Source organism: Agelaius phoeniceus, chromosome 5 (genome assembly GCF_051311805.1).
Source record: "Agelaius phoeniceus isolate bAgePho1 chromosome 5, bAgePho1.hap1, whole genome shotgun sequence".
NCBI lineage: Eukaryota > Metazoa > Chordata > Aves > Passeriformes > Icteridae > Agelaius > Agelaius phoeniceus.
Genome location: NC_135269.1, coordinates 519,306 through 1,500,961, shown reverse-complemented (window position 1 = coordinate 1,500,961; position 981,656 = coordinate 519,306). Strand labels below are relative to the sequence as shown.

Below are 981,656 nucleotides of genomic sequence, written 5' to 3'. Positions count from 1 at the left end.
TGATTATAATCTATTCCCTGATCATCTGTTTTGTGCCCAAAATGGTTGCTGTACTTTTAAGGCTCTGGTGGGGGGTGGAAAGGTGAGCCCCTCTTCCTTGGGTTTTTCCAAAGCATCACTCCCCAGGCATCCGTGGTGCTGAGCAGACTGCATTCTTTTTTTCTTTTTTGCTTGGCTAGCTTGGTTTCTGTTAGCTCAGCCAAGAAGTTTTTTCCCTTTCCCTGACCTTGGAGAGGCTGTGATCACTTGGTAGCTTTCCTCAAAGTGAATTGTACAGTTTGGTTTTGGTCTAAGATCAGAGAGAACGACCAGTGGGAGAAGAACTGGCCAGAGAAGGCTGCTCCATCTCAGCCCCTGACCTCAGAACAGCTGAGCCAGCAAGATAAAGGACACCAAATCCACCTGCTTCATCTGCTGTGAAGAGGAGACCAACACCAGGGACTCACCAGCTCACCAGGTTCCCATCTGCTTTCGGTCAAGCTTCTCCATGAACCCCTTGTTTTTTAGGCTTTTTTTCCTTGAGACGGGAAAAAACCCCTAAAAACCTTTTCCTACCATGTTACCAGCTGTTGTGGGTTTTTTCCATTCTATAGAATTTTGAGTGTTTTGTTCTGTTGGTGGGGGGGGGACGACAACAGTAAAATATCTAGCATTTATTCACCCTTTTTTTCTGTGCCACATGGGCACACCCTCCATTTGTCAATACAGGGGTTTGAGTCCCCAGGAATGAATAAATGTGCAGAGTGTAGATGGTTTGGGCACTGGTAACAGGAATGTTCCCAGAGGCAAATGGGGGCAGAGGGAACTGACCTATCCCTGCTCCAGGGATGAAGGGGACCAGGGACAGAATCCACAGCTGAATCCCTGGTTACAATAGAGCTGGGAAGTGTAAAATTGACTTTTTAATAGACACTGTCCACTTACTTGGTGTTAAATACAAACCAGGGAAAAATAAGCCAAGAGACTGTAAATGTTGTTGGTGCAACAGGAAAAGTGGAAAATTGAACATTCTTTAACCCCATTAAATTCAGAAAACAGTGGATAATACACTGATTTTTATATATGCCTGAATGTCTGGTTCCTCTTTTAGGAAGAAACCTGTTAAGTAAATTAGAGGCTCAGATTGTATTTAAAGATGGGAAAATACAATTATTGGTACCTGTGACTAAAGCCATCAAGGGAAGGACTTTTATGTTGCAGGGAACACCAGAACCAGACAGTTCTGGAGGAATACCCAGAAGCAGGAGAAAGTGCAGTAACATCCCTGGTTTGAGCCAGTGGAGCTCCAGGCTATTACCAACAAGCTCAGCCTGTAAGTGTTACCCTAAAAACTGGATCAAGACAAGTAAGGCAGAAATTACATCCCTTAAAATTAGGAAAATCAAGAGCCTAATAGAAAATTTCAGGGAAAATCACTGGTGGTTTAAAGTGATAGATTTGAAGGATGCCTTCTTTTGCATACCTCTTGATAAGCAAAGCCAGGGCATTTTTGCCTTTAAATGGGAAAACCCCCAAACTGGTCAGAAGACTCAGTTTACCTGGACTGTGTTACTGCAAGGATTTAAAACAGTCCAATGATTTTTGGGAACCAACTGGCAAAAGAATTAGAGGTCTGGAAAAAAGAGAACCCAGAAGGGTTGGTCCTGCAGTATGCTGATGATATCTTACTAGCAACTGAAACTAATGAAACATGTATGGAATTGACTGTGAGTGCTCTAAATTTCCTAGTCCAAGGAGGTTACCAAGTGTCTCAGGAAAAAAACTTAAATCATGAAGCAGCAACTTACCTGCCTAGGATTTGAATCAGTACCAGAACAGTGGAGGTTTGGAATGGACAGAGAAGAAGCCATCTGCCATGTACTCCAACCTGTGACTGCCCAAGATTTATCAGCATCCTCAGGTGTAGCTGCATGATGCAGATTGTGGGTCTCAAATTGCAGAATTTTGGTCAAACCATCATATGAGCTTTTAAAGGAGGCCTTGGAAGGACTTTTGATTTGGATTCCTGGGGGTGAACTTGCATTCTGTAACCCAAAGCTGGCCCTGATATCTGCACCTGTCTTAGGATTTCCAGACTTAACAAACCCTTTGAACTTTCTGTGCATGAAGAACAGCCCCTCACCCTTGGAGCTCAGGCTCAGAAGGTAGGAGACTCCAAGAGGCCTGTGGGGCACTTTTGGAAACAACTAGAACAAGTCAGCCATGGGTGGCCCTGATGCCTGTTAGCCATAGCTGAGTCTATTCTCATGCAAGAGGCCAGGAATTTGGGACAAAAAAGACAGTAGTGTACAGTTTGCACGCTGCATCAGGACGAAAGGGGAGGCATTGGCTTTCCCTAAGCCAAATGCTGAAGCATCAAACTGTTCTAATGGAGCAGAAAATGTGGAAATGAAAGTAACCACAGCAGTAAGCCCAGTCCAATTCCTGAACAGCCCAATGCAAGGAGAAGAGCCACTGACCCATGACTGCTTACAGAAAATTGAGAAGGTTTGTGCTGGTTGGCCAGACCTACAAAATGCACCCACTGGAGATCCAGCAGAATCCTTCACAGACAGAAGCAGCCTTGTGCAAGAAGGTGAAAAGCCAGCTATGCAGAAAATTCATCAACCAAATAAGAGAAGCTGCACCTGCTGCCCATGGACAGCTCAGCACAAAGGGCAGAACCCACAGCAATACAGAGAGCCTTGGAAGTGGCAGCAGGAAAAAGACCAAACATATGGACCAATTCAAAATATGCTTTTAGCACTGGCCATGCCCATGAGGGTATATGGAGGGAAAGAGGTGTATTAACAGCACAAGGCTCTCCAATTAAATAAAAACAAGAAATACTGTTTCTCCTTGATGCTATCCAACTGCCCAAAGTGGCCATGCTACACTGCAGGGCACACCAGTGTGGGGATTCCCAAATTTGTGTGGGAAATACACTTGCAGGTAAAGCTGCTTGAGAGGTTGCACAACAAGGCATCCAAGCATTAATAGCTGAGAAATTAATACCTGAGAAAGCCATTTCACCTCCAGAAGGTAGCTGGGTATAGTCAGGCAGATTTAAAATTAGCTGCTTACCTAAAAGCCCAGAATAAAGAGGGTGGGTGGCTGGTAATTCCCTATAAGAAGGTCATAGTTCCATCACAACTGATGTTACAAGTTGTAAAGGACAAACACCAGCAGACCCACAAAGGAATCCATGCTATGGTGGACAGTCTGCAGACTCAGATACTGAGTGCTCATATGACAAAAATTGTCAGATCTATTACAGAAAAATGCCCACTTTGTCTTAAAAATAATTGTTTGAATTCCAAAGGACCTCCTCCAGGGATCACTAAAAGAGGAAACAATCCAGAGGATTACTGGAAAATTGATTTTTCTGAGCTACCACACCAACAAGGAGACAGATATCTCCTAGTGTTGGTAGATAGCCTCTGGACACCCAATAGAAGTTTCTCCTGCTGCACCAACAAGGCCAGGGAAGTCACCAAGGTGCTCCACAAAGAGGTCATACCCAGTTTGGAGTGCCTACAGGGATGTCACCTGATAGGGAACCTCATTTTGTATCTGAAGTGTTTCAGCAGCTTAGTAAGAGTTGGGTATAAACTGAGATTTACACACTCCATGGAGATTGCAGTCCAGTGGAAGGGCTGAGCACATGAATCAAACCCTAAAAAGACAAATTAGCAAAATATGTCAGGAAACTTTCTTGAAATGGCCACGGGTGTTATCACTAGCCTTGTAACAAGTTAGAGTACAGCCCCAAACTAACCTGAAGGTGAGCCCATATGAGTTGATATTTGGGGGTCTGTATTCTGTTGCAACCTTCCCTGGGTCCAAGAAACAGACTGGAAGTCAGAAAATGGAACAATAATTAATTTCATTAGGGAAATCCTTGAATGGGCTAAAAAAGTTTATCATTCCCTCAGAACCTGTTGCCCTGGACACCCCAGTTCATTCATTCCAGCCTGGGGATCACATACAGTTCAAGACCTGGAAATTGGAGCCACTTCAGGAGCATGGAAAGGACCTTATCTGGTTCTGTGGACTACAAGAACAGCTGTGAAAGTGAAAGGAATTAACTCCTTGGATATATTATACCTGAATTAAGAGGGCTCCTGACTCAGAGCGGCCAGTGGAAAACACCAGACCCCTGCAGCTGAAAATCCTGAAGACATCTGTAAATGAGCAGTGAAATGTACAGTGAAATCTAAAACTTATGGGAATCACATTATCTTTAGGTGGGGGTGTTGAAGAAAATTGAATTTACCCAGGGGTTTGGTAAGATGTGCAACCTGTCCAGCATTAGAGCCTGCCTCCCTCTGCCCCATTCAGCAGGGGAACACATTCCTTGGGGAATTGTCCTTAGAGATCTGTCAATGGTGATTCAATATAATAATCAGACTAAGCTGATAGCAAAGGCAAATGTCACCCACTAGCTGGATGAGAAGCAGAGATGCAGGTGACAAAGAATTGGTATTCTTAAAGATCTGGTAGCTTGGAGGGAAATAGGACAAAGGGGTAAGGAGTGTCCAACAGGGTCCTACAGTCTCACCCAACATTTTTTAGGATTTGCTGCAGCAGCCTCTGGAGACCAAGCAGCCAGGCTGATAGATTTATGCTAGATTACAAAACATCCCAAAATGTCTCAGACTTGCCAGAGTGTCAAGCTCTCTGAAGCAATCCTCACACCTGGACAAAGCCCTTAAAAGGACAATGGGAGCACTTAGGGGAGGCAGGATGGTGCCTAAATTGGGAAATCACACCTATGAATCACCCCAGTAAGGGTCAATAGAGGTATGGAGAAAAACAAGACAATGAAGGTCAGTCCAGCAGCACAGGCTGGATGGCCAAATTAGTTCTAAACTGCAATAATCAACCCTTAAATTGTCAAGTCCCTGGCATTTCCTTCCCCAGGGTACACTGTTTGGGTACCCCAGAGGATATTGATCCACCTGACCACTGTTTGGCCCCACACCTGACAAGTTACTTTAGGATTACTGACCTTATGCCCAGCTTGGAAAAGAAGCCCCATAAAAGCCCAGTATTGGGGTAGGGTAAAGAAGGACTCATGAATGGACAGGACCTTCAGCTTCCACAATGTTTGAATGGGCCCTACTGAGTTTTCTCTTACCAGGAGCCATTTTTCTATCTGAAAAATAGAACTTAGTTTCTTTACTTGCCAAGCTAGATTATCTAACAATCTGAAGCTCCTAAAAGGGGATTTCAAATTATAAATAAGCAAACATTGAAAAAACATTGGTCTTAGATGTATTGCTGGCTAAAGAACAAAGGGCTTTGTGGATATTTAAAACTGGACAGAGAACACTGATGTGTACACATCCCAAACATAAAAGATCTCCAAAAACAACTTAACAAAATGTGGCAAGTTGCTAAGACAGCAATGCTATCCACAAGGACTCTGAAACTAATTGGTTCAATAAAACTTCCCAAGGAATAGGGGGAAGGCTGGATAAAATACTGGAAACCCTTGTAATTCTAGTTGTAATTGTAGTAATTATTGGTCTTGTTATTGATCATGTTTACAAAACAATCAATTGTGGTCTAGTGAGAACGTGTAGGAGTGCAGAAATTCAATCGAAACTTACCAAATCATCTTACCAAAGTAGAGAAGGTTCAAAGGGAGGAAGTTGTGCCATGAGGCTTCCCTCAATTTCTCCTGTGCCTGTGAACTTTCAGCTGAGAAATAAAGCATGAAAAATCTGCTCTGCCAGCAAGGACAGTTGGAAGAGAAGGAGAAGACATCTGGCTCAGGAATGCAGCAATAGCCAAAGCAAGGACTGAGTTTGGGAACCTGGGGAGGTTTTATGGTAATGGCTAAATTGCAGCATGCATGTAACACATCCAAATTGTAATATGCAAGCAACACAGCTGTAAAATTGTGTGCGCACACAAAGTGAGCAGTTATCACCCCTGTAACCTGAATAAATGATGTCCTTCTTAGCTCTAAATTGGTCTTAAGGAGTCTTACTCAACTAGTTTGGAGTGGATCTGGTGACAGTTCAAGCTGAGGTTTCCCTCAGCAGAGTCTCAGCTGTCTCTCATTCCATGAAGCCATTTCTTCACAGCACAGTAAAGCAGAAACAGCTGAAGCTTTTTGAAGCAAGCCTCACACCCAGCCAGAGCTGTTAAAGGACAAAGGAGGTGTCAGCGTGCCTGGATTAGGGGATCACACCTGCCTCTGAGGAGGGACGCCAAACAAAGGTCTGTGGGCTTTTATACTCTCACAAGCACTATGCAGGTCTTCCTCTTGACTCCTCTGCTCCTGCTCTTATTCTGGTACCACACCTTTTCTTGCCTCTCTGGTTTCTGTGATTGAAATGGCTCCTGAGGTATTAAAAATCTTTTTTCTCCCAGCGCAGTGACAGAAGAAGAAGTAGAGAGTCCTTGGTTCTGCTTTTCAAGGTTGTTTATTTTCTCCTATCCATTCTGTTCTTTCTCTGACCTGCTGAGATCTGTCCAGCAGGTCGGGTTGAGGCACAGTCCCTGACCTTGGGGTGGTGTTGGCTTTTTATACTAAGAACTACGTGTACTTTATTTACAATAATTTTCCAATACCTATCACCTATGTTAGACAGTCTGTCTCTACTCTAAACTAATCCAGAAGTGTCACCATCACAGCAGAAGATAGAGGACAACAAGAAGAAGGACAGGACGTGCCCAGATTCCTCCATCTTGCCTCTTGAACCCCCATTCTAAATCCCCAAAACTCTACTTTTTCACCCAGGGATAAATTCACTATCATTCTATTCAAACCCTTGTGGCTTGTAAATCTTCACACGAAGTTGGTAATTGTTTCCATGGGTTAAAATCAAAGGCACAGGTGCTTGTGACTCTGTGCCAAGGTGTCTGAGCCCCCTGCCAGGATCTGGAGTCCTCCAGGGCAGTCAGAGGAATATCCTGGGTTCTGGTGATAAGAATGGGGAGTTTGCCCTCAACTCAAGCCCATAAAATGGCATTATAAAGGTTTTCCTCTTTCCTTTAAACTAGAAAATAACAATTCCCCATCAGCTGATACCCCTAAATCAGGGAAAAGACAGATTTTCCTTCAACTGATACTCTTAAAATCATGGTGAAGGGGATATAAACACAGACAATAATGGGAAAGGAGGTTTTTCCCTCAACACCTGTTTTCTCTGGGGTTACTGGGGTGCTCTAGGGAGGGACTGGAAAGGGACTGAAGGCACTTGGATAGGATTGGAAAAATGAAACTGAAAAGAGAAAGGAGAGCTTCCCTGCACCCCCACATGCTGCCCCACCTGCTCAGGTGTGCTGCTCCTTGTGCTGTGCTCTCCTGGGGCACAGGCATTGTACTGACCCTTCTCATCCTCACTAACCACCCTGGACACTGATTTTCACAGGAATTTGACTCAATCCCACTCTAATTCTTAATAAACTGAGCACACCTTGCTGCTGTTCATATTACATGTGAAGCTAATAAGGAAAAATGTGGGGATGAGGAAAAGTGGAATTGATAGGGATTTGTTTATATGGAATTGATAGGGGTTTATATAGAATTTGTAGGGATTCCCGGTACAGAGAGTGCCGGGATCGGACCTGGGGTATGGCGTGGGGGAAAATCCGGACTGGATTGTTTGGAACAGGGAATGGGGAGAAACCTGGACTGGATTTCACCAGAACAGGGAATGTGATAAAACCCGGACCGGTTTTCACCGGAGCACGGAATGGGTGAGGGGGGAAACCTGGACTGGATTACGGTTCGATCCCGGAATGCGTGCCTAAGACGGGCTCTGATCCCCGTACACAGACAGCATCCACACGGTACAGAGATACCGAACGGGCGGGGAAAGCCGCTTCGGGGCGGCTGCACACAGGACCGCTCCAGCCCGCGGAGCAGAGGAAGTTGTGGCGCTCCCGCGCTCCGTAGGCCGGGCGCGGTGCAGCGGGGCCGGGCCGTGCCGGGCGGGGCGATGGCGGGGCCGGGCGGCGCGGTGCGGGGCCGCTTCGCTGTGGTGGGCGGCGGCATCGCGGGGGTCACCTGCGCCGAGAAGGTAACGGGGGTCGGGCTCTCCCTCCCCTTCCCGCTCCCCGTCAGCCGGGAATTGTCCGCAGGGGTGCGGGAAGCTGCCCCAGCCCTGGGAGCCCCGGTGTGCCCGGCCCTCGGCGGCCCGGAGCTGCCGCCTGCCCGGTGAGAGCGGCTGGCGCTGACTTAGAGAGATAAACCCCCGAAGGGCACGGCCATGGAAACAGATCTGCGCTGTAACTGCACAAATGTTCGCATGTGTTCGGTAGTTCCGTGCTCTGTCCTACACCCCCCTAATCCCCGTTTCTTAAAAATTGTAATAATTTTTTTGTGTGTCTCTGGAGAAAACACGAGCCAAGCGCAGCCCCAGGGCAGCAGTGCTGTAATATAAGGATGTTTATCTGTGTACAAGTACCGCTCCAGAGGTTCAGAGCTGATAAGGTTATCTTGAAGCAATTTATGAAACGCTTTGTAAAGAGAGTGAGTTACTCGTAACTGCAGAGAGCTGGCTCTCTGTGCCCTGGCCCAGAGCTCAGGGATTCGGGATCCCTGCAGGAAATATTCTAAGGGACTGTGCTGTAACCCAGCTGGAGGCTGCTGTGATGTGCTCCGTTTAATTAACACTGCTCAGTTTTTATAGGCTTCGTGTTTTAGAGCTGTGTACCTCATCCAGCTCTCTGTGAGCCCAAGCTCTAAAAAGAAATTAATCTGTCACTTGGTCTCAAGGATTACTGGTTTTAAAATAACAGTAACTGGAGATAATTTTGCACCTGTGGAATGAAATTATGTGGGTATTAGCTGGATGAGGAATATTTTATCTCTTAGGGCTGCAGAGCAGCATACAGACTGTGTTTTGGAGGCAGTGTTCTCTGGTAATGTCAGGGTCCCTCTGCTTGGCATCCCTTCCCCCACACAGCACCGCTTGTCTTGGTCTGTGTCACCTTGCTGAGCAAGGCACATTTAAAATGGGAGTTCTTCCCTTTGGCTTGGGGCTTTATAAGTCTTGCATTGCTTAATAGCACCCTGAAAATGATCAGTTTACTAAATAGGGTATAAAATATCCAGGAGAAATCAGCATTTCCTCAGTGCAAATGAAACCTGTAAGCAATTAGTCACTGCTGAGCAGTAAAAAAATGTGTATCCACCAAGTGGGTGTGTCCAGAGATCCCATGATCACAGTCTGATCCATCAGATGGCCTTTGGAATATTGTGACAATAGTCCTTTACCCTGTGGCTGCAGTTCTTGAAGGTATATTTATATGGGATTGAAAGAAATGTTGTGTCTCCAAATTCTCTTCAGCCCTTATCCTTCTGTTATCCTCAAGTAGTGTTTCTACAAAACCAAAGTCATGTATTAACACATACTGCTTGTCACCAGTAGTTTTATTGTGTTCAAGTCTGATGACAACTCTCATCATGGTTTCTGTTTCTCTACAAGCTGGCTGCAGAATTCCCATCAGAAGACATTTTCTTAGTGACAGCTTCCCCAGTTATCAAAGCTGTAACTAATTTCAAGCAGGTAAGAGAGACTTAATTTTTCTTATAGTGAGACGTGTTCAAAGTTTATTTGTGCAGGTAATTTAGAACCCAGTGGTGAAGATGCTCATGACTTTGAGCTTGTTTTCATATTAGTGTGATTGCAGTGGTGTTAGTAAGACTGACTATTTTAAAATGATCAGTAATTGTGAATATATTCACACCACTCAGGCAAAAGTTAAACCAAGTACTTACAGGACTGAAGTGTGTTTAGAGTTACTGAAGCTTTATTTCACCGCTTTATTAGTGAGTGACCTCTTTGAAGCACTGGAATGGTACCATAGTCTTGATCATGTTAGCATTTGGGGCAGAAACAGAAAAAAAAGGGATAACCTTCTGGGGAATTGCTTTGAGCTTTGTCTACTCCAGCAGCTGCTGATTCAGTAACATCTTTCCTGCTGGTTTGAAAAAGAAAATCAAATGCATGCATGAATTCAGATTTGTGGCTAGTGGGGTGATGAAGCCAAGTCTGAGAACTCTCTGTGAGATTGTTGGAGTAACACCCAACTACAGAAGGCTTTCTGAAAGTGCTGAGTGTCCAGCAAAGACATCTGCACAGTGCAGAGATGTAAAGTCTGTAATTCACATCATTGGAAATTTACATAGCTGAAGAATAAGGGAATAGCTAAGCACTATTGGAAGGCAGCAGAATCTGAGTTTTGGACATGAGCATCTTAATTTCTCTCTTTGAATTGAAAACAAGGTGTGGCTTCTGGTTCCTAGCTGTGTTCCAAACTCTGAATATTCAATAAAGTAGCAGGCCCGGAGGTTTCCATGCAGCCACTCTCTTTTGGAAAAAACCACCAAATTGTCATCATCATTTGAATGTTTTTCAAACTCTGGCTTGCCTCTTTGGGATTTTTATTTTGTTTGTGTATGTCTTCTATTTGATGTTGTCCATTTCCCCCGAGGTCTCTGAAATATCAGGTAGTGGCTCTGGATGAGTTATTTTAGCAAAGTTACAAAAAGAAAAACCAGGATTTTAACACTACATCACATAAATGAAAAAGCAGTTTTAACAACTCTGATAATAGATTTCTTTATGGCATAAAACATTGTAGCAGTTAGAGCAACTACCAGAGTTTTCCATTTTTGCTTAATCTCTGTCTTTAGGATTAACATGTAGTACTTTGACTCTTCAACCAGGAACAGGCATGAAAAGATTCTGTATGGAAAAAGAAACTTCTGGCAGTTACGTGGTAACCCATTTTCAGATAATATGGGCTTTATGTTGTGACTTTTTTACTATAAATGAACACAGCACCTTCTGTCAAAAGCTTTAGAAGAAGAGATGGATAAATGATCTGTATTTTTAAAAACCTCTCTTTCTCCTACAGGTCTCCAAAACACTTGAGGAATTTGATGTTGAAGAGCAACCAAGTTCCCTATTAGAAAAACGATATCCCAATATTAGAGTTATACAGTCTGGAGTGAAACAGTTGAAAAGTGATGAACATGTAAGCTAAGGTTTTCTTTTTTATTTGTTTTGGGGTTTTTTTGGTTTTTTTTTCCAAATTATGTATATAAAAACTAATTTAAGAAGTAGCTGAATGTTTTGGATGAGAAATTTTGTTCAAGAACATTTTGGTTATTGAATTCATAAGTTACCAAAATTACAAGAAAATATTTCCTAATTCTGTTTTCACTTGCTGCTTAACACTTTTTCTAGTAGAAATATATACAGAGGACAAAATAAATCTTGAAAGAACCAACATTTCCACCTTTTCTTTCTCCTGTTTAACAGGAAATACGTTGCAAATACAAGCAATGGACAGCATGTACACAGCCTTGTTAGCTCTGTGTCAACATGTTATTTTCACTTCAGCATGTATGAGAACTCACAGTCACATCCCAGACTGGTTTTGCTCACTTTTAAGGTTTGGAGATGTAATTCCAGGTGGATTCTGTTAACATTCTGAATCCAGTGGTTTTCTTACATCATTACTAGAATAGTGTTTTAATATAGGTCTTGGTGGAAACAGATAATTAACCTATGTGGATTTGGAGGCTCTTTTGCCCAAAATCGCTTTAAACTATGCAGCTTCTAGTTTGTAGAACAACAAATAATGTCATAAAATGATAAAATTTAAGGTCTTCTTTCTCAAAATGATGTAGTTTATTGAGTGCCTCCACTTTTTCTCCAGCAAAGAACAGATTTGCAGTATTTCTAAACTGTGTCCTATCCTGTGCCTGGTTAACTTAGAGCTACTGCTGTTGAAATGTTTGAATGAGATTCTTGATCGCTGATGTCCAGCAGTGCATAGTTCTGTTCCTGGGGCCTGAGGGACATTTGTCAGATAGAAAACACAGAACTCTTTTGGCACAGCCAGTGAGTACCAAGTGCCACCAAGTGGTTGATTTTGCTTTGAGTGCCCTGTCTGCACTTCCCATTTTATTGGTCACTTATTTGTGGTGGGTGTGGTGGCAATAAATGACACACAGTCAGGAACAGTATGAAGCCTTGTTCCTTCAGAAGCCCCTTACAGCTTTTCATATCTGCTAATTACTGTGACATTAAGGAAAGATGTCTCTTAGATGTCTTCATTTACATGAATTCTCTAAGATGAATTGATTTTTCTTTTATCTTCATTGTTAACAGAAAATTTACACTGAAGATGGGAAAGAATACATATATGAAAAGCTTTGTCTGTGTGCTGGAGCCAAACCAAAATTAATTGTTGAGGGGAACCCGTATGTGTTAGGAATCCGGGACACTGACAGTGCACAGGTAAATGTGTTTGGGACTTCAAAATGTGCAATATATTCCTGCATCTGGTGAAAAATACCAGAACTCTTGTGGAGTGAAATGGAGAAACAGAAAATAATGTTTGCTATTATATATTCTTAATTAAGAACATTTTCACTAGCAGAAAAACAGCCTTATAAGGCCACTGAATTAATTAGCCATTATATTTGTTAAGTTTATAGATAGCTCATACACATGATTTCTAACATGATAATGTGGAATAAACGATACTTTTTTCACCCTCTAGGCAGAATCCAATTGGAAAAGATAAAGAAATTTCCTTGGGAAGGTGTGTGTGGTTCCTGGTACAAGGCCTGCTTCATGCAGTGGAAAGCTACTGAAGGAATGACTTTTTTATTCTCTTGCAGTTCTACTGTAGCTTCTCCTCTTTGAACAGAAAAGAGTTAGAAATAGTCAAAGTTTTCATCTGAGAAATGACAATAGAGTAAAAATTAAGCTTGGAAGGCAAAGGTGAAGTTTCATTGCTACAGGTCTTCAGAATTACAGGAGGCAGGGTGAGCACTGCTAACATGGAGCTGCCATTCATCAAATGAAGCTGGACCTCGAGGATAAAAAAAGGAGTTACATTTTCAAAGAATCTGAAGTGAAACTGAAATTGTTGTTTGTTACAACAGCTTCTCTCACAGGTCTCAGCCTAGCTAGATGTGTATCAATAGTCTGAGAAAATCAAGACTAAGAGCAAGAAAATACTGAAAAGGGTATAGTTGATCAGTGGCAGGGAACATGCTCTAATTGACATTTTTCCTTTCTTAATGCAGGCTTTTCAGAAGAATTTGGCTCAAGCTGAGAGAATAGTGGTGGTAGGAAATGGTGGGATTGCCCTTGAATTAGTGTAAGTGAACCAAAAAAACACAATCAAAGAAAATCTTTAACAATGCAATGCTAAATCCAGTACACATGAGTTTGGGATAAGGTTGACTTATAAAATTTTATCTCTTAAAGAGATATGCTCTTAAAGAGCATTTAGTAGCAAAACTGATTACAGGGGTTTTTTTTTGCAACATAGTGGTTTTTACTGACACATAAAATTAGGAAAGTTCCAGAAGAAGCTTTAACACATAGATATCAGGAATATTCAGTTCATGTTCCACATAGTGCAAGCAAGATCCAAATGCTTGTTTTTAACAGTGGGAATCTGGCAGAAATGCACTTCTTTTTCATTATGGGGAGCAGGAAATACTAATTATTAGTATTATAAATTAGATCTGCCCCCTACCCCAATTCAGTCAGGGTTGTGTTGGTGAAAAATTATGACTTGTCAGGTTGAAGAGATCTTTTTTAATGGGTTCCTTATGTAAATATCTAGAAGTGGATTTGATAGGTTGGAAAGTCTTGGATCCCCTGGTTCTGGCTTCTGGAAGGAAACTTGACACACTTCTGCTCGTGCTGCTTACAGATCCTTTTCAGGCAGTCTGTCGCTTTATCCCTTGTTGAAATGCCCACAGGTATGAAATTCAAGGCTGTGAAGTAATCTGGGCTATCAAAGACAAAGCCATTGGGAACACTTTCTTTGATGCAGGAGCAGCTGAATTCCTCCTTCCCAAGCTCACTGTTGAAAGCCAAGAGACTCCCATCGAGTGTAAAAGAACCAAGTACACAGTGGAAGGTATGGGGTTCAGCTTGCTGACACTGCAGCAGCAGCATTTCATATTAAAGGTAGTCTTAAAATCAGTCAATTTAGCAGCTTGGAATAAGGCTTACTGCTGTCATTAATGAGATTTCCTCCTTCAAAAACTGAGAGTAAAAATGCAACATAAAAACCCATCCCACATTTATGTAGACAGAATGTGAGCTGTAAAAAAGTGCTGACCTTTGTGCCAAATCTATGCTCATTCCCTGCTTTCTTTCTGCTGAAGAACTTGTTCTATTTTTTGTAATGTTTTGATGTGAACTCACCATTCCATAGGGAGGAGCTGTCACATAATGAGATATTGGAGGGGCAGGTGAAACCACAGAGAACATTATTACAGGTGGAGTGAAAGTGCAGTCTCAGAAACAGCAATTAACTAGCACTGCATGAACAAACATCACACAAACATATGGAGGACCAAAGTCAGGACAAAAAGAAGAGCATGGTTCTAGACATCAGGCAGGAAGAATAAGGATATTACCCCAGATGGCATTTTTTTGTTAAGTGAGAATCCTTGTTCTGAATTCTGAGGACGAGGAAGGATGCACACTAAATCTGATATACTCCATGTCTTTGCTTCAGGAAGTGAGGAGAAAGTAAGACCTCCAGGAGCATCTGACAAGCTGGGCAGCGCCTTGGGCCCTGACTGGCATGAGGGCTTACACCTTAAAGGAACTAAGGAGGTATGGGCAAAACCTTGCTGCAAGGTTTATTTGGGTGTTGTGGGCATGAGCACTGGGAAGAATTCCATGTTTGCAATAAAGCAAAAATCCTCACATTTATTTTTTTTTTTCATTTATGAATTCCTGAGCTGTTAGGTGTTTGCATCTGTTTTGCATTTATAAAATGACCTGTCAAGAGTGATCAGTCAAAGACCAGCTAAAGGATGTTTAGGATATTCAGCAGCTTAATCAGTGGGCGTTTGGCTGTTGAAGGTTGTGGAACTGTATTTGTGTAGTGGAGAATAAAAAAAGGCCCAAATTCACAAAACAATTTAGAGAAACAGGTAACTTTCCTGTTCTGGCTTGAGCTCAGAATATGGTTGAAATGTGGGTTGGTGGTACAGAGTATTTTTTCTTTTTACAGTGTTTAGAACATGAACTTATTATTGTTACCAAAATTTAATTAATGATAGAAAAACAAAGGATTTGCAATCCTGAAAGACAAAAAAATGAGTTTATTCTGTTTTGATAAGGTTTGAACTCTCTTTCTGTAAGCTTAGGGGAACCTGAATATGTTTTCTGGCATGCCAGAAGAATCTAATTGTTATGAACTTTCAAGAAACTTGAGTTACCTGCTGAAAAAGCAGCTAAATTGCCATTGGCTATGGTTAGAGCTGTGCCAAAAAGAGGAAAGTGGGAATCCAGGTAATGGGCTGGGATATATGGTGGAGGGTTTTCCACTTCAGTAATATCAATGTAGGTGAAGATATCCTTGCTATTATCATTCTTGTGATCACTAATCATTATGTTTATAATTCTGTCTATTTTTTTTAGTTTTCTCACAAAGTACATATTGAAATCCTGTGTGAAGTAAAGAAAATACACTTACAGCAAGAATTTATCCAACTGCAGCAGACTTCCTTGACTTTTCCTAAAGGAGAGAAAAATGTAGAAGTGGATGAGGGTGAGTGCCAGTGCTGGTAAGACCTTGAAGATAAATCTGTGCTGGAGCATGTTTGCTATTTGAAAAATAAATCTTTTTTCTCTATAATTTGAGGTCTGGCAGTTTACAGTAATCAAATTTAAGGGCTGCAATTAAATTATCAAATCTTATGGGTCAGACACTTTTTTCCACAAAGTAACCAAAATCATGTGTGCAGAATATTCCATCCTAACACAATCCATTAAATATTTTAATAGTTAAGTTGAAACAGGAGGAAAAAAACACCAACATTTTGTATCAAAACTGAAGTAAACCTTCCAAGTAGAGGAAAATATCCCTTTTTAAAAAATGAATAATTATGCCTATAATTTCCACCTAATTAAAATGAATATTTTTAATACTATTTTAGTAATCAGTTACTTTCAGCACAAGTCAAATTTGTCCTGTTCTTTTTGCTTTTGAGGCACTTCTGTGCATCTGTAAATTTCTACATAAAAGAATATTTGGCAGTTGCATAGTTGAGAGAACTTCCCACGGGACACAGAGGGCTTTAATTTAGGAAAATTCTGAAGGAAGTTATTAGTAGGAGTTGGAGCTGAGATCCAAAATAGTTTTTTTCTCTAGTTCTGAGCAATGGTAAGAAAAGTTACAGGTAATCTCTGATAGTTTCTTCCTTTTTATTTTTATTTTTAACCTTTCTTTACCTATTCACTTACCTCAAAGGTTTTATGGTTTTTTTTTTCTTTCATATCTTATCATAAGACATAATTAATAAAATAACTTCTGTTGGTTACATTCTCAGGGCAAAATTTTCTCCTTTTTCAGTGCTGTGGCCTGTATATGTGGAATTAACTAATGGAAAAATTTATGGATGCAATTTCATTGTCAGTGCAACTGGAGTTGTGCCAAATGTTGAACCATTTCTTGATGGCAACAATGTAAGTATACCAATTTGTTCTGGAGCTTTTCAAGTAAGGTTAAAGAAACCTTTTGAGCTGGTTTATGCTTCTGTTCTGACATGGATTGCTAAAGATTTAAATACTGTGCACCATCTCAAAATAAGGCAGGATATGTTGATACTGAGATATCCAACATGATACAAGTGTATTTGATTTGTGGTCTTGGTTTATTATGTTGTTCCCCAGGTGTTTATATACAGTACATATGCAGTATTAAGCCTAACCAAAGAGAAAAAATCATCTGTATAATTGGCTAATGTGGCAAAAATATAGAATAATTTCCATGTTAGTTCTGTACCATAATCTTACCTTATTAATCTTGACATTTGCTCCTGGAAAGGAAGCAACTATTTCCAGTACTTTCTCTCTGAGACACTGGGCTGTCACAGTGCTCGTGTTCATTGAGGGAAGTCAGCACCCAAATGTGGATGGTGATTCTGGAGTTCATAACTGCCATGGGCATTTCCAACCTCAGGATCATTTTGTTTCTGTGTTCAGTGCCTGCTCAGCAACAACTAAAACATCCCTGGGTTGTTAACCCTGATCACAAATCCAACAAATAGTCCCATACAAGCTGCTACCAAAAAATGATCCCAGACAAAACCAGGATGTTGTGGTATTTGGGTTAAGTGGTGCCATCTGATTGTGAGGTAAAAGGCTGTGCTCTGGTTAAAGAAGGAAATGCTGAAAACATAGATGTGATGTTGAGCCATGAGATATTTCCAGGCCTATGCTATAAGCTTAGATCAGGAATTAAGTTTTTGCAATGATATTTTCTTGCCTTGGCAAAAATACAAAGTGATCTCTTAAGACTGGGTGTCCCTGTAACACACAGTGTGATTTGGAATTTGGCAAGCCCTGTGACTTCTCTGCCTGGGTATCAGTAATAGTCCTTTAAAAACCTGTGCTGTGCTCCAGAAATAATAATAACAACAGTAATGCTTTGTACCTTCCATGGAGCTCTTGCCACTCAGCACAGTCTCATTGGTAAATAATGAAGGAACAGCTGATTGTTAAGGGGGAGGGAGTTGGATGCCTGGTTTCATTGCTGATGTGTAAACCCCTTCAGTTTGCTGTGGGAGAGGATGGAGGACTGGAGGTGGACAAGCACATGCACACATCACTGCCAGATGTGTTTGCAGCTGGAGATATCTGCACAGCAGCCTGGGAGCCGAGCCCTGTGTGGCACCAGGTATGTCCTGGCACAGGAGTTACACACCAGTGCTCACACCAAGGAGGGACAGCTTAACAGAGGATTGTCACTGACAGATTTTCTGAAGAACCCCTTTGCTAGGATTTTTCTCCTGAGAAGCGTCAGAAAAGAAATATAAGCAATAACTATCTGATGGCTGTGGAATTTGGTCTGGAGATGGTTTACCAACAGGTGCATCTTTGATTGGTTGCATGTGAATTGTTTTTAATTAATGGCCAATGGCAGCCATCTGTGTCAGACACTGAGTCTGTCATGAGATTTTATTATTCATTCCTTTCTAACTTTCTGATGTCTCCTTTCTTCTATTCTTTAGTATAGTTTTAGTATATCGTTTTCTTTTAATATAATAGATATCATAAAATAATAAATCAGCTTTCTGAAACATGGAGTCAGGATTCTCATCTCTTCCCTCATCCTGGGGACCCTCAAACACCCCCACATTTGGTGACCCTGAGTGAGTGACACCCGACAGTGGATAATCCTGGGGGTTTGGTGGCTGAGTTCTGTGGAGGTGGCTGGAAATGAGCTGGCCGGCCCCTCTGAGTATTAACAGCACAAAGTGTGCTCTGAGTACTCACTGCAGAGAGTGTGCTCATGGCACAGGGATGGCCTCCTGACTTCAATCTTCCCAATTTTCTCTTGCAGATGAGGCTGTGGACCCAGGCTCGGCAGATGGGATGGTATGCAGCAAAGTGCATGGCAGCAGAAGCTTTAGGGGAGTCTATTGATATGGATTTCAGCTTTGAACTCTTTGCTCACATTACAAAATTTTTCAATTACAAGGTCAGTACAGTCTGATAGTTGTAAACCACTGAGTAACACATACTGCTTGCTTGTATTCACTTGCTGACAGTGAGCAGGTGCATTAATATTGAGAAAACTGGTTTCTTTATATAGTAATTAATCCTAGCTTAGATTTTCTCAGTTTGTGCTAATGTGTGTGATATTTCAAGGGGAAGATTTTTCAGTCCATTGTGTGTTTGCAAGCCAGTGATGGGGGGAGGGACCCTAGGGATGAATACTTCCCTGTTGGCATCACTTTTGAGGCCGAGAACTGTTAGCAGCAGAAATGCTAAAAGCCACTGCAGTGTTGTTATGAGAGCTTTTCCCTTCTCCTTCTGCTAGGTGGTGGTTTTGGGGAAGTACAACGCTCAGGGCCTGGGCTCAGAGCACGAGCTGATGCTGAGGTGTACCAAGGGCCACGAGTACATCAAAGTGGTGATGCAGAATGGCCGAATGATGGGAGCTGTGCTCATCGGTGAAACGGACTTGGAAGAAACCTTTGAAAACTTAATTTTAAATCAAATGGATCTTTCAGCCTATGGTGAAGATCTCCTAAATCCAGATATTGACATAGAAGATTATTTTGATTGAACAATACCCCATTCCCATTTTCTATGAAGCTTTGAGAGCAAGTCATACATCTTAGAAAACCGTTTTCTCAGGACTGGGGATAAATGCAATCCTCTATTGAGATTTTGGGTTGATCTTGCCAAAATACTGACTGGTTACTGCCACAGGTACCAGCTAATGGTGCAATCTCTGTCGAGCTGGCTCAGATGAACAGAGAACAGTTTCAGGGCACAGGGTGCTCAGAGCTCTTGTTACCTGGAATGTAGGTTGCAAATACATGGCCTTACTCCATTTTTTCCCCCCCCATAAGTTTACTTCTGAAATAAAAGTATTTTCTACTCAGTTAAGTACAGAATACAAGCTTTGCACAATGAAAGCCAGGATGAGATGTCAGTTGAGAGCAGCTTTTGAACTCCTTGTCCCTTCAGCTGTCCAGGTGTTGGGGTGGAGCTGCACTGTACTGGATAGTGCCAGCCCTGGACAGCAGTTGTTTCATCCTGGCTTTTGATTTTGTTCTACAGTAGCTGCCTGAGAGTTCCTATTTATTTTGGATCAAATTCGGAACAATGTGTTGTGCTCAATACAAAGCTGGCAGTACTTATTGAGACTTGTCCCAGACAAGTCACTTAATGTTTTTCAGGAGAATTACTGTTTTTAACTAAATTTTCAATTTTTGGCAAAGGTCTCAGCTAAAGGAGGGGTGAAAGACTATAGGCTTTATTCACTGTCACAATTTTACCAGAAAAATAAAGATGAAGAGCATGTTCTTCATGATATTATTTTTATATTTGTTTTAAGTGTAAGGGAAAAGAACTAAAATGCAACCATCCAGAACTTGCATTTATTAATGAAACTGAACATGTCTTTCTGATCTTTGGCTGCTAAGATGTTAAAAGTAAGAAAACAGAATTGAATCTAGCAGTCAGCATATGTGCTTGAGAATGCTTGCAGTAGCTGTTGAGTGTTTCCTAGGCTGGCAGGTTGTCTTGTTTGTAAACTTCAATTGAGGTACTTCTGCCAAGCACAGAAGTCATAAATTTCTATTTGAATAACAACCTAGAGTAGTCAGATTTGAAGAACAACAGACATATTTCAAAGGGATAAGTACACATAATCACTCATAAATACATACAGTATTTCACTCCCACATGCCACAGTGGGAGTGGGGACACATGTCCCTACTCAGAACTGCAGAGGTGGCAGTGCCCATGTGGGCTGCAACAAGCAGCCCTGGCACAGCAGCAGCTCTGAGCCAGCCAGGGCTCCAGAGGAAGGATGCTGGAGCATCCCAGTCTCCAGCTGTCTGATGTCACTCCTGGGGCTGGTGACAGCAGCTGCCCTGTCTGCAGTGGAGTCACTGCGGAAGAGGAGAGTCACCTACACAGCAGGCAGAAGAACAGGAGCTGACAGGGTCTTCATGCTGAGCTAATGACCACCAAGTCCTGTGCTGCAAAGGAGAGAAACCTCAAGAGGATTCTCAGGGGAGCAGTGGGTGGAGAGTCCCACAGGAAGGAAGCCTGGAAACCTCTGCACCTCTGGCAGTCCTTTCCAGACTCCATGAACCTGCCACAGTGTCTACACTTCCAAAAGAGTTAAAAAGGCAACATGGTCATCATAGAGGTTTTGTAATCATTGCTGTATCCTAAGATATGCACCAATTATTTTGATAAGAAATACGTTTTCCTCTTCTATCAGCCTTCTAGATTTGACAGTTTTTAAAGATACTTGTTCCCTGTTCAGTGTTTATTAAATAAAAATAAAAATACCATTACTAAAGCACAAACTGAACTTACACACTGCACTGTCCATGGAGCAGCAACCATGATTAGATCCTAAATGTAGTCTGTGACACTCAGTCAATGACTACTGGTTGGTCATGTGCACCTGCCTGAAGCTTAGGCTTCTTTGCTTTTAAGTTAGGACCACAGCTGGGCCCTTTATGTTCCTGTGATTTCTTCACCCCTGAATCTTGAACAGTCTTTGATCCAGCCTGGGCATTTTCTCTGCTTCCTTTTGAAACTGAAGATTGAGATGGTTTAGACCTGAATGATTAAAGAGCTCAATTAAAAGTCTAACATTGTTTTTCTCTTTTTTCCATGTTCCCACACAAGAGAGAAAATATTTACGAGGTTATGATATTTATGATGTACATGCATACACATATACACACATACACACATATATATATGCAAATATACATGTGCTCTATCACATTCCAAACACTTCAGGATGTTGAATCTTGAAATTCTGTGGTAGGAGACTGGCAAGTGCCTACAATTAGAATATTGTTGATATTCTCACGTTTCACTGACCATAAAAGCTAAGATCAATATTTTCAACGTCTTTAAAAATGAAATATTATTTCATGTCAAAATATTGCCAGAAACTTCTCAAAATGAAAAGGGTATGTTAGGTTAAGCATAGAGACTAGACTAGGTTTTTTTTCTGCATTTTTGCTTCTGACATTGTTTGGAAAGTGTGTTGTTTGCACTACTAGTAACTGAAATGCAGTTTGAGGAGGATAGAATTACTACAAAACGTTTTGAGCAGATACCAAATGATTAAATTAAGCTCTAATGCAGAAGAGACCTATATGGCAAATCAGAACAGATGTAAATACTTTGGGAACACTTTTGCTGTTTGTTATCCCCTCCATGGTGATGACGTGTCCCTTGTTTTTCAGCAGCCGGGCTTTGGGTCCCACTTTCAGGTGTGATATTGTAGCAAAGGCTGTGAACCTGAAATCCTCCCTGCATGAATGAAATCACTGTTACAGGGGAAGGTTGGAGATGGAGGCCAGAATATGCAGGGAGAAAAAAAAAATCATAGCATCATTAGGTTAGAAAAGACTCCCAAGATCATCAAGTCCAACCAACAACCCAGCACTGTCACCAAACCATGTCCTCAGGTGCCACATCTGCATGTTGTGTGAACAGACCCAGGAATGGTGACTCCACCACTTCCCTTCTCAACAGCTCTTTCCATAAGGACAGAGACACATTAACCCTTCTGATGGATGTTCCAGAGAGCAGCTTCATTCTGCTTAATCTATTCAAGTAGACAGGTTGACTTAGAGCTATTCCATACAAATTAACAGTTACTTAACATAATTCAGTTTGTGGACCTTGACACACGCAAAAACACTCAGATGCACACTTGGAGGAAAATGAGGAAAAAAAGATTTAATAAGTCATCTGCTCACCCTCTTAATAATATTTAAAAAGCTGTACAGAGAGATGCAAAGAAAAATTAAGTCAAAAAAAGGAATTAGAATATTTGTAGATATTCTTAAATTTAGAAATTATTTGAGAAGACAAATAGCACATGGATAGCTCACAGAGGCAGCACTGGTGTTAGTTCCACTATGCTTTCTTAAAATTTCTGAGTACCACCTTCCACATTAGCCAGTCTTTCCTGACTTAGACATCGTGTGCACAACCCTGTTTGCTCTCCTTATCCATGGAATGTGAATGAGAGCTGTATGAGCTGCAGACTTCTCCAAAATTAATCCTGCTGCAGATTCAAACATTATACCTGAATACAGAAGACCCCAGGTTTTTTAAATTGCACGAGATGCAGCATTTCAACTGTTCCTCACACTTTTGAAAAGGAAATATAGCAATACTTGAAGGGTTTTAAAGAATACATTAAATGCATCTGAAATGAAAACAAGACTACAGAATGTATCCATTAATGTTATACCAAAGTAACAAGAGAGCAAGGTAAGATGACTACTAAATATTAAAAAACCAAAACAAAGAAAACAAAATAGTTATCTTACATACTTCAGATACTGCTGCAGCAGTAAACGAGATTAGTAAGAACAAAAAAACCAAAACACTGCAAAACGTTTTTGGGGGTGGAGTTTGGACATAACAGGTATTTAATGCTGCTAAGCATTGATCAATCCTTAAAATTTCCTGTTCCAGACAATCCTACTTGTATTTCTGAAATTCATACAATGATTAAACATCATCTAGAGACAATCTGAGCAAATCACACATCCCAGGTGCTGTACAAAATAAAAAAATTAAAATTGTATATCAAATCTGCATCATGTTATTCTGGTAAGCCACAGATTTGATAGAAAATCAAGTATTTAAAAAAATGCTGAGTGGAGGTCTAGATAGGCAGTTATTCTTTGTCACATGCACTAGAGGCCTGGTCATGAATGCCCAGGTGGCTACTAATCTGTTGCGCTATTTTGGAAATGAAGTGTGATCCTCTCATCGAGGATATAGTGGCTGGAACTCTGAAGCATGGTATTATTTCTTGTAATTATACTCTGGGCACTTCTTGAGCTTTGACAGTTCTGGTGGGGAATGCCTCTGGCCACCTTGAAAATGTATTTGTCAATACCAATAAATACTGATAACCCCCTTTCCTTGGGAGTTCTGAAAAGTCAATTTGCTGCTGCTGTCCAGGCCCATGGTCTCTCCCGGGAGTTTCGGCCTGGGGGTATTTTTGGGGTTAGTCTGGAGGCGAGGATCACGCTGTCGGTTTACCTGAATAACAGTGGCATATAAATTCCTGGCAGCGATTCTTTCAATCAGATACGTGTCCTAGAAAGCCTGTGGAAACTACTACTTAAAAGTCAACACTTCATTTCAATGCACTCTGTATCACTGGCAGCCTTGGTCATTCTGGGAAAGGAGCCACACTTTATAAAAGCTTTTAACTAGTTAGGCCCTAGTGTGTTTTCTAGTGCTCCTCCTTCACTAGTGACCACAAAAATGGGAAGGGATTACCAGCTCCCTTTCAATGGTAGCCCACACCTTGTGGTTGCATGTCTCTTTTGATTAGTATTATTATATTCTGGCTCACTTTCAAGGGAAATCTGTCCATAATTACCTCACCTTTTGCTGCTTTCTTTGCCTCTCCATCTGCCAGCTCATTTAATGCAAAAATTTTCTGGCTGGCTTTGTGGATAGGGAGGCAAAAGAAGGCATCTTTCAGGTTTAAAACAGTAAACCAGGTTAGCTCAGGTGTTAAATAAGTTAGTAAAGTATATGGATTTGCGACCACAGGGTATAAATTCTTTGTTATCTTATTAACAGCCCTCAATCTGGTACTATCAATTATTGGGCTGATTTCTTCTTTATTTTCTTTTTGGGGGGTACTGCATAATTCTCATTGGTTCTGTTCCCTTTTTAAGCTTGATTACTGGGGGGAGGGGGGGGGGCATTCTTCACCTGCTTTGGTATAGCAGAGGCCTATACCCCTAAAAATACTTATTTACTTATTCTAATATCTCTTTACTAATTTCCTTCTTCATTTCAATGGCTGTTAATGTTAATCCTAACATTTTTATAGCATTTGCCTCCAGAGTTTTATATAATTTGCCTCCAGTAGTTTTGAAAAATGTTTAGCCTGGAAGATACAATAGAGACGTGATTTCCTATCTCAGGGAGTGTCACCCTTAAGACTTACATATCCCAGGATCATAAAGATGTCAATGTATATAAGAATATTTCTGTTCAGACATCAAAACTGAGGAGATGGGCGCCATCCCTATGTACTTCATATCTAAATTATCTCCTCTTTATCTAAATCAAAGTCTTACTTTTTTTCATTTTCTCCTGAGCAGTTACAAAGAAATCATATATTAGATTGATCTAAAGGAGTAATAGTGATGTTTTTATAGACAGGTTCCTACTGACTATTACTTGTTTCCTGAAACCACTGACCTGTACAGGTGAAAATACAAAGTGTACAAATGATGCAAGTTGATGGGGGGATAGAGGACACTGACGATTGCCACCTGTGATTCCATAGCTCTCAGAACCTCTGGAGAGTCTGAATTAGTGCCTAAGTGACAGACCCAGATCCTCCTGGTAGAGAGGCCCAGAATTGCTCTGTTCTTCTTCCCCATATATAATTCTCCTGTAATTCTTTATGGGAAATCTTCTTCTCATAGAATTCTGTGTTGTATCCTTGAGCAAAGAATGCTCTGTAACTTCCTGTAGGGGGATACACTATGGGTAAATGAAGGTGTTATGGAATGTAATCTTATCCCCTAAAGAGTTACAGCTGAACCAATTACTAAAGATTAGGAGCAGGCTTGATCTTAACAGGCCACACCTGTAGCCAATAAGAACAAGTGGTATAAAAGAGTGGATTGGTAGAATCTGGAGTCAGATGGCTACTGCAAGGACCAAGAAGAGTCAGTGCTTAGAGGAGCTGCCTGTAGGAGACATTAGGCTCTGGCAATATGGAATCCTTGCACTACAATGATAAGAGAACTCTGGATATGTAAGACAACAATATTCTTCTTTACAATTGGAGCACCTTCTGTCTATCTTGCTCTGAGTTGCAGCATTTTGCAGTATTTAAAATGATACTGATCTGTTTTTGTGATCCTTGGCACGGCCAGCTGCTTTTCATCACACAGGGAGGAGTAGCAATTCAAATGGTTATTCTATCACTGATCCATAGCTTAGTTTTAGAGGTGCCTCATTCACCTCATCAGTTTACTTGCTCCTAATTAATTTGCTCAAGCCATCAACAAATTACATCCCTTTATTAATAATCTCATAAGTGAGATTTATGGTCAGTATTGCTATCACAGCCATGGAGATAAAAGTGAGATCTGTCTTCTATGGATATTTATCTTGCCTCATCCATTTTACCAGTGGCTTTTTTTTTTTCCCAGTATGTTTTTCCTCACATTTTATGGAATTAATTCAGCACTGACAATGGAAATCATATTGCAGTAACCAGTAGAGTCTCCACAATTAAAAATTAAATACTGCATTAAAATGAATTGAATCAGGAAAGGAAAAGAAGTTTGAAACAGAGGCTGGATTTGAAATAATGTATTCTTATATCAGCCTCAGGAGATCTGCCCAACATGGAAGGCCCTGCACTTTAAATGCCAGATTTGTTTTATGCGTTGTAATCAAGTATTTTGAAAACTTAAGTGAAATAACAGCTTCAATCACAGATCAGAATTCATAAAGTCCCACTCTTGTGCTTGGTCTCTTTCCCACTGGCATCTCTTGGCCTGTGTGGATTTAAATGAGGTGGTGCAAAATTGCAGTATGCCTGGGAAACCAGACCTTGCTAAGCCATGATATAATAATGTTAATATTTTATAAAGTGGTATTTTGTCAACGTTGAACTGTGCTTTAGAGAAGATCTTTGGGAATAATTTTTTTTGAACATTGTGTTAAGAATCATTGCAAGGGAGAAAGGCAGTTTGGTTAATGGATGATGGTGGAATTGTAGTTTCATCTGCAATGGCAAATATGAGGTGAGTGGTAACTATTGAAAACAAAGAATTTGCTAATGGGAATAAAAAAACCAAAAACACAGGAAAAAGTGAAGTCATAAATTTCCTGCAATTTCCATTAGACAGCTGATCTACTTGTGTGTGCAGTGATCATTGGTTTTTCATCACTCACGTTTGAGAGAGTAAAGGAAAACATTGGGTATATATTGTAATTTATAGTAGCTGATGTGCATACACAACAACAAGGTAACAATCTACTACTGGGTTTTACTGGATGAAAGGATTGGCAAAGAGTTCAGTGTTTGCAGAAACATCTTTATCAGCTGAGGGGCCATGAGTGTTCCTGAGGGGATGTAGATGAAAAGCCCAAAGCTGGGTAAGAAAACAAAGCTCTATATTCAGAGGACTACAGAGCAGGTGTTTGTATATTCAGAGCTGGGAGTGAGGTGAATCTCTCTAACAAACCTCACTCAATGCTGTTTTGCCTTCAATTTCATTCTAAACTGTCAATTCCCAGTTACAAGGTATCAATAGCATACTCATATTTGTGTAAAGCTGTGTCATATATCTTTGGGAGTTTGTTGTTTTCAGTCCCGCGTCAGTTTCTTATGTGTGATCCTCATTCTACTGGTGGTCTTTGATGAAGACTACTGTAGTCTTCCTTATGTTTAAAGATTTTATCTCTGTCTTCAGGACAAGTCTGGTGCGTCTTGGGTTTTTTCAGTCTATTATGTTTTTAGCTACTTTTGCAGCTTGCAAGATTTATTGCAATTTGCTGGTTTGGTCTTGGTGCTTGCTATGTCACTGGCTTTGCTGTCTTGCTTGTTTCACCTGCACGTCTTGGTACAATATTACTTGTTATCATTACTTAATTCAATATAACGTGTAGGTGCTTGTGTTCCTCTGAGGGGACATGAGGGTCACTGAAGGATGGCAAATGCCCTGCGTGTTGTTGAGGGGACACAAAGGTGATTTGAGGGGGAGGCAGGTGCCTCGGGTGTGGCTGAGCACCGTGAGGGAGGCATGCGGTGTGGCCAGCACGTAACTGAGGTGGTGGCAGATGCCGAGCGTGCCCCTGAGGGGCTGTGAGGGTCTCTGAGGGGCATGAGGGCTGTGTTGATGAGGGGCACCGCAGGGCGCGGTTCCCGCCCAGGGCGGAGCGCGCGCGCGCCTCAGCTGCCCTCAGAGCTGGGGGGGGGGGGGATCTTGAAACCGCCGTGGGCGCCAGGGGGCGCCTTTGCCCCTCAGCGCCCCTCAGAGCTGAGGGGGGGGGAACTCGAAACCGCCGTGGTCGCCCCTCAGCGCCCTCACCCCTCAGCGCCCCTCAGAGCTGAGGGCGGTATTTCAAAGCCGTCATGGCCGCCAGGGGGCTCTCTTCCCCCCTCAGCACCCCTCGTGCTGGGCGTGGGAACTCGAAACCACCGTGGCCGCTCTCGCCCATCAGCTCCCTTCAGAATTGAGGGTGGTTTTTCGAAGCCGCCCTGGCCGCCCCTCAGCTCCCCTCACGCTGAGGGTTGGAGCTCGGGGCCCTCAGGCTGCCCCTGGTGTGGGGCACCGGAGGAATGGACGTCCCTCACACGTCTGCATGGTGATTCGGTTTGCGGAGGAAGAAATAAGGTAAGTCAGAGGGGAGAAAAAGAACTTCATGGGGAGGAGTGCTGGAATTCCCTGGCATCACCTGGAGAGCCCAGAATGAATACTTTGGGGTAAAATTGACGAGTGTGGGAACAAAAGCTGCAGTAATCTGCGGCAATACCATAGCGGACCTTTTTTGGAAGCAAAACCTTTCTCTAGGGGAGAAAATTGGTTTTGGGGAGAAGTCTGAGGTAATTTGGGGAGGTTGGGCAGAGAAAATTCTGTGGTAATGTCTGAGGTAATTTTTAATGGCCAGAAGGGCCATTTGTGGGGGTAAAATGTAAGGTAATCTGCAAGGGACAGAAGGAATACTTTGGAAAGAAGTCTTGAGGTAAACTATGATGACCCACAGTGAGCACTGAGGGAGAGATGGCTCTCCAGGTGATGTGAGGGTCACTGAGGGAATATGAGTGTTCCTGAGGGGAGGTAGTGGTAAAGTCCAAAGCTGGGTAAGAAAACAAAGCTCTATATTCAGAGGGCTACAGAGCAAGTGTTTGTATATTCAGAGCTGGGAGTGAGGTGGATCTCCCTAACAAACCTCACTCAATGTTGTTTTGCCTTCAATTTCATTCTAAATTGTCAATTCCCAGTTACAAGGTATCAATAGCATACTCATATTTGTGTAAAGCTGTGTCATATATCTTTGGGAGTTTGTTGTTTTCAGTCCCGCGTCAGTTTCTTATGTGTGATCCTCGTTCTACTGGTGGTCTTTGATGAAGATTTCTGTAGTCTTCCTTATGTTTAATGTTTTTACCTCTGTCTTCAGGACAAGTCTGGTGCGTCTTGGGTTTTTTCAGTCTATTATGTCTATAAAATATCTATAAAAATATCTATAAAAAGTCTATTAAAAAAATCTAAAAACGTCTATAAAAATATCACTATATTTTTAGCTACTTTTGCAGTTTGCAAGATTTATTGCAATTTGCTGGTTTGGTCTTGATGGTGCTTGCTATGTCACTGGCTTTGCTGTCTTGCTTGTTTCACCTGCACATCTTAGTACACTATTACTTGTTACCATTACTTGATTCAATATAACGTGTAGGTGCTTGTGTTCTTCTGAGGGGACATGAGGGTCACTGAAGGATGGCAAATGCCCTGCGTGTTGCTGAGAGGGTGTGCGGGTTACTGAAGGAGTGGTGTCTGCCCTGCATGTTGCTGAGGGGACACAAAGGTGATTTGAGGGGGAGGCAGGTGCCTCGGGTGTGGCTGAGTACCGTGAGGGAGGCATGCGGTGTGGCCAGCACGTAACTGAGGTGGTGGCAGATGCCGAGCGTGCCCCTGAGGGGCTGTGAAGGTCTCTGAGGGGCATGAGGGCTGTGTTGCTGAGGGGCACCGCAGGGCGCGGTTCCCGCCCAGGGCGGTGCGCGCACGCGCCTCAGCTGCCCTCAGAGCTGAGGGCGGGGGGGGGGAACTCGAAACCGCCGTGGGCGCCCCTCAGCGCCCCTCAGAGCTGAGGGCGGTTTTTCAAAGCCGTCATGGCCGCTAGGGGGCTCTCTTCCCCCCTCAGCACCCCTCATGCTGGGCGTGGGAACTCGAAACTACCGTGGCCGCTCTCGCCCATCAGCTCCCTTCAGAGCTGAGGACGGTTTTTCGAAGCCTCCGTGGCCGCCCCTCAGCGCCCTCGCCCCTCAGCTCCCCTCACGCTGAGGGTTGGAGCTCGGTGCCCTCAGGCTGCCCCTGGCGTGGGGCACCGGAGGAATGGGCGTCCCTCACACGTCTGCTCGGTGATTCGGTTTGCGGGAGGAAGAAATGAGGTACGTCGGAGGGTAGAAAAAGAACTTCATGGGGAGGAATGCTGGAATTCCCTGGCATCACCTGGAGAGCCCAGAATGAATACTTTGGGGTAAAATTGACGAGTGTGGGAACAAAAGCTGCAGTAATCTGCGGTGATACCCTAGCGGACCTTCTTTGGAAGCAAAACCTTTCTCTAGGGGAGAAAATTGGTTTTGGGGAAAAGTCTGAGGTAATTTAGGGAGGTCGGGCAGAGAAAATTCTGTGGTAACCTCTGAGGTAATTTTTAATGGCCAGAAGGGCCATTTGTGGGGGTAAAATGTAAGGTAATCTGCAAGGGACAGAAGGAATACTTTGGAAAGAAGTCTTGAGGCAAACTATGATGACCACAGTGAGCACTGAGGGAGAGATGGCTCTCCAGGTGATGCTGAGGGGATGTGAGGGTCACTGAGGGAATATGAGTGTTCCTGATGGGAGGTAGTGGTAAAGTCCAAAGCTGGGTAAGAAAACAAAGCTCTTTATTCAGAGGACTACAGAGCAGGTGTTTGTATATTCAGAGCTGGGAGTGAGGTGAATCTCTCTAACAAACCTCACTCAATGTTGTTTTGCCTTCAATTTCATTCTAAATTGTCAATTCCCAGTTATAAGGTATCAATAGCATACTCATATTTGTGTAAAGCTCTGTCATATTTCTATGAGAGTTTGTTGTTTTCAGTCCCGCGTTAGTTTCTTATGTGTGATCCTCATTCTACTGGTGGTCTTTGATGAAGACTACTGTAGTCTTCCTTATGTTTAAAGTTTTTATCTCTGTCTTCAGGACAAGTCTGGTGCGTCTTGGGTTTTTTCAGTCTATTATGTTTTTAGCTAATTTTGCAGTTTGCAAGATTTATTGCAATTTGCTGGTTTGGTCTTGGTGCTTGCTATGTCACTGGCTTTGCTGTCTTGCTTGTTTCACCTGCACGTCTTGGTACAATATTACTTGTTATCATTACTTAATTCAATATAACGTGTAGGTGCTTGTGTTCCTCTGAGGGGACATGAGGGTCACTGAAGGATGGCAAATGCCCTGCGTGTTGTTGAGGGGACACAAAGGTGATTTGAGGGGGAGGCAGGTGCCTCGGGTGTGGCTGAGCACCGTGAGGGAGGCACGCGGTGTGGCCAGCACGTAACTGAGGTGGTGGCAGATGCCGAGCGTGCCCCTGAGGGGCTGTGAGGGTCTCTGAGGGGCATGAGGGCTGTGTTGATGAGGGGCACCGCAGGGCGCGGTTCCCGCCCAGGGCGGTGCGCGCGCGCGCCTCAGCTGCCCTCAGAGCTGAGGGCGGGGGGGGAACGTGAAACCGCCGTGGGCGCCAGGGGGCGCCTTTGCCCCTCAGCGCCCCTCAGAGCTGAGGGGGGGGGAACTCGAAACCGCCGTGGTCGCCCCTCAGCGCCCTCACCCCTCAGCGCCCCTCATGCTGAGGGCGGTATTTCAAAGCCGTCATGGCCGCCAGGGGGCTCTCTTCCCCCCTCAGCACCCCTCGTGCTGGGCGTGGGAACTCGAAGCCACCGTGGCCGCTCTCCCCCCTCAGCTCCCTTCAGAACTGAGGGTGGTTTTTCGAAGCCGCCCTGGCCGCCCCTCAGCTCCCCTCAAGCTGAGGGTTGGAGCTCGGGGCCCTCAGGCTGCCCCTGGTGTGGGGCACCGGAGGAATGGACGTCCCTCGCACGTCTGCACGGTGATTCGGTTTGCGGAGGAAGAAATAAGGTAAGTCAGAGGGGAGAAAAAGAATTTCATGGGGAGGAGTGCTGGAATTCCCTGGCATCACCTGGAGAGCCCAGAATGAATACTTTGGGGTAAAATTGACGAGTGTGGGAACAAAAGCTGCAGTAATCTGCGGCAATACCATAGCGGACCTTTTTTGGAAGCAAAACCTTTCTCTAGGGGAGAAAATTGGTTTTGGGGAAAAATTTGAGGTAATTTGGGGAGGTTGGGCAGAGAAAATTCTGTGGTAATGTCTGAGGTAATTTTTAATGGCCAGAAGGGCCATTTGTGGGGGTAAAATGTAAGGTAATCTGCAAGGGACAGAAGGAATACTTTGGAAAGAAGTCTTGAGGTAAACTATGATGACCCACAGTGAGCACTGAGGGAGAGATGGCTCTCCAGGTGATGTGAGGGTCACTGAGGGAATATGAGTGTTCCTGAGGGGAGGTAGTGGTAAAGTCCAAAGCTGGGTAAGAAAACAAAGCTCTATATTCAGAGGGCTACAGAGCAGGTGTTTGTATATTCAGAGCTGGGAGTGAGGTGGATCTCCCTAACAAACCTCACTCAATGTTGTTTTGCCTTCAATTTCATTCTAAATTGTCAATTCCCAGTTACAAGGTATCAATAGCATACTCATATTTGTGTAAAGCTCTGTCATATTTCTATGAGAGTTTGTTGTGTTCAGTCCCGCGTTAGTTTCTTATGTGTGATCCTCATTCTACTGGTGGTCTTTGATGAAGACTTCTGTAGTCTTCCTTATGTTTAATGTTTTTAGCTCTGTCTTCAGGACAAGTCTGGTGCGTCTTGGGTTTTTTCAGTCTATTATGTTTTTAGCTACTTTTGCAGTTTGCAAGATTTATTGCAATTTGCTGGTTTGGTCTTGATGGTGCTTGCTATGTCACTGGCTTTGCTGTCTTGCTTGTTTCACCTGCACATCTTAGTACACTATTACTTGTTACCATTACTTGATTCAATATAACGTGTAGGTGCTTGTGTTCTTCTGAGGGGACATGAGGGTCACTGAAGGATGGCAAATGCCCTGCGTGTTGCTGAGAGGGTGTGCGGGTTACTGAAGGAGTGGTGTCTGCCCTGCATGTTGCTGAGGGGACACAAAGGTGATTTGAGGGGGAGGCAGGTGCCTCGGGTGTGGCTGAGTACCGTGAGAGAGGCATGCGGTGTAGCCAGCACGTAACTGAGGTGGTGGCAGATGCCGAGCGTGCCCCTGAGGGGCTGTGAAGGTCTCTGAGGGGCATGAGGGCTGTGTTGCTGAGGGGCACCGCAGGGCGCGGTTCCCGCCCAGGGCGGTGCGCGCGCGCGCCTCAGCTGCCCTCAGAGCTGAGGGCGGGGGGGGGGAACTCGAAACCGCCGTGGGCGCCCCTCAGCGCCCCTCAGAGCTGAGGGCGGTTTTTCAAAGCCGTCATGGCCGCTAGGGGGCTCTCTTCCCCCCTCAGCACCCCTCATGCTGGGCGTGGGAACTCGAAACTACCGTGGCCGCTCTCGCCCATCAGCTCCCTTCAGAGCTGAGGACGGTTTTTCGAAGCCTCCGTGGCCGCCCCTCAGCGCCCTCGCCCCTCAGCTCCCCTCACGCTGAGGGTTGGAGCTCGGTGCCCTCAGGCTGCCCCTGGCGTGGGGCACCGGAGGAATGGGCGTCCCTCACACATCTGCTCGGTGATTCGGTTTGCGGGAGGAAGAAATGAGGTACGTCGGAGGGTAGAAAAAGAACTTCATGGGGAGGAATGCTGGAATTCCCTGGCATCACCTGGAGAGCCCAGAATGAATAAATTTGGGGTAAAATTGACGAGTGTGGGAACAAAAGCTGCAGTAATCTGCGGCAATACCATAGCGGACCTTTTTTGGAACCCAAACCTTTCTCTAGGGGAGAAAATTGGTTTTGGGGAGAAGTCTGAGGTAATTTGGGGAGGTTGGGCAGAGAAAATTCTGTGGTAACGTCTGAGGTCATTTTTAATGGCCAGAAGGGCCATTTGTGGGGGTAAAATGTAAGGTAATCTGCAAGGGACAGAAGGAATACTTTGGAAAGAAGTCTTGAGGTAAACTATGATGACCCACAGTGAGCACTGAGGGAGAGATGGCTCTCCAGGTGATGCTGAGGGGATGTGAGGGTCACTGAGGGAATATGAGTGTTCCTGAGGGGATGTAGAGGTAAAGTCCAAAGCTGGGTAAGAAAACAAAGCTCTTTATTCAGAGGACTACAGAGCAAGTGTTTGTATATTCAGAGCTGGGAGTGAGGTGAATCTCCCTAACAAACCTCACTCAATGTTGTTTTGCCTTCAATTTCATTCTAAACTGTCAATTCCCAGTTACAAGGTATCAATAGCATACTCATATTTGTGTAAAGCTCTGTCATATATCTTTGGGAGTTTGTTGTTTTCAGTCCCGCGTTAGTTTCTTATGTGTGATCCTCATTCTACTGGTGGTCTTTGATGAAGACTTCTGTAGTCTTCCTTATGTTTAAAGATTTTATCTCTGTCTTCAGGACAAGTCTGGTGCGTCTTGGGTTTTTTCAGTCTATTATGTTTTTAGCTACTTTTGCAGTTTGCAAGATTTATTGCAATTTGCTGGTTTGGTCTTGATGGTGCTTGCTATGTCACTGGCTTTGCTGTCTTGCTTGTTTCACCTGCACATCTTGGTACAATATTACTTGTTACCATTTCTTGACTCAATATAACATGTAGTCTTTTGTTATATAGGGTTTAGGATTCAGATGGTGCTTGTGTTCCTCTGAGGGGGAATATGCGAGTCGTTTGAGGGCAGGCAGGTGCCCGGTGTTCCTCTGAGAGGACATGAGGGTCACTGAAGGATGGCAAATGCCCTGTGTGTTGCTGAGAGGACGTGTGGGTTACCGAAGGAATGGTGTGTGCCCTGCATGTTGCTGAGGGGACACAAAGGTGATTTGGGGGGGAGGCAGGTGCCTCGGGTGTGGCTGAGCACCGTGAGGGAGGCATGCGGTGTGGCCAGCACGTAACTGAGGTGGTGGCAGATGCCGAGCGTGCCCCTGAGGGGCTGTGAGGGTCTCTGAGCGGGGGATGCGGGTTTTCCGGGCGCTGCTGCGGGCACGGAGAGTCCCTGATGGGGATCCGGTTGCGCCGTAAGGAAGATCCCTCCCCGAGGGTCGGGAGGGTGAGCGTGTTTCCGTCGTGCGGCCGCCGCCTCCTGAAAGGCACCGCGGGGCGCGATTCCCGCACATGCGGGGTGGCCCTGTCCCGCCGGTTCTGTCTGCCTCAGAGGCGGGAACTCGAACCCGGTGTGTCCGCCGGCAGCGGCCGCCTCGCAGGCCGGGCCCCTCATCCCCGAGGGCGGGAACTCGAAGCCGCTGGGTCCGCCGCTCTCGGCGTTTGGCCGGGCCTGGTTCCATGCGCGGGCCGGGAGGCGCCCTCGAGCCGCCCTCGGGCGGGGCAGAAGAGCGATGCAGGGCCGGTCTGCGCAGTGTTTCAGTTTGCCCGGCGTAGAGAGGAGGGGCAGCAAGAACTGCAGAGGGGACCAATGCTGGAATTTCCTGGCTTCACCTGTGTGTGGGGCAAGGAGTGAACGTTCTTGTGTAAAACTGAGTAGTGTGGGAACAAAAGCTGCGGTAATCTATGGAGGTCATAGAGCAGACATTTTTTTTGGCAAGAAAATTACAGGGGCTCTCTGGGGAAGAAAATGGTTTTTGGGGAAAAGTCTGAAGTATTTTGGAGAGGTGGGGCAGAGAAAATTTTGTGATAAAACCTGAGGTAATTTAAAGGGCCAGAAGGAACTTTTTTGTTTTGAAATCTCAGGTTAATTCTGCATTGGAATGAATCAAAGTAAAAAAGGAATTTCTATGGTACAGCATTTTTGAGGAGCAAAATCTGTGTTAATCTGTAGGAGATATTTTGGAGGGGAAATCTGGAGAAGTGTATGGGGGAGAGAACAAACATTTTTGGGATAAAATCTTAGGTGACGTATAGGACACAGCTAGGGGATGATTTGGAGGGAAAATCAAAGGCCCTCTTTTGGGGGGGTGCTAAAGTGACTTTCTTGTCAGAAAACCTGAGGTAACCTAGATAAAACAGCTAGCTAAAAAATTAGCGCTTTCCGGACGGGTGAATTTGGAGTAATTTAGAGAGAACAAATGAGCACACTTGAGGGAGAGTCTGTTGTAACACAGCAGTAGGAGGCAGCATCTCTGATAGACAATCTGGGATAATTTAAAGGGAAAAGAGGTGATATTTTTAGCTGACAGCCTCGGAGTCTTTAGAAAGGGAAGGTATTGTCCTGGGCATAGTGGGACCTGCAGACAAAGTCTCCTAGAAGAGCCTTCCTGATGAGTCCAGAGGTACAAAATACTGCCCTATTAATTTCTAAACTCCTCAGAGAGGACCTAGGTGATGGTAATACAATCCTACCATCTGACTTCATCACAGGTTTATGCCTAAAAGATTGAATACATGTAAGTGAAGCTTTCTGAATATTCTTCCTCAGAATAAAGTATTGCAAACAACATCTATTCACGAAAACTCAATTTATTAAGATAAAACCTAGTCAAAAGTATCTTAATCAGAAATATTTACTACACCATAAAGACACAATAAAAACTAGTGTAGTATATTATCCTATCTGCAAAGAAGGCTGATTATATTAAAGCTACAAAAAAACCCTAATCAATGAAACTAAATCTAACATAACCAAACCGAAAAGGGAGGAAAAATATCAACTACTAATACATGAAAGGGAATTGAGGAGTGTCTAAAATCACTGATGGATGATTATACAAAGCCCTGCAAAAATTGCTATCTTGAAATAAAAACTGCTAGTGATTCAGGCTGACTGGCTTGAAGTTGGGTGGCGGGGGTTGGGTGGCAGTTGCCTGCAGGCACAGGGTCTGGAGCTTCTCAGGCCTGAGTGTGTCGTCGTGCATTGGCAGAAGCCGCGGGACGACGAGGCAAGAGCGGCAGCGTCTTCCAGCTGAAGAGTGGAACGGCGAGGCAAGAGCCAGCGTGGAGCCGAAGAGGGACACGAGGGGCCCTCTGGGCAAAGGGCTATTCCAGGCCAGGGCGCCTTCAGGCTGCCGCGGCCGGCTTTGCGCTGGGCGACCTCCCTGCGTGCAGGGCTGGTCTTTGCTGTGCTCGGCCTTTTGCCGTTGTGCTCCTTTGGCTGCCCGGAGAGAGGGGCGACCCTGTAAAGGAGGGTGAGAGCCCCTGTCTCCGCACCGCAGGGGGGAAACGGAGCTCTCCCGGCCCCCAGCCCAGCTACCCTGTAAGCAGGGCAGGGCTTTTTCCCCAGCCCCGGCAGCTTTCTGCCTGCTGCTGGCCCCTGGCCAGCGTGACCCCCTGTACTCGGGGCGTGTCACAGCCCGCGTCCCCGGTGCCAGTCCTGAAGCGCTTCAGCACGTCGAGGCCCCTGTGGCCTCCTCTCAGTGCACGGGCAGGTCTGACGCTTTCCCCTCCCGCTCGGCGTTAGCAATGGCTCCCTGGAGTAGGTTGGCTGCACAGAACTTGCTCCCCCTTCTGGGACTGTCTCCCCCCTCCCCTGTCTCCCCCTCCCCTGTCTTAGTCGGTGTGCGTGAGGAAGTGTGTTTGTGCTCTCAACACAGAGCAGCGTAGCTTAGACTTCCCAGGAGGGAAAGAGGAGCTCTGTGCAGCCACAGGCGGGTGCCCAAAATGCGCGGGGGGAGAAAGCCTCCGGCCTCGCCCCTGCTTACTGAGGACGGCGCGAAGCCGCTTAGCGGCAGCGTGGGCAGCGTGACCCGCCTGTAGCCAGGGCCAGGGCGTGCGCCCACGCTGCCGGTGGCGCTGGTGAGCTGCCAGCGTGCGGGCCCTGTACTCGGGGCACGCGTCAGGACCTTGGCGGCACCCTTTGTCCCCAGGAGCAGCCCCACCCAGGTCCCTGTAAGCAGGGCTGGGGAGGCTCCTTTAGCCAGGCAACAGGAACGAGCGCTCCCGGGCCCTTGCCAGGGGGCAGCTTGCAGAAGTGCTGTGCCGCAGGGCACGCTCCCGCCTTTGGGCCTGCTTCCCACAGGAGGCACCCGGGGCTCTGCAGGCGGCCGTGTTGCCGCGCTGCGGCCGGGCTCCGGCCTGTCCCTAAGTGGGGCGCAGGCCGGAGCCTGTGCTCCGCAGTGCTAGTTGGGGGGTGCCGGGCAGCAGGGGGCGGCCCCGTAAGTGGGGTTCTGTGCGTCCCCTGGCCTCGGCGGGCGGTTGGAGGGACCCCCTGTAATCAGGCGGGTGTCCCTGGCCCCGGTCTTTCAGAGGCGTGGGGCCAGGAGTCATGGGGCCGGGCGCGTGCCCTCCCTGTCCTCGGGGCTGGGCTTGCGGCCCGTCAGGCCCCTCGGCTTTAGGCCGTGAGCTGGACTGCCTGACTCTAGAGTCAGGTTCCTGTTGCCTTGGGGGAAGGCCGAGCTCTGTGGCTCCCTGGGTGTGGACCGGCCTGTAAGCAGGCTGCGGGTCTGGGAGCCTTTGTGCTCCCTTCAGCTGGCAGCCTGCGTGGGGCGCCCGCCCCGTTAGTGGGGAGCGCCCCGCAACTGGAGAGAAGGAGCCTCCATAGGCCTTGGGGACCAGAGCAGCCCTGTAAGTGGGGGCCGGTGCTCTGGAGTCCCGGGCACTTTTTAGTCCAGGCAGCGGCTTAAGCCCCCTGTAAGCAGGGCTGCAGCCTCTTGGCCGCTGCCTTGCGTGCCCAGCTTCATTTGCCCAGAGAGGGCCCGGCTCCCAGCACGGCGTGGGACTGCGCCGGACGTCGCGACGGTGAGTCAAGCTGAAGTTGGAGGCTTTTGGGCAGCTGGGGGGCTGCGTGGCTGGTGCCATGAGGATCTGGCTGTGGGGCTGTTGGGTGGCGGTTCCCTTTGGCAGCCGGAGCTCCTCAGGCCTGACTGCGTCCTCGTTGACGTTTGCAGAAGCCGTGGGACAGCGAAGCGAGAGCGAGCCGCAGGAGCGGCCTCTTCGAGCTCAAGAGTGGAACGGCGAGGCAAGAGCGAGCCGCAGGAGCGGCCTCTTCGGGCTCAAGAGTGGAACGGCGAGGCAAGAGCGAGCCGCAGGAGCGGCCTCTTCGGGCTCAAGAGTGCAGCAGCAAGGTAAGAGCCGCAGCTCGGAGCTGAAGCGCGAGGCTTTTGGGCAGCCTTTGAAAGGATCTGTGGGTGGCTGGTTGGGGACGTCCCTGTGGGGGCCCTTGGGTGGCGGTTGCCTGCAGGCACAGGGTCTGGAGCTTCTCAGGCCTGAGTGTGTCGTCGTGCATTGGCAGAAGCCGCGGGACGACGAGGCAAGAGCGGCAGCGTCTTCCAGCTGAAGAGTGGAACGGCGAGGCAAGAGCCAGCGTGGAGCCGAAGAGGGACACGAGGGGCCCTCTGGGCAAAGGGCTATTCCAGGCCAGGGCGCCTTCAGGCTGCCGCGGCCGGCTTTGCGCTGGGCGACCTCCCTGCGTGCAGGGCTGGTCTTTGCTGTGCTCGGCCTTTTGCCGTTGTGCTCCTTTGGCTGCCCGGAGAGAGGGGCGACCCTGTAAAGGAGGGTGAGAGCCCCTGTCTCCGCACCGCAGGGGGGAAACGGAGCTCTCCCGGCCCCCAGCCCAGCTACCCTGTAAGCAGGGCAGGGCTTTTTCCCCAGCCCCGGCAGCTTTCTGCCTGCTGCTGGCCCCTGGCCAGCGTGACCCCCTGTACTCGGGGCGTGTCACAGCCCGCGTCCCCGGTGCCAGTCCTGAAGCGCTTCAGCACGTCGAGGCCCCTGTGGCCTCCTCTCAGTGCACGGGCAGGTCTGACGCTTTCCCCTCCCGCTCGGCGTTAGCAATGGCTCCCTGGAGTAGGTTGGCTGCACAGAACTTGCTCCCCCTTCTGGGACTGTCTCCCCCCTCCCCTGTCTCCCCCTCCCCTGTCTTAGTCGGTGTGCGTGAGGAAGTGTGTTTGTGCTCTCAACACAGAGCAGCGTAGCTTAGACTTCCCAGGAGGGAAAGAGGAGCTCTGTGCAGCCACAGGCGGGTGCCCAAAATGCGCGGGGGGAGAAAGCCTCCGGCCTCGCCCCTGCTTACTGAGGACGGCGCGAAGCCGCTTAGCGGCAGCGTGGGCAGCGTGACCCGCCTGTAGCCAGGGCCAGGGCGTGCGCCCACGCTGCCGGTGGCGCTGGTGAGCTGCCAGCGTGCGGGCCCTGTACTCGGGGCACGCGTCAGGACCTTGGCGGCACCCTTTGTCCCCAGGAGCAGCCCCACCCAGGTCCCTGTAAGCAGGGCTGGGGAGGCTCCTTTAGCCAGGCAACAGGAACGAGCGCTCCCGGGCCCTTGCCAGGGGGCAGCTTGCAGAAGTGCTGTGCCGCAGGGCACGCTCCCGCCTTTGGGCCTGCTTCCCACAGGAGGCACCCGGGGCTCTGCAGGCGGCCGTGTTGCCGCGCTGCGGCCGGGCTCCGGCCTGTCCCTAAGTGGGGCGCAGGCCGGAGCCTGTGCTCCGCAGTGCTAGTTGGGGGGTGCCGGGCAGCAGGGGGCGGCCCCGTAAGTGGGGTTCTGTGCGTCCCCTGGCCTCGGCGGGCGGTTGGAGGGACCCCCTGTAATCAGGCGGGTGTCCCTGGCCCCGGTCTTTCAGAGGCGTGGGGCCAGGAGTCATGGGGCCGGGCGCGTGCCCTCCCTGTCCTCGGGGCTGGGCTGGCGGCCCGTCAGGCCCCTCGGCTTTAGGCCGTGAGCTGGACTGCCTGACTCTAGAGTCAGGTTCCTGTTGCCTTGGAGGAAGGCCGAGCTCTGTGGCTCCCTGGGTGTGGACCGGCCTGTAAGCAGGCTGCGGGTCTGGGAGCCTTTGTGCTCCCTTCAGCTGGCAGCCTGTGTGGGGCGCCCGCCCCGTTAGTGGGGAGCGCCCCGCAACTGGAGAGAAGGAGCCTCCATAGGCCTTGGGGACCAGAGCAGCCCTGTAAGTGGGGGCCGGTGCTCTGGAGTCCCGGGCACTTTTTAGTCCAGGCAGCGGCTTGAGCCCCCTGTAAGCAGGGCTGCAGCCTCTTGGCCGCTGCCTTGCGTGCCCAGCTTCATTTGCCCAGAGGGCCCGGCTCCCAGCACGGCGTGGGACTGCGCCAGACGTCGCGACGGTGAGTCAAGCTGAAGTTGGAGGCTTTTGGGCAGCTGGGGGGCTGCGTGGCTGGTGCCATGAGGATCTGGCTGTGGGGCTGTTGGGTGGCGGTTCCCTTTGGCAGCCGGAGCTCCTCAGGCCTGACTGCGTCCTCGTTGACGTTTGCAGAAGCCGTGGGACAGCGAAGCGAGAGCGAGCCGCAGGAGCGGCCTCTTCGAGCTCAAGAGTGGAACGGCGAGGCAAGAGCGAGCCGCAGGAGCGGCCTCTTCGGGCTCAAGAGTGGAACGGCGAGGCAAGAGCGAGCCGCGGGAGCGGCCTCTTCGGGCTCAAGAGTGCAGCAGCAAGGTAAGAGCCGCAGCTCGGAGCTGAAGCGCGAGGCTTTTGGGCAGCCTTTGAAAGGATCTGTGGGTGGCTGGTTGGGGACGTCCCTGTGGGGGCCCTTGGGTGGCGGTTGCCTGCAGGCACAGGGTCTGGAGCTTCTCAGGCCTGAGTGTGTCGTCGTGCATTGGCAGAAGCCGCGGGACGACGAGGCAAGAGCGGCAGCGTCTTCCAGCTGAAGAGTGGAACGGCGAGGCAAGAGCCAGCGTGGAGCCGAAGAGGGACACGAGGGGCCCTCTGGGCAAAGGGCTATTCCAGGCCAGGGCGCCTTCAGGCTGCCGCGGCCGGCTTTGCGCTGGGCGACCTCCCTGCGTGCAGGGCTGGTCTTTGCTGTGCTCGGCCTTTTGCCGTTGTGCTCCTTTGGCTGCCCGGAGAGAGGGGCGACCCTGTAAAGGAGGGTGAGAGCCCCTGTCTCCGCACCGCAGGGGGGAAACGGAGCTCTCCCGGCCCCCAGCCCAGCTACCCTGTAAGCAGGGCAGGGCTTTTTCCCCAGCCCCGGCAGCTTTCTGCCTGCTGCTGGCCCCTGGCCAGCGTGACCCCCTGTACTCGGGGCGTGTCACAGCCCGCGTCCCCGGTGCCAGTCCTGAAGCGCTTCAGCACGTCGAGGCCCCTGTGGCCTCCTCTCAGTGCACGGGCAGGTCTGACGCTTTCCCCTCCCGCTCGGCGTTAGCAATGGCTCCCTGGAGTAGGTTGGCTGCACAGAACTTGCTCCCCCTTCTGGGACTGTCTCCCCCCTCCCCTGTCTCCCCCTCCCCTGTCTTAGTCGGTGTGCGTGAGGAAGTGTGTTTGTGCTCTCAACACAGAGCAGCGTAGCTTAGACTTCCCAGGAGGGAAAGAGGAGCTCTGTGCAGCCACAGGCGGGTGCCCAAAATGCGCGGGGGGAGAAAGCCTCCGGCCTCGCCCCTGCTTACTGAGGACGGCGCGAAGCCGCTTAGCGGCAGCGTGGGCAGCGTGACCCGCCTGTAGCCAGGGCCAGGGCGTGCGCCCACGCTGCCGGTGGCGCTGGTGAGCTGCCAGCGTGCGGGCCCTGTACTCGGGGCACGCGTCAGGACCTTGGCGGCACCCTTTGTCCCCAGGAGCAGCCCCACCCAGGTCCCTGTAAGCAGGGCTGGGGAGGCTCCTTTAGCCAGGCAACAGGAACGAGCGCTCCCGGGCCCTTGCCAGGGGGCAGCTTGCAGAAGTGCTGTGCCGCAGGGCACGCTCCCGCCTTTGGGCCTGCTTCCCACAGGAGGCACCCGGGGCTCTGCAGGCGGCCGTGTTGCCGCGCTGCGGCCGGGCTCCGGCCTGTCCCTAAGTGGGGCGCAGGCCGGAGCCTGTGCTCCGCAGTGCTAGTTGGGGGGTGCCGGGCAGCAGGGGGCGGCCCCGTAAGTGGGGTTCTGTGCGTCCCCTGGCCTCGGCGGGCGGTTGGAGGGACCCCCTGTAATCAGGCGGGTGTCCCTGGCCCCGGTCTTTCAGAGGCGTGGGGCCAGGAGTCATGGGGCCGGGCGCGTGCCCTCCCTGTCCTCGGGGCTGGGCTTGCGGCCCGTCAGGCCCCTCGGCTTTAGGCCGTGAGCTGGACTGCCTGACTCTAGAGTCAGGTTCCTGTTGCCTTGGGGGAAGGCCGAGCTCTGTGGCTCCCTGGGTGTGGACCGGCCTGTAAGCAGGCTGCGGGTCTGGGAGCCTTTGTGCTCCCTTCAGCTGGCAGCCTGCGTGGGGCGCCCGCCCCGTTAGTGGGGAGCGCCCCGCAACTGGAGAGAAGGAGCCTCCATAGGCCTTGGGGACCAGAGCAGCCCTGTAAGTGGGGGCCGGTGCTCTGGAGTCCCGGGCACTTTTTAGTCCAGGCAGCGGCTTAAGCCCCCTGTAAGCAGGGCTGCAGCCTCTTGGCCGCTGCCTTGCGTGCCCAGCTTCATTTGCCCAGAGAGGGCCCGGCTCCCAGCACGGCGTGGGACTGCGCCGGACGTCGCGACGGTGAGTCAAGCTGAAGTTGGAGGCTTTTGGGCAGCTGGGGGGCTGCGTGGCTGGTGCCATGAGGATCTGGCTGTGGGGCTGTTGGGTGGCGGTTCCCTTTGGCAGCCGGAGCTCCTCAGGCCTGACTGCGTCCTCGTTGACGTTTGCAGAAGCCGTGGGACAGCGAAGCGAGAGCGAGCCGCAGGAGCGGCCTCTTCGAGCTCAAGAGTGGAACGGCGAGGCAAGAGCGAGCCGCAGGAGCGGCCTCTTCGGGCTCAAGAGTGGAACGGCGAGGCAAGAGCGAGCCGCAGGAGCGGCCTCTTCGGGCTCAAGAGTGCAGCAGCAAGGTAAGAGCCGCAGCTCGGAGCTGAAGCGCGAGGCTTTTGGGCAGCCTTTGAAAGGATCTGTGGGTGGCTGGTTGGGGACGTCCCTGTGGGGGCCCTTGGGTGGCGGTTGCCTGCAGGCACAGGGTCTGGAGCTTCTCAGGCCTGAGTGTGTCGTCGTGCATTGGCAGAAGCCGCGGGACGACGAGGCAAGAGCGGCAGCGTCTTCCAGCTGAAGAGTGGAACGGCGAGGCAAGAGCCAGCGTGGAGCCGAAGAGGGACACGAGGGGCCCTCTGGGCAAAGGGCTATTCCAGGCCAGGGCGCCTTCAGGCTGCCGCGGCCGGCTTTGCGCTGGGCGACCTCCCTGCGTGCAGGGCTGGTCTTTGCTGTGCTCGGCCTTTTGCCGTTGTGCTCCTTTGGCTGCCCGGAGAGAGGGGCGACCCTGTAAAGGAGGGTGAGAGCCCCTGTCTCCGCACCGCAGGGGGGAAACGGAGCTCTCCCGGCCCCCAGCCCAGCTACCCTGTAAGCAGGGCAGGGCTTTTTCCCCAGCCCCGGCAGCTTTCTGCCTGCTGCTGGCCCCTGGCCAGCGTGACCCCCTGTACTCGGGGCGTGTCACAGCCCGCGTCCCCGGTGCCAGTCCTGAAGCGCTTCAGCACGTCGAGGCCCCTGTGGCCTCCTCTCAGTGCACGGGCAGGTCTGACGCTTTCCCCTCCCGCTCGGCGTTAGCAATGGCTCCCTGGAGTAGGTTGGCTGCACAGAACTTGCTCCCCCTTCTGGGACTGTCTCCCCCCTCCCCTGTCTCCCCCTCCCCTGTCTTAGTCGGTGTGCGTGAGGAAGTGTGTTTGTGCTCTCAACACAGAGCAGCGTAGCTTAGACTTCCCAGGAGGGAAAGAGGAGCTCTGTGCAGCCACAGGCGGGTGCCCAAAATGCGCGGGGGGAGAAAGCCTCCGGCCTCGCCCCTGCTTACTGAGGACGGCGCGAAGCCGCTTAGCGGCAGCGTGGGCAGCGTGACCCGCCTGTAGCCAGGGCCAGGGCGTGCGCCCACGCTGCCGGTGGCGCTGGTGAGCTGCCAGCGTGCGGGCCCTGTACTCGGGGCACGCGTCAGGACCTTGGCGGCACCCTTTGTCCCCAGGAGCAGCCCCACCCAGGTCCCTGTAAGCAGGGCTGGGGAGGCTCCTTTAGCCAGGCAACAGGAACGAGCGCTCCCGGGCCCTTGCCAGGGGGCAGCTTGCAGAAGTGCTGTGCCGCAGGGCACGCTCCCGCCTTTGGGCCTGCTTCCCACAGGAGGCACCCGGGGCTCTGCAGGCGGCCGTGTTGCCGCGCTGCGGCCGGGCTCCGGCCTGTCCCTAAGTGGGGCGCAGGCCGGAGCCTGTGCTCCGCAGTGCTAGTTGGGGGGTGCCGGGCAGCAGGGGGCGGCCCCGTAAGTGGGGTTCTGTGCGTCCCCTGGCCTCGGCGGGCGGTTGGAGGGACCCCCTGTAATCAGGCGGGTGTCCCTGGCCCCGGTCTTTCAGAGGCGTGGGGCCAGGAGTCATGGGGCCGGGCGCGTGCCCTCCCTGTCCTCGGGGCTGGGCTGGCGGCCCGTCAGGCCCCTCGGCTTTAGGCCGTGAGCTGGACTGCCTGACTCTAGAGTCAGGTTCCTGTTGCCTTGGAGGAAGGCCGAGCTCTGTGGCTCCCTGGGTGTGGACCGGCCTGTAAGCAGGCTGCGGGTCTGGGAGCCTTTGTGCTCCCTTCAGCTGGCAGCCTGTGTGGGGCGCCCGCCCCGTTAGTGGGGAGCGCCCCGCAACTGGAGAGAAGGAGCCTCCATAGGCCTTGGGGACCAGAGCAGCCCTGTAAGTGGGGGCCGGTGCTCTGGAGTCCCGGGCACTTTTTAGTCCAGGCAGCGGCTTGAGCCCCCTGTAAGCAGGGCTGCAGCCTCTTGGCCGCTGCCTTGCGTGCCCAGCTTCATTTGCCCAGAGGGCCCGGCTCCCAGCACGGCGTGGGACTGCGCCAGACGTCGCGACGGTGAGTCAAGCTGAAGTTGGAGGCTTTTGGGCAGCTGGGGGGCTGCGTGGCTGGTGCCATGAGGATCTGGCTGTGGGGCTGTTGGGTGGCGGTTCCCTTTGGCAGCCGGAGCTCCTCAGGCCTGACTGCGTCCTCGTTGACGTTTGCAGAAGCCGTGGGACAGCGAAGCGAGAGCGAGCCGCAGGAGCGGCCTCTTCGAGCTCAAGAGTGGAACGGCGAGGCAAGAGCGAGCCGCAGGAGCGGCCTCTTCGGGCTCAAGAGTGGAACGGCGAGGCAAGAGCGAGCCGCGGGAGCGGCCTCTTCGGGCTCAAGAGTGGAACGGCGAGGCAAGAGCGAGCCGCAGGAGCGGCCTCTTCGGGCTCAAGAGTGCAGCAGCAAGGTAAGAGCCGCAGCTCGGAGCTGAAGCGCGAGGCTTTTGGGCAGCCTTTGAAAGGATCTGTGGGTGGCTGGTTGGGGACGTCCCTGTGGGGGCCCTTGGGTGGCGGTTGCCTGCAGGCACAGGGTCTGGAGCTTCTCAGGCCTGAGTGTGTCGTCGTGCATTGGCAGAAGCCGCGGGACGACGAGGCAAGAGCGGCAGCGTCTTCCAGCTGAAGAGTGGAACGGCGAGGCAAGAGCCAGCGTGGAGCCGAAGAGGGACACGAGGGGCCCTCTGGGCAAAGGGCTATTCCAGGCCAGGGCGCCTTCAGGCTGCCGCGGCCGGCTTTGCGCTGGGCGACCTCCCTGCGTGCAGGGCTGGTCTTTGCTGTGCTCGGCCTTTTGCCGTTGTGCTCCTTTGGCTGCCCGGAGAGAGGGGCGACCCTGTAAAGGAGGGTGAGAGCCCCTGTCTCCGCACCGCAGGGGGGAAACGGAGCTCTCCCGGCCCCCAGCCCAGCTACCCTGTAAGCAGGGCAGGGCTTTTTCCCCAGCCCCGGCAGCTTTCTGCCTGCTGCTGGCCCCTGGCCAGCGTGACCCCCTGTACTCGGGGCGTGTCACAGCCCGCGTCCCCGGTGCCAGTCCTGAAGCGCTTCAGCACGTCGAGGCCCCTGTGGCCTCCTCTCAGTGCACGGGCAGGTCTGACGCTTTCCCCTCCCGCTCGGCGTTAGCAATGGCTCCCTGGAGTAGGTTGGCTGCACAGAACTTGCTCCCCCTTCTGGGACTGTCTCCCCCCTCCCCTGTCTCCCCCTCCCCTGTCTTAGTCGGTGTGCGTGAGGAAGTGTGTTTGTGCTCTCAACACAGAGCAGCGTAGCTTAGACTTCCCAGGAGGGAAAGAGGAGCTCTGTGCAGCCACAGGCGGGTGCCCAAAATGCGCGGGGGGAGAAAGCCTCCGGCCTCGCCCCTGCTTACTGAGGACGGCGCGAAGCCGCTTAGCGGCAGCGTGGGCAGCGTGACCCGCCTGTAGCCAGGGCCAGGGCGTGCGCCCACGCTGCCGGTGGCGCTGGTGAGCTGCCAGCGTGCGGGACCTGTACTCGGGGCACGCGTCAGGACCTTGGCGGCACCCTTTGTCCCCAGGAGCAGCCCCACCCAGGTCCCTGTAAGCAGGGCTGGGGAGGCTCCTTTAGCCAGGCAACAGGAACGAGCGCTCCCGGGCCCTTGCCAGGGGGCAGCTTGCAGAAGTGCTGTGCCGCAGGGCACGCTCCCGCCTTTGGGCCTGCTTCCCACAGGAGGCACCCGGGGCTCTGCAGGCGGCCGTGTTGCCGCGCTGCGGCCGGGCTCCGGCCTGTCCCTAAGTGGGGCGCAGGCCAGAGCCTGTGCTCCGCAGTGCTAGTTGGGGGGTGCCGGGCAGCAGGGGGCGGCCCCGTAAGTGGGGTTCTGTGCGTCCCCTGGCCTCGGCGGGCGGTTGGAGGGACCCCCTGTAATCAGGCGGGTGTCCCTGGCCCCGGTCTTTCAGAGGCGTGGGGCCAGGAGTCATGGGGCCGGGCGCGTGCCCTCCCTGTCCTCGGGGCTGGGCTGGCGGCCCGTCAGGCCCCTCGGCTTTAGGCCGTGAGCTGGACTGCCTGACTCTAGAGTCAGGTTCCTGTTGCCTTGGGGGAAGGCCGAGCTCTGTGGCTCCCTGGGTGTGGACCGGCCTGTAAGCAGGCTGCGGGTCTGGGAGCCTTTGTGCTCCCTTCAGCTGGCAGCCTGCGTGGGGCGCCCGCCCCGTTAGTGGGGAGCGCCCCGCAACTGGAGAGAAGGAGCCTCCATAGGCCTTGGGGACCAGAGCAGCCCTGTAAGTGGGGGCCGGTGCTCTGGAGTCCCGGGCACTTTTTAGTCCAGGCAGCGGCTTGAGCCCCCTGTAAGCAGGGCTGCAGCCTCTTGGCCGCTGCCTTGCGTGCCCAGCTTCATTTGCCCAGAGGGCCCGGCTCCCAGCACGGCGTGGGACTGCGCCGGACGTCGCGACGGTGAGTCAAGCTGAAGTTGGAGGCTTTTGGGCAGCTGGGGGGCTGCGTGGCTGGTGCCATGAGGATCTGGCTGTGGGGCTGTTGGGTGGCGGTTCCCTTTGGCAGCCGGAGCTCCTCAGGCCTGACTGCGTCCTCGTTGACGTTTGCAGAAGCCGTGGGACAGCGAAGCGAGAGCGAGCCGCAGGAGCGGCCTCTTCGAGCTCAAGAGTGGAACGGCGAGGCAAGAGCGAGCCGCAGGAGCGGCCTCTTCGGGCTCAAGAGTGGAACGGCGAGGCAAGAGCGAGCCGCAGGAGCGGCCTCTTCGGGCTCAAGAGTGCAGCAGCAAGGTAAGAGCCGCAGCTCGGAGCTGAAGCGCGAGGCTTTTGGGCAGCCTTTGAAAGGATCTGTGGGTGGCTGGTTGGGGACGTCCCTGTGGGGGCCCTTGGGTGGCGGTTGCCTGCAGGCACAGGGTCTGGAGCTTCTCAGGCCTGAGTGTGTCGTCGTGCATTGGCAGAAGCCGCGGGACGACGAGGCAAGAGCGGCAGCGTCTTCCAGCTGAAGAGTGGAACGGCGAGGCAAGAGCCAGCGTGGAGCCGAAGAGGGACACGAGGGGCCCTCTGGGCAAAGGGCTATTCCAGGCCAGGGCGCCTTCAGGCTGCCGCGGCCGGCTTTGCGCTGGGCGACCTCCCTGCGTGCAGGGCTGGTCTTTGCTGTGCTCGGCCTTTTGCCGTTGTGCTCCTTTGGCTGCCCGGAGAGAGGGGCGACCCTGTAAAGGAGGGTGAGAGCCCCTGTCTCCGCACCGCAGGGGGGAAACGGAGCTCTCCCGGCCCCCAGCCCAGCTACCCTGTAAGCAGGGCAGGGCTTTTTCCCCAGCCCCGGCAGCTTTCTGCCTGCTGCTGGCCCCTGGCCAGCGTGACCCCCTGTACTCGGGGCGTGTCACAGCCCGCGTCCCCGGTGCCAGTCCTGAAGCGCTTCAGCACGTCGAGGCCCCTGTGGCCTCCTCTCAGTGCACGGGCAGGTCTGACGCTTTCCCCTCCCGCTCGGCGTTAGCAATGGCTCCCTGGAGTAGGTTGGCTGCACAGAACTTGCTCCCCCTTCTGGGACTGTCTCCCCCCTCCCCTGTCTCCCCCTCCCCTGTCTTAGTCGGTGTGCGTGAGGAAGTGTGTTTGTGCTCTCAACACAGAGCAGCGTAGCTTAGACTTCCCAGGAGGGAAAGAGGAGCTCTGTGCAGCCACAGGCGGGTGCCCAAAATGCGCGGGGGGAGAAAGCCTCCGGCCTCGCCCCTGCTTACTGAGGACGGCGCGAAGCCGCTTAGCGGCAGCGTGGGCAGCGTGACCCGCCTGTAGCCAGGGCCAGGGCGTGCGCCCACGCTGCCGGTGGCGCTGGTGAGCTGCCAGCGTGCGGGCCCTGTACTCGGGGCACGCGTCAGGACCTTGGCGGCACCCTTTGTCCCCAGGAGCAGCCCCACCCAGGTCCCTGTAAGCAGGGCTGGGGAGGCTCCTTTAGCCAGGCAACAGGAACGAGCGCTCCCGGGCCCTTGCCAGGGGGCAGCTTGCAGAAGTGCTGTGCCGCAGGGCACGCTCCCGCCTTTGGGCCTGCTTCCCACAGGAGGCACCCGGGGCTCTGCAGGCGGCCGTGTTGCCGCGCTGCGGCCGGGCTCCGGCCTGTCCCTAAGTGGGGCGCAGGCCGGAGCCTGTGCTCCGCAGTGCTAGTTGGGGGGTGCCGGGCAGCAGGGGGCGGCCCCGTAAGTGGGGTTCTGTGCGTCCCCTGGCCTCGGCGGGCGGTTGGAGGGACCCCCTGTAATCAGGCGGGTGTCCCTGGCCCCGGTCTTTCAGAGGCGTGGGGCCAGGAGTCATGGGGCCGGGCGCGTGCCCTCCCTGTCCTCGGGGCTGGGCTGGCGGCCCGTCAGGCCCCTCGGCTTTAGGCCGTGAGCTGGACTGCCTGACTCTAGAGTCAGGTTCCTGTTGCCTTGGAGGAAGGCCGAGCTCTGTGGCTCCCTGGGTGTGGACCGGCCTGTAAGCAGGCTGCGGGTCTGGGAGCCTTTGTGCTCCCTTCAGCTGGCAGCCTGTGTGGGGCGCCCGCCCCGTTAGTGGGGAGCGCCCCGCAACTGGAGAGAAGGAGCCTCCATAGGCCTTGGGGACCAGAGCAGCCCTGTAAGTGGGGGCCGGTGCTCTGGAGTCCCGGGCACTTTTTAGTCCAGGCAGCGGCTTGAGCCCCCTGTAAGCAGGGCTGCAGCCTCTTGGCCGCTGCCTTGCGTGCCCAGCTTCATTTGCCCAGAGGGCCCGGCTCCCAGCACGGCGTGGGACTGCGCCAGACGTCGCGACGGTGAGTCAAGCTGAAGTTGGAGGCTTTTGGGCAGCTGGGGGGCTGCGTGGCTGGTGCCATGAGGATCTGGCTGTGGGGCTGTTGGGTGGCGGTTCCCTTTGGCAGCCGGAGCTCCTCAGGCCTGACTGCGTCCTCGTTGACGTTTGCAGAAGCCGTGGGACAGCGAAGCGAGAGCGAGCCGCAGGAGCGGCCTCTTCGAGCTCAAGAGTGGAACGGCGAGGCAAGAGCGAGCCGCAGGAGCGGCCTCTTCGGGCTCAAGAGTGGAACGGCGAGGCAAGAGCGAGCCGCGGGAGCGGCCTCTTCGGGCTCAAGAGTGGAACGGCGAGGCAAGAGCGAGCCGCAGGAGCGGCCTCTTCGGGCTCAAGAGTGCAGCAGCAAGGTAAGAGCCGCAGCTCGGAGCTGAAGCGCGAGGCTTTTGGGCAGCCTTTGAAAGGATCTGTGGGTGGCTGGTTGGGGACGTCCCTGTGGGGGCCCTTGGGTGGCGGTTGCCTGCAGGCACAGGGTCTGGAGCTTCTCAGGCCTGAGTGTGTCGTCGTGCATTGGCAGAAGCCGCGGGACGACGAGGCAAGAGCGGCAGCGTCTTCCAGCTGAAGAGTGGAACGGCGAGGCAAGAGCCAGCGTGGAGCCGAAGAGGGACACGAGGGGCCCTCTGGGCAAAGGGCTATTCCAGGCCAGGGCGCCTTCAGGCTGCCGCGGCCGGCTTTGCGCTGGGCGACCTCCCTGCGTGCAGGGCTGGTCTTTGCTGTGCTCGGCCTTTTGCCGTTGTGCTCCTTTGGCTGCCCGGAGAGAGGGGCGACCCTGTAAAGGAGGGTGAGAGCCCCTGTCTCCGCACCGCAGGGGGGAAACGGAGCTCTCCCGGCCCCCAGCCCAGCTACCCTGTAAGCAGGGCAGGGCTTTTTCCCCAGCCCCGGCAGCTTTCTGCCTGCTGCTGGCCCCTGGCCAGCGTGACCCCCTGTACTCGGGGCGTGTCACAGCCCGCGTCCCCGGTGCCAGTCCTGAAGCGCTTCAGCACGTCGAGGCCCCTGTGGCCTCCTCTCAGTGCACGGGCAGGTCTGACGCTTTCCCCTCCCGCTCGGCGTTAGCAATGGCTCCCTGGAGTAGGTTGGCTGCACAGAACTTGCTCCCCCTTCTGGGACTGTCTCCCCCCTCCCCTGTCTCCCCCTCCCCTGTCTTAGTCGGTGTGCGTGAGGAAGTGTGTTTGTGCTCTCAACACAGAGCAGCGTAGCTTAGACTTCCCAGGAGGGAAAGAGGAGCTCTGTGCAGCCACAGGCGGGTGCCCAAAATGCGCGGGGGGAGAAAGCCTCCGGCCTCGCCCCTGCTTACTGAGGACGGCGCGAAGCCGCTTAGCGGCAGCGTGGGCAGCGTGACCCGCCTGTAGCCAGGGCCAGGGCGTGCGCCCACGCTGCCGGTGGCGCTGGTGAGCTGCCAGCGTGCGGGACCTGTACTCGGGGCACGCGTCAGGACCTTGGCGGCACCCTTTGTCCCCAGGAGCAGCCCCACCCAGGTCCCTGTAAGCAGGGCTGGGGAGGCTCCTTTAGCCAGGCAACAGGAACGAGCGCTCCCGGGCCCTTGCCAGGGGGCAGCTTGCAGAAGTGCTGTGCCGCAGGGCACGCTCCCGCCTTTGGGCCTGCTTCCCACAGGAGGCACCCGGGGCTCTGCAGGCGGCCGTGTTGCCGCGCTGCGGCCGGGCTCCGGCCTGTCCCTAAGTGGGGCGCAGGCCAGAGCCTGTGCTCCGCAGTGCTAGTTGGGGGGTGCCGGGCAGCAGGGGGCGGCCCCGTAAGTGGGGTTCTGTGCGTCCCCTGGCCTCGGCGGGCGGTTGGAGGGACCCCCTGTAATCAGGCGGGTGTCCCTGGCCCCGGTCTTTCAGAGGCGTGGGGCCAGGAGTCATGGGGCCGGGCGCGTGCCCTCCCTGTCCTCGGGGCTGGGCTGGCGGCCCGTCAGGCCCCTCGGCTTTAGGCCGTGAGCTGGACTGCCTGACTCTAGAGTCAGGTTCCTGTTGCCTTGGGGGAAGGCCGAGCTCTGTGGCTCCCTGGGTGTGGACCGGCCTGTAAGCAGGCTGCGGGTCTGGGAGCCTTTGTGCTCCCTTCAGCTGGCAGCCTGCGTGGGGCGCCCGCCCCGTTAGTGGGGAGCGCCCCGCAACTGGAGAGAAGGAGCCTCCATAGGCCTTGGGGACCAGAGCAGCCCTGTAAGTGGGGGCCGGTGCTCTGGAGTCCCGGGCACTTTTTAGTCCAGGCAGCGGCTTGAGCCCCCTGTAAGCAGGGCTGCAGCCTCTTGGCCGCTGCCTTGCGTGCCCAGCTTCATTTGCCCAGAGGGCCCGGCTCCCAGCACGGCGTGGGACTGCGCCGGACGTCGCGACGGTGAGTCAAGCTGAAGTTGGAGGCTTTTGGGCAGCTGGGGGGCTGCGTGGCTGGTGCCATGAGGATCTGGCTGTGGGGCTGTTGGGTGGCGGTTCCCTTTGGCAGCCGGAGCTCCTCAGGCCTGACTGCGTCCTCGTTGACGTTTGCAGAAGCCGTGGGACAGCGAAGCGAGAGCGAGCCGCAGGAGCGGCCTCTTCGAGCTCAAGAGTGGAACGGCGAGGCAAGAGCGAGCCGCAGGAGCGGCCTCTTCGGGCTCAAGAGTGGAACGGCGAGGCAAGAGCGAGCCGCGGGAGCGGCCTCTTCGGGCTCAAGAGTGGAACGGCGAGGCAAGAGCGAGCCGCAGGAGCGGCCTCTTCGGGCTCAAGAGTGCAGCAGCAAGGTAAGAGCCGCAGCTCGGAGCTGAAGCGCGAGGCTTTTGGGCAGCCTTTGAAAGGATCTGTGGGTGGCTGGTTGGGGACGTCCCTGTGGGGGCCCTTGGGTGGCGGTTGCCTGCAGGCACAGGGTCTGGAGCTTCTCAGGCCTGAGTGTGTCGTCGTGCATTGGCAGAAGCCGCGGGACGACGAGGCAAGAGCGGCAGCGTCTTCCAGCTGAAGAGTGGAACGGCGAGGCAAGAGCCAGCGTGGAGCCGAAGAGGGACACGAGGGGCCCTCTGGGCAAAGGGCTATTCCAGGCCAGGGCGCCTTCAGGCTGCCGCGGCCGGCTTTGCGCTGGGCGACCTCCCTGCGTGCAGGGCTGGTCTTTGCTGTGCTCGGCCTTTTGCCGTTGTGCTCCTTTGGCTGCCCGGAGAGAGGGGCGACCCTGTAAAGGAGGGTGAGAGCCCCTGTCTCCGCACCGCAGGGGGGAAACGGAGCTCTCCCGGCCCCCAGCCCAGCTACCCTGTAAGCAGGGCAGGGCTTTTTCCCCAGCCCCGGCAGCTTTCTGCCTGCTGCTGGCCCCTGGCCAGCGTGACCCCCTGTACTCGGGGCGTGTCACAGCCCGCGTCCCCGGTGCCAGTCCTGAAGCGCTTCAGCACGTCGAGGCCCCTGTGGCCTCCTCTCAGTGCACGGGCAGGTCTGACGCTTTCCCCTCCCGCTCGGCGTTAGCAATGGCTCCCTGGAGTAGGTTGGCTGCACAGAACTTGCTCCCCCTTCTGGGACTGTCTCCCCCCTCCCCTGTCTCCCCCTCCCCTGTCTTAGTCGGTGTGCGTGAGGAAGTGTGTTTGTGCTCTCAACACAGAGCAGCGTAGCTTAGACTTCCCAGGAGGGAAAGAGGAGCTCTGTGCAGCCACAGGCGGGTGCCCAAAATGCGCGGGGGGAGAAAGCCTCCGGCCTCGCCCCTGCTTACTGAGGACGGCGCGAAGCCGCTTAGCGGCAGCGTGGGCAGCGTGACCCGCCTGTAGCCAGGGCCAGGGCGTGCGCCCACGCTGCCGGTGGCGCTGGTGAGCTGCCAGCGTGCGGGACCTGTACTCGGGGCACGCGTCAGGACCTTGGCGGCACCCTTTGTCCCCAGGAGCAGCCCCACCCAGGTCCCTGTAAGCAGGGCTGGGGAGGCTCCTTTAGCCAGGCAACAGGAACGAGCGCTCCCGGGCCCTTGCCAGGGGGCAGCTTGCAGAAGTGCTGTGCCGCAGGGCACGCTCCCGCCTTTGGGCCTGCTTCCCACAGGAGGCACCCGGGGCTCTGCAGGCGGCCGTGTTGCCGCGCTGCGGCCGGGCTCCGGCCTGTCCCTAAGTGGGGCGCAGGCCAGAGCCTGTGCTCCGCAGTGCTAGTTGGGGGGTGCCGGGCAGCAGGGGGCGGCCCCGTAAGTGGGGTTCTGTGCGTCCCCTGGCCTCGGCGGGCGGTTGGAGGGACCCCCTGTAATCAGGCGGGTGTCCCTGGCCCCGGTCTTTCAGAGGCGTGGGGCCAGGAGTCATGGGGCCGGGCGCGTGCCCTCCCTGTCCTCGGGGCTGGGCTGGCGGCCCGTCAGGCCCCTCGGCTTTAGGCCGTGAGCTGGACTGCCTGACTCTAGAGTCAGGTTCCTGTTGCCTTGGGGGAAGGCCGAGCTCTGTGGCTCCCTGGGTGTGGACCGGCCTGTAAGCAGGCTGCGGGTCTGGGAGCCTTTGTGCTCCCTTCAGCTGGCAGCCTGCGTGGGGCGCCCGCCCCGTTAGTGGGGAGCGCCCCGCAACTGGAGAGAAGGAGCCTCCATAGGCCTTGGGGACCAGAGCAGCCCTGTAAGTGGGGGCCGGTGCTCTGGAGTCCCGGGCACTTTTTAGTCCAGGCAGCGGCTTGAGCCCCCTGTAAGCAGGGCTGCAGCCTCTTGGCCGCTGCCTTGCGTGCCCAGCTTCATTTGCCCAGAGGGCCCGGCTCCCAGCACGGCGTGGGACTGCGCCGGACGTCGCGACGGTGAGTCAAGCTGAAGTTGGAGGCTTTTGGGCAGCTGGGGGGCTGCGTGGCTGGTGCCATGAGGATCTGGCTGTGGGGCTGTTGGGTGGCGGTTCCCTTTGGCAGCCGGAGCTCCTCAGGCCTGACTGCGTCCTCGTTGACGTTTGCAGAAGCCGTGGGACAGCGAAGCGAGAGCGAGCCGCAGGAGCGGCCTCTTCGAGCTCAAGAGTGGAACGGCGAGGCAAGAGCGAGCCGCAGGAGCGGCCTCTTCGGGCTCAAGAGTGGAACGGCGAGGCAAGAGCGAGCCGCGGGAGCGGCCTCTTCGGGCTCAAGAGTGCAGCAGCAAGGTAAGAGCCGCAGCTCGGAGCTGAAGCGCGAGGCTTTTGGGCAGCCTTTGAAAGGATCTGTGGGTGGCTGGTTGGGGACGTCCCTGTGGGGGCCCTTGGGTGGCGGTTGCCTGCAGGCACAGGGTCTGGAGCTTCTCAGGCCTGAGTGTGTCGTCGTGCATTGGCAGAAGCCGCGGGACGACGAGGCAAGAGCGGCAGCGTCTTCCAGCTGAAGAGTGGAACGGCGAGGCAAGAGCCAGCGTGGAGCCGAAGAGGGACACGAGGGGCCCTCTGGGCAAAGGGCTATTCCAGGCCAGGGCGCCTTCAGGCTGCCGCGGCCGGCTTTGCGCTGGGCGACCTCCCTGCGTGCAGGGCTGGTCTTTGCTGTGCTCGGCCTTTTGCCGTTGTGCTCCTTTGGCTGCCCGGAGAGAGGGGCGACCCTGTAAAGGAGGGTGAGAGCCCCTGTCTCCGCACCGCAGGGGGGAAACGGAGCTCTCCCGGCCCCCAGCCCAGCTACCCTGTAAGCAGGGCAGGGCTTTTTCCCCAGCCCCGGCAGCTTTCTGCCTGCTGCTGGCCCCTGGCCAGCGTGACCCCCTGTACTCGGGGCGTGTCACAGCCCGCGTCCCCGGTGCCAGTCCTGAAGCGCTTCAGCACGTCGAGGCCCCTGTGGCCTCCTCTCAGTGCACGGGCAGGTCTGACGCTTTCCCCTCCCGCTCGGCGTTAGCAATGGCTCCCTGGAGTAGGTTGGCTGCACAGAACTTGCTCCCCCTTCTGGGACTGTCTCCCCCCTCCCCTGTCTCCCCCTCCCCTGTCTTAGTCGGTGTGCGTGAGGAAGTGTGTTTGTGCTCTCAACACAGAGCAGCGTAGCTTAGACTTCCCAGGAGGGAAAGAGGAGCTCTGTGCAGCCACAGGCGGGTGCCCAAAATGCGCGGGGGGAGAAAGCCTCCGGCCTCGCCCCTGCTTACTGAGGACGGCGCGAAGCCGCTTAGCGGCAGCGTGGGCAGCGTGACCCGCCTGTAGCCAGGGCCAGGGCGTGCGCCCACGCTGCCGGTGGCGCTGGTGAGCTGCCAGCGTGCGGGCCCTGTACTCGGGGCACGCGTCAGGACCTTGGCGGCACCCTTTGTCCCCAGGAGCAGCCCCACCCAGGTCCCTGTAAGCAGGGCTGGGGAGGCTCCTTTAGCCAGGCAACAGGAACGAGCGCTCCCGGGCCCTTGCCAGGGGGCAGCTTGCAGAAGTGCTGTGCCGCAGGGCACGCTCCCGCCTTTGGGCCTGCTTCCCACAGGAGGCACCCGGGGCTCTGCAGGCGGCCGTGTTGCCGCGCTGCGGCCGGGCTCCGGCCTGTCCCTAAGTGGGGCGCAGGCCGGAGCCTGTGCTCCGCAGTGCTAGTTGGGGGGTGCCGGGCAGCAGGGGGCGGCCCCGTAAGTGGGGTTCTGTGCGTCCCCTGGCCTCGGCGGGCGGTTGGAGGGACCCCCTGTAATCAGGCGGGTGTCCCTGGCCCCGGTCTTTCAGAGGCGTGGGGCCAGGAGTCATGGGGCCGGGCGCGTGCCCTCCCTGTCCTCGGGGCTGGGCTGGCGGCCCGTCAGGCCCCTCGGCTTTAGGCCGTGAGCTGGACTGCCTGACTCTAGAGTCAGGTTCCTGTTGCCTTGGAGGAAGGCCGAGCTCTGTGGCTCCCTGGGTGTGGACCGGCCTGTAAGCAGGCTGCGGGTCTGGGAGCCTTTGTGCTCCCTTCAGCTGGCAGCCTGTGTGGGGCGCCCGCCCCGTTAGTGGGGAGCGCCCCGCAACTGGAGAGAAGGAGCCTCCATAGGCCTTGGGGACCAGAGCAGCCCTGTAAGTGGGGGCCGGTGCTCTGGAGTCCCGGGCACTTTTTAGTCCAGGCAGCGGCTTGAGCCCCCTGTAAGCAGGGCTGCAGCCTCTTGGCCGCTGCCTTGCGTGCCCAGCTTCATTTGCCCAGAGGGCCCGGCTCCCAGCACGGCGTGGGACTGCGCCAGACGTCGCGACGGTGAGTCAAGCTGAAGTTGGAGGCTTTTGGGCAGCTGGGGGGCTGCGTGGCTGGTGCCATGAGGATCTGGCTGTGGGGCTGTTGGGTGGCGGTTCCCTTTGGCAGCCAGAGCTCCTCAGGCCTGACTGCGTCCTCGTTGACGTTTGCAGAAGCCGTGGGACAGCGAAGCGAGAGCGAGCCGCAGGAGCGGCCTCTTCGAGCTCAAGAGTGGAACGGCGAGGCAAGAGCGAGCCGCAGGAGCGGCCTCTTCGGGCTCAAGAGTGGAACGGCGAGGCAAGAGCGAGCCGCGGGAGCGGCCTCTTCGGGCTCAAGAGTGCAGCAGCAAGGTAAGAGCCGCAGCTCGGAGCTGAAGCGCGAGGCTTTTGGGCAGCCTTTGAAAGGATCTGTGGGTGGCTGGTTGGGGACGTCCCTGTGGGGGCCCTTGGGTGGCGGTTGCCTGCAGGCACAGGGTCTGGAGCTTCTCAGGCCTGAGTGTGTCGTCGTGCATTGGCAGAAGCCGCGGGACGACGAGGCAAGAGCGGCAGCGTCTTCCAGCTGAAGAGTGGAACGGCGAGGCAAGAGCCAGCGTGGAGCCGAAGAGGGACACGAGGGGCCCTCTGGGCAAAGGGCTATTCCAGGCCAGGGCGCCTTCAGGCTGCCGCGGCCGGCTTTGCGCTGGGCGACCTCCCTGCGTGCAGGGCTGGTCTTTGCTGTGCTCGGCCTTTTGCCGTTGTGCTCCTTTGGCTGCCCGGAGAGAGGGGCGACCCTGTAAAGGAGGGTGAGAGCCCCTGTCTCCGCACCGCAGGGGGGAAACGGAGCTCTCCCGGCCCCCAGCCCAGCTACCCTGTAAGCAGGGCAGGGCTTTTTCCCCAGCCCCGGCAGCTTTCTGCCTGCTGCTGGCCCCTGGCCAGCGTGACCCCCTGTACTCGGGGCGTGTCACAGCCCGCGTCCCCGGTGCCAGTCCTGAAGCGCTTCAGCACGTCGAGGCCCCTGTGGCCTCCTCTCAGTGCACGGGCAGGTCTGACGCTTTCCCCTCCCGCTCGGCGTTAGCAATGGCTCCCTGGAGTAGGTTGGCTGCACAGAACTTGCTCCCCCTTCTGGGACTGTCTCCCCCCTCCCCTGTCTCCCCCTCCCCTGTCTTAGTCGGTGTGCGTGAGGAAGTGTGTTTGTGCTCTCAACACAGAGCAGCGTAGCTTAGACTTCCCAGGAGGGAAAGAGGAGCTCTGTGCAGCCACAGGCGGGTGCCCAAAATGCGCGGGGGGAGAAAGCCTCCGGCCTCGCCCCTGCTTACTGAGGACGGCGCGAAGCCGCTTAGCGGCAGCGTGGGCAGCGTGACCCGCCTGTAGCCAGGGCCAGGGCGTGCGCCCACGCTGCCGGTGGCGCTGGTGAGCTGCCAGCGTGCGGGACCTGTACTCGGGGCACGCGTCAGGACCTTGGCGGCACCCTTTGTCCCCAGGAGCAGCCCCACCCAGGTCCCTGTAAGCAGGGCTGGGGAGGCTCCTTTAGCCAGGCAACAGGAACGAGCGCTCCCGGGCCCTTGCCAGGGGGCAGCTTGCAGAAGTGCTGTGCCGCAGGGCACGCTCCCGCCTTTGGGCCTGCTTCCCACAGGAGGCACCCGGGGCTCTGCAGGCGGCCGTGTTGCCGCGCTGCGGCCGGGCTCCGGCCTGTCCCTAAGTGGGGCGCAGGCCAGAGCCTGTGCTCCGCAGTGCTAGTTGGGGGGTGCCGGGCAGCAGGGGGCGGCCCCGTAAGTGGGGTTCTGTGCGTCCCCTGGCCTCGGCGGGCGGTTGGAGGGACCCCCTGTAATCAGGCGGGTGTCCCTGGCCCCGGTCTTTCAGAGGCGTGGGGCCAGGAGTCATGGGGCCGGGCGCGTGCCCTCCCTGTCCTCGGGGCTGGGCTGGCGGCCCGTCAGGCCCCTCGGCTTTAGGCCGTGAGCTGGACTGCCTGACTCTAGAGTCAGGTTCCTGTTGCCTTGGGGGAAGGCCGAGCTCTGTGGCTCCCTGGGTGTGGACCGGCCTGTAAGCAGGCTGCGGGTCTGGGAGCCTTTGTGCTCCCTTCAGCTGGCAGCCTGCGTGGGGCGCCCGCCCCGTTAGTGGGGAGCGCCCCGCAACTGGAGAGAAGGAGCCTCCATAGGCCTTGGGGACCAGAGCAGCCCTGTAAGTGGGGGCCGGTGCTCTGGAGTCCCGGGCACTTTTTAGTCCAGGCAGCGGCTTGAGCCCCCTGTAAGCAGGGCTGCAGCCTCTTGGCCGCTGCCTTGCGTGCCCAGCTTCATTTGCCCAGAGGGCCCGGCTCCCAGCACGGCGTGGGACTGCGCCGGACGTCGCGACGGTGAGTCAAGCTGAAGTTGGAGGCTTTTGGGCAGCTGGGGGGCTGCGTGGCTGGTGCCATGAGGATCTGGCTGTGGGGCTGTTGGGTGGCGGTTCCCTTTGGCAGCCGGAGCTCCTCAGGCCTGACTGCGTCCTCGTTGACGTTTGCAGAAGCCGTGGGACAGCGAAGCGAGAGCGAGCCGCAGGAGCGGCCTCTTCGAGCTCAAGAGTGGAACGGCGAGGCAAGAGCGAGCCGCAGGAGCGGCCTCTTCGGGCTCAAGAGTGGAACGGCGAGGCAAGAGCGAGCCGCAGGAGCGGCCTCTTCGGGCTCAAGAGTGCAGCAGCAAGGTAAGAGCCGCAGCTCGGAGCTGAAGCGCGAGGCTTTTGGGCAGCCTTTGAAAGGATCTGTGGGTGGCTGGTTGGGGACGTCCCTGTGGGGGCCCTTGGGTGGCGGTTGCCTGCAGGCACAGGGTCTGGAGCTTCTCAGTCCTGAGTGTGTCGTCGTGCATTGGCAGAAGCCGCGGGACGACGAGGCAAGAGCGGCAGCGTCTTCCAGCTGAAGAGTGGAACGGCGAGGCAAGAGCCAGCGTGGAGCCGAAGAGGGACACGAGGGGCCCTCTGGGCAAAGGGCTATTCCAGGCCAGGGCGCCTTCAGGCTGCCGCGGCCGGCTTTGCGCTGGGCGACCTCCCTGCGTGCAGGGCTGGTCTTTGCTGTGCTCGGCCTTTTGCCGTTGTGCTCCTTTGGCTGCCCGGAGAGAGGGGCGACCCTGTAAAGGAGGGTGAGAGCCCCTGTCTCCGCACCGCAGGGGGGAAACGGAGCTCTCCCGGCCCCCAGCCCAGCTACCCTGTAAGCAGGGCAGGGCTTTTTCCCCAGCCCCGGCAGCTTTCTGCCTGCTGCTGGCCCCTGGCCAGCGTGACCGCCTGTACTCGGGGCGTGTCACAGCCCGCGTCCCCGGTGCCAGTCCTGAAGCGCTTCAGCACGTCGAGGCCCCTGTGGCCTCCTCTCAGTGCACGGGCAGGTCTGACGCTTTCCCCTCCCGCTCGGCGTTAGCAATGGCTCCCTGGAGTAGGTTGGCTGCACAGAACTTGCTCCCCCTTCTGGGACTGTCTCCCCCCTCCCCTGTCTCCCCCTCCCCTGTCTTAGTCGGTGTGCGTGAGGAAGTGTGTTTGTGCTCTCAACACAGAGCAGCGTAGCTTAGACTTCCCAGGAGGGAAAGAGGAGCTCTGTGCAGCCACAGGCGGGTGCCCAAAATGCGCGGGGGGAGAAAGCCTCCGGCCTCGCCCCTGCTTACTGAGGACAGCGCAAAGCCGCTTAGCGGCAGCGTGGGCAGCGTGACCCGCCTGTAGCCAGGGCCAGGGCGTGCGCCCACGCTGCCGGTGGCGCTGGTGAGCTGCCAGCGTGCGGGCCCTGTACTCGGGGCACGCGTCAGGACCTTGGCGGCACCCTTTGTCCCCAGGAGCAGCCCCACCCAGGTCCCTGTAAGCAGGGCTGGGGAGGCTCCTTTAGCCAGGCAACAGGAACGAGCGCTCCCGGGCCCTTGCCAGGGGGCAGCTTGCAGAAGTGCTGTGCCGCAGGGCACGCTCCCGCCTTTGGGCCTGCTTCCCACAGGAGGCACCCGAGGCTCTGCAGGCGGCCGTGTTGCCGCGCTGCGGCCGGGCTCCGGCCTGTCCCTAAGTGGGGCGCAGGCCGGAGCCTGTGCTCCGCAGTGCTAGTTGGGGGGTGCCGGGCAGCAGGGGGCGGCCCCGTAAGTGGGGTTCTGTGCGTCCCCTGGCCTCGGCGGGCGGTTGGAGGGACCCCCTGTAATCAGGCGGGTGTCCCTGGCCCCGGTCTTTCAGAGGCGTGGGGCCAGGAGTCATGGGGCCGGGCGCGTGCCCTCCCTGTCCTCGGGGCTGGGCTGGCGGCCCGTCAGGCCCCTCGGCTTTAGGCCGTGAGCTGGACTGCCTGACTCTAGAGTCAGGTTCCTGTTGCCTTGGGGGAAGGCCGAGCTCTGTGGCTCCCTGGGTGTGGACCGGCCTGTAAGCAGGCTGCGGGTCTGGGAGCCTTTGTGCTCCCTTCAGCTGGCAGCCTGCGTGGGGCGCCCGCCCCGTTAGTGGGGAGCGCCCCGCAACTGGAGAGAAGGAGCCTCCATAGGCCTTGGGGACCAGAGCAGCCCTGTAAGTGGGGGCCGGTGCTCTGGAGTCCCGGGCACTTTTTAGTCCAGGCAGCGGCTTGAGCCCCCTGTAAGCAGGGCTGCAGCCTCTTGGCCGCTGCCTTGCGTGCCCAGCTTCATTTGCCCAGAGGGCCCGGCTCCCAGCACGGCGTGGGACTGCGCCGGACGTCGCGACGGTGAGTCAAGCTGAAGTTGGAGGCTTTTGGGCAGCTGGGGGGCTGCGTGGCTGGTGCCATGAGGATCTGGCTGTGGGGCTGTTGGGTGGCGGTTCCCTTTGGCAGCCGGAGCTCCTCAGGCCTGACTGCGTCCTCGTTGACGTTTGCAGAAGCCGTGGGACAGCGAAGCGAGAGCGAGCCGCAGGAGCGGCCTCTTCGAGCTCAAGAGTGGAACGGCGAGGCAAGAGCGAGCCGCGGGAGCGGCCTCTTCGGGCTCAAGAGTGGAACGGCGAGGCAAGAGCGAGCCGCAGGAGCGGCCTCTTCGGGCTCAAGAGTGGAACGGCGAGGCAAGAGCGAGCCGCGGGAGCGGCCTCTTCGGGCTCAAGAGTGGAACGGCGAGGCAAGAGCGAGCCGCAGGAGCGGCCTCTTCGGGCTCAAGAGTGCAGCAGCAAGGTAAGAGCCGCAGCTCGGAGCTGAAGCGCGAGGCTTTTGGGCAGCCTTTGAAAGGATCTGTGGGTGGCTGGTTGGGGACGTCCCTGTGGGGGCCCTTGGGTGGCGGTTGCCTGCAGGCACAGGGTCTGGAGCTTCTCAGGCCTGAGTGTGTCGTCGTGCATTGGCAGAAGCCGCGGGACGACGAGGCAAGAGCGGCAGCGTCTTCCAGCTGAAGAGTGGAACGGCGAGGCAAGAGCCAGCGTGGAGCCGAAGAGGGACACGAGGGGCCCTCTGGGCAAAGGGCTATTCCAGGCCAGGGCGCCTTCAGGCTGCCGCGGCCGGCTTTGCGCTGGGCGACCTCCCTGCGTGCAGGGCTGGTCTTTGCTGTGCTCGGCCTTTTGCCGTTGTGCTCCTTTGGCTGCCCGGAGAGAGGGGCGACCCTGTAAAGGAGGGTGAGAGCCCCTGTCTCCGCACCGCAGGGGGGAAACGGAGCTCTCCCGGCCCCCAGCCCAGCTACCCTGTAAGCAGGGCAGGGCTTTTTCCCCAGCCCCGGCAGCTTTCTGCCTGCTGCTGGCCCCTGGCCAGCGTGACCCCCTGTACTCGGGGCGTGTCACAGCCCGCGTCCCCGGTGCCAGTCCTGAAGCGCTTCAGCACGTCGAGGCCCCTGTGGCCTCCTCTCAGTGCACGGGCAGGTCTGACGCTTTCCCCTCCCGCTCGGCGTTAGCAATGGCTCCCTGGAGTAGGTTGGCTGCACAGAACTTGCTCCCCCTTCTGGGACTGTCTCCCCCCTCCCCTGTCTCCCCCTCCCCTGTCTTAGTCGGTGTGCGTGAGGAAGTGTGTTTGTGCTCTCAACACAGAGCAGCGTAGCTTAGACTTCCCAGGAGGGAAAGAGGAGCTCTGTGCAGCCACAGGCGGGTGCCCAAAATGCGCGGGGGGAGAAAGCCTCCGGCCTCGCCCCTGCTTACTGAGGACGGCGCGAAGCCGCTTAGCGGCAGCGTGGGCAGCGTGACCCGCCTGTAGCCAGGGCCAGGGCGTGCGCCCACGCTGCCGGTGGCGCTGGTGAGCTGCCAGCGTGCGGGACCTGTACTCGGGGCACGCGTCAGGACCTTGGCGGCACCCTTTGTCCCCAGGAGCAGCCCCACCCAGGTCCCTGTAAGCAGGGCTGGGGAGGCTCCTTTAGCCAGGCAACAGGAACGAGCGCTCCCGGGCCCTTGCCAGGGGGCAGCTTGCAGAAGTGCTGTGCCGCAGGGCACGCTCCCGCCTTTGGGCCTGCTTCCCACAGGAGGCACCCGGGGCTCTGCAGGCGGCCGTGTTGCCGCGCTGCGGCCGGGCTCCGGCCTGTCCCTAAGTGGGGCGCAGGCCAGAGCCTGTGCTCCGCAGTGCTAGTTGGGGGGTGCCGGGCAGCAGGGGGCGGCCCCGTAAGTGGGGTTCTGTGCGTCCCCTGGCCTCGGCGGGCGGTTGGAGGGACCCCCTGTAATCAGGCGGGTGTCCCTGGCCCCGGTCTTTCAGAGGCGTGGGGCCAGGAGTCATGGGGCCGGGCGCGTGCCCTCCCTGTCCTCGGGGCTGGGCTGGCGGCCCGTCAGGCCCCTCGGCTTTAGGCCGTGAGCTGGACTGCCTGACTCTAGAGTCAGGTTCCTGTTGCCTTGGGGGAAGGCCGAGCTCTGTGGCTCCCTGGGTGTGGACCGGCCTGTAAGCAGGCTGCGGGTCTGGGAGCCTTTGTGCTCCCTTCAGCTGGCAGCCTGCGTGGGGCGCCCGCCCCGTTAGTGGGGAGCGCCCCGCAACTGGAGAGAAGGAGCCTCCATAGGCCTTGGGGACCAGAGCAGCCCTGTAAGTGGGGGCCGGTGCTCTGGAGTCCCGGGCACTTTTTAGTCCAGGCAGCGGCTTGAGCCCCCTGTAAGCAGGGCTGCAGCCTCTTGGCCGCTGCCTTGCGTGCCCAGCTTCATTTGCCCAGAGGGCCCGGCTCCCAGCACGGCGTGGGACTGCGCCGGACGTCGCGACGGTGAGTCAAGCTGAAGTTGGAGGCTTTTGGGCAGCTGGGGGGCTGCGTGGCTGGTGCCATGAGGATCTGGCTGTGGGGCTGTTGGGTGGCGGTTCCCTTTGGCAGCCGGAGCTCCTCAGGCCTGACTGCGTCCTCGTTGACGTTTGCAGAAGCCGTGGGACAGCGAAGCGAGAGCGAGCCGCAGGAGCGGCCTCTTCGAGCTCAAGAGTGGAACGGCGAGGCAAGAGCGAGCCGCAGGAGCGGCCTCTTCGGGCTCAAGAGTGGAACGGCGAGGCAAGAGCGAGCCGCGGGAGCGGCCTCTTCGGGCTCAAGAGTGCAGCAGCAAGGTAAGAGCCGCAGCTCGGAGCTGAAGCGCGAGGCTTTTGGGCAGCCTTTGAAAGGATCTGTGGGTGGCTGGTTGGGGACGTCCCTGTGGGGGCCCTTGGGTGGCGGTTGCCTGCAGGCACAGGGTCTGGAGCTTCTCAGGCCTGAGTGTGTCGTCGTGCATTGGCAGAAGCCGCGGGACGACGAGGCAAGAGCGGCAGCGTCTTCCAGCTGAAGAGTGGAACGGCGAGGCAAGAGCCAGCGTGGAGCCGAAGAGGGACACGAGGGGCCCTCTGGGCAAAGGGCTATTCCAGGCCAGGGCGCCTTCAGGCTGCCGCGGCCGGCTTTGCGCTGGGCGACCTCCCTGCGTGCAGGGCTGGTCTTTGCTGTGCTCGGCCTTTTGCCGTTGTGCTCCTTTGGCTGCCCGGAGAGAGGGGCGACCCTGTAAAGGAGGGTGAGAGCCCCTGTCTCCGCACCGCAGGGGGGAAACGGAGCTCTCCCGGCCCCCAGCCCAGCTACCCTGTAAGCAGGGCAGGGCTTTTTCCCCAGCCCCGGCAGCTTTCTGCCTGCTGCTGGCCCCTGGCCAGCGTGACCCCCTGTACTCGGGGCGTGTCACAGCCCGCGTCCCCGGTGCCAGTCCTGAAGCGCTTCAGCACGTCGAGGCCCCTGTGGCCTCCTCTCAGTGCACGGGCAGGTCTGACGCTTTCCCCTCCCGCTCGGCGTTAGCAATGGCTCCCTGGAGTAGGTTGGCTGCACAGAACTTGCTCCCCCTTCTGGGACTGTCTCCCCCCTCCCCTGTCTCCCCCTCCCCTGTCTTAGTCGGTGTGCGTGAGGAAGTGTGTTTGTGCTCTCAACACAGAGCAGCGTAGCTTAGACTTCCCAGGAGGGAAAGAGGAGCTCTGTGCAGCCACAGGCGGGTGCCCAAAATGCGCGGGGGGAGAAAGCCTCCGGCCTCGCCCCTGCTTACTGAGGACGGCGCGAAGCCGCTTAGCGGCAGCGTGGGCAGCGTGACCCGCCTGTAGCCAGGGCCAGGGCGTGCGCCCACGCTGCCGGTGGCGCTGGTGAGCTGCCAGCGTGCGGGCCCTGTACTCGGGGCACGCGTCAGGACCTTGGCGGCACCCTTTGTCCCCAGGAGCAGCCCCACCCAGGTCCCTGTAAGCAGGGCTGGGGAGGCTCCTTTAGCCAGGCAACAGGAACGAGCGCTCCCGGGCCCTTGCCAGGGGGCAGCTTGCAGAAGTGCTGTGCCGCAGGGCACGCTCCCGCCTTTGGGCCTGCTTCCCACAGGAGGCACCCGGGGCTCTGCAGGCGGCCGTGTTGCCGCGCTGCGGCCGGGCTCCGGCCTGTCCCTAAGTGGGGCGCAGGCCGGAGCCTGTGCTCCGCAGTGCTAGTTGGGGGGTGCCGGGCAGCAGGGGGCGGCCCCGTAAGTGGGGTTCTGTGCGTCCCCTGGCCTCGGCGGGCGGTTGGAGGGACCCCCTGTAATCAGGCGGGTGTCCCTGGCCCCGGTCTTTCAGAGGCGTGGGGCCAGGAGTCATGGGGCCGGGCGCGTGCCCTCCCTGTCCTCGGGGCTGGGCTGGCGGCCCGTCAGGCCCCTCGGCTTTAGGCCGTGAGCTGGACTGCCTGACTCTAGAGTCAGGTTCCTGTTGCCTTGGAGGAAGGCCGAGCTCTGTGGCTCCCTGGGTGTGGACCGGCCTGTAAGCAGGCTGCGGGTCTGGGAGCCTTTGTGCTCCCTTCAGCTGGCAGCCTGTGTGGGGCGCCCGCCCCGTTAGTGGGGAGCGCCCCGCAACTGGAGAGAAGGAGCCTCCATAGGCCTTGGGGACCAGAGCAGCCCTGTAAGTGGGGGCCGGTGCTCTGGAGTCCCGGGCACTTTTTAGTCCAGGCAGCGGCTTGAGCCCCCTGTAAGCAGGGCTGCAGCCTCTTGGCCGCTGCCTTGCGTGCCCAGCTTCATTTGCCCAGAGGGCCCGGCTCCCAGCACGGCGTGGGACTGCGCCAGACGTCGCGACGGTGAGTCAAGCTGAAGTTGGAGGCTTTTGGGCAGCTGGGGGGCTGCGTGGCTGGTGCCATGAGGATCTGGCTGTGGGGCTGTTGGGTGGCGGTTCCCTTTGGCAGCCAGAGCTCCTCAGGCCTGACTGCGTCCTCGTTGACGTTTGCAGAAGCCGTGGGACAGCGAAGCGAGAGCGAGCCGCAGGAGCGGCCTCTTCGAGCTCAAGAGTGGAACGGCGAGGCAAGAGCGAGCCGCAGGAGCGGCCTCTTCGGGCTCAAGAGTGGAACGGCGAGGCAAGAGCGAGCCGCGGGAGCGGCCTCTTCGGGCTCAAGAGTGGAACGGCGAGGCAAGAGCGAGCCGCAGGAGCGGCCTCTTCGGGCTCAAGAGTGCAGCAGCAAGGTAAGAGCCGCAGCTCGGAGCTGAAGCGCGAGGCTTTTGGGCAGCCTTTGAAAGGATCTGTGGGTGGCTGGTTGGGGACGTCCCTGTGGGGGCCCTTGGGTGGCGGTTGCCTGCAGGCACAGGGTCTGGAGCTTCTCAGGCCTGAGTGTGTCGTCGTGCATTGGCAGAAGCCGCGGGACGACGAGGCAAGAGCGGCAGCGTCTTCCAGCTGAAGAGTGGAACGGCGAGGCAAGAGCCAGCGTGGAGCCGAAGAGGGACACGAGGGGCCCTCTGGGCAAAGGGCTATTCCAGGCCAGGGCGCCTTCAGGCTGCCGCGGCCGGCTTTGCGCTGGGCGACCTCCCTGCGTGCAGGGCTGGTCTTTGCTGTGCTCGGCCTTTTGCCGTTGTGCTCCTTTGGCTGCCCGGAGAGAGGGGCGACCCTGTAAAGGAGGGTGAGAGCCCCTGTCTCCGCACCGCAGGGGGGAAACGGAGCTCTCCCGGCCCCCAGCCCAGCTACCCTGTAAGCAGGGCAGGGCTTTTTCCCCAGCCCCGGCAGCTTTCTGCCTGCTGCTGGCCCCTGGCCAGCGTGACCCCCTGTACTCGGGGCGTGTCACAGCCCGCGTCCCCGGTGCCAGTCCTGAAGCGCTTCAGCACGTCGAGGCCCCTGTGGCCTCCTCTCAGTGCACGGGCAGGTCTGACGCTTTCCCCTCCCGCTCGGCGTTAGCAATGGCTCCCTGGAGTAGGTTGGCTGCACAGAACTTGCTCCCCCTTCTGGGACTGTCTCCCCCCTCCCCTGTCTCCCCCTCCCCTGTCTTAGTCGGTGTGCGTGAGGAAGTGTGTTTGTGCTCTCAACACAGAGCAGCGTAGCTTAGACTTCCCAGGAGGGAAAGAGGAGCTCTGTGCAGCCACAGGCGGGTGCCCAAAATGCGCGGGGGGAGAAAGCCTCCGGCCTCGCCCCTGCTTACTGAGGACGGCGCGAAGCCGCTTAGCGGCAGCGTGGGCAGCGTGACCCGCCTGTAGCCAGGGCCAGGGCGTGCGCCCACGCTGCCGGTGGCGCTGGTGAGCTGCCAGCGTGCGGGACCTGTACTCGGGGCACGCGTCAGGACCTTGGCGGCACCCTTTGTCCCCAGGAGCAGCCCCACCCAGGTCCCTGTAAGCAGGGCTGGGGAGGCTCCTTTAGCCAGGCAACAGGAACGAGCGCTCCCGGGCCCTTGCCAGGGGGCAGCTTGCAGAAGTGCTGTGCCGCAGGGCACGCTCCCGCCTTTGGGCCTGCTTCCCACAGGAGGCACCCGGGGCTCTGCAGGCGGCCGTGTTGCCGCGCTGCGGCCGGGCTCCGGCCTGTCCCTAAGTGGGGCGCAGGCCAGAGCCTGTGCTCCGCAGTGCTAGTTGGGGGGTGCCGGGCAGCAGGGGGCGGCCCCGTAAGTGGGGTTCTGTGCGTCCCCTGGCCTCGGCGGGCGGTTGGAGGGACCCCCTGTAATCAGGCGGGTGTCCCTGGCCCCGGTCTTTCAGAGGCGTGGGGCCAGGAGTCATGGGGCCGGGCGCGTGCCCTCCCTGTCCTCGGGGCTGGGCTGGCGGCCCGTCAGGCCCCTTGGCTTTAGGCCGTGAGCTGGACTGCCTGACTCTAGAGTCAGGTTCCTGTTGCCTTGGGGGAAGGCCGAGCTCTGTGGCTCCCTGGGTGTGGACCGGCCTGTAAGCAGGCTGCGGGTCTGGGAGCCTTTGTGCTCCCTTCAGCTGGCAGCCTGCGTGGGGCGCCCGCCCCGTTAGTGGGGAGCGCCCCGCAACTGGAGAGAAGGAGCCTCCATAGGCCTTGGGGACCAGAGCAGCCCTGTAAGTGGGGGCCGGTGCTCTGGAGTCCCGGGCACTTTTTAGTCCAGGCAGCGGCTTGAGCCCCCTGTAAGCAGGGCTGCAGCCTCTTGGCCGCTGCCTTGCGTGCCCAGCTTCATTTGCCCAGAGGGCCCGGCTCCCAGCACGGCGTGGGACTGCGCCGGACGTCGCGACGGTGAGTCAAGCTGAAGTTGGAGGCTTTTGGGCAGCTGGGGGGCTGCGTGGCTGGTGCCATGAGGATCTGGCTGTGGGGCTGTTGGGTGGCGGTTCCCTTTGGCAGCCGGAGCTCCTCAGGCCTGACTGCGTCCTCGTTGACGTTTGCAGAAGCCGTGGGACAGCGAAGCGAGAGCGAGCCGCAGGAGCGGCCTCTTCGAGCTCAAGAGTGGAACGGCGAGGCAAGAGCGAGCCGCAGGAGCGGCCTCTTCGGGCTCAAGAGTGGAACGGCGAGGCAAGAGCGAGCCGCAGGAGCGGCCTCTTCGGGCTCAAGAGTGCAGCAGCAAGGTAAGAGCCGCAGCTCGGAGCTGAAGCGCGAGGCTTTTGGGCAGCCTTTGAAAGGATCTGTGGGTGGCTGGTTGGGGACGTCCCTGTGGGGGCCCTTGGGTGGCGGTTGCCTGCAGGCACAGGGTCTGGAGCTTCTCAGTCCTGAGTGTGTCGTCGTGCATTGGCAGAAGCCGCGGGACGACGAGGCAAGAGCGGCAGCGTCTTCCAGCTGAAGAGTGGAACGGCGAGGCAAGAGCCAGCGTGGAGCCGAAGAGGGACACGAGGGGCCCTCTGGGCAAAGGGCTATTCCAGGCCAGGGCGCCTTCAGGCTGCCGCGGCCGGCTTTGCGCTGGGCGACCTCCCTGCGTGCAGGGCTGGTCTTTGCTGTGCTCGGCCTTTTGCCGTTGTGCTCCTTTGGCTGCCCGGAGAGAGGGGCGACCCTGTAAAGGAGGGTGAGAGCCCCTGTCTCCGCACCGCAGGGGGGAAACGGAGCTCTCCCGGCCCCCAGCCCAGCTACCCTGTAAGCAGGGCAGGGCTTTTTCCCCAGCCCCGGCAGCTTTCTGCCTGCTGCTGGCCCCTGGCCAGCGTGACCGCCTGTACTCGGGGCGTGTCACAGCCCGCGTCCCCGGTGCCAGTCCTGAAGCGCTTCAGCACGTCGAGGCCCCTGTGGCCTCCTCTCAGTGCACGGGCAGGTCTGACGCTTTCCCCTCCCGCTCGGCGTTAGCAATGGCTCCCTGGAGTAGGTTGGCTGCACAGAACTTGCTCCCCCTTCTGGGACTGTCTCCCCCCTCCCCTGTCTCCCCCTCCCCTGTCTTAGTCGGTGTGCGTGAGGAAGTGTGTTTGTGCTCTCAACACAGAGCAGCGTAGCTTAGACTTCCCAGGAGGGAAAGAGGAGCTCTGTGCAGCCACAGGCGGGTGCCCAAAATGCGCGGGGGGAGAAAGCCTCCGGCCTCGCCCCTGCTTACTGAGGACAGCGCGAAGCCGCTTAGCGGCAGCGTGGGCAGCGTGACCCGCCTGTAGCCAGGGCCAGGGCGTGCGCCCACGCTGCCGGTGGCGCTGGTGAGCTGCCAGCGTGCGGGCCCTGTACTCGGGGCACGCGTCAGGACCTTGGCGGCACCCTTTGTCCCCAGGAGCAGCCCCACCCAGGTCCCTGTAAGCAGGGCTGGGGAGGCTCCTTTAGCCAGGCAACAGGAACGAGCGCTCCCGGGCCCTTGCCAGGGGGCAGCTTGCAGAAGTGCTGTGCCGCAGGGCACGCTCCCGCCTTTGGGCCTGCTTCCCACAGGAGGCACCCGAGGCTCTGCAGGCGGCCGTGTTGCCGCGCTGCGGCCGGGCTCCGGCCTGTCCCTAAGTGGGGCGCAGGCCGGAGCCTGTGCTCCGCAGTGCTAGTTGGGGGGTGCCGGGCAGCAGGGGGCGGCCCCGTAAGTGGGGTTCTGTGCGTCCCCTGGCCTCGGCGGGCGGTTGGAGGGACCCCCTGTAATCAGGCGGGTGTCCCTGGCCCCGGTCTTTCAGAGGCGTGGGGCCAGGAGTCATGGGGCCGGGCGCGTGCCCTCCCTGTCCTCGGGGCTGGGCTGGCGGCCCGTCAGGCCCCTCGGCTTTAGGCCGTGAGCTGGACTGCCTGACTCTAGAGTCAGGTTCCTGTTGCCTTGGGGGAAGGCCGAGCTCTGTGGCTCCCTGGGTGTGGACCGGCCTGTAAGCAGGCTGCGGGTCTGGGAGCCTTTGTGCTCCCTTCAGCTGGCAGCCTGCGTGGGGCGCCCGCCCCGTTAGTGGGGAGCGCCCCGCAACTGGAGAGAAGGAGCCTCCATAGGCCTTGGGGACCAGAGCAGCCCTGTAAGTGGGGGCCGGTGCTCTGGAGTCCCGGGCACTTTTTAGTCCAGGCAGCGGCTTGAGCCCCCTGTAAGCAGGGCTGCAGCCTCTTGGCCGCTGCCTTGCGTGCCCAGCTTCATTTGCCCAGAGGGCCCGGCTCCCAGCACGGCGTGGGACTGCGCCGGACGTCGCGACGGTGAGTCAAGCTGAAGTTGGAGGCTTTTGGGCAGCTGGGGGGCTGCGTGGCTGGTGCCATGAGGATCTGGCTGTGGGGCTGTTGGGTGGCGGTTCCCTTTGGCAGCCGGAGCTCCTCAGGCCTGACTGCGTCCTCGTTGACGTTTGCAGAAGCCGTGGGACAGCGAAGCGAGAGCGAGCCGCAGGAGCGGCCTCTTCGAGCTCAAGAGTGGAACGGCGAGGCAAGAGCGAGCCGCGGGAGCGGCCTCTTCGGGCTCAAGAGTGGAACGGCGAGGCAAGAGCGAGCCGCAGGAGCGGCCTCTTCGGGCTCAAGAGTGGAACGGCGAGGCAAGAGCGAGCCGCGGGAGCGGCCTCTTCGGGCTCAAGAGTGGAACGGCGAGGCAAGAGCGAGCCGCAGGAGCGGCCTCTTCGGGCTCAAGAGTGCAGCAGCAAGGTAAGAGCCGCAGCTCGGAGCTGAAGCGCGAGGCTTTTGGGCAGCCTTTGAAAGGATCTGTGGGTGGCTGGTTGGGGACGTCCCTGTGGGGGCCCTTGGGTGGCGGTTGCCTGCAGGCACAGGGTCTGGAGCTTCTCAGGCCTGAGTGTGTCGTCGTGCATTGGCAGAAGCCGCGGGACGACGAGGCAAGAGCGGCAGCGTCTTCCAGCTGAAGAGTGGAACGGCGAGGCAAGAGCCAGCGTGGAGCCGAAGAGGGACACGAGGGGCCCTCTGGGCAAAGGGCTATTCCAGGCCAGGGCGCCTTCAGGCTGCCGCGGCCGGCTTTGCGCTGGGCGACCTCCCTGCGTGCAGGGCTGGTCTTTGCTGTGCTCGGCCTTTTGCCGTTGTGCTCCTTTGGCTGCCCGGAGAGAGGGGCGACCCTGTAAAGGAGGGTGAGAGCCCCTGTCTCCGCACCGCAGGGGGGAAACGGAGCTCTCCCGGCCCCCAGCCCAGCTACCCTGTAAGCAGGGCAGGGCTTTTTCCCCAGCCCCGGCAGCTTTCTGCCTGCTGCTGGCCCCTGGCCAGCGTGACCCCCTGTACTCGGGGCGTGTCACAGCCCGCGTCCCCGGTGCCAGTCCTGAAGCGCTTCAGCACGTCGAGGCCCCTGTGGCCTCCTCTCAGTGCACGGGCAGGTCTGACGCTTTCCCCTCCCGCTCGGCGTTAGCAATGGCTCCCTGGAGTAGGTTGGCTGCACAGAACTTGCTCCCCCTTCTGGGACTGTCTCCCCCCTCCCCTGTCTCCCCCTCCCCTGTCTTAGTCGGTGTGCGTGAGGAAGTGTGTTTGTGCTCTCAACACAGAGCAGCGTAGCTTAGACTTCCCAGGAGGGAAAGAGGAGCTCTGTGCAGCCACAGGCGGGTGCCCAAAATGCGCGGGGGGAGAAAGCCTCCGGCCTCGCCCCTGCTTACTGAGGACGGCGCGAAGCCGCTTAGCGGCAGCGTGGGCAGCGTGACCCGCCTGTAGCCAGGGCCAGGGCGTGCGCCCACGCTGCCGGTGGCGCTGGTGAGCTGCCAGCGTGCGGGACCTGTACTCGGGGCACGCGTCAGGACCTTGGCGGCACCCTTTGTCCCCAGGAGCAGCCCCACCCAGGTCCCTGTAAGCAGGGCTGGGGAGGCTCCTTTAGCCAGGCAACAGGAACGAGCGCTCCCGGGCCCTTGCCAGGGGGCAGCTTGCAGAAGTGCTGTGCCGCAGGGCACGCTCCCGCCTTTGGGCCTGCTTCCCACAGGAGGCACCCGGGGCTCTGCAGGCGGCCGTGTTGCCGCGCTGCGGCCGGGCTCCGGCCTGTCCCTAAGTGGGGCGCAGGCCGGAGCCTGTGCTCCGCAGTGCTAGTTGGGGGGTGCCGGGCAGCAGGGGGCGGCCCCGTAAGTGGGGTTCTGTGCGTCCCCTGGCCTCGGCGGGCGGTTGGAGGGACCCCCTGTAATCAGGCGGGTGTCCCTGGCCCCGGTCTTTCAGAGGCGTGGGGCCAGGAGTCATGGGGCCGGGCGCGTGCCCTCCCTGTCCTCGGGGCTGGGCTGGCGGCCCGTCAGGCCCCTCGGCTTTAGGCCGTGAGCTGGACTGCCTGACTCTAGAGTCAGGTTCCTGTTGCCTTGGGGGAAGGCCGAGCTCTGTGGCTCCCTGGGTGTGGACCGGCCTGTAAGCAGGCTGCGGGTCTGGGAGCCTTTGTGCTCCCTTCAGCTGGCAGCCTGCGTGGGGCGCCCGCCCCGTTAGTGGGGAGCGCCCCGCAACTGGAGAGAAGGAGCCTCCATAGGCCTTGGGGACCAGAGCAGCCCTGTAAGTGGGGGCCGGTGCTCTGGAGTCCCGGGCACTTTTTAGTCCAGGCAGCGGCTTGAGCCCCCTGTAAGCAGGGCTGCAGCCTCTTGGCCGCTGCCTTGCGTGCCCAGCTTCATTTGCCCAGAGGGCCCGGCTCCCAGCACGGCGTGGGACTGCGCCGGACGTCGCGACGGTGAGTCAAGCTGAAGTTGGAGGCTTTTGGGCAGCTGGGGGGCTGCGTGGCTGGTGCCATGAGGATCTGGCTGTGGGGCTGTTGGGTGGCGGTTCCCTTTGGCAGCCGGAGCTCCTCAGGCCTGACTGCGTCCTCGTTGACGTTTGCAGAAGCCGTGGGACAGCGAAGCGAGAGCGAGCCGCAGGAGCGGCCTCTTCGAGCTCAAGAGTGGAACGGCGAGGCAAGAGCGAGCCGCAGGAGCGGCCTCTTCGGGCTCAAGAGTGGAACGGCGAGGCAAGAGCGAGCCGCAGGAGCGGCCTCTTCGGGCTCAAGAGTGCAGCAGCAAGGTAAGAGCCGCAGCTCGGAGCTGAAGCGCGAGGCTTTTGGGCAGCCTTTGAAAGGATCTGTGGGTGGCTGGTTGGGGACGTCCCTGTGGGGGCCCTTGGGTGGCGGTTGCCTGCAGGCACAGGGTCTGGAGCTTCTCAGTCCTGAGTGTGTCGTCGTGCATTGGCAGAAGCCGCGGGACGACGAGGCAAGAGCGGCAGCGTCTTCCAGCTGAAGAGTGGAACGGCGAGGCAAGAGCCAGCGTGGAGCCGAAGAGGGACACGAGGGGCCCTCTGGGCAAAGGGCTATTCCAGGCCAGGGCGCCTTCAGGCTGCCGCGGCCGGCTTTGCGCTGGGCGACCTCCCTGCGTGCAGGGCTGGTCTTTGCTGTGCTCGGCCTTTTGCCGTTGTGCTCCTTTGGCTGCCCGGAGAGAGGGGCGACCCTGTAAAGGAGGGTGAGAGCCCCTGTCTCCGCACCGCAGGGGGGAAACGGAGCTCTCCCGGCCCCCAGCCCAGCTACCCTGTAAGCAGGGCAGGGCTTTTTCCCCAGCCCCGGCAGCTTTCTGCCTGCTGCTGGCCCCTGGCCAGCGTGACCGCCTGTACTCGGGGCGTGTCACAGCCCGCGTCCCCGGTGCCAGTCCTGAAGCGCTTCAGCACGTCGAGGCCCCTGTGGCCTCCTCTCAGTGCACGGGCAGGTCTGACGCTTTCCCCTCCCGCTCGGCGTTAGCAATGGCTCCCTGGAGTAGGTTGGCTGCACAGAACTTGCTCCCCCTTCTGGGACTGTCTCCCCCCTCCCCTGTCTCCCCCTCCCCTGTCTTAGTCGGTGTGCGTGAGGAAGTGTGTTTGTGCTCTCAACACAGAGCAGCGTAGCTTAGACTTCCCAGGAGGGAAAGAGGAGCTCTGTGCAGCCACAGGCGGGTGCCCAAAATGCGCGGGGGGAGAAAGCCTCCGGCCTCGCCCCTGCTTACTGAGGACAGCGCGAAGCCGCTTAGCGGCAGCGTGGGCAGCGTGACCCGCCTGTAGCCAGGGCCAGGGCGTGCGCCCACGCTGCCGGTGGCGCTGGTGAGCTGCCAGCGTGCGGGCCCTGTACTCGGGGCACGCGTCAGGACCTTGGCGGCACCCTTTGTCCCCAGGAGCAGCCCCACCCAGGTCCCTGTAAGCAGGGCTGGGGAGGCTCCTTTAGCCAGGCAACAGGAACGAGCGCTCCCGGGCCCTTGCCAGGGGGCAGCTTGCAGAAGTGCTGTGCCGCAGGGCACGCTCCCGCCTTTGGGCCTGCTTCCCACAGGAGGCACCCGAGGCTCTGCAGGCGGCCGTGTTGCCGCGCTGCGGCCGGGCTCCGGCCTGTCCCTAAGTGGGGCGCAGGCCGGAGCCTGTGCTCCGCAGTGCTAGTTGGGGGGTGCCGGGCAGCAGGGGGCGGCCCCGTAAGTGGGGTTCTGTGCGTCCCCTGGCCTCGGCGGGCGGTTGGAGGGACCCCCTGTAATCAGGCGGGTGTCCCTGGCCCCGGTCTTTCAGAGGCGTGGGGCCAGGAGTCATGGGGCCGGGCGCGTGCCCTCCCTGTCCTCGGGGCTGGGCTGGCGGCCCGTCAGGCCCCTCGGCTTTAGGCCGTGAGCTGGACTGCCTGACTCTAGAGTCAGGTTCCTGTTGCCTTGGGGGAAGGCCGAGCTCTGTGGCTCCCTGGGTGTGGACCGGCCTGTAAGCAGGCTGCGGGTCTGGGAGCCTTTGTGCTCCCTTCAGCTGGCAGCCTGTGTGGGGCGCCCGCCCCGTTAGCGGGGAGCGCCCCGCAACTGGAGAGAAGGAGCCTCCATAGGCCTTGGGGACCAGAGCAGCCCTGTAAGTGGGGGCCGGTGCTCTGGAGTCCCGGGCACTTTTTAGTCCAGGCAGCGGCTTGAGCCCCCTGTAAGCAGGGCTGCAGCCTCTTGGCCGCTGCCTTGCGTGCCCAGCTTCATTTGCCCAGAGGGCCCGGCTCCCAGCACGGCGTGGGACTGCGCCGGACGTCGCGACGGTGAGTCAAGCTGAAGTTGGAGGCTTTTGGGCAGCTGGGGGGCTGCGTGGCTGGTGCCATGAGGATCTGGCTGTGGGGCTGTTGGGTGGCGGTTCCCTTTGGCAGCCGGAGCTCCTCAGGCCTGACTGCGTCCTCGTTGACGTTTGCAGAAGCCGTGGGACAGCGAAGCGAGAGCGAGCCGCAGGAGCGGCCTCTTCGAGCTCAAGAGTGGAACGGCGAGGCAAGAGCGAGCCGCAGGAGCGGCCTCTTCGGGCTCAAGAGTGGAACGGCGAGGCAAGAGCGAGCCGCAGGAGCGGCCTCTTCGGGCTCAAGAGTGCAGCAGCAAGGTAAGAGCCGCAGCTCGGAGCTGAAGCGCGAGGCTTTTGGGCAGCCTTTGAAAGGATCTGTGGGTGGCTGGTTGGGGACGTCCCTGTGGGGGCCCTTGGGTGGCGGTTGCCTGCAGGCACAGGGTCTGGAGCTTCTCAGGCCTGAGTGTGTCGTCGTGCATTGGCAGAAGCCGCGGGACGACGAGGCAAGAGCGGCAGCGTCTTCCAGCTGAAGAGTGGAACGGCGAGGCAAGAGCCAGCGTGGAGCCGAAGAGGGACACGAGGGGCCCTCTGGGCAAAGGGCTATTCCAGGCCAGGGCGCCTTCAGGCTGCCGCGGCCGGCTTTGCGCTGGGCGACCTCCCTGCGTGCAGGGCTGGTCTTTGCTGTGCTCGGCCTTTTGCCGTTGTGCTCCTTTGGCTGCCCGGAGAGAGGGGCGACCCTGTAAAGGAGGGTGAGAGCCCCTGTCTCCGCACCGCAGGGGGGAAACGGAGCTCTCCCGGCCCCCAGCCCAGCTACCCTGTAAGCAGGGCAGGGCTTTTTCCCCAGCCCCGGCAGCTTTCTGCCTGCTGCTGGCCCCTGGCCAGCGTGACCCCCTGTACTCGGGGCGTGTCACAGCCCGCGTCCCCGGTGCCAGTCCTGAAGCGCTTCAGCACGTCGAGGCCCCTGTGGCCTCCTCTCAGTGCACGGGCAGGTCTGACGCTTTCCCCTCCCGCTCGGCGTTAGCAATGGCTCCCTGGAGTAGGTTGGCTGCACAGAACTTGCTCCCCCTTCTGGGACTGTCTCCCCCCTCCCCTGTCTCCCCCTCCCCTGTCTTAGTCGGTGTGCGTGAGGAAGTGTGTTTGTGCTCTCAACACAGAGCAGCGTAGCTTAGACTTCCCAGGAGGGAAAGAGGAGCTCTGTGCAGCCACAGGCGGGTGCCCAAAATGCGCGGGGGGAGAAAGCCTCCGGCCTCGCCCCTGCTTACTGAGGACGGCGCGAAGCCGCTTAGCGGCAGCGTGGGCAGCGTGACCCGCCTGTAGCCAGGGCCAGGGCGTGCGCCCACGCTGCCGGTGGCGCTGGTGAGCTGCCAGCGTGCGGGCCCTGTACTCGGGGCACGCGTCAGGACCTTGGCGGCACCCTTTGTCCCCAGGAGCAGCCCCACCCAGGTCCCTGTAAGCAGGGCTGGGGAGGCTCCTTTAGCCAGGCAACAGGAACGAGCGCTCCCGGGCCCTTGCCAGGGGGCAGCTTGCAGAAGTGCTGTGCCGCAGGGCACGCTCCCGCCTTTGGGCCTGCTTCCCACAGGAGGCACCCGGGGCTCTGCAGGCGGCCGTGTTGCCGCGCTGCGGCCGGGCTCCGGCCTGTCCCTAAGTGGGGCGCAGGCCGGAGCCTGTGCTCCGCAGTGCTAGTTGGGGGGTGCCGGGCAGCAGGGGGCGGCCCCGTAAGTGGGGTTCTGTGCGTCCCCTGGCCTCGGCGGGCGGTTGGAGGGACCCCCTGTAATCAGGCGGGTGTCCCTGGCCCCGGTCTTTCAGAGGCGTGGGGCCAGGAGTCATGGGGCCGGGCGCGTGCCCTCCCTGTCCTCGGGGCTGGGCTGGCGGCCCGTCAGGCCCCTCGGCTTTAGGCCGTGAGCTGGACTGCCTGACTCTAGAGTCAGGTTCCTGTTGCCTTGGGGGAAGGCCGAGCTCTGTGGCTCCCTGGGTGTGGACCGGCCTGTAAGCAGGCTGCGGGTCTGGGAGCCTTTGTGCTCCCTTCAGCTGGCAGCCTGCGTGGGGCGCCCGCCCCGTTAGTGGGGAGCGCCCCGCAACTGGAGAGAAGGAGCCTCCATAGGCCTTGGGGACCAGAGCAGCCCTGTAAGTGGGGGCCGGTGCTCTGGAGTCCCGGGCACTTTTTAGTCCAGGCAGCGGCTTGAGCCCCCTGTAAGCAGGGCTGCAGCCTCTTGGCCGCTGCCTTGCGTGCCCAGCTTCATTTGCCCAGAGGGCCCGGCTCCCAGCACGGCGTGGGACTGCGCCGGACGTCGCGACGGTGAGTCAAGCTGAAGTTGGAGGCTTTTGGGCAGCTGGGGGGCTGCGTGGCTGGTGCCATGAGGATCTGGCTGTGGGGCTGTTGGGTGGCGGTTCCCTTTGGCAGCCGGAGCTCCTCAGGCCTGACTGCGTCCTCGTTGACGTTTGCAGAAGCCGTGGGACAGCGAAGCGAGAGCGAGCCGCAGGAGCGGCCTCTTCGAGCTCAAGAGTGGAACGGCGAGGCAAGAGCGAGCCGCAGGAGCGGCCTCTTCGGGCTCAAGAGTGGAACGGCGAGGCAAGAGCGAGCCGCGGGAGCGGCCTCTTCGGGCTCAAGAGTGGAACGGCGAGGCAAGAGCGAGCCGCAGGAGCGGCCTCTTCGGGCTCAAGAGTGCAGCAGCAAGGTAAGAGCCGCAGCTCGGAGCTGAAGCGCGAGGCTTTTGGGCAGCCTTTGAAAGGATCTGTGGGTGGCTGGTTGGGGACGTCCCTGTGGGGGCCCTTGGGTGGCGGTTGCCTGCAGGCACAGGGTCTGGAGCTTCTCAGGCCTGAGTGTGTCGTCGTGCATTGGCAGAAGCCGCGGGACGACGAGGCAAGAGCGGCAGCGTCTTCCAGCTGAAGAGTGGAACGGCGAGGCAAGAGCCAGCGTGGAGCCGAAGAGGGACACGAGGGGCCCTCTGGGCAAAGGGCTATTCCAGGCCAGGGCGCCTTCAGGCTGCCGCGGCCGGCTTTGCGCTGGGCGACCTCCCTGCGTGCAGGGCTGGTCTTTGCTGTGCTCGGCCTTTTGCCGTTGTGCTCCTTTGGCTGCCCGGAGAGAGGGGCGACCCTGTAAAGGAGGGTGAGAGCCCCTGTCTCCGCACCGCAGGGGGGAAACGGAGCTCTCCCGGCCCCCAGCCCAGCTACCCTGTAAGCAGGGCAGGGCTTTTTCCCCAGCCCCGGCAGCTTTCTGCCTGCTGCTGGCCCCTGGCCAGCGTGACCCCCTGTACTCGGGGCGTGTCACAGCCCGCGTCCCCGGTGCCAGTCCTGAAGCGCTTCAGCACGTCGAGGCCCCTGTGGCCTCCTCTCAGTGCACGGGCAGGTCTGACGCTTTCCCCTCCCGCTCGGCGTTAGCAATGGCTCCCTGGAGTAGGTTGGCTGCACAGAACTTGCTCCCCCTTCTGGGACTGTCTCCCCCCTCCCCTGTCTCCCCCTCCCCTGTCTTAGTCGGTGTGCGTGAGGAAGTGTGTTTGTGCTCTCAACACAGAGCAGCGTAGCTTAGACTTCCCAGGAGGGAAAGAGGAGCTCTGTGCAGCCACAGGCGGGTGCCCAAAATGCGCGGGGGGAGAAAGCCTCCGGCCTCGCCCCTGCTTACTGAGGACGGCGCGAAGCCGCTTAGCGGCAGCGTGGGCAGCGTGACCCGCCTGTAGCCAGGGCCAGGGCGTGCGCCCACGCTGCCGGTGGCGCTGGTGAGCTGCCAGCGTGCGGGCCCTGTACTCGGGGCACGCGTCAGGACCTTGGCGGCACCCTTTGTCCCCAGGAGCAGCCCCACCCAGGTCCCTGTAAGCAGGGCTGGGGAGGCTCCTTTAGCCAGGCAACAGGAACGAGCGCTCCCGGGCCCTTGCCAGGGGGCAGCTTGCAGAAGTGCTGTGCCGCAGGGCACGCTCCCGCCTTTGGGCCTGCTTCCCACAGGAGGCACCCGAGGCTCTGCAGGCGGCCGTGTTGCCGCGCTGCGGCCGGGCTCTGGCCTGTCCCTAAGTGGGGCGCAGGCCGGAGCCTGTGCTCCGCAGTGCTAGTTGGGGGGTGCCGGGCAGCAGGGGGCGGCCCCGTAAGTGGGGTTCTGTGCGTCCCCTGGCCTCGGCGGGCGGTTGGAGGGACCCCCTGTAATCAGGCGGGTGTCCCTGGCCCCGGTCTTTCAGAGGCGTGGGGCCAGGAGTCATGGGGCCGGGCGCGTGCCCTCCCTGTCCTCGGGGCTGGGCTGGCGGCCCGTCAGGCCCCTCGGCTTTAGGCCGTGAGCTGGACTGCCTGACTCTAGAGTCAGGTTCCTGTTGCCTTGGGGGAAGGCCGAGCTCTGTGGCTCCCTGGGTGTGGACCGGCCTGTAAGCAGGCTGCGGGTCTGGGAGCCTTTGTGCTCCCTTCAGCTGGCAGCCTGTGTGGGGCGCCCGCCCCGTTAGCGGGGAGCGCCCCGCAACTGGAGAGAAGGAGCCTCCATAGGCCTTGGGGACCAGAGCAGCCCTGTAAGTGGGGGCCGGTGCTCTGGAGTCCCGGGCACTTTTTAGTCCAGGCAGCGGCTTGAGCCCCCTGTAAGCAGGGCTGCAGCCTCTTGGCCGCTGCCTTGCGTGCCCAGCTTCATTTGCCCAGAGGGCCCGGCTCCCAGCACGGCGTGGGACTGCGCCGGACGTCGCGACGGTGAGTCAAGCTGAAGTTGGAGGCTTTTGGGCAGCTGGGGGGCTGCGTGGCTGGTGCCATGAGGATCTGGCTGTGGGGCTGTTGGGTGGCGGTTCCCTTTGGCAGCCGGAGCTCCTCAGGCCTGACTGCGTCCTCGTTGACGTTTGCAGAAGCCGTGGGACAGCGAAGCGAGAGCGAGCCGCAGGAGCGGCCTCTTCGAGCTCAAGAGTGGAACGGCGAGGCAAGAGCGAGCCGCAGGAGCGGCCTCTTCGAGCTCAAGAGTGGAACGGCGAGGCAAGAGCGAGCCGCAGGAGCGGCCTCTTCGGGCTCAAGAGTGCAGCAGCAAGGTAAGAGCCGCAGCTCGGAGCTGAAGCGCGAGGCTTTTGGGCAGCCTTTGAAAGGATCTGTGGGTGGCTGGTTGGGGACGTCCCTGTGGGGGCCCTTGGGTGGCGGTTGCCTGCAGGCACAGGGTCTGGAGCTTCTCAGGCCTGAGTGTGTCGTCGTGCATTGGCAGAAGCCACGGGACGACGAGGCAAGAGCGGCAGCGTCTTCCAGCTGAAGAGTGGAACGGCGAGGCAAGAGCCAGCGTGGAGCCGAAGAGGGACACGAGGGGCCCTCTGGGCAAAGGGCTATTCCAGGCCAGGGCGCCTTCAGGCTGCCGCGGCCGGCTTTGCGCTGGGCGACCTCCCTGCGTGCAGGGCTGGTCTTTGCTGTGCTCGGCCTTTTGCCGTTGTGCTCCTTTGGCTGCCCGGAGAGAGGGGCGACCCTGTAAAGGAGGGTGAGAGCCCCTGTCTCCGCACCGCAGGGGGGAAACGGAGCTCTCCCGGCCCCCAGCCCAGCTACCCTGTAAGCAGGGCAGGGCTTTTTCCCCAGCCCCGGCAGCTTTCTGCCTGCTGCTGGCCCCTGGCCAGCGTGACCCCCTGTACTCGGGGCGTGTCACAGCCCGCGTCCCCGGTGCCAGTCCTGAAGCGCTTCAGCACGTCGAGGCCCCTGTGGCCTCCTCTCAGTGCACGGGCAGGTCTGACGCTTTCCCCTCCCGCTCGGCGTTAGCAATGGCTCCCTGGAGTAGGTTGGCTGCACAGAACTTGCTCCCCCTTCTGGGACTGTCTCCCCCCTCCCCTGTCTCCCCCTCCCCTGTCTTAGTCGGTGTGCGTGAGGAAGTGTGTTTGTGCTCTCAACACAGAGCAGCGTAGCTTAGACTTCCCAGGAGGGAAAGAGGAGCTCTGTGCAGCCACAGGCGGGTGCCCAAAATGCGCGGGGGGAGAAAGCCTCCGGCCTCGCCCCTGCTTACTGAGGACGGCGCGAAGCCGCTTAGCGGCAGCGTGGGCAGCGTGACCCGCCTGTAGCCAGGGCCAGGGCGTGCGCCCACGCTGCCGGTGGCGCTGGTGAGCTGCCAGCGTGCGGGCCCTGTACTCGGGGCACGCGTCAGGACCTTGGCGGCACCCTTTGTCCCCAGGAGCAGCCCCACCCAGGTCCCTGTAAGCAGGGCTGGGGAGGCTCCTTTAGCCAGGCAACAGGAACGAGCGCTCCCGGGCCCTTGCCAGGGGGCAGCTTGCAGAAGTGCTGTGCCGCAGGGCACGCTCCCGCCTTTGGGCCTGCTTCCCACAGGAGGCACCCGGGGCTCTGCAGGCGGCCGTGTTGCCGCGCTGCGGCCGGGCTCCGGCCTGTCCCTAAGTGGGGCGCAGGCCGGAGCCTGTGCTCCGCAGTGCTAGTTGGGGGGTGCCGGGCAGCAGGGGGCGGCCCCGTAAGTGGGGTTCTGTGCGTCCCCTGGCCTCGGCGGGCGGTTGGAGGGACCCCCTGTAATCAGGCGGGTGTCCCTGGCCCCGGTCTTTCAGAGGCGTGGGGCCAGGAGTCATGGGGCCGGGCGCGTGCCCTCCCTGTCCTCGGGGCTGGGCTGGCGGCCCGTCAGGCCCCTCGGCTTTAGGCCGTGAGCTGGACTGCCTGACTCTAGAGTCAGGTTCCTGTTGCCTTGGGGGAAGGCCGAGCTCTGTGGCTCCCTGGGTGTGGACCGGCCTGTAAGCAGGCTGCGGGTCTGGGAGCCTTTGTGCTCCCTTCAGCTGGCAGCCTGCGTGGGGCGCCCGCCCCGTTAGTGGGGAGCGCCCCGCAACTGGAGAGAAGGAGCCTCCATAGGCCTTGGGGACCAGAGCAGCCCTGTAAGTGGGGGCCGGTGCTCTGGAGTCCCGGGCACTTTTTAGTCCAGGCAGCGGCTTGAGCCCCCTGTAAGCAGGGCTGCAGCCTCTTGGCCGCTGCCTTGCGTGCCCAGCTTCATTTGCCCAGAGGGCCCGGCTCCCAGCACGGCGTGGGACTGCGCCGGACGTCGCGACGGTGAGTCAAGCTGAAGTTGGAGGCTTTTGGGCAGCTGGGGGGCTGCGTGGCTGGTGCCATGAGGATCTGGCTGTGGGGCTGTTGGGTGGCGGTTCCCTTTGGCAGCCGGAGCTCCTCAGGCCTGACTGCGTCCTCGTTGACGTTTGCAGAAGCCGTGGGACAGCGAAGCGAGAGCGAGCCGCAGGAGCGGCCTCTTCGAGCTCAAGAGTGGAACGGCGAGGCAAGAGCGAGCCGCAGGAGCGGCCTCTTCGGGCTCAAGAGTGGAACGGCGAGGCAAGAGCGAGCCGCGGGAGCGGCCTCTTCGGGCTCAAGAGTGGAACGGCGAGGCAAGAGCGAGCCGCAGGAGCGGCCTCTTCGGGCTCAAGAGTGCAGCAGCAAGGTAAGAGCCGCAGCTCGGAGCTGAAGCGCGAGGCTTTTGGGCAGCCTTTGAAAGGATCTGTGGGTGGCTGGTTGGGGACGTCCCTGTGGGGGCCCTTGGGTGGCGGTTGCCTGCAGGCACAGGGTCTGGAGCTTCTCAGGCCTGAGTGTGTCGTCGTGCATTGGCAGAAGCCGCGGGACGACGAGGCAAGAGCGGCAGCGTCTTCCAGCTGAAGAGTGGAACGGCGAGGCAAGAGCCAGCGTGGAGCCGAAGAGGGACACGAGGGGCCCTCTGGGCAAAGGGCTATTCCAGGCCAGGGCGCCTTCAGGCTGCCGCGGCCGGCTTTGCGCTGGGCGACCTCCCTGCGTGCAGGGCTGGTCTTTGCTGTGCTCGGCCTTTTGCCGTTGTGCTCCTTTGGCTGCCCGGAGAGAGGGGCGACCCTGTAAAGGAGGGTGAGAGCCCCTGTCTCCGCACCGCAGGGGGGAAACGGAGCTCTCCCGGCCCCCAGCCCAGCTACCCTGTAAGCAGGGCAGGGCTTTTTCCCCAGCCCCGGCAGCTTTCTGCCTGCTGCTGGCCCCTGGCCAGCGTGACCCCCTGTACTCGGGGCGTGTCACAGCCCGCGTCCCCGGTGCCAGTCCTGAAGCGCTTCAGCACGTCGAGGCCCCTGTGGCCTCCTCTCAGTGCACGGGCAGGTCTGACGCTTTCCCCTCCCGCTCGGCGTTAGCAATGGCTCCCTGGAGTAGGTTGGCTGCACAGAACTTGCTCCCCCTTCTGGGACTGTCTCCCCCCTCCCCTGTCTCCCCCTCCCCTGTCTTAGTCGGTGTGCGTGAGGAAGTGTGTTTGTGCTCTCAACACAGAGCAGCGTAGCTTAGACTTCCCAGGAGGGAAAGAGGAGCTCTGTGCAGCCACAGGCGGGTGCCCAAAATGCGCGGGGGGAGAAAGCCTCCGGCCTCGCCCCTGCTTACTGAGGACGGCGCGAAGCCGCTTAGCGGCAGCGTGGGCAGCGTGACCCGCCTGTAGCCAGGGCCAGGGCGTGCGCCCACGCTGCCGGTGGCGCTGGTGAGCTGCCAGCGTGCGGGCCCTGTACTCGGGGCACGCGTCAGGACCTTGGCGGCACCCTTTGTCCCCAGGAGCAGCCCCACCCAGGTCCCTGTAAGCAGGGCTGGGGAGGCTCCTTTAGCCAGGCAACAGGAACGAGCGCTCCCGGGCCCTTGCCAGGGGGCAGCTTGCAGAAGTGCTGTGCCGCAGGGCACGCTCCCGCCTTTGGGCCTGCTTCCCACAGGAGGCACCCGGGGCTCTGCAGGCGGCCGTGTTGCCGCGCTGCGGCCGGGCTCCGGCCTGTCCCTAAGTGGGGCGCAGGCCGGAGCCTGTGCTCCGCAGTGCTAGTTGGGGGGTGCCGGGCAGCAGGGGGCGGCCCCGTAAGTGGGGTTCTGTGCGTCCCCTGGCCTCGGCGGGCGGTTGGAGGGACCCCCTGTAATCAGGCGGGTGTCCCTGGCCCCGGTCTTTCAGAGGCGTGGGGCCAGGAGTCATGGGGCCGGGCGCGTGCCCTCCCTGTCCTCGGGGCTGGGCTGGCGGCCCGTCAGGCCCCTCGGCTTTAGGCCGTGAGCTGGACTGCCTGACTCTAGAGTCAGGTTCCTGTTGCCTTGGGGGAAGGCCGAGCTCTGTGGCTCCCTGGGTGTGGACCGGCCTGTAAGCAGGCTGCGGGTCTGGGAGCCTTTGTGCTCCCTTCAGCTGGCAGCCTGCGTGGGGCGCCCGCCCCGTTAGTGGGGAGCGCCCCGCAACTGGAGAGAAGGAGCCTCCATAGGCCTTGGGGACCAGAGCAGCCCTGTAAGTGGGGGCCGGTGCTCTGGAGTCCCGGGCACTTTTTAGTCCAGGCAGCGGCTTGAGCCCCCTGTAAGCAGGGCTGCAGCCTCTTGGCCGCTGCCTTGCGTGCCCAGCTTCATTTGCCCAGAGGGCCCGGCTCCCAGCACGGCGTGGGACTGCGCCGGACGTCGCGACGGTGAGTCAAGCTGAAGTTGGAGGCTTTTGGGCAGCTGGGGGGCTGCGTGGCTGGTGCCATGAGGATCTGGCTGTGGGGCTGTTGGGTGGCGGTTCCCTTTGGCAGCCGGAGCTCCTCAGGCCTGACTGCGTCCTCGTTGACGTTTGCAGAAGCCGTGGGACAGCGAAGCGAGAGCGAGCCGCAGGAGCGGCCTCTTCGAGCTCAAGAGTGGAACGGCGAGGCAAGAGCGAGCCGCAGGAGCGGCCTCTTCGGGCTCAAGAGTGGAACGGCGAGGCAAGAGCGAGCCGCAGGAGCGGCCTCTTCGGGCTCAAGAGTGGAACGGCGAGGCAAGAGCGAGCCGCAGGAGCGGCCTCTTCGGGCTCAAGAGTGCAGCAGCAAGGTAAGAGCCGCAGCTCGGAGCTGAAGCGCAAGGCTTTTGGGCAGCCTTTGAAAGGATCTGTGGGTGGCTGGTTGGGGACGTCCCTGTGGGGGCCCTTGGGTGGCGGTTGCCTGCAGGCACAGGGTCTGGAGCTTCTCAGGCCTGAGTGTGTCGTCGTGCATTGGCAGAAGCCGCGGGACGACGAGGCAAGAGCGGCAGCGTCTTCCAGCTGAAGAGTGGAACGGCGAGGCAAGAGCCAGCGTGGAGCCGAAGAGGGACACGAGGGGCCCTCTGGGCAAAGGGCTATTCCAGGCCAGGGCGCCTTCAGGCTGCCGCGGCCGGCTTTGCGCTGGGCGACCTCCCTGCGTGCAGGGCTGGTCTTTGCTGTGCTCGGCCTTTTGCCGTTGTGCTCCTTTGGCTGCCCGGAGAGAGGGGCGACCCTGTAAAGGAGGGTGAGAGCCCCTGTCTCCGCACCGCAGGGGGGAAACGGAGCTCTCCCGGCCCCCAGCCCAGCTACCCTGTAAGCAGGGCAGGGCTTTTTCCCCAGCCCCGGCAGCTTTCTGCCTGCTGCTGGCCCCTGGCCAGCGTGACCCCCTGTACTCGGGGCGTGTCACAGCCCGCGTCCCCGGTGCCAGTCCTGAAGCGCTTCAGCACGTCGAGGCCCCTGTGGCCTCCTCTCAGTGCACGGGCAGGTCTGACGCTTTCCCCTCCCGCTCGGCGTTAGCAATGGCTCCCTGGAGTAGGTTGGCTGCACAGAACTTGCTCCCCCTTCTGGGACTGTCTCCCCCCTCCCCTGTCTCCCCCTCCCCTGTCTTAGTCGGTGTGCGTGAGGAAGTGTGTTTGTGCTCTCAACACAGAGCAGCGTAGCTTAGACTTCCCAGGAGGGAAAGAGGAGCTCTGTGCAGCCACAGGCGGGTGCCCAAAATGCGCGGGGGGAGAAAGCCTCCGGCCTCGCCCCTGCTTACTGAGGACGGCGCGAAGCCGCTTAGCGGCAGCGTGGGCAGCGTGACCCGCCTGTAGCCAGGGCCAGGGCGTGCGCCCACGCTGCCGGTGGCGCTGGTGAGCTGCCAGCGTGCGGGCCCTGTACTCGGGGCACGCGTCAGGACCTTGGCGGCACCCTTTGTCCCCAGGAGCAGCCCCACCCAGGTCCCTGTAAGCAGGGCTGGGGAGGCTCCTTTAGCCAGGCAACAGGAACGAGCGCTCCCGGGCCCTTGCCAGGGGGCAGCTTGCAGAAGTGCTGTGCCGCAGGGCACGCTCCCGCCTTTGGGCCTGCTTCCCACAGGAGGCACCCGGGGCTCTGCAGGCGGCCGTGTTGCCGCGCTGCGGCCGGGCTCCGGCCTGTCCCTAAGTGGGGCGCAGGCCGGAGCCTGTGCTCCGCAGTGCTAGTTGGGGGGTGCCGGGCAGCAGGGGGCGGCCCCGTAAGTGGGGTTCTGTGCGTCCCCTGGCCTCGGCGGGCGGTTGGAGGGACCCCCTGTAATCAGGCGGGTGTCCCTGGCCCCGGTCTTTCAGAGGCGTGGGGCCAGGAGTCATGGGGCCGGGCGCGTGCCCTCCCTGTCCTCGGGGCTGGGCTGGCGGCCCGTCAGGCCCCTCGGCTTTAGGCCGTGAGCTGGACTGCCTGACTCTAGAGTCAGGTTCCTGTTGCCTTGGGGGAAGGCCGAGCTCTGTGGCTCCCTGGGTGTGGACCGGCCTGTAAGCAGGCTGCGGGTCTGGGAGCCTTTGTGCTCCCTTCAGCTGGCAGCCTGCGTGGGGCGCCCGCCCCGTTAGTGGGGAGCGCCCCGCAACTGGAGAGAAGGAGCCTCCATAGGCCTTGGGGACCAGAGCAGCCCTGTAAGTGGGGGCCGGTGCTCTGGAGTCCCGGGCACTTTTTAGTCCAGGCAGCGGCTTGAGCCCCCTGTAAGCAGGGCTGCAGCCTCTTGGCCGCTGCCTTGCGTGCCCAGCTTCATTTGCCCAGAGGGCCCGGCTCCCAGCACGGCGTGGGACTGCGCCGGACGTCGCGACGGTGAGTCAAGCTGAAGTTGGAGGCTTTTGGGCAGCTGGGGGGCTGCGTGGCTGGTGCCATGAGGATCTGGCTGTGGGGCTGTTGGGTGGCGGTTCCCTTTGGCAGCCGGAGCTCCTCAGGCCTGACTGCGTCCTCGTTGACGTTTGCAGAAGCCGTGGGACAGCGAAGCGAGAGCGAGCCGCAGGAGCGGCCTCTTCGAGCTCAAGAGTGGAACGGCGAGGCAAGAGCGAGCCGCAGGAGCGGCCTCTTCGGGCTCAAGAGTGGAACGGCGAGGCAAGAGCGAGCCGCAGGAGCGGCCTCTTCGGGCTCAAGAGTGGAACGGCGAGGCAAGAGCGAGCCGCAGGAGCGGCCTCTTCGGGCTCAAGAGTGCAGCAGCAAGGTAAGAGCCGCAGCTCGGAGCTGAAGCGCAAGGCTTTTGGGCAGCCTTTGAAAGGATCTGTGGGTGGCTGGTTGGGGACGTCCCTGTGGGGGCCCTTGGGTGGCGGTTGCCTGCAGGCACAGGGTCTGGAGCTTCTCAGGCCTGAGTGTGTCGTCGTGCATTGGCAGAAGCCGCGGGACGACGAGGCAAGAGCGGCAGCGTCTTCCAGCTGAAGAGTGGAACGGCGAGGCAAGAGCCAGCGTGGAGCCGAAGAGGGACACGAGGGGCCCTCTGGGCAAAGGGCTATTCCAGGCCAGGGCGCCTTCAGGCTGCCGCGGCCGGCTTTGCGCTGGGCGACCTCCCTGCGTGCAGGGCTGGTCTTTGCTGTGCTCGGCCTTTTGCCGTTGTGCTCCTTTGGCTGCCCGGAGAGAGGGGCGACCCTGTAAAGGAGGGTGAGAGCCCCTGTCTCCGCACCGCAGGGGGGAAACGGAGCTCTCCCGGCCCCCAGCCCAGCTACCCTGTAAGCAGGGCAGGGCTTTTTCCCCAGCCCCGGCAGCTTTCTGCCTGCTGCTGGCCCCTGGCCAGCGTGACCCCCTGTACTCGGGGCGTGTCACAGCCCGCGTCCCCGGTGCCAGTCCTGAAGCGCTTCAGCACGTCGAGGCCCCTGTGGCCTCCTCTCAGTGCACGGGCAGGTCTGACGCTTTCCCCTCCCGCTCGGCGTTAGCAATGGCTCCCTGGAGTAGGTTGGCTGCACAGAACTTGCTCCCCCTTCTGGGACTGTCTCCCCCCTCCCCTGTCTCCCCCTCCCCTGTCTTAGTCGGTGTGCGTGAGGAAGTGTGTTTGTGCTCTCAACACAGAGCAGCGTAGCTTAGACTTCCCAGGAGGGAAAGAGGAGCTCTGTGCAGCCACAGGCGGGTGCCCAAAATGCGCGGGGGGAGAAAGCCTCCGGCCTCGCCCCTGCTTACTGAGGACGGCGCGAAGCCGCTTAGCGGCAGCGTGGGCAGCGTGACCCGCCTGTAGCCAGGGCCAGGGCGTGCGCCCACGCTGCCGGTGGCGCTGGTGAGCTGCCAGCGTGCGGGCCCTGTACTCGGGGCACGCGTCAGGACCTTGGCGGCACCCTTTGTCCCCAGGAGCAGCCCCACCCAGGTCCCTGTAAGCAGGGCTGGGGAGGCTCCTTTAGCCAGGCAACAGGAACGAGCGCTCCCGGGCCCTTGCCAGGGGGCAGCTTGCAGAAGTGCTGTGCCGCAGGGCACGCTCCCGCCTTTGGGCCTGCTTCCCACAGGAGGCACCCGGGGCTCTGCAGGCGGCCGTGTTGCCGCGCTGCGGCCGGGCTCCGGCCTGTCCCTAAGTGGGGCGCAGGCCGGAGCCTGTGCTCCGCAGTGCTAGTTGGGGGGTGCCGGGCAGCAGGGGGCGGCCCCGTAAGTGGGGTTCTGTGCGTCCCCTGGCCTCGGCGGGCGGTTGGAGGGACCCCCTGTAATCAGGCGGGTGTCCCTGGCCCCGGTCTTTCAGAGGCGTGGGGCCAGGAGTCATGGGGCCGGGCGCGTGCCCTCCCTGTCCTCGGGGCTGGGCTGGCGGCCCGTCAGGCCCCTCGGCTTTAGGCCGTGAGCTGGACTGCCTGACTCTAGAGTCAGGTTCCTGTTGCCTTGGGGGAAGGCCGAGCTCTGTGGCTCCCTGGGCGTGGACCGGCCTGTAAGCAGGCTGCGGGTCTGGGAGCCTTTGTGCTCCCTTCAGCTGGCAGCCTGCGTGGGGCGCCCGCCCCGTTAGCGGGGAGCGCCCCGCAACTGGAGAGAAGGAGCCTCCATAGGCCTTGGGGACCAGAGCAGCCCTGTAAGTGGGGGCCGGTGCTCTGGAGTCCCGGGCACTTTTTAGTCCAGGCAGCGGCTTGAGCCCCCTGTAAGCAGGGCTGCAGCCTCTTGGCCGCTGCCTTGCGTGCCCAGCTTCATTTGCCCAGAGGGCCCGGCTCCCAGCACGGCGTGGGACTGCGCCGGACGTCGCGACGGTGAGTCAAGCTGAAGTTGGAGGCTTTTGGGCAGCTGGGGGGCTGCGTGGCTGGTGCCATGAGGATCTGGCTGTGGGGCTGTTGGGTGGCGGTTCCCTTTGGCAGCCGGAGCTCCTCAGGCCTGACTGCGTCCTCGTTGACGTTTGCAGAAGCCGTGGGACAGCGAAGCGAGAGCGAGCCGCAGGAGCGGCCTCTTCGAGCTCAAGAGTGGAACGGCGAGGCAAGAGCGAGCCGCAGGAGCGGCCTCTTCGGGCTCAAGAGTGGAACGGCGAGGCAAGAGCGAGCCGCGGGAGCGGCCTCTTCGGGCTCAAGAGTGGAACGGCGAGGCAAGAGCGAGCCGCAGGAGCGGCCTCTTCGGGCTCAAGAGTGCAGCAGCAAGGTAAGAGCCGCAGCTCGGAGCTGAAGCGCGAGGCTTTTGGGCAGCCTTTGAAAGGATCTGTGGGTGGCTGGTTGGGGACGTCCCTGTGGGGGCCCTTGGGTGGCGGTTGCCTGCAGGCACAGGGTCTGGAGCTTCTCAGGCCTGAGTGTGTCGTCGTGCATTGGCAGAAGCCGCGGGACGACGAGGCAAGAGCGGCAGCGTCTTCCAGCTGAAGAGTGGAACGGCGAGGCAAGAGCCAGCGTGGAGCCGAAGAGGGACACGAGGGGCCCTCTGGGCAAAGGGCTATTCCAGGCCAGGGCGCCTTCAGGCTGCCGCGGCCGGCTTTGCGCTGGGCGACCTCCCTGCGTGCAGGGCTGGTCTTTGCTGTGCTCGGCCTTTTGCCGTTGTGCTCCTTTGGCTGCCCGGAGAGAGGGGCGACCCTGTAAAGGAGGGTGAGAGCCCCTGTCTCCGCACCGCAGGGGGGAAACGGAGCTCTCCCGGCCCCCAGCCCAGCTACCCTGTAAGCAGGGCAGGGCTTTTTCCCCAGCCCCGGCAGCTTTCTGCCTGCTGCTGGCCCCTGGCCAGCGTGACCCCCTGTACTCGGGGCGTGTCACAGCCCGCGTCCCCGGTGCCAGTCCTGAAGCGCTTCAGCACGTCGAGGCCCCTGTGGCCTCCTCTCAGTGCACGGGCAGGTCTGACGCTTTCCCCTCCCGCTCGGCGTTAGCAATGGCTCCCTGGAGTAGGTTGGCTGCACAGAACTTGCTCCCCCTTCTGGGACTGTCTCCCCCCTCCCCTGTCTCCCCCTCCCCTGTCTTAGTCGGTGTGCGTGAGGAAGTGTGTTTGTGCTCTCAACACAGAGCAGCGTAGCTTAGACTTCCCAGGAGGGAAAGAGGAGCTCTGTGCAGCCACAGGCGGGTGCCCAAAATGCGCGGGGGGAGAAAGCCTCCGGCCTCGCCCCTGCTTACTGAGGACGGCGCGAAGCCGCTTAGCGGCAGCGTGGGCAGCGTGACCCGCCTGTAGCCAGGGCCAGGGCGTGCGCCCACGCTGCCGGTGGCGCTGGTGAGCTGCCAGCGTGCGGGCCCTGTACTCGGGGCACGCGTCAGGACCTTGGCGGCACCCTTTGTCCCCAGGAGCAGCCCCACCCAGGTCCCTGTAAGCAGGGCTGGGGAGGCTCCTTTAGCCAGGCAACAGGAACGAGCGCTCCCGGGCCCTTGCCAGGGGGCAGCTTGCAGAAGTGCTGTGCCGCAGGGCACGCTCCCGCCTTTGGGCCTGCTTCCCACAGGAGGCACCCGAGGCTCTGCAGGCGGCCGTGTTGCCGCGCTGCGGCCGGGCTCTGGCCTGTCCCTAAGTGGGGCGCAGGCCGGAGCCTGTGCTCCGCAGTGCTAGTTGGGGGGTGCCGGGCAGCAGGGGGCGGCCCCGTAAGTGGGGTTCTGTGCGTCCCCTGGCCTCGGCGGGCGGTTGGAGGGACCCCCTGTAATCAGGCGGGTGTCCCTGGCCCCGGTCTTTCAGAGGCGTGGGGCCAGGAGTCATGGGGCCGGGCGCGTGCCCTCCCTGTCCTCGGGGCTGGGCTGGCGGCCCGTCAGGCCCCTCGGCTTTAGGCCGTGAGCTGGACTGCCTGACTCTAGAGTCAGGTTCCTGTTGCCTTGGGGGAAGGCCGAGCTCTGTGGCTCCCTGGGTGTGGACCGGCCTGTAAGCAGGCTGCGGGTCTGGGAGCCTTTGTGCTCCCTTCAGCTGGCAGCCTGTGTGGGGCGCCCGCCCCGTTAGCGGGGAGCGCCCCGCAACTGGAGAGAAGGAGCCTCCATAGGCCTTGGGGACCAGAGCAGCCCTGTAAGTGGGGGCCGGTGCTCTGGAGTCCCGGGCACTTTTTAGTCCAGGCAGCGGCTTGAGCCCCCTGTAAGCAGGGCTGCAGCCTCTTGGCCGCTGCCTTGCGTGCCCAGCTTCATTTGCCCAGAGGGCCCGGCTCCCAGCACGGCGTGGGACTGCGCCGGACGTCGCGACGGTGAGTCAAGCTGAAGTTGGAGGCTTTTGGGCAGCTGGGGGGCTGCGTGGCTGGTGCCATGAGGATCTGGCTGTGGGGCTGTTGGGTGGCGGTTCCCTTTGGCAGCCGGAGCTCCTCAGGCCTGACTGCGTCCTCGTTGACGTTTGCAGAAGCCGTGGGACAGCGAAGCGAGAGCGAGCCGCAGGAGCGGCCTCTTCGAGCTCAAGAGTGGAACGGCGAGGCAAGAGCGAGCCGCAGGAGCGGCCTCTTCGAGCTCAAGAGTGGAACGGCGAGGCAAGAGCGAGCCGCAGGAGCGGCCTCTTCGGGCTCAAGAGTGCAGCAGCAAGGTAAGAGCCGCAGCTCGGAGCTGAAGCGCGAGGCTTTTGGGCAGCCTTTGAAAGGATCTGTGGGTGGCTGGTTGGGGACGTCCCTGTGGGGGCCCTTGGGTGGCGGTTGCCTGCAGGCACAGGGTCTGGAGCTTCTCAGGCCTGAGTGTGTCGTCGTGCATTGGCAGAAGCCACGGGACGACGAGGCAAGAGCGGCAGCGTCTTCCAGCTGAAGAGTGGAACGGCGAGGCAAGAGCCAGCGTGGAGCCGAAGAGGGACACGAGGGGCCCTCTGGGCAAAGGGCTATTCCAGGCCAGGGCGCCTTCAGGCTGCCGCGGCCGGCTTTGCGCTGGGCGACCTCCCTGCGTGCAGGGCTGGTCTTTGCTGTGCTCGGCCTTTTGCCGTTGTGCTCCTTTGGCTGCCCGGAGAGAGGGGCGACCCTGTAAAGGAGGGTGAGAGCCCCTGTCTCCGCACCGCAGGGGGGAAACGGAGCTCTCCCGGCCCCCAGCCCAGCTACCCTGTAAGCAGGGCAGGGCTTTTTCCCCAGCCCCGGCAGCTTTCTGCCTGCTGCTGGCCCCTGGCCAGCGTGACCCCCTGTACTCGGGGCGTGTCACAGCCCGCGTCCCCGGTGCCAGTCCTGAAGCGCTTCAGCACGTCGAGGCCCCTGTGGCCTCCTCTCAGTGCACGGGCAGGTCTGACGCTTTCCCCTCCCGCTCGGCGTTAGCAATGGCTCCCTGGAGTAGGTTGGCTGCACAGAACTTGCTCCCCCTTCTGGGACTGTCTCCCCCCTCCCCTGTCTCCCCCTCCCCTGTCTTAGTCGGTGTGCGTGAGGAAGTGTGTTTGTGCTCTCAACACAGAGCAGCGTAGCTTAGACTTCCCAGGAGGGAAAGAGGAGCTCTGTGCAGCCACAGGCGGGTGCCCAAAATGCGCGGGGGGAGAAAGCCTCCGGCCTCGCCCCTGCTTACTGAGGACGGCGCGAAGCCGCTTAGCGGCAGCGTGGGCAGCGTGACCCGCCTGTAGCCAGGGCCAGGGCGTGCGCCCACGCTGCCGGTGGCGCTGGTGAGCTGCCAGCGTGCGGGCCCTGTACTCGGGGCACGCGTCAGGACCTTGGCGGCACCCTTTGTCCCCAGGAGCAGCCCCACCCAGGTCCCTGTAAGCAGGGCTGGGGAGGCTCCTTTAGCCAGGCAACAGGAACGAGCGCTCCCGGGCCCTTGCCAGGGGGCAGCTTGCAGAAGTGCTGTGCCGCAGGGCACGCTCCCGCCTTTGGGCCTGCTTCCCACAGGAGGCACCCGGGGCTCTGCAGGCGGCCGTGTTGCCGCGCTGCGGCCGGGCTCCGGCCTGTCCCTAAGTGGGGCGCAGGCCGGAGCCTGTGCTCCGCAGTGCTAGTTGGGGGGTGCCGGGCAGCAGGGGGCGGCCCCGTAAGTGGGGTTCTGTGCGTCCCCTGGCCTCGGCGGGCGGTTGGAGGGACCCCCTGTAATCAGGCGGGTGTCCCTGGCCCCGGTCTTTCAGAGGCGTGGGGCCAGGAGTCATGGGGCCGGGCGCGTGCCCTCCCTGTCCTCGGGGCTGGGCTGGCGGCCCGTCAGGCCCCTCGGCTTTAGGCCGTGAGCTGGACTGCCTGACTCTAGAGTCAGGTTCCTGTTGCCTTGGGGGAAGGCCGAGCTCTGTGGCTCCCTGGGTGTGGACCGGCCTGTAAGCAGGCTGCGGGTCTGGGAGCCTTTGTGCTCCCTTCAGCTGGCAGCCTGCGTGGGGCGCCCGCCCCGTTAGTGGGGAGCGCCCCGCAACTGGAGAGAAGGAGCCTCCATAGGCCTTGGGGACCAGAGCAGCCCTGTAAGTGGGGGCCGGTGCTCTGGAGTCCCGGGCACTTTTTAGTCCAGGCAGCGGCTTGAGCCCCCTGTAAGCAGGGCTGCAGCCTCTTGGCCGCTGCCTTGCGTGCCCAGCTTCATTTGCCCAGAGGGCCCGGCTCCCAGCACGGCGTGGGACTGCGCCGGACGTCGCGACGGTGAGTCAAGCTGAAGTTGGAGGCTTTTGGGCAGCTGGGGGGCTGCGTGGCTGGTGCCATGAGGATCTGGCTGTGGGGCTGTTGGGTGGCGGTTCCCTTTGGCAGCCGGAGCTCCTCAGGCCTGACTGCGTCCTCGTTGACGTTTGCAGAAGCCGTGGGACAGCGAAGCGAGAGCGAGCCGCAGGAGCGGCCTCTTCGAGCTCAAGAGTGGAACGGCGAGGCAAGAGCGAGCCGCAGGAGCGGCCTCTTCGGGCTCAAGAGTGGAACGGCGAGGCAAGAGCGAGCCGCGGGAGCGGCCTCTTCGGGCTCAAGAGTGGAACGGCGAGGCAAGAGCGAGCCGCAGGAGCGGCCTCTTCGGGCTCAAGAGTGCAGCAGCAAGGTAAGAGCCGCAGCTCGGAGCTGAAGCGCGAGGCTTTTGGGCAGCCTTTGAAAGGATCTGTGGGTGGCTGGTTGGGGACGTCCCTGTGGGGGCCCTTGGGTGGCGGTTGCCTGCAGGCACAGGGTCTGGAGCTTCTCAGGCCTGAGTGTGTCGTCGTGCATTGGCAGAAGCCGCGGGACGACGAGGCAAGAGCGGCAGCGTCTTCCAGCTGAAGAGTGGAACGGCGAGGCAAGAGCCAGCGTGGAGCCGAAGAGGGACACGAGGGGCCCTCTGGGCAAAGGGCTATTCCAGGCCAGGGCGCCTTCAGGCTGCCGCGGCCGGCTTTGCGCTGGGCGACCTCCCTGCGTGCAGGGCTGGTCTTTGCTGTGCTCGGCCTTTTGCCGTTGTGCTCCTTTGGCTGCCCGGAGAGAGGGGCGACCCTGTAAAGGAGGGTGAGAGCCCCTGTCTCCGCACCGCAGGGGGGAAACGGAGCTCTCCCGGCCCCCAGCCCAGCTACCCTGTAAGCAGGGCAGGGCTTTTTCCCCAGCCCCGGCAGCTTTCTGCCTGCTGCTGGCCCCTGGCCAGCGTGACCCCCTGTACTCGGGGCGTGTCACAGCCCGCGTCCCCGGTGCCAGTCCTGAAGCGCTTCAGCACGTCGAGGCCCCTGTGGCCTCCTCTCAGTGCACGGGCAGGTCTGACGCTTTCCCCTCCCGCTCGGCGTTAGCAATGGCTCCCTGGAGTAGGTTGGCTGCACAGAACTTGCTCCCCCTTCTGGGACTGTCTCCCCCCTCCCCTGTCTCCCCCTCCCCTGTCTTAGTCGGTGTGCGTGAGGAAGTGTGTTTGTGCTCTCAGCACAGAGCAGCGTAGCTTAGACTTCCCAGGAGGGAAAGAGGAGCTCTGTGCAGCCACAGGCGGGTGCCCAAAATGCGCGGGGGGAGAAAGCCTCCGGCCTCGCCCCTGCTTACTGAGGACGGCGCGAAGCCGCTTAGCGGCAGCGTGGGCAGCGTGACCCGCCTGTAGCCAGGGCCAGGGCGTGCGCCCACGCTGCCGGTGGCGCTGGTGAGCTGCCAGCGTGCGGGCCCTGTACTCGGGGCACGCGTCAGGACCTTGGCGGCACCCTTTGTCCCCAGGAGCAGCCCCACCCAGGTCCCTGTAAGCAGGGCTGGGGAGGCTCCTTTAGCCAGGCAACAGGAACGAGCGCTCCCGGGCCCTTGCCAGGGGGCAGCTTGCAGAAGTGCTGTGCCGCAGGGCACGCTCCCGCCTTTGGGCCTGCTTCCCACAGGAGGCACCCGGGGCTCTGCAGGCGGCCGTGTTGCCGCGCTGCGGCCGGGCTCCGGCCTGTCCCTAAGTGGGGCGCAGGCCGGAGCCTGTGCTCCGCAGTGCTAGTTGGGGGGTGCCGGGCAGCAGGGGGCGGCCCCGTAAGTGGGGTTCTGTGCGTCCCCTGGCCTCGGCGGGCGGTTGGAGGGACCCCCTGTAATCAGGCGGGTGTCCCTGGCCCCGGTCTTTCAGAGGCGTGGGGCCAGGAGTCATGGGGCCGGGCGCGTGCCCTCCCTGTCCTCGGGGCTGGGCTGGCGGCCCGTCAGGCCCCTCGGCTTTAGGCCGTGAGCTGGACTGCCTGACTCTAGAGTCAGGTTCCTGTTGCCTTGGGGGAAGGCCGAGCTCTGTGGCTCCCTGGGTGTGGACCGGCCTGTAAGCAGGCTGCGGGTCTGGGAGCCTTTGTGCTCCCTTCAGCTGGCAGCCTGCGTGGGGCGCCCGCCCCGTTAGTGGGGAGCGCCCCGCAACTGGAGAGAAGGAGCCTCCATAGGCCTTGGGGACCAGAGCAGCCCTGTAAGTGGGGGCCGGTGCTCTGGAGTCCCGGGCACTTTTTAGTCCAGGCAGCGGCTTGAGCCCCCTGTAAGCAGGGCTGCAGCCTCTTGGCCGCTGCCTTGCGTGCCCAGCTTCATTTGCCCAGAGGGCCCGGCTCCCAGCACGGCGTGGGACTGCGCCGGACGTCGCGACGGTGAGTCAAGCTGAAGTTGGAGGCTTTTGGGCAGCTGGGGGGCTGCGTGGCTGGTGCCATGAGGATCTGGCTGTGGGGCTGTTGGGTGGCGGTTCCCTTTGGCAGCCGGAGCTCCTCAGGCCTGACTGCGTCCTCGTTGACGTTTGCAGAAGCCGTGGGACAGCGAAGCGAGAGCGAGCCGCAGGAGCGGCCTCTTCGAGCTCAAGAGTGGAACGGCGAGGCAAGAGCGAGCCGCAGGAGCGGCCTCTTCGGGCTCAAGAGTGGAACGGCGAGGCAAGAGCGAGCCGCAGGAGCGGCCTCTTCGGGCTCAAGAGTGGAACGGCGAGGCAAGAGCGAGCCGCAGGAGCGGCCTCTTCGGGCTCAAGAGTGCAGCAGCAAGGTAAGAGCCGCAGCTCGGAGCTGAAGCGCAAGGCTTTTGGGCAGCCTTTGAAAGGATCTGTGGGTGGCTGGTTGGGGACGTCCCTGTGGGGGCCCTTGGGTGGCGGTTGCCTGCAGGCACAGGGTCTGGAGCTTCTCAGGCCTGAGTGTGTCGTCGTGCATTGGCAGAAGCCGCGGGACGACGAGGCAAGAGCGGCAGCGTCTTCCAGCTGAAGAGTGGAACGGCGAGGCAAGAGCCAGCGTGGAGCCGAAGAGGGACACGAGGGGCCCTCTGGGCAAAGGGCTATTCCAGGCCAGGGCGCCTTCAGGCTGCCGCGGCCGGCTTTGCGCTGGGCGACCTCCCTGCGTGCAGGGCTGGTCTTTGCTGTGCTCGGCCTTTTGCCGTTGTGCTCCTTTGGCTGCCCGGAGAGAGGGGCGACCCTGTAAAGGAGGGTGAGAGCCCCTGTCTCCGCACCGCAGGGGGGAAACGGAGCTCTCCCGGCCCCCAGCCCAGCTACCCTGTAAGCAGGGCAGGGCTTTTTCCCCAGCCCCGGCAGCTTTCTGCCTGCTGCTGGCCCCTGGCCAGCGTGACCCCCTGTACTCGGGGCGTGTCACAGCCCGCGTCCCCGGTGCCAGTCCTGAAGCGCTTCAGCACGTCGAGGCCCCTGTGGCCTCCTCTCAGTGCACGGGCAGGTCTGACGCTTTCCCCTCCCGCTCGGCGTTAGCAATGGCTCCCTGGAGTAGGTTGGCTGCACAGAACTTGCTCCCCCTTCTGGGACTGTCTCCCCCCTCCCCTGTCTCCCCCTCCCCTGTCTTAGTCGGTGTGCGTGAGGAAGTGTGTTTGTGCTCTCAACACAGAGCAGCGTAGCTTAGACTTCCCAGGAGGGAAAGAGGAGCTCTGTGCAGCCACAGGCGGGTGCCCAAAATGCGCGGGGGGAGAAAGCCTCCGGCCTCGCCCCTGCTTACTGAGGACGGCGCGAAGCCGCTTAGCGGCAGCGTGGGCAGCGTGACCCGCCTGTAGCCAGGGCCAGGGCGTGCGCCCACGCTGCCGGTGGCGCTGGTGAGCTGCCAGCGTGCGGGCCCTGTACTCGGGGCACGCGTCAGGACCTTGGCGGCACCCTTTGTCCCCAGGAGCAGCCCCACCCAGGTCCCTGTAAGCAGGGCTGGGGAGGCTCCTTTAGCCAGGCAACAGGAACGAGCGCTCCCGGGCCCTTGCCAGGGGGCAGCTTGCAGAAGTGCTGTGCCGCAGGGCACGCTCCCGCCTTTGGGCCTGCTTCCCACAGGAGGCACCCGGGGCTCTGCAGGCGGCCGTGTTGCCGCGCTGCGGCCGGGCTCCGGCCTGTCCCTAAGTGGGGCGCAGGCCGGAGCCTGTGCTCCGCAGTGCTAGTTGGGGGGTGCCGGGCAGCAGGGGGCGGCCCCGTAAGTGGGGTTCTGTGCGTCCCCTGGCCTCGGCGGGCGGTTGGAGGGACCCCCTGTAATCAGGCGGGTGTCCCTGGCCCCGGTCTTTCAGAGGCGTGGGGCCAGGAGTCATGGGGCCGGGCGCGTGCCCTCCCTGTCCTCGGGGCTGGGCTGGCGGCCCGTCAGGCCCCTCGGCTTTAGGCCGTGAGCTGGACTGCCTGACTCTAGAGTCAGGTTCCTGTTGCCTTGGGGGAAGGCCGAGCTCTGTGGCTCCCTGGGTGTGGACCGGCCTGTAAGCAGGCTGCGGGTCTGGGAGCCTTTGTGCTCCCTTCAGCTGGCAGCCTGCGTGGGGCGCCCGCCCCGTTAGTGGGGAGCGCCCCGCAACTGGAGAGAAGGAGCCTCCATAGGCCTTGGGGACCAGAGCAGCCCTGTAAGTGGGGGCCGGTGCTCTGGAGTCCCGGGCACTTTTTAGTCCAGGCAGCGGCTTGAGCCCCCTGTAAGCAGGGCTGCAGCCTCTTGGCCGCTGCCTTGCGTGCCCAGCTTCATTTGCCCAGAGGGCCCGGCTCCCAGCACGGCGTGGGACTGCGCCGGACGTCGCGACGGTGAGTCAAGCTGAAGTTGGAGGCTTTTGGGCAGCTGGGGGGCTGCGTGGCTGGTGCCATGAGGATCTGGCTGTGGGGCTGTTGGGTGGCGGTTCCCTTTGGCAGCCGGAGCTCCTCAGGCCTGACTGCGTCCTCGTTGACGTTTGCAGAAGCCGTGGGACAGCGAAGCGAGAGCGAGCCGCAGGAGCGGCCTCTTCGAGCTCAAGAGTGGAACGGCGAGGCAAGAGCGAGCCGCAGGAGCGGCCTCTTCGGGCTCAAGAGTGGAACGGCGAGGCAAGAGCGAGCCGCGGGAGCGGCCTCTTCGGGCTCAAGAGTGGAACGGCGAGGCAAGAGCGAGCCGCAGGAGCGGCCTCTTCGGGCTCAAGAGTGCAGCAGCAAGGTAAGAGCCGCAGCTCGGAGCTGAAGCGCGAGGCTTTTGGGCAGCCTTTGAAAGGATCTGTGGGTGGCTGGTTGGGGACGTCCCTGTGGGGGCCCTTGGGTGGCGGTTGCCTGCAGGCACAGGGTCTGGAGCTTCTCAGGCCTGAGTGTGTCGTCGTGCATTGGCAGAAGCCGCGGGACGACGAGGCAAGAGCGGCAGCGTCTTCCAGCTGAAGAGTGGAACGGCGAGGCAAGAGCCAGCGTGGAGCCGAAGAGGGACACGAGGGGCCCTCTGGGCAAAGGGCTATTCCAGGCCAGGGCGCCTTCAGGCTGCCGCGGCCGGCTTTGCGCTGGGCGACCTCCCTGCGTGCAGGGCTGGTCTTTGCTGTGCTCGGCCTTTTGCCGTTGTGCTCCTTTGGCTGCCCGGAGAGAGGGGCGACCCTGTAAAGGAGGGTGAGAGCCCCTGTCTCCGCACCGCAGGGGGGAAACGGAGCTCTCCCGGCCCCCAGCCCAGCTACCCTGTAAGCAGGGCAGGGCTTTTTCCCCAGCCCCGGCAGCTTTCTGCCTGCTGCTGGCCCCTGGCCAGCGTGACCCCCTGTACTCGGGGCGTGTCACAGCCCGCGTCCCCGGTGCCAGTCCTGAAGCGCTTCAGCACGTCGAGGCCCCTGTGGCCTCCTCTCAGTGCACGGGCAGGTCTGACGCTTTCCCCTCCCGCTCGGCGTTAGCAATGGCTCCCTGGAGTAGGTTGGCTGCACAGAACTTGCTCCCCCTTCTGGGACTGTCTCCCCCCTCCCCTGTCTCCCCCTCCCCTGTCTTAGTCGGTGTGCGTGAGGAAGTGTGTTTGTGCTCTCAACACAGAGCAGCGTAGCTTAGACTTCCCAGGAGGGAAAGAGGAGCTCTGTGCAGCCACAGGCGGGTGCCCAAAATGCGCGGGGGGAGAAAGCCTCCGGCCTCGCCCCTGCTTACTGAGGACGGCGCGAAGCCGCTTAGCGGCAGCGTGGGCAGCGTGACCCGCCTGTAGCCAGGGCCAGGGCGTGCGCCCACGCTGCCGGTGGCGCTGGTGAGCTGCCAGCGTGCGGGCCCTGTACTCGGGGCACGCGTCAGGACCTTGGCGGCACCCTTTGTCCCCAGGAGCAGCCCCACCCAGGTCCCTGTAAGCAGGGCTGGGGAGGCTCCTTTAGCCAGGCAACAGGAACGAGCGCTCCCGGGCCCTTGCCAGGGGGCAGCTTGCAGAAGTGCTGTGCCGCAGGGCACGCTCCCGCCTTTGGGCCTGCTTCCCACAGGAGGCACCCGGGGCTCTGCAGGCGGCCGTGTTGCCGCGCTGCGGCCGGGCTCCGGCCTGTCCCTAAGTGGGGCGCAGGCCGGAGCCTGTGCTCCGCAGTGCTAGTTGGGGGGTGCCGGGCAGCAGGGGGCGGCCCCGTAAGTGGGGTTCTGTGCGTCCCCTGGCCTCGGCGGGCGGTTGGAGGGACCCCCTGTAATCAGGCGGGTGTCCCTGGCCCCGGTCTTTCAGAGGCGTGGGGCCAGGAGTCATGGGGCCGGGCGCGTGCCCTCCCTGTCCTCGGGGCTGGGCTGGCGGCCCGTCAGGCCCCTCGGCTTTAGGCCGTGAGCTGGACTGCCTGACTCTAGAGTCAGGTTCCTGTTGCCTTGGGGGAAGGCCGAGCTCTGTGGCTCCCTGGGTGTGGACCGGCCTGTAAGCAGGCTGCGGGTCTGGGAGCCTTTGTGCTCCCTTCAGCTGGCAGCCTGCGTGGGGCGCCCGCCCCGTTAGTGGGGAGCGCCCCGCAACTGGAGAGAAGGAGCCTCCATAGGCCTTGGGGACCAGAGCAGCCCTGTAAGTGGGGGCCGGTGCTCTGGAGTCCCGGGCACTTTTTAGTCCAGGCAGCGGCTTGAGCCCCCTGTAAGCAGGGCTGCAGCCTCTTGGCCGCTGCCTTGCGTGCCCAGCTTCATTTGCCCAGAGGGCCCGGCTCCCAGCACGGCGTGGGACTGCGCCGGACGTCGCGACGGTGAGTCAAGCTGAAGTTGGAGGCTTTTGGGCAGCTGGGGGGCTGCGTGGCTGGTGCCATGAGGATCTGGCTGTGGGGCTGTTGGGTGGCGGTTCCCTTTGGCAGCCGGAGCTCCTCAGGCCTGACTGCGTCCTCGTTGACGTTTGCAGAAGCCGTGGGACAGGTTTTAAGGAAAAAATGGAACGAACTCAAGAAATACTTTTCATTAGCAAATAAAATATAAGAAGAAGGAGTTATTTACATATTTGATAACTGAATCTTGCATTGACATAATTTTAGATCTGGGAAAGTTTACATATTCATAATGGCAGAGAGAAAGCTCCTTGCAAGCTGAGTCTGGATACTCCATATTCTGGTGCGGACCTTTGAAAACTCAAATTCTACGCACAGTTCATCTCCAGGCCAAAGCTGTCATTGCGTATCGATTTGGACTAATTTGAAAAAGCGATAACAGATGAACTTCAGAGTTCTAATGAGCATGGTAACTCATTGGTCCCAAATAACTAGGAATGAGAATCCCACCATGAAAATAAATAAAACCAGACACTGAGCCCTATATTATTTACTCAAATGCTTCCTTCATACAAATGCAGCAATTAAAAATTGCATAAAGAAGGAGAGATAGAATTTTTTCATATATTCCATGAATAGTAAGAATTTACTAAAAAATTAAAGAGGGGAAAAATTGTTTCATCTGCCCCAAAATCTCCATCCCAACATGCTTACAATAGGTTTTTCTTTTCTTTTATAAGGACCAAATATCGCATTTTTTAAAGATCTAATACTGTAAAAACTTAAATTATGCCTCCTGATGCATCTGTTTTGGTACTATAAAATTAATTGCAGGAAAACTCTGGGAGCTCCAGGTTACACCATGTGCAAGGCAAGAATTAATTCTGGGACTTTAGTTTAAATTGCAGAGAAATTTACAAAGAGCACAGTTAAAATCCAAGCCTCTCTGAAGCCAAGAAAAGTCTCCCACTGGCCTCCATGATCTTTAAACTTGGAACAAATTTAACTGCTGCTCTTGTTTAATACACACATAGCATCTGATTGCCAAGACATTCATTTTCAAAGCACAGGAGGTGAGAATCAGGCATGAAACTACACAAAGCAAATGATGTGTTCAGTAGCATAATTTGCAGTTATAAAGTATCAGCATTCTTACATATGCATAATACTCCTCAAATACAGATAAATATGGATTCAACTATAACATTAATTTCATTTTAAAATAAGTTTATATATATGATACATATAGGCACTTACAAATTGAAAATTAAATTAAAACGGAGAAAAAAAAATCCGAATCAAATGTGGTAAGGCATAACATGGCCAAGAAGCAATAACCATTCAGGACTTTAGTTAATGTTTAACATAAAAGACAGCCCTCCCACCAGGATGAGGCACTTGCCACTTGCACTAATTCTAGAATAAAAATGCATTTTAGGTTATTTTTGGCAGTCAGCAGCTATCTAATCTGCATTAATTAGGTAAAACAGTGAGGCTACATAACTCATCACAAACACTAGCAATGTCCTACCCACTCAAGCAAGAGGAAACACAAAACCAGCAAAAACCAACTCTAAGTTCAAAGTTGTCATTATCAAATCCTGAGAAATTCCAAAGCAATTTGTTTTATAACACAAACAAGGAGAAGTATTGCAATGTAAGCATTTAGTATAGAATAAAAATTTGTATATAATGCAATAAAAATTTACTCTGGGATTCTAAGAGCTAAACAGATCAAATTGTGACTTTGCAGCAAGCAAAGAATTAAAGCATTTATAATAGGCCATTCTGACAGAACAGATAATTCTGCCCAGAACAAGTCAAGATTAGTGTTTAGGAATGTCCAGTGAGACAAATACAAACATTACCCCATTACCCTGACATGTCAGCCAGCTGATTAAAATTAAATTGGACAATATCATTATCCAAACAAAGCTCTGTATAAATGCATTTTCCCCTACTGAATTAGTTCACCTTTCTGTTAAAATATTAGACTTTGACTCTGCAAGCCTTTTTTGTTCAAATCCTCAGCTGAGGTTTCAGTGTCTTTACTTCCACTTTCCTCCAAGTCTCCTGGGGACTGTTTTATCAGATTCTTTACTCTCATCTGCTTTTGAAGGAGCTCCTGCTGCTTATCTACAAGCTCCTGGTTCTGCATCTCCACTGCTTGCAGCTCATTCTCAATGGACACCAGCACCTCCTCTAGCACCGAAGGGAGAGGCAAGGAGAAGGCACAATAGAGACCACAGCCATGTGCTGATGCCACTTCTAATTGTGTTAATTGTACTCCAGCCAGTGATCAAGCTGTCAATAGAAAGCATTTATTTACATGTGAGAAGCAACATTAACCCCAGCAAGTTAAACTCCTCTGGAGTTATAAACAGGGCCATTAGCAACAAGCTGTGTTCATGCAACAAGATCTCCCTCCTCCATAGAAGAAGAGGATGTGCTGAGCAACAGGGTTTGGATGTAGAGGGAAAATGTTTTATCCATCCTTCACACGTGAAAGAAGTGAAGCAAATGCTCCCCAAAAGCTTGGGTCACACAAGTGACTCTTTGGAAGGAATTGCCTCTGTCCATCCCAGTATGATGTGTGTGAATTGCAGATTGTGTTCTAGAATCCAGTCCCTGGAGTCTAAAAGAATAATTAACACATACACCTGCATGCCAAGCATGTACTCCAGAGGCAGGTCAGAAAAGCATCAGAAGGAATTACTACCTCCCCCACACCCACAAAACCCAAGAGACTTTGGCCCGTCCAGAGCAGATATGGTAATATGGTTATGGAAACAAAAATGTGTGATATGGAAAAAATATCTTCATCTCAAATAGCACAAAATAGTGACAGATGTCTTCCTAAATGCCCACTGCTACTCAGCAGAAAAGAGTTAAGAGTATCTTAAAATTTGAAGCACATTTTAAAAATGTTGAAAACCAAGTAATTTCCTTGACAAACTTGATTTTCATCCTGCAATAGCTTGGGTTGAAAGGGACCTTTAAAGCTCATCTCATTCCAACTCCCCTGCCACTGGAGCAGGTTGCTCAGAACCTCATCCAACCGTGCCTTGAACACTTCCAAGGATGGGGCATTTTGGTTTAGTTTAACCTAAGAAATAAAAAACTATCCAGTAAAAGATTTTTTTTCTTCAAATCTTAAGTATAATAGCAGAGATCCCACAAAATCTTTTATGTATACATTAAATTAATGTAAATGAGAATCAGTAACATGATGTGTTTGTGTCTTGTTAGCTAAAAGAATATATGGAATATAAATTATGGATTGCCTGCAACAGCTCTCATCTTTGGAGATTAAAGAATGTTATCTTTAGGAGATCTTATTTAATCAAGCAACTGTCACTAAAAAGAAAATGAAATAAATACATTTTAAAATATATTTTGTAAGTAAACCTTCTCAACTTTAGAACAAATTTACTGCAGGACATTGTTCATTACCAGAGCTGTGGATGTAACAGTTTAAGCACTGGTTAATTTAATTTGCTCACATAAAGAAGCTCCACTAGGTGACAACTGCTTTTTCCCTTCTGCAAAATGGATAAACACAAACTCACAACCAATTCCCAAGGCCACAGCTCACCAGGCTTCTAAATGAACCCAAGAGACGTTTAACCAAGTCATACATTTCCTGCAAGAGGAATGCTCTAAGGCAGACCAGTCACTCACCAAGTGCCCATGGCCAATTTTGATCTCTTCAAACTTATTTTACAGAAAAGCCTGGACACATTATATTGTGCTCCTTAGAAAGGCAGCCACCATAACACCTAGAGGATCTGTTAGGAGGAAGTGAAAATGCTGTCTAGTTTAGAGAAGGGGATCAATTTTGAATAATCATCAGTGAAATGAACATGGAATTGAATTTATTGGGTCGTTATTTGAACAACAGTTTTTGTCACATTGTACCTTAACACTAAACTCAAGAGATTGATATTTTCTGTTATTGCATCCTGAACTATTTATTTCATGGATGGAAACAAAGTCCAATGGAAGGTGAAAGGGAATAAATTCAGCATTACAATAAATACTAGGGGAAAAATTCCTCACTACCAGCTGATTCCACCATAACAAGCATTTTCCCCGCTTCTATAAATACAGGAGGAAATACATATTAATAATGATGTGTGAATAAAACACTTCTGCATCACCCACGGCCAGACCCAGACGCCTCTTAATCACCTCCAGGGGCGGCGACTCCCCCACCTCCCTGGGCAACCTGCTCTAGTGGGAATATTCACAGGCGAACAGTGTGAATGGCATCCAAATATACACAGTGAGCGCGTACAGTGCAACATTCCCTGCATCCCTCAGCCACACGCCAGCCTGCTCGCTAAAGCTGCGGGACAGGGCGGGATGGATGGATCCATGGATGGATGGATGGGTGGACGGAGGAAGGGACCGAGGCCGCAAGGGCGAGGAGGAGCAGGGCCTCGCAGCCGTGTCCTCCCGTGCGTTGGGCTCAGACGTGGCTCGGACCGACAGCTCCCACAGCTGCCCTAAGAGATGGTGCCGGCCGCGCTCCCGCATCCTTTAGCTTTTATCCCTTATCTTTTATCCCTTATCCCTGATCCCTCACGGCTCCCGCCCCGCGGCTCCGCTCCCACCCGGCGCCGCCCTTTCCGGCGCGCGCCCTCAGCCACTGGCGCGCGGGGCCCGGCGCGTGCTCCGCCCCGCCGCCAATCAGCGCCGGCCGCGGGCCGTGGGTGGGGCGGCGCGCTCGCGCGGCCGTACAAGGCGGCTGCTGATTGGCGGCCGGTGTGACCAATGGGCGGGCGGCTCTCCTGCGGCGGGGTGCGTGTTTCCGGAAGACGTGGCCGCCGCCGCCGGTGCCGCTCCCGCCCGTGCCGCTCCCGAAGCCGCCGTCACCATGATCTCCCTGTCCGACACGCAGAGTAAGCGCTGCCGCTGCTCCCACCGGGGAAGCGCAGAGGGGCCGCCCGCTGCGGGGCTGGGGGCGGCGGGGGGTCGCAGGGCGGCCGGGCCCGCAGCCTTTGTCCACGGCGGGGCCTCCCGGGAGCGGCTGGGCACGGTCCGGCGGGGCCGCTGGACACCGGCGGGAGCGGGCAGGGGCGGGGGAGCTCTCACGGCCCCATCCCCGCAGAGGAAGGCGCGGCGGCGGCCCCGGTGCGGCGGGAGTGGCGGCTGGCGGGGAGTACGGACGGGAAGGGGATGGAGAGCGGCAGGGCAGCGCTCGGCGGGACCCCGGCCTTGGGAGAGCTCTGCCACCACGGCCGGCGTGTGTCCGGGGCTGCGAGTGCTCGGTGTGCCGTGCTGCGGGGCGGAGGGGCTGGAAGGGACCCTAAAGATATCTCAGCCATGGCAGGGACACTTTGCACTGCCCCCGGCTGCTCAGGGCCCGTCCAGCCTGGCCTGGAGCGCTCCCAGGGATCCAGGGGCAGCCACAGCTGCTCTGGGCACCCTGTGCCAGTGCCTGGCTGCCTGGCTAGCCTTACAGGAGGACATTTCTTCCTGTTACCTAGCCTGGGTTTGTTAGGGTTTGTGGGTTTGTACCCATGGCACTTTGGCTAAGCACTGTGAATGAATGAATGAATGAAAGCTGAACGATAAACAAAGTAACCTTCAGCTACGCTCTTCTCGTGTGCCTCCCTCTGGTCGTCAGTGGTCTGGAACCACTTAATTACCTAAATAGTAACAAGCTTTGCTGTGCTGCTCTTGCTGGTACTACACCAAACGCCCGCAGGTGATGCTGAGGGGGCTTCAAATTGAGGCCGAGACACTGAAGTGGAGAAAAGCAAAAATATTTGTATGTGGCCATAGTTTGTTTCTACCAAAGTGCTTGGAAATAGAGATCAAAGAAATGAAAATAAAGAAGTTCCTAAGTGTGTCCTTAGCCAGGAGCACCAGTGGTGTCCGGGGTGCTCTGGAGTGTGTCCAGCCGCCCAGGGGCAATCCTGCCCCCCTGCTCTGCCCCAGGGCTGGGTGCACTGCTGGGCTGCCAGTACAGCAGGGACACGGAGCTGCTGGGAGGGGTCCCAGGAATGATGAGGGCTCTGGAGCATCACTAAGGAGAAAGGACTGGGAGCTGGGCCTGTTTATTCCAGAGAAGACTGAGAGGGGATCCCATCAATACATGTAAATATCTCAAATGGGTGCCAGGAGGATGGTGCCAGACTTGTCAGGGGTACCAGTGGCAGAACAAGGAGCAATGGCCATGAAGTGAAGCACCAGAGTTCAGCAATGGCCATGAAGTGAAGCACAAGGAGTTTAATCTCAATGTGAGGCATCACTTCATTGCACTGAAGCTGGCAGAGCCCTGGAACAGCTGCCCAGGGAGGGGCTGGATCTCCTTCTCTGCAGCCATCCCAGACCCACCTGGACACATTCCTTTGTCACCTGTTGCAGGTGCCTTGCCTTGGCAGGGGGGTTGGGCTAGGTGATGTCCAGAGGATCCCTCCACCCTAACCACTGCGATTCCCTGATAACAGCTAAGCTGCAGGGTTAAGGACAATGACAGGCCTTTGCTTTAAATGACTATCTCATGTATGGTGCATTTCTGGTATGATTGGCACAGAAGGAAATGAGTCTGCCTGATAAGCACCACAGCATCAGTTATGAAGGAGGGTGTGAAAAATCTAGAAAAAAAGAAGTTAAAATAACTCTGATAGCAGGATACTGGAAATGGAGGTATTGGAGAGCCAGTTAAGGCCAAGGATGAAGACAGGCAGCAGAGTTTAGCAGCATTCAGGGTCAATGATTTCTTGAGATACTCAGATGTTGTGCTGTTACTGGGAGGAGTACCAACCCTTGGGGTTAGCTTTTAGCTTTCTGATTGATTAAACCCTTGTGGCCTTTGCTTTTCTCTTAACTTCCTGTCTGGAGTATTCATTGGGAAAAAAAAATCTCTTCAGAAGGAGATTCACTGTTTTTATTTTGCTTGGTTCCTCATGTGGGACCTTCAGCTATTTCCAGTGCTAAGATTGTTGGTTGTAACTGTCAGAGACAGGAGTACTAAATAAAACACTCTGACATTTAGTGGTTTTAAGGGTTTTTTTTTTCAGTTTTTCTGAAATTCTGAAGATAGTTCATCAGATATTTTAAAATTCACTGCTGTCTGGAAAAATACAGAGTTAGCCATAGAGTCACTGGTGGAATAGTGTGATAAATACCTGGAGAGAACCACTGCTGATGTTTGGAAAGTTAATTCTGCATCTGCAGTCTAGAACATAATTTTAAGTGGTGCACTGAATGGTGTTATAAACCACCAGTAATTGCAAAAGAATTCACTTAGCTTTTCCCAAATTAAATTTTTAATACTAAAAAATACTACTAACAAATAATAGTTGTGCATTGAATATAAGCTGTATTTGGTTTTGTCTTCTAAAAGCCTATAGCACACAATTCCATTTTATTTTGCACTATATTATGCTGTATAAAAGATTTGGGATGTGCATTGTCTGCCCTAATCTTTTACAAGCAGTGTATCTTAATTTTGAATCTTAAAATCTACTAAGCTGTTTTCACATAGAGCTGCAGTAGTCATGCACAGCTTATGGAATTTCTGGAGAAACTGATGAAGATTTGCTCCCTTGTCTCAGGAAATAATAACAATCCAGAATAAATACAACCTGGCCAGTGTGTGTTTCTGCATTTCTAGGCATTGATGTGTTGTATTTGACTAATGTGGGAAAGCTCTTCTGGCACAGGAGAAACTATTTTAAAATAGTTTGCTCCCTCTATAAATATTCATCGTTAGTTGTTGAAAGGATTTTCTACAAAATGCCAGTACTTTTCCTTCCTCTGAGAAGTGTGGTTAAATATATTTACAAATTCTGATCCAAATCAAGGCAGTAACTGAGATACCAACACTGGAGGATAATAGTCCTGGACCATTCATCTTCTTCCAGCAGTTATTTTGGGATAATGAGAATAATGTTCCTTTCTCTTTTTCCCTTTTGCGTCCACTAACCAGAGCACACGGGTGACTTGTGCAGTGAATCAGAGCCCATTGTGGCAGAAGTGCTTCCAAACCGGTTTGGGGTGGTTACAGAGGTGTCAGAGAGGGAATTGCAGCAGCTGCTGGGAGGTGGCTCTGCCTCCTCCCCACATCCACACCTTGAGCTGTGCCTGGGGAGGAGCAAATACTCACTTCCAGGACTGCTTATTTATCTTGCTGGCAGCTGGTAATTCCTCTGGAGTCCTGCCTCCAAGTGATTTCCTTCCAGAATGCAGATTGTTTCTGCTCTTCTGAAGTAAAGAGTACTGGAGAAAAGGGCACTTGCAATTCTTACATTGCCTTCAGTCAGCAGATCCATTGAAAATACAATTTGCAATTCTGTTTTTCATTGTAAACGAGTACGGAGAGTGCCTGTAGTAAATCGATTGGATCGAGTTACTTAGTGCTTTTAATTGTGGGGTGTTAAAATGCTCACAGTGAAAGTTTAAAGTGGCAGGCTACACCACAGAACTACAGCTCTAACAGCCTTGCTGAAAGCCAAGCCCTCAGAGAAGTCTGGGGAGTGGAATGTTGCCGTAACAAATCTCTGAGCTGTGTTGAAATTTATTTCCAATAACTACTTACAAGTCCTGAAACAGGCATAATTATCCTCCTTTACTCCCAAGCTCATCAAGCAACAGCAAATGACCAACTACATCAACAAAGTGCAATTAAAATCCATGGAGGCAGATCTGGCCAACAAGTAGCAGTGAGGGCTGTGATTGTGGATTTTGTGGTTTTTGTTTGTTTCAGGACAGGCTATGCAAAACTACTTGGAACTTCAAAATACACATATATACAGGCATAGTATTAGGGAGGGTTTTGCTAAGCTGTTTTTGTTTTGCATTTACAAATCTGTAGGTTTCTATGTCTGGTCACAGTGAAAACAGCAATAAATGTATGTGTTTGCAGCCCTGTTGCTGCTGCTCCTGGTTTATCTCTCCCATTCATCTGTGTGAGAGTCAAAGGAAGGCTTTAGAGATTTAAAATTAAAAGCAGGATGTATTTCTAAGATAGCAGTCTTCAAGATACTGTTGTGAAATAGTAGTTTTAATCCTAGCTTGACATTTGTTTCTCATAAAAACCTTCCATCCTATTTTGGCTTCCCAGTATTTCTTGAGCATCCTTTGCAGAACTCAAAGTTTATAGAACTGTTTAGACTGGGAAAAAACCTTTAAGAGCAATGAGTCCAGCTGTTAACCCAGCACTGGCCAGTCCATAATTTAAGCAAATAAATTAAGTACAAAAGGTATTTTAAAAAAATCTGCAAGTTAAGATAATAAAATGAAAAATTTCATAAAATGAAGCTGCTATATAGCACTAGTAGTCTAGAGATATTGTACCTATGTGTAATGTAAATCTACCATTTAATTAATAAAAATTAAATATGAAGCATGAAAATTATAATTGAACATTAATCCCTCAATATTTAGTATCTGCCAGTTTTGTGAAAACTGGCAATTGTCTGGAGACCCAGGCTAGTGTTTGATAGCTGTCAGCACATGTGCAACTTGGAAAAATCCTGCAGGATTCATCCAAGTTCTGTTCCATCTAGAAAATCCTGTGCAAGTCATGGGAGATGGAACATGAGGTTTCAGGAGCACGGAGAGGACCAGGGTACTTACATTACTATGGGAAAGATAATGGGATAAGATCTGCAGATCCCAGAGTATTCTGAATTAAAAGAGAAGGATCACAAGGATCCAACCCTTCAGTGAATGACCCATATGAGAATCAAACCCTGACCCTGTAGTTATTTATACCATGTTCTGACCAAGTGATCTAATCTGGAAAACAAAGTTTCATTATCAAACAATCCTTTAATTTACAAACAATCCTGTTCTCCATACTAGCAATTAATCAAAAGGGATGTATGTCTTTGCCGTATGTGTGTGTGTATATATATATATATATATATATATATATATATATATATATATATATATATATATATATATGGTTGCATTCAATTTCAGTGTCTAGTTCCAAACATGGCCTTTGTTGATAAACAGCTTCCAAAGATATGTCTGTTGAAGTAATTGGGGTCTACAAGATTTATAATATTTGTACACTCAAGTAAGTTTTTAAATTTAAAATGTCTTTAGATTGGATGTTCTAATTTTTTCCCCAGTTTTTATCCATGACATTTTCTTGGTACCATGTTTTGTTACATGCCTAAATTTGTTTCTTTTTCAGAGATTGGAATGGGACTAACAGGCTTTGGAGTGTTTTTTCTCTTCTTTGGAATGATACTCTTCTTCGACAAAGCTCTTTTGGCTATTGGAAATGTAAGTGACTTTTCTGCAGTGCTTAGAATCAAGTATGTGATCTATTAAAGATAAACTCAAAATAGAACAGCATGTTTGAAGCTGCATGACAAAGATTACTGTGGTGATCTGGTATAAAAGAGGAGTGCTCAGTGATAGGAGTGAATCATTTTTCCTGCTTGAGGTTAGAACAGCTCACACTGATGTGAATGTCACCGTGGGTCAGGCCTGTGGGATGTTGGTAGACAAGAAGCAGCTTGTTCCACAGTTGTGCTGCTGCAAATGTGATTTTTTGTGGTCCTCTGAGATCACTGTCAATTTAAGTATCTATTTGGATAAGAATCTTTAAGTACCTGCTAGCAAATGTAGTTTTGCAGTGCTGTAGGAGGAAAGAAAGAAATATGAATTGCTTACACTTCTGGCTTTAGAAGAGCCAGACCTCTTTCATAAAAGAGAGATTCAGTATCTGCAGTTTTTACCAAATCAAAGTTGTCACTCTCAAAGCAGCACAGAAAATAAATCCTACTTCTGGAACAGGAAATTTCCAGTCCAAATATCAAATGACAGGGTGTTTCCTGCATGTGCTAGTTTCTGTGCCTCTGGTGTTCTCAGCTTTGCCAGCCAAAGCACAGCCTGGCTGGGAGAGGTTCAGCCCCTCTTTTGCTGATGCTTAAAAGTCTGCAGCCAAACAGATCAGTTTCAGTCTCAAACACTGAGATTCCCTGAAGGGAAATATAAAATTGTGTACCTGAATTTGGGTACATTAGTTAAAGCATTGTTATGAGCCATCAGCTCAAGTGTGCAGTGGGAGAGTGAAAAATGAAATAATGCTTATTTTTTCTTTTTCTAATGTAAGGTGGAAATACGAGATCCTGTTTAGGGAAAATGAAAATGTAGGTAGGAAGAGACAATGACAGGCTATGTGGTAACCAAAGATAATGCAAGAAAAGCTACTGTATCCTTGCAGAGAATTGTTTTTATCAAAAAAAAAAGAGGTTATATCAGAAAGGGCAGGAAGTTCTAAGAAATTGATTTATTAAATACCATCCAAAACTTAAACTTGAGTAAAACCTGAGATACTATTGCTTTCTGAGCAAAAATGTTGCTGAAATAATTCTGAGTCCTGTAGCTGCAGGACACCAGAAATAGTTGTAACTAGTTGGGACTGATGTGATAGTGTTCAGTCTATACTGGAACAAATAAATAAACAATAAAAAAGACTCTGCACAGTAAAAAACAACTGTTCAGCTTTTTCCTTCTCTGGCTTTGCACTGTGAGTAGATCAGCAGAAGCTGTTGAAGATGTCAGTGGCACAGAGCAGAGGTGCTGTTATGTGTGGTGTCAGTTTTTAGGAACCTTTGCTGTCAGTAGGACTGAGCTTCAGCACCACCTGTGGTAAAGATGTGACAGGGCAGATCCTCTGTCTTGGGTGTGTTAAAAGGATAGACCCTTTACATTCAAGCAGCTGAGAGCTACAAGTGCTTTAAGATGGACCTTACAACAGAAAATCAATAGTAAATTCATTCTCACCAACTGTCTTATGGTATTAAAAGAAGTTGTGCAAGAAAGGCAGTGTAATTTTATAAAATATATATATGTGTGTGTTTACATCCTGTACCTGGGAACATAATTAGTTGTTTTCTTTCTTTGGTTGTTTTTGTCTTTTCTAGGTTTTATTTGTGGCTGGCTTGTCTTTTGTTATCGGTTTAGAAAGAACATTCAGATTTTTCTTTCAAAAACACAAAATGAAAGCAACGGGCTTCTTCCTGGGTGGTGTACTCATAGTTCTCATTGGCTGGCCTTTAATAGGAATGATCCTGGAAATTTATGGGTTCTTCCTATTGTTCAGGTAAGTCTTGTTTGTAAAAACTTTGTGTTAGTTTATCTAGGAATAAATGTATTGTGTAGTGTTTGTGTTAGAGTTGACAAAGCAGCATCCTTTATATGTTCCTTTTGGACAGATTTTATATGAAATTGTTTATTTACAAGTTGGTAAGTATTTTTCCAAGACTCAAAGCTGCTAATGTTGGTGAGGCATTTACCAAAATTACTTTGATAATGCTGATGTCTAACCAAAGAATTGTAAAGCTTGAAAATGTGTGGGAGCCCAAATGTTAGCAGTATGAAGTTTAAATATCTCCTCATGGAAAAGGGATACTTGGTCCTTTTTTCAGTGGGGAGTTTGTTATTTTCTTTAACAAATGGGGCAAAATATTCAGTTACTACCATTCTAGGTTTGTAACCTTGCCATTTCATCACTCTGGCAGCCCAGGGAAAAGCTGTTTTCTGCCATATTTCATTACAATTGTGCCTTGGAGTCAGAACTGCTTGTTTGGGTTAGCAGTATCTCAACTGAGTTAAAGAAAAATGGAAATTCTATTTTTTTAACAGCAATCTTGAAACATGTTACAACTTACACAATGTGTCGTTTAAGTTCTTCATAAATGCAACGGTAATAGTGAAAGAATTTGACTTGTTACAACCTGCATAGATATCTATATTTTTATCTTTATTTCTATGGTTGAAGTTCTATGCTTCCCTACAGAACAAAGCAAAAAATATGCAAAAATGTAGAAAGGGAGTCTTCTGGTTGTTCTTGGACCTCTCTCCAGATGCAGATTGTTTCACTAATGGTTATTGATCAAGTTTCAGACCCTGAAGCGTTCTGTGAATGGCTGAATAACACTGTTCCTGTTAATCAAAGTGAAACCATTGTTCTCATGGAGCTCTTTTTGTACCCAGTAAAATTGTATGTTAATCCGATATTTAGTTCAGATAAAATGTTTATTTTAAAAGTCAATCTGAACTTGGCTCTTACTGGAGACAGTGAAATTTCAGAAAATTAATTTAGTGGGGTTAATGTATTTCTTATTGTTCTGCTCTGTGGTACTCTGAATCCTTTCACTGTAAGTGCTGTGATAATCTCAGTATTTCACTGAATACACTGTCACTTCTTGCATGTACTGCTTGGTTTAATCAGTACAAAGCAGGTAGAATGTGTTTCCAACAGAACACCCCCCTTTTAAAAGATCTCAGAAGAGTTATAAGTTAGTCTGTCTAGGCAGGTATGGCTATGGATTATCTAGTGGTGCTTGCAAGGGAAAACAGTGTTGAGAGGTTTATAAAAGATCGATAATTATCCCCAGGACGTCCCTTAGCCTGAAGGGAATTACAAGGGATGGATAATTCCAGGTATGAATGTTTAGCTGTCTGTTTTAATTTAAAGAATCTGGAGACCAGTGGTTTGGACTGAAGGATCTTAAATGTCTTTTCCAACCTTGATTCCATGATTCTGTGACCATCTTTTCCAGGGCTCATTAGATGATAGAATCTAAATCCCTTGCTACAAGGCTGACTAGTGATTACTTCAAGCAAAGCTTTTGTTTTGCTTCAATCTTGTTCAGTTCAACCATCCTCCTCTTGTCAGCAACTTGCTCCCTTCTGAAGAAGTTACAAATGAAGTCTTTCCTCAAGCACCATTTTATACTGTTCCTCAGGGTCCTGCTGCTTGGTTGCATAGCAGAAAACTGCCCTATTATGGGACAGCTGTTATAATCTAAGGTGCTTTTGGGGCCTTGTTCAGATGACAGCCCTGCAGAGTTATGGCTGACAATATTATCCCTGCTGTACTGACTGTTCCTTATTCTTGGACACAGCAGTTGTTTTAATCTGTCACAAGTGGTTTGTGTGCCCTGCCTCACAATTTACTGGGCTGCTGAAATGACCTGGTCTTTAAAAAAAAAAAAAACAAACTCAAAACCCCCCTTATTGGTGTGGATATTACCCAGCAAACAGTTCTTAGCAGGGTGGTGAAGAGGATGATGACTTGTGAAATTTCACAGTTTCACTGTGGCTGAGGCCTCATTGCACGTTAATCCTTATTCCATGCAGGGAATGCTCAACACAGGATTGCTGGGAATGCTAGCAGCTGCCTGCAGACAGCTGAGATACTGCCACAGAAAATTTGGTTTTCTGCTGCAGAGGTTAGGTGGAGAGTGCAGGGGCTGCACCAGAGCATCTGTGCCAGGGAACATCCCCAGGGTCACTGTTCAAACCACTGACTTCAGTTTGGGAAATAAATGAATGCACAATTCTGTCATGCTTCATTTTATTTAGTTAATGTAAAGAGTATCATATATGGTTTTAATTACTCAGAACTAACTTCACTTCTTTCTACATTGGGTCTTGAATGTATTTTCTATAACATAAAGAGGAATTATCTCAAAATATGTATGCTAATTTTGAGAAATCTGTTTTGCTGACTAAATTAGGTATTCTCACTTGAGTTATTTTTTGATGAGTTGACTGAGAGTTGCCAGAATTTTTTTGTTAATGTTACAGCAATATGAGCAAAGCTTAATTACAAAAACTAATACAATCTTCTGATGTCTTACCTAAAGGGGGTTCTTTCCTGTGGTGGTTGGCTTTATTAGAAGAGTTCCAGTTCTTGGATATCTCTTGAATTTACCTGGTATAAGCTCGGTAAGTTTGGTACTTCATGCAACAACTGCAGCATGTTCTGATTTTCATTCCACTGATATAGCACCTGTAGATATGCATCAAAAATAAAGCAAATAGAACTTTGGAGCAATGACTTCAAATGCTGCACAGTTCTTGCACCATGCACCTCCCACTCATTCCCAGGGAGACGCTCCTAGGGATAAAAGGAACAGAAGGAGGCGATGGCAGGAGCTGCCCCTGCTCATGGGCAGTGGAGTGGGAAGAGTCCTGCATTGTGACAGGGAATGCTGGGGTTCTTCTGCTTCACTCTTGGCCCTGGCTGACAACACAGGTGAATCTTCCTCATCTCCTGTTGTACAATGAGGAGGGCACTGTTCTTGGTGCAGTATTTGAGTGTACTTAGGAAAAGTGGCCTCTAAAAGCAAAGAGTGGAGTTCAGTGTTATGTTGCAGCTCGTATGATGAACCCAGAAACTCTCAGCATGAATAGTCATTCATCAAATGTGTTTATTAAGGTCCACTGCACCAGGCTACATCTTTTTATTACTAAGATTTGTGTTTTTTCAAATGGAGCTTTCAATTTTTGAAACCAAATGTCTGAGGATTTGAAGACAACAGAAAGACACTAAACTAGGGTGTTTCAGTCAACTACTTTTACTGTGCTAATTTATTTATGTATTTTAACACAAGCATTTGTAATACTAGTTTTGAAAGCAACAGTTTTTATAGCTACTACTGAAAATTAATAGTGGGAATAACTTAGATGCATACAGGCTGTTTTTTAAAAATGAGTGTTCCAGTTCATCTGTTCCAGTCTCACAATTAGGCCAAGTTGTGGCTCATAATTCATGATCAATTGAATGTTTCATTTGTCAATTGATCCTAATCATATTTAATTTGATCATAACGGGGTTAAATCTTGTTTTTAAAAGATAATTGTTAATGTTTTATTCAAAGCCTACGTAGGCTCAGAAGAGAATCCACAGTAATGGTCAGTTGAAATATCTTCCTTGGTCTACTAATGCATGTGTGGCTGAGACTTGTTTTGTTTTAACCATTAAGCTGGCAGTGTTATCTGCATTCTTCTATTTCCTTTCTCATTCTGTTGCATCTTCATGCTGCACTGTTAATGTCTATATGAGAAAAACGTGTTATGCAGAAACACAATTGCAATTTTAAGAATTTTGGTTTTCACAAACCTAAACCATGAGAGCTCGGTGAGTCCTACTTGACTCTCATTTCCAGTCACATACTAACCATGCAAGTAGCAAGCAGTATTTGAGAGCAGCTTCACTCTACATAAATGTCATCAGCCTAAAACCTTTTTGTCTCCTTTTCCACAGCTTGTAGATAAAGTTGGAGAAAGCAACAACATGGTATAATGACGAGAGGGTGGAAGACTGATCTAAACTTTTACTGTATTATTTATAAAATCCCTTTGAAGAATACTCAGCACAAAGATTAAGTTGTGTACAAAGGAAAAAGCTTGTTACATTCTTTACATAACAGTTTAATTTAAAATGTATAGTCAACAATATACATTAGAAAAGAAGCTCAGCAAGTGTGCTTCTAGGAAAGTAACTCCAGAGTTCGGGAAGTCAACTGAAGAGGGGAAAGTCATGGAATAACCCCTGTTACAACTGTTCAAGACTATTTCTGTTGGTTTTGGAAAACATGCTAGAGGCAATGAACCCTTGTTGAATTAACGGTGCCTGTTCTTTACCTCCTTATTTTGAAGGTGCAGTAGAGCAAACAGGCCTACATTTTTAAGGGTGACCCAAACTTACCCAACCCTCTGCTTGCTATCCTCAGAGTGCAAAAAATCAAACAGGAAACTTCTTGTGTAACAAGAGATGCATCTTTGCATGAAGGTTAAGATGACTATTCATCTATAATGTATTATGACAATAAAAAAGAAACCCTACACAGTTCTGTTGTAAACATTTTTGTAAATATGTGGCTGAAATACAGCATTGTTATCTTAATGTTTCAAAGCCAAATGTTAGTTGATTGTATTTGCCTTCCGTTTCGGAATATGCAAAAGGTCAATCTTTAATAACTTTGGTCTTAAATGTTGGTTCTGAACATGCAGAGCTCAGTGGAGAACTCTGGAAGCTGACTTGCAGGCCTTCCAGTTTGTTCTCCTTGAGCCATGTTCCCTGTGCATCCTGATGAGAATGTAGCCCCTTGTCACTAACGTGCAAACTCTGTGAAACATGCTTAGTTCACAAAAAACTGCATTAGGCTGAGGTGCTGATGTGAACCCTGTGAAATGTTACTTACCAGAATTTGGAGCTTTGTTTTTAACCAGTTTGAAACTAAGCTTTCTTTGTTTACTCTGGAACTACGAATTGACTTTTATTTTTTACGGTAATAAAATGGAAACTTAAAGCTCTGTGTACGTGAGTCTGTGGGGAGAAAACTGCTGAGTGACTGGGGCTGACTACAGATCAAGTGCCAATCTCCATGTGTTTGTAATGTGTTACTGGTTAGCTGGTTATCTTCAGACAGCTCCTGGTTACAGCAGCAGCTTTGTTGTTACTGAGGATTCTTGGCTAACCTGGAATAAATGTCCCCTCCTAATAGACTGGTCCCATTTCTGCTCCTTTTGGGATGTTAAATGTTGTGCACTTGCAATAGTCTCAGTTACAGTGTCCTCACCTACCAATCCTTGTTCAGTGAATTGTGTTTGTGCAGGCAGGGGGATTCTGTTCTGTTTAATTTTCTTTTCCCTTTCATGTAATCCTGAAACAATTACCCAATGTAGTATTAAAGGTAGCTATGTAGACTAAAGGTCTAATGACTGGGGGTGACTTTTTTTTTTGGTTTTTTTTTTTTTTTTTTGTTGTTGTTGTTGTTGTTGTTGTTGTTTTTGGGGGGTTTTTTGTTGTTTTTTGGGGTTTTTTGGTTTTTTTTTGTTTGTTTGTTTTTGGGGGTTTTTTATTGTGCAGTTAAAATTGGAGTTTTCTACTGTTACTTTTAACTTAAAAAAAATCCTCGTATACCAACCCTTTTGAAAGTTGCTGTGAAGTTTATTTGTATAAAACAAGGGGTTTTTCCACTACAACTGTATAAATAGCCACAATCTACTATTATCAATATTTAATTTGCTTCCTTCTAAAACAGGCACAAAATTATTCAGAAAGAAAACCCAACCTGTTATTTTGCAATTATTAACATCTGAAAAATCAGCAGGTTTGTTTTATAAATTGCTATATTTTCTTGATGGCATGTGCATTACAGTTAAGAAACAGGAGTAAATACGATTGTTGGCTCTACCTCAAGGATAAAGCATTTTAGATAACCCAATTTTAACTGCTCCTATAGCTCTGTGCCGTGTTACAATGACTAGAGAATAACACTCCAGCAGCTTAGCCAGCTCCTGTTTGCTGTGGTAGGGCACTAGGCTGTGCTGTGGGAAGCAAGTGCTGCCTCAAGCAGACAGTGCTCACCTTAGAAATCAGCTACCTGAACGTTTTTGTGCTTCTGTCTTGAAAAATAATGTGATGAAAAAGGTGGGTTGCACCACAGGACTGTGGATCTCTGGCTGCAGCAACTTGCTTGGTAAGCTGAAGTACCTTCAACAACAAGAAATGATGATGATGTCTTTTAGAGGTGGTTCATGTGTGGCTGTGGATGATCTTTTGCCTCTCTGAGAAGCTGGGGTGTAGGCAGGTCATCTCATTTATATTTAATTCATTGTTTTAAATCAAAAGTCAATTTTTTGTCACATGTGAACTGTTGTGGAAAGCATGTGAGGGAACAGAATTGTTGAATTTAGCATAGTCTATCCCTCAAGGTAACGTTGTTTTTGAGACGGTTTTGCCAAGATAAATGTGGGTGGCAGCAAAGGTCAAAACAACTTAGCCTTAAAGTGTTTCTGTCCTTGTAAAAAATATCTCTAACAGAAACATGCTTGGAATGTTTCCCCTTTTAAATGTAATTTATAATTGCTGCTTTAAAACTCATAAGGATGGATCTTATTCTGAGCAAATGAATACTGTAAATATCCTTGTCATACCTTGAATAAATGGGAACCTTTTTCTATAATTTGTCTTTGTGTCTTGGTGTGCACATTCTAAGAAAGTCTGTTGACAAGTTTTCCTTTCCAGAGAGTCAGGAGTACAGGCTGTTACTGCCTTGTTGTCTTACACTGTTGTGACTTTTACAGTAAAAAGGAAAGGTTTCCTCTCTTTTTTACAACAAACCTTTTACATAAGAATCCCTTTCAGACACAGCGCAACAAAATATGAACTTTCAGTTAGATGGGAAATTACCTCCTTTTTTTCTGAGGAAATAACTATGAAACTTCAGGAGAATGTGTCTAGATCCTGGAGCAGGTTTTTAGTCTAGCTCAAGGATATGACCATGAGTTCTGTGTATCCTGCAAAGTGGCCTGATAAGCAGGTTTACCATTCTGTGGTGCTCTGCAAGCCTGGGGCTCATTGTTGAGGATTTTCACAGGAGAGCAGAAAAGCAAAGCTTTTAACTGGTTGTTGAGGTGTTGTGTTGGTGCTGTGCACCAGTTAGTACCCTAAAAACTTAATTTGACCAAATTTGCTTGTATAGAAAGAACTGGCACTTCCTAATTTGAAAGGAAAAACCCCACAGCAATGTCTGGTTACATCTGTTCAACTAGGAGAGGTAATTTTAATCTGTATGTGGCTCATGGCCAGTTACTTTCAGTGACTAGTTGCCATTCATTAACCAGGAATACTTTGGCTTTGTTACTGCTCACAATGTGGTACCATATACAGTTTAGAGACTGTCAAAAGCAGTGCAAAGAAAGGAATCTTGGCCCTGTGGCAGATGTCAAAATGAAGGTTTTATGGGATTACTTTGAATTGTTTAAAGATTTCAAGGCACACACTCATCTACTTGTTCCCTTTCTGGATGACTGATTATCAGTCAGGCTGGAGAGTAGAGTCCATATCCCTAAACCAAACGTCTGTCTCCCAGCTGGCTCTTCAGAGGTCACTGCTAGCCCTTGGACTCCCATCTCTGCTCCTCTGGCTGCCACACCTCTGGCTGTTCTACCCTTCAGACTGCCAGTGCCAGCTGTGACATCACTGGCATGTCATTACCAGACTGATTTACCAGCAGAACTTGGCCCTTGTGGCCCATCTGTTTTAAGTTCTGCCCCTCTAGTATTGATCTTGGCACATTAAAGCATCTCTTAGAAGAGCTGGATCTCATGCTCAGCCCAACAAAGAGATTCTGCAGCTGCTCTAATCCCTCACCAAGCCTAATTCACCACAATTATATGCTCAAGCAGCCTCCTCAAACACAGAATAATTTACAGAAAAATCACATGGCTACTGTGGGTAATTTAGTGTGGAATTCATTATCTCAGACTAAGTATTATGACTGATAACCTGGGATATGGAGCAATATCTATTTCTAGGAATGCATTTATGTGTTGGTTACCAGTCATTAAGGGTAGTTTAATTAACAGTTCACCTGCTGAGAAAGTGCATGCCCAGAAATGTGCTTGCCAAATAACATCTGTGCTGCTGCATGCTTTCTAGCAGGCACCATTTCCCACTGAGTACTGCTCTTCTGGGAAATGTGGTGGATCTCCTATAGAAATATATAAGTTTGTGAGTATCTTACTTCTGTGAGTAAGATAATGCTCACAGAAGCTCTGGATTCATAGTTGAGCATCACAGACCATGCTGGTCCTGCAGTCAGGGTTCCCCTGTGGCCACCAGGAGGAAGCAGGAATGTGGGGATCCCAGTTGCTGGGGTACTGGTTGTTGGTTTCTCTGGGTCTGGATTGAAGGAGTTTGAGACAGTAGTTCATGTTCACACTCAGGTGTTTATTATTTCTTATCAATAAAACAGCCTCACTACTGTGACTTCAGCAGCTTTTCATTAGAAGGCACAAAATGACCAACAATCTCTTGGTACAAGGTCTTTTAAGACTAAGCTGTCCAATTAAGAATTGACACCTGGATTATTTTCCCTTTTAACCCAATAACTGATCCCACAGAGCCCCCAGTGGGGACTTTTCTGCCCAATTACAAAATGCCACCCAAACCCATAGAGAAGAAGGAAGAAGAAGAAGGAAGAAGAAACCCAGGACAACAGCCTGTGCTCTCCATCTTGCTTCCATCCACAACACACTAAAAATCCCAAACCCTCAATTTCTCACCCAGTGATGCACCTGCACTACTCTCTATAATCTATTTCACACTTTTGTGGATTCTAGTCTGTCTTGAAGTGTAGGAAACTTTCTGCATGAATGAGGGTCAAAGTCAGTGCTCCCCTGGGGGTCAGGGCACCCCAGAGCAGACAGAGAAATATTCCCTGTGGTGCCCTGGGTTTCCACACAAGAAGTGGTGAAATTCTTGGGGTCAGGGATGGCAGGAGGGGGTCACCAGCTCCTTGGGAGCACCAGCACGGAGCCCATGTCCCTGCAAAACCAGGAGGGCAGGTGGGGATGTCTCGTGTTCAAGCACAAACACACCTTTCATTGTTTTCTTTTCGGCACACACTAACGGCTCCGAGTCCTATTCCTGGTGAGTGGGACCTGGAAAACAGCTTGACATTTCCTGCCTGTTGTTTTTTTTTGTGCACTTCTTTCTGAAGCCTTTTTAGGCTCAGTTTAATTTAGACTGGGGAACTACAGTGTAGTTTTACAGCACAAAGATGATGTTGAGCTTTTTATAGAGCGCTGTTGGAGCCAAAAGGCTGAGAAGCCTTTCTCTGCCCCTCTCTGGGCTGGCAGGGATTGAGGCAGCCAGGCTGTACTTGGGAAGTTAGGAAAGCAGGATTTCCACCTGGGCACAGCCCAGCTGCTTCACTGCCTCCTTTTCTCCAGCACCCCAAAGCTATTCCAGAAACATCAGAGAAACCAAGATTTCACATCGATTCCTACCATTTAATTCTACTACTTGGAAATAAAAGGCTTTTTTGGACCCAAATGTTTTACACCACCAAACCCACACACCCATTAGGTCAGTCTTTAAATACCAATTTTTATAATGAAACTAAGCAGTTCTGCATTGAATCTTCCAGACACTCCAGCTGAGTGGCTTTTATCATTACGTGTCAAACTCTGTGATCCAAAGAAGGGTGACAGAGCTGGGGAAGGGTCTGGAGCACAAGTCCTGTGAGGAGCAGCTGAGGGACATGGGGGTGTTTAGCCTGGAGAAAAGGAGGCTCAGGGGAGACCGTATCACTCTCTGCAAGTCCCCAACAGGGGATCGGGCTCTGCTCCCAGGCAACCAGCAATAGGACAAGAGGAGATGGCCTCAAGCCACACCAGAGCAGGGTTAGGTTCAACACTAGGCAGAATTTCTCCACAGAAAGATTGATTAGACATTGGAATGGGCTGCCAAGGAAGGTGGTGGAGGCACCATCCCTGGAGCTATTTAAAACCAGTGTGGACGTGGCACTCAGGGACATGGTTTAGTGGTGGGCTTGGAAGTGCTGGGTAATGGTTGGACTCAATGACCTAAAAGGTCTTTTTCCACCTATATAGTTCTGTCATTTTATGAACCTGAGTGGAGATTTATCCTCCACTTGCTTCTTCCCCCCTCAACTGCACAAAACACTGAGTGTTTCCTCACTTTCTCACCAGTTTTTAAGGAGGACTGAGTAGGGGATAAAGAAGTAAGTTTGGAAGCAACACTGGACAGGAAAAATGAGCCAGCAAGGACTTCCGGTGCTCCCTTTAAATGGGGAATGAGGGCGTTGATTTTGGTGAGACGTGAGGATTCAAATGAGGTGCTAAAGGCTCAAACAGAGCCAGCTGGGGTGGCTTAGGTCGTGCTGCCCACCCTGTGCTTCCTCCACGCTCTGGAGCACCTAAAGCCCTTTAAAAGCCTTTGGAAGGCTATGCTCTGACGGGGATGTCTCTTGAGGGAAGCCTGCCCCGTTCTAACAGGGCTGGGCTCGCAGCCCTAAGGAGGCGTAGCCGCCTAGAACCTTCTGGAATGGCCTCGGAGGAGGCAGAGGTGAGGTGAGTGGCTGGAAAACAAAAGGCTGGAAGAAATGTTGGAAACAAACTCTGTTCTTGGTTAATTCCCGGAGCACGGTGTTTTTCTTGCCTCTCCGGGCAGAAATAAGTGACACATTCACAAAGTGCTTGTTTAGGAGGAATGCGTAAAATGCTGTTTTTAGGAGGTGGGAACCAAACGGGGGGAAATGTGTTTGTTTGGTTCCAATTTACTCTCATGCGTGCAGACCTTTCCCTTTCAGCCTTTTTCCCAGCACTTCCCCGCTTGTCAGATGCTGTGTGGCCGCTTTCCCTTTTATCTCTTCTCCCTCTCCCGGTTTGTGATGTTCTTTCTGCGAAGTTTAATTGTGCAGCCCGTGCTCTTTGTGCTGAGGCTTTCAGCCCTTCAGCATTCCCGACAAATTCTTCCTACCTCCTCCCGGCCTTTTTAGCTGGGATTTTACACCCAGATTCTGCTAATGGGTTTTACAGCAGAGCCCGCACACAGCGGGGCCGGCACGGCCGGGGAGGTGGAAAACAGAGAGAAGTGAGGAAAGGAGCCCCGGCTGAAGGTGCTGCCGCAAAAAGATCCTGCTGCTCAGAAAAGCACATCCCCTGTGTGAAAAATGCGTATTTTATGATTTGCTTTTCGCAAATATTAAAATCAATTTTATATGTGTTGTGTTAGAAAGTTATGCTGTATTAAGTGGTGTGCTAAATACAGTTTTAGGTTATAACAAAATGTTAAAATAGTAACTATGCTATGTAGGATACTCTTTTTGAAAAGAGGACTCGCAGTGAGATAGCAGCCACAGGACACCTAATTCTTCCAGAAAAAAAGAATTTATTACTCTCTTATCAGGAGAAACTAACTTCTCGCCTCGCTCAGCACTGGAGGCACTGTCAGGATTCAGAGGAAGAAGCTGATACTGACCAGACAGAATCCTGTGTTTGAATTGAATGTATGCATCATGTGTGAGATGTATGAATATGTAACAGGTTATTGCTTTTAAGGGTTAATCGTCTGTTAACGTGGGTCCTTTTTCGGTCTTATGGTGCCCAGAAAGAGGTACCCGGACTTACCGTGACTCTTTGTTTCTATTGTCTCATATTGTCCTAATTCAAATTGTCCAAATTATTATTACTCTAATTATATTGCTATTTTTATAACTGTTTTATTACTAGCAAACTTTTACAATCTTAAAAACAAGTGATTGGTGTTTTTCCCGCCTGAGACCCTGCATCCCACTCCAGCTCTTCCATGAGGAGCCAGACCATGCTGCTTTCATCTTTCTGCAAACAATCCTTCCTCCTCCTTTTCCAAAGGAAGAGAGGAAACCCAGGTCACTGGAAATATTTCTCTGTCTGCTCTGGGGTGCCCTGACCCCCAGGGGAGCACTGACTTTGACCCTCATTCATGCAGAAAGTTTCCTACATTTCAAGACAGACTGGAATCCACAAAAATGTGAAATAGATTATAGAGAGTAGTGTAGGTGCATCACTGGGTGAGAAATTGAGGGTTTGGGATTTTTAGTGTGTTGTGGATGGAAGCAAGATGGAGCGCACTGTTGTCCTGGGTTTCTTCTTCCTTCTCTATGGGTTTGGGTGGCATTTTGTAATTGGGCACACAAGTCCACATTTGTGCTAATGCATGTACGTGCAGTCATAGAAATTATGCAAGATTGAGTTTTAGTAAAAAAGCTGATGTAGAAGCATTTCACAAATATTAAAACATAGCATTCTGGTATTTCTGGAAGAGCTATATATATTTTTTTTTAATAAGCTTTGGAACACATTTCAAAAGGGCTTATATTACAAAGAGCTTCGAAAGTTTTAAAAGATCAGGAGCAAAGTGAAGCACAGACTTTGTCTAAATTATACCATTTGATTGGATCAAATTTGGTTACTCCACATTTTTCTACAGGAAGTTTTTATGCCATTTCAGAAGAAAAAAGAAATCCACAGAATCCTAGCTTTCTTTTACATGGAAAACCTGGTTTCTACCCACCTTCTCCCTATCCTCTTCAGAGGATACCACCAGGGTTGTAGAGGAAACTTTGCAGTGTATCAAGAGGGGTTTTTGCTCTTTATTCTTACAGAATTATAGATCTACAGGCTTCCTCTTTCAACACTTCCCATGTGGCTTTGTATCATACTGCCTTTTCATTTCCTCAACAGTAGTTCCTTACATTTCAGTGGCTTAAAGGTGAGTTTATTCAGGTCTGGTTCGGAAAATGTGTGTGGCTTAGATTCTTCCCCTCGTGGATCCCTACAACTTGTGCAAACACTTTGGACTTGGAGCATATAAATTACCTTATTCTCTCATATGTGTGAAAAATTTACTCATTAAAGTTTAACAGTGCTGTCAAGCGTTCACAGAATTCTTGGCGTTAATGGAAAAACTAGTGTTGAAATGAATAATGTTTTATCAAAATTAAATACTCAGAGTGTAGAAAATGTAATTTCTTACTGATGGAGCAACACAACTGAGTGAATCACCAGAGGTAAAGATCTAATGTCCTTTGCCTTGTAACTTCTGGAGTGTTACATAAAGGACTGTAACTAGAGTGAGGCAATGCAAACTATCCCTGCAAAAATACATCTTTTTGGCCCATTTGCCAATGGCAACTTCAGGTTTGGGGATGTTGCAGCAAGATGCAGCTTTTCAAGTTAAGTTCTGCAGCTTCTCTGAGTTTTCCTGGAAAAGAAGAGTTTTTTTCTTCTTTTCCTGACTTTTACTTGCAAGCTCAGGGCCAGCTTGGCCCTGAATAAAAGCAAAAGATCAATACAAAAATCTTTTTTTTCATATCCTGGATAATGTAGTAAGTGATGGTTTGGCTTTGCACGAATCCTCTGTAGTTGAGATATTTCTTCCTTCCCATTTCCTTCTCCTATTTCTTAGTTTTGCCCAGGCTATGGATTCTGCTCTGTACTTCAGTAGCTGGCAGCAGTTTAAGGATAATTTGAAATGCATGTCTATGGTGAGTGTGTTGCACAGAACTTTGGTAAAAGGCCGATTGTTCAGACTGGTAAACTGAGCTCTGGAAACAGTCAAATTGCACTCAAACAGCTTCTGGTTTTGTTTTTTTGTTTTTTGTTGTTGTTTTGTTTGGGTTTTTGTTTGGGGTTTTTTTTGGGGGGGGGTTGGAGTTTTTTGTTTTGCCTTTTTTTTTTGTAAAGGTATTCAGGCTACTGAAGTGAGAAAATGCACAACCTGTAACAAGAAATGCACAAAGATATATGGATAAATATACCATTGAGAGGCAGTCTCAGTATGAATTTTCTGAAAGGAAATCCTGAGCTTCAGAGGAAGGAAAGGTCCAAGGGATAAAATCCAATTGGCTTTCCAAAGCATTTGACAAAGTGCCTTAGCAAAGGCTCCTAGAAAAGAAAGGTGCTTTTATGGTGGCTGTCTTTAATTGGGTAAGAGATAAGAAACAGAGGCGAGAGTCTGTAATTGAGAGAAGGGGAAATTGAGGCGAACAGAGAAAAGACAAAGTTTGCTGATAAGAGTTAAAGCCTTCAGGGTAAGGGTGTTAAAACAATTCAGCCAAACTAGGGCTATTTGCAGTAGGACCTTATGAAACTGAATATACAGTTGTAAAAATAACACATAATAATGTCTGTGAGTATAAAGTTATGCACATAACAAGAAATAAAAGCTAAATTTATATAAATGGGTGGGTTATGAATGAAGTGTTGCCTTTCAGTGGAGAAATCTTGGAATTAAGTAGTTCAGAAATAGATTGGTTCACTTTAGTGCTCACAAACAGCCCAAACAGGAAGCAAAACTATAATGAAAAGAAATAGAGAAAAAAGGCAAATTAAAATTAAATAGGATGATCTGCTTTTTGAGAGTGTTGTGTGGCTCATGTCCCTATCCTAAATCATAATGATCAAGGTTATTGAACTGTTTTATAGTAAATAAAAAAAGATTAGAACTCCTCAGCTGGAGAAAGGAGATGGCTGACAAAGGATTTGACAGTTGCCTGTAAAATCGCAAGTTACATGCAGGGGGTAAGGTGCTCTTCATTTGTGTTTACAGTCTCTCAGTATCAGAAAAATGGAGAATGATGTGAAGTTTTCAAGTGGCAAATTCAAAATAAAGCAAAATTATGATGTTTTCTACAGAACAGAGCTAAACTGTGGAACTGATGAGTACAAGATCTGAAAGATACCAAATTTTATGTAGGTTCGGGGAACAAATTAATAGAACAAAAAGCCATGAGGAGCTGTTAAGCCTAGAGAATTCATCTTTCAGGAAGTTGATGTGGCACAAATCCTTTGAGGATAAGTGTATAGTGGAAAGAGTATATGAAGCAAAGTGCTTCTATGTGCTTATTCTCTTCTTGAAACTCTTCTGCATTATGATAGTGAAGGATATTGAATTAAATGGCCTGACCCTGGCTGTTCCTATGTGTGGTTGTAACCTGAAGATAACTCCTTGTGAATGGGTTGAATTGCTTTTATCAGCACTGGGTAGCACTGCCCTGATGATGAGCTGAATCTATCTAAAGCTTCTTTGCTGCTTTTTCTGCCTCCTGGTTTTTTGCTCCATCTTTCTCCTCTCCTAAATAGTTGCTGAAATATCACTGTTCATGTGAACTTGTGTTTTGGGTAGTGCTGCTCACCTGTGTTCTTTTGGAATCCAAAATGCTTGTAAATCCACTAAACAGCATTTTTACCTGGTTGAAGAGCAGCAGGAACAAAAACCTGCTTATGTAACCAATCTCTGGCACTGTACAACAGAGAATAATTCATGTACATCGTGCAAAGCAGAACCTGGCACTTGTGACAGTCACACTGAGATGAAACGGCTTCCTACAACAACTCTGAAAGAGATCAGAGGGGGAAAACATTTACAAAAATATTAGTAGAGGAAGAAAATGTAAAATTAGTTATGATGAAAGTAAGCACTTTGTGAACATTAGAGCAGCATTTTCTCTGAAAAATTCGTGTGGTTTTTTTTCCTTTTTTTTTTTTTTTTTTATTAGTTTCACAGAATCTAGAAGCAACACAGTGGACAGGCTGCTGTATTTATTGTCTTCGGGTGCTGGCCAGCTGCCTGCCAGGTGACCAGGACTCCGAGGTGGCTCAGAGCTCTGCAGGTACATCCCAGACCTTCAGCGTGGCCTGGGGCACGGGTGGGCAGGGAAACACCTCTGGTAATCCCAGATCCAATGGGTGCTGTACCCTGTGTTGAGTGAGCAGGGAAACACTTCTGTCAGCCTCACCAATCCCAGATACAATGGGTGATGGGCACAGAAACACGTCTTTCAACCCCAGCAATCCCAGGTACAATGGGTGCTGTGCCCCTGTGCTTGGGTGGCAGTGCTGGGGCACTCAGTAGCAGAGAGGGATGATGACTGCCAGGTGTTGGTGTGTCAGCCCAGCTGGACACAGCGAGACAGAGGAAATGACTCAGAACACCATGAGGGGCTGAGGAAAACGTGTCTCACTGAATTACAGCCCTGAATGTCTCCGCCGCGCACCATGCGGGGCCATTTTAGGGCGGGGGTGCCCCGGCTGCAGCGGGGGCTCGGCCTGGCCGGTGCTGCTCGGGGGGCGCTGTGGGTGGGTGCCGAGGGGCGGTGTGGGTGCCGGGGAGCGGCTGGGCGGGGCGGCCCCGGCTGTTCGCCGAGCTCCCCGAGCGCCCGCCGAGCGCGCCGCCCTCACCCGCTGATGCAATCCGAGCCCGGCAGCGGCGGCGGCAGCAGCCCCAGCCCCGAGCAGCGGCACCGGCGGCAGCAGCAGCCGCAGCGATCCGAGCAGCAGCAGCAGCCCCGGCCGGCCCGGTCCCGCGCAGCGCCGCTCTCTCCGCCCCCGGGGCTCGGCGATCCCGCTCCATCCCGGCCGGAGCCCGGCAGGACCATCTCCCTCTCCTGCCAGCATGAGCAAGGTAAGCGGAGTTTGCTGCCCAGATCCGTCCGTCCGTCCTTCCGGCGGCGCGGAGCGGCTCAGGGGCTGCTCCTCGGCAGCTCGCCGGTTTGTGTTAGCAGATTTTAGTGCCCCGATTTGTTCGTGCTTTGCAGGGGATTTCTGTCCTTGGCAGATTTGTCGTTTGAGATTCAGAGGCAGATTGTGTGTGGTTTTACTTCTTTCCTTGCTCTTTCATTGCAGTCACCACGTGTGGAAAGGAAATAATGAGAGGGGATGGAGAAGGGGAAGGCAAGGTGTATGATTTCCTTTGGGGTGAATTTCTTGTTTATGGGACTCTCGATGATTAAAAAAACCCAGACAAAACTGACAAAAAGACATCAAAAACCCGCGAAGGTGTCCTGGCAGACATCAAGCCTTTTTTTGCCTGTCAGTTTGTTAAAGCTCTTATGTCTGCCCTTGTACTAAAATAGACTATGGGTAAAACCCAGTAACATGTGCTGAGAGGTTCTGAGTAATTTCAGAAGAAACTTTGAATCATGGAAGAGGAGTTTTTGGTAGCTAACACTAACGTGGCCGATGAGCATCTGTGGGCACTGTCCTTTTATAAATGTCATGTTTATGTTCTTCGGCTTAGTGACCTGATCTGGGGATTAAAACCATGTCTTGCCGGTCAAGGCAAAGGGCACGGAGTTAGCACGGGCGCCTTTCAGCTGGACCAAGGGAGCATCCCAGCCGCGTTCCACCCTGTGCAGCAGCTCAGTAAAGCTCGGGTTAGAGGCTGGGAGCTGCACAGCTGCAGTCTGTGCCAGAGCTAACAGCTGAGGAAACCACGGCTGAGGTGTTAGCTTTCCTTAGTCACGGTAGCAGATGGGGTATGGGCACAACAGGTGACTGGTAGGTGTCTCCCCAGCCCCTCTGTGCTGCTGGTGGCAAGTGTTCCTCACATCCAGCAGTGCTGCAGTTGCTACTGCTGGTGCCAGGGCTGGCATGGAACAGCCTTGGGATGCTGTCCCAGCCCCGTTTACCGTCCCTGCAGCTGGAGAGGGGCAGACCGGCCATGGCAGGAAACTGGTCTGAAACTACTCAGGGAGAATACCCAGGAGCTCCCCCAGCCACAGTGCTCAGAGACAGAATGGAGCATCTCAAGGAAGGGGCAGACTCTGTTTTGTATCACTTGTGATGTACCTCTTGTTTGTCAAGGAAAGAGGGCAGGGCTCTGCTTTCCAGGGTGCCAGAATTTGAAATTGTGATACTGTGAAAAATATCAAGGTAGAATATTAATATATAGTATTCTACCTTTATATATTTATAATATCCAGCACCTGTCAGGAATGCTCTGGCCTTACATAAAAACTGAGTAACAGGGAAACCATAGACCTACCAACCTGTCTGCTCAAAGCAGCACTGATATCTCATTGGGCTCTCACCTGCACAAACCCGACCTTCACTTTGTCTTTTTCTTGTCTTTGCTGTAGCTACAGCAGTAAAAGGACACTCTTGCCCCTTGGAAATGATGTAGCCTTGGGCAAGTCAGAGTTGTCTGAGCCCTTTACCCTTTCCTTGCCTCATCTGTTCAGACTGTCAGCTCTCCCGGGTTCTGGCTGTCACTGTGTGTTGGTGGAGCATGTATCAAAGGAGCAGAAAATTACAATTTGATTATCACCATACTTACATAAAATCTGATACATTAATAAATAACCCAATCAACAGCATTATTCCACCTCCTTGTCCCTTCATCTGGCCCTTCTCTCCTGTGTTTAGTCGCAGCGTTCCATTTTTCCTTGAACTATTTCCAGCTCAACCACAGCCCTCCCTTTCTGTGCTGTTGAAAGTAATGTATAAGAAATGAATTATGCCTCCAGTTTCTGCAGTCTCTGCCTTGTCCACTTCATGCACTTATTGTTCCTGACAGGCCTGGCACTTCTCTGTGATCCAGTGGATATGCTGGTTTTTCCCCATGGAAATTGAGCACTGAAATATGCTGCAAAGCCATAGGTAAAAGAGAAGATTGCAAAGTCAGGAGATAGCTTCAACACAACTGGTATCTTGTTAAAATAGTCCACAGGCTGTATCCTTTGTTTAATTAGACAGATGAAAATAATTCAGGTGGATTTCATTAGTCATTAATTTATCCCTGGGAGGATAGTGTTAGGAAGGCAGGTAAATCAGTTAGTTAATTGTGTAAACACTCAGGTGCTCTGCATTTATTCAGGCATTTTAGAACAAATTAGGAGATGTGGGCATGGTAAAGAATTGGAACAGACATTTTCATTGCTTCCCTGTGTTATGCCATTTTCTTAAATGAATAATCACAGCTGAATGTATAATGCTGAAAATTACCAGTGGGTTTGAGGGCAGGACCTTCAGTGTCAGAATGAAGGAGCCAGGCTGTAAATTCTCTCTGTAAAATTTGCACAATCAGCCTTGTTAGGCCACAGATGTGGGGACTGGCACGTTCACATCCCCACAGTGACACACCACGTTCTCTGTGCTGCTGGGGAAGCTTGTCTCACAGAGGCAGCTCTGGGAGCTCAAGGCTCTCAGCACTGATTGTGGCTTTTGATAATCAGTTGTGGCTGCCCACATGCAACCATGGCTGCAGTGGAGCCCAAATGTCATCTTAAAAGCCTGGCTGTAGGTGGTGGTTGAGCATAAATCCAATAGTATGTGACCCTAATATGCCATCTTTGTAGTCATTTCCATGTTTGCACCTTGATGCCTCCCATTCTAACACAGGATGAAGTCAATGGGTGGCCCCATTTACCTTGGAAACAACCTCATTATTTTATGGCTTTACCCATTAAAGGTCCAGGTAAAATTACATCATAAAACAGAGCACCTGTTGCAGAAGGGTAATGTAGGAAGCATTACCATATGCTGTTGCAGAGGAAGATCCAGTGTTGCACTTAGGGAAAGCACCCTTTGGTGTGTACATCAGAGGACCCAAAACTTAACATGAGAATAGTTGGAACTATCTTTAAAAATGATCAATGAGTTTTATCCGTCTGGGGCTTTTTGTGCATCTTGGCCCATAGTTTATTACTAGTTTTGCAAGCTAATGTCATAATACCATTCCAACAGAGTTACTCATTTACTTCTTCCCTTGAGGTCTGCAGTGTGTTTTGAGTTTTATTTTAGAATATACCTGAAACATTAATGAAGGGCAGCATGTAACTTCTCAGCAGGGACACAGCTACTGCTAATTTGGTGTGCCTGTTAGAGCATATCACACACCATATTGATAAAAACATTTCTAGTAAGCGCAGAAAAGTGTTTTCCTGGTTTACAAACAGGGTTTAATTCCACAAGGTTCTGATTGGAATAATTCCCACTAGGATTCAGAGACATCATGTCCACTTGTTTAATTTCATTTAGACTGTTAAGAGTCATCATCTCTGTAATAAATGTTTGAATATGCATTACTCTTACTGAGAATGGAAGTGTTTAAACCTTTAGCACTCAGTTTGAAAGAACAGAGTGTGTTCAGTCTAGAGCAGGCTCTGGGGTGCTGTAGCAGCAGCTTTCCACAATCCAGAGGAAGATGATGGAGATGGGGTCAGGCTCAGCAGGGGGCTGTGTGGCAGGAGGGCAGGAGATGATGGCATTAACTGAAGCATAAAAAGTTCAGATGGGATATAAGGAAAAAGCTGTCTCCACAAGCACGGTTGGGAAGTAAGTTACCAAGGGAGACTCTGCAGTTTCCATCCTTGGCAGCTCTCAAGACCCTGCTGGGTCAAGCTTAAGAACCTGGTCTGAGCTCAGAGCCTACCCTGCTTTGAGCAGTAGGTTGAATTAAAGACATCCTGGGGTTCCTTGCAGCCTGGGTTTTCCTGTGGTCTTGAGAAAAAGCTTAGAAACTAAATTTTTTAAAATTCAGTCGTAGTTTTTTGACACACCCAGTGGTGTGGACCAGCAGATATTTGTCCAGAGCCCTGAATGCTTGGCTTTTAACAGCACAGAGAAGTCTGTGTAAAGGTGGTGTTAAAAGGCACCACTGTTGGCAGATTGCTTTGCAGAATATATATTCTTAACATGTCGGTATAGCAGTATCATTTTCTTAATTATCTTGAGGAAGTCCGTGTGCTTAGTAGAGGAGATTAAGCTGGAAAACTATGAAGCACTGAATAAAAGGAGATATTTTTGATTTTTAGGCATGTGACCTTGAAATTGCTGCATCTGAAATACAGCCTATAAGGTTACTACACAAAATTGCATATTCTACTCTTATGCGATACAATTTCTTATCATCGTGCAATTAATTAAAAATTATAGGTAGTTCACCTAAAATCAACAGTAACAATACAATTTCTTTTGATGTAGAGTTTCTCAACCTCCATTAAAATGAAGGAAATTCTTAATCAAACAAGTATGGAAAAGAAACTTCAAATGTTAGCATTTACTGTCAAGTTATTGTCAACTACCAGGTCAGTTGCTATGTAAATTTCTTACCAGATGCATAATACAGGTTTTACTTCCTTGATTTTAAAGTTTGAAGAAACTGGTGGAGAGGCTAAGTTTTTGATCCTAGATGAAGAGAAGTTTAAGTATTTTTTTATAGGCTGCATAGTTTATAGTTTGTTTGTTATAAACTGTCTTTATACATTTATAGTTCAGAGTACTGTAATTATTTTTTGAGAACAGAACATGAAGATTTATTATCAAATTATCAACATCACAGTCCTGAATTCTCCCCTGTGGCAATGCCTGCTTAAAATTTGACAAACCTCTTCCTAATTGCTAGAAAGTATTGCCTGAAATATCGAGGGTAAAAGCTAGAAAAAAATGAATCAGGATGAAGAAATAATCTTAGCACAGGGTGTTACTACATGTAGTGATTACACAGGCACAGTTTGGCCACAGCTGCATGTGTACATGCATGCAGAAAAACCCCATAATTCTATTGACACGCTCATGTATTTGAGGCATTTATCCATCTTGAGTATGTCATCTGTGGTTTTAATATTATCCTTTATCTTTCAACAGTTTTTCAGAGACCATTTGTGGCATTTACAGTTTGATTCTCTTCTTGACACCTGAAGATAGAAGTTCAGTAACAGAATTTATTTCTGATTGTTCACTAAGCTGAAAATTAGCACTTACAATTGTTTTCTTTTGGATTTTCTATTAAGGTGGTGTGCTGTAGCAAGCAATGTTTTCATCATGTTAATTGGGAAAAATATTTCTTAGAGCATACATGCAAAATGAATATTTTTTCAGATGCAGTTCTAAGCTTTTAAGAGGCTCAAGATTAGCTTCATACCTTCTGAAATGTGAAAAACATTGATGTTCACGTGCACTGAAGCCTCCCAGACCCTTTGCTCATGTTATAAGTGAGTCATTTGTCAGTTTAGATTTGTGGAGCTGAGCAGGGCTGTTTGATCATTGATACAGGTGTTGAATTGTAGGAGGACAAGCCTACACTACTTGTCATAGGCCAGTTTATTATCTTCATTTCCATTTCTTACTATTTCAAAGCTGTCATTTTTCTAACAGAGACTGCATCACTCCTGATTTATGTTTGTTACAGCTTTAACCATGCTATAGTTTGGGCAAAGGTCCTCTCTGCATTTTGTGTGCTTTGTGTGTGCTTAATGCTGACACCTCTACAAATACCTCATCTGTGACCACCCTTTTCTTCCAAGGCCACTTCTCATGTGCTGAGTGATATTTTGCTCTGAAATTCCCTGGGCAGCCTCCAGTTTGCTCTGGGCATTGTCAACAAATGATAGGGGATTTCAGATGAAGGATTTGCTCACATTGTTTAGAAAGGACACACAGGATAAGGCTAATACAGCTCCAGAATTTTGGAACCTTATAATCCATTATTTTTTCCTGTCATGGAGTTGTTACATAGCTGAATATATATTAAATAGGTGGGATATTTGGTTCTGTCAGTAGTTTGAAATATTTTACCTCTTTTAGCAGATAATATGAAGAAAAGCAGCAGTTTCTGGGTGTTATCTTGTTGTTGTACCACATTGAAGAGAGCAATGTGTGACACTGCAGTGATGCTGTAGTTGTGCCCAGCTTTTCCTGGCTTGTTAGTAAGCTTCCATGGGATTATTTACACTTGCTTGGTGGTGGTGGATAATGTTTATTACCTCTGTGGCAGCCTCTGCAACTCATGAAGAGTGTAAAACAATTAAGTTCTTAGAATATTCTGAGCTGAACATCTATCATGCAAATGTGCTCCCTGTCTGTTATTGGAACAAGAACATTACTGTAGATGATGTCCTCAAACAGTTCCCCAGGATTTTCCCTTTGGCTTAGCTCTGTTCCTCGTGCCCCTTACATCAAGAGAAAAACTTCAGTTTCCTTTCTGCTTTGTTGAACTGTGTCCATTTGAAACAGATCAGGGCAATGTTTGAGCACACAGCGAAACACACATCACAGGGGTGTAAGGCAGGCTTTGGAGAGGTCTCCCAGTGCTTCAGACCAACTATGGCAGGCTTGAACCCCACTGGAGCTGGTGTGGGCAGGAGTTCTGCAGCCACCACCTGTGTGCTGTTAGGCAAGAACTGGAATAGGTTACAGCTGTGAGCAGTTAACAACTAAACCTGTTGTAAATCAGTCATTTGCCACCTGTTCTTCTTCCTTGACAAGAGCTGGGATGGATTTGAGCTTGTATTTTCTGGGAATGAAGAATTTGACTCCATGTTCTCAGAAGGCTGATTTATTATTTTAAGATACTATGTTATATTAAAGAATGCTATACTAAACTATACTAAAGAATAGAGGAAGGAGAAGGCAGAAAGCCTTTACAGAAGGCTAAAAAGATAATAATGAAAACTTGTGACTCCTTCCAAAGCCCTGACACAGCTTGACCCTGATTGGCCATTGTGTCAAAACAATTCACATGAAACCAATGAAACAATCTCCAAACACAGTCTAAAGCAGCAAAGGATAGGAGAAGCAAATCAGATAATTATTGTTTTCTTTTTTCTCTGAGGCTTCCCAGGAGAAGAATCCTGGGCAAGGAGATTTTTCCAGAAAATATGCCAGTGACAGATTTGATATTTCAGTTCCTGGGGAGCTGTGCAGACCCTGTTCTGGCACCCCAGTGGGTTCCCTGAAGCAGCTGCTGAGCAGGGTGAAGTGTGTCAGTGGGGCAATCTGTACCTCAGTTTCCTGTTTGTAGAAGTAATGGATATTTCTGCCTTCTTTCACCTGGCTGTTGGGACTGTAGAGCCAGGCCTTGCAGTGAGAAGAGACCTTTAAAGCTTATAAATGATGAAGGTTTTCATTCTTTATCTGGAACAAGCAGTTCCAAGCCCACTGTCAGAATCTAGGAGAACACAGTATTTGCATTATTTCTGGAAAGAAATATTTGCAATATTTCTTGCTGTCCTTCTGGTCTAACAGTGCAGTTAAAATGCATCCTGCTTAATTTTACTGTACATTCTTAAAATTTACAGTAAAATGCTGATTTAGTACCTGGCTTTTAGAATACATGAGGACAGGGAAATGTTAGAGAAAACATAATGAGCACAAGCTTGTAGAAAAGAACAAAGCCCTGCTACAGTGTTAGAGCATAAATGCTATTGCTTTCCTCTTTCTTGTTGCCAGTTTGATGGAGAAGATCTCATATCCAAGAACTGGCCCTAAATGCATTAAAACTGTGTTGTCTGTCAGAATTTAATTTATTTTGTTTGAGCCATCAGTGTATCATATAGCCATGAGACACTGTCTAGTTAGAAAGCAAGCAGGTGCATTTTTAGGTCAGCTAGTTGCTTTAACATGTTTTCCTTCATGTTATTCTGGCAAAAAATGCATTTGTTAAAAACCTGATTTCTCCCAAAATTGCTCTAGACTGGGGCAATGACCTGATTAAAGAGATACAGGATAACTTTACTGCATCTCTGAACAAGACCTACTTAATCACTGTGAGCCCTGAAATTGGAGTCAGGGTCCTGCTGCAGCATGGTCCGGGCAGAGCCCACATCTGGGTGTGCATGGTTCAGCCTGCAAGCAGGGAAAGGGGCTTTGCTCAGACACTGGAGAGGAACAGCAGAGAAACAGATTTATAGGAGCACTCTGAGCAGTGGAGCAGAGTGTCCCTGCAGGTCTGAGCCCATTCAGATCCCCAGTTCAGATAGCTGCTGCCATGCCTTATCAGCTTCATCTGTTGGACACTGCAGGGACACAGCAGCCTCTTGGGAAGCAGGGACAGGAACCACAGCCAGCACACTGCACAGAGTCGTGCTCCTTGTGCTTTTCAGCAGTGGCATTTGATGATGGGCTGTGATTAAATAGGCCAGGCAGAGTCACCAGGGCTAGATGTGGTGTCAGCCCTGTGCACACCAGCAGCCACACATGTGCATTGCATTGAGCCAGTCACAGTTCTGTCATCTCTAGTGGCACTTAGACAGCACTTATGGTGGAAAAAGTAACTCCTTCTTCCTCCAAAAGCTCTTCTGTTCTCTTCCTCCACAGAGCCTTTGTTTTCAGTGTGCCATTCATCTCTCCTTGGTGTCTTATGTAAACCTTTATTACAGTGCAGAATGGGCTTAAATGGGACACGGTCTGAGCACTCTGAGAATAGCTCCAAGTGACCCCTGACACAGGCCAGTGATTCAGGGCTGGCCTCGTGCTCCTCCTGCTGCTGCTGCACTTACGGGCTGTGTCCTTAAAAACAGGTTTTTGTCAGCTAGCTTTTTTCTTTGGTCCTGTCAGTTCTCATTTTGGAATCCATCACTGTCTCTGCTGTGGTTTGGTTGGGCTTTTTCCCCTCCAGGAGTTTTTAGTGATTTATTTGCAAACTGCAGAAGCTTTGGTCTCCCTCACTAAATTGTTTGCTTCCCGTTCTAAGCCCTCAGTAACTCCTCAGACAATGATTTGATTTGTTTCTGCTCTCTATGCCTTCATGTTATTTATATTTTCATTTGGTAATTGCATAAAGCCAATTGCCCTGGTCATCAGCTGCAGAATATGTGTGGAGTTTCAGGCAATTTCACAAATAAATTGCAAGCTACATTTTATGCATCTTTAAATCAGATCTGTCATTTATCTGTGCAGCTGTCTCAGAATAAAAAATACAGTCAGTGTAACTGAATCTTCAAGGAAAATAAACAAATTAGTTTTTATCGTGCTTAGGCTCATCTTTTCTGGAACAACAGTGCAGTTAAAAATGCATCCTGCCTAATTTTACTATAAATTCTTAAAATGCCGATTTAGTACCTGGCTTTTAGAATACATGAGGACAGGGAAATGTTAGAGAAAACATAATGAGCACAAGCTCGTGGTCAAGAGCAAAGCCCTGCTATAGTGTTAGGGGAAAGCATGTAGTAGCATTTATGGCCTTTCTTATTGCCAGTTTGATGGAGAAGATCTCATATCAAAGAACTTGGCCTAAATACATTAAAACTGTGTTGTCTTTCAGAAGTTAATTTATTTTGTTTGAGCAATCAGTGTATCATACAGCCATGAGGGACTGTCTAGCTAGAAAACAGGCAGGTGAATTTTTATGTCAGCTACATCCAGCTGGTTGCTTTAACATGTTTTCCTTCATGCCATTCTAGCAAACAAATGCATTTGTTAAAAACCTAATGAATGCTAGACGGGACAAACAAACCAACAAAAGAGTCACTTAGAGCACTGCTCACAGGAGTTAGAGATGGAAGAGCTCCATGAGGTCATCTGCCTCTTCCCCTCATTGTACCAGGCTGTTTTCCCCAATCAGGAGGGCAGTAAACTGTGAAGAGGAAATGGCACTGGGGAGTGACAGAGCAGCAGAAGGGTCATAGGGAGGAAAACAATCCAAGAGCACTGTGAGCAGTGCCTTCAGAAATCAAGGTTAAAGCACGCAGCTCCTGGGGGTCATTGTGAGGAGGGTTTCTTTAGAGTGTTTGCCTGTTTCTGCTAATAGGAAAGAGAATTGTCTGGATGTGCAGGAAATGTATTAGAGCAAAGTGAGTAAATTGAATAAAGGGGAAGCACACAGAGATTACAGCTGCCTTATGTCCTGTGGTGGATGGGACTGCTGGGAGGCTGTCAGGGTTTTTCACCTGGGAAGGATCACACTTCAGACTCCATGGTGTATGGTTGTAATTCACAGCTCAAATTGTAAATTTTTCTGAAATATGTGACAAAATAAATTCAGCCTGAAGCTGAATAGATCCCTCATCAGGTTCTCCTTAGGGTTAGTTTCAGCAAATTAATTTGTTTTCTGTTTCTGCTGGTCTCTGTTCCTTTGGAGTTCTTGATAGTTCAGCTTGTCAAGCCCACGTTCTCTTTGGAATTCAGGAGTAGATATCCTTCACCTTCCCTAGCCTTGCTGTTGTTCAAGTGAACTGAGGCAAGCTTTCTTCTGCATCAGTTCAGGCTTTACTGAACTTACTCAAATACTGATTTAAGCACTGAGTCAAAAAATTGACATTAGTTCTAGAGGAGGTTTTTCACCAGAGTGCTGCTTGTAATGGCTTTACTTTGCAAATGTTGCTCTGCATTTATTTGTTCTCGTGGAACCAAATTTGTCTGCTTTTACAGATGTGATTCAACTGTAAATGTTATTAAACATGAGTCTGGGGTAGACTAGCTGAATATTTCTGCTTCTTGATAGCCTCTGTTCCGAGGCTTTTCTAACAAGCAAGTTGTGCTCATATAATCTGAATCGTCTTTTATTTAAGCCTAATAAAAACAGTGATGCTTGTTTTAAGAGGAACATATTTCAGTTTTAGTCAGACTAATTAAACTGGTTTAAATTAAAGCCAATGAACTGCTCAAGTCAGGGATAAGTGCCTGCACAGTTTTTCAGACTAATTTAATTACAATCTATTTCAATTCAACCTTATTTTGTACAATGTAGCTGTCTTGTACATAAAACCTTTGTATTTTCTGTGCCCCAATGCCCTCACTGTGAGGCAAAATGATTATTAAATAGTGTGGAAGCCCTGTTTTTCTGCTACACTAGTTGCCTTGTGCTTTTCTTTGTTGTGTGCTGTCATTGCACAGCCTCTGTTTAACTAACATTAGTGCCAGCCCAAGGTTGGACAGGCAGCTACAGTGAGGTGACAATGCCAGGCTGACAAGGCATCAGGGAGGATCTGTGTGAGGAGGAACAGTCCGAAAAATGTATCGGGAGTGCAGAAATTAGCACTGTAAATTGTGTAAATGGCCCTGCCCAACACATGAACTTCGTGGCATATGCAGGGTGGCACAGACCGGTGTTGTGTATGTTCATGTTCACATACCTGCAGTATGGAGACAGGATTGAAGTGCTTTTATAGCTCTTGGCTTCCATAAATGAGCTTCTTAAGCTATGGAAATATTTCACAAGATTTAATAAATAAATAATAAAAAATTATAAATAAAAAAAATTAAATAAATAATAACTAACTAAAATAATAAATAAAATAAATAAATTCTAGTTGATACTAAAAATACTATGATATCACAAAATTAGCAAATTTTCTCTGTCTGACTGTGTGGGGTGTTTTCTTTTGTTTTTTTTGGGTGTGTTGGGTTTTTTGGGGGGTTTTTGGGGGTTTTTTTGTGTTTTTTAGGTTTTTTTTGGTTTGGTTTGGTTTTTTGTTGTTGTTGTTTGTTTGTTTGTTTAGCTGTGAATGTTTTTTTTTCCTGCAAATTCATCTTTTATGTGATGTGGCTGCCAAATTGTATTAATATTTCCTAGGGACAGATAAAAGCTGTTTTGAAGTCGTGGCAGTGTTCTTGCCTGGCTGTAGCAATACAGATTTTGTGGCATTTGTGCACATTGGATTGTGTTTTACCCTGGAGCAGGAGGGCAGCTCTGGTTTGTGTAGCTGTGAGTGACAGGGTACCTGTCACCACACGCCTCCTGTGGCTTTCCTGTGCCAGAGAGTGAGTCCTGGATTTGATTTATTGATCTGCTGTGTTCCTGCAGTCTGGCAAGGGCTCTCATTTCATTATCCTTCCAGTGCAAATTGAGGCATAGGATATTTCTTAGACACTTAGTAGCCCGAAGTAAAATTTAGTAGTTTTACTATCGTATTCTTCAATATAATATAAGAACATAAAATACTAAATTAGCCTTCTAAGAACATGGAGTCAGACTCTTTCCTCCCCATGACTGGGGACACTGAAAATACCACAGTGAAGGCACAGGAGCAGCTGAGCTACACTCATGCAGTCTAGGAACCCTGGGCAGTTTAGGGAGGAGATGGGCCTGGTTTTGTAGCAGGAGGCTGAGTGATCTGACTGCACAGAAGAAGTAGAGGAGGTGTGCCAGAGGCAGCAGGGAGAGCATGAGCTGCAGCCCCATGGTGCCAGGAGATGTTGGATGTGTATTTGTCTAAGGCAGCCTGAGCAGGAAGTGCAGGAATTGAGTGTCCAGGTTTGGGACAGCTCTAGCAGAAGGGCAGGTGACAACTGTTTAGCCCAAGATTTGCCGGAAGTGCCAGTGTTCCATACACAAATACCCCCTGAGGCTTTTCCTCTGTCTTGTGGAAGAGTTAGGTTGGAGCTAAGTGCTGATGTGGGGAGCACTGTTATTCAGCTGAGTGCATTGGGATTACTCTGTCAGTGCTAAAGGATTTGTAGTGGTCATTAGAGCGTTGAGGTCTTCAGTAAAAGTAATAACAGAATTACTGCTCAGCAGGTCTTTATTTCAGTGGTGTATCACAGTGGTTAAATGACATACAAACCCCATTTTTCGACCAAGTTTAATCTGTTGTAAAATTTTACACCTCATTCTCATACAGGCTTTACAGTAATGTTAAAATCAATGTGTGTTTTCAAAGGAAACCTTTGAAATACTCTTCTATTTCCTATAACATACATTACAGAGAAAACACCGATATCTCTACAGCACAACATAGGAAATAATATCATGCTTGTGTGATTGTACAGCTACTTGAGACACTCCTGAGTGACTTTTGAGAAGTTGTTCACCCAGTGGCTGAAGTGTATCTTTAGGATAACATCAGTGTTTTAATGGGGGCAGGTTTAAATCTACTATGCTATTAAACATAAAGGGCAAATTCATGTTTGGAATATCTCCCTTGGCAACATTGGGACTAAACCAGGGAGCAATTTTCCATATTGCACTTAGCAACATGTTTCAGATTTGTAGGCCATGGAGCCATTAAAATATGACTCTGTTAATTAGAAAGTAATTGTGGTATTTCTTTCTAGTGCTGGGGGATTAACTCAGTTTAATCTCAGTGTGGTTAACAAAGGCAGTTAGCTACTTGCTTTAAATATGAGTTCAATCTGTAAAAATTAATAATGACTTCATGGAGAGGAGGATTGGCCCCATGGCATGTGCCCAAAAATTGGGCTGATGACTTCACTGAGTTCCATGGTAATGTTGAACTGAAGGGTAATGTGATGGAGCCCCCAGGGGCTGTTCTGTAGGTGGTCTGCACTTCAAATTCACATGCAGGCTTGGTATCTTTAAGAAAGATCATGAAAGAGAAAATTAAGCTGTATCCAGCTCCAGTCCTCTGTGCTGATGCCAGCTCTTGCTTTAGGGCAAACCATGAAGCAGCAACAGGAAGAAACTGAAGCATAATGGTTGAGTACTTGTCAGTATTTGCTGTCACGAGTAATTATTATTAGCAAATCCAACTTGGCATGCTGGATCTTAGACAAAAGCCAGCAGTGGAGCTGGAGCTCTCTGAGATATTTTTCTTCCAGAGCTGGGATGATGGCATTAGGATATTTTTCTTCCAGAGCTGGCAATTCCCATCCTGTTAGCTGGGAATCAGCACACTCTCCATCCTCATTCATTGCAGTGCAGAGAAAAATCAGCTGCCTCTATTCATCTGTGGAATGCTTCACTACTGTCAGCTGATGGTGTCAGGAAGGATTTCTAGGATTTTACCAATGGGTTTGGAAGTGTTTGAAAAATTACAGGTAAAGCAAGGAGTTGCTATTATACAGTGTCCTTGGCTTTGGGTGACACTTTAGTCCTGCTTGGGTCTGCCACTGTGCCAAAGTCTTGTCATTCTGGAGTAGAAAACCCTCAGCTTTAAGGCAAATAAACCATATTTTTAGTGAAGGATAAAGCATTCTGGGATATTGTAAAGAGATTTATGATCTCTCTTGGCACATTGTCTTTTAGGGCATAGGGAGGGTCCTGTACCATGATTGCCTGCCTTGCTGTAGAGAGTTACAAAAAAAGAGGAACAGAAGGGTTAAAGCTGAGAAGAGGCAGCAGGAGGGGATATGGGGGGCTCCCTGGGGGGAAGGGGAGGGGAAGTGAGATCTGCTGTGGCTGGGAGTTTGCCTTTTATTTTTTGCTGGTAGCAAGGCTGTGATCTGTGGAAGGTCCACTGAAAATACTGCTTCTTTTAAATTTTTTTTAAATGTTTACCATATTCCCAAGATCTGTAAAAAGGGAAAAGAACCATGTTACTTGCCTTCAGTGCAAGCCTGTGATCTGTGTGGTGCCAGCCATGGCCCCACATTTTGGTGGCTGCTGTGTCCCTGACACTGCCATCCACCTGCACTAGCCCTCCCTGTGGGTAAGGGCTGGGATCTCACAGGCCAGCCATGAAAGACTTTCTCTGCTTCTTTCCATCAGGGGATTGTACCTTTGATCTGGGGCTTTCCTATCTGGACTGGGAGCTCCCACCTGAGATGCAGCAAGGCTGAGAGACGGCCACCGAGTCCTTGAGAGACAGCACTCCATCCTTCCAGCTGTGCTCCCTAAAGCCATCATCCCAGCCATCCTCTTTCATGGCCCATCACCCCAGCCTCTTGCTCCTCGTGCCTTCTTCCCTCTCCCAAGCCTCTGCACCCGCTTCAGCTTTTCAGCTCCTTGAAGGCTGCTGGGAAACAAGGAAGCGTGGTGGGGCTTTGTCTCCTTTGTTCCATGCTGTAACTGGCAGGGAAGGTGCAGGTACTGCAGGAGGGTCCACAGAGATGCTGAGGTGATGGTGTGGGAACTGGGAATCTTATTTTTAGGTAGATGGCTTCCCTCTGTCTGTTATCCCTCTGTTGTTGAACAGAAAGATGCCTGGAACTACCGCCCCTTTTTTTGTGTCTTCTTTCCCCTCCCAGTTCCTTTGCAGAAGCCTGAAGTTCAACATTGTAGACAAAGCAAAATAATCTCATTATTTATTCATATAGGTGAGCATTCCTTATTACTCTTTGTTTAATGAAGGATTTAACAAAACCAGTTCTTTCTTTTCTCTTGCATTCTGCCTACTCAACCGTCTCTTAAAAAAGGCAGAAGCAAACCTGTTAGGTAGATACTTTAGTGGAGAAACTTGAGTAAAAACCCAATTTATTTATTCAGCTCTGAATGAAAAACTTGTGATGTTGCCCATAACGTTCTGCACTACAGAGTGATGATCTAATCTAGAACGTTATGTGTGTATATATGTGTTACATATATAAAGCCCTGAAGTGCAGTTGCACAAAATAAAGGAACTGAAGTAAAACTGAGAGCCAAGAAGATGGAAAGTTGTGCTAAGAACTCACCACAAAGTTCTTGCTAATACATTTACTGATGCAAAGGCTGCTGATTCAGTACAGTCTGAAATGAATGAACTGAATGTGTATCACCTTTCCTGCACTGTGCACTGAATTTGATTTGCTCTGGGTTTGTTTTTCCTAGGGTGGAGGACTCTCAGGAGAAGCAGGAAAGCAAATGACCGAATCTTTCAAGGTATGTGTCAATGGCCTTCAGGAAAAGGGGTTTTTCCATTGGATCCCAAAACTGCAGAGCTAAGGATCACAGAAGGGCTCCAAAGCTCTGCAGCTTGGGAACATTATCAGCACTCCACAACAAACAGGGCTGGGACAGTCGGGAATGCTGAGCAGCTGCCAGGAGCTGACATGAAATTGCATCCCTCTCTTTTTATTTTAATCTTATGCCTAGAAATGAGCTCAGTTAAGATACCATTCTTTGCCTCTGCCTCCTTCCTGGATGCAGTGCCAGTAACTAAGAGCTCATTTAAAACTGTATGGGTACAGATGTCAGCTTCCAGTTTTCTGTTGGAAGTGCAGAGCCTATCAGCATGTGCTCCTTTGAATTCTGCATCTGTCCTAATTTCCTTTTTCCTGCCTTTTCTACGTCCTTTGCCTTTATTCTTTATGTCACACATCTGTAATTCCTTTTCTCTCTTATTCCCTGATTTACAGTCTTTAAAAAAGCCTTATCTATGTTTTGCAGAAATGTAAAAGCAGTACTCAGAAAAACTCATGTTTTTTCAGCAGTTCCGTTCCTGTTATTTCTGACTATTGTCAGCAGTACATGAGATGAAATTGTGATGATGTGCTTTGTAAGTGTTGTGTTCTTCCTGACTTTTTTGGGCAGTGCCACAGCTGTGCAGTCTTCAGAGCTATGCTGAAGTAATTATTTCCCCTTCAGTTGTCGGGCTCTAAACAGATATGAAATATTAATGCTGTAATAAATATTTTATAATATATATAATCAAATATAATGTATTTTATATTATTTGATCTGATAATTTTTATATAAGTATATAATTATATATGATATATAATTTTATAGTAATATATAATTATATATAATATATAATTATATAATATATATTATATATAATTTTATAGCATTTATATTATCATATATTAACAGAATATTCTAAAATAAAACTTAAAAAATAAAAATATAAAATATTATACAACATATATGATATAATATATATAAACCATTTTAATTATTTATTTATTTATAAAAAATATCTTTGATAAGGTTTATTCTGATGTTAATCTCATTGAAAACAGCAAGGAATTCTTGCGAGTCCATGACTGCAGAATTTCACTGTGTAGCAACGTGCCATTTAATTTTTATTTCCTCATTCTCAGCCCTTCCCAGTTCTTCTCTTCCTCATTTCTTTGTGTTGTGTCTCTCTGGCAATTCTGCCCAAGGAGGAAAATTCAGGATGACTTTTCAGCCTGAAGGTCTGATTTGAAAAACATGCTGACAAAGGCAGGCATGCAGCCAATTTTGAAACCACAAGAAATCACAAGTCTGGAGTGCAGGGGCTGTTTTGTGGATTCACCTTCAATAAATAGATAGATCTCAGTAGATTCATTCAGCAGAGTGTGCTGGGCTATTTGCAAACAAGAATTGCTGTACGGGAGGAGACCCTTGTGTAACCAAACTGACCCAAGCTTTCACTCATTGAGGCAGTCTGAGGAAGGACAACAAACTGTTGTGTTTGCCTCACAGGTGAACTTGGCATAAACTAAACCAGGCTTAAGGCAGATTTAATTATACCAGCAGTCAAGCAGGTGCCTTACCAAAGCTCCAAGTACCAAGTGGCACAAAGCTGGATTTAGTCCAGGTTCCTTTGCACTGATATTTGTGTGTCAGCCAGAATGGCAAATCATTGTAGTGGAGATGCTGGGTGAGGGGAAAAACACATTAACAGGTGGGACAGGTGGTCATAAAGGGAATAATGCTAGGAGAAAGCAGCTGGCTCAGGCTGAAGTCTAATTTGTGAGACTTCATTCCTGCCTTAGGACTCTGTTTCTGAAGATGAGCTGAGATTTTTTTTAGAAATCTAGAGATTTCTAGAAAATACTGTACTGTGGGAAGTGTGGGTATGAAAGTTAAGGTCAGAATATAGGTCCTGGTTGTAGTATCATGCATTATAATAATTATTTTTTAGCCTCTTTAACTTCACAGTAAAATTAAGAAGGAAAAACTTCATAAATGAAGAAAAAAAACAGCAAAAGAAAATGAAAATAAAATAGCCTGCATTCATTCTAGGGAGCTTCTCAAACATTTTTGTGGCAGACAGTTATGGGGTTACAATTTCAGAAACTATAGCTAATAATATTTCAAAGGAATCAAGCTGACCCATGGGGCTGACTGTGCTGAGCAAAGCTGCAATTTTGTGCCAGTGACCTAAGCAATCCAAGATTGTGGGAGTGCAGAAAGCAGGGTATGGTTTTGGTTAAAGCTTACATAAAACATATTGTTTCCAGCATTTGAATGCCAGATCAGCCCTCTGAAGACATTTCTGTTTAGAATGCAGAGCTGAGCTTTTTAGGTGGGGTGAGCTGCTGTGAGTTTTGCTGCAGTTTCTGCCTGGCTTTGAAAGGTGGAGCCAGAAAGTCCCTGTACATTGGGGTGAAGGCATGAATGTTACCATAATTTCTGGCAGGCAGTGAGCCCCTCTAACAGCTGCCTGTTCTCTGTTCTCATGCTTCTTTAAAAGCAGCAGGTCAGAATTGGCATTTTCTCCATCCTGACTGCCACTGAGTGACCTTAATTTGACTCAATTCTGCAGTTAAAAGTCTCATCCTGGCAGGTCTGTGGTTTACATTTAATGTATGGCTTTTAGAGTTGCCTTGTGAGCAGTCATCTTGGAACAGCTCAGAAACATTGAAGGAAATTGTGATTATGTTGCAGTTTCCTGGATTGTAGAAAGTACCAGGTCTCCAGGATTTACTTACCAAGCTCCTTCCATGTGACTGAAATCTTCTTGCCTCCTTGGACTGTTGTATGCACTTAAAAATACATTATATAAATAATTATTTAAATTATTTTGTTTATTTAAGTGGCAGCTGGTGATTTGTGACCACACCTAATTTGTAGTTTTTGTCTCTAGCCAGCACTGGATCTCTGTGAGGGGGATATCACATCAATAATGGAGAGTACAGTCATCCTTTGTGCCACTGAGTGGTTTTTTGGGAAGTTGGATCAAGAAATGCACATATCTGGTTTTGTTTATACTTGCATCCAGTAATACCACAAAAAAACACACAATTATGTCTAAGGCACTTAATTTTTATGACTAAAAGTCTGGCAGTTCCTTTAATGCATTCATTCTGCTTGTTGTGCTGTCACAAGACAGAATGAATGTTTGGAGAATGTAGCAGTCTGTTTCCATATGTAACTCTGATTTGGTTTCTTTTCATGTGTGAATTCTGACTTGGAATTCCTAGCACGTGATGTTAAGAAACTAAATAATCTCTCAGGATATGAGAGAAATAAAAGGCATCACAGATGCCTTTAATGTAGCCTTTTGTCTTGGAATTTGTCTTTGTTTTCCCTTTGAGACTGATATGTGGAGCACTTCAAAAAGGTATTACCTACTCCTGTAATATTTCCCTGAGTTTGTGATCTGAAGCTCTGGGAAAATTGGCATTGTAATGGTGCAAAGTTCAGTTCTTTTGTTTTACTTCTTAATAGCCTGTTTAGTGAGCCAAAGTGGTGCAGACTTTCTAGGGAATTTCTAGGGAATACTGGCTGGTTTGCCACACTGAAGCAGAATGGAGTGGCTGTAGCTTACAAGTGGACCTGGATTGAGTTGCTCATCTGAAGGCTTGTGGTGGCAGAAGGGGAAATGTTGAAGTGTTTAACTCCTGTGCCTGTGCTATATCAGTGAAATTTTCACCTGATGACCGGGAGGAATGATGAGGACTCCATCTTATCAGAAGGCTAATTAATTACTTTATTCTACTGTAGTATTCTATACTATGTTACATTACATCTCAACTGAATCTGCCAAGCACTCATCTTGTGACTGTCCTGACACACACACCTGGATTCAATTGGTCAGTGAATCAAAACACACCAGAATCCAATTACCAATTCCCTTCAGGTAAACAATCTTCCACCATGCATTCCACTTGTGAACAAACACAGGCAAGCAAATGAAATAAGAATTGTTTTTCCTGTCTCTGAGGTTCAGAGAATGCGAATCCCAGAATATCCTTGGGAACTTGTGCCTTGCTTTTCTCTGTGAAGAGAAATGTGACTGCAGTGCTACTGTGAATATCTGAGAGTGCTCCCATCGAGTGTTCTGCAGGCAGATCAGCCTGCCAGGCTCTGGGCCAGTGGGATGTGAGCCCTGGCAGCTGCCTGGGCAGGGCTGTGCTGCATCTCCTGACCCCTGTGGGCATCTTGGGCTTGCTAGGCCAGGTGCAGTGCTCTGCTGATACACCTATACAGCTTCCAGTCCAGGCTGTCCCACCTCCAGCCAGGTGAGGTGCTGGATATACTGAATTTTCCATAGGGATGTATGGCTTGTTATTTGTTTCTGGCATTGCTGTAACATTTTTAAGCTGTGAATTAGGTGACGCTGTGCTAAGTATTGTACAAATCTGAATATAAAGATTATTTCTACTCTACATATATACCCCCCCCCCCCCCCCCAAAACCCCAACCAAAAAATCTCTGACAATTTTCCCACAGAATCTAAAGCTGTAGTGTATGTTACACGAGAAGAAACTGAAATTCTTTTTGCAGTGCAGGTTCAAATTTCCATTTGTGGTTCAAATTGAGAGACTGCCAGTGGAAGTTTTACATTTCTGTGAGCCATAATCATTTTTATACCAAGTGAGCCTGATTTGTGGTAAATACAGTGGGATATAGGATACCTTATTCTGGGAATTGGGAGAGAGAACAGTCCATTTTGAGAAAATAGATGGTTTTAAGCTTTAATTTAGGAAACTATATGGTATGTGAAAAGTTTGCTGGCAGTGATAAACAGCAAACAGTTCTCTGATCCTAGGGGTTTTGTAATGAAAGATGAAATTTGTTTTTACCAAATTTTCTTGTTTCCCCTCCAGTTGCAAAGATCAAAGTATATAAAATGCTGAATAGTCTAATTTTTGAAATATTGTCTTAAAGTCTAAACTAATTGACTTTATCACATTAGCACATGAGTGTGACAGGGTTAAAGTTCCACTTCTGGAAGAGTTTAGGAAGTACTGAGCAGTTTTCCTCTATTTTCATTTCATAGGAGCAGTAGGTAAAGTTACTGACATGCTTAGAGCAAAGGGATCAGGGGAGCGCTCAAGGGTTTTTGGAATGAGGAAATAGACACAGTCATAGCTACCATATTACCCACAAGGCTAATAAATAAAAAGCAATTTACATGGTTTATATATTTTCAAATATATATTATTTCCTCCTCAGCTTGTCCTCAATTTGTCATTTTCTACTGACATCAGTAAATTATTTACCTGCCAAAGCACATGTGCACCCAGTGAGGCTTTCTGTCATATTGCAGCTGTTGATTCTTCAGGAGTTGTGAATGTTAGGGGGGATATTAGAAGAATGCCCTGCATTGCCATTTAAAATTCTATATTAGACTCCATTTTAAATTTTGCTTGATGAGATAGAGCATTTCCTTTATATTAAATTACATGGGGAAAGATTTATTATAGTAATGACATCTTGATGCTGTGATGAGCAGTAGCTCCCTGGAATGTGTGTATAGAAAATCTGCTGTTATATAAACTGTCTTGAAGCAGTAAAAGAGAAGCAGCCCAGGGGATGTGTGTGTGTGTAACAGGATACAGTAAGCATCTAAAAATGCTTTGGAGGTGGGGCTCTCATCAGCCCTGGAGAGGCCCTCTGCTGAGTGCAGTGCTGGGCTGCTCTCCTAAAGAATTCCTGTTCTCCTGGTGTCCAGCTTGATCCCTTTCAGCTGAAGCCCCTCATTTCCCATTTGGTAGCTCATCTCTGCATCACCTCTGTGGAAGTACAGAGCTGTAGCCACTGTTACATCAGGAATGCCAAGCTAGAGGCCAGCTCTGTTATTGTCATAAAATATTTAGCTTGTTGTGGGCTGGGCACTTCCTTAGAAAAGGTTATTCTGATTTTGATTTCAGCTGAATCTGTTTGCTTTTTTGTGTTATTGTCAGTGGTAACAAAACTATTTGTTTTTTGTGTTGTGCTGAATTAAAAAAGATTGGTGAGTAATAATGCTGTTAAATCACTGTACTTTGATATCACCTGGTTATGTATAGGCTGCAGAATTATTTCAGGTGATTTACTATCAAATCTCATTCCCTCATCTTTACCTGCCAATAGGAAAACTTCATCCAGTTCCAGGACAAAGAGTGCTGAGTGGTTTCTGTGATACTCTGCATCCACGTGGGCACAAACTCTTTGAGTATTACTATTAATAGGTGCACCAGACTGACACATATCTGCTGCTCTCATTCCAGTTATTAGGAAAGAATTTGGGGTCTCTGGCAGCTCCTTTCACTTTCAGCTCGATGGCGAGTGGTTCTGTGTCTCTCTTCAAGTGGGTAATGTTCTTCAAACAGTTGCAGGCTTTTAGCAAATAGATTTTCTAAGCTGTAAGAGAGGAACTGATGGGTTATCTGGAGCTGGAGGATTTGCAAATAAAGCTAATTGTCTTCGGGTGAGTAACAGGAGCTTTTAGCCAAGATAAAAGGAAACTGCTAAAAAAACCAGCCAGGGGCAGTTTGGCTGAGCTGATTTATAGCACAAGAAAGTGATGCTTTATCACTTGTTTCACTAGGAGCTTAAGATGTGTCTGTGAAAGCACAGAAATTGCACTGGAATTGTGGAGATTGCATTAACCTTGTATCATTTTCTGGATTTGTTTTTCCCAAGGTAAAGAGTTGATTTTAAAATGCAAGGCTTAGCACCAGTCAGTGATCAAAGTAAACTTATAAGCTGACTCCAAAACTGGAAAAATCCATAGTGTCCATACCTATTTCCAAGATTTCTTAAATTTTAATGTCATTGTGATGTCATGTCCCCAGTTTTGATAGTAAATGTTTTCTTTGCTGAGCACACTTGAACAGAAGCTGCAATTTTGGAAGAGAATTAAGTTGGATTGGTTTTTTCCATAGGATCCTCTTGGGCTTCCTGCTTGCTTTTTGAAAGGATATCCTAACTTTCCATGAATTAACAGCTTAGAGAGTTGGAAGAGGTTTATGTTAATCCTGTATTTAGTCCCTGTTTCTAAGAAAATACTGAGTGGAATAAAATGGGAAATGATGGCATTTTCATTGGCAAATCAGACACTGAATTTCATGGCAGTATTTAAGTTTACTGCTGTCTGCCAGTGTGAAAGGGAGATGGAATCTGAGAAAGAGTTAGGTGTGGTTAACTGAATGTTTGAAATTATTCCCATAACCTCTGTACAATATAGAGACTGTACCATGAAAGCATTTTATATTTATGTTCCAAAAGGTTTTGAATGCCTGCATTCCATGAATCCACTTCCTTGCATGTCTGCAAGCTTATTAAAATCAGGATAAGAAGATTTAATTGCAACTGCTCAGGACTTGGACATACAAGATTATGGTTCTATTCTTGGCTGCTCCACACAACATGTTTGTGACTGGCCAGGCTACTTAGGCAAAATACATCCAACTTGTCTGTCTGAAATTTAGGTTTTCAGTTCATTTCTTCCTTCAGCATGGCTACTTCTTTCAGAGGAGATTAGATGCAAAAAAAATCTCATTTTTTGTTCCAATTGCTTCATGTAAAGTACAAATGATATTTCCCAAACCAGGAGACAGGAGTGTCTTGAATCTTGGTGGAAAGATGTGTTATTGGTGAAATGTCAGAGACCTCTCTATTCCAGTCTTGTGTCACAGGCCAGTGTGAGCCCTCAGCTTGTGTTAGACTCAAACCTTCTCCCAGGCAAAGTCTTTCTAAAAATGGAACACTGTGTTTACGCTGCTCTGCAGAAATGCAGTGGTTGTGAGGCAAGGAGCAGCACAGCATCAGCAATTGCATTCACCAAACTGTCAGATCTTTGAGAAAAGCAGTTTGTGTTAATACTGAACCACATGAATTAGGTAACTAGCTATGACTGCCATTAGTGAAGAATGGTCCTAGTTCTGTTTTTTTCTGGTTTTTTTTTTCTGGGTTTTTTTCTGTTTGGTTTTTTTTTTTTTTCCTAGGTTTTTTTTTTCCCTGTTTTTTTTCCTTTTTTTTTTCCTGTTATTTTTTTCCTGTTTTTTTGTTCTTTTTCTGGGTTTTTTCTGTTTTAAGGTTTGTTTACAAACAGATGTGAGGACTTTCTGCTGTTATGGAATTGCAGTCTGTGTTTCCCTAAATGGAATTGCTTCTTTCTAATCTGAATCCCAGGTGTGTCTGCACTGCGGATGTGAACTGCAGTTGTATGGCTAAAGAAGGTTTTTAGAGCTGACTTGCCCAAAGGTAACAGAGAGCTCACACCAGTGTGTCTGTCACACCAGTGTGTCTGTCACACCAGTGTGTCTGTCACACCAGTGTGTCTGTCACACCAGTGTGTCTGTCACACCAGTGCAATGGCTGCACTTAAGCCTGCTCACACTCCCTGCTCACCCCACTTAGTTGATTTGAACAGCTGTTTCTGAAAAAATGATTCATGGCACCAAAATACAGCCAGTGGGTCTGGTTTTATTCCAGTGTTTAATAGACTCATCAAAGTCTTTGTGGTCTGAATTACATAGAGAGAAACATATTTGAAATATTTTAGAGACTTTTTTGATAGGAGAGATACTAAGTGACTGTTTTTTGTAGATCTGAAAATACAAATAGCTGGAGTAGAGGAGGTAGACCCCACTAAAATAAAGTAGATTTGTTTCTTAAGATTTCCTTAATATCAGGTGGAAGGTTTCCTTAGGATCTGTAGGAATCCCATCCCAGCATCTTTCTTAACCTTAAAAATACATCTTTTGAAATATGTCAGTGGAGAAGAAACAAATCAGTAAAGGAGAAAAAAAGCTCCAAACCTAATAATAAGTCCATTTAATTTTCCTGAAGCAGAAGAAAGGGATGAGGCTGTAAAGATTCGAGTAGTTTTTCCTGCCTTACAATCCAGATTCCTACAAAGCTGGAAGAAAGGGCCTTGATTAACTGAAATGGTCTCTGGATCAAATCAGTGGGAAGTTATGCAGGCAGCATTTCAGCAGTGTGGAAAAACTCTTAAAATTTAGCTAGTGCCATTGAAATGAATGATATATTTTTAGGATAAAAGAAATTTCTGCTATGCTTTATCATCTAGCCTGACTGTAGCTTTCCAACATCTTCATTTCCCTTCTGTTGTGTTTTGAGGGCTTGAGAATATATTTTCAGCTGTGCTGCTGCCCTGGGTGCTCTTTTCATTCCTTTAGGCAAGAAGTTTATGTCAATTCCCACCACTTCTCTCTTTTCTTGTCAGAACAGGTTTCCTTCCCTACCTAGTGCTGCAGATCAAACATTCCTGCAGCAGAGCTGGAGCCTCTGTCAGACCAGGGGAAAGGTTAAAGGAGCCAGCAGTGGGTTATGCTGCCCTCCTTTTCTTGCAGACTGCAGCAGAATTTCATTCTTTGGTGAGACAAATATCTGAGAAGTATCAGTTATGAATAGTTTGGGGGGAATGCCTTGCAGAGGATGGACTGGACATAGTCCTTCCAGCCATATTTCCTGCTGTTTCCATGTCTGTCTTACAGCTGACTCAGAGCCTTGACTCTCTTTTGCTTTGTCATTTGTTCTGTGGTTTATTACCCTATGTACAGCCAAACTGATGCAATGATTCCAGGACTCAGTCCAATTACATGTGCTAACATATCTCAATCTCAGATGAAGTTTCAAGGAAGCTTTATGTTGAAAGATTTCTGTTATTTTTGGTATTTACCCTGGGATTGCAGAAGACTGGTTTTTGTTTTGTGTTTTGGTTTTTTTTTCCCTTTGGTGATAGTAGTAGTAGAAAAAACAGGGCTTTTTTTCCTCCTCAAATCTTATTATAATAGCTTGGCACACATTCCATTCTCAAGCCTCAGGCTCTGTTGTAAATTTAAAATAGTATTGATGGTAAAGGGTTTATAGGATAGCTTACATAAATATTACTTTATTCATTCTCTCCAATTCTTCTCAGCTATGTTTTGTTGCCTTTCCTTATGCTTTTTGAGTCTCCTTGTCAGGATTTGTTCCACTGCTGTTCTCAAATGCAAGGGCAGAACAAGTTCTTTGATTTTGCCTGTGCTTTTGTGTTTGTTGTTGCATGAGAAGGCCCTGATCTTTTCTGGGATATGCTTACAAATTCAGCATAAGATAAAAAATTATTGCAGTTGCTTGTGATCTTGAATTAATCACCTAGACTGGAGGTCAGGGAGGTTACTGTTTTCATCAGAGGAGATTGCAGTCAGTCTCACTTGGGTGCGTGTTAATGTTTTGGGGATCTCTGCTGAAACTTGCTGCTGTTTTTAGGTGACCTGTGAGTTACTTTACAGCTGGGGCTGCCAGGTCTGGTTTTACTCAATTAAGTGATAGAAATGCCTGGCCTAGCCCAGTGCTTAGAAAAGTTTGGGTGTGTCAAATGAGTTAGACCTGTTACAGTTTATGGTCTGGGATTTTCAGTGCAGCCAAGGATCATTTGGGAAGGCATTGCCAAGACTTGCTAGAAAGTGTAGGACAAAATATGTCCTTGCCATCTGCACCTACCTGAGATGGCTGTCTAGGGTAAGAGAGGTGGGAATGCAACAAGGAGAGTGGCAGCTCTGGCCAGGGGCTGCTCTCAGCTCCAAATCCACTTAAAGCCATGGCAAAGGTTGGGTGGAACAAACCTTGAAGTGACAGCTCAGCCAGGCATCAGGATGTGGTGTCACAGCCTTGGTTAGACATGCACCAGCAAGTCACCTTTAATTGGCCCAGCTCATAATTGAGAAGATGGTTTGATCCAATGGTGAATTTTAGTCTCAAAATGTCACAATATGTCTTCTTTACTTGGGCTGGGTAAAGCTTTGCCCTGGAAGAAGCTGCATTGGAATGAACAGGCACTTTTCAGCTGAGGAGGTTCTCAGAAGGTGTTTCCTGCGGACAGCAGCCCTGTGTAGGTTTAGTGTTGCCATGTAAGCCCTGAAAATCAGCAGTATGCAGCTGTTTCCCTAACACTCCCTTTTGCCTACCATAGGCAGGGTAATCTGGTATTTCCCATTCCTTACCAGAGTGTCCTGGGCTGGGATGTTGGAGGGACATCTTCTGCATCCCTTTCTGCTGTGACATGGAGATTTTGTAGACTTGGGACTGTGTCACTTTACTTTAGAAACAGGTACCAAATAGCTGCACTCTATTAGACCATGTGCCACATCCCCTTCTTTTTTTAATCTCCCTTATCTTCTTTGTTCAGCATTTACCAGTTTTCCTTCCAGGTTAATGGTTTTATTAGGCAACAGTATCAGGAGGTGCTTGAGAGCATGTTGGATAAACAAAGCAAACATAACACAAGCCTAGCTGAAAATTCCCCTTTGTGTTGGCAGTGCAAACAGTGGAGATCTGGATGGGTGCTAATGCCAATCCCTAATGCATCCTTAACATGCTGCTTTTAGGGCTTGGGGAATGTTGGCAAAGGAAGAAAGGAAATTGCTGTTTGTAAAGGTCACAGATGATAGCAGGGTAGCACTGAGATAATCTTTTAAAGAGGGATGTTACAGAATAGGCATTGATACTTGATAATACCCTGGCATTTGTCACCTGGCCTTGCTCTGCTCCCCTTTTGTGGGTTCTTCTGAGTGTTTTGATTTGCCTCCTGGTGCTGCCTGAACAAAGGGTTTGTGAGCCAGGTGAGATGTTGTGTAGGGTGTCCTACACAGCGACCCAGAAGAGGCTGAGCTAATACTTCATGCAGACCACACTGTGGGAGAGTGTTCCAAGGATGATCCTCCCAAACCTCCTTCCAATGTGTTCTCCTCCATGGAAAAAGAAGACCAAATACATTGCAGCACTCGATGCTGTCTTGACAGAAAAAGCATTTAGATTCTGAAAGATTTGGGTGCTGTTGCACATTGTTCATTTGCACTGCTTGGTAAAAAAATGAAGAAAAGGACATAATGGGTGAAGGAATAGAGTCCTAAGAAATGATATTAAGAAAGTAATGGCCAAAAAAGTCAATCTCCAGAGAGCTTAACAGGATTATAAGACTGAGAAAATTGCCTTTTTGCCTGTTGAATGATTGTTGCCCTGGTGGTCAGTGCAGTTCAGCCTGTCTCTAAGGTCTCAGCCAGGCTGCTCCTGCTGTTGTTTGAAGGAATTGTTACGGGTCAGGTGCTGTACCTGACTCTGTTGACACAGGTGTTGGCACAGTGTCTGAAGGAAAGCTGGCTTGCCCAAATTCTGAAAGAGCAAATGGGGTTCCTGGTCAGACTGTGCAGCTCCAGGAAGCTCTGTGGTGTGGGAGTTGTCTGCCTCTTTTTTGGGTAAGGGTCAGAGTTCCTGCCTCTCCGGGCTTTCTGCCTTTGAGGGACTCAAAGTGAAATGCAGTGAGTGTGTTTCTTCACTTGTTCAGCTTGCTGCTCCCTCTCCACTGCTTGTGGATTTATGAGAAGAGCCAGGTTAAAACTCTTTCCCATCCTTAAATAAAAGATTTGTTAACCCCAGCAAATTTAACAAACTCTTTTGAAGTGATGCCTTTCAAGTAGTTGTGCTACCACCACTGAGGAGGCAGCAAAGGGAGTCATAAAGCAGAAATCAGTACACTGATGGGAGCTCTAGGAAAAGAGGTTTCAAATGATAATTATGGTCCCCAGTCCAGTTTATTGTACCATAATTACCCTAATGAAAGTGACCTGAGGAGCCTGGAGTCCAGGGAAAGCAGTTGATACCACGGGAAGAGGGAGTTCTTTATCTGCTGTGATTCTTTGCAGAGATAAACCCAGAGATACATCTGTGTTCTACACACTCACTTAAGCCCCACTGACATCCCTGCTCCCCTGTAATTGTTTTCTTGAGCTGAGTCCTGCACTGTGGATAATTGCAAATACTCCTCTATGGTTTTTATGCTAATCCACGTCCTCTGTGATACCTGTTTTCCTAAAGCTTGATAAGAGTGCTGAGAGGTTGCCAGGTAAAATTAGTTTCAGGACATCATTAGGTGGTGCTTCTCCCATTGGAGCATGCACTGTCAGAAGAATAAAGAGAAGAGTTAAGAAGAGCAATTGTTGTTTCATCAGATTATGTATTAATTCAACCAGACTAATGCACTGTAATATCTAGACAAGCCTTATAATTGGAGATAGTTGAAACAAGCTTTTAGCTATTCATGTGCTCCTGCTCTAAGTTAATTTCACATCTAAACCAATAAGCAAAAAAAACCTGAACCAAAACAACTAATCAATAAGAAACAGGTCTTTGTTCATTAAAGACATCTTGAAAATTGTTTACAGAGATGGGGGTGCACTTCTTCAAAAGCTTGGGACTGATTTTGTCTCATTTTGTTAAATGTGTGCAGGGGGTGAGAAGTCCAAGACACTGAGATCTCTTGCAGAAGCACTTTTTTAGATCAAATAATAATTTTGCAAATCATTGGATCAGTATTCTGACTACTTCTGTCTCAGTCTGTTCCATATGCACAGCACAGAGGAGCAGGATTTCACCTGGGGGCCTGCAATAAGGGCCAGTGCTTTCTGAGTTGAGTTAGGAAGGAAAATGGAGCTTTGGATATGGTTCTTTGAACTCTCCCTGGCCTCTGAGCAGCAGTTTAAATGCCCAGAAGGAAGCACAGGAAGAGAAAGGAGAGGGTGACTCAAGGCTCTGCCTGCTTTGCAGCCCTCTCTGGTTGTTCAGCCCCTACCTGTGAATAAAAAGGGAATGACATGCCAGAGATCTGCATTCCTAATTTCCCTGTTGTTCTTCAGGATGATTCACACCACAGGAGCTATCATGGAGAAAATTAACTTTATTCCAGCCAGAACCAGTGCAAAACCCTGTGGCACATGTCTGCAGCTAGTCATGGCTTATCAGAGAGTCTGCAGTCCCTGGTGCAGGGAAGCATTTAGCCTTTTTTGCTAATGGGATTTTTCTAGGATCATAAGTGTTTGTTAGGATCATAAGAGCAAGTTATTGTGGCATAAGTGACTTTCTGACTGCTGGCTCTGATCTCTCACATTGGTTTTATGTATTTAAGGAAAATCAGTGTGACATCTACTTAATTGTGATGGTGATTAATTTCTGATGATCAGCTTATGTGCTGAGGTACAGCAATTGGTTGTTAACCTAAGTGTCCAGGAGATTACATTTGCTAATTTTCTGGGTTTGTGCCTTGTACTACTTCTTTAACTTAATTCTTAAACAGAATTTCAAAATGTGCTACTTCTTGTACAACAGCACTGTGAATATGTTTGCGTGCACTTTATGAATATTTTGCCAGCTTACTTAGAGGTTGGCTGCCTTTAACCATCATGTCATTAAATATCCCTACAGAGAAAATACTTAGGCTTGTCCTTGTTCACTGATGCAGAACAATTTTAAATCAGTCTGCCTTCATTATTTTGATAAACTTCATTTTTCTTTCTGTTCCTTCAGGCATCCGACTTGATTATCACCCCAGCTACGACGTTCAAGGAGAAACCAGACCCCACTGGTCTGGTGTTTGGAACTGTGTTCACTGACAATATGCTGACAATTGAATGGTCCTTGGCTTCAGGATGGGAGAAACCCTGTATCAGGCCTCTAGAGAACCTCTCAATACATCCAGCTGCCTCAGCCCTGCATTATGCTGTAGAAGTGAGTAGTACATGGATTTGGAAACCAAATGGTTTTTGTTTTATTAGCTCTGGAAGCCACAGCTTTGTAATACAAGGAGCATTACTGCCTTAAGTTCATTAGTATTGAGTTACATCTCGTTCTGTTAACTGGTGTTCTTCCAGAGTAATTGCAGTATTTACAGCAGGGTTATGTGTGACACAGCAGCAGCTTGGCCTGGGGATGCCAGCACACTTAAAGTCCTAGCCTAGGGAAGGTGAGCTCTTTCTTGAGAGGTGATAAATTTATTTGAAAAACCATTCTTGTTCACTGACAGTGGGTTGGTCCAGTTACTGTCTCTGGTGTGTGTCGGAACATGAGTTTCTCAAAGTAGCTTTAATTTGGGGGCTGAACATGCACTCTGTACAAGTCACTTGCAGCTGGTTTAAAGGTTGATAGCTTGCATTGCAGGACAGGCTAGGCAGGTGCTTGTTTGAAACTCTGAACCAGTCCCTGGAGCTCAGAGCTGGATCTGATGCACTCAGCATGTACAAACAGGTACATGTTTGAGGAGAACAGACAGCAGGGAACTTGGGGAAGTGGGATGTTAGGTCGGAAACCAGCGTGGTTAAAATTTCTGTGCTTGGCTGACTGCTGCCCACAGCAGCCTTTGGTGCCTGCAGAGCAGCTTGGGCTTTGCTCACACCTATGGGAGCCCCGGCAGGCACAGAACCTGAAATGGAAGCCCACTTCTCCCACTTCTGGGGAGGTGGGAGTGTCTCCACTGCAGTGAGTGGAGTTGCTTGTGCTGCTTTTATTATTATTTTTCCTTTTTTCTTTTTTTTTTTTTTTTGTATTTTAACCACTGGTACAAGGGAAGCTTTCCCTGCTTGTTGTCCCTGAGCTCCTGCCTTCACCATTTTTATTTTGACTGATTTTTTTCTTCATCTCGTCACCAAGCCTCCAGAGGTCCTGTGTAAATTACAGCAGGGCCCTGGCACTGAGGCTGCAGCTCTTGATCTGCCCAGGACATCAGAACCACGCTGGAGTCCCAAATCTGTATTTCACTCTTAGTAGCACATTGCTTTAATGCTTGGTCTCTGGCCTGGTCTGAAATCATTGCTAATATGAATATGCTCTTATTTTTTTTTCCATTTTTTTTTATTCTTTTACCCTTATTGCATCACGTTTCCTCTAGCCAAGAGGACAGAGAGAGGAGAATCTGGTGTCATTGCTGTGGCTCAATGAATACACAGTGGGTATAATGAAAGTGATGAGTTTGGCATTCCCTCCCCTTTCTCCTTGCCTTTCATGATGCAGTGTGCTAATCTGGATCTGCTGAACTCCAGATCCAGCTCCTGTGATGTACAGATGTCAGATAGTGCTGTTCTCACACCACTGTAGCAACCAACCATCAAGCAACCACAGCAGTTGCTTTCATTAAAGCTGAACATTTCTGGAACACATCACTGTCTCCCTTTTTTAATGAGTAGAAGGTTTTACTGAGCTCTGGAAGATGAAAAGTATTTCTTTTTGGAGAAAAAAATTTAACATCTTGAGAAGGCTTTGTGTTTCAGTAATGATGTGATTCTTACTTCTGTCAAACCATTGATCAACTCTTAGTAGTGACATTCCTCCGTTTTCCCTCTCATTAAAAGTTCTGTGAATGTGTTTGGGAGGGGAGGGTGGGGGGAGAAAAAATGTGTTCTGGGGTAAGAAAGCAATATTCCAACCATGTGCTATCAGTTAGTAACTGGCCCAGTAAAAATCATATCAAATATCAGCTAGATATCTGTAATACATGTAATATCTGATATATGTAACACTATCCTTTATTAAAGACTTTATTTTTCCTGGTGGCAACAATGTCTACCCTAGGAAGAACTTCTTTTTCAAAATTGTGCCAAGCTTTTAATAAGGTTGGCATGGCCATAGGACTAAGGCAGGTTTGGAAAGCAAAAAGTTCTGGGTTCTAATTCTGGTTCTGCTACATAATTGGCACACAGCCTGAGGAAAATTGCTGGGATTCTGCAACCCAGTTACAACCCAATTAAAATTTGTCATGTGGAAGGACCTAGCTCTGCCATGGAACTGCATGCAAGTTTTCCAAAGATTGCATTTCACTGATTCTTATGGAAAAATATAGAATTTGATAATAGTGAAACCTGAAATACTCTGTTAAAATTACTTGGGCACAAATACGGGATTATTTTTTCCAAATAAAAAAAGCTGCATATCTAGACTTCAAACCACATGGGATGCAGTTCCAGCCATTTTTTGTGGAACAGTCAGAGGAGGAGAAGCCTGAGGAGTTTGACAGCAGTGATGCAGTTAAATTCATAGAACTTACACTGAAATTTAATGTACAAAGAAACGCTTTGGAAGATAAAATTCTAAGAATCTGACCTGTTGTCTGTAAGCATAAGTGAGCCTTTAATACTTAATCCAAATAAGAGTTGTGTATACATATATATGGACATGAGCTTATATAATACACGTGTTTTCTGTCTAAAAGTATAACCAGAAATTACGAGTCTGTAGCTGAAAATAACTGGATATTTGGTGGGTGTGGTTTTTGATGTGGTTAGGAGATGCTGGGAGGGCATTGATAGGATAAGGGTTTCTGATTGTCAACACGAGTTGTCTGGGTCCTGTAGTTTGATGGGATAACTATGTTTAGATTTCCTGTAAGGTATATAGAGAAAATATTTCCATGTATTTTATCTTTAGAGTAAGGCTGCATCTCTCTCATGCAGGCTAAATCCCATTCCACAGCATAGTGGCATAAGGGGGAAATAAGTGACCAGCTCCTACTACAACTACAACAAGAACTTTACAAGAATTCTCTCAATTAGTTATTTATACTTCCTAACAGAGATAGAATAAGTGTTTTGGCCAGAGCTCTAAAAATAATTAACATATATATAAAAATTAAAATTCCATAGATCCCTTATATAAGCAAAAATGCTGCTTTGACTCAGGTATCGGTCAGGATGTGAGGGAATCGTTAAGTCAAACACATGCTACAAATTTTAATTGCTGTAACCAAATTATGAAAAAAAAAAATGAGGTTATGATGAGGAATTCTGAAGTTGCAAAGATACTGATATTGCAAAGATTCTGATATTGCAAAGATACTATACTATATGCCTCTAGTGCAGGTAAATCTGTCTCACTGGCGTGTATTGCCAGAACTCACTAGTTAGTATTTTCGTGTTTGGGTGCTGTGAGCAGCAGGGTGAAGCTTTTCTTTCCCCAGTTGGCATGGATCCTCAGGGGTGAGCTGTCTGAGTCACTGTGTGCTTTCTCCCCTCCCTGGCTTGTAGCTGTTTGAAGGGATGAAGGCGTACCGAGGAGTGGATGGCAAAATCCGCCTGTTCCGGCCCACCCTCAACATGGACAGGATGGCACGGTCAGCACTGAGGACAACCCTGCCAGTACGTACCCAGGGCACCTCCTGCTCCTTCTAACAGCCTCCTCAGAGCAGGTTTTCACTGTCACAGTGCACATCTCTACAGCTTTTCAGTGGTAACGTTGATCAAACACTCTTTAAGTCTTTGATAGCGCAATCAAACTTTGTTAACAGATCTTACTTATTGAAGGAAATCCTTTAGTGCTTATTTTAAAATCAGAACAGTGAGTGTTTTGCTTTCATTGTTGCCTCCCTGCTGCCTCAGAGTGTTTCTGAGGGATTATTGTATTTGTGGGGTGCCCTGCAGCAGGAAGGAATGATGGATCTGATTCCATGTTCTCAGAAGGCAGATTCATATAATTTATTAAAATATATATAAATTACAAAATAATTTATGATTTTATGATACTATATATTATATAAAAGCATACTATACTAAAGACTACAGAAAGGATACTTACAGAAGGCTAAAACGATAATAATGAAAACTCATTACTCTTTCCAGAGCCCCAACACAGCCTGACCCTGATTGGACATTGAGTCAAATCAATTCACATAAAACGAATGAAACAACCACCTGTTGGATAAACAATCTCCAAACCACATTCCAAAGGACCAAAACACAGGAGAAGCAAATCAGATAATTACTGTTTTCATTTTTCTCTGAGGCTTCTCAGCTTCCCAGGAGCAAAATCCTGGACGAAGGGATTTTTCCAGAAAATATGACAGTGACAAGGTGTGGGTGCTGTTCTGCAGGTATTTGCATGCAGGCAGCTGTCTGATTTGCTCTGGTGCTATGTTCTCCCTTTTCTTCTCTGCACTTCAGTTAAGTTGTTCAGCCTCTTGAGTGCCTTTAGTTTTGGTCATGCCAGTAACTTAACACTGCTTTTAGCAATTGTATCTTGGGCAGTGAACTTCCTCCCAGGTTTGTTAGCTTAATTGCTATAAGAACTTGGGAACTGTGGGAGACTTGCTGACCCCTTGGAGCTATGAACCAGAGCACTCTCCTGTAGAAGAGGTGGTGCTGTATGCCCAGCTGAGTTGGCTGCACAGTTGGCTCCACATGCTTTGGAGGCAAGAAGGGTCAGTGGCTCCTTTTTACCATCTCAGGAGGACACTTTGGAGCAGAGCAGGTCACTCAGGATACTGCACAAAAAGGCACAGTAGCTAAAACCATGGGATATTAAATTCTGTAAGGAATGAACCCAAAGAAGGTGTGAACCTCTGCAGCGTGTCACTGTTGCATATCCTGAGGAGGTGTTCCCTGGAGCATGTGGAGCTGTGAGGACCACAAAGTGTTCCATTGCCTTTTTTCTCTTTCTGTTCCTTGCCAGACTTTTGACCAGAAGGAGCTGTTGGAGTGCATCCGTAAGCTTGTGGAGCTGGAGCAGGAGTGGGTGCCCTACTCAACCTCTGCCAGCCTCTACATCCGTCCTACCCTCATTGGAACTGAGGTCTGCGATATTTATTTTCCCTCTCTTTTTTTTTTTTTTTTTTTTTTTTTTTTTTTTTTTTTTTTTTTTTTTTTTTTGTTTATTTGGGTACGAGGCAAAGTCCTCCATCCATACAGTGAAATAGTCAGCAGTCAGTAAGTGACAGGATGAAGTCTGGGGGCAGACTGGTTTTGTGGTTTTACTTGGGAGTCCCCAGCACGAATTTAAGGTTGACCACAGTGCCACTCAGTGGGCACACCAGCTCAGAGCACAGAAAATAAACGGAGTTTGCTCCCACTACTCACAGTGGGAATGGAGCAGTGCTTTTTAATTGGGGTTGTGCTGATGTCAGGATAGTTGTACCTGACGTGGTAATATTAAAATCCTAATAATTCAGAGAGAACATGATGGATCACATCTTGCTGTGTACATTTTGTTATTTCAAGTCATATCTGAACTTAGAAGTTTTTGTAAGATTTTACCCTGTAAATTAAGATGTCTCAGAAGAGACACTTTCATCAGAGCTAAGGACTAGTCCCTCTGTCAATTATTCTTGAAACTGACCTTCTAAGGGGCTCTTTAGCAAATAGCTATTAATGTGTCCTCTCTGAGTTTCATGTGTGAGTCAGTTCTGTAGTGTTGATGAAGAAACAGAGTTTATTTTATTAAATCCTTCAGGGTTCTTATTTTTCAGCAGTAGCAGGACAGAAGTGTACAATGGTAGAGCATAGGACAAGGAAGCTAAAGAATGTAGGTTCCAAACTATATAAACTAAACTCCTACAATGTCCCTATCTGTAAGTAGTTACCATAAGTGAGCATTTTACATTTCACATAGGTTCTAGGACTCCATTAATTTGATACTTTTAAACGAGTTACAGATTTTCAGATTGAAGAATCTCCACTCAGTGACTATAAGGTACTGATATTAAAATTGGGTGTTTACCCCTGGTTTTGCTTTTGGAAATTCTTTTGCTCTGAGCTTTGTTTCAGGATAGCCAACCCTTGTGGTCTTTCCACTAGGATGTGTTGTTTCCAGGTTGCATGTCCTGCTAGGCTTTTAGAATCAATTTTAGGCTTCTGGATCAATCAGAAAACCAGGCAGCACAATCTTTTGAATGATCACATCAGCAAAAATATCAAGATCTCAGTTAATCGTGTTGGAAGTCTTTCTGAAGCAGCAGGGTAGACAGAAACCAAAGGAACCCTTTCAGCACCTGGAGAACTTTGGCCAGCACCAGACTCCTTTCCTGCACCTTCAAGTATTGATGGTGATGACTTGGAGTGTGAGAAGCCATCTCTCAGAGAGGAGGGGCAGAAAAAACTCTGACATTTTTGGTTTTTTCCTGGGCTGTTGTGTGAGCTATTTTTAGCAGGCAAATAATTTTAGCTGTCACTCAGGCATTCAGAGAGTCAGCACTCAGCTCTGGCAATGCCAGCTGGCACTGGACAGTTCTTCTCACTAATGCAACTGACTGTGGTTTCTCCACTGCTGTTACTGCTGTTGTTGCCATTCCTTGCCCCAGAAGGCTTTGTGGGCTTCTGGTGTGATTAATTCATACTACTATATTCATGTATTGTATCACATTATATTGTATTGTGTTCTAGTGTATTGCATTCTATTATTTTGTATTGTATCATATTCATATAATTGTATAGCACTTTGTTAAGCTGATCTTTGAATTCTCAAAAACTTGAAACTGTTTGAGAGTACTAGAATAGCATATAGATAAATGGAATGGCTGTAAGTGGATGGTGACAGTATATAAAATTAGGGTTGGTGTGTTGCTTGGATAAGGGTAATGTTATTGAAATATTTTTTATTCATTGCAGCACTTTGCCCTGTCCTGGTAAAAGCACTCTCATGCTGCAGTCCCACTGAGAGCAGTGTTTCAAAAGCTGATGGTGCAGCCCCTGCTGTTTGAAGGATACCCATAACTTCGGATTTGTTTGCATTCCTTTATTTTCAGCCTTCCCTTGGAGTGAAGAAGCCAACTAAAGCCCTGCTGTATGTCATTCTGAGCCCTGTGGGCCCTTACTTTGCAAGTGGAACCTTTAATCCAATATCCTTGTGGGCAGATCCAAAATACGTGAGAGCGTGGAAAGGAGGAACAGGAGACTGCAAAGTGGGAGGGTAAGAAAACATCATCCTGCCTTTTCTACACAGCTACCAAAGCAGATTTGGGTTTTAGTGAAGTATCTAATCCAGCAGAAACAGAGGCATTAAATGCAGTAATTAAATAAACAACATACTACAGCAAAGAGTTCAAAATTGTACTTTGCTAATATTATTTTTGCAACTCGCTTGCATATTTTTGTTTGAATGTTATGGCCAGTGGTTTTTTTTGCAGCATCTCAAGCTGAGGAAGTGCACCTGGAAGGTGTCCATGTAATACTTTGGCTCTTGCCCTTGCAGCAGTTGACACTGGAGTTAGGCTTCGTGCTGCATCAGCAGTGCAGCAGCCTGCTCTGGCTGCTCACCTCCTTCCTTGCATTGTCCTAGCCAGGAGCTTCTTTGCTAGGCAGGAGTCAGTAGCTGTCAAATGCTGCTCAGCTGAGCTGGTAAAAGAATCAGAGGGCAGAAAAATTTCCTTCATTCAAGCTGATGTTCTGAACCTATGCTCTTTTTTTTTCTTTTGTTTGAAGAGATTTTTAAAATGAGATTTTGTTCTTGAAGTTTTAAATGAGGTTTTGTTTTTGAAAGAGACTTTGTTTATGAGATTCTGCTTACTTCTAGAAATATATTGTTTCCTGTGGATCCTTCATACATCAGCTGTGAAAAACAGTAATCTGGAGTCATTACTGACTTGATTTATGCCCAGAGGTGAGAACTTGGCTTCAGTGTGGTCGGCATTTTTGGAGCTGCTGACTTTGTGTCTAGAAGGTTGTTGAGGGTCAGAAGCAAAAAGGGGCTTTTTTTCCCCCTCAAAGCAGCAGGCTTTATTCAGTCAGGTTCACTCTGTAGGCAGCATTTAAGAAAAATTTGCTCCTAAAGGATATGGAATTAATCTAGACACAATTGCATTTCCTGAAGATGCTAGTTCTCTTAATATATTTTATTAGGACAAAAACCAGCTCACCTCTGGTGATATTTGTGCTCCAAGAGTTTAATCTAACATACATCACTGATCTGACATGAGGTAGATTAATTAAAAAAACACCAACCAAAAAAACCCAAGAAAAACACCAAAAAACCCCAAAATCTGGAGAGGAGTTGTTGCTCTCTCTCCAGAATGCCAACTGCTAAAGAAAGATAAATACTTTCTGAGGGTTTTCAGTTGCAATAACGACAATGTCCAGAATATGGAACAAGAAGTATGTTAATACAATTTGGAAGGATATGTTTGAGTTGTTGGTGCTGTTCAGCCTTTCAAAGTTTTTGGGTTGTAGGTACAAACAATCTAGTAAAATACTGGTGGAGTATTTCCAGAGAAAATATCCCAGGGACAGGCAGTGACTGTTGCAGAGCACTTGCTCATGAGGTAGATGTGCCCAAAATCTTGTTGAAATTGTGAAGATGCCCAGCCAGGTACTCATAACTCTTTGGTTTGTTTTTTTTTTCCCTCTGAAGGAATTATGGTTCTGCTATTTATGCCCAGCAAGAAGCTCTGGAGTTTGGCTGCCAGCAGGTTTTGTGGCTTTATGGAGAAGATCACCAAATAACTGAAGTTGGAACAATGAATCTGTTTCTCTACTGGATAAATGAAAATGGAGGTATGATGACATAGTGTGAAAACTTTAACAGAGCAGATGATTGGGACTGTAATCCACAAAATGAGTGTTATAATGCAGATCATAATCTTTTTAATGAAGATGGTTAAACAAAGGAAATGCCCATTCTGAAAATTACTGGGTGGCTGTTATTTGTGAGAGAGGAGATCCTGGAGCAGCTGTGAATGCTGCCTGCTGGTAACAGACTGAACTGCTGGGCTGTCCCCATGCTCAGAAGGGCAGAATTCAGCCCTGCACAAGGTCACACATCAGCCTGGGTGCCAGCAGCATGTTTGGGCTCCAGGAGTGTTGGCTCAGAAGTAGTGCAGACGTGCTAAAAGGCAGCTCAGGGCTGTGCAACTCTTCAGCTCTGTAGCTTTGTGTGTGAGTGGCTCCCATCATCACTTGCTGGGCAGTCAAATATTCCTGAACCATATCCAGAATTCTTGCAGCATCCAGTCTGAAACTGTTTTCTTTGAAGAATTTGAAGTTCTGTCCCAGTGGTGGCAGTGTGAGAAACATGTCAGTGAGAGTCAGGTATCAATAATGCTCAAAAGGTGCTTTCAAGATGGATCATCATTCTTTAAGCTATTTTTACCTCTCTCTACCCACAGTCATCTCTGAGCAAGGTATATGCTGATTAAAACTTTTAAAACTATTAAAACTAACTATTAAAACCAGCCAACTATATGGGCATCTCAAAAGCACCCATTGGGTATGCAACTATTCAATGCTTGTGATAGCTGCACCTGTTAACTGGTTTGGAAGACTACAGGCAAAAATAAAAGACTTTTCTTCCTTTTTTTTTTTTTTCCCAAGAAGAAAGAAAATTTTTTCTTGATTAAAAGTCATTTTCTTCTCTCCAAGGGAATGAAGTGTTACTGAATTTTTGCATGGCAGCAGATGCAGGGGTCAGACTGGTTTCATTGTAGTGCCATGGGTACCTTTGTGAACTGTCAGCTTTCTGCAGAAAACAGGCAGCATTTTGTGGGGAAAGCAGTGTGCCTTGGATAATGAAGTGTGGTTGGGATCCAGCTACCTGACTCCTGTCACTATTGAACACAAAATAAAACATCATGCATGCTGGAACTTCCAAGGTAAAAAGAAGAGAAGTTTATTTTCTGACTCCCAACATTTATAGAGACCTTCAAAAGTGACAGTAAATTGGAGGATGAAAGTGCCACCTCTCCAATGACACTGGACAAACCAAACGTCCCTCAAATTTCTCCTCCAGAGAGGAATGTAAACCAATAATTATTTACATAAAAGTGCATGAGAAACTTCATTACAAGAATGTAAAACATCAGAAGAACTTAGAAGAACAAGGCAACAGACTCCCATCTCCAGTTCTGTTGCTTGTTCTTCTGCAAAATCTTTACCACGTTTGTAAGAACAGGGACAATAGTCCCTCAGTGCTGTATGAGTCTGTGAAGCTTTATGAATGAAGTGATAAATATTAGACATTTTCTTGTTGTTGCAGCAGCAGTTGATTTGTCAGTGTAGATAGATGGCCAAATTTCTGCCTTGTGGAGCTTAGCTGGAAAAACATGAAAATAGATTTTGGCTCGTTTGTGCCCAGGGAAGGACACTGAAGCAGGGACATAATTAGAATTCAATGTTCTCATTGTACTTGAACCAGGAATATGCTGGAATGGTGCAGCTGCAGCACCGTGCTGTTCCAAGGAGCTGCCAGTCACTGTGCTACCAGCGCAGGGCTGAATGCTGCTATTGTCAGGTGGCTGTAGCAAACTGCTTGTCACTCCTGCCACCCAGGAGGGCTGGCTGCTGGCAGGCCTGTCCTTTCACAGGACATGGGCGTTGTCCTCATGGAGCACTTTGCTGTCCCCCAGAGTGCTGAGTAATTTCATTTGTGGGATCTTTGGCTGAGAATCACCCAGTGCCATCACATACCTGCCTGTGCCTTGGCGTGGGAATTTGGAACTGCTTGTCACTGTGTTCTGTCACTTCACAAAGGACACTCACTCAGGCTGTGCTTTGGTTTTGCTGCAGCTGAGAGGGATCAAAAAAAGTGAGGCAGGAGCTGCAGATCATCATCAAAAGAAAATGCCCATCCTTGTGTGCTCTGAGGTGCTGCTGGGAGCTGAGCTGCTCTCCTTGGTTTATAAGCAGAGGCTTATCCCAGTAAAGCCTGACCTAGAGGACTGCCATGCTTCAGTGGGAGTAGGCTTTCCCTGCAGCCTTTGTGCCTAAAGGTGACATCTTGTCCTGCATGGCAGGAGGAGCCTGAAAAAATACTTTGTTTTTAACATAAAGGGGGGAGTAGGGGAAAAAAGCTGCTCAATTTTTGGTAAAGCAGCATGACTTGCTCCATACTGTTCTTGTATTCCCACTGCTGCTCTGAGGCTTATAATATGGCCAAAACTGGTTCCCTGCTATTGCAGAAATACCTCATCCTTCAAATCCTATTTATGGTTTATGTTCACTAAGTGAAAAATTTAGTCACCCTGCAGTCCCTTCCACATGCCTCTTCAGAGCATGTAACTATCCCAGCAGGCTCTTGACATTGAAACTCACTTCCTCTCACAATGTCTGTTCTTCTGCCTAGAACATAGGCTTGGCTTTTAAAATGCCTTAAAAAAACCTTAAAATTTAAACATATGTCCAACCTGAAGATTGCTAGCTATGAAAGCTGTGTGCAGTTTTGAAAAATTCTGTGCCTTCAAAATGATTTGCAAACATTTGGGCTCTGCTTCTATCTTTAATGTTAGGCACTTTGAATAGTATTTGGGCATTATTTAATATTTGTGTGCTGCAATTGAAATGGTGATTAATGGTCCCCACTTCAAAATTGCATAAATTAAAAAGTAAATCTCTTAAAAGATCCTCTGGAACAATCAGGTAAAATTTAAGGCCAGTTTGCTAAGTGTTCTGTAGTTGGAACATTAGTTGTACCACAGAAGTGTCTTGTGTACAGTACTAACAAAATCAGGATTGCAGCTTCTGTTCTAGTAGAGAGCCCCAGCAACAGAGTGGAGGGGAGAACAGCAAATGCATGAGGTGGCAGACAAAGCAAAGGGTGAAAAAGTAATTGAGGAAAGCAAATTAACAGATGCAAGGGTAGTGATTGCATGAGGGAAGAGTTGAAGAAAAGCCTGAGGGAAGCAAGGACAAAGACCAAGGACAAGCTGGTAAAAGAAATTAGGTGTTAATATCAGTGAAAACGGGGTTCCTGGGTTCTCCTGGATCCTGAAGTTCACTTGGAATGTATCACTTTGGTAAAATACATATTTGGGTGAATTTCTCAGCTTTGTTACAGTCTGGCTAGTCCTGAAGGCATCCCAGGAGTGCAGTCTTACCTGCTCTGTGTTCATAGGCAAAGGTGCAGTTCTGTAACATGGAAGAGCTCATTGAAAAAACCCCTTTCAACACTCTGATGGGATTCTGCTGTTAGAGCAAGCCTCCAGCAGGTGTACCAGGGCACCGGGCAGGCAGTACTGCTAGCAGAACAATAACAGGAGGCAGCTGAAGAGAAACCCTGACATTTCCCCTCAAATGCTTTCCTCCTGCTTTCTGCAGCTATACATCAAAATAACTCAGAAGGCAAGTGGAGTGTGTGAGCTCACAGTCTGTTTTTTGGGAGATGGACACACTGATGTCATGTGGAGCCTGCTTTGGCATCAGTTCCCATGGAGGATGAGCTTTGGCATGCCTTGTTGGATGGTGTTACCATCCCTGCCAGATCCCAGGGGAGCAGATGTTCCCTGGCTGGCCCCAGGCTGGGAGGCATCATATGCACACTTAACAAAATTCTACAGAGCAGCCTGCTTGGAACATTTTGAGACTTTCATGTCCTGTCTGCTCAGTGCTGTTTGGCAGCTGGGTTGGCCTGGCACCTTTTCAAACTAGCTCAAATCAATTAATATATGTTACTGAGCTTAAACAGGTCCTGGGCAAGATCTGTGGCAACATCACCAGACAGAGAAGTGTAATCACAATCTTTGGTGGCAAAGTCCACATTATCTGAAGTTTTCTGTTAAAGAAAGGAGTGTATAGATTGTGACTGGGTTACAAATGCAGAATTTCGGGTCTGCAGTGTTTAGAATCAGGTGAGCTCTGTGGTTCTTGGAAAGTTTTAAAGTCTTCTTGTGATAGTTGTGCCAGAATGAGGACCAGACATGCATCACAAAGAGGAGTGATGCTAGACAGACTCCAAAAAAGGAAATGTTGATATTCCTGACTGTATGAGAAAGAGGAGATGGCTGATGGAATTAGAAGTCTGGGATAGGTTGGAGAATGACACTGGGCTGGTGAAACCAGAGCAGAGCATACAGCCTGTTCTAGGGCAGCATTTCTGTACATTTTGGCATGGCAGGTTACTCCTGTTACTGATGGGTGCATAGATCCTCATAAAAGGAACTTGGAAGCACTGGTAGGATAGTCCAAATGAATGAATCCAGGGGTGGCTGCATTAGAAAGTAACACAGTTGTATGTACAATGCCCTGAGGAATAAAACCACCTACAAGGCATTAGACATGTATATATTCATGTATTATATGTTTCTTCCCTGCCCAAAAGGTGGGGAAGAAACATATTTAATGCATTAATATCTAAAGCTTATAATAAAAGATGAAATGAAGATTCCAAACATTCAGCAGCAACTTGCCTGAACCGAGTATCTGTTAGTGTTCATAGAGAACTCTGATAAATGTTGTTGGGGATTGTTTTTTGTGCCAAAGAATCATGGAGTATCCTGAGTTGTAAGGGACTCGTGTTCAGTGTAATAGCAGTAAACTTTTGTTTGTTTGGTTGTTTTTCAACCAGTGCTTTTTTGTTTGGCAGAAAATGAGCTGGCAACGCCACCTTTAGATGGCATCATCCTTCCAGGAGTGACAAGGCAGAGCATTTTGGATCTGGCACGCAGCTGGGTGAGTGTTCTGGAAGTAATGGTTTCAATTGTCATGGTATAACTTCTGCAGAAGTCAACATTTCTGGTGCTCAGTATCCCAAAGTTCAGCTGATTTGGTTAAATCATACAATCATACACCAGTCTGGCTTCATACAAAGGCCTGGGCTGGAGGGGACCTTAAAGGTATCTCATTCCAGCCCCCTGCCATGGCAGGGACACCTTGCACTGTCCCAGGCTGCTCAGAGCCCAGCCAGCCTGGCATTGGGGGGCATTCCAAGGCCATCTATTCCAGCCTCCATGCAGGGAGCAGGGGCATCTTCCACTGGATCAGATTGCTCAGAGCTGTGTCTAGCCTGTCAGAAACCCTGCTTTCAAGGGTGTCATCCCTTGGATGTCCCCTCTTCCCTTCAGCCTGTCAGCCCCACCACACAGCTTGGTGCTGCTGACAAAACTTGCTGAGCATGCACTCAGTCCCTTTAACTTAAGGGAACTCAGGGTGTGCTCATTCAGGGATTCTCAGGAGCATCACCAGAATACCCACACCTGTCACACAGAACAATACCAAGCTTGTTAAAGCAGCTCCATGCAGTATTTAACATGAGAATTCTCATTAAATCCACTGGTACCAGCACTTAGAGCAAGGAAACAAAGAATTACTGTGCATGACCATGGCTGTACTTCAGTCATCAGCTCATTATTTCTGCATTTAGTTCTCATGCTTCCAACCTTGTTTTTGCTAACAAGCATGCAGCCTGCCCAGCCACAGTCTTGCAGTCATCTGACTGGTCCCCATTCCTGTTCTCCAGTGCAGCAATCCAAGAGCTTCTTTGGACACTTGAGACTGGATCATGTCTTGAAATGCAGAAACTCTGCCTTGCTGTGTTCAAAGGTTTTATTGCAGCCTGGGTAAGGATGCTGCACAGCCAGAGGCACATCAAGCCCAGGATCCTGTCTCCTGGATTTGGCTGGGATTATGCTCAGAGTGGGATAACAGGAATACCATGTACATGAAATAAAAGTTGCTAAATCTGACATTTATTTTTTTTCTTGAAACATCCCTTCAGTTGATTCCTATGCACACTTCAACCCTTGTAGAAGGTAAAACACTACCAGAATTAAGACTGCAGTGCAAATGGCTTCACTCATACTTATTTTTTGTATGTGATAGCTGTGTGCAGGCTGCAGCGGAACGTTTTACTAGGGATTAAAAAGGTACCTAAATTGGCCTGGCAGGTGAGATTAATCAACAGAATGTATCTTGCTTAGGAATTGTCTGAGAGTGGGATGCAAATTGAGATAATTGAGTAATTTTTGGACAAACTTTAACATGCTAGAGACCATGAATAGAGAGATCCAGTGTCCCATAACAATTCTTCTTTGTTATTCCCTAATGTGATACTGATACTCTGCACCAAACCAGAGGGAAGTGCCACTTGATGATCAGAATTGCATCTGGCAGGCCACTGGCATCTTTGTAGGGTATTCTTTTGATGAAAATCTGTTTTGTGTGACACTGGCATGTTTGAAAAGATCACAAAATCAGAGTCAAAACTTGACTTATTGTCACTAGGCTAAAAGTCCTATTGGAAATGTTTCGGAAAACAAAAACTGTAAAGGGGTTTTTTTTAACTTTTTCCCATTTTTATGGCTGCTGCTTCTTGTGCAGGGAGAATTCAAAGTGTCTGAGCGATACATCACCATGAGTGACCTGACAGCTGCCTTGGAAAAGAACAGGGTGAAGGAGATGTTTGGTGCTGGAACAGCCTGCATTGTATGTCCCATCTCTAAAATTTTATATAAGGGCAAGGTAAGGAAATATCTCCTTTTTTTACCCCTTTCCTTCTTTCTTCTGAATTTTATCACAGTTAATTGCAACTGAAAGCCAAAACCACGGGAGATAGAAAAGGTGCACTGCCTGGAAGGCTGAACAGTGTCAGTGTGTTGTTTCCCAAGTGAGTTACTGGTTGTCAGAAGGGAGCTTTCCCTCTTGTCTTCTGGGGTTTTTCCTAATAGCTGAAAATATAAAATCTCAAGTTCCAGGAAGGCGAAAGAAAACACTAGTTCCCAGCCTGTTTTCAAATGTAGAAAAAGACATTCTTCCACATTTCTTTTACTCATTATTTTTTGCTAAGGTACCTGGGAAGGGTGAGGAGAGAAAAGACTTTCGCAGGGAACCAAACTTCTGAGCCACTGCTGCCCTTCCTTCTCAGGTTCCTCCCTTGTTCACCCTCCTTGCAGGGATCCCAGCTCTGGTGGAAGAGCTGTTCCAAGGCAGTGCACAGCTGCCTTCACGTACTGTTCACCATGTGGGAGATTGCTCCTGCACAGGTGGAATTCCCCAGGCTAAGCTGGTTTGGGGTTATTTAGTCAGCACAAAGTTAGTTCAGAGCACATGGGGCAGTGCAGCTGCATAAAGGGTTGTGATTTGTCTGCTGAACGTGATAAGTAGAGTAAATGTCTGTTAGGTGATACTTCCTGAATGAATAAAGTAGAATAAATGTACTGATATTACCTGGTGCTAAGATAATATGAGACATGGAGGTGCTGAGTGAGAGGTACTGTAAATATAAGTGTTGTATTTCTACACCATATACCTTGAAATGAAATGCTGTATATAATGTTACCTCTCTTGCCTGCACAATATTACCTCTAATTTGGACAGATCTCTTGGAAGGCTTAGGTTAGCCTTTCTTGAACAGGAGCATAACAGTTTAACTCTAACTTTTCACTGGCTTAGCACCACCCTCCTGTTTAAAAAAAACAACTAAAAACCCAACACAAAACCCCAAACTAACCACCCTTTTCTACTCATAAGGGGGGGCTAGCCAGCATGATAAATATTTATTAAAACTTCTGGCAACCATAAGGTATTCATATATGTAAAGCTATAAAGAATAACATGTAATAACATGTTACTGTCTTTCTCTCCCCTTCTCCCTCTCCTTTGTTCCATGCCAGCACTTGGACATCCCAACCATGGAGAATGGGCCTGAGGTAACAACCCGTTTCCTGAATAAGCTAACTGATATCCAGGTAAGGTGTTTCCTCTTCTATAACCAGGGAAAATAATAAAAGGTGATCGTTTGAATGGAGTGGAAAATAATATTTTTGGTAGTGCTGCTATAGATGGCATTATATAATAATGTAGACCCTTTGTCTAGTGTGATTATTCTGCCAATTTTCTTTCCTTGAAAAAGTATGGTAGAGATGAGAGGGAAAAATGACACTATACTTCATCTTGGAAGCTGGGTAAGAGTTGCAAGATATTACTGTTATCAGTGAAATCTAATAGTGTTGTTAGAGGTTGCTTTTTAGGGAAAGAAGACAGGATTATGAAGCATCTGAACCACAATCACAAATGAGTACAGGTTAATCACTGAGGCAGTTAAACACTCACTGGGAACAGCCAGCTCATCACCATTTCCATTTCTCATTATCTTTCCAATCACACGGTCACTGTTCATTCTTAAAGCACTTCCCTCCTCTATCATGTGCTAAATATCAAAGCCTGTGTGGAGTCTGTGCTTTGTCTCCATGTCTGGGCATTTCAGGAACCATTTCAGGTGAAGTCAGTGAGCAGCAGCCCTTTTAATTAAAGTTTCCTGGGTTTTTTTCCCTTATTTAGTGTAGTTCATGGTGTGGGGTTTTGGGGATAGGAGAAGAGCTTGGCAAGTTACAAAGCCCCTTTATTTAAGATCTTATAGCAGTTGCTTGGCAGTATTGCCAGGATTTCTTCAAATTGACTCTCATGGTTTCCGTTCTACATTTTTGGCTCCAAGTGTTCTTAGATTTGCCACTGAAATTTTTATGTTCCTGCCAGTAGTCTGTGTCTTTCTCCCTTGAGACAGTGAGCAGTGGAAGACAAAGGTATCCAGCCTTTTCCCTGAGGGTCCTTCTGTCCCCTCCCTGCTCACAGAGGGTCAGAATGGTTCAGGCTGGAAGGGCCCACCAGGGTCATCTGGTGCCAGCTCCAGCAGGGTCATCCCAGAGCACATGGCCCAGGATTGTGTCCAGTTTTGGAATATCCCCAGTGAGAGACACTCCACACTCTCGCTGGATAATCTGTCCAGGGCTCAGTCCCTGCACAATAAACAAGTTCTTCCTCATCTTCAGGTGGAACTTCCTGGGCATCACTTCCTGCCCATTGCCTCTTGCCTTATCACCCTGGTGTTCTACCACAAGCCAAGGCTCAGGAGGAGGCTGAAAAAGTGTGGATTGTTGCTAAGCATTATCTTTCTGGGACCTTTTCACTTTGCTTGCCTGTTGATGTGGACCTTTTCACCTTTCAGCTGTGCACCTAGTCTGTGTTCATCAGTTACATGCCAGGAGTAAATTTGTTACTCCTGGTAAATGCTGGACAATTATGTCTATGCTTAATTCTGGGTTCTCTTCCTTCTTTAAAAAAATCAGGAGAGTTAGAAGACATAATCATTGAAAACCATTTTAAAAATCATTGATTTTAAAGAGATTGGTGGTTAATTCCCCATTAAGAGTCAATCAGTGGTTGCTGGTTGTGTTTCTGCACATTTCTATCTGTAGGGAGCTGGGTTTATATAGTCCATCAAGAAGGACTTGATGTTTCACAGAAAACAATGCTGTGACACAAAAAATGGACTACATAATAACCTTAACCTGTTAGAGGAGAATCTTTGACCAAAAACTTCTATATTCTCTACCAGGAGGAAAAAACAACAGATCTCTTTGCGTTATCACTGGATTATTGTCGAGTCATTTGGACAATCTGAGGCTGTAATTCCAAAGAATCTTCCAGTTTTGAAGTATAAAGTGCAATAGAAATAGCAGTCATATACAGCTTTGGTCTCTATGCTCATCTGCTGCCTGAACTGGGGCACTGTATCCATTTCATGTTGAACCATGGGAATTTTTTAAAAAGTGGAAATTCTCAACACCACCACATCCTGCATGTGAACCTGTGACCAAAGGTGCAGGCTCCATAATCCAGTGTGGTCATACCAGTTCCCTTGTGTAGAGTGCATGCTGCTTTTATTATTTCCATATTCTCTTCATTGTTGTGTTTCCAAGTCTGGTTTCATGCTGCTCTCCTGCAAGTCTGCCCTGTCCATTGGGATATCTGTAGATGTGAGCAGCTGCTCAGTGGAACCAGAGCTGGAGTGACAAATTAGAACCTCATGGGCAGAACTGATTCAATTTCTCATGCCACTTGAGAGGGACAGTGGTTGCACTGCAATGCACATTTCCCTTCCTGTCACTGAATGGATATCATGTTACCAAAGCCTGATAAAGACTTCAAATTAAAGAACATACATTATATAAATTAATGGTGTGCTTATGAATGAATTAGTAACAGTACACTCTTCCATAGGTGCTTGAGTTGGTAGATTTAGGGGTGAGGTTCTTTTTTCTGGGAATACACTCACTGAAACACCACTCATGTTTCTGTGGGTTTGCATCCATGCTTTGAGAATAAACAAGCTTTTGCTGTGTCCTTTTGAGACATGGATTAAGCTGCAGCTTGGAAGAGATGGGTAGAAAATAAGATATAGTGCTTATGCTACATGTTACTAAATACATTTAAACACTGCAGGCAAGACAGCAGAGAAGAGACATTTAATCAAAGCCCCTTTCTTTCTCTGGGCAGTGAAAAACAAGGAAAGGACCATGTATGTGGTAATTTTTACAATAAAACAACCTGGAGGTGGTGGACAGTGGAAGAGGGACTGGATTTACTAGCCTGAGATCACAAAGCCCTTGACAGAATTTTAAATGGAAGCTAAATCTGCTTTTATTTGCAGAAAGAAATTATTTTCATTGTGGTATTGCAGCTTCATTCCCCTCTTAATTCTGGGAGCAGGTGCAAATTCTAGTCAAATGGCAACTCAGACTGGTCCCTACCACAATTTCTTTATTGGAGCCTTGGGGATGATACTGTTGCCTAAAGATGACAAAATTTATAGATAACTGCAGCTGCAGAAAAGGAGCAGCAGAATTAATAATGAAAAGACAAAGTAGATGTGATAATTTTGAAGGTCAGTTAAAGCCTTGCCTGCTGGAGTAAGGGGTAAAACACAAACCCACTGAACACCATTCCTTTGTGGATCTGGAAGTGTGTTTCTTCTGGCTCATCCTGATTTGGAGCTATTGTCTTTTCCCTGCTTTAGTGACCTGTTATCACTTTTCCTGCTGATGCAGAACCTGTATTGGAGGAACTTCCTTTTTTCCACTCTGGAGAAATTAACTCATCTTTTTAGCCTACCTAAAGCCTCTAAAATTAGTTTTCATTTTCTTGGCTGAAGGTGTTTTCAAGCTCCCTGAGTACTACACTCTAAGGGAAGGGATTCCCATCTGCTGCTGCCCCTCCACCTCTGAATTATTTACCTGCTTGAGCCCTGTGTGTGTTTTGGGGTCTCTCTGGAGCATTGTTTACAGGACTTCCGACAGAGCTTTAGAACATAGAACCAGTCTAGCTGTCAGAAGTGCTGCCTTGGGGCTGAATGCTCCCCTGGAAGTGGATATGGCTGCATGCCATAGGTTGCCTTCATTTCTGCCTGGTGATCCCATTTGTTTGTGTACAGAAAGACAACTTGTTTCATTTTGGATTACAATTCTCCCTAATTGTACTCTGTGGTATTTGTGATGGTTTTATTTCACGTTCAATCAGAATGCTGTAATAAAAAGCCACCTTGACAATAAAAAGAAATAAAATGAAATGTGTTTGTTTATTGGAGCTTGAGCAGGGGCATACTTCTGAGTGAATTAGTGAGCAGGCCTCAGGGAGTACCTGCATTAAACTGATGGAAGTGAAGCAGGGCTGTTCTGTGTCATCTGTACTGAGTATCAGCTCTGCTCCTTCCTAAACCAGCTACTGTAATATGGGTAAAGCAAGCTGTCTTTAGTCTGTGCCCAAATCAAAGGCAAGTAAAGGCATAAAAAATAATGTAAACTACTATCAGAGCAGTGAAAATGAACATTTCTGAGGATATACCTAAGAAGTTATTATAAACATACACTGATTCTTCTAACTTTTTTTCTTAAACTTCATTTTTTCTTTGTTTCAGTATGGAAGAGAAGAGAGCGACTGGGCAATGCTGGTGTCATGAAGGTGGCAGAGTCCAGAGCCTCCAGACAGACCTGACATCTGAACAGTGACAAATTCTGTAGCTGCCAGTGTGTAGCATAGTCCCAGTATCAATTTGCTCCCCAGGATGATTGTTTCCACAAGCTGGCAAACGTGAACACAATCATTTTGATTTCTACTGTAATCCTCTTGGTAGAAGCCTGTCTTCTTGGTAGAGGTGCTAAATGTTAGCAATAGAACTTTCCCAATGGTTTTCTTAGTGCCTCCTTATATACAGTCTGGAAACTTGTAAAATGCTCTTCAACTGCTCTTCAGTTTGGTTTGTTTACTGCCTCCACCAGCAGAGGATGTTGCCTGTTAGCTGCCCACAGGGTTCTGTTGACATTATTCTGCCTTTTGCTCTATGTTTGGGAAACAAATTTAGCCATACACTCCATCCTTTCATACTCTGCTGCTATGGGAGATTCCTGAGTTTGCATAGCCTGGCAGATGCCCTCCTACTCTGTCCAATAACTCTGACCTTTAGCCCAAAATTCTGCAGGATGGTCCCTGTTGGCCTGTTGCCCTTCCCGCTGTGGGGATTTGCAGTGCCTGCTTGGGCAGTGCATTCCTCTCTGGGAGTTGAGTACATCCTCCTAGACATGATCTAAAAGGCTGTGTCAGGCTTTTAAAAATGAGATAAAAATTCCCCTTTTGCCTACCAGAGCTGGGCTCTGCAGACACAGTGTTGCCTTCCAGGTGAGTGTCTAGAAAAGTGAGATTAGACAGCTTTGGCTGTGAATATTGAACCATTCTTCACAGCAAGCAAACCTTTGGATGGAGGAATGTCTTCCATCACCCACTCACATAATTTAGATCAGAAAAATGTTTTCCTTGTCCCTTTCACCTACTTGCTGTATCCAGCCTTCATTGCCATGTGTACTGTAGAAGGGCCTTCCTGTTAAGGAGCAAGCAGTGTTGTCAGCAGAACATGTCTGGAAGGAAAGAGGCTTCATTCAAACCCTGGTCTCATTCTGGTTAAGCAGATAATTCATAGCATGCTGCTTTCTCACATGCAGCTTTGATTCTTTGGAAGCAATACAGAGCATGTAGCCCACAGTTGGGGAAGTAACTCCTGCAAATGTTCACCAGCGACCATCCTGTAATATTTATTAGCTCTCTCCTTCTGCACACAGCTTTGTTGAACAGCTTTAAGATACCTCTTGCCAAAAAGGATAACCATATTCTGTATCAATGTTCCAAAGTGCTACTTCAGTATAAAACTGGTGGAACTTTATTGACACTTTATTGGAGTCCTGTAAGAAGTAAAAGTGAAACATTTCTTGTTCTAGTTTGCAGTAGAGATACACCAGTATTAAGGGAAACATTTAGCACTTTAATTTTTTTAAGACCAACAGTATCTCTCCATGCTTAATAAGTCTTTTGTAGTTACTGGCATTTGTTAACATAGTTTAAAAAGGTAAAATATAATTTCTAGTGGACCATCCATGCCTTATGCAGCTGTTAAAGAGCAGCCTTATGGCTTCCTGTTCATTTTCGGTCACCTTTTCAAGATCCCTCCTTAGCCATCACTTTCTTCTGCTCCTTCAGATGATTTTTCCTGTCTTTGACTGCAGTCCAGTCTGATCTTTTAATGAAGAACAGTTGAAGGTTCTCTCTGCAATGTAACTATTGTTAAAAATTGATGGATAATTTTTTCTTTAGTCTACAACTGCAAGCACAAAATGTTGTTTCACTCACAGTAGCCATAGTGTTGTGACATTTGAATTTGTATCCTCTGCTGGTCTTAGTTCAGTATCTTGCAGTGTGTTATAAGCTGCTGGTAGTCTTTTATTTAATTAGTAGTCTTTCCTTTTATTTAATTAGATGGCTGTAATATAAACATGGGGAATATGTCAAAGTGCAGCATGGGGTAGAGAGTTTTATGCAATGAGACCAGTATGGAAATTTAAGAGTGCCTTTAACCAAAGTGTGGAGTGGAGCTCTCTGAAGATGATGTAATGAGCAGCCATTTGTGGCTTACTGGTACTGAACAATCTATTCCTTCCCTTAAGTTCATCTTTGACTTATCAGCAAATGGAAAAGTGAAAATATCTTAAGTTCAGATGCATGGCAAAGTGATTGTGCAATACCTGAACATCACAGCATTGACAGAGCTGATTAATGATACCACATATCAGAAATCCCCATGAAGGCCTCAGTATACCAGCAGCAATCTATTCACTAGGCAGAATGAATAAGGACCAGTTAGAAAAATTACTTTACTGAAATGTAAACTTGGAAGTTGTTAAATTGTTCAAGTTGTTAAATCAGTTGCAAGTTATTTAACATGAAACAGGTGGTTTCATTTGTTGCGTTTTGCACTGTTTCCTGCACTGACCAGAGAGACACCTCTGTTATTTCTGCTAATGGAGACTCAAAGTGAGGAGAGTTGATGGTGGAATGACCCACAGAAATAAGTTGTCTTTTCTCCCAGGGAAGAATGAAAACATGGAGTGTGTGTGTGTTAATTGTTGTCTTTAACATCTTGGTTAATTGCCTTGCTCTGTCTGTGTCAGCTCAAGGCCGTGCTTGTTTCCAACCAGGGGAATAGGTTAGATTTTAAACTTTGAAACCTAAAGAAGAGAGCTGATGGGTCAGTATATAGTACAGGAAATTCTTGTGTTGTTGCATGCTGTCCTACTCTGAATTCTGGCAGTGCATTTTATCCCATTAACCAAAGGAAAGAAATAACATGTGTAAATAACAATCAGTATTTGATATTGCATTCTCCTTGTTTTCAGTTGTAAAATTTAGGAGGGAGCTGTGGTATTCCCTGAGCTAGTAACAGATTGTAAAAGAACATCTGCACATCTTTTCTCCATGTGCCCTATTTGTTTAATTGCAACAGATTTACATAGAAAGAGTATGGTACATTATAACTAGGCAATTATCCATTCTTCATCACTTACTTATGGTTCTGGTAATTGATCATTTAAGACATAAGATAGTCTAACATTAGGAAAATTTGAAACTGTTCAAAAAAGATCAACAAATTAATATTGTTGTGTGATATTTGCATAATTGGCTGCAATTATTTAATGTTTAATTGGGTTGATCAAATGAGATTCAGCCTTTCACATGCTTACGTTTTACAAACACTGGTACTTTAAAATGATAATACTGAAATCTAATTTTCATATGTTCTTTCTTCTCTGCATTCTTTTGATTATTATTTTCAGTATTGAGTGTGTCCTTAATTTTCGGTTTGGTTCGCATGATTCATGACTAGGAAAAAAGTCCTTCAAATAACAGAATTTTCATGAAATTGGCATTTCATACAAGCTGTTCTGGTGCCAAGAATTACGGCTTCAGCAACTGGTATTACTTAACTAGATTGTTAACTGCAGTGAAGGCAAATTCATTGAAAATTGGCAGGGACAGAGCCAGGTGAGGATGCTGATAAAGGTTCCTGGGGTAGATAACCTGTTCAGTCCAGAGCAGGGCAAAGCAAACAGGATTTTTCTGGGTATAGAAGGGAAGACTGGTAAGACACAAGGTAGTGAGATCTCTCTGCCCAGCCATTGTTTATACCTGTTCAACTGTCTCAAGCCAAAATCAGTTACCAGCCACTCCTCCTCTTTGTACATAACATCTTGTTGGGTTTTCCTAATTCAACATAGAGATATCATAGATCCCTTCCTGTGTACTTAGTTTTATTATTTATCCTCAGGCATGAAGAATGGTAATTTGGAAAAATGTGATACTTAAAAGTCATTTGGAGTGCAAGTTATTTGAAATGTCTGTCTTCCAAGAGGTAGACAGAAAACCAGCCGGGGCTGATCTCAGAGCTGCTTAATTAGAGGAGGAGCCCTCTTGAATTCAGTGGCCTCTCCAAAACAATCTGCATCATCCCAGCAGGTTCCTGAGTGTCAGCTGTCAGTGCCTTGCTCTGGGTAGAGCACAGAGAGGTGCAGAGCTGGTGGCACAGCCTGGCACTCTGGTACACTGCCTTTCTCTGCATGGCATCCACCCTGCTGAGGGTAAATGTCAATGTTCTGGTGGCAGGCTGATGTCCTGAGAGGTGGCAGCTGGAAATGATAGCTGAGCATGCCCTGAGACAGTTGTTACCCTGGTCCTTGCTGTCTTTCTCTTCCTTTCATACAGACTTGCCCCCCTTTTTCCCCAGCCTGCTATTGTTGTCTCATATCTAGAAGGGACTGTTTGAGCAAATTTGCATTCTTCTTGCTTTTAGCAGTAGTGACAGTTAAAAAAAAGGCAGTTTTTTCATATTCCAGCTGTTGAGGGATCAGATTTGTGCTTTACCACCAGGACATGTAATCCTGAACAGACTTTGTGACCCTGGGCAAGTTACCTGAATTATTTCTGGCTGCAGAGCAGTAGTAGTACCACTTATACCACTTCTAACTCTAATCCAAACTTCTGCTTTAAAACTTGTTTCATTACATATCAAATTAAGCTTTCCAGAAAAAGCTTTTTAAGTAACAAGAAATATGCCACGTAAAGTCCAGTATTTCAAGGATTACATTAGAATACACTAACTTGGTCATGCAGAGAAAAATGTTATTTAAATGAAAAATACATTCAAGGTTTGCTGCGTAGAGCCATAAATATGAAACAAATGTAGTTCAGAATATAAAAATTAGCATGCAGAATGATCTTAACAAGAGAACTTCATCTCAGACTGGGCTATCCTATTGGAAAAATGCTTGAAGGAATCATGACACCTCTCAGTGTAAAGTCATGAGCATGGGACTTAGAGTTGCACTTGGTCATGTAGCACTGAGACCTCTTTATCCATCATATCCAAAAAAATTGCTGAACTGCAATGCTTACCAGTTTGGGAATGTGAAAGACCTGTGTTTTACTGTATTTTGTCTCTAACCTCCAGATGTGGAAAAATAATTCATAGGTCCTAAATCATTTAAGCTCGAAAACTTCTGATAAGTTGTGTTTTTAGCCATTAGAGCAGAAGAGAACACTGGCATTGCATTGGTGAAAAATATTGTTGTAGCAGTCCACCTGTCCATGCCTTGCTGTGAGCATGATTCTTATTAGTAGGAATTCCAGGATATTTTCTCTGTGCAAAATCTGAGTGCCATCTATAGTACAGATACATATATTGGCAATATACTGGCAAATATATCCCCAGCTCCATAAACAAAACTAACTTGGCCATTACCTCGAGCTAGAACAGTCAGGCACATTGGGACCTAGCAGATGAGGAGCAAAACCAAATTACAACAGTAAATAGATTTGAAATAAGATCAGTCAGTAGATTTGGAATTAAGTTTTGGAATTAGTAGCTCAGATACTAACAGAAATCTCATTAATCACACTAGCAAGGCTAACCCAAATATATTAAAACACTATTTTGGGCACACCCGAATATACTAAAAGAATAATGGTAATTATATTCACCAGTAGTAACAGCATGCTTCTCTCTGAACATGAATTTATACTCTTCGCTTATCTTAAAATTTAATTTATCATATCTGAATTTTACCACAATCCTGCATTTTCGTGCCATGCTTTAAAAAAAAAAAAACAAAGTCTCTTAAATTTCATGTTCATCTTAAGGAAGATTTAAGACCTTGATTTAAAATTTTAAAGCCTTTAAAATACCTGCTGGGTAAAGCTAAAGTAGAAACAGGGAAGACAACTTTGTGCAAGCATTTGACTAGTGTTCCAAATGGTTTACCAGCACTGGCCATTTTTGGTTTTTACCAAAGAGGTATGCAGGGAATAGTTGATAAAATAAGTTTATTGCTTGTTTCCTAAGTAAGAGTTGGGGAAGTTTCTAAGAGCTGGTTCTCTTAACACTAACTCTGTATAGTTCCTGATTCTGTCAGGCTTAGAGCAGTCGTTTCAGGTGGAGGTAGAGGAGCTCAGAAGCTTTTCTCAGGCAGTTCTTGCAGAAACAGATTTTCTGTCCTTTTACGATCAAAGTGATCGAGGTGTGAACATGGAATATTTTAAACTTTGCACCTTTTTATAAAACTTTTGTTTTTCATTTTAGAGTTCTGATACAGTGTTGCTGAACTGTTGTCTTACACTATCACATTGCAGTAGCGTAAACATTTTTATTCTTTCTGTAATCACTTTCTTGGTGTATGCCAAACTCCCTGGTCACTGTGATTTGGTCACCACTAGAATTGTGATCATTTTGGGTGAAATAACTGCACCCTGCTTGTGCTAAACTGAGTGCTGGCAGCAAAGGCCAGAGCAGTGAGTGGAGTCTGCTGTGTCAGGGAGAGGCATGGCAGGAGCAAGAGTGGAAATGAAAATAGCCTTCAGGGCTAGTAAGGCAGGAGGGCAGCAGCACATCACAGCCCCTCTTGCTCAGTCCACTGAGGGACCACCACAACTCTAGCAGGATCAGAGACTGATGTTGGGATTTAAGTTGGTATTAATGCTCTTCACTTGCTCAAACACCTCCATTGTGCCTACATTTTCAGCTTGGGCCCCTGTATCTTCACCAAAAGCTGCAACACCTTTATATCTTGTAAAGCAGTGGAATATTTGGTCAAACAGCTGATGCTCCATACCCTCTAACAGGTCACTGGTGGATTCTCTCCCATCATTTGTATTAAGCCCAGTGGTGGACTGGAGCTGCAAGTAGGAGACAAACACATCATTAACACTATTTCCTAGTCCAGAATGTTCACAAAGGGTGGATCTGTTCCCTTTGTCTCCTGGGAAGGTGGCCTGGACTCACCTTGGGCTTTGGGTGACAAAATGCAGAATGTTCTTTGCCACAAAGTTACAGTTTCATCTGAAGCTATTTACAGACAATTTCTGTAGGAAAGCCAGAAGTCCCAATCTACCTGACCTTTGAAGCATTTAGGAGGGTGCAGAAGTGGTTACTGCAATTGGAGTGGGAAATTAGCAGCTTAGGGAGGGAGAAGTAAACACCTCTGAAGGGTCTCTGTCTCAAATGCTGAAAGTTAACTTGGTATTTTACAAGAATCTGAAGCATATAAAAGCAGTAAAGGACAGATGTGTGAAAAAGTACTGGATAAACTAAAGGAAACTCTACCTCATTCTTCTCTAAAGGTTTTTAGAAGCACAATTAAGAGCTCCTAATGGCATTGTTACGTAGTGACCATCTGGCATGAAAGAAGCACTATATTTGTGTGTCTGTACTTCCTGTAAGAACTGTATTTTGCTGGCATTAGAAACAGTCTATACTATTTGCAGTTTTCCTTCATCAAATCTGTATTCAAATGTTCTGTATTCAAATTCAATGTTTCTGTCTCCAATAAAGGAATTTAATTGGCACCTGTTTGTGGCACGTTATGAAATCATTGGTGTTGAGTGCAGCTAACAAAGTGTAATTATCTCAGAGATGGGAGCTGCTATGAAATAAATTCTTGAAGGCTGGACTAAAAGAAAAAATAAAATCTGGATGAAGTGTGTCATGTAAGAACAGCAAAGCAAGGCTGAAGTGGCAGACATGCACCTACCCTGCCAAGCCTGGAGGCTGAGCCAGTTCTCTCACTTACAGTAAAATGCTGGACAAATTAAGCAGCAAAAGTACCTACCTGCTAACCATGCAGGAGTTTTTAATATGCCAGGAGTGTGTAGCAGTGATTGAATGCAGCTCCCATTCTCAGGATTTGGGGCTGATGAAGTCAAGGGAGAGAATGCCAGAAAACAGCTTTGTACTTGGAGCACTTACTTCACAGGGCATTTTTGAACAGTCATTACTCCCAAATATTTTAACCAGTGGGGAGCTTTTTGAAGATGGAAAGTACTGAAAGTGAGTGTCATTAAAATCTTGACATTTGCCATGTGTGGTGGCTCTATTTACAAAAAAACTTTACGTATTCCCTCTTTCCAGGGAAGGGAATACTGTAATTAAAGGTAGTGCTGATCCATGCTGTGGTAAATTAAGCATCAGGGTACATTTTCCACCTGGATTGATTCTCAGTGACTCCAGAGAAAGCTGGCATGGACACAGGACACTTTAAGGAAGCTGTAGATAGGTAAGTACTGAGAGTTATTAATTACTGCTGGGAGAATGACCTTAGCATGTCAGAATCTGACTTTTTTCCTGTGTCTTGCCCTTTCCCCCTTTCATCCTGAGGGAACCTTTCTAAACTGTAACTACAGCTTGAGCTCCAGCTTTCAAACCTCACCTATCCCAAGCAGTAATAAGTTGACTGATCATACAAGGTGCTCAGTGGGCTTCAGGGACCTTTTTTAAAAGACTTTTTGTTTTTCCTCCTATTTGAAACATCTCAGTAGCTAGCAGTAGCTCTGTCCAGTAAAGCACTTGCAGTATCACCACCAGCACTGAGTTGTTGGGGCTGCAGAGTAACAATTCTGAAGGCTTTGATCCAGGATGCAAACTCTTGTAAAGCTGATGTGACTGGAAAAAACCAAACCCACAGTTTTAAAATAATACAGTGAGATGGCAAAGCAGAAAGGAAATGACCTGCACAATACTACATACATAATGTAATATTTTAAGTTGTCTTGTGCAGGGATAGAATGTAAGAAAATAAAGATAGGCAGAAGGTAGTCTCACACCTGAGGAGTTGCAGCTGTACTGATCACCAAAGATCAGGAACAGGCCTGGCCTTAACAGGCCACAGCTGTGTCCAGTGAGAAGATGAGTGCTACAACAGAGTGGCTTAGCTGGGTGAGGGGAGAGATGGGGTTTCTTGGTTATGCTGTGAAGAAGGAGTCAGTGCTAGGAGGAGTTGCCCGTGAGAAATCACTGAGAAGGTATGGGGGCTTTGCAATAAGTTGACAACATTGTCTGAGTTAACTTGTGTGAGTAAGGCATGTTTGGATATTCCCAGCATAGAAGACACAGGCTTTCAAAGACAAAGCTGATTAAATACTGATTTGCTTTGTGGGATCTGTGAAGTGGCACTGTGTGAATGCCCAGAACAGACCTGCCATCCTCAGAACACACCAACTGTTCATTCAGGGAGCTCCAGGCTCTGCCCACAGGCAGATGTAGGCAAAGCCCTGATCTGGATGTGCAGCTGAAGCTATGGCAGGGTCAGGGGTTGTGTGCTCTGCAGAGTTGTTATGTGTGAGGGAGTTGATTTTATATCAACCCTTTATAGATGTGCAAATTAAATACCTGCAGGGAGGCTGCCACTGCCAGAAACCCCATCCCTTGTAAAACAGCCAGGCCAGTTCTGACACTCATTGTGACAGGGCTGAAATTCATCTACTGTGACACACCAGTCCTGTGGGGGTACAAGCTGTGGGTTTCTCTGGGTCTGGATTGAAGGCACCTGAGACAGTAGTTCATGTTCACACTCAGGTGTTTATTATTTCTTATCAGTAAAACAGCCTCACCACTGTGAGTTGGGCAGCTTTTCATTGGAAGGCACAAAATGGCCAACAATCTCTTGGTACAAGGTCTTTTAAGACTTAACTGTCCAATTAAGAACTGACACCTGGATTATTTTCCCCTTTAACCCAATAACTGATCCCACAGAGCCCCCAATGGGGACTTTTCTGCCCAATTACAAAATGCCACCCAAACCCATAGAGAAGAAGGAAGAAGAAGCATGAAGAAGAAACCCAGGACAACAGCCTGTGCTCTCCATCTTGCTTCCATCCACAACACACTAAAAATCCCAAACCCTCAATTTCTCATCCAGTGATGCACCTCCACTGCTCTCTATAATCTATTTCACATTTTTGTGGATTCCAGTCTATCTTGAAGTGTAGGAAACTTTCTGCATGAATGAGGGTCAAAGTCAGTGCTCCCCTGGGGATCAGGGCACCCCAGAACAGACAGAGAAATATTCCCTGTGGTGTCCTGGGTTTCCACACAGTCTTAAAACAGACTGGGGCTCAGCTGCCCTTTAGTGACACTTGCACAGCTCATCACCCAGCAGAGCCAGTGGAACGCCAGTTCCAGCAGAGACTGAACTGGTGTTGGATCAAAAGCTCAGCTGAGGTGATTTCTGTGCTCTGAGGGTGATGAAGGGAACAGCTCCACTCTTTCCCAGCTGCCCTGTCCCTGCTGTCCCCTCTGTGGCATTGCTGGCTCTGTACCAGCTGCAAGGTGCCCAGATCCCTGCCTGGCCACAGGAAGGAGAAAGGACATGCCCAGGTGCCAAACACAGGGAGAGCAGGGCTGCTCTTCTCCCCACAGCAGCATTTGTCTGAAGGACCTGAAGGCAGTCAAAAATCAGCCCCTATGACACATCAGGATTTATATCCCAGGTGCTAGACACTTTTATTATGGCTCTTAAACTTTATAGCATCAGACCTTGCTTAAGTCATTGCTGAATTCTGGGTTAATTATTTTTTTTAACCTTCCTTTAGCTCATACAAACCTTGTGAGTGAAGTCTGTAATATTTGCTTTACTGTGAAGTCCCAGGTTGGATAAGAAGGGACCTTTTGAAGATTCTGTGTCATGAGGGCATGTCTGAAAACTGACTAGAGCAGACAGTGAAAAATATGCCCATCTATTTAGGAAACCTTAGTGCTTTAAATTTTGCAGAAAAATGTCACAGGTCAGCCTGCTGTCCTAGGATTTGTTACCTCTAGGGATGTGGTTCTGACCATCCTCTTGTTCTGGATCCTCCCAGATCTGGATCCTCCTAAGAATCCCATTCCTTTTAAATGCTTAAAACCTTCATACCACCTCCACCCTCCACTGCAGAATCTATCCTTGTATCATACTTGGAACAGAAAATCTGGGAAGTTTGTCAGGTGTTCATATTCCTGTCTTAAAAGTGCACTCCCATAGATACCAGCCTGTAAGCATAACTCAGCACAAGTACCCTTTGCTACTCCCTCCTTTTGCAGGTAGAATACTTTTATGGCTAAGGTTAAGATTAGAAAGGTTTTAAGGTTAGAATCCTCTGTAATCCCTTTTTCATAGAGAGGAAGGAGTGGGTCAGTCCCTCAGCAGTGGGGACCAGATCTCACCTGTGCTTGGTTTGTTGTAATCAGAATTTTACTTTGTTTACTTTGATGTCAGGTGGCTGCAATCACCACATAGGTCCCCTTAAAAAACCATTATTTGGCTGGTGGAGCTATGGGAGAGGTGCTTTGAGGGATACCCTGTCCTGCTGAGAGAAATGACATTTCCCTGGGCTCTCTTTGGTGTCTCCATCATCCATTGGTGTCTCTGTCCTGGCTGGGAGGTGCTGGTGGCTGCTCTCAGGAGTCTCTAATCCAAATCTGACTCTCTAATCCAAAACCCTTCAGATTTTATTCAAGGGCCTCTCAGACTGCTGGGTTTGTAGGCTCTGTGTGTGCTGAGGTGGGAAGCAAAGAGAGCTGGTGTGTGTGTTTTCCTCAGGACCAAAGAAACACAGTTTTGGGGATGTGGGCTTTGCTTGCATTGCACACTGGAAGAATTCTGTCTGAGGACCCTTTTGGTCCCATCACATTGCTGAAATGAGGCTTCTTTTAAAAAAATAAGTTGAAGACAGTATTACCTAGCTTGGCTGCCTGTATTTTTGATGTCATGGAAGGAATCCGGTGAAACCCCAATTGCTGCATTTTTTTCCCTTGTGCGGTCTGACTTTCTAAAGAGGCAAAGCACAATTTATATATTTATTTTTTTGACTTCAGGGAATCCAGATTGCAATCTGCCAGCCTGGGCAGAGGCTTATTTAACAATATGTGCATGAAAGCCTTGTAACTGAGACTGGTGTTGTGCATATGGGCCATCGGCAATCAGCACATTTTTAGGTCATATGGCTGCCTGGTTTGGAGAGGTAAATGCTGTTGAGCTCCTACCTTGCAATTTCTTACATCTCCTAGGGCAAATCTTAGAGCTTGCTGGTTCCTCTTTGGCTCTCAGGGTCCCTTGGGACATTCCCTTATGGTATATGTGAGTGGCACAAAGGAAGACTTCTTATTCCACATTTCCTTCACATTTCAACAGCAACAAAACATCAACATCTGTGCTATTTACCCATTTTTGCATACCTGTAATATTGACAAGCTTTTTAGTACTAACACAACCCAGGAGTTAAGAGAGGTGTCAATAAGGGAAAATTTCAGCCTGAAAAAAGGGAAAATTCCCCCAGTTTTGCAGGATAAGATCATGTTAAAACTCCAACCTTATTTTCTGAATGTGTGCATATCCCTGCCAAGCCTCACAGCCTCTTTATGGCGACTTTTTCCTGGAAAGAGAAAGTAGCATGAACAAGGCTTTATTATCTGTTACTGCAATTTAAGCAGCATGAAGGAGAGCCAATGTTTGACTCAATGAAACTCTCATCAAATTAGATTTGAAGTTCAGGGCAAAATTAATCTGCTGTAGAGTTGTTTAACCTGTTGTTTTTTTTTTTTCTCTGAGAAAACAGATATCATCAGGAAAAATAGTTTTGTGTTTGTGTAGCTGGTAGGCAGAAAGTGTTATGGTTTTTATTTTAAAAAATAAAAGTAATTTTTCCAGGAAAAAATAGCATTATGACCCACAGATAATCAGTAATCAACCAAGAATATTGTAACAGTTACTACTTCATTCAGTCATCAGATGATAAGTTTTAGATATTTCATGGAAAAACTGAAAATCAAACTGCAATTACAGTTAATTGCAAAAACCAGGATGGCTTGTAATGATTTATTTTTAAAAGACACTGCTTCTCTTGGTGTGCATAATACACACTTCTCTGCAGCCTGTAATAGGAGTTTTTCAGAGAAGTGATTTTCTTTAGGGAAAAATGACAAGCAATCTGGAAAGGAAGGGGAGATCAGCAGTTATCCCTGCTCAGTTCCTTCCTGTGCCTTGGAGCAGGACAGGTGACCTGTGGGGGTCCCAGCTGTGGGTTTCTCCGGGTCTGGATTGAAGGCACTTGGGACAGTAGTTCATGTTTAAATAAACACTCAGGTGTTTATTATTTCTTATCAGTGAAACAGTCTCACTACTGTGAGTTCAGCAGCTTTTCATTAGAAGGCACAAAATGGCCAATGATCTCTTGGTACAAGGTCTTCAAAGACTAACTATCCAATTAAGAGGTCAAACCTACATTATTTTCCCTTTTAATCCAATAGCTGATCCCTAAAAGCCCTCAATGTGGATTTTTGGATTTTGCCACCCAATTACAAAATGCCACCCAAACCCATGAAGAAGAAACTCAGGATGATACCCTGTGCCCTCCATCTTGCTCCCATCCACAACAGACTAAAAATCCCAAACCCTCAATTTCTCACCCAGTGATGCACCTGCACTACTCTCTATAATCCATTTCACACTTTTGTGGATTCAAGTCTATTTTGAAGTCTGGGAAACGTTCTCCATGAATGAGGGTCAAAGTCAGTGCTCCCCTGGGGGTCAGGGCACCCCAGAGCAGACAGAGAAATATTCCCAGTTCCCTGGGTTTGCACAGTGACCCTCCTAGCTGCTGTTTCCAGCTGTAAAATGGGGGTAAAGCTCCCTGGAGACAGAGGTGGATTCATGGCAGGGTGATCCATGAGCAGGGGAGGGCCAGATGGACCTGAATTCAGATTCCACCATGGCTCCCTTCTCCACATTAATTTGTAATAGCAGGCTTATTCTTTCAATTAAACCCTGTGATCACATCTCTGCCAAGTTCAGTGTTGCCTCCAGTTTCAGTAAAACTTCACAAGCTGGAGCACTGCCTACAGCTGACAGTGACATTTAAATGCGAGAAAAATCAAGCTGATGCATGGCCAAGCATTCTAGAATTCCAGGCCCTGTCAGCCTACAGTATGGATTCTGGCTTAAACAAATAAACACCCAGCTCATTTTCACCTAACCTTAGGAGATTTTGCATTGCCTAAAATTTCTGCTCCCAGCCCCAGGTGATACCTTCTGGGATTCTGAGTGTTCAGAAGCAAATTAATGATACCAGCAGCAGACATCTGGGCACAGAGCTATGTTTTTGCAGAAGAATGTCCATTTTAATCCCTTCTCCTCTGTGCATGGGAACCAAACACACCTTGAACCTCAGGGGAGGAAAGCAAGCTGCAAGGAGGGCTTTGGAGTCTATTCCAGAAATTCAGGTTTCTGTGCATGTCTAGTGGCCATAATTTTTGCATGTGCACCTTTCCTAATTGAGGACCAGCTGTTTTACAAATACAAAGATCTTTTATGTCACTAAGCAGCATAAAAGAATCCACACAGGTGAGACTTGAAGCATTTACTCAGTTCAGCTTTGTGATCTTGACCCAAGCCCACACAAGAGGGAAGCCCTGCAGACATCTGTGGAAAAAACCCTTTAGTTATTGCTTCAGAGAGAAAGGATGGGCTGAGCTGCAGTTCAGTGACTTACCCAAAACCTTCCAGCTCCAGAACTGCCTGGCTGCATGTGCAGCTGTAACTGCAGGAGCCCTTTGGTGCCTGTCACTGTCACATTTTCTGAAAAATCCTCTTTGCCAGGATTTTGTCTCCTGGGAAGCTGAGAAGCCTCAGAAAAGAAATGAAAACAATAATTATCTGGTTGCTTCTCCCTGTTTTTCTGCTTTGGAATGTGGTCTGGAGATTGTTTACCAACTGGTCATTGTTTGATTAGTTTCATATGAATTGTTTTTACTTAGTGACCAATCACCATCAGCTGTGTTGACACTCTGGGAGTCATGAGTTTTTCATTCTCATTCTTGTTAAGCCTTGTGCATGTATCCTTTCTCTATTCTTTAGTGTAGTTTAGTATAGTATTCTTTAATATAATATAATGTAAGAAAATAATATATTAGCCCTGAGAACATGAAGTCAGATTCATCAATTCCTCCTTCGTCCTGGGGACCCCGAAAATACCACAGGTGCCTGAGTGTGGTGGTGAAGAATTGGGCATTGTGGCCTCTTGCCTGGCTCTGCTCACTGTGCCTGCTCAAGGAGGTTGTTCCACAGCTGCCTTCTTGCTTCTTTATGTGTCACCACCTGTGTCCAACTGACCGGACAATCCCTGGGTATACAAGATGTGGGGAAGTGGCTGAGACACACAAAGCTCTGGTATTTTCGGGGTCCCCAGGACGAAGGAGGTATTGAGAATCTGACTCCATGTTCTTAGAAAGCTAATTTATTATTTTTATGTACTTATATTATATTAAAGAATACTATACTAAAACTATATTAAGGAATAGGGAAAGGATCCTTACAGAAGGCTTAAGAAGATACTAATTAAAAACTTGTTACTGCTTCCAGAGTCCCAACACAGCTTGGCTGTGATTGGTCATGAAGTTAAAACAACTCACATGAAACCAATCAAACAATGACCTGTTGGTAAACAATCTCCAGACCACATTCCAAAGCAGAAAAAAACAGGAGAAGCAATCAGATAATTATTGTTTTCATTTCTTTTCTGAGGCTTCTCAGCTTCCCAGGAGAAGAAATCCTGGTGAAGAGGATTTTTCAGAAAATGTGACAGTGGCACAGAGAAAGACCCATGTTTGGCCTCTTCCTTCCCGCTCACCAGTGAATTATTGTTGCTTAAATGCACAATGTAATGCTGGTTTGAAAGAAAAAAGGGAAAAAAAGGATCAGAAAGGTTCTTCTGTGACCTCCACTGCAGAAGTAGGAGCTGGCATCTGCCCTGGAGCCCCTGCAGTCAGTGTCTATTATATCCATGTCTGTATCTTGTTCCTGCTTTTGCTTTTCCAGGTTAATGCGATTTTTCAAGTGCCTGAACTGCAGGAGCATTTGTTCCCTGATAAAACACTGAACTCCCAACTTTTCTTCCTTCAGCTTGCACCTAAAACCTGCCTTGTCTCCTGCAATCATGTTGTGACCCCTCTGATTTCCACAGGCAGGATGACTCTAGGTTCTTTATCACAATTCTAACTTTCTAAGCAAATTATTCCTTTAACTTGAGATGCCTGCTTGGCTCTTCTACCTGAAGAAAGACATCCATGGAGGGCTGTGTGCAGTTCTCCCTTCCCCTAGAAATTGGAGAAGAAAGGATGAAAGAAGTTGTTTTCTGTGTACAAAAGAAAAACAGAATAACCTTGCATATTTTAAGTTCACAACACAACAACCACAAAGAGAACAGCAAAGCCTCTGTGAGGATTTTTAGATCTGCTGAACAACCCAAGTGTGACATTTTGCCACTGCTTAGGGCCATTCCATCAGTGCACACAGAAGGCTGCAGATCTGCCAGTGGAGCTGCATTTGGTGTTTGTACAGTAAAGCCATACCTGGCCACAGCCCCACACAGGAAAAGTTGCACAAGGAAATGCACTTTTTTGGGTTTTTTTCTTTTCTTTTTTTCTTTGCAAGAACAACCTAGTCATTTGGGGCTTTGGCTGGCACAGCTATGCTGGGGAAATCACAAAAATCACAATTCACCATGCTCCTAGCTGGCATGGCTGTTAGCAGAAGTTTGGAACAGAGTCCCAGTCTCACAGGGCTCTCCCAGCTCAGGAAGAACAGATTGCCTTTAAACTCACTGATCCCAGGCAACTCAGGCCTTTGGTGCTTTCCTGACAGCCCTGGGAGCTTGTGTGAGCTAGAGCAGGCTTTGCAGAGCTTTTCTAATGTTCTGTGATTTGTTTCAAACCAGAATATCCTTCCTTCATCCCTAACTGCTCCTACCAGGTTCCTTTCTGGAGCAGACTGCAGTACCTCTCCAGAAGGTAATTTGTAACCATTTTTGATTTAACCCATAACCACTTATTTATCTGATACCAGAAGTTTGCAATAGGTTGGGAAATTGGATCTTGTTCTGGTTACCTTCCAGGCTTTAAATGTGGTGTAGGAAAAATATAGGTCAACCCTCCAAACAAAAAAATATTCTCCTTCCATGGCCATTCAGCACCCTGTCCTCTTAAAAAAATAATAAATAAAAGAAAAAAAAAGGCAAAACCAAATACAGAGAACAGAGGTAGTGTATTTCAACATGAAACCTTCTATACTAGTCCTGCCAAGAAACACAACAGTATTAATTAATTTTGTACTTATTTAAAAGCTTTAGTACCAAGCTCCTTCCAAACCAAACAAAAACCAATATAAAATTCCTCTTATATTGAAATAATGTACAAAGGGGAGCATTTGGGACAGTCTACCTAAGAGTGGAGCACAACCACCATCATCTTAACCCCCAGAGTGAAACCTTGTAAATTTATTTTCTTACACCACATTCTCTGTTTTTTCATCACTACTCCCCAGATTATTACCAGCAGTATTCAGAGTCATAACAAAGTAATTTTTAATTCTTTGCTGGTTAGATTGCAGCCATGTCCAGCCTTTCTGATGGTGTGTTCAATGACATTTTCCTGGAGGAGGATGCCCTTGGCAGACGTGAGGTGGGGCTGCTGCTCCTGAGCCCTCAGTGCTTGTCTGCCCGGGAGGAGGAGGATTGGCCAAGCACCTTTGTGAGGCTGTACCTGCTGTGTGTCAGAGCTGGGTCAATGTGTCCTGAACACATCCCTGCCCTCCAGAGTCTCCTCATCCCACTGGGGGTCCTGTCTAAGGACCACCACTCTTGCCTTGGCTAGAAGTAGCAGCCACTTAGAGACTGGGATAAAGACTGGGACAAAACAGGGACAAATTTTCCCCTGCAGATCCCCAGCGAAGCTGCCTTTGGTGTTGGTACAAATGCACCAAGTGCAGGTGAATATTCACACCTGCCTTGTCCCTCGTATTGCTCCCAGTTCCAGCTGTGGATGGGTGGGATCTGCCCCTGATGCAGCTGTGCTCACACCTCCTCTGCTCCTGGCACTGCTGACAGCACAATCTGATTGCTGCCCCTCCTGGGAACAGGGAAGGAGCTGGGGATGGAGCAGAGTCAGAGCTCTTGGAAAGGCTCAGCCTCAGGCAAATGTGAACCAGGCCATGTTCTCCTAACACATTTTGGGAGATAAAAGTGGTCTCCTACCTTCTAGGCAGCAGTGAATCATTATCTGGGCTTCAGGATACAAAACTGAGGGAATCCCAGAAGCTCAAGGAGAACACACCTGAATTGGAATGATTTAATTATTTTTTTGATTTCTTCCTCCCCTTTCTGTAATTTATCAGGAAAACCAGTTTTATTCATTTACAAAAAGCAAGGATTCATTACCTGACTTATTATATCTGATTATACAGTTTAAGGTGACTTTTGAATCAGTAATAAAACCTAACCCAAAATCATGAGCTAGGTTTTAGAACCCTTCAGAACAACCTTGAAAATCCTAAGGATATTTTGCTAAATGAGCCCAACATCTCTTCCTTGGCTTCTCTGTTTTTTAACTGCCTGATACAAATATTTCACCTTTTGTCTCCATCATATGTGCTAAAAAATAATGTTTAAAAATAATTTATTCTTTTCTAAGGCATGTAGAGCTTTAGGAAAAAAAAATGTAGCAGGTATTATGGAGCTGGCACAGTATCAGGGATATTTTTTTTATAAGAGTTTGAAGATATCCCAACTTTATGGCTGCAGACACTTTGAAGTGGTGTTGCTCATCTTTTTTGCCATCTTTACCCTCTCCTTTTCTCAGGAATCTCTGCAATCAGTTCTATTGGAAACATCACAGAGTTAGACAACATGCTCCTGGTCTTTGCAGCTTGTGTACAGCAGCACTTTGCTTTAGTGTTTTCAGATCTCCACCCATCAGTTCTCTTAACTTTGTCCTCACTACAAACCTTTGCATTTTTGTGCGAAAGATTGTAACAGCTGCTTAAAGTGAGAGGCAGAAATTAACAGCATCAGCATCAGTGCTAACAATTAGCATCCCTTCAGATATGTTCAAAAGTTGTGTATGGGACTCAGAAAAGATACAGCTTTTGCTTCTGTCGTGGAAATCTACCCACCCTAGGCTCTTGGTAGTATTTTCAGAGTTTTTGTCCTGTTGGGGATGGTTTGTAAATTATTTTATATCATACAGGGAAGTCCCAAGACCTTTGACAAGAAAATGACCTTTGGCTTTACATTGATGCCTTATTACAAACCAAATCCTCCTCCCAGCAGTGGTAGTGCTGCCTACTGCTCTGTTCCTCAGCTTTTTGGAGTGCTCCTGGGCTGGAAAGAGCCAAGGAAAATGGAAGGATCTTCCTTGGGGGAAGAGGCTTGCCTTGGGGATTGCTCCCTTCTTCCACATCAGTTGCTCACACTTGCAAAGGGGGTACAGCCAGTGTTGGGACTGCAAACTGTGTAGAGACCAGCCTGTGTCAGATATAAACACCAGAGAGAGATTCTTCATGCCGTAATATTTCCAGGCAAAATTAATTACATAATTACACAAATATTATGGGAAAGCTGGTTCTCAGAATATTTCCAGGTTGAAAAAATTAGCTAGGGGCACCTCCTGAACGTATGGGTGTATTTTCTGGAAAACAGTAAGGCTTCAAGCATCAGTTGAGAGTGGAATTGTTTCTGGATGCTGCTGCTGGATTGCAGGGCTCCCGGTGCCGAGGCCGTTCTCCATCCCCACCAGAGCAGCCTTTCCTTTCTCAGTCAGCAATAGATGGCGCTCAGTTTCCACCTGTCCTACAACGGCAGGCAGAAAATGTATTTGAAGTAATTAGGGCTGCTAAGAGATAACACTTAAAAGGGTTACTGCTGAAGTTGATGAAAGTGTGTGGGCATGGAGAGGCAGGAGCGCCAAGATGCTTCACCAGCTGGAGAAGTCTTAGGTGAGATAGTCTGGCTGCCAGAACAGGCTGCCAAGATAGTCAGAGGGAAGGAGCCAGGAACTGGAGAAGGATTTGCAAATTCTTGAGAACAGCTCTGCGATCCCCGAGCTGGCTGGGTCAGGTAATGCCTGTCATTATCAGCGATTGAGGATCCCAGGCCAGACACGTTAAAATTCCGCTCGGGATTCTCAGGCTGGCTGTTGGTTTGTCACAAACTCCTCTTGTCCTGGTGATACCTCGGGGTTTTAGCTTTTATTTATTTTTTTTTTATTTATTTATTTCTTCAGATTCTGTGCTGCTTTAGTGTGTGGGTCCGGGTTTTATATTAGGGGATGGTGAGCTCTGTGCACAGAGCAGGGAGACAAAACAATTCCTGCTCCAGCTGGGCACCAAGGACAAATGATCCAAATCTCAGGCCCAGGAGAGCAAACAATGTGGGCTGAAGAGGGAAAAACAAGCAGGATGGGACTGCATGGGCTGGAGCTGTAATTAGACAATTAACTGCAATATGCTAATGGACCAAAACTTATAAAAATGTGAGATCTTGTGACCAAGCCCTTCTTTGCTTCCATCTTGGAGCCATCTCGGCAGAGCTACAAGTGTGGCTCGGGTACTGCCAGGGTGTGGCCTTTGAAGGCTCTTGAGTAAATATCCTTTTATTCCCTTTAACTCTGTCCAGCCTCTGTTCCAGCTGTTTAAGGCACCTCTGGGATTAATCCATTCCCCAGCTTGGGGGGATGTGCTGGGGCTGTGTCAGCTGGGCGAGGCTGGGCTGGCAGAACCGGAGAGAAGGGTTTGTGACAAAAGGGTTTTGTCACCATGAGCAGCTTTGTGACAGTCCTGCTGGCCATCACCCCCTGGCTCTGGGCATTTACAGGCGTGGCAAGCAGAAGGGGCAGGGAAGATGTTTCCCTAGAGAATTTGGTGCTCCTTTTTGGTGGCTCATTTTGGAGCACCATCACAGAGAAGGGCTCAGAGCCTGCAGTTTTCCTTGCACTGTCTTTTTCTTTTGTGCCATAGCTCAGCAGCCCAAGGGTGATAGGTACAGGTGAGGAAAAGGAGAGGAGCAGCTTATTGCAATAGCAGATCACTCTTGTGCATGCTGTGGAAATGATATTCATGAGAGGAGAAGCTGTCCTGCTGGGAGGCAGAGCACAGCTGGTGCCATATGGCCTTCCCTCTGCTGCTCTGATAGCTATTCTCACCTGGCCACTCTGAGCAGCTGCCTGCAGCCCCCTCATGGGTTCCTTGCTGCTCTGCATTCTGCCCTCATGCAGAATCATGGATCCCTGTACCTTAGTACAGGCATGGAGTTACTTAGAAAGGTGTGGGGTGTGTTTGCCATGATTAGCTGGGGGTGTACCACATCTTTAGCCCTCAAATGCTTTGCAAAAATCAGATATCTCATGAAAACCTTTGACAAACTACTTTTCTTAAACAGTTTCCCTCCCCTGACACACCTAAACGTACCTTGCAGGGCTCTTTTTTTTTTTTTTTTTTTTTTTTTTTCCATCATGGAAAAATCTGTTTCTGCATTTCCCAGAAGGCTTCTCCTCAGAGCTGTTTTGCATAATGGAGTGAGCTAAGTCAGAGTGGTTTGTGGATGATGGCTGCACTGTGCAAGCTTTGCAGTACACTGGCTTCTTTATTAGGTGGGCAGGACCTGGCACTGCAGGAAGGGTGTGCAGAAAGAAAAGGAATAGCCCAAAAAACAAAATCCTGACCAAGGGTGTGAATGAGGCATGGGAGATACAGAAACCCAGTGTCAAAGCAAGGAACACGGCAAATTTTGCTCAGACACATCATTTGAAAATTAAAAGCAAAATGGAAATCTTGTGTTAACTTTACAAAATCAGCAAAACTTGTCAGATCTGACCCTGGGTTGCTCATCAGGACCAGGCCAGAGCAGAACCAGACTGTGCCTTGCCTTGTCTGAGGAAAGGCATCCAGGTTTGAGGCTCGTCTGGACTCTCAGTCCTGCATCCTCCAAGCCAACTGAATATGGTAGCAGTTGATAATCCTTCTTCTGAATGATGCCCAGTGTTCTGGAATCAGACTGTTCACTAGTTAGGTACCTTAAAGCAAATTTTGTGCTTGAAATGTTGTCAAACTTTAAATGTGGAAGCTCTTTTGTCCCTCTCCTTACCTCTTGTCCTTTGATACTGCCTTTCAAGGAATCCAGTCCTCCCTCCTTGTTTCTCTAGCAGAACTCATCTTTACAGCAGTGGTGTGAAAATGATTGCACCTCTGTTCAAAGATCTAATTAGAGCTGGTATGGTTATTATTATTACTGCTGTTACTACTGCTGCTGCTGCTCTAATGGCATCTCTCTGCAGTACTTTGCAAAAGAAAATATTGCCATAGATTGGAGTTGAAGGCAGTTAAAGGAGTCCTCCTGCCAGCCACCCTCTGTTTCCTCCTTGTGCTTGCAAAGCTGTCTTCTAGCAACACTCCCAAAGGGCTGCCTGTCTTTTTTGGCAAAAACTGAAGAGCCCCAATGCCAAAGGCAGCTCAAGGCTCTGCAGGGGCAGAGTTTTGTTTATAAAGACCCCAGGAAGGCTGTGGTGCTTATCTAAGGTTGCAAGGTGTTAAATGCAGGCCACTGCACATCCTTTGCCGGGCTGTGGTTTGGGGATTCTCCTTTTGGTGCTGGCAGCTCGTGCTGCACCGAGGGGAGAGGAGGTGGCTGCTGCTTTTTCTGCTTTTTCCCATCACCAGACAAAAGGTGGACAGAGCAGAGGCTCAGACCCATAACTCTGGTGCAATTAAAATGCTGAATATTAATTGTTAAAAGTACTCTGAACGAAAAGTATCTGAAAGAGATATTAAAAAAAAACCTACACAGAGTTTTCAATTACTGCTAAATGAAGCAATAAATGCACATACAGCCAGTGAAGTATTTTAATTATTATTCTGAGCTTCTGCATTATTACTAATGTACACTGGCTGGTGAGTGCAACAAGCTGCAAGGATCAGCAAGGATTCTCCAGTTCTTCCAGAAGGTGTTGCTATTCTACAGCTCTCCTGCAGACCCAGAGAGCCCTGCAGACACACCGTGGAATAAAATGTGGTGAGGCTGGATAGAAAATGTAAACCATACTGAGTATATAGAATTCAGTCACAAGGATTTCTATTATGCAGGGAAAAGAGAGCCTTTAGTGTAGTGTGTGTCCACAGTATAAATAGTTCAGCAAAATGTAAACACCAAATATTTCCACCAGAGTTCTTTGCAACCTCACATACAGTAGCTCTACTTTTCTTTTTCATTAAGGACTTCTTTTAATAAAGGGGCTTTTGTGGACTGAATTGGGAAAAATAGCAGCCACCTGTAACTTTTTTTAAACCTAACAGTACATACAGTACATCTATCAAAAGTGGAGGAATTTGAAACCTGCAGACTTTTTAAAGAAGCAAGTTCCACACATGATATAAAACAAATGCCATGTGTGCACCAAGCCAAGCAAATTAACAAAAGGGCAGGGGCACTTCCAATATTGCTTAAATAACTCGGGCTTAATAATGGGGTCTTTTCACACAAGCTCACAAAGGCTAAAATGTGTTTAAGAAGAAGAAAAACATGCATTTTTATTGTTTTGTGTGGCAAGAAACCTGATTTTTAAAACGATTGTTATTTTTTGTTGAAAGCTATTAGCCTAAGCACATGAATTCTCTGTGGGGTTCCTGGGGGTGAACACAGCACCTTGGTGTAGAGCTGGTCTCTGTGGATGAAGGGGAGAGATTGCTTTTCCTGGACCACTGTGTGCTGCTGGTCTGTCAGAAGTGACTCCAGGCATGACAGGAATTGACTGAGTGCTGCTTTGTTTGCTATCAGCACCCAGGGAGAAGCCAAGTGTACGTGGGTGCACAGAGTGATGCAGTGAGAGCCTGGCTGGTGGAGAAGCAGAGCTTGTTCTGTGACTGTGAGAGCCAGGTTGGTGTCTTTGGATGCTCAGCACTTCTGTGTCAAGCTGTGAAACATTCCCAAAGGCAGCACCTTCAGGTCGGGGCAAGTGTGTGCAGTTAAGTTATTCTTCAGAGTTAGCAAGTGCCTTGTTTTTCACAGCCCCAGATAACTCATGGAAGCCTTGGCAGGACCTTTCAGCTCCAGCTCCTGGTGGCTGCTGCTCCTGGTGGTGCTGCACAGAGATCTGGAGTCACTGGGTTTCCTTACAAAGGAAAAAGAGTATTTTTAACGTGATCGTGCTTTTCAGCTCGGTGGAGAGTGACAAAGACACAGGACAAAAAGATACCCAAAAATGACTAAGACAGGAGATTTAAAACTAGGTGTTGGTTGATATAAACAGTTCTTTGTATGGAGCTGTTGGGCCCCTTCTTCGCTGGCTTTGAATAAGCAACACAACATCTTACATTTTGCTTTTCCTGTTGTCCTCCATTTAAATTCTCCATTTCCTGTGGCCACATCAACGTTCAAAGGTCTTGTGCATAAAATATTTGCGATCCTGCCACGTAAAAAACAAAGGATGTCTACCACAGATCCACTAGAGATGATCTTCCCTCCCTGTGATACAGAACTCTGTGTGAACAGAGCATTTAAAAACCCTTTTGACTCCAGCCCTGTGTGATTGTCTCTCCAGCCAGAGATGAAATGCTGGGATTTGGCTGTGCCAGGGCTGTGCTTGCCAGGTGTCTGGAGCTGCTGGTGCCTTGCTCTGTGTCTCAGGTGTTCCTGAGGCTTCTGCACCAACTGCTCAAATGCAATTGGCATTCAAGAATTCCAGAAATGCTCCAGAAACCCTCCAGGTGGCATTTTGCCAAAGCCAGGGGCCAAAGGTGTGAATGAGAGCCACCTGCACCCAGCAGAGACTGTCACATCGGGGTAACCTTGAGCAAACAGCTGGGCTTTATTGTGGTCCTTTTGTGATAATCAAAATTTCCCCTCTAGTCAAAACTGCTTTGCAATCCTTAACAAATAACTGCAAGATTTTTGTTCCCTTTGGAAAACACAGAGATATGTCAGGGAAACTGAGATGACCAAGAATCACAGAGTCATACCAAGGATGGGAGTAGAAATCATTTCCCAGTTCCCCTTTTTCCAGCCATGGGGCTTTGTTCTAATTTATTCTTAGTGATCTCCTATTTTCTTGCCATGAAATTAGAGCTTTTTGAGGCAGAGGACATCGCTTTTCTTTTTCCCTGTTAGGTCCTACTAATTGCTCTCTGTAGGGACATTATGAGTGCCATGAGCATTACTGTGGGGCTGGACTTTCAGCTGCTTGGCTATGTGATTTCAGTGCACTTCCATCAGAGCCTGAACCTCAATTCAGCTTTGGTGTACAACCAGGTCACCCTGGGCCCACCAGTGAGTGATGCAGGGATGCTGAGAGTGATGCTGCTGCAATTCTTCAGTTTTGCTGGTCTTTTTAGAAAGATGTGTCTCCATGTACAGGCTACTGTGGCCTTTCCAGCTTACCTGAAGTGCAGCTGTTCTGGCTGCTCTCTGCAATCATACCAAAAAGAGACTTCTCTTTATTAAGTATTCTGGTGTTCAAATTGCATCATGATGTATCTGACATATATCTGGCAATCTAATTAATTTAGTGCACTCTCTGTGTTTGCACATCAACCAGTGTAACTAAGCTGGTGGTTCTGTAGCTGTTGGAATTTGGTTGCTTTCTACACATGTACTTATTTTTATTTTTTATCACTTTTTAAAACAAACAAAATTTTGTTTTAACTGAGAAATAGACGGCCCTAAGCCTCTCATCACATTCTTCAATAAGAAAAGGAAAAAGAGGAAATCTAACAGTTAAAAAATTGCTTTAAATTGAAGACTCTTTAAAGAGCCAAAGAGTTATTTGCAAAATGCTCTAATTTTTAAAGAAAAAAAATATTTTAAATAAAAAAACAGTTTTCAGGATGAAACATTGCAGCCAGCTTTCCTGTACTGCTGCCTGCACTTGTGCTGCTTTCCCTGACCTGGCTCTACATCACCTGCCTGCCTGCAGAGGCAAGGAGCAAACAGGGGTTACTGGCAGTTTGTGACAGTCACTTCCAAAAACAGGCTGAGAATTTCAAAGTCCTGTTCTGGGCAGCTGAGTCAATGGATCAGTCAATAAAAATGGGCCCTCTTGACCAGCAGGAATGGAGCAATCCAGTTGGACCAGCACAGGTCACTGCTGTCTGTCTGTCTGTCTGGTGAGGAAGTTTGTCATGCCAGCAGCTGTAGGAGCCAAAGGAAAACAATTGCATCGGGCAGGGATTTATGTTTTTGTCTCCTGTGCAAGGAAGGGCAGGCCATGCAGCAGTCCTCAAGTCTGCAAGGTTTTGTTTTGTTTTGCTCAGTGCTGAGCAGTGTGCTCAGCCACTGAACCTGGTGTGTTGTATTTGCAGGGAATGCAGGAATGATGGATCTGACTCCATGGTCTCAGAAGGCTGATTTATTACTTTATGATGCTGCACTGATACCCTGTTACCTAAGAAATCCTTCTCCTCCAGGGCTCCTGGCTTTCCCTGGCCAGCATGTGGCATGTTGGCAGCTCACCCTCTGCCTACTGGATATTTGTGCATTGCCTCTCAGATATCACCCACAGTATTGGTTTTTGGTTTGTATGGAGATGCAAAATTTGATTTTTGATTTTTCTGGAGAGGCAAAATGCTGAGCATATGCTGACTGGTATGGGTGGCAGAAGGTAGATGGGGAAAATAATATTGGTCTTTATCTAGAACTTCACAGATTTTACAAACTGCCACACATTCTTTAACTTCTAGTTTTGTTCTGTAATGCCATCAGTAATAGATACACATCTTGGAACTTACTACATCAATTTACCCTCCTTGTCCCATCCACTCGGTTTATTATATTTTAGAGTTGTCACAGGCATTTGTTTTGGCCAGCCACTGATCTTGAGGTGATATGTCCCAAACCTGGATCCTTTACCCAGCCAGCGCCCTGGTAGAACATGGATAGCAATAATCCAAGGGACCTCATGCAATTTCCATAAGACAAAATTTTGCTTAATCCAGTCAGGAAAAACACCACAAACAAATAAACTCCATAGAAATAATCAGAAATTCTTTTAAAAGAAGAAAAATACACCAATACCTCTGTCATATCACCTAGTGAACATTATTCTAGTGCAACTCTCTAGTCTTCCCACTTAAATATTCAAAAAGATTGATCTTTTTACTACTAAATATAAACATAGTTTATTCAGCACTAAAGATAAACAGGTTATTCAGTGTCCCTAGGAATACCCTGTAGCAAGTAGCATTAAAAAATCTGAAAAAAAGAAAATTTTATAAAAACATCTAGGTTAAGGGAAGTGGGAAATTTGGATGCACAGGATAAAGAGCTTGAACTAGGAAACAGCAAAGGAGGTTGGGAGTATCAGTCATAAAGTCTTAATTTATTCTAACAGATAAATAACTGGGACTTTTATAATTGTTCACTCATTCCTAACAAAAATAACTCTTGTGCAGAAGCCTGCTGGATTTGTAAAAATGGTTTGTTTAATGTACAAAGCATTTGTGAAGCATATGATCACTGTGGAATTGTGATGCTTACAAACACCACCTGTTGAGGAAAGTAAGTGTTCATATTTCCTAATTTCACAGGGAAAAGTGGAGAATGAGGAGATTAGTCTCAGACTGGATTGTGAAAACTCAGCATTTCTGCTTCCTGTGCCATTGTCTGCAGGCATTAGCCCATGGAATGGAGATGTCCTTCCCTCCACAGGAAATACAGGATGCAAAAAGGCTCCCAGAGAAGTCATTGATGGCAGCTCAAAGAAAAGCTCTGCCGATGCTGTAGGCAGTAAGGAATTACACATCCAGTATCTGCCATATTTTAATTTGCTCATTTATATGAATACAATCTCTTAAATTCGTGTAATTATTCAATACACCATGTTGATTTTGGTTTCTTAATTCATCAGAAAAGTGTGGGATCTTGACAACCCAGGTACTTGACCACCCAGGAACTCATTCTCCTTGTTTTGTGGGTTTTTTTTTTTTTTGGTTTTGTTTTTGGTTTTTTTGTTTTGTTTGTATTTTTGTTATTTCTGTTTGTTTGTTTTTGTTTCCCCTCTCAGGTAGTATATCAAGCCTTACTAAATTGTGGACAACTCTTTTGCAACTCAACAAGTCAAACAGTTAATTAAATGATGCAGCCAAGGTCATCTTCTTCCTTCCCTTGCATCTTAGTTAGCAACTCCAGTGGTTTTGGTTTGCTAATTAGAGATTTGACTAATTTTAACATTTCCTGGTTAATTTATTAAAGAGTGTGGTGGGTTTGGTGCTGGTTAATCACTAGTGTATTCACTTCTTGTTGTGAGATGGGATTAGGAGAAAGTAAAGTAGGTTTAAAACCTTAAAAGTGTATAAAGAAAATTTTATTAACACTAACTAAAAGGAAAAGAGCAGTAGGAATTAAAACAAACCCTTCAGAACAATTTTCTCACCCTATAACCTTTTTTTCCCACTGATAATGTAAATTTTTAATTTTACAACTGCTGTGAGTATGTGAACAGCTCTGATCCTGTAATATTTAGATGCTTACTTTGTTCTAAGGGATTGTTTGGTGTGCAATGTGATGAAAAACCTGATTTCTTGTTTTCTCTTAGCTAGGATAGGTGCTGGATGCTGCTCCCCTGCCCTGGTCATAATTTAGTGTCATATTTAGAGTGACCAGCTTAGCTGAGTACATTTTCATCAAAGCTAGCATGACAATAACTATCTGTTAAGCTAGATGTCCATGATATTTTTTTTTATGGTTAATGTTGGAACAAACAGTATCCCATATTGGTTCTGTAATTAAGATATGCATATGTTGGCTCTAAAGATCCCTAATTGCATCTGCTTGGGGGATGCTGTTAGAGGGAAGAAAATCCTCTGCAGTTGCTGCAAAGGCAGTAGAGGAGTTTAATCTGAAATATAGGGAGTTTAGAATAGTAGCTTTGGAACTCCATTTATCTTGTGAGTTCTCATCCACAGAAATTACTGCAAGTGTGCATTATCCTACATGTTCTATTAAAAAAAAAAAGATATTTATATTTTGGATGTAGCTTTTCTACTCTGGGCTTCCTCTTCTCGATTAAATCAATGACAGAACTCCCACAAATTTAGTGATGTGGTCTCAAGACCCAAATAATGGACACTGTTCTTGCTGAAAATGGCTTTAATTATGTAATTTCTGTCATCCAAAGCACCCCAGACTACATGAGCCAAGTTCAGCACCACAAGGTATTGGTTTCTCTGGGTCTGGATTGAAGGCACCTGAGACAGTAGTTCATGTTCACACTCAGGTGTTTATTATTTCTTATCAATAAAACAGCCTCACTGCTGTGAGTTCAGCAGCTTTTCATTAGAAGGCACAAAATGACCAACAATCTCTTGGTACAAGGTCTTTTAAGACTAAGCTGTCCAATTAAGAATTGACACCTGGATTATTTTCCCTTTTAACCCAATAACTGATCCCACAGAGCCCCCAATGGGGACTTTTCTGCCCAATTACAAATGCCACCCAAACCCACGAAGAAGGAGGAAGAAGAAGCATGAAGAAGAAACCCAGGACAACAGCCTGTGCCCTCCATCTTGCTTCCATCCACAACACACTAAAAATCCCAAACCCTCAATTTCTCATCCAGTGATGCACCTGCACTGCTCTCTATAATCTATTTCACACTTTTGTGGATTCCAGTCTATCTTGAAGTGTAGGAAACTTTCTCCATGAATGAGGGTCAAAGTCAGTGCTCCCCTGGGGGTCAGGGCACCCCAGAGCAGACAGGGAAATATTCCCAGTGCCCTCGGTTTCCACAATGAGGGATTTTTAAGACCAAGAATACAACTTCATCAAAAAAAAAGACGTGTGGGTGTGTCAGTGAAAACCTCCCACAGCAGCTTTTTGTGGGTGGGATGTGAGGACACAGGCACAAGGAGCACAGGGATAAAAGGACAGGATTCCGTGGAGCTCCCAGCCCCAGCGTGCCAGAGGCTGGTGGCAGACTGCAGGAAAAGAGCAGTGGTGAGCTGGGTTAGAAACACAAGACAAAATGGCTACAGCCTGCCAATGACTTAAAGAGTCTTTTTAAAATTATCCCTGGATGGAAGCTGCCTGGAGTTGTGGGCAGCATTTGAAGGGATGCTTCCCGTCTGCGTGCTGGCACTCGTGCAAACAGCAAGAGTTAAAAATTAACAAGCTGAGGACAAGTCAAAATACACTCCCTGTCTGTAAATCAAAAAGTACTGCTTCAAGCTCAGCCAAATCTGGCTGCTCCCTTATCCCCCACAACCACCATCATAATTACAGCAGCTGATTTTCCTCACACCCACCTCGGAGATTTCTGGGGGTTTTGGCCAGGTTTGCATCCCCATATGATTCAGCCTACTTTTACTTATGTTTAGCTCATTGTGTAATAAGTGAAACTTACATAAGCTGGGGACTGTGGCTCCAGCTCCATAAACCTTGATCAAAAATAGGAGTTTGGAAGCAGAATAACAACTCGTGTCATTTTTTCCTTCAGCGCCGATACAGAATCAACCGTCTTTGGACTAAATGCTCAGCTCTTTCAAAGCTGGGCAGAATTATTAATTCCTGCTCAACTAAGCTAATTTACACCTTGCTCAAGGCCTGGTTCTCATCAATAAGTGTCCCAGTGTTGAGATCTCGACAGTAACGAGTCAAAAAGAACAGGGGTGGAATTCTGACACCTTAAATTCACGGGGAATTTTCTCATTACCACCAGATAAACCCTCACCTTAGCCCAGAACAACCAGCTATTCAAAGCAAAAGACAGACCCTGCTGTGTATCTGTGCTCCTGTCCTGAAACTGTTCCCACCAGAACAGCCAGCAGTTCCTGCTCCAGCTCATTTTATCTGGAAAAGGTAAATAGAAACCGCCAGCTCCTCACAAGAAGAGGTCTGAGCTCCTTGCTGAACTGATACAAACTGCAATCACTGAGCTACACATGCATGGAACGTTTCCACAGGGAATAATAAGATTAACTGTGTTTCACTAGCACCTCACCAGCCAAGGATGTGTTTCCTTAGAGAAGGAAAATATAATATATACTCCAAAATATGGAGTAAGGAAGCTGATGAAGAAGTCAATGCTATCTACAGGATACCTGCTGGCCTGAATGGTGTTTTCTAAGGATTAAAATAATTCCACTGGTATCTTTTGGGGAGATATTACTTCTAAAATTATATATATATATATATATATATATATACTTTCAGTTGTTGGGTGGGTCTGTGATCACTGTTAGTTTGATGTAGACCCAGGACAGTGCTGTGAAGTCAATAGTTATTGCAAAGTGATGCTGCACTGGAGACCAGGCTCTGCTCTTGTGTTTTAAACCATATGTGTTTTTCTAAATCCGGGGGTTTTACTTTATGAAAAGAAATTGATAAAAGCACAGCTAGTAATGAAGGAGTTAAAAAGTACAGTTCCAAAAGGGCTGAGCTACAACCCAGGCAGTTTCTGTATTTAAGGATTTTTTTTTCAGTGTCTCTGCACCTTCAAGTTTTTGTTGTTTATTTTGAGTTTTTTTTTTCTTTTGCTTTTACAATTTAATCTTCTCCATAATGGGACAAACACAAAGCCTTGGTTGGAAATCTCCCCCTAGCCTGTTGCAATATTTATAAAGCTGTGCTTTTTAAACATGCTGAGAGATGGGCTTAGTAAAACAAAAGGCATTATAATTTATTGTTCCAAGATTATTGATTCAATAAATTAACAATAATTTCCGTAGAGGGTAGGAGCCCTGGCACTATAAAAATTTATTTATCTGCACTTTAACTAGCATTGATTAGAGTATTCAAATTGTCCCAGTGCTATATAATTGCTCTTTATAGGTGGAATGTCCTCTGCGGTGCAGGAGACAGTAAAATAAACATTCAGCTAGAAGTGACAATGGCTCTTTTAAAAGCCAGGTTCTTTTTTTCTTTTTTCTTTCCTTTTTTTTTTTCTTTTCTTTTTTTTTTGTGAGAGGACAGAAAGAGTTTGTGTCATGTTTTTCAAACACAGCCAGCTTTGGCCAAGCTACCTTGCAACATTGCAAGGACAGACAAGCAAAAGATTGCTAAAGGCTGCCATTGTTCTGGGAGGCACAAGGCATAACCACAGCATTTATATCTTTATATTTGACTATACCCACATGGAGAAGCCTTTTTCTGCTGCTGCTCTAAAGAGCCATTCTGTGTTGCACTGAAGTGCCAGGTGGAGTTTTTTGTTGCACATGTTTTTCCCTTTCTCCCTTTTGTTTCTAACGTGCCCACTGAACCTGTTCAAGGTAACTCTGAAGCTATTGTAGATATGTTAATAATTCAATCCAAACAAGCCACACTTCCTGATTCACATTCACCAGGCAGGCTTGCTCAGGAAGGAACATTTTGCCACCGTGGAGAACAATAGCTGGTTTAGTTCACAAGCAATTGTGTTTTTCTTATGTAAAATACTTAAGACAGTTACATTTTTCAGACATGGAGCTCTGAGATCTATCTTCTGATACTTATGATAACCCTGCTTTTATTTTACAGCTCTGTTGATGGAAAAGATTAACAGCACTTTTTTCCTCTTTTGGCTTTAATAAAACATCCAACTGCTAGAAATGTCACTTAGAACCACGAGCTTGCAATAATGAAAACAAATTATGCATCTTAGTAACCCAAGGTGGATGATTAATGCAGGCTTTAAATGATTGTTTGTGTTAAATTGTTTCTCCAAACGCAATTCAGGAATTTGAAGTTGTCAGATTAACTGCTGTATTTACTGGTCTGTTTGATTAGGTGAGCATAGTTTTATATTCCCTCTTGGAGACCTAAATAGCAACCATTTCCTACCAAAACAGCACACAAAACAAAGGCCCCATTCAGAGGGCTCTTCAGAGTGGGCAATGCTCTGTAGCCCTTTGTATCCTGGAACAACATGGTTACTGAAGTGCCTCTAAAAGGTGCAACAGATTTTAAAAAGAAAAGAAGAATGGACATTACAATAATAATAATAATAATAATAATAATAATAATAATAATAGTTGGAATATTATGGTTTTTCTGCAAGTAAATATATTTGATCATCAATTAATGGATTCATTTAATTAATGAGCCTAAAGACATCTCTCAGGGTCTTTTATGATTAATACTGTAAAATTGGGTTTAATGAATGAGTCTAAAAGGATGGCTGATATTCATTTGAAGCTGTAATCCCCACTGCCAGAGTCTGTCCACTCTGGAGGCTTTTCATGAACATACATGGAGCTGAATTTTAATAAGTATCCATAGGAAATGGATTCTAGGCTTGGACATTCCAATTTTTAACCAAAGTCAATTTTAATTTCTTCTTCTTTAGGACTTTTGCACTAGAGACTCGTTCATCAGAGACAGTCAGGGACAGGAATAATGTCACATGTGTCCTTTCTCTTTTTACATTCAACAAGTGCACAATAAGCACGGCTTGAACTTTGATCATCACAGTTCAAACATCAAAACAAATGAAGTGTTTGCAGTAGATTTTGATTAAAATTGCATAGTGTCTTTCTATGTCCAGATTAGATACTAAGAATTTTTCTCCTAGTTTGATGATAAGTGGTTTATGCACCTTTGAAGAGCAGCTGGCTACCAGTGGAAAAACACTGAGGAATAATAAATATTATTAATAACTTTCTGGGCAAAGCCAACCTGATTGCCACATCATTCCTGAGCAGGGAGGGAATCAGAGGCCACAACATCCTTCACCTTCTCTTGATAAAATTTCTTTTATTCCTTTTGTTTGAGACAGGGTAGGGCCCTAGATATCTGACCCACTGCAGGGTTTTTGCTCACATTTCTTTGGGATTTTCCTTTCTAGACAAGTGGGGTTCCTTCCTCTTTCCTGTGGACATAGCCAGAGCAATGCAACATGAGATTCAGAGAGGCCAGATAATATCTGCATTCACAATTACTGGTCTGAGGGACTCAAACATCACCTAGGCTGAATTGAGGTGAGATTCAGAGGGATCTTTATGCTTTTCCACCTCAGGAAATTATAAAGTCTTTAGCAGCACTGAATCCAAAGTGTTCTTGTTAAGAAGACAACTGCTGCATTTTACTCATTGGGTTTGCCTGGCAAGGCTCAGGTAGCAGGGGACTCCACAAGTGGCTTTATGGGGAGCTGCTGAAGCTTCACCCTTGTCTGGTGCAGAAAATGCCAGCTGGGGAGGCCAAGGCCCTCAGGAATGGTGGAAGCACTTCTGGGATAACCTGTTTGAGAAAGAGGGGAAAAACCGCATGGCAGCACTCACATAGAGCAGGGACAGCGTGAGAGAGCAGCTCTGCATCACTGGGGACTGGGAGGAGGGACAGGCAGGAGATGCTCCAGGCACTGGAACTGGGATTCACCTGCAGCCCAGGGATGTCCCCACACTGGAGCAGGGGATGCCCAAAGGAGGCTGTGACACTGTGGGAAGTCAGCCCTGGAGCAGCTCCTGGCAGGACGTGTGGAGAGAGGAGACCCCCATGCTGGGGCAGATTTGCTGGTGGATTTGTCACCCGGATTTGTGTTCCTGAAGGAGCTTCCTACCATGGAAAGGTCCTGGAGAACTGCATTATTATTTTGCAATATAATTATTGGAAGAACTCAGGTTGGACATGTTCATGATGACTCTCTCCTGTTGAGGGACCCCATGCCAGAGCAGGGGTGAGAAATCCCTCCCTGAGGAAGAAGGAGCAGCAGAGGGAATGTGCAATAAACTACTGCTGCCCATTTCCAGAATCCTGCACCACTGTCAGGAGACAGAGGGATGGGGAGTGGAGTTAAGCCCTAGAGAAAGGGGGAGGTGGACAGAAAATGTTTATAAAATTTTGTTTTATTTCTCATTATCCTACTCTGGTTTGATTTGCAGTAGATTAAGCTGATTTCCTTATATCAAGTGTGTTTTTCCAGTGACAGTAATTGGTGAGTGATCTTGCCCTGTCTTTATCTCGAGCCACGAACCTCTTGTTATATTTTTTCTCCCCTACCCTGCTGAGCAGTGGCTTTGGTGGACACCTGGATCCAGCCAGGGTCAGCCCATCATATCTATCAAAGCATCCAAAGCTGACACAAGGACTAAGGATTTAAAACCCATAAAGACACCTGTTATGTGCTGCAGTTTTTCAGTTCATTTCTTTCTCTCTATCAGGGATCTCTGGCAGGACCAAGTGCCACAAAAGTTGTCAGTCTCTAGGTCACAGGTGAAACATATCTTCAATGTCAGAGCTCCAGCCTGTGCTCAGTGAGACCCACTGAAGTTCAGTGCTCAGCTTCTGCTGAGTGCCATCACATTTTGGAAACTAATTTCCTTTGAAAATCCCGGCACAAAGGAACATCAAAGAGCAATGACTGAGCATCATATTATTGTGAAATGAAAGAAGTAGGGAATGTACAGGTTTTTTTTCTTTTTTTTTTTTTTTTCTGCAAGGCTCTGTTAGCAGTAGAAAACATAGGCAAAAGTGGAGTTTATCTAGTATAGGTAACCTCAAAATATTTGTGGCTAAAGTACTCAAAGCCTTTTTGTTTGAAAAAAGTTCAGATTCTTTTTAAGGAATGAAATAATAATAAAAGGAATAAATAATAATAAAATAAGGAATAAATAATAATAAAAATGTTGGCTAGCAAAAAATCAGTCTTCTAACACAGAAGTAACAGCAAAGGCTTTTTGGCTAGCTAAAGAAATACAATTGCACATGAGGCAGAGCAGGGGACTGAGCTGCTCCTAGCACTAAAATGGAAGGGATGACACCTTTCTCTGGAGGTGTGAATTGCACTGGCAGCTGCAATAGAAGATCCTGCAGCTGGATTTTGTTCCCCTTGCAGATGATCATAAGTTAAGGCAATTTGTGTTGGTGGCAGGGCCTTGAGGCTCCCTGCCCAGAGTCCTTCCCCTCTGCCCATGGTGCCACAGCAGGTTTGGTCTCCAGCTCCCACAGCCCTGCCCTGTCCAGTTGTGGGTCCATCCCACACTGGAAATGCTGTCTGTGGTAGCCACACACAGAAATAATTCAGCTACCAGTCTGCAGGTTCCTTTTTACCATGCTTAGATGTTTTTTTAAAAAAATCCATTGTTGAGAATTTTTAAATGAAAATAAATATTTCCATTGTTTTCATTCTGCTTCCACTGACTGAAGTGAGATTTTTTTCCCCCTTCAGTGGATCAAAGGCAGGTCAGGATTGAGCATTTTGAGCTCTTGTCCAGTATTGTTGTAAGTTGAAAGCACTTGATACAGAAATCACTGAGGTCTGTTTCCACTGAAGTAGGAACAAGTGTATTGCCCCCAATATCAATCCTGCTGACACAAAAAGCTCCTTCCCTATTAATATGAGTTGTCTGGCTTGTTGTGGAAAGGAGGGGGACTTTGCTGTGGTTCACACAGCTCAGCTGCTGCTAACCCTGCAGCAACTCAAGTACTATTTTTCAGCATGGCTTTTCTCACTTAAGCCTCCCTAGCTGTAGAAGTGGGTAGGCAAATGGAGCTAATTCTGTAGCAAATGTATAGCAAGAGATGGTTAATTTTACTGAATTATTTTACACCACAGCATGCTGAATTATAGCTCATGTGGCATGAGACCAGGTTTAAACATTTTTTTCCTTAAAAATTTTAGAGTAAAAAACCCCAACCCTTGGTGCAGAGCTATATTAGAGTTTTCAAGGAGAATTACTCTGAAGAAAGAAATGATATCTGTAACTGGTGACCTTATGCTAAAAGGAGCAGACTTTGCATGGCTACTGGAATTTTTGTAGACAACTCTAAGCAATGACTGGATCAACATCCTGTCTTGTCTTCTGCTCATCTGTTACTCATGACCAAAAATGGTTTGCAGTTGTGGAGTGCTTGCACTGTGCACGGCCCTGGAGCTTGGGAGCTGTGGATTCACTGGTAGCCATTCACTGGGATTCACTGGTAGCCATTGAACCAGTGAAATAATTTTATTTAGTTAATGAGGCTGGCAGATCTGGCATTGGCATCCCTGAGCTCACAGCAGACAGGAATATGTAGACTCTGTGTGTATACATGCTGAAGCTTAATTTGCAATCCTATTTAGAGTGGAAAAAAATGCCACACTTAAAAAAAAAAAGAAGTGCAAACAGAGTTCTTTTCACAGTGGGCAGAGAATACTGTTAAACAGAGGAAGCACAATATCCCTTTTCATAGCAAGAGATCAAATGTCTGCAGAAGAGTTTAATTTATACTTTTTCATGTGCCAGAGCTGTGTCTGAGACATTGCAGCGTTTCAGTTCTTTCAATCAGGTCATAGTTTCCAGCACAGATGACTTCATCCCTTTTAAAATAGAACAAATAGAATAAATGGAATTCCACATAATCATGGTAGGACCTGGGATTATAGGAAATTAAACCACATATTTGAAAGCAGAGGTCTGTGAGGTAAATAACCACTGGAAGGCAGAGCTGAGTCCCTTCTCAGCAGTTAGGGGGTGACAAAGGCCCCTGGCTCTGCAGCTCTCTGTGGGCTGAAGGTGTGGGTGTGTGCTGGAGGAGGATGAGGACGGTGGTGGTGGATAATGCCCAGTGTCACAGGCAGTGGAGCTGCTGCCTTTCCAGCAGAATTATTCAAGTGACACCACCTTCTGGAGTTTGGTGTTGCTGAAATGGCTCCCGAGGTATTAAAAGTCTTTTTTTCCCAGCCCCGCGACCAAAGAAGAAGTCGGGATTCCTCAGCTCTGCTTTTCAAGGCTGTTTATTTTCTCCTATCTATTCCATTCTTTCTCTGACCTGCTGAAGTCTGTCCAGCAGGTTGGTTTGTGGCACAGTGACCAGCCTTGGGGTGGTGTTGGCTTTTTATACTAAGAACTACGTGGACTGTATTTACAATAATTTTCCAACCCCTATCACCTATGTTAGACAGTCTGTCTCTACTCTAAACCAATCCAGAATGTCACCATCACAGCAGAAGATAGAGGACAAGAAGAAACAGGAGGAACGACTGCACACATCCAGATTCCTCCATCTTGCCTCTTGAACCCCCATTCTAAAACCCCCAAAATTCTACTTTTTCACCCTGAGATAAATTCACTATCATTCTACTCAAACCCTTGTGGCTTGTAAATCCTCACACAAAGTTGGGAATTGTTTCCATGGGTTAAAATCAAAGGCACAGGTGTTTGTGACTCCGTGCCAAGGTCTCTGAGCCCCCTGCCAGGATCTGGAGTCCCCCAGGGCAGTCAGAGCAATGTCCTGGGTTCTGACACCCTCTGGCTCCAGCGTGGCCCTGCCCTGGCTGTGGAGCCTGAGCAGCTCCCACTGCCTTCCCCACTCAGGTCCTCTGTTCCCTCACTCTCACAGAACATTTCACATCTCCCAGCCACAGCTCTGCGTTGGCAGTCAGGGAAAAGGTGTTGATGAATTCTGTCTCAAATTTCTGCGTGTCTGAAGAAAAACCCTTATAAAATAGCAGCATGGATTATACTGATATCCCCCGAACAGACAAGTAGCTCACTGCAACCTGGAATGCTTTGAGCTAGTGCTGTGAGACAAGTGTTTGCAGTATTTATTACAACAGGAGAAAATGAAACTAGAAACATGTTGTTCCTTAATTATAGAATTTGCTCAACACTGCCCTCATTGTGATCCATTTTTGGCATTAAAAAAAAAAGAGAACTATCAATAACTTACTTGTGACATGACTAAATTCTAACTCATGTCAGAGGCTATTTCATTAGGCAATAGACAATCATGCAGTGAAGAACAGCCTTTGCCCCCAAAGGACTGTTTTGTGCCCATAAATGCATGGAGATTAAGATGCTACATGAATCACACGTCCAAGACATGGAAGAATTCAGGGGCAAGACTGGGAACTGAATTCTTCTGGAGTCCCAATCCTTGTCATTAAAGATAAGCTCCCTCAGGTTGTGTGTGTTTTATGTTTGTGTCTGTATGCACCAGTACAATCACATCAGCTGGACTGTGGGTCTGTAACTTGCATATTTTGTATCCTTTTTTTACATCATGCCTAACTATGGTCAAGATTACCCTGACAGACTCATTCCATTTGCAGAGGTTTCTGTTTAAAAGCAAGTGAAACTCTGGAAGAGAAGGCAAATTCATCACTGGTGAGTTGGCTGAAGCCAGTCACATGCTGTATAATATAACTTATCCTTAGGAATTCATGCCTCCACTGGGTCTGCCTACCAGATAAGCTACACTGAGATGAAAGTGAGCTGCATCAGATTCTGGTGCCCAGAGCACAGAGTTCAGGCTCTGCTTCTCCTTTGTTCAGCTGGATGCTGTGTAACAAACAGCATTCCCTCTCTCAGAAAAAGAAGTTAATCAAGAGGGAGGAGATCTACAGGTAAAAGTTTTATGCATGGCACTCTTAATAATATCTCGGAAGGTTTCAAAGTGTATGTGAGTTACTTGTGTCGACTCGGCTTCTTTAAAAGTTTAACCTGGATTGTTTCAGTCACAGAAAACAGAATTCTCCTGCTTGATTCTGGTAAATGCAGTCTCTTAGTGACATCAAAGATTATAGCAACTGCAAGGCACTAGTTTGCCTTTGTAGTTCCAAGTTGCTCAAAAAACTTTTAATATATTCTTGTAGGTGTAACCATGTGTCATAAATACACCCGCCAACAAGAGATAAACCCCAACTTGAAAACAACTGTTAATCGATTACTGCAGAAAAACTGACAAACTCCAAGTGAATAATGCTAAAAGGTGTTAATTTGTGGATCTCTGTGGGCTTTGAAAAGCAAAATTAAGTCTCTATGGGATTTTGGATGTGTGACATAAACTGTGGGCCATGTGCCTGTTTTGCATAAATCAGCATCATGGCAGGGCGAGCCAGGAGAGCTCTGCTCTGCTCAGCTGAGAAAGTGGCCCTGACTCTGAACACACTCTGAGCAGCACCAGTTTGGTACAGTTTCATTTATTTGGGGAGGAGGAAAAAGGATCTAATGGGGATTTGCTAAACTACAAGTCAATTCTGTAATCATTTTTTCCTTTTCTGCAGTAACTGCTCCAGCCTGGTGCACGCTGAATATGAGCAATGTTTTATGCTTGACTGAGCCCCAGACCCCCGAGCCTTGGGGACCCTGGCAGTGGTGCTGGGAGGTGATTTGATCCACAGCAAAATGATTCCAGACAGGCAGCAGACAGCAGCCAACACTGGCAGTCAAGAGGGGCAGTGCTGGCAGCTCTGTCATTGTCCTAGCCTGCTAAACAGCTCCTCTCTCTTCTTTCAAAAATGCAGGCACACACAAATCCACTCATCTTCAGAGCTAGAAAGAATTTTTGCAGTGAAACTTCTTACCAGCTCTGCATATTTAGCTCCAGAAGAAACAAATTCACAAATCTGTCAGAAAAATTGAAATTTTTAATTTCAGAAAGAAATGTTTTGACTTCTTTTATTTGAAGTGCTTTGCTTTGTTATCTGAAATTTCATTTACAATTATAATTTAAAAAATAATTATGTCAACAAAATGAAGGGTGCATTCAGGTAGAATGGGACTTGAGGAAAAATAGAATATAAAATTAGGAGAAAAAACTGAGTTGTGTTGTTTAGCAAAGTGAAGGATCACCTTAGTCATGAATGTCACTGCTTGTTTTCCTTTGCTGCATCCTTTTCTGCATGATTTTGCAGCATGTAGAGGAACGTCAAATGAGGAACAAACTCAGATGGAAAGCAATTGGAATATTTGTTAAGATGGACACCAGATGATGGCTACTCCAGTGTCCTAAAAAGTCAGGTGAACTGCACCTTGCCTTCCTGGGAAGATTGATGTGGGGAAAGGCAAAGGAGAGAGCAAACAAGAAAGAAGCTGTATGTGTGTACATGTGTATTTTTTATTACTTCAAGCTAGAATTGGAAAATCTCCTTCAGCCTGCTTTTGGTTTGTACTTCCAAGACCAACCGTGCTGCTTTAGCCTGCTCAGTGTAGATTGGGCATAGCCTGCAGCAGCACAAAACACCTCCATGCCAAAGCACTTGTGCCTTGGGTTTTGGTCACCGCTGGACCGGGAGTCAATTCCTTGTTTTGCAGCTGAAATTCCTCCCCAGTGGGGAGTAATTTCAAATTACAAATGACTGAGGTGGCTATCCCAGCAAGCAGGCAATGCCTGGCCATTGCCTCATCAGCTGCCTTCTCAAAACAACACCAAAGCAGCTCAGCCCCACTCATCCTGCACTGTTCATTTTAATATTACTTGCCTGGTTTACAACCCTGATGGTTCTGGGCATTTTTCTTTCCAGTGGGGAAAATTCTCATAGTGTAACTGTAAGCTGATCTAACACTCAAAATGCACACTGAAAACCAAACCTTCCTACTCAGGCTTTGTTTGCACCCATTGTACTGAACCTCTCATTGTCCTGCCATCAGTGAGATTTTTTTTTCCACCATCCTGCATGACTGGGGCTCAGCAAACAGTAAATTTACTTTTCACAAACTGATACAAAAGATGAGGTATGTGCAAAGGGGCTGAGTGAATGGTGCAGGAGGAACGTGGGGCCAGGAGCAGGGTGATTATCGATTGAACCCAAGCCAGAGGCTCACCCCCTTCATTTTTCCAATCTCTGATTTCCTGATGTTGCCTCTCCCTCTGTGGCACAGCATCAGCTCCCAGTGTGGCTGGAACCTTCCACAGTCACAGAAAAGGATCTGTGTGGGCAGGTGAAGGAGGATGGTGGGGGCAACAGGCAATTCATGGGGAGGAAAAGAAAAGAGCTGGAAAAACCAAGAAATAGAAGGAACATAAGGGGAATTGCATCTTTCCCTAATTTGAGTGGGATACTCTTTGGCATTTCTGCCACTATCAAGTGCTGTGTGAAGTTCTGTATTAGCTCACCTTTTATTCAAATGATTTAAGATGGCATTTCAGAGCAGTCAAGTTTCTCATTACTCTCTCTCTAAATATGTCTTTCTCCTGCAAAAAATGGTGGTGAAGTAAGTCCATTTAACGCCCCTGGAATGTTGTCTGAAATCTTTTGGAATGTGGATGACATAGTTTTTTGTAATTGGTGTCTGCAAATGTGGTCCTTCAGAAACCCCTTGGCCAGTTGGCCTCAGACTTTGTTTAATCAAAAGGGGCTAAAAAACTGAAGGAAAATGCAATTAAGTGTCTAACTTGGCCATTTTTTCAAAAGGCATTTGAAACTTGCAGCAAAAGTTTTTTCCATCCTACTCTTGTAGCATAAAATGTCTAAGCAGACTCTTTCTCAAACTTTCTATTCTACCTACCATTGAGACCACACATGGAAAACTTCAGGGCACAATTTATTAATAACTAGAGATTAGAGTGGAATTTCAGGGTATTTAACTAAAGCTTCTGTTCTTCTCCAAAGTTTTATGTCCCTCTGACACATACGTGTACGCACACACACAGAACTACTGTAAAAATGTAAAAATCACCACTGCCAGCAGACATGGCAAGTAATTGCATTTATTTCCTGTTCAAAGCAATTGAGAGGAGCCAGTGGTGTGTCAGGCTCTGGTGTGTGATCAATAAAGAGCAGCTATCAGTTTCATAAAATGCTAAACTGCTAACAGATAGCTATCAGCTATCAGTTTTGCAAAATGATGAGTGTGTGTGCACATACTGCCAGAGGTGGTGGGCAGCTACATCTGCTGTGTGATTTTGGGAGCTGTTGGTGTGCACAGAGACAGCCAGGAAGGAAGGCCATTCCCAGAGTGTGTGATGGGAGGAAAGGCTTCCAGAGAACCACTGTGACAGCCACTGTGGGACTGAGTGCTAGGTGGCCACCAAGAATGGAAGTGTAGCGAGGACAGAGGATCCCCAGATTTCTCTTTATAAACTTCTGATCACCACACACTAAAAGGTCTGCCTTAGCATGAGTTCTTCCTCTGTAAAATGGTTGGTTATCTTCCCTACGTAGAAACTCTGGGTCTCAAGTGATGCCCGTAAAACGTTGCATGCTGGGACGGGATGTGCTGCAGAAATGCAAAAATTTAATTAACGCTGCTGTCCAGTGGTAGAGCTTGATCCAAAACCCACTGGCTTTCCTCAATATTGGCTCAGGTCAAATGATTTGTGAGTGTAGGCACAGAGTCAGGGGTGATTGGGGTGGGGCTGTGCCCAATCATCCCTCATTGGCTCCAGCTGTGCAGCACAGGTGAGCAGCATTAACAGGAACGAGCCATGGAGGGCACAGGGGCACTGCCTAACGCCAGAGGGTGCAGTGGGCACACAGGGGCACTGCAGCAGCAGCAGGGCACAAAAGGCTGGGCTGAGGGACAAGGATGGCAGATGCTGCAGCTTTCTGCAGTTGGGATGATGTTATTGTGTGGGCAGATGCCTGAAGCCTTCTGAAGAGGTAAGATGTTACTATGCTTGGGTTGAAGCTTTCTGAAGAGGTTGGGGGTGAAGCTTTCAGAAATTGTGTGGGGATATTCTGTGTATTGTGGCTGTCTCAACTGTGGCATGTAAGTCCTACAGTTGTACTGTAACACTTCCCTGACTCTCTGATGGTTTGGTTTCTTCTCCCCTCTGAGTTAGGCAGAGGGGAGAAGAAATGCTTCAGGTTCACAGCTGAGCATCCCAAAGGAAAAATTATCTGTATGAGGCTGCTACTGTCCTGCCACCATCAAACCTGAGCAAGCACTGCTCAGTGGAGCACATCCCCTACAATTCCTTTTAGTGTTTCCCATTGTGTTCTCTGCTTAGCCCAGGCCCTGATGCTCTGTGACAGCACCTGGGAGCAGCCAGGAGCCATCCTGCTGGGCTGCTCCAGGCAGCCCTGGCTCTTGCCAAGCCCAGGCAGCTGTGGCTGGAGCCAGGGGCACCCCCTTTGAAGTGTGGCTACCCTCCCCAGCCCTGCTCCCTCCCCTCTGCTAGGTGTTAACACAAACATCACCCTGGCCAAAAGAATTCCATTATTTATCGGGGGTACTTTTCTGCCAGCTGCCTCCCAGACTTGGGAGCTTTGAAGGAGCCAAACAACTGAGTGTATGTCTCCAAAGATATCATAAAAATCTGGTAGAATGGCCATTGGAGGTGCACACAGGGCACCTTGTGAAAGCAATCCCTTGTGTCAGAGTGCCAAGAGAAACAGAGGGCAGGCTCTCTCTGCAGAGAGGTGCTGATGGTGACAGCCATTAATGTTCACATTACAATGGAAACTTCTGTATATAAATTGCAAACCACTCAGACTTACTCTCCTCCCTGGTTTGCTTTTTTTAAAAAAAAATTTTTAGAGGGAAAAAAGATGGAGGAGGGAGGTTTTCATTACTGCTGATCAGGGAGTATTGCTTGCATCTCTCCCATGGCATATGTTCGTACGCCTGTGGGCTCGCACACGGAGCTCTCATTTCAAAGCTGAACAGCTCCCTCAGCTATTTTCCTTTTCCCTTCTTTGGGACTTCAAGGAGTGAGTAGGATGTAATCTCAGAGTGAGGAGGCTTGGTTCTGTGCCAGGCACTACTGGCTTGCCACGCTGTCCCTGAGTAAGTCAGCTCACCTCTGTTCTCCTTCATCCTGCCACCTGTAAAAAAGAGAGTGTGATATTCTCCTTCCTTTGTTTAATTAACTGGCAGCGCTTTAAAAATTCATAGACTGAAAGCCTTCACATCACTCTTTTTTTTTCTTTCTTTTTAATTAAAACCTAATTTACTTCAGGGCATGGTAGAAACCTCCAGAAACATGTGATTTGAGTTTTATCTTACGTGATTACTGTAACCTCTGCTTTAAATAACTCCCATCACTGTGAATGCCAGTCTGCCTGTTGCAGCTGTAATAAGGCACTCCTGACCCAGCAGGGCTCATCATCACTGCCACAACATTTACCTGGGCCTTTGCTGAGCTCTTCTGGGAAAGTCCAGCTTCACTGAGGGGTGTGAGAAGGAGATTTTACTTTGGGTCACAAGAAATGGACATCTTTCCAAAGCAGGGATGGAATTTGTACCATCTTGTAAGAGAATCCAAGTCATGGGGAATAGATGAGGAGCAAACCACACTGCTGCCTTCTGGTTGTTACCTGTCTTATGCTTTAATTTGTCTGTATTTATATAATAGAAACTTGAAAATTAGAGCTGGAAAAGGACACCTGGGTCTTTAAGCTTGCCTTTTTTTTTTTTTTTTTTCTCTGCAATATTGCCTCTTACATCATATCTCCTGTTTTATGTATTGGCAGAAAGGAGCAGAGAGGTGACCAAAATAAGGGCATTTGCTTGTCCCAGAGATCCCCATTCACACTTTTTCTGTAAGCCCTTCTTTCAGGTAGCAGCTGGGATCTGATTCTGTGATTCCTGCTAATTTGAATATAAGCCATTTTTGTATGCAAAGGATTGCTGACACCAGCAAGTTTCACTGTAATGATTACTATGGAAACGTTTATCTATAAATATAAAATTCTTTAAAGCTTAGCCTTTTATCTTTATAGAAAAAGGCCTGTTTATGTCACTTCTAAGCTCCCAGCTTTAATGTAGACATGAGCTGTTCTCATGCCAAACAAGATAACCTCAGTGTTAGAGCTGTGTGAGCTTTGAAACATGGGAATTTGAGCTAAAACTATTATTTTTTTAATACAATATTAATAGCTGAATGGAAAAATATTTTAAAATGCCTCTCTAAGCCCCAAAGCTCTAGTTCACTTGCAGTCTTCTTTTCTATGTTTTATTGTAAGGTTTCCTGTGTGGAGCAGCTGCTTTCAAGTGCCAGTCAGTCCTTAAACTCTGTGTGAGTGTGCACATACATGAGTGTGTGCCATGGTGAGGATGGAGGGAGAAGAGTAAAAATGGAGAAGCTCCTTACTCGTTAGCCTTTTCCCTTTGTGTTTATAGATTTTGGTCTTCAAAGCCTTCAAATATGGATTATAAGTTTTGGGGTTTTTTGCTAAATGACACTAAAAAAAAAGGAGAGACATGATTTTAAGTTAATAAGATTAAGGGGTTTGTTATTTAAAGCCTAGATTCAAAAGGGTGTATTAGAACGATGAAGACTAGTATTTTTTCTTTGTGTTTCTATCTAAGAATTTTTTAAAACTATTTTTCCTTGACTTTGACAATTATGCTTGGGAAATATCTCTATTAGCATAAGGGTTTTTTCAAACATACACACTAAAACCACAAACACCCACATTTGCAGATACTCTAAAGCTATTCCATTGAAAGTATTCTCAAATAAGATGGAATCGTGGGGTTAAGTAGTACAGATTTAGGGTCAAAACTTAAATGTTCCAAAATGTTTGCAGAATCAGGTCCCCACAGACTTTGGGAACAGAATTGATGACATCCATAGAGTGAAATCAGAGCTGATGATGTTCAGAAGGTTAATTTGTTAACCAAGGAGCAATTGACAGCAACAACCTTGCCTACAAGGGCACAATTCATATATATGTATTAAAACTTCTCTTTGTGTGAGTTTTGATTATTAATACTGATGCTATTTTTTTGTTCTGCTTTTGGGTGGAATGAGAAAATGGCCAGTTACATATTTCATTTAAAATTCAGCACTAGCCTGATGAGCTAGAACTGAGGAGTCAAGTTCAAGGATAGAGGGGGCTTTAAGCTACCTTTTGTTCTTCCAGTTTATGGGAGAATTAGGGAGATCCTTGGCAGCATTTTGACACTGAGTAATCTTTTAAATTAAAATGTCTTTTCTGGGTTGTCCTGGGGACTGCAGTCCCCTCCACAGTTCCTCCTGTGCAGGAATTTGTGAGGGCATTCTGTGCTACAGGGCTGAAGAGGCTTCTGGCAGTGAGACATGGTCTGATCCTCCTCTTTGAGCCTCCCTTTGTTCCTTCCCTCTCCTTGCTTTTCCTCCCCAGTGCACTGTTAATAAAGCCCTCTGGAATTTTAGCTGGAAGCACAGCCCAGACAAGGCATCCCAGAGCTCTGCCTGCCCTCCCTGTGCTCTTCCAAGTGCACTCCCAGTGTCCTGCTCTGGGAAGAGCAGCAGTCAGAGGAGTCACTTGGACACTGGCAGAAACTGCATAGATGGCCTGGAAATAAAAGATCTGAGACTCTTAAATAGGACATGCAGTAGAAGAGCAACAATACACTGTGGCTCCCATAGGGCTGAGGAAAAAATCAAATGGTAAATATCTCATATTGGATTCAGAGAAATACTCCCAAATTTAGAAGCTCATTTGAAGCCTATCCCAATAATTCAAACTTGTTGGATCTATAAAATTAGCCTGTAAATCTCACAGGAAAGGCTGTGGGGTATTTCAGCACTTTCATTTGTGCTCCTGGCAGGAGCATGAGTATTAGTATAAAAACATAAAAATGACCATGAAAGTAACTTTTAAAGCAGTACCAGCTTTTTATTCTCTTTCAAATCCTACAGAAAGGATTAGAGTTGTGGGAAAAGATTTAGCTTACTTTCTATTCAGTCCTAATTGGCTTGCCCAGCCTTGATATATTAAACCATCCATTGTTAATGCCTTTATCACGTCTTTATTTCTGCTTCAAGGTTCAGACCACGGTCATCAATCCTCACCAGGAGAGAGTCTCCTTTCCTAGAGGGTTGCCTTGTAAAGGCAGCAGTGGTTTAAACTGGGAAGGCTGAGGGACTCACCATGGTCACTGGTACCTGCAAGGAGAGGTCTGGATGAAGTTCCCTAAGTCAGGACAGGAATTTCTCTATTCTCCTTCTCACAAGCTCTACTCACTGTGCTGCTCAGGCAGCACCATCAGTTCAGGGCAACATGGTGGAATCTTTGGGAGGTCAAGTGCTCCCTACTGGAAACCTTCTCAGAGCCCAGCAGGCTGTGGGGAAATCAGAAATCATTGGTTGGAAAGGACTTTACAGATAACTTAGTTCCAGCTTCCCTGCCTGAGGGCTGGCTAGCATTTGGGGGGATAAGTGACAGTACCCCCTGATACCACCAGATACACTGATACCACTAGGCTGCCTTGTCCTTCCTTTAGGAGATGTAGACTGTGTGACAGTAAAAAAAAAAATCCAATAAATTTGCCTTATCTGACAGAAATATGTGGTACTGCCAGGCAGAGTCTGCCAAGAAGGGGTAAAAATGCAAGGCAGGTCAGCCCTGGTCATACTGTATGTTCTGGACTCACTGGTCACACTGGAGTATTCTGAAAAGGTTCCTGTGCCTTTGGGCATCCTGGAGCTGCTCACCATTGTCCTGGCACAACTGTGTCATGCAGAACAAGGTGTGCATCTACCACAGGTGTATCTATCCCAGGTGTATCTGCACCCCCATGAATATTTGGCCTGAGGCTTAGGGGGACAAACAGGTCCCAGCTCAGTTATTCCCTATCTGCAGGGATTTGTGGGGAGCCTTGTGGCAGGGAGGAATGATGAATCTGACTCCGCGTTCTCAGAAGGCTGATTTATTATTTTAAGATCATATATTATAATTAAAGAATACTATACTATACTAAAGGATACTTACGGAAGGCTAAAAGATAATAATGAAAACTTGTGACTCTTTCCAGAGTCCTGACACAGTTTGGCCCCCAGTTGGCCAAAGAATCAAACCAATTCACATTAAACCAACCTTCAAGCACATTCCAAAGCAGCAAAACACAGGAGAAGCAAATGAGATAAGAATTTTTTTCCTTTTTCTCTGAGGGTTCTCAGCTTCCCAGGAGAAAAATACCGGGCAAAGGGATTTTTCAGAGAGTGTGAATGACACAATTCCCTTCTTTGCTGCCACATGGTAACAAACACCAACCTTCCTGATGTGCGTGGAGCTTGAGGATTTTACCCTTCTTCATCCATGCAGAAGTGATGAATTATCTGAGGAACTAACCCATAAGGCTGGACAGTTTTACAAGCCAGGAGCTAAAGGTGCTCTTTCTAAATTAAACACGTTGTGTTTCTTTGGATTCTGTTTCCATGCAGTTTGTGATGGAAGTACCTGTTTCCATTTACAAATGGATAAACACAAGAATACATTTGCTCTTCCAGCTCTCTGCAGAAATGTTGGCCAGCATGGTTGGCTGACAAGGAGGGGGCCCAGTGTACCTGGAATAATATGAAACACCTTTCTTGTGTGTATTAGTTTACATACTGTGTTCAGGAAACAGGGCACAGAAACTTCCTTAAAGCTCCAGGAACAATAGCTATTGTTGATTGTTGATGTGGCATGAGCTCATATCCAGGATACAGTGAGAAAGGAACTCCTGACTGCAGTGAATAATATACTTCTTAACTCCCAGTGTGAAAGAATGTATTTATTGTTTTTCCACTGAGAGATGGAGAAACCGGGCCTTAAAAAGAGGGCTTTGCTTGGCAGGACAAAATCTCTGGTTTGTTTTTTTTTTCTTCCTCTTAAAAACTCAATTAAGGAATTTCATGTGGAAGAAAAAAATTTTATAGTCAGGTTCCCAACAGTCTGTGTTGAAATCTATTTTGAATTTGACTATATAATATGAAAATGATAAGATTAGTGGGACAGGTCTATAAAGCTCTTCTTTCTAACTTTTTTTTCTTGCCTTCATCTGCAGTGGGGGTGGAAAACTCTACACCACACAGAGCTTGAAGCTCTTGGTCAAAGTTATCCAGGAATACATTTCCCTGGGGTTTTCACAGAGTTGATTAGAGTGAAGGAACTTCTTTAATGCTACACTCTGTCACTCCTTTAGGAGCACAGCCTCAGCTGTTTGAAAAAGAAATTTCCAGAACCCTGGCTGTTCTATCTCAAACTGACACTTAGACCAGATTTAGTGGATATTCATGGCTAAATTGTGCACTACAAAAGGAAAGGCCTTGAAGGGAGTCTAATCTTTAAATGGAATGTGCCAGTTAAAACACAGCAGTGGGAGTTGGGGGGCTCTGCAGCCTTTCTGATACTGTGGCACCACTCATGTCCCTTTGCAGAGGGAAAGGGGAAAGGCTCCTGTGCATCCTCCACCCCCAGGGAGCATTACCTCCTTTCATCCCTTTAATGCTTCCCCTGAGAGCCATCAGGAGCACTTTGGGCAAGTAAAACTTGGTCACATACATCATTTTATTGAAATGTTATCCTCTGCAAAGCTGTGCTGCCGTGGATGTGGGGGTCACAGGGAGGGCTTGCTGCAGGTCTGGGCTGTGTAACCCTGAAGCCAAATCCCCTCTCCCTGCTTGGCCACTTGGGGTGGGCACTCACCCCTCTGCACCCCCATTCCTGCCAAAAGCACCCACCCAATGCTCTGAGGAGACTCCCCTGGGAAACTGAATCACCTCTCCTTGTTCCCAAGATAAAATGAAGTAGACATTCACAATTATTATAATTTTTTTAAAATGTCTTCTTCCCTGAAGTCTGATTTTTAACTACCCAAATGGCTATTTCAGCTGTTCTGTGCATGAATGTTGCTGGACAGGTGTCTTGTAAGGGCACCTATTAAGACTTGCAGTGACACTTCTTAAATGGAATAGTAAATTTGAAACCCAAATAAATTCCAAGTACCAATGTCTAGGAAAAGGGTTTTTTTTAAGTAGTGATATATATGGTCTGAGGCACCAGTTGCCTGTAGAATTATGCATTACTGGCTACTGCACTGTCTAGTTGTCCCAGAAATAAAAATGCAGTGTCACATGCTTCAAACCAGAGCTGAAAAATGGAGAATGACCTTTGAGAGGTTTTTTTTTTTTCTCTTAGTCACTTGTCTTTGCTAAACTGAACCACTCTTGGAATATCAAAGTCTTTCTGCTAACTTTTTTCATAAATAACTCTTGGTCAGATTTTTCTTTTTAAATACATGCACTTTGCATGTGCTTTGAGGAGAACATGGCATTCTTTTGGTTCCTTGGTTGCAGGGCTTTAAAAATAAACCCAGTGCAATGTTGCAAATGAGATAAGATACGTACTTTGACATTCTTCTTTTTTTTTTCCTCCAAATTTTAATGAGAAATTTAAGTAACTTGCTACCAAAAATGCCTAGGAAGTTTGTGTAGCAGGTGGCCTTGAGGGAAAAGGGGTCTTTTGTATTTGCTTTTCCCCAGACAAAAAAAGGAATGATGAGTCTCACTCCATGTTCTCAGAAGGCTAATTTATTATTTTATGATACTATATTATATTAAAGAATACTACACTAAAGGATACTTACAGAAGGCTAAAAAATTAATAATGAAAACTCCTGACTCTTTCCAGAGTCCTGACACATCCTGGCCCTGATTGGCCATTGAGTCAAGAAAATTCACACAAAACCAATGAACAATCTCCAAACACATTCCAAAGCACCAAAACACAGGAGAAGCAAAAGAGATAAGAATTGTTTTCCTTTTTCTCTGAAGCTTCTCATCTTCCCAGGAGTAAAATCCTGGCAAAGGGATTTTTCAGAGAATGTGAATGCCACAGGGGTCCAGTTCAAGTTGGTCTCTCCAAAGTGGCCAGAATTTGCTCAAATCAGGCTGGAGGTGCTGGCACACTTAGGCCTGGCTCTTTTCCTGGTGAAAAGCAAGAAATTTTGTATGACACTTGTTGTGGTGGTCTTTTTGACTTTCTCATTTTTAAGGGCACACAGGAAAAGGCTGAGAACCAAACCCGAATCCCTGCAGGGGAAGTTGTGAAGCTGCTCTGCAGCTCAGGGTGCCAAGGCTGTGACCTTGCAGGGGCACCTGGGCAGGTGCTGTGCCCTGGTTCAGAGCCCCCAGCACACACAAGACTGCCCTCCACCCTGCCAGCAGCAAGGACAAATCCCTCTTACAAACCACACTCAGACTTGTAATGAGCCCCAGCCAGGGCTGCCCCAGGATAAAGCAACCCACGAAGGGTTAAAAGCACTTGCCAAAGGGATAGTGCCCCTTGCCAAAGCTCCCACAGCAGAGATGTGTCAAAGCCATCTATCAGAAATGGGGCTGTGTTTCTGATGCCTGAAAGACAGGCACTTGTAAAATTAGCTTGGGTTTGAAGTGAATGATAGAACAAGCATCATCTTCTTCTATTGGTTCATCATCAGCCAATTCCCTGTGGGGCTTTCTTGTAGAAAGTTAGGATCAGTTTGTCTATTGGTGGTTAAAAATCACACCATTTAGTGCTGAAATAATGAAGACTTTCCAGTCTTATAGCATTCTTCAACACTATTGCTTATAATACAATGTTTGTAATTCATGTATGATGGTGAGAAAAATTGTCTAGTTTGAAAAAAGAAAACCCATCACACTTGACAGACAGAATTAAATGAAATAATCTTTAAGAATGCAGAAACTTTGCTTATTTCAGAGCCCTTCTTTGAGTGTTCATATTCCATGACAGCCAGCTCATGTAGTATGAATCTGAGCAAGGAGAGGAGCAGGTTTAGAACAAATTTTGCAGGATTAGTTTTGCTTCCTTGGGAAACCACAGAGATGTTGGTTTTGCAAGTTGCAGGAAGGTTATATCTTCTGTACTTCCCACTGTATAATCCAGCTACAAAAGCTGCTGTAAAGGCAGCCTCTCAGATGTCCAAGGACAACCTTGCCAAATTAGAATGACAAAACGTTCCTTCCTCATGGGATAAGCCTCACTCTCAAACCTTCTGATGTGTTTGTATCTCTGGTTATTTTACAACAAAAAATAGGAGTTGCTGCACCAAAAGTACTGGAAATCCTTAATCCTCCCATGCCAGGTTTTTCCTGATGATCTTGTTGCCAGGTCTCTACCAATGTTTATAGAAATTCTTCTTCTCCCCCCTCTCCTGCTTGGATTCCCATGAAAGAAACAGAGTGTAGCTCTACAAGTACCCACACCTGGCTGCTGTGGGATGGTAATGAGGCAAATAAAAAGTTTACTCATTTTTATTTTTTAGTAAATAGATCAAGCACTTCTATTAGTCCAAATAGCACCTGTATCAGTGTGTGGGACTGAAGGAGGACTCCAGTCAGTATAATTCTCTGCAGGGCACACTTGACATCTGGGGCTGTGGCTCTGTCTCTTCAGTATCAGGATCAAGGACTGTGAAGTGCATCATGAGAAGCTTTTTCTTTTCCTGCTGTACCACACAGGAGCTTTTATTACAAGCACAAGCCTGGTGACAAATGGTACTTACCTATTATGTGTTTGCAAGCCTTAAAATACTTGTTATCCTCAAGATCTAGCAACTCACACATCAGAAAGGAAAAGTATTTTCCTTACCTTCACATTTTCCCTTTATTTATTTTTGCAAGTTCCAATGAGGAGGTTGAAAGTGATTTCATGCTGCAATCCAGACTGTGGTTGAGTTCTGTAAAGTTCAGAGGAAAAAGAAAGATAGGAAAGAAATATGTAAAAAGCTAAGTGACATTCCATCATCTGGGTTCTGGTGCAAAGACACAGCTTAAGGAACTCTCCCAAAAGAAATCAAAGCAGGGTTGAGGGGTGCTGGGATATTAAAAAGATCCTTGTACAGGTTGCCCAGAGTTCCCAGTCCCCTTCACCCCAACATCTACAGTAGTTATCTGCAGAAAAATGGCCACATTTGTTCTACCCTCTCTTGTATGATTGTGTACCACAGCTGAGGAAGCCAGAATGAGTGCTTCTGATTATTGTTACAACAGCTGCCTTTTTAGGCATGTTTTTAGATGTGTGTTAGATAAACATATTTGGGGTTTATGAGAAGCATTCTAAGTGTACCAGACTCTTTTAAATTTACTTTCTACCTTGTTGGCTTCATTCTCGTGACTACCAAAATTCATTTAATGCACTCTTGATCTCTACTTGGGCAAGCAATTTTTTTTTTAGTTCAAGAATAATTAAGGTTTCCAGACTACCTGAAGGTGCACGTATCTGTGGTATATTGCACAATTCAGAGCAGACATTGTTTTGCCTTTATTTACATTTTTTTAAAAAATACAATAGTTCCCATCCAAAAGAATCCCTTTGGTCAGCCTGGTGTACTCCAGGATAATCCAGCTGCTGTAGTTATGAGCCTCAGCCTAGATGAAGACAGAGGTGTTGTGAGAAAAGCACCAACATGAGCTATCTCTGTTTGTAGTTTGCAGGAGCATTACCAGGACATGGCACAAGCAGGAGGGAGTTGCAGGACAGTGCAGGGAGTATTTGGATAGCAGATAATAAGACAACACATAACCCAAAACTTCTCTGCCAGTCAATATAGATAAGTGAATGGAAAACTGATAGTAGAGAGGAGGCCTCCTGCAGCTGGTTCTGCTTCTTTTAAGTGTCACACATTCAGAGCCACCACCAGTGGTTTGATGGCTTCAGTTTCATCAAAGCATTGTAATTCCTCTGCAGGGCTGAAGCAGATGATTCAGTGAGGGGAGGTGGATCCACAGAGCCCCTGAGAGGGACTGAAACCAGGTCCGTTTGTGGCAGCTGCCCTTCTCAAGGCCATCCCACAAAACAAGGCATGGTTTTCCTAGGCCTGACCTATCCACTTTCCTCTAGTCCTTTTAGCTTTCAGCCTTAGTGTTGCAAGCAACTTGGAAAAAAATTGTATTTGTGACATAGCTTTATATTGCTATGCCATGTGGTTTTTGGTGGTTTTTCTTTTTTTTTTTTTTTTTTTTTTTTTCTTTTTTTTTTTTGTAAATGCCAAGCATTTGGAAGCTCTCCAGCATTTGCACTCTTTGCATCCATCTCTATTGCTGCTATTTGGAGCTGTTGCACTTCAATCCATTAAATTATAACCCCTTTTTTCAGAGAGCAACTGACTCCATTTCAGCAATCAGGTGCCCTTCAGACATGTGAGACTGAGTCTCCAGTGTTATGAATGATTTTATAATTATGGGGAAAATGCAAGAATTTCAAAAGCAAAAGCAAGTATCCCTTGCCTCAGCTTTTCTCCCACCTTTAGCTCTGCATCATTTCTTTTAGTTCTGTATCCATGCACCACAACAGATAAGATCACAGCCTATTAGGAGGTAGCTTTTTAAACTATCCCTCTAGAAAGGGAGCAATTCATATTAGAATTCCAGAATTTAACCATACAGAGAAAGAATAAGAATCCAGAACACTTCAAATCCCTGCTGACCACTCAAATTCAGAGGATACTGGCTGCTTTGTACAGCCAAGATTATTTCTAGTGTTGAGAAGGAAATTGAGATTTGGAATTAGCTGGAAGCTTTCAAGTTTGTGTTGATAAAGAGCAGGATCCTGCATTCCTTGTGACTTTCCTGTGAGGTTTAGTAAAGAACCTGCTTCAGGCTGCTTTGTGATCTGATAATGGCCAGCATCAATTTCCATTTTATGGGGTAGACACCACTTACAAACAAGGGACTGGACAAGAACAGGATGGGTGAGCAATCAGTGAGTTGAGGGGGAGCTCCCTAATTTCTGGAGGTAGTTTCTGGCATGTCCAGATGGAGGAGGACAACTGCTCTGCATAACTGTGGTCATGGCTTAGCTTTATTTTTGGGTGCTCAGCAGGAAGCTGTGACCAGGGCTTTTTAAAATTAATGTTTGCCAGGGCCATCCTTTTCCCAAATGGAAGCAAAGGAGTTAGCAGAGACATAAAGCTATGAAACTAATCCAAAATATTTCCTTTGCAGTGCTTTGCACTAGCAGTGTGTCAGAGCACTGGTTTCAAGATGGGTGAACACTTCTGTCCTTGTGAATGGCTGTGTGTGGGGAAAAGCCAGATGTTCAGAGACAGAAAAGTGTTTAAAGAGAATGTACAATGAAGAGCGAACTGGAAATAATTTGGTTGTTTTTTTTTTTTTTTGCATCTAGCTGGTAATTTTATCCTTAAGTAAAAAGTGGTTCTGGTGGGGCTGCTCCTTTTGAGGTGAACAGCTGAGTGTGAGAGCAGTTTTGGTCAGGTAAGGTGAGTGTGAGGAGCAGGAATGTGGGACTGGTGCTCAAAAGGCTGAGAGCAGTGTGTAAGCCCCACAGTCAGGTGTCTAGAAATGGGAATGGGTGGCTCCTAAGCACCAGAGAGGACTTTTTAACTGTGCAGTTTGCTGCAAAGCAGAGCCATTAATTTCTTGGAATCATGCTTGGAAGCAATGACCTACTTGCAGGAAAGTAGCTAACAGGGGAAGACTTGGGCATAAACCTGTTTTATTTCTGTTCTGCTTTGCCTACCCTCTTTTGAGTTTTCCCCACTTAGAGCCAGCTAATTAGTTTATAATCTAATTAAATGTGGCTTTTTATTTCAGTTTGGTCATCTTTAGGGAGCTGGCTCTGAGGAGAGGCTCTGGGAAGATGGAATTCAAAGGCAGAACTGATGAGGAATCCCACTGGATTTTGTCCCCTGCCTCGTGCAGGGACACCCAGCCTGCTCAGCTTGCTGCCTCTTAATTTGGGCAGGGCTAGAGCCCCATCCCACCCCAATTCTGGCAGGGCAGAGGAAGGAGCTGTGCAGGCCAGGAGCTCCAAGGCTGCTGAGCCAGGCTACGATTTTATTCAGAGTACAAACAAAAGCCCTTGAATTAAGGTTTGCAACTTGCTCTGGTTGTTTTGGGTGGACCATTTTTGTTACAAAACCCATGAATCCCAGACTTTCTTTTCCTGATGATGTTACTGTTGCATACAATGCTATTATGGAGCTACCTGTGACCTTCAGATAGGGTAGTACCTATGGAAACATAACCAAACCATCTGCAATACAGCTGGGCATAGGAATGCCTGCCCGACACCTCAGAAGATGAAAAGGGGATTTTGGAGAAACTCTTCCTATTAATTCATGCTGCCAGTTGGTCCTAGAATTCCTGTGGATATTGCTGGGAGTCAGTAATCTAATTATGAAGGGCTTTCTGTGACCCATTGGATTCTCTCACACAATAATACTTAGAATTACAAGTTTCAGGAGCTTTGCTTGGCAGTTCTGCCTTCCTATAAATGTACTGCTGTCCATCCACCTCTTAGAAAGGAATATTTGATTTTAAAGAAATTCATGCAGATTTTATTGTTGGGCTTGCTGTTATTTATTTCTAAAGTAAACTCAAGGTTAGAACTGACTGCAGGCACTAGAGTGGTGATTTCTTACCATAACTAGTATCCAAGCAAAAATCTCATTTGCATCTGGTTTTGAAAAATCTTGGCCTTCAGATTTTATTGTAAAGTTCTTAGTAGGTCATCCAATTAATAGATTGACCTATATTTATTTCATTTCTCTTGCTACAGGTTAATTTTGACCTCTGGAACTCAGAGAAATAAAGCACAAAATAATGTGTCAGATAAAAGAAACTATTGCAATGTAGGCTGAGAAGCCAAAGCTGCTCAGGGCAAAGGTGGCAGGGAGGAAGGCACAGTACATAATTTCTGGTGCTGATATTCATGGCTTCTCACAGCAAGTGCATTCAAATACATTTCTAGCAACTCACAGTTGCTTCTTATGGATGAGGGGGATTAGCAGTAACAGGAGGTAGGACTTTAAAGTGAAAATGTATTAAAATAGCCTGCTTACAAAGGAGCATGGCTCCTGCAATCTTTCCAGGGCTTGCATCTTCACTGCTCTGTACTGTGTTTGCATCAATACAGAAATTTGTATTTGCAGCCTGGAGGAGTTTAACTTAGCACCTGCTGCCACCTTATTTAGAGGACTGTGTGTTTTGTCACTGTTTTTTTTTTTTTGGTTTTTGGTTTTTTTTTAAAGAAAAAAAAACAAAACTAGGTGCTGTTCTTCAGCCTATTTCCTGTCTCCAGAAATAAATAAATATGTTATGGGCTAATTCCATGCTGGAAGAATCATGTGCCCTTTGCTCAGACCACAAACAGGGCTATTAGGATGGGCTGGCCCTGCTTTGGGCACCGCAGGATTTAGGGCTGCAGCCATTCAGAGGCCATTAGCATTTTGAAAGGTTTAACCAACAAAAGCACACTTGTGGCTGGGGGAATAGAGATGCTGAGAAAATGTTTAAATTCATGTAATGATTTGGATCTTCAGGACTGCTTGATTCACCCTTGCAACCTTGTCTGCAGACAGTGCCACAGGCTTAACTCACCTGCCAAGAAGTGTGAGTGTTCTTTTGAGTCTGTAAAATGCATCTGTGTGCAGCTCTGATAGCTTTTACAAGGCATAAAATTACTGTTCAGAGCAACTCCCTTCAGCTGCTCTCAAGTCAAGTGAAGTAAAGAGTAAATATTTCTCAGCAGGTTGGAATTCCAAGTGCCACTTCTCTTTCTGTCTTTGGAGTCTCTTTCTATTTTTGTATGCATATATTTTGTGCAGGTTCAAGCTGAGATGTTTAGGGGTCGAGGGAGAAGAAGTCTGGAAAAATCACAAAACATTCTTGATAAATATTCACCAATATGGTAAATTCCATGAAAGTATGGGTTAGTTTTTTAAAAAAGAAATATGTATACATTGAGTGCTAAATCCACACGGAGAACTTTTTGTGTGATGATAAAATAAGAAAAATTTACATTTACCTTGAGATTTTGCTGGTACTTCTAGTATGTAAAATTTCAATTAAATATAGAAAAGCAGTCATGGATATGTTGATGAATATGGGTTTTTCTGAGAGGGAAATTAAATGCTGATAATGAGATGGGCATTGCCCTGTGGTGAAATAAGCTTAGCAGGGAGCTGTATGTGTGGAGCAAGGTTTGGCTCTGGAGGTGAGCCAGTGGCTGGGGAGAGGGAACCCCAAAGGGGTCACAAAGGGAACCCCTCCAGGGTTCTGTGAGGACCAGTTCATGCCCTGACCAGGATCAGATGCAGCCTTGCTCTAACTGGGGCACAGATCTTGCCCCAGGAGTGTGGGACTGTGTGCTGGAGCATCAGCACCTCTGTGATTCTCACTTTGTCTCACCTGGAAAGTGGATTAGGACTGAAATTCTGCCCCAGCTCCTTTAGTCAGACCATGAAACTGGGGCTCTGTTTTCCCATTCTCAGTCTCAGAACTGAATCCTCCTTCCAAGGGACAGGGTCAGAGTGAGCCCAGTGCAGGTAAGAGAACTGCCAGGTAACTGCAGCTGCATTAGGATTTCTGCTTGTCCTCAGCAAACTCCTTCTCCTTTGGAGTCAACATAATGAAGGTCAGGAAATATGAATTTGTTGTTCCTTGTTCAGAAGGTGTACTGGCTTTGCCTCTTCTGCCTTAAAAGGAACCTTCATTATCTCATTATACATGCTCTATTCCTGTTCATATTTCAGATAATGCTTACCTTTTTACAGATCTTTAGGTTTTGTTTTCATTTTTTCTGAAGTCATCTTATCACCTTGTGTTAACTGATTAACACAGAAAAGGGCTGGATGAATAATTCATTGTGTATGATTAAATCAAAGAATTTACGTTTCCTTTTGTTTCATAAAATGTCTGCAAATATATCAAAGCTTTCTTTCAGCTATTTGTTTTTGCAAAGTTATTTTGCCAAATAATTGCAATAAATATTCCTTTGTGCTGAAAATGAAGCGTTATTTGTGTGAGAATTTGACATGGGTGTCTGATAACTTTACAATGCTGGTAGAGACACAGGGGAAGGTTGTTTTGGGTTGAGTTGTTTGGGTGTTTTAAGCTCCACTCCAGTAATTTTTGGGCATACCTCACTTGAAGAACCAGTGGAGGACATGACTGCTCTCAAAGTAGGAAGGGAACCAGATTTAGGCAGATGATCATGCACTACTTACACTTCAATTTCTATTTTGGAGGAAAAAGGACTAGAAATAAGATGCTGTACACTGATATTTAATATTTGCTCTCCTAAATCCAGATGTTTATCTGAGAGTTGTGTTATTAGGCATGCACCTTGTGATGTGAACGGAGCTGCACAGGCTGGCTTCTCCCCAAGAATATCATCCTCCTGTCTGTCCTGTCATGGATCTCTTGCAGTCTGTCTAACAAAGTTGGAAAGGGAAATGGCATTTGTTATTTGCAATGTTTCAATCACTCTCTGCAATACACAGACAAGTACTTCAGCTGGTAGAAGTAGATTGAAAATGGCAGCAGCTTATTTGGTGGAGGAAAGATTTACTAGCTGTACAGAAAAGGCCTGGAATCTGGGGGCAGTGGATGGACTCTGAGCGCTTCATCTGTAAATGGCTAAACTGATAAAGAAATATTGGTATTTGGTGGTTTCTGTCAGTTGGAGATCAAAGCATCTTTGTTGAGAATTTTCCACTACAGATTTCAGGTCTTACAGACACTTAAAAAAAAAAAAAGGAAAAATTATAAATATCTATAAAATTATTAATATTTTAATGTTGCCCACAATGCGTGCCTGCGTGTGTGTTTTATTTTCATAGCCATTCCTACGGAGACAGAGGGAAGATTTGCCCTCTTAAAATAATGGCAAAAATAGCAAATCAGATGGTAGTAGGGGGGAGGAACAGCCTTGAGGAGACTGTTTATGAAGGCTTTCATTCCATCATGTACCTTGGACATAGCTCAAGTGAGGCAGAATCTGCTATGCCAAATCTAAACTTGGCCCTGGAAGAGGCAGATAAGGACCTGTGCCTAGTGCAAGCCATGGGAAGGATCATCCTTGGAGACAGGCACAGCTGATGGAATCAAAGATAGTGATAACCTGTGGATCAGGCTCTGCATCTTTTTGACAAGCATCAGCTGTTCCTTCCCAGCCTCTGGGTGACTCCTTCATACCAGATGCAGTATTTAAAAAAAACCAATTGCTAGTGATGTGGATTAGGAGGGGGGAAAAAATGTGAATTGGAAGTGGCCCAAGTTCCAACTGAGCATGGGTGTCCCCTGGGTCAGATGAGAGAGGCTGTTTCCCAGGAATCACAGGCCAGATGACATTTGCAGAAAATGTGGAGGAAAAGGCTATTAGAAATGGCATTGTCTGAATGGGAGGAGGCCGCATAAGAAGAATTAAAATTTGCTAATGCAGCAGGGTCACCATTAGCATCCCCAGTGTGGGCAGCTATCCCTGAAGTGATGCTGTTTTGTTTCTGGAGATATCAGGAGATAATAGATCACAGTGGACAGAGCATCCAAGTCTGGTGATCCCTGGAAAGTGACCAACCTAGAGGACAAGCACACTTCTTACCATAGTAGTTAAATAGGTGCTCCCATGCAGCAGGAGCAATCCAGCTGTTTATCTGATCAAGGCTGCTGCACAGCTACACACTGTGTAAAGCTGGACCAAAAAGCAAACAGGATTACTGTGCAGTCAGGGGGAAAATAGGGTGTCTGAAAGGAGATTCAAAGTCATTCACAAGGGAAAGAAGACATCCACAGCTCTGGGCAGGACTTGCCAGAAGATTCTGCTGATGACAGCTGACAGCTATACACAAGCAGTTGCTTTTACAATTTTTTCCAGGAACAAGGTCTTTGTAAGATTATGCTGAAATAAGGGACTTCTCAGGCAGACAGATTTCATGTCTTGGTTTTCAGGAACAGGTACTTGAGGTCTACCAGGTGCCTACCCAGGTGAATTTTTAGCCACACGTGTGCTCTGTGCTGCTGCATCTATTCTATCAACATCTGGTCAGTCAGTTCAGGGAAAGCCTGGGTATATTCCTGGGCTCCACAAAAAGTATTTACCAAAGTCCAGAAAGATTTGTTCTTCCTGCCACTCTTTCCCTCCTCCTCAAATTCATCTACCTGTGACTTTCCCTCCAAGGTGACTACTGAGAAGTGTAAAATCTGTGCAGGGGCAGTGGCAAGAGGTTTCTACAGTCAGCAAAAAGAGCTTTGACAGAGCTGAGCAGGGCAGAGGGCAGTTATCCTGGTGGGAGTCTGTTGCAGGCCCCCCAACCAGGATGGAGAGGAAGACGATGGATTTTCTAAGTGCCTGGCTGCTGTTTTAGGATTGCCAGCTCTTGTTCTTGTGTGAGGCTTGACCTTGGTGGCTGTCTGCTGGAAACTCAGCACAGCAGGGAGGAAGCAGCCTGGGAAGCTCCTGGAATGTGTGGGAGGGAATTCCCAACACCAGTGGTCACAGAGCCCTCCAGGGCTGGTGGGAGCTCTGGTGGTTTTATAAATGCATCAACACCCAAAGGAGGGCCAAGGAAAAAATCCATCCCTTATGGAGACCTTGATGTGAATCAAGCCCAGCCTCCAATGACAGCCAAGCACATCTACAGGAATGGCAGAGGCACAAGGCAGTGGGGCTGCCAGACCACTCAAAAGTCACAAACCCCTTCCCTCTGTGTTTGGTCTGGAAGGACAATAAGCAAGTTGAAAGATAGCAAAGATTCAAAGTGATATGGGAAGATTAACAGATGACTCTGCTCTGTAACATTCTCAGCAAATCTACTACAACTTTTAAAGTATGCTAAAAAGGAAAGGCTGGTTTTAACATAATCCAGTCAACTGATGGCAGTCATTGCTGTGGGATAACTATGAGCCCTGAATTTTAATGGATTTGAAAAGGAGAAGTGGGCATATTTAAAGGGATGGGAAGATTAAAAGATTTAAAACAGAACCACAGAGAGTCGCACTCAGCATCGTGAAGATGAAATCTAAGCACAAATTGACAGGAACTGGCAGATGTTTCTTTTTTGGGTGAATCTTTCTACAGTTGTCCACAAGGGTTTCTTTGCCCTTTCCTCTGAAGCTTTAAGGCATGATTCCTGTCAAAGACAGCAGAAGCAGCATTGCTGTACAAAAGGGTTTAATGCTTGAAAATAACACTTTGCAGTGAGCATTGGAAAACAGAAGTTCCCAGCCATGGTGGGTAACTGGTGAAAGAAGTTTAAAGCACAACTTTTACCCTTACCAAAGGATCTAATTAAGCCTTCCATCATCAAGATTGTGCCTTTTCTTCTCCATCAGCGTTTGTTCTCCAGCAGGAGAACACAGGAGCAGAGTTGTCCATTTGAGTAGGCTGAGCCCACTCTGGTGTGGGAGATGAGGGCTGGTGGTGTGGAGGAGGAGATTTCAAACTCTAGAACCTTGATCCAGAATGTTTCAGGATGATAAGTGCACTCTTCTGTAAGAGGAGGGATCAGAAAGAAGCAGGTAAAAATCCTTCTCAGAGTGTCAATTCATGTCAGAATTATGACAAGGCAAATTAATAGTTCTGACTTTCCTCATGTGAGGTTAAGTGTGTATATATACATTTATATGTATATATATGCATAAATATACATGTGACCTGAGCTGTAGTTCTGGAGAGGCCAGGCCAAACAGCTTCATGAATTGTCAGGTGTAAAGCCAAATAACACAGATTCTTTCCTCTCATTTGGTTTCAGCATGGGAATAGCTGGTTTGAAACCCACAGGCAGCTTTATGTCCAGAAGAGTATTAAGTGAGAAGTTTTGATATGAAATCATTATCTTCCCTCTTCTAAATCCAAACACTAATTGCAACCTTGCTGTGAGCCTACAATATTAAGGCTATCATAGCCATGGCAACAGAAAGCAACATTAAATGGAATACATATCCACTACACAAGATGGGGTTTTTTTGTTTTGTTTTTTTCCTCTTTTTGGGCAGTAGGCACACATTTCAGTAGCCATGATGTACAGACCAAAAGACCTTCCAGTTCTTCAAACTGCTGAGTTATTTTGCCACATATACTCTCCTATCAGTTAATATTTTGTGTATTTGTATAATTAATTTCACTGCAGGATGGTTTGTTAATCCACAGACACAAATGAGAACACAAATGAACATTTCAGCATGGATTTTACAATGGCCCATTTACATTTCAGGATTAAACTCATAATAAAAACTTTTGTGTAGTTATAATTGAGCTGATTTTTCTTAAAATGAGGAGATAAACATCTATGTAAATAGCCTCAAAAAGATATTGTCTTGAGGAAAAGAGCACTTCAAATGAGTTGCTTAAAGTCACCTTCTATGCTTTGCATGATAATTGTAATGCAAAATAATAAACAGCACAGGCCACCAAGCACAGCACTTCAAGGATGGAGGATGATATTGTGCGATTTATATCAAGATAATTAGGCATTTAAAAGCAACCAATATCACTTTAAAACCTCCCAATTAAAATAAATAAATTAAAAAGAGAGCGAGCGAGAGTGAAGGGTGCATGCAAGGTAAGATGATTGGAATAAGTTTCCATTTGCTTTTTTTTCCTGAGGGTGTGTGTCCATAATGATCTGCCTGACACCAAAGCATCTGAGTACACTGAAATTAATGGCTGGGGACACTGCAGTGCACCACAGTTCTGCAGGCCATGAGTGATGTTTCAGGCCTGGATGTACTTTACCTTTTTTTTTTTTTTATACATGTAAGGTTAGTTTTAACTGGAAAAGGTGCTGCCATGCCCAGATTGTCATGTGGCATTGAGAAAAACTTATGTTAGCTAAAGACCTTATTGCTTAAATTGCTTATTCTTGTTTTCATAGAGGAAATATGAGAGAGAAAACTGTATCAAAACAAGTGTCTTTATGCAGGTATAATTGTATCCCTCCTAACGAGACCTCTCTACCAGAAAAAGCTCTAAAACATTGCCCCTTAATTCCACACTACCCTGTCAGCAAAAATTTGTATTCCATAATGTAATATTTATGTGTGTTTATAAATGGTTAAGAAAGGGCTAACATAGTCAGACATCATTAGCATGGGCAGAAACTACTGGGAGGTGTTAGAGATTGGCTCCTTATGCCTGTGATTTACAGCAATTGTCCTGCTGGAACCAGTAATTATCCAGCAATTGATTATTAAAACACCCTTTAGCGAATTATTTATGAGGATGCTTTTCATGTAAATTGCACCAGAAGTTGTTGGGAGGAGAGTGTCACATTGATAAATAAATATTTCACTGCAGACAGTTGAGAAAGAGTTTTCAGCAGGTGAAAGTGCTGCTTTTAATGGTAGAAATGTGATTGGGTGGGTTTGTGTGTAACCAGAAAAACGAAGAGTGCTTCACCTGGAGGAATGAACCTCTCCTATCCCAGGGCTGCAGCTGCAGAGGGCAGCAGTGGAGGAGGTGAGATAATCCAAACCAGGGATGCTGCAGTGCTCAGAGTGTCCTTAGCCATTGGCAAAGGGCTGAGATGGAATTGGAAATGCGTCTCTGAGCTTTGCAGGGCTCTTGATTCTGTGGCTCTGTGCATGCGAGGGAATATTCACCTTTCCAGCTCTGCCTGGCCATTTCCTTGTGCAAAAATGTGGAAAAAAAAATTGTGATGAATCCCATCTGTGATGTTCTCCCAGCTGAACAAAAGGCTTGAGAGTGGCACAGGTTGTTCAGAAAAGGCACCTCACTCTGCAAGCTGTATCTTCATGAGTGCTTTTGGGCTACCATGGCTACATCAGTTAATACCATTTAACTAACTCTACAGGGGCAAGTGGAGAGGCCAAGCTAAGTTACTACAGCTATTTTGTTTGCCCTGGGCAGGCTCAGAACCTTAATAGGAGTTTACTGTACCTATCCCTTGCTATTTTGATGCTGGCTCAGTAATTTTTTCCTGTGGTAACATTGTGACCCCTGACTTTGTGTTGCAGTTGTAGGAGGGAGAGTAAAGGTAACCCCATAAATTCAAATATGCTTAAACCGTTTTGACACAACTTGTAAAAATTAAAAGCTGGTTGTACTTTTAATAGCAACCTTGTCAGTAATATTCAAAGCAGTAAATCTCCCATATTCTAAAAGCACAGATTACCTGAAGTGACTGAAAGAGGCTTCAAAGAATCTATAATTAAAATCAGTAATATGTAATGTATGTTTTAAAATCCTGAACTCTATTTGAGAGATTGTTTTCTTTATCTGGCACTTAAGAGCACATTCAGATATATTGATAGCACAATTGTCTTATTTAATGGCCATTCCTGCTTGGCTGGGTCCTGCCTGTGGGACTGCAGAGCATTGTGCTGTCCCAGGAGCAGGGCTGACAAAGAAACGTGTCCTGGACACAATGCTGTCCCATTCTGCAGAAAAAAACCCATAAAAAAGGTGCAGTTTACTTCCCCCTGTCTGTCTATGGCTCCCCTGGCAAGCAGGGCCTGAGCACATTCCTCTCAGTCTCCACTCATGTACAAAGGCACAAAAGGAGAGAACAATATCTGCATTTTCCACTGCAAGCCCATACAATATCTGGTTAGGCAGTGTGGCTAGACAGGGATTTGGGGAATTGTTCCTGTGCTGGGGTCTGAATGACAAGCTGTTCTTGCAGGAGCAGATTCTGCTGGTGCTGTTACACTCACCTGGAGGGCTCTGTTGGTGAAAGGCACAAAAATACCCATTTATACACCAAATCTGTGCCCTTCTGAAGGATTTCTGAAGCATTGGCACAGCAGTGTAAATCTAAGTGCTAATAATAAGCTTTTGGTGATTTCACTGGCAGGTCTGTGTGCAGAAGAACTGAGGTTTAAGCTCTCCTCAAAGGTTTTGAGGTTTAGAAAATGGGAAGAGGGAAGGGGCTGGCCTGTATCAATCACCTGGGATCCTCTCCTTCCTCCCCATCCTCCACTCTCTCTAAGGTAGAAACTGCCACAGTAGGATCTTTAGGTGTGCCACAACAAACTTCACCTGGGGACCTGTCTCAAATATTTGTAATTTACTTATTCTTTTAATTCTTTCCCCCCTAGTCTGACATTTACCCTTATTCTATTATTAATGTTAATTTTGTGGACACGTCTTGTCATGACTAACATTCTGTGTGAAGATGACAGCAATAAGAGGCATTGGACTGTGTCTTCCTTCTGCAATCCATTTTTATTGTGAAATAAACACTATTCTATTGTTTATTTATTAAATAATGGTGTTAGAATATTCTTTGCCTTCCCCTTCTATTGTTGCCAGTAGTAGCAGTAATGAGAAGGATTTGACTTCTTTCTTGGCAGGCTGCCTTATTAAAAGTTGAATGATACTTTTCATTGTGGAGACAGGTTTTTGATTTTAATTTCATTTTTTAAAAAAATTATTTGAATAAAACTAATTTTCAGGCTTCCTCATCATCTGTTCTCAGCAAGCTTTTAGAAGTCCTCCATTTGACTTTGAATGTGAAAGGTCTGAAAGCCAAATGGATTCTCTCTTAAACTGCTACCACTGTGTTGTTTGAAATACAGTTTAGACCAGAGAAAATGTAGTTTTGTTGGCCTGATAGAGAATTAATTCTCCTTTCTCCTTACTATTAAAGTCCAGAGCTAGAACCAGTAGGTCTGTTAGAAATAAGGAGTAAAGGTGAATTCTCTCCTTTTTTTCTCCTTTCATTGTGAGCAATGGGGAGATAATTCCTTATTGCTAGATTTGCTAGCTGGAGGTAGAAGAGAAGGCTGTGTAAAGAGAGTGGTGAGAAAGAAGATTTAGATTTAAATATTCATGTTTTGGGGGCTATTCAATGATATTAGGAATAAATTACCAGCTAAGGACACACTTGATTGATTCTGTCTGAATTTGTTTTATAATAATTTCACATAATTTCATTTATTCTTTCCTTTAACATCTATTAGAGGAAAAAAGAAAAAATAGACAGCATATGAAAAGAACACAGGGAAGTTTTTAATATAATATTAATAATAGTTGATATTTAATTGAGATCGTATCTTTAATCTTTTCTTCTTTTCCCCTGCCAGTGTTTCATCTCTATACTTATTATCTTGTTTTCAGTACAGAATTATCACCCACTGGTTTTCAATTACAGCGATGCCCATATTGATTCTTCCCTTGATTTTAACTCCGAGCTGAAAAATTACTCACTTAAGCCAATAAAAGTAGATGATGTGCTTAGTTTTGGGTTCCTTTTTTAAAATAATAAACGAATAAAAAAGAAGAATGAGAAGCTTATAATGATTCTGAGTTACAGCAAATTCATATGGAAATACATTTTAAATCATTAAACTCGGAACAGTGTCACAAATTTATATTTATCTCTTCACATTGAAGTGGTCCCTAAGGACATAAAACCTCTGTCTGTGACTCTAAGTTGCATTTGTCTGTTAGTTCTTGGGCACTGAGACCCCCTGGCAGATGATGGATTCCTTCTGCACTTCTCTTGGCTCCCAGAAATGAGGTTTGTGTTTGCAAAATGCCCACTGGGAATGGTCCATGTCCATGCTAGCCCACAGAGCCTCGCCAGGAACTGTCTGGGGCAGGGCCAGCTGGCATGGCCCAAAATCACCACTCCTGTGCCTTAACAGAGAGATGAGCACATTCCCAGGCTTAAGGGGTTTCCCAGGCACTGCTGAATTTGCTGACAGCGATGCAACCAGGGAGCATTGTCCCATCAAGAAGCAGCTACATTCCTCCTCCAAACTCTTGTATGCATACCTGTCTGCTCAGCACGCAAGGAATCCCACTGTGGTGGTGTTTGAGGGTCCCCAGGACAAGGCAAGAGATGAGAATCTTGACTCTATGTTTCAGAAAACTGACTTAAAATTTTATGATATTACATGTTATTTTATTTTTATATAGTCTTATATTTTATTTTATTATTATATTTTATTATTATAATATTATATTTATTTTATTATATCATTATATTCTAAAGCTATACTAAAGAAAGAGAAAGGAGACATTCAAAGGCTAGACAATAATGATGATAAAATCGTGTGACAGACTCAGAGAGCCTGACACAGCTGGACTGGGATTGGTCAGTAATTAAAAACAATTCACATCCTGGGTAAACAATTCTCCAAATCACATTCCAAAGTAGCAAAACATGGAGAATCTGAAGCTTCCCAGCTTCTCAGGTGAAAAGATCCTGGCAAAAGGGATTTTTCATGAAATATCACAGTGACATCCCACGGTGCAATGATCCCAAATTATAACTTTAAACAGTGCAGGGTTTGACTCTCCAGAGAGGCAAAGGCCATGGCATGGTGGTGGTGGCCATGTGCAGTTGTGAATCAGTCTTTACTGATGCTGAGGAAGTGTGAGCTCAGGAGCAGCTGAACATCACCTTTCCTACACTGAAGGATTTGGTTCTGCATCAATTGCTGTCCAGGGAAAACTCTTTACTTTCTGAGAGTTGGCTATAGGGAAAAATCACACAGAGCCATCAGTTTTACATACACAACCCAAAATAGGAACAGCCAAGGGTCAAAGTTACCGAACTGCAAAAATTAGGATCTTTCAGAACCTTTATCCTAAATATCACAAGTAAATTTTCTCTAACACTTCTGACAGGAGTGATTTGTAAGGGAATCCACACAGGAGCACACATTAAAGTATTGGCAGGTATCTATGTATGTAGGTGAGCTTTCTCCAGAGGAGGAGGAGGAGGAAGGAAGTCTCTCAACTTCAGGAAGATGCTGAGTATCTATAGAAGAGAATTGCTTTAACTAGCATTAACCCCATTGATCTGGGATGATATTCCCAGCTGCATTCAACTACTTGCATGCACATAGTATAAAAACAGTTCTTTCCAGTCTGTCTGAAACACTGAAAAGACAAATCACACAGGTTAATATGCTGTTGGTTAGTCTGCCACATGTAATCTCTTTTTTTTTGACTGTGTTCAATATTCTTGGCCATGTTTTATTGGAACTCTAACTTTTACATTTAGGACTGCTAATCTATAACGATACTTAGAAATATCTGAGTCAAGATTTTCAGCCACATTCTTGTAGTCCTGAAAACTCCCTCACCCAAAAGGCCTATTTTGAAGATAATTTTAATAATTTTGAGGACCAGAGCCACTATGAAACTTTTGGTTCTGTCCAGGCCTAATCTCTGTTGTCCCCTCCTAGCTCCAGACAGACAGTCAGCCTTTCTCAGGGACCTCATTTCAACACCCATCTCTCTTGCTTAGAATCACATATTTACCTTAGCAAAGTTTTCCCTGTGCTTGTCACTGCACAGACTTCTTTTTACATGTCTGATTTTTCCCACTTTCTCTGCAGTGCAGCAGCATTGGCCCTCTTTGGGAATTTCCCAGGAAGAACCTCTACTTGCTCATTTGTAAAATGCCAGTATGGTAGGCTGTAATTTGCCAGTCCATTTCTTCCCCAAGAGTAAATTAATTGAGTTGATAGTAGCAGAATTTATGGTTTTATACAGGCTATATTTACATGCTAGGGAAATATTTTAGCATTAGGATGGGTTAAATGAGTCATGACTGATTGCAGAGGAATTCCTGTCTAGGCAGCAATAAGAAGCCAAGGCTTCTCTTTCTTTTCTTTCTGCTTAAGCAGTAGCCTATCTTACCTTCTTTTTCTTCTGCATTTGGTATCACACAGGGCTGGGACCTCAGAAGGATTTGAGAAACTGCAGAAGACAAAAAATTTTCTGCAATGGCTCATCATCATTGATGATATTGTTTTTCTTTATTTCTAATTTGTGTTTTCTGTATTTCTTATTTTTATTTCTCATCTGCCAATGATTTACATGAGGGTTTTTTTGGATATTTTGTGTTTTTAATTTTAGTGTTGAACTAGCAGACCTGTGGCTCTTTCCACACCTGCATAGAGGCTCTACTCCTACACCCACTCCCCTCTACCCCTATAATGCTAAAACATTTCTTCAGACTGCAGTACCCTCCATACCATCAAAAAGTTGTTGTTGTTTCCTCTGAAATAGCTCAGGTGCCAAACACAACCCCAGTGCAGCCTGTGGAAATGGAGTCTCCCAGAGGGGATGCTGACTGTGGATAAAAGTGGGTTCTGTTTTCCAGGGCACCTGCCAGAATTTTGCTGACATTTTCAGTATAGGAAAATATTTGGCACTGGACAGCTGTCCAAAAGCTTTCACCCTTGTAGGTAAAAAAATGTTCCCCTTTTAAAAACATATTTATATAATTTTGGGCCTACACACATGTGAAAGGCTTCATTTTTCCCCCACTGTGAACTTCAGGGAATTTACCTCCCTGGTTCTTCCCATTTCCTCTATCATTCCACACTGTGAACACATCCAGCTCTTCTTTTTAGTCTCAGTCTTTCCCAGCAACCTGAATTGCAGGATGGTTCATTGCTTTTACTCTTCCTTCCAGGAATTAGAAGTCTGACTCCAGCATCTATTTATTATTTTTAGGTTCCTCTAAAAAGTGCACCTTGTTGAACGCTTAATATGTTTGGATTTCACACCTCTCCCTTAGCAGCATTGCAAGTTATTCCTCTTCCACCTTCCTCTCCCATAAAAACGATGAGGACAGGATTGTACCTGCGAGCTCTGAGCTGTGCCACTTTCTACCTTTACAGCTGCCTTTTCCATCTCCTGATGTGCACTTGGCTTGTGTTTCAGTGTGACATTACTGAGCAGCCCATTTGCTTGTAAGCTGAAATTTTAGCAAAGAGGAGGTTGGTGTTTAACTACTGCTCACAGGAAGAGTTTGTGAGAGTGACTGGCCCTGTGTGTCACCTTTGTGTCCTGCACAGGGTGCTGGCTTTGGCAAAGGTGGGGTGCATCATTCATTCAGGACAGCAAAGAACAATCCCTTGCAGTGTCAAATGCCAGGCAGGGTCTGAATTTGTGGTAGCAGCTCTGCAGTGTTCACCAGCATGGGCCTTTGTCCTTCCCCAGTCATCACCTTGCTTCCCTTTATATTTAAATCCCACTGATGCCTTCAGTTTCAGCTTTTATATTTTCCACACTGTGCTGCATCAGTACATAACTCTGAACTTTACATACACTGTTAGCAGCACTCCTCACAGCTCAGTCACACACAACAGTCCTTTTCCTCTCCTCAGTCACACAGAACAATCCTTTCCCAGCCCCAGAACCAAGGACACCACTGCAGCTTCAGCCCAAAAAGTGCAAACAGCAGGGAATGGAGGAGAGCAGGGGCCAGGGGCTCACCACCCTCACACTAAAGAATTTTTTCCTATTCTCTAATCTAAACCTTGTCCTGTTGCTACATTTGTAAGTAGAAGTAAAATGCAATATTCAAATTCCTCTAAAGCACTGTTTTTCACAATAGAAGTTATCAGATAGATTTAAAGAAATCTTGGAAGGGTTGGGTGGTGGTTTTGTTTTTGTTTGGGGTTTTTTGTGTTTTTGTTTGTTTGGGGTTTTTTTTAATGTATTTGCTCGGTGATTGCAATAGCTATTGTACAGGAAGAAACTCTGATAAGGACCCTATTGTCCTTTATTTTCCTGGACAGTTTCAACAAAGGAGAGTTTTTCAGCTTGTTATTTAGCAGCTGGTCAGAGCCCTTGACTGATGAATTCCCACTGCCTGTTATTATGGAACCTGAATCTTCATCCAGCACAAAATGCAGCCTTTTAAAACAAATTCATTGAGTTACAAATGGGAAGGAGATACTAGCAAAGTCTTGAACTGTGCTGGCAGGACATGCTCCTTCACTTTATTTTATTAAAAAAACCCCACAGGATTTAACTAGCTGCTTCTGAGGGAAAATATAGGCTGTGTTCCAGAGAGAAATAAATGTGAAGTGTTAGACCATGGGTAAGCCAATATGCAATTACTTCAGTGCATCATAATTGGAGATTAAAGTCAGTCACCTTGAGAACATATTTGGGTATTTCCCAAAGTTTCTCCAAAATAATTTAGGATGCTGTGCTCTTGAATATGTGTGTGGAAACATTGTTGAAAAAATATAAGATAAACAGAAGAACCATACTCTCCCAAAACTCTAAAGATTTTGTTGTCCATTCTCAAGCTCTATGGACTGAATGAACAGCAAAGCAGTAAGGTTCAATAATGTAAAATTGAGCAGCACCATTTCCCTAATATTTATCCAAATAAGACTCAAAATGTTTGCAAGTGGTGAGCAGTGTAAGCCACTCCACCTCACCTGTCTCAACCTGCCACCCCTAGGAAGGAGCAAACACTGAAGTCATGATGGTTATTTTCTGCAGGGTTTGGGCATTTGTCTAGAGCACACAGACTGGGAGCCAAATCTGAAGTGAAACCAATGCAGTCATCAGACAAAATGAGATTTTCTTTCAAAGAGGGAGCTGGAAAATGGACGTGCAAAGGGGCTATTTATAGAAGAAATCCTACTCCTTAGACTTGATTAGAGATAGGCTGTGTTTTAAAGAAGTGAGATGAACTATCTTAAATAGCAATTTTAAAACTATTATTAAGCTGTTTCACAAACTGGCCTTTTCTCTTTTTTTTCTGGTCGAAACCAAAATCAATTCCTTCAAAATGGTGCAGGGAAAAGTGTGGGAGCAAGATTTACAGAATAAAGGTTTCCTTTAATTTATTCACGAAAGATTCCTGGCAGGTAAAACTCATTTAAAGGAAACACTTTTTTTTTCCCTTCCCCATAATCATCTAAATTCCCATCTGTACAAAGACATTTCTATTTACACCGTTACATTCTCCAGGAGCAAAACTTCTCCAGTGTAAAATGCTGAAGGAGTTGTGTATGAACTTAGCTGAAAAATGTCTCAGTGCAGAAAGTTTCCTGAAAATGGCAGTGGTGCTCACCACAACAGCCTCATGTCATCACACTCCCAGGGCACCACCCCAAGGTGCTGACCAAGGAGGCTGCTGCAGCCCTGGCTAAGTGTGGTATTTTCTGGCAGGAAGGAATTAATCTGACTCCATGTTCTTAGAAGGCTAATTTATTATTATATTATATTGTACATTATTTTATTATATTTTATTACTATATTACTTTATATCATCTAATTATCATATCATATCAATATTTTATATATTTTTATTTTTTTCAATTTTATTTTAATTTCTATGCTTTACTAAAACTACACTAAAGAATAGAGAAAGGATACTTACAGAAGGCTACAAAGAATGATAATGAAAACTCTCGGCTCTCTCTTCAGAGTCTGACACAGCCTGATTGTGATTGGTCATTAAGTTAAAACAATTCACATTAAACCAATCAAACAACCACCTGTTGGATAAACAATCTCCAAACCACATTTCAAATCAGCAAAAGGCAGGAGAAGCAAATGAGATAATATTGTTTTCCTTTTTCTCTGGGGTTTCTCAGCTTCCCAGGGGAAGAAATCTTGGGCAAGGGTTTTTTCAGAAAATACAGTGGTGACAGCTGAGGACACAGGGCTCTTTTCATGAAGGTGTAACAGGTCTTGATTTTAATGCAGAAGGTCCTCAGCTTGTTCCCTGATCTCCCAAGCTCATGGTAGCTAACATACTTGTAAAGATATTTTATCTCTGGGATGAATACACCACAAATGAAGCAAGCAAGGAGGAAAGCTCAGGGCAGGAGGTATGCCCAGTAAGTGCAGTCAATAGAAGTTATTTGAAGTTGCTTAAGTGGCTTTAAAATAATCCCTACACCAAACCCTACCTTGTACCCTTCTATTTGCTGGTGTTTTTAATACTTTAAAAGTCTCACAGATGTCTTGTCCAGTTCTTGAGAGTGTTCAAACAATTCTGGGTTTGCCAGGTTTAAACCTGTATTTACTTTTCATTCATCTTGGACCAAACAAAGTTTTTCAGTCCATGATCTCTGCCATGACCTGAATTTGCAGAGTTTTTATGTGATCACTTCAGTGCTGCAGTAGAGTCTCTTTCTTCCAGGTCTGTAATTGCCTTCACAGCCCAGCAAAGCTAAGTGGTGGTTGGTATCCAAAGTCCACAGGATAGAACTGTTGTGCAATGTCCATAAAAGAGTGGCAAATTTTTGTCACAATGCTAACAGCAGAAGAATTACAACAGGGCAATACATTTACAGTTGTTCATTTTGTGATAATTTCTGCAAGACACTAAAATTGTTCTGGAATAGCAAACCCAAATAACTTCCAGGCATTGATTTTGACTGCCTGGATGGTAGCAAATGCACGTTGTCAGGATTTCAAACTCTGTGTATTGTCAGTGTTCTTCTGTTGCAATTTCTGAAATCCCCAAAGGTAAGAAGCTGTTTATAGTTTTAGGACCTGCAGAGTGAATTTGCAGTGAATTTTCCAGCCCTTGCTGGGAATTGTCAGTAGATGCTGAGATGTGTTCTTCCAGGATCCTTAGTAGATTAACAAATGATTAAACAGGTTTTCTTTATGGAAGATTTATACCAGTGTGGGGAATCCCTGGACTTCATACATGTAAAATAGGGTGTCTGTGAATGAACAAAGGGCTGGAATAGGTGCATGAAAATCTGGCAGTGAAGAGTGGGCAGCACAATGGTGCTTTGTAGGAAGTACTTGGAGACATCAATCCTGATGCATTCCAAATGCAGAAATCACACTGGTGATGGGTGTTTGTGCAAAACTCTCTGTGCAGACACACGGAAGCAATGGAGCATTAGGGCTCACAACCACAAGCCTAGGGAATTTCTGCAATAAATTCCAAGCCAGACAACAAAGAGGAACCATGATACATTGGCTGCCTTGTTGTCCTTGAGTCCAGTTGGGCATTTGTTTGTTTACAAGCCCTGAAGAAAGCTCGTGGTGTCTGACTCCTGTTTGGGGGACTGGGAAGCAGATCCATCACATGCTAAAGCAGCAGGTCTTCCTTGAGAGATCACTTTTTGCCTGGCATGGAATTCCAGAGAGGGTAATTCCAGATAATGTAACTTGATTTTCCTGTCAGGGATCTGCTGTTTGTAGCACCAGCAGAACCAGAGTGTGTCACATCCCTGCCACGCTCCAGCCAAAGCAGGAGCAGCTGTCAGGGCTGCCAAGCATCCTGGAGTAAAAGAGAAGGTATTTTTGTACATTATTTGGTGATCAGCAAGCCTGCAGGATTGTTCTGTGTCACACCATGCTTGGATACTGGGGTGCACAAATGCTGCAGCTCAGTTGAGGTCGAAAAGCGCTCCATCTGCTGTGGCCTGATTTGTACAGAGAGCTGTAAACCCAAAGCAGAGATCCCTCCTCCAGTGAAAAGCTCTGCTGTGCTCAATATGCTGTGTCCAATCCAGCAGCAGCAGAGAACTTGTTTGAATGAGAGTGGACATAATTTATAGTCAGGCTCTCAGAATTAAAACCACACACAAACTCAAACCCAAGGCTGTTTGTTACATTTAAGGATGTTGTATTTGTTCTAATTTGTGCATTTAGCAAATTAGGCCTTTGGCTTTTTTCCCTCCATTTGCAGTAAAATATTGCCTTCTTGTGATGAGGGCCCAGGAGAAAAGGCAAAGTATGAAATTCTGGGGAGGTACTGAACTTCCAATGCCCAGGACTAAGTAAAACATCATCATTAAAGCAAGCAGAAATGGCAATAAGATTTCTGTTTTAAAAGCTAGCATTCAGGCCACCTGCTGTTACTGAATAACATGTATCAAAGATTTTTTGACCAAATAAAGGTCATCCTTTCTCTTCAATTGACTCTTTGTATTTGCAAAAGCAAAATGGGCTTGACTCAATCAAGACTGGCTTTTCTTCCCTCTGTGCATTAAGGAATTTAACATATATGTGGAGGTGAATGACATTTACTCAATTTCCAGAAATCCAATGGCCATTTGTGACCCCCTTTTAGTTTGGTTCAGGTTAGAGTCATCAGTTGTTGAATCTATCTTTGAGTACCCCTGGTGTTTATCCATCACAGAGTTATTTAAGGCAGAGACATCTTCACCTGCAGCCGCCTGCAAGGAGAATCTCCAGTTTCTTATTTCCATCATACCCAGCAATTTTATTCTGAGTGAAGATTAAAATCAACTTAGAGGAACCTGGGAATTATGTTTCAATGCATGCAGGTGCAATGGCTCTGAAATAGAACTAATAATGTTGTGACAAGTGCCTTGCAATTTCTGGAGATGTCACAGTTCATTTGACATCATTCATATGCCATGAAACACAGAAAGAAGCAGTGCCCAGATGTGGAAGTTGTTACATGCTGAGGGGAGGGAAAACTGGAACAGATTAATCAGAGAATTTGAGCAATTCAGGTCATAAAGACTTGGAAATGTTGTTTGATCTGACCTCCTGCTCAATGCAAGGCCATCTTGATCAGTATTTCAGGGCCGTATTTAGGTTTTGAAAATCTCCTGCAGCTCCTCTGCACTTTTCCCAGTTCTGCACCAGCCTCAGAAGGAGATGATTTTTTTTTTCTCATTTGGTCCAGTTAGAATTTCCTTGCAAGCAATTTGGTTTTCTTTGCTTCTAGGCCTTTTTCTGTACACCTCTGGGAGGAGTCTGGCTCCTTTTTCTTTTCCTGCAGGACGCCCAAGCCATCTCTTCTGGGGCAGAACCTCAGTGTTTCCTCACAGAGCAGCTGCTGCAGCCCCTGGCTGGCCTAGGGTTCTCTGCTGATACTTTTCCTGCTTTTTGGTGTCCAAAACTACTCTCACAAATACCCAGCAGGGGGAATGACCACCTCCTCTAAGCTGCTCAGGATGTGGCTGCCCTGTGCTGGCAGCTGATCCATTCCTGCGGGGCTGTGAAGTCTGGGAGGGCAATATGGATAAATACCAGGTTTATGGGGACAAGCAGGGGAAAAGAATTGTTCTGGTGGGAGATTAGGAGCAGCACATCTCATCCAGGAAACTGACCATTGTGCAAAACTTGGAGGATAAAAATGGAAGTGGCATACACAGAAAGAAGTGAGTGAGGACCAGCAAGAGCTCTTAGGGCTTAGAGATTTTTTTTTTATTTCCCAAATATCTCCAGGCAGGGATCTGATCTAAATGCTTCTGGACATGTTTAGGAGCTGAGTACTTTGTGTTTGCAAAAATACCTGTGGATTTTGCTTGGATTTGGTTTGGGTTTTTTAAAATTTATTTTATTATTTCCTGCCTCACACCCACACATGACTTGTCCATAATGAGGGGTTTATATTCCTGATCAATGAGTACAAACATGTCATTTTCACAAAACATGCATCAAGTGTACAGTAGGTCAGTCAGGTTTTGACCGCTGCCCATGCATATTGACTGTCTGGGGTAGCTATTGCCCAGCAGTCCCAGCAGCTCAGAGCCTGGAAAACTGGTACACCTCTGCTCAAACCTGCAGTCTCCTCCTTAAATAAGGAGAAAAGGGATTGCAGCTTTTACTAACAAGATAGATTAAAGTTAATCCTTGAGCTAAGAGAAAACTCATATATGTGTGTGTATATATATATATATATGAGTATATATTTTATATATAGATTTATATATATATAAATATAAATGTGTTTCTAGATGATGGTGTTTACCTTCTTCAAAAAGCTTTACATTCTCCAAGAAGATTCCATAAGTAGAGATATATAGAAAGGTTATATAAAAAGGCAAGCTTATTCACAGTGACATCATACTATAAAATCTAATATCACTGTATTATTTTTGTTTTTCCTCTTTAGAAAGATCTGTCTCTGTTTTGCAGTATTTATGCTGTGGAATTAATGACATAAGTAAAAGAATTGAGTAAGACATTACTAGACATACTTCGTGCTTCAGTTTGTGAATATAGAAACCAGTAGGGCTTATTAAGAAAGTGTTCATATTTTTAGGTTTGTGTCCCTTGGAAGAAAGCAAAGAAAGCACTGAGAATATATAGCAGCATTGAGTCAAATGTGAGGAATTTTTAATGGAACAAAGTAGGAAAAATTTTGCAATCCTTAGTCACACCTGTTAATGTTGAAGAATCAAAAGTGTATTGCATTGCATTACAATGTATTTATTTTTAAGGAGAGCCTTCCTGGACTAGCTTACTTAGCAGTGTGATGTTACTTGGATCCTTTGCCAGGGATAAATGCTTACTCCTCAAGATTTGTGCACAACTGGAAGGTGGCACTTTGCTCAGCACACCAGCTCTGAATTCATGGGCACAGATGCACCTGCACAACCTGACACTGGAGAACAGAAAGGGAGGGACCCCAGCTCTGCCTTGGAGATTGGGATTGAGATTGGGTGTATGAAACAAGAAAACTTGTCCTCTAACACAGAAAAAGGCTGTTTAAAATCATGGTGGTGTGCAGTGGAGTGAGGGCTCACCCACAATCCATGGGAAGGGTTCTGCCCCACTCTGCTGAGACCCCACATGGGAGCTGCCCCAGCACAGCACAGCTGGAGCGGCTGGAGCCAGCCCAGAGGAGGGACACAGAGGGATGGAGCAGCTCTGCTGGGAGGAAAGGCTGGGAGAATTGGGATTGTTCAGCCTGGAGAAGAAAAGCTTTGGGGTGACCTCATTGTGGAGTCTACAAGAAGGATGGGGTGGGACCCTTTACAGGAGTGACAAGGGGGAATAGCTTTAGACTTAGAGAGTGGGTTTAAATTAGATATAAGGGAGAAATTCTTTGCTGGAGGAAGGTGATGCCCTGGCACAGGGTGCCCAGAGCAGTGGTGACTGCCCCTGGATTCCTGGCAGTGCCCAAGGCCAGGCTGGATGGGGGTCTGAGCACTCTGGTGTAATGGAAGGAGGTTGGAAGGAGATGGTTTTTAAGGTCTCTCTGAAGCCAGGCCATTGTGTGACACACAGAAGGGGAGGGTGGAGCCACACCAGCCTCCACCCTGCCCTGTGTGTCCTTGGGAATCTGTGCACCACGGTCACTGGGCTGGTGTAGGAGTGCCCAGTGTGTTTCCAAAGACAGCTGCACAACTTTTTAAAGCAGGGGTTTCACTGCATAGAAACACACTGTTTGCATCTAAGATTACAGCCTGAATGAGTAAGGAAAGACATGAAAAGTGGGAAGGATAGCTCTCTGTGTTTTTTCACAGCCTCTATTTACCTGAATGAAATGTTCACGTTCTTTATGTCCTCAGGGCACCTGCCACTGCCTCAGTTCCAGCATTTGCTGTCTCTCCTCAGGGCACTCTTGAAGCCCTGTGCTTCCCCTGCTGTTCCTACATTTCTGTGTCTCTAAGGAGCTGGTAGTAGTAGTGGTCCCTACTCTTTCTGCTACTTCTCTCCATGTCTCATTTGCTCTTTATGCTTTTCCAAATGAAAAAGTGACTGTTGCACTGCCCAGCTTCCTTCTTGCTCAACATTAGCAGGATAAATATGCTTCTACCTGCACCTTTTCCCATATTAGAGCAACCAAGTGGGTCCAGCTTTGCTTTGTAGTGACAGTATTGGACAAATCCAGCTTCCTAATCTTTTTGTATTGATCTTCTCTTGAGCAAGTTGATGGACTGGATTTTGATTCCATTATATCCCTACATATCTCTCCAGACCTTTTTATCTGGGACTCTAACCCCGTGGAGAGAGAAATCTGTTCCCAAAATCAAAGTGGCTGGTTGCTTTAGGAGTGTGCATGTGTGTGTTCAGCATGACAGAGCTGGCAGAAAATTTCTGAAGTGACTATTGCAGGAAAAACCTTTTGATGGTGTATAGTACAAGTGGATCCATAGTATTTTATATATCATTGGTATTTTATATATTTTATGCATCACAGTATTTTATATATTTTATGTATCATAGTATTTCATATCTTTCATATATCATAGTATTTCATATATTTTATATATCACAGTATTTTATATATTTTATATAGCATAGCATTTTATATATTTCATAGATGTAATATGTGCTGAATATGGTGTAAGTGAAAGAGAATACACTCTGAAATATGGAAATACCATGTGAGTGTGTTTACCAGGGAGGGATCCCCACGGGGTTTGCAGGGATGTGTTAACCTCAAGTTAAGATTTAAAGGGTGAATAAGAGCCAGCTGAATTTTAGCCTGCTGTCCAAGGATGCTGGGGCTCCTGTTTAGACACCAGGAATGAAGAAATTCCCCTTCCATGTCTGTGGACTGCTGGTATGCTCATGTTGCAATGCAGGAGATTTGGTACAAAGGTTGCATCACATTTAGACTCCACAGGCATGGTCAGTGCCAAAATAACATGAAATGCAACATCAGCAACAATTTCCCACAGCTCCATGTTAAAGAATTACATAGAAATGGCACAGCACTGAGTACTATGGGATGCCAAGGTCAGGGCTGCCTGCTAGAACTGTGGCTCTGTCCTTCAGGATGCAATGGCTTCCTTTCAGAGCACACCATGTTCAGCAGAACAACAGGAATTCATGGGATGACTGCAGGACAGAATTCTGTCCAAAGTGTTTGTCAATAGCTCTTGAGAAAAAGAGCTTCCAGAGGATTCCTGAGAGTCTCCTTCAGCCTGAACCAGTGAACCAATTCATGCTCCTTCCAAACAATTTGGGCCATGACAAGAGCTTCAAAGAACTGTCTGAACACTAACAATTACACTGAACCTGGAGAATTCAGCGCGGAGAGACATTACAAAGATTAAACTGATTTGTGTATCCAGAGGTTTGGCTGTGTAGCTCTCAAGGGGAAGGTGTTGGTCACAGAACAGTGTCTTTGCTGCCAAGAACAGAATAATAATTCAAACTGTAAAAGAAAAAAAAAAGGAAGAGTTACATTTGTCTTCGATAATGCATTATTTTGGACATTTAAATCTGAAATCAGCTTTTCTGTGAATTTATTTTTCTCCAGGTTCAGACTTTTACTTTAAAATTTTACTGTTCATTAACATTTTAGCATTTAACTTTTTTTCCCACTATTTAATTTTACTGAAGTTTTTTGGGGAAAAAAAAAGCTGCAGAGGTAAACAGAGATTCTGCAGACCCAAAGAAAGTTGTTCATCTGTTCTTGAACCCCTTGCCAAGGAGATGTAATGGATACTAAGGCACCATATCCAGTATTTTAAGGAGCTGGTCACATTATACAGCACATCTGAAAAATGGCTGTGTCATTATTTACATTGCACAGAACAAAGGAGTATTCAGAAAATGTCATGGATGATTAAAGCAGGAAAGAATGAAATCTATTCCCCACACTGACACTTATTTTCCTTGTGTCCTCACACAAGTTCCATCTTGCAGGCTGTTGGAGCACATGTTTTCTGGGTGACTCACCTAACCCAGTGAGGCTCCAGGACATACCAGGAGCACACATCCAATGCACAGAATGCTTCCAGAAACAAAGGCCTTCCATTCTACTGCCTCATTTCCCACATCCTCAACAGCAGGAGGATATTGGATTTAATTTCTGTGGGACGGAGAGGACATGTGATTGAGATGTCACAGACAGCAAAATGTCAGTACACAAGGTACAAGTGCAGCTGAAATGAAAATCTGAATTTTCAGCTCTGAAACAAAAAAAGCACTTTTGATTTTTATAAGCAAATATAAAATTATTTTTATAATTTGTATAAATACATAAAATTATTTGTATAATAATATATCTGTCTGCTAGAAGAAAAAGAACATCAGAAGAAAAAAAATATTTATACAACAGGCTTTTAAGATATTTAGATCAGCATTTACCTAAAATATAGCCTATCCTTAAACACAGCTACAGGTAAAATGAATTATTTAGTGTGACACTTCATTGTGTGTCCCACAGAATTCTTGATTGATTTGATTCTCAAATTGATTTGTTTGTTTGTTAGGTGTAGGACAGTTGCCCTGGTCTTATTTGGTTTGTTGGTTAGGTGGACACACCAGTGTGATGGTTGTAGCTAACTCTGACAGAAATGTTCTTTGTCACATAAAGTAGGTGCAAGCTGAATGAAGCAAAAAAACCAGGTTCACTCCACTTTTTTTGGGAAAAAAATCACTTTATTTATGATTGATTGTTCTGTGCCTTGTCAACCCCAAATGGGTACCTCATGCATGCTCATTGCTCCTAGGCATGCATAAAATCTACCAGAACAAAAGGCAAAATGCAGAATCCCTACCATTTTTATGTATTCTGGCTTGGGCTCTGGCAGTTGCTCGTTTGCAGTCACCTGTCTGAGGCCAGGCAGGTTTTTGGGGGAGATAAAAGGAATAACCTGGCAGCTGTGCTCCTGTGTCACACAGCAGCTCCAAATTCTGCTGGTTGGACCTCCTTTTGAACAGGCTAATCCTGACAGGATAGCTATGGGTTAAAAAGGCTGAGGGGGTCAGTTTTGTGGAGCTGGGATCTGTTTTGGGGAAAAAGAAGGAGAATTAGTCAGGGATACCTCTTCTTTACCACACAGCTCACAGAGATTAAATGTTCTGTGTTATAGGGGAGGATTTGAGGCATGGCACAGCACAGAGCCAGGAGCAGCTGCTGTCATTTTTAGTGGCAATTCCAGAGCAAACTAAATTAATAACCTGTAATGGTAAGGGCTTTGTTATGAAATTCACCCTTTTGAAATGATGGGCTGCATAGGTAAGGCAGTGGGTGAGATGAATGTAGTATAACATAGATATGAAATACATGATAATGTATTTATCCATGTATAATACACAGATAAAGCACATCCTAGAGATGCAACATAGTAAATAATTTAATATAGATGATATAATTTTATATATAAGGGAACATATGAACAAAAATTACACTTGGCTTAAAGCATGTGGGAAACTGGTGGTAGAGCTGGAAATTGGACCACCTGTGTTAGTCAGAAGATCATTCAGCAAAACCTGAAGGAAGGTTTATTTCTGTATTAGCTTTCATTTTTTTCAGGCAGCATTGCCCTTCTAAAGATATCCCTTCAAAAGATGGACCTTTTAAGAATGTCTGCAGATCTGGGCTCCCTCAGATTAACTAAGGGCACACATTTCAAAGGGAAGTGGTGTTCATGGGAATTCTCTGCCAGCCACCCAGATCTCAGCAGCAGAAGTAGAGGATAAGTAGTAAAGGAGTTTAAATTTCCTCGAGCTGCCTTCTGTTGTGCTTCAGCTTTGATCTGCCAGGATTACCTTGAGAGGTGAGAAAAGTAGTTAATTTCCCACATTCACTTGACACTTTCCCTTTCTCTGGGGGCTGCTGAGTTAGTGCCCACTGCCTGCCCAGGTGAGCTGAATGCAGCAGCAGAGGTGGCACTTTCTGGGTGCTGCCTGCCTTCCCAGAGTGGCAGATGAGGGATCCAAGGGCTTTGCTTGGCTGCAGTGGAGCTGCCATACAACTACAGCCAGAGAGGTGGATTTCTGCTCTGCTCAGCCCACAATGCCACCACGTTTACTCTGTCTTTTCTCTGTGGTCCCACAGAAACCCTCCTGAGCTCCCAGGGAACATTCTTTACATGGTTTTACAAGTTATCTTTTTCCAGCTCTAGATTAAAACCATTCTTGGTGGTGATAGCTGCAAAAAGATTTAACTCTGCTTAGGTGACTTCTGCTTTGTTTATAAAGCTAAATATGTTGCCTCCTTGTGTTGTTCTACTCCTTCATCTTTTGTCTTTGGAGTTATATTTAGGCTTTTGTTTTATTATTAATTAGGTGCCATCCTTTTGTTCTCTCCTATCACACCTCAAACAATAGATTCTCAGCCATAGCCAAGGCTTCTGTCCTCTTCAGTAACACAAATATTTGGCAGCAGAGCACAATGTGTGTTTGTTTTTAAACAGCCATCACATGGAAGCTCTCATGTCCTTGCACTGTTGTCAGCTGCTGCAAAGGACAGAGCAGCAGATGGCAAAATGGGCTGGGAAAAATGACTAAGCATGACTTGGGCTGCACTGGGAGGAAGAAGGATCAGGAATAATGATGCCCTCCACTCCAGGATCCAGCTTTTTGCAGACTTTTGGCACTGTTCTGGATGAGGCTGGTCCTTGTGCTGTGGCTCTCCTGGAAGGAGGGAAGCAGTACCGGGGCATGATGGCCATGGTGCATGGGCACCTCACTGGCAGAGCTGCCCTGCTCTGCTCCAGCCCTCAGCTGCAGTGTGCTGGGACAGGGACATGTGCCAGTCCTGTGCACCTCTTATTTACAGCTCAGAGGTGCCCACGTGGTGAAAACAATAAATCTGAGCTGCAGTGGTTGTTTCCCCTGTGGCAGGAAGCAGAAACCTCTGTGACCGGAAGCAGAAACTCTGATCTGAACTGTTCAGGTGGTCACAGCTATCCTTGAACTGATCAGATCCTGGTGGTAACCCCCAGGACTCACAACAGACTTTATCTCATGGCAATCTGTGTTCAGGGCAGGGATTTTGTACATCAGGCATGCAAAAAGCCAAGGGCAGTTCCTTCCCTGGGCCAGGGCAGAGCTGGCACCATGGTCTGTGCATGGGGAAGCTGCTGCTGTCTCCCTTGCTCCCAGGACACCAAGGGCAGATAAAACAGCATCAGACAATTTCTTGGAAATGCAGTGAGTCAGTTCCTGCTAACATGAGACCCCTGTGAGTCAGATCATTAGCTCTGATTTCCATTTCCATTGCTCTTGCTGTTGTTGGGCTTTTTGTTTTTTTGTTTTTTTGTTTTTGTTTTTTTTTTTTAAGAAAGGGGATATTTTCATTTTACAACAGTTTTTGCTCTACAACCACTTTCATAAGGAAATAGGTCTCACCTGGTAATTGATCTCTGTTTGCCTACCGTTCCCCAGAAACTTTTGTGCTTGCCATCAAGAAAGGCAGTGTTTTCAAAGTTGCTAAGTCTCTGCAATGTTCATGAAAACTGCTGGCTGGGGAGAAGAAAAAGCCCCTGTTAGTGCTGTGGTGAGAGACGTGCCACCAAGGCAACTCACTGAGTGAGTCACCAGAGAATCCACACCTCTAGATGGCAGGAAAAGCTTCAGAGTTTGCATGTTCTATTAGACCTCAAACAGAGACACATCTATTAGAAACTAAAAATAATCCTTGCCACTGCTCCCAAGAAAACGGATTTTTAATTGTATAAAATCCATCCTGTAAAAGAAGCATTTGTATCTGGCTCTGTAGATTCATGTGCTCCCCTCTCTTCTCAGGCATTAAGATTTAAGGAACTCATCAGTGGGAAATAGGGATAGCCTCCCACAGGACTGCAGCCTCTCCTTCAGTACCAACATATTAAAACTAGACTTCTTAAGCATTCATATTAATTAGTCTGTAAGGAACCATTATCAAAATATGGTGTGAATACATAATTATGAGGGTGTGTTGTCTGGCAGGAAAATGAGGGTCTGATCCTGCCTCCTCCCAAGGAAATGGCAGCTTCACCACTTGTTTTTGTAGAAGCAGTAGCGAGCCCTGAGGCAGCAGAAACGGGAGACAATTTTCCCCTTCCTGCCTCCCTAGAAGCACTGTCTCACCCTTGCTGAGAAAGCACTTCACCCCTCCTGGGAGGCGAGATGGAAAGCACAGCAGCTATTATCAATATTCATGCACAGCTGCAATTCCCAGCCCTCATTCCCTGCTGAAATGTGCCATTAGCTGCAGCAGGGCTCACCCAGAGTGGCACAGACCCCTGGCAGTGCCAGGCAGGGATTCCTGGTGTCCTCTGGGTGCAGACACTGTCCTGCCACAGCAGAGGACAGCCTGGTCCTTCCTGTGTCAGGGCCGTTTGTCTCCCGGTCCTGGGAGAAGGGCCAGCAACCTGCCCTGCATGTGATAACTCCTCAGGCAATTGCAGAAGTTCAGATTCTGCCATTTCACTGGGTTTACAGGCAAAACCTTTGTTTGCCCCCAATAAATGCAGTAATAAATACCTGCCAGGATACAGCAATCTAGGTGTTAATATTAAAACATCAGTCCCAGAGCTCATCCCTGATGAGGACCTCATTTGTTTGAGGTTTTTTGTTTGGTCTGTTTTGTCCTAAGCAGAAAATGGTATGGTCTAGAAAATGCAGAATGGGACTAGAAAACTGGAAAGAAATCTCAGATCTTGTCTTTCTGCCACAGATTTTTTTGGCAGCCCTGGGAGAATATGAGGATATTATTTTCCCATCCCCAATTAATGTCTTGTTTGTAATCTGGTGGAAGTGCTTTCCCTGCTGTTCCCCATCCCAAAGTTTCCCTTCTTGGCTTAGCCACATGCAAAAGCAGTGGTTTATTTGTTAGCACCAGAACACATCTCCTCCTGATGCAGGATTTATTTCTCTCCTGCAGTTCCCATTTCTCCCATTGGCTGCAGCAAAGTTGCACTGGGTTGGGAATGATGCCCCAGGTTTTAGCTTTTTATTTTTCAGATTCTGTGCTGCTTTAGTGTGTAGTTCTGAGCTTCACATTAGGGGATGGTAATGAGCACTCTGCACAGAGCAGGGAGACAAAACAATTCCTGCTCCAGCTGGGCACCAAGGACAAATGATCCAAATCTCAGCCCCAAGAGCACAAACACCGTGGGCTGGAGAGAGAAAAACAAGCAGGGTGGGACTGCAGGGGCTAAAGCTGGAATGGGACAATGAACTGCAAGATGCAAATGGAGCAGACCTGATCCCAGTGACAGACCCCGTGCCCGCTCGTGCATTTTGGGGCCATTTTGGTTCATCTTGGATGCAGCCCTGGCTGGGCTCTTGTGCTGCCCAAGGTGGATCCATGGAGGAGATCCTTTGAATAAATCCCTGCTTTATTCTGTAACTCTGCCCAGCCTCTGCTCTAGGGCAGCCTTCTCAAGGCATCAGCAAGACATCCACAAAGGATTTCCATTTCCCACTGGTATAACTGGTCAGGTGTGCTAAAAAAACCATCAAGAGGTTTTTCAGTCATGAGATTTAGTGACTCTCATTGAAGACAGGCAGGCTCAGAGGTGGAAATCTTTCAGTAAAGCACATAACCTGGACAGTGGCTGCAGGGACCTCCCCTTGGTGCTTTGCTGTAACGAGTTCCTACCCCAAACAACACCAACAACCCTGGTGCTGGTGGGACACTAAAGGCTGGACGGAAATTCCTAATTTATTTTTACCAAACAGCTCTTGCATATCAGTAAGGGTGAAGGTCAGTTATTGTTTAGAGAAAGTTGGGTCTATATAAGGGCAGGCATTCAATGAGAATTTCTCCATATGCACAATAGAAAATTTCTATTTCAGAAATTCCTTCTAGGTGCATTGTTATTCTCTTTTTTCCATCTAATTACCTCTAAAAATCTGGCCTTTGGTTGCTGACCACTTGAACTTAATTATTGCTTGTGAGCAAGTGGAAGGGAGAACCTTATCAAGTTAGCAGCCTTTTAACACTCAAACATCACCCTTTTTTATTAGGATTTCCCCCACTTAAATGTTCTATTGGCTTTTAGGAGAATAAGAAGTTGAAATACATTAGGAGCTGAGGGAAAAGGTTATTCTCACCTCCCTGTAAATATTGTATATCCTTGGGATTTCAGAAGTGTCCCAAGACAAACAGTGCCAAAAGCTTTCTTTTGGTTGAGATATACTTAGCCAGAAACTAATTCCCAGGCCTTGGATATTTTCCCCAACTTCCACCTCTTTCTAAGCAATATTCTTTCTGTGAAAGTAACCAGCTAACAAGCCCTGCAAAATGAACATTTTCTAATTGGATTTAGTGAAGTCAGGATTACATATTGGTGATGTGCTCAATAAACTGCTTTAACCTGGGACCTTTAGCACAGGATTTGAGTATGGCAGTGATTGTTTAACTAGGAATGCCATCCAAAATGCAAGTAAAGCATGTGGCTATAGTGACTGTACCTAGCCACTAGAGAGAGACATTATCCCATGCAGTAAAGTGAAATGTTTCATGTGCTGTCGTGGTTTAACCCCAGATGCCAACTAAGTTCTTCACAGCCCCTCACTCCCTGTCCTCTGAGGGAGGAGGAAGAAAATGGGAAGGGTCAAAGCGAGAAAACTCCCAGGTTTGGATAGAAAAAGTTTAATAGGTAAAGCAAAAGCTGAATAGGTAAAAAACAAACAAAGCAAAAGAAGGAATTAATTCCGTGCTTTCCATGGACAGGCAGGTGTTCAGCACTCTCCAGGACAGCAGGGCTCGATCACTTGCGGCAGTGAGTTGGGAAGACAAACACCACCACTGCAAACATCCCCCTCTTCTCCTTCTTCCCCAGCTTTACATGCTGAGCACGATCCATATGGTCTGGGACAATTGGTAAATTGGGGTCAGCTGTCCTGGCTGTGTCCCCTCCCAACCCCCTGCGCACCCCCAGCTCCCCACTGGTGGCTGAGGGGCCTTGGCTCTGTGTGAACAAGAACAGAAACATCCCTGTGCTACCAACACTGCTTCCTACACAATTCCAAGCCACAGTCCCACACCAGCCACTATGAAGAAAATTAACACCACTACAGAGTTAAGTTCTCAGTTAACTCAAACTCAGCAAACTTCCAGATGTCTGGGGACCTCAGCTCAGAGCAAAGTGTCCTGTCCCTCTGGAGCAGTGACAGAATGGGCTCCCTGAGCAAACCCTGTGAGCTGTGGCCCATGATGGCATCCCATGCTGCACATCCAAAACACTGCAGCAATGGTGTGGGAAGCTGTTACATTTACTTTTCTGTATTTTCAATCAAATCTCTGTGTGTGCAGCTAGGGAAGTCGTGGGTTAGCTGTTCTGGGATGGAGCAGGGCAATGCTAAAGGTCCCAGGTTAAAGCAGTTTATTGAACACATCATCAATACGCAGTCCTGACTTCACTAAATCCAATTAGAAAATGTTCATTTTGCAGGGATTGTTGGCTGGCTACTTTCACAGGAAGAATATTGCTTAGAAAGAGGTGGAAGTTGGGGAAAATATCCAAGGCCTGGGGATTTTTTTCTGGCTAAGTATATCTCAATCAAACTAAAGCTTTTGGTGGGACTCTTCTGATCAAGCCCCTACAGGTAACTTCTTGCAGCGTGACACTTGGGCAGATTTTTGGGGCTTTACAGAAAGATGGAGAGGCAGATTGTAGAGAATTCCTGCAAACCCTTCAGCTCCAGGAGCCTTGTTCAGCCCAGGTGTGTTTTAGTGGCAGACACGGAGTGCCGGTGCGCTGTGTGCCCGCAGGCTGCCCCAGCACCGGAATGGTTAACGAGGGCTGCTCTGCCCCGACATTTACAGGTGCTCGTGTGCTCGGAAAGGAGAACTGGGCAGGCTGTAAACTGCGGTCAGCGCCCGCCGAAAGGTCCCTAAAGCAGCGCTGGAGCCGGGCTGCTAAAGGACATTCTCGGGTAATGCCCGGCGGGCAGAGCTGCGCTTCTGACTGTAAAACCTGCCAAGATCGAGCTAAAAACAGCGGTGGGAAACGTGGGGACCCCGCTCGTGCTAAAAACGCACCTGGGTACGAAAATATAATAATATTTAATAATAATTTCACTTGTGCTGTGTACAAGCGGGACAGTGCCGGGTGTTTAACCCCGGGGATTTTCTGCAGGCAGGTGCCAGCCCCGAGCCTTGAGGAATTCCTTGAGAGGGACTGAGCACCGCCCTGCTGTTTTGATCCTTCCCAGAGCACCGAGCAAGGATGTGCTGTTAGGATCAAGTGGTCGTTTCCTATGTGATTAGTTCTGTTTTAATGCGGGCGAGGAACAGCGCTGTCCTCTTGTGCGCTCAGTTATTCGGGAATCCTGCAGTTCTCCTTTTTGCTAACACGAAAACACCGGATAACACCTACTTGATTTATGGCTTCTAATTATTGTATATCGGCTCTTAAACTTTGAGTTAGAACTTGCATTAGTATCTTTGTTTGCACCTGCACTTGCTCTCGATTTCTCAAAATAGACTAGAGGGTCGCTTGTGAAAATCCCGTTCAATTTCACAGGGTGATTTGAAAATCTCGGTAGTAGCGCTTTAAAATCCTCTGAAGGTGCGGGTTTCAGCTGTATGCAAACATGCAAGGAGAAGTCTCGGTCTGGGTTTCCACTAGGACTTAACTAGGTGCACGTTGAAAGTGAGCATTCAGTTTTTGTCTTGCAAATTAGCCAGCACTCAACTGAGGGGAGTCCTCAATCATTATGCAAATAATAACCGGGTAAAATCCCCTTTTCTTTTTATATAGCAGCACACCCTTTAGCGCATCCTCGGAATTAATCACTTATAAGGATTGATTACTGTAAGGCACCACAATCTGCTGGCATTAAAATATTAAAATGAAACCCCTTAAAAGCCCCTTTTTAAAAATCTAACCAAGCCTGGATTGCAGACAGGGGTATTTCCTGACCAGCTGTGTCGGTTCCGAGAAGCTTTTCTAGAATCTGGCATGACACTTTCTAGCATCTGACGAGTGCTCAACACTTATGCTTTTACCATATTTTCTGCAGATGGAAAATTACCTGTACACATTAACATTTAAATGAAAAAAAAAGTATGTGATTAATACTCCTGTATCACAGAATGGTGATACATGTGCAAGCAGCACTTGAAAAGTCTTTAAATCAATAGAGAGTTTTGAGTATATGCTGAGTGAAAAAAAAATATAATTATGTATATTCAGCTACCATCTTAATGGTTGATATTAATCCTCTAAAACGAGAAAAAGCTGTCCTCAGTTTTCATGGGAAGAAAGGGGGGAAAAAGAGTCCAAGACAGAGTCACAGAAATAATTGTTTTCTGCTTCTCCTCAATTTTGCAAAAGTGGACAAGGAGAGGTGTCCCTGCTCCTCCTGTCAGCACTGTCCCACTCCAGGGCAGCACAGCAAATTGCTATTTGCATTTGCAATAGGATCCATCATTCCACTCTTAAATTCAGCAAGTCCAGACTGCTAAGCAAAGGGAATAGGAAGAGCCTAAAAGAACTGCATGGAGACTTGAGCTTGGCTGTGAGGGGGCTTCAGTTTCCCCCTGAAGGACAGTTATTTAAGAAGGAAAGTTAATTATCCTGTTGTGACAAATTTGTGGCATTGCCTATCCACCACCTGATTCTAACTTCACTTGAGTTGTGCACAGGCACAACATGATTAACTTTACTTTACAGAGAAGACTTTATTTAAGCTTTTCTTTCACAGTTATCACTCTGCTTAATGAACAAAAAGTATTTTCTGCTCTCACCCCAACACAGACGACCTCAGGTCAGTGACCTTTTGGTAGCATGTCTAAAGAGTTATTGACTCTTTTCATTTTGATATGGAGATGATGTAGCGATGAAAGAGTGGCTGTCTTTGCAATACAAGAATTCCTGATGAGGACAAGGAGCACACAACCATGTGCTTGGTGTGTCTAGGGTGGTTTTTGTCTGTGTGTGAAGATGGGGATTTTGGGAAGCCAGGTGCTGTGTGCTTACACACTCGTGCTGTGTATATAGACTTAATAACTTTCCTTTGCTGCTGAGTGTACATTTCAGCTTTGAGGAGCTCAGGATTAAGTATTTTCACTAGTTTGAAAGTGGGGAAGCTGAGATGGGAGAAAGCCAATGGCTGGAATGAGGCCAGAGGTCCTGGCTAGCTCAGGACTGTGGGGCTCAGAGCTCTGTGCTCAGACCATGCAACCACAGCCCTGTGCACCAATAACAAGTTTCAGTCCATTCCCATTTGTGGAGGAAAATGAGACCATTCAAATAACTCAACAGTCCCTTTCGCTGCAGTGGGAATGCATGCCACCCAAAGGTGCGTCAGAAGAAATGAGGGTACCCTAAGTTTATACCCTAAGTTACACCCTAATCCTTTTTTCTCTGCTGATTGCACTGTTTCAGCACCCATATTCCAAAGGACTTTGAAACTGACGGGGCTGTTTATTGAAAGGAAACTTCTCAGGGTGGCTCAGCTTAATTGTGTTCTCATTGGAGTGAAACAGGATGCTTGGCCCAAACCTTATTTCCTTCATTTCACCCCCTTCTATTGCCAGCACTTTTCCTGCATCCTGCAGTGAAACATCAGTGACGCTGCACTTTTCTGAGCCCAGGGCATCTGAAGGGATGCAGGAGCAAGGGAATTTTCATTTATTGATCTTGGAGGAACTGGGGATGCCCGTGTCTTTCCGTGGGCAATTCTTTGGAGCCACTTTGCCATTTTTCCCAGTTTCCACTAGAGGGGTTACATGTTCTAGTTCAGAGTGCTGCAACAGCCCAGGATAAGATGGAGCTGCTTCTTGTCCACCTATATTTTTAACTGCTACAGTTAATTCACAAATACAATAATGAGCTGACAGTACTGGGGCTGGAGGCCTTAATAATCATTACAAAAATCATTAATTACCAGGAAATTAGAGAGGTGTCTGTTAAGTGGTTAAATTTGCAACCTTCTGTCCACAAACAAGAAATCCAAACGCTTGCCTGAATCATAGCTAACTTCCCACACATTGCTTATAAGCTATATCTTGTTTATTTCTGCATATATTACTCTCAGTAAATGATTAGATTTGTCACCCATGACCCCGTATGCTGTTTGCAATTATTTCTTTTATTAAATTAATCACCACATATTTACTTTGAGAAATTATGTATGATATCCATCGATGCACGCATGTGGAGGAGAGTATGTGAGCACATGAACTTCCCTGATTGCCTTTCCTCTTGTGCAGCAAATTAAAAATAACAGGCATTAAAGCTGGCAGAGTTACACTGACAGGGAAACCAGCTCAGAGGGAGGGGGGGAAATTGCTATATAAAGTTTTTTTTCTTTTGTATTTTAAGTATTTCTACTTATGCATTGAATTTTAATGATCTGGACAGTCTAATCTTCACTAGCAGATGTATAAACACTTGTGGCTCTAAGATTTAAGGGTGCTGGTGTGGACTGCACTCAGCTTTGCTTTTTCCACCTCCCACGTCTTGTGGATGTGCCTGTGCTGGGGGGATCTGCAGACATATGGGCCCTCACCATATCCCTGGCACTTTGTGCAGCACCAATGCTGCCCAATAACTGCTTTTCAGAATTTTTCTGCCATTGTGAATTACTTACTGGGAGAAAGGAATTCACGTGGCTTGCCACTTTTTGCAGTGGAATAGAGAGGCTCTCCTTTCTACAATGACAATTGAAGTAGCTTATTCTCTAGGAAAACTAAACTTTATGGTAGGTATAGAAATAGGGCTTCCATCAGTTTGGGCTGCTGTAAAGTTGAGGTTTTCTTTTTCTTGTGTTGGTGTTGTTATTTCACTTTTCTTTTAATAAAAGCATTTCTATTTCTGTTTAGTTTCCATGTAATCTTTTAGATATTTCATCCTATCAGATTTCTGTTCTGTCTTGTGCTTTATTTTTCATTGTAATGCTTTCTGTCTTCTCTGAACATAATTTCTTCTGAGCAGAGTTCAGCCCCAACAGCTTCTGAGCTGAATTTACAGATCCATTGTATTTGAGCGGGTTCAAAATGAGACAGAAATACTCACTTTTAATCTGTTATATTTCTGAGGTGCTAATTAGTTTGCCACCTCTTGTTTGCCACCCAGTTCAAACTGGCAACCCGAATGCTATGAGAAATTCTTTTAATGATCTTCTAAGAAAATTATATGAAGTAATTTACTTCTGCAACAAGTAACTTGCTTCAGGAAGGGGATCACTGAGACCAAGACAGTTGTGATAATGTGGATTTCAAACCACAAACACTTCAGCTCGTAAAGAAACCAGAATTAAAAGGCAGAGTTTAAACACCCTTGTAGATTTCGTTACTTTTGTCTGTAAATACCTGGTGTTCTTTATGCACACACAAAGGGTGGGTTGGAGCCTCTGCTAGGTACACACACAAATTCCTTTCTTGACTTTTCCACTCTACTCCTTTCTCACCTAACAATGAGCTCAGGGACGCTGGGTTTCCACCAGCTTATAGAGGATCTGCTCTGTTCCACCTTGCTGCAAAACCACAAGGCAGAGCTGGGAGGGAAGGCATCCTTGGGAGGGGGAGAACGTGCTGAGCCTGCCTGACAACCCAGTGAACCTGGGGCCTGGCACCCCAGTGAACCTGGGGCTTGAACTTCTGCTTTGCTTTATCTTCTGGGCTGCCTGGACTGCTCCCAAGCCCAGCTCACTAAGGCTCGGAGAAAGGACTCAAAACACCACCAGGGAGGGAAATATCTTTGCTAAGGACTCAAATACCTTTGCTAAAACTCAAATGGGTTTTTTGGTGCCCTGCCAGGTGTGCAGGGGAGGCTGCCCAGGGCTGGTGCAGCTGCAGGGAGCCCCGAGCAGGTACCCAGCTGTCCCCACACGTGTCATCATCTCCTGAACTCCTGGGCATAGCCTGAGGAGGGGATTGTCAGGGCAGCAGGTTTGGGGAGAGCACAGGGGACACCCCATCTGGAAAAACCCTTCTGTGGGCATAAGCTGAGGCTTTATCTTCAGCTTTTTCTTGGTTGCCTCCCTCCCCTCTGCTCCCAACCCAAAATAGGGTTCAGCACAAATGAAAGGACTGCTGGTGCAAACTCTATGGGTTACAGACAGACAGAGAGATGATCTGAGGAGAGATTATTTTCTCTCTCTATACAAGCAAAAGAACCTCTGGGGGTGAACTGTCTTGTCTTTAGAAATAAAATCAGCAGGAGATCTCTGCAACCCATAGAGCTGTATTCAGGCTTGATATTCAATTCAAATATTCACCTGAAATTCTGTAAGATGTTGCTTCCTCTTTTGGATTTAGTGGAGGCTGCTATGACCGTTTTGGTAATAGGTTTCCTTGTAAAATCCCAAACCAAAAAACTTCATTTTGGCCCCAAGTCTTCAATACAAGGCACAGGGATTCAGCTTATAGTTGGTATCATTTATCCATGTTCTCTGTCAGGGAAGACACTGTCCATCCTCTCTAGAAACCTCCCAGCTGCACAAAGGCTGTGGGGTGAGTTCTTAGACAGAAGCACATGGGAACTGCAGCTGTCACCCTGCCAGGCAGTGCTAACACCAGCTGTGGAGTTGCAACTCTTAAAACACCCATGGCACCTTCCTGCAGAGGGATGTCTGGGAAATCCCTTCCCTTTCAGCATCCAACATGCCAGCAGCCAGGAGCACAGCTGAGCAAGGCCAGTCAGCACCTTCCAGGTGTTGCTTTGTGCAGTGCCACATCCCACCAGGCACAGCTGCTACGGTGATCATCACTACCAGCCAGTGACATTTTCCATGAGTGTCACACTTAGAGCAAGGGCGTATTTTATGATCTGCTGACCTTCCCTCCTCTGTCTGTCAGAAGTTGGTTATCATCAATTGGCACTGGCACAACTCATCATCCAAACAGCCAAGGATCTTTCAAATAGCTCCACCCACTTCAGTTCTTGTGTTTAAGAGAAGGGATTTTAAGGCCAGAGGAGTTGTGATGCCTCACTCCAGTTCATACACAGAGATGCAGCTGGAGCTGAGCAGGAACCCTGTTGGTTCATTTCTTAGGCTGGGTTTTCCTCTTATTTACCTTAAGCGTTTTTCCTTCTCCCTTTTCTGTCTGATATCCTTTACTAGAACTTTGCTAATCTCAGGATTATGCAAGGGAGCATATTTTCAGTCACAGGATGCTCACATGCTGCATGGAGCAGGGTGAGCTCCAGCTCCATTGCACACTTGTTGCCACACACACACAAGCTGGTATCATTTATCCATGTTTTCTGTGAGCTGAGCACTGGTCAGCAGGGAATTTATTACACCAAGAGGGAGATGAGCTTGTGAATCACAGTAACAAGCAACATTGCATTTACCACCTCTGAGGAGTAAATGTATCAAAAAAAAAAAAAAAAAAAAGACAAAATTTCAAAAATGACAAATAAAAAAAAAATCTCTCAAAAATGAGATTCATCTCTGTGCATTGCTCTCTGATTGGCTGTGGCACCACAAATGGGGATCCTGCCACTTGTCAGCAAGCTGCTTTTTAGGAAAACAGTGGGTGAGGAGGGTAAACAGCTGGTAGGGGAAGGTAACATGAGAGTAGGAGGGTGATTGGTTTTTAATTCCATCTCAACTATTCAGCCACTAAATAGATTGTAACTGTGAACAAAGAGAGCTGAAATAAGTAAAGATAGCTTCTCCAGCTCTGGAGTGCTTCAGGAGATGATAGATGCTCCTGAGTAAGAACATCCTTCCCTGCTATAAAACAAAGACTAATATTTCATTATTCTGAAGGCCTTGAAAAGTCCCAAAAGTCTGGGAGCAGCCTATATACAGTAAGCAGTGTTAAAACTCACTGCTTGATGAGTGATGTTTTTCAGGACTCCTTTGTGTCTTCCTTGCTGCCTGTTCCTCTTGTCCCATGCCTGATGCTGACCCTTCTCCCTCCTTCCCCATGGATTTAAGTTATCTCACAGTCACTCTTCTTTTGAAAACCTCCTTAGTCAAAAAGGAAATTTATTAATCAGCTGCACCAAGGCCTTCACTGTGAAAGTATCAGTTTGAATTTATGCAAGAGAAAAGGTAATTCTAGATATAAACAGCTGGAGTCTGGGTGAGAAGGACTTCAAGAATATTATAGTTGGAGAGTCCTTGCTGTGAACTCCTGGATTTGCTCTTTGTCTGCAAGCCTGGCTTCTAATCCCTGCCCTGGATTTACAAATACCAGCCCTGCTCCTGGCTTGGATGATGAATACAATAGGGTTTTAGTGCAGATTTCTTTCTGAACAAAAGCCCATACTAGAGACCTTTGTTTCCTTCCAAACTTTTTGGTTTGTTTTGAAGTCAGTTGAAAGACAAAAATGCAAACACCCCCCACCACATACACCCACTAATTCAGAGACTTCTAATTGGTCTGACAGGTTCTTAGTGAGGTTTTTTTTTCTTTGATTTGTCTAATAGAAAATTTTCTGCAGGTCCCAGAGTGCCAGTTGACTTCTTGTTTCTGTTTTGATTTTATCCTCGTGGCATGTCATCTTCTCTTCTGACCCTCTTTCCTGCTCTGACTCTTTGTGCAGGGCCCTGAACCTGGTGCCAGCAGGAGGCTGAACCTCAGGTCTCCCTGCCAGGAGCTCTCCCTGTATTCCAGCCCATCCTGGGGCTGTCTGCTGCTCAGCCATAGCCCATGGGCTCCTCATCTGCAGCACAAAAGGTGTTGCAGTTACCTGGCCAGAGAGGAAAATCAGCCCACTCAAACCAATCCCACTGAAAAGCTTTTTTTTACAAGTGAAACTTCAACTTTATCAATAACAGCTCTTCACACAAACATTTGCGGAAAGAGATCATTGGTTTACTCATGTCTTACTTTATTTTGTCTGAAGAGAGGCAGTTCTATCAAAATAGAAAAAAGAAAAAGAAAGATTAAAAAATATTTTCCTGAATGACCTTAATTTTTTGGCAGAAGACTTGCAGCCAAGTCTTATGTTTCAGAATGACTAAGAGTGAATGGATGGTGGGACACCTGTTCCTGAGAGCTTTCATGTTCTGCTGTGTGAATTGGGGAAGCTGGATCACCAGTCACATGGCATATGTTTAAAAATATTATTGAAATGAAACTCTTTTAAAAAATAGCATGTAAGCCTGCAGCAGAAGTGTTTGGGTTTTGGCTGGGTAGTTTGTTTGGTTTTGGGTTGTTTTTAATTTCATTTTTTTTTTTTTTGTGAGTGTAGGCGCATGCATTTTCTTAGTGGGTTTTGTTGGGGTTTTTTGGTGGCTGAAACTGAGCTCCAGAGAAGCAATTTAGGGGCACCTATAAGTGCTATTGGCTTTCAGTCAAATAGCAGGTATGTAACTGCTTTTTGGATAGTTTTGAATATGTGACAACTAGGATCAATATATCCAGCATCTGTGCGAAGTTTTGCTCATCTGCTTTGGATTTTTTGGATGCTGAAATCAGCATGTTGGAGTGGTTTAGGAATATTTGTGCCTATCACTTGATATGCTGAGATTTGATTCTCACTGGGTTCAGCATTTGAAACCTCTGAAAGGTTTGCACAGCTTTGTGTGCTGATATATTTGTGCTACTTTGTGTTGCTGATATCTGGAAATTCCTAATACTGTATATGATTATTGTTCACGTAATATTAACTCACATTTCTGGTTCAAATGAATCAATTACATGAAGCTGCAAAGTTCCACAAATTAGCTCTGCAGTGTAAAACACCCTGATGTAAATGATGGAATACTGATTTTGTGCTTTTTATGTTGCAGACTATTTTCTTACACCAGATAAGCACGTGAAAACAGTGAGAAAGTAATGTTTGTTGTGTTGTTTTCCCTCCTGCTATTATTTATAATTTCTAATGCCCTGTCTTACATCCTGTTTCACAACCAGAGTCAGATACTCTTGTTTAACTGCCGAGGAAGTCTGAACAGTTTGATCCCAAATAAGGGCAGCTCTGACTAGATGCCCTGAGAAAATAAAAGGCAAGTCCCACTCTCCTCTCCTGGATGCAGCCTGAGTGCCAGAGCAGCTCCACAGTACTGCACAGACAGCCAGGTTCATTTTGGAGCATCCAGCTGTGAGGTGACACACTTAATGCACCAGTGATCTGATCCAGTACAGAAAATCTTTGGGGCCTGATTCTCCCTGCCTCTCACCTGGTGCAGTCATTTGTAGTGAGCAGCCTGGAAAAGCCCACACACTGGAAAAGCAGAATAGAGAATATTTTGCACTGCTTATCCTTCACTGCAGACCTGCAGCCACGTGAGAGGGTGTGTGAGATAAAATAGGCTTTGAGTTCTTATGAAAATTTTATTTATATGCCATTGGTTTTTGTTTCTTTTTTTTTTTCTTTAAAAGTAAAATATAGATCTATTTGAGCCTTACAGACAGTGATCTTATGAGCATTCCTGTAGGATACATCCAGAGCAACAGAATATGCACACACAGAAATTTGTGCAGGTCTAGCAGTGAGCACAGAGCAGAACAAGTGCCAAACCTGAGTCCTTCCTCAGAAATTCACATGTTGCCAGTTGAAAGGGCTGTTTTCCTAACCCAGCAATCATTTCACAAAAGGAGCTCCAATGCCAATTTTAAATCAGTGATTGCCCTGTTACGAACACAAACGACATCTCATTGCAGTGCAACCTCCTCTCCTTTTTGTTTTTATGATAGTAATTTAAGGACATTAGGAGCTGTGTTACTCCACAAAAGATGGTAGTGCAAGAAAACAGGTTTGCATGAGAAATGCTGTAGCAAAAATTGTATATGCTCTCTGATTTTTCAAACAATGATCACAAATTCAGAGAACAAACTTCCTATAAGAAAGAATATTTTCTGGTCAGAAATTTGGCCATTTTTTACTTAATTCTGTTTGATTTTGTTGTGTTTGTTTGCTTTTTTTGAGGTTACTGTTTATTGCATACATGCTGGAGAACAATCCTACAGTAATGTGCTAAATTTTAAATAAGGTCACACCATTTCCCCCCCACATTTATTTTAATAATAATTACTGCACCTAAATATCTATTAAACAACAACAACAAAAAAGCTCTATCTTGTGGCACAAAGCTTGATTATATTGAAAATTAGAGGCTTTTGGCAATGACGGAAAACTGAGTCATTTTTTCTGTCCTTTTACGGCAATTTTTTTTTTCTTTTGTTTTCATTTAAGGAGCACTGCAGAGATAATGATCTTAATAAAACAGTATATACAAATCCCTGTTCCTGTGCTACTGATAAGACACTAACTGTTCAGTCCTGCTAAAACTTACTCACAGGAACTGGCCTCTATTTTCAGAAGTCGCAGATTATTTTGATTGCCTCCCTTTTTCAGTCAATCACCAGTTTTACAAAACGTGGCTAGATGTAAAAAATTAAAGACACCTTTCCTTTTGGAAAGGTCCGTGCCACAATATTTTGTCACCTTGTAGAGTGCCCAAAATTCTTGGAAACCACTCTGAAAACTTTGCTGCAGCCTTGGTTTGAGTTTGAAGTTCACACTGTGAACAACCTGGATTCCTTCATGGTCTGAAGTTCCACGTCTGCACTGCCCCTGATGTACAGGCTGACCTGGAACAGAGGCTGGATGGAGTTAAAAAATAAAGCAGGGATTTATTCAAAGCATCTCCTCCATGGATCCACCTTGGGCAGCACAAGAGCCCAGCCAGGGCTGCACCCAAGATGAACCAAAATGGCCCCAAAATGCACGAGCGCTCCCGGGGTCTCTCCCTTGGATCAGTTCTGCTCCATTTGCATCTTGCAGTTCATTGTCCAGTCCCAGCTTTAGGTTATGAAGTCCCATCCTTCTTGGTTTTCTCTCTTCATTCTGTTTGTTTGTACTGCTGTTTGTGCTCTTGGGCCTGAGATTTGGATCATTTGTCCTTGGTCCCCAGCTGGAGCAGGAATTGTTTTGTCTCCCTGCTCTGTGAAGAGAGCTCACCATCCACTCATGTGAAGCTCAGAACTGCACACTAAAGCAGCACAGAATGTGAAAAATATAAAAGCTAAAACCTGGGGCATCATCCTAATGGTCTGCCCTCATTAATTAGTCCTGAGTGACCCTCACTGAGCCATGCCAGACACATTCCTGCTGGTGCCCACACCTAGGCAAGCATCACCACATGGTTTCTCATCCTGCAAGGGCTTCCTCCCGTGGAGGCTCCATGGAAAGCACTGTTAATTAACCCAGTGGTGGGGTAAACAGCCAAGAAAGAAAGGGGACAGCCAGAATATATGCATGAGACCTCCCGCTGTCATCCTGGGTGGATTCTCTCACTTCTGGAAGGCATAAAAGTGAAATTAAAGTTTGGGACTTAATGCTCTTCTGTATTGTAATGGATAATCTGTGATTTTGGGATGCTGCCTCTTGGTGGGGAATTCTGGTGTCAATTCTGGTATCACATTCTTCTACTAGGGCAGAGCTGGAGAGGCTTAAATGCTTTGATGGCCTCTGTAGCACCACCAAGTCACGAATGGGATAAGAAGCTGGATTTGGAAATGGAATATATGAGAATATATGTTAGAATGATGGAAAGCTTTATTTTTGCTCATGTTTGGTGTGGACTAAGGCTGAAATTAAAAAATAAATCTGGAACTTTGCCACTGGATTTGTGCCTAGGAAAGAAGCAAACCTAAAAGAAGTGTTGTGAGGTTTAGGTCCTCCTCCTATTTTCTGGGGAAGGGTTGAGGGGTGGGCTTCAGATGTGAGCTCATTGTAAAAGAGAGATTAAGGAAGATCTGCCCTAAATTGTAGCTTTGTAATCCCTGAGCTGGGCACACTTAACTGTTTGACATGTGAAAATATTGTATTAATGAAGTTCCAGCCTGCTTCTTAAATCCATCCTTGTGACTGTCTTTATTCATCTGCATGTCCTGATAGATTATGATTATTTTTATATATATGAGTAATCTCATTGAAATCTATGGGTTACCACTGGTAGCATGATAGATGATTGTGGCTCATGCCTTTAATCCATTATTGAAGCTGAAAGCTGTTTACAGATTCTTGTAATACTTAATTTTTGCTCAGCATGGACGACTCAAAGCAAGTATCTTAACTTTTTCAACTGGCTTCCTTTTCTCTTTATCATTCCATGTGCCTGCAGTAGTTTAAATTATAGAACGCCACACTGACATTTAATTTAATCAACATTTCCTGTTTCTTTTAGATTTTGTATGCACCTTCTACTAAAAATAAATATATTCCTTATTTAGTTAATAGGACCTAAATGTGGGACCCAAACTGCCAGTTGCTCTGCTGAAACATGATTCTATCATTTAATTTCAGGAATCAGCTAACGAGAAACTGGAGAGAGTGCCCTGTTCAGGGACACAACAGCAGCATGTTTTATGTTCCCTAGGAAGTTATTTTAATGTCTTTTTGAAATATTATAGATGGGATTCTCTAGTGCCTCTGGGAGAACAGAGACAAGAGCTGCATAGAACCACATTGCTTTAATTTAAGCAACAGAGGCTTTTCCTACTGGCAGAAATCAGTGCAAGCATCACCCTGATTTTATTACTGAGGAGCAGATAAGGCATGCTGAATGTAGAAGATGAGAGTGTGCTTGGGCTGATTGGGACCACGGAAGGGTGTTCTTGTGCTGATGCTCTCTGATAGGAAAACAGATGTTTGTAAGTTCCTAAGGGGTTTCTTCATTTTGATATGGCTTTAAGGTTATCTCAGAACCTCAATAATTGGATTACTCTGGCACAAAGATAATGTTGTTTTATAGGACTCAGGCTTTGCTGTTCAATGCTGTCATTTATATCTCTGAGAGGTAGCAACAAAGCATTTCCATGTGAGAAAGGTGGCATTTTACTGCAGCTCTTGTGAAAATGAGTGTGCCAAGACTCAATGGAGTAGAAAACTGGAGCTATGAATTTTCTGGGAGGATGAGGCAAGAAGTAGCTTGTGAGTAGTGGCAGTGAATGGAAAAAGCCAGGGAAAACTAAAGACAGATTAGCTCTGTGTGAGCAGAGATTTTTTTTTTCCTTAGAATCATACATAAAACTTTAACTTGCAGGTTCAGGGGTGGATGGGGGGAACCAACGTAGAGCTGTGCATAAAACACTTTCACAAACTGATTTTTAGGTGCACACTGCTCAGAGTCAAGATGTGTGATACCTTTCATTTAACACAGCCATGTTCCATGAGCACTAGAACAGCACCAGGCTCAGGCCATGCTTCCCTGGTGCTGGGAAACAGAGCTAGCCAGAGCTTTGCAAATTGCAAATTTAAAATAGCTAGCAATTTTTACCCAGTAGCCTACCTTTCACTGGGTAAGTTGCACTGAAAATTTTCTTTTGTGCTTTTCTTCAGTTATTCAGGGTGGAAAAGTGGCTTGAAGCTGTGCTCCCAGCTGTGTCCAGCCCGTGTGTGCTAACATTCAACATCCTGTGCACTCAGATATGCAGGGCTAAATAAGGAGATGTCTTTAGGTTCTACTAAAAAGCATTTGGTTGACTGAAAATGTTGAAATGAGTCAATGCAGAAATGGCAACATCCTTCCTCTAAATAAATAAATAGATAAACCACCCAGAATTATTTGCAATAAATAGTAAAAATTAAATTATTAGTGGCGTTCGCAATTGTTTAAAAAAGTATTTGGAAATAGGATGCTAGAGCCTTTGAGGAATGAAATATCCTCATTATTCTAGACAAACTCAAATGCAGCTGCTTGCAGTCCAATGGGGCTTTTTTCCTTCCTTTCTTTCTTTTTTTTTTTTTGTAATTCTCTTTTCCACTGAACACCTTAATCCTATTGTAGAACTAGAAAAATACAGCTCCTGTGGAGAGCATAATACAATCTCACACCATTGTGCTTTTGATCTTAAATAAAATGCACCCGCATTTGGCTTTTTCTCTTTGCACCAGATTAGTTTTGGACCCAGCCACCCTTATTCCTTTCTTGTGCTGAACTGCAAGGAACTTTATCATGATTGTAAGGAGGAGTTGGCACAAAGCAAGTAGTAAAGGGGGGGGCAGTGCTCATGCAAAGAAAAAAAGGTGTGGGCAGGGAATGAATAGAGGAGAGTTCTGGAGGATGTGGGGAGGACACACAAAGCCTGTCAGGCTGACCCCTGGAAGTCTGGCTGCAGTCCCCAGGTCTGAGATGACCTGAGACAGAGCAAAGCCTCGTGCCTGAGCTGTTCCAGTGCCTCTGCAGCACTGGGGGTCAGCAGCCATCAGCAGGAGGGGGCTGAGGAGGTGTAGCTCTGACAGCCAGAGGCAGAACTTGGGCACAGCTGGTGACAGGGATGGTGCAGGGACAAACATCATCATCCCCCATGTGGCACCTTTCTCAAAAGCCTGAATTTGATTCAGAAGAGGCAAGTTTGAGGCTGGCTTAGTGTTTGGGGTTTTTTTGGATACAATCAGGCCGTGGCCCTCTGTCTGTCCACTCCCTGTCTGTGCTGCTTGGCTCACTGCAGGCTCTGAGAGCCATGCTGCCTCCCTGGCACCCCAGCTCTGCAGAAATGCTGCTGCAGAGCTCAGAAGCCCCATTCCTCTGCCAGCCTGGCTTTTCCTCTGCTATGAGGAGTTATGGGGCTGGCTGGAGAGCTGATGCTTGCACCCATACAGAGCTGGCCAAGCTCCCATCTGCCCTGCTCCCATCCCACCCACAGGACTCCCGTGGGAGTTCCTGCTACAGAGGTAGGGAGGAAGCCAAGAAAGAAACATTCCTCCAGCTCTTTTCTTTTTTTCTCCTTTTCCCGTCAGAGTTACCACCCTCTCTCACCACTCCTACGGAGAGGTCTGAAGTCTCACTGAATCAGCAGTTGTGAATATTATCTGTGCTGTTAATGGTTTGCATCTTTTTGCATGAAAGGGTAAAATCACTTAGGGACACACACACAGAGAAAAGATCATATACAGTAACATATCCAAGCAAGGGGAAAAAAAAAAAAAAGGTTGTAATGTTCATGAATTCCAGATGATGACTTTTTAAATCCCCAAGAAGGCAGTGAAATTGTTTGATTGTTCTTGTTAATTATTGGACTTGTCCCAGTATCAAATATTTGTAGAAGATAAGACTTCCCTCGTGGAGATGAATAATAACCGAACTTGCTCTTCTTTGAGCAATTTGGCTCAGGGCGCAGATTTCTGCGTTTCCCATTCTCAGGCTCGAACCCCGTCCAGCCGGCTTCGGCAAAGCACGTGTACAAACTGCTCCGTTAAAAATAAAAGACCCCGTAAGTAAACAAGCGAGAGAGCGAGCGGGAGGCGAGCCCGGTTCTCGGAGAGCGTCACTTTATCAGCGGCGGGCCCGCCACCCTCCAGCCCCGCCGTCCCCCCGCGCCCGGGGCAGCGGGACGAGCTCCGAGCGCCGCGCTGGGCACGGGCAGAGCAGCGGAGGAAGGCGCAGCTCCCCCGCACCACGCACGGAGCCCCGGCAGGGCCGGCCGGCTCCCCGCCAGCCCGGGACTCGGCGGCGCTGCCCCGAGCGGCGGCGGGACGAGGAGGGACCCGCGGGGCCGGGGCAGAGCCGAGCGGGGACGAGCGCTCGCTGCCCGCCCGCCTGCCCGGGGCACCGGGACACGGCGGGGGCTGCCCGACCCTGGGGCTGCAGCAGCGCGGGGAGCCGCGGTGCCGCCGAGGTAACGCTGGGGCTGCGGGGACACCGGTGGGCTTGGAACGCCGCGCCGCCTCATCTTCGGCCCCGCGGGAGAGCGCGGAGGGGAAGGGACCCCAAACTTCTGCCTCTGTCTGGGCTCCTGCGCCCGGCTGGGGGTGCCGGGAGTGAAGCGGGAGCTGAGGCGAGGGGATGCAGCGGGCATCCACGTGCCCGTGCGGCAGCGCGGCGCGGTGACACGGGCTGCCGGTGCGGGAGGTGCCGGCGGACACGCACACGCCCACGGACACGCAACTCGCGGCGTGTTTACTCTCAGCGAAAGGGCGGGAGGGGGCAGCGCTGCTCGGGCAGGGACTCGGGAGCGCTGTGCCCGGGACCCGCGGCAGCCCCGCTCGGTGGAGAAGTTGCCGGGCGGAGCAGGGGGGGCAGGCGGGGAGGGCTCGGTGCCGCCGCCGCTTTGAACCGCGGGCTGTACCGGCGGCCAGCCCCGCCCCCGCTCCCTCCGCGGCCGGCGAGGATGAGGATGGTGCTGGCGGCGATGGCCGAGCGCGGGGGCGGCGGGCGCGGCACTTACCGGTGGCCGCCAGGCAGGGCCGCCCCGGTGCGCGGCGGGGCGGGCGGCGGGAGGAGGTCGGGGATGGTGTGAGGCAGCCCCGCCGTGCCGGGGGGACTCCCCGCGCAGCCCCCTCCCCGCTGTCACCGTATCGCCTTCCTCCTCCGCCTCCTCCTCCTCCTCCTGCTGCCTGCCGGGGTGCCGGCGGCGGCCAGGCGCGGCGCGGCGAGCCTCTCCTCCCCCATTGTTCCCGGTCTCCCTCTCCCTCTCCTTTTCTTTTTTTTTTTTTTTTCTTCCCTTTTGTTATTTGCACTCGCATTGTGTTGTTTGTCTCTGAAGCCGCCTCATGACCAGCCAAGGGATTTCACCTCGTCCTTGAGAGACAGAGAGCGAGAAGGGGAAAGGGGTGGGAAGAAGGGGGGAGAGAAAGGAAGAGCTCACCAAACACCCATCTCCCGGTCCCTCCCCGCACCTCTGGCTCTCCCCACCCCGCCAGTGTCTCACTTAGCACCCCGCGCCCGGAGGAGACATGACAGACAGCGGGTAGGTGCGCGACTGCCGCCGTTTTAACTTTGTTCCTCGCCGCGGCCGCTCCCGGGGGGCTCCGGGGGCGGGCGGGGTGGGCGCCGGGGGAGGCGGCGGGGCCGGCTGTCAGCCCAGCTCGGCCGGCTTCCTCCCGGCCGCTCGCACACCTCCCGAAGTTTGGCACAACTTGTCACGCCCCCCCTTTCCTCCTCCTCCTCCTCCTCCTCCTGCCGCTCCCGTTCCTGCTCCGCCGCTGCGGGGCTGGGGGCGGGCGGGGGCGGTCCGGCCGCGGTGCCCGCGCGTGTGTGGCGGGGCAGCGGCTGCTCCTGCCTGCCCGGGCATGGCTCAGCCCTCGGGATCCCGGCGGAGCCGGCGGACAGGAAGCTTTAAATTATTGTAATTGCCTCTCCGTGCGTGAGTGCCGAGCGGCGGCGGCCGCCGCTGCCGGGGACGAGCGGGGGGTACGGCGGGCACCGCACCGGCTCCGGGGTGGGGGCACCGGCGTGAGCATCGTTCCGTGTTTCTGCGGGGCGCCTTCCTCGCTTCTGCCCGAGCAGGAGGGTGGCTCTTTGGAAGGGCGCCGAAGGCTCTCGGTTCGCTCGTTTCGGCTCTTTTCCCCTCGAAAAGAAAGCGGGTCAGGGGGGAAAAGCGACTTCCCTGCCGGGGTGCGGAGCGCGGCCCCGCTCGGCCCCGCTCGGCCCCGCTCGGCCCCGCGGGTCCCCAGGCGCTGGCGCTGGGAGCGAGCGCTGCCTTCTCTGAAAAGTTCGGGGACTTTATTCCAGCCCGACTGCGATCCTAGAATAACCGGAGCCGCTCGCCGGGAGGAACGTGATCGGCTTTTCCCAGGGGATGGCATGCTGCCTCAGCCCTGTACTTTGGTCAAGGGTACAACCAATAGCGAGCTGTGGGATTTTGGGTAATAAGTGTGGGAATCTGCAAGAGGAGTAGGTCTAAGAGTGATTTGTTTTCTTATTGCTCATGAATAATGGCCTCGAGCTTTTTTTTTTTTTTTCTTTGCTTTTTTTTTTTTTAACAAAACAGGCCAACGAAATAGGCACGTGGGAGATTTGTAGGCGTTCAACATCACAATCATCATCATCAACAACAGCAATACAGTAGGGACGTCCAGGAGGATGGTGTCTGATGAGAACCGTTTTCTCTGAGAGGCTGCTATCACATGCTGGCACAGGTAGCTTTTGCTAGCATTGCTGAAACATTGACCTCTTCTAAAAGGAAAGCCAGCAATATCCTAAAATTAGAGAGGAAATGTTTTTTGGTTCGTTTTTTTATTTTTAGCAGAGCTGCATTTCACTCCATCTCTGTCAAAGAGTGAAATATTACGTTTCGTTCAGATTAGGAAAGGAAGTTTGATTCCAGCTGTAGAACTGTAGGATAGTGTGTCCTGGCTTTCATCCTTCCAGTTTAAATCCAGCTAGCTGTGCACAGCCTTGCTGAAGTGAGCCACTCAGATTAAAAGGTGACTTCTTATGAGGAGCTAGTACAAAGTTTTTCTTACAAAGAGCCAGTACAAAGATTTTCATCAAAGTATTTTATCACCTGAAACTTACCTGGAAACAGCTACTTGTATCTGCTGCTCTTAATCCTTCCCAGACCTGGAAGATACATTATTGCCTCAGAAATTAATTCTTTGTCCTGCAAGCTGTACCATTTACAGCTATCAAATTGGAATTGCAGAGGGAGATATTTTAAATTTAGCTATAATATCTGTCCAGGTTAGAGCCAGCTTTGTTTTACAAGGCTTCTGCAGCTGAAGAGGGAGAGGCTGGCACGATGTGTTGCATCTTGCAAATGGATAACATGTCTATTCTGACATGATTTGAACATGAAAACCCAATAAACACATGGTCATTATGCATGGAAATCTCACAGCAGAGCTTTCTGCTTGCACTTAGACTGTTTTGGTTGAGAGTTACACTATGAGGAGCACAAGACTTGAAAGCTGCAAGTGGCTTGTGTAAACAGATGGACATTTGAGATGTATTGATGGCTTCAAGTTAATTCAGTTAACATGTGGGTGCACATGTATTTAATTTAGCCTAGTGTAAGTTTTTGTAAGCAATGGAAGCTCATATGTGCTTTTTAGAAAGAAAGTGGGAGCCTGTGGGTTTTGTCTGTAGGTCTTGGAGCTATAGCTGTAGAGGCTCTTAGGGACTGTGACCATCCTGTTGTCACAATCCTGTAGGCCCAGGTGAGACTTGACAGTTTTTCAGTGAAGGTAACTTGCAGATGAATTTCGAAATTCATCTGTAAAGCTCCCTGTGCTGAGAGAACATAAAAGTGCTTAAACACATCTCCCTGCACTCTTATCATGCACGCTGCTCGCTAGAACCACTTAGGTTGAGCAACACCATTAAACTGCCAGCCCTGGTGTTTGCAGTGGGACAGTTCCTCAAGGCTCAGGGTGAGGAAACCCAGCAGTTTTCTGTTGCTGAGCCTTCCAGGGAGGTTTGTGAGTGGCAGAGCTCTCCCTGCACAGAGCAGGGAGGAGCTGGGATTTGGCATCCCCGGCGGTGCTGCTGCACAGCAGCCTGTGTGCAGGAGCTCTGCTTTTTCCTCCTTACCCTGAGATAAAACACTCTGATGTTGGCAAATGATACACCAAAAAAACACAGATCGTTTGTTGAAAAATAAGGACTCTGCAGCATTTTGGAGAAAGTAAATGAACAGTCCTTCTAAAAATACAGCAGTATGCTAAAATATTGCCAAAGCACTGCTCTGACGCTGTTGTAAGCTGTCATGTTTTTGACCATTATAAATAGATTAGTATTATTGCAAGAATTTTTTTCCTATTAGCACAGAAGTTTTCTTTTTCCTGTTTTCAACATGAAGATCCTCACATGTTCCCTGAGCAGGCAGAGCTGTTCTCATACAGAAGGCAGTGGGAATGTTGCTGGTGAGGAAGTGGGCACTGGACCCCACTGGAATGGCCCTCATAAAAGCCTTTAAGTCTGCTGTGCTGTAACTTCAGGGTTTTTTTGCAATCTGTTTTGCTTAAGTTCTCCTTATCTTTAAGACATTAGATACAGTCCAGTTAATCACTTAGGATACATTATATAGTCAAGTTCAGACCCAAATTTGGTTTGAATCGAGGCTTGAAACAAGAGTGAGCTCCTTTCCAGCAGCACTGAAGTGCTGGGGGCTTTGGAGAGTTTTCTTTCTATTTCATGATGTGCCCAGACCCAAAGTAAATTTCCTTTCAGGTTTGTGACCAAACAGTATGATTGGGGAAATCAGCAGCCAGATCTGCTTCATTTTGGGAAATTTGCTAACAAATAACAACATTCAGGTCAAGATCTGAGCATTGTGCTGCTGGTTGTGCTGCACTCCACCTGCTTTGGGCCCTGTGTGGAGAGCAAAGGCTGCATGTAAAGTGGATTTCCAGTGATTTATGTACAGTGGAGTCCCCACAGTGCTGGCTGCACTATGGCCATCCTGGATAAGTGTCTGAGGATCACTCTTGCAGTGCCTTGCCCAGGTCTCTGGGCTCTTCAGGCTGGTGCTGAATGCACAGGGACATGCACAGCACACTCTGTGTATGTAAAGTGCATTGTCTGAAGGAGTTCTTCATTGCTTACAGAGCACTCATCCTCTCTGGCTGCACAGGTTTCTGGGTGAGGAGAGCATACACTTCATGGCAGCCTGAGGAGGGTCTCCTGCAATATTTCTGACAGCTTTATTTTCTGTCTCCTCCAGCCTCTTTCTTTTCCTTTGAGCTGCAAGCGTAGATTGAAACGCAGGTAATACATAAGAGGATCCTTTAATATTGGCTATTTTCAGAGGCACAAAGGACAATTACTTTCTCTTCCTACTAACCTCCTGCTGGCTTACTAGCTGCTTGGGAGGCTGGTGATTTTAAGAATACCACTTTACCCAGTGCATCAAATACGGAGCAAATCTTTGCTCACCAAGATCCCAGTTCCTCCATCCCGTGGTAACACCAAAAATTGAACTTGAGTGGCCCAGAGCGCCAGCCCCTACTGTGAAGACTCATACAACCATCAGCACTTTTGAGAGTTAAATTTGATCCATTGGCCCTGAGCTGTGCTGACAATTGCCAGCTAAAAGACCTTTCAGTGAATTGTCCTTTAATAGAACTCTTCCCCTCCCCCCATTCCCATTTCCTGTTGTTCTTTTAAATAAAAAGAAATCCTGGTGACAAAGCTAAAGTGTATTCTGTCATTATTGTTTGAAGAATAAAGTATTTGTCTATATTGCAAGGAAATTAATTGCCTGAGAAGTGCAGGTCAGAGTTATTTTACAAGGATAATATTCTTCGCTCCTGCAAAATCTCAAGGAAAAATCCTCACACTATTTAAATTATAAATTTTTGTACTAGTATTTGATCCTTTGAATGATTTCAGTTAAAATACATGGGAAAGTCAGTACTATATTAATGCTGCACTGGTCTGAGAAAGGACACTGAACACTTAGACCAATCTGTTTTGGTTGGTCTGAGAGAAACTGAGCAGGCTCAGTGGCCACTACGATTTGATGACATTTTGTAGCTTCTGCAAGGAGCAGAGTTTTACTGAAGGGGAGCCAAATGAGACCTCATCTTGTAGAGGAGTGACTTCCATTGTTGTCTCCTGGTGCCTAGAAAGGTAATCCAGGTTTTACCTGAAATGAGTCTGAAAGGTTTTAGGAATGCTCGTGTCTCACTCGGCAGGCTTAGATTTGCCCCATGTACTCAGAACTTGGCTTTACCAGTCCAAGCCTAGTGGGATGTGAAAGGTACAACTGGAGTATTACTAAAATTGTGTTTAAGGTCTTTGTACTGCTCTTAGTGCTTAGTGGCAGTGATCTTAGTTGTTGCATTTAATTTAATTTAATTTAATTGAAACCCAGATTCTCAGCACTGGTTTTTGGGTTAAGCAGGTTAGAAGGATGGCCAGGACAGCAAAGAGCTGATGGCATAGGGTGAAATTGCCAGCTCATAGCTGAGCTCCTCCTCCTTTAAATTGCTTTGCCCACGTTTTGGTGAAGAGGGGACAAAATTCAGTTGAGCTTGCTGTGCTCAGAAGCTTTGAAACAGATTTAAATATGGTTTGCAGTATCTTCAATTTCTACAGGGAGTAAGTGAACAAAACAGCTTTAAATTAAACTGAGTGCCATATTGTGGTTTGTAGCAGTCGGTCTAAAGATACATTTAATTAAACTGGTTCAATTTCTAAACTAGGACCGTGGAGTCTACCTTTTACACTGCTGTAAAATCCTTGTGTATGAGAAGGTTTCAGTGTAATGAAAAAGGCTGGGGGACACACTTGTGATCCTCAGCTAACCAATTAAATATTTACTTAATAAGGATCTAGAAGTTAATTTTGCAATCAATTTTTTTTTTTTTTTTATGAAAGCAAAATACCTATTACATGGCTAAGTCAGTGCCTTTAGTCAGGGAATAGAGGAGTTGCTTTTCTTAGCTGGGAACACCATTTTAATGTCCCAACCGACCTTCTAGCAGGAGATTAGTCCTAATAGACCCGGTTTATACTGAAAAAGATTCAGAAGCCATTAGAGAAGAGAATTAGAAAATGATAGAAAATGAATGGTTTTCGAGTGATTTCAGAGCAGATTGAATTAAAGCCAGATGCTCACTTCTGTATTAAAAAATTTTTTACTGAAACAGAGAAAGTACCTATTCTGTGACAGTGATTATTGCACCAAATCCCACACTGGTGGAGTCTGCTCCAGTGACTCTGGGAAGGAGCCCCGGGGACATTGGGGTACCCAGGGAAAGGCAGCTCTTGTGGCTCTCTGTGCTGTCCCTACGTGGCATCCAGAAGCACACAACTGGCTTTTCACTGGGATCATCTTGCTCCTTATGCTGTGGCATCAAAGATCATGCTACTCATGTTGGTCTATAGGCAAGTGCATAAATAATATCAAGAAATGCAGTGCATGTGTCCATTGCACTTGTGTTTAATAACAAATGGAACACACCTGCCAGGAAGCTATGCAAAATATATAAAAAGTCTATTAAGTCACGGAAAAGGGAACATGTTAATGCAATGTTCTGCTTTACAAATTCAAATCTGGAAGAAGAGCGAGTTCAGTAGGAGATAAGGTGCTCTTTCCTGTGCTGCAGATTGGTTTATGTCTGTAGTTGTGTGCAGGCAGCCTCCAGGAGCAGGACAGGAGGATTGGGAGCAAACACGTGATTTGTGTGATTCTGTGGTGACTTCAGGACCCTGTGGTTGAGATTTACACATACAGGATAATTAATTAATTCAGGTTTGGGAGTCACACACACATTACTCAGGCAGTGTGTGCACAGGTAGGGTGAGCATTGAGTTCTTGGTGGAACTTGTTGCTGAGATCCCTTTTGAGCCTCCTGCAGACAGAACAGACAGGGCTGGGATAGAAACAAAGTGCTTGTCACTTCTGCAAAACAGTTTCCAGTTGAAACCTGAAATTATATGTAATGAGGCATTCCCACAAACAGGGTGGCTGTAGGTAAGTAGCAGTTTGCACAGGATGATGGAGGTTCTGCAATAATATTAATTCTCATGAGAGCCTACAAATGAGTAAATGCTGATGAATATGTACCAGTGTGTGAGTGTGAGTTTAGTGCTTCTGAAAGGCAGCGGACAGTCCTGGAAGCTGAAGGATGGAGGAGAGCAGCCCAGTGAAGGTGTGCAGTCATCCCCTGGGATGTGCTCTGTGGGCAGCCCCTGGAAGCAGGGCCGGGGATGGGGCTCATCTCAGGAAAATGTGTGCAGGGGATCCTCCAACACATTTCAAACCTGTGCTCGGGCCCTCCACGTGCTGCTCTCCTCCCACTCCAGTCCCAGGATGCCATTAGAGCAGTGTCTCACCCTGTGTAAGGCAGAATGAGAATCTCTCTGAATGAGACCTGTGCCTGTGTTTCCACGAGGAGCCCTGGAGGGGAGGGAAGCACCTTCTAGCACCTTCTACAGATGTCCCACTGTTCTTTTAATAACTCATGCGCTGTGCTGGCACAGAAAGGGGCTCCTAGTGAGAGGTAACAAGCTGAAATGGGGTAGAAAATGGGGAAACCAACAGATTCTAATCCTTAAAGTAGATTGGAGGTAAAGGCGTGGGTCCTGTGGTGTGAATAGCAGCAGCAGTTGCATACCCAAGCTCCTCTGCCTTGTAAACACAGCATAAAGCTGTAAGAGGCAAGATGGAAGAAAAATGCTGTTGCACAATAGTAAAAGGTTTTAAGAATGTGAGATTTTTCTTCTTGCTTTGCTTAGTTTTAAATTCTGTGGTTTTACATGTAAGAAAAAGGGAAATATGTACTTGTATAACGGTACAGTTTTCTGCAATTGTATTTATCTCAACACCTGAGTGTGAGTTGTAGAGGTGTGCTTTATGGCCCTGTTGAAGAACAATATTTAAGTATAGCCTTAGCTTTAAAAATTCTTGTAAATTAAGCAAAATATGAGTTTATACAAGCATGGTGTTAGATAAATGAGATTTCAATGTCGCTGTGCATTTTTAAGACCGTGCAGACAGTCACTGACCTTCAGGGTGACTTAGGTGCCCTAAGTCATTCTAACAAAGGGGAAAAGAAAAAAGTTCATTTTCTAAGTTACCCGTGTCGTTAACCATTGTTCAGAAAAGCTGCAGGGACTGTGACAAGTGGGTGTGAGAGGTGTCCTCCAGCACCTCCAGTGACCACAGGATTTACATGGATCCCAGTTTTAAGGAGTAATACTGAGGACATTGTAAATTTTTAATAATACTAGCAACGTTTGGGGTTTCTGGGTCCTTCTACAGTTTTGTTTTCTTTTGTATCCCTGGGGATGTTGGCCACCACAGGTGGCCACCTGCATGGGCAAGGCCAGTGCCAGATGGGGACAGTCATGGTTTTGTACAGCTGAGGCTTGAAAACCTTCAGGATTGAGGTTTTTTTAGGGTTCTTTTAGGGTTTGCTAGGGTTGTTTTGGTTTTTGTTGGAGTTGTTTTTATTTAGGGTTGTTGTAGGGTTTGTTAGGGTTGTTTTGGTAGGTTGTATTTATTTAGGGTTATTTAGGGTTGTTTTAGGGTTTGCTAGGGTTGTTTTGGTAGGTTGTATTTGTTTATTTAGGGTTGTGTTAGGGTTTGTTAGAGTTGTTTTGGTTTTTGTTGGAGTTGTTTTTATTTAGGGTTGTTTTAGGGTTTGCTAGGCTTGTTTTGGTAGGTTGTATTTGTTTAGAGTTATTTAGGGTTGTTTTAGGGTTTGTTAGGATTGTTTTGGTAGGTTGTATTTCCTTGATTATATTTCAGTTTGCGTTACACTCATGTTGAGAACATCTGAGCATTTTGGGCCTGGTTTTGTACCTGCTGCTGTAGAGGCAGAATTTGCTGTTTGTTTTAGTCTATTGATGCTAAAAGCTTGAGGTGGTGAGCCTGTGGTTAGCCACTTGAGTGTGCATCCACATGGGATTTTGAGAAGTGCAGAAAGAAGTTCAGCAGTTGGTATTCAGTGATGTTCTGTTTCCAAATCCAGCTGTTTCCAAATCCAGCTGTTTCAAGTAGAAAAGCAGCAAAAAACTTTTAAAAAATCTGACTGAACCACTGAGTATTTTGCTATTAGTCTCCTTTATTTAGCAGGACAAGGTTTTGCCTTCTTAGGTTGTTCAGAAAGCACTGAGTCTTTTCAGTGCCCTGGTAGGCTTTGGCTCAGCCCCTTGTACAGTTTCCCGTGTCGAGCTTTTGTTTGTTACAGTTCCAGCTCAGGAGAGCAATGAGCGGGGTGTTTCTGTGGAGGAGCTGTGGACCTCTTTGTATTGACTCAAACACACAGTGTAAAGAAAGTGGGGATGTGTGTCGGGAGGCAAATGAAAGCATATTGTTTTTAATAAAGTGTCACCTGCAATGCGCTTCTAAACAAACCTCTGCACGGCCATGGATGGGGTTTTTTCACTTGAAAGACGCTATCTCCTTCTTCTAAACATTTGCACAGCAAAGTAATGCATTATTGCATTTTCATAAATAATTGAAAAGCAACTTAAAAGAAAGTAGGCCAACAGAAAAAAAAAAAAGAGAAAGTGTCGGTTTCAAATTTGAAAGAAGAAAAAGATGTTTCCTTCTTGATAGTAAGTCAGTTAAATGTTATTAAATCCCATTTTCCCACCCTGACATGACCAAAGACAAATCTGAAAATTGACAGTTTCATTTGAAAGAGAGAAAAATGGGCGAAAAGGTTTTGAAATGCTGAGTTTGGTTTGGATTGTTTATCTTTTTTTTTTTCTTTTTCTTTTTTTAAATCCTCCCCATAAGAAAGGAATGGTGACCCCTTATCAGTTTGCAAGGCACTGAGGAGCAAGTCTCTTCTGGGTGCCATTTGCCGTGCTGGGCTGTAATAATGCAAGTTATTTTAGAACTGTGCATACGTTAGTGTTCTGGCGCAGCATGATACAATAATGTGTGAAAAAGCATAAGATCACACCTTGGTGAAACTTGCAGATTTCCTGCATAATCCGACAGTGAGCTCTTGTCAGGTTTTGACTATATGTAAAGTGAGAACAAAGTTTCCAGAAGCAAAGCGCGAGCCTTGGATGCATTTGGAGTGGCTGGGCGGGGACTGTGCCCTGACGTGGCTCCGAGCCTGGCTCTGAGCACTTCAGCCCCACTAAAGTGCCCAGCAGGTTTCCTTTGGGGCTTAAAATTGGGCAAAAGCTTCAGCCCTCTGCTGAATGGGAGCTTTCATTTTACTGACCTTTGATCTTTGAGTAAATAATTTTTTACAAACCATCAGTGACATGATCAGTTTTCTGTACCATACAGTGGGATGGATGTGGTGACTCACCCAGGCTGTGGGAATGGTTTATGGCCATGGCTCTCTTCACTGGCCTGTGGGGACGCTAATGCCAAGCTAATGTGGCTGAGGGAAAATGGGAATATTCAGTTTCTAATGCTCTCCATGCAAGATGAGCACCAGCAGGGTCTGTGCCTGGGCCTTGGTTTTTGCTGTCTTGGTTTTTGCTGTACCAGATGTTAGAAGGAGTTGTTGGGTGAGGTCCTTCCATCAGGCAGAAGGCCTGACCAGGTTGCCCCAGAAGTCCCTTTCTGGCATGGGGATCAACAGATCCCATGTATTAATGTGCTTTTTAATATGCTTTTAGATTAGCGTTGTTCAAAGAGTCTACCCCAATGAAAATAAGCTTCACTCAACTGATCCATCCTCCAGAGCAAAAAATGTGCGTTCTCTCCTGCTTTCCTCCCAGCTTTACTCTGTCTCCTTTCATTTTTTATAACCAGTGAGGCTGTGTTTCAAGTCCCTGCCCACCATTTCCAAAATGTGTGATATATTTGTTAAGGATTTGGAATTTGGGCTGCTTCGATATAACTTTGTGTAGGTTTTGTAGAAACACCTGACATGTGTGTTTAGTTCCTAAACACCTTCTGTGCTTGATTTATCCTCACAGGTTGTCAAGGTATTCAGATGACCTGAAACTGAGGAAGTGAGAGGGAGCTCAGCTGGCAAAAGTCTGACATTGAGTCTGACTGCGGCTCAAATTTGTTTTGCAGAGTTGAGCCCAGGCTGCGTGGGCGGTGAAGAAAGCCTTCTTCACTTCACCATTGTATCCAAAAAGCTCTGAGCAGCAGGGATTTTTTGCAGGTGATGAATAACCTAGTTAGCTCACATTGATTGCATTGGGTGACAGCTCTCCAAGGAGGAGGCATGGTGGGGATTTGTGAGCCTGGGTTCCTCAGTGGGGATTTGTGAGCCTGGGTTCCTTGGTGGGGATTTGCATTCCTGGGTTCCTTGGTGAGGATGCTGGGGTGGGAAATCCTCTCTGGGAGGACCTTTGGGAGGTTCTTTGGGAGGTCCTCTCAGGCAGAGAAACCACGACCTAGCCATCTGACCACCATGCATGAGTTACTTCTTTACATTTGCCACTGCTGTTGGCCATGGCTCAGCAGCTTGGCTTCAGAACTTTTACCTTCACTGGGTATATTTTTAAGGTCCTGTTATCCCCAGCTGTGATCACCAGGCAGATCTTGAGGTTAGATATGTGGAGGATGCTCCCAACCCAGAGTCCCTGTCTGTTGTCACAGAATTTCCCTTCCCTTTGGCTGGCCTGATGGTGTCACCTGGGGTGAAAGGCCAGTCCTGTGTGCCCTGGGAGTGCCTTGCTAGGCTGAGGAGAGTTTCTGGGCAGGAGACAGTGGTGCTGTTGATGCAGCACAGTGTGCATCACTGTTTGTGTTATTACTGTTTTACATTTGTATTTGTAAGAGGAGCATATTGATGACTGTGTGTTAAAACTCTGTCTTTTAGCGCCTCGCTTGCTTCCCGAAAAAGGAAGAAAGCTACATTCTTACTTGGAAAAACACAGAATTGCACTGGAGCTGTGCTCATCCATGATCAAATTCAGGAAGATTAGGGCACGGTGTATAAATTGCCTTCGTGTTCTTTGGGTTAGCAGCTGTCAAATAAGTGATTACAGGCGTTGGCATCGCTTTGCTTCCCATGATGGCTGTGAAACAGGGATGGAAATGGAACAGATGCCATTTAATGTGGACCAGCACCCAGGTTCTGGCTCTGGGGCTGCCTCTTCTTGCCTCATGGCCAAAGTTTCTCAGCATCTTTTTTGCTTTAATTCCTCTGGACTTATAAATGGGGATAATAGTGCTCCCTTGCTTTATAGGAGACTTCTGAGGCTGTTTGGTATTTGGTATTTTTTTTGGTATTTGGTTTTTGTTTTGGCATTTGGGATCCTTTGGTGAAAGATAGTAAGATAATAATGCTAGAGCATTAATGGTGAGATTAAACTGAAAAATTCTGTTGAGATTGAGGAAAATTATTGCTCCTATATGAGCTCTGCTGTGCTGGCTGGTGTTAAACTTCTGCAGGAAGTAATTTTTTCAGGGATTGTTCTGGGGTGTCATTTCCTGGGATTTTTTAATTTGTTAACTGACAAGGCTTTTTGATACCAGGCACTACACTTGAAGTCCTGTTGAAGAGCAAATGAAGTGTCGTGATGCTATTTTTTGCAGCATAGGAGTCTATGGTGACTCATTTGGTGTTTGTAATGCCTGTGACAGATTAAAAAAAAAAATTAAATCAGTTATTCCCAGTGAGATGGATACACTCAGCCAGACCCATTTGAGAATTATTTGCTGCACTGTTAAGACCAAAGTACACATCTTCCCCCTCCCCCCCAAAAGAATCCAGCTTATCATGAAATGTTTATCAGAGCCATGTAAACATTTCTTGACTGCCGAATTTTGCAGAGAAATTCTTTTGGTCTAACATATGTATTGCAAGCAAAACTCTTCACAGATTTTTCTAAAAAATATAATTAGCTTGGTTGCAGCCCTACTTATTACCAAGCATGCCAGCATCTGGGAAGGGTATGGGGATCTGGGAATTCACTGCTTGGAGCCCTGGAACAAAGTGTTCTGATCCGACCCCAGGCAGTGAGTCCAGGACTTGAACTGGAATCTTCAGGAGCAGAGAAGTCTTAAGTGTCTGGAAAATTGGCCTGTTGAGTCACCACACAGGCACTAAAACAAAACTAATTTTAAGCAGGTCAGAGTTCAGTGATTCCCTCTGGAATCTAATTTTTTTTCCCTGAAAAAAAAAGAAGTCTCATGTTTTAAATGAAAAGGGTCAAAGTTGATGCACTGCTACAATTTTTGAATGCTTTCCCTTAAGAACAGCCACCCAGGCTAGGATTAGCATGAAGGGCTGCTAGGCTGGCACTTCAGTGTCTGGGTTAAAAATATTTTAAAGCAGTAAATGCAGTCAGAACAGAGAGAGAGATCCCTGGGAGCCTTCCTATTCAAAAATGTGTAAGCTCAGGGCAGCAACTGCAATGTAATTTAGGGCAGTATATGCTTCATAGCTTTGGAGAATATTGCCTCTTGTTAATGCTGCATTGGAGGACAGTGGGATAGCAGTAATTTCAGAAAGGTGGTGTTCCTGTTTGTTTTACACTGGAAACTTCAGAATAAATGAAGGGAAGCATCAGCTGAGGAAGAAGCATGACTGCCGAGCGCCAGCAGTGAATCCAGCTCTGAGCAGGCTGTGGGAACCACAGGGAAAGGGGGCACAGAAACATTTTCCTGGGAATGCAGCTGCAGAGGGAGCACAGCAGACAAAGGCAGAATCAGGTATGTACTTTAAAGGCGTGTGGGCAAACTTCTGTCTAAGAGCCCCGGAGGAGCCTCCTCCGTGAAATGACAGAATGTTTGGGGGATCGAATGTCAGGACCATTGTATTGCTTTTCCACTGCTGAAGGAGTGGAAAAGGACCCTTGTATTGCTTTTCCACTGCTGAAGGAGTGGGACAGTCTGTGAGCAGGGATGATTCAAATAGCTGCTCAGAAAAGCGTGCCTTGCGAGAGGGAGGGAGATTTTCCCTTCCCATTTCTTTATGAAGATCATTTCCTTTTTTTCCCCTTTGGGTCTTGCCAAGTTTGCTTTACATTTGCAAGTGAAAAGGATGGGTCTGGGCTGCCCAAGGAAGCCTGGGTCTGAGCTCTGTTTGTGTCAGGCATCGTGGGCTTGGTGATCTCTGTTTATCTCTGAGGAAATAGCCCTGCTTGCACAACAGGGCAAATGCAATGTGCAGATGTCAGAGCTGCTAGAGCAGAGAGGGCTGTCTAGGAAAAGCCATGCCAAACCTAATGGTGGAGTGCAAAAGGAGCTGCTAGGACTTCTGGCTTCCTCCCTGTGCCTTTCCATGGCTGTAGGAAAATCTCCAGGCCAAACAGAGAGCTCGTTGTTCCTCGTGGGGAGCTGTAGCTCATGTGAACTGTTCTGTTGATGGGAGGATATTTTTATGAATGTTTACCCACGCAGGGGTGCAGAGATTTGTGTGCTCTGGTCGCCAGTGCAATAGTCAGAAAGGTCTGTGAAATAACACTGCTTGCACAGGACTGCCCCTTCAGTGTGCAGGAATAGCTGAGAATGTGGCTTTTGGAGTGAAGGAGCTATAAAGCTTAAATTTATTAGGAGAGCAGCAGCCTGCCTTGCTACTACATGAAGTTATTGGAATGCTTCTCCCGTGTTATTCCTGCAGGTATACAAGGCACAGGGATTTAAATGGGAGGATGTATGAGGCTCTGAGATCCAATTTGTCTTCCAGGTTGCAGCAAGGCTCCATTTTTCCCAGGCTTAACAAGTAGCACCCATAGTTTACTAAAATATTTATTTATATTTAGTGAAAACGGGTTGACACGCAGTTGGTTGTGCGTTTAAGATCACAGTTTACAGCCCTTTGAAGTCTGAAGGAAAGAGGAATGCTTAGGAGAAGCTGAACTTGAATTAACTGTGGAGGCCGATACAGATTGAATTTCCTGGGTGGCTCATTTTGCTATGGGAGTAAGTCAAGCAATGAGCAGTGCTGGGCCAACTTGTATCACAACAGGAGGTGGTGCAGCTTTAGTGTAGAATAGCTTGGCTCACTGAATCCAAATTATTGACCAGTCCTCCAAACTTCAGGGATGATGCTGGTTCTGAAGGAAAAAAGTTAGTTTATGATTTGTACAGCTTTATGATTTGCAGTTGTGAAGGTGGGATAAATCACACAGGCTTCCAGCCCTGAAACTTTAATCTGCAGTGATTTGAAACTTGAAAACTACAAAATACTTAAAGGCTTGGATTTATATTTTCCTTTTTGAATGATGTGGTTCTTCTTACTAGATTGTGAAATTTTGCCATAAGGAAGAATTTTAGGGAGCCAAGAGGCAAAATGTGTTTTGGGCGGCTCCCAAATAGGGCATTTTTTTCTGTTTGTTTGAACTCTGCATTTGTAATTCCACAGTTTTCCTTGCATCCAGCCCCTTTTAAATCTTCTCTTAGCACAGGAGAGTTACAGCATGTGCATGCTGTGCTGATCCTTTTTGTTTAACTCACAATGCTTTGCTCTCAAACTGGCTATCAGAATATGATGGGTCAACAGGATCATTCTGTTTAGCATGAAGCACACCTGAAATATCTGCTTAGGTAGTGCTTGTGATTTCTCAGCAAATATTCAGCCCAGTGGGGAGCTGCAGGACTCACCTCCATCTCCCAAGGGTTAACAGTAACCTATAATAATAATCTTGTGGCACAAAAATGCTTCTTTTTATGCATTACCTATTTCCAGAGGCCTAATTTAGGTTTTGTATCAAAATGGATATCACAAACGCTTGAGCTTCCTGCTGGGAATGAAAGTGCTACCAGGAGACTCCTTCTCTGTTATTCCCCTGGTGTCCAGGAGGGGTGAGGAGGCGAGGAAACAATTGCTGATATCTGTAGCAGCAAGAATAAATAGTAGCAGGATGGGTTACAAAGGTAAAATGCTTTGAGAGTATTGTTCTTGTGAAAGTCTGGCCCTTGCTTTTGGTTAGAATATATCTGTGTGAGTGTAAATATGTGTTTTCATATCGGGGCCAAATTTACATCTCAACAAGAAGAAAGTTGGGTTCATTTTATAAATGCACAAAAATTCATCTGTCATCAAAAGAAAAGGGTATTGTTATGGTGTAAAATGAGATTGTGTATTCATGCTTAAATACACAGGCAGCTATACTCAGAGGTCAGCACAGGTGTGTCCCTGCTCTCTCCGTGCGTGTTTCGTGCCATGTTCTCCTGCAGATTCTATGGAACTCTTTCCATCACTTACTTTCCTCCAGGATCTTTCTGTTGAATGCTTTCATGTCAAAAAAAAAATCACGTTTGGGTATTTTGTTGTTGTTGTAACAAGTTGGAACAAGGAAAACAAAAGCTGGATTAAACAATTTTTTTTGTTGTTGTCAAAACTGCTTGCTGAACACCCAGATAGTTTCTCTCTCCTTGGTATTGATTTTCCATTGGAAGCACATGTGGGAGGAGAAGGAAGGTTTTAACCAAACCTAAAAAACACTCGTGTTTCTGAATTTCCTAGCAGTTGCTATTTTTCTTTCTCTTGTTTTGCAAAACTTGGTTGTGCCAAATTTGTCCCAAACCTCCTTCTGCTCTCCCTTGGTGCCTGCTTTGGACAGGAGGGCGATTCCTGGGGCAGGAGCCATTCTGCTGTCCCAGCCTCTGCAGGGAAGAGATGGACAGGGCTGGACATGAGCCAGAGTGTGCCCAGGTGGCCACAAAGGCCAAGGGCATCCTGGCCTGGGTCAGGAATGGAGTGGCCAGAGGAGCAGGGAGGTCACGCTGCCCCTGTCCCTGGCAGTGGTGGGGTCACATCTGAGTGTTGTGTCCAGTCCTGGTCCCTCAGTTTGGGAAGGACATTGAGACACCTGAGCACATCCAGAGGGGCTGGGAACACAAACCCTGTGAGGAACCACTGAGGGAGCTGGGGGTACTCAGCCTGGAGAAAAGGAGACTCAGGGGTGACCTTATTATATGGCTTATACCTTTCAACTCCTGAAAGGTGCCTGTGCTCAGGTGGGCTTGGGCTCTTTCTCCAGGAAGGACTGACAGAAGAGAGGACACAGCCTCAAGCTGCACCAAGGGATATATAGGTTGGAAATTAGGAAAAAGTTTTTTAAAAAGGATGAGAAAGTTCTGGAATGATCTCTGGGCAGAGTCAGTGGTTGGGGTGGGGCTGTGCCCAATCATCCCCAATTGGCCCCAGCTGTGCAGCACAGGTGAGCAGCATTAACAGTAACGAGCCATGGAGGGCACAGCAGGCACACAGGGGCACTGCAGCAGCAGCAGGGCACAAAAGGCTGGGTTGGAGGACAAGAAGACTTTCCAAAGTGGAATGGTGTCACTGTGTGTGGGCAGATGCCTGAAGCCTTCTGAAGAGGTAAGGTGTTACCCTTTTTGGGTTGAAGCCTTCTGAAATTGTGTGGAGATGTTCTGTGTATTGTGGTGCTCTCAACTGTGACAATGGCCTGCCCAGGTAGGTGCTGGAGTCACCATCCCTCGATGTCCTTAAAGCAAGACTGAATGTGGCACTGGGTGCCATGGTTCAGTTGAGGTGTTGTGGCTGGCTTGGAGTTGATGATCTTGAAGGTTTCTTCCACCCTGGTGATTCTCTGTGTGATTGTTATTGTTCTAGTTGTAACAAGGGTTATTACTGCTGTAGTCTAGCAGGTTCTGATGCTGAATTTGAATGTGCTGAAAAGTGCTCCCTTGATCTGCTGGCCCCTGTGAGTGTGGACACCTGGGGTCTGACTGGGCATGAGGGAGAGAACAAGACTCCTGCCCAGTCTGGGGTGCATGGGTGTGTGAGCTGCCTTCAGTGCCATGGGAGGGCAGAGCCAGGCCAGGCTGGGTGGGCTCTGTTCCACCAGTTTGAGCCCTGCACAGGTATTTTTGTGTTGGCCATGCCCAGGCTGCCTGGCTGAGCACCCAAGTGGTCCTTGAGGAGAGCAGTGTTGGCTCACCCGAGTACAGGGTGAGTGTGGGCAGGGCAGAGAGCTCGAGCACAGTCCCACTCTGCCCCTGCCAGCCTGGGGAAGGCTCTTGACCTTTTGTTCCTTGGTTTTCTTGTGCTTAAGGATGTACAGACTTAACCATCGCTCATGGGTTTTGCAAGAATTAATTAATTATAATTTCAACCAATTTGAGGACTTGTAACCCCCAATAAATAAGAGTTTAATCAGTTATTTTTCTTTGTATTTATGCTATAGGAAAAATCCACTCATTTATTTCCAAGCACATGACACACAAAAACTATCTTCACACTTCTGAGTGGAACTGGGGCTTGATGCCAAGGGTTTTTTCCCTACAGAATATGGTATACTCATCCACTCAGACTGAATGGCACAGCCTTACAGTTTCACTCGGGAGGTGGAGATTTTTGTCTTACTGTGGTTTTGTACTTAGAAACTGTAAATAGCTTCTCTTTGATCAAGTTCTTTGTCCTCTTGACTGCACCCATTGCCAATGTCTTTCAGCATGTGAACTTGATTTTTTGGAGTAGCTCTAACTAGTAAATGGGATGGTTTTCCCACCCATATTTCCGGCTATCTCCTTCTGCATGGATTATTTGGCTTAAAGAATCTGGAAATTAGGGAAGGAGAATGGAGAAAAAATATAATAGGGGTGCTTTTATCCTCTTTTAGTGTGTGGAGAAGCCCTTGAGTGCACGAATTTGGGAATTAGGAGTAACTTCTGTCGCACACCTGATGCAGCCCTACAGGAAGGCCATACAGTGCCCTGTTTCAATGTGGAACATGGAGGCACAACAGAGTGAAGGAAGCCAGAGTTTGTGACTCTGCATTTGCCATCATATGGGAGTTAAATCACAGCCAAGGGCTTTTTCTTTTGTGTTTTAATTTCCTTTGTTTTAAGCAAGTTTTTTTTAAATGAAGTGGGGGAGGAGAGCACTGTGCCACTGCCATGCTTTGGGAGCTAAGGCTCCTGTGGACCCCATAGGATGTCAATGGACTCATTAAGATTTAGCCAAGTTTTATGCATTATTCATAATATACATTCACAGCATGCACCCTAAAGACTGTCTCCTGTGAATGCTTAGTCAGAATCATTTGCATTCTGTATTATGGATCCATAATATAAAATACATTTAGCTACGTTTTGTGTATTATCCTTTACGCTTATTTCCAGCCTTTACTTTTCTGGCATATGCAGCAAATGTTTAAACAATAGCATGCAGTTATGTTTTGTTGCTCTATAAAAACTAATGCATAATAAGGACCCTGATGAAAATTAATTATTGCATAAGAGCAATGGACAGCTTTTTCCTCTTTGTAGCTTCAGTGACATTTTAAACTTACTTTTCTAACGTGTTTAAGAAGTGTTTTAAATTCTGGGCTGATATTTTGTAAATTTTGTATTTCAAATACACACAAAAATCATTTTTGATGTGCAAGGTTGGCAGGTGATAAAACATCAAATTGAAGCTGAGATGCTTAATAATCATAAGAGTCTTTTGCTGTGAGTTTACTCTAATCCTATGAACATTATTTCTGCTGTACATGACAAGACGAAAGAATCAACAAAACACCACATCAGAAAATTAATTCTCTTCCTGTCATCTCAAGCATTGAAGCTCCTCTATTTTCTTTTTCTCAGCTGCCAGTACATCATGGTGATGGGTCTGATCTCGGCTTTGCACTGATCCACAGAGTGGCCCAGACATGTTCCTTGTACACCTCTGCCTTAGTTTCCCCATGGGAGATGGTGCTCCTTAAATTCCTCTGTGGGAGCTGTCTGTCTAGATTTACTCCTGCAGCACCCTGCCACTGCCAGCAGAGAGTATTCCTGGTGGGAATGCAGCTCTTGCAAGAAAATGGGATTTCTTTTGGGGCCAAGCTGCACTAGGGGGAGGACAGGGAGGTGTGAGGATTATCCTCCTCATGCAGAATTGGTTAGGGGATTGTTTTTGTGCTGTGTCTTCCATTTTGGGGACCATGGTAATGTTTCTAGTGCAATATTTCCGGCTGGAGCTTGCACATGAGAACATCAGGTGGGCAAAATCCAGGCTCCTGTGGCATCCTGTGCAGATCACTGGGGTGCTGCCCCTGTGTGTGTTCAGGAGGATGAGCTGATGTCAGCCTTTCACCCATTGCATTCTCAGGGAGCTGCACAGGTTGCAGAAAAGCTTTTGGGGTGATGTCCCGGTCTCAGGGGCCTGGTTCCCACTGGGCAGCAGAGGTGCCTTGAGACTAAATATACAAAATATACACTGTATGCCCAAGGGATATGAGTGACTTGATACGTCAAGTTCTTTGCTGATGTTGTAATCCTTGATTAAAAGCCAGTGCTTATCAAACACTTCAAAAAGTCTTGATAGCACATACGATTGAAATGGTTTTTTTCCCATCGTAGACTCGAACACAGGAGAATGTTTTGGCCAAGTACAGTCAGGAGGAAAACAGTTGGTATAAAATGAATTTAAAATCTTAAGGATTATTTATATTTACTTTTGTCTTCCCCCCACTATGTCTTCAAAGCTACCTTTAGGCAGCAGGCATGCAGCATGCCCTGAGGGTAGAGCAGAGAGTTAGCAAGGGTTTTGCTGTGGCCCAGGCAAAGTGGGAACATGCTCTCCTTTGGTCCAGAACTGTCTCTTGAGCTCTCAGAGTAACACCTAAAATGCAAACATTTTGCTGCCTTTCTGTTCAAATGAGAGGGCCAGTTTTTCATGAGGATTTTTTTAATAACTGAATTGAGAAATTTGTAAATACATGTATTTTGCAGCATGCCATTGCTGTTACTTGTTACTTTTGCTTGCATATTTAATTTCTTTTGCTTTCATATTAAGAGTAACAGTTCATTATTTTTAAATCTGATGCATAGAAACCAAATATTTATTGTTTCTTTTAGGTAAGATGTGATGGAGTGGAGCACTCTTCTCTGTGTGTATTAAGTGTAATAATGTGAAGTAAGAGTAATCATGGTGGAGGGAAAATAATCTGTGAGAGCAAATGTTCTTGGATGCATTGCCAGGTCATTTTATGTCCTGTGGAGCAGAGCTACCTTCCCATCTTGGCTGCTGCATACAGGGGCAGGAAAGGAAGGCAGAGATCTGAGGCTGAGATCCAGCTCTGTGCTGGAAGATTTTGTTATTATCTTCCTTGAATCTTGAGCTTTCCTTCCTTGCCCCTCCCACATTCCCTCTCCTCCCAGCTCTTGTTGCAGCTCTGGCACTTCTCTGCTGTACTATTTCCTCCTTGCTGCACCCTAAAAGCTCCAAAATAACCCCCAAAATAAATAAATGCATTAGAGATTGTTGGCTTGGGGTCTCTGCCACATGGATATGATGCATTGCTGGTCCATCTCACTGGCTGGACATCAGTATTTGGGAGCAGTGAGAACATATTTTTGCCACTACAAAGCAATAGAATAGGAATATAAACAAAGCTCAAAAAATCAAGACATCTGAACACCCCTTTCAGATCCATGAATATGCTATATTTAAGCCTAACTTCTGAGATTGCCTTTTATTCTCATGAATATCATTTACATTTGAGCAAATGCAAATTCATTTCCACTTCTGATGCTCTGGAAGCTGCTTCTGGAAAGTGAGTAAGATGTGCCCTTTGGTCCATCCCAGTTCAGGCCCCAGTGCTGTGTGCACAACCTTGGGATTTCCAGAGCATTCAGCAGTTCTGCTCCATCTGTTTTTCTCTTCAGCAATCTCAATTCTTAGTGTGAAATTTGCAGTGCAAGAACAGGGGGTTTATTAGGCTTGTGATGTGGAAAATAGAGAACTTGCTTTCTATTGTTTAGCAAAATTTCTAGGAAGTTCCTAGCAGTTTTATTTAATACTTGGAATAGGTATCTTAATATTTCTAAATTATTTTAAACAGTTTTTCTTTAATGAGCAGCTGTAGACATAGGCACTAGGGTACCTAGAAAATGAGTGCTGTACATGAGCTGGACTCACAAGAGATGGAAAGAGAATTAATTTCTGTAACTCCATGGTAGTACCTGCCCTAAAAGAGCACCTCTACACCAGGTTTCAATTCAAGGCTTCCCAGGTACTGGGTTGCCATTATTATCAATTATACTGTAGAGGCAGTGGTTTGAATGGGTAGGGTTTAAAGCATTTCACTGGGTTACCTGCTGTACTGTTATTCCATTTTACACTTGGAAATGTTGTAGGATTTCACTTCTGATTCAGCTCATCACAGGAAATCCAGACTTTGCAGTCAGCTGGGGCTGTTGGGCACTTTGTTCTCTTGGTGTTCTTTCTGTCCTTTGTCCACAATCATCTGCATAGTGTTTCTGTCCATCCCTGGTGTTAGAAAGTCAGAACTGTTATGCATCATGGGGTTTTAAAAGGAACAGATTCTGATTTCCTCTTTATCAGCCCTAGCCCTCAGGCTTTTTAGTTCAGGCTCTTTAACTCTTAACAGTAAAATTCAGCACTTTCAAAAAAGAAACTGAGGTTTTCATATGATCACAAGCATTGAGGAGGCTTTAAGGTATTCCAAGACAACAGGAAAAATTCATGGGTGTTTGTAACCCTGGAACACACGATTAGAAGGGGCTATAAGGACTCTCAGGTTGTGTGTTCTGTAAAGAAATCCTTTCTTCTTGTGGTGCTTCATGGGGTACGTGATATCCAAAAGGAAAAAAGAACGGAGACAGTGTCTGTCACATCCCTGTTCTCCACACAGTGGATTTGGGAGCACAGGGATCCTGAGCATGATGAGCTGCATTTAATGAAGGTAACACTTCTGTTCATGTTACTTAGATAACTTCATGTGAAGAATCATTTTCTCAAAGTTTTATTTTAATTCCCCAGAATTTAATTGAAGAGGTAGAAATCTGCACATATTTCTGTGCTGTGAATTGCTCAGAGACTTTGACAGACTCTGAAGAGCTGTGCCTTTGAAAGGAGTATTCCTCTCTAAATCTGCTCCTTCCTCTGGTCTTTGCCTGCATCATCAGGAGGGCAGGGCAGGCTCCTCTCTGCCTCCCTGTTTCCTTCCCCACCAGAGCTGCAGAAACCAGCCCTGCTCAGCCAGCAGGGCTTGTCACCTCCCACTGGACAAGGCATTGTCAATATTCTGACTTTTATTGCTTCAGATCTCTGGGTCTCTGATGTGAGTGTGTTCTGAAACTGTTTTCTCTGCTGTTTTTCTGTAACACTTTCTGTTTGCATACAAATGTCTCCCAGGAATTGCACCAAAATTCCTCCACCCCTTTTCTGGTGTTTGCTAGCGGAGCTGAAAGTCGTGTTGGGGCTTGCAGTCCTTGCCAGGCTGTTGCTTCCCCTCTCTTGCATCTCATTCTCAGGAATTAGCAAGATGTACTCTACAGTAGCCTGCCTGTTACCTGCTCCTGAGTTTAAAAACCTCAACTTGCTGGTCACCATCTCCTCACTTTTGCCAATTCTGCAGCAGTGGCACTGCTCTGATCTCACTGAGTTGTTTCAGCTCTTGGGCCATTTTGTAGTGATGGATGAAAAAGCAAAGATGAGTTTAAAGCTGCATTCATTCATCTCTTTGTTATTTTAACACTAAATCCCAAGGATAGATATTATTGTTATATTACTGCTGATTACAATGTACAAGAGAAAAGTCCTGTTTTGAAGATCAGGCTCCTTTAGTGAGGAGAGGGGATGACAGCCCTGTTGAAAAGGGTAAAAGCTGAAGAGTCTGGTAGGTATGTCCATTTTAAATGTGTGCCATGTCTGCTGAGGGTGACTTGGTTCACACAGAATATTTGCAGTCAGTCAAAAATAGAACTCATAACTTGCATGCTTGTGCTTCCTCAGCCCAATCTCTGCAGAAACAAATCTCCATGTTACTGAAAAAGAGCAGAACTGAGACATGACTGTTGGGGTTTGCATCAATTGCCTCTTGATGTGGGGTGAAAGGCAAGGACAAAAATAAGGGCAATATGTAGGGAGGCTTAAGCAGATGTGAGTGCTGTACTTGCCCTGCCTTGGAGCACTTTGGTCTTCACAGGTGTCAGTCCAGCATCTCCTTTAAGTACTGATTAATCCAAATAAGATCAATCCAAATATTTCAAACTAGTGCCACTACAGTACAATGTATTACTCTGTTCCACTTAGGGCATTACATGTAGTAAATAAACTGCAGACAATGGCAGTCTTGGTTGCAGCTGGCTTGTTTCCTAAATATTAATACTTATACTACCCGGAAAAAGTAAAACAATTTAAAAGAACTGATTGCAAAGTCTGTACAGGTGTAAAAGTTAAGCATATGGCAGAGAGGAGATTGCCAATGAAAATGACAGATGATTAACGTTCATTAAAACTTTCAATTAACACCTTGAACAACCCCATAAAATAATACTGCATGTAAATAATGTGTGATTTCTCCAAGCATTCTTCTAAATGTTTTGAAGTGAAAGAAAGAGTGAGAAAGAGAAGAAGGGAAGTGTATTCCAGAAGTACTTACTGCTAAGATTTTTTCAGCCCTTGGTTTGTTTTGGAGTTCAGTGCTCTAGTGAGGAGTAAAACAAGCTGGGGCTGTCAGTATGGGGAGAGATTTGGTCTGGGTAAAGTCAGTCCTGGATTTTGTTGCCCATGTTTTCATGGTGGGCATGGGAGAGAAGCCCTGGCAAAGGGCAGGGCAGTGTGAGGGATGTAATTAGCCAAAAACTTGGCTAATTACAGAGATCAGAGCATGGCAGTCCTGCCACTGTCATTTCACACTGCTGTCAGCTCCAGCAGCATCTCTCCATGGTGTGGAGAACTCTGTCTGTGCCTTTCCTGTTGGTGCAGACACATGAACTAAGGAAGAAACCTTTTTATTGTCTGAGTGAGCTTTATGAAAGTCAATTAAAAAGTCATCATTTAGAGCTGACTTGGATGCTAGTTCTTAATGTCTGCTGTTTATTATACTCAAAGAGCTTCCAGAATCAGGCATGCCCTTGGCTGCTTGTGTTCCTGGAGAGAGAGAGAAGCATCTTTGTCTTACAAAAGCAGCTGTGTGATTTAACCAATGCAAGAAAATTCATGTGAATATTGCCCATGGGTTCCCTGACCCCTGGGATTTGACTTCTTTATTTAAGAAAGCATTCACTGGCACATGCAATCCTTCTTCTCTGTCATTACTATGAACTTCTGTGGTCCTGGCTGGATTCAGGTGCTGCAGAGCTCTGGGGTTGTGGAGATCCAGACTTCAGGCTTTATTTCCTCTCCTCCAATTCGTGTTTGTTTCTTCATCACTTATATTCATAATTGGATACAGTCTGGGCACAAGTGTGGCATTTTAAAATACAACTTCCCTCTCCCCCACCAATTCCTTCCTTTCTGAAATGCTATTCCATAGGTTGAGAGTTGTATGTCATTGTTTTCACACTGGTGGTGTCTAAGAGCTGCCATTTGTTTGATGTAGCTGAGGAATTGTGAAGAGGATGTGATGGCTGGTAAAAATACCATGAAACAGCTTCATTTGTGAAGCTTCCTGCCTTGGCCTAGGTCCATTATGCTTTGGGCCATATCCACATTGCAAAGCCTGGGTCTGTGTTTCCCATGGTTCTTGTGGTATCCCTGTGGTGGTTTTGTGACATCTTGAATTTTGGCAATTCAAAATTCAAAAATTGTGATTTTTTTTTTTCTACAAAATGCCATTGAGTTGTATGTTTCCTGTCCTGAGCTGTTGGTTTGTGGGTGTTAGAGGATGAGAGGTCCACCAGAAAGGTTGGATGAGCCCAATTTGGCATTCCATGTAGAAAAATTCTTCATGCAGCAGGAATGCTGGGATAACTCTTCTGTCAGACTGCTCCTGCTTGGAGTGTCCTCACAGTTTGTTCCAAAAAGGAACAGGGAGAAGAAAATGAGACTTTTTAAAGTGTGGACAATCAGGGCACCTCAATACAGGAGTAAAATATGAAATAAACTAAATAAATCATGTGCACACATTGACTCTTCCATGAGAAAGCTGGGTTGGAGAGCCAACATCAATTTTAGTGGACTAGCAAAGGGCCTTGGCCTCTCCCTTTGGGCCTCTCCCAGGGAGGGGTCCTTGCCTGGGGCCCTCTCCCTGAAGCAGAATGTAGATGATGGGGTACAGATGATGGGGTACAGTTAAATAAAGCTATCATTAGAAGCAACAGGAGGGAAAAGAAAAATCCGTCAGTATGCTACCTTTTTGCATTTGACTGCTCTTGGATTGCTGTTTCCAAAAGTGACCTGCAGTGGTATCTCTTGGCTTCCTGGAAGGCAAAGGGAATTTTACAGCTGACATCAATGGGAGCAGAGTGAGGCTGATGTTAAATGCTTTTTTTATAACCCTGTCCCCAGTGAGTGGTCATTTTCATTGTTTTCCCTCATATTTTTGTGAGTGTTAGGTAGATCAAGAAGGAGAAAACAGTAGTTAAGAACAACAAGCTGTGGTTGTGAAACCCCAAAACTGTGAGAGAGGCTCTGGGGGGCAGCTGTGGGCTCAGGAGGGCTGTTCTGTGTTTGAGTAGTTTTTAGTGTCACTCTGTTCCTTTGAGCACCTTTCACTCCCAGAGGACATCACCCACCCTGCCTCAAGCAAGAGAACCCAGAGCAGCTCTACAGGTCAGTTCATGATTTGCTGTGAGTGAGAGGAGTGCAGCCCTTTGGGTTCCAGGTTGTGCTGCAGTCTGACAGCCCCCTGTGCTCATGCCCTGGCTCAGGGTGCAGCAGGAATCCAAATTTTCCTGCAGAGTCTGCCAGGCTGATCCATGGTGAGCCCTTTGGTGTGATTCTGCTCTGCCTTGATCCTGGATACGTCCAGGAACATGGATGGACAATGTGTGTGTGTGTGTGTGTGCACAGGGGCTGCTCTGAGCCCAGAGCTGCTCAGCACAGCTCTGACACTGATCTTGTCACTCTGCTAAGGCCAGGACTCAAAAATGACTCCAAAAAGCACAAAAAGGGGAGGGCAGCTTTGAAAATGGATACAGGCAGAACAGACAAAATACTCTGATTTGTAATCTTTCCCTTCCTCTCTTGCTTCCACAGTCTCAGGTTATTCATTAAGTATTTATTGAAATACATGGTGAAAAGGGTTTGTTTAACAGCTGAATTGCTGATTTTGGATTAGGCAGTTAGGTGGTGGATTTAAACCTGGTGAATTTGTGTTCACCAATGTTTGGGGGTGAGGTCAGAAGTTCCTCCCTTACAGCACATCCTCTCCTTTGCTGCAATACCGTGGTGTTCTCATGGTAGGTGGGGAAAAAAGGTGGGACAAAAAAGTGATTGGGCTGCTCAGCCCTGGCTGCACCTCTAGGGGGATTGCTTTTCAGGGCAATCAGGAGAAATCTGGGTGGAGTGCAATGGCATTTGTTAAGCAACCCAAGTTACCCACAAACTGCTCTTTTGGTATTTAACAAGAATGAAACAAAAAAAGAGTTACCTTGTGTTGCCTTTGCTTTTTTTTGCCTCTCTTTAAGAAATGAATAGATATTTTACTCTGGCAGGAGTGTGCCATGCTGTAGTTATGTTACTGTTTTTAATTGAGTGGTTTAAAAATTGTGTGAGGTGCTGTCTTAGTGTTGCTGAGTTAGAGGATGCAATAAGCCTGTTTTCCAGTAGCCATGTACCATCATATAAACCACAGTATATTTTGAATTTATAAATGCTGTGTAACATATAGGAAGAGGCTGAATCTTAGACTGAAGACGTTGATTTCGTGTGTTTGTGACCATATAGGAAAAAGCCAAGTCTTGCACTGACAGTGTTGATTTCATGTGTTTTGTATATTTGTATTACAGTCTTTTAACACTACTGGCCAAGAAAAGAACCCCTCTTTCTTTGCCTCAGTGCTGTTTTTTAGTATAAAGAAATAAGGTTTGTGTGTAGGTGTATCATCTTTATATCTCCTCTGAAAACCTTACATGAAAAGAGCACTAAAAAGATGATTGAGAGCTGTAGATTTGTAGAAGTGGACTCTCTAAGACATCATTTAAGAGTGTACAAGATGAGATATCTTCCTGCTCCAGAGCTCATTTAGAATTATCCCCATGAACTCCTGACAGGAGAGAAGTGTCTGCAGTGCTGCAAAGGCAGCAGCCATCCCAACCTCAACAGCCCCTCAGGTTTTCTGCCTGTGAGGGGTTTTTCTCCAAGGGAGGTGTGGGTGTTAATGCCCAGTTGTGGAAGTTGTTTTGCCAGAGGAAACCTCCATGGATGCTTCTGTAGCAGTGTGGAAGTCCAGGAGGCTTTGCATGCAGCCCTGTGCCATTCCTGAAGCCTGGCAGGACTTCACCCAACTCCTCTGGCTTGTGATCTGAGAATAAAGACTCTGATTTTTTCCTTATTCATAAGGACGCTGTTGTTTTTTTTTTTTTATATTTTTCTGTTGCATTTATAAAGCCTGAGATTGCCTTTGTTCAAACAGAATTTTGGTGTTTCTTGTGTTCAGAGCATGCCATGTCCTAGCATCTTCCAAGTTTAGCACTGCACTCGCTTTCAGTGTTGGAAAGCTAAAGCTCTTGTAAAGATTTTAAATTATCTGATAATATTTAATCAGTTCCTAGACTGTGTGTGCTTGAATGGTAAGCACTCCTGAAGAGCTTGCACCTTTAAAAAAAAAAGTGAAGTACACTGATAATATTGCAGTGTGTGGAGAGGTTTAAAATTATTGGAACACTTAATTTTTTCCTATAATTGCTTCAATTTGAAGGGAACTAGGCAAAATACCAAGCTGAAAATGAGTTGCATTAATCGAAAAATTCATCAGTCAGAAAGCAGGATTTAAACCAAAACACCCAATTAGAACAGGGGGGAAAAAAAGACACTAAACATCTTGGCATTAAATCCTTAAAGGGATGAGCCTCCCATCCCTCTGTGTTGGATTCAGGGATTGTTAGGAGAGTTTCACACTTGCATTTCACTGAGGCAGCAGAGGAGCTAAGGTGGGTCAGGAACACCTGGATTGGAAAGGAGAGCAGTGCTCGGGGAAAGGGGAGAAAGGAAGGAAAGCAGTGGGCAGCCATTGAATGTGAGCCCAGATCAGACCTAGTTTAATGTCTCTTTATAGTAAGATAACAATAAGATAAAAAAATTCAGCACCACTGCAGGTACCTTATGGCAGGTAACGGGCTTTTTGGTACTATGCAATTAGATTTCATAATGATTTAATGAGCCTTTTGAAAAAAGGGAAAAAGTTGTGTCACTTGAAAGGTACCAGAAAAACCAAAGCACAAATGAGGCATGTTGCTGCAGCTCAGGCTTTTTTGAAATTTTCAAGTCAGTAAGTTTGCCATTCAAAGTCAAGTTTGGCAAATAGTCTGTTTTTCTGGTCTGACATATCTGGCATAAGCAGTGATTGTTACTAAACAAGGGAAACCAAAAAAGAATTTATTTTTGAGAGAGGATGAAATCTAAGACTGCATATTATATTTCCCTGGAATTTAGCAGTTCCAAATGATTCTTGACTGCATATGGTCTGAGTGCAGTGCAGGGAAGGTTTCCATACACCGGATTTCACTGGGTTTTTGGCACTGACACCCAACTTTCAGTGTGTACAGAGTCCTGGGACAGCTCATGGGGTTATGGGCTTGCGTATCTTTCTGAACCTTGCTCACCCTTTGCATCGTGCAGAATATTTCATGATGCAGCTTTGGAAGGATGTGAACAACTAAAATGATGTTTTAGTAAATCGTGAGTGGAGAAAACCAATTCACTTCCTTTTTATTTGAGTCTAAAAATCTAATGGCTCCTTTCCAAGGCCCATACTCCTTTTGTTCACACAGGAAAATGCTGTGATGGGTGCTGGGATTGGGCTGGATCCAAATGGCCAAAAGGTTTGGGGGCTGGAAACCTATAATATCATAACCCATAATATTATATAATAGATATAATATAATATTTTATATATATTATGATGTATATTATATATAATAATATACATAATATGTTATTATAATTTTGTAATATATAATACATAGAATATATTGTAATAATATTATATTTTAAAATAATAAATTGGATAATTTAAATTATCTGTCATCACCTCTCAGTAAATAAGGTAGGATATTTACAAAATGCTCCTGATCTCAGGCTGGTTTTGCAGCTAGAAGGGCTTTCCTTTAATTTGTCTCACAAACTGGGCCCTTGGTCTGAAAGCCCATGTTGAGCTCACCTGATCATAGTGGTAACCCTGTAAAACAAGAGGTGGTTTTGGAAGAGCAGAAGCACAGTCTGGCTAAAGAACTGAGCACAGACAATTGAGATTGTGCAGCATCTCTCCAATGAAAGGAATGGAAGATAAGAATTTTTAAGAAACTTCAGTGTTACTTCAGTCAGGGCTGGAAGAACTTCCCTGGACCACTGCTGACATTGTGTATGCATTTCTACCACACCTATTTTGTTTTATCAACTTCCTCACCTCACCAGTCTGTGCCTCTCTTGTGGTGTCCCCCTTTTCTGCCTCATGCACATTAGGTTTTCCTCATTCTGATCTTTCAGCTGCTGTCTATCCTGCTAGTATGCAACTATTGGCCTGAGCTAATACTGTGAGAAATTATTTTTATTATTTTTATTTACTTCCCCCCTTTCAGAAATATGGGCAATAAATAGTAATAATTTCAAATTCTAGAATACTTGATTTCCAATAGAGATGACCCAATTGCATGTCAGATTTTTACACCTGATACTCTGCTTCCATTTGTTTCTTCCCCCTTCTTTTTTATCCTCCTTCTTGCTGGTGGTGATAACAATCATCCTCAGGAGTACATACACTCTGGAAGTTGCTGTGCTGGAAATTAAGACTTTAAATAGTCAGGCTTTTTTTTTTTCTCATCTGCACTTAATCCTTTCTTTGGTGCTGAAGGAAAGTGAGAGGAACAGCAGAGATGGTTGGTTCTAATTGGGATTGACCTTAGGCTCAGCTTGCTTGGGTTTGTAATCCACTCATCAAGGTGGGTGCAAACTCACAGAAATGAAACCCCAAATGTGTTTTTTAGTGCAAATTTGCTCTTTTTGTACTGGAAATGCATATTTGAATAATGAAAGTAATTGGAATTTATTTTTCAGTGGGTGCCCCTTGCTTTTCAGAGTTACAAAGCTGTCTCAGGTGATCTGTTACTGTCTCTCCTATGTTCTGTTTCTGTAAGGTGTGTGTGAATACCTGTGGACATTTCCTAAGATTATTCCTCTTCTGGAAATCACTATTTTGGTGCAAATACAGTGCTGAATCCCAAACACTTGGCCAATCCTCCATTATCCTGCTTTAACATCCCTGCAAGGGCTCAATTGCCAAGGGCTTCCTGCACCTATTCTCACTCTCAGTGCTCTGAGGCTCCTCTGTGGTGTCCACAGCTGAAATGGGTGGTCTCACTCACTCTCTTCTGAATGCAGATATGGGTTATTTTCATCTACACACTCATTAATCTCTCTGAGCCCTGCCAAGCTCTTTGAGCTACTTTCTCGATTTAATTACATGTTACAGAGTTTCTGGGTATTTTTTATAGTTTTTGCAAAAGTGTTTTAATTTTAAATGCATTGTATGACATTTAGCTGTGTGTCTGGTGTTAAGAGGAGGAGTAAATATGAGCAAATGATCTCTGCAATTTTGCATTAATGCCCTCTGTGAACTGCAGTTTTTTCAGGATGTCATGTAAACTTACCCATACTGCCAAGTATGGGAATGAGAGGAAAGAATTTCTTTCCAATTTGTCCATTTTAAAATAGAAGAATCATAGATAGAATAGAATAATTTGCACCACTGGCAAACATTGTTTTTAAAACAGGGGGCTTAGTCCACACAGGATTGGATGGGAAGTCCTGCCAGTTCTTTTATTTCAGCAAGGGACAATCATGGTACAGGAGTCCTTTTTCCAGCCTTTTAACAAATAGGGAATGAATGTGGGCTCCTTCAAAGTGCCTGTGAATAGTAGCTGGGAAAAGCAAGGGGCTCTGAATAGGCTTGAACTTCCCCAGGGGCTGAGATTTCACTGGGAAGTTTTTGAGATTTCTACAGAGTAATGGAGGCCATAACATATTTTGCTAATTATCAATCTGGTTTAGAATCCATGACCTGAAAGATGCAAATTGCACCTGAGTAAGCACTTTAAAGAGGTACCAGGATGGGATGTCACAGTGCAGAGCAGTCCCACACCCTTCCTAGGGCCTGGCAATGGTGTGAGGAGCCAGAGCAAGGGGCTGGTCTGGCTACAAATTGATGTTTGAGTTTTTTAATGACATGCCCTATCACAGCAGCATCAGCTGAGGTTGCTCAGAACCTGTTTTTCTGTGACCCTGTGGAAGCAATTGCAGAAATGCAGCATCTTATTTAAATACCTATCTCAGTTTGAGTTTTATGTTTGTTTTGGGTTTTTTTGTTGTTGTTTTTGGTGGGTTTGGTTTTGTTTTTGTTTGGTGTTTTGTTTTTGTTTTATTTTGGTTTTTTTCCAACTGCAATGTCTGTAGTAGATGGAGGGGGGAATTTAGCAGTCAGATGAATAAAAACCATGGATTCTGCTTGTAGAATTTGCTCCTCAGAGAAGAAAGCCATCCTGCATGAATAACTGACTCCTAGAGTGCTGCATCTATGCCCTTGTTGCAGCTTGGTGGTGTACAGGGAATAATATCCCAAGTGCACAGGCAGTGCTGGTGCCTGGAGCTGCCCAGCAGGAGCTGTCAATGCCTGCTTTGCATTCATACCCATAAAAGACTTTGGGGGAACGTCACTGTGGGGTTTCACCCTGCCTCAAATGTACACTTATGGCTGGATCCAGTTTGGGGCCAAGAGCAGAATGGTATTTTTTATACACTGTGAGGTCCTGGATGGTCACAAGATGTCCTGGATGGTCTAAAGTCTTGGGTTTCTGTGGTTGAGATGACCCTGAAGTGTTAGAAAGATTTTTCCCAGCCCCATGATCGAAGAGATTGAGATTCCTTGGTTCTGCTTTTCAAGGCTATTTATTTTCTCCTATCTATTCCATTCTTTCTCTGACTTGCTGAGATCTGTCCAGCAGGTTGGGTTGTGGCACAGTCCCTGCCCTTGGGGTGGTGTTGGCTTTTTATACTAAGAACTACGTGTACTTTATTTACAATAATTTTCCAATACCTGTCACCTATGTTAGACAGTCTGTCTCTACTCTAAACCAATCCAGAAGTGTCACCATCACAGCAGAAGATGAAGGACAAGAAGAAGAAGGACAGGACGTGCCCAGATTCCTCCATTTTGCTTCTTGAACCCCCATTCTAAATCCCCAAAATTCTACTTTTTCACCCAGGGATAAATTCACTATCATTCTACTCAAACCCTTGTGGCTTGTAAATCTTCACACAAAGTTGGTAATTGTTTCTATGGGTTAAAATCAAAGGCACAGGTGTTTGTGACTCTGTGCCAAGGTGTCTGAGCCCCCTGCCAGGGTCTTGAATCCTCCAGGGCAGCCAGAGGGATGTCCTTGGTTCTGACATAACTGTTAGAAAGCAGAGGGACACGGGGATGGATGGAAAGTCCATCAGGAACACTGAATACAAAGATGTGGACAAAGCCTTGAGGTTCTGTCTGGGAGTACTCAGGAAATCTGAACTGGAGGTTGCTATGAAGACCCAGAATCACCCTGACTTCATTCCATGGTCTTTCCCTGGGTATTTGTTCCCAATTATTGCCAGAGAAGGGAATGCATGGGGCATTCCAAAAGAAGGGCTTTTTTCTGACTCTGTATGATTTTTTTTTTGTCCAACCCCTTGAAGTTCTTCTGAAATCTGCTTTATATGGTTGTGAGAATGGAGTGGAGCTGAACTGCTGATACTCTTCATGGTGAGAATTTCCTACTTGAAGTTGAAATAGCTTTGAACTACTTGATGACGTGTGCTGCCATTTAAAAAAAAGAACCCAGTATACTGAATGCCATTGTTATCTTTTATTATTAGACTTATGTTTGTAGAACCAGCTGTCATTATAAAGCAAACTGAGAACTTGACTGCTTGAGCCAGAGTCCATTAAAATGGGCTAAAGACTGAATCCATCAGGCTGCTTGCTGTTGTACTCAAGTGTGCTCAGGTATGAGCACTGCTCCTCTGAGACCTTCATAAAAACAAGGTGAGGCTTTTTAAGACTCTCCTGCTGTGTAAAACTGATCCACAGAACTGACACTGCAACAGGGAAATACTGGTAGGGGATTAATGATTGTTGCAGTTAGTTGCCATTTGTAAACAACAGGACAAAAAAAGCTCAACTATTTTTTTTTAATTTACCTTTAGAGTCTCCATTTTAAATGGTCTCTTAGAGTATTTCCTAGGAATGGAGGGTCTAGATTTTGCAGTTTTGTTTCTGGTTTTGCAGGGCTAAAACCAGCAGGGCTGCAGAGCAGCACAGGGTTTGTCCCCTAGGATCCAGCTGCAGCCTGGGAGCAGACTTTGTGTGTCAGTCTCAGTTGCTCTGGGCTGCAGCCAGAGTTTCACTGCTGCTTGAGGACAGAATTGTCCTGCCAGGGCTTCTGGTGGTGCAAAAAGCTGCTGGACTGTGTGCTCTTCAAGGAGGCTTTAAACACATAGTGCAAATTAAATTAGTGTCTCTAACTTAGCATCAACACCTCAACTTTCCCTCCTGGAGCCTGGTCTTGCTCATCTCAGCTCGTGCAGAGGAGTTGGTGACAAAGCCCAGCTCATCTGTGAGCCCGGCCTGGGTTTAAGTGCTTCATTAGGGTCTGTGTGATGCTTTATGGGCTGTGGGGTTTGCACAGACCCCTTTGTTTAACCTTGTACACCAGTTATTGGCTTACATTCTTTTCCAATGTCTGTCTGGTTTGTTTTCTCCAAGTGATGGGCAGGCCTTTCCCAAGCAGCCGTGATACTCTAATTGATCTGGTTTTGGAGCTCACACTGAATTCAGTACATGTTCTGGGCATGGAACAATCACAGCATCAGGACAATGTCTATTTAAGTCCAGTCAAATCATAGAAAAGTGTCTTTTTCCCTCCTTACCAGCAGCAAATTGATTTCGTGATTTTCAGTCTCCCAGTATATTTATTAAGCTATTATTTATTCATTTAGTTATTTTATTATTTAATTTTATAACAAAATTTGGCTTTGGTCTTTAGAAGAAAAATTCAAGTGTTTTCTACTCTTTTTTTTCTCCTCAAAAAGTACATTTATTCTTGCGTTTTTTTAAGGTACAGTGCTGCTGTGCACCTTGGAACAAAAGTGACTAACAGCTCTCAACAATAGGAGTGAAAATAATGGCAGGGGTAGCAAAGACATGAAGAGTTTTGAAAAGCAATATTCTTCAGTGTAGGGAAAGTAATAAAAGGTCAGAACAAAGTGCAATAGAAAAGCCATTATGAAGGGAATGGGCAGAAATCTGGTTTTATGTTGATGTCAAGGCTTTGGATTTGTTTTCTTTCCATTCTGACAAGTTTTATTTAGTTTAATTCAGATTATTATTATTATTTGCCTTAATGCATGCAGCTTTACTAGGTGTGATTTTAATGCTGCACAAGTGTAAATGGCTGGGTTTGAGAGACTTATTTATCTTTCCTTTTTTATTTGGAACCTTCTGTATAATGAATCCTTAACCAAGAATTATTGTTTAGTATTATTTACTCAGAGCTGGGCCGTGCTACAGAAATACAGCCAGAAATACAGACTTTGCTGCTTATGGAGGAGGGTGGGTGCTCTTCAGAGTATTTCAGGTATCATTGCAAACTCCTTGCCAGTCCCTGACTTGCCTGCACTCAGTGTTGAAATCCCCACTGACCTCCAAAGCTAAATTGGCTGTGACTGTTCTTGGTAAATCATCCTAGAATTTGTTCTCTTACCCCTAATTAAGTAAAAGACATTCAGCCCTCATCAATTATGGCAAAAGTATGTTTTGAAAATAGGAAGGATTAAAAAAAAAAAAAATCAAAGTTTCATACTGGGTATCAGTGCTGAAATCCATCTTCGTTTCCTTTTGGTTTTGACCTGGGAATACAATTTTAAATGATGGATTGCTGATGTAAAGCACAGTCCTCCTCTTCCCTTTTCCCTTCCCTTTATGTAAAAGCAGCAAAGTTGGCCAATACCATTTAAAATCAGCATTTTTCAGGTAAATCATTTTGCCAGGATTATCACTGGTTGCTCAGTAGTCTGTATGTCCACATAGCCAGCAATTTGGCCTATTTCAAATCTAAATAATATGTAGTGGCTGCATGTAGGGAGAGCCTGTCCAGCTCAACTTTATTTCCTTTCTATTGCGTTTCATTTTTTTTGTGATTTTCATTTCTCCCAGCTTTGTCTGCTAATGAGAACCCACTGCAGATAGTTCTGGAAGTCTGGAAGGTCTGCAGGAATGTCCTCCCAGAGCTGTAAAAGACAGATTAAGCGTCAATTTCAGCAAACAAAGGGTCAGAACCCTGGGCCAGTCCCCGGGTGGTTTCATCCAGACTTTTTTTTCCTGAAGTTTTTAGGGCAGTTATCAGAGGCCATTTCTGGTCTTGTTTTGTAGCAGGGGCTGGTGATTTAAAATCACTCACATTTTCTCTCTGCTGCTATGGAATGAGCTGCTAAAGCTCTCCTTTACCTCAGAGGCTGATGAACTTTGCTGAGCTCCTGGAAATCCCCAGCCCAGGAGTCCAGGGATGAGCCCCCATGCAATATCCACCTCTGCAAGGGTAGAGGTTAGCCTCAAATATAACCAGAGAGTACAAAAGCTGCTCAGAAGATGCAGATCCCCAAATAAACAACTTACTCCTTTACCATTTCCTGGTCTATTATGCTCAGGGAGGAGTTTTCTGTTTTCTTTTATGTGTCTTCATTTGTTTCTGCCAAGTGCACTTAGCAAATGAGAGAGTACCCTTTCTTGCCTTTGCTGCATATCAGTGTTGTGAAAAATGGACCAAAAAATCCATTTGGACCCTCTTTCAGGTCCGGAGGTTGGAATTTCCAATAGTTGTAACTGAAAGTTTTGCTTACATTTTGAATTAAGTTTACCTTTTCCCTCTTGCGTTTTTTTTAAAAATTACAAATTGTTAGACAAACATGTTTCTTGAAAATTGTTTTGCCACTGGGGAAAGGAACTGTTTCCAATATTTATATATAATTGAAGACTGGCTTATCCTTTTCCTTTCCTTTTTTAACCTCTCCAAACATGTACATGTCAGATTCCTTCTTAGCTGTCTCAATTTCCCCTATGCCCTTTCTGGTTGACTTTGTTAGCGTGGTACATTCCTTTTATGGAGCCGTACATTTTTCAGTTTTTGTCCTTCAGTGGATTATTCAGATGGGATTTTTGGCTGCAGACATCTGTTTGACTCTGGGTACCAGCGTGTGCTGTCATCTCTGTCATGGGAAACTGAGCTGTCCTCCTTCCCTGAGGGGATCAGCACAGGGGATCAAGGTACAGAGGTGTCCCTTGCCATGAGCAGGGCTCTGCTCACTTTTTGTGTGTTGTGGCACATGATAGTGCTGGGCATTGGTTGGAGTTTCTCAGCTGAGGGGGTGTTGAACTGTGTGCCTGGGGTTCTGCACTTGCTGTGCACGTCAAGCTTCCAAAAGTTTTGTATTGCACTGTTGCTTCTGTATGCAGGTCATACATTTAAGGTATCTAAACCCAACACTTTAAACACTGAATGACCTGAACAGGGAGAACATCTCCTTTTAATCTGATAGAGCAATGGATAATGCTCCTGAGTGGGAAAGTGGAAACCAGGCTGCCAGAAAAGGGGGAAAGAGTAAAATAAACTTCTTGATTATTTGTGGCCTTCCAGTGTCTGAAAGGAGCCTATAGGAAAGATGGAAAGAGGTTGTTTACAAGGGCCTGGAGCGACAGGACAGGGGGAGTGGCTTCAAACTGACAGAGAGTGGCTTTAGATTGGATATTGGGAAGCAATTCTCCCCTGTGAGGGTGGTGAGGCACCAGAAACAGGCTGCCCAGAGCAGCAGTGTGTGCCCAACCCTGGAAGTGCCCAAGGCCAGGGAGGATGGAGCTCTGGGCCAGTGAAGATGTCTCTGCCCTTTGAGGAGGGCTTGGAACAAGATGGTCTTTAGGGTGCCTTCCAAGCCAGGGCTTTCTGTGTTTCTGTGATTTTTGTGGTTGTGTTCACAGCCTCCTCTTCTGCTGCCATGTGCCAGGGAGGTTCAGGTTGGACACCAGGAAAAGGCTCTTCATTTGGAGGGTGGTCAGTCTGTGGAACAGGTTCCCCAAAGAAGTGGCCATGGTACTGAGTGTGTCAGAGCCCAGGGACTGTCTGTGTGATGCTTCAGGCCATGGTTTAGTGTAAGGTGGCCCTGCAGGGAGCTGGACTCTGCAATCCTTATGGCTCTGTGATCCTGTGAACAGTTCCCAAGCTGCTGTGAGGAATGACAGACTAACACTCACCTGTACCACAGCCCTGAGAAAACCTCTTGGAACTCATCTTTGCTGTGCCTTCAGGCCAGATGGGATCAGCTCTCAGTGCTCTGTGGAGCAGCTGCTGTTCCATGCAGATACAGAGTGGGATCTCTGCTTTTCCCATCCTGCAGGCTGCTGAGAGTTTATGGTCCCCCTGTGCTCCTTAACTGGCATGCTGATCCCAGCTGGAAGAGTTTACTCACTGTTTACAGCCTGTTCCAGGAGAAGTATTCTTTGCACATACATGTTAGATACTCACAGGGATCATGTCATTTCCTGATAAGACACAAATGAGAGGCTCAGTGCTCACAGTGCCCCTCTGCCTTCCTTCAGTCCTCTTTCCACATGTCTTTTTTCCTTTTTCTTTTCCTTGCTGTCATGTGCCAACTGCATTCTGTAGCCACTGCCACCCATAATTCATTGCTTCAAAGTAATGAACTTGTTATGGAGAGCAGGATGGAGAGGATTAAGCAAATTCCAAGCATTTGGCCACTTGCTTGGGCAGGTTTCAGTGCAGTCCTACCAATATCATGAAACACAAAACAGCACAGCAGCAGAGTCTGCTTTGCTACAGGGAAGCCCTTGCAAGCAAAGCCACCCATTGTGAAATAATCTTGATAACTCTTTCTATCTTTTAAATAAATAGAATAGGGTTGGAAACTCAGTTCTGTGCTGCAAATACTCTTCATGGCAGTGTCAACTAGGAATCTTTTTTTCTTAATCCAGACATGAGCATTTCTCACCTTTTAGTTCACTACAAAGGACATAGCAACCAAAAACATAGTTGAAATCGTAGAGCTATCACTGAAGGCTAGAGTTACTGCTTTAATTTATGGTTTTATTCCCCTCCCCTCCCTGAGATTCTTCTGTTTTCTGTCTTTGTCTCTCTCTTTTACAGATGTACTTTTGCATTTAAGTAAATTGTTATTCTGCACTGCCTACTTCAAGCATTACAGGAAAACTTACCATGGGGTTTTAATACATAGAAATGATTGATTCTTAATCTAATTGCAATTTGTTTAACTTTAAGTCCAGTTTAGAGCTTTGAACTTGTTGTAAAATGCCATATAAAGTACTGGGTGTTCTTGTACTTCCTAATTCTGTCTGGCATTTACAACAATTCTTTCACTATCTCTGAGGGTACAGCTCCTGACTGTGCCAAGACAGACTCTGATCCACTCCACTGCTATGAATAGGAGTCTGTCCATGGCCTTCAGTGAGACTGGGTTCAGACTCTATTGCTTCACCTTTACAAACTGAATTCCAGGCCATTCTCCATGGTAAAAATCCTGGCAGCATTGAAGTGAACGGGATATTTGCTGTGGTATTCAAAGGAGCCAGGATTTCAGCTAGAATATTTAATATCTCCCAATCAAAAATAACCTATTTTCAGTCCTTGCATTTGACTTGGACATTTTGCTTTACTACAGATGTAGGAGATTAAGGTGAATTAAAATTTCCATCTGAAGCTTGATTAAGGTCAGAGTTACTACTGGATAATTGTGTACCCTATAGCTCTGGAGCAGAGAATTTAGTCAAGTTTGTGATTTGCCCATTAAAGGACATCCTGTTTGTCTGAGTCAAGGGGATCCTATCCAAGTGATAACTGAATCCTGATGTGTGTCAGTACTTGCTTGTCACTAATAAAGTGCATGCAAAAAGAACACAAAGAGTGTGGTTAAATCCAACTGTGGGTTTGTTTATTTATTTACATGTATTTTATGGGGCAGTATTTCATACTCCTGTAAGCCAGCCAGTGAACCCTGAGAAGTCTGATGGTGACTGTTCTCAGAGAGCCCTTGTGGAGAGATTTTCCATCTGTGAGCTGAGCATTTCTCCTGTAACATTAATGGCCACAATCAAGTGCAAAATCAAAACAAGAATCTCGGCTGCTTAGGAACCGGATGCAGATATGATATCCTGTTTATATCTCCCACACTTAAAATTGCACCTTATATATATATATTTTTAAAGTGTATGTCTAGTATTAAATATACCTCAAATAGATATAATATTAAATATACTTCAAAGTAAATATACCTCAAAGAGAACCTGTTAGGTAGCTAGGTAAGTGATTTGATTTTGAATCCTTAAATTAATGAAAATAAATATTGCATTTAGTGGAAAAGAATGACAGTCTTGTCTGAATTGTTCCTGTATTTTTCCCTACATTTGTTTCCAACCAACTCAAAAAAAAGAGGAAACTTGTTAATGTAGTTCATACATGTAATATAGAAATTCTCGTAAGATTTCTCTATAAAAATATGTATTTGGGTATATACCTGTGCATATTTTTATTTATTACAGTAGTCTACATGTACAAAAGTCTCCACTTAGACTTTCAGGAAGTCCAACACTGCTCTGTATTTCATAATGTTTGAATTTTTAATTTTTTAAAAAAATCCTTTTCAGAATAACAGAGTAACTAAACTCTTAAACTGTTTCTGTCTGCCCCAAGGGTTTTTTTCTCTTCCTCTATGTGTTGAAGGGAAATCTGAGCCTAAGAACACTAAAGAGGAAAAACATGTCTCATCTACTTGTCACGGCATCTATACTTTGCCATTTTTTTGCCACCCAAATGTGACAGGGCAGCACATAAATGTGTGAAGTCTGTCACAAATGGCAGCCAGAGCTGGGAATTCAGGAAAATGAGCTTTGCCTTTTTGAGGCTGTTGCACTGAAATCCTGCAAAGTGCTGGGTGCCTCCTGAAAGGTTCGGAGCGTTGGTTGGCAGGAGGTGTTCACCTTGTGGGTACAGCCTGGGAAAGAGCAGCTCCTCTGTGGAGCCCTGGGGTGTGGCACTGTCAGATTTTCTGGAAAAATCTCTTTTCCCAGGATTCTTCTCCTGGGAAGCTGAGAAGCCTCAGAAAAAAAAAAAAAAAAAAAGGAAAACAATAATTATCTCATTTGCTTCTCCTGTGTTTTGCGGCTTTGGAATGTGATGGAAGATTTTTTTGTTGGTTTCATGTGAATTGTTTTATGGCCAATGAGGCTCTGAAAAGAGTCACAAGGTTTTCATTATTATCTTTTTACCCTTCTGTAAGTATCCTTCCTATATTCCTTAGTATAGTTTTAGTATAGCATTCTTTAATATAATATAGTATCATAAAATAATAAATTAGCCTTCTGAGAACATGGAATCAGATTCATCATTCCTGCCTTCATATGGGAGCCCTGCAAGTCCAATACTGGGGTACCTGAGTGGGCTGGAGAACGTGCTGTGCTGCCTGTGGATGGGATGGATCACAGTCAGGAGCCCCCAGGTGTGGCAATGAGGGCTGTGGAGACAGCAAAGCTCTCTGCAGCCCAGCCAGGGCACTTCTCCCTGGCAGTGAGAAGGTGTTTGCAGTTCCATGATGTGTTTTGTGATGGTTCCTTCTCCTGAAGTCTCAGGGTCTCTCTGTGCCCCACATCTGCAGGTGCTCACAGTAGGTTTGAAGATGATGTGACCACACTGAGCAGGAGGGTGAGGCACCACATTGATCTTACACTAACATTTGAGAGAGAGCACCTGTGCAATACTAAAGATGAGCTGGTTTTAAATGGATCATATGAGTTTCCAGGTGTTTTGCCAGCCTGCAGCCATTCAGAGTCTTTCTATTCAAATCCCTCTGTATATGTGTCTGCTGCTGTGTATGTCCTACACACATATGTTTTATTATTTCACTGTGATCCCCCCTCTTTTATAGCCAGACTTTTCTGAGACATCCAGCTAGAGGCTCTGTTGGGCAGGAGGGCAGCATTGCCACAGGGTTTTGCAAGTTGTGAACCATATTCTACCCTCCAGAGCACACGGCAGTGTGTTCTCCTTTTGTTCCAGCAGGCAGGGGTAGCTCTGCTCCCTTCCCCTCCCCTGCTTGGAGGGCAGGTTGGGAGCAGGCCCAGCAGCAAGCAGCTTGTCTGGGGTGTCTGGCAGGGTGGGCAGAGCCAGGGATGCGCACCACGAGGTGTGCAGTGGGCAGGGTCCCTCTGCAGCCTGTGCTGGGGCATCTCCTGTGAAGGCAGGGGAGGTTACATGGGGAAGGGAGGGGGGAGACTGAAATGCAAACATCACTGCTATCCTCAGTAAGAGATTTAGATCTCTGTGTTGGCATAAAAAGGTCATTTTGGGCCTGAGGGTTTTGACATTGTTCCTTTAAGTTAGACCCACAACATAAACTATTTTCAACACTTGCTATGAAGAACAAATGACCTTTAGTAACTTGCCCAGAAGACAAATGGTACGTTAACACAATAAATGTACTTTGCTAGTATCCTGCTTCTTGCTTTAATTTTCAATTAGAAATGTTACTTTTCCCTCTCCCTTTTACACAAAGGACCGCACTTTTGTACTTTTGATTTTGTAACAGAGATTTCCTCATGCTCTATGGGATCGGCAATATTCACTGATAATTACTGGCTATACAGTAAATTTCCTTCTGTTCAGGGACAGCATTTTGTGCTCATTGCTCTGAATGGTCAGGATGGAGGGATCTGGGAGGGAAGGAGGGGATAGTTAACAAGCATCACCAGCCACGTCTGCTGCAAGGGCACAGGAAGGGAGTCAAAGGGATAAACAGTTCAGAGATGGTGCTGGTGAGTATATTTCTTGTTTGACAGAGCTTTTTTAGCATGTGAAGATGGAAATGAGACTGAAAATTAAAGGTGGAATTATTTCAGTTAACATCAGGGAAGGCAGGAGGTGTGGATGTTGGCATGTTGACTCTGTTAGGGGAAATGAAAGGCTGTCCCTCCTCTCTGTGCTCATTTTTATTTTATTTCAGTGAACGTTTCCAGGCTTTGTTGTGTAGCTTGCTGCCAAGAGCTCTTTGCAGGACCTGAACGTGCATCCCTGGTTGTGTGAGTGTGGAAAGGCACACACAGTTCTGCTGGGATGCTCTTATGGGGGCTTGGCAGCTACTGCTCCCTGACAGTGGTGGAAAAAAGGGAACCCACACCTGTGTGGGTCACCTGGGGAGGAGAGCAGGAAAACAAGGAGTAGGGAACACCAGCTCTCCTCCATGCAGCGCTGCCTGTGCTAAAAAATAGCAGAGAAAGAAGGTGGACATTGAGATGCTTCCCGAGATCTGTAAACTTTTGTAAAGGGGATGACAGCAAAGATGTCACTGTCACATGAGCAATAAATGCCTGGAAAAAGGGAGAGGGTGTTGGTGGTGGAATTTAGCAGATCAAGGGATGGCACAACAACCAGAAAATATTTAGCAAAAGGACAGTGATTTGTCATCCCTTGGAGTCACAGATACACCTTCCTTAGCATTAATAGTGTTTGGAAGACAGGAAGATCTGGTGCCTAATGCAGAGGCTCATTTGACATCCCATAAATGTTGGTGAATTATTTCTAGGGCTGATACAGTGCTCTTCATCCCAAAGGGATCCAGAACACTTCACACAAAAGTAGATTTTTTCAATTTGCTGGTTGGTTTGAGGATTACAGTTGTTTCACATCAAATAATAACATTTTGGAGAAGGTGGTTTTTATTCTTTGATGTGGGGAAATTCTTTTGTTTCAGCTGAACAGAAGTTATTTTACAGAACCAAAAATGAAAGCTGTCTTGTGAGTTAAGGATCATAGATACTTCAGAACCTCACCAACAGTGTGCTTATAAAGAATATTCAAGCAAAGCCTCTGGAAATGAAAAATTTAAATACTTTAAGTTTAAATAGCCCTTCTACATCTCCAGAAGTGTTTGTTTCTTATTTTTCATCAGACTGAAAACTGAGTCCTACCTTATTTTATACAATTTTTTTTTTCTTTTTTTTTTCCCCAGCTATATGTTTCTGCCCTTTTATGATCATTGTAGGGGGACTTAACTAAAGCTGGAGAAGTGTGCTGCTCCAAGGCAGCTTTAGTAGGGAAAAGCTGAGCTGGAGAGAAAGGAGCTTGGAGTGGAAGGAAACAAGGGAGAATGAACTGAAAATGAGAGGAAAACTGGAAAGGGATGGAAAATGTGAGTGCTGGTGATAGTTACTCCCCAGAGTGAAAAACAGGAGCAAGGATATAAGGATTAGGGATAGGAAAATGAAAAGGGGAGTTGAGAAGGAAAAAAAAAAAAGCTGCCTAAAAAGCCAAAAATAGGACACTCCACCTTTCGTGAATGCTTTATTTCTCCATTTTCATGAGAAATGCCATATCTTTCTAAATTTGGAAAGGAGGATAGGTGGCTATTTTTAGGAATTACTGATGTTCCTGGCTGCTTATGGTTTTGTAGTTACCTAGAGAAAAAAGGAAAATACAACAGTGTAAAAGTTAAAGAAACTTAAGAAAGTACTTTTGAAAAATAGAAACTTAGTGATATCTAAACTTTCAGGTTATGTAGTTCTAAAAGCACAGCATAACACCCATATTCCTGAAATTTCATGTGAATGTTACAGGTATAATCCTGCAGACACTCAGGTGTCATTGGCAGGTGTTTATTTTCTTTTACTGGAAACTGATTTTCCTGTGCAATCAGCTGCCTTCAGAATCCAAGGACTTGAGCAAAAGACTAAGTTTTGCTACACTTGTTATAAGAAATCCCAAAGGTTGGGTGGCCTCTTTCATGCTGGTCTTTAGTCCCAGGAGAGAATTCACCCGTGGAAGGTTTTTTGGAGTGTTTTTTTTTCTTCAGACATTTCAACTGTTTGTGCCTAGTTCCCAACTTAGGGAGCCTGGTTTGCATTTGTGTCACAGAAAAGATGAATGAAAACTGAAAAATTCCTTCTGTCAATTCCTCCATCTCACCTTTAAGAAAAATTGTACAAAAAAACTAATCAGTTAAAATGACATTCTGCTCTTATTGGCCCTCCCAGAGCCTCTGAGGCAAGTTTTGCTGGTCTCTTTTGGTTATTCATCCTTTTCTGGAGCAGCACTGGGAGCTTTGAGGATGTGTTTGACTGGCAGCCTCACTGAGGCACTCATGGTGTGAGAAGGGCGAAGGAGCGGGAAAGAAAAAAGCCCTGGGTCAGCAGTACAAACAGGGAAGTGACACCAGCATGGTGGTGAGACTGAGGATTTCTGCTCCACTGCTGATTTCTAACTTTCTTTTTAAAGGGCTTTTAGATGTGGATTTCCAGATGAGCTCTTTGAAGTAGACACAAGGCTGTGCAATTTTTTTTTTTTTAACCAGAAAAACTACGAGGGAAAATCAAAATGATTCTTGCTCTCAATCCCCTCCTCAGTCATTCTCTCTCCCCTCACCATGGTGTGTGCAGAGAAGGATGTGGATATTGATCAATATTTCCATGGTCCAGCTACACCTGAGCTGGGGGAAGGCACACTGAGGTTCCAACCTGTGCAGGGAACACCATTGCAGTGCTTTTACTGACCCCACATGAGGCTGGTGTGCTGGTTTTAATGACATTGGGTCACAATCCTTACCCCACATTGGTAATATTGGGGGCATTTTGTGACTTAAAGAAATTCCCTCAGATATTTCCTAGGTTGTTCTTTGGTTCTGTTCTTGCTTGGGCACTACATAAATGGTTGTTCATGCTCTCCATGTCATTCTTGTCCTTAGGAATTATGTTTTTTTAATACTGCACATCTTATTTATGCATTTGAATGACTTAATTTCAGTTCAGCTCTCCATCCCTGGTATTTCACTTCAAAGTCCCAAATTCCTGCTTCTCTTATAGGTCATTACTGAGTCATTTTTAGACAGCAATGTTAGATGGTTATTATGATAAGTGAAGTAAAAACAGTATTAATTTTGGTTTATAAAAAGTCTGTGAAAGTTTTAAGTAGAGTTTAAGTTTGCATATTAAGAATAATTTTCCTTCAGGAGTAAGAAATTAAGAAAACTTTGGTGCAAGTATGATAGAATTATTTATAAATTTGATTCATAGACAATAACTCAGAAAAAAAGAGGTGTCTGCTTGGTCATGGGAAGAAGCTGAAAGCTGGTGATGCTTTTTTACTAGAAATACTGGAAATGTGTTAAAATTGTGTGCTTTTGGAAAGGGGTGTCAATGACAGGAAAGAACATCCAGTGCAAATGCTCAGGAGAAGCTGAAGCTTTGTTCTCCAGCATGCAGTGACCTTCTGAGGAAAATGGGACAAAGGAGTCCCCACAGACCCAGTCTGGCTGTGCAAGCAGAGAAGAGTGAAACAGAATGAGGGTAGAAAATGGGGCTGCCACCTTGAAGGTGAGACTGCTCTTCTGAGAGGGAGTCAAACAAAATATTCATCAGCCTAATATGTTTCCCAAATTCTGTATTTTGCATAACTTCAGGAGAAAACTTGTTGGTGTTTTTTTTTTTTCTTCTTGGGTTTTTTGGGGGGGGGTTTTTTGGTTTTTTTGTTTTTTTTTTTTTTTTTTTTTTTTTGTTGTTTTTTTTTTTTTTTTTTTTTTATTTTTTATTTTTTAATAAGTGGCAGAGCTGTAAGTAAGTACCATGACAGTAGTAAATACTTGGTAATGACTCAAGTGTCATTGTCTGAAGTGTGAGCCTGGTGTCACACCAGTCAACACTGACATGGGAGGGCTCCAGCAAGACAGGAGTGTGTGGCAGGAACTGCACAGCCTTCCCAGTGACCTTTCAGTCAGTGTGGGAGAGTGTCATCACAGGGGGTGTGCATCACTTTAACTAGAGACACAGTGGGAAATCCAGACTGTCAAAATTAACTATTGCTCTGCTGGGCAATCTTGGTGCATTTTGGGTTTAAGCAGTCATTGCCCAAACAGGATTAATATACCAGCTCAGGAAACATTTCAGATTCCTCTGAAATGGAAACAACCTCCATTTTTTTTTTCCAGATTTCTTTGCAAATTCATTCTTCTGTTCATCTGATTCTCTTTAGCATGTTAATAATTAAGTCGTGCAGTCTCTTTTCATTGATGGCTTCTTTAAGCTTTTATTCCTTCCATTTGCTTGATTTTCTACACGGAGAAGTTGTCTGGTGTGGCTCTTCAGTGCTGTGAGGCAAAAAGCCATCACTGCCAATCCTGCAGGAAATATTAAATGTTTAAACACACACAGACATGGGGCTGCTCTCACCCAGGTGAAAAGGAGTCTTGAACATGAGCTGGTGCTGTGAGCTAACAGCTGCTTTGCATGCAAAAACATCTTCCCCCCTCAAACTTTATTAACAGTTGTGTGGCTTCATCGGTGGGAGCAATGGTAGGAGGAGGCCAAGTGTAAACAAGGCACAGGTGCTGTGCGTGGGGATTTTGCAAGGGCATCTGGACCTGTTCTGAGCAAAATTTATATCGATAAAATCATCATATCTATATCTATGATGGGATTGCATCCATCCATCTATATATCTCAGAGCAATCCCATCACTTCTACCACTGGGGAACAGAACTCCTTTTAATAATAGTGGGAAATGATATGGAAAATGTATTAGTGCTGTGTGAGGGAGCAGTGACTTCCCAAAGCCTCCATGTGTTTCTGTAGACCATGCTTTACCTCAGTTTATTCTCAGAATAAGGAATAATCTGACATCAGAATATTCCTTACAGAGTAACAGGGCTCACAGGTAGTTAAATTTTTTGAACTTGAAATGTCCAAAAACGATAAAAGTGTAGTCAGGATTGTAACTATTTTCCCTATTTAGCAAAAAGCTGAAATATTGAGAGGCTAAAGCTCACTCAACCAACCAGTCCCTAGCCCCAGCTTGACTGCAGAGGAAATCTATTACTCATTTCCTGCCTTTACTTAAAATAAAGAGCACCCTCTGCCCAGCACCGTGTCTAAGCAGTCACATCAGCACTGCTTTTTTTGGTGTTAATAATAAAAGTGACAGAAGGGGATTCCCCTGAGTGTTTGATACTTTTCTGCTGGGTGGTTCCAGCAGTCCCAGAATAGCTCTGCAGGGTCTGGGCTGCAGTGCTGGGCTCCCAGGTCCCTCTGGTTTCACCCTTCCTGGAAACCTGGGTCCTGGTTTTGAGAAATAACTGGAGGGGCAGAGCAGGAGAGGACTGCTGTCTGAAATGCAGAAATAGATCATCAAGGAGCAGATGTGACACTGCCTCTTCTCAAACAAGGGCTGGAGGGGAAGGCACTGGATGGCCCAGGTACAAATACATGGCTGAGCATTAAAAGCCCTGGTTCCAGTGTAAGCTTCTGCAGTTCCTAAAGCTGCTGGAAGTTCTCAGTGGGGATTACACCCCAGAGAATTGCATTACTGATGCTGGAGATCAGGAACAGGACTTCTAATAGTTCTCCATTTAACATGGAGCCCTTCTATGAAGCTGCAGACAGAAATAAATATTCTGATTACTTGTGTAAGTGGAAAGCCTTTAAAATGCACTCAAAACTTGCAGTATGCTCCAAAAGGAAAGGTCATTTCTATGTTGTCATGTTAATATCCAGACAACAGGCCAGCACTTAGCTCTGAGAGGCAGGGTGTATTAGTTACCATCATGATGACAACTCCAACACCATTTTCTAATGATTGAAATTTTAAAAAAGAGCCATAGCCAGCATAAATCATACTAATTTCATAGATAAAATCACACTAATTCCAGAAATAGGAGTGAAGCTCCAGTGCCACTCAGTAAGTGCACATCCCATGTGCTATGGTGATCTGTGGTTTACGTTTGAAGAGGTGTGATGTGGTGATACTGGACTTGACAGCATCTCCAAGCCCCAGCAGTATTTAGGAGTACCTGCAGGAGAGAGGAGATTCAGAGGGAAGGTGCTGTGCTGTGATGAGTCACACTCAGGAAGGATCATAGGCAGTGACATGCCTTCTATGTGAACACAAATATATTTGCACTGCAGATCTTGTTTGTCCTTGTGTGAGTGATAAGAGCTTACCATCCAAATAAATAAATAAATACAGGAGAAAGAAAGAAATACAGAAGTCAGAAAGCTCTGTAGGTCTTAGTTTTTTGAGTGGGAGAAGGAAATGGCTGCTCTTTTTGCAAAGCTTTAAATGCTGCCTGCAATGGCATCCAAGTGAGCAGGGTCTGAGTGTTGTCAGTAATCCCAGAGTTGAGGCTTGGGCTGCATCTGTTGTACAGCCTCTCCCACTCAGAAAAATACCCGTGCATATAGGGAGATGTGCTCATACAGAAGGCATGGCACTGCATGTGATCCTTCCTGAGTGTGAGCCATCCTAGCTCAGCACCTGCCCTTTGGATTGCCTCTCTCCTGCAGAAGCACCAGGAGAAAGGAAATCTCCTGGTGCTTCTGCAAAAATTACCAATTTCTACCAAATTACAAATACTAATTTGTAATTTTACAATTACTTAATTTGTAATTGTTAAATTACAAATTAGTGCCCTACTTTTTGTTGGGGAGCCTCTTTCTGGGGAGCAGCACTCTCATGGGTGGGTTCAGGGCTTGTTGCCTTTCCATGAGGGCTGGCTCCATCTCTGGCTCTATCCCTGGTGTTGGTGGCATGGTTGAATTCTGCCCTCAGCTGTACAGACACAGCTGCCATTGATTTTAAGGGCACAACATGGACCAGGCTTTTCAGGTTCCTGTAAATGCTCTTGGAGGCTGAGCAGAGGTCACAGAGCTGTTGGCACAGAGCCATGTGTGGTAAAGTAAGCCAAGCTTTATTTTCCTCAGCATCCTTACTTTTAAAGGATTGTGTGTTTTTTAGAGATGAGATTTTTTTAATTACATCTAATGTGTTAATTTCTTGCTGTGAGCTGTGCTGCAGCAGCATTGTGTGCTGTTGATCAGCTCTGGATTCCCCTCTGGAAGTGGCTGCAGTGTTAGGGATGAGATCGTATGAAATTTGTGCTACCTGGAACATGAATATATAATTTTAATCTATGCTTTCATTTGGCTAAATCTTAAATCTTTCAAACTTAAGACCCTTAAGATGAGATCAGCAGAAAGAGGACTATGTAAAATCTCACTGTTTTGAGTGAGAAATGTTTCTGTGTGACTGAACTGCATTAAAGAGACAATGTTTATGCCACAGTGTGTCATTAAAATTTTTCCATTTATCTTTCATTGAAAGTATGGAAACAAAATTAACATTCTCACTAATACTTGACTTTACATGCTGCAAAATGCTGCTCCTGTATTACATGCTCAGGTTGTTTTTTAGAGAGTTTGAGATGTGTAGATGAATCTTTCCTGAGACCTTTGAGGTGCTGCTGAAATGCTTTGAGAAGGCCTTTTCAGTTTGCCTATTTAAGTGCTGTTCTGGTGAGCTCTGGATCACTGTGATTAAGCCCATTTTAATAAATCTTTAAAATGCAAATCGGCTTCTGAAGTTTGTGAACATCTCATGGAAGAATGTGCAAGAAACATGTGTGTGTACAGTATATACATGAGTGCATATAAATATTTGTGTGTATATGTAAACACAGAGTGACAGAGACACGTATTATTTTGCTATTTGCTGTATTCCTGGTGTTACTCAGTGAGAGGCAGAGATTCTGCAACTCTATTGAAGCTAATTTTGTTGCCTGAAGGTGTGGTCTGAGGCTATGAATCTTCTCACATGTTCGTGTTTAAGTTGTTTTAAACCATATGAAAAATATCTGAAGTGCCAAAATGTTTAGGCATTCTAATCCAAATGATATGAATAAGAGGGATAAGCATTTTTCATGTAAGAAAAGATTAAAGAAGAAAAAAAAACAACCCAGAATTAAATCTGTTATACTTCACAATAAATAGTTTTGCTTCCAAAGTATCTGCTGAAGCCACCTGTGATGTATGCCCAGCCACCTAGGAGGGACTCCAAAGATGTATTCCTGACAAAAAACATTTCCTTGACTATTTGTTCAATTACTTGTTTTCTTTTTCTTTTTTCCTGCCTGTTTTCCTTCAGAGAAAATATTGCTTAAAGGAGAAATCCTGTTTTCAGATTGGTTTTGTTTTTTTCACTTGGCTGAATGATGAGAGCAGAAATTCCATGCTGGATTGGATTTATTGGAGAGCTGTATCTCCAGAAAAGCAGGAGACCAATTAGGGTCTATGTTTGAGTAATCCAGACTGCTGGAGAGAGCTGGGAAGGGGAAAGGACACAGCAAAAGTGGCTGCAGTGCTGCATTTACAGCAGCATCAGCAGAGGGGAGCTACTGGAGGGGAATCTGGTTGGTGTTGTATCAGAGATGATGAGCACTAAAGATAAAGGTGAACTGCTCTGGTGATTAAACTTGGTTTAAGCTGTGGAGTTTGGGTTTGATTCAGCTCTGCACTTTGTGAATCCAGATGTCAGGAATGGCCTGTGTTGGCCCTTTTGGAGCTTTTGTGAGGTTTTGATGGGACACTGCTCCCCAGTGTAAGAAAGCATCTTCATCTTCAGACTTACTTTTGAAAATATTCCTTCCAAAAAAAACAACCAACCAAAACCCAAACTGCTCACTAAGCAATAGTTGTGAGCTGAAATACAATGCCAGTAAATGATTTACAGTGCAATTCCTTTTCCCATGACTTGCTTATCTGACTGTCTTGCTTTGCAAATGAAACCTGCTGCTTCTGTTGCTGATCCTGCCACTGCTGTCATGAGAGAGTTTGGTATGTGCACTTGAAGCTCACTGCTGCTTTCCTTTTGTCCTGTGCCAAAAACTCATGTTCTGGGGAAAATACAGCCTGAATGGTGGAACTGAGGGAAACATGTTTATGACAGCAAACATCACCAGCAGGATGGTGTAAACTTCCCCTAAGACAAGTGGCAGTGCAGGATGTGTATTAGGGGGATAATAGGAGCTAGGGGAAGGTCCCCTGGGCTGGGCACATGTGTGACAGACCTTTGTGGGATTATTTGTGGGATTACCCAGTCCAGCAGTCATGACTTGGCCTTTTACAAACCTGTGCAGTGTTAAACTCTCTGTAAAGCCCTAACTAGAGCCAGTGCAGGGCTGGTTTGGTGCCACAGGTGTTTTCTTGTCCTTACTGAGTGCAGGGCACAAGATGTATGAGCTGCAGAGGTGGGACATGTCCTTCCTCCCCTTGTCTCTCCACACCAACAATTTATGGATTATCCATGGTGCTGGCTCAGGAACCATCCAGCCCTAGTGCTGAGATGAAAATAGGGTTTTCTCATGACACAAATTGAGATGAAAATAGGGTTTTCTCATGACAGAAATAACTGTGCTAACTTGGTTTGATTCCACTTTCTGAAGCTGTACCATGATTGGTGTGTCACCCAGATGGATTTATTCAAGCACAGTATGAAAATGGCCATTACAGAAATAGGCACAGTCTCTCCAGTGTTGATGTAAAACCTGACAGAGATGACACTGAGTGGATGTAACTTCATAAAATCGCATTTACTGTTCTGCATTCAATAAAATCCTCTTATTTATTTAGGTTTTGGAATGAAAACATGATTTACTGCTTTTGGGGTTTGAGTGAACGTTAAACCTGAAGGTTTTTCCAATGGAAAACATTAAATATGAAAAATTCAGTGATACTCCATAGAACTTTCAAATTCCAGGGTACAGAATTTCTGCAGAGTTCCCAACATATGTCATGTCTTTTTTTTTTTTAAGTAACCATGGAGTGTTTCTCCTGCTATGGGAAGAATTCTTTGAAAAGCTTTTAGTTACAAAAAAATCCTGCTTTACAGTGTACATTAATGTTTGTTGATTGCCTGTAGTTTGTTTTAAGCTTATCCAGCTTGTGCTATATTATTTTTATAATATAATTATAATACAATAATATATAACTACAATATAATAATATATATAATATTATAATAATGTCATATAATTCTTGCCATACTTCGTGGTAAGGTAAATTATGCAATTGATTTTAACACAAAGCCATAACACAGAATTACAGTAAAGTGTACTACTTAGTTGAGACTTGAATTCTGAATTCTTCAAATAAATTTTTTATTTCAAATTTTTAATGCCCAGTTTTGCCACACTTTTTTTTCCCCCCCAGAACTTAATTTTTAGGAATTTGCTCGTTATGATGGGCTATTTTTATGTTTTACTTCCAAGAAGTATGATAGTTAAGAAGGGCAGTCAGGTCTTTGGAGGCAAATTGTTTGTGTCTTTTGTTGTGCTGCATAAAATTGCAGCTGAAAGCCTTTTTGCAAGTGCAGCTGATAGTAGTGGTTAGTTAGGGTTTAACATCAGACTTTAAAGCATGATTGTCCCTCAGAATAATTCCTAGAAGAGAGAAGAGTGGGCAGAGACACACACATAGAGGAGAGAATGTGAAAGGTTCTGTGCTTGTTCTGTATTTATTTTATGGACTTCTGTTTGCTAAAATTGCCCTTTTAGGTAAGTAATTTTCCTTTGTCATCATGTGACTTAGGCAGGAGGAACTGAAATCAAATGGAAAAGTTGGTAGGTTTTAGATTCAAAAGTCAAATAGATGCTTTGGAAATGAAGAACCATAGAATGCCCTGAGGTAGAAGGGACCCACAAGGATCATCAAAGAGCTGCAGTTGTAATTTTAATAAAATTATTTTTTCCATTGGTACGAAAACTTGTGTCAGGTTTTCCCAATAACGATGCTGTAATAATTCCTGCCTTTACCATTTGTTTTATAACCTGGTACACAGATATGTGTGTGTGTTTGGAAGTGTCGCTTTGGCCACAGTGAGATGATAAACCAGCTGCACGTGTGTGCCACTCCCCAGTATAATTTCTGACCTGGTGCTAGTGCTAGGTTAATGGCAAAACCCACCTTGTTTTCTAACTCACTGCCCTTTTAATATCTTGATTCCCACAGTGTATTTCTTGAAGGGGTATTTTGGCACCCTTGGTTTGTGCTTGGAAAGCTGCTGCATCTTTCTGCTTGCCCTTTCTTGGGCAACACCACCATTGGTCTTTTGTGGCTCTGTGAGGTTTTAATGTTTGAAAAGCAACAACGTTGCCTTGTCTTAATCAAATTAGCCCAGCTGTAGTCAGTCCTGAAAGCTGCAGTCATTCAGTCTGAGATCCCCAGCCAGCAGTGCCATACATTGCACTGTTTCAGTAGTAATGCAATTCCCCTACAGGATATACTGATGCTTGTTTCGATAGGGAATATGTCTGATGCTCAGAGTTATATTAACTAAATATTTGAAGGCCAGGGAGATGGCTCTTGTGATGAAATTCTTCTCTGATGTAGTTATTATTAAAGTTGGCTGGAAGTGTTTGGTCTGAAACTGGGTTTGGAAAGCTGTGTTCTGAGAAATGCATGTAGGATAATTTTTACTTCACAGTTTCAGCGGAAAACAGGAAAAATCTCTGTATGTGAATGGTGTTGTGGTGGCTTGTGGGAGCAGATCTTTGTGTTCAGTGCCTTGGCTGTCCTGTGCACCCCAGAGTCACTGACTCCTGTAGTCCCAGCAAGGAGAGGGACTAACAACGTTTGAGCAGATTTAATCTGTGCTCTCAGATTCTCCCTGTTGTATTTAAATTTCTTACAGCAATGTGTTCATTAATGTGTGGCCGTTTTCTCTCTGTTTAATCTTTGTTATATGCAAATCCTCAAATGGGGCTTCATTTGTTGTTTTAAATGTACAAGTTGTGGTGTGAGGCATTAGGAAAAGCAAGGAGAAGTTCATCCATCAGATGCAATGGGAAATTGAGGTTTTTCACAGACCCTTATTTGAGCAAAGGCTGCTGCCACATCTCTGACCAGGTCCTGCAAAAACTCAGTCTCCTGCTGTACCATTAGCACAATGGCATGGAAGCCTGCTGTGCCTAAGCAGAGCAATTTGCTGTGATTTCAGAACTTTCAGTGGTGCTTTGAATATGCTGAAAACATGCAGTCCATGTGGTATCCTCAAAATAAAGACCTTGCTCTTATCTCTGAAATACTGAGGGAGAGAGGATGTGCTGCTGAGGAAGGATGCTGCAACAGAGGGTTTGTTGTCAATGTGAGTGTGGGGATGTCACACTCCTAAAGTACAGGGAGGCATTTTGGAATGGTGTTATTCTTTGCTTGCATCCTAAAATCTACCAGAGTAGCGTTTGTTTTTTTTTTTGGCAGAGGGAGTGTGGATTTTCTTAGTGGGGAGAAAGGTGAGGGGACTTTTACATAAATAGTTTTTAATGTTTTTACTTCATTGCCTTACTCTGCAATTGGATATGCACTTGATACCATAGTTTAGTTGAGCTGTTAGGGCATGGATTGATGATCTTTGAGGTCTCTTCCAACCTAGTCATTCTGTGAATTCTGTCAATGTTAGAAGACACTTAAAAAGCATCTTTGAATTTAGGTTTGAAAGGCAGTAAATATAATTCATCTAGTAGAAACAACCAACATTGAGGCAGGAAAGGAAAAAATGAAATCTTCACTGCAACTCCAGGCTGCAGTGCAGGCTCACTGAAGTTAGCCAGGACACTGAATTGTGTGCCAGCACTGCCCTGCATGCTCCTTACCAGGACTTCCAGGGACCTGGATGGCATTTCTGTGTGTCCCTGGGGCTGGCACACAGCAGTGCAATGCTGTCTGACAGGGTTAGGTGCAGGCACAGAGCTTGGTGTGCCTTTTCTATGCTGCTTTCCTTCCTTTCCTACAACATTTTCCTGTCAGTCTGTACAGACATCCTAACCAGGATGATCTGGTGGTTTCACCAGGTACCACTGGAGCAGCCCCAGCCCTGGCAGCGAGGGAACTCCTTGCTGGCAGCTGCTCAGGAGACAGGGACACTGGAGAAAATAAGAGAGAAAACATGGGAAAATGAGCATTTCCTCGTGAAAGGCACTGTGGCCATGAATTTCCAGCTTTGGAAGCCATTCCTCCTCTTGCTCTGCTGTCAATCCAGAGAGTCTCAAACTTCATTTGCGCTCATTTCACACAGAGTTTGCTTATCAGCCTGAAAGGCGACTGTCTGATCTTTCCTTTTGCGTGCTTTCACTTTTAAGATCTTCCCTTTCTTATGTAAAAAAGGCAATTAGAGTCGTATCTGTTTATTTTAAACAAAATGGCTGTTAATTAGCGTGATCAAAAACCCTGCCATTGTAGACTATGGGCCTCACTTTGTAGTCTCGCTAAATTGCATACAGTTTGGTGCCAGCTGACATGATAGCAACACAGAGCCTGCCTTTTTTTAACTTAATGAACAAACAGATTTATGAGCCTTTGTTATCTTCTGGTTTAGATCTATAGGTTGGGAATGCATTATTTAGAGTTCTTGTTTCTTAATGACTAATGTCATGTTGTTACTTATTAAGAGTGCTTTAACTTGCTGGAGAAGTTTCCCTTGCTTTTGTATCCCCTTGTTTCCATTTTCCTTTTTTTTTTTTTTTTTTGATGGCTTAATTAAACAGTACATCTGTGGTACACAAAACAGAAAGTTGAGATGCACTTCTCTAGTTGCATTCAGATGTTCCACCACTAACTCCATAGTGCTCTGAGAGCACTGAGTATTTTGTCATCTGTTCAAAGCAGTTCCTCAGTTTTTACCTTGCCTCCGTCACTGCCTGATAATTATCATAATTTCTGGGAAAAAATGCCCACAGCAATCCATTGGTGTAGCCCTGCTTTGTTTTGGACAGAAGAAAGTTAAGAATATTGGTGATAAAGCATGATTCCCATCTGTAGAGTTGTCATTTTAACTGAACGGCAGTGTGTCCTTCTAAATGAAAAAAAGTGTTAAAAAACCAAAAAGCATTTCAATGAATAAGTGAACATTGTGTTCTTTCTTTTCTATTACTGTGACTATTACTTTTGTAGGGAAGGACCTCATTTCAGAAAGTCAGGAAGGTCTGGTTTTTGTGTTTAGTTTGGCAACTTCTGATGGCTATGGAAACAGCTACTGGAACTAGAACGTAGGAAATTTAGAGCTGGAATTAATCAGAAGATCCTCTATTCTTGTCACCATTGGGGAGCTGCAGTGCAGCTCCCAGAATTTATTTCCCAGGGATGCATGCATCCCCATCACTGAAGTTTCTCTGCACCCTCACATAGCCACATTTTTATGTTAAATTCCTCTGTATGCTGACACAAGGCCTAATTGACCCAATATTTCCAGGAGTAGCTGATTATTCAGGTATGTCATTATTTCTCTGCTGTTTTATCTGTTGGTCATTATTGAAGGATTCAAGCAAAATCCTTATTTGCATAGAGAAAATCAAAATTGAAGTCAAGTCATAAGCAAAGTCAGTGAGCTGGCATAAATTTGATTAAAAGAAGGTGTGATCAGGCCATTTTATGGGTTTTACTGTCATTTAAAACTTTGCATTGAGTGTAATTCTTGGCTGTAATTCTTCAACTATATGTTTAATTTAAAGACATAAGACAATTAATACTTTTTCCTGTGGCTATATTTCAGTGTTAAACCATGCACAATTTCATGTTAAAATATTGAAGGAAATGTTACTTGCTATTATGGAAGATTAAGGTAGTAGTAATATATTTCCTCCAAGGGCGGGAGGGAAAAAATCAAAACAGAAAAAGTGAATCTGAAAACAAATTGAAAGTACTGCAAGTTTTAGTGTTACTCTGTTGAATCACACTTTTTAAACTGTTGTACTTGTAATTTCCAAATTAAAGAGAAATTAAATACATTTGGGTTTTCCAGTGGAGAACCATTTTTAGAAAGATTTTTTGGTTTCATCTGTCACAATATTGTACTGAAATAAAATAAAGGCCTTTTCTATTTCAACATCATAAAGTTAAAAAGAAGCATCAGGTGAGAGTAATTTTCAGATGGTAATTTGTCTTTGTATATCAAATAGTGCTTTTTAAGGGTAATGGTTAAAATGCAAAATTTTCAACTTTATCAAGAGACCTTTTCTAGGTTTTTTTCAAATTGAAATGTAATAAAAATTGCTTTATTTGTTTAAAATGGTCCATGTGAAAGACATAGTAATTTACAGTGGAAATAATTATTTGTAAGTTTTTTAAGTCAGGATGGGTTTTTTTATTAGTGAATGAAAGAGTAAGAAAGGGTATACAGTTAAAAAAAAAAACTAATTCTGGAGAGAATGATTGTGGTCCATTTCATCCTTAATTCAAGAACAAGGAATTGTTCAATAAAAAAACAAGGAAGATATTTTGATAAAAGAAGATTATTAGGCACTACCTGCAAATAACTTGTGGATCTTGCTAATAAAACTATTCTGATTTTAAAAAAATAAATTAACAAATCAAGCTCTTAGATTAATTACTGAAGTTTGACGGTAAATGAGATGTGCTTTCAGTCTCTTTATTTTCTCCTTTTTGCCTCAGAACGTGAAGTACTTACTCAGGAGATGGTTTATGAGGAGCAGTCTCTCATGGCAAGTTATTTTGTAGCTGTTCAATTCCAGGAATTTGTCACTGTGATAAAATGGTGGATATTAGCAGTTATTTTTCATCTTGACTAACTGAAATATTCTATGATTACAAATTATATAGGGTTAAAAACATTTATGCAAGTGCTATTTTTCATGTGCTGGTTAATTTACATATATTTTACGTTTAATTAACATATATAATATTTTGTCTGTAGATGTAATAGAAATGGGGCTTTGATCCATCCGAGTCCTTCAGCAGATGCTTAACCTTAAGCACATAAATAATCCCATTGTTTTCAGTGTCTTTAATCTGTGCTTTTAAGTGCTTTGTTGGATTGTGGCCTAGTATAATTATATGTTTGCAATAACAGTTGCTTATTAAAAGCAGTTGTTAGATCTCAAAAATAATATAAAAGAAATAACATGAGAAAATATGTATCAAACAGTACTGAAAAAATACATAAAAAATGGTTTCAAAATCCCTATTTGCTTGTCATTGTCCATCACACTGCAGATTCTGCTTTTTGTGACACTCCTTTCTTTTAAGAGGGGAAGACCAAGGCATATTAGGGAAGCTATCACAGAAATTTATGTAGAAATAGAGGAATTTTTTAAAAATTGTAATTTTAAATTTATAATTTTTAACAAGTTATAATTGTTATTAACACTGAATTCTGTAATAAAGGTGAGGGTTTTTTAATAATTTGCTATTACATAATTGTAAAGCTCTGAGTAGATCATTCCTAGCTGTCAGTCAAGTCCCACAGGGCTTCGCTGCTTTCTTAGTAACAACAAGTGGGTTCAGGGAGAGTTGGTAAGTCAGGAGTAGGGGTCTCTTCCTAGCATTTCATTCAGTATTCACTGAAAAAACCACTGTTTTCAGTGTTTTTCACTTTTCCTTGCTCTTTTCCCCTGGGTCTGTTCTGTCATGTTCCATGCTGTGTCAGACCCCTCCATTTCCTTTAACCCGGAGCAGAGATTAAGGACCTAACACTGAATTTTACAGTGGCCATTGTACTCTGGTCAGGCTTTTCCCCATAAACCATCTCCTGTGTAGGCACTTCATGTTCTGAGGCAAAAATGAGAAAATAAAGAGACAGAAAGCACAGCTCATTGACCTTCAAACTTCAGCAATCCATCTAAGAACTCAATTTGTTAATTTTTGTTTTAAATCAGAATAGTTTTATTAGCAAGATCCACAAGTTATTTGCAGGTAGTGCCTAATAATCCTATTTTATCAAAATGTCTTCCTTGGTTTTTTATTGAACAATTCCTTGTTCTTGAATTAAGCATTGTGGTCCATTTCATCCTTAACTCCCATTCTCTCCAGAATTAATTATTTTGTTTAATTGTATACCCTTTCTTATTCTTTCATTCACTAATAAAAGACCCACCTTGACTAAAAAAACTTACAAATAGTTATTTCCACTGTAAATGACTGTCATTTGTACTGATCATTAACCACTGTATTTTGCTCTGGTAAAATGTTCTGATGGGACCTGGGTGATGCTGCTCACCTGGCTGCCAGCCCAGCTGCATCTCACAGACACTTGCTAGGAGAGTTTCTGGATTATAAACCTTCTAAAATTTAGTGTTAGAATTAACAATTTCTATTGACAAGTTTGAGAAATCACTTGTGTGGGTAAAACATTTCAGCACCAAGTGCTTGTGCCTGCAGCTTTGTATTTGTATCTCCTCTCTCCATACATTCATTACTGCTTTCCTGATCTACCTGCTCCTCTGAATAAACTGAAACTTTTTCAGTTTATTTTTCCACAGAAGCTCAAGAAAAAACACAATAGTGGTAATATCAAGACAATTTTCCTTGGTCGTTTGTGCCTGTGAGTCAGAGCTTACGTAGATTTTACAGCAAATTGTCACTTCTGCTCTTCCAGCAGAACCATCTTGCCTGGTCTGCCAGCCAAATTTTTTGAGTGCATTTACAACTCATGTGAGCAGGAATAAATGACCACAAGCATCCAGCAGCACTCAAAGGGTAAAAGAAATGTGAAATGATCTGTAAATGCCACTGTTATATGTGATAAAAAAAGAGGGCTTGGCTGGTCTAAGTTAGAATATCCAGCAGTACTGAGTGAATAGAATACCAGGATGGATTCGGAGGAAATTTATTTCCTTATAAATTAGATATCTTATATACAATTATATATATATAATTTATACAATTATATATATTATCTATATAATATATAATAGATAATACATAAAATATACTATGTATGTTATCTATATAGTATATGTAATTATATATTTTTCTTATATATTTCCTTATGTGTAAAGTGAGTATGGTTGGACATGTGGGTACTCTGTGTTGTTCCCTAGCAGAGCAGTGTGTGTGATTGCACATACAGGGTGTGGGATGCATCACCCAGAGCTCCTAAGTCCATGGGCTGGGCTGGAGATGGATGATTTATTCCTTATTGCTTCAAGGGAATACAGGATGTGTAGCCCAGGTGAGCAGCACTGCTTGTAAGAGCTGGAAAAGCCGAATGCTTTTCTGGCTGAGGTGTTGAGAAAGTCTCCTCCCCCAGGCACTGAGGAGGTACCAATTTCCCCAGGAATGAGTTCATTAGTGTGCATTGCTGTTCGTGCGGGAAGGTGTGGGGTGTCCCGGGGCTGTCTGTGCTCAGTGGGAAATGTCACCTCGGATCAGAGTGGCAGCGCTGCCAGCCCTGCTGGCCCAGGGCAGGGCATCTCTGAGCTCTCCTGTAATGCACAGTGACTGCCCCAGCACAGCCTCGCTGGCTGCAAGCAGATGACAATGGGTGCCACCTTCTGCAGCTCAGATAAATGACAACTTTGGGGAAGGTCACAGCTCGGTGTGAAAAGTCCTCCACACCTTGAAAGGAAAAGAAAAATCCCATAGCCTGTGTAGTGCCTTTCCTGCTCCTGTCTCTTTGCTTACACAGGTGGAAATGTTGAAATTAAATAGCAGAGCGAGGGTGAGGGCGAGACTGTTGTGTTTTGATGTGGCTCTGAAATTGCCCTTCATTGTCAGAAGCTGTTAGGCTGAGAAGTGAAATGCACTCCTTGAGTGGCAGCAGGAATTGGTAATTACCTTTAATTCTCCACAGGGGCACCCAGAGCTGTGGGCTTTGCCCATGTGTCAGAGCTGATGCACAGAGAGCAGGGCTGATGCTGGAGTGTGGAGGGGCAGAAATGGGTTTGTGTCCCCTTTTCCAGCAGCCTTTGTGCCCAGAGAGTGCCATGGCCAGGGCAGGGGCAGCTGCCCCAGCCCCATTGCTCAGAGCTGGACTGAGAAAGGGCTGCAAGCAACAAGGTGGGAGCACCCCTGATTCTTTTCTTTCCTAGCAGCTGCTTTTCTCTCATCAGCTCTTCAGCAGCCCAAGGCCTCTGAAAAGCAGCAGGGGGAGGGAGGTACATGCTGGAGCTGGCTGGGATGGGTAAGCCGTGGGCACTCTGCAGCAGGAACTGCTCCCAGCCACAACGAAATGACACATGGAAGTCTTCAGTCATCAGCTCTCCAGTGGAAGTAAGACTGAAAAATCTAACACCCCATGCCCTAATCCACTTCATATGGTCTCTGGCCATAGCTCCCACTGGCTGTCCTGCAGTGGAACTGCTGAGTTTCCCCATGTAGAGCGGTGTGGCCGGTAGAAAACACGCCCAGGCTAGAATGACCAGCCCGCCTCCAGCCGAAGGGGCGCTTCCCCAACACGAAGCCGGGTACTGCACCTAAGGCACTAAACTGCCTTCCAGACGGTGGCCGCTGAAACTCCGAGCTGCAGGAAAAAGAGGCGTCTCTCAGTCTCTTAGTATGATCGGGTTTATTAAGTCCCAAAGGACCAAACACTTCCAATGGAACCAGGGGATGAGGACTGGGAGCAGAGAGCTGAGAGCTCCGAGGTGGGGAAAACCTCGGTTTTTAAAGGAGATGGGAGGGGAGAGGGGTAACAAATCAGGAGAGGGAAGGGAAGGATACATTGGGGATTGACATAACGATACAACCAATCATGTACAACCAAGGCAGGGGCCACGGCCCCTGAGCCAATCACCCGACACCCTGGCCAGAAGCTTCTGGAAAAGGAGGCAGGGGTGCCGAGTGACAGGCAGGCAACCGGGGGTGGGGAACAAAAAGGATACATATGATAACCATAGAAACTGGGGAGGGGTTTGGGGATTGACAGTTAGCTGGGATAGGGGCAGGACCTTTTAACATGAACAGTGGGGGTGAACAGGACAAACGAAAAACGAACCACAACACCCATGCCCAAGCACCAGAGCAAGATGAGGTGCACTGCTGTGCCCTGTGCTTGCTGGCAGAACTTCTGTTCTGCTACATGGGCTTGAAGATGTGCTTTGTTTTATTGCCTCCCTTTCCTTTGAGAGGTACAAAGTACAGTGACAGAAACTATCATATTCAATTGGACATGCTTTCTCCAGATTTGTTAAGGATTTACTCTACACATTTGTAGCATTTAGTTGCCATGGCAATGACCTCGGTGCAAGAGGGAACAGCCTTTAGGTTGGGCCTCAGATTTTCCTTTCATTTCCATTTAATTTGATTTGACTGTGAAATGTCACTTCCATTGCATTGATTAAGCTTCATTGTGGCCACCAGCTCTGTTAGAAAGGTTAAAGGGCAGGCTAGTGGCTGTCATTTTTCTCCCCCCACCCTTTTCTGATACCAGTACAGGTTTGTTTTGGTTTGTTTTTTTCCAGAGGAAGACTAAGGTTTGACCCCATGGTGTTCCACAGCAAAAGCAAAACTAATGCAGCAACAGTTTGAGGTGGTGCTAACCTACAGCTTCCTCAGACAATTTCACAGCACTTTAAAAAACAGGAATTTGTTTCTGTTTTTCTTCCTGACATATGCTCGCCCTCCCAGATAAATACATGTGATTTATTCAATTATCCAACACGAGCCATGTTGGAAGGAGGACAGCCACCTCTTTTTCCAAATCTCTGTAGTCCCTAGGGTGTGCCAGCTCCCATTGGGAGGGAGCCACTGGAGCAGTGTGTTGACCACCCTTTTGCCCAGGCTCTTTCCAGTTAGTTTGGGATTTGCAGGTTTTATGCAACAGGTGCAAAATAAAGAAAGGCAATATGTTGGGATGGGAGGCTCCAAAGAAGAACCAGGCAGAAGCAAGGATTGCTTTAAGCAGCTTTATTAATGGCAAACAAATTAAAATCACTACTGTGGTATTCTTCATTCCCAGTCCAAGGCATTCAACCTTTGTAAGGAGTACTGCCCATCTGCAGAATGCAAAGGTGCAAAAAATGGGGCTGCATTTGTAAAGACTTGCCCCTCTTGCTGCCCTCAGACCTCTCATTGTACTGTGTGGGCTGGAAAAATGTGTACTCTGTGGACTTGGATAAATCAGCTCTGTTCATTTAGGTGCTGCAGAACCTCTTTTGTCTGCATCTCTGTATTAGCAGGCTCAGAAGCCTTCCTGGCAAGCTGGTTTTTTGCTGTGAGCCAGCTTTTCTGCCACATGCTTCAACTAAACATCAGCTAAAATATCATCTTGAAATTTGCATTTTGCATGAGAACTGAAGTTAAGATTTCTCCTGCTTAGCTTGGTCAAAACTTAAGGTAAGCCCTATAGTTATGTCTTGTTTTGTTATTTGTTAAATAGATCAGATGCTCATTTTGAAAACTTTGGTTCCTCTTAGTAGTCCTGCAAATAATTGCTTTTAAAGTTTGTTTAGTTGCTTAGAATTTAAAAAGAAATGAGTAAAGCAGAAATATTAAAACAGCTTGGCCTGAAGGGAGGGATGCAAGGAAGGCTCATTAACACAGGCATGTGAGCACAAACTGGTGGGCTGGTGAAGAAGAGGCCTGCAAAAGTCAAGAGAGAAAAAAATGTTTGACCAGGCACAGGGTAAAGGATGCAAGGAGAAACTCAAACCCCAAAGTACTACATATGGCTTGGAAATCTTTGCAGCTGAAGGACTGATTTTCTTTCCTGATGGAGCTGAGCTTCAAATTAAGCCTCTTTCTTTTGGAAAGGAAGGCTGAACGAGTGAAGAAAACTGCAGTTCTGGAGCCTGTGTATTGGCTGCAGGATGGAGAAATAAATCACACATGTCTCAGAGAGGGAATGTATTGAATTTGATTTTCTGATTTCTGCTCCCATCTCTGTGACATGCAGCATCAGGGCCACCCTCATCCCATGGTGAATGGTCAGGGCCAGCTCTGGAAGGTTGCAAATCCCTGGGATAGGCTCAGTGGAGAGGGCTTGAGCTGGGCAAAGGTTTTCAGAGGGAAAATCCTTCCTGCTGTGTCCCTGTGTGTCACAGGAGGGGGGTGACTTCAGCTGCCAGCACTGCAGCTCAGAGCTCCCTGGCAATGCAGGTGAGAGCCTGGCTGGAGCTGTGGCTCTGTTATCTGAGCTTTATGCTGCTCCTGGGATATCTGTCAGAGGGAGGGTAAAATCTCCATGCTAGGTGCCCTTCCTGAAAGCATTGTTTGCTTCCAAAAACTTTTCTGTTTGCTTCCAAAAATTTGCACAAATAACTGGTGGGAGAAAGAAGGAAAGGAGAGAGAAGGATGTAAATTCCTACATAAGCAGCAAGATGAAAAACCCCTCCTGAAGCTGGAGTGGCCCTGAGCTGCTGGCCTGTGGGATGGTGCTGTCTGACAGAGCTTTTCTGCTCCTTGGGACTGGGGGCAAGTGGAAATGCTGGGTGTGAAATCCAGCAGCTGCTGACTACTTGTGCTTATCCATGCAAATTGTCACCATGCCTGTGGAGGGGGAGGTGGAGGTGCCCCAAAAATTGGGATGCTGTTCATGGCTTTGGATGTTCTTTGTTGTCTTATCCTGGATTTCTCGAAGAGAATGTTAGTAATTTGTAAAAGAGAATGTTAGTTCTGAGCTCTGTGTGGGTCTGTTTCTGACTGGGCATCACAGCCGCTTTTGGTGCTTGTCACTGCTTGGAAAGGACCCAATTTCAGAGCAAGGTGGTCAGTTCTCCTTTGGAACTGAATAATGGGAATTTTCTCAGACTGTAAATCCACATGTTGTGGACTTCCACAGAAGAAGAGTTCTTCTGCAGTGATGTTTCAAAACCTCCCAAATTCATAATTACTTACACTCTGAGTTAGGGTTTGGAGGTGAAGAAACTATGGGACCATGGAAAAAACATCAGATTAGGAGAAAATTCTTGACTTCTTGTGCACTCAAGGTTTTTTTATATGGATCATGGTGTTTGTTTTCCTGTGTAAAAGCATTTGAGGCCTTCTGAGTACATATTGCTAATTTTTGTTGTAATTTATGAAGAGGTTCTTTTTAGAAAAAGCAGTGTTTAAGAGTAAATACTGAATGTGGTGGGTGCTTGTTCTTTGTGGCAGTGGCTCCATGTGGTAGAAATCCCATTTTCCAAAGTCCCGGCCACACCCTGTGATGGAGACAGAAGAACAGCAAATAGCTTCATTCAGATGTCTCCTGTGTCATCCTCTCAGCTAAAAATGCTGTATTAAAAACCTAAAGAAGGTGGAGAAAGTTAAAAGCTGAATTCTGAATGTTTCATTTGATACTGTATCACAAATCTTTGCTCAAAAATGAGACGAAATGGATTTTTGTTTGTTTGGTTGGTTTGGTTTTTGGCCGTACCCAGTTGCTCTTTCTGTCATCAGAAGTGTCTGTGGCTCATGGTCTGAGCCCTGGAGATGTTCCAGCAGGGAGGAGCTGCTGCACCCTCTTGTTGGGGCAGGTGTGGAGGGACACAGCACCCAGAGCAGGGCAATCCCCATCCCCTGGGGCTGCTTAGGGTAGCCACAGAGATAAATTAACACCTCCCTTTCCAGCTCAGACACACATCATTTTACTCCACACCCTCAGTGGAAGGTGTTCTCTCCCCCAGGTAACCAAATGTGCCCTATTTAGGCAGGGAAGGGAGATGCTGTTTAATTCCTCTGCACAAAGTGAGCAGGATTCAGCACAGGATTCAGCAGCTCCAGCTCCAACACATTTTTTTTCTTTTTTTTTTCCACTTCTCAGCAGGAGCTGAGTATTGGCATCTCTCCCACAGCATCATGCCTTGTTGTTTTCTCTCAAGCAAAAACAACAGAAAAGGAAGATGAAAAGGAAGGAGCAGACAGATCTGAGAGAGGATTGTTAGCTCCGAGATCTGGTGGGACCTCCTTGCAAGCATTTGCAACTCGGTGTCACCCATGCCAAAGTCACATTGCAGTTTTCTGAACCTTTTATAATCTCCTGCATATGGACACTATCTTTTCCTTCTTCTGCTTGCTGCTCAACAGGAGCAGTTCATAGGAGATTTTGTCTGTTTGCCCCTGGTTTTTGGAATGTGATAATCACATTGTGGCATTCGTAGGTCATGTCATGGTATGCTATTAATACCTTTGTTGTGTATTAACCTTCTCAAAGCAATTGTATGGAGGCATAAAAGGACAGGAGTGTTCCCTAGTTTTAGCTGAATTTCCAATTTGAATGTCAGGCCAGGTTCACAAAAATTTCCAAAATAGGTGAGAGTTATAAATAAAACTGAATGTGTTACTGTTTGGGGGGAAAGCTGTGGAACTCAGTTTTTTCTTCCAGCTCAGCCCCAGAATAGACACAGGCTGTTTTTCACTTTGAGCTTTTAGATTCCAGCAGACCTCAAACTTAACAAAAAGATCAGAAGAATTTTATGAACTGAAGAGTGAGTTTCATGCAGATATGAATCAGCACTGATATCTTGGCTGCTGTCATCATGTGAGTATGCTGTCATTGCAGCAGATATGATAAATTTGGGAATCTTAAACTGAACATACTTGTCCAGTATGCCTATGAGGCAAAGCAGAGAAAAGAGTTTTTTCAAATGCCAGCAATAGTATTTTTAGAGAAAAATATTTTACCTGTGATCTTTAAATTTTGTCTATAAACTCCATTCAGATTTTGAGATGCAGAAGGACTTACTGGGAGTTTTGGGGCACCAAGCCAATATAAATATCAGAAATAAGAGGAAATCATAGAGCTTGTTTCTTATTGTTAATAGCATAATGCATCTTTTGTTGGATTTCTTCTCTGCAGGACCCTCCCTGCTGCAGTAGTGCCATTTACCCCTGTCTTCTTTTATGGTTTGAAAGGGCCTGTTCTGCAGAGCTGCTTACAAACTGTACTGAAGGCTGAAAATTCTTGCAGGGAATCAGACAGTTTTGATTGACCAAGTAAACTTAATTTCCAGTGACAAGAGAAAAATTAATTCAAGCATTTGGAGAGATGAGGTTTGGGGGTTTATAACGTTGGTCTATAATGTGAGTCTTTAATGTCTGAAGGCTTCGAGTCAGTGTTTATAAAGGACCCTCTTCACTTTGCCCCCATTTTGAAGCACTTATTTTCCTCTCTGCTTGCAAAGATCTTAAAAAGATCTCAAGTCTTTGTACTTGAGATTGCTTTTGTTCAGAGTTGTCCAGCGTTTTCTCCCCTTTCATGTTTTTTTGCACTGTTTGCTTTGCTGTGTGCACATAGTGGGGTTTAATGTGAAATTCTGGTGGGTGAAATTGTGCATATCTCCTCCTGTTTTGCCCTTTCCTTTTAGTATGTGCAGGAACCAGCAAAAAGGAAAATGCTGTTGCTAAACATATAAATAAATCATTGATTTGTAGTTTCATTATCAGTTTAGCAGGTTTTATTGTAGTTGATGTATAATATTGCATGTTTGTATGTGAAAATGAAGAGAAAGTAAAAGCAGAATTATATTTACCATCAATTTTGTTAATTACGAGAAACTAGTTCACAAATACACAGGAGTACTATCTTCAGCTAACCCTTTGTCTTCTTGTTTGTTTAATAGATTAGATGGATGCACCAAACAGCATGCTGCTGGGGCAGCATTAATTTTACTATAGAATAAAAGGTAGAACTGTTAGTCTGTGTTCCTGGCATGTTTGTAAGCTATCTTGACCTATTTTCTCCTCCTGCCCTCTTCTCGATGCTGACCAAATTCCCCCTCTCCTGTGCCTGACATAAAACTGGCTTATAACTAAACCGGCCCTGGAGATGTTGCCCAGTAGCCTGGAAATAGAGAAGATATATTGTTTTATATGTTTGAGCAAAAGGGAGAGACAACTTCACTCCTTTAAACAAGGGGGTAATCTGTTTATACCACAGGAATAGGCTCACTTGATTTCCTTCCCTTCAGTTGTGAAAATAATTTCAGGGGCAATATTTACCTCGGGTTTACCAACAAAAATACGTGGATGGCTTGTCTGAAAGTTATTACATTTTAGGGAAAACTAAGCTAGGAGACTACGCTTCCCAGAATCCTCAGGAAATGTATGATGTCTGATAGCGACTTCTAAAATTGAAGCATTGTGGTTTTGCAGCTGCTTATGTTGAAGAGTTGGAAGTATCTGTTTCTAAATGATGTTCCTTGCAAAAAATCCCAAACCAACCTCTCAGTATTGTGTTGTCACTGCAGGTGAAAACCAGGCCTTTAGGTTCCAGAAGTCATCATTAACAATATAGTCATTCCACATCTCCAAAAGTCATGACAGATGTAAAAAAAAATCTGGTTTGAGTCAAAAATTTTAGACATGCCCAATATCAAGAGTCTTCTTTCCCCTGAACAACTCTTTTGTCCTGCTTTTTTTTTCTGGGGAGTTGGTGATGACTTTTGGGTTTTGGTATGCTGAAAGATAATACATTATTTAGGATTTTAGGTATGCAAATAAAAACAACCAATCAATACAGCACTTAATATAACACTACTTGAAATTTCTCTTTTGACCTTGACCAGTTATTTTTCAGTCAGGGCCATGTCTGCAGGGAAGGGCGTTCTCAGACTGGCCTGGAAGTAACAAACTAAATTACTGTGTCCCAGCACTGCAGGTGGACAGAGCTAATCCTGCTAATGTGGCCAGGATGGATTCCAGCCAGACAGGTCAGAGGGCAAATAAATATCTCTGTGCACACCCTGAACTGCACAGGCATTTGGATAGCTGAGTTTGGCACGACTTGGTGTGAGAGAAGGAAGTGTCTCAGTAGCCCAGTTAGAAATGCAGCCCCAGCTGCGATGACACCCAGCTCAGTGCCTGTGCTGTTACCTCGTTTCGGTCCACATCAACCCCTATTTCTCTGTTTGTCCAGAGCTGTGAGCTTTTTGTCACCCATAAGCAAGAACAGTGTGAAATGCTTGGATATGCTTTGTTATTCTAACAGTGCTTTTTCACGTCTCTGTGACTTTTCCCATTGAAAGTACATTGAAAACTTCATTTTATTAATACTCAAATCTGCATACATAGTGGATTTTTAATGGCAGTGGAGGAACTGCCATTTGAGAAACCTCACAATGTGTTGAAACCTAAAAATACAACATTGTCTTCTTCTCCATCATCCCTCTGGTTCATGCGTTCTTTCAGGATGTGCCAAAACAAGTCTTAATCTCTGTCTTCAAGATACTGCATTGTAGTGTGTGTTTCAGCCTAGATAAGCTATCTGGGATGCATTTTTATTGCTCTGCAAGGTATTATTATTGTTCATGTAGAATAATAGTGAAAATAGTGATTTTTCGTTTGTATTTTTGGAGCTTTGTATATGCCCCAGAGGTAGATAAAGAGTTTATGAAGAAAGGTTATATTTAAGAGAAATGGGTATCAGTGCTATGAGATTATACCCATGACAGATGGTTGTAACTAAAGCTTCATCTTGGTGCTGAAAAGCTGAATGAAACAGTATTCAGATTTTGAAGTAATATTGGCTTCATTTCAATGGGACTTTTGCCTGAGTAAGAACAGACTAAAAAACTCACTAATGATTCTAATTTTTTGTGTCAGCTTTGAGTAGATTTAAAAAAAATTGAACTTTATTTTTGCCTATTTTGGATTGATAAAATTCCAACAACAACACGGGGGGGGTTGTTTGTTTGTTTACAGAAATATGTGCAACATTATGCCTTTGTTCACTGGGATGACAAGATATAAAACAACATTGTTTTATTCACGCTGTAAAGCAAAACGTCTTACTGGGAATCATGAAAGTGTTGTAAAAGTGATTCTTTTTTTTTTCTCTCTTAGTTTCCAGAGCTGGTTGTGAACCTCAAAATTTTGTGAGGTTCAGTCAGAATAGTTATGTAAAAGTTCAGATGCTAACCTTAAGCAAATCCAAATATCTTGAGGCTGGAAATCTCTACAAGAACATATTTCCCCTTGACTTGTCTAATACAATGAGTTCAGCCAGGCTACACCCTGGGGAGTTTTGGCCCACCATGCAGTGTGTGTGTGCTTTAAGTGCTTACACTCAGCCATGAGGGTATTTTTAATTTCATCTTGAGAAACTAAACTGAGGGACTTCACAAATGAATCCATCAGGAAGACAAGGTTAATTCTGGCCGCTGTTTGTGGGAGTATGGTGCCTTCAAATACCAACACGTTTTTTTTTCAGTGGTGGCATTTGGAAGAATAAATGAAGTGTGACTCCCAGCATCTCTTTAGTTGCCCTGAAAATGGAATGTCAAACAGCATATAATCATCTTCCTTGTTTAAAGAAAGAGGAGCAAGTGAGAGACCTAGTTTTCTATTTGTGTCAGTTTTTGGATGTCTTAATATTCTATCTTGTCTAATTTTCCAGAGAGTGATAATAGAGTTCCTGTCAAATTAGAGGTTACAGACTCTTTAACCTTTATGTCACAAAAAACCCCTACATTCCTTATTATTACCATGAATATAATCCAAATAAAAATTTCACTTTTAATGCCGTTACGCTGAATGTTGCATTCCAAGCATATAATTTTATTCATTATAAATATTAAAAATATTCAGCCTGACATTAGCCTGCTTGCTCCCTGGTCTCTTTTAAAAAAGGCTGATCTGGATGTGTCACCCCTTGGTCTGGGGAGCAGCAGTTTGGGCTCTGCCCCTGCATTGTCACAGCCCTGCCAAGTGCAGTTCTCAGGTTCAGCTGATGTGGCAGAGATGTTTTCAGATGGACCAGCCTGATGTCACCATCTTTGAGGAGTAGGAATGAGCCAGGGGATAAATTAAAGAAATGATTTGTACTTGCCCCACAGTGGGGATTTGCTACCAGGAGAGCCTGATGTTGCACCACTGGAATTTCAGCTCACATCCTGGTAAGGGGGCTCTTTCCTTTTGCAGAGAGTGCTGCAAAGGCCTAAGTTCCTTTAAAATTAAAAAGCTGCAGCCCTCTTCAGTGTAAGTAGAGCCGTGGCAAGTATGACCTGCTGTTTGGTCAAGTTTTGTTCTCATTTATGTGGAATCCAACAAATTTAGACCTGCTGTAAAAGGGCCGACTTTCAAGCTTACAACAAATAAGTAGTGAATAAACTCATAATCTCATTCTTACATTGTTTTAGCTCAAAATCTAAAATGCCTGGGACTTCTGTAGCCAGTCTTAGTGGCCAGTGTTCTCAGAGATGCAAATCCAAAAAGGCCTTACTTTCAAGCTTTTAACAAATGAGCATGAATAAACTCATAATCTCATTCTTAAATTGTTTCAGTTCAAAATCCAAAATTCTTGGGACTTCTGCACCCAAATCTTAGTGCCCAGTGTTCTCGGAGATGCAAATCCAAGGCTGGGTTTTTTTGTTTTGTTTTAAATCAGGTGAGCGCCACACGCTTCGGTTTTGTAATGAGAGTTTTTGCACTGTCCTAATTAATACAGTGTGCCTGTCCTGGACCTTTGAAGTAAGTGGGAGTTCTGCCACCAATTTAAATAGGAGAAGGATTTGAGCCAATTTGAACAGAAGTTTTCACTTATCTTAGTGCCTAATCTTCTTTTTAAAGGGATGTGGGAGTATCGGCACCTCCTACGTAATGCTCATCAGCGTGCAGAAGTAAACTAGTCTGGTCACTTATGAAGGCCCACTTAAAACCAGGAGGATTACTCAGGTGAGTGACAAGGCTTGGAGAACAGATTTTAGGCAAGTTAATTCAGAGTGCAAAATGACATTTAACCCATCTGTGTGAATATTGCCAGTTGAAGCAGGCCACAAAATCGTTTCGAAATCGTACGATAAAAAAAAAATCCCCAATCCCCTTCTATGTTTTTCTTGCATTGGAGTTGTCAGGGTTCACACTTTCAAGGGTGGGTTTTTTTAAGCATCACAGCTTGTAGCTCCATTTCTTTGTTAAATTGGAGCTGATATTCTCCAATAAGCAGAGCAGAGCTGTAAGAGAAGTGCCTGCTATGAATCTCGTGGCAAAATCACAATATTTGACAACACTGGGTCTGTGTAAATATGTATGTTCTCTGCAGTGCTTTGTCCCTGGAGAAGCAGGGTTTGTCTAGACCTCCTCTGCTGTCTCCCTGAATGGCAGTGTATAGCTCCAGAGTGGCTGACCACGTATGGCTGGTTTATCAGGAAACTGGCAGGCTCTGACTGCTGTCTTAGGAGGGTGTTGCAGGAACTGAGGCAGATTTACTGAGAGGTTTCTGCACTTCACTGGAACACTCAGAGTGAACCTGAGAATGGAAGAGGGTACAAAACTGATGTTGCCTTCATGCTGTGCCTCTTTTTCTTCACTGGGTGCAGAGGAGCCCATAAATACTGGCTTCCTCCAGCCTGCCCTGAGGTTTTTGTAGATGAACCCAGGTTATTGCCAAGCTGAATGAGATGATGCATTGGAGCTGGTGGCACCTGTGTCCCTTCAGTGTCCCCCCAACATTCACCTGGCTGAAGCCTTGCAGACAGCAGCACCAACTCGGTGGGTAGTATTGTATTGGAAAGGCTTTTTGTCCTCTGTTCCAGATAATGATGTATCCCAGAACAGGCAACATTTTATTCATTTTTAGTTTAAAGGGAGCCTCTTCCCCTTAGTTATTTGTTTTTAGAGGTAATAAAGTAGCCATGACTGTGGGTACTGCTGTGTAAGGACAAAACAGGGAAAAATCCCATTTTCTCTGGTGCATCTGTGGCTACCATTTAAAATAGGGCTGCGTTTTCAAACATAACAATACAGTTTTATTTATATGTTTTAAAGTAAAAATTAAAAGATTTACTTTATACATTGTTTGAAGTAAGTCCAGGGGGACTTTAGGGGGAAAAAAGTTTTTGTTGTACTCTGTCTCATGGAGGCCAGCTGGTTTGCTAGCTTGAGTGACCTCACATTCCTTAAATGTACTCATAAATCAAGCCAAGGCCATGCATTAAAAGCTCAGTTCTGACATTAATTCAAAGAAGGGAAAGCTTGATCCACTGTGGGAGAAGTACAGGGATGGACACTTAGGGCCAGATTTTTCACTCCTCAGATTTACCAAACCAGTAAAACTGAGTCTCTCAGAAGACTTGGAAGCCAACTGGACCCTGTATTATCTATGGGAAATAAAGAAAATAATTTTTATTATTATAAAAATTATTTTATTTATTATAAAAGTAATAATAATTTAAAAAATAAAATAAATAAGAAAAACCATGCCATGCAGATCCAATAACTAATAATAATTTTAAGTAGTGCAAACAATCTGATTAGAGAGTGAGATGATTAGTTAATACTTAATTAATTGGAGGCTTTCTTCTTGTGAATGTCTCTACTAAAGGAAGTTTGGCAACCTGTTCAATGAGATTGCCACAATGGACCCTTTTGGTGTGATTTAGTGAAAAGTAGGTAAAGCATCAGGTTTGCATTAATAGGTTAGCATGTCATTGCATTTTTAGAAAGTACTGATGTTTCTGGGTCACACAAGGATTTTTGGTCTGTAGATATTTTGTTCTGAGTTCTCAAAGAACGATGAGAAAAACCGGTTTGATTTTAGAAGCAAGAAAGACAATAATGATTAGAAACATGAAAGTAAAATACTTTTTACATTTCCTCTGCTTTTTAAGGCTTCTTAGGTCCCTAAGGAGATTAAAAGTGGTTAATTTAATACCTGCTTTAAATATGATAATTTATTCTTATTTACAGAAAATAAGTTGATCAAAAAACAAACTAAAAAATAGTATTTCCAAGTCTCAGAGGTGCGGTATTGCTGACTGCTCATCACTGAGTTTGCTGGGTGCTCCTTGTTAACACAGAGCCACTTATCTTTGGCACAGTGCTCCCACCAGAAGCATCTCCAAGGTTTTCCTGCTCCTGTTGTACCTACCTTTGAGGTACAACATATTAGCACAGTATTTTTCTAGGGCTTTAAGCATTTTTAAGGTATTAAGACACTATTTAACCATAAACTTCATAGATGAATCCACAGGGACTGGCTACAAAGTAATAACAGCAAAGTATCTGTGAAATCTGGTTGTAATCAGGTAAATTCTGATTTACCTTAAGCTGAAACAATTTCTATGACAGCCTTAGGTGACTATCAGTGCAGGAGTCCACAAGAATATAGGTGAAGTAAATAATTTTATTCTGCAAGTGGATACAAATTTATACCTCTCAAAGCTGAAATTCTTCTACTTTTCAGAGTTATTGAAGCATTTTTAACTGCAAGGCCAAATGAGGTGTTAAAATTTGAGAATATTTCAGTGGGATTTGACTGACAAAATTGAAGCACTTGCAGTTCAAAATAAAACAATGTGTTTTAAACCCTCTGATTAAAGGGATGAAGTAGATGGAAATGCTGTTCACAAACAGGGGTTATTCCAAAAGACTAACTTAAGGCTGGCTTTCATCTCTTCCTCTCTCAGTGGGGAAGGATGTGGGTGGAAGGTGGTTCAGAGACAGTGTTTAGCTTAGGTGCTCTGAATTATTCTGTGAATAAGCTTTTATCTCTTTAGTAGTTATGAATAACCAAAGAAGATTAGCTTCCTGGTGCTTGAAGTAACCTTTTTGAATATGCTCCTCATTATTGTTGATTCCTGACTGATTTCTCCACAAGAATAGAAGTCGACACCTCTTGCAATTAAAAGCACAGTAACAAAAAAAAAAAAGGAAGTTTTGCTACTTAAAATGTTGGTTGGCTTGTAGCAAAGAGCTGTCCTTTTTCTCTGCTTACTAAATACTATCTACCCTTTCATTGTCAAATGTCTTTTACACAGTCACTCTCCAAGTAATTGCTTTGTATACGAAATAGAACATAGCCAACAATACTCTTATAATTTGTTATCTGTTCCTTCAAGAGATGGGAAAAGCCCTGCAACAGGGTTTGTAACCATAGGGAAAATGTCCTTTCAGAAAGAAAATAAGATGGAAGATAAAACATGACAGCAAAAGAAGACAAATTATTAACACTAATATTTAAATACATTATTGTTTAGAAATCAATTTTATAGTACAGATAATATATTTATTATTGATATTATTATAGATAATATATTATCTATAGTAATATAGATAATAAGCTAAATAATTCTTCAACACTGTATCTGACTGCATCTCAAAAGTTTACTGTCTTAAACCACTTGACAGTGCAGTGGGGAAACTAGTTTATAAACACAGGTTTCTTCCTGCCTTTGCACATCAGTTATTTGCACTTCACCTTGTGCCATTGTAGCTGCTTGTGAGTCCTTGTAAACTGCAGCCAAGAGCAATTTTCATTGAATGGCTTCACCACCAAAATCCTACATGTAAAAGGTGTAAAACCTTAATGTATCTTGAAGGCTAACAAAGGAAACAACCAGGATGTGGATAAGGAGATAGAAGGGATGCATAAAGAAAAATTACAGTAGCCAAATATTGGTTACTAGCATTTTGGTTTCAGCATTTTGGTTGGCACCACTCCTGTGGTTTTTAAGAAAATCTCCCTGGTGTCTTTTACTTAGCACATGTCAGCTTGGATTGAAGGATGGTTTTGGATTGTGCTGAACTAGATTCCTCTGGAGGAAAGCAAAGCAGAGCTTCCTGTGCTGAAACACTCTGAGCACTGAGGGAAATCCAAGGATCTGAACCAGGGGCTGCTCCCTCCAAACCCAAGTGAGCTGCACACAAGACTGGATGTGGCCAGTAGCCAACCTGGGCCCAGGGAATTGTAGGAGTGTGGTTTTTGTCAGCAGAGTGACAAAAATCTTTTGTCTCTTAAGCTTAGAAGTTGCTTTCCTCGGTTAGGTGAAAAAGCCACCTCATAGGCCATGGGGATTCCACCTCAAACTTAAGGATAGCTAATTGGACAGGAGCCAAAAAGTCCCGCCTGGGCAATTTAGCAGAAAAAGAAGTCAAAGAAACTAACTGCTTTTGTAAAGTGTTTTACCAAGAGCAAGAACTTCTGGCACCTGGCTGGGTTTTTCTGTTTGTCATTTTGCCTTTTATGAAACCGTTTTGTTTCCAACACTGCAACAGAAGCCATCCTGCTGATTTTTAGTTGAGCTATCTTGGGTGTATTATAGCCCTCTAAGAGTTCATTAGACCTGGCTAGAGGAGGCTTCTCTGACAGAATAGAGATGGAGGTGCCCTGGTACCAGCTCTGCCTCTGCTGCCCCAAACTGTTCTCTAGTGGAGATACAGATACAATAGGCTGGTCTCTTAGCAGCCAAGGCAGCCTTTGGAGACGTCAAGGCAAGCAAGGAGCCCTGACAGGACATTTGCAGGAGAGCACTGAGAGAGCCTTAGTTAATATAGTTTAGTTAATTCTGAGAGAGCCTTAGTTAATATAGTTTAGTTAATTCATTTTGATGGCGTGCTGGAGAGGAAAATGCTCTCACCCATTCTTCAGGGAAGGAGCTGGTCTAAGGTGGTACAGCTCAGTCTGGAATTCAGAACAGGGAGCCTGGAGTTAGAGCTAGAACTTCTGAGTGCCTGTCTCTCCACTTGTTCCTCCTTTTCTAACTACTTTTACTAAATGCTGGGCATAGACATTCTCTATTTATTTGCAGCTGAGTTCTTAAATGGGATTTAAAGTAACTGTAAATAGATTAGCCATGACCATGTAAGACATCACTTCTCTTACTTCCTTTAGCTGCTTACTTCAGGTTTTGTTTCTGCCTCTGCCCCAATTTTTCACACCTTGTTTAGACTTGTGTTTACTGTGACTGTTTCAAGTTTCCTACCTCCTTAAGACCACAAAGCACTTCAAGAAAGGATTTCCATGTATTATATTTTGTTCTGAAAGCCTTATCTCATACAGACATATTTGCCATTTTCTTTTTTTTTCCCATATATATAAAAAATATATTTCAAACCCATTATATATGCAGCATTCTGCTTCCATAGCCTGGGTTAAGATCTCTTTCAGAAACTGCAGACAATAAAGCATTTTCCATAGGAAAAGTTAACAATGTGATAAATACTGATGCAGAGTTTCCCCACACTTAATTGTTTTTTTCATTGTTTATCCTAATTTTGTCAACTTTCCATATCATTCCCCACAATGCTTTGTGCTAGATTTTCTTTGAAAATTCCTTTCCTCTGAACTTGCTGTGAACTTGTTTCTAAAACTTGGCCATAAATTGCCACCAACAAAACAAAATCTGCTATTCACTAATAAAAAACACCCTCTCATCCCTCACAAAAGAGACTACAAAGTAAAAGACATGACAGAATTTATATAGAAAAATAACTTTAAATTGCAAGTGTGAAGAAGGATGTGAAGGCTGAGTAGAAAACTAGAGAGGAGCATGTGTGAGGCTGTGGTTTAAGCCATGTGCAGAGTTTGTGCTCAGTTCCAATTGCTCTCCCTGCACTGGTGGCTATTCAGCTGGAATGTCAGGAGGGTTGGGATTAGGCTTGGTGTGACTGAGGGGGAGGCAGAGGATTGTGTTCCTTGAGATGCTCTGTGGGAGGGGAAGGATTATGCATGTGCCTTATGTAATGAGGAAGAGTCTGGAGAACTTGCCTGTCTATGAGGAGGAGGTGGGAGGATTAGCTTTTGATGTAAAGTCAAGGGAACAGCCCTGGTCCTGATCCCCTGAGAGGGAAATCAGAAATGCTTTACTTCCCTCTACATCCTGTTTTGTGTATAGAGGTGGGAGGTTTTGTTTGGATTTGTTTTTCTGGGGTGGGAAACAGCTGGATTAGGGGGAGGCAGGAGATGGAGAGGGGCACTGAAGGGATGAGCAGTGGGAATCAGGAGGGATGGCTCATGGGGTGACCCCCTTTCCATGATCCCAGTGCCTTCCCCTTGTTGGAGCAAGGCATGGTGGCACAGCTGGGGCTCAGGCCAAGCAGCCTTTACCCCAAACGGGCCCAGAGGCAGTTCAGGTGTCCCTGCACACTGACAATGGCTCCTTCAGGCAGTCTGTTCCTGTGCCTTCTGTCCATCCCCCTTGGGCTGGTTGGAGAGTCCCGTGAGAAAGCCCCAAATTCCCTGCGTGGTGGCACTGAATGTCCTTCCCTCTGTTGATGGGCACTTACTTTTCTTGCCCTGGGAAATCTGATCTCAAGAAAACATAAAAAGAGTATGGGAGTCATTGTGGGGAAACTGGATGTTTTTTTTTGCTTCTGACTCTGCCCCTGCTTCACCAGCCAACACCAAGTCTGGTGTTTGTCATTCCAAGGAAGGGCTAGAGCACATCCATCCCAGCAGGCAAGTTATGGGTCAAGGCTCCACCATCAGTGAGGGTTCTGGATTTCAAAACTTCATGGAGGAGCTACTTTTTCAGTGAGTGAGTGAGTGATCACAGCTTAAAAGGTTTTCAGAGGCAGTTTGAGCAGGCTGGGAACATCCATGCAGCTCAGCAGACGCGTGGTACCCCATTCCTCTGTGCTGGGTGGCACTGTCACCCATTGCTCTGTGCTGGGTGGCACTGTCACCTCTGCAAGTGCTTCACAGGTGCATTTATCTATTTGAGCCTATCCACATTCGCTCTCTGCAGTGCTGGGTGAAGAAGGCACAAAGGCAGTCCAAAGGAAAACCCCCAGGAGCTAAGTGGCAGTAAATCAGAGCATGGATGCTTTTATATTATCTTTATTTTTTGTCAAATGCCACTAATACTGCAATAGCACTTAGTAATGGAATTCAGCACCTTCATGGTGCTTTTTGCTCACCAAAAAAACTTTATCAAAGAGGTAAGTTGCTGTTATTCCTGTTTTGTGGGTGGAGAAATTACAACGGGAGTGGTTAATGTCACCCACCCAAATGAGGACCAAGCTGGAATAACACACATCTGCGGTTTTCCTCTGGATCCATTATACTTTTCATTGAATCCTGACAGTATTTTCATGGAATTTTGAAGAGTTCTGAGGAAAGGACTAAGTCCAGGATTTCCTGGTTGTGTGGGGGATCAGAGCTGAGTACAGAGATCCCCTGAAGTCAAGGAGACCTTGCAGACTCCTGGAGCACAAGCAAAGTGGGATTGAACGCTCTCTCTCTCCTGTTCTCATGCTTTTGGCATGAGCAGGAGAAAAGGGAGCTCAGGTTTGGCTGGGGTTAGGCTCACTCCCACTGCATCACTTGATCTGGATTATTTAGAGAATCTCCCCAAGACTCTGTGCTGGTGCTTGCAGAAGCCAAGCAAAGGACTCAGAGACAGGCACCTTGTAAAAGGAAAGGCTTTCAGTGCTTTCAGGTTCCTGGTTTTTGTGTTTGAACCCAGGTTTGGAATTATTTCTATTATCTATGTAAACCCAGCAATGCTTATGACTTAGGTTGAGAAGTTGTGGAATACTCCTTTTTAGGGTCTGGGAGAATTTACCCCAACTATTTTGGGAAGCAGGAGTATTTCCTTTAAAGAAGTGAAATTATTTATGGGTAGCTACCAAATATAAATTAGGATTTATTGCATCCTCTTAGTAACTCAGAGAAGGGGTGATAAGTAGCTGGGTGCAGGGTGAGGTCAGTGATGGAACAGAGAGATGACCAAGCCCACCACACACCTTTTAATGCCTGTGGGTTTACAGGAGCTTCTCTTTTCCTGTGATGTAGGTTTGGGTTTTTTTCACCAAGATAATTTCTCTTTTTTCACCCACTACAGAAAAATAATATTTGAAAAAATTACAAAAGGTTTCAATATACAGTAGTTAATTACTATATTACAGCTCTAATTAAATTCTTGGAGACTCTGCACAGTATGATGTCCATGCCAAGAGGGACATAACCCATTCTTAAGTGAATACATGTTCTTGTCAAGTTAACTTATCTGCATTTTACTCACATGAAATATTCCTCATCCCTTGCTTTTTGACACACGTGACTGATAAATGTTTTAAAGGCACATTTAACATTGATATTTTTGTCATATGAAATGACAATGGCTTCAATAATTCCCAGATTTTATTTCATAGGAAGTGACACATTGTGTGATACCAAACTCCCCAGATCATGATGTAAGCCATGCACCAGTAAGAATATATTTATATATATTGTATCAAAACTTGTCCTTTGTGTGAGTCAAACCTAAATGTTTCAGCCACATGTGAGTAGTTAAAGAGTGTTAATATTACAACTCCTTGTACAAATACTGTGGATATTCAGAACAGTCAGAGCTCAGCTTTCTCTTCAGTTTGCTTTGAGACATTTAATACTTTTTGTAATCAAATCATCTGAGAAGGAAGATACAGAAAGATAGATTTTTATCAAATCATTTGCAGATTTAAATGAAGGGTCATGTAGGATTTTATTAATTCTTCTACATTTTTTATCACATATCTGTCAGGGTCATGGGTAAATTTTTTTTTGTTCAGATTTTTAGATAAACATTTAAGTCCTTGTACATGTGGACAAGACTGTCTCAAGCAGTTTTAGTGTTGGGAGAACTTCAGTAGTCACAAAGCAGTAATGTTGTTTTCACATGGAAATAGATGGGAGCAGTCTGCCTGACCTTAGGGTTCCATTAGATCAGATGCCTCCAGAAATTACATGTATATGTGTAGCTTAATGGCAGGGAAATGCAGCTGAACGTGCTTTGTGCTGGTTTCATTATTCCTTTGATATTGAGCTTTTACATCACACCATGTCAACACTTTGGCTTTGGCCCTGCTTCAGCAGAGTGTTTAAACACCTGCCTAACTTTGAGGGCTTCAATAGGCATTGACTCAAATGTTTAAAACCCAAAACTTGCTGAAGAGGGGCCTCTTTGTGTCACAGCTGAATACCAGGGCAATGTTTAACAAAGATGTGATGCTGGCAGTGACCTCGTGTACGGTTACATCTCTATTATCTCTGCATTTTCATGGGAACACGGAGCAGAGCAGCTCAATACTGATGGTGACCCTGATGAGTGGCAATAATCAGTTCCTGCAGTCAGGACAGTGTAATCCAAGCTTGCTTAAATGTGCAGTTCAGTTTGACTTTTTACCTGAGTTTTAAGTAAGCCTTGGACTTAAATAGCTGTTCAAAGCTCCCAGAAATTCCTTTTTCCGTTTGGTACTTACAAAAACACCAATTTAAAAAAATGTGTACAATATTTTGAGGTTTATTCATTCATTTTACTGAGTCTGTCTTTTCCCATGCTCTCAGCTGTGTGCATCTTGCTTTATTTCATATATTCCATTCCATATATTCATATATATAATATATATATTATCTATGTATATATATATATTATATATATATATATATAGTTTATATTTATTATATTTATTTATTTATTCATATAGTCTGAGAGACAGTTTCTGTCTTTGACGTTAACATTGGTGGGATGTCAGTGTATAAAATGTGTTGCTTCCAAGCTGATGACATGTGGCCAAGCAGCCTTTTCTTACAACTACAGGTAAAGAGGTGGCAATTCTGTCTTGGGCAAGTGAAGCAGAGTTTGGCCTTTTCTGTGCATGCAGTGAAATGTCCTTGAAGGTGGAGAAAAGCCATCACAGATATTTCTCAGGAGCCTATGAGGATTCAGCTAGGACATGGGGCTTGGGTCAATAGCTTTGCATGGACAAATGTTTTAAAGAATTGAATGTGGGAGCTTTTGGGGGATTTTGCCTTCTTATCTCAGGAGAATTTTTGAAAAATTAATTGCTGTCTTTTGCTGGTCAGCTTCACTTCTTGGTTTTCCTTGAATACAAGCCTAAATAATTTCTGTTTCTGTTGAGTTAAGCTGAGAAATACTTAAATCAAGGGGGTTATGCTGATTGAAATGCTGCTGTGTTTATTTGTGAAAGTTGAAAGTGTTGGCCTGTTGTACTTTTCAATAACCTCTAAAAATCCCCTCTGTTCTTGTCTTTTTCTGAATCAGAATGAAAAGAAAGCTTTCAGGAATCTTCACTTAAAAAAAAAACCCTAAAAGGTCATCCTCCCAGAAGTCAAATGTAACCTTGAGAGAAAGACACCACTCTGGAGCAGCTCATAGCCCAGGGATTCACATTCTCCCACGAGACATGAGGAGCTGTGGGCTCTCATTTGAGGCAGGGTTTGAGCACACAGCTTGGGTGAGCATCCATCCTGGCCTGTGGCATGTTCTTGGGGTTTTTCTGCAAGGTTCCATTAATTTTTCTTTCTCAACAAAAATGCATGTAATTGAAAAATTCAGAGGAAGTAGTATTGCTACCTAAATTTGAGTTACTGTACCCAGTACACCACTGAGATGGGAGATGGAAGAGCTGCAGCACCAGAAGGAGTAAATTGTTTTAGCCTGTGAGCAGCACACTCTCACCACCCCTTGGGAATCCCTTTGGCTCCAGGAGAAGGGGAAGGGAGCTGCTCTAGCAAAATGCCTTTTGGGGCTGGCATCTGCAAGCTGAATTCTTGCTGTAGGGATGAATCAGCACTAGAAACATATGTAACTGGAGACCTTTGAGTTTAATATTCCTTACTGTACTTCCACTGATCTTTTTGGGACTGATTTGATGCAGAAGAAAGCACTTGCAGTTCAAATGATGTGGAACTTCACTGCAAATGTGGTATTGTTTCCTTGTTGTGAGTAGTTTTCTCCTTCTTTTCCATGGAAGTTGTTTGCCCTGGTGGAATGAAATGCCACTTTCAGAAGTGCAGATCTGCAGTTTGTTGTAGCAGAGCAGCATAAAGGAGATCAATTCTCTTTGTTCAGTGTTCTGCACTGAAGAACTGTCCCACAGAGCAGGGTGAGGTGACTCAGAGGTCCCAGTTTTACTTTCTCTTCTCAGGAGCAATCTGCTGCTTTGCTTCTTCCATGCACCCTGAAAGAGGAGAAAGATTTTCAGTGACTTCTGCACCCCCTGTACCAAATGCTGCATGCTCAGCTGCTGTCCATAGGAGCTCATGGAAATCCTGACTTACAGCTAGCTGTCTGTTGGGAGTTGGCTGGGGGTGGTAAAGGTGTCTCTGTGCTGTTTGTTTGTGCACAATCTCACAGGCTGAGGCCCTGGGTTTGGTTGAGGACTCTTTAAGAAGTAATAAAATACAAATGATGTCCAGGAGTAGCAATTTCCCCTCCTGTTCTAATACCTGTGAAATTGCTGGACCAAAGTGGGAGCTTTGGCAGAGCTGCCTTAAGTTATGACAGACTAAATCAGAAGCTTTTCCTTCCCTCATTCATTTATCCTTTCCTTCTTGCTTTGCTCTTTCCCTTTGAATATTTTTGATGAAATGAATTATTGCCCCACTCCACCATTTTCAGTGTTGGTTTTCTAAGCCATTGTTCCTTGTTTCAAGGGGAGCATTTCACATGAGGTCCCTATTCAAAGTGAATATATATGATAAATGTATATGATAAGACAAATTGTTTCAACACTTGCTTGCAAGGCCAATAAAAAGAAATGCTGTAGTGCAAATTACCCTTGCAAATGCTCTCTAAAAAGCTAATAACATTTTTCCCCCCAAAGGATAGTTCCCAGCCATAAGGAGAGTTTCTCTTTCATGTTCATTTGCCACACAGATTTATAAAATGATCCCAAATCCTTGCATAGGCTGTGAGGGATTGTGGCTTTGAACTGCTGAATTGGAAAAGCTATTAATGGAAGAGGAAAAGTTTTCAATTTCAGTCAGATTGGGTCAGGATGGTATAAACTCAGCCCTCCAAGTTTTGGTGTAAGATGGAAGGCTGTTTCGTCTTTGTTGATAATTTTCCTAGCAAGATTCACAAGGTTTTCTGTTTAAAGGCATGAAATGAGATAAGAATGTAAGAAAAAATCATTAGCATATTCACTGCTTTATTTTATTTTCAAGTAAAGACAGTCATTTTAATTTGCTTTCTGTGGAATATGGTATGATTGGGAACTTTTCATAACCAGAACCATTAGGAAAGTGGTCAAAACCTTCACAGCAAAAGCCCAGCTGTTCTGCCCTGGAGCTCATGCTCTCTGCAGGACTTTGGGCAGTGCCAGGGCTGGTCCTGCTGCCTTGGCACAGGGTGTAGGCAGTCCCAGGGCTGGTCCTGCAGATCCTGCTGCCTTGGCATGGGGTGTTGTCCCCTCTGTGAGAGCCAGGGCAGCAGCAAGGGGCTGCCTGCTGGTTCTCAGCCCTGTGGAGCCCCACAGGGGCTGGGGCAGGAGGAGGGGGGTGCCTCCCTCACCCCCAGGAGCAGCAGGCTGTGCCCCCAGCACTGACCATCCCTGGGCTTCTGGCACCCTCGTGAAATTTCCCTTTCCAGTGGGACCTGCCCTGGATGTAAAAGGACTTTGGGAACCAGAGCTTACCCCAATGACTTCTCCTCTGTGCCATTTTGACAGAAGGCTTTCACAAAAATGAAGCAGTAAATAACTCCTGTGGAATTGCATCTTGTATTTACTGCTTTTAGGGGTGGTGGGGTAAGGGATGGAGCGAGCTGGACTTGTGTGTTTTCACAAAGAATGTGTCCCACCAGCTTCTCCTGGAGAGCTGCTCTGGGTGTGTTGGGAGGGGCACTGTCTGTTAAAGGGTGGCTTGCTTGTTTCTGGTTAGTTTCTGTGATGCTGTGGTGGGCTCATGTGACAGTAACTCCTGAGGCTAGGAGAATGGCAGCGTTTAAGAGTGGCACTTGTATGGGGTTTAGAGGTTTAATTCCCATGGGTGGTCATTGTCCTCCTAGTTCTGGTGTAGGGGCTAGACTTGAGTGGAAGAAAGCTCAGAAGAAGACAAGAAAGAAGAAGGCCTCTGATGTGATGAAGAAGGCTATTCCACATTGTAACCCTTTTTGTACAGTAGGGGTGTGGTGGCCTTGGAATGTGCTTTCTCACATAATGTCACATCATCATTGGAATATAACGAGGACAGTGGAGAGTAGGCCTAGGATGGGGAATTGTGGTGAAATCATAATCATATCATTAGTCCTGAAGTAGTCAGGAGGGCAGTGGCTGCTCCAAGGATGAGTCTGCTATGTGGTAAGAGTGTGCTTGGTGTGCCATTGTGAGAGTTAGATGTTTTCACTAGTAGCATGAAGACACAGGCTTGGATTATTGCTACTGCTACCTCTAGGATGGTTAGTAAGAAGAGGACTAATGGGGTTAGAAGTGAGACTGCTGGTATTGTGGAGAAGAGGGCTGTGCTGGCTGTGGAGATGGGTTGGATGAGGAGGTGGCCTGCAGTGAGGTTGGCTGTTAGGCCCAGGGCAGTGGATGGATGAGCAGGCTTCTTGTGTAGGCTTGTTGTTTTGATTAAGATTAGGGCTGGAATGAGTGGGGTTGGAGTGCCTTCTGGTAGGAGGTGGCCTTCCCAGCCCTCTAAGTGACTGTGGAGGGCCCTGGTCACTGAGCCCTGGGCTTGGAGCAGGGACTGACTTTGTGCAGGCTCTGATTCACACCCAGTGCTACCAACCCTCAGCTGTTTCCAGCCTGCCCAGGGTTTGAAGCAGCAGTGTGAAGATTTGCCTGTGGAAGGCTCCCCAGCCCTACCTTGAGCCAGATGGGATTGTTGAGGTGGTGGCTGCTGCTTCTCCTCTCCTAAGTGCTCCTGACATGTTTTTGAAGCAGAACATGTGTGGGGCTGTGTCCTTGTGATGGAGCCAGCCCTGTCTCCTTCCCCCATTTCCTTTCTGCTGTTAATCTGGTAACTGGCCACTTATGCCATTTGTTATCTGTGTAATTGGAGCTGGGGATGCTGCAGCAGGTGAGCCCCATGCCTGATCCCCCCTCCCACAGCCCCAGAACCCTTCCCCCTCTCCCTGCAGCAGCAGTCCCTGAGCACAAATAGCTCTCAGGAGCTGCTGTATATTTGATTTTGTTTGCAAGCTTGTCTTATGACCAGCTCTCAGCGTGGGAAGAAGCAGGGAGTGGGGAGATGGAGAGAGAGAGTTGTTGCAACATATTTTAACATATGTGCTTTAGGCCTCTTGGTGGACTCCCTCTTGGGAAGAGGGGAGGGAGCGTGCCCCTGAGCAGCTGGTTGGCTTTGCTTGTTTCTATAGCAGCCTGGAGGAGGAAAATCGTGTTTTAACAATAATATATTCCACCAAAAAAAGCCCCAACAATTACAGAAGAGTCTTTTTTATTATTATTAAAGAAATTGCATTAAAGATGAATGAGCATATATTGGAATAATTATGTTTTAAGGTGTGTAACATTAAAAGGTGCTGAATGGAATATCGACTGTTTTGTAGGAACGGTAATAATGAGATTTCTGTCACTTAATCTTACAATAATTGGGTTATTACTATGCAAATTAAGGTATTACTTAAAAAAAAAAGAGGAGGTAAGACAGATCCTTGAGGCAGCCATTTATCTGTCCTTAAAGCTATGCTGTCGATTCTCTTTAGGCTGAAGATCCTTTTTTAAACAATTTGGAGATGCTAATTTCATTATTTTTTCACCTGTGTTTCCTTCTAGGATGTAGCAAATCAGGACTGGTGGTTTTTAAACATTTTCTAGTCTCTTATGGATTCCTTTAGGAATAATTAGATCAAATAACTATGATTATTACCTTTTTGTTCCCTCTTTCTTTTAAATAAAATAATGATTTGTGTATTTTGCCTGAGATTTTTTACAGTGGGATCACAGAGAATACACATAAATTATTTTATGTCTCCTTTCCCTTTAGCAAAGAATTATTGAGCAGCTCATTACAGATTTCCTGATTTCCATTAGTTATTCAAGTTTACTTACTCTGGCCTTGTTACTGGCCTTGAAGAGGAATTGAGGAGAGCTTAGAATTTGGGGGTTTTTTTGGTTTTTGGTTGGCTTTTTTTTTTTGTTGTTTTGGTTTTTTTTGTTGTTTTTTTTTTTTGTTTGTTGTTTGTTTTTGTTTCTTGTTGTTGATGTTGGTTTGTGGTTGTTTTGTTGGGTTTTTTTTGCTGTTGTTGTTGTTGTTGTTGGAGACCTTGGTGGCTTTTGTGGGTTCCACCAGATGTCTGCTGGCATTTTGCTCTGTCCTTGATTTTTTAGAGGGAATATTTAAGACTGGGCTGCCAGTGGGAATTTCCTCATTTCAGGGTGAGTCCTTTGGTCCTTTGTAACACGTATATTTGTAGAAGTTTTGTTTGGGGGACAAAAATTCTTCTCTGGTCTTTTTTTTTAAGTGATTCCAGGGTGACTCTTTCTCCCTTTTTGCTCCACTGCTCTCCCCTTCTGTAGTGAAGGCTGGCTGTGATTACACTTGGTTTTAGCACTTTCCCATCTTTTTTTTGCCCCTTTTATTTTTTTAAAATGCACTACTCTCAAGTGGAGAGCTATAGAGAGCCAGAGTAGGAACAGAATTGTCACTGGAGGTCTTATCCCATCACAGGCAGCAGCTTCCTCTGTGCTGCTTTCTGCAAGCATTTTCTACTCATTTTCTTTAGTGCAAGTGGGATGTAAGTATATCAAATTCACCAACCCTATGTGGAGTTAAAGGAAAGGATATTCTCTCATGTTTACCTGCTTATGTAATGGGGTGAATAACAGCACACTAAGAGGACATTTATTGGTTAAAACCCATAAATTCATCAGGGCTTGTAAGGTGATTTGTTTCATGAATTAATAACAAGTTTATTAACAATGCTGAGTAGTTTTGCAGAACGTAGTTTGACGCTTCCCTGGATTTTTCAACACTGTGAATTATTTTTTATTTTTTGTGGCAGCAGTTGTGAGGTGCATTTATTTATATTATGTACAGGTGATTCCCAATCCATTCCTCATGCCCCCATCACCCCCTGGAAGTGGATGGGGCATCTGTGGAGGAGAAATCTTGGTGAAAACTGTGAACTTCCACCATGACCTTGGACATAAAAACAACCACCTACACATTACCAGTGAGGTCACACTTTGTTTCATGGCACCTACTCCATCCAAGAGCAAGCTGTTAACCTATTAGGGATCCACAGAGAGGTGAAGTCCTTTTATTGACTCTTCACTGGCAATTTCCCCTATGCTTAGTGTATTAATTCCTGCTTGATTAACAGCTCTGGAACAAACTGAGCCGTTGACCTTGTGCACCCCAGGTTGTTTGATTTAATAATCAGGAAGAGTGTCTGTTCAGGTGGGTGTGCCTGAAAAAAATGAGTTGTAATCTTCATTTGGGTCTGAATCACAACAGTGTAGGGTAAAAGAAAAATCACCATAGTAGAAATAAGATGGCCAGAAAAAAAAAAACCAGTGCAATTTCTTCCTGGAAGGGCCATGTAAAACACCACTGTGACCCCTAAGTCTTTGCAGCCCTCTTGTTTCTGGGGTGAACATTCCTGTTTCTGAATGGCTGAGCTGGCTGCAGTGAAATAAAATAATAAGCCATTTTCCAGAACTCACAGTTTAAAAAAAAAATGTTTGAAGCTCAAAAAGATGATTTTGTTTAAGATTTCAGTTTAACACATATGCATCCTGCCCTGGTGATTGCTTGTGGTTGCCAGGAAGTTCTCCAAGAAATCTGCAAAATGTCTAGTCTGTGTAACAGACGGGAGAGCTGGAGAAATTGTGTGCAAGTCCAGAGTCTTAGATTTCTTTCTCTCTTTTTGGACCGCTTAGACAGGATGTGTGAAGCTTGAATTCTCTCTCTACACCCATTTGAACAAAACCTCTGAGCCTTTATTGAGTCTGTTCTTCCCTGACAGTTCCAGGTTGAGAACAGGGCGAGCTCCTTAGCAAGCTGTGCATGGCAGAATTGATGAGGGAACAACACAAGCATTCCTTAGGTAGGAACTGAAATTTGAGCAGCTCCTTACCCTGTTTTGGTGGAAAGCCTATGGGATTAGTAGCAAGAAAAGAACATTTCCAGCCTCTGCCATGGCTTGTGGGATGCCTCCTTGGAGCATCAGCAGCACACCTGACAGGATGATTGGGACCCCACAGTAGCATTAATTAATTGATGAAATATGAACAAAGTTGCATTTCCTCTTTATTGAGTGACAAGGGCCACGATTTTCCATGCTGGGGGCAGATCAGAGCAATAGGAGAAATGAAACCCACCCATTTTGATTTCCAGGTTCCTCAAGCTTCACATGTCCCAGCACCTGGCTGTGCCTTCACCTCCTTTAACCCCTTCTCTTCCAAGGATCCTTTGCCAAACAGCTCCCTTCCCTGCATGGCTGGGGAACCAGAGCAGCAGGGGCTGCAGTTACCAATCTCTGATTTAGATAAGGGCCAGCAACTGAGCTGAAGGGAGCTCCTAAATCTGCCTCTGGCACAGGTGGGCTCTTTCCACGGGTGAGCACTAAGGGCAGGCAGTGTGGATTGCAGCAGGAAATCCTGCATGGGGATTTTAGTATCTATCTGTGCAGATACTTAAATTTATTGCTGTTTCTCTGGGTTTGTTTTGCTGTTGGTCTCTTAAAGCTGTTACAAAGTCTTGGATAGACATTGCTAGGTAGGAGGTGTGAATGTGGTCATGGCCTCTAATGAGCTGAACTTGGTTTTACCAGCCAGATGGAAGGAGTGGTGGTTCATTGTTTTTGTTAAAACCCATAATGATGATTTTAAAAAAAATATTGACTATTTTACATACCAAACCTAGAAGCACTATGATCTTTTCTAATGCTTTTGACTGTTACTGTAGATATCCATTAGATATTTTAGTCTTTTAAAATGCAAATATAAAAAAAGGATAAGTTCTGTCCCATCAGCATGTCTGAAGTCACTGCTGTAGAGTCTTCAGCAGCAGACAGAGAAAAAGATTTTAAGAGTTGTAAGTTGAAGCAAAACTGGCTGAAATGTGTGTTTAGATAGAACAAGGTTGGTTGGGAGTGAGAGGTGGGAGTCATCAGCACAGAGGTGCTGAATTGAAGCCATCATTCCTCAATGATGTGAGAATACAGAACTATAATGCAAATAATTGCTCAGATACTAGAGGGATGTTAAAAACACAGTGTTTTATGTAATGTAGCAATTTATAAAAATGCACTAGCAGTCAGTGTGAGGGTAGTGGGAAACCCTATAATTATTTGGGATATGATGTTAATAGATCCAATAGCAAGCTCAGGTGCTAAGCTCTAAATAATTAATTTTTATTTTACTTTTTGCTGGCTTTCATCTTTCCTCTCCATTTATGTTTCTCCTATGAAACTCTGCCACCTCTTTCCATTCTCCCTTGCTGGTAGGTGATTTCCCCCTCGTGTGTGATGGCAGGTAGATGGCTCTCTCTGCAAATAATACTTGGTGCTGTTCTGTCACTTGGCCACTGAGCAGCATTGGAGCAGTAGGGTAGTTGGATTCTCAGTGTGAGAAGCAGTGACGTGCTCTGCCTTTCCTGGGAGCAGGTTTGTGATTCCAGGCTTGCTCATGAATGTGCTTTTTCCCAGGAGACTGTGCAAAACACTTGCTGAGGCACCAGGTCAGCTGTTAAAAGCTAATTCTCAAATGGGTTCAGCTCTCAGTCCATATGTGGATAACCTATAAGTGGGAGTAATTGAGACATTTAACCAGACAAAAATCCATGTTGCAAAGCAAATGAAGAGGTTATTATAGATTCATGATGCTTTGTTTTCACTTGTAGTCAAGGATGATGATACTGGGTATAGCTCAAAAGAAAGATGGATGTGAGGTATAAATGTTTATAAGTTTAAACTTGAATGAATAAAATGCTGTAATTTTAATCTTAACTCTTGACTGAAAGTGGATTATATGGAGCCACTAAAAATCTGGAAAGCTTCATGAATGCAAGTAATTTCTCTTGACCTTGAATTTCTCAGCTGAGTGTGAAGTATGAGGAATGACTTGTCAGAGAAGACTGGAATTAGCACTGAGTGTACAGTGAATTTGCAGTCCCAGGCCTGTTTGCTGGTTGGGGCTTTTGCCCTTTTCCCCACTTCATGAAATTGTCTTTTCAGTGCTCATGCAAGCCTTATTTCAGTTTCATGTTGCATGGTTTCATGTCCCTCTAGTTTCCCTTAGAGCTCAGGCTTTGAATAAACCCCAAACCCCAGAATGAAACTCAGCTGAAACCACCACCACATTTTGCATAGTTTCCACCAAAACCCATAAATTGATCAGGGTCACTCTGTCCTAGGCCTGGTTACACCAAAAAGTTTCTGAAGCCTTACTAAATGTTCTGTAAATCTGGATCCCTTCACCTTCCATATATCCTGATATACAGCTCTGAGGATGAAGTTTAGTCACAAAATTCTGGAACTGCTCTTTAGTATCTTGACTTTGGGGGAGCTAAGTTTTTTTATTGACCTAGAAGATTGATGAAGCTGGTCTGAACACTCTCTCAGAACTGTCTCTTTCTTTCTGGCATGGTGTGGTAGAAATACAATCAGCAGAAAACAGCCCTCACCATGTTCCTGTGACAGGAAGGGTGATAAGTGCAGGTTTTTCTCAAATGTCCCAATGAATCACCTCAGATTTGAGCATAAATATCAAGAGATATCTTTGGGGGTGAGATCTTTGGGGTTTTTTTCTTCTTTTTCCTTGTGGGGAACCTCTTGAAGGGGTTAATAGCACTAACAGTAACATAATCTCCTGGGGGTTCATTTTTACATTTACAGTACTGTAGTCTTCTAGAAGTTAATGTTTGTAATTTGATGAGCAGTATTTGACTTTTGACATCTTCCTTACCCTATTTTCCATCAAAAAAGTTGGTTGTAACCAGGTGAACAAAGATGCACACTGTGTGTATAACCAGTTACTGCCCCATTTCTCACAATCTGTGTAAAACCCCCTGTACCCACCAAGAGCCAGACCTTTGCCTTGGACCAGCTTCCAGAGCTTTCCCCTGTTGGCAGGCCCAGGAGTCACATTTTACTCTGTGAGCCCAGCTTCTCTGATTTAATTTTGGTTAGGTTTGTGATCCCAGTTGTCAAGGCCTCCAGCTCTGGGTTGGGTGCTCAGGCAGTTTCTGCTTTGGCAAATTGCCATTTGGGTAATTACATGCTCTTTACTTTTGGTATCTTCTTTGACTTCAAATCTGGGAGCAAATCCACTCCATTTCTTTTTTCTGAAGTGGTGCCACTGCTTGATGGTTACAATCTATTTGGGAACAGGGTTTGGGAAAGTGTTGCCTGTCTGTAAATGATCTGTAAATGGTTGCTGTGTGCTTGGGGTTGCAGGGAAGTTGGTGGCTGTGGATATGCTCACATGGTTTTGTTTAATATGGCTGTTAACTTACTAATGAAGCTAATAACTCCAGGGATAGGATCTTTGGAGGATTTGGATGTTGAACTTGCCCTTCTGCACCTCCATCCACTCCAGTGGAATGCTCTGTAGGGACACAAGATCTAGTTGGGTTGCAATGGGAAACTTCGTTTGTGGTGCATGTTTCAGGTTGCTTTTATTTATTTGTTTTCTTTCAGAAAAATCTCAGTTTAATTGATATGATTACAACATCTTCCTGGGCAATGGGGATACCACACCTTTTTCTCTGTGCTTTGGGAAAATTGGCTTTACAAATGTTACTGGGGGATTTGTTTGGTGGGCATCAGTAGGTGACAATATTAGAGTTCAAACTCATATCTTTAATCCTAGACTGTACCAAATATAAGGAATTTTTACCATTTTGGGCAAAACTTTTTCTTTGGAGAGTAAATTCCAAGATTTTCTTGAAACCAGGGAAACAATTTGTAATTTCAAATGGATTTGTAGTTTTGAAGAGGTGACTGCCCTATTTATTCTTTTACGACATCAGTATCCAAACTTGAGCAATATTTGATGCTGGGTAGAAATCAGCACTGAAATCAGCACTGAAATCTTCCTCCTGACCCATTTGCCACTATTATAATAATAACTGTCATTTATGTAACATCTTTCATCATGCTGAATATCCAAGCAATTTACAAACACGTGCCTTGATTCCTCAGAGGAATCTGCAGTCAGTGGGGTTTAAATTTGTCTGGGGTCAGGGAGGTTAATAACTCCATTCCTTCAGAAGGTGCCGTGGTTTTAATGACCATGAGGCTCTCCTGCCAGAGCAGCACCTCTGGCTGTGGCTCCCACAGCTCCTGCTGGAATGCTGGGGCTGGGATCCTGCCTGGCTCGTGCAGGGCACAGCTCTGCCCCTGGAACTTGTGTTTTCTGCAGGACCTCTCATGTTCTGCATTCTGTTTCCTCCCCTCTGCAGAGCCCACCCGTCTCCATTCTTACCACCCTGAGTTAGGGGATTTTTGGAGGGGTAGGTGGGCAGGTGCCAGGGTAGCAGGGGATGTTGTTGTGTGTGGGTTTTGCTTGTGTATAGGTTGTTTTTGTAGTAAAATGTGGTGAAGGGGGGAAAATACGAAACCACAACACTGTCAAAGCTGAGTTTTGGTGGGTTTATCCTTTTGGGCTTTATCCTAACATTTCAAATGAATGATGCTTTTAAATTAGTGGAAAGCTGGGGGTGTTTGAGCCTTGGTGATTCTGAAAATAGATATTTATGCAGATGAGAGTGATGTGTGCATGCTACAATTCACCACTGTCTAACTCCAGATGTCAAGCACTTCACTGTTCCCAGTGCATAGGTCTAAAATATGTTCATGCATAACATAAACTTGGTTTTACAACCACTCATATTTAGACTGATTACAGGAGCTTAGCTACGTCTGTGTACTTCTTGCATGACTTCTTGTTCAGGAAAGTATCAAAAGGGATTACTAAAAGGCATTTTCATTCACTGCTTGTGAGGTTTAAGAGGTTAGTCTTTGAAGAAATAGGTCTCATTATAACATCTAGCACTTCTTTGTTTCACTATGACAGATGTATATTTTATTTGGAGGTATTAGGTACTTATATATTTAAACAGCATTGAAGGATCTTCTCGAGTTGGACCCTAAATTTCAAGCAGATATAGATGGAGTATTGGAATCAGGTAATATACTTTCCAATGTACCAAGTGGAAAAAAAAGTGCTAGTAGTTAAACTGTGTGTAGAATAATTACACCTAAGAGATCATGTTTAATGTTTATATTCTCCTGTTAACTTTTATCTGCATTCACAAGTCATTCATAGGTAAGTGCATATTTATCTAGATAACCAGTAAAGCAAACATGAAATTGATGAGATTTTGACTGTAGAAATCATTACAGCAAAGCTGGAATATTATGCTATATATGCAAGCAGAGAGTATTAGTGTGAGTGCTCTTACAGGATATTCTCATATGAACTACGCTGTAAAATGTCACAGTAAAATGTGGCTGCAAGGCTATTGGAAATTAGTAATTTAGGTAGTATAAGTATTATTTTACGAGGTTTATCCATTTATCAGTGGTACTCAATTCTGTTGTATCCTAGAGAAATGTCTTAGCAGTATAGAGAGACGAGTGCATACAAATAGTTCAGTGTCTTGGGGGGGTGCAGAGTTATGATTTCAGCTGCTCCACAACAGAGGTACTTCTGTGGTTATCTGCTGCCAGTGTGACTGTAGTTGGTATAACTACCACTATTTTTAATAGATACACTTTTTTTTTGGCAATTTAGCTCAAAATACAGATGACATGGAAAAATTGGTACAGTACTTGTCAGTGTGATTATAAGAAAATTTGTCTCCTGTATTTGAGCTGTTGTTTTAAAATCCCAAACCTCCCTTTAAAAATAAAATGCTATTTGCCTTGATATTGCCGTTTATGATGGCCTTACCTTTCAGTGTTTGGGGCTGTTACTAACACTCTTGCCAGGAATGTTCTGTGTCTTGTTTCTAATTCTGTCCTGAGCTGAGAAGCCTGAGCCCTGTGCCCGAGCAGGTTCTACTGAGCTCTCTGAAGCATCAGGCCCTTCAGCACAAGGCAGCAAGTGACAGAGCACAAGCACAACTGCCTTTGAAGGTGCCTGTCATGAAGCAGCATTAGGTCATTCCATAAATAGAATCTCTGCAACAAGTCAAGCCGAAGGGAGACCAGTTAACAATTCTCTTTTAGGTTCTCTGACATTGGGTGTTGTGTATTTAAGCATTCACTGCTTCTCCTGCAGCAGCCACTGCACCCTGGCAAAGTCCTTAAGATCGTTCCCTGGGAGGAAGGGCTGTGCGGTGGTGATGCTGTGGATGAGGCATTTCCCAGGGAGGCTTTGGGGTGGCTGTGGGCAAGCAGCCCCACGGCAGCAGTGCTGGCAGCCTTGGACTGCTGTGCTCCAGACAGACAAACAGACACATGTGGGCCACAGCTGAACACCCACAGCAGTGCTGGCCATGGCTTTCTCTTGCCTAGATCTTAGGTTTGTTTTGGCTTGTTATTTACTGTCAACAATTTCTGTGAAAAGAAAAACCCCAAGTGTGTAATTCTGCATGAGGAAGGGCTCATTAAGTGCTTGGGGTCAGCTCAAGGTGAGCAGGATGTTCACAGGTGTCAGGGTGCCAAGCTGTGGCTAAGGGCAGCAGTGTTCCTGCTTGCCTTGAGCATGGAGAACATCCTTGAGCACTGCTAAGTTGTGTTTTATTTCTCCTCTCTACAAAGTGGTGGAGACTTGAGGGGTTAATATGCCTTTTCCTTAAAGTTCATTAATTGTGAGGAAAAAGCCCTGACAAATATCACCTTGCTGACCTTTGAAACCTGCCTGAGTGTTTGGGTCTGGGGACAGAGTGAGCATTGTTGTGACAGCACCAGCAAGGGTTAATCAGCCCTGCCAGCCTGAACAATGGAGACGGGGGCAGCTTTAAACGAAATGAGCTGAATATTTCATTCGGCCACTCAGCTGCCTGCTCCAATTGCCTCCTCTGCTAAAATGAGAGCTTAATCTAAAGTGACAACAACATCAGTTTCTATGTGCTCCAGTCACACAGAACATGACTTCCTTAACATAAACACTATTTACATGGGCCGTGTGCATGGAGCAGGGAATGGGAGCGTGCCCGGCTGAGACAGAGGCTGCAATGAAGGACGAGTAACAGGCAGCTGAGAATTAGCACTGGCAAATGAAAGCCTGACCCGCAGAGGGCATGTCCCTGCTACGTTTTAAAGCTGGAAAGCCTTGCACCAGTAACCTCACTGCCAGTAAAGACTATATAATTTAAAAGAAAATAGCACCTTTTCAGTTTAGACACTTAACCAAACGCGTTGCTTCTGACCCATTTTCCTGCTCTGTGTGACGTGAGATGACAGGCCCCCAGCTGCAATTACCACTCACTCAAACAGCTGGAACTGAGAAATGTCCCCTGTCCTTGTGCTCTCAGCTCAGAGCAGGTCCTTGGTTTGGGGATGCTGCTGGGCAGAGGCATCCAGCATCCCTCCATTGGGGCCCAGCCCAGCATCCCCATGGCACCAGAGCTCTGCCATGGTTCTGTGAGGGGCTGCCACTGGTGTTCTGCTCCCTGAGGCACAAACAGGAGTGCCACAGCCCCCTGGGCTCTGGGCACTGCCTCTCTGCAGGAATAAATGCCTGTGCTCCATGGGGTAGCTGTGCCCAAAGTAGGGCTCTCTGGAGTAGAGGGTTGGATTCTTCCTTCTTTCACTCTGCTCCTAACTATAAGGTCACTTTGTTTATTCCAGCAATCTCTCTCTCTCTCTCTCTCTCTTTCTCCTTCTTTCCTTCTTTTTCTCTTTTTTTTTTTTTTTTTTTTTTTTTTTTTTTTTTTTTTTTCCCAATGCCATGGAGTTGAAGTATTTATTCTCCCCTCTGTGCTGTCAAACTTTTAAAAGGCATCCTCACTGGGCAAACTCTGGATAAGTTACTGGGAGGGAAGGCAGAGTGAGACAGTTTGAGGTACTGTAAGCCAGGAGGGACTAAATCAGCTCCTTCCCTCCTGGTGTGAGTGCTGTGCAGCCCTGACCTTGTCCCAGGGGTACAAAACTGTGCTCTTCCCCTGTCCCTCATGGTGGTGCTGGGGCTGTCCAGGCAGCAGGTTATTCAGGCAGCCCTGGTATTCCCCCCTTTCCTCATTGTTGGTGTGGAGTCTCTTGTTCAGCTGAGCAGGCTGAGCTGTGCAGCAGCACAGCACCAACAGTTCCAAGTGTCCATTCCCCTTTGGGCAGTGTTGGGAAATTCACTTTTCCTTGGCAGCTGTGTTGAGCAGACAGTTGTTCAAGCAGATATTACTCACTAGTTGCTTTATAGGATTTTTCCCCGTTTCTGCCACTCTCACATTAAAAGTTTATCTTAAAAAACATGAAAGGAAGTGTGGGATTACTGGGGAGTTGAGATGAGCAGGACAAGAGAAGTACCTAGGTCTTAACCAGACCCTGCAGAAATTTTCTCAGGGAAGGCCTGAGAAATGGAGAAGGATTCTCTTCTGAAGAAGAAAAGGTTTCTTTCCCATGACTGGTCTAACAGCAGAATTTACCAAAAAACTACTGATCCTGAAAGGATTCCTGCTAATCTTGTTGGAGCATTTGCTATGCTGAAAATTCAGAACATGCTGTTTACTGTCTTTTATTACTGAATGTTACTCTTAAAACTTAGGACATTTATGAAGTGTACAAAATGAATGTTTGCATCAGAATGAGTGGTCCAGTCACCGTAACCCTGTAGCTGAAATCCAGAGCAGTTCCATTTTCATATTAAAGATTATTACTTTTGCCAAGTTAAGTGGACTTTTGTGACATTTAAAAAAACATACTGAAGTTAACTTTGAGCTGCTGCAGCATCACTTCAAAGAAGGAACATAGATCACTTACAGTGTCAATACAAACCTAAAAATAGTAGCCAAAATCTGTGCTTTTTGATGCTGTCTGACTACTGTCTTCCTTTTTCTCCACTTTTGGTTCCAAAAGGGGGTGTAAGCAGTCACAGATTTACAGAATTACAGATGTATCCCCTGCACCATAGGAAAACAAGGTCTACTATTGCAGAGCTGCAAAGCACTGGCTCTGGTTCAGGAACTGACACCTCTTCAGAGAGAGCACTCACTAAAATCAGCTCATCTCTGACGTGCAAGGGGAAAAAGGCAAGACAAATGTGACTTATGGGGTGGATCAGGGTCATCAGAAACTCCATCCCACAGGCAGCCTTTGTCAGGCAATGATGCTGCCTATCAGCTGGGAGGTTTCCAGAGGTGCAGGATGTGTGTTGATATTTTTACTGTTTCACGAGAGAGCCCCTCACAGCTTCAACTGAGGAGCCACTGATTGCCTTGTCATGGAATGACAGAATGTTTTGGGCTGGGAGGGACCTTACTCTTATTTCCTAAAAGGGTCACTCAGTGCCTTTTATGGAGTGGATCATTCCCATAGCTTCAGTCCCAGAAACAGGCGTTGGGCCTAAGTGGGGTTTGGTACCAGAAGAACAACGGGATATGCCTCACTGTCTTCTTTTTTTCCTTCCTCCTTCCCTCTCTCTCTTCCCTTTCTTCCCTCTCCTCTCATTTTCTTTTTATCTTTTTCTTTTTTACTCTTTCCTTTTTTCCTATTTTTCCCATTTTTCCTTTTTTTCCTGTTTTTCTTTTTTCTTCCTCCCTCCTCTCCATTTTTTTTTGCATTTTTCTCATTTTCTTTTTTCTTTTCATTTTTTCTTTCTCTTTTTATTTTCTCTTTTTTCTTCTTTTGTTTTTTTTTTTTCTTTTTCTCCTTTTTTTTCCTGTTTTTTTTTTCTTTTCTCTTTTTCCCTTTCCCTTTTCCTTTTTTCCAAGATGGCAAAACTAAAAGAAGCATGAGAAATGAAATGGCAAGCAATGCATCTCTTTAGAGCTGGATACCCATTTAGCCTTATTCCCTGGCAGTCCTGGTGAGCTCTCTGTTGTTGGACATATTTCTCCTGTAGGATGCCCCTGCCCATCTCAGAGCAAGCCCCCTGTGTGCCAGCCCAGGCTGCTCTTTGCCCATGGCTGTGGGGATGTTTGGGGTGCTGGGGCTCCTCTCTGCAGAGCTGGGGTCTCAGCTGCTTCAGGGAATACAAAGTGTGTGGGCAGGTGAACTTCACATGCCCAAAAAGTGGGGATTAGGAGCATTAACCCCTTCCTGGCCTGGGTGTAAGCAGGAAAGGTGCAGCACAGTGGCTTTCATGTTGCAGGGTAGCTCTTGGATGCTAATGCAAGGGATTACTAAAAAAATCTGGTTGCAGAAGATTGCTAATCTCTCTATTAGAAATATGCTTATTACACAGTTATAAAACTAATGAATGTATTTTTTAACATGCAATAATTATCTAATTAAATATAAGGCATTAGTTTAAGTAGACTAGCTCTCTTACTAAAATGCTGTCTATTACAAGTAGATTTATTGAGGATTAACTACTACATAATAGAACTGTATCTATTTCATGATTGTTAATCCTCAATGAATGTTTTTAATAATTAATTGGCACTTAACTAAAGGATTATGTTCATTGTGATGGAGTTTATGAAGCAATAGAACATTTTTGCTTATGATGAAGTGCTAAATGGAATATGCCTATGATATGGTTAAATAATTGGGGGGTGGGACATGATAATGACACATGTGACAGAGCAACAAAAAAAGAAAACCAAGCCACAAAACAAACAAAAAAAGGACAGGGAGGGATAATCAGAAAATCACATGTAGTAGTAAAATTTTTATTTCTGTTGTTACTTGACACATTTCTGAAAGTATTGCATTTCTTTTATATTATGTAGGAGAAGCAGTAACTGCCTACTTAGACATCAAGATATTTAATGTTGGAAAATAGGTAAATGGGAGTTTGTGGTCTAAAATGGTGAAATGTTTCAGTCTGGCTGGTGAAGATCTTTCAGTATTTAAGTTTCATTCTTAAAGTATCTACTAGGCACATGAATTAGTGAACTAGAACATAAATCCAGTGTTAATTGTGACTAAAGGAGTTGCAGGAATGTGTGTCTGTATGTTGGTTTTTCATGGCCTGATTTTGGTAGTGGTTGGCTTTATTTTACTTCTCATTGTCCTCCTCTGACTTTGTTAGGAATAAACTCACTCTGTATCTCTAACTTCTGTTTTGCCCTTGGAGTGTTTTCTCCCAGTCCTTAACTCATGAACCCTTAATTAATTTTTTGTTCTTCTCTGCCCAGCTCTGGCAGGGGAGGGTGAGTGAGTGGCTTTTGGGGGTGCCTGGTGTTTGGTCAGTTCCAAACCATGACCCTGTGCCAAACTGATACAGAAGGAGGGATATATTACTCCAGGATGCAGAAGGAAGTTGTATCTTACACTAGAGCACAAAGAAATGCTGTGAATTTTTCATGGAGTCAGCTATGGAAGCAAAGAGGAGAAAACACATATTTTGTTGGTTTAGCTGACCCCAAGAGAAGGCACTGGTCCTGAAAGAAACTTTAAATTTTAGCTGTTAACAACAGGAAAGGCTGAGTCAGTGCAATTAGTCATCAGTCAGTGCTGTGAACACCTTTGGATTTTTTGTGGATGAAAAATTCAAATGCAACCATGAGGCTTTCTAGTGAATATTTGGTAATTCCTGCTACTAAGGCATTAACACAGGTCCCTCAGGTCTCTGCTCTGGGACCTGGGCTGTTTAATGTCACCCTTTGTCAGTGACAGCGTGAGGCTGAGCACACCCTCAGCATGTTTGCAGATGATGTGAGATGAGCAGAGCAGCTGACACAACAGAAGGAAGGGATGCCATCCAAACAGACCTTCACAAACTCAGGAAATGGGCCCATGGGAGCATCATGAAGTTCAACAAGTTCTGCACCTGGGCTGGGGCAATCCCAGGCATGAATTCTGTCCCTGTGTCCTGCTCTGCTGGCACCACCTGCAGTGCTGCCTCCAGCCCAGGGGTCCCAGCACAGGAGGGCCCATCAGGGTGGTCCTGAGGAGGCACCAGGATGCTCAGAGGGATGGAGCAGCTCTCCTGTGAGGAAAGGCTGAGGAATTGGGGCTGTTCAGCCTGGGAACAGCAGCCTTCCCACACCTCTTGAAGGAGAGTGGCTTTTTGTGTGGACTGATAGCGATAGGATGAGGGGGAATGGTTTTAAAGGATAGATTTAGATCCCAGAGAAGTTGTAGATTCCTGGAAGCATTCAAGGAAGGTCAGGCTGGACCTTGAGCTGCCACCTTCCAGAGGGTGGCACCCCTGTCCATGACAGGGTGGCGTTTTGTTGGAGCTGGATGATCTTTAGGCTCCCTTCCAACCCAAGCCACTCTGATGATTCTGTGAGCTGTACACAGATCCAGTGGGTTGCTGCAGAAGGAGGTTGTTCCAAATACTGCATATTTTCAACTGGAAGGTGATAACTTGAAATAAATGGCAAATATTCAATAATGCAAGTTATTGATAAGTTTGTTAGTGTAACTGCTGATAGAAAAATTGTAGCCAGCTTTACTGTTTGAAGACCTTTAACATCACAATATCCTTGTATATTTTATATATATATATATATATATATCTATATCTCCTTGTAGTCCTCCTGAGTTGCTTCCCCTTCTTCCAAAGGCTATAAACTCCCCATTTTTCCCCAAATTCCAGCTGAAGTGAAAGTGAAGTTACAAAATTTGCTGTAGGTGTGTGTGTGTTTGCTTGGATGCTTTGTAATCCAGACTTCTTAAAAAAAATTGTTTTGCCCTGATTTGTGCTGAGTGGTTTTGGAATTTGATTTTCCCAGACTGGAATGTGTTTGAATCCCATTATTGTTCTGGTGAGTTTTGGAAGTGAAGATAATGATGCTATCTTTTTTTGGCAATGTTGCAAGTGCCAGTACTACACAGGGCTCAGAAGAGTTTGGGAATGGGGGGAATCAAGAGGTATTGGATACCCAATTTCATTTCTGAAACCCATTGCTTGTGGTCCTTTTAAGACAAACTTTGGGAGTAAAGAGCAGAAGGGAGTTTAGAGCCAGATCTCAGGCTGAGGAGAAGTCCTGTTGTCCCCTTCAAGCCTAGGGGCTCTGAACTCAGACAATAATTGGCAAGCCCCTGGCAGCTGGGAAGGCCCTGAAGGTTCCAGTTCTGCAGACTCCCAGGAGTTCAGAGTGTGCCATTCTCTTTAAACACAGCTTTGCAGGCCCTTTGAAAAATGTAAAGGTAAAAACAACAAAAAAACCTCGCTATCAGGTGAAATGTGCTTTTCAAAGGGTGACAACCCTAAATGCCCACAGGATTTGGCAGGCTGGGAGACAAAGCCAGTCCTCCCCCTGAAGCTCAGCAGCAGTTGTGCTGCAGCAGCAGCTGCAGGAAGGTGGATGCAGTGAGGATATTGATGAGATTCCTAATTTGTTTAGCAGACAGGGAATGAGGGTTTGTCTGCTGGCTGTCATCATCCATCAGCCGTATGCTGCCCCAGGCAGTGGGTATATGCTGTTAGCCTGTTACTAATTTTACTTTGTTTTTTCTCAGCTTACTTCTTTTCTTTGCTTCATTTCATTCATTTGTTGTGACTGAAAACTAAACAAGAAGGAGGAAAAATAAGAGCCCATTGCTCTGTCTGTTTGTCAGAGCAGGTACCCCCAGCTCCTGCCTGGAGCCTCTTCCACCTGATTTGGCTGAGAGGTCTTGCTGAGAGGTGCTGTGGTCTATAAGGAAAATCTCTTTCATGAACTGAAAAGTTTTCTTTAGAAACTGGGGTAACAGCTGTATTTACCCTTCAGAATCAGTAGGAGAGAGCTGCACCATCAATACACAGTGTTGCACCAGCCTGGGAGTGAGTTGGTGATGCTTCAACATTGCCACACCTGTATTGATAAAGTGTTGTTGCATTTCAAAATGACTTTTGAGGCTTTGGTTTCCTTTTTTTTATTTTTGACTTTTTTGTTCATTTTCTGTTTATGATTTTTTGTGGGGGTGTTTTTTTGTATTGCTTGTGTTGTTGTTTTTTTTTAAATTTGAGGCATTTTAGATTGTGCTAATCAAACCAACAATTCTGTGAAGGGCAGGAAGCTCATGCAAAGGAATTTGAGATCAGAAGTATTAACTGGAAGCTCAAAGAAGGTTTTATCTCATACTCATTGTAGTTTCCCATTAGGCCAGTTTTGAAGGGGGAGGTCTGATTTGGAGCTGCAGATTATTTGATCTGGATTAAGCTTTCAGTGCTGAGTCCCTGTCAGAGATGATGTTTAACGTGGTACCTAAGGGGGCAGTTCCCATTAAATCTGTACCACAGTGTTGTCACACTCACTCAAAACACATTTACTATTGTGGTTGTGAATATCTTCAGCATCCTTTCCAGGCAGAGCTCCAAGAGCCTCAAAGGATTGTAAGGAAATCTGGATTTCCAGGCTCCATTGCAATGTCTCGTTTGTTTTCATTCTAATACTTCTAGCACTGATTTTTAGTGGCACTGACCAGTGCTTCAGGTATTTGAGCTTTGCAGAAGTTTTGAAAAACACCAAGGGACAATCCTCAGGCAAGTGAAGCTGGTGCTGGTATTGTTATGGAAGATGACATACATGAATTTTAAAAAATGTAGTTAAAAACTCAACAGGAGGTAGATGCTGGTACATAGTGAAAAAAAAATTTTGTGGCTGTTGTTTTTTAAACTCTTCTTAAATCTTTTCTCCTGTCTATTTTCTCACTCAGTAAAAGTAATTTATGGCCCTCCTCTTTCAGTCTTCCCTCGTTCAGAGGGAGCAAATTTTGCTGATGGCTGTAGTGCCAGCATGGAGTGTACATCTGTTTATTTGCTGCCTGGATGGAGGTGGTGGGAAGCCTGTAGGAACCTCCTGTTGGTGGCTTTTCTGGGGCCCTGATGAGCTTCTGGGTCTGAGGTTGGTTTCTCCTGCTCCCTTTCCAGCTCAAGAAGTTTTCAGGGAGCAGACAAGGAAATCTGGATAACACCTGTTTTGTTTTGGGGTTTTTTTTGTTGTTTGTTTTTTAAGATATTATAATCTGCTTGCAAAACAAAGGAATTCCACTTATTTTCTCTAAAAAAAAAAAAAAAGATGCATTTTTCTCACCAGAACTTTGTATGAGGCTGGTGGCTTAGTAATCCATGAGTTGAGTCAGGGGATGACTTCAGGCAGGCTTGAGGATCCTGAGATCCCAGCTTTGAAAACTTGTTAGTTTAATCAGCTTCCCACATGTAAACAATTTCAGCAGGCTTTCTGGGTGGCTTTTAATTTCTCTCTTTTTTTAAAAAAGTTTTTAAATACAGTTGTTGATGAATATCTAACATAGTTTTATTTTGCTATTTTTAACAGCTTTCTTTTGCTTGCTTGAGCATTGCTTGATGATTTATCCCAGTCTGTGTGGGATCTCTGGACAGGGGAAAAAAACCTGCAGAAAATGTTTGAGGTAGCAGTGGCTCCCTGGGACCACTGCAATGCCATCATGTGTTGGGTTTGGTCTTTGCTTTTTTTATTTTTATTTTTTTTTTAATGGGTAGAGGAAGGAAGAACAAAAGAAGATCAGGATGCATTTTATGTTAAACATGGCTATGTTAATGATATTGAAATTTGAGATGGAGAAGCACTTTCATAGAACCATCTAGGTTGAAAAAGGACTTTAAAATCTAGTCCAACCATAAAACTTTTCAATGAGCCTCAAGGGTAAACAGAATTCTTGGGGACAGTGTGGGAAATTGCTGGCTATTGGGTTTGCCCTTATGTTTTTATAGTCATGAAAGTGTCCATGAGCATTGTGATTTTCTTGTCTAAGGCTGCAAATGGCAGCATTTTTGTGGAATGTGTGGTGATGATTATGCTGAGAACTTCTCTGGTATCTCATAAATTACTGAGGTCAAAAGAGGCTTTTTTTGTCTAGGAACTCATCATGATAGTTTGTTTTTAAATAGGTAGGAGTAAAGTTTTCCTTCTTTCTTTTTGACTGACTTCTGTGAAGAGCAAAAAAAAACCAACCAGGAGGTGATGAGAAATGGGAGAGTTCTGTCTGTAAAGCACCACTGCTAAGAGACGGCAATATTTTGGCTTGCTAGCTGCAAGTCTTTTATCCAAGTGTTGTTTTTGCAGGTTGCATGTGTGTCTGTGTACTTAAAGAGGGCAAATTACAGCAAGGAGGGAAGAAAGGCATCCCTGAGGAGGCAGCAGCACAGCACTGGCCACGGGGGCACATCCTGGGCAAGGGGACAAACCAGTAGAAGGAGGAAAAGGGAAAAAAAACCCAAGGAAGGGAGGCAGTGAGAGGGGTGGAGGGGGTGTTTTTGCTTCTGTCAGCCATGCCTGGAGCAGCAGTGGTGGTGCCCAGAGGATCCTGTGTGTCTCTTTAAAAGCAGTGGGGGGCTGGAGCTGGGGGAGTGCTCACAGCAGTATGTATAACACAGCTGTGCTCTGTTTATGCTTAGGCTACAATAAAAAAGCTATAAAATGTGAGATGTCATAGCTCCACTTTGCTTTATTTATACTGTTTCCTCTGAGCTCTGTCACACTGCACATTCATCTGCTAAGTTGCAGCAAGAATGGAGATTAAAATATCACAGCTCAAAATAGGAGTCAAGCGGAAGGAGATTCATCATAGCCCTATTAAAAAATATGTAAATATGGGAATGAAGTCATTTTAAAGCTGTATGGCTCTCCTTCTCAGTGGGCTGGGGAAAGCTGTGAGTGATGTGCTATGCGAGTGACAGATTTATGGGACTTGTTCTTCTTTCTATTTTTCACTCCATTCCACCAAAGTACTTTTAAGATTAAAAATATCAATTTGAATTGCAAATTTTCTCTCTATGCCATATATGTATTTTTTAAAAAGGTTTTCTTTTTAACCATTACCTAAAGTAATAATGGAAAGAAGTATTATTCCCAATTAAAAGGGGTCGGAAGCATGCTCAGATGTTGAACTTGCAGTAGAGAGGATTTGCCCTTCTGGAGCACTTTCTGTCCAGGATCCTGGGAGCACTTGCAGGCATTATGTCAAGCCTCTCATGCCCTCTGAGAAAGGGGCCTGCACACCAAAGTACATTGAGTACTTGCAGCTGCAGTTCTTGGAAATGTCCTGTGGCACTCAAACCACAGCATTTTTAGTGGAGGTTGTTCCTTTTCCCTCCTACAGCCGTTCTGAAAATGGAGCTGGGGTAAGAAGTCTGCAATCCCAATTTCTCATAGTTTTCCACAAGTGCTGTGCAAAGAAAGCTGCCTCTGCTAGCAGGAGCAGTGATCTTTTGAACTTTGTGGTCTTTGATGTGGTCAGATTTGGGCACAAGTTTTCCCCTGGAAGAACAAAGCACAGATGTTACAAGATATTTGAGAAATGAGGGATTTTAATTAATGCCCTGAAGATACAAGGAAGCCACCAAAATATCTCACCCATGTTCAGTTCTGAAGCCTGTTTTTGAGCAAAGGAGGTGACATGTGCTGCCACTAAATGGAGATGTGCTTTGTAGGTCAGTGTGGGTAGGGTGCAAGCAGAGGGGAGCCAAGGGAGAGGGCTGCTGTCCTTTCCTGCAGTGCACTGGGAGCTGAGGGGCTGTAAAAGAAGCTGGAAATTCTCTGACGCAAAGTGATGGAGGCAGAGCAGTGATTGTGTCTGCATGGACTTTATGGCTATTCACTTGGCCTGCCCCTGAAGAAGAATTTCGTGTGTCTGTCCATCCAAGTAGGATCCCTGTTCAGCTTTTGATCAGCAACTGAACAGTACAGAAAAATTTCATCCAAAGGAGGGATTAAAATTTACATTATATATTAAATGTTGCTGGAAATAGTTTTTGCTTTTTTCCTTGAATGATGGTGTATAGATGTCAGAAGTTAACCAAAACTTAATTGACTGACGGACTTAGAAGCTGGTGCTTTGTGGATGAAAAAAGAGATTCAGCTGAACAAGACCAGGTCCTCTGTCTGTCCCATAGCTGTATCAAGTGCAACAATGAGAACTGAGGGAGTCAGACCACAAGTTTCCAATCATCTTATTCCTGGGAATGCCAAAATGCCTGGTGGCTTGTGCCAGCTGAAGTGCTCATGTGAGTGGAACATTCCCCACCAGGAATGGGGCTAAATCAACCTAGTTCTTGTGGCACTGCTTTGTTTCCTGCAGTGCTGGCTTTTCTGGTTGGGACTTTTGCTCCATCTCCTACTGAGGTGTGGTGGTAGGAGTAAGGAGGAGTGTCCTTGGGTTCCCATGTCAGGTTTTTTGTTTGCTTTTTTTCCTTGGTTGCTATGAAATAGGAAATGTCAATTATTTTTCCTACTCCAGAATGTGATTCTGTAGTAGTCCTGAGATATATTGATGTGTTCATTAAGCTCTTATTGTCAGCAGAAGACATATTTCCTTGACAAGCTATTCTTGTGCTGTGTGTGTTTGAGAATTGCTGTTTCTGGCTGAGGTTTGGGGTTTTTTGTAGGTTGTTTTGGCCTGTCGGTGTAAGCCTATTGACCCTATAACATTAAAGTGTATACATGTGTTTTCCTAAGGCAGCTCTAGTCTTGTGAGCCAACAAAGCTATAAAAATACACTTGAGCTTGAGCATTCACAACTCTGAATCACCTGTGGATTGTAGTGTTCTCACAAATAGTGATCCTTATTCTCCCAAGTCACTTGTCCATTTTGGGTTTTTTTGCTTCTGTTTGGTTTTGCATCAATCAAATGATGAATTATTTGGTGGAGGAACCTAGGACATTTTTCAAGATGCAGTGTGATTTATAAGCCCAAATCCCATTTCAAAAATGACTTGGGAATAATTTAGGAATGGCAGGCTTGTTGGAAAACAATAGATTTGGGCAAAAAAAAAAAAAGTGCTTTGTAATCTATTTTTCTTGTGAAATTTATTGCTTGAGGTACCAGTGTTCTGGGTGTATGTGTTATTTCATTTAGCTAATGTTTCACTTGATCTATGTTTCTTGCATCAAAGGTTATTGATATATCATGGCACAAAGGCTGTAATTTCAGTGCTGTGATATCTGTTCAGCCATGGTTCTTCTGCTGGGGATTCATGAAATCCTGCTGTATTTCAAGGGACAAAAGGTTTGGAAAACCATTTGTCTATATGTTAAGATGATGGTGGGAAGAAAGCTCATCAACTGAAATTGTGTTTCAGAGGGATATTCAGCATTCTCTGAAAATCAGATTCAACTTATGCTTCTTCAAGTTAAGCTCTTGATTTGTTTCAAGATCTTATCCCTTGCATTTCTAAAGTGCCTGTCTGACTGCATACATAACCTGAAGTATTGTATTTGTCCTTGTACTGGGTGCTGTGAAGTGCAATATTTAAAAACCATAATTTTTTGTGTAATCAATTCCTTTTTTATGCATGGCAAACTCGTAAGAAGAAAATACTGCTGTTATATTAACATAGCCAATAATAAATTTCATTGTGAAATTCTGTGAATGAAAGTCTAAAGATTAACAGGTTGAGATTATAAATATACATGATAAATATCAGAAATCTCAGAGAGTTCTGATTTAGATTTAAGTCAAATACTTGTATATACATATATAGGGCTTCACAGGGCTTATTGATTGATTGGATTTACATATGAAATCACCAAAGTATTATGCAGAGTTTAAGAAGCACAGCTATGATACATTTGGTTAAAATTGGAAATTAACTTTGGAATTAGTTCCTAAATTTGAACATCTTAGCCCAGGCAAGAATGTGATTTAATTATTTGGAAGTCTTTTAAGGAAATCTTAGCGCTGTGAATTCAGTCGATTATGAGAACCTAATTTGAGACTAAGCTATGTTGAATTTTGTGATCTAAGTGAGCTCTTGGTTGCCCACAGTAATATGTCCAGTTGATATGACCTGCAGCTGTTTTCTTCTTTGTGTAAATCCAAGCAAGGAAATACTGGGTAATAATAATAATAAAATAATATACTAGGTAAGAAGTCAGCATTACTGTATGTCTCTTCCTTGCTAGCAAATGTCAATTTTCAACCAAATGCAGAGCAGCTGGGCTGTGCTGAATAATAAAATACAGGTAATCCAGTCAATCCACTGAAGGACTAATATTTACAAAACATAAGGCTCTCCCAGGCATACTGTATCAGCTTGACTAAATATAGCAGACTATTAAAGCTTGACAATATAACAGGGTAAGTCATTTGCTATCAGTTACATTTTAACAAGAGTGTTTCCTAATGCCAATTGGCTGACACTGATGCTTTGCAGCCTTTATAACAGTATATTTAGTTGCAGTCTTAATACTTGCTTGAATGAATATCAAATTTGCTATTACTGCTGGCCTGATTATTTTTTTAAAGCAAACAACAGTACTGCTGTTTTAAATATTTTTACTGTAAACTTAATTTTCCAAAGCAGTACATTCATACAGTAGTGTTGACTGTGAGGGTGTTTCTAAATGGACTCATCTGAGTTGTTTGACTCATTTCAGGGGTTGCAGGTCAGAGGTTTTGGGTTCCTTCCTGAAGTCTCTTGTGGTATTAAAGGTGGCCTCGTCTCCTCAAGTCCTTAGCTCTGTCTTCCACACAAGTTTCTTGCATCCTTTTCTCTTTGGTTCACTTTTGGTTGGATTAATTAGTGGCTTACATCTGTCCCCATGGCTGCACTGGGATCTCTTCCCTCTTCTGTTCTGCCAGTCCATGTGGAAATGAGCAGCCCTTAGTGCTCAGCTTCTTTCCTCCCAGCCTTCTTCCGTGCTGCTTCTTTCTTCTTGGCTGTGGAAAGATCAGGTGAGGGACTGCAAGTCCTTCCCAGGCCACCAGACAGGAAAAAAGCCTGTTTTATCCAAATGCCACACTTCCATACTCTATATTTTAATGTGGGTCTCTGCTGGCTACCCACAACAATTTATTAATTTATTGAGTACTAAGACCAAGCAAAGAACTGGAAGCTTAAGGTGGAGTCAGCATCTTAGCATCTTCTTAGCAATAAAATGGTCAATTTTCTTTTCTTTTTTTTTTTTTTTTTTTAGGTATTTGCAGCTCCTGTAAGCAGAAAAGCACATGTCTCCCTCATTAGGTGCTGAGGTCTGCTTGCTCCCTGTAACTGGGGAGCTGCAGGCAGTGGTGGAGCAGCTGCCAATAAAAGTGCAGGGGATGAATCCAGACAGTGCCTGGAGCTGTCCCACCCCTGCCCAGGAGCACCCTCCCTTGGGTTAGGACATCCTCCAGTGGCCCCACATAATTTTGGGGACCACCCAGGTGTGCAGACCCCCAGCCTTGGGTGCTGCAAGGGATATTTCTGGGCAAACCAGAGGGGTTGCAGAGCATGTCCAAACAATTTTGGAATCTTTTAAAAATACAGTTCTGCAGAATTCAGCAGGAAAATTAAAATGGAGTAAATCTCATTGCACGTTACTCACCAGCAACCCCTGCAGAGGCAATGAGGTTACACTTGAATTTACAGCTTAAAGAATAATGAGGAGCAGAGCTACATGGCTGTGCCCTGGAGAAAGAAAAGAAAGAAAACCAAAGATGATGTATTGCCTACTAGGTAGCCTAAATAATGGCTAGGAGACCATGCACTATTGGTCCCACCATCAGCAACCGTTTATTATTTACTCTCAGTAGAGTCACAGTCACATTTTCTCATTAACTAAAATGGGATGGATAAGAAGGCAGATACTTCCTTTGGATATGGTGGTGTTTGGGTTTTCTTCATTGTCCAGGAAACATCACAGTTGTGAGTCAAGGAGTAAATAAAGTGAAAGTAAATCTCCACTGAATTTCCTTAGCTGGAGAAGTTTTCAATAGCAACGTGGGAGCACAGTGTCAGACTACAAAAATAAGCAAATAAATGAAAATAAAGCTGCTATTCTAGCTCAGCAGTCTTGTTTTTAAAACAAAGAACTCTTTAGACTTTAAATATTTTATTGACTTCTTTGCTATTGCAATTTTTCTGATATAAAAATATGAAAAGGAAAATATTATGTAAATAACTGGGACAACTTTCTAGTGTTGCAAAAAATTACTGACAGAATATTGTGATGGCAGACTAACATGTTACATTATTTCTAAGATTATGCTTGTTACTTGCCTTTAATACCTTTATTCAAAGAATCTTTAATGCACTCTAATTGTATTATTACTAATAGAACTTGTAACAACAATGATAAAATATTTATTTGAATTGCAGTAATTACTTTAAGCCATTGTGTCTAATTAAAGTCCAAAGACTTTTAACATCAATGAGAATCTTTTCACCAACTTCAAAGATCTGGGCCCTGCCCTATGAGAATTTTCAGCTATATTCTTAATGCTATTGGTTATGCTATAGTTCACACTGATAATCATCAAAATTTATAGAATCATCACACTTGCCTGTAATTAAACTTTATTTTCAGGAGTGTGATGATAATTGGATTTCTCAGCTAAGACAACTGATGACATCAGTGCAAGAACAGCTCAGATTGGAGCTCCTTGGAGTCAGCACAGAATTTAGGCAGCAGCTCTAGGGTTTAATGGAAGCAGTGGCATTTTAAGGATGGTATATGACAGAGTCTTTCTTCCCCAAATTACAGGTTAAGGTTCCAAAGGGCAACAGCCAAGCATATTGGAAAACATTTTTCAGTCCCTTGAGAAGGGAGTTCAGGATTTGGATGTTGTGTTGTGCTTTTTCTGGGCCTGATTCTCCCTTGAACCATGCAGATGGCTTGTGTGAGTGACCTGTGGTCAGCACTGTGCCCTTGATAGTTATTGCTGCTGCTTTTCTGAGGAAACACTGCTACCAAACCTTTTTTTCCCCTCTGGAACCATCAGTATTAGCAGACATTAAATTGCATTTGCTCAGAACTGCAGAAAAGGTTTTTCTTATCAGGGAGAGAAAAGCAGGGAATAAGTCAAAATCTGTGAGTCAGAATTTTTCCTCCTTGGGTTTGCTGGGGTGAGACAGCTTTGTGCCACTCAAAGACTGAGAATGAATTGTAAAGGCTTTGCTAAAGGGGAGGTGCTCTTTGCTTATCAGTCAGCTGGAAAAAGAGTAGAGTGAGAGAAGGAACTTATTTTGTATTGATTAAGGGAAGCATGTTGAAATAAATGCTGTAATAACTGCTTAACAAATAATATTTTAAATAGAGATTTTATTACTAAGGCACCTTTTCTGTTCTATACAGATAAAAAAATCAATGTGTCCTGTACAGTTTTATCATTGACACAATGAACACCTTGGGCTCTGTGATATTTGATGTTTCTGCATCAACCAAAGTGCAGTTGAACATTTGACATGTTTCTTCTTTTGTAATAATAAAGACAACTCTTTTCCCTGCCCCCTTTGATACATGTACAGATACAAAGCACTAATAAAATTAGGTTTATGTTGATCAGTACTGTATTTTAGGCGTAGACTGCAATATACCTGATATCTTACACTTCCAAGCTTTTGGGTTCTCTCTGCTGTTGGGGTACTGAAGGCTCTACTTGGTCTAGTGAGCAGAATACATCTTTATTTTTCATTTCCTCAGTAACAATATTGGTTCATGAGCTGACACAGAAATCTTCATTAGCATTGGTTAGCAAAGATTCTCTGCTCTTTGCTGTGAGCTGGATTTACTCATGCTCAGCTCGAGGTCCCTGCTGCAGTCCCCTGTGTGCAGGCCAAGAGAGCAGCTGTCATACAACATGAGGCAATAACAATATGTCTTGCAGTGTTCCTGCCCTGGAAACACAGAGAGAATATTTAAAATCTCATGAGAGAGAGCTTGTCCTGATGAGCTCTCCTCTTTTAAGGAGATGTGATAGCTGAGTGAGCCATGGGAATGGATGGGCAGCTTCTGCAGGAAGTCTTGGAACAGAAAGCATCTGTGGCCAGCAGTGAATTTGAGTTTCACTGGTGCTCACATTAGACCTGAGCTGCTCAGAGGAGTGGAACCGGGCCCGTAGGAAGCACTAAGATGGTGTATGAGGAAAGAGCAGGAACCAGCTGTTGTGGAGATGGAGATTTTTGTGAGTGCAGCCCTCAGCAATGGCAGGTGTGCTGCTGCTGAGTGCTCAGGGCATTTCCTTCTGGCCTCTGTTCCCTCCAGACCTCTGCTCTCTGGGAACAATCCCCCAGGAATACCACCTTTCCCAAGGGGTGCCTGGTCCTGATGGTTGTATCAGCCTGGACTCAGTTCCAGTCACTTGTATATGACATGTTTTACTCTAAAACTGGGATGACTTGATGGCTCCTGGATGTCATTGAGTGGAATGGAAGCAGAGGCAGCCAATGTGTGTGAACGTGGTGGGAGCAGAAGCTGGCTGTGCATAGCAGCACCCAGGTGCTCCAGGCAGCATCAGGACAAACCTGTATGTTTGCACTCACCCGCCTTCCTGAGAGGTTTTTCCTCAAAATTGTTAATTCAGGGTGGCAGATAAGGATGAGTACATATTTATCAGTGACCCACCTTTGCTGTCAGGAGGGCAAAAGGCAGGTGAGGAGTTGTATGCACTGGGATTCTCCCCAGTGTGGGGTAATTGCCCCACTATTAGTTCTTCTGTATTCATAAAGAAGCTCAATGTTAAAAATGGCAAAATTTATGGATAGGTGCCATGCTTCCAGATTAGTTTAATTATCTTTTCATTGTGAGGAAAGATTAAACTTCTTACAGTTTTGCTGGTGCCACCAGTCCCCAGCATGAGTAAACAGCTGAATTCAGAGGACCCTTCCCTTGTGGCTGCCTTTTCTTTAAAAACACTCCAAGTGCAACGTGCAGAACATCGTGGGGAAGTTGGCTTTCCTCTGCTGCCACTGTTTAGTGTCCAGGATTTATGATGGTTTTCTCTGTGTAGGCACAACAGGCATTTTATAAATTGGACTGTTTGCAGAGGACTACAGGACACAAATGATGCTGTTGCTAGCATTATGTAGAATACATAAGCACTGATGAATTTATAGCACTGGGGCCTGTCACCCTATTTCTTTTATGTGCTGTGGGTGAGGTCCATCACTTCTGTAAGTTTATTTATTCCAACAGCTCACTTTTGTAAGCATTATTGCTTACAGTGACTATGAAAAGGCAGCACCTACATTTTCCAGTACTAAAGGCTGTAATGACAATTTCCCAGAAGCTTTGAGATCTGCTTGTGATTTGCATAAAATATAGCATGTTTACATGGTTTTTCATCTCAGATAAATGTATGCTAATAAGGTATGTATTAACTGGATTGATGTATACTAATATTATTTGCTTCATCAATAATCATTCTGTGACTTTTGCTTTCTACCCATTGTGCCAGTATTTGTTACCATCACGTAATGTTTAATTCAGAATTATTTTTGGGAGGGGAGGGAGCTGGTGGTGTTATGCTTGTTTTTGGGTTTTTTTTCCCTCAGGTATTTTTAAAAAAGTAGTAAATACTTATTTGACTGATGAATAAAACATTTGATCTGCAGGATTCCACTGTGCATGAGGAGCACATTAGTAAAAAGATGATGAAGAGGTAGTTGACACCAGTATCTCTGAAGGAATTTCTTTTCCTGCAGTACCAACCAGAAATGGCATTATCTGGCCTTTCTAAAGGGCATTTTAGCACTATCCCTGTGTTTCAAATCCTGTCTGTAGAGTAGATCAGCAAACAGTAATCAGCAGATGTGGATTCCAGGGAATGGGCAAAGTGTCTAATGAGTAACTGCAGTGATTAGTGAAGGTGGGATCAAGACAGAGCCATAATCCCCAGAACAACCAAGATAACTTTTTTCTTCCCAAAGCTAGTTAATACCTTGCCCTTTTAATTATCCTAGCATCAGAGGGAAGTGTCATCTTCTACCTGGCTCTCATTACTCCATCAGTCATGTCAATTTAAATACTTGTAAACATAGAAAACAGCCTTCTGAGCAAGAGGCTTTATTTTGTGCACACGCATTTTTGCATCTCTGGGGTTTTTTCTGTGTTGTAGCCGGATCTGAAGGGCGCAGCTCTCTCCAGCTACACAGTGTGCAGGGCTGGGCTGTGCTCAGGGTGTCCATCACTGCTGCAGGGACCCCAGCCTGCTGTGACCTCCCGGCCCTCAGAGAGCTCAGTGGCCTCACCTGGGGAAAGGTTTGCTTCTTCCCTCCGTCCAAAAGGTCCATTGTGTGAAGAGAGAAGGAAGAAGCTAACTGATTCTACTGTATTTTTCCTAATCCTGACCAGAAAGCCTTGTGATTAAAAAAAAAAGTGGAAGAAAAAGAGGAGGAGAGAAGCAGCAGGGGTAAGCCATGGAAAAAGGAAGTTAAAGCAGGGAGGGAAGTCCTAAGGAATAAGTGAAAGACATTTATATGCCTGTTAAATTCCTGCAGTTTCAGAGACTTTTTTGTCTGAGACTCAAGCACGGATTTTTCATTTTTTTTTCCCCACCCCCTCCAGCTGCATGGATTTTGTCCTTCCAGTTCTTTGGGGATATGATGGTGGTTGTAATTAATACTGCAAATTGTTGATGTTTGCTATGAAAAGTAATGTTGATTTCAACAGGGATTGTAAAGCCCTGTCTGATTTCACTCACCATTCTGACTTTGCAAACCCATTTGGCATTGATAACACAAGCAGAGCATTTTTGCAGGAGGGAGAATACTGATGTTTTTTGGCATTACTGGTTGTGAGGAATGGGTCTTTTCTGAATTTAATGTTTGTCAAAATGAGTTGTTGCTGAAAAGTTTACTCCTAACTCTCCTAATCAAATCTTAAGCAGGTGTTCATTATGGTTTGAGATTTTTGAAGGCTTTATTTTGTTTGTTCTGATTTGAAAGTACAGCTAGAAGGGAAAATGAAATGGATCTCTCCTAAAAACTGTGAGCAATGCAAACTCAAATTTTGATGCATGATGAAGGTGTGGTCTATATCAGATATTTGACCCTTAAAGGAAATAAAAAGCAAAAGGCACACAAGGGCCAGTTCTACTGAGGCACTGTGGAACTGTAATCAACCTGAATTTTGTTTGGCTTTGTGCTACTTGGAGGATAGAATGCACAATGATTTATGTTTCTGAGACTTTTTCTTTGCAAAGAACCCCTTATTTTCCAGCATTGCCCACTCATGACACAGCCCTGAGGCACAGTCTGCCTTCCTGGTGGAAATATCAGGGGATTTTCACTGGTGACATGTGGGTGGGATCCCCAAGGAGCACCCTGCTCTGGTGGAAGGTGTCCCATGGAACAGGGGCTGGAACAAGATCAGCTTTGAGGTTCCTTCCAAGATAATCTGTGGCCATTCTGTGATCCTGGGATACTTTTCTCTGGCAGTGGGAAAAGATTGGTGCCTTCTAACAGTGTGCTGAGAGCTCTTTATAATTGCCATTGGTGAAACCCAAGTGGATTTTAGATATTTGTAGGCAGTTCCTTGCAGATTGCTAGTAAAGAGTTAATGATAGGTTTGGCTGACAGACTCTTCTATGTGCTGGTGTGGAGGAAGTAGTGAGGAACTTGTGTTTCCTCTTGCTTTATTGATGTTTTCTTTCATTTTCATTTGACATTCAAACCCTCTCAGTGAGTAACAGCATCTAGCAGGCTGCTGCTTTCATTAATGGTCTTTGGAGGATGACAAAAGAAATGGGTGTGACAGGCTGAAATTCTGCTCTCTGGGACAGTCAAGATGGAAAAGCAGTAGCCAAGCCTTTACTGCCTCTAGATTAGCAGTTTTTACTTTTTCACTCAGGCTCTGCTTGCTCTTTGGGGTGATTGACTTTTAGTATTGTCTGTGGTTTAATAGCATCTTAGAAAAAATGTTTAGTAAGAGAATGAAATCTCAACAGTGCCACTTACACAGATTTTTCTTTATAGACATTGTTGTGTTGTTTTTTGGGTTTTTTTCATCCTACCCTCCACTTCAATCCATGTGTTGATCACACAGTTACTTCAAATGCTGTGTCTGGTGGGTCATGATTAGAGATCCCTGAAATCATGAGAAACCAGGAGATAAGGAAGGAAGATATTTCTGCTGGGATCCATACCATGGGAGTGTAAAGAGGGGCTTTTTTGATTTTGCTCCATTGCAGCCTTACACCAGCACAGCAGATAACACAAACTGCTTATGTTTATCTAAGTTCAAAATGGTGGTAAATGTCAAGGAAGTACAATTATTTAGTTTTTTCACCAAGCTTTTCTTTCTTGTGTGGAACAGCCAGACTTCCCAGACATGGGACATGTTTATGAGTGTCTGCAATACTTTGATTTTTTGATTTTTTTTCTCCTCCCTGGGTTTTTCCCATAGGCTTGTTCACAGCAACACCCACTGGAGGTAATGAGCAGTGACAGTATCACTGCAACTTTCCCCTGGGGAGCTGCGCAGCATTGGCTCCTGCAAGCTGATGCTGGGAGCGGTGGTTTTTATAAAAAGGGTGGGATGCCTCCAGTCTCCAGCAGCATGTTTCCTGTCAACCAGGAGAAAATGCTTAAATAAAAAAGCCTAATAAACCTGGTCAAAGCAAAGCTGGGTTTTGGTTTGCTCAGCTGCTGCAATGGGTAATGAGAATGACACAAAGTTTAATGCAATATAGTTTATTTTATTCCTGGAGTAGACTCATTGTAATCCAAGCAAGCAGTGGAGCTGTCATGATAATGTGAGCGTTTTCAGCAGAAAAGATTCTCTTCTGAACAGAAATTCAACCCCAGGCATATGAAAATGTGGGACTGAAGGGTATAAACACAAGAAGCTCCTGGTAAAGACATGGCAATGGCCTTTGTGTGGCCTTGTGATGGGAAGGGAGATCAAGCTGAATGTGCTGGACTGGAGAGTGGAGTTGCTGTGAGAGCTGGGCTATAATTCAGTGAGCTGACAGGAGGAGTGAAGCATCTCCTCAATATCTGTGTTTGGCACGGGAGATGAATGCATACATGGGGAAACAATGTTTAAGTGTTTTATTTCCTTATTTCAGCCTGTCAAACTGTCAGCGTAGTTAATGGCCACCAGGAGAGAGGCAGGGGAGGGGAGGGAGGGGAGGAGGAGGATAAATGGGAGGAAACAAAGGTGCTGTGGAGTCTGGAAGAAAGGAAAACTGGGAGAGATTAGCAGGGCACTGAGGCATAATGGTGCCCTGGACACAAACATCCAAACTCAGAGGTCTGTCATGCTCAGACTTCCAAGGAAATGTGTGCAGACAATGAGTGTCCCAACACACTGCACGAGATAACTTTATTTGACTGTAATAATTTTGCTGTGGTGGCACTGAAAGGCACTTCAGCAGTGTCATGTTTCAGCTGGGTGCTTTGCTGAAGCAGCATCCAAACTGAACAAAATGGAATTGGCTTGCCCAGATTTTGAGATCCTGGGGTTCAGGTATTTGTGTTGTTCTACAAAGTGTCTGTACCTGGACTTGTTCCTTTAAACAAACAGGGCTTGGATTGTTTCTGTGTTAAGTTACAGGGACACGTAAGGGTTTGTGACTAAATTCTTCTTTCTGGCACACCCACGCACCTTCCACAAAGTCAGTGCAAATGGAATGTATTTCATAAAAGAAGTATTTTTAAGGCCAAGCCAATATTATGTATTATTTTCATTGCATGGAAACAGAACAAGAGTAAAAATAATTTCTTTTTTGTTTAATGCCTGTTTGGCTCAGTAACCACAGGGGAGGATAATACAAAATACTCCTGTACTTTAGGCAAAAATGACACTTTGTTTTCACTGCCTTGCTGCTCATGGGGGTTGGCAGCAGCAGGATTTAAGTGTTCTGCCATGGGAGGTGGGGTTGGCTTTGCCACAGCCCCAGGGAACTCCTCCTGAGCTGCCTTTGGGAGCTGAGCAGCCAGGCAGGACCTGTCCCAAATGGATCAATGACAAAGCTGGAGCTTTTTGGGCTCTGTGGGGAGTGTGGGGCTCAGCTGTGGCTTAACCTGAGCAACAAAAAATCCTCCCCTTGTGCATCAAGGCTGAGAGCAGAGCCCAGAACAGAGAATGGAGACAGGGATTAAACCTTAGGATGTGTAGTTTTGAGTTGGAGGAAATCTTTGGGCATTGCTTGGTCATGTCAGTGGAGTTGTGAGGCCACAGCTTTGCAGGGGAGCCACTCTGGTATCATGCAGCATGACAAGGTATGGATTTGAATCAGCTTTCCTTTGACAGGTCCTTGTTGTAATAGTTGTGTATGCTCCATCAAAATGCACCTTTCTAATTAATTACTTTGAAAGATTCAAGTAGCTTTTGGTTGATTTTGCCTAATGCTTCTTAAAAAATTTTTCTAGGTCAAAAAAATACTAAAATAAGGAAAGAATAGTGCAATAGAATTCAACATTCTATTCAACATGTAATTCAACATGTTGAATTCAACATAATTCAACATGTTTATTATGTTAACAGTCCAAGTTGTCAGTTTTTCTTTAGTCATTTCAACAGAGGAGAATTTTAAAAGGAGTTTTGAAAGATAATTTAGAAGGCTTTTGAAGCCTTATGGTATGGTTTTGGTTATGAGCAGGGCTCTGAAGAATACTCAGTGTTCATTTCTGAAAATAGTTATTAGGTGTTGGAGGGTGGTGCTGCCATGAGACAAGAGTCAGCCTGGCTGTGCAGAGTTGAGAAGAAAAAAGTAAAATGGCATTAGGCTGGGAGGAAATGAGGAGAGCAGGGGATGGGAAGGATGACTTCTGCTGTGGGAAGAGTAGGGCAAGACTGCTTTTATGAACTCTGAGGTAGCTGTGTGCTTACATCATGTGTTTTATGGCTCTGTGGTGGGACTGGAGCTGAAGTGTCATGGTGTTGGAAGGGGTCTGCTTTAGCACCCTGAGGAAGAGGTGTTACTTATTTGTCCCTGTCATCATATGGCCAGCTGAGAGGATAAAGCCTGAACCCAATCCTCAAAGCTCAGAAACATGATGTCAGCAGGGTACTCTAACACTTTTTTAAGGCACATTTAATCAAACCTGTGGTCCCTACTTGGAGCATGTACAATGATGTGCCTGGGCTCTGTGGTGCAGCAGGGAACAGCGAGAGCTCAAAACCTGAGCTGGGCATCCCCAGCAGGGCACAGTGAGTGCTCAGACCTGAGCTGGGCATCCCCAGTGGCTCAGGGCAGGCAGAGCTGCTGGCTCTGTCTGAGCTGAGTGGGGCAGCCACTGCTGAGCTGCCAGGGAGTTTTCCTCTTTTGTTTGTGGTTCATTGGGAAGGAGCATGCTGCACCTCAGACCTGGAGCAGCATCACTAATATCTGCACACAGAGACAAGATGTGTCTCTGTATTTACATTTTCCATGCACATGTGAGTTACCTTGCTTTGCTGAGCTGTTCTAGGAGCTCAGGATTAAACAATTGTGTTTCAGCCCTGAATTCTGAGGCTCTTTGGGCTCATTTGGCCACTTCAGCAATGTGCAGGCTTGCATGGTTGGACAGACTGAAGAAATGAAGCAGAACTCTAAAAAGAAGTGACTTTGTTACTCAGGCAGTTTTTCCAAAGGAAAGAGAGTTTATGTGAATCCCTGGAAACTGCTTCACATTGTTCTCATTCAGGAATCTACATAGGAGACACTTTTTGCCAATAAAAGCATTAATTCATGGGTAATGTGGAGCCCTGGCCATTCCCATGTGAAAGCTCTGCCAGATTGGGTCAGATGCCTCCACCTTCTGAAACTATGTATGTTTATGACATGCACTGCTCTGAGCCATAAATAAATCTGTGGCATTGTGCCTGTAATAATCTTTCTGCAGAGCTGTACAGCCTATTACCCATTAGCTGATGTATTTATCATGCTTACTGCTCTTTTCCGTTATGGCTGTAGTACGAGTGTGATGGTATCTGGTAAAGTAATTTAAAAAGTATTGTTTAAAGTACAAAAATACAGATCATGTGAAGCACCCTTGAAGGTAATGGAGCTCCATGTGGGCACAGGGCTAATTATTGTGTATCATTTTGTTGCTCATACAACTGAAGTTCCTCCATACACAGTGTGGGTGTGCACAAATACATTTATTTGAGATATATTGAACCCCTCAAGCTTGTGTACACTCGACTGTTATAAAGACAAAGTTAATACAAACACAAAGGATTATAAGATTCCACGTGTGGAGGTGTTCATGGGGAGATACTACTTTGATATGTAGAAGGAGGTGATGGAGTGAAAGATTTTGTTATAATCTGTATATCTACACTGGAGCTAAGGAAATGCCAACTGTGCGAGACTAATGTTCCTTTGTTCTTAATGATTTGCTTTTTTAGGAGTAAAGGAATAATTCTGCAATAAAAACCTTTTGGAATAATTTAGCTTTAATCTTGTGTCATATTGGTTACCAATTTTTATATAGAGATACTTTAAAAAGAGGGTGTTCATAATTAAATGTGACTGTCATCACAAACCCCAAATTTGTCACAAACTCTGGCTGTTTGCATATTTTCTTCTGGCATTTCTGCTGGTTCCTAGAGTGTAAAACTAATTCTTCCTTGAAATTCAGAACTACCTTGAAGGCTTATGATTTTAGAAACCCCATCAACTCTGTATTTAGGTATTATGGAGTGCCCATGAAGAGTGTGGCGTTCTGGCATCTCCCCTCTGGCAGCAGCTGAACCCCATTAATTCCAAAGTAAAGAAATGTTTCAGAGCTGTCCTGGGATTGCCCCGAAAGAGGAGCAGCAGGGGAATTCAGAGGGCTTTGCTGCACTCCACCCTGGCAGCTCTTGCTTGTGATGCTGTGCCCACATCCTAAAGTTGAAGGTCTACAGGTTTTCAAAAAAAATAACTTTGTTTTTTTGGTAGATGTTCTTGTACATCTTGTACAAGATCAAGATGTTCTTTGTTGTTTTTGTAGATGTTCTTGTATGTCTTGTAGATGTTCTTTTTTTTTTTTTTTTTTTGTAGATGATCTTTTATGGATTTAAGAAAAAGGTGGAAACCTTGTAGAATTTCTGATTGATACATCTCTGGATAATTTTGTGCAGTAGGAAGCTATGAAGCTATCAGAAAAAAGCAGTCAGTGGTCCTTTCAGGTCCCTTTTTCCTGAAATACCAAGTAAAGGAACAACATACAGATTAGAGCTCAGTTTTCCTCCCAGAATTTATTTCTTCATTCTCCTTCCAGGAGAGGAAGAAGGCAAGATGAAGATTGAAGGCAATCTTCATATTCCTTATTAATTTTGTCAACTGCTGTAGTTGCTGGGGCATAAATTATCTCCAGGCCCTGTCACTGCCAAATCTATTGCTACTTGGCCTAAAAATTGCCTGTGCCAGGTTCTCTGGAAGTGTCCAGTACAAGAAGTGTGAGCTGACAGGACACAGCACTCAATGGGGATGTGTCCCTCTCTCACTGGCACTTGTGGAACAACAACCAGGAGCTCAGCAGCAGCTTCCAGAAGCAGAAGCTTCTGAAAGTTCAGGAGAAGTCAAGCAGAAGTCCAGGAGACCAGGTCCTGTGCTTCTAGTGACCCTTCTGCTCTGCTGTCACCATGGGATTTATTTCTGCTCAATTTACCGATCTGCAAAATTGATATCGGTGATATTGATCTTGAAATTTGCTGGGAATTTACAGCCTGATCCATACTCCACCCAAGTCAGAGGGAGACCCCCATCTATCAGTTCTGGATTTTAGTTTAAGGCCTTTGGCAATGCAGCAATTAAAGGCTGCAGTGATTTGCAGTAGAGCTTTCCATCTGCAGAAGCAGAGCTTTACTTCACTGGCATTTCAGTCCTGCGAGATCCTTACATGAATCTAGGTGTGAAACATGAAAAATTACTCCTGTTTGGGCAGCATTAGGACAGTAAGATAAATGCAAATGAAATCTCCTTGATCCTGTTTTGAACAGTCCACATGAGAATCATAGCATCATGGAATTGTTTGGGTTGGAAGGGACCTTGAAAACCATCCTTTTCCAAGCTCCTGCCATGGGCAGGGACCCCTTCCACCTGACCAGGTGGCTCAGAGCCCACCTAGACTGGCATTGGACATTTTCAGGGATGGGGTAGCCACATCTCCGGTACTTTACCACCATCTGAGTCAATAATTTCTTCCTACCTTCTCATCTAGACTTGTCTTCTTTAGGCATTAGGTAGATTAGACATAACACAGCAAGAAGTTGTTGGGTTTTTTGGAGGGGTTTTTTGGTTGGTTTTTTTTTTTTATGTGTGAGTGATGAATCATAAAATAAATGCATTTGTGTCTTAAGTCTTCTAGAAGTGCAGCATTTTACAGCATTCTGTTCATTTCTGAGGCAGAAAAAATGCCAAAGATCAAAAGATCTCTCCATTAGCTCTGTCTGGTGCTCAGGTTTGGGTTTGTTGGAATCCCTGAGCACTGGTTGGATCTATGCTCCAGAGGCACTGTGACACAGCCACTGGTGTTGGTCCAGTAAAATCCAGGAGCAGCACAGGAGCTCTCACTCACTAGCTTTGGATTTGGCCTCAAATACAACATTTAAATAAAAAAGGAAAGGAAAAAAGAAAAAAGAGCTGCCGGGAGGATCTTCCTTTTTGATCATTAAGACAGCAACAACAAATTATCCCTGTTTAGTGTAGGTTTTGAGATTGCTTTGGTGCCAGGAGTTTTGCCACCTGTTCCCAGCAGGATGAGGTGGGGATATGAAGAAAACTGGTAATCTTTGAGAAATAAAATATACATGTGCACTTACAAAGTGAACTTTGATAATCTTTGTAGTGAATGAGGTAAACCATCTCAGCATTACAAATCACTCAGAGGATGAGCTGCTTTAGTGTAGCCCAGACAGCTGGGGACTATTTGTTTTCATTTATTTAAAGGAACCTCAGTAGGCAGATTCAAACAAATCTTGCATTTTCTTGTTTTATTAAAAGCAAAACAAACAAACCCCCAAACCCAAAGCAAACAAACAAAACCTCTACCGTGGTAAAAGGTCTGTATATGATCTTATTTCTTCTTTATTTTTCATATTCAGTTTTTCCTACAGCTTGCAAATGAGATAGTGAGATCCATTCTAAACCAGAAGTGATGTTGCTTGGAAGAAGTCACACTAGAAGTGATGAGAAGTCACACAGGTTACGTGCTCATGTGAATGACCACAATTCCAAGCACCTCAGTGTCCTGGAGGACCTGACCTGTCAGGGACAGAAGCAAATTTTTATAACCATTAATAAATTAGAAGGTGCCCTAAGCAAAAATACCTTTCCAGGCTGGAGCTGGGCTGGCTCCTCAGCAGGAAGGTTTACTTTCTCAAAGGCATTTTCCCATCCTTGCTTCCCCCAGCAGGCGCTCAGAGACCCTCTCTCCAGCAAGAGAAGGGACAAGAGCAAGCAGGGAATTAATTAACCCTTTGCTTAGAAGAGACTAGGCTCCTTCTCATACTTGGAAAATAACAGTCAGAAGGTACTATCTAAAAAAAAAAAAAATTAAAAGATAATCTACATTGCTCTAGTTAGAGGGATGAGAGGTATCAGATAAGACCCTGCTGTTGAAAATAAGATGAGCACTGTTAAAATGGTGGCAGTGGGGTCTTGGGTCCTGGTAGCAGTGAAGGGGTTAAATAATTTCTGGCAGCCCATTGATCATGTAAAACCATGAAGCAGTTCCAGTAGAAAGAGATGTGTAGAGGTAGAAAATATCGGACGGAGTGCATGCTCTCTGTGGATAATAAAAATTACCCACTTTCTCACAGATGTCAAATCTGGCAGTTTTCCACTAAAAATTTGGACTGCATATCAACTATCCAAATTATTTTAGTGTCTGTTGAAGAGTGTGTTTGGCAGGGTTTCCAGCAGGAAAATAGGAAGTCGATTTGAAAACATTAATAGTATTTGAATACAACTGCTTAAGCTGATTGTTCCTTAGATGAACTCCAGTGGAAACACATTCTTCCCTGCAAGTCCCCAGAAAGTCTCCAGGTGGGGAAAGTGGGGATGTGAAATAAGTGCTGAAGAGGGCAGGGAGAGGTTTATCTCTAGGGGTTTTGCCTTCCTCTCCCTCCTGTTTTGCTCATTTATACAGATCCTGGTTGAATAAGTGGGGATGTAATAACTGGGCAAGTGTTTGAGAGGAAGGGGAGCTGAGAAGGGGTATGGACACTGAAGAGAAAAATATTCAAATAGCCAGTGTAGCTTTTGGGTTCTGCATGAACCTCAGTGGTGTGGGAGAGGGAGGGGATGTCACTGAGACCATTGTTATGGGGTGTGAGCACTGGGCAGGTGCCATCAGAGCAGCAGCTGAGGGAACTGGGGTCAGATGCCCCAAAAATGGGAAAAAAGGACAGCAGAGGAAGCAGTCAGAGCTATGTTGTTATTTAAAATAGTGCATGTTTCACTAGTCTACCCCTAGAATAACACAGGATTTTTGGGGTTAAACTCGACTTTTTGTCGACTTTGTGGACAAGCACTCATGTTGAACACAGGGTTTCCTGCATCTTTCTCTGAAGCAGAGATGGAATAATAAATCAGAGTGTCAATACTGCTGTTAGGCCAGAACTGAGACAGAGGAGAGTGAATCCAAGAGAGGAAAGCATCAGAAGAATAAACTGAAAATTTCCTGATTGGGAGTTTGGCTAGGAATGGGCTTTTAACTATAGATCATGGATGTCATAAAATACTTGAAAACGAAGTAACAGGAGAGCAATGCACTGCTGAAAGGAAGTGGTGGAAGTCATGTTCTGGCAGGTTCTCCCACTGGCTTTGACAGGCTGTTTTAATGCCAGCAGAAGTAAGTTAGCACCTCTAACTGGGGATGTAATCACAGTAATGTAATCACAGAACAAAAAGTAATAGGAAACAAATACACTCTGGTCTCCTGGTGCTCTAGACACCTTCTGTCAGATCTTGAAAAATGTCTTGTCCTGGTTTGGGCCAGGAGAATGCTGAAACAGAGCTGTTGTACTAATTTGACTTTTTTAAAAGTGGAATCAATTTCAAGCCAGTGCAGTGTTCATGGGGCTGCAGACACAGCAGCACAGTTATTTCTCTTTTCCAATCCTGCAACTCTTTTGTGCCCTTATGAGACTTAAAAGTGCATCAGCAGCAAAGCTCAGCCCTGCCTCCCTATTTAGTGCTGCCCCTGCCCTGCCAGGGAGATTGGCTCTTTGCTGTAGCATGAACTGTGCCTGGGAGAGAGGGAGGGAGGTGCTGCTCCAGAGAGCTGATGCTCTGCAGAGGTCAGAGCCAAGCTTCTGATCTGCCAGTGCACTGACACGCTTCTTAAAAAACAGCTCTTGTGAAACTCTCAGGCTTTGCCACATTTGATCTGTTGTTCTGGTGCTTGGAGAATTATTGCCCATCCTTATCTGAAGGATAGCAATGGAAATGGAATGGTTTCTGATTTGGTGAAATTCTTGGTGTAGTGGAATTGTTAGGTATTTATTACTTGGATTTCGGGGAGGAAGTCAGAATTGTATCTTTCAGAGGACTTTCAGGGCTCTTCCAATAGGTGATCTCTGTGATCTCTGTGGTGTTTCCCTCAGGTTGAGTTGGATTCCCAGAGGTTTTTTTGTCCAGCTGTTGTTTCCTGGGCAGCATGGCACTCTGTGGGAGATCAGAGCTGGCATTTACTCTGGGAGGGAGAACACAGCAGGGTCCTTGCCCTGCAGTGGGGCAGAGGGTTATAGTAGTTAATGTCTTTTATTGGTACTTCACCATTGAGTCAGGAAATGTCTTCCCAGATACTGAAATAGCCTGGAAGTGCTGAACTGATCTGTGGAGTATTTGAGAGCCTATCTTGTATATCTGTGTTAGAGCACTGTCTATCTTCACTTATTGTATTGGCACAGGATGATTGCAGGATCCCTACGTGCCCAGTTCTGGCAAGTGTTTGCTTTTTACTGTGCTGTCCCTGTGGGGAATGCCAGCAGCTGGAATGCTCAGGGCCATCTGAGGAGGTTTTCCTCTTCTTTTCAAGACTTGGCACAGGGAGAATAGGTGAGATAATTAAATATGCTGAAGCACTACCTTATCAGTTTTGAGTATTTAATATTTTCTAATATTTTTAGAAAATTTTTCTAAGAGAATTTTTCTAAGAGAAAATTTCGGTCAAACCCAAAGCAAAGCTATGTCTGATCACCCAACCATCAAACAGGAAAAAGAATTATTTTTATTTTTAAGGGGTGCATCCAACAGAATTGCTTTTGGGTCTCCCAATCTGTGTTTGTGGTATCAGAATTTCAGTAAATCTCAGGTTTTCCTTACGTAATGAAGCTTGTTTCTTGTATAAATTCACTGTTTGCTCTGTATTCTGTGTTTGGCCATCATGAAAGAATGGCCAAGTCTCTCTACTCCTCCTTCAGTGTCAAAATGGGATGCCAATAGACTTTTTGTCTAGATTTAGGTGGGTCTGCCCATGTGACTGGATTCATCACTTAAAGGCCTGTATTACTGTTTTGGAGGTTTTGGTGGTTGATTCTGTTTTGTTTGGGTTTTTGTTTTTCCTTGGGAGAAGGCTTTCAATACCTCCCCTGTCTTTTAGGTTTTCTCCAGCTGGCAACTGGAAAGGAACTCTCTAGGAAGGAGAGTAAAATCCTGACACTTTGGGGGAGTCTAGGTCTAAATCCAATCTTTGTGACTTCACTCTGGTCTGCTCCAAAGATTTTAAGGGAGGAGCCTTTTGTCATGCCTGTCACATGAAAACAGGAAGTTCTAGCAGTTCCATGATTGTCCATTTTTGTAATATTTCAACCCCAGTTACAAGAACTGTAATTTACTAAAAAAATAAAATTTATTAGTTATTTAAAATTAAAATAAGGCTTTGACTATTATTCTCTTTTTTTTTTCTTCAGTTATTTAACAGAACCAATTAAATGTTTTACTCATACCTCCAACTATCCAGTACCCAAACTTAGATGGTCTTTTAACTTTTGTCCCACTTTTATAGGTAAAACAGGTTGATTTGATGACAGAGACTTCCCCAAAGCCGGAGGCACTTTCTCTTCCTGTTCTTTGGACGCACATATTTCTTCTGATACCATGGGCATAAATGTCCTTGATCTTCACAAACATATAGCTGATGGGCATTATAACAAGTCTCAGCTTGCTGGGAGAAGTCTGTAAAACTGAGCATGTTTTCCAGTGTGGATAATAAAATCTTTTCCTGCTCCTTTATATGGCTTTAACACACACTGAGCATTGCAGTTCCTCTGAACCTGCTTTCCAGATTCCTTTGGAAGTAAAACTTGAGAGAACAGGACTGGTTTGGGTCCTGATTCTGCAGGTCCTGAGTGCTCAGAGCTGGCCAGGACCTGCAGCTGTGCAAGAGCTAAAGAATGTAGAAGTCTATTACTTGAGATACTTTTGCCAATAGAGCTTGGATTCATCTCTTTAGGACTAGTAATAGAAATTTCATGAACTCTCCCCTTTTGATCTCAGAATCTTCTGTGAGATTTGAGCTCTGTGAGATTCTGTGGCTCAGCAGGAGATCCAGTGGTCAGGATTTTCAGATTGTTTCACTCTCGTTTGTTTGCTCAAAATGGGTTGGTGTACTTTATTTTTTTAATCAGCTCCCAGTTGAAAATTGGTGGCAGATTAAGTTTACATTGATGAATCCTAGTATAAGAAAATAACCTGACCTTAAGTGAAACACTGACAAGTGTGCAAAGGCAATCCATCATTTTCTGGTAGTCCTCCCTTCTGTGCCCAGCTTTAGGTGAAAGTGATAATAACACATGGACCTCTGTGAAACTAAGAGTTTCTATCCTGTGACATCTTCCTGTGGTTATTTTTTCTGATTTTTGACTTTGGATAGACTGTAGTCTCAGCTGAGTGTTTGTCTTGGTGGCTGTCTGATATTTTAGCAGGAATTTCTGCTTGCTCCTGTCACTTCAGCATTATTCCCTGTTCCTGGAAGTGCTCAAGGCCAGGCTGGATGGGGCTGTAACACAGCAAGGTTTCCCTGCCCATGATAGGGAGGTTCTAATTAGATGATCTTTATAAGGTCCCTCCCAACTCAAACCATTGTAGAATTCAGAATTCATTTGTAAGTCTGTTTCTTCTATGATTTTCCTGCTTTTTGTAGCTTGGATCATTTTAAAACCTCTTTCCATGCAGATGAGGCCTTCCTTGTTCATCAGGAGTGACTTTGGCCACCTCTTCATTTGCAGCTTGCAGTTTTCTCCTGTCTCCAACCATCCTGCGTTTGAAAACTAATCAGCAATTGGACTGTTCCTGAATCAATCAATTTCATAAATCCTTAGCACAGGAAAGGGGCTTTGCAGGAGTAAAAGGAATTTTATTTATGGAAAAATTGTTTGTGGTTGCGGAGTCCAAAGACCAGGAGTCACAGGAGTTCATTGGTTGTTTATCATAAGTGGAGAGTGTAACTAAATATTCCTTTATGATTTTTCCTTTTTTAGAGGGTAACATTTAAACAAACTTCTACAAACCTATTGGAAAAGGAGCTTTATCCTTTTAGCTCTTTCTTAGGCAGAATGGTCCCTGCTAGCTTTGGAACAAGATTGTCCAAGAAAAGTTAGCAAAAGAAAATTAATAAAACAGCACATTTAAAATAAACTGCATTCTAAAAGAAAACATTTTATTACCCAAACCACCCACATATATGTTAACATACAGAATTAGTCCTAACCTGCCAAAAGAAGAAAATGCACAACACCTTTCAAAGATGCAAATTGACAATTAACAAAACAATAGAGTTCTAGCCTTCCATGGCTGAGGTGCAAATTGATAATCAGATTGCAAGGGGCAACTGGTGGCTGCTATTTAAGATTTGAGAGAAGGCTGCCTGTGGAAGGAGGGGAGGGAAAGGACTGAGTAATGCAGCCAATTCTACAGAGGGAAGATCCCCCAGAAGGAGCACAGGGATTCACCAGGCTCTATGGGCTGTGTGCTGTTAATTGTGACACCAGCAATCAGAAGGGAGTGGTAACATTTGCTTATGTTGTGGAATTGCAGATATTTTTCTCATATATATCCAGTGCCCTACAGTGATGTTGATGGGAGAAAATGCAAACCCCTGTGTAATATTTTTTTTTTCCACTTACCTTTGGCAGTCTTGCCTTCACTTTGCAGATTAAATTCCATCTCCTGTATTTTTCCTAATGTTTCATACACCCATGAGCAGCTGCAGGTAACTGCCAGTTTATTTTACCCCAACATGTCTCAGGTATATTTTGTCCTTTCCAAATATGAAATTTTACATAATGATTTCTACTTGAGTTTAAGAGGAAATAAATAATGAGAACTGCCATGGGCTTTTCTAATAGGAAATTTTAGTGCTCAGTGCTTGGGCAAAACAGGTTGTTGTACTGCAGGAAATGTTCATGCTGCAAATTAAAAGGGACATGAGGAAGTGGAGGTTTGTTTGGACAGTTGTAATTTGGATGCAAATTTTGAAGAAATGGTCATAAACTTTGTTTTGTGTTTTCTCACCATCCAAGTTGTGTTTGTTCTGTGCTTTTGGCTAACTCCAATGAAATTGGTGCCTTAGGTTGTGGCCTCTAGGATTTCTGCTGCTGTGTTACCTGTTAAAGTTGATGGGTTTTAACGGGATTTTTGCTTAGTTTGATTTTAATTTACCAATGCTAGTTCCCAATGCTGTTTAATTTTTAACATCTGATCCCTCCTGAAAGATCTGCATCATACCATGTGTAGTCCTTTTTAATTTTGTTCTTCTGAATTCTTTTCTCTTGAAGTTTTGTTACTATGGGATCTGCATTTCAAAAGTAGAAGAGTAATTTAAGGATAAGACCTTTTTAATAATCGGAATAATTTGTGGCATTTGACAAATATCCAGATATATAGTCTGGATCTTTGGAGGCTGGTTGAAATATTGGAGGCTTGGTTGATTTGAAACCGAGCCGCATGATTAAATGTCCTGGGTATCACGGAAAGTTTCAACCATAATTACACAATTTTAATGAATTTGTTGCTCTTGAAAATGTTGAGTTGACAGCTGCTTAGGATGAAGTCCTGGCTGTTGCAGCACATGATAGGTGGGGGACTGCAGAGCCCCGAGCTGCTCGGCTCCCTCTCCAAAGGAAGCTGAAGATCACTCAGCAAACGAGCAGCTGAGCCCTCCCTTTCCATCAACTGAGCTGCAGCATTTTATTTTGTGGACAGCTGGCTGGTAGAGAATACTTGACATCTCCCTGTGATTTGTGGTCAGCATGTGTCAGGCCACCAGGATGGTTGTGACAGCCCCCATCGTGTCAGGACGAGTGCAGGAATTTTGGATGCTGACACCGGCAGTGGCAGCACTCTCCAGCCTGGATTCAGGAAACAGATTAATTCCTCTTCCAGGTGCCAAGATTTAGCACCTTTTATGTATTTTGATTAGCAGTGAATAGGAGATTTTTATGCTTAGTGGTGTAATGGCTTGTTGCATTCAGATACCACTTATTATGAACTAGATTCTGACATTCAATATTATCTGACTTCTCTGAAAGCCAGCCCCTCTTGAGTGGATGTGATGTTTGACAAGTAAATAATAGAGTATGGTGCCCCATGCATGTGTTTTAACCTGTTCCACTGAAGTTTTTTTAGCACTGATGCATGTGTTTAAAGAGTGTAGTATGCAAGGCACAGAAGGATGGAAAAGTTTGTTTATGCATTCAGTAATTTCTTCTTGGGCAAGATTCATGTAGATATCATTTTACACAGCATTTTATTATCCTGCCTCTGGTACAAAGGGGTCTGTAATCTGAAGGTTGGGGGTGGACTTATTCTGTTCAAATAAAAGCCACTAAGGCCAGTGCTTTTGTCCCTTTTCATGTCTTCTGAAGTCTGGGTGATTTCTAACCCTTTATTTCTTTTTTCCAGGCTATTCATGTTTGCTGTCGGGCAGGGCAAATCAATCTTTTCTAAGTACTCTTTAATCATAAATCCAGATGTATTAAGCTTGCTATTACCTAGCCAGTGGTAGTCAGAAGGAGGCAGGGGGGAATGTCTACTCAGTATGGCTGAGCTGTGATTGGAATCACAGGGCTACTTGCTCTGTCACCATCACTCTTGGACTGCAGTGATGCTTTTGGTCTTGTAGGTGAGCTGCCTTTTTTAAAATTTTGGTTTTGTTTTTATTTAATAGAGGCTGTGTTCATATTCTGTCTGATTATTGGTTTTTGTGGTGTCTGTTTTGTGTGCACTGAATGTTCATTCCCCTTAGCTTACATTTCCCCTCTGGTTTTCAATAAATCTTGGTGGACCTTTGTATCCTGCCATCTTTTCTGCCCTTTTTCCCTAGAGTGCTAATTCCCCCCCTCCAAATATCTGTAAAATCAGCATTTTATTTTTTTCCCTCCTGAGCAGCTATTGCCATCAGCTGTTATAAAATAATGGCTTTAGATGTGTCCCTTATAATACATTGACCCCTCTGTCTGATTTATCATTAATTTCCAGAGATTTGTTCCAGGCTTGAACTAATACCTTCCCCCCAGGGTCCTGAGTTAAAAACCACACTGAAACCCACTTCCTTTTGCTTTTGTTCCTGGAATATTAATTGTATTGCCACCAGCATCCCTGGCACACAGAGACATCCCACCACAGTTAACAATATCTGAGTGCTTTCCACTGGCTTCTACAGCAACATTCAAGCTTCTCACACTTATTTCTGAGCTTTTATTCTATCTTGCTACTGTTTGCCACTCCAATACCCACACTCTTACCTATTGGAAAACTCATTTTTTTCTCCCTGAAGTTCTTTCCAGCTGCTTCTTTCTATTTCTGTTTTGCGCCATTAAAAGCAGAAAAGGTACAACCATTTGCAGTGGAACTTGGTCTCTGCCTAACAGTGCAGGAATATTTGTAAATTATGGTTTTACTAGGCTTGGAAGACTTTCTATGCATTGATTAATATTAATTAAAATATAAAAAGAGGATAAGCTTACAAGTGCTGCAGCACAATCAGCAGGAACTGTTGAAACTTGGGGTTTTTTTCATTTTAATGTATTGCTCTTAAAGTGGGGTGTGTTTGGAACTGGCAGGTTGAAGGCATGGTCCCTGGCAAGGCAGTGAAAAATCTCTGCTTGTTTCTGCTGAGCACAGGACACACAGATATTGTGTGTGTTCCCTGCAGGACTGCTGGGACTGGAGGTAAGGACTGCTGAGGCTTGGTACCCACCAGAGCTACATCTCGAAGTCACCTTCTCTGGGCACTGTGAAAGCCATGTTGTTTTTAAACTTAAAATCAGAAATTCCAGCTAGTCCTTTTGGAGATCATTCCCATACTGGGGTGCTTTTATTGATGTCCTGTTTGTTCTCAGAATGACAGTCAGCTCTTCCTAAGCCAAGGACTGAAAAGGTTGCTGTGTAGGAACCTGTTCCTTTGCAGCTAAGGGTCATCATTGAGCCTAGCTTAGGCCTCAGCCTGGCTTGTTATTTTCCTGTTGCTGCAGTACAAACCCTTGCTTAGGACACATTTGCAAACCTGGTGGACCCATAGATCACCCTGCCAAGGCAAAAGGAGCTGTCAGTCATTGCTCCCTGTGAAAATTAACACCCCAGAAAAGCAAATCCACTCTGACCTGTTTTGAACTTTAGCCCTTTTGATATTAAACAAAAGAAAAAATGGTATTTTGACAATCTGGAAATCTTAATAATTATTTGCTTGATTTGGTATTGTTTTGTATAGCTACTAAAATGGTTTAGTAGCCTTTGATCACTTTAATAGAGTGTGTGAACATCTATATAGGTGAAGCAAGAATAATGAGATGCATATTCTATGTTGCTTCTAGTCTGCGAGCCTATTGCCAACCAAATTCAATTTTGACCTATGAGGATCCACTGACACATTTTTTTCTACATAGTTGGTGGAGCCAAGAGGTAAAAACAGCACAGACAAATCCCCAGGCTGAAGAAAGAGACCAACCCCCCTTTTCCCCAGACCTGGAGACAGAGCCCAGCCCCAGCTGAGCACAGGCACCTTTCAGGAGCTGCAGAGAGTGATGAGGGCACCCCTGAGTCTCCTTTTCTCCAGGCTGAGCACCCCCAGCTCCCTCAGGGGTTCCTCACAGGGTTTGTGTTCCCAGCCCCTTTCCAGCCTCATTGCCCCCTCTGGATGTGCTCAAGCATCTCAATGTCTTTCCCAAACTGGGAAACTGCAGCTCCTGCCTGTTTTGGTGGGCTGATTCAGCCTGTGGAGGTCGTTTGGGGTGGATTGGGATGCTCTCCCTCTCCCTATGCACAGCAGAGAGGCTCCTGCAGGCTGCAGTGAACGGGGAGGGAAGGAGCAGATTGTCCTCCCGGAAAGCAAGAGACTCCTTCAGGATTGTGTAGGTTGTGTAATTTGAAGATCAACATTGCTTATGGTGAACAGATGGAGGAGATGATTAGAAGCTACAAGTGCCCTCCTGTGCTATAGGCCCAATGTCAGATAAACTACCTCTACAGAAAATTATCACTTTCTGAAATTCTAGGACAACTGTAGGTTGTATTCTATGAAATTGAGAGAGAAAACTGGTGTGAGGAGGAGGAAAGGATCTAGACTGTTAACTGTGTGAGACTGCAAACTGCCTCTCAGGAAGCTCAGATTCAAGGTGATTTTAGTGTCTGTGAGTGCTCAACATTGTTTTTATGGAGCTGTGCAAGAGGAAATTCCCATTATTTCAGTCCTGGAGCTCACTGTGGCTATCATTAGTGCAAACCAGGGTGATTTTTCCCTCAGTGAGGGCATGCTCACCTGCCTAACGAGGTACAGTAGCAGTGCAGTGTTTGTACACCAGAGAACACGTGCAAAAGCCTGAACAAGCAGTGCATTTTCACATGGGGCTGGAGGAAAAGCTTATCTGAGAAGGCCTGGTTCTCATTGCAGACAGTTTGTGTGTGTGTGTTGCAGCAGTGGGGTGGTGTTTAAAGCTGATCAGGTGAGCTTTTGGGGTTTGTTCTGAAAGATGTGTTTAAGGTATCAGTAAGTAACAAAGATGTGGAACCATGGACAGTGATTGGGGAATAAATGGTGCTTGTGGACTGAGTTGGCACATCTTCTGTCTGGGAGTGAAGCATCTTCCTTGGGGCTTAGCTGGCAAAAGTACCTGTGTGTTACAGGGATCCCAGCTAGAATCAGTGCTCCAGGGGCTGGGAGGGCACACAGTGGCAGGCTGGAAAATCCAGGAGCTGGGTAAGCAAGAATCAGTGCCTGGCCAGAGCTTGGCAGACAAAACAGACAGTGTCACAAGAGAGCACAGCACAGTGCCCTAATGGAGCTCTTTCTGTGAGTTGTGTAAGGCTGGGATGAAAGTTGTGCTCAGGAAGTAGAGAAAATACTGAAATTGTAAGAGGGGAGAAAAAGTGATTTTCCCCAAGGATAAACCAAACTGAGCTAGCACATGTGAAAAAAGGATTTGGTTCTTGTGGTTAAATAAATCAAAGGCAGTGAGAAATGCCATGAGTCAGGAGGGAAGATGGTCAGGGGAATGGCTCTGTATTGTCCTGCCTTTGCAATGTGTGTGTGCTCATAAAAAGATCTCTCCCAAAATCAGAGTGAGCAGCAATGGGAAGGTGTTCCTGACACGTGTATGTAATGTATGGTATTACATACAGAAATGGTGGGTAAATGAACACTAAGATTGTGAAGTCAGGCTCTCAAAGCATAGGAAATGCCAGAATTAGATTTGCCTGCACAACCTTAATTCAGCCCCTTTGTGCATATGCATTATGATACAGTCTTTAATTACATGATCACATATCAGACCACTGAAATGGCAGTGCTGAGAGAATGAGAAGATATTCCATATTTTTCTTAATCCTTTTTGTGTGTCCTTGTGGCAGGCATATTCTGTACACATTCAAACCCCAGCTTAAAAACAGGAATTTCATAATATTATTGGTATAACCAATTGATGTGATAATTAATAACTTCCTATAGCCTCCTCTGTGATGCTTATCACTGTGTTATCTGTATGTTGTAAGGATGTTAATTGATTCTCACAACATCTATCTTGGTGGCATTCTGTTTTACAGATGAGGGAAGTTTTTGAAGGGGAAGGAAACAGTTCAGTCAAATTCTACCTGTATAGCCACAGTCATCCTAAATCCTGGCAGCAATCCAGTTCAGTGAAGCCTGCTTAATTCTGAATATTTATCTGCCTTAGGGAGTTTCTGGATTACGTGAAAGTGTCTGAACTCTCCTACCCAGAGTTATGCCCTTGCCACCTGTTTTAGGGGAACCCTGAGGAAAGAAAAAAGGTATTTTCTGCCCTTCTTCCAAAGTGATGCTGCTGTGCACTGGGAAGGCCAGAGCCCTGTGACAGTCCAAGCTCCACACTGGCCAGGTGGCAGACTTGTGGAAGGATTGGCTTTCAGTGGAGAGGTTGGTCCCAGGTGGATACATGCCCTTAGCAATTGATGCAGGGTGACCCCAAAGTAGGGAGTAATGTGCTCTGACTCCATGATTCAGGAGGCTGAACAAATGCTTTATTAAGCTATTCTGTATTACACTAACACTATACTATATTAAAGAGATACTATACTATACTAAAGAAAAGCCCATGACTGTCTGGAGACAGCCATGACACAGTTTTGACCTAATTGGCCAATCAATTTAAATAATCATCAGCAGAATCTAATTAACAAACTGTTTTTGGTAAACAGTCTCCATAACACGTTCTATATGTGCCGAGCAGCAAGTGGAGATAAGAATTGTTTTCTCTTCTTCTCTGAGCTTCTCACTGCCTTTCCCAGGAAAATCCTGGGACAGAGAATTGTCTCTCTCTGTTCAGAGAATGTGAATGCCACACTTTGCCTTTTCTGTCAGCCTTCCATGATAATAATGAAGAGGAGGAGTCTTGCTTCATCGTCTGTTCAGTCAGCAGAGAGAAGGAAATGCAGAGTTCACTTGGAATTAAATTCCCTGTGCAAGTCCCCAGAGGTACCTCCTGCCCCCATTTGATGTGGGGGGAGGGGAACTCCTGTGATAGGCTTCTAAATGCAGCTGGGGCAGATCTGACTTCTCAAAATGTTGGTTTCACTTTATTGTAGTTGTTCATATCTCTAAAATAAAGCAGTTGAGTGCAAGATATAGCAAAAGTATATGTTCAAGTACAGCAGGTCAGAAAGTGGGACATGGATGACAAAGGGCTTCCTGCAGGATTTTGGATTCCTGCAAAACTGTCCTCCTTTTGGATTGCAAATCCCTTCTGCCTTCAGTTCTTGTGTTCCAGCACCTAAAACAAATGAGTTGATGGTCCAGCAGACAACTTTGTAATATGCAACTCATGTTCCTTCCCAGAGCTGGCTCTTCTGGGGTGATATTCTCCTAGAAAAATAGAAATTTGGTCATATAATTAGAGAGTATTGCAGTATGTATGCACAAAGACTGAATCCTAGCTTGGGCTTCCAACAGCTAAATAAGGAATGATTGTAAAATCTTAAAGCACAGTATTTTGTTGGATGCTCACTTTGGCTCAATATTTTTTCAGCAGAGAATTTTACAGTATTAAACTGCAAATGTTGTAGAGGTCTACCACCCTTTCCCTCTCACTTAGGTCATCAGAGGCTGTTACTTACAGATACTTAGAGAGTCCTGCTGGTTTCTGCCTGCTGTGGGCAGCAGCAGAGGGGTGAGTCAGTCAGAAACCCAGCAGTTACTCCCTGTTGTGAGGGTAGTGGCCTCTGGCAGTCTTGGCATATTTTACATTAATTTTTGTCTTTCTCATCTTCACTTGTTTCTGCTCAGCTGCTGCCAGCCCATCACTGCATTTCTTTAATCTGTGTGCTTTGCTGTGCTTGAGGTCTTTGCATGGAGTTAAGTTGCCTTTGCAATCTGGCAGCAAAGAGAAGGGTGTGACATTTATTTCACTGCCTCTGCAGCACTTCCCAGTGCAAAACCTGGGAGCACTGGTGACTCAGAGGAGCTGCTGGAAGAGGCTCCTGAAGCAGGCTGGCACAATGAGGGTGGCATGCCCAGCCTAGCAGGCCATCCAGCCTGTTGCAGTGATTTTCAGCCACTCTTTTCTGCCTGTGTGTAAAGTGAGAGCTTCCTGTTCCCCAGCCTTAGGCAGCATTCCCCATTCGTGGTTGCAAAGGGCAAGAGATGTTTTCCTCCATGCACATTTCAAGGTCATCCAAGAGTGATTTAAGCTGTGTCAGTGAGAGTGATTTAAAAAAAAAAAAGTGTGGCTCAGGTCATGAATGGCAATGTATGAAGCCAAGCAGTTCATTTGTTCAACTTTTATACTCACTGTTCTTGTGTATTGGATGCTGCATTTATTTTTATATATATATATATATATTATATATAATATATTCTACATTATGTATAATATATTATACATTATACATATTCTATATAAGAATATATCATATATTATATATACAAATATATATAAGATATATTATTTTATTATATATAGCAAAATATATTGTAATTTTAATATACTATATATAATAAAATATTATTATATATTATAAAATAAAATATATTATTTTCACTATATATTTTAGGCCAACCACAACCAAGATGATGGTGTTCCCAATGGTGGTGCTAAAGGTCTGAGCAGTGGTGGTGTGGTTCCTGTGATATGGTGGATATTAAGAGAGAAAAGCAAAGAACATAACAGGGGCCTTACAACACCAATTGTTTGGAATTCAGTCCTTTGAAAACCACTACTCCAGAGGTTTAGGGAATTACCCAAAATTTACCTTTGCCTTTATTGTGCTGATTCGTTGCATGTCCCACAGTTGCTAAAGTAAGAAGGACTGCTTTGCATTCAAGGAAACAGATTTTCATGCTTGCATCAGGAAAAGAAACAAACTCTTAGCTGAAATAAGCAACATTATCAGCAATATAAATTTTCAAAAGTAATCTGCATTCTGTCATTCAGGTTTGGGGTATGTAAGGTGCAGCCATATTTGGAGGTTCTGCTCTGCCTGTTGTAGTGGTGATTATGTACTGCAGGGAGGGATGAGGATTTGCTGCTTTGCCAGTTTAATAGAGGCAAGGTAACTAATTTGATTCGGGATACTCTCATCATGAGTTGCTTGAAGGTGTTCAGATTTGCTTATGAAATAGTCCCTTCTGAGCTAAGGAGATGGAAATGAGACACTAAAAAAGCTTTCTTGAAATGCTTCCATGTTTCTCAGCTCAGAACATCCCATTTGATATTAATATTAGGTACTGAGGCAAAGTCATCAGGTAGAAAAGGGAGGAAATGTGGAAATAGTCATTTTCTCGTGTGTTTCCTCAGGATGCTATTTTGAGGCTTTAAAAAAAAAAAAAAGCAATTGCTGCTTTGCTGCTGAGGCTGCTGTAAAGCAGGGAAGTGGCAGATGTAATTGAAGTCCCAGGGCCCTGCCCCAGAAGAGGTCCCATCCTGGCAGCGTGCATATTGCTTATATGAAAGCGAACAGATGGATGCGCTTGGTCAATTCTGCCGGGTTCATATGGAAACCTTCAGAAATTTTTCCTACTATTTTGAGTGGAATACTTAAATCTGTTCTTTGCTGGGAGGCTGTGGTTGCCTGGGATGGGTGCTCTGGTGGCTCTGGGCAGGGGGTGTTGCCTGGCTGTGGGTGCCTCCCGATCAGATGTGTTTATCTCCCCATGCTCCTTCCCCCCTCCCCTCCCCTCCCTGCAGGACCAATTCAGCTCCTGGAGGAGTGAGCTGGATTTTTTTCAACTTCAGTGGCATGAGAACTGTCAGCTGAGTCTTAATCATGGAGCTATTACTGGTAGGCAATATGAAGGAAAGAGAAGAAATCCAGCTCACTTTTCAGACATGGATTGATTGCAGAAGCACGTTTTGATTATTCTTGGGGTGGAGAGAGAAGAGGAAGGAGGAGATTTGGAGAACAAAAACATCACATTTTCTTTAATTAAAAAACCCACTAATTTTCTGATACTAATTCTCTCTAAATTCTTGCTGACAGTTTCTGATGTTTCCCGATTCAAAACAACTGAAAGCAATGAATTGAAGGGAGAAGAATGGAGCATCAAAGAGGAGGGCTGTAGCTGCATTAGGGGGACACATCTTGAAGTGCTAATACTTAGTCTGGGAGGGGGGAGGAGGTAGGATTTATCTGTAATGCTTGAAATTCGTTGCTTTTGGGTATCCTCAGGTGTGTGTGTGCATGTGTGTAATGATCTAATAACGTGGCATCAAGGGAAGAATTGGTATGTGGCTAAATTCTAAAAGCCTGGCATGCAGATGTGTCAGCATCTGCATTGTCACCTAGTTATCTTTTTTCCAAGTGTGTAACCATATAAAAATATACACAAGAAGTATTTGGACACTATCAATGACAGCTCTGTGCAGTATTAAAGTTCCTAAAGAAACTAGTTCTTACCAGAAATCTTTAACTTTAAAAATTTCTAGGAAATCTGTTAAAAAAAAAATTAATGGCCATCTTTGAAATTAAAAACATGTTTCTATGAAGATTGTAGTTGTGAGTGCTCATTTGTCTTTTTTTTTTAAAAGAAAAACTTCTTTTAACCACGAGTGACAATAACTATTGTTGAAAACGGGGGCTAGACAACAAGAGTAGAAGCTGAAATCGTTGGGAGAGAAAGCTAGAGAGCTTGAATTTGACAAAAATAGTTTCTTCTCTATTCCTCTATCACTCTCTTGAGCTGCATCCTTCTCACAAAAACAACTCCACCCACTGTTGTAGAAAATGGCCATCTCTTGGTATGCTCTTTGGAGGTCTTGTTTTGATAGTGCTACTGCTACTTTTGGGGTTTAACATGGATAACCCTATCAAATTTTGTTAAGACATGGAAGCAATACAGAAGGACCCATGTATACTATTTAAAATACCCTTGTTAGCAGAGATTTAACAGGCATTTCATTCTCCACTGTTCATCACATTCACACATGTGGGATGGGCATTAACAGATTGAGCTACATCTTTTCATTTCAATTCTGCAGCAGTCTCTCTTTGTAGGAATATTTTATGTAGTAATAATTTCCTTCCTATTACAGACTTTCTAACTGTGTTAATGGCAGTAGTCTGGCCACAGAGACATTCGTGAGAACTACCTTTGCAGTGACATTTAAACAATTTATTTGATCTTGCTTTAGCATACCTGCTTATGCCTTTTTTCACTCTCTTGATGACCTCAGGAGAACTTTGTGTATAACCATGGGTCTTTCAATCACATTCAGCTTAACAAAGTGGTATGCAAATTTCTTCAAGATGTTATTTCTGAAGTCTTTGGGATTTGCAGTGAGCCTGCTGGCAGGTGGGTGCCCCTGAACAGCACTGGCATGTCTAAGGAGCAGCTCCAAGGCCAGCTGGAGAGGGCAGAGTGTTTTAACTGAGGATGCTCCCTTTGATGGGGATGCAGTTTTTGGGTGAGCCTTGACTTACCCAAAGCACAGGGTGCTATAATCAATATATTTTTTTTTCCTTGGTGCATGATGAGGGAAAAAGCAGAGCCAAGGAAGTTTGATGGCAAGAGGGCATTTCTATACATCTCACATATGCACTATGTTGAATTGATCATCTTATCACCATTTAGAGAAGCTGCAAGTTGTGGATTTGTGGCTGAAATGTGTTACTGGTGTGGGAGTGCTCTTGGCTAAAAGCCTAAAATGAGGAATTTCTCTTTGGGAGGGCATATCTTGTCCTGTGCCTGGTGCAGCTTCTCCTGTACTGGACCATGTGTAAGAGTGCTCTTAGAAAGAGAATAATTTAAAAAAATTACCGCTGCCACTGTAGCCTTGACCACTTCTATCAGGTTCTATCAGGATCAAAAGTCCTGTTGTAAAGTGGTGTTACAAAATCATCCAAGCCAAAATCAGGAGAAGTGAAAGGCAAGAAATGAACTGAATTAACTGGCAAAAAAAATATATTTATCAGTTCGTTAATTTTTAGTATAATTCATGGAAATGAATTCTGTGAAATTGTCATTCCATGACAGCTGATTGGGTGGGAAAAACGTAGGATTGCTGCTGAGTGCTTACATTGACAGGAACATTCCCATTTGCTAAAAATAAAACCCTTGGACAGCAACATCAGACAAATTTGTGTATGTGGGTTACCTATATGATGTGCCCTATATGGGAAACACTTAAAGCACATTATTAGTCTCTTCAATTTCTTTCTGTTGAACTAAATCATATTTTAGGTTTGATTTGTTGGGGCATTTGGGGTTTGGGGTTTTTTTTGTTGTTGTTGTTTTGGGGGTTTGTTTTTGTTTTGGTGGTTTTTGGTGTTTGGTGGGTTTTTTAGTTTCATTTTTTGGTTGGTTGTTTTTTTGGTGGGTTTTTTTTTTTTGTGGTTTTTTTGTTTTTGTTTTTTTTTTTTTTTTTTTTGGTTGGGTTTGTGGTTTTTTTTTTTTTTTTTTTTGCGGATTTTCTTGGTGCCTTTTTTTTTTTTTTTTAAGACCAGAAGGCAAGCCTACATATCTTAAGTTTGGCTTCTCCATAAAGATTTGTAGATTGAGGTGCAGCTCACACTGCTGGCTACCACTCATGCCTTTCCATTTCCCCATCCCAGTTGTGAAAATAAAGTTTCTGCCTTAGAAGTTGTGTGGAAAGAAAGCAGCTCTGCTGTCTGGGTCATGGAGGTGGCCTCAGCATAAGTTTGTGCACAATGTGTGTTCCTGCATCCTGAGCTGGGTTCCTTGCCTGCCTGCAAACAATAATGATCACTGCATGTGTCACACTCTGTCCTCTGGAGCTCCTCTGCAGAAGGGGAAAATTCAAAGGAATCATCAGTTCTCCTAAAATTGTCAGCTTTGCTTTTCTGTGGTCATACCAATTTAGTGTCTGGCTCTGATGTTTTCCTTCTCTCCTGCCTCTTGCACACAACTCTGACTTGCTGTCGGAATTGAGTACTCCAAGGATCAGACAAGGGAAAATCAAGCTTTCTGTCCCTGGGGTAAGGGAAATTATATGTAGTTCAACTTTCTCAAGTGACAACATTTATTAGGCAGTCACTACAGATGTCTGTATGTAGTTACAGATAGCTTGGTATTTTCTGGGCACTTCCCCAGTAATAAAATCCCAAATCACTATTTGCAGAAGATGTTGAAGCTTTTTTCAGTGATTCCTTCAAATGTAGCATTTCTTTAAAGATCTCTAATGGAAATTTGCAGCCAGGAGAAGCTAAGTCATGGATCCACTGTGAATTTTTGTAGACATCCTTCTTTTGCCTCCTTTGCCTGCCAGTGTGGGTCCAGCCTAAAACATACCCAGCCCATGTGGACATTTTAGGGTTCCACTGTTGCAGTGCAAAGAGTACCTTAGCCATGCCACTATCAAAAAGAAATAAAACGGAGTTGTAGATAAAGAGTGAGGAGAAAAGAGAGAGTCCTTTCCATTTATTTCTGTATTTCTTTGCATGATTTTTGTTTGGCTTTTTTTTTTATATATAATTTAGTTTTATTTGTTTGGGCAAGTTTCCTGCCATTTACCTTTGCATTTGCATTTCCTATTGATTGGCAATTTTTAAACTGTTTATTGTGCTCTTTTGTTTGGCTGTTCAAGAGCTAAAACAAAAGCCACCAGGCCCTGTGAGGGACACATTTGCATGCGGCGAGCGTTGCCCGAGGAAAAAGTAATTGCTAATGCATATTTATGTGGCACAAATTTGCCATTTGTTTATGCATAAAATTATCAATAGTGCAGGGCGGCCCAGCCGTAGAAAATGGTGACCTTTTTAGCTTAATAAAGAGAAATCAGCTGTTATTGTGAAGAGATCAGCCATTTATTCTGTGTTGAGGGACACTGTCGGGAAAATGGAGATTGGTGCTGGCAATATCATTAAATGGAAGGCCAGTGACCCTTTTGGTACAGTCTATTATACTTTATCTAATAGGGGATAGATGACTCTGCTTGGCAAATAGATTAAAAAAAAAAAAAAAAACAAACTAGAGAGAAAAAAAAAGAAAAAAGAGGGGAAAAAACCCCCAAAAGCAATAAAACCTACTGACTTTGCTCTTACAGGAACAGGTAGGTACTGAGGAGGCAGTCTTGCACAAGCCACCTGGTATTTTTCTAGAACAAAAATTATTTGAAACATAAATAAAATAGCAAAACAAGCAACCAAAAATAACAAAACAAAACCAAAAATATAAATAAATAACAGATAACAATGAAAAAAATAACAAACCAACTACCAAAAAACCCAACCATGAAACAACTCTCAAGCCCACTCTGTTTAGAATAGTTTTCACTGATTTGGAGTGGGAAAAGCATCCAGAGCCAGCCTGTGATTCTTCCTAGGGCATGTCAAAACCAGTGTTCTGAAGGGCCAGAATATGGATTGTATTTTTGGCTTGTGAAATGAGAAATCAGTGTTTGAAATTGGGAGATTCCCTGAAGACAGCAGGTTTTCAAAAGCATTTATGCTTTTTTCTTTTATGCATTCTATTTTTTAAGAGTGAAGAAGAATTTGCTAGATACTGAAGAACTCACCTGCAGGAGTTGCAGCAACAGAGTTTTCTCTACTAATTCATCTCAAGCTTTAATAGGCAAATTTAAGAGTTGAAGAGTTAAAAACTAACAGCTGTAAGCCTCGAGGAGTTGTTGTGAAAATGAAAGTGGATGCACAAAACCTCATGTTTCCCTGTTTTTCTCATTCTCTGTAATGCACAGCTGAGTGGAGTTTTAACCACCAGGTGAAATGTGGTGAGCTGTGAGTCACAGTTGCTGGAAAATGTTGCATTTTCTGTGCAAAACGTGTCCTGGGCTGAGGGTTTGATTTTTAAATTTTATTTTTGTCCCTAAGAAATATCCAGCAGAGTAATTGCTAGAGTAATTTTGGGGCTTTGCTCTCTTTGCTTCCTAAAAATATAACCCAAGCTAATGTCTTCATCAGAGAAAAGTCACCACAGTGTTTGTCACTCTGTGTCATCTTCCTGGTGGCCTCAGTAAAAAACAGGCCAGGAACAATGGAACTTGCAGACAGTGGAAGATTTTTCAGGCAGGGCTGTGTGGAGATGGAATTGGGGAGTAGACCAACGTGCTGCCTCTGTGGTCAGAGGCAGCACTTTGGTACTTTGGTCTACTCAAGGGCTGTTGCTGTGATTTTACCCCTATTAAAATTTGGACAACATTTAAATAAAAATACTTTATTTAAATATAAATATAATACAAACATAATACAAATTAGGTATAATTAATTTATATTTACAATATAAATATAACACAAATATAATACAAAACATCAAACTGACTCTAGGAGATATTATATACTATATTGCATATCACTTTGTCTAATGTTGTAAAAGTCTTTGTAAGGGTGTGTGCTGCAGTTCAGGATTTTTATACCTAAGATTTTCTCCTATTAGGATTTTTTGGAAAGGGTTAGTGTGATTCCTGTACATGGAGCTGTTGCCTGCTTCTGGAATGGGGCACTCCCAGTCCTCCCAAATAATGATTCCCAACCATGTTGCTGTAGAAACAAAAATATTGTAGAACTAGTTATGGAAATAGAGAGAGAATCAAAGAAATAGTTTAAAAGCAGAATTTTTCTTAGGCCCATCCTATGGAAACTGCAGTAAATATGAAAGTGAGTTTAATTGCAGAGCAGGATCTAGGTTATTTCACATGGCAGCAGGCCCTTTTTTTACTGGTTCTGTCTCTCCACTCAAGACTGTAGCCAAGAACCATAATTTCAGCAGTCTCTGTTAATGTTTGGTGATTGCTTCATTGCATTGTTAATAAACAGTTGAATCAGGTGGGCTTTTATCTTTAAAAACACATTTTTATTTTTACTTCAACTAATTAACTAAAGTTTGCTTAGTCCAAGTAAATCTGATTTTTTTTCAAAGGGTCTTTTTCCATACAGATATTTCCAGCTCTGCTTCTGAAAAAATATCATCTCATTCCCTTCAAAGCTTGTAGGCAGTTGTTAGCCTACAGTTTTGAGTTTTACTTTGTCTTTTCTTCAGTCATAAAACAACCCTTTTGAAGCTGCTTGACACCAGCTAGAAAGTTGTATGTAGATAAAATTACCAGGAAGAAAATGCTTAAGTCTGTATGGGAATAAACTGGGGGTCACCAACCTGTTCCGTGGCTGGGCTGTAAGAGCAAAGTCAGTAGGTTTTATTGCTTTTTGAGTTTTATTTTCTCTCTTTTTTTTCCTTTTTTTATCTCTATTTTTTTTTTGTTAGTTAGTTGTAAACGAACCCAAATACAACTGAGATTCAAATTCAGGTGGTGGTGATTGTTAATGTTACTGGGTTTGGTTTTTTTTACTTTTGTACCTGTGCCTGCCCAGATTGTGGAAGATAACTTCTAAGTGCAGAGAATTTAGAAGGAAAAGCCCCTTCAAAAACCTAGAAATATTGATGGTCATGGAAAATCATAAGTTTTGTAAAGAGTTTGTTAAGGGAGGAGCCAGGACAAGGACAAGCAAGTATCACTGCTCAGAGTTGGTGGCAGCAAACAAAAGAATGAGCAAAATGAGTATTCCTTTTTCTTGTATTCTGCTGACATGAGGAGGTCAGGGCTAGCACTCGGTTCCAGGTTGCTGGGAAAGGCTAAAAACATAATGGGGAATATTCTGTAACGAAGTGTTACTTGTTGTGATTGTCCTGTGACCTGTTTTGTCCTGGGGTTTCATCCTAATTAGGGGTGAATTGAGTGGGGCTTGTTCTTTTCTCAGCTTGTGGTCCATGTTTGCTGTATTGATAATGTGTGGGTCAGGGAAGGAAGATAAAGAACTGGTTTTATATGATGCTGTTTAGTTAATGAATGGTTATTTTGATAACCAAGTAATAAGAGTGAAGAAATTGGTGTATTTCAGTTCTCTGTGATGCTGGTGAACAGGTAGTCTAATAGATCCCACAAAACTTGACTTATCTTGGTAGGAGGAAATTTTGATAACTTATCTTTATTGAGGAATGGCTTTCCCCCCTCTTTTTTCCACACAGATTTTAGAGGTAGTTATTGTTCTAAGAGCAGAAATTGATGACTGAGGAAATTTCTATACAAAATATAGAGAGGACACATTTCTGTTTGTTCATCTCATTGCTCAAAAATAATATAGGAAATTGAGGTTTGTCTTCACCAAGTTTGCCTGCATGCAGAGCTCAGCAGGGAGCCAGGGATTGTTGGCTTTTCAACCTTCATGCACCAGCCTGATCTTGGTGGGTCTTACATGCTGCTGCTGCTTTTCCTGGAGCTCTCTGAGCTCTAGGCTGGAAAAGCAATTCTGTCAAGTTAAACCAGTAGGAAAAACTTCCTGGATTTCTATATCAAGGATGTTGATTTCAGAGTTTGGTTGTGTGTGTGTTTTGTAGTTGAAAAATAAAAGAAATTCCCGTTGGTATTCATATGTATATTTCATGCTACAAATTGTTTAGGTTAGACTGGCTTGATAATAATACACTGTAATGAAACTTAGGGATTCCAAACCTGGCTAGAAGGACAAGCACTTCCCATCTGAGATGAACTTTGGCCTGTGTGAGCACAGGGTATCACAACACAAACTCAGACTTGCTCATGCTTATTCCTCTTATGCATCCTACCTGTGCACACCTTGTGCCACTTTCTGCTGCATTTCCCCCCTCCCTGCTGGAGATTTGGGGTGACCCAAACCCCAAACTGCAACCACAACTGCAGGAGGTGCCCAGAGAGGTGTGAGTTGCTCAGAGAGGTGCTGAGCTTTGGAGGTGCAGTGGGCTTTGGGCAGTCCCTGAAGCTCTGGGTTGTTTTTGGGGAGATGCCACTCTGTCACCCCTGCAGGAAGGTCAGGTGCAACTCAGGAACCTCAGGGCAGTGTGTAAGTCCTGGAGTAAGTGTGTGAGTGACCCAGCTACTCTCAGAGTGGCAGCTGAGAGCAGGAGCAGATGCAGAGGACCCCTTGCTCCCAGCACTGTGTTGGCACTGCTAGCTGTGCAGGCATGTCAGACATTCTGTACTTGATCTGCTCAAACACTCCAGAGAAACAGGAATATGGAGTCACAGCTGTCTCCTAGTTCAATCTTGGTATTGATTTATCATGATAAGAGGTGCTTCTTTAGTTCTAATAATGTCTACTTTTTTTTTCTTTTTGCCATTCCATATTTCTATGGCAGCTTTCCCACGTGATATATGTTGGGTCACACATTAATTTACACCAGCCTCTGTTCTGCAAAAAAGAGTTCATGAGCTAAATAAAAAGGAGTGGGGAGGGGTATGTCTAGCAGAGCCCAGGCTTTTGTTTCATGTTTTGGATGTATTTTCTTTTTAAAATAAAATTGTTGATATGCATTTGCTTTTATTTTTCTAGCCTTCCTCTTGCTGATGACCGGGTTCCTGTTTGATCCTGTTTACAAGCTTCTCAAGACTGAAAATAACCCCAGCTCCTCTGCCCTGGGTAGGAAAACAAAGCCTTGTAAAGACACAGTGCAATTATTCTGGCAGTAAGGAAGAGTGTGGTGTGAAGGAAGAGCTTAGGGAGGAAAAGGAGAAGGTTACTAGGTTACCACAAAAGACATTAATGTCCTCAGTTTTCTCACCCACTCTTGGACTGGGGAGGAGGGGGAGCAATGCCAGCCAGTAAATAAGCATTCTCCAGAGTGTGTATGCTCAGTGTTAATCTTTTAATTTGTCTGTACTTTCTGTTACTCATTCAACTTTGCAGTTGTGTTTCAATCTATTAAAAACATTCAATAAGATAACTATGGAGGAGTTTGGGGGTTGGATTGTTGGTTTGTTTTGTTGGTTTGTTTGTTTCTATTGGTTTTGTTTGTTTGTTTGGGGTTTTTTGTTATTGTGGATATATGTGCAATATTTTAGTAGTGTTGCTGTGTAAATATCTACATCCCAAGTACTAAATTTATACAAATATGGTGTTTCTTGTCATTAGGGAGACTGGATGGGGAAGAATCTGGTTAAATGCTGTTGGCCTGGCAGGAGACTCAGTTGCAGATGATCCCACCAGTTCTTGTGTCTTGTTGATCCTGATGCCAAAATGATGTTTGCTTTTATATATATTTTTCACATATATTCCTAGCTCTGTAGACTGTTGCTATACAGTTATAGAGTTTCCTAGCTTCAGCACTTTTCCTAATAGACAGTCACATTTTTGAGGGCCTGTTCTAATCTTGCTTCTTGTGGCAATCAAGGACAAGACACCTTCCCAAGACCTTTCTCATGTAATAAGACATAACCAGCAAGCAGGGGGGCTTCAGAGGGGTTGCACCAAGAGGGGGAATTATTTCATTACCTCCTTCTAACTGAAGATTCTTTTCAATTTTGCTTCTTTGCTAAACTTAGAAAATGTGCTTGCCCTGTGTCACGAGGGCATGTTGGACACACATTTCTGGCTTGAATTTGACACATGTATTTTGGGGTGTTGTGTACCTGGAGGGACCCTTCATCCAAAATGTAACTGCATTTTGTCACCTCATCCTGTTTGGCTCTTGAGTTTAGGGGTTGAAGAGGCAACAATCCTGAAGTAGGTTTTGTGCTTAGTCTGGTTTCCATGAGGAGTAAATGCTGGCAGAATGAGGGTTTCAAAGACAAGCTTCAAAGGGTTTTAGGGTTTCAAAGACAAGCACTTCCTTTAGGTTAGCCTTGTTTTTACCCTTGTCATTGTGGAGCTGAGGTTGGCATTGCTGAGTGTGATGGGTTTGCCATGGGTTGGGTGTCACCTGTCTTTGACCAGGTTGCTCTCCTGTTTCTGTATCATGAGTGGCAGTTGCTAAAACATCAGGGTTAGAAATGCAGCCCTGGTGACAGCTGACACATCCACTTTTCCTGGGTGGAAATGAGGAGAAGCTGTGCAAGAGCTGTGCAGCTGAGACTTTGGGCCTGACTGAGCTAAAACCCAGAGACAGCCTGCTTGATTTCAGTAGGATTTTGTCCACATGCAGAGGGCTATGCTACTGTTGTTTTTCAGAAGAAAAAAAAATTCTAATTAAATTTGAATGCAGTATTATGTGAATGATTGATAATATTATGGTGTAAATCGATGTTTTTCTGCTTGGTGGTGAGGCCTTAGACACACATCTGAGATGACAGCCTAAGTCATGGTATTTTAACATGATTGATTCAGATCTGGAGAAGTTGTACCATTCACTTATATCTTTCTAAATGCCAGAAGTCAGTTGTGACATTCTCATCTTTTCCTCTTCTAAATAAGCTTATCAAAGAAGAAATCACTAATTTGCCAGGCAGTGCTTAATAATCAAGGAAGTGAAACTTCTATAGTACAGAAAAAAAAAATCTTTTGCTGAGTTGCTGAATGATTTTTAAATAATAAAAGCTTGCTATGTACTGAGCAAGTAATTTTTTTAAATTATTTTTCTTTTTTTAAGGCCTCATTCTGAGAGAGGTCACTAGCCTTTGAGAATTGAGCCACTTTGTTGACAAATCTGTCCTCTAAATTGAAGAGCATTAATTAGAACTTTATGCTGCAGATTCTTTCTTTTGAATGTGGGCGGTGATATCAACAAAAATGTCGAATGAATTTGAAGCTGATTTTAAAAGGTCTGCCACCTGTAGATAAAAATGTGCATTACTGCACGTGGTAATCATCAAGGTCAGAGGCTGTGATATGATCCACTGACCTTTTGAAATCAAAACACTTCCTATAAAGAAAGAAAGGCCCTGATTTCTCTGTCTGTGTTAATGGAGGACATGTCTGTATATTCAGCTGTATTGATACACTGTAAAACAGCTACTGGAGGAAAGATAGTTCCAATTCTGTTAGCCCCAAATTTCCTATCATTTGCTCTGCAGGCTTACAAAGCTCTTGCTATTTCTGTATGTGTCGAGGAACTTTTTTTTTTTTTTTTAATCTAATGATATAGATTGCTAAAAATATTCAGGTGTCTGAGACAGCAGCAAAACATCTCAGAGCCACCCTACAAAAATAAACTAGTTTTGTGTGTGCAGGATGAAGAAACAAGTGTAAAGGAACAGACTTCAGCTCCAGGCTTTTTTCAGGGGCATTTGCGATAGGGGAGGGGAGAAACAACCCAGCAACTATCATTGTAAAAATTATGAGGAGCACTTTGATGGTCCTTTTTGAAGTCATTTCATTGAACAGGGGCCAAAGCAAAAGCCTGAAAGGCAACTTGGAGTGGGATTTTACAGCCCCAGCCCCTCTCTGCTGTGTGCAGTGGAGAGCAAGTGCCTGTGCACACAGAAATGCTGAGAAAGGCTAAAGGGAAAGGAAGGACACGAAGGGAGGATTTTCTGTTTTCATCTGAGCACTTGGAAGCCCAAGCCCAAGGAGCAGCAATTTTAGCTAAGCTAATGCAATAGAAGGCCATTGCACCCAAACTGTCTCAGCAGAACTTCCTGCATAATTAGATTGTAAATCTTCTCAACTGAGGAAGTTTTGCCCAGGGTCAGATTGTCTAAGTAATAATCCATTCTACATAAATTAGAAGATTTGAACTGCTGGGATACATTATTACATTAGTTTTGGGTTTTATTCTTAATATAACTAAGGAGAACAAATGCAACAATTCTTTTTCTTTTCTTTTATTTTAATTACCTTATGTCTCCTTAGCTTTAGTTTACCTCAGAAGGCCTTTGCTGTAGGTTTAGGGATTTCTCCTGAGCAATGATGATGAAGTTATATAGGCAAATTAATACATTTTTAATACACTTCAGAAAGTGATGCTACATAATCCTTTGGCCAAGTGATATCATTTCTTCAGTGAAGAATTTAGTCAGAGATGCTGCTGCTCTTTTTGTGCTGTTGGAGTTTTACCTTCCATTATGACCCCCTTTTCAGCAAAGAATAGAAATTCATCTTTGGGGTAAAATTAATGGGTGAAAAATTACTATTAACTGGTTTTAACCAGGTAGGGGTTGAAGTTAATAGTTGAATTATTTTCTCTGAGAAAAGGAAGATTATAGGTACTTCACATGCATATACAGCTACATGGAAAAGTGATGGGGTAAATCCTGAAGTTCTTATTCAGGCAAAAATTACCATGGAAATGTCAGTATTTGATCTGCTTGAAGAAAGCCAAGTTTGAAGTACAGCATGAATGAATTGATATGGTTTGGACTTGTTATTGTGTGTTTGGTGGGTGCTGATTATTTGGTGGTTTTTTGGTGCTTTTTGGTGTTGGTACATTTGACTTTAATTATAAAATAGAGAAGTAGGCAACTGCTCAGGAGAGCCTTTTGGAAGTAAAACACCTTTGGGGCTGAATTCTCTTCTTACTGAAAATCCGTATGATACTTTTTTTTTTAAGACAAGAAGGAAACTATCTGGGGTGGGAGGTACTGCACTGGAAGACAGATTTTTTTATTTTTTATTTTTTTATAATATAATTTTTTACTTCTGCCTAAAATTCAAACTTGCTCTCATTGCTGCCATTATAATCCTTATAAAATTATTTCTACATAGTCAAAATTTCCATTATTATTGGAATGTGCAAGGGGCTGTGTTTCCCTTCTTTTTTTTTCTTTTTTTTTTTGTCCTCAGGAGCGTCAGATATAAAGAAAATCAGAAATCAGACCTCAAGACTACTTTTGAGGCAGAAATAATCCAACCATTATTTCTGGTGTAAAAGGTTTGTGAATAGCATCATTTGCCTAGAAGCTGTTTTCCAACCTAATAACTCCTGGAATAATGACTTAAAACTGTTTCCAAGAGGATTAAGGCCCATATAACTATTAGGAAGTATAAGTTTCTGAAAAAGCTTCTTTCTGATTGGTGAAGAGGTGAGTTCTGATTTGGGTTAAAGCTGCTTGCTTAGGAGAATCAGTTTCAATCTCTCTGAAGTCAAAAGTGTTGAAGTAATCCTCTAGAGAGGGATTGTCTGAGGGGTTTTTTTCCCTTTCTTTATAAATGTAATATATATGTGTATATAGATATATATTTATTGCCATAATGACCTGGGAGATGGTCATTTAAAGGAATTTTTAATCCATTTGGGAGGGGCTTTTTAATCCTCTGCCCTAGTGTGCCTTGAGCAAAAGCTGTTCAGAATGGGCTGAGATTGCAGCTGAGCACTTGGCTTGTTGGTTAATCATCACTTGAACACTCTTCATGGGAGAGGCTGTGGAACAGAATTTATTATCTGTGGTGATGTTGTGCTTTTAGGGTTGTGTGCGTGTTGGAAGCTCTGTGCTCTTGGTGATTGCTTTTTCAGCCAGTATGGCCTGGAAAGGGGAGGGAGGAGAAGACATGGGCTGGGATGATTTGGGAATACCCCAGGTATAGGGGTCATTATGCATTAGAGGAGTGCATGGCTTTGCAGCTGAATCTGTTTGATAAAGAGCTGTGTGCTGAGTTGGACTTTCTAATTGGCCCAACTTCCCAGCCGTGCCTCAAAATGCACTGGTGACACAAGTTCACCACAGAGAGCACGTGAATTCACACTGAAATGGCTCTTAGGCACCTATTGTTCCCTTGAGTTAGCCAGAGCTCCTGGCTGCATCACAGAAATGTCTCAGCAGATCCCTCTGAAAACCTGGAATCATCAGTGGGCTCAGCCAGCTCCATCCTGGGTGCCTTCCCTGCCAGCAGCTGGGACTGGTTCATTCACAGCTGCCCCAAGAGCACACTCCTGTGAGAAGGTGAAGCAAACAGCTGCTGTTAGCAAAGGGAAATAGAATCGCTTTATTTGCTTGAGGAATCAGTACCACTGGCCACTCAGAAATCTGTAATAATATGTGCGTGCTGTGTTCATGTTGACCTTTAGAGAAATGCAGCCTTGTGAGCAATTTGAAGGTGATTTAGCAGAGTTTCTCACTAATAAGGTAACAATGAGATCTGGCTGTCGAATCTTGTTGTTATACAAGGCAGAGCCAGTTTTGTGGGACAGTGAAATCCATCTTTGAAAAATGCAGAAGGAATATAATCAGTGATGGTACTTAGCATGCAGCTGAACTGGGCCCTGTTTTGAAAAAATTGCTCTAATTTTTACAGTGGTTGACTGCAGCCACAATAGAGAAAAGTGAATAAGTGTTTTCTGATTAGGTCTGTGGCCAAATTCTTATTTCTGATGCAGGGTGCACAGTGCCAAAAATCTGATGCATATGCTTATGAAATATTTTTCTGGTTCTATATGTGCTATAAATACATTCCACATGGCTTTATACAAAGCTCTCTGTTATTTCAGTAAGTCACAAGCTACTAAGCCAGATCCAAAGAAGCTGAAGCTCTGAATAAGGTTCTTTAACATTTTATGACTTTGAAACACTGGTTTAGAGTATATTTGCTTCATTAATTTGTGGCTTTGATCTCAGTTGGGTAAGCATTGAAAAGATAGGCAAAATTTAATGGGAAAAAAAACCCTTTTCACAAAGGTCTCTTGTTGCCCTTAAGTTAACAGGCTGAAGAAAGTTTCTTTTCATTTTCAGCAGTCTGGGTTCTGATTTTGAACCAGGAATATGCAGTCTTACTTAAAAATATATCATTCGAGGCATGCTGCTGCTGAAGATCTTTTTTTGGTGTGACCAGGTTTGGCAAAATTGCTTGCCTAGGGTGAATAGGAGGCTCTCCTGGAATTTTTGGAAGGGAAGAAAATATCTGAGCTCCCTCTGCTCCCAGCTGTGGGACTGGAGGAGAGGCTGGATAGTTGGTCCTTCCTAGCCCCAGCCAGGTCTGGCCAGTGGCCCAGGAGCTCCTTGGAGTGTTCCCAAGTGAGAATGAAATCAAGGCTGGCTACTGCCTTGCTGGCTTCTCTTTTTTATATTAAAACTTGAATTCCAGCATTACAATTAAAAAGATGAGGAGAGAGAATGGATTAGCTGCAGAGAAAGAGTTTGGTAAGCCTAAGCAGAAAACTCAGAGATGAGCTGCAGGGAGTTGCAGCAACAGGTTGTTCTAGTTCCTCCTTGTGTGTTTGGGGTTTTTCAATGACCATTTATATAGAGTAAATTCAAGTTAAATAAAGGAACACTTTTTTCCCTCCCTTCCCTTTTATTTCCTGCCCAGAAGCAGCTTGGCATGACCAATGGGAAGTGCAGCTTTGTTCCCAAGACTGGTGATACAAATACAGTATCAGCCCATTTGTTTGCTTTGTTCTTTGCTCAGCAGCTTCCTAATTGAGCCTTCCTCCTGTCCCTTCCCCACATCCCTGAGTTTTCATCCCTTGCAGCCTGGGAGAGAGCAGAGCCCCCACCCTGCCAGGTTCCTGTGGCCACCAAATCAAGGGCAGGTGTGAGGAAGGCTGGGGACATCTCTTACACCTGTGCAACAGCACAGGGATCGCTGCCTTGGGGAATTCAGGATGTTGGGAGTGCACTGTGGACATGGAAGGATGATTGGAGGGCAGAGACTGCAAAGCTGGGCTTGGACATCTCAGCAGTGGCAGCCAGAACAAATGCTCTGGGTCCCTTTCCTCAGGTGAGGGGGGAAAGGAGCATCAAAGGGCACTGACATCCCACAGCTGATTTTGGGTCAGCCTCCCTAAACTCTGTTGAAACAGGTAAAGATGACTTTTTGTCACCATGGTATTTTCTGAAAAATCCCTTCACCAGGATTTCTTCTCCTGGGAAGCTGGAAAGCTTCAGCTTCTCCATGCTTTGCTGCTTTGGAATGAGATTTGGAGAATTGCTTGCCCAGCATGTGAATTGTTTTAATTTAATGACCAATCGTGGTCCAGCTGTGTCAGGACTCTGGTCAGTCAGCGTTTTTATTATTCATTCTTGTTTTAGACTTCTGATGTCTCCTTTCTCTTTTAGTATAGTTTTATAATATAATATAATATATAATATATAATATATAATATATAATATATAATATATAATATATAATATATAATATATAATATATAATATAAATGCTGTCTGAGAACTTGGGGTCAAATTCTCATCTCTCAACTCCTCCTGGGAACTCAAGACCACAACTTTTTATAAAGTCTGGTGTTTTGTGTCTTTCTCCAAGAGTCCAGCAGAAGATCATGGTGGAGCTGGGGGTGCTGAGCCCCTCAGAAAATTTGGCCTCCTTGCATCCCCTCCAGTGGGGTGTGACACACCTGGAGCCTCCAGGTGCTCCTGAGCCCTTGGATGGGAACCCTCCTAAGGAAAAGGGGAAGGGGGCATTCAGCAACTGGGGCTCCCAGGATGGGAGAGCCATCAGCTTGTGATTTCCACCCCTTGGAAAGGGTTAATGCTGAGGTGCTCCATTGTATTAATGATGGCTGTGTCTCCACAGCCCCGTTGGGCTCTTTCAGGGGCCTCTCAAAACAATGAGTGCAGTGAGGCTGTTCTGTCTAATTACTCCAAGACAGGGATGCTAAAGAGGAATTAATGACAGTTGACAAGTGCAATTAATAATTATAGCAAAGCTGGGAGTCATGCAGCAGGCAGATGACAATAACAGGGTAACTGTACATGACAGCTTTCATCCGTTCCCCCCTGCCCCTCCTGCTTCTCCTTTCTTTCACCCTTTCATGTGAGCTGCTGCATGAGCTGGGCCAGGACACGTGTGGACAAGGAAGGAGAAGATCAGTTCCACGGATTTGTCCAATTCCTGACCCCACTCTTCCCAACCCCACTCTCTGCCTCCTAAGGAAAAGTGGAATTAAAAAAAAAAAAGAAAAAAAATTACAAAAATTATCAACAGCACCAACTTAGCAGCACAGGCTTCTGTTAGCTTTCACGGTCAGGTGTTGACAAGACTACTTAAAATTCATGTTGTGAGATTGGAAGGAGAAGGGGACAGGGAAAGGCAGCAGCAAGCTGGAGTTGAAGTGGGATTTCCATATCAAAGGCCAGGCCTTTGGCTCTGAATGGTAATTAAAGTACCCAGATTTCATCTCCTTGGTCAGCTCATGAAAAGGAAAAAAAAATTAGAGAGAGGATTTTTTCACTCCCTTTAGACTACAGTACAGCAAGCAGTAAATTAAATGAAAGTTGAGCTAAAAGGTGCCTAACGCTTCAATCTTTTGCATCTAATAAAATCTATGATGTTTTTAAAGCATTTATTCAGTTCACATCTTCATCTCGCTGTGATTATAAAGAATATCATGTCTGCTTACATTTATTGGGCACACATCTTGGCCTTCCCAGGGTTGTAAAAGGATTTCACTTTTCATTATGTTGCTGTTGTGTTACGGCCTTTTGGCTTAAAAAAAAAAAAAATAGAAAAGGGGGGGGAAAGGAAAGGGGAAAAAAAAAGCACATTTTTCTAGTAATTTCTAGTTGGTCATTGTAGGAACCACTAACAGGGTAAACCAAATAAATGCAAATTTAATGAGGCATTGGCAACTAGTAATGAATTCAGCAGCCTCTCACCTTGAGGTTGTTCATTCAGACTGGGGCTGTGACACTGCTGGAAGTGGCCACAAACCAGCAGGCACGTGGCAGTAAATTCACAAGGCATTGTCACTTTGGTCCAGCTCTAGTGGCCCTACAGTGCTGAAATGGGAGCCCTGCTTGCATTTTCAGGAGTCTCTCTTGGGGCTGTACAACCCTGTCCTCCCTGGACTCCCTGTCTGTGGCATGTTCAGGTCAGGCTTAGGCTGTAAAAATGTGGGATGTCTTTCCCTGAGCTTCTCCTGGCCTGACCTGGTTCCAGGTCTTATGGAGATGTGCAGTGGTGTCCAATGTTTGGGGCTGGTGGGCTCTGGCCTCAATAGCAGTGGGGGAATCCCAAAATTGGGGGTTTGACCAGAACTGTTGGTGCCTGTTGTGCCCTGGAGTTTCTCTTTACATCTGTTCTGTACTCATCACCCTGAGCTCCTGCCTTTGGGTTTGTACCTCACTAAATCCACGGCAGCATCCTCTCTTTTTGGCTGAATGCCCTAAGGAGAAAAGAAGTTTCTTTTCTTTTCTCTTTTCAATTCTGCTTCATAACTATGAAAACCTGAAACCTCAACTCTTGGGGCCAAAATGGACATAATTGGGGGTGATCAGGCTGGGTCATAATCTGCTGCAGATCACTGAAAATATCTCTCCTGGATGGTGGATCAGTTCCTTGAGCTGAAATGCCAAAGTGTCTCTGGTTTGGTCCATTTTCCTACAGTTCCACCATACCAAATGTGTGCCTCCTGCCAGGAGCATTTTGGGATTAGTTACTGCAGGTGTGGGCAGCACTGGATGTATGTGGCTGTCCTGTGTGTGTTAGTGCAGCAGTTCTGATGGAAGGGGTAAGAAGAGTTCCTTGGAGCCAAGCATGGAATAATTAAAATTCAATTTTTAAGAGGCAGGAAAAGGGGAGGAAAGGCAAAATATTGTTGCTTTAACAGAGAACAAGAACTTAGAAATAAGTCAAACTAAATACTTGTTGAACACTCATGTACCCCAAACTTGAGGCTTAAAAATATAGACTTGTATTCTAAATTCTGAGGCTGTTTTTCTTCCTCCCATTTTTACTCTCTCTTCCTTTCTTGCTCTTTTCCTTCTCTCTTCCTCTCTAAGGTATGCTTTCCTCCCCCCTTGCCCCCAAGCTCGAGTGCATCATTTTCTGCTATTGTGTTTAAGGAAACTCTGCTGCAGGGGCTCTGAAATGAATAAAAATGTAATCCTCTATGTGCCCATTGTGCACTCTCATTTGTTTTTGCTGTATCGATTTATCAGCAGAGGGAAATTACTGGCTGGAAGAGAGGATGCCAGTCAGAATGACATTTATTTCATAGTACAAGGAGCCTCTCCAGCGTGTTTCCATGTAACCCAGATATTGGAGCTGTAAAAGGGCTTGTAACAAGGTTTAGTGCTATGATTAGATTGTGTGGAGCACCTTGCTTTCATAACAGCAGGCACTTGGCAGGAGCCAGGGCCTCAGGTTATGGTCAACTTTTTATTTCCTTTTACCTTAACACAGAGTATTTGGCTTGCACCTCAAAATGTTCCTGTTAAAAACTCAGGCATGCCAGCTTGTGAAATCTACTTGGTATTTATAAGGGTCTTGAGCATTCATGCCACTGAGTTAAAAAGAGATAGAAAAAAAAAGATAAACTATTTACTTGTTAGCATTTCTAGCTTTGTCCTTCCTTGTGCTTCTAGGGAAGCAATTTTTTTCCTCAGTGGCTGTAAGCCATGGTTGCTCAAGGTAGAAATGGAGCATATTTTTTACACAAAACCTGTAATAGGTGTATATGAGTTGCAAATGGAGATGGGACTCAGGGGGCTGAATGGTGGTGCAGGGTTTGTGTTTGGCTGCTGTTGCAGGATGGTTTGTGCTGAGGGCTTTGCTGTGCTCAGCTCTCTGGGGTCTGTTCAGCCCCTTTCCAGCAGCACTGAAGGGCAGGTGGCTCAAAGCAGGACTCACAAGTCCCAGGTGGGTCTGGCTCCATGGCACTGCTCCTCAGCAGGTGTGTTCTCCACACCATCTATGTTCTCCACAGCATTTATGTACCTCTGGAGCTGACACCACCTCCCCTGACTATCACAGGGACGTGGGGAAGTAGGCAGGAGCAGGTATGGGAAGTTATGTCTGTGCTGAAGATTGCTTGATGCTTTCCATCCTAAAACTCTCAGTTCAGCTGTTCCTATCTTTGCCAAACAATTTCAGCTTTGGCTGATATTTTCCATTTTGGGTGTTTGCCTCAGACATTAAAAAAAAATTAAAATAATTTTCAGCCAAAATGGCTCAGCTGTCCCTAAGCTGAGAGAAAAAAAAAAGGTTGTTTTGCTTTTATTAAAAATATTCTCACTGTCTCAATGGAAAGCTCGGCTCCCAAGTTACAAGCGTCTGAAATGCTAAATTGTGTATCCAGTATCAATATCATTGAGTGATAAAATTAAACAGGTGTACCTAGCCTGTGGAGTTCTTTGCTAGACTGTGAAGCCACTGGCTTTCATGTATCTGCTGTCTTTTTATTTGGGATGGTGGCTGGGAAGTCATGGTTAAGGTGAGCTTAGCTAGAACCACTTAGATCCTCTGCCTACATCTCTCTTTCTCTTTTAAACAGAGGATAATGCTGTTGGTACAACTGTATCCTGCTGAAGTAAAAGCTCAGGCTGCATTTGAGCCACAGAAAGAGGGCTTTGCTGGCTAAGCTTGACCTAAACTGAACTGTTCCTTTCTAGTCCAGATGAGACGTGTCATTTTCCTCAGGTCAGAAATAGAGAGCAAAAGAGAGTAGTACTGACCTGTGAAAGAGAAATGAAATCAAATAAGTGGCTGGCAGAGGCAGAGGACAGCACTATTGCAGTCGGTCAAGCAGGGAGCACGCATTCAGATAGCTCTGATGTGTCACCATGATATTTTCTGAAAAATCCCTTCCCCAGGATTTCTTCTCCTGGGAAGCTGGAGAAGAAATCCAGAGAAAAATTAAAACAATAATTATCTGACTGCTTCTACTGTGTTTTGCTGCTTTGGAATGTGGTTTGGAGATTGTTTATCCAACAGGTGGTTGTTTCATTGTTTTCATGTGAATTGTTTTGACTCAATGGCCAATCAGGGTCAAGCTGTGTTGAGGCTCTGGAAAGAGTCACAAATTTTCATTATTATCTTTTTAGCCTTCTGTCTTTATCCTTTCTCTAGTCTTTACTATAGTTTTAGTATAGCATAATATAATAATAAATTAGCCTTATAAGAACATGGAGTCAGATTCATCTTTCCTCCCAACAATGGGGGACCCTGAAAATGCCACACTGATGGAACTTGGATGGAACTTGTCACAGCAGAGCAGGAGTGTGGCTCTTCTCTGGGGTACCTGTTATTTGTGTGAGACATCCCCCTCATGCCTCGTGTGGCTTAGGAGTTACCTGCTTTGTACATTGGATGATGAGAAGGTTGATTGATTGATTTATTGATTGATCTGTATTTTTTCCCCTGCATACCCAAGCAGCTATATTTGGAATGAAATATGGATTCTGATAATGAGAAGATAAATGGGAAAAAAATGTAGTTTAAATAGTGTTGTTATTCTAAAAGGAATGCTGGAGTACCGTGCAGGCTGAAACAATTTAAGCATATGGAAATGTATGTGAAATCCTTACACCACGATGTCACTTTTGCGTCAGAATCAGCATGTGTCTGTGCTGACAAAATGCCGTGCATTACCTTGCCCCATCTGCTCAAAGCACATTTAGGAGTGCCTTGAAAAGCTTTTGCAAGTCATGACATAAATACACAACTGGATGGTGCAGTGTAGATAGAGCAGCAATCTAGCAAAGCTTCCTTTAAAGGGAAATTATTTTAATCCTTTTCAGGCAAGAAATTAATTTTCAAGAAAAAAAAAAGTGATGCTGGTATAAAAGTATAGTAGCATTTACCAGTCATATCCACAATAAACATTTCTCCTCAACTCTATATCAGAAAATAGCTTTCAACATGGAGAAAATCCAAAATCAATTAGTTCAGTTTAAGTTATTTCAAATTTCATTGTTAGTTTTTAAAGAACATCTTCCAGACTGTCTCTAAACTTTGCATGGAAATTAATTTAGTTAGAAGTTTTCTTCCCACTTCCATATTCCAGCCCAGAGAAATTGAAGATTCATAGAGATCAGCAGTAAAAATAGTACCATTAATTCCCACACAGCAGTACCTGAGTAGTTCTTCAAATGTCACTTTCTCTGTAATTATTGACTTTTTACTGGTGCTTTAGCAGAGCTTCTCATGCTATGGTACGTAATAAACCCCTGCTACTCTCACTTATGGGTGTAGGTAACTACACTCATCCTACAACATGAATGTAATTGTCCATCCTCACGGCTTTATTGGTGATTTTGCATAATTTTCTTGTAAGAAGTGTCTTTTGCTCACAGGTGTGCAGAAGGCTGGGAGGTAGCTCAGTGTCTGTGTGCTTCCCTAAAATACAGAGCTCTGCTCACATGCCATAGGTGATTGCCATTTCTAGGGCAGAGGAGCCTCAATCTTTTAGGCAACTTTTAGGACCACACAAGCTTGAATTTCTTATCTTTGGCTTCCTTCTTATCTGTGTAACCTGATTATAGTTCCATCCATCAGCTCACAGCTTTACTTTAGTAAAACTCCTGGTAAATCTTGATATGCAACAGCTGGTGGTGTGAGCTCTTTGTGTCCATCTGTGTAACCAGAGGGAACTGTAGATAGAAGGGAGTGCCTGGAGTGAGAGCTGCTCAGAGAGTCCAAAATGACCATTCCTTTTGGGTCTGGTTATTTGATAGACTGCAAGGCTGTGGAAGTTCTGTGGAGCAAAAACCTCAGGTTCTAGATATTGCTTTTTCCTGTTTCTGTGGCACCTGGTCAATTACTAGGAGAAGGACATGGAAGTACAAAGGAAGAAATTATTGTTGGAAGGTTTCTCTTCAAAACTGAAATGTAGTTTGAGAACCTTCAAGCTCTTGACAGAGTTGGGACCAACAGGAATCATAGGAGTGCTGTCTAATCTGGTTCCTCCTTAGAACAAACCTTAATTCCAAAATTAATGGCATGAAAATGTTTATAAAAGGGCAAATTGGTAGTAGCTATTTTTGTGACTTTCATCTTCTTATCCTTTGCTTATTATGATGCTATATTTGGAAAGTATTTCAAACAAGAGCCAAAAGCAATGGAAGGCCCTTCCTTTTGAAGCAAAATTAGAAGCATTAGCTGAAAATCTCACACTGTGGTGTTTGTTCATCTCTTCACCACTGGTGAATTTTGTTTTGCCTGCAAGTGCGAACCAGCAGCTTAGACACTTCCAAGGGTTCACTCACTGCGAGGTTTGCAGGTGATTTCAGTTTAATGCAACCAGATAATTGTAGCCCTGGGGCTTGGCTAGGTTATAAAGCTGCTAATCCAGACAATATTATCCAATCATATGTTGTGCTTATATGAGAGACCTCTGCCTTTAATAGTCTCTCCCTGTGCTTGTAAGCCGTGGTTTTGGTTTGGTTTTTTGTAGCTGCTTTTTTGTTGTTTGGGTTGGTTTTTTTCTCAGCAGCCCTATAAAAATGAGACTAAGGAGAAGATTAGGCAAGTCACTGGAGGCATGCAGTGCTCTATAAATACTGCCCATGATGAAGTGCACATACACCATGGGTGAGCTGGCTCACCGTGCTGCAGTGTGTGCTCACCTCCGCATTTAGGAGAGGGTGAGGTGGTGGGCACTGACAACTCTGAAAAATAAACTCTATATTTAGTCCTAGGCCCACATGTAGCTGCAGCAAATGTATGGCAATGTTTTATAAGCAGTGCTGTCAAGTAGTCAAAAACCACATATTTTTGTTTTAAAGAAGATTGTGTGTTTGTCAAAACAAAAATTTTTCATGACAATACCCTCGCTTGAAAAAAGATTTTGGGGGAAGAGAAAAGAAGGTGAAATTGCATGTCAGCCTGGAATCTGGACCTTTCTCATTTGATAATTATGTTTGCTCACCTCTAATGAAATTTACATTATTTAGTTACAAGAGGGACAGTTCCTGCAAGTTTGCCACCCAGCCCTTTGACATATAAGAGGTTGATAGGGGTCATGTCAAGCTGTGGCTGCCCCATTCCTGGGAGTGTCCAAGGCCAGGTTGGATGGGGCTCTGGACAACCTGGGACAACGAAAGGTGCCCCTGCTCATGGCAGGGGGGTAGAATGAGATGATCCTTGAGGTCCCTTTGAACCTGAAGTCCTTCCATGATTCTCTAGAAAACCTTAGCTGAAATCTCAGGCCCATCGTGCCTGTGCCATGGGAAAATAAAGCACAATGTCCTGTTGCTGGTACCTCTACAGCATTGCTTTGGCTCAGGACACAGAGAAGGAGAGGCTACCTTCCAAACCAGCCAGCAAAAGGTTTGGTGAGCTACTATGGCTGGAATAGATAACAGAAATGGAGAGTAGCACTGATAAGACTTGCATTGTAGTGATTTGTCATTTCAGAGATGGAAGAGACCTCTGTACTGCTGATTTTTATAAAGTGGGATTGCTTCCACTTACAGAGAAATGAAGAATATGTTCATTGGATATGCTCATGTGGAGGTGTGCAGAATATGTTGCTTGAGCAAATGTGAGGCCTGGCTGTGCAGGATATATGCTGAAAAATGAGGCAGAGTCCTCAGCTCATTGGAGGATGTCAGCAGGCTGAGGATCATACCCTTTAAAATAGGAGTGCTGGGTTTTTTGTCTGGAAAAGCTGGGTGAACCATTGCTCTCTTCTGTGCTGCAGTACTGTCTATCTGTGCAGCTAATTTAATCTCTTTCTCACCAATTCTTTCTAAGAGACAAACTAGAGGAGTAAAATGAGTCAATCAAGATTAAACCATTCACATTTTTCCTCCTTGATGTAAAAGACAATGAAGTGCCAGCCAGAGCTGTGCCTGTCACTTGAGCCTGCTCTGGTGTCTCTTTGACCATGCCTTGAGCAGAACCAGCTTGCTGAACTCCAGCCCTGAACAAGCATCAAGCATGTTCTCCCTGCTCTTGCTCTCAGAATAAACTGGAGCAGAGAGTGCCTGTTTCAAAGAAAACTGTGTGAAGATGCTGTTCTCTCAAGAAATAGCAGTGGCAGCAGAGAGTTGCTGGAGTGTAAAAGTCAACCCTCTTGGCTTTTCTGGACTACCTTCATCTTTAACTGGCTTCAAGGAAGGAGGAGATAGATAAAACTAGAGAGATTGTGCAGTACTAACATTTGGAGATCTGTTTCAATAATTATTTTAAAGAAGAGACACCCAACTATTTCTCCACAAAAATTCTGTCAGATATGTTTCTTGGAAAAGGGATTTCATTTCAGGCAGTTGTGGCAAAGTCTGTAGTATTTACTGTGATTTTGCAAAGGCTTGGCAAGTTCACATGTTGGTTTATGCACATGAATTGTCTCTCTACCTTCAGCAAGACTACTGACATGCAGAGTCACAGGCTTGAGAAGTCTCTGTAGGATGGAAGCCTCAGATTTTACACTGGGGAAGAATAATGTCAAATTTGTGATAAGAAATCTTCAGGACAGGCAAATTTCTGAGCATGTGCAGTATCCTTTTGGTGAACCTCAGGATCCCAGCTGGTTTTGGTGAAAAACATAGAAAGCAATTAGCTTGCATCTTAGAGGCTAATAATAACTGAACCTTTTGGCAGATTTTGTGATGGGATGATTCTCTCTGTGTTAGAAGCCAAATGAATTAATAAAACAGATTTTTCAAAAATCACTTATTCTAACACAGTCATTTTCCTGTCAGAGGTGCATAAAAGCAAAGAATTTGCAACCTGGACTCTGTTACTTTTTGCTTTAGTCCTTTTGGTAAGGATTAATCTCATGTATTTGTGCCATGTTAGAACAATTTTCCTTTTGGAGTGACAATCTTGAGTGTTCTGCTTGAGATCTGAACAAATTCCATAAAGTCAGTCCCCTTTATTCTCTCTTTTTATATCCAGGTGTTTTTCTGGATCTCTTTGGTAGAGGAAAATGTAATCACACAGAGAAATCATGATGGCAATGTCTTCTAAGTAATGGGAAACAGTTTTTGGGGGAAGAAGCAGGAGCTGCTGGAAGAGAAGAGTGGAGGAACAGTGAGATATTCTCCAAGATATTTGAGTTTGATATTTGAGTAGGTCAGTTTAGTTAGGGCTGAGTGATATGTAAGCAATCATAAATGCTGCTAGTTATGTGAAAACATCACTCTCTGACACAGGAATTAGATGCTCTCTGAAAAAATATACATCACTTCCCCCTTTGAAAACATAGCTGGATATATTTTATCATGCTTCAGACCAGATATGAAATTATCCAACCTTCCCTTCACCTTTTATTTCCCACCTGTGGAGTCAGCTGAGGTAGGACAGTGCTGAGAGACTTGTTATGGTATCAAAGGACTTTTCCTCACTGTCCCCTGCCCTCATTCTCTGGTGAGGGGACCAAATGCCAGGGAAGTTTTCTGTGTTTTTCTCCTTCATGGCCAAACGTGCCTGATGTGCAGTGGGCTCTTTAGCTGCTGTTTTGGTCCTGTTAACTGCAAGCCTAGAAGGTGTTGTCTCTTTTGCTGAGCTGTGAAGCACACACTGATTCTTCTGAACAGGTTGTCTGGAAGCCAAATGGTTATGCCTCTTGTTTTTAAAACGGAGTAGTGCGATTTGCTCTTACCTCTGAAAAAGACTGACACCTCCACCAATATTCTCCTAAGCAACCAGAAAATAGTCTAAATGCTTCATCCTCACCTGGGGCTCCCCTTCCTGATCTCATTCCTTATCAAAGCAGTCATGTGCAGAGCACAGACTGAAACCACTGCTGCCTAGGGCTGCTGTTTAGACCAAGAATAAACCTGATCAGAGGCAAACTTGTATTTTTCAGTGGAGCCTTTGCTTCTCCTGCCCCTTCTTCAAGAGAGACAAAAGCCCAAGAGAAGCATTCACAAAGACCCTGCTAGGAGGATTAGGCTGCTCCCTTCAGCTTCTCATGATGCACCCATTGCCCCACTCTCTGAGGTCTGATGGTTTTGGGGGGGAAGCTGTAGATTCTTAATGCAGGGTCTCCTTGTGCAGTGTGATTTTTTCAGTAGAAATGCAGTGCTGCTTTGCATCCTGGGGTTCAGGCTTCTTGAAAACAGCCATCTGACAAAGGGGGCTTTTTGGTTTGTTTAGGTTTTTTTTTGTTTTGCTTTGGGTTTTGTGTGTATGTTTTGGGGTTTGTTTGTTTGGATTTTTGTTTGTTTTTAGGAATTTGTTTTGTTTCATGGTTAGTTTGGGGTTTTTGGGGGTTTTTGTGGGGGTTTTTTTTGTTTGTTTAGGTTTGTTTTGTTTGGGGGTTTTGTGTGTGTGTTTTGGGTTCGCTTGTTTGGATTTTTGTTTGTTTTTTGAAATTTGCTTTGTTTCATGGTTAGTTTGGGGATTTTTGGGGTTTCTTTGTTTGGTTTGGTTTTTTGGTGGTTTTTTTTGGTTGTCTTTTTTTGGGGTTTTTTTAGATGCAAAGTAAGACGAGGGAAATTATCATTTGGTGCTGAAGTGAGCCAGTCAAACTCAAACGTAGGCTTGCCATGCCAGCTTGGGTGTTTTAGGGTACCCAGTCTTGCCCCCCGGTGCCTCTACGGCAAGGTCTCAGCCTGGTGCCATGTCCCCATTGTCTGAGGGATAGGCACAGCCTAGCCACAGCTGGAGTTTCAGTTCATGGAAGCTGGGGACAGCATTTATCTGTGGCACTGCTGCATGGCTGGCTGCCCCTGCGGTGCCCTGTGGAAGGCCAGGGCAGTGAGGCTGGCTGTGTGTTCAGAGCCCTGCTGGGCTGTGAGCCTCCAGCCCCCATCTCCCTTGATCTGGGGCACTGGAGGAAGCCCATTAAACCTGTCCCTTTGGATCCATGGCACTTGCTGTCACCTCACCTGCACGTCCCTGTCCTAGAGCCCTCCCTTTTCATTCCAGTGCCCAGAGCGAGTCCTGCCCACAGTGATCCGCCCTTCCTGCAGCTCCTTTAGAGAATAACAGCCTGCATGGAAGCAGGTTCAGAGAACTTAGAGAGCAGCACAACCTTTTGCTCATCTCTGCCTGGCTCTTTCAAGCAGCTTTGAAGAGGGAAGAGCTCCTCTCCTCCTTCCCCACTGCCCCTGTGCCCCAGCTCCTTCTCCTTGCAGCCTGGCAGCAAACAGTGGATGCTCCGTGCATTAACACTGAGCTCTAACACAATGCTCCTGGGCGTGCTCTGCGTGCAAGTCCCTGGCAGCCCTAAATTAATTAAAAGTAGACAGAAACCCTAGGAAAAAAGCAAGTTCCCTTCCCCCTTCCCCCCTGCCCCTCTGTTCCTTTCTCTCTCTGTGGGTAAATAGCTAATTCCTTTGTTCCTTGCTGCACTATTTCATTCCTGCCATCATTGTCCTCATTGTTCTCTGGAACAGGAGGGGTCTGGGCCAGGAGCAGCCAAGGTCTTGGCTAATGACGGGAAGTCTTTAAAGTTTGCGCTGCATTTCATCTTCTCTGTGGGAGTTTTAGGACGCATCCAGTGTTTGATCCCCACCGTGCAACTTTGCTTCTAGTTAATTAACAGATCCCCATTACACTCTCTCATCTGCAAGCACATGGGAGGCCTATCAGGAGGTAATTCAAGGCCAATCTGAGTGATGGCAGAAATTAGAGAAAACGGTTGTTTTAGGGTTCTAACATCCAGGAATAAAGCTCTCCCTCTGCAGAGGTGCCCTGTAAATTTGGGCTTGTTTTGTTGTATCATTTTAAGTTTTTAAGTGATGTCCCTTGCAATCAGATCTGTCGGGGAGTTTTGTGGTTTTTTTTTTTTTCAGGAAGAGTAGGTGGGAAAACAGCTTATTTGTGTTGCTGCTGCTTTGCTGTGCTGGCAGCCTGCATGGTGTATGGTTTTGAGGGCCAGTTGAAACGAAACCGCAGCGTTATTAGCAAGATGTTTTCACCTTCCTTTCATTCCCAGCTTCCCCATTTCCACCAAGCCTATTATACAGGTTACAAGTATCTTATGGCAAGTTTTTTAGTGTGGAGTAAAACCACCACAGGCCTCCCAGCTGCAGAGCTTTGTCAGGCTTTCAACTAAATACTGCCTCTCTCAGGAGTGCAACCTTCTGTCGGCTTTGAACGTTTAGAGTTGTCTGATATTCCCCCCTTCCTTCCTCTTCCCCACCCTATGAGCAATGACCCCCTTTAAGTAACGAATCAGGGGCTGCTCCTGCAGTTGCAATTCTCAGTTCAGCACTTGGCAGAGAGAACCAAGCCAGGCTATTTAGTGCAGCGTTAAATGGCTCACCGCATTAGTCCCCCAGCACGCACAGCTATTAGCTTGTTTTACTGTTGGTAAAGTTACATTTGTTAGCTGGAGCTGCTGCTCCAACAGAAACTTGGTAGTGTGGGAAGGTTCAGGCAGTGTCTCGTGGTTGTGCAGGGACAAGAGAGCAGTTTCCCCTCTCCATTTTGCAGAGGAGTTCTCAGCTTGGTTGCGATGGAGCGATCGTGACTGGCCTTGATGCCATGGCAGGGAGTGATCAAATCACAACCAGCTCCTTAGCTCTTCCTTGATCACCTCCCAGCAGGGCTGCAGAGAAGTGGAATCACTCCAAGAGGGAGAGTCCAACACTTGGGGGTCTCCAGGTTGTTCCACCCTGGGCAGGCTGTGTCCCCAGTGTGATGGGTCACTGCTGGTGCCCTCACTCAGTCCCATGGTTTCTCAGTACATCTCAGGGGAACAGCAGCAGGTGGGGTTATTTATGCTCAGGTGAAAGATGCTGGGCTGAGGTGAGGGCTCTGAGCAACTGTGGCTGCACAGCCTTTCCTTAGAGTCTCCTCCAGCCTGTGTGCTGCAGCTCCAGAAATGTGGCTTTGTCAGAAATGCTCCAGACCTCCCTCAAAACAGCCTCTCACAGATGAAGGACTGTGTCTGCTATGAGGGAAAAAGAAGTATTATTTTGGTCTTGTCATCAGGGCTGTGTGGAAGATCCTGAGCACAGTTCTTGTAGCTGCAGAGGTCACTGATCACACTGGGAGGTGGGATTCATGTCTGGCCATGAACTTAGTGTACACGTGTAGAAAATAATGTAGAATGTATGTGAACCTTTGGTTCAATAGAGCATTCTAGCCTGTCCATTTCCCAGTCTTGATCTTTGTCTAAAAACAGTATTAATTGCTTATTTAAAGAATCTACTCTCCTATATTCTAAAGAAACATTAACTAAAATATGTTAATATATGTGTGTGTATATACATATATATATATAATGCCATATATTAAAGAAACATGCTCTAATATAGAGAAAAACCAGAGGGAAAACATTGTAGGCACAGAGTGTGTGGTGATTGGGGTGGCGCTGTGCCCAATCATCCCTCATTGGCTCCAGCTGTGCAGCACAGGTGAGCAGCATTGAAGGGAACGAGCCCTGGAGTGCCCAGGGGCACTGACCAACCCCAGAGGGCACAGAGGACACACAGGTGCAGGGCATCAGCAGCAGGGTATAAAAGGCTGGGCTGGAGGGCAATTAAGAGCTGCAGATGGTTGAGGTCTTCTTCAGTGTTGGTTGTGCCTCCACTGTGGTCCTAACAGGAAAACACAAACAGGCTCATCAAAGTGAATTATTTAATATTTGAGCCTCAAATACTAGTTTGGATCCTGACAGGGTCAGCAAAGCCTTCAGTGTTCCTGATTTTCCTCCAGCCCACTGATGATTCCATGGATGAGAGGTAAAGGAGTGGCGCCTTTTGCTCCACGCAAGGCCCAGTGTTCTGTGGAGGTAGCTGCAGTTGCAGGAGTTTGCTCAGCCTGCCTGAGTGATGTCTTTTTCTCCTTGTTCTTACTCACATTGCAGTGATTTGCATCCTGTGTTTTGTAGCAGCAACCCTTATCTAATGCTGGGCACAGAGATACTGCAGGGCACTGAAAATTTGGGAGGGGAATGGGTGCAATCCCTCTCCACTGCAGGACAGGGAGATAGTGCAGGGCACTGAAAATTTGGGAGGGGAATGGGTGCAATCCCTGTCCATTGCTGGGCACAGAGATACTGCAGAGCCCTGATTCTTTGGGAGGGGAATGGGTGCACTGGGGCGAAGGGAAGCTATTTGATTTGATTTGATTTGGGCTGATGAAATGGGCAGCACGCTCACAGCCAGGGCACCCTGTTGCTGCTGTGAGTGGGACAGACAGGGTGCTCAGCTGCTAGGCAGGGATGCTTGGATGTGCCACAGGGTTTCAGAGAGAATCCCCCTGCACAGGGAAGCCTGTGCCAGCATTGTAGAGCTCTCGTGCCAGCCAGCTTGCAGGGTTGATTTGGCATTTGGCGAATTGGTAGCGGCTGCCAGTGTGTGTGGTGGAAGGGAAGGGAATTGATGAGAAAAACACAGGGGTTTAAAATAAAAATGTAAAATTATTTGCTTTGTGCCATATGGACTTCAATATTTTGACAAAGCTAAGGCCAAAATTAATCATGCCAGGTTAGAGTTTTTGTTCAAAAGCATATGTATAACTGTCCCCCTGAGTGTGTGTTTGAGTTATGATTTTTGTCCAGGAAAACCTTAACCTTTTCAGTTTCTTGTTCTCTGCTCTACTACCAATTGTTCCACCCGCATGAACTTTTCCTATTGTGTCAAAGTTTAAAATAGTTTTGCTTTATTGAAAGTTTCTTAGTAAAATCTCTAAGGCTTTGTTGATTTCCTTTTAAAAATTTTCTTTGGAAGACTTTATTTTCTTTTTCTTTTCACAAAACTAAGTGCATTTTAACAAGAGCTGTCTCATGTCCAGACTGGACTGTTTGGTCAAAAAGAAGGGAGAAAGGGGGTGAAGGAGAAGAGGGAACCAGGGTGCTAGGAATGGTTGGAGAGCTATTGCATGGAAAGTGGATGTCCATTATGCCTTTCCTGACTAAGATGCTGTTTCCACTGCATGTATAGCAAAGGGATTTAAGTTTAAAAATAGGGAATCTGGCTGATTTGGGTATTTAAATTTATAATGTAACCCTTCGTAGCATCTACAGGAATAGAACCTTTTGCACCTGTGAACCACTGAATTTTTCACTGAAATGTTTTCATTGAGCACCCAGAATCTCACTGTAACTGAGGACATTATTCAGGCTTGCCCTGTATTAGGCCGTTAATGGACAAGCCTGGCTATGCAATTGAATATTTTTCTGCACTGGTTCCTGTTGTGGCACTTTGCTTCCCCACTAAAAATGCCACATGGAGTGTACCTTAATCCACTTCAAAAGCAAAGCTCAGCTGTACAGAGGCACTCCTGAAAAGAAATAAGGATGAGTGTGGAGTGGAACTGTTCTGTATTAGCTTTTTGGGGCTGGTTTGTTATGTACACAAGTCCACATGATGATAGGAAATCTTGAAAGATCCAGTTTTTGTAGAGTTCAGGTGTGATTGAATTGAGTGGTTTTGTTCATCCCACTATAGAGATATGAGATGGATATGAAATTCAAATACAGATCTCTATCTTTTTAAAGTTTGGAAGTGTTCAAAGGCAGGATTTAGGCAATCTTTAATTCATGTATGTAAGCAATACTATGACTATGTGAGGACAGTAAATATATCTCTATCTGTGATTGATCTCGAGATCAGCCTATCTATTATCATAAAGCCCCTCCTTTGAGAGTGGGAAGTGGGTGCAAATTTGAAAGAACAAATTTAAGCAACTGGTTTCCTTTCACTTTTAAAACCAAATAGTGAGAGAGGCATAAAAGACCTCCAGTTTGGATGATAGTGAAACATTGCTTTGAAGTTCCAACTAAATTGCATTTCTTGTTCTCCGCTGTCGCCTGTAAGACTCAAAAAAAAAAATTGGACAAGCAGTGATTAGTATATAATAATGTATGTTCAAATAGCTTATGGTATTATGAAAACAAAAATTCAAAAGGCCAATATACTGACAGTTAAAATCTGTCTAAGGGGCAATAGGGGGGAACCTTCACAAAAACAATATGCTGATTGCATGCAGCTACCCTGCCGAGTCAAATCTTAAATAAATTATACATACATAGCTGTAGTGGAGCTGGGAAATGAAGCAGCTGAAAATGTTCCTGGTTCTGTGCTTTAGGCAAAGCCTGCATCCACTCTGTGTCCTTAATGCAGCAGACATTTGGTTTGTTGGTTTGGGTGCTGGGTGCTTTGGAGGCCAGTGGAAAAATACAGTTTGCACTGGGTCAGATCTATGGAGAAGTGTGGGGGATAAATAATCCCTCTTGGTTCTTTGGTAAGGAATCCCTTTCTCTCAGCTGCAGCACGCACCCCCAGTCCCCTCCACCCACTCATAAGAAATCCTGATGAAGTACTGAAATGTTGCATATTTGGTAAAGATTTTTCCCACAGAAACAAATTTATGCGTCCAAAAAATTCAGTTTCTAAGCAGCGGAAGTTTTTCAGGAATTTGGGTCAAATCTGATAAGTAGTTTCAGCCAAAATAAAGATGAAAATAAAATTCTGAGCATCAAAATGATTCATTTCAATGCACATGAAACAAAGTATTCTGATTTCTTGAGATTGCCAAGAAGACTCATTAACTGTACAGTCTAGTGCTCAGGGCTGCTCATAGGTATTCATGTCCTTATCCTCTTCCTTCCTAAACTAAAGGAACGTCTTGGATGGAATTTTTCTTCACCTTGCATGCCATTCTTAGTCCATCTATACATACATAGATGGCCATGGAGGGAGAAACAGAATAATTCTGTAGGAGTGTGAGCAGGCTATTCCCTGTGGAACAGCTCTCTGAGCTCCACTCCCAATGCCAGGGAATGTGTAAGGGCTTATCCAGAACTTGGGCTGAAAATATTGATAAGGGGATCCTGATGTACCTCTGGTTAGGGCAGATATGAGTATAGTGCACACACAGGTCCTTGCTCCAAATCATATTTGATTTAAGTTCAGGTCCTGATCTCAGCGAATACTTTAATCACTAAGGTGCAATGGTAAGGAGGGTTTGACAGTAGCATCTTGTTTACAGAATCTATTTTTAAACTGCTGGCAGCATGTTCTTTTGCCCAGCAAAATTTTCCTTAATCCACAGTTATTCGTACAATTCTCCTTTTTAACAGTGGAAACTCAGGTTTCGACCAAAGGTAGCAAAAATAACTCAGAAACTTTGTTCATATTATCAGACTTTGCTCAGATTTGTGTGAGTTTCTTGGGATTAAATTGCACTTTACTAAACATGAACTAAAACCAATGTTAAATGAAAAAAGAAAAAAGGTTTTACCTCCTACTCAGGAGGTATTCCAGTTTTGGTCTTTGGCTAACAGAATCAATCACATTAGGAATTGTAAGCCTAGCACAGGGGGATGCTAGCCAAGAATGCTACTGCTCTTTGTGTATTGTCATGAAATTCTGGCTGTTCTACCAAAATCCCCTCTCAAAGATTCAATTAAGTTACAGTGAAAAAGAGCAAAATTTGGCCCTTACTTCTGGCACAATATTGATTACTTGCTGCCTTTTTATCAGTTTCATTTGCTAGAATAGATACTCTTTAAACTTACTTTAAGAAGTATATTTCAACTTCACTTGGCCACAAACAGAGGTTAGTGTTTCCAGCCTTCGGTCAGCTTATTGCCATTTGAATACTCTGGAGATAAATTATATTAAAAGAAAAAAAAAAAAGATGTTACAGCTTCTGACTCATTCTAAATGGAGACTTAGCTCTAAGTAATCAAAATTGCTGTGGTTGTGCAGAGCAGCATTAAAAGCCTTGCGCACTAATTGAGTGAAGCGGCTCCAGTGAAGCAGCCTTGCCCCCTCATTATGGGATCCTGCAAGTGCTGCTTGTCACCCCCCTGGCTGCTCCCAGTCTGACTGTGCATTGCCCTTGATCCATGGCAATTCCTTGTGGCAGGCAGAGGAACCAGAGGAACCTCAATTTGGGGCTCGTGCCACCCTGCCCTGCTCCCTTGGCCTGGGGCGTCACCCTGGCCCAGCCAGCAGCTCCCTGCAGGGATGGATGGCACCCCTGCTCTGCTCACACTGCAGGAAACACCAAACTCTGCCACACAAAAGGCTCAGGACAGGGGTGCCATCATCCACCACCCTGTGCAGCCCAGGGACTGCTGCCAGGGTCCTCCAGCTAGCAGGAGGCACCAGTGGGAAACAGCTTAAAATAAAATTTAGCTAAAATTTATTTAAAATAAAATAAAATTTTAAAATCAGATTTTAAAATCAAATTTTCATTACTGTGCTCTTACACTACTGGAGTTTTATTAATTTATAATATAATATAAATATAATTATTTTATAAATATAATATAATTTATAAATAAATATAATATAATTTATATAATTTATAAATAAGTATAATATAATTGATTTATAATATAATAAAACCACACTACTGGGGTTTTATAATTTATTAAATTTCTACTTCCATCCTGACTCCAAAAAAAGGTGAGTTATTAGCTGGGAGCCTAGAACTCAAGACATCCATGCCTTGCTTTTTTTTTTTTGCTTTTCCTCAGGTTTGTCCCTTTGCAACAGATGCTTATACTCCATTTTAATAATCATCTCTTCTTCTCATCTCTTGGTTTTGCTGTCCTTTTGGATTACAGAGCATGCTGTGAGGGCTGTCTGTAGCTTTGTGTGTGGATCGTGCCTGGTTCAGCTGGGGCTCCTGTCCCAGATTCTCAGCTGGTACAAGCTGGCACAATGCCACTGAGGCCATGAAGTGGATGGGAAGGGTCTGTGCCATGTCATTGTTGCTTGCATTGCTGGAGAGGGGGAATCTTCAGCCAGCGTCATCTTAGCCCAGGCCTTAAAGAATTAACACCCAGTTCTCAGGTGTGTGCAGTCCTTCCTCACTTCAGTTATTTTCATTTTAAATTAAAATAAACAATTTTTACATGAAAATTCAACACTTTTTTAAAAAAAGTACCTACTTCAGAGCAAAATATTTATACTCTCGCTGGGAGAAGTGTATGAGGTTGTTTTGAAATTAGTGCTTTTTAGTAAATTTTTCAATTAAAATCAACTCACCAACTTCTCACTTTTAAAAAATATTTTGGGGAGGAAGCAGGAAAAGCAGAGACATTTATGCCAAACCTTAGATTTAATTTTTGGTTTTTTAAATTGTTCAGAAGAATCCAGAACTGACTGAAATGAAGGTTACAGCACCAGGCTCATCCTAACTAATGTTAATCATTTTTCTGAGGTCGCTAGATTTTGAACACTGTCACCTGAGCCTGCCTCTTTAGAGCTGGAGTGTTTCAGCCCCCATTAGGATTTTACAGCCCTTAAGGCAGCCTGTCCATCTCTGCTGGAGGGATCCTGGGCTGTGTTCTTAAGCCAAATGAGCTGGAGTTGGGTTAACCATCACTTCTCAACAGGTTATTGACTTTGGAATTAAATTTTTTTTTTAATGCTGAGTCCCCAAGATGAGCTGTTATCATTGAAATGTAACACAGCCCCATCTGCAGCGCTTTTCATCAATGCCAAGGTTAATGCCACTGTCCCCATTCCACAGAGGAGACACCCAAAATCTGCCAGGAAAGACAAATTTCCACCCACACCCCATGGATGGCCCTGGTCTCGTGGTATTTGTAGTGAGAGAGCAAAAATAACTTTCTTCTCTTAACCTTAAATCCTAGAGTCATGTGGGGCTTTCAGCTTCTTCCCCAGCGGATTGGAAGCCTGAGGATGTGATTTCTAACAGTCCCAAGCCAAGCAAATAATATCCTAAAAGAATTTTTGGCTAAAATGTCACTGTACCTTGTTGCTGATTGCAGGATTTGGGGGTTTTGAGGCATGCCTGGCAACAGCACTTTCAGAGCCTGCAGCATCCCAATAGATCTCCTGTGGCTGCATGGACTGCTTCATGCCCAAGGTGGATTTTTGGGATGCTGGGTCCCTGGGGATGGATCACAGGAGCAGGTCAGAACCTCTGAGCTCAGAGAGGCAAGGTTAGCTGCTTTTTTGTGTGTTCCACACTGTGCCCAGCTGACAGGACAAACGCTGAGTTTGCTGCTTGAGTGTGAGCTCAGAGATCCCTGTGTTGGGTTGAAATAATGTCTCAGATTTACAGTGTATATATAGCTGGTGATACAGCCAAAACAAGTGATATAGACACTTCAGGATCAATATTAGACGTGCAGGTGAATGCTCTCGCAAATGACTGTGGGAAACAAAATAAATCTTAGTTTTGCTGCTTCAGAAAAATAGAATTGTCAAGGTGTTTAACTGTCTGCCAGGAGTCTCCATTGAAAGCAACAACAGAAATCTAATTGATCTCAGTACTCAGGTGTTTCAGGACACTTGCATATCCACTGTGAAAAACTTTAGGTTCTTTGAGCTGGCAAAAAATATCTTTAATTTAGATTATATGTAATCATTTCTTATTAGAGCTTTAACTTGGTTAAGTATAATCAGGTAGCTATTGTATAATTTAAATGGCCACTGATTGTTATTTGATAATAACAATTTACATTTATATAGTGCTGTATATCCCAAAGGGATCCCAGATGATTTTAAAGTCTCGACAATAAAATGCACAACAAAGTGAAACATTAAATACAATTACAGCAGTACTAGAAAAGATGAGGATATTAAAAGTCTGGCCGTCTGTGCCTTGCTTCTGCTCTCCTTTGAATCCGTTAGCCAAGCTCACCCAGAATATTATGGAATATTAGGGCTTCTGCCATATCTGATTCAAGAAATGTTCTGTACAACTACCTCCTCTGTGCTGGGAGGGTAGTAAAGGGTGTAAATGCCCTTCTGTTATTTTAGGAGTCTGCTGAGGGGCTTGAATTCCTCCCTCTCTTGTTTGGGTGGTTGTTGTACACCCTCAGGATGGTTTCTTGTCAGAAGGGAAGAGGCTAAACAAATGCCACATGCCTGCAACATCAGAGTGGGAAGTCAGACAGTGTTTTGTACAAAGAGTTCTTTTTTTCATGTACAAGTCTTGAAACATTTTAAAATTCAAGCCTGTTACAGTCATTTTTGGGTGAGCAGTGCAGTTTGTGCCTCCTGAGCTGCTCTTCCAGGCTTTTGCATGTTTGAATTTTGTCAAGCACTGGAGCAGGGTGCCCAGGGAAATGCTGGAGTCACCATCCCCTGAGGCTCTTACAGCATGTGCAGACATGGCCCTTGAGGGCAGGGTTTATTGGTGGATTGGCAGTGTTAGACCAGAGTCCAGTCCTAAACCTTCAGGGTCCTTCCCAGCCCAAATGATTCTGAGATTCCAAGTGCCCAGCTTTGTTCTTGGCTGCTAAAATCCACATTGTCAGTGCTGGAGGAGGTGCAAACCTGGGGATGCTCTTGTGTCTTGCTGCAGCCGGCACTCCCCAGACAGGAGGCATGGAAACGGTCCCTGCCCTTTGGAGGGTGCTGTGAAGGACTTAAAAACCATAAAAATGAGAATCACAGACTTGTTTGGGAGGGGAATGACTGACCACATTCATTGCTGACCACAAAAACAGAGCCAGGAAGGCAAAAGTATATTTGTGGATGGGTAATATAGGTCAACTTGCTTTGTGTTGTTTCTTTTCTAATATCTAATAAATTGTAGTCTAATTCTGAAATATTTCCAGAACCTCTGAATTACTGTTGAATGATGAAGTGTTTTCAACTGCTGAGGCAAGGTGTTTGCGCCTGAAGATAAAAACTTATTGCTATTAAACATAAATTTGGGACTGTGCAAAATGATGCGTAAACTACTTTTTTTTCACTGGTTTGTCAGAGTCCTTGTCCACTGAGATGGTTTTCAGTTTCTGAAAATATTAATTTGTCCCTGTATCTTCATATGTTTCACAACATATGAAACCAGTTTACTTTGAATAATTTAGTCTTAAAACCAGAGTTCTTTCTCAATATTCTAGCTTTTCTTTAGTTTCTGTTTTAACACTCACAATGATTGTGTGAAAGTTGTTTGCAGATACTGCCTTGTTTTTCAGATTTGTAATGAAGCATGAGGGATTTTTACATTTTGTGGCAAAAGTTTTGCATGGGTCTTACTGTGAAGCTTTCACAATGTCTTTAAGTTGTTTTATTTTTGGGAGATGGAAGAAAGGCAAATAGTGACTTAGAGACAAGTTTTTCTGCTCCATTTCCTCTATGTAGCAGATGATAAATCTCAAGTACAAATGGTGCTACACCCAAGACACTGAGCTCTAATTTTTTATCCTGCATGCCCTGATGGCCTATTTACCAATCTGTAATCACCAATAAATTTGTTGTAATGTAGTTATAAATTTGCTGTAATAGAGTTAAGAGCCTGATTCTGAGTGACATTGAGCAAACGCTCTCAAATAAAGGTGGACCTTCTGAAATTCCTTTCCACAGTGTTGTGGACATTATCTTTCCTGACACCACTAAAACCAAGCACTGGGAATCAGAACTGCCTGTAACTCATGGGGCAGTGCTGTGGAAATGTTGTTTCTTTCTGAAACTGTATTTAAGATTAGGGCTAATAATGATGATAATAATAATAGCACTTGTTGTCATTAGACCTTGTAAGAGGATGCAATTCTTTTCCAAAATGGACAGTGTCTCGTGTGTCCTGCTTTGTTCAACACAAGTTGTAAATGTTCATATCTGAAAGACAAACTGACCTTCCATATGGGAAGTGTAGCTTTTCCCTTACAGCTTCCCAGCTTTGTAGAAAAAGCTCCCTCCTGTTCTGGTTAAAGTTGTACATTTTGAACAGTCTGGATGGATCCTACTGGACTAGAATCCAGCCAAGGACATCGTCTTCTCTGGAAAGAAATCAGTATTCTTCCTTAAAGACACTTGAATTTTCTTTGTATTTTAAGACATTTCTCTAAAGAAAAACTTTAAACATGTCTCTTTTTTTTAATGGTCTCATTATTAGTTGGAGTTTAAGGACTGAACTAGTAATTACTAATTGAAGTTTACCTGTGGGAGCAGAAACTAGATGGAATCTTGTTTCACTTATTTAAACATAAATCTCTACAATTTGAGATTAAATAAATTTCCCCAGGTTACCAGCAGTACCCTTCTCTGTGCCTGTAGGCCATCCACTAAAAAGTGAAAAAATGCATGTACATGTTGGGGACAGAGATGTCACAGAAATGTGACTGGCGTTGTTACACATTGGTGGATTTTGTGGAGTCAGTGTGGAAATGAGGGGCAGGCTGCATGGGATAATTTCTTTATTCATAATAAAATGGATTATGTTCAAGTAATTTGAAATCCCAATGGTGAGGGCTTTGGTACAATATCATCATTGCAATGCTTTTAGAGGGGAAACTAGAAGTAAATAAAAGAAAGATTTACTTGAGTCGGAGCTTTAATTTTTATTAAGGTTTGTGGTTTTAGAACAGGGAGTGACATGACATAAGGAATGGCAGTGCATTAGTGAAAGTAGGTGTCTGAAAGAAACTAGTCTGTGTTTGTGGGAGCATGAAACTGTTGAAAAGAAACTGCTACTTTCACACTGTCACATAAAACTCCCGACGAGCCTGGCAGTGAGGCGTAGAGAAATTCTCCCTTGTTTGTCCAAGAAAAATAGTGCATGCAGGAAAAAATAGTATAAATGGCTCTGGGTTTAGCTTCCAGAGTTTGGAAGTTTTTTAGGTAGTGTCTGATACCAGTCCTTAGGATCTAAATGAGAGCAGGAATGAAAGTCCTAGAATTTTGTTATGAAAACTCCTTTCAAAAGAATTTTACCAAACACCTTTAAAATGTTGGAGAAATCTGTTAGAACTAATCTCAGGAGTGGGAATAACTGTGAGTTATTATTACTGCAAATTCTATAAAGCATCTCCTTTGTGTATGTTTATAGCATGCAGAAAATATAAATAATAGCTGATTAGTAGTCTAGAGTGAGAGCTCTCTGTTTTCTCCCATATTGGATAAATCTCCTACTGATGGATCAAACATTTAATCAATGTGGTAGCATGGCCTTCAGCACTATAGTATCTGAGTGCCTCCCAGTGTTGGAACGCTCAATAAGGCTTGGTTTGTCTCCAGTTACTCTGTGCTCCTTAATTTGATTTTGTTCTTAGTTACACTGATGTAAATCTAAAACTGCTCCACTGATATTGAGAGAGGAAGCCACCATTTATGAGCCTGAAAGCAAAATCTGTCCTTCCTCCCCTTGCAATTCCTCAGCTGTTCTTAAGTTGTACTATTAATAATATTTATTTGACTTATTAATCTGCTCCCTCATTTATTTCCCCTGTTCCTGCTGCACCTTTTTTTCTTCTGCCACTTTGGGTGTGATCCAAAGTCCCCTGAAGTGGCTGTCAGTCTAACTATGGATTTCAGCTGACTGGGGTTCAGTTTCCCACTTGTCCCTCCCTCCTTTTTTCCCCTCTGCAGCTCCTGAAGGGTTCTTTGAGTCTGTGGTCTGATTAATTAAAGTTACATGTATTCCTACAGTTTTGTGAATAAGCACCTTGCTGTACTGGAATCCTAATCCCCAAATTTTCCTTAATACCCACTGCTTCCCTCAGCTTAGTTTTCCTTTCACGAGAGCTCCCTTCCCTCCTTGTGCCACAGGTGTTGGTCTCAGGTTCAGCATCTCATATTTTAGGGGGAGCTTTGCTATGAGCCTGAGTTCTGTAGAAAACTCAGCACAGGAACCCCAGCAAACTTCCCTGAGATTTTTGCTCTGGACAATTGCAGTAAATATGGAAAGGGTTTTGAATGAGATAGTTGTGACTCGTCCTCTGATTGGTTTTTTTTCTTTTCTTTCCCCTTGCTGCCATCAGCACTTGGAAGCAGAAGGAAGTAAAGAGGAGTTGAGAATTGAAGCTGGGAGACTTGGCAGGTAAGAGGTGTGTTTTGTTCCTTGCCAGGGAGGTGTTTCTGGAGGTGCTGATGTGGATTGGCAGCGTGCTGGCTCTGCTCTGGAGGATGAGCCTGGTCCAGGGCTGGTACAGTCCAGCTGAGTTCCTTGGTCCTTCAGTCTTTGTGTGCCAAAGCCTTTGCTTTGCTGGTCCCTCACCTGCAGCAGGGGCAAGAAAAGCTTCCCTGTGGCAGGAGGAGAAATGCATTTTCTTGAGGAGAAATGCAGGAAGGGCTGGGGAGTAAGGAGCTGGTGTAAAGAGCTACTTGGACAAGGGTGCCTGGTTTGAGGGTAGCAGCTGTGCTGTGTGCACAGCTGGGCTGGTGTTTGCATTATTTCAAGAAATGTTTTGCTAAGGGACTCGTGTGCTATCTGTAACTTCACTGTGTTATCTCCTTTGAAGCCTCGTTTGATTACTTTACTCTCATTTCCTGTTCTACATGCCTTTAAATGGGGTGAAGGTGAAATACAGTATAAGCAAGATCCAACACTTGCTTTCACATAACAACCACGCTGAAAGTACAATAACAACATTGGAAAACCAAGCACTACTCACTGGACAACTGCAGTTTGCAAAGGCAGTTCCTCAGGGCTCACTTGAGGCACATCTGGGGACAAAAGGCTTTTCATGGGAACAAAAGCCACAGCCAGACTGAAGCACCAAAGTGTTTTTCAGAGGAGGAGCTTGAAGAGCTTTCAGTGTAATACTCTGTACCCCTGTTCTTGGAGAAGCTGTCCCATTTCCAGAGCACACAGCCTGAGGCACTCATGCACCAGAGATAAATCAAGTGGCACAGTACTGGAGGGCTTTGAGCAGCTGCAGGTAGTTGTTTAATCTCTTGTGTCAAGTAATCTTAATAACAGGTATGGCTGCTGATCCAGTCAATTATAGAAATTGTCCTGCTGCCTTTCCTGGGCTCTCAGGGAGGCAGAGCTACTGATACCTACGATGTGACTCTGTGTAACTGCAGTGCTGTGACTGTCTTCGCTCACCCAAACAGGGAGGGACTGATCTGTTTCTGCTTCTCTGCCTTTTTTCTGTGGCACATCTCTAGTCAGAATCCTGGGTTTTCTTCCCCCTCCTCTAAATCTGTGAGGATGCATTTAAATTTTAATATTCAGAGGCCCCAATGATGTAAATAGCACTAAATGTTGCCCTGTTTGAAATTCCCTGCTGGGTCCACCTGTCATGCTTTGTCTGATGTTGGGATAATAAGCTCTGTGGGACAGTAAATGCCTCCCTTACCCATCCACACAGCCCTTTAGGGCTACTGCTTTTTGGAGGAGCAACATGTCATGGGAAAAACACCAAACTCCCCTGGCTGAGAGTTTGCAGGCACATGGAGCGAGCCTGGCTCAAACTCACAGATCAAAATAAGTTTGTGGCTCTTAAGAGAATAAATCATTTTCTAATCTGAAATAGTCTGGTCCCTGACACTTACGAGAAGACTCATCAGTATTATAAATAGAGATTTACTTGCAAAATTGTTTTGTCAGAGAATAAAGTGTTTGTGTTTTCAGTGTATGTCACTAATTGACCTCTGACAAGCTGGATATGTTTAGCTTCGAAGAATTAATCTTCTGGGTTTGCATATTTGTGTTGGTTTGGTTATCTTATTTGCCAGTGCTTTCTTGGATTTTGCAATTTTCAACCCCATATATTGGCATGTGGTTTTTTGCTGTGAAGTTATGTGATCTCCAAGCAAACCATGGAATGCATCAGGCTGTCTCCCTGTCCCTGCTGCCTCATGTGTTTACCATTAAAGCTCCGTTTCTGGGCTTTTTCACGGCAGTTCAGCTGTCTGCAGGAGCTGGTAGTTAAAGCATGGCAAGCTGCAGATAATTCTTTAGGCTCAGCCTCTGTTTCCACTGCCTTTGATCACCATACATTCGACTTTCAAATATTATTTATAAATTATTTCTTCACATGCTGCTTTTGATTTTTGTAGATGTGCCTTCCCACACAATAGGGACAATGAGTGATTTCTTATTGTAGTTCCTTAGCATGTAAACATTATGTTCCTCTAAACTCTGATCAAATTGGAACTGGAAGTGCAGGTAAGAATAGAAAGACACGGATCCCACTACAAAGACATTGCAGTTAGAGTGTAACAAATGACAGGGAAAAGGTGGAGAAGACAGCTGTCAAATACAGCATGTTCATGTATATACAAATGTACTTAGAGATAGCCTTGTTTATTCCTGCAGTTTAATTTAACATCATAGTGAAAAAAAGAAATTACAATAGGAAGATCAATGTATAAAAGAATTTGAACCATGTGGCAGAACTTGTCTTCCTGATAAAAAGGAAAAGCAGACAGAGATTGAAAGAATGGGAATGTTGGTATTTTTTAATGCATAACTTGTCTTAAAGTCGTTAAAAAGAAATTATTCAGCCTTTTTCCAAATAAAGTAGGAATTTTTTTACTTATCCCTCTATATGATTTTGATGAGAAAGGGTTGAGTATCAGTAGAGTTGCAGAAACCTCCTCCACACAAATGTGGTAAAGCTTCTTAGATCTCTGTGGTCTGCAACTTGTACACCCAGTGTGGGCTGGGGAGAGCAGCTCTATGAAACAAGGAAAGGAAGTTTGCCTGAGGTTGTATTCTTGCCTCAGATCTTACTTCCAGTTGGTAAATAATATAAATTTTCTGGGGCACATGGTGATGATAATCCCATTTTCTGTTGCAGATACAGTTTTTGTCAACCTGAGAATTTGAGTCTGTTTGTGTGGTGACAATGGGAAGTGGGTTGAGAGGAATTGCTGTTGCTGTATTACTTCCCCTCCAAAAAGGTCTCAAAATGAAACCTGTTGCTAAATTGGTGACCTACAAGCTCGCAATATTTGCATGCACTTCTGAGCATGGGTGTGAGAGGGAGGAAGCCCCTATTCCTGCACATCATTTATTTTCTGTGTCATCCTGAACTTTGAGATCTGAATCTCTTACTTGCATTGATGGCTCTGGTTTTGGAGCTTTTTGTGCCAGTTTTTGTAAAAATCCAAGACTGAGGCTTGTTTGCAAGAATGGTTTCTGGGTGGGTACCTCTGAGTGATTGTTAGACCCACCAGGTCTAAAAAGTATAATATTTATGTTGAGGGAGCAGGTCCAAATCATAATGTGGTGTTTTATTGGAGTGTTCATATGTGAGTTTGCTTACTCTTGTGCCAGCTGCAAGGACTGTCACCTTAGAAGGAATTCAGATGATTTAATGGCACTGAAGAGGCTTAGGATAAAGGGGTTTTTTGTGCCTTCATTTTGTACCCAGCAGTTGCTCAGGTAACTGAGAATCAGTGGATGAATATTCCCAGACAACACAGGTTAAAATCATGCACATTGTCCACATATCCATGAAAATGGGATGAAGCAGGAAATGATAACTGAAGAAGCTGAGGGCACCAGAAACATGTGTCAAATGTCCTTTCTGGCTGTTCTGACAAGCAGAAACTACAGGTTTGCTTCTCCCTTTACAAAAAAAATTCAATGCAACCAAGACAAGTTTGGGTATCATCAGGTAGGGTGGGTGACCATCTTCTTGTCTAAAAATCACAAGCAGTGAAAATCAAAGAAACAGCCAACTGATGAAATGTTATCTCTTCCCAAACACAGTGAGAAAAGGTAGCTGAGATTGGGAATGGGAAGTGGCCCCAGAGTCTTGGAGAAATGCTGAAAACCTAGAATTGCCTTAGCTCAACCTGCTTGGGATCTGAAGTTATAGCCCAGTGGTTTATCTGCTTGTTTCTGCCTTCCTCTGTGAACAGATTCTCTGTGTGCATGGCTGGATCCTTTTCACCTTTTTAGTTTAGGTCAGAATGCTCCTGGTCACTTTTCTGGGAATGTTTTGGCTTGCTTTTTAGAAAACCTTTTTCCAAAGAAAAAAACATCAGCAATGAAAAAGCCAAGTTGTCCCTGATAGTACATGATTCCTCTGCCATTCTCCTGTGAGCCACTTTGGGGTTTATACACGTGTGCCCTGCACATGGTACACTTTTTTTAGGCACATCATTTCCTTTCTTTCTTTAGATAGTGGGAGTAAATGAATCAGCATAAAAAACTCAAGTATTTAATTTGTGCTCCCCTATGACAGTCCCATTGCTGTTCCCAGTGCTGATCTGCAGGATCTGACTGTTCCTGGTGTGTCTGGGCCAGCTGAAGGGCAAGACTTCTGGAAATCTTTGTTTTTCTTTGCCTTTGAGGCTGTGTGTGGGTGTTCACTTCTTGTTCACTTTTTCTGAAATGGGAAATGCTCTTTATTTAAGAAAAAAAAAAATAAAAATAGGTGTTTGAGCCTATTTGTCTGCTCTGCTTTCTATGCTTGTTCAGTAATGTCAGTTCCCCTGGGAGGTGTTCCAGGATGCCAGGATATGGTGTGCATTTGGACTGCTTGAGGACATGAGTTAGATCTCCTTCTGAAGGTGTTGTGGACACCTCAGAAACTGGAAATATCAGCTAGTGAACGTTTTTCATGGTTTTCTTTAAACATCTTTTCAAAGTTAGTTAATATTCCAACAAATGTCAGTTCTGTGGAGCTGTTGAGCTTCTCTAAAATTCAGGCTTGGTGCAGTGGACAAATCCTGCTGTCTCCTCTTGGCCAGTATCATAACATAACTTTGAGAAGTTTCTGCCTCCTTTTCTGCTTCTTGTCAGATATTTGTTCAGCTAAGGAAAGAGACCACTTCATTTAGCAATTTCAGTTCTGAAGTGTAAGTAGCATTTTTGGTGTTTGCCCATGGGAAAAAAGTCATAGTTTTTAATTTCTAAAATTTTGATCCTTTTAAACACAAATATTTGAAACAGATGAATGGGGCCATATGAGTAAGTCAACATATATAAAAATAGAGTGAATTAATAAAGAAAATTAACTTGGTTGTTTTAAGGATGTGAGAAGACAGATGAGCCTGTTTTTCATGTGGAAGCCTTGGTGGCAATGGTGACACCAAATCAAGCTGAACCCCCTGTCTATAAGAATTATCTGGGTGATTTGTGCTGTTATCTGCCACATAAACTCGCCACAGAGCAGCTCAGAATAGTTATATTGCTGTAGGTGGTTATATAATATGTATATGTAATATCTATGTGTATATATATGTATTATATAACACATATATGACATATCATATGTAACAGTTATATAGTTCTATAGCTGTTGTATAATATGTAATATATAATACATATATACATGCATATATATGTAATAAAGATGTTATATATGTAATATATAATACATATATAATATATATATGAACATATATAATATGTAATGGTTATATAGCTGTTATATAATACACATTATGTATTATATATTACATGTTTCTTACATATATATGTTTTTATGTAATATAGAATGCATCTATAACAGATCATATGTAATAGTTATATAGTTCTATAGCTGTTATATAATATGTAATATATAATACATATACATGAGTGTGTATATATGTAATAGCTACATAACGTTTGTAATGCATGATATAGTTATATATATATATATAGTTATATTGCTGGTTTGACACAGGGAACACCCAATGCTGAGCACAAAAGAGAACAGAGAAATGATGAGATGAGTAAGAGCAAACAAAATAATTTCACATTGGGGGACTTGAAATTGAGTGAAATATTTTTCTGAAATATAAAAACTGAAGACTGAAGTATATTTCAGGTTTGGTGGTGGTTACTGCTGCTGTCCTAGGCACAGTTAGAGCTTTCAGTTTGTTTGCCCATTGCCCTGAGATGCTGCTGCCAGTTTTTGGGAGGCAGGCTGAGTGTTTGTGCCATATCCAAGTGCACAGCTCTGCCTCTTCAGAGCCTGGACCAGCTCCCAGAGTCAGGAGCAGGACTCAAACGGGCATCCCTGCTCCTCTGCTAACACACCCCACCATTAACAGGCTGAAGGCAATTTGAATAAAATACATAACCCTGCTGAGCTAGTCTCAGAAGATAAATAAGTGTTGTAGAAAAGAAGCTTTTGTTTAAAAGTAATTATTTAAACTATGCATTACAGGTAATTTTCCTTTACCAGTAAACCAAATGCTATCAGAATTTCAATAATAGCTCTGTGTTACTTATCTAGATAACATGATACTGTCATTTCCAGGAGCTTAAAATGCTGTTTTATTTTCATTTGTCAAATATATTTGTCAAATATAAGGGTAAATGAGACCTGAATATATATATATTAAAAAAAAATCCCAAAACATGTATAATTTTCTGAGAGCAGCATTTTGTTTTCCAACCTTTTATAGTAAAATACCAATCTAATGATAGTTTCCTAAAATGTGGACTTAAAACAGTAGGGTGAAGAGCATCTTTAGATTTTCTGTTTTGGGTAAACATGCTGCATTTCAGAGTCGACAGCAAATACAATTCTTTTGAAGAGATTTGTCAATAAAGCCATAACACTGTGGCAACTTTATAATGTGTATGCAGACACAGCCAAACCCTAACTGCTTCAATTCATATATTTCTTAAGACAGAGGGTGGTATAATTTTTTACCCACGAGATTTTTCATTTTCAAAAATTGCATGAAAAGTTCAGCCTCTGCGTTTCCTTTTTCTCAGCATCATTTCTACAGTGTAAACCTCTCTAATGATCCCAAAATAGTTTATTATGAGGAAGATGAAACAAGGAAGGGAGGAGAACAAGATTTTCTTCTTATTCTTGAAGGAGAAACATCTCTGTTTCAGGTCTTTAACTAAAAGGATGGCCATTTTGTTTCAATGGAAAGTTTTATTATTATTCCTTTTATTTATGAGTATTTATGTTTTCTGTTTCAATGTGGAAAAGGGGATGGCTGCTGCCTTGAGCCCCTGTGAGGCTGGGCTGCAGCCTCACTTTCTGGCCAGAAGCCCCCTGGAATGTTTTGGCTGCAAGGAGGAAAAGCAGGAAAGATACCCAAGTGCATTAAGGCAACTTTTCAACCCCTTTTAGGCCTGGATTCCACCTAATCTCTACCCTAGAGGGTTTTTACTGGATGTGTCTGTGCCTTCAGAAATGCCAATGGGAAGTGGAGGCCCCAGGATCATGTGGATTTTTAGATCATCTGCATCTGGCCATGGTCTGCACCATGGTTTGCAATTACCCAAAATGCTGAAAATGGCATTTCCCTACTTCAGAGAAGATTTGTGAGGATCAGTGTGGTTGAGATTGTGGCAGTAGGATATATCTATAACCTACATAGGTGATATATCAACTTAAATACTCTTAACAGAAGCGGGCACAATAATTCCTTGCTCTGTCACAGGAATATTGTGACACTTAGTGTTTGTGATCTATGTGAGAGAGGTTGAGATCTTTGCATTAAAAAGTGATACTTCTTTAACTGTGTGAATTATGAGCACTCCTGTTTGCCTGCTGAATTCACTTCTGGACCTACCCAGGCTGGAATTTTAATTTCTGAGTGGAAATTTTGCCTGTTTCAAGCCGTGCTCAGTTTCTGCTGTTCTGGGGAAGGACGGTGATGGGGCACAGAGCAGAGGCAGCTGGTGGCAGGCAGGGGCTTTGCCACCAAAGAGCCCAGCTGACAGCAAGGCACTGCCACGACTTGGAGCTGGCAGGCAGCAATCAAAATGCCACCCCTTGGCTGCAGAAAGAGCTAAAGATCTGTCTCCAGCAAGTGCCAGGAGCCAAGGTACTGCCACCAGCTTTCTAATTTTAGCAGGAAGGCTGGCAGGGATCTCACCTAGCCAGACAAGCCTTGCTCCTGCCCTGGCTCCTGTGCCAGGCTGCTGGGCTGGGTGCCTCCCTTGCTGCTGGGAGGGAGAGGGGAACCCCCTGCCCTTGTCCCCAAAGGCTGGGGATGGTTCTAAACCTGCTTGGAGACAGCAGAGCTCATCCCCTGTACCAGCTGTGGGCAAGGAGATGTCATTGCTAGTGCAGGTTGGGCTCAGGAGCCTTTGGGAGTGCCTGTGATGGTACAAGGAGTCTCACCCATTAGAAGATTGTGGTATTTTCAGGGGCCCCTGTGGCAGGAGGGAAATGATGAATCTGACTCCATGTTCTCAGAAGGCTGATTTATTATTTTATGATACTATATGATATTAAACAACGCTATACTAAAACTATACTAAAGAATACGGAAAGGCTTCTTACAGAAGGTTTAACAAGATAATAATGAAAACTTGTGACTCTCGCCAGAGCCTCGACACAGCTGGGTGTGATTGGTCATTAAGTTAAAACAATTCACATGAAACCAATCAAACAGTGACCAGTTGGATAAACAATCGCCAAACCACATTCCAAAGGAGCAAAACACAGGAGAAGCAAATGAGATAATTATGGTTTTCCTTTTTCTCTGAGGCTTCTCAGCTTCCCAGGAGAGATATCCTGGCAAAGGATTTTTCCAGGAAGCATGATGGTGACAGGAGCTCCTGTGTGCCCTCCAGCCTGGAGCCTTGGTGTGGTTCTGGTGCAGGAGCAAAAGAGGAAGAGGTGTTTAGGGGACATCACCAAAGGGGACAGAGAGGGGTCTTTCCCCCTGCAAAGTGACTGGGGTGTGTGTGATCATTACACAGGATTTTCTGCCAAATTGCTCTGATTTTGGCTTTTGACTTTGGAAATAAGTGTCTAGGGAAAGGCTGGAAGGAGTCTGAGATAATCTCACGTCACCTAATTCTTTGATTCACAAGTCACCTTCACAGCTTTAGGCTATGCATCCACCTCTCTGCCTGTTGCAGAGGGGTGTGAGATTCACTTTAGGGAGCAGTGAAGCATTTTCTGCTGGTTTAGCTCACTCAGCTGGTTTACTGGCAGCTCACACAAATGCCAACAAGGCACTGGCTTGGAGTCTTAGGCAGCAAATGTGATCTGTCACATTTTGGAAATATCTGTAAGGATGCTGCAGCCAATAGTGCAGCTGTGCTTTTCCAATAGCCCATGTTCAGATGGAATGGGACATTGAAAAGAGCCTATTGGCACATTTTATCACCATATAATTAACAGTGGATTTTATTAATGTGTTTTTCATTTGTGTATTAATGACGTGGGCAGTATTTAGCTATTCTGGGCTTTACACAAATCATTATTGGGAGTGTTCTTTTGTCAAATAGGTTTGGAGGTGGACAATGCAGAATTGATGTTTATCCCATCTTTCAAAGATCATTTTTACCATCTCCACTAAAAGCTATACTTGCTCCAAGCACATCTTGCTTGATGGAGGATAAGTTCTGCCATTTTGAGAGGGGTAGTTTTTATTTCTAATTGTGAATGTGTTTAGCCACATGAGGCTGTCAATCAGTGAGACGAAAGCCCAGTAGGATTATTTCTGTAAGTGGCCAATTTCCCCCACCCTTTCGCTCCAAATCAAGGACAGATGAAAGGTCATGATTAAAACAGTGATTTTTTCCTAAATTGTAAGTAACAGTTTGCAACTGTTTTTTTACCAAGATGTCAAAACTGTATTTTGTCTTGGGAAAAGGGGGGAGGAAGAAAATTATAAGTTCTTGAAAATGTTGGCAATTTTCCAAATGGTTGTGTTGAAATTTATTTTAATTATTGTACTTGTGTCAGTTCCTAGCAAGGGTAAAAGGGGGGGGGAAATAATTCAGTACAGTATTATGCAGCTATGGATTAAACAATTAATGGTGAACCTCTGTATCCTATTAGTATATTTGAGTTCATTATTTCAACAGATTGTTTTATGAGCCAGTGACTAGTGGATTTAACCATTTATTTTATAGTCAAAACAGAAGAATAATTGGCTAGTTGGAGGATCTTTATGTGTTTGAATCCATCCAAGGAATCAACCTGAGACTGTCAAATAATACAGAATGTCATCAGGAGGTTATTTTGTTCCAAGAGTTTGGTTTTTTATGTGCACTCAAGGACCTTGCAGTCTGGGAGGGTTTTGGTTTTGGCAGCTCTCTGGTGACCATTGCAGCAGCCACCGTCACTATAACTGAGGAGAGCTTTGGTGTAATCAGGAATTCCCTGGGAAGTCTCTCAGCTGGAACTGTGTGTGTTCTCCTCCTGGATATGTGCTGACCACTCAGGAGTCAGAAATAAACCTCACTGAGCATAGCATCCAGGTAATCACCCAAGGAGATCCTTCTTTGGGCTCAGTTTGCTGTGCCAGATCTGTTAACAGTGGCCAGATAAAAAGGCATTCTCAGGAAGTACACCAGGGCAAATCATCTGAACCTGTGAGGATGTCACTGCTTTTTCTCTTTGCAGTTCACCTCAGAAGTGTGCCAGGCCTCTCATGATACCCTCATGCAGTTTGGGCCAGTTGTAGCTTCATAAATATTTCTTACTTTAAATATTCTCAAATTAGGCATGGAACCAAGATGCTGTCTTTCTGTGTTGTTAGGTAGCGCATTTATCTTGATAAAGAGGGTTAAATGAGAAATATTCTAAATCTCAATAGCTTCTGGTTTGCCATTTCATGCTTTTTCTGTGATGGTAGGATTCCCTTTTTTGCTTAAAAGAGCCCTGTGCCTTTGTAATCCCTGATAAAATGATTCACCTTCCACCACAGTGAGGGACGTGTAAATGGCTAAATGTGAATTTTATCTCTGATTATGTGAGTGGCACAAGTAGGACTGGGTGATTTCAGCCCTCTTTGCACTGCTACAGAGTTAATCCAAAATTTGGTCATGCATAGGACCCATGCATCAGGTTGAGTTGATTGTTTAAAGGATGGATCTTAATTTCTGGGCTTACTTCTAAAATCCTCTCAAAGAAATATCCTGCACTTGATATACATTCAGGTTTTATGACTGTGTTTTGCCATTTCCTTCCATTTGTCTGTGCTAAGCTATTGTGAGTTACAAATTTAAGTGAAGAGCTTCCCTTTTCTATTTTTTTCATGTGAGCAGATGATGGGGGTGCCACCTTCTTTAAAATATTTTAGGTCAGCTAAGAAAATTGACTATTGGTTTTGCTTGTAGTTTGGCTTTTTTTGGTGGGTTTTTTGGGGTTTTTTGGGGGGTTTTTTGTGTGTTTTTTGTTATTGTTGGGGTTTTTTTCATTTGTTTGTTTGTTTTTTGTTTCTTTGTGGTTTTTTGTTGTTTTAGGGATTCTCTTTTTTGTGGGGTCATTTAGTTTTTTTCAAAGTATGCAAATATTCCTCTGTAGTCAGTTATAATGACAGGCAGGAGGCTGCAGCAGCCTCTGCAGGGTCTGTGGTGGCTGATGAGCTGACCGTAAATTCTGCTTTTCTCTTCCTTTCTGCCTCTGGGTGAGTCACACAAATACCAAGTCCCAAGTGCCTGTGCCATGCTCATAGACCTGGGAGTGCAGCAGGAGATCCCTGCTCCCAGAGATGCTCAGATGTGTTTGTTTGTCACTGCTGGGGGAGAAGGGGCAGGAGCAGAGGTGCTGTCCAGGCTGGTTTTGAAGAAAGGAGCTCTGTCATTTCCTCTCCTAGCCTGGGTTCACTGAAAGCAAAGCATTTCTTGGCTTAGCCCTTCTAAACTTAATTTATTTGTTCTTCTCTTTTCGAATGGCAGAATGAGATTAGAGGGATGTTAAAGAGGTGAAGGTTTGGGTGCCACCTGAGGAGAATATATCTGGGTCCTAATTGTCCTTTGTGCAAAAATTAGTGTTGGATAAAAGTCAGCAAGACAATTGATGTGAAGAAAACCAAGTGAGTGTGGTATTGGGGACACCTGCAGAGTGTTTCTGTATAAAATATATTCAGCAGGACATTGAAAGTGATGAAAACATGTGGAAAAAGTAAATTTTTACACGCAAAACCCTTCCCTTCTGGTAAAGAAAAAAAGTTTGTTTCAGAACCTTTTCTGGGACTGAAAGGATTTATAGACAAGGTGTGCTGTGTACAAGAGTTTTTACTGTCTGCCTTGCCAATGAATTAGGAATTGAGTAGAACCCTGCTAGGAATAGTGCTCCTATTAGGGTGAGGTTGCCAATGGTAAGGCACGCAGTGGTTGTGGACAGTATTTTTTGGAGTCCTCCTGTTTTTCGGGTATCTTGTTTGCCATTTAATCCCACAACAACAACAAAAAAACCCTATTCTACCAAAAAAAAGATAACCTGAGCACTTCCTCTGCAGCCATCTTGGGCTCCATGGTGTGGAAGTCAGGTGTAAATTCTGGCTGAGTTGGACCCTTATGGAGGCAGGGTTCAAATGGCCTGTGAGGAGAAGAGAAACCATTCAGGCTGGGAGCCTCTGCCTGCCTAAGAGTCCTTCCATCATTGCTATAATTCCCTGAAAGCAAACTAATAAAACTTCCCATTGACTTGCACTCGTGTGTGCTTTCAGCAGTTATTTACAGTCTACCAGCAGCAGATTAAAAATCAATTAAAATCCATAGAAACAGTCAAAGTTACATGCTCCTCTTTGCTGGTAAAATTTTCTTTTTCAAAGATTTTACATTAATACTTGCTGCTTGGTATTACTGAAGATAATGAATCCGATTTGGACTGAGTCTGTGCATCTTTAACTCTGCAGAGCTGAGCATCTTTACCTGCTAAGAACCTCTGATCCTCTGTGCCTCTTGGCCTCTGTAGAAACAGGAGAATTTGTGCAATCCATTTCACTGAAATGGAGATGTTGAAAGCTCTCCAATGCTGTCATGATGGATGCTATTGCAAATGTGCAGGGAAAACAATAATCCTAATGATAAAATGATAAGTTTAATACCAGTAGCAGTAGTTTAATGATAAGTTTAATACCAGTACATCAGAGTGGAAAGTGAATGTTGGTACTGCTTATACATTAAAATAAAGGGGAGTTTGATTTGTATTCCAGGTTAGTTTGGTTCTGTCCCACAATTCATGTTTGGGTGGTGCTGATCTGGGACTGCAGACACCCAGTGCTGCCAGTGCCCTGCTCTGGGGGTTTTGGAGTGTGCAGAGGTATTTTTCCTGAGTTTCCTCTCCATATGTTTGCCTCCCATTCTTTGCAAGTCTGATCTGTTTATACCATTAAACACTCAAACATAGGGCTGCTTTTTAATTTCTTTATAAGTGTGTGCTCCAAAGACTATTATACCATTGAATAGTCGTGATACTTGTTCTAATGTAATTCATGTGTAGATTCCAAGGATGTAATCTACATTTCTAATTACTGTTTTTATTCGTCCTTTCTGTTTCTTATCTTAATGCAACTTTCATCTGAAATTTACAGTAGCTAAAGGAGCCATGGCTTCAGTGATGGCAGTGATACTCAGGGATGAGCCACAGGAGTCAGTGCTGATTGCATGGCTGAGACACAAAGCCCAGGCACTGAGAAACTGGGGGGAGGGAGCAGGGGGAAAATCATAATTTAATTAACTTGTCCTACCTTAATTTAGTCCTCTTAATTTAGTGCTTAAGCTTGTTTGTAGACTGCTTCATTTGATACAGGATAAAGATTATGCTGATGGGTGACTTCAGGAAAGCTAAAAAGGAGCTGCTTTATCAATATGGAGTCAGAGCAACACAGAGTAAATAAGGCCAGGCTCTTCCAACTCATGCTGAAAATAAACACAATATGAAGTGACTGTTTGTTAAGCAAGCAGTTCTATCCTGTGGGTGACATTTGATGGAAAAAAGACTGGTGCGATATATTTATATCCCACCATGATACATCTGCACAAGACAACTGAGTTAAGATTGCACAGTGCACCTAAATACCACACCTCTCTCTTTTGACTTTTTACTTTGCAGCCTGGATAGTATTTATGTATGTCTGGTGGGGAAAAGAGGAGAAATGTCACCCTGCCCATCCCCTTGGCTCTCTGGTGCTGTCCTTGTGAGCTGCACTGACTCCTGCCCCTCTCTGCCCAGAGGCTGCTGCCCTCTCACCCTCCTGGAGAGGGGCAGAGCTGTCAGAGTGCTGGGCAGGCAGGGCACTGCTCTTTCTGAGTGTTTTCCTTGTTTGCCCATCTCCACCAGTCAGTTCAGGGCTGGTCTGTACTGCTGAGGGTGGTCAAGGCCCAGCTTTAATGCCTTTTCCCCCACTCTGTTAGTTCTGATCTCCACCTCTCAGTGGATGCTGTCACTCTTTGCTTGTCTTACCCTTGCTCTTCCAAGCCATTGATTCCAGAAATTATATTCTCACTCTGTCCTGTAGTAGCCCCCATGTACCTTCTCATATTCTCCCTCTTCCCAAGCTCCAGATGCCAAAACTCCTCTTGCCCAGGTTCTGCACTGCTCTCATTTCATCATGGTGGGGTCAGTGTGTGCTGACTGCAGAGCCAAGCCCCCCTCCCCATGGGTGCAGGGGTGCAGGGATGTTTGGAGCACTGTGCCAGCCCAGCCTGGTCAGCCCTAGCCATCAGGGATGGGGCATCTGCCCACTGAAGGTGGCATCTTCACAGCTCCAATTCTTTCTTCATCTGATGATATCTTCTGAGTCTTGTCTGTACCTGCAAAAAAATTCAGGTGTTCTCTGAGCTTTTTGCCCAACTCTCTCTCCAGGTTTGCATTGTTAGTGCTAAAGTATGAATTTGCTGAAGTTATTATATGAGGATACTGAATTTCTTTAGCTTTCCTTTTTGTTACTATGTCTACCTCCTAAAATCTGTCAAAAAAATATGTCTTTTTGAAGCTGTACAAAAACACCATTGCTTTTGATAGTGCTACCATTTCATTCTTGGAACATCATATTGCTCCACTGCTTTCAGGATTGATTTGGCTGGATTTTTTTATGCTGAGCCCTGACTCATAACAATTAGCATTACCTACGTGCTGAATTCATTTCTCAAACAGAGATGTTTTTTCTGAGAGGGATTGTACCTCCCAGCTGAGACTGCTCATGTTCTGGAGTATTGGATAACAAAGGGTCAGAGACTGTCCTCCAACCTGATCCTGTTCAAAAAGAAACCAAAACTGATGAGGTTTTCACTTTTATTTGAATCCCAAGAGCTGTATTTCCAGATAAAATTTAAGGTTCCTACATTTCTGAGTTATTGTAACATAAAATATTAACTGCTCTACTAGAGCTATACACTCTTTCAGTTCTTTCTCAGCATATAATTTCTCTTTTTAGATATCTGACCTTTCTGTAATTCTTTTAATTTATGGAATAGTGCAATTTATCTTTTCTTTATCATCTTGCTTAGGGTGGCTGGGTGGAACGATGGAGGGGATGCATATATCTTCTTGTTTCTTTTTTCTGACTCAGTGTTTAGTCATTATTTTCAGTATCATTTAATCTGTGGAAAGTTTCCCCATATGTCAGGCGTATTTTAAACACTCAGCTGAGATCTGTGCTGCAGCAAACCCTTTCAGATATGATGCTCAGCAAAGGGCAGGGTTCAAGCTACACCATTTATGAAAGTGAAGCTTTTCCAAATGCTGTTCTCTAAATACCAAACCTGGGTATTGTTTTGTTAAACATGTAAATCAGATTTCCCCGTGTACATAATTTTCCTCAGAAGTCCATTTATGTTGTCTGCAGAGAAACTCAGAGCTCCTTTGTGAGCAGATCTGTACTCTGGTACCCTTTGGTACATGATATTGTAGGTATTAAAAGTTCTTGCAAGAACTTTTATGATTACTGTTGGCTTCCTGCAGAAGTTTGTTATTAGTTTGCTGAGAATGTGGAACCTCAGAGTACTTAGTTTTCTTTAGCAAAAATGTTTTGGATGTTAATTGAATGTAATAGGGTTTGTATGCTAATGGAATGGAGATCATGAGGAAAACAGGTATTCCTTAACGTTCCTCTTTGCTGTAATTACTGAATAATGCTATTTATGGTAAGGTTGTGTACATGTGCATGTCTTGGGAAAAGGATATGGGATTACTTATTAACAAAGAAATGGAATTCCTTTTCACGGGGAATTAGAATTGTGACTCCAGACTTGCTAATTTAAATAACTTGCAGGCTAAACAGACTTTTATAAAGCATTAAATGCTATTATGTCTTGTGAACATTAAACACATTTTCTGAAAATATTAATTTCCCATTGGTTTTCTTGCCTCCTCCTTGTTGCTTTAATTTCAGCCTGCCTGATAATCCATCCTCCACACACCAGAGGTTGGGGATTTCTGGCTCTGCTTTGGTTTTTCCAGTCCTGTTCCCCTCTCCTTGGGGCTTTTATCTTGTCCCCATGAGCAGGAGATGCTCCCTGTGAGCAGGATTCAGGATTAGGGCACCAACTGGTGATGGATTTGCAGCAGCCCAATACCAAGGGGTGCTGTAAACCCTGAGAGGGGAACCTTGGCAGCTGCAGCTCCTCCCAAATCCCCAAAACCTGGCAGTGTGTTCTTCTGAACCTGGAACACCAGTGCACTGCAGAAACATGGGGGAAAAACAGAGAATCTTTGGGTTTTGGGGGAAACCAGTGACAAATGTTCTAACTCCAGAGGCTGACACACATTAGCTTGTTTGTGTTATAAAGACTGCCCAAAGAGGTTTGCTTGTGTTGACTTGTGTTTTAAAGACTGCCCCAAGAAGAGGTTTACCTTTTTCTTGAGGAGGGGAGGGAGTTAGAAGTAGTTGAAATTCCATATGTATAGCTGCACCTTCAGCAGCTACAAGCCTGAAAAGTTTGATTCTGATTTTAAATGTTTGTCGCCACATTTCTCTTCCCAGAGAAAAGCAAGGCACAATTCTTCCCAAGAATATTTCTGGGTTTCGCATTCTCTGAATATCAGAGAAAGAAAACACAATTCTTATCCTATTTACTGCGCCTGTGTTGTGCCAAAGTAGAATAATATAGCATAATAAAGTAATTAATTAGCCTTCTGATAAGATGGAGTCCTCCTCATCACTTTCCCCTGCCACAGGGGTCATCCTGTTTCAATAAATGTTATTGTGTAATCAGTTTTATGATTACCGTTTGTAGAGAAACACAAAACAATGCAATTTAGAAGGGACTTGGAAAAATCATCTCATCCAGCCTTTCTCATTAGAGAGTTTTAAGATGAGCTATTTTTGGGGCAGTCCACCATGGCAAGGAGTTTTTAGTATGAAGAAAAAGCAAAAGCTTTAAAATGGAGCAGTACAGCTTACTCTTATCCTGAATCAAGCAGTTCTGCAGGCCGTGCTCCACCCTGACAGGTTCATGAAAGTTGAATGAAATATGATTGTAATCTTGGACATTGGTTATACAGCTCCTATTAACTCATATTGGCTACTGATTATGCAATTTCTGTGCTGGTCACTTCGATTAGCCTCGATCATTTGGAAAAAAAAAATCAATTCACTCTCCTGGTTTTAATTTTGATAATTCAAATTCACAGTGGTCTTCATCTGCTTTGTTTGATGCTCTACATAAATCAAGGTTATAGACGAAACCAATTCCTGAATGAAAAGTTTCAATTTTCTTTTCTTTTTGGCTACAACTATGCAAAGAAATCATCATTTGGGCAACTAATATGCCTAAGTATCCTTCAAAAGGAGCTGTGATATATTAGAGCTGTTCAAATGTCCTCACAAATCATGTTGCCTTGCAGCTTTGATCCTGAAATATGTGAAATGATGTCTGATTTATGCCACTGATCCTTCTTTTAGATAGTTAAGTGTTCTTGCTTAATGTTATTAAATAAGTTCAAAGCAGCAAATAGGCCATTCTGGGCTGAGGACATTTGAAAAATAGCCCTCTCAGCAGGCTGCATATGCCATATATGTTCTTTAGTTTTTTCCTTTGTGGGGTTGTGTTTTTTTTTTTTTTTTTGTCTACAGCAAGCTACTAGAACTTTCTTCTGTCCACATCTCTGGTTACAATGCTTTTGGTTTTGTTGTTGATGTTTTTTGTTTTTTTTTTCCCCACCCCCTTAATAGCTTTTTCCTGCCCTTTGTGTTCATTGGGGGGTTTTAGGAGTGTGTGTGTGCTGTGGGATGCACAGAACTAACTTTGGGACAATATGGGAGGGATCTCTCAGGCTCCCCTAGACTGATGAAAAGTGCAAACAATGATATAAAACAAGCTGAAGCAGTACAAGAAAAAACCCCTCTGAAAGTGTAAATTATTGGGGCAAATTCACACTCAAAGGAGCAGGGGAACTTTGACTGCTTTTAATGAAAAAATCTATCCATACATTGCCACTTCTGTTTTAACATGCAAAAAAGAAGGAGAGAGATGAGAAAATTCTTGATTCTAAAATATTTATCAGTATAAATATTCTGAACTTGCATCAGAATACTGAAGTGCAAATCTCTCCAGGCGTAAGGGTTGCATAGGAATCACATCAGCTCTAAATTTAGTAAATCTTTTAATGGAAATGTCACACAGTTCAGACACAAGATTTAGGGATTCTAGTATGTTATAGGAGCTTTAGAACTAATATTATACTTGGGAAATTTCAGTAGGAAATATTAAATCAGAATTTCCAGTGGGACATGATCGTGTTGAAGCAATGATCACCATCTCAGTCACCTCCTGCTGGGCAAGAGCTGTTTGTGAGGGAAAGCTTCCCAGTGCTCTCCAGCAACACCAGGGCCTCAACATCAGCCTTTCAGATAGAAGACAAAGAAAAAACTTGGGCATCAGATGCCATCCCTGTACTCTCTAGTTGCGTTGATTTTGATGTCTACCTCTGTAAGAATAGGAATATTTAAATTTTGTAAGTATAAAAATATTTTTTATAAGAAATACATAGGTTTGTACTCACTCTTTTATTTTTTTTAAATTTTTTTATGTGGCATCCTGAGGATATCCTGAAGAAAGAACAGGATAGCAGGTAGAGGCTCAGCAGTTGGTTGTGTTAGTGGCTTTTTATCTGCTCTTCATCTAACTTATCTGCCAGCTATCTAACTTTCCTTTTGCCTGCTTGAGAGAGGTTATTGCCCTGAGATTTAGGATGTCTGGATTGATGGTCATTCTCTGCCATGAGAGAGCATCACCATTAAATCATTTGATGTCTTCTTTACCCACAGCCGTGGGTTGTGTGTGCTAAATCACTTCCAGCTTTTCTGCTTGTACCCCCACCAAAGGGTAGGAGGAGTTCAGGAACTGCTGTGCCTTCAAAGACCAGTGGAAGGTGGAGGTGCTTCAGAGGATTCCAACAAGGGAATCCTCAATCCCATCTCTGACTCTGTGCCAAATACTCTGGTGTCCCCAGAGCATTCAGTTCAGCTGTGTACAATTCTAATTTTCTAATTAGAAATTAGAAATTTCTAGTGTGAATTTACAATTAGGAATTTCTAATGTGAATTTACAATTCACAACTTTCTAATTGTTTTTTTTCACAAGGTGTTAGACCATTCCATTCATGGAGAGATGGGTTGCATTGTTTTAGATGTTTGCTTTTTTTATGCTTTAAAAAAGAAAAAAATCCTAAATAATACATGAAAACACAAAAGACAATGAGAGTGTTTTTGTGTGTGTGTTGGAGGCTGTTACTTTGGATGTTGGGAAGCTGCTTTTCTCCCACCCAAAGGACCCTGAGCACCGGGCTTGTGCTGTGCCTGGACAGACAGATGCAGGCATTAGAGAAGAGCAGGAATCAGGAGAGGCTGTGCTGGAGCTCAGTTTAATTCTGCAGTGTCACATCAATCTGCCCACTTCAGTGACTGAAGGCGACAAACGCAGGCTGCAAAAGGAACTGGGCCCTGATTTGTTCAGGGTCAGCAGCAGTGGTTTGAAACCATCTTGTTTGCAGACACTGCTTTCATGTGGTGGGGCTGTCAGCTGAGTGCTGGGCTGAGATTGATGGCTGGGAGCACGATGTTCTTGGGCTCCAGGGATGTTCCTGGGCTCATCGATGTCTCTGGGCACACAGGGATGTTCCTGGGTGTCCCTCTGATTTTTTTTAAGATTTTCTAAGCCTTCTGATGTTCACATTCTTGTAACAAACCTTTTCACATGCTTTTATATAAATAACTTATTGTTTTGCATTCTTTTATGGAAGAAGAGAAATCTGATGGGCTGTTGGTTTGTCCAGTGTCGTTGGAGAGGTGGCACTGCCACCCTCCAATCCACTGGGCACTTTTGGAAATCTATAAAGGTTAGAGTCAGAAAAATAAAGATCCCTTTTTTACCTTAGAGCAGCGAGTTCGTATCGTGTTGTTTTGTGTCCTGTGGTGGCACCTGGGCACACAGGGCTGTCCCTGGGCACACACGAACTTGGCTCCCTGGCTGGCAAATGCTGCAGGGAAAGTGTTCATTGGGCAGGGCCCAGGTTTGACTTGCTGGTGTCTCTCAAGCAGTTTGATTTGCTGAAATGTTGTCAAAGCCTTTGGCTGAGTGCTCCCTTGTCTCTGGTATCCTCGGAGGGAAATGTATTCTTGGAGAGAGAATTTAGAGTTAACAGTGGTTTGCCTTGAGAGTGAAAATGGTTTTGTTTTTAAAAACAAGCAACCCAAACAAAACCAATTATTAAAAACATAAAAAAAGAGAGGGCATGACTTGATCAACCCAACATAAAATTTAAATTAACTTTGGGTGTTTAGCAGGAATTGGAGTTTTATTTTACTTAAGTCTGAAAATTTCAAAATACTGGATTTTTGAAATACTGGACTTTGATAATTCCTTTCTTTTCTTGGAAATTAGTTATAATTTTAAAAACCAGTTTTCTGGTCTTCTGCTTACCCAGTTCATAGTTGTGCCAAGGTCAAGGCACGCATTATTTTAAAAGATGAGTAAGAAAATGTTCATGTCATAGGAGTGTTAGCTTTCAATTGTGGTGACTTTAAAGCCAATGAAATAAACTTCAGCAGCAGAGGAGTTGGTAAATGTCTCTGAAACAGTGTCCCAGGGTTCAGCCATTTCAGTTTTACAACAGAAAGGTTTATTTGTATTTAGTTGTCCATAGGTTAAAGGAGTAAATAGAAATTGCTGATACGTTGTCATTCATTGAAAAATCAAACTTTATTACTGATCTGGCATAATTTGTGTGCTGGCTTTGTTTCAGCCTAGTCAAGTTAATCAGCTTAGATGAATAGACTTGTTCATAAATGGTTTTAATGATCTGCCAGCACCTTTGGTATCATGGTAGGTTTCATATTCTTGACCATGACTGTATTCTACCACAATGTGTATAGTTTTCAGACTAATGTTTAAAAATTCTGAGATATTTTCTTAATTATTCTCTAAAAAACAAACCTTAAAATCCTTCCCTAGTTCTCTATTTTTTTTTATGAAATCACCAAGAAAGCACCTGTTCTTTTTATCTGAGATAATTGTGCACATTTTGACCCTACAGTAATCTGATACATTTCAGCATAAATGAGATCTTGCTTGTACAGACACAATGATGCCATTCTTTCTCTATTTATGTAAGGATATTGATGAGAACCTGAGGTTATTAAGCTGAGTAAAATACTGCTTTTCAGTAGAACTTTCTCTAACAAGGTCCTACCAACAGCATGGATTGAAAAAGTGTCTTTAAGTCATCTTTAAGCCACCTTTAAGTCACAGAACTGAGTCTTGGCAGGCCCTGCTGTGTGACCTTGCACCAGCCCTGTGCTCCCAATCTGCTCTCTGTGCTCCTGACACAAAATACACCATGGGTTGGTTGGAAAACACCTGAGATCTTTAGGTGGAAAACAATCTGTAGTGGAACTGCACATAGGAGCTAATTTGACTGACAAAACATCTTGAAAATAATAGCTTTTATATAGCTCTTATAGCATTTATATATATATAGCTTTTAAAGTGAGGCTATATGTAGCCTCACTTTATTTTTGGTCAAAAGGTAGATGAGGTTTTGGGTAGTTCTGTGCAAAAAATGTTAACAATTATCATGAAGAGAATTGCATTAAATCCTGAATTCTACCAAAAAGAGAACTTCAGCTCCTTTTGAAAGAATAAGTCATTCTGATAAACTGTGGGTAAACACAATTTTGGGAATTATAGAGGGGGAGCTGAAAAGACTTTGCCTGGGCACACTGGGATGGTGTCAAGGCTGCCAGTTATTTGTTGTGCTGTCTAGCAAATAAGATTCCTGGTATAAATAATATTCTGCCTGCTGGTAAACATTAAATGTGGAGAGAATTGTTGGTAGAGAATGTTCAGTATGTTTCTTAAACAGTGCAAACTACTCTAAGGGCAGAGTGATTGGAAAACAGAAAAGGAGCTGGGATTATTTGGGGCATTTGCTTGATTCAATCAGCTCTTGAAAGCTGTCCTGCCTTCTTTAAATCCATGGTGGCAGTTCCTGTATTGCTTCGTTCCTGATTTTAAATGCTTTCTGCCCCTACTTTTCAGTTGCTCACACTTAGGTGGAATTAGGAAATCTAACTGTTGGGTATTATGTTTTAGACCTGCTGAAATGGCTCTTCCTGCTTGCATCCTTATGGTCTCATTAAGAGGATGCTCACAGCATGCCTGGCTCTGGTGAATATTTGCAGACCTCATTTGCCTACATTAGAGACAAAAAGCTGTAAAAAAAACCCCTTCTTGAGCAATAAAGGGCTGAGTTTGTCAGTACCAGTGATCACAGGGCTGGTGTCTCCCAGGGCAAGGGCTGGATGCTGCCCTTGGAGCTCAGTAACCATTGAAGCCCTGCATCCAAGCCCTTCCCACTGCTGGGAGCACACTCCAGGCCTTGGCTCTGAGCTGTGGGTTTAAAGTGGGAGGGCTGCTAAAATCAGCGAGAAGCCAAAGTGTGCAGCACTCTTACAGCAAGTCCTGTACATCAAGGACTCATTCAGGCAGTATCATTCCCATTCCTGCATTGTTAAGATTAATTACAGTGTTTAGGAGGTTTTTAATTTATTTTTTTTTTAAAGCGCTTCATTTCGTTGAGTCAAACTATGATTGACCATCATAAAGCAGCAAAAATGTGAGGCTTTTGCAGCAAACCCCAGGTTCCAACAAGTGCAAGTCACCTTCATGGCTTACCTTTGCCATTGTGACTCAACTGGTTTGTGTTCCCTGTGCCCAGACTTCCAGCCAGAGATTCCTGTTCTGCAGGGGCTTTAAAAAATCCTTGACCTGTTCTATAACCCTGAGGTCATGCTTTAATGCCAGCAAAAATCTCCATTCCCTCTCCACTCCACTGTTGTGTTGTGTTGTGCTTTGCCTGCCCACCACAGGTGGCTCATTTCATTGTTGAGCTGATAAGAATATATAATGGATATTTTTTTTAAAGCATGCTAACATCACTTTGCATTGGGAGATGTCATATAAATCCAAAGTGGTACTGATGTTAGGTTTTTATTCTACAAAATGGAGCTGGAAATAATAGCAAAAATATTAATCAAAGGTGATGTAACTGTCATCTTAATGAGAAGTGCTTGAAGATTACTGAGCTCTACTATAAATAGATGGTACTTTATGGATTTACAGGCCTTATTTACTCTATGTAAATTTCATGGTCCCAAAGAACTGGGCCAGAAAACTTCAGATGCGAGCCTTTCCCTTGGAGCTATTGAATTTTCCTGACAAAACAGCTTTTAGAGAACAGTATCAGTTTACATATGTATAACATTTTTCCTTGTGTTTGAGGAATTTTGCTGCTCCTGTGAAAATAGAGAAGAAATTCTAAAAATTCAAGTTCTTGTTAGAAGGGATAGTGCTCTTGTTTAAATGGAATAGATAATTCACCCAAAATAGAATTATCAAATTTTTAGAGAAAATGTAGATTAGCTTGTTTGATGGAATCACTAATGGAAGTGAAGAAAGAGGTAAAAGGATTTCTTTATCTAGAGATGGGTTAAGTGCCTCTTTATCTGTTTTTTGGGAATTTTAAATTTCATTTATTAAACTGTTCATATTGAAAAGCTCTGATTGGAAGTTTATAAATTTGTGCAAAACTGTTTCCTTTCTACCTCAAATTTATTGGCCTTTTTTTTTTTTTTCTTTTGAAAAGTCCATCCCAGACATCCTGGAGGAGTGCAGAATAATTGCCAATTTGTCTGTGTTCAATTTTGAAAAGCTTTTGTTTCTTTGGATAATTGTCACTGTTACCTTTTGAAGCAGTAACCTGAAATGTAAGAGTGGTGGATCTTTGAATGAACGTGGAACTTCTATGTCAGGAATGTTCCCTCTCTTATTCCTATGAGTGTATAATTTATTTTAACCCCTATTTTTAAAGTGTTCATCAGAATTTCCCAGATTTTTGCAGACAAACCTCTCACAAATCTTGCTCAAACCTCACACAAGGCCCAAGACTGATATTTTTATAAATCTCCTCAGCCTCCCAGGGCAATGGGTCACAAACCATCTCACTCTTGGTTAACCAAACTTCAGCCATGTCATTTCCAGGTAGCAGCTACAATCACTCCAACTGGATATTTGCAGTTCCTGGACTGGAAATGAACCCTCCATGCAATAAAAAAAATGCAGTTGCACAGAAAGCAGTGTTCCCTAGTTTGGGAGATGTTGGTTTTCCAACTCTCCTCATTAATTGCTGCTGCTATCTTCACATCTAGCCTTTAGCTTTTATGTGCAGCATATGTCACTGAAGCAATTCTTGCAGCCATCCAATCACTTTTGTTTATTTCCATTAGCAGGAAAACTTATTGAAAATAACTGGGTGGTGATGGGCTTCTCCTGAGCTTTCCTTTTAGTAGATATTGGAGTGTTATGTGGTCTGTGTAACAAATCTGTCTCACTTTTAATCAGGGTGCCTTGTTCAAAGAATGCTGGGCTCTGGCACTGCAGAGGGGACCAAATGAGAGAGCAGAGAACAAGATTTTTCTGTTTCCTTTTTGCATGAATGACCAGAAATTCCATGAGCATCAGCACCATTCAGATTACTGTGGGAGCAGTGCACATTTCTGCTGCACACAAAAGGAATTAGAGCCCATTAACCTAGAACATCTCTGGGGTGTGGGGCATTTCCCAACCCCCTGACTTAGGATAGAGGAGCTGCTATTAGATGCACCATTCTTGAAGACATCAGTGAGTGGTGCAAAACAGTTTTTGTCTGTGTGTCTGTTTAGATCATCAAATTTGGGGCAGAAAATTTCCCACCTGACCACTGCCACGAGATTCCCTCTTTATGTGTCATCTCCTGGCTCTTTTTTCCCCTCCTTTTATATGAACCAAGACATTTAACTTCAGAGTGCTTCATCTTAGGTTTCCTGTTTCTGGTCCACAATAATGAATTTCAATAATACTTCTGGAATTTGCTATGTACACTTACTGAAAATTCCAATTCATCTCTTGTCCATCTTCATTTCAGCTCACTGTTAGGGAGTTATGAAAGCCTCTTTGCACACCCCTAAAAATGTTCACTTCCACTTTGTTCTGTGCATCAGTGCAGATAGAACCATTATCTACCACAAGTTAGGGTTAAAGTTTAGAGGTGGTCAAAGGTTGGGTTTTTTTCAAATAAACCTTATTTTCCTCTGGAATTTTTCAAGTGAAACCATACGTTTCTCTTGGAATATGTCAAGTCCAATGAAACTTCTGTGGAGAAAAGTTTCTTATCTCCAGGTTCTATTTTCTCATCAAAACCAGATGAGAAAAATCTGTAAGTTATTTTAATCTTCTGGGAAGTCACTGTGGCTTTACTGATCTGGCTAAGTTCTTGCCCTACCTGATTCAAACTTGAGAAGTGCTTTTTGTTTTCCTTCACACCAGATAAAAGCCTTTACCTCCCAGTTGTTTGGCTGTAGGGGAAGGGACCAGGAGACCCAGCATATGCCCCCAAAACGTGATACAGGTAAAGGCTTTTATCTGAATCAATTTTGGTAGAAACTTAAAGGTTCTATTATGTTCAAAGTGAGTTCTCTAACTGCTGCCAGGGCAGTTGATTAAACTGGTTGCTCGTGTATGTTGTGCTTCTAACACTGCTGGTGTTTTCCCATTTTGGAACTTGAATTTTGAAGAATGGAGAAGCTATTCCCTTCCCAGCTAATTTTGGGAATTTTGAGAAAAATTGTGTGCAGGTCTCTCATGTACTGTAATAATGCATGGACCTACTGAACAAGAGGAAAGGTCTTTCTTTTTTTCTTTTTTTAAATTTGTTGGTAGCATAAACAGGTGCTTTGTCAATAGAGGATTGTGGTAAGAGAGCTGGCTGCTATAAACTTCCAGGGAATGCAGTTTTATATACAATGAGTAGTGGGCTTCTCTTTTAGGATTGTTGGTAACAGTAGTAGCAGGAAAATCATCTAAAGGTCTCCAGTTGTGTTCCAAGAGTTGAGAATTCAGAAATTATATAAATCTTGAAGTATTTATTTTGGGGTGATGTTACTGCTTTTATAAAAATATCAAGCCTTTCATTCTACAGTACTCCAGAGGATTGTATAGAATTGTTAGAGAGAAAAAGCTCCCCTTCCTGTCTCTTCCTACACATAGGTCACACATCACCCAAAAAAGTGGGGGAACCCAAAATCTCTGGGCAGCAATTGTCCCCTTCAGTGAATTTGTTCTGATTGCTTCAATCCCCCTCTGTCAGGCTGCCTGGAAAGTTGTGAGGAGCACGAAGAAGAGCTCAAAGCTGTATGAAGGAAGCAGAATTACTGCAGGGAACAGCACTTGAATGTGCTGACAATTTTCCAGAAACCTTCCCATCCCATTGGCAAAAGCTGTGTGGGTTTGCAGGGACCATGGAGGTGAAAGCCAGCAGCAGTCAGTCCAGCAAATCTTCTTCTCAAAACCATCCATATATCTAAACAGGATTTAATGCTTGCAAAAAGCAGGATCCACTCCTGTGATGTTGAAGGGCTTTTGGAACGGGAATCATGTTAGAAGTAGGGGGCAGGGAGAGCTTTGGTGAGCTGCCAATTGCCAGGCACAAACTCCTAAAGAAAGATTTCTGGTTTATAACCTACATGGCCAACACAGGGATGAAAGCAAGCAGAAGTAAATGAGTTTGAAGTGCTGGGGTGGTATTCAGATTTCTCTTACCCCATTTTCAGTGGGGTATTTGTGTACAGCATCAGTGTAAGGCACAGAGGATGTAAGTTAATCAGATGGACTAACACTTGTTAGAAGTAGAAATAAAAACATGCCAAGTAAATCACTCAGTGCTGGAACTATTACAGACTGCACAAAGGACCAAAACAATTCCATTAATGATGGAATATTTCTTTAAGTGGTGTTCTTTTTAAGTGGTGGAAGACCAATATGATTCACATTTCATGCAGTTGTAGGGTCCCAGCATGGTGCAGGCTGGAATGGAGCCCTTGTCTAACCCCTGCAGCAGGATGTGGAGCTGCCTTTGTAATCTTTGCAAGGCTGGAGGCTCCACAGCCCCCCAGCTCAGGTGCTGGCAGAGGTGACCATCCTCATGGTAAAAAATCTTACAGTCACCTGATATTTCCATTGCCTCCTGTCCTATTTTGCTGTGTGTCTCTCACGAAGTTCTGGCTTTGTCTCTCCTCTCTAAGGGACTTAGCGGAGCTCTTCTTGCAGCTTTCACTTCCTTTTCTGGTTCCATCTCACATCTTTAACCCCCTGTGTGCTTAGACAACGTATCAATTTGTTCTTTGTACCTTCTTCCATTGCCTATAGACCTTGTTTTGCATTTGAGGAGTTCTCTGTCAGCCCTGCTGGCCCTCTGCCACCCTTGATTCATCTTCTACTTATAGGGATAGACTGCATTTTCTTTAGATGAGGTTGTGGTTTGGAAATCCAGCAGCTCTTCTTGAGCTCCTTTCCCTTCAAGGGAAGTGTCCCTGGGATCCTGACAAGTAAATTCCAGCACAATCTGAAACCAGCTCTGCTGGGGTCCAAACAGTGCTTCTATGTCTTCCTCACTCCTCTCAGAAGCTTAAAATCCTGAATGTTTACCCTGTCCTGTTCACTGTGGCTGAGCCTCCCCTTGACTTTCACGTCCTTCACCATTTCTTGATGCTTCTTGAGTAGCAGGCTCAGCAGAACATCTTCCTTAGCTGCATTATCCATTTCCTAATTAGTTCTTTGGATATTTTGTGGAAAGTTTCAAAATATGTCCCTAATGGTAAGTACATTCCTGAGAGAATCAAGGACCTTGTTTTGGTTTAAAATGATCTAATGTTTGTATTGTGTGGTTGTAAAGTGAATCCATAAAATAATGCACAACCTCCATGTGTGGCAGTGCTGCAACAACCTATGGATTAATTGGGTTTAGCAGAACAGTGGGGGAGAGGTTTGGTTATTGGAACAGGATGGAGAGTTTTGCTTGTTTGTTTTGTTTTTCTCTTGCAAGGGGGAAAAAGTGACCTTGGTAGGGGGATGCTTTTTGTCTTTCTTGGATGAGTGTTCTTACTTGTTTTCAGACCTCTTGGTTAAATGATACTGAACATTTGTGATCTACACATAGGTGTAGAAGCAAGAAGTGTTCCTAGCCATGGGGGAGTTGGTACCTGCAAAAGGCACTGCACCAGAACCACCAGTTTACACACTCTAGTACTGATTCTGCTAGTACTGATTGTAACCACGAGTTTACACACTCTACTACTGACTGTAACTGTGTGCTTACACGCTCTAGTACTGATTCTATTAGTACTGACTCTAACCACGTTTACACACACTGCTACTGATTGTAACCACGTGTTTACACTCCCTAGTACTGATTCTAACCCTGTGTTTACACACTCTAGTACTGATTCTAACCTTGTGTTTACACACTCTAGTACTGATTCTAACCCTGTGTTTACACACTCTAGTACTGATTCTGCTAGTACTGATTGTAACCACGAGTTTACACACTCTACTACTGACTGTAACCGTGTGCTTACACGCTCTAGTACTGATTCTATTAGTACTGACTCTAACCACATGTTTACACACACCACTACTGATTCTAACCCTGTGTTTACACTCCCTAGTACTGATTCTAACCCTGTATTTACACACCCTAGTACTGATTCTAACCCTGTGTTTACACTCCCTAGTACTGATTCTAACCCTGTGTTTACACTCCCTAGTACTGATTCTAACCCTGTATTTACACACCCTAGTACTGATTCTAACCCTGTGTTTACACTCCCTAGTACTGATTCTAACCCTGTGTTTACACTCCCTAGTACTGATTCTAACCCTGTGTTTACACACCCTAGTACTGGTTCTAACCCTGTGTTTACACACTCTAGCACTGATTCTAACCCTGTGTTTACACTCCCTAGTACTAATTCTAACCCTGTGTTTACACACCCTAGTACTGATTCTAACCCCATATTTACACACTCTTGTACCAATTGTGCTGTTGCAGACTCTCTCCCCCAGAGCATAGCTGCTCTCCATGGGATGGCTTTGCTGCACCTGCCCTGTGCTGGCCACCCACCTCATCTGTGTGGTGTGTGGGAGCCAAAATGGGATGTGGAATAACAATCTGGGATGTGCCAAGCTTTTAGATCCCTGCTAATGTTTGCTTTGGGGGTTTTTGTTCTGCATAATCTTTCCTGCATCCACTGCTCACTGATTTGATAACACCTGTGTGCTAATAGAATTACAGAGTTAGTGATTAGCAAAGGTGTCTTTCTTTTACACTCCCTTTTTATGCTTTATTAAAGAGGATTTTTTAGTACAGATGTTGTGAATGTTTTCCTCTGCTTCCTCCCACACCATAAGAGAATATCAGCCTGTGAAGTCTTGCTTTGTTATTGCATGAGTACAGACAAGGGCATTTCTCTTCTAGACACTAAATGAAAAAACTAAACATGTAAGGAATCATCTTTCTCCCAGAGTTTTAGGAGAGAGCATGCACTTTCAAGGGGACTAACTCAGTCTCTGCAAATAGTAAAGGTTCCAAATTCAGGTGTAGTTCAAGATATATTTATCCAGCTCCTCAAAGTCTGAAGTGTGCTGATAGAGAATGCTGGCCTAAGATTTCTGTCACAGGGAATTTCTTGTTCCTGTTTCTGAAAACTGAGACCTAAAAGTCCTTTACTGAAACATTTAAGGGTTTAAAAAACTGTGCTGAATTAAAAATTTATTAATTTATTTTGCTAATCTTAGCCAATTAATGCACTCTCACTGTCAGAGTTCCTGAGCAGAAATAATACCTTAACTCAGTCCGAAATTCCAAATCATTCAACTAAGTGCTACTTGTTTCCTCTTTTCTGGACAAAACTCATTCTACATATGCATTCTTAGGGATTTTGTCCTAGTGTGCTAATGAGGGGTTAAACTAGCAAATTTCCCATCATCTGGCTGTCCCTGTTGTTAAAAGGATGTAAACTGTCCTGTGAAGTGAACCCATCTACAACTGGCACACAAGAACGCTGCTTGTAAGACAAAGTGTTGGTACACCACAAGATTTGAACAGGAACTCAGAAGAAATAGCAAAGTTTTAGCTATTTTAACATTTTGACCTTTTTCAGAAAATGAACATATTCTCCAAAGCACAGAATATGTTGAATCAGCAGCAGGCGATGTGAAACCAGATTGTGATGTAATCTTCAAGAAAACCATATTTGTAATAAGGTTAATTAAATTTGCTGCAAGCTTGTGACAAGCATGCTGTAAGTTTGCCAGTAAATCTGGTCTTGCTTTATCAAACTGAAGGGCAAGAATTAAAAAAAAAAAAAAAAGAAAAAGAAAAGAGAGAGAGATAAAGGGCGGGGGGGTGGTGGGGGGAGGGAAAAAAAAGCTTCCCTTTTCCAGAACAACTAGTGTGTAGCCAGAGGACATGCAGGCTGGCAACAATAACTAATACGTTATGAGAGGTTGAACAAGTTTAAATGGGATTTGTCTCTGAACTGAAAGGCATATTGTAAGAAATGTCTTTGTCTCCTTGTGATGCTGTTAAATTGAAAGCACGATGGGAGGCTTCAGTAGAGGCAACAAAGGTTGAAATGATAGCCTGCTGTTTGCAGCAAGCATCATGGCTCCACTGATGGTCCAGACATCTGGTAACAACAGCCACTCCTTGTCAGGTTTTGCCCCTCACTGGGCGCCCGAGCACTTTGCTCTGTTTAACTCATCAGACTCTTCTAGCTCAGTATGCTCTGCATCAAGAATGTTTATGTAATAAAACAGAGCTAATTAAACATTTCAAAGGGAAACATTATTTTAACTCTAATTAGATATGATTACAGTTTCCTTATGCCTGTGCTGGGTTGGTGCTGCAGCTCTCTCCTTTCGCCTCCTCACTGAATTCTGCAGCATTGTTGTTTCAGAATCATTTCTGCATCTGCTTAAATTGGCTTTGTGCTCTCAGAAATGAACTCACAGTCTCTTCTGCTTGCCCAGCAATGAACTCACAATCTTTGAGCCCAGGTCCCTGTATTTAAAGTCACAGCATACAGCCCCCAGGCACATGAGGTGAGTTCGTACCTGGGGCAGGCAGGGAAATAGGAAAAGCCGTTTTGCTTGAGACACTGAAGGGTATTCCAGCCCTCTTCCTTGGAACACTGAAGGGTATTCCAGACAGCCACAAGTTCTGGCAGGTGGATTCATGCCACCTAGGAGGCTTTCAGCTATTTGTGCTGTGTTTCCAGCTTCTCCTGGTGATTAAATCTAGCAGGAGTGGAGGCAGGCAGGTACCACAGAGCTGCTGTTGATGCTCACACAGATGGATGCAGGTTCTGTGACCTTCCTGGGAGTCCACGCTGAGGCAAGGCAGTTGTCACAGGCAAGCATGAAGCATTTCCTTCTGTATGTATTTAATCTAGAAAGATAGCATCTGACAGAGCTTTGGAGACACATCATGTCAGGATACTAAACATCCAAATAGCTGAGAAACAAATACATAGGGAAATCAAAAAGAACAGGCTAATGGCAGTAATAATCAGTGAATATTTTGTCAGTTAAGCAAATGCTGTATAACTTGTTTAGTGTTTTCTAGCTTTTATGACAGAGCCAGTCTGCAGATCATATGGGAGAAGCAGACTGAATATAAGAACCCATCCTTTCTTTGTCATCCCTAAATCCAAGTTTTCACGAGGAATTTCTTCAGCTAAAGGATGTTCAAATGCAAGTTTACTTCAGCATTTCTTTTGGCTTTCACCCCACCCAAGATTTTTTTAAACTCTACCTTGGCTTCCAAAACAAAAAAAAGGAGGAAAGAAAACAAAAAAAAAGGGGGAAAAAAATAAAGGCAGGCTTTCATTCAAACTGGTTCTCTGCAGCCCTAATTAAAATAGACTTCAATGAGAAGTTTTCTTTTCCTCTTCCAACTGAAGCTTAAGGGCATAGCTCTAGCTGGAGAGTATATTGTGTTCATTTTACTGTTTGAGTGGTTTGGTAGAGAAGCTGTCTTTCAAATGCAGTGACTACCACGATGCCTCAGGACCCAGCTGTCACATCAAGGCTGTTTTCCACATATATGTATTATATAATGTGCATATATCATCACCATCAGGTAGCTGAAGTTTGCACATCTGAACATGGAGGCAACTCACTCTCACATTTCAGAAGTTCTCTCTACAGTGGCTTTAGAGGTAAACCTGTCTTATTTTTAAAGGGGAATAATGACATGGGTTGTCCCTTTAGAAAGAAAAGAATGATGCAAATCAAAAGACACACATATAAATCTGTCTCTCCATAAGCTGAGCTGCAGTTCTGGTGCAGGACTCTTTCCTTTGTTCTAGGGAAGCTGAAGGGGGGAATTATTTCCTTTAAATGTTACAGTCAACCTAAACGACTGCAAGTTACTAGACTGAGAGCAGCCCTGGAAAAAGAAACCTCCCATTTAGCCACAGAGGAAATCTTCCATTTAGCCATTTAATTAAATAGGAAATGGCAGTGCATAGCCCAGGCATTGTCTCAGCCCTCGTGGAGAGGATCAGAAGAAGGTCAGGAGCTTGTTCATTTTCCATGCCCATGGCCCAGTCCTGAGACCACCAGCCAGGATGGCCAATTAATACCAAGTGCTTTAGGGGGTTTTGCCTTCTGGGGTAGTGAGGTTTTTGGTTTTTTTTTCTTTTTTTGCCCGCTAGGATCTAGGCTGAGGTTGCAAATTCATTTCAGAGAAGCTGCTACACAGTAGGTGAGAAGGGTTTCAGTGTCTGCACCTCTGAGTAAGAATGATATTTGTCAGTGAAAAGTGGAATCCTGGTGCCTCCTGGGTTTCTGTAACTAGTGCTGCCACACCACTGAAAGATGCTTTCTCAAAATCTGTCAAGTTTTGGTTTCAGAATTCGGTCTTGTGGCCAAGGCACTGAAAATACAATGTCAAAAATGCAACACTTAAAAACTCCACATTTCCTCAGCTTCAAAGAGCTGTGTTCTAGTTTTATTGCCATACTCATTTTCTGAATCACCTGTACCTCTGAGGAGTCTGTACAAAGCCATCTCTTCTTACTTGTAAACTTTTTTAAACCTTTCCAAAACAGCATTACTGCTGCTGGGCTCTCTTTAGCTCCATCCCATTATCTCCAATTATTAAGGGCTCAACTCGGGGCAGTGAAATTCTGGCAAATTTGAGCACTGGGAGCAGCTGCAAGGCAGGCAGCTCTCTGATAGTGTGAGCATCACCTGTAGCTGTCTGCCTGGGTATTTATAGTATTTATGGTGGTATCTCCTGGAAATTAGCCTGACAACCCCAGTTTGGGGTGTGTGCTGTACATCACCAGCAGATTTCAAAGCACAAGGATTAATTTTTTGCTCGTAGTTGACCTCAGCTGAGCATTGACTCTCTCTGAGGATTGAAAGTGAGTGATGTTATGAGAGAGGATGGCTGTGCTTTGCTGGCTGCTGGCCTCTTCTTGGCTGCTCCAGATGCCAGTGCTGGTGCTTGTGGTGTGTCCCTGCCCTGGCACCACATCTGGGGCTGCCCATCAGGGCTGGTGTGCCCCAGGGCAGTTACACAAACCTGAATGTGCTGAGCTGGGTGTCTGGGCATCAGTGGAGCCTTGGGCAGATAAGTGAGGGCTCAGAAGCCTGTCCAACTCCCACAACAGCTACTCTTCTGTTGGAGATGGGTTTGCAGTGCTGTCCTCAAAATGTTGTGTGATTGCAGATGAAAAAATGCTTGGCTATCTGTGGCTGTGCTTTTTGCTGCCTGTAAGGGACTAAATAACTTATTTTGAACAAATGTGTGCTTGTAGAGATAATACTGACTTCTATGCATTGCCTATCCTGGTAGGAAAGAAAATGTTGTGAAGGCTTGTAATACACAGGTTTTTGGAGGAGCTGGCTTGCCTTTGACCCTGCAGGGTGGGTCACTCTCTGGGGATGTGTGGCTGTGCACACACACATAGTATGGTCCCAGTTTTGGATGTGGCAAGCAGAGATTTGGAGATAACTGGGATTTTTTTCTTAAAAATAATTAAGTTTTCAAATAACCATCTTACTGTACATATAAGAAAGGCAGGGACAGTGTGTGGTGGCCTGATTTAAGCAGAGCATAAGGTTAGCTGTGATCTTCCATTGCCCATATTCAAAAAGAAGTTTCAGGAGCCCATCTTTACAGCTAAGCTTCATATCACATTGAAATTCCCTGTTGGAAAACTCAGCTTCACTTATGGAGGTATCTATATGACAGATCATTGGAAATTCAAAAGGAAGGAGCATGAGGAACATCCAAGTACAGGCAAGCAGGGCAGCTGCAGCCTGGGCTGAAGGAGCAAGTGTAGCTTGGGTTTGTGCATAAAGCCTGCACTGGAGTCTGAGATGTTTCTGTACCTACACAGGGATTGTCTTGGGGAGGTGAAAGGAAATAAATATCTGGAAATTGCTTCTTCACTTATCTTCAGGGCTGCTCTGCCCAGCATCCCAAGGGGTGTGGGATCAACTGCCGTCCACCCTCTCCATGAGTTTTATTTCAAAATCCACTGGCATCAGGTGCCAGGCATTTGGGGCTGCATGGTTGGTGCTGGGAAGGGGTGTGGCTGTCACCAGGCCCTTTGCAGCCTCAGACCAGCCCTGCTGGCCAGCAGGAGCTGGGGAGATGATGCCAGGACGAGCCTTCCTCCTGTCAGCACGCTCACAGGATGGAAATGCAGCCTGACAAGTCTGAAGCCGTGCGCGGAAAGAGACAGATAAACTCTGTTAACCACAGAAGCAGGTTTTAAATACATTAAAATATTTTATCCCATTATTTGTTTTGACCAATTGACCACAATATTAAAAATTCAATCATGGAGCAGCTGACAAGTGCAGTTGCCTAATTTTATTTAAGGGTTCTCCCCCCCCCTTCCATTTTTCCATCCTGTTAACGCTGCTGCCTGTGCCCAGACAGTAATGGGCTTCTTGTATGCCCACGACTGTTATGATCATGTAAATTTATTGGTGCTTAGAAGAAGCGAGCTATTAAAACATTACAACAACCATTACAGCCAGGCTCGTGTTGGCTTTCGCTCCCAATGAACATATGCTTCCGAGTGAATGCCTAAACTCTTATTTATGGATTTAATTTAATATGCGGAAAGAATTCAAAATTAAATTTTGTGTCTGCCTCCAGAGAGTGTCAGTGTATAATAACATGGTAATTTTTACACATCTTTATGAGAAATGGGAAAATTAATTCTTTCTGACAAGTTGTAATTATTCGACTTGGAACAGTTGCAGCTGAGCAGTTTGCATGCCTGTTGTCTGTTATTGCGCAGTGCAAGGGGAAAACGTGGGGATGGAGATATATTGTGTGTCTGAGAGTTTCTAATAGCTTCTGACATTTTAGCCCTGCATATTATCAGGGTGCTCTTTAAAGGAGTGGGGACTGTAATCTGCTGCCTAGCCAGGGACACATTCGGAGCAGTGGCTGGAGATGGGGTAGGAGGGATTTTGTTCTGGCTGAGGCTGAGGCAGCAGCTCTGCCATTAATTTGCAAATGGTTAAAGCAGAAAGTGTGGCCACATTCTTTGTACTCTTTGACCTCACCATTTTTCCCCTTTAATGAAGACACAGGTGGAAGGAAAGTGTTTGTTTCAGCTGCACAAGCAGAGCTCTCCTGTTTAAGTGTGTCCTTTTCCTTCCTGAGAGTTGAAGGCACTCAGCCCCTCTCAACCTCAAGGGACTGGCTCCCCAAAAAGTTGAGCTGTCTTTAACAGTAAGAATATTTAAAAATTAAATACTCTTCTTGTTGAAGCGGGGGCCTTCCAGACAAGTATTTTCGTGAGGGTAACTTTGTTCTTGGCTAACTTAACTTCTGTTTCAGAGTTTCTGCTGAAAGGTAGGACACGTCCGTGAAGCACAAGCCTGGAGCATCACTGGATGTATTAGATAAAAAGGAAATTTATTCAAGTGAATGAAGTGTGTGTTCATGGCTTTGAAGGCAAACCTGGCAGTAGTAGGTGCTGCATTTTTTTTGTCCTCCTGGAATGGTCCCTTTGGGATAAACACATACTAAAGGCAATGCTTAGAAAACATTTTATCAGGCACACATTAAAGGAAATAGAAGTGCCACAAATGAAAAAAAACACTGTGCATACTTTCATTCCCAGTGATTTATCATGGTTGTGCTAGCTAGAAGGGTGCTAATGGTTTAGAAGGTGCTACTGCTTCCTGCAAGACACTGAAGAGGTTTTGTTCTGCGTGCTTGGCACAGGAAGATACCATGGGTTAGAAATATAAATTTGTCCAAAATGTAGCATGCTAGCTTTGATTTATGGTCCCATCCAAACAAACGCCTTCAGGGCCTTTGGGCACTGTGGTGCAAGTGTGTCCAGGGAGCTCTGGTGGGAGGTCCTGTGCCTCTAAGAGGGACTGGTGTTAATCAGATGGCAGCACAGGGTGGCCTCACTGCCCCGGAATCAGGTGCCTTTCCTTCAAACCCAGCAGGGAACCTCCACCCTGGTTTGGCTTTTGGGACTCCCCATGAATCCACAGGGAGAGCAGGCAGTGTGGGAGCTCATCCAGTCAGCACTGGGTCCTAAAGCAGCCCAGGTGAATCCTCCACAGATGGTATAGTCTGCTACCTTTTAACTCCCTGGGCAGTTTTAGTAATGGAGGAGTCAAATGGATCCTCACTGAGGAACCACAGATCACAGAAAAAACCTGAACTTTCCCTGTTTAATTGTCATCTCTATTTTTCTTCATTTTTTCAAACCGATGGAGGTTTTGTTTTTCATTGCATGAGTCAAGCATTGCACAAAGAGAGAGAGTTTCTCTTTTACATGCATAATAATTAACCTCCAAAAAAATCTATATTGGTGTAAGACTCACCCCTTGGTATGAGAATTACCCCTTGGCAAGAACTCATGCAAATCTTGGGGTGTGCCTTCAGGTCTTCATTTTTCTTTCTTTCCAGGAAAGGCTGCAGTTTATTCCCCCTCTGCAGAAACCTCTCCTAACTGCTGTCATCTGGCCCTCTTAGGCCCTTTTAGACACTCCTTGCTGCTTTTAAGGAAATACTGCTCAAAGCTCTGTTTCTGAGAGCATGGTCTTGTGCCCCACTGAGCCTCTGCTTTCAGGAAGACAGGAGTGCCAAGGGTTTGTCACTTTTCTTCCAGTTCCTTTTGAACCACAACAGAAGACAAATTTCATGTTAAGAATTTTGTCTTCTGTTGTGGTTCAAAAGGAACATGTTAAGGCAAAGCCTGGGCTTATTTAGCAATAACTTAGTAACAGTCTTGTAATTGCAAATTGAAAACAGAAAATCATAAAAATAAAACCCCAACCAAAGCCAAATAAATGCTGTAGCTGTGTCTGAACAGCTGGATATAATGATATATGTGCAATTTCTGTAGCTGATTGACTTCTTACCTAACCTAGGATCACCTAGAGAGGCCCAGGCTGGTGAGAACTCGAGCCCTGGCAGTGTCCTGTGACCTGGGATTATTCCCTTCAGTTTTCATTGCCCCTGTCTTTTATTACCTGCTTCCTCTCTTACTCCTCTTTGGAATTAAATATTGGCCTACAGTCTTATGTACTTAGCAGTGACTTTGCTTGGTTCACACAGATTAGCCAAGGGTATCTGTGAGCTGTGAGATTGCAAAACCAATTTTTTTTCTTTTCCCCCCCACATTTAACTTGGACTTGACCAACTGTTTTCCACCTACTTTTACCTATTCCCCTCTTGGGTGCAGAAAGGCACCCAGCCCTTGTTTGCTGGGAGATCTTGGGAGCCCACAGAGCTTTGCTGTGCCATCCCATGGGCTGTCATGCAGAGGTGATGTTAGCCACATCCCAGGGGTAGCAGAGTGGGAGTGATTTTGGGATGAACTGGTGAAAGATCCAACAAAATCCATTTTGTGCTGGTTTGGGTTCTGCAGTGCACACGTGCCATGCATGGAGGTACTTTGGAGAGATCTGCTCTTTGTTAAATGGCTTCACCTAATCAAAGCTTGTTGACTGAACATTCATGTCGCCTTATTGCCATTGTTCTCGTGAGATTTGTGCTGGATGTTTTGTTGCAATCCCCCTCCCTTCCCAAAACAACACAAAACAAAACAAAAAAACTCAACCCCAAAATACCCCGAAACATTTCAGCACTGAACTCCTGTTATATGGCCCCTTGAATGATGGCCACGTTTTAGTAAGACAAATGCAGCTTCTGGAGAGGTCACTGCTCATTAAATAACTTCTTTTTTTTTTTTTTTTTTTTTTTTTTTTTAATAAGGGGGCTTGCCCTTCCCATCTGAGCATAGGTGAAGAGGAATACTTTGAGAGTTCTTCAGGCTGCTTTGGAAAGCTCATTCTAGAAAATATTCCCACATTTCTGATCTCCAAGCTGAGTATAAATGATAGAGAAGTAAGCAAAGACAAGTCACCAAATAGATATAATTTACTTTCTTATTCCCAACTATCACCAAGCCCATTCTGAAATGTGTTTGCATGCATGCTGTTCAATATACCCGTTTTCCACTTATGAAATAGAAAAACCCCTATTCTGTGTTATTTCTTAAGGAGAAGAAGGGAGAAGAAGAGGGATTATTTAGGTTTTATTCCCATAGTTTCCCAAACTATCAGTCACTCAGTGTGTCTGTGCTGTTGCTGGTATTAACACGGTGCTGCTCTGTGTGTTGTGTCCAGAAAGTTATCAAGTATTATTTGTTGTGCTGGCCTGAATTCTACATTGTAAGTTGGAGTTTTGCAAAAAGTCCCCATTATGCCATTTTTTGGTAATTTTTAAAAATGATTTGGGGAACAGACGGTGGTTTAGGACAAGACATAGGGTTTTCATAACTGGTTTGTGAAACATAAAAATTGCTATTTAAACATAAGTAAGCTTTATCTGTAATAATGCCTCCCTTCTGTGGGGCATTTTCCACAAACCCAGTTTCTTCACACCACTTCTCTTTTACAGATGGCAAAATGAGACTCAGCTTAATTGCTGTGGGATTCTAAGAAAGATAGCAGCAGATTAAAGACTAAATCATGTTTCTTAAATTGCAGTCCAGTGTTTGAAAATAGCAGCATCTTTCTTTACTGTGATAGATCAAGCTTAGCAATGAGTGAATGAACTCAGCACCAATAAAATAAAGGAATCTGGTTTAAATATATGTTCAGAAATCAGGATTTTTAAAATTTTTAGATTATTTTTTTCACTTTTTTTTGAAGTTGCCAGACTTCTGTGAGATTCTTGCATCACCATACACATGCTCGTGCTCTTCTTGAGTAATCCTCTTCAGAGATTTTCCTGTCCTAACCCCATCCCATAAAATATTGTTCATATTACCAGATCTGGCCATCTTCTGGTGGGTTTTGCTGACTGAGCAGCAAAGTCACTGAAGAAGTTGGGAAGCCAATGGCTGATCATTGCTGCTGATTGCTCTGTCACTTCTGGCTGCTAAATTAATCTCCCTCTTGGTTTTCCTTCTGCAAGACAGAAATAACACCTCCTTGGGTTTAATGAGTACTATTGTGTTTGATGAGATAAAGCACTGTAAAAGTTTTATCACACTGCATCTGCTTCCAGTTTCAGCATGATTCAGGCATGCTGCTGAAGAGTTCTCTGTGCAATAGCAGGGATGGGGAAACTTTGGAGTGTGCTAGAATTCAGCCTGGGTTTGGAGGGGCAGGTCTGTACATCACGACTCCTTCCTGGTCTGTAGCTTTCTAGCTTGACCCAGATTCTGAGGCAGTCACAAACCTTGGGGTGCAGGCCCAGTGGGGAGCTTGTTGCCCCAAACCTGCCCATGTTTTCCTGCCCTCGGGTGGCATTTCCTCCAGCCTCCCACCGCCGGAGGATCGCGTTTCCCTTCCCCGTCTTTGCTGGTTCTGCATATCAGAACGTGATTAAAATCATTATATCCCTATCTATATCGTGCTGTCTGTTTTCCTTTTAATTAGGTTGTAAAACAATTAGTTACCACCATGTCTCTCTCTTCCCCCTCTCCTTCTCTTTCTCTGTGAGTCCCCCTGTGCGCCCAGAGCTGTTTGTTCTCCCCGGGCGGGGAGGAGGGGGCCCTACCGTCTTGCTTTATTTACAGCAGGGTGAAGGTCAGATATAAACAGTTTTTGTTCTTGTGCTGTTGCTTTCTTTTGTGACCTATCCTGCATTGTTTGGCTTTTTTCCTCCCCCGTGCTTTGAAGTGCCGCACACCAGGTGTTCCTGTTCTGAATTACACATGAAAGGACCACATCCCTGGACTAATTAACTAGTAAACTGCACCCGCCTCCCCTGGGTTTAATTGATGCTGCTCTTAAAAGGGGAAGCCAGTTTCTTATTCCTTCTGATTTCACACCGTAGTCATCTCCTCTTTATCTCTCTAAATACAGAAGATACTCTTGAATTTCTCACTCCCAGGCCACACGGTGCTTAATATGTCTTCTCGTTTCACAATTAATAAAACAATTATGCTGTACAAATTTTTTGAAAGAAATCCTCCACATTTTTTTTTTTTTTTTTTCAGTTTTCCTTTGACTCCTAATTTCTTTGTGTCTGATGGTTGCAGCCTCTCTGGGGAGAGCAGCATGCAGAACTGCACTGCTACCCGAGAGATGGAAGATCCAGTATCTTGCTGCTAATTATTTTACTTGATAGTGTTGACCCACCAAAAGCATTGGTGTATACCAACATCTTTGGTGTACAGCCAATGAGCCATTCCATGGCTCACAGTTCCTTTCCTGGGGCAACACTTCTTGCAGTGTAATGAGAAGGAGTTATTGAGATTTCTTTGTTCAGCCTGGTGGGTGCATCTTGCTTGTCTCTGGCAGGGTGGGCCATGCTAATGACAGAAAACTGTGCAAAGTGGTCAAAACCAGCTTAAAATTAGCAAGCCAGGATCAAAACCAGCTCATTTCTGTGGGCCCTCTGAAGCTGCTCAGAGGAGGATTTTTGTGGAGTGGATAAAGACCCGTCTTAGGGTCAACCGGAGCAGAAGGCTGGAGAAAACGGAGCAGGCAGTCATGTGGCACTCACTGTGCCACCTCTCCAAACTGGGCTCTGTGGGTGCAAAGCTATGTACAGATATTGCTCCTCACTTTCCAGCTGTGTCCTGCATAGCTAAAGGACATTTTGGGCACAGCTGGTGGCCCCTGTTGCAGTGGTTTAGGTTTGCTAATTTGAGAGAGATCTACTCTTTGTTAAATGGCTTCACCTAATCAAAGCTTGTTGAGTTTTGAGCTTTTTTTTTTGAGATTTGAGATTAATTTTTTTTAATTCTTTTCATCAGACACAGAGTAAAATGTTCTCAACTTCTCATAAAACATCACTTCTGTGATGCAAAACCTGTGCATTCAGCCTCGAGGTCCTTGCACATTGTGGGGCTGTGTCAGTCTTGGGCACAGGATGGTCCCAGACTGGTGCTGCTCCAGGTGTGGCTGAGGAGCAGTGAGCCAATAGACATGAGCATTTCCATGAAAAAGGTTGATTCCTGTTAGGTATTTTTGAATGTGCTATTTGTATCTTGCTGGTGTTTTGACCTTTAGAGGTGGTGAGGATGCTTTCATTCCCAGAAATTACCCAAGTAGGTAATATCCTGAAAGGCTGCTTGTTTAGGTTTATGGTTAGGATATGTTTGTCTGTCTTATGTATTTTTTTCACTCATTCTGAACTTCCTGTATCTTCTGTTAACTGAAGTCCTTGTTAAGTCCAGTGAATTCTTTCATCTGATTTCAGTCTGAGCTAGTCCCTATTCATTTGAATTGAGTTGTTTTCAACTTGAATTGGAATTTCTAACTTAACAGTCCTTTCAAATAGAGGAAAGGGATTCAGGATACCAGAAAGTGAGTGGGCTGCAGCAATATTTTTAATAACTTAAAAGACATTTCTCTAGGTAGATGTTGGAGTGTAGGAATGAGTATCACACACTTTCCTCTTTCATTGATACCTGGCAGATGGAAAAGTGAAACACTTTGCTGTATGTGAAGGTTTGGTTTCAGATGTGGGACCTGAATATTACTCAGGTGTGTATTTTCTTCAGGGCAAAAGGCATTTCTTGAAGACAGTATCTACCAAGCAACAGTTTGGTGCCTAATTAGGGCTGGCATAGAGAAATGGGAGCTTTGCTGTCAATGCAACAGAGCTTTGGATTAGGAATTTGGTGGTGCTGATGTAAAATATTTTGTAAATATGTAACATACTACGTAAATTTGTAAAATGTGATGTAAAATATGCTGCTTTCCTTGGAATCATGCACTGTGTTCAGTGATGGTGTGAGTTAGGACTACAGTGGGGCTGCCATGGGGTTCTGTTGATCCCACAGCATTCCCCACTCTCCCTTCCCACCATGCAGAAGCTGGATGGTTTGGGGGTTTTTTCTGACAATAACCAGCAAAGTCATCAGTTTGCTCTGCCTGAGAAGGGCAAGTTTTACACTTTTGTAGTGTGCAAAGTGACTTTTGTGGAGCATGCAATTTCCCAATGGGAGCTCAGGCTTTGGAGTAGCCCAGCTGGCACTGGAGGACAGACCTTAGAGCAATTAACTGTAAATTGACTGAAGCTTATATGTCAAAGACAGTCTGAATTTTAATTACACACAGCTTAAGATAGGTATTTTTATATTCTAAAGCAGCTACTTTAAAACACACACACACAAAAAAGAAAAAGCAGGGAAATCACCTAGTTTTACCAGAAGGTAAATGCAGAACTTTTGCCTTCATAAGCTTCATAGCTCCTTGAAATGCAAGCCTCGCTGTCTTGATTTAAAGGGTTTGAAATCTGGAGCCTCTTTTGCATCATATTTGATTGCTTAGATTTAGTAGTTCCTGAATTCTTAATTTTATTTTAATCAATTTCTGCTAAAATTTGCAATAACTTCCCTTTTAGAGAAATTTTGCTTTAAAAAAAATACTTTCAACCTGGTTATTATTTTCTAGCAAAGATGTTTTCAGCTCAGGGCAGATACAAATGAAAACTCAAAAAAAAAGACATTTTATTGCCAAAAAAGCACTGGTATAATTCAAAAGCACCTCTTGCTAAATCATTTGTGAGTGTCTCATCAAAAGCAGAGGATATGGTTTTGTTAGCACAGATCAGGGCTTTGAGAGTGGTTGTCATGCACCTTCTTAATCTTAGTCATTTTAACCCTTCTCCAATGTTTTCTACCTTTCCCTCCGAGCTCTGATGTTCTGTAATTTTTTGCTGCCTTCCCCTTCAAAGGCAACTTTGCCAGTATTTTTATGATTAACTGTTATATGTCTGAGTTTTTCAGAACACTATCAGGTTATAACATAGTGTTTAAAAGCCCATCCTCATCTTTTTTTATTAATCCTACCTTTCTTTATCAAACCTGAAAGTCCTCTTTACATTTCAGCTTTTATTTTATTTCATCCTTCAGAAAAAAAAAAAAAAAGAAAGATACTGGTGTAGGATTTGAAATTTAAGGAAAAAACTTGCAGTGTCTCCCATTGTTCTTGCAATCTGGCAGCTAACTGAGCTATTCCACTTAGTTTCAAAGAAATAACAGTCACAGCAAACATATTTTTCTAACTGTTTTATTTTTCCTTATCTCTCAGTCATAATAGCCAGAGATGTAACATAATGGCTCTATGAACTTAGAGAAAAAAAAAATTTCTGAATTTTGTTGTTGCTGTTTAAAGAAGACGCTAGCAATGTTTCTGCTTGTAAAACATTTTTTTTTAAAGTTCCACAAGTTTAGATATCAGGCAAAGGTTTAGCATTACCACTTGTGTGGTGGTTGGAGAATGCTAATGTAACTTAATGTGTAGAAAAGCAAGGGGCAGTTACTGTTGTGCTGCTAGATTTGAATGAGCAAAAGTATATGATATATGATATATATTAGTTTTTGGCACTTTACTCTCTCCAGCTGGCCCCTCTCCCTAAATGTCTCCTACCCCCTTCCCATCTTTGTTCTCTCCCAGAGCACACTCTCTGCATCTCCAGACTGTGTGATATGAGGAGAATGCACGGAGCTCTCACTTGCACTCAGATGAAAGACCTGATTTGTTAATTTGAGCTCTTTTTAAAAACAAGACCTAAATTACTATTATCTTAATCAGCAATAAAATACATTCTTTCAATTACTTGTTTCGCTGACTTATTAAGAGAACTCTAAATAGTTTCAGCGAGCATTGTTGTAATTGTTTCCTCCTTTGATTTTCATTTCCTCAGTTGTCATCATCTCCTGGCAGCGGCGGCAGCTGTAGAGCAAATCTTTCAGCAGCCTTGTTAATTGTGCAGAAATTAATCTGATTTCAAGCCTCTTATTGATACAGGGATTGGTGTGCCTCAATGTGCCTGCTCCCCTCTCACACCCAGAGTTTTCCTCCCGTGCCAGCCCAATGTGCAGGTTGGGTCATTACCTCCCCTTGTTAATTGCTGTGTCCCTCTCAGGTGCACTGCCTTCCTCCATGGAAATACAGAAACTTGTGTGAAGCAGCTCCCATGTCTGTGAGAAACACTGGTTTTTAGCCACCCTGTGTGTTCCTTTTATTCACTTCCATTCTGTGTATGCAAGAGGAGACTGTAAGTTATATTTAAGTGCAATTCCATTGAGGTGTTGCTGTTGTCTCGTCCAGCTATCTACTGCCATAGATCAGGAGATATCCTTAGGAGGAGCTGGGGGTACCACACCCATGGCCCTGAAATACTGCCCAGCCAAATGATGGCACCAAAACAGTCCTGAGGTTTTCCTCTTGAGAAGCTCTCAGGTGAGCTGAAACTGCAAAATGCCCAATGCTCACTGTGTTTTCTGAGAGGAAAGATAAGACTCCTTAGTGGAAAAAAAAAAAAAAAATATATATATATATATATTAAACAGTCTTTTGTAATAAAGGAAAAAAAAATAATAGATTTCCATAACTCTACAAAGAATAGTGAAAAAAAGTTTTTTGTGCAGCTATTGGCATCTTCCACTAAGCAAATTAGAGGGTTATTGTTATGTAATCTGAGTACTAATATAAGATGTATACAACTGAACAGCAGATCCTTTTTGTAATCCTATTTGTGATCTTTACAGCTTTTGTAGTATCAGAAATTAATTTTAGCATGGTATCTTAATTTCCAGACTGTCATCTGTCTACCTTAATTGCTCTGCCTGCTATAAAATGTTACCTGTTCCTGTCATCTGCAGCAGCTCTCTGGTGAAGAGCAGCATCCTCTCCTCATCTTTGTGCCATGATAACTTACACACCATCCTGGAAATGCTTTGCATTTCTTTAGGATGAGCAGTGACAGAGAAGGATAGCATTTTAATGATGACAAAACATCAGGTTTTATTGCCTGTGACAATAGCAGTGGCAGAGGCAGGCACAGCTTTCCCAGCTCGGGTGGGATTTGGGTCAAGTTCTTAAAGGCAGTTCAAATGGAAGCTGTGCTCTCTACACGTGTATCTGTCAGAGAGATGTGCAGAGCTCTGCTGTGGAGAGGAGCTGGAGGTGGGCAGCCCCTGCACTCTCTGGATGATGACTGGGGTGAGGTTTGTGTTCCTGTTCTTCAGAGCCCTTGTTCAGGGGCTGCTGGGTCAATGGGAGATGAGGGCTGAGTGTTTTCTCCCTCTCTTGCTGTCACCTGAAGTCAGGCATCTGGGGGAGAAACTTCTCATGCAGTTCAGGCTTGTGAGTACTTCAAAAATGAAAGTTTTAACAATGGTTTTATTTGTAGAGTTGCTCTTTATCTCATTATTTGAAATGCAAACAGCAACATAAGAAAAAAAATCAAAACCATCCAGCGGAAATGCTATTTGGGATTCATAAATAAGTTATTTATTAAATAAATGAAAATCTCCATGAAAATCTCAAGACTCAAATCCCATCAGAACAGACTTAGCCTTTCAGCCCTATGAGACAGACAAATTCAGTATCATGCAGTGTAAAACCAGCATTTCTTCTGAGTGAGAGGTACAAAATCAGCGTCCCATCTTTCATGCATTGGCATCAGCCTGCTTGATGCTTTATTTTAACAATGATGATTTTTATTTGGGAGACTATCAGTTCTTCCTCACACTAGCTAAGTTTTTTTTCAGTGCTTGTATATGTGCTATATATATTTGCAAAAGACCTCACATTTGTTTAGATGAGAAGATGAGAAGATAGGTCATGGAATTGAATGATAGAGATAAAAGATGAGACCAGTTGGAAATTCATTCCTATTGTGAAATGGAGCCTTTTGCCAGTGACTTCTGGTTTAAGCTCTGTGTATAAACTTAAACCAAACCCAGAAGTGGAGAACAACCCCTCTTCAGTCACTGTGCTGAAGTGGCATTTTCCTGCAAGCCCTGAATTTGTTATCTCAGTGCTGGTAGCAGTGTAGGTGTGCCTGCAGTCTTATGCATATGGAGACTTGCTTATAGAAAAAGATTCTGAAATTATACTATAAAAGGGCAATCCTGCAGTATTAAACTTGCAGTTCAATGTGGGTGAGGCCACATATGCACACCTGCACGCCCATGCCAAGGCTTAAGGTTCCTTTCCAAGAGTAGAGGGCTTGGGCTACAAGAATGTTTTCAGCGATGTGTTTGGGGTTGGTGACAATACTCCAAATCTTGCTGAGGATGATAATCTGCTTTTCCTCAGCTTCCAGGGACCTTGAATTCTTCCCTGTACTGACAGAAAGCATTCCTGGTCTCATGTTTATGGTGCTGAAAGGTGGCAGAAATGAGGAGGCCTTCTGGTGTGATACTGAAATGTCATTTTTGTCCCAAGTATCATATCTCTCATTGGTCCAGGAAATCTCTTCCAGGTGCTTAAGCTAAGCTGATAATTTAAACTTGTTTTTCCTGAATACAGATATGTACATGAAGCAGTTTTCCCTGCCTTAGGTGCTGGTTTTCTTGGATGCTTTCTCTGCATTCATTGAAGGGGTAATTGACTGAAACTTGTCACTAAATTGGTAATTGTCACTGAAACTTTCAGATTGTCAGTTAGACAGAACCAGGAAAGTCCTTCAGATTCTTCATCTTGAGTGTTTGTATTTTTCCTACCTTCTAGCTGCCACATATGTATTACAAGGCAAGGAGCCTAAAACAAGCCTTCAAATAGTTTTTTTTTCACTTTTTCAGATAGTAAGTTGTGTCTTATTTCAGCCACTTTTCATTAATTCTGTGTAAAACCAGGGTTTTCATTAAATCTATGTAAAACCAGAGCTACATCCAGCAAGTCCACTCAGGCAACATCCCTGAGCAAAGGCAAGGTGCTGCTTTGTGACTAACCCATACTCTGCAGGGTCTGGGAAAGAGTAGAAGCCAAAATTTTCAGAGACTTTGAAGCTTCTTGAGCACATGAGGAGTTGGAAACTCCTTTATAAGGCTGATTTATCCATGGTGGCCTATGCTAATGCATTGCTCCTTCCTTGCACACGCCTGCTTCGTGTCTCTGCGGAACACTGGGAAAATTGGAAATATCTTTGAAGGGATCACGAGGGCTGCCAGATGATATCAGATGAGTCAGAGGTCTGTTACTTAAAAGGAATCCTGCAGGACTCCTGTTTCACTGGTTTCCATTCTCCTCTGGTCTCCACTGGAGACTAATGGACTAATTGGGCTAAAATATTACTCAAATGAAGCTGCTGCCCTTTCCTAAACTAAAAGGGGTTACTGAGCCACTGTTGTAATTTAGTTATTCAACACAGAAGAAATGAAGAATAAATTAGTTATAAATATGCGTGGGATGGCTTTTTAATATACAGTCTGCTCAGTGTTATTTTGCAGTAGGTGCTCTGTTGAAAACAGACAAACTTTGTGAGATAGAGCTGGTGCAAAGAACTGAGCTGGGATCTGCATGACAAAGCCTCCATGGTTTTAGGCTGTTCCCACCAGTGCTATCCTGCTTGTGCCAAAGTCAGGAGTAATTTTCACCTTGAATTTTGTAACTGGCCTTAGATTTGAGCACCCAGATTTAGTTTTGTCTGTATTGGGGAGGTCTTGTCTGTTTAGCTAAGTGTGTGGGATGCACCAGATAAGACTCTACAGGGTGATTCTGTGAACACAAATCTGCTTGTACTGCTGACAGAAAATACTCTGGATGTTGTCTGCCAGAACTCTGCTGGGAAAATGAGGGGTGGGGGAAAGTGTCACAGGAGCTGAATTAACTCCCAGTGTCAGTGGGAAAGGACAGAATTAAATCAACAAAATGTGGAGCATCAAATTGCCGGGACCAGGCAGTATTCATCCATGACTTGTGAAGGAATTCAGATGGGAAATAGACACCCTAACAGACCATTTGGAGGAAACAACAGCAAAGAATAGGGTTAGTAAACACAAAGATAAATATGTTATGTTGCAGAAGAGTTAATGTGGTTTCTGTAAACAGAAGTTGTGTTTCACAGATTGCTGCAGTTCTGCAGAGGAGTCAGGGAGAGATCCTGGTGTTATCTACTCTGATTTGAAAAGGATTCAACAGGTCTCTGACCAAGGGCTCCTGGAAAAACTGACCTGTCATGAGATCAGGAGTGAGAGTCTCCATGGATAAATAATTGGCTAAAGGGAAGGAAACAAAGGGCAGTAATGAACAGACAGTTCTGACAGTGTGAGGAGCCAGTGGTGCAGTTTCACAGGATGAGGGTGCTGCTAGGGTATCTGCTGCTCAACAGATACCATAAATGATCTGAGAAAGGAAGATTTATAAAAGGTTGCAGCTTCTAACAGGTTATTCAAGGAGTTGAAACCAAAACAGATTGCAGAGAAGGATCTCGCTGAAACCAAGACAGATTGCAGAGAAGGATCTCACATTAGTGAGTGACTGGTTGGAAAAATTAATGGCAGGTAAAAAAATCTGTGTGTATAAATTGTGAAGTAATGCATATGGGGGAAAATAATTCTAATTTTGCATACAGGGTGGTGAGCTGTAAACTAGTTTTCCTCTCAAGAGTGTCAGTTCACTGTGTTGTACCAACGAATAAAACAGGCAGCATGCTAAGAGTTATTAGGAAAGGAACAGTGAACAGTATTACTGTGTTTACATAATTATTATGTCCATTAGTGTTGTATCTATGATCCACACATGGGAGGCTGTGCTCCTTGCTCTCTCCCCTGCTCTATCTCCACAACAGAAAAGATGTAAAAGAATTCTAAGGACACCAACATAACCCACTTATTTGTTTGGAAGACATGAGGTTAGGTTTCAAACATTATGACACATGCAATCTCAAAGTTAAATGAAGTATTTTGGTGTTATATTAATAGCCACAGCCAAGAAATGTGAACAAATCAAGGTTTAGATCCAAGAGTTTGTAGAGAACCAGAGAGAAATGACCAGAAGATCTAAAAGAGATCTAAGCTGAGAAATGCCAGGTATAAGTTAAAATAGCTCATTAAAAACATCTATGTTAATAGGACCTTTCATCACCTAACTGAAAATGTCTTTTATATTTTACCTAGTCATTAACTCATTGTTCATGGTTCTGCTTCTGGTGTAATGGGGGCTTTTAACAGGTTCCTTTCTGAAGGGAATATCATTTTTGCTTTGTTCACATGGTAATGCAGGATAATATAGATTCCCATAATCTTGTTAATGTATTGTCATATTTGAAAGGCAAGATGTTGAAACTGTGTATGAAAATATAAGAATGGAAGGATCTTTGCCATGTTGGCATGCAATGAAACTTATTTTCCATTCCTCAGTCCCCAGTCTCTAATTGGAGAGGGCTCCAGAAACTCTTGGATTTATACATGCAGCATAGTTGATTCTTGAGACAGGTCTCTAGCTGAGAGAAGAAATGATGTTCAGAAATAGTTTTCAAGTAGTAAAAATACACAGATTATTTTAATTCTAAGGTAAGATATATGGTGGGGTCTCAACTGCAGGGCTGTAAGTTAGTTTGCAAAATGTATTAGACATTTTTTGCTCTAATTGCACTGATACCATGTTATTTTGGTCTTGTTATCATTTTTGTGTTGTTATTTTTGAACTGCAGTTTGAAGAAAAGGGAAGCAATTGCACAAATAATTACTGAAACCAGAAGGATAAACACCCTCCCCAAAATACCCCCACAAAAACCCCCTAAGACCAATATCTCTGTGGACAAAATTCTTGTCAGTGCTGATAATGCAAGAAATACTTGGAAGAGAAAGTGGAAAAAGCTGGGAGTGCAGCTGTCTGTAATTAATTGAAGGAATGCTATAATCACTGTTATTAGCACAACTCAAACAATAGTTTTGGCAAATATTTTTGTAGCAACTTAAATCATCAATGAAGATGATAAGGCCCAGCATGGGTGCACTGGGGATGATCAAAGGCAGCAGTGGGCAGAGGGTGACAGGCACACACCCACAGCAGAAACCTGCCAAAACCCCTCATTCCCCCTCTCCTGGCATGGCATTCCTGGTCTTCCAGGTAAAAAAATCCACCAAGGACACCAATATAACCCACTGAGGAAATGCTGGGCCCTAATTCTGTATTCTCTCGTCACCAAACTGTGCCACTGCACGAGGCAGAAGACAGAGCCCCTGCTCTGCTCCAGTCCCTCCTGTGCCACAATTTCCTGTGGGGGTCAGTGCTTTAGGGGGCATGGAGGTGTTCAAAGTCTTTGCCAGTGGATTACAACTCTCACACTGCTTAGCTGGGTGTTAGTAATGTATGTTATACACCTAATGTACAGCCAGAAAAGCTGTATTAATGTTATATACCTAATGTACAGCCTGAAAAGCTGTATAAATGTATGTTATATACCTGATATACAGTCAGAAAAGCACCAACAGCCTATAGCTAGTGCAGCACTCCTGCTTCAGCAGGAGCTCTATGTTATATATGTATGTTGTATACCTAATGTACAGCCAGAAAAGCTGTATTAATGTATATTAAGTTCCTGATGTACAGCCAGAGAAGCACCAGCAGCCTATAGCTAGTGCAGCATTTGCTGAGCTTCAGCAGGAGCTGCATGTTATATACCTGTTGCACAGCCAGGAAAGCTGTATTAATATATGTTATAGCTGTATTAATGTATGTTATAGCTGTATTAATGTATGTTATAGCTGTATTAATGTATGTTATACACCTGATGCACAGCCACAAAAGCAAAACCAGCCTCTGTAGCTGGTGCAGCACTGGCTGGGCTTCAGCAGGAGCAGAGCAGGGTGTGCAGGGTGCCCCATCCCAGCAGCCCCAGCTGGGAAGGGCTCCCAGGTGTGGGGCAGTTGCCAAGGGTCCTTCCTCACCCTCCTCAGCCTCCCTGATCCTGCTGCAGGCTGGTCCCACCCCGGGGAGCGGGCAGCAGCTCCAGCTGCGTGGCATTTCAGGGTTACCATAGTGATGGGCAGTGGCCACTGCCACCTTTCTCTCTTTAATTAAAGAACAGATGCAGGGAAAGCTGATCACTCGGTGACCCTCTTTAAGCTGACATCAACACGCTAATTGTTCTCAGTTCTGGCCTCCCCCCAGCAGGGCAGCTCTGTCCTTTGTTCCCATCAAGGTCTTGCCTCTGTTTAGGGTAGAGAAGCAGGAACTTTTTCCAGAATCTCCTCGTGGGGACTGTTTCAAGTAGTGGCTGCTTCACAGCAACTAAAATCTCTTCTCTCCATTAGCAAGGTGGGTACAGAGGGATAAATGATCCTCCCTAAGACAGGAAACTTCTGGCTCCTCTCTGTTTAAAGCCTAGCAGCAGTGCCAAGCAGGGGTTTGCTCAGAGAGGATGATGATGAAATGTGGGCATGCATCCTTCCAGCCTCACCCTGCACTGTGTCAGCTCTGCACAGCCCTGGCTAAACAAACCAGGCAGGTGGGGCTGGCTGGATGTGACCTGGGAGGGTCTCCTGCCTTCTAACCCCACCCCAGCCTTTGTCCCACCAGGCAGCCTCAGCTCTCTGCCTTGGCCCCCTCCTTTATGAAACAGCACTAGAACTCCTATTTGTCTGTTACAGAAAATAATTGGGCTTTCTCCAGGTGTTTTAATGCATAAAATATTTTATAAAGAAAAAGTGCTGCTGGAGCAGTCAGTCTTCATCAGCAATTGCTCTGCACCAGTGTCAGAGATTGTTATGGCTTTTCTGTGGGGATTGAAATTGCACATGGTATTCGTGTTAATGATAGGCAAAAAAAAATACATTATTTAATGGCTTCTGCTGTATTATTTGCCCTTTTTGTTTAGCTTCAGGCTAGAGTCAATAGGCAATTTAGCTCAAGAAATATAGTCACCAAACAAGAAAAGGGATATTATTCATCCCATGCAGATGTAAGCAGCACAAAAATAGTGTCAACTTCAGACTTGCAGAAAGCACATCACATAAGTTAACTGGTGATTGCCACTGGATGTCCTCATTGCTGAAGTGTAGAGTTCAGCTACAAGATCCTAAAGATCATCAGTGACAAGAACCCTTGAAATGCAGGAGGCTATTCAGGCTATTTGTACAGGGAGGTGGAAGGGCTGATATCCTTTGTTGCTGTTATTGTCTCCTTTATCTCTGGGCTTGCTTGAGTTGGAGCAAGATCTCATTTTCATGATAGCTTTACAAGGCAGGAGGTAATTTATACATATGAAACACATCCTTCTAACACATCCACAACACTCAAAAAAAAAAAATAATTACTTCAGCTGTAGAGCCAAGCTATCTGATGAAAGAAGATTTACATTTGGGCTCATGAATTGCTTTGTATAGAGTGCACATGACTTCTTCCCATAGCACTTTGTTTTTTGGAGTGTAAAACAGAAGCACAGAATTTCTCAGTTGGTCCAGGAAGTCCAGATCACTTTGTTGGTCATGTAAACATTCTTTCTCTGGCAGTTCTTCGTATTTGTTGTTTAAGAGGAGGAAAAAACCATAGAAAAAGCTGCTAAGTATTTTACTGGAAGGAAAGAAGTTTTTTTTTTCCTGTTATCTACAGCCTCAACTGAGAATTGAGGTTGAAGAGTAAAACACTGACTGACTCTACCCCAACCCACTGTTCTGTTACCTGTAAGGGATGTGATGTCTTTTAAAATACCCCAGTGCTGTGGCCTCAGTAAGTGTTTGAAACGAACACAGATATTTCCTTCCTATGAAATAGGAAAGATTCCAGAGCAGTGCTGAGCTGCACAGGGGCAGCCCTGGTGATCTCCCTGCAGTTTCTGGGTTTCAGGATGTAGGACTGTGCTCTGCTGCATCGTGAGGATGGAATGAAGGTGTGAAGTTCACAGCTGAATGTCAACATCCCACAAGTACTCCTTTAATGCATTATGCTCCCACTTTAATTTGTCTGTAGGCATTTGAAAGTTCTTTATCAAGTCAGGGAAAGCTGACAGCCCCAGCCCAAACGTGCATGTTGGCTTTCTATTCAAGTGAGGCAGTGTGGGGCTGCCTTTCCTGCAGAACCAGGAGTCTGGTTTGTTTGACTGTAGCTTAAAGATGGCAGACTATTCATTTAAACCCAAATGCTAATAATAACACTGATGTAGAAAGACCTTTAATAACCTCAAACAATGGTGATTTGTGACTTCATTTCTGCCAGGAGCAGGACTGCAGAGGGGAGTGCTGTGTGCTGTAATAAATGGCATGTGAGATCCAGCTTAAGCTGAGACTAAATGCTCAGTAGGTCAGATCCTTCTGTCTTCATTTGAGCTCATCCACAGTCAGCCTTTTCTGCAGAAAACCTAGCAGAAATGGCCAGGCTTCTTCTAGGGAGGGCATCTGCATGCTTCTGAGCTCTTATTGCAAGTTGTTTGATGTTTGCTCCATTATGGCAGCGATTTTAGCAATATTTTGGAATGAAAATTACTTGAGCAGATTAGTAATTGGCCCACCCATTTCCTCAGCATCAGGAGGCCAATTTCCCTCAGAGAACTGTCAACTGCAAAGCCACAATGCTTGTAAATTTCTCCAAAGTTGCATGTTTGGTTGTGTTTAGTTCCTTTGTCTCTAAATACTGGTTTGATGTTGCCTTTGTTACTGACAAGTTGTTGACAACACACCAAAGAAATAGGATATACAGCCTATACAAGGACCCCTGGTTTTTAAACATTTTTTTAAGATCATTCTCATTAAGCATTTGGGTTTTTTTTATGTGCAAAGATCCTGCAGCCAAGCTCTTTAATATAATACATTCCTGTATCTGAAAAGCAAAAGGAATCTGTGTGGCCCCTTAGCAATGATGCACAGGGTCCTACAGCAGGTTCAGAAGGTTGTTTGCCACTCTGCAGTTAATACAGCAATGACTGCTTATGTAAGCCAGAGGTTCTTGTGAACTTTTTTTAAAAACAGACATTTTCAGTATTTGAAATGGAATTTGGTTTTATCTTACACTTTCCTTGTATAGTACGGACTTCTAATGAAAGCATATAGATCTTAAAGGGAGTCTGCAAAGCTGAGCAGGAGGAACACACTCCCCTTGTGTGTCACAATGCATTATCCTGTCCCCAGTCCTCAGAATGGAAGCAGTTTTATTCAGGCCCTCTGCCAAAAAGAGGTTGGCACAAGGGAGGGGCACTGCTCAGAGCAACTGCTGGAGTTTGCCTGGGCAGGGCTGATGTGGTGTGGGATGGATGGAGGGATGGAGGGATTTGCTGCCCTCCAGTAGCTGCTGGCAATGGGGATCCCAGGGAGGAAGCAGGCATTGCACAAGGACACGCTGAAAAGACAGAAGCTTGTAAAGCTGCAAGGGTTGTTTTGTAAAATGCCTGTGAGTGGCCAAATGGGACAATAGCAACACTGCTAATTCATTTAATTAATATGTAATTTACTTGGAGTTGTGTTCATTCTAGTCTGTCTTTCTTCAGAAAGATGTTTTCTGCTGTGGTGAAGCTGTGATTCATTTCCATTTCACTACTTTCATTTTCATGGTCTTTTTGTTAATTGTCAGAGCCTGTTTGATGATTACAGTGGCTAGTAAATGCATTGCTAAATTATGCTCATGAACAACAATGGGAAAAAAGACCCATTCATGTAGGGGTTTTTTCTTTCTTTTCCTTTTTTTTTTTTTTTTTTTTTTTTTTTTTTTTTTTTTGTTCCAAGCCATAGACTGTGCTCTGCTCCCTAGCAAAAACAAACAATGTAGTATTTCTCCGACCCCACTGCTTTGCTGCTTTCTTGTTTTCTCTTTCATATGTTTTTTCATGGGGTTCTATACATTTGCTGTGTGACAATCTGGAATGGAGAAGAGGAAGCAGAGCAGAAGTTGGAGTTCACTGGATCTCTGAGGATGCAGGGGGCATCCAGGAATCCTGGTGGAGCTGCAAACCCCTGGAGCATCCCATTTCTGCTGGGGGTGATGCTCAGAGGAGGTTCCCAGAAACAGGGTGTCCAGCTAGGCCTGGAGAACATTAACTGACTGATAATTAACTAATAATTAATTCTGCAGCAGAAAGGGAGGCCCAATTTCAAGGAAATGGAAGCACTACCCCTCTATATTGTGGTTGTATTCAGTTAAGCTGTGCAGAAGGAAACAGGACTTGAGACTTTTGCCAGTTTGGTGTCACACTGGGCATTACCACAGGAATTCTGCACAGAGGGTGATATTTGCACACAGGGCTTTACATTTTTCCTTGCTTTTGATTCTGGTGTTTTGTTCTTGCTCCACAACGGCAGCTATGAAAGCTGCTCCCTTCAGTCTCTCTCTAATTTCAGTCCTCTTCCTTTTTCCTGCAGAATTGTGGCATTTTCAGCTTGAAACCATCTTCCCTTTAGAATATATGAAAGCTTCTTACACAGCCAAAGGTGGGAGATTATTTTTGGCCTGCAGTTATAAGATGGCTTGGTGCTGTCCAGCCCATGAGGCCTGTTTGATCAGTTTTAGTGTGACATAGGAGCTTTCTCTCTGCCAGGGCATTTCTCTTATAGACAGAGTCTGAATTGGTCTCAGTGTAATGGAATATTTATTTTTCCTGGTTTAGAAGTGCTGTGATTTGAGAATAAATGTCCTGGTAGCAGTGGTTACATCACTTATTTTTGAAAGCAGTACAACGTTGGATAAATTTAAGATGTTCCAGTTAAGGAGTTGTGTTTGTAAATGAAATCTTTTGTGCTGTCCATTAAATGCAGTTCTGATTGACTCAGCTGAAGGGAGTAGTGCCCAACGTGTGTTATCCAGACATTTGTCAGATATTTTAGTTCATTTCATTTCATACATCTTGAACTATGAAGGCAACCTTGTCATTGCAATTTTCACACCCTTTCTTTTTCTTTGTTCTATATGTCAGTGAAATCTTATCTCTGCAGTCTTCTGTCATAGGTTAATAGTCTGGAACAAACTTCATTTAAGACTCTTACATAGGAAAAATGGAGAGAGATTATAAAGAAAGTTGGTGGCCACAAGCACTGTTAGAGAGATGGTATCTCACAGCCTCTGATAGATTTGAAATATCAACCACAAGTGTGGGAGAGGAGGAGAAGAGGCAGCCTCAAAGGATTGACTCACTCAGTTCAGGTGCTGCCTGAACCCTGGCACCTCCTCTCACATCACAAAGTTCAAGTTTTCTATGGGCTTGCATGGATTTGCTTTTAAGGATGGGGAAAAAGCCCACAAAGGTCAGGCCTGGATTTGCATTCCTTCAGTGTTGTTATTGTACACAGAAATAAATCTACAGAAGTGTGCAGAACTCCTGGAAAATCTGATACAAAGTTTTCTTGTTTCACAGTCTGACAAAAAGACCTGCACATATTTTTCTTCAGTGCATCCTTTATTGACAGGTGCAGTTGCCTCTTCTATAGAAGAGACTGTCTTGTTTACATGTTCCTCTATTTCCTCCATTTCTAACTGCAGTTTTGTTTAAAGTGTCTCAGAACAGCTTTTTAAAAGCTATTATTTTGGCAAACAAAGATGAACTGCAGGGAGACAAAAATGATACAACAAAAGGGAAGGTCTGGGGTAAACCCCAGCCGACCTAGAATCCCTAAAACCTGCTTTTTGCCTGAGAGAAGCCCTGAGTAACATTTTCCTAAGTCCCCTTGCAACACCTGCTTGATGCCCTCTCTGTTAAGGCTGTGAACTTTGCTGTCCCTTTGATCCTGTGCTCAGTCCTGTAAAAAATAAACTTTGCTCGCCTGGAATCAGACTTGAGGGGGCATTCTACAATTAATGCCTTTCCTGCTGTTTCCTCTAGGACATTGCTATTGCTTTTAACAGATAATCTTAACTCCCTAACCATTCCCTTTGGTTTAATTGTTTGTGCTCAGCCAGTAATTATGACACTGTGACTGACATCAGGTTCAGAAAGTGCAGCATGGTTTGGGGTTTTTGGTAAGGTGCACCATGGATCCTAGGCCCAGAGTAGGGGAATCCCTGGAGAATCCCTTCCTTCAGACCCTGGTAGAACAGCATTTTGCGTTTTGCTTTTTTTTTGCTTTACAAAAGTTCAGCAAAGTGGCTCTCGAGGCTTTACTTGGATAGTGCCTCACCAAACAGAAACCCCCAGCTGCTCAGTGGGCAGATGATTACAGATGTGATAAGGAAATCAGGATTGTTTGCTGGTGACAGGATTGCCTCCCTGAAATGGGGGACACTGCTCTTCCACAGGAAAAGAGCTTGGGAACCTCTGGTAGACACAAAGTGCAGCAGTGCGGCCGAATTGTCAGCGTCCGGCTAGCTCCAGCACTGCCAGCAGCACGGGGGGCCCTTCTCCCGAGAGCTGCCTTCGGGATAGCGCCTGAGGCAGTGCCCAGCTTGCGGCTGCAGGCACACCTTGTGCAGGACGGAGTCCGGTAAAGGCTGCAGCCAGCGGAAAGAAGAGGGCGGACTCCAACTGGAGCTTAACCCGGGCCTTAATGAACCCCAGGGGCACCGGCAGGAGGAGACAAGGAGGAGGGGATAACCGCAGATTTTAAAGGGTAGGGAGAACAAGGGCGGTGCCAGGCATTGGGCCAATGGGGGTGCAGCGGGGAGTGGGGTCCAAGGGATTGACACGTGGGCAGCACCAACGGGGAACATTCTGGGGAGGGGCCCCGGCTCCTCAGCCAACCATCGAACTCCCCTGCTGGAACATTCTAGCAGTAAGGGCGGGCAGTGAGAGTGATTGGCGGGGTACCGGGGAGGGGTCAGAAGACAAGATCCAAGGGTTTCCAGGGAAACCAGGGCGGAGTTTAGGGGATACATTGTCAACTGAGGTGGAGCCAGGGAGACAGACAGCTCCAAAGGCGGGAAGGGAGAACTGGGGCAGAACCATTTTCAGACATTGGTGGAATGGAACAAACTAACCTAATAATTTAACAAAACACAGTGCAACAACAAAGCCCAGATTTTTAAGCTGACCTTCACCTGCTGATTCTGGACCAGAGCAGCTCTTGGCTGGAAGGTCCAGCTGTGGTGTGAGAGAGGAAGAACTTCCACCACAGGTGGTGTGTCTGTATCCTGAGTGCCCAAAACCTTGGGAAGCACAACTTGATACCAGCTGGTGCCCTGGCTCAGGCCTGGCACAAAAGGAACGAATTTACCCTTCCATGGGATGGTTTTACCTTTTCTTTGTAAGGATTTCCAGTGTTCCTAAAGCACAGAGGCAGCAGTGAAGTGGTGGTGGTAGACTTGCTTGTTGGATGAGTTTGCATCCTCAGTACATAACACAAGACTCCAAGCAGACCTGTGACAAGCAGAGCTTTCTCTTTAAAACCAGGCTGATATGAATCCTGTGGAGTAGGATGCTGAGATGAATTTTTCTGTAGCTTGGGGAGGGAGATGATAAGTTGGGATGAAAGTAACTTCTTACCAGGATGTTTTGCACATGCAGAAAAAATGACAGTCCAGGAGGATGGGTGATGTGCCAGAAGTGTTATTATCTGTATTCTTTGAGGAACTTGCTTGTTTTCTCTGATTGTGTCTTATTATCTGATCTCAGGAATTAAGGCTTCTCCAGTGGGATTTTCAGAACATAACCAAGATTCATTGGGTGCTGCAGAAGAAAAATATTTTTGAAGTTGTCAAACACTTCCTTCTATAAGACTGTAAGGTGTTGAATATCTGCCTTAGGCAGATTTATTGATTTATTTAAACTTACTGTTCCCCAGACATCTGCTTTGGTCACTCAATTATAGAGAAGATGCTGGGCAAGGTGGACCTTTGGTTGGACCTCACACTCTTATTCTTGTTTGTTTGCTTTTCTTATATTGAATGATTTGAGAGAAAATAATTGGTTCATCCATTCAGAAAAAAAAAACAAAACAAAACAAAAAGCCCAAGTAAACAAAATAAAACAACAACTAGTGGGCTTTTTTTTTTTTCTCAAATAGTCTTAATATTCCAGAAAGTGAGGCAAAGACAGAATTTCCCAAGAAGTACTGGTAGGCTGGAAGGGTGGGACTGAACTGGAAGAAAAGTGGAGAAAAAATAAAATAGGAAGGATTTAGGGAAAAGGGCCATTGGGATAGATCCCCTTTTACTGGCATCAAATGTCTCTGAGACGTTGGTGGAAGGTTCATTGTGGAAGACCTACGCAGACACAAGTTTATTTTTGCTCTTGGTTACTGTCATTAGCAGAAGAGCAAGGTGCTGGAGGTTCTGAGCCAGGTGACAAAGATGTTGACAGTGCCATAAATGTGGTGGAACTGCTGCTTCCTCTGCCTTTTTGGGAAATGCAGGAAATGGCATGCACAACAGCTCTGCTCAAACAGCCTTGCTTGCAAAGTCAAGCACTCTCATTCCATTGCTGTAATTTCAGTTCAGGACTCCCATATCTGTCCATAGGGTGCAGTCTGCAATCAGGTGATCAGTTTTTCTTCTACAGGGAACCTCACTGACCACACAGAATGAAGGTGGTAAAAAATGGAGCAGCTGTTCAATCTCCCCTCATCCTTCCTGATTATTCCTTAGGGTACAGGGTGCAGACTATCCACACAATTCAGTCACAAATCATTCTTGCTCTGGAGATACAATCACGTACTTTTTCATAGGCTTTTGTTTGTGGAAGAGAACTTCACAAACTTTCTCTTCACTCAATGGGTGTGTTGGGGTCCTGAGAAAGGAGAGTATCTCAATTTTATAGATGGGAAACCAAGAAGCAGGAGTTTTGCTAACACATTGAATCCAGGACATTTGGGGACACTGATGGGGTTACAGCTGAGTTGATATATTCCTTTTATATATTCCTGAGTTTATATAATCCTTTTCAGGAGTAAATATTATCTAGCACTTCTTCTGTTCAGAGTGGTGCCTGGAATGATTCAGGTGGCACCTGTGAGTGACAGTGCAGAGCACAAGGCAGGTTTGTGTCCCCCACACAGAGGGGACAAAGACAGACTGAGGGATGTCTGGGAAAGGTCACTTACCAAGGGCACCTCACACCCTGTGGCAGGGAGGAGATCCAGCCTGCCCAAGCAGGATCCACCTGCTTGGCTGCTGATGGGAGCTTCTGTTCCCTTCTTTCCATCCCTCACCTCGTTCCCAGCACACCTTCTGAACCTGCAGAAAGGGAGCCAAAGGCACATTCTCACTGACAGCCCCAGCTCCTTACTCCAGGAGTGTTGTTCTTGTGGAAAAAATAATCTGGGATTATTTAATTGTTATTGCAATTGATCTGCATGGTGAGGCTAAACAAAGGTGGTATAGGTAATTGTTATTTTTTATGTCCTAACCTTTGAGTGCCAGATTTTGCAGCCTTTCTAGCATTTTGTGGGGGTATCATGCTGTCCTTTCAGACTACACACCGTGGTCACAACAAAATCTTCTTTTCATCTTCCCCTTCCCTTCTTTGGTCTTGCCATGAATATCAGGTGATCTTTTTATCATTTTTTTCCTTTTCTACTTTTTACAGCTCTAGTAGAGAAATTTCAATGTCCTGTAATTTATTCCCTCTCTAAATGCCAATTTTCTTGCTGCTGCTGATTTGCTTTCAGATATAATGCCTAGAGCAGGCTGTCAGCCATTCTGAAGGTATTTGATTCCTCTCTCTCAATATCACACCAGCCAAGTCTGGCTGGAAGGACAGGGGAAAACTAAATTGTTCTCATAAAAAAGAAAACATAGCACTAATATATCTTTATACTTATGTGCAGGTACCCCCTTTGTGTTATTAAAGGGGACTCATGATCTCGTGTGTTTTCTCTACAGGGAATCACATTAATTTATATTTTAGGGTCTACTGTAATAGATGCTTTCCGGAAACCTGAAAGTGAGTCCAAAAGTTCTTTGGATGCTATCAAACCAGGAATGAGCAGTGCATTGTATTATCCAGTTGCAAAACAAGACCTCAGGATTGAAAGCATGAATTTTAAAGTTGTGTGTAGGAATTAGATGCTGCCACCTTTGTGGAGTTGGGATGATTTCAGTGCCAGGGAGCATTTTCACCAAGAATTGCTGAAAACCTGGCTGAGACAGAGGCACCAAGATGTCAGGGATGTGGATATGTTCTGTGCACTCAAATATTCAAGTCCTCAGACACAAATTATTGCTGTAACTCAACAGGTTGAGCCAGTGTCCTGTCAGGGTTGTTGTTGGTACCTGTGTGGGTGTGGTTGCCCATCCCAACAGCTCTGTAATGAACCTTGGTGGAGTAAAAGCAGTTTAAACTGAGCTTTGTTACCTTCTAATTGTGGAGGGCTGAAATTCATGTTGTTCTAGCTTAGCTGGTGGGCTTTCATGCCCAAAAGCACTTCTGACACTCATAAATATATTTTTCACTCCAGAAAATATGGTTTGAGGTTTTTTTAATTTAGAATTTAACTTTCTTTACCTATCACTGTGTATTATGCACATGTGATTTTGAAGGTGCCTCAGTGTTCCATACCACACTGACATTGTGCATGGAGACACTGAAAAAAATCTTTCAATCAATTTGTGCCCCTATCTGTGTGGTGCTTGATGTCCTCTTGGATTTTGCTGACTGTGTTTTCAAGCAAATAATGGGTTATAGAAAAAGCTTTTAGACTCTGCATCCTGGTATTTCTTCAAGAAACTTTTTCTTAAAGACTCTTTTTTTACATGTGGGTGTATATACAAATACATATATATATATGTGTGTGTGTGTGTGTATACATATACAAATAAAGCTATGCTAAAGAAAAAAGGAAAAGATAGCAGAATAATTACATTAAATGCCATAGAAAACCTGGTTTATGATCAGCTTTTTTTCTGACAGAGGGGTCCCTGTGGTTTAGACCCTTCAGTCTTTCTTTCAGCCTGGCAATGCAGTGACTCCTCCTTTTGTAGCAGTCTGTCCCCAGTCCAGGTGGGACCCAAGGAAATTCCTTTCCTCACCTGAGGATCTTGCCTGAGCATCGTTTCCCTGCCAGGCTGCTGCTTCTCCCCAGGAGCTGCCCAGGCATCACCAGCTGAGGCTTTTCTCTCTCTCAGGAACTGAGGATCTCCCACCAGGAGGCAAAGCTGGACTTCGCACTTTTGCCTCCTCCCACTTGTCAAGTGCTGGTATTTAATGGAAAGAGGAGTTGAAACAAGGAATTTAAAATCCGAGTTCTCAAAACAGTTACAGTATTGATAAGGGGCTCTGTATTTATTTAGTTCACTTGTAATTCATTTTAATCTTCTTTTTTAAGTGTGTGATTTGAACCTGAATGTGGTTCACAGTAGTTTTTGATGACAAAAATAAATACCATCAGTAGGTTCAGCAGTTTCTTTGACAATGGTGCTTCCTCAGCCCTGCCAACAGGGGCTTTTTCTGGGGTGGAGCTGCAGCTCCTCCAGGCCATCACCTGCAGGATGAGAGGCATCCTCAGCCATGGGAATGCACAGCACCAGGGTTTTAAGAAAATAGGCAGCTCTTCTCTGGGGTGGAAATTATAAGCATATTTTGCCCTGGATAGACAGAGCTGTGGGCTAGGATTAAGTGAACAAGGACAGGTTGCACATTTTTAGCTAAATATTGTAAGATCCTTTCAATATTTTCAATCAGAATCTGACCAAAAAAAAAAAAAAAAACCAAAAAAACCCAACAAAGGCAAACTTATGTAGGAGGCTTAGATTTCTGTTCCATGTCTTCCTGCATTTTCCTCCCCTTGTCCCTCTGGTTTTTGATTGTTAGATGGAGCATAAGCTTTTTGTAGGACCCAGATTAACCTACTGGAATTGAATACATCCTTTTCTGTAAATATGTTAGATTTAGTAAAAGTGTAGATCACAAAGGGCTAAGTAAGGCTTTTTCATGTGTTTTGGGGGTTTAGGAGGCATTTCAAAGTCAACTTATGTGACCATGTTCACAGGGGTTTTTGGATGAGGGAAGAGATGAGAATCTGACTCCATGTTTCAGAAGGCTTGATTTATTTTTTTATGATATATATTACATTAAAACTATAGTAAAATAATAGAAGAAAGGATTTCATCACAAGGCTAGCTAAGAATAGCAAAAGAAAGAAATGATAACAAATGTTTGTGTCTTGGACAGAGAGTCTGAGCCAGCTGGGCTGTGATTGGCCATTATTTAGAAACAACCACTGAGCCCAATCCCAGATGCACCTGTTGCATTCCACAGCAGCAGATAACCATTGGTTACATTTTGTTCCTGAGGCCTCTCAGCTTCTCAGGAGGAAAAATCTTAAAGAAAGATTTTCCATGAAAGATGTTTGTGACAAACTTATCCACTTAATAAAAGTCCTTACCATGTCTTAAAAGAAAGCCTAATATAAAACCTCCAGAAATGGAACTCCCAAAGGTCCATCTTTTCAAGATAATGAGATACCATCTTGGGTTCTTATTAAGAAAAGTGAGCAATTTCAAGTAAAACATATTAGGAAAATATATACCTAGCATTTATTTACCTAGCTGAGCAATTTTAAAGGCAGGTTCACATCAGTATATCCCTGTTAAATGCTGTGTTATCAAGTGTTGGCAAAGTAGATTTTGTTTTTTGAATTCTTTCATTGCAGATTCTTTCTTTTTTAAATGCACCTCCTTAACACTTTATGTTGGGTTTTTTTAGAACACAGAAAGAAGTGCTATTGACCAGCAAACTCTCAGAAAATCCTTTTTCTGGCCTCTTAATTTGTTTTTGCAGTCTGACATAGGCTCCCATTTGCAGGCAGAAACCCTTGGCTACCAGCCTGTAGATGATGCTCATCTACAATCAGATATTTAAGTTTTACTCTATTAAATAAGAATGTGCTAATGGCACTGACTCATTTCTGGGTCTGCATACAATCAGAATGTGGGGAGCAAATTTGGAAGTAACTTAATGCTATTTCTTTTCCACATGTCTGGAACCCATGAGTCAGTAGTCCAACATTTTGCTGCTTGAGTGGAACATGCTATAGTTATTTTTTTATATTAACAATATGGTTCATCACTCTATAGAATTTTTTCCATGCAAAGATCTCATGTAGGCTTACCAGTTAAGTGAATAATTTATTCTTGATGGATCTTAATACACCATTGGTTTCAGCCTGAATTAGACATTTAGCCTTTGATTCAGATGAACCTTCACACTGGGGGAGGTTCTGAAAATGAAGTCCATACTTATGGGATTTCCTGATGTGGGTTGGGATTTTTGTACTTGGTTGTTTTCCTTGTGGGCCAAAAAGCGGAGTTTGGTGCCTGGCATCACACTGGCTTTGGACATAACTGTTCCAGGGAGCCTCAGTGTAATAATTCAGTTTATGTTAGATCCTGGAGGGAGAACAACTTCCCAAAGCACCACCAAGCAGCCAGCAGTTTGGAGCCCTTGTTCTGTAATTCTCTGCTGAATCTGATGTGTGATTTAGGGAAGGTGTGGCTGGCTGTGCACAGGGGCAGGTACAGAGCAGAGCACGCCTTGCCCTGGCTCTGGCTGTCCCTTCCAGCACTGGAAGGGCAGAGAGGGGGAAGCAGAGCCCTTTGCTGTGCAGGACAGCAGCCCCAACAGCAGTGGGATCTGCCTAATGAGGCTGTGATGGGGTCTCTGGAGTTGAGATGACCCTGAGGTGTTGGAAAGTCTCTTTTTTTCCCAGCCCTGAGACCGAAGAGGAGGTCAGGATTCCTCAGCTCTGGTTCTCAAGGCTGTTTATTTTCTCTTATCTATTCCTTTTTTTTTCTGACCTGCTGAGGTCTGTCCAGCAGGTCAGTTCATGGCACACTGTCCACCCTCAGGCCGGTGTTATCTTTTTATACTAAAAACTACGTGTGTTTTGTTTCCAATAACTTCCCAATACCTGTCACCTATGTTAGACAGTCTGTCTCTACTCTAAACCAATCCAAAAGTGCCAACATCACAGCAGAAGATGGAGGACAAGAAGAAGCAGGAGGAAGGACAGGACGTGCCCAGATTCCTCCATCTTGCTTCTTGAACCCCCATTCTAAATCCCCAAAATTCTACTTTTTCACCCTGTGACAAATTCACTATCATTCTACTCAAACCCTTGTGGCTGGTAACTCCTCACACAAAGTTGGTAATTGTTTCTATGGGCTAAAATCGAAGGCACAGGTGGTTTTGACTCTGAGCCCCCTGCCAGGGTCTGGAGCCCTCCAGGGCAGCCAGAGCAATGCCCTGGGTTTCAACAAGGCTGGGATCAGATTTTGGGAAGGAGCCTGCAGCCACGCAATGCCGTACAAACAGCGCGGTGCCAAAGGGAACAAAATCACCAAAAAGGTCAGGAATAGGAAAGGAAGAAAAAGCATCACCCCATGGGAGGATGGAGCAGGCTGCAGTGATTCTCCAGCCGTGCTTTGGTGGCTTTTGCCTGGCTGCAGGTTGGGTTGCTGCTCTCCCTGTTGTCAGGCAGGGGTGGGGGCTTTGCCATCTCTAAAAATGAGCTAGAAAAAGATGTGTGTGTTTTGGAGGTGCGTGGGTGAGGCAGTGCAAATGTCAAGTTCAGTACTGGTTATAAACAGTCTTTTTAAACAGCAGCACATTTTCATTCAGATCTTTTTAGGTTGTGAAGAATACTGTATCTGTAGCGCATATTTAAAATTTCAAAAAAAAAGAAAAAAATCCTTCCTGGCAGCAAGCTCGCCGTATCTAGTGCAACATTCTCACTCTGTCTCTCTCTCATCCTCATCTGTTGAAAGAGTAAAAACTTCTGAGGTAGGTCTTCAGAAATAGCAGCAGTAGCCAGCACAAATGTGCAGTAATTGGTTTGCTGCTGTTGTTGTTTGTGACTGGAGCAGTGAAACCTTCCCCAGCAAAGCCAAGGTGTGCAGATGAGCTCCTGCACTGCTGCTCAAACGGGGATTTTAAAGGATAGGATGAAAAATAGTTCTGATTTACCCCTTGTTTCCACTAAAGTGTATCCTTAGCCATGCATATGCAGGCTATAATGTAGCATATTTAATCTTCCACTCCATCTCTGCAGCTTCTCTCTCAATACCAAAATAGCAAGGAGTGGAGCAGCTCCCCTTTCAAACAGCACTCGCTGTTCTTAGACGGCTTTTTTTGTTGTTTTTAAGAGTTTTCCGTTTTTAATCTGAGCTAAGTTTGAACAACTGTAATGGTGGGAAAATCTACCCAGGGTTCATTCTTTTTTACCAGGGAACTGGCAAACCAGGAAGAATAGACTTTGTCATGTGCAAATATAGTGACCATAAATGGTGCTGGAGGCTTTCTCCATTGTCCTGTGACTCTGCCACGAGAGAAAGCGCGCGCAGGGAAGAAAGGCACGTTTGATAGAGCTGTGAAGAAGGCCTGAAAGGCTGTTGGGTGCTGGGCATTGTCTGGCCCTGACCTCAATTCGGTACAGTAGAGACCCTTGAAAGCACTGTCTGAAGTCACAATGCCACCATTCTCCTCCGCTCCCCAAAAGGGATTAGTTAAAAGGGTGACGTTCCGTGCAGAGAGTTCCAAGTATTCCCTGAAACAAAGGGGCCTGAAATGTTTTTGAAGTTATTTTTAATTGAGTTGAACTAATTTAATAAAGGTCCCAAGAAGGAGGGGGGGAAGGAAGAAAAAAAAAATAAAGGAATGTGATTGTTTTATGATTCCTCACAGATGGAATGGACATTTATAGCATACTTCTTCTTTAGTCTTCCAGAGAACAGTAGCCCCATTTACAGCTACTGTTAGCAATTTAAAACTGCTCCAAAATGAAGTCTTTCAAGAAGTTGACAGCTTATAAATAAATCTGTCTGATAAAATTGAACATAAACTGCATCTGTGGTTAGTTTGCCAAAATTAATTCTACATTTAATTAGAGATAGCAGTCAAACATATTTAATAAAAAACAGTCTTGGAAAGTAAATCAAATGAAGTCAGATTTTAGCAGATGCTTTGCTTTTTCTCCCCCTTTTTTCTTCCCTTTCCTTTTATTTTCTCTTTCCTCCCAAGGAGTGGTGAGGTGACCTCACCTCTGTGATCCTCAGATATTTAGAAGAGCAGGCTGAGGGGCGGCCTGGGCAGCTCATGAGATTATGTAGGAGAAGCCATGAATGAATGGCCTCAGACAAAGGGGGGTAATTATTGTGCTGCAGTTTTTACTGATTTCTATAATTAAGATTTTCAGCAATGCCACCGTGTTTATGGTAAACGTTGAAATGAATTATTTTTTTATACTAATTATTAACCAAACATCCAAATTTGGGTTTGGTCTGGGCTTAAACCCTCTGCAGTTCTAAAGTTCAGGTGCTGGCATAGGTAAGCTGGAAGTTAGGCTGTGCTGTGATTATTACTTACTGCAATAGTGAATGAAGTTTTATTGTTACATCTCAAAATTGACAAGCCAGTTCCCCACATGCAAAATTCATATTCACTACTTCACATTCTTTTTCATGTGCTGCTCATTCATGTCTCTTCAGAAATGTCACTTGATGGTCTCCTTCAGCTGGTGTAAATAGGTGCAGCTCCCACTGAGGGAAGGGAGTCTGTCTCTTGGCAACAATTTTAAAAATACAAGAAAATAAAATAATTCAGTGTCCCAGTTCGCCAAACAAAGTCAGTTGAGCGGCATCAAAAACATTTGATCCATCCCGTTTTGAAATTAAGTGGAACATTTTCCTTTTCCAAGCCTCTCTCTCAAAGCAGCTATCTGTCTGCCACCGAAAACAAACCAAACTTTATTTAAAGCCCAGATCTTGTATGGGAGATTTTAGCCCACGCTGTAAAGACATTCAAAACTTGTTAAGGCTACTAGAGAAATCCTGTCTGCTTGGCTTTTTTTTTTTTATGGTGCAGAAAATTACATGATTTCTAGACATAAGTCTGACTGCATGAGCTGATAATAGATTATCTTTCTTTGAGGAGTTTAGCTTGCTTTTTTATATTAAAGTACATAAATATTGTGGGAACTCACTGTTTCGCCATGTGGAAGGCATTGATTAACTTTAAGTACACCATTTTTTTAATTTTCCTTATTTTTTTGGCTTTGTTTTTTTTTAATGTAGCCATTATTTTCAGACCAATTTTCAGTTTGTAGAAATACTAAAAGTAAATTAAAAACTATACAGGAAACCTTGATAGGTAGAGTCAATTAGATATCCCTGGAGGTCACGGTTAAAACCTTATTTGGTTAACCTTGTTAAAGTTCTACTGTTACCAAAGCCCCAAATGACCCAAGTTATGCACAGGAGCCCCTAACAGAGAAATGTGGACCCCTTTTCAGAATACTTTCTTGTTAATGTGCTGTTGTGGCAGCACAGCAGCTCGCAGACTGAAATAAATATTTGTTTCTGCTTTGAAATGCAGCAGAAAGGGATCTCTCTGCTTTCCTTTTGACCCTTAAATTATGAATGGCAGTGTTGAGCAGGGACTGGTTTTTAATCCCATTTATGAGGGTATCATGCAAGCACACACACGTACATCTCATTTAAAGGAGGCTGCAGCTTGCAGCCTAACAAATCTAACAAATTCTAACAAATCACAGTGCACCCAGTGTCTCAAAATAAACCACAGCAGTGCTGACTTGAACCTTCTAGGAACTGTGGCTGAAATTTCCTGAGCTGCCTGTGGAATTTGAAGTCCCTGGCCTTTTTTTAAACTACTTGGGCATTTAGATATAGAATTCTGAAATGCTCCACTCTTGCCATTCAAGCAGTGAAGGACTCTTTTCTGACTCCCAAAGCACTTTGTGTTAGCTAGGTCCTGAATCCATAGGGTATGTTAAATCTTGCTGTGATTTAATCTTGGGTCTGACCCTGCTGACATCTGTTTATGGCATATGTGTGGTTATTTTGGAGAGCTCTCCTCCAGTGAGACAGTTGACTTGAGCATGACTTCATCTGGTTAATTCTGCTGGAACAAAAGGGCTGTGCTGAACCAGGGGCTCCAGCACTGCTGAGTTTTGAGGAGCCCTTGGAGGAGTTTTAGGAATGAGGTGTGTGCCTGTGCCCATTACCTGCAGCACACATTCCTACTGAGATGGGGCTTTTTAAGAACAACTGATTCTCCAGGACTGAATATATTTCTTTGAATATGGCCTAGTGATGATATATATCATTCTTCTCTTTAGCCTTCGTAATTACTTATTCAAATATTTCCTACTTACCCACATTTTAAAGTTTTCAAAGGCTTATCTTTTTAATGTGATGTTCAAAAGTGCTGTGTGAAGGTCATTAAGACTAAAAATTGCCATTTTGAAGCCAAGCTAGAGATTTTACTCTTCACTTAACACAGAGTTACGATTTGAATTCAGAAGGAAAAAATTACTGCTTACATAAAGACATTTTTAAAAGTAGAGCACCTCCTTACAGAAATTAGCTCTTGCTTTTAATTGCATATCTGTGCTTGAATCTGGTATGGATTTCAGAAGCAATAGGATGCTTTGATGTTTTATTAAATATTTTTAAAAGGTGGGACTTTCTGAGAATTAAGCATTCATGTTGCATTTAGTGTACCAAGAAGATGATAATTTCTTTCCTGTTGCCAGTACTCAAGGCATCTAATATGGAACTGTTTTTCCAATTTTTAGAGTTTACTTTTAACACTCAATGAGTAATATCTGTTTTCCAAAGGGATTGGCTTAATGTAGGTAAAAGATAAGGAGTTTCTTTATGTAAAAGAAAGCATGGATACACTTTCATTTTTTCCCCCAAAATGAGCAAGTACCTCCTCTGCTGAAGAACAGTTTCTGCATGAGTTGCAGTTGTAGACAGAATGGAAAATCACAAACTTTGCCATACCTCTGCAAAGGAGTAGGCAGCAGAATCCCTCAGCATCCTCTGGTTCTCTGCCATTAGAATATGCTGGAAAATTTTCTGAGGTTTGTTTTATGTTGGGGTTTCTTTGTTTCTTAAATAATTTGGTGCTGGTTAATCACACACAGTATAGGGATAACATAGATCAGTTCAGCTTCCCAGTGAGAGAAGAGGGCTGAGGATCACTGACAGACACTTGCACACACTGTGCCTGTAGCACCTTTGGAAGATTTGCTCCACTGCTCTTTCTCCTTCATCTGCTTCATTCTCAGGTTTTATGCAGTGGGAATAACTGTTGTGTATCTGAAAGGAAAGGGATGTTTTGCTGCTGCTCCCCTTTTAGTTCAGAGGTTGGAACAAAACAAGAAGAGGTTCTTCATTCTGCTGTTCATGTTGGGCACAGCTTGGAGTGGCAGTAAGAACCTGTCCAAAGACAGGATGGCAAACAAAATGTGAATGAAAGCAGGAGAGGTTATCACTCTGCCTGGTTTGGATCTTTTGATAATAGTCTGAATGGAGTCAGTGAAATCATTTTAGGGGCAGATGATCCTGAGCTGGAAAATAAGGAGCTCTTCTCTGCCAAGGTTTTCAGGAAGCTGCAATTCAAGAAAATGTGCCTGCAGGTGCAATAGAACTTGAACCTGATTGCTCTGTTATTATCTCCAGACAACTGGCTTAGAGTATTTCCTCAGAGCTTTCCTTCCTGATTGGCATCACCTAAAAAAGGCTGACAGAAAGTTTTGGTGAAGGGAAAAAAAGAAAGAAAACAAGTTCTCATGCTGTTCTAGCCACCCCACCAATCTTTCTCACACTGTAAGCACTTTTAACTTAAGAGAAAAAGGTTGAAGATTGTGGTGAAGAGGAAGATGATGTTTGAGTAAAGATACACAAGGAGCCATCCAGAATGGATTTTTAGTTTCTTTTTCTCTCTGACATCTCTGAGAGTACCAAGATGATTCAAAATCAGAAGGAGGGGGGGAAGGTCTTGAAAGTTTTACAGCTTTTTGTACAGAATTTTTGGCTGCATTTAGAATTGCTGGAACACTGCTGTTCCTGTGTGAGGGACTTGGAAAAACAGGCAAGAGTGTTCCTCTGCAGCCCTGTGTGAGGGACCATGGTGTTTACCCCATCTGGTGATTTTTGCCTAGCTTGGATGAAAGGGGAGGCAAAAAAAGCAGTGCCTGCAGAGTTCTCTGTGTTATCATCATTATAGCCAGATCACCAGTGGTAAGGATATTATTGCCTAATGTCTCTAAATCAAACAAGACTGTGTCACAGAAATTAGTTAAGAGGATGATTTCAAATCTGTGTAAAGCTGGAGGTTTGATTTAGATAAGAGGCCACCACTGCTGCAAATGCAGAACTGGTTTGTAGCTGGAAAAAGCAGAATTTCTGACTTGGACTGATTTCTGGTTTTCAGGGCTCACTGTTATAATTAAATTCCTACCCTTTCAGGAAGTGCTTTAATGAGAGGAGCATTTTAAATATTTTTATCTCTAGTAGTACTGGAAAGTGAACCTGTCCTGTCTGGGATACTGTCTGCATTTGGTAGCTAATAAGGGGTTCATATTGAGGGATCTTGGTGTAAACCCCTGATCTGGGGTTTGGAACCAGATGATCTTTAAGACCCCTTCCAATGCAGATCATGTTGTGATTCATTGATATAATTTAGTGTAATTCTGTGGGCAGGGTAAGAGTTTTCAGCGGTTTCATTTGAAAAATGCACCTGTCTGCCTAGGGCATGCAAAATGTCATTTGTACTGCTGGGCTTGAGCTGTCTTATAAGTCACCAGAGATGCCTCTGGAAAAAAAAAAACCAAAACAAACCAAAAATAAAAGAGCAGCCAGCAACCACTTCATCAAGCTGCTGAAGAGTTATTTTGTATTGAAGCTTTGCTTCTCTTGTGTTTAGGTGAGGAGAGCCTGAGCCCTGGCAGCAGAGAAAGCACCAGTTCCAATGCAGATGTCCACAACTAAAATGATTATTGACTCAGCCCTTGAATCCTTTTTTGGGTTACAACCCCAAGGGAAAAGAAAAAAAAGAGACTTTAGCTTGTCATGGAACACTTCACAGTGTTATTGCTTGTTTGTCCATAATGAGAAATGCCAAAAGTTTTTTTGTTTGTTTGTTTGGGGTGGCTTTTTTTGGTTTTGTTTTGCTGTGTTTAAAACAAAAAAACAAACTCCATCCCTGAAGGAGCCTATTTCCAAGCAATCCCTGGGTGTAGATCTTTTTGAAGATTGAAAAGATTGATACAGTTTGATTAAAGTTCACCCAAGAACCCACATTTTGAGCTGCCTTCTTTGAACTGACGAGAGCCTTCTGAGGATTGCTCATCACACCTGGAAACCAGACAAATTTCACTCCTCTGCACTGGAAACTCCTCTACTTTTGGCTCCTCTCCCACTCTGCATTTAATTATTTTGAATTCCAGCACGCCAAGCCAAGTTTAGCTGCTACTTTCCTGCAAGTGCTCTTTATTCTCCAGCTCCTGTGCTGCCAGGGTGTGCAAGTGAGCAGCGGCAGTGTGACAGGGAAGAGGGTTTGTTAAATTCAGACCCTCTCAGTCCCAAAGGAAAAGGGTTACTCACTCTCCCACAGATGAAAAATGACCTCTTCCTCTCCCCTTGCCCCTGGGGGACATTTTCCTGATAACAACATGAGGGCTTGGCAGGCTCCATGTGTTAGGTGACACTGGATGTTGGTGAGGAGCATTTCTGTGCTGGCTCAGCAGGGGCACACAAGATGGTGTTTGGAGAGCAGGAAGAAAAGAAGAGGGGAGAAGAAAAGGAATTGGATGGGGGTGGAAGGGCAGGGGTCACACAGGCTGCTGCTGCAACCTGCCAGGGCTCACATGGGCCTTTGAAATGTGTGACAAATACCCCAGAGCAGGGACAGCACAGCCAAGTGCAGGGGAGGCAAAAGGCACCGAGGGAATGTGGAATCTGTGGCCTTAGTGAATAATATGAGTTGTAACCTCAGCCTGAAAAATTTTTTATTTCTGATGTACTTCAGCCTAGAGGATTACAAAGTGGGAGTGCCAACACAAGGGGAAGGGAGGTAAATTTTTACTCTGGGTGATTTATTTTAAAGGAAGTAGTGCCTGGGTACAATCAAGGATAAAATCCATTTGTGTGGAGCAATTCACAGGCAGGAGGAAGAAAAAAATGCAGTGGCCAACACGGCAGAGACACAGTAATCAAAACTCAGCTAAACAGAATTGGATATAAAGTTAGGAGTATACTTCATAGTGAGGGATAGAGAGCTGTGTGCTCCTGCTAGCAGAGAATAGAGCTGCTGACAGCAAGTACTATTGAGATAATGGAATTTCTTTCTTCCCTTTTTGTGGAGGGATGAATGTGAGATTGAAAGAGATATTCACATTTTTAAATAGATATTTAACCAGCTCGATTCACTCCTGGTGTAGGTACATTTACATCAGGTTTCACCCAGCAACGCTTCCCTTATTTTCCTGTTTTCCCTTTTTCCCTAGGTTTGTATCTCTGCAGTTCTTTCTGTCACTCAGGGCTGATGCACAGCACCAGTGGGTGATGGTGTTTGTGGGGGGAAAACATCAGTGTCCCAAGGTGTGAGGTGCAGATGGAAATAACTCATCCCACTGGGACTTTGGTTTGTGCATCCCTTCTGATTATTTCCCATTGTGTTTTTAAAGGACACCATCAAAGCACACAGATGCTGAAGGCTCTGGTTTCCAAGCACAATTTTACAAGTACAATTTTACAAGTACAAATTCATGAATTTCTGTGTGGGCTGGGCTGAGGAAGTGCTGCCCTCTGAGCCCTGGAGCCAGCACTGGGCACAGTGATAAGGTGGGGTTGTAGTAATGCTCATTTTATTTCCTAAAATATCTGTCTCTGGTTTTTAAAAAGCAATCAGCACAAAACACTGCCAAGGCAGCTCTAGGCTCTGGGACCCATCCCACCCATCCTTGTGCAGGGGCACAGCCCTGGCAGGAGCAGTTCAAGGTGTGGATTGAGGGGTTCCATCTCACAGTGAAGGAGGAAAAAATCATAAATACACTTCATGGGAATTTCACAAGTCAGGGAAACCACTTGTTGCTGATAGTTGCTTTAACAGATGTTGATAAAGGATTTTGTCTTATGAGGCCCCTTCTAACCTGGCTAAGCAATTGGACTTGGAGGTTTGCACATTAGGATTTCCCCCAGATTCCTGACATTTATCGAGTGCTTTTGACATGATAATGGCAAATTGAGTTTTATTTTGAGTGTGATTGAAAACCAGATGAACTCTTGCTATCCAGCTACATCTGTTGTTTGCTCCTTCCAGAATAAATATGGCAATTCCTGATGCTGAAACAGCTGGAAATCTTGCATTCAATTCATGTACCTTGGGATGAAGTGTATCCTGTGGGTTTACCTGTGGATTTTGCTTGGGTACTATTTATTTAAGATGTGTAGCTATGAGAAAAGTGCAAGATTTCCAGCCTGGACTTCTAGAGTAATATACCTTGATAATTTTTACCTTAGTGTTTCCAAGTGGATCCAATTCCTGGAAGTGGTGGATATTTCTAATCCCAGGGGGTTTCTAAAGCAGACAAACGAGAGCTCTCCAGCCAAAGCAGCTCATCCTGACTTGAAGAAGCATGATGGGAGTTTGATCTGGGAGACTCTTCTGAGTAAGTAACTGGAACAATTTACAGCTGAGGGAGAGTGAAATGTGTAGTGCATTCAATCTGGAGTCCCCACAAACACACACATATAACCCTTGCAGAATTTGCAGTCGTAAATAGCAAGTGTTCATTCCAGTTGTGCAGTGGGTGGGGACGTGGGCTAAAGGTGCAGGGAGGGAGCTGAAGTGGCACAAACATTTAAACAGTGCCAAAAGAGGGGTGCAAAAAGGCACCTTTTGTCTGCCTGCTTGCAGGAGAAGTCCTTGCCTGTGCTGCTGGAGATGGGCTGAGGAGATTAGAGGGGGCTCAGGACAAAGGGAGCCTGTGTCAAGCAGGATCAAGGCTGTTTGCTTAGCAGGGCTCTCTGTCTCCCTGTTGACAGATGTGGCTGGTGCAGCATCAGCCTTTGCAGCCTCCTCCTCTGGATTGTCAAGTGACAATGGCTCGGGAGTAAATGACAGTGTAAAGTACTCCATGAAGCCTTTATTTGTTTGGTAGTTGTAGCCCGGGATGGGGATTTAATGTTGAATGGACTCCAGATTGTCTAAATTGCAATCACAGTGTTTGTTTAAGCAGTCTGTGGGGACTGCTGGGGCATGTTCACTTCTGCTTCTCTCCTCTTCGTGTTGCAAAGCACGGAGGTAGGAAAAAAGGGTTAAGGGGTTTGGGAAGGAAAGGTTTGCACTGTGGAAACATGAGGATGCAATTCTCCTGGCTGCTGAGGAATCATCAGGAGTTTCAGGTCACTGAATTAGCACGTGATGGGAGGGACAAAAACCTCCTGCATTCCTTAAAGAAGAGCTTTTCCTTTTGCTGGGGCACTAATCTGTCACAGCCACTATCTCAGCTCACTGAAGCTGCTTTCAGTGCCAGATCTCTCTTCTAATGTCAGCAAATAGCACACACAGTAATTTGTACTTTGATAGTGTTGAGGCCCAGGGAAAGCAAAAAGCCCCAGACAGTGTCAACAAAACAAAGATGGGGACTATCTGCTGAAGCAATTAAAAATTGCAAAAAACAATCAGCTTTCATTGATTCCTCTTTCAAACCATAAAGGAAAACTTGATCCCCTTCAGGAGACAGAGGTACACTGAATGTAGCCTTGCAACTCTGCAAGCCAAAAAGGTTAGGGAAAAACCCAGCCAGATGTAATGAATCCTGACTATGGAAAAAAAAGTGTTATTACAGATTCTGGGGGAGAGGAGGGTTCTCTTCAGCAGAAAAGGCCCTTTATTTGCTATCATGGCTCAGGACACGCGATCACGTTGGAAGTGCTAACAAACACATGGCTAACAGCTCAGCCCTTGTTCAGTCCATAAAGACCCTTTCTTGCTCCCTGTTGGGCAGGACCCTGAGCCTCAGGTACCTCTGACAGAGCTGTAAGCAATCCTGTGTGCTGTGTGTTTGCACCAGCTGATAAAGAGGGCTCCAACAGCCCTGCTGCCACATCTGGAGCACAATCCACCTCTGCTGCACCTGGATCCTCTGCAGCTCCTCCCCAACCCTCCTGCCCCAGCCAGCAGCTTTCCCCAGCTGCACACTGCTCTGCAGCACTGTCTCCCACTAAACCTTCCCTCAGAATGGGGAGTTGTGGAGGTTTCAGCCCTGGCCAAGAGGGCCTGCATGCAGCTTGGCTGGAGACTGTTGTCTGAATCCTCCCTGGTGAGCAGGGGGGGTGTCAGAGCACCCCGAATCCTTTCGGGTGAGCAGGAGGGTTTCAGGAGCATCCTGAGTCCTCCCTGGTGAGCAGGGGGAGTTTCAGGAGCATCCTGAGTCCTCCCTGGTGAGCAGGGGAGTGTCAGAGCATCCCCTGGCTTGCAGAAGTGCAGGAACATGGCACTGGGCTGTGTTCATCACCAGCTAGGAGAGAACACTCTCCTTTTCCCAAGGAGCATTTCTTCCTCTGAGCACTCTGTTTTTCCCTTACAGCAATCATCCTTTTCAGAGCCATTGGAGATTTTCAGTGGGGAAGGAGGTTAGCAGTAATGATTTGATGTCTCAAGTGAGATAAGGATCTTCGTGTTTTCCAAGGAAATCTTGGCTGTAGAGTCTTGCTGATTCACTGCATTTTGTGGGTACAATACAAAAGCACACAGGTGATTTCTTGCTTTTGTTTAAAACCTAGGAACACTTGACCCATAGCTTCCAAATTAGTGTTGTTTTTCATTTAATTATGCAAAAATTTTATGTGTCTGTTACTGCACTCCTGTGTGTCTGTAAATATGTAATTGAAAACTGGCCAGGTGACAATTTTTTTAAATGTCATTATTCATATACCACCAGTCACATCATACAGGCTCATTCTGGGAAACCAGTTTGCAGAAGGCCACAGGAAAGGGAGACCCCAGCTGAGAGAAACACCCATTTGTGTGAGTCCACCTTTAAGCACATTCCTAGGTACAGATCCACTGAACGTGTCCTGAGGTGCCCTCTCTATTCAGGGACTAAGATGAGGCAATCACTCTTAGGAGGTGGAGGGAAAACCTTGAAACATAACACAGATTCTGCTTGAGGTTTGGTGGCTGATGTTGCTGTGACAGCATCAGGGCTGTTAATTCCCCAGCTGCCATCTTTAAAAACTCTGAAATAGCTCAATGTGGTGACAGACCAGAGCTTTTATTTATAATCACATTGTGCATGCTTTCAGAGTCATATGTCTGCAGTACTTAAGCAAGGATTAAGCCAACTTTAATGTCCGATTATTTGTTTTTATAATTACTCTTGCCATTGTATATAAGGAAAGCTGACAACCAGTATAAAGTAGTTTTGAGGTCTGCACAGTCTCTGCTCTGACATCCAAATCAGCCCTTCCTTATTTTCTCTTTTTTTACAAATTTATTTTTGGGGTTTGGGGTTACCCCACAATGCCCATTCCTCAAGTGAATGGGAAGAACAAATCCTGCTGTAAAGGAGAGAGATCTTCTCTCCTTTATTCTCACACACGTGGTGTTTAAGGCTGCAAACATAAACCCCTCCTCACCCATTCCTTCAATCCCATGGCAACACTTGTGAGCAGGAAAAAAAACCTCCCTACCAGCCCCAGGAGAGATCTTTCATCCTCCAAAATAACCGATGTACATGTGCTTTAAACGCATTTAACACGATGGGAAAAGCTTGCTGTGTGTGTCAGCAGCTCTGTGCAGTGTTTGTGCTTGGGCAGGGAACCTCTGCTTCCAGGTGCCCCTGGCTGCTCCAGGAGAGTGGGAGTGCTGAGAGCCTTGTCCAAACTCTTCTGGAGCTCTGTCAGCCTTGTGGCCACTTCTCTGGGGGAGCCTGAGTGCCCAAACACCCTCTGGGGGAAGGGTTTCCTCTGACAGCCAGCCTCCAGCTCCCCCAAATCAGCCGCATGGCATTTCAGAGTCCTTCTCTGCCTTTTGCGTGGCTCTGGTGTTCTCCTTTTGAACTGATACTTTTCAAGTGTCCTGCCAAAGAGACAGTAGTGCCAGCCAGGATTTTTATTGAGCCAGCAGCCCACAGCAGCTCCCTGGGGCTGCTGCAGCCCTGTGCATGCAGGCTGGGCTGCAGGGGTGCTGCATTCCCACAGTGCTGGGACAGTGGCTCCATTGTGCTCCTGTGCATGTGCATCACTCCCAACTGCCTGCTGAGCTCCTCAGGACACTTGGGATGGGAGCTGGGAGCTGCAGCAGCCACAACTGAAATCCTCATTGCAGAAAACCCCAGCAGAACAACAATCATGAGACTGAGACTCATCTCCAGTGCTCAGGTCAGCCCCAGCCTTTCTCATCCTGCCCCTGCACACATGCACAAATTATTTTATACTAGTGGTAATGCCAATAGCAATACACCTCATCCATTTTAAAGTAGACAAACATACAGAACATTTTTAGTAATTCAGAACATTTTTAGTAATAGTAATTTACAAATTGTAATAGTGTTTAAAATATTGTTTGCTTGGTCTCTTTGGGGTAATGGGTTTGCCCTTGTTTCAGGCAGTGAATTTGAGGAGCTGCAGAGATCATGCAGAGCCACAAAGAGCCATCACCTGGGCTCTGTATTCTCCCTGCCTGATCTGCTCTTTACAGCAGGCCATAAAATTCCACATTATAATTTTATCATCAAACCTAGAACCGTTCTGTCAGCTCCAATGTATGTTTGAGGAGTCCATTATGTAGCAAAGAGTGTGTTTTATAGCAATGGGAAAAGTATTGGCATAGTAGATCATGAATAGTATCTTGCATGTTATTTAGAGAGAAAATAATATGTTTTAAAACTGTGAATTCTCATATAGAGCTGACCTTTGGCAAAGCCTTTTGCCTGATTGGGGACTGCAATTTGAAGCTTTTTTTTTTAAATTTTATTTTAATCCCTTGCGGTGTCAGCTTTGAAAGTGTTCAATCAATCTAAATGTATCACAAGGGTTAAAAGGAATAAACAACCTAACAGTCTTTCAACAGAGAGAGGCTTGGGTCATGACAGTTATGGAATTAATGAATCAGAACCTCATCTGGGTGACTTCTGTTTAAAAAAAACAAAACAACAAACACACAAGAACAAACTGTGATTTACACAGTGAGATTTTCATCATTCATATACCTAAATAAAAGGGGCAAAGAAGACCAATAAAGAAAGAACAATAACTGTTCTTACAGTTATGTTTTAAACAGAAGCCAACCATAAACTTTGAGAGGCACTGTCATTTTAGGGGAGGTTCACAGTGCCATAATGCCAAAATAGATGACTTTGAAGGGGATTTATAGATTAAACTTTGCAGCACAAACAACAAGGTCATTTGGTTAAGGACTAATGATGTTTGCTCTACCTTGTCATCTCCTCCCTTCCTCGAAGAGAGAGGGAAAGTCCTGGGTATCTAGGTGATCACAGGATTACTCTGAAATATTAAATGTGAAAATATGAAAAAGGCAAATTGCGTGCAGGGGTTGGTATTCCCAGCTAAAGAGGGAAGGAAGCCATTGTACAATTCACATAGAAGGCTTTGTACAGCTCCATTTATGTGTGTTTAAAGGTATTACATTATTTATTTGGTATTAATACACCAAGAAAGAGAAGAACAATTTAAGAAAAAAAATGTTCCTACCAACAGATGATTCAATTTCAAGTGGAAATTAGAAACCATCTACAGGTAGTTCACATCTCTTTTCTAGAGAAGTGCCCCAAAATTTTTCCCTCCAGAGACCTCTCCAGTGATGAAATAGAATGAGAAAGTTTTTTCACGTACCTTCATGAATCATCCTGGTGTGGTGCTAGGGCTTTTCCACAATTTCATCATGGTGTTGGCTTGCAATGGACTGTAACTCCCAGCTGCTTTCCCAAGGAAGTGCTCCCTAATCATTTGCTCCCAGTCCTGCATTTGTGCACTTAACTGTTCTATGTAATTGTAATTTCATCTCCTTATCCCCATTGCATCCTTTTAAGGCTGTTCCTTCCATTTTCAAGATTATTTAGAATTTCAATTCTGCCTTCCTCCTTGCTGTCCCTGCCAGTTTGATGCTGTCTGTGGATTTCATAGGAACACTCTTTATTCCATTGTCTAAGCTGTAAATAAAGATCCTGGGTAGCATCTGATTCAGGGCAGATCCTTGTGGAAAGCTGCTCTATGCATTTTTCCATTTAAGTGATGGGCCATTAATGATGTTTTCATTGTTTTCCTTGTGGTTCTGTATTGTTTTCAAATCTGTGTTGTGATAGTTCCAGCAAGATCCTTTCCCTTGAAGTTCTTAGAGTTTCCTTGGGTGAAGGTAGTGTGAGAGAGTTTCAAAAAATGAACCACAAACCAAGTATGGCAACTGCTGCTCCTGCTGCTCTGCAAGGAATTATAAGCAGCAGAAAGAGATTCATTTAGCAAGGTATTTTCTGGACAAATCAACACTGATGTGTGCATTATTTTTCTCCTTGTTACCCGTTATGTGCTTACAAAAGTTTGCTTATTTTTTTTCTCATTTTCTGGGAACTGAAAGTGAACTGAAGTTTGTAATCCCTGCAATTTTAATTTCTTTTAAGCCAGGTACTATTTTGGTTTTTTTGACCCATACCTCCCCTCCCTTCATAAGTTTTATCCTCACTGCTGCAAAATTGCTTTAGTTGCTTGCAGGTATCTTAAATGTACTGAAAGTACTTGCATTGCATTGATCTTTCCCCAGAATATTTAATTTACTTAGAGTATTTTGGCACAGTCAGAATTTTCTTGTAGAGAATTTTGATTTATTGAGGGCTATTTTTTCAATCAAAAAAAAAAAAACAGAGCAGACAGTTCCTGAACATCCCAAACTAAGAAACATAGAGTCTGTGGTAATTTCAGCTTCTGAGCAGTTTCTATTTGAGCTCTATAAAAAGTATTTCTGATATTAATAAAAGCGTTTAACTCTGGTAGTAAAGCCTATAGGATATATATGCTGGAATATTGGATGATGTGCTGTTCACCACTGGGATCTCTTAATTTTATCTTCCCAACAGTGTTACTACAAATGTGGTCAGGTGAAACTCCTCTGAGGAGTAAGTTCATTTCCCATAACTGAGTTAGGGTCAACTGATGTTGTTCAGAAAGGTGATTTTCACAAGGTGAGCTCTGATCCTTGTGGATTTGTGTAATAGTGACCCATTAATGTGGTCTGGTTTGGCCTTTGGTATGTTCAAACAGTTGACCAAAGGAATGCAAATCTTATAATCCTTCCTCTTAGACACCCATCCTCAAGCTTTTTGTGTTGCAAATGAATGCTGAGTTTTAAAATTAAGTAGGTAAAAGGATGGCTTTCTTTAGAAAGGTTTTGTGGGCTCTTTATTGTTGCTGCTCTTCTTACATTACTTTATGGTTATAAACCTTACTTTATGGTTATAAACCTCACTTTATGGTTATAAACCTTGCTTTATGGTTATAAATTCCCTGCAAAGGAGACTGTAACTGGTTCTTGAAAGTTCAGAGAGGAGATGATGGATGTTTTGGATTGGAGGGCTCAGGGAGGCTGGCTGTTGTCCTATCTGGAGCTGTGAGGTGATAGGATTGATTTCTGTTCATAGATGTCTCCAGATACCTTCTGCATCCATTAGGTCCTGAACAGGGAGGTTTTAATTCTTGTAGCAGCCCTGCCCTGCCCTGTTTGTTTGAAGCAGCAGTGAGGCTCTGGGTGTCCATTTAAAATTCACTGACCTTTGTCAGAGCATCACTGTTCATGGAGCTCTTCTTCTTTTCACTCCTCTTCTTCTTCCATTTGTCCAGGGGAAAAAGTGCAGCACAGGGATTCTGTCAGGCTGCTAAAGTAGTCAGGTGGGGCAGGTTTAATGGAAACATCATGCATTAACCCTTTCCCAGCTGCCTCCTGGGGAAATCCTGGTGGCTGGAAGTTGGGTACAGAGCTCTGCTGAGCCAGGAGCACACGGTGGGTCCAATGCACCCACTCTGTCTAGCAGGGTGTACTCAGAGGAGACAAACACTGACTTTTTTCTTCTGCTTTTCACTGAATATGAATCAATTAAGGCTGCTAAGTCCCAGGGTTTCACCATTGCTCATGGTCCTGCTGCTTTTCCACTGCTGTGCCAAGTCAGTGGGGATTAGGTACTGGGTGGGCAAAGGCACAGAACAGGAATCACAGCAAAGTTAAAGTGTGCCTTTTCTCACTGTAAAAATGAACGGTTTCTTGAACTTGCACTTGTAACAGAAAAAGGACTAATTACTTTTCAAACTCTTGGGATTTCCATGTGATTTGCCCACCCGCAGCAATAAATCTAGGTGGTTATGAGGGCATGCATAAGATTAATTTTAAAAGAAAATCAATTGTTCATTTCAAAATTATAGCAGTTCTTAAAGACAGATAGTTGAAAATAAATAATGGCTAAAGTGAATGTTATTTTAAAAGACTGTCTGCATGATGATTTTTCCACAGCATAGAATGAGGCATGATTTCTGTCTCAAAAAGCCTGCATATTTTACATAACAGAATTAAAGTTTCTTAGGCTTAGGTCAGAGCCGAGGGCTCGACCAAGAAACGTTCTAAATGAGATATTGTCTTGAATAAGGTGCTAAAATTAGAAGCCTGAACTACTTCCTTTGAGTGGGAAAGCATGTCCTATTCAGTCCCCAAATTTTGGTGCAAAGTTAGTTTCATGTTTCTTTGTTCTCCTGTGCTTGTCGTCTTAAGTGGCAACATTACAATACATGGAAACTAAAAGCATTGATTGTAAGTTGTAGGAAAATAGAGGGGTTTTTGTAAGCACTCCCACCCATCTGGAACTTGCTGCTCCCTTATAATCAGTCACAGATTTTTAAATAAAGTCGACTTTACTTCACCCTGAACTCTTGCTTTATTCTCCAGTGAGCAGTCCAAAATAACTATTGGATCCCTTCATTAGAGCTGGATAATCAATTGGCTTGCATTACCTGCTGGCCTTCAGGGGTCGGCAGCCACTTTCCTGCTTCCTTCTCATCGCCCTGTATTAATGAAGGCTTTGCTGGCCAGCTGCCATACAGGGTGCTGGCATTCCTGGTGGCTGCAGTGAGGGGTTTTGTGCATCATTTGGGCAGTGCTGATTGAAACATTTCGCTGCACAAAATGCCAATGGTCTCCTTTAGCTGCCCTTTGTGGACAGAGCTGTTTGCCTGGCTCTCTGTACGTGTCACCCTCCCAAGTGACATGCAGCAGTGTGGGATCTCACATTTGGATACTTCTCACTTGGCGCCGTGCTCATCCTTCCACTTACATTCTCAAGAGTAATTTTGTATTTTCTTCCCCATCATTTTGTTTGCCAGCATGGAAGAGAGCCATTCCTGGAAGGGGGTGTGCATGGGAGCTGGCACTGAGCAAACCACTGGCACAGGGAAGAGAAGCTGTTCCTGTGTCAGGAAGGCTTGGGCATGTCTAGGTTGTGCCGCCTCTTCCACTCTCAGCTCAGTGCCAAAATTCTGTGTGCACCCTTATGCCAAGGCCTGTGGAGAGAGAGACTGTCTGTGAGTGTGTGAATTTATAGATTTTTAATTAATAATGGAGCAGATAATTTTCACAGGGATTGTTTTACCTATAGTGAGGAAAGAAAGATGAGGTACCAGTGCATGTCCAGTGCTTTACCCTTGGCTGGAACCATGAGTTCATTTCCAACTTGAGAGTGACAGGTGAGGGATCTGTCTGTTTGTTTGTTTGTTTGTTTGTTTGTGCTCTGGTTTTTTGTGAGGAGTTGTTTGTTTTGCTTAATTGATGCCACACAGGGTTCTTCCAAAGCAGCCCCCTCATCAGGACCCTTAGCTCTGAGAAGCCTACTGAAATAAGGATTTATTGCACTCAGCCCTGCTAGTGTCACGTGTTGGTGAGAGTGTGCCACAGATACTCCTCTGCACTTGAGCTGAGCATGAATCTCTCAGTCCTCACTGGTGAGCCATGGCTGTTTAGCTTGAGCTGAAGCAGCTTGTGTTTTTAGCTGTAATTCTTTGCTAGTCATTATGAATGTTAGTCATTACAGAGGCTAAAACTAGACTCTGTTTTTTGGCCCTGCTGCAAGGAGGTGAGTCAGGGTAAGGCATTTGTTAAATAAATTTGCTGAAGTTGCTGATTTCTTCTGAAATGCTGGCAGGAGCTGGCACTGGCTCCAGCCCCAGTGAATGGGTAGGTGCTGCACACCCTCCTCCCTGCTGAAGGGACTGAGGGATGTGGGGTCTGGGAGGGAAGCTTAGGAAGCAGCATGAAGCTGAGACCTGGGCATGTTCCAGACAGAGCTGGCTTATTGTCTGGATCACTTGAGGAGCAGTCATCTACTGGCTGCTTCACCCACTGTTTGCAGTTGTCCTCGCACAATTCACAACCCGATGGATTTTCGTTGGGATTTTTACATAAACTCCAAAGTACCTATTTAGCTTTGATGCTATCATTATTGTTTGGATTACTTTGGCATTTATCAGCAGCAAGGCCCAGTCTCCATCTTGTTACAGCAGTATTTGCCACTTAGGCAGCCCTGAAGTTCAGGGAGATGAACAAAGGCTTTTCTCTCACCCTTGGTACACAGCTGCCATAATTCTACTTGCCCTGCAAGACTCAGCTGCTGTGCTAGCTGCATGTCAGCTGCCTGTAATTACCAGTGAGGCAGCATATGACTGTCCTTCCACTACCCCAGAGCTCACCAGAGCTACAAAAATGAGGAAGAGAGGAAAATGTGGCCATTCTATTGAGCACTGTATGTGTGCTCAGACCTGTGTTTGCCTGTCAGACTGGGAACACTGGGCAAAGCCCTGGCAAGGACTCCCAAAAAAGCCCATCCAGACCTCAAGGCCAAGTGAGCAGACAGCAGGTAAGAGGTGAGTTGTGAACAAACACCTTTTGCAGAACTTCAGTGTGATTTTGAACAGTTGTAGTCTAGTCACTGACTCATCCCCTCCTCCCCCTTTTCACTTTTCCTGCCACTCCATGAGCAGCATGTGAAAGCACTGAAAGAAAATAAGAATCTTAAACTCATAAACATACCTGCCTCCTATCTGGCACTCGTCCCAGCAGCCTGGTGATCTCCTTAGTTGTCCAGCAGATAGTTGAGAAGCAAGAGTCCTGTGAAGATTAGCATGTCACCATATCCCTGCCAGATGGCAGTGAGTAAAACACGGGCAAATTGCATTGGCTCTGCTTCCTTCATGACAATCACAACAGAAACACCACAGCCTTGCTACTTCGCTCGTTTTTAAGCTAAGAAAATGAAGGGACTGCAAAGTAGGGCAATCTTGGAATGCTAAACACTATTTAAACCTAATTTCAGTGAAAGAAGGAGACTCTGAAGGGTGCAAAGCAAAGTGAAGGTGGCCCACAGGTTTTGGCCACTCCCTTGAGGAGTATGGGGGTGAACTTCAGGAAGTTGGCACTGGGCATATTTGCCTCACCATCCTGCTGAAAAGCTCTTGCCAACTTAAATTCAATTTAAAATCAGTTGTTTACTAAATGGCCATTCTTAATTTGAGAAACTTTTGACTCTTTAGACCTCAGTAAAAAAAGGAGTAGAGCTGGACCGTAAAGCTTGACCATGTGTTTTTAAACTGGTACACTGAGTACACTCTGGTAAACTGGTACACTCCCAGTCTGATGAGGATAAGCAATTTGGGGTAATGGCATAAAAGGTAGAAACTTCAGCATGCAGATTGCTGCTGGTGTTGTGCTGCACTAAAGCAATCCCTCTGCTGGGATTGCCCCCCAGATGGCAAAGGACAACCTCTGCTCTTGTCACTTGTCACACAGCGCTCAGCTGAGCCACTGTAACAACCTCCTGTAGGAAAGGGAAGCCCTGCTCCTCCCTGTTTGGAGCCCACACTCTTCATGTACCACAATTTTTAGACCCTTATCTAGCTGTGACCAAGAAAATGAGTTATTTGAATCAGTGAGCACACAGTCCTTGTGTTTCTGGAATAAGGAACAAGACCCATCTCCTGAGACACCCCTCCAGCTGGTGCAGAACACCATTTCCCTTCAGGGAGAACCTGGCTGGCCATGTGTGGGGATGTGATGTGATACTGGGCAGCAGAATTCTGGGATATTGAGGATACATCTGATATATCTCACCTGTGCAGGTCAAAGCATCCCAGGGCAGAGCACTGGCTTTGTGTGCACACAGAGCTGCCCATGCCTGGTGCAGGGAGGTGACACTGATGCAGTGATGGGATTTAGGTCTGAGGTATCAAAGGCTGCCTGGTGCAGGGAGGTGGCACTGATGCAGTGATGGGATTTAGTGTTTGAGGTAGCAAAAGGCTGCCATCAGTGGGCCTGGGCTGCATTTTGGCTTTCAGTGCTGTTCAGGTTGTTTGCAAAGCCATCCTTCCCTTCTGCCAGGCTCCTGGCCCCATCCTGGACTATTTGTTTTGACTGGTATCAGACAAAAGCCACAAAAGCATCAGAACTTGCAGAGTTACCCAGGGACATCTGAACCTCTGTAGACTTGCTGGTTAGCAGTGATTTGTGACTGCAGGCTTTCAGCATTTGGGTTCCTCCTGAACCATTGGGGTATAAATGCTGTGGGGATGACCTTGTCAAAAGGATTCTACAAAACAAAATTTGAGAGCAGCCTAAGATGAAGGATTTAGTGTGAAAAAGGTACTTATTCTAGTGTTTGGATGCGTTCTGGGCAAAGGTGCCCATTCCCTTGTACTTATCTAAAGTTGTGGACAACTTCCTTGAGCCCAATTTCAGGGATAGCAGCAAGAGTGTGGGCAGGCTGGAGCTGCATTCCCATCACAGTAAATGCACTGCAGGCTGGGGGGCTGGCAAGGTGTGTGTCTCTGCTGGCTGAGAACCAGCTTTGCTTGTTGCTTTGGATTCATTTCAGAACAGGTAAACGGGAGAAATGAGGTTTTTTAGCCCTTTGATGAGTCAGAAAGGAGTTTGGCAACTTTTGGCTGAGGTGCTCAAATATTATTTTTGTCCATAATAAAACTGACTGGTTTGTACCAAGGCTGTTCTGCTCCTGGTTTAAATTTGAGTGGCACAGTTTCAGCAGCCCAGCAATGCCTGGCACAGCTCCTTTTACAAGTTCATTTACTATGAATGTACTTAATGATGCCAGGCAAAGACTTACAAATCCTTCTACAAGCACAAGAGAACTCGAGTATAATTCATTTAAGGACTGATGTTTGGTTTTCAGCATTTGTATGTTTGTTTGCATTCAGCTCTGCTCTGAACCAGATTCATTCCATGTTCCTGTGCTGCTTGATCTGCCGAGCTACCAAAGGCTGGAAATCTTCAGCAACACATTTAAAATTACTTGTATTTTGGTAACTTTGGTAACTTTTGTATTTTGGTAACAATTTTGGTAACTTCTCCTTAAATTTGTGGCAAAAATTGCCTGGCAATATCCTGCTTTCTTATGATAATGTTAGCATTAGTAGCTTGGTGAGAATTTATATCCAAGAGTTATTCTGTAGCAGCAGTTCAGCTTGAAGGGGATCTCCTCCAAACCAGAAGTTTTTAAATCATGTCTTAATTTCTTACCTGTTTCTCCCTCTGCCTTTTAGTTTTTTTTCTTGCCCTGAAGCCTCATCCCCTCCTCTCACATTGCTCCTAAGTGTGCCTGTACCCCTCAGGCTCTGACCCTGCCCAAGCAATAAGCACAAAGCCGTGTTATTTTGTGTTATTTCCAGTGAAGTAACACCAGTAGTCAGGAAGGAACAATGCAGTTCAGGCCAGACAAAATAAATCTTGCATTTCCTGTCAAGAATCTGGGCCAAAAGCAATGATGAGAGACAGAGGGGGCAAACCACACTGCTCAAAACCAGACACATATGGGTTAGAACAACCACAACCCTCACTTAGAGACAGAAAACAAAGAGCCAGGGTGCTGGGGGAAAGAGAAATAGCACCAGCTCCTCAGCAATAAAAACCCCATGATGTGGGGTCCAGCCAGCTCTCAAACCCAGGCTGTGTGCTGCACCAGCAGGGCCTGGATTTCCTGCTACTGTGCATTAATTGTCCCTTAATTAATCAATTTATTGCATTGACAGCTTGCGCTCTAAATTAGGAGAGCTGATCTGTCTCTCTAATTCTTCACCAAGAAGATTCTCACCCCTAATTCTCACCCTTTCTTCACCAAACTCTCCTCCAGGCCACAGGACACCCACTGATTAGAGGTTGTCTCTACTTTTGTTGTGTTTTAGTAACTCTTGCTGGTTTGCAGAGCCATGAAAATCCCAGAACCTGTGCTGTGACACCCTTATCCCAACAGCCAGACACTCACCCAGCAGAGCTGGTGAGGGAATTAATACTGATAATATTAATGAGTGCCTGGCTAAAGGGTTCATCATCAGTCCCCAGATCCTCAAACCAGGCAGAGTTTTGAGCACGTGTTTATCTACAGCAAAGGGCCTGTAGTACCCAGGCAAACTGCACAGTTAGGGTTGGAAGGGCATTTTATTTCCTTTCTGGATATTGATGTGTGTGTGTGGGGAGTGGTTCCGCCTGAGGAACATCCCAACGAGGCAGAAATTGAGGGTGGCTCTTTGGGGTGGCTCCTTGGGGGCTGCTGTTGCATCCTGGTCTGTTCTGAAGGCTGAACCAAAAGCAGCACACCAGGTGGTGTGAGAATGTTCAAACAGAGACAGCACTTTCTTCTTCAAAGTACTGTGCAAAGATTAACTAATTAGATTGTTTTTGCTCCTTCATAGGAAGGGTTTGTAAAATGGTGGTCAGGGAACCGCTGGGGATATGATTTATTTAAGTGCTGAAAAGCTTTGTATAAAGTTCTTCACAGGAGGCCATTAAGAAGATGCAGTTACTTTAGAATGTGCAAAAAAAAAGAAAAAGTCCTTTGGGATGAAGAGGCAGGAAGCAAAGAGCAGGCAGTGTTATTATGGACAAAGATAATATTTGAGCATCTCAGCTTTAAGTGCTGAGAGTTTGAAATGGGTCTCTAAAAAGTACCGAAGAGGCAGCACTTTGTGTCGTGAAACAAATTTGGATGAATTTGGTACTGAGGGGGGAGATTTGTGAGGCATTCCATGGGAATTTGTCCATTTTCAGGAGATAGATGTCAAAGAGGTGGAGAGAAGACTGGGAGGAGAGTTGGATATTGTCCTGAGGAGAGCATATTGTCTCCTGATTTAAAAATCTGATTAATAATAATAATAATTATTAAGCTGATTAATAATAATAATTAATAAATTATTAATAATAATAATAATAATAATAATAATCATCATCATCATCATCATCATCATCATCTTCCCAGGAGGCAGTATGAAAAGATGCAAAAGGAAGGAAAAGGAAGGGGCAGTTTGGAGCAGGAGTGCCTTAGGAATAAAGGCAGCAGAGGCTGCGTGGTGGCTGAGTGTCTGTGCTCTGTGTGCAGGGTGGAGCTCCCAGCACACCTGGGTGCAGCTGTGCCCTCACCTGGGCAGCCTGGGGAGGGTTGGTGCTCAGCACAGCCCAGGGATTGATCCTGGCCAAAATGGGTATCCTGAGAGGAAGCTGAGCTGGTCTGCCAGGACTGCAGCCACAGAGCTGTCCAGCAGGATATCAGACAGCAGCACACCCCACCAGGCTTAGAACAGCTTATCTTCAAAAGCAGGGTTAGAACAAGGCATCTTCAAAGCCACTGAGCACACCCTGCAGGTATCCTTGTTCCCAGGTACTTCTGAGAGCTCTCCTCTCTCTCTTAACCCTTTCAGGTGCTGTACCTCCAGCACACATGGACAGGTTGCACACAGGCATGCCCTCTGCCTGGCTGAATGTGATACCTGTATCAAAAATAATGGTCAGCAGGTCCAGGGCAGTGATTGTCCCTTCATACAGAGCACTGGTCAGGCCAGACCTTGAGTCCTTGTCCAGCTCTGGGCCCCTCAGCACAAGGGAGACCTTGGGTGGCTGGAGTGTGTCCAGGGAAGGAAACAGGTGGGGAAGGGGCTGCTGCACAGTCCTGTGAGGAGCAGCTGAGGGAGATGGGGGGGTTTAACTGGGGAAAAGGAGGCTCAGAGGGACCCTGTGGCTCTGCACAGCCCCTGACAGGAGGGACAGACAGGAGGGGCCGGGCTCTGATCCAGGGAACAGGGACAGGACAAGGGGAAACGGCCTCAGGCTGTGCCAGGGGAGGTTCAGGTTGGGCATCAGGATAAACTCTTCACAAAAGGGGTGTTAAGCTCTGAAACAGGCTGCCCAGGGAGCTGGTGGAGTCTCCATCCCTCAGGTGTTCAGGAAGTGACTGGATGTGGCACTCAGTGCTCTGGTTTAGCTGACAAGGTGATCATCAGTCCAAAGCTGGAGCAGATATCTCAGAGGTCTTTCCAGTCTAAATGATTCTGTGATTCTGGTTCCATCCTAGAGGCAGGATTTTCTTCTCAGCTCTAACAGGACTTTGTCTGCTCATTTCCCACTGCTGTGTGTTATAAGCTGGAGAGGAAAAGGAAGGGAGGTAACACTTTATTGGGGAATGAAATGCAAATCCCAGGTGAGGTGTCTGTACTTCTCTAAGTTCTCTGCTGCTTATGAAGTACAGCATAAAAATCTTCAGTAGTGATAACTGAAGGCTGGAAAAAAGGTATGTAAAAATTACCATATAATTGCAATGAAATAAATAAGAAACTTTTGGACAGGATTTTTATTGCTTATAAAGCTATAAATAATCCAGATTTCCAGGCAAAGCTATAGCATAGGTCAGAGAAACTTCCACCTAGAAGATCTTTGGTTCTTAGAGCTTGAGGGCATCTGGGTCTGCATCATCATCTGGGCTCATTTTAAGCAAAACCCTGAATTTAGCTCAGACCCCACTCGTTTGGGATGGAGTTAGCTTGTAGTGATTAGCAGTAAGGTTTGAGGATAAAATTGTCACACCATGGAGCCTCCTCTAAGTCAGGTACCCAAATTAGGAGCTAAAGCCATCTGTGTAATCAGCAGAGACAGGCAGGATCATCCCAGGGGCTTGAGGGCAGCCCCACTGGGAGCTTCCCTTGGCTCCATGAGCAGTCAGGTCCCTGAGGGAGGGATGTGACACCCCCTGCATGCCTGGGCAGGGAGTCCTGTCCTTTGAATTACATTTTTAGAGGACCAAAACTGCACAAGCAGCTCCAGGCTTGCACTGGAACCAGGAATTGAAGAATCTGAAACCCAAGATTTCCCATGATTTCACATAGAACATCTTGGATGATGGTGTTATTGAATTTCAGAGTTCAACGTGTATTCCTGATCAGATTCAGGATTAAATTCTCACTTTGAATGTGCACATCTGTTAATATTTTAACTCATCATATATCAGAATTCTCCAGATTTGCTGGCAAGTCGTGCTCAGGATGAAGCCTTTCCAACTGTTTGTATTCAAGGATGTGTTTATATATATGTGGGTATATACAAACACACATGCTCTAGACAGTGTGTAGGTGAGAATGTTGTTACAGGGAAGGATTATTCCAAATTATTTATTGCAGGAGACAGTAGAAGTCTGATGCCTCTAGATTGCTTCAGGTAACTTTAAATGATCCTGTTGGACCAAGAAAGTTTAATGTTTGCTCTGCTTTGGGCTTGCTTTAAAATTTGCTATTGAAAAAAATCCCAAGTTTTAGCAGTAGAACTCTGTGGTGCCATGGAATTCCAGGCTTCAGCAGCAGAATGTTGTCGTGCCCTGAGGCTCTGTCCAAACCTGGTGATGACACAAGCCTGTGAAAGCCTTTGTTTGACTTTGATGGTCATTTTGTAGGCAGGGACTCGGAGTGGGAGCAGCAGGCAGGGGTGTCAGAGGAGCTGAGCTCAGCTGGGACCCAGAGCAGCTCCACTCCTGCAGCACAGGAGCTCCTGAGCTGGACATCATCCATCATCCATCAGTCATCCATTTTCCATCCTCCATCATCCATTCCATCCTCCATTCCATCCACCCATCATCCATCAATCATCCATTCTCCATCCTCCATCATCCATCCTCCATCATCCATTCCATCCTCCATCACCCATCCTCCATCCTCCACCATCCATGGAGCTGCCAGAGCAGATGGAGCAGGGTGGGGAGCTCTTCCTCTCCAGTCTCCTCCCTGTGCTCCAGTTCCTCTGTCCTCCCTCCCCGCTCTGGCAGCAGCTGGAGTTTCCCCTGCAGTGCAGCTGGGAAATGGAAGGACTGGTGAGCTCTCCTGGCTGGAGAGCAGCCTGTACCTTGCTTTCTGCAGATTCCAGCCCACAGCCTGAAGCTCAGAGAGCAGATATTTGTGCTAAACCTTGCCAGGGAGGTGTGTTTTGGGAAGCTTCAGCTGCTGGATGTAATATATTTAGCTTTTGTATTATTTTGTTTCACCCCCTTTAGAAAAGGAAGAAAGTTCATGGAAGTTGCAAAGCCAAACATTGTTAATTAAGACCAAATTCAGGTTGTCCCTCCATCACACTCCTGCCCTCTTGTGTGAGTGCCCTGTGATACACTTTTGAACTGCAAAAACCTGGGCTGGTTTTCCCTCTTCATTGTAGACTATGGACACACAACAGGACAGAATTAATGGGCAAGTTGAAAACTGGTGTTTCCTAACCTTAAAATGCTTGATTTTAACCTTTTTCTCCCAATGTTTTCTGACTGTTTTTCCCCCCCCCCCAGTGTTTCTGTTGTCACTGATTTCAGAATAAACAGTTAACTGGATCTGAAAAGAGGCATTGCTGTCTCATGCAGCTTCTCTGAAGTTACTGGTTTCATCAGAGATGAATTTGGCCCATTGCATCTAATAAATTGTATATTCCAAAATCAATATTAATAATGCCAGGTGCTCTTTTTAAATAGACTGTAGACATTCATATAGTCTGTGTAAAGGTCATATGAAATGATACTTGCCTATTCTTAATTCATCCTTTTGTTTAAAAAAATAATCCTTCAACCTTTCAGTGGTTGGTTTCTGGGATTCTCTTGGACATCTGTATTTATCATTTAGGAAGTCATCATCAGTGAATCCTTCCCTCCTCAAGTTTTTGTCATAAGGCCCAGGGTTTTCAGGATTGTTGACCACTTCTCATTGAGTTTGGAGTCTGCTTTTGTGGCTTTTCAATATATTTGTCACTTATTCTGTTGGTGAGTTGGCAGTTTATCAGTTGAGGAAAATGTACAGCAGGGTTAAGGCACAAGGAAGGAAAATCAACCTTGCAGTTGCTGAAACTCTGCATTTTCTGCAAGGCACCATTTCAAGTGGGGGATATGAGTGACTCACAGAGGATGGAGGGACTCACAATTTCCATAGCACAGCACTGTTTGCTAGGATCTTCTGACTTTTGTATTTATCATTAGAGGCATCGTTACACAATGTGGAAGGGAAAAAAAAACCTCCAGCCTTCATAGTGTGCCTTCCTGATTGTAAATGGGTCTGGATATCCTGTGCTAAAATGTCAGGTTAGATCCTTTGTAAACTCTGAAGCCTGCTCTCAGAATAGAACACTTCTGGAGTGTATTAAATTGGTGTTAATTGAGAAACACATATGCCAATGACATTTTAAGCTCCGCTAAATAAAACCAAACCTTTAGCAGGTCCCTATCACAGAGAGATCCTGAGATTTCACTGAACCTGCTGCTGCCGTCATCTTTTTTCCATCTATGCATATGTTGCTTGCAATGATATATGGTAACTCCTGATGCAAATACCACTCATGCTGTTACAGCTTAAAAGGCCCAGAAATAGAATGCAAACACAATGTCTGTTTTTTTCTTCTCCATGTTATAAAAACCTATGACCAGCAGCCTAAAGTTTGATTCCTTTTCCCTGCAGTTTTCACACCAGCTGACTTCAAAACATACGTTTTGTGATGAGAGTCATGAAAAATTCATCATTTTTTCTCTTTTTCTAAAAAGGACTGGTTCTGCAGGTGTCCCAGGGCTCTCCAGCTCCTGCCACAGGTCAGCACTTCAGGAGAGGTCCTGTCCTGAGGTGACCCAGTGCCCAGAGCATGCACTGACTCCATTCCCCAGCATGGCTGGCCCCTGTATCAGCCCACAACGTGTGTGCTTTATCTCAAGGCAAACAAAACCACTTGAAAAACACAAAGCAGAATGGGGGTTGAAGTCCCAGTTGTGTCAATACACACATGGGATGTGGCAATATCTTGTTGCACATTTGGTTGGTTGCAGAGCAGAAAGGGCAGCCTGGGGGTTTCCTGGGGGTGGGTGTGGGCAGCACTGGGTGTTCAGCAGTGAATTCCTGAATTCACAGTGAATTCCTGCTCCAGTGCAGCAGCACAGACCCTGCCTGGCTCTGCAGGACTGCTGTTTTTGGAATAGCTGCCTTCTGCTGCAAGTCAGGGCAAGGGCTGAAGAGCCATTTATAAGTGTGGTACCACTGAGCTGGCAGGGTACAGCTGCAGGTGAAACTCTCACTGCCCTCCCTGCAGCTCCTGTGCCCTGTTGGGGGGCAGATATGGGGAAAAATTCTGTTCCTCCCTACTCAGAAATCAGGCAGCTGAAAGTAACAGCACCTCAGTTCATAATGCATGATGCCAGTGTTCTCTGCAGTTCACTCCTGGTGTTCCAGAAAAGACCTTGGCTTGTGGAAGGTCTGTGGTAATCTGGCATCATGTGGGACACAGGCAACTGGTGGACTTTCTCTGGGTCTCAGTGAGCTGGTGGTGGCCTGTCAGGAGCAAGGACTGGGGTTTATCATCTACCATTATCTAATGAAAGGGAATTAATGAAGCTGCTTAGTTTTTTCCCTTGCAAGCCTTCTCTTGTGTGAGAAGTACTAGAGTGTGTTTGTAGCTCCTAATTCAGGACATGCATTTTTGGGGTCAGCCCTGTTTCCCTGTTCTTTTTTTTGGTTGTGTCCAGTACAGTGCGTGTTTTCAAGATGGATATACAGCACCCAACAAAGGTGGCAGCATCTGTGTTTGCATTGTGCAGATGAGAAAATGCAAAGCCATTTAATCAACCTGGCCGGGGCACCCCTCAGTGAGTGACAATCTGTGGGTGCAGCACTCAGGCTGTGCAGTTGTGAGATAAAATATTTCCTCCTGTCTGTCTGCTTGTCCGTCTACCTCCTGGACCTCCGTGCATGCAGGAATAGCTCGGGGGAGGTCAGGGGGAGTTCAGGAGCTCAGAGGAAAGGGTCAGTTTTTGTGTGAGTGCAGTGTTGCTCACTGATGAGGCGTCCTGGCAGGCTGTCCCACTCACAGACACCAGTGCCCTTCTTGTGAAACACGGCCAGCACTTACTGGCCAGAGGTGACTTTTTATGGCTCTCTTGCTGGCAGTGTTGCCTCACACATAACTCTGCTGGAAACCTGCAGATATCTCCAGGATTCTGCTGCAGTTGCTGCAGATAAGAGTGGTATGCACAGCAGGGCTGGAGATCTGGGACATCTGCACATTGGCACACGTGGGAAAGAGGGAGCAGAGAGTGTGCAATGCAGCTGGGGTGGCCTGAGTGTCCTGGGATGGTGGGACATCCCCATCCCCATGCATCCATGGTATGGTGGGGCAGCCCAAGCAGCTTGGAGCTGTTCCACTCCTTGAGCCCAATGCTCTTTTCCACTTTCAGCAAAGCTTTTGTAGGTGGGTTGGAGATTAATCCCCCCACACACACACTCTGAGGATCCTGTGGCTGGTGTGCTGCTGGCACCTCGTTGCTTTGGAGCCATCAGTGGGAAGGGAGCAGCCAGGTTTGCAGCAGCAGCCTGGCTCACAGGGGGACTGTCAGGAAGGAGGAAGGCCCAGCAGGGCTGTGGACCAGACAGTCTCTCCCAAGGCAGGTCAAAGGCTGAGCTTGCTGTTTACAAAATGGGTAAATAGGCAATTATTCAGCCTGGCAGCAGGCAGAACACCCCACAGGATGTAAATCCTTGCCAATTCAGCATTATCTGGCGGGGAATGGGTTGGAGATCCAAGGATCCCTTGCAGTAGCAAAAGGGAGCTCTCTGCACTTTGAAACCTTTTAGGGTCATTGTAGGATGCTATGGAGCCATTAGGGAGCCCTCACGTGCCAGAAGCAGTTTAACAGGCCCAGTGTTGGGCACTTAATTGTGTCAATAATTATTCACGCATTAGCACCGGCTCCTCCTTAAAGTGTGTGCTGCAGTGACTCATTAAGTTATTGCTGGTATTCATTACCAATAAAATTAGCCTTTTTTCGAAGTGTAAAACTTATGTTTTATGGAAAAATATTGCTGGGAGTACCACAGCTTTGCTCTACTCCCTGCTTGGTGCAGAGAAAAGCAAGAGATGAAGCAGTATTTTTTGTCCTGAAAGAGGCCCTCAAATTATAAAGAGTCTTGTGGGTTTTTTTTGTTTTTTTCTTTCCCCCACAGTGGGTTTTATGTACTTTAATTGGGGCAGGGGAGAAGCCTGGCTTTGGCTGTCAGTCCTGTGTGCACAAGTGCTATTTCCTGGTTATCAGAGGGAGGAAGATAACCAGTGTCTTTGGATGAATCAAGTGTTAATGTATATGCAGCTGTCTGTATGTGAAATGTGTCACGGTGCACTTTGTTTCTTGTAATGCTGATCATTTCCAGTGAGCCTGTACAGTAGATGTGCCTGGAAGGAGAGCAATTGTTACACAACTCCTTAATCCCAACCATGATTAAAACCCCTTTTGTTCCCCCCTCCCTGCATTACCCCAGCCTATCATCTTCTCTGAGAAATCATTTGGCAAGTAGAAACATGTGTATTTTAGGAGAATAACTCCTTTTTAAGCATCAGTTTTGCTTTTGTTCTGCTTTTAGAACTTAGGTTTTTTTGCATTCCAACATACAGTGCCGTTCCCAAGGCGTGGGAGGGTCATAGCCATTTTTTGAGTGAATAAGGTGTAATTGAAATATGATGTATGCAGATACCATCACTTGCACTGCAATTATCCAGATTGTTTGTTTGGTGGGAACATACTTTCAGCCAGGGGCTGGTCAGTGGCAGCCCTGTGGCGTGACACAACTGAGAGAAATGGCAAAGAGCATGTAAAGTGTCCCAGTGTGAAATTTCACATGGCACTGAGTGCCCACGGGGGGAATCACTGAGAATTTTGGAGGTGAGGGCTGTGGCAGTTTCAGAGAGAAATGGAAAGGACAGGGGGGGCTGGTGCTTAGAGGTTTGACAGCCTGTTTCATGTGGAGACCAGCAGTGAATGTGGTCTTGTTGAAACTTGAAACAGCTCTATTAGCAGCTTGATTGGGGAAAGGAGAGGAGACCAAAAGTAAACAGAAATGTGCGCTCTGGAGATGGGCTTAATTGTGCACAATGCATCTTGCCTCTGTGCAGCTTACTCTAATCACTCCAAATGGCAACACACACACTCACACACACAAATTTGATCTGCTCAAGCAGATAAAACTGCTATGTGTATAATACTGCCAGGCTAGGAGGGAAAAAAATGGACATCTGTTTAACAATTCTCCATTGTAGACAGGATCATAGAAGCACTGTTGCTTGCCTGTCGTGTTCAATCAAAATGAATAAAATGCTGATTTAAAAAGAGAAAAGAAATCAGGCAGAAGACCACCTCAAAGTATTTGCTTACACTATTTTTTTTTTTTTTTTGTTCTCATTTCGGCAGCAAATGAGGAAGGGGAATCCCAGGGGCAGAGGAGGTTTCAGGAACAGTGAGGGGAAGATATTTGTTTTGTTTTGGTATTTATCCTCAGCACAGCCGAGAGAGGCGTGCAGCAGTCGGAACTAATTGTGGCTCACTCAGGAAAGTCTTCATTAGCACTTGCCACACATGGTTACCAGATGTGCTGAGGAAGGGCTGGGAGGAGGGAGAAAAGGCTACGTGGAGAATGGGCTACACACTTAAACCTAATAATCTGCCTTTTGTTTTCGGGTCCATTGTGCTGGGGAGGGGAAGAATGGGGAGAGGGAGAAATCCTGGCTGGCTTTTGATGCAGCCAGTTCCTCCCAGCTGAATGGCATTCCTTGTGCTGCAGCCTCCTCCAAGGGAGGAAGAAGCCCTCAATCACGGCCAAGTAAAGAGGGATTTATTTATTTATTTATTTATTTATTTATTTATTTATTTATTTATTTATTTATTTATTTATTTATTTATTCATGGGCTGTCAGTGACCCATTATTCCACCGAACTCAGCTGAAAGCACTCGGATACCCAAACTGGGGAAGCAGTATCTTTCTGACCAGCCTGGGAATTTGAGCTGGGATGGGGATTTCTGTGAGCATCAGTGGGGCTGGCAAACCTCACAGCCCAGCAGCACCTCTGCTCACCTGTGCCTTGCCAGGGAGTGTGGGATGCAGGCAGGAAAGCCCTGCAGGAAGGCAGGAGCAGCTCTGTGGTCCTGGTAGTCACCCTGGGGTTGGTCAGATGTTTAACCTTCTGTTTAATTAAAACAAATTCAGCAGACCTTCCATGCATGGTGGCTGTTGCTGCTGCAGACCAAATCCTGGCCTCACTGCTCACGGAGATGGCTTTCACAGGAACCACTGCTAATTTTACTGCAGATTTTAACAGAAATTTTGGTGGTTGCTGCTTAGGAAAAAAAGCTTCATTCTTCTTATTTTGAGCTGGTCATCTGCAGGGGACCCTGTGTTCCCCTGCCATCTCCCCCTGCTTCAGCAGCACTGCATATTCTTCCCCTCTCACAGTCCCTCAATGCTCACAGAGGTGGCTTTCACAGGAACCCCTGTTAATTTTACTGCAGATTTTGAGAAAAGTATTGCTGGTTGCTTTTTAGGAAAAGAAGCACTCTTCTTCTTATTTGAGCTGCTCATCTGCAGGGGGACCCTGTGTACCTGTGTTATCCTGCCATCTCCCCCTGCTTCAGCAGCACTCTTCCCCTCTCACAGTCCCTCAGTGCTCCCACAAGATGAACATTTTTCATGCTGGCATCAAGGGAGAAAGATCTGTGCCTGGAGGCCTCCTCTCCTCCTGTACTCCCCTCTCCATCCCAGAGGTAGGAGGACATCACTGTGTCTGGATGACAGGGCTTAGATGACTCTCCAAGGTCTGAATAATCAGGGCTGAAGGTTTAATTATGGCACTACACATGATGGCCACAAGATTTGTCACTCTGGTCATGTGAAAGAACAGCACTAGATGAACTTCTACTAATTAAGCACTCTGTTGCTCTTCCTTCTCAAAACTGGAAGGAGGTATAAATATGGGAAACCACTTATGTTAATGTGAAATAGAGACATTTTTGGAATCTTAAATAATCTGAGTTGAACCTAAATCTTTGTGGCTCTGGCCTTGTTTTATCCAGCTCAGTTTGCCAGTCTGTAATCTCATCCTGCTTTGGAGCCTGGAAATGTTCTTGCTCACAATCTCAAAGCAGAGCAGATGTTGCATAAATAGAAAATAGGTTGTGTGCACAACCTAATCTAAGCACAGGGCACAGAAGGAGGTTTGGATGAATGTAAGCTAATCAGGGCACAGATCTGCTATACTTTGGGACTTAGGACCAAAATTTTTTCCAGCTATATTCTACTTGGCAGATCCCAAATATGCCATTCATGTTTTCCCACTGCATGGCTTGTGGGTGTTTTTAATTTGTTGAGAAAAAAAGCAATGCTCATCAGCTCAAGCTCACTGAAAAAATGGGTGGTAAAATTTGTTCTATTCCATTCTTTCTTCCATGTTTGACAGATTTCTGCATCCACTGATCTTATTCCAGGTGCACAATAATCAAAATTCAGAAATTCATCTTTTGGATTCCCTCAAATGAATTAATAAAGCCAAATTAGCTGACTTAGTCCTTTCCTGCTGTGGGATGTAGAGCCTCCTTCCGCCTGACTGTATGGCTTCAATAAAATATCTTTATTAACGATCAGAAAGGCCCAAGGAGAAATTTGGTAAAACCCCCAGCCTATTTACCATCCCATTTTTGCAATAGTTGCTATTGCATCAGTTGTTTTCTTAATAAAATTGAGTGCCATATTTGCAATTTTTCTAATGCTATCCCCAATTATTTACACAAGAATGAACTGTGATTGTGCCAAAGTGTATTGTGTAGGGACAATGTGTCTGCCTACAATATTGTGTGTTTAGAAAACACAACACTGCAAACTTGATGTTTCTGTCAAGTTTGCTTTCTTCTGGAGATGCATATACATATATTTATTTTTTCAAGTGTTGCCCACAGAATGAGTTTCACATGTAAATGTTCCTGCCTTCGTGGTGAAACCACAGCCATGCACAACAGGCATCATCACAGGTGATTTTCATAGTCAGGTATTCCACAGATACAGTAATTAAGATTTGGAAGGGGTATTTGGAGTAGTAAGTGAGTTTTTGGCTCAGATGCCTGTGCTCACTGCTCAACAGGTTTTCAGTTACTTGGGGCTCCAGCAGAACTCAGAAGAGCTTCCAGAAATCTGACACACTGAATGCAATTTTAAGACATTCTTTGTATTACTAACTTCATCTTTAATTATTATAAGTAAATTATTTTAAGCATTGATCAGCTTGGAGCTGGAAAGCAGAAAGATCAGATTTATTTCCTGCTTCTCGTGGATTTCCATGCTGAAGTCGAGGTTTCAGGCAACGAGGCAAATATTTTTATGCAGATGCAAAACTAATCAACCAAACATGAAAATACTCCTGTGGGGCTTCCTGGAGGCCTTGCTGGGGATACTGCAATGCAAATAATATATAATGCAAATAGTAAATAATAGAGTATCAGTATTGTAGGACAGTAGGATTCAGCTGGGGATGGAACACACTGGGTGGTCCATGTGAGCTGGTACCACCATCCTTTTTATGATGCTCAAAATCTCATGGTTTTTCTGCCTGGATCTACTGTCAGGCTTTTTTCACTCTCCCAAAGTTCTTCTATAGAGTGCTCCATTAAAATGCATGTTTCCTCACAGATGATGTCATTTAAGTGGAAGAGAATTGGAAATCCTTCTTGGGCCTCCTGTAGTTTTTTCCTCTGTAGCTGGCTGAGCTTGAACTACTTCTCTTTACAATAGGATGATGATGATAATAATAATAATAATAATAAGTAGTAGTAGTAGTAGTAGTAGTCCTATTTAGAATTAATTTTATCTATTTTAATATATATAATTAATTAATCTTATTTAAGATTATATTAATATATCTTACTTATATAAGTATATTAATATATTAATATTATAATACTAATTATAGTATTATCTTAATTATATAGTAATATATTATGATAATAATCAATATAATTATTTTTATCAGTAATTTGATTATTTTTATCAGCAGTACTCTGTGTAATTAGAGAGTATCCAGCACTAACCAATGCTGCACAGTGAGTGCATATAGCACCCTTTTCCCCCCTGTGATTTGCCATTTTTCCAGTACCAAGCAAGTGACCACCTCAGCAAGGCAGGGTGGAAACTCAGGTTCAAAAAGAGGGGTTAGTAAAGTATAAAAGACCTTGGCATGTATACCACACACACCCCTTTTGTTTTTCCTCTTCCATCCCTAGATCTGCTGAGAAAGATAAGGAATCAGATTGATACATTTGAGTGATTTATATCTTTTAATTTTTAATGATTGGGCATTTAGTTTCATCATACACAGAAGAAGAAACATGACTGTGAAGGAAGAAGCATTCCCAACTGAATAAATTTGGTTTTATTTTGTTTGACTTCGCTCTGTTTCAGGGGCAAAACAGATTAGCTTCCCAACACAATGTCTGCCATTTTATCATGAAGCTTACAATATGTAACAAGTCTTGCAGAGCCCTGTTATGAGAGAATATGAATGTGAAGGAATCTCTACCTCCACTTACTAAAAAAATACATTTTTGCTACAAGGAATTGCGGTGAAAAACTTGAAAATATGACAGGGAGGGCAATGTAGAGAAGTAAGAGAAAGATAAAAGGATCTCAAATGCCTTGGGAGGCATTAGTTTAGGGGGGTTGGTTGTTTGTATGTTCCTAAGCATTATTGTTTATGGTAAATCTTAGGACTTTAAGTCTGGTCTGTGACTTTTGGGTAGTTGGGAGGCGTAGTAGCTACAATATCTTCCAGACCTTCTCCTCAAGTTGTTTATTTTCTCCTCTGCCAGAGCAGTGTGCTTGGTCTTTCCCCATCCCTGGGCTCTTGGGTCCTGGCAGTGCTGCCTTACTGTGACTGTGGAGTCTTGGCTTCTCTCTGACCCCAGTAAAACCAGTAAAGAAAGGTGTCTGGGAGAGCAAAGCACTTCCAGTCCTGCTTTCCCTGTCCCCCAGCTCAGCCTCCATCGTTTCCCTGGGTGTTGGTTATCTTCCTTTGGACTTGGCTCTGCAGTGAGTTGTCTGAAGGGTCAGCTGTCTTCAGCATTACACTTCTGGGAGAACAGAAGGCAAGTGGCACAGATATAAAATGAGTATTTCAGCAAACATTTTGATCTCACTTGGGGCAGTTTGACAAAATATGAAATCATACCACGTCCAAATGCGTCTGTGCACCATCAGTGTCACTCTCATTTGCTGGAGCATCCCTGGAGATGTTGAAAAGAAGGGTGGATGTGGCAGTGTTGGGATAATGGTTGGACCCAGTGACCTTTGGGGTCTTTTCCAACCTTTGGGAATCTGGGATTTTAGGGAAGGTTGTACTTGGGGTCAGCACCAAGCCTCAGCTCAGGGCAGCTGCATGTGTGAGCAAAGCTCATTGTCCTGCAGATCCCACTGGTTTTAGGAGCAGCCTCTGCAGCTGGGCAGGTACCTGCTGGGCACAGCATGGGCACCAAGGGCTCAAATGGTAATTCCCCAGTCTCACCTGAAGGCATGGCTTAGAAACATCATTTCAGCCAGTTTCTGATCCATGATGGAGCAGTGAAAGCAGCAGTGCTTTCTAGAGGTGAGGCCACTCTGTAATCCAAACCAGGAGAAGAAATCGTGTCCTTGCCTAGCCTGTTATTAATTCCAAATTCTATGCAAAAGTTTGAATAGATTTTTCTTTTCACCAGACAATGCAACTATGACCTTTTTTCATCAAAAGGAAAGAAGCAGCAGCAACAATAATTTACATCAGTGCAATGACATTCTTTGTACCATTGGTGAATTTGAAGCAACTTTAAAAGTTAAAAATAAACAAACAAACCCAACCAAAAACTATTTGAGTATAGGAACAGGAATTTCCAGATCATTTCTTAACTTCTGTGAGCAAATTTCCTCCAGTTGAGGAAATTCAGAATAGTTTCCATTTTGATAAGAATGGAACATCCATTCAGCAGACAATAGGAGCTGTTTAAACCTGTTAAATACTATGAAATAGATGTGTACAGCTAATTAAGGTATGTGTTGAATAGTAATTATGTCATCCTGAGGGATTTACAAATAGACTCTAGTTAAAATTTGATTCAATCTTTTATCATTCACAGAAGGTGCAAATTATTATTCATTTTACGTGCTCTGATTTCAGTTCTAAAGGTAATCCAGAAAAAAGGGAGAGGGATTTCTGTTTTATCAGCATTGTTTAAGAACTAAGATCCCTTAATTATCACACTGTACCAATAGTCTGCTACCCAACTCACTGAAGCAGTCATTCAGCTTTGAAACTAACAATTTACCCTCCAAGCAAAGGGAGATCCAAGGAAAAGTGTTTAGTCAGCAGGCAAAGACACCAAATTGTATGTTTTGGCTTTTGTTGGTGTTCCTGTTTCAGAGCTGTGCAAACGTGAGTCATTTACACAATGCCTTTCAATCAAAGGCATCAAAGCAAAGGAGACAGATTTCACAAGGAAATTTAAAAAAAAAAAAGGCAAAGGTGAAATTATTTATGGGATCCAGTTCTTTTAAGCTTCTGGAACCTTTTTCCAGGCTTATGCAACATGAATAGACTCTTAGTCTTGCTCCTTTATGCAATATCTCATCATAGCAAGGAAGAATTAGATAAGATTCCTGATAACTTTGTTAAAGTGTATTATAAATTCTTTTACAAGAAAGTTACTGCAGTGTTTCTAGATTTATAACAATAATTGGCAATCCCCATAATTACCATTAAAGCTGGCCAAAAATGAAAAGAAAAAAAAAAGTGTTTCATGAAATATTTTTACATCTTGGAATGAAAGCTGTATCTTTCAAGGAAATTATGTCTTGCCCTGCTTAATGCCAAGTACTGAGGAGCAGCCACCTTTTAAGAGGGAGAGCAGCAGCTACCCAGCAACACTTAGAAATGGTGTGCAGTCCTTTAAGTTGAGCTTAAACAAAGGTGCTGGACTTCTTGGGAAAAATTATCCAGGTGTAAAACCTAATTTGCTGTGCTGTGATTTTATCTTTCCAGTGGAAGTGGCATTTTGGTAAGGTGAATAGAAGAACCCACATTATCTTTGGTTGGTTGGCTTGGTTTTCTTTGGGAGAGACAAATGGGCTTGACATAACTGGTTTTCTCTGCACATCCCATAACATTTAATCTTTTGACACAGCTGCTTGCTTGCAGTACAGTTTGGAGTGCTATCCACTGAAAAACTGGTTGCTTGGAATCTGTCAGAGAACTACCATATTTATGCATAATTTTTTTTTTCATGCAGGCTCTTAGAATGTTTAATAGGGGTGGCAAACACTGTAATGGAAGTGGAAAGTGTTCCCAGTTCTTAGCAAGATAAGAAAATGTTGTTTCTTATCTGTGATTTGAAAAGAGATGAAGGGTCAGTGAGGTAAAGATATGTGAAAGCTCTTTCACACTTGGTAAGAGCTACAGAGGAGGAATGTTTCTCACTGGTGCCTTGTTTGAGTGGAAAGGAAGAGAAAGAGGCAGCTCCTACGTAAAGGGAAAGGATAAGAAAAAATGTCAAGTAAAATCAGGGAAATGTGTTGGTTTATTTGCTTAAAGATACAGGTGCACAGCTCTGAGATTATTGCCACAAAGAAAAGAGCAAGTCAAGCTGAGGGCACCTTTCAATGCCCAATGTTGTGGATGCTTTGGGATTTATAAAAATCCATAAGGCTTCAGAGATAGCTGAGAGGAGCAAGGAGAGTGGGATGGGCTCCAAGAATGGTCAGTTTTGGGGGATTGCACAGGAATTTAGGGCAGCCTGCTGTTTTAGGCCCTGCCTGTCCCATCCAGTTCAGCTCCTTGGAAGCTGTTTTTGGCCACAGTGTTTGCAGGAGCTATGAAGATGGGCAAAGTTTGATTTCAAGACTCAGCATACATGTACCAAACTTAATAGTGGGGCTGGTTGGGTCTGCAGCCACTTAAATAAATTATTTTCCTCCTCATCCTCAGCAGGTTTGTAGGTTATCATTTGATGTGGGCTGTAGGAACCTTTGCATACCTGGCCTGTGCTGGCGTTTGGGCTGGGAGAGAACAGATGCCTCTGACTCTGTCTGTAGAAAGCAGAAGAAAATTATCCTGGGGTGGATTTTTTGGTTTTGGTGGTTTGTTTTTTTGGTTTTGTTTTTTTTTTGGGTTTTTTTGTTTTTTTGTTTTTTTTTTTTGTTTTGTTTTGTTTTGTTTTTTTTGTTGTTGTTGTTGTTGTTGTTGGGGTTTTTTATGGTTTTGGTTGGATTTTTTTTGTTTTATTTTGGGGGGGGTAAGTGGTTTTTTTGAGGTTGTGGTTGGTTGGTTGGTTTGATTTTGTAGCATTACAGCAGCAGTGGATGTATTTCATCACTGTGCTGAGCTATTTTTTAGCACATCAGCTTTCATTTGCACACATTTTATTTTTTTTAATTAATTTTGTTTATTTGCACACAATTGGCCTGTAAGTGAGAGGCACATGTCCTGTGTTGAGAGGAGTAAATGTCATCTCACAGACCTGGGGACCAGCACTGTCAAGTGAGAGCCTGAAGAACTCCTGAGTGTGGGCTATCCAGAGTGCAAGGCCTGTGAGGAGCTGCTGGGGGAGCTGGGGTTGTTTATCCTGGAGAAAAGGAGGCTCAGAGGGACTTTGTCTCTCTTTAAACTCCCTGCTGGGAAGGTACAGCAGGTGGGGTCAGCTCCTTCTGCCAGGACAAGAGGACATGGCTTTAGGCTGCACCAAGGGAGGTCCAGGTTGGACATCAGGAGGAATGTCTTGACAGAAAGGGTTCTTAAACATTGGAATGGGCTGCCCAAGTGCCCAAGGAGCTGGCAGAGTCAAGGTCCCTGGAGGTATTCAAGAAATGACTGCATGTGGCACTTAATGCCATGGTCGAATTGACAAAGTGGTGATCAAAGGTTGGACTTGATGATCTCAGAGGTCTTTTCCAACCTAAATGGTTCTGTGATTCTTTCACTCTTGAGAAGAAACTGATTTGCTCTTTAGTAATCAGAATACATGAGAAATTTGTGACCAGTCTTTCTCCCTTTAGACCAAAGGCTGCAAGCTAAACTGGCTTTCAACATGAATGGGAAGGGAAATCTTGTCATCCTACTGCTCTTACTGGGATATGGGCACTCATTTCCTTCTTTGACAGATGAATACATGGGCTAAACTTTTGGAGCAGCATACTTAAAACTTGCATTTTACTTTTGTGCTGAAGAGTGCAAGTAGCTAAAATAGCTGGTAGTGCATGGAAGTCAATTTGTTGCTGAGCTTCTAATAGTAACAGATTTCAAAACTTATATTTTTTGAATACATTTTGGAGCTGGTGGAATGCTTGAAAGATTCATTTCTAACAGAATTTGCATTCCGTGTAATTTGGATTTAATAGCTCAGTATAACACAGGCAAAAGGGTTTCTGAGTATATGACTCTCTTTTTCCATGGCACAGTAGGTATTTCATCTTAATTTTTGGTTGCATGCTAAGAAATCAATATGTAAAGCAAGAGAGTATGGATACTTGAAAGGAAAGCATCAGAGAAGTTGAATAGTCATGTATTGGGTTAATATTTAAAGCTGGAATATTTCTGAGTAGGAAAGGGCAATTCACAAACCACTTCTTCCCCTCCAACAGCTAATTCAGAGGCACAATTGTGTGAGCAGCCCCTTGACAAGAGGACCAAGTGCAGCTTGTGACAGAACTGAGTGGAGATGATCCCAAGCTGAGAGTCAGAACAGGATCTGCTTTTGAGTTCACCCAGCGACCTGCAGGTTTATTCCAGCACCCAGCACAGGTAAGAGATCTCCACAGATTCTGCATTTCCCAAGGTGTTGTAATATCCCAGCCATAAGTCCTGCTCTGCAGAGCCTACAGGTTTGGAAACTGCAGTGCTAAGTGCTAGTGCCAGGTTTTGTGGTGTTTCACTGGGCTTTGGGTGTCTCTTGGTAAGGTCAGCTCAGAGTCCTGGTGCATGTGTCAGCAATCCTACCCCAAGGAGCTCATACACAGAATGTTATCTGAACCAGAATTTAAGATTAGAAGAGAACTGTTGCTTGAGCCTTTGTATCTCATGTCCATGTAAATCAGGAGAGGTTTGTTAGAGTTAAGCAAGAGGTCTAGGTCAAGGTGGGGAGTGTTGTTGGCTCTTGGCCTCTTGCTGGAGCCAATTCCTGGGGACAGTAAATTTGGTCCCAAACTGTGTTCTTGTTACAGAATATACAACAAAACCTTAATGAACTAAACCCTGAGACATTCCAGGCTGCCTTTTGAGATGTGTACAAACAATAGGGATCTAGCTGAGCGGGGTACCTGCCCATGCAGGCTGGGCCAGCTGCTGGCAGATCTTTGGCAAGCTGCTGTTCCTGGGCTGATGGGCTGAGCCCTTCCAGAAGGCACTGAGGGTGGGGATGGACCCCCCGAAGCTTCCTCCTTGCTGTTTTTTCATTTCTATATGCTTGCTCTTGGCATGAGGTGCCAGATTCCTAAGTAGACCCAAACTTTGCTTTTTTCTCTGTACAGAATAACTTGTAGTCCATATAAAATGCTCTGCCATGTGAGTTATGAGAAGTCATGTTCCATGGGAACAGGGGGACATGCCCTGCTCCTGCTAACTATATCCAAGATCATAAAAACTGAGGGCTGTTCTCCTCCATCATCATTTCACTGGGGGTGTTAAGAGCAAGAAATTATGGGATTTTATTCTTTGTGGATTAGTTTTGGTCAGAGATGGGATTTCAGACTGGTAATACACTTCTTCCTCAGCTAACATCCCCAAAAGACCTCTGCATGAAGATGTAGGCAGTGCACTGAGGGTGTCCCAAACACCCTGTTTTACACCCCAAGTTTGGGGGTAAGTGACTCTGTGGTGTGGAATGAACCAGAGCACTTTGTGGCTGCTGCTACTGCCACAGAAGACACCCTCCCACCCAAAATGAGGATCTACCCCTGCAGCTGCATGGGGACTGAGAGCCAGGATGCTGCCATGGGGCAGCAGCCACAAAAGCCACTTTCCCACAGATACTGTCCTGTCCTGGCTTCAGATTATTCCTTAATCATTAGCCCTAATGAAGGGCTTTTGTCATAATGGGGGGAAAAAGAAAAAAAAAGGAAAATAAAAAAAAAAAAAAGAAAGAAAAGGAACAGACAAGGAGGAGAAAAGATGGGGAATAGCTGGGATTATCTGTGTGCTGTCTCTCAGGTCCAGTGACAACAGGACTACAATGGGGAGCTTTCAGGGCTGCATATGGTCTTCCTTCCGAGGGAGTTGATTAAGCGACTCCGGATGAAATTGAAATCCTGTGATTTGACCTTTGTCTGGCATGGGAGGACTGCAATTCGCATAACAATTTCCTTTTGTTCTTTGTTTGGAGTTATTAATCCAACATGAGCCTCGAATTAATCAGGGGTAGTGCGTTGTTACATTTCTAATTCACAGCTCCACTGCTTGTGTCTTTTTTAATTAAGGCCGAATGATAGCAGGCCTTAGCCCCTGATTGCAACACTTACTAACCACACATTGAGGGATGAAGAGGCTAAATAGGCAGAATGAGATTACTTCAAGGTTTCACTTAATTGTTTTTTCCTTTAAGTAAAGAGCACTGAACGAACATTGTTAATGCCAGGCTGCCAGCATTTCTTTTCTATATGTGTTACTTGTGTGCAGGGTGGGGGAGGCTGGGGCTGGTGCACCAAGGACTCTAATGGCTCAAGGGTTTGTAAAACTGAAGCCTTTGGTTATTGATTTAAACCATTCCTCCCACCTCCCCTGGGGGGCAGGGGCAAGGGAAGGAGGAATGGAGTTGGAGAGCATTAAACTGCAGTTGGATGCATGGATTTCTGAGTGAACCCATGGTTTGTGTAGTTTTTCTTGCTGTTTGCAACTGGTTCAAAGGTATAAAAGACAGGAAGATTGAAGGCTATCCGAGATGCTAAAGAAATGTGCTGACACACACAAAGCTCCCCAAAGGCTGGGAGTGGTAATAATCATAATAAAACCAAGGCCAGGCAGTTGTGTCGCAGCAGATTTTGCTCATGGGAAGGATGTTTGGGTAATTTTCAAAAGCCATTTGTAAATTTGTATTGTGAGAGCCATTCAAGGCCACGAGGGCGCAGGTGCTATTCCAGGGGAATGGTGTAGATGATCTCAGACACATCCTGGGTAACACAGTCTGTGCCAGACACTCGGGATGCCAGAGAAGAAAACACACTGAGTGTCCAGCCTTGCAACATTGGTTTACACAAACGGTTCTGTTAACTTAGAAAAGAAAAAGAAAGTAAGGGATAACAGGATTCATATTGCAGGTTTATGCTCAGTGTTTTTACCTCCTATGGTGCAGTGCTTTGGATGGGATTGTTGTGGAGAAAAGGTTAATATTCAGGCTCCCAAACCTTGAGATGCTGAATGCACGGAAATCCAATTGAATTCCATTTGTGCCACGCACCTGCAATATCAGCTAGAGCTCTGTAACTGTGGGGAACTAACTCTCTCTGAGTTGCTTCATCCATCCAAGGAGCTGGAGGAGCTCCTTGGATGTTTTCTGTGTAAAATGGAGAGCTGGTGTTAGGCATACCAGGTGCAGATACAGAGCTGCTGTTCTGACTCTGGCGTGGCATGTCCAGGGCCACAGCACTGCTCCCACTTCTCTGAATTCTTGGTGTCTGGAGGCTGTTCCACACAGGATTATCTGAGCATGCAATGACGAAACCTCCAGGTAGATTAAGCAAAACTATGGTGTAAGCTCCAAGGAGAAAAATGTGCCAGGTAAAAAGCTTACTTCTAAATTTTAAACTTGGTCTGCTTTTTCAGATGAGCCTGAAAGGAACAGGCTTTATTTAGCCTTCCATAGGAATGTATAATATGTGAAAACAAAACAAAAAAAAAAAAACAAGCTAACACACCAATCTTTAGATCTGGCTTTCAGTTGATGCAAGGAAGTACTAATGACTTCTATGATCAGTAATGTCAACACAGGATTTACACTGAACTGGGTTCACAGGTTCAAAGCCATTTTCTGCACTCTCCTGCTCTTTTCTTGGGTGCTGCCTGATCCTGTGTGTCAGCATACTTCTGGTAGATTGCCAGCTCCCGTGCTGGGAGAAGTCAATGGGATAAGAAGATGCTCAGCATTAGTTGGAGTAGGGCTGCCTGACAAGCAGTTCAAGTACCTCACACATTATTTTGTTTTTCAGAGGCAGTTTTGATGCTGTTACATTAAATGACACCTTATTCTGCAGCTGAATCACACTTTGCATGGAGAGAATAGGATTGAGCACACAAGGATCTGACCATCTATTGCTTGCTGTTTATTTCTATTTAAAGACTGAATGCTTCACATTTGTCCACCTTGTTCTCTTTTTCCTAGAAATCTTTGCTGTGTTTGTTTACAGCAGACCCAATTCCAAAATTGAAATCTATTTTCAGTGCCGTTCTGTGTCTCAAACCTGCATCCTTCTTTTTTTCTTATATTATTGTTTGAATGTTCACTGTTGTTGATTTAAAGGTGTCACATTACACTTCTAAAGGCTCTCAGGATCAATTTGTTTCTTATGTGAGTGTTTTGAATAATATCTCAAACCCCAAAGCCCAGTTGCCCTGTGTCCTGTTTAAACCTCATGGCAGTGGTCATTCAAAGTGGTACATTTGGGGTGCTTCTAAAATCTTCTTTTCCTCATCCTTGCACATAATGTTCAGCATTGATGTATTCAGTGGCTCTCCCCAACAAACTTACAATACCATGTAGAGCTTTGAGAAGGATGAAAGAAGTTGTATAAACAGATGGCAGTGGAGTTGCAGGGGTTCTGGAAAAGGTTAACCCTTGCTGTGAACTGTCCTGCAGGATCTTGCTGGAGCCACATCTCCTGTCAGATTTCAACACTTGGCTTGCTCTGTGTAACACAGCATAACTCAATCCTTTCAATTACTCTGTGAAGGAAATTAGGCTTCTTGCCATTCTCAGGAACCAAAAGACCAGGTCAGGGTTCATGATAATGCTCCTCCATCCTCGCCCAAAGTGGGCACAGTTGCTCTTCTTTGAGGGACAGTCCTGGAAGATCTGTAGGTCACCAACACTTGCAGCCTCACTAATCAACACTGCTGAGCCCACAGATCAAGTCAGGAGTGACTTTTGATGCTGCTGCTCTTCTTGGCAGTTTTAGGAAATCTGTTGCTATTCCTGAAACCTTTCTGTTGGGATCAACAGCTGCCCTGAGCTCGATGTGCTCCCCACATCAGCAGTGAGCCTTGTGCAGCCCCGTGCCCCATCCAGGACCGTGCCCATCCCATGGAGCTGCTCCCTTTGGAGCTGGGGAACCAGGCTGGCCCCAGCCCTGCTCTGCCTCCCCTCTCTCCTCCTTGGGACATAAGGTAGAGATTAGTATTTAATGGTGCTTTGAGCTGCCCAGCGCTCCTCCCTCGGCGCTGTCTCCCCGCCATCCCCCTGCCCTCCCTCCCTGCCATCAATGGGAGCCTTTGATGTGGCACAAGGGAAGACTGTTGGCTAACAGTCTGGAGCTGCCTCGTTTGAGCCAACCACCACATGAAAACAAATGCGAGCCATCATATTTCATTAACGGGCTGCCCCCCGCTCAAGTGCCCTTTTTGATGTGGGAGCTCATCCTGACAGGAATCAGGGAGATATCAGTGTGATTAAGGCCAGCAATAATAGTTAGTGCATTGTATTGTAAATTACCTTTCTGGGCCCTGCTACTTTATCAGCCCCACTGGCCTTGGCTTGGGTACATTTTTGACTACTCTGTATATACAGTGTATTAGCGCAATGGAGATCATTATGTGGCCTGTATTTGAGTCATTTTTATTTAAGATGCCAAACAATAAGCTGTTGATTGGGGGAACAAGAGGCGAACAATAATGTTCTGTGTCACATAATACACCACCATTTTCCAGCTTTGCTTTAGAAGGGCCCTCTTTATTGTTTTTGTATAAAAATGGTTCTTAGGAGGAGGAATATTTTGCTGAGGTATGTCATTATTTTGCAAATTTCTATTATCTCATCATGTTGTCTTCATTGTAAATTGCAGCTAATTAGGAACCTAGTTAGAGCCCCAGCTTTGAGGCTGGCTTTTTTGTGAAAAGAGCCCACCGATTACCGCACTACAAGAGAGGAAGGGAGAGAAAAAGGAGATTAATCTGGTTACCTAGGCGACACTCGCTTCCATCTGCGAGGAACAATACATTTTTGTTTCCTTGGCTCAGTTCAGATCTGTTTTGTTTAGGGGGGAAAAAAAGAGAGAGAGAGGGAGAGGCAGAGAGAGAGAGAAGGGGAAAGAGGGAGAGGGAGAGGAGGCAGCCCCACAACAATGCTGGACTCTGTCTGGCCCCGGCTTACCCGCTTCCATCCCTCCGCAAGTTCGGGGTCTCGGGGGAGTGGGAAGATGAAAGAGATAAGCTCCAAAGTTGTCAAAGGTCATAACCTTGCCACACAAAGCCAGCAGTTTTACTTCTAAATCCCCTTCTCCCAAAAAGCACTTAATGAAATAATATACTGTGCTTCTCAACACCCTGTAGTCTCTATTAGGCAGCCAGGCCCCAGAGATGGTGAATTTCAGGAGTCGGTTTAAACTTTGGGCTGAGCAGTTGCTGCCTCACTGTAGATGTGATGGGAATTTGCTTAGAGACACAGACAACTTTTCTTCCACTTTCTTTCATTAGCACTATTCTGGCTTCCCTGACACATGTTTTAGAGCTGCCTTCACACAAAAGGCACAGGTCTGTGAAGGCACAGCATTCTTATTTATTTTTTAATTTTTTTTTTTTAATTTCTATTTGGTTACCTTCACAAGGTCATGCCGTAGCAGTGACCTGTATCTCTCTTGCTGTGCATCAAACTGCTAAACCCTGGTGTGGCTTTTGCATAGGGCAGACAAAGCAGGCACATTATTTGCTTCTTGTTTTGGAGCAGCTTGCCAGAAAAGGGACGGAGGTAATAACCAGAGCTGATAGAGCCTGGCTGAGAGCTCAGAAATGCTCACGAGGTCTTGAGCTGAACTGGCTGAACCCACAGCCTTTCTGATAAGCACAATGCTTTCTCCAGGTGTTATGTCATCATGTATAATGTTTTACTATACAGCAGTGTTATGGATGATGACATAAAGTCACAAAAATATCAAAGTTACCAATTTTAGCTTGTCTGAGCTTTCCAAACCTGGACTGTGCTGATCAAATCAGAGCAAGTATCAGGTTAACAACCCTAAACCTCTTATTCTGCATCGCTCTGGAGTACTGTACTTACATTTTCTTCCTCTAAAGAAGAGTCTAAGAGCTGCTTCAGTGATGTGTTGCTCACTCTAACTGGAAATGATGGTCATCGAGTTACAAAAATTGCAAGTGCTCAGGAGGAAGGAATGAATGAAGGTACGACTGAATTTTTGGGTGGGGAATGTGAGATATCTTGGAAGTGAAATCATAGTTGAATTTCCAGTTCTGCTGCTTGCTTTCTGTTGGATCTTGGCCAATTAACTTGGCCTATTTCTGCCTCGGACCTTGACCTACATAAAGCAGGCAAAGCTGTATTTCTCCACCACGGAGAATAACTTGAGTCTTAATTAATTAATTAGTGTTTTAGGAAGAGTCTGAGGTGCAGGGCTCTGGATATAGGCAGGACATTTAATCCTTACCTATTCTGTTTCAGTGCATGCCTCTCTGGGTACACCTGAACAAGTTCTTCTAAGACCTCTCAAGTGAGAATTAAATCAAACATACCAGACTTTGTTAATTGGAGTGACTTGCTGAGATGTTTTGCAGACGTGTGGATGGAGCAGTTGTCACCTCACAGACAATTAGTCCAGTCCTCCAAGCTCTGAGGAGAATGTCCACAGTAATTCTGCAAGGCCATAACATGAGGTGAGGGAGGAAAAATGGCTCTGTGTTATCTGTGTGCAAAAAGGAGAAGGACAGCACCCTTCAGCACAAGATTGGCACTGTTTAGGGAAAGATTTGGAGAGTGAGGTATCAATCAGAGACTCTCAGCAGTATAAATAAAGGGAGAGGAATATTTTGCAAGTTATTTAAATGGCAATTTTCTATTTTAGTAGCAATGTTAATTCTGGAGAAACCAGAAACTTAGAATGCTCCAAAATTGTAAGGGACAGAGGGGTAGAAATCTTCACCCATTATTAGAAAGAACCAGAATTACTTCACATAACAAGTTAAAAATGTTACTTTGAGCTGCATGATAATTTGAGGAGACTCTAGAGTTAGCCTTCCAGTTCTTAAAGATGGGTGGAGAGTGGGAATTTAGTAACTTTTGTTGGCCTATATTGCTCTTGCATCTTGTGGAAAAGTGATGGGGTGTGGACAAGTAATGGGGCTCATCACTTGTTAAACAGACATCATAACATAAATAAAGTCATGTTACTCCTCCTGGGGTGTGCTACCCATGCATTTGGTCACCAAAGAGCATTATCTCCAGCTAGGAATTATCAAGGAAAGAAAAAAAAGGAAGGCCAGGATTCAAGAATTAAAAAAAAACATTTTAGAAAACATTTACAGGGTGACCCAAGAGCCCTACTGAATGCTGAAGCTACAGAGGTGGAAGAATATTCACAGAGAACTGTTAAAGTCTCAGGAAAGGTCAATGTTTGCTTCAGCCCCAGCATAAAGGGTGGAGCATTTATGGTCAATTCTGTTATTTATTGTCATCACAGCAATGCCCTGGTATGCACTTTTAAGGACACATTTAGATGTTTTGTACTTTTCAAGAGGAGGAGTGTGATGGTGTTCACAGGGGTTCTTGGATGGGAGAAGAGACGAAGGATCTGGCTCCATGTTTCAGAAGGCTGATTTATTATTTTATGATATCTATTACATTAAAACTATACTAAAAGGATAGAAGAAAAGGTTTCATTAGAAGGCCAGCTAAGAACAGAAAGGAATGGTAACAAAGGCTTGTGTCTCGGACAGAGAGTCTGAGCCAGCTGACTGTGATTGGCCATTAATTAGAAACAACCACATGAGCCCAATCCCAGATGCACCTGTTGCATTCCACAGCAGCAGATAACCATTGGTTGCATTTTGTTCCTGAGGCCTCACAGCTTCTCAGAAGGAAAAATCCTAAAGATTTTCCATAAAAGTTGTCTGCGACAGGTTCCCAGAGCTCCAGGACCTTTCTTTCTCCTGGGGACTCCAGTGCTTCCCTGGGAGGCCTTTCCATCCTCATTGCTGATCCCTGGGAATTCTGCTTGGCTCCATCAAATCTGACAAAGCAAAAGCCAGAGGGAATATTTCTCCAGCCTCATGTCCCAAGTTTTGTGTTGTGCATTGCAGCAATGCAGAGTGTCATCTTGTTAGTCTGAAAGCTCCTCAAAGGGTTTCTGTTCAGCCAGTCCCTCATCAGAGCCAGTTAAAGAAATTTAGCTCTTAAATTCCCTTTCTTTTGAAACTCTTTTTTTCCTGTGTTCTGTAATGGTTTCCCTGTGTTTCCAGTCCATTACTGTCAGTTCTTTTTGGAATGTCAGATTGCATAAAAGTTGCTATAAACATTCAAGCAGAGCTTGAAGCAACCCCTGAATGAATTTTGTCTTTGCAAACAAAGTCTTTGCTCCTGCACCAAAATAATTTCTGAATAATCACTGGAAGTATGAAGATCTGTGTTTATTCCAAGAATTGGTAATTATTTTTCATATTGGACTTTGAGGAGGTGTGAAGAACTTGGAGGGACAAGTTACAGTAGTTCATGTTTCTTGGTCTGGCACTTTAAACTATTTTGATTGTTAAATTCTCTTCACCTTAATGAGAAATTTCCCTGGGAGAATAGGACCCATGGCAAATATTTGCCAGATAAGCAGCCCTCAAGTAGCCACTATCAGTGGGAAGTTTGGCCATTTAAACCACACTGAGTCAGAATTTATGTTGGAGCAAACCCTCTGAAAACCATCAGGTTCAACCCTTCACTCAAAGGAGGTACAGCTGGAAGTTAATTCAGGTTGTTCAGGATCTTGTTCTGTTTCCAAGCACCTGGTCCAGTGCTTTATCACCCTCACTCCCATTATTTTTTCTATATATTTATATTTTTTCTATATATTTTTTTTTCTTTTGTGGTAATTGCACTGCTGAACAGCTTAGGCTGGATTCCAGTCACATTCCAGGACCATGTCAGATGTATCTGTTTGATGGAGGGAATTTACCTGGCATAGGATTGAACATCAGTGCATTTTTTGGCAAACATGGGAGATGCTCACTGTGGCTGGATGCCCTGAGATGACAGAACTATTGGTGTACCTTTGCTGCCAGAGAACTTGGTGCTCACAGCTCTCTGACTTCTGGCCGTAGAGAAGAAATGAGGGAGGAAAAGAGAGAGAAAATCCTCCTGTTCCTTAGGAATCAATGTCCAGTCTAAGGCAGCAGTGTTCAACTCACAAATACACAAACGAGCTGTAGATCCCCTTGTGCTTTGTCCCTTTCTGGGCCACACCACATCAATGGCTTGACTGGGGGCACTTGAAAGGACTTGAAAGCAAACAGTTTCTGACCACTTTCACTTCTTCCTTTCTTTATTTTATCCATGGCTACCCAGCCCCAAAATGAGAGGGCTTTTGTGTGTCATTTGTATTTTCTCTGTGAGCAGGGAGCTATGTTTAGATTCTCATGACTGAATAAATTTTTTACAGATAAGAGCTTTCCTCAAGACAGGCCCTATCATGTGGGCATTCCATGAGACTCTTTCTACATTCTACTTCATCCTCTTTCTGCTCCTTCAAAAGTGAAAAGGACCAGTGGAAACAGATTTTGGGGAAATATCCATGGTTTAAAGGCTTTCCCAGGTTAATATGGAGCCAGCAAAAAAACTGTGCCCTCCTCTGCAAATGGAGCTGTTCCCTGTTAGCTCTTGAGAGAAGCTGACAGATACACCCTCTATTTCTTATAAAAAATATAGACTGGGGGGTCTTTGAGGAGGTTTTCAGTCCAGTGCACAGAGATTTTGTTGGCTGCTTTGTTAAATCCTGCAGTTCAACAGTGCAGAGAGTAAAACAGATGTGTTGCCAGCAAATACAATTGAAAATAATAATTCGAAAATAATAAATTAATACAATTAATAGACACAATTGAAAATATATTGAAAATAATAAATTAAACCCCAAAATGCAAGCTTGGCATCGTAGTCTTGGTATTATAAAATAATGATTCCTGCATCTTTTTTTTTTTCTTTGACTTTTTTGTTTCTGGACTTCTTCAGTGCATTCAGCTGGGCATTAACAGTAAGTCTCAACTTTTTAAAAGTGAATCCCAACGTGATCTAATGTGATCATTGATTGAAGGAGTTGCAGCTGTCAGAGAAGCACAGGGTGGAAGATTTGTGAGCAATGAAGGCTAATAGAAGATTCACAAAGTTCAGTTTGGATCAACTCCTGCAGTCTTGGCTATGTGTAGGTCAATAGTTCAGAGGTCTGGAGTACAAGTTAATGTCATTATTGCTGAAAACACCCCTTTAGACAACAAAAGGGAGTGCAACATTCACAAGAAAAAGATGTTATACACAGGTGTTTAAAGTGTGTACAGCATTTATCAAGAACTCAATTTGAAACAATTTATATATGTATTTTTTTGTAATTGAGCCGTTTAAAAATGCAAAGTTGATTGGCTGCCTTTCAGAAGGAAAGTTATTTCCTTTGCTAGTGCCCCCTATGGACCTGCCTAGGGGGGACTGCTGAAGAAAATTTACACTTTCAGCTAGTAAAGAGCACATTGATTGCTCCTTCTTCAGCCTTTCCCTCTGGAACTTCTCATCACTCATCATTGATGAGTAGTAATTAAAAAAATAAATAAATTGAGGGAAATTGAAGGACTGATGCTTTGAAAAATGTGGCCTTGTAAGTCAGATTGCAACAGAAGAAGACAAGGAAATTAAGATCTCTCAAGAGTTTTTCCTTCTCAGCTGTGCTTGTACATGGTGTTACAGTGAAACTCCCTAAATTGGGCTGATTGCAGACACTGGATTGACTGAGAGCTTTTATAATTTAGTGTAAAAGTCAAGCACACTGTGCACTATTCTCCACACTTTCTCAGCTCCGCCATCTCATGTATATTTTGGCCTTGAAGGACACCCTTTCTATAGATAGTGCTTTGTTGTATGGAAATGGTTCAACAGCCAGATGAAGGCTTTGGCCAGCAAGTCAATAAAACTTGCTGTGAATCTGCACATTTGCTATTGCATTCAACTTTTATGCTTCCAGAGTGAAGATGATTAACTTTTAAAAAGTTTGGAGAAGTTGACTTTAAACATTGTTGACAGTTTCAGGAATCATTGGGCAGCCTGACATAATGTTATTCATGATGAGAGTGCTGTCAGCACAGATCAGGAGTGATACCAGACAGAAATGGAAGGCAATATTTTCCTTATAGGTTGTGGGGATTTAGCCGTGTGACTTCTATTAATAATGGGAGTTTTGCTGTTAACTCCCCAAGCATCATCTCCCCCCCACACAAAAATGCTGAAAACGTGCCCTGTGGTGTAGCTGGGATTAAATTTTATGTTGGTAGTTGTTTGGACATTGAAGATCATCTCATCTGAGCAGTCACTCTGCTTCCAGTTTCCTCCAGGTGCTGCTGAGGAGCAAGCAGGGAATTGGTTGTGGTTTAACCCCAGCTGGCAACTAAGCACTGCACAGGCTCCCCTTCCCCTTCCAGTGGGGCTGGGAAAAGGGAAAAGTGAGAAAACTTGTGAGTTGAGATATGAAAAGTTTAATAATTGAATTAAAGAGAAATAATCAATTGCTGTAATGAAAAGGAGAGTAACAGAAAGAGAGAAAAATAGACCTCAAGGCAAACAAGAGATGCAAATGAAATTCAGGTGTGATGCTCGGTGTTCCTGAGCCATCAGCCACCTTTCCTCCTGAGGTCCTGGCTGTGCCCTGGTGCTCCTCCAGCCCCTCCCAGGCAGGGCACTGACAATTCCTTAGCTTGGGGTAAATGCTGCTCAGCAAGAGCTAAAACTGCAGAGTGTTATCAATGCTGTTCTCAGCCTAAACCCAGACCACAGCTCTGCACTAAGCACTGGGGAGAGAATTAACTCTATCCCAGCCAGAACCGGGACAGAACTGCTGTTTGGATGGAGGGAGGAGTCTGGGGTTTGTGATCTCTGATTTCTGTGCATTCAAGGATCAGCAGCTGTCTCCCAGCAAAGGCACTGACTTTGGGCAGACCTCACTCTTGGTGTTCATACAGGACTGCTCAGCAGGACCCTGTCCCCACTCTGCAGTGGCACAGCAATGCCTCTAGTCTCACTTGACAGAATTCCTGAGTGAATTTCTGCTTGGTCCTTTCTTTTCCTGGAGTGTATTATTGCTGAGTTTCCAGTATATGGAATTGTAGCTTGCTTCAGATGATGCAGATGATATTGATAACTGGCCTGGAAAAGTCAACATGAGGGAAAGGATGAGATGATACCTGCAATCATTTTCTTTCTCTTCTACTCTCCAACTAACCACTCTCCAAGATCTGCAATGTTTGGGACATTAGGCAGAGGAGAGGACACTTTGTATGAGGAGTCCCTCTGTGCTGTCATCCCTGGGTTTGTGTATGGCTCAGGGAGGGAGCAATCCACAGAAAAAATGTCTGAATTTTCTTTTAAATTAATTTATTTCTACTCATCTTTAGAGCTTATAGAAATGTAGGGACTGGAGAACTTCTTCTCCAGCAGCAGTGTGGAAGAAACAAGTTTAAAAAATGAAACCAGTTTAAAAGTATTTTGTAACTGCCATTGCATCCATTAGTTAATGTATTTCCATGCCATAAAGCCATGGCTGTGCCACTGCAGAGTTCACCTGTTTGCCTGCACATCTCAGTGCTGGATAAAGCCACAGGTGTTGGCTACAAACCCAGCCCAGCAAGGAGGTCCAGCTCCTCCTGCTCATTGGCTTCCAATGTAAACTCTTTTTTTAGGATGAGATTGTATCTCTGTGTTTATAAAGTGTGCATTATTTTGTGATTGCTAATGTAATAGAAATAGTAATAATGGCATCTTTGTATTTTTTATGGCCACTAAGTGTTTTCTGTCTTACTGTATCCATAATTATTTTTCCTTTCCCATACATTTTTTTTTCATTAAATTTTGATGCAATTTGGAGAGGGGGAGAATAGAGGAAGCAGAATGTAGTAAACCATCCAAATCTATGCTGAAAATGTTTGCATGCTTCTACTGAAAGGTCTTGCATCTCGTTTTTAACCCACAGCTTCAATCCACTCTTGTTTCTGTTTGCCTTTTAAGTATTTCCAGTCATTGTATACTTATAAAATAATTAGCATACTTCAGAAACTACAATTTCTGTAAAGCCAAGGTTTCTATGGTATGAATTTTTCCCAGCTGTGCTAAAACACTCTTGAAATTAACAGTAGCTTGATGAGACTTATAGGGGACTTGGTAAACAGGAGCAGCCTTTGTGCTGCTCTAGCTGAGGTTACCTCAGCACTTCCCATGAAACCTGAGTTTTCAGGTGTTTTTGGCTGTCCCCACATTTGTTGCAGTGATGTTTATTGTAATAATTTCAGGGGTTTTCTATCCTATCAGATTCAAATTTAAGATATTGGAATGATTTCCTCCTTGAAAATTCATACCATAGAAACCTTGGCTTTACAGAAATTGTAGTTTCTATGGTATGCTAATTATTTTATAAGTATAGAATGACTGGAAATACTTTAGAGGCAAACAGAAACAAGAGTGGATTGAAGCTGTGGGTTAAAAATGAGATGCAAGACCTTTCAAACCTTTTGTTTGGGTTTTTTTTTCCTTAATACCATTATGCAGACTTCCTTTCTTTTAAAGCAATTTGTTAGACTATTCCTGATGGCAGTTACCTTTGTTTTTGCATGCACATCTCTTAAATATTTCATGGAGGCTTGATCTTTCAGAGCCCTGAGCAGTTGCGGGATGGAATGGGAGGGAGTGCTTTGTGGGATGCTCCCTGGGAGTGCTGGGGCAGGAGCAGAGCAGGGTGAGCCCTGGCTGAGCTCTGCCCCTCCCTGCTCCTGGCAGTCAGAATCTCACCTGCTGCTGGGGTTTGACCCACTGCAGAGTGGGGATGGGAACATTTGTGTTCCTTCCTGCAGTTTCCTTTGCTTAATCAACCCCTGCTTGAAAAATTCTGTGAATTCTTATAGAGAAGTGCATGTTTGACTTTGTTTATGGGCACTTATAAGCATGCAAAATATTTATTTATTCCAATTTGATGGAGTGATAGTCCCAGCTTGACTGCAGATGTACTACAAAATGACTGAGAAACCCCTTTGTAATGCCTCAGACACTGTAATGTGCAATCCATGGCCCATCCTTTAAACTCTTACGATGCTAAAACTTGGAATTGCTGCAGAATGCCAGGTAAAACTCATCTTTTTATGTAGAAGTTTAGGACAGTTATACATCTTTATGCTGATTATGAACAGTTCTAGTCTCTGTGGCAAATGTTATAATTTATAAAACTTCTGAGACAAGCTTGAGGTGTTCTAAAAAATGCAAATACAAAGGAACTTGGTGTTCTTCAAATGCTTCTCCCCAGGGTAAGGTTGGGTAACCACGGATTGTTAAAAAAAAGAAGTGTGGCTTGCAAGCCTGAGCTGTGTCACGGGACCAGCCACAGGGGCACACTCTGACAAGGTCTGGGAGCAGCCTGAATCTGGCACTGCCAGCTGTCTGTGGGGCTCCCACACATGCTCAGCCCTATTCTGACAGGGCACAGGGCTCGGGGGCTCCTGCAGAGCTTTTCCATCTCCTGTCTGTGAGCCTCCCCTCCCCGTGGTGCTCCATCTCTGACAAAAGTGATAGAAGTGCTGGTAAAAACCCAGAGGAGGATTCTTCATACAGCTCAGGAGGGCGAGCTCCCAGCCAGCCCAGCAACAATGAGTGTCACGAGCAGAGGGAGTGACTCTGAATTTCCCTTCTATGTTTCATCTTGGAGGAGAGCTGGGATCCTGGCTGCTTGAAGCAGCTCATGCCTTTCTGCTGAGCACTTTGTTGTGGCCTGCTCAGCTGATCTCCTTTTTCCTGGGTGCATGAGAAAATGGCATGATGCAGCCTGACTGCATGAAGGCCCAGGGCTATGGTGTTTAGCTTCTTATATTTTTTCTCAAAATGTGGTTTCACTCCTGTCCCGATGAACAAACTCCCAAAAGAGCCTTGAGTGTCAGGAGACACTCTCAAATTTCATGTACCTGGCTTTAATCCTGTTAGTTAGCAGCAAACTAAAATTCCTGACTTTATTTTGGTTAGTGTCCAGGGGATAAAGAAGATGACTCTTCCACCTACACCACACATGGCAAGGTTTGTGTTCTGTAGGGTTTTCTTCCCTCTGGCAGAACTCTGGCACTGTATGTGAATTAATTCCTTAGCTTTGGATGGGTGTTTTGGGTCTGGGTGATGATGTGATCTTTGCAGGCAATTCTGGGTGATTAATCCTCGTGCAATTACTGCACTCAAAGTGCAGAATCCATCTACCCCAGAGACTGAAAAAAAATCTGCTTGTATTAATTCCAGGTGAAGTGAGGCTCTTTGTAATAAACACTACAATGCATTAGGCACTAAGGGATTCCTGGTTTACCCTGTCCAGCACTTGTTTCCTTGCTGCTGCCATCCTAATTACCAAATTTATGCAGATATTTGCTGAAGTTTATCCAGGTACATGGAGCACTGAGGTGTGAAGGTTTGTACTATGGAGTGACTTGTTTAGTGTCTCTTGCTGAGGACTTGGTGACATGGATTCTTTGTTCCATATATATTCATTTCCTTTATGCTTTTAGCACAACTTGGATTGAGCTACTAATCCAACAGCCATTAATGGTTCTAATCTGGCTATGAAAAGCACACACATGAGGCAAGTTTTATTCTTCAGTTCATCTTGGTGTACATGAAAGATAACCCCCTCAGGGGTTGTGTCTACAAGCACCAGGGACTTCTCAGAGGAAACTGCACTGACAGATCTCAGGTCAATACCATAATCATCCCTCACAGAGATTGATTCCAGGCATACTGTAGGTAATGGATATATTTTTGTTCTGTTGGGATTTATGTCACTTTGTGGTCCAATTGTGCCAGACATTTTGTCCATCAAAGTAGGAGCATCTACACAGAGCAATAAAATAACAGCTTGTCTCCTTGGATCTAGCAAATAAAAACCCAAAAATACCTTCTGATCCTTCAGGCTTCTCCAGATCTGGAGCACTGCAAAAGACATATTGCAGTAGTGTTTATTGGCAAAAGTTGGCTGCCTGTGGCTTTCTGGATTCTCTAAATAAGCATCTGTAAAAGGTGATGGTTTCACCTGGATCCTTTCTGGGGTCTTCCCCTCCTTGCTCTATACCACCTGTGGATGGCACATTGCTCCAGAGCAGCTGGATAAAATCTAATGGTGTGACACAGAAAAAGGAAAAAAAGGCAAACTGCTGGCGTGAAAAGGAACTGCTCAGAGTGTTAGGCCTGGAGCAAAAGATCTTGGGTGGCCCCTGTGCCTCTGGATGTAGTGGAGGGGATCTCTGGGAAAAGCCAGTCTTCTGTCTGGCAGGGGAATGGCAGAGCAATCTGTGTGTGTTTATGGGGCTGGGTAAAACCAGAATGAAAATTTGATGGATTTGGGTATAACCTCAGTCACTCACAGCTCAAATTCCTGTCTTGTCCTTCCTTGCCACCAACACGTCCCATGGCTTCCTTTACCCTCTTTCCTTCTGCATTTCCCTTTTGACTTCTTCCAGCTTCCCCCCTGCACGTCAAGTCCTCGCCCTGTTTCCCTGGTCCTTTCTGTCTCCCTTGTTTTCCCTGAGGAACATCCCTTTTGTTGCTGTTCTCATCCAGCCAGCAGCCAGAGCTGCTCCCAGCTCTGGGAGCTCCTCTGGCCCTCGGGGTATCCAGGAGAAGCCCCTGGCATGTTGACACTCTGGGATGAAGTTGTCAGGATGGCTGCTCAGAGCCCTGGCTGATCTGACACTGTTTGCTTTCCCTGCAGTTTGGGTGCAAAAGAAAAGCAGTGTGGCTGGGGAGTAAAGCTGCAGCTTGCTCCTAAAAAAACCCCATAATTTTATAAAAACACTGTGAAATAGTTATCCATCACAGAAGATCACATGTTAGTGATCTGTGATAATTTTCTGAGGCTCTTAAACTTCCAGGTGATTTGTAAAAAATCTTCAATTGTTAAATCAGAACTTTACTTTTAGGCAAGGGTAATTTATTTTTGATGGTAAATATTCCCTGTTAATAGCCAGATATCCAGCTAAAATATACAAATCTGATATATGGTAAATGAGGCAGATACTACTTGTGGAATAGTCTCCCTATGCTTCAAATACCATTAATGCTTGTACAGGCTAATTAATTGAGCTCCAGGACTGAAATTCTCTGTCCATTCACACTCAGCACCAAAGTTCAGCCCCACTGTATTACAGAAATGCCTGAATTTATGGTGGATTTCTGACATCCTTACACAGGTAGCTCTCAGTATGATTCATTTCTTGGCCCATTTAGCTCCTTGCACAAAAGCAGGCTTGTCAGGCCCAATCCTGAATATAATTTACTGAATGTTGCAAACAAGCAACTGTCCTTATGAAATCAGTGCTCAGAATTGAGATGTATTGCTTTGGAGTGTTCTCAGCCAAGCTTTCTCCCAGTCCTGCCACTTGTGCAGGACAGGTTAAAGAAAAGAGCAAGAGCTGCAGCTGAATGCTGCGTCACATCTTCATTTCTAGTACAAGCCATGTTCCTTTTTCTCAGTCCTGAAAAAAAAAAATAAAATTGAATCATTTGAGCAGGGGGAATATCTAATTAATGTAATATCAATAGATAATATGAATCCTTAAATGGTGCCAACTGCAAATTCCTGCCTCTTTTGATGTGTTACTTAGGCATAATTTCATTTCAGCTGGAAAAAAAAAAAAGGAAAGGGTCAGATTTTGCCCTTACAGGCAAATCCAAAGGCAACATTTACATCTAAATATACAATTAGGTCATAACAAATCACTGGATCAGTCAGTGAGCTGCCTGATCTTTTCTGCCTGGCAATCAAAGGGCAGATTCTGATGCCATTTTGGTAAGTAGCCAAATTGGTTCCATCTACAGGAACAGATTCACAGGAACTTTAATGTGAGGGAACTTCTTAGCTCCCATTTCATACATGCATGAAAGCCTGTGTCTGCCTTCTAACCTGAGCTCTCAGATCTGAGTGTTGAAGAAGTGCTCGAGTCCTGGCAGCCCACAGAGCTTCATGTGGATATGAAGAGTAGCTGGGACTGCAGCCCTCAGCAGTAACACCTTACATCATAAAAAACAACAACAAAAAAAAAGTAAAATATTTATCCCCCAAATTCCCACATTTATCTTGAACAGCTCCCAGTTCCAGCTGCACTTCCAGGGGTTTTCCAGAATTCTGTTGATTCCTCTGTCAGTTGTTAATTCTCCAGCTGTTGACAGTGACTTTCTCCTCCAGTACCCATTCAAACCAGAACCTAAGAGCACATTTTAAATACTTTTTAATTGCTCTTTCATGCTACTCTGACACAGAACTCCAGTGAGGGCAATCAGAAAACCAGGGGCTCCTTATCCTCACAAACCTCCCAGGGCGCCAGCTCCTACTCTTGCTTTAAACTTTCCCATGTTTTATAATCTGTTCAGCTGCGTGCTCTCCTGTCATCTGCAAACATTAAATATTTACCTTAAAAATCTAATGCACATCCCAGGAGCAGGAGAGGCTGTTAAATCCTCACGGAGAGAATTGCTGAAGTGGTGGTGGGGAAACCTCAGAGAGGGCAATAACCACCAGGATTCTCCTCCTGTTCTCTGGGACCTGCTGGATTGCCCAGGCTAGAGTGCAGTGCATGCAAAGCAGGTGCAGAATATCAGCTATGTGAAGAGTTACCTGCTGTGTGAATGGAATTGGCCTGTGCTGTTGGATGCACAGGAATTTAGCTGGAAATCAGGATGTGCTGCCTGCCCCACTCAGGGCACAGGGACTGCTTCTCCTCAGTAACACTGCCACTTTTTTTAACTGAAAGGGTCAACTTCTGGAGCGTAACATTTATTAAAACGGGCAAATATTGTACAAAGTGAGTGCTCTAAAGAGTAGCAAAAATATTTGCCATCCTCAATTTCCCAGCTTTTATGTCCCCATGCAATCCAGTACATGATATTGCACACTGGCTGGTATTTCCACCTTGCTGTTGCATTAACCATCCCTCTGGTTGAGATCAACTTCATGTAATGCTTTTCAAAGGTGGTGCTCTTGATCTGCTCCATTTTATATCTATTGTGCATTGGCTGCTGACCTGCCATCAATCAGCTCAAATGCCTCCGTGCCCTTTCCAGCCATTTTTGTTTTCTCTGTGTGTGCTGAGAATGAGATTTAAAGCAATGTGCCAGTGATTAAACAATTACTCTGTCCTGTCTCTTTCATATCAACAATTTGAAAGAGAAAAAAAGCCAGCTATTCTTTTGTGTGTTTGACTGTGGCCTCGAGCTTTGAATCCAGTCTATGACAAAGTGGTGTCTGCTTAAAAAATATTAACAATAATATTGTAACACAGGTGGCCTTTTCAATTCTATTTGGAGACCTTTAACCACCCTAAAACAAAGAGAGCAGTTTAATGCAGACTTTGATAATGTCATTTTTGGTCACCTGTTAATTAATAAACATGAAAAGCCTGAAATTGGATAGATCTTCTGAGCTAATAATGGCAGCAGTGTGAACTCATTTCCAAAGACAATTTTAAGGGTATTTGAAGGTTTAGGAAAAGGGATGGGATGACCAGCTACCAATTAATAGTCAGTTAGTTTTGGGCTAAGACTGCAGGACACTGGTATTGTACTGCTCTCCATGTCAGCAGCTGTTTTGTGCTCTAGAAGGACTCGTGGCAGGAGAAGTTTGGAACTGAGCTGAAGGGAAGCACAGGACAGCTGACATCCCCACCAGGCTGGGAGGAGGATTGGCTGGCAGCCTGAGACATGTCTGGTTCATGTCTCCTCTTTGTCTCCAGAGAGCTCACTGGAGGGTACTGCTCCTCCATCTGCTCCCTGGGGAGGCAAAGGCAGGGTCCCTGCTACTGCAGCTCATTTCAGGACATGCTCTGCCCTTCTGGATGCTCTTGAAGTAATCATTCCAGGTGGACAAGAGCCCACAGAGACTGCACATTGTTCATAAGGCTCCAGGGATTTTGTTTAGGTGGGGGTTTTTGTGGTTTTTTTTGGTTTGTTTGTTTGGGGTTTTTTTTGTTTGGTTTGGTTTGGTTTCCGGTGTTTCTGGACTCCACAGCAGCTCTGCTTCTTGACAAGACCCATTCCCAAGTTGCCCCTTTGCAGGAGCTCATAAAACTAGGGACGGAGGACACCAGGAAAAGCAGGATGGCTGTGGCACTGGAAATTACTTCCCATTGCTCTTCCATTTCTCTCTTGGGCAAACATGCCATTCCACCTGCAGGTGTGACCTTCCGGGCTTAGGTCCTGGTGTTTTGGCAAATATAAGTTTGGTCCAGGCTCCTGCTTTGAGCTAAAATACACAGAGGAGCTGCAATGCAACTAGGAAAAGCAGAAAGGCTGTTTCAGTTTACAAACTTCTGAAGAAAGGGTGTTCAATGGCATTAATTGGAATATCAAGTGCTGATTATGATTATCAGGGTAGCTTGTCTCTTAACAATGGCAGTGCTGTAACTGTGAGAGCCTTGTTCTTCTCCTGTTGCTGGTAATCAGTGTTTTGCCATGTGGCAAAAAAGATGGCACTTTAAGTTGAGAATATCTTGCAAAACTCAGCAAAAAAGCTGAGTTTTTAAATTTTCAGCCAGTTTTTAAATGCTTCAAAATTCTCTTCATTCCAATCACTGAATTCTCTAAATTACACAACAGAAAATCCATCGAAGTCCATCTCATTGGACAATAGTAACCTGAAGTGTGATCTTTGTGTCCCAGTGCTCTCCTTTTGAGTGGAATGGGAAGAGCCAGTGCCTTTTGCTGTCATGGCCTGAAGAGGATCAGTTCCATGCACTGCAAGGGGAGCAGATGAGGAGGTCCTGAACACACAACCAGCAAAATACCTGTTGCCAGCCTTCTATCTTTCCAAATCAGATATGTTGAATTTGAATCCATCTGCTGCCCAAAGCTGTGAAGTTTGCACATGGGGAAGGTGCTGCCTTGTGTCAAAGCTGAGCACCTTCAGTGGGCATCAGTGACACCAACCCTCCCTAAAATGTGGGATATATGAGGCTTTGTTTGTAAAATAAGCAGGAATATTCTCCAGTGACTCTGTTTGCCAGTTGGTTTCAATGTAAAATACCTTTACAATTCCTTATATTAGATTAATCTTTAAGGAGATTTAGGATTACAACCATCTTTGGGGCCTCCAAAAGAAGAAGGATGTGGGTGTGCTGGAACAAGTCCAGAAAAGAGCAGCTAAGATGAGGAGAGCACCTCTCCAAGGGGACAGACAGGCTGACAGAGTTGGGTTCAGCCTGGCAATGGAAGGCTCCAGGAAGACCCTAAAGAAACCCAGAGAGGGACTTTTGCAAGGGCCTGTAGGGAAGGGGCAAAGGGGAAAGGCTTCACACCGACAGAGAGTGGGTTTGGATGGGATATTGGGAAGAATTCTTTACCATGAGGGTGGCAGGCCCTGGCACAGGTGCCCAGAGCAGCTGTGGCTGCTCCATCCCTGGAAGTGTTCAAGGCCAGGTCGGACAGGGACAGTGGAAGGTGTCCCTGCCCAGGGCAAGGTGTTTGGAATTACATGATGTTCAAGTTCAAGATTAGATGATGTTCCAACCCAAACTGTTCTATGATTCCATTATTTAAATTCCTGAATTTACTAATTTTGGTGGAGGTTAGCACCTAACAGAGCATTAGCATGGATTTCTAAGTGCCTATGGTGTTGATGCTTATAGCACAGGTGTCATTTGAAAGGGGAGGTGGTTCTCTGCCTGGGAAGAAGGAAAAACAACAGCTGAGGAAACTCAAAGGATGTGCATCATCCATTCCCACCAAAAAAGAGGATGTTTTGTGTCCCACAGCCTTGAGTTGAAAGTGCTTCCCAGATACTCAGGAGTGCAATTTGGCTATCAGAGCCACTGATAGAACATAGAAGTGAAAATATCATGGAACTGAATGGGCAGGCACAAAGAACTGAAGGGAAATGCCATATCAGCTGCAAGTAGCAGGCACAATTTAAACCCCAGGTTTTTCCCATCAGTGTATCTACCTGCATTCCCACTGGTGAATTGGCAAGAGCACATCCCAGAGTAATCCATTTGCAAGCATCTTTTCTGAAGTGAAAAAAAAAAAAGAGCAGTTAATGCATATGCAGAAAGGAAAATATTCTTATCTCATTAACAGACTTTCTTTAAGCTTGCTAAGATTAGAATACTTAGTTATTTCAAATTGGTAAAACATGCATTCATTATAAACATGATTATAATGATAACTTTGTAGATAATAATCAATTATTTAAATATGAATTATTTCCCTACATTAGAGTCATGTTTTCAGTTATAATCACCTCGGGTGCTCAATTCCTCCCTCCTTTACAGCACCTCTGGCTGCATGTGGAGCATTAACTCTTTGCTTCCAGACACAGGCCAGGAGGGAGCCAGACACAGAACCAAAATTTACTGTGTTGTCCTGACCAACAATTTAAACATGTGCATCCTTTAGACTTTCTTAGGTGGGAAAAAAATACCATGCAGATGGCCATCTTAACTCACCTTTTTTTCCCCCCTTTCATTTTCATGAAAAATCTTGCAGAAATGCACCAGGAGCAATGCTCACAGGATTAATAAATAAAAAACTGATGTCCTGGCTGTTTAGAAGCACATCCATTTTTAATAAGGGTTCTGGGAAGATTAGCACCCTGAAACAACAGCTTCACTTACAGCATTGCCAGGCTTAGTGGCACAACCAGCTCTCCTGGCTGGAATATGCTCCTGAACTCCAGATGAGGATTTAACCAAGTTCTTCTCTTCTCCTCGTGGTGTGGAGAAAATCCACCTTGAATTATTAGCTCTCCTGAGCATGTGTAACATGCTAAACATTTGTAAGGTAGGCTATTCACAACATTTATGTGCAGCCAGTGGAATTTAATCTCTTTTATTTCTTGCTCCAAGTCTTGTCAGTTGTTTCCCCCCATTCTTTAGTAGTCTCTTTAATATGGTTTGCACATACTTAATATATTCCCTCTGAGGTTCTCAGCACACTTTCAAGAGCTACTTTTGCCCTGCTATGACTCTGCAGCCTATCTAGAATGTAATAGCACTATAATATACCTTTTTTATAGATATATAAACTGAAACATTGAGAAGTTAAATGATTTGCTGGTGGTTATGTTCAGAGTCAATGACAGGAAGGAAAGAATTCATAGAACTGGACTATCAATATCCTGCTTTAACCTCCAGACACGGTGGTGCAATCCATCTCACCCAGCTTCAGCTGCCTTCAAAGCAGATGCTGGGGCAAAATGAGTTACTTCTTCCTTTCTCCCTTTCTCCCTTTCTCCCTTTCTTCCTTCCTTCCTTCCTTTCTTCCTTCCACCACCTCCTTCCTTTTCTTTCCTTCCTTTCTTTTCTTTCTTTTCGTTCTGTCAAAGCAGAGATGCAACTCACTAAACCCTTTGGTAGTTATTTAGGAGGTGTCAAATTAATTCTGTCCTGTGAGATCCCACTTCTCCCTGCTAGCCATGAATGGAGTGTAGATCTGATATTAGCAGTGTAATATTAGGTGAGACAGATCCCATCCAAGCTTCCCTTCCCATCCATTTTAATTCTGAGTGCTGAGTGGCTCTTTATCAAGGTTTCAAGAAGAATACTTTGGCAATGAGATTAATTAAATACTTAAAGGGAAAACTTGGCTGCTACCAGATTTAGCCCAGGAAGAAAGGGTTTATTGTCACAGAGCACTGAGATGTGTATGGGGAGAGGAGGAATTTTGGGGCAAAGTTTTAGCATGATGGGTCAGGGCCTAAGTTACTTAGGCACAGGAAGGTTCATCTGGAATTTTAAAATGTGCTTGAGCACTACTTCTGTAAGCAGTTTTGAATGCTACAGAGTGATTGTCTAGTTACATTTTAAGGCATTTTTTAGAATCTGTCCCCAGGTAATTCAGAAAAAAAAAATCCATGGATATCATAAGGCAGGTTGAAGAGAAATTCATATTTCAGAGGGGGAGTAAAACATGCTAGAGAAACTGTAGTGTATTTGGGCACAGTGATTTATATGCTTGTAGGGATTAATAACTTTACTTCATAAGTGCTTCAGAGCACAGCTGTGTCTGAGGCTGCACTCTCATTCCAGAGCAGCAGAGACAGCCCTGGACAGAAGTCCACTCCTGCAGGAGGTGAAATGCTACCAATAAACCACAAAACAAAGCCTGCAAAGCCTGACAAAGAGGGGGATGAAGTTGTTGAAACTCTGGCTGGACTGATAGTTTGTCTTAATATCTAAAATAACTTGTTAGGTCTCTGTGAGACCACTGCATAATAATCCTGAGCAAATGTATTTCATTACTTCCATACTGCTGCAGTCTAACTGCTGCCTCTTGTTTCATAACTTGCCAAATGCCTGGGGCATGATTTTTTCACAGTAGCAGTTACCATCCACTGGTGGCTGAGGTTCCCAGGCACTACATTATAACAGTTCTGTTCTGATAATTGCATAGGTAAAGAGGCAGATGCTCAAAATTTCATATATTCCTAGATGGCTCGCTGAATTGCAGGAATACAGAGGCAGAGAAAAGGGGGGGGTAAGGAAGGAAGGGAAGGAAGTGAAGGGTGTTATTGTATAATTTGTCGTTTTTTTAACAATCTCAAGCCCTAAAAATAGGCACCCATCTTTAGAAAGTTCAGGATTGGGGCAGAGTGGGGAAGGATCCTGTGCTGATGTCTGAAAATGTTTCTAATGGAATTTGGCTTGCTTCAACAGAACACAATGATAGGTGTGTTTTATGTTGGGCTGGGAAAAGAAGGTAAGAATTTAATTATGAATATCTTTGTAAATAGACCATTTATCATCATGATGGATATAAAGCTGAAAACATGGCATAGCTGGCAAGCACATTCCTTAAGTGAATCTAACCTGAACTTAATAAAGAAATGCCAAACTAGCTGCTCTGCCAAGAGCCAGGCTCCAGTCAATCACCCTGCCAGGTGACACTGTGTTTAATGCTGGGACAATCCATCACCAGCAGTCCCAGCTGCTCCCAGCTCAGCAGAATCACAGGATTTACTGCACAACTGCCAGTGGCACAGGAGCTGCTGTTCTCAGAGCAGTGGGAGCTGCAGCCTGCATGGGGAAGGAGCAGGAAGGAGGGACAGACTGCCCAAAGAGGACTGGTGGCAGCTCCATAGGGTGCCCTGCTGCTGGGTTGGGCTGGGAATGTAGAAGTGAGGGGACAGAATTCCATGGCTGGCAGCAGTGCTGCCGGTTGTGCACAGTTTGGGAGCCTTCAGAGCATGACAGCTACTCGCTGAAAATCTGAAAGAGGTGGGATGGCTCTTCTCCCCTTTACAGCTTTTTGAATGAGAGTGTAGGGATGGCAGTTTTGATGTCTCAGTTAAGCTCAGAAACCTGCCTTGCCAAAAACCTCAGAAAATTACTGTTTGTTTTCTCAGGCATCTTTAATTTTAAAATGTGCACTTGCTCTCCGTTATCTATTCTGCCCTAACCACCGTGCTGTATTTATGTGGATTTGCTCTCTGACTAATTGAAAATGTTTGTGTACTCCTGGAAGTGAAGGAGATGTGAGTTTGTGGCAAGGGCATGTGTGAGGAGCTCGGAATACAAGCCCACAGCAAGGGCCATGTATTTTAGGTGTTTCTTTTCTCTAAGCATGTGTTCAGGCACTAGAGGTGCCCACACGCTTCTAGACAGAAATTCAAGAGTTAAAAATAAACTGGCACCACTGAGGAAGTTTGTATTTCCTATCACTGTGCAAGCTTCAGGGAATGTGAAATGCTATTTTCCTTTGGTCCTTTGCCTCCATGGGATGGCACACAGGTTATGGGATGGCACAGGGGTTATAGGGTGGCACACAGGTTATGGGGTGGCACACAGGCTATAGGATGGCACACAGGCCAGGGCAGGAGGCAGCTCAGGCTTCTGCAGAGCTCCTGGCTCCCCAGAGCCCCTGGCTCACCCAGAGGCAAGGCGGTGCCAATCAGCTGATTGGCAGCACGACTCCTCTCTGAGAGGCAGCGTCTGTTGGCTCCTGCAAAGTTCCTGCCAGCATTCTTAAACTCTAATTTGGGAAAGAAAATTGCAATCTGGCATATCCCTGCTGGAAGGGTGCCGACCCCTGCTCCAGGCTGGCAGAGCAGGGGGATGAGGCTCCCTCTGTTCAGGGCACCAGGAGAGCAGGGGGATGAGGCTCCCCTTGTTCAGGGCACCAGGGGGATGAGGCTCCCTCTGTTCAGAGCACCAGGGGGATGAGGCTCCCCTTGTTCAGGGCACCAGGAGAGCAGGGGGATGAGGCTCCCCTTGTTCAGGGCACCAGGGGGATGAGGCTCCCCTTGTTCAGGGCACCAGGGGGATGAGGCTCCCTCTGTTCAGGGCACCAGGGGGATGAGGCTCCCCTTGTTCAGAGCACCAGCAGTGGGATGTGAGCCTGGCTCCGCCGATTGCAGGGGGGGAAAGGAGCTGCCCATGTGGTGACAGTGAACAAATTGTCCCTGCCCATTGTTGCTGGATGAGGCACTAGGTAACCAGATTGATTTTATGATCCCTCACTGAGTGTTCAGGGCTGCTGCTTGAAAAAGACATCTTTTATCTGTCAGCCAGTAAATCTCACATGGAGCTGCAAACATGCTGGAGAGCTAGAGCTCAGCAATGCCATTTTTATGAATAGAAACATTTTCAGAATAGACACTCTCCTGAACACACAGTTGTTTTACAGGAATTAAAGAAGTCCTTATGGTGGAGGGATAAGCCAACTCTGGATAAAATAAGAACCAGTCTATACTTTGATCTGCTGTTTGAACAGAAGCATTTTGAAGAACTTAAAAAGTTCTGACTTTTGTTGGTCTTTTTGCCTTCCTCCTTTTGTCTTTCCAGGTTTACCTGTAAGCAAATAGCAATACAAAACAAGATAATAACAAGAGGCTTGTTTGCCCTATTATTGACATGAAATCTACCAAATTTGCAACAAATGGTTTTTCTGGTTTATCAACATTACTCAAGATCTTGGATATTTGACATGCATGTAAAGCAAAATGCTCTGGTGACCAAAATCCAAACAGCACCCCAAAGAACATGTCAGCTATAATGGCCACCACTGTGAGCCTCATCTCTTCAAAACAGCCATAAATCCCCAAGAAGGCAAACCAAGCATGAGGTTGATTTTTTAAATTTTTTTTTCTCAAAAAAACCTTGATTTTTAAATTTTTTTTTCTCAAATGAATGTTCGCAACATTTCCAGTTTACCCAGTGTTCCGTCCCTTGCCCCATCTCTGCCATTTCAGTAACAGATCATTGATGAGGGGACATCAGAGGAAGGTGCACAATGTAGCCCCACTGAATCCACTCCAGTCTCAACTTTTCTCTTGTTTTCTACATTCCTTGCTGAGTATTAGAGAAACCAATAACATACTAACAGTGGCTCAAAGAAAATAGCCTCTCAATGAGGGAAATTGTGGCTGTTGAAACAACAGTTTCACCAAAGGCCCATTGGTGAGTTTTTGTAGCAATTCTCTGCACTTATGCACTATTCTCTATTTTTAAAGTTCTGTAAAAAAGCTAACTAGTCTTGGAAGCCCCATAAAACAACTACTGGCTTTTTTTTTGGGGATTGGGATGCTTAGTGCTGGGGTTGACCTGAAAGGAGCTGGACCAACAGTGGCCTTGTGAACTGGGGAATTGCTGCCCTATGTCACCTGTTTGAACTACCAGACAGCTTATCCTTACTCAGTGATGCTTCTGTGACATGATGTGTAGGTTTTGGTGATGCACATTGAAATCAGAGTGTTCATGATGTAGTCACAACTGTTCAGAGATGACCAAGTGTCTCTGAAGTGTTGTTTGAGGGAGCCCTGGTAATCCCCCAGTGCTCAGCTCATGCACAGAGTGCTGCTCTCTGATGTTCTCTTGCCTCAGTGTGTTGTTCAACTGCACTGCAAGGGCCCTGTGATGAGTCCTGCACATATCCTGGTGTGGTTTGACAGTAAAACTTAACAAAAATTAACTTTTGCCTCTCCTTGAGCATTTGAGTGGCTTTGAGCAGACATTAAAGGTGTAGCACATGTTAATATTTTTCAGAATCAAAGATGCTAATTCCAAGAGATTGCTCAATACCAGATTCAAGCTCTGGAGTTTACATGTATTTGCAGCCTGTTTCCTGTCAGGGAGCTTTATTCCAACCACATCCATTTTCTTTACACAGGGAATATATTGTTCCCTTGAACTGGAGCTGCACTCAGGCTCAGATCTGCAAGTGTTTAATGTGAGCAGTGACAGAGCCTAAGTGCCTAAATGAAATCTTGTGATCCCAAGAACCTCCTCTTAGCTCCTGTCTGCCCTGATTGTGCTGAAACTTCCCAATTGTGAGAGATCCTTCACTTAAAATAAAGTGCACTCAGCAGAGCAGCTTTCTGGGCTGAAATGAGCAGCATTTGTGGCACTTATCTGCCTCAGAGATCTCTCTGGATCCAGGGATGGGGGGCTGCTCTGGGGGGCTGCCCTCTCCTCCTGCCACAGGGGGATAAAACTGTGATTCCCACTTTTGAGGAGAATGCTGGGGCTGGCTGGGCCTGTCGTGTTTTTAATGAAATTGTTGAAATTGGCCAGAAAGAATGAAAGAGTAATTTGGCTGCAGAAAGGTATTTCTCTTCTAGCTTAATGAATTAGATAATGAAACCCTTTTAATGCTTCATCCGTGGTCATTTTCATGTAAAAAGAAGGAACAGGCCATGGAAGGGAGTGTGGAAATGGGAGGGCCATCTACTCAGGTGTGTGTTTTATTTGCAGTGCTAGTCATTGTAAGTAAAACACACTTTTTGTGTTTTATCACTGTGTCATTGCCATTGTGCTACTTACATTTCCCACCAAAGTGTTTTTTGCACTTTGTACCAGTTTCTAGACAGACTCTAGGTCAGTAGTTGCAGCTTTAGCACCTGGTGGTTGGGATAAACATTTTTTTACCCCAAAAGCAGCAGCCTGATAATGTCCAAAGGGACAGGACAGGCTGGAGTTGTGTGGCCCAAGGAGAAGGAGCAGTGAATTCACACACCAGTGGGGGTAGGGTTCAAATTCTGTCCCCAGGCTCTTCAATGAGCTTCCTTCAGAGATCAGACTGCAAAATGCCTGAGACACCTAGCAGAGTGTATGGAGAGCCTACAGACAGACAGACAGGTGTATGGACAGCCCACAGACAGACAGACAGGGTGCTAGTGAGGTGTGGTCATGTATGAGGGCTGTGCTCCCACTCTCCTCTCCCTGAGGAAGGTGCTGGTGATGTTGGGTTTTATTTGCTGGGGGTATTGCAGGCTGTAGGGTGGGTTTCTTATGGGGGATGAAGCAGGGGTTATTGTCAGGGTGCCAGCAGGGCCTGGGCAGCAGCTTCACCAGAGGAAAATGGCTGATTTCTTCCTGCTCTGCATTTTCTGAGCAGCCTAACCATGGCTTTGCTTTCCACATCCTTTGAGATTAGTCTTTATTTCAGACAATGCTTTCAACACTAAAAGGGTCATAAAAATAGGCATTTCCCGAGAGCTTAGAAAGAAAAACTGTTAGTCTCCCATCCTTCTCCCTCCCCCAAATTATTTGATAATGGAATGGGAAGCTTTCCCATAATCTTTTGCTTGATTTTTGCTAATATGAACCTGTCAAAGATCGTGGCATTTCCTTACTGTGTGATGTGGAGCCAGCTGGAACCAAATAATCCACCCATGTTTTTCATCATCTTTGTATTCTGATAGGAGCTTCTGCTTAGCAGAAATGAGAAAATACCTGTTATTCCTTCCTTGCTGTCTTGGTGGCCACACTGAGGCTGTTTCCTCCTGGCTGAAGTCTGACTAAACCTCAATAAATGTCACCAGACCAAAAATAAAGGGTTTTCTGCCTGGAACCAACACTTTACTCCTATGGGAGTTCAAGAGGAAAGTAAATTAAGAAATGACACTTTCCTTTCCACTCAGTGTCCCAAATCAATATTTTCTGGGATGAGTAAGGAACATTCCTCCTTTGGCTTGAAGGTACAGAGGTTTGGGTCTGAAAAAACACCTTCCTTTATCCTTAACCTTCTTTTCTTACAGAAAGGAGAGCTTTCATGTGAGCTCCTGGACCTTAGAGAGAACATGAGTAATTTCTGCTGTTACATGAATTGTTCTCGTCTTAACAAAGGCCATCTAAAGGATGGGCAGTCAGTGCAAAAACAGCTCCTCAGCCCCTTGGTTTCCAGGCCTGATGCCCCTGCAGGAAAGAATCTCTCCCATTTCACTTTCCCATTTCCTCCTCCTCTCTCAGTCTATATTGCATCTGTTTTAACCATCAGGGTTCTGTATGTAACATCTCTCAAAGTCTAATCCATTGCTATGGACCCACCTAGTGACGGCTTTACAGATCCTTTATACTCATAAAGGCACTTATAAAAATCTTCTCATTATTTTTGTTAGGCTTGGGTGGTTTGGGTTTTGGGTTTTTGGGGGTTTTTTTGGTGTTTGAAGTATATCTCAGTACCCAAAATGAACACTTTGAATTCTTCCTTCAGCAAGAAGGCAGTGGTACTTAGGTGGTTACACGTGAATAAAAGCCTGAGTGCAAGGAGTGTGGTCACACTTGTCAGAAAATGACCACAAATTCCATGTAAAACACATCACAACATCACAGAATTGGCTATGGTCTGAGTGTGAGGAAGCTTTTGTTCACTGTATGGGAATGGAGGAGATCTGTCCACTCTGGAGTGATGCTGAGAGCCTGCCCAGGGCTCCTGGTCTGTGCTGGAGCCCACTCAGGGGATGCTCTCGGCCTGAAACTGCTCTGGACACACAAACTGCAAAGAATTAGCCACATGCTGTGGCTTTCAGAGATGATCTGCTGGATTGCTGTTTGTTCAGTGATACCTATGACATTTTTGGACAGCCAGAAACAGCTCAGCAGCACCTGGCTTCAGTGGCTGACGCTGAATATCTGAAAATGCTGGGCAGGTGCTCCTGGTTTGTGCAGAGGGTTTGTGTGGTCAGGATAATGAGGCAGAGGGGCACAGGACTGGCAGTTCATGTGATGTGGGATCCACTTCAGTGTATGTCAGGTGTCTGTTGCCTTTGGGATGCTCACAGAGTGGGGGTGAGCCTCCCTCCTGCTGTTCCTGCTAGTCCTGGACCTGAAAATCTGAGTAGTCCAACAAACTGCTCCTCAGAGGTTTGCTCACTGTTTGCTCCCCATGTGGTAAACCCCCTGTGTTATATTAATAACTGAATATTCACATATGAGCATTCACTGTGGTACACAGATCTAGTGTGTAACAACCTTTAAAAACAGAGTCCTAGAAATTTTTCATTGGCTATCCTGTGTTTTAGGGACAGGCTGCAGGTCCTGTAAGGACATTGGAGACAGTGGCAGAGATTGTGAACATTTACCAGTAATGAAACTGTGTTTGCAGGTAAATTTTTAGTGCAATGAGATATTTAATAAGGTTTATAAGAAATATGTCTTAATTTCTATTAAAAAAACCCCAACCTGTAAGGTTTTGATTAACAGAGAAATTCTTCCATCCTGCTTTTATATACTTTCTCTCATGCTTATGAAAATACTCAAGCCATGCACAGCAGCCACACAAAACTCTGCAGTCAGATTTGTAAATGCAAGCCATTGGATCATTTCTAAAAAACCCAGTATTTTTCTTATATTTACTAGTCCATGGTTGGATTAGTCCAGCCATGTCCCATGTGAGAATTTTGATAGTCCCAGTACTCTTCCATGGTACAAAATGTACATCTTGTGCAACCTCTGGTCCCAATTCCTGTGGCTCCCTCAATTCTGGAGAGCTGATGCCATTCCATATCACCTCTCACAGCAAGGACAGGCTCTGAGTTTCTAGATATCCTTGGTATCAATGCATGGTTAAAGTTCATTATCCCCTGAAGGCTCCCCAGGTCTGGAGTATGGACTGGGCTCCAAGCTGCTGGAAAACCTGATTTGAACAGCTCAGTATTAGAAGTGTGGCATTGGAATACATGTGGCTAAAAACTGGAGGACAACCGGACTTCTTTATTATTATTATTATTATTATTATTATTATTATTATTATTATTATTATAGCTAGAAGTGTGGGAAAACCCCATCCAAAACAAGCATCATGTCTTGGATCTATTGAAGTTACACAGAAGAAATTCAGGTGTTTTCTAAAAGGTTATCCACGTCGCATTTGTAAATATTTTTTCCCTCTGTACTGTAGCACATTAATAGTTCAGGTTTTCTTCCTTGCTGTTGTAACACAGAATAATAGGCAAAAAGGGTAACAGGTTTGCTGAAAAACCAAATTATTTCCTAGTCATACTCAATTGTATAAGGCTTAAGAGGGAAATCTAACCTGAAGCCATTCTTTTGCAATATTAAGGATTGGCTACTGTCAGAGAAAAAAGTGAAGGAAAAGCAGATGCTAAACTCATCAAATGAAGAGCAAGAGAGCAGTGGGAAAAGTTGGACATATCAAAATGTGCACCTGGAAATTAATGATGAGCTGAAATAGGGCTGCTAAATTAATATCTATTCTTTCCTTTTAATATTGGCTTCTAACCTGTAAGGTTGGAGAAAGCCATTTTTCTGCTTCTCTTTAATTGAACAGTAGAATTGATGCTGAGAATTACTCTAATGACTTTTCTTTCCTTACTTGATAAATTGGTTGAAGTGGTAATAAAAAATAAAATTAGGAGACATATAGATGAGTGTTGTGATACAATAGCTATCCATCAGCATAGCTTTTGTAGAGAAAAAAATAGGTATAAAGATAATTGCTTGAGCTTGTCAACAAATAATAAAATACAATCATTAGATTTTTTTTCTCTTTAATGGCAGTTTTTGAAAAAGACCTTAACAAGGTGCTTGAATAGATTGACTTCTATATGAGGAAAAAGCTATGAGACTTTTTAGAGAAAAGATAAATACTAAAAATAGAAGTTTATTAAATAAAAGAAAGGGAGATCGGGTCCTTTTTTATTTTTTCAGTTATAAGAACAAGTCAGTCAATTACAAACACACAAAATAGGAAACAGTCTTTTATGTAACTTGTAATTTACTTCTGGCTCAGAAGTAACATGTATTTGGATTTATATACTTTTATGAAGTAGTAAAGCAGTTAAAGCATTCAGCAGGAGATGAGGGACAGGAATAAGTTTCCCCCCTCCTTACAGAATACTTGTCCAGCCTGGGCCCCCTTGTTTGAAATACCCAGGAGATAAAATAATGCACACCTGACCCTTACTGTGATCAGGCTGCACTTTGTGTCTGAGGCAGAGTCCTCACTTCAATTCAGTGGGCATTTTTCAAACTAACATAAGAAAAAATTGCTTTTATTAAGTGATGTACATTTTTTTTTTTCATGCAATGAAACACAAATCCTGGCAAAGTCATGTTTTGGTGGCCCTGTGTGTCACGGCCCACAAATCACCCTAAAAGCTGTGATCTTTTTACAGATTATAGGCACAAGGCTCTGTGTGGCTGCTTCTGTGCCAAATGCCTGTCCTGGCTGCACACAGCATGTTTTAACTTTAACTACAATATTGGGACCCTTCTGAAAAATTTATGGCAAGTTGTAAAATAAATGAAAAAGCCAAGGCCATTTAAAAAACAAAAAAAACCCCAAAAAAATGAAGAAGAAGAAAGTAGCTCTCTCCTTCTCCTTTTATTTTCACCCAATTTGCACTTCTGGAAACACCTGCTGCCAATCTGGGGCTGGCTCAGACTTCCTTAAGAGAACAAGTTTCACCTGTGCCATTCTCTCTGGTGAAACCCCTGCCCAGAGGCTGAACCACATTGCTCCCAAAAAGGGCAGCAGCCACAACTGCAGGGAAATGGGTGACAGGAATGATCCACTGGGGGCAAATGTTAAAAAGGTAAGTACAAATGGGATTTCATTTCTTGAAAAAGTGTTCAAAGACTGTCTCATAGCTGATGTGGTGACATTTCTGCATTTTGATGTTTTTCTCTGTATGGCTCAGACTGTTAGCATTCAGAAGCTGTCTAATTTATTTTATTTTATTTATTGGATGGGGTCAGGCACTTTGTAAATTATGGGCTGCATTCTCAGTGAATCAAAATATTTAGGTTGCTTGTGTGCTTCAGTCCTTGGCATCATGTCACTAATTATTTTAACACAGCTCTGAAATAATGACAAAAAGAAAATGCATCAAAAAGAAAGAGAAATTAAACTTTGTACAACAAAACAAAGCCACATTAGAAATAGAAAATGTTATTGAAAGCAAAAAGTGGGTGACCAAATGTGCAGTCTGGATTCAGTACAATGTTACATGGCAAGAGAAGAGACACTCAGCTCTGGATCTTCTCCAGGCAGAGGAAAATTTATGACATAAATTTTCTTTGATAAACATTCCTGAGAAACTTCTTTGTATTTTTATCTTAATGAATGTCTGTTTGTCTCAGCCCAGTGGTCTTTTTTTTTTTTTTCTCTGTTTTTATATTCTTTTATATCTCCTTTCTGATTCTTTTATATTCTGAATATACCTCAATGGCAAGTGTTGAAGATCTGTCTTAGCAGCTAATTGGTACTAGAAAGCAGTCAGCCCTGGGCCTGGGCTGCATTAGGGCTTCTGGAGAGGGTCCCCAGATATTCTGATTTTCCCATATTTATGCTTCAGGACTCTGTGGCAGTATTTTCCCTGTTTTTCCCTGCACAAGGTACAGAAGCATTCCCAGAGGCCTTTAGCATTCTGCCCTGGCAATGTTTCTGTCCCAGGTAATGAGAGATGAGGAGCAAGAGTTAAGCCTCCATAGAAAGAGCAATAACAAGCCATTGCTCTGCTTTATACCATACTTAGGTATTTATTTCTCTGTAATAGTGGCTGAATTGAAGTCTGTGTGCTGAAAGTAGGAGTTTAGAATCTTGCTCTTACACAGAAGTGGAAAATCACTTATGAAACTTCATCAGAGCCCCGTTAAAATAAATTAAGGGTTACATATGCTTTTGTAACTTTATAAGTGAGCTGTAACTCCACATATTCATTGATTGCTGATCTCTGCTCAAGGTGTAAGATAGCAATGTGTTTTATATCTCCTTCCCTTGCATTTAATGGCATTAGAATCACTGCTTAATTTAGAGTTTGATCTTCACAAGGACTCGTATAACAAGTTAAATATCAATTGACTGCATTTAATAAACACTGATTTGTATTTATCTTATCACAGACTGTATACATAATGTAGGGGTCTCATGCATGGCATACTAGAAAGGAACATAGTTCCAAATATGTTCTGAATTTGACATTTTGGTATTTCTATTTAGGAAACATTTTCTAGATAGCAGTTACACGAGTCCTTATGATAATACAGAGTAAAAGAGAATAGAATAGATGAAGAGTTTACAGAAGGTAGGAATGGTACCTCTTTTTGTGTTCTAATTGTAATTGCAGTCAAAACTGGTTCAGACAGAGGATATTTCTTAGAAAAGGCCTAATTCTTCACTGTTCCTCCAGTAAAAAGTGAATACCTAATGGTCATATTATTTGAAAGAACTTTATATTGCTACTTTTTTTAATCCAGTGAAGGGAGGGCAACCATGAATTAAACTCAGCTTGAGTCATGCACACCTGCAAAGAGTTCAATCTGGTTAGCTCAGGGTGGCTGCAGCTCTGTGCTAAAAGTGTCACAAGTGACTGCAGTGGCACTCCAGGGAAACCACTTCTAGTAAGGGAAGCAGACAGTCAGTGTGTGTGTGGGTGTGGAGAATCTGGATGGCAAACACCACAGCAAACCTCATGACCACAAGGGGAAGGCTGGAATGCCTTCACAAAACACATTTCTTGGTGATGTGGACTGTTCCAAAAACAGCCTTGCACTTCTGGTTGCATGTTGCTTGATGATCCATGGAAGCAAAGCTGTTTGCTTCAAACCCAGAGCCCTTGGTGTACAAGTTAGAGCAGAGCAGAGTGGAAAAAGCAGTGGGATTAGAAATAGAGACAAAATGTGATGACTAACCTTGTGCAGTGGATCAGTCACAAAAGGGACAGAATTGTTGTTGTGGGAGTGATGAGGATGTGGTGGGATCAGCACTGTGAGAGCCATGAGCAGGGAGATCTCAAATTCAGTGCATTGGGAATCAGCTCCACGATTATTATCTACCATTGCAAATGGAATCAGCTCCACAATTACTATCCACCATTGCAAATAGACCAGAGTTGTGGGTTTAGGATACTCAGGCTCATCATCTACCATTGCAAATATACCAAAGTTGGGTTTAGGATACTCAGGCTCATTATCCACCATTGCAATAGACTGAAGTTTGGTTTAGGATGCTCAGGCTCTTTGTCTACCATTGCAAATAGACCAAAGTTGTGGGTTTGGGATACTCAGGTTCATCATCTACCATTGCAAACAGACCAAAGTTGTGGGTTTGGGATACTCAGATTCATCATCTACCACTGAAAATAGACCAAAGTTGTGGGTTTGGGATACTCAGGCTCAGCAGCTGATGTTGCCTGTTAGGTGTTGATGCCAACCAGCGCCTGCTCTGCACAAGCACCAGGAGAAGGGATCATTCCCTTGGCTGGGGGTCTCTCTGTGTGCATGTTGGGTGTGGTGGCACTGCCACCCTCGCAGCAGGCTGTGGGAATGCCACTGAGGGAGAAGGTCCCTGCTGGCACTGAGGGCTGGACAGTGTGAACAGCCCTGTCCCTGCTCACAGGAGCCATCTCTGTGAGCAGGAAGGAGGAGATGGAGCAGGGACACCAGCCCCAGGTGAGGCTGGGGGCTTTGGGCAGCATGGGATGTTCCATGCCAGATAGCTGCACTGGAAAAAGCACATTTAAAAAAACTCAGAGCAATGGGTTCCTATTTTAGTAACATTGCATGTTCAGAACCTTAATGAGTAACTGTAAATTTGAAATCCAGTTATTTTCTTAAATAATTTCAATCACAGTTCCTCTCTGTGGGTATGCTCTTTATTTTTGTGACTAATTTTTTTATGGTCCTGGTTTTGTTTAATTTTTTTTTTTCAAAGTGTTTCTGTGCAAACCAAGGATACTAAGACAAATAGTAAAGAGACCTTTTATACAGAAATAATAAAAAAATAATAACCCCCAAAACAGAGAGGGATAAGAGAGTGAGAGACCAACACAAAACACAAAACCAGGATTGTGCCACGTCACAAATATTTCTCAGTTCTACAATTAAAAGTTACTTATTGCTAAAATAGACGTGCAATTTAATTTTCAATGTGTTTACGTGTACTATTTTAATTTCTGAAAATCCCTACTTATATTACAGTTTGAAAATATATTAATGTTGAGATTCCTTTACCCTGGCCAATTCTGAGTGCACAGGATAAAAGAGTGAGTTTCAGCCTCCTTTAAAAAAGAAATAGGGACTTTATTGTAATATTCAGGGAAGTTTGAATTTAGATGAAGGTTCAGATTTCTTTTTAAGGGTAGCATCAGTCCCTTTTTACAGGGAGGGTTGCAGATGGTAGGGCCTTGCTAAAAGTGCAAGTGAATAACTGATAAATGAGGGCTTCCCACTTACAAATGAGATGGTTTTACTTTTCCTTGAAGAAATGCAGTAAATTGAAAAACTCTAAATAGCACAGAAATTTCAGTCCTCCAGACCGCCTTCTCCTTCTCAGATTTTGCTATACTATATTCAGCATTCAGTTTTGCCAACACTGAACATGCCTGATGTGGCATTTACATTCTTTAAAAAAGGCATAGATTAGTTTTATTTCTAAGAGTTAACTTCTCCTCTTGACACATGTACTTAATTCCCATTAATGGAAATGGCAGCTAGGCATGCACACTGGAAGGAAAAATCTGTTCCTAAGCATATGATCCAAACTGCATTGTAGCTAAACATTTCCATGCTCTGAAGTAAGCACTCATTATTTGCAAGATATTTTTCATAATAAATGCATCAGCCCCGCTCCATTCTCCCTCCACTCTCCCCTAGTGTGTTGCAAACACCCTTTCTTAGGAGTCTTACAGATTCATTCTTAATGCTGCAGTTGTTTGGAGTGTGTGCCTAAAAAAGAAAATCCATTTAGGATCTTCAGAGTTTTGCATATTTGCTGTGAGAATTTTCCAGTAAATCATTCTGTGGAACATCTTACATTGCCTTGGACTTCGTAGGTCTCTGTTATTAAAACCTACAGTGGAAATAACAAAACCCAAAAAGCTCTTCTTTCCCCCCCTCAGATCCTCCTTTGCTTACAGTATTGCAGTATATGCCAAAGGCACTAGACAGAAGTGATATAATTTAAGGATTTGAAAAAAAAAATGTTTCCTTTAAGGTTTTCCTTCTTCCAGTATGCTTGTGTAAAGACTTGAGGATTCTGCCTGTGCAGTATTCCAGAGTTACAGGATTTCTAACTTGAGCTGGGTGGATAATTGATTTTTTGGTTCACTTCTTGAATTGGAGAACCACAATAGCAAAAAAAAAAAATCAGTTAAGCACAAAAATTCTTATAGGAGTTTATGATTTCAGTCGTGTCCCCTCATCCAAATGAAAATCAGAGCTTTTTTTTTTTTTTTAGCTCAACCCAAATTGTCCTCTTTTACTGGGCCTTTTTTGTTTGGGTACCCCTTAAAGGAAGCAAAGCAAGAGAAATGCAGATTCACTGAATTGCTAGGGGAGTAGTAAGAGGGTTTTCATTTTTGTCATCAGTTAAAGACATCTGAACTTGTCTGAAATCTCAGTTTGAGAAGAAAGAACTGTGAGCATTAAATGTGGATGCTGGAGGTTGCACGTGGGTTTTGTAACTACCACCCACTCAGTAAAAAGGGCCAGCAGAGCTTCCTATTTGTAGTCAAAAGTTTCAGAACAAGATAAAATTTCTTATGTTAAAAACTGGAGATGCAGTTGCATGTTATGTACATTTTCTTCTTTCTTTGTGGTTATTTATCCAAATTTCTCAGTTTTTCCACTCTCTGATGTGCGAGCACACTCTGTGACATGTCCTGGCAATTTCTAAAAAAGCAAGCTAAAAGTCAATATGAAATGATTTTCAGAAGGGTTTCGAGATTCCCTCAAACCACTTAACTTGCCTTTTCTCCATCTTGCAATTGCAGTTGAACTTCTTATGAGAAAGTAATTTCATCAGAAAGTCTATACTTAACTGTCTATATTGCAGTAATATATATATTATCCATATAATCCAGTATAGGACAAGGATACCATAATACAGAATTACTACAACAGCAACAGTAAGCTGGTTTTTTTTCTCCTCTTTGGACACCACTCTGTTTCCCCCCAGTTATCTGGGAGTGGGAGCTCAGTAGCTGCAGAAAACATGAAATGAAGGTAATGGGGAAGAAGGTACCTGAGCACAAAATTTATTGGGCTAGGAGTAATTGTAAACTAGGTTAAGTAAAAAAAGAGTTCATGTCAGAAGCATTCAGGGGAGAGATCTCTATTTCCTTTCCTACTTCCGTTTCCTGTCCCTTTCTCAGCTGTCCCTTTTGCTCAGTTATCTTAGTTTTCTCTCCCATACTTTTATTTTTCTTGTTTCCTCCTGGTTCTTTCTACTTCTTCCTTGTCTAGCCCATGTCTCCTTCTCTAACTCCTGATGCTGATGGTGGCCGCTTTGGTTTATAATCATCTTAGCTGAGAGCCAGCAAACCAGGAGCCCCAGTGTGCTGGGAATAATACCAGCTTGGGGAGGTGTGTGATCCTTGTCCTGCAACAGCTCAGGTGGGAAATGATATGGGAAAGGGGTAAATACAGAACAGACGAAGGACATGGTGGGAGAAGGGCAGTTGTGGAGAGGAGCTGGTAGAAGGATGTGAGGTTAGAGCTGAATGGAGCTAAGATGCAGAGTATGGTTCTACCCAAATGCTTGAGATTTATCCTTCTTTTAATAAAAGGTGGTCCTCATTTTCTTCCAGATGTGGCTTCTGTGTAGCTTCACTCTGTGAACCCCTCCCAGGGCCAGGTGTGAGGGGAGGCAATAGAAGCAGGGGAAGCAAAGCAAGGGCTGGGACAGAAGGAGCAGCATTTATGGATGGGCAGTGGTGCATCAAGGGGAAAATGAAACACCAAGAAGAGGGGCCCTACAGAGTGGGAATACAGAAATGAAGCATGTTTTAAACAAAGCAGTAAAAGTAAAAAAATCTGCGGGGAAAAAAGCTCAAATACACATATATATTAAAAAATGTATATGTCTGTTTCAGCAGCATAAGGGCTGTTGTTGACTGTGAGGCATGTGGGGTCTTTGTTTTTCATCCTTTTGCTGGAGTTGGCTAACTGTGTCAACTTGGGCAAGCTACTAAGCCTGCCTGCATCTCAGTTTCCTTATTTGAGGCCAAATTCTCTTACTAAGTAGCCTCCTACTCCACACAGAGATTTGCTGATTTGAATGGAGCCCCTGCAGAGTGAGATACTTTTCAATACAAATAAAGTTTTGGAATCGGCCCTAATTATATTTATTACCTGCAGAGGAGTAATGTGATACTTAACATGGTTTGAGACCCTCAGATGAAAGAGAAAGAATTTGGAATTGTTCTTTTTAATCATCTGCTGCCTTTTCAAAGTCTACTCCGTGGCTGTCCTAAAAGGGATAGCCACTAAAAAAGAAATTAAAAAAATCTGTGTAGACATGAACAGGTTTGTCAGGCTCACACGAATGGACCTCTGTGGAAAATATTATTTGCTGGGGGCTGCTGAAGGGGGGGAGCCAGGAGGTCTCGGTGATGCCAGGAGCTGGCAGGTTGTGCTGGTGGGGAAGGCAGGCTGGAGGTGCCTCTGCTCATCTCCTTTGTGCCTGGGCAAAGTTGCGTGCCGGGGCCGGGCCGGGCGCTCCCGATGGATGCTGATGAGCACGACTTGGGAGTGGGATTGCTCCTGGTGATTAAAGGAGCAGCCCCGGCTCCCAGCTGGCAACGCCTTTATACCAGCGCTGGGCTGGCCGGCCTCCGCATGAGCCTGCTGCTTTCTAACATGTGCACCGAGCAGCAAATTAAACAGTGGAGCTGTTGGATATTAAAAATAATCAGCTTTTCTATTTTGGCGTTTTTCTTAAGCCAGCGGGCATGAAAATGTTGAAAGTTTTATGGATGCGCCGTGCAAAATATGTGTGTATATTTCAAAAAGTAAACTTGCAGTCTCCGTGCCACTGGGAGGCAGGGATGAGAGGGGTGGCAATGGACCTAATCAAACTGCTGTGGGGTCAAAACCACGTGGGTTTGTAAGGCCCTTAATGTTGTCCAGCTGCAGATGAAAGCGGCGGGAGGGGGGAAAGAGAGAAAAGAATGAGGGCAGGGGAACTGGAAAGAATGGGGTATAGATACGTGCTCCTGCGTGGGTGTGCGCGCACGTGTGTGCGAAAGAACAGGGCGCCCAATTTTTTCCTCTATTTTTTTCTTTCCTTTCCCCTCCCGGCCCTTGCGGGGAGTTGAGTGCCAGGCCGGGGCCGGGCCGGGCCGGCTGTTGCGGCGTTGTGCGGGCAGGGCAGCCACACAAACAGGGGAACAACCCTCGGGAGTTTCCCCGTTCGCTGCCCCGCTCCCCGGGAGCGCCGTGCCCGCCCAGCGCGCAGGGATGCGCCGTGCCCGGCCGGGATGCGGGGGCTGCCGGGGGCTCCGGGGCCCGATCCCCATCCCTGCCTGCCTTGCTGGCCCGGCAGATTTCCATCGGGATAACTGGAGTGCGGCGGAGGCTGCGCTCCGCCAGGCAGCCCAGGGGCTCCGCGCCTCGTCCACCTTGTTATCAGCGATTGTCTGGGCAGGGGAATGGCAGGGAGCGCGACCCAGGGGCTTTACTGCTCGCCTGGAGAGTTGGGGGAATAAAAGGGGGTGTGATTAAACGAGAAAAGCCCCAGCAGATGAACGGAAAGTTTATTTTTGTTGTTGTTTGAACATCGGTGTGTGTGCGTTCGTGTGCGCGCCCGCTGTTTTGGCATGTGGCTACCTTTTCCCTTGCACACAACAGGGCTGTTTGATGGAGTTTGGAGCTGAGGAAACTTTGGGTTTGTTGCCAGGACGGTTCGCAGCACTTTGTGGAAAGCAAGAGCTAACAGTGAGACCGACAGAGTGAGTGACAAGTTGTTTACAGGTTTCCTTGAAGGGGCCTCTGCTATATTTCAATCTGTCAAAGTTGCTTTTCTTCCCTCAGAACAATGCCTGATTGTTGTGCGGGTGATTTTTTTTTTTTTTTCTTTCCCCTACCCAAAGAGAGAGAGAAAGAGGGAGAGAGCAAGCAAGAGACCGGGAAGGGTGGGGGGAAAGGAAAGAAAATTCTTCGGAGCACAAATGCCTTTGGTAACATTTTTATGTGTTTAATCTCTTCTCTCGGAGTTGAAATAGGGGAGTTGATAACTGTTCCCATTTAATCAGTCTGCTCTTGTTTTATCTTCTTTCTCCACTGATCTTCCTCAGCGCAGGGGATTTGCTCCTGGTTCGCCGGTTTAGGTGGATTGTCGGACTGCTTTTTGTTTTTTTTTTTCCCCCCTCCTCCCCCCGCCACCCCCCCCCCCCCCCCCCTTTATCCCCTCCACCCCTCCGCGTTTTTTTAGGACATTGAAGGAGTTGACTTTTCCCGTTTGGCGGCGGCGGGCGAGCGGGAGTGAAAGGGAAGGACAGGCCCCCGGAGGTCGCGGCGGGGGGAGCGGCGCGGAGCGCTGCGAGCGCGCTGCCCCTTTAAGAGACTGGTCAAGGAGTCCTCGCTCAGAGCGAGCGAGCCGGGAGGGAGGGAGGGAGAGGGAGGGAGGGAGAGAGCGAGCGAGAGAGAGAGAAAATCAATCGGTTTAGAAGGTTTGGACTCACTTGACAGGTTCAGTTGGAGGCGACCATAGGTGGCTGCTGTGACAAAGGGAAATTGTGCTTTTCCAGCATGCTAACTGACCCTGATTTACCTCAGGAGTTTGAAAGGTGAGTCGAGTTGCTGGGGCGGGGGTGTGTGTATGCGTGTGGGGGTGTCTCATCCCCTTTTTTATTTTTTTTTTCCTCCCGTTCTGTTTCGTGCTTTGTTTGTTATTGCACTATTATTTCTATTATTATTTTTTAATTCATCCGAGCATGCCTGCCGGCGCGCGTGTGCGCGGATGGGCAGCGGGCAGACAGACACACGGACACGCGGGGCCGGGCGCGCAACTCGGGCAGGAGGCCGGGCAGGAGGGAGAGGATTGTGCTCCCTCCTCCGCGTCCCCCCGCGCTGCCCCGGTGCCCCGGTGCCGTGTCAGTGCCCGGGGTGGCGGCCGCCGCCGAGCCCCGGCCCCGGGCGGCGCTCAGCTTTGTTCGGGGCCGCGGAGCTGCCGTGCCCTGCCGCCGCACACCCTCGGCTATTCCAGCCCTGCTGCCCGCCGAGCCCGGCAGAGCGCTCCGAGGATGCCCGGTGGCGGCCAGGCTCCCGGGCATCCTCCAACTTCCAGCCCCAGGCTCCCGTCAAACTTGGGAAGGCGCTGTGCCGAGCACATGACCTTTTGTTGATCTAGCAGGAGCTATTATTTTTAGGCGAGTTAACATCCCAGCCCTCCGTAAGGAGAACATCTTTCTGCCTGAGGAGAGAGGGGGGAAGGAAAAAACAAACCGAAGGGAAAAAGTGAAACTCTTGCCTCCAAGTTTTGGCCGTCGCTTCTCTCGCGGAGTGTCAGGAGCCGGGTCTGGGGATGACGAGCGGGCTTCGGGTGTGACGTAGATGTGCCCGACTCCCCCTGCCCGAAACAGGAGCCTTCCCTGCTTGGAATCGAGTTTTTGCTGTCACTGGTGGCGGCTTGTGACCTCCGAGAGCTCGGTCCTCATTTCATACGGTCTGGTTCTCCCGAGATGTTTGGAAAGCGTTTTCTCAGGCTCTCGTACGTCCGTGCGTTGATGGTCCCGCATCCCTCCCCTCCGGCTTCTTCTTGAGAGGTTATTAATAGCCCGTTGTGCGGCTGCAGTAAACAACCCAAACTTTCATTTCCAAGCAGTAAATGAAAGAATGCCAGGATGCGCGTTACTGAGGTTTTTCTCATCTTCGTGAAAGCTACCTCCTGTATAAACATTTGGTTGTATCTGACTATGCAATACAAGCTAGGTGCTAGACCAGCTGGTTAAAAATATGCTAAGTCAAGCTGTTCATCGTTCAAACCTACTGAATTTGATAGTAAAGGCATAGAAAAGAAGGCAAGATAAAAACATTTTAAGTGGGCTGAGGAACACGCATGCAAAGGAAGGACAGGAAAGAACACTTGAATTAAAAGATCGGAGAAAATTAAAATTTGGAAACGCAGGAAAGAACTATTTTAACACTTTCAATCCTTGTTCTGAAACTAGACCGCTTCCTTACTAGAAAGTGAAATTGGCTAGGTTGCTCTACTCCAAGGTTGTCTTTAATGCAATTAATTTTCCAGACTTGGAATACTTGGCGTTTTCCTTCGGTTTGTTAGCATTACAATAATAGGACAGAATTGGTTTTGTTCACGTGCACTGCATTAACTTAGTTCAACTACCTGAGGAAACTGTTACTGTTTCTGATGTCAGATTTGGTCTGGCATCATGCTCATGTATTTGTCTTTTTCATGCAATTGATAGATTCACGTATTTCATGTGCCTCACTAAGTTTACACATAGAAATTTATAAGCGAGCGATTTTGATCATTCTTTGAACTTCGTGATGCACACAATGCTTGTAAACTCTCTGAAGCAGAAAGAAGTCCTTTCATTTTCCTGCTGGGGGACTGTTTTTTTAGCTGAAGTCTCTCTGTGTTATAAATATAGATATTTATATAAATTTTATATATAAACAAGTCATTTGGGGCAACCATCATCCTTAGAATGAGCTTCTCTACTCCCTTCTTTTTTTTCTTTTTTTTTTTTGCCCCAGGCATACGTTTCATTTTCAGAGATCCCAGCTTTGCTCTTGTAAACATTCTAGTTAAATAATCAATACGCTGCTCTCCTTTTGCCATGCGGATAATAGCAAGCAGAAGAAATGGGAAGCAATAAAAATGAACCTCAGGACGTGCAATCTTTTTGAATTTTTTTTTTTTAAACAATTTTCCCTCTGCAGTTGAAATTGGGGGATAGAGACCAGTGTTTTTGTTAATCATTACCATTTGTTTACATTGTGTGTGTTTGACTACAGTCACACACACACACAGACCCAGGCACTGTCCATGTCATACGAGTGTGTTTGTCAGGGAGCAGCCACGAGGACACACTTCCTCCTGCACAGGGATCTCGGACCCACAAACGCCTGCAGAGTTCTGTGTGTGTGTGTGCACGATGCCCAGATCATTGCTTTCTAGATGTTCTTCCCTTGGATTCTCAGTCAGCACAGTTCTTGGAGCCCATTTCTGCAGTCGCTTGGCGTCCAGCTTGTCGTAGCAGCGTGTCCCACTTCAGTTCTGTTACTATGACCCGTCTCCCACTGCTCGTTTTTAAACTCGAGCAGCAAATGACAAGGAGTTAAAGGTTTGTCAGGCAGAGTTGTTTGCAGCTCAGATCTCAGAGCACCCGTGTGTCTCTCAGGAGGTTGCTCCTCTCTCCCCGTTGTCTTTCCCGTGAGGTTTCTGTGTGTCTCAGTGAGCTGCAAACACTTGGGAAACTTTCAGCCACCCCAGCTGAGGAGAGCTGAATTCAGGGGGCTTCTCTTCTGTGTCTGTGGCCATCAGCAGGGGGAATTTACGGCACGCACTTGGAATGAAAATGATCCTCGGTATCAGACAAATAAACACTCATTAATTCATTCAGCACCACTGGTAAATTGCAGTAGGTTTTGTGAATTAACATGTATAATTCATTACCGTGTCAAAATTGTGAGGATTTTCGTCCTTCCCTGAGAAGTTCCTTGCATGCCTTTATTTCTGTTTGTGGTTGTTCAGCTGCCTGATTGAGAGGAGCATCAGAATGCGTACGGTGAGGGGGATGATGTTTGCAGCAACATTGTGGGGAGATATTATAGCTGGGATGCACTCTGTGTGTTTCACAGGGAAAGGGGAACTTCTGGGGTGTGCTGTGTGAGCGCCTGTGGCACCCTGCATTAGCTCTAAAGGTCTTGAAAAGAATAAGTCTTTTGTTGCTTGATTTTTCTCTTTCTCTCTTTTTTTTCTTTTTTTTCCTTTTTTTTTTTTTAGTTGGGTCATTATACTTAAATAGAACAAGTCTGGCCACAATAGAAAGTTTACTTCACTGAGGACAAGGTAGAGACAATGCAGCCGGAACTATCGCGGACAGCTGGGAAATTTGCAGAATGATAAAAACTCAGAAATGCCCAACGTAAAGTTTTAATGTCTTAATAAAATCTGATTAATGAAAAATAGATAAAGTGACTGCTTAACAATATCCCTAGTGTACGGAATGTTCTTAAACCCAAGTTAATGACTGCATATTTACATTTCTCTGTAGGCTGAGAGAGAGGCTGTGCTAGGCACCCAGACAGAGTGACATCCTTTCTCTTCTTCATTATTTCCTTCCCTTTTTTTGCTCTTTATTTTCAGCATGCCAGTGGAAGGTAAAGTGGCATGCAGTGCTTGCGGAAGAAGGACGGGTGGGTTGGAGCCTCTGTAGGGGAAAAAGGCAGAGCTGAAAAAGACAAAAGGCGTGGATGGGAGCAGTGGAGATGGGGACAGTGGAACAAGTTCAATGTTGGCAGTCACCAGTGGCGTGCTCTCGGAGCGTTCCCCGTTCCACTGAATAGCTTGGAGAAGGGAAAGGCTCAGGGATGTAAAGCAAGCCTCTGCTGGGAGGAAAAAAATATACTTAGCTGCTTTACTGCTGCACTGCACGAGTCATTTCAGACTCCCACTGAATTTATTTTGGGGTTGTACCAACACTGTCAAATGGAGAAGTCATTTTCTTAAAAGGAAACTTTGCGTATTCCTAAGTGCTTTTCTTAGCTAAAGTTACCCTAAAAGCTTTTTTCTGCTGCATTTGCTGAGAATTTTGGGGAAAGAATAACACCTTTCCGTTGCTCGGCTTGCTCAGAACACTGCCCCACTCTCCTAAAATCTACCTGTAGAAGTAGATTCTTTCATTTCAAAGATTACTATCGAGCTGAATATCTTTTAACTTCATTGAGACATTTTGGGAAAAGGACTTGATTGCTCAAGTTCATGGTTCTAGGGATGTGGGATTTGAAGAATAGATAGAGTGCCAGTGTAAAGTTGCAGATACTAGTTTTTCACAGTGACAAAAATGAACAGTTTTATTTCCCTGAGATAATTCTGAAGGAATTAATGCGTTTGCAGACTATTCATTAATGTCCTGCATGCACTAATTTAATTTGTTGTGCTTATGCTTTGCTAGGAAGAAGTTGACTGTTACAGATTACAGATTTTAATGAACATCTCAATAATTTACCAGTTGCTGAAATTGTGAACTAATCTTGGAAGGCAAAAGCCCAAATGAGAGAGCTGATGAGTGACACACCAGCCTGCACAATTCGACTGTTGTATTCATTGCATTTGAATCAAATTGGGAGTTTGGCATTACTAATTCTGGGTGGCTGGCTCATCATATGCATTCAAGGAGTTAATTAAAACACACACAAACACATACACAGTCTCCCACCAAGCATCTTGCGGTGTTTATGTGCGTAGTGTGTTTGATTGGTACCTTTACATGGGCGAGGAATTGTTTTTCCTTCTCTTTCTGTCCAGAGATCTTAAATATATAACTAGTTTACAAAATATTTACTGCCTCTCGGGGAGCTTTAACAAGCATTTATGGCTTTATCATTTAGGAGGCACAGAGTATCTGCTTGAGTTACTTAAATGTGAAGCTGCCTGATAGGATAGGAATATGTGTCTGTGCAGTGTGATATATCTGTAGGTGTATAAAATACACTTTAAACAATATTTATAGAGGAAAAAGAGTTTCTCTTCCCAAGGTACAGTTACAGTTTCTTTGCATGCTGTTCATACTAGACTTGAAATATAGGGTAACTTTATGTTTGTGTCAGATACCTGTGCCTTCACAACTGTTGCAGAAGTCAGTCAGACGTCCTCTTGACTTTCTGTTTTATTTTATTTTGTTAATTTCTTGCTTGGGCCTGGTTTATAGCATAATTAACTCTGGAGTGGAAGGGGAAAAATGTCGTTGTGCTTTACCAGACTGGAAATATTCAATGCCTGTGAATTCTGCTACTGTAGTCAAGAGAAAAGAAGTGCTCACAGCAATTAATCGATAGCTGTAGTGCCTCTCTGATGATGGCAAGGAGTTTGTTGTTTAACAAGTAGCATCCTTAAAAGCAAAGAGTATTTCCCTCTTAAAGTTTCTATGGATTTTTATGAAATACGGAAAACTTGTGAAGTCTCCTTCCTACAAAAGGTAAAATTATGTTGTACACAAGTATGTGAAAACCCACGAGGCTGCAAAGTAAGCAAATCTCGTCACATTACTGACTTACCCAAACCAGAACTTCTGGAACTTTGGGCTGTTTTTGTCTGGAGCTTTGGGTGGCTCTGGCCAGCGGGCGAGGGCCGGCAGGTGCGGGGATTTACCGATGGCGTTTGTCCCGTTCCCATCTCCTCCCACGGCCCCGTTGTCAAAACACCACCACCACCACCAAGTCCTCACCCACGCCCCGAGACGAGGGTGATGGTGTTGCCTCAGCTCTCCCACACCCTCCAGAGGGGCTGCCTTGCTCCAGTGGCCTTGGCCAGGCTGGTCCTGGGGTGCTGCAGTGAGCCCAAGGCGCCGTAGCCTCCGCTGGAGACGCTGCTCGTCACCCCCATACCCAGTCCTGGTCACCCCTTCTGTGTCAGCTGGGAAGGCAGGAGTCCCCAAAAGCTGTTCCTGAGCCCACGTGTCCTTGGGACAGCGTGGAGTTCCGTGCACGGTGGTTCTTGGGAGACAGCAAATTCAGACGAGGTTCTGGAAGAGTTTTAGCGAGCCAGCGCTGCTTGCAGGAGCCATGGGACTTGAAAAGAATGTGAGAAGTGGATGGAAACTGTGAGGTGTACAGGAGTAATTCAGAGAAGCTGCCTGTCTTTTTTTAGGATAGGTGCAAAATTTAATTATTCAATTGTTTTAAACAGACTAAGAAGGAAACATTGAATTCAGTTTGCTAGAACTATCAGATATTGATATGACGTTCAGGTGCTTTCCATGGTATTGGGGGAGCTGTTTGTTTTGAAAGAAATTGGCAAACATTTTCCAATGTCCTGGTTTTGATCGGGCTTGGCGCTTCTATTGAACTTGTCTTTTTGTCACCTCGTTTAAAGAAAAAAAAATTCTAACATGATGATATTATTTTTGACTTGTGGGACTCAGAGGCAAAGTGAAAATGAGGAAAAGCTTGTGGCTTGCTTTGGAAGTTTGAAATTATATTGACCTTGTTTCTTTAAAAGTACTGTGGGATTAATCAGGTAATATTTCTGAAGACTCAAATTGCATTTATATTTTGCTGTTTTTTAAATTTATGTTTAGTATTTTAAATTTATGTTTAGTATTCCAGATTTCCTTTTTATACTTCCAATTTTTTAAAGACTAAGTATTGAAATTCATTTTGGCATATGCTTCTTGAGATCTATAATAATTTTATTTTGTTTTGCCATGCAGTTCTGCTTTTGTGTTTTCTCAAGTTCATAAGGACTGTCTTCAGTTTTTTGGGTTGTGTTTTTCTTCCTAGGGTGTGGGTGTCTGACTGCTATTAGACCTAAACATACCATAAAATGTTGCCTTAGTGCTAATTTTATTTGTGATTTTATTATAGTTTTATCATTACTCATTTGTTTCTGTCATTTTGTTACATTTGGGGGCAAAAATATAAGCAGAGTGAATTGATATTTAATTTTCTTGTGTGAATACTCAGAATTCTTTTTAGTGGCAAGGAATTTGTGGGAGAAGTACGTGCTATTTTTGTATTTAAGAGCATTGTCTACATCTAGTGTTCTTCTAGTGTTCTTCATGGACCTTTGTAGCTCTAGAGGAAAAAGCCCTTGGAATGTAGTTCATGTAAAGAGAAACCCATACGGTTTCTCATCCTCTTGGTTTCTTTGGTGCTGGGCTTAATTGTTTTAGGAATTTGGGAATGGAAATACTGACCCAAGTTCCATTGATTCATCTCAGAGGTTGGGCATGGCCAAAGTTAACGTATCTGACAGCAAGCTGGACTTAATCACCATTGCCAGCAAAGAAGACCAAAACTAAAGAAAACATTAATGGTTCTAAACAATTTTTAAAGCTTTTATTGCGTTTTTTCACGGTAGTTACATGGAAATATTTCACCCGATATTTTTTGCGGTTTAAAGCGGCGAGCCTCCCGGAATGTCGGGGGCGTGTGCGCCCATCCACGCAGATTTGTGTTTGCCCTCCGTGGTTTGGAGAGTCTGCTGGGGCCATGAAGGGACTACATTGCAGCAGGGTGGGATGAAGTAAAACTCATCACAGTCTGAAAGACCCAAGTGCATCTCTGCACGCCATTTTTATAAATTTGGAAGTATTCCTTGATTTAAGAGAGAGAATGCATAATGAAGGGCAGAAAAAATGTGATGTCCTCTGACCTTTAGGGGTGGCCTGCCTGGGTTAGGACTAAAGCCCTTGAGCAGAGCTTTGTGCTGGGAGGGATCTGTGGTTCTGAGTGCTGTGTCAGACTGCAGAGAACTCTTCTGCTTCCAGATAATTCCCTTAGCGTCCTCATTGCATTCACTTTGTAAAACAAGACTGAAAACATCTTCTCCCAAGAATTAGTGAGGTTTCAGTTCATTGGGTTTTATCCCTAAATTTTGATACCATGGCCTCACCAGGGCAGAGGCTTTTTTGGATAGACATGAGATGTGTGGGAAGGTGATGGTTGGAAAGGGCGGAGGGAAGGATGTTCTTACCCGTTTTGCATGTCTATTAACAAACTGGGTCATTTTGCTGTGTTGTATTTACATGACTTGTTCCTGGGATGGTGTGAAATGTGAATCACCAAAACATGATGATTATTTAAAAAAAAATAGGCTAAATGAAACATAACTGAAATAGAACTGAAAGGCTAAATGAAATCAACTGAAAACAGAACATGCAACATTATTCTTTTGGTACAGTTTCCTTCTGCAGTTGCTGAGTAAAGCCAAATAGTTCTTTTTTTCCATGTCTGTTAAAAATATCTAGGCTTTTGAATTTGAATATAACAGGGACACGGAAAATACATTTCTCTCTTCAGGTTCAGGCTTTGATTTATTTTTTGCTCCTGGGTTTTGGACACTGAAGTAGAAATTTATGGTGTGTTTTAAAGAAGGCTACTGGTTCTCATCTTTGTCAAAACCCCATGAACATCGGGCTGATTCTGGTTTTACAACTGAGATTAGAATTTGGCAGAATTTCTCAGTGGAAGGCTCTCCTCCTTTGCTTATGTTTTGTAAGTTCTCACTTTTTCTGTTCTTGCCTAAAGTCTGAAATGAATTGTGTTACTCGGGAATGCACATTAGGTGTTTGCATGAAATGCCAGGCAAATTATAGGGAAAATGCTGTGCCCCTCTGCAGTGTGCCATGCATCTCTTTTATAGATAATCTTCATGTGTATTGGTGTCATTGATTTAGTGTGTTTTTGTAGAGTGCAAGCATCCTGAATCAGGACCCCATTATGCTTGTCACTGTACAAACACAAAAAAAGAAGGTTTCTTTCCATTCCACAGAGCAGCCTTTGTGCTTAGAGCTTAGAGTAATATAAATGTGTCTTTGTATGGGGAAAATTCAGAAACAGGGAGTAGGTAAGAGATCCCTAGCATGGTTCATGAATGAGATTTCAGTCCTGAAGCCATGCTTAACAATTTATAAATTGAGCTATATATGTGTATGGGTATTCTCTTTCTGTTTTTTTTTTTTTTTTCCTGACGCACGTATGGAGAAGTTGCTTTACTGTTAGAAGTACTGATATTATTAATAATAGATTTGTTCTTCCTGTAAAGTCTTTTGATTAGGAATTCAGAGCATTTGGTAAGCATTGATATACAAATCATGAAGATTTCTGTGCCTTTTAGATTGAGAAGCGAGATTAGCCTCAACCTATAGATGAGTAAACTGAGGAATTCTGTCACAAAATCTTCTGCATGTGTGAGTTTAAAAAGTAGCAATGCTGACTGGTAGTTCTGTTTTTTAACCTCGAGACACCCTCCTTTTCCCTTCTTGAGATCCTAAGAACTGCAAATTACAGACTTCTCTCTGTCCAATTATAATTTCTAAAGGTCTCATTCTAGCAAGATGAACTATAGTATTCAAATCGCTTAAGTATGTAAAATAGGGACTGTGGAGTATAATTAATAAAATAAATTAAAGGAATGTTTGCAGCCACAGTTATATCATCGAGGGCTGGGAGGGAACACTGTTTGTAGACCCTCCAGTTATCTGAGTTGCTTCTAAAGCAGCTCCTTACCTGGAGGCAAGTTTGAATAGCTGGAGTTGGGCAGCAGTACCTGCTGTGTTTAAGCAGTAATTTGGGAAGCTGTGTGTGCTGCAAACAGGTAAACTTTTGTCCTGAGGAACAGTTTACATCTTCAGCTGTATGTACCAGAGCTATCATAGGTTTTAGAACCTAAGGACCAGGCATGAGGTGAGCAGGGAAAAATTGTTCACGTGGAGAGTATTGATGTGAGGAACAGACTCCTCTGGAAGTGGCAATGTAGGCAGCCACAGTGAGCAAACCAGCCTAAAAGCAAAAAACCCTGCTGCAGAACACAAAATGCACGGTGATTCTTCCCCAAACGCTTGACTATCCGCTTTTTAAATGACATCTGAAATGAAGGAAGCGATACAGGGTTATTAAAAGGGAGGAATTATTTTCTTGTTCACGTTAAAAGTTCTTCTGATCTGTTTTGGTGGGTTTTTTTCCTTCTTTCCAAGTGCACACTCTGTAAGAGTAGAGCTGAAGTGCTGAGGTCTGCAGGTAGCTTTACATCTAGGCTGTGTGCTGCATCCTTTCCCACACACTGTTGAGAAAATGGGTATAAACCGAGGTAGGCCTGGGTGGATTTGATCTCTGCTGCCTTTGAATATCATGACTAAGCTGTTAAGTTATTCTCTTTGATGAGCTTTTTAAGAGTGACATTACTTTCAAGATAATGGATTATGATCAGGCCAGTTCCATGGTGCTTCAGTTGTAGTTTTTCAGCAGTGTGTTCACAAAGCCCTGTTTTGTGATAGGGCCAGTCCAGGCATCCTTTAAAAAAGTGCCCATTCATTCTGAGTGTTTGGGCTCAGTAGCACTGGAGTTCAGTGTCAGGTCCTAAAAACGCAGGCCTAATTAATTAATTAACATCCTGCTGAACTCCATGAAAAAGGCTGGTGTTCTTCACCCCAGTCCTCCAGGATGCCATGAACATGTGACTCGTGAGGAGATCACTGAGCAGAATCCTGACTTTCCTTAACCTGCAGCAAACATCCATGGGTTGCAGTGTCACCAGAGTTTCTGAAGCATCAGGAGGGATTTCTGCAGGCTTCAGCAAATTGGGGATTCTGGGAGTTCCCTGTTGCTGTGCTTTGACAACAGGTTAACTATCTTTTTCTCCTAAACAACAGATATGCCTGGCAGATCAGAATGATCTGAATGGCCATGATGAAAATTTACCTGAATTATGCCAGAGCTAACATCTGGCCCTTAGTGGACTTGGCACTGCACAGAAAATCAATCTTTGTTTTGAAACTGTGTGTTTCCTAAGGTACTAATTCCCAGTTGTGGCCAGCAAGGCCTATAGAGAGACTGCTGCACAAAAATGCCTTCTTCCAAATATACATTTGTTTGATAACCCCAGTTTTCCAAAGTGTGACCTCTGTTAATTTGTCACCAGGCAAATTATTGTCACCTGTTCACTGATTCCATGAGAAGCCCAGGCAGACAGCAGAGCCCCATGCTGGTAAGCATTTCTGGTTTTGCTGTTTGTGGTAATAAGCAACCCACTTAGAAATTGACTGAGGTGAGGTGCATGAGTTGTCCAGGGTAGCAGGAACAGGTTCATCTTGTCTGGAACTGACTCCTCTGGAGCAGCTGAGCCTATCTGACGTTTACTTTTTAAATAAGCTAAATGGTTATCAGATAAGAAAGACAAAGTCTTTGTCTTAAAATTACCAACAGTATTTCCTGCTAGATGTTTCTTAGAAAGATGAAAACAAGATGAATGGAGTTTCTGCTGTTGTATTTGGGTAGAATTTGATGTGGAAGGCTGTATTTTTAAAAGCTGCTATAAGCACTTAGAGCATAACAGAGAATTATTTGAAAAAGGAGATAAATACAATAGATTTTTACATACATGTGCAGTCTGTTGAAAGGCCATCCAAAGCACTGATACCAATTTAAGAAGATGATCTTTTGCCTTGGTTATACATCTGGGAGGTATTAGCTGAACATTTTGTGGAGAACTGTGAATACCTCAGTTGCCAGTTGTCTAAAGTGCAGCTAATGATTGCTTCAGTGCCAGTGTTTTGATGGCTGGAACCTAGGCCTGAATATGAATACAAAGAACTCCATCTGAAAAAAATGCGTGTGCGCACACACTCCTTATACAAAACAGATTTCAACCATCTGCTTGGCACTTAGCTTTGCAACTATAGGCTCTGATATGAAAGGGAGCGCTGTCCAGATTATGAAGGGTATCACTTTCACTGGCACCTTAGGAAAATCCCAGTGTTTTAGAAAGCTTGTTTGTCCAGTGGTTTTCTTCGGTGCAATAATGCAAACAACACCCTTTTAACCAAAATTTTGCGTCTGCCGTTGTTCCTCTGATGGCAGCATCCACCTTATCCTTGCAAAAGATATTTTGTAGTGAGGGAAAGTTTGTGTTCTGCACCTCAGCATTTCCAAGCGTATCAGAGGAGGCTGGATGAGTGGCCCTTGGAGCTGACACCCCAGATGGTTTATGACACAAAGCACTGTTTGCTCAGGAATACGTTGTGTGGCAGAGTCTGTTGCCCAAGCACTGCAGAGCGTGTCAAATCAGCATGGAAGTTAATGGACCAAAAGCTCTTCTGAATTTAACACTTTCCCATTTGATCGGAATTTACAGCTCTAAATCAGGACCACGGGCTTCCTTTAGTGGTGCAGTGGTGGAAAGTACAGTTGATACCATAAATTACAGGAGTATAATACAATAATTTTGATCCAGTTTGTCTGTTTAAAGGTTGAGAATTAATAAGACTGACTAAAACTTTTGGTAAAACCCTATTTATGAAATGTATAGCTATATAAAATAAATTTTGAAAGTCAGGAAATTTGGGTATGTGGGAATTCAGTACTCTGACCAGTTCATCTTTTACCCTTAAGTTAAGCAGAGGAAAATCCACCATAAGAGAAAAAGAAATAATCTGTGGAACTTTCACTCTTTGTTAGCAATAAAGAGACCATAAAATATGCAGGGCAAAACAGTTTCTCCTTTCCTTTTCTTCCTTGAAAGTCCTTCTTTGAATGGGCTTGATAGTATTTTCCCTTTGGTGCATGTTTGGGAAAAGATGGCAAAAATGCAAGCTCCTATGTGTGCCCAAGCCTCTGTGTTTGGCCATCCTTTAGTGCCATGTCACATCAGTCCTGCATTGGTGACGCCTTTGGACAGGCTGAGGGGTCCTTGCTGCTGTGTGTGGAGAGCAGATTATGTCAGTTCATCATTTTCTGGGTGCTTTCCTCAGTAAATGTACTGCTGGTCTATAGGTAGGGCTGGATTGTTTGCTTCCAAGACGTCAGGAGGATGAATAAAAGGACTGATTGATATTTATGTTCTCATTTTAATAAAAATTTCATTTTCTGTATGTTACATGGTCTCAAGACAGTGCTGCTTTAAACCATTACATTTTATTGGCCTTTTTGTGGAGAAGGTCCAAGGTACTGAAAGACAGATAAAGTTGGATTTCTATGGATGAAATTATGATAATATTGGGAACTTAAAAGCCTCTGCATAGTTTTAGTTGAATTGTGATCTGTGGACAGCAAAAATCTGACTCTTTTAAAAATTGTGTGTGAAATAAGCCTTAACAGTATTAATGTTTTGAATCCCAGCAAGAAGATAGACTTGCAGCCCTCTCTCTGTATTATACCCGTCCTTTCTCCTCCTCAGCTGCTTCCCTGTCACATTCTCCCCACTTGCAGTCACACTTGCTTTCTGTTTTTAGGAGGAATGCTTTTATTCTCCCAGGTGGGGATTAAAACAATAAACCTGTTAAGTTTAAGGAAGCTCTGGGGCCCTTTCAGTGATGATCCAGATAGAAAGAAAGCCAGTTCTGCCACCATGGTGTCACCACGAAGCAGCTCCACTGGAGCTGTTTACCCATCTGATTGATGAAGAGCTCTTCATGTTGTGTGCCATAAAATGGGTTTCTTCAGGAGTGGGAAACAGAAGCCTGTTGGGCACTGATGATTGCACAAGAATGGGCTCCTGTATTCAGGGATGGGGAGAAGGAGCTCTGTAAAAAAAAAACCAGTTTTGAGTGAATTCATAATGAGACCTTTGCTGCTCAGCCTTCGTGCTCTTTGAAATTTTAGAGGGGAAAGTTTTCTTGACCAATGTCAACAGTTTGGTAATTTTCGTTGCTTTCCCTCCTCCCTTTAGGTAGTATAGTCGTATTTATTGACAGTTTATTTTCTGTAGATTCCTCCAGTCCTCTGTGGTTGGGAGGGATTTCTGGAGTGACTGCATGGCAAGGTAAATTAGAGATGGCAGTTGGTGGTGTGGGAGGAAGGGTTGGGAGAAGGAGGAGGCAGAGGGTAGGAGAATGCAGCTACAGTTTTTAAACAACCTCCCAATTGTCTCCCTTTTTATTAAAATGGCAGCTTTTAAAGCCAGACCCCTGAAATGTTTAATTTGATTTACACTGTTAAGGTTAAGTTTCCCCTATGCTCTAAATACAAGATGAGCAAATATCTTGCCCTCTCCCTTCTTTTTTTTTTTTTTCTCTTTTTCATTTCTTCTTTCTTTTGCAGCACTGAAATTCTGGTTGCCTCTTTCTGGTCTCTTTGTGTTGCTTTTAAGCAAACTGATGCATTCCATCACCCTTCCCACTAAAATTTAGCTCTCTGACCTATGGAAAGCTTGAGATGGAGAGAGGATGGTTTTCAGAGGATGCTCTGGTGATTTTCAGTGAATTTGGTGTTACCATCAGGTTACAGCTGCATCTGCATTAAACCTGGGTGCAAATGACCAGGTTTAATGGGTGGACCTCAACCCTCCTTGTGGTCTGTCTTTTCCATAATCCCAAATAAAGTGGGGTTTGCAACATGCACGTGCCAGATGGCAATGGCATGGCAGCCTGCCAGTGTTGGATGGTGTAACTCCAGCCAGTAAGGGAAGGTGAGCTCAGGCACGTGGCAGTGCAGGAACTGGGAATCCCTTGGGTTTGGGATCAGGCAGGTGGCAGTGCAGGAATTGGGAATCCCTTGGGTTTGGGGGTCAGGCAGGTGGCAGTGCAGGAATTGAGAGTCCCTTGGGTTTGGGATCAGGCAGGTGGAAGTGTAGGAATTGGGAATCCCTTGGGTTTGGGGGTCAGGCACGTGGCAGTGCAGGACTTTGGGAATCCCTTGGAGCATTGTGTGCATCCTGTGCCTTCCAGGAAGCCCCAGACAGGTACAGGTTTGAAAGTCTCCAGAAGAAAGTTGTCTCCTGGTTTTAAAAGGCTGCATAATACAGCAATGGGGAACAAAGGCACACAGACCTCATTATTTGAAGAATATTGTTTATTGCAACAAACCAAGCCTTTTTATCTTCCAGACTTAACCCAAAGTAAGCATTCACTGGCTGCCTGGCACTGCAGTGTTGCTGTTCACACATCTTTTTACCCAATCAGCTTTTGGGTCACCTGGTGTCCCTACGTGTCCCCACACAATCAGTGCCCCATGCACGAGGTGACCATGTGCCAGCCATGCATGGTTGTGTGCCCTGTTTTGTGCCTGCTAGCTGAGCCTTTCCCAGAGGGCTTTCTTCCTGTAGCTCACCAGGAGCGAGCAGGGTTTCTCATCTCCCACAACACAACATCTGTACTTCCAGAGATCCTGGTGTTATGTTTAACACCACAAGCAGGAGGAAGGCATGAGCATGTGTGTAGGAAGAGTACACGATTTTCATAAAGAAATAAAAAATTGCTTGGGAAAACATTGCGTGTGAGCCAGCCATACAAAGCACTTGGGAGTCCTTTTGGAATTTTGGGGCAGTTGTGAGTGTTTTTAGTTGTTTGGCTCATGCAGTCTCTTTGGAAATACACCCCTTCCCTGGGTATTTTAGGGAAAAACGAGAGCTCATTTTTCCCTCTCCTTATTTTTGTCTATGTGAAACATCCAAGTGAGGGCCTGAAATAAATTGTTTGCTGTTTTTAAACCCTGTATCAGGTAGAGTTCAGTAAAGCAAGACAAGTGCATCGTAACTGAGAACTATTGTGCAGATTACCTGTTTTTCCTTTGAGATGCAAACAGCGAGGGGGGATAGGAGGCTCTGTGTGGCACCAAGGGTGGCTCTTGTATTGTGATTTTTAATTTTAGAAACACCTGGGGAGAGTAGCAGATACAAATGTTCGATGTTACCAGGTGCCTGTGTCAGTCCAGTTTTCAGCTTTAGAAAGGAGAACAAGGGCTGAGTGAGTCCAGAGAGCAGTGCTTGCTTCCACCTCCAGAGCTTTCATTGCTGGCTCTGGGGCAGCTCTGGGTAGTGGGAACATCCCGGGAAGTTTGTTCTTCCTCTCCCTTTGCAGGGTGGTGGTGTGAATGAACAGAGGCTGTGCTTGTCACCCGGCCTGCCTGCACAAACCTCACATTCATGTGCCACCGTGGGGCTCTGTCCAGCTCCCACTGCAGACAATGGTGAGCCTCTCATTGACTTCCATGGGTGTTGGATTGGGCCCATTAGACGAGAGGAAAATAAAGTGGAAGTGTTGTTAGCCGTGCCTATTGATGCTTTTCCTGGCACAAAGTACTGCAGAGAATTGTTCCTAGATGAAATGCAGTTGCATCTCAGTATTACATTTATTAGCTTTTCAAAGGAGGGATAACCAAAGTGGACATATGGGGTATTTGAAGTGTGATTGTGTGAGACTAAGATAATTTCAGGAGAATAGCTTAAGTCGCAGGATATGTGTGATGCCCTTTGTATACGAGATGTGGGATTGTGGAATTTATTTTGCATGCACTGGTTCTCACTGAGAAGGAATCCAGAATACAAATATATAGTCATATTTAGAATAAGTGAGGAGTGCAGCCTCGCTGCTGTAGACTTCAAGACCTGTTAATCAGGCCTGATAGTGATGTGATCTCTGGAAATACTTCAGTTAAGTAGGTTTAATCCTTATTAACAGTAAGTTGCTTGAAAACCATTTTGGGTAAAGTCTGGGAAGGAATATAGTAGATTGAACACATAAATAAAGGCCAGCTCTGTTAGGCTTTGAGTGACTTTGATTCCTTTGAAGTTCTGTAGGGTTTGGACTTGCTAAAAGCATCAGACCACGAGCAAAAGAATTTTTACTTCATCTTCAATTTTTTCTGCTGTAATTTTCAGTGTCATTTTCACGTTAAAACGGGGCACTGCTTACGTTTCTGGTATATTTTAGGTGTTTCCCCAGCCCTCACCATGACTTGGTTAAGCCATGTGAGAGACAGGAAGATTAAACAGTCTGCTTTTCTTAAACCTCATTCTGGAGTGCCCAGGTGAAATGATGGATGCAGTTTCTCCAGGTTTAGGAAAGTTTCCTGTTGACTGCAGAGTGATTTAGCTGTGGATGGCTGTGATCAGAGCCTGTTCCTAGCACAGAGGTGGCAGAGGGCAGTGCTTGTTTCTGTGCTGGTTTCACTGCTTTCTCCCCATCCAGCGTGGGGTGGAGGGAAGGAATGAAGGGGCAGAGCTTTTGTCGCTACTGTTTTTTGGACATGTGTTCAAAGAACTATTTTGGAAGATGATGGTGAGCTTGTTCCTACTATTTGCACTGCATGGCCAAAACATTGTGCCCTTGTGTGAGGTAATAGATGTGGTTTGTGGTGGAATTATGAAAACATTGCTTTGTTATGATGATTGCAGAAAAAAATCCCAACTGCATGGTAACGTATTTGTAATATTTTATTGAAGTGAAACGTGGAAAATACAGCATAGCTTGGAGTCCCCTTGGAATGATTTCATGTCTGGGGAATGAAGAAGCAATTGTGAAACACTGAAATGGGTGTACATGACATCAGTTAAAGAATAGATTTTGGGCCATTTGAGTATAGTTTAGTGTTTTTGTTATTGTTTGTGCTTCTTTTGGAGTGGGGTTGTTCAGGATTTTTAGTGTCCCTATTACTTGTTAATTCAGTGGGTAGCAGGATGCACTTTCATATGGCTAATAATCCAAATTAGAAGGCATATTTTTATTTTGTCCTGTAAAATGTAGGCCATATTATCTAAAAGATAAAAAAGGTAACTGCTGCTCCTGTAGGGTAAGGAATGGGACATGGTTAACACCTAACAAGTTCTGCACTGTAGTCACTGAAGGATGTCCAGGTAGGTAGATAGAGGCAAAAGGACCCCAGACTCATTCCTCTCAATATCTAGTCTTGAGGTAAGGCAATCAGAAAAGTAAACAAGAGGAGATAAATGCTGTCACTTCACACACTCCAACTGGGCAGGCTAAACTGCTATGCTGACCAAGAGGTTTGAAATAATTTTCGATTTTTTTTTTTCTTTTTTTGTGGTTTTTTTTTTTCTCTTTTGAATGCTTGGACCTTTTATGGGTTTTTGTCTTTTTTTTTTTTTTTTTTTTTAGTTGACTAAGGGTATACAATTAAAGCAACACATTATGGCCGGGGCACTTGAACATCCTAGGTGTATAAAATTACTTGTTATCCTGCTTTGAGAATTTTATATGCCTGCTAGGTGTGTGAGGAGTAATTCAGTTCTAAAGCTCTGCTTCATCTGCATTTGGGGTGTTCAGATAATCAGGTCAGAATCCCTCAGTGTTTAGTTGGAGTGTTGTTTGTATGAGGAATGGGTGCCAAAAAGCTGCATTGGAACAGTATGTCACTGAACCAGCAAACCAGCGCTGTTACTTGTTCCATCTTCCTTTTTTTGTATGACTTTTTTCATCATTTTTGTTGCACATTGTGAAACACTAACATATTTATCATTCAGAGAGCTAAAACTTCTGCAGTATTTTCTTACTGCCTCTTGGTAATGACATGTCTCCTATAAAGCAGAGCAGGATCTACAGCAGAGATGTAATGAATGACCCCAGTCAGTGACTGTGATGTGCAATTGATTTCTGTTTTTTGAAAATATACCCTTAATAATTACTCATTTGGCTGAAGTACCCTATTCTTCTGTATATGAGCTGTGTACAGAAAGGGGCATGATACATGTTATTACTCACATGGCTGTGTCAATAATGATACAAGCTATATAGATGTGAAAAATGGACTAGAACAAATCATGGCAGAGAAATGAACTAAAATATTTTCCTTTTGGTAATTAGTGGCACTTTTTGGTGTGTTAAAAAACCACAATCTCAGTACAATTACATTTAAAAAAATCTCTAAATGTGTTATAATCAAGTCCATGGGGTACTTTTTCTCCTTTACCACTTTATAAAGTGACTTGACCAAATGTGCAGCATTACATTTATTCTGTGAAGACAGTAGTGATATTTGGGTTCATGTTCTGTTTGCACAGGAATGTCCTTTTATAATGTCACAGGTCATAGCAGACCAGCACAGCAGAGCAGTTAGACTGACAAGGTGTGGGTCTCTAGAAAATCACCACAGATTAATCAAAAAGGAGACATTACTAGTTTATGTTGTAAAACTAAGAATTAAATGCCTGGAGTTTCTGTTGGAATCAGTGGCAGCTGGAAGTGCTGAGATCTTTTCAGGGTTAGGCATCCTGCTCAAATCAAAAGGAGTTTTTAACTCTTGGGGTTCATTTGGGCTCACAGAATCCCAGACTGGTTTGGGTTGGAAGGGACCTGAAAGTTCCAAAGAGAGGGATGGCACCCGTGGGTCTGGCTGCATCCAGCCTGGCCCTGGGCTATGGAATGCTGCTCCTTGGAGCATCCATGGTCCTGCTGGGCAGTGAAAAGGGAATGGAAGAAGGAATTGGCACAGGAGGGATGGGGTAGGACTGCTTACATGGGTCAGCTTGTGTGAGGCACAGCTGTCTGCTTTCTGACCCATTTATGAATTTTAAATGGAGGGTGGCATGATACTGGCCCCTTGGCTCTTGCTGTTGGATAATTTTTAATTCTTTTAGGGTGTTTTAAGTGGTGGCAGTAGGTCACTCAGAGTTGCTTCCTTTTGTTCTGTAACCAGGGTGAAGGGGAAGGTTTGGTTGGCAATTTATAGCTTGGGAAGGTGCTGCTGGAAGTATACAGAGGTAGCAAAAAAAGAGAGAAAAGGGAGACAAAGATTGTTTTAGTCTTTTTAAGGTGTATGGCTGTACAGGTTTTGAGATTCATCACCAAGTGGAAAACAGTGAGAGACCAAGAGAAATGATCTTGTTTATTTGCCTAGGCCTTCCCTTGACTCTGTAAGCCATCATCAGCCTGATGCTGGTTGTCCTTCAGTGTATAATTAGCCTGGAAGTGAATGTGGCTGCTGGGTGGTATGGTGAAGTATTTTTTCAGAAAAAAATAAATAAGGGAAAAACGGGCTACTGAGGAAGAAGAGCCTTGTGTGGCTTTCCAGATTTTTGGTTTGGACAGTGTGTGCATGTAACTCTGGAAACCAGAAATGTCCTGAGTGGAGGTCCAGGGAGACTTCACTGGGAGCAGTCTGGCTGGAACATGCCCCATTTTATTTTGATGATGGTGACACTTTGTGCTTCTGTTGTGGCCCGTGTGCTTTGGCCTCAAGGTGCTTTGCAAATATTAAGGGAACAACTTGCACAATGGCACTGAAAAATAAGGATTATTGGTGCCCCCTTACAGTCCTGGGAGTTGAAGTCCCAGGGAGCTCAGCTGTGCTTTTGCCTGCAGAGAAGAGCTCACATCAATTTCCCCCAGGGCAGAGAGAGGACAGGAGGAAAAGCTGTTTTCTGCCGACTCTGGAGTGTTTGAGCTCTTTCCTTCACTGCCTTCACGTTGGGCTTGGTGGACAAGCCTGCAACCTTCGAGGGACAGGAGGCAAAATTGTAATTAATTCATCCCTAATTGGCATAGCAGTGAGTAATTCTGCTTAATCCATTGCTTGCTGTGAGGATGGAGTAAAGCTAAACATGGGAATTGTGGAGAGGACAGGAGGAACAGGGGGAGTGGGCAGTGAGAGATGGACATGGGCAGACATTTCTGAGGCCACCTGGGGAGAAATACCTATACAAATTAGAGACCTTTCTTATTTTCTCCTCAGATTGCCTCTTAACTTAATTGGGTGAAATGCAAAGAAATAGACAATTATTTTTTTTTAAATCACTAAATTTTCTTTTCCACTTCTTGTCTTTCATTCGGTCCATGAGAGTCTCTGGAGTGTGAAATGTGAAGACACCAAATTGGAATTAATTTTGCTTTTTCATTTAACAGATTGTGTTACATTAACACCACACCATTGCCAAGCAGCAAACCTTTCCTTTCCTCAGATGTTAGCTGCTAATACAGACTAAGAGCTGCTGAAAGAATGCTTATACTGAAATGCTTTATTTAAGTTTCTCCTCCCTTGTGGCTCGAGTGGGCCCTGATTCTGCTAAGATGTATTCACATGAGCAGGCTCACTGAGTTCTCTTTTATTACTTCCTGGCAAGTGAGCTGGATTCTATTTCATATAACGTGGCCCAAGTTAGAATTTCAAAGCTCACTCAATCCTCAGAGAGACCTTTGCAAGACTCTCTTCTCCCATACCTAGACAGGCACTAAACACACTGAGGGCACAATTGAATTAATCAAGACTGCTCATGTACAGAAAATCAACCAAGATTCTGTTTGAGAGATGACAACTTTGATATCATAGTGTTCATTACCAGCCCAGGAACTGTTACTGCTCATGTAACTGGATTATTAAATTGTTTGCTGATGACAAATCTTGTTTCCAATATTAAACATACATTGAGAGTCTTGGTGTAGTTCTCCTAGAAAGAATTACCTGTAAATCACATCACAGCATTTATTTTCTCTCCCTAAACTGTGTTTTACTGGCACTTGCGAGTGTGGGTTTGGTTTTTTTGTTTTATTTTCAGTCCTGGAAGTTTAACCCAGGGTATGAGAGGCAGTTCTCAGTGCTCAGAACTGTTCAGTGAGGTGGTGCCATTTGACATTCCCCCTGTCCAGAACAGAAGCAGACCTCAATAGTTTGGATAGAATAGTTTGGATGGATTCCTTGGTTTCCTTTACTCAAGATTGAAGTATTTATAGCCCAAGCTCCTGTAAGAGCAGCAGCCCATTCCCTGGCACCATCTCACTGATAGAAATACAAGTCTATTCCCTTCTTTTTTTGCCAGATTTGTGTTTCATCTCTCTGTAAGGTTCTGTTCCATTTCAGGCTTCCTGCCCTTTGAACTGGAAATTTCATATCTATTATTTAAAAGCTCCTGGGCTGCAACAGTAAACCTAAATTATTTGAATTTGAGAGTGTCTGAGCAAAACTATCTTTAAAGGATGGTTCTTCTTTCAGCTGTGGTGCTGTTGTGTTTTTCCATCTTTCTGACTGTAATCCCACTGCATTTGGAATTATCAGGACTCTGTGGAGTTGTTGCCAGTGGACAGGAGTCATGAACCCAGTGAGCAGTCAGTCTTTTAAATGTGAGCAAAACTCCTTTACTCTGTGCATGTGTGTGTGTGCGTGTTCAAGATGATGTGGTTGCCCAGTTGTAGAACTAGCCTGCATTTCAGTTTGTGCAAAACCAGAGAGATGTGTTGCAGTGCTGCTGGAACTGCCATCCTCAGGTGTGAAAGGCTTCAGCTGCTGCTGTGTTACACCTACAGCCCAAGGAAGTGGCAAAGCACCTGGTTTAGGTGGTATTTTTACCTGGTTCAGGGTGTTTTTACCTGTAGACCATCTTCAAGCTAAAGTAAACTGCTGTGCTTTGTAACCATGCAGCCTTTTCTGGATACTATTTCCAGATACTGTATTTCTAAATAATTTCACTACCTGCCTATATCTTCCCTCTCCTATTAATTCTTTGCTTCCTTTTCACTATGACATAACAATACACCATTAGATGGTTTCAGACTGGCAGTTTATTGTGCTCCTCTTTGGGATCCTGGTTGTTTTTTTCAAATGGGTGTGCCAGGTGTGTTTGGTCACATTAAAGGGGAGGGGTGTGTGACACCCATGGCTGCTGCAGCAGCAAAGTCAGCTGGGACTGTCCATGGAAGGGATTAAAGTAGGAACTTATTCAGTGGAATGATAAACTTAATTAGTAGAATGTCAGGTGGTGTACTCTGGCCACAGTATTTCCCAAAATTCTGAGAACTCTGTTTAGTGTGTGTACTCAGCAATTCTGGAGAACAGCTGTCAGAATATTTGCAGCAAGGCTGAATTGAATTTTGACATGCAAACAAAAAAAAAAAAAATCCTGCTCTGATCCTGTGTGATGAGGACCTGAGATGGTGAACCCTTGGTCTTCTCCAGAGTTTATTTTCACAGACAAAGTCTGGAATGATCTTTCCAATTTTTTACTGTTGGATTGTAAGCATTGACTTGCAGTAGAAGAAAATCACAGAACTGCAGAGGGAAGGGTGAAGTTTGTGTGTGTCAGCTTGGCTTTGGCAGTACAAAACAATGCGCTCTTTGTTAAGCACAGTTGAATGGCTTTAAATTAATTGTGGCTGCTACTATGCACGGGAAGGTAAAGAATGTAAAATATAACATTAGTAAGAAATGCTTTATTTTGGTGGATAACTCATTTTTAAGCTACCTGGAAAATGCAGTGTCTGGACAGGATTCCCTTAGCAAGGCAGCTACCTGCCCTGGAACTTTGCTGGGTTTAATCAGGGCTGATTGCCCAGGTGGCAGTGACAACAATGGCAGATTTTCTGAGAAATCTATTATTTTCACAGTGCTGCTGATGGAAGAAACGCTTAGGAGCAGCTGATAATTAATGATCAATTTGGAGATTATCACCAACAATTTACAAAGGTTGACTTTTCCTTTAGAAGTCCCTTTGGATAAACTGGATGGTAAATTACCTGCCTAAGGCTTTTACTTTACTTGTGCTAATAAGATGAAAATGAATATGTTTGAAGAGCTCTGAACTGAACTTTTCAGACTGCCTGATAATCCATACAACTCTTCTTTAAACATCTTAAGTGAGTGAGCAAATAGAGACTATAATAAAATTGGAAACTGTCACGTGGACACGTTACCACCCTGTCTGAGTAATGGGGCATGACAAATAAGAGGCACTGCTGTCGAGTTCATATTTTCATTTTATGGCATGCATTAAATATTTGATCATCAGCCAGCAGAGAGGAACAATTGGGCTGAGAGTATCATTTGCAAATAGATGGGTGAGATTTAGATTGTCACCGGCTGAGCACAGGATGGAGAACTTCTGTGTCTTGGTCTGTGCTTCAGTAGCTCCTCTGTACTTTGTGCAGGCCACTTAAGGCCCCCCTCTGTATCTCCTCAGACTGGAAAGAGGAGTTAGTAATCTGTATTTACTTCAGAGGGGATAATAATCCCTATTTACTTCACAGGAGAAGGGATATGTGAAGGGTAATTAGTATTTGTAAGTGCTTTTTAGGATGATGAAAAGGGTAGTGCAAGTATGGAATGTTTGCTAATAAATTGGGTACAAGAAAGGAGAGGAGTAAGATGAGTTTATAGATCTGTGAAGGTGCTTGGAGCCAGAGATGGGCTCCCAGTCAGGTTTTCAGAAATCTAGAGGTATCTTAATATCTGAAGCATATTTGAAATTCTCTTAGCAGCAAGGCAAACTATGGTTTTGGCCCTTTAATATCTTTTAAAATCTGCCTTGTGCTTTATATTCCTACCATGGGGGGGTGGGAAGGAGGTAGAGTGAGGTCAGCAGCTTGGTAACAGCTGCACTTTCTGATCATCCCCTGCAAGACAAGCATGGAGATGGAGGCTGAGGGAGAAGAGAGGAGAAAGGTGAATTCATTGACACATCCGATGAGCTCTTGTACAAGGGAGGGGTTTAGAGACTGCTGAAAATGCCAGCCAGTGAAACTGGGCACGAGTGGAAAGGATGCAGTGACATTCTCTTGCTAAATGCTGCGTTTAGGGGGTTTGGCTTGTTTAGGGTTTTTTTTGTTGGTTTTCTTTTTGTTTGTTTGTTTGGTGGTTTTTTGTTGTTGTTTTGTTTGTTGTGGTTTTGTTTTTGGGGTTTGGGGGTTTTTGTTTTGGTTTTTTTTTTGGTTGAGTTGTTTGGTTTCAATTATCACTGCCCAGAAAAAGAGGGTTGAATAGATTTTAATGTAAATATAGTCATTAGATTAAAACAAAACATTATTACAGTCTGTTGGCAGGACTCCATGTAGGAACTTCCTTGAGAGTTGGACTCAGTGAACCTTTTGGGTCCCTTCCCATTTTAGAATATTTTGTGATTCTATAAAACTTAGTTCTGCAGCTTCAAAATGCAGTAGCTGATGAGAGAACTTAAATTTTGTCATCACTCAAGCATCAGAGCGCACAAACCCAGTGGGTAAATCAATGATACAAGTAAGTAACGCAAGCAGCAATCACCAATTGAATGTTTCCTTTTAAAGAAGGAAAATCTGAGCTGGCAGGGCATTTTATAAAGGCAGTTAAACATTCTTATCTCTTCTGTAAAACCAGAAAAGCTGGGAGCCAGAAAGGTTCAATAAATGAAGTGGGATCACACATCTGTCTTTGGAATTCCTAATGCTGAGTCCTGGTTTCATGGTCCATCCTGGGGCAGGAGAGGCATCCAGGAATCATCAGTGTGGTCAGAGTTGCAGTGTTTGGGCTTCCTTGGCAATCATCAGTGCCAAAGGCCGTTGGCAATTCAGAAGTCAATTTCTCTGATATATTGGATTCAGTGCTTCTCAGGGTTCATTCAGCAGCTCTACAACTTGCCAGGTGACCACTTACCCAAAATCAAAAGCTCTTTACTACCTTTTTCAAATAACAAACAGGATAGTGGACCTTTCCTGTTGTCTTTTATAGGCAATTTTGGCTGTTCACCTTGAAAACGTAGATTATCATTAGCCTCTGATACTGGGGTGTTTGTTAATGTATGGTGCTGATGAATCCAGGAATTTTCTCCATGCCCCAGTTTCTTGTGATTGTAATTATTCCTGATCAGTTGCTTTGGCTGCAGCAGCTGTGCCACAGAGTGACCATAGGCATCCTCCAGTACAGAAGTTTTCTTTCTGGTGTTGCCTTCAGATCAAAAGGCTTTCTGTTGCCCATGGTCTGCATTTTTACATGGCTGAATTGTTCTCACTGCCAAATCCACGTAGCTCATGTAGGAAAAACAAAAATTGATATATGTGTGGGGAGTGGAAAAGGGAGAAAAAAAAAAGTGGGAAGTAAGGATTGTTGTTAATTTTTGGTCAAGAAATAATTTAATTTTCTGAAATGCTCAGCACCTTCTGCCTGAGGGAATCCAGAGTCTTCCTTCTCCTGGGGGCCAGTGGTGCCTTTGGAATGCCTCATTTCCCATGCAGAGGTCACTTTCCTCATGAGCCTCCCGACTTGGGTTTTAGATCTGAACATCTGGATTCAGATTCACTTATGGTATAATTTAGTGTATCCCCAGCAGGGAGAGGAGTTTTGGTAGGAGAAGTCTTTTCAAGAAAGCTGTTATACCACTTGTTATGGCAATAGCAGCCAGGTTTACTTTACTGTAATGTGTGTTTATTCTTTTCAGAGGGCTGTTGCTGTCATCTGAAGTTGGACTTCATGGCAATATGTGCCTTGGACTGCTAAATTGTTCTAACACATCTCAGTAAAAGCAGTTGCAGGCAAGAGCATTTTAATGGTGGTTTTTAAGTCTGTTTGAAGGCAGTGTGATGGAAGGAGAAGAGTCAAATGTTTATTTGAAGATGTTTGAATGAATCTTCCTACATAAATTTGCCAGTGTTAAGAAAGAGGGGCTCTGCCCCTTTCAGATCACAAAGGCCTCTCAGTGGGGGATGGCTTTGGTAATGGAAAAAACAAAAAAGGTTCCAGTGTGTGGTGGAGGAGGTAAAATAAACAAACACAATGGATAATTACTTCTCTCCATCAAGGCTTCTTTATCCTTGCAGGCTCAGTCAGTGGTCAGCATGTCAGCCAGCTGTCCTGGGTTAGGGCAGGTTTGGGAGAAAACCTCCAAAAGGGAGCTACATCCTCTGAGTTTCCTTGGGGGCAAGGATGTTCCCTTCAGGCTTTTTCTCCTCTCTACCCCACTCCACAGCTTCCAGAGCTTTTTTAGGTAGACCACTTATTGCAGTGCTATGCCTGCCACTGTAGCCTTTCTGAAGGAATATTGGAGGCCCCTTATGGTTCTTGTCTGTTCAGAGGGGTCTCCCATTTTCCTGTTTGTTGGTTTGTTTTTACCTTGCCTGCCAATATGCACTTGTTTGTGCAGGGATAAACGTGTGTTACGTGGCTCAGAGCTGTGTTTTTCTTACCTAGCAGCTCCAGCAGTGTCTAGAGTTAGTTTGTTAAGCTGGGTAATTATCAGCTGGTTGTGATTGTTCCTTTCTCTTGCAATTTTACATCCACCCCTTAGAATCAAACAAAGTAAAAAACCAGCTTTCAAGTCAGTCTATGTACTTACATGAGGAAGTGTGTTAACATGTGCAAGCATTGGTTATTTAGCACAGGTTCTGGAAAGTGCCCAGTAGTGCTGGAAATGGAACATGGACGCTCAGAAATCAGAAAATTACGGCTGTGAAAGGGGCTTGTGCAGCCCTGCTGTGAGTGAGCAGGTGTGTGATTGCACCACTCCTGTTTCTAATGTGGATCTTTAATTCTGACATTTTTCTGAATAAAACCTGGGAAAGGAGTACAACAGCCCTGAGGTACCTGAAGCAGATTCACGGTGCAGTGTGCACAGTCAGTGAGGCAGGAGCCCTTACATCATGCCAGACATTTTTCCTGTTTTATCCCCTATTTGTTGGGCCAGAGATGATCCGTGAGTGTGGATCATCTGAAGTAGGAGATAGGAATGCAAAACCGCCTGAACACTTGAAAAAAGTTCATTTTTTCTCTTGGAATAGCAGAACGTCTGAGTAGAATTATTTTTATTTAAACAATTTTTGGTTTACTCTATTGGTATTTCAGAGTAATTTTCCGAGGCAGCAATTTTCACTGGTTTCTGAAAGGCAACATCTGGGCTTTGGAACAATCTCTTTTCAGCTTTGAAAATCCTACCTCAAATTGCTTGTACGTTATAAATGTTCAAAATTTTTTTTTTGGTGGTGTTTTTTTAGCATAATGGAAAGGCAATGATGTATTTATTCCCTGTGATTTTATCTTCAAGTTCAGTTTGATTTTTCTTTCTTGGGGTCTCCAGGATTATTTGTTCCTGGGCCAAGAATGCACCTGTCATGTACAAACCCTCCAGAAAGGGAGGAGCACGCACATGGATGTGAACAAAAAAGAATAATAAAAATTCTGGGCAGCTGGAATTAACCTGCTGGCAAGAAAAGGTTTACATCCATTAGAGGCACTGCTTTGCTTAAGTTTAATTTTTTTTTTCATAGCCCCCTTCATCACACACACAGATGCAGAACTGATTTCACTGTCTGAAGTTCTTAAAGGTACAAATGGTTTCTCTGAGGCCTCAGTTCTGCTCCCACTAAACTTAATTAAAGGCCAAATATTTCAGTGATGCAAGTTTGTGCTATCAGTGGTTATCTGCTTTACTGGCATGATCAGTTTAGCCAGAAAACATGCAGGACACCTGTAGATGGATGTGTTCATGTGTGCTTATGGGTTTTTGCCTTTTTTTTTTTTTAACAAAGTGCTGACATGGTGCAAATGTGGATGCAAGTGATGGTTGGAGCAGGAGTTAGATGATAAGGTAGAATGATACTGCAAATTCAGATGAGTAAAACACCAGTGGGTACCTTGAAAATCACTTTTTTAGTGTAATTATAGGTAGATTTACTGGAAGGAAACACACATGCAATATAAAGTTATTATTCTGAACTTAACAGTAGGGAAACTGAGAGTGAAGTGGAGAAAAAAAGAAACTTCTAAAAATTTCTGTGTTTCTGATTTGTGATTACACGCAAGCTCTGCAGAGGAAATGTTGCTTAGAAAGTAGTTAGAATATCATTTGTTGAGTTTAGAATTTCAATAAAGAAAGGGGAAAGGAGGGGGGGGGTTGAAGCTCAGTGTCTGTTTGCTTGGCACTCACATCAGACCACTGGCGTGGTAGAGGAGTGGGAAAAGCTGTGTCACATTCTACCAAAGTCTCAGTCAAAATAATGGCTCCTCACACTGAAATCTGGGCATTTTTGGGGGGAGAATTCTTCTTATTAATGTTGATTCTACTGAAAGTAATTAATCATTTAACAGTGCTTGAACAAAAATTTGTGTCAGCTTGATTAGACAAATACTGTGAATGACCGAGAATAAGCTCCCAAAACTGCAAGTTTTAATATTTACTCACTTTGCAAAATGAGCCCATCTTCCTCAAATTTCTCTGTAATAAGTCAGTCATAACTGTCATAATTTTAGAGCCATTTCAAGTCCTTGCCTTCATTTCTCTCAGTGGGAATCAGGTGTGTGATGTGTGGATTCCTTGTGTCTCCCACTCAGTGTCTGCAGCAGGACTGATGACTTTCCTGTCATTTTCAGGTATTAGTTTATGCAGTGAAATCTCAAGGCTTGGAATTTCTAATTATTTGACTAGATCCTCTTTGTAGTTCAACCAGCAGAGTGGTGATTACCTGATGTCACAGTGCTTGAGGTAGTGCTTTCAGCAGCGAGCCCTTCCTAAAACTTTACATGAAAATCAAAGCAAAGCTCTGCTGTTTTTGTGGTGGCATGATGACAAATTTTACATCATAATAAAAAGTATAATAAATAAATAATAAAAAAGCAAGATGTATGAGGAGCTGAAGAGTCAGGGTACATTTATGAAAGGTTGGGGGCTGGAAAGGAAAGGAAGCCAGAGTTAATTTGAGGATGCACTGGAAAATAAATGAGCTTGTGGATTTAATTCAAAATCATCCAAGCAGAGTCTTTTGCATGAAAGAAGCCAGTGATCAGGCTCAGTTTGCTTGAAACATCAACAATGACTGCATCCTGCTGTTTCAGAGTTTGTGCTGGTGGATGCTTATCGTCCCTGACACCGCGGCGCCACCGCCATGCGCTCGGTGCCACCACCACGTGCCTCTCCTGCCTTGGACAAGGGCTCCAAACTCACAGATTTTGAGGTTTGATCCCTTAGAAACACACTTTTCAGGAACTAAAATCTCATCCTGGTTTAAAAATGTTTTACTGGATTTTTTGCTCTTTTAGCTGATATTACAGATGAGTGAAAAACAAAGGGGTGGTGAAGTTGGCAGGTGCCAAACACAAATCAGGAGAGCACAGGTTCTGCTGCTGAAGCTGACTTTGAGTGTGTGTCTCTGGGTGAATTGCTGAATGTTCCTGCTTAGCACACACCAGTGAGATGCAAATTCTCTGTGAGATCTATGGAAGAATTAGGTAATATTCCTTACAGTACTATAGCAGATAGGAGTGCATTCATTACCATCCAAATTCTGTTTTGCTTGAAGTCTGCTTTCTTTCAGGCCACTGTTTCACTAAAAACTTGCTCATGCACAGTCTTTCCCAGTTACCTGCTGGGTAAAAAATCCCTGAAAAGCTTTGTGTAGCACATGGTGGGAATGTTCAGCGTGAACTTCTTTTGAAAATGGATTTTTACTAGGCTTGATTTTACAGTGGTGTTTTTGTGCATAAATCCCTTGCAAGTGCAAAAAAATGCAGATTATAAAATTTCAGTTGATGGCATGGAATTTTTTGAAAGTGGTTTTTGATTTTTTTTTTCATTTTTCTAATAAAAAAAGGGTTTTGTTAACATTTTCTTGAAGGACACTTATAACAACTTCAGTATTGGACAGGTTCAAATCTTGTCAAATTGAAACTATTTATTTACCACTGGAACTTGGAGCAGCAGCTTTTCTCAAAAAACAATTTCCTCGCTATGTGGAATATCAGGTTTATGACCTGGGCTGCTGATATTACACTAAAATTTAAAATGGATTGGGAATTACATATTCCCTTCTCATTTTATATTCAGAATCCTCTGAACTGAAGGACTGTCCAAGATTGTTCAAGTTACCCCATACAGAGAGGAAATCTAGAAAGCCAAAGGGAGAAGGTGGACTGGGTGAAATGGAAATTATGGGGTGTCCTTAAGCATAGGATTACTTGTGGCAGCTCCAATAATAGGCAGCTGCACAGAAATATTACTCAGGTTATGCTGCAGTGATCTGGGTTTGTGTTAACAAAGTTGACTTGTTCACCAAAACCCTCTTTGAATAGCACAAGTGATTTGTAGCATAGGTGTGCTTTAGAAGATAACTGATTGATATGATCCTAGAAAGTAGTAATTAACAGATTATCCCACCCCATGTGAGTGACAGATTAGAGCACGTTTCACTCACAGTTTTTACTGATTAGCAGATTACAGACTTTTGCTTCTTTTTCAATTTTTTTTTTTTAATTGTGGAATTACTTCAGTGAAGAATTCCAAACCAGGCTGTAAATGACTCAAAGATATTGCCAAATGAAGTCTGTTTTTAGTGGTATGTGTAGAAACAAGTCAGGCTTGCAGTTCCCAGTGGGACAGTGTGTGGGAGTCTGCCACCCTTACTCATGTTGAGTAATACCTTATTACACAAGTAATCTTGTCAAAATGAATAGAGTTGGTTTTTTTAGAGGTACTAGTTATTCAGTGTACATAAATAATGAATTACTTTGGGGCCAAAACAGAATGGAAACCGTTGTTAGTGTTAACTGGCATCTCTTGCCTGGGCTGTGTGTAAGGAGAGATCATGGTTTCAGGGAACCTGGGAAGAAGGAGTGTTTTATTAGCATTAAATGTGGTCAGGGATGAGCAGATGCATTGCTGATGTTTTGTATAAGCTTGTGTTTATGCATCTATACGTGTGTGTATGGTTATACATTAGATATATGTAGCAGTGCTGCTGTCTGTAATCAGAATTATTTCCTGTGGAAAGGCAGTCTGCAGCTTCCAGCAAGGACTGTAATTAGAGGTAAATATCCCTGCAGAGAGGCAGACTGAATCTGAGTGAAGTTTTTGGGCTGCTTCAGCTCTCAGTATTTGAGTTGGACTTGGGCCGCGTTCGGGAGCAGATTCCTGGTGCTGGGCTGGTGCTGCTCTGCTCCTCATCCTCTGCTCCCATCCCTGACCCTCAGGGCTGAGGGGTTTGAACCCTGCCCACGAGAAAGCCCCAGAAGGGTTTGTGGCTGCCAGAGGAGCTCAGAGGTGATGTTCCCATGCTGGTTCAGAGCTGGCTGTGCCACTGCAGTCGGGCCTGGTTATGGTGAGAAAACAGCAACGCCTCCCTTGAGAAGGGGGAAAAGAGATTCTTGCTCAGAGTTCTGACATACAGTTTAAATCATCCTTCTACATCCTGTGGACTTGGAGCTGTCAGAGAGGCAAAGCCCGTGTTTGAATGGAAAAGCTTTTTATTTCTTTAAAAAGTGTACCAGCTATAATTATCCATAACTTTGCAGGCCTGTTTTAATGCTGGTTTATAATTACAGGTCTTAATGCTAGATTATAGCAAGTCATTTATAAATAGTCAGAACAGAGGGGCTTGGGGAGTTTTTAACCTGTAGATTGCTGTGGGCTGTGTGATTGCTGTGACGGGATTTTGCCTGTGTGTATGGGGTGAGCTGTGCAATGATTGATGAATCCCTTAATTAACTCCCAACAAGTTAAGATTTATGGCCTCATATCTTTTCCTCCTGACACATCTGTGTTTGACACTTTTGAAGACATGGATAAGCCCCTTCTCCAAAAGCTTTTGTAGGTATCTGAAATGTTTCTGAGGTATTTTGCTTAATGTAACAAGATTAGAGTTTTATGACAGAAAATTTATTAAATTTTATGGCACGAACAATCCAATTGGAAAGGATGCAGGTTGTGTGCTAGAGGGCACTATCTCCTTGAGTACTGAACACCACTTCAGGTTTATTTGGGGAGTACAATCATGGATGAAATGAACCGAAACCAATGAACAAATGGAGATGTAGTGGGGGACACTTAAGTGAGGTTCTCTTAAAAATAATAATAATAAAGAAAATATAGCTATGGGAAGATCACTTCTGTGAGACCCTGAATCCAAGGGAAAAAGCAAGCAAGAAAAATAGTCATATTTACCAGCCTGAAATTATTTGGATGGAACCAATAAGTGTAGGAAACAATTCATGTGGATATGTAGCTCTTACTTGCTCCAGTGGGAAAATCCAGCCAAGCTGAAGTCAATGCAGAAAATTCTGAGATCAATAGACACAGGGTGTCAATTTAAGCCTACAAAGAGTCTGTTACAAACTGAAGGGCATAAAGAAATATTTGGAGAAACTGTTGTAATATGAATCACATAAAATATTTGTTGGATAAGAGTGAGTTAGAACAATGAGGTTTTTACTTCCCTGAAAAAAACATTCTTCCTACCAGGAAAAGCATTTATTTAATGAGAATTGAACAAAAAGCATGTTTGGGTTTTTTACCTGTGGTTTCTGCATATTAAGAAGCCTTTCTGGAAACAGGTCTCTTTACAAGGAAACAGTATAAAATTTGAATTAATCATCAGAACTGAATCTTCAGTTCCTGGTGAACCACTGATAAATTCATACATGGAGATGCATTTCATAATTCCATTATGTCTGTGGAATGGCCTGGGTACAGGCTGTGTCCCTGTGCATCAGAACTTTGCAGATTTAGGTTTCCTAAAAAATTGCCACCTACCTGTTTTTATTCAGTAGAAGTGATTAATGATATTTCAAAATGCAATTCTTCTTGAAACAATGAAGTTGCAACAGATTTCATCTGCAGTGACACCTTTTACATTTGGAATCTGGTGTGCTGTATTACTTTTGTACCTTTCTGGGTTATATCTTAGGGGTTTGGGGTGCTTTTTTTAATCCTATCCATAAATTGGTGTTTCCTGTTCCATTTTAAATCTTCTTTCAGAGTGATGTAATTGAAAACGATTCCCAGTTTAAATTTGAGGAAAAGATCTTGAAGTTCTTTGAGCTGTGAACTGTTATCACTGAGGGCAGATCCAGGATGTTTGCAGTCCTTTGTTAGGATGGGATAATTCCAGTACTTCATTAGGTCTAGATCTGGTTAAAAGGGCTCAATTTCAGGTAATGTTGCTGCTCAGAATTTAGCTGTTTCCCTTTCCCTATTGTTTGTGGTGGGAACTCTGCTTGCATCTTAGACCTGGAATCTGTTAAGACCTGGTATTAGCTTAGTAGGATAAACCAGATCTATGAAAAGAAGAATATTAGGGGATGCATGATGTGGGGGCATATCAAATTTGGGAAATGAACCAATCAAGCTGTAATTTGTAGTTGACTTTTTCTTGTTTCACGTTTTCTACTTGGGAACCACTCAGAGATTTGATCCTTTGCAGCTACAGACTTTGATAGATATTATCCTTTAGGAAGACATTTCCAAAAGTAGATGTGGATCTATTAATTTATTTATTTAAATATTCCATTTTCTTGTGGAAATTTCTTGTTGTTCATAAGGAGTAAGAAATTTCTGTGAAACTGATTTTGTCTGACTCAGGCTGTCTGTGGACAGAGCTGCCTGAACACAAAATTGCATTTGATGGCTGAGCTGTCCAGTTTTGTGTGTCCATTTCTTTGGGTGTTCTTGGAAGATTAACACAGATTAAAGCTCAGCTTTTCTGCCTTAGCCATTTTAGTGATTTGTTAGTCTTCTAGGATGGTGATGGGTTTGTGGCTTGTCATTTAAACTGGGTGTTTTAGAGAAAAAAGGAAAAGTTTCTTCTGCCCTTTCTGCTTTCACTTTAGTTTGGTCTACAATCCAACCTGTAGGTTTTCATTTTAGATCAAAAGCAAAATAATCTCTGTTATTGCAAGTGCGTGGAGGTGGACACCTCTATTATCTTCCTTGTCTGTTTATATAAATTCCCTGCAGAAAATTATTTCATCCCTGTTGGGAACAGTTGGGAAGCAGAGGAAGATGATCTGAAACTCTATATTCACATCCAAAGTTAACAGAAGAGCTTTATTTCAGCGTGATATTCAAACTTTCCTTGTGAAGCAATGTGACAGAATCTGTGTTATTCTAGGTTAACAGCAGTAGGAGTTCTTGACACAGTTTGAGTATATAATGTATAATCCAAATCATCAATACAAAGCAAGGCATCCTCTCTCTTTGTAATTTATTGTCAGAGTGAATTGCAGTGGGGACTTTTGTGCATGGCTTACAATATTTTCAGTCATTTTATCAAATATAACTGTTCTAAAGTATAGAAAATTACTGTGGAATAATTGAGTAATGATCTTGTGTCCGTCCCTTTTTGTTTGCCAAAATTGAGACAACTGCTTAGTGCTGATTTTCAGAGAGATTTTGTAAATTCTCAGGCTTCTATTAAAGTACTGTTAAAATGAGTAACCAAAAAACTTAAATTCCGTAGCAAATGTCGATCTCAGTGCAGTACAATGCAAAATATGAATAATTCACATTAACTTTAGAAGGGAGCTGTGTGGTTTCTGCAGAAGGGTTTGAGATCTGTCACATCAAACATAGCTGTAAAATGCTGAATTCAGTGGGCTAGTAACAAACTGCCAGTAAGAGTCTATCTGGTGATCTCTGTCTTTGTGCATATGCTTTGCTGCAGACACGTAGGTGGGAAAGCCTAGAAGACAGAATTCAGGTAGGATGTATGAAGTGTTAGTCTGTTGGACTAAGGCAGACATTAATAGAAAATACAGATTGGTTCTCTGAGCGCTGGCAATAGGTGGTGTTCAGAACAGGCAATGTGCAGCTGCATGTAGGTTCTGGTAGGGAGTTTTTTTGTCTGAGTTTTTGTTGTTGGTTTTTCTGGGTTTTTTCCCTTTTTTTTTTTTTTTTCCTTAATATAATCTAACTTGGCTCAGGAGGCAAGGCTCAAAATGAGATCATTAGAAGCAAAATAAGTCTTAACAAAGGGCTGTTTAAAGTCACTGTTTGTTTTCAGACCCAGTTGACTGCTGCTGAGAACCATTCCGTGCTCAATATGCCAAACCCTGTGGACAGGCTCCACCTCAGAGCAGCCCCACACATGGCTCAGGAGGCTGCTGGGCTCTTCCAGTGCAGCCCTTTAACTGTGGAGTGCAGAATAAAAAATGGAGTCATGAGAATCATCAATACGACATTTTTCAGGAGGAGCAATATTACTTCAGCGCCTTTTTTTAACTTTTGCATTCAAATAGTCTTCAGTTTCCTCATTTATAACTTTATTTATTTTTTTTTTCCCATGAAACATTTCCCTGTTTTTAATTTCTTGTTTTGGCTGTGCCTGGAGGATTTCTCCTCATTCTGCTCCTTGCAGATGCCCCTGGTTAGCACAGGGGCCATCCATGGACATACCCTGATTTTTATGAACAAGGTTGCTGTAATTAATCCCAGATTTTGTCTGCATTTTAAGACTTCATTGTAGCCCCTGCTATTTTGGAGACCAAACTGGAAGCATTCTGTGTTCTGTAAGATTTTCAGTTGTGTTTGTCTTGAATGATATTTGAATTTGCCCATGATTTAGGTTTCTTTCAGTGTTTCTAAAAGTTGAAGATAAATATGTCCTATCAGACATTAGCAAAAACTTCACAATGTAGGCCTGATTTTCAAGTCAATATTTCTGTGTGGTTTTTCCAATGTGTGCTCTAGGTATCTTCCTTGTGTGTCCTTTTTTATGTAGGTACAGATATAAATTACATTTTCATGAGGGTTTTTATTCTGATCTAGCTATAGAAAGGAATAATTTGATATATAGCTAGAAAGAGTTGATAGCGGATCTTCATTCAATCCTGACCTTCTTTCAAAGCCCCTGACTTCATGTTGTCAAAAAGCTTAGATTATTAATGTCCAAATGTTTAATTGCTTAAGTATTCCAGATCTGGAGACCTGGAAAGATCCTTGCAACAGGACTGTAGTCCTCAGTTGCTCACATGTGTGAAATTTTGTAAACACAGACGTTTTGGCCCGCTAGCAAGTTCTTTTATTGTATTGTATTTTATTTAACTTTGGTTTTTTTTATCAGTTGTCGATAATGAGATGCAGATGATTATTCCTTAAAAGCTAGGTTGACAATGGCTTGTATCGGGAGACATTCTATCTTCATAGAGTCCCTTGCAAATGCAAAGCTAGATGGGTATTTTTTTAAAAGGAATTGCATTTCATTATGCAGTCTTAGGTGAATTTTCATGTTTAAGAAGCCAGAATACAAGGGAGTGCTATATTAGTGTATTATTCTCACAACAAACAAGGCACTGTTCTGTTGCTACCTGCTTGGCCATTGTTCCCAATTGTGTGTGCTTTGCAGTGGTATTTGGATGGTTTCCTGCTCTCTGCCAACACAAAAAAGGCATTTCTGTTACAATGGCCCCTAACCACACAATGACGGCATTAAGGATTTATTTGGAGGTTTCATTATTTTCTCCTCTTTTGTTCCTTCCAGGATGTCTTCCAAGCGACCAGCCTCTCCGTATGGGGAAGCAGATGGAGAGGTAGCCATGGTGACAAGCAGACAGAAAGTGGGAGAAGAGGAGAGTGACGGGCTCCCAGCCTTTCACCTTCCCTTGCATGTGAGTTTTCCCAACAAGCCTCACTCTGAGGAATTTCAGCCAGTTTCTCTGCTGACGCAGGAGAACTGTGGCCATAGGACTCCCACTTCCCAGCACAACACAATGGTAGGTTTGCTTTGCTCTATTGTGCTCTATCCCTTCTCTGAGCTCTGCCTCTGCAGCAGCTTGGCACCCAGAGCTGCCCTTGGTGGGGTGTGCAGGGCTCAGCCCCACGGACAGGGCACACCTCATCCTGGGCAGCTCTGCCCCCTCTCAGTGCAGGCTTTTCCTCCCCTTTGCCTGGTGGCATGTGGGGTGCTGAAAGTGTGTTAGCTGCACTGGTGTGAGTTGGAAGTGTGTGTGTTCAGCAAACGGGTTTGGAGCACTGGAAGTGAGAGTCACGTTTGGCATGGAGTCTGAAACATCACCCTGGTGCCAAGTTTGTGCAACAGTAAAGCTTGAAAGACTGTATAAAGGCAAAAGAAAAAAGAAACTGAATTCTGATGACTTAAAAACTTACATCTGATGTGTGATTCACGTCACAGATACCCACAATAAAATTTACCATGCTTGTGAAATTAAATCAACTCACTGCTTTTTGGCTTGTGAGTTCCCACTCTACAGCTGACTCTGAGCACTCAATTCATGGCAGGCAGCAGTCCAGGGGAAGCCCAGAACTGGCTGTGTCTTAAAGAAGACAAAACAGTGCCCTGTTCTTGCTAGCATTGTAGTGTCACTGTGCTGGGTTTGTGCACATGGAGCACTGATGCATTTTCAGAAAGGTTGAGAGGTGCAGGGAAAGGCCCCCAGCACCCAGGCACTTGCACAAAGCTCTGTTGTAAGCACAGAGCCTGCACAGCTCTTGCCCATTTACAAATGGGCTGTAACTTTTCTGTCAGTCCCCCACCTCCACTAGGGCGCTGGTAATTTCACTGGAAGGGAGGATAATAAGTGGACCTGCATATCTGAAGGCTTTTAAAAAGGCATTGCAAAATAGGTGATAGTGTATTCTCATAAAAGCCCGCAAGAGCTCCACAGTGGTATTTAAGCCCTTACAGCTCATTATGCATATATAACAAGGCCTAAGTAAAAAGCCTTAGGGATTATTATTTCTCATAGGACCAAGTCACTGGATATTCACTGAAGCTGCTCTCCTAGACAGAATAACTCATTGATCCTGATCCATTTCCCTTCCTTTTTTGGGCTAATGCTTAGGCTCAGACAGTGCTTTGGAATACATAATTTTAGTTTGTGTTATTGCAACTTTACATGGAGAAAAGAACATCACTGGAGAAATTACTCATGGGCAGACAATGTCATTATCTTTTTCGAGCTTGTTTATTTCTCATCCTTTATCTTATGTTTTATGGATATGAAATTCATTAATGTAACAGTTCCAGCCAGTGGGATGTGAGGGTATGTAATGTATGGGCTTTGCTATGTTGTGGCCTTTTTTAAGAGAGTGTTTTGAAGATAAGGAATTGTTTCTGACAGCATTTAAGTCAATAGATAAAGTTGTGATGGCACCAGAAATGTAGAATCAGACCCTGAAGAAATAAAAACATACTGTTCTCTAAGGAGCCAGCAGGAGTATTTCAGCTACACCTCACTGGGACATTTAACTGCTCTTTAACTGAGTTTAACTAACCCCTTTGCTTCTTTGGTCACTATAGTTTTTTAGAACAAGAGGTTTAGCTGATCATCTGGTATAGCTTCCTGCTATGGAGGTTGTGTGTAATGTGATGTCAAAACAGTGTTTTCTGTCTTTTTACAGTACAAGGTGCTGAATCATGGGGTGTTTTAGATAGTTTTGCTGCAGCAGTGACACACTGCAGCCTTACCTCAGGCAGTGTTTGGGGGGCTGTAAGGGTCTAGTTTTGTCTTCATACATACTTAAGAATGCTGCCAGCCTGTATGAATGTAACATTGTGGTAATAACTCCCTTTCAGTGAGGACTGTGTTGTAAATCATCACTCAGGTAGTTCAGAAAGGATGCAGCCTGTGTGTCTCCAGAAGGAAGGAAGCGATCAGTCTAAATGGGTAAAATAGCCATAATCCCTCCCTCTGCTGTTGTGGTATGTAGTTATCAGAAGGAGATCACTGGATAACATTTGGATGACTTCAGTTCGTGTTCTTAGCAGTGACAAAAATCATTCTCACAGGGCATTCACTTTCTAACATGGCAGAGGACTTTTTTTGTACATTTGGAATTGACATTCTGCTGTTTTATCCTCTCTGGGAAGCAGATCCAGGTGTGTGCAGTTGTCCACACAGCGCCACAGTCTGCAGTCTGATACAGTTTTATTGATAAAGCTCCAGGAGCTTCACACCTCCCAACTTACACTCCTGGAAATTGACCCTGTAGCACTTTACCAAGTTTTAACAGCCTGGTGAGACAGCTCAAAATTCTGGGTAGATTTTTATAAGAGGAGGGCAAAATTCCTATAAGGACATCTTCAATATTGGCAAAAATCTGTGCAGCCCATCAAAATGAACAGGATATTTCTGAGGATCTTGGAGGTGTAGCTCAGTGGCCCTGCCTGAGCAGGGGTTTGGGCCAGGTCTCCTCTGGACATCTCCACCAGCCTCAACCAAAGCAGGGATCACTCTGTCTCAAACTTTTCTCTTGATAGAAGAAACTGGATACTTATTTCAAGTAGGAAAACTCTTCTCCTGATAAGAAAAGAAACAATAATTTATCAGATTTAAAGCAACTGCTCAGTAGAAAATAAGAGACAAATGGTTTGACCTGGAATAAATCTGAGATTTTTCCCTGCCATGAGCCTTGCAGGGAAACACTTGAGGATTACAGTATCAGTCAATAGCTCTTCTGAAGAAACCTATTAAGGCTACAGTATTTGGGTAGTACAGATAGTTGTTAGCTCATCTGAGTTACAAAGGTTTGTTTTACTTGTTTCTATTTGCCTGCCTTTATGTTCTATTTGTCTGCTTTTGCAACTCTCAAGACCACTGATCTCACCAATGGTGTCTGTGTGCTGAATTCTGGAAAATGAGAAATGTCAAGGCTGAAAGTACTGATTAAAGTATTCCACAGGCATGGTGTGTTTAAATCAGACCATCCTTTTTAGCTATAGAATATCAGTGAAATGCAGGATGGGATTAAAGAAAAAATAAATAAAAGAAGTACTGAAGAAGAGGTGAAAGTGGTAAGCCATAATTCTGCCATTCCCTGGTTGTTCCAAACTGATGGCTATGACTGTCCTGGTAACCCACATCTGTCCTGCACTTTCAGTGGGATTTAGAATTAATTTTCAATAATTCTTTAAATTTATAGGAAATATTCTGGTACACTGTTCAGTAATTCTGTTGCTTCACACTGAAAGTTGTGTTTCTGTGGTGAATGAAGTCACTCCTGTGTAACTTGGGAATAATATTGAGAATGGCAGTACTGCTGGTCAAAAAGCTTACCAGCACGGTGCTTTGTGCTTTTCCTCCACTTGTTCCAAGTAAAAGGTTGTTTAATGCTTCATTTGGATTCTCTTATCACATCTCTCCTGGCCTGTGCCTCACCTGTTGGTCTGGAGTTGTCAGCATATGAATGGTGGTGGATCAGAACAACAAGCACTGGAGCACTCAGCTATTATTCAGACCTTCCGAGGAGAATGGAAATCTGAATGCATATAGCTTTTTAAAAAGTCAAATAGGACTCTAATTATACTGAGCTAAAGAATGCATATTTAAAAAAAAAATAAAACAACCTCACAGTGGTTTTAGAGAAATTTTAATTTCCAGTGTACCTTTGAGCATCAAGCTTAGGATAAGTTATTGTGATGATACAATGCACAGTGTTGTGAACACCAGTGCCTTTACTGTGCCAGCTCTCATAATGAGAATTTCATTGTTTGGGGAGAGCAGTCTCCTACACTCTAGACAAAAGTGTAATTACTTTTGAACGATGTGGAATGTGCTCAGTTTAATAGCATGGAGAATAGATTCACAAAGATTCAGATAAAGCTAGCTTGGAAGCCATATGTGCAGTGTGGCAGTATGAAATTGTTAGCAGGCACCATAATTACAACACACACACACACACAATTTCACAGTTTAAACTAGAAACTGTTGTTTTTGTAAGAGATAGGCCTAGCTGAACAGGACTAGTTCAATTAAAATAAACCAGAAACAGGGGTAAGTTTGCCTTTGTCTGCTGTTCTTTCCCTCTTCTCTTAGTGGTAAATTGATACTTATAAGATGATGAAATTGCAGTGTTGCAAGCACTGCATTATAAATGTCATCACAAAAGTGGCTGGTGGAAGCAGTTTGTGCAGATACAACTTTAGGCTTTTACCAGAGTTTAATCTTTATACTTGGAGCATTTCAGGGAGTCACCATGTGGGCTGTTAGGAAGGGGAACAAATGAAAAGGAATCATTGAATAGTCAGGACCCATCAAAGAGCTGCAGAAGTTGCTACTGCATTGTTTGGTCCAGAGCCTGGAGAACTCTCTGCAGTCCTTGAGGATCAGCTGTGATGGAGCCAGAAACAGCTTTGATAACACTTTGATAGCATCTTGCATTCAGGTTGGGCTGATCTGTGTGTCCCCCCGTCCTGGTCCCTGTTCTCCCTCGTGTCCCATCCCTGTGAGTCCTGCTGACGTTACCTGCTCCTAGTGCAGCTCCTGCCTGGGGCACACAAATGCTCTCACCTGCATTCTTCAGGTGAGCCAGGGATCAAAGCCATGGTGCCATTCAGGAGCAGTGTGCTCTCATGGAAGTCTCCCTCTGTTTATTGAACCACCCTTTAAACACAGTGACTTTTGCACACTTGTGGCCATGGAAAACCAGGGTGGATACATTATTCCCAGCAGAAACACCTGCTGAAGTCTGAGGTGACCCATTGGTGTTTTGATCAGACTTTGAAAGGCCCAAAGGGACATTAAATAAGTAATGAAGTAAGAAAACTTTTTTTTTCCCCCATTCCCTGAGCAGGAGGGTTAAAACTACATTTAAACCTATAACTTGACAAATCAAGACCAGACTTATATATTGCCTGGAATACAGGGAGCAGATGACTGTAGTTTTTAAAGGCCATGAAGAGAAGTGGAAACAGCAGTTGTTTGTTTTTGCTGAAGACCATCTTACTGTGAAGCAGTCATGTTTTTAATGGATTCATTTGAATTCAGTTAAGCAGAAAATAATCAACAGAAAAGTAAACACCTTTGTTTTATGGAAGTGCTGGGAACTGTATGTGTCCATTGTTTGCAAGTGATTATGTGCCTAGGCATCAATTCATTGACTTCATACTGGAAAATGTCTTCATTTAAACTTACTGCATAAATACCTGTAAAATCTAATTCGAGTGAGTGGCTGAAAAATTCTGCAGAAAAAAGAGATAGGTAGAACTGTAAAGCCCACATTTGGTAGGAATATTCCAACCACATGCTCCCTCTTATGAGAAAAAAGAACTATTAAATGCCCTATAAAAAAAACTATGTAAGCAAAAACCTTGGTCATCTTTCTAAGCAACAGAGATAACTTCAAAATTGTGTTTAAAATCTGTGGTATCAATTTGAGGAGCACTGCTGAGGTCTGGGATATGGAGAAAGCCACACTAGGGATATGGAGAAAGCTGCACTAGGACTGCAAGACCAGTTTATAGCAGCAATCCAAAGAGACTAAATTTAAATGTTCCTCCTTCTTGATCCATCTTTTGCTTCCAACAGACACTCCCTGTGTGTGACATAACACAGGTATGGTCTGTGGGATCTTCTCCATCCTGTTGGAAGTCAAACAATAGCTGTGGACTTTGTGTAGTTTCTGCAGTCCAGGTCCATCCCCTGCGGCACTCTGCCCAAATTTATTCTGGAACTCCACCATTTTCAGTGACAGTGAGTCTTTCTGGTGCTGTAGTGAGACACAAACTCTGCTGCCAGTTAAACACCCAGTTCTCCATGGTTCTGAAAACAGAAGCCCAGAGAAATGTAGTTTGAAATTTTTGTGCTTTTCCTTTCCTTTCAGTGGCTGTGTGTCCTTTGGCCAAGCTGCTGCACTCATGAGAAGCTTTTGGCTCACTGTAACTATTATCAGAGTAGAGAGCAGTATGCCAGGCTTCCATACTCTTATCTGACATATTCCCCTAGGCAAGGCTGTGGGAATCCTGAGTTGATTATGTTTTGCCCCCTACATAGCACAAACTCCTCCTTTTGGACACCACCTTGACTCATTTTTGCTCCAGTAGTCGTTAATTCATTTTAGAACTTCCAGAACAGTTTCCCCATGTGCTTTGTGTTTGCTCCACCCACTTTTCATACCCATGGTGCTTCTGCTGAGCAGCTGGTGTGGCTTTCTGCCTTTCTTTTCAGTGCAGGTGCAGATTTCTCTTTTTCCAGCTTTACTCTATCAGTTCCTATCTGCTTTCAGTTGTCCTCTGAAAACCTTCTTCTGCTTTGCCCATTTTCTTCCTCTGCTTGTAGACATATTCAGCTTAGTAATTTTTATTATTTAATCCATTCTAAAGCCTTTCAGTAAATAGCTCATATGAAGATGTTGCACAGTAAGAATGAGTGTTGAGCTATTTGCCTGGACAGAATGTCAATAAAGTAGGGGATGGTTAGTTTGTGATATGCAGCTCTACTTAGCACAGATACACCAAACCTAAAAGGCATTGTGAAGGGTTGGTCATGGTTTCTTGAATTTCAGGGCTGCAAGGAATCCCTGTGGTTATAAACTCAGGCTCTGAGCAGTGCCAGGACCTTCTGCCACCCTCAGTGCTCACTGCTGTGTTTTACAGTCCCTTCTCTCACTGTCAGAGGTTTGTGTCCATGGGAAGTTACCCACTGCAGTTGGGATTTGGAGCATTTCTTTGTTTTCTGTCCTTTCAACGGACTGGTGATGTGCTCATGGTTTGTGCACTGTCTCTTTAAGTGTGATTTCTCAGGTCATACAAAATTCAGCTGGATTAGGCTGTGCCAAGGCCAGCTTGCTTTCTCTAGTTTTTCTTCCCACTGCTAATGCTTTTTCAGATTCACCAAAAGTAGGGGTGGTTGTAGTGGGAATGAAAATGGCATTTAAGGTGCCGTGTCATCCAGTGATGGTTTTTTCCTTTCATGGAGCTAGATGCATCCCCTTGTCTTCAGTACATCAGTGAAACACCACCTCCTTCTCTGCTGTAATAAAAGGGGTTATTAATTTTCTCTAGAAATTCATGGCTGAAGAAGGACCTTTGGCAAGTTAACTGCAGATTTCATGATGTGTTTACTTAGGAATGGACATTTACCACTGGTGGGTCAGCTCCTAAGATGTGTTCAGAGAGCTCCCTACAGGAGGAGATTGATGTGCTGCACTGTCTCTGAACCAACCAGTGTTCCAAAGTGTTTAAAAGACAATGAGATGGAGGAAACAAACTTTCTGAAGTAAAAAGAGTCCTTTATGCCTGGGGTGGCAAGCATGTCTGAATGGCTTGGCCGGCCTCATTTCCAGGTTCTCTTTAACACCCTCGAGTGCTTTGTTTCTGTTTCTGGTTTAGTTGTAGTTGTGGGATCAGATCATTTTTTGCTCTTTCCAAGGGAGAAGTAAACTTGGTGAGTCCCATTAATTTAGCATCACTAGATAAACCAGCAAAAGTCACTGAGTGGAGTTGTGCCTGATGTAACTTGGAATGGCTTTTGCCAGGGCAGTGTAAACAGGACTGTAATTATATGTGGAAATAGTGGAAGTGGAAATATGGAAATAGTCTGTTTCAGCATCCTCTTCTTATGCTTTTAAAAGTGAATCCCCCCCCCCCCCCCCCCAGGAAAAAATAAAGAGCTCTAAAGATTAACTTTCTGTGGTTTGTATAGGCAGCAAGCAAATTACACAGATTGTCTAAAGCATAGACCAGTAAAATCTAATATCAGACTGTTATTATCTTTATTTATATTGTACCAAGAGCATGATTTATTTTTATAGAGACAGAAAAAAGAAACATTCCTGCCCCAGAATGCTTAGCTTATGACCCTGTTCCTGCAAAATAATCTGGTTGATTGGAACCTAATGCTGATGGTAGCAAGAGGGAGGGAAGGAGAGGTCACTGACTATAACTCCTTCTGCACATAGCTTTCTGTGGGATTGGATTTTGATGACAGAAAATAAGAAATATTATAGCAAAAAGGTAAAATCCTTCTGACATCTCAAGTCTGAATTACTGGGGTAGATTGTATGTGTATCTCTCCACTAAGTCATGTCAGAGGTGGAAGCTTGCACTGCTTGTTAATACTGCTAGCCAGAAATAATGCAAAACATCCGTGCTTCAGAATCTGTGCTGATTTTCAGATTGAATTTAAAGTGTGGCTTTCATCTCTGTAAGTTAAACCTTCCTCTTTCCTTTCACTTTGGAGTGCTGCAGTTGCAATCAGGAGACCCTGCTCAGCTTTGGATCCCTCTGTGCTCAGTATCTGCTGAGGGTTCCAGAAAACACCCAGACACGAGTGCAGAGCTTAGCACTGATGATTTAGGGCTCTGCTAGGAGCAAGCTACTTTCTTGCACAGTTTTCAGTTACATTTATGAAGTCTCAGTGATAAATTTCTGGTGATTATTGGAGCCTTGCTGCAGCATGAGGACATTTTGGCTTTTCTGATAGAGGAAAGAAGTTATTTCCTCTCACAGAATGGAGCTGGCCACTAACACATCATACAAAGCCATGTAAATCTGAATGTCACTTTTGGGGTGAGGATTCAAGGGTGAAGTCTCCTCAGACTGTCTGTTTAAAAAGTGCATGTTTAGAAGTGAGCTAGTAAATTCAGCTTTAACTTTATAGTTAATGGAAGTAAATGGGGAATAGTGCTGTGTGATTCACTTTGTCCTAACAGATCCTGTAAGTAGGTCAGGGAACTCACACCCCAGAAGTGCCTATTTTTCTTCATAGGTTACAGCTGGAGCTTAGGGTGTTAAGCTCAGCTGTTGATCCCTATAGTTTATAAATCTGTGGTTAGATAACTTCAACCAAAAAAGCTTTGACTGAGAGGTAATTGCCTGGCCAGAGCATTTAATAATTCGTTGTTGATAAGTAAAGGTTTGCTATATAGTGCTTGGCTCTGTGGGAATAGAAAACATTCTGCATCTCAGAGTTCAAACCACTCAACTCACTTCAGTTTGTGCTCTGTATCTGAGTAATGATAGAGTCCATGGTACATTCTTTACTTTTATAAATATTAAATCTGCAATCCCCCACTTTTTTTTTTCCAATTTTTAAAATTCATATTGTCTTGACAGAGACGGCAGCAGAGTGTGGGGGAGAGCAGAATAGTTACCTGTATAAGACTTGTTTAAATTATCTTTAAACCTGTTTGATAAACTCCTCTGGAAAGCAGTTTTCAGAATTTCATAGAGCTGCAAATAGAGTCATTCAGTCCTGCAAAGAATACATCTGTGGCAGATGATGTACTTTTCCTGTTTGCTTGTGGCCAGTGTAAACTTAGCTTTTGGGCAGTGACCATAGCTTCAGTTTTGAAGCTGTCAACATGAGTATTGGGTAATATATTGACACAGGGCCACAGTGAATTCCTGAGCTTTCCTTGTGAATAAACTGATTTGACTGAAATATTTAATTTTATGTTTAGGACCTCTATCTTTGTATTGCTTGGTAAAATATCACGGAGTTGTTGGACTTGTAATTTGATAAATATTAACAAAGATGGCAAGTTTTCAGTTTACTGGGTGAAATTAGATGTTATTTCCAGCTTGCAGGTTGTTAATTTATTATGGGCAATTCACTTCTGTCATCCATGGCTGTGCCAGTACAATGGAAATTGTCCTTGCCCTTCACCCATGATGGTCTATGATTTATCAGTTTCCACACTCATGGAGATTATTGAATGCCATACAGTGAGATTGGGGTTCAGTTCACCAAAGTTTAGGCACATAAAAGTTAGGGCTGTCTTCACAGCTTGTGTTAAAAGAAAGCCACCCGCATAGAACAACATTTCCAATGTTAAAATAAGCACCCAGGACAAGAAAGATGAATTATCCTCTGAAAGTGCTTGTCTATTGACTACAGAGGGAGCCTTGATGACTGGGTGTCAAATTTGGGGCTAAAATTAGGTGAGAGTAATCCCATTCACAGTACGTGATGCTAAAGAAGTAGCACAGGTTACTGTGCAAAAATTCTCTTGTTTTTCTGGAGAAGTAGCCATGTTCTAGGTCATCCTTTTTTTGGGGAGGGGCTGGGGGTGTTGTGTGTGACTATTTGTGACTATTCTGTCAGAATTCTTTTTTAACCAGTACTGATGGTGTTTAGTGGGGTTTTAAGAATTGGGTATTCCCTTAAAACCAACCTTTTGTTGTATATCTATTAAGTAGTTCAGATAATAAATAATGTGTTGGTTAGCAACATGTATTGGAGAATAAAGAAACACAGAACACCTTGAAAAGGCTATTTGGGAAGGTTCTCTTAGTATTGAAAAATGGCATTAATTCTAGTGGATTTCCCCTTCAAAATTTAGGGAATTATCAAATGTTATTAGAAATTCAGATGCTTAATAAAGCATTTTTCTGTCTTAGTATCAGCTGCAATGAGCATCAGATTTTATTGTTCAGTTTAATTGATTATGGAAGACGTATGTAACCTGTTAAAGATTTGATTTAGCCTTGCTTGGTCGTTTTTGCAAGTCCAGCTGCTTTGCACAGCAATGTGTTGGTTAAGAAACTGTAGCAAAATTCCAGCCTTACTCTGTAGTAAAAATTCCAGCCTTACTCTGTAGAAACCTGTCTGCTGCGCGTGTTTTAATTCTGCTTATGTCCTCCTCTGTGTTTTATCCAGAAAATGGGGATATGTACATGTGCACAGCTTCACATTTTGGCACCGTGTTTGGTATATTGTGTGCTGTGACTTGTATCGTGCCTGCAGGCCATAGGAAAACGACACAAATTAAATGTGAAATAGAGGGAGACGTAATTTTAAACTTGCATCTTCTAGGGATGCAGTATGGCATCTGAGAGTTGCGACATATTGCAGAAAATTCCCCCTATTTGCCCAACAAGAAGGGGGTGTTTTCAGCTGTGCAGGCTCGGCAGCATCCCTGGCTCTGTGGCTGTGTTTCATTTCAGGCTCTAGCCATGACCACGGCCACGCTCTGTCTCTGCCTCCTCCTTGTTGTGGTCTCTGGCTGCACAGGTCCTGTTCTGCTCTGCCCTCCTCTGTGGCTCTGTAATTATATTTACTTCACACAGACACGCGAGTTCCCTTTTCCCTTTTACATATGTTGTTTTCCTTCGTGCTGAGAAAACTCCACAGCCTGACAGGGCGCTTTTTTTTTCTTTCCCTTTTTTCTTTTTTTTTTTTTTTTAAGCACTCCAAATTCTATCCAGCTTTAAACTCTTATGTTTATAACCCTGAATATCTCTAAAATGTCTTTACCTAAAACACTTTATGGTTTTATTACCAGGTTTATGCCAGTAATAATATTCACATCAGCTTTCTTAGGGATAATCTTTAAGCAGAACCTAGCAAGAAAGGCTTTGAAAACTATCATTCCCAGGAACGCAAATCTGGGAACATGAAACATCGGTTTAATCGCCCTCCCTGACAACTTAACACGACAGATTGAAAAATACAAGCCGATATGGAAGTGGGATCAATGGATTATCAAAGTCCTAAACATCTTTTCTTGGGCGGGGGGAGGAGGGGAGCTCTGGGGTCCGCTGGCATGCGTAAAACACCAAGTTTGCACGGCTTACCCCAGATCCTCTGTGCCTGACTGGCAGCGAAGTTGAGAGGGAGAGAGAGAGATTTACATGAGGGAACTCAGGGGGCTTTGTCACGGCAATTGTATAAAGTGATATACAGTGCAAATCGACTCGAGCATGTCCCTGGATAGCAGGCGGTTTACAGCCTCTTCAAGCAGAGATTACTGCTTTATCTTGTCATACTAAATTAACGTGGCAGCACACTGTTAAACAGTGGTGACCTCTTCATCTGTGGAAATTGCTGCCTAGAGGAGAGATGGTATTTAAGACTCTCTCTCTCTCCCCCTCTCTCTCCTTTTCTCCCCTCCACACTTTTCTCCATCCTCTTCCCTTCCTCCCTGTCTCCCTCTCTGTATCTTGTCTTTTTTTCTTTCCTTTTTTTTTTTTTTTTAATTTTTTTTTTTTTTTTTTTGCTGTAGGGCCCTGAGGCATTTTTGGGTTAGGTTGTAACATTAAAGACAAAAAGAAAGAAAGAAGGGGGAAGGGAGAGGCTTTTAACATCAAGGTGACAACAGCTATGTGTTAATTGGGCCTTTGTTGTTTGATTAATAGCCACTTTGGTGTAGAATATTAAGACAGTTGTTTGGACAACTTTCTAAAAATGACATGTCCTTTCAGTAAACTGGGATTAAGCGATGTTCTCCGGTCTGCACATTTTAACTCCTTATTGTTATTGCATTTAGTCCTAAGCTTGCTGCTCTTTTTTGGAGTGAGCGTTCATCCTGGCACCATCCTGGGCTGGCATGGACTGCCACAGCTCTCCAGGGGCACTCCAGGGAGCTGCTCTGGTGCTGCTGCTGCTTCTGAGGGTCAAGGTGTGATGGAAATACCTCTGCAGCATGGTCCATTTTAGAATTGAATAATGCTCTGAGCAGTGCACCTATGTGGGAAAAGGGAAGGAGCCCTTTCATTGGGCTGGCAGTGCGGTGCAGAAGAACAGGAAAATTAAATCCCACGTTCCCGTCTTTTTCAGTAAACTGAGTCAGTTAAGGAGAGGATGACATTTCTTCTTTACACCAGGTTTTCTTTTCTTGGTTTTTCTATTTACTATGCAGTGCTTCACCGTGGGTCCAATCCAAAGCTCTTTGAAGTCACTATAAAGACTGCTTTGTCTTTAATAGGCTTTGGATCCCGGCCCACATGACCTTAGGCAAATTATTGCAAATCAGTGTTATGAAGTGCTTGGAAATTTGCAAGCATACATGTCCAAAGCATTACTTTTTTATATACTTTAAAAAATGGTTGGGAGGCCAGGTGAAATCAGGTTGGCCTTGGAGGTATCCATATGTGCTGAAAATGGAAATGTTATGGGTGCAAGTTTGGGCTAAGGAGGCTTTCCCTACCTCCTCCTGTGCTGGCTGGTGAGTGTTTAACAGGTTCTCTTCCTGTGCTCTTGCCAGTGGACAAGAGAAAATGCTTTCACATCCAAAACTCAGCACTGACTCTGGGATGCCATAGGACTTTGCTCACTGCAGTCCTTTGAAGATGGCTGTAGAAATTTAATTATATGAGATGGAAAACGATGATGATCTATCTTGGATTTTTCCCTGCTGGAGACAATTGTTCCTTACTGTGAATTTCTTGAGCTGCCACCTACACAAGGATTGATGCAAAATTCTGTGCGTTTTGTATGTAACATTTTCAGAGGCAAGTTTTTATTCGCTTCCCTGGGATGCCAGCACAGCTTATTTTTGCAGCAGAATATTTGCCATTTCAGATGCAGTGTATCTGTGAACACTGATGTTATCACTGTTTCCTTTGGTTGAATTTTGAAGGCCATTGAGCTAAGCAGTTATACTAGAGATATGGAAAGGGCTGACTTCCTGATTTATTATTTGGGGAAATCAATGTGTTTGATAATTTATGTACAGCTTACAGAGGCCACGTTAGTGGCTCATGAATCGATCAGCAGCCAGCAGAAATGAAAGCTAACGAGCTCGTTTCAATAGCAAGTTGCTCATTAGCAGGTAGGCTCACTGATTTTCAGGGTTTCCAGTTCAAAGTCACATGCTTTTTCCGTGTCCTCGGAAGGAGCAGTTCCCTTGCAAAGAACAGGAGCAGGAAAAGAAAGAGTGGCAAGGTTCTGAACGTTTTCTCATCGCTTTGACATAAATGTTTACAGTAAATGCTGGGCTGGAGGGGCAGCCATCCAATGCCTCAGCCTGTGTCCATCACCTTTCTGCCTCTGGAATGGAGTTTACTGGGCAATTAGCAATGGATATGGGAAGAAGAAGGTAGAGGCCTTTCCTGTGTTTCTGCACAGAAATCTCTGCATCAGCAGCACAGCATTTTCAATCCAGATTTCCTCCAGCTCAGAAGCCGTGTGTGGGATGCCAGCCAGCAGGCAGGATGTCCTTTCCTCCATTGCCAGCCACCACTGTGACCCATCCTGGTTAGATAACACCAGGCTGTGTCTTCCCCTGTCCTGGTAACATCTGAAGTGCTTTGGTGCTTCTGGGAGGTTTTTTTTTGGGTGTACACAAAAACTAGATTGTTTAGCTCAGTTGTTACCCTTCTTGGTAGAGATACCAAGCACTGAAAGAATATGGGAATGAACCCTCTTTGAGGAAATACTCTAAGGGTCAGTACTGAGAAGTTTGGTAGATTTTATGTGCTAAGGCTCATAAACATGCCTGAGAGCAGGGAATTGGTTTTAGCTTTGTGCATTAGCAGAGTATCCTGGTGTCCAGCACTATTGTTTGGTTTTTTCTTGTGGTAAAGAAGCAAAATAATTTTTAGCCTTTTTGAAAAATAAACCCACTCCTTTAATTACCAAACTTCTGATAAAATGTTCTTGAATCCTTATGTTGCTTGTATATAGAAGTATGAATGTAAAAATATTTAGGTGTATATGTACAAACACATGTATTTCAGCTATCTCCTTTAGACATGAGGAATACCACTCCTAATCAGACTGAAAAATCCCAAAAAACAGTTTCTTGACAAAGTTGCCTGAGGCTCTTGCAAAAGAGGGACTCTCAAAACATATTTTTAAAATATTTTAAAAAAAGACAGATTTTCTGAATCTCAGGAATAGATTTTCAACTGCCTGATTTGGCTTGAAATGAGTTGGCTGAATCAGTTTCTTTTTCTTTTAAGTAAGTCTATAAAGCTTTGATGAATCTGGCTCATTGTTTAGCACTTATCTCATGAGTAAAGCTTGAGAGGTTTGGCTTGAAACTTACCAAATCACATCTTTGGAAAATGGCCCAAGCCTATTGATTTATCTGAAAAAAAAAAAATCCAGAGCAAAACACAACTAAAAAACCCTGATCCAGCTTAGTGAGTAAGTCCCTTGCAGATCTATAGAGCTCCTACTGAATGAGCACATCCATTTCTCACCATTTGTCAGCCTTGCACTTGATGGAACTGTAGGGCTGAGAGGGATTGGGAGAGGTCACCCAGACCCAGCTTCAATCCAGGGATCAGCTCCACCAATGTCATTTCCTTCAGATAATAGTCTGACTTCTTGAAGTTACTCAAGACAGGAGGCTCAGAACCTCCCAGTCTGTCTGGCCCAGGGTGTTGCTGTCTCTGCCTTTAGAAAATAGCTCCTGTGTAATCTTTCCTGCATCAGTTTTCTCTCATTAATTCTTGCCCTAGCCCCTGCAGCAAAAGGAAATACTCTCTTTTCTACAGTAAATGTTTTTGCATTTGAAGAGTGATAGCACGTTCCCTTGTCTCAAACTGTCCTTTCAGTATATGGGACTCTTGTCTCCACCATGTTTTTCTAAAAATTTTTTACGGTTTTGTTGCTTCTCTGGAACTCTGCTTAGAGTAGAATCATTCACATTTTAAGAGCTATGTCTCCTGCTTAAAACCAGATGCTTTTCCATTAAGGACAGTGGTGTCTGCAGCAGGTGCATCTGAGGTGCTGCTGAAAAGCTCTAATCCCAAGTGAAAACATGCTCTGGGTGGCTCAGGCACCATTTCATAAACAATGCTGTGGAGATTTGTTCAATTAACTCGCAGTGAAATCCTCTCTCGTTCATTTTCTGGTGCAAGGAAGGCTTTGTGTGCTGCTCTCTTTTGTTTGGGTACCTGGCAGAGGACAAGTTCTGGGGCTGCCTAGCTTTGCTGGGCCCTGAGTGCAGAGCTCTCAAATAGCAAAATGGATTATAGTGCCTCCTGCACATCCAAGAATTGTCAGTGAAGTCTGAGTACAGAATCTTTCTTAGTGGGAAGAGGAAAAAGAAACATTGAGTTTCCAAGACAAGGAGTTGGCTAAGGGGAAGTATTTGCAATTTAAGGCATTTAATCTGGAAGTCAATGGGAAAAAATAAACATTAGACCTCAGGATATCAATTTTAGGAGTTGGGTTTAAAAAGTACTCAAGTCCCCTAAACATGATTATTTTAATATGTATAAGGTAAAGTGTGCAGAAGGTTTAAAATCATAATCCATTTCCTTTTATTATCTTTAAGGAATAAACTGTTTGCACTAGCTGAAATAAGGTAACTAATATAATGAGGATTATGATTTTCTGTATGTTATAAATGCAATAAATCCTCTGTTAAAAAGACATTATCAAGTCAATATTTCCCCTTTATTAGATGATATTTGGTAGAAATCGACCTTGATGTCAGTCAGCACTTCTTGTTCTTTTTACTGTGGTTTGGGCTACTTGATAAGAGAAAAGCCTCTTCCCCGTCAAATAATTTTTTTCTCCCTTGTCTAAATGACTTTTTTTTCTCCTTTATCTCTTGATTTTTGCATTTTGGGGTTCTTGCCTCCAGAAAGAAGATCAGAGGCAGATGAGTGAGCTCTTGTGTTCATGGACTTGATGCATTTTTACAAAGTAGGGAAGTAATCCAGAGGGGAGAGCAGAAACAAGGAAGGTGGTTCATTTGCTGCACAGCACTGCTTTTTCTGGAGCTCTGCTGTAATAACTGCAGCTCCAGGGGTGAACACCTGGGGATTGTTCCCACCTGAGAGAGGCTGGAGATGAGTCCAGGGTGTGGTGCAATAGAGGGGGTGCTGTACTGCCAGAGGAAAACCACTGTGCAAGACAAGATGGCAGTGATGGACAGCATTCCCAGTAGATCATGACAGAATCCTCATGGGGTAGAGCTGCTTTCTCTTCACTCTCCCTCCTAACCCTTTCTGGTACAGGATTTTGAACAAACTTCCCAGTCTTTGGAAGTGCAAAGTGCTTCTTGCAGTCAAAAGTTCAAAGTCACTACAGAAATTTTGTGGAGTTCACAACCAGCACACCTCTTGTAATAGAAGAAATAAAGTTCACGTGGTGGTGGCATGATGATGGTCACCTCAGCAAACAGGAATATTGGGAGCAGGTGTCATCCTTGGGCTGTAACCAAAAGTGCAAAAGAGTCAGTGGAGATTGGGCTGGGGCTGTGCCCAACCATCCCCAATTGGCTCCAGCTGTGCAGCACAGGTGAGCAGCATTAACAGGAACGAGCCACAGAGGGCACACAGGGGCACTGCAGCAGCAGGGCATAAAAGGCTGGGCTGAGGGACAAGGAGGGTGGATCCTGCAGCCTGCTGGAGTGGAAAGGTGTTACTGTGTTTGGGGTGAAGCTTTCTGAAATTGTATGGTGACGCTCTGGGTATGGTGGTTGTCTCAACTGCTACGTGTGCTATGCCAGGTAGGGCCAACTCTTTTTGAATTTTCTGCATGCATTTGTGGGGGAAGTCTTTGGAGACTCTTGTAAATACAGAATATTAGCATGTATTATTTTTGAGAAAGAAGGTGGGAAAAAAAAACCAAAGAAAACCCCACAAAATGAAAGAAGAAAGTGCTGATATTTTGATAAAGCCAATGTGATTTAAGGTGCAGCCCTTGAAAATGGATGGCTGTGTTAAAACTGGCCCGAGGACCTGCCACAGGAATTGTGGTAGGAAATAACTCTTCATCACCAGCAAAAGATCAGTTTGTGCTGTTGCAGTTTCCTTTTTTGCTTCCAGATTTATCAGTTCTCTGTCGGGTAGTCTTTTGAACTGTTCTGATAAATAATTGTACTTGTGAAGGTTAATGGAGTGTCAGTCCCTTATTTACTCTCAAGTCAAATGTAGTGCATGCTAGTCAGAAGTGTAGGTCATGCTGCATGCCCAGCTGACCTTAGTGCTTTAAAGTGTGGTTATAGTCAGATAAATGACTGGAAAAATGACATTAAAGGGTCCTATGTTTTCTGTCTTGCTGTGGCTTTTGAGGTCAAATTTAGTTGCATAAAAATATGATATTTCTATTAATTGCCTATAATGCTATAACTTAACCCAGGGTTTGAAAATATGCTGTGTCTCTTTTTGCTTCACATCATCCCTAGTAATAAACACTTTGTAAATGGTACTTAACCATTTTTTTGATGATATGTCTCCAAAGCAGAGTCCAGTTCTTCTTTTATAGCTGTATTGACTCTTCCGTGCTGAGGGCAGTTAAAAAGAAATGCTCAATAAAGCAAGCAGATAGACATGACTCAGAAAATACATGGGGAACAGCTGTGTTGAATATGGGTGACAATTTAAAGGCACTGTTCTGTTTATCCCCACACATAGTTGGACATTCTCCTCTTTCAGAAGCAGAACACAGATACTTTCATCTAAACTTCTACTAATCTGTGTCAAATTAATTCAGCCCTGCAGTCAGAAGAATGACCAGCAATTTCCAAAGGTGTTTGTTGCTGTCTGTTTTCCAGTTTATTCTCCTTAGTGTCTTCCCTGGATATTGTGTTTCTTTTCATAGTGCTTAAGCCCTAAAGTAAATTTTAGATTAGCTACCAAGATTTGAGGCATTTCAACAGCTAATTCTGACAGTATTTTGTTTATCACTGTGCATAATCTGAGCTCTTAATTTGCTCTGTTACTTCCAAGGAGGAAGGTTTTACTTTGTATTGAAGTGAATAATAGCTGACACGAAAATAAATAAACACCAGGGCTTGAAACCAAATGTGTTCAGGAAGTGAGATTTCCAGAACAGTTTAGTCTTCTGAAAATGTGATCTCATTGTTCACTGAAAATAACCTGTGGAGTTAAATGTAGTTTGCTCATGAGGATCTCCTGAAACCCTTGCTGAGCTGTTCAGTGTTCTGGCCAGCTCCTGTAGAAAACAAATGTGCTGAAATCTGGAAAAGCGTATTGATGATAAAGATCTTAATGGAAAAAAAGTTGACAAAAACATTGGTGATTTTAGGCAGTCCTCAGAAGTTCTTCATTCAGTCACTGGAAAAATAACTTAAGTAGTTTGAAAAATAACTTAGTTTGGTTTAATTCTGTGGGCCATTCTAATCCCAGGTGTTCTCCCTTGGATGTTTTGGCTGATTTGGGTAGCTGTGCTTTCTGTATCACCAGTCTGGATGAGCATGGGCTGGGTTCAGGCTGGTTCTGAGCTGTTCAAGCTGGATCCAGCCACATCAGACTGGTTCTGACTAGCTCAAACTTGCTTGGACCAGTCTGAACTGGCTGGATACAGTTTAGATCAGATGTTGTGACTTGGTGTCATTGTAGCATCTTTTGACCTTCTCTTTTTGAAAGTTTCTATGAACCTGAAATTGTGAGACTCTCTGTAGTGTTTGATCAACAAATCAAATAAATCAAAGTATATTGAGAAGGGCTTTATATAAATGTGAGAGAGCAGCCTCCCCTAGTGCCAGGGGGTCTGTGGGGAGGACTGGGTGCCTTTCAGGGGGATCATTCTTACATGTCTCACTTTTACCCCCTTGTAACATACAAATAAACCCTCAGCATAGTTCCCCTTTACATGTCATGTGCATGTGATTTTCACTTTTATTTCACGTAATTGAGTCTGTCCAGGCAATTTATTTTTCAAATAACTCATCTCCACATAAATGTACATCTGAAGATTAAAAAAACTGAAATAAAAAAAATTTATGTAACTCTTTTGAGTATGATTCAATATGTATACTGTAAGGGTGGACACTCATAGGCCAGAATAGAAGGGAAGAGGAAAATAAGAAAACTCTTCAAAATGCACTGTAATGTCTTCTAATGTGTACAAATACATATATATATATGCACACACATGTATCCATATATGTATTTATATATATATTATATATATATATATTTATATGTTTTTAATTTATATATATTTATATGAACTGTGACTCAAAACTAAATACCCTGTCTTTGTGTTCGCCCCCTCTCTGTGCTCAAGGTCTCTAGGTGCTCAATAGGAGATTTTTAATTATTTTTCCCTGTTTGATGTTGCTGGATTTAATGAATGCATTGCAGAGAACTTTTTGTTAGAAAGCCTCTGTACATCAGCTTAGTGCTGGTGGGCACAGTGGCACCTGGTTGGATCACATCCTGAGACCCAATTTTAATAAATTTTAGAGCAGAAAGAGATTTTGTGAAACCATGCTCTGTTAGTCAAGCAATGCTTCCTCACCATAAAGCAGCCTTACATTCTTTCCGGTCAAAGTGGAGAAAATTGTGCCTTTCTTATTTGGGTTGGGCAATTCTGTGGGTTTTGCAGCATCACTTCGTGATGACTGAAAACTGCAGGGAATACTCAGAAATCAGTGATTCAAAGAGGAATTTGGAGAAGAAGGGCTATTTCCAGCAAAAGTTATTCATTCTCTGCTGATGGTGGGTAGTTGGCTGTGCCTGTAGAAGAATTGATGTTCCTTGGGGTTTTTTTGGTTTGTTTGTGAACATGACGTACATCAGTGCACGAAATTAATTGTTGAGGAAAATACGTTGTGCACTTAGTCATCTACAGGAATTTGATTTCTTTAATGAAATGATATAAGAGAATGAGAATGAACTGCTTTAAAGCTAATAAAGATCATTTGTATTACTCAGAATAATTTAGGTAAGTGATGAGAAAGGGGAGGGAAATTAGCATTTCTGTGCAGTTTGCTTACTGTGTAATTCTTAATCAGGAATGTCACAACATCCCTTGATATCATCTTATCACAAAGGTCTCTTCATAGTAGGCAATGTATGCTGCTGACTGCAGTTTACAGAAACAGAAGAAAGAATAACTCATCTGCAGAGTGGGAACAACTGTGAATCTGTCATAAATTAGAATTTATTAGGGTATTTTGCATCACTCAACCACAGTCTGAACTGGTGAGGTCTGTGTACATTTTAAATCTTGTTTAAGCTCTGCTTGGGTGAGCTTTAGAATGGGACTTAAATGGTAAAATGGCATCATGCTGCTCCCTGGAGTAGAACATAATGGCTACACCATTTGAGGTGTAGTGAGAGCCAGAAGAGTGAGCAGGGAGTTGGTTCCTGATAACCCTTGGGTGCTGAGTGTGCTCTGCCTTTCCTGAGCTTTGGAGCCTGGTAAGGCAGCTCGTGACATGTCCTGACCTGTCCTGTGTGCAATACCACAAAGGTGTTTTGTGGGGATTGACTAAATTCTGTCAAGCTCTAACCCATATTATGTTTATGTATCAGTGTTACATTGATTGGCTCCTGTCATATTGATTTTTAATAATTATCCTCATCTCTTTGGCATTTTTGATCAAATACTGTCCTTTGAAGTGTGCAAGATCCAAATAAGTTTGATTCCTACTCCGTAAGCATGTTCTGTGGAACTGCCTTTCTGTGAAAAGATTTATTCTCTGTTTATAAGCACAGAATATGGATATTCCTTTTCTTTTTATATCCTGTACAATTCTTCCTCCAAAGGTGAGAAAACTGCTTTGGTTTACGCCAGAATTCCAAATTCTGTTTCTCTAAAATTGTGTAACAATTGTAGGTAGGAAAAAAATCAAATTATAAAAGAGCAGAATAGGTGAAATAAATTTTGGAGAGAAAGCAAGTCTGTTAATAACTGTTAAAGAGGATTAAACCAGTTACTGCTTGGCAAAGTGCTGTAACTTTACTTAAGAAATGTAAGAGTTAGTAGTGGACGAAGTAATTGAAGTTCGTGAGGAGCAGGTAGCCGAATAAAGAACTCAGGTAAAAGCAGATCCATCTGTCCCTTGGGCTGGATGATATTCATTGCAAAAATAAATTAGATGAACTTTCTGAATTAAAAGAGTTTCTTTTTTTTTTTTCATTCCTGTTCTTATGCTGTAGTAAACTCCATTGGACACAGTGAGGCTATTTCTGAAGTTGCTATTCCATGTTAATTAACTTATGTTTTCTGGCCCTTCTTGAAAATGAAAACTTCCAGAAGAAAGAAATAGTGTGATGCTAATCTCTGTGGAGGCAAAGACTGTTTTGATGGTTATCATCTTGTAAGTCTTGTATTTGTTCTTTTGCTTTTTTAGATTATAACAAGGTTAAAGTAGATAAACAGATGTGACTTGAGAAGGCTCATGAAAAATACACAACGTGTGTGAAGCAGAACGTGATTATTTAAAAAGTGTAGTGGATTTAGGCACATACCTTTCACAGAGCTGATGCCTTGAGAAGGCTGCCCCAGAACAGAGGCTGGACAGAGTTAAAGAATAAAGCAGGGATTTATTCAAAGGATCTCCTCCATGGATCCACCTTGGGTAGCACAAGAGCCCAGCCAGGGCTGCACCCAAGATGAACCAAAATGGCCCCAAAATGCATGGCTGGGCACAGGGTCTGTCACTGTGATCAGTTCTGCTCCATTTGCATCTTGCAGTTCATTGTCCCATTCCAGCTTTAGCCCCTGCAGTCCCACCCTGCTTGTTTTTCTCTCTCCAGCCCACGGTGTTTGTGCTCCTGGGCTGAGATTTGGGTCATTTGTCCTTGGTGCCCAGCTGGAGCAGGAATTGTTTTGTCTCCCTGCTCTGTGCACAGAGCTCAGCATCCCCTCATATGAAGCTCAGACCCACCCACTAAAGCAGCACAGCATGTAAAAAATAGAAAATCTAAACCTGAGGCATCATAACTATTTAATGTGTGGCTTTTCTTTACTTTCCTCTCAGCCTCCCAGCCAAAAGGATGGAGTGAAATCATCTGCCTGGTACAAGTTTTTGTAGGCTACCAAGATGAAGTAATCTGCCATCCCTTTCCATCTGCAGGGAACTGAAGTGTGAAAGCTGGGAGCAGTCCAGGAGCCACTGCTGGCCCATGGCATTCCTTTTATCCCGAGTTCTGTGCAGATAGTCCTCTCCCCTCCTTCCAAGGAATTAGCACAGACAATGGGTTTGTTTCACAGTAACAAAGCTGGTGATCAAACTGGCTTTGACACTCAACATAGGTTTTATTACACTCACAAGCCAGAGTTGTTGTATCTGGTTAGTAAGCTTGTATTTTTACAAAGATAATCGTTTTATACTGCATGATTTCCAAACTATTAGAAGGATTTAATGTATGCTGAAGCCTCTACCAAGCTGTTTTGATAAGCAGTCTTATTTTTTGTTTAGCAAGGTCTTACGGGCGATCTTTAGTCCCTCAGGGAAGAGCTCATAAAAGTCTTAAAAGTGCTTTTGCAGAGCTTTATTTATTATTTTTAAGCATGAAGATTACTAGCACAAAGATAACAAGGCTCTTGTAGTACAACATGTTCTTTGTTTTTGCAGGTTATAGCTAACATATTAGGAGTTCTCAGAATGCCAGTTTTGTTTGTTAAGTGTTTTGAGAGCAAATAGATGTAATCCTGTATTGCGTTATTTTCTTGAAATGACTTTAGCCAGAGGAGGAGGCAGTAGGAGAGATCTGGTCTGAGTAGGGGTGTCAGGAATCATGGCACTAACCACATTTACTCATTACAAGGTAGTTCTTACAATTTTACTGTATTTAATATCTAAGGATTTGCAAATTACTTTTATATATGGGGAACACTTCATTGCAAGAAATGGGACGAAGAGGTGGGCTAAGAATAAAACCACAGTATAGACCACAGAAGAAAATAATTTAAAAAAATCCCATGCTTGGGATTCAATATAAAGAAGTTCTAAAATTTCACTCACAACTTTTTCTCATATATTTTTACTACAAACAGATCCACAGTTTGCGTATAATTCTTTGCTTTTTAATAAATCAAGTAGAAATGATGGGATAAGCAGTAAGAAATACTGAACTTGTGCTGTATGTTTGGGGATGGGCTGGAATGCAGAAGAGCCAGAGGAGAAATGTTTGTTTTAAGGCATCAGTTATCAGATTGTGCTCTGTGCTGGAGATAGGCTGATAACGGTCTGGTCTGGTGAAGAGGCACTCGGAGTCACCCGTCCTGGTTCCACCTATTTATTTTCAGACACTTAAAATAAAGTCAGTGAGAATCAACTGAATATGTGTGTTATTGTACATTTTCAGAAATCCCACTAGGCACCTCCTTCTATCTGTAGATACTTAAATCCTTGAAAAATCTGTTCTCTAAATCTCAGAGGATAAAGTTAGAAATCAGTGCAAAACAGATTATAAGTTATTCCTTTTGTGTCAGTGCGACCAAGCGGTTTCGTGCAGCTCATCTCTAAACCTTGTAAATGTTTGAGATTTTTTCTTGCTTGTGCAGTTGTGGCAGTCTGAGTATTGTGGTGTTTGGAAAAAATCAAGGTGCATTTCAGTGTTCCTGTCAGATATTGTGGGGTGGTACTTGATATATGAGAGAATTCCCAATTTCCGGTTTCAGGTGATTGGGCTGTGGTGCCCCACGGAGTAATGTATGAGTAATATAAGGGCTGAGTATTTATGGCATCAATAAAAAGGAAAACACAACCACTGTGGGGCTTTTAGCCAATAATCTCCAGGCTTTTTATATCAATTATATAAAATGCCTCAAGCTGCAGGAACTATTCATTAATATCTCAGTTTACATATGGAGGAAAAAGGTAAAAGAAAGGCAAGTGTCTGATGCAGCAGTTCCTATGGCAGATGGTTGTCTTTTTGAGCTTTGAACCATTTTCAGCCAGGTTCAGGGACACCAAGCACTGGAAATAGCTGTTAGTCTTCCCGCTGAACCCTCTGCCCAGTGTATGTTCTGCTTCATCAAGAAGAGGTTGTTGATTAGATACAGCACTTCATGTCAAATAAATACAGACTGAAGGACAAGAGCTAGTAGTGATTGCTAAAAATAAGTTATATTCCATACAGAAGTGAAATTTTAACATTTTAGAGGGAGCACAAGATGTCATCCGGATTGTATAAGTCTTGGAGTTCCAAATGCATTGTGTCAGTAAAGCCAAATCAGTATTTGACTTGAATGTATTTCCCTTGATGGTGGTAGCATGGTCACAGTAAAAAGAAGCCAAAAAAGTGCCCCTCTGTTCACTGTGTTTAGTTCACCTAATTCAGGTAAAAGTTCTCTGCCACCATGGCCTCTTCAGCTGACTCTTCTGATCCATTCCCTTCCTTCCTCACTCTCTGTTGTGTTTGATTTCCTTGTCATCATTAAAACCACAGTCCTAGGATAAGAAATAATAGGAATAAGGACAGTGGTTTCTTTTCATGGATCTGATTGCAGACCCATAACGTTTGAGTCTTCATGATGGCCTTAACTCTTTTATCCCTCTTTGGGTTGTGTGTCAGTTCTCACTTCCTAACAGTGTATTTATCCTCTTCCACCTGATTTTCCCTTCTGTGACCTTCTGTAGTCTCCTGGTTGCTTATGGTGTCCTCCACTGTTTCCTTTTCGATCTCCTTGGGATCATTCCTCTCCACCACCGATGAGCAACTTTACTGCATGGAGGAGGCTTACAGACCAAAGACTATTTAAATACAAGAGAGAAGGAAGGAAATTCCTACACGTGAAAGGCACAGTGTCCTCTGGGAAGCCTGATGGAATATGGGTTTGTTTCACCTTCCTGAAGGTACCAGGTTGATATATATAAATATATATAAATACAGCCCTCATTAACCAGGGGGTGTGGTGATCCCTGCTCTGAAGCCCCTGTGACACAGCCTGTAGAAGAGGACAGTTCTCCACTTAAGTGATTTGAAAATAGGATTTCCATTGAAAGACAATGGCACTTAAGCTCCTGAAGTAAGTTAATTGCATTAATTGAGGCAAAGATTGTAAATGGAAGGTTAAGCAAAAATTGAAGATTGTTCTTGCTTTGTGAATATTGTGTGTCTGATTTGTTTCTTTTAAACATTAACAAATACTGGAAATGTCAAGTTGAGTTTTCTTGTAATTGCTGGTGGGCCTCCTGTGGGCAATGGAAATATTTCTACAGCTTCCAGATTTTCTCTTGAAGTAGCTGTGCTGTTCAATCTTACACATAGATACTCATTTCCTAAAATATTGTTGGGGAAAGTAAATTTTAAAAAATAGAAAACAGTACTGAATTGCTGGAGAATGATTTGTCTTCAGAAGAGTGAAGTATTCTGTCTTCTGATTATCTCTTATGTCATACTGTTATCAGCTTCCTGGTCACTATGGAGACTATAAAATAGATAGGCCTACATGTGACATGTAGAAAGCAGAGAAAAAAACCCTGCCTTTGGTCTTCTTTGCACATTCTGAAAGAGTAAAGCATGGGCAAAATTCCAGCTTTTGAAAAAAAAGAACCTTTTTGGTTGCTTTTAGGATCACAGGCTTCTTAAAATCAGACAATGTCTGTGCTTGTTTTAAAGGCACAAGTATTTTATTCCAGGTGTTTTTGGCTGCAAAACCAGCAGCTTGATTCTCATGATATATATTTTTTTTTCCCCTGCAGATGCAGACTTCATGCATACCATATGGTGGTAATTAACAGTTTCAGACTTACTTCTCAGTTTTCTTCTGCTTCGATTCTTGGTTGGTTTGGGACAAAATTTTAATGTCACAGAAGCAGAGTGTCTGAGTTTAATTGCAGACAGGAATAATGTGCATCTCTAGATGAGGAAGGAGAAGATGAGATCTATTTAGAGCACTAAGAGATATTTTGGAGATCTCACCGAGTACAACCTGTTTCTTTTCATTAAGCCTTTAAATGTTCCTCTGTAGAACTGAAATATGCCTCCCCTGGACCCTGGAAACAGAGGGAGACAATTTGAAAGATACAGCTGGAATGAAGAGTTTCTTTTAACAGCAGAATGTTTGCACTTTTTATGAGAGCAAGGGTAACATTGTGTAATCTTTAAAAAAGATATTGCTCAGTGAGGACAAGTCCATTGTCCAGTGACATGACTTTTCCTGTCAATCACAAAGGTGACAAGGGGGCTAGATTAAGTAAAGCTTGCCCAAGATTAACAAAGGAAGATTATTGACCTCATCCTGAAAGGGCAGAAGCCTGTTTTATCATTAAACCTTGGAAGAGGTATTTCCTCCATAGGTGGAAAGCTGTTTGGCAATATCCAGGCAACTTTCTTGTAAATGAGCAGGTCTTCCTGTGGATTCTAGCTTGGAACAGGAGCAGAAGACACGGAACGTGGGCTGCTGCATTTTGTGCTTGGGAGGGAGAGAAGGGGCTGGAGTGTTTGCTTCAGCAGGATCTGTGCAGTCCTTGTCTGCCTTTCTGAAGGGGAAATCGAGAAGCAGCAGCCTCAGGTGTTTGGTGAGTACCATCCCAGCCCAGGGCTGCAGGAGATGTTGGGCCAGCACCCATCAGCAGAGCAATTGGCAGTGCAGGTGAGCAGCAGAGCCCCTGCACCAAGCAGCTGCTGCCTGCATCAAACTGCCACCAGGATTAGCAGTGCCAGAGGCTGGAATGTAATCAAACTTGAGCAGGTGAAATGGTTACGCAGCTGGGAGAGGCTGTTCTCCAGGAAAAGTCTTTGTCCTCGGCTCTGCTGGCTCAGAGATGGGTCCTGTGTGTGGCTTGATGGACTTAATTGTACAATGTCAGTGGTAGATACTGATGTTTCTTAATTCCACTTTACAGTGCTGTTGCTGTTCTCTCAGTGAAACTGGAGGAAGTCATGTCAGTTTGTCCTTTTTAAAAAGCAACCTGCTAAATCTCACTTGTTGGGGGGAACTTCTTCTCAGGGGATTGATTTTGAACTGTTGCTGACATGTCTTTCTTGCCCATTAAGTATTTCTGAGTGTTTTCAGGGGGACAGTTAAACTTCTGTATGCAATATCAGAGGATTTTCTTCACTCAGAGTTTTTTGGCTTTATGCAGCCATTGACACGAGCAGGTTTTATGTGGTGGAAGTGTCCTTTATTTTTACGTGCTAGCAGTAAAAATCCAGACCCACTGAGAGCTTTTTCACATCTCCAAGTAATGGCATAAAAAAGAACAAAATAAGAGAGAGGGACATGAAGTGAAAGCAAGGTAACTGATGTACATTTCATTTTGTTGTTGTGAATGGCAGAGTAAAAGGGATCCTGGGCTGTGGGGCAGCAGGTTCTGGAGCTGTGTGCTGGAGGACTCCTGCTGAAGTGTCCCCAGCAGCAGAAGCTGGGCTGAGCTCTCCTCCACAGCACACAGAGCAGAGGATTCCTCTTGGATTGCGAATCACGCAATGGATGTGTGATTGCCACAGATCTTTCTGAATGAATAATTCACTGGTGTACTGTAATTTAGCCCACTGAGATGTGATTGCAGCTGTTCCCCTACTGTATATGTGTTTTGATTGAGGCTTAAATCCCACAAGTGTATAAATAGCCATGTATGTGATATGCAAACACTGCGTACATGCACACCTAACCAAGAGCTCCAGAGAAACTTTTTGCAGGGGGGTGGTTTCTTGATTGTATATTTCAGTATCTAATTTATCTTTTAAAAAAATCCTGTAGAACACTTCCCTTTCCTTTCTCAGCCAGCTGTGAAGTCTGTGGTATTATAAATGCTTTTAGCCAGCGTTGTAGTCACAGAGTATCTCTGTTATTAATGAATTTATCATTCCAAGACCTTTCTAATATAAGAGATTACTTGTGCCTGCTTTACAGGTAGGAAACTGAAATGCAGGGAAAAAAAGTTTTATTTTCTATGGTTCCACAGTGCATTTGAAAGAACTAGGAATTGAGTATTCAGAGTCCTTCATGGAGCTTTGTTCACAGACTACTGCATTGTCCCCCTCACAATTCCTTTTCCCCAGAAAGCAAGGCAGAGTTTTAAAAATACTTGTGAGCTTCATTTGAAAACCAAGCAATTTGTGATTCTTAAAACCATATTATATTACTTTACACAGTCATTCAATCCTTGTCTTCTTGTGCTTCTTTTCTTATAACAACCTGGTTTTATATGAGAATATATTTGTAGATACAAAACCCCACTTGCATGTACCCCAAATGTGCATGGAAACTGCAGTGGTGAGACCTGAGGTTTAGGCAGCTTTTACAAATACTTCATGTACACAATTTGTGACACGCAGAAACAGGAGTGAAAGTCTTTGGGACCTGCTTTGGATTAAAACAAGAAACTATTTCTTGGTAAATGAAGAAACACATTGTTCTGTTCATGACTGGTGGCATAGGTAGATTTAAGAACTGTAACTAAGGATGATGATATTTGGCTTATCTGTCTCAAAGTGTGAATAAGAAAGCAGCTTTCAAGATATTTCCTCTTTTAGCCTCGTGTGTAGGGAAAAAAATTGCCACTTGGTGATAATGGTTTTGAATTTTAGATAAAGTCTGAAATGATGCTGAAGTTAACCATTTTTCTTGTTTAGATTGGTGTTAAAAAATCAGTTTACTCAAGTCTATAGGTGAAAAAAACTGCATTTGGCTTCAGCTAAGTTTTGAAGTCCGGTGTTAGCAAGTAGGAATTTTTCAAGTGCAGAACAAAAATGGAGGGACTTGGAAGGGAAAAAAAAGGAGCATTTCTGTTGATTGGAGTTGGAAAATTTTTTAGGGCTTGGTCAAAAGCTCATTGACGTCAGTAGAAAGTCTCTCATTAACATCACTGGGTTTGGTTTTTGGGGCATATGATGGCCCAGATTGTAATCTCAGTTAAATCCGATTCTGTTAGGGAATTTATTCACTACTATAACACATTCAAGCTGCTCCAAACTGTTTGCATTAAAAGTTTTCTTAACCATAGGTAATCTTTTTGCCACAACAAAGTAGCCTGTGAAAACAAATCTATTTTCTTTATTGCGTATTTTCCATGTAGCTTTACTTAGATTTTATTAAAATAATTTGTAGCAATTTTTGTTCTTTTATAAAAGTGGGGTTTTTTTCTGAAATACTGTGATTTATTAGAGCAGACATCAAAATTACTCCAAAAATATTAAGTATTAATATAATTAAGTATTAAGAACAAAAATCACTAAACACAGTGTGTGTACATATTTATAGGCATGTAGCACCTTCATACCCTCTGAAATGAAGTGCAGAAATGAAAACAATTAAAAAATTAAGACTTTTTCAGCCAAGTCTGTAACTCATATAACATGATGATCCAGTGGCTTATTTAAAAAACAATATTCATTAAACAGTTAGAATACAAAAACAGGATAGTGAAAAAAAAAAACTGGGAAATGACATCAAAATAAAAACTACTCATGTTTACAGCATTATATTTTTGCCAGTTTATTACTCTGCTGCTATCTTTGTTTGGAGATGTTGACCTGAGTTTTTCAGGTACAGATGGCATATATCAGCAGAGGGAAAAATGGGTTTGGGAGCTGTGTACAGAAGGGTAGGGTACCACAGACATGAAAGGAGGAGGAATTGTGCAGAGAACATTGCTTTAAGCTGGAGGAGATGTGGAGGAGAAGGCTCCTGTGTTAATGAAGGCAGGTTTGAAGATGCTGGAGCCAGTTTTGCTTTCCATTAAAATTAATGAGTAGAGCTGTGTGGACTCTCACGTGAGGAGGGTTGTGTGCACGTTCCAGGAAGTCACTGAGTTTTGCCATTGTGCTGCCAGGGAAAGTCATTAGGACCACCTTTGTAAAAAATACTGTTTCTACCAGAAATGAAGGTTTAAGACAGAAGAGAATAGAATTAGGAAACAGAAAGCAATTGCTTCATCCTTTATAGATGGGAGAACTGCTTGAACTGTGAGTAAAAATATGGCATATGGTGAAGGACATTTAATGTTTAGTTGCTATTTTATTTCCTAAAACAACTAGCCAATCAAGGCATTAAGTACTTTATAAAGTCAGGAAATTAATGGTCCTTGTAAAAATTGAAGGTTTTTTTAGAAAGAGAGCTGTAAAAGAACAAACAATTACAGGTAATCAATACCATTGTTATTAGGAAACCTATGAGAACAACACTTCTTCTCAATTAGGGAAAAACTGTATTTTATGTTTCTCTCTTGCAAGCTGATCTTTGTTCGCTCCAGCCTGTAATCTTGGTTTATGCTTTATGGATAGGCTTTGTTCTGGCTGTTTTTGAAACATTGCTTGCCTTTTTTAAAGGTTTCAACAGAAGAACAAATAGCAATGAACTCAAAGAACAAAGGACCGTTCTTCCTTTCTTTCCTCCGATTTCCCCCCCCCCCATTTCTTCAAGAAAAGCAAGGAACGTTTCATCTTGTTTTTTTCTCCCCTTTCAGGAAGTTGATGGCAATAAAGTGATGTCTTCGTTTGCCCCGCACAACTCATCTACCTCACCCCTGAAGGCAGAAGAAGGTGGGCGCCAGGGCGGGGAGTCCCTGTCCAGCGCGGCGCTGGGCACCCCCGAGCGCCGCAAGGGCAGCCTGGCAGATGTCGTGGACACCCTCAAGCAAAGGAAAATGGAAGAGCTCATCAAAAACGAGCCAGAAGGTAAGGCCTGGGAAGCTGGCCAAAATTTCCTGTGTTCTTTTCTTTCCTCCAGATCCTTTGGATTGCATATAGTTTTTAATCGTGCCGTTTTTCTGCGCTGCTTGCTTTTCCGTGCCAGCAGAATTAAAGATCTTACAGTTCTTTTCTGCAGTAGAGGTAAATTTTATCAGTGTCCCATCACAGCTAATGTTTTTAGCTTTTCCCAAAAAGAGAGTTTAGTGGTCTTTTTGTTAGAGTGGCAACCTCCTCAGTATGCCTGCAGTAAGCCAATTTTAATCACCTGGGAGCTTTTACACCACTACTCCCCTCTCCCCATGTCTAGAGCTAAAAGAAGTATTATTTATCATCAATGTCAGTGGTTTTCTGAAATGATCTAGTGTGCAGGTCATTGTTTGAAAGGTAAGAAGGTAAACTGGTAGTTAGTGAAAGCTTTTGTGTGGGACACATCGTGGTCTGGTTTATGTGTAGTGCAGGTACTGTACAGGCAGGGAATGCAGGTGTTCTCTGCATTATATGTGGGCAAAAACATCATGCGGTGTCCTTTCTGGAGAATGGGTTTTTTGAGGGTCTTTTTGAGAACCTCTCTCCAGCTGGTGGTCATAGGACTTGTGTTCTGTGGGACTCGTGCTCTGGGACTAAGACCAGAGATGAGGATTTTTATTTTTTGCCTGTTTGAGGCAGAGCCCCAACCCTGACTGGAAGATGAAGCTCTCATTGTGCTCTCTTTAGGTATCTGTATGTTTATTTACAGCTGCATTTTTGGGGCACTGTGAGCCAGCTGTGAGAGCATACTGAGCCTTGTTTCCTAGGGTGCAGTGAGGAGTGTCTATTTTCATTTACACTCACCTATCCTGTAACAGAAATCTACTCCAAATGTTCAATAGCAGGGCTCTCAGGGCCCACCTCAGTGCTGAAGCATGAAGTGACAGCACCTACAAGAAAATTTCAGGACAATTTCCTGCATACTGGGATGGAAGCATGGACACAAACATGCTGGCACATACAGGAGCATGGCAGGGTTGTAAATGAGGTTGTAAATGCTGCTCTTGACTAGAGCATGCAGCAAGGGTCTGCTGGGAAACAAATTCTTTGTCTGAGCATTTTTTTAATATTACTTACAACATTTCTTTTGCATTTAGGTTGGTGTAATGGTCAGTGCCTTTGGATGGAAGATTGCAGGGGGAATGGGTGGGAAGGAGAACAGGCTTTTTATCTGAGAGAGGAGAGAACAAGGAGCTCTGGGCAGTGCATAAATACTCTGCTGAGTATGAGGTTGTACAAGCTGCACAGACTCCATTAAGGAAAGGCCACAGATAGACATGAGAATGGTTACAGAGCTTGTGCATTATCTCAGCTCTACTAAAATGAAAATATACAGTACAAACAAAAGATCTACAGCTTTGTGAAGAGATTGGGAGAGAGAGGAGGGGGAGCAACTGAATGTTGGGCTTTGCAAATGCGTGCAACAAAAAATCTTTTCTTCCCTCTAGCCATTGTTCTATTGTCTTTCAAAGGCCATTAAATTGAACAGCAGGTTGTGATGAAAATTTCATTAAGCCCTAGTTAAATCATTATGAGGGTGCCATATTCATGTCTCTGCTTACTCCCCATCCAGGAAAAAATGAATAGGAAAGAGTTGAGCTTTTTTTCCCTTTCTCCTTAAAAGAGAACTAACAAAAGTTCAGAAGTTAGAAGAGAATGGGAAATGGGACATGAAACAAAAGGAGGCCAGAGAGGTGAGGTGGCTAGGAAGAAAATTAGACTTGCATAAGAGCATTGAAAGGTGGTGAGGGACAAATACATCATTTTGACAAGCCTCCCTCCCCCTTCCCTTCAGCCAACATGGTTGTTTTTAGAGTGGCTAATTAAAAAATATATATTTCTGGGTGCAGATGGCTAGACTGTTCTTAGAGGTCCTCTGCAAATATGAGTCTTTTTCCCTAAATGAGATATATTCTGATACAACACAGTGTCTTCTCTGTTTGAACCCCAGCAGAAAATTATTGTCATGTCTTCTTCATGTAGTGCTAAAGTAAAATTGTCAGTCATCACTGGTTGCTAGTCAGGTAATTAGCATATTAATGAATTTCCCTGTGAATGAGGTGTTACAAGTGGGAATCTTTGATAGTACATGTAGGTAAAAACGCAGCAATTTGTGATAAATGCATATTTCACTAATGATTTTTAGTCTTGCTAGTTTGTAAAGCTTTGTGGGATGAAGATCAAGAATCTTGGTTAAGCTTTGCTGCATTATGTCAACAAGAATAATATAATACTTTATTTCCCTTTGGGAAGAAAGGGAAACATTTGCACCAGTAGTTGAGGTTTAATTAAATCAATTTCCTGTGAATCTTTCAAAGACCAGATACGAGCCAGATTCCCATTTCTCTATGTACTCAAAAGTTTATATATTATTTAACTTGTACAATGGGCTGTGTTTGCTCTCTTTTTATTGTTTGAAATAGTCCTCTGAATTGCTGTGGGAAACATGCTTTTCAAGCATTCTCTCAAATGGCCTGTTTTCCTCAAAATCAGAAAAAAGGGAAGGGCTGCATAGACAACTTTAGGTCTCAATTCAAACCTTGTATCAGTCGGGGAAAGGGCTTCTCTTTTCTGAAATGGGCTTTAAGGACAAGGGAGATATTCCAAATTATTGATTTTTTTGGTTTGATTCTTTCTAGGAAACTTCACTGATACAAGGGAAACCGTTTTCTACAATTGTTTGTTAGAAAATAAAAGTGAAAATTAGGAAGTTTTGTTGGTAAAGGACAAGAATTTTTATATTTTAAACACAGTGCTCAGAGTGCAGCAATGCACATATGTAAACACTTCCCTGCACTCACACAGGAGCTGATGAGGGTAGCATCACTCTCCACATAAATGGGTTTCACGTAGATTTGTTGTGTATGTACCCTTGGTTAATGTGCCCTGCAGGAGCCCACGCTGCCTGCTCTTCCAAAAGTACAGCACTGCCTTTTCCTCCTTGGGTGTGAGCTGGGGGGGATTAGGGGGTGTTTTTATAGGGGTTTATACTTAGCTCCAAAGCTCCTTGCTCCTTTTCTTCTCCCCTTAATTTTGCCATTTTCCTGCTGCTGGATGGAAGTGTGTGATTGACAATGAGTCATGCTGACACAGAGGCATAAGTGTTCCAGTGGATCTGAAACTCCCTGAATTTTACTCATTACTAATACAGTGCTCACTTTTTTTCTCTCAAATTCTGTGGAAAATCCTTACATGCAGCTTTAGCATGAGGCCCCCAAAGGCATAAACCTATTACTGAAGTCACACAATGTTATTTTACATGAAACATTCTGTCCTTTCTAACTTGGGCTTCAGAAGAGGAGTCAGTCCCCTTTTATTCCTGGTGCACAATAATGAAGATAATGGAGTGGGTTTGGAGAAGCCTTATACACTGTGACAGACCCCCAGCCCTTGCCCCGAGGGTCGTCTGCCGACCATGGGATTCCTTTTGCAGCTAAAATCATTAGGAGAATGAGATACAGGCATGTTTTTCTTCTGTTTTCTTCAGGCATCAGAGGATGGCAGAGGCTCTCTGTCTGTCTGTTCTCCTCATTTGTAGAAATGAAATGGAAATCTCTTTGAAGTCACTGAGCTTGACACAAGTTTGTGAAAGAAAAGACCAAAGCAACCACTTAGCTTTTCCTTGCACTATTAATGTGATTGGATTGCTGCATTTTAATTTATGGCCTGTGCTTGTGGAAAATTAAATCTCTGAAATCTCTGTAGCCTTTCCCCTAAACGTATGGCTTGGCTTCTGGAAAGGAAAGAGGCAAACAAGTAAATTCCTCCCTATTTTTAGAATAAGCTGGAGAATTCTTTGGCTCTTTACATCTCCTAACTTTTCATTAAGAATCAATCCTCTTTTTCCATGTTGGCAGTTTTAACAGGTTATGATCTGTTCATCTTTAAAACCTTCATAGTGGGGCTTCTGAGGCCAGACCTGTGTTGTTGTATGGGATTTGTAGGAATTCTGTATAAAGAAATATCATATGAACACCTACCTGATGAGCCTGTGTGGGTGCAGTCATTCATCTGTACAGCTCTTTCTTCCTTGGTCAGGACCTCTGAAACTCAATTCAGTTGGGCTGTTTAAGTGAATACTTTGAATTTTCCATAAAGACACATACACAGATATACACGTGTACATACATGCACGCACACAATATATATAATGTATTATATGTATTTAGACATAAATATGTATGGACACAAACACAAAAATTATTCATTTATTGTGTTTTATATTTTGCCTGCTCCAAAATTTTGATCTTACAGTCCTTAGGTCTTCAGAGGGGGAGCAATAATGTCAGCTGTTTGGTAAGAAGGGAATGTGTGTGTTTGCAGAGCTTTAGCAGGCAATGTGGGTACCAGAGCCTCATGTATTGTAGTAGGCAGCAGTACTGTAAGTAATTACCTGTTGTGAAAAAAGGGATGAGAAGAGCCTCTTGGGCATGATTTTTGTCTTCTGAACGTCCCCCAAAGGCTGTTTGTATTTGATGTTTAAGTTTACATTATAAATCACAGCACCTGTTAATGTGGTAATTTAAATGACTGTTGTTTAAGCAGTTCTGTAATCTGTAAAAGTCAGCCATGCTGAATTCAGGCTCTCTAGCTGGGGTATCTCCTAACATTATCAAACTTTTAATGAACAAATCTTGTAAAAAAATCAAGATGTCTCCCTCTTTTTAAGCCACAGATTCCAAAGCAGGCCATTCATGGGCACAAGAAGGGTGGCCTTTGAAATGCAGACTCCTGTTTTTAAATCACATCTGATGAGAAGGGATGGAAATAAAGTGCACAGATTCAGGAAAGGCCCAAGGATACTGTAATTGGTTGAGGTTTAAAGTTCTTTTCTTTGGTTCCTCGGTGCCCCTTTGACAGAGTGTGTGTTGGAGAGGCTTTGTAATGCTTTTCCACTGAAGGACAAACAAGGGTACTTTGCAGTTGAGCACTTTAAAGTTTTGCTCGTGCACTGCTGCTGCTGTGGAAGGGTGCTTCAGGTGCCTTGTGGTTCCATGCTCATCTCTGCAGTCTGTCACCAGGAAATGTGTCTTTTCTTGTACAGCATCAAACTTCTCTTGCTTCTTTCAAAGACCCTGCCATATGGAAATATGCCTTCGCATACTGCTGATACAAATAAAAAATAATTAAAACATTTGAAAGTTTATTTGTGGAATAGGCCTATGTGGAGAGAAGGCCCTGTTAAATAGTGTAGCTTAAATTTTTATTAACAAGTGCTTTAACTCTAGAACAGAGGTAGCCTAGTTTGAAGCTTTGCCAGCTCTGACTTGCTTTAAGTGAAGTTTATTCATTTGTTGCCTTCAGTTTTTAAGTGTTTTCCTTCCCAACAGTTTAGCCTGATAGTCACGGTTTATTTCAATGGATGTTTTCAAAATTTGCTTAGATTCCCTTCCAACTCTCTCTTCTTACATCCTCAAAGGTTTTTAGCTTTTGGATTTTTCTTCTTCCTTTTGATAAAGGCATCTGAGGTGCTGATACAGCATCTTGAATATAGAAGAAAGCATTATGGTCAAGTGAGATACAGGAAACTCGTGCTTTTGGAGAGAAGATGCAGCCCCTCTCTCCCCCTCCCTGGTTCAGAATGAAAGTCTCCTCTGATGAATCTCTACAATTAAAATTTCTTTCTGGGTTATCTTCACTCCATAATACTGAGCAAGCAGGAGCCAAAGCAGAATGCTTTCTCTTTTCACTTCTCATCTTTAACAGCACAACATACAAGTGGTTCAGCAAGGCAAAAATAATTATTTGGGCTCCTGTCTGCCCTTTATCCCCCAGACTCCTCACCAGCTGTGCTTCATTTTGGTAAGGTTTTTCAAAATTTGCTGTCACTTTTGACCCCACATCATTTTGCCATGCGTTTCCCCTGATGATTCCACCTAGATGCATTTAGCCTTTGCGTTTTTGTGCGCTCTTTTAATTTTTTTTTAATTATTATTATTTTATTTGCATTTCCCCCTCCCCTGGAAAAGCCATTAGCTTTCTGACCCTGGTTTTGGTCCCTGGGTGAGAGCTGGAGGAGCCTCTGCCCCTGGTGCAGCCCCAGCTGTAGGTGGGGAGTGTGCCAGCTCCTCGTGCCGCAGCTCCCGGGGATGTCACTCATTCAGCAGTGAAGAGCCAGCCACCTGTTCCTCAGCCCTCTTGTCCCTCATATTAAAGGTTCAAGCCCTTGCTGAATAGTAACATCTTAATCTGGGCAGCATACACACCATTTAGCTGGAACCTATTTGTCGAGCTAGCAGGATTTGTGGGATTTTTTTTCCCCCCTTTCTCTTACCCCTGAGGCGCTTGTCACGACCGTGCATTTTAAAATTAATCAGACCTCCCAGGCTTGTGTGACGGCGTGGTTTAACATGAAGAAGTGGATATCAAGTATTTGCCCTAATTAAATAGGCCTGCTTGGTTTTGTTCTAGTGGGTGCTTGGTGTTTTTTTTAATAAGGGCTGCTGACGGAGGAGGCACGGCCGGCTCTGGAGTTGGTGGAGAGCTCACTTCAAAGTTTTCCTCAGCACCTGCGCCCTGGATGCTGAGACCTGGAGGGCTCCCTGTGTTCTTTCTCAACAGCACCATTTGTGGGAAGGGGGAAATTCAGCCAAATGAGAGAGGGAGAGCTGAGGGAAGGGGAGGTGAGGAGCTGGGAGGAGCATGTGCACTGGCTTTTGGAGCTGATTAAGATGACCTGTCATCCTGTCTGATTAGCTTCAGCTCCCAGTCTGTGCCATCAGCTATTCACAAGGCTGTCTTGTGTCTGCTGTTTACCAGAAGCAAGGGAAAGCCTCTAGTACGGCAAGGAGCAACATTTGCAGCAACTCCCACTTGCTTGTTTAGCTAATGAAGTAGCCTTGTAAAAACACTCCTAAGTTTGGAGCTGCTGCTGAGCTTTATTAGATACGTGTCTGCTTAGCATTGGTATTTTTAAGGTGGCTTGAGGGTTGCCAGCTTTATGCATCTGTACCCATCTCCTGCATTGTACTCAGGGTGGCCTGGGAAGGCAGAATGCCTTTCAGCACCTTCCCTTCTCATGCAGTTTAATTGTACTGTGGTTTCTGCATTCCTTCAGGAGAAAATGTGCTATATGTGCATGATTTCTATGTGTATCAATTCAAAAAGTGCTCAAAAACCCAGTAAAGGAGAGTTGGGGGGAACTCTCTGCCCTAAGCACCCAAAAACATGTTACACAGTAATTAAGGACTGATAGCATTTAGCAATTCAACAAGTTTATTTTAGCCAAAAACTAGTAGAAAATTTGGAACAGTCAACATTTTTAGACAAAATGTTTCTTTGGAAATGATATTTTTTGTTTTTAAATGTTTAAGATGATTAATCTGAAAGAGAAATGAAAACATTTCAATTAGGATTAAATAAAACACTTTGGGTCAGGTGGAAACAGCTTTTCCCCTGACTTGGTTTGGCAGCTGAAATGAAAAAATGCAAACTAGTCGAACAAAAATGAGTTGCAAAACCTGGTGAGGTTTTGGGGGTGTTTTTGTATCTAATGACCTGAGAAGGACAAATGAACAGTTGTTTTACAGACACTTAAATATATCTGAATGTTGCACACTGTGGTTTTGAGGGCAATCTGTAATATTAGTCAGAAAAGCTTTCAAAATTCGATTTTCTCCAAACGTGCAAGTTTCTGTGCCTTCTGAAGTCTCAAGTCAGCAAAGTTCTGCAGCACCTAGAGCATTTTATTTTGGAGCAGATTTTAGAACATACAACATTTGATGTGCTTGGCCTGTCTCTGCAGCCAAAACCTCTGAATCTGTTTTGAGGACCTGGGAATCTGCAGTTGGTACACCCCAGAATTTTACTTTGCTTTCTATAAAAATTGCTGCAGCCAGCACACAGTAAAAAGAAAAAGCTCTATTTATTTATTTCCATAACAGTTTAAATTGCTGAAGTGAAACCCAGCAGGGTAGGTAGGATGATACTCCACTGATTTAAAAGTTTATTGTACATCTGTGCACTAACTCACTGCCATCTTTCTCTTCCTCTCCCAGTACTATTATCCCTATTTCATTTTTAATTTCAAACCTTGGCGGAGCCCAAAGGTAAAGAACATATTGACACTGCCAAGCATCTGTCTGGTGCTTGACAGCATCATAGAAACCCTTGCAGTGTTTCCTCTGGGTTGCCATTGGTTATTTAACAACACAATGCAAACGGTGCAGTGTGGGTGTGTGTGAAAAGGAAAGAAAGGTTGAGGTGGGGGGAAGGAGCCCTGCACAAGTAAATATGTCTTTCATCATATCTTTTGTTTGGTCTGTTTGCTGGGTGCTATTCAGCACTCAATGGGAGTTGTTTGACGGTTCTGCAAAGGGGTAGGAAACCTTTTCTTAAACTTTTATTCTCCGGCTTTTGTCTCAGTCCATGAAGTTCCCTGCTTTTGTTTTTCCTGCCCCATTTTGTTGTCACCTGTCTGTTGTTGAAGGGGTTTTGTTGCTGCTGCTTGGCTGATGGGAGGTAAGCTGATACTCACGTCATGCTCCTGCTTGGGAGCATTCTTGTACAGGTGAAGTGGGCTTGAGAGAGCTTAGGAGAGATTTGCTGCTCCGGTCTTTGGGGCCATAGAGCTCTTTCAAGCTATATTTATTTATATAAATAAATATATTAAAATGAAAGCTTGAAGGAGCTCTATTGGAGGAGGAAAGAGCTCCAGAGGAGGAGAGTGAGAGGTGAATGAAGAGAAAAATCAGGCTCTGCTTTCTGCTGAAGAATGCCCTGTTAGCACTCGTGTGACTGGGTAAGGCTTTCTGAGATGTTTAGCCTTGATTTAATTCGTATTTAAGATTTCTCCTCCCAGCACATTAATATAATGTCAATGTAGAATGCATTGCATGGTGTAATTACTGGAGAGAGCAGGAGTTGGGCAAGCAGAGGTAATTGAACACATGGCTGTTTATTACAACAGGACAGTGCTCCTACGCTGGTATTTAGGGCATTAATAGGCAAGAATTGATTTGTTGTTTTAAGATGAATTCAATCACTGTTGCTTAGGCCTTTGTTTGCTCAGGCCCAGTTATGTTTTGTTTGTGTTATGTGCCCAAGAGGTTTACACACCACGGCGTGGCATTACTCATGCAGAGGGCTTGGGAGCACAGAGCCATTTACATGAACAAAGGACATTTTTCTTTTTGGCTCTGTTTATCTTCCTCTCCAGTTTTGCTGCCCTCTAATCTGTCTCCATCTCTCTCTCCCTCCTTTCCCCCCCTCTCCTTCCCACCCCAAACATTTCTAATCAATGCAGAGGTCCTCCCACATTCTTCCTTCCTCCTCCTCCTGATTCACCCTCCTGGAGACAAATGGAGCAGTGACCAACAGCTGGCTGTGGTGCGGGCTAAAAGGTGGAAATGAGTGGTGGCTTCAAGGTTTCCCAAGGAATTCTGGGGCTGCGTGGAGCAAGGATTGCTTCCAGAATGAGCAGAGGGGAATGAGCTGTGCCCTGCATGTCTCCACTCTGGGTGATGCCTTGGAAAGGCTGACCTGGAACAGAGTTAAAGAATAGACTAGGAGATGGAGATGGAGTTAGAGAATAAACCAGGGATTCATTCAAAGGATCTCCTCCATGGATCCACCTTGGGCAGCACCAGAGCCCAGCCAGGCCTGCACCCAAGATGAACCAAAATGGCCCCAAAATGCACAAGTGGGCACGGGGTCTCTCCCTGGGATCAGTTCTGCTCCATTTGCACCTTGCAGTTCATTGTCCCATTCCAGCTTTAGCCCCTGCAGTCCCACCCTGCTTGTTTTTCTCTCTCCAGCCCACGGTGTTTGTGCTCCTGGGCTGAGATTTGGAACATTTGTCCTTGGTGCCCAGCTGGAGCAGGAATTGTTTTGTCTCCCTGCTCTGTGCAGAGAGCTCAGCAACACTGAATGTGAAGCTCAGACCCACACACTAAAGCAGCACAGAATGTGAAAAATAGAAAATCTAAACCTGAGGCATCACAGAAGTTTGGTGTGATGGGATGTGTGCACCTTTGGTGAGTCCTGCTGGCTTGTACTCTGGAGGAGCCTTTGCAGAGCACATCCTGGGGCTGAAGGAGCATCCTGCCCTCTTTCTCACTGCTGCAAGTTTCAGGGAGGAGGACCGAGCCATCTGACTGAAGGTGAATTGCTGGTCTCCCTGTTGAGAGAAGCAGGGTTTGTATTTTAGGCTCATTGTGCTTGAGAGGAGTCTCATCTTGATTTATTTTTGAGTGTGGGAGAGTTAATGGACACTTCAGGGGGATGTGGGCCCAGTTCTGCTCTCAGATGGGAGTTCATCACTCCCCCTGGATATGCAGGAGCTTTAGGAAGGCAGCGTTTGACCTACTCCAGGATTGGTAAAGAACCCAACGTGACTTGTTTTTCTATCCCTCTACAGACAGGGATTAGGCCTGTTCCTAGAAGGAGCAGGATTAAAAGAACTGAAAGGTAACAACAACAGCCAAGCCCGTGGGGTCACTAATTGGTGGAAAATTTCATTGCCTAGCTCTAAGATGCCTGTATCTAAGCCCAGCAGTGCAAGATGAGTTGCCTTTTGGGGTACAGAAAGCACTGGCTTAGGCAGCACCAGGAAGGAGAAGCACAGATGTGTGACACAGGGAGCCAGATCCTTCCTGTCAGGGAGAAAAAGCAATTTCCTACACTGCAATGTGCAAGGAAACCTCCATTGTTCATCTGAGCCTTTTAGCTGTAATTTATTAAATTATTGAATCTGCAGATAAATAATAGACACACAGGAGATGAGCTCTGTGGATGTGAAGTCCAGCAGGGGCTGTTGGTTGTGTATGGGACATGCTACTTGGCTACTAATTATAATTGTTTTCCTAAATATCCAGGAATTGCAGTTGCAAAGGCCAGCCCATATGCCCAAAGGAAAATATGATTTCCATCTCAAAAAAAAAAAAAAAAACCCCAAACAATTATTGTACTGCACTGCCAATAAACAAGAATGACAACAGCCAAAGATACAAAAGCCTCAAAGTGAGGAACAGTGTCCAAGGGCTTTATCAGAAAGGAAAGTGGCTCTCCTGCCTTGGAAGTGGTTATCCCAGTGTCCTGTTTTTGCAGTGCAGTTTGGAATGTGCCATCAGCCTTGTACTGTAGATTAGCCCACACAATCTTAAGGTAAATAGTCCAGAGACAAGGATCACATGGCAGAAGAAAGCCTCTTGGTTTTTCTATGCACCCTGATGTTTTTATGCTAAACTTCTTTTCCTTTTCTGTTTTGCCCACAACACATATCCCATTTCAGTAACCGAGCATCTTATCTCCCGCAGAGTCAGGCATCAGGGGAAAAAAAAAAAAAGAAAAAGCAAAAAATTCACCAACTAACCAGAAAAATGGTTTCAGCTGTAGTGATTACTGTGTATTCATTTGATCCTGTAGGTTTGCTGGCTTGTTGCAAAGTGTAAAGCATGTTAGTGCATTTTTGCTGAGATATCTATATACAAGGCCTAAATAAAGCCACATATTTCCAAACAGTTATATTTCCATGTATATGAAATTAATATATGAAGATGAAACTAGAGGACAGCAGGCTCTTGCTAATGATTGTCAGCTGCAAAAATTCTGGATTCCACACTGAGCTCATGTACAGCTTTAATCAGCAATGGTGTTTAACTAAATATGGAGACATTTCACTGAAGATTATTTTATTTTAAGTTTTTGGGTTGGTTTTTTTTTTTGTGCATTTCCTCTTGCTGTGTCATCTAATTGATTCACAGATCCCATGAAGCTTTTGGGTATGGGATGTCTGGGCTGCCTCTCCAAGCAAAATGCATTCTTCTCATACTGGTCTGGCCAAGTCAGTCCTGTCTGAGTTCAGATGAATTAGGGAGCTTTCATTGGTAGTCATTCTATAACTAAGCATAAAATTATTAGATGAATAATATACATATCAAAGCAGTTTGGGACCCTATTCTTTCTGCTGAAAAAAATATGCAGTCTTTTTGAGCCAATAGTGGGGCTTTTTGTTATTGTTATTGTATTGTTAGACAGGTCGCTGGATGGGAGAAACTCGAGTTTCATCCTCAATATTAATTTCATATACATGGAAATATAACTGTTTGGAAATACATGGCTTTATTTAGGTCTTGTATATAGCACCAGTGGGTGCTGCACAGCACACATGACCCAATGTTTTAAAGTAATGGTGCCCACAAAGACAAAACAATGAGAGGTGCTTTCTCACATTGCCGGGCTGCAGAATTTTCCTAATAGTTCTCTGTAAACTCCTTTTGTTGGCTGTTGCTGTTCTGGCCTCATGCCATAAATAGAAATAATAATAAATAATATAAATACAGCATGGAGCAAAGTGCCATTGGGGTGCTGCAGAGAGTTCAGCTGCCAGCTCCATCTCATCCTTGGGCTCTCACAGGTTGGTGCTGAGCACTGATCTGCTTGTACTGAAAATTGGAAAATGTGCACCAGAAATGAGGCTGTGGGTACCACCCACAGCACTCCAGGGTGTTCTCAGGGGCACACAAGGTGCAGTGTGCCTGTTTAGAAAATAAACCTTTGCAATCTGATTTATCTTGGGATGGGAAAAATACTAGTGGAGATTTGGTTTTGATTTTTTTTTTAATTATTTTTATTTGGTTTTTTTTTTCAATCTTGCTCCTGCTTGGAGAGGGCAGTGGGATTGTTTAAGCAGTGCTAGGTAGCTTTCCTCCCAGGCTGAATGCAGTCCATAAAGCTGTCACTTCTGTAGCTTAATACTGGGTCTTAATGTATTAATTCAAGGCTTTCAGTGATCTAGGACACAACATGTGCCAGGAGTGGGAACTAAAATTAGAGGCAGACTTTTGGCTGTGAGAGCTGCTCGAGGCTACTTGGGGTGAGAGAGGAGGGAAGAGACCTGATGTCAGTCACAGTCCAGGGGCTGTGGGATGTCCAAAGCATCCCCCAAAAGCAGTTTTTCTGCAGGTTTTTCTGCACCACACCCCCTGATGAATGGCCCTTCCTTTTTCTGTTTATTCCTCTTGTTGATACAGCACTCAGTGCTTCATTTCACACTCCAGATCCATGGTGAAAGCTGTCTTAGTTCACTTGTTATACCAACAACTGGACTTTGCCGAACTGGGGTTGTAATTCCCATGCCCTCCCTCTTCCCTTAAATAATAGCCAATCTTCTATAAAATGCACCTTAAAGTGAAAACACTGTGAAATGTGAAACAAAGTGAAATTCTAATTAAACATTCTAAGTTTTCATTCATGGAAAGCAGCTCCTGATGATGTAAAAAAAAAAAAAAAAACAAAGAGGCTGAGCAACAGAAAAATAGTTTTCTTCCTCCTCCACTTCATTGGATGTATTTTGTTATGTAAAATTTTATGAGAATAATTTCCCTGTAATTTCTTTTATATATCATAATTGTGTTAAGGACTCTGAATGGAGACTAATTAGGCGTTATTGTTTGGTAATGTGGATTCTCTTGTGATTCTTTCTTGTTTACTTCCCTCAAACTGTGGGTGCTGTTCTGGCTGTGTAGAAATAATGACTGTGTTACCTCATGAATATGAGATTACAGGGACCCTGCTTGAGATTGCTGTGCCTCTCGTTCCTCCTCTGTGATTATTTCAGGCTATCTGAAACAAATTCCTTACTTTTGAGTAGAGAAACACTCAGAAGCACAAGTTCATAGACATTTCATCTTTTAGTAAAACATCTTGAGTCTTTACCTTATTCTGGCTTGTCTCTTTCTAATGAAATGAAGGCTGCAGTTTGGCACTTCTGTGGGACTCACAGAAACATAAGGGGGGGCTCATTCAGATGAGATACATTGAGATAATTCTGCAATATGAAAATTTTCCTTTATATTCAAACAAAGAAAGATTTGTGAGTTTTTAATGTTAGGGGGAAAACACTTCTCTGAAATCCGTACTGTGAATCTAAACTCTGATATTTTGCTCCTATTCATGTGCAGCACTTTCTTTGATGACTGCTGGAGTTCTGATCTCACAGAGAGCAGAGAATATTGGAGCTGAGATTTCCTGAGCACAGCTTAGGGGATAGTGTTGTGTTTAGTTTGTTTCACTAGATGCAAGCTAATCAGGGAATAATTAACAGTCAAAATGCCAAGGTCCTCGTTCATGTGAAGGATCTGGTATTGAAGTCCTCAATAAAGTAACACTCACATTGAATTCACTGAGACTTTAAACTGAACAAATGCTTCAGGATTTGTCCCCAGCTTTTTTGTCCCTGTCAGTTTTTAATGAGCATCCCATAAAAGTGTTTAACCATTGTACTGACTTTGATTTTTTTTCAAGGTTTGGGAGAAAATTGCTTTCTCAGGTTGAGGGGAAAAAAACATGTTGAAACAAAAAAAAGCACATTTTCTCATCATGTTGTCTAACATAGAGTAAGCAGACTCAAAGAGTATCTCACATCTTGCTTTCTGATAGTTAGGGATGTTGCACAGAGAAAATGCAGGGAGGAAGGAGTACAGCTGATAGATGGAGATGTTTTAGACTGCATCCTAAATTCTGGTAATTTTGCCTCGATCCCCTAAATAATTTGGGGTCGAGGTGAAATTTAGACAGCAATGCAGTTACTGGTGCAAGTTGTTTGTTTGTTTTATAAATAGAGGGGGGGGGAAAACGCCACATCTCAGCTGACCATGTAGAGACAGTGGTGTTTGAGTGCCATGGGCTGGTCAGGGGGAGCAGCTCAGTGTTCCTGATCCATCCCTGCCTTGCCTCCCTCCCTGCCACCGAGAGCTCCCAGGCTGAGACAGATGGCTGCTGCCTGAGCTGTGTGCGTGGGAGACAGGAACTTCCACATGTGATTTTTTACCATTTGGTAGTAATTAGTTTGTTGTATAAATTAACATTAACTGAACCATTCTTCAGGCATTGTTTGTAATTATTCTTCGAGCCTCTGAGTTGGGTAAAGAAATAGAAAAGTGGGCAAGAAGCTGCTTCTTATTTTGTGCAGGGAAAGGGCTCTGTCATTAAGCAGAACAGAGCAGCAATTATCATTGCATGCCCAGCAGACTGAAAACTTTGAAAAAGCCCTTTAAAAAGCGAGGATTTTTTTTTCCCCTGGAAATATTAATGGAAATTAATGATTTAGATGTGCAGATAGGCTTTATAAAATTTGTAAGAATAAAGCATGGATGTAAGCAAGGGTAATCAGCCCTTCCTGACATCATCATTATTACTGCTGGTACAACTACCACTGCTGCTACTTTGATGTGTATTTATAGGGAGTACAGGGTTTATTTATTTTTTAAATGCATCTTCTCTCAATATTATTCCATTTTCCCCCCATTTCTGTAACATTTCCTGATGTATTTGTGGTAGGCAGTAGGGATCTTGTGCTGCATATCAGGAGATGAGCTGTTGCTGGTTTTCTCTGGGGATTTCTGTCATTTCCAGCACCAGCCAAATCGGAATTGTCAGGAGAACAGCCTCTCACATGTTCCTTGGCACTTCTGCTTCCAGACTTGGGCACAATCCAGACATGCAGAGGTTCATGGACATGAAAAATAACAGGGAAAGTGCCCTCTGGTATTAGCCCAATATTTTAGGAACATATTGGGAACCCCTGGGTTCATTTGCTGGAAAAGTTCAATGATTCAGCAAGTAAGGAAGTTTTATATCTCATTGTACTGAAGTTCTTCCCTTTCTTAGCCAGGAGTAGCTGAGAGCTGGTGTTGGTCTCTGTCCTTCAGTGTAGCTCTCCTGCCCTGGGTACAAAGCTGGAAAGATGGGCAGTGTGGCCCTGAGCATTAAATCCTTTCACACAGGTGCAGAAGTGAAATTCAGGTACAGCCCATCCCATGGCACTCCCCAGCTTCATGAAAATTAATGTAGTGGCCAGACTATACCCTCCAGAGAAAGGTTCATGTGGCTTGAGTGTAAAGATGTCCTGGTGCTTTCTTGTGAAACAGAATGAAGGCAGTTTTACACCCAGACTTGAAACTTGTCTGTGTAAATTGGTGTTAATTGTGGTTTTACTTCACCTTGTGGCATGCAGGTGAGTTTTGGGTCTTATTTCTTCTCTCAGAATTGCTATTGATACTTAAATTTGTCCAGGTAAGTAGTTTTGCCTGGACAACAAATGCTAAAAGAGGACTTGAAATTTTGAAATAAGTAAATAAATGCAGCTTAGTTAGGGGTTGTTCTGTTTTTCTTGGCACGGTGATTTAGCCTATATGAGGCTTTGTGCTGTTTGGGGAAGAGGAAGGTGGGAGGGAGTGTGTGGGAGCTTTGGTGGCTGGAAATGCAGAGAGAATCCAAGCTGAGTATGCTGAGACCTGCAGCTGGGGGACAGCTACCAGGGGTGATTCTCTTTTTGTCTTGCTTTCTGGCAGTGGTTCGTGCTGTAACTGAGGGTATCTGTGATTCCCCAGCTCTTGATATCAATGTGTATAATGTGTATAATGAATCAAACATTTTCTGAACCCTTCTATTGAACCCTTTTTCCCTTGAGCTGCCAAGACAGAGGGTGCTGCCCATGCTTTGGTGCAGGGTGTGCAGTCAGCTCAGGGAGCACTGAGCAGTTCAGTTCACCCTTCTGGAGGGCTCTGGGCTGTGAGGGAAGAGCTGAAGGCTTTGTTGTAAGATGTGTGCAGCTACAGCATCGCTGTGCCAGTTGTAGGGCTGGGGTTCTTTCACCCCTGGAGGAATACAGGCAGAAAAGATCAGTCCCCTGGTGAAGAGCACAGAGCAGGTCAGCAAACACAATTTCTTCAGGGTTTTTCCTCTGTGGTGTTTTCTCACAGGTTTCCCACGAGATTCACTCTGTGTCCAGTTTCTGTGGTTTTCAGGCCTGGCTGGGAGCGACAGTAGCTGTGTGTGTGCCTCTTCATGGGGTGAGGTTTGGAAGGCACAGCCTGACAGAGGCCCTGCTGTCCAAGAAGGGACCAGACACAGACCTGAGGAAGGAAGCTCCCTGGAGATGCTTTTACAGCTCAGCCCCATGTGCATAGCCAGAAATGAGCCTGCAGGTTGGGTTTGGGAGCCAGGCTCAGTAGCAGAGCTCACTTTGCCTCAGTGGAGCAGCTGCAGAGGCAGGCTCAGAGGGTTCTTGTGCCTAGAACAAGTTTAGTGGCCTTGTGTGGTGGTTGCACTACCAGAAGATGTGGTTTCCATAGATTGTGCTAGATTTCTTGGAGCAGACGGTTCTCCTTGCTGGACCTCTTGAGCTCATGTCCAGGGCAAGGGCTGGGGTCCTGGGGCTGTGCAGCCCTCCTGACAGAGGACACTGCAGGATGATAGCCTCAAAAGCAGAGACAAAATCAGCCCCTCCTTGCCTGCCTCATAAAACATTTCTTACTGCCTCACATGCTTCTCCTGACAGGCCTTGCAGAATGCATTTATTTATTTTGTGGACATGGAGTTATGAGCTGTGGCATGGCAGGAAGGTGAGGAATTCTTGGTTTTGTTTTTAGTTTGGGGAAGGAGCTAAGAAGGGTGGGAGGGAGCGTGTGGGAGCTGCAGTGACTGGGAGCTCAAAGAGAATGCATTAATTAACCCAGGGGGATCCCTGGGATGCAGGAGTGAGGAGCTGCAGCTTTAAACCCAGTGATCTTTATCCATGGCCGGCTTTGGGTCACGGACCTTGGATCAGAGCAGGAGGGTGGGCACAATGGGAACCAGATGTTTGTCCTCTGTGCTGCTGTGTGACCAGGCAGCAGCCTGCCCTGCACTCAGGAGTGTGTCATTGTTCTCTGGAGCCCCTGTGCCCCCTGCCCAGGGCGGGGAGGGCTCACTCATGCACACCCATACGCGCTGCACACATGCACGCAGCCCGCACAGACAGCCCTGGCTCTGCTCCTCTCCCCTGCCCTACCTTCCTCAATGGCCCTGGAAGACTAAACAGGTGTTATCTACTTTTGATTTCAGTGCATTTAAATTAATCCTGTCAGCTCAGCTGTTAAAACAACTGTCATCTCCAGCTGTTAGTAATTTTCGACTGGGCACTTTTGCAGGTTGCCAAGTTCTGAGCCTGCATTGTGAATCTCTCGCTGCCTTTCTCTCTATAGTAACAATTTGGAGCTTTTTTTAAAGGGGACTTGCATTGCACTGCTTTTACAGAGAATCCTGTTTATTACATATTGAAATAATATCATCACAAAACCCACCCTCATCATGCCAGACTTTGGAATAAAGAGCTGAGCCATGTGTGGAGTGCGGTGCATATCAATCTTCTGTGGGCTTGCTGCAGCCTCTCTGTGCATTTTAAATTTGAATGAGAGATGAATCAACCTGAGAGTTTGGGAGGGAGGAAGAGAAGGGGCTCTAAATTTTTATTGCCAAAAATAGAGCTTTCATTTTAGAAGCACTGGTCTCTCTTTTCCCTTTTGTCTTAGTGTGCATTTAATTTTCATGACTGAATTTACAGGAGGTACCTTGAACTGAAAACACTTTAAATACCTTTCAGTTGTTAGATTAATGACATACACATGGTATGTGTAAAAATTGTGGGAGAAAAGCAGTACAATAACACTGGGTACATGTTATTGATTTCAGCAGACACTCTCTAGTGTGACTTTTCCCTGTGTGGCCAGGATCTATAGTTCATTAGCAGTGCTCCAGAGCCAGGAGCACTTGTGGATTCCCTGACCTGAGTCCTGCCAGGGAGGGCTCTGTGTGCCTTTAAGGTTTCCCCTCCTTGCACTTGTCTGGCCACATTTTCAGCTGGTGCAGAGCTGAGGCTGCTCCCTGGAGTTACAGTGCAAGCTGTCCTTAAAGCACTGGGAAGGATTATTCAGGTGGTTTTTGCCTGAATAATAAACCTGAAGGATTATTCAGGTGATTTTTTACCCATTCCTAAGAAAAGGATGTACTTAAGAAGTGGCTATAGGTGATCTTTTCCTCAGCAGACCAAGTAGCCAAATAAATGGGAATCTTTAAAAAAAAACCCCATGTTTTATATAGTCTCCCACATAAATAAGGACAGTGTTTCTATATCTTTTAGTAAAATAGACTTTCTATTTAAAACCTCATTTTTTATGGTTTTTATTATCTTTTACTTTTGAATTTCTTCATGAAAATTCTGCTAAAATAGGAGACGCTCCCCAAATATTACCAGAATAATTATTTTCCTTTTACTTTTTATTCTTGTGCTTAGACAGAAACATTTTATTTAAGGAAGAAAAAAAAACTTTTCCAATAATGTGAAAAATTCAAAGAAAAATATTCTGATAGTACCATCTAATTCAGCAGGGCAGGTGCTGATCTAATTTCCACCTTAAAATGTATCTCTGCTTTTTGGCGTGTTCTGTGATAGAGAATTGCAGCTCTCTGAGCAACATCTCAAATTCCAGCACAGTTCTAAAGACCCTCACATTATTACCTTCCTGGAAAAATTTAATTCTTTATGAAATAACTGGATTAATATGTACCAGTCTTTGGGTGTGCCATCATTATCTTTTTTCTCATACTGTGGTGCCATTTTAGTAGAACATGAAGCAACTTTCCCATTTCTTAGTGAACAACTGTAAATTTTTCAGTGAAATGAGAAAGGTTTAGTGTCCCTCTTAGTACTGAAATCTGTGGAGTGCACAGTGTGGATAGCTAGGACCAAATGACAGACAGACAGACATCACACAGTTGCCATTGCTACTGTTAGCAAGAGCTAGGGTTGCTTGTCTTGAATTCTGCTCATATTTCATGGCTAAATACTGGTTACAGTGGTGCACCAGACCTTTTTCTGTATGGTTAACATTTCCTTAATGCAAGAATTTGATCAATGATATATTAATCTGGAGTTCTGGTTTCACAGAAGCTGCTACTGGGCAAGAGTGTTGTTAGATCAAAGGAAGTACTTCCTGAAAAAGTACTGCTTTTTTGGAAAACAGCTGAAAAGACTGAAAATTCAAATAAAGGAAAGACAGACTGTGATGGACTTCTTCCATTTACATTTATTTTCCAGAATTACAAGCACTTTGTTTTAGGGAAGCTCAAGATTTCAGGCCCTGATGCAGTTTCGTTTATAGTGTGTCACACTTCGTTTAAACCCGCATCAAACCCTTCTGGAGGATGCATTTCCAGATGTCCCTGCTGACAGGGATTTATCAGCATAGGTTTAGTTTCTGCTTTGCAGGAAACCCCAGCTGTGTGGAGAGCAGCTGAATTTTGAAGGCAGGCCCACACTCATGGTCTCTGAGGTGATGCTGCTTCCTTTCTGCTTTTACCTCCACGTCTCAGCCCCACCAACCTCAGGTACTCATGGGCTCAGGGCTTCTGCAGCCAGCTGTGGCCATTCCTCAGTGCCAAATACAGGTACAGCGTTTTTTAGGATTAGGTGGTGTTGACTTGATGCTGCCAAGTCTAATTTGCAGGTTTTCCTTGTCATTTTGTCTCTTCTGCACCTTCCTTTCCTTGCAGACTCATAGCTCCCGCCTCCTTTGGCATGGCACCACTGTAAAACTCAGGTAATTCCAGTGACATCAGTGAAATTACCTGTGTGTAAAATTCAGGTGACACTGAACCAGTGTCTTCAACATCCAAAATGTGTGTCTGCTTTGCTTGCTCAAATTAAACTGTACTTCCAAACCTTTGGGGCTTTGTGCAATGTGAAAGATTCCATTAATCTTATCTGTATGCAGTAAAACCTTGTCAGTTCACACTAATGATTCTGGGAGTTAACAGGTAAGCACATTTTTCAGCTGGCTTTCCCGTGGGTGAGGGACTGAACCTAAACTCTTGACCCGACACATCTAAATTTAGGGGCATTCAGAATGTGAATTTTGCAACCCGAGCCAATATTTAAATTTCCGTGACTTTGCGTGACACAGTTTTGGCCAACTGCTTTGTGTTTGACAATCCAAAGGTGTAGGAGATATCCACAGAAGCCATAATCTCCTGGAAGATAGGCAGGGGCTGGGGGCTCTGAATGCCCTGGCCTGGCTGAGGAGGAGTCTGCAGGAACACAGGTGTTGAATGAATTCAGAAAACCTCTTCCTATCCCTGGGGATGCCCTTCCATGGGCCAGAACCCCAAGGACTGGGAGGCAGGAACATCTTTTCATCCCTTTGTCCCTTTCCTGTGCAATTGAGGGGAGGATTTACCTGGAGTGTGCATTTGAGAGGAGAGGGAGGATTGCTCCATTGCTTTTCACATTGACTGAAAAATAATACCACCAGAAGAACCAGACTCTCTTTATTTATTCCTTTCTGGTTAAGTCTTCCTCTTTCAGTTCCATGTCTTATTTTTCCTTTCTTCACACTAACTTGTCCAGTCTTTCCCCTTGTATTCTTGGAGGAGCTCATTAGCATTTCTTAACTAGATTTGATGGGCATGAACAGGCAAGGAGAGCAACAGAAACAGCAAAAATGGTACTGAAGATTTGATATCAACAGGACATGGCTATGTGAAGTGCCCTGCAATGTCAGTAGAGTGTAGAATATTGATAGGCTTTTAATTAAGCAGTGATTTCTGTTAGATGAGATATTAAATGCAGTTCCTGACTGTTCTTAAGAGATCTCTAACCCCAATATTCAATAAGATGTGCTTCTCCAGTTCCTGTGTTCATAAAGCCAGGAGAGCAAATTCAAAATTATTTTGCCATGACCCACTGTGTGGTTTATTTTGGAGAAACAGTGACATTTTTAATTGAGCTTGTTGTCTAGCAGTGACTGTAAGTTAAGCTGAAAAAATCCTCATTTGCATTCAAGGTTGTAATGGTAAATGTAGTGCTAAAGTTGATAAAACTTGCCCAAGTAAACAAGCAAGAAATTCTCTGTCCTGCTAACTATTGCCAACAATAGATAGATATGATAGATATTTGATAGATATACCTCAAAGTAACTGCATGTTTTCACTCAGAGCAACTTCTTGGGTAGATTTGCTTCCAGCATGAGAACAGAGGAGGTTTTTCACTTTCCATGGTAAAGCAGATTTGGTACCTTTGAACAAAACCTCCTTTCTGTGCTGCTGTTGAGTGTTCCTGACAATGCAGTTCAGTGTTTTTGTGCTCTCCAGGGGGACTGCTTGTCCGTGGTTGTGTCTGTGGATTTTTCTCATTCCATCTCTGTCAGGAAGATGACATTTTTCAGCACTTTTGGAAGAACACAGGAGATAAGATTTGCTGGGCTGTCCCAAACAAAGTCAACAGAGTAAAGATTAGACTCTGGATTTTTCTGTGTGCCTGCACATGTGTGTGTGTTTATGTTCCTCTGATGTAAACAGATGCCAATTGCTGCTTTTCTGTGGAGGACAGGAAAGACAAAGCCCCACATTTACATTATTTTTTTTAAATGTGTTATGTTACAAACTCATTGAAGCAGAGGTGATGCTTACTTTGTGTTTTCTTTACCAGTAACTATAATGTTAGTATAAAAAATAACTTACCTTCACATACTGTGCCCCAGTAAAGGTAATGTTTCACTATGATTTCCTTCAAAATTTTGCTTTAAAATTTTCAAAATCGTAACATTTTCTGAACAATTGATGTGACAAAGAACTGCTGGAATTTTACCTTGAATATTATCTTTTAAAGTTGATTTTATTTTCAAATTGTGGAGAAGCCACAAACAGCCAAAAACTTTGGACTTACCCATAAAATACTTTTCAATAAGAGAAATCCTTATAAATATTTCACCTCAAGCTAGTTAGAGCAGACAGCTTCATGCTAAGATAGGGGAGTAAGTACAGCTTTTTCCCTGGTGAGAAAAATCCCTTTAAAACCAGTTCAGTGTATTATTGCATTTTTTTTTTCAGTTTCAGGGTATGGTTATGAGGAATTAAACGTGAGATAAAGTGAATATAAAAATGTGCAGCTTTTCCTCTCTCTGATCCTTCCCAGTTTTAGGAGGCTTGGTTGGTTGCCCTAATAAAGGCTCTGCAGCAGGGCTCTTGAGTGTCAGTGGAAGGAAGGCTCATGCAAACAAGAAGGCTGATGTGAAACTGTGAAATACAGGAAATACAAACAGTAAAATGTAAAAATTTTCCTTTGATCCTTTTCCCATAACTGCATAACAGTTTGCAAACTGTCTAGTCAGAACTCTCTCTCACTGCTTTTTTGGACTTAGCTGAAAGAAATGTAATGGTAAATAAAAAAAAGTCAATTATAAGCCCCTTTCTAGACCTCAGCTCCTTCCTGTAGAGCTGCCCCTGCCCTGTTCCTCTCTCTTTCTCCCTGCATTGAGACAAAGTACTGGAAATGGTTTCTGTGGTTTAGGAGAAGCCATTCAACCCTTTCCATTGAGCATAAAAACCTGTATGGCAAGATGGTGAAGGTACTTAATGGAAAAAACTCTGACATTTTGTTCCATATTTCTCTCCCATATTTTGAGAAGGGAGCTGGGTCAGATTCTGACACCACCTGCCCTGCTTGATGGAGTCCATGCGAGGTTTAGCCCTTAAACAGCCAGGTGGGAATTGCTTGGTGGCAGCTGAGGTGCCCAGGGGAGTCTGCAGGAGCAGCCTGAGCACACTTCACCTTCACCTGAGCGTTATGAATGGCAACTCTAATTCTGAACTTTGAATATTCCCTGCATGCTGATGCTCACCTCAGAGCTGGCAGAGGCAGTGCTGGAGCATCTCCCTCCCAGCTTGGATTCTCAGCTTTCTCCTGTCCCAGCCCTGCCTCTCCACAGTGATGGGAACTCAGTATTTGAGGGATGTGTTGAGACTGTGTGATAGAAAAATGCTGCTTCAGAATCCAAACATCTTCTTTGATTTCAGTGTTGGAACGTGAACTTTATTGTCATTTATCTTCTGCAATAGGTGATTTCTGACTATTCATAGCATTAAAATAGCTATAAAATATTAAGTCATGAGTTACCAGAGGGCATAGGAAGTTGGTTGTATTGACATTCTGTGGATCCTCTATTTTTTTTAGAACAGTGAATACTTCAGGAGGGATTTTTGTGTTTTGTTTTGGGCTTTTGGTTGGTTTGGGGTTTTTTTTTGTTTTTTGTTTGTTTGTTTGTTGTTTTTTGTTTGTTTATTTGGTTTTTTTTTGTTTTGTATTTTTCTTTTGTGTTTTTATGCAGTCCTTGGTGACAAAGAAACAGAGAAACCACAGACTAACTGTATTGCATGGAATGGCAGCATCATGCTGCCTTGTGGCATGAAGTAAATAAATAAAACATTAACCATCCAGCTTCTTTGGCATACTTGCTGGCAAACTCAGTGAAAAAAGGGAAGAAAATGACCTAGAGCTGCTGTGGTGTGTCCTCCCCTTAGCTGCTCTATTTCAAAGATACTTGCTGCCCAGCATTACACTGGTGTCAGTTTGGTTTTCTGCGAGGGCAAAATGAAGAGTTTATTTCTTTCAACACTTTCAAGAATCCAGAAAACCCCAGATTTGTACCTGTGATCATGTTCAGTGTTTGTCCAAGCCTGACAAAGTCAGTGGATGGCACTGAGCTCGGGATCAGAAGCCCAGAGGGTCTCCTGCAGGAATTCTCTTGTGCTGCATGCAGGGCTGCAGTGCCATGGGAGCTGTGAAGTTTTTCCCCTCTTTGGAAGAGTTTTCTCTGTTTTCTCTGTGGCAGGGCTGGGGCCTTCAGCCAGTGCAAGACTCCTGGAATGATTGTATTACACCTGCTGTGGAAAAGCTCCTGTGAGCTGGCATAGAATTGAGGGGTGCTGCTTAGAGACAATACCCTGTCTTAAAAATAATTCTGTGCATAAATCTTCAAATCTGATCCAGTGGAGTTCTGAGGAAATTTCTGGATGACTTCAAATGCAAATAGTGAGGGAGGCAAGCCCCTTGAGTCTTGCTTTGAATGGAAGTGGCAGTGTGTAATTTCACTTGAAAACAACTTGGGCTAATTTTGCCTTGACAGAATTGAACCAAAATAAGTTTAGTTAAAAGGATTTGGTGTGCCATTCGGAACTGATAGCTAACAGTTTGGAGGTTTGCAAGGTTTCTTTTAATGTGGTTATGCTCAGACTGTATATCAGACAGCTTCAGGCTATTAAATTACACTCTCCTTGCTAGCACTCACTTCTCAGCTTTTAGAATATTTTCCTTTCTGTTTGTGTATTAGTTAAACACCATCTCAGCAATTCAGAAGCCAGCATGAACCTCCCTCCAGAATGATTTTGGGAGAAGGAGAATTCAATCCAGAGATAGATCAATGTTTCATTTTGGATTTCTCAACTTTCAGTGCAACTCAGGACCAGGAGTCCTCTGCTTTACCTTAAAACTGGGCCTGGTTTCCCACATTATTTAAATATTCTAAAGTTACATTCTAATAGTTCTTCAGTATTTCTTTCAAGCAAAGTGCAACTTTGTATTTAGCTTACATTAGAAAAAGAAACCAAGCTAATATTGTTAAATGTCTACTAAAAACCACTGTTTTAAATCAGCAGCATTCTAGAAATGTTGTTCTGTCACTTCATTGTTTAGCCAGTAATAGGATGTTACAGTGACCCTGTGAGAAATAGCACATAACACTTCTGCTCTGCTTTACTCTGGTAGTCCCATTTGGAGTCAACAGAAGGAAGTATTTAACAAAAAAGGACATAATTTACCCAATTTCTAATATGATGGACTGGGAAACCTGCCCATATAATTTCTCTCTCTTTTTAATTTTATTTCTGTAAACTAAAATTTAGGGGTTTTTTTAAAGAGAGTTCACTTAAATCCCCCAAATCCTTCTTCACAAATGTGCAACAGTTTTAGAAGAGGTTCTTCTTAAAATACTAGAATGGTGCTTTTGTAACAACCAGATTATATCAGTGGTTTTGATTAAAAAAAAAGTTATGACAATATTAGTGTAGTATAAAGTTCACTTAAACTGGACTCAGACCCTGTTTTACAAAGGTGGATTTAGGCCATATGTTAAATTTAGCACATCCTAAATAACTTTATGAATTTGGGCCATGAAATACTCAGCAGTCAGAAGAGTGGTGGTAGCTGTTTTCTCATGGTGTAGAGAATGCTGAAGAATTAAAAACTGAACTGTCCTACTGAAATATGCAGTATACGTATTCCAGTGGCTACACTAAAGGAAGGACTTTGTTGGATTTATTTTAATTTTGAAAACAATAGATTTGCCATATTCAGGTTGGTTATCTTTTACCTGCTGGCTTTTGCCTCTGGTAATAGCTGATAACTGGAGATGAGCAGAGATTTAGCAAAGAAGAAAACTGGAAAAGGGGAAAAGGAGATAAATGCTCAATGGACCTCTGTGGACAGAGATGCACTGGTTTGTGTGAGTGGGAGGAGATCCAGGCTGGTTTTGGAAGGAATCCTTCCATGTCTGGAACATCACTCCATCACTTCTGGCATAGCCCGTGTGCCCCCAGATATCACCCTTGGCCTTAAAGGTTCCTAGAACCTTTGGGCTGCCTTGCAGCTTCAATATTTCATTTTGCAGTGTCTCATGAATAGCAGGCAGGTCCCTGCTGGACAGGGAAGTGAAGAGCTGAGTTGAAATCCACACATGACACCAAAAGCTGCACCCCAGATCAAAGCACTCAGTGCAAGCATTGCCATTTGTGCTAGTGGAACAGATGAAGGCCTGTGTGTCAGGTTTAATTTGCAAACTTCTGTGGTTTGTGTATAAACACCAAAGTAACATTAGCATTGCCTTAAACATGGTTTTGTTTGCTTTAATATCCTATAAATTTGAGTCTGGCATTAAATGTGTCATTGGGTGTGATGAAGCTGGAGGGTAATCTCTCAGTCAAGTGCCATTTTTGTCGTCGTTCAAAACTATGGTGATGCATTGGATGATTCCTCTTCAGTGTCTGTGGTTATCTTTCTTGTTTTCATTCTCATAGATATCTGAGATATGTAGGCTGGATCCGGAAGATTTGATTTGCTGCATAAGTTGAGAGAATAGAAAAACTGATCCTCTGCTTTTATTTTATTTTCCTGAAATCTTGTAGACCTTGAAATCGAAGCTGGCGCATATGTAAATATGATCTTCTTCCTTGGATCTTTTGAAAGTTGATTTTCTCCACAGGTAAATTGCTCTGTGATTCTAACAGTGACTGTGGCAAAATCAACCCAGTGGGGAATGGGTTTAAGGGTTCTTCAAACCTCTGCAGTAATAATTTCCCTCTGCTCCCGTGCATGGGTCTGTCACTGAGCTGGCTGTGCTCGTGGAGCTGACAAAGAGCTTTGCTTGCTAGGAGAGATTCCAACAGAGGAGTCAGTGTTTGGGTGGACACTGAATGAACACTAACTCAGTCCTGACACTGGTTTAATGATCACCTGCCTGTCTATCCCTAGGAGTTTTTTGCTCTGGTACAAAGTCAGATAGAATAATTCCACAAAGCCACAAAAGAATATTTTCAGTCATAATTTTTTTTTTTTTTGTTAAAATGTTTCCTTGTTCAAAGTAAGGAGCAGTATTGCCCTGCTTGATTTCTGAAGTCATTGTAAGAGCAGAAAGTTTTTTCTATGTACAAGCACATAGACATAGTGATGCACTTGAAAGTCTCAATGTATAAAAGAATCCATGTAAAACATGTTTCTCTTATTAAAAAAACCCCACATTTCCCCCTCTTGTTCACACGGGATGGTTATTACTGCAGTGCTAGGGCAGGATGTGTCATAATTAACCCTTCATGTTAGAACAGAAGTCCATATTAGCTCTACCTACCATGCTTACACTTCCCTTATTCTTGGTGGTAAATATTAATAAACTATTGCATATGCAAATTTTGGACAGAATAATGGCATGAACCTTTTTGCAAGTTAATAAAGTTAGGAGTGAATGGTAAAAAAAGCTTCTGCATTGTACCATGCATTGCTTTTGTGCTGCTTCTGTTCTAACAGCACAGCCACGTGTCAGAGTGAAGCAACATTTAACATTTCCTACGTGAACATTAATTTCTGTCCCTCAGGTGTCTCCACATGCATGTTAGAGCTGAGCCCTGCTATGCAGTCACAGGTTGGTCACCAGCCATTTGGTCTGAATAAATTCAGACTCTGATGTGCATGTATCCTGTCAGGTTAGCTCAAGGTTTAAGATAACTCTGGAGCCAAACTCTGCAGTTCTCTGAATTACTGATTGTGTTTCTCCATTTCATTCTACTCTGGAGCAGGCTGACATGTCAAGGATAGGGCAAATCCTGTTTCTTCTGGGAATTCACTTCGGCTGGGTCTAAAACTGTAAGACCTGAGTCAGGCTGGATCGCTGAAGAAAGCAGAGTCTCAGTTGCTGCAATATTTACTGGACGTATTTCTGCTTGGCTGCTGTGGAATTATGGAAAAATGCTAAAGAAATAGGGACTTTCCATAAGACCCCAGTGCCCACCTTTCTTCCATCTGCAGTGCACTGCTCCCTGGTTCTGCTTCTCCTTCACCCTGGTGTGCAGAACATTTCCCTGCCTGGCTCAGCTTCCCACAGCAAACCCCTCATTCCTGTCTGGTTCCCCAGCAGCAGCTCTGCCCTGACAGCCTGGGCTGGTTCTCTGGGAGCTTGTACCTCGTGGTTTAGGATTGGGAATGCATCTCCATTTCTCTGGGGAAAGCATCCAGCCTTTTCTGTGTGTTCCCACAGTTAAGACAGCAGGAGAACCAAGCACTCAGCACTGTTTGCCATACTTTGTTAAATAGTTGTCCTCCAGATCCATAGTTCTCCAAACAGGACAGTGGCTGAAAACCTCTTCCTGTGGTAACATGCATGACAGCTATTGGTAGTGATTTCTGGTTTGGTTTGATTTTTTTTTTGTTGAAATACACATTTCATGAAAGTGCTTCTTGTAGCTTTGCAGACAAATGGCAGTGGATGGCTTTTTTTCTGAAATACTTCATTGCTAATCAGAATCTTCCCAGTGATTATAAATAACTTTCACTTGCTCTGTTAGCTTTTTTCAAATGTTATCCCTAACCAGTGTTAGGGATAATAACCTGATGGCCCCACAAAGTGCTGTAAGACTATGCCATGTTCGTGTGTAGTTATGAAGAGAGAAAACCTCCACAAGTTGTAAGATTTACTCCATGTACTTCCAAAGGGCTTTTCCAAGTCCCAGGGATCAATAACAGTGCAGAATATTAGAATATTGCATTAGAATATCTGTTGCAAGTATTCAAGCTGTCTGCAGTCTTCTAACTTCTCTGAAGACAATGCTGAGCGAGTCTGTACTCATCTAATCTTCACTTGACAAAATTTGGCATTCTCAAGCAGCGTAGCTGTCTTTTACAAAGCACTTGAAGGAAGTTAGACACTTAAATCCAGTGCTAATTTTGCTTAAAAATGGCAGCTTAAACTGTCAGATAGCAAGAAAGTAACGTTGCCCTTGTTACTGCTGTGTTTTTGTTTTTTCCCCAGCTCAGAGGCTGAGCATTTCAGTGTGGACAGTCGAAGTTTGAGAAGTTAAAAGCAATCGAAAACAGAAGGACAGAAGGGGAATTTTCGGCAGTCCAATTAGTATGAATTATTTTCAGCATCTTGTGTGGCATAAATTAAGTTTTTCCTTTGTTGGCACTTGTGAAAAAATAACAGCTATTGATTAGGCCTGTCGAGCCCTCCTGGCCTGACAAGATATTTCACTGGAGTGTTGTGGGCATGGGCTAGAAATGATGCTGAGAGAGTGAGATCCTCTACAATCATCTCCTCTCCTCGTTATTTTTAGTGGGCTTTTTTTTTTTTTTAGATGTACTGTATACAGTAGAACCTTATTAAAGCCTCACTTAAGATGCTCAGATAATCACCCTCAGCAGGCTGCTCCTGAGGAGTTTTCAGGGAGGCATTTTTAACTGCAGCAATGTATTGATTGCTGAGGGGGGCAGGTGGGAGGTTGCTAATCTGGGCTCTCGGGTCAGAGCTGGTGCTCGTGTCCCCGATTCCTTATTTTAGGGGGAGTGGGCTGCGGGTGTGGGCGCAGCTCTGTCACTGATTAGAACTTGGTTGTGAGCTTTTGGTGCTGGCAGTCTGAAAAACTGTGAATGTTGTTCTCAAATGTGGAGCAGATGTAGATTTTTACTCTGATGAAATGAAATGAGGGACCAGCACTGACAGTGGCATGAGGAAGGATTTCAGAGGTGACAGTGAGGAGATCCAGGGTTTTGTTTTTGTTATCTGAGCTGAGCAATAAATTCTGTAATGTTTGCCAAGATACTTTGGAGCTGAGTATAAGCATCTTAGGGTGAGATGGGCAAGTCTAAAGACTTCATGTTGTCAGGTCAAACAGGTGGGAGAGACAAAGTTTTGAACAACTTGGTTTCCTGATTTTTTTTTTTTTGTCCCTTTTAGTTCAGTATCAATGAGAGGAAACACTGCTTTTTGAATACCTTTTTACCAGCATAGCCCATGTTTAAATGGAGCAGCAGCCTTTGATACTTGAACAGCAAACAGTGTTAAGCTATCAGCAATCCCCATCCAGGGTGGTTGGTGTTGCTTTGGGTGCTTCTCTGCTTCTGGATTCTAAATAATCCCAGACAGTTGTGGTCATATGTTCTTTTGGCAAGAGGTGTCTTGAGTTTCCTTACTGTTATCTACTCAGAATTCCTGGAAAACCATTTGGAGATAGATAGGATGTGATAAAGACCACAGTATGCAGACTGACATTATCAGTTATTATTCTGGTGGATAGTAGAATTCATTTTGTTTTTCTTGTTTTTCTTCATTGGAGTTCAAGCTATTGTCAGGAACAATAACTTGTGTCAGAGAGGGTTTGAGTTCCAGTGCATGGATGTCCAGCTGTGGCTGCCAGGACATCTTTGTCTGTGGTCAAGGAGTGCATGGAGTTAAGAACAAACCCCCAAACCAGCTCTGCTGAGAGAGCAGTAGGGGAAGGGATTTAGGTTTGGTGGATCACAGAAAGGTTTGGGTTGGAAGGCACTTTAAAGATCACCTCATTCAACCTCCCTGCCATGGACAGGGACACCTGCAGGGCCTGGGCATCCCCAGCTTCTCTGGGCAGCCTGTGCCAGTGCCCCACCACACCCACAGTCACCCTCAGGATGGTTCCCAGCCCCTCCCTCATTCACAATGCCCTTTCTCTCTCCTTTGCCAAGAGATGTCTCTGGTCCATTGTCTCTGGAGTTTCAGGTGGTTTTAGTTAAAAGCTTCCTGTGCTTTTTTGGCTGAAGGATTGCAGCCTTGCCTTTGTTATTGAACCCTACACCTGTACCCTTTGTCACTGTGGTGGGTGACTGAAATCAACCTGCAGAGGGGTGAGGTTTGGGCTCTGCAGAGACAATCACTCCTGAGTGTGTTTCAGGTTCCTTAGGGATGGCATTACCCACAGGGGACACACAGCCCTCCTTTGGTCACCTCCCTGTGACACTGCTGGCTCCGCTGCCCTGCCTGGGGGAGTGTGTTGAGGCAGTTTGGGCAGGGTATTTCTGGCAGAGAAGGGCTTTGGGAAGCTGTGAAGAAGAGAGAGGCCTTGGGGAGAGCACCTGAAGCTGGCTCTGTCCCCATGAGGGCATCTGGGGACCAGGGAGCCGTGTCCTGGCCACCCCTCTCCTAAGGCAGCCAGGATTTTCCCTTCAGGCTGGTGTTTCACCTGCTTTCAGGAGGAATTTATCCCCAGGAAAGAATGTTGGGCATTGAAACAGGCTGCCCTGGGAGCTGTGGAGTCACCCTCCCTGGAGACAGCTGGACATGCCCCTGAGTGCTGTGGTGCTTGGCGAGGTGGTGGTTAGTCAAGGTTGGACTGGATGATCATCATGGGGTCTTTCCCACCCTGACTGACTCTGTGTGTGACCTTGCTTCTGCCTCTGGGCCCTCCTGGGTGGCCTTGAGCCAGGCATTTCTTTTCTTGCCTTGTTTTTCCCCCTTGGGAATAGTGATGCCTTTTCAACTCAAGCTGGAAAATCATACAGCTGCTAAGGTGTCCAAAATCATCAGAGATTCAATGGAATTGTCTGGGACGTGCCAGGAGAAGATTTTGTCCTGTGCTGCTCTACGGCTCCAGCTTCCCTAAATGTGCTGGTTATCCAAGGCATGGAGCCTAATCCTTAAGTTCTCATATCTGGAGAGTACTTGGAGCATGTGAGTTTGCTTTATAGGTTTTGAGAGGAGTAGTAGATACGGAGCCAGAACCCTAGAAGTTACCTGATTCCAATGCATTTATCACTAACCCTCCTGGTTTCATTGTTGTTGCTATTCCATGTAGGACTTGGATCCTTTCTGTCCTTACAACTATTCCCTAAAATACTGTGTCCATAGCTCTCCTGCTGATAGTTTTTTGGAAGGGCTCCTTTATTCCTCTCCCCTGTTGATTTTCATATTCAAAGGACTAGATTTAAATGAAAGGGCATGTCTTTGACTTTAATAAGCTTTTAATAAAATCTGGGAAAAAAATGCCACCAAGACCCCTGGAGGAGCAGTTTTTACGAGGGTTTGCCTCCCCACTCCAACCCCTCAAGAGCCCATATTCTGTAAGAGCTGCTACCCTACACACCTGGCCATAATTAAGTGCTCTTTGTTTTTCTTTCAGTCTTACTTTTGTTTTACAAAACATGGTGTAATGTAGTATTGGGGAGAGCTTATAAAAGTATTAACTTGAAGTAAAGGAAAGCCTGACTGCCTGGTAAATGTGCCACCCAGAAAGAGACTTACTTATTTCAAGGCAAGCTTTAAAATGTTGACTGTTTTGAAGCTTTGGCTATTTCCCTTTACAGTAGGATCATTCATTTTCTTTTCATTTTATTTTCTGTTATGTTCCTCGTCCTGATTTTTTGTTTAAGGGAAAGTTACAGGTTTCTTGCACACTCCTAGAAACCTGGCCATTTCAGGTTGGACAGGAGGTAAACTGGTTATGTAGGAACAGATCCCCCAAATTAAAAATATTTCGGTGGCATTGGATTGAAAAGAAAACCATGGAAGAGGACAAGAAGGAGGTGCAGAATGGGCATCAGGCATGATCTTGCCCTCCTTTCAGGTAGGAACGAGCCCAGCAGTTTCTAACAATCAGCCCTTGTGCGTTTGTGTGTTTTCCTTCCCTCCGTGTTGTTTCACAGTTATCTGTTAGTACCAGCAGTATTATTACACACAGATTAAAAGACAGGCAGCTTTTAGGCTCCCTGACAGTTGGCCAGAGCAGAGATTAGAGATAAAAGTTAATCCCGTGAGGTAATAGCAAAAAAAGAGTACAAAGACACGAGATGAGCCGATAATGGTTTGTTTAGGTAAGAAGGCTTCCCTTGCCTTGGCGATTGGCTCTTGGTCAGTGCTGCTTTGAGTGAGAGCTTCCCAAATCCTTCCCAAGCTTCAGAGCAGCTCGCAATGGGCTGGAGAGAGAGTTAGAGGGAAAAAATGGGAGCCAGCAGCGGTAAAACATAATGAAATCATTGCAGCCATAAATGGAAGGTGCCGGACCATGGGGGAGATGAGAGATGTTTTCTTGCACAGCTGCAGAGCTATTAGTCAGTTAACACTTGGACAGAGGGAGGCTGAAACGCGCTCTAAGTCGGGGTTTAAAATATCAAAGGAACTTATGTTTATGTTTCTTGTAAAGTGGAAAATAATTTGAAAATGTAGCAACACGAATATGACTTCAGGGTGGTTAAAATGTTAATAGCCTGATGTATTTTAAGCTACATTTCTCTGTGGCATGCTCAGAGAGAAAAGTTTGCAAAGGTTTTTTGGACTTCGCATATATTTAGGAATGCTCTTAAATGTGTGTGACATCACAAATGAAATTCAAACAAATCCATCCCTTTCTAGTGAAGTTATGAAGGGGTATTCAGCAGAAGATTAGGAACATGAAACAAGTGACTCGTTCCTCTGCACAGCCCTATCATTTTGCAGCTAACACAGATAAATATGTGTTTGAAATAGGAGCTATCTACCAACCACTGGCAATCCAGCACTGCGCTGCAGTCGCAAAATTGAAGAGGTGGAAATTCATATCTTTGTTTTTTTAAACAAAGCCTGATGAAAGCAGCAGCATTCTGATTCTGGAGTACAGTAATAATACGATTCTGAAATAACCAATTAGCAAGCTGCAATTACTGTACCTGCCTTTAAGCTGGCTATTGCTAGCCCCAGGCTAAGAGGTGAGCTGTAAGAGAAATAAAAGTGTGCCTTATTGTGGCATCTAGCCGCTAGAATTGATGGAAGAAAAAAATCTGCCCTCACATTTCCTTCTTTGTCCTTCTCTTTTGATGAGGGCAGGGAAGTAGCAGGAATACCAGAAGATGCAATTATAAATAGGGGGAGTTCCAGAGTGACCATAAGAATGAGTTCCATAAGATATAATTTGTTCTGCTCTCTGAATGTCGTCAGTTCCCCCACGAATCTGTTTCAAGGAGTCAGTGAATCAAACTCTGCTTTATTCTTCTTTTCTGTCAAGGGTAGAATAGCTAGGTATTAATTACTATTTCACTTAGAGTGTTAATGGAAATTATTTGTGTGCTCACAATAAGGAGGTCTTGGAAGGAAAAGAGATGAGAAGGTTGGAAACTAACCAGTCAGATTTTGTCCTTAAACTTGGAAGGAAGAGTAAAGCTGTTGTTTTTATGTTTTTTTCAATAGCATAACAAAACAGTTTGATCACTCACTGGAGTGTTTGCCAGTCTCCCAGGCTCTGTGAGCTGTGGGACAGACAGGGCTTGTCCCACTTGTGGGTTAGTGTTCAAATTCATGGATTCTCAATTGTGCTTATTCATTGTTCAAGAGAGCTTGATGTCTGAGGCAGAAGTGTTAGTTAGCAATCAGTAAGAATTGTATTGTGATCTGTTTCTGGGTTATGCATAACATAAGTGTTTGCAAAAAGCCACCAAAAAGTGGGATGAAAGCACCACTCCACAAATCAGTAATGTGATGGTTTTGCTTGAGAGGTGCAGCATCTTTCAGGGAATATCAATTTCCTCCAAACAGAGAAGCACAGAGTGATTTAGGTGCACTGCAGGGCTCTAGAATTCCATGTTCTCATGTGTGAGAGAGATCCCAATGCTGCCAGAGCACCATGGGATGTCACAGGGACAGGATATCCTCCTACAGAGGCTGGGAATGGCCTGCGTGGTGACCAGAGCTGCCCACACTGGCAAGGTGCTAACCTGTGAATCTGAAGGGGTGATAGGAAGGAATTTTCCCTTTCAGAATTTCCTCACAGAAAAAAAAGAACACTTTTATAACTATATTTTCAAGTTAGACCTTTCTTCGTTGTGTCTGTCTGAAATATGACGCAGTTTTGCATCCTTCTCTGCCTGAAAGCCTGTAAAAAGGTATTTCGTGTCCTGGTTCTTGTGGTGGGTTTTTTTTTTGTTTTGGTTTGGTTTTGGCCATAGAAATTCCGGCCCCATTTTCTCCCTTTTGTGCTTGAATGAGCAGGAAAAAGAAATCAGAGTTAGGAGAATGTCCTTTTCCAAAGGAGCCCAGAGGAGTTGTTCTTCCTTAAACAATTTTGAAGCACCTTGCTTCAGGCTTGGTTAGATTAGTACCAAGTCAGGTCATCAAAGTTTAAAAAGTTTTAAGAAACTGTGGTAACAAAATTAAGTGTCAATTTTTTTCTTTAGTACTATTAGACAGGAGAAGGAAACAGAAGCCTCTCCACTTTGCAAAAGAATAATCACCTTCCTCTCTTCTGTCATAGATAATTCTCATTTTTGGACAACAACAACTTGCCATAGCATTTATAAACAGTGCTGATACCATTTGTTTCTGATAGAATTTCATGGTGCACAAAGCTTGCAAATAATTGGTTTGGGAGTAAATTGAGGGGAGGGCTTTCCCCCAGTCTTTTTATCACTTGCTGCTACCTTGTGTCATTCAGAGTCCAGCTCAATCAGGAGTCTATTACTGATAGCTGAACAATGTGGTGCCTGCAGGTCCTTTATGATGCAAACGTGGCCAGTTGCATTGTGAATCCCTCAAAAGGCATTATATGAAAAAAAGAACAAAAGAAAGGACTTTACATACAGGCCCTTAGATAGGAAAGTGATTCAACTGGAAATAGATTTTTGCTGTGGTTTTGTTGTTTGGAATCCTAAACTGAGTAACGGGACTTGTTGAAGAATTTGGTGGTTTTATTGAGAGTCAAATGTTGTGAAGTTTGGGTGTCTCTCCCACTGGAGTGTCAGGAGTGCTGTGCTCCTCCAACCCTGCATCCCAATGCTTCTCAGATCCCTCCTGTTCCCAGGCTAAAGGTTGAGAAATGAGGTGGTTTGGGCTCCCTGCAGCAGTTTGGAACCATGCATGAGGTGGTCTCTGGGAGTATCAAGGGTTGTTGGTGTAAGAAGCCTGAGCACTCCTCAAAATAGAAATAGATATTATCCAAAACCTGTGTGAAGGTTTTTTAGAAGTAAACCAGAATATTTTTTGACAGTCTTACCCCAGTGAATGACTTTGTATTGACTGAGAGGGGCCAGTGTACAGCTCACATGAGCAGTGTATTTCATGTTCCTTTGCAGGGGAGAATACTGGGAAAAAAATGCTCTGTTTCCCATTATTGCAGTCAAACTTCACATACTGATGATGAGTTGATACCACCCTCAGCTTAGATGATTTTCAAATATTTGTGCACTTTCTTGACTGATAATCAGTAAAGAAACAATTAGGTACTACAAAAGTAGTCTTTTTAAAAGCATTTTTTCTGTGTCCGTGGCTTTTACGGTCAGACACCAAAAAGATGAAGTCTCAAGCTGCAGGAAATTGAGGGAAAATGAAAAATATCTTCAGGTTCTTTACTTGTCAGGATCAAATTCTTTTTTCTGAACTGCCCTACTCCTAACTAAAAGCCGGAATGTTAAGTGAAAATCAGTGTTTATGATCAGGAATGAAGCTGGGCTTTGTTAAATAAATGCAGCTTTGCTGTGTTACCACTGGAGATCTCCTGCTGAACTGATCATCTCAGAAGCTGCACCTTACTCAAAAGTTGGACCTTCCTGCTAGTGGTACCATGCATGCAAACAGCAGTCAGTTGTATTGCATAAAATCAAAATGGAAAATTTTGTCTTTGATTTCTTGCTCGATTTTTTAATAATAGAGCAGTAGAAAACAAAAAATTAATAAGTGAAACTTATTGAGATAAATTGCTTTATCTCAAAAAGTGAACCTGTAGAAGATTTTGAGTAATTTTCTTTTCTTACTGTTTTCTTTCCGTTTTTTCACAGAAACAAAATTCTGTGCAGAGATGATCAGTTTGATTGGAGAAAATAATCTTTAGCAAAAGAAAAAAAATAACAAGCAAATTTAAGCCAGATCTCTATCAGTAATTCACAGGAAGATGTAGAAAATTTTGGCTCTGTTTTTTTTTTCCAGTCTTTTCCAGCCTCCTACACGTCTGGGTTGTAGGTGGGGTCAAGTTGGGAAGTGTTAAAAATCGGAGAAGAACAGTTAGTGGTATGTTTAAAGTTTATCTAAAAGTAAGAAAAGCCACTCAGAAGACTTTCTTAGCAAGTGAACTTTGCTGACAATTTAAGAGGCCCAGGTGAGTCTCAGCAATGTCTGCAGGTTTAAGTGGTTCCCTGAACTTTGGGAGATTTAAAGGTTATTCCCGTCACTGGCGGCACAGAGCGCTCCCCATGACTGGCAACTTCAGGGAGCATGCAGTTTTTACTCCATTGACTCTTGGCTACTGTTTTGTTCGTGCTCTGCTCTGTATTCTTGACAGCAAATTGATTTAACTTGCAGCAGGAAAGAGTGTGCGAGCGCGAGTGAGCAAAGCCCGCAGGAGAGGGGGAGAGAAAGGAAAGTGTGAATGTGAAATGTAGCGGGGAGCAAGGCGAGGATACTGAATGGCAACATTTAGGCATTGACTGTGACATTGTATTAACCTTTTTAATGGATGTATGTAATAAAGTGACATGTAAATGGAGCACAAGGGGAGATATGACACTATATCTGGAAAAGGATAAAACAGTCAGTGAATACTGGGCTATTATAGCAGTTTGCAAACCTTGGATAAACTCAGTCAGCGGTTGTATAATTGGTTATTCAATCCCAAGCCTTGTTCACAGCTCCAAGCCAGGAACAGAGGGACCTGTTGCCAATTTGAGTGAATGCAGAGCCTGTGCTCGGCCGGAGCCCCTGGCTGGAGCCAGCCCTTTTCCTGTGGGCTGCCTTCCACCGCGTCTGCCACTGGCGCGCCCACAGTGGCCCTTTTGTTGTCAGGGGCTGGCTGCTGCTCCCCTCCTCTGCAAAACGGCTCACAGCTACACAAATATAAGAAAATGGGAAAAGGGACTTACTGTAGCTTTTCTCTCACCGAGAAGTTAAATGTGGGGGCTTTGCAAAAGGAGGCAGAGTCCCAGCAATGAGGAAAGCTGAAGCGCGCTATGGCCGGGTGCGGAAAGCGCCATCCTCTTCCAGGGTATGGTAGGAATTGTGAGCTTGTTCCTCCTAAAGCATGCCCCAAGCCCTGCTGAGCAGCCTGGGGAGCTCTCTTTGGACAAGGGATCCCTGCCTGGCCTCTTGAATGAGCAGGGCAGCTCCTGCAGGGACCCACTCCGTAAAGAGCTCCCAAATGTCACGGACATCTTTTCATGAAAAATCCTTTCTTTAAGATTTTTCCTCTTGAGAAGCTGAGAGGCCTCAAGAACAAAACGTAAACATTGATTATCTGCTGCTGTGGAATGCAACAAGTAGATCTGTGATTAGCTCATGTTACTTTGTTTGTAATTAATGGCCAATCACAGCCCAGCTGGCTCGGACTCTCTGTCCGAGACAGAAGCTTTGTTATCATTCTTTGCTATTCTATTCTTAGCTGGCCTTCTGATGACATCATTTTCTTCTATTCTTTTAGTATAGTTTTAATGTAATATATATCATAAAATAGTAAATCAAGCCTTCTGAAACATGGAGTCAGATCCTCGTCTCTTCCCTCATCCAAGAACCCCTGTGAACACCGATGCATCCAAACATCAATGCTGTCGTCGTGGGTTTGTTTGGGAACCACTGGTGTGGAGGTTGTCTCTCTCCAAATATGGAGGCAGCATCATATCAGCCAGCTGGGGGATGAGCAGAGAGAGTGTTTTAAGTACCCTGGTTCCCTCCACCCTCATCCCTACACACACGACTTTCCAGTAAAAGCAAGGAGATATTTATGGAATGTCCTGACTCAGAGGCCAGCTGTTTCTCTTCTAGTAAAATGGTAGTTAGAAATAAATCAGAGGATGGTTTGATTTTGGTTGATGAAATAATGAATATTCAGTAATATATATAGAAGATGAGCCTGCATGAGCTAATGGTCCCTTCTGGTTTGCAGCTTTTTGTGAATGAAGCAGCAGTTCTTTGAATCCACAGTTTTCTCTTCTCCCTTCTTTTTTTCCCCACTTTTCTCTAGCTTTCAGTAGGGGGATCTTGCTCCTTCACAATCTTTCAGTTCCTCAGTGTACCTGGTTATACAGCAGTATTTTGTAGTGTCCTCATTCCCTATACAGGGAAGGGAATTATTGACACAGTAGATTATGCACAGGCTTTTTAAGTTACAAAATTGAGGTAATGGTTAAAAATTATATGCCTCTAGATCACAAAGAGATGGGCTTGGGGGCTAATCTCTTTACCGTCCTGATTTACTCTAGTTCAGAGAAAATAATGCAGTGTGCCTGGTTTAATGAAAGGCTGCAATTCAATCAAGGGGTTCTGCTGAGGTCATATAATTTAAATAGTTACAGCACCTCTTGACTGAGTTACAGCCTTGATAATTCAGTACTTTGTTGTTATTTATGAGGATAACTTTTCAAAGCAATCTGCATATCTCCCGCTAAAACCTGCTTTGAAAATTTTATACCATGATGTCATTGAAAAAGAATTTTTTTTTCTCTTGGTAAAAAAGGAAAAAAAAAAAGACAAAACCCCACACCAGCAAAATGAGAGGGGAAAGGAATGCATTGTTTTAGAATAGAAAATTAATCACTTGGAAATGGACTGGTTATTGTGAAGCAAATGCAGAAAGAGTATTGAACTTGAGATACATGAGAAAAACTACAGAAACTCCTGCCAAGGCTTTTAATGGAAAATACACCACACGTTTCACTATAAACACAGCTCTGGGAGCAGAGAGTTACAGCACTGGACAGAAAGGGCCATTGTGGAAATACATTTTTTTTGATAATCATAGTTAATGTCGCCCAGCCTTAATTGAAGCATTGTGTGGAGTAGCAGGAACACGTTGTAGTAGGGGCTGCTGGAACAATTTGGTGTTTGGGGCTCATGTAAAGAGGGATGTAGTAGATGTAGTAGTCTGGAGTGGTTTAGTCCTCAGGAGAACTGCTCTGAAGCCTCTCCCCACTGACAGAGAAAAATCCACTCAGCACACACCTCATCTTCTGGAGTCCCCCAAATATTATCTGTGTTTTGCATTACAGTGCAGCACTGGCTGCAGCAGGGATAAGGCACTGGTGTCTCCCTGAGGTCACTGTTTCCAATTTAGGGAGTTGTAGGTGTCTGACTGGAGATCCCACACTCTCCTGCACAAGGGTGAGTGCTTGAGATGCATCATTAATTTAATGGAGCTAAGGGACTGGTGGGGTTAAAGGAATTTGTGGTAGCCCCACAGAGAGCTACCCAAATGTAATTTAAATAGGATGGAGGAAATTTTTCGTGCCTTGATTTTTTTTTTCCTCAGTTAGAAATGTTCAAGGCAGTAATAGCTGCTTTTATATGTTTTAAACTCTCACCAAAAAAGTATCTGTAATATGTATGGAAACAAATGTTTCAATAAAGTCAGATGAGGGCTTTGTAGAAGCCTATCTTTTGTGCAGAGCTCTCAAAACATGCGTACCTATGGTGATCTTTTTTTTTTTTTTTCTTCTGGCAAAAGGAGAGGGAAGAGGAATAAAAAGTACAACACACTGCCTACCAAGTAAACCACAAGTCACAGCTGAGCTACACATCTCCAACCCTGAATTCTTGGAAGGCAAATTAATTTTTCTCTGTTAATTGTTTTAGAATGGAATTTCATTCAAAAGGCTCACAGAGAGTTGTAGAATTTCTGTAGCCAAATTTAGAGCCAACTGATAGCTTTCATCTAGGTGCAGTAGGAATTTGAGCACTAGAGACTGAGTTTCATAAAGATCTGGAAAAAGTTTGGTTTGGGGATTGCTGCATTACATTTCTACATTTCCCTTTTCTGCTTGGGTTAGAATGAACTCGAGATTATTTTTTTTTTTCTTAATTAAGAATCTGTTACTTGCATTAAGAAATTATGGGTAACTGAGAAATGTGTATTGCTGCCTTTTTTCCTATTAAAAAAAAACCCTAGTTGTTTTATGTTCTCCTTAATCCTTGAACTGCATAATACATGATATCCTGGCTCTTCTCTTATTTATACAGCCAAAGCTGATGGTGTCACTTTGAACTCTGCCATCCCTGCAAGGAAAGGTAGAACATGTTCTGGAAGGGTAGAACGTATTCTGGAAAGGTAGAACATATAACATAATAAATCCTGGAAAGGTATGACATATAACATGATATGGTCTGGAAAGGTTGTACATATTCTGGAAATGTAGAACATGTTCTGGAAATGTATATTATATTCTATATTGTGCCCCAGAGTGTGAGCTTTACTTTTTTAATTAGGTTGTGCTTTGTGTATTCTTGATTCAGCTTGTGTTAAAGTAGCTGGAAAAATGCTGTCTTTGATGTCTCAGGACCCTCTATTTCCATCTTCTGTTTTAGCAGGATTTAAGGAATGGGAAGTTCCCAGAGACAGGTGATGCTCAGGAGAGCCTTGCAGGGTTCACCAGCAGTTTGCACCATGTCCCTTACAGCACTTCAGTTCCTTTAGCAAGGGGGCTGAGTAAATTGGTGCTACAGAGCCAGGGAGCTCCAGGAGGAGCTCAGTGGTTAGAACACGGCAGAGAAGGTAAAACCAGCCCTGAGGAATTCTTTCCCTCTGGTCTGCCCTGTAACCATGTGTTTTACATGGCATTTGACCACGTTTGTGTGACTTGTCCCCCGTCTGCCCACAAAGGACACTGAAAAACGCTGCTGCAGAGAGAAGGGGAGACAGGGGAGAGCATGATTGTCAGGGGTTTGCCAATTGCAGAGTCTTAAGGCTCTGCTGAAAGCTGCAGTCTTCAGTGTGGTTATGTGATACAGAAATTTATTCCACAGGCTTTCAAGGTGGAATAGACTACTTTCTTTTATACCATAGCATCCCCCCAGGATTAAGCCATTTGTTTCTCTGGCATTCTCTACAAGCCTGGCCACAAAAGAGAACTTTGTGAACAATGGGCCTGTTCCCCTATTCAGCCTTTTCTGATCTATTAAATTCCCTATTACTCCATTCTGCAATTACTGCACACCCCACCTTCCCAGGCACCCTGTTCTCAGGCAAGCTGGGAATTTACCCTTGACATTTGCCTCACTCCACAGGAGCCCCACGTCCCTCTGCTCCACTCCACCACTTTTGATATTGGCTCTGGGTCCTTTTCTGGCACACTGACATGTACCTGGTATGGCTCTCCTTCACATCTGCATGCCAATTTATATACATTTATTCAGACTACTCTAGCTTACTCAGAGAGAGGTGGGTTTAAGAGAAAATATTTCAGTCTTAGCCCTAGGTTTATCTCAGCATTGAAAAAGAAAAGCTGAATTGCATGTAGTTCTTTTTCCAAGCATCTCTTGCTAGATGTGAAATAAATCTCTGTGTAAACTGCATATTGTTGAGCATTGTGTCTGAAAAAAAGGTAGGTACCATACTGAGATATCAGTGTTAGTCACAGAATTAAATCACAAAAGAAATGATTCCATATAAGAGTTTGATAATGGTATTACTATGCAGAGTCCATCAGCATTAGCTGTTTCACTGTTAAAATTGAGGTGCAGTTGATACTGGACTGGGATTGATTTTTTTCACAGCTGCACCAACAGTTACCTGACTGAAGTGATTTCCATGCAAACATGAAAATTCAGCTGAGTTTCTTAGGGACTTGGAGGTGTTTTGAGTCAATGTTCAGAGTTACCCCACAAAGAGTTGGAGCCAGAAATCCCAGCAGCAGAGCTGCACACATCCCTGCACAGAACTGCTCTGTGGCTTCTTTCATGGATCTTTTTTTCTTTTTTTTTTTTGTGCAATATGCTCTTCTTTACAGGTTTGATCTTTATTTGAAGGTGTTGCCATTCCCAACAACCACCCATTTTTACTGTCAGGTCTTGCAAAATTGCATTCCTGAGTGGGTCCAGCTCCTGGTAAAGGTTTGTGTAGCCAGCCAGACATTACTCTGTGTGTCCCAGCCCCTGAGTCAGCTGTACCCAGCCAGTGTTTGGGATCACCATCCTACACACAAGTTTGGGTTTGGCTGTTCTGTCAGGAGGTGCATGTCCCACTGAGCATCTTGAATTTGAGGCCAGGCTCTTTGGAGAGACACCTTGTTTCAACAGAGCTGTTTCAGAAGATGCCTTTTTTCCTTTTGTGGCACGGAAGGTCGAAATGATCAAGATGAGAACACAAATGCAGAGATCACAGGTCCCAGGTTTGTCTGACAGAGCAAAGTGCAGCTTCTGCTCATTCACAGCAGAACCCAGATGTCCTTACCACCACTCTCAGGTGAAGAATGAGGAGGATCCTGAGCTACAGATGTTGCAGATCTGTTGTATGGTCTCTTCTGAGTGGTTCTTTCTTCATCTAAACCTGCTCATCCTGCTTCAGTTTGGTTTGAGCTTCCCCTTCACTGATGTTATTGGGGCAGCACAGGTGAATGCTCTGGAATTGCAGGAAGGAGTTGGTTCCTAATTTAAGTTCTAGGAACCAGGCACTAGAGCAGGCCCTCTCAGATGGGCAGTGAAGACTGTGGGATGAGTACACCTAGTCCTGTCGTGTTTTTAGTGAAACAGATCAGGTCCCACAGTGACAGGGACAGGTTTGCTGCATGAAGAGGGAGAAGGCTATTTCTGGGTGGCCATTGATGAGGTTGCCAGTGCAGGAGTGAGAGAACTGTTTCTTGTTTCAGACTTCATCAGAGGAAATGCTGGCATTCTCTGTCTGTCCGTCTGTCTGTCTGGGGTCTGTGTTCCCTTTATCAGGGGGAATGTAGTGGCTCCTGATTGTGCTCACTGTGCCAAGAGCTGCCCAGTGAATGCCCTTGGCTCTGGGGAAGGGGTTCTGTTCCTGTCCTGCTCCTTGGTGATTCCTGAAGCCATCCTAAATGCAGATTAGCCTTCTTGTGGATCTGGACAATCCACAGAGGAAATTTTATCATCCTAACATTTCTGAAGTAGTCTGAAAAAGTTGTGCTGCAGGGTATGAGTGAGATTCCACTATGATAAAAAAGATGTTTTCTCTTTGGCATGCTGGCAGTGATTTGAAGGCACAGTTGATGCTTCAGTCTGAATCTGTTTGCTGCCTGGGAAGTGGCTCCATGTTGGGGACATTTTCCAGGGAGTGGCTGCAGAGCTGTCCTGACTCTCCTTCAGTGCACTGTGTAATAAAGTACATTTTGGATGTGGCAGATGAGGCCCCTTTCTTAGTCTTGTTCTCATTCTCAGCATTGTGTTCTTCATCTCCCTTCTCTTTTTCCCTCTTTGACTTTTCTGCTTTTACTTTCTGACTTTCCTTTCCCCTTGTCTAGAACCATTATGTTAAAGAGCTGTGCATAATAGACTTCCTCTGATTTCTCTCTGGGTATTTGGGGATTACCTGTCACAGCTGCTGCATGGCTGAACCACCCGTGTATCTGGATGCTATTCCCTACCTCAGAAAGAAAAATGCTTGATCAAAAGGAAACCCAGTCTATTTCCTCACCCTATTTATGCTGAAAATAACAGAGTCCAACAAAATCCGTGAATGGAGACAAGTGAGAACAAACAGAGCACGTTGTCAAGGCAGATGGAATGCTGCACTTCAGTGGAGAAACCTGTGTGCAACTCCTGGGAGATTATTTTAGGCAAGTCCAAGGATGGCATTAGCCTTAATAATTTCTACCTAATTTGACATAAGGATTTCATGCAAATATCATTTACACCACAACTAGTAGTGTGATTTACTCTGAAACTACCGGCACTTCAGAAGCACTGATTTATAGTGTACCTTTTTTTAATGTTATTATAAATAATATGGTTGTCCCTGTCTTTCTGGCATCTGGCAGTGGATGGTTGAGATTTTGTGGTCACATATGTTGTGCAAGAGGCATTCAGGATGTGTAGTTGTTTAGCATCAGGCGTGTGTGCTTTAATTCTCACTTCCAGGGGTAAAACAGTCTGTCATGATTTGGAAAAGAATAGGAGTCTGGGCCTAATGTGTGAGGTTTTTGTTGTTTCAGGGGGATATGCTTTCCAGTTTTCTGGTTTCAATTTTTAAAATTCCTTCAATGGTTTTATTAGCATCCCAAATGAGTGTTTTCTGGTTCTTTCAATGTTATATTGGGTTCAAATTGTAATAGTACACATTTTCTCTGGGAAGTATATCCACAACCTGATGTCTGTAGCCCTTTCACTACACAATTGTGTCAACTTATAATTTAAATAAATAGGTCCAGCTGATCAAAGATGTACATACTGTTACCTCAGTTTGATAGATAACACATGACTCTAAACCAACCAGTTCTACAATGTGTCAATACTTTGGTGGGTTTTAGCTTTACATTTTCCACTTTCAAGTGTATTTGTGCTTCTGGGTCACTTGCTGGTTTACTGATTTTGCTTGGACATGGAATTGCCTGATTTTCCTTCATATTTACCTGGTTTGCCAGGAGACTGAGAACACAGGGCTTGCATTTGATAGGGTTTATCTGTTGCATACCATTTATTAATTGAGTAACCTCATCTAGTAAATATATGTGGGTCAGAAATATATTAGGATCTGAAAACATTTTGGCACAATTTTTTCTCCTGGCAGTAGCACTTCAGAGTGCATTGTTTAAATGGGTGCAGTCATTTTCATTAAGGGAAAATTAACTTTCCTTCCACCTGCCATTGTTCTCTGAAGAGGATTATGATGCAGTCAGCAAAATGCTAAGGAGGGAAAAGAAAAATTACATCAACCTCAAGAGAGGGGATGTCATATTTATCTGCTAATCTTGTAATTATCCTGAGGAAAAGCCCCAAATACGGGGTGAGAGCCCCTCTCTGTTGTGTCAGACCTGCAGCTCCCCATGCTCCCGTTGTCACTCCTGGCAGGGTGAGTAATGGCCATATCTGGGTGCAGCCCTCCCCACCTCTGCTGGCTGACATCATAAATTATCCAGATCCAAATGGACAGCGTTCATTAGCTGTGCACTTTGCAGGAAGAGCCAGCTCGGAGCCGAGCACTCGCCCGTTTTTATTAAAAGTTAAAAAGCTCCTTGCTGGCACGGAAAGGGGAGGCTGGAGGAGGAGGTACAATGGGGGACAGTGCCACAGAGCTAATAAATAAAAATAATAACTATTACCATTGGTTGAGTGACCCTGGGAGAAGAGCACTACTGAGCCATTTGTTGTTCCCTTTCACTTGTCAACAGCAGTGCCTTAAAAGCCTTCGCCATTGTTCAGGGCCTAATAGCACCTGTTGGGAAGACAGGAAGACAGCTGTCAAAAAAAAAAAAAAAAAAAAAAGGAAAAACAGGGTGGGGGAGGAGGGTGGGAGCTGATGATTATGCCAGCAAGAAGCAGCACAGCTGCAGCAGGATATTTCCTGCTCCCACTGGGAAGCAGCTCTGCCCTGGGCACAGCTCCCCAGGGTGGGCACAGGCAGCCAGGGGTGCCTCTGTCCCCCAAAGCAGGGAGAGCTGTCCCAGAATAACCCCAAACCCCTCAAATAGTGCACGTGGCAGCTTCCTGACGAGGGTGCTTGTTTTGGTTACCTTTTCCCCTTTATTGCTCTGTGGCATTGCCAAATCAGACCCTTGGTCAGGACAGGTAAGGAAGGGTGAGGAGCCCCAGGCATCCCCAGCTCCCTGGGCAGCCCTTCCTCCCTAAAAGAGCCCAGAGCTGCTGCTTCCTGCTGGTGGCAAGTGACAGCAGTGGCCAGGGCTGAAAGATGGGCTATTTAGAAAATTGTCTCCTCAGCTTCATCACAGGTAATCCTCGCGTTTTTCATTTTGAGGAAAATTACCACTGCTTCAGGACTCAATTTTTTTTTCCATTTTTAAGTAAGTTGCTCTGAGATTTTCAGGTGAGAACGCTGTGGTAACTGTGTGTGAAGGGTTACATTGCTGCTGTTGAATTTAGGATTTCAGAAGTGGAGTGGTTGAGCTTTGCAAGGATTTCCCTGGAATTCTAGCCAAACACTGTAGCTCTCAATTTATGTTTTATGGTTATTTAGATTACATACTTCTGGGGGCTCTTGATGCTTTGTTTTAGGGTTTGTTTGAGAATGCATTTAATTACTTTAAAAGTGACAGATCAGCATAAAGATCTTTTTGGTCAAAGGGTAAACCATGGAATCTCCCTATAACATCCTTAATGGTGTGTCAATACCTATTTAAAAAGTTAGTGTATAGCCATCTCATTGAATGCCTTTTTTAAATCCCTCTTACTTATCAAGGATGTGCTGAAGATGTGAAAAATTAGCAGACCAAAGCCATGGCCCTCTGTTAATATTAACAAGATATTATGGCCCTTTAATTAGAGACTGGCTCAGTTGGTAGCACTAATACAAAAATGCATTTCAGGGGAATATGTATTCTGGTGGAGTATCTCTGTCCAACTGAGATGGAAAAAGAAAACTGAAGTGAAATTTAATGTTATTTAATTACAGATGTCTTTGTTTTTATGCTGTTACTCTCGAAATAGTCTCTGGAAATATTAAAATATCTTTGTGGTTTCAGGATTTCAGTGAAGCTCAGAATACTACCTCCTTCTGTCATCTGACACACTTTTATTGCTGGGTGGACCACTCCTGAGAAAATCAATTCCTTCTTTCATTTAGAGATGCCAGGAATTAAAGGGGCATTAGAAATCTGAAGGACACAGAATAAGACAGAATTCTTCTTTTTTCATGTGTAGGAGAGGGTTTTCTTAATTTCACTGTTGTCCATCTTTTCATAAGGATTCCTACTGGTGGAACTTCAATTAAAAAGAAAGGGGTTGCTGCTCAGGTGTTTGAAAGTGAGTTACTCTGTTTCATGTATTTATATTTTGTACATCAGGAAAGAACTGGGCACATTTTAAAATGTCACTTTTGTTTTATTTAAAGTTTGATAAGGTTCAAAAACTTTCTTCATTCTGGCACATTAATTTAATTAGCGGTGAAGAAGATAGTGCTATCAGGGAGCTGGAATCATCCTAAAGTTACAGAATAAAGCAGGGATTCATTCAAAGCATCTCCTCCATGGATCCACCTTGGGCAGCACAAGAGCCCAGCCAGGGCTGCACCCAAGATGAACCAAAACGGCCCCAAAATGCACGAGCACTCCCGGGGTCTGTCCCTGGGATCAGTTCTGCTCCATTTGCATCTTGCAGTTCATTGTCCCATTCCAGCTTTAGCCCATGCAGTCCCACCCTGCTTGTTTTTCTCTCTCCAGCCCACGGGGTTTGTGCTCCGGGGCTGAGATTTGGATCATTTGTCCTTGGTGCCCAGCTGGAGCAGGAATTGTTTTGTCTCCCTGCTCTGTGCACAGAGCTCACCATGCCCTCATGTGAAGCTCAGAACTGCACACTAAAGCAGCAGAGAATCTGAAAAATTTAAAAGCTGAAACCTGAGGTATCACTGCTGTGAAATGGGAAGGGCAGATTGCATTTGAGCCAGCCACATCCTACTGTGCATTTTCAGGACAGACATTTCAATGCAGGGTAACTGAGCAGTGACTACAAACTGCACTGTTCTGGGGTTGTTTTACCAGAATAATTTGGGGTTGTCCTGCCCCAGCTCCATGTAAATCTGAGGCAGCCAGCAGTGGCTCCAGGCTTGGTGTGGAAGGGCAGATTGGTGGAGGTGTGAGTGGAGCATCCCCAGCTGCCCTGGACACAAATGTGATTTCCATGCCCTCAGCAGTGGAAGGGGTGGCAATTATGACCCAGCAGCTCACAGCCCTGTGCTCTGCAGGGTAATTAGCACACACTGTGTAGCCTTGGTGGGGTCTGCTGTCACTAAGGTAGGTAAGGCAATGGAGTATGTACAAGTTAGTATGTTAGACATAACAGAGATAGAGCTGGAATTCCTGTGCTGAGGTGAGAGCAGGAATGCAGGAATGCTTCTCACCTGGCTCAGCAGTGTGCTCACGAAAGAGGTGGCTCTCTCAGGTATTTAGACCTCAGATAGGCTTTTTGGACATCTCAGTGTCAGTCCAGAGGAGCGTTTGACAGAGACGGTTTGAGAAATGCCTGCATACCAGCAGAGGATGGAAGCTGAGAAAATCTTGGCTGTAGCTTGTGTAAGCCCCAAATGAACACGGACTCTTCTGCTGGGAGGCTGAGGGACTGGTGTGATGTCCTGGCATTGCACATCTGCTGTGTGAGTGTGACACTGCTCAGTGGGACAGGACAGCCTGAAAAGCACACAGGCGATGGAGCAGCTGCCAGTGCAGCCAGGTGATGGGGAGCACCAACATTTCAGACAACAGCCTGGCTATTCCTGAGGGTGGCATTGGTGGAGATGCTGGTTTGGGTCTCAAATCTAGTTTAAGAAGTCTCTTTGCTCTTCCCCATCCTGCCTTGTGCTGGGATTTGCCCAAGAGATGACTTTAGGCACAGAGTCAGGGGTGATTGGGGTGGGGCTGTGCCAAATAATCCCCAATTGGCTCCAGCTGTGCAGCACAGGTGAGCAGCATTGACAGGAATGAGCCATGGAGGGCACAGGGGCACTGCCCAACCCCAGAGGGCACACAGGACCACTGCAGCAGGGCACAAAAGCCTGGGCTGAGGGACAAGGAGGGCAGATCCTGCTGCCTTCTGAAGTTGGAATGATGTTAGTGTGTGTGGGCAGGTGCCTGAAGCCTCCTGAAGAGGTAAGGTGTTCCTGTGTTTGGGCTGAAGCTTTCTGGAGTGGTTTGGTGTTACTGGGTTTGGGCTGAAGCTTTCTGAAATTGTATGGGGACACTCTGTGTATTGTGGCCATCTCACCTGCACAACATGCTGTGACAATAATTACTTTAACAACTGGTAGTTGAGTGTATCCGAAGGCCATTCTAACCTTTCCTTCCCAGTAAACATCCTTGTAGTTTTAGGTAGCTTTCTTGTGGGACTGGCAGTGGGCATTGGTGAGCAGTTGTGAAAATAATTGCTTTGTGGCTAGAGTAGAATCCTGTTTCTGGTGGCATTCACAGATTATTGATTAGGATATTGAAATATTAAGTAATTTATGGTGCTATGGAACCTTTTCTGGCTGTGTGAATTATTTTTTCTTAAACACAAAAGCAGTGCTCTTTTATCAGAAATGACAACAAAAATGTCTTATCATTCATACAGCATGTGCTTCATCAAAGCAGCATGGTGGGCATTGGAAAAGAGAGCAAACAACTTGAAAAAAGTGTTGTATTTCTGAGCAGACACAAAATGAGGCCCTGTGTGCAGCAGGAATGCAATGGTAACCTGGTGTCATTGTGCACCACAGGTGACTGCAGTCAGCTGTGGGTACAGAAGTTGATTTTGTGCTCTGAAATGAAAAGCTCTGTGAGCTAACATGTGGCTGGGATGGGACTGGGGATTCCAGGAGCAGGAGGGCTGGTTATCTCTGCCAGAGAAAGGAGCTTTTTAGTGGCCTTGGAAGCTGCCCATGGACATATGCAGCCCAGCTGTTTCCTGCACAGTGGTGGTGATGGAGTGGTGCAGTAAGAGTCACACTGAGATGTGCTGGCCAGAGCACCACAGCTCCCTGATATTGGAACTTGGATGTTTGCTTCAGCTCTGGGAGTTTGTGCCTGAAGTCTAAAAAACATTTTGTGTGCTAAAAAAACAACCCCAAACCCACAGAACCCAACAGCACAGCACTTTTTGGCCAGTCACAGAAGCCCCAGGTAGTATTGTGCTCAGCACCGCGTTTTTGCTTCTCACGCCTGAGCAACCATGTCCCACATTTGAACAATATTTACATTTATAGAGGTGTTTCCTAGTGTCTGCTCCAAAAGTTTCAACTGCTTTAAGACTGGTGAAAAATTGCAGTGCTTCCTGGAAGGCAAGAGAAAAATGTATGTTTTGTGGTCTTTGATTTCCAAATTTAAATACATTCTGTGTTGTGCCTGCTCATGATTCATGGTGTCTTGCCTAGCTGCAAGTAGTTCCCTAAAAGCATGATTCTGTTGATGGAGAACCATATGTGTATGCAGATGCTGCATGTCTATGTAACCTGCTGATACCAACCATTCCTTCATAATAGTTGCTTTATTTTCCCTGCTTTGAAAATTGTTTCTGATTTTGTATAGTTAAGAGCTTCTTAATAAAAAATGGGGGCATAAGCAGAGAAATTTCTTGTGTGAACATGTTTCTCTGCTCTTTTAAAAGCAGAGTGGAAATCTGCCCTTAATTTTGTTTCCTGATTTAGGCTAGAGAGGGTTTGTTGTGGTGCCTGAGCAGAGAGCAGGATGCCATGGGGTGGCACGTTGGTAGGTGAGGGTTGTAGGGACTCTGGGTGGAGCTGTGGCTGACAGGTGGAACATATTTATGACCACAGCAGAAGAAAAAGGTGAATAATGGGTGGCAGCCCAGTGTTTGCCAGTGCTTTCTTAATACAAAGGAAGGTGCTTGCCAGAAGTGGGAGGTGTATCAGGCACTGCTGAAGTTCATTCATGATAATTTGTGCCAACCCAATACTCCTTCCTCTAGGAATGACTCGTGTTGGCAGGGAATGTTTGGTGGTCTGGCTGGGCACTGAGCAACCCTTGGCTTCTCTCTGTTCTTGCTACACTTTGTGTCATCATCCTTGCCCAGGCCAGACATCTTCTGTGGATGTTCTCAGTTCAGTCAAAGAAAGGACAGAGACAATTTCTCCCAGGATGAGCCTGGGAATCTTAGAGGAAAAGAAAACAATTATTATCTCTCTTTCTGTACCCATTGTTTATAGCTGTGGTTCTCCAGAGTGTGCTATTCATGGCTCACCAATAGTGTGAGAAGTTTTCACTTTGAGACCAATCAGGTCTCAGTTTAGTGAGTGAGATATAAAGCTCACCACTTCTTGCTAATAAATTATGATTCTATTTCTCCTTCTGATGGCTGAAGTCATCCATTCCGTCCCTGACTCAACGGGGTCAATCTTCCTTTCACTTTTTTCCAAGAAGTTTCTCCCTCTCAGCCCAGGGCAAGATCTGCCCACTGTGCTTACAGAGGAGGGAACCCTTTGGGCCCCCATCCTTGGATATCACACACCCTGCAGCTGGGGGGCTCCAGGACTCGCCCTTCTCCTCCTCCTCCTTGTAGTCACCTTACAGCAGCCTCCTGCCCTTCAGTCGCTACTGTCTCTGTAACATCAGAGCTTTCTCTCCCATTCCTTCCTCAAACATGGCTCTTTTGGACATGCCTGGTGTGCAGAGCTCCTGTTCCTCCCCTTGTCACAGCACAATTGTTGGAATTGTGTGCCTTTCTCTGGAAGCAGGCAGCTGCAGGACACCCAAGTTTGCTTTCAGTCAGTGATCAGCAGGAGCAGAGAGAGGTACTGGAGATTTGGCACTGAGCACCATTCTCAGCTTGTTTAAGGACTTCTAGGACTGTGACCCTGGAGCATGGATTCCAGAGCTGCTGGAGAGGCTGGGCACGGAGGGAATGCTGGGTTTTGGACCCAGCATTGCTGTGGGACTGGGTTTTGGAAAGCTCCAAGGCAGGCCCAGGTACATGTGCGTCTGTGCTGCTGCTGAACTGAGAGCAGGATTAGGTCCACTCCCAAAGGGGAGCTACAATGCTCCAAAAAAAAATGAACTTCAGGAAGTAGACTAAATTCAGCAGAAGTCTAGCAGTGATAAAAATTGTGCTTCTCTCCTACTATGGCTCTGTTGCCTCGTCCCTTTCCTGGAAACAAACCACTCCTTTCGCAGTGTGAAAACTTCAGGGCTATTGAGAAAGTAAGTCAGTGAAGCTGTATTTAAATATCAATTGCAGGAGTAGAGTGACATGCTTGTTAGCATACCAAAAATCAGATTAAAAAAGCCCTTTAATGTTAATTTACTGGGATGATTTGCTTTCCCGTAGTGCACGGGCAGTTCCATGGATGCACAGGCTGAATCTGCTGATTCAGACAGGTGCCTCTTGGACAGTGTTTAGTTGATGATTCCTGTTTTTTCCATCTCTTGGTGGAAAGAACAGGAATCTTCTCTGAAGAGGAGTCCTTCTCTAAAGGAATATTCTCTAAAGAAGAGGGGTTCTTCTCTTTGGTGCCCTCTCTGTAATCCTCTTCTGCAGCAACCTGTAACACTCCTCTTGGTGTGTCTGGAACAAACATGTCAAGCACCACTGAGTTACTGTTCACAAACAGCCTGTGAACAAGTCTTGCAGATGATTTCATCCTGTGCAGTGACTTGGGACTGGTTTACCATGTACCATAGGACACTGCAGATTGGTACTGGGGAGGACTCTCAGCTCAGGTGGGGCTTGGGAGAAGCAAAGGAAGAGGCAATTCTGGGTTCTTCTCAAAGGGTGAATTAGGAGGTGTTAGGAATACTCAGAACACAGTGTGTAGCTTTTTGGAAATGCAGAGCACTGTAATGCATAGCTGTCCTGATGCACATCCAGAATCTGTCATGATATAGCTCAGTTTTTGCACGTAGAAAACACGATTTTGGGGAATCTAAGAGGAGAGGAGCAGAGTAGGGATCAGAAATGGCAGTTCCTGTGTGCAGGCCTCCTTTCCCTGTTTCAAGCTGCACATTATATGTGCAAGCATTAAAAGTTTTACTGACTTTCCAGTGAATCCAGAGAATGCCTGCCTTGCAGACAAGAGACAGCGTTTATTTCTTCTCTTAATTTGAGAGCATCATCTTCCCAATCAGGTCTAAAAAAAGCTGAACAAAGGATGACTTTGTTCCTGTGTAACTCATGGAACCTCTCCTGTCGTAACCTTTTAAACAGTTATTTTTATTTAAGATGTGTAAATTTCAAATCTTTTTTTAATGGGGTACATAAATGACATAATAAATGTTTCTTTCCAAGACATGGTGCATAAGGTATTTCACAAGCAGTTACTGAAATGTGATAGGCTGAGTATATGAATAGCATATTTTATGTAAGTACAAGATGTTAACATGGTATATAATAGAATTAAACAAGCTGTAATCTAATCTAGGTCTTTGGCTCCGTAAAGCTATAGGGGTGGGGAAGCTATTGTCTTTCAGAATTAAAGTTTTTTTTAAGTATTGAGAGAAGGATGATTATTTGCTGATTCTGTGTCAAAATTGTGTTGAAGTGTCTTATGTAAAAATGGCAGTTCAGATCAAGAGAGGTTTGAGACTAAGTTAAGACATCAATTTAATATGATTGCTTGGGGGTTTTTAAAGAAAAAAAGCTATATAATATTATTTGGAATAGTTAACGTACAGTATTTCAACAGGGGAAGCACTGATTAGATCACCACAATCTATTTTATGCCATCAGGATTGCTGAGGGGGCTTATAATTGTGTTAAATTTTCATATTACTCATATCCACACATTAATGAACAGATGCATTGTTACTATTGGGATTTTGCCATTTGGCCTTTCACATCTCTAATCGCGATTTCCTACTGAGATCTTTACCGTTCTCGCAGAAACTCAGTCATTGATACATGGCCGTTCTCGGCGTTCTTTCCTCCCCCCTTGTTCGTGCGCGGCATCGCTCGCAGTGCTGGGCCGGGGCTGGAGCGCTGCGGAGCCCCGGGGAGCGGCACCGGCCGTGCTGGGCTGGGCTGGAGCTGCAGAGCCCCGGGTGCCCCGGGGAGCGGCACCGGCCGTGCTGGGCTGGGCTGGAGCTGCAGAGCCCCGGGTGCCCCGGGGAGCGGCACCGGCCCGGCCCGGCCCGGCCGCTCCCCGAGCCGTGCGGGAGGCACGGGTTAGGGCAGGCAGGGATTCGGGCAAACTGAGTGTCCTGGCAAGGAGGGATGCCGGCAAACAGGGGTTAGGGCAAGCAGGGATGCCGGCAAACTGGGATTCGGGCAAGCAGGGATGCCAGCAAACTGAGATGCAGGCAAACAAGGGTTTGGGCAGGCAGGGATGCCGGCAAACTGGGATTCGGGCAAGGAGAGAGGCTGGCAAACAGAGATTCAGGCAGACAGGGGTTCGGGCAAGCGGGGATGCCGGCAAACTGAGATTCAGGCAAGAAAAGATGCAGGCAAACTGGGATTCAGGCAAACAAGGGTTCGGGCAGGCAGGGATGCCGGCAAACTGGGATTGGGGCAAGGAGAGATGCCGGCAGGCAGGGATGCTGGCAGACAGGGATTGAGGCAGACACAGTGATGCCGGCGGGCAGCGCAGCGGGGCTCCGGCAGCCCCGGCTCCTGAGCGGCTCCTGTAGCTTTAAGGCAGCAAGTTAGGCAGCAGACTTGTGCTTCTTCACGAGCGTAGCACGGCGAGGGTTTTGTCCAGCCGCGGGGGAAAAGCTTTGTCGCGGACTTTGCTGACAATGGACTTAAAAGTAAGGCGGGCTGCTTTCGGTGCCTGGGGGCTCCGGAGCCCATTGTCAGCTCACAATGGATCCCTGTTGCCGCATTCCTGCTTTGCAAAGGTTTGTTGGCTTTTACTGACTGACGGCTCTCCGCCGCAAACGCCGCGCTTGCTCCGGCCTGTTTACACGCCGCTCCGGAGTTTGCAGAAAAACACGGAGCAATAATAATTAAATATATATATGTATATATTAAAAAAAAGAAACAAGGGAGAGGGGCAGTGTTTGTCTGAGCTGTTCACGCTGTGGGAAATGGTTTCCGTCGAGGGGACGGACGAAGTTGAGCAGTGGCCGGAGCCCGGCGGCGCCCCCGGCTCAGCGGCCGCGCTCGGGGCGGGCTCCGGCGGCATCGCCGGGGTTCCGTGGGGTTCGAGACACGATTGGGGATTCTAAGGGAGAAATTCCCTCGGGCAGCCCGGGATCAGCCCGGGGAACGCCCTCGGGGGCACAGGAGGAGCTCGGGGCGCTGCCAGGTGAACAAACCCGCAGCGGACCCAGCGCCTTCTGTGCTCTCGGTGGCATCCGGAGGTTGTCGCTGCTCCCCCGGCCGGACGCGGGGCTGCTCCCAGCTCTCTGTCTGTCTGTCCGTCCCTGTGCCTGCGAGCGCACGGGCTGATGGATGAAGGATGCAGGAGGGCATCCCTGGCACGGGCATTCCCTGGGCATCGGGGCTCGCCCGACTGTCTGTCTGTCTGTCCGTCTGCCTGCGAGCGCACGGGCTGATGGATGGATGAGGGATGCAGGAGGGCATCCCTGGCACGGGCATTCCCTAGGCATCGGGGCTCGCCCGGCTCCGAGCCCCGAGCTGCGGCTGGGGACGCGAGGTGCAATTAGCCAAACGAGATAATGAAGGTGGCTCGTAATGGTTTTTACTGTGGGGAAAGTTAACCAGTTGCTAATAATTGTACGGTCTCTAGGCCAGACGGTCCCTTTGATAAGTTAACGTGCGCTCCCTTTATGCTCCTGGTAGGGGGTAAACAAATGCCTGAACAAATACAAATACACATAAACACCAGTGCGGAGAATAGCGGTATATGTCTTAGATCCAGATAATAAGTGTGGGTATTGTTATTTAGATGGCACATACTGGGACACTTATCTTTTAGTACACTCCATTTTCTAACTGAATGCAGTGCTAATCGTGGGATTGAAAGCTATTGTAATTGTGTACCCATCTAAATGCTGACAAGAATATACAATTACATTGTTTGGAATTGAGTTTAATGTTCTCTGAATTTTATTAGCATTTATATTTACTTATGCATTAAAATTCTACACAAAAAGAGGTCAGAACACAAGAGTTGCAGACATAAATATCAGACCCATCCACACCCTCGCTGCATTTTTCCTGAAAATACTGAACAAATATATTTTATTTTATTTTTAAAGGAAGTGATAGAATCTGAAATGAGCAAATAATGGGTTTCCATTCTAAGCGATGCCTTTTCTCCCTCTGGATTTTGCAGTCTTTTAAAGCTTTTTTCCATACCCAACTTTTTATTATTATTTATAATGCGTGTGTTACCGGAAAATCTTTCCACAGTGTGCTTACCACCACACGATGTTTAAACACACATTATAAAGTGGATGTAATTGTAAAGACTCAGAGGGATATAATTACATGTAGCAGATTTAGGAGCTAATTCTTTGCTTCTCTCTCTTTCTCTCTCTCTCTCTCTCTTTACTCCGCATTTTATCAACATAATTATTTTTTGACTACAGACTAACACCCAGAAACTGACAGGCATCCATTATAGGCAGCAACTTGTTCACCAAATTGAAAAACAATGAACTGCAGGTTTACATGTGCCCATTGTAACACAGAATTACCGGAGCTTTGTTCCACTAGAGGAAAAAGCTAATGGTTTTGAAACAGCAGGTGACAAAACACATTCAGTTTTTTTCTTTTTTGTTCTTTTTTTTTTTTTTTTTCTCTTCCCTCCCCTCTTATCAGTTTGTTGATGAAGTCATTACGAACTGGGGGCCCAGAATAGGGTTGGCCTTATTTTTAGCAGATAGACTTTTAATGAGTTCTATTGTGGAGACAGTCATGTTGATTTGCTTACGTTTTTTTTCCCCCCCTTCACTCAGAAACTCCCAGTATTGAAAAGCTACTATCAAAGGACTGGAAAGACAAGCTTCTTGCCATGGGATCAGGGAACTTTGGAGAAATAAAAGGTAACGCTGTTTCTCTGCTAAAGGAAATTGAGAATGAATATACAAATACCGCTGGCTTTGTGGAACTTTGTCTGCTCCTCTTCCCCTCCCCTTCAAACACGGTAATTTGGGGTTTAAATGAAATGTATGCACTCCCATCTGTGATCATATAAATCAATGGAATGCTGTATTGCCCTAAGTGAATGAATTTACATTAAGCTTTTGTTGCCTATATCGTTCTCTGTTATAAACAAGCACATCCTATTGCTGGATAGGGGGAAAAAAAAGTCAGTATCAGACATATGTGGTACCAGAGTATAGCAGAGCTCAGTTTCTGAAATTGAGGGTGATCTGATTTCCTTGTTTATTTTTGGACAGATTTCGATGATGTAGTTTTTTGTTTGTTTTGGTGTTTTTTGGTTTTTTTTTTTTTTTTTACTTTTTTTTGCATGTAGGGAAGAATAAAAAGAGCAAAGTTTGTGTAATGGTACCTCTAGGTACTGCAATTAGCCAGTGCAGATTTTAAAAGACAGCGTACAACATCTGTGCACTAGAGCATGTTCTTTTAAAGCCGTACTCCAGAAGGAAAATGACAAAATTTGACCACTCTCCAGCAGCAGTAGTTTCTGCTTTGCCAAGATATTTCCCCATTTTATATATCTGAGGTCGTTTTAGGGAACCTGTGGTTGTTTGTTTTCATGTAATTTAATATTTTTATAATTCCTCTGCAGTGCTTATGATGAGGAACTCACTCAAAACACACGTGTCAAAAATTGCAAGTTTTCAGAGCAGCCATTATCACTCTGAAAAGAAGCAGTGACTCTGATTCTTCTCCCGTTTATAGCAGTGTGCATCTGGAGTAGCAAAACCCAAGCCAGCGTTGTTTTGGAAATGTGAAAGTAGAATGAAATTAAAATTAAGCCCTTCTCCTCCTGTGTTTATAAACAGGGCTTAGTTTCTGTCCATTACTTTGGAATGTTTACTTGCTAATGTTGTCCCTGCTCTAGAGATGCTCACTCAGGCAGGCTCCCAGACCTTGTGCTGGCAGGTTTAAGGGCCCTGTGCACAAGAGGTGTGCAATATTCAGTAAAGCACACCATACAAGATGCTCTCACAGGTTCTTGGGTTGGTGCAGATGCAGAGAAAGTGTTATTTTAATTCTATGGGCCTTCCAGCCTGTCACTGATAAGCCACCAGCATTAGCCTGTGCTGTTCCACTGCCTTACCCAAACAGGAAAATATTCCCCTGGTTTCCCCAGACTTCTCCCCAGCAGGCTGTACTTCAAAGATACATATTCACTACATCTGTGGAGTAACTTTATAACAGAATGCAGTGCTCCAGCCCCCAACAGGCTGAGATGTTGCTATGATGATGATGATGGTGATTATTATGGCTCCAGAGGGCCAAACCCTGATTTCTTCATTCCTGGTCCATGTGTGTAAAGCAACAGGTCTGAAAGAGGAAGGGCAGCCCTGGGCTTACCTGGGAGGTCTGGGTTTTAAAAGCACTTTGTTTCAAGATGAAATCACCCTTTGCCATGAACTGATGCATCTTTAGGATGTTTCAGGGACAGAGTATGGGGAGACATCTTTGATACCCACTTTTGGGCAGGTCTTGCACAGTGTGTGGAGCCTCTTTAATTCTTGACACACTAGAACCTTTAGAAGGACTCCCAGTGATTCTCCAGTGCCTCTGCACTCTGTGGAGCTGCTCTGAAGAGTGCTGTGCACTGAGAAGGTGGTCTGTTCCCACTGCCTGTGATCTTTTTCTTTTGGAGGGCAATCTTTTTTCTCCCTTCCTCTTTTTCCCTTTCACAAGCTAAACTTGAAAGCAGCAGCAGCCAGCTATATGCTACCACCAGAGAAATTCAACAGTCCTTTCAGTCGTGCCTGGGGGAAAGGATGGGGAGCAACAGCACAGCCTCAAAGAAGACTTTTCTTTGCTTTAATTTTTGGTTTTTAGCTTTATATTTTGAACACAAGTCGAGTTATTGTTCTGTAGCTCTGTTCAAAAGGCTCACATCTGAGGCTTTTTAGTGTGACTGTGGTTCTGTGGTTGGGGGCATGGTTATTAGGTGTTTGGATCAAGTTTGGCAGTAAGCTGTGAAAACAGGCACTGGTTTATTTTTCCTACTGACTGCCGTGACAGTTGCAATTATTGTCCATTGTTCCTAGGTGGCTGGAAAGGAGGGAGGATACAATAGAGCATTGCCCTCTGGGGGTAAATGAATTTGACTTACAGATTCTTGGGGGGTCAGGCAGGCTGATTATTTAGTGCCCAGGAATGTGGTTTTCATGGCACCATCAGCCCTGAGCAGCCAACAAACAATGGCTCAGCTGTACTGCAGCTATATTTAGTGAGGCAGCAGGAAAGGTGTGCAAGTTGAGCTGCTCTGTACCCACACACACGTGTACAAACACACGTATATTTGCTGCAAAATGGTTTTGTCATTCTATAGTTACGAAGTTTTCCAGTTGTGATTTTTTAATTAACTTCTTTCTCTGTACTTGGCCCGGCAGCTGCGTTTTTTCCGCCCCTCATTTCTCTATTAGTGATATTTGGAAACCCCCATTTTAGCCATGTCTTATGTTTAATACACCCTGGAATGTGGACAGCACTAGGAGCTGTGCTGCCCAACTGTCTTACACGCTGAACAGTTTTTTCCATTTAACTGTTCAAAATTTCATTGTGCTTTTCATTAGGTCTGGGGGAGTTTTAGTACATCATGTGCAAAAAGGCTCAGCACCAGGCTACATACTGTTAATGCCCAAGTCTGTGTTATTACCATTGAGTTTTATTATCTGGGAGAGATTAAAGAAAGGGAGATGAAGAGGAAGACTTTATTTTCTATTAGCGTGAGACTTTATTTTCTATTAGCGTGATTTCCTTTAAGCTAGAGAGCAGGGGTATTTTATTAAAGACAGGGAAATTGGTGAGAGGTTGGAAGTGGCCAGGCTCTCATGTTCTGTGCTCAGTTGTTTCTCTTGGTCGCTTTGTCACCTTTGGCTGCTATTTAAACCCCCCTTTCTTCGTCTGCACACCCATAAAGCAGAAGAGCCATCTCTGAGTGTCTGCAGAGGCAGCTGCAGATTGAAGATCACACTTAGGAGGGTCTATATCCATCCAGTTACTAATTGAAAGGGAAATGGGTTGTTTTATTCCACAGCTGGACCCAAAGGTACTGCCAGGGAATGCTCTTAAAAAGGGGCAAAGCCTAGAACTTTTTATGTCTGTAGAAACTGTAACTCAAATACCTGTGCTTGTTCAGAGAGTTTGGGGCTAAATTACAATTTTAGCACTAGAAGTTTCTTAAGAAATTCTGTTTTGATATCTATGGAATTTTTACTCTGCGCAAAACAAGTTGCTGTATAGCAAAACCTACAAATGTGCTGTTTAATTGAAGTATTTATAGTGAAGCTGTAAAACTGTATATTGACTTGGTTAAAGCCTGTTCAAACTTACTTATATCCATCCCAGTCAAAGCCAGGGCTCAAAAGGCCTCTGGATTATCCTTGGATAATGCATTTTATTGGATTCAGTGGAGCAGAGAGATCTTCAGGTCTCAAAGTGGTGGTGTACAGGAAGGAAAATCATCCCCTTTTCTGCTGTCAGTGTAACTGCCTTGTTAGCTGTGCACTGTAGTGGGAAAGGAGGTGCTGTCCTCCAATGTTAGCAGGAAAAGCTATCAAAAATAGATGTATTCCTTAATTATCAGTGATCATTCCTTTATATAAAATTAACTTTTAAATTAAATTATAAAGTGAAGCTTCTCTTTCACTGGCACTGGGCCTCAGGTGCATCAAGGGTTGTCCAGCCCTGCTCATACTGGGGTGAGTGAGGCAGCTTTAACCATGATGAAAACTCCTCTTAAAACTTCCTTGGTGTGCACAAAGCCTTGCTGCTAATCTTGTCCATCTCTCTACTGAAACTTGGCAAGACACAGCAAGGCATATTTTTTATGTTCCCCACTTAGCTAATTTTGAATAGGTGTGTGGAACAAAAGGTCGAACAGACTTCTGTTTCCAGTCTTTCTGAGCTGGTTTTCTCTTGAAGGCATTGTTAACAGTGATTGTGCCCAAATCTCTCAAGAAAGACTGGGCAGGTCTGAATCTGATGTATTTTTGTTGTTATTTGAAAGACCTTTTGTATTGTGTGGGTGAGTTTGTAAACAGCTCAGGTGAAGTTCTCTGCGCTCCCTGTGAAAGGGATTGGGTTGAAGTCATCTCTTCATTGTGTCCATGGAAATCTGGGTGACTCTGGAGGCTGCTCTGGAGTAAGCACAGATTTATGGAGGTGACTGAAGGTGAGATCAGCCTCCCAGCCCTGCTCTGCAGCTCACCATAGCACAGGGGTTTGTTCTGTGTGAGAAGCTGGGTTCCAGGTCCCGGGCAGTGCCAGTGCAGGTGGTTTGATGTGAGATGGAGCTGTGCTTGCTGCAGACTCTGCTTGTGCCCCTGTGCTCAGGGGATGGGGCACCAGAGAGTAGGCAGTGAGGGGTTTTAGGGCTGCCAATAATGGCTAAAGAGAAATAATCCATTCAGCGATACTATAGCTCATCAGAGCCCCTGAATTAAAGACATATGTTATGTAGATTCAATGTATGGATTAAAAGGGATAATCTGGTAGGTGACACACAGAATCTTGAGATAAGTGAGCTGTGCAGATTCCTGTATGGATTGTGAGGGATAATTCCAGTTAAGTAATGCTGCACAAGTTGAAGACAAGTAAGCTCTGGGTAGTGCTCAGGTTATGTGCAGTAATCCAGTGAGTGACACTTTGGATCACATAATCTGTAAACTAAAGACAAGAAATTCTGCATTTACATGTGGACAGGAAGAAGGAGGGGGAAAGGGAGAAAGATTATTCATGGGGAATACTCTGGGTTTAAACCTTTGACTAATACAGCGCAGATCCCCAGGAGATGTGTCAATTTTGCATTTGCAAATTAATGGTTCAAGAAGGTTTGCAAACTTGTGTCAGCTCTGGGTGTTCTGCATTATTTTTTCTGTGAGTAGTATTGTAAGTGGAGTGGCAAGAGAAGGAGGGTGAGAGTCATAAGTGAAGGAGGTATGTTGGATTGTCAGCTTTTAATTGTGATAAATTCAGCATTTGTTGCAGCCTACTTGGTGTCTTCTTTGTGTTTACTTTTTTGAGGGGTTTGATAGCAGCAAATTGCCAATGGAGCTTTAGTGCTTTGTTAACGTTCCAGAAGTGCTGGGGTGCATGGGGTCCTGCCCAGCTGCACCCAGGGAATCCTGAGTTTCAGGAGGAAATTGGGCAGGTTGGTCACAGGGCAGTGTGGTGCCCTCAGGCTGCAGAGAGGCATCCAGGGCTGGCTGAGCCAACACAGAACTTCTTCGGGCCAGGAGAAAGCCTGGGGGAGAGGCAGTGGCTGCATGGAGCTGCTCCTGTTTGACCTGGAATGGGAGGTTAGCTGAGGGTCGTGCATGGGGAAGGCAGGGTTGGAGGAATCTTTTTTAAAGCATCTAAAAATGTCATTTTATGGCAAAGCAGCTAATTCAGGTTGTTCTGGATTTTTGTACAAAAAGGTATTTAATTTGGTCTCAAAAAGTCAGGTTCTAGTTTTATTTTTAAGATGTGATTATTGATAGAGATGATGGAATAAAATTGAACTGAGGTAGTAAATGCCAGTGGCTTTGTTTGAACATATGGGGGCCAAACCACTGTATTTAAAAATTGTTCAGAGAGTTGGTTGACAAAAGGGTCCTAAAGCTGTGCTTCATGGTTCTAAAATTACCTGATAGAGCTGAAAGCCACTGAGCTACAACTGCCAGTTTGTCACAACAAAGCAAATACACACACACACACACTTTTTACTCTTTTTCCTGCTGCTGCATAAAATTCCAGCAGCAATTGCTATTTTCCTAGCCTGGTTCTAACTTGTTGTCTAGACAGTGAAACAATGAGCAACCTCTGAGAAACGGTCTCAGCACAAACAGAGTTGTCTGTTCCTTTTGTAACCTTGACAATGAGTTGCTAACCTGGTTGAATACCAAGCCTTGTTTGTGGTCTGCTGTACCAAAACTCACTTCTGACAGCAAATGAGGAGTGCTCAGTGACAGCCTCTTTCCAGCCTTGTGAGACACCAAAGTGCAGGTTTGGTACAGAGCAGGCAGCTGAGCTTCTTTTTCCCCACAGAATGAGAGTTCTTGAGGCTGGTAATGGCAAAAGAGGGTAATTGCTCATCATTTGGTTTTACTCATTCTTCACCTTGCTCTAAAATCATAAAAGATTAAGAAAGTCTGTCTGCTGAAATAAAAACCTTCCTTATATCTCGCTGTCCCACAATGGATTTTTACTTGTCAGACAGAGAAGATTCATTACATAAATCTGTAGGTACAGGCCAATCAGTTTGAATTGTGCACTTTTTCTTTCCTTGTTTCTCTTTCTGGAGCCTGTGGCTTGTCAAGTAAAAAGCAGTCAGAAAGTTTTCTTTCATTATGCTGACTCGCCCCAGCAATAGGATGAAATAATTGAATTTAGCAAGGTGGGTAGTTATAAGATGGCAGTCATTGTGTAGCAAAGTTGGCTTAAATACTTAATGAAAAATGCCAGTTTTCAGATGTTTTTGTCCTGACAGCTGCAGGATTTAGTGGCCTGAGAAGCTCTGTTCTGGTCCATAGTGAGCACTCTGCAGTATTGATCAGGGAAGCATCAGCACAAGTTCCCAAGCACAGACCCACACGTCCCAGCAGGTACAGAATTTAAAGTGCAGTCCCACTGCTTGGCCATAAACGTTTCACATTGCTGTTCAGGAACAGGGGGAAGAAGATGTTAAATTGTGAATTTACCTCAGCCACTTAGATGTGTTCCTCAGCCTGCTTTTCCTGGAGGAAACATCAGCTCCTCATTGCCTCGTGTGTGACTTCAGCAGCACAAATGGGAATACTCCTCTTTACATTTATGTCATAAATAGAATTTTAGATTTTTATTGAGGGAGAGCATGACACAGATTAGTTTGCTTTAAAGTAGAGGACTAGGTGGCCTGTTTTACTTTTCTTATTTCCTTACTAAGCAAAGTCTTGTTGGGTTTAGATTTCTAAAATGTCAAGGTTAAAAGTAGCACGAGGAGTGAGGAAAAAATAGTTGAGACTGGGATGAGAATGATACTGTGGAGGAAAGATGCTGTAAGAAAACCCTCTAGAAAAGATAGTTATTTAATGAACTGCTGATAATTTTATTTATTCTTTGGCTTTGGTACAGTTAGGACTAGTAGGATTTTACTCTTTCTGAGGACAGCTTGGTTAATAGATTGTTCAGTTTGAAAAACCTTCGTTTTTGTATCAAGACTGTAACCTTTGGTGGCTAAAAAAGCCTGCTGAAAAAGCAGAGCATTGCAGGAAATGCTTGGAGGTGACTCAGCCTTTAGCTCATGCATGGGCTGCAGCTCAGCCCTTGTCTCAGGGCTGTTACATCAAAGTCACAGAGGCTGTGCTGTGGCAGGGCTCCTGCTCCATGAGCTGGATGACATCAATAATTGCTTCATTCATAAGGGTCCCCTTGGCTGAAACCCTACCTCATCTCCAACTGGGTCAAACACAGACTTAATTATCTATTTAACGTGTATTACTGTTAAAAGTCAGTGGGGAAATTCTTGGCTTTGCTGCAATAGTTCTGCTGGTGACTTCATCAGGGCCAGCAATAAAACCTCCTACACCACATAAAGTGCAGAATGACTTTCAGAGAGTTGCTAAAAACTCTGTGCTTTAGTTTGCTCTTGAAAAACATAATGCATGCCATCACCTCAATACCTGCAAACAGTCTTTAAGAAGATCAATTAGGTGGTGCTTTGAAATTAAAAAATGCTTTATACTGCATGCTCTAATTATTATTATACATCTTAGCATTATTTGAATACAGAGCACTTCAAAATATTCTTATTTCCATTAAATGAGTTTTTCCCCCATAGAAAACTTTGTAGATACAGGAGGCTTTTTTTTTCCCTTTTGTAACCACAGCTAATGATACGAACATAATACAATATTATTATGTCTTCCAGCCTTTGTACTTGCACATTGTTTTCTTTGATTTCCCTTTGAAAGACGGATCCTGACAGTTCAAAAGCTGTTTAGGCAGTCCCTGTGACAGTATAAACTGGCTTGGCAGGTGGATTTCAGTGCCTGAGTGGGTTGAGTGTGCACAGAGCATCCCCAGCAGTTCCTGGGGAGGGGACAGAGGGTTTGGGGACAGCCCTGCCCCTGGGGCATGCACATCCCTGGGCTGGCTGGCAGAAAACACTCCCACTGCCTCAGCATTTGCAGCAAAAACTGAAAATGCCTGTTACAGAAAATATTGGCTTTCCCAATTTCTCATTTACATTCTCGTTCTGTCTAATAAATTATAACAAAGTATTTACTGTTTTGATCACAGAAGCAGTTCCTCTGCCTTTTTTTTGCTCTGGTTCTGTTTTGGGTGGGTATGCCAAGGTTTCTCCTGTTCCTTTTCTCACTTTATGTGTGTCATTTGGTCATATTGGTGTCTTCATTCTAATGTTTATTAAAATGTTACTGTCACTGCCAGTCTGAGACTGTGAATCAGAACTAAGAATGTGTAATAGTTTATTTCACATTTGAGTAAATTTCTTCTACTACTTAAACACTATTATGGGTAGTGTTGATCTGAGATGAAGTTTAGGTTTGCCTAGAATGCCACTAATTTGAGTCTTCTTTTATTGCCATCTGCTGTGGGTGCTGCATCCACAAACGTGGGGTTTTTTCCTGAGTTTCTGTTCATGGTGATAGAGGACAAGCTGGCACATCTGGAGAGCATCTTTTCTTGGTTCTTTATGCAGTTACCAACCTGCAGTGTGTGCTTTGATGTCCTTTGCCTGACCTGTTTCCCTCAGTTGTGGAAAACCTACGTTCTGCCATTGCAGTAGGAGCACAGAGAGCACCTACAGCAACCTCCAGAGGGGCAGGTGGTTAAAGGCTTTGTTAGACATGAAATGTGCAATTTCTGTTTGTCCTGGCTCTCAGGGTAATTCAGAGCAATTCTTGGGGCATGGTTTGAAGCTCTCACTCAGAATTTCTGTGGAGCGGTCCAGCTTGCTGTCAAGTGATGGACACTTGGGGTTTTCTGGCAGCCCTGCTGCCTGGCTGGGGTGAGAGCACTGCAAGGTGTCAAGGCCAGCTGCAGGGCCATGCCCAGCTCCAGAGCCACAGAACCATTCCCATCTCCAGGGCCATTCCCAGCTCCAGAACCACAGAACCATTCCCAGCTCCAGGGCCATTCCCAGCTCCAGAACCACAGAGCCATTCCCAGCTCCATCTTGGAGCATCCCCCAGGGAGTTCAGGAAGGAAGCAGCTGCAGGTGGCTGCTGGGGACAGGGGTCTGCACCCCCTCCCAAGTTCCAGCAGGGCCAGCAGCCGTGTGGGTAATTCAATAATTCCTGAGTAGCATCATTTGAGCAGCTGTCTTCATTTGTTGTTGGGTTAGTTGCTTGAAATACTGACACGTTTTGCCCTGTGAGCTGCAGGATTCTTTAAATGGAAATCCCTTGGCTGCCAAGACACTTCACACCATGATGCAGGTTTGGATCTCGTGCAGGTTAACACAGAAGATAGTGAGGGTAGGACAAAAGTCCACCATCCTTGTTTGCCTACAGCACCTAGAAAAGGGTAGAGAACCAGCTGGGGCTCTTAACTCTGTACTGGTTTTTGATACACCAGGAAAAATTCCTGGAAGTGATTGTACTCATGTGGTGACCCCACTGTTGGCCTCAGCTCACCAATAAGTAAATAAATAATCTCTCCATGCTTTGGCCTTTGTATGTTATGCAGAGTAATACATGACTGGCCATGGCAATGTGAAATGGCACTTTTGTTGACCATTTTAAGAAAAGTAAATATAGGAAAGGTGTGCTAGGTAATAAGGCTAACATAAAACATACCAAACCTAAACTAAATGCAGACATTTAACATTATTATCAAGACTGTCTGATTCAAGTACTTCCCTTTTTTTTTTTTTCATTTTCACACATTTACAAGCCAGCATTTACCTGCAAGATATGTCAAAACTGTGATTCATCATCAGTGGAGCTTCCATAGATGTGTGAGTAAGACAAGGGGAAATTGCACAGAACTCACCATCTCTCATTAGAGCCACATAGCTGATCTTTTATTTTTTTTTTTTTGCCTCTGGTTTTGTGCAGTTCACTTGGGAGTATGGCTATCCAAGTACTTACTTTGCAAGGAATTATTACCTCAAAGAATAGAAATTATCATTAAGTACTATTCCAGTTACTGGAAGGATGGCTTAGTCCTGGGAAAAAAAGTACCTACTAAGCCATGTTTTCCTGGAAGTATTCTCCAAGAGAAGTTTTTTTTTTATAAAGCTGATGCTGATAAATTTTCCCTTTTGGTGTATTAGCAAACTGAAATAGCTCGAGAAATATAATGCAAGAAGTCTGCCTTTTGTCAGACTACTTTCACTCCAGCTGTATAAACCCCAGGAATTATGCATTGTACTTGGTAAGTAGGATATAAAACACCCCTTGTGGGCATTTCAGATTGTCTTTAAGAATGGAATAATAATAATAGTGAAGAGACTGAGTGAATGTGTGCCTGGCTGCAGTGTGGTGTTGGTGTCTGCACTGGCAGTCACTGCCTGCTCTGAGCTCACAGTCATGGTTTGGGTTGGAGGGTCAGCAGGTCTCTCTGCAGTGCCCAGGGACACTTTCATTGTTCAAAACCCTGAAAGTTGAACATTTCCAAGTATGGGGCATCCACCACTCTCTGGGCAACTTGTTTCAGTGTTGTACCACCTTCACTCCTTCCTTATTTCTAACCTAAATTGACTTTCTTTTAGCTTAAACCATTGCCTCCTGTCCTGTCACAGCAGGCCCTGCTAACAGGTTTGCCCCATCTTTAAAAGCTCCTTTTAGGTACTGGAAGGTGTCTCTGGAGCTTTCTTTTCTCCAGGCTGAGCAGCCCAAACTCTCTCAGCCTTTCTGAGAGAATAGAATAGATCTAGAATAGAGAATAGAACAGATACAGAATAGAATAAATATTCTCTGAGAATAGAGAATAGTGCTCCAGCCCTGGTGATGCCTGTGGCCTCCCCTGCACCTCTTCCAGCACATCCCTGTCCTTGCTGTGCTCAGCACCAAGAGCTGCAGGCTGCACTTTGCTCTTGGCACTCAGATGGAGCTGCTGAAGGGCTTTGCTGCTCTGTGCCAGCCAGGCAGGCTGGTGGGATGTTCCTGTCCCTGCCTGTGCCCTGCTCAGGTCAGTGGCACATGGGTTTCCTTCCCAGGGAGCCCAGCCCCAGCCTGGGCACACAGGGCTGCAGAGCTTTCCTGCCTCTCCTGGGAACTGTGAGCTCTCTGCCTGTCACTTCACACATGTGGAAACATTTTCCACCTTTCAGATTAACTTAAAGATGGGGATTAATTTAACTTTACAAAGGGGTTTTTGATTCCCAGCTGAAAGCTGCTGTAGGAGCTGAAAATCCAGGGATGAAGCAGCAGTGCTGAGTGTTGGTGTGTTTGACAGTGATTTCTTTCTGCTTGCCCTCACTCAGGGGCTGAGGCAATCCTGTGTGCTCCTTCTTTCTGTAGGACCTTCTCCCCCTCTCTCATGCCTGCATCCACCCCTCAGTGAAAGTTAGGAATGAAATATCTGCTGAATAAATAAACACGGAATATTTTGTTTTCAGGTGTTTCAGTGGCAGTATCAGCGCATGGCAGTCTCCATTAGAGGAGCTTTTTGGTAAATCCACATGGACAGGCCAGGCAGGGGCTGCCTCCTAGAACAATTCTGCACCTCTTGGAAACACGCACCTTTCTCCTGGGGAACAACAAATAAAGGATGCAAGAGTGGCAATAGAAACCTCTGATTAATTCCATGGCCAGGTGGCAAATGCATGACTTGTAGCAGCTCTCTGTCTCCAGTGCTGGAAGGAAAGCTCATAGTTAGAAGTGTTTTCTTCAGCCCTGGGAGTGTTTTAGCACTGGCTTCCATTCCTTCTCACAGCTTTTAGCAGAACAGGTTTAAAGGCCTATGCTTTCTGTTGCAGTGTGTTTCTCAAGTTTCCAGCTTGTACCACAGTTTTTCTGGAGGCTTTATCTGAGAATATTCTGCTGTAGTTCTTTGTTGTGTGGTGAGAATATTTTCACAGAAATTTCTAGAACCCTAATGAAAAACAATTCGGTTGCATTTCTTCTGTCACGTTGTTTCTGGTGATTCTATGTGTTTTTCCACTTGCATATGGCTGTCTACAAATGGATTTAAGTGCCTGCACTTGGGTAACGTTGCAAATGGGATGGTGCTCGGGATCACATCATTGAAATTAGGTGAAAGTAACAAAAAAAAAAAAAAGGAAGTTAAGCTCAGTATCAAGCAAAGAGCCCTCCCAGTGCCACCTCAAGGACTTTCAGAGCAAGAGCAGAGGATTCACCATCACAGACATTTCAATCCAGTCTAGCAGGCTGTATGAAATATTGTGGGGAACATTCCTGCACTGGCAGGGGGGTAGGCTAAATGAGCTATTACCAGCAGCTCTTTCCATGTCTGACTGATAGTTGGCTAGGAACGTGCTTGCTGTAGTCGCCAATTTTTTTTCTTTTCCCTTTTTTTTTTTTTTTCTTTTTCACTTGGAGAACACTGGTGACATTGGCAGAAGAATGCTCCCTTATAACCACTGTCCTTCTGGGTAGAAAAATAATTTCTTCAGCATGGTTCTGAAAGTGAGGTAGTGAGTTCCTCTGTGTGTGTCTGCTGAACTCCACTATAAAAAACATCTAACAACAGTACAAATGAGAGTGATGATGAGTTGTGTTTAACTCCCATTTTGGATATGTTTATAAAAGAATTTGTCCTTTAAAATTGCACCTCAGTGGCAGCAACAGCAATGGGAGTTATTGACAGTTTAAATACTGTATAATTTAATCCTAATCAGGGATGTGGATGATCTAACAGGTTATAGAGGGATTTTAATGCTTACTCTACATCAATGCTTTGATACTACAGAAACTGCATCTTTTCCCTAAGTTTCTGCCATAAATGTTTTCTTACAAACCTTAAAGGGTTGATTTTTGCTCCCCAGTGTTTAAAACTTGAAACTTCCTCAAAATAGGCAGTATTATTTCCCTCTGTTAATCTGACAGAAAGGCAGTGCAGAACAGATGAAAGGGCAAAGGAGCATTGAAGGGGGACTCCAGATGAAAGCCTGTGTACAGATTTATCTTCCATGTAGAGGAGCAGGTCTTTGTGCGCACCATACTGCAATCTGCTGCTGCTCTTTGCTTCTCCTGAAACTCTGCTTGCAGTAAAGCTGCAAAATAAAGAGAAAATAAAGAGCTGCATCGCTCTAAATGTTCTCTCTTCTCTTTCTCCCCCGCCATGTGATGCCCAGGGACTCCAGAGAGCCTGGCTGAGAAGGAGAGGCAGCTCATGGGCATGATCAACCAGCTGACCAGCCTGAGGGAGCAGCTGCTGGCAGCCCACGACGAGCAGAAGAAGCTGGCGGCGTCTCAGATCGAGAAGCAGCGGCAGCAAATGGAGCTGGCCAAGCAGCAGCAGGAGCAGGTGAGTGGGTATTGCACTGCCTGCAGCTCCAGCCACCTCTGCAAGGGCTGCCCAGCACCTTGGCTTTAGCCCTCATACCCTAAAAGTGCACCCAGAATCTTTTCCGTTTGTTCTCCAAGGTGGAAAGGTTTGAACAAAAACGTATCAGGAGAATGCTGCACAGTTTAATCCTGATCATGGATGTACATGATATAACAGGTTATAGAAGGATGTTAATGCTTGCAAATTTGATTTGCAATATATCCATCTTGGAGTTGTTCAGAGCCTGCAGCCAGCAATGCCAAGGCTGTGGGTTCAGTCTCCTCATTCAGGAGTTGGGCTGGATGCTCCCTGTGAGTCCCCTGCAGCTCAGAATATTCTGCAATTCTCTATTACTTTCAATACTGTTAGGGTTTTTAAACTGTCTGTAAATAAACAGGCACATCCAGCACTCCTGAATAATCCCCCAAAGCTGCTTTAATTAAGAAATACTGAACAGGTATAAAAAGAACAAAATGCAGCACTTGGATTGTAACGTGAGAAATGGAGAGGCTGGATTTTGCCAACTGTGGAAAAAGCAGAGAATAATATAAAGTCAGTGAACAAGTGTGGCTCTTTTTCTTCTACACTTCAGAGGCTTGATTTTCAGTTTTTGCAAATATGCCCTTCACTGAAAATGCAAACATGGTTTTCACATGTGATCACTTCCAATGGGCACACATGGACACACAACATTTTAGGCAAAAATTTAACTTCTCTCACAGATTTCACTGGGCAGATTTTAACAGAAATTAATGTCTGCTTTCATACTTGAATGCAAGCAGAGAATATTTAGATATCTACTTTAAAATTTTATCACAGAACTGCAGCTCTGTGAGTTTTAAACTCACAAAATTCTTTGAAATCTGTCATAGTTGTCATATTCAGTGTTGGTATTGTACTTAAGCAAGTCTTAAGATTTCTAAGGCACTGCTGCTACCTTCAGACATTTAAGCCTTGGTTTTCCCTGGTTTTAATTATTTAAAATTATTAATTTAATTCTTTAAAAACCTTATCTTATTTTGGCCTGAACTCCCACATGGGGAGAACAGAAGTTACTTACCTTGAGCTGCAGAATTTGCATCCTGCTGTTGTTAGGACAGCAAAGGTAGAGGAAGGAGTGAAGGTGGAATTGGCAAGATTCTTTCACCAGGAGACATCCTGTATGAAACTATTCCCTTTACCCTGCCTCCTAAAGTCACCACTGTCACAGGGATTTGAAAGTGAAAAAGAAAATGAAGACAGTAGAAAAAGGCAATAAGAAATTAGAATAACTAAGATTTCTTTTAATTGAAGAAATTGTGTATACTTCTGTATTATGCAGAAATGAAAATATCCAAACTCTGAAAAAAAATGTAGTGATAAAAATCATTTTTCTTTCTTAAAGAAAGGCTCCATTCTTGCTTTTTAAGTTCAAGAATGGTTTATCTCCCTCCAGCCTTTAGAACTCGTAACTCCATTCTGTTAATGTCTGCTTTTTCCCTTCATGGGTGTAAAATGTGTCCACGGCAGCACTTGCAGTCATTTAGGGAGAGGGGGGGTGGAAGTGCTTCTGGAAAACTGCACTTGGCTTTGAGAGGAGGCTCAGAAGGACTTCACAAAGCAGGCTCATGGTGAGCCTTGTGGCCTTGCCTGCCCCCTCAGCTCCTTGCAGCTGATACACACACTGGAGAGCCAGGGATTTTTCCAAGCTCAGTTCCAGTCTCTTTGTGCCTCTTTCTACATTAAGAAAAGTACACTAAGAACCTTCCTCCATGATGTCAGATTGCCATTTTTTAAAAACTTTTTGAGCAGGTGGTGCCAAACAGAATAATATTTCTGGCCATACTGCCTTTTTGCTTTTTCTACCCTTTTCCACCATTTTTTGGTTTCTCTGCTGGGGTTGTTCTCTCTGCTGGGAAATTTTGGCAGTGCCATTATTTCAGTAAGATTTTTGCATAGGTCCTTGTCTTATGTGCAGCCCAGCATTTTCCATAAGAGTCCCTTTCTCACTGGTGTTAGCAATGAATTGAACACATCCCCCTTGCTTCAGCAGCAGCCTCTGCCCTCGGGGGTTCCTCGGCTCAGAGGAGGGATTTAAAGAACTAAGCAGGGTCAGAGCTTCCTGTGGATGGACTCTGGGAATGGTGATCCATATCTCATGTTTCTTCTGTGCCATTTCTTCACAGATTGCAAGACAACAGCAGCAGCTTCTGCAGCAGCAGCACAAAATTAACCTTCTTCAGCAGCAGATCCAGGTCAGAGACGCATCTCCTCCCACACCCCTGTTATTCTTCCTTTCCCTTCCCCACTCCATCCCTCAGCCATTGTTGCCACAGTTTCTTTAAGAATCTCTGCAGTTGGCTGGCATCTTGTTTATAGAAACACAAGAGGATTTTCTTGTCATTAGCAAAAACAAGGTCAGTTTTTGGAAGGCCTTATATGATTAGCATGGTTTTTGTAGGGTCAGGAAGAAGCTGTTAGAGGAGCTGGTCATGCAAGCAGACATTTGCAGGACCAAATCCTCTTTCCTCAGGAGTGACAAAAGCATTGCCAGAAAGAGTTTGTTTGGAACCAGTGTCCTACAACTCTGTTTTTGAGGCTGTGCTGAGGTGATTGATAATCGTCAATGGTTGATAATCAAGTGCACCTTCTTCCCTCTGCCTGAGGTGTTGGGAGACTGGAATTTTTTATTTGTGGGGAAGTATTGTGTGAGTGAGAAGCTGACCAAAGGGTTGGTTAGATTCAGGAGAGCAGCTGTGTAAGTTCCAGGTACCTGCAGGTTTGTTCCCAGGAGTAGAAGTTGGTAAACTAGCATGCCCAGTAAACTTTATTTAGCCTCTTTCTGCCATACTGTATTCAGAAGTTTCTTTTCATGCCAATGACTGTATTTCATTACTTTTCTTCCATGTGCATGCCCCTGTTTTGGGAACAGTGCAAATCAGTTTGCTGTGGAATAACAGGAGTGGTTAATAAACCTAATACATGGGATAACAAAGGAGAGGTTTGACTTTTACAGATACCTGGGACCAGGATGGAATCTCTGCTTGTTCAATCATGCAGTTTTGTACAGAGCATTGTGAGTTGCTGTAGACTCTGTTCTATTTGTTCAGTAGCAGCAGGATTCTCCTTCCAAAGCTTTTCATCAGCATTTCAGAGGGAGTTGCCTAAAATTATCAATCACAATTGTAAGCCATTTAAGAAAACCTAATTCCAGCCACATCAGAGGAGTTTTATGGCTTCATACTGGAAGAAAACTTGGCTGTATTATTCCAGAGGACATTCTGTCCATTTCTGGACTTGGGCATTTATGAAAAACTCCTGGGAAGGTCCATCCCTTTGTTACAAGGCAACTTCTATACAAGATGTGCTTTGCTGAAAATGATTTTGAGATTGGTAAGGCTTGGTTTGGCCTGTGCTCTTTTCTGCTTCCTAATTTGTGTGTGGGAGGGATTTTTATTTATTGCTGCATTTTTAACAGGGCTTTAAAAGAAAAACAATAGTAAAACCTGTACAATAGCAAGGAAAATATTTGTATTTTTAGCATTTAGCTATGGCAGCGAGAGCGGAAGTTGTTTTATAAGCAGTGAATAAAAATAAATTGAAGTAATGTAATTTGACCCCAACCCTTTTAAGTTTTAATGCCCTGTAGATAAGAATGAAGTATGTTGTTTTTAGGGTAGTGAAGAAAACCCTGGTTATTGATAATGAGATATAGAGCCTTTCATCTCTTGATCCCTGATCCAAGTTTGACCTAAGTCAGTAGTAAATGAAAGTCAGCCAAGTCCCATCTGATGGAAGCTGGAATCCTCAGGAATGATTTGGGGGTCTGTCTCAAGAGATTGCAGATGCAATATTGACCCTGCTGAGGTCAGGATTTCACCTCCAGGGTCCACTTCACACAGACCCCATCGGATTTGTGGCACCCTCCTTTTGGATGGTCAGGCAGGAAAGGTCAGGAATGGAGCGGGCAGGGAAGCAGTGCTGCTCTCTCATTCCCACAGAGCTGATCTGTGTGTGGTGAAATTTGGGTGATACTGCACAGGCAGTCTGGGCAGTTCCATGTATGATTCTGAAGTCTCATGAACCCTGGCTGAAGCCCATAACTCTGAAGGGAAAAACATTTAAAAATAAAAAAAATCCTTATTGACAGGGAACAAAAAGCAAAACATTTCTCCTCAGCTAGTGACTGTCAGAGAAGAAACAGTTCTTAAAGAAATCACCCTTTGTATATAATTTAAGGCAATGAAGTCCCCTTAAGATGCCCATGTATAAAATGAGTGAGTGAGTCTACAGTCAGCCTGTGAGTTACAGGAGGTGGAAGAAAACTCTGACAGGAATGTAACTGTGAGTTCAGCTTTCCTGACCTTGCCCTAATTAATCTAACAGGCTTCTGTCACACTGGCCTGAAGTTTTGAAATAGCATGAGATTTATTGACAGGGAAATATTCCTACAAAGAGTGGATAACTGTTTGACTTAGGTGCAGTTGAATGATTGTGCTGTAGCTGTGAACTCAACTTATTTATGACAAAGGAATCGTTTTACTTGAGCCAATTTTTTTCTAAGCTTGTAAGAGTCGCCATAATTCCATATAAATTATTACACAGAAAAAAGCCACTGAAATATTGTATTGAAAGCATAATACCCTAAGGTTAGAAAAAAGCATAACCTGGCCGACCCCATGATTTATGAGTCCTTTCTCTCGGTGTGCTAACTTGGAAACAGTTCCCTTTCTCCTTAGCCCATCACACAATCCATAACCAGGGAGAGGCTGTGAGTCCCTCTCCTCCTCAGAGGACTGCAGCTGCTCTGTGGAACTGCAGCTCAGTTAAACCAGCACTTCTGGGATGCTGCAGAAAGATGCTTTAGTTCTTTGAGCTCAGAAAAATGTGCCTGGCATGCGAGTCTCTAAGTGGCATGCCTTTTCCAAGCCCATCTCTGCTGAGTTCATTGGAAGGTGGTGTCACTAAAACAGAAAACAAGGGGTTTGTATAGAGAGTTAAGTAAGCTGGAGAAAAGTTGCAGATTGGATTAAATTTGAGAATGACCTCAAAATGCTAAAATAGGATCTAGATGGGATTTTGTGTTTTGGCAAACGTTTATAATTTTTTTTTTGACTTTTCAGGATGTTCTAGACCTAATTTGTGAGGAGGTTTGAGTTTCTCTGAATAATTAACTGACCCTCCCCTGTTTTTATGGCACTTTGGGATGCATCCCCCCATGCACACTTTCTGCTCTGCCCAATCTTTGTGTGTGAGGTTTTCCCTGTGAGCTTCCTGCCTGCTGAGTGTTGGTGCTGTTCTCCCTGCACCCCTGGTCCTGCTGTTGTGCCATAGATGGAGCTGGAATCTGGGTTTGCACAGCCCTTGTGCATCAGCACCCCCAAAGGTTTCAGGCTGTATTTGAGGCAGAAATTGTAGGGCAGGCTGACACCTGGTATCTGAGGGCTCTAGCTGCTCAGAGTTAAGTTAGAAAGTCTCTTTTCCCAGCCTGGCAGTCAAAGAAGGAGTCATAGCTCTTCACTTCTTGTTTTAAGGTTGTTTATTGTTTCTTATTTATAAAATTCTTTCTCCTGTCCTGCCGAGTCCACTCAGCAGGTCAGACAGAGGCACTCTGCCTGCCCCCAGGGCAGTGTTATCTTTGTATACTAAAATCTACATGTACAGTGTTTACAGTTACTTCCCAATACCTATCACCTATGTTAGACAGTGAGCTTCTACTCTAAACCAATCCAAAAGTTCCACCATCACAGCAGAAGATGGAGGCCAAGAAGGAGAAAGGCTGGACATGCCCAGATTCCTTCATCTTATCTCCTGAACCCCATTCTAAAAACCCCAAAAAATCTGTTTTTCACCCTGTGAGAAATTCACTGTCATTCTACTGAAACTTTTGTGGCTTGTAATTCTTCATATAAGGTTGGTAATTGTTTTTTCCAAGGGCTAAATCAAAGGCACAGAGGGGTCCTGGGCAGGGGCTTGAGCCCTCCAAGGCAGCCAGAGGAATTTCCTGGGTTCTGACACTGGTACAGCTCAGCAAGTTCTTGGGTGTTCAGCTCAGTTTTGTCCTCCAGGGCCTCAAGGGAGCTCTCCTGGGTACCCACTCCTCTTCTGTGGGCCCCCAATCTCTCCCTGGTGCCCTTCCCCTGAAGCCTGGGCATCTGGGGCTCTGCAGCTCCCATCTCAGCTGGGCATAGAGGGGCAGAGGCTTGGGATGTTCTCATGGGGCTGGACTGGGCTCCCAGAGGTGTCACCCCTCCTTCCAGGGTGTCCCTGAGCCACAGGGCACCAGGGAGGGCTCCTGCAGCCCAGAGACAAAGCCTGGCCCAGGATGCTGATGGAAGGCTTTGCTTTGGAGCTCACTGACAAATGTCACTTTAATTGAACTGTATTTAAAATGAAATATGGTTGTTAAAATTCATAAAGCAATTCATATTCAGTAGGGCACTGTTGATAAAATAGGTCAACCTTGCAGCCTAAATTGTGATAAAACTGATACTGCTAATCTCACAATTTTGTGGAAAACCTGACAATGTTTTATGTTTTTCCCTCAAGCCCCAGCTCTTGGAGTCATGTGATGACAAAAATGCCAGCTTTCATTTCTCCCAAATGTAAACTTCCAACTCTCAGATTTCCAGGCAAAATCTGAAACCATGAGCACTACAAGTTCCAAAATTAGAAGGCAAACAAAACAGAGGCCAAATGCTGTTTTCTAATCTGTTCTGATTTTTAGTCAAAATTTTTTTTGGAGAGCCCAGCTCAAGATCTTGGAACACTTCAGGTTGCCAATAATGTAAAACTAAGATCTCAAAGCAGCAGGCAGCAAAAACGCTGCTTTACAGTGTTTCTAACGTTTAGGCCACAGTTTTGTTTGACTTTTTTGGTTTGATACTGTCAGTAATTGGTTACTAATTTGTGTTCTTTTCTGAGTGACATACTCAGCCCAAGAACCAAGTGCTTTCTGAAATTGAGGGCAATTCCTGCCAGAAAGCAATCTGTGTTTCAGGAGAGGGTTTCCTTTTTCCTTCAGAGCTAGAGCAGATGTTTTAATGGGACCCTTTTCTTGTGAGAAGGTTTGGACCCCTGAGAGTGAGGGCATCCCAGCTAAATTCTGATGCAAAGCTGGAACCAGTGTCTCTGACCTGTTCCACCTGGTACCAAATGCCTGAAATGTGGGAATTCATCTCTCCAGCACTAAAGCTGGTTACAGAGGGAATAATTTTATTCAGGGCTGAAGGTGCACACAGGAGATTCTGCAAGGGGTGTACAATCTCTCTGTGCAGTTTTTTAGAAGTTTTTAGAGTTTGTTTTTTTTTTTTTTTTTTAGAACAGTTTTTACCCCATTACCATAAACCCCAGGCCAGGTACCCAATTCCCAGTCCTTTTGTCTATCACTGCATTCTTGGACCACGTCTCTTCTCATCTCCCAGCTCTCCTTGCTGAAAGCAGCTTTTGCAGGCCTTGCTCCTCTGCTGAAAGTCTCACAGGCACAGCAGAGTGGAATTAACCCTTTCAGTGTCAGCCCTGCCAGGGGGTTTGTGGCTTTGCCAGCTCCTGGGTGGGCGCCTTGCTGTGGGCTTGATGGCCTGGAGCTCTGCAGAGCCTCAGCAGCTTGTCCAGGGGGGAATGTGGGCATTGTGAGCCCTGGGGCTGCAGCCTTGGGGCTGTCCTGGCTCTCTCCCTGCCCTGCATGTCCTGCCAGCTCCACAGAGGGCTTTCCCCTGGGGGTCTGCATCCAGGTTTGCATCCTGTCAGCTGGCTCTGTCCCCTTCCCCATCACTGCTGTGGGTGGATGAAGAGGTGCTGAGTTCTCAAAGCAAAATATTCCCATTCTCACTGCCTTCTGAGGTTTGGGATGTTCCAATTTGGAATGTAATAAAAGTCTTGAACTTAGAATTTCCTGCAGGATGGCTAGGCTATTTCTCAGCCAGATCTGTTTTTCAAAACAGAGCTGTGTTTTTGGGGAGGAAAGAGGGATTTGGTTTCTGAGTTACACCGAAGTTCAGCAAAATATTTCTTAAGCTTGACATGCAAAGTTTTGAAATGACACAGTTGTTATTGTCAGAACTTTCCAAACAGCAAGAGGTTCTGGGCTGATTCCAGTCTTCCAAAACAGTGGTAGAGACCTTCTTCCAGAGTGCTTCAGTACCATCATTTACCCACCAGTTATGGCAGTAATTTTTGTTCTTTAGAATTGTTATTTGCTCTGCACTCCTCAAGTGAGCAATTGTCTGTTACCCAGAGCTGGCTGCTTGATATCCAGGCCCATTTGTGTTCTTTTTGGTTTTTTTGTAGAAGGTGCCAGTTTCTCTCTCTTGTTGGGAGAAGACACAGATTAATTGACTGTACAAAAAGAAATGTGAAGATTTTTTTTCCCTGCCCCAACAAGTTTGCAGTCTTAAATTGTATTTCCAACATGGCTAAGGCATTTATTTTCTGTATGCTTCTTCAAAACAAAAAAACTCCAGCAGACCACTATATGAGCTAAATTCTTGGAGAACTTTGGGTTTTTAACAAGGAGGGCAGAGATCCTTACACCTAATCTTTGCCCTGTCAGTGTCTCCTCAGGACAGCCACAAGGTCTTGGGGCACTTCTCCTGGTTCCCAGCCAGAGTTCTCCAGGGGTTTTAAAGGGCTGGAGGGGGTGAGTCCTTCACTGGAGATACAGAAATGAGCAGGGGCTGCACAAGGGCCTGGTTACAGATCTAGTAATGCCTGTTGCTCCTGGATTCCTGTTTTCCCTGGGAATTCTGCTGTTCTGAGAAGTCAGTGGCAGCAGAGCAGGGCTTTGTGCCGCTACAATCACTTTGCAAGGCAGAGCAGAATTAGTTTTTCCACAACCAGAGTCCTCTTTGCATGTTAGAGAGAGGTGAGGACGGAAGGTTTCCTTGGTAAGACAATAAAACTGCTGAAGTAGTGCCTGATCCAGCTCCCACTGAACATGGAGAAAAGGCTCTTGTTTGTATGAGCAGGACTTTATGGGACCTTTCTTTAGTAGGAAACTGTGAGAAAGTATCTTCCTCCTCGCTCTCCAGAATATTTTTAGGGCAGGCTCTGTGCACTGCAGCGGTTTGTTTTCGCTTTTGTTATTTTTTTTTTGCCGGCGTGGATGTGCCGAGCTGCGAGTGCGCGGCCAGGCCGAGCACGCTGGAGCCCTGGTGGATGTGGGGACGCTCTGTGCACATCCATCATGTGTCAGGAGCAGCTGTTCTCCTGCAGCTCACGAGCAGGGCAGGCTGCACTCGGGGAGAGCCCAGGAGGAGTCACACTGCAGCCTTTCCCATGACTCTGCAGCCCCTTCCCGAAGCCCTGAGCTGCCGGCAGAGAGGCAGAACAATTGCTCCTCACAGGGCTCTGCAGCTGATCTCCTATCAGTTATCAGAGGGACTCGCCTGTCCCTTGGGCAGCGAGAATCCCCTGGGAAAGAAGTTACTCAGAGCCACACACATGCATGCACAGAACCAAAAACAAACAAACCCAAAGAGAACAACAACCCCAAAAAAACCCAAACAAACAAACCCTTGGGGCTGGGGGGGAAAGAGGGAAAAGAAGGGGGGAAAAAAAGAAAAATCAGTGAGAATGGGCTAATAGCTTTCTGTCCTCTCAGCTTCAGCTAATAACATTTGTGCTAGACTGGACTTTTAAGTAACCTATGGGCCTTCATGTTCTTCCCTTAGCAGGAAAGTAAAGTTGTATAAAAGGTTGTTGGGGTCCTTATGTGCACTTCTTTCAGTGCAGAGGAGCAGTTTGCACCATGGTTTTAACTCCACAGGTAACCCTTAGCAAGTTTCTGCAGGTAGTTTGATCTCAGGCCTTTTCTGTACCCTTTTACCATCCACATTTGTGTACTGATGGTGTTGTGCCAGTACAAACCAGGAGTATCTGTTTAAAACTTGCATGAGCTCAGTTGGTCAGAGCATGGGTTGGGGGTTTGATCCCCATACATGCCACATGTGAGTGGGTCCCTTCAAAACTGAGAGTGTTCTGTGGTTCTGTGAGCTTGAATGTATTGGAAATGCAAGGGCATGTTTGATTGAGGTAAATCAGCATTTTTTTGCCTATGCTGAGCTACTTGATGGCAATAGCACTTGTTTTCTCCAGTGTTACTGGTCCAAATGTTCTCAAATTATAACACTGTTTTGAGCTTCATGCCTTTTTTTCTTGCCATTTTAGCATCTTTTCTTAATTTACTTTCTGTTACTGAGCTTTCAGTGTTCCCATTTTCCACTTCTCTCACACAATCACAAGGAGAGGCCAGAAACTTTTTTTTGTAAAAAACCAGAGCACTGAAACACCCAAAATAATCCAGCATCTTAGGCTGTAAGGAAAAGGCCAGGCCAGTGGTCAAATCCAGTCCTCACAGCTGGCAGCATCATGCTCCAGGGCCTCATCTTGGTCTCTCTCTCCTCAGCAGGCATTTCAGGGCCCTGTCTTTTTTTTTTTTTTTTTTTTTTTGTATTGTTTTCAGATCCCCTGTCCAATTTCTGCATCTCTCATCATCAACTTTGACCATTTTCTTTCACTTTCAGCTGCCTGGTGCTGAGTAACCTTTCTTAAGCAGCTGCCCACCCTTTCCTGCAGCAGCTTCTCCTTTGCCAGCCCTCCTTTTGCCCTCCTTGTCTGTGTTTCTATGGCCTTATTGATGGTTTTGTTTGGCATTTTGCTGGCTGCAGAGCATCCCCTGTCATTCTGTGAGTGTTTGTGCTCAGAGTGGGTGGCCTGGGGTGCTGTGTGAGCTCTACCTGTGCAGGTGTGGGCACAGCAGGGGCACAAGGTGCCACCTGGAGAAGCACAAGCTTTCCATGGCCGTGCTCTTGTCTGTGTAATCCTGAGCACTCCTGCTGTACAGCCAAAAACAGGCTGCTACTGCTGCCTCTGCAGTGAGGTGAAGCAGGAGATAACAATAAATTTTTTACTGCTGGCTGGCAGAGGTGTTTAGGATGTGTTTTCTTTATATCTTCATCCGCCCCTAATTGAAGATGCTTTAAAATTGAATGACTAGCAGTCAAAACGTGTTTGCTTCAAACTGAGAAGAAAAATGCTGGTGTCTCTTCTTGCAAGCTGATTGCGCTTTGTACACAGCTGACAGCCACAGTCACTTTGAGTGACTGATAAGTGGGAAGCTTTGCCACTTATCAAGGAATGCACGCTGAAAAGAAAGGACTGGAGCCGTTCAGATGCTTTGGCATGTTCAAAATAACATCTCACATCAGTCAGGCTCAGAAGCACTAGGAGACATTTCAAAATAAACTTTATATCTATCTATCTATCTATCTAGAGGCAAGAATTCAATTTAACAGACAGATCTCTGTGTGGCATCACACTGGCTCTGGAAACAAGAGCATCCTTATGAGGGTCACCAGTGCAGAATGACTCAGATGGCTGCATGGTTGGAGAGCATTTGTTGTAGGGTCTCACCCTCCAGAACAAAACAAATTTTGAAAATTCATAACTGCATTTTATTTTGGGGATTTCTCTAAATTGGAGGGTTTGGCCCTGTTGGCCAAGTAATGTTTAGTTTATGTGGCACAGGACATCCTGAAGGATCCCAAAGAGAATGACACTCTAAACTAAATTCAGATCTCATTTATTTCCTCTTCAGTATTATGGAATATGCTTGGGATTGCATGGCTCTTTCTCAGAAAATGGCTCTTAAGGGTCCTTTAGGAGTTTTCTGTGTTTTGTAGTGGTGCACATCATGAACAGAGGATTTAGTTTTTTGGGTCAATGTTTGTTAATGTTACTGTTTAGTGACGTGCATAGGAGGAGATTCTGGCCTGCAGGAGTATGAGGGTGCATTTCCTTGTCCTGGCTGTAATTGCAGTGGGGTCACCAGGGCAGGGTTTGGGCTGGTCCCGCTGGGTGTGATGATGTTTCACCTGTTGGATGTGCAAGCACAGGAGGTGGGATCGGAATCTCCAGCAGTGGGAGGACAGGGAGACACAGGCAAGTAGTGTGTCATGTCCCACATTGGAATTTGGACAGAACATAGTGTTGATCTGCATCCATTAGCACTACTCAAACAAAAAACCATCCATTAGCACCTCTCAAACAAAAAACCTGCTGCCAGGTTCACAACTCTTACTCTAACAACACTGGGGGTGTTGGTGTATAAGGATCATTATCTTTTGTTATGATTGTAAGCACTGGGCACCTCATTCTGCCCAGCTGATTCCATTTGAAATGGTTGTTTTCCAGCCAAAATGGCTGTATTTGAGATAGGAATTAATTATGTTTGGCATTCCAAGGTTGCCACCAGCACCCACACCTGTGTCAAGAGGAAGATCATTTAGTTCCTGTTGCCAGTGACTGATTCACACTTGCCATGTTAAGTGGTCTCAGATCTGTTTTGGTGGCTCATTCAAACCAGAGCCTCTCAAACTCTCCCCTGGGATAACGGTTCAAGCAATTCAGAGGGAAAAGCTGGTTCTACTTACTGAATCCATACCATTGTCTTCACCACCCTGTGTTCTCCTGGGTGTCCAAAAGCTGATGGTGCCTTACCCTGCATGGCTTAGGAGCAAGGGGAGATGGCAAGAGGCCAAGGGGGGGCAGTTTTGATTTAGTTGGCCACTTTCTGTCACTTATCTGCTGCTGAATTGCAATGTGCAAATTACAGTGGCAGGCAGCTCTTAGGGAAGAGTAAATGAAATGTGTCATGGTTCCTTGAGGGGCTGTGATTGGAGGGGTGATGTGAGTGACCCCCAGCTTAAAATTCTGCAGAAAGAGAGGGAGGGAAAGGTGAAAGAAACTGAAACTGACACTTTCACTCGTCTTGTGGAAGTCTCAGTTGAACAAAGATTACCTGCAGGCTCGTGGATCTCGTGTCAGCTGTCTGGATTTTGCATCTTGTATGGAGTCCCCATTAAGTTCACTTTTCATGTGAAAGTTGAATAAAATTTGTAACGTTTAAATAATTTTAAGGAGCCATTTCAGATTTTTATTCAAATGGATTTAAAATACACTTTGGAGAAATTTAGAGGTATATGTCAGAGTTTCTTGTATTTAGAATTAAAAAAAAAGAATTTACTTCTAAATACAAGAAACTCTTGTTGCAAGATAAGCATAATAAAGTTATAAAAAATAAAATGAAGACTTAGATGGAAGGTAATAATAATGAAATGAGGCAAATTTAATTCACAGTGCTTGGAGCTCATAAATATTTGGTACAATTTTACAAAAAAATATTTTACAATGTACATGTTATAGTGTTTTTTATCAAAATTGGCTTATTTAAAAGATGAGAGTGATACTGTTCAGCAAATTATTCTGAAGTTGGAACTTGGATAGTTTCAACAAAATACCAATTTAAAATGGATTTGACAAATGATTGAAATATTCCTATACTCTTGTGTGCTGTGAACACTGTGTGCAAAGAAATACATTATTTAGGTAACCAAGTAAGGCATTTGGAAGTTACAAGTGCCAGAATGAAGTGAAATTGATACCTTTATTTTATTCTCATGTGTCTTGGTCATACATGTTGAATAAAAAAATTGCATTCCAGAATTACATGATAATATAACTTTAAACCGAAATCACAAGTGGGAAAATTAAAATTATGTTGACAGCCTTAATTCTGACATTCCCTGATGTTCGATTCCTTGACTTTTCTGGCAGTGTGGCATTGTTCTAACTGCTTTTCTGTGTGGTTTGATGGCTGTAAAAGCTCAGAATGCTGGTCCAGCAGCCCCTTGCAGTGTATCTCCAGGTCAGTTTGGAGTGTCAGCATGGGAGAGGTGCCAGCTGGCACTGCACTTACAGGAGAAATGCTGGCTTCTCCTGGGCCAGACAGACAGACAGTTCCCTGCCTGTGGTGGACAAGAGCCTGTCCTCTGAAGTTCCCTCTTTTTCTGTGTCACATTTCCTTTCTTCCTCCAGTTTGAGTTTGTTTTTTTTTACTTTTGGTCTCCATCAAAATAGAGAAGACTTTTTTCCTGTTGCTGTCCTCTTCAGAAAGGCAGATGAGGGATGGAGTGCCTTTGTTGAATTTGGACTGGTGGTGCTGAAAATGGAGTTTGACCTTTTTTCTTCAGCACCCTCCATTTGTTCCTCCCATTCTCCCTCAGTGGGGTTGGGACTGGATCAGTTTGTGCCACAAATCAATTATTTTCTCCTAATTTACCACATTCCTTGTGCTTTAGCAAAACAAAACCCTGAGGCTGATGGTAGAGTGTTTGATAGAAGCTGTTGCAGCATTTGTCCCTTTAAAGCTCTGTGGTGAGAATATATTTTCTTATCTTGCAAACTGTATGTGGAATCTTGTCTGCCATTTAAACATTTCTGAGCTGCTGTGAATAAGCAGGAGGGGCTTTTTCATCTGCTGCATGTAATAAGTTTTAAGTTAATAATATTCCTAAGAATCACATTCATCTAAATTGAGCATAATTGCCAATTTCTTTAAGCCTGGAGTTCAGATTTGTAGTGCAAGAATCAGTCAGCATCTCTGAGGCAGCTTTTGGTTCCATTCTCACCTTACACACACGTGTGAGATGCCTCAGACACCTTTTTGTGCATGCATTGGAAATGCCCCATTTTAGATATCAAACAGGACTGCTTTGCTTTCCTAAACATTGATTTTCAATGACTCTAAAGGAGTTTAGGAAGAAGGAAGGATGTTTTTCCAAGTGGGGGCTACAGGTTGTGAATAGTTACTGAATTGCAGCTGATGGTAGCTGGGAATTTTTCAGGGCTTTATGAACTCTCCAGCCATGCTGGCAGTTCTGATCTGAGATCATGGCAAATAGAGAGAGCCCTGAATTTAGGGCAGGGCATTGGTGATCACAGAATTTCCCAGGGATATGCAAACAGACTGATGCATGTAAAACAAGATGCAATATAGGCAAAAATGGACTCTAATTACTTCAAATTAGAAAAAAATCCAGAAATAAAACTTTCAGACTTCTTCTTTTCCCCTTCTGTGATTCTCTGAATGTCTCCATGGCTGTAGACACCCTGTAAATGTTGCTTCTGTTTTTCCATAGAACCTGTTTCTGGAAGCAGGAGGTTTCCCTGGGTAGGATAGCTCACCAGATACATGATAGATCCAGGAATTTCTTTGTCATTATATTGGTAAGCAAGGTTTTGGAGAGCTGATATATTCTAGTGACCAGAATTAGAAGTATGCTCTATTTTTTGCATTTATTCTTTATTTGAAATGAAAGGCAGGCTTCAAATTATTTTTTTCAAGAATTTTAGCTTTCTGTGTCATGAGTATCAGGGTGTTCTTTAACTCTACTTCCCTTGCATTATTTCTTAGGGCACAGTTCAGAATTCCTGTCTTATTGGTACAATCAGAATAAAGAAACTTGAACTGTAATCAATATACCAACACAGAACTCTGTATCCTTTGTTAAGAATATTTGCACTTCTTATGTAAAACAGAACATCCATTCTGGGAATTGTTCACATCCCCTTTGTGTACTTGGGTGGATTTGTGTAAATCTCAAGTTTGCTTTCTGCACCTTTTGAGAAGGTTGGTTGAGCTCAGTGTCCTCTTAGCAGAAACTCTTGCAAAGATCCCATGGGAGGAAAGTTGTCCATTGTGTTCCTCTGAAATCTGCCTATCTTTTTTCCTGGAGCTGGGCTCAGGCAAGTTTATTCTTCCACTCAGAGATATCTTAGGAGGTTCCTGTCCTTTCTGGTGCCTAGGAAGCAGGGCTCAGATATATTGTATTTGTTGCCATCATACAATCTGTGCAACTTCCCTGCAAATATAGAGAATTGTGCTTTCCCCAGCTGTTCATTTGATAGGATTCTGGTCCTGCATTTAGAGCAAACTGTGCTTCTGCAATTCCCATTGTTTGGAGCATGGCCTCCCTTCTATACCTATTGTTTGTTTTGTCTTTTTTGTTGTGCATAACAGGTGTTTCTTTCAGGCAGCCCAGGCAGAAAGGCAAGGGCTTCCTTTATGGCAGATCTCTTGAGACTTTGATAAAACTCTTCTTTGTGATAAAAATGCCAATGCCTTTACATGAATTGCACGTGAAATGTGTCCTTGCACAATTTCTCTGTCCCTCTGCCCTCCCTGCTTCTCTGGCTCTCTTTTGGTGGGGTGGGTTTGCCTTTTCTCCTGTTGGCCAAAGAACTGATTCCTTTTTACCTTCCCAGTGCTGTGCTCCCCTCAGAGCCTGGGTGCAGCCACAGGAAAGGTTTAAAAACAACAAACTGTTCCTGCAGAAAGAGCTTGCTTTCCTCCCAGTGTGCCTTGTCACTGCCCCCACAAATGCCATCATCCTCAGAGGAGCTTCCTCCCTGGGAGCCATGGGTAGAGGCTGAGCCCTTTCTGTGCATCCACTGAAGCTGGCCTTGCTCTGGTGGGTTACAGGTTCCACAGACACTTTTCTGTCTGCCTTGCTTTTTTCTTTCTCACAACCTCACCTGGAGCTGAGCAGGAGCCACTGCTGTTCATCTGTTTGTGGCTCAGCTGTGGGGATGCTTTGGGGAGGTCTGCAGTTGTGGCAGGAGCTGGGGGGTGTAGTAGGCAGAATGCCCACATAAATCAGAACCTGATGCCACCTTCTCTAGTGTACATTTAATATTCTTTCAGCTTTTTGTTTAGAGTAGGCCTTCCACACTCCAGTACAATCCTGGTGGCTGACTCACAGGTGATAGGAAAGGCAGAGAAGGGAAAACCGAAGAGGGGCAAGAGCCTTGTACTGTATTTTTGGCTGGTTCATTGGCTCATATTGTTCAGGTGTCCTGACAGAATATTGCTGACCTGTAATGCATTATTTCCATGCCCTTCTCTCCGTGCCCAGACATTTATTGGTTGGAAGCCCCAGGGGTGAGCAGATACAAAGCTGTGTTAGTCACAGGAGATGTAATGGATGTCCTGGGAGCTGTGCCAAACAATTAAGAATATAGGCATGATGATTTACAGGGTAAGCAAAACCTCCAGAGAGTGTTGCATCTGTACAGGCTGCCCTGGGAAGCTGCAGAAGGGAAATAACTTTCACCATTTCAGGGTTCAAAAGGCAGTGCATATCCAGGGAATGAGCAGAGATGGACTCCTGCTTTCAGTCTGGGACAGAACCTTTTGCTGGTGACTTTCTGTGGCTTTGATCAGTGGATCAGGCTTCCAAAATGTCACCCACAGTGCCATCAGCTGCCCTCCTGCAGTTACAGTGGCAGGGGTGTCAGCACAGCCTGGATGTGACACTAGCTTTGGATCTATTTTAGTGCTTCACTCCGTGGCACTGGCAGTGGCAGCATCTGTGGAAAATCTGAAGATAACTGTCAGAAAGTGAGTTTGAAGGGTGTTTAATTTAGAAACATTGAGCCCCCCCAGGCTGACATTTGCTTTAGCATGCAGTAGATAACAGGGGAAGATGGGACTTTAATAATGCTATATAATACTATTTCCTAAAAGGCTTCTTGCTCGTGAAATATGTTGTGTGCTTCATTACTGATTGACTCAAAACCCATGAAGTTTTACTTGATCTTACTATGGTAAAATGTTTGCATGTTGATTGAAGGAGCCTGGAATTCCCTCCTCTTGTACAAAACAGCACAAAATCCAAACATGAGCGTTTAGAGACACTTTGTGCTGAAATAAATGACCAAGACAAGGACAATTGAGGTTACAATTTTATCAAGTTCCACATGGCTTCTTCTCTGTATTATTTTTCTAAATGTTTAAGGAACCTGAGCCACTGTTTTAATACTTAACTACAAGAGAAGATGAATTGTTTTTAAAAAGCAGGCTGTTCTGAAAGCAGCCCTTTCTCAAGTTGAGGCATGCAGACTTCACTCCCAGTTCGAGTGTGGGCACATGTTCTGAGAGCCTCACACCCGTGGGTTCCTGTGAGACGTCATCTCCCTGCTCCTTCAGGAGGTGCCCTTCTGTGGGAGGTTAAGCCTTCTTTCCACCCAAGGGGGACTTGGGGAGGCTTCCTTGGAAGCCTGTCATCACTGTTTCTGCATTTCACAGGCCAGGGATTGTTGGGGAAGCTGAAACAGGGAAGCCTTATAAATATGATTGCCTGGCAAAAGATTTTGAGAATATGGAAACTATAAGTGAGATGGGAATGAAAGCAAGCTTTGAGATCCCTTAGTTGAACAACTGGAAAACAATGGTGTGGCCAGCTGAAGGTGATCCCCTTTTGATGAAACAATACCCTCTGCTTGCAGACAGCTCCAAGGGTCAGAGCAGACCCTGCCAGCTTGGCAGAAGGGGCCCAAAGAGGAGTTTTTAGGGTTTAAAACTACTCCAAAGAGTAGTTTTTAGGGTTTCCAAAGAGTAGTTTTTAGGCTTAGCAGAAGGGCTCCAAAGAGGAGTTTTTAGGGTTTAAAATGTAACACAGTGTGGTAATGTAATGATTCTTATAGGCAGTATGTAAATGCTATAGGCTTTGTATCTTGTGCTAGATTGGTTAGTGAGAATTAGAATATTCAACACAGAAGAAGATTTATGGTATTGTAACAGGAACTTCGTCCTCTTTCTCTCTTACCCTCTTTACTCTTCCTCTCATCCTCTTTGCCACGCTCTTGCCTTCTCTCTCTTTACCACTCTCTTTACTTCTCTCTCTTTACCACTTCTCTTGGGCCTGCTCTGAGCTGTGGCTGGCAGCTCCAAGCAGGACCCTGCACTTGGTCCTGTGCAATAAACCCCAAGTTCCAAGACCAGAACATTTATTGTATTGTAATGGGAACCTCGCTCTCTGATCCTCTCTTTTACTCTCTCATTTTCTCTTTACCATGCTCTTGCCTTCTCTCTCTTTACCTCTCTGGGGCCTGCTCCGAGCTGTGGCTGGCAGCTCCCAGCAGGGCCCTGCACTTTGCCCTTTGCAATAAACCCCAAGTTCCACGCCTGCCCTTTTGTGGGAGGTTTAGCCTTCCTTCCACCCAAGGGGGCCTTGGGGAGGCTTCCTTAGCAGCCTGTCCCCGCTGTTCCTGCGTTTCACAGGGCAGGGATGCTTCCTGAGCCACGTGTGGAGCTCACCTGCCCGCGAAGATTGCTGCTCACCAGCCTGCCTTAAGACGGCTTTGCATGCCAAAGGCTGATTTTCCCCGTTTTGGGACCATCACTCAGTGGAAGTGTCAGAAAGAGGGAGGATAAATAGCGAGTTCCATTAACCAGGGGGAGGAAAGCGCTCTGGAATTATCTCCTGGCTCCATGTTTGCTGGGGTTTTGCATTAGCAGCAGCCAAGTCACGGTGTGTTGACACAGTCTAATGTGCAATGACATAATACCTGGAGTATGGAGACAGCGAGAGGCGCAAAATCAAACTTATCTGAGTTTTCACAGGGAAAGAAGGGATTAAACTTTGCTGGTTAAAATATGGATTTTTTTTTTTTTTAATAGAAACTATCCTAGTTCGATTGAGATAAACCTACTCAGATCTAATTCTATCCAGTCCCTGGGAAAAGTGGGCCTTAAGATGTTGAGCCTATTTGCCCAATCCCTTTTTTTAGAAATAAAGATTAGGGTAGGAAGTTTGGTCCTTATCTTTAAGGTTCTTACTGCTTCAGAAGGAAACTGAAATACTTACATGAAGGACACTTTCTTGAACTTGTGATTTGTCTTCGCTCAGATTATTTCATAAGCTTTGGCAATGTAGATTTCCCACAATGCTTGGCTATTTTTGTTTTACACCTCCTAGAGGAACCGTGATAAATAGTTGTTACTTCCTATTAAATAGCAGAAAGAGATGTCAAAATACTCCAGTGGCTTGAAATTCAAATGTTCCTCCCTGTGCATGGAAACTTTGCTCTGGAAGCATCATCCCTTATTTCATAACTGCCAGGTATGATTCTTCTCTGCCTTTTCATCCCTTGTAGTTACTTATAGCTCTACAAAATAGCATTAAATCACCAATTTCTACTTGCATTTCAGAGTCTATTTGCACGGATATTTGTGCATGATCCAGATCTTGTGTAGCACCGTCATCACTGGATCTTGGAATATTTTTCCTTCTCTTTTTTTTTTTTTTTTTCTTTCTTTCTTTTTAAAGCATCCTGTTTTTCAGACCAGGGGAATTGAGGACAGAGGGGAAGCAGCTTGCACATTGTTAGGCTGCAGCTCATTGCCAGAACCAGGAACAGAACCCAGATTGTCAGGCGTCTCCCATTGGGCCACAGCACAGAATGGGAACTGAAGTGCAGTTATCAAAGATTCAGGCCGTCTAGGTTTTTATCTTCTGGCTCCACTTTTGCTGGTTTTCTATAGAATTTCCCATTTCACTGGAAGAAATTGAATGCAGACTGCAGTGTTTGGGAGAATGAGGCAGGGAAGCAGGCAGAAAAGACTCTCTTATTCCCAGAGTCAGATTTATGTTGGTGCCATTCCACTGAATCACTTCAATGGAGTTTAATGCAGAAAAACTGATCTGCTCCATCAGTAAAATCTAAGTGAATAAGTGGTAAAAAGTTTATGAGGGTCTGTTTCTGTCCTCTTCAAGGTAGGAAAACAATTTTCCTTGCATTTTTTGCGTTTGCTGTGTTTCAATTTTTCCAAATCCATTCATTGTAGCAGAGCCAAGACTCTGTCAGCACATACCTTCCCTTTTGAAGCACCCCTCGGTTCCATGAGAACTGCCCAAACAAATCAGAGTGTAGGGCCCTTAGCAGTGACTGTGCCCTGCCCTGGAGCACTGCTGGGTTTGTGCTCCATCCTAGCTGTGCTAAATGCCAGTGGGATGCCTGCCCCTGTGTCTTTTTTCTCCTGGATTGCTCTGCTCCAGCTCCCGGTGGTTTGTTCGCTGCCTTGCTTTCTTCTCTCTCCATTTCTGCTTCTTACCCTGCCTCCATGCCATGCTCTGCCTACCTAAGGCCAGCTTGGTGTGTTTAACAGGCACAAATGGCTGTGCCTTTCCCATCTCTCCCCCTTCCTCCCCTGTTTTTTCCATTTAATGGCTTGCTAATAATGGAGCCACAAAGGCGACGGTAGGGGCGGCATAAACACAGCTCACCTACGGCTGAGCTGCTGATGTTTTAGAATTAAAAAACAAAACAGGATTATTATGATAATAAAAGCCAATGCAGGTGCTGGGCACTTGGTTTATTTGCTGATTAAAACAGTCCCAGTGTGACATCTTTCTGGTATAATAAACTAAAGAGGGAGGAGGATTATTGCATCCCCAAGGTATCGGGGCTACTTGAACAGAAAATATTTGAGGGCCATCTCATTTTAAGGGACATCATATATCAGTGCATGCTGGGAATATACCTGTTTGGCAGGGTGCTGGGCAAGAAGTCAAATATTCAAAATGATCAGTCAGCTGCCAGGGCATTCATTTCCTTCTAATTTGGCTTGGTCCCTAGTAAAGACCCCAAGAAACCAGAGGGAGGACTGCTCAAAGCTGTGCCTCTGCCACTGAACAGGATGTCAGGTAGTGGAGGCAAGGGACATGATGCCTTCCTTGCTTCTCCCATCTCCATAGTAAGATGCCCAGCTTTTGTTAGGGATTGTGAGCCCTTGTGCTTTCTTAAACCAATATTATAGTGTTTTGGATTAAGATTGAAAAATCCTTAATCCTGTTCATCCTCCTCTGAACATATTGTGCTTGTATTTTTATAAAAATGCTTTCCTAGATTTGTCTTTCCTGTTTTGTTTTGTTTTTTGTTTTTTTTTTTTTAATAAATCTGTTACTCCACGACCAGTAGAATTTTATTTTGTGAAAACAGGTTTTAGCCATAAGTGCCCTCATTTTTCTTTAGACTTGCATGAAGTTTTTGCATAGAAGAAACTTCACTGTTGTGGGAGTTTGATCTTTACACTTTTGTGTGTGTGTGTCACATGAATTCTCTGCATTATGCAATTAACAGTTTCTTCTGGAGCCTGATGCTCTAAATCTGCAAGTGCAGTAGATACTTTCCCTCTGCCAGGCAGCTTCAGGCTAAACGTTCAGACTGCCACTCTGAGTTAATTAAACACCTATTTGAAGTTAAGCTGTTGAATGGCAAATAAAATAAAATGGTCATTCTAGCCCTGTGAAATGGTTATTGAGGTTGACACTAAATTTTCTGCTTTGTTCCTTCCTGCTTTTCAGTCTCTCTATTTGCTCCATATGGTGCTTCTTTAGGAAGGGACACAATATTTGAAAAACTACCTTTAGCAAAGGTAGTGCTGGCTCATGCTTCAGAAAGTATGGATGCAGAAATAATGCTGGTGGTCCTAGTCAAAGTTTGAAATTTTGCAGGGTTCCTTGTAAGTACAGCACAATTTCATCTACCAACTGCAGCTGAAAATATCAGTCAGAAAAGGCAGCTCTAGATCTGGCCAAAACAGTTCACTGTAACTGTTATCCCTTGGAATGAAAGAATACAGCGGGCTCTGCTTTTTTCCTCATTTTTTTCCATTTTCCATAGTTATTCTAATCTTCTGCTGCCAATGGGTGTTCACAGGGTAGGCAGCTCTCTTCACAAGACACCTATGCCTGTCTTGCTGCTTGTAGAAGTATTGGGTTTTCTTGGGTAAAAATACAGTTCAGTGAGGTTGTGCAGGTAATTGAGGGATTCAGCATTTGTTTTAAAATGGGGAGATAATCTAAGGCATAAAACCTTGTTGCATTGGTAAAGTTCTAAATTTTTTTAGTAAAAGACTGAGATTTTTGCCCATAAGTGTTTTAAGTATGAAGTCTTAGAAAGCAGGGAATTGTTACAGCACCCCATATAAAAGAAATAATAAAATCTTTTGTCTTTAGAACATGTTGTTTCAGGAGAATAAATTTCTCTGGGACAAGTGGTCAAGGCAGAAGTCTCAGGGTGTTTGTTAAAGATTATCACTTTCCTTAAGCTCCTTTTTGTGTTCACATACAAACATACTTTCCTGCATTTCTGGAATTCACTGAATTGCTTTACAACATCTGATGATTTTATTTAGCAGCCTCACATACTCTGCGAGAGGGGTGCTCTTGGACTTCAGAGGGAAAACAGAATGAGAATTAATTTCTTGTTCAGTTAGTGTCAGAAGCAGCTAGACATATGAAAGAAATTGGAATCTTCTTAGACTGCCTGTTTGATTTTGGAGGAGGCTTAGATGTTTACTGAAATTTCCAGCCTTTCGGAATTCACTTGTGAGTGCTTTGTTCATCGCTGCCTCTGGAAAAAAGTACATGTCACCAAAAGAATAATGCAGTTTTTTTCAGCTGGGCTAATATCTCTCCATTGAAAACCGTGTGTGTGTGTGCATGTGTAAGTCAGCAGTGACAATTCAGCAAGGCACTGGGACAGAAATGAGTTTGGCTCTAATAATTTCCAGAGTGTATCAAGTGATGCTGACTTAGTTTTTCCTTAGACTGTATCCCAGTAAAACTCTAGTTGGTTTTGTTCACATAGCTGTAGCTTCTTTATCTGCTGAATTCTGCAGGGAAAGCATCTTCTTACTGCACTGCTGCTGTTACTGCTGATCCATTTGGCTGGGCATCGGACCTTTGCTGACCAGGTTGCAGCAGCTCTCCTTAGAAATGCCATCTTTCAGTTAATTAATTACAAACCTGGGTGGCAGTTCTGGATAAGTGTTTGCAAGTACATCTGCAAAGCTAGTAGAGCTCAGGAGAATGGATTTCACAGGGTCCTGATCAAGAGAGCCCCGTTTTCTTCAAGTGTGTTTGCACAGAAATGTGGAAGGGCAAAACCATTTTTAACTTCCCAGACATCACTGAGCATGAGCATTATACATAAGGGAAGGTGAAGTTTGGAGGAGTTAATGATTAATGATTTTAAGATAAGACACAGAAACCTGATTCTTACAGCTAGGCAAGGCAAGACCATGTTGTTCCTCAGGTGGGACTGATCCAAATGATCTCTGAAGGAGCTCTTCTACCATCATTCCTTTTTGTCAAGCAATGTGCTCATACCATGGTGAGATGAGACAGGGGTTAGAAATCATAAGGCATAATTTGTAAAAAGAATCTTTCCATTGGTTACATCTTTGCTTTTTAATGGCATTGTAAAGTATTGATATATTTTCCCTTTCTTCCTTGAAATACACAGGATGTTCTTTAATAACATTATAATCCTCTCCACACTGCTGCTTGCAGCACATTATAGCCTCTGTAGAGTCTCAGACTTTCTGAACTCTTAATTATTCAATGAGATACAGATTTAAAGCAATTGGATTGTGTACTGGATAAGATACCAGTTTAGTCCTGTCCTCACTCTATAATCCAAGTTTCTATGGTACAGAGTTTATCTGGAAGCTGACCTGTGTCTTTTATCAAATTCAGATGGACTCTGTAGACAGTTAGCTGTCAAGGTTCAATATTAGGCACCAGTCTGGAGTACCAGGTGCTTTTTCATGGCCAGCAAATCAGAAAAGTGATAAATTAGTTGTGATTCAAGTGCCTTAATCTCTAGCTAGAGGGAACATAAATCTTGGACAGAGTTACTAACCTCAAATGAACTTGTTAGATCTCTTCCCAAAGCTCCTTTGACTTCTCTGTTCTTTAACTTGCAGCACCATCATCTTCCTCCCTCTCAAGCACATCCATATTCCAAGAAGCCATTTTGACTGATTTCTCAAATCTTCTTCTCTAAAATCCAGCTTTTTCTGCTGCCTAAAAATTTCAGCCACTTTTTTGTCAATCTTACAACTTGATTACTGAGTCTTCTGTTGTCATTCTGTTGTCATTCTGTGTCATTCTGACATTCCATTATCTCCCTGTTCTCTTGGCAGGACATTCCCCAAACACCATCATCTCTTCACTGCTGTTGATATTCTTGGACCCAGCTCTTCCCTTCAGCCTAGGCGTTGCTCCCTGTTTTCCATAACATGAAATTACAGTTTGGTGTTGTTTCCCCAAGGTTCTTCACAGGTCTTTCACTTGCATTTCTCCTCTCCATGGTTCATGCCAATTCTGATCTGCTCTGTTGGTGACACACACACCCCCACACCTCATTGTTTTGTTTGTTCACTTTTCCTGTGCTGTCTTGCACTTTATTTCAAATTACCTCAAGTCTGTTGAATAACCTTTCCAGAAGGGTCAAGCCTTTCATATTGCCCAAATTATTTATCAAGTTTTACTGCTGCTGTTGCCTACAGACAATTATCAAGCTCATGAAATCTAAACTAGATCCAAGCACAGAACCCTAAATAATACTGTAATAGATATAATAACTACTCCTCTCTACTATATCATGTTTTCTACTTGTGGTATCTTGTCTTAAAAAAAGATCTAAAACATGCAGGACTCTCTTTGATCATGCACAGTCAGAGGCTGGACCTCTGCAGTCCTTTGAACTTCCTCACAGTCCAAGTAATATATGGTGACAGTAATAGAAAGATTAATTTCCCTTCACTTGCTTTCCTTTCTGAATCAAGCTGGATTCTGAGAGTGTTTATGTGTGTAATTCAGGAGAGCCATGTGATGGTGAGAGTCACATCCCACCAATTGCTTGCTCCTGTACTGCACAAATTCCTGAAGTTTTTCCCTCTGATGGGTTAATTATCCAAACGAGCTCCTTCTCCATAGGCACAGATCAGTCCATCCATGTATGTTCAAGGCTCGTGACATTATTTAGGTTGGGGATTGCTGTGAAATCTGGGCTCAGATTTGGTCTTGCAGCATCAGTTTCTCACTGCTTCCCACCATCTGCTCACCAGAATTTCTGTTGCTGCTAATGCCTGGACTCAGGAATGCTGAGGAGATTTTCTGTTCAGAGAGGGTGTAACCAAATTTAAACCCACTTGTCCCATTCCCATTCAGTGCATGTACACTTTGAATTCTTATTGTCTCTATCACACACAGCACTCATTCCCCTCATGCCACAGAAAGCAAATAGTGGCAAAAGGCAAGCTGTAAAAAACCCCAAACCCACCTGATGTTACCTATTCCCTTTCTGGAGCTCCTGCAGCCTTCAGAACGTTTGTGTGCAGCTGAGCCAAGGAAAGGTAGCAGTGGGATTATTAGTGAAGAGAGCATCTTAGGAGAAACATGAAAAGGGGACCAGTTCTTATTCTGATCTCCTTTTTTCCCATGCAGTTAAAAAGAGAGAATCGTTTCAACATGCTTCTGTCAGACTCCTTTCAGTGGCCCCTTTTTCTCGGCAAAGTTACCAGCAGCTTCATTCATGAGATGATCTTGAAGGTTGTTTCAGTGTCACTGGGATACAGTTAAAGTGTTTTCTAAAGGGTACCACTCAAGTGGAAAGGCGCCTGGTAGGAAAAATAAGGCCCTTGCAGAAAAAGAGCAGCAGCCCATCAGATCTTGCTTTTTCAATCCAGGCAGGTTCCCCCTTGCAAAGATTAATTACATTCAGGTTTGGAAGACAGCCTTGCTGTGGTTTTCTTCTCCTAGCATTAGGAAAGATAAAGGGCGTGATTAGTGTGCACAAAGGCTCTGATCAAACCAGCACTGGGGTTTGTGACAGGAGCTTCAAACACTTTATGGATCACTGGTGCTGACAGGTAGATCACACAAGCCTTAAACAGATGTTTAGCAAGAAGATGAATGTGTGAGATCTCAAACGTGCAGGACTCCTTTGCCTGGCCATAATAGGCTGTGAGGCATTAAAAAATGTGGGATTTTTTTGGGTTTGTTAGGTTTTTTTTTTTTAGCTGCCCTGCTAAAAAGGGAAGAGAGATCCTACTAACCAGCTTGCATTAAATTTTGTAATTTTTTTCAATTGAAATTAAATATGGCCAGGTCCTTGAAGCTGTTTAACTTCTTCTTTTAGACAGTAAGGCTGTTCTTTTGGGATGTGTGACCCCACTTTGCCCTCTCTAGGAAAATGTAGCAGTGAGGCAGTGACTGTGAATGCTCTAAGGGCCAAGGTGCATATGAGATGCTCAGTTGGAACAGAGATATATTCAAATTAAATTACAAAGGTCTCTTTACCAGGGAGCTTCAGAGACAATGGCTTTCCATGGGGTATGTGTTCTCTGCATCAGCACAATGACTTGGAAATGCAGTAATTATGTAAGGCTTGTGGAGCAAACTGTATTTACTAGACCTCTTCAAACATTTTGAGGTGTTGATATGATGGGAGGAAAATATTGCATCAGTGCCATTTATTATGAAAATTCAGAAGTTCTGGGCATGATTTTTAGTACCTTCTCAAGAGAAATCATCTGTAGCCTTGCCCTTTGTAGTCACAGAATCCACTCGTTTGGAGGTGTGAATGTCCTGTGTGGGGGACAAGCAGAGACCCTCCCTATCTAGCAGGAGATTAAGACCTTGGCAGAATGTCTGATGGATGTCAGACACCTGGAGGGATCTATTCAATTTAGAAATGGGCTCAAGCCAAACAATTCAGAGCCCAGTCTCAGATTTGAACACTCCCTAGTTCAACGTTTTTTTTTACATAAAGTGTTTAAGCCAGTCCATATGATTAATCAAATTGCAGAATGTAGTCTGGACATGGATTACAAGCACCCCTAAAATGCAATAGTATTTTTTAGTGCTTTATTTAGATGGCCTGGAAAGCCTCAACGCAGGGTTTGACCTCTTTGTCATCAGCCTTAAAAGAAGTTGGTTCATAAGTGTGGGGGCTTTATTTTTCCTACTCTCCTCCCCCATTTACTGCTTTTTAATTCTTTTTAAAGAAATGCAGAAGAAAAGGTGTTTGTAAGCAACTTCCCAAATTATTTTTTGCCATCCACAAGTTTAGAGCTGCCTGTTTGAATATTTCCCAGAAAGTATTGTTCTTATGTGACAACAGGTCAGAAAGACTCTGCATTAATTACACTAACATATGGTTATTAACAGATTCTAGCTCAGGGAGCAATACTTTACAATGTTATCTTCCACATAGTCAGATGTTAGCCATATTGTCAGTGCTGGCAGCTATTGTTTCACTCATTTACTTCACAGAGCTAATTACTCCCTAATAATAACTTTACCTTGGAGTTTTTCACTTGCTTGTGCCAGCAAACCTGTTCACACTACATATGCTAATTATTGGCACTTATTCATTATGTTAAGATAGCTTTAAGTTCAAGCTGTGCAGCCTGGCTTTCGGTATGGAGCCAGCTGGCTGCAAAGTTCCACCTTTTTTTTTTCCTTTTTTTTTTCCCCTTTCTTTTTTTCTTTTTTTTTGTAACTAAAGTCGTTAAAAGTTTTAATATGGGCCTATCTTGTTCTCTTTGCAAGATTCAGCCATTCAGGAATTCAGGCTCAGAGTTGGTTACTCATGGACAATTCCAAGTTTATAAGGAGCTCCTGGTTTTTTTAACTGTTTCTCAGAGCTTGCAGTGAGTTCTTTTCTGTTTAGTGGATTGCAAATTCATTTGTAATTGGAACTATGAGGCCATTTACCAAAATTTAATTTACCATTAATTTTGTTCCTTCCCTCACCAGTTCTGCCTCCATGCCTGGTGCATCACTCGTTGCATTTTTGCCCTGGAAGTCCCAAGGCTTCCTAGTGCCTGGTGATTTTGGGTTTGTTTCTCTGTGCTTTTGGTGTCCAAGGGCCTGAAACATCAATGAGCTTTGTATGGATGGATTCACTGATTTGCCCTGGGATCAACCTAAGTACAGCAAATCAGATCATTCCGATTTGCAGCCTAAACCAGACAATTTTCATGGGATTTGGTCTATTCCATCTTTCCAGAGTTCTCAATGATCCTTTTTCACACCCTAGAATAGAGCATATTTTCATAAAACCCAGAGAAATGTGGTGTCTTCTAAAGATAAAAAGCTGTCCTTGATTTGCATGAAGAATTTTATGAATACCAACTGAACATCTACAGGGGAATCAAAGACAATTGATGGCTGATCCTGGTTAATGTTGTATATAAAATATGGGATGTTAAAAAAAGGCTGCTTCAGCTGTGACTCTTGGGGAGCCCTGTGTCACATCATCATCCAGTGCTTTTCCAGTATCTGCTGAACTGGTTAGTTTGTGAAGTTCTAAAAGAAACTGTTTTTATCCAAGATAAGGGGAACATATGTGACATCCCATTAATTTTAGATCAGTAGAAAGAGGAGACTGAAATTTCCCTATGTATGAATTCAGGCCATAGAGGACAAAATTGCCTAAATCTGCCTCTCTGTGAGCTAAGGGTTTTACATTCTGTAAACTGTTGAGCTACCCTGACATTAGAACTAAAAGGGTTGTTTTAAGCTAATTTATTAGGAAAAAAGTGTGCAGAAAGCTGCCATTTGGCCATCTTATCTTCCTGGTGTGCACATTGCACACATTAGGGTTTCTCTCCGTGCTGGTTGCAGTATCAAAGAAAACATGGAGGAATTAAGTAAGATTATTTCATTAACAGGAAAGGTGAAATCTCTCCTCTTCTGTACACATCTGTACTTCCCTCCACTGTCAGTGTGATCAGGTTTTGTTTACCTCAGTGCAGAATTTGGCCATAAAATAGGAGAGAAAAAGCAGGACAACCAAAACTGAAAGATAAGATTTAACTGAAATAAAACCACTGTTTCCTGCAACATCCCGTTTTCCGAGTGTTAGATTGGATTCTGCTTCAGCACAATTCCAGTATTAGCAATAAAGACTCTGAATACAATTCTTAATGAAGCTGAAGCAAGCAGACTTTTAGTTGAGCCATAATAGATGAACTTCACAGATCCTTTTGACGTGAAAGAAACGACTCATTATGTTTAGAGAAGGTTTGAACCAAGCCCTTCAAGCTTTGATACAACTTTCTCAGGAGCTGACCTTTTATGGGAGGCCAGGCCTAAATGCCAGATCTGATTTCACTGTGGAGATCTGGACTGAGACTGGGAGCTTTGTGCCTTAGAGGAGTGTTAAAAGAGCCTGGTATCACTGCTCAGGCAACTGCTGGATTTTCACCTTGGTGGCCTTCTGCTTTCTTGATAGACCTAAAACACTGTGAAAGTAGATATACCACCACAAAATGCAGCTGTACAAAATATAGCCCTGTTTTGTTTTGTAGCAACAAAATATTACTGCTTTGTCCAAGGAACTGGGGTGGGTCATGGCTGAAGAACCTGTGCTGGGAAGCTGTTGGAGCATTACAGGGCTGTGACTGGGAATCCTGGTTCTGAGGACAATGGGAATAGGAGCCTGGAGAGCCTCTGTGGGCAGTTGGACTGCTCTTCAGGTTAGTTTTGCCACATTAGGCATGGCATTTCAGCAGTGGTAAGTGATAGCAATTAAGAAAAGACATTCAGCAAAAATGCTGTGATAGAACTCTTAGGAACTTGTTTGTTTTTAAAGCTGTTTCCTCGAGAAAAACTGAGAGCGAACACTTTTTTTCTTTTTTTTTTTTTTCCTTTCTTTCCCCTTATTTTTCTTGTTTTTCCTTTTTTTTTTTTTTTTTTTTTTTAATAAAATCTTAGTTCCTCCTCAGATACTTGGCACTCCTTAAAATCTGCTGGAGCCTGACGGACTGTTCTGATGTTCTTAATGCACCTGAGAGTTCCTTCCCAAACATGCCTTTCCTTCTGCTAGATCTTGCCAAGATCTTTTGTATAAACCTAATTTGAAGTTTCTAGGACACAGTAACGTGGCATGAAGGAGCCCTAGAAGAATTTTGAAAATATGATTAACACCTCTTTCTAAGTCCCATATCACAAAAATATCTTGGCCAAATTGCCTGTAATTCAGCTGCAGGTATGTTCTCTGACAGCTGACCACCTGTAAAGGCTTGGGAGGATAAATGGCCTCTCCAGAGATAGGAGGAACTAGGGGAAAAGTATCTAATCTGGGCATTTATCTGTGCTCTGAACCGTGCCCTCTGAATTGCTGGCTTTACAGCAAAAAGCCAGGCTTGCCTGTAGCTGTGGGCAGCCTGTGTGTGTTCTGCATGAGGCATGGGGAGAGCAGGAATCTGCACTGGTGCACTAGGGAGGGTTCATGGACTGGCTTAGGAGAGATTTGTTACTTGCCACTGGTGTGTTTTGCTTGATATCTCCAACTGATAGCAGTGAAACTTTTATGCTGCCTTATATTGCAGCATATTGTATGAAAGGAGCTTAATGTTTAAATTCAGTTTAATGCTCAAATAGGTTTTGGAGCGTTTTATGAGAGTTATTGGGGTACATTTTTGAGTCCTTCTACTGTTAAACTTTTTTTGTACCATAGTCAAATTAACCTACAGAGCTTACATGGGCTAGCTTTTCTGTAGGTAATGGAGTTTTCTGTCTTGATGGAGTGTTACGTGTGGAGCTGCCTCAAAGCTACATGAGCCTGCTGTGGGCCACATTAGGAAGCTCTGAAAAGTCTATTTCTTTTAATAATCATAGAATCATAGACTAGTCTGGGTTGGAAGTGACCTTAAAGATCATTTGGTTCCAGCTTCCTGCCATGGCATCTTCCACTGTCCCAGGCTGCTCAGAGCCCATCCAGCCTGGCCATGGGCACTTCCAGGGATCCAGGGGCAGCCACAGCTGCTCTGGGCACCCTGTGCCAGTGTCCACCAGCCTCACAGGGAAGAATTTCTTTCTGATATCCCATCTAAACCTCCTCTCTGTCAGTGTGAATCCATTCCCCCTGTCCTGTCACTGCCATCTCCATCTTTCTGGCGCAGGGTACTTCATGGAAAGACTTCCATTTTACCTCCTATGGGTTGCAAGACAGAAAAGCTCCAAAGTGCCTCTGGCCTAGGACTGGGTGTGGGTATTTTTACTGAGAAGTTGGGAAGGAAAAGGCCTGTGTGTGTCACTGGGCTGCAGAGGAAATGCACTTGCAGGAGTCTGGAGGCTGCAGGGGTGCATCCCTGCCCAGGAGAGCACTGCTGTGCAGTGGAGCTGTCAGATGGATGTGCTGAATGTTCTGGGCTGGGTTCTGCCCTGGTAGCAGCATCTCTGTTCTGCTGCATGCCTGCCTGCCTGCTCTGCATCTGCTGCATGCCTGCCTGCTCTGCATGTGCCTGTGGACTCTGTGCACAGGGCATCTGCTCCGTGGGAATGGTGTGGATAAATATGTGTGTAAATAGCAGTGCATGTGCACGTACACACACATTTACATTTGGGAATAAATAGCAGCAAGGAGGCTCAGAGATAGCTCCTCTCGTCTCCTGTGTGATGTGTGAGACGTGTGCACACACTTCTCCTGCAGGAACGTGTGTGTTTATGTGTCTGTGTGGGCACAGATGATGCATGTGTGGGTACAGACAGGCAAACATGCACACACTGCAGTGCATTAGGTGCACTCCAGTCTGGAGGGCTCACTGGGAACTTGAATAGAATATCAGCAGAGACTTCTTGTAGAGATAGTAACTGAGTTATTCTCGCATTTTTCTGGCTACGTATTGAGCATATTGAAATGTCATGGAGACTTAATCCAGTGGCTGAACCTGAAGCAGGTTAAATCCCTGGGAAAATCAAGGTACACAGCCAGACCAGCCTGTGGGTGTGCTCAGCATTCAGTCATTTCAGGACAGACATTGTCAGATCCTTCTCTTGACCAGCTGCTGTTCCAGGACAGAGCCAAATCACTGCAGCTCTTGGGAAAAGGCTTCCAAGCTAAACTTCAGGCACTGCAGCACTTCTGGCTGTAAAATAAATATTGAAACCATTTGATTAGCTGAAGATGCTTCTTCATGGGTCCTCAATGGCGTGGTGGGAGTTTGAAGCTTGTCACCAGCATTGTCATTTGTCTGTAGGTGCTGCTGGGCACAGAGGTGAGCAGGCAGCACGTTTTCACCCCGTGTGTCTGGGCACATTGCTCAATTTGCTGCATCAGGGCATTGTGGCCTGCAGCCCTGGGGGACCCCAGGAAAGGCATCTGCAGGCAGGACCTTGGAACAAGCACAGGCTGGGCAGAATTGCAGCCAAAGGGTCCCAGAGAAGGAGGGTGTGTGTTCACAGCCACAGTGCCCAGCTGTTCCAAGCAGGATTACCAGGGCTTTAATGGGGAGCACAGATGGAATCAGCCCCATTGTCCAAAGTATGCTGGGGCAGAGGCTAAAGTGTGAAGGATGATCAGCAGAGAGCTGATTGGAAAGGAAAAGGAAAAAAAAAAAACAAAGTAAGAAAAAAGAGGAGGGGGAAAATAAAATCCCCTTGTTCTCAAAAAAGCAAAGGGATTGATGCTGTCCAATGGGGAGGGTGAGGAGGAAATAGTTCCCAAAGCTTGCTTTCATGGTTAGCAGGCATTGTAAGGATGGCACAGGTCATGTGTTGTGTGCAGCTGTTTGGAGGCTCTTACAGAACTGTTAGAGACTTAGCAGGGCCCATTATTCAAGGCAGCAAGGCAGTTTTACTGGATATGGACTGCTGCAATTGTATAAGCTCTCCATTGTGTGAGTACTAATTTAGAGTGCTGCCATAAGCCAGCCATACAATCCAGACTGCCCATGAATGAGTGAGTCATGCTGATGAAAGGGCTCAGAGCACACAGCTCTGACTTTTAGTCTTAAAGGGACCCAGTGTGTTCTGAATGGGTCACATTTTAATGAACAAACTCGCTGCTGGCTAAATATTTTAGGCTCAAACTGCTAAAATAATCCTTTTCTTTTTGGAGAGAGGTATTGAACCCAAACACTTGGGATAGTTTTTCATTTGCCTTACCACAGCTCAGACGTATCTTTACTTACTGATTTTTTATGAGATACTGAAGTGTTGCTAATGTGCTCATATAAACATTACAGGTTTCAAGGGCACTGGGTAAGCCAGCAGTTTAAGTCCTGAACCATTCCTTTAGGTGCCAGAGAACTCCATGATTGTTTTATCAAAAAGCATTTGGCTGCAGGAGGGCAGCTGGTATTTAGTGGATGATGTCGATGCACAGATACAAACGTGATGTTGTATTGCATCAGTGTCTTTTTATTGCCTTTCCTGCAAAGGATGTGGCAACAGTATTAGTGATGGCTCAGGTTTTAGCTTTTCTATTTTTCAGATTCTGTGCTGCTTTAGTGTGTGGGTCTGAGCTTCATATCAGGGGATGCTGAGCTCTGTGCACAGAGCAGGGAGACAAAACAATTCCTGCTCCAGCTGGGCACCAAGGACAAATGATCCAAATCTCAGCCCCAAGAGCACAAACCCCGTGGGCTGGAGAGAGAAAAACAAGCAGGGTGGGACTGCAGGGGCTAAAGCTGGAATGGGACAATGAACTGCAAGATGCAAATGGAGCAGAACTGATCCCAGGTCTCTACCCCGTGCCCGCTCGTGCATTTTGGGGCCATTTTGGTTCATCTTGGATGCAGCCCTGGCTGGGCTCTTGTGCTACCCAAGGTGGATCCATGGAGGAGATGCTTTGAATAAATCCCTGCTTTATTCTGGAACTCTGCCCAGCCTCTGCTCTAGGGCAGCCTGCATAAGTCATCATTAGGAACTCTAACATAGCCACAGCTCTTTTGGAAAGGTGATTTTCTGCATGGCTTAGGGTAACATCAGAAAAGAGACTCTTCTCTCTGGTGACAATACTCAGCCTTTGGGAATATTCAAAAGCCCTTCTGCAGCTCCCATGCAGGTTCTGTCCAGATACCCTTTAGCCAGACCCTTTAAGAGCCTTGATCTGAAGCTGTGAGGGATCTGAGCATGCACAGCAGCTGCTGGTGGGAGCTGAGAACTTTCTGCATTTCTCCTCTTGTGCATGCCTGGGTTGAACACCTGAATGTGAGCTCTGCCCAGGGGTCCCTGCAGTCCAGAGATGAGGCACAGCAGCTGTGGCAGGTCCTGGGGCACAGTGGCAGGGCTGTGAAGGGCAGTGCCTTCCTTCCTTCCTTTACCACATACACCAGTTTTTTTGGTTTTGGGGTTTTTTTGTTTGTTTGGGTTTTTTGTTCTTTTTTGTTTGTTTGTTTGTTTTTCTTTGTTGTTTTTTTTTTTAATGAAGTGCCCTGGTGAAAGCTTAAGAAATTGAAGGAACTGGACTGGGACTTGTGTGTCCTTATGGCAATTCCCAATGTCTCCCCCACCTCGTGACAGACAAGGCTGGGCTTTAAGCAAAGCAAGATGTACTGCTCATGTCATAGATATAGGAAAAAAATAGGTGATAATAATAGCAGGTCAGTGTCCTGCTGGTGAGGACATTTGAACCTGTGTTCTCCTCCATAGATGCCTTGTCCTTTTTTTAAAAAAAAATTAAATTACAGTAAATTATTATATATATTAAAATTAACGATTTTTTAAAAATTGTTTCTGCTGGGTGCCATCGGGATCAATTTGTATTGACTCCAGCAGAGCAAGGACTCAACACAAAAACACAAAGTTCCTACAGGTCAAATTTTGCCCTTAAAAAAATTATTATTATTACAAAGTCCCTTTTCTGAGCTGAATACTTCTTAAAAGCTAAAGGCATTTAAAAAATCGTTTATTACTTGATGTTTTCATTGTGTTTACTGCTGGTTTCCTTTCTGATCTAACTGTCAAATTAAGTTTATTGAGTCAGTTTTGTTTAATTAGTTTAATTTTACTTGTTCAGCAGCACTGCCAGAGTTGTACTTTTTAGATTCACAGCTCTGAATGAAAATATTCCCAGTGACTGGCAAGACAAAACAAAAAACAAGAGTGGAAATGGAATTAGTAAAATATTTTTATTTGCTTGGGTAAAATGCTTCCAGAATTGAAATTTGGAGCAGAAAATTTGTAAGGATCCTGATAACTTGGCTTGCTAGCTTAAATCCTTTCCTGCTGAGGTGTCAGAACTTCTGCTGACTTTATTGGAGTCCGGTCCAGCACACAAAGCCTGGGAAGCGTTGGCCTTTCCATGGAATAAATCAATTGATCAGAAAATTCCTTTTATTACTAAAGAGAAGTGGATGGCTCAAGAGCAGAACTTAAACAAAGCCTGAATGCCCAAGGTTTTATGCTTAGAAGAGATGGATAACATCCCTGTAGCAATCTCAGAGATTTTTACAGTGCTCCCTGGCATCCTTCTGTCCCAGACACATCCCCTCCACCTTTCCCTGAGTGTGAAAATGCACAATTAAACACTCAACAGCTAAAGATGAATGTGCTAAAAGTTTATTTTCATTAATGGGGAGTGTGTGGGAGCACCCCAAAGAGCAAAGAGATGCTGGACGCTGATAATAGATAAGGATCTGCTCCCTGCCTTTGTGGAGGACAATGGATTTTGTGAATATTCTGCTTCCTCTCCAGGCAGCGAGCTGGTATGGTTAACCAAAATTGTTGAGTAATTGTTCTGTGGTTGAGAACAAAATGCTGAATTAAACTGTTCCCAGCACAATAATTGTGTGATTACAGCATTTATGTTGCTGGCCAAAAGAACAGTCATTAGGTTTGGAAGACTTACCAAAACCACAGTCGGAGGGAAAAAAAATGCAAATCACATGTAAATTGTCCTCTAATACCTATAGTGGCTTAAAAATTGATCCAGGAGTATGGTATGTGTGTATTTAAAGGCAGGCAAGCCAGAAAAAAAAGATTGTGTATTCAAGAACTCCTTCAGAGTAGGAAGAAAATACCCAGAGATTATTGATGTTCATTGTGCTGTGTATCCCCCTCTGCTGAGCTCCTGCTTTTCATGCATTGTGCATGGGCTGTGCCTGTGAATGCTGCTCTGTTTCCCATTCCCCACACTGCCAGGGGTGCTCTGGGTGGCAGGTGGGGCTGCCACGCCCAGCCACACCCTGGGCCACGCCCAGGTGTTTATTATTTATTATTATTTATTTCTATTATTATTTATTTTTATTATTTATTATTAATTTTTCATTATTTTTATTATGTTTATTATTTATTTTAGGGTTAGGACCAGGAAAATGAAAAACTGACTCATGGTGATAGGTGCCCTTGTGAGGTGGGCAATTTCTTTCTCCATTGCATGGTGTGTGTCTGCAAGTGCCAAGAAAACAATTGTGCATAGTCCCATTTTTTTCCTTTTTTTTTTTCTTCCTTTTTGTGCTTTTCCTCATATGTTTAATAATAAAAGGGGTGGAGGAAGGCAAGGGAGAACTGAAGGTGACAGCAAAGGAGAAGAAGACACAATGTTTTGGGCAATCAAAATATTTGTAGCTGCAATTCAGGGGAGTAAAAAGCTGCAGGATTTGGCTAGCTGCTTACCTGGCTGTACACAGAAATCAGATGATGAGATGTCTAAATTTTATGACTCTACCTACAGCTAATTGTGCTTTAACTGTATTGCTGTCACTAGATTGTAGGCACAAAATTAGAGACTGTCTTCAACCCTATTCAAGAAATGTTCCCAAACAAAATCCTTGTGAATAGGATTTTTTTATGGGGATTTTGGTAACAGGGGTACAAAAAGCATCAGGATGTGAATGGGAGAGTGGTGACGTTTCTGCTGAAATTGTATTTGTTCTGCAACTTGAGTCTGTTTTGCTTTTGAAATCAAACTTCTGATGGCAAACCTGAAGTGTGCTGAGGAGCAGCAGCTCCACTGGCAGCAGAGACAGTCAGAAACAAGTGTGAGCAGCTGAGAGATTGAAAAAGCTCTTTATTGTGCAGTCATTAGAGGCTGTTCAGCACTAAAGCTGTGTTTGCTGCAAGGATTTCTGATAACATGTGCTCAGAGTTCTCCTGGCCATTTGTTCATTGAGCAGGGATTTTTAAGATCTTACAGCAAGCAATGAAGCTCAATATACAGCAGTAACAGTGATGATGATAATAATGACAATATATTGTCTTCAGAAAAGAATGACACTGAGTTGTTGTAACTACTTGAGCTCTGAAAATGCTGCCACTGGAGACCACACTTACCCTGACACGTGTATCTGATATAATAATAATAGTAATAATGATAATAATAATAATAAAAACTGAGGGAAGAAGAGGGGTCATTCACAGGGTTTAGTCAGTGCATTTTAGTCTAAGGTTTTTGAGCAGATCCAGTTCTGCAAGAGCCTAATGATCAAACCATGAAGGATGTTTTTTCCCCTGTAGTTCATTAGTTTGTATACAGTTTTATTAACTATGTCCTTGTTTAAAGAAGGCAAGGGGAGGTAATGACTTTTAGTGCAGACACTTTTTTTTTAGTCCTTTAAGTCTATTTTTTCTCTCTTTTTCTGGATGGTATGATTTTAAGTGGATGACTTTGATAAGACTTTCTTGTTTGTTTATAGCATTGCACTATTCAGCAGCTGAATGGGTTTTGAATTTCTGCCCACTACATGATATTAAATAACCCCTGTTTCTTCCCTGTCGCCTACACACTGAAATTGCTGTGGTTTTTTTTTTTTTAATTAATGATATTCCATTTGTCAGAGAGATACTGAGTGAAAAATACATCTTGAAACCTTAGGGGTTTGTTTGAAAGGATACCCTTAGCATTGTGTCAAAAATGAGGTCATGGAACTGGCCATCATCTCCTAAGTGCAGTGGTTTCCTAATTGGAACTGTTCTCCCTGTTTCAGTGTAAGAATCTGGGGTTTTGGAGCAGGAAAAATACTGCTGCAATTTATACATCAAAATTATTAGTTACTGGTGTTTGAGTATATTATGGAAAAATCAACAGGGGGTAAAGGGAGAGGTTTAGCAGCTGGCCTTTAGACAAATGCCTCTGAATAACTTCAAATGACAAAAAATACCACTTTTTAAAATGTAATGGCATCAGCCGTGCTCTTGCCACCCATTTCTTGATTTTTTTCAGGAAAATGCACTAAAGAAATCTTTTGTGGATAGGCTCACTCCCCAAAAGGTGCATTACTCCAGTCTACACAGGAGTAAGAGCCATGCTTAGAATAAATTTAGAAAATATTTAGAAACAATATGGATATTATTTTAGAAAATGGCTTAGAATGAATTACTTAAGCTGCATTCTCGCAACCTGAAAACCATTTTGGGCAGTTTTGTTGCTGAGCATTTTATGGTCCTGTTTGCACAAAAACATTCACAATGATACTTTGGTGTCAGGATGAGCCCAAAGGTGCCTTGGAAGCACTGAAAAGGTAGCAAGGTGGGGCATTTCTCCCAGGTGATAGAACTTAATGTCAGAAAACAGAACTTACTGAGAGAAAACAGCCAGGCTCCTGCCTGTGGTGGTGTGTAACACTAGAGTTTATTTCCTGTCCATTTACTTACTAATTTCCTTGTCCTCAGCTGAATCTGTTGACTTCCAGCATTCATGGAAGTTCTTGAAAAGTCATTTTTGGATTATTCCTCTTCCTCTTCTCCCTCTCTTTTAACCCCATGCCAGTTCTGAGCCTTCCCACCCATTCCTACTTGTTTTTATAGTCTAGCCATTGATTTATAATTTTACGATTTGCGGATTCGAGCTTGAAAAAACCCTGGGCTCCTACAGGAAAAGTCCTCTTGGTTCCACACTCCTCTCTGGAGCCCTCAGACATCCTCAAATAGAAATAGTGCTCTCCCTGCTGCCCCTGCAGCACTGCTCCCCACCAGTCCTGTTTCCAGAGCTGCTTTGGCAGCAGGCTGTGATGCTCTTGCACAAAAACTTTGGGTCTGCTGAAAGGAGAGCACTGAGTCACCAAAGCAGGGACTCTGAAAGGAAAAAGGCCTGGGTTAGCACCCACTAACTAGCAAAACTCAGCCACCTCGGTCCTTTTAACCAGGGTGGAGGAAATCAGAAGGAGAATTACCCAGATGACTTCTGAAAGGCTGCTGTCAGCAGTGACAAGGGAGGTGCATTGCTTTGTGTCCCTGATTCTTTCTGGCATGTACAAATAAGCCGAGAGTTCATTATATTTTGAATAACTGAACCCATCTATCATAGATGAGCTAGCTGCAGAAAAGAGCGCACGTGCTGCTGAAGGAATTATCCTACATGCTGTCCTGCAAATCACATCAGGAAAGCTCACACCTGTTTTCTTTTCCCTGACAAATGTTTCACTGGAGAGCTTTGTGCTGCAGCCATCAGCACTGGCCCAGGGCTCGCTGGGGGGAGCATTAGCCAGGCATATGGAACCTGTGCTCTGTCATATGCTGCAGGCAGCACCAGCCATTCCCTTCAAGCTCAGAGATTTTCCACTCTCAGGGAAGTAACTTTGTGGGTTAACTCTTGATCATGACATTTGCACTTAGGAGCAACTTGCCGGTAGCCAACGAAAGCACCAATAAGGAACAATAGAGCATCTAAATCAGCAGTTCTGACAGCCAGAAGTCTGTGGCAGATTTCCCTTCCAGTCCTGGTTTATTCCTCTAGGAAGGGCACTAACATTTAGACAAGGTGCTCAGGTGCTTGGAAGCTGTGCCATGAGAACTCAGTGTTTGTGTGAATATTAAGGAAGGTGAAATAAGATGATTTGCCCAAAACTGTGGTCATTGTGCCTCAAAAGCCCATTTGCTAACTTCAGCCTCTTCATGAAACAAGTAGCTCAATCCACCAAACAATGAATCTTCTTCTCTTATAGAAATGAAAGGGCAAATTATTTTTAATGTTGCTCTTGAGCTGGGATTAGGAGGGGCTCTTCTGAGAGTGCATTTCAGTCTTCCAGTGTAGCTTTTACCTGAATTCCAGTCACTGGCTCTGGGGGTCCTGATCTGGCCAGAGAACCCCACTCACTGAGGTGTTTTACAGTCTGGGGCAGCCCTCCCTGTGTGAACTCTTAGGTTTTTGCCTTAAAGCAGCTGGAATGAATTCTAGTTTATGTACTTTTTATTTGGGCTGTTTGTTCCAGTACCTTTGTGGCAGAGCTGCCCTGTAGGTAACTTACATGCCAGGCTGCACGAGCAAGAATACTTGTTTAACCTCATCCCCATGCAAAAAAAGTCATCTCACTGCTTTTCTCTCCTCTCTATGTTTCTTCCGTACTAACTCAAATATTTAAAAAAAAAGTCTTGAAGTTCTTTATTTTAGTTACAAAAATGATCAACAAATGAACTGCCTTTTTCCTTTGGAAGTGTCCAAGGGTTGTTCCCGAATGTGAAAGGTCCTTCTGGCCTCTGTCCTGCCAAGTGCTGCTGGAGGTCTGTCTGTCTGTCTGTCAACATTGCATTTGGTGCTGTGGCATGAGCCGGAGGAGGGAAGCCTTGGAAGGAAGTTATCAACATGGAAACAGCTCCTGTCTGTATTACTTGGCAGTGTCAGGCACTTTGCTGCACTTAGTTGAAAGGGCTGTGTGTGTTAATTTACAGGCTTTATGCTGAGATGAATTGGAGATGGATGCTGCTAGTGACACCCAGGCTCTCTTGCAGGACTCAGCAAAGGTGGAAAGTTTCCAGCCTGGAAAGCCTTGCTTTTTTAAAATGGAAAATGCTTATGTATTTCCCTGAGATGCATTCTGCAAGTGTGTTCCTTGTGTTTTCCATGTGCCAAGTTGCATACCTTTAGGGATTGTGTCCATATTCCATCAGACTAGCCATTTTTCCCCCACCAGCCCTCAGAATAAAGCTGTGCTGTGCCAACAGGGTGGTGCTGGGGAGCCTGTGTCGGGTGTGGATGATGAGCTGAACCCCTGGTTCATTCTGCCTGGAATCACCACTGTGAGAGTTTTGTGCCAGCACTGTCCCTGCTTGCAGCTGGGGGAGCAGTGGGAGCTGCTGAGTGAGCTCAGCTGTGTGCACAGGTACATTTTGGTAAGCTCTGGGATGCATTGTCTAAGCCTCATACACAGCAAAGGGAAGAATAATATTTAGGGCCCAAATCATCCACTGCAGAAGAGCTCACAGGAGGTGATCAGGAAGAAAAAATTCACCTTTACCTCATGGCACCCACCTTGTGCTGTGCATCCTGGACACTCAGTGAGCACCCATAAAAAGGCACCTCAAACTCAGGAGGAGCAGGAGGGATCATCCCACAACTGGATAGGCAGGGCTTCCTGTTCTGTGGGCTCAGGACATGCTTGTGGCAACTTAGGGAACTGATACACAGGAGAGAAAAACATTTTCTTGTCTTATTTTAAACATCACTGCAAGGGAAAATAGCAGATTGTAGTTATATGGGGACATATATTTTTATTTCCCTTAAGATAGACACGGGGAGGGGGGTGAGGTAAGGAGGGCCAACACATGTGCTAATTAAAGCATGCAGGCCTTCAGCAGAGTGTGTGGCACTGGGAGCCAAGTGTTTCTGGAGGAAGGGGGACAAATGCAATTAAACATGTCAGTTTTGAAGGACAGATTTGTGTTGCTGCATGTGAAATGTGCATTCTTCCCTGAACAGTAGAAGAGATGCTTAACTTCCAGACAAGTCACAAGCAAGAAGATATTCCTACAACACTTTGAAGTTAATCAAATCATTCATGTGCATCCACTGTTCTAGGAATAAAAAAATCTGAACTTATTTGGGGCAGCTGAGACTAACTCAAATGAAAATAAAAATCAGCCGCACGTCTGAGCAGTTCAGGAGTAAAGTACTGTGCAGAGTTTGGTCAGGTTGTGGAGAACAGAGTGTTGCTTTTAGCAGCTGCCCTTCCCCACACTCAGTAATTCATTATCCATCACCAACCTCACCAAAAGGAATAGAATTGCTTCTGAAGAGCTGGAGGTGGGTGCGTAGCAGTATTTGCCCCTCAGTGGAAAATGTTATATATATCTATATAGATGCTGGGAAATGCACTGAGATGCTTACCTTGGAGATAGGAAAACTTTTATATAAAAGTTGATGCTAATAAATATGTAATGAACAGCTGCAGAAATGAAATTGGGGGAAGTGTATGAAGAGAAAATAGATAGAACTAATAGCAGCTGCTATTTTAGGGGCTTAGGTTTGCTGAAAGTATGGGTTTATGTTACTTGGGAAGTGGGATAAGCCTTCTAGAATAAGCAAGAGTCATGTGGAGGGGAAACTCTGAACTTTAAGGATTCTGTCAGGATGCAGGGGCAGTGAAGAGCCAAAATAAGGTCGTGCATGTTTCCCTGATCCTGGCATTCTCTAAGCCACAAATGTCTAACTTTGCCATCCTAATGTTCCTTTAAACTACTTTCCCTGTGTAGCTATTTACATAGTGACCCAAAGCACACATGACTTTTTACAGAAAATAGAACTGTAGTTGTCAAGTGTTTGCAATCTAAATTTGTGGAAGTCACAGCAGGAGCTAGTAACAAACAGTGGGGGTAACTGTTAAAAACATACTGCTTGGTGCTTAGGTAGCTGTGGTAACCATAGTATGTTCCTAAAAGGAGACAGGAGAGCAGAATTTAGGTGGAAATACTACAGTTATAACGAAGCTGAGAATCCTGGAAATATGAAGTGTGACTGTGTTGAATGCAGCGTCTTTGTGTGCTTGGATTTGTTATGGTCAAGTCATACAGGACACGCACACATTTGTGAAGATGCTGGCCCAGGCTTCAACAGCTTGAACTGGCTCCAGGTTTGCCAACACATTCCCTTTGATATGGTAAGCCATTTAGGGCCAGACTTTTCAAAGGCACTGAAACAAATAAAGATACATTGAGGCACTTCCCAAAATCAGAAATCTCTGCAGGCAGCTGTGGGTATTTCCCCCTTGTACAGTAGATTTACTATGGGCTGCTTGTCATGTGCTCATACTGATTTTTGCATTGATAACTTCTTCAGGGGTGGGCTCTTTTTTGGATTTTCAGTGGCTATGAAGGTTTCCTGGTGTGGTGGCTTGGCACTGGCCAAACACAGCTGGGCAGAGGAGAGAAAAAAATTAATGAAGGGTTCACAGTGTGCTCAGATAACCCAGTGACAACAGTATGGAAAACCAGGAAAATCTTGGAGGATTGTATCTGTGTCCTCCAGAATAACATCCTAAAGTAGGTAAGAAGTTATAAGGTGAAATTGTAGCTCCTTAAATCCATTGGGAATTTTTTGAGGATTTAAAATACAGTTGTCTCCTTTAGGATGTTACAGCTAAGAGGTCACACATAGAGAGGCTGGTCAGTGGAGAATCTTGACAGCTGTGTGAATTATCAGATTGTTGAAGAGGTATTTCTTTTTATGGACATATGTCCTTTAGCAGAACAAATTGAAGGGCCTGGAAAATAGCCCTGATTTGCAGTCCATTATATTCAAATTAGAAATGCAGTATCAAGAAGTTACAATCCAGAAAATATTGGAAGGTATGTAAGCTTCCAATAAAAATAAAAAACTTTTGAGACATTGAACTGATTATACAAAACATTTGAGAGATTGAACTGATTATAAAAAACATTTGAGAGATTCAACTGATGTAGTAATACCTTGAAAAGAAAAAAAAAATAGGGAAACACCTTAGATGTAAAGCTCAGAAGGAGGGCCTGTATTCAATGCCACTTGAGGCAGTTGTATCCTGGCAATTCCAGTTAATAATAATAATAAACATAACAAGTTAAAATGCAGTAGTTAAATGAGCCATAAAAATGAAGAGTCCATAATTTGTATGATATTGTGTCATGTAATCGGATTAAAATAAACGAATGTTTGCATTTATTTGTGTTTAGGAGAAAGTGAAGTGTAGCTGAGTGCTGCTCCATACATTCCATCCTGGAATGAAAATCACATTGTTTTGACTGTGTTATTTCTATATCCATGCAAACCATCCTCACCGCTCCATAGTTTTTACCTCCCTAATGCAAACAAGGTTGTGTCATTTGAAATGAGGGGCTATAAGGCCCCTTGGAGAGTTAAAGAGGAGCAGCAATTTGAAAAAAAAAAAGAAATGCAGCAGTCAGATTTAGGAAGAAAGGGCATTTTCCTGGTAAATGTTTTCCTAAATGGGAATTTTTCAGTGTGGTGTTTTGCTCGTGTGTTTGGCAGTCACTTGGAATCAAGTGCAGACTTAGGCTACATTGTGGGCTTGGCAATGACAATTTGTGTGTGTGTGGTGCTTCAGTTATATTAGCCCTGGAGGCAGAGTTAACACTTGCAGTGGGACAAGAGTATTTGCAGTCATCAGAGAACTTTGCAGTCAGCTTCAATAACATCACTCCATTTTTTTCACTTTTTTTTAACATTTTTTTTGGCAGCAAAGCACTTAGTAGAACCATCTGTCTTTCTATTAGTGTTTTTTGAGTCCTGTTTTGAAGCTTCTTCGCTTGGCAAAGTCACTTTCATCCTTGGAAACCATTTAAAAAAAAAGTTCTGTGGCTTTTTGCCGAAGAAGAGTACTATGCAAAAATTCCGCATGGCTGTTCATTTTTGTTCTAAAAGAATACAGTTACTTTGTCTTTGTCTTTAAAAAAAAGGCAAAAAAAAAAGCAAACCACAAAACCTCAAACAAAACAAACAAAAAATGAACACGTGAAGAAAAGGCAGGTATTGGACACCTCTAGGATATCTGTGCAGATAGAGAACAAATCACACTTTATATGGGTTTTATCCTGTAATTCAGCTGAAAATATGTATGCCTTCTAATTAACAGGATCAGAATAGAAAGACAAATATTGAAGTAACAAAAAATGGATCAAGCTGGTTCAGTGAGTGGAGCTACATCTACTCCATCTTTCAGCCTCAGTCTTAATCTCTCACTGCAAGAATTTCTGTCAACAGCGCTCTTGAACTCTATCCTTGAAAATTGTTTCAGACCATACAGACACAGTCAGCACACACAGGGGTGTTGCCAGCTCCAGGCATAAATTAAAAGGGATGATAATCCCAAATTTTGTATCACTGTTTTGCCTGGTACCAGTGTTGGGTGAACCAAGACGTGGCCTGGATTTTAAGGAGAATAAATGAAACTAGAATGAAGTGCAAATGGTGTATTCTGAGCAGAGGCAGCCAAGGGCTGGGGCAGGTTCTCTGTCCCAGTTCTGCTGTCAGGCAGCAGTGAAGGGAGTGACACCTTTGTGAGCCCCTCAGCATAGAAGGTTCTCTGCTGATGCTCTGATTTTCTGAGTTACTTAAACCACAAAATAAATTGTAGTTTTCAAGGACATCTCCATCTCCAGTGCCTCAGCTTTAGAGCACCATTAAAATCTAGATGAGCTGTCTTAAAAAGAGATCACTCCTTCTTGACTGACTGATCTGGTCAGTACAGTGGGGTTTTTACATTGAAACTAGACATTCAGCATTTTAACCCAGCATACTTTGTGTTTCTCATCTGTGTGAAATACAGAGACAGCTTCCATTTCTATCAATTATAAAAGCTATTAACGGAACTGGGTAAAAGCAGCAGCAGTAGACATTGTGCCATGGCCCACTTCCAGCTTTGATGACTAATTTCTGCATGGCTTTAGTCCCCTGCAGTATCCACTTACAATATAATATTTTCCACTTCCTGACTTGCATGGTTGTGTAGAGTTGCTGTGCAAAGTTGAACACCTAACTCTTCAGACATTGCTGTTTGATTTGTGAGCAAAGGGTCTCAGCCTTTCTTCTGAGGCTTTATCTTTTCAAATGTACCAATAAGTGCACGTGTATGAGCAGAAAAATCACATTGGCTGTGCTGTGTGCTACTTGTGCACTTATTTTTCCTTTCTGAGGAGGTGTCTTTGTGTTTGGGCTTGGTCAGGGTGGAAGCTACTGTCTGAGACATTACTGCTGCACAGTTCAGTAAAAGAGAAGGAAGTACCCCCCTACAGCCAGAGATAAGTGAGTCATCATGAACTGTGGGGGGAATAATTAAGTGGGATATAGATATGCCTTTGTGAAACATTTCAGTTTATTTTGGGTTCGTGTCATTCATATGAGGTGTTTGGTGATGAAGATGAAGCCCCAGAGCTGATGCTGCTGGAGCACCCCAATTTGAAGAGGTGAATTCAGATCAGCAGTGAAAGAAAGCACATTGCAGACATTGTCCCCCCCAAATTGTGTGTTTGATTGTCCCTCTCTGTTCAGCAGGTCCAGGGTCAGCTGCCTCCATTGATGATCCCCGTGTTCCCTCCAGACCAGCGCACGCTGGCAGCAGCTGCCCAGCAAGGATTCCTCCTTCCTCCTGGCTTCAGCTACAAGGCGGGATGCAGTAAGTCCTGGGGGTTTCTCTAGCTGGAGTGGGTATTGCAGGGCACAGTCTGTATGAAAACAGCACCCTGTCCATGGACAAAGCCATCAGCTTGCAGAGATGAGTCAGGAACAGGGGATTGCTTGTTACAGCATGAGAAAAGCCTGTCAGAGGTGAAGGATGCGTTCCTACACAGCAGCCAAACATCTGACACAAGAGCTGCATTTGTGCACCTTCTCCCTGACAGGTCTTTCTGACAAGTGAACACGCTCATGACCACAAACTTGCCTCTGAAGAGAAGCTATTTGAAACTTCCCAATAAATTTCAACACTGTTGTAAGAAAACATGTTTTTTTCCTGAAGCAGACTGCTTGCTATTTGTGAACTGAGGGCCTATTCTAGTCTCTTTCTTCACACAGAGCTCACATTAATCTCAATGGAGGTTCTGCACAGAGATCAAAGATAGCATATGCCTTTCAGTTTGATGGACTAACACAAACTCTGAGGATATTTGTGAGAGCCTAACACTTAAAAATATAGCATCTACTTTTTTAATCTTTGAAAGATTTGTATTGTTCTCTACATTCCACAGATTTTTTTTATTTTACTTAAGCCTTCTATAGGATTTCATCTTCCTGTCAACATGATGAGGATAAATACAAGTTAAGAAATAATGAAGGAACTTTATTTCTGTGAATAAACTTAGCTAGAGCATGAATTTCATAGACCTATTTTTCATGCACTTGTAGAACTCTTCTGCCATCAGTTTTCCACTGAGTTATCCTGGACTTGCTTGTTCTCCCCTTCTCTGTCTCTGGTTTGGGTGTTTGTTATGTCCATGTCACTGTATCCATCTGTATCCTTGACTAAATCACTAATTCATCAGTTGGTTTGAGTTACTCAGCACTTGCCACTGCTGCATTTTTTGTAAACTTAGAACACAGAAAGATTTCTTTAGTTAAGCTGGCTTAGCCCACATTTTCAGATTTCTCTCAGCTTCCGAACATCACAGACACAGTACTTGAGTATTAACTCCGTTTCTTTGGCCACTAACACCTTTTCCTGATATTTTACAGACTGGGACCACTGTTGCAAGTACTGTTCCAAACACTTCCCATCCCTCAGAAGCTGCAGTGCCAAAACATGGTCTCATTCAGTTCTTCCAGTGATTTCACACACTCAGCCTCTCAGTGATTCACATTGCAGAATGTGTAGCTGTGAGCCACGCTGAATGTGAATGCTGCCATCACTGTGGGTCTGGAAAAGGTCAGCAAAGCACACTGTTAGACAGGTCTGGCAGATGATATTGTTTCCATGTTAGTCAAGTCCAGCTTGGGTAGAAGGAGCTGAGGTGTTTTTTTCCCTTCTTTGTACTGCGTGCACATGAACTCCATGATAGTCCTGTAGTTCCTGACATCTGTGGAATAATAACTCCATGATGGTCCTGTAGTTCCTCACATCTATGAAGTATTAACTCCATGATAGTCCTGTAGTTCCTCACATCTATGAAGTATTAACTCCATGATAGTCCTGTAGTTCCTCACATCTATGAAGTACTAACTCCATCATAGTCCTGTAGTTCCTGACATCTGTGGAATAATAACTCCATTATAATCCTGTAGTTCCTCACATCTATGGAATACTAACTCCATCATGGTCCTGTAGTTCCTCACATCTAGTGAAATAGATGTGACATTGCGTGTTTGTGTAACCCTGAAAATTGAAAGGCAAAAAGAGCAAAGTTTCTGCTGCTTCTGGCAGTGAGGCTTGGAATGAGCAGCGTGCCAAGCTGCAGGGCTGAGCAGGAGCCAGTGGAAAAAGGCAGCTCTGTGTTTGGTGGTTGCCTGGCATGTTTGGCTGAGAAGCTGAGGAGAAGTGATAAGTAGTCCAAAGGGTTTCTTCCTTTCACTCAGCATCTAGAGTAAACAAAAACTCACATTTAGCCACACCTGGAAAGCTCCACCTAGCTGCCTTCAAACCACAATATGTTCACATCAAGTCATGTTTTTGACAGACCTAAAACTATTTCTCCCATTTTTTTGCTTGCCCTACTGTGTGTCAGTCCACTTAGCAAAGTCTGTGAACCAGAGAGCTTTGGGCACAATTTTGTTAAGCACCTGAGTGATTCAGGAGACTAAACCTCCCTATTAAGAGTGACAAATGCACTAGGATCTAGAGAATGTCCAGCAGATTAATTTGCTCAGCTTCTGAATGGGTTAAATGCCTGATTTTCACTGAGTTTGCTTTTGGGAGCAAAGCCCTCCTAGGAACTTCCAAAGACCCCCAGCATCATCTGTACATGACTGCCAGTCTGTGGTTTAAAATCAGTGTCTGTGCCTGACAAAAATGGATCTCACTTCCACATCTTCCTCAGTCCTTTTGGAAACCTGTCCTTCTTTCTGGACTGATTGCATTTTTCAGAATTGTTTTCTGTGGCTGACTGATGGAAATTCTCTAGTGATGATTCTGTTATTTTTTAGCATTAACAACCTGCAGATAGGAATGATAAAAAACTTCATGTGACTATTCAGTTTCAGTCACAAAGAACAAAAAACTGTGAAACCTTTCATATGCTGTTCCTCAAAAAAAGTGAGATTTGAAAATTTGGGGGAGAAGGAAGAGAGACTCATTGCAACAACCAATATTTTCATAAGTAGCTAGTGATGCAGAGCTCCTTGACTTTGGAGACACATTGAAAGGGACATTTATGCTGCTCTGCACCCTGCCCCTATGAGAATTTAGGATTCCAGAAGATGTATGGGCCAGGCTTCCTGGTTGAGCATTCCCAAACTTGTTTCTGTCCAGGCTGTTAAAATTGCTTAAACTGAGATGGTTCTTTTTATGGAAATGTGTTGGGAAGGGCTTAAAGAGCAGCCTGGTCACAGTGGGAGCCTTTGCAGGGGCTGTGGTAGGAGCTGTTGGCCTCTTCAGCCCAGCCAGAATGTGTGATCAAGGCTCGGGGTGTGCAGAAGAGAAGAAATAATGAATAGCTGTACTACTGTTTTATTTGCATTCAGCTTAGATAACAAAACCTCATTTAACTTATTCAGTGCTTTCAGACCCACCTGTGCCTCCCCAGAGAGGGTGAAATGTGAGTCCCCCAATGATTTCAGAGTGAAAAGTGGGTTCCTCAGGCAGTGCTTACCAAAGGACTCATCACTCACCAGACAGAGGCTGGAAGAGAAGAGCACTGCTTTCTCTAGACATACTTTGTTTTCTGAGCATTTAGACTGAAGAGAACACAAAAATAATCATAACAGTTGATAGCAGTGGTCCATTTGGACTCCTTTCATGGCAGATACCCAAGGAAGAACAAAAGTGCACTGATACTTTATCCCCATCCTTTGCCAGGTTGCAGTGACTGAGGACTCAGGGACCTTCTAACCCAGTGGTGGCATCGCTGTGAGATGTGGTGTTGGAAACAAAGAGTTTTTCTCTGCTTGGTTCCAGCCTGATGGAAAACATTCTAGAGAGATGAAATGCTCAAAAAAATCCAGCAGTATCAGTCTCTATTATGTGCAGAGCAAATGATTCAATTATGCTTTTCCAAATATTTTTCAAAATTGGGTAAATAAAGGGAGGAGAGGGGTAAATATTTTCTCCGTGGTTACATGGCAGGTCATGGTCTTTGGCTTCCAATTTGATGTACTACATTTCCTTTTCTTTCTTTTTCCCCATAGCAGACCATGCTTGGGAGTGGCTTGGGTTTTCATTTTGTTTTGTTTTTTTAAACAGATGGTTTGCATTACATAAGGGACAATTTACACAAGTTGACACTTCCCCTTTTTTCTCTATGGCATATTGTGTGGTGGTAAAGTTGGCAGAGATGAAGGGAGGAACTTCTATTAGGATTACATTTCTATTTGAGAAAAAGATTCATATTCTCTGGTTCCAGTTAATTTTCAACCTCCATACCTAGATAAAATTGCATGTATAAAATGTTTAATATTATTATTTACAACTGAAGTACTTTTTCTTATGAGGAAAAAAAAAAGTTGGCAGTATGTGATGGGCTATATAATCCACAATTAGCAAGGTAAATACTGATTATGTACTTACTTGCCCTGTATTTACTTATTCATGCAAGGTGTGCTATTTGAAATTGAAGTTTTTTGAGTTTTTCATGCAAACCTCTTTATATGTATTTTATGATACACATAATAGGTAATTTTTAGATAGATAAATAGTGCAAATCTTTTTCTGAAGGGCTGATGTTTCAAGGTTAGTTGTTGACTAAGTTAGTGACTGGCAGCATGAGCAAATTTGAGGAGTTACCCAGTATCCCAGCTATTTAAACTGGTTTTAGCAGCAGAGCACCTTCCTTTTCAGCTGATGCTGAGATCAAACAGACTCTGATTGTTGCATTTCCCAGAGCTTCTCCCACTTTTGGGCTCCCCAGACTGGCTCAGGTCATTTAACCCTTCTTTTCTTCTCGTCTCATACCCTTATCACTGATTACTCCTGCTAGTTCAGCCCTCCTTGTGGTACTCAGCAGATAATAGACACAGCTCCCAGATTTTAGCAATGGCAAGGGAAATGTCAGCTCTGCTGAGGTCTGAGGAGCTGTTGCTGTTGACTTCACTGAAGTCAGATTTCACACCAGATGATACAGATCTGCTAGGGCCACTCTTAGAAATAATTAGAATTTATTTAGAGCTAATTAATATTTGAGAAGTGCTTTGAAAGCATAAAAATGGTGCAAGTGATAGAAGAGAAGAAGTTTTGTATTGTGCCCTTTAAAAAGTGCGTGGTTCTTCCCCTGAGCAAGCTGCTCATCATTTGTAGGTAGTATGATCCTTTTATTAATGCACAAATGGGTCTGTATGATCCTTTTATTAATGGACATATGGGTCTGTATGATCATTTTATTAATGCACACATGGGTCTGTATGATCCTTTTATTAATGCACACATGTATGGATCTGTATGATCCTTTTATTAATGCACACATGTATGGATCTGTATATGGAATATTGGAATATTAAGGCATGGCTGTATCTCCTATATAAGAGATGCTAAAGGGTGTGAAATACAGATTTGGAGAAGCACAAGGGATTGCTTCTGGGGGCTAAGATACAAAAAAGGCAGAAGGGGTTAGGATGAGAACAGTTCTCTGGGTCAGCATGGTCAGAAGGTTTCCATCTACATCTGCAGCACTGCTTGTCAGTGGTTTCCAGGTCAGCCACACAGAGTAGCCAAATTTTGATGGTTCTTCCCTAATTAGTGATGCTAAGTAGGATTAATTTAGGAAACTGCACTCCAACACTTCTTAAAACATTCGGTCATCATGTTAAAAGGAAGGAAATGTTGACTTGTGCCTAAAGGATTGTGGTGTGTTCTGTCAGTCCTAAATCTTTTCAGGATGACTGAAGCTGTTGAATTCCAGAGTTTCTTCTGTAGAAGATGAAGAACAACTCACCTTGTTTTCTAAACTAAGGTGTGCAATAAATTGAGTTATTTGGAGATTTTTAGGATTTGTTTTCTCAGGAAACAATAGTTGCCAAGTCTGTATTTCCAGCAATGGGATTTACCCCAAGTACATTTTCCAGGTTATTGGCAAATTCTCAGGAACAGATAGTCTTTTACTTGCTGATACCTGTGTTGTTTTTAGAGTAATATGACAAATTTTGGAAACAAGAATTGTTTTTCCTTGCCCATTTGTCCTGTGCCCTGTGGATAATTTGTGGTAACAAATCGTATTGTGTTTGCAGTCAGATGTCATCAACACAAGGTTTTTTTGAAAGCACTTTAATCACTATTTCAACCATATCCAATTGAGGGGGCAGAGCCTGAATATACAGTAGGTACATTTTATATGTCTTACATATCAGCTTGTTGCTGCTGGAGGTGTTCTAAATAATTCACAGAAATTTATTGATGAAATATCTGATTACCTCTTAAAATTGGCAGAATATGAGAGATGAACAAGTCAAGCCTATATAAAATTGAAATATGCTGAATTTACCGTTCATCTATGTTCTGAACAATAATTCTGATGTCTGATAAAAGTGAAGCTCTCAGTTAATTGGTTCCTCACATAATACAATAAAATTAATGTTTAGGAGTTAAATACCATAAAGTTCCTCAGGGAAAATTGCTGATGTGCCTCTGTTTTTCAGTCAGTCACATGTTTCATGTTTAATGGAGTATCATGTGGATTGTCTTACAATTTTACTTGTGCTCTGTGTCCCTTTTTCTGTCTTCTAAAGAGACTTGAGTGCTAATTTCTGATTTAACTGTGTCAGCTGACATGCAGGTCATGACAATCACCAAATCACAAGGAAAAAACATTGACATTGCTGTGTTTTTATCAGGATGGCAGACACAGAAGCTGTGTGTTGTGAAGACCACATGCTGTAGATTCTTTATGAAGATAGATGTTAGCTATCTTCCAGGGCTGCTGTTCATGCCTTGGACAGGAAGGAGCATATGACCCAAGCCTCACATTCCCCCAGGATTAGGGAAGAGCAATGTGGATAGAGCATTGTGGGTAGGCACAGCGAGAAGGAGCAGTTTTTGGTGACAGCTCTGCCTCTCAGCATCCATGGGGATGTGATGGTTCTGTGGGGTTGCAGATGTGATGGAAGGAGACAGGGATGTGGAACAGAACACAACTGAAGGCTGTTTCTAAATGGAAGAGTTCCACAGCTCCCCATCTCTGTGTGGCTTCTCCTCATTATTCCAGTGACAGCAAAGCACAGGCAGAACAGCTGGGGACCTGTTAAACAGGCTGGCAGTTTCAGCTCAGTTTCCAGGCCATGAACAATGTCACTGTTATCCATAGTTGGACAGCAGAATAAAGTCCCATATTTTTAAATTTATGAGCATGTACAAACCTTCGTGGAAATACTTTGGCTTTCCTTGGAAGCTGGAGTTTTTGAAGAAGTGTAATTTATTCTAGAGGTATAGAACAAACAGTAAGAAACGTGCATTCTGCAATCATGGATTGTTCTGTGTGGCAGGGCTGTCTGAAGGCTTGCAGTGCAACCTCTTGCTTCAGGCAGGGTCATCAAGGAGATGGGCTCAGATCACTCAGGGCTTTATTCAGCTGGGGCTTGCCAAGCTCCAAGGACAGGGAGTGCAGCTGTTTGCACAGCTCTCCACATCTGGCTGTCCTTGTGGGGAAGGTCTGAACCAGTTGGGATTTCCTTTTGGAAGCCACTGGTGGTGTCTTCTTCATACTCTTTTTCTTGTTAATTTAAATCCAGAAGTCAGGGAACACTGCTCATGTCTTCCACAGCCTCCCATTCCTTTTCCTGCATGTCCACCATCTCACCAAGAGGATGAGAGGAACGTGAGGTTGATAATAAATGAGTGGGGAGAAGAGATGCAGTGCCTTACCTGTCAGCTGGCCATCAGCTGTGATTATTCATTATAAATACGCTTAAGTGATAAATGGAGTGTAAAATTATTGTGGATTTTTCTAGAAGTTGTCAAAAATAGGGGGAAAGAAAACATAGAATTCCTTTTCAGTCAACAGAATGTCCTGTAAGAAAATGGTTATTTTGGTATTTTTCATGGAATTTAGTTTAGCATACTGGTCTTGCAAATTATAATTTAAGAGTTAGGTTTTGTTTTGTACTCTTCATATTCTTTACACTGTTTTCTTTTCTTTTCTTCCATGGTCTCCAACTTTTTTTCATTTGCTGTCCCTGAAAGATAGGGAGGAGAAAAACAATGAGTTTTTTTAAAAATCTCAGGGAATAAATGCCCTACTTCTCCTCTTCTGGTATCCTTCTTTTAAGAGAAGAAAATTTCAGGGAAAAAAAAAAATTCAGTGTTCTATTGTTTCATATAATCAGGTTCAACTTTAAAATCCTGTCAAAACATTATAATTTAACATTAGCATGTAACTTGATTTATATAGCAAGTAAGACAATTGTGCCTGCTCTGAAGAGCTTGCAGCCTGTCAGGAGACAAGACAAGACACTAGGGGGGATTACACCATGAAGGAGAATAAATGAGATGAGTGACAGAAAAAGGAATACAAAAAACATCTTCAGGGTTTTGGTGAATGGAGCAACAGACATTATGTTAACTCTTATGCTTTATTTTCACTTAAAAAATTCCTAATGTTTTTTAACTTAAAAAAAATTCCTTTGATAAAATTTTGCAAAACATATAAATGGTTTTAGAGCCATTGTTGTATTTCCACAAGTACAGAATCATTTCATACCTGTGAGCTGGTAGCCAGTCAGCTGAAAATGAAGTTCCTAAACACAGAGCTGTGATTTTGTGTGCTGGGAAAAAAAATGTCCCCTTGGCTCTGGACCACAGCTTAACTCTGCAGAAAAGGGTTTTCAGTGGAGGATCACAGGAGAGTTCATAGAAAGAGTGGTTTAAAAGTGAATGTGCTTCATGAAAAATCCTCTTGTAAGCAAGATCTTGGAAGATTATTTTGGGCAAGGATGAAGGTGTGATTTGAAATTGAAAGAAGTTGCAGTGCATAAATTATCAGGAAAGAGGTTCTGGGTATGTTTGTGGAAGATGGACCAGAAGAAGGATTGAGAAAGAAATAAAGTTTTGGCACAGAATTGAGACACAGCCTTGTGCTCTGGCACTGCCCACAGTGGGCACCAGTAATATTCCTCTATATTCTGATATTCCCCATGAATTATCCCCCCTCAGCTGCCCCAGGCTGACATTTCCCCTTCCCTTCTTCAGCTGCTGCATCACCAGTGCATGAATCCTGGGTTCTCTTTATGGAGCCAGCCTTGAAGAATTCTGCTCTTCAAAGTGATGTCACCAGCTAGCTGGGAAATAATTATGTATTAGGCAATAATACACCAGCTAATGAAATGATTTTTACCTTGTTGTCACCATAAAAATCGCAGCCTTTGATCTGCTCCATGTTTTACCATATGGCCTACTAAAGAAAAACAACAATAAAACTTCTCTCTGCTGCTTTGTTTGTACAAAAAGTCCACACATAACAAGAGAGGTAGTTTGGAACATGAAATGACTGCACAAAATGTTTCTTTTGGTGGCTGATAGATGCTCCTGCCTGCATGCATTCGATTAATAATGAATTTTGGAAATGGAAATGTAGTACGGTTGTTTGAGATTTTATTGGTGCTTTCAGAGGTACAGACTTGTGAGTGGCTTGGGAAATACCCATTTCTGAGAACTGCCTGTCTTGTCTCACATTCCTGAAATGCTCCTAGAGCTTGGGAAAAAAATGTAGCTACTTCTTATATCTAAAAATAAGATGTAATGTAATAGTTGAGACATGCATTTCCCAGATTTCAGAATTAGCTAAAACTGTTTAGTTAATAAGGTCACTGTGATATGGGAATAACTTTTGGGATACAATGAAAGATGCAGTATGTTCTAGAGCAACAGCAAAAAATGTGTATTTATCAGACAAGACCGGAGATCTTTGCTGGCATTTTGGGGGCTGGCAGGTGCTCCTGCACCATGTGGGGTCAGTATGTGAGTGCTTCATGGATAGAGTTCCAGAACCTTCCCTGGGTCTGCAGAGCTGTCTGTGGGTTTTGATCTTGGCTCTTCCACTGGGCTGTTGGTGGGAATAGTGGGATTTAGGATTAGCATGATGGGCTGAGGCTGTGTGTGGAGAGAAATGTGGGAGAGTGCATGGAAGCTGATCTTTTAATATCTGTGTTTTAATACAAATCATTCAGAACTAGAAATTTAATGGGCTGTAAGAATCAGCATCCTGCTATGAAAATTTCCCTCATTCTTTGGTTTTTTTTCAGTTGAAAAAATAAAAATTTTGTCTTCTTTCACAGCTGTTTTTTGATCAGAATGTCTTCTTTAGGAGGGAGTTTTGGAATGATGCTGAGCTCATTCAGTGGTGCTGTGGAAGCAGCTGAACACCTCTGTCCTTGATTCTCTGGCCACTGTTTCCTTTTCCTCTGTGCCCTCACGTGTCTGAGGCCACTGCTTAGGTCACAAGGTAGCTCTCCAGAAAATGCCAAGTCAGAAAGATTTTTTAATTCAGTCCCTGATAGGAAAAGGCAGGTGGGTGCCTCAGAAAGCAAAATAAGATTGGAAAACGTTAAAACAGTGGCTTTCTCTGGGGAAGAAAAAGAAAGCCAAGCCAAGCATGCTAGGAAATCTGTTGCCCATTGACAAATAAATAAATAGAATTGTTGCAGCAGAGACACTTGGGAATGGGGATGCCTGTGGACATTTTGGGACATTTTGGTTTGCATTGCTTGGCTGGCCAGCTCTGGATAGCTGTGAGGCTTCAGTCAACAAAGCATTACTTAAGGTGTTCTTAAATATAAACAGGGACATTTATTTAAGTTAAATATCTGTTAGGATGCTTTGCCAGCCCAGTTGCTGTTGGTCCTCCATTACTAGAAGTTGTGGTGTTTAATTCTTAGCAAGAGGAGATCAAAATCCTTGAATGACAAGGTGTAACTGGAGAAGATTGCATTATAAAAAGGGAAAATAAACATTAGCCACTTACCTGAATGTGTGTACACCAACACAGCTTATTTCAAACATTTAAAAAGAAATTACATAAATTTATTTCCCTTTGTTTTCTGTTTCCTGTAACTAAGGCTTGATAACATTTGAAACTTTAGTTCAATAATAATTATTAATGATTGTACAAGCACCCCGTGTTACCTCCTTAATTGTCTTTTGTATTTTTTCGCCCAGTTTATTCAAAAAAGCACAATAAATGGGAAAATTTTAATCTACCTTTTTTATAACATGTACAGCAACATTGAGGTAGATTTTCCTGATAGTGTTCTGCTTTTTCCATAGTCTGTTTTTGTGCTGTAGAAATCAGGCATGCCACCAGAACATAGGGACATACAGAAACGCTGTAGTGAGCCTTATTTGGATGGAAAGCGTTAAAACATTTTATACCCCAGAGAAGCAATATAATGTGTGTAACATTTCTTAGTATTTTTGCTAGTTTTCCTCATAGTTTTGTGGATGGGGTAGTATGAAGTTTATTTTAAGAAATCAGAAGTGTTAGAGTTGACCAGAAGTGAGCTCTCCATATCATTAAAATGAGCCGGTCTCCATCTCAATTTTTGCCATTTCGGTTAATTTTCCTTTGTAAATGCCTGCAATTTTTCTTAAAACCTTTACTGGCTCCTTTTATCTCATTAAGCACAATGCAGTTCTTACTAAAAGTTGAAGTAGTTTTCCTTCAGAAGCAAAATTGAATCTCAAGTCATGAAGTGGAGTTGGTGCAGGGATTTCAAAGGCTTGTATCTGATTTCCTTAGCTTCACGTGCTTTTTCCTGTTGCAGGATCAAACCCTGCCACTAAAGTGAGATTTTTTTCCTCTCCTGAAAGAAAACAGTGTTCAATTGAGTGCCATTTCTGCTCTGCGTGAGGCTCAGTTTGCTAACAGTGAGCGGAGTTTAGTTAACTTCATATTTTGGACAAGCTTGTAAATTTGTTCCCTTCTAATGCTGTGATCTTATCAAGGTTGTACTGTTTTCCTTTTCTTCTCCTCCACCCCCATCTTCTTTCTTTCCTTTTTTTGAAGTGCAGCCTTCTGATCAATGTGCACTTTTTTTTTTTCCATTTCCCTAAATACATCATGAAAAAGGATGAGGTTTCCGCCTTAATTGCTTGTGCCTTTTATTCACATTCCTCTCCCAGCCAGAATTGTGAAAAGAGTGTTAGTAAAAGGCTGCACAATAGAGCTTTTCATTAGGCCTCAACAAGGCACACAAAGGAAGGCTTTTGGAAAGAGTGAATGCAGGACTTTAATTTGCAGGTGGAGAGCAGATAAAAGGTGCTGACGCCTCTATTATTCTCTTACTTAGGTGACCCCTACCCCGTTCAGCTGATCCCAACTACCATGGCAGCTGCTGCCGCAGCAACGCCGGGCTTAGGCCCTCTCCAACTGCAGGTAAGTCCCAGCTCAATGCAGGGGAGGCAAAGGTTAAGTAAATATGAAAACCAGTTTTCCTTTCCTGTGCAACACAGTGCAATTAACAGGGGTCTTCGGGCTGTTCTCTCCGCAAAGAATTTGCATCTTGAGCAGAAGAGTCATCAGATGATAACACGTTTTCCTCTCACCATGCTGGAAGTTTTTGTTGCTTTTTTGTGTCCCTGTTGTCAAGTTAACTGCTTTTAGGTTTGTACTTTGAGTTTCCTCATAGCAGGACGTTTGCTTTTCTTGCTGGCGTGGTTTAACCCCAGACAACAGCTCAGTGCTACACAGCCACCACTCTGACTTCCCAAAAGTGGGCATTGGGAAACACAAGGTAAAACCTGGGGGCTGAGATAAGAACAGTTCCATAAATGATATCTAGTAAAATGCAATAGTAGTAATAGCAATGATTGTAATGGAAAAGAGAGAAGAATAAAACCCAGGAAAACAATTGCTCTTCACCTGCTGACCAGTGCCAGCCTGTTCCCAAGCAGTGGTTGACCCCATTTCATTGACTGAACATGATGTTCTCTGCTGTGGAATATTCCTTTGGCCACTTCAGGTCAGCTGTCCCAGCTTGCTGCCTCCCAGTGCTCTTGTGCAGCTTCTCACAACCTGAGAAATCCTTGATGTAGGGTAAGGACTGCTCAGCAACAGCCCAAACGTAGATGTGTTACCAAACGTTATTGTCATCCTAAATTCAAAGCACAGCACTGTACCAGCTGCTGAGAAGAAAGGCAGTGCTGTCCCAGCTGAAACCAGGACACTTTTCCATTAGATTGTTCTCCTGCAGGCTGTAAAATACCAAAATGCTGGGATGGATTGTCAGGCAGAAGAGCTCTGTCCTGACAAGCACTTTTAAACTGCTTAGAAGTCGTTAACATGATTATGTCCTTTGAGGCCATAAGCTCTTCAGAGCAATAACTGGCCCCTCCTACTGTGTTTTATGGTACCCAGAGCATTTTAGGCACTGCTGTAGGGCAGATAATTAGTGATAATTCTAATTTAACATGGACAATGAGAGAACAGGTGGAAAGATACTGAAGGGTTGGAGTTGTTTTCAGCTACAATAAAGAGTTGACCTGGTAGCCAGATGTATCTGATTGAGACTTCAGTATTCTGAATTTTGGAGGCATTAGGCTGTCCATGGGTCTTAATGCTAGCAAGTCTGGATATTCCCAATCAGCCACACAGCCCTTGGAATTGAGCAAGTGTGGTGTCCATTGCCACAGTGTGAATTTTGGTACCTGTTGTGTATGTTGGGCTGGTAGGAGGAGGCCAAGTAATATTTGGGACTGAGAGGAAATCAAGATCCAAATGGTCTCTGATTCTGCAAAGTCTGGATTGCCATTCTGTCCTAGAAACATGAAAAGCCCCAAGCTCTGCACTGCAAGTGCATCTCCCTTTCATGGCTGTTTGGAGCAGCAGAGCTCTGTACCTGCTTGGGCAGGCTCTGCCTTTCTGGCTGGGCTCTGTGAAATGCATCCTCCAGCCCAGCTTGGCCCACACCACTGTGTGTGGAGCACACATCAGATATTCCAGTTGTTTGGCCAGCCTGCTGGAGCGTGGGACACAGTTCTGGGGAAGATTTTTTTTTTCTTTTGCTTTATTTTATTTTATTTTACCACAGCCAGCGGAAGTGAGCTGAGTTTCACAGAAATAGCTGCCAGTGTGTAAGCTGACACATTCCATGCACCACAGAGGTTAATACATTCATTCCTATTGTGCCTTTGTATGAAAAGCAACATTGTCTGTGTGGTAGTTCTGATTCTCTGAGTTACAAATACTGTGGGCGGCTCAGGAATCATGGGAGCCATAGAAGTCATCCCTCTGAAATGAATTTTGAGGTGTTTCAGTATTGATAAAGTGCTTTTAATAGCCAAACACACATGAGCAGACATATGGAAGCAAGAGGGAGGGAAAAAGGAAAAGCAAACATGGAGCTAGCTAGCAATGCAGAAACAGCACTCTGATTCTAATTCTTATCTCTTCAGTCATTCAAGCTGGTCCTAAAATAATGCCTCAGTGCTCCAGTGAGATGGTAGGATGGTTTCCTTTCATTTCAGGACCAGCTTTGGGCTGTATCTATGTGTGCTGTGGGCTGAAGTATCCTGGTTAAAACAGGCTCTATCACAATACCAGTTTTCTTGCTAAAAGGTGGGCTTTGTGCAAAAGTGACTGCAGTCATGAGGATCTTTGGATGAGTTTGGGTTATGGAAAAGTTGAGAACCTCAAAGGCCTCTTGTTTCTGTGCAGAGGACATTAAAATGAAAATATTGACCAAATTCACCTATGTTGTTTTGCTACATGTCTGGAGTTAGAGGGAGAGTTTGGCAGCCAGTCACTGGGAGAGGCTCAAATTCCTGACTTAGCAAACTCTCTTAAATGTTTCAGATCTGATCTCTAAGGGCATGTATATGCTAGAAATAAACTGAAGCTGATTGTTCTTCACATCTTACCAGTGATTTTTAGCTATCATTGCAGTCTATCTGATAGAAATTGGACATGCCTCTTAACTTCTAGTGCCATTTGAAAGAGTCAGGCTAGATTTGCTTCTGGAAGGGTTTTATCATACAGGATTCAAAACAGATGCCCACCTATGTTAACATGAGTGGAGCTCAGCTTAGTTGCTAGACTAGAAAGACTGTGCCTTCCAAACTCTGTTCAAATCCAGTTTAGCTCAATGGTGACTTTGTTGAGTCATAAAGAAAGATTCATGTTTGAATGTTTTTGCTCCAAACCCACCTTTAAGTGTCTTGGCAGTCTCTTTCAAGGAGGAACTCTTCTTACTTCAGACATTCCCCTGCTTAACTTATAATTCTGGTGTTCCCTGCACACCCTGTGTCATCTGGTCATCAGGCAGTAAAAGGTCAGAAAAGTGGCATGTTCCCTCTTCTCTTCCCTCTCTATCCTCCCTATCACTCATCTTTCAGACTCTGTGTACTTGAAGCAGGGGAGATCAAAGGACCTGACACAATGCTCAGTTTGTTGCTCCCAGCAAAATCTGATACACAGCGTTATCTCAGTGAAGACAAAGCCAAGGAATGTCTCTTGTTTGTTTATGGGACAATAAACACGGTTTTGTTATTTCACTAGAGAATTTTAAGTCGGGTCATGGCTTCAGCAGTGTACTGTGAGATCAACAGGAAGTGCTTTTTTTATCCCTCAAAATCGAGTTTTTGTTTTTGTAAATGAAATGCACACTGCATTTATAGAAGAAGAGCTAGCACCTGGTTGTTCCTGTGGCAAAGGAGCTCTGTCAGTGAAGATGCAGTCCCTCATTTTGAGGTCCCCTGTTGGCTTGCAGTGATGGATTTGGAATCCAAAGCCCCCGTTCCTCTCCCCACCTCTGAGTCCCCTCTGGGGTGTCCAGATTCTGATATTTGCCCTGTGGGATTGCCTTGATTCCCAGGATCCACAGAGAGAGCAATGGCTCAGTGAGGATGGAAGCTGACCCCCCTTGCATTGTCAGAGGCTGTAAAGGAAGCAGAGGGATGGGGCTGGAAAAGCTGGAACTGCCACAGTGCAAGCTTGAACCTGTCCTCTGATAAAGCTCTGTCTGTCAGCCCCCTGTATTCACTCATTCCCATTTTGAATGACAAAAATGCCATTTGGGGGGAAAAAAGTGGTTTCAGTTTTCCTTTGTTACTGAGAAAAGTCAGTCCGGAGCATCACTGTGGTGAAATCCCTCTGGGTAAGCACAGGGTTTCTTACATCAAGTTTTCCCCTCATAAACATCACCTGGTCTTGTTCTTCAGGAGTGGTGCAGGATGGCAGCTATGTTTCAGATGAGAGAAAACTGAACATAAATTGTGACTGTGTTTTACTGAACAGGGCTAATGACTCAACAGTACTGCTGGATGCCTTGTATGATGTTTTCCTGTGTGCTTCAGCAGGCAGGGGAATTCAGTTCCTCCACCCTGGAGATCAGCACTGAAAGCTGTAAACAGAGATGTGGGGTAGCAAGTTTTGCACAAACTAAACTGCAGGGTTTGTTCTGGTGCCAGTCATCGTGGGCATAGCTAAGTAGGAAATAGATGTTACTGTAAATCTGAGCAAATTCTTTATAAAATTGCATCTGAAAGTTTCTTTTCTGATAAAAAGTTTTTTGTGAGTAGTTTCTGAGCATTAGGAAAGAGGGGAACTAATCACACAGCGTGAAAAGTGAGAGGAATCTGCACCATTGGGAGTGGGAATGGTTCAGATTTCCCAGATTGCTTGTTTGATAACCAGATAGTGACAACAACTGATTAATTGGCAGTGACACAAATGCTTTATATACCCATAACTCCATTGAGAGATAATGCTGGATGAATAATGACAGCTGCCTGTGCAGTCCTACTGTATGGACATTTTGTGTCCTGTCAAAACACCAGAGCAGTCTGATGTAATACAGACTTCCTGCAAACATCTGCTCTTGGAAAAAAAACACCCCAAAAAGTTGGGAGTGCCAGCACTCAAACTTTCTTCCCTCTTCATCTCAGTGTGAGGCAGGGCTTCATAATTATTTGTGCTTGTGTTCAGCATCATGTCCAAATCTGTCAGTGTGTGAACCAGGAGAAGCTGCCATCAGTGTCTGAGTGTGAAAGCACTTGAGCTGGGTCTGAGCTCTGGCCACCAGTCCTTAGGAGAGTCCTGGATTCTCTATTTCTATAAAGATGAGGACCACATTTAGACCTTAAACTGTCTGACCAAGTTTTTTAGTGTCTACTTCCTTATATTAAGAACACAGTTCAATTGATTTTTCTTACTACAGACCTGTTCTCTTAGTTGTGTGGTAAGATGCATACCAGGGACTGGATTTAAATGGAATTTTAAAAACTGGACCACAGTTTTGGAAATATTTGGACCTCAAGCAGGCACTGATGTAAGAGATTAGATTTTGACAAAAATTAAGCCTGTTTGGAGTTTGAGGGCTGTGCAGGATTGTTCACCCTGCTGTTATTTAGGTGACAGCTCAGTACAAATTTTCCTTTGGAAAGCCTTGCTTGTAGGTATCCCAAGGATCCATAGCCACTGGGAAGGACAGAGCACTCTAACAAGTGTGCAGCTGCTGGTCAGGAGGCAGAGTGTTCCAGTGGTCACACAAGTATTCCATAAAACATCTGTTACTCTGGAACAAAAGTAAAGCATGACGTAAAAGTAAAATTAAAGCCTTCTCAGTCAGAAACCTTTTTTTTCTTACATATCAGCTTCCTTTTGGCTTCTTCACCATTGCAGGGATGAGCTACAGATAGATCTCCACTTACCCCAGTTCAGGGTATTTCTCTGGAGCATCTCCTTGAGTTTCATTTGAAATGGTGCTGAGGACAGAAGTTCCCCTTGCTCTTAAAGAGATATTGCCATATTGGCATGCATTAATTGTCAAAACTGGGGGTTTTTTTGCGTATCTCTTTCTAATTTCTTGCTATAACCTCTATTTATAACCAGTTTTGCCAGGTTAGGCAGTTGACCTTCCAGTGTTACAGCACCTCAGATCTGTGAAAGGAGACTCTGAAGAAGCTGTACAGACACTGTAGTGGTGCATCTGAATATTGAAAACTTTATTCTCCCCTTGTTTTGGGAAGTCAGGTTGCCAGAGCTGCAGAGACATCTGAATTATTTCTGGTGAAGGGAAAGTCTAGCACCCCATTATTGTCCCCAGTGAATGCAGCCAAGAGAGGGCAATGCTTCATCCATTATTCATTTACTCTGCACTGGGGACCTCTTTGGGATATTGCTGTCACCAGTTCTTTGCTTACAGGGAAGTAAACTGGTTTTTAGCAGTGCAGGGTTATTTCTTCTATTTGCTGGGCAGTGTCTTCCTTTAAATACCATCTAAGCTGGCTTTTCAACAGCGAGAGCATCCTGCCCCTGTTTGTTTTTTACTTTACCTGTCCTCATTAATTGGACTCTGACTTCATTGAATCATTAGTGCACAGTTTAATTACAATATTATAATACTCATGCAATCCACTTAAGTATTAAAAAAAAAAAGTAGAATTAGTTTTTTCACTGTAAGCACACACATCTGGGGAAAAAACAACCAATGCAGGAAAAGTGGCATTTCTCATTAGCATAGCCAGGAGATGGCAGTTGTCCATCTGCCATTAACTCAGTGCATGGCTGTGCTGTTTGCTGTGGCCATCACAAATAACAATAATAAGAGGAGTAATAAAGCAACAGTTATTGTTGGATGCCCTTTTAAACAGTTTTTTTTTAAATTGTTGCATTATGCAGGTTATTCTATATTTATTATATATATTCTATTATATATAGAATATATATAACAATTATTATAATCTTATGTATTCTATTACATATAGAATATAGCATATTCTATATATTATTCTATATTCTCTGCTTCTGTCTGCCACTTCTTTCTGGCTGTGGCAGTGAATTGTTGGCCACTGGGTATTTGCCACCTGTACTGCACACAGGTAGCCAAGGTGGGTATTTCAAAAGTGTCGCTGAAGACCAAGGTCCTCCAGCTAGAAAAATGGGGCCCAGAACTCTGCATGTAAAAGAAGCTGCAGCCATCTGACCAGGGCGAATAGCTCTGTGTTGTTGTGGGGTAAGTTGTCTTCTAAAAGTTTTATCTTTCCAAGGTTTCTTAGTGATGGTTTTAAGATACTCGGTAAACTCTAAAAGTAAGGTGTGGGGTGAGAGGCCGTGGATTGTCAAGAGCACCTCTGAAAAATCCCAACATTTTTTAAATGAAAAAGTTCTCAATTCACTCCAGAGCAAGCCTTGCAACTCCAGGTGCAACCACTCCTGTCTTTCTGGATACCTGCTGGGAACCAGAGGTTGTGGTAGATTGTGTAAAAGCCTGAGCCGCAGAGCACAGCTCAAATAAATCTTGTTCATGGTGGGTAAGTGTGCTTTGGAGTTGGCATTTAAATAGCCCATCTTGCCTTTGATAGAATCTTACACAGCTTTATGGGTAAACCCAATATATTCTGTGAAAATAGATTTGGATAAAAAGCTTGATCACATCATTTTATCAGAATCCAGTCAATGTAGGGAGGACGGTGATTACAGAAGACTGCATGGAAATGCTTTGTGTTTTATTGACACTGTGGGTATCTGAGAACACAGCACAGTGGACATTTGCAGGCAGTAAATACATATGGTAAAACAATACCATGGCTACTCTGTGCCTTGTCAAATTAGAGCTCCCTCCCCTCTCCAGGGGAAGGAATTAGCAGGGGGAGCACATTCATTTTATCTAGATTAACAGTCCTTTCTGCAGAACTTTCAGACTCCATCTGTATCTATGAAAAATGACAAAAAGACTGGAAGATGACCAGCCTGTGTGCCTTGCAGTGGTGGCTCAGGCCTGCTGCTTGCTAGCAGAGCTCTGTGTGCATGAGTGAGTTTTCCTCCAGGTCAGGCTGAATTCCCTCTCCCCCTCCCTCCAGGCCTGAGTCTGCAGGGCAGACAGACAGAAGCACACATATGATTAATACAGCACAGCTGCACGAGTGACTCATTTGCATATGTATTAATAGAGGCAAAAACAACAATTCAATTACACCCAGAGCCATTCTGCATACTAAGAACATATGCAAATGGGCTGCAAGGAGTGCAGCCAGCCTTCCCCCTGCTCTCCTGAGCTCACATGGGCTCAGCACTTCTCAGCAAGGAAGAAAACCTGTGAGGAGATGCTCAGGCAGCTCCTGCTCCTCCTGCCCCACCCTGGCTTCCTAGAAGCCATTTGGCCAATGGAAATAACATCTTTTCTGTGTTATTCCCTATTTAGCAGCCTTCAGCTCCATGCTGCTGTCTCTTTACCTATGAGCCTCAGCACGAGGACAGCAAATCCTTGTGTTCTGTATGCACACATTTATCCTGTTTCCTTTCACCTCATCACTTGTGTTGTTTCCATTTGGCTTTGTCCTTCTCTGCCACAGGAGTTCTCCTCTCATTAATTATCCCAAAATAACCATTTCTGTGCCTTTTTCTTGTAGGGACCGTGTATGTCTGATCACAGTATTATTCAGTGATTTTCTGCTAGGGGACCATTAATCCTTTTAATGGTCTCAGAGAAGTTGAGCTGTTGTAGGTGGAACTGTTCTATCACGGTGCATTGGTCTTTGTCTCTGCTAAGAAAGCTGTGGAGTTCTCAAATGGCAAAGGTGAAAACCCCCAGGTGCTCAGTGGTCCATCCTGCAGCTGATGGGGAGCCTGATGACTGGTACAGAACCTGATTCTGGTGACAGGAACAGATGTTCTCTGAGCCTTGCAGGGTTTATTGGGCAGTAGCTTAGAGCAGCTTTCAGAAGCAGTTGGAAGTACTGCAGCACTGGAGCTTATGCTATAGGAGCACTTCAGCTGTAAGTGAAATTTTTTAGCTGTAAATTGTTCCCTAACTTGGTGTTTTAACTAAAAACCATCTCTGTCCTCAGTGTGCTTTTCATAGAGGCCCTTCACACGCTGTAAGGTGCTGCAGAATGTTAGGCCATGATCCATAGCCAGTATCTCAGTTTTTGGGGAGGTGAGGCGTTGAACACTGACCTGCATGGACTAGTTAAACAGAGCTCTGTTTCATGTGGAGAAGAGATAACAAGTCACTAAAACCTTTGGAAACCTGACAAAGCATCAAGATGCCCAGCTGCCCTGGGTGGCAGCCTCAGTGTCCCTGAATTAGTGGCTATTTGTGTGAGACATCTCCATGGTGTGAGCAGGGAAATAAAATAGGTCATGCAGGGAGGAGTGTGTGCCTGTCTGGCAAGTGTGCTCGGGAGGTCAGGCCAGCCTTCATTTCTTTTCTCCTGCAAAAATGTTACACTTGCTCCTTTTTGGGGTTAGCCTGACAGACGGGAGCAGATTACTCCTTGATTATTTATAAGGCATTAATTTTAGATGAATATTGCTGAAGTAACTGACATCATAAGTAGTTTTAGCAGCCAGCAGAAGAGCCTGTTTGCAGATTGGAATATGACAGGCTTCACTTACTCAGTGTCCTGAGACAAAGTCTGAGTGTTTGAAGGAAGAGGCAAGGAGTGGAGGCACCTGTGTCAGCCAGGACTTGGTTTATGCTTCTGTGCCACAGAACCCCAGCTCCAGACCAGTGGAACTGTGGTGTCAAAGCTGAGTTCAGCAAGACAAAACCAGTGTCAGAACAGCAGCAGTGGCAGCACCTGCCTGCCAGTGTCTTAAGCCAGGGTGGGGAAAGACCTTCTGAGAGTTCTTACACTGCCCCAAAGTAACTTCTGCTGTAAAAGAAGTAAATAACAACCTTCACACACACCTTGAGATTCTTCCCTTCCTATAGTGGCAACAGTGCAGGTCTGTGAGGTGTTTGTGTTTCCCATTGTTTCTTGGCTTACATTCATTGGGAATTAATGCTCCTGGGAAAGGTCTGTATGAAAAATCTGGTAACGGAACCAAAAAAACTTTCTTTTTTTCCCCCCCTTACTTTGTGTCCTTTGCACATTCCAGACACTGGGTTTTGAAAGAGTTGGCTTGTGCTGCTGGTTTTCCTATTATGTTGTTTGCTCTTTTCAGAGGGATGTTGCTGAAAAGAAGATTATATAATCATGCAAATCAGATTGTATAATCCTGAGCAAACTGTCCAGAGGGGGGAGAGGAGGGGAGCCACACTGAGTGGAGCTTGGCTGGCTGGGGGAGCTCTCTCTGAAATCACAAACTGGGCCCTTCTGGGGCTCCTGTGAAATGTGGAAGCTGCAGTCAGCCTGGGAAGTTTTTGTGAATATTTCTGGAGTTCACCTCTCCTTGCTGAACTCTGCCAGCAGTGTGTATTTACAGTCCCCAGCAGAGCAGCACAAAAATCAGTGATGTGCTCACTCTGCAGTGCCTGTGGGACAGGGGGAACCCTGACAAACCTGCACTAACTGGTACCTGCTGATACAGACCTACTGCTGTGGGCCCACAATCAAATTACTGCAGTTATAAATCCTAAAACATGGCTCAGGAAATCCTCTCTGGGAGTGTTGCTCTCTGTTGTGCCCACATCAGATGACATGGTTTGCTGTCAGATGCAGGTTGCTGTAATATCTGAATGTGCAAGGATTTCTATTTGTGCCTTATTTCTCCCTACAGTCTGTTCCATGGCCATTTTTGTTGCCCAAAGTGCAGGTCACTTTCAGGAGCCAAGGCAGAAGGGGACAGGAGTGAGCAAACAGAACAGTAAATGTGTGCACAAGGAGTGCATCTCTGGCCTGGGACATGAACTGCATATGGCAAGAACTGTGCAAGCCTTTGGAAGTTTCTGAACTCTTACCCTTTCTTTTAGTAAGTCTGATTGCTTGCCAGCTTGACTGTTAGCAGCCAGGGTATTTAATCACCCTTTTATGAATGGGGGGCTGATATTGGGCACAGTTTGAAACTATGAAATACCTAATTACTGTAGATCAAAGTGCTAGACAACAAACCACTGAGGTCAGGAGCCTTGCTCTGTTTTCCTTTCCAAAGTCATCAGTGGAACTTTTCTCAATAGAAGATACCAGGTATCTGGAGATGCAGCTTTCACAGTGTCAAACTTAATTATTCTGTTGTGCCTGGATAGCCTAAGCTTGTGCCTGAAGTTAAGTCAAAGTGCAGTTTTTCCCCAATACGTAGGCTCAGTTTCCCCAAATTCCTTTTCTCCTTTCAGAGGTTCTTCATGGTTTCAGCTCTAGTGAATTTTGTGTCCCCTGGGCTCCCTGCAGCAGCTCCCTGTGCTGTGCTGGGGCTGCAGGGTCAGCCCAGGGCTCTCTTGAGCAGGGAGGATCCCTAAATCTGCTGTAACTCCCTGTCCCGCAGTGCCAGTGGCTGCCCAGGAGCAGGGTTCCCTCAGGGCTGCCATCCCTGCTGATCCCATTGCCATGGCAGCTTTGCTCTGTGCTCTGCCCTGCTCCAGGGCTGGGCAGGGAAATTTGGGCACTGGGGATCACTGGGGGCTTGGCAAGGATTTTCAAAGAGCCCTGAAGGGATCTGGGAGCCCAGCAAGAATTCATTTCCTGCGGTGGCTTTGAGAATGGGATGTGCAGCACTGCACTTCATCCTTGCTCCTTTCCACAGCTCTTTCATTTTTCCCATATTTGGTTGTGTGGAAAGGAGAAAATTGTCAAAATTCTGTCAGCCTGTGTGGTGGTGAGGTGGTGCTCATTTGGTGACACAGTTTTCATGGGATACACTGAAAGATACACGTGCTTGGCTTTTCCTGCCTCCAGTCCAGGTCACATTTGTGTGGCAGCATTTGAGTTTCAGTGCTTCTTCCACCTGCAGTGGGGAAAAAGAGAGAGAGCAGCATTTCCCAGCATGGCATATTGTGCACTGGGGTGTCCTTGCTGCACACTGGTTTTGCAGGATTTTGTTACTACACAGGTGTGGGACTCCAAGCAAACTGCCCCTGCCCCAAAAGCAGGGTTTTTTATCCTGATTCTTACCCTGGGCATGGGGAGAGTTGTGCATAACCTGAGCTCAGAAAGAAATTATAAGAGATTCTAGAAAAAACCATAGCCTACCCAGTTAAAACTCAGAGTATTCTGGTTGGATTTCATCATTCCTCAAGTCTGATTGCTTTCATTTTTTTTGCAAGAGTTCCCTCAGATTACTTTATTTCACTTCCCATCAATTGCTCCTCTGAAGCAAGTCCTTTAGGGATGTAGGATGGGGAGATGCTTGCACAGCAAATGCTTCTTTCCTATCACACTGGGTGGCATTCCAGGTTTGTTTTCACTAAAAGGTATTGTTCCCCAGCAAGTGTGGAGAGAAATGACTACTACAAACTGAGGAAATGTTCCATTTTTTTAGAAAAGCTGATTTGTCACTTTGCTCATTGACTATGAGCTGAATAGACATCCAACCCTTAAAATACTTTCTCCCCCCTTTTCCTTTTTATTGCCTGGAATCTTAAGAGCTTTATCATTTGCAGTCATAAAATGAAAATATACACCAAACCCTCAAAGGGCAAGTATGAAATTAAATTATATTTGGGCAGCTGTAACCTTTTAAAACGATCAGATTCCAGTTAATGTATTTCTTCCTGTTCTGAATGCTGCCATGGTGTTTGATGGTGGGAAGCAGTCCAAAGGGCATTGGGAGATAATAAATTCACTGGAAATTTCACCCTGAGGCGAGCCTCCATCCACCAAGGCTTCCATTTAGCAGGACTGACCTAAAAATCTTGTCACATCCAAAGGTCACTTAGGTTGGGCTTGGTGTGTCCCATCCATCTCTCCCTGGTGCAGAGAGTGACAGCTGAGCTCAGTAACAGCCATCAGGGTGTGGAGGGCAGGCAGGGCACAGGGAGGCAGGAGGGACAGTTCTGCTGACAATTCTTGGCTTTCCTAGGCCCGTTTTGCTGGCCAGTGGGACCAGAGCCCATCTGTGGGGGTTCCCTGTGCCCCAAGGGCACTCGGGGGGAAGGGGGCACAGCTGACCGTGGGCTTTGGGGCAGGGCAGCCCCCAGGTCTGAAAATGCCATGGGATCCTGCTAGGGCACCTCATCCTGGCCCTGAGCATCTCCTGCATGTTGCCAGCCTTGTTAGGCAAAACAGCTCACAGCTCATGCAGTGCCTTACTTCAGGGAGGGTCAGAAGTCTAAAAAGGTGTCAGTGATGACACTGAGGTGTCATCTGTAAGAGCAATGGCTCTCAGGGAACAATTTGACACTAATTCTAATAATAAATTAAAAATTATAATTATAAATGTATAAATATATTTATATAATTATGAATTATCTTTATATATAAAATTTATAATTATATAAATATATATAATTAATACTGTTTATCAAACATTATCATATAATATAATAAGTAATAATATAATATATAATTAATGTTAATATATAATATATTAATATATTATATAAATAGCATTATTTAAATACTATTTATTAAATATTATAATATAATAATATAAGTATTCTATTATCACATATAATGTACATTATATATTATATACTTATAAGTATTATATATAAGTATTATATATAATATATGTTATAATATTATAACATATAATAATCATTATATATATAAAATATACATTATAGTATTTATATAATTATAATTTAAATTTATAATTATTTATTATTATGTATTATTTATGTATTATCTATTATTTATTATTATTGGAATTATTCCAGTTAATTTGGTAAGATATTTCTGACAACAATAATTTGGTAAGATATTTCCAATCTCACGAGGAAATCTGTGATGTGCATTCTCTAGGATGTTGCTCATCCTAAGCTCATTAAAATCAGTATAATCCCCTCACACAATAAATTAAGGCAGAGGGCCCCTTCAGGATGACTGTTGTCTTTCAGTCCAAGTTCCTCCTGCTGCAGCTGAAAGCTCCCTGTGCTTGCAGGATATGGAATTCTGAGGTCAGGGCCTGCAGTTGCAGAACAGAAGTGGGTTTGAAGGACACAGATCTACCTCACCTTAACTGGTCTGCCTTAATTGGGGATGAGCCCTGCAGCATATGTCCCTTGTGTGGTGGGGCTGTGAATCTCCTTCTCCAAATTCCCTGACAGGAGGATCAGACAGACAGACAGACAGACAGACTGCCAGTCAATGCTGGGCTGAGGAGGCAAGGGCTCCCTGTCCCGCAGCCTGGCTTGGTGGGAGTTGAAATTGGTCAGTGCCCTTCTGCAGTGTGGAACTTTCACTGCTGAAAGAAACTACTGTATGTGGTACAAGCACAGTCTGGTTCTCTGGGAGACATTAAGTTGAAGACAACAATGAAAAGTGAATTATTAAATAAAATCTCTGTCACCTTGGCCATGGAAGAAAAGCCATCCAATGAAATTCACAGGTTCCCAAATTCACAGGATATTGACCAAGTTAGGTTTGTAACTCCTCCTGGAAATCTGCTGACGTCTCTCCATGAATTTCAGTAAATCAGACCCTTCTGAGGAGGATTGTAAATTGTGTGTTCCCATGCTTGTTATTTTCAGAAGTGTTTCACACATTCTTACAAACATACTATATTTGAGGCAAACACAGTAAAGAAGGGCAGGATTGGCCAGCTGTCAGTGTTTGTCTTCATTTTCCTTGGGTTCACACTCCACTTTATGTTAACATATATGTTCTCCACACAAAGCCAAAGGAATTTGCAGGCAACTGTGGGGGAGTTGTGTGCCCTTCCCCACATGTTGTATCCTGAAAATGCAGCTCTGTGCCTTACCCATTGGAGGCTTTGAGGGAGACAAAGCCTCTCTCCATCTGACTTGTACAACAAGAAAAAAGGAAACGTGTGTTTCTCATGAGATACAGAGAGGACACAGTTCACTTTAAATTCAGCTGCTGGCACAAAATTTTTAACAATTAGACGTGCTGAGCACAGACTAGCTACTTTTTCCCTTTTTTTTTTATCCAGGATGGTGGGATGAGAATAACCTTTAGCCATGGATGCCTAACACGTATAAATCATCTGGCATAACATTGCAAGTTCCATTCCAATTTTTTTAAAGCGAGATGAGGGTGACTAGCTCAGACTATTCTCAGTTTATGTCCCTTTTCTGCTGTGTCTCAGGTTCCTTTTTCATTGTCCTAGGTAATTCCAGTTAGTAACTAGTAATGGTGGGCAGTAAAGTCAGAATATTTCTGTGGTGTCTGGAGCAGCAGGAGCAGCTGCCTCTGCAGTTCTGGAGCATTTGGAATTTGGGAAAGCCACGGAGTAGGGGTCAGAGGGGACTCCCAGTTCCCTGTGTGAGTGGAGTTTTCCATCTCTGGGAGGTGTGGATATCCCATGGTGCTGCTCTCAGGGCATTGCTTCCCTGTGCTTTCATAGCCATGTTCTTTCCATTGCACAGGTGACTTTGGGCAGCGGTCAGTGATGCTGATGTTAATGTTAACAGAAATATGGATGGGGAGGGTGAGTATTGCATTTAGGGGCTGTGATACTGGCAAGTGCTTTTTGCTGCTTTAGCCCTGGTTTTTCCTGTGGTGAATGTGATCACTGAGCAGAGGCCTGTGCTGGGCCATGGTGTGAGCTGGAGAAGCTGAGAGATGTTCTGCAGTTGCTGATTTTGGCACAAACAAGGAGTGTCCCTGCGTAATGGAGGGCTGCAGTGTTCCTGCCTCATTCCTGCCTCCCACGCTGGGCCACAGCCCTGGGCAGTGCTGCTGTTTGTCACAGAAAAGTTCCATGGCAGGAATGCTCCAGATGTCAACCATGGCAGGCACAGACCTTCCCTCTTCTGGATTGTTCTGGATTCCTTTTCCCTGGTCATTAGAAAGGAAAGGACTGCGGGGAGGGCATTACTGCTCTGTGGAGGGAGGCAAGGAGAATTTCTGCTTGTGGGATGGAGATGAATTTACCTGTGGCTGGCTGAGGAAGCTATGAGTGCTGCTCACCCTCTCTCTGCAGGTTGCAGCTGCCCTGAGCAGCCCAAAGAGGGTCACTCAAACAGGCTGTGCATCACCTGAGCAGGCAGATGTTAGAACATCTGCAGTGGGCTCCTGTGAGCATGGCTGCTGGAGTCAGGGCTGGGGCAGAGCAGCCATCAGTGGTGTTTTCTGACCCAGTCACTGGAAATATCCAGTTTTGAGGAGAGTCTCTGAGCTCAGGAAATGAGAGCATGAGCATTCTGTTAGACTGGTGGGCAGAGTGCTGGAGGTAGCAAAGGAGCAGAAGCGTGAGTTCCTCTCTAATACTCAATAATAATAATAATGAGTAAGTCTAGGTATTGTGTGTGCTTTGCCAAAGTCACTCTTAGCCTTGGAATGTGTGAGTATTTCACCTGAAAAAAAAATTACTGAGTTCCAGACTGAATTAAACACAGAACTGTTAAAATAGCTTCTATTTGAGCAGTGCCCCTAATTCACACCCACTCAAACACCTCCTCACTCAGTAACCCCATCCTCAGACCCAAGAAACTCAAGTGAAATGAGAAATTTGGGAATGAGGTAATAAAGAAAGATTTCTGGAGGATGTTATTACTTCATGATAGCATTTATTTCTTGTTGGTGTGACTGCAGTAAAAGCTTCTTGGTGTTTCCATTGCAAACTCTTTGGTGCTCCCACCCCTTCTGCTTTGTAGGCAGCTACTCAGCCAGAAGCAATTTAAAATGTGCTTTTACATCAATTTTGACTCATTTTTTTGGATTGAAAAGAGTTTTGTGTTTTGATACTTCATTATAAAACATGAAAATTGCTGGGGTTTTTTCCTCCTAATCCAAATTTCCAGATGAACAATTTAAAGATATGGATTAGCTCTTTTTATAACCTAGCTGTATTATTAACAATTGAAAAATGTCTCCTAAGATAATTTCAGTATTTCATGGTTTTGTACAAGCAGATCCATCTTCCTCCTACAAATTTCCATACTGGAAATTGGTGTGGAGGGCAGTTTTCAAAAAGCGCTGTTTTCACTCAGGAGTCTATTTTTTTTTTTCTTTTTTTTCCAGTTTACTCAGTGCCTCAAAAATAGCTGTGGAAACCCAATTTAATAAATAATCAGGGATGGATCAGACGTGCTAATGGTTTATAGAGCTTGTTTCTAGTAAATCAGTGATAATTAGTTACTGTGGAATATGTGGCTATGTGGAATTCTTTGGGAGGTACATGGCAATTTGTGGCCTTGTGAAGGACATCAGGACATCCTTTTTGCCTCAAAAACCAAAATTCAGAGGGGTGGGTTTGTGCATTCACTCTTGTCTAGTCCAGAGAGCAGAATGCTGAAGAGACAAAGCAGAGTGGGCCCTTACCTTAGGGCGACCTGTGGAAACAGGATGGCCCCGTGGCAGGGAGGGATGGTGAGGAGGACTCCATGGGTATCAGAAGGCTAATTAATTGCTTTATTATACTATATTATTATATATATATGTTATATATATATACTATATATGATACTATATTATTATATATATATATATATATTGTATATCACATTACAACTTAACTGAATCTGCCAAGCACTCAACCCTGCACTGCCCAGAATCTCGTGACTGTCCCGACACACACACAGACACACCTGGCCCTGACAGGCCAAGGAAACAAAGCACCACCACTATGGGTAAACAATCTCCACATTGCATTCTGCTTTTGCACAAACACAGGCACAGCAAATGAGATAAGAATTGTGTTTTCTTTCTTGGATATTCAGAGAATGTGAAACCCAGAGATATTCTTAGGAAGAATTGTGCCTTGCTTTTCTCTGGGAAGGGAAATGTGGTGACATAACCCAGATGAGCTGGGGTAATATGGGGCAGTGGGAGAAGTGTGCAGTGCAGAAATGTGGGGAAGGTTGCATTTCCCCAAGCTGGACTGATGCTAGGGACAGAACTTGCCCTTGCTGTGGGAACAGGAGGCTCCAACCATTCCTGGCTGTCCTCATGGGTTGGTGGCACCAGAGCAGAGCTCCAGAGTTCATCTCATGGCTCTTCTTGTGCTTGCACAGCATGAGAGGGACATGAAGGGTGAAGGTAAAATTCCCTTTGGCTTTCAGTCACGTTGCTGTGCCTACAGCTCCTTAAACCTCCAGTGTAGGATGTGCCAGAGAGGAACATTGGAGGGAGGTCCAGCTTTCTGTGCATGGGTGGCAGTCTGGCCTTGCAGTGTGACTGGACCTTGCTGGCTGCAGTTCCTGGAAGTGGGAGTCAGAAACTCAACCCTCAGGGATTTCAGATGTTTGCAGAGACCACTTTGAGGGAACAAATTCTCTAAGAATTAACGACTGAACTTCTGTACACGTCCTAATGGAGTATGGAAAGTGTCACTTTTCCCATTACATCAGTGTAAGCATGGAAATAGTGAGATGAACCAAAAAACATCTTCTTATGTTATTTCCTGAGAGGTTTGCCAAAGCTTCACAGAGGCTCCAGGCTCTCTGGAGTTTTATGGGCTCCATTGGAGGGGGAGTTTTACAGAGCACACCCATTTTATCATAAAAATCAAATAAGAAATCGAACAGCTATCGGTTCTGTTACTTCATTCTGTTAAAGAGGGACTTTCCTACAGTGAAGCTAACTCCAAAATAATTACATTAATTGAGAGCTTTCTGCTCTCTCAGCAATTCTGTGTTCAGATAATGGCACTCCCATACTCTAACATCTCCTCTGTGTAGCCTGTCCCCTCCCAAGCCCAAGCACCCCAGTTAAACTAATCCACATTTGTGGTTTTAAGCATCCAGGTTACCCAACTTGCAGCTCATTTGAAGTTAGGCACTCCCAGGAGTTTCAGGTTGATGGGACTCCCTGTTGAGAACATCAGAAGTCTGACCAAAGCAAAACTCAGCTGCTTTCTGGTTTGGAACACAGATTTGCTCTGACACAGTGAGGCTCAAAATATTCTGGTTCAAAACTGGGGCAGTCTCTTTGCCAGTGACTGGAATTACAGTTTCCCACAGGTCTAACAGGTTTGATGGACTTTTTCTGCAAGCCTTGACTTTAACAATGCCTAGAACAAAAGAACTCTGTTCAGAAGAGGGGATTCCATGTGGGTTCAGGCCAAAGGAAAGGTGGGTGTGAGCTGGAGCTTTCCTTAGTCCTTGTGCAATATTCTGATTCTATGGAGAGGGATCACAGGTGCTGCTGGGGAGCTGCTGCCCTGGACTGACACCTCAGCTTCACAGCAGGACCTCACAGGATCAGGTGGGACTTGTTGGGGCCTTTCTTGGGGACATGGGGAAGGAGATTTTAAAGCAATGAACATGAAAAGATATTACATGAGAGGTAAATTTAGTCATAAACTGGAAAGGTTGCACTGGAGGAGTGACATTCTTTTCCCCCAAAATAATAACCTTGCTCTACTTTCTCCACCTCCAAAAGTAAAATAAATGGAAATAAAATAAAATAACTTAAACAGCTGAATAAAGATGCTGTGTCACATTCTATTAGTGTTTCTTGCTAAGGAAAATGTGAAACAGGAAAAAAAAAACCCTTCAGAACTATTCTAGAAATCAATTTGGTTTAGTTTAGCTCTCAGAGCAAGTCCATTTTCTTCTGCAGCTCAGATGGTCTGTCCATCCCTGGCCTCTGCCTTTCAGTATTCTCTCCTACCTGTGCTTCCTCCTTCCTGGGCTCTTCCCAGGGAGGCTTGGCACGATGGAAGCAGCTCAGGCACAGTCCTGAGCTCCCCTTCAAGGCACAAGCATCACACTCCTCCTCTCTGCCAGGCTGGAGGAGAGCAGCCCTGTTTGTGATGGACTGGCCATGTGTCACTCTCTGCCTCCTGCACTTTACCCAGACCCTTTGGCCACACAATACAGCTCAGGTCAAAGAGCAAATTAAATTTCTGAGTGAGCTGAGTAGATGTCACTGAACTCCTGGATGTGTCAGATAAATGAGGAACCACGTTAATTTATCCCTCAAGGACATTGGATACAACCGTAGGGGATACTTAAGGTTCAAAAATGCTCTTAGTGTTGAAATGGAAACACACAGGAAAGAAAATGTTTCTCCTTTGACTGTTTGATATCATAGTTAAAAGATAAAGATGCAGCTATAGGGGGGCAAAAGGTATCCAAGTGTGAGTTTTTACATCTGTTCCTTTTTCCCTTCCAACAAACTAATTTGGCACTGTTGCTTCTGGTAGGTGATTATCATCTCTTTGCTACTTTAAAGGGAGACTTCAGTATTTTAGGACTCACTTCTTACCACAGCTTTTCAAGAAAAGGTTTCTAGAGCAGGCTGAGTGCAGAATACCTGTGTCACTGCTTCATGCCTGAAGAAGGGGGACAAGTCACCAAGGAATCTCAGAATATAATCAATATATAAGAACCTGATACCATATCAGCATTCAAGTCAGCAAATCCGTGTTCTCAAAATAAGAAATGCAGTTGACCTTAATCTTTCCACTACAAGCTCTGCACTTAACTTCAGGAGACACGGAGTATTCAGATTTGGAGTAATTAATTCAGTATCAGTCCTAAAGCAGGCACAGATTTTCCCTGACTTAATTCCCTGTTGAATACAACAACTTAAAATGCAAACAGAAAATCTATAAATAAAAACTGGAGAAAGAGTTGCTTAAGGAAATGTGTGTAAAATAGTGAAATGCCTTAATTATAGCTCGGCAATCTGAAATATATAGAACCTTATTTACAGTAATTCTGCTGGCAGTGCTTGCTTGTTAACTACTCTGGGCACTTAATGGGTAACAATGAATGATTTTGTACAGCAGCAGTCAAGTCAAGCAATGCAATATGAAATAAGGGTTTTGTCAAACGGCCACTCAGAGAATTTTGGTCTCTCAAATGAAAAATTACACTTACTGGAGTCAGGTGCTCTGAGCTAGTTGCCAAAAATCTGGATATATGTATAAAAAACCAAAGCTCCTGGGAAGCATACCTGTGGTAAGCAAATAGGCAGTGGTGGGGTTTTCTCCTGTGCAGTAAAATGTCTGGGCCACTTCAGTGACTTGGAGCTGCTAATTTGCCAGAGCTGTGCTGGAGCAGCCGTGTCCATGTGGAACCCTCACTCAAGCACTTCATCTTCATTACAGAGCAGTCAGCTCTGCTCTGCACTGTGGCTGGAGTAGCTGCTGAGAAAGGCAATGCAGCTCACAGAACCAGTGCCCCTTCTGAAGCTGCACGTGCCTGTTGGCACTGCCCCACATCACCTCTGGCCATTTGCTGTGTCCCCCATGAGCAACAGGCTGTCAGAAGGGTGTCCTTAGTGTAAGGACATTCTTTGCCCATTCTTTCTATGAAGAAGGTCCATTGGCATAGAAATAATTAATAATAGTGGCAGCAATAATACATTATATTCTGGTGCTGCACAGCAAACTAAAGGAATAAATTGTTGCCAGCTTGTTTTTTTTAATATTTTAGAATATGTTCAATATTAATTACTTTCCTCGAAGGGGACACTTTATCTGCAGCATTTCATCCAACAGGCTTTTTCCATAAGACATTATCAAATTTCCTCTCCAATTGCACTCCATATAGTCACTCTATTTCAATTAGTGTCACATGGTGTGAACATGGTGTGTATGAACATGTAGGCCACTTGGGCAGTTTTCCAGTTAAAATCTCTTCACTTGTAAGGAGCAGACAATCCGAAGACACAGTTTGCAATGATATTTTATCCCAGAGACTAACAGATCTTGTTGGTCTCTGATAGGAAGTGTCCATTGATAAGTTCCTACAGCTACATCCTGTAGAAGGATTGTCTTCTTGCTCAGGCTGGGACAGAGGAGCCATGAGGTCTGGGCTCTAATCAGGAGTTTCCTTCACTCCTCCTGTGTCACCAGGAGCTGTCAGCTGTGTCGTGGGTGCTGCTTCTCACCTTGCTAATAGTTGAACAGAATTTATCCCCTGGCAGAGTTAAGGACTGCTTTTCAAGGAAAATTCTTCACGTTTGAGGGTGTTAGAGTTGGTGTCTTTCCCATAGAAGCTCCTACAAATACAGAGTTGTACTTTAGTTAAAATGTGTGTCCTACCCATCAAAATTACACCAGTTTCTAAGAAAACCCAGAGCTGCCATAAATTGCACATGCATATTTGACTTTATTCACTGTTACTGTTCTAGAGTCAAAGCAAGCATTGTTTGGCCTGGTGACTGCAGTGGGATTATTCTCAGGAGCAAGGGCTGCAGCCTGGAACCCTGGAGATCAGCTACCAGAATCCTGTTTGTGGTCACTGATTCTAGCAATGATGTTTTTCTAACATGAGAGAGATGGTGGTTGCTGGGGCTGTGCCTGGGTACAAGTGGAGCCTTGTTCTCTTTGTGAATGCTGCACAGTTTTTCTAATGAGAACTTGTTTTCCTCAACATTTCCTTCTAAGTCTCAGGGTTTTTTTAAGGCTAGAGAGACTATTATGTTGTCTAGCCTGACAGAACAAGATGTAAAATATTACTGAGCACAATAAATCCTGTTTAAAGTTCACCTTCATGGAACACATCTGATCTTGACTGAAACATCATGAGTCAGAATTTCTCTGGGTAGAGAATTCCTCCACGTGTCACCAATGCTCTCTCATTAGAAGCAGTACATTAATTATTTATTAACTAGCCCAGTCCCAAATTTCTAATAATTATTATTGTTCCTTGATGTGTGATTTACTTACCTGTCTTCTTCTCTTTGGCTGAACGCAGAGAATAGCCAGGATGGGAGTTTAAAAGGAAGCCAGCTGGGTTTTGAGGCCATGGCAAGGAGCAGTGCAGTGTTCCCATATTTAGCCTATTTTCTCTCGTCTCTGTGTGGTTCACATTTTAGGGTGAATTGGTGCAGTTTGCTGGTTTTTGCTTGGTGAATTAAGGAAGCATTAGTGCAGACAAGGCCCTTTGCCCCAGAGAGTCTGCACACCTCAGCACTGGGAGAGGGCAGCTCCTTGTGGGAATTGTTTGGGATAAAGGCAGGTGTGAGGTGGAGCAGCAATAACTCTCAGCTGTGTTCAGAACTGTGCGGAACAAACCAAAATAAAGTAAATCCCCAAATAAACCAAAATACTGTTAAGTGCATCTCAGGATCCTGAGCTCTATATGTTATTAATAACATATGTTATATGTTATTATTGTTGTTATTATTATTGTTATTATCTGAAATTAGCCCAAAGTGGAAGCTAGCAAATTCACCTTGTAATGTGTTCTTTGGTGAGTTTTTAAAGGAGCCTGCTGTCCTTGTGTTTCAATATTATCTTTGTTTTCTGACAATCTCCCGTTGGATGCAAGCAAGGGGCGCTTAGAAGCCTTTGCTGAAGTTTGGATGTACAAATTACCCTGTCCCTTTGAAATGTTTGACTAACAGTCTTAGAAGGAAACTCAGACAAAAATAAAATCTGGCATTTCAAATATGTAAATAAAGAACTTTCTTTGGTAGAATATCTAGTAAGCATTGCTACCAATCACTAATGAGTGCAGCTTTAATTCTAATTTCTGTAGCTTTTATCTATGTTGCCAGTAATTATAAAAACCTGTCTCACAGTAGGATGTACATCAAATGTTTGTTTTCAGTGAATTCTTCTTTCCTTTCCAACTGAAAAACCACCTGAGCAGATTCAAAATTAGGCAGAATTGCAAAATTATTTTTGCCTTAATCTAAGTTTTCATGCCTTATGTAAGTATAAATTTGAGATAAAGAAAAATGAAATTCATGTATTCCGAGTGAGTTTCATTTTATACCATTCCCTCCTCCCACCCCTGATTATGCAAAAAAAAAAAAAAAACCAACCAAAAAAAACAAAGAGCAAGGCCATTCATGTGTATATTTTTAATGATGGGTCTTGGAATGACAAAGAAATTGAGAAATTGAAGTGGTGGATCAGTCAACAGTTCAGACACTCGGGGGCTGTGATTTGTAAATTCATCACAGTGATATCTTCACTGAAAAAACACTTTATCAGAAACAAATTTATTGCAGTCACTGATTCAGTTCCCCCTACCACCTGTCTGTCTCTATGGGGTTTTTTTTGTGAACAGCTCTTAATCTCCACTGTTCACTAATAAAAATATTTTAATAAGAGATAATGCTGTAATCCAAATGCCTATAGGTGCTTGAATCAACTATTCCTGCCTGTGTAATTGCTAGCACTTTGTTCAACCCTTTTGAAAATTGCTATTAAATCTCATTCTCCTTTTCTGTATTAATGGAACAAGAATTCATTTTGAGTGTAGCCTCGGAGCAGTAATGAGCATTGTTAACATGGAACAACAATGCCCAAGGGGAAAGTTTCCAGAGCTGGCCTCACCTCAGGGCTTTGCTGTTGGTGTGCTGCAGAGTCATCCAGCCAAGAGCTCTTGGTCCATTCACAGAGTTCAGCTGAATGTTTCCGCTCAATATATTGGGAGAATTATAAATGGTTTAGGTGGTGGCCAAGGGAGAAAGGGTTTCTTTTGTTTAATACCTTAAAAATAGAGGGACAGCATTAAAAAATTAACAATAATTCCTACTTATTTTAAAGTGCATCATATTATGCTTTTGTTCTGATGATTTTGCTTCCTTGCAGATTTTCACAAGAGGTTAATGAGAAAAGATTAACAAAACATGCAATATTGCACATGGGCAGGGGAGACAAAACATAATCATTTTGTTATAAACAAACAATAGATGTTACTTTTTAATTGCTTTTTCAGAAGCCCAATTCTGCCTTCTTGAAGAAGCATTATATATCTTTTTAAATTCAGAATATTACCCTTATTTATTATGTATAGCAAAAATGAACCTGCCCAAAGTGTGGTGCTTCACTGATTGCAAGGGAATGCCTTGGCCACAATAAAGCAGTCAAGGCCCTATAGATAAGAAGTCCTATAGATAAAAAGTCCTTATACCCTACAGAGAGTAAAAATTAAGAGGCTCAAACCCAGTGTATTACCAGTGTGATAGAGAATAACATTGTTTTCCTTGCATTTTCTGAGGTCTTGGTTTCATGACTGTGTAGGATGTAAGGACTTCTTATCTCTAGGGTCTTGACTGCTTTATTGTGGCCAAGGCATTCCCTTGTAATCAGTGAAGCACCACAGCTTTAAGTAGGTTCATTTTTGCTATACATAATAAATAAGGGTAATATTTTGAATTTAAAAAGTACATAACACTTCTTTGGGAAGACAGAATTGGGCTTCTGAAAAAGCAATTAAAAAGTAACATCTATTGTTTGTTTATAACAAAATGATTATGTTTTGTCACCCCTGCCCATGTGCAATATTGCATGTTTTCAGATGTATTTTAGGTGATAGTTTAATATTTCTGCAGAGATTTATTGATTGTTCCGAAATCTGATGCCATTAGAGAAGCAGGGGTAGAAATATTCTTTTGTTGGAGTTCAGTTTGTCCATTAAATGAATTACAAATTATTGTCATTTAGCCATCTTGTTTCATAGCACTTGGTCACCACTGCCCTTTCCTTGGGTACAGGCTGGAGATGCCCTGAAACTTTAAATATGAATAGACAAGTTCAACAATGCAAAAGCTCAAAAACAGTAAGACTTTAAGAAATGTGCTGCCTGTTGTGTATTTCTTTCCATTTTTTGTAATAGGAGCAATCTTCCTGGTTAAATAGGTTTCAGACCCTTGCAATTTCATAAACACATATTTTTCCTTTGAGAGCTGGGCCTGATACTGCTTTTTCTGTAGAATAGTTGGTTTGTGTTGCAGACAGAGACTTTTAAGAGAGGACTCTAACAAGGGACCTTTTATAAAATTTTATTGAATGTTTGGTTTTAATTCTCAAAATAAATCAGATTGAGGTGAGATGTTGAATCTGATAACAGGAGGACAGAAGGTTTTAAAAAGCATGAATGAAGGCTTTATAGATTTTGTTTCACCCCTCTTTGCAGGTTACTCCACACCATACTGTGTGCTTCATTCTCTTCAGGTATGTCCATCCCTGAAGTGAGAGTAAAGCATACATTTGAAATTTCACATACTCCATATTTTCACCTGAAAATAAGGTTTTCTTCTAGTCTGTTGCATGGAAAAATTCCTTCCTAGTATTTATTTCATCTTTGCATCTATCTAAGGTTTCTTAGATAGATGCAAAGATCAAATCTGCATCTATCTAAGGTTTCTTAGATTTAATTGGGGCTTCTAATAATTAATGGACAGCACTTTATTCACATATCAATATATGTGTATATTTATATTGACTCTAGTGGTTCCCCACAACTCAACTGAGAGTGGACTCCTGCAGTAATTACTAAATACAATTTTGGCATTCCCTGTCCCAGACACCTTACAGCCTGGGGGAAAACAGGGAAAACACAGCGAGTAAAATAAAGAAACAGGGAAAACACAGCAAGTAAAATAAAGAAACATGAAATGGAAGCCCAGAACCATCACACCCAGCAGCTTCCCGGGGCCTGGTGCAGTTGTTGGTGGGAATGCTGGTGTGCCTGGGCTGTCTCAGGAAAGGAAGGATGGCCCAGCAGCTCAGGCAATGGGGATCAGCTTCTGTGCCTGCCCTGAGTCCCTGGGCACACAGGGGAGCTGGGACACTTCTCATAGTGATGCCTCTCTTCATCCCTGGAGGAATGAGTCACAAAAGTGAGGATGACAATTGATGTCTGTGTTCACAGGGGTCTCAGGATGAGGGAAGAGACCAGGATCTGACTCCATGTTTCAGAAGGCTGATTTATTATTTTATGATATCTATTACATTAAAACTATACTAAAAGAATAGAAGAAAGGATTTCATCAGAAGGCCAGCTAAGAATAGAATAGGAAAGAACGATAACAAAGGTTTGTGGCTCAGACTGTGTGTCCGAGCCAGCTGGGCTGTGATTGGCCATTAATTAGAAACAACCACGTGAGCCCAATCCCAGATGCACCTGTTGCATTCACAGCAGCAGATAACCATTGGTTACATTTTGTTCCTGAGGCCTCTCAGCTTCTCAGGAGGAAAGATCCTAAGGGAAGGATTTTTCATAAAAGATGCCTGTGACACTTGTCTTCAGACACACAACTGCTAAATAAAAAATGCCCGTTGGAGGGAAAACCCTTTCTCTGCCGTGGGAGAAGTTTTGGGAAGATGCTTTATTTATTTATGTATTTATTGCTGGTTTCTGTGCTGTGTTGCTCCCCAGCCCATGTTTTCTCCTCTCTGTTTCTGTCTCCCAGCAGTTGTATGCTGCCCAGCTCGCTGCCATGCAGGTGTCTCCAGGAGGCAAGATCCCTGGCATTGCCCAGGGGAGCCTTGGTGCTGCCGTGTCCCCCACCAGCATCCACACAGACAAGAGCACAACCAGCCCTCCTCCCAAGAGCAAGGTACTGTACCCAGCCTGGGCCTCTGGGCTGCAGGAGTGTGGCAGGGTGTCCCCCTGGAATGGGAGGACATTGATGAAACATCTGGGAAGAATTCAGCTAAGGAACAGGGACAAAGCAGTCCTTTGTGGGTGACAGCAAGAGCTGGGTAAAAAATGTGTCCTTCTTTTTTGTTAGTGCCCTCCAGCATGCTGTCCATGTCCTTCATCATGTCAGGAGAGATTCCTTGAGTTGACAGCAGTGTCTTGTTTGTACCCCAACAGTAAAGCAGCACAGATTAAAAATAACCAGACAAATAAATAATACCATTGTCAACCCAGTGAGATACATGTTCAGGGAATGAGAGACATGGCTTGAAATCAGGAGCTGCTGTGTTGATGAATCAAGCTCTAGGTTGTCTCTTTTCTCTCTCCTTACTGCAGAGTTTCTGACTTCCTGTGGCTTTTCCTTGGCTTGGCCTCTTCTCTTAGAGGAAGAAATCACCAAGCTGTGCAATACTTGATTGTAGATTTTTGGGTTTTCTAAAAAGTGTTTGGTTACCCAGTTTGTGCATTTTACAAGAGGGGGAGTCATGTGTGTGGCTGGCAGCTTGTAGATCTCCTGCACTTAAAGTCTCAGGGTTGAATTTGCTTCTCCTGTGCAGCAGGAGAGTGTCTCAGGAGATCTGAGTGGCACAGTGTGGATTTTGTGGCAATTGCAGGATTCCAAGGCCTGCCATATCTGCTGGTGACATTGAGCATAACCATTTTTACTGGCAGCTGTCGAGATCAGTTCTGTTCTCTCCTTTGTTTTATTGCTTTTTTGTATTTTTAGTTGTTCCAGTGCCTTTAGCTTGCAGCTCCGTAGGAGACAAACAGAACTTATTTTTCAAAGGCGGGGGGGGGGGCAAAAATAAGCTAAAAAAGTGGGCCAGAAGGAAAGGAAGGGGGCTCCAAAAGGCTGTAGAATTGTGCAGAGTAAGTCCTGTGCTGCATGCTGTTTTCAATCTGCTGTGTGCCAGTTGGAGGCTGGGAGAGAGCGCGAGGGAAGGAGAGAGGATAATGCTGAGAAATGATAGAGTGGCTGTGACCTCCCAGCTCAGCCTGGAAATCCCAGACATTGATTTCACTTAGCATTCCTGCTGAGAGAGCCGGGAGTTCAGCTGGGATAAAAGAACAAGGCTCTGTTCTAATGGTAATGGTGTGTGACAGACACATCCCTCTGTCTGTCCTCAGCAGCAGCGAGGTGGGAGCTGCACTCAGGGCACCTGACCTGCCTGGGCTGCTGGGCCAGTGCTGCTCTGAGCTCTGAACCCAGCCTGGGAGCACAGTTATTTATCATACTAAACGGTAAAGAAACCTTTCTGGAGCCCACAGCAATTAGAATAAGGCTTACACAATAGTGCAGTGGCCTGGCTCAGAAAACACATTGACAAATCCATCACAATGGCAGAAACTGAGGCTTATGTATTGGAGCTAAACACCTTCCTTGATGTCTGTGTGGACCTTTCTTTGCTTTTTCAAAGCTTTTTTGTGTTCAACAGCTCCAAAAGTTTATTTTCTTTGCTGATTTTTTATATGTATTTTTTTTCTAACTGTCGTCAGCGAAATATGTCCTGAGTTTCACAGACTTTTTTTGATTTATTTTTTTTAAATTCCCATAAGCTATTTGGTTCCTGAAGTTAGTTTGTGGTGATCTTTCTCACTCGTACTGTACATCAGAGGAATAGTTAATGCCTTAGAATAGCTTTCAGTAGATGCTGTTTACTGAATCTCTGTTTTCAGCCCACAGTTTACACTGGCACAGCTTTGGTAATACCCTCGAGTGTTTGGAGACAAGGAGACAGCCTCACCTGAGAGTGTGTCAAGCTACTGGCAAACATCTAGGTCACTTCTGAAAAGCTGTGGCATTTTCTCCTCTCGTGTAGTGTTAAAGTTAGTGTGCTGCTCTTTGCAAGGATTCTTCAAAGTCAGCCTCAGCAGCAGATGGAACAACTGTTGGCTCTAGAAATGCTGAGAAGCATCAGGGGGAGTTTGCCAAGGATCATCCTTTAAATCTAGTAAGACTCGAAAACATCCCTGAAACTCCTCTAAGACCTTGGCAACTCCTGTTCTGGCAGGGCTTTTATCAGTGGCCCCAGCAGTGTTTGAGCACAGGCTGGCCCTGCTCTCCTTGCAGCAGCTGTGACCTGGAGAGCCCCGTCCCTCTCCAGGCTCTGCCTTTCGGGGAGCCACGAGAGGGGCTGCCATTCTGCGTGCTGCACACATTCTGGCAGCCTTGGTGAGGAGCCCGAGCTGGGGCTGTGCACTCTTCCAAGGAGGAGAGCCTGCCAGCAGAGCTGAGGGAAGGAGCAGAGCTGTGGAGGCCGTCCAAGGAGAGGCGCGCGCGTCTTGCGGAAATGGGTTTCAGCACAGCTTCTTCTGGAGCGCTCAGAGACAGCCGGTGTGCTGATCACACCATCCACATCCCAGCCTCCTCCTCCTCCTCGTGCCCTGAAAGGCAGGTAGCTCTGGGCTTTGCCACACTGGCCTGCATTTCCAAAGCCTGCCCGTGATGGTGCCGGTGCCCCCGTGCTGCCCTGCTCCCACGTGGGGAGGGCAGGCAGAGGTGCAGCTAAAGACCAGGCAGAACAACTTCCCAGCCCCTCCCAGGAGTCATTTCAAGCCTCTTGCTTGTACAGGGCCAAGCACAAGATAAAATAGAGCAGTGTTATAGGCACTGTGTTTGTCTGAGCTGTGCCATGCCACCAGGGCTCCCACCTGATAGCTCCAGCCCTCAGTGCCCTCAGATCAGGTGCTTTATACCTGCACAAGGACAGCAGCTCCACCTCTCAGTGCCTGCAGATCAGGTGTTCATACCTGCCTGAGCACAGCAGCTTCACCCCCACCTGTAAATGGTCAGGGCCCTGTTCATTCCTGCCTTTGTGTCTGGCTTTTTATGTGGCATGGATAAATACAGCATCTAGCGCCTGCACACTGCAATATTCTGGCCCTTTCCATGGAGCCTTTCAAGTGCAGTAGTTCTAGAATGAGGTGTCAGTGCAGCTTGTAAATGCAGCTAAACATTCCCCCTGTTTAGTGGAGCACAGTGTATTGTCTGTAGCATCTGCTGTAAAACAGCAGCAGTTCAGTGTGAAATGTGACAGGAGAGAATTCCTGGGCACTTTTCTTTTAACCTTGCTGTGGCCTCAGCCCTAACCCTACTCCCACTTGTGTCTCCATCAATGACAAGAGCACTCAGATTGTCCAAATCAATTTTTTGTTCTATTCTATATATTCTGGCAGTGATGTTCTGCAGTAGCACCTGGGAGTTGTGACAAGGAAGGGAAATGTGTTTCAGACAAGGCAGGAGCAGCACTGAGCAGCTGGATACACACAGTCAGATTCTCCTCAGCTGCAATATTCAGAGAAATATTGATCTGAGTCTTTAACTGAAGAGGGTGCTTTAGTTTCACATTATCTGATCACATTATCTGATCACCAAAGTGAACACTTTGGATGGAATTTCCTTTGTGTCGCCTATGGGCAGCAATTCAATGGCCTTTGAAAGTTCTGGTGCTTGTGCAGATGGGCCTGGAGGTGGCCCAGAAGTGTTCTGGTTCTCTCCAGAAGAACTCCTTCTGTGGGGAGCTGGTTGTGGATTTTCCTGTCCCAGCCATAACTGATGATGAGACTACCTAGTTTTGGTAGGAAAGATTTTTTAATGAAAATATAGTGGAAAAAAAGAAAAGGAAATTCCTTTTCCTTATTTTCTTATCTGAAGGAAATAAGAAAACAGGCCCTAAAACAGTAAAATCTGTATCATCTCCATGATAATTCTGATTCTACTCCAGGCAAATTTTTTACTTGAACTTCATTTTCAATGGCCACCCTAAGCAACCCTGTTAAGTTGGGTGCATTTGTCACCCTTCCTCTCATCTCTCCCTTTCATATGATGGTGCAGAATGTGGAATTTTATCCTGGAGAGATCTTGGGCAAACATTAGTCCCCATTATGTGCATCACTCACTTGCCACATGACTGAGTGTGGAGGAGCCTGGTGAAAAGTGGACATACAGACTCCTTGTGCCCTCAGAGCTGCTATTTTTGAACATGCGAATGGAAAGCATCTAATTTAAATTGATAAAATGCCTGTGTACAGGTGATTGTGTTGGAGGGGGACAAATTCTTATCCCTGAAGAGCAGAGAAGAGGAACCTGTCTGGAAGTAACCCACAGCACAATTAGGCCCCGTGTACTGATGGCAGTCCTTGTCCTCTTCAGTGGCTGGAGAGCTCAGAGCTGCTGAATGCCTGAATGCCAAGCAACAGGAAATTCAGGCATCCTCATTTTCAGTAGACTACTGAGGTATTTTAGAACGAAGGACAGCAGTTCTCACTGAAGTGATGCAAGACACAGCATCCCTGATAAAAGACTGGGCTATATTTACACAACTTTTATCTCCAGCATTTGCAAGCTCTTCTATTTTTGAGAGTTTCCAGGCTGGACACAATTCTTCATATGCCACTGATTTAAAAAAATAAATCCTTGCTAAATTAATCTATTAATCTTTTCAGCACCGGAATAACAATTAGCACTAGAATATTATACATCAGTACATCCAAAACATTTCCAGTGATTGCATTTCCCAATCCCCTTGCCAGAGCATCAAACAGGTCAGAAATAGCTGTAAGATAATCAAGGGAAAGTTTACAGTGCAGAGGCAGTGATGAGCAGGGAGCTGTAAGCTCATCTGTGCTGTGCTCTTTTCTTCAGGCTCCCTGCCCATCTTGTAGTTAATAATCTCTTTACCTGGGAGCCTCTCTCCTTTGCTGCCCATGCTTTTGATCCTAAATAGTAAAATGGGGAGCTGGTGACAGAATCTTTGAAGTTGTTTTCCTCTTCCTTGCTCTCCTGCCTGTATCTGACATGCAGGCATATAAACAATGACTTTTTAAACCATTTGCTGGAGCACAGGGAAATGATGAGTATTAATGGAACTTCTTAAGGTGCTTTTCTAAAATTGCAAATGGGCTCCAAACAATACAAGCAATGTTAATAGCAGCATCTAAACAGCAGCAGCAGGGCCTTGCACAGCATTCTGCTGCCTAACAGCCCTCCTTACTTTCCTAAAAATAAATTAGATATGTGGAGGGGCTCCTAGGATGAGCTGTCCACAGCTCCTCTTCCCTGATCCCGTGGCCTCACCAGCAGAGCTGCCAGGCAATTAACCCTTGTCAGGCTCAGCTGGCACTCCTTACAGTGAAAACTCAGAAGAAAATACAACAAAAAGGGGAAAAAACCTTACAAAATCTCTGATGGCAAAGCAGAAGTGAGATACACAAGTATCAAGCAAGACTGCTTTATTTCTGAGAGAGAGGTCCTCAGAAACCAGTCAGGGAGAGCAGAGGTGTAGAGCAAGGGGTAAAAAGCAGGCACCGTGTCCTTTCTCTGCTGTTTTTTGCTGTTCATGCTTTCTGAACCTGGTATAAATAAATAAAACTGGTGGGGAGGGCAGCAGGTAGTAGCTCTGATCAGTTTTGTGTCAGTGGTCCCCATTCAGGTTACTCAGAAATACCTGAGCATTCATTCTCAGAAGCTTTCCTGACAGAACTGCCCTTCTTCTGTCAGCTGGAACTAAGAAATGGGAAAGAGCAAGAGGAGACTGGATTGGTCCCAAATAAGAAAACAGTGTCACAGAGTCAAGGGTTTTTAATGCTACTGAGAGAGCTGTTGAGCTGATGGTGCCAGTTGTCCACAAAGTCCTAAAAATAGCATTAAAGGGCTTTAGGAGAGCGTGCAATCTGGAGCTGCATAATGCAACAGAGAAAAAAAATTGTTTTTTTCTGGTTGCAGTGGTTTTTGCTGATACTCCTTGCATTTGGGTGACTTTGGTCTGTGGGGAGAGTTAAAAAATATTTAGCAGAAGGTCTTTATGCTGAAGAAGGGGAACCAGCCATGAGGGGAAATACATGAAGTTCCTTCTTCACTGTGGGCTGCTGAGTGCAGCAGCCCTGAAAAGATGGGGAGCCAATATTAGCTCTAAGTCAAATACAGATAGCAAACCAGGGAGTTATGCCAATATCAGATTAATGTATCGTTTCCTTCAGAATGTGAAATTCTTGTTAGAGGTCATCCTTTATTCCAGAGATTTTTTAGCCATCCTTTATTCCAGAGATTGGGTTTTCATACTCTGGGCTGTTAAGAGTCTCTGAATCCAGGGATGTGTTTATCCAGGAGCACAGGTGATGGCAGTGCAGCAATGTCCCTGTCTCATGGATTAAAGGGGGAGCTTGGCACCAAGCAGAGAACTCTCACTCTCCCAGATAACTCCAGAGAGGAACCAGGTTCTTCAGGTCCTGGGAAATTAAATCTTAAAAGGGAATTAAGTCTTCCCTTTTGCAGCTCCAGACCAAGTGTTTGAGCATTTCCCTGTGTGTGCCAATAGCCAAAATAAAGTGCAAAGGCTGTGTTGGCAGGTGTGTGTAGTGGCAGCAGCAGAGCCACCTTTTACCAAATGTACAACTCCTTTCAACACAGGAAGGGAATTTCTGAGGTGGTGGAATGAAGTCCCAGTGTGATCAGTCTGACAGAAACTGCTTGTTTTGTCTGCACAAGGGTTTGTATCCACACTGCATGCTGGATTTGAAATTAGCTCCTCCTGACATGCTCTGACAGAATGCAGCTCGAAGGAAGCAGCAGGGAAATGCGTCGTGCAGGAAGGATTCCTGAATGATAATCACCTAACAAGGGAGCTCCAAAAATATTTTAATCTGAAACATTTTAATCTCTAATCCCTGGTAGCTGTGGATATCTGAAAAGAAGCAAAATTTAGCAGCAGAGTGGAAAAATCAGTTTTCTTCTCAAATTCAACAAGAGAGTTTCTTTTGGATTAGTATTAACTTTAGATTTACATGAAGTGCTTGGCAACTTTTCACTCAGGTTTCTCAGAACTACACATGTGCTGTACAGAAGGCAGTTTGAATTGTTCAGTATAAAATGAGCTGTTGCAAAAGAGGGATTCAGAGACATTGAGTGGAAAGCATCATTTTGGAGTACACATATTTTTCAAAGCAGTGTGGCTACGTGTTTTGGTTTTATAATGGAGCTTCCTTAAGGTCCAAGGTGCTGAAGTCTTGTGAGTATGTAAGAATCTCATTTAAACAAAAATCTTCATGTTGTCATGCCTGAAACTTAGAGATTGGTATAAATGTATCTCAAAGGCTTAGAAAGCAGCTAAGAAAATAATCTGTGAGTTACTTTTTATTAAAGGGGGATTAATTTTGAGTCTCAAATGATAGAAGATTTCATCTTGACAATTCTGCTAAGACATAAATACCTCACAGCAGAATTAGACTTTCTAGTGTAGAATCTCCCAGGAAAAGTGTCTCAGTAGTATCCAAAGAGAAAATTCAGGGAGTATCCAAAGAACATCAGAGGCAGACGAGCTGCTGAGACAGGATCCACCATATGAAAACTGGTTTAAAATTTCACTCTTGCTCACGTGTCCTCATCCATTAATGCTGTCAGTGTGGATTCCAATGTGTACGTTTTGTGCTAATGAATGACTTCAGTTTCTGTTTGCTACATTTTTCCTTGCTGCTTGTAAAGCAAAGATAAGCTATTGCCAGAACTGGTTAAACAAAAAAACAACAAAAAAATTAGGAAAAAATTGTTTGATAAAAGATTTCTGAGTACCTTGGAGGGGAAAACCACGTCTCTGATGGGGGCAGCACAGAGAGAGATTTTCAATTTAGAGTCGTGATGTTACAAAAGTATTTTAATTTTTGAGGTATTTCATAAGTTTGAGGTATTTCATAAGTAAAGCAGCTTTAATTCAGTGTACAATTAGGAGAAAACAAATGTATGTAGCAATGCTGGAGAGCATTTTTGTTGTGTGGGTCCTTGTGAATGTCCTTCTTTGCAAAGGTGGCTCTCTCAGGGAGAGCAGTCATTCCAGGTCACTGATTATTTTTATCTTTAGCCATGCTAGGAGCTGTATAGGCTCCAGGTTACAGCTGTAAGTTAATATATTTTGAATTGAGCTTGTTGGTTGCCTCAGTCAATCTTGAGCTCTGCTAATCTAAACTCTTGGCTTTTTTCTGCTTTGCTTGCAGATCAGAGTGACCCCTTTTTGTGCTTAAATCCAATACTCTTGGTCTTCTCTGAAATGATCTTCTTTCCTTTTCTGGGTACTCTCCTCCTAGTGTCAGATATCCACAGGAAATAGAGTCTGCAATTAAAACCTTGAAATTAATTAATTTATCTCTATTTGTTTATTACTTTTCATTTGTATAAATTATATCTCATTTGTATAAATGAGTGGATATTCTGTACCTTCAACATTTTCTGTAAAGGCACAGACCAAATTTGGGGTGAGGAAAACTCAGCACATGCACACACACAGACCTTGTGCACACTGACACACAGATGAATGCTGAGGTTAAAAATCTCACATTTGCACAGCTCTCAGCAGTGGGACATCTGAAATCTCAAATGTGGTGCGTCCTGCTCCTGCCTTTCCTGTGCTGCTGCTCCTCACCCCAAATGGGGATGGTTCAGCGCAGGCTGGAAGGATTCCCATGATGGCATCTTTGGGACTCACTTTGTGAACCCCTCTGGGCTCAGGCAGAGCAGATAATGCTGTGTAAATATGTGTTATTACTGGTATAAAGGAGATAAAATTATCTTGTGCTTTCCAAGTGCCCCAGTGTCTTGTCTTGATGGTAATTAACTGGTGACATACACATTGAGTCAGTGCTCTAGGATTTGTGCCCAGAATAAGTCACAGAAACACTGCAGCTTTAGCATAGGAGAAAAGGGTGATGGGGGCTTTTTTTTCCTTTTTTTTTTTTTTTCTTTTTCTTCTGGATAAGATATGAAAACTGCCCAGAGCTGGCCCTGTTCAGAAAAAGCAAATCAGTCTCTTAGAATTCTTTTTTTAAGATGTCAACTTCCCTCTCATACACTTCTGTGTGGACAAAGAATGTCTCAACATCTGCATTGAAGTCATCATTAAAATAAAAGGAGATCTGTAGACATCAGCTCTGAATCATCAAGAAATGGCTCGTGGGTAACCTTTGACACAGCTGAACCTCCTGGAGATGAGCCAGGGCTGGATTCTCTGCCTTCAGTGGAGCCAGTAGGTGCACTGGAGGTCCCTTCTCTCTGCCTGTCTCCCTTTCCATCTCTGACAGTGTCAGCTTCTGGGAGGTAGAAGTGCCCTGGCTGAGTGATGGAAATGCATTTGGATGTGTTCTTAAATAGACATTTGTTTTATGCCTGAAAAGAATAGGTTGGTCTTAATAGTGTGGTGCTGGGGGATTTTAAAGGTATTTTGTGAGGCAGTTGTCAGCATTACAAAAACTATTTTAACCAATTGTTTAGGCTTGAGGAGCAGCATGGAGTAGCTATTGTGTGTGGTTGCATGCATGTTCTCCAGAAATCACAGGGAAGGGGTAGATAAAAATCTGCCTAATTTGACATAATGGAATTTTAGCTTTCCTGTGATCTGACTTCAAATTCCTGCTGAGTTTCTACAGTGTAACAAAAATACTAGTTTGCTGTTGTTAATTTTAATTTCTAAGATGCAAGGTTTTAAAAGGAGCTGAAAGTATTCAGCATCTCATGGGGACAAACTATGAGTCTTACTAATGAATCCAGCAATTAGTGGTTCATTGTGCCTGCCAGCAATTTGGCCCCAGTTCTGGTCCTGATGGTGATTTCATTTCTGCTGGTGTGAAGCAGGAACAGGATCTGAAGCCTTGTGCACCAAGGGGGGCTGAATACTTCTTCAGCACTCTTCTGCATTCAGCAGCAAATACAATAAACACAGGTAGGGTCAATATATATAGATATAGATGATTAGATATAGATAGATATAGATAGATATAGATGATATAGATAGATATAGATGATACAGATATAGATGATATAGATATAGATATAGATAGATATAGATATAGATAGGAAGAGGAAGAGAGAGAGAGAATTAAGTATATAGCATCAAGAGTAGTTCCCAAACTTAAAGGGCTGCAAATGTTGCTGTTGCCATGCAGTTTCACAGACAAGTCTGATGTTTGCCCAGCATGGAATAAACCCTTTTCATGGGTGGAAGGTTGTCTTGTCCCCAGTTTTGTGGGAGAGTTGAGACAAAGGGGTGCCCCTTTGCTTTCTGAGCCATGTGCTCTTGTGCAGAGCACTAGGATTTATATTTGGTGCCATTTATGGTAACTTCACAGGGATGTTAGTGGCCGTGCACAGAAGGTTAGGTAAGGAGTGGCTCACTCAAATTCACAGAGAAAGTTTGTTGTAAAGTCAGGAGCTGTACCTGAGTCTCTTTGGGATGACCTGAGGGATCAGCAATTTAAAAAAGGCCTGGATGCAACAATTCCAGCCATTCCCAGGAGATGTTCTCTCAAGTAGTTGACCCCACACATGGGATCGTGGATGGGGTACAAGAATTAAACAAATCCTTCTCTGAGTGCAGTATTTACTGAATTGTGTGTTGGCTTTCAGCATTCCCTAGAGTGCCTTCAGCTCCCTCCAGTTTCTGCAGCTGCTGGTTAGATTTCATCTTGCTGCTAAAAGGAGGTGAGACATAAAGATATCCAGCAGGATCAAGTGCAAATTCATTTTGATTTTAGTGATCTGGGATGTTTTCAATGGCATGCAAACATTAAAGACAGATGAGCTTTGTATTCATAGCTTTCCTTCGACAAGCTATTAGTTGGAAAACCAAATTGTCAAGCAGGTCGTGGCTACAATAGCAAAACAGATTTTGCCATTTTTGTAGCAGTTGGATCTGTATATAAATCCAGTGTACATTATCCTTGCACTGCATATTCCTGGGGCTGTTCTTGCTGCCTCTCCTAGTGAGAAATCTGCCTAGGCTGCATAGTGATATCCAAAGTCACAGAAAACACAGGTGTTTTTTGAAAAGGAATTTCTTAGCCCCCTGCCAGTTGTCCAAGCTGTTTGAAATCTCTTTTCTTTCAAGGTCTTTGGACTTGTTTCTTCTAAAGTTTTCAACAGCTGGGGTTTTTTTGTTTTGGTTTTTTTGGGTTTGTTTTGTTTGGTTTTTTTTTTTGAGGGGTGGGGGAGGGCTGGTTTTGTTTTGTCTTTTTTCCCCCTGAATCTTAGCAACTGTGAGCATCCCTGCCTCTCCTGCCCGACCACAGCAGGATGAGGGGTCTGTTGCTAATTTGTTTTGATATGGTTCTCTTTGGTGTGTATTCTTTTTGAAATTAATTCCTTTTGCAGGTGTGGGGTTAGAGGTGGTGGTGTGCTCCCAGCGAAGGTGTCATCCACCACAGAGAGGAGGTGGGAGGCTTTGATCACTGTGGCTTCTGTTTTCTTGTTGTTCATTTAAAATGTACCAGTTTGTAATGCTGTTTGGCTTTGCAGGTCCTTGTTTTATTTCCTTCCAAGTCTTCCCCCATCCTTGCAGGTTTGTTGTTTTTATTGCTGCTCATTCTGCCTAACGTTTATGGGGATTATTCCTTGCAAGGTGGTGGCTCCAGGTTCAGTTTAGGCAGCAACAGAATCCAGTCCAATGTCTATTTCAATTTCTAAACAGCCTTGTTATGGGTGGAAGAGGGCATCAATAAGGACACAACTCCACACATTCAGAATTATGCAGAAAGGACTTAAAAAACCAAAATTAACCAGGGCACAGAGCACTACGGTTTCCACCCAGCACAATTTCAGGAACAGATAACCACAGATCAAACTGTCTGACCTCTGTCTGCTTTTCTTGGAACTTGTTTTGAAGCAGCTGGACATTTTAGAAGGTTCAGTGCAGTCTCAGAGGAGCTCCCAAACACTGCTCTGAGGAAGAAGAGTGGCTCTGCTCTTCTTCGTGACTCAGCTTTTACTCACTGTGTGAGATTAGGCAAATCATTCAGCCACTTTGTGCCTTATTCTTCCCAGCTGGAAAATAAGGAAAAAGCTGTCAGAGTAATTACAAGCTCTCATTAATTAATATTTCCTATGGTACACTGGAGAAGTGATTTTTTTTTTTCCCCTCCTGCACTTTACTGGTCCCATATATTTCAGTGGGGACAGTTTGGGAGAAGCAGTCTTCAGAGGAAGAACCCTTTCCCTTCCTTTGCCCCACAATGTTGTGATCCTCTCTAATGATTTTTACTGCATGTGAAGTGATTTTCATGGTGAAAATTGTGAAAAATCAGTTGTCATCTTCCCCTGCAGATTTGTATCAGTCCCTGCTGACCTGTGCCTAAATCACTCCTCCTGCTTAGCCTCTGACCTGAGCACTTCATGAATAAATAACCATATACATAATAACATAATTATTAATGTTATTAATAAATAACATTACTTATAATAACATTATAAATAAACAGGTGTAGCAGTGCTGTGAGAAATTCAGCTGAACAGTAGATGCAAAAAAAGCCAACAGCAGGGCCCAGGTTTGGCATGAAGCACAGACAAGGAGAATCCCAAGTGAATAGTCTTTCTGCCCTGGCTCCTGTTTTATCCCTACTCAACATGGACCCTTCTCATTTCAGGACCAGCCTGGCAAGGTTTGCTCAGCTTCACTGGGGCTTTTCTATATATGAGGCTGCTGAGTTAAATTTTCACTCACTTAGAGATGCAGATGGGAAGGAGGTTTTTCTCTATGAGGTGCAAGTAAAGGCTAAAAGCTCTTTGTTCCTGCAGTTTATTTTCGTGCTGTACTAAAAATGCTCTTCCTGGGTCCTCTCAGCAAGGTGGTGAGCAACTCTCACTTCTGCTGGTTCCACTCAAACAGAAGACCAAATGCCCAATTAGAAGAATAATGGTGATAGGACTAAGTAATTTACTTCTGTGTGGATGAAAACAAATGCTGAAATTTGGGTCTGCATTGGGATAAGCATCCATAACTCATCTGGTTTCCCTAGAGGTTGGTGGGGACTGAAAACTCATGTTCAAGGAAAATGAGCCTGGAAATCTCCTACTGGCTGCTTTCCTCAAACACATTGTGCTATTTGTCTGTGGAGATTACCAGCAGAGTTCACAAGGATGCTTGGGCATTTTGACAGTCCAAAGCCAGCCAGGAGCTGCAAGTGTGCTTTGGAGGATTTGTCTCTGAAGATTTGTGAAACTAAACAAATGCATTTTCAGTAAACACATAGCAGGCTGTTCATTCTGCTCAGCTGCATGTCCTGCTGTGTTCTCTTGGCCAAGCAGCCACGGGACCCCAGAGGGCAAGGTCCCAGTGCAGTGTTCCCTGGAGACCTTTAAAGAGCTGGTTCTGTGTGCAGAGGTGTGAGCAGGTGCTGCACAAGAGGACATCCTTTGTCCCAGGACATCCCTGGACCCAGACTTTGGAGAGCAGTACTGCAGTTCTCTCCCTAAACACTGCTGCTTTTGGGCTGCCCTGCAGCTGAAACATCCCACTCTTCATGGCAGGGTAGCAGAAGGACTAAAGGGATCCTGGAGTTTTGTGGTTTCTCTCTGTTATTTCAGCCTCTGTGTTCTGTGCCTGACAGGACAGGTGCTGTAGAGTGAGTTCTGTGTCACACACACAAAGGTGTGGGCTGGAGGGAAGGAGTCTGCCATCTCATGAACAGCTCACTCTGCATGCTGCTCTCTGTCCTTCCTGTATCTGTTGGAGAATTCTGCGTCCAGCTTTGCTAAACACAAACCAGCCAGCAGCCCTCTGCTTTTCAGTGTGACAGTGTGCAGAGCAGGCAAAAGCAGAGCTTGGGCTTTGAAGGGCAGCAATTTATGGTGTCTGACTTCTTTCCTGGCAACTCCACTCCTGTAGAGAAAAAGGAAAGGGGAGGATGTTAGGGATCTCTCTGAGAGGAAGAAGTCCCAGGATATCCTCACTGAGAGTCCCTGGTGTTGCAGAAGAACACTGGGGGAGATGTCCTCTGTCCCAGGTGCTACAGAGCAGATTCCCTTGCTGTGCTCCTGCACCACTTCTCTCCATGAACAAGGGTGGAAGCTGTGCAGCAATCCTCCCAGTGTGTAAATCACCCTTGGGGAGTAATTTATTCATTGAGTGGTTCCCTATATGCAGAGCAGAGAACAGAAAGAGTATTTGTCACTAGTGTAAGGCAGCTCAGCTTCCCCCTTTGTTTTGAGTCCCATGAATAAGAGTATTTGGGCAGTGTCAGTAAAGTATTAACTTGGGTTGGATAACATGCCCTGAGTCCAGAAAGTACCTGCCTCCTGAGAGAAACTCGTGCAGGAAAAGATACTCAGCAAAGGAACACCAAAAAAAAAAAAAATCAATTAAAAATGCTGCTCTGGATATAGAAAAAAAATCCAGGCAGAGATCTTTCTGCACCATCACAGAAGTAAAGGTCTGTGCAGAACCAGAAGGAAGGAACACTGTTTTTCCTCATACCTGCCCTCATCCTTCTCTTCAGTGCCTTTTCCTTTCTAACCAGAGTCTGGTTCTACTATTGCTACTGAAACTTGTGGGCAAGCATACGATGAAGGGACTTCTCTGAACCTGAAGAATAATTCTGCTGTGTTTATTACAGTCTCACAACCAAGATACCTGGCTTTATGTCTCGTATGTGTTTTTCTACATAGTTAGAGAAATTTCCACCTTTGCAGGAAGGGACACATTATTCTTAATCAAAACTTGAGAATGTGGCAGGAGGAGGTACAGCTGCAGATGAGCATTATCTAATTCACCCATCCTGTCATGTGAACATCCCTGCTTAATTTAATACAATTATTTCATCAGCGAGGATAATATCAGCAGCATGATTCATTTATACAACATGGTTCACAACTGCCTTTACCCCTTGGCTCCTTATTATCACTCCTGATAGTTCCACCATGAGTGGCTCCAGGAGCAGGGGAGGTGAAGGAAGCTGCCAGTGTCTTTGTGTGAGTGTGTGGACAGCTGTATTCCTGAGGGACACTGATTCCAGAGGGTTTTCTTTGCATCTCTGCTGTTGTAGCTCGGTTCCTTATATTGGTTAGACATTTTTGGATAAGCAGGAGTCTGGATAAGCCACTGAGTGGCTGCATTGTTCAGTGGGCAACAATAGCATCATTGTCTTCTGCCCCAGACATGCCAGTGAGTGCTCCATATTTTGCATTTCTATTGAAATTAAGATCTCCAGGAAACAGAACCAGGGTGGGGGAATGAGGCTTTGTTTCTGTTGAGGTGGCAGAGGCAATCTTGTAGAAGCCCCCCCCTCCCTGGCTTCTTATTTCTGACTCATTTGGCTGTAATTTGTACTGTCAAGGTCATTTAAATAGGCAGCAAGACGTGGTGAATGTGTTCCCAGAGGTCATGAAAAGCCTCTTTAGCAGAGCAGGCTGGGCTGTGCTTAAGCCAGGTCATTTAAGCACATTTGTATTGCCAGTCAGATGATACCCAGAGCAGTTGATGGTTTTGTAATAAACCCTGCAACCTGGGCTTGCAGCATGTGCCACAGTGGGATCTAGCACTCGGGTTTAAAGGACAGTAGAGTAATTCAGTGGCTGTGTTTTAATAGTGCACTGCCCTTAAAATGTGTGAACAGGAGTGAGATTATCAAACCCTAATGAATTGTCTGGGTTCCTCACCACCAGCCCCACCCCCCTTTCCATTCTCTAGACTGGTTTATTCATGTGGGATATCAGCCTTTTATTCAGCTCTTGGTGTTGAAATAGTGCCATTTTTAATAAATGGTTTAGAGAGTTTCTCCAAATCAGATTTTATCCCCTTCTTTTCCCATATCTATTCTCCGTGGAGATGAATTAACCTTTTATCCTAGGAGGAAGTAAATAGAGACAGCATGATGGCAAGATTAGCAAAGACATCATTTCAGCCAGATATTCCAAGGCTGCTGACTGAGAGTCAGAATTCCTGGGTCTCTCTGAAGCTCTGCTGCTGTCCCTGCCTGGCTGTGGCCAAATCCCTTCCTTTTCCCCCTCTTTCACTTTTCCTGCCATGTTAATGAGCATTTTGTGTTAACCTATAGCATTTTACCTTTCAAAGGACCAAGCAAACCTTTAAAAGCAGTGTGATCCACACTCAGCTTGCCAGCAGCATTTCATTTGTGTGGCATGTCAGGCACTTGAACTTGGAGATTTTCTGTGGCCGAAGTTTGAAGTGTGACAGCTCAGAGTTATACTAATCCAGGTTGAGTGAAGCTACAAAATATTTTGAATATTTTGAATATTCAATGAATATTCAAATGAATATTTTACTTACCCCCAAATACTCAAGTAAAATATTCAATGGATATTTTACTTACCCCCAAATTCTGGTGTAGGTGGAGGGTTCTTTCTTTCCTCAAATACCTAGATACAACCTGGGAAAAAAACCTAGAGAAAATCAAGAATTTAAAGTTCCCTGAATTCAAGTTTTGGTTAATGAATCTTCCAGTCCTGGGAAGCAAATCAGTTCTCCCTAAAGCAGCAACTGTTGTGACCCAGCTGTGATGCAGGGGATGGGAATCTCTTTGCCAGCGCTTTGCTTTCTGTGGGTACACTTCATTAGCCCCTCTTCCTGTGTTTTTGCTTATGCTTTATTCTCTACATTTATTTTGTGCCTGTGTGTATTTCGTTTTCTAAGACAAATGTGCTACTTTAAAAGAGGCATTTCATAACCTTTAATCAAGATCATACTTTATTTTCATCGCATTTGTGTTTATATTATTACAAGCCTTTTGGGTCTTAACGTCTTCTAGTCTCAGCATTAATGTTTTGGCTGATATATAAATAAATGTTTGACTTTAACTCTTTAAAAAATCCTTGGGTTGGGGAAAAAACCCACCTTATCAATGTCATCTTAGAATAGCTGCATTTCAAAAAAAGGCAGGGACCAATCAATGCTTTCTCTAATAAAAACTGAATGCAGGGAGTAATCCTAGATTCTGTGATCCACTGCATAAAATCAAGTCTCCTGGCTGTTGAAAGATACCATCTACCTGAAGGGAAGAGGCTACATCTGGGCTTTATCTTTTATGTCTCTTACTTGCCTGAGCAGTCTGGCATAATTGGGAAAATTCTGCTAATCTGTAATGTGTCAGAATGTTAGCTGGGAGATTTTATAGTTAAAAAATAAAGGTGGACTAGCATCTAATTCTTATTGGGGTTACACAGGCTCAGATCAGTAATGAAGACAGCACAGTTCTTGGTTTAAGCTGGAAGAGCGGAGGATTCTGAATTGATGGCTGCAGAAAGGGACAAGAGTAACTTGTTTCACTGGCTGGAGTGAAGATCCTAACAATCATCTTCACACTTAGCACAATTGTATGTTATTACTTGTCCTCCAGATATTTTTTAGAGTCCTTTGGAATAAATCAGTGTAGTTCCACTATTGTAAAGGAAATGACTGAAGTTATTACCAAATCCTGATGCAACGCAGGATTTTTAATGCATTTGACTTCCAGCGAGGATTTGAGAATGCTCTTGGAAATAACAGAAGTAAAAATGTTATGAAGACCAAACAGTGAAGTAGTATCATTTTGTAAATATATATAATAGCTGAAAATTGTTTACTTATCCTCCTTTATGAGAAGCAAGCTTCTGTGACCTCCGATTAATTTACCATTAGCCTGAGCACACAATGAAAGTGAATGAAGGGGCAATTTGGAATGACATTTATCAGCTCTGGAGCTGTCGGCTTCTATTATTTCCACAAGGCCTTATATTTCTTGGCTTCAGAGAAGGCTGTGCTGACTTGAATGAAGAGGAGCATTCTTACTCCCAGGAATAGTTGCAACACAAACAGCCTCATTGCTTGATGCCTACAGTGGGGAAAAACCACTCGCATTAAACGAGATCAGAACCACCCCGGAGCAGTGGACTTGGGCAGGACCTTGCCTTCACACCAGGTTGAAAAAAAGGGAACAGAAGAGCTGAGAAAAGGGAGAGGGAGCAAGAGGAGGGAAGGAAATAAGCTTTACAGGGGTAGGATGGCTGAGGGATGGAGGATGAGGCTGAAGAAGCCTTTCAAATGGGGATGTGGGTTGGAACCCACGCTGCCTTTGCCATGGTGAGAGCCATCCCCACCAGGACTTGCTGCTCCTGAGCTGCTGCTGCTCTGCCAGATTTCTCTGGGCAGAGAGCACCTTGCAGCTTTCTGCACCATAGCTGACACAGATCAGCCCCTTCTGGTGAGACTTTCAGCAGAGGTCAAGAATCCAACGTGCATGGAAACCAAACCCTCTTGGGCTGAGTGGGAGCAGGTCTGTGGGCAGGTTTGCTTTGCTGCTCAGGTTGAGTTCCAGATAAATACATGGCTTGGCTGTTCAGGGATCCTTCTCTGGCACAGGGTCACTGTCTTTGGTGGGTTTGTTGGCTCATTTGTACTCCAAACTTCAATGCAACTAATTCAGTACCGATTTCACAACACTACAGTTGGAATGTTGTGAGACTTCTTTATTTTTTAATTGAAATCAGGGGAGCAGCAAAACAAATCTCCTTCCATTTGGCTGGTATTTTATTTTATTCTAATTTTATCTTTATCTATTGTATTCTACTACAATGGATTTGTATTTCCGTAAAGTAACAAATCCCTTCTAAAAATGTCAAATACCAGTTTTACTGGTGACATTTTGAACCCTGCAGCCTAAATCTCCTGGAAGATCAGCAGAACTCTGCCATCTAGGTAACTAATTCACTTCTGGGAGTGTAGTATGTAGGCTCCTGAGGCAATTCTATGCAGTGATTTTTTTCCCATTCATTTTATGCACAAGTTGCCTCTAGGATGGCTTCAGCATCACTTTAAGGATGACAGCTTTGTCCACTATGCCTCTGATAATGTTTATCTGCTATGACTGTCGCAAAACTGTAGAAATATAGCCAAATGTAGAAATATAATCAAATATAACAAAGGTGCTTTGCTCAGAGGCAATGGAAAAGTTGCATGACAGAGATTTGTAGATTTGTCTTTATGTTTGGAGACATCTCCATCGTAGTTCCATGAGCAATAGCAGCTGTAAAATTCCTTCTTTCCTGTGTGGAAAAGAATCACTGTTACATGATAGTCACAGAGACTTTGGTGATAACAGTAAAACACTCAAACACCAAAAAAAAAAAGCTCACAAAAACCAAAAGCTGAGTCTAATCTCACTCAGCTTTGCACTGTTGTAAGTAAGTCAGGAATAATTCTATAAAACTAGATGTAGTTACAATTTAGGGAGGCCAGAATCAGTTTCCCAGTGCCTAGAGCTGGAGCCCAGCTGTCTGTGAAGCACTCCTTGCAGCTAAAGGATGACTTCCCTAAGTCACAGTGTCAGACAAGAGCCAAGCTATTATGTGATGATTTGATCTAATATCACATCCATTAGTTCTGCTTATTTAAAAGTCAGTTAAAATCACTTCTAAAATGTTCCCCTTGTTGAAAATCCTTTTCTCCCTTCTCTGTTGTTTTTTTTTTCTTTTTCTTACTGTATTTTACTTTGGTCAAACAAAAATACATTACTTGGCATTTTAATGCTTTTTATAGCACTGTCTGTCAGTCTTGTCTGTAATCAAGCCAGGTTTAGGAATAATTCCATTACCCTGCAAAAAATGTCACCCAATTTTTCTATTTTCACATAATAATAATCATTGCTGAAATCCAGAAGTCCAGCTTTGCACCAGATAAAAACATCTGGGGGTGTGTGCAGAATTACCCAGGTTATTGTGTCAGGGCTTGATAAGGTGGAAGAGAAGTGTTTGATTTCCTATCGTGTTTTTGTGCTTGGGATTATAAATCTGGGAAGTTCAGGGGAAAATACCAGTTAAAACAAAAGAAAAACCAAAGAAAAGGCACACCAAAAAAAAAAAACCAAAAAAAAACAAAAAACCCCATAAAAAACGAACTGAACCCCTATTCACTTGTTTGCCCAGTTTGGTTAGTGGTGGTTGAGTGTTAAGTGAAGATGGTCTTCAGTTTTTTCTTCATTAGTGAATATAAGATCCAAAATAAAATATAACTATAAAATTGCTCTTTATTTTCATGATAGAAGCGAATGTCTTGTGAATGGGAATAATTTCTTCAGAGACCAAGTGGATGATGTTCTCTGATCATGTCACACTAATTTTCCAGTTTATCAGTCACTGCAGTTCCAAGCTGGAGTGACAAGCTGGTATCACATTTGATCTTCATGTGTGTGATAGCAGCTCTCAGGTTTGGGTCCATGGGAGCTGCAGCCCCTGCCTTGGCTGGGCAGAGCTGTGCCAGCAGCACTTGGGTGATAACATTTCTTTCTCCTCTGCTTCCACAGGATGAAGTGGCCCAGCCTCTGAACCTTTCAGCCAAACCCAAGACATCTGATGGCAAATCTCCCACGTCCCCCACCTCTCCTCACATGCCAGCTCTGAGAATAAACAGTGGGGCCAGCTCACTAAAGTCCTCCGTGCCAGCAACATTAGCCAGTCCTTCGGCCAGAGCCAACACAATAGGTGAGCTCAGCCCTGTCTGTGTCCCACCCAGCCCTCTGTGTGTCCCCTCAGAACCAGGGGTAGCTCCTGTTGGGAAGGGGTTCTTATCAGCCCTGCCCACAGCTGCCCAGGGTGCCCATCCTGCTCCAGCTGGTGGTGTGGGTGCAGAAGCTCAGAGACTTTCCTTTCAGGAGGGATATCTTAGCTTCTACAGAGTCAGAAGACAAAGGCCTGTGTCATTTCAGATGCTGCTTTAACTTCTGATGAATGCTGATTTTTAATGGCACACATTACAGACAGTGACCTGCTGATGGTGGGCACTGGAGACCCTTGATATTGTACCCTGTCATCTAAAAGTGATGGATGAGCTTTCAGAAACGAACTTTTAACTTAAAAGTCTACACTTTTCCAAAATTACGAGTTCAATCCTTAGTCCATCCAAATGCTGATTGCAATATTATTTTACCTTGGTGTAATAAGCAAAGCAATCACCAGGTTCATTCAAGGAAACCCCAGATTTATTGCCCTGTGTTGCAAAAAGTCTTGACTGGCTGTTTTTAACATCGTTCCAGAAAATAGTGATAGTTCCTCTTCCTGCCAAAATGATGTCTTTGCCTAAGGACCATCTAAATAGTAACAGTCTTACAGGTAATTTCATAACTCTGATGTGTTCCAGGGACTGTCCTCTGTGTGTGTAAGGAAAATGTGCACACACCCCATTCCTGATCCTTCTAAAATGTTGTATTCCATGAAGGGATTGAGTATAACCTGAGTATAACCAAGGCTCCATTGTGTAAATCAAGCTCTGTTTTGGGAATTGAGTGAGGCAGATGTACTTTTTCTGCTGTCTCCTAGAGCATCTCCTGCCTTGCCACTTTCAGGGGTAGCACAGAAAACCCCAAAAGAAGCCCTAGGTCAGACCTATCAGAAGCTGTGTCTGTGATACAGCAGTGCTGTGCAGTGATATTTATTTGGTATGACACATTAGAGTCATATAAATATTTTTTAAATATCACATTACTAATTGTTAATGCCTCTGTTGTTATTAACCCTACACTCTTTAACTGTGATGCACAGTAATGTATTTTATATTCAATTTGCTTGACCCTGCTGCTCTCCATGCACTGTGCATTGAATTTCATTTTTTCGGATTAGATTTTTGTCCTTACGTAGAGGGAACGTTGTATTTCCATGGGAAGTTAAGCATCTGACTCACATTTCAGCAGCAAGACATCTCTTGTTCTCCCCTCTCCAATCCTCTTTCCCTGCACACCTGCTATTTTCCGTGGGTTTGAGACCCCTGCAATTTACTTCTTCTAACAAGGTGCAGATTTTGAAATGCTGTACCTTTAATGAGTGATAATGTAATTGGATAAAAGCTGTGAGGATGAACAGAGCTTTAAAGGTCACTCTTGTAAGAAGAATTAATGTGTTATACCATTAAGCAACCATGGAAAACTGTGGAGCAAAAGATAACATATTTAAGTTATTGTTAATGACATAGAGTTCACTGCTGTATATCTCTCTGCTACAAATATAGAAAGTGACTTTTTGAGGTTGCAGAGCAGTATCACTGTGCATGCTGTATGTGTAAGATAAGCTGTCTTTAGCTGGTGCAGGAGCTGGATGGACACTCCTAGCAAAGGTTTAAGCAAAGGTTTATCCTTTACTGGAGGACTGCAAGAAGGAAAAGCTCCTGGACTGCCTGCACAGTCTCCTGCTCACTGCTAGGTCAGATCCAGCCCAATCACAACAAGCAGGGCTCATGGCCATGGTGAAGCTCTGGTGAGCTTGGGTGAAATCCCACATCACCCTCCAGCAGGAGCACACCAGAGAAACTTTGGTGATGTTTTTAGCAAAGCTACAAAGGTCCCTGATGTGGCAGGGAAGCTGGATCCCTTTCTCATCCAGAGGGATAAATCCTCCACAAAGAGCCCCTGGGAAGCACTCAGCCCCTTTTCAGGCACTCATCCCCTTGTCAGGCACCTCCACCTCTGGAGTGATGGAGCTGTCAGTGTGACCGTGTTCGCAGGAGTCCGAGGGAAGAGACCAGGATCTGACTCCATGTTTCAGAAGGCTTGATTTATTATTTTATGATATCTATTACATTAAAACTATACTAAAAGAATAGAAGAAAGGATCTCATCAGAAGGCCAGCTAAGAATAGAAAAAGAAGGAATGATAACAAAGGCTTGTGGCTCGGGCTCTCTGTCCAAGCCAGCTGGGCTGTGATTGCCCATTAATTAGAAACAACCACATGAGCCCAATCCCAGATGCACCTGTTGCATTCCACAGCAGCAGATAACCATTGATTACATTTTGCTCCGGAGGCCTCTCAGCTTCTCAGGAGGAGAAATCCTAAGGAAAGGATTTTCCATAGAAGATGTCTGTGACATGTCAGCACGAGGCACAGGCTGTCTGTCCCAGGTGTGCACAGCCCTCCTTGCTGCATGCAGCTGGGCTGTGTCCCTCTGTACCACCCCTAGGTGCAAATTAAACTTTCTCTGTGCTCAGGCCCCTTGGCTCCCATGGCAAGGAGAAATGCTGTGTATTGCTCATCTTTCTGTGGGGACAGGAGCCCAGAGCCTCAGGGATTATCAGCAGGGCTGCACTCAGGCATTGCAGCTCCTCAGCCCTTTCCTGAGCCATCCCCACAGCACAGAAATGGTGCTACAGACTGAGCAGTCACAAATGCCATGGCTCCATGGATGACTTTAAATCCAAGCTTTTCTTTTTGGGAGCAGGCATATGTCCGTGTACTAAAAACAGAAACAACTTCTCCCTGCTCTTTGCCATTATCTGCAACATCTCTGTGCTAGTTTGGCAATCCTTGAAACTAAGTTCATTTTATGTAATGCAGTTCCCCTCTCTGTCAATAATTCACCACCTACCCTAAACAACAATAATTTACATTCAACTCGCTTCTATATTAATCATTTCCCTGCACACCAGCATCTTGGCAGCTACTGAAAAACATAAGGAGTGCTTGCTTTTATTCACTGTCATGTGCCAAACTGTCTCAAAGATAGCAGTATTCAGGAAAAGCCAAATAGTCTGGAGAAGGGCATGAATTCCAGCTCCTAGGCAAATTTGGCTCTGTTACAGACTGAAAGTATTATACCTAGACAACAGCAAAAGCAGCACTAATACTGCTGTTTGTTTGTTTATTTGCTTCCTTTTTTAATTTATTATGACTACATGCAAGGTTGATCAGATGCAAAGGTTAACAGATGCAAACTGGGGAAGAAACCAGGCAAGTTGGTAAAATGGAGGTTAAAAAAAGGAAAAAAAAAAAGAAAAATCAGCTGTGCTGGTGCAGGCTATATTCTTCCTTATGCTGGGAAAACTGGAATTACTGGAATTCCATTGGCTGGGAATTACTGAACTGGGTCATTTGATAAAAGCAAGGTGGATCAAGTTGTTTCATACAAAACTCTCAGGGTTCCAGGGGTTTTAGCCAAAAGCTAGCTGTTAGTGCAATTAGCAGCAGTCCAACTGCACAGGAACTTTTCTTTCTAGCTGTTTTTCTCCAAGGAAGATGGGAATATCAGTCCCACTCTCTCCACAGTCAAGAAAAACCAACAATAAAACCCCAGACCAAGCTAAAATCCTGACAGCAGCGCAGCACTGAACTAATCTGACATCAGCTTCTTCCCCAGAAATGTTTCAAGCAGCAAGACAATGTCCTGCGTTTTTGGCAATCAGCAGATCAGATAGAAGAGTCTAGCAATACAACAGGGATGTGTAATCTGACATGATTAGACAAGGCTCTTTAGGAACAGAACATTCATAATTGAGACAAAGAAAGAGTATTAATAACACTTTCCTAACACGGCAGTTAGCCATTTTATATTTCCTTTCTTTAATCTTAGTGTTTTTCAACAAATCATGGGATTTAATAGCGTGTTTTGGCAGATTAGAGGATTTATGGCCCAGATGTTTTTTGTTCTAAAAATGGATTAGGGTGTAAAGTTTGCTGGAATCCATGGAACATGTTGAGGCAAGCCGGTCATTTTGTGTGTGATTAGTGCCTGCCTTCTGTCTCACAGTCCCTCCATCTGTCACAATTCACCAATGGATCTGGTTAGATTTAGCCTCATGTCACAAACAGAAGTCCCTTTTCTGGGCAATTTCATATTACAGATTCATTTTATGCTGTTTTTATGCCCTAGTTAAAAGACAGAAAGAAGTGTGTGTGTGTGTGTGTGTGTGTGTGCACACGTGTGGGGATGTGCAGGGGGAGAGGGAGGTTGATAGATATTAGCCTCTGCTTTAATATCTGAGAAATAGACTGGGGCTTGGAGTCTCCCATCAGTATTCTACCCTACAAATCACATGCAGATCATAATAAGTATAATCTACGGTACGCTAAAGGAAAAAAATGACAAAGTGTCACATTTAAAATTAAATAGTATTAGCTGGGCCGGTGATGCTTGTAACATTTTAAAAGGAAATAATTCAGTGACTACTAAGGCTAAGCCCTAGGCTGTGAATTTGCAGCAAAACAGTGGACATTTGACCTACTATTAGCAGCATGAATAGGAGTGGGAATGTAGGTCCGTGTAGCTGTGGTTTCTTGTACATTTATGAATGACAGGTGGTGGTGGGGAGTGTTCAGTGGATGAGGTTTTTCTTCCCAGCCATTATGCATTTCATATGTATAGCAAACCACCGCCACCTGTGGTTTATTTTAATGTATTCACAAGTTGGAGAAGAGGAAGAATGAAACGGTCTGTTTTGAAGAGTTTGGGATTGCTGGCACGATCAAAGCTTCCCCTGACTCGTACCCAGCTCCATCCTGCTGCATGCAGAGCACAGGGCCAGCCTCTGCAGTGTCAGGGAAATATTGAGACTAATGGGATCAAATAGCAGCAGTGAGGATTTTGGCACTGAGGTTTCCCAGGCTCTGTGTCCAGGTGGCTTTATCATAACAACAGCAGAATTGCAGAGCGCACACAGGTTGGTGGGCATTGCCTTTTAACTCCTTCTCATTAATAACGATAAACTGCATCCCACTGCTGGGAGCTGAAGTGTTTTCCTGTGACTTTCTGGTTTTTAAGGCACCCTTTCTTCTGTCCTGTCCCAGGTTATTTAAATGACCACGATGCTGTCACCAAGGCCATCCAGGAGGCGCGGCAGATGAAGGAGCAGCTACGGAGGGAGCAGCAGGTGCTGGATGGGAAGGTGGCCGTGGTCAACAGCCTGGGTCTCAATAACTGCAGGACAGAAAAAGTGAGTTTCCCAGACTCCTTCTGCAAAGGGTCAGAGTGTTCTGTTGCCTCTCCCCACAGATACACAGCTTCTTCCTCCCTTCTTGTCCTCCTTATTCTATTTTTCCTTCCCCATTTTTGAAAGAGAATAGTTCAAAAACAGTGAAAAGCCAAAAGATGACATGACAGAGAGACCTGAGACCCCTGGGGGAGAGTGGGGAGGAGGCAGAGATGGTTAAAGCCCTCACGAGAACTTTGGAGACCACTAATTCTCTGTTCCAGCCTGTCAACATGTATTAAGGGAAGGTGATCTTGGAAATCTCTGGGTCTAAGTGGAAATCTTGCTTTATGGAAATGCTTACATGTGTTTGTGAGATGAGCTGGATTTGAAAATATTCAAGCTTCTTTAGGAACATAAGCTTTGCTGATACTCAGGCTCAGCTTCTGGGTATTTAGCCTCGTGAGGTCGTCATAGATGATATTTTGTGACCATTGCAATGTAGCACTGTCACGTCACGTTAGATGACTGAACAGAATTGAAAAGCAGAGAATTGACAGCACAAACTGCACCAAATATTTGCAGTGAAACTTAGAGGCAGCAGAACGTACGGGCCTTACCACTGTCTGCTCTTGGACTGGCCTGTGAAGCTGTGCTGTAACAAAATACCAACAAAGTGGGTATTCTCTAGTGAAATTTGTGTGTGCTCTCACTGCCGTGCCTGTCAGTGAGGTTGGGGTTTGCTTCTTTCCTCAGTGAGTGCCTGATGTCTCTGTGCGCACCTTATGGAGGATAAATAGACCTGCCAGTGCTTGCTGCCACATTGCCTGTGAGCTGTCCTTACAATGCTGCCACCCAGGATACACAGCTCAGCTCTGTTCTCATCTCAGTGTGCTTAGCAAGGCTTCCCCCTGCTCCTCTCCTTCCCTGCTGTATTTTCTGGGGTGATACAGTACAAGGTTCCCGTTGTCACATTTGGTGTCAGCTACATTTAACTGAGAGCACTTCCACTGTAAGGTCTTGTGCAGTTCACTGAGACAGGCAGACAGATAGATTGAATAAAAATGATCAGCTATTTAGCAGAAACTTGAAACCCAGTCATCCTGGGAAGCTTGCGAGTCAAACAATATTGTCCAGAGCGAGCAGATTGCTGATTTGGATGGCTTTCCATTGTGCCTGGTTTTAGATGGAGTTTGATCAATAAGCTGTGAGAAGCCAGCAGCCTGTGTAATGAATGTTAAGTGTCCGTGTGAGTCTCTCACCACTGCACTGTTATTTCCATCGGCCTGTCCCAGGTGCCAGTGATGTAGGAATGACTCCAGTTCCATCCCTTTCTGGAGAGGAAGGGGAAGGAGAAAAGAGGTCAGTGTAGTGGGTATGTAGCAGTACCTCCACTCTGTCTCAGGAGAGCCAGGGTGCTGCTGTGGGGAGAGAGAAAGAGAGGGATGGAGCATGTTTATGGCGTTCCACAGAGAAGAGCACCAGAAGGGAAAAGGGAAAAGCAGAGTGTCAGATATAAGAAGAAGTGATCACAAGCACAAAGGAATTTATATTCAAATATTTAAGCATTCTTGAAAGGATGCTCGGAGCAGAAATTCCTTTTCTGTGCTCCCCATGTAGAAATGACTTTAACACTCAGGCAGATGCTAATGCAAAGTGACTCCAGCTATTCCTCGCAAGCATAGCTAAATTGCCCTTATTTGTTAAGCGCATTGAATTCAGCTGTGGATACAGCAGTTGGTTGCATTCAGAACATTCAGAAAGCATCTGTACCCTTTTTTTTCTTTTTCCTTTTTTTTTTTTTTTTAAATCCTCCAAAGCAGAGACAACTGTACCTATCTCCCCCCTCTCCTCCCTTGTGCTGGCTGGGAATTGTCAAGTGACAACCGACCAAATCCTTTTGGACAGGAAGCCTTCATCCTGAGTTCTATATACTTGCAAAGCAGGCCTTGTTGGTTGGATCAGGAAGCCCATTAAAAGCACTTTGATGGTATGGAAATTCATCTTCATGAAGCACCCAGGCCCCTAAGCAGCATGCTGTTTAGCTGTGGTTACAGATCAGTCATTCACATCGGAGGGCAGTAATTGTGCTGACGGCTTGTTCGGCAGTGGAAGCACATAAAATAATCCCAGGCCCTCCACCATGGCATTGCCAGTTAATCTTCTTTAATACAGATCAGCTGTTGTTCTAACACATGACTTTATGCTGGCTCTAGTGACTCTGCACAGCCTTTTGATTAAGTAACAGGAGTGGAACCATCTGCATTCACTTTATTCTGTTACTTTCCTATTCTTGGGATTCTCCTTATTCCTTCTGTTTTCACTTCACACCCTCAACCTCAGCTGAAGTTTATTTTCCTCTCTAATTCATACCTCCTGCTAGGCTCGTGGAGGGCAGACAGGAGTTCTTTTACAAGGTAGCGGGAAGAAAAAATGGTTTGCTCAATAGAGAATTTTTCTGAAGCAGCTGTAGGCTTTGGGGGTTTTGATACAATTAATGCCAGAACTTTATTGGGGCTCACTGATTTGAACTCGACGGTCTCAGAAATGTTTTCCAACCTAATTGGTTCTGTGATTTATTTTAATGTGTGATGTTCATATCCAGACAAACAATCCAGCCTCTCTAAAGTTTGTGTATTTTTACTCTAGGACATTAAGGTTTTTTTACTAAGAGCAAGATTTGAGAGGGCAGCGAGTATTGCCATTTTTAATTAATCTTTATTCTGGTTCTCTCTGTTTTCAGAGGCAGAGAATGAGAGAGTTGGGAATTTGGTTGGCAAGAAATAGTGCTACAGTTTTTTTTTACAGAGTTTCCCTTTTCAGCAGCTCAAGGTCCCACCACAGGACTTAGTGGCAGCCCCTGAACTTTGGAGACATCCTGTCTGTCACTTTTGCTTCCTGACCAGAGAATTGGAGATGGGGGGTGGAATTAAGATGTAATTATTTTATTTTATCCTAGTGTATATCTGTATATCCCTGGGCATATTAGTACTTAGAAATGCACATTAGTATTTGTAGGTAACAAACACTTGTTGGGGCTATCCCAGATTTTTCTCCCTTCTTTGCTGCAGTGGGAAGTGTACTTTTGGAGGCCTATTATTCCCTGTTGAGCTTTTTATTGCAAAAATTGCTTCTGCAGCCTTCCAGTGAGGGGGCTCTGTGCCATTCCCAGCATTTATGGGAGACTCTTGGTGGGGACTTGTCTGCCAGGGGTAGCTGGGCTGGCTTGGGGCTGGAAATCATCTTTGGGAGTCTCTGTTGAAGCTCTTTGGGCTCTTCAGGTGTGTCCTGTTTTCTTGCTGATGTTCCCAGAGGGGCTGATTCCTGTGGACAGCCAGACATGCCAGCTAAGGCAGGAGTCAGACAGGAATTTTGTGGAAGTAGAGACAAGCTGTATAAAGGGAGTCATACATAAGAAAAGATTTTTTAAAATGGCTAAGATGATTTGGGTGAGTCACTTTTTGGGCATCCAACTTGGACCATCTTGACGGCTTTGATTTTCAGAGGATTACAGTAAAAACTTTGAGCATCACTGTGAACACGGATTTCACTAAAGCCTATTTTAATTGCAAATGCAGTAAAACATATTTTTACATTACTTTTCTTGGAAACACTTCCTTGTATAAATGAGAAGAGTGTGTTTTTGTGGTTTCTTGGAAACCCGAGAGCATAGCTTTATATGTAATTGTCATCTACAGTTAATTATAGCTTGATACATCCCATACATAAACAGTGTTACCTGGGGTAAACAGCACAACAGGCAGGGAGCCCTGACCTCTCTGCTCAGCCCCAGAGCAGCCAGGGAGGTGTACACAAGCACAAAGAGCCAGCAGGGTGTGCATGTACCCAGCCTGCTGGGCACTCTGCAGGGGCAGCACCCAAACATGCACACGGCCAGGCACAGATCCCCACTGCTCCTGCTCAGGGGTGTACAGAGGAGGAGCAGGGCACACAGGCACCACCTCCTCCTCCTTGTCACTGCTTTCTGTGCTGGCCAGCTGTGTGAGGACACCCCAGGAGCCTTTCTGATGTGCAGGGATGGAGCTGCATTCCCAGCTGAGTGCATCCCAGTACATCCCCCCTTCCCTTGCTGGGGCTGAACCTGCACTGCAAGTTCTCCCTGTTACTGCTTGCAGTGTGTCCTTTTAAAAGGCTCTGACATGTACTTGTCTGCTGGCTTGTGACTAAAGAGCTATTTGTAACAATATTTACTGCCGCGTTGTGAGCCAGCCCATTACTCATCCTCATGGAGCACGGGGTGCAGGATGCCTTTGCTCCCGTTCCCAATCCCCCCTCCTCCCTCCATCCTCCCCACTCCCACCCCCAGCTCTCCCTCTTCCCCTTAAGAAAGTGCCAAACGTGGGATGACAGTGACCAATGTTGACTTAATGTGGATGTTTAATAATGAAAAAAGTGTGTCGGTTCCAGCGCTGCTTACAAATGGCAGGAAGTGTCTCGGGTGGCAGCCCTGCAATAATTTTACATCCATCATCCCCTCTGATGCCTCGCTGGCTGCCTGATGGATGGGGAGAGCACAGTTAACTCTTAGGACACCACTGTGATCTCCTGAGCTGAAGTGGATTTTGGCCCTGCCCTCCCCTTGGGAACAAGGGCAATATTAAGGATCTCAAACCCGCAGCTCCTGCTGCCTTTGAGAAATAAAACACTGGAGCTCACTTTACTGAACACACATGGAGGAGCTGGTTTAACACATGGCATTTAAATTTTTCTTGCAGTAGAGAATTTTGCTTCAATAACTTTTTTTTGCTTCCCCTAATGGTTAGATTTGAACCAGAAAGTCAAGAGAAGGTTGCAGGACAGAAGGGCAGGCAGGAGACGAAAAGAGAAGGCTTGGCACAACAGAGGAACCCTGGCCTTGCTGCAGACACTGAGAGGCCGTGGGTCAGGCTAGGCTGAGGAAGTTGTGATGATTGAAACTGGGACCTGGTGCAAGCAGGAGAAACCCACTGAAAATTACCCCAGAGGCACAGTACTGACATCATAAGCCAGATCACTTTGCAGGAATTGAAACCTGCCCAGGTTCATAATCTCTGTCGTATTTTACTGGAAAATTTTACTTCAGCATTCTCAGAGGCTGTGTCAGGCACAGATACTACACACACTTCTCCCTGCAAGCCCAGCAGACCTGATGGATACACCCTGCAGCCCACTCTGTGAAACCTCAGCGGAGCTGGTCAGTGCAGTGGTGCTCTTGTTCTCTCCTGCAGGGTGAGCAGAGATCCCTTGGCACAGTGTGGGACCGGGCTGTGTCCTGCAGCAGTGACCTGCACATCCCCCTTAGTACCCTTCTCCCTACTCTCTGTCTGAGTTTGTTTCCCTTTGCCAGCAGAAATTCCTGTGTGGGGATTGCAGTCCTCTTTGTTGGTGCTGTCAGCACAAAGTTCTGAAAGCGTGTCCCGAGTCAAGCAGGTCTCATGTCATCACCCACCCATCACCAGGTGTCAGACTTCAGTCAGCAGCCCCAACAGGGTGGTGCATGGTCGAGGAGCCCTGTTCAACAGGGCTGCTGCACCCACTGCCATTTCTCCTGAAACTTGGCACAAATTTAATTTAAAAAACACAGGTCAGGCTTGCATGCTGCAAAGATCAAAATTGGTTTTGCCCAACACAGAGTAATAAACACTTTGATTTACTTCACCTGAAAGTTTATCCACTTATTATCTGTCCCCCCCCTTTTTTTTTTCTTTTTTGCCATTTGCTTTGTGGAGCTTGTGTATATTTATATTTACAGCCTCTCCATCTAATGGCCACATGCCTTGTTTTCACAGATGGCCAGTGGAAGAACTCCCCTCCCCCTTTTCCTTTAGCAGAGCCTGCCTTTGGTTTTGCTGCTTTTGTCACAGTGCCACTACTCTCAGTTAGCAAGTGCCTACGCATGAGAGGGAGAGAGATTCTGCAGGGAGGACTTCTTTTATTCCCCCAAAGAATTTAGCTCTTCATTTTAAAACACTGCTTTTTCCCCCACCTGATTGACCATCATTTATTAAATGCCCAGTTCCATCTTTTAAAGACAAGCTATGGATATTTCTGGGTGTCCTCAGCGGCTTGTGGTGGCAGGGATGCATAGGCAGGGTTGGCTAATAAAGAACAAAGCCTGCAGAGGGAAGGATGGGTTCTGCCCACGGATGTGTGTGTGTGAAAGTCCAGCTGAGGTTCAGGAGAGCAGCAGTCAAGGGGAGAACCTTAGGTCCAGGCAGGTGCTGAACTCCAAATGGGAATTCAGACTTGGTTCACTCCGAGGGGCAGAGATTGGGAGCATTCACAGCCCAGGGTGGGTCAGGGAGCACTGCAGCTGTTTATGCTCTTGTGGAAGTTTTATGAAACCCAATAAAGATGCATAAACTTCCTCCTGAAAGTAAAACCATACAAGTGATGTGGAGTCCTTGTTATGACTTAGGAACTTTTGGAGTCGTTGGGTTTAAGTTCTAAGCTGTGCCCCACAGCCATGAGATCTTATTACTTCCTGAGATTTTTTATTATTTTTATGTGATCACATGGCTCAAGTCACTGGGGCTTTCAGCTCATTTGGGGACTCAGCATCAGTGCAGTATACCTCTCTCCAGTGAAATAGAGGCTGGGCCTGGTTCTTCTCTGATTTGTGTCCATTTGGGCTCCTGAGGGCTCAGCCTGACCTGTTCAGCAGGGCTGGAAGAAGTGTAAGCATAGGTACAGCAGCCTTCATCATTTCAGTACCTGCAGAATTTGAATTCCTTCTAGGGAAAAATGGGGAAAAAGTATTCTGTAGTGGCTGTATTGCTGCTGTGCGCTTGAGTCACCCATTGTTAGTTAAACAATTGCCAGGAAAGCAGGGTCTGTGTTCTTGCTTTCTCTGTGCATGCATGCAGACCCTCCTTCCCAGGAAATCCTGTGTGGGTTGTGATTTTCCTCTTGTTTCATTTTAGTGTGCCACCCCTGTCCCCCAGCTGGTGCTTCCTTTCCAGGCTGATCAGCTGTACCAGCTTTCTGACTCGCTGGGAAGACCCTGATTAAAATTTCCATGGCACATTTCATCCAGAGACCTCAGAACTCCTCACAGTGGTGGGAAACATCACTGTCTCCATCCCGTGGAGTTCAGGAAATTAAGGTGCAGTGGCTGAACAGTTCACAGAGAGTTGCAGGCCATGTCAGCCCAAGGATCAGTCTGGATGAGAAACTGGGTCATGGAACTCTTAACCTATTTGCAGTCGGCAGATTACAGCTGGATCTGCTTGAGGTCAGTGCCTCTGCTCTAACAACTTTCCTGAGAAGGAAACAGCATCTCAGCATTCTGCTTTGATTTCCTTTTCCTTTTTATTCCTTCTTCAAAATCATGGGCAGGGCCAGTCCTGTGTGCATTTTCATGTGAAAGTCCTGACTTGCTCTGTCTCTGAGAGAGCATCACGAGGGAAAAGCAGGACCTCAGTGTCCTCCAGAATTGCTGCTTCCCATCCGTTTGTTTCCAAGCCAAATAATACACTTTATGAATGAAGTCATTCTTTCTCAAACAAAGAATTAATAAAAGAAAAGAAAAGAAAAAAAAAAAAACCACAAAAAAACCCACCTTAGGGGCCTGACCCTTGCCAGGTTATTGAGGATTTTCCTCTTTTTATTTCAGTGGGCTCTGTCATGCCTTCAGTGCTTTTAAAGACACTGACTTGAGAACCCTTAGAAACTGAGGCCCTGTGTCCACAATGCACAACAAAGAGAAATGAGTGTGTAAGTTTCAGCAGATTCTCTCTGTGAATTGGTGTCTATTCCTGAGAGGGCAGTAATTAAATGTCTTCATGGTCATTCTGATCTTTTCCCTGTACCTCCCCATAAGGAACTCTCTGCTGAGTCTGTGTGACCCTTCATGTAGATTGCAAACCAGGGACAGTGATTTCTGGGCACTATTGAGGCAATTTGGGTTTTAATAACTGCTGTAAACCAAAAGGTATGGTTCCAACTGATGCAGCCCCAGCTTAGACTGCATGTCATAATTTTGAAAGGAGTACCATAAAATCAGGAAGAGCCACATATAAAGACTGTTCTTTTATTTTCTTGTTTCTAATGCTGCTTTTAGATTCTGTGGGTGGATTATTCCATGAAAAATAGAGATCTTGGATAAGCAAGATTGAAAAGGCTGAGGGGGTGGTGAATGCATTGTTTCTTCATACTCAACTTTGATGGAACAACAAAAAATCTCCCAAATGATAACTTGCTGTGGCATTATAAATAATCTTTCATCTTCTTTGGTGGTCCACAGAGTTTATATAATTGGAAGGCTAAAGCCTTTCTTTGTTGTTTCTTGCGTTTTCATTAGTACAGTAGAAGACTATAAAATTGTGCAGCCAGAAGGGGTTTAACAATTACTGAGTCAACATTTGAAAGCCTCACTCTATTTTATCATTTATGCATGTGCTTTTTATGAGTTTTACAGCCCTGCAGGCGTTGCTTAAGCAAGGTCCATTGCAGTGGTGGATCTATAACTGCTTTTTTTTTATTTTGCTCTCCTTGGTGCCCTGTGCCATCAGCAAGAGTCACAATTCCACACTCATAAAGAAATTACAGGCTTGAGATGGTAATTTTTGTGGAAGATTCAGGAGTGCTAATTTCAGTTACTAAAATGTTTATCAGCCTTTCTAAGGAGCCTTTGGCAAATCCCATATTGTGTGACTCAGTTTCCCTTCTGGTAAGCTGTTAATAATCCTGCCTTTCTTTGTGAATGTTGTGGGTAATTCAGTGATGAGTGAAGAACACTCGGTGACACATAAAAACCCAGATCTCTCTGAAAGAAGCTGGCAATTGTCTTGCAGCAGGTAGAGGTGTGGCAGGATCTGGGCCATAGCAAGGCTTGGGCAGAGTGCACAGCACCTGTTGTGGAGCACCGTGGCATTCATGGGCAGGAGCAGAGCCTGCAGTGCAGATAATCCATCCTGTGCAAGCTCTGGGCACAGCTCTCACTGCTGCCAGCTGTTCCCTGAGTTCTCCCAGCTCTCCACCATCCCTCATGCCTGCCTACCTTGTGTTCTCCAAGCTTGGTGGGACTCTGGGGGAAAGTGTAGAGCTCAGCCTATTCTGATGTTTGCTATCACAAGAGGCAGAGGGATTGCACACAAAGATTACCTTTACAAAGTCTTCATTTGTGCTGGATGGAGCATAGGACTCTTCACCTTCTCAGAGAGCTGAGGAAAACACCACAGGGTTGAATGGATAACACCTGGTGCCACCACCTTGTCTAATAATTCAGTATGTTTTTCTGTCATAAACTGAACTTTTATTGTGCAGTCATAGCAATTAATCTGCCCAAAACTTTTAAGATCTGGTGCATATTGAGCAGGGCGTGTGTTGGAAGGGGTGATATTTACAGGCCCTTGCTGTGGGAGATGTGCCTCAGTACCATGAACCCCATCAGATGCTGCCACAGGTCCTGCTCATCAATCTCAGATAAAAACTCAAAAGCCAAATCTATTTGAACATACCACCTTTAGCATTTAGATATGGGAAATAGCTGGACATACTGTAGTTGGAGGGGAAGGGAAGAAATGAGACACACAAAAGGATGGTAGCAGGCAACCATCTGTTTCTTTTTAGTTTATTGACATTGAGCAAAGGTAGCAGGCTGTGTCCATCTGTGTGTGGGGAATTCCTAGGTGCAAGAGGTGATCAGCAAGCTTCTCCTTGCAGTCCCCAGGTAACTGTGTTTGGCTCTCTCCACCTTTCTTTTTGCCTGGCCCTTCAGTTCCCTTGGGATGTGGAGAGCAGGAATGTGAAGTTATGGTCCTGAATGTGAAGTTATAGTCCTGAACTCCTCCTCTGGAACTGGCTCTTTCTCTGCAGGCATCAGAACAGAGAGGAGAAGTATTCCTGTCAGGGAAAGCAGGGGTAGAGTGAGAAGAGCAGCAGAGGAGAGAATCCTGCTCCAGTGGCAGTGCAAACCTGGATTATGCCATGGAGAAATGGCTCCTGCCAGAGCACTGCAGGGATTGCCAGGCAGCCCAGGCTGGAGGATGGCTCCAGGGGGAGCAGGGAGCCAGGCCATGTGCCCAGGCCTTGCAGGATGGCTCTAGGGGGAGCAGGGAGCCAGGCCTTGTGCCCAGGCCTCACAGGATGGCTCCAGGGGGAGCAGGGAGCCAGACCTTGTGCCCAGGCCTTGTGCCCAGCCTGCCCAGGGTTGCAGTCCCCTTGGATGGAGGTGTGGGATGCTCCCAGTGCCCCCTGAGCCCTGGTGCTGGGGGAGCAGGGAGGACAGGAGGCGAAGCCAGCAGGATGTTTTTGTTCCTCAGACCTTCCAAGGGCTTGCTTCACTTTCATCTAGTAGTGGGAGGAGTTCTGGCAAACAGGATCAGGCTGTTCTACATATGTTTTGACTCTTCTTGTTTTATGTTTCTTCTATGAAAGAGACTGCAACCAAGTTCTTGTCATTTTTTAGATCAATGTTTTGTTAAACTACGACAGCTATCCATGACAGAGAGCCAAGTAACTTTTGCAGCTGACCACAAAACTGAGTCTGACTTGTGGTGCTTAGTCATTTCTTATATTTTTTTTTACATGACATACTCCATGTGTGTATGTGTTTTTGTTCTTTTAAATATAATTAGGGCATTTGTAGGAGTTATGGTGCAAATCAGTCTTCTGTGGCAGGTTAATTTCTTTGATTAATAAAGTTTTAGAAGCTTCTCATCACATTGTGGCTGTTGATGAAACCTCTCTGGTTATACTTTGAACAATTGAGCTATTTTGAGATTGCATGCTCTCTACAGTATTATCTTCTCTGGTTTACCCATTAGAATTTTAAATGATCCAGTCAACAGAGCTCTTGCTGCCCCTCCAGAGAGTCTCTCCTACAATCCAATAGAAATGATGATTAGGAAACCCTTCAGGAAGAAATAAAATACTCATAAAATGTCTTGCAGCCTTCTGAGGTCTGATACAAAATTCAGAAATTTGGAATCCCTTTCTGTTTAGCAGGAGATGGCTATATTTCATGTTTCTTCTCCTGGAAGGACAGGAGTGCTCCTTGCTGTTTGTTTTTGCTGCTTTGTGCTGTCTAATTTTTAGAATTGCTTGTCTCACAAGTTGAGTCAGGCTCTGACCAAGGAGCCAAACCTGGGCTAGGTCAGGCTCCCAAAGAGCCATAGCTGGGCTGTGCCTTGCAGGACTCTGGGATTATGAAGTTGACAGTAAATAGATTTTTTTTTTTCTGAAGAAAAAACTGTTGACTTCCATCATATATCTGCAATCAACTTGGAAGAAATACAAATTCAGCTTAGTCCTGACTTTTTGACTTCTGACAGGCTGCTTTGGAAATGAGAGCTGAGTTAAAAACGGTGGATCAAAGAGTTGGGAGAAGCTAAATGCCTGGCTAGTTGAGGTGCTTATTTGAAGGTTCTCCAAGCTTTCTGGATCTGCTGTGCCTGGTAGTGTTATGGAAACCCTTTTCCTTGGGTAGGCTGAGTGTGCTGCATGAGCTCTTCCTGCAAAAGCCAGGAGGATAACTCCTCTTGCATGCTGAAGTGTCAGGGTGTAGACAAAGCACCAGGAGTGTAAAAGGGATTTGTAATGAAAATGAATGTGAGGAATAGGAAAGTTAACCTCATGTTCCCTAAACTCTGAAAATACAAAGTTGAGCACATTAGCCTTGTTTCTAACTGTTCCTGAGAAAATCTTTGTGCAGTGACTTACATGAATTTGAACCATTCTTTGAATTGCAGATGCAGGGACATCACTTTGCAGGAAGCATTTCTGTATTTGCATTGTTCTCTTTTCTGTTTTCCTGTGTAACACATCCCAGTGACATTATTAGGCTACATGAAACAGTTGCCATGTGGAAACTGAAAGTTTTTTTAGTTTATTGATCTTTTACAGCCAACAGGAGTAGAATAGAGCAAGGAAACAGAAATCTTTTCTTTCAGGAAGAAGCTCAAAAGAATTTTTTTGACTGGAGCCACTTCATTATCATACCACATCATTTCATTTTCTTAGCTTTGCAAAAGGCACAGTGCCTGAGATTTTGAAATGTTAGTATTGCTTCCCTGAAAGATTTATTTTTAAACATATGATTGTCAGGAAGAAAGAGTGCTCATGAGCAGAAGTCATTGGGAAAACAAAAACAGTTGGAAAATGGAACACCTTTGTGTTTGTAAAGTCAAACAATTCTGGGGGAAGCGAGGTGTTTTGAAGAGGACATTGGAATGAATTGCCCTAGCATGTTGTTCTGGCAGTCTGTAGACAGATTAATTGGCAGCACACAGCAGCCTGTTGCAATCCAGGGTTCACAGTTAGTTCTGACCACATGAGTGATGGACGGGGTGTTAGCAGGGTTGGACAAAACAGTCTGGACAAGAACACAAACTGCTGCCCAAGGATCATGCTTAATTCAGGCTGAACCTTTCCCAAGGCCTGAGTCAGTTTGAACTGTAGGATGTTTTTTCTTGCCCTATGGGCTGCTTCCTAAAATACTGCCTTGTAAAAAAGAAACAGAGCAAAGCCATCCATGTCTCTGCACTTGGATTGCAGGCTAGAAATAGAGTGCTACAGTAAATGCATTGCAAAAGAGCATGTGTCACCTAAACTTCAGGCCAGCTTTGCAGCCCCAGGAACACAGAGAGTTGAAGTTTTCTTCAGATGTGCAGCCAGTTCTATCATGCCTAACTAAGCCAATCTTTTCAACACTATGGAGTTTGCTTATCACTAGTTAATGAGCAAGTTTTGAAAAGGACTTTATGGCAGAGTCTGTAACCCTGTCTCTTGTAGAAGAAGCATTGTTATTTATTCTTCAATACATGGCTCAGTAAACTCTTGTGTATAGTTATCTAGCTTCCCTAAAAACCTCCTAAATAATGTCCAAACTTTGGAGTTACAACATTTAATTATTTTCCTGATCCAAATCCTGTCATCCTGCCCATATAGGACAAAACCACACTGGAGACCCTGACCCAGCAGCTGGCAGTAAAGCAGAGTGAAGATGGGAAGTTCAGCCACGCAATGATGGATTTCAACATGAGTGGAGATTCTGATGGTCAGTACCAATGATTTTCCTGATTTCCAGGTTTGTGTGTGTGTGTGTCAATGAGATCTGAGGGAGAATCCAGTGCTTTGGAGGCCCATGAGGAATACAAGCTGTTAGCAATAAATGGCTTTGAAACAAGGCAGGAGGAAGTGATTCATCGTGGGGTGTTTAAAGTCTGGGGATGATTTTTAACCTTCCCTCTGTCCACTGAAGGTCTCAAGATGGGACCAAAAATGTATTTCTGATAATAGAAGGGACTAAAGGAGGCAAATATATGTTGGGTAAATGAGATCACATAGGGAAGCCATGAAGTGTAGACCTGATCCTCCATAAGTGTTGTGTCCTCTGCATCTGTGGGGGCTTTACTGGTTTGATGAAGTGAGCACAATGTTTATTTGTTTCTCTGTTATTGCATATATTGTTAAGGAGATGTAAGCACAAAAACAGACAAGTATGTAAATTTTGCTAGTTAGAGAATTGCTTAAGAAGAAATGACCAGTATTGCCATCTATCATGCCCTTTCTGTCACAGAAACGTGTCACTCTGGTTTTTTAAGATTTTCTAAGCCTTCTGATGTTGACATTCTTGTAGTGAACTTTCTCACACACTTTCTGTAAATGACTCATAGTTTTGCATTCCTTTATGGAAGAAGAGAAAGTTGATAGACTGTTAGTTTGACCAGTGTCATTGGAGAGGTGGCACTGTCACCCTCCAATCCACTGTCACTCTTAGAAAACTATAAATGTTGGATTCAGAAAATAAACTTCCTTTTTCCTTCACCTTGAGAACAGCGGTGTGTGCTTGTGTTTTTTCATGTCCTATAGTGACAGAAACGTAGAAGAAAGGTGACATAATATGACCAGCATTCTGTAAGCAAGAAAGGATGAAAACAAAAAGGATGAAAAAAAAGGATGAAAACAAAAACCTGCTTGATAAATACATATTTGGTTTATGTAATTAAGCAGTAAAAGATGGCTTAGAAAAGCTATGTTACAAAGGGTAACACTTTGTATTTAAAAGCAATGAAAACTCCGGATCAGGTGTGTGATGCTGAATTAACGGAATAACTAAATGTGGCAATATGAGATGTATGAACCATTACATGTTGTGAATGCTGCCTCATGGGGCATGCAGCAGCTGAGCTGGCTGCTGCTGGCAGAGGAGTGGAGCCCTTTTCCTTGCCTTGCAGGGAGCGCAGGGGTGTCGGAGTCGCGGATCTACCGGGAGTCGCGCGGGCGCGGCAGCAACGAGCCGCACATCAAGCGCCCCATGAACGCCTTCATGGTGTGGGCCAAGGACGAGCGCAGGAAGATCCTACAGGCCTTCCCCGACATGCACAACTCCAACATCAGCAAGATCCTAGGTAAGAGTGAGCCGGGGAAGGTTCTGACCGAGCTCAGCCGAGCGCCTGACAGAGCAGAATTGCTGCTTTTTCTCTCGCCCTTCAGTCACTGCACCAAGAACAGCGATGGGAGCTTCCCCTGTGCTGCCCAGCAGTGTGGATTAACCACACTGAAATATTCTTTGTAATTATTGAGGCTGTGGTGGCAATTTTGCCATGCACAGGGGAGAGATGGAGTAGCCTGTAGTCCCCAGGTTTTCCTTTTTAGACATGGGGGTTACGTTTCTCCTTTTCCAGAGAGCAGTAACTTCACCAGACTGCCAAAGCTTCTCCAGTAGTGGTTTAGCCAGTTCATCTGTCAGTTCTCTCAGGCCCTGCAGATGCATCTCAGCAGGCCCCACAGATTTGTGCACCTGGTTACTCATTCTAGCATTAATTCTCCTATTTAAATATAGATTAGCCTGTTAATGGGGAGGGAGTCATAAAGTTCTTATATTTTCGTAGTGTAGAGCTTTAACGCACTCTTTGTTGGTGGCTGCTTGAGGGCCCACAGTGTAATTGGGAAATCAGTATTTATCCGCTCGCAGAGATTGTATTCTTTTTTAAAGGAGCTGAACCCCCTTTAAATAGCCCTTAATTCACTTAATTAGGGTTCCTGAGTTTTCCTTGGAGAAGAATTAAGAATGAACTTAGATTCATTTCAGAGGCAACCAGCTATCACCCAAACCTGATCTTCTCCTACACTTGGTGGTTCTTCATTCTTTGTACATTGAAAAGAATTTTTAAAAAACCCTGATTTCCATATTGTCTGCTCTTCACATCCTGATCACTATTTGTCTCGAGCATCCTCTGCTGAATCTCATGCCAAATTCTTCCAACTGGTCAGTATTTGATCAGGTTCTCAGGACCATGTTCTGTCCAAAGTTACTCCTCTGTACTGTGCTGGAGGATGCAGTAGGTACCAGTGAGGCTCACTGAGGCCAGTGAATTACATCTCAGCAGAAAAATAATATATCTGCAACCAAATTAGAAAGTTTTTTTTTTACCAATAAAAACAGCTACAGGACCTAACCATCCTTCAGGCCAGTAGCTAAGCAGGGAACATGTTTACCTGTGCTGCAGATCTCACTGGTTTTGCAGGCTGCTCAAGAGATGCAGTGCAGTTTTAATGGCAGCATTAACCAGCTGCAGAGCTGGTAAATATGCCAGGTTTAGACTGGTCAGAGGTTTGAGGCTTCCCTTGATTAGAGTGGTATTATGAAAAGTTAGCAGGGGGCAAGTGGGAACGAGATAAATTGGTTGGAGAAGCAAAATGTATTGCCACGGATGGCAGATGTGATGATATTAACCCATGATTTAAAGGGTGGTACGAGATGATTGGATTAGCTATGGGAACAGGATTAGAAGGCTAAATTGGCTATGTTGATGGCAATAGAACCTTATACTGGTTAAAAGTGATTATACTGGTCAGAGGTGTATGATGTGATTAGCCGGAGGACAGGGCAGTAATAGTTTTGGTCTGGTTCTAAATTGCGAGTAGACCTGGTTAAACCTGTTTTTAAGTAATCAGCCTCAGAAATCTACAAGATCATTCTGAATGGCCCTTTTCATATAGAAAGTACAAAGGGAGCTTGATGTTTTCCCTCTTAACTGATTGTTTTGGATAACAACCTCCGACAGCACGCTGCTAATTCATTCTGCTTAAAACAGGCGCTTGAGCTGGGCTGACATTTTACGCAGTCTCTGGGGATCCTGGTTGACATTTTAAAGGGCTTCTAAGCATTTTATAATACCCTAAAATCTGGTTTTAATAAGCCATTCTGCTGAAATTGTTAACATAAGGAATCACCTTTTACTATTTGGCGCTAGATCAGGGAGATATGGAGACATCTTTTTCTGATTAGATATACAGTAGTTGGAGTAAAATGTGCAAATTCATTACAGATCCTGTTGAGGTGACAGACAGTATAGCTGACTCCAAACTCTCTGTTTTGCTGCCAGATATGGGGAAAAGCAAGGTCTGAGACAGTGAAAGATGATGTTTCTATTTCTTTACAGCATCACATTTGATTTTTTTTCTCATTCTACATGTGCGATAGAGAGGGATGTCCTGGCATCTTCCTTCTTGACAGAAACATATTACAAAGTTCTTCCCTCAGCTGCAAAAGGCCAGGCTTTTGAAGCCAGCAGGGAGCTGTCTGTTAACTGGCACAGGGTGACCAATTAAATCTCACAGTTCAACCAGATATTAGGGTGTCCTTATTAGGAAGCCACAATTTCTCTTTCCCATTTTTCCAGCAGCACTGCTACACGTTGAGGTCACAGAGCTTGTTGTCACACAGAGTAACTTAGATAGACTTCTACCAGTCCAGGGTCATTTTTATAGTAAAATGAGAGGAGGTGCCCTTCCCCGCACTAGAATTCTCTAGGGATTATGTTTGACACTGTGGTATTATGTTTTGAGCATAAAAATGAGATACACGGATTTGTCACTAAATTCATCTGTGCATACGTTTGTCATCCATCTGTTCATTGCAACTTAAACTTGTGGATAATGGTTTTTTTAGTAAATTGTTAAAAAGTGCTAAAATGGGACTGCTGGACCCTGTCAATTTAATAATGCATTGTTTAGATATTTCGGTAAATATTTTAATTAATTTCACTGAGAAATCTACGTAAAGATTTTAGGAAAAAAATGAAGTTAATGACTAGCTTCAGAAATTCTCTTGGAATGTATACATGTTTACATGAATGTGTACTCATACCTATACATTCCACGAAGGGTTTGTCTATGTGAGAATGTTTTTAAACATAAAATCAGCCTGATTCAAGTACTCAGGTTGAAAAATGTCAGTCTAGTGCACTGAAAGTTAGAGAATATTGCAAACAGCTGAAAAGTCTTGTCAGAGAAACTTGGCTTAAAAGCAGCAGTGAGCAGAGCTCTGAACCTTGCACGTGTGTGCCTGGAGCACAAGTGTCTGGGCAGGGGTGAGGGCATCTCTCTTCTGCCCTGGACTCAAAGATTTGCCCTCTCCAGATGTGCTGCCAGTCACACACAGCTGTGTGGGCACAGCTCTGGCTGCCCTGGCTCAGCTGAGGGGCAGGAGCTGTGCTTGGTGCTGCAAAGCCTTTGAATTTGGGGTTTTTTCCTAAATACTTGGGCCACCACATCAGGGGGAGTTGTGCTGGAATCCTGCTTGTGGTTTTGCATCATCCAGGGAGGGGAATGGACTCCTGTTTCATGGTCAAGCAGAAAAGCCCTGCATGCCTGACCCACTCAAAGCTTCCCAGCACGGATGGTGAGCAGGGAGCTCCCTCAGGTTGGTGAGCAGTGTTGTGACAGTCACTGTGTCATCCACCCCCGAGTCCAGGAGGAAAGTCAGTGTCATTTTTCCAGCCACTGTCTTTGCCAGGAAAAGCTGGGAATAGTTTCTGTGCAGGAGCCCCAAGCTGCTGAGCAGGGTCCTGGTCCCAGGGGTGCTGCCCTGTGTGGCACCAGTGCCCAGGCACTCTGTGTGGCATTAGAGGGGACGTGCAGGAGTTCCAGTCCAGACCCTAAAAGCCATCTATCTAGTCATGCAGTTATGGTGCTGGGCCTAAGCTAATATCAATGCCATTAAACTCCTCCCCATTCCAGGGCTAGCTGGGGGATCTCTGCATGCTGTAAACAGGATGAAAAATTATGGGTTTGAGTTCAAAGCAGTGTTTGCTGAGAAAGGCATGCCCACTGCCCCTTCTCAGGACAAAGACATCACTGTTCATACACTGCTTATCTCTGGATGTGAGGGCAGCTGGTACCAGCTCTTCTCTCTGGAAGCCCATGGAATAAAGATCCAAAGAGTAATGGGGAAAATGGTGTCCCCAGATCCTAAGGGGCCTTTCTAGAGGGAATGAAAGTATTTTCTTTCCTGGGGAAAGGATAACTGTGCTCCCTCTACTGCAAGTCTTGGGGGTACAGTGGGATAAGACCAGCCTGAGGAGCAGCATGAGCTGACCATAAAAAATGAGGAACAAGAGGAAGTCAAGTATGACATATGGCATTATGAACCCATTAAATTGAGAAACTATTCAAACATTTTTCCAGTGGGAAACTTGACTATTTTCCAATAAAGTTTTCTTTCTAGGCCACAGGTTTCACAGCTTGAACTATTCCTGTTATTTGAAATGTATCTTACCCTGAAGCACTTCTATATTTAATGGAAAAATAAAATGGGGCAACTGATTCCAGAACTTTTACTTTCTGCTCCCATATTATATCCTTTAAGAAATACTAGTTTATAACTTTCAGCAGGCAGTTGAAAACAATTTTGAAGTCTTTAGTATATCCCTATCTCAGATATCCAGGTTAGCACAGTCAGAAATCGGGGCTGCCAGCAATGAAGCCATAGTGCAGCTCCTGGGAGAGATGTGCCAGTAGCCCAGTGCTTTTCCCTTCATGATACAGTAAATTCTTTCAGTTGGGGCTGGCAGTGTTTCCCAGCACTTGGTCCTGGAGTTAAAACCCCACTGACACATCTGGGATAGTTTATAGCTTTCAGAGGCATTGCTTTAGGGTCTTTGCAGGCTCCTGTACCTGACTGCAGAACATTTACAGTCAGTTCCTCTCCTGACCACCAGCCTGGGAGCCAGAAAGACACAGTGTTTGTCAGAAGGATTAGGCTGTGGACTTGGGCAGATCTGATGCCTTGATCCAGCCGTGGATCACAGACAGCAGCACGTGGAGTGGAGCCTTCCATGAGCAGGAGCTGTGAGCAGGCACGTGGCCAGGGGGAAATGTGGGGCCACAGCAGAGCAGACTCTGTGTGTCCATCCCTCCAAAGTACACTGCCTTCTTTCCTGGAACAAAGTGTCAGGGTTGCCATTGTCAGGATCGTGGTTTTACTGCTCATCTGAAAGGCTTTGTAAGGTAGATAAATTTCAGTAAAATATTGGGTCAAAATTTCCAGTGCCGCCTCTCTGTGCATCTTGGCCATCCCCAGGACGTTTATGAGTCAAACACAAACAAGAGCAGAACCCTGTCTAGAAGCTCTGACAGATTCCCAGCCTGAAGCCAAATGGCCTTGGGTGTCTTCTTCTGGGTGACCTACTTGTTCCCCTGCCTTGGCAGCGTGTGGGGACGAGTGGCATCTCATCTCTTTTTTTTCTCTTGTTTTCTGTGTTTTGGTGGCAGGATCTCGCTGGAAAGCTATGACAAACCTAGAGAAGCAGCCATACTACGAGGAGCAGGCCCGGCTGAGCAAGCAGCACCTGGAGAAGTACCCAGACTACAAGTACAAGCCGCGGCCCAAGCGCACGTGCCTGGTGGACGGCAAGAAGCTGCGCATCGGCGAGTACAAGGCCATCATGCGCAACCGGCGCCAGGAGATGAGGCAGTACTTCAACGTCGGGTAGGGCACCTCCCACACGCCCCTCCCTTCCAAAAACTAACCAAAATCGGGGGGAAATCTTCATTCTTTATTGTAGTTTATTGGAGAGAGCGTTAGGTGTTGCTGACAGGAAATGAGAGCTGTGCTGCGCAGCAAAGTGTTTCAGGAGGAGGCTGGGCAGCTTCAGGAACCTTATCGTTGGCTCTGCTTTACACTCAACACCTCAGCCACTTGTCTCATTTCCACTCTGATCATGAGAAAAAAGGCTTTAAGATTTTCCAATGAAACTTATTTCTAAAGAAATGTGCCATGTGGGCACAAGCTCTGCTGCCCAGGAGGGTCCCGTAGTGCAGGGGTTTGCAGATGGACGCGTAGCGGTCGTAGCACATGATGGTCAGGAGGGAAAACTCTGCTGTGGTGAAGAACAGAAAGAAAAAGAGCTGAGCAGTGCAACCTGTGTAGGAGATGTCCCTGGTGTCCCAGAGGGAATTGTGCGTGGCTTTGGGGACAGTGGTGCAGATGGAGCCCAGGTCACTGAGGGCCAGGTTGAAGAAATAAGTCTTCTAGTAATAAGTCTTCTAGTAAAGCCTTACAGCCATTAAGAGGCCTCAGAGAGAGTATCTGAAGTAATCTGTGGTAGTGCCTCAGGATCCAAAAGCAAAAAAAGTTGGCATTCAGTAGGATCTGTGGCAAGTGGTCTGCAAAAGGACTGCTGAGCACACTGAACTTGAGCTGAAATATGGACATGGCTCAGTTCATTGATGCCAAGCTGTGTTCCCATCATGTCTGCATTGTTCATTTCTCCTTCCAGGGAGTGTCTTACAGTCCAGCAAGTTAAAGGCTTTCTGTTGAGCAGAAATTTTAAGGCCAGTTCTGATAAACAGCTAATAGATCAGTTTGATATGATTAGAATAAAATATGCCTAGAAGACTAGCATATATTTTCCCTCTGCAGATATTCCTTGGTGTTAGTTACAGCAGATCAAAAAGAATCCGAAGTAATCAAATATTCCACGATATTTCTGTACTCATGTGTGAAAATTAAAAGCTACACAGGGATCCTAAAAAACCAGGCAAAACCAGCAACAAGAGTGACCCCCTGAAATAATGGAATTTGTGTTCTTTTTCATCTGAGTTTGGAATCCTTTCTGTATTAACTGGGTTGCACATCTCTTCAGTTAATGGCTGGAAGTAGCAATAAAGGAGAGAGCATCTATCCAGTGACTGTTAAGTGTCAGCAGCCTGTGTTTTAAACAGCTACAGTGTGCATTGTTAGAATAAGCTGCTCAGCAGAGAAATTTGAGCTGCTTAACCCTGTGGTGCTGGCAGGTCCAGTGATCCCAGTGGTAAGCACTGAAACAAACACAGGGAAGTCAGCCAACATTTGGCATCAAGAGATTAAAAAAGAGGAGGAGGCCTTATGGAAAAAGAATAGGTGGCAACAGAGCCCCCCAAACGCTGCTTATCTGGTTAACATGCATGCCTCATCATGGGGAAAAATTAACCTTGTAACATTCTGCCTACAGAAATTCAGCTTTCCAAACAGGGCTGACATTGAAATCAAGATGTTTCTGGAGGTAATTTGCACTGGGGCAGAACCCAGGGTGAAATCTTTCTGGAGGCAGTTGGCAGAGTGGCCCGTGGCTGCAGGCACCAGTCCCAGCATTGCATTCCTGGTTTAGAGGGGTTATTTAGGTGGGTTTAGGTGCCCCATCTGTTGCATCCACCCGTACAGGTCATTTAGGGCTAAACTCCCCAACACCAGGCCAGCTCCTGCCTGGGCACCACAGTAAGGGCTTGGTTTAGCAGGAGCTGTGGCTGTGCTGGAGGCATCCCAGTGGGAAGGACTGGGAATTTTTTAATGTTCCCTATTTCAGTGTCCTCATCTTCAGTGTAGCGTGTCAGGCAGGGCCTGCTGAGAGCCCTAATACAGTAGTGTCTGAGGACTGCTGCAAGATCCTCTAGGCTGGACATCCCATAGAGGTGGAAAAATACTATTCTTAAATTATTTAATATTTGAAAAGCATTCTGAAAAGCACCATTTAAGTGCAAAGTGTTCCTATTGTTAAATATTAAAACCAATTTAAGTGTGCTGAATCTTGTTGCAGGGATGCTGACTCCAGAAAACAAAAGCCTTCCTCCTGAATTAAGAATAAAATGCAAATTAGATCTGCTCCCTACTTTAAGAGCTGTATCTTCAGCTGAGACAACTTGGATTGTTTCAGAAACGTGGAAATAGGGGCTCTGTGGAGGGAGGCCTTGCTTGGATGGCAGGCAGGAAGTATCTGAAAATGCAGCAAGCAATTCCAAACAAGTATAAAGCTGCTTGGCAGAGGAGAGCCTTTCAGGATCATTGTACTGTGTGAGGCTTACTGTGCAGCCAGGGCACAGGCAGGCAGGGGAACAGGGAAGGGTTTCATTCTTAATTAAGAATGTTCATCTCAAGAGACTCTGCCCTGTCTCCTGTGGCAAGGCTTTTCAGTGCAGATGGACACACCGCTGATGACATTACAATGTGCAGCATGTACTGAACAGAATTACTGCAATGGAATTACTTCATGCAGGAAGGCAACAAAAGCAGCATGAATTTTAAACCTCTGGGCTTGTCGGGACTCTGAGGCTTCTCAGGGAAAGAAACACTGGTATAACACAGCTAGTGTTCTTGATGCTGAGGGAATTTCTGTGCCCTGGAATAATTCTTCTTTCATTACTGCAGACAGGTTTCCAAGGCTTAGACGCTGTGTAAAGGCATCCTGTAGGAAATTTTCTCAAATGCTCTTGTTGTTTCCTTGCTTTTTATTTATTTTTCAGTAATGCCCGCTTCCGTTTTAAGTCTGCCTTCTCCCAGTTTTATCCACCTTCCTTCAGAGAATCTGCTTTTCACAAGGGCTGCTCCCAGTGGAAGCTCTCACTTTGCATTGGGAGGCTTTTAGTGACCCATCCTGTAAACTCATCCTGGCTCCAGAAAGCCCACTGTTCCTCTCCCTGGTAATGAGCAGGTCCCTGAAGGAATGTGGAGGAAGCATTGTCTCTGCTCTCTCCTCACCCAGAGGCATTTTCCTGCAGCACCTTCCCGATCCTGTGCAGTCTACCTAGGCCTTGCTGCCTCTCTCCTATTGGCAGTTTATGTCTAGTTACTGTGACTCTAATGTCCACTCCTGATAGCAGGCTGGATTTTTTAAAAGGAAGCTTTTCAAAATACTTGGGGTTTAAGTTGGACCACAGCTGGCAAGCATGTTTATTTTTGGGTGGCACCAAGCTGATGCAGAAAAGAAGTTTCCCTCACAAGCAGGCAAGCTGAAGCTGTGTAGGTCAGGTACAGCTAGAGATGGGGTTTTCTTATCAGTGGAGTTGGTTTGGGTTCGTTTGTGTAGCTCAGGTACAGCTAGAGATGCTTTCAGAAGTGGGGTTTTGTTATCAGTGGAGTTGATTTGGGTTTGTTTGTCAAGCATGGCTCAGTGAATTTCAGGTGCAAGAATTCCTGTGCAGGCCCAAGAGTAGCCACTGTTGAACTCGCCCTCCTTGTGTTCCATGCAGCTTTCCAACCCCCTGCACTCTCTCCTGTTGTTTTGGTTTTTTAAGTTTTTTTTAAGTTTTTTGATGTTTATATTTTTGTAACGCATTTTTTTATGTACTTAGTGTAAATTATTTATTGTTTTGCATTTTTTTATGGAGGAGGAGAAGTTTGATGGATTGTTGGTTAGTTTAGTCATTGGAGAGGTGGCACTGTCATTTTTCAATTTCCGGCCACTTTTGGAAATCTATGAATATTGAAGTCAGAAATTAAACTTCCTTCTTTTTCACCTTAGAAAGTTGCATGTCCGGGTCACTTTATTTCATGTCCCCTAACAGTGCTGTCTCCCAGCAGGCAACAGGCGCAGCTGCCGCTGTTGTGTACTTAATGTAATAATTTATTGTTTTGTGGTTTTTTATGGAGGAGGAGAAATTCAATGGATTGTTGGTTAGTTAATGTCATTGGAGAGGTATCATTTTTTAATTTACTGTCACTTTTGGAAATCCATGAATATTGGAGTCAGAAATGAAACTCCCTTCTGTTTTACCGCAGGAAGTCGCGTGTCCACGTTGTTTTATTTTGTATCCTCTAACAGTGCTCTCCTCCCAGCAGGCAACAGGCACAGCTGCTGCTGTTATGTACTTAATGTAAATAATTTATTGTTTTGTGGTTCTTTATGGAGGAGGAGAAATTTGATGGATTGTTGGTTTGTTTAGTATCACTGGAGAGGTTTTACTGCCGCTTTTGGAAATCCATGAATGTTGGATTTCAAGAAATGAAAACACAGAAATGAAATGAAACTCCCTTCTGTTTTACCGCAGGAAGTCGCGTGTCCAGGTTGTTCCATTTGCCATCCCTAACAGCTCTCTCTCCCGGCAGGCAACAGGCGCAGCTGCCGCTGGCCACGGCGGGCGTGGTGTACCCGGGAGCCATCGCCATGGCGGGCATGCCCTCGCCCCACCTGCCCTCGGAGCACTCGAGCGTGTCCAGCAGCCCCGAGCCCGGCCTGCCCGCGCTCCCCGGCGCCTACGGGCCCAAGGGCGACGAGCCGCTCGTCAAGGAGGAGCTGCAGCCCGACGAGGCCAACGGCGACGTCTACGACGACTACGACGAGGAGGAGGAGGACCCCGATGCAGACTATGGCAGTGACAGTGAAAACCACATGGCGGGCCAGGCCAACTGATCGGGGCCGCCGCTCGCCCGCGGGACTTCAAGGAGGAAAGGAAACGGATCAATCAATAAAGCCCCATCTGGTTTATCCTTGCCAGTGGCCAAGCACATTAACTTTCTCATACACTGACTGTTACTTTAACTGTTAGTCTTAACTAGTTGGGACATCAGCTGACTAATAGACATCAGCCTGCATCAGAGGAAAAAAGGCTCAGAAGAAAGGAAACGAAGACGACGACGACAACAACAGAATGATATAAGCTATGGGTAAAATAATGCCAGTAATTCAGCTGCTATACCCAAGCACTGAAGTCTTACCCGTTGACCTTTTATTATTATTATTTTTTTTTCAAATAAACTTTATGGCTGTTTGTTCTACAATGTTCTAGAAATTCTCACTCAGGTACACAGTGCCAACAAGTGGCTTGTGAATGTGTTTTGTTGTTTTGTGCTACAGTTTAAAGAGAAATAATTTTTTTTTTTTTGGTAATGCACCTGACAGGAAAAAAAAAAGATAAAATTCCTTTTAACCCCCTCTGTCTCCTCCTCCTCCTCCTCTTCTTCCTCTTCCTCCTCCTCCTCCTCCTCCCTGTCAAATCTGGGTCAGAAGTGTGTGTGTGTGCGTGCCTGTGCGCGTGGCTGGCAAGGAAGGAAGTGGGGAGTCTTTCTGTTAACCCCAACAAGCATTTCCTTTCAAGAGAGGACTTCTCTTCATCAGTTGCACACCATACTGAGTCTTTGAGCAAGTGCCAAATTTGTACTAAAGCGCTGAACTAGTCCAATTTGCTTTTTTTGGGTTGGTCTCTTCTTGTTTTGTTTTTCTTTGGCTTTTCATTTGCTTCTTGCTCTGTCTTAAGTTAGGACAGTGTTATATCTTAGACAATCCCTTGAAGAACCTGATATACCAGCAGCTGGTGAGATTAGACATATATTTTTGCTTTTGCTTTTGCTTTTTAAAGGAAACTGTAGGTGCTGTTCTCAGGTGAAAAAAAAAAAAAGAGAGAGAGAGACATAAGAAATTTAGAGAAAAAATATTTTATGGTCTTGGATTTTCATGTGTGCGTGTTTATGGTACTAATAAGAATAATCTTGGACTATCGTGAGCAAAAAGCATGTTCCAGAATGAAGCCCTGCACCCTCCAAGGGACTTGGTCTGTAAGAACCCTTTACTTTTAGTTTGCACTTCAAGTGGCAGCATAAACAACATAAAAGGCTTGTCCAAAATGGGGTTTGTTCTGCATGGGACACTGGAAATGTTACCAAGTGCTGAGCATCATTAAGTTGCCACCACCCGGGCCCAGTTCTGATGAACTCCTCCCTTCAGGGTGGCTGAGTGCTCATCTCTGATTCAAAAGGCAATTTTTTTTTCCACTGACTTCTTTTTCTCCTGTGCATTGGCAGAAATTCTTCTTTTACCAGTGGGATGTTTGTGGGGGAAGGAAGGCTGATGGCTGTGAGGAGATTTCCAAATTCCAGGTGGGGTTACAAGAACTCAGACTGGTGCAGGGCTGAGTTTCCCTCGCTGCTGCCTCTCACAGCTGGAAAATCATTCTCTGTGCTAAACTATTTCCATTCTTTTTGTGGAGCACTCCCATGGCTTGGGCAGCTCTGCTTTCCTTGGGCAGCATCAGCGTGAGGAAGGGGTCTGGGAGCTGCTCTGGAAGGTCTTGGCATCGTGCTGGGGCAAAACCTTCCTCTGAATTGTTTCTTCAGCTGAGGATGCCAGCCCTGTGCTGCTTCCCAGTAAATTCCTGTCCCAGAGGGAGCTGCATTGCTGTTGTTATCCCCTCTAACTTGTAAAGTCAGCCCCACACCCCTCAGTGGCAGTGCCAGCCCAGGCACTCACAGAACCCTGCTCAGCACTGCTTGGCAGCCCTGATTTTGTAATCAGTCCCTCAATCAGGCAAATTCAGCCCTTGGTGCCAGGTGCAGGACCATGAACAGGACAGGTAGGAGGGGGGATGCCTTTCTTTGCCTCTTGAAATCCCACTTGAAGTGTAACCTGACCTCTGCAGACCTGTGCAAAGCAAAAAGCAAATGCCATTGAACACTTAGGACAATACTCCCATGTTTGGGCATGTGACAGTTGCACCCTGCTACATCTCTTTTCTTTTCTTCTGTTTTCCCCATTTTGATTTCCACCTCTGCTTTGAAAAATTCTTTTCTATTTTCTCTCTCTCAGAAGATTTGCTCTGAAATTATGCTTGGAGTAGCTGATCATATCCTCCGTGTCAGAGAGGGTTCTTTTCTGTTTGTATTTTATGACTGTGTTGGGGTTTGTTTTTTTTCAGTTGAACTGCCTCTTCTTGCTAGTGTTGAATGGTAATTATAATAATAATAATAATGGTCAGCTGTTCCCAGATTAGTAAATTATGTATAATTTATTTACACCCCCCCCTTTTTTAACTTTATTTTATTCTGTTCTAATTTGGCAGTGCAGCAAATGAAGCTGTTAGGCTATTTAAAATGGATACCCCTCCCCACCTTACCTTTTTATATATATATAAATATATATATATATACATATGAAAACAAATCGCTTCTTCTTCTGCTCACACCATTTCTCTTTCTTTTATTTTAATTTTGGCCCCAGCCATGTCAACTTCTGATGTTTATTATGATGGAGTGAATTAATGGGAGTGTTGTTTTCAATCTTAATTAACTTCTGCTCTCTCATCACTCATTTTAGTTATTTAATTACACCAGTCATCTAGAGCCAATTTTTTTGAAGCACTCTGTTTGGATAAGAAGGAAGAAAAAAAAGTAGACAATTGTTTTTATATCATTACTATGTACAATGTGAAAACAGATATTTGCTCCTTTTTATTTTATTTTTTTTAAAACGTTCAAATTCGTTCCCTGTCTTTGTGAACAAATGACTTCTGACTCTCGTGGGTTCGCCTCACATTTGCTGGATGCTTGATTTCCACCCCAGTTAAGCTGAGAGACTCTCTGGTTTAACTGTGTCACTCTGGGCCACTTTGTTTTAGCTCCAGGTGGGTGCCAGGGGGGCTTGGAGCAAGCCTTGGGCTGGCAGGGCTCGGTGGGAAGGGGCCCTTGGGCTTCAGTGGGACCAAGCTCCAGCCCTGGATGCCCTGGGAGAGGCTGCTGGGGGCTCCAGAGATGGGACAGTGCCTGGTGTCCCCAGTTTGGTGTCCATGGGCTCCAGAGATGGGACAGTGCCTGCTGTCCCCATCCTGGTGTCCCCAGCCTGGTGTCCCCAGCCTGGTGTCCCTGGCACAGTGGGGTCAGACAAAGCCCTCCCCATCTCTCCCAGCTGTCCCCCTGCTCCAGCCAGGGCTGACAATTCTGTGCACATTCCCTTGGAGAGGCTGTGCCCAGCCTGCCCTTCCCTGGGGCTGTGGGAATGGGCTGCTGTAGCAGACTGTCCCCCTCCTCCACCTTTGGGATATTGAAACCGATGCAGAAATGGTAAAAAAGTAAAAAAAAAAAACAAAAAACGAGGCCGAAAGATGAAAACATAATTTTTTCAGAGATGGGTCTGGGGTTCCAAACCAGCAAAATGCTTAATGCCCATGCTAATGTTTTCTGAGGTCCAAGGATGAGCACCCACATATCCTTCAGCAGTAGAAGACCAGATTTGAAAATAGGGTACTGTTTGTCCCTCTTGAATTTGCTGGGGAAAGAAAACCTAAAAAACAAAAAAGCAAAATAATGCATTTATAAAAATTATCTTGTCTTGTTTCTTTTTTTTTTTCTTTTTCCTGGGCTCTGTGCCCTGGAGCATGTAGAAAAACCAGGTTAGAAGAGATGAGGATTTATTAACCTAGAAGCTCACGGAGGCCCTGATGCCAGGGTGGGCTCTGTTCCCCTGTTCCCTGGAAGCTGGAGAGGCAGGATGCTTCTGGGGGGCTGCCTGGCACCTCCTTCTGAATGGGGGAAGCCACCGTGCATCCTGGGAGCTCGAGGAAGAGCATCTCCAGCAGTGGGGAAAAGGGGAAAAGAAAGGAAAAAAACTGAGGCACTTGCTTCTAAGCTCAATTAAATAACACAGAGTATATCCTTTTTTCCATTTATTCATGCCTTATATTAGTAAAATAGGATTTTTAAGTGCATTTAACATCTTTATCTAACCGTTCCGCTGTATTAATCAGGCCCCCAGAAAAGAACACTAGCTATTATTATAGCATTTAATTAGTTTTGTAACCAAATCCTCTTATTATGAATGCATATGGAAGAAATTCTTTCTTCGAAGACATTATTTCAAAGATTTGGTTACTGCAGTAGACTGTCTTTAATTAAATCATTTTTTAGAAAGTAAATTGTCTTTAACCTTTTTACAGCACATTTTCAGAGCTTTTTCTTTTTAATCCAAAGAGATGAGCTGTTATTGTCCCCGAAGAAGCCTCTGACATCACATTTGTAGCATCAGAAGTAATTACACTCCGTGGCAATGTAGGTCTGAGCAGGAATTCGTGTGCTGCCAGGAGAGGCAGCTGTGGGGCAGCGGGGCAGGTGTGTGGCACAGGAACCTCCTTTGTCTGACCACTGCTGGTAGAACCATCCCTTGCATTCTGCAGAGAACTCTGTCATTCACTCGATGTGGATCCAAGTGTATCCTCAATTCACAGGGCATGGGCTGTCTGTTTAGCTTGGTTTATATTTACATTTTTTCGACTTTATCTTAACTTGTCAGTTTCCCAGATTGAAGAACGTGTCAAGTTCGTTTTTTTCTACTGACTGATTTCTCTACTCCCCAGTGTTTTTTGTCACTGGTTTGCTGAAACAGTATTTATATAGCTCCATTGGCTCTAAAGCTCTTACTCCTTCTAACGTTTTGGATTTTACAAGTGAAATGAAAATAGAAAAGAAATAGAGACAATCAAATGCCTGGAGCTTAAAACAAAGTATGTGCAACCTACCATCTCACTTGAAATTTAATAAAAGAAATAATTATGTAAATATAACATAGAGTTATAGATTTATATTTTGTTCATAACACATAGTGTAATATAAGTTGTATATTTTCATGTTTTGGTTTTATGTTATCATTCATGCCACAATAAATGAAAAAAAACAGGAGTTGATGTACTCTTTAAAAAAAATACGATGTGGATCGCCACCATCCTGGGTTTTCGGTTTTGGTTTTTGGGTTTTTTGTTTCTTTTGCATTCCCCTTTTTCAGTATTACTGCCCTGCAAGGCACCAATAAAACAGCAAATGTGTTCTTTACCTATCCTGTGGTCTGTTTCCCACTTCTTACAGCAAAGGGCGTGCTGGCCAACCTTCCTGCCAGGGGAGCAAAACACCTGGGCTCCAGCAGCAGCAGCAAATGAGATGTAGACTCAGCTTAGCAGGCTGCTCCAGGATTGAAGATTTTCATCAAAGCACAGGACAGAAATCACCTCCCCCTCCAAACCCAGGTGTCAGAGCAGAGAGAAGCTGGTCCTGAGCAGAGTGGTCAGGGCAGTGTGCAGGATGATGGGCAGGGGTTTGCCCCGTGCCCCCTGCCCAGGCTGGGTTCCCCCTGAGCCTACTGTGCCCAGGGAATACCCAATGATAAACAGGGACACCGAGCTACAGAAAAAATAGCTCTGCTCAGAGTTAGTCACAATGTCCCAACATGCTGCCTAAACAGTTCATGGAGTTTTGACAGCAGCATATGGCACCAAGTGGGATGAAATGAATTTGTACCTGGTTTTGACAGTAAGTTATTCTGATGGGTGCTTACTCTCAAGTGCCTACGGCTTGACAGATGCCACTCTGTGGTTCCAGATTTCCTGAAGGGAAAAGGCAATATTTGGGGAAGCAGGAGGAGAGCCTATGAACCTGTCCCCACTGCTTTGGTTTGCCAGGCTGGGCTCTGTGCTCTTCCTGTCAGTGAGGTGGCACCTGAGACCTCGCAGCAGCAAACCAGGGACCTGCTCTGGCAGCTCCCTGAGACAGCCAAGAGCACCTGCAGGGCACCTGCCAGTGGCACTGGGAATGGGATTGAGAGGAACCATGTGATGGGGCTCAGGCCAGTAAAGGTCAGGATGGTTTAACTCCTCAGAATCCCTTTTTCTGCTACTGTCAGTGACCTGTGAGGAATGGAGCCCCTCTCTGGTGCTGCCAAGGCCCACACTGCCCTCCTGGATCAGCAGGTGAGATGAGTGACTTAGAACATTTTTCTTTTCTTTTCTTTTCTTTTTTCTTTTTTGTTTTCCTTTTTGGTGGGGCTGGTACCTGACAGAAGCAAAAACATTCCCTAAACCTGTGGTGGAAAAATGTCAAGGAGAACCAGAGACAATCTGAGCTAAGGATACATCTAAACTGTAATATGTGTGGATAAGGCTGGGCTTTGCAAAACCAGGAATGACAACTAGTTAAACCCTGAGTATGCAGCTAAGTGTAAAAAAAGTTTCTGGTGTCCTTAAGTGATATGGCCCAGCCTTGGGAGTGGTACAAATTCTCTCCCTAGACAAGTTGTGAGGGGGTTTTGCTTGGTTTTTTTTTTTTTTTTTTGAATTTTTTTTTTTCAAAAACTTCTAAAACACTGCAGCAATTGCCTGTAGCAGGAAGGAAGAAAATGAGGATAATTATGACATTAGACTATTTTAAAAGACAGACGTGTGCCAATTAGCGCGCTCCTCCCCAGAAGGGAGCGAGGCAGGCTCTGTGCGTGTGGGAGAGCGAGGAGACCCCCCCAGGAGGCAGCAGAGGTTATGGGAGCGTATGTGCCTCCCCAGGAGCTCAGCACTGGGGCTCTGCAGCACTGGGAGCAGGGCAGGGAGCTCTGCTGATGAATATTCAGCAATGCATGGCAAAGCAACGTGGGAGAGGAGCAGGCAGCGTCTGTCTGTCGGGCCAGCCAGGGCAGAGCACGTTCTGCAGGGGGACAGACAACCCTTGAACATATTTAGCTCAGGAATCTGCTGCCTGAGACCAGCCAGAGAGCTGGAGTAGCTCATTTCAGTCCCTGGGGTGCTCCTGTAGTGTCTGTGGTGTTACAGTGGCACTCGGGCACTGCACTCAGGGATTCTTGCTGGCCACAGGCAGGAAAGAGAAACCAGCCCTGCAGCATCCTTGGCCTGTTCAGGTGGTGTGGGCAGCCCTGTGAGCACCAGCTGTGCCCCAGCTGCAGCACATCCCTGCTGGGTGGCAGCACAGCCTGCCCTCCCTCTCTGGGATGGACCAGCAGGGCTCTGCAGCAGCTCCTGGGTGCTCCTCTCTGGTAGGTAAATGTGATCCAAGGCCATGCAGGAGAAACCCTGCACGTTCCCAGCTGGGATTTGGAGCTTCAGCCATGCAAACATTGCATTCACCACTGCAGCCATGCCCTTATGGCACTGCTCATTGCCCTTATCCCCCTGCCCACACACAGCTGTGCACCTCGCAGCTCCCCCGACCCCACATCTGGCCTGGCCATTTGGGAATCCAGCCCCAGGGGCTGGCTGGCTGCATCCACACCCTGAGGGACCAGCCAGTGCTTGGTGGTCAGGGTTTGGGTGTTGGGTGTTGGGGTATTGGGTGTTTTTTGGGTGTTGGGTGGTTTTCCTGCTGGCAGAGCAGCAGGCATGTGCAGCAGGGAGAACAGCACATGGAGCTGTCCTCCAGCACAGACAGATGCTGCTCAGAGCCCTGGATGCCCCACAAGCTCAGCTCCATAGGGCTGAGGAGGATGTGAGGGGGGTTTCAGAGAGAACTGCTTGACGTGAGATTATAATTTCTTGATTTGGGGGTTGGTTATTTGCAGGTTTCCAACCATTTACCTTTTAGGACGCTCCTAAAAGGTAACTTGCTGTCAGAGGCAGCATGGAATGTTAGTTAGGCCAAGATCAGGCATGCCCTTCACCCCTTCCTTGGGGAGACCAACCCTTCAACCCTTTAGGAAGAGGTTAAAGCCACACCAAAATGCAGCTCTCCACAAAAACCTAAAGCACATCAAGCAGGGAGACTCACAGTGGAGCTGGGCCTAAAGGACAGTAGAATGGTACCTACATCACTGAGACCCTCATCAAAAGCAGGAATCAGCACAAACTCTGCCAGCCCTTTGTGGCAATTCAAGTTTGTAGGGCTTTTTGAGAGAAGTTGGGCTTGGTTTGAATCCCCACTGGGTGTTCAGTCTTAGCAAGGTCAGGAAGGAGGAGGAGGGCTGGTGTGTCCCCAGATGAGTGTGGCAGGGGCACAGCTGTACCACAGGGACCCTTTTTAGTGCAATGAACACCCCTGGACGATGCTGCTGGTGGATTCAGGCAGTCCTTGGTGCTCAGGTGGGTGTTGACCAAGCTGATGGAGCTGTGCAGGGCTCAGTGGGGCTGCCTGAGGATGGAGCTCAAGCTCAGTCCTGCTCAGCCCCCCCAGAGCATCCCCACCCAGGGATTTGTGTCACTTTAGCTCCACATTATCATCACAGCTCCCACAGCACTGAATGCCTCACCCAGCACGGATAAATCGATGCCTCCCCTTGTATTTAACAGAGATATGGCTTAAATACAGTCAGTAAATCAAAGTAATTATTTAAAATTAAAATGATTTAAGGGAGTTAATCTGGGAGGATGGCAGGGTGGTTACAGCAGCAGCTGAGATGCAGGACTTGAGCAGCTATTCCTGACTCTGTCAGGGACTTGCTCTACAACTTCAGGAAAATTACTCAGCCCATCTCTAAGACTGCTATAATAATGCCTACTTCAAAGGGGTGTTATGAGGTTTAATTCATTAATGCCTGCAAAGCACTTTGAGATCTTTGGATTAAAGGCACTACAGTGCAAAGTATTATTAGCTACAGGAAAAGCTCTCAGACAAGCATGGCATTAAGTGTCTGCAGTTTAAAAAAATAGGGAGAAAAAAACCCCGAAGATGAGCAAATTGTGGGTGGTTTGGGTTTGTTTTTTTCTCTGTGGCCAGGTTTCCATTAGTCAGATCTGTGCTCTGCTAAACCAGACAGGGATGGGACAGCTCAGGGGCTGATTTCCTTGTGACTTCTAGAGCTCCCATATTTTTAACACAACTGTTTGGATTTGGGGCTTCTTTTAGGGGCTTCATTTTATCAAAATCCAGCTTTTGTGCATCAAAAGCCTATTCAACTTCCCTCTAAGGATATATTTACCCACTGAGTTAAACAAGAAGAAGAAAATAATTTTCCTTTGTATTGACAACTTAAGGGGTTATTTAATTCAGTTTGTGCATTTACTTTCCCAATGAAAAGTCTATTCCATTTGATTTTAAAGGGCTAAGATTTTCAATACTGGTAATTATCTGGAATCCAGAGGGATTTTTTTTATCACAAAACGGGGTCTGTTTAATTATCTCTAGTGGAGCTGATCCACCTACTGTGAGTGTAATTGCAAACAGACAAATTGGGACTGACACCCAGAAATGGGCTAAATGGAGGAATTCTTTCTAGTGACTGCCTTGCTCCCGAGTATGAATTCATTTCTGATGTTAAGTTTCAGGAGCAAACAGCCAAAGGGAGCAGGTTGTCTCTGTAGCTCCAGGTTTACATCCTGCCTGATCTCCTCCTTCACTCAGTGCCTGTGATGAGTCCCACAGGGCAGGGAGCAGCAGGATTCCTCCCAGCAAGGGTGGGGACACAAGAAAGGCTCCCAAACAATGTGCTGGGGCACACCCCCAGAGCTGTCACATCTGCCTTGTCACCTGAATTCATAGGAATCTCACTTAGTTTTTATTCTTTCACTTTTGAAACTTTTCAAGTGGAACTTATTGGCTTAAAAATAAACATAACCAACAGCCCACCCTCGCCCCCCTTAATGAAAATACAGCAACACAACAGCTTAGAATTTTATGTTTTTTTAAAAAAAAGCATTTCTGACTGCAGTGAGGGAAACCTTTAAACTTCACTTTGTTTCCTGGTCCCATTGAAAGAGAAGACAGAGGGAAGTGAAGTATAAGTGATTCTGGCTCCCAGAGATGCTTTGTTTCTCTCCTGATAGAATGTGAAACTTCATGTAGGTGGTGGGTAGAGCCATGGTAACCTGCTTTCTTCTGACTGAATGGGGAGGGTCAAGATATTATCGTATCAAGGAGGAAGAAATTACATGGGCATTCCCCCCAGACAATACAGACAGTTCTGACAGCATGATCAAAACAACTGGATAACTTTTTTCTTTCCTCACAGACACACCAATGTTTAAATGACAGCTGAAAGCAGATGATGGACTAAACACATTATTCTCTGTTCCATGTACTTTTTTATAATGGAAGTATATCTTGAAGACTATATTCAAGTTGATCAAATAATAAGTCAATTTGTCAATAAAACAGATTAGGCAACCTGTCTGCTGAGATGATATCTGTCAAACAACATATTTTAGTTAACACAATTTGGAAGCAAATGCCTTCACAAAATACAATGCATAAAAAACCCTCAATGCCACTTTGAAGTTTATTGAAACAGACTTCTGCCTTGTTTCAGTCACAGGCATTTAGACTTCCCTAAAGTTTTAGTAGCTAGCTAACAAACCACGCTTTGGAAAGGACTAGAAGCAAGTGTTCCTGGCCTGGTGGGCACTGGCTGCTGCCAGGATCTGGGTTTATTCCCAAGTCTCTTGGCAATGTCCACTCTGTGGGCACCAGCCACCAGCAGTGGGCTTGGTGCAGGGTATTCCCATCTCTGGTTTTGGTGCAGGACATTCCCATCTTCCACTCTCTGTTTTTTCCAATCTCCCATCTTCCCATCTCTCATTCCCTGGTTTTTGGTGCAGGGTATTATATATATACATATTATATATGCAGGGAAACTTGCCATGTGCACTAATGAATAGGCTGACAGTTCAAATAGAGCTGTTCTGGGTTTCATTCCTGTTTTGTTGGTTTGTTCTGGTATTTTTTCAGGGACCTTGGGAAGCATTTTGCTGCTCAGCTCTCTGATGCAGAGGGATGCTGAGGGAAGCTGGAGCTGCTCTGAAGTGTGAACAGGAGGCTCAGCTGTGCTGCCTGAAAACCAAGCAAACAAGCAAAAGGAGGGATTCAATCCTGACAGAGATTTCAGGACTTTCCCACCCAAGCTTGACTCTACAGATTCAGGCTGCTGTTAAGAATTAATGGACTAATTTGCTATTGCTCTCAATATTGCATCAACACCTCGTGGGACAGAGGAGCTTCCATTCAGAAAAAATCTTTCCAAAATCCCCAGATGTGGAAAGTACATTCTGAAAGATATAGATTGTTAAAACATAATAAAACTCTGCAGAAGATGTTTAAAGGCAGCAGAGGAAAGAGATGGGTATTAGGAAAAAAAGGTTCAGAAACCCTGTCAAAAATTTATGTCAAAACATTACTTTTTGTGGTGAAATTATTATCAAAGTCAAAGATCTTCCCATGAAGTGGACTGAGGAGCTCATTCAAGTCCTTGTGGGGGAAATGCCATTCACAGAAGGGGCTGGCACACCTGGTAGGAACCTGAGCCCCCCTCCCATTTATTTTTCCAAACCTCTGAGTTTATGTGCTCACATGGTGATGTCAGGAATGCTAAATTATGCACCCAGCCCTACAAACCTTGAAGCAGGAGAGAGCCAGCAATCCACTCTCATTCAGAATAACTCCAAACAGTTTGGCTTGTCTCCACATTGTGAGTAACCAGTGTTACCCCTAGCAATTGCTCTTTAAAGCAAAAACATGTGCAAAATGTCTTCATTCAGCCTAGTAGTATCATATGTCAATCAGATTCAGGATGCAGAACTGGCCAGCAATATCCTAAAAAAAAAAAAATAAATCATCTCTCTTGTTTGAATCACTTTGAATTAACTTGACTCTGTCATGTTACTGGCAAGAATATTCTCTCTTGAGCATCTGATTTCTAATTTTCTCTCTCTCTTTTTTTTTTTTTTTTTTTTTTTTATTTTAGGTTTGTTGGTTTTTTGGTCTTGGTCTTCAGATTTGTCTGCAAGTTTTGGTCTTGGTCTTTGGATTTGTCTGCAAGTTCCAAGGATCTGGTTTAAGATTTACAAGACCAGCTTAGCCTGGGGCTCTGGCAAGCGATTGAACAGTGGCTACAGTGCACTGGGTTAGTGACTCCAGTCAGAACCTCTGCAGGTCTGTAAACCAAGCTCATGCTACAGGAATAACAATGTGTCTGTGAACTTATGCAAGCAGAAATGACAGGTATTTATGACAACATTTGTGTGTGTGTGATATACATATATTGTATAAGTGGCATTAGCTGTTTGCCTTGTGTCCCAATGGTGGCATTGACACTTATTAAGCTAAAGCCAGAGAAACACAATATTGATCTAAAACCCTATCAGATCCTCAGAATTCCTCTTTTTCACCAAAAAAGTGAGCTGGTTTTGCTTTGGACCAAAGCAGCCAGGTCTTCTGCTTCCCTGCTGCACAAGGAAATGGCGCTGCTGACACCTGATGCCAACAGGAGGCAAATCCCAAATATCTGCAGCACAGCTTTTGGCATCATTCCCCTGAAGCGTTTCTCTGGTCCCAAACCCAGTTCTTTTACTTTTTCTCTCTGCACTGGATGACTTTGTTAGGACTCACAGATGCACAGAGAATTACAGAAATTTTGCAGTGGTTTTTTTCCAGGTTTTGAGGAAAAGGCACGGCCCCACTGAGCCCCCCCTTCCCAGTGGAGCAGGGACACCTGGAACCCTCAGGGGAAATGATGCTGCTGCAGCTCACCAGAAAGCAGAAAATGCTCTATTTTTAGTGTGCCTTCAGCCACCATGATGCTGTGATAATCCTCAGCATGAAATGTGTGTGTGGGCTGCTCAGAGGCCTCAGGAAGGTGTCAGAGGGGTGGGTGACACCTCATGGCCCTGCTGTGCCAGGAGTCACCTCCAGCAGGCACATGGGGGGACAGCACCCACAGAGGGCACACCCAGAGCTGGAGCATGAGACATCCTGTGCTCTGAGCAGATCAGGGGTGTCTGGTGTCCTAAACAGGCTGCTGCAGGCGTGGGGGCACACTGACACAGCAAAGCTCAGAAACTGGGCTATCTGGGCATGGGCTTTCCTCATGCACTATTTATATTTCAATATATAAATGTAAATTAAATTTATACAATTTAAATTTAAATTTATTTTAAAGATATTTTTAATTTGAAATTTAAATTTATAGAGTAAATCTAAATATAAAATATATATTATATAAATAATATATAATATTATATATTATATATTATATTATTATATATATTATTTTATATATTATACATATTATGTATAATATAATATATAATATATACAATATATAATTTATATATATATCACCCTGGCAAATGTACCCTCTTCTTTGGGCAAATGGACACCCTCCTTCCCTGGGCAAAGGTGCTGCCTCCCTCTGCCACACCTGGCTGTGTAACTTCCTGCATTTTCCTCACCTGTTTGCTGTGTAATTTTCATTCTCCCAGCTCTTTGCTGTGCTCAGGTCTCGGGGAGGTCAAGGGCAGGGTAAGCATCACTTTGCAGTGAATTCATAGTGATTTAAAGGTGACAATTTGGCTGATTTCAGGCACACAGGTGGATAAGCCCCAATTGCCTGTTGCTTGGAGCAGTTCAGGTCCTCAGCCGCTGCCCCAGGCAGGAAAACTTTCCAGCAGGCAGGTGCAGAGCCAGGTTCAGAAATGGGGGCTATAAAACCAGTGCCAAATCCACCTCTTCTGTCCAGAGCAGCTCAGGTGGGTCAGGAATTCAGACTCCTCTTTCTTGATTCTTCCACTTGCTGAAAATCTTCTCCTCCCACACCTCACTGTGACCACGTTGAGGGAGGCATAAATCCTTCTTTCACCCCTCAGCTGGCAGCAGATCAACCCCACTGCTTTGGTGGCATTGGGGGAACATTATTTACCTTCCAAAAGTTATTGAATTTGCTGCACCTCGATGTTGAACAACTTTTTGCAATGTTACCAAGAGATGACATCACTGAAACTTCTTTTTTTGTCGTTATCTTCACCCAAGGCAAATGTGGAATGTTGTCACGCCACTGTGTGATGTAAATATGTCATCATAATTTGTCCTTACACATCATAAATATTTTATTATATGACATTATTACACCTCCAGATATCTTTTTCCATATGAATAGTAATTACTCAAAGTATTTACTGTAATTATGTCACTTGATGAAATTACAGTAATTGCATCGAAAAATGATAGCCCATGACTAATGAGTTAAAATAGCATGGAAATTCCCATTAAAAATAATGCATTTAAAATGTTAAGGGTCTGAGGCAAACTTACAAAACCAAGGAAATTCACAATTAAGAATTTAATCTCTAGTAACATTTCAGCGCACTACAATTTTACCTTATTTGGCAGAAGGAGAGGGGAAAAAAACCCCAAAAAGAGTCATTGCCTGAATAGGAATAAAGTGGAAAAGTGAAGTGTGCAAAGCACAAGCTGTGTATTTTGTCCAGGGTGCATAGCACTGCACAGCAGCACTCCAAGGTGTTTTACCAGGAACAGGGAGCAGAGACAGGGAAAGAAAAGGAGAGGAAAAAAGGAAACAAGGAAAGGGGGAAAGTGAGAAGGAGAAATTCTGTTTCCAGTTAGAACACCCAGTAATAATTTAATATATGGTGCCATGTTAGAAAATGTGCTATTCATATTTATGAAAGGCTTAATAGATGCAGCTGCATCCTTTAACAAATGATTCTGAGGCCTGGTATGAAAGGCATTAGTAAGAAATGCTGAACAGATGATGCTGTGACAAGCTGTTACAACGCCTGCTACAAGACGTCAATATTATTAAATCTATGGGCTTGCTTAGCACATGAATATAAATAATTCTTATGCATGCTACAAATTGCCATGCTTTATTAATAATGAAGTGTTTATAAATGGAACCTTGCTGGAAAGCATTATTAAATGCAGCTACTCAGAGGACCTTGGAGTAATGCTGTAGTAGAATTACCATGCTGAGACACAGCCTAGAAAGGCTGCTGCTTTATTTTACTGCCTGACTCCCCATGGGCTTTCATCCCTGAAAACCCATGGGGCAGGGGCCACCAGTGGTCACTGGATGAAAGCTGCTGTTGTCACATCCTTTGCTACTCTGAGACCACTCTGGCCTCACCTGGACGGGATTTACACCATGGAGTAACTCCTGATTAACCCTGACATATGCTGTGGCCACTTCATTTTCCCTTTTCCCTGGAAGGTGACTGTGTGCTGTAAGGATTCTTCTGGGGGAGAGAAAAAGACAAAACTGAGAAGAACAGCATGTAGGTTTGGAAAGGGACATTTCCCTGTGTCTCAGATATCCTGCCCTTCCAGCAGACACCTTCCAAAAGAACCAAAAATAAACATCTTTGTGGGGCTTTCTACTGCACAAAAAATTCCTGCTTTTCCAGAAGTGACCATGGCTCAGCAACGTGCAGTGGTGGCTTCATTCATTCTGCTCTGAGCATCATGCAGGAGAGCACTGCTGGCTGCCACTCTTTTAACCATTTCATGCCTTCATTATGGGTTTGGGGCTCCATTCCATCCCCCTGGAATGTCCCCATGTATGGTCCGTATGAAGGTAGAGACCACAGATATTGTGCCTTGGCCTGCAGAGATTGAACTCCTTCAACAAAATGACATACTGTGTGATGGCAAACAAAGAAAGAAAGTTTTTTATATTCTCAGCTACTTTTCTTTTTTTTTTTTAAAGCATTTTAGTTATTGTTTAAAGTGGATTGGTGGAGGGTGGAGTGGTTTTTAATCATCTCCCTATTCTGCCTTTTAAAGCTAACATTTTTTATAACAGTTTTTCACAAACCCTGTGTTATTTTGATGACAGGACCTGAGATACAGTGAGAGGGCCACAAGAGAGCTGATCAGAGAAGGTGTGTAAATGTTCATAGCTGGGGGTTTCAGTGGAGGCAGAACCCCTCAGTTTAGCTGGTACCCTGTACACCTGGGAACAAAGGTGTGTGAGCACCACGAGCACTGATGGGCAATCCCTGCTCTCCTCCAGCCCTGCTGGGAGAGCACAGGTGCACCCAGTCAGGGGTGATTGGGCTGGGGCTGTGCCCAACCATCCCCAATTGGCCCCAGCTGTGCAGCACAGGTGAGCAGCATTAGCAGGAACGAGCCATGGAGGGCACAGGGCATACAGGGGCACTGCAGCAGCAGAAGGAGGGCACAAAAGGCTGGGCTGAGGGACAAGGAGGGCAGATCCTGCAGCCTGCTGGAGTGGAAAGGTGTTACTCTGCATGTGCATATGACTGAAGCCCTCTATAGAGGTAAGGTGTTATTGTATTCTGAAAAAATATGGTGTTACTGGGGTTGGGATGAAGCTTTCTGAAGTTGGAATGGTGTTACTCTGTGTGGGCAGATGCCTGAAGCTTTCTGGAGTGGTTTGGTGTCATTTTGCATGTGCACACAATTGAAGCCTTCTGAAGAGCGTTACTGGGTTTGGGGTGAAGCTTTTTGAAGTGGAATGGCGTTACTGGGTGTGGGCAAATGTCTGAGGCTTTCTGGAGAGGTTTGGTGTTATTGTGCTTGGGGTGAAGCCCTCTGGAGAGGTTTGGTGTTATTTTGCATGTGCACACAACTGAAGCCTTCTGGAGAGTGTTATATGGTGTATTAACACAAATATGGTGTTACTGGGTTTGGGGTGAAGCTTTTGGGAGTGGAATGGTGTTACTGTGTGTGGGCAAATGCCTGAAGCCTTCTGGAGAGGTTTGGTGTTATTGTGTGTGGGGTGAAGCTTTCTGATATTGTATGGGGACACTCTGGGTATTGTGGCTCTCCCAACTGTGACATGGGCTGTGGCACAAGGGGATGTAGAGCACTTCATGTATCACCTCTGTTATCACCCAGGAATTGAAAAACAAACCAAAATATTACCTAACTAACTGTATGAAGCTTGTAAATGGTGCAGATGGTTTCATTCTGAGCTCTGGGCAGAAGTTCAAATAGATTTTTTTCAAGCAGATACATACTTATACTGACCAAAGCCTTGGCCTTCCCTTTTTTTTTTTCTTTCTCACTCCAGTGTTTTGTGGCACACACAGATGAATGTGAACCAGGCATGCTGAGGGACTTGTGTTTATCTCTTAGCCTTGATGTGATTGCAATCTTCTCTGTCTTCATGCAATAGTTTCTGCTCAGTTTACAGTCCCTCCTGCTATAATTCATCTCATATCACTTTTTTTCTTTGTTTCCCCATCCTTCATCATTAACTTCTGAGCCAACTTTTCATTCATTCCAAGACTCCTGCACCCAAAACATTATTATTAACCTTGGATGTGGAACCGTGTCCAAAACTTTCTCTGAAGTGTAAACAGCTCTGGCATTCTGTTCCAAAATTTGCCATTGTGTTCCAAAACGCTCCTCACTGTGAACCTCAGGGTCACTCCCCCCTTCCCTGGGAGGGTTTCAGCTCCAGGTGCAGGGGTGGATGTGGAAAGCACAGCAGGAATCTCCCCTTGGGCAGGGGGCTGTGCCTGGGGCACTGTGGGATTTCCACACCACCCAGCTGGCCAGGAACAAGGAAAGGGTCACTGCTTGTGCTCCCAGGGATGCACAGGGAGGAGGCACGGCCCTGTTGGGGCAGCCTGGAGCACACCCAGGGGTGCCATGGAGGGTGGCAGAGCCCCTCTGTGCCTGGCATGTGCTGCCCTCGGTGCCCCCAGGAACAACAGAGCAGCCCCAGGAGTTTTCCAGCTCTGAGCTGCTGGCCAGCATTGCTGAGCACATCTCTGTGTGTGCAGCCAGCAGCAAAACCCTGTGCTAAATACACCTGCAGGAAAGGGACAATAACACCTGGCAGTCAGCACAGCTCATCAGAGGGGCTCAAAGAGCTCAGTAAGCTTTAATTTAGCGTCTGGGTTTGGAAAGACAGGAGTCTGCTAAGGAAGGCAGGAGCCTCCCCTGAAATGGAGAATGTAAACCCTCCCCATCCCTCCCAATTGCTATAAATTTTAAATTAAGGGGCTCTCAGGCAAAAATATGGGAGCAGGAAATAACTGTTCTTTAATAGGGAAAGGAAAAAAAAATAAAGGATAAAATAAACAATGCAGTGCACTAAAACAACGCTGCCAGAGTCAGAACCCAGCCTGACACCCTGTGGGTCAGGCTGTTGGCAGCAGAACCATTGGAATTGTGGCTCAGCCCTCCTGCAGTGTCAGGGGTGGCTCTGCTGGAGCAGGGGGATCTGTAGAAAAGGATGTATATTCTGCCTCTGAAGATTCAGAGGAAGGAGAGGCAGCTGCTGTTCCTCTGGGGAATCCCATGGAGAAGCTGTGCTGGTGTCTCAAAAACCTCTGGATTCTAACTGGGTAGCAATGCTTGGCTCCTCCCTCTGGGCGGAGCATCTCCCAATGGGATGCTGTAGTTCTTACCAGCCATGCAGGGACATTCAATGGCTGTTATCAGCAGTGTCCCCTCCCCAGGGAGGAGTGATTGTGGTCACTCAAAGGCAAACTGCCCCCTTGGCAAAGGCAATCTGCCATACAGATGGGAACTGAGAACACCTTGCATTGCAATCTTCAACATTTAGACACGGGATACCCAGTGAGCCTGGAGATTCTGTGACAGCCAGACTAAGCCCAGCCCAAGGAGATCCTGGGTGCAGCAGCAGGGCTGGGCTGTCACCCTGGGGTGGCACTGCTGGGGCCATGTCACTGTGGGATACCAAAGAACACAAGCGCACACCGCTGCTCTCAAGGCGGAGAAGAAAAGGGGAGTTTATTTTCTAACTCCAACATTTATGGATTTCCAAAAGTGACAGTGAATTGGAGGGTGACAGTGCCACCCTCCAATGACACTGGTCAAACCAACAGCCCATCAAATTTCTCCTCCTCCATAAAGGAATGCAGAACAATGAGTTATTTACAGAAAGTGTGTGAGAAAGTTCGCTACAGGAATGTCAACATCAGAAGGCTTAGAAAATCTTAAAAAACCAGGGTGCCAGGGTGTCACCTCCCCTGCCCCTGGCACAGCCTCCCTGTGCCCAGCCCTGCCCTCCGAAGCCCTGGCTGCTGCCCTTGCTCCTCCCTGCATGCCCAGGGCTCACCTGGAGCATCCTCACTCCTCTCCCTCTCCTCTGGCCTGTCCCTGGTGTGGGACACCTGGGTGACAGCAGAGCAGGGCTGGCAGTGCTATTGATGCTCAGCCTGCATTTACACACTCAGCCCCTGCAGCATTTCTGATTTATACATTTCTCTGTTTGGATGATGTGTGAATTCCTTGTACACTTTTTTTTCTTCCTCAGAGTGATGCAGGGAGTGTTTGTGCATCTGTATTGTGCTCTACTTCTCCTCATGTTCACAGATTTTTATTAAAATGTTTCCATAAAACAGGTTGCTACCAGAAAATACACGAACACATACAAATTAATACATAAAAACAGATGAGTTCTATAGAATATTTACAAACAATGGGAGAGAATTCAAAACTTCTCACAAACACAGCATACAAACAAGCACATACATACCCCATGTTTACCAGCATTTATTTTAAGGGTTCCTTGGTGGATCTGAGGTAGGCTTAGGCTGGCAGACAATCTTTTCCTTCCCATTGCAGATTGAGGGGAAATCAAAAGAGATCTCAGTTAACAGCCAAATGAAAAAGATCTTATTTTGTGTCCAGCCTGTGTTTCCTCAGGCTGCAGAAAATATAACTAAAATATAATGCAAATATAACGAAAATAACACACAGTGTAAAGCTGGGCTGCAGACAGTGCTGGCATGAGCAGGGCTCAGCCCCCACGTGTGGAAAATGGAGCTCAGAGCCCTCTGGGCAGAGCTGGGCTGGAGGTCAGAGCTGATCCCATGGCCTGGCTGCTGGCCCTGCAGCCCTTCTCCTTGCTAGCTAGAACACTGGAAGGAGATAAATGTCTTGGTGAATGAAAAAGTACCCACAGGACAGCACTCAGAGAGCAGGTGAGCTCTGCCACCAGGCTCTGCAAAGGCAGAAAAATCCAAAAGGCTGATGGGGTTCCCAACCCTCAGTTCAAAAGAAGAGTTGAACAATAGGAAAAGTTAATAGGAAGAAATGTTAAGTTAAACAATAGGAAGAAGGGGGTTGAAATGCAATTGTGGCTTTATTAGATCAGATCAGCAAAGGCAGAGGAGCCAAGTGATTTATTCAATTCTCATGAGAGCCCCTGGTTTGCCCTAGAGCTGAGGTGCCCTGGTGGGGCTGGGGGCTGGGGTGGCCTCTCCTGGCTGAGGCTCCATCTCCCTTTTCCAGCAGGAGTTTGTTCTGCCCACGTTTGGCCAGAGCTGGGAGTGTGGAATTGGCTGTTCCTGTGCTGCCTGCACCAGCACTGCAGCTTGAAAGTGAAGGCAATTCATTTCAGTTGTTGACTTAAGCTGCTGTTGAAAGGTACTTCATTTCCCAACTCTTCCCCCTATAAATAGATCAGGGGTTGCATGAGAGTCAAGTTGTGCTTGTTTGTCCTCCCTCCAGATGGATTTCCCATGGCTGCTTATCTGTCAGCTCCCCCCTGCCCTTAACATAATTTGTTTCTCAAATTAATTTAGCTCTCATTGCCCCACAGCCAAAAGAAATTGTCTCTTCTTTCCAAAAAAAAAAAAAAAAAACCAAAACAAAGAAAAAAAACCCACTCAAAAACTAACAAAAAAAAAAAAAAGCCACCAAAAACAAAACCACCATTTTGGAACCAATATCTTCTGCAAGGGAGCTTGAGCACTGTGTGTCTTGAAGTCATGACTGAGAGCTAAAGCAAATGTGTCTTTTGGAGAGGTAAATGTTTGTGTCAGCAGTCTGGGAGGTACCAGGAGCTCCATCAGTGGTTCCAGGAGCTCTCACTGTAAATCCCTCTGTCTGTCCATCTTATTGGGGCGTTTTTCTCAGCATTACTTCCTCATGTACTGGCTGTATTTATTTTTCTTGCTTTCTGTTATGGAAGGCAACCATGAGGTCTAGAACAGCAAAGGACGTTTTTTCCCTATGAAGGGTTACTTTGGAGAAGGAATATCACCAACAGGATGAGATTCCAAGTGTTCAGCTTGAACACTCACCCTGGACACACAAACAGGCTGGTTGATGCTCACTGCTGTGCCTGCACAAGTTCAAGCTCCATCCTGTGTTTAATGCAGATAAATCAGAGCTTGCCCATGGGCTGCCTCCTCCCTGCCCTGCACGAGTCCCATGAGCACACAGTGACTGTCCAGCAGGAGGGTTTGGGGACAGCCACATGTCCTGGTGCAGGTGAGGACATCTGGGCAAGCAGGAATCACTGCTCTGAAGGCAGCACTTGTATTTTTCATGGAGTGCACATTTAAAGAACGAGAATCCCTTGATGTAAAAATTCTGTGGTTGTCTTGCTGCCACTCACCTGATCTCTGATCTGGAGCTGCAAAATTCATTTAGTCCTCACCATGTAACACAGAGCTGAGCAGAATTAGAAAAGGTCTGTGTCTTATCTCTGGAGATGCCAAATCCTTATCTGCTAACACTGCACTCCACAGCCCTTGACAAAAGGGGGGCAAAGCCACCAGTTCTTCACAGAAAACAGTGAATAGCTGGAGATTTCTAGGTGTGCTTATCTCTGCAATAATGGTGCACTGTGGCACAAATAGGAATCTGTGCTTGCTCAGGGTACCCAGAATATTCTGGTAACCCAAAATGTAGATGGATGGGTTTTAATTTGTGGAAGGACTGTGCATTCAGCCAGAGCTGTCTCACAGAGGTTTCCTGGGCACACTTTGGTTGTCTGTGGTGTTAAAATGAGGGTTTCACATGGCTGTCCCCTCACCTGGACCACAGTCATTGCTCCCACGGCCCTGCTGTGGCTGTTCTGAGTTCCAGTTGGTGAAACACAGATCTTGCTTAAATGTTCTTGAAGTCAATCAATGGAAGATGTATAAGGTAGCATGGCTTTGGGCCATTCCTTTTCCTAAACACTTTGGATGGGATGGCAGGAGAATACTGAGCAGCAGTCAATGAGCAGTGCAGCCAGATGTTTGTGATTGTGTGTCAGGTGTAACAATCAATGCTTGGTGGAAAGCTGCCCACCAGGGCTATCCATGAGGCACTCTGCTGTCTTTACAGAGAATTATTATACTTTAAAAGGGCATTATCCTTTTGTTCTAAGAACTGAAACAATCCAACATCCCAGGCAGCCCCTGCCCAGCTGAAGTCCCAGTCACAGCACAGATCCCAGTGGATGCTGAGTGTGGCAACTGCAGAAAGAAAGTGCAGAGTGGCTTTTAAATAAGGACTCTTCAAGATAAACAAATAAAAGTGCCATTTAGCTGTCACATTTTGCATGGTTTATGTCTCACCCAGTGCTCCTGTAATTGTTGCCAGTGGTTCCACACATGAATTGCATGGTGGGGCACAGAAAATTGTTAAGGTAATAGGTCAGGGTACATCATTGCCACCAGAGGTTTTCAGGAGCTCTCAAACCCTGCTCAGCACAAGTGTGCATTTAAATGAGGCTCACACTGCATTTCAGAGAAGCCTACTTAACTCTTGCTGGTTCAAAATGCACAGTCCAGAAAGTGGCATCAAAACTGAACAGGCATTTGAAAACTGCTTTAGGTGACCCCCACACTCTTCAGGGGTTTGGTGTGCAAAGCTTCCCTATCCTTTGCTCCTGTGACTTGGATATTGGTCTATTCTGAAGTGACTGTTGCTATTTTGCTGCACCTGGATTTAGGAATATTTTTTTATTATTAATAATTTTTACTTCAGAAAGAGGAAGAATTTCCCTCTGGGAGGGTGGTGATTTGGGTTGGATATTGGGGAGGAATTCCTCCCTGTGGGAGTGGTGATTTGGGCTGGATACTGGGGAGGAATTCCTCCCTGTCAGGGTGGTGATTTGGGTTGGATATTGGGGAGGAATTCCCCCCTGTGGGAGTGGTGATTTGGGCTGGATATTGGGGAGGAATTCCTCCCTGTGGGAGTGGTGATTTGGGCTGGATATTGGGGCGCAGGGTGCCCAGAGCAGCTGTGGCTGCCCCATTCCTGGCCAGGTCAGAACCTGTTCCTTTGGCAGGTGTCCCAGCCCATGGCAGGCAGGTAGGAACAAGATGATCTTTAAGGTCTGTAGTGGTTTTGGTTTGTTAATTTAATATTTGTTAACTTTTACAAGTGTTGGTTAATGTATTGATTTTTTTCTATGATATCTAAAGGGGACAAGCATCAGCTTTGCTCCTCTCTCTTTACTGAGGTGTCAGAACAGCTCCACTGAGGTGTGGTGTCACTCCCAGGGCTGCAGGAAAACAGACCTGGGCTCTCCCAAACTCCTCTCTCCCATGGCATCCTGAGCCCAAATTCATGCACTTCAATGCCAACCAAAGCCAGTAAACCTGTTCAATAGCCTTTCACATTTCCCTGTCTCCAAAGGGGTTTTTAACAGCTTTGGTAAATACTGTGTTAGCAAAATAAAGAATTTTACTTCCTCTGGGCTGCACAGCAAGTGCTACAGCAGTGTCAAACATCAATTAATATGGTTTGCATATAGCAAAAAGCATTAACACAATACCAAGTTATATTATGTGATTTTATTAACTGGTATAAGTAAACACAGATTGCATTAAAAGCTGTTCCATTTTTATTTTTTAAATGTTTATATGTGAAAGAATAGCCCAAACTATAGAAGACAGTTATTTTCTGAAACTACAAAAATTAGCTGCCTGCAGATCAGCTTAATTTAAAGGCTTTCTGTCTTCTTTGAAAAGGTTAGGGAAGCTGTGGCCAAAGAAGACCCTGTGAACCTACTTATTAAGATTTCAAAAGCTTTTTGACAAGTTCCCATAAGATGAGAGCACGAAATAAAATAATTATCAATCAAATGCTAGAAAAAGCTCATAAAGAAATTAAACCCACTTTAAAGTCAGACAGCCTCACTTTGTTTTAATCATTTTTCTGCCACAGTTACATGTGGCTGCAGCAAAAGAAAAAAAGCAACTACTGTGCAGTGTTGTTTCATCTGGGCTTCAGGCTTTTGTATGGAAAAGTTAATTCAAAAACTTTCCAGGCTGTCTTAGAAAAGTAGCTAAAAGAGCACCATCTTGCTAATGGAAATGCTTTAGGAAAAAAGAAAAAAACCACAAAAAAACACAAAACCCCAAAAAAATAATCAAACAAAACAAATTTCATTTGAACTTTAGGTTTAGCAGAGTGTCGTGCAGAACACAAATCCCAGGCACTGCTGTCACCCACTGTGAGATGTCTTTATCTGCAAAGTCTGCAGAGCAATGGCACTTGACAGTGTCAGGATTTGGGCTGATAGGAGAAATAATGCCCTGTGCATATGCTGAGACATCCAGAGCCACGGAGGGAACTGCAAAGACAGCACTCATAAAAGATGCTGCGTGTTTGCTGTCAATATGTTGGATGAACATTTGCCCTCTGGACTATATATATTTCAATAGATAATCATCTTTTCCAAGCATTTCCATTCTGCTGTCAGAATTGTACATGACAAGTTTGTGTTCTGCTCCTGATGATGGTGGTGCCTCAGTCTGGGCTGCATTTCGTGGAGCAAAGTGTCTGCACGGAACGAGGAGCACTCTGCCTCAGCAAGGATGGACAGACACGGCTTTCACCAGCACAGAAATTCTTTAAAACATGAAGTAGACACTAATACCTCTCTGAAAGGCAGGAAAAGCACATTTCCTTGTATTCACTGTGGGCTTTTTTCATTAATGTTATCTGGGAACAATGTAAAGGTAGACAGATATGCACACACACAATTACTCTTCACATAATCACAGTCTCAGTGCAGGGACAATGGCCTTGGTATGGAAATCACCTTGACTGAGACAGATAAATGGTTTCTGTGCCTTGAAAAGGCCTCCTTGCTTAGGGAAAATAAAAAGAAGTAACACCAGCTTTCTGTTTACCAGATAGAGGCAATGCATTATCAAACCCCAGAAGCCTTTTCAAAACCAAATTATGTGAGCTTTTCTTTAACCCAAGGATGCACACATCCCTGAACTGGCATAGTACTTCACACATGTTAGAAGATAACAGGATAGCATTGCATGCACTAAATTCACATTTTCCACATCTGCACTTTCCCTCAGTATATCACAAGGGATCCCAGAGCTGTCAGAAATACCCAGGCCCAGTGAGATGCTGCAAAATTAACCTTAAACCCTGCTTTAAACCAAGGGTTTTGCACACCTGTTGCAGAGCAAAGCCAGGCTTATGTTCCATCCATCCTTTTGCATGGCCAGATGTGCCAGGACAGCTGGGAGAGGAGATTCCACCCTGCAGTGCCCGTGGGACCACTGGGCACAGGATCCCTGGTGCAGCTGATAGCACTGGTGCTCACCTGGTGTAGCTGATAGCACTGATACTCACCAGATTCCCTGGTGTCACTTCATGCTGACAACTTTTTCTTTTTGCCTGAGCATGCCAGCAAGATTTGACAGTGATTAAATAAGAGAAAGTTATAGATTTTATACCGTTATAGTTGATTTTTGTACAGTTACAGATGTATGAAAATTCCAGGCACTAAACTAATTCCATCTGAACCGGTGAAATTCTGATTGTCCCACTAATTGTGCTGGCAAAGCATTCCCAAACTAAGACACCTCTAAATGCCCAGGAGAGCCCCATGTTGTGATCCCCCAGTGAGGCCTGGAAGCCAAGCTGTGCTATCAGAGCATCCTGCAGCCTGGCTGCAACTTTTAATAATTGGTGCAGAGCCCTGCTGGGATGGAGCCCGACAAGATGGCAGCCAGTGTCACTGTGAGTCAGGGAGGGAAACACAGCAAAACAATGTCACTGGATGTCTGCAGAGACACTGTTGTGATCTGAGGAGAGGCAAAATGCTGTCAATGGGAGTCTATATGCTGTAGATAGCATCACCACAGCATGTGAATAAAGGCAAAATGATGTCAGGGCAATACACAATATGCTCAAGACAGAATATATTTAGTCTGAATAGAAAATCTGTCATGTAAAAGAGCTGCATTGATTCTCATCTTCCACAGTGATGTGTTGTCATTTCTTACACTGACTGTCTTTTTTATTTAGATTTACCCTATAGCCCAATCTGAGGGGTTTTTCACATTAACACTTCCCTTACTTGCCATAAGCAAGCCCACTACCACTGACTTTTTAACCTCTGGATTATGTTATTCAAAAGAAAAATGGATTTTATCCAAAACCTCAACTGAAAAAAAAAACCAACCCAGCTATATCCACACTAGATTTAGCAGGTCCAAGAATTGGATTGAAGAAATTAAACAAACTTGCCTATGAAATACATGGCTGCAGACACACACATGTGTACCCAGACAAAATTCTAACCACCTATGATCAGGGCAAGTAAAGTTATTGAGGGGAAAACAGATTAATATTTTTTAAATAAATGTATGGTATTTATGCCCAGAAAACTCTGGTCATAACCTTGCATGATTCACACTTCTGTAAAATGTGGTCTCATACCCAAATTAGTTTAATTGGTATAAAATTAATTACTTTTCTTAGGTATAAGAATATTAAACTCTGCCTCCAAGTAATTTCTGGTTTTCTCTATGGTCCTTACAATGTCAGTGACACCTCCATGTCCTGAATTGTCAGGTAATTTCTGACAATTAATAATCAGGGCAGGGATGCTTCAGCTGCCAGGGGAAATTAAATGTCTCCTGTGTATTTTGGGCCCTGTTCACAATGGAGGCACAGCCTCCATCTCAAAGCTTTCCTAAGCAGCAAAAGGATCTTTCCAAAGAAAGATTTCTAAATTGTGGCAAAGTTCTGGCTCTCCTGGCGTGCTGAGTACCTGCAAGGATGCTTGATTCAGATCCACAAATTCAGATCCAGCCCTGATAATCCTTAAGGGTTTGTGTGGACAATCTTAGCCCAGATTTTTCCTGCTTGTGCTGTTTTGAATTTCAACCTTTACATTGCAGCAGCAATGGTGTTCCCATGTTTAATTTGCCTCTCATCTGGATAATGATAATGAGCTGTTATTGACTGGCATTTCTAGTTCAGTGCTGCAAACATTGGGTAGGATTCATAAAATGCTCCTCTTGTGCCAGCCAGAATTAGTGGTGGTTTTGAGGCAAAAGGCCAGATTCATCAAAAGGATAATGGGCAGATATATTTTTGTTTGGTTTTTTTAGAATTTTAATGACCAAATTGCATCGCTATTCTTTGTTTATCTATTTTTGAATTCTATCAGATAGCTTTGGTGATAGCTACCTAATTTCTGTATTTATAGGAAACTGGCACAAATTGAGAAAACAGAACAATTCCATGTTTATGAAGCATGAATTCTCACAGTAAATGTCAATATAATGTGCATTAATAGGAAAAATTCTACAGTAAATCACATATACATTTAATATGTGATTCTTGTGCAGGGAGCCTCCAGCTTGGCTGTTTAGTAATGTAGTGCCCATCTGCAATGATGCTCCAGAATTACCCAGAAACCAAGATTTAAAATTAAATCCTGGTTTAAAATATATCATGCACGTGGATATTTGTAAGGTGAGCGTGGTCTGTGTTTGCCAGACTCACAGAAAATAAGGAGTGGATGTAATTTTGGCAGTTTGAGAACTCCATGTGTGCTGTGTACATCTTCTGCCAGTGCCCACTTGGATCTCATGCTTAAATTTAGCATGGGATTTCCTCTCCTGGTGAATGTCCTGGAAATATGAGAAAATGTGGGGTTGTTTCACAGTGAAGTGGTTGGGGAAACAGACCTCAGAGCATCTTGAATTGGGCACGGGAGGAATGTGCTGCCCAGGTGGAGCGCAAGCGTCGCAGACATCTTCTATGAAAAATCCTTTCCTTAGGACTTTTCCTCCTGAGAAGCTGAGAGGCCTCAGGAACAAAATGCAACCAATGGTTATCTGCTGCTGTGGAATGCAACAGGTGCATCTGGGATTGGGCTCAGTGGTTGTTTTTAATGAATGACCAATCACAGCCCAGCTGGCTCAGACAGAGAGCTGAGCCACAAGCCTTTGTTATCATTCCTTCTTTTTCTATTCTTGGCTGGCCTTCTGATGAAATCCTTTCTTCTATTCTTTTGGTATAGTTTTAATGTAATATATGTCATAAAATAATAAATCAAGCCTTCTGAAACATGGAGTCAGATCCTGGTCTCTTCCCCAGTCTGAGAAGCCCTGTGAACACCATCACACAAAAGGAAAGGGCTTCTGCCTCATACAGGACCAGCCTGTCCTTTGGGGGCCACAGGGGCCTGCAGAAAGGTCCTCTTAAAAATATATATTATAAAACATTCAGGTAAAATCATCCTTGTCACAGCACACTGGCATGAAAATCACAGAATCACAGAGAATGAGACTGGAAAAGGCCTCAGGTTACCAACTCCAGCCTGTGACCCAGCACGGTCATGCCACCCTGACCACGGCCCTGAGTGCCACATCCCCTCTTTCCCAAGCAGCTGCAGGGATGGTGGCTGCCCCAGCTCCCTGGGCAGCCCATCCCTCTGGCTGACCACCCTTTGTGGGAAGGAATTCCTGCTAGTGTCCAATCCAAACCGCACCTGGTGCAGCCTGGGGCTGTTTACTCTCATCTTGTCACTTGTCACCTGGGAGCAGAGCCCAGCCCAGCCCTGGCTCTTCTTGCAGGCGCTTGTGGAGAGTGAGAAGGTTCCTCCTGAGCCTCCTTTTCTCCAGGACAAACACCCCCATGTCCCTCAGCTGCTCCTCACAGGACTTGTGCTCCAGACCCTTCTCCATAATGTGCTGGGTCAGGACTTGGGCTCCTGCAAGCTGAAGCAAAAATATCAGAGGGTAGAGACTTGGAGCTTCAGTTATTCATCCTTTGCCTGGATTCATTAAAGTCAAAGTCTGTTCTGCATGGCTTCTGTGAGGCAAGCCCCTGATAACCTATTTGTTCTGCTTCATGGCAACGTGGCACCTCCAGACTCTTGGTGTTCCAGACAAGAAGACAGAAATTGTGTCTGGATCTCAAAAATCTCCCAGAGAATGTCTGCCCAGGCAGAAGCCTGGCACTTGTAGCTCATAGCACAAATGTGGCTTCTCCTGTCTGGAAATCTGTTGAAGTGAAGGCTGTGTCAGGCAGAAAAAATATTCCACCCCTTGGGTGGAGAGATGGCACCTCAGATGAGGAGACACGAGCTGTGCCACATCCTCTGCTCCTCCCTGATGTGCTCCTGTGGCTGTCACTGCTCTCCCCAGACACCAAACTTGTGCTGCCACCAAAGACAGGGACAGAGGGAAGGGTCCAGAGGGAGCTGGGTGACCTCTGGTCCATGTGTGGGTGATTTTTTAAGAGATCATGTGAGATAATCTCCTGGGAAAGGATCCTTTGGGTTAATCCCTGTGACCTTGGCTCCTGTTTGCCACCTTTGGGGAGGAGGAGCACAGGAGCCCAGCCTGAGCCCAAAAGTTTACCCTGGACAAAGAGCAGCCCCAGGCTGTGGTGTGCAATCGTGGAGCTGCCGTGCTGGTCCCAGGACCAGGAACCTTGGAGATGGCTCTGGAAATGCTTCACTGCATGGCTCTGCACAAGGTTTGCTTGCTCCTCAGTGCTGCCATCTGTACAGCACTGTTCATAAATTCTTTACTTCTCATCTCCTGTTTCTGGGGGTAGTGAGCAAAAAATTCCAGGAATCTCAGCACAGAACTTCTCAATAACTGCAAAAATCAGGCAAAGCTGATGAAAACTTCCCCCCCATAGCTGCAGGAGTGGGTGAACAGTTCAGTCATTGTGGGGAAGGAGATGGGCAGGAGAGGCAGGAGTCTGAAATGTGAAATCCTCCTTCCAGCTCCATCCATCCCAGCTCCATCCATCCATCCCAGCCCCATCCATGCCAGCTCCCTGAGCTGCAGGAATGTGGCCCTGCAGAACAAGGCTGGGTGAGCAGCTCTTTAACCCAGGGAGGAGCTCCAGGAAGGCTGCAGAGCCTGAGGCACTGCTCAGGAGACACCCAGGAAAACAAAACCCAGCCTGAGAGACAGGAAAATTGCTGGGCAGGAAAAGGTCATGTTAAACACAGCAAAATCATTTCTTTAAAAAGATCCACCCCCCTGAACACGTCTGACACTCACAGGCATATCTGTGCTGCTGCACAGACGTGCAGCCCTGAGTTTGTTTCATGGTGGAGTTTCAGGGGGTTCTTTTAGGCTGTTTTTGTAATTAAACCTCGAAAATAAGGCAAACATGCAATAAATTCAAAGGTTCATAGAACTTCTGCCTTCCTGGATGAGGTTTGCCTTTTCTTAATTCACAGTGAGCTCTTCTGCCTTCGTGTGCACACAAATGTGACTGTGAGGGACACATCAATCCACACATCCTCCTAAAACAAGGAGCTGCCTTCAGAACAACCACAGTCTGACCCATTTAGAAGATTTTCCTGCTACTCTTCTATAAAAATAAATTATTTCAAGATAAAATGCTCAGATTAAATTTTAAGAAACATGAATGCTTTCCTAAGAATTTGAATAATAATTGTAGGAAGCAGTTTAGTTGTTTGGTTAATTATCCTTTTTACTCCCAGCTCTTAATGTGATGATGTTGATTTCACTTCTAGAGAAGTGCTAACTGGATATGACTAATAAATGGTGTTAAAAAGATAACAGCTTCAGAAATAAAACCTTCTGAGTGATTTTAACCTCTGTCATGTGTACACAGTAGGTTTTGGCAACTAATTGCTGTCTACTGAGATGTAGATACGACTCTGACCAAACACCAGGAGTTGTTATTTGCTTTATTCTGTGTGCAGCACGTCCAGGGCCTCATGGAAAACTTTGGAAAACTTTGCAGATTGATAAAATTCTGCCAGAATGCCAAGTATATTCCTGGTTTTTTTTGCCCCAGACCTGCTGCCTGCTGTGTGAAAATGCTGAAGGTGTCAGCTGCTTTCTGAGCACCAGCTGTGGTGGCACGTGGTCCCAAACAAGGTCCAGATCCTGACAATGATTATTTTGGGGCACCCTTTGGGTGTGAGAGCTGCCATTCAGAAATGCAGGTTTTAACCTGATTTATCTTGACAGGGATTAGAGAGATGGGGTCCCAATCTAACAAGCTGGGGAGGCTTAACAGTTTAATACACCATTTTTCTAGCTGAAAAGAGGCTAAAAGCTATAGAGCACAACACAAAAACCTAAATATTAAGTCTCTGAAGTTGTAATTCAGACCTCTCTCAATGTATACATTCATATTGCCCTTATGTATACAATCAGATCCCTATTTTTCTAAAATCCCTGGTTCTTCCACTCCTCTGTAGGGGCTGAATATTTTCCATGGAGCTGCCCAGCTAAGTGCCTCTTGAAATCTTCTCTTTTATGGCAGGGTCAGAAGCAGCACCCAAATCTTGAATTTCCTGATTTTTTCCACTCCAGTCCCTACTGACTTAGAGCTTCAGCTGCCAAGGAATCCCAATTCTCCATTAAGCTTTAGTTCTAAGTGAGATTTTGGGGCTGGGCACAGCCTGACATTTTTCTGGGGGTACAGAGAGACCAAAGGGTTCCCTGGATCCCTGAAATCTCTACTCCAAACCCAAATGCTTTTGAACAAAATGCTGGTAAGAATTTTCTCAGCTGGCTAAGCCCATGGCATTCCTCCTTAATGGCATTTTCAGAACTGTCTAAAGCTGAAACTTTCCAGAAAGATTTTGCTTGAGACACCTGGCATGGAAAAATTCAGTCTAAGTAATTTAAAGCTGCAAAATTATAAGCAACTAAAAACAAAGTCTTGTAATGGGAAATGTCAGGCAGTTTGGGGTTCTGATGGTACTAACAGCTCTGTCTGTTACAATGTGAAAAATAAAGAGAGACAAGAGGAAAAAAAAGACAGACAAAATTATAAATTATAAATTATAATAGGAGAGAGCTTGCTTGCTGGAAGAGGTGGGTTTAGGAGATTTTTGGATGTGAATGAAAGGACATTTGACAGATGAGGTCATGGAGACTTCAATGTGTTAGGAGGCAGCAGGAGTGAAGGCAAAAAGCTGAGAGTGAGCAAGGGGAGGGGAAGAGCAAGATAAGGCTGTTGGAGGCTGCTGTGGGAAGCAAATGGAACACAAAATGTACAATAGCACCAAAACAAACTATTATCAGAGTTCCACTGTTATTAGCATTAAGGAAAAATCCATGGAGCAGCATCTGGCTGCCCTTGGTATCCTCTGGTACCTTGTGGTGCCAGAACAGGGCCAGGAGCCAGGGTGAAACTGCTCCTCCTTAAGAGATACCCTATTTCAATCCAGCTGCTTGGAAACACCAGCCTGAGCCCTCTTCTCCTAAGTCATTGCTGCTGCTCATTTCTAAATAAAATATTTCCCAAGGTCCTTATTCCTACTGGCTGCTGACTCCAGTGGAATGCAGCAAGAAGCAGAAAATATCTCAAAGGCAGAATCTGACTTTGAGATTGTTCTTTAGATCCCAGTGCCCCATTCTGAATTCCTTCATTTCTTTGGGACCTTTTGAAGATCTGTGCACTGCAGAACCCCTGCGAGCTGCCACTCTAAATATGTCTTGACTTGGAAGGGTCCAGTTGAGTTTAATGAGTTTAATACACGGTTCCAGTTTTTCTTTTCTATCTAATCATGGTCTAATTCCAGTGGCCATAAGATTTTACACAGCACAGTATTACTCAGAACTGCACATTATTTCTATCAGTTCTCCTTGTCTATGGGAATACTATATCTCTGTCCTTTATGGCATAACTATATCCTCCAGCCCTGGAAAAGTGTCTTTATTCATTCAAGTCCTTTTGACCAAGGTCAGTCATGTCTAATTTTGTGACAAAAGGTCAGAAGAACCAACCTTTATTCTCCTTTGTTTTCCAAATAGAAAAGCTTCAGACTTAACTGAATTTGAACCTCCTACAAGTTTTCATGGTGGAGGATTGGCTCCTAAGTGCTCCCCCTGCACCCCTGGGCCAGGGGCTTTGAGCCACCCACCACCACTTAGGGAAAGCATTTTTCTCCAGGAACATGCTAAGATCATATTTATTTGGGAACTGCTTGGAAATCTGTCATTATGGTGCTTGTGACAGCTTGACAAGGCCTGTTGCCATGGAAAAGATCTGTGATGTTGTATAAATATATTCCTAGGTCAGAAGTTCTGTGTGTTTTTTGGACACGGATGTTAAAGGGAAAAAGAATGACTAAACATTTTAAAAAGCAGAATAATACAAAATAACAACAATAACTAACATTTGATACCACATTTCTGCCCAGTAACGAAACAAACAATTCCTCAAAGCATTTAATTTATGCTGCAGCAATCCTGCCAGCAATGAAAGTTCATTTATTTCCAAGGTTCACCCCCATCCTTAAAATATTCTTATTCCCAGTGATTTTGCAGTATTGATGCCTCCTCTATGGAGAGAGCAGCAGACAAGGGAGCTGTTGTTGCTGCCCTCTCTCTGTTGTTCCATTAGGTAGGGCTGGCAGCCTCTGACTGCTCTGTAACCCATTGTGTGCCCAAGGCACTCACCAACACCCAGCCTCACTGGGTTCTGGGGAAGACTCTGAGTGGGCAGAGAAAGGGACAGCAAAACCATGGAGAGAAGCAGGAGAGACAGCTCAGTGCAGGTTTGCCTCCAAAGGGTGCGTTTGGCTGGGTCAGTGGTTCTGGCTGGGGCGTGTAAGAGCCTAAATGAGAGATGTGGGACTCCAGGGGCTCTCCAAAATGCAGTGTATTGTGTACAAAATGCAGTTTATTGTGTACAAAATGCAGTTTATTCCATCCAAGAGGTTACAGCAGCCCAGGGTTGTGGGTGACAGAGCTGTGCCCACAGCTGTCAGCTCCAGCTGCAGGCAGGCCTGGAGACCCTTTGGTTTAGGTTACAATGCATTATATTATATATAATGTATAATAATATATAACATAATATAATTGTGTATATATAATTGTATATAATTGATATGATATGATATGATATGATATGATATGATATGATATGATATGATATGATATTATATTATATTATATTATATTATATTATAATGAATTTTGGTTACAATGCATTATTTCTTTGCTGAGCATCTTCATACAGTAGAACCAATCCATACCTTAACTATTATCTACAGCCAATCATAACTACTGTCATTACCATATTCATGTTACTGTTCTCCCATCACTAAAAGTCAGTACATCACAGTTTAAGCCAGAAGTTGTTTTTCAGTTTTCTTGCAGTGGAAAATTCTGAGACCTTTTTTCTACTTGCACCATTTGCTGCCTTGTTTGCCTGTGCTCTCTTTCTGCTTGGTAAAAACATCTTCTTGTTTGGGGTGGGTTGATCCTTTGCTCTAAGCCATAAAACCCCCTTCTAACTAACACACCCTTTGCCTCCTTGGTTATCCAGCAAGGCTGGCCAGCTCTCCTCACCTGCACTGGCCAAAGCAGATGGCCCAGAGCTTGCTGGGTTTCCTCAGTCATCCCCCAGGACATGAGCAGTTTGCAAAAATAGAATTATGGTCTTAAAAAAAAGAAAAAAAATCACGAAGAATCACGAATCCTCCAAATCTGCTCCTATCCACAGACACTGTGATTAGCCAGTTCTTTTCCCACCACAGGAACTCTCTCTGTTCTATTTCTTCCAGAAGGTTTTTGGCTTCTGTTTGGGTTTTTTTGTTTGTTTCCTTAATTATATTCCATCAAACTCTGAAGCACTGCTTTTGAGATCCTTAAACATCAAAATACCATATATTTTCATTTAAAGTTCCCTGACACTTTATCCCAATTTTTAAGTTCTAACTTCAAACAAGAGGGAAATGTCTCGAGGCAGAGAAATGAGAATTGATCTATAGTTTGAATGCAAGCCACAAATATGCCATGAGAATATAGACACATGCACATAGTGCCATCAAGAAAAAGATCCCAACCCTCCCACACTTTTTACACATTACAACATATTAAAAATTATTTCTGGACATAGTGAAATATGTTAAAATTAAAAAAAAAAGCGCCTTAGAAAGTTGCAAGTACCTCCAGAATTTTCTACAGTAGCAGGCACAGAATTAAACACGCTTTTTCCTCAGAAAAACTTCCATGACAGTTCAGTGACTTAACCTTGATTTTCAGAGGCTGTGTTCTACCAAAGGGAATGTAAATCAGGGAGGTGGAATCAGCTGGCTGCTGCCTGCTCTGGTGGGAAGAGCAGCACACATAGGATCAGGATTAGGACACCATTGGGCAAACCAGGTGCACATCGGATGCCTGTGTACAAAGAGCTAAAGGATCATAATTTCACTGCACGTGTCACAGCTGGGCTGCTCACCAGCTCAGGAACACCCCCAGGGGCTGCTCTAGAGTAAAATCAATTGGGCCTTGGCTGGGTAGCACCAGTGGCCATGAGTATGGAATGCTAGCATTAATTAATTCATTAATTCATTCATTCATTAATGTGCACACGCAGAGGCAGAGAGGATGTGGCTCCTGGTCCCGTGGAATCTGCAGCCAGGCAAAGGTTCCAGCCCTCCTTGGAGAGCTGCTGTGACACACAGCCCTGCTCAGCAGGCACTGCAAACCTCCCCTGGCAATTCCTCTTTCAGCCTGGCGTCCATGAAGGCCTTTAAGCACAAGATTCTAAATAAGGAACCAGAAAATGTTGCTGTTTCTCACCATAATTGTAAACTGAAAATAAGCACTTATACAGCCTAGCCCAAATATTTAGTTAAAGAACAGGTTTATAACTAAGGATGCCTTAAAAAGTGTTTGAATTATTATATGCACTACTTAAACTGTTAAACTGTCAGCTTAGACTTTTGTATATCTACCTCATTAGCCTACCTCCAGCACCTGTGGTAGGTGCATCTGCATTTTTAAATTTTGTGGTTTTTCCATGCTTTATGCGTCCTGTAAAACGCCTTGAGAACTTTATGGGGGATGCTGTGTTAAAATGTGTGATTATAAATATGATTTAAATATCTGAAACATTACAGTGATTATTGTTCAATAAGGCAGCATTCATAAAGGGGATATCTGCATGCTGTGCTGGGCTCTGCACAGAGCAGTGCAATGAATTGTTCAGTGGGGTTTGTGTGCTGTTTGTCTCTGCTCCTCCCCATGCCCCAGAGATGCCTGAGATGCTCCAAGCAGGCTCCCATAAATTGCTGAGCCATAAACAGCCCTGGGGACTTTGAGATGGTAGGTGTGAGCATGTCATCCATCTCCAGGAACTTGATTTAATGCCACAGAGGAGCATCCCTGGCAGTGCTCAGCACTGCTTTAAACTGCTGCTAAATCAATTACTGCCTGTGGGAAATGGCACACTGCTCCTGCTCCCCTGGAAATCCCTGAGCAAAATCACTGAGCAAACCCAGCTCCAGGCACTGATAAGGGAGGCCCAAAACCTGCCCTGAGCTGCACAGCTCAGATGCCATTGGGCTGGATTGGCTGCTGTGTGCACCCAAAAATGCCTCCCTTGGGTCACTGCTGTGCCATGGAGGGGAACAGCAGCAGCTCCCCGGTGGCACTGGTGCCTACACAGGGATTGTTGTGGCTTTGTGCTGCTTCCTGTCACAGACATCTTTTATGGAAAATCCTTTCCTTGGGATTTCTCCTCCTGAGAGGCTGAGAGGCCTCAGGAACAAAATGTAAGCAATGGTTATCTGCTGCTGTGGAATGCAACAGGTGGGTCTGGGATTGGCTCATGGGGTTGTTTCTAATTAATGGCCAATCACAGTCAGCTGCCTCAGACTCTCTGTCTGAGACACAAGACTTTGTTATTCATTCTTTCTTTTTCTATTCTTAGCTGGCCTTCTGATGAAATCCTGTCTTCTGTTCCTTTAGTACAGTTTTAATACAATATATATCATAAAACAATAAATCAGCCTTCTGAAACATGGAGTCAACATTCTCATCTCTTCCCTCATCCTGAGACCCCTGTGAGCACGGTCACAACTCACAGCCAATAATCTTCCCTAGCAGCATCCCAGAGAGCTGGGAAGTGCTCCTCCCCCTTTTCAGGGGTGAGAAGCATCAATTACTCAGGCAGAGGGGGTGAGGGGGCCAAAGATGAATGGGGGTGTCTTGGATATAATGATGGTACAAAAAGTGACCCCAAGAGTTAAACAAGGAAAGGCCATTTTTATTCCTGTAATGTTTTACTCTGCTCCTCTGCTGGGGCAGTTGCTGGGGACACTGGAGGCAAGAGATGGGCACTTCACAGATCTGAGCTGCAGCCCTGCCCTGCTGCTCTGGAGACAATAAATGAGGATTCCCAGGCAGTGTTCTCTATGTCCCAGGAGAGCACACAGGAAGAATATTGAGATGAGTTATTACAACAATAATGTCCTGACATATTTCAGGAGCTATGGCAGCCTCAGAAATGTCACTCTCATTGGGAGAAAACAAGACTGCAGGGGGGGAGCCCTGAGATCAAGAGAGAGGATGGCAAATTGTGCAGGATTCATTACTGAAGCCACAAGATGTAGTGTCCCAAGGATTGATAACACTCTCACATCTCTGCCCTCAGACTCAGCTCCCCTGCGGGTGTTGGAACTCACCCCTCTTTTACCTGTGTCCTTCTGGGTGTGTAATGGGGTTTGTGGTGTTGAGAGGACTTTGAGGTGTTAGAAAGTTTCTTTTTTTTAGCTTTGAGACTGAAGAAGAAGACAAAATTTTTTGGCTTTTGTTTTCAAGGTTGTTTATTTGCTTTTATTTAATATTTAATTTAATTTAATTTAATTTTTAAATTAAATTAAATTAATAATTAATTTAATTTAATATTTAATTTAATTGTTTTTCTTTGACTTGCTGAGATTTGTTTAGCATGTGGGTTTATGGTACATTTACTGCTTTGGGGTGGTGTTATTTTTCTACACTAAAAACTACGTGTACATTATTTACAATAATTTTCTAATACTTATTACTTATGTTGGACAGTTTGTCTCTGCTTTAAACTAATTTAAAAGTGTTACTATCACAGCAGAAGATGGAGGATAAGAAGAAGAAGGAGAAAGACAGAACACGCTTTGATTTTTCTATTTCGCTTTTTGAACTTTCATTTTAAAAATCTAACATTTTACATTTTTACTTGGTGATAAGTTTACTATCATTTTATTTAAACTTTTTAAAATTTACTATCATTTTATTTAAACTTTTTGCTTGCAACTTTTGGCACAAAGCTGGTAATTGCTCTTTTGTGTTAAAATCGAAGGCACAGGTGGTTTTGACTTTGTGCTGAGGGTTTTGAGCTTTTGTCAGGGTTTTGAGTCTTTTAGGGTAGTCAGAGGAATTTTTTGGGTTCTGACAGGAATGGTCCCACTGCCAGCCCCGTCACCATGTCAGTGCTGGTGTTTAACCCCTAACATGCTGGGCAGGGCAGCCAGCTGTGGCTGTGAACAACAACCACTGGCACAGACCCTGCCTGGTGCTGGCACTGCCCCCTCTGAGGGGATCCAAGTCCCTGGGAACCAAATGTTCCTGTGATTCTGCCTTTGCTGCCAATGCAGCTCATGTACAAAGCCAACTGCCTTGTAACTTTCCTTGGGAATCCCAAGGGGAAATGGACAGGTGGCCTTGGTTTACGCTCTGATGTGCCAAGGCTCTGCAGCAGGATAAGGGGAGAAATACATACAGTAGTAGCCATAAAAAAGGCAAAGCTTGCCCATCTTCACTACACAGTGGTTCCAGAGGCACATGAGCAGCTTTTCCTTCATGTCAGGACTGTAGGGGCTCTTCTGGGCTCTTTTGTCACTGTGAGGAATAACAGCAGGCAGAGCTCGCTGCACAAGAGTCTCTGTAAGAGCTCCTTCAGGGAAGGAATTCATGTGGAATTTGGTCCCTTTGTACCAAAACTGGGGCCAGTCAGCACCCAGAAAATAGGGACTAAATCCTGTGTAGAAGAATGGTTCCTGTTTTCATTGACCTGTGTGGAAAGGATAAGTTCATGACTGAAGAATACCTTAATTTTCCTTTGCCTGCTTCCTCCTAGCCAGTCCACTCCTGACAGTAACAGCAGTAACTTTTACATCTGCTGTGGAATTCTTCCAGCCTTAGAAATGTTGCTTTAGATTTGGCCATCATGTTAGGATTGACTTTTGCTTAAATAAAAAACAAACATGAGGACCATTTAATTTTGAATGCTGTTTAAAAAAATACCAAGGAGAACAGTCGTGGAAATATAAAATCCTCAGTCCTACATATAAAATATGTAGGACAGAAGGAATTAAGATTAAAATTCTCATCAAAAGCAGCACAAGAAATAGAATCTAAACAGTGTGGCATGGAGGGGGTTAAAGTCCCACCATTCTGTCATTCTTGATGGGTCTTTTTCTTTTCTTCCAGTTCATCCTTTCCTCAAAAGAGTATGCACATTATTTTTACCTTAGGTGTATCTGCTTCACTTGTTTTACTTTTCAGACGGTTACCTGGCTGTGAGCCAGCACTGCAAAATCAATCCCTGCCATTTATTTTAGGATTTGCTTTTATTATTCTTTCCTGAATTCCATATTTTTTCATTTATTATTACTTTATGCCATGCCTCCTTTTTTTTTTATTTTTTTTCCCTTTTCTCTGTTAGCTCTGTTTGGTTTCTGCCACTCACGGTTGGTAACTGAGCTATCAGAGCAGAATGAAAAAGCTGCACAGTATAGCTCAAGTTATGGATATATTATATAGATATATTACTGTCACTTCCCCACCACTGAAAATGCAACCAGAAAACCAGCAGAGCTCAGTGGGGTCAGCAATGCAGACTGCAGCTCTTTGAGCTATGCCAAGTCACAAGGAATTTGGGCTTGCTAAGGATACCAGAGGCATTGGGCTTTTTGTAAAAAAAAAAAAAAAAGAGACACTGTTTATTGGAGCTGAAAGCAATACAATAACAATGAGAATAAGCATGGACATGATGAAAAGCAAACAAAAGCAGCCCAAGTCTCAGCCTGAGTGTAATATACACATTGATTCTTTTTATTCCTAAAAAGACCAAGAAAGTATTCAGAACAGCTGGTCTCAGCCCAAAAGTTTGTTTGGATCACTCAGTCATGCCCGGATACTCTTCAGGACTATACACAGCTGTCACTGGAATGATCCTGGAAAAATCCCCATCCAATGCTAAGAATTATTCCTTTTTCCTTGCTGCTAAACATATTTGGCCTTTGTTTCTCCGCCAGTTTTTCATTTCTCTGCATATCTTTAACAGCAAATCTTCTAAGACTGGACACTTCAAATTAGTTTGTTACACTTGTAAGAAGCAGCCTGGTTTCTCACCAGAGCTGGGCTTCCAGTGTGCTCTGGGGGAAAAGGGAGCTGTGAAAACCTGTGGGGTTCTCTGGGCAGCTGTGTTCCTACATTGCTGCTGCTGCTTGCTCTGTGATGGGAAATCCAAGTTACAGCCTCCACTTGGGAGATTTTGTCCCTGCTTTTCCCTTGTCCTTCCCCTTCCTGACAGGGCCTGTGCCTGCCAGATGGGACAGAGAGCAGCCAGGGTGCTGTGTGCAGAGTCCATGGGGAAACAGGGACACTCTTCCCAGCAATGGCTTGTCTGATATCCTCAAGTTTTCCCTTAGTTCTCCTCAATTTCCCATTATTTTTCCTCTTGTTTCTCTCTTTGGAGTGTACAGCAGATCCAGTGCTGCCTTTCAGACCCTCCTCCCAACCACACAATTCCCCACTTTCACGGAGGCAACGAAACCCATGACTGGTATGACTTTGTTGCTTGGGCTTTTCAACATTCAATTCCTTTTTCTGGGGTAATTTTCCCTTCTCATGAATGCAAGGAAAGTCACTAGCCTCAGCCATGTGCACTGCAGCTTTCCCTGTGTCTGGAGAGAAAGGAAAAGGCAGAGGGTGGCTGGGACAAGAGGGTGGGAGGCAAAGGGGCACCTGTAAGGTTTAACAGCCAGAACATGTCTGTGTGTGTGCCATTCACCTCTCTCACCAAAAAAGATCTGCCTCTGGGCAGTTCTGTGAGCACAAAAGGACAATGCTCTCTGTCCTGCACATCCTGACCTTATGTGCCAGTGTAATATGCACAAGTATGTCAAATGCCATTTAATCTTCATAATCCAAGCAGATTATGCTCAGAACTTCACCTCTATCTGCTCACAGCATTATCTCCTTGCAAAAATGCCACATGGCTTTTTTTAGTCGAGATTCACCCTTTGCAGCACTCATTTCAGTGCCCAGATCTCAAATCCCACCTGCCCTGGGGCACTCTCTGGATTTCCACATTTCTTGGGTGCTCCTCTCAAAGTGCAGCATGGCACTGATATTTGCCTGTCTGAAATCTGGGGCAGCTGAAAGCAGCAGTGGGGAAATGGTAATTAGTGTCCTGATTATTGTTTTCACAGAGTAGAAAGTTTATGCCTTCCTTTTTAAAATAGTTGTTTCAGTAGCCTGTCTTAATTGAGGGGGCACATAACTCCAGAGAGGGGCAGGAAAGCAGCAAGAGCAGGAAGGACAAGGGGTCCCCCTTCAATGTCATCATTTTTTGCAAATTATTGACAGCCATGCTTGCACAACGAAATTAACAGTCCTTAAAGAACCTTTCTGTGGTGATATAGAAAACTTTTGTCACTGAGTTCAACTGCAGCAGGTCCAAGTTCTGAAAGCCCTCAAATCCTGTTCCCTTTAGCTATTCTTGTGCTTAATCCTTGATGTGAACTGAATGAGGCAATGAACCTACAGAAAATAATGTTAATAATAATAATAATACACATCATAAATAATAATCACAAAATTGCAAACTGTATTATATGGTATATTCATTAAGAGGGCTAAACTGAAGTTACACAGCCTTAATTCTGGCATTTCCCAGCTTATTGATGTTTGACTTTGCATCCTTTCTGATGGCCTTTGAATGAAGCTTGTAGTGGTAGCTAATTTAACTAATGAATAATTTTTTATGCTATTATTACAACTTTCCATTGGTGTCTCATGGAGAATTTCACAGCTGTGCCCTTCATAAACAATGAGGACAGAAATTTGCCTGTCTGCATGTTTAAGTTGCTGAGTTTTCATCAAGATTTTTTAGGGTTCTGATACCTTTGGACAGCTCTGTCAGTGCAATTCTTTCCCTGTGACTCAGTAACATCAGCTGCATCACTCACAATGAGAGCTGGGTAACTGATCTGGGGGGACCAAAGCTGCAATAAGCCCTTCATGAACTTGATTTTTTATTTTTTCAGATATTTAATCTGCCTATGCACACTTTTATCTCTTTTCATTGTCACTGCTGTTTGATGGTTCCTTGCACCGTATCCAGGGCTGAAATGCTGAGCTCTGAATCAGTGTAAAACCTGTGCTGTCCTAATGAGTAATGATCACTTTAACAAGAAGCTCATGTCCCATTTTCAAAGCACAAGAAGTAACAGGGATCTCAGTGTGGGCATGTTCAGTTCTTGGGGTTTGGGTTTGTGTGTGACTGGACACAAAGATCATCCTGGTGACCTCGAGGTTTCTGAAGGGAAGTCAATCTAGATGAAATATTTAGAAATGACATCAAGGGACCCTAATTTGAGAGCACAGCCCTGCCATTCAGTTGTTGACCCTGCAGTGAAAGAGTGCAATGTACACTGTTAAAACTCTCTGTGTAGGATAATGTGGTGCATACATATCATGCATGAAGTGAAATAAAATATCTCACTTAGGCAGCTGTTAAATTAAATTTTACTCTCATAAATCTATTGTCCCCTGCTCACACAATTATTAAAAAAAAAAGAAGTCAAAACATCAGGAGAGAGTGTTAAATGTTCATGTCATATTAAGTTACAGCTGTGCTATTTGTAGTTTACAGTAGATAATGTTACAGCAGACAATAATCTCACCACCTGCTGGAGAAAGCAATTAGAGGACAGGAGCACTCAATAGCTGCTTTTCTTTGCCACACCATTTTCATTGATGTACATTAGGCTGTGAGACAGTTTATTTTGAATGAAATGCAAAATAAACACCCAAAATTTCCAATTCCTTTGGTTTCAGGCACAGAAAAATTTGAAGAAATTCCAATTAGACACACGTTGCAGCAGTTCACAGGGTTATCTAGCAGGAACTTAAGTCTTGAAATAGGTAAAATATGACTTTAAAATCCTGGTTTCAGTATCTGACTAGTTATACTAGTATTATCTTACCTTTAGAATCATTTGGCCTGTAGACCACCCCCAGTGAGAAAATTGATTTTCACAGCATTTCCATTATTACTTGTGAGCCAAGTTTCCAGAGGTTTAAAAATTAATTCATAGCAATGTTACTGCAGGGTAGGAATGAATTCAGAACGTTCCTTTCCTGTACTCCTTCCTCAGACATTTTCAACATTGCAATTGGTGGAATAAATTGCCAATGAATGGGAGAAGTTTTCCTTGGTGCAAGGTATGAAAAAAGGAGAGGACAGGCAGAGGGAAGGGAAAAAGCCCCATCCCTTGCTGACAGCAGTGGCTGTGCCAGCTCTTAGGGGGATATATCCAGGAATACCCAAAACCAAGGCTCAAGCTCAACCCTCAAAAGTGTTGCCAGTAGGAGCTGTGGCAGCATCCTGTAAATATAGATGAATTTTAAATTAAAAAAGAACTTAAACAAACCCAACATAACCTTTTCCTGAACTAGAAACATCACTGTCTCCTAATTATACTTTGTATGCAAATGTCTTTAAGAAATCTCTGCTAAATGGGTCCATGAACAAGGCTGGGGACTGTGCTTGCCAAGCTGCTATGCCATGTAAATTCTAATCATTCTTTTTGAAGGAGTCTAGATCCATTTACTTTTATTTAACTCTTCTGTGACTGGTAGTTTACTAGTTGTGCTTTTGTTCTTAATGGCTATCTACCAATTATACATGTATTTATAATTCATTTTCCATGAACTTGTTGTTCAGAAATATTTTAAAGAAAAATGGAGGTAAAAAGTAATGAAGAAAGGGTGTTTTTACCCTTGGCTGAGAACACAAGATGTACTGGAAGGAGTACACACAGTGTAGCATTCACATTCTCTAAACAGAGAGAGACATAATTCTCTCTCCCAGGTTTTTTCCTAGAAAAGCACAGAGAGAAGAAGAAAAACCAATTCTTATGTCTACTTACTGCTCCTGTTATTTTTACACATGTAGAATGTGTTTAAAAGATTATTTACCTGGAAGAATTTAATAATTAGATTCTAGTGATGGCTGTTTTTATTAATTAACCAATCACTCAAAGCTGTGTCCTGGCTATCTCAAACAGTCACGAGTTTTTCTTTAATATCTTTTAATATCTCTTTAATACAGTATAATAGTGTATATTTATATATATATATATATATATAGATATAAAACGTAATAATATATGTATATATATATATAATGTAATAGTATATATATATATATAGTATAATGTTTGTTAGTAACTCTGCTCACATCTCATCTCAAGGCTCTCAGCTTTCCCTCTGCTTTCTGAGAGTACCAGAGGCATGGAAAAGGCACCAGCAGACTGGGCACAGCTTTTGCATCCTTGTCTCAGTGTTGCACCATGCCTTGCTAATTGAAGTGGAGCTCGTTTGCATCCATGGCCCACTCTGCACACACAGGACAAGATGAAGCTGTCTGGGGCAGTGATGCTGTGCAGAAATTTGGAATTGATTATGTCTTATTTGTCCTCACCAGCTGAAACCTGGACAGGTCTCATGGGAAATGGAGAACATTTGTTGCACAGCTTATTTCTGCTTCTCTAACATTTCTTAGCAAAGAATTCAGTAGGGCTTGGCCAGTGATGCCCCCTACTCAGATATTTCCTCCTGTTGAATTCTGTGCCCAGCTTTACATCCTTAACACTAATTCTTGTGCTGGATCCTCCACTGTTTCTCTCAGACCTATTGTGGAATGTCCTAGGATATGAAGAAAAGTGCATCCATTCTGCAGCTTTCCACACTGCCAGGGCAGGCTAATTACAGGACACACTCTGCAAGTGTCTTATTAACCATTCATCCCACAGAAATGCAGACAGATGGCCTGAGAATCCTTTCAGCAGAGTCCGAATTTAATTTCTTTTTCTCTGTACCTAAAGTTTTCCCTGCTTGTTTTTTCACAGGTTTTTCAAATAGCCAGCACTCAGGAGCAGGACTACATGGGCAAGCCAGTGCCTCTCCCATCCCCAGTCCTCTGCTTTGAGCAACTCTCTGGGTGAGTTCCTGTCTGTTCAGAGGGTTTGTGCCTCCCCTGAGGTCTTAGCATTACCTGTCTGATGCCTGAAATATTCAAAGTTTGTGCTTGGGCACGTGCTCCTAACATTTCTATGAAGATAAATCATAATTAATGCAGTCTCTGGTGGAAATCAGTGCCTGCTTGCTCCAGTAAGTGCTATCACCTGCTACCAATCGGCTGCACTGCTCTGCAAGGCAGCTGACAGACAGACAGACAGACAGACAAACCTGGCCAATTAGCACTGCCTGGTGTGTCCAGCTCTCCTCAAGAACAGCAGGTACCCCTCACTGTCTGCTCAGCTCAGTGAATAGTGGGTGCCTCAAAGGGTGCTTCAGTTTAATTAAAATGAGCAAGTTTTACTCAGTTCCTCCTCTGCCCTGATTTGATGGGATATCCCTTCACACCTTTTTGAATCTGGGTATCTTTATTTTTGTCTCCTCAAGGATTTCATATACTGGGGATTTTTTTCCCCGGGTGGTTTTGGGGAATCACTCAGCACCAAGACCTCTCCACATTTAGGATAGAGATGGATAAACAAATAGCAAACACCCCAAAGACTCATTTGTACACAAGCAAGGGAACAATTCCATGTGCACCACCAGCATTTCAGGGTGGTGCTGAAGTATCCAAAGATTGTTTCAGTGGGTGAGCAAGGGAGCATCCAAAGCAGGCTCTCCAAGCACTGCGGTCCTGTGTCCTCCAGCTGGCACTCCTGACTCTTCTGTTGCTCCCTGCTGCCCTTCCAAGCACTCCCAGAGGATTTTCCTGCTGCTGCCTTGAGAGGAGGAGGAGCAGGGGCAGGGCAGTGTCCCCTCAGTGCACCACAGTAAGGCAGCTCACCAGGCACACGAAGCAGCAGCCCCTTCCTTCCCTGAGCCTGATTCCAGCCTGAGAACAAACAGGGCTGGATCTGCCTCTTTACTTTGAAATTTGCCATCTCCAAGTCAAATAAGCTCCACATTGCCTCTTAAAGACTGAAAAATAAATAGCAGGGGAATGTGCTCTGCTGGATGGATTCCTTTCAGCAGGTAGCTGCATCAACTAAATCTTGGCAGCAGAACTTCAAGTGAATGAAGTATTATGGCTGATGGGCTTAAGCCTTTCTTCTGCTAATGCTGTGCAGGAAAGATTGTGACTGAAATAGGTATAATTAGTAAACCGTGATTGAATTCTCAGCATCAAGAAGACAACAACTCTTTCACAGTTTCTACTTTGATGTCATCTCTCATCTGTAAAGCTGTTCTACTCAGAACCACTTGAAGGTATTTTTCTTTTGAATTGGCTGCTTTAGACTGTCTTTAGTGCTAGATTATCTGTGTCAGGTTTAACACAAGCTGTCTGGATGCAGGATGATTTTTCTTTTCATGGTAAAACATAGCATCCTCCTAAACTCTGCTTCCAGTTTATGATGAAGGTGCTTCTCGCTTGAATCTCATGTTGCTGATTTCCAAACACCCAGAATCTGGATCAACAATCTTACAATCTTCTGCATTGCTATTTTTGTTTTATTTACACTTCACAGTAACAACTTGGGTGATAATGACTTGCTACAGTCACTGTCTCTCTGCTGACAAGAGCAGAGATCTGTCATCATCTCCTATCTCGTAGCATTTTGCACTTTTGTATCTGCATGTAGTGTATTACCAGCACTTCACAAGTCCTGAGTCTCAAGCACTTGTTTTTGGTTGGTTTTTTTTTCCTGGAAAAGATACTATTCACATTATATGTTGCTTCCTCCACTTGGAGCTTTTCTTGGTGCCCTCCTAGCAGGGTCTCCTGAAACAGAGAGCTGTTTTTTTGCTCTTTTGATGTAATAATGCACAAAAGGCTTTTCTTGTAGCTGCGCTGCAGAATTGTTGGCAACATAGCTGGTATTTCACCAGCATGCAAGTTTCTGCCATAACCACACCTTGAATGTTGAGGAAATTGATTCCATGATTTTATGTCTTAAAATGTTATATTGGCTTGTTGGTCTAAGGTTTTGAAACACACACTGTGTGTGCTTGGAACGATGCTGGCTGGTACCACCTTGTTTTCCAGTTCTCCCTGCCTCTGCTTCAGAACTGCAATGAAAACTGCAGAAATTTTGTGCTTTATGAACAAAAACAACAGCAGCAGTACAGAAGCAGGAGCACAGGTAGCAGGCATGCAGATTAATTGATATTGTGGTACCCAAATTCCATTTCAGCATTCATTCTGGGAAAGCTGCTCGTGCAGAAAAGTTACCACACGTGAAAAAAAAATGTATGGAAACCATGCAAACACACATCCCTCAGTCAGGCTTCAACCCCTCCTTAATGTAACCAGCTCATGGAAGAAATTCTTATATTCCAAGTGGATATATGGATTGGAAGCACAGAGTTAACAGGACACTCCCTGTCTGCATCTGAGAAAAAGCATCTACTAATTTTCTGCTGATCATCTTTTAAAGAGAGCTTTGACATCTAATTAGTTATTTTCTTTTTAAATATCATCTTTTGTCTTTGGAGTATTACAATGTCCCTGTGAAATACAAGAAATCTTGTGGGTTTAGGAGCTTTGTGAATGAGGGGAATAATTAAATGAGGTCACCGTGTTGATGCTTTGTAGCATGACATGGAACTAACAACCACTTCTTTTTTTTTAGAGAACTAAAAAAAAAAAAATCCTTAATCTAATTAGTTTCTTTTATCTGGCAAGCAAAGATACCTCCTCTCCCTTTCTTGTGAATGCAACACCTTGAAGATGAGAGGTGCTCCATGAGGGATTGTACTGGGCTAATTGAGGCAAGGCAAGGCTCAGTCTGTCTCTGCTGCATCAGGGTTTGCACTGCAGCAATGGCAGAGGCACAAAAGCAGCCAATAAATGCTATCAGGGGAAATCTCCAAGCACCCCTGAATTAGTTCTGCCCTGAAAAAGCAAATTTACCTGTGCACTGAAACCAGCCAACAGTGAGTGTGGGTAAACTAACATTTTGTCTGTGTAATTTGGTAAAATATAAGCAGCAAAGCATTGAAAGGAGGGAAGAGCTGCCTATGTGAGGCCACAGAAAAGCTGAAGGCAAATTTGATTGGAGTTCAGACATAATCCTGGCAAACCAGCATTGGGTGCTGCACAGCCACGTGAAATGAAGCCCCAGTTTTCATTTTCCTTCTCCACACTTCAGGGGCATTGTCACCAGGGGGAGGAAAAAGGCACACTTCCCTACCAGACCCCGCTCTCCCCGAGCCTCCCTGAGCCTCCTATATATATAATATGTAGAAATAATATATAATATGATAATATATTAAAATAATATAAAATATTATCATATACACAACTATAATTATGTAAATGTCATGGGTCAAGCACAGGGATAAAGCCACTCCACTAGACCTCCAAAGACCAAAGCTAAGGGAAGTAGCAGCACTGAGTTAAAATAATATAGAACATTTATTTATTTATTTATTTATTTATTTATTTATTTTTAATATATACATATATATATTTATTTATATTTTTATCTGTATATTTATATATGTATTTATATATATACACATATATACATATATATAGATATAATTTTAGATTATATAATAATTTCATTTATATATAATATATAAAAATAATATATAATATTATTATATACATCATTATAATTATGTAAAGTTCATGGATCAGAAACAGGGACAAAGCCCCTCCACTGGACCTCTAAAATTCAAATCTAAGGGAAGTAGCAACACTGAGTTAAAATAATACATAATATAATAATTTTTAATAGATATAAATAATATATAATATTATTTTATATTTATAATTTATTTATATATTTATAATTATATATTATTGTACAATAGATCTAGTATATTATAATATAATATATTTATAATATATTTATTATATATATTTATGACCTATGTATATATTTTATTAATAACTAAATAATAATATTATTATAAAATTTATAAATTAAAATATAAAACATAAAATAATATAAAATATAAATGGTATTATTATGATATGAATAATAGTATTATTTTATCATATGTATTGTATGTAAATAATATTTAACATTACAATGTACGTAATTGTAATATATATAAAGATACAAATAATATATATTGATATATATAATGATATAATATATTTTATATGTATATAATATACAATGAAAGCCAAGGTTTCCCATTTCCAAGCATCCCCTCCACCTGCCCCATGCCTGGCAGCCCAGGGAGCCGGGGCAGAAAGCTCCTGGCAGTGCCATGGGGAGCTGAGGTGCCGCTGCACACACACAGACAGACAGACAGACAGACAGACAGACAGAGCCGCGGGGGAGGGTGGCTGTGCAGGAGCAGACTCCTCCTGCTGCTCCTGTGGCTGGCACATTTCACACCACACCTCTCCCTCTCGCAGGCTCTCCGGCTGGATTAAAGGGATTAGGAGCTGCCTGATAAATATGAATGGAGCGGCGGCTTGATGTGGAAAAAGGTTTTCACTGTTTCTTTCTCTATGAATGAATCATGAACCGAAATTTCTTCAACTGCATTAGAAATTAATTCCTGGAGACTCTTTTTTTTTTTTCTCCTCAGGCTGGAAAGCTGAATACCCAAATTTTCTAATGGAGGGGGAAAAAAGCGTTTTAATTTATCTGAGAATCTCTTGATTCAAAGCTTAATTTCTAACTGCAATATTCACTATGTAGATTATTCCAATAAAACTACATAACATTGCAATTTATTTCAACTACAAGGATCTACTTATAGGAAAAAAATTCAGATGTGATAGCAAGTTTTTGCTGTATCAAATGACTCCATCTGATCAAGTCTCTCCAGTGCTGTGCTTCACACTTTCACTGGTCTGAAGCTGAGAAAAATTGTGCTAGGAAATTTACCTGCAGTTTTGGGTTTTCTTTTTCTTGGGTTGTTGTTGCTGTTGTTGTTCGGTTGTGGGTTTTTTGATTTTTTTGTTTTTTGGGTTTTTTTGGTTTTTTTGGTTTTTTTGGCAATTTTTTTTTCTTTTTTTGCAATAACAGACTGCTGTCCCAAAGTTTGGAAATGTTGGTTTGCTCTATTCATAAACTCAAAAAAGTAAAAACATAAACATAAAAGTAGATCTTACATATGTGCCTCTGTACATACAGACATTTATGGATATAGAATCTTGAGATCTAATTTTATATTGGAAGCACCTTACAAATTCATCCTTGTTTGGGTCTAACTGCACGTGTAGGATGGCCAGGCACTGTAAACATGTTTTGTTTGGAATTTGTTCATTTTCCTTGCACTGAAGGTGTGCATCAATTGCTGGCTGAAAACAAAACTACCATGAGCACAATCACAAACTTCAGAAAGTGCCAGGGCATGTACAAAGAAACTCACATTTTATGAGCAAAATCTGGGGAACTTTTGCTGTCATTCTCTGAGGAAATGGGGCTTATCTCATTGTCCCACATAGGGATCTGTTGAGCTGTCTGTCTGCCACCACCCCCACGTCCTTCAATAAGGTGTGAACACGTTCCTGCTGCCAGCCTGATCTGTTGGAAGTCTGAAGGATCCTGAGAGAGGGAAATCAGCAGCAAAGAACCCAGCACTGCCTGTCAGACCAGTGAAAACTTCTCTTTTCCAGGCTGTGAATGGCATGGCAGAGCTAGGGACACAAAGGGCAGCACATAGGGCAGGCCAAGTGAGCCCCAAACTTGATCCAACACCCAGAGTCCTTCTGAGTGACAGAGAAAAACACCTGGAGGTGACCATGGACATTATTTATGCCTAGGGATAAAAAGGGAACACTCCTGTGGTGTGGGAGAGCAGAAAGGTCCTTGTGGCACAGGCACAGAGCTTCCAGGAGGGCTGGAGATGTTGGGATAGATTCTGGAGAGGAGGGAAGACTCCAGGCTTTGGGGGAGGAATGCAGGAGATGTGCACAGACCTTTATAAAACTGGGTTTGCTGTCACTCACAGCATTTGCCTGAAGGGAGGAGAGAGGCTATCCATCCCTTTTAACACCTCTGAGCTCTCCAGCTATGGCAGCTCCAGCTCCAGTGCAAGGAAGCCTGCTCCAGTACAGTACTGGCTGGGAAGCAGCACTTGAGGGAGCCCCACAAGAAATCCTTCCAGCTGGTACAGCAGCTATGGAAACCCTAAAGCAACTCAGCAATGGGAATGTGACCATTTCTGACCTGTACAGGTGGGCTGGACTCACCTGTGGGATGGATTCACCTGTGGGATGGATTCACCCATGGGATGGATTCACCTGTGGGATGGATTCATCTGTGGGATGGATTCACCTGTGGGATGGATTCACCCGGGGGATGTCCCTGCAGCCCCTGCCCAGAGCAGGGGGGTTTCAGCAGGGCAGAGCAGCAAAAGGAGTGGTCAGAGGAGGAGAGCCCAGCTGAGTGAGCCCAGCTCAGGGACCTCTCCCATCCCTGCAGGAGCACAGGGCAGCCCAGGAGCAGCAGCCAGTGCCCAGGGAGAGCAGCAACACCCTCATCCTCACCTTCCTCCTTCCAGAGCCTGTAGCTGCACCCCAGTGTGCCTTAGAGGAGGAAGGCTCAGTGCAATTAGGGTGTCCATATGGAGAGGCAGTGCAGCATTGCTGTGCTCTGCAAATGCAGAATTAATTATCCTGCAGGCCAGCCATGTGCCAGTGCAACCCATTGATTGCTGTGTGGAATGTGTGCTCCTTGAGGAAGGCTGGCCCTAAAGAAATGGGGGGCTGCAGCTATGATTGGCAAGGGAAATACGTTGGTAAGAAATGCAGTTTCATGCCAAGTCACTTGATTCAAAACAATCTGGCTTGGTTTTCAAACCCATTTCCTCCCAGTCATCTTGGGCAAACAAAGTAAAATACTAATATGAAAGAAAATAAGAAAATAAGAAAGAAAGAAATGTTATATTTTGGTTTTCTATAGGAAAAAAAATAGACTTTTAAAATTAGAATTTAAATTTTAATCTGGGAATTTTTTAGTGTTGTGTCTCTTGTAGAAATTGGTTCTTCTGTTGAAATAAGGTTCCTATAGAAATTTTTCATTTGGTTTCAGTTTAAAAGCCTGAGTTGTCCAAACCTGCATGTGCTATACCTTCACAGAAGTCAACAAAGTTGAACCAGAATGAGCAATCATCTTACACAACATGCTTTGCAGGAATTACAGACTTTTCTTCCTCCCTGGAATCAAAATATCACTGGAAGTAAATCTGCATCACCACTGTACCTCTATAGCAAGCATTGTTTTAAAAATTCTTATGATTTGAAAACTAGGTCAGTCAATTGTCCAAAAATAATAATAAAAAAAGAAAGAGAGAAGAACTGTATGAAACAAATCCATATTTCAAATTTCAGTTATACTGCTCTTGAGGTAGTTGGGCTTGGGTACAGTTAATGAACCTTTGAGATGGAGATTGGGTTATGTGTCTCTTATCTTCATTCTCTGTGATTTTAGAAAAACATGTGCATGTGCGAGGGCACTTGGTTGTTCCTCTGATGATTTATCAAATCTTTGTGGGATGGTTTTGTTTCCTGCTATGAAATGCAAATGCAGCCTGCAGTGCTCCTGCTGTCTGTATAAAGGTTAAAAAGATATATCGATATACATTTAATGCTATTCTTGCTACTTTAAGGACTGGCTTTGAATGATGATTCTAGCACCATAAAGATTTTTCACTGTCTACATTTCCTGATTTTAGTTGGAGGACTTTTAATTACCTTTGCTTGAAACTTTGCAGTTTCAATTTTGAAAGCATAGCCCAGCCGCAGATAGACCAAGATTGTCTTGGCTGTGACAAAAAAGTGGAAGCAAGGTTATGAGTATTGAAAATCAGATGAAATAGAGGTTTTTATATATCCTATTGGTCCAAATCCTATTGGACCAATCTGAGCACAGATGGTTTTTTTTTTTTAATGCATCAGCTGATTATATGTATTCATTTTTTTCCCATTTTTCCATCCTTTTGCTAGTGGGTTCCATCCCAGTGAAAGGGGATTTCTTTTTTTTGGTTGGTTTTCATTGCTCCAGAGTGGGTTTCATACCAGTCTTGTGCTTTGCCTTCTCAACAGATAAAGATGAAAAATGCTTACCACTTTATTTCTCTTACAAGATGCCTTCATCATGCATCTGTTCTTTTAGGTCTTTTTTCTCCTCTGACTCATTTTAACACTTACCAGCTTCAAGTTCTGGTTCTCTCAAAAATCCTGAGAATGCTGATAAAAATTCCTTTCTCTTAATTCTCAATCCTTTGCTTTCTAACTTGTTGTTCATATAGTTTGGAGCACAGGATAAGCTGGGAAGGAAAATACATTTTCTTAGACTGGCCTGGCCATGTTCTGAGGCTGTTTTTAACTCACATGCCAAGGTGTGGCAAAGACAAGCTATAGAAATTAAATCTGGATTCCACATGAACCAGGGGAAAAAAAAATCATCTTTCAAAACAATTCTTTAGCCATTTTTAAAGTTTAAGTTCATATAAAACAAATAGATCCATGTAATTCACATGCCAGCAGAATTTTGGCTCTAGTGAAACCAGGGGAGTGGGAACAGCTCAAAAAGAGGAGCTGGATGCACAGAACCACTCTGGGTGCATTTCTCGTGCAGGTTTCAATTCCCCATTTGTCACACACTTAATTCAGGCAAACTGGGAGGGTGGGGAGGAATTACTGCTTCAGCCCTTGAATTTTTTAAACAGTTGTCATCCTCCAAGACAAAACTCTGTGGTAATTCCCTCTGTTTTTGCTGCTGCTATTTCTCAGCAGGGTTTGCTGCCTGTTCTTGCAGGGGGTCAGCCAGACTTTGTCTTTCTCACAGTTTCAGTTTCCTACTGGGATTAAGGGTCCAGCATATTTCTGCAACAAATCAACTGAACCTAAAATAAACAAATCTTCTGAACAACACGGCTCTGGTACGTGCCTGCCTTTTTGGAGCCAGCTGAAAGGCTTTTGTAAGGTGTTCCAGAGGGAAACTGAGGCAAATACATGGTTTTAGTGAATGCTCATCAAAGTTATGGCACATTTTGTAGTTTGTGAGGCTTATTTTTTAGGACGCGAACCGTTTCCTCAGATGTGTTTTTTTCCAGCCATGCACTCTGTGATTCTTCCCAGAAATGGTACTTTGCATTACTTTGAAGAATCCCAGGGTACCCTGCAGACAATGAATAATAATTTGTCACTGCAAATTTATGACAGAAAGCAGTGCAGATTTATCCACAGATTGAAAATCCCAGATGCTGGTCCATGGTATTGATTTTCACACCTCCCTCTTTGGCCTGGGGACCCTCCCCACAGGCTGCTCCTCCCTGGAATGCTGGTCTGGCTGGTGCTGTGTCCCCACAGTGCCACCAAGGGAGGGGACCAGAGGCAGGTTCCACCCTGCAGGTGGTGAGCAGATGCTCAGGCTGCCAGGGGAGCTGCCCTGCAGGTCACTGTGTCCCCATGGCCCCTTCCCCTCCCTGCTGGCCAGCCCTGGCCTCCCACAGCCCCTCTGCTTTCCCACGGGCTCCTGTTCCCTTCTCTGGGGCTCTCCTGCCTCTGGTCACAGCGGGAATGTGGCTCACCTGAGCAAACAGCACCTCCTGAGCAGCGTTCCCCAGGTGTGCAAACCTGCCCCTGGCCCAGAATATCACACAGCAACCAAACTCTCACCACCCTGTGCCCAGGCAGGGGAATAACCTGCAAACCAGCCCACCCAACCCAAGGAATAACCTCTGGCTCATCCCCTCATTGAAAGGCACTCACAGCATTCAGCACAATACTCATGGGTCACAGCCTGCATGCCTGTCTCTAGTGACACATGTTAATTGCTGCTTAATCAATAAATGGAGAGCTTCTGGAGAGGATCAGAAATGTCTCCATAGTGCTGAATGCACTTTAAATGGGAAACAGGGTGAAACTTTCACAGAGATACAACTAAACAGAGGACTGGTAACAGAAATAAGTTGCCATGTGCTGGGATATGTGTAAGGTTCAGGTGCTCACTGTGCTGAGAAGCTTTGGGGTGCAGAATTAGTTCCTCTCCCCTTTATTTCCTGGGCAAATGCACAGGTTTGAGGTGAGATTAGGAACTGCACTCCAGGTGTGCTTGTGTTGGGAAGTGTGTAACTTTCAGCTCAGGTACTCTCTGTGCTGAGCAGCTTTGGAGCTTTGGGGTGCAGAGCTGGCTCCTGTTCCATTCAGGACTTTATTCTCTGAGCAAATGCACAGGTTTGAGAGCAAAGGTATTATTAAATTTGGCTCACATATAACTATTTCCATAGAAATGTTCTGAATCTGAAAGGTCTTTGAGTGAAGTTCTTGACAAGTTTTCAAATGATCAAGTGTCACAAAAAGGGGTTCCTTTTGATCTCATTAACGAGCTAAGTGAACCATACTCTAAACGTAGACTAGCATTTTCATGATTTAAATTTTTATCAGCCTGTTTCAAATTAAAAGGCTGATTAATTTTAATAGGATTTCCACCATAAATGGGAAAACTGTCCAAATTTTGTTACCAATACATTTTTCACTTGAAACACTCTGGAGTAAAAAGATATTTAATCAGGTAACTAAAGCCAAATCAGGCCAGCCTGCACTATGAGCTTCTGTCTCACTCATAAGTCTCCCTTAAATTCACCTCCAGGTGTTTATGGACAAGCAGAGATGTCCAACATGAAATGGCAGCTCTTCGTGCAAATTTGTGTAAATACTTCTTATTCATATCAGCTATAAATTACAGCTAATTTGAAGTCCTGTCTGAAAAACTTTGTTACAAAAGCTGTCAGACATTAGTTTAAAAAAAACAGAGAGGAGAAAAAACTCTGTTAGATTAATGTCACTGAATTTAATCAAAAATGTCTATTGCTTAATAGACAGAGACCTGCAGAAGCTGCAGAATTGTAAGACATGATTTCTCACTTTAAAAAGATGAGTTTCTATTGGCCTGAATGTGTAAGGTTGTCCTCAACTAAGCATAATTTTGACCCAAAAAGTTTGAAGGGTTGAAATAAAAATGCAAATCTAAGCGCTGGACTTGTAGCACAAAAGGTTCTTTGGAAGGCAATGGAATACTAAATATCACATGGTTTTCTTCTTCTTTCTATTTACTTATTGGGGAGCTTTGCTTTTTTTCCTTGCTTTTCTCCCTTTTTCATTGTTTCAGTGTTTTCTTTTATCGTGGAAATTCGGTCTGTGCAGTATGAGTCAATAATGCTGTACCTACTTGAAACACAAGGACCTCTGCTAATTAGAAAAGAGTGGTTTGTGTGTTATGCTGTGTCCTGCATTTGGATAACAATAGAAAATTAATAACAAGCCATGAAAGGAAGCTAATAGGTAGCTAATATGTTTTGTTTTGTAAGATTATGAAGCTGATCAGCTTTTTTGAAATTAATTTTATCACTGACATCCCGTAGCAATAAATGATCAGATCTATTAAACATAATTAGCTATCATTTATTCTTGTACCCACTGTTTGTAACTCCAGAGATAATTTCCTATTCATTGTGAGCTAGGACAGACACTCAGCAAGCAGAATAATCTGCACAGTGTCAGTTTGTAAATGCAGCTACAGCACCAAGGGAAACTGAGGGGACTGGAAACCAAAAACCCCAAAGTTTCTTCAGTTTGTGGTTGAGTTTCCATGACCCTGGAGATTGAGGCACAAAAAGTGTGTGCCCCATTTTCCTCCTCTGGGGTCTGCCAATGAAGGGCTTTCACAGTCCTGCCTTCCTGAAGGGTTTTCACAGTCCTGCATCAAAGTCCAGGGTATTATTACAGTTATAGCTCTTATAGCTGTGGTTTCCTAAGTCTTTGCTAGTTGATAATGCAGTGTGAGCTGCTGCAAATTGAGAAAATTTGCTTCCAAACAATAAAGGATATTTGCTTCAGCAGCCCTACCTCTGCTCATCTTCCTGGTTTTCCTTCTAATGGTAGGTAGGAATGTGCATCTTTGCTGCATTGGAGCAAGAGTTACTTGCCCTCTCCAAAAAAGCAACAGATTATTCTTCAAAGTTAACTGAGGATGGAATATGTTTTCTCCTTTATGTGCTTTTGTTAAAAGAACATAAAGAACATGGGTTTTTTAATGTTCTTTTGGGAAAACTGTGGGATTGAACATGAACTTGCAGGGTCTGTGGACATGAAATTCAGTGGGGGAGCAACCCAAATACAACCAGAGGAGACAGAGTTCTCTCCCATGACCTGGAACCTCACAATAATGTTCCTGCATTTTAGTTGTTTTAAACACAGATTTCTAGAGCAAAGTAAAAGCAAAGATATTTCCAGTGGCAAACAGTAAAGAGAAGATCAAATCAGGAAGGCCTACTCTATATACAGAGATCTGCTGGTTGAAAGGTTGTACCATGCCAAAAATAATTTCAAAGCAGTGCTGGGACACACAGAGGCACAGCAGGGGGGTTGGAATGAACCAGAGGTCATCTGCTCCAGCATCCCCACAATCCTGTCTGGAGGGAAGATGCTTAAGGATAGAGACTCTGGACAAACTGTTCCTGTGCTCAGTCTCCCACACAGCAAAAAAAGCATTTCCTAAAGCTCAGATAGAATCCCTTGTGCATCTTAAAATTCCCAGGTTTGTTAAATCCACCCCATTTCCAGCTGAGTGTCAACACCTTGTCACTGGATTCCCCCTCTCTCTTAATTGTATTTAAAAGTAAATATTCCCTGTGGAAACTGGTATCTGATTCCTCACAGTTACTAGCAAAATGAGCACTGATTTGATCACAGAATGGGGAAATAGATCAGCCATTATTCAACAGAAATCATCTGCCTGTGGCAGGTGGAATTCATTCAGGAAAAGCTCCCAAAAGGGATGCATCTCTCAGCACTCACTCACCCAGCTGAAATATTTGTCCTGGTTTATGAGAGAAAGGGGGGGTCCAGCCTCTTATTGATGGGAGAAGCAGAATGGAATATTCCCTAAAAAGGCTTTCTCAGTTCCATAGATGGACAGGGAACTCAGCTGGCACTCAGGATCTCCTCACCTGCCATAGGTGATGCAGGTGTGGGGTGACTCAGGAGAGCTGGCCAAAACACTTTTTGGGTTATTTCCCTGTGCAGACCAAGGGAAAAGCAACCAGCTCCAAAGATGTGGGGTCTGACAACTCCCCTGGCAGTTTTCATGGTGCTCAAGCCCTTAGAACTTCGGAGAGGGGAATTTGTAACATCCCAGCCCAAAGGGCGACAGCCAAGTGGAAAAACATCATCTCCAGGCCATAGACCAATTCTCTTGTGCTCTGAAACAAGGAGTGATTATCCTCACCGTGCTCCCCTGCTCTGAATTTGGCAGGTGCTCCAGAAAAGTGGAGTTATCCTTTATCTCTCCTGGAGCCTTGAGAGCAGATTTCCAGTCACCACGTGCAGCTGGAATTAACATTCATGGAGGTTTGGGTGTGACTTCAGCTCAGGGGGCAAAAAGGGTTTCTCTTGTTCCAGCTTCTTAATCCAAGCACTTTTCTATGTTTCTTGGCTAAGGGAGGTACATATTCTAGGGGAGGTACATATTCTAGGGCACTCACAGATATTTGAAGGCAGCACAACACCTGAGTTAAATCTTTTTGACCTGCTTTTAGTCCATACTGGGACCAATTTACAGCAATACAACAAGGTAAAGGTTTGAAAGTAGGTGCAGAGAACTTTATGCACCCATTGATAATTTTAAATCTGTTCTCATACCCTCAAAATAATGTATATCTAAAAAAATCTTACTTTTTATTGTCAGCACCTTCATAACAGAGCTTTTGTAAAAGCTAGCAGCTTCAGCACACGTTTTCCTTGAATACCTAAAAAAGAAAAAAGAGGCTGGTAGAGGAATGTGAATGATTTAAGAATGAGATGCTTTCATCTCCTGAAACATTTCAAACATGCTGAAAAATAGATTGCAGCACTAAAAAAATAAAGACTTAAAAATATTTAAAATAAGTTCGTTTTCTTTTTGCTTGAATTACTCTGCAAAACCTGAGACCGAAAACTCCTCAAACTACTTGCATTGTAATTTCTTGCTTATATACTTTCAAAAGAAATCCCATTTTCACTTAAAGTGTGTCAAGTAAACATTTATTTATATATTTTAACAGAAGGAACTAGAGCAGGCAGGAAGTAGAATAAAAACAACTGCAAACATTTCAGACTGCTATTCTTCTTACTTAAACTTGAAATATTCACCAAGAACCTGTCAAAATGTCCCATTCAGCATCACTGTCCAGCTCTGGCTCTATTTTAAGGAATAAGATTTTCAACTTTCCTTCTCTTCTTCTGTTTTCAGAGGTTATCTCCCATAAAGATTGCAGCATCAGTCATTCATTGATTTTGTGGCACTACTTTTGCTGTGGAAGGTACATATTTGATTTTTAATTATTTTTTCATAGGCATGGATATTTTTATAAATGTAAATATATACATACACACACACACTTAGCTGCCACTTTGAATGGTACATGTATTTTCCCAAGACTCTGAGAGCAAAATAAATCAGTCAGGGGGGCTCCTAAAAGAGGATGGTTAACAACCCCAGCAGACAGGAATTTGGAAAATCAGGATTTTTGGTGGCTCCAGTTCAGACTTTGATTTTCCTGTTGGAGCAGTTTTGGCATGTTTTGATTTTGCTCAGTGCCCCAAAGTGTGCAGGGAAGTGTGGCAGGGAGTTCCTGAGGTGTTGGACAGCAAATGGCAGGTTTGCTCAGAATCAGAACATGGTAATTGGCCAAGGGACTGGTGACATTTTGCCAGTTTGATTTTAATACCTGCCACAGCTGTGGCATCCCCAAACAGCCTATAATTTAGCTAAAACATCATAAAGATATTCAGTGTCATAAAAGCACCATTTTATTTAACCTTCCTGTAACAACTTTAAGAACAGTAATCTGTTGGAGTAGGCTGCATGTCTGGCACATGATAGTGGATGAGAATGAGTAATCAAATCTTAAATATGTATTTGTGGCAATATTGCCTCAAAGTTTTTGCAAACATGGCTAAAAAGTATGTGATGGGAAAAAAAATACAGACAGAGAAAGCAGAATGACATTTCATTGTCCTTAACTGGGAGCTGAAAGAAGAATTTCCCAGTACATCAACAGGTTTTTCATTTATTGCTGCACATCACTGTGAGCCAAGGCAAGCAAAACCAACAGTACCCCAAATCTAAGCAAAATCTGATTCCACAAGAATTAGCACACAGGGTTAAAATAGGGGGTAACTATTTAAATAGGGGGCAACTAATTGCATTTTATTATTAATTTTTCTTTCCTGATTGTCTGGGGTTTTCTATGTCTTAAATATCTACTTGATACATTCTTCTGCAAAGTAAGAAGGAGCAAAATGTATCTATGCCTCAATTGTGTAAGTACAGAAATCCAAAGACAATGAAGAACCTTGGGAGAGGACATTTTACAGTGCTGAACCCCACACTTTGTGTGTTCCCTGTGCTGAACCCCACACTTTGTGTGTTCCCTGTGCTGAACCCCACACTTTGTGGGTTCTCTGTGTTTCCTCAATTTCCTCCCATGTTGTTCCAACCCATCTCAGTGCTGTTGAAAGGACAAAGTGATAAAACTGATGCAGTGAGAAGCTGCTTTAGTCTGAACAATGTTGGGCTGAAACTGAGAGTCTGAGCCCTCAGAAGTTATGAACTCTCACTCTGGGCAGGTTTTTGAGGCTGTCCATGGATTGATTTGATGTCCTGCCCTTTCAGAGCAGCCACCAACTGAGCCTGAGCACCCCCAGCTTTGCCCCTCTGTTACATATACACCTTATCATAATGGTGAGAGAATTAAGATGGAAAAAAATATACAAAAGCACTGCATTTTTACACGTGAATATGGGTCATCCCTCTTTCTCAGACCCATAAAGCAAAGGCAGAATCCTGTCACAGTTTTGAAAGGGGAAAGGAGCACTGAGACCTTTTTTTCCATGTTTTTCTCTAACTACTCTTGTGCTCAGTAGTGTTTGGCTAAACCTGCCTGTTCCCTGGGATGGAGATCAGCCCTTGCACCATCTCACACTGGCTGGCAGAGGCTGTTCTGTCCCAGTGCTTTGGATTAGATCTCTCCAGACCAAACTGTTGTGCAAAATTAACTCAAAAGTCACCCAGGGCTGACTGGATTTCCCCATGCCATAAAAATGCACGTAACCTGGAACATGGCATTTTCTGTGTTTGAAACAAGGGCCAAGCTCACGGCTGCACAGCCTGGCTGATGGGAATTCATCTGAGGAGCTGAAGAAGAAAATGTGCTGGTGATCACAGCAAGGGCTGGTGCTCTGGTTTCTCTCCCAGGTGTCTCAGGGACTCACCAGGGTACCCTCTGGCATGCCTAGGTATGTTCCCTTCCATGTCTGTGAAATGGAGTCGTATTTATCCACCTCACATCCTGTTTCAATGCAAAACCTTTCATATCTGTGAAGGAATTTGCACAACAGCAGTGCAAATGTAGTGCATGCACTTGTGATAATGGGGAATAACCCTGTAATGGGCTAGGGACTTATTTTAATCAGAAGAAATCCAAAAGAACAATAGTGAATCAAGCCACTTTTAAAATTCACCATTAACTTACTATTAATTTAACTAAGACTAGAATTTGCCCCAGTGTCAGATTCTGGAATATTCATAAATAATGCCATAAATAGCAAGCCCAGAATGAAGCAATTAGTGAGTTCTCTTTAGCACATGAAAGGCCCTGCTGCAGCCCCTTTAGCTCCTGCTAATGAGAACAGCAGACAGACTGTCCCACAGGCAGCCTGCCAGCCCTGCCCAGGCCAAAACTCTGCTTCACAGTTTATCAAACTTAGGTAAAAAGACTTAGGTAACTTTATCCATATTTATCAAGCTTAGGTAAAAATCTTCCAGAGTCTTTGGAAACACCAATTTTTGGTGCTTGATGTCACAGACACGTTTCATGAAAAAGCCTTTCCTTAAGATTTTTTCTCCTGAGAAGCCTCAAGAACAAAATCTAACCAATGGTTATCTGCTGCTGTGGAATGCAACAGGTGCATCTGGGATTGGGCTCATGTGGTTGTTCCTAATGAATGGCCAATCACAGCCCAGCTGTCTGGACTGTCAGTCAGTCACAGGCCTTTCTATCATTCTTTTTCTATTCTTGCTAACCTTCTAATGAAGTCATTTCTTCTATTCTTTTAGTATAGTTTTAATATAATATATATAATAAAATAATAAATCAGCCTTTCTGAAACATAGAATCAAATTCTCCTCTCGTCCATGTTGGGGGTGCCTGCAAAACTCCCACAGCTTTAAGTTGAGGTTTTCCTCCTTTGCCACATGAATCCACTTGGTGAGAACAGACTTGAGCAGAAGAAAGCCAATTATCTGCCAACTTCAGAGGTGGGGGGAGTTAAAACACTTGCTAAACAATAATGAAACTAATGTTGAATAGCGTTCAATTAATATTTATAACGTGCAGCAATATTAACAGCAGAATTAACTTATTTTTGTATGTCTGACAGCTCTCTAGTTGATTAAGAATTGCATTATGGTACTTTGCATATTTCCCATGCAAATACAGTATTATTTGCAGAATTATTTTTATCCTTAATTGAGGCTTTGTTTGGAAATCACTGTTTTCTCCTCTGCTGAAACTCTGTAAATGATCTTATTAGGGATGCAATTTTTTTCCCTATCACTTTCTCACACAAATTTATATTAAAAACATTTACATATCATGTATATCTAAAAGTTTTGGGTCAGACTTCCTCGTGCTCCTTCCTGGCCTCAGTTTTAAAACCATCAGGGATTTGACTGAGTGGCTGGGTTAGGACAGTGGCAGCCAAACCTGAATGAAATCTGGCTGTAATGGCAAGAACAGCTAAGAATAATAACTTACTTCATCCAAAACATCATTTCAGAGGAGGAGTGGGAGCCTCCATGACATAAGTAATTTCAAATTTCCCTGGCAAAAGCATGAGGCAATAAACAGGCTGAACCCTGCGCTGGTTCAGGGTGATGATATCCCAAACTCCTCTTCCTCCCACTCTAGGGTTCTGTGCTAAAGGTCTGGGAGAGAAAAGAGCATAAAAGTGGAAGGAGACAGAGGGAACAGACAAGGAGGCATTTTGCTGGTGCTTTTAAATATTTTCCCACCTTTATCATGATCTTTTCACTTACCTCCAGCCCTGCTTCCAACAAGAAGGAAACAAAAAGGATGAATGTGGCAATGAGAGCTTATCTCTGCCTCTGCTTTCTTACTTTTCTCCTTGGATGAAATTCAGATGCCAGGCTGTGGGGAAAGAAAAAAAAAAAAAAAAGAAACAAAAAGCATCTTCCTGTTGCCAGTTTTTCAGGCACTGCAGAGACAGCCAGGGTGGCATGTTTTGGATCTACATCTGTATTTTCATGCTCTTTTGGCACTCCTTTTCTTCCAAGTAATTTACATTCTTTTAGATTCTGTAGAAACAATAACTGCCAAGCTATTTAGAACTTTCTATTAAAGAATAATAATCAGATTCTCTATAAATCACAGTAAAAATAAGCTGTAAAGGAAAAAAGGGAATCAGTTCACCCTGGCAGACAAGCATAAACTCAAAAGAGCTGAATTCATGCCCTGCTCTGTCAGAACCTTCATTTCTGACATTGGCTGGACCATAGCCTCTGTCCATCTCTGCTCCCAGCCTGCAGGGCAGGAATGCTGTGCACATCTGAACATTTCCCTTCTTGGCTGCAGTTAAGGGCTGGGTGAAGGGAAACCTTGTGAGCTTTAGAAGAACCCAAGAACACTTTCTGCAGGACAAAAAGAACACCATGATTAAAAATGTACTCAGAACTGTGAGGCAACAGGAACCTACTGTGATGCAGACATGGAAGTACCAAATTGCATTGCTGGTCTGGGTGTGACAGTCTGTTAAAGCATATTTGAGAGTACAATATGCACAGCCTTGGCTTGGGCTGAGTGCAGTGCTGCTTTGTACTCACAGTATGGATGGAGTGACTTCTTGTGTGCAAATCCACATGGAACTGAAGGTATGAGTCAGTGAGCAGCTCCCCTTATTGCCCTCCACAAACAAATCATTTTTTTCCCAACATCTTGACATTCAGGCTGTGTTCTCATATATACTCCTATTCTCTGATAGATAGAAACACATGTATAGCACACAATGCTTCCTGAGAGGGATTCTGTTTTGTGACCGTGTTCACAGGGGTCTGAGGATGAGGGAAGAGACCAGGATCTGACTCCATGTTTCAGAAGGCTGATTTATTATTTTATGATATATATTACATTAAAACTATACTAAAAGAATAGAAGAAAGGATTTCATCAGAAGGCTGGCTAAGAATAGAATAGGAAAGAATGATAACAAAGGCTTGTGGCTTGGACAGAGAGTCTGAGCCAGCTGACTGTGATTGGACATTAATTAGAAACAACCAACATGGGCCAATCACAGACCCACCTGTTGCATTCCACAGCAGCAGATAACCATTGCTTACATTTTGTTCCTGAGGCCTCTCAGCTTCTCAGCAGGAAAAATCCTAAGGAAAGGATTCTTCATAAAAGATGTCTGCAACACTCTTCCATTATTATTATTATTATTATTATTATTATTATTATTATTATTATTATTATTATTATTATTATTATTATTATTATTATTATTATATTCCCCCACTAACTTTAAACTGCCCACAAACAGGCAGGACCTCTCCTCAGAAGTGGGAGCATGGCCTCAAATCCCTTAAGAGTAAGAGCAATAGAAAAAGAAGTAATATATAAACAATATATAATTCATAATATGATATAATATAATGTAATGTAATGTAATATAATATAAATTACTATTAATAATATAATAATAGATAATATAATATAAAAGGGTCAGACGAGCCCAGGCACGTTCCACCCAGCAGTATTGGGACTTAACTCCAATATTAAACAATAGAATAAGAACAAGAGTAAAGAAGTTTCTGACACCACGAGTGAGTGCTGTCATTCCTGATGCAGGGAGTGGAGAGGGAAGGGGAAAGCATCCCCTTTACTGATGTTTGATGGCTGTGCCTTCACCCAGCTGGGAGTTCCTGCCTGCACCCCCTCCATCTCTGATGTGAATTGGGAATGGCACAGGTACAGCAGCTGCTGTAGCCCCACAGGAGTGCATCCCACTGAGCACCCAGGCTGAGGCTGCTCCTCTGAACTGACCCTTATTTCACCTTCTGGGGTTTCCTCATCCTGCTGCAGCTCCAGGGCAATGTGGGCTCCTTCCCTCTCCCAAAAGGAGATGCAGGGTGGGGCAGGGTGGCAATAACAACTGTGGGAGAAATGTTAGCTTGAAGAAAATGAAGAAAGCACTTAGATCCCTCTTTGGTCATGTTTTGAAAGTGAAATGAAAGAGGCAGCCTCCTGATTTAAATTGTTTAAGAAAAAAGAGAAATAGTAAGAAAAGTGCACTGTGTATACAAAAAAAAATTCTCGAAAATTTGCCTGAGTGTAAGTATGCAAACGAGTTCAGAGTTTTCCAAATATGGACTCTGTGCTAGTCAGAGGGGCATAAGCCAGGTCTCACGAGTAAACAGAATAAAAGTACCAGAGGGAATGTTTTAATAGGTCCTTTTAATTCCCAGTTCAAACAGATTCCTTGCTTGGTTTGCCCAAGTGAAGCCACGTCACTGGGGCTGCCATGGGTTTGTGTTCCTGAGCACACAAACAGGGCCTGGCCCAGGCTGCACCACTGAGGGCACCCCAGCACCATCCCAGGGCACAGGGAGCTGCCCAGCAGCAAGCCAAAACACCAAACCATTATTCCCAAAGGGCTGCTTTGGAAACAAACATTTTAACTGCTGGAAAATCACTGTGAAAGCACAAGAGTTAAAGTTTTGCTAAGCCCATGCAAATCATGTATGCTGAACTTTCACAGAAAAGCACATTAGTCTGTCAGCTAAAGGGGCTGCAAAAAGGAATGCTGGCAAGGTGCTGAGCAGAGATTTGGGGCGCCCAGGTTCAGCTGAACAGAGGTTTGGGGTGCCCACATTTATCTGAATGGAGAATTAGGGTGCCCATATTTATCTGAGCAGAGATTTGGGGTGCCCACATTTATCTGAACAGAGATTTGGGGTGCCCACATTCAGCAGAACAGAGATTTGGGGTGCCCACATTTATCTGAGCAGAGATAGGAGGTGCCCAAGTTTATCTGAGCAGAGATTTGGGGTGCCCACGTTTATCTGAACAGAGATTTGGGGTGCCCAGGTTTATCTGAGCAGAGATTTGGGGTGCCCAGGTTTACCTGCTCAGGGATTTGGGGTGCCCAGGCTCAGCCCCTGGCCTGGCTCTGTCACAGCAGCTCCAGGGCTGCCCTTTCCCAGCACGGTGCCTCAGTTTGCACACTCAGGCACTGGAGATGATGTAACTGTGTGCAATGGTTGCAGATCTGCTCCCAGGAGCAGATTCCAGCATTTCCAGTGAAACCAGGGCCTTCTAGAAACCTCCCTGCTGTTGGATCACCAGATGTCTGTGTGCAGGTCAGGACACTTTGCTGGTCCCCTGTGCAACCTCCTGCCAGCTGGACACACACCTTGTACCCACTGTGCAGAGGACCAGGAACAACAAATTACATTTTCAAAGTCCTTTGGAGGTATTAAGCACTGAAAGTGATCATTCAAATCACCACAAAGGGCCAGAAAGTTGACCACGTGCAGCTAAAATTCAAGATACCAATTCTCATTCAAATTGCTACCAATTTTCTTAACTTAAATGAATTTTAGTGACCCAAATCTGACTGAAAAACTGTTACTTGTGAATGGTAAAACCATCTATGGTTTTTAAACCTGATACCTCTCTTTTATCCATGCCTGTGTGACTGACTTTCATTTTCAGCTAAATTACTCCAGAGAGATCTATTTCTACCTGGCTCTATGCCTGCTGTCCCATTGCACAGAGACATTTAGTCAGTAAACTCAGTGCCATTTCTGTGAGGTTTCTGAAGAGGGATATGTAGAAAAGAAGAAAAATGTCCCAGTGCCATGAGCTACTGCTCAAAACTCATAAATAATATCTTCACCAAGACCTATGAAGAGGAAGGTTAGCTGTAGCAATTTGAATTATATTTTGCCTCCACCCCACTGTAATATCCTTTGCTCCTCAGACACCTTTTTTAGCAGGTGGACAGGCAGGTTTGTAATGGGAGCAGGGCTCTGGCTGGGATCCCAGTTTTACCTTCAGAGCTGGATGGATGTGATCAATTTATCCCTTTCCTGCCCTGATTTGTCTGCTGGCACATCACCAAGCAATTCCCAGCTAAGAAAACGCCACTGTAAGATGATATAGAGGGTGAAATGGAGAGCAGCTCCCTCCTCAACAGAGCTGCAGATGATGTGGTCAATGATGGGTCTTTAGGTGGAAAATAAAATTCAGCAGCTAAAAGGCAGCTCCCCCCTTGTTTATGGACACAAAATGTGTGGCTCCTGGCCTGACATATTTTGTGTGCATGGCCAATGAAAGCTACTTTAGATGCATTTAAGTCTTGTAGAAGGCAGAGCTTCATTGTTTAATGCACCCTGAGAGAGACCTTACACTGAAAATGTCCCTGCCAAGGGGCTCCTGTGTCACAGAGCCAAGGATGGGGCCAGCACAGGTGTGTCAGACCAGTTTTTCCTGGATGTCTGGGATTTTCTATGTTTTAAATATCTACTTGATATATTCATCTGCAAAGTAAGAAGGAGCAAATTATACCCATGCCTCAATTGTGTAAGCACAGAAGCCCAAAGACAATGAAGAACCTCTGGAGAGGAGTTTTTATAGTGCTGAAAGCCACACTGGGGTCACTTCACAGTGGGACTCAAACTTGGCATTGATCCTCCTGACCTGTGGGTGCCCTGAGCCTGGGGGGCTCAGCACCTTGGTGGCACAGCTGGGGGAGCAAGGTGTCCTCAGTGAGATCTGACAGCAAACTGAGATCTAAACCAGCCAGGAAAGAACGTGGCCTTGGGTTCTGCCACCCCTGCAATGACCCTGGGGTTGGGGAAAAGGTACTGTGTGTATGCCAGGGTCAAAAACATACTGGTGTGTATTCCAGGGTTGAGTTCTGAGGGTGTCAGCTGGGGTGCTCAGCCTGTGGCTGGTCATGGAGGCTCCCAGCTGGGCTAAAACCCCCTTGTTTTCCATCTGCTCCTGGCTGGAGCCCTCTGGAGCAGCTCCCACTTTGCTGAGGGCACAGATGAACAGGAGGGAATGTGCTGGGAGGTTTGCTCAGCTGGGGATTGCTGAACTCAGCCACAAGGCTGTTTAACCATGGGCACAAGGGGGGCAAAGGCAGGCAGGTAACACCTCCTGCCTCCCTCTGGAAAGCTCAGGAGCCAATCCTGCCCCCAGCAGGGCCTGCTGCGGCATTCTCTGGTTGTGGCTGTGCACATTTCTTTGCTGAGTGACAAATCCAATCCAGCAAGAACCACTGGATCTGCAGACGACACTGGAAGAAAGATGCTTGACCTCAGAACAGGAACAGAAATATTTCAGGATGTTTCTGGCAGCAATGGCAAGGAAGAGAAGATCTCAAGAACCTGGAACTGCTTTTTGCATGGATCAGAGTTTATGCGTCTCTGTTTTATTTTCTCAATGACTGGACAAAGGGACTTCCACCCCTCAGGCTGCCTGAAGATCCCATCACAGCAGCACATCACTCCCAGATGGCAGATGTTGCTGAACCAGCACAAAAGAAAGCTAGCATGGAGGAGTCATGAGGACATGAGTCACTGATTCCTCTCAGTCCTCCTTCCAATTACCTCCTGCCCCTTAACAGGAAAATAGCTACCACAGAGCAAAGGCAGGAACATCCACGGACAGAGAGAAAGCTTGGGAGACCACAAATATTATTTAAGAAGCATCTGCTGATTGAAAGAAATTACATATTACTTCTTGTATATTTGCTTATAGAACATCATAAAGGAAAATTCTAGGTCAGCCTGCTAATTCAGCCCAGGGTAATCAGCTCAATTTCCCAAATTTGCATGGTGCCCCAGCAAATCCTGCAGCACATTCCTGTTTCCAGACCCACCCCACGGGTGCTGACAAGGGGAGAAATGGTTCTTTGCTGTCCTCACCACGAGGAATTCCTCACAGGGCTGAGGATTAAACGTGGTGGCTCTTCCAAGCAGATTGCCTTCTCTTCAAATGGATGTCAGTTAAACAAAGCTATCTTTTCCTATCACAATATTTATGCTTGCTACTGGCTCTTCTCTCTCCAAGTTGCTTGCTAGTGAAAGGTGATCAGGAAGGTGGAAAAGTCTGGGTTTTGAGACTCTTCTATTTATGAAAGAGAATGGAAGAAAGATGAAGTAGCACTAATTCATCTTACAATGTTTTCATAGCAGAAAAAAGAGTTGGCAAAAATTGTATTATGTAAGCTCAGTCAGTCAGCTCCCAGGGCTGTGCTGCCATTTGCCCTAGGCCAATTATATTTTACATGATCCACACACCCAATAATTAAATAATTAATTGGCTTCTTTTGGAAACCCTATAAAACGTCATGGACCAGAGAGTGTTTATCCTGCCTCTGTGATTCCTGCTGAAGAAACATCTGGTTCTTTTTTTCTGCAATCAGCATGAAACCTGAAGGGGCCCGAATTCAAAAGCAATTATATTTTATGTCATTTATGTGCATTACAGGCTGACAAATTTAACTTGTAGGAATATGTGATCCCACCCTCCCTGTCCAATTTATGTTGATTGCATTTTCAGACAGCCATGGAAAGAGCTGCTGCAGCCTGATAAAAGCTGTTGATCCATCAACTCCTATAACTTCTCCCCAGAGTTCACAATAACAAAATAGTTGTTCTGACCAAAAAAGCTGCTGCTAGACTCTGCTTCCCTTCTAGAGGGATTATTCTGAGGGAAAACCCCAGGAAATTTCTCTTTACACGTGCCTTGTAGCAGGTCCTTCGTGCTCTCAGCCTTCATCCCTTTTGAAAGAGAAACCTGCTGCCTTTAAAAACAGCTTTTACTTGGCCAACAGCAGAAGACTTCCCTGAGAAGGGTCCACAGATGCAGAATTTGGATGGTTTACGTTCCCATTTCCCACAGAAGGCATCTTTTGACACTGAACCTTTGCTGTTTCCCTCACAAGCAATCAGGCAGGTATATTTCAGCACATTGAAGCCTTTCCGTGCTGTGGTGGCAGAGCTGGAGAGTGACCCTGGGGGTGGTGGCAATTCAGCCAATGGGGACATTTCCTGGGAGCTTTCTCTGACTCAAAATCCTTTCAGTGCACTGTGCTGGGAAGCCTGAACAGCATCATGGCAGTGCTCTCAGTAATGCTCACATTTGTGGGTGCAGTGTCAGGCTGCTGCAGGTGCTGCCTTGGGAAGAGCAGAAAACCAAAGGCACCTCATCTGCTATAAGCATTGCCATGTATCAAAAACAGACAAGTTCAGCCTTCCCCATTTCTAACAGGTCATCTAAAAATTCATAAGAGTTACAACCAAAAGAAGCAATAATACGTGTTGGGAGAGCTATTGGGATTGCTCTACCATCACTTTGCACTTTCCTCCCTAAAACTGACTTTAAAAATTCTATCTGCCTCCACCAATGTGCTGGGATGTGAAACAATGCGGCCAGGTCTTGCCATCTTGTAAAGGGGGTGTCTTGGGAGAGCTGGGAAAATTACTTTATGAGTCACTTATGAGTCTAGAAGTCAGTTCCAGGATGGATGATTGCATTTGTCAATGTAAGTCCCTGGGGAGCTGTGGGGCCAGGAGCCATTCCTAGGGAGCTGTGGGCTCTGGGCCATGCCCTGGCCCCTCTGCAGGGTGCTCACCCTTCCTGCTGAGCTGCCTCAGCCCTTGGAGAGGCTCTGCCAGGGAGTTTTGGGGATGAGTCCTGGCCAAGGCTTTGGCCATCCCCACCCACTTGCAGCTGCAGGGCTATACATCAGCTCCAGCACCATATAGCCAGACCACAGTGCTCCTTCTATCCACCAAAAATACCTTAAATACTTTCCTAATGTTCCTTCTCCACATAAACAACTTCTGTGGGAGGAGGAAGTGGCTTGCACATTTTTGTCTGGTGGGGTGGTTCACGCTGAGAAAATATTGAAGAACGCCTGGATGAGACCATGCTAGCAGATGAGCAAAGCAGCTGCCAAATCTGGGTGAAAAAGAAGGAAACTAGGTGGGCCCTGTGTAGCTGCTGAAGTTCTGAAAGCTTCTTGAGCTCTACAAATAACCTTTAGGCCATCCTGTAACTGGAAAACTTTCAGGAGAGGTGAGAGCTCGCACAACCATCACCTCTTGAGAGTCCCAGAGTCCCTTCAGAATCCCTTACAAGCATTAGCAGGGACTGATGGTGTCTCAGCACCTTTCAAAATCAGGCCCAAAGCACCTCAAGCTGGTGCTCAAACAGCAGAAATAATTCCTGCAGTTTTTACTTAAACAAACAGCAGTTTCCCAGGCAAGCTTTGTAAGCACAACACAAGTGAGGCACCTTTTGTACAGAGAATTTGGAGTGATAGGAGCAAAGGCCACTCACCTAGGCAGGTAACTTGCCCCAGCCAGCATTCCTACACCTGTGGAACATTCCTCATCTCACCCTCAGGCCATTTGTGTCAGCCAGTCCCTGTAAAGATTGAAAGATTACAAAACAATCACAAATGTTTAAAATAATGCAGGACTCTGTGTTACAGCCATCTCCTGTAACCATTCTGCATCAGAATTCTTGCTGATGTGAATCCTTAATACAGACAAACCTCCAGATCCTTCACTGAAACCAATGCCCACATGCTTCCAGATTTTAATGAAATGAAGAGTCTTTTCAAAGTATATTCAGAGAGGATGGTTTTTTTGGGGTTTTTTGGGGTTTGTTTTTTTTTTTGTTTTGTTTTTTGTTTGGTTTGGTTTTCTGGAGTTTTGGGGTTTTTTGGGTGGGGTGTTTTTTTGTTTTTTTTTTTTTTTTTGGTTGGTTGTTGTTTTTGCTGGTTGGTCGGTTGGTTGGTTGTTTTTTGGTTTTTTTCTTCTCATGTAGGACCTCAGCTTTACAGGGCTGAGACAATACTCCTCTATTCTGCTATACTTAGCTCATCAGGTACAGTCTGGAAGAGTCAGGCCTATCCCATTTACAGGGTAAGCTCCTCCAGAAGCTCTGCCAGGCTCCTTGCCCACATTCCCAGCAGCTGCTCTGGGAGGCTGAAGGTCTCAGTGCCCTGGGACCCTGCTGGGAACAAGCAGTTCCTTTGTTCCTGCTCTCCCTGGGCCCTTGGTGCAGCTCAGCTGGCAGCAGCCAGGCAATGAGCTAGAGGCAGGCACACATTCAATTATTTGTAACACCTCAGGAGGGATTCTCAGACCAAACTTCTGAACCACAGTGGCAGTTTAGGTGGGGAAAGCTTGTCCTAGTCATGCCTGCATTGCACCTTTTCTGCACAGAGAACACAAATCCCCACAAAACACAAGGCCATTCCCAATAAAATATGTCCCCTTCCTTGAACTATATGGTTCGTTTTTATCCCCCAAATCATTATTGTTGCTAGAAGAATCTTGGTGTATTTATTCAAACACATATCAAATGTAAAAGACATCAGAAAGAGCTATTATCCTGTTCTGCAAACCAAGAACTTAAGAGATATAGTGAGGCTCTGGACAAACAGGTTTTTCCTGATTCAGATGTGTTTTAACAAACCCACCAAACCCAGAATTTACCACTGGCTGACCAGTTGTTCCCACTTCTTGTGGCATTTGAGCTCAGCCATGCTATCTGAAACCCTTCTTCAGGCTCTGGAAGCTGAAATTTGCCTGTTCCAAGTTAAGAAGTGCTCACAGAAATTAATGAGGGCAGTAGCACCAAAAAAGAGAAGGAGCAAACAGGCTAATGATGGCAATCTGTTACAGCACACAGTTGTTCCCTAAATTAATATCTGTCCATGGCATAATGGCACACTCCTGATAGGATTTAGCTGCTTGCATCTTGCCTCATTGCCTCTGTGAATGATGGAGCCTCTACCCACAAAATCTCCTGCTGGCTATCAGTCCTTGCAGTTTAAGGGCACACAGGTTGACTGTGGTTTTCCCAGGAAATCTGCTCTAGACTTCCCTGGGAGTCAAGTTTTCACAGCAACAAACAGCCAAGCCTTCCATGGGCTGGAGCTCTGGAGGAGCCCTCCTCTCCCTGCAGTGGGGTTTGGGCTCCCATGGCATTTTGGAGCATCCCTCTTGGTTCAAGCTTTCTCAAACCATCCTCAGAAAAGCTAAGAACTCTGGCTTTTCCCCAAATACCCCATAACTCAGTGCTTAGGGGTATCCACCAAGGCTTTAGTAGGTTCAGATTTATTTCTCCCCTCTGCTTGGGCAGGTTTGAATCCACACCTTCCACTGTGAATTCTCTTACCAGGGGATGATGTTGTGTACACAAGGAGGGCTCCTGCAGACTTCTTCTGAAGCCCTTCCAGTGTGCTTGGACTGATGAAGCATTCATTGGGCAGAGAGAGTACAAGTGAGAGAATAAGCATGACTCCATTGCCTGGTGATGAGGGCACTCCCAAAGGGAGGAGACCTCAGTTTTGTTCCTGCTCTAATGGCCATTTAATGTTCTACCATTAGATTATATCATCCTCTATCATTCTCCATATTACATGTACACATTTTTATTCAAGTAAAATGGAAAACAGCCACTTAAGTGAGACACAGATTCCTTCTCCAGCATCCTTCTCACAGGGTGCCACCAGTGCTGCCCTCTGAAGTCATCCTTGTTCTTTCCCTTCTCTGGACAATCAGCTGTGACCGTGTTCACAGGGGTTCTTGGATCAGGGAAGAGACCAGGATCTGACTCCATGTTACAGAAGGCTTGATTTATTATTTTATGATATACAGTACATTAAAACTATACTAAAAGAATAGAAGAAAAAGTTTCATCAGAAGGCTAGCTAAGAATAGAATAGGAAAGAACGATAACAAAGGCTTGTAGAATCTGAAGAAGGAATAGAGATGGAAGCAGGTTTTGATACAGAAGAAAAGAATTGCTGAGCCAGTCTTACTGGATAACCAAGGAGGCAAAGGGTGTGTTAGTTAGAAGGGGTTTTATGGCTTAGAGCAAAGGATAAACCCACCCCAAACAAGAAGATGCTTTTACCAAGCAGAAAGAGAGCACAGGCAAACAAGGCAGCAAATGGTGCAAGTAGAAAAAAGGTCTCAGAATTTTCCACTGCAAGAAAACTGAAAAACAACTTCCAGCTTAAACTGTAATGTACTGACTTTTAGTGATGGGAGAACAGTAACATGAATATGGTAATGACAGTAGTTATGATTGGCTGTAGATAATAGTTAAGGTATGGATTGGTTCTACTGCATGAAGATACTCAGCAAAGAAAAGTCTATAATGCACTGTAACCAAAACCAAAGGGTCTCCAGGCCTGCCTGCAGCTGGAGCTGACAGCTGTGGGCACAGCTCTGTCACCCACGACCCTGGACTGCTGTAACCTCCTGGATGGAATAAACTGCATTTTGTATACAATACACTGCATTTTGGAGAGCCCCTGGAGTCCAGCATCCCTCATTTTGGCTCTTGTACCCCCCTCGAACACCTCCTGTCCTGCCAAGCTGTGGACAGCACCTCAGAGGCCAGCAGGGAGCCTAGCACAGAATTTCAGATGCCATTATATGGAATAAGTGTTGGCTGTTTGTTACCTGAGCCCTCTCCTGCATCCAACTCAAAGCCACCTGCTGAAGGCCAGTCCATTCAGCCCAGCAGAGTCCTAAATTCTGGACCAGACTCCCTCCTTTTCCTTTGATTTCCCAATATAAGCAGATCTGTGTCTAGCTAATAAGCAGATGGGTGAGTTCAGAGGAAAACTGAAGTGATAATGTTGCTAGGAGTTTCAGAACTATTTCATAGTGGCTGCAGTGTTTTAGGGAGGGGTATCTGTAATCATGCAGCTTATGATTCATGGTTGGTATGATGAGGCTGTGGCTGAAAACTGCCCAGTCTTTGCCCTGTCATGGATATTTATAGATGGGTAAGCCAGAAGGAACTGGATATCAACAGGGAGAGCCCTTTGGACATAGTTATTAAAAGCAGAACAAAGATATCAAGCAGTGAGTGTGGCTCTGAAATAAATGCCATGCCATAAATAAAGGCCATGCACATAAAAGTTAGCAGAATAAAACCAGACCTCCAAGTCAAGAATGCAAGAGTAAAGGCAAGGTCCTTCCACCAGGGAGGAAGGCACTGCACAGAAAACGAAGGCACAGCAGGAACTCCAGCCTGAAGAACACATCATGGTCCTGTGGCAGGAGGGAGGTGGTGAAGCACCAGCTTGGGGGCATTTCTTGAGCTACTGGAAACACATGAGGTGTGTTTAAAAAGTGAAGTTAAGGGATGCACATGGCTGCTCTGCAAAATCTGCAGGGTTTGCTTCCTTACTCCAACTTGTTTTGGTTCTGGGAGGTTGATGCCTTTTGGCATCAGCATCAAAAGGTTGATGCCTTTTGGAGGTTCTCAGGAGAAAAGGAGTGCTGCTGGAGTATCTGGCCCAGAGACCCAAAGCCAGAAGCAGGGACTGAATATTGGTCACCCTCTGAAAACTTAAAACTTTTGTGGCTCTGGCCACCAGGATTCTTCAAACAGGCAATATAACTTCCTTTAAAAACTGTGAAAGTGAGATCTGGAATGAACTGGGAGCAGGGCATGGGCTACTTGTGCTTCCCTCAGCTTTGTACACACATTTTCTATTTCTTTTCTTGGCTTTGTGAGAGCTATGAATCAGCCCTGCCATGGATACAGTCTAACAAAGAGGTGTCTGTGTTTTATTGGGGGGAACATATGTCTTCCTACATCACTCATGGTTAATGTTAACAAAACTGCCTAATGCCAGTAAAAACCTATACATAGAGACACGTAGATATACAGAGACATCTTGGAAAAAAATAAAAAAAAAAAATTGAATTTTTTTCCGTAAAACTTCAACTTAACAAATCCACTGCAAAAAGATCTCCATCCATTGCTCATCATGGACTGCTGCATCTTGCTTATCTGCCAGAATGTAAAAAAGATCTTAAAATATCCTACTATCTCCATGCTTAGAGGATCATACTCTTTTTCACTCAGTCAAACATTGATTATAGAACATTTTTCATTACACATTGGCTGAGTTAGACTGGGTGATGCTGCCCCTGACGCCTGTAAATCAGAGGAGAGGTGTGGAGGGCTGTGCTGCTCTGACACCTCATCTCTGGCACATTCTCACCTGCTCATTGTGTGAACAGCAGCTGGGAGCTGCCAGCAGCTGGGCTGAGCTCAGTGCAGGCTGAGCCAGGCCCAGCAGAGCCAGGCCCAGCAGAACCAGGCCCAGCAGAGCTTGGTCTCTGCCCCTGGGTCACTGTCCCAGCCCCACTGCAGGGTCTCAGCTCTGCGCTGAGCAGGGATTGTCCTTGCATCTGCATCCCTCCATGCAGTTTATTTCCCATGCTATGGGAAAGGTGGATTTTAGTGAGTGTATCATGAACCAAACTCTTCTCTGCCTTGAAAATTCCTTTAAAATATCATACCCTAAGAAGTTATTCACTTTCATCTAATCAATCTATTCGTAAAGTAAAAATTCTAGAATGTAGCACCTATATTAAATTAGTTATTTTAATTGGGTAGACCTAACCTGAACTCACTGTAGCCAGGAGCCTTTCTTTCTTAGGCAGTGCACCCTGGATGAATTTGAGAGGAATTGTACAAGTACTTTCCCTCCTGACCTCTCAGACATGTGTGCATGCACATGTATAGACACACACATATACCCCACACCTAATTTTTTTAAATGGAGATTTGATGCTGCTTCAGGCTACAGGATTCAGAACCCCAAAACTTTAAGAAATGGGAGTTGGATATTCTGCCCCCTGACCAACCTATGGATTTTTTTCATTACAGAAAAATGTTACCAGACCCTCAGCCATAGTAATTTTATGTACATTTTGGTCAAGGCTTTGCTGTGTTTATCTCATGAGCCTGATAAATCCTGCTTTCAAGAACCTTCCCACTGTCTTCTGTTGTCTCACTCCTCTGACAGTCAGGAGTGACATCTCACAGCCCCTCCTCCTGCACTGTGGCCATGTATGAACAGTCTTTAATTCCTTCATGCAGAAAGGAAAAACACTTGTCTCAAGTACAGCAAGATTCTCAAATGCAGAAACATCTGTCTACCAGAATTTAAATCAAGAACAAAGCTCATTTCTTGTAAGTTTTCCCACCAGCAGCAGCAAGAATACACCGTGTTTCCTGTCATGATGACCTTTATCTTTGAGTAAGAGAGCAGCAAAACAAGAAAAGAGCAAACACAAAGTTCCTAGAGGAGAGCACAGCATGTCCTGCCTCTACAACACATCGCAGGACAAGCAAGAATTAAAAGCCTTAAAGAAAGACATCACAAAGGCAGATGCCAGGGCAAAAGCAGATAAAGCTAAAGGAAGAAAAAACACTTATTCAACTTGCCACGTCCTCTGGAACAGCAGGTTTGGGATTTCCAGGAAGTTTAATGCCATTGTTTGTGGTAAACATCAACCTGGGCACAGCTCAGTACCAGGATTTGTTGTTCCAGTGATTGTTGCATTGTTTAGAAAAACAAATGTGGAAGAGGTGAAACAGGTCCTGGGTCTGTGCTGTCCCTGAAACAGTAGAGCACTGCTGAAGGGAGGGAATAAAGGAAAACACAGAGACACACAAAAAGCCACCAAACTGCAACAATAATCCCAAAGGCACTGGCAATAAAAGGAGAAGCAGACAGGAGCAGAATGTCTCAGAAATAAATTAACCTCAAATTCAGAATCTTCCCCTTCTTTCACCAATTTTTGGTGGTGCTTTTTTACTGGTAGCTTACCTTCCAGGGGATAGTGCTCCATATTAAGCCTGACTTTCAGAATATTGTTTTAATATTGTTCTTTAAAACAGAGAAAAGCACTTCAGTAACAAAAGCTGTCATTATCTCAGTCAGGAGACAACATATCACCCACCCCCTGTGGACAAAAGGCAGGAAGCTGAAACAGAGGCAGGCCCTGCTGTGGTTAATTCTTCTTTAGTTACCAACAGCACAAACCTTTGTTTGTGTGCAATGATTATACACAATGCACAGAAACTCTGCAAGGCCACCTAAGCCTGCATCAGGGAGGGTCAGTTTCAAGATTAGAGCTCAAGTTCCAACACTCTTTCACGGATATCCCAAGCTTGGAAAAAGTCATGCTGAATTTGTCACCAAATCCTCCTCTCAGGCCTGTGTAAGCTCACTGAAATCTGCTGTACTTGCAGCAGAACCTGACTTCACTTACCCCCAAAACAATCCACACACACCTTTTACTGCCTGGGGTGGGAGGGCTGTGTGCAAAGCAAGGTTCCCAAGTAAGCTGATTTCCAGGAGCACCAGCTTGAAATCAGTCTTTGCCAAAAGCTCTTCAGAACTTCTGGGAAAAAAAAAAAAAAAATTACATTTTTTAGTATCAAATTCTAAATTTCAGACACTCAGTTCAGGGTGCCTTTCTGCTGGACCTTGAGCCAGTGAAATGTGCTGAATTCACCATCAGTTACCACACTGCAGCCCCTTGGTCTTGTGGAGGCATTTAACTGAAATGTGCAGAATATCTTAAATGTGCACTACCGGGGAATTTCAAATTTTCTCACATTTTTGCAGCTAACTTCAGGTGCAGCCAGTCCCTAGGTTTAGGTAGAACAGGTTCCTATGGAAAACTTGAAAGCAACAGATTCACATTCAGCTGCAGGAAAAAAACCCCATGTACTGTGATAGAGCTCACTTTTCACACCTATTCCATGTCAACACCTGTTTGGCTCTAGGTATTTGAAAAAGCAATGACTTGCTCTAACACTTCTGCAGAAGCACTTTATTTCTACATACATGATTTATTTTAATTTTATTTCATGGTATTCAACATAAGCTATTTCTAGTATATATCTATAATGCATTGTGGGCAGAAAGAGACTCTCTGATGCACACAGAGCAGTGAGTCCTAGGGAGGCAGATCATTTCCTTCACTTAATAATAGTTTTCTTTCCTCTTGGCTGCAGACTTTCATAACTAGCACCATGCCAAACATTCGAAGGCTGGATTATGGCCTGTCGTACTTGATTATTTTTGTCAGCAGGCTGACCCAGCCTGCCCTTTTCTTGTGTTGTTCCTTCTGTTTCCATTTTTCATGTCATCCAGCTTTTCATCTTGTCAATCAGCTTTTGACTTCCTGATTAAAGTGTCTGTCACACGAGCAGCCTGGTCTCCAGTCAGTTGTTTAATTTGTTCCTCATGGCATCCAATTGAGTTATTCATCTGGCCCAGCTGTTCCCAAGTGCTTCCAGCATCACTTTCTCGTGTGTTTGGGTTTAACCTCTAGATCTATGTACAACAGTGTGAATTGTTCCATTCATTCTGTTGACTGTGGGTTGCTTTGCCTCTGTCTGATGCCTTGACATTGCTAGGAAGGCTGCTACTGTATTCTGTGGCTTAACCAGCTGAGAGAAAAGCACTATTTCACCCTGCTGTTATGGTAACAAGTACAACCAAACACACTCCTACCCCAGCGTTCTAGCAGGCCCAGTCTTTAACAATTAGGAACACGTAATGGAAAACTCTGCTCTCAGGGATCTGAATCCACCCAAAAAATAATGTTGATGACACTTGGCAGGAGGAGAGAAACGTTGCTTTGCCAGGAATTTTTAGCATTCACTTGAAACCAGTTCTCTTCATTATCATGAGGGCTGTTTGCTCAGTGCCAAGTCTAGGCCCGGTATAAAGCAGCCATAACTCCCAGTGACTTATGTGGGAGTTGCACAAGCTCACAGCAGGGCTAAATTTGGGGATCTGACTGAAGTCACACAGTTCCTGCTGGAACAATGGAATTTAAATCAATTCAGTGTCATCACAGCAGAATGCTTAAATCTTGTTGTGTTGCGTTAATTGCTGCTTTTCAGCAAGAATTAGGCAAGAAGGATTAGCATTAAATTCTGACTCTATTCCACGTTTTTTCCCTCTGGAACAATAACTGTTGTGCCTCAGTTTCCCTACAGGATATAGCAATGCACACTTTACATTGGGATGAAGGAATAATTGTTATTAAATAAGTTAGGGATGAAAAATGCTGAGTATCATTATTTATGATTCATAGAAGCTAACCTAACTGAGAAGAATGCTGGATTGGTTTTGAATTATGTGTTACAGGGGAGGAAGACATTGTCTGATAACAAACTTCCATATTTTTATGGGGCTCAGGTGAAGTCTATGCCATAGGGCACATGCTGATTGTTTTAGGGTTTGGGAAGAATGTCTCCTTCTTCTCAATTCCTCCATTGTTTCATCCTTTTGCCCTGTCTTCTACTGCATCAGAAAGTATTGCCATCTGCTGCTGGCAGGATGACTCAATTACCCTTCTCATACAAGAAATCCTCTGCCTTAGTGTAAATTTATATCACATTTACATAAGATTTATCTGATAAAAGTATAGAGCGAAAAATTCCATCTCAAGCTGGGTAGATTTTCAGCAGATTGCAGCTTTTTCCCCATTGTGCTGACACCAGTTTCTCCACAGACACACCAGGACTCAAAGTGCTGATTCCGTAGCGCTGTGAGTTTTCAGCAGAGTTTCATGTACCAGAAGAGCTGTATCAGACCAGAATTAACTCAGCCAGCTCCCTGCTGGATGCTGTCCACATCCCAGGAGCTGCCAGCTGCACTGGCACTCCCTGGCACCCCTGGAACCTCTCCTGAGGAGCCCTTTCATCCCCACAGGTGCTCCTGGGGCTCAGGACTGAGGAACTTTCCTGGAGCAGCAACTTTCCTGTACCTGTGCTGGGGCTAAACAAATTACTTCAGCTTTCACCACCTTCACAGCAAAACTTGCCAAGCCTTACTTTTCCCTTCTCTTATTCTCTCTCCCTCTTTCTTTTTTCTTGGATAAAAAACGTAAAGTTTCGTTTGCTTGTTAAGAAAATTTTCCAATTGTGATTTTGCATTTATTTGGAAAACAAAGGTGTGCAAAGGAACAGAAAATATCTCCAGCAGCATTTGGAGCTTGAAGCCATGATGCATCTAAAAGATTCCTGCTTTCCTCTTACTTTCCCTCTGACCCTGTAGAGACACCCAAAGGACCTTTTTGACAGAATGCAACCTGGCCTTAATAGTACTAAATGGCTTCCATTCTACTGGAGATTTGTTGGAGAAGGACTGGCCCTGAAAAACACTGCTGTGAAACAATAATAAAGTAATAATTTTTATTATAAATAATTTGTACACAAAGTGTAATTTATCTGGTACAAGTTTGTATTTTCTAACTTTACAATTTTTTAGGACAGGTTAAAAAATATGAGAGAACAGGGTGCACTCAGCCTAATAAGTCTGCACTTTCTGTCAGTATCTGAGTCTCTCCTGGGTGGAAAAGTAGAAGGAGCTAGTTATGGAAAACAAGCTGCATCCCTGGGCCACATGCAATGGACCCATTCACAATGGGCTGTGCAGTTTGCTGGTACTGCTGGGCTTGCTTGGAAACTTTGCCCTCAGTCCTGAATTCAGTGTCTTGTACATTTTCCATGTAGCTCAACTCCTTCCTGGTTAGTCAAGAAAATAATTGCAGGATGTCTCAAAGCTGCCCTTCCCCCAGCATCTTGTATCACAAAATAACTCCAGGCGCAATATGTTATGCAAGTCTGTGATCATCCCTCTAATTTCTTATAAAAGATATGACCTCGTTATCAATGAAGATATTTTTAAAGCACTGATCATCTGAGTTAAAACTTCATGGAGAGAAATGCAAAATGCATTCTTATCTCTCTTAAAGGCCAACTCCACACTGGTGGCACTCAATTCAAATTCCATGTGGTTTTCTTTGCAACCAGAGCCAACTACACCACTTGTGGAGATGCACAAGATCCAAGCTGAAATTCTGTGGTGCAGTGAAACTCTTGAGAGGTTAAGCTACAATACTCGAGGGGGTACTGACTTTACTAACACCTGAGAATGACATTTGTCTGCCAGGCACATAGTTCTCAGGCTAATTCTAAAAATCTGACCAGTATAAACTATAGATCAGGGGGAGTTATTCAGCTGAATTTCAGGACCATGCCTGAGCAGGTTATGCAGGAGAATGCAGCTGTCAGGTCCTGACACCTTTTGGTTTGTGCATTACCCACTGATCAGCCAGGAAGGCATTTTATTCCCAATGCTCAATATGGACTGCAATAGGAGTACAATCACTACTCTTCCACAGACATTTTACATTTGCTCCCTTTCTTTTTTCCGTCTTTTCCTTTTTTTTTCAGCCTGAAAGAAAGGTTTCTTCAGGTAAAGGTGAAGCTCCATGCATACATTTTGCTCTTTCTGCACCTACCAAGAGGGTGTCTGTGCTCTGAGCAGACAGAAGATCTGCAGCCCCCTCATTCCTTTTACCTTTGATGTTCTCAAGAAGTGACTGAAATATCAATATGTTTACTGAGCACAGAGGAAAAGCACTTTGCCCAGGGTGAATAACTGGTTTTAGGATGGCTTACAAGAACCTCCTCTGTGGAAGAGGATGAGCTTCAGGGCACATATAAATATGCAATCTAGACTGTAGTCATCCTCCCAGCCAGAAGAAATGCCTGTGTTTAACAAGCACATTTCATATGCAACCTGGTTTAGCTTCTGTGCTCTAACGACTCCTGCAATTAAGCAATGCTGGTAGCCAATTAACTCACTTTCTTTTCATATTGAAGGAGCAAACACAGGCAGGTATTTAACCCCTTTTGTGCCCTCGGGCCATCAGCATGCCTAACATGTGGGAGACTGTAATTGTAAATCCTCACAGACACGGTTTTTCTTCTGTTATATTAGGAGGTGACAAAATGAAGCAGCATGATTGAATATTGAAAAGGCTGGAAAACTTTATGGGTATTGCTACTACTAATAGCCACCTTATGTGTAAGTGAAAACTTTGCATGGGAGGATCTAAAAACTTCCCAATATGCATATAAGGATAATTTCACCCATCACTGAACTTCTCTGAGGCAGCCCTAGTGTGTGAAAGGAAGACTCCATCAGACTCACAGCCAGCCCAGCACTCAGTGACAATCCTCAGGGCTCTATAACCTCACATCAGGACACGTGCTCTGGTGGGAAGGGGACACTGCATGGTCTTCCCCAGTTATAAGCCACTAATTGTCACCAGAAGAGGCGTCATCAAAAGCTATTTTATTCTCCTTTGTTCTTCCTGAGTATAGGCAGTTGTCAATTTTTCTACCGCTATAAAGAATGAATATTATATATAATATTATTATTAATTTTGTTACTATTATTAATTTACTTCCAGCTTCAGTACATTCGGTTTCAACACATCATCCCATACCTACCTATACTAAACACTGGACTAGATGATATTTTCATGCACTCTCATTTCCATTTAAAATCCTACTGGAAAATTGTGAACTATCCTTTTTTTTTATGTGTGTAAATAGAGCTTTTAATGCTTGAGGTTAAATGAGTGGTGTAGTTTTTGGCTAGGTGTCAAAGACTTAACAGAACTTGTACTATAGTCTTCTCACAGGAAAAAAACAAATAGTTTTACACTGAGGTATTTGGAAACAGGTGTGCTGAACAATTACAGAATGTTACAGCTCTTGGAGGCAGCCCTCCAAGAAATGAGGTCTGAAAATGCATGGCAACACTATCACATTGATAAAATGTCTGCTGCCAAATCCCACTGGGCAGGAGAAAGCAGGAGTGCAGCACCAGCAGAAGATGTGCTCACTGTTATGTCAGGGCACGAAGCAGCCAGAGCTGCTGCCAAGAGGTCTGGGAGGAAAACAAAAGGAAAGTTTCATTTTGCTCCCACCCCAGAGCCACCTCCTGCCCGGAGCAGCAAACCCCCCTGGCCACAGCCAGGAGCTGGATGGAGCCATCAGCACCTCCTGGTGTGTGCCCACCCAGCTCTACAAAGTGAGCAGCAGCTGCTTCTGCTGGTTCTGCTCTTTCCCAAAGCGACATCCACGTCCCTGGTTTACCTCATCTCCTCCTTCCCATTCTCTGCTGGAAATCCACTCTGCCATGTTTCTCTTTCCTGGTTATGACCTAAGTCACAAAAACTCTTCCATAGAAGTTGCAAAGCCATGATTTCACTTCCACCTCCTGATTTCTAAAAGATATCCAGAAACAACAGCAAGCATCTCAAAGTTGTTATTGGTCCACAAAAACCCATCCTCTGCAGTACGCTCCTGCCTTTACAGAAATTATTTGTTTCCCCAGGAACATTTGCATAACAGGTCTTTACCAGGATCTCTTAACTTCCTTTGCACTTTTGCACTTTGAGAAAAATACTGTCAGAAACTAGTTGGTCTTGTTAATCAATTCTGATGTATCTGCTACCTCGAGATGAGGTGATCCCACCTCTTCACCCCACAAATCTCCCACTTCACATCTGCAGTGCTTCCATGTGGCATGCAGGGGAGTTCCTCTCTGACTCCCTCCACGTTCAGGTTATGGCCCCACCATTATTTTAGTATCTGTAGCTGCCCATTTTCTTCCTGGTCACAGAATTATTCCTCTCAGTTTTCAGATTCAGGGGCTCTGTTTGACTCCGTGCCCTTCCAGATCCCAGGGACAATTCCCCGCCTTTGCCAAGGCTGCCAGGGAACGTTTCATGCTGAAGGATGAAAACACATTAGCTGATCTTTGATGCTTAAAGAGAGGGGAGAGACCTCCAGACCCCTCTGCACATTAGACAGGGTAACACATTTGTATGCTCTCAGCAGAGCTGGCGTGTCTCACCCGAGGTCAGCTCTGCTCCAGCCTGGCCCAGTAACCTCCCCAGCCAGGACTGCACATCCCAGCTGCAAACCAAGGGCTAAAGTGGGCTGAAGAAATAGAAACAAACCCTAATTCTTTGTCCTGCTGCTGTGTTTCTCTGAAAAGATGAACTTAACATGCATGGAGCAGAGAGAGGGGCTGGAAAGGAGCCCCAGAGCTCAGAAATGCACACTCACCTAAGGTGGGGAAGTCATTTCACTTTACAACCTAAGGCTGCATCATCTGCTGCTTGAAATGCCTAAGAGAGGGAAAAACAAACATTTCAGAAGTGTCCATGATCCTCTTTGGGCTTGCCAAGGGAAAGGATGTTCCCACCCCAGACTGGTGAGATTCCCTGACCTTACTATGGCTTCTAATGGGACAGCGACTTCCTGATCATTACTTTATATTGTGAATTCTTATCAGATGCTGTTGAAAGAAAAGCATATTTTTATTGAGAAAACTAACCTTTGTTTCTAAAAGAAACCAAAACATAAGACCACTGTCATTCTGTTTTGTGCTAACAAAATGGCTTTTGGCATTTTATCTTTAAAATAAAAATAATAAAAAAGATATTTTAGCTCTCAATCAAAAGGTACCCATCTACTATGTTTGGTAGTTCCTCTTTTTGGATCTGCTATTCCAGCCAGCCTCACATTCAGCTGCAAAAGTGCTCACCAGGTCCAGATTGCCCACGGATTGTGTTGGTAGAGATCACAGAAGGGACTCACAAGGATCACCACAGCCCAGATCCTGGCCCTGGGCAGGACAGCCTCAAGGGTCACACCAAGAGATCAACGATTCTGTGATGAATTGTTAATTTCTTTTGTGTTAGTGGAGGGATGGACCACGAAAATGGAACCTCAGTACCAACCCCAGTGATAAAACAACTCCCACATGATATTTCTGCATTCCAAATGTATAAAATTTATACGCACACAAACACACACTCACACACAAGTTCTGTTGCACCAGTTCTTCAGCAATCCTTGTTGTATGTAAATGTAAGTCATTATAATCCCCATACAAAATTAATTACAGTCAGAAATTCCCACATTCCTATTTTCAGAGAGTTACCAGATAGGATTTTAATTTGGCTCTACTGTCTTTTCAAAATAAAAGCTCTTTCCCTAACATTTATGAGGACTCTAAGATTAATTGCATTCATCTTTATCAAGTCTTGAAATTGGCTGATATATTTAAATGAGCTAAAATTAAAAGGTTTGAGGCAACTGAAGTCTCTTCAATAAACTGAAGAAAATTTTCCAAAAGACTATGGAAGCAGTGTTGACCAAATCTGTAAAGAAGAAAGATTTTAAACTAATGAGTTGCCAAGTGGATCCTTTTCTTAATTATTCTTCCTTCCAAAGAATTAGTGAGTGAAAAGCTTAAAGAAGATGAAGAGAAATTGGAATGTTACTCACAGTCTATAAATAAGACTTAAATTAGTCTTTCATTTGGCCCATGATAATTCTATTGTATATCCTGCCATACCCTAATGTCTTTGTCTCACCTTTCTCTGGCTCTGCACTCCCAAGAAATGTGATTTTGACTGCTGGAGGAGACCTGGAATGTGTTTCAGCCTATAAAATAATGAAGTACATTGGTACTCTTCTCCAGTTGGTTTTTTTTTGGAGTTTGTTTTTGGTTTTGGTTTGGTTTGGTTTGGTTTGGTTGGTTGGTTTGGGGATTTTTCGTTATTGTTCTTGGCTTTCAAGGCTAAATGTTGCATTTTAAGTTTACCCTTGGAAATGGTAGTCAGGGGTGGTGGGCTGAGCTCTGAGCTCTGACACAGCCTCAGGAGGCAGCAGCAGGGAGCCAGCCTGGTCCTGTCCCTCTGGTCCTGTCCCTGCTCCCCCTGGGCCCTCACCCCTCTGGAAAAGGCACCACCAGGGCTCTGGTCCTGTCCCTGCTCCTCCTGGGCCCTCACCCCTCTGGCACTGGCACCACCAGGGCTCTGGTTTGTGGCTCAAAGTCAAATATCCTGGCAGCTGGTACCAAGAGCAGCACCAGCTCCAGACCATTGCCCTGACCAGAGACAGACTGTCAGGCAGCTCAGTGAGAGGACACTTGTCCAGAAAAAGAAAATACCCTCCTGTGGAATGGCCTCCCATGCCTGAATACAACCTTAATTTCTCTGAACTCCCAGCTAGAAAAGAGATGGAGCAGTGGAATGCTGGGAATGCTTCCCACCTTGTCTCCTCTGTTTATTTCATAGATAAATATGCTCACGGGTTCCTTCTGCAGAGTTTCTCCTGTCTCTGCAGGCAATGCTGCTCTTTCATCTGCAGTTCTGAGGAGCACTGAAAGGGGGGTCACTGGTGAGCTCCTTCTCCTGCAGGGCTCACCCTCCAGAGCATCCTCCATGGCTCTGAGCAGGGAGGGCAGCTCAGCCCACACCACCTTGGGAGCTCGGGGCTCAGCTTGTGACCACATCAACAATTTGAAATAAATGCAAAACTGTGAGACGCTCAGAGCCCCTTTCTCCATTGTCCCAGACTCTCTCCCAAGTGGATCTAGAGGGCCAGGATGTGCAGGTCTTTATCAATCCATGTGTTAGAGGCCAGGAACCAACCTCTGCTTTATCCCAGAGCTCAGCATTGCCATTGTCTACCACACAGTGGGGTGATGGATGTCTTATTTTTGCTACAGCCATTTTCATCATTCCAGACATTTAAAAGATTACCCAGACTTTTCCCAGCTTTAATAGGAAGAGAGTCCCTGGTCACAAGGCAGATATAGGAAATTTCAGGCAGATTTGTGGAAGAACTTTTTCAAACTCTAAGCAAACAGCCCAGGAAGTTCAGCTGGTGCCATAGAACCAGATGTAAAAATTAACTCTCATTTAGATCTGTGACAAACTCCCACAGGAGCTGAGTTTGTCTCATGGCTGGAATGAGGAGGTGCAAGCCATGGCAGCTCTAGGCAGATTCTTATTTTGACAGGAGCAGTGACTCACTGCGCGACCACAGACAAATCGTTCAATTTTCTTGTGATTTAGTCAACAAAACTATAAAATTATTAAAAGACAAAAAAAAGAAAAACATAAAGTTCCCCAGATTTTACTGAAAAACAAATCCTCCTCTGAGCTCAGCTGGTGAATAAATGACAAAAACAACAAGATGAAACATGGGTGTAACCCACAGCTTTGCCAAATATACCACAAAAATATGGAGAAGTAGAGAGGAAGAAAAGGCAGGGGGGAAAAAAGAACAGCAGGCACACTGAAATGCCCCAAAGCACATGAAATCATATGAACAGAAACAAGTCCAACAAAAGAGAGTATGGATGCCCACAGGGTGCTGAGTGGGAGGATGCATTCCAAAGAAAAACAGCAACCAAATGATCTAATGCTCTTTTCATCACAAGGCAGCCTTTAAAACCAGATAGGCTCATCCTTCCATGGGGTGCAGTGTGACCATTGCTGAAATGTGTCTGCAAACAAGGCCAGCCAGGCTTTACCCCAGGGAATGTGTGGGGTCTGCCCTGTGGGAGAAGCTTGGGTGCCCCACCAGTGCTGGGACCCCATTTCCATCTTTTCCAGGATTCCTCGTGGAGGATCCGGGCAGCCTGGGCATCCTCACTGACCAGGAGCCTGGGGAGCAGCAGGAGGAGCTGCCCCAGCAGCAGCAGCAGAGCAGGGAGGACATGAAACAGGCAGGAAAGCAGTGAGCAGCGGAACAGTCAAAGTCAGGCCTGCAGCAGCAGAGAGCCTACAAAGGTATCTTCAAAGGCTTTTCTGGGGGATAAAAAACAGGAGCAGACAGCATACATATTAATGAACCAGAAACAATATTGAAAAACAACCTATTATCCTTACTCAGATCAAAAGAACGTGGAGATTAACACCTCAGACATCAGACCCCTGCAACAGGAGAGTGGGTTTAGCAGCAAGCCTGATTCTCCCATCTTCCTTTGGTTTTGTGACTGGGACCAGGCAAAGAGGGGCAGGTTTGTTTTGAGGAGCAAGTGAGACTACAGCTGCATTGCAGAAGGTTAAAGTAGAAAAAAAAAAAAGGCATTAAAACTGAGAAAAGCTCAGCAAAATCTGGATGAGCATGGGAGGAAGGTGAAAATGAAAATTATATGGGCTCCAGTGCAAAGGCAAGATTGCCTTTCCTTGCTTGAGGGGAGTGCCGGAGAACTTGGGGATGGATGTGGAATTATTTGCACAGGCCTCACTGAACTGCCCAAGGGGGTTCCTGGTGGCTGCCAGGCTCCTCCATGTCCACCTTCCACCACAGAGCCCCCCTCTCCTCCAAGCCTGGGGGGCTGCCAGGTCCTGCAGGGGAAAGAGAGGCCACACTGCTTGTCCCTACAAAGGCATTTGAGTCTGAAACTCTGAGCCATTCTCTGCTGGGGCTGAATCCATTTGCAATGGGAATGGCCCCATCATCTGACAAGGCTTTTCCACATTCAATTTCTTTGATAGATAAAATAGCAATCTGACCAAATTAGATTTTCTCTTGACAATTTTCCACAGCACAAACTATTATTTTGGAACTCCTACCCTTTGCATGAAACTATTCCTGCACAGTTAGGGCATTTGTGATATTGAAACAAGAGCTACTCTAGAAGGAGTTACAGTAAGGAAATGAACCTTTGTGATGGCAAGAGACACCACCATTCTCTGGCACAGACTTCATAACAAAAACCCTTCTTTCTGGACACCCAGCATTTGCTAGCAGCTCTCATCTGCTCAGGGCATTGAACTTCACAACATCTTCTTTCTCATTTTCTGCACTCATTTTCATACATGCACTGGTGAAGAAATAGGCTCAAAATAGAAAGTTAGAATTGAGCACATTTTTCAACACAACTATGATGCTTCAGGAATCAAACAATCTGAAAGCAAACCTAGGTTTGCCACAAGTGGGACTGAACAAAATTCCCACCTTCCTGAGTCCAGCAGAAGCTTTGCTGCTGATGGCAAAGATTTTCACTTTATTTTATATGCAGGATTCATTAGATAAGAGGCACTTTTCTTATTTTTGCTACAGCCATTTTCATCATTCCAGCCATTTAAAAAGGTTACCCAGACTTTTCCCAGCTTTGCTAGGAAGAGAGTCCCTGGTCACAGGGCAGAACATAGGAAATTTCAGGCAGATTTGAGGAAGAACTTTTTCAAAATGAAAGCAAACAGCCACTGGAGCAACTGGCCAGGCAAACTGTGTGGACTCCATCTCTGCCCTCCCACTCTGCAGACATGACTGGAAACTCTGTCAAACACTGAGGATAAAGCCAGGGCTGATGAATTAAATCACTTGCAGAAAGATGCAGATTTTGGTCCAAATTGCTGTTTTGCTCAGTAGAAATGCTGTTGTGCTAAAAGACTCATCATTTAACTGGACCCTCATGTATCTTACTGAAACTTGGCATAGAGGTGTGAAACCCACTCCAAACGTTCCTTTTTGCACAACAGTAAGGTCACAAAAGGTTTTGGTTTGCCATCAAGAAGGTGGAGCAGGTTCTGGGTTGAGCTCTGCCTCCTTCAGCACCAGCAGTGACCAAATTCCACAGTGAGAAGGGACAGGACCTGTTCCAGGGCTCTTCAATCCTGCAAAGCTCCTTCCTCTTCACACTGAGTGGGAATTTTTTGCATGAACAGACTGATGCCTGACATTTCTAATGATTGCTGGTCAGGCCAGATTTGAAATACCAAAGCCTTTTCTGTAGTATTTTTGTACTAATGTCTCAAATTTTCCCCCTCTCCAGATTTTTTTACCTTCTTTTTCCGTGCATTCACTCTCTGCCTCACTCCTAAGAAGGTAAGAAAGAAAGAAGGTTGTAGAAACTTGCATTACTGTGTAGGTGGGAGGAATTAGCAAACAGTTTTTTAAATTTCCATTCCTGCTGCAATCAGGACTGTTCCAGTTTTATACACAAAATCAGCAGAACCCATTTTCCAGTCCTTCCTAGACCAGTAAGAGGGTTTCAGATGCCTCCTGAAAACCCCTCAAAGCACTGAAGTTTTCATCAATTAACCAATCTAAAATTACCATTTGTTCAATTATGTTTAATGCCAAGCAAAAATATATAGAAAGGGGCTGAGTGTATGAATGGGAAATAATGAAAAGAGGTTTAAGCAGATGAGTCACAAGAGATGATTGTTTCCTAAAGTCTGAGACAGATCCCCTTGTGGGGCATGAGGAGCTCACAATGGGTCACAGAAGATGAGTACTTTACAATGGGTGTGTATTTAACCATGTGGTCATTTAGCAGAAGAAAATTTATTTTTTTCCTTGATGCAGCAGGGCTTGGTTTCCAAAAGTTTGGGAAACAATGTGGAACATCATGGTCTGAGGCAGTATGATGCTGCCAGCCCATGGCACAGGGAGTTTCTATAGGAGTTTCAGGAAATGTTTGTGCCTAATAGAGTTTCCCATGACCACTGAATTACAGGACAAAAACCTGACCCCACTCCTCTGACAAAGTATGCAGTCACTTTCTGAGCTACCTGTGAACTGAAAAAAACCCAAAAAACCAACAGAGGTTTAAAAGACAGATGGGAGGGATGATTTCTTCACACTCTGAATGGAGTAGAAATTGTTCCTGGCCTTTGGTCCACCCATCACTCAAGTGATGCAGCTCACTCACAACTGCTCTGACTCCAGGCTGAGGTTAAATGAGCCAGCCCTCACAGCTCATGCCTGAAACTCAACAGCTCAGCAATCCCTCCTGAAGGCTGCCCTCCCTCAGCAGCTCAGACCCACCAAGGAAGGGCTGCTCTCTGCTGTTATTCAGAAAGCACATTGCTCTCCAGTGCAAACTGCACTTCTGGATAAAATATGTTCTATCCTCCTGACACTAGTCAGGAGTCAGAGTTTTCAGCTGCCTCCTTAGAATGGATTTTTGAGAGCACCCATCCACAAATCAACTAAAAAAAGTTATCAGGGTTTCAGCACAGCCAAGGAAGCAGCGCAAAGTTTTCTCACAGATAAGGACAAAAGCTTCACAAGGGCTGGGGACAGAAGAGTTCTGATGAAAATTGTGAGCATCAGCCCTGGACAGCCTGGGGCTGCAGTGCAGCAGGAATATTCCCCCTTTTGTCTCTGCCATCTATCAGCCCCCAGCCTCACTAGCAGTGACCATAAGCTTGAACTTTAAGAATTAAATCCAACATTTACTTACACTTATCAAGTTCTGTGTCAGGTGTGTGTAGGCACTTAGGTGTGACACAGACTGCATTCCTCCTTCCACCACAAAAAGAGATCCTTCCATTCTTTATTGTTATCCTAACCCAAGGGTAATTTTCAAAGCTCCTAAGCCATTTATGGGCCAGGAAATGTAAAGGCCAAATTGTGTTGGCCATTTATTTCTAAAGAGAACAGCTAATCAATTCCTAGTTGAATTTAGTCCAATATAACAGTTGCAAAATATGTTCTATTAGCTGTTAGTGCTCTCTGGGGATCTGCCATGTGCTGCATGTTTTGAGGTTTTTTTCTTTCAGCTGTGAAATTCTTCTCTAAAAGTTAACTTTCAATTAAAAAATAGAGACATGTAATTTAGGTCAGGGACTAGACTGAGATTAAGAAGACTGGAGTTCTGTCCTTGGTTGCACAACTGACCCCTTGTGTGGTCTAGGACAAGAGACCTTCTCTTTGTCTGGCTTATTTTGCTCTGCTCTTGCTGCCTTTTGCCTGGTTGAATAAAGAACCCTCAGTGAGGTAAGGCATGTCTGACCAGCTCGACTGCTGCCTACAGTAAAGTGATGGAACTGTGGAAAAGTACAGAGGAGCAGATGCCATTTACCTTGACTTCAGCCAGCCTTTAAGCACTGTACACTTGTATCCAGGTTGAAATCCCACAGCTAGAAAGATGGACAACTTGTTGGCCAAAAAAAATTGGCTGGATGTTGAAGGCTCAGAAGGTTGTGAAGCAGTGGGTCATACCCTGAGTGCCTGCCATGGGCCCTGTTTAATGACCTTATTAATGTCATGTTGGACTGGCAGTGCAGGGCTGTGTACCTGCAAACCCAGTCTCACCCAGCTCATTTCACAGCACACACACTGAATATGTGAGCTGGTTCTGGACCACAGCTCACCAATTACATCTCAGCAGGACAGAGGGGAGACTCTGCTCTGCCAGGCTCCCCTGTGCCCTCCCTGCCCCTCTCCAGGACCTCCAGGGAAGCAGCTCCAGCTCCTTTCTCACAGCTGCTCGGTGGGATTGGGAAGTTGAAGCACTGCAAGGTGCTTCAATAATCCCTGTGTGACCATGCTCACAGGGGTCTCAGGATGAGGGAAGAGACAAGGATCTGACTCTATGTTACAGAAGGCCTGATTTATTATTTTATGATATATATTACATTAAAATTATACTAAAAGAATAGAAGAAAAGGTTTCATCTCAGAAGGCTAGCTAAGCTAAGAATAGAAAGGAAAGAATGATCACAAAGGTTTG

General features: G+C 44.1%; 4 protein-coding genes across 31 annotated transcripts; all 4 read left to right on the top strand.

Annotated features, from left to right (window-relative positions):
- Positions 1 to 7,841: 7,841 nt before the first annotated feature.
- Positions 7,842 to 21,128, top strand: PYROXD1 (pyridine nucleotide-disulphide oxidoreductase domain 1). The gene is made up of 12 exons (XM_054632249.2): positions 7,842 to 8,018; positions 9,429 to 9,509; positions 10,864 to 10,983; positions 12,126 to 12,254; positions 13,052 to 13,125; positions 13,739 to 13,899; positions 14,506 to 14,606; positions 15,420 to 15,549; positions 16,354 to 16,466; positions 17,557 to 17,679; positions 18,346 to 18,483; positions 18,826 to 21,128. The coding sequence occupies exons 1-12, from the start codon at positions 7,938 to 7,940 to the stop codon at positions 19,072 to 19,074; spliced, it is 1,500 nt and encodes a 499-aa protein (XP_054488224.1). The 5' UTR covers positions 7,842 to 7,937; the 3' UTR covers positions 19,075 to 21,128.
- Positions 21,129 to 105,946: 84,818 nt separating this feature from the next.
- On the top strand, positions 105,947 to 119,917 carry GOLT1B (golgi transport 1B). Of its 2 annotated transcripts, XM_054631709.2 has the most exons (6): positions 105,947 to 106,078; positions 111,337 to 111,428; positions 113,078 to 113,256; positions 115,808 to 115,889; positions 116,825 to 116,858; positions 117,211 to 119,917. In XM_054631709.2, exons 1-5 carry the CDS (start codon positions 106,054 to 106,056, stop codon positions 116,831 to 116,833), a joined length of 387 nt encoding a protein of 128 aa, XP_054487684.1. In that variant the 5' UTR covers positions 105,947 to 106,053; the 3' UTR covers positions 116,834 to 116,858; positions 117,211 to 119,917. The 2 variants fall into 2 exon arrangements, with proteins under 2 accessions (XP_054487684.1, XP_054487683.1); XM_054631708.2 differs by lacking the exon at positions 116,825 to 116,858.
- Positions 119,918 to 129,414: 9,497 nt separating this feature from the next.
- On the top strand, positions 129,415 to 187,550 carry BCAT1 (branched chain amino acid transaminase 1). Of its 2 annotated transcripts, XM_054631683.2 has the most exons (12): positions 129,415 to 129,708; positions 145,231 to 145,281; positions 159,631 to 159,831; positions 160,988 to 161,044; positions 163,116 to 163,226; positions 164,536 to 164,655; positions 166,604 to 166,767; positions 168,205 to 168,347; positions 173,146 to 173,231; positions 174,879 to 175,019; positions 176,171 to 176,245; positions 180,250 to 187,550. In XM_054631683.2, exons 1-12 carry the CDS (start codon positions 129,700 to 129,702, stop codon positions 180,289 to 180,291), a joined length of 1,200 nt encoding a protein of 399 aa, XP_054487658.2. In that variant the 5' UTR covers positions 129,415 to 129,699; the 3' UTR covers positions 180,292 to 187,550. The 2 variants fall into 2 exon arrangements, with proteins under 2 accessions (XP_054487658.2, XP_077034206.1); XM_077178091.1 differs by lacking the exon at positions 160,988 to 161,044 and having other exon boundaries at positions 129,420 to 129,708.
- Positions 187,551 to 284,083: 96,533 nt separating this feature from the next.
- SOX5 (SRY-box transcription factor 5) lies at positions 284,084 to 893,924 on the top strand. Of its 26 annotated transcripts, none has more exons than XM_077178077.1 (19): positions 285,438 to 285,574; positions 432,663 to 432,749; positions 465,256 to 465,314; positions 571,858 to 572,017; positions 626,010 to 626,075; positions 651,730 to 651,961; positions 682,731 to 682,941; positions 740,285 to 740,371; positions 753,727 to 753,899; positions 756,086 to 756,154; positions 800,301 to 800,424; positions 812,163 to 812,248; positions 838,705 to 838,851; positions 858,981 to 859,158; positions 864,224 to 864,369; positions 877,237 to 877,345; positions 878,526 to 878,699; positions 883,849 to 884,065; positions 888,437 to 893,924. In XM_077178077.1, exons 6-19 carry the CDS (start codon positions 651,731 to 651,733, stop codon positions 888,738 to 888,740), a joined length of 2,256 nt encoding a protein of 751 aa, XP_077034192.1. In that variant the 5' UTR covers positions 285,438 to 285,574; positions 432,663 to 432,749; positions 465,256 to 465,314; positions 571,858 to 572,017; positions 626,010 to 626,075; position 651,730; the 3' UTR covers positions 888,741 to 893,924. The 26 variants fall into 26 exon arrangements, with proteins under 26 accessions (XP_077034191.1, XP_077034187.1, XP_077034197.1 ...); XM_077178073.1 differs by lacking the exon at positions 626,010 to 626,075 and adding an exon at positions 356,935 to 357,039 and having other exon boundaries at positions 285,462 to 285,574; XM_077178076.1 differs by lacking the exons at positions 285,438 to 285,574; positions 626,010 to 626,075 and adding an exon at positions 284,084 to 284,098.
- Positions 893,925 to 981,656: the final 87,732 nt, after the last annotated feature.

Coding starts and splice junctions, on each gene's coding strand:
- PYROXD1 (XM_054632249.2), top strand. CDS start 7,938: ATGGCGGGGCCGGGCGGCGCGGTGCGGGGCCGCTTCGCTGTGGTGGGC. Junction 12,255..13,051: donor GGGACACTGACAGTGCACAG/GTAAATGTGTTT, acceptor TTCTTAATGCAG/GCTTTTCAGAAGAATTTGGC. Junction 14,607..15,419: donor ACCTTAAAGGAACTAAGGAG/GTATGGGCAAAA, acceptor TATTTTTTTTAG/TTTTCTCACAAAGTACATAT.
- GOLT1B (XM_054631708.2), top strand. CDS start 106,054: ATGATCTCCCTGTCCGACACGCAGA. Junction 106,079..111,336: donor CTCCCTGTCCGACACGCAGA/GTAAGCGCTGCC, acceptor TTTCTTTTTCAG/AGATTGGAATGGGACTAACA. Junction 115,890..117,210: donor ATTTACCTGGTATAAGCTCG/GTAAGTTTGGTA, acceptor CCTTTTCCACAG/CTTGTAGATAAAGTTGGAGA.
- BCAT1 (XM_054631683.2), top strand. Junction 166,768..168,204: donor GGAGACTGCAAAGTGGGAGG/GTAAGAAAACAT, acceptor TTCCCTCTGAAG/GAATTATGGTTCTGCTATTT. Junction 173,232..174,878: donor TGGATCTGGCACGCAGCTGG/GTGAGTGTTCTG, acceptor CTTCTTGTGCAG/GGAGAATTCAAAGTGTCTGA.
- SOX5 (XM_054631415.2), top strand. CDS start 615,149: ATGCTAACTGACCCTGATTTACCTCAGGAGTTTGAAAG. Junction 753,900..756,085: donor CCAAGCAGCAGCAGGAGCAG/GTGAGTGGGTAT, acceptor ATTTCTTCACAG/ATTGCAAGACAACAGCAGCA. Junction 884,066..888,436: donor AGGCAGTACTTCAACGTCGG/GTAGGGCACCTC, acceptor CTCTCCCGGCAG/GCAACAGGCGCAGCTGCCGC.